Source organism: Lissotriton vulgaris, chromosome 4_1, assembly GCF_964263255.1.
Source record: "Lissotriton vulgaris chromosome 4_1, aLisVul1.2, whole genome shotgun sequence".
In the NCBI taxonomy this organism is placed as follows: Eukaryota; Metazoa; Chordata; class Amphibia; order Caudata; family Salamandridae; genus Lissotriton; species Lissotriton vulgaris.
Window position 1 is genome coordinate 240807002 of NC_141691.1, and position 1153433 is coordinate 241960434.

General features: G+C 44.3%; 1 protein-coding gene across 2 annotated transcripts; it reads right to left on the minus strand.

Annotated features, from left to right (window-relative positions):
- Positions 1 to 846: 846 nt before the first annotated feature.
- Positions 847 to 552984, minus strand: LOC147718624 (neuronal PAS domain-containing protein 2-like). 2 transcript variants are annotated; one of them, XM_086918582.1, is made up of 21 exons: positions 552923 to 552984; positions 253534 to 253612; positions 173780 to 173836; positions 159388 to 159542; positions 158125 to 158216; positions 157313 to 157402; positions 149065 to 149185; positions 143740 to 143853; positions 142646 to 142764; positions 131713 to 131795; positions 104498 to 104604; positions 81465 to 81612; positions 72667 to 72748; positions 67029 to 67152; positions 61539 to 61645; positions 58970 to 59056; positions 57421 to 57579; positions 45129 to 45341; positions 37374 to 37897; positions 12679 to 12883; positions 847 to 9161 (listed from the first exon to the last, which is right to left on the minus strand). In XM_086918582.1, the coding sequence occupies exons 2-21, from the start codon at positions 253548 to 253550 to the stop codon at positions 9006 to 9008; spliced, it is 2760 nt and encodes a 919-aa protein (XP_086774708.1). In that variant the 5' UTR covers positions 253551 to 253612; positions 552923 to 552984; the 3' UTR covers positions 847 to 9005. The 2 variants fall into 2 exon arrangements, with proteins under 2 accessions (XP_086774708.1, XP_086774707.1); XM_086918581.1 differs by lacking the exon at positions 253534 to 253612 and having other exon boundaries at positions 552923 to 552982.
- Positions 552985 to 1153433: the final 600449 nt, after the last annotated feature.

The following is a 1153433-nucleotide window of genomic DNA, read 5'->3' on the forward strand; positions in this document are numbered from 1 at the left end:
TGGTTTGCACAGAAGGCAGTCTTTTATCACCCCTGGCTGGCTCTCTCATTGACCTTCTGGTACCTGGGAGTTCTGTTTCAAAGCCAAAATTGTTTACACATGGATTGCAGCGGTGTTGATGGACTACATTTAAGAATCCAGCATTGCTTGAATGACAGTATTATGTAATCATTTTGTTGTTTGAATCATGTGATCCGTTTTTAAATCATCCACAACACTTTAATCTACTTCATAACTCTACTCTTCACTCCTGTCCACACCACTAAGCTCCACTATGCGGCAAGACCTATTGGCATTGCCAATGCTTGTTTTTCTTTTATTTGTGCCACATTCGCTATGTAAGGAAATTGCCTTTGATTATGTCTGGATCGCCGTTGTGATTATCAATGGTATTTCTAGGGATGAATTGCCATGGAAAAGATTTAGGCATCCTCATGATGTGTGAGGGTGGCACACACAGAAGAATATGTGAAATCAACACACCTAGTAAAGCTACAACGGTTTCTAGAGCCTCATTTGTAACAGTATATTCCTCTATCAATCATTTTTTGTCGCTGGAGCTCAATTACAGCATAACCGCAGCAAAACGTGCACTTAAAATAGCTCTTTTGCGCATTGAAAAAGTCCTATTGATAGAACCTAAATAAATATGATGCTCATCATTGAATCCCTATATAAAATATGTGTTTTCACATTTCTCATACCGTGTAAATCTTACAAAGTGACATTTCAGTTGTTAACTTGTTCCGTTATATAAACTGTAGAATCTTTTGTTTAGGTAAAAGCATGAAGTATAAATAATTCAGAAATTTGATTTTAATCATTGTTTTACTCACTAGTGACATTTGGAGACCAGCATAGTTCAGACAAAAGATACATATATTAAGCGGTTTAAAAATTAAACTTTACTTTTTTCCAAAATAGTATTTACAATCTGTTAAAGCTTTTCATGAGGCCACAGATTACACCGACAAAGAGCTGTGTAAAGACATGGATTCAATAATTTCTAGTTGACAGTTTGAATATGACACACATTATTTTTACAAAATACATTAGAAACACTTAGAAATTTCTCCATATTTGACATCGTATAAAATATACTAAAGCTCATATTAACTTCTAGATTTTTACAATAAATATATTACAGTATTTACAAAGGTAGTTTTCTGGCTTTTCCAGTACAGCATGGCAGTATCCACCAGCATCTTATTTACAAATATGTTAAAAAAGTGCAAGACTTTATTAAAGCTTCCTGACCTTCCAAGGAACTGGAAATCTTGTGGCATTTTACAAACAAATTTATCACAATCATTTTTTTTTAAATAACAACAGAATAACATGTACGTAACCGGAGAATACAAAAATATGCATTTTCTAACTACAGGCCAATGCACAGACGTTTAAGAAACGAATTAAAGATGTGAAAAACAATCCAAGTGTTGTTCTTTACCAAAGACCAGCCCAATACAATTCTCGATGTTTAAAAGAGTATACACGTGGACACCGAACCCCCTATACGTGTCTTCTACAAAAGAACCTTAAAGACTACCCCAAAACAAATGAGTAGAGTTTAATACAAATATCAATTCACAGCACAAAATGGGTATATAAAATAAAGGGAATAACTTGGAAAAAGGTTACTATTTGGACTTTATATCGATGTCGAAAACACAGTGTAAAAACTGCAACATCTTCCTGATTACTTAGGGAAATAGTCAACACTGTTACATAACGTTTATGGCAATAATTTAACTGAATTTACCTAATTTCTCTGCATGTATGGTGTGTTAATACCAGTGATGGGGCGGGCCTCAACAATTCGAAATATGTTATTATATTCTGTGGGTCTTCTCTTATGATTTATGCCTGGCTATTTTTTTTTATCGTATAATAGTTAGAAAGAGTGGCACAAGAGGCTAAATCCATGCAGAGCAGTACAATCACAGCAATTATGCTTTGTGATTAAAGTCCTAGTTGTTTTCATCTGTAAAGTGTTTCTAGAATGGAATGTGCAAGGCACTACACAGTGTTTTTGCATGTCGGGTGCACTGTATTGTGCTAATAAACTGAAATTCAACCTTTGCTCATCTACTAATAAATGTGTCACATTAACATGTATCAGTGAATTTTTGTTTGTATGTCATGCATATATTTATGCCAGAACAGTGAAAATAAATATGGTCTGATAGCATGCTACTTAGAGCAAGTATTTAGAACAATGGGTATTGTTTTAAATATACTAAGTAACTGGAATTAACACCCCGTACCAACAAATAAAATCAAAAAACATTTCAGGACAATGGGTTCTGAAGACAAATGTAAGCACTGGCCGAACCAAAAATATAACTATCATTCAGAATCATTCACATAATAGTGTGACCCAGTCCTTAATATTGTTTGTTAGACAGTGTTATATGCAAAGACAGAACTATATAGACATGACATCCTACTCTGAAATATTTATTAGGGCAAATATTTACTCACACCTAAGGCACATTTTAGCCATGGAGAGCAAACACGTAAAAAGTCAGCTGAACCCTGAAATTTGTTAGTGGGGTCAAATAAATGAGCCATTAATTTGCTACAGGGGCTATATACCTTTGGGCAGGTAAGAGTTGTCTTGTATCCCATGGAGCGAATGGGCAGCCATTTATACCATATTGTATGAAAAAAGAGCACTTTACAAAACACACTGAAGCTTTTATAACTTCAATGCATAATTCTCCCACTAACACCCATGCTTCATGTATCAAGGAGTTTGTCTTATGCCATCTGTCAGGCCCACCTAAAGTGATAGAGCTTTAATAGCTGAAGCTTTTAGTCACCCCACTCCTGAAGAAATGTACAGCTGATCCTGAAGTCTCAATTACAGCCCTTTTCATATCTCCCCTGATGTACTTAATCCATAAATCTGAAGTCACAAGCAAACTACAACACTCTGTAGAACCCACGCTTTCTTCTACTGTCAGTCGGGTTTTGAATGGAATGGAAATTGTGGTAACCAACATCAGAGTGCAGATGTCAATTGAGATGGAAGGGTACTGATAACCCCCATCTGTCGCTGACAACACTTAATGTGGTTATCCTAATTTTTAATCTAGCCAAGTTAATCAAGAATTACATTCTTTGATTTGGATTACTGTAGACTGTTTTAATTTTTATTACTCTGGCAGCAGGAGAAACCTCTTATTCTGGGACATACATAAATACAACCATTGCTCCCACCATTCAGTGGTGGTTAGCCTAGTTCGATTCTTATAATTTGTCGTGTGGATATAATAAATTGGGGTATTAGTTTAGCGGGATAGATGCCCACCTCAGTTAATAACTACAGCACAGAGTAAGAGCAGAAATGTTTATTCATTTATTTATTAGTGGCAAACTATTTCAACCGGAAAGGAGTCATTGACTACATTCCAATAAGGAACTTCCATTCAGTCAATGTAAGGATGGACTGCCAGTTACAAAGGATAAATGATGAGGTGAGTTCCTGGGGAGTACAGGAGCCAGAGACCCCAAACAGTCTTACTTGACACATAAGGGCACAGCCAAACTATCTACTTGTCAAGTAACTGCTGAAAACAGTCTGTAAACATAGTTACATGAGAATCAAGATCCCCTAGAAGCAACAACAGTTGATTCCAAAAGCCCAGAATTCTGTCACTTTCAGTTCAAAATCTACACTTTATATTCTTTGACCATGCTATCTTCATAGCTAGCAAGTAGTCCCCCAAATATGTCCTACCATTTGATGCCTATTTGTGCTTGCGTATTGACCCCCTTATAGAATCTGCGGAAGGAAGGACGCGTTTTACCCCACAATTTTTACAATTCTGTCCATACAGTTTCGATTTTTTGGAGAATTTCAAAATTGAGTGCATGTAACAAAATTGTACACATGAGTCTATGACTCAGTGGAGGTTTCAACTTTTTAGTCTCAACTCTTAGTATAGCATGAAGTTAGAGCTGGACATGGCAAACATAAGAAAACTGTGTGACTTTGTGGTTTGCTTAGACTTCTTAGCATATATTGCAATGCCATTGCAACAAACGAAATTTCAGTTTTCAAAATGCCATCTATAATTTCCCTCAAAACAAGTCACAGTTCGTACCAATACTTATAATACACTTTAAAGCATAAGGCCTCTTGGACAAATCTAAGGATATTATTAAACCATATTAGCACTCAATTTTTGATTTGAAAATAAATTATATTTTACGTGACAATTGCTCTAAAGTTTACATGCCTGACAGAAAAACACATTTTTTGGACACGTACTGCATCATGTTGTACTTGCATGTTTGTATATTTAACTATATTTCGTGAGGTATCATAAAGCAGTTTTTTCAACCTCAGGACGAGGTGACGTAAAAAGCCCTTATATTTGCCTTTTTCAAGGCAACATGTTATAACAATTGTATTGTTTTTTCACGCATCTGCTGCCCCACCCAGTTCTGATATACCTGTGATGAAAAGGGCGAACGTTAAGAGTTTAAATTAAATCCCATTGGGGTGGACCTGAGGGTTGTGTTTCAAAAATACATGTTGTTGGGTCGGAAACAGAGTGATTGATAAGCCCCATATTTTGAAGAAAGCATCTTCAATGAATAGCTTAAGGGCTCTTCAGCCACCTGTAAGAAGCTGTCCTGTGAGGAGCACAGAAATGAGAAGATATTGCTCGGTTGAATTGACATATATTCCAAAATGGAAAAGTAAATATTCAAGATTTAAATGTGTGTATTTTCAGAACTTATAAGCTGATGTTTGAAGACAATGATTTGGATTTCCGAAAACATATTTAACACCTTGGCTGCTAGGTGTTTTCCCCTCCTGTGCTGCAGGCCCCCACTTTCCCATTGTTCATGACGAGCTCAGCTCGTCATCAGCACAGCTCAACCGTGCATCATGACGAGCTGAGCTCGTCATCAGCATCGAAAGGGTTAAAGGTGATATTTGAGTGACAAATCATGAGATGCTGGGGAAAGTTCTAACTAATATTACCTTTGTACCAAGGGTATTGCAACTATGGTTGGTGTGTATTAACCATGTAAAGGTGTCGCAGCAAATTGATAAAGCCTTCTTCACTTTACTGCTTGCAATCCTGCCTGGTCCACTTAGGTGATCACTGCTGGTAATTTTGCGTAGGGTGACCACTATTATAATCTTATCCAAGGTGGTCACTATTAGCACTCTGTTAATAATAGTAGCTCAGTATGATTTCCATTGAGCATAAGAAGCTCCTATTACTGAAAAGGTTGGAGACCCCCGATTTATGCTTTGTAAGAGTTCCTTCTTGGTTTTTGATGTTTAGAAAGTTGCTTTACTGGGAAGATGCCATTTAAAAACAGGGGTGCTCCCCGGGATACACATGTGCAACCCTTGCATGCATGACAACAGAAGATGAGACTGGCCTATTTGGCTCACTCTGTCTCTAGACCGGATCTCCAAATTAATCTTTAACCCCTTCCATGTTCATGACGAGCTCAGCTCGTAATGCAGCACAGTGCTCGTGTGCTCATGACGAGCTGAGCTCGTCATGACCACACCCGTTTGTATTGCTGTCCAGCACAGCAGGGGAAAGTCTCTAGCAGCGATGTGGATAAACACGTACTGCATCTAATAATAGTACATTTCCGGTGGACAAAGCCCAAAAATGAATTTACCGAAGCTACCGTGGCAAAAACTAGAATGTAGAAAATACATTTTTTTTAGACTCATTCATTTTATTATACTAGATGACCACTCAGATTTAACCTCCATTGAAGGCAAAATTAGAGATTCAAATTCGAAACTTTCAGGAGAATATCCCAGGCCAGCAGTCCTATAATATGCCGCAATAGGGAGTGAACTGAATGAAAATGAACTCTAGCATGGTGTAGTGCAATGCAGAGTGGCCCATAAAACGGTGGAGTGCCTCAAATTGTCATACTGTAGCATGAGCAATCCAAAAAGCAAGGATTGCCAAATGTGAGAATGTTTGCGGATTCATAAAGCAATCCATACATTACAACTTTCATGCCTACCAGCAAAAAATGCATCTTTCTCTATTCAGGCGGCAATAATCATGTTTTACTAGTTTTGACCTAATAATACAAAGGTGGTCAGAAGGGCTGCATCCAAGTCGGAATTTCAGGATAACTGCTGACTATGCAAATGATGCACAATGTGTCTACTTTTTATCCTATGAGGGTATCCTGAAATCTGACTTGAATCCAGTCCTTACACGTTGGCCATAGCCTCATAAAAGGTTTGGATGAAACCGAAGAATGCCAATGTGTCTTTCTCTCTGATGTGCTCTTCTTTGCTGGATAAATTTGAAGCCGCCTATCTACTCCCATCACAACCAGATTGGACCAATACGAATATAACTTGATGACTTTGGTAGGGCACCGGTACAGCAATGAGTCAGCAACACATTTCACATGATAGCATGCATGTCACTATTGTATAAAAGGCCACAAACAAAAAATAATAGCCCAGGTATATGTTAACAGATATACCTATGCAAACATACACATTTGAAGGTAAGTGTAACCTCACATTGTGATCTGCTTCTTGTGCGTACTTCAATATCGCACAAATACATAGATCACATAAACATTTATTATGAATGCAATGTTTACACAGCTGCAGATTAAGAGCCTGCCCTGTACATTTTCTGTGTGCGTAATCTTAGTGGAAATTAAGCATTGTGGACAATTTCTAGTTTTGGTGTTTTGCCTCAGGACATATAATATATATTTTGTGTGTGGATATATATATATATATCTATCTATATATATATATATATAGATCTATATGTCATATATGTCTGTATTGACTGCTGCCTCTATTTCGTACTGATATGGCAGATAGAGGATGGACGAGAGAAGGGAATAAGTGGTAGAGGAGCCACGTAGGTCATATCAAAATGGACAAACAGTTGAGAGGGGCATTGCATTAATTATCCTTTTTTTACATACATCTCCAAGAATATGGAGTTGGCATTAACACAAAAAACGAGATGATGCAGGAGAAAGCTCTCTAGGTTATGGGAGGCCTCCCTCAATATGAAAGGAGTACTGAAGAAAAGGAAATCAAATTAAAACATTTGACTAAGCTAGTGACACAAAATAGGTATATAAAATCATACCACGCAGAACTAACCAGCAAAATAAAGATTTAAACCAAAAACGTTAACATTAGGGGTATGGTATGGTGATTTTATTTGTGAACAAGTTACTACCAGATTCGTTTCATCTGGTCTATGGTGTGTTCATGTGTGATCTATTAGATCAGTTTGAGTACAGCGTGTTGTGTAATATCTCTGAATGGTTGCAGATGCACCCAATTTTTCTGGTCAAATAGAGGTTGGACAATACAAGATATACTTACTCACGCTCAAGGTCGACATGTGTAAATAATGTATAAAATTACACAAATGCCTCCTCAGATTTGTGTAACTTCCAAACATTTGTAGGAGTGCATGTGGCCCTCGGCAAGAGTCTTTAGGGATAAAATATGCGGTGAGGCAACACGTATTCAGCGTTACTGCTTTTATCAAAACTCCTCATGGGAGAAATTGCTCTGTGCATTAGGCCATTAAGGACATATGTTATGGTTGTTACACAGGAATTGGAAATTGTTCAATGAGCATATGTTATAAAGTTCCGAATGATTGAAATTCTCATAACTTAAAATTTAGAAATAAATAGGCGTTTTTTGGCGAAAAGACTCCAACAAATAGGAACGCCTCTTTGTACACTCAATATAGAATAAATATGTTTTCCCTCTATAAATATATAAACATACCAGTGCAGACTAAAGCTTTATAAAAAATAAAATGCATCATTTCTTTATAGATTTTAAACTTTCAAACGTATCAATTATTTTTTGGTGATATCATATGTGCCATTAATAAATGTATAATCAATAAATATTTTATTTCTTTCACCAAAATAATAAATTTGCTTAATCTGTTCAGCCAATGTGCAACTATGTCTCGAGTAATATTAAAAAGTGGGAGTTGTAGTTCACTGCCTATATCCCAACACATATTTGGCTAGATTTATAAGATTGTAGAATGTGATTCTTCGTGTAATCGAAGGAACAAGTCTCACACACCTTACTCCATTTGATTTGACCCGGTAAAGTGTCTGTGAGAATCAGAGGCAAATCCGGTATTACTGTGCATTAAAGTAGCAGCATTTTCGCAAACAGTTGAAAAAAGTCCTAGATCTGGGTAGAGGTATAGTAGAAGATGTAGTAAAATCTATTTGCCAACCAACAACTGAACATTAGTTAAAGAATCTATAATTGATCCCAATTCGGCAGGCTATGTGATGGTCCCAAACTCTGCTCTCCAATTCACAGTGAATTTCTTGGATGCATGTTGAGTAGTTCATCAACGTTGTGAATGCCATTTGTTTGACCGGTGTAAAATATTCCTGCTCACCTGATTTATACCTTGCTGGTATTCGAATATAATGTTCCCACTACTCAAAACGTAAGCACTTTAGTTTAAAGTGTTTGCTCTATATATCTATGGCTTAGAAACACTGTAACCTGTGCCATAAACGGTGGCTGCCACCCCACCAGCAGATACTTTTTAACTTGAGGCAATTTGTGTAGCAAAGTAATGGTCACTTTCTTCCCATGGAGCTTTAGTTAACGTGGGGATCCTTAGCAGGTGCAATTTTATCCCATGTTATATTCTTCAACCTGTATCATCGTTACACTATTTCAGTCTTTTCTAGCATGAGAACCTATATATCTAGGCATCATGCTGTACTCCGCTTTGTTCTCTGGAGCTGCTGCTCTACAGTTTTAGACTCCTGAACTTGCTAAAGTGTCTCATTGGTCTAGTACAAGCGCACAGCCCCTGCTTTTTTGGTTCAGACTGTTGCTTCTTTCCAGAGATTAGGCTCACGCTCCTCATCATCATTCAGACCTAAAGGCAGGATACTCTTCACTCCATTGATCCCTTCAAATGATTACACCTCCTCTTTCTTATCCTCTTCAGCTGTTACGGTAGCTGCATTTCAGGCAGATCGGACAAGCTGCCTGTCTGACTCTGCTGCTGTGGATGCAGGAAATAGCCCAGAGTGTTCTGCTGCTGGATGTGAGAAGGCTGGAAAATGCGCTGGGACTGAGATCCCTGTATGGGCTCCGGGGCTTGCATCTGTAGAAGACAATGGAAATTGAATTGAAAAAAATCCATACTTAATCTCTGGCACAGTTTGCTCTGGGTTCCTTCTTGTTTGGTATTGATTAAAATCTGTTTCCGACCAGTCACTCTTCAAGGCAAGCAGACAACTCTTTGCAATTATCAGAAAGCCAGTCTATAAGCATACATTGCTTCAATACAAAATCAACAGTTATTAATCATGGTAAAATAATCTGTGCATGTTAAAATGACATAAATTAACCCATTAGATTTTCTATTTAGTTCCACCCAGTGCTCATGTTTATAGCTTATTGTGAAACCGTTAGGTGTGGAAGTTTCAATCAGTAGATTTCCACTAAATCTGGCATCTGCATGAGTATTGCTTCATATTTAAAAGACCTCACACTGAGAAAAATATGCCAGTAAGTCAGTGGTCATAGTGTGTACATTTTAATGGCCCAGATTGGAGGGAATATTTATTTTAATATCTATCATGCCTCTACTTATCAGTTGCTATAAAAAACACAACACTAAGCCCAGTTAAAAACAAATGTGTCAAGAAAAACATCAGCATCACTGAATATATGATATGTGATTTGATTTTAGGATGTGAGTTTTCATTGCAATAGCCAAACCTGTCTTCGAGAACTTAGTATACATCAGAAAAGTTTTTTTTTTTTTTAGAAATATTAATTTTTCGGTTTGAAGGGGAAACTCTGAAGCAATGATCAACCTTATTGTGGGGGAAATAAATATAGTATGATGAAATATCACTGCTTATTGGCATCTTAATAAAGAATTGGTCACTACACTGAACTTCACAAATTCATAATTTAAAAATACACTAATCTTTGTAGAATTTTCTTCACAATTACATGGACTAACTCTTCAAGGAAGTCTACATTTGTGTTATATGCCTCTAGAAGATTTTCACTGCCTTTAATACGTTGGATTTGTTAAAAATAAAATGACAATTCAGCGATTCATTATTATGGTCTCAATAGCCTTCATAAAGCTTCCTGAGGAGGGTTGAAATACGCGTTGGCTGTTGCTATTGTATAACTGTACGGTGACCTTGCATATTATGTAAATATATATATATATTTAGATTTATTACTGGTATGTCCATATTGTGAGGACTCCAACTCAGTGAACTCTGCAACAATAGATGTAATTAAATTCAAATGCGGATTTTCTAATGCACACCATCAATTTATCTAAGAATATGATATAGGAACAAAGCATTTTTGTGCCATTTAAGTTTTAATTTAGGTTTGTACATGTCAATTTATGCTGGAGGCAGATAACTGGTTCACCTAGAAATCACTTAGACTCTCTATAGGAGGGTATAGATAATGGATACTTTCTCCTTGCATGCTCTGCCTCAGAAGCAGTACTTCTGTGGGCATGGCCATTGATAGATACTTTAAATATGTTGAATTCAAGCACATTGTATAACCTTCTTTCATTATTGAATGAGAGAATTCAGAGAAAAATAGTAAACAATAATCAAGACACTTGTCTGCCAAAAAGCAATGAGAGGTGTGCATTTTTGTCATAATCGAACGCGCATCAGAGACCTGTTAAGATGCAATGGGAATTTCAGCTGTGGTTAGGCTTTCAACAGCCACAATAAACATTTATGTTAACAAATGACATAGCCAGAGGCAAAAGGGATATAATGGTATTGTAACTTTACATATTAACAACAAAGGAGTGACTGTGATAACAAAAATATACTTGTGAGGTGTAGTGATAATCCGCTGTGTGCCGCAAATGCGATCAATGCTCACACACGTGCATGCACACAGCGAATACTCTCCCTGTGTACGCCCTGTTAGGACCTCCTCAAGGGAAGAAGCCTGGTGGGCTTGTAGGTCACCTGGTGTAAAAGGGAGGGAAATAACCTTATTTGTTAGAAGGACCCTCACTCACCACTAGTTGGTGACATGCTTCATCATTGGGTCCCCGCTGGGGTGACCGAATGTCTCCCCAGCGTGCTACAACGCCTGGTTACAGTGGAGCAGGATGTGGTGAGTGCAACACTGCCCAAATTAGTAGGTGACTAAACGTGAATGTGTGAGTGTATTAAAAAATGCAAAAGTTGTGCCTTTACAAAAATCTTTAATAATGGCCAACTTGCATTAGATAAAAACAAAGTGGGCGGACTCCCCAGGTTCTAAGTTAAGGAACCGGAGTCCTGATTAGGATCAAACATTGGTCAACATGTTTCTGCTGTTAAATTGCATTTAGCTCAGCATTCTTCAGGACCTAAGCAAAAGTCCTCCGGTGGTGTGCGCGTGCTAAAGGCGTACCCTCCCGGCAGGCTCTAAATGTGAAAAATATAAACAAATTATACAGTGTGGAATGATCGGATAATTTCCGTCAATTACCCCCTACAAATTCAGTAGGGATATGAAAAAATCCTGTAGGGAGAGAGAAGACAGACAAAAAACATACATGAGGAGATATTGCATGCAATATCTCCCCATGTATGTTTTTTGCATGCAATATCTCCTCATGTATGTTTTTTGTCTGTCTTCTCTCTCCCTACAGGATTTTTTCATATCCCTACTGAATTTGTAGGGGGTTGTTGAAGGAAATTATCCGATCATTCCGCACTGTATAATTTGTTTATATTTTTCACATTTAGAGCCTCCCGGGAGGGTACGCCTTAGTGCGCGCACACCACCGGAGGACTTTTGCTTAGGTCCTGAAGAATGCGGAGCCAAATGCAATTTAACAGCAGAAACATGTTGACCAATGTTTGATCCTAATCAGGACCCCGGTTCCTTAACTTAGAACCTGGGGAGTCTGCCCACTTTGTTTTTATCTAATGCAAGTTGGCCATTATTAAAGATTTTTGTAAAGGCACAACTTTTGCATTTTTTAATACACTCACACATTCACGTTTAGTCACCTCCTAATTTGGGCACTGTTGCACTCACCACATCCTGCTCCGCTGTAACCAGGCGTTGTAGCACGCTGTGGAGACATTCGGTCACCCCAGCGGGGACCCAATGATGAAGCATGTCACCAACTAGTGGTGAGTGAGGGTCCTTCTAACAAATAAGGTTATTTCCCTCCCTTTTACACCGGGTGACCTACAAGCCCACCAGGCTTCTTCCCTTGAGGAGGACCTAACAGGGCGTACACAGGGAGAGTATTCGCTGTGTGCACGCACGTGTGTGAGCATTGATCGCATTTGCGGCACACAGCGGATTATCACTACACCTCACTAGTTTATTTTTGTTATCACAGTCACTCCTTTGTTGTTAATATAGATTCATTGGGGTATAGGAGTGCCTATTTTCGCCCTACCTCTCTTGTTGATATTGACCATTATAACATAAGGTGGAATGTTTCACATTTACTTGGAAGCAACCGAAGAGCAACCTTTAAATATTGGTACAGAAGGTTTATACTAGCCATTATTGGTCTTCTCCCACTACATTGCCTCCTAATAATTCCCTGTTTTATATAAGTTACACCATTTCATCTGTTGACAATTTACGCTCTCGAATAATCTTACCTGAACATATAAATGGTGCTGCTGAACTTGTTGTTGCTGCTGCTGTAGATGAACTGTGGGGAGCGCTTGGTGGGTGGAGAAGCTGGCATGTGGGATCATCACGGTGGGTGTAAATGCAGGTGGTGGATGTGGGGCTATGACTGTGCTGCAAGTGATTGGCTGCATTGTTAGGGATGGGGGTAGCATCTGTGACTCCTGAACAAACCTGTAAAGGTAATTGGAATTCAGTGTACACTAATCATCCTCAAATAAAAAAACAAAATGCTGAAAACACATTTGCACAACGTTGCTAGCTGTTCATCTATATGACCAAGCATGATACACACAGTTCAGATCTAGTTAGCAACTTCATATAATGTCGCTAATTCACATCAGTATTACTCGTTTACGTTCTCTGACATGCCTTTGTGAAACATATAAAATGGGGAATAAAATGGGAATTTTCAGGTCACATTTCATGTACAATTAGGATGAAGAGAAACAACTGTGTTCATTTTGCAGTTTTTACTATCAGGGAGTTGATTCACAATGCATGGTAGTGTACGTAAAAGAGTACCCATGTAGTACTACTTCCCATATCCATAAATGCTTTTGTGATTTGGTCCCAATTCATATATGTTTTCCTGGCTCCTTGAGGTGCTTTTTCAATCTGGGTCTACTCATTTTAGTAGGAAGCCAAACATAAATTGGTGAAATCACTTTTAGAAGAACTGCAGAACAAATCCGCATGGGAGCACGGCAGAATAAGATGGTACCAAGTTGGGCTTAGCTACCTTCCTTGTCTACAGCTCTATGAGCTGCTTCCCTACCACCATGTGTTGAACAAGAATATTGTTTTAGTTAGGTTCTTTTGGCTAATATTATTAGTAATGCTATTGTAATACTAATATTAAGTGTTACAATATAGCAGAAGAGTACAGTGACTTTATACAGATATGAGGGGCGTTCTTAGACTGCTGATATTCTGAAGAATACTTTGTTTTGAAATATATTACGGTAAAATTTAATTTGACATTACATATTTGATCACATTGAAATGAGGATGCATGATAGCATTTACTGTTGAATTTGTGCCCCACTACGTACATATTATGGGTCATAAGCTAATTAATGGGTTTTATTTACTCAAAATATGGTTTAGAAACCCTATGGGCACACCTCCAATGTATGTTACATGGACATAGTTACAGAACCACTACTATTGAGCATAAGGGATGTGCTTCAGTGTCTGCTACAAAAAGAATGTATGACCAGGAGATTCTAGAGGGTAGATGGACAATAAAAAGTAACTATCTAGTATTTCTTGACATTCTGCTTTATTGCCAGTCACTGACCTGGCACTTATAATTAGACTAAGTGATCAAAGGTTTTCCACTTGCATACACAGCATAACTAGGAGGAAAATAAGGAACCTAGGAAAGTATTGCTCTAGGATTTAATTATTTTCATCAGGACACTATATGTAGATCTTCAATATTTGGTCTAAGAGTTTCACTTTGGCACCTAAAACTATCAAAATCAGAAGACCAGTAAAGGACATGATCCTGGTGTCTATTTTGATTCTTGAACTAACAGTGGCCTAAAACTTGGTTTGGGCACTTAAATATTTAATTCTCGAGCATTATTTACAAAGTAGGCCCATGGTAAGGAACCAACACTTTCAAATTGATTAATTTATACTGCAGTATGTTTGTGGTACCACGAATTTGTTAGAACGTGAGAACACCAAACGCAATAGAAATGCTGGTACTCAGATGTCTAGGTATGCTGTTTCAGCATACAGTTCGAGAAAAAGCTAGCGTAACCAGCCGTTAGTTAATAGACTAGAAAAAATTACATCTTTTCTATTTTTCTAATTAAAAAATTAAAATTAAATTAAAATTAAAAAATTAATCTTCTTGAAAACATTTTGATTATAAACTGAATATATCCGTAGATATTTACATGTAAATCTGAAGACAATTATAGAGTAGTGTAGCTATTCCCTTTTGTTCTCAGTGTAGTGAATATGTGTAAAGTAGCTGATATTCTTATTAAACTGCACTTGTGTGGTAGCAATTTCTAAAACAAACTAAGCACTTAAAAAATATAAACAAGAGATTTGAGTTGGAATCGAAAACATTGCTGCTAAATGGTGCTACTTGTGGCCAGATGTCAACTCAATTTTTTTTCAAGAACGATAGCTGCAAGTCGTTAGGTCACGCCTTAATGTTGAAACCTTGCGGACAGGTGGCTCTCTCCACTGGAGATGTGCGGTGAAGCAAATTCCGGAGAATATTAGACATTTGACAAAAAATGTCCCTCCACATAGAGGAGCATTAAAGTGTTTTTTCTACATACACCCTTATGACTTGAGGGGAACATTAATGAACTAGATGTATAACACATTGAGAGAATCAGATCACTGACGAAGATGTCTAATGTACTTTGGACAGGGGTTGAATTGATTACAATTTATAGACTTCTCAGACTTCCAAGCTTAAAATATTTGCAGATAGATCTCTACTAATACATGACTATTCCATTTCTAAACTATTTTGCCAGCCATTTAGAATGGAAAAAGAACTTTGTCAGTTTATCTTTACTCCAGAATGGCTGACACCTACAACCTGTAAATATTTACTTTTCAAGTCTTTTCCATTTTTGAGACATTCAAAAAAGTATTTTTTCTAAATTAATATCTAATCTGCACACGGTTGTATGACATTACAATGCATGCTTTTACTACGCATGCCTTTACATCGCAAGTTCTACAACGCATGCTGTTACAACGCATAGTGTTGAGGGGTGCTGGATAGTGAATAGTTTAATTTACTATTCCAACTCCAGTCCCCGTGGATAGTAGGGAAGGTGTTGGATAGTAAATTAAATCTATTCCCTTTCCTAGAGCGCCCCCCAGCGCAATGTGTTGTAAGGACATGCGTTGTAAAACTTGCGATGTAAAGGCATGCGTCTTAAAAGTTGCGTTGAAAAGGATGTTCCCCCTTCACATTGCTTAGAAATGCCTTCTAATGGCTTGAGCGCTTTGTGAAATCCACAAGTGAGTAAATAATACATAAATAAAAATTCTAAAATTCTCTTGCAAATCATCCAAAATACTGTGTTACAACCAAAATGTTTTCTTTTTGTGTTTCCTATGGCATTGTAATACATGTGAACTTCACATGCATAATATTCAGCAGAACTGTGTCACAGAACGAACATCTGATATGTTTTTTTTCTAGACTATTTAGTACATGCTTTGAAACTTTTCCAACAGGCAATTAGTCACATTTAATGTTCGCGGCAGCGCTTTTAATGCATGGGATTCTTATATAAAATTCCACAACAAATCAATAAAAGGTCAACTAAGGTACACCACAAAGACAAGGAAAGAAATAAGGCGTTTCTATGGAAACATATGGTAATTTCTGCCGGCAAATAGGTCTTGATGCAAGCAATATAGTTCTATGGTACATGAAAACTTTGTAAAATAGGTATTAATTTAAAAATAATCTTCAAAAAGCAGACCAGGTGGGATGACGTGAGAGGACTGTTCTGTAAGTGGAACATCAAAAAGATATTTAAAAAAGACATATTAATAGGAGGAACGATTCACACAAATAGTTATGTGACTTCAAAGAAACTTCCATATTCCACCTCAGAACTGAATCGGGCTACAACAACATTGTACCTGGGAGCAGAGTTGGCTTGCTGAACAACCTTCATTAGCAGAGCTAAGATGTGCCTTCAAAGAAGAGTGTTGAGAAAAGGAATCTTAAGAGGAAGTTTGCATTGGAAGTAGTGAATTTGAAAGGCATACGCAGGAAAATGATGCACATGAGATATTTTGACAAAGTGCCAATAGTATGTTGAATCTTTATTTATTATTTGAACTTCTAAAGCGCACAGCTAACCCCAACGGAGGTGTCCCGGCGATAGCAGAGACAGGAGAAGAAGAGTGCCGATAGAGTTTTCGAGCTACTGTATTCTAGGGGAGACTAAGAAGCCAGGTCTTCAAGGCCTTACGGAGAATGAATTCCAAATTGGCCTTTCTAATGTGTTCAGGCATAGAGTTCCGCAAAGTCGCATTTTTTTTTTGTTGAAAACCTTTATTATGTAAAGAAAGGACAGTTACAGACCCACAACCACGGAGGCTGGTCAGTCGAACATAATAACATCAATATCAAGTTACACAGCTCATCAGCCGACAACCCGGGGGTACGGCAGCGATGCTTCATGATTACGTGCAGGCATGTGGTATAGCTAGGATCCGCGAAAGGTTTCACATTTTATATTTTATTTAAATAAAACCCACAAACAAAAACTCAAAAAAGAAAAATCGAGGCACGGCTATGTATAAACTGGCAGTCCCTTATGGCAGTGGGAGACGGGTGAAAAACGTGTGTCAAATGAGAATGAGGAGAAATATCGGGGAGGGCAGGGGGGAAAACTGGTAGCAACCAATACAATGCAATCAACAAGAGCTGAGTACAGGGAACGCACGATCAAGGAAGAAGAAGTGGATCTGGAAGGCCGGTAAATGGAGGGGTACAAATCTCACCACGGTATGCATTCCATTGACCCCATATCCTACCCCATTTCTTGGGTCTGCCGCGGGAAACATACACAACTGTCTCTCTGAACATTGACCAGTCCATATTTTCCTTCCAACGCAGGAGCGTCGGTGGCCTTGGGGAACCCCATAACTGGGCTATGTCACGTTTAGCAACCATATTACCCAACGTGACCCATTGAGTCTGAGCAACAGTGCAGTCGTTCGGTTCCCAGACATTCAACAGACAGCGCCTGGCCTCAGGCAACAACACTACCCCCGTCACTTCACCCATAACCACATGCACTCGCGCCAAAATGCCGCCACCTCCGGGCACTCCCAGAGGATATGCAAAAAAGTAGCCAGCATACCACATCCGCGCCTACACAATCCATCCACAGAAAAACCCATATGCATCAGTCGTGGGCCCGTGACATACACCCGATGCAGTATTTTAAGTTGCACCCGTCTAAGACGTGCCGGAATCGCAACCTCCTTAGGGGAGGATATCGCCGCCTGCCAGTCTTCATCGTCCAGTTCTAATCCGTCACCGGTCCAAATAGTCCGCAATTGCAAAAGGAGATCCGAGCGATTATTGATAAGTTTCTTGCAAATGAGAGATATAGTGCTATCGGGGACGTACCCATCAAGCACTCTATCCTCAAGAGGGGAGGCCTCCGGGATAGAAGTGTCAGCCGGAAAAAACGAGTGAATCGCATGACGGACCTGGAGGTACCGGAAATACTCCCTGTCACTCAATTTATATTCTCGCTGCAGTGTCTCGAAGGTCTTGACTGTACCCTTGGCCCAGAGGTCACCCACCCTACTGATACCAATGAGGTCCCAGCTGTCGAAACCCTTCGACTTCCACAGACCGCCTAGCGCTTCCGAGGCATACAATGGGGTAGATTTTGTCAACCTATCCGTCCAGCCCGTGGCGGCGGTCGCGCTTCCCCAAACTCGTACAGCCACTGCCGTAGGGCCCGTGAGATGCTTGCGGTCGGCTCTGGAATAGAGTGCCCGATTGTAATCTCCCCCAGGGAGTTGCCATCTATCCATCTCAAACGCGGGATTAGGGACAGGGCCGTACATGGCATGGTTCAGAGCACTCAACTGGGAGGCCCAATAGTAGCGCCGGATGTCGGGCAGTGTGATACCTCCATCGTACCAGGGCAAAGTCAATTTTGCCAGTGCGATGCGTGGTCGCCCAACCCATACCAACCGCCTCTGCAAGCCCTCGATCTCTCGGAAGTAGCTAGCTAGAAATTCGTTTGCTGGAGGACCTTATGACTTTTCAGAGAGCAATAAAAACATTCTTGTTTTAGCTGTCCCTCTTATGTTTTATCTTTTCCTGTTGTGTTATGTTTCTCCTTGTCTTTGCGCCGGGACGCTCCTTGGCTGGAGTAGCTGTGCGCACAATAAATTAATATAACATAACATAACATAACAGGTACCAAATTAAGTGCATTTTGAATGGCATATAAAAGGCGGGGTAGAGACATCATTTTGAACAGCGCCGCCCTTCCCAAAGGGGATAGTGGCAGGCCACACCACGCCACAACATCCGAACGAAGCCGGGAAAGCGGAGGCAGCAAATTCCGCTCATAGCGGGTTTTGGGGTCCAGTGAGATGTAGATCCCCAAGTATTTGAAACCATCCCTAGTAACCGGTATCGGACAATGGCGGGGAAGAAGGAGCTCATCGTCCGTGAGTGGATAGATACAGGATTTGGCCCAGTTAATAACAGACCGGAATTCCTCCCAAAGGAACGCAGTACGTCGAACAGAACGCCCAACGACTTACGAGGAGAGGTAAGGTACAGCAATATATCATCTGCGTAGAGTGATATACGGTCCTCGAAATCAGCCGACCAGCGGATGCCCTTAAGCGATGGTTCCCACCGAAGCCATGCAGCCAGGGGCTCAAGGGCAAGCGCGAAGAGGAGCAGCGACAAGGGGCATCCCTGTCTCGTTCCCCGCCCAAGGGTAAAGGGCTCCGAAGCCCTACCGTTAACCACCACCTGTGCCAGCGGCTGCTCATACAAGAGTCTAACCCATCCAATGAATTTGGGGCCGAACCCAAACTTGGCGAGAACAGCCCACAAATATGGCCACTCAACCGTGTCGAAGGCCATCGAGGCATCAAGGGAAACCAAAATGGCCGGTTCCCGAAGAGACCCCGCCCTCGTCAAGACGCCATGGAGGCGACGTAGGTTAAGCGCGGTGTTTCGGTGGGGTATAAATCCAGATTGGTCCTGATGGATCAAGTCTGCTATCACCGTAACCAACCGATTCGCCAGAAGTTTAGCAAGAATTTTGGGCTCGACGTTTAAAAGCGAGATCGGCCGATATGATGAGCACTGATCACGGGGCTTGCCGTCTTTATGAATGACGACAATGGATGCCAGTCTCTGATCCCGAGGAAGAGAGTCGAGATCTTGCGATGATAAAAACATCTTACGGAGATACGGTGCCATTTTGTCTGGGCAGAGTTTATACAATTCCACCGGTATACCGTTGGGGCCCGAGGCCTTCCCGGACCGAAGTGAACGGATAGCGAGCGCTACTTCATCGGTGGAAAAATCCGCCTCCATAAGCTCCATGTCAGAGTCCGACAGGCCAGGCAGAGTGATATCTCGAAGCAAAAGATGCGAATCCTCTTCCGGCCTATCAGAGACCGGCGCATAAACCGCCTGAAAGTGACGGGCAAATGTTCGGACTATGGCAGTCGGGTCCACGACTCGAACACCATCCACACTCTCAACAACAGGCACCACTCTGTTCAATCTATCCCTTTTATCCAGCCATGCAATCAACTTTCCCGCCTTATCACCCACATCATACAAGCGCCCCTGTTGCTCACGGTGCATCGCTTTAGCGGCATCAGTGACCAGCGTCTTATAGTCAAATTGTTTCAGGGCCATGGAATGCAGCACCTCCGGAGTGCCCCCAGTCCCAACCTGGCCCTCCAAGTCAGTGATCTCATTTTCTAGTTCCACCACCGCAGCATTTCTACGCCTCCTTTCGCTGGCAATGAGGGACAGGGCCTGACCACGAATCACCGGTTTGTAGGCCTCCCACAATGTAACCGGGGAGGAAACCGATCCTTCATTCTCTGCGAAATAGTAATCCATACATTTCACTATCTCTGACCTGATTTTAGGATTACAAAGGTGCCAGGGTTAATCGGGGCGACCCGGCCCTCGGCACCCAGTTGCACATCAATTGTGAGCCAAAGCGGAGAGTGATCAGAGATCCCCCTGGCCAAATGCCTAATCTCCCGCACCGAGACCATCTGTGCTGCTGGCATAAGAATATAATCTAATCTCGAGAGGCTCTTGTGGGCACCTGAGTAGAAGGTGTACTGGAGCTGACCTGGGTGTAGCTGCCAATCCCAACATATCCAGCAGCCTCCCTAGCCAGAGCTGTGCTGCAGGCAAAGTCCTGGGGGCGCTGCGATCAACATCACCACTAACCACTAACCACAGAGTTAAAATCGCCGCCCACCACCAACATGTCGCCAGGGAGCCCCAGGATCACCTCACCCAGATCAGCAAACGTGGTAGACTGCAGGCCAGGGGGAACATACACAGACAAGAAGGAGACAGTTTTCCCTTCCCACCGTCCCGTAATGGCCGCATAGCGGCCCCTGTCGTCCAACACTACATCATCTATCTCCAATGGGAGGGAAGTACGCACCATGACCCCCACCCCTCTCGAGCCAGAAGTGAATCCCGAGTGCGCTACCATACGGTAACCACGTCTGTTTAGTGCACGGCATGCATTGCCCACCAAGTGTGTCTCTTGAAGCAAAATCACATCTGGAGTACAACGTTTCAAATATTGCAATACAATACCCCGCTTTATTCTATCTCCAAGACCGTTAACGTTCCAACTCAGCATCCTAAGCTCCCCCCCCCCATACCGGCATTGAACACCCAGCCCCCCACGCCTGGGAAGAAGCACACAGAATCGACAACAGGAAATGTAGCAGCCTCGAACAAAACAAAAAGAAAAGGACCCCCCAACCACCCTCCGGGAACCCCGAAACCCCCCCCCCCACCCTGCACCCCTGCATTAGACCAGAAAGCCACCCCAACTTGCAGTGTGCCTGTCGCCCCATAAAACTAACCTACAAGAAGAGAGAGAAAGCCCCCAGAGGAGGAAGAGGAAACCCGAGTCCCCCCACCCCCAAGTACCCATAGTAGTAGCAAGTCTATTAAAAAGCCACTGCTAGAAGTCCAAAGTAACCAGTTCGCCGCTGCAGACTCACTACTCCTGTTCGGCCGGGCCGCCCTCGGCACCTTCGGGGCCCTCGCCGCCCATATGATGTGATGGCAAAGTGTCCAGCCAGTCACTGGCCACTTCAGGGCGATCGAAGAAAAAGGCCCACTCCTCATACTCGATCCTCAGCCGGGCAGGAAAGAGCATGGCATATTTCAGACCAATATCCTTGAGTCGTCTCTTCACCCCGGTGAAACCCATGCGCTGTTTCTGGACCGCCTGGGTGAAGTCTGGGTAAAAACTGACCGAGGCATTGTCAAATTTGGTAGGACCCGTGGTCCTCGAAGCTTGCAGGATAGCATCTCGGTCCCGGAAATTAAAAATCCTGGCGATGATGGGTCTCGGTGCGGCTCCCAGCTTCGGCTTCCCGCCGGGAACTCTATGTGCCCGCTCCACTGTGAAAAAGTTACTTAGGCCCTTAGGCGCAAGATGTTTAAGGACCAGATCTTCCACCAGAAGGTCCGTGGAGACGACTGGTGAGGTCTCCGGAACCCCCACAATGCGAACGTTGTTGCGCCTGGCCCGGCCCTGAAAATCCTCCAGCCGGCGGGCAAACTGGTCGTTGGAAGTACGGAGCGTGCGAACCTCAGCCTGAAGGTCCGAGACATCAGTAATCAAGCTCGCAGTTTTAATATCCAGAGATTTGACCCGTTCATTTGTCTTACCCAGATCAGCCCTGATAAGATTAACCTCAATCGCCACCGTATCGATCTTGGCAGCACGAGTCTCGTATTGATGGCCCATGTCGGTCCGAACACTGGTAATGGTGCCCATGATGTCCCTCAGTGTCGGTTCCTCCGATGGTGGAGTACCATCCACGGTCCCTTCAAGAGCCTTACTCGCTCCACCTGGGGACCCTTTCGGGCGAGTGTAGCGCTTTATAGTCTGGGTTTGAATGAAGCCCCCACGATGCGTGCCCTTGGTGTTCCGTTTCTCGGCATCTGCCTTGCCCGCCATAGTGGGCTTCGAACTCCCACGGAGTCGTTGCAATCTGGTCAAAATGATCATGCTCTCGATGGACCTCAAGGGCAGGAGGGCTAAGAACCAGAGCAGATTCAGGATCTGTAGCAGGGACGAGAAGATGAATGGGGCAGCCGTAGAGCGTCGCAACAACGGCCCAAATCGAAACGGAAAGTACCACAGGGGCTGTGGGCGTGCCCAACTGGCCGTTGTTGTTGACTTGCCACCTGGGTACCACGGGGACTCAAGGCCGGGGACGGTCTACGATGTAGGCCACAAACTTCAGGATGCAGCAAGTCCAGATCGCGGCGTCCGATTTCGGTTCCGAAAAAGTCCTCAGAATCAGCAGGGCATAGTCAACAAGTAGCCGTCGATAAAATCAGGATTTGTGGCAGGATAGATGCGGGAGGCAAAGAGGGTCTCAGGAGCCCTGTGCTCACGCGTCCATCTTGGATCCGCGAGAAGCTCCTCCCCCAAAGTCGCAGTTTTAACGGAGAAGGACCGTTCTCCTATTCTGGACCTTGAAAAACGAGGGATGACAAGGCGTGCAGGATAGTTTGAACTTAGAGTCCTTGATTGATGGTATTTACAAACTCTCTTCCTCAGGTATTTAGGGCCGATATCATTGACTGTCCTGTAGGCCAGAGTAAGTGCCTTGAATTCACTTCTTCTTCTAACAAGCAGCCAATGGATGCTGTGTAGATGAGGAGAAATGTGATGCCTCATCGGAACATTTCTGATAAGCCTGACTGCCTCATTTTGTACAGTCTGCAGTTTCCTGACCATATATGCTGGCAGACCCACATACAGACTGTTTGCGTAGTCAAGTTGTGACCTGATCAGCGCATGGACTATCGTTTTCCTGCAGTCCATGGGTAGAAGTGAAGGAATCGCCGTAGGGCCCTCATCTGCAAAAGTCCTGTGACGAGGAGACATGGCCTATCTGGGTCTTACATGACAGAGTGGTTTCCATTTTGAAACCCAGATTCGTTGCCAACAGCACTGCGAGGGTGAGGGAGATTGAGCTCCGCAGGGGACCAGAGGTCGGATAAAAGGGGGGGCACCTGATTAAAAACAGTACCTCTGTTTTTCTGTGTTCAGCTTTAGGCAATTAGCTGTCATCCATGCTGAAATGTCCATAAGACATTGCCTATTGTTTGAAAAAGTGGCCTTAGAATGATCTTGGAAAGAAAACACAAGCTGCGTGTCATTAGCATAGGAGATAACATTGACACCGTATCGCTTTACCAGAGGGGTGAGGGGGGCCAGATAAACATTAAAAAGGGTTGGGCTAAGAGCCAATCCCTGAGGTACTCCACAAATCATAGGGCGACAAATGGAAGTATATGGTATCACCTGAATTCTTTTGGAGCGTCCTTCAAGAAAGGAACTAAACCCGGTTAAGGTGGTCCCTGTCACTCCCAACTGTCTAAGCCTGTCCAAGAGGATCTTGTGAGACACAGTGTTGAATGCTGCCGACAAGTCTAATAGCACCAGCATTGCGTAGCTCCCCCTATCCATTGTCTCCTGGACAGTTTCTGCTAATTCAAGTAGTGCTGTCTCAGTGCTTAATCCTGCTCTGATTCCAGACTGAGTATCGTGAAGTCGTTTATTAGAGTCAAGAAACTTTGATAGTTGTTTCTGCACTTCCTTTTCAAGAAGCTTAGCTGGTGCAGGCAGGTGGGAGATTGGTCTGAAATTTTTCAATATTGCTGGGTCTGCATTCTCATTCTTGAGGATTGGTTGAACCACAGCAGTTTTCCAAATGCTTCGATAGATGCCTGTTTCCAGTGAGGTATTCCATAGTTGGTGTAGAGCAGGAGTGACCAGAGGTGCTAGCATTTTAAAAAACCTGTCCAGGCATGGGTCAAGTGGAGACCCAGATTTAATCATTTCCAAATTCTTAAAAGATGTGTCCGGGTCAAGAGGACTCAATTCTGATCATGTATTTGTTGAGGAGGGGAGAGATGGTTTGATAGTGCTGTCTCAGGAAATGCGGCATAAATGTCTTGGATCTTTTCCTGAAAAAAGACCGAAAGATCCTCACAGAGAGTGACAGAACAATTATTGTGCTTTCCATAGTTTCTGCTTTAACAAACCCTTGGACAATATTAAAAACTTCCCTGGTGATATTGTCTGATGCTTTGATTAGCTTTGTGGTCCCTAATAGTATTACGTTTTAATTTGTAAAATTCTTTTATTGCTTTCTTGTTTATACCTTTTGCCTCAGGATTGTAGGTTTGGTGCCACACCCACTCAAATTTTTTGCAGCGGATTTTTGTTGAGCGGAGTTCTTGCATGAACCAAGAGTTAGAAGGGTTTGTTTCTAACCAATTTCGCTACTTTCATGGTGGCTATTTTGTCTAGGGTTTAAGAGACCCAAATGTTAAAGATTACGGCGTCACTGTTCGGGTCTCCGGTAGATATAAAGGGGAATTTGCTCATACCGGGCCTAGTACTTCAGGAGTAACTTTCCTCCAGTCTCTTCGGACTTCTTGTTCGAGTTTCCTAACATTGTGTTTAGAGGGGTTAGTTAAATGGAAAGGAAGTAGGCTGTGGTCTGACCATATGAGGGAAATAGGGTCCTCAGTTGTTAGAGTGAGGATGTTAGAAAAGATGAGGTCCAACGTAAAGCCAGCCACGTGTGTGGGTTTAAGGACCAGTTGTTTAAGGTTCAATTCTGTCAATGTCTCTGCTAGTTGGGTGGCCATAGGACATAGACCATTGTCCACATGGATATTGAAATCGCCCAAGACTATGAAGTTGGTATATTTTAGTGACAGGTCAGCTATCCTGTCGCATAATTCCTATATCTCAGCGGGCTTAGATACAGGTGGCCTGTAGATCAACATTCCCGCAATAGTGTAGGTGGGGGAGATTGAAATATTAAAGGACAATGCTTCCAACAGGTCAGTATGTTCAACCTTTTTGTGTGAAATCTCCAATTTGTTCCTTATGATGATTGCAAGTCCACCCCCCACTTTATTACCCCCCGATTTTCTGTGACTATTTTATAGCCACTCGGGATGGCCATTATGATATCTGAGTTAGAGCTCGCTCTCAACCAGGTTTCTGTCAAGAAAATAAGATCCCAAGTATTAGATTCTAGCAAGAGCCAAATATTATCTGAATGCTTTGGCAGAGATCTGCAACTGATTAGACATGCTTTATCTTTGGTAATTGACTGATTGGTAATTCTGAAAGGCTAAACCATGCAGATAGCAAACAAAAAAAGCTGTAAACTAGCATCTAAAATGTCACAATTTTAGGAAAGTAATTAAATAGCAAACACGTGCTTTAGAACAAACAAAACAGAACTACTTATTACCATGTCACCAAAATCTAATGGGAACTGGGGAGAAAGAGGAAAAGGCCTAATCTTGCTCCATATGAAAAGCCCTAATCCATCCAATGGCACGGCCCTGGATATAATCTTTAGAGAGTCAATTCATCAACATAGAGTGATCAGTGGTATCAAAGGCATAAGAGAGTATTCTATGGTTGGGAGACTGATGCATAGAAAATGTTGAAACTTTGTTACAACATTACCTAGATTAAAATCACAACGCCGGCAAGCAGAAGTACTGTCTACATAGGCATCTTCACTGGCAGATAGTACTCAAAGTTAGCTTAACGTCTGCAGCCTAATTAACCCACCAATGCGTTTATGTGGGCTTTTCTAGTTACATGCAAGTGGATCAATTAAGAACCAGCTTAGCAAGTAAGATGAGCAACTTCTGTTTACTAAAATGTGGCTCTACACTATAACCCCCTTGCAGCCACACATCCTGCACCTCTCAGTCCTCAGAATCGTGTGGCCTTGTACCTGGTGAACCGGCTGTTCCATTTTCTGTATATTCCCTGAGAGGTTTACTGCATTGATTGAAACAAAATACAAGGCAGACTGCAATGAGCAATAGTTGGGCTGCAGAAAAGTAAGCCATCTGCATCAGTCATGGAAGTGGAGCACAACTCATGAACAAAGTGGTGATGATCCATCTCCATATTTGTGCAGCCCAATTCCTCTTCTGCAGCCAAAGTCTGTTGCTCACAACTCAGTTTTTGTTTTTCTAAAGGGAGTGGCCCTATGCCCGGACCAACTACAATGGTTCTTCTGCCTGTGGTGAGGTGTCAAGTGGAAAGTCGCCATGAAGAATCCAACTCCTGAGATGCCAATGGGGAATTCACCAGGGGTTAAAGTGCCCCCTACCTGTGCTAGGGATAGGAGGCATTGACCACTCTTTAGGGAACACACTATACATGGCTTACTCATGAGACGGTCAATAAGCTTACCAAATTATTAAATAATTTATATTCTGAAATCTTTTAGGGAAATTGACTCAATGCTTGATACTGAATGATCAGGTAGGTAACTGTGTAGCTTACTCTACTAGGGATGCCTGAAGAAAATTAACCACAACTGTTGGACAAAGGGATCAGACAAGCAGCTGGCATGTGTTTGAAAGAGATTTCTATTCTGTTTATACAGTTGAGCTCCTTTGTCCATTGGTCACTGGAAGGGCAGTTGGTTTATCATGTTCCTAATGTGTAAGGGGCGTCTGTTTGTGAGGTAGAAATCTTCTCTCTGGAAGATATTCAACCAGATTAATCGATGGTGGGTTTAGCGATTTAGTGGCTTTGCTGTACTCATCATTGCGGGTTGTTCTTGCCAACAGAGGTTATTTTATCTGCTTGATAGCTAGTGATGTTATTGTTTAGGGTTGAGTGAATAATGCACAGACGTTTGAATATTGATCAGGTCATGGCTGCTGCCCAGTAAGCTACAGATTAGCTTCCACTGCCTTTAGACAGATACCATTCTGGCAGTACCAATTTGTACCAGCTGCAGGCAGTGTAGGTCAGATTAACCAAAGCCTAACAACTGGAAAATGCAAGTCTGCTCAGGAAATGACAAGGGACAGTGTATCTATTTTCAAGTGCTTTGGTGAAGTATGGGATTTTTATTTGTGCTAGTAGTTTCAGGGCGCCAAAGCAAGGGTCAGTGAATTTTATGATCAGGGGATGTGGTGGGTTCAGGAGGGAACCTGGAGTTAAGTAGCACTTCAATTTATATTGCTAGTCCACTAATACCTAGAATATTATTCATTTGTGTGTGTGGGTATGTGTGTGTATGTGTGTATAACATATAATTTTTTGCAGTTTTGTATAGGCCTAACTGCTACTGAGCACTTTACAAGAGACCCAGATGTTACTTACTTTTAGCACAGGGATATAACGTGATTTTGCCCAAAATCTCAGGATGTTGAGCCAAAGTCAGGATTCAAACCAGTTCCAAAGTTAGAATCTGGAGCCACCTGGCCACATCCCCACCCTTATGTTGAGGTTTGTGGGTTGTTGAGAGGAATTAGGATTCTCCAGTATTAGGGGTGTCTTTCATAGATTCACATGCCTGAATCATTCCCCGTCGTCGGAGTGGGAGTCCCACGGTACATAAAATAGCAATAATATGCCATAAATATGCAGTAAATACCCATTAGAATAAACCAGGAAGTAAAGTAGCCCAGCTACAGTAGGAAAAAAACTTCCACATCTATGACTATCATAGTCGTTTTGTATAGTCCAAACTACAGCCAATCAGGCGCCAGCACCCACCAGAATGTTCTCCCCAGAGGCTCAGGCTCTCAGATTTTCTACCGCACGTCGTGTGAAGGGAATCTCCCTGAGCTCTGCTCAGTTTCTTTTGTAATATCTCTACTTTCTGGATTTACAATGTCTTCAAGGAAGTCTCTATTCAGAGCCTGTGAATCCTGTGGTAAGCTCCGGCTTTTTAAGGAGGACCCTCATAAGAAATGTATATATTGCCTCTACCCAGATCATCTAGTCAAAGACTGTAAGATCTGCAGGAAATTTCCTCAAAAGACCCTCAGAGACAGAGAGGGTCGGTTGCTTTTGTGGCTACAAAGACTAAAGGATTCAGATAAGGTGTCTGAAGTTGGCAGTATTGCCTCGGGTTCCACCTCAGTGTCTAGAAAGAGGCCTGCGTCTGAAACTCAATCCTCTTCTGGGGCTAAGGTTGCTAAGAAAAATCAACCTGCAAAGGATTCTGACAAGCCTTCCTGTTCAAAGGCTGCCCCTTCAGGCAAAGGCTTAGAGAGTTCTTCTCATAAAAAGCCCACCAAGAGTTTGCCTCAGAAGACTGTTCAGAGTTCTTCTCAGGACTCGTCTTCAAAGACGCCTTCAACTGTCTGCTCGTCGACGAAGACCTCCGCCGACGCCTCTTCCACGTCGACGATGACCTTCTCATCTCCTAAATCGTCAATGATTATGACGACGGCAGCGTCTTCTCCAACCATGGTCTATGTTACGGTAAGACCTATCTCGTCGACGACGGCCGTCGTCGATTCCTCGTCGAAGTCGAGTCTGAAAGCCTTGCCGTCATCGAGAAAATCGGCAGCGACAGCATCGTCGACGGCGCTGCCACCGACGAAGGTAATTCCGTCGACGACGATCTTCCCGTCGACGAAGACCTCCTCGTCGATGACGAAAATCCCGTCGACGAGGACCGCTCCGTCGACGACGTCCATCCAGTCGTCGACGGCAGACCCGTCGACGAAGATCATACCGTCGACGAAGAGCATACCGTCGACGAAGAGCATACCGTCGACGAAAAGCATACCGTCGTCGAGGAGCGTGCCGTCGACGGAGATAAAACCGTCGACGAAGGGCATACCGTCGACGAAGGGCGTACCGTCGACGAAGGGTATAGCGTCGACGAAGGACATACCGTCGTCGAAGGACATACCACCGACGAAGGACATGCCGTCTACGAAATCCATCCTGTCGTCGACGGTTTCAAAGGAGTCTATGATATCGACCACTGGCACAATGGAAAACGCGCCATCGACGCCGCAATTTTCATCCTGTACCGCGTTGCAAGTATGGTCTCCGTCTAAGGTTTTCTTCACACCAAAACCGATGACGCAAGTTCCTGGCCGTCTTTTGGATTCGGATAGTGAGGAAGAAACAAATCAGACGTTCGGAGTGGCTACAAGTCCTTCTGAATTGAATATCCAGTTAAAAGAGGATGATCAGGAGGATGATCCTCCAACGGTGCAGATGCCGTCCCAGGCGAATTCCTTGCCTCTCACACAAGTGCCTATGGCTTTACTGTCCAATCTTCAATACATGTTGGACGATTACTACAGAAGGTTTCCACCTTCAGAAACAGCGTGCTCAGAGCCAACTACTCCTAACACTGAGGTTCCGATACCAAGTTTGCAGCCAATAGTTCCAACATCACCTGCTTCACAGGTACAGGCGGAAGGAGTCGATCCTTTGTCTTCTGAGGAGGAGGAACAAAGGGAGGAAGGTGAAGTTCAAGATGAGTCGGAGTGGGATGGAGATCAGGAGCACACACCTTCCCCTTCGCGCCAAGCAGTTTCAATTTCTCCGCCGGTGGACGTGGTTAGCTTCCATCTCTTGATGGAACGTGCCACTAAACGTTTTCATATAGAGATGGAGCATAAGGAGCAAGACTGTTTTCTTTATGACTTTAAAGATCAACCAAGGAAACAGATTAAGTCAATTCCCATTATTGATTTCATCTGGCAGGAGGGGATTAAGGTCATGGCAACGCCGGCGTCCATTCCTCCTGTCCTACCACGTTTAGAAAAGAAGTACAGGGCACCAGACAAATCTCCAGCATGCCTTATAGGACAGCCAAAACTGGACTCTGTAATAATTCAAGCAGCACAAAAGATGGCTAGGAATCCCTCATCCCCGCTGACAGCCCCGCCTGACAGGGATGGCAAACGCTTGGATTCTATAGGAAAACGCGTATCTACAATGGCGGCGACAACAGTTCGAGCGGCAAATTCATTGGCCATCTTAGGAAGATATGACCGACAAATGTGGTCTGATATCGCACCATATCTGGATCTTCTACCTGAACCTTCAAAAGCTGAGGCGCTCAAGATACTTCATGAAGGCCAAAGAATCTCGGAGGAGATTATTGACTCAGCTGTGGATGTAGCCTCAACAGGTTTTCGGCAGCTGGCAGGAGCTGCGGTTCTTCGCAGGCAGGGTTGGTTGCAATCTACTTCTTTTAGGCAAGAAGTCCAACATAAAGTGCTGGATTTGCCATATGATGGTGAATATCTGTTTGGACCTCAGGTGGAGGAAGCCTTACAAACTATAAAGAAGGATTCTGAAACTGCGAAATCCTTAGTGTCTCTTCAATTTCGAAAGCCGCCCTTTCGAGGAGCGAGAGGACGGGGAATGTCCTCTACCAGAGGTGGATATAGCCAACAACCTTCTTACAGGCAAAACAACCAAAAATACCAGACTCAACGCTATCAGTCTTACAACCAAAGAAAGCCTTCCTATCCCCAAAACAGGGTTAGAGCAAGTTACCGTGGAAAGGATAAAAGACAATGACATTTTTCACCTGCCGCCACCGCTGCCCTATTCAAAAGAAAAAATTGGAGGGCGAATATCCAAATTTTACTCAAGTTGGCAGTCAATAACATCAGACAAATGGGTCCTGGACATAGTGTCCAGGGGTCATGCCCTAGAATTCGAAAGATTTCCTCCAAATGTTTCTCCAAAGGGACCCCCCCCAGCTCACCTGAAGGAATTATTTGCTCAAATCAGATTAATGATACAGAAGGGAGCGATCGAGAGCATGCCTCAAAGGATGAGAGGAATGGGTTTTTACTCCAGATTCTTTCTAATAAAGAAAAAGAATGGAGAGTGGCGCCCGATTCTAGATCTTCGCGCTCTGAACAAGTACTTGAGAAAATTAACACTCAGAATGCTATCGCTCCAGGAAATATTGCATCTTTTGGCAGCAGGGGATCACATGGTCACCTTAGATCTCCAAGATGCATACTTCCATATTCCAATTCTTCCTCGCCACAGAAAGTTTCTGCGCTTCAGGGTGGCTGGCAGGGATTACCAATTCAAGGTTCTTCCTTTTGGACTACGATCGGCGCCGAGAGTTTTTACCAAGGTTCTGGCTCCGGTGGCGGCGCATCTCCGACTAAAGGGAATCCAAATATTCCCATATTTAGACGACTGCCTTATAAAGGCCAGTTCTCGAGCAGTCGTTCATTCGCATCTACAACAGTGTCTACACCTGTTCAAATCCCTGGGCCTTTCCATCAACCACGAAAAATCCAAACTGGAACCGTCACAAAGACAAGCTTTCTTGGGAGCAACTTTGGACACTCAGAGACTCCGAGCCTTTGTCTCGGAGGAGAGACAACTCAGAATAAAGAACATGGCACAGTAACTGTTGTCAAAAAAGTCAGTTTCTGTTCGGATATTCAAATCCTTTCTGGGGATGGTCTCTTCTTGCATCCCATTGCTACCGAACTGTCGCCTCAGAATGAGGCCCCTCCAAGAAGAACTGACCCTGCAGTGGTTACAGGTCTCCGGAACGTTCGAAGATATGATCAGGATCACACCGATAATGCAAAACTCACTAAGATGGTGGGCGCAAAGACGACATCTTCAAAAGGGGTGTGCGTTTCTCCAGGAGCCACCAAGCCTCACCATCACAACAGATGCGTCTCTCGAGGGCTGGGGAGCGCACCTTCAAGGCCTCACTATCAGTGGCAAGTGGTCTGCCCTGCAACAGCGTTGGCACATAAACCGCTTGGAACTGAGAGCCATTTTTCTGGCGCTCAAGGCGTTTCATGCAGTCATTCAAGGTTCCAATGTGTTAATAAAAACGGACAACACAAAAAGCATGCACTACGTCAACAAGCAGGGGGGAACTTGATCTCTCCTCCTCTCCCAGGAAGCCCAGGAGTTGTGGACGTGGGCTTTGGAACACGATGTACATCTGCAAGCGGTGCACGTTCCAGGGATAGAGAATGTCTTGGCAGACACTCTCAGCAGGACGAAGGTCTCCACTCACGAGTGGGAGCTTCATCAACAGACGGTGAATCACATCTTTCGACTATGGGGTCGCCCAGACCTAGATCTGTTTGCTACGAAGACCAACAGCAAATGCAAGCTCTTTGCAAGCTGGCATCCCCAAGAAGACTCTCAGGGGAATGCGTTTTCACTGGACTGGTCCCCGAGTTATGCGTACGCATTTCCACCAATCCCACTTGTACCAAGAGTTCTGCGGAAAATGAAGAAGGAACCGTGCAGACTAATCCTGATTGCACCCAGATGGCCGCGCCAGTATTGGTTCACGGAACTCCTCCTACTATCAGAATGCAAACCAATTCAGTTGGATCCAGTCCCGAACTTACTCAGTATGCAGAACGGTTAGGTCTGTCACCCAGATCCAGCATCTCTGAAATTAGCAGCCTGGCGCTTGAATACCGTGAGTTCGCCCACTTGAACATCCCAGAGGAATGCAAAGAGGTACTAGCCAAGGCGAGGGCACCATCCACAATAAAGACTTACAGTCTGAAATGGAGACGTTTCTGCATCTGGTGTCAGGCAAACGGAATTCACCCGTTTTCAGCAACACCGGAAGAGATTCTACCGTTCTTCCTACATTTGGCAAAATTGGGTCTATCTCACGCAACTTTAAAGGTGTTCCTGGCAGCGATATCCAGATATCGGCAAGACGGGACTACTTCCTTGTACTCGGCTAGGATTGTACAACAATTCTTCAAAGGGCTCTTTAGGATGTTCCCTCCAGTACGTCGACCTCCTCCGATGTGGCACCTCAACGTGGTCTTGGCACAACTGATGCGTCATCCTTTCGAACCCATTCACAAGGCTGACCTCAAATATCTCTCGTGGAAGGTAGCATTGTTACTGGCATTGAAGAGTCAGTGACCTCCAGGCCTTTACAATTCAACAGCCTTTTCTGCAATTTACAAGCGACTCTGTAGTGCTCCGCACTAATCCAAAGTACATCCCCAAGGTACCCTTGGAGTTCCACCTCAACGAACCTATAATTCTGAAAACATACTTTCCTAATCCGCAATCACAAGCAGAAAAGGCATTGCATACCTTGGACGTCAAGAGATGTCTTAAATTCTATCTGCAGAGAACATCCGCCTTGCGTTCTTCCAATCAGCTGTTCATCACCTACGGTGCTATTCGTAAAGGGCAGGCAGTTTCTAAACAAACAATTGCAAGATGGATTTCTTCTGCCATTGCCTTTTGTCATATGCAAGCGGGGCGACCGCTGCAAACAGCCCCTGGAGCTCATTCCACAAGAGCAATATCTTCATCAACGGCTTTGTTTGCTGGAGTTCCAATTCAGCAGATTTGCAGAGCGGCTACTTGGGCTAGTCGCCATACATTTACCAAGCATTACTGTCTGGAGACAGCCAGCGAAACAGATACGTCTGTGGGTCGAGCAGTCCTGCGGAACCTTTTCAAATAAGGTGAGCCTCTGTTTCCCACCTCCTTTATTACTGTCAGGCGCTGTTTATGCTATGTTTGTTACATTTGCTTGCAGGATTGTGTTCTACTATGCGTAAACTATAAGTGTATACTCAGTTTATACTGTTTTATGTACTATATACTGACAAGCTTGACAAACATGATCATCTGCCTGACAAGGATGTACTGCTAACTACTCTGATTCAGGCATGTGAATCTATGAAAGACACCCCTAATACTGGAGAAGAACAATAGTTACTTACCTGTAATCTGTGGTTCTCCAGTATTGGTGTCTTTCATAGATTCACATGCAACCCGCCCACCTCCCCTCAGAGGCTTTTGTTAGGCTATTTTGAGTTACCTTCACTCCTTGCGAGAAAATCTGAGAGCCTGAGCCTCTGGGGAGAACATTCTGGTGGGTGCTGGCGCCTGATTGGCTGTAGTTTGGACTATACAAAACGACTATGATAGTCATAGATGTGGAAGTTTTTTTCCTACTGTAGCTGGGCTACTTTACTTCCTGGTTTATTCTAATAGGTATTTACTGCATATTTATGGCATATTATTGCTATTTTATGTACCGTGGGACTCCCACTCCGACGACGGGGAATGATTCAGGCATGTGAATCTATGAAAGACACCAATACTGGAGAACCACAGATTACAGGTAAGTAACTATTGTTCGTTGTGCTTATTCAGGGAAAGCACCCATTTCAAGATGCTGATGAAGCAATTGACTAAGACTCGATTGAGCCACTGTTTTAGAGATCTACCTGATCAGCTAGTTTGGAATTAGCTCTGCTGATTTCAGTTAAATTTGGGCATCTGTGTATCATTTTAGCCTACTTTTGTGTGCTTTGTAATATGTGCATCTTATGGCTAAAGAAAGCCAAATGGTCAAGGATGAAGATTCTGTTCATTCAGTTTCAAAAATAATTGGAGTACATTTTTACATTAGGTGGCCATTTGTGGCACATGCTATTATCCTAGCCATCTTTCTGCCACTGTTACTGCTGAGGATTGCTCGCCAGATCGTTAATTACAAATAAGGCGAACAGTTTTGGTTTGCCATGTGGCGTACCCTTAACACCTTAGCTGCTTTGGAACGTCCAGCTCCAGTGCTGAACGTTCTATTGCACAGGTGCAGCTGGAACGTCCAACGGCCGACGGCAGCACTCCTGAGGTAGTGGTGCTGTCGGCCGCTGGTATAGGCGCAGCACCCAAGAGGTTAACTAGGTTCACTCAAAGTGGGCCAGAACAGTGCGTTGTATTACACTAAAAACTGCTCTGTTTTCAACACATGCCTGAAGTCTGATAATTTGTGCCTCTGCTGAGGAGAGTGCATGAATTAAAGACAGGGCTGCAGTTGAAACCTAAGGGCTGAGCAACATCCATCAAGCTCCTGGTGGGACCTAATACTTATGTTATTGAAACCAACTAATAAACATCTTACTTGGATTAATTACCTGGCTACCATCTGCTTTATATCTTCATTTACCACAACACCTAGCTTCATAATTAACTAAAGGTGAACAAGTCTCTGTTTAAAGAGGTGATAGGCATCACCCGGCAGGTGGGTGCAGTGTGTTATTGCATCCGCATGCAAGGAACATTTGAAGGGTGGTCCCTATGACCCACTTTCCATGTTTTCAAGTGGTTCCCTGAGGGGGTACGCTGACTATGCGTTACCTCATATGTGGAACATAGTCAGTGCGCCTTCTGACTACTTCTTTGCCAGTGTGCCTGCATCTGTAATACATTATGGCCCTAAAGGGCCCCCTCATTTCAATAGGGCCATGCACCCATGCAAATAAGGGACGGTCTCTAGTGCTTAGGTCAGTGTGCCATTGTAATGCCTCTAAAAGGGGAGCATAAGAAATAGGGGCAAATGTCTGTAGCTCCTCTAGGACTCTTTCTGGCATATGGATTGATGTATAAAGATCTGTTATTCAGCACCAAAATGCCCTTGGGTGAACATGCGCTTTACAAATTCACATGTTATGTTATACTGTTCAGGAGCATATGTAGGGCAGCAAAGAGGCTCAAGGAAATACACAACTTTTATTTAGGTTATTTTAAAGGCACACATCTGACATAAGAGTCACTATAACACTGTGCACAGTGTCTTGATGGTCGCAAGTCTGCGATTCCCAAAAGCACAAGTCACAATGAACTAAATGCACATTGCATGTTAGAACATTCTTACATGTGTGGTATTCATACTTGTGATATATTTTCCAGTGTCCGCATTACATGTATAGGTAGTGTTGCCGGACGTCCCGGTTTTTAAACATCTTTCTCACCAAAAGGCTGTACTTTGCACACATGCCCCTGTTTCAAAGATGGTCCACTCATTTTCTAAGCCAGGCAAATCTTATTTTGCAGCAGTATAGAATTAGTTAGTGTCCTTATCAGAAAGCAATTCGATTAACAGAGATGATGTTATGCGCAAAAGATGCATTTAATTTCCCCTTTGTGATTTATTGTCGTGTGTTTTCTAAGTTGGTGGGTGCTGTCAATTGGTTATTCTGTGCTAAATCACTGGGAGCTACCCTTGACAAAAACCTGAACATGCAGAAACACATCAGCAGCGCAACAAAAGGAGCAACTTATCAAACGAATATCCTAAGAAAACTCAAACCCTTCCTCCCCGAAAATGACCTCCAACTTGCTGTTCAAGCTCTAGTACTCCCCAGAATTGAATATCGGAGTGCTACCTTTTGCGGGCTTCCCAGATCGATGACGGCCCCCCTCAGAGCCTTCATCAACTCAGCTGCCAGACTCATCACTGGCTCCAAAAGAAACTGCCACATCTCCCTAGACTTAAGAGCCCTCAATTGGTTACATTTTGAAGCTAGAGTTCAACTGAAAATCGCATGCATGACACACAAGGCTATTCATCACAATTCTCCAAGCTACATGGCACATAAACTGGTACTATCTTGTGGCAATAGATACTCCAGAAGCGCTAATAACTTTCTACTAAAACACAACGATTTTCTAAGAAGAAAACATACAATCAGGCCTTCTCTGGGATTGCCCCAAGGCTTTGGAATGCACTACTTCCTTAAACCAGACGGAATCCCTCCACTCTATTGTTCAAAAAAGAAATTAAAGCTGTTCTCATGTCCAAGTTCACATGAACTATGTTTACATGCTGTCATTCTTTGTATGATGTGCTCCGATCAGAACTATTTTTTGTTTCTGTCTGTTATTTGAGTCTTATTTGCTATACCTGCTTGTAAAGCTCTTTGATACCCGCAAGGGTCTTGTCCGCGCTACATAAAACCTTCAAAATAAATGTCTCAGGTACCTGCAAGATATTATTTCTGTGACTTCTATGTATCTGTTACGTCTCGTTTTTTTCTTATTAAAATCTGGTCAACCTTTCTCTAGTTCTTTGGTGCAAAATAGATGTGCCTGGTTGAACACACAGACATGCTTTCGTACACTTTTTATGAGACCTCTATAATTGAAAAGGAAGTTGGTTCGGTTTCAAAACCTGAACCTAATTGCTTTGTGTTTTAATGTTCAGTATTTCAAATGACAGTGACCTAAAAACACTGTAAATATAAAGACAAATATTTAAATATACATACCTCAGCTGCCTATCTTGACTGTAATCAGATGACTGTTGTCTGTTGTTTATGTCCGTTGGTACCTGAGCCGCAACTGTGATAGGATGAGTCTGTGAGAACATCATGGCATTGTTGTAAAGTGGCAAGGCTATACTTGTGTGAGTCTGAATAGGTAGCACTGTTTGCTGAGTCTGATTGCCTCTCATTACATGCTGGTGCTGTTGTGGTTGCTGGTGCTGTTGAAGCTGTTGGTGCTGTTGCTGCTGTTGTTGTTGGTGCTGTTGCTGCTGCTGTTGCTTTTGCTGCTGTTGCTGGTGCTGCTGTTTCTGTTGTTGGTGTCTAAGTTGTTGCTGTTGTTGATGGAGTTGTGGCTGCTTGTGCTGCTGCTGCTGTTGATGCTGATGTTGTTGCTGTTGCTGATGCAGGTGCTGCTGCTGAGGGTGCTGCTGTTGCTGCTGCTGTTGTTGCTGCTGGGGAAGCTGCTGCAGCTGTTGCGGTTGCTTCTGCGGTTGTTGGAGCTGATGTTGCTGATGCTGGTTATGATTCTAAATTTATTGTATAGAATAAAAATGCACAAATGATTATAAAATATGTCAAAAATAACTAATTGATTCAATGAGTTTTATCAAACACTACACAATGTACCAAACCACCCTAGGATCCTAGCTATTTCCATGCCATCTATGTAACCTTCACATATATCAACAAAAGATAAATATGCATGCACTAACTACCAGGAGAGGGTGAGATTGTAATATACTTTAACAATACTTATTTTTGCACTGAAGAAAATATTCATAACATTATTATTTTGCAATGAGCAGTGGTCGGGCTTCAGTTTAAGCCCTAGTATGTGTATGCTATCCATTGTCAGCCATTTCACTCTGTTATTGGAGCTGAAACCTCAGCCAACAAGAAAGTCTAGCGATGCAGAAGGGAGAGGATTATTGTGGGAAATGTCAGCTCTATAAGTTCTTCCAAACGTAAAGTGAACCTTCAAAGGCACAAATCGGTCTACAGCTGGGATGCATGCAAAGGGAAGCTGCTGCTTGTACTTTGCGATAGTGAATATTGTGACAAGGAGAGGCATGACATTTGTAAAATGTACAGGGATACAGAAGATGAAACTGATAAAAAGAGTACGGAGTGCAGGATACAGAATGACTTAAATGTGAATCTTAGCAACTTGCAACTAGATTGATGTGGTCTCTGAAATGCAGATAGAAGCCCCGATTGAAAGTTGAGTGGAGTGATATCCCCAGGTGCTATACTGCCCTGCCCAACTAACTGTAAATGTTTTGGTGTTTCTGCATCCAGATTTCACAGGCGCAGGAACACCATACCTGATAGTACCCATTTCCATACTGCAAGAGGAGTCTGTTCCTGGTCACCCGGTCCTTGTCGCTGAGCAATGCCCGATCCCCTTTTAAGGTATGAAGGGGGCGTGTAAGTATGTCCCTGATAGGTCACATCCTCCGCTTCTCTCCAGCTAGCCCCAGCGCTTCTCAAAGCAGGTGTGAAATGACAGAGTTAACTCCCATGGCAACAGGAATGCTGTGTGGAATCTGACCCAGATAAGCCAGTTCCGTCCATTATAACAACATCAATTCATAGACCGTGGATTTAGGTGCAGAAATACTGTCTGGAAATTTAAATCTAGCCACCCAGTATCTATGCACCTAAATCCACCCTACTCCTAATCCACTTCTGCACACGTTTCATTTCAGGGAACTCAAAGACACACACAGGTTTAAGCAGCAGAGGGGGGTGCTAAGGCAATCTGACTTCACTCTGCAGTCTCGGCAAAGTTGTGTGAAATTGTGGATGGAGATGTGCAGGCAGCAGGGCGAAGAACATGAGTGCTTAAAACAACCACAAGTGGGCAAGGCCGATATGATCACATGTATATGGAGGCTAGGGTGCCAGCAACAAGACTAATGGGACTGCGTGGAGGGCAGGAGGCTCAAAGGATATGGGGTGTATAACGGTACTTCGCAAAATAAAACACGAGAAGGAAAATACAAAAGGGGAGATGGTTGTTGTTGGGGAAAGAAGTTGAGGCAAATGTAGGGCAAGAACAAGAAGGGCTTAGGTAAGTTACAGTAATAGGAGGGAGAGGGGGGCTATTGTGTGTGGTAAATTCGTTACTAATCTTTATCTGAAAAAGTTATAAATAAAAGAAAAATAATCTAGCATGAGCAGGCTTAAAAGAGAATTATTTCTTGACTTCTAGCTACTATCAACCACCTAGCCTTGAATGAGGGAAGTTCAATCTATAGCACTATAGTTAATACTATGGTAGTGTTGGGGGTGGCGGGGTGTCTCTGGTCATACAAGCTGACTGCAGTCATTATTACATTCATATGATGAGCTGGTGAATGTTCAAATGAGCTGCTAAATAAAGTTCATATGTTGCATCAGCGGCTCTTTAGATTGTCCATTTTTGTGTCGTTTTGCAATCACAAAACTGTCCCAAAGAGACTAGTTAGATAAAAGCGGACTCTTCTTTGAACCAGTAACTTCTAGTTCTTTGCACAGATTGTAACTCATAGCTGGTGGGGGTATCCCTACATTATTGGGTTAGCTTTTCTCTTCATAATACATGACATATTCCAAGAAAAGCGATTCGAAAGGACTGACTCACACGGATCAACAGTGAATGTTTCATTATAATGGTGTATGAGGTTGCAATGGTGGTGGCTCTCAAGTTTCTGAATTTTTTATTTAAAGTGTGCCAGCTCTGCATGCAGCAAAACTGACTAAGTTTTAAAAAAATTGTATGAATAGAGGCCCTGCAACAGGATGTTTCTCACTACTATGCATAGTCGGGAGTGATTTCTTTACCTACGAGTAATCTTCATTACCCCGATTAGGTCCTCTATCGTCCTAGTCATTACATAGTGAGGGCGGCCCTGCCCTGGACAGTCGCATACCACGTTAGTATTTTTTTAATGTCCATTGAATGGACAAAAACTCTGCCCTGCTCTCCCTCTTCTTGAAAGTACACAAGCAAGAAGAAAAGGCAGGGTGATAAAATCACTGGTAAGTAAAGAAGTCATTACCCCCTCATGTGGTCCTCCTCGTTCAGTCATTACACAGTGAGGAAATCACGAGCCACAGACAAAAGAAAGGTTTGGACTGACACAAATGTATTCAGAAGACAAAAATAAATTACTGCATTGCAGTGGCCAAAACCATATGATTAAAATTACTTGCCATGGGATCATCAATATCCAATCGATAATGTTCAACAAAAGTATCAAACAATGGCCAGTAAGCAACCCTACAGATTTCCTGGATCTACACCACCCACCTCCGCACAGGAAGCTAAGATCGATCTAGTGGCTCTGCCCTGGCAGAAGCTGGAGGTACCAGATCAAGAAAAGCGTACGCCTGACATTTAGCTTGTTGTACCCAGCGATTCAAGATAAGTCATCACCACTTTGCCTTTCTGAACATTCCCAAAGGAGATAAATAACGATTGAGAAAGGCCAAAAAAAGAACCAAGCATCTCTAATGACTGCCTCTCAAGAAACATGCCATCAATTTTAGACTATGGAGATGACTGAATGATAGAAAAAGAAACTGCAGATGTGATGGAATAAACAGGAGTTTGATAAACTGGTTCCAAGACAACTTGCGAAGCAATGGAAACCATGGGCAATGAGGCCAAAACTGGGCAATCAGTGTCACCGATACCCTCTCCTCCTAAATCTCAAAAGAATCCTCAGGAGAAGGGGAATTGGAGGAAATGCATAAATCACGGCTGTTCACCAAGGAAAGGACAAGGCACCACCACCCAAACCCCCTGGTTGATTTCTTCATTTGTTCCTGAGCAACTAATTGGAAGCATCACATTGGAGCTGTTGGCAAACAGGTCCATCCAAGGGGACACCCATGTGAGACAAATCTGGTTAAACAGACGCTTCGTCAGAAGGAAAGAGACCGAAGAGGACATATTGCGGCTCAGACAATCTGCAAGGAAGTTGAGCTCCCCTTGGATGTAGACTGCTGTGAAAGACCAAAGATGGATTTCCACCCAAGCATTTATCTGAGATGTCAGGAAATTCAAATGAAGATATCTGGTCCCCCCCTGCCGATACAGGTAGCAGCGAGCCACCTGGTTGTCCTTGCGTACCATCAGACAATGACCCTGAAGGAGGGACTGAAAGAATTGGATTGTCTGCCACACTGCAGCCAATTCCCTCCAGCTGGAAGAATGGCAACTGTCCTCCCTTGACCATGGACCCTGAGCCTCCAATTCTCCCAGTGTCGCACCCCATCTCTGCTGGCTGACATCTGTCATGAGCAACAGAGGAGGGGAAGCAGAAAAGGAACGCTGCGAGTCAAGTTTGCAGAATTCAGCTACCATGCCATGGTCTTAACCGTCCCTGGTGAGGAAGGGACTGGATAGTTGTACTGACCTGATTCTGGGCTTTAATTGGCCAACAAATGATTTGCAAGGGGTTTTAAGGGAAAACAATACCAAGGAAACACAGCTATGGTCTCTGCTAGTAACCCTTGAAGCTAAAGCCAGAAACAGGTTGGAGCAGAAGACAGAGTCATCAGTGATTGAAAAGTGGACTGAAGTACACAACTCCTGTTCGCAGGAAGAAACGACTTGACTTGCTGCATGTTGAAAAGAGTGCCAATAAACAGTCTCTGTTGAGAAGGCATCAGATGGGACTTGCCAAAGTTGATCTTGAAACCAAGAGACTGCAAACAAGTTGTTACTGACACTGCCTCCTGAGCCTTCAGGAGAGAAGAACCACATATTAGCCAATCATCGAAATAAGTGAATAAAGAAAACCCTTTGAGCTGCAGCACAGCTACTCCAGGGGCTAATACCTTGGTGAAGGTCCCGGGTGCCGTCGACATACCAAATTGCAATACCTAATACTGAAAGGGAACTCCCTTGCACCAAGAACCTGAGAACCCGCTGACTATGGGGATAAATAGGGACTGGGAAATAGGCATCTTGCAGTTTGAGGGTTGACAAATAATTGCCTCAGTGAATGAAGGGAATGATTCCCTGCAGAGAGATTATCCTGAAAGAGTCCAACTGAACAAACTTGTCAGGAATTTTAGGTCCTGAACAGGCCCCCTTGTGGACTAAAAACAGAATGGAATATAGACTGAGACCCTTCTTGCCTGGAGGAACTTCAACCACTGCCTTCTTCAAAAGCAACTTCTCCACCCCTTCCAGGAAAGCCATTCTTTTTTTGTGTATTTCCTGATAACAGTGTAGCACGGACCATTGGTGGAGGAGAAGGATGATGAAAAGGATTCCTGTACCCTTTCAAAACAAGTAATAGAACCCATTGGTCCGAAACAAAGCGCATCCAATGCTCGGGAATCAAAATAAAACAAGACCATACTGCCATATAGAAACTTCCCACCTGGTTGCCGCTGGGAAGTGGGTTGACCAGACTGGTTCTGTGGTTGGGATTTTTTATTGCCAAATGCGGCCACCGATCTCTGGCCTGGCCCGAAAGGGACGCTTGACATTCTGTGCTTCAAATGACTGCTTCTGGAAAAAAGATATTTCTTCCCAGGATTGAGTTTGAAAGGCTGGATAATCTTCTCATGGGCCAAACATTGCAACATTTCATTCAACTCATCACCAAATAGCATTGGACCCAGGAAAGACAACTTCTGTACAACCACTTTCTGATTTGCCAACAGGGTTTGAACCACATTACACAACATCCTGCCACGTAAGCCCAAACAGGGGATGCGGAAGCCCATAAATTGTCGAATGTGGCAACTGACAGAAACATCGACATGATCTTCTTTTAGCAGAAATTGTGAAGCATAAGCAACAAAAGTGCTAGCCCTTAGACCCAAATTAGCCGCTGCATAGGAGTGCTTCATTGACCCCTTCATCTTTCATTCCACTGGGTCTGATAGCGTGGGGCATCTTCAGAAGACAAGGAAGAACCAGACGCCATGGAAGGGAGTATACAGTTAACTTAAGGGACTGATGGAAAGGAATCCTCAAATTCATTCAAAAGATAACCCTTATTCAGAAAGTGCAGAAAATTCTGCTTATCGATATCTTTCCACAGTTTGGGAACAATGTTCTTGATAACGTCATAGTGACAAATGCTCAGGCGAAGCACCACTGTATTGTGCATAAAATCCATCATCAGAGGAAGACTTCTGATCAAAACCAAGGACCTTCCTCATTTGAACCCGCATGTCTTGAAAAATCTTCCACTGTGCATATTTCCACTTCAGGGAAGTGTACACCTTCTCATTGACATCAATCCTGGCAAATTTTTCCGCTACAGCCTGGCCAATCATCTGCTGCAGTTGGGCTTTTGATAGCCACAAGGTATCTTCCCTTTACACTTATTCAATATTGTGTGCTTTTTAGCACCCTTGCCACACACCAGTAGCATGATGGTAGTCAAATGTTCAAAGAAACAGGAAGCAAGGTTGCTAATAGTAAAACTTCCTATTGATACTGAATGCCAAGCAATCAAGTCTGTCAAAGAATGAGACTTGGCTGCATTACAACCAGCAGTGCAGCCTTTCATTTCCTGTCACACGCACTAGCACATCGTGAAATGCCCCAGAGCCCCGCTAGAACTCTCAGGGACTGGACCGCTAGCTTGTGGCATTGATGCAGCTACCCGCCCCAGCCCAACACATGGACCGGGAGCATGCCGCAAGCAGAGCTCAACACTCATCAAAACGAGTTCAAGAAACATCAACATGCCACACTGCAACACCCAAGTCCAGTAAGTAGAGACTCCTTACATGAAAATGCGCTCCATAACAGCTGCTTTACTCACACAATAAGCTGACCAAAAGCCAAAATAAAGAACCAAAAGCAGTGTCTTACCTGTCGAATTGACTGGAAACGAAATAGGAGGAGGGAGAAGAGGGTGGAATTTTTGTCCGTTCAATGGACCTAAAAAGTATCCTAATGTGGTATGTGCCTGTCGAGGGTGGTGTCGCCCTCACTATGTAATGACTGGGACGAGGAGGACGATATGAGGGGGTAATAGTGGATGCTTACCTATTTTTTGTTGCGCTCCTTTTTTTTTGCTGCAACTCTTTTCTGTGCTGCCAGAATTCCCAGAGTGGGACTTCCAGTAGCAGGGAAATGAGATTATGTGACCGAGCAGCCATGATTTTTCCTCTTTGCAACTCTGGTCACTGTGGTGAAACACAATGATGGCACATAGATGGTAAGCATAAGTTAAAATATGGTGACTGGGAATTTCATTGCAGGTGTGAATTTCTCTGAATATGCATGCAATTGCACGCATAATTAAAAACATTCCTGCTGTGATGCGCATAACCCTCCTAATCTTTCATTAAAGGTTACAAAATAGATTTTGAAACATGCACTCCGTGACAGAAAGTTGCTTATTCAGGGTTTTGCATATGGGAATTCTGTACAAATAAATAACCTATGCTCTTCTGGGCTTCTTAACTTATGCACACATTCTATCAACCACCTTAACTTTACAAGTCAAACACAGTATGCAATCCTATCTTGTGATAGTTTTAATCTGAATATTTTTAAAGTCCATGCTTATCTGCCAAAAGAAGTAGATAGGACGGCCTACAAACTGCCATTTTTTTTGTTTCAAAGGTATATATTGGATGGCGTGTCAAAGTTCATACCAGAGAGTTAACCAAAGGCACATTGACAAAGGGCATTCAATTAGAAATCATGAGGTACTTTATGGGAATTAAAATGTCCCAGGGTTCCCTGCCTGACCAAAGAGCTTCAGGGGGTGGTTTCCTGCGGCTTCTCACCTGGGAAGTGGTCACCGGTGATTCCCTGAGGAACTGGTGTGGAGAAGACACTGTGGGGCTACAGTAGCGTTTTGGTGGCATTGGACCTTGAGGCTTCTTGGATAGATCTGATCCTTGTCTGGCCACTGGTGTTTGTTGTCGAGATTGCCGCCTTGGGTCCTGCTGATGCTGTGTGCTGGTAAAGCTCGCAGGCACGGGCTGCTGCAGCAGCATCTTTGTACAAAATGGAAAATCATTACACACTTATTGCATTTATCGCATAGTGATTACTATACATCAACAGGTGATAAAATGCGATGTAATAACATAATCTACGCTATATTTTCATTGAGTATGTTTTCCAGGTGTATTTTTTCCGTAGGCACTATGGTGCATTTTTATAAGAGGCTTGTATCACGCTTGCACCACGCAAAGTGGTACATGTGTAACACATGTCTCTAAGTCAAATTTATGACGTGAAGCATAGTCACTTTGCATGGTTTTGAACAGCTTCAAAATTCTTAATCAAGGCTGCGCATTGCAAATTGCTGTGTAGCCTTACTCTGCATAAGGAAGGCATTCAATGGGTGTTGCGGTGGGTGTTCTCATGCAACTCCTGTGGTTATTGATGCATTCCCAGATTATCAAGGACATAAAAACTTGGGAATTGCCCAAAATCTTATGCTTCCCCAGGTGAGGCGTACTGCATATAAGCACTTGTGGAAAGATGAAAAAGCCTCTCAGGATTGTTTTTGTGCAGGAAGGTGCCCCTTCCTGCCCAAAATGAATTCTGCATGCAATGGAGGCACACTTGCACCATGGTTCAAGGGTGCCTGAGTTGGTGCTAGGCTGCCAAAATGGCACCATCGCAAAGATAAAGGACAGGAATGAGCTCTAATGGATAAATTCGGCACATACTTGCCTTTCCCTTTGACACAGTGCAGCACAGCAAGGCGACATGCTGAGCTGCCTTGCACCCATTTCATAAAAATGTCCCTACGTGTCGATCATAGGTGGTACATAACATTATATACAGTGGAATGGATGTAGAAATCGGTGGCCGATGTGATAACTGGGAAAGTACAACGGCAGCACAATTTGTATACTTCATGAAACATATATTAATGTATTGTTTTAGTTTTTACTTTACATTTTGACAATTTGAGGCACAGTGAGAAAAATGTATATGCTCACTATCACCCACTGTTAATTGAAGAGGGAAAGGTGGGGCTAGAGCACATCTAAAATGCATGCATCTTCAATTACAAGTAGGGAGGTGATGTGGTCAAATGTGTAAATTGCTCAGCTTGGTGTTCTGAGTTTTACTATACTTCTCAGCACCTCAATGCAAATCGTGTGATTCTGGACAAATAACTTTGCAACCTTAAGACTCAAAGGATAAAATGTAAAATACTAAGGCGCCTATTGTAGATGCCCTGCAAACTGTACTGTCTCTTTTGCACAAATTGACCTCTGTTGGGTAGCAATTGGGCAGAGTTCAATATTTAGCAGGTGCACTGTTTGTATCCGATTCTGTTTTGCGCACATCAACATAGGAGTATCATGGTAACAGTGCATATCAGTTCCCCTTCTGAGCTCCTGCAAATAGCCCACATGCGGTATTTGGTTGCCTGATGTGTGCCAGGTTTAAATCAGCAGGGTAAACCCACTAGCGTGTGCAGTTTGTACTAAGGTTGAAATCCTTTCTTTGCAACAAACAGCAGTTTGCACTTGTTAGAAAGTGGTTGTGACACTCTGAACTGTCTGGATTTTTCGCTTTTGGGCACCTATTTGTTGAGCCTTTACTGTGGGAGAGCCTCATAAGTTGGGACTCACCACCCACAATAAACTCATGATGAAAGAGACTGCATGTTGATTTTACTGGTGTCCCCCTAGATTGACTAGGCCGCTGTGCAGCAGCTGGAGTATGGGGCACCGGGCTGGTTACATGCAGACACATGTACATGCGTGTGCACACATGTACGAGCTGCTCAGGGGAGATTCCTGGTGTGCGCAGACCAGGAGAAGCTACAAAGTGAATGGTGTGGCAGGACTTATGTAGAACTGGGTGGTGACCTGGAATAGGCTTTATACAGTGGGAAGAAACATGTCAGGAAAAGTCAGTGCACTTTACAGTGTTTATTCCATTATTATCTTATGGGGCTAGGGAGCACATGGGCTAGTTTTACTTCCCTACAAATTCCAGACACGCACCAAAGTCCACTGTAACCTATGTGGGAAGAATTATTCTGCAGAGTCCAAAGTCATATTTGTGCTGCTTTGGGTCATCCAGAAAAGTTATATTTCTCTGAGTAAGCTCATAACCAGGGCCTGGCTGGGGGCTGACCCGAGCAGCCTGGATTGATGACCTTCCCTCCAAGGAGAGAAGATGGGTGGAGCTACAGGCTAATCGAGCAGCAGCTGTCACTGGGTGCCAGGCACCAAGCTGCACCAGGGAGAAGTCAGCACTGGGGGGAAGAGGCTCCCAGAGACCATGTGGCAGGAGACCCTGGACGATGCCATTTTGAACAAACGAAGAGGCCTGGGCAGGAAGGAGGGAGCAGGGGCAGAGAAGTGATGTGTCACTGTGTCATAGGGCAAACAGAGACTTCCTTCCAGCCCCTCTCCAAATCTTTAAAAACAACTTGCACAGGAAGAGGAGTTCTTTCTGGGGTCTGGTCTGCTGGGAAGAGGTTGCTGGGGCCTGGCACAATTGGCAATTGGAAGGGGGAACCCCCTGACTGTCCCAGGATCCTGAATGGCGCCAAGAGAAGAGACCAGGACCAGTGCGCAGAAGTAGGGGCCTCTGCGCAGGGAGAAGAGAGGGCCAGGAGGAGAGCCAGGCGAAAGGCTGGCGCAGGGAGCTAGTGAAGACAGCTCCCTGCTGAATCCACCCTCTGTGTGAACAGGAGGGCAAGGGGAAATGCTCCCAGTGGCTGGGGTGCGCCACCAGGAGCAAGAAGAGGCCAAGATCATGAAGATTGGACCCCTGGAGGCAGAGATAGGTGCCTCTGAAGGTAGGCAACATTTGACCTCTGGCAGACCGACGACCAAGCACGTGGGGCTCCGCTGCCGGACTTGGATATGACCCCGAGGTGGATCAGGTTCCAGGGGCTGCCCCCAAGCAAAGTAAAGAAATGGAGCACATTCGCGCCCCCTGTAAAAAATGGACTTTTGCAGGCCCAGGATCTCAACTCCGGGCCTGAAGCAAATCCGGGGAGCACCGTAACGCTCCTATGAAGTTATGCCAAAGGGGGGTGCCAGGAGCCCACCCTGGTCCCCCGAAACGACGAGAGGAGGGGGAGCGCCGTCGCGCCCCCCCCCCTTGGAGAGATCGCGGGGGCCCGGGACCCCCAACTCCGGGCCCTGATGAAGGCGAGGAGGAGGAGGGGGCACGCCATCACGCAACCCCCGACGCGGGTGAAGCAGAGCAGCAGAGCGCTTTCGCGCTCCCCGTGAAAATTTGTCGGGCCCGGGATCCCAACTCCGGGTCCTGCCGCAGAAGTCAAGTCGGGGAGTGAGAAGAAGGTGTCAGTGAGAGGGGGGCCCGGGATCCCCAACTCCGGGCCGCCGTGCGGTAGAGAACGAAGGGGGGAGTGCCGCCGCATTCACCCGCAACAGCGGGAAGGCGGGGGGGTGACATCGCAATCCCCCAAAGACCTGCCAGAGCGGGAAGCCGCCTCAGCGTCTGTCCGCCAGTGCGGGCAGACTGACATGAACACTTCGGCTCCCGCTGCCACGCCAGATGGTGTGGGTGAGCGGGGAGCTAACCACGGGCATTTGAGGAGGTGAGAGGGGTACGGGTGGGACCGGGTCCCAGCCGAGCCAGCTGGAGCAGCAGGGGGCGGGCTACCCAAGCTGAAGCACTCCCCTGGGGGTCTGGGTGGGATGGGCCCCCCAACGAGCCTGGAGATGCTTGGGGTGAGACCAGGCCCGCGAAGGAAAGCAGCAGGACTGGCCGGGGGTGGACTTCCCGAGCCGTGCAGCCTCACCTGCCATGAGGGGTCCGGGTTGGACGTGCGGCTCTCCCCAAGCAGCGGCGAATCCACTGCTATGTTATGCATGGAGCCGGGAAGCAGCAACCCATAATGCATTGCAGAGCCTGAACAGGCCTGCATGGGAATGGCCGTTTTACAGCTTGTCATGGCCCCAGGTGGATGAGGTCGCCGCCCAAATGCATGCAAAGGTGCAGGGGGAGTTGCCAGAGCAACGCAGCCACCCCAGCACGAAGACGGAGGTCCCCTCCCTAATTCTCATGGGGAATGGAAAGGAATAACCCTTCAAGGGCTCAGCCTGCATTTTAACACCTCCTGGGCTGGAACTTCAGTTCTACAGATGGGGTGTATTGAGAAGGGCATCCCCTGGAAGTGAAGATGTGTAATTGCACCTGTAGTGCATTTACTAACATTATTTCTTTTAGAGGGACTGAAGGTCACGTGTAATGGGAAGTACCTGTGTAAGGTGATGTCAGAAGCAAAGTGGGGATATATTGCCAGACATTCTTGCTAGGGTATCTGGCTGTATATGCATAATCATATGATTTCATATGTGATGCCTTTAGGGGCTGTAATTGCAAAACATTCTTTTGTCCAACAAATGTGAAGAGTACTATCATTCTAAAGTGATGCTTAAACATGTGTTCTTGCTGCTGCGCTTAGGTGAAGAACCCAGACTGGTAGACCTTAGGATGTAGAGGTGTAAGCTTCATAGTCAGTAGGAAATGCTCTGTCAGGGTTGTGGGTCACCAGGGCAGCTGTACCTATTTTAAATGCTTGTTGAGGTTATGGAGTGGGTCGTCGCTGCGATGATACCAATGTGCAGGACCCTCGCTCCAGGTTAGGTTCAACTAATTGCCTTTGGGGTCAAGATGATGTGCATACATGGGAGTGGTGATACTAGAACCAACCCCCCTGTTTGAGGGTTGGAGAAGTTATGCAATGTCACAAAGCAATTCCAACAGCTTATGTATATTTGTAAATTGGTGAATAGTATTGAGTAGTGTGTGTGTTTAATAAATGTACTCTTACTTTTATAAAGCAAAGTACAGACTGGACAATCAATTATTGAGTGTTATTGCTGCGCACCTGTAATGGCGATTACTACCTCACACCACCTCCCTTGAGTAAGCCTCAGACTGCTCTGCAACGCTACCCTCTAAGAGTCAGGTGCTACAATTGGGTGTTTGGTTCCCAGTGAAGGACAAATGTAGTCATGTTATTTGTACAAGGCCTCCTAGATACGGACTCGTTTTCCAACATCCTCCAAACAGATTTACCTCCCAGACTGTGCTTGGGGCCTTACTGTTTAGTAGCAGCTGCTGTGCGGGCGGATTAGCGGGGCGATGGATATGGGACAAAAACAGAAAACTAGAAAGGAAAAAACTAAAACTTACCTGATCTTTGCTAGCTGCTGCTGCAACACAGGCTCCCAGTGCCCCTTGCGACCAATCCTGATGCTGCTCCAACCCGGAAAAGCAGTTGGGGTTGTAGACAGCTCAGGGCGTATGTGTGTTTGCCAAACACACATGCGCACCAATACCAATGCCCTCCAGTACCTCTCCTGACTGCCCCTGCAATGGCACCGCCCAAAGACTAGAACTTGAAAAATAAAACGATAATATACCCAGTTCATTATCATTTTCTTTTTCAAGTTTTGAGGCTAGCGGTGATGTGACGCGCCTCCACCTTAGCGGAGGAGCCGCCACAATAATACTGTACAGGCCCTTCTTATGAGTTGCCTAGTAATCTCCCTCGTAACCCCATTTCACGGACTAATACCAGAGCACTGCTAACTCTAGGTGCCAAGTTTCATGGGAAATTACAAAATTAGCCTGCTAGATGAGGAACTGCTAGGGGGACCTGTAATTCCGGGTCTTGTCCTCCGGGAACTACTCGTTTTGCCTCTTAGCGTCATCTGGAGACTTCTGCTGCCTGAAGCAGCATACATATCCGACTGAAACCAAAGATGGCGCTGCTCGGATAGACCTCATAATTCCGATGAAGCCGCCCCAATGGAAAGGGACCTCGATATGAGGTCCATAGTGTCCCCTCCGAGATTGCCCTAAGTATTCGGCATAGTCTCCCGCTTTCTTGTTCCTATAATACAGTCTCATCCACATTTCACAAACTGTTCAAGGCTCAAAACAAAACAATTCAAAAGCAGATCCCACAATAAAGTGGTCTTTGTGAAGCCATTCAGTGCTCCTTGCTGCAAAGTTTACAAAGTCCAAAATATCATTAATAAAACGTGACAAACAAAATAGTATTTTTTATAAAGTCAAATTAATATCTGCGACACCATTAAAGACATGATTCAGCAAATATGCAGTGTTTGTGAAAACTGTTTTCTCAAATGTGAAGCCTTTCTGGAAACATTGGTGTTACCGCTGGTGCAACTCGGAAACAACAATATTAGTCTCAAGTAACTTTAAATGGTAAACTCAGGACTCTGTAATGACCCGGGTCACGGGCTCAGAGCAGAGTTGAACGCCTGGTGGTATAAAATGTCACTGTCTACTGCGAATACACCTAACTCAGAATGTTTCCAAGTTAGTGCACAAGAGAGTTTGGAAGCAGAAAGAGGTTACCACTGCTCACTGTTCCCAAGATATGCTGTGCGCAGCTAATGCACATTCATTCAGAGGAATGCTGAGTTAAATGTACTGTGCTTTAAAGAGTGTAAACCTTTTTTTACAGATGCATTGAATATAATTAAAGGTTGGTTGAATTGTTAAGTGATGTTGTATAATACATGTACAAACATTCACCTTCCATGCTCATTGCTGCTATTACTTGTCTCAAGTATAACATTCACATAGTAACATATTGTTCTTTGTAAGTTCTGCACTTATGGCTTAGAACACTTAACCTCTGTTGGCCATGGTCCCTTTCACTGTCTTTAGCCAGATGTAGTCTATGGGGCCAATTCACAAAAGCATTTAAGAGCAGGGGATGTATGACTGCAGAAGTACTCTCGGTCACACCCTTGTGAGGAGGCTCCTACATGTTTATACCACCGGCATTTAAGCCGGTGATAGATTGCATTCCCGTGTTTTTCTCCAATCTAATATATCCACTGACACTACAAACTGAATCACTCCACTAGTGGCTAATTGGCTAAAATAAAAAATAAAAAAAGTTTGTGGGTCCAATGTTTTTCTTAGGAGCCCACCACCTGCGATGTTGAATTCTGGGGTTATTGAATACCTAAGTTGTCTAGTTTTGATTCCACCTCATGCCTCGTTCTCCCACCATTTTATACTTCCTTCCACTTGGTCTCACTCTAAAAGGTTATTTTTCCTCCCTGTTTTCGCCCTTAAAACAGTTTTTTATATTTTCTGCTTTTCTCTCTCTTACTCCTGGCCAAAGTCTGATGATTAAAAATAAGCTCCGTTCACCAAGCTGAGGGCCAGTGCCCACCACCTGCAAAACCAGCTCAAATTAAGGACTGTACGTAATAAAATTGAGGAGAACTGAAAAGGTAGCAGGAGAGGCAAACATGACCTTCATGTACTCTTCTAAATGCTCTACTGTATTTATTAAGCATTACCTTTAGCTTGGCAGCCCACTCTTCCAAATAAGGCTCATCAAATGACTAATTTAATTAGCTTTGAAGCTAATCTTTTAGTCATCCCACTCTGAGCCACCTGCTGAGCACTTTGCTACATATTGTTATCTTGGTGCCACATCAAAACACTCTGCCTCTGAATCAGGGCGCTTTACATATTTAATGTATTTTAAAACTCCTTTAGGAAAAGAGATTACCTCAGTCTGTGTGAAAATAAATTTGCATCAGAATATATCCACCATGCAGTCCAGCTGGGACGTACACTTAATACTTTTTAAGCCACTCTAGCATTTCAGTGGGTAATGGTGCCGCTGTGTGGGCGGGGGGGCATCGAGTGGAGATTACAAGGTGACGTCCAATGAAGATATGCAACTGTGTGTAGCAGAGATTGTCTTAGATTAGGGACACTTGTTTTTGTAGAAACAACAGTTAGGTATTCTTTGATGTCTCCTGCATTTAAAGAACATGAATCCCTTCAGTATTACCTGTGAATGAGCGCTACAGGGCTAGTGCAAGCAGGGCCAGCTTTAGGGCAGTGCGCCTGATGTGGCCGCACTGGTCGCTGACCTTGGGAGGGGGCGCTGCCCTCAGGAGGGGGACGCTATGTTTAACAATAACTTCCGAATTAAAAACTTCTTCCGCAGAGTTCCTAGTGCGTTCAGTTTTCAGGAAGCATTAAAAATGTCAGGATAACTTGTCAATAATGTTCCTGCTAGAGAGAGAGATCGGATTTTTGTCTAGTAGCAGGTTTGATTCGGCATAAATTACCACAAAGGGTTAATATGGTTGCTGCAAAGAACAAATACTGTGAAGATATCCCTTTATTACAGGGGCATAACACATGCCCCCGCATCCCCTGTGGTGCGTGCGGGGCCCTTAAACTGCGGGGGCCCCCTCAGACAGTACTCATACCTGAGCGCTCCGGATTAAATCCAGAGCGGGGCCCCTCCGTGTACTTTGCAAGGGGGCCCCTTAAACCTTTGTTATGCCACTGTTTTATTACAGCAGTTCATGAGATATAACCCTAATATAGAACCGTGACTGTTACAAACTGTCATCAAAGAGCTGCATGCCAAGAGCATAACATAGGTTAGGAGGTTACGTTTTTTTCCGCCCAGTCTTTCATTATCTATTCTTAATGTTGCTGAAAAGTGTTTGCTTTTGGTAGATATGCATTCTTATTAGTAAACTCAGCCTTTGCCAGTGCTTTAAACTAATGAAATGTGGGTGAGCGCAATGAAACCTTACTGACGCAATATTCTGACGGCCACCTTCCCGTGGTGCAGGGGCAACCATTGCTGTTTGCAAGAGCAATCTTGCACCCCTCTACTAATGGCTCCCAGGTCAACAGCTTAGTCTTCCTGTAGAACCAGCCCCGGCTGCGGTAGCTCTTAGAGCCTCATTATAAGTGTCCCGGATCCTTACCAGATAGTTCTGACTCCATGGACTGAAAATTACAGGGGCTACCAGGAACAGCTGGGTGCAACGTTACCACAAATAACAACTAGTTTCACCAGTATTTCCTCATTACTCAGAGTGAACTAGGAGTCCGATTCCACTGATAATGCTTCATTGTATCCCAAAGTTGTACCAATGAAACTTGTAATTCTGATGGGCCCGATAACAAGAATAACTGGCCCCGTCAGAAACAAAATGGCTCTCATATCAATGCCTTAGTGTGTTTACCATTCTCTGAGAGTGCCTTTTCTACGAATTGTGAACAGATATAAGTAAGCACTCGTACACATTGAAACTTCATGGTGAACAAGATGGCTGGATCACGGTTAGGCATTTTAGGAGGACAATTATTACCATCACTAGTCAATACTCTTCGAATTATACAGACAACTACATGTTCAGACTGAAATGATCGTAAATGCATTTGCTGTGTCTTGAGATCCAACATGGATATGGCCTCGATTTCCATATTCTCTCCCTATAGGTTTTTACTTATGTATCTGTTTCCAACAGGCAAAGACTACAAGTAACCAAAGAGGAACTGAACTACTTCTGTCTTTTTTTGCACCCATAGTTGTGACTTCCCCTACACTGTATGGTTGTTCGTAATGCATTCAGTCTCTTTGGTATAAGCAAGCCTTAATTTTCCTTTATTGGGGTCGGTCGGACTGGGAGAGAAAATAGGCCCGGGCACCAGATAGGAGCAGCCCCGGGTAGCAAACCAGATAGCTAAAATAAAATGGCCCACACTTGGAAATCAGGCCAGTTTTGAACTTTTAAAGACATGCTGGATTGTTAATTTGCGAGGTATGGGACACTCCATACATTTGCGTATCCTGCAGGCAACGTTTGTGGCAATATCGGGGAAATCAACAGTAACAAGCATTTGCAATGCAATCGGTCTCGCCTTTGGAACCTTATATGTATTTAGCTATGCAGCACATTAGCCTAGGTGTTGAAACATCTACTGTTCTTTAACATGGAGGGAAGGGAAGCACCAAACTTCGTGACACGCCAGGTGTGGGAACACTTGGAGAGAAATATTGCCTGTCAGCGGGAAATGGTATGGTGAAAAGCTCTGTTTTTAATATAAAAGCAGGACCTTCGGTGGTCATATTACTGAAAATACAAGATTTGAAAAAAATATTATTGTCTACCGGTGCTCGTGGAAGACAATTTCTATGGACTGGAATCCAGAGAATGCTAAAAGTGATTCTGGTATTTTACTGACCTCTGCTGGACGTTAAATAGAGGCAGTTACAAGAAAAATAAAAAAAAATAAAGTCACTCAGCAGAACGCAATTCTGGTATTTTACTGGCCTCTGCTGGTCGTTTTCTATCAAGACAGTCAAATAGAGGCAGTTGAACAGAATAAAAGTCCCTAAGCGGAAGCAGACAAGTCCTAGGGCTGATCCCCAGAACCCACAAGTACATACACATATAAGTATACAGTAAAGTATATACTGAAGTATATACTAAAGTATATACAAGAGGTCTCAAAAGCTCGACCTAAAAACTGTCCAACAAACAGATAAAAAGCTGGCCCACACATTGACCTGTCAGGCCAGCCATCAGGCATTACCTGATGGAGTATAGGCCAGTCCAACCCTAGCCTCTATTGCAGTCTGCTGCACATTATCCATTCTCTAACCTAGAATAGGGCTTAAAAAGTGACCTGGTTTAGGGTGGGAGTCAAAACTGAATAATGGAGCACTTAAAAATAAAGTTTAAATGAAGACACCTTCTATCAACACCTGCTACACTCTAAAAATGAAACTTGGTTTACCAACTCCTAGCATGTATTTTTTAACCAGCAGTGTTGGGGAGGGTGATTACAGGGAAGTTTTTTTCGGACATGAATCGCGTGTTCCAAACACCCATTGGCTTCTTCAACCAACACCATATCTGTAGGTGACAGCCTATGAAGATGACTGGAAGGTGCCCGCATTGTCTCTGTTATTTTAAAATTTTGATTTGTGTACAGGGACTCCTAACTCACTTCCAGCCATCTGCGCGGATGAAATAGGATGATTACTCTATCATGAAGACAAGGGATGCGACTATGCTAAAATATTGGATACAGAAATAATGTATAGTTCATACTTTCCCTAATTAGCGCTGAATGAATTCAATATAGGAGCAAGAAGAATACAATATCTATGTATATCTATCTATCTATCTATCTATCTATCTATCTATCTATCTATCTATCTATCTATCTATCTATCTATCTATCTATCTATCTATCTATCTATCTATCTACCTGTGTGTGTATGTGTGTGTATATGTGTGTATGTGTGTTGACTTTGGTGTTAGATCTGGCCCTCTGATTTTGATAATTAATTGGAGCACATAGTAGGAAGTCAGACTGAGAGGCATACCTAGATTTTTTTAATAGAGTAAACGTGATTAGGATAAATGGAAAAGGCATTTCAGCTGGCATGTGCATAGTGTTGTCTAAATGTCAGTCTCAGGAAATCTGAAGGTGTTAGTATAAGATTATGGTATGCACTATGAACGGACGTTAAGAATAAGTAGGGAGCATTTCCAAATGTTCTGAGTTACACCCACCCAAGCCAGAACTGTATCACATGCATTAAGGTTGTGGTATAGAAAATGTTGGAGTGTAAGAATGGACTTAGGTCAGAGATGGTGCGCGAGGAGCCAATAAGCCCCTATAGCTCTTAAAAAGTTTCCTTTGCTCACAGTGTTGATCTCAAATGCGGACAGTGGTCTTGGTCATTAATGGTTCTCAAGTTGTAGTTAGAGGCTTGCTCGAATGTAACTGCAGGGCAAGTTGCAAGGTATATGTACTGTTAACTTTCTAAGATGCAATACCTCTAGTAAGTCTCCACCTTTATGTTTGTGGTACTACGATGTGTGTGTGTGTGGAAGTAGAAGAAACAGGAAGGTATTTCCCATAGAATTGTATACGTTTCTATTTAGAAAATAGATCATATTTAAAATGTACATTTAGCAGCAAGGTAACCTTGAACCTGCATTATTTTTGACTATATTAAACTTTATTAACTCAAGTCTTTGAGTAAAGCAGTTTTTGTGAAAGTTATGAGAACTCCTGTGCTTTAGGCTGGTAGCACTGGATTCACCAGCGCGTGCACAAATTTACAGAAAGAACATGTTGCCATTGATGAATGCTTAGTTCATTATTTTCAGTGCCGGCGCCCTTCATACTCTTGATCTAATTGCAATTGGGCAGAGTACGCTTACTGCGTGCAGCGCATTACATAGTAAGTGCCTGTTGATTCCGCGCAGGCGCGATGCCCTCTACCTGCAGGTTGGAGTCCTGCACCATCTGCAGCTGCTCTTTGATAACATGGAGCTCCTCCTGCTGGGTTTTGATGTCTGCCTGCAGGATGCGTGTCCTTTCCTCCAGCTGCTCCTTGAGTTGGTGCATCATCCCTAGCTGTGCAGGGAAAGGGTACGCAGGCTGCATAAAAGAGAAACAAAACAATGAACCTCCGCACGCAACATCCAGTCATCTAGGGCCGCCTCGCCGCGGTATAGCTCACCGCCAAGCAGCCGAAGCAACCTTAGGCTGCACAATCTCAGCCCAATGAGAATGTGTGTCTCAGTGATATTTAAAGGAGTTTATTTATTTTTTAATTGTATGTGCAAACAATTGTACAATACAGAGATATGTAGAGCCTAAAGACAAAGTTCTTTTAATGATCTTTTGTTCCCGAGCTCTTTTGGCCACTTGTTTTGGTAGAGTTATGCAGGTGATGGAATGGGTAAGAGAAGATATTGTTAAACAAATGCCACATACACCGTTGCTCTAAAGAAGAGAATGGCTAATGGGTTGTTAAAGAGCTCTTGGTGGCCACCAGATAGCCACACAATGGCTATTGAATCCCTGCCTCTCTCCCTAACCTACTTTAATTTCATTAAGTGAAATACGGAATGGATCTATCTTTCATGGTGCAGGTGGCACCCAAAATGGGGCTAAAGATCCCCCGGCACAAGGGTGCAGTGAGCGACTGCTGCCGCCTGCAGGCAGATAGACGGGGAGGATTCATGCTCTCCGGGGGCTGTCATCAAGGGCACACTGGCTGTGCACCACCTTTATATTTTTTCAATTTAAATAAACTTTTTACTTTTTTGCTACACTTTACCACAGAGAGACTCTGCAGTAGGGGCAAAGACTACAGTATGGTAAGGTATAGGGAAACGTAAAAAATGTAATATTATAGTAAATACATTTCCTATGTATGCTTTTAAATATAGAAAAAAAGCAAAAAAAATGCTACAGCACAAGGTACTTAATTTTGAATTCAATATTTAGTTTAAATAAATTACATTAACATTATTTTTCTGAAGTTTACTTTGAAAATAAATCCCCACCCACAGCAAAAATATTGTATTATTCATTAGTAATTATTTAAAGTGATGTATAGAATAAATCAAAAGCGATTTCATTATATTTTATAGAAAAAAGTTACATTCATTTTGAAATATTCAGAAAAGGTTATTAAAATATTTGATAATTAATATGTTTTTGACATATATATGTGTTAACATTAAATTATATATATTTGTAGATATTTTAAAACATTTATTTAATTTAACATCATTAACACCTTTCTGAAACATCCTGGAAGTATATAAAATGTTTTTCCTGCAATATTGTACATGTCTGACTAGGATTGGCCTTTGTCTACCGCTCAGGCATCATATAACATAATAAATAAAATTACATGATGACCTTGTGTGACATAGCATCTCGAGCACCAATCTTATTGGCAATGGTTACTCATACCTAACATCCTAAAATGACAATCATACCTAAAATACAACAATGAAAAATCAAACAAATATACCAGAGTAGGTTGCTGAGGAGGGGCTATTGGCTGGGCCATATGATGCTGGGGTAGATGTTCAGTTGGCACTTGAGGGGGTATTATAGCCTGAAACACAAAAGTACAGGTGATGATCTGATTAAAAAAGAGAGAAAACATCCTTCTGTTGTGTAATCAATGTACACGTTCCTTAGTGAGGATGAAGAGAAACATCCTTAAGATACTTCCCTAAACGTAATCAATTCTAGTCTTCAATATACTTCAGTGTGAAGAATGTTGTGACAGTTATTGCTGTTAAAAGTTAGCAATTTTGGATAAAACTTTTAAATTAGCTATTTTAAAATTATTTTGGTGACATTTTTGTGAAATCTGCGACTCAGCTTCAGTATGCTAAAAGATCTAGAGAAGAGTACAGGATTCAAACAGTTATTACTTAATGCTTGACGGCCATTTTACTGTCTTCTCCTGAAACTTCTACTGCACTTAACAAATCACACATGAGAAAATGCACATATTTCAAGCCCATTGGCTAGGTAAACAAAGTCATTAATTAACGTAGGCTAACCTACCTTCAGCTGAAATGACATGATTACCAGCTCAGCCATACCTCTATGCTGGTCTCCCAACCTTTCATTTTCATCTCTTACTTTACTTCAGCTCTGATTGAGCTGTGCCTCAGCAGCTCATGAAGCTTTTTTCTATACCCTGCATCTTGAGAAACTAGGATGAACCATTGGTCACGTGAATATCCACAGTCTCTTTAAGATCTCTTTAAGATTCACCTCTTCTCCGTAGATTAATTGTCTATATGCTGTACAACATTTTCCCTCTAAATCTTGTCTTATTCATCCTGGATTGTGGTTTTGCATGCTGTTAAAGCTAAACAAACCATCTAAAAAATGTATTTTAAAGAAAGTGAAGTAGTACAATTCCACCTTCATGCTATGAAAATGCTGAGGTGTCACAAATCTTACATTTTAATTTAAAAGGGCGGAACGGCGGATCAGGCACTAAGATACAAACATGTAGCAAGCTTGTTTTGAGTTGGAGCTCCTGCAGCACATTGTAAGCCCTGTGAACATCTTGTCCAACGGAATCAATCCTCACGGCATTTACATCCACTTTGGATTTTAGAGGAAACAATAAAATAACTGATGTATGCATGAGCCATAAGTTAGTGTACATTTATCAATCATAAGTGCTAAATATGTGTTTTTTAAATAGTATATTTCTAAATTGACAAGCGACAAAGTGCTATTATCCGCTATCATGGCTTTTTCATATATAGAGTGAGGCATAACTATTGCTAAAACGCACTTTTTTTTCTTTTGTTTTTGATTCAGGAAAAGTTTATTTCAAGTTCATTTAAAGTCTATTGTTGATATGCATACAAATGCTGGATCAGTGATGACGTGTGAATGTTTTAAAACCTATTCTGTGTTTCCTGGGACCTTCAGTAGTGATTAATTCAGTTCTGATTGGCCTTGTGAATGACAGTGAGTGCACCAGCAGGAGACATGAAAAGCTTCTCTGCTAGTAAGCGATAGAGCAGCTTTTGGGAACAGGAAGGGTGAAATGAGTAATCACTTGTCACTGAACCACCTGTAGGTGGGGGTTCGAAGATGTATATCAGAGGATCTAAAAGATTGATGTTAAATAGAGGTTAGTGAAAAGGCAGATTTTGAATTGAGGAGCCCTCCTAAATTTCCTACAGTACAGGAGGGGGGGGGCTGTTTCCAGATCAGTGTGAAGGAGTGGACATTACTCAGTGATATACAGTGTCCAAGACTACCAATAAACCAAATTACTGCAGCAAGACGGAGCCACTGCCTTATTCGGTGAGCCCAGGCAAACCTGTTCCTAATCTTGATGTAGTTTAAGGGAAACATCCTTTACGACGCAACTTTTACCACGCAGTGCCTTTACAACGCAGGTTTTTCAACACAAGTCATTACAACGAATTGCGCTGGGGGGCGCTGTAGGATAGGTAATAGTTTAATTTACTATCCAACACCTTCCCTACTATCCACGGGGACTGGAGTTGGAATAGTAAATTAAACTATTCACTATCCAGCGCCCCCCAACGCAAGTCGTTGTAATGACTTGCGTTGAAAAACCTGCGTTGTAAAGGCATGCGTGGTAAAAGCATGCGTTGTAACAACGTACATCCGAAGTTTAAAGAGGTAATTTGCAAGTGATAAAACCTCATCAGAAGATGCCACCATTCAAGGCTGATAAGCCATCTGTATTGCTGTAATGTGCAGTATCTATTGATCAGCCGCAGGTATGGTTACCGCCCATTTCCATAAATGTTCGGAAGTCTATTCCAGGGTTGCTCAATAAGTCAAATGTGATCTATTTTGATCTGTTTACATTCAGATATGCAACCACATTTCCAGGACACCCACATGGAGCAAAGTTTGGAGTACATGAAATAACAGCAGTCAGTATAAAAGTGAAATTATTGTTTGGCGTTGTGCTGATTTGAAAAATGTTTTAAAGTACAATTAACTGAGTTCACAAATTACTCAATATTGGACAGGTTTACATGTTACAAAGAACTCATTACACACTGGTTGCTTTTTGTTACCTGAGTGCTGTTGGGTGCCAGCCTCAACATTGTCTTGTCTTGTTGACTCAATGGTACTGATTGTCTTGAAGGCGTGCTGGCTTCCGTGGGCCTCATAGATGATGTGGCTAAAAGAATCACAAAGAAATTATAAATACAGGGTTTTTGAGTCTATGTCTAACACAACCAGTGAGTTTGTAGGATATGATGCTAAGCAGTGTAGTGGTTTTGTGTAGGCCTGGGCCGAGTTCGCAGAGTTCTGCATGAGCTAAGTCGCGCTGCTCGAGCTGATTTTTAGCGCCGGGAGTTTGTCCTATGCTGTAACATCAGTGCAAATGGCACTACGTGCAGCGCAATAGGGCGCTGCTTTTTCTGCCACTCGAGTAGATGTTCTCCTCAGGCTGCAGCTTCCTCAATGAGAGTGACAGGTTTCTCAATGCGAGCGCTGCGACCTGCCATCACCGGGAGTTGGTCGAGCGTCCGATTTTCCTCGCTCGCACTCAACAACTTAGCACTGGTGAGTTACCATAGGGGAATAGCTTCCTTACGCTCAATCAATCTATCATTTGTAAAGTGCACTACTCACCTGTTAGGGTCTCAAGGCGCTGGGGTGGGAAATGCTGCTAGTGCTCAAAAAGCCAGGTCTTGAGGAGTTTTCTGAAAGTCAGCAGGTCTTCGATCTGCCGTAGGTGGATGGGGAGGGTGTTCCAGGTCTTGGCCGCGAGGTGGGAGAACCATCTGCCACAGGGGGTTGCTCTTTGGAAGCGGGGGACAGTGGCGAGGTAGAGGTGGGCGTAGCAGAGCTGGCGGGTGGGTGGTAGAAGCTGAGTCATCTGTTGAGGTACGTTGGTCCAGTGTTGTGGGGTGCCTTGTGTGCGTGGATGAGGAGCTTGCAGGTTATCCTCTTGTTGACCGGGAGCCAGTGCAGGTCTCTCAGGTGGGGTGTGAAGTGGCTGCGGCGAGGGATGTCGAGGATCAGACGTGCAGAGGCGTTCTGGATACGTTGGAGCCATCTCAGGAGTTTAGCCAAGATTCCTGCATAGAGGGCGTTTCCGTAGTCCAACCTGCTGCTGACGAGGGATGGGTGACCGTTCTTCTCGTTTCAGTGAGGATCCTCTTGTAGATCCTGCGGATCATGCAGAGGGTGTTGAAGCAGGATGAGGAGACGGCATTGACCTGTTTAGTCATGGAGAGGGTGGAGTCGAGGATGACCCCTAGGTTGCATGCGTGGTCGGTGGGTGTTGGGGCGGTTCCCAGTGCGGTCGGCCACCAGGAGTCGTACCAGGCCGAAGGGGTGGATCCGAGGATGAGGGCCTCCGTCTTGTCAGAGTTCAACTGCAGTCAGCTGTTCCTCATCCATTCAGTGACGGCCTTCATTCCTTCGTGAAGGTTGGTTTTGGCGGTGTGGGGGTCCTTGGAGAGGGAGAGGATCAGTTGGGTGTCATCGGCGTAGGAGGTGATGTTGAGGTCGTGCCGATTGGTGACGTGGGCGAGCGGTGCCATGTAGATTTTAAACAGAGCTGGGCTGAGGGATGAGCCCTGGGGTACGCTGCAGATGATCTTGGTGGCTTTGGAGCGGAAGGGGGAAGGCGGACGCTCTGTGTTCTGCCGGAGAGGAAGGAGGTAGTCCAGTCTAGGGCCTTCTCTTGGATCCTGGATTTGTGGAGGCGTGTTCGTAGTGTGTGGTGTCAGACCATGTCGAAGGCGGCTGACAGGTCTAGGAAGATGAGTGCTGCTGTTTCTCCGTTGTCCAGCAGGGACTTGATGTCATCGGCGGCGGTGATGAGGGCAGTCTCGGTGCTGTGGTTGCTGCAGAACCCAGACTGGGAAGGGTCCAGGATGTTGTTCTTCTCGAGGTAGCGGGTCTTCTCGATGACCTTTTCTGGGAACGGGAGCAGGGAGATGGGCCGGAAGTTATGGAGATCCTTACGGTCCGCCTTGGGTTTCGTGAGAAAGGCGTTCATCTCGGCGTGCTTCCAGCTCTCCGGGAAGGTGGCTGTCTCAAGGAGGTGTTGATGACTTTCCGGAGATGGGCTGCGATGGCTGTGCTGGCTTTGTTGAAGATGTGGTGTGGGCATGGGTCTGACGGAGATCCAGAGTGGATGGTGTTCAAAATCTTGATGGTGTTGTCGTCGTTGATGTTGGTACAGGAGAGCAGGTGGTTGGTGCGGATGGTGGTCGTGGGGGCAGAGGTCTCAGTGGTTGTCGGGATCGTCGTGGCATTGAAGCTGTCGTGGATGTCTGCGAACTTGCGGTGGAAGAAGGGGGCCAGCGAGTCGCACAGGTCTTGCAAGGGTGGGATGTTGTTGGTGTTGGAGCTGGGGTTGGAGACTTCCTTCACGATGTTGAAGAGCTCTTTGCTGTTGTGCGCGTTGTTGTCTAGGCGGTCTTTGGAGGAGGCCCTTTTGACGGATCTGATGAGGTGATGGTGTCTGCGGGTGGCATTCTTGTGGGCTGCGTGGCTGTCCAGTGTTCGTTCATCTTCTCCAGCTTTCGGCAGGTTTGCTTGGAGGCCCAGAGGTCTTCAGTAAACCAGCTGGCTTTCTTGTTGGTGTAACTGTTAGAGGGTTACTTGATCGTGGCGAGGGTTTTGGCGCAGTCGTTGATCCACTGTCAGAAGTTGCGGGCGGTGGTGTCATGGTCGGTGGGGTCGGCGGGTGAGCTCTAGGGGAGGGTGGTGGTTAGCTAGTACTTGGTGACTTTGCTCCAGCAGCGGCGAGGCATCTGTTGGGTGCGGTGGTGCGTGGTGGGTTTCTTGAAGGTGAAGTGGAAGCAGCGATGTTCGGTCCAGTGGAGTTCGGTGGTGTGGTTGAAGGAGATGTTGAAGGAGACGTGGGGGCTTGCGGAGAATATGAGGTCAAGCGTGTGACTGGCGCAGTGGGTGGGTGTTGTGACGAGTTGTCTGAGTCTGAGGTTGTCTAGGTTGTTGATCAGGGTGGTGGAGTTGGTGTCGTCGTTGTTGTTCTCGAGGTGGAAGTTCAGGTCCCCGAGGAGGATGTAGTCTGTTGAGGCGAGGGCGTGTGTGCTGATGAAGTCGGCGATGGAGTCGCTGAACTGTGGTCGGAGTCCGGGGGGTCTTTAGATGAGGATTCCTCTGAGGGTGGTGTTGGGGTCGTTGTGGATCTGGAAGTACGGAGATTTGGCGGTGCTGAGGGTGTCGTCGGTGTTGGTCGAGACTCTGAGAGTGTTCCCGTGGACGATGGTGATTCCTCCTCCTGCTCCGTTGGTGCGGTCCCTGCGGGTGATCTTGCAGCCTTCCAGGACGGCTATGACTATGTCGGGTGCAGAGGCGGGGTTAAGCCAGGTGAAGAATGCGATGTCTTGGGAAGTTGAGTCGAGTAGGTCCCAGAGTTCAACAGCGTGTTTGCGGGAGGAGCGGGTGTTGAGAAGGATGTATCTGAGGTGGTTGGGTTCTTTCCTGGTCGGCAGCATGGTGGGGCGGAAGCCTGTGAAGCTGCAGTTCTGGCAGGGAAAAGCTCCGTGGGTGCGCTTAGGGCGACCAGGAAGCAGGTGTGTTATCGTCAGGTGTTGAGTGCATGGAGGGGTCTGGCATCATAGCGGTGCCGGCGTTGTGGCGTTGGCGGGGTCCAAGGGTCCTGGCGCTGGGCGCGGTCCAGGCACAGACGGGCACAGACGGACTTGCCTTAGTTGCGCCAAAAGAAATACTCTACTTTCCAACACAAAATGTCCTTAGCTCATTGGTTGGTCAAAGTGTTATTTTTGCCGCTCATGAACCCAGAAGAAGAGAAACTCAAACCCTTAATTTTTCCATGGATTTTAAAGTAATTTGGTAACCCCATGTGACAATTAAAAAACAGCATCTCAAAATAAATAAGAATGCATAGCACCCTGCCACCATGCACACGCAACTCTATGTGTTCTCCATCTTTTTTTCGTCATTGCGGTTTCTTTAATGAGCTTTCATGAAATCTCCAGCCAGTCTGGCTGGTGCATCAGAATAAGGGACTTAGTTACAATCTGGCTGAAAGTTCTCTTTGAGTGCCATTGATATGTAAAAAGAGAAGCCTCTCCTTGAGGTGGGAATTTAGTTTGCTAACTTTTTTTTATTTTTTACATAAGAAATCTCTCTTGCAGGCCCATGGATTAGCACAGACATAAGGAAGTATGAATGAATACCTGCATATTAGTGAATCTTTGTATTGTGTGGAAGCACAGTATAATATGGAACAAACATTTTAGGAAGAAAATAATGAGGTTTGTGAAAGCTGCTCTCATCAGCAACTTAATCATTTAAGGATTTTATGTTGAAATCTATGCATCAAACATAAATCCACAATGACTATATTCTCAGGTAACACAGATGCATAACAGAACACAGCCATGGTCACATTCAAATGTCACCAAACCCTATGAGAGACTCATTATCTTTATCACATGTAAAATATGATGGAGTGTCTCTGCAGAGCAATCAAGTGCAGTCACACTCGCAGCGCACAGTAATAATACTGCTTCTCTAAGTGATTAGCCATAGAAGGTGGCCAGCTCTGACTGGAAGCTGCCCTAATCAAGTTCCTGGAAAGTGCGTGTACGCGTGGGCGAGGAATTTATGCATCGAGTTTTGTACAAAACGAGACAGACCCGAAGGTATCAGAGCGCTTCACAGAGTTAACAAAGCTGTTATTATTATGTGAGTTGCAAATGAGGTAAATATAGATGCATAGTGACAGTATGTAAACAAAGTGTACGAAAGTCATTAGTATATTTTGACGATATAATTTTGGGGTAGATACAGCACATATATATATATATATATATATATATATATATATATATATATATATATATATATATATATATATATATATATATATATATATATATCTCGCTATACATAGTTAGCATAGCAGCAATTGCACGTGTGGAGTAAATAAAAATGTATAGCAAACAATATATAAAGGAAATTACAACGGACTGTAGTATAGTTGGACGATTATATATTTCTGAGGTGGAAAGGTAGGGTGTTCAGATGGTGGTTGAGATGGTGGGGAGAGTGGAGACACATTTTCATTCCCACAATAGTGAGGCTCATGTGATTTAGATAATGTGGATTGCGAGCAAACAGACCAGTAAGATGGTCCAAGGGGGGAGGGTATAGATATGTGTTGAGGAGAAGAAGTTTCAGTTTTATCATGAAGTGAGGAAATGATTGATTGACTAACATTGATGTTCTTCAATATGCAAGATCAGTGAAGCGGTAGGAGACAGTGCAAAATAATAATCCATTGCAGCAAAAATGAATGGCTCTTTTACAAAAGTTTGTTTGATCCTTATTTAGTTTTGGTACCTGAACGCAAACAATTCCAAATTACGTTTACCAGAAGTGGTGCTGACTAAATTACAAAACAATCTCTATGCTTCATGATTATTTTGGTGCAAAAGCTTAGTTCATACCAGATATATAAGTGTATATGTTAAAATGCCGCCTTGACAGTGACTTATCAGTAAGATATACTGTTGCAAACTTTTTCGCCTTTAGAGTACCATACATACATGCCGAATCCGATAGTGCTGTACGTGATGATCTCCGGGAGCTATGAGAGGAGACGGACAATCGGTCCCTACTCGTGTCCTGGTTCGCTGCACAATGCCGGATGTCTATGTAACTATTGTGGCTCTGGAAAAAAACACACAGGGACATATCAATCAAAGTGCTATGAAGAACACGTAATGACAAACCTCACTTAAGGAAGAAGCTGAAGACCCATCTCTGCCAAATTCACCTTCTCGCTGACTCTTCAACAGCTATACATAACCATTATTCTTCCTGACCCCCTCCCCCCCCTCCCGGTCCCACCATGCCGGTTCAGTGTGCTTTAAAGCAGCCAGTTACAAATATGCAAAAATCTCTACAATTAATCATGCTCATAGTTAACTTTGGTGTGGGGCAAGAATATTGACTACAAAATATTGTGTGACCATAGTACCATAGTCAAAATATTGCAACTGCAAGAGATATTGTGTAACAGAATATCAAAGGTAAGTATATTGCTTTTTATATGTTTGTCAGTATTATCCATGGTAAATTATAGTATGCTTAAATGTCAAGGTATATAATATTATTGTAATGTCTTTTGTTGTTTCTATATTTTACTTACACTTTTACATATAAAATAATGTTAAATTGTAAGTTTTAAGTGATTGGATTTTTGTTTATAAAAATTATGGTTGTGTTGTGGGTTTTATTGGGGGATTGGGTGGGTAGTCATTTATTTGAATGATGTATTATTTATTTTTAAATGCATATTTTTATAATTGTATTACATAGGGGGATTAGGGGAATACTGTTTTATTTGAAACACCATCTTAATTGTCAATATTTTAAATATTTGATAATATTTTTCTATGTAGTTATATTTAGGTTGTGGAGTTTATTATAGCATTGGACGGGCAGTATTTTATTTTCATGTTGTAGTAATCAATATAATTATTTTAAAAATTGACCCTATTTATTTATATTTTATGAATTGCAGAAAAATGAACAATGGTGAAATGGGTTTGTAGTTTTCTATTATTGACGAGTTTCATCTACATAGATGAGGGTTTTAAGTAATAATTATTTTAAATTAGTATTGTCATTGTGCCAATTTGTATTGAAGACATATTTTGTGGTTCAATGTTCAAGTTCATGTATATTTTTGAAAAAAACTCATTGAATACAAAGATGGGATTTAATTTTTAAAATGTTTGTATTGAAAGTAAATACATTTAAAAAAGACATCTATAATTTATCATTACATTAATTTATTTCAGAAATTTGTATTTATATTAATTAACATGTTATTTTCATGGGATAAATAATGTTATATATATAAATATATATCCACCACCAGCCCCGTCTCTTCCTAAAGAACGGGTCCGACACATGCATTGGAACCACACCAGGGGAGTTTTATTTGCCACCATCCAGACATCACAGTTCAATAAAAACACCTGGCAGACGCGTTTCGGCGTTTGCCTTCCTCATTGCCATTGTGTTCTTAGAAACAATGGTTCTGTGTGGGGTATGTACTGCTCATTTTACTCCCATTGGAGTCAAGTTTGTCCAATCAGAGGCTCCGTTCTTCATACCTCTGCTGCAGTGATCGCTATGAATGCTGGTAAATGGAGTCCCCACACTGAGAAGTAGTCCGTACAGGTCTCAGACAGGGCTTGTAGGCGCTTCCCCAAAATGTGGACTCAAGGTGCAGTGACCGGTCCGTGCACTTAGTAATGCCCCAACAGTTGTCGGCCATATGAGTCTGCCCACTTTCTGCTGCGAGAACACATCCTGGCGGCAATCGTCTCCCGGTGGTGTCCCAGTCAGCTGGAACAACGCTGCTCTCTCCCCGGTACCGAAACAAAGTCTAGGGCGGGGGGGGGAGGTCGCCACTGTGTGCATTCAGCACGCAACACCACAAAGCAATGCCGGCATCAATGGAGCATCAGACCGAGAGGCGTGTCGGATTTGCAGCGCCGACTGCTGCATAAACATCCACCACCAGCCCCGTCTCTTCCTAAAGAACGGGTATATTTGTGTATATATATGTGTGTATATATAAATAATATATATATATATATATATATATATATATATATATATATATATATATATATATTTACTATCTAAATTTAAAATAGGGAAAGATCTAATATATATATAAATATATATATATCCACAACTCGCATCCACCATCTGCCGCTCCTCATTTTCCCGGGTGCCTCCTTAATGCACGGTGGAGTGCGTAAAATGTTTCCAAACACGCAGATCGAATCCCCGAGCTGTTCAACTCTCAGCATATTGTTCTCTTTTGATAGGAGCGTAATGTTCGGGTTTCCTTAGTTGTGAGAAAGCCTCGTCCTCATATTGTTATTTATTTAGCAACACAATATTTCCCCCTTTATCACTGGGTTTGATGACTATGTTTTCGTCATCCCGTAGATTTTTAATTGTGTTCCATTCCAGTTTATTAAAGTTTCTTTTAGCACCATTGAATTTCTTTTTCTGTAAGTCCTTCGATTCTTCAATGACTACTTCCTGGAAAGTATCTATCGCATCATGTGCGCCCTTGGGATTAAAATGTGATTTTATTTTCATGCTACTTCTGCAGCCTTTCTGGACAATTCACCCTTCTTCCAGGAATTTTGTTGGTGATTCCCTTGGGTCCTCCCATGAATTGGTATCTTCCATTAGTCCTCGTACCGTAATCAGTGCTTCCATATCGGTACCTACCAATGAGTTTGTACTTGCATCTCCATCTGTGGTCATTGGTACTATGTCCTTGGGATGGAGTTTGAATATCTTCATTAGCAAACAAAGAGGGTATTTATGAGGCACTTTCTAAGATGACAGCTGTCAAAGAAATCATGAACGGTACCGATGTACTCTGAATTAAGAGTTTGTCGTGTGACAAGCCCATTCAGGGCATAATATGTTGAACAAGGGTGAAATGTACATTCTTAAAAATGAATTATAGTGAACAGTGGTCATTGTTATTGAACAGTAAGAGTATGTGCTAATAACGTATCTCGAACTGTTGAGGTTGCGGAAAAAGAAAAACCCATTCAGGGTTGTGCAATGTGACATGAATTATTTACTCCGTGAATTATTTGCTTAAAATTGATGCAATGAACTCGAGATAAACTTTATATCGGATGGTGATTACACTGATCTGAGGCATTACAAGATGGCTGCCAAAAGTGAATGAACTATTGTGCCTCTTTTTATGTTTACTTTTTAACATGTGATGTGTTGTTGATTGCAAACTTTATTTAAATGAAAAAATTTCTCTGTCAGCCAGCACTGACGAAGGCGGCAACGCCGAAACGCGTTTGTTTGTTGACTGAGTGTGCGCGCTAAAATAAACTAAGCGCCTGTATGCAGCACGCTGCTCCGCAGCCTGACAAAGCCGCTAAATGTGACAAACTTTGTTGGATTAAATATCGGCTTTGTCAGGTCGCGGAGCAGCCCGCTGCATACAGGCGGATCCTACCGCTTTGGAATTGTGGGCGCATATTGGAAAGGACCTGTCCCTGTGTGAGGGATTTGGTATGAACAACACTATCGGCAGGTCAGATGCCGTCAAACCACTTGGGATTTTATTTGCATCTATTTCACGAAAGGCAACCAACAACCACTGGGTATTGTATAATATGTAGAGACTCCAAATACCAGAGGGCTTTGCCATGCACGCCCATGTGGACGGGAGAATACGCCCAGGAGGCGAGACTTTTGAATAAAATACAGGTGTGCTCTACAAGTTGTTTGCACTCTCTTTTGCTGTGGGCTTGTGATCAAGAATTGAATTTCGAAACGCGTTAAGCCCGTTATTTTGGATGGCAGTGACAGGCGAAAGATGTCTGTTTCCCTCATATGTGTGGAGAATGTTCCGAGGTGGCGCTCCTAAATGTGACAAACTTTGTTGGATATATATATATATATATATATATATATATATATATATATATATATATATATATATATATATATATATATATTAGATATTTCCCTATTTTAAATTAAGATAGCGAATCAGAAACCCCGTTATATTTTTTTATTTCTCCCAATGTCAGCCAAACAGAAGACATTATTATGATGCATGATATATGTATTAAATATATGCATACTTCCTATGTTAATTTGACAGATTAGAATACTAAATATTTGCCCTCTAACACAGTCATGCTTCACAATGTAAGTAGGACTGGAGTTAGAATAGTAAATATCACCCTCCTTCCCTGCACCCACAATTTATGGACTTCCCCCAGTGTTAGCAGGACTGGAGTTAGAATGGTAAATCTGATCCCCCACATTTACACACGTTCTCCAAGGTTACTAGCACTGGCGTTCGAATACCAAATATGGCGCCTCCAAAACAATTCATGTTTCAATCTAGTATTGAAGAGGAGGACCAGTATTTCATTAACTGGTCATTCTACCTCTAAAAAGTAAAATAATTTGAGTAAGATATATATGATGTTGTACCCAGCAGAAAGCAAACCTACCTGTAGACACTTCTTGTGTGTCTCTGTTATTCCATGCATCCAAGTCATGTTTTAAAAACAAGTTCTCTGTTTTGAGTTCATTTTGTATACAGACTATAAGGCCTTGTCAATACCTCATTTAATTAAGAAACATCGCTGCAGTACAGTATAGTGCATTTCATATTTATCAGGTGTCTTACAATTAGGTAATATGAAATTCAACTTATGGGGCTATAGAAAATGCAACCTATTCAAGATTCTCCCATTTGAAATGATTACTGTTTTGGGAACTGGAACCTGTGTTTCAAATAAATGAGCTTTGAGAACAAAGTGTCTGTTGCAAACATGAATTTGCAAGAATGATGAAACATGAATTTGCAAGACAATAAAGGACTAACACTCTGTGCCCTCCTTGTAAGGTGCTTCCTGCTTCAAGCAAAAGCCCCCACTCCTAGTCCATTAATTGGGGACGTTCACACCATCAGGGGCGGCCTTAGGCATGTGTAAGCTGTGCACCTGCACAGGGCCACCAAACCCCAGGGGCCACCAAGCCGATATATAACCTTAATATAATAATCCTCTGAGGATGGATACATATTTGCGTGGCGGCCCCTAGCAGGGATTTGGCGGGCTCCGGCTCTGTTCCACTTCCAAATACCCTGACCCCCTCCTCTTCACTGGCCTCCGCGCTCCGCCCTGCCCGGACCCACTCTTCAGGGGCCCCTACCTACCCTCCCTGCCCAGGGCCACCATGAGCCTAGAGCCGCCCCTGACACCATCAAGCACAACTGCCACCTTGCGCCGGAATAGAGCACTGAAGAGCAGACAGGTGACCAGTTGTGTGAGGAGCGGTGCTTAAGCCTGTGCACCTCTTCGTATGTTTGACCTAGAAACACATTTCTTTCTTAAAATATGTAAATTATACAGCACATGATGGATTACGGAGTAAGTGCGAAAAATCCATTTTGATGCGGGCAAAGTTGTGAAATCATGTTTTCCACTCAGCAATGAAATTAGTTATTTCTTTCCATGTTTATAAATCTTCTTGGCTGATGTGTTATCTTTGAAACAGACACTGATCGATGAATCAATTGCAAGTAGGTGGAGAATGCTTGAGTTATTGAGCAGGGGCTTCATCTTGAACATTATTTGGATTCAGGGGACTTACCTTCACTGAAGCTGCTGCCACTTCTGTGGTGGACTCTTCCAAGCCAAGGTCGCGTCTTCTTTCAGCCCGTACCTCTGCATAGCTGTGGTAAGAAACAAGTCTTAGTTTGCTTTGTAAATTGGAGCACTTAGCGAACATGAAAATGTGTTGGAGAACAAATGCGTGACACTCTTTCAATGTGCTTTAACAAATGTTTCCCCCAAAAATTACAAGAGTTAATTCATTCATGCTAGCAACGTGCCAAGTGGTCTACTATAATAGGTCTGGTAGACATGCCAAACCCGCAAGGCTCCTCCCCTATTCACTTACAAAAGAAGCTGAAAACACGTCTCTTCAAGCAACACCTTATCGCAGGATAACTATCTACTTCCTGTATCAACCTCGATACATCCCCAATGCAATACACTTCAAAAGCTGAGCCCTTTCCTGCATTGCTCCTAAAGCGTGAAACAAAGTGCTAATACACATAAGAGAACCCTCATGCCGCTAAGCATAAGAGCCTCCTTCTCACTTCCTGAATTCTGCAAGAAGCTGAAGACCTGCCTTTTCGAGTAGTCCCACTAGGTCTTAGGTGAGCCGAGACTCACACCGGCTTTGTGCCAGGAAACCATCCAGGATGATAGTGCGCATTACAGATCTGTATAATATAAAATAACATACCAATACACCTAAACCCGACCTCAAGCACAGTGTTTCTAGTAGTAGTTTTAAAAGAGTCCTCTGAAAGTGGCAGGCATTTACTATAGCCTTATAGCCCGCCGTAGCGGGCTATACCGGCCATTAAAGGCCCGCTGAATCATTAAAGGCCCGAGCCGAAGGCGAGGGACTTTAACGAGACAGCGTCACTTTAATAGCCGGTATAGCCCTGCTACGAAGGGCTATAAGGCTATTAGAACATTCTGCCACAAGAGGGCAGAATGTTCTAACAAATTAAACAAAGGGTTCTCGAAGCTCGAGGGGATATAAATCCCTTCGAGCTCTGAGAGGCCTTTGTGGAACATTGGACTGTTGCTCTGCGGGCCTTTACCGGCCCGTAGAAGCAGGGAGCACTCCATTGTCTGCAATGGAGCTCCCAACATTCCAATGTTCTAATTAAAGTTAAAGTCAAGGGTAAGCAGACACTTAGCACATTTGAAGTTGTTCCATTGCGGTTTTAATATGAATGCTGCCATTGCATAGCTGGCAAGTGGCTCTCTTTTCATTTGTGATGAGACACCTTCAGCCATCGTGGCTGTTCAGTCAGTAATGTGTTCATTCTGGGATTTGTAGTTTTACTTTTAATGTATATGAAGTTATATTACCTAAAAAGCCATAACTAGCTAAAAGTTTCCCAACTGGGATAGGATTACAGTATTAAAGTTTGTCTACTACTAGGTCAGAACCACAAGATTCACCTGCCTCTTCATCTAGGAGGAAAGTATATACTGTATTGTATGTAACAATACATCTTCCCCACTACATTGGTTATACATTTGCCTCAACCCTGACTCTCAACTGAACCATAATACAACCTCTCACTAAATCGGACCCACCCCTACTGCAAACCCTAAACAGTTATAGTTATTATGATAAACATCATAGTATTCGCAGTGCTAGTATTTTCGATGTAGTGCCTCCAACCAAGTGATAAGTTGATGTGCTGGACTGGAGATAGTGGGATGAACCAAGCCGTTCCCATTTCATGAGGTTGGCTTTCAGCTGACATTACTAGGAATGCCGAATACTGCTTGCTTGATTTTTGTTGCCATGATATGTGTGACCTAGGAAGTCCCAACAGAGTTTGTGCAGTTGGATGAATACGCAAGACTGGGTGAAAGTCACCCACGTGGCCGACTGACAACCATGCATATCGGCCGTCACTGAGGTCTCATCTGGACAAACACATTCAGTGCTACTGCGTTACCCTTCACTTGTATATTTCGTTGACTTCGTCTAATCATTTAAAAGGCATCACTTTTATGGAAAACTTTTCTTAAATTGTATTTATGTATATCACAACTGTAGACTTTATAGGAAATGAGGCAAAACTAAATGCTTTTCTACAATATGTCGTTTAAATTGAATACATTGACATTCAGATAATATTTACAGCCATTAAAGCATTATACTTAGCTATTGTAGTACCAAAGTGCACAAGTTAAATGTAATCAAATATATTCAACCATTGCATTGTCTCAAAGTGTGCAGATGGTAAGTGAGTTGCTATTTTAAAAAGGCTAAGAGTTTCCCTCAAATGCCTTAAAAATGGGGATTCTATTTCTAGCCATGGGAAGCTACCTTTTCCAAGTTCACTAGTCAAGGCAACTCAAACCATAATTGGGTATGAGATTTCTAGCAGTAACTGCAGCTTGCACCAGAAAGGACCTGCATCTGGTAGCAAGGAAAACCAATACGAACCCCTTGAGAAGACGAGACGTAAAAGACCCAGCCGCCTGAAAACACCCACAAGGTCCCTGCCAAGCCTTGAACACAGCCCACTGGACCTTGAACCTAGCAGGCAGCGAGTCCACATCATAGCCATCCTGCAGACACTGTAGCACTAGCATTTGATAACACTCCTATGGACCAACCCCCTTCTCAGCACACCCCTTCTGCACCGTAGCCCCACAGCGATCATCCGTGTTTATAATGGACAGTCACTTAGAAGCTTGTGCGTCGAGTCAAACGCTAAAAAAAGGACAAGGGCGTCCCCACATACACAAACACACACAAAGTGAGTATTTTACTCTAAGACCAGCATGCCGTCATTCCGGCGGGAAAGGTAAAGTTACAAGATTCTTAAAGCAAATGGGGCAAGTCTCCCCACTGAACACAGTTTGCTTCAGTTCAGAACCCTGTTGTCTTCAAATTACTGGGCCTGTTTCCGGATTATATTTTTCAGTTGCGATGTCACTGATTTTCAAGGTAAGTTTGCTTGGTCTTGGACTACCAGGAGGAGCCACCGTATTCTCAGTTATGGGTTTCGTCAATGACCCATTAAAGATTTAGATGACTTGCGCAATTTAAAGGATATGTTGCTTCCAAGTCACTCCGTTGTGGATGCAAAGTGCTCTTTGCGGCTCGGACCACACCGGCTGAGAAACGTATTGACTGACTGCCAGGAGACAGGAGCAGGGAGGCCAATCTAACACTAAAGAACGGACTTTCCATCCACAACGGAGTGACTTGGAAGCAACATATCCTTTAAATTGCGCAAGTCATCTAAATCTTTAATGGGTCATTGACGAAACCCATAACTGAAAATACGGTGGCTCCTCCTGGTAGTCCAAGACCAAGAAAACTTACCTTGAAAATCAGTGACATCGCAACTGAGAAATATAATCCGGAAACATGCCCAGTAATTTGAAGACAACAGGGTTCTGAACTGAAGCAAACTGTGTTCAGTGGGGAGACTTGCCCCATTTGCTTTAAGAATCAGTCCTGAAGAAGGTAGACATACAGAATACCGAAATGCCGCTTCGACTTGTGATTCTTTGTTTTTTAATTCGTTTTTATAAAATGTATAATCATGTTTTTTTAAAAATTTGTATATTGTATTATGATCAATTTTGTTTTGAAATGCAATAAATGTATTACAGAGGTTTACGAAACTTATGGTGTGGAAAACATCTCTTTAAATTGTCTTTAAATTGTTTTAAAGTGTTTTATTTGTGTCTTTTCATTCTTATAGAGTTCATTGCTTAATTGTGAATTAAAATAGGCCTTTCACTAAAGACTTGGTAATTGTAGATATACAGGATTACCAAGACATAGAACCCACATCCCCAGTTGTAATACGCTTTTAGAAATTGGATTTAAAAATCTTGTAACTTTACCTTTCCCGCCGGAATGACGGCATGCTGGTCTTAGAGTAAAATACTCACTTTGTGTGTGTTTGTGCATGTGGGGACGCCCTTGTCCTTTTTTTAGATCTACTATCCCCCCAGTCCCCTATTAGCCTGTGCGGGGTCCTCCTTTAATTTCATAACTATCGAGTCAAACACTGTCATTCACTATACGGATATTGTGTCACTGGGGAGTTCCATCGCCACACAGAAGAACAAGGTCGAAGGCTGAGTTTCTTGATAAGGTTAAGGATCTCTGATGTGACTTTCACTATCCTTTTTTTAGTAGCTAGAAACATGCAGAGAGAATCTATCTTTCCTACAATTACCCAAAGTCTGCAAAAAATAAACATCTTGGAATAAATATCAGCTCTGCTCATCTAGAAAAACACAGCTGGAGAGGAAAAGTCAGGTTTTGCTTTAAACTGCAGCTTTAATTATGTCCTGTGTTCTGCCAGTCTTCTTGGCTGGTGGTAGCAGGCATAACTCCACTGCAATAAGTTATTACAGTACAGCAGCTCCATAATTTCTTTATTCCAGAGCCCTTAATCATAATAATTGGGACTTAGAGATGGGTTTGTATTTTATAGAGGTATTGCAAGCGCTCAATTATTATTAACTACTAACACCAGGGGGCGCTGTACGATGACTTTTTGCATGGAAGGAAACGTTGTTTCAGGGTAAACAATATTGCAAGCAGGCTGGCCGACCGAGTATGAAATGCTGTCACTGATATGAATAACCCGCAGATCTCTGTACAGCTTCCTTTGATGCCAACTCGAATGAAAATCAAATACAGATACACTTTCTTTAAATGTTACGGACTAGTAATTTTACTCGAGTCATCCAGTAGTTTTAACAAGAGTTGAGATGGCAACCCTAGGCCGAGTTTATTCGGCTGACACCAAGGTTAACCTGCAGAATCAGAGCTTTGGTTAACTTCAGATTTTACATTTTTTCGAGGTTTTTACATCATTGAACTGTCTCGACTTTCTGCCTGGTTAAATCAGCATGGGGGATTCCGTAATTTTGCCAACCTTCCAACAAGCCAGGAGTGAGGGCATGAAGGGTGCCACAGTCATCAGACACATCACATGCCATTATTTGGATGCAAGAAAAATGCCAGAGATTGCAATTTTACTTCATGCTGTTTTCTCTGAATTTTGCTGCTTGAAATGGAGAATAATCTGTGGTATCGGAGTTTGCACACCCGATTACCAACACTGATGACCTTTGCAAATCTCGCCTGGGGTTTTCCTGACAAAATCTACCAGAAGAAAATTCTCTCTGACGTTGCACGACTTGTAATGGCGCGTTGCGCACCCAATTCTGAAGTACTGTGCCATTTGCGAAAGAGGACCACAGGGGGATAATAGTGCACTCAGTTTAGGTGCCCATACTGAGCAGGCGTCCCCGCGCCTAGAGGGGGGCGCCCTTAGATGCGCCACGGGACCAATCATTCCACTGGGAGGCCTGTTTGAGGAGCGGGACGGACGTTTCGGTTTCGGGATGTGCCAGAAATGAAACGAAACCGAACCCTAGGGGATTAGGGCCTAGATGTATCATCGTTCCTATTTGCGATTTCTTAATAGCGATTTTTAGCGAATCGCTATTTAGAAATCGCAAAATGGGATGTATGTTTCAAATCGCTATTTTTTTCCGATTTCTAAATATTCTTTATTTGCGAATTCGCAAGTTGCGAATTCGCAAATAAGGAATAATTTCCCATTCATTCCTATGAGCCAGGAGGCCCATAGGAATTATTGTGAAATACATCTCATTTTGCGATTCGCAATTTGCTAATCGCAAAATGAGAATGATTTCAAGGGTGCAGGGGTGTCTCAAGGACACCCTGCTGTACCCCTGAAATCAGCATTTGTGTGCATATGGCGCACATACATGCCCTACGGGCATGTATGTGCGTCATATGCCACCTTTAAAAATGCAACATTTGGGATTATTTTAAGATTTCGCAAATTACCACCAACTTCAAGTTGGTGGTAATTTGCAATTTCTTAACCCAAAATCGCAAAATGTAAAAGTTTCATACATAGCATTTAAGGAATCGCAAAATTGCGATTCCTTAAATGCTATAGCAAAATAAGGAATCGCAAATTTTTGCGATTTTTTATTTTGCGATTTTTTAATGCATCTCAAAACATGCAAAAAGACCGTTTACGATTCGCAAAGGCCGAAATTCAGCGAATTTCGGCCTTTGCGAATCGCAAAAGGCTTGATACATCTAGGCCTAGGTATTTAAGGCAGTGCCGCTTGGGGATCGTCCTCTTTGTCTCCTTGGACCTTAGCAACAGAAGAGCCGGAAAAACCAGCCACCCACCCGCTTTTTAGGTAATGCGGAGCGCTGACAGTTAATAACAAAGGGGCTGGATGGACCCCATGACGGTGTAGGACCAAAGTGTTTAGTGGATTGGCGGAGAAAGGTACCGGCCTGCCGGTGGTCGTCAACTCTACCACCCTAGCACGTTCCTTAAGGACTGAGATTAATCTTGGGGAGGCTGCCTGTGTTCAGGTACCTCAGTGGGCCGTTGCGCTATGCGGAGCCCTGGTTTTCAAGTAAGGCAATGGTTTGTTGTAGCACGTTGTGGCCTGCCAGCACAATGTGTGCAGCAGAGGATTCGAGGCTAGGAACAACTTAATGCTATGCTCATCTGTGACCACTAGTGCAATTTTATGGTGCCTTCGATATGTGCATGTGGGAAGGTTTTGCCACTTTCAGGTACCTCTGAGGGCCGATGCGGTATGTGGTGCCCTGGTTCAGGTAATGCAACTGTTTGCTGTAGCGCATTGTGGCCTGCGGGATTAATGTGCGCAGTAGACTGTACAAGAGAATGGTCAGCTTAATGCTATACTGAAAATGTAATAATTATTTTAATATCTTAGTGCCTTTGACATATGAAGGACGCTAAAGTGTGAAGCATGTATAACTTTTATGTACCGAAGTAGGATACATATACTTTAGTAGTGGTTATGTTGAACTATTCACTTTGATATGAATAAATCTACGCCTTGGACAACATAACCGGATTCTGTCAATTCATGGGCATGGCAAAGGGTGAGGGTAGAGATGGATGTTGGCAGTGGTTGGAAGGGGTGAGTGTCACATTGTGCACGTACTATCAATAGTCAGCCGCAAGAGGTGGTGAAGGTAGGGAGTTTGGGGAGGCAGAACCTCCTTTAGCATTGGTGGCACCCGGTGTGACAATAATTGTGGAACTTCAAGTAGTGCAACTGAGTTTTTGGTCACTTCGCAAAGTTCTGCATAGTGGAACTCCGCGAACACAGCCCAGGCCGAATTGCTTACGTGGTTGCCCTGCTAAGGAGTATTTGATATTTCTGTGTTCAGATTGGTTGACAGGCATCCTTCCACTATTGGCATTGCTTTGCTTGTATTCAGGAACTGCTTGTTTCTCACTTTCAGCACTACAGAGGAGTTCATATGTTTTCTTGCTGTCTTCCCTGAATGCTGCTTTCCCTTTCACTCTCCCCACCTCTCCTCCCTCTTTGCTCTCTGTGTTGCTTTCCTCACCCCTCTCCATCCCTTTCGGATTTTTCTTTTTATATTGCCCACTTTGGTTCCTCTGTTACTACCCTCCGCCCCCTCCTAGCCAAGCGCACCGTCTCATCTTTACTTTCCCTCCACCACCACTGCCTATTTCCCGGTGCAATGCCAGGTGCTTTTAAAATGTATTGGTATTTTCAAAGCCAATATCAGTGACTAACCACGCTAAAAGTATTGGAAATTGTTTTTTATACTTTCATGATGGCCACCTCTTTACAAGACTCAAAGTGATTATGCAGCGCAAAAGTCTTCCAGAAATGAAAAAAAATATATTGAAGTCTACACTTTTAAGATGGCCGCCATTCAGCTGCCATGTTGCGTAAAGCAACAGTATACGCACAACAGCCAACTGGAAAGTTCAAATAACACTGTTTTCTACACATTGAAGATGGCCACCAACACAGCACCTCAGTGCCACATTACGTGATGTGGCCATCTTGAAAGTATAGGATGCAATATTTTCTCTATTTTATGCCGTGACAACAAGCATTGGTAAAGCCAATAGCTTAACCTTTCAAAGCTGAGATGTGTTGGCTTTGCTAATGCTTCTTTTACTTCCTTTTCTTATGCAGGCTCTTCAGGCTGTTAGGTTTATCATCATCAGGTCACATGGTTGCAGCTCTTAACCTATCCATTATATCGTGCACATAGGGTAAGTGTTAAGCTACCTGAAATGAAAGGGTGGGGTGGAGGCCTGAACAGTCGTTTGACACGAGTCCAATCAAACCTCAGTGTGTCCGAGACTGTGCTATGGCTGCACTGAATTTAAGACACAAGTGAAAATTTTAGTTCTGAGAAGAAAAGGCAAAGAAAAAACTCTAGAAGAAAACTGCATTTTGGGTGAAATGGCATACTGAGTTTAAATTCTACATGTGCGTATTATACGTGTATGCAGATCAGTGCACTGTGCTTAAAGAGTTAGACAAATTAGATTTTATTTTTTCATTCTTGCACTGTCTAGTCCATAAATTCACTTCTGCACCAATGGGAAAAATGTTGCACATACCCACCCTTTCTGTTCCGCTTACACCGCGTCCATTTTGATTTAATTTAAGTATTCAGATAGGTGCAGTGAGTGCTTGCCACAGTAATTGGGAATTCACTTTACGTTTTTGCAGGTGATCATTACATTTACGTTGAATTTTCTTGCCTCTCCTCTGACACCACCAGAGAGGAGCCCACTTTTGCCAAACCTATTGGAATTTGCCTAGGCTTTCTGCATGATAAGCCTGTGCTAAGTCACGTGCACACCCAATTGTAATATTTACATGCATCCATTATAATTTTTTCCAGGCATAGGTCTGAGTTTCACCTAGAAGCACATATTGGCCCTTAGTCCAAGGATGAGCAGCATCTGACAATCCAGAACACACCATATCCCTTTTGATTCCTACCTCACAACCGTGTGCGTGCAAACGATAAACTCTGGCTTAGAATTCCACTGGTGGTACGTTATGTAGTAGTGAGTTTGCAACCATATCCACTGCTGCCCCTTGGTCAAAAACCGGTAGTAGCAGGACTTCCCTTTGCCAAACTGCATCACTGTAGAAGAAAGAACATATTTTTAGACATACCTTCACTAAATTTCTCTATACAATCTGATGCATTCGTCTAAGCAATGAAAAGGCCTTAATTATCTCAATAAATCACAGAGACATTAAAGTAAACAAAATCACAAAGATAAAACTTTTTTTTAACTCACTTATAATCTATTTTTCTGACATTTTGTGTACTGCTGCCATGGTGCTGCCAGGCCATTTCAATGGGTTAGTCACAGCTAATGATACAGACAGGGTCTTGGACCGCCAGGTGGCTGGTGCAGGTATATTAAACACCTTTTCAAAGAGATTGGAACCCGCTGATAATGTGGGATGCGTCATCGATAGGCCTCAGTGTAACTAGTCATGTTTGTTAATAATCCTTTCCATTCTGCACTGATGGATATTCAGGTGTTTCCTATGATCAACAATTGCAGCGGCGTACTCCTGGAACCGCACCTCCCACACAGTTCCTTGTAATTAAAGAATGGTGCAGGTCATCCAAGGTATCAGTCATTGCTTGACACTACTGCCCAACAGAAATATGCAAAGATAGACCACAGGATGGTGCACCCAACCACGCAAAAGTCCACAATTCTTTTTGTATGTTAGTTGTCTCATTTATTGACATTTTTGGTGTCTTTTCATAAAAACAGCCAGGATTACAATTGACGCGTTTCGTTCAAAACTGAACTTCATCAGGGCTGTAAATAATACATAGAAAACATATTTAAGATCCATAGTATATGTAGTAGTAGTAGTAGTAGTAACTGAGCTTATAAAGCACCTGGTTACACTAGCCAGTGTGTCTACACGCTGTACCACTGAGGAACCCATCCTGGCCTGTTCCTGCGAGGCGCCCACTCCTGGGCACCACATGGTGAAGCCATGCATCCTTAGCGATTAGGGCTGGTGTGCAGATTAAGCAAGCTATTGCCCAGAGTTGCAGAGTGTGACCCATAATTAGAGTAGGCACTGTGGCGAGAATTATCGGGTCGCGGACATTGAGCCCAAGACCCTGCCGCGACGGGGACTGAACCCTGGTCCCGGGTCAGATCTCTGCAACCAGTGAGCCGCACTTCTCCACATGTTGTGTGTATATGTTCTGGACTTTTTCCTGGTTGGTTGCTCCCTACTGTGGGCTATCTTTACGTAATTCAGGTGTATCCTGTTTGTGATATGAATAATCTAATAACGATCTATTTAAAAAAAAAAAAGAGAGAGAGAGATTGACACCTGTATGCATGGTTTGCTCATATCTACTTAGAAGAATGTGGGCAGTAAAGTGCTTGTACTGTAGCCATTACCCATCTGCAACTGGTGCTGAATACCAATGATGGTTAGACTTGATTCCCCCTCATACATGTTTTATCCATCACCAAACATTCCCCCTTGTCCCTCAAAACCACTGCTGCACGTCCACTTTCGTGTTTACTTTCTCCCTTCGTCACTTTTTCCATCTTCCTCTTTCTTACTCCATTTTGTGTTTTTTTCTGTCTTGTTGTGGATCAAAGTCTAATGAGGAAAAATAAGCGCTGACGCACCAAACCACCAGCTCAATGTAAGCACTGGTGCTTTAAATAACACTGCTCTAATTTCTTAGAGCAACTTCTCAATAGGTGGAACACCAAAGAGAGAACACACAGCTCAGCAAGTTGTAAGTGGCCCCCAGCATGGTATTTTGGTTCTTTTCCACAACTAAATATCCATGTTTTAACTTTATATCATCACGACATTGACTTACGTCTGCAGTACTTAATATGATTTTCTCATTACACCCCATTAGCAGGGGTGCTAAGCAGATACTACCTAACTGTGGAACACCTCGTTGTTTTCACCTGTGTAAGTCTGAAAAATATCCATTAAACATTCACACGGCTGATAGGCAGGGTATGGAAGTTAGTCTTTACTGGTGTGTGTGCATGTGTCTGTGCAAGAGTGAAAGTGATGTGAAATGTGAAAGTGGCGTGAGAGGGGAGTGTGAAAGAGATGGCAGAGTGTAAGCGCCCTAAGGTATGTGAAGAAGGAAGGAGCTATAGCGTGTGTGAGAAGGACAATTAAGGGGGTTTGCGCGTTAAAGAGGATTTGAGAGTGGGGAGGCTATATATAGGGCCGGACTGGCCGTAGCAGGCATCGGGCATTTCCTCGGGAGGCTGGAAGGGGGGGGGGGGTGCCGGTTTTGCAGCGGTGAGCCATCTCTCCCCCTGGGGGGTTGGTCCGACAAATTTGCCAGGGCTGCTTTGGATTCCTAGTTCAGCCCTGGCTATGTGCGCATGTGAGGGGGGAATTTTAAGAGAGGAGAGTGTGGGAAAGAATGGGTCACAGGATTGCTTAGGACAGAGAAGAGGATCTTAGAGAGAAGGGTCTGAGGAGAAGACATGTGAAAGAGAGTCGTGATAAAGGAGCGTATGAGAGAGAATGGTGAGATGACAGAATGAGAGGAGACGTGTTTGTGAATGATAATGGGCTAGAGGAAGCTGAGAAAGCGAATGCACAAGTGCAAAAGAGGAAGCAGAATACATGAAAGGAAGGAGTTCATGAGCAGAGGTGTAGAAATAGAAGATGGTGTGTGAGACAGAGGAGAAAGCTTGCCCAGTATTTAGGGAAGGGACGACTAGTTGGAAACCACGGCTGTCCATCAAGAGGAGATGCTAGGTTACTTCTAAAACTAGCAAATGTGGCATTATTACTAGACATGGTGGTACAGGAAAATGAGGGCGAAGCCCCCCACCGCCCCCAACATCCAAGGGGGCTATTATTTCTCCAATGACCTTCAGCCTCTGCAGACATAAAAGCAGTTACTGCACATGCAAGCTAGTCGTCGCTCTATGAGTTAATGCACCTGCTGCAGAGAAGATGCTCTCTTCACTCTCGCGGACTGGGGTCAGGGGAACAGCCGGTGGCGGCAGAGAGCCAAGTCAGTGAGGACAAGAGCTCAACATGTAAATTACGCAAAGCAAACCGATGGAAAATACATTTTGCTTTTAGTTTCATCTGATTAGCTTTGCCCTCGCTGGTAGCTGAAATAAAAACAACTGCTGCCGAAGACCACGTCCCACAAGCAACAGCGTAGGCTACTGACTAAGCACAACCGTGTCGCCGACAGACACCTCGTTTTTAGGTCGAGCATTCGAGACCTCTAGTATATACTTTAGTATATACTTATATGTATATGTACTTTGTGGGCCCTGGAGATCAGCCCTAGGACTTGTCTGCTTCCGCCTAGCGACTTTTTCTTTCTGGTCAAATGCCTCTATTTAACTGTCTCGATAGAAAACGAACAGCAGAGGTCAGTAAAATACCAGAATTGCTTTATGCGGAGGGACTTTCTTTTTTCAATTTTTCTGGCAACTGCCTCTATTCAACTGTCTTGACTGGAAACGACCAGCAGAGGACAGTAAAATACCAGAATCACTTTAGAATTCTCTAGATTCCAGTCCATAGAAATTGTCTTCCACGAGCACCCGTAGACAACAATATTTTATTTTAATCTTGTATTTTCAGTGATATGACCATCGAAGGCCCTGATTTTATATTAAAAACAGTGCTATGGACTGTATCATTTCCTGCTGAAAGGCAATATTTCTCTCCATGTGTTCCCATACCTGGCATGTCATGCAGTTTGGTGCTTACATTCCCTCCATGGTAAAGAACAGTAGATGTTTCAGCACCCAGGCTAATGTACTGCATAGCTAAATACATATAAGGTCACAAAGGCGAGACCGATTGCATTGCAAATGCTTGTTCAATAAACATCTGCTGTGAACATTGGGTCATGGGCAGTGAGTTCCGTAGCATCACCACCACATGCCTTCGAGATCAGACAATGGGGCCTCGACCCAAGCGTCATTGTTACGAAGAATAGAAATAAACATTTCACTTTGCAAGGAAAAAAGACTGCTAACACATTTCGTTTCTCACTTTCATCCAGTTGAGACAGTGGGGTGGCTCAGTGCAGGGAATTCTGGTATTAAAACATAGCTATGATCAGTTTGTGGCAGGGTCGGATTGGTAACACAGGCACTCGGGAAATGGCCGGTAGCAGAGTTCTAGCTGCGGGCTGCTTTTTTGGGCTGCCTGGGGGCTGTCTGAGTTGTTCGGATGCCACCAGCGGCTGAGTGGGTGCCCAAGTGGCCTTTCTGGAGGCAGATGGGCGGAGGTGGCACTCCCTTTGTCTCACTGGTCTGGCCCATTCATGTATGCTGAATGAGCGGGGGCAGGGGGCCTGAGTAGAAGTGGTCTCACTTGTATTCATGTGTGGCTCAGCAGTGTGAACTAATCTGTGCATTTTTTTTAAAATCTAAGTGAAGTTAATAAAACATGCCTCCACTCCCTTTCTTTTCATAAAACTTCGCTGAAGCAGTGTTTTGCGGAAAGGCAAAACGCAGCCGTGGGCCACTTTTTTTATGTGCTCAGTGTGGGAAGTTATTATTATTATTATTATTATGTTTCTTATATAGCGCCTGAATCGACCCCCGAAGGGGTATCTCCGCGCTTGCCTTGGGAACCCGTCCTGGCTTTTCCCTGTGAGATAGCCCCTACAGGGCATCCCCAAGGTGAAAGCCAGGCATCCCGCCGCGGGGGGGGGGGGGCGTTGTGGAGATTAAGCAAGCTTAATGCCCAGAGTTTCAGAGTGTGAACCCATGATTAGGTCAGGCACCGAAGCGAGAATTATCGAGTCCATGGACATTTGAGCTCAAGACCCTGCCGCGTCGGGAATTGAACCCTGGTCCCGGGTCTGACCTCTGCTTCAGGGTCTGCCTGCTCTAACCAGTGAGCCACACTTCTCCAAGTTGGCCTGGTATATGATGTCCACTATTCTAGTGGGTACCCTGTATCAGTCCAAACGACCCTTATGGTGAAGGTTGTAAAGTCAACCTTATAGACCAGCTATCCTAGTGGTAGCATGGACAAATCAGTCTTAGGCTAAAACTTCAGAGAGCATGTGAAGCGAGCTGTTTTACCACTTATAATCCATTGAATACCAAATGAAAGGACACCACACAAGGTATGTATCAAATACATATGTATTTATTACTAACACAACCCCTCTGCACTCCTTATGAGGTCAGAGTTTGAGATACGTTACAAGTTACTCTTTAAGCATACTATAAGTTGCACTAATACAATTCTGCACTAGGGGCCTCACGAACCATATACAAAGTAAGTGGTATAAGAACCACTTCAGGAATAGTGAATAAGCCTAGGGCCTAGAGAATCGCTGGGGCTACACTGGACAACCAAAGGTTAGGAAGTAGGAGGCCCATGGGATGCGTGCGCAGTGTCTAAACACACACGTGAGTTACCATGGAGTTAGAATGGGAACGTAAAAGTTACAAAGTAGTAGATTCTGGACACTTCCGGATTGACTTCGTTAAAACCCTTTTAAACTAGGATACTTGGATAGTTAACACCTGAGGGGAGTACTGGAGTACTCGAATTACCTCACCCAGGGAAGCCGGGTGCATAGGTGTCTTTTCGTGTCGGGTTTCGTTGCTGTTTCCTATGGAGAGCTGCAAAGAAGTGCTGCAGACGACCAGAAGAAAAGTGTCCGGGTGGATCCAAGGGTGGATCAAAGTCATGAAGAACCTGAAAGCAGAGGGGACAGAGTCTGGGTCACTAGCCAGTGACCAGGAAGGAACCAGGCGATGTCGAGATGCAATCAGGTGAAGAGGTGAAGTTTGTCTCTGCAGCCACGTGGACCAGGAGGCGTCGACGATGACCAGACACTGGATACGAGCTGTCCCACAAAGGATCTAGGTGACTGCGGTGTCGGTATCCGAATTGGACCCAACAAGCCTTGGTAACCGCAACCCACGCAGGAAGTAAACATGGGCTTCTGTTTAGACAAGCATGGTCTGGGGCGCTTCTGATTCACAGGGAAGCTGGAGCAAGACCGGAGCAACCAGGCAAGCATTGTAGATTTGAAGGTTCATCTTCGTAGGGCTCACTAGCCAACGGGCTAGCAACCAGGAAGACGCATCAAGCTGAAATGCAGGAGCGAGCCCCACACAGCACTCGTGGAGTGTGGAGGGCTGAGCTTCAAGGCAAATGCTGCTCGGGTCTGGGGCTTCTCAAACCCCAATTCACAACTTCGAGGATACCTCTGAAGCTGCACGGTTAGCAAAAAGCAAGTAGTCCAGGATGTCTGGTCCCACGTCTCTCGTGTCTGCCACGCATCTCAGCTTTGCTGTGGATATGGATCAGAGTCGGAGAAGTCTGGAAGTCCAGTACCTGAGTCGCTGAGTCTTTGGATTCCGGCAGAAGCGTTGACAAAGCAAACCGGCAAGTTACTGGTGGTGCCTGTTTGCACAGGGTGGTTACTCCTTGACCACAAGGGAGATGTCTTCAGTCTTCCAGTCGATATGGAACATTGAAGGTCCAAGAGTTCGTTTCAGAGTTTCTTTCCAGGATAATCTAATGTCTCTAGACACAGCTCCTATCTTTATACTAAACTAAGGGGCTGGATTACCTGGTAGGTCCCTCCTATGGGTGGAACCTGGAAAGGGGGTGGTTACACCCCTTTCCCTTTGTCTAGTTTCGCACCAGAGCTGGGGCTGAAGTGCCCCAGCAACTGGTTTGAACCGGGCTATGCATGGAGCACCTTGTGTGCCCCAGGCAGTGTCTGGAAAAACATCTTTCCATTGAACCCACACTGCCCCAATATACTACAGGCTGTCTGGGGAGGTGCTAGCACCTCCCTCAACAGGAAACCTATTGTCCAGGCCTCCCTTGCCGGAGTTTCGTCCAGCTGCAGGAGGTCAGACTCCTGTCTGTGGCAGCAGCATCCATTTTGTGATGCTGAGGATCTGTTTAACTTTAACCAGGTAAAGCAGTAACTACATGTCTTCTCCCTCTAGAAGGGTGGAATGCTACCCCCACCGCCGGGACTGGTGGGGGGGGGGGGGTAGTATTCCAAAGTGTTTGACACCTTCCACGACATGTTTTGATAAAGCCAAACCAAAGTTAGCATTAACCGCGAGGATTATAATGCACTTAAGAGTACATGATATGGCTGGATCACTGACATAATATCGACTACAAAAATATAGGCATTTAAAATATCGACTCCAAAATATCGACTCCAAAAATATCGAAGTCCTATCTACAAACAGGTAAGTACAAAAATATCGAATCAAAAATATCCTTTTAAAAATATGTACTTTATAAAAATATCGAATGTAATCAAATTAATGTAAAATTAAATACATAAATATTAAAAATAAATTACTAAAATATACTTAAAAATACTTAAATACCCTTAAAATTATTAAATAATTAATTTAAGTTATAAAAAAAAATTTGATTTGTTAAAACATATAAATATATTAACATATTATTATTAAAAAATATACAATATTATTACCGTAGCATAGCAAGAGTGTTAAAATTACTATTCCCACTCCAATGAGTGCAACAGTAGGGAAAGCGTTGGATAGCGTAGCGGTAAAAATTCCTATTCCCACTCCAAAGAGTGCAACAGTAGGGAAAGCGTTGGATAGCGTAAGGGTAAAAATTACTATTCCCACTCCAATGAGTGCAACAGTAGGGAAAGCGTTGGAAAGCATAGGGGTAACAATTACTATTCCCACTCCAGTGAGTGCATCAGTAGGGAAAGCGTTGGATAGCAGGAGGGTCAAAATTACTATTCCCACTCCAGTGAGTGCAACAGTAGGGAAAGCGTTGGATAGCGTAGGGGTAAAAATTACTATTCCCACTCCAGTGGGTGCAATAGTAGGGAAAGCGTTGGATAGCGTAGGTATAAAAATTACTATTCCCACTCCAGTGGGTGCAACAAAAAGTAATTACCAATTTAATATATTATAATAATTAATCAATTAATATTAATCAATTAAAATTACAAATTAAATGTAATTATTACAATTAGTTACCTATTAATACAAATTAATTACAAATTAACAATTAATTAATTAAAAATTAAAAATCAATTAACAATTAATTCAAATTAAATACAATAAAAAATTGAATTATTTAATTAACTATAAATAAATTACTTCCCACCCTATTCCCCTATAAACCCACAACAGAAAATAAATTAATAAAATTAACATAATAAGCAATTAATCAATTAAATAATAATATTTAGCAATTAAAATGTAATTAATTACCCATAAAAATAATTAACAATTAATTCTAAATAAATACCAATAAATAATTTTACATATTTAATTAATTATAAATACATTACTTCCCACCCAATTCCCCTATAAACCCACAACCCTCTAGAGAAAATAAATTAGTGAAATTAACATAATTAGCATTTAATCAATTAATTAAAATTAATTGCCAATTAAAATGTTATTAATTACCAAATATAAATTAACAATTAATTAAAAATGAATACCAATAAATAATTGTACATATTTAATTAATTATAAATAAATTACTTCCCACCCAATTCCCCTATAATCCCACAACCCGCTACAGAAAATAAATTAGTAAAATTAACATAATTAGCAATTAATCCAATAATTAAAATTAATTGCCAATTAAAATTTAATTAATTACCAAATATAAATTATTTAACAATTAATTAAAAATGAATACCAATAAATAATTTTACACATTTAATTAATTATAATTAAATTACTTCCCACCCTATTCCCCAATAAACCCACAACCCGCTACAGAATTAAATTATGCAAAAATTAAAAAAACAAAATTCATTAATTAAAATAAATTATAACATAAATACACACATTTTACACATATAATAACATAAAAAACACTAATAACCTATATTATATACTTCGATATTTTAACTATCTATATTTCTAACATTCAATATTACATTACTTACCTCAAAAACTATATTTTTGATGTCGATATTCTATCCATTCGATATTTTGTCCATTCTATATTTTAAACTCGATATTATGTCCATTCAATATTTTTTACTCTATATTTTGACTGTTTACCGGTATGGCTATATCATAGATGCGCTATAAGGACATGGTTCCGAAAGCTGCAGATGGGCTCAGCTCATACTAGAGCACCATCTCACATAAAACTAAGCACTCTGCCTTCAGGATTGTCAAGGTCTGCCATAGGAGTGAGTTATAGGTATATATGTGTCTATATATAAGGTAAGATATAGGTACACTATATCTAAGCAAGGGGTGATTACACCACCTTGACCAAGCTGAGTGATCAGCCTGTGGTGTCAGTTTGGATGGCCAGCCAGGGGTGGATAATTCAAGCTGCAGCCCCTGGTAGGCCTTGGATGCACCTATGCCCTGGGTACCTATGGTACACTATACAGGGGCTCACAAAGGTGACCCAATCCCAATTGGGTATGTACCTAAAGTACATGGAGTCCATTTTACAGTGAGAGCAGATAGCCTGGGGCCCTGAATAGCAGGATCCCAGGCCAACTAAGTCGAAAACCAGCTAAACACTAGGCAAAAAGTTGGGGTAACCATATCATCAGATATCCACCTTCCTACACCCGATATTTGATCCCAATCCAACCCTGGTTTGTAGTTTCGAGTCCTGGCAAACCTGGCTTTGCCTACCTACTATCGTGTAGAAGAGTTGAAACCCGATACTCACACAGAATTCTTTTTTTTTTTAAACGAGGTTCAATGGTTATACACGATTTCTCAAAAAGCAAAAGCGTGGCTGCATAACTATAGCCAGAGGGCGGATGGTTTGACCCCAAGATGTACATCCTATGAATTATTGCAATCTGATGGTGAGACTGATAAGTAGCCAACTTAGATTCAGGCTGTTTTTGTCTGTAACAGCATTAAAGGTCGGTCATATAAAACTCAGACTCCCACATGAGTCCTGTCTAAAAACATAAACAAAATAGTCTGCTGGCATGAACAATTGATTACTTTCTTTATTCTATGCACAAATAGGATAATAACTCTGTGTGATTAATAAGTGTACTTTTTAGATGTAAAATAGTCCTCCGTACTCTGCCATGCAAGTAGTACATTGGAGGCAAAATCATATGAGAAACAGCCAATAGAAAGAGCTGACAGGGTATTACTTCTTTGGGGAGGAGCCAAAGACCAGCTATATCAATATAGACCTACAGATTGTTTCGGTATAAAAAGCGTACATGAAATAAAGACTATACAATGTGAGAGGATTCAGAGTCCTTTTGGGTTGTGAAATAGTCCCGTGTGCTTTGCTAGCAGTCTATAGGAGTTGGGATGATACACTCACCGGCCAATAGAATGGGTAAGAGGGTAATACTCCTGCGGGGCAGAATCAAAGCCCACTATATGTATGTTTATAAGAATTGGTAACAATAAGTCATGCTGACAGCTGTGCTTTCAAGCCAAACCTAAAAACGACTAAATCGAAAAGACGAACTTAAAACTATTAAATCAGAAAGACTTAATAGCAAAAATGACTTAATAAGAAAAAAACACAAAACAATACAGTCAGATAGACATATTAAAAATAACTCAACCAAAAACCCTCACACTCAAATCAACTCTTTTGATGCTTTAAACACCATCAAAATATGAGAGCAATATGCATAATATAAGCACTTCAAGGGTCGAACTAACCTATAGGGCAATATGGCAGTGACTAGGGGGCTAGTCTGACCGCTCAGTGCATGGGCTGCTTTTTTGGCTGTATTTGAGCCTGTTTTATTGCCAGGTGGATTGTTTTTTACTGTTGATTTCTCTGATATTACCACAAATATTACCTGCACAAGCACAAATACATGCATTCTCCCATACCTTGAAAAACACCTATACAGCGTGTCTTTACAAGTTTAAAACTGCCTTGATCTGCACATTTGGGCCACTTTGTTAGCTATCTGATTTGGTAATGAGGGCTGCTTTCAGTTGGGTGCTCTGGGCTATTTTGTATGCCAACCCAACCCTGGGCACTTCAAAGTGACTCGTGTTCAAAGTTACTCATATGCAAAATTACTTGTGTACTAACTGGGGAAAGGGAGCAGGAAGAAGTATGGAAAATGGGGTGGGGTCGTTCCATATGAAGATAGCAAACCGTGATTGCAATATATTTAAGTCTGACGCCAGTCCATTCCTCCGCTTTTGAGCCTGGAAAAAGTGCTAAAATGGACCAAATAACCCCTCAACCTAAGAAGACCAAGAAGGGTCTCTCAAGCTTTTCTGAAGCTCGAGTTGGCTGGTCCTTCAGCTGATGAAGGGCTCCAGTATCAACACAACACTGTTCCTAATTCCACCACTTCCTGGTTTTCAGCGACCTGGAACGCCCTCACCGAACAATAGGTGAGCAGGCTCATCTGTGCCAAGGAGGCGCCCTTCATTAGTACCTCTGTGGCAATCCGCTCTGCCAACCCTTGGACTGCTTCCACTTGGCAATGACCCCTTGCCCACGGATGTTTTTGTGTTTTCAGAGTACAGTGGCACTGGAAAACAGGTTTTCCACACATCTGGTCTGAGATATGATTTGCAAACTCCATTCTAAGGTTCCCACTGTGTTTGAGAGCAGCGCACGCTTTCATTTCCCGCCTCTTTTCGGCTTGTTTTCCCATTTTCCATCTGCTTGCAGGCCTGGCAGTCTCTCTGCAAAAAAACACCCATGTTTCGCACCCTTAACGTTGTCACATTCAACTGACAGGTGCATGCAAAGACCTGGGAGCATAGTGTGACCACGTCATAATGCTGAACGTGCAAGGGCAGAAGGAGAGCAAAGACAGGAAGTGGTCACCACCCGTGGAGGGGCGAGGGCGGGTCAGAATGCCATCTTGAGATCTCAGTAGGTCGCACATAATCCTATGTCAGGGAAATAAAGCGTTTACTAATTTACTATTAATCTGTCACATTCTTTTTTCACCTGACAGGCTACACACGTGTGCAGAACAAGTACAGGCGAAGCTGACACAGTAAGGATTATTGCAAAATGGTATATTTTGAGTTATTTTGAGTCAGTGTAGAGTGTATGCCAGATCTTCTGTTCCCCGAATTTTGGAACATGGCGTATTTGTCTGAGGTACAAACCTGTTACTAATACTGCACAGCTTTAATGCCTGTTGGTGCCTACTCAGCCCTTCTTCCTCCCGATGTTCAAAAAGTGAGAAACATTTGTTTTAAGTAAGAGTCTTTGTCACCCTTTGAAGGAAAGCAAGACAAGAAGACCTACTAAAAGCTTGGAAACATAAATCCGATGTACTAAATAAACTATGACCTCAATATTTGAAGAGTTAATGAAATCTTTGAATTTTTTGCCATTGTTGTGATTGCCACGTGGTTTTCACAGAGTATGAGTTAAAATAATGTGCCATCGAGCTAATTAAAAAATTATGCATTTCTTTTAAATCTGTCTCTGCAGCACTTCCACTCATTTACCAAACTAATTTGAAAGGACTTCACCCTATACAAGGTTCCATACCAGGGTTCTCCAAAGTCAGTCCGGGAGGGCCGGATCCGTGCCAGATTTTTAAGATAACTACATTTATCTAAATGGGGATACGCTAAAAATCTGGACCGACTTTGGAGAACCCTGTTCTATACCAGAACATGTTATCAAGCTAAGGTGTAACCTTCATGCAAGCTTCGACCTTGCTTGTCACAGGCAGCTGCATGAAACGTTTATTCAAAAAATGTGAAATGACAAATAGCCGTTGCCCAGTTGGTCTGCGGACCATGCATCCTGCTTAATTCGCCACAAGAATTTTCAACTGATTTGAGCATTTCTCTCACCTTTGAGACCCTAGATTTCAAGCTCCTGCACAACTGATTCGAGGTTAATGAACCCACTTTGGATGCTGTAAGAGACTGGCCCCAGCCGGGGTGTTTTTTGCCCCAGGAAGTCGTTCAGCTGAACCCTTCCTGGGAGAAAGCTAACACATGAATCAGGGAGCTACATCTTCTACTTTGGCCGGTGGGGCAAGTTTTCCCACTAGGATCTTTTTCTATTGCGTTAAGTGATGTCGCTGACACATTGTATCGAGATGATCCTAAGCCACGAAGCCCACTTCAGACAATTTGCTGCTGTGAACTGGTGTTTCAGTGAGCTAAGGTTCAAGAATTCTTCAGTTTACAAAGGTGGCTTATTCCTTCAAGTAAGACCTAACTTTCAGGGCCGGACTGGGAACCAGAACCGGCCCTGGCAAAGTGCTCGGCCGGCCCCCCTCCCCCCTTCGGGAGGAGAGGGGAGGGGGGAGAGGTGCGTCCGCGCTCTGTGACAGGGCCGGTTTTCGGCCGTTTTTGTTACAGGGCCGTTTTTGCAGCATAACGGCCCTGTAACAAAAACGGCCCCCAGGGGCCCAAAACCGGCCCCCAACCATGAGGCCCACCGGGGGGGATTGCCCGGTGCCCTCAACGGCCAGTCTGGGCCTGCTAACTTTAATTCTCAAAGAAAGTTGGAGTAAGTGTGCAAATAAGGCAGGAAAGTGCCACAAATGCCCCCATAATGTAAGTAGAGTGCAGACGGCTTTCTCACTATGGTGTCTTTTTACATGGGGGAAAAAGGAGGTAAATGTGCATTGCACCATAACCTTCAACTCTAATATTTGTGTTATGCGAGCAGACATCAGAACACAACTAGAGGAACTATATACACACACCTATAAATGCATGATTTTTCTAGATTTAAATACGTACATTTTCGGATTCTGTGAATCCCAAAAATGAGTATATCTGTGCAACTCACAGATAGGAAAATGTCTATGATGTGTAGGTTTAGGATACCATTGACAAATAAGTATTCTAGGTGTCGCGTACAGACAGCTTTACTGTCTGATGGCAAACAGATCTAATGGATTCAAGATAGACCACTTTGTGCCTGGCCCTGCTATGTTTTAATGGCATTCTTGCCTATCTCAGTTCCTTGCTCTTGATTTGATGGCTTTCCTTCTCTCCCAAAGAGCATTACAGTATCGCTGTGTTTTGACTGGATGATTTGCATCTCTGTACTGCCCTCAGTAGACCCTGCATTGCTGTCTCTTAATGGTTCCCTTTCATTTCTTTCACATGCTCTCTCTATTAAAAAAATTAGCACCCAACTTCTACCTGCGCTCAAGCCCATGCTCTGTCCATTGCTCGGATGGTTTTTAAACAAATCCAAGATGCCCAACATGCATGAAGTACTATATTGATATTGGGTCGATGCACAGCAATTGTAATAAAAAATTTGGTTTTGTTCTGATAATTTCAAGGTGCTCCAAAAAGTGGCGCCGAGGGTCCTACGACGTCTTAGATATGGATATAGAAGTGAAACTAGAGGGTCTCTAGTGTCATCCCTTTTAGGCACACAAATAATTGTCTCTCCAATGTAGAAAAGACTTCCACTCATATACGTTATTGTCTTTTTTAATTCATTATGGTTTCAATCATCATTCATCGTTTCATTAGGTCTTTAGGTCATATATATTTCATATATCTTTCAGGCAATGTCATCTTAATCAATCCAATGCATTTCGGGCATTTAAAGTCATGCCCTTCATCAGGGAATCAACACTGTAAACATAATTAAATGATTGTTACAATACTGTGTGAAGTAATCATAGTCAATATCATCATGAAGCTATATCAACAGTCATAGTGAAAACATTAAGGGTAGTGACAGGGGGTAGCGCTGGGTAGTGAGGGGTAGTGTTTGGGTATGGTGATTAGTGATTAGCGTTGCATTTAACTATGCGCTTCAGTGAAGTGAAAACTCCGTAAGAAACGTGGTTTCACTCACAAGCCTTTCCTCACAGCGTTAAACCATCTGCAATAAAAATTATACGAGCACAGTCAGAAAATGTATAAATGTCCCGTTTCAGTGGGTTGTTCAAAGAAACTCATTTTCATTGTCTGGTTCCCTCAAACTGACCTGTGGGTTTGTTCGTGCGGGTTTGCAATGTTTCCAAAAGCGGCTGCACAGACGAGCTCTGGCCGCGTTCAAATGTTTGAAAAAATGCCGGTCCTGTGGTTAGTCATGTGACCACGGACGAAGTAAAAAGACTACGTGATACATTGTATCGGGTTAATGTTGCCGTTTGAAAAGCGCTAAATAGCGGGATGGTGTATGGAACCTTAAATGAAATTAATAGTGAACTAGCCATAACGGAAATACAGTCTATGGTACAGTGATGAAATTGAAATAAAAAATACGAATATGTGTGCAAAAAAATAATGATTGGGTCGGAGCCCAGGATAGAACTCTAGGTTGAGGTACAGATGGTATGGGTTGCTCTAGCGCTAGAGCTATCTCAAGGTAGCTGGTGTGCTGGGGGTTGTGTGGTGGGATAAACCAAAGTTATGAGATAAAATAAACCAAGTGTCTGGTGTTATTCAGAACCTGCACAGTATAGACAAGTTACGGACATTAGAGCAATATTCACAGGTAGCATGATAGTTCAATTCTCTCATTTAAGCCCATCGGCTTCTGGGTAGAAAGTCTCTTAATCCAATAATTTTCTCTTCTCAAGAGATGCTTTGTATTGTCTCTACCCTCAATCCTCTGTACCGTTTCCAGTACGACAAACTTTATTTGAGAAATGTTATGGTTATGTTCAACAAAATGCGTCGACAGAGCTGATTTGATGTTCTTCAGTCTTATGTTAGATTTGTGCTCTGTTAATCGTACTTTAATGCGACGTTCTGTCTTGCCCACATACATCATTCCACATGGGCATTTTATTCCGTAGATTAGGTTGCTTGTATCGCATGTCGCATTCACCCTGAGTTTGATTGGGTTACCTTGGGTTGGATGGTTAATAGTGTTTCCTCGGATAATGCTGTTGCAATTGCCACAGTTAAGGCATGGTTTGGTTCCTGAATATTCAACAGTCTCTTGTGGTTTGTTGTGTAGGATTTCACCCAAGTTCTTTGCTCTGGTATATGCAAATATTGGTACTTGTTCAAAAATCTGTTTGAAATCCGGTTCAATGGATAGTATAGGCCAATGTCTCAATATGATTTTTTTGAAACTGTTACTTGCGGTTGAGAATTTTGAAACCACTACAGTTCTGGTTTGTTCAGTTTTTGTTTTTGGTGTTAAAAGTTTGACTCTATCGATTTTGTCAATTCTGCATGAAGACCATCTTGGAATGTTTTTTCTTGAACTGTAAGAAAATACATTCCAAGATGGATGTTCAGCAGGCATCTTTCAAAGATTTTTCTTTAAGCAGAAGGAAAATTATTTCAAAATGTCCACCGTGCACATATGCATACATTCAATGGCCACCTTGTCTTATGCTTTAAAAAAATCATTAACAAAAATCATCCCATGCAGCAGTCACCTGGTTAGAAAAACTTGTTTTATTTTAAAGAGGGATCATGAAATTAGCTAATATATTAGGTGGAGGGGGTCAGTTAGCAGGGGTCAGAGAGGGATCTCTACCCTTTCCGCAAGAGGGATGCATTGTCACTTTCACATAATATTGTTTTTAGGTCTCGCCTACGCAGCACGCATGCGCTGCATAGGAAAAGACCTTTAGACATTGATCCAGTTTTGCTGCCAAAAACGTGCACGCATTGCATTGCTTTGAATGGCAACGTGTGCATGTTTGGCGATTTCCTTGCGGGAGCGAGCTTTCAAACCATCCGTTAATTACAAACAGATGGTTCCTGCTCACTCCCACAAGGGAAACAGGCGCAGGCCCCCTCCTCGCTCCCCTCCCCCTCTCCTCGTCTTTTTTTTCCCCTTTAGCACGAGCGCGCTTGTTTTTTGGTAGGCACAGGGACAGTAAGTGATTTGCCCTGGATTGCAGGAAGTTGGGCTGATGCCGAGGCTCAAACCTGGTTCCCCTGGCCCAAAGTCTCCCCACTCTCTGGTGACAAGAGACTGACTACAACTTACATTGCTTCAAAATCTTCAAAAAGGGCCGCACAATTAACGAGAGTAGCGACACGCCGCTGACAAAGCACAACCCTGGACAGTGTCATCATTATCGGAGTTTATGGTCTACAGTGCTCTGTGCAATAAATGATAAGCGGCCTTACTAAAATCAGTTAATTGAAACCAGAAGCAAGCATCAGGGTGAGTGCAGCCACAAGAGGAATGGGGAATCTGCAGAATGCCCGAAGTGTCTTTCTGCCTGGCGCGAATACGGAAGCGGTACAGTTGACCGTCCGTGACTGATTTCCTCCCAGCCCATTCTTCGTGTCTGCCGATAGCTCCAACCTCATCAAACGTCTGCGCATCTCTCGTTGGCAGATGCACAGCACAAGGAAGGTGCGGTTTCTGCCACCTGTGGGATGCGCGAGGGAGTGCAAAAGGCTGGGCAAACGCTGTGTGGGGAATTTGCCTGCAGGCCACAAACTCCCACAGCCTGCAGCATGATTAATGTAGCCGCGGGCGGTGATTGTCTGCGTGCTGTCGGTGGAGTCATACACTACGGCCTATTCACGGACAAAAAGCAGGGACTGCATGCTCTCTCGGCCCCCACCGGGATGGGGAGCAACTGAAAATCCCGACGTGCAGCCCGTAGTAAGGGTTCTTTTGGAGATAGCTGCATGGTCTTTGAGCAGCCCAACTGACTGACTGCCAGCGCCCGGGGGAGACCGCAGCTCGAGCTCTGAACTTGTAGCTCCTCCCATTTAGCAAAATCTGGAGCGCCTGCAGCACTCAGCTGCTCTTCATTGACCCTCAGTTGTCCAACCCTTTGAGGAAGAGTGCTAAGCCCCGCTCTTTGATGAGTCTGAGTGAGCTGTGTGGCCACACCCCTGCGAGACTGACAGGAACTACTCCCCTCACAGTTCGGAAACTTGGACTACTAGGAAGCTGAAATCGGTATTCGACCGGTTTTTCACATTCAATTGCAGTGCCACTGCACCTGCTGCTTTCCTGATAGTTACACACCTGGCGGCGAGAGAAAAGACCTAATTGGATTTAATATGCAGCATAATGCTTCATTTAATGTTTTTTTTGGGGGGGGGGCACCTTGTGTTCCGCTAAATGAAAGGTATTCCCAACTACGCCCCTGGAGGGCCTTATAGTTTTATGTTACATCTTTAAAGACACCCCCTTCTCGTCATTCACAATGTCCGGGAGGAATCCCCTCCCCCATTACCTGCCTGCTCCCATCTTCATAAGGGTTAGTGCCCCTCAGCTCCAGGAATGCAGTGGCCATGCCGATGGAAGATCCCACGGTACCCTGCACTGGCTGCTTCGGGTCTGAATGGACGGAAGGGGCTTTCGGATTGCATGGCACCAAAGACCACTCCAGGAAGAAGAATGCATAGCCAATAGGTCTCGCCTTCGGGACCTTATAAGTGTTTAGTTAGCCCGCACAATATCCTTATTGCAACAACATCAACTGTTGCATAGCTAAATACTTATAAGATCCCAAAGGTGAGACCTATTGGCTATGCCAATGCTTGTTTCACGTTCTCTTTGACGCTATAAGACCAAGTCAACTATTATCAGTTTTTAGAAAGCTGCGGGTACCACGGATAAGAGATCTTGTGAGGATGATTCTGCAGTGTAATACTATGTCGGTATGTTGGGTGCTGTCAAATTCCTGTCTGTTGCAGATGAAAATGTAGCAGTTATGACTCAGTTCATAAAGTAATGTTATCTGCTTTTTGCACAATACTGCTAATTGGGGTCACGTTTGCACTTTACCTGACTGTCAATTTTTTATTAAGAAAAAGGGTATGTATGGAAACTTTTTAAGCGGATTTGCACATTGGAGTCTTTTTGCACAATTTGTTTTTATAAGCTTACTGGTGTAATAATCAAAGTGGCACCTTTGGCAAATAAATGTTTTTTTTCTGGGCTATGTGAGGACTGCCTCACTGCTATAGGATTTTACTGGGGATTGAGTGGGCACAGTAGTGATTGTGAGTTCTACATGTGCTATGTTTTTAACTGGATGTTCTTTTAACTGATGGGCTGGATGTTTATGGATTAATATTTGTTTTATGGTTTTAATAACGACTTGTTCAATCATTTCTATTGTGTATTTATTATGAGATGGGTGGTTTGTATGACCTAATTGGCATGATATCAAACTAATAAAATCTAATGTATAGGAGACGTGTATTTACATGAGAAGCTAAACAGTTTGAGGTAGTATTTATTTGTGTTTGGAAGCTTTACTAAAACATAAAAATGTAAAGAAAGTGCTTTGCATTTTAAAATTTGCTGCAAAAGAGGTATCAAGAAGTTAGGGTAAGAGGAGGGAGGGGCCATCAGCTTTTACAAAGACGATGTTTAGAAAAATTAAATCATGCATCTATAGAATAAGTCATTAGCATTGTTCCAATTAGCTTTAAGAACAGCTGCAAATCCCAGTCAATCTACCAATCTAACCTTCAATTATGAGTAGTGTATTCCTGTACTAAACTGCCTATAAACATATTTTGCAAAGTTAAAGTGAGAAGCTGTTTTCTTCCAAGAAATGTACGTAGAGAGGGGAGTTGATGACTCCTAGAAGTATATACATTTGTCATATTTGAAACTAGAAATTCAGTCACATGTGTCTAGTCAATCAACCTAAGCATGAGCGGATTTTGCGGATTGGCAATCCGCGAATTTTGCGGATTTGCGGATTCGCAATCCGCAAAATCCGCGAATTCCCGCGAATTTGCGGATTTTTTTTTTTTTTGTGTTCGCCCGTGTTTCTGCCAGTTCGCGAGGGTTTTTACAATTTCGCAATTTGCGAACTTACCTGTCGGGTCGCAAGTTTTGCGAACTTGTTGTTTCTACGTGTCCAGCCTGTTTGGGACACTCTTCTTCATCACTGCCACTCTCTGTCACCACTGCCACTCTCTGACTACTCATGCCACCCTCTGGCCCACCCATGCCACCCTCTGTTTCATCACTACACCCTCTGGTTGTCCAGTGTACATTATTTTCGGCAAAGCAAAGCACACCTTCCCTGCCTCAAGTGACCTGAATTAATTTGGGGCTGATTAATGTGTCACAGAATATTTTTTTAGCTGGCACCTGCTTCCTTAGTGCGCCCTGATTAGTGATCTTTTGCACTTGCTAAGTGCTTTCATTGTTGCAAAATTAGTTACAACACCTGCCCTGCCCCAACTGACAATAATGAATTAGGGGCTGATTAATGGATTTTAACTTCCAGCCTGGCTCCTGCTTGTCTCCCTTAGCTGTAATTCAGGACCTTTGTGGCATATGTGTAACTATTCTGAGGTTCAGAGCAGGGTCACATAATAGTTTCAACTGGCAACTGAACTCTGGAGGGGCCCCTCAGGAAGCCCTACAGGAAATGGCTACTAATGATGTGCCTGAACTTTTGAACCTGGTAAGTAGTTACTTTCAGTTTTGCCAAGATCGTATTTCTGCAATTTCGCACTTATTCGCGGGGCGCGAACTCACGCTAACAGTGCGAGCAGCGCGAGCAAAATCCGCTGCTCGCGGATTTGCGGATTTTGCGGGAAATTCGCAAATCTCGCGGATTGCGGATTTCCCGAAAATCCGCAAAATCCGCGAGCGGAACGGATTTTCCGCCCACACCTAAATCAACCTGGAAGTGTAGGCGGCTAGTCTTTGAAAAAGGACACTGTTTCATACAATATGAGCAACTCTGCTTATTTCAGTGGTAGTAATTAGTGTCTCCATCAAATATCTGTTAGTCTGGGTTAAATGGATTCACAGAAATCTGGTTTGAGTTTGCAAGGAGCTTGAAAAAATGGATGAAATTAGTACAGTCGCGGCTACTGCCACTACGGAATGGCGGGACAGCAGGGCAGCAAGAGTGTTGGGCGGTGAGCGAGGGGGCTGTAGGTGGTTGATTTAAACAAAAAAAGACACTTACCTGTTCCTTCAGCCACCTCGCTCTTTGATGCTCCACTGTTCTGCTGCTCTCGACAGTCCCTGGGATAACAGACTCCCCATCCAATCCAGATGCTGCATTCATATTATAAGAGGTGCTTGGGGATTGGCTTGAGTGAGCTGGTTTTACGCTCCGCTCAGGCATATGGAGTCTGTGCCTTTCTCTAACCCAGCTGGGTTAGAGAAACCTAAGTGCGCATGTCTGTTTTGTCGGTGTAGGATGACCGGCCAAACAGATATGCGCACTTGAAAGTGCACAGCACTCCTCCTACCCCCTCCCATGGCCCGGCCATGCCCCTCCCTGAATACTTTGGTTCAGAGCCAGCAGCTGAAAACGAAAGCAATAATAAAATGTAATTTTAGTTTTTAGCTGCTGGCTCTGAGCCAGTAGGGCGACGCTCCTCCGCCATTGCGGAGGAGCCGCCACTGAATGAGTGCCCATGTAGTCAACTGTTAAAATTAGGTTTAATTTTACCTCTTTATAGCTCAAGTGATTTTCTTGGATGTAGAAAATAGAAAGAAAATGGGATTCAAAAGAGCTTGTGTGTCCTTTAGCTTAAGCTATTCCAACCATGTACCGACAGTGGATCCTGATGTAGATTTGTGAGATTGTGTGTGTTAACTGTGAGTAGTCCTCTCCTGTGATAGAAATAATCCTGATAATACCAAGATACAGCAACGCAAAAACTGCAAAGTAAACCTTCTCCCGCTGTGACCCAAAACTGTGGAACACCCAATCAGAAGAACTATGGGGCTTCTTTACAAGCCCCTTGCTCTGCCAGCACATTACTTTTTCCCATATTAAAAGTGACGCACTGCTGGTGCAAGGGTCTTGTAAATAAACCCCTAGGGCTTGCTCATGGCTAACGTCAATTTTTTAAGAACTGAAGCCCGCCTCTTTAAAGCACATTTTAGCACCATAACTCCCCTTTGGCTGATTCGTTTAGGATTGTGTTTAGTTCATAGTTAAGTCTGCCCTCTACCAATAATTTTGTAAATCAATATATAAGGAACCAGAAACACATTTTTCAAAACCTTCCTCAAAGTTTAAAAAATAACAAAGTGACCTTGCAACATGCTGATCAAAGAGGATTAAAGCACATTAAATAAACAGAAGACTTAAAGTAAAATGGGCACTTTAACTTTATCAAGGTAGTAACTGGTCAGTCACAGTACAATATGTATGGAAACACATAAATACATTCAGAGGCTCTTGATCAGCCGGCCTCGTAGTAAAAGCGCTGCTGGAAGTGCTAACTGGAATAATGCGATTGAGCGGCCGAAACGATTTTCACATAATTATAGATTTGGCACATAATCCATCATCTGACACAAAATCTGCAGATTTTAACAAAAAAATGTGTTTTCTTCCTCAAATGATTCAAATGTTACTAAAAATGCAACAACACGTTTTGCCGTGCACTGAAAGGCCAATGACAAACTGGACTGGTCACCTTTTTGTTGTTTATTGCTATATTTGGGTACTAATGTGGTGCAACCAATGCCCAGGCAATGTTACCAAGTTTAAAAATGACAAAATAATGAAGTAGTACTATTACAAAATGTGGCACATTATGCTGCATAATCGCCCTTTTCTTGCCGCATAATTTACTCAACCCTGCCGCATAAATTGGCCCTATCCTGGCGCATAATTTCAGTGGCCCTGGGTATAAGCACGAAGCCCAACACAATCCAGATTCTTCCTCATGCCGGACATAATATGCCGAGCACAAAGCCAAAGCTAGCTCCACTTTCAGCCCCACCCCTGCCTGACGTCACCTATTCACGCCACCTCTTGTCGCTTTCAAGGTTTCCAAGTTCTCCTAACCACTCAACAATTTAGCACTACTTTTTTACCGTATTCCTCAGTGTCGCTGCAAATATCACTGTTCTTATTCTTTTTCTATGGCTCTCAAGTGGCAGACCGTTTTTTCAACGCAGTTTTATTTTCTTATCATTTTCTATTTTTGATGACTTCGTGGGTGTCACCATTGATTCCAGTGGTCCCCCTAATTCATTGATGTGCATCGAGCCGGGCTCATTAGTGAATATAGACACATTTTCAATTTGTACTTTATTGCTGCGCAGGTGTATTTTCAAAACTTTACTTAAGATTGCTGGAGCAACCAAACAGATAGGTATTAAAATACTGTATTTTGTTTGAGTGACATAAAAACACTTACAGTGTTCATGGCACCTGGCGAGGAGTTCCAGATCTTCGGCATGATAATAATCGTACCCCGACGTCCCCAGAACTTCAAAGGGCAGGTAGCCGATGATGGGCGGGGCCCTGGCACAGAACAAAAGAAGGTTAGTAAACAGGAAGGCTGTTGCTGATTGTTATGACACTATGGAACACTGTGTTCAGTCTTCGCCAAGGACTTCCCTCTTTCAACATCCAAGAAAAGGTCATAAATGGCACTTATATGATTACCAAGGTATGTAGATGCTGGGTAAACAAAAGAAAGCTCCCTTTGATTTATAGCAGTTCACAATGCCAAACCATTCTTTTCAATAAAGGGTACATCCATAAAATATGTTTTTCTTGTTGCCAAACAGACTTCTCCATAAATTTCCTAGTAACCATTAAGCAGAATTCCAAGGGACAGGTTCAGCAAATGCCATTTTTTAAGAAAACCACGTTTGGTATTCGCAGTGCTTCTAGGGGCAGGAAGTGGCCGTTCCAGGTTGGGAATACCCTGAAAGTTTGTGCACACCAACACCTATGCTTGTTTGTAGATTTTCCCAAGCACTCTTCTGTCGTTTCCCTAAATAAGAATGGCCAGAAATTAAGAACTGTTAGGGGCAGGAGTAAATCCTTTTCAAGGATGGATATGGAGTGGAAAGAAAACTCTAAAAAAGGTAACGTGTAGTGGAAGAGGTATGTCTACTTGGAAAAATATATTCTTTAAGCAAAAATGAACAGTGGCTAACAAGTGTATTTGTTCCTAGAGTTCCACATGTGTGTATTTGTTCTTGAGAAATAGAAATTTCAAAAGGATTTTAGGAGGAGTACTTACACGACTGCCCCTGGCGCAGCTCCCAGTAGTACTCCTGGAACACCTGGCCAATTCCCAAAAATGTAAATTCACTCTAAACTGTGGTGCAAGCCTGCCACAATGGATGGTGAAAGGTGGTAAAATGAGGAGCTGTGTGGTGCTTAATTTTTAGTCACAAGTGATTGGAGGTAATTGTGATCATAGATCAGATTGTCATAATATCACCTGCATTTACAGGGTGGGTATTAAAAAGATTGGGTAAGTGTAAAAACGGGACTGACCTTAGGAGCCCTGTTTAATTATGATAATTCACAGCAGCCGCTGTTCAAGGTCTTAGCTAAACAAATACTAAGTCTGCATGTTGGCATTCTTCTCCCTAATATCTGCCCCATCCCTATAAACACCTTGCAGGAACATTAACATGGACTTGTTTTGAAGGGAAAAAAAACTATTTTTGGCACTTGGTACTGATCACAAATACCATGAAATAACCTCACAGGTAAATATGACAACTTCATAATACTTTCCCATGGTAGGCGATAAGAGGGATACAAGGGGTTGCAGTAATTAGCGAAGTCAAAACACAAGACACCTAATGACATGTCCAGAAGTGCACTAAAGCACTACACATATGGTGCAGATGGTGACCATATTCGGCATGCTCTTATAATGCAATAAGGTGGTATTCAGTAGTGTAGAAAGCTTAAAAAGAGTGTGTAAACCCACTGGGTTGGGGTGGAGGTAGCATGTGCAAGGTCATTGAAGTACCTATAGACATACGGTGGATACACACACCACTGAAACAGGCCTCTTTAGATCTAATCCAGTGGTGGGGTAGCAATGCGGTCAGTTTGTACCTTTGGTACCATGATTCCCTTTACAACGCATTCAATGGCCTCTGTGCAACATCTAGCTTTGGAAGATGGTGATCTGCTGACACTTTATCCATCGCCCCTGATGCGCTGCTAAGTGGGTGGCGCGCAATTGCATGCCCCGTGCATACAAAGCCAGCCCAGTCCACCTCCAACTTTTAGCACCAACATTTTATTATAAGGTCTGCAGGAGATGGCCTCTTATCATCTAAAAAATATACTTCCACTTATCTACATTTGGGTGGTGTGTGTAGAAGACACTTCAGGTCTGTTGCAAGTCTGCACAGGATGTGGGGCATCCTGTGGAAGCACTTATGACTCTGAGGAGGGACTCCATTGGACTACCCTTGGGGAGGAGAAAATCACGCCAACCCATCTTCATGCCCTGGGATACTTCTTTTAAGGCAGCTGTGTGCTGCACAAATTTAATTTAATTTATTGATTGGTTGATTGATTGATCTGTCAGACAGGGTTAAGAATTGCTGGGTGGAAATTGGCAACTAGGTGATGGGAGTAGGCCGCTCAGCTTGTTTTCCCACCTTCTGGTCAATAAGAGATTGCTTTTTGGAATCCCTCTGTGCGCTGGGTTTCCTCCCTTGTGTAGTGTAAGTAATTGAACACAACATGGTTCCAATTGGGGACTATTTAATTATGAATGAATACATTGTGAATAAGGATTTCCTTGAAACCAACTGGTTTAAATTGAATATCTCTGCCTGTAGTCGGGCTAGATGCAGAACTTGCTTTTCTAGGGTTTGAGGATCCTGAGGACAACTCCCTAAAAGGATTGTATTTTTACTGTAAGCATTGCCTGGTATTACATTATTGATATTTCCATTGCTTGGCTTGTACTACATGAAACTTCCATGAGAGAGGAGGTGGCACCCTTCATACAGCTGAGGATGCAGCAAGACAAGTAGATTTCACACAAAAATCGTCTCCTTTATGCCCTTTAAGTAGACCTTCATAGCACACAGATTTTTCAGCGACCTTAATAACATTGCTGAGTTGAGGACTTTATGATACACTTGAGGTTTTATTAGCATTAGACATCTGACATTCATTAACTCACAATGCAGCCTGGGTGTCAATGTTTCAGAAGCAACGAGTGTGTTTAGTTATCAAATGATTTGACGGATTCTCCAATAATAGTTTCAGTGGTTGAAAACATTCGTATTTTGGATTTCATTCAAGCTATTCGCGCTTGTAATTCGAGCTTTCATGCATATATTGTTTCATTTACCAGTGCAGAAAACACTTTTTAAATTCAGAAATATTCGACTTCACACGTTACTCACTCAGACGTTTCTGTGTGATTATTCCAGTGGGTGTGGAGTGGGCTACATTCCCTGAATGTGTGCAGAACTACAACCCTAAATCATTATGGGTATGTATCAGTCATATTTAGAAACCTGCTTGTACAGGAAATGGTTGGAGATTTACTCCTGTGAAGGGCAATAGACAATCTTTATGGAGGGTGTGAAATGAAAATGAAAGGGTTTTTCTAAAGAGGAAAATATTCTCTAATTGAGAAAAATAAAATATTGCCAAGTGCATTCACGGTTGTTGTGTTTCAGATGTGCGAATATAAGTGTGTATATATATACATATATATATACACACTTATATATTGTGGGTCCGGTTTCGTTTTTTCCTGGAGTAACCTCTTGGGATTAGGCGGAGTTCGTGTCATATATATATATATATATATATATATATATATATATATATATATATATATATATATATATATATATATATATATATATATATTTATTAAAAAATCACCCAAAATTCCCAGGCGTGTGAAGTTATAATTGCCACTGGTTACTCGGTTCAACCAAGAAAGGATTTGTGAATTTCTGAAATGAGTCCATCTGCACCCACGTGAAGTCCCAAAGCTCCTGTGCAGACCCATTCCTTTATTTTTAGAATGAGACTCGTCAAATGCTATCCCTTCGTGTGTGTGTGCGCATTTTGTTCGATACTTTTTTGTGTGCTTTTTATGTGTTATTAATGTACCTTTGATAACATATTTAAGACATAGTAAAAGAAGATTTACACGAAAATCGATCTTCCTCAATGTAAACATCTATTAGGTGTTTTTATTGTTACTGAAAGAGAAGTGAAATTAAAGTTTCTTTAACAGTGAAAGTGTCACGTTACATACTCTATCCCACGTTTTTTTTTTAGTTCACATGTGCAAGTCATATAAAGGACAAATCTCTGAACGTCAGAACGCGCCTGTACAAATATTGGACAATCACTAGTCACCTGAGGTATTTTATTATCGGTGACTAGTGAAGCGTTAGTACCGCTGCACTAAGGAACTGCTAATACATAGCTCCTTCAGACTCATACCATCTCTCAAAAACGGAGGAGACGAGACAAGCAGGATGCTGTGAACCCCTTGGGATAACTTTTTAAATTTGGTTTTCCCAATACTCTCTGCATTTTGAACCCTAGATTTCTAAAACAAATATATACTGGCAAATGTCTTTTGTACAGCAATCTCTGCTGCAATTCGACTCAGCAGCTTGATCCTGTTGCTTTCCATCTGTTCACTTAAAGTCGATTGATGTTGTTTCTAGTCCAGGTACCCAAGGCCATTCTTATGCCTAGTGCGTAAACAAACACTGGAAAAGATGGCGACATTTTATCAGCAACAGAATATGTAAAACCAAGAGGGACCCCCACAAATGTGATTTTTTAAAAACCTGCTCAACAGATCCGCAAATCCATAATGTCTTTGTTTAAAAAAAACACCTGGGCTGAGCCACTGCCAGGAGTGCCGCAGGCTCAAATCTTTTGGTGAGGGGCGTGGCTTCAGGGATCCCATCATCCAGGGCTGGTGTGTATATAACGCGGAGGGGGTCCATAATACAACTTTGTTTGCATCCGGATGGGAGTAGAGAAAAAAGCTGCACCCACACAGGTGAGAGCAAAGTGATGGAGCTGGCTCCAACCAGCACACAGTATAGTGCTGGCTGAGGAGCCAGCTGGGGCCTTGGGGCTCGCCCCATTGCCCCTAATAAGGGACACATTATGGGTGCCTCAGAGGGGCATCCACTAATAATGTAAGCCGCTGGCCCCTGCAGGGGAACCGGTAAGGGTTGCAGGGGGTCCTAGGGCTCCCCCCGTAACCCTCCAATGAAAACAGTGTTGTGGGTGCCCTGGAAGGGCACCCGCTTAACAAAAAACTGCTGGCTCCTTCCAGCATCCACTATGGGTGCTGGCTGGGGAGCTGGCAGGAGCTGCAAAGACCTTGGATCTCGCCTGCAGCCCCATTAATAAAAATATAGTGTGGGGCTCCCACTGCGCCTTGATGCCCGTTGAGCTAAGTTCGTGCTTTACAAATCACATTTCATTTCATTTCATTCATTTCATTCATTTAATTCATTCACTGCTCTGTCATATTTTCTTCATGATTGTGCTGCAAGACTGGGCGTAGCACAACCAAACATTTTTATTAATGTTGTGGGGCTGCAGGGAGTGTGGCAGCCTCCAAACAATGTTAATAAAGACAGTGAGTCTCCTGGGTCAATGATTCTATGAACCTTGGAGAACTTATTCTATTTTTTTAAAACACTCCAAGCTGGAAGTGTAAATGAAATACCAGTATTTGTAAAGCGCACAGCTACCTCCGAAGTGGTGTCCCGGCGCTGGGGGCCCTTGGGAAGATTAAGCAAGCTATTGCCTAGAGTCACATGGTGCTGGGCTGACCTGCCGCCAGTGCCGGGGATCGAACAGGGAGCCCCAGATTCCAGCATCTGTCGCCCACCTCTTCCACATGTATGCTTTTTAGTTTAAGTGCTGGGACCTCTTGTGGTTAATTCTATGGCTTTGTTTACAATATTTAATCACAATCACTATTAATAATAATTGAAATGTGTGAATTTATGAAATATCCATTTGATTATGGTTATTGGTTATTATTGGACATAACCAAAGGTTTAGCTTTATATGCGTTGATGTGCTGACCCTTTGATGAAGCCAATAGACTCTGCCACTATTAGTTTGGTACTTTCAAGCTTTGGTAAAGCCAGTAGGTCTAGCTTACTAAAAATGACACCTGTTATATTGTTATATGACATAGTTAGCCCTGTGCAGCGGCATAAGGGTTTGACGGCCGTGAGGGCGGGGTTGGTCACAGGGCCTGGTCAGAGTCCCAGCCCTGCTCTTATACTCATGCATCTTACTTTAAGTTAAAAACAAAACTAGAAACCTAGAAATTCAATGAAAAATCAAAGGTTTAAAGTGGCGTTATAGTTTTGAATTGTAAAACTATGTTACTTTACATTAAAAATAGACTTCAAAAACAAGAACGCTGTACAAGAGATTACATTTTGAAGCATTTCTCTTTTTAAGAATTACAAACTATTGTGCTAGCTTACAACTATTCTAAACTCATATATCTCCCTGGGGCAGATTTATATATTAAGGGTTATATTTGCATCAAAGCATCGATTCATTTTCACATTTTACCTGATATAAAGCTGCCTTCTCATTCATTCTTCCAGTAAACAATGAACTATTGTCTAGTAAACATGCCATGTTTTATATCACAACAAACCTGTGACATTTTATATTTGCCAGCATTGTCACCTTGCCTGTCCCTGGACGTGAAAAGACAATATTGGTCAGACAATGTTTTCTGAAATGCTGAGCTGCCCCCTCGCTTAGTTTCTCAATGCACACTGCCAAGCAAGCCTTATTCTCTTCAGTAGCTCTGTGTTCCTTTAGTGTCTGCATCTTTGGTTTAACACTCGTGCACATCTAGTTTATGAACAAGTGGGCGATCCCATTACATTTCACAATGTTGTTGTGAAATATTTTTCAGGAGATTGTTTTACCTGATGTGCCCTTACCACTTATAATGTATTCATTTATTTTAAGCATATTACACAGGAGGCAAACTATTTCAGTTATTAATGGAATTGAACAGCAGACTGGAAGTTACAGATTACTTCATATATTTTTCCTGAGAGAGGAGTGCTTCATTTGCCGTACATTATCCAGCTATGCTATACATATTATTGAAAGCATGACACACAGATCTTTCTGTAAGAACCTCAAACCGGCCCATGACATTGGTTGATGTCTTGGAGGAGAAAGGATTACAGATAAGCCTGGAATAAACTTGCAGTCAACTGATGCGAACTATTGTTAGAGGATGTAGGAATTTTATTTTATTTATTTTCCTTTTAGAGCGCCCGAATCACCCCATAAGGGTATCTCTGTGCTAGGACTGCCTAAATGAGCTCATGGGGAATGATCAGAACAGCGAGGTTTTCAACAGTTTTCTAAAAGCCAGGTAATCCGTGCACTTACGCATAAGGGGATTTTGTTCCAGTAGTGTGGAGCCAGATGGTAAAAGGCCTTACCACCTTGACGGGATGCAGGGGAGCAGGCGGCATGAGAGGGAGAAGGGTTAGGGGCAGGACCTAAAGTTTGGTTGCAATCAATCTGATTTGAGACAGCTGAGGCGGGCCTGGGATAAGGTAGAGGCAGACAATAGAAGGCTATAAACAACACATCTTCCAAGGTTCAGTGTTGCAGGAAGGATTATCAATGTCATCCTAACCACCACCTACATCCTACACATGTGCCTACAGCACCTTGCACAATAAGTGCTGTAAGTGTCCATCACTGCCACCGTACATGACAACACCCAGACTACTTCACTTAACAAATTGCATTGCTACATACATCTTACACTCATCCCTGCACCCACTTACTATTGCAAGTTCTCCATACCATACCACAATGTACACCTTGCATCACCAGCTAAAAATTACATCTCCTTTCATCACATGCATCATTACTTACACCATACAACATGTCCTACCTCACCTGTGAGCCATCATGATTTTCTAGTGGGCTACATGAGCATTTTCAATACCATGCCAAAGCATTTCTCATGGGCTTTCTGGTATGCCTCTTAGAAGTGTGCCCTTTGTCTCTCCATAAATGCCTTTCCTTGTAACTGGAAAGCTTTCAGAAGGATTTGACAAATGTCTGATCTAAAGAGTTGCTTAAACCTCAGTAAGGTATTATTATTGTCCCTCTTAAAAAGTTCTGACATCATGGTGCAGTGTTCCTGGCATTAAGTTAGCCCCTTATTGCAGTGCCTTTATAAATCTTTGATCCATAGTTCATATCACTTCCTGTTTAGATGCTGCTTCTGGTATCATGATATTGGGAGGTAGGTGGTGGCTCAGTTATTCGCTTAGTTAGAAATTGCAGATAAGAGCCTTCACTTCCATCTTCGACCTAAGCCTTGCCCGAGGTCATTTCAGGATGTAGCAGGCCAACTTTAGGCTCAGCACAATTAGTCATCCTTGTTGCAGTCTCTGGGCCTCCATCTCTTCTATTGCCATCTCTGGGCTATAGATGTCTCCTAGACACCAAGGATCTCTTTCATCATAGCCCTGCTTTCTGCATTGCTGGCGACCCATCACCAGTTTTTTCCACTTTCATTGTATGGCCTAAAATGATCACTTCCTTTTGTTTGTCAGTAATGTGTCTTGCTTTAATAGCATAATAAAAAGTTATGCCACAGTGAAAGTCCACCTTCATTTAACATTCTTATTCCTTAGATTGTAATGGGGCAACACAGGAGTACACTCTGAAGTGTTGCACAAACTGTGTCCTGGGAGAGTTGGCATTGGAAGTTCTGGAAAAAGACTGTAGGTACAGCTCTTGCTGCCTAAATGGCAACTGCCTTGATTTTGAAGTTGGGAATGTTTTCAGATTATGTCTGAGTCCCCGCAGTCTATCTCTCTTTATCACTCTTTATTTGGCCAACAAAACAGACCCTCTTGAGTGTGACCTCTGTACACTCATTGCCCAGGAGTGAATAAAAGATACCCACCACTAAGATACCCAGGTCTGGGATATCTGCACCCTCCACCAGGCTTTTGATGGAAACGTTAGCTCATCAGGACTTGTTCTCAAGGTCTCTGCACTTTTGCTCAGCTGCCTCTGCTCAGCAGTGAAGATCATCCAGGGTGGACTCAACTGTTGTACGCTTTATACTTTCTCAGTAAAAACCTTGTGTTTGTTAGACAACATAAACATTGGGATGGTGCGAGTCTGATTCCCAGCATCCCCTCAGAACTTGTTGGCCTATAGTTCTGCTAGTTCACAGTGCACCATTTGCAACCCTAAACCTAATGTGTGTACAACCTCAGTACATGACAACCCTGACGCCCCAATAAATCATGGTAACTCATCTAGAACCTTTTTGTTCAGACTCTCCTGTATACCCAAAGGAAGTACGCAAGAAATACACAATCTGCAGTTTGAATATATATTGAAGCAGTGAGAGTCTCGAGTAAAAAACGTGTGCTGCAATTACAAATAGAATGAAACATATTACCATAATTACCAATTTAAGAACAATGGAGAGAATGAATAATTCCACCATTGTGCTAAAACAATGAATATACGTTGCCATATATGTAGTGTAAAATAGTACAATGTAGTGTGCTTCTACCTAACGTTCCCTAACCTAGTTTGGTCTAGGGTGGGTGACCCGCCAAGAATCGCTGCTGGGGGATCTAATTCCCCATTACCTGTGGGCAAGTGTCATCAGGCTGCTTTCTTGGTGTAGAGTGGGACCTCTTTAGTCAACTGACGATAGCTATCCTGACAAACTATCAGCACGCTGTTTTTAGATTTGACATTGGAATGGAATGGAATGGAAGCTGTTCTTATATAGCGCATGGCTACCCCAAAGCATCCCAGCACTTGAACATTATGGTAACCCCCTAATAAAATTACTTTTGTAATCATAATAGTCAATTTTAATCTGCACTTATAATTTACTTTTACACTTAATATCACTGCAAAGTTATCTCTCAGCACCACAGAGCTTACATTCATGGCCTATTCCATCACTGGTGGTTTTGTGTTAGGACAGCTCACAATTGCATAAAGTGAGTTGCCTAGCATATACCAGTTTTTCAAAATCCCAGATGATGAAGATCCGCCATTTGGTGGGCTGATGGGTTTCTTTTCCTGGTTAACACATGCTTAGCTGCCATAGATTCATTTTTTGGTCGTATTTTACCTTATTGCAAGACCAGTAGTATCCATTTTGTTTTGGCGTGCTGTGGATGGGGGATAGAATACTACTTGATTTCTAATTGCATTTCCCCTTGGACCCTCTGTTAATTGTGTATTTAGTGTACAGTGGGACACCCCTTGTGGAGACGACTGGAACTAGCTGAGCTGTAATTCCGGTGTGCCGCGACCTTGAAGTGTCAGTAGAGTCTTCCTCTGAAGTTAACGAAGAAGTATATTCGTATATATAATAAACACTGCCGATGTAGGCATGCCAAGGTCTTTGTCAGAGTAAATGGTGGGCGTAAGGAGCACTCCCTTTGATTCAAGATATTTCTGTGTATCCAATGGTGCTCCGATTTATCAGGGTAGTCAATCCTGTGTTATCAATCCAAGTTATGATGGGTTGTTGAGCCCACCAAATCGGGCACTGTGCACTTTAGCGCTCCGCGCCTTAATTATACTTTACACACTTTTTGAGTTTAGTTGCTTATTTTATTCTTGTTTTTCTTACTCATGTGACCAAATACACAACATTGTCTACAAAAATCAGAGCAATAATCAACAAAAGATGGGAGTTGTTATCAGAAGAACCAGACTTTCATGGGATCTTCAGAGATTTACCTGTACATGCACACACCAGAGGACCAAACCTAAGAACAAAGTTAAAACACAAACAGTTCGCCATAAGTTCGGTACCATACAAGGGAACAACAAGATGCACTAATTGCACCAACTGTAACAATGTGATCACAGGAAATGAGTGCACTCACCCAACCACAGGAAAAGTGATACAGCTTAAACATAACAGTGACTGCAATTCCAACAACGTTGTATATGCCATTAAGTGACCTTGTGGCAAAATGTATGTAGGAATAACGGAACGTAAAGTGAAAGTGCGCATAACGGAGCATAAGAGCAGAATCCGCAATTTGAATTTAACGTCACCTTTAGTACTTCATTGGAGAGATGAAAAACACACCATATCGCAGCTAAGATTTTTTGTCATTGAAAAAGTACAGATAAAGGATGGAATTGACAATCGCCAGAGATTGATGCAACGTGAACTATTCTGGATAAAATACCTAAAACATTAACCCCCACAGGGCTGAATGACAAATATGACCTTTCGTGTTATCTGTAAGAACCTTTCTAGATAGATTAACACAACATCACATATCACGTGGTCAAGGAAAAACCTCCTACACTAACATTCTGAGCAGTTAAAAATTGACACACATCTAAAACTATTATACTGATTGGAACTTATTATGAAGATTGTTGTATCATAGGACACTCAACCCATAGATCTATGTGATTCTCACAAATGTTAACATGAATTAGGGTTTGATATTACTGCAATGTAGATAATCTCGAAATGTTTAAACTGACTGCGAATGTACCAACATGTTTAAAGGTTCTATAATATTTGCCATGTACACGATTCCCCAAAGTCGTTATGAATGGATGTAAACCTCACATGTGTTAATTAGACGAATGGTTTCACAGAACTGGAATTTACATGACCACCAAAAATGTTTTTTTTTTTTTAAGAAAGCTCACATGAACCAATGTCCTATAGAATAGCAATGAACATGACCATTAAATATCACGGGGTTACCAACTAGGGTTACACAATACATACAGCAAGTCAAATATAGTAAGGATTTTCATTAGATCTCAGATCACCCCTCATTCACCACCTATAGCGACCGATCCTATAGATTCGCTAATAGTTTACTTATAACATTTTTACCCATAGCGTTTTCAACCCACGAGATTGTTGGTTGTTAGTAAGCACAGGGATTTCTTTCAATTTTGAACGTTAACATTATATGTTCTACGTTCGGCAGACCATCCATGACATTTGAGCTACGGGACAAACGATGCTATGAATTACCGTAGGTAACATTTCAATGTGAACCTATGATGTAAGATCGATAATACATAAGCATTTACTTAGCCCTAAGGCAGTAAGCATACCATAATGCATGTTTTACTGTTTTTTACATCCTCAAGTATGGCGCCCACAGTTATGACCCGGACAGCCACGGTTCTGTGAATTAGTCCTTTCTTTATGTTTACAAACTCCGCTTCCTGGCGGAGTCCGTGGAGTTACATATGGTATCACACCGGCACACAGTGAAGAACAACGATTGACATACGGGACCCCTTACACAGTGAAAATCTTTGGCGTATCAGGTATGCCCTGACCTCTTCAAATTAAGTATAATGGACAACTTCGCTATACCGCCCGTAAACAGATGAGTAATTGAGTTTTCTCTCACTAGATTGAGTCATAATCTCAGTGAAGACAAGGTAAGGGTCTCATGACCTACGTAGTTAGAGCAACTAACTTGTAAAACAGGGCGGAATTTCATCTTGATAAATATCATTTTCTCTTTTCAGCGAGTACAAAACCAATTAGACAGGTATGTCTCAATTAATTATTTTTGAGATAAAGTCCAAAACCACCATGCAGTTATTTTATAATTAACATAGATTATTCTGAAACTGAACCCAGCGAGTGAGGCGCATATAAATAGTTTTACACATCAGGTATGACATTTCAATAGAGTTTTAGCTACACAAACCCCCATAAACTACATGGAATCAAGATTCTCACACCATTTCATATGTTTGATTTTCAGACACGCCCCTGATGAAGGCACCATCGCGGCGCCGAAATGCATTGGGCTCACGTGTAAACATTTTTGTATATGGTTTATTGTGAAATATAATTGAAGCCAAAGTATTGAATATGTATATATGAGATAATGTTTGTAAAAGTGATGAAATTGCACTATATGCTTGTATTATGAAAAAATGGTAATAATACATGAGTAAGAAAAACAAGAATAAAATAAGCAACTAAACTCAAAAAGTGTGTAAAGTATAATTAAGGCGCGGAGCGCTAAAGTGCACAGTGCCCGATTTGGTGGGCTCAACAAAGGTCTTTGTCAGGCCATAATTGTTTATGTTAGCTAAATAGCGTTGTCGCCTGCCAGGCAACAATAAGCCATTACATTTGTGAAGTGAACTCTATACATCATACTGAATGTTGAAGGAGCCATGATAATATGTGCCTATGAAGTTTAAATGCAAGCAAATACATTTCCGGAGAATCCTAGCCTGCACTGAGACGTATACACATGTATGTCAAAGAAGGAAGGCAACTTAAGAAATGTGAGCATAAAGATGGCGCCATTTCTAGCCAGGCCATGTGACACAACTGATTCAGAAGTGTATTATAGGCTCTCCATGTCTGATACCATGCCCAGCAGCCTAGTTCCAGTGGAGTCTATGTCAGTCCTTAAGACTTCTGTCTATGCACTCAGTTCATCTTTATATTCTCAACTGCCTGCGGCAAGATCATCTTTATTTTATTGTTAAGATCCATCTTGATGAAGTTTTGAGAGAGTACCCCATGCTCAGCACCATCCCAAAAGTGGAACTGGCATAAATACCTCCAATAAGAGGCTGGAGGTGGACTCCCAAGCCCCTCATGGGCTCAGGTACTTCCTTTTGGGTGTGTTTTTTGGGAGGTATAGAGAGGAAACCAGGATACAGTGCAAGGGTCAGCAACTAGTCTGTGTCCGCCAGGAGGGATCCAGCCAAGCAGAGACATCACCAATGTATGTAGTAGGTACTGTATTGTTTCATGCATAGTATTGAGGAGGTGTACAACAGCAGATTCCTGAAGAGTATTACGTTTGGTCTTCATCCTTACACCAGGGATATACAGTTGTCAGGGAAGGATAGGGGCTTGTGGTGCCACCATCCTCAATCATCAGTCAAGGCTCCTAGATGGGAGCTGATAGCGGTTACCAGTGCACCAAATTTCAATCAGTTTCTAAGCAGCTGGCTATGGAAGCATGATGCATCCCAATGTCAGCAATATTGCAAGTGAGGGGGTCTAATCTACCTTCCATGAGTTTGCTATGTGGGTCTTCATCTAGTGGCCTGTTTCAGCCCACCAAATTCCTCTACCTGAATCCGATCTCTGCTGCCAGAATCAATCTGGGACATGTCGCCAGATCCCATCTACCTCGCCATCAATAATAGTTGAAGGACAGCAATTACACCACCCCTACAGGCTCCCAAAATAACCCCTTATGCTGTCCAAGAGCAACCTGGCTTCTTCTCAGCCCTCTGTTCTATCAGGCACTTGGTGGGTGGTGGTTTAGTTGGTCGTGCCCACCATCTTGATTTTCGGCCACTATTGTCCAGGATGTATGGCAGTCATGAGTAGCTGAAAGGTGGGAGATATGATGGGTGTTAGAACTGGGAGTCTCTAGTTGGCAATGACTTGCACCTTTGTCCGAATAGAGACCCATGCTTCTAGTCAGAGTAAGGGGCTATACTCCTAAATAACCCCTGTTCAACCCTGTGGTAGCTTGGCACGAGCAGGAAGGCTTATCTAAGAGGTGGTGTGTAAAGCATTTGTGAACGCATACAGTAATACAGTGAAAACACTACAGATGGACACAACACAGGTTTTATAAAAATAAGTATTCTTTATATAGACTTAACACAAGACCCACACGACAAAAATCCACAATACAGTATTAAGAAAATGACTTTACGATGGTAGAAATAGCTTAGTTCACTTTAGATGGTAAATGCGATAAGTTTCTCACAAAGTACCTTTGGATGCGTCACACAAGATAAACAAAAGGTTCGCAGGGAGAACGATGCGTCAGTTCCTTGCTTCGGGGGAGGCGATGCGTCTGTTCCTCAGTGCTTGCGCAAAGTAGGCAATGCATCTGTTCTTTACCGGAGAGCAGGTGATGCGATGATCTCGGGGTGCGGCTCGATTGCGATGCAACAAGATGGTGCCTTGATGTAATGCGACGATCCGGTGCGATGCGAGAAGATGGCGCCCTTGATGCAATGCGATGACATGAAGGCAATGCGTGCACGCCCGACAGCCATGCGGTGACTCTGTAACTTTGGAGCAGCGACGGGCGCTGCAACACGCTTCACCGGTGATGCAATTGTGACCCTTGTGGTGGCGACACTCTTCTCCAATGATGCGACGGCAACAGCTGCGGATGCAACACACTTCTTCTCGTTGAGTCATGCTTCCAGCTCCTAACAACACGCAGGCTTCTGCAGACAGAATTCCCAGAAAGGAAATTCAGGGGGAAGCTAGTGGTGAAGTCTTCTATCCCTGAGACTTCAGCAGGAGGCAAGAACAGTTCAAGCCCTTGGAGTTTCTTCTACAAGATGATGAAAGTTGCAAATAAAAGTCTTTCTCCTTTCCTGGGTAATAAAGAAACCTCTGCAGGTCAACCCCAGAAAGTAACACACTGGCACAGGGGCAGCCCAACTCCTGCAGATTCTTTGGTCCGTCTCCTTGCCAAAAGGTCTGTCTTGATGTCCGGAAGTGATCTAAAGTTCCGGGGTCTGGGTCCCTCTTTTTGTACACACATATCCTTTGTCTCTGAAGGAAGAGAGTGTCTGTACCTAGTCCAAACCAGTTCTGGGTGCATTCTGCCAGTGCACAACTTCTTCCTTTGTCATTGTGGGCCAGGGTCATCAGACGCACCACTGGAGGTGTAGCCAGCATTGTGGAAGGCAGGCACAGCCCTATTCAGGCCCAGGTGCTACTGCTCCCACTACTTCCAATGCAGATAGGTCTATTAAGCCTAGTGCTGACTCACCCTGCCTCCTGGAGCCCCCTCAACCCCTGTCACTCACAAATCAGACATGCAATACACAACCTAGCAGAGGCAGACTGGATGGTTTAGGCAACTTTACTAAACAATGTATTTTTATCATTCTGAGTTCTGGCATACTAAATTCGCTTTTCTACAATCTTCCCTGGGTCAGGTAGGATTATAAAATGTTAAAATCAAACTGCCCATTCTGGCCTATGGGGATAGGTAGCCTTGCAATAGTGAAAAACAAAATTGGCTGTAATTCACTATCAGGACATGCCACACACATCAGGGCATTTCCTACCTTTCACATACAACGCACCTTGCCCTAGGGCCTACTTTAGGGGTGGCTAACATGTAGAAAAGGGAAGGTTAGGGACTGGTAAGTGGGTGCACTTACCAAGTCAAAATGGCAGTACTAGACTGCACACAAACTCTGCAATGGCAGGCCTGAGACACACTTTACAAGCTGCTTCTGTGGATGGCACAATCAGTGCTGCAAGCCCACTATCAGCATTTGATCTACAGACTCTGGGCACACATGGTGCACTGTACTAGGGTCTGATAAGTAAATCAAATAAGCCAATCATGGAGTCACCAATCCATTACAATAATTTACAACGGGGAGCACTCGCACTGTGGCACAGAATAGCAGTGGCACAGTGCCCAAAGCACCTAACCAATAAAAACATATCAAAAACAGAGGAGACAACAGCGAAAGATGGAAGGGAGACTCAAGCCAATGGTACCAGGTCTAACAATGGGTCTCTCTACTGCCCTGGCACTCTTCAGCCCCCTCAGGGCCCAATATAGTTGCACAGAGTAGTAAGGATTTCATGTCAGAAATTGCACCAAGACTGTGTGAATTGCAGGAGCTTCATGGAGAGTGCTCACAATGGTGCTATGGTGATGGCCACGCCACTTCCGACCATATTTTGCTTGCTACTCTTCACCCCCTAAGCTGATCGATATAATAGATTCATCAGGAGAACGAGCAGGAAGCAGAACTTTTCTGACAGCCCTCCTTCCCATATTCACAGTGCATGTTCTTTCTTCTTCCTACACTTCACTTCACCACCCAGTTACCTCCACCATGGATGACATCAGCAATACTACTTGCACCTTCACACTTCACCACCAACACTCTGTAGCATCACCCACAAAACAACATACACTGCACTTACAAAATCCAGTCTACACAACAACCCACAATCTACACCACAGACACATTTTAACCCCACTACATCAACTACTTCATACACCATACCTAACACTGCTAACATCCTGTAACGCATCATTCATCAGCATCGCAAAACAAAATGTCCAATTTGACAAATCGCTGCTGCTTAGGTGAATAGTAAATGCTACACTTTCCATCTATGTCCTTCTTCTGTCTCAGCCATGTCATTTCTCTATCCTAGATTTAACAATGAGGACAATGCGTAAGGCACCATACATCTCTTGAGTCCATTCTTACTGTGAATTGTGGCTGTGGATGGGTAAAGGTAATGAAATGTTACCTGATCCTAATATTTGTAGAGGAGTATGTTTCAGAATAAAGCATTATTAAGGAGGCTTTATAAGGTATCTTCCACTCGCAGATATTGATTACACATAGTGGAAAGGGAAATGGGGTTATTTACACCAAGGTGGGTGGGCCACCACTTGCCAAGTCAATGGAAACTTTTGGTGTCAGTGGTGAAGGGGCTACCTGATGTATTGATAGATGCTGGCATGCCTAGCAGGGATATATTTGCTGACAGTGCAGCTGCTGGTGTAGTGGATGCACTTTCAACAAAGATTAACAACGAGCTGGACATCATCTTTTTTTTCCGCTCTGCATTTTTTTCTCTTTCAGAAAAATGGCCAAGACATGCAGAGGGTTTTTACCTAACGCATGTGGGGTCCTTTTCTAGTTTTGCATGCCCTTGTCCACTGTAAGAAATTGGGGGTACTGGTTAAGGGGGCGGGGGGTGATGACCTACCTCAAGAAATATCCACAATGCCTGTCAGGGAGAATCACTAATGTCACTAAATTAATCTGAGCTCAACCCACCGCTAGGTATGGAACAAAGCAGACAGGCTTAACTTAGAGGGTAGGGGTAAGGTATTTATGCAGTACCAAAACAATAATACAGTCAAACACAATACTACAAAAATCCCAAACCAATTTAGAAAAATATATCACATTTTAATAAATGAAAAGACACCAAAACCACAAAAATTCAATACAGGAGATATGAATTTCTAAAGTTTAGGGTGCAAAATAGTGTCAAAAACTGATAAGCATCAAGAAAGTGATTCCAACAGATGTCGGAAGCATCCCCTGCAGCTCCACTCTAATGTAAATGGAATAATCCAGATCAGTTAATAGCAACAAAAGTTCATGAGAGTCTTTATGTAGGAATAGTCTTATTTATATTCATAAGTTCACGTGTCATTCCATATAATTCAATTGCATAATACATAATGTTCAATCAAAACAACATATTTTTCAGTCCAATGCATTTCGGGCTGAATCGCCCTTCATCTGGGACCAGAAGCTAGAAGCAAGGCAAAAAATAATCTATTCAAATGTCTGTAAACAACATAACATACATTGTAATATACGATTCGTGTACAATTAAAAGTGAAAATTCGTGACAAAACCGGTGTGCAAGCCCCAAGTGTACATGGTGAAAAACACAAAACAACGTCCTCACTCACATGTTGTTCTTTCTAACTGGCTTGTCGGATCGCTAGTCAAAACTGAAAAGAGCACAGTATATTAATCCACTGATGTGTTCTGCTTAATCGTATAGAGGAAGAAGCTAATCTAAATACTGTAAACTTACTTGATGGACACACGGCGTCTCTTGTAGTTTATCTCTTCCGTGAATGAATCCCCGTCTGACGCGAAGCAGCCTGGATTGGCGGCTAATCGCAACAGATATTGGAAAAATTCGCGGTAGTTTGCTTTGTATCGGGTAGCGTGATTGGTTAGAGTTCCGATCATGTGATCGGAAATCGGCCAATCACGGCTTGTTAGGAGCTACTGTGTGTGATTGATGATGCTTATCATAGATGTCAGTTTCACAAGATGTGAATAAAGTTATCACATTCAAAAAACAAAAGAATATCAAAACGAACGTACTAAAAGGTGATGATAAGAAAAAGATATATGACAAGAGATATTTTGTTAAAGCAATGAAGGTTTCACTAAAAAAAGCTGAAATTGTGTAGTGAGATTCGATAGTCAGATCGGCCTCCAGCATACCCAAACTGGAAGCAAGGCCATGGGGGGCCAAGAGGGCCTGTTCGGTTTTAATGAGCTATAGGTAACACATAAATTCAGTGCGGTCATTGAGACCATTGGGCTTGCCAGAATTCAATAGGCAAATCCAATGATTCTCTCTTTCTAATAAGAAGCGGTTGTTATCTCTGCCTTCTTGTTTTTCCACGATTTCAAGTACTATATATTGCAATTGAGAAATATTGTGGTGAGCTTCGGCAAAATGTACGGCTACTGATGATTTCAATTTCACATTTCTAGTTCTAATGTTCGACTTGTGTTCAATCAGCCTTATTTTGATTTTTCGTTCCGTCTTTCCGACATACACCTTGCCACATGGGCATTTTAACATGTAAATTAAGTTAATCTAGTCAAAGGCCTCATTAACCTTAAGTTTGATGTTATGGCCCTTCATTGGATGGGTTAAGTGATCGCCTCTGATTGTGTTATTACAATTACCACATTGTAAACAAGGACGGGTTCCACAAAATCTTTTGGTGGCATCTGTAGTGCTTTTTACCAGTTCACCAAGATTTTTATTTCTCGAAAAGGCAAAAATCGGTGGATTGTCAAATGCGTGTTTAAAATCTGGTTCTGCCTTTAGGATGTTCCAATGATTCCTAATTATTTTCTTGAAATTCATGCTTGCGGTAGAATATTTAGACACAACTGTCACTCTATCTTCTTGTTGTTTATGTCTGATTGTAAGCAGGTCTGTTCTTTGCAAGTTGTGTACCTTGTTTTCTGCCTCTTTAATCAGGATATCTGGATAGCCTCTTTCGCTGAACCTTTTTCCCATTTCAGCAATTTTCATCTTAGCTTTTTCTGGATTTGATGTGATCCTTTTGACCCGCATCATTTGTGACAGCGGCAAGTGTCGTTTCAAAGGTTCTTGATGAAAACTATGATAATGAAGGATGTTATTCCTGTCTGTGTTCTTCTGATACATTTCAGTCTCAATTTTACCATCTTGTAAGTTTACTCGTACATCTAAGAAGGTAATGGACTCAGTCGACATTTCCCAGGTGAACTGGATTCTCTCATCTTTTTTATTTAGGTCCATCAATGCTTGTTCTAGTAGTTCACTTGAATTTCTCCATAGGATGAAGATATCATCTATCTAGTGTACGAACAACTTGAGATTGTCCGTCCATCGTGGATCTGTCAATATATTTTGTGTTACATAGGATCTCATGAAAAGATTTGCGTACACTGGTGCTGCGCAATTGCCCATGCTAGTTCCGATGAGTTGCTGGTACCAGGTGTCATTGTGCTTAAAGTAGCTATGGTGCAAAGTAAAAATAATGAGCTCCATCAGAAAAGTTTGTAGTTGTGGCTCATAGTCAGTTGTAAGTATGGCTTCTTCCATAGCTTCAATGCCTGACGCATGCGGGATTGACGTGTACAGTGACCTTACATCTGCGGTGCAGAGTATAAGTTGTTCATCATTGTCAAGTATCAAGGAATCCAGTTTAGACAAAAAGTCAGTCGTATCTCGAATGTATGTTACCATCCGTTGAACTGTTGGTTGCATCAATCGGTCAATGAATTGGCCATTGGCTCGTGTAGACAGTTTTTTGTTGAAACTATGGGACGTAGAGGTGGGTCAAACAAATTCTCATGAACTTTTGGCATCATATATAATGACAGGCTTTTTGGATACAATGTGGTCAAAAATTTGCTAGTTCTGTCATTGATTACACCGTCATCCTTGGCTTTGTTAATTAGCTCCATGAGTTTTGCAAGATATCCGTTATTTGGCAGAACCAGATTTTAAACACGCATTTGACAATCCACCGACTTTTGCCTTTTCGAGAAAAATAAATCTCGGTGAACTGCTAAAAAGCACTACAGATGCCACCAAAAGATTTCGTGGAACCCGTCCTTGTTTACAATGTGGTAATTGTAATAACACAATCAGAGGCAATCACATAACCCATCCAATGAAGGGCCATAAAATCATACTAAAGGTTAATGCGACCTGTGACTCGACTAACTTAATTTACATGTTAAAATGCCCATGTGGCAAGGTGTATGTCGGAAAGACGGAACGAAAAATCAAAATAAGGCTGAATGAACACAAGTCGAACATTAGAACTGGAAATGTGAAATCATCAGTAGCCGTACATTTTGCCGAAGCTCACCACAATGTTTCTCAATTGCAATATATGGTACTTGAAATCGTGGAAAAACAAGAAGGCAGAGATAACAACCGCTTCTTATTACAAAGAGAGAATCATTGGATTTACCTATTGAATTCTGGCAAGCCCAATTGTCTCAATGACCGCACTGAATTTATGTGTTACCTATAGCTCATTAAAACCAAACAGGCCCTCTTGGCCCCCCATGGCCTTGCTTTCAGTTTGGGTATGCTGGAGGCCAATCTGACTATCGAATCTCACTACACAAGTTCATCTTTTTTTAGGGATGTATGATGTTACAACGCATGCTTTTACCACGCATGCTGTTACAACGCAGATTTTACTACGCATACCATTACAACGCATAGCGCTTTGGGGTGCTGGATAGTGAATAGTTTAATTTACTATTCCAACTCCAGTCCCCGTGGACACTAGGGAAGGTGTTGGATAGTAAATTAAATCTATTCCCTATCCTAGAGCGCCCACCAGCGCAATGCGTTGTAATGGTTTTCGTTGTAAAACCTGCGTTGTAATAGCACTGCGTGATAAAAGTTGCGTTGTAAAGGATGTTTCCCTTTTTTTGTGACACCTTCATTGCTTTAACAAAATATCTCTTGTCACATATCTTTTTCTTGTCATCACCTTTTAGTACGTTCGTTTTGATATTCTTTTGTTTTTTGAATGTGATAACTTTATTCACATCTTGTGAAACTGACATCTATGATAAGCGTCATCAATCACACACAGTAGCTCCTAACAAGCTGTGATTGGCCGATTTCCGATCACATGATCGGAACTCTAACCAATCACGCTACCCGATACAAAGCAAACTACCGCAAATTTTTCCAATATCTGTCGCGATTAGCCGCCAATCCAGGCTGCTTTGCGTCAGACGCGGATTCATTCACGGAAGAGATAAACTACAAGAGACGCCGTGCATCCATCAAGTAAGTTTAGAGTATTTAGATTAGCTTCTTCCTCCATACGATTAAGCAGAACACAGTGGATTAATATACTGTGCTCTTTTCAGTTTTGACTAGCGATCTGACAAGCCAGTTAGAAAAAACAACATGTGAGTGAGGACGTCGTTTTGTGTTTTTAACCATGTACACTTGGTGCTTGCACACCGGTTTTGTCACGAATTTTCACGTTTAATTGTACACGAATCGTATATTACAATGTATGTTATGTTGTTTACAGACATTTGAATGGATAATTTTTTGCCTTGCTTCTAGCTTCTGGTCCCAGATGAAGGGCGATTCAGCCCGAAATGCATTGGACTGAAAAATATGTTGTTTTGATTGAACATTATGTATTATGCAATTGAATTATATGGAATGACACGTGAACTTATGAATATAAATAAGACTATTCCTACATAAAGACTCTCATGAACTTTTGTTGATATTAACTGATCTGGATTATTCCATTTGCATAAGAGGGGAGCGCCAGGGGATGCTTCCGACATCTGTTGAAATCACTTTCTTGATGTTTTAATTGACGTCCACGACAAGAGACGCCACCTGGGCAGCACCCTCAAACACTGACGATATTGGTGAATCACTCGTACAGAACTCCTAATACACTAGAGCTGTGCAACTCTCCATAACTTTGGTTCATTTCTTTAGAAACTGATAAGCGCCAACTGCGGTCAAGTTATTGAGGTGAGCCCTAGGTGCACTTTGAGGCCAACCACGATGGAAGGGGGGTTAGCTACAAAAATCAGTTTTTATGTAGTCAGAAGTTTATCTTCTGGACTTAGGGCCTCACTTACGGGAAGTGGCGCATCGCTGCGTGAAAGCAGGGATGCACCACTTCTCAGTGCGCCCTCCTTCTGACACCAATGATGTGTCATATTTACAACATGACGCATCATGTCGCAAGGAAGGACAGATACATCAGTATAACTGACGTATCTGTCAGTGCAAAAAGTGGCGCATTGCTGGAGTTATCTCAGACGCCTGATGCAACTCCAGCAATGTTCCTTTCACATGGGGAAAGCCCCATGTGAAAGGGCCTGCATCACCCTTACACCTGCCATGAGGCAGGCGTAAGGTTTTGATGCATTGGCGTCCTAGAAGTGGTGCAGCGAAATCTCATAGATTTTGCTGCGCCACTTCTACGACCCTTTCTTGCGGGGGTACGCCCACCATGCATACATTATACCTGGCATAGGTATAATGTAGCGCAGTGGTTTACCTAGATGCGTCACTTCGTAAATATGGTGCAACATGGTGCACTATTTACACTACTGTTGCGTCACAAAAAGTGACGCACCGGTGGCAATAAAAGTGACGCAGGGGCTCATAAGTAAGCCCCCCAGTATCTGAAATGGAGGTCAAAAATCCTTAATTGGGTAGACAGAAGCCTGTGACTGAGAAGGGTTCACGAGGCTGGGTAGCCATTAGACAAGGCCTAGTTGAAGCCTCTGACTCTTGGTAGGAAAGTTCTGAGCAGGAGTCATTCAAATTCTATGCTCAAGTAAGGTCCCTCACAGGCCGGTGAAGATTTCTTGATTTTTCTAGCGGGCAAGGCTTCAAGCTGTAGCCCCACAAGGCTGGATAACTTGTCTGTGAGATCCCACTGAAATGGACTTGCTGTTGTAGAAAAGCTGAGCTAGGGGGAAACCTGAGTATCCAGGCTAGCGTCAACACACCTTCGTTGATCTGGCTTGACAGGTTTGTATCGATCCAATGGAAGTCTTTGGAGGCAAAAGGTTTTTTAGTCCCATGTTTCGCAGAATGTTAGGAGTAGAAACATTGGCACAGCCAAGAGGCCCTGAACCTGGGGAACAACACTTGGGGGTCAAGACTCACTTCAGCAGAAGCTACCAGCAGAGTCCTGGGCAGGTCCAGTTGGAGATAGGTAGTTGCAGGAAATGCCAATTGTAGCTTATTGTGCCTCTGTGGCTTGTACAAGAGTTCAGCCGTATGAAACTTCAAATCCACTTCTTTGGCCTAAGTACAAGAGGGGGAGAAGGGCCAGTCCTTTAGGGCTTTTTGCAGGTCTTATAGAGCGTGATGAATCTCCTTGCCCAGACCTTGCATCACCTGTGCTGAGCAATGCATCTTCGACACAGAACTACGCATTTCTCCGTCACCAGGATTAAGATACTGTGTTCAGTGGGCCTAAGTGGGTCCATCTATCCGGCCCGCAATCCATCACGGTGAGCCTGCACTTGTGACTTTGTCCCGGTTCGGTGCGACCTGATACACACAATTGGCACTTCGTGTTTTTGGTGCCATTTTCACAGAAATATTTCAAATTGCATATCCCCGATTCTACTGGTTAGATTTTTGTTGTTTTGGTCTAGATTAATTTATTAAAATACTCTATATTTTTCAAATTGGTGTGGGATTTTCCTTGTGTTGTGTCTTCACTTCATTAGTGCTTGAAGTGCTGTATACATACTTCACTCATTGCTTCTCAGTTAAGCCTGACTGCTCTGTGCCAAACTTAGAAGGGGGTCGAGCACAGGTTATTTTGGGAGTTTGCTAGTGACTTCATCCTGACAAAAGTTGTGGTTGCTGCTTGAGTAGAGTTTCACTCCTCTCAACCAGTAATTCAATTACTTACACTTATGAAAAAACAAACTTTTCTAATTTTGTCTTGTGGGGTTAGAATTCTTGGTAACGCCAATGTATCTTCTACCCATGGCTAATTTATAGTATGCTAAAGCTGTTTCAGGAAATGATTTTGAACATGGGTTGTCATTCTTATCTCAATGATGTGCCCAGCACACAAAAGGACCATCACAGTCATGGTGAACAGACCAACAGACAGTAATTCACTGGACTTGATCGTGATCACTGGATTTAGGAATTAGTCACACAGCAAGCAAAGGGATCTGTGGTGGCCGGCACGGTTCATGGGTGGGGCGGCGGGCATGGGGTCACATGAGGGTTGTGCGGTGGGAGGAGGGTCACAAATGTGGGGGAGGGTGTGCACATAATAAAATTTAAAAAATTTAAAAATTTAAAAATACCTTGCCGCTGGATCCCGCGTCTGCTCCTGGAGGAAGAGGAAGCAGGCCCCACTGCATTATGATTGGTAAGGACTAAGGCTCCCTGACCAATCACAACGCTGCAGTGCAGCATTGTGATTGGTCTGAGCATCCTGGTTGGATGTTCAGCCTGGGCATGTTCTCCAAACAGGCTGTAATGCAACCTGCATGGAGAACGGAGAAACTGTGCATGACTGGTTTGGGCGGCCCGAGAGGACCAAACCGTCATTACGCACTTAGGAGAGGGAAGATCACTCCTCCCCTGCTTTGATAGAAGAGCAGACCCGCCTACCCACCCTCCCGCAATGCAGCACAAGCTGTGAGGCAACGCTCCTCCACCATAGCGAAGGAGCCACCACCGAAAGGGATGTAATGCTTCAAGTAAAGGCAAATTGTGTGGCTAAATCTTTTGACATTTTTGCCCACATTGGTACAAGTGACATAGGAGCAGAGGAAGCCATTTAAATAGCACTACCCCAGGCTAAAATTGTTTATATAAAACATGTACAATTTCACACTCTATTAGAAATTAAGCCTAAATCCTACTATAAAAGGTGTGCCTCACTTCTGCTTTACTACATGATCAGAGCATACGGCCTCTCCGAGGACCGCTTTGCATTAGAAAGTAGCTATAAAGAAGTATAGCATGTCTGTTAAATATGTATCCTACTCCGAGCAGGGGCATTATACCGCAAAAGACAGAAGCAACGAGAGTGTAATCCGTCTAAACTCCCAGTGCGTTCTCGCAATAACAGCTGCTTTGGGAACAGTGACTGTGGTGTAAACATGAATTTCTGTGAAGCAATTCAGTTTCCTGGCAAAGAAGGACTCCCCTTATCCATCATGTTTGAAATCCATTTATGTATTTGAGGATTTCTTTTCTGCTGCTGATAAAACCCCTTCCCCAGTCTATCAATTTAGGATACTTCAAGTATTCAGGAAAACGTGCCATCTTTGTAACCGCCTGATTACTGCAATCAGCAACTGAAGGGCTACCAGAAAAAAAAACATTGTGTCATGGGTGACTCTGCCCTGATGTGCAGAATTGGTTTTGTTCGATTTAGAAACACATCTTTGTTACAATCTTCAAATTATGCAGCAGAAGTTGGAATATGTGGCAAATTCATAATCGTGCACAAAATGCATGTAGAGGAATTACATATATCCTATGACGTTGAGTTTTTTTTTTTGTACTATAAGTCGAGTTCATCAAGGACTCACTGGCAACCATTCTTCAACAACTAACAAACATAATGAGTAAATGTTATCAGTATTACCAAGCTAAGAGCCATACATGAAAATGGCCCCATTTTAAACACTTTCTTCTCGAAACCGGCTAAAAAAGTTTACACCAAATAAGAAAAAAAGCATTCTTTGTAAATACATTTTTAACTTTTTGCAAAATTTGGTATGACTACATTCAGCCATTTGCTCTATATCGGAGAACAAAATTCCTATATATGAATTAACAAGGGAAATTGCACTTTCGCCCTCCCCATCTGTTTTTGGCTTGCTCCCCGCTTGACGAATCAGCAGAACACTTTCCATAATGACACCAAAGTTGATGAATATGTTTTTGGGGAATCTTTCAAAATAATAGTCACAAGGAGTGTGGCCATCATATTTTGGGAATTTAAGGATTTAGTCAAATTGTGAGCAAGAGGTCTATATTTGTCTTTTTGTGCTTCCTCTTTTCTGAGAAACTATGTTACCTCTTCGGTGTTATATTTTGGAACTACTACATGCTTTTGAGAATAAGCTCGAAGAATTGGTTTTTCTATGTCAACTTCCACATTTTTCCTAGAGCTTCACACTGAGATTTCATCTGACTTGATCAGTCAAAATCCCCATAACTCCTGTTAATGGGCTATCAGAATTCATGAGCTACCTGTAGTGAGGGCCCAAGTGTCAACGGACCCGAGCAAAGTAGTATTGTCAATTTATGCACATGGCTCCCCCAAGCACTGAGACGTATAGCGGGCATGAGCCTGGTTCTGTACTGCTTTGCATACAGCCTCAAAACCAGTAGTGCCAAACACAAGGGTCTGGGATGTGGTGAAGATGTAGGCTGGGGTGAGAAGGTTTAGTTATTTAATCCTTGCAAGAAATATTGTTGTCATTGTGGATGCTGGTCAAGGATCTACTAATTGGCACGCTAAGGTGTTTTTGAGTGGAGACTGCCACCTCTGAGAAACTCGGGTACCACACTAAATAAAGACAGATGGATCTCTTAGAGCTTATATATATATATATATAGCATTACAAAGCATGCAACATTTAGTGAGACGGTAAGCAAAGTCGTCAACCACCATTTTGTTTCAACCCATCTCATAAGCGTCTGATGATCAGCGCTCAGGGAACACATCCATCCCGCCCGTTTACCTGTGATCCAAGAACAAGAACTTCCACTCCAGGCTGTGTCTTGAGGTGAATTCTTCACAGGGCTCCTCCACATTGCACAACTCCTGCAGAACAAGAAGAAGGCTTGACATCTGATCCACTTGGCACAGATATGCTTTTGAGATATTAGCACAAATCAACATGATCAACCCAAAGAGAAATGCCCGTTTGTTGGGTTGCAGTAAATGCACCATAGCTAAATGCAGTCTGACGCCTTGTCTGTCATCAGCATAGGGTGTGGTAACATGTCATTTTTCTCGGAAATGCTAATTAAGAACGTGCTTAAAAATCCATCAACATGATGACATATTTTAACACAAGTCTATTTAAATTATCTATTTAAATTATCTCAGGGCATGTGCTACCAGAAGCCATTTTTAGACAGCTGCCTAGGGTGCCACAAACATAGAGGTGCCAGATTGCTGCTACAAATATGGATTATGGCTGCACTGCTGATGGTGGTAAATGGCAAGACGTCACCATTTAAACATTCTTGTACTGGCCTGAGCAAATGTATCATGCAATATGTTAATCAAAAAACTTTTCTAAAACCTACTATTGGATACACTTTGACCCTCTCTACGGGTGGTCTCTTAAGTGCAAAGAAGCCTGTAACTGAAGTTACTCGCTCCATTGCCGACACAAACGGAAATCGTTGTGAGAAAGTCCAGAGAAAATGAGAAATGACCACTGGAATCAGACTTGGAATTGCCAATTCCCTGGTAGTTGGCCTTTTTTCACTGTGCTGTGCGGGAGCCTCTCCCACTGGGGGAGCAGCTTGGCTTATTTTGTTCCCCGGGGAGCAGGGATCGTAGTGCTGAGCGCCCTGGCACTCTCTTGCTGCATCGGGGTCTGGGGCTGGGGTCCCGGTCCCTACTCAACCTTGCATCTTTCTGCTTTGTCCTAGGCCTCTGGAGGATTGAGGCATCCCGATGGCTCCAGGCCCCGGAGGATGGGGTCCCAAGACCAAGGATGAGTCTGGTAGAGGGCCCCAGAGACACCACCCTTCTGAGCAAATCAAGTTAATAAACTTGCTGACGCCCGCACCCTGGCCCACATCAAGGGTAATCTTAGAAAGCAGAGAAGAGGAGCTTTTGCTGCTCCTAAACAGCTCGAAATTATTAGCCGATCTGAGTTTGTTTGATATTTAAGATCAGGTGTGTGAGCCTAAAAGGACGAAGGATGGGGTGGCTCAGATAGAATATCTCGGAATTGATTTACTTTAAGCTATAATACACAATAATGCTTCATGTGGGGACAGTCTCCCCAAATGTGCATGATGTCACCCAACATCCCACAGCACTGCAGCTTGTATTGGGCTGAAAATTGCTCATTTAGATGGGTATAAGTACCAATCAACTGTTTTTTTGTTTTAATTTTGGAAAACCCTTTATTGACAAGATTGCATAGACAGGTTACATACTTGCACTGAATCAGAGCACCATATACATGAACACAATCGGATATGACGAGGTTGACCAATAGTACAAACCGTCATAAAGCAACAACATGACAGATATACGTAGGCGCACCAGGACGGTGAACGGGGAATTGGTGAGAGGCACCCAAGCTGTGGGAGAGGGGACGGGCCAGGCTGAACAGAGTAGGGACAGGGGGGAGCCAATCACTGACCCACACTGGAGACTGCCGCAGGTGGAGCGTCGGCAGGGAGCGCGGTTGAGGCCGCTGGGCTCTGGGAGGTCCGACCCAGGAGGTAAGGCACAAGAGGGCCCCATATATCAAGTGGGCGTGACCTAGCTGGCATAAGATCCCAAAATTCGGACAGTAGAGTCTGGCAGCGCGATGCATCCTTGAGAAAATGAGCGAACTTAGGTGCAGGTTTGTGACCCCAGCACATGGAGACCCTACGCCACGCGAGGACAAGCAGCATGACAATCAAGTGGCAGGAGGCGTCTGGGAAGAATTTAACAAAGCCTAGGAGGCAGAGCGGGGTGTCGGGCTGGACCGGGGATGAAGTGATCTCAGAAATAGCAGCACAGACCTCACCCCAGTAAGCGGAGACCTTGGGGCACAGCCGGGCAAGGTGGGAGAAGTCCGCCGTGGGACCAGAGCAGCGCAGGCATCTATCACTGGGGATGAGTCCCAACTTGTGCAGCTGAACGGGAGTAAGGCAGAACCTATGCAAATATTTAAAATGAATGAGGTGCAGGCGGTAGTTTGGGGACAATCGCTTAATCTGGTTGCAACAGTAAAGCCAGTCAGCTTTGGAGATTTCTACACCAAGGTCCTCACCCCATGCCACGTGTGCACTGTCAGTGGAGATGGAGGTAGCTGCCAGCGTAAAGGTGTAAAGTTTAGCCACTAACTTCCGAGGGGAGGAAGACGAATACAGGAAATCAAGAGCAGCCATCGAGGGGGGAGGCTGGGGGAACGCAGGATGTAGCTCCCTGCAGATCGCCCTGAGTTGATAATGAAGTAAGGTGACTATAGGACCAGAATCTTCAGCGAGAGAGAAGAATGTGTTCCCCAGGTAGAGATCCGCTACTATAGTCAACCCCAGACGAGTGGCGTGTTTAACCATTCCGGAGGAATGGAGAGGAGGGAAAGCCGGATGGTGAGCGATTGGCATCGTATTCGCCGAAAGCGTAGTAGCACCGGAGAAGCGGCGTAGTCCCTCCATGGCCCAGCGTAGAGTCTCGACTGTGTCAATCTCAGTGCGTGGGAGTGTGGCTGGGGCAAACAGGGCGGTGGTAAGGGGCCACGGGGCAGCAAGATCAGCCTCTACCGCCACATGTGACTGGAAAGGAGTGGGATGAAGCCAAAAATGCAGAAAACTTGCCTGAACACACAGAGCATAGAGCTTAAAGTCTGGAGCACCAAGGCCATCGCGCGACATCGGAAGAGTGAGGGTATCATACGCGATCCTGGGTTGCCTACCAGCCCAGACCAAAGAGATAAGCAACGAGCGGACTCTGCAAAAAAAGTGGCCAGTGAGGGGAACAGGTACGTTCATGAATAAATATGAAAATTTCAGGAGCACAACCATCTTGGCAATTGGTATTCGACCGGCTAACGACAAGGGCAGCCGGCTCCAGAGGGGAGTCTTGGACTCGAACCAATCCACGGAGCGACCGAAGTTAGCCCTCCAGAGTTCGTCCACGTAAGTACCAATCAACTGTAACCCTCCCTTCCTGGTTTGCTCTGTGTGGGCCTCCCCTTGGTTGGTCCATGGATCGGTGCGTTGGCTTTTTAGGCAGGCCCTGTCCTATTTTATCAGGGCTGGTCTTCTGTGGGCCTGTTGGGGTCGGTCCTGTGGTTGGTCGTGTCAAACCTTTGTCTCCTGCTTTAGGCAGGGCCTGTTGGGTCTCTCCTTGCTTCCGCTTGAATTTCTGGTGAGGACCTTGTGGGTTTTTGGGGCATTTTGGGGTATTTTTCCCTTGTCTGCTGGGGGTAGCTCTCTGTCGTTTCTACTGCTGGCTCGGTGGCCCTGTGTGGTGTTCCAGGCCTTGGGGGCTTTCTCGGAAGCTGGTGCCCTTCCGGGCTTTTTGTGCCCTGGGAATCCTTACTCATCTTCTGGACCCCCTTGTGCTGGTTATTTTGCTGGGCCTGGTTGCTTTGGTCTCTCTGGGGGTTTCCTTTGGGCTTGGGTCTCTGTGGTTTGCCTCCAATTTGCCTTGGCAGTGGATCTTGTGTCCATGTTGGTGTGACCCTGGCTTCTTGGTGTGTCTCGTCTCCTTGGGTCTTCTTCTCTGGGTTGCCTCACCGCTGTCCTTCTGGTGGGGATGGTCTCTGGTTCTTTCTTGTCGGGTTCTCCTCCTTTGTGGTTGGTTCGAGGGTGTTCCCGGTGTGGGTTGTCTGCCCTTTGTGTGGTGGCTCCATGGTTTGGCTCCTTGTTTTGTTCTTCTTGGTCGTCTCCTGTTTATTTTGCGGTGTTCAGCCCTATTGTTTGGTTGAGGGCATTACGGGATGTGTGCGCCCCTGCTGTGCTTTTTCCTGTGGTTTTCTCATTTGCTTCACTTGGGGTGCTGTTTTTGGTGTGATGGCCTTAATGTTCTTGGGAGTTCTGAATGCCGGGTTTCTGGCTTGGGTATTCTCCAAATAGTAATGAATGGGACAAGGACTGAGGGACCGGGGGATAATGCCCTATCACTTAACAGTAACCTTCATTACTCCTGGTTCTGTTGTCCTCGTCCCATTCCTTACGCCACTCCCTCCCTCCAGGACGGGCGGCCTTCCTGTTGGTGGCTTGGTAGTTCAGCCGGAATGCTGGGTAGGTACTGCTTATGTACTCCCAGTGGGAGGAGGTGGGGTTAGGTGTCCCAGCATTCCCCTATTCTTTTTTTCTGTTGTGGAGATGGTCATCTCCAATTAGCAATGAATGGGACGAGGACACCGGGATCAGGAGTAATGAAGATTAACGATAAGTAATAGGGCATTATCATCCGCATTTGAATGGCGTGGGAGATTGAAAGTCCTGATGAGCGTTTGACGAAGTATCTGAATAGTAAAGAGGTCTGAACAGTGTGGTGGATCGTGAGGCTTATCAAGCTTGTCAATGTGAGATGTCCAAAAAAGGATCCCTAGATTAATTTATAATGTATTTCTACAAGAGATATTAAAATCAGTTGATTATGCACAGAGGGTTGGTCTACAGCCTTCTATGTGCCAAGCAAAGAATAGGTGAAGAAACGTTGTGTTCCAAAGGAGACCAGCCCGCACTGACAACGCCTCAAAGGCTCTTTCTGTTCAACAAGTAATGGAGACTTTAGTTCTGCATGTGTAGCTCTCACAGTGCTTTTGAATTAGTTTTATGGAAATGTTCTTAAGCCTGTCGACTGTGTGTTAATTATTCTGGGCTTTTCTGGTCATTTGTATGACCGAATAAAGATTGTCGAAACGAGTTTGATGCCAGTACTAGGTACAGACCGTCAGGATATTGTTTTACCAAGGGCTGCCATGACCAGAGGCCCTCTCCATGCCTCAACAAAGGCATCCGTAGAAGGAAGTCCTCTCCTCTGTCGTTCAAACTGGGGCATTGCCCACTCAGGGGGAAGACTAGCAGATCCAACCACGTGTGGCTTGCTGAGCACCATTGCACACTGAAGCTGTGTGCAGCTGCACTCTCACAAAGGACACATTTTCAGGTCAGGGTCTGTAATGGGTACTCGCCCTTCTGGAGTACACCCGGGACTGACCCCTGGAATCACTGCATCTGTTACGTATCCCAGCGTGCCCAGTCCCCTTCCCCAGTGCACAATAATTCTGTACATGGCATCATAATGATTTGGGTGGACTCTATTCTGTAATGTCAATGCGGTGATGCACAGTAATGAGGCTTTTTATATTCTTTAAAAGATAGTATACAAAGGTAATTTGATTTAGGGATTACTTAATTCGTGTGTGATAAGTAATTTTTGGTGCCAGTGAGTTTCACTCTTCTCTCCAGGATGCTACTTTGGCAAGTAAAGACAGGCTCTCATTAATTCTTTGGAAGGATATACTGCCTGCTAGCAGAAAGCAATCAGCTTCTCAGATTGTTTGTGAGATATTAACAGTTCCTTCTTGTAGCTACTTTTGTTTTTCTGCAAATATTTTTTCCAGCATTTGATTTAACAGTGGACATTGGGGCCCTCCGATTTTGTTGCTCAGTGTTCTAGTCAAAGTCGACTGAAGTTACACCTTCTCCTTAACTGGGGCTAGTTTATTGAAACCTATGTAAAAGAGAGGATCTGGTGTTTAGTAACATTAGGTAACTATAGAAGGTGACTATTGAAGGCCATATGTTGGGGAAGGAGTATGTTTTGAAACTTTAGAAGTAAAAACGGAAAAAAGAGAGGACACCTTCTTTTCTTTGTCTATTATACCGGAGAAAAATACACGTTTTCCTTACTCTACCTTCAGTGTTGCTCTCCAATGAGAGAGGTGTTTTGGCTGAGAATAGCAAGTCTGATGAGTTTTTTTTAAAGCAGTTCCAGGTGATGTATACTGTAAACTGTGCGCCTTATATGGTGACAATGTGCTCATAATATGTATATGTTGCATAGTAACGTCTGATGATAGTGCATAGCCCACACCTTTGCACCTTCGAGATAGCATTAATGGATGTTTTTCTTCCCGACAAAAGCCTCAGTCTCCGTGATGACGTAAATTGTCTGTGCCTTGTCAACACCAGAGTGCAGCTGTCTAAAGCAGCATGCTCCGGCTTGGCCTTCACCCCAGTAGCTCTGGCAATGCTCTACAGTAACATCAGTTCATGCAGCCCAACCAGGCACAATGCAGACTCATATAATACAGTTTCAAAGCCGCAGACCCGGATTGGCAAAAGAAGGTTCATCATAGACGGCTATAAGACACCTTTGCTAAATGTTTCAGGTCTCACCGCTGCTCAAAATGTCTTTCCACCACCCTGCCAACCTGGAAGGCTGGAGCCACATTACCCAACTTTACTTCATAACCTAATCCTGTAGAAATTGTTTAGAACACATCCTAGGCGTGGTGGGTAACCTACCCTAAGCAGTCAACATTAGGTTTCTAGGTGCTACTTGCCCACTCTACACCATTTGACATGCACCGTAGAGTTTATCTTTATGCAGCTATATGTGGACTCCAATAAAGTATATGTTCAGTAAAATATGCATGGCTGCCACCTCTTTTTAATTTTAATTTTCATCTTTGGGCATATGTAGATTTTTACAATTTTAATACCTATGATGCCTTTTTTTGCATTTTCATTGCTGATAGCTACAGATCCTATCACCTGTAGCAGAGTTAAATGTTTGAGCCTAATTGTGAGCAAAGGCATTTCAAGAAGGCCTTTCACCTGCCACTGTTTCTGAACAGCTGGACAGTGCTTTTTTGGGACAGTAGCTGATATCTGCTTAGACTCTATTTCATGCCTACTCCTATTTGGCTGCCCAGATCCCCACACAAGGCTCTTCCTAAAAATCAAATGCAGACAAGACAGCATTCGTAATGAGTGACAGACTCTCTGCTAAAGTAAAATTGCAATTTGGCTACAGGTATTAACCTAAAAAAAGCGCCAATTTAACTTTAAGCAAGGTAAATCCTTAGCTGCAGGCTTATTCGTGTCCTTAGTCGATGGGACAGTCTAGCTATCGATGGCCAGGCATTTCTTATGTGCAAAACAAATAAGTTATAAGACATGTTCCGCAAATATAATGCAAACAAGACTATGGAATCACTTTTAGCACTAGTCTATTGAAATCAGCAACCTTTCTCCACCCACAGCGAGAGGACAATACTCAAGCTCTCCACAGACACCAGATCACACCACACACTTCCAGGCACTAGTCAAAGATGCATCCACTGAAGGGCGGCAGCCAACATGCCTCGTGAGCTAGGGGGCAAGTGGCAAGCCACCCTACTCACTATAGCTTGAACTCCAAATACACCTACCCTGAAGGAAAACACACACCCCAACATGTCTCTAAAATTGTATCTCTGCGTACAGTGAACTTCCAGGTATGTGCACAATCCACACGACAACCCTTTTATGGAAATAGTATAAAGCATCATGTTTGAGGGGTTCACCTTCATCTTCACTCTCACATACTTTACTCCATTCACTCACAGATAATACATTATGAAATACTACATTACAATCACAAATACTAAGCTGTTGGAGCAGAAAGAAACCAATTCCATACTCTGCATTGCTTTTTTTGGTCTCCCACCCTGAGATATGTCTCAGTATCCTGCCTTATTCCCTTACCAATTCCATACTCTGCATTGATTTCTTTCCCCCCCCCGCTTCCCCCAGGTATGTCTCAGTATCCTGTATTACCTATTTATTTTGATTTATACAGGATTTGTAATGCGCATGGCTGCCTCAGCGATGAGGCGTCCCAGCGCACCCAGAAACCGGCGAGAGACAGGGAGACTTACAAGCACCAAATATTAAAAAGTAGGGAACAACCATGTTTTTAGCGATTTCCGAAATGCCAGAAGAATGGGGGTGGCTCGAATGCTAGCTGGGAGGGAATTCCAAAATTTGGCTACCAAGAAGCCAAACGAGCGACCACCAGCCCTTGCTTTCCTCACTCGAGGGACACAGACCAAACCATGGTGTGCGGAACGCAGAGCGCGCCTGAGCAAATAGGGCTTCAACAGGCCTGAGAGCCCAATGGGGGCTTGATGACTCAGGATTTTGTGGGCAATGCACAGCACCTTAAACTGAATACGGGTTTCAATTGGCAGCCAGTGCAATTTCAAAAGCACTTGTGCAACTGATTAAGATCTTGGGAGTGCCACTAGCATGCTCGCAGCCGCGTTTTGGACCCTCTGCAGGCGTTTGATACTTGCCTTATTAGCACCTAGATATAAGGCATTGCCATAGTCAAGCCTCGCAAGAATGGAGGCTTGCATGATGGTTTGGCGTACTCTAGGCGGAAAGAGACCAAGCATAGGCCTCAATCCTCTCAGGAGCCCAAAACAGACAGCAGCAACAGCTCTTGTCTGCTTCTCAAATGTTAATCCGGAATCAAACCAGACACCCAAGTTCTTTACCGACTTCTTCAGTAACGGGGCAGGTTTCAGATGTTCAGGCCACCACTGCTCAGACCAGAGCTCCTGGTTCTTCTCATATAGTAGAATCTCAGACTTGCTGGCATTTAGTTGAAGGCAATTAGCCTTCATCCAGTCTGAGATAATAGACAGATCCTCTTTGAAAGTCTCCAGGTTGGCGCAACATTTTTTTGAAAAAGCAATCACCAGCTGGGTGTCATCTGCATGCGACACCAGGGACAGCGCTCTGCCTCTGGCCACCTCTGCTAAGGGTCCCACATACAGGTTGAATAAAAGTGGGCTCAGGATAGAAACTTGAGGTACCCCCCTATACAGGGCATAATCCTGCGAATGGAAGGGCGGCACAGATACTTGGAATGATCGCCCAGTCAGGAAGGATCAAATCCAGTCCAAGGCCTCATCTCTGACTCCAATTGTCCAAAGACGTTGGGGAAGGATCCCATGGGACACCGTGTCGAAAGAGGCACTTAGGTCCAACAGGACCAAGGCCGCAGAGTCACCTTCATCCAACCGACTTCGGATAGTTTCCGTAACAGCGAGGAGAGCTGATTCACTGCTGTGGCAGGGGCGAAACCCATGTTGGGAAGGGTCAAAGATATTATGCTTGTCGATGTATCTAGACAGGATGGAATTTACATGAGCCTCCACTACCTTCCCCATAAAAGGAAGCTGGGATATGGGGCGGTAATTACCGGGATCATCCGGGTCAAGTGAGGGCTTCTTTAGTAGTGGAATGATTTTAGTAGGCTTCCACGCCCTTGGAACAGAGGCTGATTTCAATGAAAGATTGACCAGTTCGAGAGCCACGGGGGCAATAAGTGGTTGGAGCTGACGAAAATAAGTCGCCGCCATTGGATCAGCTGGCGAGCCCGACTTGATTTTTGCACTTAAAATCTCGAACTCCTGGGACGACAGCAGTGGAAAAAATGTCAGGCCCTTATTCATCCTAGTATCTGACCCTGCCAGCACACCATCCTCACTAGGTGGGTTCCCTGTAGAGAGGCCCTGATAGATCATCTCCACTTTCTTCAGAAAGTGGTGTGCTAAAACCTCACAGTGATTATTTGAAGCTACTGGGGAAATGTTAGTCGTACCTGCACTCTTCATGTTTTTAAGCAACAAGAAGATGGTCTTGGTCGGGTTGGAGCTAGTCAAGATTTTATTAGCAACAAACTCTGCCCGTGTTTTGCAGATGAGCTTGTGGTAATCCTTAACTGCCTCTCGATATACTGCTTTGGCAGACGGCTCATAGGAGCGGCGCCAGGCACGTTCCAACTGCTTGCACCCCTTCTTTGCCTGCGTTAGTAGATCTGTGAACCAAGTATTAGATGGCCCACGTCTCTTACCTCCCCGTTTTGCAACTATCCAGGCCAGCTACTAGCCAGTCATGAAAGCACTCTTGTGCCTCCCTTACCAATTCCATACTCTGCATTGCTTTATTGATGCCCCAACTCCCCGCCTTATCTCTCAGTATCCTGCGTCTATTTTCTTAACAATTCCATACTCTGCATTTCTTTTTTGGTTTCCCACCCTGAGATATGTCTCAGTATCCTGCATTATTCCCTTACCAATTCCGAACTCTGCATTGATTTCTTGGTGCCCCCCCCCCCTTTGACCACTCCCCGAGCTATGTCTAGTATCCTGCCTTTATTCCCATATCAGTTCCATACTCTGCATTGCTTTATCAGTGCCCCCTGCTCCCCCCCAGGTATGTCTCAGTATCCTGTATTATTCCCTTACTAATTCCATACTCTGCATTGCTTTTTTGGTCTCCCACCCTGAGGTATGTCTCTGTAGCCTGCATTATTCCCTTACCAATTCCATACTCTGCATTGATTTCTAGATTCCTTCCCCCTCTGAAGGCATACAACATCGTCTTGCATTCCACTCGTTCTCTTGCACCATATCAAAACCCCATAAAATGAAAAATTAAGTAGCTGAATACATAAATGATAATGACACACTCGGCAGGCTGTTTTGACATCAGTAACATAGAAAGTTGTAGGAATTCAGAGACATCTTGTAACAAAGAACAGAACTGTTTTCCCCTGAAACCATCATGAATGGAAGATTTTTCATTGTCATCGCCTCCAATGTTGGTTTCTGGCACACGCGTCCCATAACAGCATACCGAGCAGATAAGTCCTTTTTAACGCATTTTTGCTTCAGGTAAGTGATTGGTAAATGTAGATGTTGCAAGTCTGTAAGTTTCCAAGTCACCTAACCCTTAAGGGTGCTTAGCAGTAGGACCCGCAATAGAAATTAAATTGTGTGTAGGCACAAAGGAACTGACCAGGAACATCAGATCTCCTGCTGAAAGCTGTGCACCCCAAGCCAAAAACAAACCCGAGCAAGCAACTGCATATTTTTCTGAATGACATTCTGATGCATGCAGCTTGATTCTACCCACCTTTAAAAACTGTGGCGTCACAAGCCGAACAGTGGCTACAAGGCAAATTTGCTCCTCAGTGGCCGACCTGAATGCCCTTGCAATTGCAGACTCGAAGCCATTACATGAGAGTGTAGGCACTAGAAAGGAAAAACACAAGAAGTCATGATCATTGTTGTCACAAGCTTTGATTGGTTCCTGTGTTTGACAAGATAAACGTAGGATCACAGTATCGAAACTCGCCCACACAAACGTCCCATGACTTTAAGGTGTGCTAAACAAATCCCAGCATGGTTTCTTTCAATCACAGGCCCAGGGTGCCCTGCTCTGTTTACTTGGCAAGAAGCACCAGCAGACATCAATTTACAGGAACGGAGCAGAGGGCTTGAGGTGAGTGGAATATAAGAAAGCGTGCAGGAACTCAAGATGGACGCCTTTCCTGCTGGGCTCTCAAGGCCCCAACAATCTCATCACTTAGATGTTAGATTGGACAGGCTCGCGCTGCAAGTCCATCCATTTATACTGCGCTCTGCACACTCCAGGATCCCTTTCTCAATTTGTTCACCTACGCCTTCCCACCGGGGTCTCATTATTTTCTCCCATTCTTCCACAGACCGACTCCCTCTGAGGGTCGAGTCAGGCGAGGTTCTTATAAGCCTGGATGCCTGTTTTCCTATGCTGGTGCGACTCCAACGCAGTAGGGTTCCCCTCTTGTGGACTGTCTGATTGTTTTCTCTCCTTTTCTATGATGCTGGATAAGAATTATGCTGTAATAAATACATTTATCTGGTTATTTTAAACCGCTGTAATGGCCTATTAGAAGAGGAGTTGAAATTACGATACCTGGTGATTCCGTACACCACCCCCACTGCGTAACACCTGGTGATACTCGGCGCACACTACAGGGTAGTGGTAATAATGCATTTAAAATAGCCACTAATGCCAACTCCAAGCATGTGGCTATTGTGACAATCATGACAAATTTTCAAGCTCAGGATTTCGTGTGCCCGAGCATAGGATATTTTTGCACTGATGGGTACGAAAAACTTTAATTTCTGCAGTATCATGCACTTTCAGATACAGTCACAATATAGATAAAATAATGCAAAGCTTACCGTGTGTAAAGAACTTAAAATCCACTACGAACTTGACATATTCATAGGTTGGTGGGTCGTTGGGATCCAGGCTTCCTCTTGCTAAATGACAACAGAACTCTATTTGTTTTTCAGCTGAAAAAAAGGACAGACACCTTGTATCAATGTTATGTAATTGATCTGTTTTGCTACTGAGTCCTGTGGATAACGTAGTCTTCCTGCGTCGATATCTACGTAGTCTTCCTGCGTCAAAACCTACGTAGTCTTCCTGCGACAAAACCTAAGATCTTGTCACAGTCTAAGGACCTTTGACCCGATACACCACAAGTTGGGTGTGAAACAGTCTGTGTTTTGAGTCACAGACTGCTTTGGAACGCAGCTTTAATTTTGCATAGCAAGGGATGCACTTCTCTGTGACATTGCAAAACAGCCATTCTGTAGAATTAACAGAACCCCAATAATATGTATTTTAGGCAAATTCTGGGGCATATTACCAAGGGCCCTTATGGCCGCTTTAGCTGGACTTTTTCCCGCTAAAGCGGCGATAATTTGATCGCCCTATTACCAAGCTGTCGCTAACACCAGTTAGCGACAGCTAGTAGGAGATAGGGAGCATCTTGGGGCCCACTTTGCATGGCAGCGATATTTATCGCTAATGACATGCAAAGTGGGCGGCCAAGATGTTAGCGACTGTAAACAGTCGCTAACATCGCTATCTCCTATTACCTACAATGGCGTACTTTTTGAAATATTCGCGCTAAGCACGAATATCTCCAAAATCTAACGCCAGCCCAGAGCAGTTCTTAGCCATGTTATCCAATCGTAGGTGGATAACATGGCTAAGAGCATTGTCACGATAATGTGTGAATATCGCTGTATTTCCAGCGATATTCACGCATTTCGAATGATTTTTATCGTTTCTGAGATAAACCTTGATGATAACAAAGTATCTCAGCGATAAAAATCGTCGTAGCGCAGCGATAAAATTATTCCCGCTAACCCTGGTTAGCGATAAATATCGCTATTTCTAGGTAATATGCCACTCTGTTTCCAATCCCATCGATGGTATGAGAGAAAGAAAGGAGGCCTGTGAGGCTCACACCTAACTCTTCTTTTACATTTGCGGAAAGAGCCTACATTTAAAAAATATATATATTCGCTTCTGTTTCTCAAAGGGACAGGAGTGGCTATAAAAAAACGAAATGGGCATTCTGAGAATAGCCTTGGGAATAGTAAGCTGTCTGCTCCCACTACGACACGAAAAGTGAAAGGTGTCTTTCAGGGCCATCTTACCCTTTGCAAAGGGTGCCAACTTCCAACTATTTTGTAATATCGATTGTGGTCCCAATGAATTGACACATGTAACTGCGATATGGAGAAGGAGAGGAAAATCCATTTCTGCCCCACCCCCCTCCAAACCAGTAAGTCTCAAAGTGCACATTTAGAGTCAGAAAGACTTTTGCGACTCATAACATGCCCTTGGTAATCTTGCGGTTTTGTGGTCCAAAAGCCTGTGATTTTGCAGGCTGTAGGCAGGCTTTGTGACCACAACACCATCTGATACACAGGCAAGACTTCCTAATAAAGCCTTTCAGCTCTCCAAGTATAGGCATATGATTTGTATTCACCAAATTCACAAACCTACCTGGTGTACAGGGCAACGTTGTTTGACCCAACACATTATGTGTAGATTGTCTGAACTGAGTAAAATACACACAAATAAGCTTGGGGTTACTTTGATTTTATGTGTTATGGGTGTATTTTTTTTATTTTTATTCCATTTGAGATATTTCATCCTTCTTTAAAAGGGATGCTGGTATCAATTCATCAATGTTTAGTTAAAAGTTGGAAAACGACACGTTCTACATTTCTGCTTTAAATTAGTATGTTTCCCACATAGGGGGTATATACAATATATACTACATATACAATATACACTACATGTATGAGGGATTAATGTGGTGGATTCGTCGAATTGATTATGCCAACAACTTTTTTTCCATTTTTACCACAGCGAGATTATTTTTCAGTGCGGGGAAAGCCTTCCCTAATTGTCCATGAAATGTGGGAGGATTTCTCTGCATTTTCGACTCTGAAGGCCCAATCATCCCTTTATGTGCATTTAAAGGGTGGGTTGTGATGCGAAATTTGTTTGTGAATATGTGCAGATTTATAGGTTTATTATAAATTATCCTTGAGGAAAAAACATCTCCCATCTCTAGCAAAACACTTAGTACTGCTGACAGTCCACTACAACTAGTTTCTCAGCCCTAAGTCGTATCGGGTGCACTTTTTTGAGACAGTCCAGCTTAGAAGCACAACATGTTTAGAATCAGGTAGGTCTACTTTTAGAAGTCCTCGGAAGTTTGGAAAGATATTGAAAGTGTTTGTCAATACAAAGTTATGACTTTTAAAATTTGGAGCGTCCACTACTGGGACATTCACATGGAAAGATCATTTTACCACCTCTAGGCTCATTTATGACAGTGGAAAAGTAGCATATCATGTAGATTTTCACAGTTGTAACTTTTCTGGCTAAAAAAATGGACAGCTTCTAACTCTTGGTCAAGATCTAGAATGTATGTGCCGAGTTGCCACTCATTCAGCCTACAAGTCAGACCTGACACTGAATTTTGATTGTTGGATACACCCTGAGTTAGGGATGTATTAAGTGTCCCTTGTAAAGTATGGTCCAGATCCTAAAATGCAAGTTTGCATGTGTAGATCTACTCCTACATCTAAGTGTAAATCTCCACTTTGATGCTATTTAGAATTTTTGAATGGAAATTACACCAACGTTTGGATTTAAATAAAAGAGTTTCAATCCCCTGAAATGAGGAGTTGTAGACTCCTATGACTGAATTTACAAATGTAAAGTTAGTACTAGTAACTGTTCACCTGTTTGTGGAAATCTCTGTGACTGGAGCAGAGATCTATCTATAGAAAAATATATATTTTATCAAAGTTTATTTAAAATTTTTCATAGTTCTATAAACCTGAAACAAAAATATAAACTACTTTTAAGCAAATAACCTATGACTACTTAAAGAAAAGATACAAAAGACTGCTGCCTAAATCCAACGTTGTTTGAATTCATAAACGTACTTAAATACATTATTTGTTTCAATATGATTTTGTTAACCAATAATTTTAAATTAAAATCATCCACCCTCACTTACACTTTTATTTGCATTTAATTTGTATCAAACTTGCTTATAAGGTATATTTTTAAATCATTGTACTTGTTTTTAGACTTTTTAAGTAAGTCAAAATGTTGTGTTTTTTAAATAGGAATGTATATTACCAATTGAAAAGAATCTAAAATTTTGCATTAATTATATTGAGTTTAAAAAAAATAAAACAATTAAAATATGTATTTATTTTTCAGATATATTTTATATATATATATATATATATATATATATATATATATATATATATATATATATATATATATATATAATATGCATTTTTTTCTTCACACATACACAGCTTGCTGCTGCCGTTCAAGACAGTGGATGCTCACATTGTATACAAACAATTAGTAAAGTTCCGATGGGCAGTAAACAGATGCTTTACGGTGATCAAGGCTTGTTTGCCGATACACATCTGTTTACTGCTCTAACAAAGTCATGTTTGAAACCCCTTAGAGTGCTCACTTCTGTGACTAGAGCCTAATGGAAGTTTCAAATACAGGCTAAACTGTATGTTGGTTAAGTCTAAAAAGCAATAATTTTTAATGGACTAACAAAACATAACAAACGCTTTTGTGAACCACATCTCCTATTAGCCTTCGGAACCTGTCACGTTGTTAAGACGATAAACTGACAAAATAATTGCTTATAGTTTTATTCATACCAGAGGTAGCTGCATTGACAATTGTCCCCCATGATGCACAATACGTTAATCATCCTTATCACCAAAAAAGCCATCAGAATGCTTAAAATAACCAGTACTTGCACTTGCAAAAAGATACACCAGGCACCAGAATTACTTTCAACAAATATTTTTCCTGAATTAATTAGTTTTTCCCAGATCAATGCTATATTGACTTTTTTGTTATTACTTTAATAATATAAATAAAGTTGGTATGTAATTGATATACACAGATGCAGTTACAGCAAGTCCATTAACTATTAGGGGCATACCCTTATTGTCACGCTGTTGTTAACTTCCATTATAAGTGGAAATCTCACTGTGACAAATAATGTTGGTGCTTTTAGTGACCTGCCAAGTCCAACCCTAATAGTCACATTTACCATTCTGAAACCCATTGTGTATGTGTTTATCTATGTATGTGGTATTTGCAAGGTGCGAACCAAGCCAAACGGCAGTGGAGCACTGTACAAGGTCTAAGGCAAAGACTCGGTCAACAAATATTTGACCGCAAATGGAAGTGGACTGCTACTGAATTGTAATGGATTTTAAGGCCACCTTCAACTTTCCATTCCTCCAATCTTCTCTATTTTGAACTCTTGCTACCTCCTCTCCAATCGCCATAAAGTCTGGTTCCTTCCACCTTTGTCACAGACCACTTATCTGCCAGTTAGTCAGGAGAATGACTGTCATTGTGTATCAAGGGAGGTTGATGTATGGTGCTCCGCCTCCTCCTTTCTCATGGACAGTCCTGCTCCCTGTCTCATTTGACAAGGCAGTCTCTTTCACTTTACATGGTAAACGTTTTGGGGGGCAGGGTTTTTCTAGTCAGCCCTCCCTCCCAGCTCAACAGCAGTCATTCCTTGCATCACTCTTTTCTAGGAGGGATGGGAAAGTATGAAATGATCAAGCAGTGGAGATAGTGGGTAGTTTTATCCTTCAGTCTATTTGTAGTTCTACGCGGGGGAAGAATTACTTGAAGCAGTGGGATGGGTTTTTGACACCAGTGGAGACTAACTTTTCAATAGTTGTGTCTTGTAGCTTAGTGGACAAATGCAGCCATTGTAGGTGCTTGTCTTCGACCTCATGGTCACGCGTTCAAATCCTCGTGGGTCCTCTCAGCCTTTCATCCTTCTGAGGTCGATAAAGTGAGTACTATTGAGTTGGGTAACAAAAACATCTGCTATTCAGCACCAGGATACCCTTGGGTGAACGTGCACTTACAAATGCATATGTTATGTTAATGGGAAGAAGAGTCTGTAGTCTGTCCAACAACCTTTTAGTTTTTCCTTGCATCAAAACTTTTCATGTCAAGGGTTCTCGTCTGCATTTGTTACTGGTTAATTTCCAGAATTATAATCTTGGACTATGATCTATAGGAAATTCCCAGAAAGATTAACTTAATAACACGATTAACCTTCTCACCCCTAACAGCCATCCACACGCAAGGACAAGAGTTAGAGTACTTACTGTTGAGGAAGTCCGTCGTAGCGGGGTCTGTACCAAACATATGTGGGGCCAGCAGCTTGTATACTTCACCTTGCTCCCGCTCAGGCAGAAAGTTTAAAATATTTTGGTCCACCAAATCTGACTGGTACAAAAGATTGCTTGTCATGTTCAGTGACATACAAACATGTGCATTACAACATAACTAATAACAGTCTAATCTACTGAAAAATCAAAGTGCCTTTCATACAGAGCGATCACCACATAATGAGCTGACGTGTGCAAATTCTGATTAAAATATCAAGTTGATAGTTAAGAGAATTTTTCACTACAACATTTAAGCAAACATTTTGCCAGTGATCTTGGTCTCAATTGTTTTGAATCATTCAGTTCAGCTTAGGTACACAAAAGGCAAATTCACAGATCCCCATTCACAGAACCACGGCTGACCTCATTTGGGGCTGCAGATGGAACATACAGTATTCTTCTAAGTTCAGAGGTAGGAGTTAGAACCCATACGGTAAGTCTGAAGAAACACATTTCCAGTATTCGATTTGCCTAGGTTTCCATGCATAGTAGTAGGCTTTATTGTGAATACCCAAAAGGTCTAGAATTGCAGACATACACACACATTGAACATTACAACCTAGCATGTTCTCGCGCTTTCTAGCTTTTCTGTGTGAATCAGGCACAATTGTCTTTGATCAGTTTATAATTGAAAGACACATATATGTGAGTATATTGATGAAGAAGGAGCTATCCAAATTTTAAATTCCAATCAGCAAGGTGAAAGGTGGTCGAACCTAGAGACAGATTAAAAGAGAGGTGATAGATGGGCTCACTCTAATGTTGACAATTAAGCAGCACAGTGAATGATTTGATTATAACAAAATTAATATGTGGGTGAGAAGTATGCGATTTGGTCATAGACTGCTTTATGGTGGTTTGATGCACCGGTTCAAATGAACAACCCTCCCAAATATAAATAATTAAGACAAGAGTAAGGCTCAGAACAACTCTGGAGAAAACCCTCGTCATCCCAGAATAGTATTACGGTTGCAGTTTAAGATATGGTCAGTGCTGATCCTCAATCTCGGAGGCTAGATATGTTCAGATACAATTTGAGCCCCAACACAATGAAGTGTGGAGTCCTGGGTCTTTTTCCACTTGCGCAATCCCTGCGGGCTTGGGTACTTACCACAGTGACACATGCACTGTGCCGCATCCCCAACCTCAAAACATCCACCTTGTAGAGGCTCTGCAGGAAGGTCGGGGGAGGCAAAGTACTCAGCATCCATTCCTTATTACTCATGCACAGAGTGAGCATAAGGACCAGTAAGAGTAGCCATTGTGCACGTATTATTATTATTATTATCATTAAAGAATTTTGTACCGCGCACGGTTACCCAGGGGCATCCCAGCGCCTATAGAGAATCAGAGCAAGGCTACCTGAATCGAGAGACCAGAGCTGAAGTTATTCTGGAAATAGGTAGGTTTTCAGATGTTTCCGGAACCTGAGCAAATTTGGTTCTGAGCGTAGTGAAAGTGGGAGGGAGTTCCAGGCGTGCGCAGTATGGACAGAAAAACTCCTGCCACCTGATCGGGCTCTCCTAATTCTCTTTACCTGAAGGAGGTGTTTATTGTCGGAGCGAAGAGCTCTAGTGGACTTATAGAGCCGAATCATGTCCTTAAGGATAGCTGGTCCTTTCCCCTGTAAGCTCTTGTGAGCAATACAGAGGGCCTTAAAGGTCACTCTCTCTTTACAGGAAGCCAATGGAGTGCCTTTAGAGCAGGCCTGGCTGACTGCCTGGCCGGAACGTTCCGCAGCAGCCTAGCTGCTGCGTTCTGCACTTGTTGCAGAAACTTGAACGTTGACTCCGGTGCTCCGAGAAAAAGTACATTACTGTAGTCCAGGCGAGAGATGATTAGACCTTGGAATAACAGCTTCCGAGAGAGTTCAGGTAAGAGAGGGAGAACCTTGCGGGCCGATCGGAGCAGTCCATAACACACGCCAGCGGTCTTCTTGGCGTGTGTCTTAAAGGACAGATCAGGCTCCAACCAGACCCCCAGGCTCTTAATCTCCTTCTTTGGGTCAGGCGGGGTGCCCATACAGCTGGACCAGCTGCTCGGCGAGAGGGCAAAACTTGAGTGGCCCAAGATCATCAGCTCGGTTTTTGAGCCGTTCAATTTGAGCGATGACCTGGACATCCAGTCAAACACCTCTCTTAAGCATGAATGGAGAGTCTCCGGCTGTTTCTCCAGCTGCGTCAGACCCACCACTAGGTGAGTGTCATCCGCATAGCTTATGGTCTTCAGGCCAAACGGAGACACCACACCCTCCAGGGGTGCCATATACACGTTAAATAACGTGGGGCTCAGGGATGAGCCCTGAGGCACCCCACAGTGAAGTGGAAGGGGAGGAGATTTCGTGTTACCCTCCCAGACCTCGAAAGTACGCGCCTCTAGAAAAGAGGCCAACCATTCCAGGGCCACTCCTGTGACACCTGACTCTGCTAGGCGTTGTAGCAGCACTCCATGATTAACGGTATCGAAGGCCGCACTTAGGTCCAGGAGGATCACTGCCACTGATCCCCCTGTATCCAAAGTGCTTCTGGCCTCCTCTACCACTGCTAGCAGAGCCGTGTCGGTTCCATGACCCGGTCGGAATCCCGTCTGGGAGTCCCTCAACTGGCCATTCTCCTCCAGAAAGTTAGATAGTTGGCGGTTGACCAGTTTCTCGGCAACCTTACTGACCCCTGGTAGCAGGGAAATGGGCCTGAAATTGGCTAAGTTCTGAGGATCTAAGCCAGGCTTCTTCAGAAGCGCTTTAACAACTGCGCTCTTCCAGTCCGGCGGTACCGTCCCATGAGCGAAGGAGAGATTGACCAGATCGGTCAGAGGCTCTCCTATCGAAGGGGCAGCCTGCTTTAAGTAACGCATTGGGACAGGGTCTCGAGGCGAACCACTCTTCAAACTCCCGAACGTACGAATGGCTAGCAGGGAAACCACCTCGTACCAAGCACCATGGCTGGACTTGTGCAAGCAGTGCATGAACCACAATAATATCATTGAACTAAACAGGAGTGTTTGTTTGTACTTTGCACTTCTGTTTCACTATCCTGTCAATACTTGATCTAGCCATGGGCGTGGAAAAGAAACCCATGGGCGCAGAAAGGAAATTAAATATTACCTGAGCGACTTATAAAAAGAAACATAGTTACAATGCTTTCGCTTCGCCTGTGTCTATCAGGGAGAGTTACTTATTTCAATGTCAATTCCGAATCTACAGGAAATGTTTCTTGGTCCATTTATTCGCCACCAAATTTGCCACCTACCTGCAGCTGAAGTTGCATGAATAGAGGAGCATTTTATAGAATGGACTTCCGGTTTTGCATTGTAATATATCCCCTCCTCATAAAAGGAACTGAGCTTTAAATCTGACTTTCCTAGAGGTTAAATAAGGGGAATTTGTTGAAGTAGTACAAGCCCTAGGTTTTGTTGTGCTTTTCCTTTCACTGTAGTCATGACTCTCAATTTGGTATGAACCCAAGAGGAATGATATCAGCAAAGCACTATCCCCACAGGTAGAGAGGGCTCTGCAGACAATTGGGTTCTTTCTCAAATAAGCTTTATTCGATAGCAAGTATCATAAAAGCATTACAGAATCATAAAAGAAGTATAAAAATTTGATAGTACATAAAAATATTAAAAGATTAAAAACAGAGATTTAAAACATTACACTTCTTAGCCATCCTAGGGGTAAACATACTTTTCCAGAATACTAATTTGCCCTTACAAGGTAAAATACACGATTTCTATAAAAAAAAAGGACTAGGTCGCTCAAACAGTAGTTATTTGGCTACATCTTTGGACCTACTACCTTGTTGTTTGCTTTTGAGCGGATAATCCATGCAATTGGGTTCTGTTTTTAAAGGCAATTTAGAGGCCACTGACTTTGAGAGGCATGATGCCTTAAAGGGTGGCAATACAAAAGCCACCTGACAGCCTGCTCCATTTCTTTTTTTGTGCAGTCACTGAAGCATCTCTGTGCATGAACTAGATCTTGAGGTCTATCTTGTTATTTGACATGTACTTTGCGCAAATTTCGTGAAACTTTTTCCATGTCTTACCTCTACCCTGTCTTGAATTCCACACCCCATTTTCGATTAACCGTGTCTAATTTTCTTCAGATTTATCAATATTTTCTTTTTTATCACGCCTTTATGTTTTAACTTATATTTTTGGAGAACTTGTTTGTTTTTTCAATGCTATTGTCAGGGCCATAGACACAAAATCCTTAACATTGCCATTAATTTCATTGTTACTGTTTCAAACTTTGAAGTAACACAGTTGTAACCTATGCCAACTCCTCAAATGAGCAGCTTTTAGGAAAATAACTAAAAATCATTTCAAACAAAATAGAAACATTAAGTGATGTAAGGCAACACCTTCTCAAGTATTATTAACAGTTTTCGAGGAAGACCTGCTTATGGATATCAAAGTATATGGAGTGATCGATCAATGTATCTTAAGCCAGTGTACGTTGTTGAACTCTCTTAATCTGAAAGGCCTTTAGACTCTTTGGTGACATCTCTGAAAACTAACAAATTTGTGCTGGCTCTGGCTCAAGTATTAAACCAAAAAGCACTGTCCCTACGATGTGAAGGGCGTCCCGAACTGTCACTCAATAACTCAATGGTAATAAAGTTAATCACTTCTTGTTGAGCTTTTCTCAATAAACTTTTAGTTCATCAATTTTTCTGTAGTGGTATCATTTGTTATCCATTCATAACTGTAATTCCATCCATTTTATAACATGTTACGTTTCACATGTGTCCAATGCATTTTAGGCGGGAGCCCTTCATCAGGGGCTTCAGTATAACGATGCATTTTAAAGATATTTAGTTTGGTGAAGAATCAAGAAAGACAAAGCCATGCAAAGGATAGTAGTGAAGTAGACGGCAGTTCTCTGGCTGTAGTGTTCCCATTGGAGCACGGACATCACTGATTTCATATAGCCAAGTTGAAACTGAGGTGGCATGATGTGCAAAATAAGGAAGGGCTGTGATGTGGCCCGATTAATTACCAGTGGCAGAGACTAATTCAAGCATTCTATCCATCAGTATTTTGCATACTTTACTGTGTCACCCTGAGTGGTTTAGGTATGCCCAGACGTGGGTTCCATGCACACTTTGTCACTGGGGACAAGCTGTACCTGGCTGATGAGCAGGCACAACTAGTCATTGGTTGCTTGTGTTCCGGTTGAGGAAGGAGCTGGCTTGGTAGTTCAGAATTTTGGTGGACCTAACCCTCATTCTTTCAGCAAGATTCACTTCAAGTCCCTAGTTCCCAGGTGGAATTGTCTAGTGTTATCACTCAGGTACCAAATGACACAGCGATCTAGGAGGTGATAGTCTGGCCTGCCTAATGAATATGATATAGAAATACGGAATATGCTACTTTCACACTCAAGCACTGTAACTCCCGAAGAGACAATGTTTTGGTTATTGGTTTAAATTAACCTTGAAATTGTTTTCTAAGACTTCTAGAATATATATGTAGATTGCTATAAACAACAACAAAATGTGCAGCAATTGTCATAGTGGTGACCAACTAGTCTTTGATTTTTATCTCCAAATTCTAAGTTCACCATTTTAGTTTTTTGGGGGAAGAATGCAACCTGCTTGGATTGAGGTTCTAAAAATTAAAAGGAGAATGTGTTACATGCTTCGTTAATATGTTTTAAAAGTTCCTTGATCATCTCTGCTAAGCTAAACATTAACATTATATTTGCAGGACTAACTAGACTTCCAACTTTTATCTTAATGCACAACATATTTGCAAGTAGAGTGAAAATCCATCATTACATACACACTACTAAAAGGTTGGTTGTGCCTTGCTGATGAAGATGTACTGCTTCAGTCTGTAACACGATTACGCACAATACATGGGGAACAGTTTTCAGTGTTCCGTCTGTGCTCTGCCTTGGTGTGTGCAGCACATGGTGGAAGGGCCCTCTGAGCCCCTGTATGAATTTCCATCTAGGATTGGGCCCTAAAAATGGTGCAGCTTCCTTGCTTTCATCTGGTTTGGTGAGATATCATAGGTAATTTGCTGTCTTTTTTTGAGTGCCATTACCAGGGAGATTTAGAGCCTCATTATGATGTCGGGCGGAAAACCTCCTCCCGACAGTCAAAATTTCCTAGACCGCGTTGGAACCCTTCTGACCGACTCGGTTAGTTTAAATTTTGCCCGCCGATTACGATGTTTGCGTTTGGAAAATAAATCGTGTGGCCATTCCGAATCGGTTCCGACTCGCTCTCAAAGTATCTGTGACAGTTGAAACCGCATCATACACCTCTATGGACAACGTTTCTGACTGACCAATTACGATGCGATGTCCAACAGCCTTTCTGAGTCAGCTTGTCCGACACGAAAAGGCTGTCAGAAAGTGACTCTGGGGGCACCTAGCAGTGCCTCCTTCATCCTGTGGCTTCCGGTTGGGGTACCGGGGGGACCTAAGAGACCGCCCTGTTAAACCCTGCACTGTGTGGCAGGCACAATGAGGTGCCAAGGACAGGAAGCAGGCTTTTCTGCACACACAGTATTTCCCCATAGAAGCTTGTGTTACGGCTGGTTGTTGGTCGGAGCACAGGCTCCAATAGGAAGCAATAGCACTCTGCATCGTGATCTGTTGGGTGGGAACCCCCTTATGTGAGTCAGTCGGTTCCTAATCTGAGACGGTGTCGGGCAGTCGTAATGAGGCCCTTAGTAGGGGACAAGGGGTGTGTGCCTGTAATGCCATCTTCACAGAAGGAAGGGCTAGGTGCTGTGATTCCACCCAGCACTCTAGCTATGTGCCAGCAAGAGTATGTTACTCATGGTACTGCCACACTAGAGGAAGGAAATCCTTCCCTGCTTATTCCTCCGCCATCACATGACATTTGGGTACGTATATAGATTGCCTACTCACAGTGTCTTAGATAAGCATTTGAAAAATTTTTTTTTCCCCTTTTCCCATTTAGTATCGATGCTATATTTTCTGCCTTCAGTTCTGCCTTATCCTATTAAAGAACTCTTCAACAAAATATCCTAAAATAACTCTTCAACAAAATATCCTACACATGCTCGAAAATAAAATTTGTAAATGCCTGTATCTCTGTGAAATCTACCAACATTGGATGGCAGGGTCATCCCACCAGAAGAGTAGATTTTAGGCATCACACTGTAACATATCTCATTCTAGAAAAGTTATTGTCATATATTTCCAAAATGAACATGTATTTCTATAAAAAACACCAACCTAAAGACATTTTAACCATTAGTAATTCGAAACATTCTATTACACTTTTGAATTTCTTTGCTTATATCCAACTTGAATTAACAATGTAACACTAGCATTTTTTTGCCTGCTTAGAAAGGTTATCCTGAAAATGACAACATAGGAGGGAGCTATTTCTCTTCACAAATTCTAGCACATTATCCCCCACATGCATCAATGTTGGCTTTTGCGATTCCTTATTGAGATTATTCGCAATTAAGGAATCGCAAAAGCCTATGAATGTAGGAATTGCTAAAAGAATAGCGATTCCTACACATTTCTTAATTGAGACTCATAACTTGCGAGTCACAAACAAGGAATGGCTTCCAATTCATTCCTAAGGGCCTACAGGCCCAAAGAAATGAATGGGAATTCCATGCGCAATTTGCGAGTACCCATTAGATCCCCGCAAATTGTGCATGCATTTTCAAGGGTGCCAAAAGGATACCCTGTTTCACCCCTGAAATTGTAGTGTGCACCCATGTTGCGCACACACATGCCCCAAGGGCATGTGTGTGTGTAACATGGAACTTTAAAAAATGCACTTTGGTGCATGTTTCGAGGATATCTCAAATTACCATCACCTTTTAATTGACGGTAATTTGTGATTCTTAATTGCGAAATCGCAATTTTTTTAATGTTAATGCATTGCATTTAAGGAATTGCAAATTGCATTTCCTTAAATGCAATCACAATTAAAGTAATCACAATTTTGCGATACCTTAAGTAGCGATTTTTGCATTTGGGATGATGCATCCCAAATGCAAAAATACAGACCGCAATGGGGCAGACTCTGAGAATCTACCCGTTTGCGACCTGTTTTCCCTTGGATGCATGTGAGGGTATATGCTTTTTCCAAATTAAAAACGCACAAGTTTGGCTACAAAATATTTTTCTTGGTATGCAACTTCTTACGCTTTATTTTTCTAATAAAATGCTGGTATGACTTACCGGTAAATGCCCAAGAAGAGAAGAGATGCTATCCGATACATAAATAATAATTCCGTCAGTGGTAAGTGCAATAAGGAAACCGTCAAGTGCCTAATGAAGAGAAGCAAATAGTAAGTGGGTGTTCTGCTTTGAACAAAGTGCCAGATTGTAGACATGCTAAGTAAAACTTTACTTGATGCATTAAAATAAATCCTGTTTTACAATGAACAGTCAGAGCCTCTTAAAAAGTAAATGCACAGATGGGGCTAAAGGAGGTTAAACAGAGTATGGCGGATACCCCCTCCCTCCAACTTAGATAAAGACTCCCAAAATTTGTCAAACTCCAAATGACACTCTAATATTGTTTTGGCACCTATATGGTGCCATTTTACCCACATTCTCTGACTGTCCCCCAGTAGTATCACCTTCCGTGCATAAGATTTTTTATGGCTAACTCTTCTGACTCACTCCTACAGACTTAGTCTTGAAGAAAAATCTGGCTAGGTAAGCTGACTTTCCCACATTAGAATGTTAATGTCCGAATAAGAGTTCTATTTTAGATGCAGAAATCGATTATTTTACAGATGTTTAATATTTGTTAGCTTCTAGCTCCAAGTGTCTAAGAAGATCCAGGCCTATTTCTACATCCTCAATGAAAAATATAAGAGTGAAAAATAAATCCTATCCAAATTTGTGGCCAGATATAAGGAAAAATGGATAGAAAAATACATAAATGAATAACTAGATAAAAAGGTTTTCTCAACTAAGTAATGGTGCAAATGATATTTTCCTGACTATTTGGGCATACATTGTGATTCTTCAATGCTTCTTACCTCCAGCATCAGCTGAGTGAACTCCTCATTGCTAAGAAATGAAGGCTTCCAGTCCTGGCGAATTTCACAGGCTTCGGATTGTGCTGACATTTCTGGAAGATAAAACAAGCATAAATTGACTTGGTTTTAAAGAAATCGCTCTAGACCAGAGAATCAACAAGCATTCCTTGAACATTTTGTTTATTTGTCCATCTGTCTCAGCTTGAACTTTCAGGGACATAAGCATTACATTGTATTGTTATTAAAGTGGCTTAGATAGTTTAGTTTTTGTCTGGCTGCAGCACAGATGGGGGGAAGACAGCCATTGACCCACATGGAGTTTTAGGTCTGGCTTCACAGTGCAACTGTCACCTGACTTTTTAGCCTACATAAATATTATGCTTCGGTTTTTTGCTTTGACACAAATGCATATCCATTCCCATTCTATCTTCCTATCCTATACTTCACATTACCATACAACATTCCTTTAAAGCCAGACCCAATGCCCTTTGCTAATGTGTGTTTATTCAGCAATTCCTTGTTGGAATCTGCCTGTAGGTGCAAATGTCCATAGCAAGATTTTGCAACTTTTTCTAATTCAAGTGTGGCTCTGGATCCATTTTCTACTGCCACCTCTTACATATTTACTTCATTTACAGCATGGTAGGATAGGAAATGAAACTCTCATTAGGCTAAAATGAACTCCAATATAAAAATATTGTAAACTCTTTGCTGCATTATAAATCAGATTGCTCTGTGTAAGTATAAGCATATTATTACTGGTTTCTCTCTTCACAAGTTCAGGCAAATTAAATTTGTTGGTAGTTGGCGATGGTTTCCCATAGTGAGAACTCTTATGCCCTGGTAATTGGCCCTTAGTAATCTTCCTGTTCTTTATTGTAGGACACACCCGACCAGACACAGTGCCAACCCTGGAAGATGAAAAGATGATCAGCAAGCAAACACTACTTGCGGCTGCATTGGAAAATAACAGACACATTTTCAAAAGAACTGCGCCAGACCAAAGCAAACGCCTGGCCGCGGCAGGAGGGCATTCAGTGGCGGGGGGAGGATTCTTCCCTACAATGGCCTCTCATTGTTACTGACTACAAATAATGAAGACTACAAATAATGTCTAGCAGCAGAAGTGGAAAGGATCCTGGATAAAAGGGAGAATAAACAGGAATGAATCGACAGACAATTCGAACAATAGCAGCCTACAGAAGCTTTCAAAAGACGCGGCGAGGACAATGGGCACGCGCATGAGGTCAGCAGATACGCCACCTTTCTGTTTCTGTAGAAAGTCAATTGTTCGCTGCAGTATTGTGGACTTGTCCATCTTGAGGGGGTGTCCATGCCCCTGAAGCATTGTGCAAAGCTCTTTAATGAGGACATTGAATTGGTCTCTTCTTTTCTTCTCTGATTTGTTTCTTGAAGCCCTGGCAAACACAAAACATAAAGATTAACAGGGTACATCCCCCGCAGATAAAGTTACAGTAGTTCCCCTTGTCAATCCAATTTTATTACAGTGGACAACATCCAGGACGTTTAACCAGATAGACACAGTACTCTTTAGTCGGAGCTCCTTCAACACCACATATAATCATGTTAATAAAACGCATTGCTTATGAAAATCTTTTCAAAGTAAAAAATCTGTCTGGTGAGATCACTCCCACATTTGAAACAGATGTCTGACTTTTTAGAAATCCAAACAATATTCCTCGAGAACTGCAGGAAACCTAGTACAACAATACATTTTGTGGACTGTCTCAAAGGATAACATTTGCAAATGCGGAACTTCCAATAGGACGCAAGTTCTGCATGCGTTAACGTGACACAAACATCTTTTCTTCCTCCTGTTGAACTTTTTTTGCCACAGGAAGGAACTTCCTTGCTTTACACTCCAGTAGCTATAAGGTTAAATAGATCTACTCTCATTGCCACAATGGAAGCATACTTGCTCCTGGATTTGACAGAAACGTATTTGCAGGTGCTCCCACGGCGTTAAACCACTTGTGACAGAAATGTGAATGCCATTTTTAATACACAAGGAAACCTAAGGAAGCGATAGGCTAGGCACCTTAGGTAGTTACGTTTTTTCACAGGACAAGGGTCCCTAGACAATTGAATTATTAACAAAGAATAAATATAGACTAAATAGCAACTATATTCATTGTCCAGTCGGACAGTATTTAATTTTTGATAAGAAGAATTCACAGGTAATATGGTGTGATACAAGCAGGACACCAGCCGATGCCCAAGTAACACACACAGAAGAAAGACAAACAAGGAAATACAGGCAATTAAGGTAGTTTGTGTATCATAGTTGACAATCAGACAGTACAAACACCACACTATTGCTTGCAAACATTAGCATGATAAATATGCATATAGTGTGACTAGGTCGACGACGTTTCGAACCCTATATAAATTCAGAGTTAATCTTCAGGACAAACAATGCATGCCTTTTTTATAAAAAGTTCATAAATAACTTTTTTGTACAGCCCACACTGCGGGACTAGTATAGAGTCCCCGGTGGAAGTTGTAGATACCGTGGCAGTCAACCCTGAATCGGTTGAATAGCCTGGCAGCAAAGCACGTAATAAGTGCGGTTTGATAATGAAGGAGACGGGTCGTCAATGCGGTCCTCGTTCGGTGGAAAATACACATGGTGGTGTTTGTACTTTGATACACAGACTAACTTAATTGCCTGTATTTCCTTGTTTGTCTTTCTTCTGTGTGTGTTAGTTGGGCATCGGCTGGTGTCCTGCTTGTATCACACCATATTACCTGTGAATTCTTTTTATCAAAAATTAAATACTGTCCGGCTGGACAATGAATATAGTTGCTATTTAGTCTATATTTATTCTTTGTTAATAATTCAATTGTCTAGAAATGTGAATGCCTGCATAATGCCTGCATAAGGCCTGTGAATGCCTGCATAATAAGAAGTTTGTGGATGATCACCGACTTCTGCAGTGTGCACCCTTCAGTACTGACACATTGCCCCATCCCATACTGGTGAAAATGCCACACTTGTAAGTTTCCAAATGTAAAACTCCACATATCGTGATTCTGTGAATCGATCCTGGGAATTTACTGTCGGAAAGCATCTTTGTGGAAATGTTTCTGTATAGGCACCTAGGTGTTTCCTACCACTCCCCCAGTACTTGCAAATGTGTTTCTTCATCTTTTTTAACACTTAGTGGCAGATTTACTAAGTTCTCAGGCAGTTCAGAGCCTCAATCACTTAGTGATTATTTTCTCCTAATATTAACCAACATTTCTACAGTGATATTTCACAATGACATCATCTGAGACAAAATCCTTCAATGTGCAAATAGGTGTGAGGAAGGCACTACAAAATGACTGTGTGTAACCACAAGGTAATGCACTGTCTTTCTCTAATCACCTCTTAGACACATCCGTAGGAATACGAACTAATATAATTTGAATAAAAACCCCATGTGGTATACGTTGCGAACCTTAGCCAAACATAAATCCCACTGACTTATATGCATTATACATGCTTCATGCTTTGTGAATAATGTTTCTGAGTGAAACAGTCGACAGCCCATGATCAAAGGCGTGGCGAGCAGTGGAGAAGCAAGGGTGCCATGGACCCCAATGCAGATATGGCAAACTAGCCTCCCAACTCACTGGTTAGGTAATAGCAACCAGCTCTAACTGGGGTGTTCCGGTTGCACAGCTGTAAGAACCTATGGCCCGCTCCACTAAATCCTTCACTCCCACGTATACTTGAACATCTCCAACCCCTGCATCTCTTCCTTTCCTCTATATCATGTGATAGAGCGCCATGTTATTCTGAAAATTGTAGGGTTGCGTCATTATCATGGGTAGTCAGCACCCACATATTTAGAGGACTGTACTAATGTGTGATCATTAGAAATGTAGTAATTGATCAAATTATGTTAGAATGTTTAGGAGGATTCATATCATTTGGAAACTAATGTAGTGTTAACACAAAAAAGTGCCTTAAGTAATGTAGAAATTATTGCTTCATGTATAAGATGTTGCATTAGGTTTAAACGGGCACCATGTTAAAAGTTGCACATGTAGGTTTGCTTATTCATGAGTGAATTGTAATGCATTAACATGATTTTGGATCTAACGTTTATAATGTAGTTTAGAAATGTGTTTAAAATGTGTTAAGGCCTGATTGTATGAAAGCATTAATAAGAGGCCTAATGGTGGTTTCTTAGCTTGTCGTGAGACTGTAGGCCTGAAAATGTATTTTGCCTTGGGAAGGCTTCTATTCCTAGTCAAAATTTGCATTGCAGATCCGTGTGTGTACAAGGCCAATTCGTTCACAGGCTTTCTGTTGCAGGTGCAAGGACACACGTTTAGTTAGGCAGAATAATTCTTTGTTTAAGGCTCTAGGATGGTAGAGGCGAGCGATAAAGGAGGGTATTGGAATGTGCAGAAGATACTTTTGGCGGAGAAGGTGCCTGGGACCCAAGGACACACCAACAGTTTCTGGATTAAGTTGAAGTTTCGTTGGAAAATGACAAGCCTGAAGACCTGCCGAAGGGGTGTGTTTAGGGCGTGTTTAATGTTTTGGGGATTTTGTATTAGGGACAGTGCCCCGAGGGAGGAAGTCAGTCTTGCAGATTTGGTGGGAGCAGAGCAGGAGAAGGGCAGGAGAATAGAAGGAGCATCTTGGAACGAGCTCAGTAGCTTAGGCTACCCACCTAAGGAAAGTGAGTGTACTTCTCAGGATGTCTTCACTGCTGACACCTTTTTCTCTTGCCTGGGAGGGATGCTAAATAGGGATGCCACTTTAATGTTAGTGTAGAGACAGAATAACTTTCTTTTCTTTGCTTTGTATGAATGCAGTCAAAGCTTCAAGTAGGGACTGTCATCATTTGCCTGATGCTTTTAGAGATAGCTTTAGTCATTATCTTAAGTCGTTTGACAGTCATGCAAAGGATAATGTGTGTATTAGTGCCTGTTTATTTTCTCAACCTCTTGCTGAGGTGCCTGTATGTCCGGTTATTTTTGGCCTTGTAATAAACCCCTAAAATGTTATCCTGTAGTCAGTGGTTCTTGAGTTGGATTATTTTGGTCATTTCTAAAGTCATTATGAACCTGTTGTTCTTCCCTTCACACTTCTTGGCAGACCAGGGGGTCCAGTCAACCAAGGATTCTTGAGATTGGTAAGAGGAAAATCTAGATAAGAATCTGGTTGCAACAATTGGTAGCTGCAGAGGATGGTTAGTCTCTAGAGTAAGGGGAGATCTATAAGGTTAGTCCTAGATTAGATAAGAGTTTTCCGAGCCCCATAGAATTCAGGTGTTGATTGTCCAGCGGATAGTCAGCGGAAGACGGCGTTTCATGGAAACCGACGGAGAGTGACAGTGCGGTGAAAGCAGCAGTTCGTGGGAGAGTGAGTATGAATAGGGTTATGTGTTGTTAGACTGCGGTGTTTAATGTTGTGATGTCTTGTGGAGTTGGAGTGACTGTTGTGTGATTGCGAGATCAGGCTGTGAGCGCGCACAGCCCGGGAAAATCTTAGGCTCGACTAGTAGCTTAAGTGGTTGTGGTGTAGCAGACACTCAGAGTAATTGTCGACCAATGTGAAGGGAGTCGTGAGGTACCATCGACTGCCTGGACCGAGATGGGGGAGCGAATGTGTGAGTGCGTGAGTAACTGACGCTGGTCGTGGGTTACTGTATGTGGCGAATCGAAGAGGCTCCGCCCGAGGACACCCCAGCTCATTACATGGCCACAAATGTGGTTTTACATACTATACTTTGGCTTGAAAATTGGTGTAAAATGACAGAGGGAAATAAGGAGTTGATCTTTTTCCGGTATGGAACCTTTAGATTGGAAGTGTTATACCAGTTGAAAAAGATTATGGCTTCTTTGCGACTTTACCTAGACCCACACAGTTTGAGGCACTACATGCATGGATTAGGGTGGCACACAAATGAAACTGGGACAGGAGACAACAAAGAGTGAAAAGGTCGGTCAGGGCATTTCAATATGCATGGTGCGATGCCTTAGAGAAAAGATGGAGAGTACAGACAATTGAGGGGGATAAGTTGTTCCCACTGATAGTCAACGAAGGGAATGCCCAGAAGGAGGTTGAAGAGGAAGATGACAGTGATACAGATGATAGCTTGATAGAAAGGCTTCTATCTGAGAGACCACCCCATATAACCCAGAGTCAGAGGGGGAAAAATCAGCCCGCTGGAGGAAGCAAGAGAATCGCAGGCTCCGCAGAGTAAGGGAGTAGTGTGGAAACTCTTAACAGGAGGGATTGAAACTCCGAATCCAGAGAACACAGATACTAGGAGGTTACTAGATGCCCTTACGGTGCCGGTTACTATTGGTCCCATAGTGTCGACGTATGATCCAGATCAGGTGAGGAGTGGAACTACATCTCAGATAAGAGCCGAAGAGAGATCTAGCATGGGAAGGTGTGGTGAGCGGATTGGCTCATATAACGAGACAGATGGAATCGAGTTGCCAGCTACGGCAGACTCGTCGAGGGGACCAATGGATCTGGCCGAAATCCTTTGCTGAGTTAAGGTCAGACCTGAGGATGTGGGATTCAACTGTAGGGAATCAGAGCGTCAGGGCAAGGGAAGATTGGGACCATGGGAATGCAGAGAACAGGATGAGTTTTAGAGATACACCTGAAGTGAATAGGTGCCGGGAACAGGATAGCGACTGTAGGGAGTCTAGTGGCACATCCAGTCGAGGTACACTGAAAGCAGTAATAAAGGCAAAGAGGTTAGATGTGATGCGGTTAAAAGCAGAGGTGGATGAGATCGTTGAGGGAAATTTACCACTGGAGATAGTGGAACTTTAAGACCCAGATGAATTGCTGTTTGTGGCAAAGGATGTAACTCGCAAAGCAAGGTCGGCACATGAGAAACTAACTGAATTGGCAAACAGATATGAGGTGGATCTGTCTAAAAAGAAGATGTTACAAGGTAGTCACAGGTTGCAGTACAGTGACCAAGACTTGGACGAAAAGAGGGTCATTGGGCTAAAGAGTCACATTATAGAACTGGTCATAGGGCTATGAGCATGGAACAGACTTGACAAGTGGGAAGAAAGATGGTCCAAGAAAAAGAGTACCAGGAAGAGTGTGGCAGAGGTACCCTACTTCTCATAAAGGTAGGGAACTACCCTTTATGAGAAGTAGCTAGCAGAGGGTATGTGCATGTGCCTTGGAGTAGAGGTGATTTGGCAGCATTCACAAATGATTTACCTAAGCTGAGGGAGAGTCCAGTCGAGTGGTACAAGCAGGTTGAGTGGTTTGTCAAAATTTGAAAGGTGTTGTGGATCGATTTGAATACACTGTTTGACATTGTAGTCCCAAGTGATCTGTGGGCAGCATGTAAAATTGCGATTGAGTGGCCTACTTCAGAGCCCGACAGGGATGCTATCACGAGTGGCCCATCATCAATTGTTATGAAAAAATATGAGCAAGCAATTACATGGTTGAAATCTAAGGTGTCTCCACAGGATATAGACTGGGTAAATATTAATTGGATGGTTCAGGAGCCAAAGGAAATAGTGCATGAATATTCTGAGAGGCTTTTGCAAGTCTTTAAGCAATATAGTGGGTTGGATACGATGAACCCCAAGGGTATGGGACAGTTTGTTTCCAAGTTTGTTCTGGGTTTGAGACCTGAGATTTGCCTCATGATCCAACAACATTTGATCTGTTGGCAGAACAAACCGATAGACAAAATACTGCGGTATGCTAGATATTGCAGTGATGAAGTGGATTCAAAGCATAGGAAGCTTAAGGACAGACTGATGCTAGTACAGATGCAAGCGGAAGACAGGGGAGCTCAGACTCAGTCAGGTGGAGGAACGCTAGGGAGGAAACAGAATGGCCAGAACAAAGGTTGGACATTGGAGAGGCGAGTGTCCCTTGAATCTGTTAAACCAGCTGCAGCAGGAAGGAAAAGTAGTACAGGTGCCTGAAGTGACAAACAGTGTAATGAAGCCAAAATCGCTGAAAGGGGGTACGCTGGCCCCACAAGTACAAGTTCCCCAGCCACCAAGGATCCCGCAAGGGACTCGGACGTACCAGCAGATGCCTCTTTTTGATGGAAATGATGAGTACTTCTCAGACCCGTTGTTATGACGGTGCCTGAGGGGGGAGGAAGACGGCACTCTTGGAGCAGTTTTGGCGGTAGACCAGAGGGGACTATTTGTAGAAGTCGATGTCGATGCTCACCCTACCACCTTTTTGGTTGATACTGGTGCTACCCCCTCTACTGTAAGATCTACAGTAGTTCCCAACCTACCCCTCTCGGGACAATCAATCCAAGTTGTAGGCAAGAAAATGACCAATCCATTGACTGAACCGATTCCTGTGAGAATAGGAACTTTCCGCGACAGGCATCAATTTGTGGTGTGCGACTCAATTCCTGTCTGTCTATTAGGAAGGGATCGTCTGTGCAAGCTCAACTGCACAATCTATTACACCCCTCAGGGAGTGGCATTGCAAACAAATGACGACGATGCCACCTTTAAAGTTGCAAATCAGCACCTATGCATAGAGATGTACCCTGTAGTGACAGTGGAAGAGCTTCCACTTGATTTGAGAATTTCAGTCTCGCAAAAGGTGTGGAACTTCACAAGGGAAGTTATAGGATTATACAAAGGAGTTGAGCCAGTCAAAATTAAGGTTAAGCAGAATGTTGAGTTCCCAAGAACGCCCCAGTATAATCTAACACCAGAAACGGTTGCAGGGATAAAACCTGTGATCGATTCCATGATTCACCCCTTGCGCGCTAGTGGTTTTCCCGCTGTGTGCTGGATTTTTCAAAAACCCGCGTTACATGACGAGCTCAGCTTGTCATCAGCATACGAGCACCGTAGCTGATGACGAGCTGTGCTCGTCATCAGCATCGAAGGGGTAAGGCAGGGGATCCTGAAGGAGATAATGGGCAGTCCAAGTAACTCACCTATTATGGGATTGCAGAAACCGAGTGGGAAATTCAGGATTGTACAGGACCAGAGAAAGGTCAACAACATAGTTGTTCCATGTTGTCCGGTGGTACCGAATACAGCTGTGATTTTGTTTCAGATCCCATGTGAAGCAGAGTGGTACATCGTGATTGATCTTTGTCAAGCATTCTTTTGGATACCGTCACAAGAGGAAAGCCAGTATCTTTTTGCTTTCAAGCTGGAAAACCGTGTGTTAATATGGTGTCATATTCCTCAATAGTATACAGAGAGTCCATCGATCTTTAATCAGATCTTAAAAAAAGGATCTGGAGAGTCTTGTATTGCCACAGAACTCCGTCCTTGTGCAGTACAAAGACGACCTCCTTGTTACCTCAAAAACCGAGGATGCATGCAGAATTGAAACCATTGCCTTATTGAAGCATTTGGCAGAAAATGGACACAAGGTGTCACCAAATAAGTTACAGTACTGTTTGAATGAGGTGCAATACTTGGGTCCTCGAATAGAAAAAGGCAACAGGAAGGTGTCACCTGACAGAATTGAGGCAATCATGAGTATGACTTTGCCCTCCACACAGAGGGAAGTCAGGATGTTCCTAGGGATGGTTGGCTATTGTAGGCAGTGGATTCCCAACTTCTCACTGAAGGCAAAACCTTTACAGAGACTGACGCGCAAGGATGTGAGTGATCCGGTACCATGGGACAATGACTGTATGACGAGAGGACCTTTGTCGTGCTCCGGCACTGAGAATGCCTGACTACAACAAGCCTGTTTCATTATTCTGTTGTGAACGGGAGGGTTATGCATTGTAAGTCTTAACTCAGGATCATGAAGGTATCCGTAGACCAGTTGCCTATTTCTCAGCTACTTTAGATCCAGTAGCTTCGGCGTTGCCCGGATATCTCTTATCCGTTGCTGCAATGGGTGTCAGCATTGAACGATGTGAAAGCATTGTCATGGATCATGCATTGATTGTTTATGTACCACATTCTGTTGAATTGTTGATGACAAGGACCAAGACACAGCACCTGACCAATAATAGACTCACACGCTCCGGGCAAGTCAGTCTTGCTGTGGAGAATATGACTCTTAGGAGGTGTTCTGTTTTGAATCCTGCTACTTTGATGCCGTTACCAACCACCCTTGATGAAGATTGTGCAGACCATGACTGTCTTGATGTGACTGAAGTTTGCACCAAGCCGAGACCTGACATTCTTGATGAACCATTGTCTGACCCCAATGAAATTTTCTTTGTTGATGATTCATGTATACGGAACAGTGTCAGTTGAGAGCAGCGTTTGCTGTATGCACCATCACGGGAGTGGTTGAAGCTGCTTGCCTGGAAGAAGTATACTCCGCTCAGGTAGCTGAAATCATTGCTTTGACTCGTGCCTGTGTGGCAGCTGAACAAATTTGAATCACCATTTACACTGACAGCCAATACGGATTTGGTGTGGTTCATGCCTGCGGATAGGTTCCAGAGAGGTTACCAGACATCGTCAGGATTACCCATTAGGAATGGGAAGTTTGTGAGGCTACTCTTAGAAGCCTTACAGCACCCAAAAGAAATTGCTGTTGTCAAGTGCACAGCTCATGAAAAGGGGACACATTTTGTCTCGCTCGGAAACCGATACGCCAACGAAGTTGCATATTTCTGTGCCGAGCAAGGTTGCACCTTTATAGAGATACACACAGGAGAGAGCCAAGAAAGAACCAAGGTCAATATGATATTGGCCATGGCAGATACTTGGGATGAACTCGAGTGCCTGCAGGAACAGGTTTCAGAACAGGAGAAAAGTGTGTGGGTCAAGTCAGGATGTGTGAAAGGTGATGTTGACATTTGGATTTCACGTGATGGGAGAGCGGTGTTGCCAGATGACTGTTGAACCCAATGGCAAGACAGATTCATGGTGCAGTGCATTTGTGAAGAGATGCAATGGTGCAGGTGTTCCGACAAACCCGCGATTTCGTGCAGTAGCTGAGACTGAGTGTCAGAGGTGTGTTACGTGTCAACAGATGAATGCTGGGAAAAAGTCTTTGGTTACATTGAGTCACATTGGGAGGTCGGGAGGGCCTTTCAATAGGATGCAGTTAGATTTCATCGAGATGGCTAGGTGCAACAGGTTGAGGTACATCTTGGTTGTGGTATGTGTGTTCTCGAGATGGGGGAGGCTTATCCAACACGAAGGTGCAACACACTCACTGTAGCTAAGTTGCTGTTGAGGGAACTCATACCTAGGTTTGGAATTCCGACCTCTTTGGAATCGGAAATCATGAACATGACCTGCACATCACTGAATGGTGACCAGAGACTCCATTGTATCTACCGTCCAGAGGCTTCTGGGATAGTGGAGCAGGTTAATGGGACTTTTAAAGCTCAAATGGAGAAGGTGTGTTCGTCCACATCCCTGAAGTGGCCTGATGCTCTGCCTCTGGTATTGATGAGTATCTGCAGTACTCCATTTAGGAGAACAGTTCTTTCACCTCATGAAGTGTTGATGGGGAGGGCTATGAGATTACCAGCAGTGCCATCCACAGCTTTGATAAAAAATCACAGATGATCCGATCCTTGATAATTTCAAGGGACTCGCTGATGTGGTCCGTTCTGTGTCTCATCAGGTGCAGGCTGCTGTGGTTCCAGCTTCAAGTGATCTCTGTCATGACCTGAGCCCAGGAGATTGGGTGCTGGTTCTGAAGCATGTGAGAAAAAGCTGCCTGGATGTTCACTGGAGGGGCCCTTACCAAATTATACTGGTGACGAATACTGCAGTAAAGTGTGGAGGACTGCCAAACTGGGTGCATGCATCTCATACCCATCGAGTTTCAGCACCCTTGGAAGAAACAGCTCCTCTCCCAAATGAAAATCCAGCTGTGGTAACAGAGCCACAGAAGGGGACACGCCAAGCTGTGAGGGTGACTGACGAAGTTGGTTGCTCACCAGATCCGACTGAGGAGGGTCACAACAACAGTGACACTGAGACTGCATCAGAAAGGGGAAGTTGCAGTGAAGGTGATCCGGAGTTAGACTCAGCAGAGCAAAGTTGTAAGCAGAGTGAACAGAAAGCGAACAGGAGAACTAGTAGAGCAGAGGAACAGTGGCCTGAGAGACAAAGGCGGCTAAATCTGCGGCTGGTATCTGAGAGGGATCTTGCTCCAGTGCCTGAAGATTCTGAGTCAGACGAAGCCAAAGAAGAGCAAGCTAGTGGAGGTCTGAGGAGATCAAGATGGACGAGAGTTCCTTGTCAGAGATACGCAACTCCAGAGTGGTCATACGTTGTGACTGATGCCAGGAGTGCTAGTGAAGTAGTGTGGCTCACTGGTTAGAGGCGGCAGACCCGAGAGCAGAGGACAGCCCGGGACCAGGGTTCGATTCCCGGCGCGGCAGGTTTCTGGACCAGGGTCAGCGGACTCGATAATTCTCTCGCCTCGGTGCCCACTCTGATCAGCGATCACACTCAGCAACTCTGGGCATTAGCTTGCCTCATCTTCACTAACGGCCCCACCAGACCTCCGGGGATGCCTGGTCTCACCCTGGAGATACCCATTAAGGGACCATCTCTCAGGGAAGCCAGGAAGGGTTTCGCAGCGGTCGAAGCGCCTTGGGACCCTACGGGTAAGTAGTGCGCTATATAAATGCCTATACATACATACATTTACACATACAGATCCGGAAGGCTGAGGGCAGTGACAGTGGTTAGTAACAGCTCTAACGTGAAATCGGATGTGGTGTTTTTGGCGCCTGGACTTGAAATTGAAGGAGTACTGACCATCACAGTTCCAAATCCCCAGATACTGAGCAGAATTCCTAATTTGATATTGAATAGACTGATACTTGCTACATTTGGATCTGAACATCCATCACATGAAACTATTGTTCTTCATCTTGAACTTTTGCAGCATGTTCTAGAAGCGATTGGAGCAAATCTTATTTTTGACTAAAGAGACTTTGTTGTAAATAAGTTGCATTTGATTACCTAGGTCCGAGTGGAAGAAGAAGAAATTTAGGGGCTTTCCGTAGATTTTGGGGAAGGGTTAAGGAAGCCTTTGGTTGATGTAAATAAGAAACTGAAATCGAATAAGGGGACTTCCAGCTTTCCGAGGTGTGGTTCAAGTTGGTTCACAAAAGAGACTTTGAACAGTGTTGCTGAATAAAGAATATCGAAGACCTTCTGAGACCATGGAGGCTGGAAATCCAAATCGTAGATCTAGGTGTATAGTAGGTACACTCTTAGGAGGAATGATACTTTTCATAATTCTAGTAGCTGTAGTTTCATATTTAGCCCCACACGAGCAGACAGTGGAGGTATAGGGAATACCTACACCAACCACTCCTAGCAAGAAAGGTCAAAATAGGAGACGAAAGAGCTTTGCTACTAAAAGAGAGTCGTAAGTTTCATATAGATCTGTCTAGGAGTGACTATAAACTTAATGCGTATGCCAAGTTGTTGTATGAATATATTGATGCAATGGATGTGAAGGATTGTTATATGTGCATGTTGTTGCCTGTCTCAGTGGATGAGGGTATTAGGTATCCCCACCTTCCACTGACGTATGGTATTACATGTAGTTTGTTGCTTAGTATTTTTTATTGACAAACTCATTTTGAGTATTTCTTTTCTAATTTTTATGCAGTGCTTCCAGATGTGCCAGCTTACAAGCATTTGAATAAGTATGATTACTACAAAACAGAAGATAGACTTAATATATTTCATACCTTCTTCAGAGTTACACATAGCTTATGCACTTCGACATAATCTGACATAATCTGACGTGTTAGTTGTCAGATGTAGAGAAAAGGTTCATAGATCAAGTAGAAGATAGATAGAGAAAACAGACACAGTTACGAGATTCACGTGAAGGTAGAGTGGATTGCACAGATGAAGAAAAGTTGCATAAATCAAAAGGGAGTTATGGTCCAATAGCAGTGGATGAAAAGCAGAAAGGAAAGTTATGCATAAGGCGTCCTCAGACATATTATGCGAATGTTAATGTGGGGCAGACCACATGTGATCATGTTTTCACTATAGAAGATTCAGCTGAGGACTTTTTGCAGAGTTTGGTGCAAGTGATACCAACTGTGTATTATGTATGTGGAAGGAATGCCTATGTGAGATTGCCTACGAAATAGTATGGCAAGTGTTATTTGGCGATCGTTTTTCCTAAGAGTTATCATGCAGAAGATCTGGAGCTTTTGGAAGGGGACAGCATGTGAGAGTAAAAAGGGGTGAAAGTGCAGCAGAAATAATTGGGGATGTTTTTGGAGCAGTGATACCAGATTTGGGAGTGATTTTGAATGATGTGAAGATCAGAAGGCTGGCGACTGTTGTTGAGGAATTGTCAATTAATACAGCTAAGTCGCTGGTGTTGGTCGATGGAGAGATGGTTTTGCAAAATTGCCTTGCTTTAGATGTGCTTTTGGCAAAAGACGGTGGAGTCTGTAAACATTTGAAGGTTCAAGAGTGCTGCACTTATATACCAGATAACAGCAAGGATCTGGAGAAATATATAAGTAACATCACTACAATTCATCATGAGATTGAGGATCAGACTGAGGTAGGTGTTTGGGAGAAAGTTGGTAAAGGATTTGGTAAGGTGGGAGGTTGGTTTGCAAGCTTGGGAAAAAGAATCCTTGGCTATGTGTTGAAACCTCTTGTTATAGCTGTGGCTTGTGTGCTTGCAAGTGGTATAAGTCCAACAGGATGGTGAGGTCATTGAGAGAGCAAGAGAGGCGAATGGAAAGACTGAAGGACAGTCAATATCGAAATCTTAGAAACATGGAGATGTTTAGGCGAGGGAGAATGGCAATAAGTTATGTTTAAGTCAGTTCTTTCCCCAAGGATGGTGTAGTTTGGTGATGACACAGGTCGTCAAAGGGGGGACTGATAGAGCGCCAAGTTATTCTGAAAATTGCAGGGGTGCGTCATAATCATGGGTAGTCTGCACTCGCATATTTAGAGGACTGTACTAATGTGTGATCATTAGAAATGTAGTAATTGACCAAATTATGTTAGAATGTTTAGGAGTATTAATATCATTTGGAAACTCATGTAGTGTTAACATGAGAAAGTGCCTTAAGTAATGTAGAAATTATTGCTTCACGTATAAGATGTTGCATTAGGTTTAAACGTGCACCATGTTAAAAGTTGCACGTGTAGGTTTGCTTATTCACGCGTTTAGTTAGGCAGAATAATTCTTTGTTTTAGGAGCTAGGATGGTAGAGGCGAGCGATGAAGGAGGGTATTGGAATGTGCAGAAGATACTTTTGGCTGAGAAGGTGCCTGGGACCCAAGGACACACCAACGGTTTCTGGATGAAGTTGAAGTTTCGTTGGAAAATTACAAGCATGAAGACCTGCCGAAAAGGTGTGTTTAGGGATTTGGGGGAAAACAAACAGGGCCCCCATCCCTTGTGGGCCACTGCAAAGCACATGTAGTGCCCCCATGCACATCAAGGCACAGATATGCACAAAGTGATCATTTATAGTGTTACTTGTGCTGCAGCGCTTTTCCTGGGCCACAGCACAAGCCACAGTATAAATGAGCACTCTCTGACCCCCATCACGGTGATCATATCCTAATTGGGTGGTCAGACCACCGACTGCTTGTCAGGTGGTCTCCTGACCGCCACAACAGTAAATGGCGGTCGACCGCCCAATATCGTAATCAGGCCCTTAGTTTTGCACATTGACTTGGTAGGTACACACAGGGAGTAACATACCTCTTTGCCTTGTCCCTGTCATCTTCATCCATCAGCTCGTTTGCAAAACACAGAGAACTGAAATGGAAACAGAAAAGAAATATATATTTTAGTCTTAAAACACGGAAAGACAGGGCTTAGATTTAAGGCACACCAAAATTCTTTACTGAGCACTGTAATAAATCCAACATATGTTACATTCTAAGCATGATGTGCTTATACCTGTCCATACTGCAGTACATTCAGAGATCTGTTGTACATACATGAGGCCGAAGCCTGGCAGGGCTCTCCACAGGACAAGCTGTCAAGCGGTCCTGACTTTCAGGCTGCCCCTTGCTTTGTAAAGCGCCAAGAGAGGAGTCTGTGCTAAGCCCGTCCTAACCCTGTGTGCACTCTTTCTATCATTAGTGGAGGGGATGTTCACAGCTAGCATTAGCATCTAGCTGCATTTATTGTTCCTGGAACTTTAGGACTAATCATAATAAGAACAATAACAACAATACTACTGCTACTATAATTAGCTGTACTAATATATGTATGAATAAATCTCGGAATTAGAGCCCGACAAATGTCTTAGTATAATACTGCTGCTATGAAATCAACAATGACAATAATACTTCAATTAATAGTATCACAACACAAGCAGAATTAACACATACAACAATAACATACCAGGGTATTTTACTAGAGTGTGTTCCCTAATTTCCCTACACAATCTGATACTTAATTCAAATAATAATAATGATGATAACAATAATAATAATAATAATAATAATAATAATAATAATAATAATAATAATAATAATAATAACATTAACTGCCACATTGTATTAATAGAAATAAAACTGTGAACATACATTACAATGGAACCAAAACGTTATCATTATTATTGAATAAATTCTTTAGAGCGTGTCAACCAAAGACAAATATGTTCTTAAAGTATTGTCTCAAAACTGTAAAGACCCGGGTGGGGAATGGCAAATAGGTGCACAGTACTGGTTTGCACCTGGGTTCACCTGCATTGGATGCAATGGAATTGCAAAGATGTGCCCAGGGCATCTGGTAGCTAATGTGAATGGGAGTGTGTACTGTCAAGTTGCTTGAAATCTTGAAGGTGGCCCTGAAAACCTATGGATTGTGGGTGCACCTGCACTTCAGAGAGCGGGTGAAGGATGTGCCCCAGTCCTTGCAGAGACACTGACTCTGTGGCACGATCCGCACTGCGGATATCTCTGCATAAGAAGGATGCACATGTTTGGGCATCAACATCATGGCCCTCAATACTGTGTCACTTTCACTGCATGGGCACATTTGGCCTACCTTTGGATAGTACCAAAGAACTCTATCACAGGGATACTGTCACCATAACCCCTCCCGTAGAGTCCATGAAACATTCTGTACGTCCTCGGGTGTGCATTATCTGTACCCCAACTTTTAGGTGATGTAGTTACTATTTCCCCAAATGGATACAGGAAAAACATCAATCAAGCTGCAGGACCAAGAGGAGGAGCAAAGGAATCCCCCAAAAAGTCTTCAAAAAAGGGTTAAACATCAAATAATATCCTTAGTCAATTTGTATTCACCTGTACAATTTATTCGCAGTGGGACCAGGGGAATAGTCATAAGTTGGTCTGTCTATTTTACAGAGTCAAAATACCTGGCACAGCAAGAGTAAATTGGAATTGGAATAATGCCAAACATCAGCAACAGTGCCTACTCTAGTAGATGCCACGTGTTTACAATAAAAGGCGAGGCACTGTCCAATTTAATGTGCATCTTTGAAGTCATCAAGCTTGACCACACATATTTAGGTGCAATTACAATAACAAAGCTGCACCTTATGAACTTGTGCATATCTGCTTCTATGTCGTGTAGAAAATCTTTAATCCACATATATTTAGATCCAAAATCCTATTAGGCATTGTTTCAACAAATCACATATTGCAAAACTTCCTCTAGAATACGTTTTGCCTATTTGCCTTCTAGTGTGTTTGATTTCACTTTGCATCATCATTGCCCACATCCGTTTCCAACATCTAAAATTACTAATCCCACTATTTTCTAAATAGTCTCCACACCTAAGGCCCGATGTAGGTAATTCTAATTTACCACTTCTTAAATACCGAATCATACCGATTCGGTATTTAAGAAGTGGTAAATTAGAGGGGAGGAAATGGCGGTAATTCAGAATCGGTAAATACCGAATCGGTAAGATTTGGTATTTACCGATTCTGTAAATACCGAATCGGTATCCCCCATTGATTCCTATGGGCCTTGAAGCCCATAGGAATCAATGTGGAATACCGAATCAGTATTTTCCGATTCGGTAAATTCCAATTGTTGCAAGGGTGCAGGGGGTGTCACTTTGACACCCTCTGGCACCCCAATTCCGGACTTGTGTGCCATGTGGCACACAGACATGCCCTTAGGGCATGTCTGTGTGTCACATTGCACAGATGTATTCGGTATTTTACCACCCAATAGTCCCACCTACATCTCAAAGTTACCGAATCGGTAAAAATACCGATTCGGTATTTTACCGATTTGGTAAATTTACCGATTCTGTAAATTTACCGAATCGGTAAAACAAGGCTCCTACATCAGGAATGACCATTTACCGGTCGGTAACGGCCGAAATCGGCCGTTACCGGTCGGTAAATGGCCACCTACATCTGGCCCCTAGTGCCTGTTCTGTTAAAAATATAAGTGCCTGGCACAAATCTTTCATAGAAGCCCTCCGACGCCACTGCTGAATGTCAGCATTGCAGAATAATTAGGCTTTTTAGTCTTAATTCCACCTCCAGCCCTTTTATCCTCCAATATACGTACCCTGCACCTTTATGTTATCCTTGCAAGTAGTTTATCATCCGTGCTTTCTCCCGTCCACATCTTCCTCTTTCTTTCTATCAACTTCTTTCTTTCCCCTTTACTGCCTTTTTCTAACTTTTCGGGGTTAAAGTCTGATGATTAAAAACAAATTGATGATAAGGGGCATGGTTTCGGTGCCGTACAAGATGGCGGTGTCATGTTGAGCTCTGGGATGAGCGGGAAGTTTCCTCAAAGATTGACACGCATGGGATGGACACCATAGGTGGAAACCAGCAAGCTGCTCCTCCGGAGATGCTGGTGAGCCACTTGGACTGCCTCTTCCCCGCCGCCTCTTCATGTTTTTATCTGTGGCTAGCCCTGGGGATTTATCTCTGCACCATTGAAGGAGGTACCTGCCATTTTATGAGGCATTTTGTGTGTGCCCCTAATAAAAAAGAGGGTCTACAACATGGAAAATATTGAATTTGTCCCCTCGTCTTCTTGGTCTCTTTGGCTGACCCCAGGGACTTTTTTCTTGAATATGAGAAACTGTGCTTGTCTTTCTGTGAGGCCTTTTTTTACGTGTGTCTCTCATTTTAATACTCCGTTAACAGACAGTGTTATATCGTATATGGGAAAAACAAGAAAACTTAAGTTTATTGGTCCATAAGCTACATTTTTGCTCTTAGATTGAGATGGTGCTCTACAAGATGTGAATGATAATATCACTCAGAAATCAGATACTACCCCTGTAAGGATTTCAAAGACCTTTGCACTTGGTAAAACACCACTGGAATCTAATATAAGCCCTAAAACAGATCCCCCCTCTCCAGTTACATCAACTCCTATATCTATGGAAGTGATATTTGAAGAAATGTGTGGTTTAAACCCCTTTATGGAACAGATAAATGAATATTTATTTATGTATTTATTTATTTGTTTATTTCTTTAAAAGGTTTTATATAGCGCTACTGGACCCAAGAATATCAGAGCGCTTTACAAGATAGGTTAAACATCAAGAAAACAGGTTCACATAGGGCAATTTACTAACATAGGATAGGCATTTGAATCTTACGAGAGTAAGAGGAAAGAGTAATTAAGAGATCAAGTAATGGAGAAGAGGACAGATGAGTAATTAGATAGAGAGGGGAAGATAGAGAAGGAGAGAGAATATAGGAAATGGAAATAGGAGGCCTACAGGCTACACATTCACGTATTGCACATCTTGAACCAGAGAAGTCAACACTTAAAAAATATACTGAGGACCATGTGAGTCACAACCAAAGGAACTATCTCCGGATTTACAGTCTCACAGAAGGTACTGAATTCTATGATCCAATTGCATACTTTTAATCCTTTCTTCCAAATCTTCTAGCCATGCCTTCCTCTATTCATTTTAACATTCAAAGGGCACTCAGACTTGGTCCAAGATTTTCTCTTTTTTGTCACTTTCTTCTCTTTGATCTATTTTGACTCCTTACCCTACTTTCCTTTTACCTTTTTCATGTCCCCATCTGATTCTTTTTCTCTTCCTTCATCAGTCCAATTCCTATCAGTTTTACTACTTTATTCATTGCTTATTCATATATTTAAATTCTTCAGTTTTATTGTTTGTTATTGTAGACATACATATTGTTCATGCTTTCACTTTAGTTTTACATTCCTATTTACTTTATGGAATATTAAGGGTTTAAGTAACCCTATTAAGTGACAGAGGTCTTTTCGCACTTAACTAAGCTCAAAACAGATGTTGCACTACTTCAAAAGTCACATCTTTCAGAATTAGAAGCTAATAAATTGACAAAATATTGGGTTGGCTATGAGTGGGTTTCACCTGCTATGGGAAAAAAAGAATGGTGTACTAATCCTTTGTCATGAGAATCTACAAATCTCAGTCATAAGCCAAAAACATGACTCAGAAGGCAGATGGGTTATAGTTAAGTTGCTTAATATTAATATTCCGGTTACAATTTCAATGTTTATGGACCAGTTTCTGTTGCTAACATATTTTGGACAACTATTTCTAACAAATTACATCACTATGATGATGATTATGGGGGTGGCTGTAATCAGGTTATGGATCCCATATATGAAAGAGGCTCTAAAGTTAAATGTGTCCACACAAAAATGCACACACATTTCAAATCTGCTCTAGAAAGTGATTCTCTAATAGAAGTTTGGAGATTATGTCACCCGGATTTTGTGAATACACCTTTTATTCATCAACTCATGACTATCAGTCTTGTATAGATTATCTTTTTTTAGTAAACAAATATTTCAACACACTTCCCATTCTGATATAGGATCTATCTTTATCTCGGATCATGCCCCATTATACACAGATTTAGATATACCGTTCTCACCACACTCAGGTAGATGGCTTTTTTAATGATTCCTCATTATTAGACACTAAATTCGTCTCTCAATTTGAAGAATCTTCTCAAGAATTGTTTGTTTCTAATAACACAAATGACTCTTCTTTTCACGTAAAAAGAAACTTTTGTAAGCCCAATCAAGCCACTTTATTGCTAAATTAAAACACTTGAGTTTACATATTACAACTCAAAGAAGGTGGTTTCTTTACAAGAACTAATACACAGTAAATACAATTTTAATCGCTTATTTATTAATGTTGCTTCTACATATTTGTTAAAAAGCAATGCAAGATATTATGAAGGCCAAAATAAGATCGAAAAATCGCTTGCCAATTATTTAAAAGTCAAGAAAGATTGCATGAAAAATGAATCTTTGATTAACAGCAATGCTGATGTCCTTCTTGCAAATAAAGCTATTTTAAATGAATTCAATAAATGTTATACATGTGTTAGACCTGGCAACCTTGGCGTGGTTTTCTCTGACTTTTTGCCTCTACCGCCTGTGTCTTTGATGCTGTGCTGGATTTTGTTTTGCTGGCTTAGATGCTTTGGGCACTTTGTCACTGCTGATCAGTTTCAAAGTGAAAGTGCTCCCTGTGTAAATTGATATTGTGATTGGTTCCCCCGGATTGGCATATCTGTTTTACCAGTAGGTCCCTAGTAAAGTGCATTGAGTGTGCCAGGGCTGGTAAATCAAATGTTACTAGCCGGCCTCAGCACTGATTGTGCCACCTACATGAGTAGCCCTGCAAAGATGTCTCAGGCCTGCCACCGCAGTGCCTGTACACATTTTGTTAATTGCCATGTGGACTTGGTAAGTACACCCACTTGCCAGGCCATAACCTTCCCTTTTCTTACATATAGGGCACCCCTATGGTAGGCCCAAGGTACCCCCCCTTGCAGTGTTTGTGAAAGGTAGGACATGTACTGGAGTGTGTAACATATCCTGATAGTGAAATACTGCCAATTTAGTTTTTCACTATTGAAAGGCTATCTTGCCCCATAGGACAGAACGGGGAATGCTTTGCAACATTTTACAAGCATATCTTCCCATAGGAATACGATGGAAAAATGGAGTTTGGTATCCCTGAACTCAGGATTTAATAACACTTCTTTTAGTAAAGGTGGTGTTCAAATTGTGTGTTTGAAAATACCACTTTTTGAAAGTGGCTATTTTCTTGTTCAACTATCCTGTGTGCCTCTGCCTGTTTGTGGATTGACTGTCTGCCTTTGGAGTGACAGGGACTGGGGATGTGCAGTGGCTCCAGGAGTCTGGACGAGTCAGCACTAGGGTGAATAATCCTGATCTGCCTTTGGAGTGGTAGGAGGAGTAGCACCTGTACCTGAATACGGCTGTGCCTGCCTTCCACAATGATGGCTCCGCCCCTCTGTGGTGTGTCTCACACTGACAATGGATGTTGCTGTGCACTTGCAGAGTGTCCCCCAGAACTGGTTTGAACTGGGCTCAGAGCCCCTTGCTCAAAGAGAACAAAGACATTTTGGGGTATAAGTATCAGACCCACAACCCCAGACTTTAGATAATTCCTGGAATTCAAGAGGAACCTTTGCCAAGGAGAAGAGAAGGAGAGACTGAGGAGAAGTACTGCCCTTGCTGTGTGTCTGGGGTTGGCCTGCAGTTGCTGTTTCTGCCAAGGAAAGGAGAAGGACTTTGCTGTGTGTTGTGACCCCTGCTTTAAGGAGATCTCCAAGGGCCTGAAGTGTGCTGGCCTCCTGTTCCGAAGTGTCACGGACACAAGGACTTCACCCGCAGCTCCCCAAAACTCTGCTGCTCTGAGTTCCAGCCTGCCAAGAGGTGCCTGTGCAGAAATCGATGCATCTCTCTTCTTGCGGCTGTTTTCCAGATGCATCTCCACAGCGCAAGAAGAATTTCCACACATCGCCACGCCGCTGCGGAAACCGCCACAGCCCCTGTCACCACTGAAAGAATCAATGCATTGAGGGATCGCAGTTGAAGAGAACTGACGCAGCACTGCTCGACACAATCGCTGACGCATCCCGCATCGTACCTGTATGGCAAGTTCTTCCAACGCATCACCTGCAGTCATGAAGAATCGACACATCACTCCCCATACAGACCTGATTTGACACAACTCGTCTTCTGTGTGTCGCAGAACCGTCGCTTCGCCTCCCCAAGGTCTCAGGAGTGTCCCAGACTCTTTATTTCATCTATCACCATTTACTATTTACCTCAATGAACTTGAAACATTTTTCTAATGATCTAGACCTGTCTTGTTGGACCTGTTATTGCTCAAATGATGATTTCAAGCATTTGGTATTCAAATGCTCTGCTGTTTACTGATTATGGAAATCAGGATGATGCCAAATTAACAAGATTTTTAAAGTCAATATCCCTGTTTCATTTTCAAATATTTTCTTAGGTATTATCACCCCAGCCTGGTCTGTATTTGCTCAAGGTTATAAATTGGTGACTTACTATTAGCTGTTGCCTTTTGTCTAATAACATCAAATTGGAAGCATGCAAGTAAGTAAGTAAGTAAGTAAGTAATTTTATTTGCACAGTTAATTAAAACCAATGCAATGCAGTACAAAACATAAAATTTGAAACACAATATAAAATCACATATGTTTAAAACCATCATTGTATGAGCCTTTATGTTCTTTTCTTAGTAATTTTAAAATCATATCAGCCATTCAGTTATCTCTCAGTATTTGAAATTAAGTATGATTTGTGTTGCAAGACAAGTTGGAACCAAGTCAATTCAAGATTCTGGACCTGGCATTTTGTCCCCCACAGCCTTTAAAAATTTTACCAGGCCGCAGCTCAATTGAGGGTCCTGAGATGAAAAACATGTTAGTACTGCGCTCCTTCGTGTACGTATCCCAAGCCGAATAAAGTGTTGTTTTAAAAGGAATTTCCTCTCATCCAGCAATTTCTCGCAAGAGCATAGTAAGTGAATCATGTCTTCTTCTATGTGACCGCATAGCCGGCATGACAAACCTGCTTTCTTTTTTAACCAGTGCGGGAAATGCTGGATGCAGGGCAGCAGCCCAAATCTGTATTTTAAGAAGCACATTTTTGTCTTTTTTGCATAGCCCAAGCCCAAATAGTTCTAAGGAGCTTTTGCCGAGTAAGAATTCAAAATCATCCAAGCATGCGTTCTTTTTGCAAAAACTGTTTTGTCTTGTACCCACGACTGGTGTTTGATAGATTTCTTAACCAGTTTGTTGAAGGTTTTATGGTCTAAGGAGGATGCCCAGAGCTGTTCCAGCCCGGTGTTTACAAGACTTTTTGCAAGATATTTGGCTGCAGGCGAGGTCGAAGTCTGCTCTATTTCCCTCCATAGATGATCGTTCAAGGTTCCCTGTGCAGATTTCCCCACTTTGTCCCACACACAGATGTAGGCCCCCTGGCGACCCAGGAGCTGTTGTTGAATGCCAAACTCCAGCCTAATCTGTGATGGGGAGGTCTATTTAGGAAGACTAAAGATGATTCTATATGCAGCTGTGATTGTATTGTCAAGTATTGTTGCATCTCTGCCTCGTAAAACCTCGCTTCCATAAGTGATTGTTGGCAGAAGTTTTGCTCGGATAGCTTGTACCAATGGTGTTAATGATGGACCAGATAGCTTGTTATTCAAGGTTTTTAAAGCAATTGCCAGAGCTATCCCTTTGCCTTTGATGCAAGACCTTTGTGCAATAAATCGGCCGCCGTTGGCAATTTTTACGCCTAGATATTTATATATTGACGTGTCTTTAATGCGAGATTTGTTCCAGAGCCACGTGAAGGTTTTTCTTTTTCTTTTACTGATGGTCATAGATTGAGTTTTCTCAAGGTTAACTATTAGATCATTTGCCTCGGAATAGCTCTGAGTGATGTTCAGGAGTCTTTGAAGCCCTACTTTAGTATGGCTTATGAGGACAATGTCGTCCGCATATAAGAGGCATGGTATACTAAGCCCTCCTAGTTTGGGGGCGTTTGAGTTGCAGTCAATCAGATTTGGCGCCAGGTCGCCCAAGAACAGGTTGAACAATGTTGGGGCCAGGACGCAACCCTGCTTGAGGCCATTGTTTGTCGGTATGCGCCTGGACAGCAATGAGCCGTCCCCCACCTTTATTCGTATCCAGGTCTCCATGTGCAGGTTTATTAACAGGTCCAGCAGCGGTTTTGAGATCCCCCAATTCTTTAGTTTAGACCACAGAAGATTCCGATTGACGTTATCGAAAGCCGCTTTGTAATCTATGTAGCAGAAATGTAGTGGCAGTTTTTTCGAAGCATGCAAATAATGTTACTTTCCAATTTTGGTTGTATGATATGTGTTTTAACCGCAGACTAGATACTAATTATGTCTCTCCATTTCCTTAGCTATAAATATGGCTTCCAATTACATTTTTTTTTAATCCAAATCTAGTTTACTTGCTAGTAAGAATATCTTAACTCTTGCTGAGGTACAGAAACCACCTTGAATTAATATGCATATTACCTCTCTGCCTTTATCGATAGATTTTTATTATTGTATTATATAATGTTTTTTAGTTTTGTAATATGTCCACAGTTTATTATTATCCTTTGTACACGTTTGTCTGGATATTTTCATTAATTTCTCTTCCCTCCTCTCTTTTCTCCCTCTTTATATTACCCCGTACTGATATTTTTCATTTCATTTGTTTCACAGCAGATGGTGTGTGTTACTTCCAATATTATCAGAATTTTAGGTAGTTTCAAACTATTCACTGTATATTTATATTTTAATATTTTCAAATTGTTAATTCTATTTCATTATTTCTTTTGCCTTTATGCAACCGTTATTAAATGTTCTAAATTAACTTAAACTATAAAAAAACAAGTTGATGATTAATAACAATTTGCAGTCCCTAAAAAAAGAGTGCCAGCCTCCAACCATTACTATCTCTTTAAAACCAGCAAGAGCAGCAGTAATAACATCAACAATACTATTAATATGTCTGCTGTGTGTAATAGTAATAATAATAACAACAATAATAACAATAATAATAATAATAATATTTTTATTATTATTATTATTATTTTTTAACAATAATAATAACAATAATAATAATATTGCATTCTGCTATAAAAACAATTAAGGCTGTTATCCTGAACAATACTCTCAAACAATCTGTGTCTAGGACACATGGAACAGGTTCCACTTATATTCCACCCTCCCAGGTGATCGCGTATTCTACAAATACACATGAAATAACCATTGGACCTGACATCCTTGGCGTGGATTTCCTCCAACTTTTTGCCTTCTATCCTCCTGTATTTCCTGACTTTATTTTTGCTGGCTTTAGAAATCTCTGCACTTCACCACTGCTACTCACTGTTAATCAGTGCTAAAGAACTTGTTCTCTTTCCTGTAAACATTGTAAAATTGACATACATACAATTTGCTCATTTCATTTACCTGTAAGTCCCTAGTAAAGTGGTACTACATGTACCCAGGACATGTTATATAAATTCTACTGGCGGTCCTGCAGCACAAAGTGTGCCACCCTCTTAATAAAATAACCTTTTAAACATGTCTCAGGCTGCCATTGCAGCCTATGTGTACAGTTTTAAACTGCCATTTCGACCTGGAAAAATAAACCTTTCACCAGGCCTAACCCTTCCTTTTTAATACATATAAGTCACTCCTAGGTTAGGCCCTAAACAGTCCAGAGGGCAGGGTACAGGGTATTTAAAAAGTTGGACATGCACTTTTAAGTTTTTCATGTCCTGGTTGTGAACAAATATTAAATGTGTTTTTCACTATTACAAGGCCTGCCTCTCCCATATGCCAACAATGGGTTACCTTATTAGATTTCATAAATGCTAACTTTTAATTGGGAGCAAGTTGAAATGTTGAGTTGGTGTCTAACTAATTGTAATCTAAAAACCCTCTTTGATGGTAAAGTAGGATTTTAAGTCACAATTGTGAAAGTGACACTTTTAGAAAGTTGACAGTTTCCTAACCATTTGGTACCTGCAGCCTGTGTCCTGGATCACATGACTACGCGTAGCAGGCAGTTGGTGTTATGAGTATTGTGCCTAGACAGTGAGACAAAGACAAGTAGGTATTGACAGGATGAGCCATCTCTGACTTGATGGGGGAGGAGCTGTCACCTACCATACTTGCACATCACAAAGCTTCTTCCTGAGCACACTCGTATAAAGCCTGACTCACATCGCTGGACACACATTCAACCTAATCATCACAGCCCCCTTCCCCCGCTCACATGATCGGACCATTCCATCGTACCCTTCTACATCAATGCACCCCACTCTAGCAAATCAAAGCCACCCATCAACATCTGCTGCAACTGGAATGACACAACAGAAGTAGACTGGACCCACATCCCCAGATCCAAGCAGCCTATCCTCACAGGCAATGTACAGAACGTTATATCCACTTTCTACAACTTGATCTCAGACTGTGCCAACACCTTGGCATACAAGAACTCATACTAACGGATGCTGGTACACGTAGGACCTAAGAGACTTTTTTTTTTTTTTTTTTTTCAAGCACTATTGCAAAAAACTATAAAGAAAACAGAGAACCAGCCGAGACAACACCTCAAGAGATGCGTGCAACTCAGCACTCACAAGGCATAAGACCTAGATCACAGAAGCTAGGAAAGCTGCTCTTGTTCTCAGACTAGAATCCTGTTCCAACTCCAGCAAAGAAATGTTCAACATCGTCAGAGAATTCACAAATCCAACAGCAGACACCAGCACCATCACCCTCCCACAGGACTTCTGCAACGTCCTTTCCTACTTTTGCCACAACAAAATACTGAAGATCTACACCAACTTTGCACCCCAACCCACCCTAGAAGACATCATCATGCAAACTCCCACCACCACAAGGAGCACCCACCTTCTAATGATCTGGAGCCCGAACACCCCCGAACACACTGCCAGAGTTATGCAGACCATCCATTCAGGGTCCCCCATAGATCCCTGCCCTCATCATATGTGCAACCTGGGAAGAACACTGATCAGCGTGAACTTTACCACCATCAACTCTTCCATCCTTAGCAGACCCTTCCCGGATAGCTGATAATATGCCCTCCTGTAGAAACCCTTGGCTACCCCGAAAGAACTCAGCAAATATAGACCCAGCTTGCTCCTTCCTTTGCCAGCCAAAGTCCAGGAGAAAGAGGTCAACAGGTAGCTCTCCACCTATCTACAATGGCACCACCTCCTGGACTATACCCAATCAGGGTTCTGCAGCAACCAAAGCAAAGAAACCGCCCAATCTTCTGGAAGCAACAGATGACATTCGTCCATTAAGGACAGAGGGGAAACTGCCACTCTCATCCTGCTCGACCTCTCAGCAGTCTTCAACACTGTTTCCCATAGCACCCTCATCGCTATACTCCAGGACTCAGGGATTTAAAGGCCTGTCCTGAGTTGGACTGCCTTCTTCTTCCCCAATAAGACTGAACCAGTCAGACTCTCTACTTACACCTCTGAACACAAGCTTGTTTGCGGAGTCTCCCAGGGCTCCTCCCTCAGCCCAATCCTGTTCAACGAGTACATGGCATCCAATGCCTGTATCATATGAGCTTATGGTATCAACACTATCTCCTACGCCGACACTCAGCGAATCATCTCCCTCACTGACATGAACAGGCACCACCATGACCAATTTCACCGCTTGCATGTCCAATGTGCCCAATTGGATGCAAGAGAACTGTCTTAAACTCGACATGGACAAAACGGAGATCCTGAGTTTTGGGAACAAGAGCTCCCCTTGGGACTCCTACTGGTGGCCACCCAAATTAGGTCCCGAGCTCACTCCCACAGAACATGCCCAAAACCTCTGCATCATTCTTGATGACAAACTAATGATGAACAAATAGTTCAATGTTGTAAATTGTATCCTACTGCCTTATTCGCAGAATGCTTTGCAAGATTTTCAAATGGCTCCCCACACATAAAAGATGCATGGTCACCCAGGCCTTCATAACCAGTAGATTCAACTACGGCAACACACTCTACTTCGACATCTCCAACCAGCTCATGCAAAGATTTCAGACCATCCAAAACACTGCCACCAGACTCATCCTGATGTCACATCAACTCATATCAACTCTTACCTCACTGAACTCCACTGGCTAGCCATCCAGAAATTGACAATTCAAGCTGGTCATCCACACAAAGCCCACAAAAAACCAGACCAGCATACCTCTACGACCAACCTTCCAGACAGCTACACTCCACCTCTCTCTTTCTCGCACGGGTCGACACATCTCTCCCCAAATTGACGCAACTATCGACTCTGATCCAGCTCGCCCAACGCCGATGCATCTCATCAAAAGTCTTCACAAGCCCCAGCAGTTTTCTTGATGCCAGCTCTGGACATGACATCACATCTCCCCGTTGACGGCTCATCAACCCGTTGCTGTGCGATGCACCCCCTCAATGATGGCTCATCAACCCACTGGTGTGCAATGTATCTCAACGCCGGACCTTGCATCATAGCTCCCTGTCAACGGACCTTCAATGCCTGCCTGTGCAGCGCAATGCAAGGACTGCTTTTGTGCCAAGTTGTATGAACTTTAAACTCAGATTAATTTGAGGTTTGCTTGTGTTTCACCCTGATAGAGATTGTAGTTGCTTTTTGAGTAGAGTTTCAGCCCCCAAATGTAACCCAATTTCCTAACATTACATAACATGACATGACATAGAATAACATCACATGCGCCTCATCTTCAGTATATCCAGTCTCTTTAAGGAAATAATGAGGCTTGCACTAAAAAATAAAATATTGAGTGTGTAAACCATGAGGGTTTCTTTTTAAATCATATCACGAATACAGGATATTTGTGTTTTCTACTTTACATGCTGCACATTATCATTATTGTAGAGAAGCAGTAGATGTTCTATACTTTTTACATGAAGAATCAAGAGACACTACTCGTTGTCATGTGATTCTTATCTTTTGGGATACCTAGAGCAGAAATTATATTCAAAATCATGAGACATCATGTGATTCCTTCCATTGCCTTCTATTTTCACTACTCTAGCCCAGGTTTAATTTTCTAGAACATTTAGTACGATCGTTTGGTTTACATTAAGTGCTTCGTTTCAAATTGTGCAGAAAAAGGATGAGAGGTGAAATTCGTTTTTGAGCAACTGAATTGGTGTATCAAGAGCCACCGAAGCTAAAACATGCATGATGGGTATTTGTTCTGGAGCTTAACTATTTGCCCACTGGTTTGTGAAAGACGGGAGAACAAACGGGAAACATCCTTTACAACACAACTTTTACCACGCAGTGCTTTTACATCGCAACTTTTACAACTCAAACCGTTACAACGCATTGCGCTGGGGGCGCTCTAGGATAGGGAATAGATTTAATTTACTATCCAACACCTTCCCTACTATCCACGGGGACTGGAGTTGGAGTAGTAAATTAAACTATTCACTATCCAGCACCCCTCAACACTATGCGTTGTAAAGGCATGCGTTGTGAAAGTTGTGATGTAAAAGCATGCGTGGTAAAAGGATGCGTTGTGATGTCATACATCCAGAACAAACAGTCTGATTCTTAAACATAAACGTAAATATGTACCCACCGAGCTAGACCTTTGCATGATTGTGATGTGTGAGTTTATTGTATGTCCTACTGTCCCTAAAATTCTATGTTTCCTATGCATTTGTCATATTCCTCTTAGTGAGGACACTGCAATAGCCATTGGTGACAACTTTCACATACCTTAAGGCATTCAATGTAGTGCACTCTCTAGATGTCAGCATACTTTCTAGATTTTTTGTAACTTACAATGAGTTTTAAGTAGCATTATCTCAAAGCCTGTGACTGGGCTTACAGCCATGCAACTGCATATGATTAGATAGTGGACAAATTCACTACAAGCATCAGTTGGCCACATCATTCATGGACCTGTCGAACACAGTATTATTTACTGGCATTACTCCATTTCTGGTTCAAAATTCCCTTCTGACTGGCTTCCCTGCAGTTTTCATTCAGATTCCTCTGTGATTGTCAAAGACCGCTGCTAATGCTCAGCACATGACTATCTCCACTGTACACCTCATAAAAGGCACCTGTTTTATATATATATATATCATATATATGAATCTTTGTCATCTGCAGCAATAGAAGCTAGTAGGGATTTTTATTAACTTATGGCGGAACTCTCTTATCATTTTAATGTCACAAAGAGTCATTACTTTATTGCAAACTCTGATCTGGAAGGCCAGGATTTTTTTTTAGGATGGGCAAAGTGTCGTCTCCAATTACAGAATGGTTTACCCTTTAAAACTGCCCTGCTTGACCCACTTGATAGAGACCCTAACTGAATTTGAAGGGAAGAGAGATGTTGCCTGCAGCACTGAGGAACTCTTTCCTGCAGTTGTTGAGCAGTATATCCGACTCAGCTGCTAATTCTACTTGCATCTTTATTTGACCCAGAATAAGCAACCCTATCTCCTGATTACCTACTGGCCTAAAGGGGGGCATGGTCCTGCAAGTGAAACGTGTGTGTCTCTGTGGAACCTCACTCCTTATGATAGCATGTGCAGACTGGTTTGAAACAGAGGGAACTGTAGCCCGAGGTCAAGACATTCAGTAGACATTTCTTGTGGATCTAGAAGAGTTGTGAAGACCCCATGAAAATAGTGGGTTTTAGTCTGTATAGCTGTTCTGCAAGATTTAAGGGCTTTTCCCAAGGTATCACTGTTGCCAGAAGTTTAGAAAAAATTGAATTCCTTAGAAACCCTCCACTAAAGGAGAAGGCAAAATCAAACTAGCCTTTATAAAAAAAAGCACAACTTCGGTTCCTTCTACTGGATTTTTCCCTGTGGTTAGCTTTTTGGCAGGAAAATTGATGCTACACCATACAGTTCGTATTTGTAACTAACTTGGTTTGAAAGTTTTGAGTTCTTTATTTCTTTGATGTTTCTTTCTTTTCCCTGTGCATTTTCTCGAAGATTGGCCTTGCTTCTTGATCTAAGTTACCAATGGTGAAGAAGGGACTCTTCACAGAAACCAATGTGCCTTGCATGTTACATTGTTTCGACTTTGCTTCAATACAGTGACTGCTCACATCAAGACTGTGGCCTCTTTCACACACAGCCTGACATTCTCATTCCCTGCAAGCACTCACACTAAGGATGCACTATCACTCCAAAACGTAGTAGTCTTTCACTACATTCATGAATATATTCAACTTTCACAACCCCTCCCGGCCAGGTCTGCACTGATTATTTTACCTTGTGAGAATGCACACTTACAACAGACCACAAGGGGCAGAGTCCTCTAAGACTACTGCATCATATGACAGTGTCTCTGGTGAATTTCAGAAGCAGCAACCTTGACCTCTTCTTAAGGAAATCAAAATGGAGGCATTTGTCGTTCATTTGGTCTACTGGCTAAGTTACCGGTTTGGATGTTGAATACCAGACTTCCTCTTCTTGGTATTGTAAATGTAAATGTAATTTGTACTTGTAAAGCGCACTAATACCCCAACTGGGGTGTCCTGGCGCTGTAACGCATACCGCTGTGGAACCCTTCCTGGCTTTTCCCTGTAAAATGTCCAATCCTGGGCACCCCAAGGTGAAGCCAGGCATCCCAGCACTGTTGGGGCCAGTATTCGATTCTGGGTAATACATTGTACCACATTAAAAAGAGTAAATATGAGTGATGCTATGTAGTTATATTTAATTGCTAAAAACAGTGGCGTTACAAGACCTTTTGCCGCCCATGGTGGCCCCAAAGTTTGTCACCCACGGCCACATGTAAGAAGGTGGTGAGGTGCTGGCGATTCCTGTCCTTTCCGCCCCACAATAGCCAAAGGTTAGGGGGGGACTGGGGTGGCTGCTGCCCCTAAAACCTGTGCCGCCCAGGGCGTACTGCACAATAAAAGACAAATATACATTGTGCTTTCTCAAATATATGTCCTATCCCCTCTTCATTACAATCCAGGTTTCTGAACTATAGTTTCAAGCAGATTCTACATGCCCAATGTCTTTCTGTACTGCACCACATATTTGATATTCCTCGGCTGGTATAAAAATGCTCTCTCTACAATGCTTTGCTTCCTCTCTGGAGCTCAGCAGTGACACATACTTTGAAGGGTCCACTCAGCATTGGAGAGGCTTTCTTATACCTAGCCATCATTTTGAAATCACATATTATTTCTCTTTGGAAGGGAAGAACTTACAAAGCAGTTAAACCTGTTGACATTTGTTTGTTTAATTATTATGTTTTCATGCTCGTTTCTTTAGTTAACCCCTTCCACGCGGGGCTAACTCCACCGCTGTGCGGGGGGAAGGGGCCGCAAGCGGCGCCGCGCTATTCATGACGAGTCCAGCTCATCATGCTGCACAGTGGAGCTGTGCTCATGACGAGCTGGACTCCTCATGACTCCACCGACTCCAATAGAACGCCCGCACAGGCGGGGAATTAGCCACGCGTGGGTCGGCAGCGGCGGTTATGATGAGCTCAGCTCGTCATGAGCACAGCTCCACTGTGCCTCATGACGAGCTGAGGTCGTCATGAGCATGGGAGGGGTTAAATGTTGTTGTTGGGACAGGAATGCCACTGCGTGGTATACAGTTGTGTTTTCAATCCACTGTCCAGATTACCAGACTGTGTGTATCTATATTCTGGTTTTTATTTTTGGTCCTAGCCTTACAGTTACCTAGAGTGTGCACAGAGATCCAGGCCTGAACCCTGACATGAATGAGGCCCTCTACTTGCCCAGTGTCCTGGATAGAAAGATCGAGCATGTCCTCATTGTGGAACACCTTCTGTGATGTGTTTAGTGCATAGAGCAGTGGTGTCAGCGTATTATATTTTGTGAATCCATTATCAGATCTTTTTGTCTGCGTCACTAGAGAGGATGCCTACTGACCCACAAGTGTAAAGTTTCAATTCTATACTCAAGGAAAATGCCACTTCGTGCATGGTCACCCCCACTTGTTGCTGCATACTGAGCCACTGCTGTCCAGTGCCCAGTGTATATGCTCCGACCTCTAAGGTATTTTGAAATTGGCTATACTCCTAATTTGCATATTTAACTTAGCTATACATCTCTATTATATGGTAAAAAGTGTAGCTAGGCCCTGTAAGCTAAATGTCAGTAGTGTAATGCAGCTCTCATGATGCCCCCAATAGCATGGCAGTGCTAAACATGAATACAGGCCCAGTGCTGTAGCCTGTCAGTGCAGTTATAAAACTGCAAAATGAAAGTTCTAAAATAATCAGTTTTGACAGGCCTACACCCTTCTTTTAAATATTAATAAATCAACCCTGAGTAGGCCTTAATGTCCAATAAGGCAGGATGCATGGTAATTAAATGTTGGACATGTGAAAGTTTAATGTAAAAAAAGTCCTGACAGTGACAAGGCCCTAAAGACTATTGTCACTGTAGCTGAGTTAGCTATTCCATAGAAAAGCATTGGGATATAACATTTAAATTAAATAACATTATTTTCGCTTAGGAAACAGCCACAATATACATTTTTGGCCTTTTTAAGATATTTATTACATGCCCAATTCACTGGTAAAGTCGAATTTGTACAATATATTTCCCTGTCACCCAGGAGCTGAATTGCTCCTCTGATGAGGTGGGTACTCGCTCCCAGACCTGAGACAAAGGCCTTCAGTGTGGGGTGGTGTTCTGTTCCTCTGACAGGAACACCATCTGGGCTGTGCCCAGGAACGCAGGGGTTATTATGATGGCAGTGAACCCGCCATCTGCAGCCTGCCAGTGGCGGGTTCACCGCCATCATGCGGCCATTCTCCACCTGCCAGATAAGGATAGCGGGTGGTGTGCTGGTGGACGGAAAGCCCATCCGCCATGGATCCGACACAGACAATCGTTACAATTGCCTGTCGAACCGGCCAGCAGGTATTCTAGCATACCTAGAATGATAGCGGTGCCAAGCAGGCACCGCCTGCCACATTAGGATGCTGCTTCAAGCTAGCCTGTCAATGCTGGTTCAACCGCCAATTCTAAGACTGGAGGAGATGTCCTTTGGGGGCACTTTGCAGGCCCCTCTTGTGTAGGGGCATGGGAATTGTGCACAACAGGCATTTTTGCCATTGCAGCGGAAGCTGCAGCCAGCAGCACCCATAGCAATGGTAAACATGCATGATACGACCGCCATAGTGGCGGTCGCATTATAATCACATGTGCGGAGACCGCTGCAATATTGGGCGGGCGGTCCCGATTCCTGGGATGATGGCGGATGGACTTAAGTCAGTCCGCCATCAAAATCACCCCCTCAATTATCATAAAACAGGCCTTCTCTGTGAAACGTAGATTTAGCTAACAATGGGCCTGCTTCTCCTTTGCCCCTCTAGTCTGTCAGGCACCAATGCAAATGGGAGAAGAACTATCCCAAGAACTGGTTTTGAGTGACCACAGAGGTGGGTTACACATTTCCCTGGCCTCACCTCTGGGTGGGTACAGGAGTTCTGCACAGTGGAAGGACGTTTCTGCCATGTTGGATTTATAAAGAGAGGGTAGTGTGGGATTGTATGCAGTAGGGTACACAGGAACTGCTGCATAAGTGCGTATGGTTACCCTTGGGGCCAGTAGTCATCTCCACCCACAGGCTACTACCAGGGCCTCTTGGACCCTTGGGCCAGTTCCATAACTCCCTGTCAGAAACTATTACTAAGCTGGCAAGTACCTCCTCTAATTTTACTATCTTAGGCGAACTAAACATTCATTTTGATGACTCTGCATCAACGGCCGCTTTAAAACTTACCACCGATCTCGCAGCTCTCCAACCTACTCAGAAAATGTCTTATGGAACACATTCTAAAGGGCACCTTCTCAACCCGGTGTTCTCTAAAGTACAAGAGTTACGATGTTTGAAACCCATCCCCATCCCTTAGTCAGATCATTATCTGATCTCTCTCCATTGGTCCCCCAAGTTTGCTATTTCATCTGCTCGACCAACTAGGAAAAACGCTTGCAGTTGGCCTAAGCTCATATTAGAAGAATGGGTCACGGTATTGGAAAACACCAACCCTTCTACTGATGGTGAACCTACATTAGCTAATAATCAACTCAATAGCTGGATTGAGGGGTCCTTAGACCAGGTTCTGCCGAAGAAGAATATTCAGATAAAGACAGGGCCAAATAGATCAGCCTGGTTCATGCCTAATCTTCGCCAGCTGAAGCAATCGTGTAAAAGAGCTGAGAGTAGCTGGAGGAAAGATTTTTCTCCCTCCAGGAACAAGCAGGACAGGGATAATATAAAATCATACAAAGTTAAAATAAAAAAGCCCAAGCTCAATACTTTGGTGAAAAAATAGCTGGTGCAGTTAATTCTCAGTGGGAGACTTTTAGCATTGTTGAAAAAACTCCTGAAAGCCTCTGACCCCTCAGAGACAAACTTGCTGACAATTTTTATAACAAAATTCAAACTATTTGTTGTTCCTTCTCCGACCCTTCTTCTACCTCCCTGACGGAGGAATCTAATGTCGGTAACAGAGAACATTCAATAAATGTGTTCCCTCCATTGGACAAAGAAGCATTTGAAGCTATCTTTGCATTGATTAAAAGTGAATCTCCTAGAGACCCTGCCCCCGTTAATGTTTTGAAACTAGCTGGCTGACTCAGTCGGCCGTATAATAATGGACCACATCAATGCCTCGCATTCATCTGGAGTGGTTCCCGCCACCTTGAAAAAGGTGCGAGTAAAAGCATTACTAAAAAAACCGAGTTTAGACCCTGACTGCCTCAGTAATTACCGACCCATTTCGTTACTTCCCGGGGTTAGTAAAATGGCAGAAAAGCACGTCAACCAGATACATTCCGGACATTTGGAAGCAGGCTACCTTCTGCCTGCATCCCATACTGCATTTCGACCAGGCCAAGGGACTGAAACTGCCCTATTGGCAGTCGTGGAAGACTTCGGAAGGATTCTGGATGCAAGAGGTTCTCTGGCCGTGCTACTCTTGAATCTTAGCGCGGCCTTTGACACTGTGAACCACCTTATGTTAGTCCAACGCCTCCAAAACATGGGCTTTTATGGAGTCGTTCTACACTGGCTGCGATCCTTCCTGGAGGACAGATATTTTCAAGTGTTTGAAGGTGAGTCCATGTCAAGCCCCCGGCCCCTCAATTGTGGGGTGCCCCAGGGCTCGTCATTGAGCCCTACTGTTTTTAATATTTACATGACCTCTCTTGCGGATATCGTCCTCCCCTTTGGGGTACATATTGTCACTTATGCGGACAACACCCAATTGGTGGTCGCCTTGAACCATAAAGAGAGAGCTCCCACCTGTCTTGGCCCTTGCCTCGAAGAGGGGACAAGATGGATGCAGCATTCCCATTTAAAACCCAATGGAGACAAAACCGAGCTCATGCTCCTTGGTAATTCCTCCCCTTCTGAGGTAGCTCTCTCATGGCCAGCAGGCATGGGCCCGCCCCTGCCCCTAAACCGGAAATAAAGAGTCTCGGTTTCTGGCTGGACTCTCAGCTGTGCTTTACATCCCAAGCTAGAAGGGTTGTCGCATCTTGCTTTGGCATACTAAGAATGTTGCGTAAAGTACTCCCTTTGCTACCCGCTCAAGCAAGAAAGCGTGTAGTCCAAGCGCTTATTCTATCTCACCTGGATTACGGAAACGCCCTGTATTGAGGCGCCCCTTGCTCGGTCCTGGATAAGATTCAAGCAATGCAAAATTGTGCTGCCAGGACACTCATGGGCATTCTGAGCCGCCAATTTGCAAAGCCGGCTTTAAGGGCTCTCCTTTGGCTCCCAATGCATGAAAGAGTCCAATTCAATGCCCTGTGTGTTGCTCACAGGCTGATTGGAGGGAATGGACCAGCTATTATCTATTCTTCAGGTCCATGCCTACCATGCAAACAGGCAACTATGCTCAAACGACCGTCATCTGGCTCTTGTCCCCAGAATTAAGAAGGCTAGGAGCGGCAGCTGCCTTTTTTTATACAACGCCGTCAAGCTTTGGAACTCTCTCCCGCTTCAATTAAGAAAGGAACCCAATTACATGACATTCCGATGCTTAAAACCTGGCTTTTTCCTAAAAAAAACAGGGCTCTTCTCCGAATAACTTTGCTGCTGCCATGGCTGATAATGTTCGCAGTGCTGGGATGCCTCCTGGTAACCACGTGCTTTACAAATAATGTTGCATTCGTTTCATTCATACATGTGGCACCCTCTTCAGAAAACTAATGGACCTGTGGAAGACTGAAGGAGGACTGAAGCTGCTATTGAGACCTGTGAGGAGATCTGAAAGTTTTGACCGGACCTCACTTGTGTCCAGGACAAAGAAGTGGACTCCAAGGGTCAGTTGGATGATCTCTTGTTAATCTAAAAGGATACAACAAGCTGCTAGAAGCCCTTTTCTAGCTGACCAGTCCCAATTAAAACTGCCTTGGGCCCTGCTGGTGGCTTCTGCTTGGGTGATTCTTGATCCCAAGTACTGTTCCTGAGGTATGAGACCCATGGCCATATTAAAGTGTACAACTCTAACATCTTGAGAAACCTGGTACTTAAAATCTTTTGGTTTCAAAGACCTCCGGAGGAGAGCAACAAACCTACCAATCAATCCGAAGAAGGTTTGTTGCCTCTGGGCCAAAGATTCAAGTTGTTCTTGCTCTGAGATTTACACGGCAGCAAATCTGTTACAGTAGGATGTCGCAGATACCCTGCTCACCATGTTCAGCTACAGCTTTCAGCCTTGCCCCACTGAGAAAACCAAGCTCCAAAAATGCGACTAAGTCCAAAGGGAGAAATCTTCACCAGGCAAAGGCACCAAAAGTATCCGGTCAGTGATGGACCTTCCTTGAGAGTGTACTTAGAATTTCTCCTGATATGAGCTATCCTGCCAAAAGTCGACAACTACACTGCGTCCTTTGCAGATGGTTATCTGGCCTCATGAAGCTCTTCTTTGGCACAGCCTGCTTCCTTGCTATGCTGAGGATTTTTTACTCCCATTTCAGAGACTAGGTCAGAGGGTAAAACTTCTGACGGAGTTGAACCTGGTTTCAGTATCCAACCTGCCCTCCTTTGTGGTCAGTCTTAAATCGCGTTTTTTTGCTCCTGGTAAAGCACAACCAGATTACTGCAGTTGCAGTTTTATGCTTTTCTATTGTTCCCCGTATTGGATTTTCATACTTTTGGTGCCATTTCATTCATTGAATTACTCTCTTTTATCAATAGTTATTGTGTTGTGTTTTTGACTTTTTAACTGTTTTTGTACTTCTAGATGGTTTAGAAATGTTCTTAAGTTAGGCCTGTCTGTTCTTTGCCAGCTCTACCAGTGGTTAAACTCAGGTATAAATAACTGGACCTAACAAGAATAGTGACATCATTACTTGTGGTGGACTATCATCGATCCCAACTAATAATTCACTTTCTCACATAGTGCTTCCGTCCGCAGCTTAAAGCAACTCCGATCACTGCGCGGGAGGGTCCGGGGGGTCTCACCATCATCTCCGCCGGGCAGGTCGTGCCACGTGGCCTAGGCACCGAAAGTCTTAAAATTAGGATTTTTCTCAATTTAGTAGTAGTAAAGTTAGGACTCCTAACTTTAGGACTCCTAAATGCCTTCTGTGAATACCAGAAGTCTTAAAATTAGGATTTTTCTCGGTTTAGTAGTAGTAAAGTTGAGAAAAATCCTAATTTTAAGACCTTCGGTATTCACAGAAGGCATTTAGGAGTCCTAACTTTACTACTACTAACTTTCGAAAAACCCTAATTTTAAGACTTTCGGTATTCACAGAAGGCATTTAGGAGTCCTAAAGTTAGGACTCCTAACTTCTGTGAATACCGAAATGAGTAAGTGCCTTCTGTGAATACCAAAATGAGTAAGTGCCTTCTGTGAATACCAAAATGGTAGTAAGTTTAGGATTTTGTCTTAAGTTAGTTCTGTGAATCGGGCCCTGTACATCTGACCTGTTGTGCCTGGAAGCCAGACTGCCTGTTCAGAGAGTTAATGAGCCCACCAAAATTGCAGGCTCAATCAATTAATCAATCAGTCAATCAATCAGAGATTTATAAATCACTGCAAATCACCCAAGAGGTTCTCAGGGAGCTGGAATTGCTGACTTTGAACAACCAGGTATTGAGTCCTTTCCTGAACTGCCTGAGTCATGAAGCCGACCTCAGGTGTAGGTGAAGCTTGTTCCAAGCTTTGGCGGCCATGTGTGAGAAAGAGCAGTCTCAGCGGATCCGGGGAGTGTCTGTGAGGAAGAGGGAGGTGGATCGTAGATACCTAGTCGGTTGGTGGAAGATGATGCTGTTGTTGATGTATACTGGTCCTTTGTTGGTCAGGGCTTTGTATGCGTGGGCCAACATCTTGAACTGGAATCTTTTCTGTATCCGGAGCCTGTGTAGCTCTTGGAGTGGGGTGTGATATGGTTCCATCTGGGGAGTTCGAGGATGAGTCTTGCCGTTTTGAATTGTCTGTAGTCTTTTTAGGATGCGTGCAGAGATTCGTACAGAGAGTGAGTTCCCAGAGTCCAGCCTGCTGGTGACGAGGACCTTCTGGTGTTGACTGGGAGTAACCTGAAGATCTTGCAGAGCATGCGTAGGGTGTGAAAGCAGGCGGATGATAGATAGCTTACTGTCCAACATGATGCTGAGGTTGCAGGCATTGTCTTTGGGGGGGGGGATAAGCTGAGTTCAGCAGGCCACCATGTCTCATTCCATGGCGAGGTGTTGTTCCCAAAGATGAGGACTTCTATCTTGTTCGTGTTGAGCTTGAAACCATTGTCCTTCATCCAGTTGGTGATGTTTTGCATACTTCTCCCACAGCTGCCCAGCTGCCATGATAATTGTCTGTTTGTGCCACAACGTTGTTGAACACAGGTCTGGCGCACATGATTCCGGGAAGAGGAGTGCCAAAAGTCATGGCTCGCGCACCCTCTCAGAAGCAGGAGAAGGACTGCACATTTACAAAGTTAATCAGCCACCTGAGTGCCAAAAGCACCATATTTTGAACTGTGACGGACTGCATGCTCACAAAAGGGGTAATCTGCACCTGAGCCTGAATCACACTATCTAGTTTTTTCCTGAGGGAAACCACCTGGACAAGAAGGATAGAATCTGGGAAGAGATGGTAGCAGGAACAGGCACAGCCAGACCCAGCACCCAGGACACTAAATTGAATCCTGCCAGAATAGTGTGTGCAGTTTTTAGTTCTAATGTGTGGTAAAGTACTTTTGTGCTTGAAAGTGAGGCATTGGGTTGAACAAATGTGGATTATGAGTCATGGGGCTTGTGTACTCTCCCTGAGAACCCTATGACTGCTTGCCATCACTACCACTGAGAGTCAAACACTGCAGGGCTGTACTTGGCCTAGTTTGCAGAGCCAGGTTAGGAATGTGCCAGAACATCAGAGGATAACGGCCTTAATTCCCACAGTTGAGGCCCTGTGCACCCTGCTTGCCCCGAGCCCCCTACCACTCCCTGAATCGGGTCTGACAGCTCTCTTTTATGAAATGCTCACACTGATACCAAAGAAAATAAGTGGCTATGAATATATACTCCAATTTAGCTTCTGTACAATGCTTTTGCTTCTGCTGTGATTTCCTCATTGAGGCTGCTCTGTGCCTTCTTTGTATCACGTAAACAGCCATGTTATCCCTTCGGCACATACTGTAACACGCCCCCTATACAGGGTCATAAAGGAGGCAGCATTGTGTCACCTCTCCTGTTGACTCCCAGCGTGCACACACCTTGCCATGCGCATGATGTGTTTATAGTCACCAACTAGAATAGCTTCTGTTGCGAGAGCGCGGCCTTTCATTGCTAATAGTCGTTGCAGCGAGACAATTCTGACATAAAATAGTCCTTGAAGTCTACCTTTTTCACAGGCACTTCACACTGGATTTCTGTACTTTTGAAAACGGCAGGGCTTCCGTGATGGCTCCATGCTGCTTTTCTGACACAATTAGCGGAAAAAGCCAGAAGTGCTAACAAATTAAGGACTCAGCATAGATATTGTATTGTAATGTACAAAATTAAAACATCCAACCAATAAATGTGGAAAAAGTCAGCTTACTATAAAGAAAATGTTCACATCATTTTTGTATAATAGAAACACTAATGTCTAAATACAATGCCAGTTGTTACTTCAGAGCCAATTACATGGGGAGTGATTACATTGATTACAGTGCGATTATACACCGGGAGTCTTTACATTTGGGGCACTTTTACATTAGGATTGCAAGTAAGTATATATATATATATATATATATATATATATATATATATATATATATATATATATATATATATATATATATATATATATATATATATATATATATATATATATATACATACATTTATATATATACATACATTTTTTTTTAAAAGTCGGATCAAGTTTAAAACCAATCTGGGGTAGCAGAAGATATGCGGTGGGAGCCACAAGGCTCTAGAGCTCCCTCCCGTTTAACATCAGAAATCTTCCCTCCCTGAGCTTCTTCTGGAAAGCCATCAAGACATGGCTGTTTGATTAATGCTTCTGTTTGCTTCTCGGTTTGCTAGCGCCAAGACACCGTTGGTATTTGTGCGCTGTATACATTTATAATATAACATAACATATAAATGTATATATATCTATATATATATCTATATATATATGTATGTGTGTGTAGATATATAAATATATGTATGTGTGTTTATATATGTATACATTTATATGATAAATAGATGGTTACCCCTCAAAGAGGAAAATAGAAATAATTAACAACAATATAATTAATTAATATAATTAACAAAAGGAATTGAGGGGGTTTATAAGTTTATCCCCGAATTGCAACAGGCTGAAGGCTGATTTTTTTCTTTAAAAAAGGATGGTTGGGTTTATCTTGCCAGAGCAAAAAATCACGCAGACGCACATAAATCTCCCTTTTTTCTGTATATGAATGTCTGTATGTGTGTGTTGCTGTGTGTATATATATATTACCTACTGGCGGTCGCCAGTGGGTAGTTATAGGTAGGACATAGTTTCCATAGAAAAAGCATTTTTTTGACTTGGATGTATCTTTGGCACCGTTTGCCAAATCTTCATGAAATCTTCCCAAAAAAAGTGTTTCCTAGTGTCTTGTTGTACAGGGGAAGTCTTTGGGAGATCCATGAAGAGAGGACTGAGATAAGGGTGTGTGTGAAAAAAGTGCATTTCCCATGTTAATTCCCATAGGGTTTTGAAATTGACTACAGCCCGAACCACATTTGGCAGAAAGGTAGCTCTTGGTCCAGAAAACACTCTTTTTGTCATTTGGTGTAAATCCGTTCAGTAGTTTTGAGATATTAAAGGAAATTCAAATTTGTATATCTAGGGTCATAACTAATTTTCAAATACTCCTGATCTCGTGCAGAGATCTGATTGGCTGCCAACACTTCAACTAGGAGTCCCAAAAAGAACCATAAAAATAAAGAAAACTGGACATAGTAGGAATACCCTGACCCCCTAGCCTTGGTGCTGGGGTCCCCCAGGAATCCTGCTAGGGAAAAAATGTATTTAAAAAAATTATTTTGCAGTGAAATCCTAAATACTCACGAATTTGCAGCAAATATATTAAAAAAATTAAGTGTGTTTTTTCCATGTAAGACCCAGCATGGCCCAAGTCACAGGTACAGGCTTTAAAATAGGGAGGGGGCACATGCAGGCCCCCTCCGGCAGATCTTTTGAGTCCCACAGACCACCACCTCCTGCGGCATCATTAATATATTGGAGGGGGGTAGCACAGGCCCCTCCTGCGGCTCATTGGGGGATGAAGTTCCCTTGGATACTAGAGGTCCTTGGGGGCCAAGAGCCCCTCCTGTTACCACCAGTAAGTCCCACACCGTGGAATTTCTGAGAGCTTGTCAGAGGTCCCGCCCACCATGTCCACCATCATGCAAATGCGCAGCCTGGTGCACTACTAGTTGGGAATGAAGTCTCTTGGGTGTAAAGGATCCTTTTGGCCAAGAACCTCTCCTGTTACCACCAGTAAGTTCCACACAGTGGGATTGCTGAGAGCTAATCGGAGACCCTGCCCCATTCGTCCACCACTCTGCAAATCCACCTCCTGTCACACTACTCATTTGGGGATGACATCCCTGTGGATTCTGAGGGTTGTCTGTGGGGGCCCTCTTGTTACCACCAGTAAGTCCTACGCAGCTGGATTGCTGAGAGCTTGTAGGAAGCCCCACCCCCAGCGCTCTGCATTTGTGCCTTTTGGCACACTACTCGTTAGAGGATGAAGTCCCCTTGGAATCTGAGGGGGCCAAGAACCCCTCCTGTTACAACCATTAAGACCCACACAGTGACCCCTTTTCTCTATCCATTGTACAGAACCATACAGCCAATAACACACCCACTCACAGACCCATACAGTCACTCATAAACCCACTTACGCATCCACACAACTAGTCACGTACTTACTCACAGACCCATACAGCAATTCACACACCCAGTCATAAACTCATACATCCCCTCACAAACCCACTCACACACCCACAGAGCTACTCACACACCCACTCACACAACCACAGAACCACTCACATACCTAGTCATATACCCATACAGCCACTAACACACCCACTCCCTGACCTATACAGCCACTCACACACCCACTCACCAACCTATACAACCACTCACATACCCACTATGAAAGATTACAAGTTACAGTTAGGAAATAAAATTAAAGAAAACTTTTAAATTCTCTGAAAAAACATAGGTAACAGAGACATTATGGTAAGGAAATACAATTTTAAAAACAGAAATTCACACAAAAATACAAAGGTTAGAGGGACGTTGTAGTTAGGCTCACATGTCATTCGTACAAAGCCATAGATTTAAGCTGTTATAGTTACCTGATCTAAATATAACATATGCCCCACAATGCACTGCTTATGTCCTCACATATCACATATCCCTGACATGATCTGTAACATCACTGATAACACCATCCACATAATCACTCCTGCATCCACTCACATCCCCATACATCCCTATACAGCTTCTCATACCCCCATTCATACACCCACACAACCACTCAAATACCCCTTTACAAACTCATACAACTACTCACACAACCACCCACTCATCCATCGAGCCACTCACACAGCCACTCACTCACTCATAAAGCCATTCACGCAACCACTCACTATCACATACAGCTACTCATACAGCCACGCATTCACCATATAGCTATTCACACACCCACTTATTCACCTATATATGTACACCCACTTTCCCACCCATACAGCCACTCACACAGTCAGACACTCACTGATACAGCCACTTAATCAATCAATCAAACAATGTATATAGCACAGCTCATCACCAGTGAGGGTATCCAGGTGCTGGGCTACAGGTTTCAGTTAAAGCGCTAGGTCTTGCATCTTTTTCGGAAGTATTTGAGCATCCTGTTTGGAGGTGGAGGGTAGGGGAGGACGTACCAGGACTTGGTGGTATGGTGGGAGAAGAGCCATGGGCAAAGCCGCTCACTCACCAATACAGCCACGTACACACCCATACATCCATTCAAACACCTCTCACATACAAATACACAGTCATACAACCACTCACATAATATATGTTAGAAATAGTATCACACATTAGTAGTACACAAAGAATACAAATTTAACTTTTTTGGTACCTTGGTATATATGTTTAACACTAATAAACTTTTACATTACACAAACATCCACTGGATGATGTCATCAGTGATGTCATTTGAGATGTAATCAGTGATGTCACTGACCATGACATGAGTGATGTAATATGTGAGGTCTGTGCTGGCGGGGGCGCAAGTTATAGTTAGCTAACATAACTATAACTGCTGATTTTCTATGGTTTTGTACAGGCGAAATGTGAGCCTAACTATAACGTCCCAATAACCTTTGTTTTTTTTAGCGACTTTCTATATATATATATATATATGGCGCTCCTTGTCCCACTATGTAGTCGGGGCACTCGCGGGCGGGTGCAGTTTGCGGTAATGGGTACTCAAATGGCGCTCCTTGTCCCACTATGTAGACTATGATTAAACTGGTGTGAGCACTGCAACCCTTTGGTTTCCACGAGTGCAGTTCTTTGGAGATTATAAATCTGAAGCTGAGCTGAATATATATATATATATATATATATATATATATAGATATATATATATATATATATATCTGGAACACTCCAAACTTTCTCATCCAAGTAAGGCACTGACTCCGTGAAATTTGGTTGATTCCAAATAAGTTTTATTCTTCCATATAGGCTGCTTGACGCGTTTCGGCGGTAAGCACCCGCCTTGTTCATATATATATATATATCGAATCCAAAATCCTGAAGTTGAAACCACGGACAACAATACAGGTACAGACCACTCCTGTGCAAGTTTCAAATCAAGGTGCTTTATTCCTCTCTACTCTGGCTTCATGACGCGTATATATATATTATATATATATATATATATATATATATATATATATATATATATATATATATATATATATATATATATATATATATATATATAGCAAAACAAGGATTGAAACCCTGGGGAGTTGCCAAATTTATGTTGAGAGCAGCTCTCCATATAAATTTGGAAACTAAACAAACTACCCAAAGTTCCGAGGCTTGTTTTGCAAAATTTATGAAGCAGTCTAAGCTTGCATGAGTTTGGTTTTGACCTGCATAGGGCACCCCCTTGTATTGAGACAATTCCAGAGGTGGCTACCTGAACTGAGAAGAAAATGTCTTCTAATTGTACCTGTTTAAATTTAGGGAAAACTAGAATTTGTTTTGGAGAAACACTGGTCCTTTCTTATGAATAGCTCTGTGCATGATACAGAATTACTTGAAAATTATCCTCTTTGGTACAGGGAGCCTGTGCAATGTATTTAATGCTGAATATGTTTATGGTAGAGCCAATGCTAACTTTGCTGCGGAACTCTGAATCCAGGATATTTGTTTGAGCAGGTAATCAGGAGATACCAATAGCATTTAGGATTACCACAATCTAACCAGCTCAAAATAGCTGCCTATACCACCAAAGCCTGCAGATAAGTAGGAACAAGTGGTAAAATTGTCCCCAATTGTTTTAGTAGACTGAAGCAGATAGAAGACAACTTGTTCACATGATTGGTCAATGAAATGTCGCTATTGAATTGAAATCACTACCGTTTTTCTGCCGACAGAGAAGTGAGAAGCATCTTCTCAGATCTAGGCCAAATATTTTGAGGAAAGGGCCATGGTATCCTTCCGGAAGAGCAGCAGAGGATTTCAGTTTTATTGCTTTTAAACTTAAGCACATTTGTTGTAAGCCACGCAGTAATATCATTCATACAGATGTGAACATTCTTGAAAGGTGCAGGAGCTGCAAGGTTTACAGAAATTAATAAATGAGTGTAATCTGCGCAGTACATTAACATATATCTGCAGATCACTTAAGTAAATGGTCTGAAACATATATTAAATAAGGTTGGCCTCAACAAAGAGCCCTGTAGGACACCTTTCGCAATCATTCTCAAGACATGTTGATATAGGGAGAGAAGTCCTGCTTTTCAGCAAAGTAGGATGTGCACCAGTGCAATGCAGACTTCCTCCCTCCAATCTACCCAACCTAAAGATCAAAATATTGTAGGTGAGCATATTAAAAGCGGCTGCAAGATCTAACAGGACAAGGACTTGTTCACCGCCAAACGAAGGCAGATTTTTGGTAGGGTAATATGATCTCACCTTATGTTAAAAGAAACCCATAAATTTACTAAAAATACTAAGATTAAGATGATGTTATCTGTATTAGGATCTTGGCTTACTGCAAAACAAAAGCCATAGAAATTCACTGAAAAACAAATTTTAAAGTCACATTACAGTTAGATGTTGAATAAAGAAAAAAAAACATTTAAAAACAAAAAATAACGCTGAAATTTGCCAGTTATATTTTACCAAGTTAACAGTAACTTGTTCCCCCACCATGCCCTGCTTATGACCTCACATATTACATCACTCATGACATGTTAAATTCCATCATTGATGACTTCTCAAATGACACCATTGATGATATCATGGGTGACATCACTGATAACACTATAATCATCTACACCATAGAGTTACTGAGTGTACACGTGTGCCTCCATAGCATGACGTAGCATAAGCCCTGGAAACAAGTGTCACTGCGAATGTTGAAAGTTATGTGGTGTATTATTTACAACTCAATTAAACAAGAGGTGCAAATATGACTCATATTAAACAAGGTAAAGACTCAGTGCACCTGAAGTGTGTTGCAGAGCTTCGTTTGAAAGTAGGTTGAGGCTTAAAGCTACTGTCTCTTCCAAAGATTCTGTGAGAAACGCCAAAGCTTCTATTGACTATCCTGGCACATATCCTTTTAAATTGTTGCAATACAGTGATATAGATACATTCTCTGTAGCATGGATGTTTATAAGGTGTGGATGTTTATTTCCGGAACTTCGCTGGAGAGTTTGAGGCATTGTAGATTGTTGAATCATGTAGACTATCCAACAATCCAAATCTTTATGGAATTTTTTGATCATTAATTACACTAAGGAAAATGTGCAAATATGGAGGAATTTTCTCAGTCACAGGTTGAGGTGAGGTGTGTGGCAGGGAAAGGAAAGGCAAGTTGAGGAATTTGGGTGTGGAGATGTTGATATGTAAAATGTATGGGTCACCCAGACATTTTTATGTTTTAGGACATTCTTAACAAGGAAGCACAAAGTAAAACTACAACTAAAAAAGATAGCACTATGGGTGAGTCCAGAATGTCATAGGGTATGGAATATCTCCCAACTATTAAAGTGGTGTGGATAAGCTGATTGTCTGCATACAGAATAAGCATTTCAAAGTGCAGTGAAAAAAAAAGTCACATATGTTTATGCAAATATATCCGCAAAGGTAATTCTGTAGATTACCCACCCCAAATTCTATAGTATATCTGAGCAAGTAAGAAGGGACACTATGCATGGACATTCACAATTTGCATAGGTTTCCTACCCTACTTCTTATAGTTTTACTGAAGCCTTTAAAATGTATAACACTTTAGAAATTATAGGTGAAAACCAATGCTATATATAGTCTGATTTGTAGGTCTTCCCTACAGACAGCTGTCTATAAGTGAACACGTATTGTCTCTAATGCATTGGAATGGATACATATAGTGGCATTTGGGTCAGTCACTTGTTCTTGGTTGGGTGGATTTCTTGTCTAGCTAATTTCTCTGCTTTTTAGATGTTGGCTTTCTTCATTATTTTTTGTCCTGCCTCTGGAGCATTTCTTCTTTTCTGATTTGATGACTTGGATTCTTTCACTATTTTCTTTTTTTAGCACTTCAAGGGATTGCATGTGGTTGCTTGCTCTTCCTGCATGTGATGCTTATCTCCCCCAAACTCCACCATTTGTATTGCTCCCTCTTTCCCCAATGCTATTATAGCCTTATAGCCCGCCGTAGAGGGCTATACCAGCTATTGGGACTTTAATAGCGGTATAGCCCACCTACGAAGGGTTATAAGGCTATTAGAACATTCTGTCACTAGAGGGCAGAATGTTCTAACAAAAAAAACAAAGCCTTTCGGGAGCGTGAGGGGATTGGAATCCCCTCAGGTTCCCTGAAGCCTTTGTTCACAGCCAGAGCTGTGAACAAAGAAACATTGGAATGTTGGAGCTCCAGGCTTATACCAGCCATTATAAGCCCAGAGCACTCCATTGTTTTCAATGGAGCTCCCAACATTCCAATGTTCTAGTCAACACCTTCAACACCGATGTCAGTCTGGCTTTATTTAAACAATTTAAACGTCTCCACTCCCCATGGCTCCCCCCCCCTTTGATAGTCCCGTGTTACCCCACCACCCTTCCTATGTTGCTGCTCTGCCCCTCCCTTTTGTGTTTTTTTAACATTTTGTTTGGAGAGCCAGGCAGCTGTAATTTGCTGGTTGGGCACAGGTAGTGACATATTTGTTCCAGGTGCAGTAATAGACCATGGTCAAATCAAAGATTTATTAAAAGAAATGAACACGTTTGGTGGAGAACACAGAACAAGGCATCCATTCAGATCCGGTGCTTCAATAGAACAATGCAAAGCTGCAGTCCTAGGGCATCACGTAGAGGTGGCACTTAATTATTTAAAAAGGCCTGAAAATTGGGTCTTTTCGGCAGAGAGTACTTTAAATTCTCACACTGTTCCTGCGGCTGGTGCATTTCCGACACATGCCAAGACTTTTGCTCTGATTTCGAGTAGGCTGTTAAATTACAGTCCCTGCAAACACCCTTGTTTGCACAGGTAGCTGAAATATAAGTTGTGTCATAAACATCAGATCCCTGCATTTTTCCCCTGGTCAATTTCTGTAGGTCAAACATGTGAGATTTACCTATGAAAATATGTGGTATATCCCTACACATGGGGAATCAAGGGCAAAAAGCTTCAAATACTGTAGGTAATTCTTTACTTTCATTAGATGTTGGAGTGTTTATACTACTGGTAAATTTTGCATGCCTCAGTTGGACACCAGGTAAATATCAAACCCATAGAAACTTCATCCGCTCATATTCAGTGCCTATGCAGAGTGTATATATATATATATATATATATATATATATATATATATATATATATATATATATATATATATATATATATATATATATATATATATATATATATATATATATATATATATATCTGTCCCCAGCCTACACCACATACTTCAGCATGAAAAGTGACTTCTGTAAAACAGCAGGACTTAGTACAGCAGGTCTGACAGCCGAGATCAGAAGGGTGGCCCCCAACTTGTAAGATGTCTTACTCTTGGGTGTGTCAATAACAGTCTTGCTTCTCTGAAGTCAATACTATCAGTTAAGTTTAAAAATTGTATTCTCTAACTGCCAGCCACATTTCAGAGACATCTTAATATACATTGATGCCTCACTTCTTTCTTAATAAAGTAGGCTCTTCTTAATATGGAAAAAGAGGAAAGGAAGTGAAGGTGAGGTATTACAGAAGTAGTGCAAAATAGGGCACGCAGCAGATGAGTATTAAATATGAAGTAGTGAAGACAGCAGCTGCTTGTGGGTATTGAAGTACAAGATATAAACAGTACAGACAGAATCTAATGGGCGGAACTAGGTTGTGTCGAAAAGGGTTTATTTATGTACTACTTGACAAGACCAGTTCTTTATATTTTGATGAATAGTTGAATAGATATCTATGGCATATAAAAAAATCATCAGGCCAATGTCACAACTAATTTCCCTTCTTGCTCCAACACTCGATGCTCTGCTACATCTCCAATGCTGCCTTTGTTATGCTAAAAATGCTGTCACGCTATCTATATAACCTGCTGTAAATGAATGAATAGAAAATGTTTCTCAGCACAGCTTGAGTTAAGATATGGACTCTCCTGCATCCACTACAAACTCTTTAGCAAATACTGATTCAGTAATAGGGGGAAGACTTACAAGGGTGGCAGGGTGTCACATTGACACCCTGTTGCACCCCTGAATAGTGCATGGGTGCACATGTGGCACACATACATGCCCTAAGGGCATCTATGTCTGCCACATGGCACTTTTAAAAAAGCACAAAATTGCTTTTTTAAAGATTTTTGATATTTACCACCAACTTGTAGTTGGTGGTAAATAACGAATCCTTAAATGTAAAATGCACTCACTTGAGTGCTCCCTACGTTAAGGATTCGGTAATTTACCGAATCGGTATTTAAATTACCGTTCGGTAAATTACCGAATCCTTAAACCTGCCTCCTACATCTCAAACCCTAAATACTGGTCGTAACCACCGAAATTCGGTAATTTCGGCCGTTACCGACCGGTATTGGGCTACCTACATCTGGCCCCCACTGTTGTAAATGGCTTCTAGGAGCGTCTCTTCCAAGAGAGAGGAGCAGTGTTGACCCGCTAAAAAATGCCCCCAAAGCTGACAAATAAACTGGTAATAAAGTTTATGTATTACTATTTAATTTTTCAGGAACACATCCTGAACCGATTGTCAGGACGGCAGTGTCGACTTCTCCACTAAGGCGGAGGAGCATCGCCCCACTGCCGGGAGCAACAAAGGAAGGAAAAAATAAAATGATAATAACGTAATGTTATCGTTTTATTTTTTCCTCCTGCTGCGGCAGTGCATGAGGGGGGCGGGTCAGAGTTGCAGGGGAGGAGTGGTAGAGCACTCCTGTGCACAATGACTGTTTGGTCGGCCCTCTCAGGCTGCCCAAAACAGTCATGAGCACTCCCCTGTTCTCCATGCAGGCTGCATTACAGCCTGCATGGAGAACAAGCCACCAATCCAGCCCTTGGCTGAGCACAGGGTCACAGTGCTCAGACCAATCACAGCGCTGCATTACAGCTTTCCGATTGGCTTAGGGGAGGGAGACTGGCTTCCTGCTTCCTGTCCCTACCTGAAGCTAGACACAGGTGAGCAGAAGGGAAGAGGCGGGACCCGGTGGCAGCAATGCATGTTTTTTCTTTGTTTTTTTAAATGTATTGATTCCCAGACGAACAGTAAAGGCAACATACTTAGGGGTTTTCATATCTGCAGGAATTCAAGATATTATTAAAATTAATTATGAACCCCTTATCAATTCAATTAAAAAAGATCTAACAAGAGTAAATAGCCTCCATCTCTCTATTATCGGGAGGGGAAACTTTATTAACATGACTATCTTTCCCAAGATACTGTATCTATTTCGAGCAATCCCCTTATTAGTCGAAGACAATTATATTAAAATCCTTGATTCCCAGATTTCCAAATTCATCTGGCAATACGGAAAGATTAGAAGATCCCTTAAATTCCTATCTCTACCGTTCGACAGAGCCCAACTATTGTTATATTTTTGGGCAGCCTATCTACAACTCGCTCCAATGGTAAACCCAACTCGTAACGATGAAGAGGGGGGCGTTCCATCAGTATATGAATTAGCCCTGGGTCCCAAAGCTAGAGGATTACTTTTAAGCCAACTCGAGCCCAGCTACTATAAAAAAGTTACGTTTAAAATTATCATTGGGCCTTGGAAAGTGTGGTCAAGAATCACAAAACATATGCAAATCCCGAAAGTTAGCCGATACACTCCACTCTGGCATTCGTCTATTCTTCCACAGCATGTAAACGACAGGACCTCTGCTAACTGGGAGAGACAAGGAATTACCTCTCTTTATGACCTTCTAGGCAATGAGAAAAAGATTTGCTTTACTACTCTTCAAAATCAGTTTAATATACCGGGGGGAACTATTTTAAATATTATCAAATAAGATCAAGTATTAAACCTATGCTACCCACTTTAAGATGGAACATAATACATTTAATAGAAAATATCCTAAGGCCCTCAATCAGAATTGGAACACTTTATATCACTCTTCTCGAAAAATCACCAGATGACATGGAACACACCGAATTGGCATGGGCACACAGACTCGATAACCGAGAAATAGACATCAACACGATTTTGGCACTAGCTTCTCAATTACTACTCTCTTCCAGCTTGAAGGCACAACTATATAAAACAATATACAATCTTTACTATACACCGGAAAAAATGTTTACATGGGGGAAAAGAATCAACGATCACTGCCCTAGGTGTAAACAAGGCCCGCAACACTCTTTCATATGTTTTATGATTGCGATAAGTTGACACTACTGAAGAAAATGATTTGGGAATTTTTGGAGGAGGTCTTAGAGCGCAAACTGCCCGAGTCACCTACTATGTGTATGCTCGGATATGATAGCATGCTAAATTTGACCCACAACGAGGAAGCTATTTTTTTTATCGGAGCTGCAGTATATCGTATTATACTTGCCGCACTATGGAAGGAGAACGATCCTCCAAGCTTCCAAATGTGGCTAGCCCGATTCCTGGGCGTATTCAATCACGAGACAGCAATCTATGCCACCAGGGGGGTGAAGGCAAAACTAAGAGGGGAAAGGATTTGGTCCCCTATCATAGCTTGGAGTGTTTCAGCTACATCAAATTGAATATCTTAGTATTGGGATTTTATACTGTAAATATAATGAATTATGACCCGCTATCATAGCTTGGAGTTTTTCAGCTATATCAAATTGAATATCTTAGTATTGTGAAGATATACTGCAAGTATAATGAATTATGAATGTTTTAATAGTGTCTGTATATGATTTTCATCTCTTATACTATTTATTTTGTGAAAGATATATATCCATTTGTAAAGGAGTTGTCTAAATAAAAAATTTACAAAAATTTAAAAAAATGCCATCAAAGCTGACAAATAAACTGGTAATAAAGTTTATGTATTACTATTTAATTTTTCAGGAACACGTCCTGAACCGATTGTCAGGATGGCAGTGTTGACTTCTCCACTAAGGCGGAGGAGCATCGCCCCACTGCCGGGAGCAACAAAGGAAGAAAAAAATAAAATGATAATAACGTAATGTTATCGTTTTATTTTTTCCTCCTGCTGCGGCAGTGCATGAGGGGGCGGGTCAGAGTTGCAGGGGAGGAGTGGTAGAGCACTCCTGTGCACAATGACTGTTTGGTCGGCCCTCTCAGGCTGCCCAAAACAGTCATGAGCACTCCCCTGTTCTCCATGCAGGCTGCATTACAGCCTGCATGGAGAACAAGCCACCCCTCCAGCCCTTGGCTGAGCACGGGGTCACAGTGCTCAGACCAATCACAGCGCTGCATTACAGCGTTGCGATTGGCTTAGGGGAGGGAGACTGGCTTCCTGCTTCCTGTTCCTACCTGAAGTTAGACACAGGTGAGCAGAAGGGAAGAGGCGGGACCCAGTGGCGGCAAGGCATGTTTTTTCTTTGTTTTTTTAAAGCAGCCCACCCCCTCCCCGGCGCCCGCCACGCACCTGTGAGCCATGCCGGCCGCTCTTGCAGGACGGGCTAGGCAATTTATGCTGGGTGGAAGCAGGGAGCAGTGCACAAATATTTAAAGTGTGCATGTCCCTTTGACTGGTCGTCTTGTGACGGCCAGCCAGACATGCACGTTTCAAACTTCTGTAACCTAGCTGTCTTAGACAGCTGGGTTAGAGAAAGCACAGGCTTCCATCGCTCTTAAGAGCACTGAGAGAGGCCACTTCCTCCAGTCCTGAATCTGATGCTTCTCTCATGCTTGAGAGCAACACCAGGATTGCGTAGTGCAGTTTGCTTGGTCCTGGAGCTTTGAGGACAGATGAGGAGAATGTTGTGCAGCAAACCAGGGAGGTAAGTGCCATTATTTGTGCATTTTTTTTTGTAAAAATTGTTTTTATTAACAGTTTGATAAGAACCATAAAAGAAAAGCGACAATCCCGCTCAACTTTCCTCGCAGGGGGGTACGGTATTAGGCACATGGATGGCAGTGAACACGGAGAACACGTGCATCTGGACGAAGAACGCCCTCAAGCTATACAACAATTTGGGGAATGTAGTCCAGGCTATAAACAGGAAGGCAAGGCATCCGGGGGACTACACGCTGGAGCTGGCATACCTCCTAAGGCGCCGATAAGCCAGCAAGGATGTCTATATTTCGCCTCCTCCACTGCCCCGCTAAACTACGCTGCGGGTGTCGCCAAAACCCAACCCACAACACCCCTACCCACCCCGCTCCCACCCCTTACCCCAGTGGTGGTAACCTATTTGTGTGTTTTTTATTGTAGTTAAAACTGCCCCTCAACTCTATATACTTGTCACCCGTTCTTTGCAACATTTCAGGGCATGATTCACAAACTGCACTTTGTAGTACATTTTGTAGCACTACAAAATCTAACATAAAGTATACTTTTTTCTCATGCTTAAGTGTGAGGAGTTCTCCGCCCGACTGACGGGTCTCCACATATGTAAGTAAAGATTTTTGTTGTAAATGTGAGGAGGGGCAACGAGGAGTGACGGGAAAAGGGGCAGACTTGCTACTAAAGGGGATTAGATTAAGGAGGAGTAAGAAGGGTCTGGGGGGACTGGTAAGGGTTTAGAGAGGGACATCAGGCAACCTTGCAAGAGTAAGTCACATGCTCTACTCTGGGGGGTTGGGGGAGATGTAATTTACACTTTTGTGGTAAGTTTACACTCGTAGTTTGTGAAGACTGTAAACTTTCTCAAAGTGTACCTACCTCTGTGATTCAGGCTTTCAATGTTTTTAGAATTTGCAAAGGTTTCCGGACAATATCTGAGATGGTACAACATTCCCAGACTCCATGGAGGACTCTTGGAAACCTGGAAATTTACATTTACAATGATATAAAGGCATTTCTGCCTGTGGTATTGTGCGCTGTACATTTAAGCACTGAAATATGTCTTTCATGAGTGCAAACTAATTTAGCACCTGTTTCCTCCGCACCCCCACAAATTATGGGGAATGTTTATTCTAATAATCAACATGGAAATTATTTATACCTTCGCTTGACAAGCAGAATTCTTCAGACATTACAGGGGTGGGTAAGAATGGGGTAGAAAAAAGTACATTTTGTTTTGTCAACCTTATCAGGGTATTCTGTCCCTAGAACAGTCACTTCGTGCTACCTTAGGAGAAGAGTAACTTTTCGTATAAAGGTATGTGTTATGAAATCATTTTATGAATGAAAACCATGTTTTGTGAATCTGAAAAGTTGCTACGCGTTCGTTTAAATTAGTGGTACCAACTTGGTCAACTATTTTATTTTTTCGGGGAAGGATAGGGAGCATCCCTTAAATTTCAAGAAGGGTATGGAAGAGGTTTCTCCACAGGAAAACATTCTTTCCCCTTGGAGAAAAGAATTAAAAAAGGCTCAATGGTATAAATGTTCAAATGTGCAGTTGCATTTCGTAGAAAATTCACACAAGTAAAAATTGTGTAGTGAGGCTTTCATTCCGTGCCCTGGAGGTAATCCCGGTTTGGTGAGTAATTGGAGTCAGTGGTCGGCATGGGAGTTAGAAATAAGGCATCCCATTCCTGATTGTTTTGTGTGCATGTTCTGCCAGGAAAAACATGGTGAAATGTGTACAGGAAAAACAGCCAGCATGCATGAAAAACATGCAAAACCAGTACAGTAACACTTATTCTCACTGTTTTTGCTCCTTCCATAGGGGAATGAGGAGTGAAAGGGGTTTAGGTGGGAGTGGTAAGGGTTTAGAGAGGGACATCACCCACCCTTGCAAGAGTAAGGCAATTGCTTTGCTCTGGGTGGTTTGAGATGTAATTTAAACTCCGAATAGTACAATGATACCGCATAGCACCCTTTACTGCACTGCCTGGTGTCGGTTTCGTTTGCGGCAGTACTGCACCGGAGTCCCATGATTCCTATAATTCAAAAGTAGTTGTGGATCTCCATAATAATCTTTACTATCCCAGAGACTCGCAGATGTGCGTAAATACTCACAAGTCAGACATCTTTTCCAAATGTAAGAGGAAATCCACAGCAAAACAGATTGGGGCTGGTTCACAAAAACATATATAAGTACGGGAAACAGGAGTATTCTCTTTGTAATCTTAAATGCCTTTAAGAATCAGCCTGACATGTTCAACTCCCTATTAGTAAAAAAGTTACAGAGGGCGCAGTCTTAGCTATACCAATTGTACATGAGTATTCCCTGAATGTTCCCATTTTATTTCCCATTTTAGAAGTGCTGATGTCAACTAACAAAGGCATGGAGCAATACAAAAAAAGAGTACTTCCAAAGTAATACTTTACATACTCCAAAATGCAATTGTAAATAGGCTCCTTTGCATTTCTTTAGCAAGTCTTGGTGAATCAGAACACAGAAAGGACAATGGGCCATATGTATCAAACAAATTAGCATTCGCAAAGGCCGAAATTCTTAGAATTTTGGCCTTTGCGAATGCTAATTTGCTAAATGGTATGTATGAAACATTTTGGCAGCAAAATAAGGAATCGCAAAATTTGCCATTCCTTATTTTGCGATTGCACTAAAGGAATCGCAAATTGTGCGATTCCTTAAATGCAATGTGTCAAAGTAAAATTAATGCAAAAATGCCCATAAGGATTCGCAAATTACCACCAACTTCTAGTTGGTGGTAAGTTGCGAATTCTTTTTAAAAAGCAATTTATTTAAAATCCAAAGGTGCCATATGAAGCTCATACATGCCCTTAGGGCATGTATGTGCGCCATATGCCCACACATGTCATTTACAGGGGTGCAGCAGGGTGTTCTTGTGACACCCCTGCACCCTTGAAAATATTCCTAAATTGCGATTAGCAAATTGCTAATCGCAAATTTCCCCTTCATTCCTATGGGCCTCCTGGCCCATAAAAATGAATGGGAAATTTGTGATTAGCAATTTGCTAATCGCAATTTAGGAATGTTAAGGAATCGCTAAAAAAAAGCGATTTCCTACATACATACCATTTTTCGATTTCTAAATAGCGATTCCTTAAAAATCGCTATTTAGAAATCGCAAATGGTCATGATGATACATATGGCCCTTGGTCTTGTGTTTACTAGATAGGTGCAAAATCGATTTCAAGGGGGACATATACCTCTCTTTTCTTAAATTATTTTTCCAATGCATGAGATTCTCAATTTCTGTCTATTGAGCTACTCACTACTTCTATTTGATGTTATCCCATCATATATAGGCAGATTACCTTTGGTAGACCATTCTGTTTCAGAAGCATTTAATAAAATCGAGCATTGACAGCAACAAAAGATATCACCATTGTTCTGGAATATGAATGGCACCCTCCGTGAGTAGCTGCTCTGCCGGCAAAATATGAGGCTGACCCTGACTTTGGCAGACAGATGGTACTCCATTTGGATGGTGGAGGACATTGCCCCCATCATCCCGAGGGACCACCATCTACCAAATCTAGAATTATCTGCCAGCCCCAGAGACAACACTTAACATAGAAAGAAACCCCCATCTTGTTGGTTCCTGTCAATTTTGTAAAGGTTTGAGGGCTGACTCTGTCAAGCATGATAGCTTCAAACTTTTACAAAATGTATTTTTTGTCTTAAACATACTCCCAAAGCTGGAGTTTGTTATTTGAAAAAGCAAAATTAAGGACCTGGAAACGATGGGAGTTTTACCTGCCAGTGACAAAGACCAGGCAGTCGTATGCCTAACCTCCGACATCCCATACTCCTTCAGGCCATTAGAGGAATCATTCGCATACCTGGCTCCCAGTCACTGGCATAGACTACCCTTACCCTTACCCTTACTGCCCCTACATAACCATATTCCAAAAACTTTTAAAAACCTGCCTTTTTTTTTACTACTTTTGATCCCTTTACTTGTTAACGTGCCATATCGCGCAGAGACTCTCTAAGGTTGATTCGTTGGCCCTCTATAAATTCAATGGACATAACATTAAGATTATATTACAGATCTATCATGAATGCAACACGGTGTACCAATCAAATGTAGAGTCAGACAACACAATTAAACATTTCCTATATATGGTGACCAATAAACATATAATTACTACTGTCAATGAATAAATGTTTTACCGTAATCTCACTTCCTTAACCGGATTAAAAATCCTGCCAGCCAGCATATCCTGGGTCGTCTGGTGGCCGGTCTCTAACAACATTTTCGAGACCGGCCACCAGACGTGAGATCCATCATCTAAGAAATTCGGATAATTTGGTTTTACTCCCATCTGCATGCCTTTAAATAATGCTACCGCCGACCCATGATATGCTGGCTGGCAGGATTTTTAAGTCGGGAAAAGAGAAAAAAATATAACAGCGTAAATCAGATGCATAATCTCTGTTCCTGTCGCCCGTCTAAATCTTCGATTTTGAGAATAGGTCCAATTCATCAGTGATGCACACAACGGACCTTTGACAGACGGTTAAGGAAGTTAGATTACGGTAAACATTAGAAGCCGCTTTTTATAATTCCGTCATTTTCCAAAGAGAAGAGCAAAGAAACCAAGTTGTTTCGCCCTAAATATATTGAGACAGACGTAGGAGGAAGCTAATAATATTTTACAGAAAGATTTAACGACGAAAGGTCTCCAGTTATTATCAGTCACGACCGTGTCAAGATTATTTATCAGAACCACAGTGCCCTAAACAAGGCTGACTATCGATTTTTTATATATACAAGTTTTGCTACACCCCAGACGCTTCTACCATCTATGAAAGTGTCCGGACTACAGCTACTCGGTACCATCAATATACGAGTTGCTTGTAACTTGCAGATTTTAATCGTGGCTTTCCTGAAAAGGCGTTCCCCCCACGCCGAAACGCGCGTCGAAAGATTTAATTCCTGCCACATTTTATGAAAGATTTAATTTCTACCACATTTTATATATTTTTTTCACAGTATTGTGTTATTCCTGAGTGTAATGTTTTGTTAATTTGATGAAGAATACAATTGATTATGAAAACAATTTATGTATGATAGTCTGTGAATCCTTTCGTGAGGATTATTTAACTTTTTACATAAATAAAAACGACTAATTTTGATTTTTTCAATCTTTTTTATTCATTGACAGTAGTATTTATATGTTTATTGGTCACCATATATAGGAAATGTTTAATTGTGTTGTCTGACTCTACATTTGATTGGTACACCGTGTTGCATTCATGATTGCCTAGGAATGATAAAGCATTGATGATTTGTTCCCTGTCCTAGGAATCTACCTATAATTGGTTCAGGGGGTCCTTGATATTTTCACAAAGATTATATTACAGAGCCATCTGCTTTTAAAGCATTCTATCTGATGATCATGATTCTCCATGAAACAAGTCAGGAGGACCCTGTCAACACCGGTGAGGGAGACAACCACACCGGTCTATACCGTTCAATATCTGCATCCAATAATATAATGGGTAAGGATATTTGTTTGACACCCAGTGTGCAAAAAGGGATTGTTTTGCAAGATTCTTCTCCACTCACTATTAACCCTTGCACAATCAATCTTGCAGCTTGCCCATCTAGGTGACAGACATGAACAGTTCAAACCTGCAGCACAGATATTTCTGTGGATAAAGCAGACTTCCCAGTTCCTAGCAGATTTTAAATATTTTGCAATTTTTCAGAAGAATTCTGGAATTTTGGAAATTACTTCCATAATGTTATTTCTCTGAATTCCCAAGATGAGCAAAAGCAAGTAGAAACTTTAATAAAGAGACAGGGCTGCAATGCAAGTTAATATTATAAACTAGCAGTGAAGCAGGTACTGATTTAGAAACTCAATCAGGGCCGGACTGGCCATAGCGGGTACCGGGCAATCCCCCGGTGCGCCGCACGGGTGGGGGCTGAGATACATAGTTGCTGAAGCTGGACATTTGTTTCCAGAGAATGGAACTGGAAGTACTATCATTTGGAGCTAATAAGGCTTAAAGGATAGTATTCTGGAATAATACTTAAGATGAAGGATTTAGGCTTTGATATTTTTCCGTTTTATTGTAGTCATCCTTTTACAGATTATGAATTCTAACCCTGCATTAATTTTTGCACCAATGGAACACGAACTATCCTTAAATTGTATAGGCCTTGTTCCTTGTTTATATATTTTTATGTGTCATGTAGGGTATTAAGGTTTCCCCAGGGTACCTTGATGATGACAACTCCCAAATCTTACACTATCATATCCAGGAATATCAGGGTAATGGGAGCGATTTCTAAGTGCCATAGCAGCACTGTTACAACGCCGTAAGGCCCAAATAGTGTATTTGCCAGAGACACACCTAATGCCCACCGAAACCGCAAAACTGCAGCACCGCTGGAGGGGTCAAATTTATGCCACAGCATATTCTTCCTTTTCTAGAGGGACTGCAATATGGATACGGGCGGGGATTCCCTTTTCTCTTAGTGAGAGTAGGATAGATGAACAAGGGTGATACGTGTTCTTAAGGGGGACCTTAGATGGTACACAAGTGGTGTTGGGGTCCCTTTATGGGCCAAATTCAGACGAAGATGCCTTTCTGTCCCGGATCTCACTAGCCCTCTCAGACTGGTCCTGTTATTCATGGTTACTAGGGGGGGACCTGAATGCAGTGTTTGACGTATTCCTAGACCGCTCTCACCCTCCTTTGCTAAACACCACAGCGCCCTCCCAGGCTAAAGCGTTGTCGCATTGGGAGAAAGGATGGAATTTAATAGATGTTTGGAGGTCCCAGCACATAAACATGCGGGAATATTCCTTCAATTCTCACCCCCACATGTTGCATACCCGCCTGGACTATTTCCTGTGCTCACCTGAGCTCTCATCGACCATTTCGCACTGTACTTACTTAGGCAAGACAATCTCAAACCACAATCCCATCGAACTGAACCTTAAGTGGGGACGCTTTACCACGCCTATCCCGACCTGGCGTATGCAACCCATACAATTGGAAGACCAGGTGTATAGGGCCACATTAGCCACTGTCATAACTACACATTTTACAATTAATGAAGGTACAGCCATGACCCTATCCCTGGATTGGGAGGCATTTAAGGTGTCAATTCGGGGCGTCTCCTTGAGCTCCTTGGTGGGATTTAGAAGGGAAGCGATTAGAGACCTCACAGAGCTGGAGGGCAAACTGCAAGCACAGGAAGTGGAGGACCAAATGGATGGGGTGGAACGCTTACAATTAGCTAAAGTCAAATATGCAGAATTGCTTGAACGTTTAAGATTGATTGACTTTAACACATTCACTCTTCGCACGCACTCTGACGCAGACCATTCCGGCACCTTATTAGCGAGGCTCATTGCGCCTCCATCAACCCCCCTCCCATATTGGCAATTAATAATGTTCAGCAAACGCAGGGCACCACACAGGCTAAGATACATTCTACATTCCAAACCTACTATACCACTCTATATGCTGCTCCTCATCTAGACATGATAGACGCTAGTACACGCTTCCTTGCGGAGGTAGACCTCCCAGTTATTTCTGACGCCGATGTCCAAGACCTAGAAGCGCCGATTACACCAGCAGAAATTAATATGGCGATTAAGGCGTTAGCTCGTAATAAAACACCGGGCTCTGACGGGCTCCCTATTGAATTTCACTCAACCTTTGTGACAGCGCTGGTGCCTAAACTGCTGCAGCTTCACACTAACTCGCTTGCTGAGGGTACATTACCCCCCACAAATAGAGAAGCATTAGTCACTTCCTTGCTGAAGCCAGACAATGATCCTCTCGAGCTGACATCCTACAGACCCCTCTCCATCCTTAATACGGAGTATAAAATACTCAGTAAACTTCTGGCGTCTAGAATTATTCCCTTGCTCCCTTAACTCATACATGTAGATCAGTGTGGGTGTTTCCCAAACGCAGCACCTCTTTAAATATTTGTCGATTTCACTCCATACTACATGTGACCTCGGCACAGTTCACGCGTGTTGGCTGTCTATCCCTGGATACACGCCAAGCCTTTGATACACTGAGTTGGTCTTATATGTTAGCTGTCATGACCAAGTTCGGACTATCTCCGGCATACTTTAACTGGATAAAATTACTCTATGCTAAATCTACAGACCGCTCAAAAACTGGTTCGATCATATCGCCAGCGTATTTTACTTATCAAGGCACGCAACAGGGCTGCCCCCTGTCGCCTTTATTGTTTGTCCTGGAGCTCCAACCTCTAGCCCAATATCTATGGCAAGTTATGGTCCCCTATGGTATTTACAGTTCATTTTGAGTCACTCTACGCAGATGACATGTTATTGTATTTCCAGAACTTGAATAAAAGCATGGATGCAATAGCGGACGTGTTTTCATAGTTTGGGGAGCTTTCGGGATTACATCTCAATGCCTCTAAGTCAATAGCTTCTTCTTTCAATAATACGTATGCTGACCCCTTCTTAAGTTGTGGCCAGTTGCAGTTTAGAGTAGAACCCGTAACCTTTAAATATTTAAAAACCTATATATACAGAACCACCGCCGACACAATAGCCGGCAATGTAGTGCAGACCGTCAACTCTCTTCGGTCCCAGGGTTCCTTTTGGAATACTTTACTGCTCACAGTAGCGGGCTGTTTTGCGGTGTCCAAAATGGTCATGCTGCCCTGGCTCTTTTATCAATTTGTAAACCTTCCGGTTATCCTCCCTGCATGGATTTTTAAAACTCTAGACACCCTTTTAACCTCCTTGCTTTGGGGTTCGAGCAGACATAAAATGGCATTAGCCAAGATGCAGCTCCCCAGCACTGCAGGCAGGATGGGAGCACCCGATTTTAAAGCATACTGCATAGTTGGGCAATTGCAGTGGCTGGCATATTGGCTGGCAGGCCATAATTTATTTTAGTGTATTCTCAGGACGGCCTTGGACGTGTAACCTTACAGGTGTTGCTGTGCCCGGGGAAGACAAAGTGCAAAACCCTCCCTGTCTTCAACGCATAGCACTTCACTATTAGAGACAAGCTCATAAATATACGAAAATACCTTTCCCATATGCCCCGAATATCCCCCTTTGTGGTTTACCCACAACAAGTGGAATAATAAAAAGGGTACAAATTCGAGTTTGGACACAGCTAGGGATTGAGACAGTTGGAGATTTCTTTCATGATGGTAGCCTGATGCCACACAATGAATTTGTACGCACAAATGCAGTACCTGACACCCTTTTCCTCATCCATGCCACAATTACACACTTCAAACACAAATATTGGCTAATGGACCAGAGAGAACGTCCCACCTTTCATTGCTGAAGTCCATTCACAAAATGGGGCATGGCTGTCATCTTGTCCGGTGGTTGTACTGAGGGTTGCAGGAACATCTGAATATCCCTTTAGGGCCCCTGAGACGTGAATGGGAAACAGTATTATCAGGAGATTTAGAAGATAGGGAAGGGACACTAATGTTGGAGCATCCTAGAAAGGTATCTCGTAACTCCCAATTGAAAGTAATACAATTATTTATGTTGCATAGGGCTTGCCTCACCCCGAAAACACTGCACAACATGTACGTTACTGGCTCCCCGAATTGCCCGAGATGCCCCGCCCAAGACGCTGATTTTATCCATATGTTGTGGACCTGCCCGGCGTTGCATGGGTTTTGGATGGGAATTATCCAGAACTTGTCCGTGTGAACAGAAAACATGCCTTGGGATACTGTAGAAGCCTGCCCTTTAGGCCTTTTCCCACTCTCCAAGAAATTGAAGTTGCTGTGCCGCTTTGCAGGCTTAGCCATGCTAAGATGATTGCAAAAAGGTTGATTACACTGCACTGGAAATCTCGCACACCACCACGTGGGGATAAATGGAAGGAGGAAGTCCTCCTCTGCAGGAGGAATACAGGGGACTATGAAAACGTCCAATATCCTTAGAATGGGAGCAATTGGTGGAGCTTTTTAGAACGAGCACGGAGGAGGTTTCAGGAGACTCTCAAACTCCACGAACTACTTGTGGTGTGGCTATTCGAACCCCCCTCACGCATCGGCAGTACTCTAAGCAGAAGACCTCTGAGTGGATTATCATTCCGCTCCCTCTCTCCTCTCCCTGGCCCCTTGTATTGTTCTTGCATCCCCTCCCTTGTCCTCCCTAACACTATCCCTTGTAGTTATCACCTGGTACTTTCTACCAGGATACAAAGTAATAATTTCACAGCGGCAATCGTTTTCTTGTTGCGTGTTTAGTTATCAGGGGTGGGTTAGGGTAGGCGGAGGCATTGGGGTCTAGTTATTATATACCTCAAGCACAAAGTATATGTTGTAATATTATAATGTAAATATGCATGAATTTCTCCTTGGTTTAAGTAAAATGGTTATGGACAGGAGCATATCAACAACTTGTGACATGTGAATGTGAAATGTTATGTATATAAATTAAAGATAATTTCTTTACAAAAGTAACATGTATGAAGTACTGCTTAAATATGTAATGTACACAAGAAATACCCAATAAAGTTTGTTTAAAAAAAAAAAACTAAAAACGATTTAGGGTATTAAGGTACTGACGTTGGTGAGGAAATAATTGTTTACTGTCAGGAGGTAAATATCCATACTGATAAGTATTCATTATGTGGCAGCTGACAAACTTGTTACATTGAGAATCATTTACATCACAGATTTAGGTTACAAAGTACATAGTTATCTATAAAGCCATGTGTTTTATAGCACTTATAGATCAAATCATTTCTTGCACATGTTAATTAAGTCTATTCCCACCACCACAAATCCCACCCCCTGCTGGAAAAAAATCACCGAGCACCCGGAACTAATGAACTGGGTACAGACAGCAAAACCAACACCAGTGGGAAATGTGTGTACTGATTACGCAAACTATAACAACTGGATGAAATCCATTGGGGAAAAACTGACAACAGGAGGAGCCAAATCTAACAAAATACAAAGGAAAAAGTCCGCTCCCTGGTACACTAAATCCCTAAAAGCCACGTTAAGAGAAGTGAAACTCCTGGAAAGAAAATGGCGACGCCATTATAAAAAGGAAGATAGGGAAAACTATAAGAATGTTAGGAAGAATTACCATACCTCGATCAAGTTGGCGAAAACTAACTATTACACCAACTTGATAGAATCGACCAACAACAATCAAAAAGAAATATTCCAAATAGTCAATGGCTTCGGAAAACCCAAAATACTATCACAGGAAATTCCACCATCCCAAGCCCTCTGCGACAAAATAGCAGAATATTTCGAACAGAAAATTACAAACTTTACAAAAGAGTTTCCACAGATCAGTCAACCAGCATTAAACACAGATGACCCTACCATCCTAATAGACTCACCTTGTACTACCACATGGGATAATTTTACTTTGATTAATTCAACCGAGTCTGCTCAAGCTATCTCTAAATTGAACTCAGGCTCCCCTCTTGATCCCTGCCCACCCCTACTGCTCAAGGCTATAAAAGATGAGGTCAACCCAATTATAAACTCAATCCTGAACTCCTCCCTACAAACAGGAGACATCCCCGCATGCTGGAAGGTCGCGGTAGTCAAACCCCTTCAGAAAAAAACTATTCAGGACCCTACGACACTCTCAAACCTCCGACCCATATCACTTCTTCCAGCACTATGCAAACTCACAGAGACATGTGTAAACAAACAACTCACTGCGTATCTAGAGAACAACAATTTGTTACATCCCAATCAAGCAGGTTTTCGCTCTCACCATTCAACTGAATCCGCCCTAATTTTCTCAACGGAAACTATTAGGGCCGCTCTGGATCAGGGCAAAAGAGCTGTCCTGATCCTACTGGATCTGTCTGCGGCATTCGACACGGTGTCCCATGATATTCTACTTCATCGCCTGAGTAGCACAGGCATAGGGGGCACCGTGTTGAAATGGTTCACCAACTTCCTCAGACAAAGAAAACAGACTGTTCTCCTAGGTCCACATTACTCTGAGGCAAGAGAAGTTCAATCTGGGGTACCTCAGGGCTCTAGCTTAAGCCCTATATTGTTTAACCTATATATGGTCCCCCTAATGAAACTTATCTCCTCTTTTGCTATCAGCTCAATAGCCTATGCCGATGATACTCAACTAGTTGTAATCCTAGATGAGGACGCGGCAATTGCTGAACGTTCCCTCAGAGACTGTCTGAAGGCCACTTTCGAGTGGATGAACACAAACCACCTGAGATGCAACACTGCAAAGACGGAAATTCTACCCTTTGGGAAAAATAATCTGTTTTCTCCCCAAACCTGCTGGCCACCTAATGCTGAAGCCCCGCCGAGTACCATAAAGAGTGCCCGAAATTTAGGAATTAAAATTGACGAGGCACTATCCTTCAAGCAACAGACCAGTGAAGTGGCTGGCTCCTGTTTTAATATCATCAAAAGCCTTCGGAAATTCTTTGACTTCCTCCCCCTACCAGCAAGGAAAACGGTAGCAGTGGCATTGATTACATCTAGGTTGGACTATTGTAACGGACTGTATGTGGGTGCCAATAAGGCCCTCCTACATAAGCTGCAGATGGTGCAAAATACTGCAGCAAGGCTGGTGCTAAAAATACCAAGAAAATCCTCAGCATCCGCAGCACTTGACACCCTCCACTGGCTCCCTATCCAAAAGAGAATCCTATTCAAACTATTGACCATCTCTTTCAGAGCATTCCATAAAAGAGGCCCTACCTACCTGACTAACAAATTTAATCGCTACCACCCCGGACGTCAACTAAGATCTGCTACGGCCAACCTAATGACTATTCCAAAGTTTCGATTGGCCACTAGAGGGGGAAAGTCCCTGGCGGTCAAAGGCTCGATAGCCTGGAACACACTTCCACCTCAAATTCGTGAAATCTCCTGTGAGAGCAAATTCAGGAAAGCCATTAAAACCTGGATTTATAACCTAACCGCCACCACCTGCAAAACCCTGGTCTAATATCTACTTTAAGGGCTATTACATCTCCCTTCTGCCTACGATCCACACAAATTGAACCAAGCGCCAAGATGCTCCTCGGAGCGATAGAGCGCTATATAAAACCCCCCCAAACATAAACATAAACATGTCGGATACGTTTTATTTCCATTTCAGCTCTTGGTCACAGAGTTTCATCCAGTTGTACAGAGTTAGAATTACAGAGACTGTCACAAGGTATGTCAAATATCAAATTAGCAATAGTGATTAGTAATTAAAGTTACAAAACACTGATAGAAATATTTATTGTTTTATATGCTGGCACTCTGCAATACAGGTTGAGCCCAGCTGTAAGGATAGGGGAAGTGAAGATATTTAGGGAGTTCAGATAACCAGTATGTGAGGATATACAGTGTCCTCTGTTTGTCAGTTTTTCTCTCACGTCCCATTCCCCATTTCCTGGGTCCATGCGTACCCAACTTAATATCCTCTGCATGGTTCATAGTGGCATCAGGAAAGTGTGGAAATTAAACTCAACTCTGTTGGACCCAGATTTCATTGTTAGTGCAAACATGACAAGTTGGCACCTTCATGGAAAGTCTCTGGGGAAAGGAACGCTCCTAAACTCAAATCACAAATTCACCTAGCCACTCCTGTCCCATTAGAATGTATACATTTGCACACTATACGACTTAATTGTTTCTCTGAATGCAGTAAAGATACATGCACAATTAGTTGTACAAACATGCAAAGCAGGTCTCGTGGAGGAAAGTTGCATGAGAGTGCACATACCCTGGCATCGGGACACAGAAAAGCTGCTAAGAGATGTGAGAGGGGAGGGGAACGAGGTGTATGAGGGTAACGCTTTGCCTCTAGAATTAACAAAGACTATCTGAATAAAGATGTATACAATGAGGAAAAAGACTGTCCACATTTATTTTAGCTTGTTTTGAAACATTCTGTATTGTTGAAATTAAATACTGGGTGCCAAATTCTCAAAGTATTTTGTAAATGTGCACCAAAAGGTTGACTCCTTTGCATGGGTGCAGATTCACCACGTTTTTGAAGTTTGAATTCACAATGCTTTACACGTGTGCTCCTGGAGACTTGTGACAATCACTTGTTAACAGGGTTAGTCTTGGACAGCTTTGATAAATTCCAAATTATGTACATGAAAAGGAGTTCAGCCTGCATAATCACCCATAGTGCTAATAGTTTATGCCAACCACCCTTTCCATATGCCCAATTGCATTTATTTTCTGTAGGAAAAATACTCTAATTGCAAAAATCAAACCCTACCTTTATTGTGATTGTATGCTTCCCATGAATCATCAACTGTTTCTAGGATTAGAATGATTTTGGAAGGGTCAGTCAGTGCTCCAAATGGGACACTTCCACATAGTTAGTGGTAATCCCAAAAATCTGGAACGGATTCATCCAATCTGGACCTACTTTGGAGATCATTGCTGTCTTTATCCGATGATAAAGTAGGCCTCATTAATATTTCTACATAAACCTCTACCTTTGATAGTGGGTCATTCCGGAGAGCTTATTATTTTCAAAATAGCAACTTTTAACTGCAGAAACCGCTAAAACTCAAGGAACTGATTAACAAAGCAGGTACATAAATAGAATAATTGACCCTGGACAAGCTGGGTAGAGTGCTGGCAGCATTGGAATACCAGAAAGATCTTCAAAAATGTTTTCTGCTAATGCATGTATCAATGTTTATTGGTCAATATTTCCAGAGCTTAACTTCAACTTCCAACCTTGCATCGTTTTTAGAAAGCTCTTAGATGCATGTCCTAATCTCCACACTTGTTTCAATCATGAAAACAATGTCTTTGCCTATTTCTGAAGACCCAAATAGAGTGGGCTGTATAATTTAGTTGTGTCTTGCAAAAGTGGTATAAGAACCCACTGGCATTGAAGTACTTGAGTAAATGAACATTTAATACCAACGATCCTGATAGTCTGATTAAACCAGAGTCCCTTATCCTGGTGGATTGGTCTGATCATTAACATTAACTCTTCCTTCATCTAAGATTCGGCAACCTGAGAGGGCAACCTAGAAGACCTAAATAGTGGTTTAGGGATGTAATAATATCAATCTTGACTTAGAAATCTCACTCGCTCCTCCGTATAAAAATCTTTGTAGATCAGGACATCAATGGGCTCACGACACAATATATTGTCACCTTGTCTGACATTATTGACAAGACCACTTTATAGCTATTATGGAGCCAAAGCCCAACACCAACAATCTTGTAAATTTGAGATTGAGAGTAAAACAATACAAAAAATTTATCTAGAAGGCCAAATCAGTCGCTGTAAGAAATGAAATCAACAAAGCTAAAAATCACCGTATGTAGATGTTTGAGGTGGTGAAAAATATATTGCCCCACCAAAACACTTTCAGTTCAAGCACCCAAGTTGAAATGCAAGGAATTTGAAAGTTTCTTTGAAGAAAAGGTCATGAAGAGCAAACTCTCCCCCTCACCCATCCCAGAAGGTGATGCTAGACACACTCTGCTTAAAAAAGCTAATGGCACTTCGGCTTATTTAAAAAAAAAGGCTCACAGAAGGAGCTCATTAACCCATCATGAAAAGTAGACCTTCATCCCACTTTTTTGAACCCAATAAAACATCATCCTTACAGGAAATTAGTCACTCCATTGCACCATTTTGGAGTAGCTCAATTATTATGTTGCTGCCTCATGGGAATGTCAACAACTGTCCCAAATCAACCAAGTCACTCTTTACTTAACCTCATCGCTGCAGCGGCTATTCCGCCGCAGCGCTGAGGGGGCGGGGGGGCCGCGCGGCGTGCCCATGCTGGTGACGGAACCGCTCCGTCACCAGCCGTGGTTGAGCTGTGCTCATGACGGAGCGGTTCCGTCATGGCCCCGCCTGCTTAATAGAATGCGCCGCGCAGTTGCGAAATCAGCGCCGCACAGGCGCATCGGGTGGTCCATGACGGAACCGCTCCGTCATCAGCACAGCGCCACCGTGGCTGATGAGGGAGCGGTTCCGCCATCAGCACGGAAAGGGTTAAGAAAGTAAAATCAGATACTGGGATCTAAATACCGTCTGTCCTGTTTCCAATCTACTGTTACTTGCTAAAGTTTTGGAAAACTATGTTATACAACACAACCAATATATCAATGACAACAACTTCTCGATGAATATTAATCAGACTTCAGGAGAGAGTGCAGCTCAGAATCTGCCATTCTAAATATAATTGATGATGTCCTGAGGGTTCTAAATGTGGGAGACTCCTGTCTCCTCAACCTACTAGACCTCTCCAAGGCATGTCACACTGTTAATCATCACACGTTTGTAAGGACCCTAAATGACTCCAACATTCAGTCTCAATTGGTTTAGTAGCTATCTGGATAAAACACGTCAAAGAATAAAAATTCTGATTGCGCTCTCCAACACCTGTAGAGAGTAGAGAAGTCCAAGCAGACCCACAAGGCGTACTTCTTTCACCTAGCTTTCCCACCTGTAAATTGATTTCTAGCTGACTTCCTGAAGACCACTAATATCTCAATCCACCTTTACGCTGGTAATATGCAGCTCCACCTGGGAATCTCTTCTCTATCTAATATAGCAATAATAGCCTCAAGTCTAAAACAAATTCAAACATGTATGGCATAACATGACCTCACATTTCTCAAAATAGATTCCTGCTCATCGTTGCTCTCCACCCACACACAAAAATGGATGAACAATTTGGACTCTTTAACTTACAACTCAAAGATTGCTACTGTGCAAATTACATGGCTTTATATTAGACAGAAACCAAAATCTACAGACTCACATAGACTCTCATACAAAGGGAGCACACCTCTGAATCAAACACCTTACCCCAGAAAAGGATCTCAAACTTGTAACTCGGGTGCTAGTGCTTTCTAGACTTCACCACTGTAATTGCATTTTTTGTGGCATTCCCATATTCCACATAGACCCTCTTTCACTGCAGAAGTCAGGATCATCACTGGCTCACATCAATACAACCACACACTGGACTATTGATCTCACTCGATTGACTTACCCGTATCACATATAGAGCAATTAATGGAGAAACTCCTAACCATTGACATCGATTCACCAAACTTCCAGGGGTAGTGGAAGTGATAACATTTGTCATTTGACTCCAATGACATCACAGGAAGTGATATCAAATGACCCTCGACCAATATTCTATGTACACATAACTGTCTGTTTTTCATATGTAAGTTTTTATTATCTCTTTTAAATTGTTGTCTCTGTGTCATCCCTTCTTTTTACTCCTCTATCTAAATTGTATTTCTCTTTGCTCTTCCTATATCTCATGTCTTCCCTTTACTCACCTGACTTGTTCACCTATTCTGTCTATTTTTCACTTCTCTTTCACTTGTCTCCTACCTTTCACTCTCTTGCCAATCTCTTTTTCATCTGTCTTTGTATCAATATCACTTCAATATCTCCCTGGATTTAGTTTTGCTTATCCTCTCTATCTTATGACCACTTTCCCTCTGCTTCCCTTGCCTCTCAGTTGTCTATTGCCAGCTGCCTCTTTATAATTTTTGCCTCAATTGTCTCTCCTTCTCTTTCTGTCTATCTTCTCTATCTTTTTCTTTGTCTGTATCACACCTCTCACCTGATGATATTTCCAACACCTTTCACCTCTCTCTGGTGTATCTTACATCCCTATCGCTGTCTTTTTCTCTCCCTCTCACACACACACGTCTTTGTCTTCCTGCTTTTCCTTTTGTTATTTCCCTGCCTAGCCTTTTTCCTCTGCCACCCCCTCTCTCTCATTCTCCTGTATGTTGTGCTCCTTTTACATTCTCAGGGGTTGCAGGACACATCCAGATGCACCATGTAGCTGAGAGACGTGAAAAGTAAACAAGGTTCATTAGAGCCTTGTTTAACTTCTGTTTCTGACACTGCCCTTACCACCTCTGAGGCCAGCGGTCACAAGGACAGTGCCAGGGGTCACAGGAGTCAAGCCAGGGGTTGCAGCTGCAACCCCTGGTGACACCTAAATGACGTCCATGCTCTTTAACTACCTGAACTAAAAACTGATTATCTCAGGCAGACAACGTACTCTAAGAAGGTCAAATACCTTCAAGTGAGAAATTTAGGACTTGAGAAAAGAAAAGACTAGAAAACCGCCCTTCTTGCTACTTAAGAAAACGTTCCAGGATTTGGAACTCCAGTACTTCATCAGTCAGAACTCTTCCAAACTTCCACCTATTCAAGAAGGAGCTGAGAATGCTATTGTTCTTAAAATACTCACGGCATAATTATGATGTCCGACTGACTTACGTCCGCCCAACACCGACCACAGTATTACGATGCGACTGCCCATAGTGCGGTCGCAAACATCCATTTGTCAATGTAAGCTTGTGCTGCTGGCGGCAAAGTCCCACAGCACAAACTTCCATTAACAAATACATGTTGTAAACATCCCTGTGCTGTGAAGCAGGTACATCATGGTGCCTTCCACACGGGGCAGGGATGTTTAGGGGGCACCATAGGTGCCACCAGGCCCCACAGCGGAGTGCCAGGGGCAAAGCGGGCCCTGCTAAACACTTTCTGACAGCCTTTGCATGTCGGAAAACCCAACATGAAAATGCTGTCGGACACAAAAAAGGGGGTTAGACCCAATTGACAGGAAGGGCCTTTTTACATTAAATTAAGCAAAAAATACCTGGAGTCCCATTTATTTATTTTTCAAGAAACCACACTATATGCTTTTAGCGGTTTGGGTTATTTATTTTAGAAACAATTTATTTATTTTAATTCAAGGGCATAAATTGATTATGGGAGACATAATCACTGGATGCCCTTGAATTAAAATAAATAAATTGTTTCTTAAAAATCAGGATTGAATGAACATTTAGAGATTCAGTATTTGTTCATTGCTATATGTATGCACTAAGATAAATTGATGTGCGTTTTTTGATACGTATATATATGTGATGTATATGGGTCTGATTTGTCTTACATCGTTTTACATTTTTCTACATGTTGTTCATTATGAGTTTACGTTAAAGTATTAATGTTGCACATTGTCTAAGTATAATAATGTCTAAGTATTGAGTGTCAAATTGTGATGTAAAATATATGTGTTTCTCTGAAAAAAGAGAATTTCCACAGAATAATTTCATAAAATATTAATTGAAGGGTAAAATAAATAACCCAAACAGCTAAAAGCATATAGTGTGGTTTCTTGAAAAATAAATAAATGGGACTCCAGGTACGTTTTTGCTTAATTTATCATAATCTTGACAGCGGAGCCGAGCCTGGCTCTGCCATCATTCAAGGGATTATGGTGTTTTCCAACACACTGAGAGGCTCCATGAACCTGTTGGAAGCGGCGCAAACGGTCCTTCCAACTTATGCCTTCGTCCGCCCCATCATAATATCAGACATCTAAGTTTTCATCTAAGTTTTCAACAATCTAAGGCCTATATATCTTCTCCCGTTCTTGGGCAAACCTGTTGAGAAATATGTCAATCGACATCTATCTAACTATGTGGAGTTGGCAGGTGGATTGGACTATTCTCAATCGGGTTTCCAGCCCAAGCACAGTACCGAAACCACCTTGATGTCAGTCGCAGACGATCTACATATGTATCAGGCAAGGGCTTCTCCGTGATCCTGGTACTATTGGACCTGTATGCGGCGTTTGACACCGTGCCTCACAGCATCCTGACAACTCGGCTGGCCAACATTGGCTTGAATAACAAGGCTCTAGCCTGGCTTAGGAGTTTTCTATCTAACCAGACCCAACGTGTGACCTTGGGGGCCTAACGTTCAGAAGAGACTGAGATCTTAAAAGGGGTGCCACAGGGCTCTTGCTTGAGCCCCACCCTCTTTAATATCTATGCGGCACCCCTGGCCAGCATCATGAGAACATATGGCTTTATTCCGGTGTCCTACGCCGACGATACCCAGCTCCTCTTCCCTTTCAAACATCTCACCCCGAGGTCAAGAACTCCTTTTCCCAGGGTATGAAGGCTGTGGCGCATTGGATGTCCACCAACTATCTTCAATGCAATGTCGGTAAGACCGAAGTCATGTTGTTTGGAGAAGCAAAACTGCTATGGACTCCGGACTGGTGGCCACAAGATCCTGGTCCAGTCCCGGAGCCAAAGCAGGTTGTAAAAAATCTAGGAGTCAGACTAGATCAGGAACTCTCATTAAAGCAGCATAGCAACTACGTTGTGGGTTCATGCTTCCACGTAATTGGGCTCTTACGGAAAGTATTCCCTCTGATTCCCGACTCAGTCAGAAAAACTCTGGTGCAGGCTCTTGTTTTAAGTCGCATAGACTACTGCAATGGCCTGTTTCTGACCGCTAATGAGGGAGTTCAGCAAAACTCCAAGTGGTTCAAAACACTGCAGCTCGATTAGTCCTTAACGCCCCGACCCGAACCCCTTCCGAACCTCTATTGGCAAAACTTCATTGGTTACCCATAAAACAGAGAACCAAATTCAAAACTTGCCGCATTATTCATAAATGCCTCAACGGTTCAGGACCCAAATACCTAAAAAACAAATTCATCCCCTACGTTCCTACACGCTCCCTCAGGTCCAGTGACCAGGATTTGCTATGTGTCCCTCGAACTAAGAAGGCTAGACACGGTGGTAAGGCACTGTCTGTGGCTGGACCCTCTCTTTGGAACAGTCTCCCTAGAGCCCTCAGACAATGCTCAGAACACCTACAATTTAGAAAACAACTTAAAACCCATCTGTTCCAACTCTAATCATCCAATCTAGTTAAACTTCTATACATCTTACCGTTGTGGCTGCCAAAGCGCAGAGATACTCCTCAGTTGAATCAAGCGCTATACAAATCCGCAAATAAATAAATAAATAAAATAAGACACTGACGGTTGTCGGTGTCGGACCCACCGACATTCGTAATCAGCCCATAAGTTTCCCAATAATGCAACTCTGCTTACCCCTCCAGTCATTAGTCTATAATATGCTATTTATTTTATTTGTAATAAAAATGTAACATTTCAATACCTATTTGTATAGTGCTAGGAAACCATATAGATCTGGTTCACACTTAATAAAAATAATTAATAAATAAAAATATAATTCTCTTCCAATTTGCTCCGATCATAATTATGATGCCTCTAATACTAAATACAATAAATGCATGAATGAAATTCATTACAAATTTGTGCCTTTTAAAAACAAAACGACTAAATGCTATAGCCTATGGCTCTCTGAGAACTTTTTGACAAAATAAATCTCGAAGGAGATCACTAAGAGCGATAGTGAATAAATGGAGAAACTTTCACCCTTATCTCACCTAATGACCTTATTCCACCCAGAAGACTTTATAAGAGACTATTTGTAAACACTGCCAACAATAGTCCAAGACAATCTTTTGAAGCTATACAATTGGCCCCTAATCATTTCCCGCCTTTCACAGTTGATGATCGTAGCATCAAATGCAAAGAGATTTGTTAAAGTTTGTCTCTCAGATAACAATCTTCGAATGTTTTCACTGAACCTATTCTAGAAAATAATGGTAAAGTTCTGACCTATTAACTTGTAACTTCTTACATTATAGGACCATTCTAGCATAACATCTCTTATGGAAATTGTTTTTTGAGGTTGCTTTAAAACCAGCCAAGTCTATCCCCTACTGAAGAAACCCTCTTCTCACTTTAGTTATCTCAGTAACCGCTATCCTTTATCAGGACTTCTCTTTACACCTTGAAACTTATGTGTCTTCCTAATCTAATCAATAAATGCATGATAATAACCTGTAGAAGATTTTCCGTTTGTTAATATTTATTTATTAGACAGGGAATTATAAATATCGAAAAAAGACAAAAAAAGTAATTCATGAACATGGCATGTTCAATTACTTAAATATTATCAATGAAAACAAAAACATAACTTTTCCTTTAAATATTATACAATAACAAAGAATATATCATCAATATTACATGAAAGTAGAGCAGGTTTACAAATTGTTTTCCCAAACCTTAGGAAAAAGTGGCAAATTGTCTCTTTCAATCCCTATTATTTTCACTAGACATTCTAAAAAACTTGAGATTGATTGCATCCTCTATTTTCTTGAAAAAATACCGACTTTGCTATAGATATTAGGATAATATTTTAATCTCTTATTTGGAGACACCTATGATCATTTGTCAATACATTAGTAAAGTTATCTGTAGATCTCTGGGGATTGATAGTTTGAAAATCTGCTTACAAAATTAGACAATGTCTTCCCAAAATTCTGTCAGTAATTGCTAGGACCAAACTATGTGGAGTCAAGTGCCTAATTCTCCAAGGGAATATCTCAAAACACTGCACACAACATTTAGGTTTTATATTATTAGGAAAATGGGCATTCAGTATATTAGGAGTTCTAAAAAGTACAGCATTGTTAGTTGGCTCTGTGTAGTGTAGTAAAAGTCAGTGCAATCATTTTACTCCGCGGGCTACATTACAAACAGTGCCCCGAAGATACAAGTGTGTGATCCCGCTTGTGCACCCCTGGGGCACTATGTGACTACAGAAGGAGGCACCGATGAATTTCCAGCGCTATTGTAAGAGGATATTCTCTCATGTGCAAGTGGGCATTGCCCCATGCAAATGAGGGAATCACTTTTATTCTGCGTCCATTATGGACATGGGTGCAGAGATAAACCGGCCGGTAGGAGGTGCACTGAGCGAGTGCAACCAAATGTGGCACATTGTTAGCGGGTCCCTTTGAGGGCAGTTCTCTGATGGGGCAACAGAGATATTGTTGGCAAATCAGACATCTCACTGCACCCTCCTGTAAGAGAATCTTTATCCCCTCTTCAAAGTGATGGTGGCTGTTGGCTGCACTGTGAAAGATGGAGAGTCTTGTAAAGAGTAGCTTTGTCTTTCACAGACTGTGCTTCCCCCAGAGAATCAACAAAATTGCTCTGGGAGGCAGCACAATAATGATAATAAGGAGTACTGTCTTGGTCTGTGCCAGGCACACATTTTGATAGATGTAACTGGCGCTGATTTAGACAGTGCACACATTCCTAAATAGGGGGCCCTGATTTCCTTAATGATTTTTTTTGTTAGCAATTTTAGTAAACACCTCTTTTTGGTTTAACTTCCCTGTGCTGGTTTATCCAAGTGTCTACTGAATTTACACTATTACTTTCTAACAAATCAAAACAAAACAAAACAAAAACAAAAACCTCATTCACAGTCCTAGTCAAATCAAGAACATTTACATGTATTAAAGGATGATGGATACTTTTAGATTATTTAGATTAGGCTTCAAAAAAAGACCATTTAGCTTCATTATATTGATGATTTACTTCTCATTATTAGTATTGAAATAACTATTTTCTTGTTCTCCCTGAGTTTTCTACTGGCTTAATTCCCTCATATAACCATTATCATCTTCTTTAAAGAACAGATGATCATTGGTGAAGTTAACTAATTTGTATCACATTTCTTCACTTTCTGCTGATTACAATGAGCAAGTCTTTCTCCAATTCTGTTAACTTGCAGCAAGGAGTGACACAAGGATCCATTCTGGCTCCAACCCTACTTGACCTCTACCTTGACCCTCATATTTCACACCTGGCACAAAAACGACAGACCATTAAAGAGTAGATATCAATCCATCAATTGTAACTCAAGCCATTTAAAAAGAGTTTCTCATCTCTTCTGCCTATGTATTCCAACTAGGGCCTCATTAGGATGGCGGACTGACCTGCGTCCGTCTGCCACCCCGAGGTGGAGGGCCCTTCCGCAGGGGCAGCGGCGGTCCTTCCGTTCAAATAAGGATGTGACCGCCACCCAGTCGGTCACATCCCGTATCTGTAACCTTGCGGCGGGTGCTGCTTGAAGATGCGCCCGCCCGCAAGGTTAAAATTGCATGCTTTGCATATGCATGCATAAAGCGGCAGGCACCATACGGTGCCTGCCGCTTTGTGCATGCATATGCAGGGGTGTACCATAGGTACCCCCCATGTGCACCCCCACCCCACAACACCCTGGGGGCCCGCAACAGGCCCCCAGAAGCATTGGTTCACATGCTTTTCCACGGCAGAAAATCTGCAGCGGAAAAGCATGTTTCCTCAGCCTTCGTAATTTGGCTGGTGGTGTCTTGCAGACACCACCACTAAATTGCGGACAACATCCCGCGGATCAACGGCGGACGGACTTGCTGTCCGCCGCTGATCCCGCCGCCATCCTAATGTGGCTTGTGGTGTTTTGGAGGTCCGCAGCGGTGAATCCGCATCCTCCGGGCCGGCGGTGGCTTCTGCCGGCCCAGAGGATGCGGATTCACCGCCATCCTAATCGACCCCTATGTTGTGGAATCATGGACCAGCTCTTGTGATATTTGTTCTTATAATTCTTCCTTCATCATAGACAGTTCAAAATCATTTGGCTTCAATCTTGACATCACAATTAATCTTATAACAAATGGTAAGTTTCCAATTAAGATTATTATGGGGTATCCAACAGTAAATACACGAAAATTGCCTTAGTGTAATCCCTTGTTCATCAAGCTTACATTATGACAATGCTTTCTTAACTTGCACCTGTAACATAGTCAGTATAAACACTTCAACAAAGTTGCCAGAGGCACACACATAAGAATAAACCCTCCAAAGTATGCTGGTTAGAAATACCACCATATGGGTAACCTACGTTGTTGGTAGCTTACTCTTGCGTTATAGTTGCTCCCAGAGATCTAAGTATATACAGGTTAGAGAATATCAATATATTGATGTATATATAACCCAGCAAAACTCACACAGCCATAACTTAATCACCTGGGCAGAATAAGCATACACAATATGAACAGCAGGATGCCAAGACCACAAGGACATTTTGCAACTCTGTTTGTGCCGAAAAGAGATAAAGAGGGGACAATTCAGCCCTTTTGCAGGGGGCAGAGCCTGAGAACCCCGAACCAATCAGAAAAGTGAAGCAGAGTTGGTGTGGGGGACAGCAAGTGGCGAGCAAATCAGTATCTTGAGGGATTTCTTTTTGGGAAAACAAGAGGGTTGGAACATCTTATGCCTAAAAAACTAATCCTTACCTTTGCTGTACTGAGCATAAGCAAGACACCAGGATTTGTACCAACTGCACCCATTCTCCATTTCAGGCAAGTGAATGGATTAGATACTTTGACAGGAGGCGGAAAAGAATTCATGGGGGAGTGGGCATGAACAGGAAGTCAGGAATCCCACACTGCACCCAGTCTCCATTTCAGATACCGGGATACAACCCATTGCTCAATTCTGGAGAGCCTGGGTGAAGTGAATCTATAATGACTTACTTTTATAACAGAGTAGATTCATCAATAGAGAGACACCTATGTTAATCTAAAACTAAAGTGACATTTGGGACATAAAGGCTGGGTGATAACAGCTACAATGAAGGGACCTAGGGGTGCAATGCAGGCTCTTGCAGCCCCTGGACGTGGGGAGAGGAAACCCTCCAGGGGACCGTTCAACCCTTCAAAGGAGCCTCTTGCAGCCCAAGACCAATGAATATCTGCGAGGTGTGGCAAACGCCCCTCTTAACTTTCCACAGAGCCCCATCATTTTGCCTTACTTCGCTGAAGGGACCAAGAAGACAAAGATACAGAAAAAAGACACTGCACTGGATATTTGGTTATGACATTTTGAGAATAAACATTGTTCCACATTTGCTCCTTGTCTTGTCATTGACTAGCTTATTCACAGCATGTCAAAGGACTGAGGGCAGTTTTGTATGACTTGATCCACTTTGTTACCAATGGAAAAAATTCTGGTACATTACCCTGATTTACAAAGGCTCTACGTTCCTCCCTTCGAAGCAACACCATTTTACACAACTGTATATTTGCCTCATGCTGAAATTCCATAAAGGCAACCAGTCCCTTTGCAGTGTGCCTCTCTTTTCCTAGAGCCCTCAGCATCCAAAAAGGAAGGAATTTGGCTTAGTGTTTTTCAGACATTACATCCAGAATTAGGTACTCACTCACTCAAACTCTAAGAACTGCCACTTCTATTACAATCTTATAGAAGGATCTTAATCTCATTCTTTCTAAAGACATGAATCAGGTTTGATCTAATCTATTTTCTGATTCCTGCCTTATCTTCTTTACTTTTTTCTTGGTTCGGTGTCTTTCCTTCTCATTTCCTTAACCCTAGCCTTTCTCTCTTTTTCCTTCCTACATTCCTTTCTAGTCTTCTACTGTATTTTGATCTAGCCCTTGTCTCATAAAACCATTACTTAGGGGCCGATTAGGATGGCGGACCGATCGCCACCGCCATGCAGGCGGTGGCAATCTGTCCGCCATCCTTGCCCGTCCGCTGCCTATTTCCCCCAGCCATATTACAATGGCGGGGGGACCGTGGTGGACGGGAAGACCGTGCACCGCTTTTCCGCTGCGGTCGCATTGCGACCTCGGCGGAAAAGGTCTAATATGGTGGCGGTGTCTATCAGACACAGCCAGCCATATTAGGATGGTCTGAGGGAAATGTCTTTCCGTGGCGGCAATGCCGCCACGAAAAGGCATAGGGTCCTTGCTTTGGGGGCCCGTTGCAGGCCCCCAGGGTGCAGGCGGAGATGGGGAGTGCACATGGGGGGTACCTATGGCACCCCCCTGCGTTTCACAGTACAATATGGCAGGCACCGCATGGTGCCTGTCATGTTGTGCAAGTATGTGTAAAGTATGTGTGCACACATACTTTACACATTGCTTCTTCAGTTTAGCATGACTGTGCTGTGCCAAGCTAACAGAGGGTGAGCACAGGTAAACTACTTTTAGTGTGTACTACACTTACCCTGACTAGGATCGTAGTTCCTGCTTGGACAGGGTGCATACCTCTGTCAACCAGAAACCCAATTTCTAACAGTAGGGTTGGACTTGGCGTTTTCTGAAGTGTTATACCCAAATTGTTTCCCTTCACCCTTCTGTTTTCTGAGCCAGCTTTTGTTGCTGTGCTCTTTACTTTGCTATACACCTAATTGGCACATTTGGTTTACTTATAAATTTCTAGTAAAATGTTATTGCCTGTCACTGAAATGTTATTAGTGGGACTGCAGCACTTATTGTGCCACCCACTGAAGTAGCCCTTTAAACATGTCTCGGGCCTGCCATTGCAGCCAGTGTGTGTAGTTTTAAACATCCATTGTGACCTGTTAAATTAAACCTTTTGTTAGGATTAAACCTTCCTTTTTAATAGGTATATGTCACCCCTAGGGAAGGCTTTACACATCCCAGAGGGCAGGGTGCAGTGTATTTAAAATGTTGGACATGTACTTTAAGTTTTACATGTCCTAGTAGTGAAAAACTCCTGCATTTGTTTTTCACTACTGGGCTACCTCTCCCTTAGGATAATATTGAGTTCCCTTAGTACATTTAATAAGTGGTAATTTTCAAATGGGAACAGATAGGAATGTCAAGTTTGGTGGCTAAAGAATTGTAATTTAAAACTCTCTTTAATGGTAGAATTGGATTTTAACTCACAATTCGGAAAATGCCACTTTTAGAAAGCTGTCATTTTCTTCTTCCACTCATTTGGTGCATGCAGCCTGTATACTGGTTCAAATGACTATCTGTAGCTGGCAGTTGGTCTTTGTATATTGCTCTCAGACAGTGAGCCAAAGGGGGAATAAGTGTTGGCAGGATGGGCCATCCCTTTCTGATAGGGGGTGGAGCTGTCCCCTACCACATGCGCATCACAAAGCCTCTGCCTGAACACACTCACAAAGGGCTCATCTGAGGCTGACGTGACTCCAATGGCCAGGTGACTAACCTCCTGTTGTAAGCTACAATAGACAATTGACTACATTTTGGCATCCATGCACCTTCATGTTAAATATGCAACATGAAGTGACTCACCAATTCATGCATTATTTCTAGATTTTTCATCGTCTTCTGACATAATTGATCCAAATATTCTGTTGTGTAAATTAAAGAATTATCAATTAATTAAAAAAATACTGGTTGTTTGTGCATAAAACACTGGTTGTTGTTTGTGCATGCTATTTCCAAATTTGCACCCAATAGACAACTATCCTGAAAGGAAATAGTAGTCGAACATAACAAATCAACCCTCCAATTCCTCTTTAAAACGTATATTATGTCATAAATGAGCGCGTTATAGAAAGTGAACATATCCTCCCACTATGAAGAATGTCAAGCCACCTAAAACTCAATTTTGCCTTTACCCTAATTGGATTTTGTGATGAAAGTATCTAAATCCAAAGTTATAAGTTGATAAAGTATAATAAGATGGGCAGAATTATAAACCATTTCAAATTTGAACACCCCACATCTTCTCACGCTCAAGTAAAACTTGGAGGCAAAGGGTCTGATTTAGACATTTGTTTGGATGTGTAAATAAACCTTTACATATGAAAATGCCTGAACTACAGAGTATAACTGTTCACAAAAGGATCTCTTGCTCTTATAAATCATTTTACTCCTGTGCAATACCACCACAAAATGGAGTCATATTTTGTGTCAGTAAATCCTACTGAAGGGCTGTCCAATGCTCATTCCAGGGAGGAGCTTCCCTAAAAAGTCTGGGTACACCAACATACTTAAGAGTTCAGGATGGGAAGGAAATGGTAATCACATCAAAATGGATGGGGACGTCATGGAAGGCGCCTTACCTTGACAAAATGTTTTACCCCTTTGTAGAAATAATACGTAAAGGATAAGTCATTGAGCAAAAGTGGTGGTATCTGAGCAGGCATAATAGTGCAACACAGGCGAATACATGTATGGAAATGCCAAAAGAAGGGCATAAAAAGAAATAAACAATTGTTTGTGCGCAGTACTCCTGGAAACCCATGGCTTTTGTTACTTTCCATGCATATTTGAAGAAAATGTTGTGACTTGTAAAAGGTTGTATACCTGCACCCACATGAGGTTTAACGGCATGTGCAGATTCACCACATTTTGCATTGGGTCAAGTATTTCTTATAAATTAGTGATTCATTGTTTAAACAATGGGAGAATGAGTGCCAGAAGAACAGATAGAATCTTGTGGGAAGTGCTCATGCAATATCTGATTATCACCCAACTAGATCAATTGGAAGTGGACATAACATACACAAATATAGTACAAAAGCTTGACTAAACTGTGCATTGAAAACAAAGATTGAGAATACAGGAGCACTGAAGGATCTTGATAGAAAAACATTTCTCAGAGTCATAAACTCCAACCCCACCACCACATGGTCTACCATAAGGATCAGTCACAGTTTTTTTTCTTCCTTTACACCTTCTGTCTCTGTAACATGTATCATTAATTGAGTTTCACACCGTCTGGGAAACTGTCCTCCTCGAGTTGACCTCCTCAGTGCATCTGTGAGGATTGAAGCCTTCATCCCCATCACAGCCACAGCAGCATACATCCAGCTTCTCATTCATACAAAAGCTGCTCACTCTTAACATTGAACACTGATTCTTTTTTAGGTTTTCCGCAGACGTGATTACTAAAACAGTCTGTTGGTTAGCTGTCAATATTACTTCAATGCACCTTTTGACTAGGTTCTCAGTTGTACCATCTTGACTCTAGTCAAACTACATAGGTGCAATACAATGCCCGCAGCATACTGAATGCCAAGAATGGGGCCCTCTTCCAACTGCTAATATAAGTATTCAAATCAATACACTACCTAGCCACTATCTACTTGTCTGACATGTTATACAGGTACACATTGTAATCTCAGATCTCTAAATAAACATCTTCATGACAACATCTAAACCGCTTTGTCATCTCCAAGTCACAAGCCTTCGACCTGACAGCTGTGGCACTGACTCAATCGAAGAGTTAAAAACTACACTGAAAAGACATATTCTTCAGAAAGGAACACTAAGCAACTAATTATGACTTTTGGTGGATCGGTGGCACGGTGGTACAAACCACTGCACCACTGCTCTGCTGAAAGTCGGCGCCGCCCAGCTGCCACATTACGACTTTTAAGAAGTCTAGCAGGCAGCGTCGTGGTCCCATGGTCTCAAATGTCCATGCCGTGCAGGAACCCATGTGCATGCACACAGGGGGGCAAATGTTATGCTCCCGTGTGCATCCTCATGCGGTGGAGGCACAAGCCCCCTTTTATCCTCTCCACCAGGGTTTTCATGGAAGTGGAACCGCCATATAAACCTTGGCGGAGAGTAAAATCTTAATATGCTTGATGGGACCACAGCGGTCCCGCCAAGCACATTGCCCCCTCAGGACTGCCACGGCGCCTCCAGGGATTGGCAGCTCCCTTGCGGCGTCTGCGGTCCCAGGGCAGTCCAACTGCACAAGTTGTAATCGGGAAGTCACACTGTCGGAGCGGCGGGACCGCTGCCGCTGTGCCACCAAAAGTCTGGCGGTCCTCGAACCGCCAGACTGTAATCAGGCCCTAAACGGGTATTATCACCCAGCTGTGAATATGTACGTATATGTACATAGTATGTCCTGCAAATAGCTTTTTCTGTTTTTAGCTAGGGCTGTATTACTTGCCATGTTTGTCTTCACCAGACTCTAACATGGTCTAACAAGTTTTCACTGCTACCTCCACCCATTATATACACAACCCAAGACACACATTACTTATATACCATATTTGATGATATATTCGAAATCTCTGATTTAAATGTTTCCATTGCATACAAATAAATAAATAGGCAAAACAATTAATAAATATTTGCATATGCATGGGAAATGCCTTTGTTATTCTCGATGGCTGAGTTTGCCTTCGGTGAAATATACAAAAGCCTGGATGAGTTTGGATCCAAATATTCCAGCATTTTACTGCAGTGATAGTGGAATATGCTCTTAGATCAGGTTTGCTGGTGCAAGTTAACGGTCAGCATGCAATGCTAGATAGGGAAGTCATTGCATGGCTTCAGTGATTTCACACAAGACCACAATCCCATCTAAAAATTTGAAAGAAGCAATGCTATGTCGGCCTTTAGTGTAACAGGGTGCAACCTGTGGAGCAGGTGTGTGACTCAGCTGAGGTCTGGAAATAGTAAAGATCATGGGGCATATTATCAAGGGGGTTTATCTCCGCTTTTTTGGCTTTAAAAACCAAGAAAGCGGAGATAAAATTATCTCCCTATTACCTTGCTGTCGCTAACACCAGTTAGCGACAGCTAGTAGGAGATAGCGACCATTTTGGGCCCCGCTTTTCATGTCAGTGAAATTTATCACTAATGACATGCAAAGTGGGCGTGCCAAGATGTTAGCAACTGGAAACAGTCGCTAACATCGCTATCTCCTATTACCAACTTTTGGAGATATTCGCGCTAAGCGCGAATATCTCCAAAAGCTAACACCTGCCCCTGAGCAGTTCTTAGCCATGTTATCCAATGGTAGGTGGATAACATGACTTAGAGCATTAGCTCGGTAATGCATGAATATCGCGGACTTTTCAGAGATATTCATGCATTTTGGCCGATTTTTATCGCTTAAGAGATAAACCTTGATAATAGTAATGTTACTAAGCGATAAAAATCACTGCAGCTCGGCGAGAAAAATATTGCCGCTAAGCCAACATAGCGATAATTATCGCTAGTTGTTGGTAATATGCCCCCTTGAGTTTGTTTTTAATGCACTTTTTATATGGAGGAACTTCCCCAATACTTGATAATATTTTGTAGATGTAATCATTTGAGACCTCACTCATTCGTTTTGAGCTGCACAGAAAATGTCTTCGCCACTTTTCTTCTGATTTATCTGTTTAATCCAGTTTCACACATGTAATTGTTATTTTTATACTTTTACCACACATCATTACTGCCTCGATCAGTGGGGTAACAAAAATGATGGGAAACCCCTGCAGAATGTGATGAGGGGCCCTGAGTCATACATGATAATGCTGATAGGAGTAAGAATGTTTGAATGCATGTATGTATGTATATACATACATGATAATGATAATAGGAGTAAGAATAATATCATGAATATGAATAATAATTTAAATGGTGCAACTCACCACCAGGGGTGGCTCCTCCATTAGGGCGGAGGAGCGTCCCCCCACTGCTACTGCTTTCTCGCAGTGCGAGAAAGCCAAAACATAAAATGGTAATAACTTTTGGTTATTACCATTTTATGTTTGTTTGCGCATTGCCTGCGGGCAGGTGAGGGCAGGCAGCTGCCTGGGCAGGGCAGGAGTGATATGCCGACTCATGTGTGCACAAAGACTGTTTGGTCGGCCCTCTCGGGCCGCCCAAACCAGCCATGCACACTCTGCACTTCTCCATGCAAGCTGCATTGCAGCCTACATGGAGAACATGCCATCTCCTACAGCCCCAGCTGGGCGGTGTCACGACCAATCATAGTGCTCCACTGGAGTGTTGTGATTGGCTTTGGGGAGGGAAGCTGCCTTCTTCCTGTTCCTGTCAGAGGCAGGGGAGCAGGAGCATTGAAGTTGCGGGACCCGGCGCGGTGAAAAGGTATGTTTCAATTATTTTTTTAAATTACTGCCCCCCACCCGTGAGTCATGTCAGCCGCTACTGCTCACCACCTATCTCTCAGGATATATTACATATCCTCAATAGTACTGGCTTTATAACCTCAGTAGAACACATGGCTAATTATGGCTATTTAGAAGTTAAAGTCTATGACTTACCAGGATAAGTAACTGGTTATCTATGCTTCTAGTTCTACACTTCATCATTCTGTTCTGTACAATGTAAGCATGTCTGCAAGAATGGGATAGGTAAACATGCTCACACAGACCCACAACTACTTATGAAAAATATTTTCCCAATATATATATACATCGTTAACATCGTGAACATCGAGAACAAGGGAGCTTGACTCCCGAAACGCGTTGATGTGAAACTTGTCAAGTAATAAAACTGAATACGTTTTTCCTATCTTGGAGTGCCGGATGATTTCCTATCTGTTGTGCTGTGGGTAATCCTATATTCAATATATATATATATATCCGCAATTATCAGCTCCCGCAACTTCCACTCCCCACACAGCGGCGCAGGCGAAGAAGGAGGCGCAGACCCCACAGGACATCAGGCAAGTGCTTTCTTTATTCATATATATATTACCTACTGGCGGTCGGTAGGTAGTTATAGTTAGGACCTAGTTACAACATTCTATTCCCAGTAACTTTGGCGCCGGATGACGAATCTTCGCGAAACTCGTGGGGCGCTCCAGTCCGCTCCTATCCTAAAAGTTTCGGGGTGGTTCGGCAAGCGGGGGCAAAGAAAAAAAAGGGGAGTCGCAAAACATGTTTTTCCATGTTATTTTTTCTATAGGAAACTTAGACACAGCTACAGCCAGCCTGAACTGCTGAACTGAATTACACCAAATTTGGCAAAAAAGTAGAGTTTAATTCAGAAAGCAACCTTTTTTTAAATTGTGTAAATCTGTTCAGTAGTTGTTGAGAAATTCAAAAAATAAAAGTCAAAAAATCAATTTCCCATAGGAAACTTTAGCCAAGGCTACAGCCCGAACTGCTGAACAGAATTACACCAAATTTGGCAAAAAGGTAGTGCTCGATTTAGAAAGTGACTTTTTTTTTAATGGTGTAAATCCGTTCAGTAGTTTTAAAAATATTAATGGAAAAAGAAATATATATATCTCGGCGGAGCCTAACCACACATCTCATCGTGAGATCTGATTGGTTGTCAGCACTTCATCAAAGAAGTGTTGGAAGCCATCTTGGGACCAATATACATGATAGCACCTCATTAAAAAGCATTGCAGTTCATAGAAGGTTTTAATACTTTAGGTACATTATAAATCATTTGTTGATGGTGCCATACCCATTTTTGGAAATGTGGTGTGTTCTAAGGTGATTTTACCATGTGAAAAAGCCTTCTGCTGGGATACCATGGTTCATGTTTGAGAGAAAACTATTTTCTCATGCTTTTCCCACAGATGTTTGGAAGGTGATCTATAAGCTAAACTGAAAGCATATTTTCTGTATATTCACATTATCTTTCTCAGTCATGTGAGAATGAAGTCTGACTTTCTCAGTAAAACATGTACATCCAACAAGGACAGAGATTGTCAGTTGATTATTTTGTGTTCTACTGCAGCTTCCCATAGTGTTCTAAAGAACAACTAGAGTGCTAATAGTCCTACCTATGACAAACGTATTGCACACCTGAAGCCATCTTGATTGGAATAAAGTGGTAACTCTTAAAACATTTAATTTGCAAAGGAACAAAATGAGGGGGTTCATTTTGCTATAGAAATTATGATTAGTGCTGCAGTAAGAAAAATTAGGGCACATTTTGAGTGACTTCTCAAATCCTCTTCTATTTCATAAAAAATTCTGACACTGTGTTCTTATTGAATCAGTCTGCCAATACCTAAGCACTTATGGGGCAGATTTACAAGCACCTTGCGCCACCAGTATGCCTCTTTTTGTAACATAGTGATGGCGCCAGGCACTCCTTCATATTTACAGGGAGAGGAAAAGCCACCCTGCGTGGTTTTTCCTCTCCCTGTAAATACGACCCATTCATACACAGAACTTTGCGTTGAAGGGGCGTTCCATAGGTGTTGCTGTGGGGTTCCCACACAACACCCATAGAACAAGACACATCTACAGATTTATGAGAAATTGTAAATCTGGAGATGTGAATGAATGCTGCTCCATCCTAGAGTTGGTGTAGCAAGGCACAACGAGGAGAATTGTTTTTATTTTCCAAATTTTTCTTCTTTCAATGCATGCTGCATTCCACAGCATACATTGAAAGAGGAAAATGCCTTTACTGATTGTTTTTGTGCAGGAAGGTGTCCCTTCCTGCACAAAAACAATCTCCGCACGACACAGACATCCTTGCACCATGGTGCAAAGGTGCCTGTGTCACCGCATGGCTGCAGTTTGTGCAGCAGTGCAGAGGTAGGCACAGAGTTGCAACATATTCATGTACATATGTCACATCTCTGTGCTTCGGAAGTGCCACAGTGCAGTGCAGCTAAAGAGCTTGCAGTGTCACGCTGCAGTACTTCCTCATAAATCTTCACCTATAAATTCACCATACAATACTAATGCATTCTTTCAGTCAATCATGCTGTATACATACATTCAACCAAACTTTCACACATTACCTTGAAATTATAGTTCTTTCTTTAACCAGATAAGGTAGTTCTGATAAGAACTTTTTCTTCTTCTTTTTTTTAATTTTTTTAAATTTTTTATTTTTGTGGTGTTTTTCAAAAAATGAACAAAAAAAAAAGAATAAAACAGGAAACTTTTGGAATTACATATCATTCCAAAAACAAAAACAGAAAAAATTAACAATGATGGTTGCATTGCGCAGCACAAACTGCTTCCACCGACTGCTCACTGAAGCAAATAAGTTTCTTACAGTTTACGCAGTGTTACTGGAGAAAGGCGAATTCTGGCCTAATGTCCATTGCAGGTGTTCTTGAGGACGCTCCAGACGTACTTGCCACAGCAAGCGAGGGCTTCAAAGCAGCTCATCTAATTTCCTCCCGAGCAAGATTGAGAGGATGTGTGGTCCGGAGATGCTTGTACATAGAAGCAGTGCCACAAGAGTATTTTTTTTCACTGCCTCTTGACAGGACTCGGTCACAAATTTTGCATGTCAACTTTCTCAGATTTACTTTCTTCTCTCCAAGTGGAAAGGTGAAGAATTTCCACACAACAAATTCCGGCCTCTGTGGACGTGGTGCCTGCAAGAATTCTTCTTTAGAAGATACTTCCTCCTGCTGCTGCTGCTGTCCAGATGCTATTTTGTTTGATATTTCTTGAAAAACACCAAAAAAAAACAAGCAAAAAGGGTTCTTGTAGGAAAAGAGATGTCTCTTCTCTCTAAAGACGCTCCAACAAGAATGATTAAAATAAGTGGTGTCCTTCAATAGTTACAGTGGAAAATGTTATGAACCAATGAAATCTTTTTTTTCGAGGTCACATGGGATCCGAGCACTCTGCGCTCACAAAAAATGCACCCGATGCGACTTCAGGAAAATATATTTAAAAATGTTATGTTTATTATAAGTACAAATATATTATTGTTATGTATATCTTAGATAAACTCTTGCCCTTATATGTATATTAAAGACACATATATATCATTTTAGAACAAACAAAGTGTATTGCCGGAGTCGCGCACCCAGCGTGCCCCAGCACGTTTATGACGTCACACATGACCCGCCACCACGCAAGCGTCGCATACCGTAATGCGTATGTGTCATGAATGCACGGGAGCAGGGGTCGCAGACTGGTCGCATACATCACGTAATATTAAATGTATATAATGTAACTGAACAACACGCAGCCGTCGCACACTGTACGCCGATCCTTCACAACTTTTCTAAAATGGTGGCTAGAATCTGCACACCCACCGTGATGTGTACGCTTTGGGTGCGCGACTCCGAAAAAATTTGGAAAAAACATTTAAAAAAGAAAATAATATAAATATATTAAAAGAAAAAAATAAACAATATTTAAGTTTTAATTTTTTTATATTCTTTTTTGCAATTTTCAGAAAAATATATAATGTTATTTAATGAATAAAATATGTATAAATAAACAGTTAAAAAATTGTAGAAAATCAGTACAAAAAAATAGGTATAACTAATATTACACTTAAAAATTAGCATTAAAAAAATCTTTGAAATTCACTAAAAAAAACATAGGTTTCAGAGACGTTATAGTTAGAAATTAGCATTTAAAAAAGCTTTGAAATTCACTGAAAAAAACATAGGTTTCAGGGGTGTTATAGTTAGCTGGAAATTTCTCAGTTCTGCTAACTACAACTCGCCAGGCAATGCACTGCTGATGATGTTACATATTACATCATTCATGACATGGTCAGTGACATCACTCATGACATCTCAAATGACACTTGTATTTCCTGCTTCAATCAATCAATCAATCAAAGCATTTATATAGCGCACTACTCACCCAGAGGGTCTCAAGGCGCTAGGGGGGGGATCCGCTACTGCTCGAACAGCCAGGTCTTGAGTTGCTTCCTGAAGGCGAGGTGGTCCTGGGTCAGGCGGAGGTGGGTCGGGAGGGAGTTCCAAGTCTTGGCGGCGAGGTAGCAGAAGGACCGTCCCCCTGTGGTGGCTCTTCGGATGCGGGGGGCGAGGGCGTGGCTGGTCGATCGAAGCTGGCGTTTGGGAGCGTAGAAGTTGAGGTATCCTGGGCCTTGGTTGTGTAGGGCTTTGTGTGCGTGGGTGAGGAGACGGAAGGTGATTCTCTTGTTGACCGGGAGCCAGTGCAGGTCTCTCAGGTGTCTGGAGATGTGGCTGCAACGGGGGATGTCCAGGATGAGTCGTGCTGAGGCGTTCTGGATCCGCTGGAGTCTCTTCTGGAGTTTGGCGGTGGTTCCGGCGTAGAGGGAGTTACTTAAATGCACAGTCATTCCCCTCCATTTATGGAACATACTGCATCTCTCATATATATAGTTAAAGAACAAAACAGTACTCTCCATCAGACTGTGCCATAAAGTGCCACCAATGTATTAAGTGCATATTGAAAGTGCAAATACCATAAGTGTTCTAATTGTAATAATTCCTAAATGTTCATAAAACGTTCTAAAAAGGATAGGCCACTAGAAATAGAGTGCAAACAAAACTGAAAAAATCCAATCTTGACTGCACCCAGATATCCTGGGAAGCTGCTCATATAAATGCCTATTTGCAACTGGAAAAAATATTTATATACACAATTTCTTAATAGGTACAAGGGGGCCCCCTCATAAAAGATGATTTCAATTATTCCTAATCAAATATCTATAAAAAATTATGCAGGTCTTCCGTGTTGTTCAAGCCATATGGAAACTTTATGTCTAGCTCTAAAATCATTTTAAACTCCAACTGTTTTAGGGCCTTTTCACGATCCCCTCCACGACGTAATTTAGGAATAGCAGCTGCCACAAAATAACTCTATATATATATATATGGAACTGGGTTACTGGTTGACTGGGGTATGAGCCCGGATCAAGTAACAACCACAGTCCTAGTCAGGGTAAGGCACCAGCAACCCCAAATTAACCTGTGCTCACCCCCTGGTAGCTTCTCACAGAGCAGTCAGGCTTAACTTAGATACAATATGTGAAGTATTTGTGCACTACTTGAAACAGTAAAACTGTGAAAACACCACACAAAGAGATCCCACACCAGGTTAGTAAAATAGAACTTAATTTAATAAATAAAACAGGACCAAAAGGAGAAAAATCCAATCAGTAGAAACAGAGTTATTCCTTTTTAAAGATTAAACTGAAATATATTTCCAAAAAACATAAAGCACCTACTGCGCTATCTGGTCACGCTTGACTGGGTCAAAGTCCAAGTTTCAGTCCAACTACAATGGAGCGTGGGACGGATAAATTACCAGATTAGTCCAGCTGAAGTTTTACCTTCTCAAGTTTTGTGCCAAGAATCCCATCGCATTGGAGGTGGTCGCAGGGAGCAAGGAGAGCATCAAGGGCGGCGGTTGGTATGGCACATAGAGCAGGCTGGGCTTCACTGATGGGCAGGCTGGAGCTTCATGGTGGTAGTCCTCCATGGGTGATCAATGCTTGCTGTGCAATGTGATGGGTGGATGGCAACTTGCACTGATTTTCGGAGTGGGTGATGTGGTTCTGGTGCGAACTGGCCTGTTTGTGGTCTCGAAGATCCCAAAAGCTTGATTACAAGATCTCGACAGCCACACCAAGGGTCCAGGACCTGAGAGGCATCACTTGGTTGCTACTTCACTGAAGATGAGTCCAGGAGCTGCTGGGGATCCTTTTATGTCCCTGAGGCTCAGATCAGAAGGCCAGCAGACTGGACCTTGGAGTCACTCTGGGGTTCTGGATTCAAGATAAATCTGCAGGCCCAGTTCTTCTTCCCCAGGCAAAAGGGCAGCAGAAAACAGGTCAGCACAGCAGGGCAGCAGTTCCTTTTGAGCAGCAGTCCAGCAGAGTGGCAGTCCTTGTAGCAGCACAGCAAATCTTCCTGGGAGAGTATCCACCGGTCCAGGAGTGTACTGAAGTGGCGGTGTGTGCGGTCCTTCTTTTATACACAGTTGCGCCTTTGAAGTTGGGAGAAACTTCTAGAGGCATGCCTTTGAAGTGCACAGATGCCCTGCCTTCCAAACCCTGGCTACAGACTAACTACAGGGTGTTTTTGGCCATTTGTGTTGAGACAAGACACAGTCTATTCAGGTGTAAGTGAGGCTAGGTCCAGCTCCTCTGTCCCATGCTGCCAATGATGGCTCATCCAGTCACACTTAAGCGCCCATTGTGTGTGGCTTTCTAGGAACAATATGCAACGTTAACTGTCACCCACACCCACTAATGTGACCCAGAGATAGGCAGCATGCACCAAATGGTTTAGGCAAGAAAATGCCACTTTCTAGAAGCGTCATTTTTACAATTGTAATTGAAAATCCGACTTTACCATTAATTAGAATCTTAAATTAGGATTCCAGAGAAACCAAACATGAACCAGTTATCTCTTTCCATTTGGAAATTACACTTATAAAATGTAATAAGGCAACTTATTCCGTGGGAGAGATAGGCTCTGAAGTAGTGAAAAATGTATTTAAGAATTTTTCACTACAAGGACATGTAAAACATAAAAGTACATGTCCAGCTTTTTTTGCATCCACTGCACCCTGGCCTTGGGGATGCCCAGGGCCTACCTTCGAGGTGCCTAATATGTATTATAAAGAAAGGTTTGGGCCTGGTAAAAGGTTTATATTGTCAGGTCTATATGGCAGGTTAAACTACACACACTGGTTCTGAAATGCCAGGCCTGAGACATGTTTAAAGGACTACCTAAGTGGGTGGCACAACTAGTGCTGCAGGCCCAATAGTAGCATTTAATTTACAGGCCCTGGGCACATGTAGTGCCCGTTATTAGTGACTTAATAGTAAATAAACATGCCATGGGGTATAAGCCAATGTTACCATGTTTTGAGCAGAGAGCACAAGCACATTAGCACTGGTTAGAAGTGGTAAAGTGTGCAGAGTCCTAAGGCCAGCAAAATTGAAGTCAGCAAAAACAGGAGGTCTGAAGGCAAAACGTTAGGGCAACGCCATGCTAAGGGGGCCAGCTCTAACAATATATATATATATATATATTGTGAGCAAGGCGTGTTGCTGTCAAAATGTGTCAATGCTTTCGTTTGGATTTAAATTCCTGTGTCAAACTTCCACGGAGTCAGCACCTGTTATTGTGTTATTGACAGAATTGGTGTTTTATGTTTTACATACATACCTATACACACACACACACATATATATATATATAATATCTATATAAACATAGTACATATCATATAATAGTTTGTAGAAATACCAAAATACTCCTTAATATTTTAAATGGTACTTCATTATTAAATAGTAGCAAGACACATTTAGTATAATATCCACCAAAGTACAAGGGCTTAAGGCAGAATTTTTTTTAAACCTTTTAAAGAAATCACAAACACACACACAGACTTGTCTTGATCCTAGAAAAGCCTTGTTTATTGTATGAAATGCCACAATTCATTTGATATGTTTTGCAACATAAGCCTACCTCTCAGGGTTGCACATTCTCAATCACTTTAGATGATCTTAAAGACCTCCATCAAGAGAAGCTGTCAAAAGCTACAAAACTGCGAGAAAGGGAACACAATCATAAAAAAAGAAAAATGTGTGTGAGGAAAATTTGTAATAGAACTGAACAGCACAAATGTCATAAAACTTTAGCTACAGCTACACAGCCAAATAAAAAGACAAACATTAATATGTACTAACCAAACTGAAAAGAATGAGAATGATCACTGCATCAAAGTCGTTAAAAAAATTTAGTACTACAACAGATAACTGTATAAAGGTATAGTGAAATATTGTAGTGCTCATGGATATGTCAGCATCTGAATGTGGGGGCACATCTATAAAACAGGTGCATTAATTTGTCCTCCAAAAACAAACACCCTTGCTCACATGTGCACTCACGCACTCACATGCACAATGCGCGCACACATCATGTCCTACATCTTTACTCCCTGTCAGTTAATCTAGAGGTGTTTAGGGATAATGCACCAGCATAGTACAGACACACTCCTGGGACAGTACATGAATCTGCAACATGATTGGACCAGAAGGATAAAAATGAACTCTTCTTCCACTGTGGCTAGTTTAATCTGTTGCTGGAATCCACCACAACATCAGCCATGAGGAATTGATTTCCTCATTGCATGCGTAGCAGTTTATTTATTTATGGAGCAAACCAGCTGCACACAGATCAATCAAGGGCTTAGGATCCCTTTCCATACAAGAAGCATTTATCACACCCCTTTCTATATACTTTTGTGCTCTTTTAATGGTTCCTAGATCAATCAACCATTCCTCTTTGGCACAGCAAGACTTTCTCTTTCTAGATTTTTGCTTTGTTATTTGGTGCCCTGATGAAAGCTTAACAGAAGATAATGGGCCAGATGCATCATGCATTTTGCGCCTCACAAACATGCGGGCTTGTTTAGGGCGTCCTTTCCAAATAGCGAATCCTAACGGTTTGCATGAATGTTTTGTGACCATGAATGCGGTCGTAAAACATTTGAATTTTACCACCTACTTCAAATAGGTGGTAACCCATTCGCAAATCGGAAGGGGTCCCCAAGGGACCCCTTCCCCTTTGTGAATGTTAGTAAAATCATTTTTTAAGAGCAGGCAGTGGTCCGACGGACCACTGGATGCTCTTATAAAATGAAAAGAAAACCTTTTTTTTTAATACTTCTTCTATTCCTTTAACCCTTTCGATGCTGATGACGAGCTGGGCTCGTCATGGTGCACGGTGGTCGTGTGCTGATGACGAGCCCAGCTCGTCATGAGCCCCACCCTCGGGGGAAGCGCTGGCGCTCCCCCCGAGGTTTTCTGATCCTCGTTGTTTTGCTCGGGGCGGCAGCGGAAGAGCTTTCGCTGCCGCCCCCGCCCCCCCCCCCCCCGGGAATCCCTGATGACGTCAGCGCGCACAGCGCGCGCTGACATCATCAGGGATTCCCAGCGCTCGGGAAGCCATTTGCTTCCTGCGCGCCGAGGAGAAAGGTAAGTTTCTCGTGTCCGGCGGGGGTTTGGGGCCGCAAAGAGGCATCAGGGGAGAGGAAAGAGATTTTCCTTTCCCCTGAAGTCTCTTTGCAGGGCATTTCTGCCTCACGATCGCGCACAGCGTCGCGATCGTGCGGCGGAAATGCCCCCACTAGCACCAGGGATTGTAAATTTAGCGTTTCGGAAGCGACCCCTTGGGCAAGGGTCGCTTCCAGGTGGGCAGACATGTTCTCGACGATTTTCTGCCCCCCCTGGGGGCAAATCGGCCCGTTATTTCGGCCGTTTTGCCCCCAGGGGGGGCAGAAATAAACCACTGGCACCAGGGATTATTTGTTTTGGCAATGTTTGTTTTGGGAAGCGACCCCTTGGGTAAGGGTCGCTTCCTGGGGGCCATTATTTTGTCGATTATTTTCTGTCCCCCCTGGGGGCAAATCGGCCCGTTTTTTTTGCCGTTTTGCCCCCGGGGGGGTCCGAAAATGCCCACTAGCACCAGGGATCGTGAAATTAGCTTTTAGGAAGCGACCCCTTGGGCAAGGGTCGCTTCCAGGTGGGCAGCCATTTTATTTTCGATTTTCTGCTGACCCTGGGGGCAAATCGGGCCGTTATTTCGGCCGTTTTGCCCCCGGGGGGGGCAGAAATAAACCACTGGCACCAGGGATTTTTTATTAGTGCATGTTTGTTTTGGGAAGCGACCCCTTGGGTAAGGGTCGCTTCCAGGGGGCCTTGATTTTGTTGTTTATTTTCTGTCCCCCCCCCCTTGGGGCAAATAGGGCCTTTTTTTGCCGTTTTGCCCCGGGGGGGGGGGGCAGAAAATGCCCACTAGCACCAGGGATCTTGAAATTAGCTTTTAGGAAGCGACCCCTTGGGCAAGGGTCGCTTCCAGGTGGGCTGTGATAATATTTTTGTTTTTCTGCCCCCCCGGGGGGCAAATCAGCCCGTTTTTTTAGTTGCTTTGCCCCCAGGTGGGGGCAGAAATTCCCCACTGGCACCAGGGAACTGTTTTGAGGCAATGTATATGTTTTGGAGGCGACCCCTTGGGCAAGGGTCTCTTCCTGGTGGCAAGTAATTGTTTTTGAATTTCTGCCCCCCCTTGGGGCAAATCGGAGTGGTGTTTGCCTGGCGGTGTGTGTAGTGGTGCTTGGCTGGATGGTGTGCGTGGAGTGGTACTTGGCTGTATGTGCACGGAGTGCTGCTTGGCTGGCGGTGTGTGTGGAGTGGCGCATGGCTGGATGGTGTGCGTGGAGCGGTACTTGGCTGTCTGTGCACGGAGTTGTGCTTTGCTTGCGGTGTGCGTGGAGTGGCGCTTTGCTTGCGGTGTGCGTGGAGTGGTGCTTGGCTGGCGGTGTGCGTGGAGTGGCGCTTGCGGTGTGCGTGGAGTGGTGCTTGGCTGGTGGTGTGCGTGGAGTGGTACTTGGCTGTCTGTGCGTGGAGTGGTGCTTGGCTGGCGCTGTGTGTGGACTGGTGCTTGGCTGGCGGTGTGCATGGAGTGGTGCTTGGCTTGCGGTGTGGTGCTTGGCTGGCGGTGTGCGTGGAGTGGCGCTTGGCTGGATGGTGTGCGTGGAGTGGCGCTTGGCTGGATGGTGTGCGTGGAGTGGTGCTTGGCTTGCGGTGTGCGTGGAGTGGCGCTTGGCTTGCGGTGTGCGTGGAGTGGCGCTTGGCTTGCGGTGTGCGTGGAGTGGCGCTTGGCTGGCGGTGTGGCGCTTGGCTGGCGGTGTGGCGCTTGGCTGGCGGTGTGGCGCTTGGCTGGCGGTGTGGCGCTTGGCTGGCGGTGTGGTGCTTGGCTGGCGGTGTGGTGCTTGGCTGCCGGTGTGTGTGGAGTGGCGCATGGCTGGATGGTGTGCGTGGAGTAGTACTTGGCTGTCTGTGCACGGAGTGGTGCTTGGCTGGTGGTGTGTGTGGAGTGGACTTTGGCTGGATGGTGTGCGTGGAGTGGCGCTTGGCTGGATGGTGTGCGTGGAGTGGCGCTTGGCTGGATGGTGTGCGTGGAGTGGTGCTTGGCTTGCGGTGTGCGTGGAGTGGTGCTTGGCTTGCGGTGTGCGTGGAGTGGCGCTTGGCTTGCGGTGTGCATGGAGTGGCGCTTGGCTTGCGGTGTGCATGGAGTGGCGCTTGGCTTGCGGTGTGCGTGGAGTGGCGCTTGGCTGGCGGTGTGGTGCTTGGCTGGCGGTGTGGTGCTTGGCTGGCGGTGTGTGTGGAGTGGCGCATGGCTGGATGGCGTGCGTGGAGTAGTACTTGGCTGTCTGTGCACGGAGTGGTGCTTGACTGGTGGTGTGTGTGGAGTGGCGCTTGGCTGGATGGTGTGCGTGGAGTGGTGCTTGGCTTGCGGTGTGCGTGGAGTGGCGCTTGGCTTGCGGTGTGCGTGGAGTGGCGCTTGGCTTGCGGTGTGTGTGGAGTGGTGCTTGGCTTGCGGTGTGCATGGAGTGGCGCTTGGCTTGCGGTGTGCGTGGAGTGGTGCTTGGCTTGCGGTGTGCACGGAGTGGCGCTTGGCTTGCGGTGTGGTGCTTGGCTGGCGGTGTGTGTGGAGTGGCGCATGGCTGGATGGTGTGCGTGGAGTAGTACTTGGCTGTCTGTGCACGGAGTGGTGCTTGGCTTGCGGTGTGCGTGGAGTGGCGCTGTGTATTGCGGTGTGCGTGGAGTGGTGCTTGGCTTGCGGTGTGCGTGGAGTGGTGTTTGGCTGGCAGTGTGCATGGTCTGTCGCTTGGATGGTGGTGTGGGTGGACTGGCGCTCGGCTGGCGGTGTGTGAGTACCTACTTTCTGTTGGTCACTACACACACTGCTAGTTGAGTGACACTGTACTCAGTCCATCATTTTGTGTAGTTGCTGTGGCAGATATTTGGGTGTGTGAAAGTGATGGGCCCTTGAATGGCGCTGTCTGCTGGTGTGAGTGTTGTAATGTGATGGGTCTGCGGCTGGTGGTGTGAATGTTTTGTATGTGTCACACGTACGAAAGGTGTATGAATGTCCTTACTGCCCCCGTGTGATGGGGGTACTGGTAGGAGCAGAAGACCGACTGGCACCAAAGGGGTTAGGCAGTAAAATAAATTCAAAAAATTAACCAGTGTCTTGATGTTAAACCTCATCTAATCCCAATTGGTCTTTGCCCTATTTGATGGCCCCTCTGTGCAAATGTAAATTTGGGGGGCAAATTTGTGTGTGGTTTTTTCAATTGTTATATTGTTTGTGAAATGTGGTAGTAATTTTTTTATCTTCTCCATTTTTGCCTTGTTCCAGGCTTTTGCTGTTTGGATTGTTGTAGGTTGCGGGTCCGTTACTGTTGGTTTTGCAGCTTGTGTAGTTGCTTGTGCTTGGTAAGTGAATGTATTTTGTACTACTTTCCCTTGTTTTTTGTCTTTTTGAAAAAGGTTGTACTTATATCACTTTGTGTGGCTCTGTTTCTTTTTTTCTTCAGCATTAGTGTTTTATGTGCACTTTGATTTCTAATTTGTTTTTTTTCTTTTCTTTCTAGTGGGATATCATTTCTTTTTGCTGTGTCTCAGCAGAGTAGGTGCTGGTGAGTGTAGCTGTATTTGGTAAGAGTGAAATTCTTTTGGATTGTATTGATCTTTGTGTGAAAGCCTTACCTTGTTTACTTCTTACTTTGCACAGTGTAGGTTGTTGTTCACTTGTGTGTGCGGTCTTTCTTTGTAAGGATAATGGCTAGTCGCAGGATTACTGCTCAGCAGGTTCTTAGTTTGCTTTTTGAGTCTTCCTCTGACCATGGTTCAGAGACTGACTCTGATTCGGATTTGGAGGTTGGTGGAGAAGATTCAGGCAGTGAGTTTTCTCTTTGCCTGCATTCATCATCATCGGATGAAGAATCTTCTTCTAGTGCTGATGAAGTGTCTATGGTAGCGGAGGACATTGTTGCGCCGGTAGTGGAACAAGAGGCAGCTGTGCTACTTCCTAGGGCTGCAAGGTATCCTTTCTTTTTACGTCGGCATGAGGCAGGTGGGCTACAGCCTGCGCCCAAAAGGCTTCACATTGCTGTGGTGCGCCAAGCGGCATCTGGTGCTGTTAGGCCTCCTATTGTTGTAGAGCGGCAAGGTGCATCAGGGTCTGATTTGTTTTCCGGTGGTGTAGTGCAGCAAGAAGCTTCTCAGGCTGCTGGGCTTCCCGTTGGTGAAGTGCTGCAAGAGGCATCTGGGGCTGGTAGGCTTCCCATTGTTGTAGAGCAGCAAGATGCATCTGGACCTGCTTTGTTTCCCGGTGGTGTAGTGCAGCAAGAGTCTTCTCGCAGCCATCGCCCGCCAACACAACCTCAACATCATCTCTTACGCGGATGACACTCAACTGATCCTATCTCTCACCAAGGACCCCAGCACCGCTAAAACTAACCTACACGAAGGAATGAAAGAAGTCGCCGAATGGATGAAACAAAGCCGTCTGAAACTGAACTCAGACAAAACAGAAGTCCTCATCTTAGGTAAATCCCCCTCTGCATGGGACGACTCCTGGTGGCCGGAAGCCCTCGGAAATGCACCCATCCCGACAGACCACGCACGGAACCTTGGCGTCATCCTGGATTCTTCACTCTCAATGAACAGACAAGTCAGCGCCGTATCCTCTTCCTGCTTTAACATTCTTCGCATGCTCAGAAAAACATTTCGCTGGATCCCCTCCGAAACAAGGAAAACAGTCACCCATGCTCTAGTCACGAGCCGACTGGACTACGGAAACACCCTCTACGCAGGTACCACCGCCAAAATCCAGAAGAAACTACAGCGAATCCAAAACGCCTCAGCCAGGCTCATATTAGACATCCCACGCAACGAACACATCTCTGGTCACCTTAAAGACCTCCACTGGCTACCCGTCAATAAGAGGATCACTTTCCGACTGCTTACCCACGCACACAAATTACTCTACGACATCGGACCAGATTGCCTCAACTCTCGACTGTCCTTCTACACCCCCTCCCGCCAACTTCGCTCTTCCAACCAAGCCTTCGCCACTGTTCCTCGCATCAACAAGACCACCATGGGAGGCAGATCCTTCTCATACCTGGCTGCCAAAACATGGAACTCACTCCCCGCTTACCTTCGCCTCACCCAGAACCACCTAGCGTTCAGAAAGCAGCTTAAAACGTGGATTTTTGACAAATAATCCACCTCCCCTTCCTAAGCGCCTTGAAACCCTCTGGGTATGTAGTGCGCTATATAAATGTTTTGACTTGACTTGACTTGACTTCTGGGGATGCTATGTTTTCTGTTGGTGATGTGCAGCCAGAAGTATCTGTGGATGTTAGGCTTCCCGTACGTGTACAGCAACAAGTGGCTTCTGGTCTGCAGGCTGAGGTGGCTGCTCCCCCCGTTCATGGGGATGGCCTCTGGGTTCCCCCTGGCATGGTGCAGCCGGCATTGCCAGAGTTCACTGGTGTTCCTGGGTGTAGAGTGAATACAGAGAATTTTCAGCCAATAAATTTTTTTCAGTTGTTTATGGACGATGTGTTTTTGCAAAATATTGTTGACCAAACCAATTTGTATGCAGAACAGTTTTTGAGGGACAATAGTGCCAGGCTTAAGCCCCATTCTAGAGCTACTCTGTGGACTCCCACAAATGTTGAAGAGATGAAGAAGTTTTTGGGTTTAACTTTTTTGATGGGCTTGCTAAGGAAGCCATCAATGTCTTCATATTGGTCCACTAGTCCCTTGATGACAACAGCTATATATCCAGCAGTCATAAGTCGTGATCGGTTTTTGCTTCTTCTTCGGATGATGCATTTTGTTGATAATGGTTTAGCCTTGGCACGCGATCACCCTGATTGTGACCGTCTGTTTAAAATTCGGCCTGTCCTTGATCACTTTGTTGATCGTTTTTCTGAGATCTTTGCTCCTGGAAAAGAAATTGCAGTGGATGAGTCTTTGCTATTGTTCAAGGGCCGCTTGGTTTTTAGGCAGTACATTCCTAGTAAGAGGGCACGCTATGGAATCAAACTGTATATGTTGTGTGACAGTGAGACTGGATATGTCTACAATTTCAGGGTGTACACTGGTAAGGAGTCCAGCATTAACCCTCCTGGTTGTCCTTCCACTTTTGGAGTGACTGAGAAGATTGTATGGGAACTAGGTAGAGGATTATTTCACAAAGGCCACCATTTGTATGTAGATAACTTCTACACTGGTGTGCGGTTGTTCAAGGAGTTGGCCAAAGTGGGCACTGTTGCTTGTGGCACAATGCGCAGTAACCGGAAAGGTTTCCCAAAGGAACTTGTTTGCAAAAGGCTTGTGAGGGGACAGTCTACTGCATTGCGATGTGGGGAGCTTCTGGCTGTGAAGTTTTCAGACAAGAGAGATGTGTACATGCTGACTACTATCCATGACGAAAGTACTGTACCTCAGCCTGTTTGGGGTCAGGTTGCTGAAGTGCGCAAACCTGTGTGCATTCTAGATTACAATAAGTACATGGGTGGTGTTGACCGAGTAGATCAGAGGTTGGAACCTTATGATGCTATTCGAAAGGCTTACGTTTGGTACAAGAAATTGGCTATTCATCTTTTCCATTTGGCATCCTTCAATGCTTTTGTTGTGTTCCAGAAGTCTTGTCCTGAGTCGAAGATGCCTTTTGTTAAGTTTCAGGAGTCTGTAATAGCCAGCCTTGTACTAGTGGAGCAGGCAAGTGTTCCTAGATTTGGAGTGGTGGAGGAGGTGGCTAGATTGAAAGATCGCCACTTTGCTGAATTCATTCCTCCCACTACCGCAAAAGACTTTCCGACTAGAAGATGCAGAGTCTGTTGGCGTAGAGGCGTGCGGAAGGAGTCTCATATGTACTGCCCTGACTGTCCTTCTAAGCCTGGATTGTGTCTGTCAGCTTGTTTTAAATCATACCACACGAAAAAGAAGTATTGGGAGTTTTAATGAGCTGTGAAGTGAATTGCCTGGTCTGTATTCTGTAAAAAAAATTGGTTTGTTTCAAGGTTTGGCTTTAGTGCAATGTGTTTGGTTTTAGAATTTGTGTAAGTTGATTTGTAGGTATTTCCATTTGTTTAGTGTTTTTTTGAAAAGAATAATTCTAAATGTGATTGTGGTGTGTGCAGGCTGGCGCTTGGATGGCGGTGTGCGTAGACTGGCGCTTGGCTGGAGGTGTGTGTGGATTGGTGCCTCCCTGGCAGAGTGCATGGTTTGGTGTTTTGCGGGTGGTGTGTGTGGATTTTTGTTTGGCAGGCGGAGTGCATGGTTAGGTGCTTGGCTGGCAGTGTGAGTGTATGGTGCTTGGCTGGTGGAGTGCAAGGAATGGTGTTTGGTTGGCGGTGTGTGTGGAGTGGCGCTTGGCTGGATGGTGTGCGTGGAGTGGCGCTTGGCTGGATGGTGTGCGTGGAGTGGTGCTTGGCTTGCGGTGTGCGCGGAGTGGTGCTTGGCTTGCGGTGTGGTGCTTGGCTGGCGGTGTGTGTGGAGTGGCGCATGGCTGGATGGTGTGCATGGAGTGGTACTTGGCTGTCTGTGCATGGAGTACTGCTTGGCTGGCGGTGTGTGTCGAGTGGTGTTTGGCTGGCGGTGTGTGTGGAGTGGCGCTTGGCTGGATGGTGAGCGTGGAGTGGTACTTGGCTGTCTGTGCACGGAGTGGTGCTTGGCTGGCGGTGTGCGTGGAGTGGCGCTTTGCTTGCGGTGTGCTTGGAGTGGTTCTTGGCTGGCGGTGTGCGTGGAGTGGTACTTGGCTGGCGGTGTGCGTGGTGTGGTACTTGGCTGTCTGTGTGCGCTGAGTGATGTTTGGCTGGCTGTGTGCATGGTTTGGTGCTTGGATGGTGGTGTGGGTGGTCTGGCGCTCGGCTGGCGGTGTGTGAGTACTAACTTTCTGTTGGTCACTACATACACTGCTAGTTGAGTGACACTCTACGCAGTCCATCATTTTGTGTAGTTGCTGTGGCAGATATATGGGCGTGTGAAAGTGATGGGCCCTTGAATGGCGCTGTCTGCTGGTGTGAGTGTTGTAATGTGATGGGTCCGCGGCTGGCGGCGTGAATGTTTTGTATGTGTCACACGTGCGAAAGGTGTATGAATGGCCTGTAAAGAGGTTGGTGCCTTGACGTGGCTTTACAGCTCACGAGCTGTGAGTCAGTGGTTCAGTTTATCATACTTTCAATTATACGCAGTGTATTTCATTTTTGTGAAATTACTTGCAAATAAAATTGTATGTACTGAATCATCACTCATCCTCGTGCCAAATCCAACCAGTATGTGTGTGTGTTTGCGGTTTAGATGGCTGTCCAGTAATATTTGTTTTTGTTTTCCCTTTTAGAAGTAGGGTGTACCTTGTCCCTTTTTGTGAATGTTGTAATGTGTTGCTTTTCCTTCCGGATGGTGTCAATGGTCTGGTGTGTAACAGGTATGAAAGGTGCGTGAATGGCCTGTAAAACGGTTGGTGCCTTGTCGTGGCTTTACAGCTCACGAGTTGGGAGTCACTGGTTTGGTTTTTATGCATTTATTTATTGACAGAGCATTTCATTTTTTGAAATATCTTGTTAATAAAATTTTATGTACTGAACCATCACTCGCCCTCGTGCCAAATCCAACCTGTATGTGTGTGTCTTTGAGGAATAGTTAGCCGTGCTTGAATGTTTGACTTTTGAGTAACTCTGTTACGGTGTACATTATAGCTATAAATAACTTACTAAATTTAGATTTTATTGTTAAACCATGGAAGTATATGGTCATGTCTTTCTGGTGAATTTTATTGATTTTTTTCCACAATCTCCTGCAAACTTGAAATTGTCGGTCAAAATTTCCTTGAATCACACGCTCTCAAATTGAAAACTTAATTCGCCACCGTACAATTTGGACCGTTTCCTTTTGCAGCCACTATGCCTACCCACGCAAGTGAGGTACCATTTTTATCGGGAGACCTGGGGGAACGCTGGGTGGGAGGAAATTTGTGTGAGCCCAGTGACGCCACGCTTTCCCACGCAAAAAAAGTGTGTAAAAACTGATTTTTCCAGCAAAAATTGTGGTTTGCAAGGGATTCTGGGTAAAGGAACGTTGGAGGATCCACGCAAGCCATACCTCCTTGGAAGCCCCTGGGTGTCTACTTTTCAGAAATGTGTGGGTTTAGTAGGTTTCCCTACATGGCCGTCTCGCACGGGGCCAAAAACCCAGGTAACCTCTCTTTCAAAAGCTGGTGGTATTCAATGTGAATACCACCAGCTTTTGCAAGAGGGGTTACCTGGGTTTTTGGCCCCGTGCGAGGCGGCCATGTAGGGAAACCTACCAAACCCACACATTTCTGACAAGTAGACACCCGGGGGCTTCCAAGGAGGTATGGCTTGCGTGGATCCTCCAACGTTCCTTTACCCAGAATCCCTTGCAAACCTCAATTTTTGCTGGAAAGATCATTTTTTACACACTTTTTTTGCGTGGGAAAGCGTGGCGTCACTGGGCTCACACAAATTTCCTCCCACCCTGCGTTCCCCCAGGTCTCCCGATAAAAATGGTACCTCACTTGCGTGGGTAGGCATAGTGGCGGCAACAGGAAAAGGTCCAAATCGTACGGTGGAGACATTACAATAACCAATAGCAAGATTACCTTCTTTTTTTAGGGGGGGGGGACTGAGTTATTGGACCGGGGCTCGGCGGGCATCTTTGGTAACTACCAAACCCAAACATTTCTGAAAACTAGACACCCGGGGGAGTCTGGGGAGGTATGGCATGCGTGGGTCCCCCAATGTTTTCCTACCCAGAAATCCCTGCAAACCATAAATTTAGGTTAAAAAAACAGTTTTCCATACATTTTTGCGTGGGATCGCCGTGTCGGCACAAATGTCCTACCACCCTGCGTTCCCCTTGTTCTCCCGAGTAAAATGATACCTCACTTGTGTGGGTGGGCCAAAGGCCTGTGACTAAGGCAGGGGGGCTTAATTTGCAACACTGAAATACTACTTTTTTCAACATTCATTTTTGGCCTGTTCTGCTTTGGGGCACCCACACAAGTGAGGTATCCTTTTACTCGGGAGAACAGGGGGAGCGCTGGGTGGTAGGACATTTTTGCCGGCACGGTGATCCCACGCCAAAAAGTTTGGAAAAGTGATTATTTTACCTAATTTTAAGGTTTGCAAGGTGGTCTGGGTAGGAAAACGTTCGGGGACCCACGCATGCCATACCTCCCTGGACTCCCCCGGGGGTCTACTTTTCAGATCTGTTTGGGTTTGGTACTTTCCAAAGAATACCACGAGCCCCGGGCCAAAAACTCAGGTGCCCCCCCCCAAAAATGAAGGTTGTTTAGCAATTTGGTATTGTAAATTCACCACCGTACAATTTGAACCATTTCCTTTCGCAGCCACTATGCCTACCCACGCAAGTGAGGTACCATTTTTATCGGGAGACCTGGGGGAACGCTGGGTGGGTGGAAATTTGTTGATCCACGCAGATTCCGGAACTTTCCACCACAGAAATGTGAGGAAAATGCGTTTTTTTTCCCAATTTTTTAGCTTTGCAAGGGATTCTGGGTAAGAGAACCTGGGGGTAGGCAGTCGAGTCACCCCATCCTGAATTCCCCTGGGTGTCTACTTTTCAAAAATATATAGGTTTGCTAGGTTTCCCTGGGTGCCGGCAGAGCTAGGGTTCAAAAACAAAAGGTAGTCTGTTTGCCCAAAAAGGCCACAATTTCACTGAAAAATTGAGTTGTGACCACGTTGCGTTTTGCACTGTTTCCTGTCGCAGCCACTATGCCTACCCAGGCAAGTGAGGTACCATTTTTCTCGGGAGACCTGGGGGAAGGCTGGGTGGGTGGAAATTTGTTGATCCACGCAGATTCCGAAACTTTCCACCACAGAAATGTGAGGAAAATGCGTTTTTTTTTCCAATTTCTTAGCTTTGCAAGGGATTCTGGGTGAGAGAACCTGGGGGTAGGCAGTCGAGTGACCCCATCCTGAATTCCCCTGGGTGTCTACTTTTCAAAAATGTATAGGTTTGCTAGGTTTCCCATGGTGCCGGCAGAGCTAGGGTTCAAAAACAAAAGGTAGTCTCTTTGCCCAAAACGTGCACAATTTCACAGAAAAATTGAGTTGTGACCACGTTGCGTTTTGCGCTGTTTCCTGTCGCAGCCACTATGCCTACCCACGCAAGTGAGATATCATTTTTCTCGGGAGACCTGGGGGAACGCTGGGTGGGTGGAAATTTGTTGATCCACGCAGATTCCGGAACTTTCCACCACAGAAATGTGAGGAAAATGCGTTTTTTTTTCCAATTTCTTAGCTTTGCAAGGGATTCTGGGTAAGAGAACCTGGGGGTAGGCAGTCGAGTGACCCCATCCTGAATTCCCCTGGGTGTCTACTTTTCAAAAATGTATAGGTTTGCTAGGTTTCCCTAGGTGCCGGCAGAGCTAGGGTTCAAAAACAAAAGGTAGTCTCTTTGCCCAAAACGTGCACAATTTCACAGAAAAATTGAGTTGTGACCACGTTGCGTTTTGCGCTGTTTCCTGTCGCAGCCACTATGCCTACCCACGCAAGTGAGGTACCATTTTTCTCGGGAGACCTGGGGGAACGCTGGGTGGGTGGAAATTTGTTGATCCACGCAGATTCCGGAACTTTCCACCACAGAAATGTGAGGAAAATGCGTTTTTTTTTCCAATTTCTTAGCTTTGCAAGGGATTCTGGGTAAGAGAACCTGGGGGTAGGCAGTCGAGTCACCCCATCCTGAATTCCCCTGGGTGTCTACTTTTCAAAAATATATAGGTTTGCTAGGTTTCCCTGGGTGCCGGCAGAGCTAGGGTTCAAAAACAAAAGGTAGTCTGTTTGCCCAAAAAGGCCACAATTTCACTGAAAAATTGAGTTGTGACCACGTTGCGTTTTGCACTGTTTCCTGTCACAGCCACTATGCCTACCCAGGCAAGTGAGGTACCATTTTTCTCGGGAGACCTGGGGGAAGGCTGGGTGGGTGGAAATTTGTTGATCCACGCAGATTCCGGAACTTTCCACCACAAAAATGTGAGGAAAATGCGGTTTTTTTCTCCAATTTCTTAGCCTTGCAAGGGATTCTGGGTAAGAGAACCTGGGGGTAGGCAGTCGAGTCACCCCATCCTGAATTCCCCTGGGTGTCTACTTTTCAAAAATATATAGGTTTGCTAGGTTTCCCTGGGTGCCGGCAGAGCTAGGGTTCAAAAACAAAAGGTAGTCTGTTTGCCCAAAAAGGCCATAATTTCACTGAAAAATTGAGTTGTGACCACGTTGCGTTTTGCACTGTTTCCTGTCGCAGCCACTATGCCTACCCAGGCAAGTGAGGTACCATTTTTCTCGGGAGACCTGGGGGAAGGCTGGGTGGGTGGAAATTTGTTGATCCACGCAGATTCCGGAACTTTCCACCACAGAAATGTGAGGAAAATGCGTTTTTTTTTCCAATTTCTTAGCTTTGCAAGGGATTCTGGGTAAGAGAACCTGGGGGTAGGCAGTCGAGTGACCCCATCCTGAATTCCCCTGGGTGTCTACTTTTCAAAAATGTATAGGTTTGCTAGGTTTCCCTAGGTGCCGGCAGAGCTAGGGTTCAAAAACAAAAGGTAGTCTCTTTGCCCAAAACGTGCACAATTTCACAGAAAAATTGAGTTGTGACCACGTTGCGTTTTGCGCTGTTTCCTGTCGCAGCCACTATGCCTACCCACGCAAGTGAGATATCATTTTTCTCGGGAGACCTGGGGGAACGCTGGGTGGGTGGAAATTTGTTGATCCACGCAGATTCCGGAACTTTCCACCACAGAAATGTGAGGAAAATGCGTTTTTTGTTTTCCAATTTCTTAGCTTTGCAAGGGATTCTGGGTAAGAGAACCTGGGGGTAGGCAGTCGAGTGACCCCATCCTGAATTCCCCTGGGTGTCTACTTTTCAAAAATGTATAGGTTTGCTAGGTTTCCCTAGGTGCCGGCAGAGCTAGGGTTCAAAAACAAAAGGTAGTCTCTTTGCCCAAAACGTGCACAATTTCACAGAAAAATTGAGTTGTGACCACGTTGCGTTTTGCGCTGTTTCCTGTCGCAGCCACTATGCCTACCCACGCAAGTGAGGTACCATTTTTCTCGGGAGACCTGGGGGAACGCTGGGTGGGTGGAAATTTGTTGATCCACGCAGATTCCGGAACTTTCCACCACAGAAATGTGAGGAAAATGCGTTTTTTTTTCCAATTTCTTAGCTTTGCAAGGGATTCTGGGTAAGAGAACCTGGGGGTAGGCAGTCGAGTCACCCCATCCTGAATTCCCCTGGGTGTCTACTTTTCAAAAATATATAGGTTTGCTAGGTTTCCCTGGGTGCCGGCAGAGCTAGGGTTCAAAAACAAAAGGTAGTCTGTTTGCCCAAAAAGGCCACAATTTCACTGAAAAATTGAGTTGTGACCACGTTGCGTTTTGCACTGTTTCCTGTCACAGCCACTATGCCTACCCAGGCAAGTGAGGTACCATTTTTCTCGGGAGACCTGGGGGAAGGCTGGGTGGGTGGAAATTTGTTGATCCACGCAGATTCCGGAACTTTCCACCACAAAAATGTGAGGAAAATGCGTTTTTTTTTTCCAATTTCTTAGCTTTGCAAGGGATTCTGGGTAAGAGAACCGGGGGGTAGGCAGTCGAGTCACCCCATCCTGAATTCCCCTGGGTGTCTACTTTTCAAAAATATATAGGTTTGCTAGGTTTCCCTGGGTGCCGGCAGAGCTAGGGTTCAAAAACAAAAGGTAGTCTGTTTGCCCAAAAAGGCCATAATTTCACTGAAAAATTGAGTTATGACCACGTTGCGTTTTGCACTGTTTCCTGTCGCAGCCACTATGCCTACCCAGGCAAGTGAGGTACCATTTTTCTCGGGAGACCTGGGGGAAGGCTGGGTGGGTGGAAATTTGTTGATCCACGCAGATTCCGGAACTTTCCACCACAGAAATGTGAGGAAAATGCGTTTTTTTTTCCAATTTCTTAGCTTTGCAAGGGATTCTGGGTAAGAGAACCTGGGGGTAGGCAGTCGAGTGACCCCATCCTGAATTCCCCTGGGTGTCTACTTTTCAAAAATGTATAGGTTTGCTAGGTTTCCCTAGGTGCCGGCAGAGCTAGGGTTCAAAAACAAAAGGTAGTCTCTTTGCCCAAAACGTGCACAATTTCACAGAAAAATTGAGTTGTGACCACGTTGCGTTTTGCGCTGTTTCCTGTCGCAGCCACTATGCCTACCCACGCAAGTGAGATATCATTTTTCTCGGGAGACCTGGGGGAACGCTGGGTGGGTGGAAATTTGTTGATCCACGCAGATTCCGGAACTTTCCACCACAGAAATGTGAGGAAAATGCGTTTTTTTTTCCAATTTCTTAGCTTTGCAAGGGATTCTGGGTAAGAGAACCTGGGGGTAGGCAGTCGAGTGACCCCATCCTGAATTCCCCTGGGTGTCTACTTTTCAAAAATGTATAGGTTTGCTAGGTTTCCCTAGGTGCCGGCAGAGCTAGGGTTCAAAAACAAAAGGTAGTCTCTTTGCCCAAAACGTGCACAATTTCACAGAAAAATTGAGTTGTGACCACGTTGCATTTTGCGCTGTTTCCTGTCGCAGCCACTATGCCTACCCACGCAAGTGAGATATCATTTTTCTCGGGAGACCTGGGGGAACGCTGGGTGGGTGGAAATTTGTTGATCCACGCAGATTCCGGAACTTTCCACCACAGAAATGTGAGGAAAATGCGTTTTTTTTCCAATTTCTTAGCTTTGCAAGGGATTCTGGGTAAGAGAACCTGGGGGTAGGCAATCGAGTGACCCCATCCTGAATTCCCCTGGGTGTCTACTTTTCAAAAATGTATAGGTTTGCTAGGTTTCCCTAGGTGCCGGCAGAGCTAGGGTTCAAAAACAAAAGGTAGTCTCTTTGCCCAAAACGTGCACAATTTCACAGAAAAATTGAGTTGTGACCACGTTGCGTTTTGCGCTGTTTCCTGTCGCAGCCACTATGCCTACCCACGCAAGTGAGGTACCATTTTTCTCGGGAGACCTGGGGGAACGCTGGGTGGGTAGAAATTTGTTGATCCACGCAGATTCCGGAACTTTCCACCACAGAAATGTGAGGAAAATGCGTTTTTTTTTCCAATTTCTTAGCTTTGCAAGGGATTCTGGGTAAGAGAACCTGGGGGTAGGCAGTCGAGTCACCCCATCCTGAATTCCCCTGGGTGTCTACTTTTTAAAAATATATAGGTTTGCTAGGTTTCCCTGGGTGCCGGCAGAGCTAGGGTTCAAAAACAAAAGGTAGTCTGTTTGCCCAAAACGTGCACAATTTCACTGAAAAATTGAGTTGTGACCACGTTGCGTTTTGCACTGTTTCCTGTCGCAGCCACTATGCCTACCCAGGCAAGTGAGGTACCATTTTTCTCGGGAGACCTGGGGGAAGGCTGGGTGGGTGGAAATTTGTTGATCCACGCAGATTCCGGAACTTTCCACCACAAAAATGTGAGGAAAATGCGTTTATTTTTCCAATTTCTTAGCTTTGCAAGGGATTCTGGGTAAGAGAACCTGGGGGTAGGCAGTCGAGTCACCCCATCCTGAATTTCCCTGGGTGTCTACTTTTCAAAAATATATAGGTTTGCTAGGTTTCCCTGGGTGCCGGCAGAGCTAGGGTTCAAAAACTAAAGATAGTCTCTTTGCCCAAAAAGGCCACAATTTCACAGAAAAATTGAGTTGTGACCACGTTGCGTTTTGCGCTGTTTCCTGTCGCAGCCACTATGCCTACCCACGCAAGTGAGATACCATTTTTCTCGGGAGACCTGGGGGAAGGCTGGGTGGGTGGAAATTTGTTGATCCACGCAGATTCCGGAACTTTCCACCACAAAAATGTGAGGAAAATGCGTTTTTTTTTCCAATTTCTTAGCTTTGCAAGGGATTCTGGGTAACAAAACCTGGGGGTAGGCAGACGAGTCACCCCATCCTGAATTCCCCTGGGTGTCTAGTTTTCAAAAATGTATAGGTTTGCTAGGTTTCCCTATGTGCTGGCAGAGCTAGGACTCAAAAACAAAAGGTAGTCTCTTTGTCCAAATAGCACAAGATTTCACTGGGAAATTGAAGTGCAACCACGTTGCATTTTGAGCTGTTTCGTGTCGCAGCCACTATGCCTACCCACGCAAGTGAGGTACCATTTTTCTCGGGAGACCTGGGGGAACGCTGGGTGGGTGGAAGTTTGTTGATCCACGCAGATTCCAGCACTTTCCACCACAGAAATGTGAGGAAAATGTGTTTTTTTGTCATAATTTTAGCTTTGCAAGGGATTCTGGGTAACAAAACCTGGGGGTAGGCAGACGAGTCACCCCATCCTGAATTCCCCTGGGTGTCTAATTTTCAAAAATGTATAGGTTTGCTAGGTTTCCCTATGTGCTGGCAGAGCTAGGACGCAAAAACAAAAGGTAGTCTCTTTGTCCAAATAGCACAAGATTTCACTGGGAAATTGAAGTGCAACCACGTTGCCTTTTGAGCTGTTTCGTGTCGCAGCCACTATGCCTACCCACGCAAGTGAGGTACCATTTTTCTCGGGAGACCTGGGGGAACGCTGGGTGGGTGGAAATTTGTTAATCCACGCAGATTCCAGAACTTTCCACCACAGAAATGTGAGGAAAATGTGTTTTTTTTGTCATAATTTTAGCTTTGCAAGGGATTCTGGGTAACAAAACCTGGGGGTAGGCAGACGAGTCACCCCATCCTGAATTCCCCTGGGTGTCTAGTTTTCAAAAATGTATAGGTTTGCTAGGTTTCCCTATGTGCTGGCAGAGCTAGGACTCAAAAACAAAAGGTAGTCTCTTTGTCCAAATAGCACAAGATTTCACTGGGAAATTGAAGTGCAACCACGTTGCATTTTGAGCTGTTTCGTGTCGCAGCCACTATGCCTACCCACGCAAGTGAGGTACCATTTTTCTCGGGAGACCTGGGGGAACGCTGGGTGGGTGGAAGTTTGTTGATCCACGCAGATTCCAGCACTTTCCACCACAGAAATGTGAGGAAAATGTGTTTTTTTTGTCATAATTTTAGCTTTGCAAGGGATTCTGGGTAACAAAACCTGGGGGTAGGCAGACGAGTCACCCCATCCTGAATTCCCCTGGGTGTCTAGTTTTCAAAAATGTATGTGTTTGCTAGGTTTCCCTATGTGCTGGCAGAGCTAGGACTCAAAAACAAAAGGTAGTCTCTTTGTCCAAATAGCACAAGATTTCACTGGGAAATTGAGGTGCAACCGCGTTGCGTTTTGCGCTGTTTCGTGTTGCAGCCACTATGCCTACCCACGCAAGTGAGGTACCATTTTTCTCGGGAGACCTGGGGGAACGCTGGGTGGGTGGAAGTTTGTTAATCCACGCAGATTCCAGAACTTTCCACCACAGAAATGTGAGGAAAATGTGTTTTTTTTGTCATAATTTTAGCTTTGCAAGGGATTCTGGGTAACAAAACCTGGGGGTAGGCAGACGAGTCACCCCATCCTGAATTCCCCTGGGTGTCTAGTTTTCAAAAATGTATAGGTTTGCTAGGTTTCCCTATGTGCTGGCAGAGCTAGGACTCAAAAACAAAAGGTAGTCTCTTTGTCCAAATAGCACAAGATTTCACTGGGAAATTGAAGTGCAACCACGTTGCATTTTGAGCTGTTTCGTGTCGCAGCCACTATGCCTACCCACGCAAGTGAGGGACCATTTTTCTCGGGAGACCTGGGGGAACGCTGGGTGGGTGGAAGTTTGTTGATCCACGCAGATTCCAGCACTTTCCACCACAGAAATGTGAGGAAAATGTGTTTTTTTTGTCATAATTTTAGCTTTGCAAGGGATTCTGGGTAACAAAACCTGGGGGTAGGCAGACGAGTCACCCCATCCTGAATTCCCCTGGGTGTCTAGTTTTCAAAAATGTATAGGTTTGCTAGGTTTCCCTATGTGCTGGCAGAGCTAGGACTCAAAAACAAAAGGTAGTCTCTTTGTCCAAATAGCACAAGATTTCACTGGGAAATTGAGGTGCAACCGCGTTGCGTTTTGCGCTGTTTCGTGTTGCAGCCACTATGCCTACCCACGCAAGTGAGGTACCATTTTTCTCGGGAGACCTGGGGGAACGCTGGGTGGGTGGAAGTTTGTTAATCCACGCAGATTCCAGCACTTTCCACCACAGAAATGTGAGGAAAATGTGTTTTTTTTGTCATAATTTTAGCTTTGCAAGGGATTCTGGGTAACAAAGCCTGGTGGTAGGCAGTCGAGTCACCCCATCCTGAATTCCCCAGGGTGTCTACTTTCCAAAAATGTATAGGTTTGCTAGGTTTCCCTTGGTGCCGGCAGAGCTAGGGTGCAAAAACTACAGGTAGGCACTTTGCCATAAAAGGGTCAATTTGTAACTGCAAAATTGAGGTGTGACCACGTTGCATTTTGCGCCGTTTCCTATCGCAGGCACAAGGCCGACCCACACAAGTGAGGTACCGTTTTTATCGGGAGACTTCGGGTAATTCAGATTTGTAAATCAACTGTTATTACCTAATGAGCTTTCTAGCATTTCTCCCTTTCAATGACAGACATTGTGTAAAAAAAAAATGTTTTTGAAAAATGACCAATAATTCTCAAGCTAGTATGGGTATTCCCAATTTTGAAAATGTGCAATTATATACTGTTTCTGAACTCTATATTTTGTACCCAAATCAGAAATACATAGGTGTCTTTCATACAGATTTTTCCATGTATACATTTTCTAAGACAAAGTGCTCTATACCCAGTAAAAGAAAAAAAACATTGCAAGTTGCTGCTCAGTTTTTGGATCTGGGTTCGTTGGGTTCTTGGTGAAACTACAACTCCTATATATCCCCACAACCAGGAAGGTCTAACGGATGTAACAGTATATTGCTTTCCAAGAGCTGTCAAGATTAGAAAAAGTTATAGGTGAAAACGTTGAGACAAAAGGCTGTTTTTTTCAACAAATTTTCTATTATTCCAAGATTTAACTGTTACTTTCGATAAAGAATCCTTCATGGATTTAGACAAATGACCCCTTTCTGAATTTAGAATTTTGTTTACTTTCCGAAAATGTACAGCTTTCTAGGATCCATTATTGCTTTCAAACTCTTTTCTACCATTAATTGGAAGGAGGTGGAAAGCTCTAAAAATAGCAAAAATAGGCTATGTCCCAGAAAAATGCCAAAACTGTGTGAAAAATGTTGGTTCCCTGACAAAAGACTGTCATTCCCTGAAAGCTGAGAAAACGGAGATTTCAGCCCCACAAACCCTTTTTTTATACCATTTTCAGGGAAAACCCCAGAGGCTTTCATTTGCAGCCCGTTTTTCCCATTTTTCTGAAAAAAACAAAATAATCACTATATTTTGGTTAATTTCTAGGACCCCTCCAAGGGAATCCACAAACCCTGGGCGCCTTTGGAATCCACATGATGTTGGAAGAAAAGGACGCAAATTTGGCGTGGATAGCTTATGTGGTCAAAAAGTTACAGGGGCCTAAGCGCGCACTACCCCAAATAGCCAAAAAAGGGCTCAGCACAGGAGGGGAAAAGGCCCAGCAGCGAAGGGGTTAAGGAAAACGAGCTGCATTTAAAAAAAAGTGTTGCTTTATTTAAAAGCAATCGCAGACATGGTGGTCTGCTGAGCCAAGCAAGCCACCCTACCTGTGATTTTTGCGATTCCTAGGGGGTCGCAAATTGCAACCTACCTCATTAATATTCATGATCTTCTAGGAATCTCTAAAGTGTTAAACACACTTTCATGCATTCTTTGCGATTTCCTAATTGCGAATCGCAAAGGTTCGCAATTAGGAAATCGCCAAACAGGGCCTTCATACATCTGGCCCAATGTGTTTTGTTCTTGTGTGAGTGCAATTTTGAGAAAGACTGATCCTCTGAAAAGTGTGATGACCTTCTTGCTATAAGTCTTTCTGGGCTTGGTTAAAGTCCTCTGGTGACCATCTTGGTCAGGCAGACACCTGAGACTACTTACCACTATTCAGGTGAAAATCTTGTGAATCTTATCTATTTCTCACACAGCCATCAGAACACATGATCTTTGGCCATTATCTCCTGAGACAACGTGAGTATGTGCGGTGGCCATTTTGGAGAGACAATGGGAGCATAAATACCTGACTGGTCATACTGCAAATTTCCAAGACCTTTCCCGATTTTAGTCTTAGTTGCATATTAAAACCCATTCTTTATAGCTGCTGTTTATAGTCCAGCAAAACAAATCTGCTGAAATGGGCAAAAAAGGTGAGGAACCGGCTAAACATATACTAGTTTACTTGAAAATGTTATTAATACATTTATTGACACATTTGCCCAGGAAAGAAGTCGGTCCAATATGTTTTGGGAAAGGTCTACTTGTAGAGAGACAAGGGGTATGACCAACATTCTGGTGACAGTACACATTGCCAATAACGTAGGAAAAGAATATGGCAAAAGTGAACATGCTTTTAGGCCAGCTGAGCAACACAGTTGATCATGCCTGAGTGGATTAATCATAAAATCAGAAAATGAACTGGATGCCGAAGAATAGCTTGAGAAACTGTCAGGAGGGCTTCAGCATTTTGCCATGCTTTACTTCGGCCGTTATTTGAACTTTTTATACTCACAAGGGGTTACAAATAGAACATTGAACACATTGAATACATTAATATTTGCCCCTATGAGATCAGTCCTTAAGCATTTGAAAAATAAACCACGTTTTAGGACTGTATTGAATTAATTACTTAGGGTACTCTTTATGATTTGATTTTGGAAATTTGTTGTTTAACATGTCAAATGTTCAATTGTGTTTTGTATAAAATGTATATAATTGTGTGCAAAGATATGATTTTTTCATATATGTATGACAATGTGAAAATCTTGGACTACTTCAAATGTACATAAAGTTTTGAAACATAACATGTTTAAATAATTGATCAATACCCAATAATTAAATATTTAGGGTATATAATCTGCTTTGAATAAAAGAATAGCAGGATTTAATCATGACCGGGTGCCCTTTGATTACAAATATGCTTTACTTCGGAAGCAGAGAAGAATGCAAAGGCAAGGAAGTGTTTCATTTGATGAATATTGACCTTTCTCGATTAAATCTATGGTAGTACTTTAAAAATATTGCATTGGTTTATTTTAGCATGCTGTAACAGTGACCTTCTGTAGCCATGCGTTTTGCTCATACTAACTTTCCATACTTATAGTGCCCATTTGTTGTGCCTTGTCACCCAAGAAGTGAACATTTTCAAATGGGTTTGCTCATCTGACACTGTTTACAGCATGTTTCTGGACAGTCATATTATTCTCGTCCCTCTGATCGCAAACGCCATGTGAGCCAATCTAGAGTTCTCCTTTTTAAACTGTCCTTTAGACATGAGAAGTGGTCCCCTTTTTAATGAGGATGACTAATGTTGAGTACATCTGCGGTATATCGAGTGAATGGACCAGTGGGTGATGAAGTCCAATGGAAACATATATGTGCCACACAAAATGTGTGTTCCTATTGTGCATAGGCTGATGATGTGCACTTGGACATGTCAGACTGCACGTTTTCTGTCCTCACCTTGAAACAAGATATAGCTGGGGGCTTAAAAGAAATAACCATCCGTTCCCTTTAGCTGCTAGGTTTCCCTTGTCATAGTGAACCCCATCCTCCTTCTTTCCAGCCCATGGTTATCATCTCCCTGTGAAATGGCTTTCTAGACAGACCCATTCTGTATCACCAACTCCAGGCTAAGCCAGTTTCAGGACTCTTGCGAGAGTTAGAGGGATCACTGACAGAATATCGAGGACAAAAATATTGTGTAGGCAGAATATTGTGACAAAAATATCGAGGCTCAAAATATGTAGACGGTAAGTGCAGATAGGTATGTATAGATATCCTATTCTTAACTCTACATCTACGTACATTGAAGATATATATTTCATCAATGTACATTTTGGTGGAGTATAGTAAAACGTTGCTTTTAATAGAAACTTACCTTCACGATATTCTTGTCCTCGATATTCTTGACACAATATTTTGTCCACGTGATATTTTGGACTCAATATTTTGTCAAACACCAGTAAGAGTCCACAAAATTTGGACACTGTGGATTAGAATAATTCCCAAGAATTGGGGGAGCACCTGGCAATTCAAATATTGTAGCCTACGTGTTTTCCACAAATGCTTCACTAGGACGGAAGGTACCCAAACTAGAATGTACCCGCACACAAGCCAGCCATTGTCCTCAATTTAGAGTCCAGACGGGCAACGGGCCTTTAACATCAAGTATGGAATCTTCTTTGGTTGTTTGAGTCGTGAGTTTTTTTGTCTGAAATTAATTTTCATTCCATGAATTCCTGAAAGGTCTGACATATCAGTTATAAATTCAATAACAGTGCATCTTTCTGTAAGGCACATCTGGTCTATCGACTAACATTGCAACCATAACCCGGCTGAATTAACAGGATCCCTCTGAAGGGTCCCTATTGAGCACAGGACAATGTTAAGTGTATTTTTAGAACCAACCATGAAGACACTCTAAACTCTTGTGTGGTTGGTTCTCAGGTCCTGAAGTTGATGGGCAGCACTGGTTTTCAAGGTGTGTACTAATGTTTAGTGTGGAGTATTTAACATACCTGTGAAAAAAGCCTTCTCTTTTCCAAAGTAAAGACCTTGCTGAGCGTTCTATGTAATACTTGATATCCAATGCATGACTGTTTTTGAATTTGTTATGCTACATTACCAGCTTGAATAGGCCTTGAAATTTTGACACTAAAAACCTGAGAGAGGCAAGTGCCAAAAGGGAGAGCTTGGTCATTCTTTTTCAGGGCAGTAGTATTGTACCCTAGGCACCAGTGACAGTGAGAAAGTCTAACATTTACTGATTACTAACTTCTAACTACCCTGGGACACCAAGAAAAGGCTTCACACAACATCAAAGAGTATTCACGAGCACCCCCCTTTGGGAATGCACATGTACATGTAAGATCTGTGGACCTTCTGCCTATGTTGCTGTGGAAGTAGTTAATGGGCATCTTCATTGACAGGATTTAGCTGCAGTACTTAGTTAGCTTTCATTTAAGTCTCCATGCCAAAGAGAAAGAATATGTGGCTGGCAGAAAATGTGAGAGTACCTCACATGGTTAAAGTCTCAGCCATGGCTCCTGGATTTCCCACACATGGTGGCTAGTCTGGTTGGTGCAGCACTGAGATTACGCAGCTACATTATTTAGGAGATGGTTCATTAAAGTTCACTACTGAAATAATCTGTGGGTACTGATTGAGCAGGGAGTTTACCTGTGCAGTCATGGAAGGGTCAGAGTGTATTCCATTATGGTCTCAGTCTTTGAGTGAGTTAAAAGATCTGCGATGCTGCTGTTTGCCTGGGTCAGCAAAGTCAATGATTGGTTTTTAAGGTAAAACCACATTACAAGTGAAATAATACAAACAAGAAGAGAGCCAAAGGTGGGTCTCTAGACAAAAGAATTTGGCCCATCCCTATCTAAATCAAAAGCTTCCGGACATCTCGAGTCTTTCAGAGCCTCTATGGACACGGTTTCTGGACGAGCGATTATGGTGACCGATTCGGACAGCCATTCCGATTGGGTTTGCCTGAGACAAAATGGCTGCCGGAATCTGTCTTTGGGGACCGTTGAGGGCCCCCCTTCACCCAGAGGTGCCCAAATGTTGCCCGTGGGAGTACCCAAGGGTCCCCTCTTCCCAAACATGCACAATGTGGTAGGCACCATGGGGTGCCCGCCACAGGGCACAACCACCCCTTTTTTTAATGGGAACCTGTGTTCTCGTGCGGAACACAGACTACCATTGAAGTCAACGCGAGTCCGACCGAACGATGTTGGGAGGCATCATCATTGATCGTCCGGACTCACAGGACCCAATTTGTTTGCAAACTATTCCAGAACCGATTTGTTCGGGACAGTTTCCAAACAACATTTTAATCAGCCCCTTAATGATTTAATTAAGGCCTGCTGCCACACATGCTGTCTTCTTGGGGCAGACATGACTTTAGCCAACTCACTGAGCACTAGCTAGCACTAGCAAAAAGCAGAGGGCTCACAGCAGTGTCCTATGCGGATGTCACTCAGTTGGTGGTCGCTCTCTCAGATGACTCTGGTCAAGGCGCATGCAAGTTCCAGAGGGATATAGAGATCATATCTGAGTAGATGACTGCCAACTGTCTTCAGTTAAATGCTAACAAGTCCGAGGTTCTGCTGGTTGGGAAAAACACTGAGGTGGGGAGTGAGCATTGGTGGCCTGCCAAGCTGGGTGGTGCACCAGCCCCCAAACAGTTGGTAAAAAATCTGGGGGTGTGGCTGGATTCCGCCCTTAGCTTTTAGACACAAACAAAGAAAGTAGCTGGATCATGTTTTGGTATCCTACGGGGGCTTGAACCTGTGCTGGGGTTCTTTGACCCGGCAATGAGGCAAGTGAATATCCAGGCATCTATTTTGTCTAGATTAGACTATGCCAACTCACTCTATTTGGGAGTTAACAAAGCAGAAGTTGCAAAATTGCAAAGGGTTTAGAACATTGCTGCCAGAGCTTTGCTAGGTTTGCCCAGGTCATGCCCCACTTCCAGTGCTATTCGTCGGCTACATTGGCTGCCTGTAGCTAAATGCATTGAGTTTAAAACTCTCTACTTGTCTTTTAAAATCCTAAATCTGTTCTCCCCAGATATCCTAGCTAATCTGCTCACACCCTACATACCTTCCCGCCAACTTCGATTCACGGGCCAGCATTTGGCGGTTGTTCCTCGAGTGAGGAGGGTTCGTGCTGGTGGTCGCTCCTTTGGGGTATTGGCAGCCAGACTTTGGAATGCGCTCCCCATTGCTGTTCGTAGTATCAATGTGTGGAATCCGTGTCAATTAGTATCAATTTACATGGATAACTACCTGGCCTTTCATAAGGCAATCAAAACGTACCTCTTTCCTTCCTCGTAAATTGTTGTTTGTTGTCTATTGTTTTTGCTGTTTTCTGTTCAGGACTGGGACACCCTTTTGCTAGGGCAGCTGTGCCCTATACAAAACCGCATAGCATAGCGCTGTGCTAGGTGTTGGCAGCTTTTTAATCATGCCAGACTGCCTGGGTACTTACCTCTTCCTGAGGCATCATAAACTGATCACCTTGGCATAGCCTCTTGTGTCATATTTTAAGAGGTTCCCGACTGTGGGAGTTTTTTGTGTTTCATTTATATCATTTATTTGAAAACAGACACACAGAATGAACTGTACTATCTCACATTCATCCAACAAATTGGAGTACACAACGAAAAAAAGGTATATGTTCCCAAGCACCACAGCGGATATGACAACAAAGGCGTTATTAGTAACAGACATACGCATACACAATTTTGGATGTCTAGAGTGGAGCTCCCTCAAAGACTAATCAGGCACATCAGCCTTTTGCACCTGTCTGGTCTCGCCATGTCTCCTGCAGTCAGTACTTTTACCACGTCTTGGAACACTCTCTTCGACAGGCGTAAGGCCTTTCTTATTGGATGTATCGTGTGCCTTTCTGTCAAAATATTTTTACTTCTCAGCTGTCAAAAGGGGAGTGTGTCGACCATGAAATGCTGGAAGCTCCCAATCGCATCTGAGGAGTAAAGTGTAATTTATGCCTGAATATCTCCTTGAGCATCCAGGAAGTGGTGGTGGGTGCACTTAGACATCTATGCCACCATGCTGTTTCTGAAATTGGAACATTGTCGGGTCTTTGGGCCATATCTGTTCTGCCTGTGCCTTTACCCCACCTTCATGAGGGTTTTCAGGCACAATGTAGTCAGATACATTCTTGCTCCACACATGACAACAGGCGGCCATGTTTTTCTATTGCAGCCTACCTGACTTTTTTCAGGCGGTGGGTTTCAGTGGTGAATTTGAGCCCTTGCTCTGTACTTGGAAGTGACATGACCATCAGTTTGATGTCATGGTAAATTTTGAGGCAAAGGTGCACTGAACTGCGCTGTGTGTGTACGTGTTTTTTTCCCTCATCTTTACTAATGTCGATTTAAATGCCCATCGCATCCTGGTTTCTGAAATAAGGGTTTAAGTGGGCCGCATACACCATACCGTTCCAGACACAGCCCTTGTGTTTAAGGCAGCCCTGCTGTGATAAATATATTCTTTGTTACTCTGTGATCTGCAGACATTAAAGACATCTCAGTGCTGTATGGCACCCCTAAAACAGAAATGAATAAAAGGGTCTGCAGGTCTGGTCTCTCTTTTCTGGAGAGGAGGAGGACAGGACATAAAATGTTGCATTTTTCAGCGTGCTACATTAACCCATAATTTCCAGATTAATACAGGCTATGTGCGTTAGTGTTGTCAGAACAAATGCTACAATTGGAAACTTTGATTGCAGTCTGCTGTTGTGCACAGTCTCACGTGCAATAGTGAGTCACATAAGACACTAATTTATAAGTAAGCAGCCGGGTTAGGAGTGTGCTGTCCTCACGCCACTCATGATTAAATATTTTGACCGCCACCTACGGATGATGACTTACGGTACATAATTAGGAATGCTTTTTAAAAATGTCCCGTGAACACCCAGTCCACCCGGGGATATGGCCACGCCCATAGAACATCTTAGGACACCGAGTAGAACTTCAGCAGTGCGCTCATTGGCTCCGAACACAATAAACCGTGAAGGGCGGGGCCCGAGCAACCAGTGCGACCGGTTTCAATGTGAAAGCAAGGAAGGGAGATGGCGTCAGCGTAGGGTGCGGAACAACAGGCGCGGCCTGAGCTGCTACACTTACAAATAGGAATTGTGCTCTAGACTCTGCTGTTACAGTCTATTCTCGGCAAAGTTCGAGTTTGGAAATTTTTCATTATGCACTTTTGGGTCCGCTGAGCCTTTTCGAGCACCGAATTAAATAAAAACGGGGACCGTATTCGTAATATCTGAAAATAATAATAGAAGTGCTGCAAAAGAGATATCACTTTTTGCAAATTGCCTAGGGTGAAAAAACGCAGAAACTGGTATGCATAAAATATTTTTAAAAAGGTGCATAAAAGTGCAGGGGCGCATTCCATAGACATTGATAATTGTACGTCACCGACAGCAATATAGGAAGAATATACCACTTATTCAAATTATTGACCATATGATTTTTGCTAAAGAAGGATTTAGTTGTTTGCATTAACCCCTCCTCCCTTTTAGGGTTGAGCAAATGAGTGTCAGGGAAATTGTGAGTGCAACAGGCCCTAATACAACAAGAAAAGAGGTCCTTCTCACCTCTGGGTGGGTAGTATTAAACACCTACAACGTGGGTGCCCCAGGCGCCTCGCAGGCTTGGGCTCCGGTGTCACTGCACCTGCTGAACAAATGATCGCTGCCCCCCTGCCCATTGTCATTTCTAGTTATTGCAGTGCTATATGTAACACAGTTAAATAGTCTGGCCGGAAGGTTTGCACACAGAGTCGCTCAATCCATCTGCAAAGGGTTAAAAGTGTGTTTAATAATCTCAGACCGTTGACAGGGCTCGCTGAAGCCTTATGAATAAAACCTTAAGAATGATGGGCCAGGTGTATCAAAGGTTTTTAGCCATTCTGTGTCTATGGGAAAATGCATCCTTACATATGGCACTATCTTAGCAAGGACCGGCTCTGGTGGTACCCTCTTCATTCTGGCTTGACCTTACTCATGCTATCATTTAGGCAGTTGTACTGCAGGTGACTGGATTCTCTGAGCCTCCTCATTGTTTTTAAGTAGAGGGGCAATGATTTGGTTCACACCACTGCATATGACTGATATAAATAGCCTCTGCTGGGGCTCACCTACAGAGGGCCTGATTTACAAGAAAATTATGCAGTTTGGTGCCACAAGCCATTTAGTTGTGCTGAGCTGAGTCAAGGCAGACGGATGCGTAGTTTCAAGAGCAATAAGATGCATCCATAGGCTTTCCCTTGCGCTGGCTCACAATTGGCTGCCATGCACTAGCGAAGGCACCCTTACATCATTTTGCAAGGGTACCTGCATTGTGGGGATGATTGTTTTTGTGCTAGAAAGGACACCTTCCAGCACAAAAACAATAATTTATGGCATTTTCTTCTTTCTATGCATGCTGTAGAATGCAGTACGCATAGATGGAAGAAAAAATGAGGAGAAACAAAAGTATTTCTCATCGTTGCGGCACTCCTATGCTACTCATAGGGACGCATAGGATTTTTTCGCATTCCCAGGTTTACAAAAGCTTGTATATCTGGGAATGTGGCAGGTTCCATGGATGTTGCGTGGAAACACCCATAGCAACACCCATGGAACGTCCCTTTCACGCAGAATATTGCATGAAAGGGGCCCATATTTACAAGGCCATGAAAGGTCATGCAGGGTGATTTTACATGGCCTTGTAAATATAGGCATGCCCATTGTGCCGCTGGTGCCCCAAAAACAATGATGCACCGGCGGCGCAATAGGCTTGTAAATGAGGCTCAGGGTGCTTTGGCTGCCGATTCCCATATGATACTCTGGCCATCGAGTACTATGGGGCCATCCAAACTGTACTAAGAGCTATGCAAATGCATGTAACATCATATTATAATAGAAGGAATATAACTGTCCTTTCAAGATTGGAAAGCAGAACATCTTGTGTATGTAAGTATGAGCCCTTTCAGACTCGCAATTTTCAACTCCAAGTGAGGTGTCTTCCTTCTGATTCACTTTAACATTCACATACGGCCATGGTGTGACTCGATGAACTCTCCTGGCCTATGCGGATGCTGCTTATTGGGAAGACCAAGCTTTCTGAAGACGACTTGCTAAGCAGGGTTGACAACTGCGTGAGAAACGATTAATTGAGGCTCTGTATGGCACTCACCAGAGGCCAACCCAGTTGTCCACAAACCGCATGAGAAACCCTAATTTTTTAAATTTATTTATCTTTCTGTCTGTGAGATCATAGGGAGCGACTATCTTGGTAGTTTTGCTCCTAAACTGGGCACCAAGAATTCCGTTATTATATCAAGGCCTTTTCTTCCTCTTAGTTACCAGGAGATGGAAATCCAAACACTGAAGCTGAATACATGCAAAAACACACTTGGCTCGCCACCAGCCTAGGTGTTAAGGTGTAAAAATGGAAATATTCGATCTGACTGCCAGTCCAGGAGAGGCCCAGGTTTAGGATTGTCCCACCCTCACCTGCTCACAAAGAGGTCTACGGAGGAGCAGTGCCACCTGTTAAAGGGCATCCCACTTCTGCCTTTCCATTTGCTGTAGATGCTATTTCTATGAGTTTATTAACATGAAGAGTGCTCCTTTTACGGTTGTATGAGTGGAGTATATGACACGGTCTACACTGCATAACTAAGTGGAGACTGCCACGGAGTTGAGTCCTTCAATGCCACTCATCAGTAGCCTTTGTCAAATATGCAGGTCTCATATCCATACAAATCCAGACTGGACCCCTTCCACCATACGCAATTACAAATATGGTAGGAGGGAGCCAGTGGTGAATGGTAAATTTTTCTACACAGCGCTTAATCTACAAACCTGAACAGAGTATGAAGGATGCAAGAGATCGTGCCACTCTACCCTTTTAAAGAGGGGCACGTTATGCCTTATTCCATACAAAACAAGCCGTAAAATACCAATTGTGAAAAACAATTTCACTTAAACTGTTTAATCAAAATTTTCAAAATGAATGGCGTTTATCACATGGTACAACCCATTTCATAAAATATCTTTTTTCAAAATTCGATTATATGATTTTTAAAGATGTAAATACCATTTTTATTGAACATAGGTCATCACAGTTGTTTTTTTTCTACACAAATATTTTATAGGCACCCTTTCTCTTCACCGTCCCATTCATACCTATACCCTGTCACTTTTATTTTAGTAAAATGTCTTTTCAGGGGGATTTCCCCTGGACCCCTTTCCCTCTTTTCACTGCTTTTCTTTCCTCCCACGTTCTTTCTCTCTCAAAACCTTTATTATTAACTTTCCTTGTTTTTTTTTTTTTAGGGGGGACCTTAATTCATTCATTATTTAAATTGGTTTATTTTATCTCGCACCCATGCTTCTCCTTTTTCTACTGCTTTTTCGAGCAGGACCTTTATTCTATCTATATTCCTCCATTTAACCTCCTTACTACCAACCCTCCCTCTACTTTTATCTGAAATGAAATAAATGTAATTAAATTAAAATTACATTTATAAAGCGCACTACTACCCTGAGGAGTGTAGGCTCTTTTGCTGTTGAGATAGGACACAATCCAATGGATGATAAGTAGTACTGTTAACCTGATTTAGTTGTTAAAAAGCTATGTTTTAAGAGCTTTCAGGAAGACTAGCATGTGGTTTTATCTTTGAGATCGGGAGGCGCTGAGGGGCATATTACCAAGGGCCATTATCGCCACTTTAGCTGGACTTTTTCGCGCTAAAGCAGCGATAATTTTATCGCCCTATTACCAAGCTGTCGCTTGGTAGCGACAGCTTGTAGGCGATAGCGGGCATTTTTTGGGGCCCGCTTTGCATGTCAGCGATAATTATCGCTAATGACATGCAAAGTGGGCATGCCAAAATGTCAGCGACTGAAAACAGTCGTTGCAATCGCTATCGCCTATGGTCAACACAGGCGTAGTTTTGGAAATATTCGCGCTAAGCGCGAATATCTCCAAAAGCTAACGCCTGCCCTGACCAGTTCTTAGCCATGTTATCCAATGAGAGGTGGATAACGTGGATAACATGGCTAAGAGCATTGTCACAGTTATGCCTGAATATCGCTGTATTGACAGCGATATTCACGCATTTAGCCCGTTTTTTATCGCTTCTGAGATAAACCTTGATAATAGCAAGATATCTCAGCGATAAAAACAGGTGAAGGGCGGCGATAGGAATATTCCCGCTAAGCCAACATAGCGATAATTATTGCTAGCTGTTGGTAATATGCCCCTGAGTTCCAAAGCTTGGCAGTGCTGGTAAGGAAGCTCCTGCCGTCCCCCTCCATCCCTCCCCCAGTTAGATCTTTCAAATCTGGGAACCTTTAGGTTACGAGCTGATGATGATCAGCGTGACCTACTGGGAACATACCATTGAAAGCGATGTTTTAGATACTGAGGTCCGACATTATGTACCGCCTTAAAGGCAGTGCAGAGGGCCTTAACCCCTTGAGCTCGTCATCAGCATCGAAGGGGTTAAAGTCGATTTGTTTTTTATGGGTAGCCAGTGCAACTGAACCAGGCCTTGTCAGATAGATTGGAATTTGGGCGTTCCCAGAAGAAGTTGCAAAGCAGCATTTTGAAGAATCTGCAACTTTTGTAAACATCTTTTCTTAATACTAACAAATAATGCATTAGAGTTGCCTATTCTTGAGTAGATAAGGGTAGCGACTACTGTTTTTCGCACTTCTTGCGGAATAAGAGGGACAACTTTCCTTAAAGGTTTAGGCATATAGAAGCAAGTTGACATAAGGGTGTTGATGTGTCCCTCAAAGGATAATTTGCTGTTAAAGACCATTCCTAGGTTCTTGGAATTGGAGATGGGTGTGGGAAGAGTTCCAAAATCCTGAGTCCATCAGGTAGGAGACTAAAAGTCAGTGTTCCTACCAAAATTATTTCTCAGTTTTTCCTGTATTGAGTTTAAGCAAATTATGCAACATCCATTTTCCCGGTTGCAATAAGCAGTTATGGAATCTGGACTCCGTGTCACTTGGTTTACTGGCCAATGAAACCACTGTTTGTATGTCTTTGGCATAGGACACAACAGTAAACCCAAATTACTTTATGATGTCTGTCAGAGGGGTCACGTACAGGATAAAAAGTGTAGGGCTCAGCGATAATCCCTGTGGGACCCCACATGGTAGGGTGAAGGGTGGAGAATGGAAATCATCTTGGCAATAAACTGCTCTCGGTCTGAGAGAAAATATTTCATGAGCTGAAGAGCCTTGCCCTAATCCCCAAGGCGAAAATGAGATCTAGAAGGATGCCGTGGCTGACTGTGTCGAATGCTGCACGGAGATCTAATAGTATCAGGCCAGCATTCCCACCAGCGTCAAACGTTTGTCTAATTTTTTCTGAAGACAAAATGAGGGCTGATTCAGTACTATACTGGCTTTTAAAGCCACATTGAGTGTCATCAAGGAGTCTGTTGGTTGTGATAAATGCCTTGACCTCTAAATTGAGGGCCTTTTCTACGACCTTTCTCAGATAGGGGTGGCGCGAGATAGGGCGGTAGTTATTGGGATCTTTGGCTTACAGAGTTGAATTTTGTAAAAGCAGGAGACTTGATGCTCTTTTCCATTCTTTGGGAACATATCCTGTTTCAAACATCCAATTGAAGATGTCAGTGAAACGACTGGCTATTGCTTCTGGGGCCAGATGCAAGATTCTTGGAGGGCATGGATCCAGCAGGGATCTGAATTTGAACCCTTTTTATTTTAAAAGTGTTTTCTAACCCAGATTTGCTATTCTGGCCACATGTTTTTCTAAAAATAGTTTGATTGTTAATTATTATTTATATTTTTCAACAATTTTAGTTTATTTTCAATTTTTTGTAAATATATTTTCCCTTATATTAGTGCAAGCAAACACAATTGTTCATACAGAAAGGTCTGATGTTTTTTACCACATACATTCCATTCATACTGTAAGGGAAAAGAAGCCAGCTATGTATTAGAACAGAAAATTAAAATCTATGAACATATAAAAAAGTATCAATATATTCTGGATATTTTCCCTGTATCAAAGTCCAACAATAGAACAATGGGGTATATTTACTAAGATTTTGTGCTGTGTTTATGTCTAAAAAGTGAAGCAAAGTGACCCAAAATATATATTTTTTCAATATAATTTCCAGCACAAAACTTATGCCAAGGGGCCTTTTCATTGGTGGTGTATGGGAATTTCCCATTCAACCACCCGTGTTTTTTTACCCAAAACCAGACAGAGTTTTGCATCAGAAAATAACACCCTTTTGAAATAGGCACAATTGAGGAGAAATGCCTGTATTTCTCCTTCCTTTTCCGACTTTGCATGTGTACTGCAACAGCGCTCACAATAAGGAACCCCCCTGTAACAGACCGCATCGTGAACAAAACGATGGTGAGATGATACATTTTTAACTACTGGTCTCCGAACAAGAATAAAACTACGACCAGAAATGTGAGAAGAAGTCACAATGGAAAGGCAACTTGTTAAAAAAGTGCTCGACTTGGCCCTTACTTAACTCCTGGTATTGAAGATAAAATCAGCTGATATCATTTTTCAGATGTAATCGCACCTGTGGCAATCGATGTTCTTTAGAAAGTCCACTACGTGGAAGAACATGGACTTGTCCTGATTAATACAAATAGAAATTGAAGAACTCCCCGCTTTTTAATTGGTGTATTTATGTGTTGTCTTAATTGTTAGTTTTATGTTTTTGGCCCTGAAGAAGGTGATTTAATTATCAACTATCACCGAAACGTACGTAGGCCGTACACACCAAAGACTTGGACATGTATTACAAATTAGAAAACAATGTACAATTCAGTTTATGACTAAGTGGTAGGACCTCTCTCTGTTACAACTATAGAGGTCTACCTAATATATTTTGTGTTAGTCTTATGTGAGGTTTTGTTTATTTGTTTATATTTGTCTTTTTAGAATGGGTAGTGAATGTAGTGGTATGCATGATAGAATGAATGACAATCAGGATGAGATGAATTGTTAGTGGTGTTTTGCTTCAATTGCACTTCATGAAATTTACACTTCATTTTTACAACTTGTTATTTATGAATATGTTTGCGTGTCACAAAATAATCTGTATTTATGTATAAATAGTTAAACTGAAAAAACAAAACAGAAAAGAAAAATAATAAAATAATGTTTTGAAGAAATCACAGACCTTTCTGTTTTCTATAGCATCCTTCTCCACAATATTTTTGATAGATTTCTGTGATAAAGTAATATAGGTCTAATCAGAGGTATTCTCTCTGCTTAGTTTATTTTCTTCTCCCCTCTCTGGACCTAAACATATATTGGGAGAACTCTTACTTTTGTTTGTCTGCACTGTACAGCAACCTATGCAAGATTCACACAGACACCCTGGCACTATGGTGGGATGGTGTATGCATGGCAACCAGAGTTATGGGAGTGAGGAGGAGAGTGCCTATATCTGTAGAGATGGTGCTGTCCGGCCTTTTCCAACTCACTCAAGTCAACACAGCATTTTTTATAAGACCAAATGCTTCATAATTCAGCTGAGATGTGGTAACTAACAGCAATTACCTAAGGACCTGGTCGGTATAGAAGAGGCGGAGGGAATCCCATTCTCTCCCAGAAGTGGAGAGATTTGATGGAATATGTCCATCTGGTCATGCACGTTGTATGTGATTTTGTAAAAAGATTTCCTGCGATATAGCCCTGATAGTTACTGGTTACAGAATGTCACAATAGGCAATTTCCATTGGCAGAGTGCACTTACCTTCTCCTTTGTGTTAAACTGGAGCTCTATCATCTCCAGTGGGACGTGACATCTGCTATGTCAGAAATGTTCTATAGTATTGCAAGCCTAGCCCAGGGGAGAAACCCAAAGCTGCTAGTCTCGTACATCGTTTTCCATCTTGTAGACTATTATGGGTTGAGAGTTTGGCATGCCCATAATATGTCAGAAAAGCTACAATCCGGTTGGTGACATCCACAGTAAGACAGCCCTGGCTGACACAAGCTCTGAGAAGTTCTAAGGGGGTTTGGTATCAATTCTGCAAAATTTTGAAGAAGTTCCATTTTACCCGAGCTTCTCCTAGGTGCCTGTCATTGTTTGCTAACAGTTCAGCCAATCTTCCTTGGATTAATCGTATGATGTATTCTGTCGGCAGAACATATCTTTGTTAATTTCCAATCTATGCAAAAAAGGTGGATGATAAAAGTTTAACAGCATTTTTATAAAACCCAGACACTACACTCAGGAGTGCAATGCATGCCCCTGCAGTCCCTGCAGTGCAGGGGATCTCCAACCTTTCAAGGGGCCCCCACCCTTTCAAGGGGTCCCCATTCAGCCATAGGACATAGTTTACGTGTGAGATATATGACACTCCGAGCCCCTCATCACATTATGCGGGGGGAGCATCTTTTTGCATTATGCCACTGACTACACTCCTACCTTGTCCCACATCTGGATATATTAGTATTGGGGACGTAGGTATATATATCTATGCGGTGATGACTAGTCGACTTTTAAAGCAGTGGGACATTTATCACTATCTCTGTGTCATTGAAACCAAATTCCATACATGGGATCTGAAATGTCTTCATAACTCCACCCTCTATAAATTATTTCAGTCTATTTATGTCCACTTCAGACCAAATCTCCCACAGAACATTTTAGCCTGATATCTGAAATCCATCATTGTTCCACAAGTTTATTTGGTACCCATTCAAATGGGCACACCCCCATTGCCACTTTAGAGCTAACTTTAAACATGAGCATGTTTCGCTTTCACCACAGTAGAACTTTGACCCCGAAAAGGCATAAAATCAGTCGATCAACTACAATAATGTTGTTGAGGAGGTCTCTGGTTAGTAAACTTTAGATGAATGCTGTCTGCACAAGTAAGGCTTTAAATTCACATGAAAGGTAGGAGACTCCCTTAATTTCAATGGTTTGTCGGATGGCAGCACGTAGTGGTTCCAAGCCCAGCAGGAACAGAAGCATTCCTGCCTCTCTAATTCTCAGGTGCATCAGACAATAACTCAAGAACCCTCTGCAGTTTAGCTCAGCTGATGGAGCAATGGACAGCCATGTGGACCTTGTATATACATGGCTGCTCTCTCTGGGGTTCTGAGTAGGTACCCACACTCAACATGGTGAAAAGGGTGATCCTTAAGGACTGGGCAACAAGTTTTTCCATCAGGTGATTGGGAAGCCAAAGAAGATGCGAAACAGTTCCTCAGTGGTTCCCAGAAGATCTCCCTTAGACCAAATCCACTTTTGTCTGATGTTGAAATTTCAGTAGCGCCTACCTTTTTGTTTAGAATAAAGTGTAGATCCATTAATTTATTTTTTCCCTTAAATACTTTTCGAATCTTCTCAAAAATGGGCTTGTACTGGATTCTTTTTCTGTGAATTTAAGTCTCTCTGTTCCGAAATGTCCACTGAGCGTAAATAACTGATGTATGCTAATGTGCGCAATCTTTTTCATATCGGCACTCTTTAAGTTTATTTTTTGATGTCTCTTCTTTCTTTAACTCATGAGAACAGTTTATTTGGTTACAGTTCTTCTGAAATTCCACAATAAGGTCAATGCCAAAGTAGTGTTTAAATAACTTTATAGAGCATGTTGGTTTGGGAAATCAGGAGCCATTAGAAAGTCAGTCTGAGTAAATGATAACGCATTTACTGTTTAAATACTGCCTGTAGAGTTGTTTGCGATGCCCGGGTTCAGGCTGCACTGAATTTATTGAATGGAAATGGGACCTGATAAATAACGCAGGCAATTTTCCACCCCATTGACTGAGTGACTTTGTTTGCTTTAAGCACACGCGACTGGCCACTACAATACACTAAAGAAACCCCTGACCTATAGTTCTTTACAGCACTTGGCTGGCATTTCCCCTGCCAGTTTATCCATCTCCCATGAAAAATGTGTGAACAGGGTTGAAAACACATTAGTATTCTTAATCATTTCATCTATAAACTGTGAAAGCTCCTATAATTTGCTGCTACCATTTTGCTCTATAACTGGGGTGTTGTTGTACCTGGTCCTTTTTGCCGGTTTATCCTCTGACTTTTTGCCTTTGCCTCCTATTTTCTAACCCTCTTTCTGTTGGCTTTAGGACTCTGGCATTTTACCGCTGCTGATCAGTGCTAAAGTGCCTATGCTCTCTGTCTAAATTGTATTGGTGTTTGGTTATTCGTTTTTTTCCCTGAAAGGTTTATATAGTGTCAAGTCATGGATATTTATATGGCGCACAAATCACTTCCAGGAAGTCTCATGGCGACCGCGGCAGACTCTAACATCAGAAGCAGTGTTGATTTGCAAATAACCAGGTCTTTAATCCTTTGCGAAAACGACCATGGTCAGGGGAGTTACGGAGATGGAGTGGAATTTTGTTCCATGCGGCTGGGGCCAGATACGAGAATGCTCGGCCACCATTTCTTAGTGCAAACTTGACCCAAAGGTATTGGACTGACAAGGGCCTGTTTGTGTATTCACTCTAGACAGTCACACAAAGGAAGTTGAGATGCGCTCTGCATATCCTGATGGCCCATCACCAAGCTGATGGGCCTTCCTGAGCTAGAGTGGTGGAAGGAGCTGTCATCCGCACCTGAATAGGACTGCCTGGTCTTTCAAAATACTGTCTCTACCCCCCTGGAGTGTATCTGGAACCACAACCAGGCAAAAAAAGAACTTATGCACTACAAAGACAATTCTTTGAAGAATGACTACATCAGAGGCCAAAAGTATTGGACCTAAAACCTTAGACTGTCGAACACTTCTTGATCAAAGGAAACCTCTGCAAAGGAAAAGAGCTGAAGAGCTGTGAGGAGTGCTGCCCCTTTGTTGTGTGTTGCTTTACTGGGATGGCCTGCAGTTGCTGCTTCTGCTTTTGAGAGGAAAATAACTGGGCTTTGCTTTGTATCCTGCTTGTGAAGTTTCTCCAGAGGCTTGTGTGTGCTTGCCTTCTGTTGGAAGTCTCAGGGCCATCAAAGACTTCATCTGCAGCATCCCTGAACTCCAGTCCTGGGAGTTCTTACCTGCCTTGTGGTGCCAAATCCAGTTGTAGGCCCTTATAAGTTGTTCCTCCTAAAAAAGATCTACTTGAAACATTCAAAATCAATGCATCGCCCTTCCAGCGCATATTTTTCTGACACACCACCGCTATGCGGGAGAAATTTCCACATACCACCGCCATGCAGCCGTAGAAATCGATGCAGCACCTGTCAGCAGCCAAAGAAACCACAAGAGCCCGAGTTCAGCACACTGTGTCTCCAAAATCTGAGACCTACGCACTGACTCCGACGCAGGACCTGCTTTGCTGCTGAAAGAATCAACGCATTGTGGGAAGGCGGCTGAAGACATCGACGGTCGTGCCTGTTTAGTGCCACCGCTATGACCTCCAGCGTATCCGGATTTCCACGTATCGCACCTGTGTGCAAGTTTTTCAGACACATCACCCACAGACCAGAACAGTCTTGTATTTTGACGCATTGCTTCCCCCTACAGTCCAGATTTGATCGAACATTTCTCCTGCGTGCAGAACTGTCGAATCACCTTCCTGTGGATTCAGGAACCAACAAATCACTGTGTTTTCCGATGCTTCTCTCCTCTGTGGCTGTTTTGGCGCATCTGAGGTACTTTGTGTAAAAGCATTGCATCCATAGAGTTCTTTGGACAGAATTGCTTAAAAACTTTTAAAAGTCATATTTTGAGTTGTGTACTGTGGATTTTTGTTGCTTTGGTCTTGTTTGGTTTAGATAGAGATACTTTATTTTTCTAAACTGGTGTGGTGTCAATTTGTAGTGTGTTCACTGTGTTACTATGTGTGTTATTTACAATTACTTTATACATTGTCTCTTCGATAAGCCTGACTGCTCATGCCAAGCCACCAAAGGGGGGCGCAGGGGTTATCTGGGTGTGTAACTCCCTTCTCCTGACTGGAAGGAAAGCTCCCTACTTGGACAGGGTGCAAGCCACCGCCGGCTGAAGACCCCCATTTCTAACAGGTGTTTGGAAAGGTTGATCATTGGGGCTAGGACATGAGCCCAGTCCTATGGGGAATGCACCAAAAGAATAGGTTTCAGAATTTAAGAGGAAAGAACCAGCTGCTGACTTCTGTACTTACCCGTGTGGTCACTAACATCTGGACAGCTGGAATTGTACTGATTGTTTTTTATTTTTCATTTTTATCTGGAGATCGCTCTCCCTAGTACCTTATATGAGTAGGCATGAATGTAAAAGCCTGAATAACCTACCTTGAAAAGGGACACATTCCTCTTGAGTTTTAATGTGATTGGGGGAACAGCGTCAGAGATAAGTTGTGCATTTGAGGTTCCCGGGATAGAGAACCGGTGCACCGGATCTACTGCTGGCAGCATCAGCACTGCCAGTACATGGCGAGAACACCATGAGGCCTAGGATGCAGTGAGCAAGCAACGCATATCAGTTCAGGATAGAAAGCAACATATGTCTGCAGGGTAAACAAGCAGATTATCTAATTCTCAAGTGGATAAAGATACCTGGGAGCCACCTGAGCCAACAGTAAGTTACTGGTCTTTTTTGAAGGATGAGTAAAAAGATGGGAATTTTGCAGGCAAAAGCAAAAGAATAATTTGTGTTAGAGATCTAGAGGGACAGTACAAGAATACTATCAGTAGATATGCGCTTCAGTCAGGTAAATCCAATTTTGCATTCTCGACCCAGATTTCCCTGGAAGGGAAAAATAAGCTATGCAGAGAGAAAGAAAATGGATAGAGATAAGTAAAGTTGACAGTAAGGTCATAATGAAAGGTAACGGTGGGATGGCGTATCAGCTGCTTGGTCTCCGAAGCCCTACAGGCAATCCTTCAAGAGGTGCTTTTACCGCAGATCTGTGGAGACTCATGCTCGACAAGCAGATTCTGTGACCCCGATGAAATTAAATTAGCGGCAGCGAAACATGTTGGCCAGTCATAACACTTAGGCCTTAAAATGAACCGTTGTTTTTAATGATGTGCTAAGCAACATAAATTGAATAAACTCATTGGTTGCCTTAGACACGCTTTATGTTACCCAAAATAAATAAAACCACTTACTTTGCTCTCGCTGCATCGCTGACTCAGTGATGCGGCGGGCGCAAGGTAAGCGGTTATATTTCTTTTTGTTATTTTATTTTCCCTATCCCATCGTCTGTCCACTTCCCCCATCGCCCCTCCCCGCCCTGGCCCTGGCCCAACAACTCACCGGCGTTATCTGTGCCAGCCGGGCCTGTCAAAATGGTATTGCACCAGTGAATATGTGCCCCATTCATAGAAGAAGGGGCTTTCTTACTGATATTACCAAACAAAAGCAGGAGCAATAGATCTTATGCACCGGCAGAGGTAGTGAGCGTTGTAGAGAGACCACTGAGTGGCGTGAGTAAAATAGTGCCGTACAAGGGAGAATATGGCATGAAAGCCCCACAAATACTTCCATCAAAAATCTGAAATAGCAGAAAAAGTACTTGCATTTATGATTAAAGAACTATCCTTGAAGATTTGGAACAGATTTGCTACATCAGAAAAAAATGAGAAAGGTGTCCAAGAGACCGGCTCAATGCTTGATGAAAAACTAGAGCCATCAATGAGATTGAAACTTTTGGTATTATGGTTTGACATTCCTGCCACTAGATGTCCCTCATGAGAGCACACTGGAACACAGCCTATTTACACATCTACGCTTGGTATGCTTAGTTTCCCTTCAACTTCCAGTCCAGGTTTCGGTCCCAATTAATTGATACATTATGGTCCTTGTAGTTTCCTCTGTGGTCAGATCCTCCTAGACTATGTGCTGGTCATGGTTCTCTGTTCACTAGCTTGTTTCCTACAGCTTACAGGTATTCTGACCCCGTTATGTCTGCATTTCAGACCTTTCTCTCTCTTGGCTCTGATCCATATTCCGTTCCTGGATTTACTTTTTCTTGTCTTACGCCTCCTGCTATTGAAGGTCTTCCCCTTTCCAAGTCTCAGTTTAGCCTTCCTTTCATTGGTGGTTCCCTGATTCCTTGCACCTGGTTTGTTCTTTGCACCTGGCTCTCTACCTCCACCTGTGCTCTGTCCTTGACCTTCCAGCTATTTCTTCCCTGTGAGCCAGAGTGCAGTGGCTAACAATTATCGTACTTGTTGACTCTCCTCATATTCTGTCCTGTCCCCGCTGCTGTGTTTTCAGGGTTTCCTTTTTATTCAGTTTCTATCTCTTGTTATCCTGCCACTCTGTTTCTGTGATAGTCTTTGCTGCTAGTCTTGTCTGCACTCCTGATCAGTCCTGTTACATGTAAACTCCTTACCTCATGGGCTGTGTATTCCAGTCCTGAACCTGGCTATGAATCCAGCCCTGCTTTTCACTTAGACGAGTTCCTGTTTCTGTGCTCCTTCCACTGCCACTCTTTGTCTTTGTACGTTTTTAATACAATCTTGATCGTCAACCACGGCCAGAGTGCCAGTGATATTCTGACGCTCACACCTCTGGCACAGAAAACCACCCAGTTCTCTTTCTCCATAGGAGAACTCTGTGAGATTAATGTGTTCCTTGCTTTCTTGTAAAATCTTTCACCTCAAAGAGAGATCACATTTATAGGGATGTGCAAGCTATAATTATGACAGGCTGCCTGTCATTTTCCTTGAATTCCTTTGTTGTTGTACTTGCATTATCATATAGTGTCCTTTTGCAATGTAGTTTCCTTTCGTTTCCTGGTCACGACCTGCTCAAGTGTTTAGCTTCTGTCCTTCCTTCTTTTCTGGTATTTAATTGTGGATGATCAAGCAGTCTCTGGAAATCCTTAGTTTTCTGAGAACACACACCCCAAGTAATCCAGTCTTGTCTCGATCTCACCCAGCTAGTCCCCTGAAAGATATCCAGCCCCACCCAAACCATTCTTGTTCCGACTTTTTAGTGTATTAAAGAACAAGAAGTCTGTGTATGTTGGTAGACGCCCTTTGAATAAGCAGTGCAGTTCTATTCCACCAGGTAGAGAGCCCTTGTAGTGAAAGATCCACTCATGAAAAATAATGGCTATATCTGTGCTGAATATTATTCCCTCTGGTTGACTGACCTTATAATGTTATATCTTCACTCAATCTGTAATCCTGTGGCCTCATTTATGAGGCCTTGCGTCAGTTTTGCGCTGTGGATGTGTCACTTTTTGTGACGCATCTGCGGCGTAAAACATGCGCCTTGTTGCGCCATATTTAATAAGTGACGCATCTAGGTAGATGCGTCACTTTTTAAACCCCTGCGCCACATTATACCTGCGTCAGGTATAATGTATGCAGAGGGGGCGTTCCCCCGCAAAAAGCCTCGTAATAGTGACGCAGTGAAATCTATGAGAATTCACTGCGTCACTTTTAGGATGCTGTTGCGTCAAAATCTTGCGCCTGCCTCACAGCAGGCGTAAGACTGACTCAAGCCCTTTCACATGGGGCTTTCCCCATGTGAAAGGACGCATTGCTGGAGATGCGCCACTTTTGTGACACACTCCAGCAATGCGTCACTTTTGCGCTTACAGATGCGTCAGAAATACTGACGTATCTGTAAGTCCTTGCAACATGATGTGTCATACATTAAATATGACGCATCATTGGTGTCGCAAGGAGTGCGCAGTGAAAAGTGACGCATCGCTGTTTTCACGCAGCGATGCGTCACTTTTCATAAATGAGGCTCCTGATACTTACCTAATGTAAGTTATTGAAATACAGGATGAAAACACAGTTTGTAAACTTTGCTAGCAGCAGAAAGACAGAATAATTATTCCGATGATGGTGCAGTAAAAGGTACTTTTCCCAAATTGTCAACTCTAAAAATCGCGGCCAAGCGCTTAAAATCCCTAAAGACATTTCTGAGCCTTTGCGCATAGGGGTATGTCATCAGCGCTTAGAGACCCCGGTGTGATAATGCGCCACATAAATAAATAAATGAATAAAATCAGCCTGATGGTTTAACCCCACCTGCTTTTATTGCTGTTACTATTCCTTTGTTAACTATCACTGATTCCCAAGACCTGTCACCTGAATAATAATTTCATTCTGGCACAGCAAAGTCAGTTGTGTTATTTAGTCTGCTAGCTGTTTTATCCCCACCTCCTGTGATTTAAACCAGGAAAGTAAATAAACCTTTTCACAGACCGAAAGCCCTTGTTCTGCCATGCCAGATCTACAGACAAAATGAAATTCAGCCATAAAAGAGTCAAATGTAATCCCTGGACCCTGAGAAAGCCTCTGAGTGGAAGTGAGTGCACGAAGAGCTTATTACATTGAAGAGATATATCATGGGCTTAAGATGATGACTGTGTCTGTTTATACTGCCAATGTATCACAACAAGATATGTGTCATCTAAGACGGAGCCTTGTTTCCCAGACCCTGACATTCTCACCATGAATATCTTGAATATTAATACTTCTGCTGAATCTCTTAAATTGAGGCACGGTTCTCTAATACAGACAGCAAAGCTAGAGGAAGAATACCCCAGCCAACTCAAGGTTCAATTGAAACACTCTCCCTTCCCTGCCCAGGAGTTTAAGAACGTTATTGGTCAAAATATTTCCAGCTGGTCTGACATTGACTTGTTGTTATCCTGTTCCAAAGCCATAAATGCTCCTGAGACTGAACAAGCTGTCTTTCTAACACTTTCCAGTGACAGCCTTCAAGCCCTGAAACACTCAAAACTCCTGAACTGAGGGGCATATTACCAAGAATAAGCGATAATTATAGCTAAGCTTGGTTAGCGGCTATAATTTTATCGCCGTGCTTCGCCTATTTTTATCGCTTTGAAACCTTGCTATTATCAAGGTTTATCTCCTAAGCGATAAAAATCGGCGAAATGCATGAATATCGCTGAAAAGTCAGCAATATTCATGCATTACCGAGCTAATGCTCTTAGCCATGTTATCCACCTACCTTTGGATAACATGGCTAAGAACTGCTCTGGGCAGGCGTTAGCTTTTGGAGATATTTGCGCATAGCGCAAATATTTCCAAAAGTAGGTAATAGGAGATAGCGATGTTAGCGACTGTTTCCAGTCGCTAACATCTTGGCACGCCCACTTTGCATGTCATTAGCGATAATTATCGCTGACATGGAAAGTGGGCCCCAAGATGATCGCTGTCTCCTACTAGCTGTCGCTATCTGGTGTTAGCGACAGCTAGGTAATAGGGCGATAAAATGATCGCCACTTTAGCGGGAAGAATTCCTGCTAAAGCGGCGATAAGGCCCTTGGTAATATTCCCCTGAGAGACAGCAGTCTTACAGAGACTGACAGAATCGCTGTAGTATGGCTAAAACAGGATTCTATTGAAAGAGCAGTGTCAGATGCCATTCATGAATCCACTTCAGCTAACCCTTTTGCCGTGAGCTTTCCACTGTTTCATAACCAGCCCACCACCCTGATAAAGAAAGCACCCTGGTCCATTCTGACTTGAATGAACAATTTGACCCTGATCTGAAGAAGGGTCTGAGCCACAGTGTCAGCTTCACTCATTTCCCTGCCTGTGCGTCTTGCTAATCCTGATAACACAGACATTGTACCCAATTGCAAACCAGACAGTACTTTCATGGTTAGCCCAGTAACCCGTCTGCACATGACTCTAAAACATGCCAGTCCAGAATCTGTTTTGCATATTCCTGAATTAAAGAACTATGCGGCTGATTCCAGTTACATGTCTACCTTTCATATGGACTTTTTGTTCACCCTGTACTCCAAGACCTACTGATGAGTTTTGTGCTCAGTGGCATGCTACTGGACATTGTGGGTCATTAAAGGTTTTCAGGAAGAAACAGTTAAAGTAGTGTCACCGCTAATGACCGATAATGACAGTTTGTCCACAGCTTTGCTGAAATCTTCAAGTAAAAGTCCAGTAGTTTTTTTTCAAAAAGACGGTCATGGAAACCTACCCAGTGCCATCTAATGAAAGTACGAAGCACAGAGATATTGACCTCATGAAACAGCCTTACGATACACTGACAAATGCTAGAGAGACACTGAAGAATGAGGAAATGGCCACTCAAGATTGTGAGTTACCTGTGTCTTCAGAGGTGAAGTAATCGGGCACTCACATCACATAAAATAATCCTTCACCATTTTGTATTCCAGAGCTCTTGGCTAAGAAGCAGTTATTTGGTCCAATGCCTGACATTGATCCTAAGAACATTCTAGTTACCAAGAAGATTGCTTTCTGAGATGCCCATGACTTTACCAGAAGACCATCTAAGCTCAAATACACCCCCCAGTTTGACATCTGTTCATTGCAGAACTGCGTGGATACCAAGGAACTCTCAAGTGCCTTTGCCTGAACAGGGGCTGGTTTAACTGAAAATACCCCCTACAAGGCTGGTAACCATTTCAGACAATAGCCGTGGCTGCATCAAAATGCCAGCTATACATTGTAAAAAGAATCCACTTGACAATCAGATGTTTGCTCAAGATGTAGTCTGTCATCCAAGCAATAGAGGTTCTAGGAAAATGCTCCTAAAGACATCTGGGAACCTAACAATATGCATTTACTTAAAAGGAAGAAAATCCGGATCAGCCAACGCTATCCTCCAAGTTCCTGATCAGAAAAACTTTGCAGCATTCCACAGACTCCTTCAGGCTGGCGAAAAGGATTGGACTATATTTCCTATTGGGACTCTCCTTGGCATTTGGTCACCCGGGACAGCCCTTTCAGGGGAGGAATACTGTCATAATGATAGTGTCCTGAAACTAAATGTTGTTCACGAGTGCCCTTTGGAAACCAGTATGTACCTTAATATAACACAATATACACATTTACATTCAATATGCTTAGTTTGTCTTCACCTTCCAGTTCAGGTTTCTGTCCCATTTCCTTGATGCATTACAGTCCCTGTAGTTCCCTCTGTCCTTCCTAGATCATGTCCTAGTGGTGGTCCTCTGCACTTGCTTGATTCCTGGATCTCTCCTGTAACGTGTAAAACCTTTGCCTTATGTTCTGTGTATTCCAGTCCTGAACCTGGCTTTGATTCCAGTCTGATTTTCCCCATGCAGAATTACTGTTTCTAAGCCCCACCCGCTACCCTTTATCTTGTGTATTTATATGATAACCTTGATAGTCATTGCTACCAAGAGCGCCAATTGGATTCAGAGGCTTGTGCCTCTGGCACAGAAAACCAACCAGGGCTCTTTCTTAATAGGAGTTTCTAGGTGTCTCACCGAACTCTGTGAGATTAATTTTCTCCTTGCCTCTTTTAAGATCTTTTCTGCTCACAGAGAGATCATATTCCAAGGAGCATACAAACTATCGTGTATGAAAGTTAACTATAATTTCCATTGCATTCCTTTATTGTAGTGCTAGCAGGGGCGGTCTTAGTCATGTGCAAGCTGTGCACCTGCACAGGACCGCCAAACCCCAGGGGCTGCCACGCCAATATATTTCCTTAATATAATAATCCTCTGAGGATGGATACATATTTGCATAGCGGCACCTGGCAGGGATTTGGTGGCCTCCGGCTCTGTTCCACTTCCAAACACCCTGAACCCCCCTCTTCACTGGCCTCCGCGCCTGCGTTCCTCCGGGGGCCCCCTACCTACGCTCGCTGCCCAGGGCCGCCATGAGCCTACCGTAGCCCCTGGTGTTAGCATCATTATGTAGTTACCTTTTGCATACTTTCAGTTTCCTGATCACAACCTGCTCCATTCCCAAGCTTCTGTCTTTCCTTTCCAGGTTTCTGGTATTTAATTGTATGTGTTCACCTCTTCTCTGGAAATCCCTTTCCGTTCGGAGAACACACACGCCCAGTTATCCAGTCATGTCCTGATCTCACCAAGCTAGTCCCGTGACTGATTGCCAGCACAACACAAATCATTCTTGTCAACATGCTTAGTGTATTAAAAATAAAGAAGCCAATGTCTGTAGGTAGGTGCTCTTTGTTAAGCAGTACAGGCCTTACCAAGGAGTTAGAAAGAACAGGAAGGTTTGAAAGATCAGCTAATGAAAAATAATGGATATCTATGTGCTAAATATTATTCCCTGTGGTTTGGTGACTCTACTATGCAAATTTTCTTTCAATCTGTAATCCTGACCCTTACCTAATGTTAATGTCAGCTACAAAAAAGCAGCGTTTGCGACTAAAAATTTGCAAAATGGTATGTATGATGCAAATCGCCTAGCAAAATTAAGGAATCGCAACATTTGGAAATACTTGAGCACCATAATCGAAGAAATGATGAAAGGATTTTAAATATAGAAGAAGGTGCTGAAGGAGGAGATTTAAAATCTTTTGTGAGTGAACGTATTAAAACTTCGACTACAACCTACAACAGGAAATTCAAAGGGTACATTGGGATGGCTTGTGCCAAAACCGGAATTGAAATAAATTCAGAAATGATCGTTAATTTCTTAACAAAAACAGCAAAAGAGCAAATTCTAACATCTGCACTGAGGGGAAAATCAGCAACCTACACGAGTTGGACTTTCTCTTATTAGATCAGACATTTGCCAAGCCACAGAGGGGAGGAAGTGGCCGCAAGGAAGAACAATGGATGAATTCCAAAAGTTGACGCCAGGGTTCAGATGAGATTTCCCATCATACTGAGGATAGTGTTTAACAATAAAATATATAATATCCGAAGTGTAGATGAAGCAGAGGACTTAATTAAAAACATCAGTTTAGACCCACAGCATGGCACACTATAGGTAGTCTTGGAGAAGATGTGATGATAGAGTTGACACCAACTGGAGTTCGGGGAGGCAGCAAGCACTTAAAAGGCATCCAGAGAAGTCATAGTGTAGTGCTGGAAGCTTGGTATGAGGAGGATCACACATTTATTTGAGTGCATGTGCTAACAAGCAAGTTAAGAGAGAATGGTAGTTGAATTTACATAGTCAAGAGTAGTAATATAAACATTATGACGAGGAGTATCAACAGGGTCAGAAGGAAACAAAGGATGGTTATGGAGCATTTGAAGCATTGTGCAGCGCACACTATATTACTACAAGCGACTTACTTGACAAGTCAGGAATGCAAGGCTCTGTTTAATAAATTAAGACGGGTAAAACAGGTGATTTGCATAGACAAGACATATGTTACCAAAGGGGTTGCACTTATAATAAGATCTGGCATAAATTTAAAAGTGCTAGAAACTGTAGCAGACAGACTGTAAGTCCTAGCAAAGACTAAGATATGTAATAGGATTTTTATATGTGCTTCTTAGAGAGTATAATCCAAGGCTTGAACCCGTACAATTGCTGGTCAGGAAAGGTGGGGAAACAGAGATGCTATACATTCAATAGTAAAAGGTGTGGACATTTCTCTAAAATTGACTATTGGCTGTTAGATCTGACACTTAAAGACAGAGTTCAAGATATAAAGCATCTAGCAGAAAACATCTCTGATCATGCCCCAGTTTGGATGGTGCTAGCAATTGTGTCTCAGAATATGTGTTCCAGATGGACACTAGGTCAAAGACAATTAGAAGCTGAGTGACTGCCCCAGATGTTAAAATACAGTTTGAGAGACTTTTTAGAAACAATTTAACAATTGCTACCTGAATAGCATATGGGATACAAAGACGTTCTCTTTAAGAGGGGGCATTACTAAATGATGGAGAAGAACAGACAAAGTAAGCTACAAGAAACCACGATGAGCCGAGAGATCAACAAGGAAGAAATTAGGAGTGCTATGGAAGAACTGAAGAACAGGAAAGAGGCAGGTCCAGATGGCATACTGGAAGAACTATATAAAGTCATTAATATTGCTCCCATTATAAAGAAACTGTTTAATGCAATTGTACTAGAAGACATGCCTGTGCTAGCTACCTCGGAAGAGGTGGTAATAACACTAATCTATAAGCCAAATAAAAAACTCTATGTGTGGGAATATTGGCAAAAAGATTAGCACTGGTTATAGGGGAGTTGAAACAGTTGCATGATCTTGCACATCTATTGGTCCATTCAACCTAGTGGAAGTCTATACAGTTCCTATAGCTGGTGCTGCTAAGGGCTTCGAACGGGTCACCTAGACCTTCCTAATGGATTTTTAGATACATTTGGGATCCATCCTAAGATTATTAATGAAAATATGGCAATGTATAATACTCCCACTGCAAGATTGCTAGTAAACAGGAACCTAACTAGAAAATCCTGTTAAGAAGTAGGAAACGGCAGGGCTGTCCTTTGTCACCACTGTTGCAAAGATAATTAGAAAAGACTCACAGATCATTCACTTTGTATATAATGGCTATATTAGGAAAATAGACCTATTTGCTAATGACTTAGTTATATATACACACCAGAGCCAAACAAGATGTACACATAGGCTGAGAATTCAGGGTGTAACTTTGGAGATCTTTCAGGATATCAGCTGAATGAAGAGAAGACCTAAGGTCTCTGAAGAAATAGAGGCCCAATTGAAAAATGGTTAAACTTACTATTAACCACTGTGTCAATTTAATTACTACTAACCACTGTGTCAATTTAATTAGGCTGGCTCTACTCCCGAAATGAACCTTTCTTTTTAATTGTGCACCATAAGACTCTGACAGGAAAAATATATCAAAAATACAAGGTACCATCTCAAGTTTAATCTGAGATTCTAAGGGGATTATGTGCCTCGCAGGACGTTACGTTCTGCGTCTCTTTTCAAAGCTTTGACTCCCTCTATACGTCTGACTAGAATCGGAGGACGTTCCTTTCGATTTCTAGCGACTCAAGGCTGGAATGATCTTCCTGTTTTTCTCAGGAAAACTGATGATTTGCTTTCCTTTAGAAAAGGACTTAAGACCTGGATTTTCACTCAATAACTGGCTTTTTGTTTCCTTTCTTTCCGTGTCTGTTGAGCTGTGTTCGCCTATCTCTTAGGCGCTTTGCCAAAGCGCCGGGCCACTCCTAGGAGTAGCCGTGCGCTATAAAAGAGCATTTTAACATAACATAACATAACATTATGTTATCATGGAAAAACCGAGAACATTAACAAAAGGCAAATTACAACTGCCAGACCATTTATTATTTTGTAAGGCTTTTTAGTTTAAAAATTGTAGAATGCTAATATCCTTTCCAGAGCAACCTAGCAAATGGTTGACGTTAATAAAGATATTAAAGGATATATGCCAGGAAGCAGCCTTTTATCTAAATTTGGAGCACTCAAATATTTTAAGAAACTGTGTTGAAAGGTACTCCAATCAACAGCAACTGGTATAATATCACATTTAGGTGGGGTATATCAAACTGCAGCAAAAGGTCACTGATTTGAAAATGTCCCAGCGCACTTGAATGTATGGAAGATCCTATGAGTACATCTTTAACAACGGCTTGAGTTTCACACTTGGGAGGTTAAAAGGAGAGAACAAGACTACAATCATAGAACGCCTTGAAAGAACACACAGCTGGGAATATCTCAAACTATAAGCACTTGCAACTACAATCCTTGTGTGGACCCAAAACAGGAGCAAAAATAATAAGGAAGATATGGAAATGGAAATCCAAGACACCAATGTGCGGAAGAAGAAAGTAGTAAAATGGTATGAAGCGATGCGTGCAGAGGAGGAAGGCAAGATGAAAGTACCGCATGCAATCTGGGAAGGATGCTTGCCAGGCCAAGACCCGGAAAACATATGACAAGTATCTTTGGTCATTCTTTATTCAATTGTAAATGCCACTGCATTGAAGCTGAGTAAACTGCAAAAGAATCAACATGTTGTCAGTAAAAAGCATGATACCCCTGCTAGAAACGATATACACAGGTTTGTAACCTGCCCCGAATCGAAGCACCGATTGGGATGAATTTAGGGCAGTACAGGTAAGTATTTTTACACAAGCAACTAAGGTAAGCCCTACTCTAATTTTGTTTGTTTTTGACCCAAGAGAACTGAGAATGTATATATGCCGATAATAATGAATGATAAAATCTGTTTTATGTAATATTGTTCACCCCTGAGATGCATGAAATGTATGTAGCCGATTAGACCTCTGGTGACAGACTGGTTGAGAGGGGTTGCTACTACCTATAATTGGGATAGACAATGTTCCACTTAATGATGCAGGAGTAGTTGCCCTCGGGTGGTAATATGCCCACCAGGACAAAACCTGTCATTCCTGCTTTTATCACAAAGAATTAGTCCTATGCATTTGCTCTGCTTTTGATCAAGAAACAAGATTAATCGTTAAACAGCTATTTTGCGAGCTGAATCTTTGATCCTGTCAGGCAAGTACATACTGCTTCCAGGGATCTGATTGAGGACTAACGGTGAGATTTCAAGTTTATGGACAAGGTTGCAGAATTAACAGCCATACAGCAAAATGTTTGACATATAGGAAGAAAACAGGCAACCATTCCCGGGAGCACAAACAATAGGCGGCAGACCCGAGAGCAGAGGACGGCCCGGGACCAGAGTTCGATTCCCGGCGCGGCAGGTTTCTGGACCAGGGTCAGCGGACTCGATAATTCTCTCGCCTCGGTGCCCACTCTGATCAGCGACCACACTCGGCAACTCTGGGCATTAGCTTGCCTCATCTTCACTAACGGCCCCACCAGACCGCCGGGGATGCCTGGTCTCACCCTGGAGATACCCATTAAGGGACCATCTCTCAGGGAAGCCAGGAAGGGTTTCGCAGCGGTCGAAGCGCCTTGGGACCCTCCGGGTAAGTAGTGCGCTAAATAAATGCCTATACATACATACATACATACATACATACATACATACATCGCACTTAGCATTTTTCACTGAGCAATCATATGCCAATAAACTCCATTTAACGCTACTGTTTTCAGAGTTTTGGTTATTTGTTTCTTAACATTAATATTTTCCTATCATTTTTATTTCACCACTTGGATTTTCTCTGAAGAGAATCTTGCTGCTTGTGCTACTCTTATAAGGGTAAGCTCAGGATTCATTCGAGAAACCAGTCTTTATTTCAATGTGCTAATTCGTTTTAACAGTGCTGGAGTTCAGTTACAGCTCACAGAAAGACTGAGCTTCTCTTCCTGTAGTCTGTGTATCAGTTTCCTACACAAGGCATTTCCCTGTACCTCTAGCAAGAGATACGATAGGCAGCTCACTTACAGACATCCAGAGTTGTCATCAGTCTTAAAAACCACTCCCAGGCTCATGACGAGCTCAGCACGTCATGAGCCACGGTTCTCGTGTGCTCATGATGAGCTGAGCTCGTCATGACCCTTAGAACGCTCGCACGCTGGGGAAATTCCCCTGCCGTGCAAGCGTTCTAATCAAACGGGTGTGGTCATGACGAGCTCAGCTCGTCATGAGCACACGACCACCATGGCTCAAGACGAGCTGAGCTCGTCATGAGCCCCGGGGCGCTGTGCGCGCCCCCCTCCCCCAAGCACGGCAGGGGAATATGCCCCGCAGCCAAGGGGTTAATGATAGTTAAAGTTTTTCTATTTAAAAAATACCTGAAGCAAACCCAGCACATCAAACATCAGCCGTAGCCTGTGAAGGTAAGAGTGTGGGGCCGGGTGGGATGGGGGAAGGATTCCAACGGAGGATGATGAGGGAAAATTAAATAAATAATGAATTTCCCCTCATCATCGTCTGTCAAAATCCACCCCCCCCCCCCCCCTCCTCCCCAACCTGGCCCCATTGCTTTTACCTGCAACGGCCATTGCTGTCAAACATTATAGTAATCTGGGATTCCACGTGGATCATTGTTTATAGGTTATTGAATAAACTTCAGCAGCAATGAATGGTATGTTGTAAGTTTCACATTGAAGCCCCTTTATCAGCACTAAAATAATTGCATCACAGGAACCAATACAAAAGCATGCCTGAGGTGTGCAACAGAGTTTCAAATCCCCGAGCAGACCAAATTTGCTGCCAGCCCAGTCAAGAATGATATCCTTGAGAACACTGCGAATCTCTTTACTTTCACCAGGAGATTTTGGCTTCTGAAAACAGTCAAAATCGAGGAGAGAAAGTAAGGAGGACATTGAGCAATAAATGGAGAAATCACACAGGAAATTACTGCTCTTTGGTAATTCCACAATTCTTAATGGATCTTCAGGTTCCAATTTACACTGTGCCTGATTTTTCCCACCCCCAGAGTTACCGGCACCCATGGCATTGGTAACTCCAGAGGTGATGGAAGTCCTGCCTAATTACCAGGTAATTTACAATGGGGGTCTCAGTCTATTGCCCTGCTAAACATCCTGCAATGCTAGAGAAGTAAAATATCTAACACAAGACCAGTGTGGAGTCAGAGACGTTTTAACCCCTTCACTGCGGCGGCTATTCCGCCGCAGTGCTAAGGGGGCGGGGCGGCCACGCGGCGGGCGCATGCTGGTGACGGAACCGCTCCGTCACCAGCCGCGGTTGCGCTGTGCTCATGACGGAGCGGTTCCGTTGCGGCCCCGCACGCTCAATAGAACGTTCAGCGCAGGCGCGGAATCCGCGCTGCGCAGGCGTTCCGAGCAGGCCGTGACGGAACCGCTCCGTCATCAGAACAGCGCGCCCGCCGCTGATGACGGAGTGGTTCCGTCACCAGCAGGGGAGGGGTTAAAGCATGGGCAAAGTGGGCTCTGGCCCAGGACCCCAGGCTTTCAGGTGGGGCCCCTTTTAAAGCCAGCTCTGTTCTGCAGACAGTCTTGCCCTGATGCCCGTAAATAATTCTTTAACAGATTGTTTCAAATACAGTTTTCCTTTCATTTATTTTTAATATGGGTGATGTGTGAAAGCCTATTACAGACATTTTGCAGAAAAAAACGTTATGTTAATTTTTCATGCAACATCCATAAAAAAGTTTCTTTTAGATCAAAACAGGACCTCACATATTCATATGTCACAGAGATCATTTGCAGTAATATTAATGAGCTGCTGCTGTGTTACAATATTGAAAACACACATCACTATCCCTAAAAAGTAGATGTAAACACATTTAGAATTTGGACCAGTGTGCCTGTGCTCTGACAGTGACTTGGCCAAAGAGGGCATGAAAAAGCTGAAACTAGACGAAGAATTCCAAGCTGTTCTGAAAAAGGACACCATAATATGTTTGGCCTATGGCCCCAAAAATCCTTAAGATGTCCCTGTGTGGTGTAACCAGTATGTGTTGATTGTAATGTGCCATTTCAACAGTAGTTTTAAGTGGATGGCTATGCTAAGCCAGGCAATTCCACTGAATAATATCTGTATTGTTACCAGTGCAAAAAATATCTTCCAAAACTGGCTGTTGCATGAACCCGGTTCCTCTGTATAGTTTAATATAATTATGTAATGTCATTGCATGAGAAGGCTGCTGCCGATAGTCACCTTCTCAGGAGCATAGTGGACATGCGTGTCTTGTTCTGAATATGTGCTTTTGTGAAACATACAGTGCTCAAGGTTACCATATGGTTACACTGATTGTGAAAGGGTTGTCATATTACCTCTGTAAAGAAAAGCCTATGTGAATCTTCTCACACTTGGTATAGAATTAGAAGATATGGTTACTGGATGAAAATTTACACGGAGATCACGGGGAATGTTGGAATCCATAATGTTGCAATTGTTGCTATTTTGGTTATACAACTATGCGTTCAGGCAAAATTGTGGCATTGTGAGCATCAGTACAAGACCAAGGGGCACATTTACAAGCCCCTATCACCACCACATTGTCACTTTCAGTGACGTTGTGATGGCGATAGGGGCCTTGCCTTATTTACAAGGCAGCGTTAAGCCACTTAACGTGGCTTAGCGTTGCCTTGTAATTAAGGCACCCTTTCACGCTGTATTAAGAGTGAAAGGGGATGGCAATGGATGTTGTGGTGGGCATTCCACCGCAACACCCAATGATTTTGACACTGTCTCTTATTTACAAGGTTAGCATAAATAGTAGGTAGTGCCAGAATTAAGACCTGTATTAGAAGACAATGGTCCAAAGACTAATATTTTGCAACATCGCAGTTAGTTAACATTTCATAATTCAAAAAGTGGAGTAGTCTCACAACACAACACTTCTAGAGTCACAGAATTATTGGCTCGAAGGGTTATACAGAATTTATCGCCCCTCGACTCCCATTGAAGTTAGGTAAGCTTTAACAACCGCCCGGTGCAACCGGTCAGCGAGTTTGGGACCCCGTTATAATCATACTAAGCCTTGTTTTCCCTTTATAGCGGTGCCATACTAAACACGAATTCCGTGAAACATCAGGTTGCGGAAAAGAGAAACAGGATTATATTATTCCACAACACTGAAGTATACAGGTACAATCTTGACATTTTTCCTGTTAGTGTGACAACCAATCTAGAGAGTCTGAGTCTGGTTACTCGAACATGTTCATTCCTCTTATAGGGTTTGACTACATATTGGAATATTCCCAGAGTGATTCCACCTGAGGGCATATAATTATTAAGGTAATTCTCTTATCTTCCTCTACCTACAGTATGAGTTGTGTTTTTAATCTCAGGTCCTCAATAGAATGTTTTGTCTTCTAGGAGGACCTTCCATTAATTGAAAAATACATTAAGAAAATCATAGTAGAATCACCGTCAACATCAGGGTAAGCAATTGACCCCCGGTCTTCTCATTTTGACTTAGTTTCCTTACTAGCAACAGCCTGCTTAGACCATTTCTTTGTCTCATAGGGTCATCCAACGATATATGGTTGCCCGTCCTAGTCCTGATTAAGACTCGCACGGCCTAGGCTTAACTCACCGTGAGGCCCGAAGTTGAGTCGAAACGTCGACGCTCTTTTGATATTCGACCTGGACCTATATATTATTACCCTCTTGTGCACCATAATCATCAGATATATAGGTTTCGTAATGATTTAAAATTATGGATGAATTGATTTATGGCCAGGTCTCAATATAGGGATGATCATTGATCCTTTTGTACAAATAACAAACTGTGTTTTTATGTCACGATCTTTGCAATTTCCTTCTTTTTCTTATCACCAATCACTACTACATCTTTCTATTTTGCACGCTCCCCTTGGAGCAACCATTATGACCTACATGTATTGTAAAAGTTATTTATATGCGTAATAGTGGTAGAAAATGAATAAATCACCACTGGATATTGTCTTTTGGCTGTTGCGTTGTGAGACTACTCCACTTTTTGAATTATGAAATGTTGACTAACTGCGACGTTGCAAAATAGTAGTCTTTGGACCATTGTCTTCTAATACTGTTCAGTACCCAGGAACAAGGTTGTGTGGATTAGTGCATGGCATCCTAAAGATTACCAGCCCTAGAAGCGAGAAAACAGCTCCATATCTTAATAAATATTGCGTTGCTTTGTTTTACCTTTGGATGCAACACAGCACAGCAAATTTGGTTGCTGCACTACGTTTTGCCAAGACTCAGTAATTCTACCCCATAGAGTGAAATTGAAAAATGTATCTCTTATGGAAGGTGATCACTGCTAATTTTAAAAGGTACATAGATAAATCAATGTTAAGTGCAATATATTAAATAAATATTATAAATAATATAAATGACTATTTAAAACACCATGTGCTAAGATTCTTCGACCTCGTTCCACTATATGGTCATGGATCTCCTTGGTGACTTTCAATATCCTTAAAATGCATGGCAGGGGTTACTTTATTCCTTATAATACATGGGCACACATCACCCTTAGAAAAGAACAAATGAAGGAGTATTACCCGATGAGGGTAATGAAGGCTTTGTCCAAACTAAGGAAACACTGTTCCTTTGTTAGTAAACCCCTCACTCACCACCTGGTGGTGACTTGCTTCATCATCGGGGCCCACCCAAGTGGCCTAGCGTCACTTGGGTGTGCTTCAACACCTGAGTTACAGTGGAGCAGGTAGTGAAGTGTGGGATGTGAACAAAAAAAGTGTGTGAGTGTTAAAATTGTCCTGGTTAATGCTTTTATACAGATTTTAATAAAAAAGTAACTGGACAATATTAAAAATGAGGGTGAGATAGTAGTAGGGAAGTTACGGCCTACATATCTCAGTTTATGTGTTGGTCAACATGTTTCTACCATGTGGGGTGTTCCCCGGTATTCTTCAGGACCAAAACAAGGAAGTGGGTGGTGTGCGCCCCCTAAAAGACGCACCCAGTCCTAAGTCCTTGGTCATCCAGAAGGAAAATATACTTCTGGGTAAGCACTCCTAAGATTAAGGGTGCAGATAAAAACAGTTGGATGTGGCGAGCAAAGGCGGATCACCTACGTCTCCCGTTCTCTGCTCGGGTGCCTCACATCACCCTTCTCACAAAAATGCTTAAGTCCCTGACATTGCTCTTACATACAATAGATGTAGGATGTTTGTAAACATGAAAAGTAAAATTAGAACCTCTAGTGCAAAATTAAACATATTAAAAAGCAGTTAGATATTTGTTGCAAAAATATATTTGAATCAGTTTAACACAAGTCGGATTTTTAAAAAGTTGTAGCTCCGAATGTGTTGAAACATGCAGAGGCTCTATATTTGCTATATTTACCTAAAGCATAGAAAAATAAACATGTTGCCAAAAATATCTTCTTTCTGCTTATCACTGTTCATCTCTAAAAACAGAGCAGAAGAAGGTAAAACCATGTTTCATTTTTGAAACAGCAGCTTCAAGTATGCCAATTGACCATGCCTTTGCACTAAGCTGCTGGCTCTGGAAGGAGACATTGTGACATCCGAACTCATCTGCAATTAGGTATGAGTGGCTGCGTCATTTCTTTATTGCAAGTGACTAGGTGCGTCACATATTGCCTGTCATAAGGAAATTAGAGACAGGCAAACAGACATGGATTTATATCCCTGTATAAAAACCTGTATGTATTCCTAAGTATATATAGATATACTTTATAGGAAATAATTAACATACTTAGTAACAGCTATAATCTCAACAAAAAGCAGCCATTTATATTATAATAGTCATGAATGGTTATGAATGGAATGGCATAGCTAGAAAAGAAGAGATTATAGAAAATGTCAATCTCTAAGAACTATAATAGAAATGCACAGGGCGAATGGAAAGGAATATAGAGTGACAATCCAATGAAATATGTGACCCATGTATTTCTTTTAGGAGGCAGTGGGGGAGTTGATTTGAAATATGGAGCATAGCCAGCCATTTCTAGGTGAACATCTGCAGGGCCAGGGCTGGTGATCAAATATCAGACCTGGATTCTGCTTCTAACTGCTGCTCTTAACACCAGAACTTGTTTCTGGCTTCGGTGAAGTGCCCTGGCTGGGTGCCAGTGTAGTGGACCAATACCAGTGACCCAAAGCATAACAGAAGCATCGCAGTGGCACCTGTGCACATTCAGTGTGTGCTAGGCCATGCCAAACACCAGCCTGCAGCCAGCAGGAGGACTAGGCTGATTAGAGGGACCCCTGCGCCCTATTGTTGTCGTTTTTTCCTGGCTTGAATGAGGTTGCAGAAGTCAAAGACAGACATTTCTAGAGTGACATTTGCCTCTAGCCTCAGCAGTCTGTTTGGAAAAACAAAGGTACACTCTGTGTCACTTCACATGTTGTCAAAGAGATAAGAAGAGATCTTAAAGATTTCTAATTTTTCATCACATAAATCATGTGTGCTCTGTATGTAAGGTATGGAGGTCTAGGTTTGCAATTAACACCGAAAATTCCTTTCTATACAGCACAGAATTTAAACTTACTTAGAACATTGGAATATTGGGAGCTCCATTGAAAACAATGGAGTGCTCCGGGCTTATAATGGCTGGTATAAGCCGGGAGCTCCAACATTCCAATGTTTCTTTGTTCACAGCTCTGGCTAGATCTTCAGATGGCTCCCTGTCAACATGAGACGAACTGTCACTCAAGACCTAGTCACCCGCCGGCTGGGCACTCTGTGCACTCTATGCAGGAATGACCTTGCACCTCCTGAAGAGACTGCAGATGATACAGAATCCAGCAGCCAGACTCATCCTCAACCTAAGAGGACCCACATCACCAGCCACCTCAGGAAGTTTCACTGACTCCCCATCAGAAGAAATATAATATCAAGATGTTGTTCCACACCTACAAAGCCCTGCACACCCAAGAACCAGCACACTTCAACCACCACCGGAACTACCACCAACCCTTCAGATACCTGCACTCCGCCTCCCTTTCCCTCGCTCACACCCCTCACATCCGCCCAAGCAACATGGGAGGGCGCTCCTTCTCCTACCTTTTGGCTATTATTGGAAACAATCTCCCCTTCACCTCCGGACCACATCCTCTCTGCTTGAATTCAGGAAAGAACTCAAGACCTGGCTGTTCAACCGAGCCCTGCCTCTGAAGCAGGACTCTCAGCACCTGGATACCTTCACAGGTGATTAGCAGCGTTTTGCAAGTCTTATTTGATGATTTGATATTGGGGAGGATAGGATAGATTAGTTTTCACTGAATCCACCGTTTATGACTCTACCTTTACTGACTCTAATCCTGTAAGGACAGTTATCTTTTTGCGGAGTTTTCCTGCTGTGTTTGCTGGGGGCATGTGGTATTTGTACCTAGGTGTACTAAATAGATCTGATCATCATGTGCTGTTTTTTTAAATGAGAGTGGTTGGTATTTCCAAAGTGCCCTAACCATCATTTTGGTAGGGCACATGTCTGTGCATAGAGCGCTTACATAATTGTGGAGGCGGCAAATATGAGAGAAGAACATATGTCCCACTAACACTCAAAACATGAGATGCAATTTTGATCACACCTTCCTACTTTACGCTGCCATGCACACTCTTAATGTGTAAAAATGTAAAGCTTAAAATCGTGAACATTTGAACGTGAAGCGTATCAAAGCTAAATTCACTGTGTAAAGCCTTTCAAGGCTGCAAAGATCAGTAGTACCATTAGACTTCTATGAAGTGTACAACACTTTGGGAATTTGAAATGTATTGTGACTGAGCTCATTTGAGTGTATTCTACAGCCATTTCTGTTTGGGAAACACAGCCAACTACCTGCCACTTGAATGGAAATGCCACACAGCAGTAAAGTATTGGTAGCTGCCAAGAATGACCTGTGCATTAAAATAGACCTACGGTATATAGGCACATTTCTGGTTTAGAACATCACCCTTCCAATATCACTCGAGCCACACTCTGCAGAAGGTTTATGCCTGGTGCTGGCCCATGGGAGGAGATTTCCTGTAGAGATTAGAAAGGCCAAACAAGTAGGAAAGGGGCAAGTTAGAGAGCAAGAAAGTTCTACACAAATTAGCAATGGGCCCAACATCTTAGTTTTGGGTGCATGGTATTGCTGGATAGTTTTGATGACACAACCAATGCTCAAAGGAAATGAAATTAATTACACCACCCAACACCTTGCCTGGCATTTTTGTTTGGATTGGCTAGACCTCAATACTATTAGCTGATTGGTATACCCTTCTACAAAACATGCATACCTCACTCCATAGGGAGATTCTCCCGCAATCGAAAAAAAGAGAAACATCACTGGCTGTCGATGCACTTAAGGATTCCTTCCTGGTAGTCTGAGAGGTGGAGTAGTGTTCAGTTTTGTGTTAGACTTCTTTGCCACCATTGCACCACAGGGCTCGTTGCATTATCCGCATACTTGAGTGAGACTGGTTCCTGCAAAGGAAGCTTACTCGCTTCTGTGTAACTTCCCTCTTCAAGCTGAATGCTTCAAAAGGTCCTAAACAAAGGATGCAGATGCCTTCCATAAGAATTCTATTCGATCCTTTACTACTGGACTTTTTTCATGCGTGTCCAACTAGACTTTTTTCATGCTTTCCCTTGTGGAACGATCCTCTCGTAGTTGCAGAGTGCATAAAATCAGATGAAGCTATTGTCAACTGTGGAGAATTCCAATGAACTCATCTGAAATGGACATTTTGCTGCAGACCTGAAAATGAACCTGTGAGAAACATCTTATAACCAGGCCTGGCTGAAAATGTAATTTACGCCAGTATAATTTGCATAATTTCGCAAGTTTGCAGTACATTTGTTGGGACTAAACTACTTTGGTTCATCCCTTTGCATGATTATGGACAATTCGCTGTAAAAAGTTACAGGGAATGGGTGTAAACAACAGAAATCAAGCATCTGTTGTTAGCGGTGCTGTGTGTAAATGCATCTTTGAGGCAAAAATGATGCGTAGATGCATTCTGCATAAAAATGTAGAGCAAATCGATGGACTTGCTTTTTGCATAATTGCTCTCATTTTTGTACAATTTTACCCAAATTTCGCATAATTTTGAAAATGCAAATTACTCGAATTTTACACACCCTATTTGCAACTGAAAACCATGAGCTGGGATATGAGGAACCAGTCCTGAATATTTTAGGACTTTTGCCGATATGGTGGTGCTGCAGGATTGTTTACATAAAACTGGTAATTTGGAACATCTTCTTCACCTGTGGACCTGGACAACATGCCACCCAGATATGAGGTTTCCTGCTTGTAGTTTTTTGGTGTTACCTTACCTCAATGTTCAGATAGAAATCCAAGATAATGCGAGCAGCTTGGCTATCCCTCTCATTTTTTAGGTCGAGCTTAGACAGCGCTTGCGCTGTCTGGAAGATCTGTTGTAAGTACTTTGTGGGCTCCGGAGATCAGCTCAAGGACTTGTCTGCTTCCGATTTTGCTTAGGGACTTTTTGTCTGTTCAACTGCCTCTATTTAACTGTCTTGATAGAAAACGATCAGTAGAGGTCAGTAAAATACCAGAATTGGGTTCTGCTTAGGGACTTTCTTTTTTAATTTTTCTGGCAACTGCCTCTATTTAACTTTCTTGATGGAAAACGACCAGCAGAGGTCAGTAAAATACTAGAATCACTTTAGCATTCCCTCGATTCCAGGTCATAGAAACTTGTCTTCTACGAGCACCCTTAGACAATATTTTTTTAAATCTTGCATTTTCAGTGATGTGACCACCGAAGACCCTGATTATATATTAAAAACAGAGCTTTGGACAATATCATTTCCAGCTGATAGGCAGTATTTCTCTCCATGTGTTCCCATACCTAGCATGTTATACAGTTCGGTGCTTAATTTCCCCTCCCTGTTAAAGAACAGTAGATGTTTCAGCCCTCAGGCTAATTGCTGCATATCTAAATACATATAAGTTTCCAAAGACGAGACCGATTACATTGCAAGTACTTGTTGGTTTAGTCTCAATTGTCAGCTGTATTGCTCTGTGCCATCATTTTTATATGCTCTAATGTCTACAGATCCCTCAAACCACATATCTGAAGCTTCACATTACCACTATAATGTATTATGCACTTAGAGACCGGCAGGTGATTGGGCGCGTTACAAATCCAAATTAACAGTAACAATAACAATTATGGGAAGGAGACAGGTGATGTCCTTAGCAGAAATCCCTCCAAATCAGGCAGGTTGGATTTTGTAACTCACCAAAAAGTTTATAGGTTCAAAGATAAACAGCTAAACACTTTTAGTTGGACCACCACCAACTTCTGGCAACTGAGGCTCTTGTGCATTGGCCACTTATGGTGCCTAGATCCCAGTTAAGTAGTTTTGGGGAACATAACGATTTCTTTTACTTTTGATGGTGACTTATGTCACTGAGCTCGCCACAGACAAAGCCAATCCAGTAATAGTCTGGTCGAGGGGGCCTGCCTTACCTTACATCTGAAGTCTAGCACATCTATTAACAATAGTTTCACAATCTGACAAGCAGGAGTTGCTCAAAAGTAGGCGTTAAGCACAACATTGAAAGAAATTGAATTTATGGGGCTCATCCCAATGAGAACAGCTTGGATACACATTTAAATGGGGGTTCTGTGTAACAAGTAAATGAATATTCAAGTACTTCGGAAATAGGACAGAAATTAATTGAGGAGAAACTGAGTAAAAAAGATGGCCACTATAAAAAGGCAGGAATAATGTATATAATAAATGGTTTTAGCAGGCTTTTTTTACCAACATGTTGTTTGTATAATGCAAGTATGTCTTATGCACTTGCCTTAAATGATTTTATGTTTAGCACAGGATTTAATCAATCTGTTTTACAATGGATGACACAACCCCACGCGCACCTTCCCACACTCAGATACACACACGCACAAATACATAGTTTCACTAAATAATCTGCTGGCTTCTGACTCGGTACTGACCACCAAGCATGCTGGGGATTTTAGCTGGAACCTAGCCTCAGTTAATGATGGTTGGCATGACCAAAAAAATGTGCACCTATCTCTCATGCAAGTGCAGTCCTCTGCAAGCATAAGAACAGCTTCTTAATTCCAGCATCATGACAAGGGAATTCCATTACTCATCATGCACACCACCAAAACAATCCACAGAAAAGACACACCCATAAACCACACCCTTCCAACCTAAGAGAGTAATAACATGAAGTGCAGCGATTGATTTCTGTGTAAGAGCTATGTTCTGCTCTTCTTGCACGAAACCCAACTCTTACACTAAGGTGACTGTGCTGGTTTCTCAGAAAACAACAATATTGATGACTCTTTTAAATAGATGAAGACAAATCTGGTGCTCTTTGAGATGGTAAAAATATGAACAGTAGTTTTATAATGAGAATCTTCGTACACTAAAAGTTCCTCCCATGTTAAGGAATTTGTGGCATGTGGAAATGTAACAAATGAACATTGATATATGTGTAATTAATTATGTGCCTGAAACCTGTGGTTTTGCAGTGAATATCATAGGTTTTTTAAATGCTAATTGCTTACTATAACGTCCCTGAAACCTGTGTTTTTTTCCGTGAATTTCCAAGGTTTTTTAAATGCTAATTTCTAACTATAACGTCCCTGAAACCTATGTTTTTTTCAGTGAATATATATATCTAATTTAAATATGTTAACCCTTCTGCATCACTTACTTTGTGGGTGTTCCATTTCTCTTCCCACCTTTGACACATATTTATTTCCACTCTTGTGAGTAGCAACTCAACCAGGATGAAGATGTGCCTTATAATTGTTTGTGAATACCCATCAATTGGGAAATACTTTCGAATTCATCCAGGGCCTGACTGGACAACAAAAGAATGTTCAAACCACCCTCAGTGCAGGAGGGGCCAGGAGGGTGTGGTTGGGCCACCTGCGCCCTACCCTTTCTGAAAGGTACCCCCTCCTGGCTGCCGCTGCTAACCATCGGGGAATTGTCAGTGGCCTAATAGCCATTCTGTCCACTATAAAAAGGCAGGAATAATGTATATAATAAATGGTTTTAGCAGGCTTTTTTTTACCAACATGTTGTTTGTATAGTGCAAGTATGTCTTATGCACTTGCCTTAAATGATTTTATGTTTAGCACAGGATTTAATCAATCTGTTTTACAATGGATGACACAACCCCACGCGCACACCCCCACACTCACATACGCACACGCACAAATACATAGTTTCACTAAATAATCTGCTGGCTTCTGACTAGGTACTGACCACCAAGCATGCTGGGGATTTTAGCTGGAACCTAGCCTCAGTAAATGATGGTTGGCATGACCAAAAAAATGTGCACCTATCTCTCATGCAAGTGCAGTCCTCTGCAAGCATAAGAACAGCTTCTTAATTCCAGCATCATGACAAGGGAATTCCATTACTCATCATGCACACCACCAAAACAATCCACAGAAAAGACACACCCATAAACCACACCCTTCCAACCTAAGAGAGTAATAACATGAAGTGCAGCGATTGATTTCTGTGTAAGAGCTACGTTCTGCTCTTCTTGCACGAAACCCAACTCTTACACTAAGGTGACTGTGCTGGTTTCTCAGAAAACAACAATATTGATGACTCTTTTGAATAGATGAAGACAAATCTGGTGCTCTTTGAGATGGTAAAAATATGAACAGTAGTTTTATAATGAGAATCTTTGTACACTAAAAGTTCCTCCCATGTTAAGGAATTTGTGACATGTGGAAATGTAACAAATGAACATTTATATATGTGTAATTAATATGTGCCTGAAACCTGTGGTTTTTCAGTGAATATCATAGGTTTTTTAAATGCTAATTGCTTACTATAACGTCCCTGAAACCTGTGTTTTTTTCCGTGAATTTCCAAGGTTTTTTAAATGCTAATTTCTAACTATAACGTCCCTGAAACCTATGTTTTTTTCAGTGAATATATATATCTAATTTAAATATGTTAACCCTTCTGCATCACTTACTTTGTGGGTGTTCCATTTCTCTTCCCACCTTTGACACATATTTATTTCCACTCTTGTGAGTAGCAACTCAACCAGGATGAAGATGTGCCTTATAATTGTTTGTGAATACCCATCAATTGGGAAATACTTTCGAATTCATCCAGGGCCTGACTGGACAACAAAAGAATGTTCAAACCACCCTCAGTGCAGGAGGGGCCAGGAGGGTGTGGTTGGGCCACCTGCGCCCTACCCGTTCTGAAAGGTACCCCCTCCTGGCTGCCGCTGCTAACCATCGGGGAAATGTCAGTGGCCTAATAGCCATTCTGTCCAGGAAGGCATCCCCCGAACCCCCGTCCTGGAGCTCCCACTACTTTGCACTCATAAAATATTCCATTTACATGCCTTAGTGTAGGTTATTGTGTTAAGATTGACACATTTGTGTCAAATAATATGCTTTATCCGATGTAATGTGTGATATCATGCATCATCCCCCCAAACAATGTTAGAGATAACGTTCCACTGCTTCGTCACATTCGAACAGAAAGGTTTATTGACATCTGCATACCATCTTTTACATCATCTTAATTAGAAGTAATTAAAACAATTTGCATAAATTACCATTTTTTGTCTTATTCGTATTATTTTAATGATTAAAATCCAACGTAGCTTTTGCAGCAGTCATTTTATAATTGTTATTAACAACGAACAGCAATTTCAACAATGTTTTAGGTAAATGTACATAAATATGTAGCTATTATTTCACACCAGCAGTTTTAATTCAGGGTTATTCTAGTTCAATAATAAATACATAAATAATAAAGGAAAACATACATACATACATGATTAAACTAGAGAGACGAGAGGAGGCTGGGGGTTAGAGTCACTGTGCTTCATTTTCTGCCCTCGTAGCCCTTTTGAATGTATAATGCTTTTACGCCTGGCTTGACAGCAACATAAAAAACCTGCGTATGGCCAGGTCTAAACTGGGGTGGCATGGTGAGCAAAAGAATTATGGTTTTAACCCAGAACTCTTGACTGAGGGAGAATGTTTTGATTTGTTCTGCATTCCGTCCATCAATTGTGTGTCTTTTGCTTTCTCACCCTAAGTGCGCTGAGTATGCCCAGACGTGGGTCCCGTGTGCCACTGGAATTAAGCTATTCTGGCTGAAGAGGGTGAAACCCCGAAAGCAGTCCTAGGATGCTTGTTTCAGGTCCAGGGAGGACCTGGCCTGGCAGTTTGGACTGGACTGTTCCCATGAGGCACAGGGCCAAACTGATTTGCATATGGCCTGGTCTAAACTGGGGTGGCATGGTCAGCAAAAGAATGATGGATTTAACCCAGATCTCTTGACTGGGGTGAATGTTTTGATTTGTTCTGCATTCAGTCCATCAATTGTGTGTCTCATATTAAAATCCACACCATCCATTCCATGATGGCCAGTAAATCATGGATTCTCAGTAAATACATTACTCATCAATTATTTTAATTCCTTATATGTATTAGTTTCAGTAATGCAACAAAAGCAGTTATTGCATTATTTATTGAAGATCACTCATTATGCTTAATCCCTTTCAATGTATTCATTTTCTCCCTTCTGTTTTATTGTTTTTTTTCTGCTGTCTCTTTCTCCAACGTTTCCACTATAACATTCTCTCATTATGTGTCTAATTTATGATAAAATTGTGCTATAAATGAGATGTACTGCGTTTTCCCAAAGGAAAGGCATCCTCCCAGTCAATTACACCATTGCTCTTTACGGAATGTGAGCCATTTGACCAAACTATGCTCTTTTGAAAGCGCTCCCTCATTCCTTTTCGGAATACCATTACCCTAATAAATGACAGCAAGTAATATTCTGTACTTATGATTATCAGAAGAAATTGAAAGATTGATCATCTTTAATGTTGAGGAACTGCTTGATGTTCTCTGTGGGTATCTTAAAGGCATTGGCTAAAACAACACAGCCAAGATTATTTTTTGTATTTTTATGTGACTTTAATAAACACTAATCAGTTGGGACAACTTTTATATCAATTAGTGGCTAAATATTAATTCAAGGTGCTCTACGTATATAATTATTAGAAGGATATAAACAAAAAAAAAACACTTAAGTATGTCAAGAGTGGCTACCTTTACTGGATTAAGCCAACCTCTTTGACTACCACAGATTTGCTAGCCCTAACCAAAAACTGCATTCCCTAATCATGCCACAAACTATCATAATAACATCACAGTGTATCACGTAGCTCCCAACCTCACCTCTGATAATTAAAGCTGTGATTATCTGCCCATCATTTACCATTAATTGTTCAAAGAGCTTGTGTTAGCTGTATGAGGGTACAAAATGGTGCTAGAATCAAAATATAGAATGAGTCTCAGCCTGCGCTGTATTATACACAAACACCATACGCTAATTCATGCCAAAATTAATGACATGTCCTCCTTAACTCTGCACCTAATGCAGTATTTCAATATTGGACCATTTCTCAAATCTGAGCAGTATTGTAATACTTGAGTCCACATGTTGACATTCTATAAGTTCTTTGCGTGAAGAAATGGCTTTTAGCAGATTCACCCCCACTTTTTGACTATTAGGTACTGATGCAATGCCTCTGTATTGAATTGGGCCCTGCTGATAAGGCATCAGTACATGTGCTCTGACCTTTAAAAGAGTATGTTTTAGTGGCTTATACTTCTTATCGTGTGGTACCGAGGGCCTGTAAATTAAATGTTTCCTCCTGTACTGCAGCACTTATTGTGACACCATGAGTATGACAAGGTACAGCATGTCTCCCAGCCTGCCACTGCAAAATTACATGCTGACAACTCAGAAGTATAACTTCTGAATGAGACAAATTATTATATTGCTTTAAGGTTTCAAAAGAATTGCTGCATTAAACCCGACTTAATGGTCAAGTCGCATTTACTAGAACTTTGGCACAAATGGCAAATTTAGAAAGTTGGCACATTGATGCTCAAAGTTTTCCAGTGACCGTTTATGATTGCTAGCCACTATAAGGCCTTTTACCCTCTTTGGGGGAGGTGTGAACGACTCTCAAGAAGGAACACGAATGTCCTGCCATTGGAAGAAGTGTGATCTCTCCCAAGCAGGACAGCCAAATTTGATGTGAGCCCAAAAGGCAATCTTCAAACGGGTAGCAGCCTTCGAAGGGCGAATGGTGAACACACACTAAAGCAGGCTGCTCTTTTGTTCTTGTAAACAGGTTGGAGTTGGGAAAAGAGAGGGGAAGCCGCTGCCAAACCATTTTTTCTGTGGGTGTGTAGAACTGAGGTAGCCACACCATACCAAGAGAAGGGTTCTACCACATTGGTTGTAGGCAGAATGATGCTTTCTGGGTGTCGGAGTACAGTTTGGTTGCCCAAGATGGAAGTTATCACCAGTAAATGGAACCACTGATTTCATTGTAACTGGAGACCAGTTTTTTGGCTGGACTTCAACAGGACTTCAAGGGAAATCGACCCCTGTGGCAAAAGTCACCCCTCCATGTTTCTTGGACCGAGGAGTAGCCTCAGAAACATCCGGCCGCTGGATCAGCATCATGTGTATTCTTCAGCATCCTTTATCTCTTGCATCAGGACCACTCCATTAAAGTCCATGGTGGTTTGGCAAAATAGACTGTGAGGTAACTGTTGAACCAAGCCCCTTTGGCTCTGTAACTCACTTCCTGTCGGAGATGGTCAACTGAAGTGGGTTGGAGTAGTAGTTTACAGTTTTATAACATTTTTCCAAAAATGTTAAAGTTAAATGAGTATGATTTCTCTTACAATGATTTATGGTGCTTTGAGAAAAAGCAGTGATTTATTTAAAATTCATATTCCCCAAACCCTCTGGTGAATTTTTGTATCTAAGGTGTCTATTTAAAGATAAAAATACAACCTATTTTTATGAAATGGTGTTGCATTTTTTTTGTGTCTTGTTTCTTTCTTATTCTACTGTTTTGGTCCTTCTGAATGCTGTACACTTGTTCCTTTGATAAAGCCTGACTGCACAGAGCAGCAGCTGCCCATGGCTGAGCTAAGGTTTGCAAACAAATCTGATGAGACCTATTGCAGGTAGTGAGTTTATTACATAGTGAGATCTCAAAACCAGACTATATAATAAACCACTTCCCTCATACTTTGAATTAGGCTATGTATAACATAGAGAGCAGCAGTTTTTAATAAAAGAAAATACTTTAGCCATAGCATGCAAAGGTCAGTAATGTAGTTTGCATGTTCTCTCATTATGTTCCAAGCGCAAAGTTCTTTCAATGAATGATGAGAGTTAACGATTGATTGGACACCCTCAACAGCGGAATTGTTTTAAATACTTGTCATTATAATCAACTTTTGTTAATTTTCTCCATCTTCTTTTTTCATCTCCTTTCTGCTCATGTTATCAGGAATAAATAGAGCACTATGAGGTCATCTGTTACTATTTCACAAGACCCTTCCCAACCGTCAAACCGTCGTTTTCAAGCCATGCCCCTAAAATATTGGGGTTTCCTTCCCTCTCGAATAAGTCCTATGCCTCCCATTTAGATAATTAATACTAAATTGACGAATCAATGATTGCACCAAATTTAACTCAGATTTTTATCTTTTATGATCCTCCATGTGTTTGCTGCTTGTCTTCCTCTTATAATTATATTGGATGACACCTACGGCTTTAGGATGTGGAAATGTAAGTGTCAGACACATAAATCCTGTTTTGTTTTAGAGCGACTGTAAAACTATTGGATTTTGGCGCAATTACACGTTATTTTAATTTGTCCTTCGGACATTCACTTTTTATGTGAGATATTCTCCAGTCTCAATCCTCTGTGTCCATGCTGTGTAGCCCTGACACAGTCTGGAGTTAAACATCACTTTATTAAAAGTTATGAGCAGTAACTTTATTCACAAAGCACAACAAACGGAACAATATCTAATCATGAAAACACCCACAGACAATTACAGTTTACAAAAATATCTAAAGTAAATGATCTGATATGGCGAATTATGAAGTTAAAATTTTCTTTCAAATATAACTTTTGATCTTTGTACATTGCAATTATTAATTGCCAACAACAGATGTTATTTCCTCCAGCAAACACTATTATTTAAACCAGTGGTATCGACACGTTTATTTATTTTTAGGACAAAAATGCAAGAAAGTAATGATGGACAAAAAGGAATACGCATTTTGGAAAACTGACAAAATATGACGGATACGCCATGTAACAAGTACCATTGGCTGTAATGCACTTGTAATATGGCGGCCAGGCCGGCTTTAGGGAAGTGTGACCAGTGCAGCCACACTTGGCGCTTACCTCGGGTGCTCTATGTGTACGATTAACTTATATGTTTAAAAGCACCTGCTACACACTTACTTGTCTGTCTAGTCGTTTCAGGCAACAATAATAATGTGAAGATAACTATAGTGATTAATGTTTCTGCTAGAGAGAGGTCGATTATTGTCTAGTGGTAGTTTTGATTCCTCATAAGGTAGCTGCACAGGTTAATATGCCTGCTGCAAAGAACAAGTAACATGCAGATAACTGAACTGTATTTTATGTACATAGCACAGTGGGTTACTGCTTTTGTCACAGACATCCTCTTGTTACTTGCAGTTCTTAATTTTCAATCCTAGTATAGCACAGTGACCTATGAACTGTCAACAAAGAGCTGCATGCAAACTACTTGGTATAGATTAGAACAATATATTTTTCCCACAATCTTTCACTATTCCAATTTTGCTAAAAAGGGTTAGTTAGGGTGGAAATACATTCTTATTAGCAAAACTAACCCTAATCACTGTGGTACGTTTTAAATCCTGTGTTTATGCTTCTCCATATCCCACACTCTTAAAATATATGGTCTACTAGTATGGATAACTTGTAACCCTCCTTGTCCTATGTAACATTTTCTGCAGACTGATTTACACATGTATGATTCTTTTTCTCTGTATAATGTGTCCCATCACTGGCAAGAGTAGAGCTATAAAAGAAAGTAAATGAATGTGAGAGATAGGCGATGGAGCGATGACGGGCACTGTTGGAGTGTGGTAGTGAGGAAGTCTGTGAAGAAAGAAGTCATTGGAGTGCCAAAAAAAGATTCTCGCACCCGGCGCCACCAGCGCTAAAGCCGGCCCTTCAGGGCAGGTGGGGTATCTGTCACATTTGTGGTGGAGTAACCCATCCACGAACTTGTATGTATTTAACATCTATGGGGTAGTGTAATTCATAGAGGAGTATTGATAATGGCTGGGAACAACAAAGTCTTTTAATTACGAGTTTATACATAAAAGTTCTGTGCAGGAACATCTTATTTTTTTGGCACTGCTGTGTGTAATGCCAGATACAGACAAACATTGTAGATGCATTTATTGCATCTACAGAAGAGTATTTCTTTTATTTTTACCACTAGGATGTGTCATTTGCATGTGTTGCAAAAAAACTCCAGGTGGGATGTGTCATTTAAAGAACATATTACTTTTGGGAACTCACTTTCTGATTTAATGCACCTTCAAAGCAAATATATTACAATTTCCAAAGAGTTGAGGGCATGTTTTTTAAATCTCAAAGTAGTTGGTATTAAAATACATTTTCTTAAAATCATTGACAACTGTAATCCCTTGAAAGATGGACATTAATGATTGTTGTTTGTCTGCATTCTAAATTCAGTAGTCCTAAGTAAGGACATGCATATGTTGAGTACAGGTGGCTTGTTGGTAAGGGAAAAGCTAAAGAATGAGTTTTTCCTAGATTTCCAATCGTTGCACTGTCTAATTCCAGGTGGCTGAATGTCAAGGCTGCCTCGTGCTGATTCCAGCTCATGCCTTTTTCTTTCACTAACCAGCACTTCCTTTTTATTTTTTTTGTCTGCTATCCCATTTTTCATTGCTTCCTGCCCTTCCCTTTTCTTTTTTTTCTGCCTTTCTCTTGCTTTGGGTGAAAGTCTGATGATGAAAAACAAGCTCTAGTCTCCAAAAAATGAATAATTTCCCATCACCTGCGACCACTGCCATAAATTAAGCTCTGGTGTCATTGCTGCTGTGGAGGTATCCACTTTTGGATTTTTTCAGTCAGGATATTGAGCACATCAGACAGTCTGCCATCTGTCCCTGAGGATTGCTGGGCAGACTATTCAGAATTAAAGCTCATTTCAGAGAGTACATTTTGACTATGATCAATTTCACAAACCACCTCATGAGGAGCTTTCTTTTTTAATCACTTTTCTTCATTGAGATCCAAAAGCAAGTACAGGTATTTTAACACGCAGAAGATGCAAAATGACATATCATCGAGTACATTACAAAAGCTGAAGGGAATGCAGCACGGAAAAAGAAAAAAAAGGAGAAGAAAATGGGAACCAAAGGCAGAAAACTGACAGAATCTGGCAAAAAACGTGGCATTCCGTGTGCATAGGTAATAGTGTGTTCCTACAACATATAATGCCAGGAAGTCAATATAAGGCATGGAGGGTCAAAAAGAGGAATCGCGCATTTCAAACCTAGGGAGCACCCTTTAGAGCAACAAGCACAGTAAACTAGAAATTCTGGCTGGATTTAGCACCTCTAGGGGCCTCTGTATTATCAAGCATATCAGGACCTGCGGTGGGTAAGGAGAAGAGGGGAGATACCTGGGATCATCCAGGTTACCATTCCAGATACCTATCCCACTGGAATACAACTTCAAGGAAGGAAGGGGCTCCACATTTCCATGGACTGTGGAAGTCTATCATTGAACTTGTAAATGAGTTTCTCTAATAAAGCAACCTCATGCATCTGCTTCATCCAGCGTTCATGGGGTGGGACAGAGGCAGTACGCAAACGCTGTAAAATTCAAATCATCGCCTACCCCCCATTGATGTGGAACGTCACCTGTAGCTTGGTCAGTAGAGGGTGGGGATCTCAGACATGCCATGCAGGAGCACTATGCATGGTGTCTCGTGCTGGTATGTGGGTAAAATCTGTATCAGGTAGTTCCAGAACAGTTGCCGGAAGCCTCAGAGGCATGGACATTTCCAGTGGATATGCACTATGTCACAATGTTGTGTATCACATCTCCAACAGACAGAATGGGGACAGACTTTGGCCTTATGCACTTTTTCCTGGTGATCAGTGCCATCTGTGAAGGATCAAATAATAGCTATTTTTTAAGTGGGATTTCCTTAACCCATTATTGTTACCACCCAGAACAAGGTCCTGTTCATCGTCTTTGAATTGTGTATGGATCCTGAGAGCTCATGAAAGGCTTTCATATGTGTGGTTTTAGTATAGTAATGCATGAGATGCATGTAATGTTGGCCCACTAGTAACATTTTGCTGCATCTGCTTCAAGTGAACTGCATGAGACTGCCTTCAACTTTTACAACTGTTGCGATGTTAATCAAGTCCTCTTTCATTATTTTTTTAACCTATCCATTCAATCTTCGGGATCTGGATTATGTCATATATTAGAAAAATTACCCAGATTTTCCTTTCTATGGCAAAGAATATGTGTGAGGTACGCAAAGCATTTAAGAATTGTTTAGCAGACGTTTTTAAATGGATTTGGGCCAGTAATAATTAGTGCAACACCAGAAAAACTGACATTCTTCTGTTTGGGTTTACATCACCAAGTTGGGGCCCAAATTGCTGGCCAGAAGGGGCTGAAGGCCAGCAGACTTGCAATACCATGGCGCCATATGTAGGGTTTGAGATTGATTCTACCCTATTGATGCACACGCAGATCTCTGCAGGAAGCGGGCACATGTTTCGTCGTACTAAGATCGCTAAAATGGTTTTGTGATTGCTCCATTTAGGTACAGAAGATGGTGATTCATACTGTGATCACATCACATTTAGATTACGTTAATATTTGGTATCTTGGTGTGCCTGAGTATTTGCTTAAGATACTTCTGGTGGTTCAAAATGCATCAGTACTTTTAAAGGTTTCTCAACATGTGTTGATTTCCCCCCACCTGAAGGATCTCCACTGGCTACCCGTCAAGGAGAGATTTCAGTTTAAGACTTGACTATTGCACAGAGAGATTTTTACAGCACAGGCCTGCACTATCCCTCTGAGAGATTAACAGCACTATTTGCCGAGGAGATCTCTTTGTTCATCGGAGGCCTGTTTATTGCAGGTCCCCAGGAGTAGACGGAGGTAGTGGGGTGGTGTGTTGTTTAGCTATCTGGAGACCCGAGCTTGTAATCAGCTCTCTCTGCATCGCCACAAGATTAGGTCTGAGAACCTATTTAAAAAAGGGGTCAAAACCTTACTCTTTGATCTGGCTTTTTGGGTGGGCTTCTCTATGTTAGGTCAATGTGACACTTTCCTCAGTGCTGGGACACTCTTCTGATTAGCTGTTGCACTTTATAAATGGTTTGATTGATTTGTTGATTGATATTAGCTACACATCTGTTAGCCTACCATTATGGATCAATGAACTTTTGATTTTTTGATTGATTTATTGTTAACAGTTCGATTATTTAAAATCATTACAGTAAAAAAGCTAAAATTGAAACCCACCCCCCTCCCCAGACCTCCTATGAACTTTAAAAACCCCATTTCCGACAGCCAATCTTGTATTGCTAGGTCCCTTTTGCCTTCAATCCAGGAACTTAATTAAGTTGCGGCAAGAGCTTGAAGTGGCGGGCCGGCTCTTTTTTGCCCATCGATGTTATGGAAGCACCTTGCTTGCTCATTAATCAGTCTCTGAATTTCTAGAGCTTGTGGAAAATCATTTATGCACTTGCGTCTAGAGCTTGCCAATCTGGTGAATGAATTTTGCTGCTCTTGCGAGGTGGTGAGTTTTTGTTTCCGAGAAGCACCAATCTGATGCCTCCTTGCATGTTCTGATGCCAAGGTCTCAAAAATGGGACAAAACAGCCTTTGTCGTTCACTGGTCAATTTGGGGCAGGAATATAATAAATGGGGCCAGCATTCCCCTTTGGTAATTGCATACCTGGCAAGAAATGGCTCCGTCTGCTCGCGCCCATGCTGGATTAAAGTCCGCAGTTCTAAGGACCATTAGCCTCATAAAAAGGATTTTCCTGTGGGCCTGGGCCCCTTGCGCTTCCCTTAGGTATGGTTGAGCTTTCCCCATGATGTAAGATTCATCCAAAGCCTTTGTGAACGTATTATGTCAAAGTCGCAGTGTAGTTAAATCTTTTCAATACGAAATGGAGCTGACCTGCCGTCTCACGATGTTTGACCAGGCCTTATGCAGGATTTCTGTTAGGGTCAGACTATTAGGTTCGATGTTTAGGGTCTCCATTGCTTTGCCCAGCTTGGTGTGCCAGGGAGAGTCCTCTTCTCTGAAGATTGTTACCAGGTTATGTTTAAGAGAGTTATACGGTGCTTTAAGGACTCTAATGTAATACTTTATTAGATCTCCCTGGATGGCCATTTCAGGTCTGCCGAGCCCTAGTTCCAGCCATAACCTGGTGTTTCTTGCATGCCTGGGTACTTGCACCATGATCTTGTGGGCTTTGACCTGCGCGGCTGCTATGAGTTTGTCTAAGGCTCCTGGAAATGCCAAATGACCGTAGTTAATGGCCGCAATTAGTTTTGCCCAAAGACCTTCAGCATGGGGTCTGCTTTAGGGCTGGTCAAGCTTTGACTTAGGCGTCTCATTGATAGAATTACACTGTTGATTTTGGCAGTTAAGTGTTTTATATGGACTGCCGGTGTAGCCCTCTCGTGTATCCAAACGCCAAGATAATTATAGGCTGTGGTGGTCCCAATTTGGCGATCTCCCAAATTCCAAACTGCTTGTTTTTTGCGGGGGTATCTGCAGAATATCATTATCTTTATTTTACCTTGGTTAACTGTCAGATGATTTTAATTGTTGTACTTACCCAGCTCTTTTAATGCTCTTTGAAGGCCCACCCTTGTGTGATCCATCACTACGGTGTCATCTGCTTACTGGAGAATTGCCAGACTCGCCATGCCCAGTCTCGGTGGAACTAGACTTGCCTCTTTCAGAGCTCCCCCCATGTCTGCTGTATAGAGGCTAAATAGTAGCGGGGCCAGGACACAGCCTGCTTCAGTCCGTTGTTGGTTTCGACTTTTGCTGATAGAGCTGTGGGGCTTATCTTGACTTGAACCCAGGTCTCCTCATTAAGGGATATGATGGCTTTCAATAGCTTAGATTGAACCCTCCAGGCTGACAGTCATCCCAAAAGTTTTCCCCTGTCAACTCTATCAAAAGCTATGCTGTAGTCAATAAAACAGCAAAACAACGGCAGTTGCCTGTCTTTCACAGCACGTTTTGAACGGTGAACCAGGGCCATGATGTTGTCCGTTGTTGCGCTGTTTGTCCTGAAGCTGGCCTGGTAGAAAGGTAGTATTTTGTTGTTATTATCCCGGTCCTCTTGATCTCTCAATAGTAATTTGACAAAGGCTTTGGCTTCCACATCTAGCAGGGCCACTAGCCTATAGTTGGCGGGGTTGGAGTGGTCGCCTTTCTTGTGAATAGGAAAGAGGTTGATCCTTTCCATGATTATGGAATTATTGTTGCTGAGTAAGCAAAGTTGACTAAAGGGGTAAGGACTGTGGCAAAGAATGGTAGGATTGATTTAAATGCCAGGGCTGGAATGCCATTAGGGCCTGGCGCCCCATCGTTCCTCATTTTCCTGATCTTCCTTGTTATTTCTGCTTCTGTGAAGCTATTGCCCTCAAAAGTCGTTTGTCCAACTTCATCTGTGTAATTGGAGAGAGGGTCTGTGTGAGTGCCTATTTCCCAGATGTTCTTAGCAGGGGATACTACCTCTAGTGCATAATCCCTTTACATACACTTCCCACTCGTTGCTTGCAATGTTGTTCTCCTTGCTCCTAGGTTGAGTGCTCAGGCGATTGATATACCTCCATAATTTGGCATTGTTCTTTTCCTTTCCCAGGCAAATATTGTGAGCCATTATTGTTCCATTTCTTTCCTCTTCTGCTTGCCTACTTTCCTCCTGTAGGTGGCTCTCAGTGCGACTATTAAGGCCCCCTCTGCCGATGTTCCTCTTTTCTTCCTTCTTCTGAGTGCCTTCATAAAAGCACCTTAACATTGACTCAAGCTCTTTGGTATCTGTGGGTTCTTTGAAGAAGGGGCCTTGTGGAAAAGAGTTGTTTTACAACAGCATTGCCGGCAGGATAGATCTTCTTTTCATTTTTGATAACTTCAGCTGTTTCTTCAGCTTTTTTTCGCCCTCCTTGTTAGGGGTGCTTTTGATCTAGCTCCAGTTTCCCCCTCCAAGGTCACTTTCTGCTCTTTGACTTCCTTTGTGACTGATCTTGCCGGGGTTTCCTCAGTATTACTCTTTGTCAGGGGTGCCAGACTCTCTTGGCTGTTGTGCTCATTTTCTCTGGATTTTGTTTTCATATCCCTCGCTGTGTTCTCCATTGGTGACCACTTTGTGATTGCCCTTAGCCAGCGATTCAATTGTTTCTGGTGTCTTTGATGATTTGCCTCTGCTCTTGGTTAGTGCCACAACGGCCCCCACAATGCTAAGGATGCCTGGCCTCCACCTTGGGGGTGACCAGGAGTGGACGCCTCACAGGGAAAGCCAGGATGGGTTCCACAGCGGTATTCGTACAAGCGCCTTGAGACCCTTGCGGGTGAGTAGTGCGCTATACAAGTATCAATTTACATTTTTACATTTTTATATCCCCAAATATTTCCGACAACTAAACCCACTTTTCTATTATATCGGCACATGAGCTTGTCCAAGCTATCATTGCTGTGATTGATTATTGCCTCCAATTCTTCCAATTTGTGGCCCTGGTTCGCTAGGCTTTGGGCTATTGATTATAGAAGGTCAACTTGGATCTCCATTTTAGTCACTTGCCATATCAGGGCCTTGGCTTTTGACTTCTGTGCTTCTCTGATGGTTATCAAATGGGAAGAGTCCTCTTGCTCATCTCGATCCTTCTGGCCTGTTGGTGGGGACATCCCTGCTTGATCTTTAACCTGATTTTTTGCCACATCCCCTCTCCCGATGTGGTGGGGGGTAAGGTTCAAAGTCCTTTCAATTGTTTACTCTAATTTTTGTAAAAAGGAATTGGTGAGTTCTCCTATATCTGGCGAATCAATTTGTTGGCGTCCAGTAGATGAGGCCGTTGCGCTCGATCATGAGGTATCTCGCGGGCTGGTGCGCGCCGGGTCTTTGCCCTCGATAACTTCCGGCATGGCCTCCTCCTGAGGCCAATGGGTCAGGGCTTTGATCCATAAAAGATTGTGTCGCGTCAGTGGGCTTCCTTACGATCCCCTCGACTTCGACTGTTGTCAGTCACCCGGGGGCAGTGCCGCCGATCCTTTCTTTGTATAATATACTGTTATCCTCTGCCTCTCGCATTTTGGGCCCGCTAGAAGGGGGCGAATTTGGGCCTCCCTGTACCCCTATTTCCTGCGCCCATCCTGGTCCCCTTCATCAGGCAGCAGGGGGCTTTCTTCCCCAGATGGGGGGTTAGAGCAGAGCAGGGTCCAGGCTATGTGGGGAATGTGAGGGGGGAGAGGGGGTAGGGGCGATGGGTGTTCAGGCGTTCTCTGCTCTCACTCATCCAGGTGCTTTGTGCTGCGGCCCCCTCACCACTCGCTGATCCCCCACTGTGCCGGTCGCTATTCCGGCCGTTCTCGGCCACTGACCAAACTGCCTCCTTGGGTCCTTGAGGCTCGCTCTCTGCAGCAGCTGGCGGTTACTGACTGGCTGTAACTTTAAGCTCACTCGAGACTTGAGCTCTGGGACATGAATACCTTGGTGTTGCTGATTCCAGGGAGCTAGTTCCGGGCACTGAGCCCCGCCTCACTGAACCCCGCTTTGCTGCCAGCCGCTGTCCGGTGCTTGGCGCCGTCCCGACCCCACCAGTCAGTCTCAGACCTCCGCTCAGGCAATGCCTTTGGCTTCCCAGAGCTGCGCTTTGCTGGCTGGCTGCTGTCCCACCAAAGCCGTGTTATCCCCTCGGTCTGTGCCTGACCGGGCGGAGGCAGAGGAACCAGAACAGAAGAAGACCGAACAGCTGACACGGCGTGGGGTCGGAACAGCCCTCCCCCTCGCTCGCTCACAACTGCTGCCACTGATCGCTGCCGCTGGTCAGAACGAAAACGTAGATCAGGATCAGCACGAAAAATATGTCATGATACAGAACTTTTAATGTATTTATTTAATTATTTTATAAGGTACTGACGTGTGACCACCTCTTAGCATTGCAGCAGTTGAGGATGCAGATGAAGACTAATTGAAACCTCTTCCTAATTGAGGCAGCTTACTTGTTTGTTTTAGGTTGGGATTCTCCTGGTTGTTACTTTGGGTCAGTTCTCTTCAGAGATCATTCTCCAGTCAAACAGGACTTTGTCAATTCTGAAGAGGGGTAGTCGATGCAGAACATTTGTGAAAGTAATAGGATAGACAGAACAGATGTCCCCTGATATTAAGTGTATGCAGTAAACAGTTGTGGCTTTTATTTTAAAGATTTATGGATCCATGCATTATTTCACTTGATTTAGTATTATCGAAAACTAGGAACTTATTCTACGCTATCTTCAAGACATGTACACTGCCTGATGCATACGTATTCTCTGCTCCACACAGATGTGATTAATTGTCCTACGTAAAGACCCATTTACAGTTTCCTAGAAAGTTAACACAAATAGAAACGCAGATTTGTATAAGACAGCAAAAAGATATGTGAGAGAGCTATATAAATGAATCTTATTACAGTGCTACAAAATCTCTGTTGAAACTTCAAAAAGAAGATTTGGAAAAGGAAAGTAATAAGGTAGCATGTGAAGTAACATCCATTGTAGAAAGTACCATTAGACATTTTGAGCCAATCCCAAAATATGAGTGCTTTGTAGAACAAAATGGATAAGCACCATTTCCATGGCTAAAATAGTGCTATCTCATTTACAGATGGAACGAATTAAGGACACTTAAATAAGTTGAATTAAAAATAATTATCAAACATGACATGTTTTATGAAATACAAGAGAGATACGAATGGAATAAATTTTTTCCGTTTTTAATATGATTCACAGTGTAGAAGCAAAACTAAAAACAAGAGCAGTCAGGATGTCAAAGTTAGGTTGAAGAGCTCAAGGGCTTCAATCTCTTGCTGCACGTTAGGTAAATATTTTTTTACAAAGTGGGCTCCACCCCTATAACCTAACTAAAGAATATGTTACACCCCCTTTGTTTGTCTACTTGAGTTTTAATAGGCAGAGGAGAGGGTTTGGGGAGAATAGTGCTAGCAGCCAGTCAGGACCTAAACCTTGCAGGGGTTTGTGAACAATCCAGAGACATCCTAGGAAAGACATATAGCGGTAGAAAGGGGTCAATGTATGAGGTGTATGATGAATATGAAACATACTGCAATCCTTCCAACTGACTATTGAGCTAACAACAGACAAATAAACAAATAGTCCGTATGAGCAAAAACATATCCGGCACCTTCAGAAACATGCTTCATTACTCTCATTGCTCAATTACCATAGCGGTTATTAAGTGCATGAACATTGGCCATCTGTTCTGATAACTCTTTCCAGTCTGAAGGGCATATTTACAAGGAAGTGACGCATCTGTAGAAATGTGTCACTTTCCCTGCACCACCCTAGGAAACCCTTGTGCCACCATGGACGCGCCGTATTTATAATACAGTGCACCATGGTGCAAGGATTGACATATGTGTCAGAAATTCTGACGCATCTGTTGGGGCTAAAGTCATGCATTGCTGTAGTCATGTCGCAAGCTTGACGCAACTCTAGCAATGCATGTTGAGGCCTATTTCCACTACACTGCGTCACTCCTTACACCTGCTTCAAGCAGACGTAAGATATTGATGCTGTGGCGTCCTTGTAGATTTCACTGCATCAGGTATAATGTGATGCAGGGCTTTACAACGTGACGCATCTCCCTAAATGAGTCATTTTATAAATTGGACAGATGCATCTCAAAAGTGACACAACAGTGGCGCTAAAGTGTCGCAAGGGGCTTGTAAATCTGCCTATGAGTCTTTAGCGACCTGTCATCCTTAGAGGCGTCTTTCTGCCAACTTTTTGCCTTTTGCGTCTCATTTTTGCTGTTTCATTTTGTTGGCCTTAGAGCTCTGAGCATTTTACCACTGCTAACCAGTGCTAAAGTGCATGTGCTTCTCCCCTAAACATGCTGACACTGATGTATACATGATTCGCATATTAAGTTTACCTTTAAGTCCCTTGTAAAGTGGTATACCATGTACCCAGGGCGTGTAATCTAAATGCTACTATGTGGGCCTGCAGAACTGGTTGTGCCACCCACACAAGTAGCCTTTCAAACCTGTCTCAGGCCTGCCGTTGCAGGGCCTGTGTGTGTATTTGAGTGCAACTTCAACTTTTTAACCGAATGCCAAGCCTTAAACTTTTATTACACATACGTCATCCTTATGGTAGGCCCTAAGCAACCCTAAGAGCAGGGTGCTGTGTAACTAAAAGGCAGGACATGTACTTTTACATTTTACATGTCCTGGCAGTGAAAAAACAGCTAAATTCGTTTTTCACAGCTGTGAGACCTACTCTTTTCATAAGCTAGCATTGGGGATTCCTTAAAACACATTTCAAGCTGTAATTCCTGATTAGAAAGGAGTAGTTACTTCATGTTCAATATCTTTGGAATGGTGGCAATAAATCCTCTTTAATGATAAAGTCGGATTTGACATTACCATTTTAGAAATGCCACTTTTAGAAAATGTGCTCTGTGTGTATGCAACCTATCTCCGATACATGTTTGGGACAGCTACAAACACAGGAAGGGCTGGGTGTGACAGAGGACTCATCTGCATTCATCTGCCTCCTCATAGCCTTCCTGTGCAGGAAGAGGGAGAGGTAGCTTACACTTACATCTGAATAGGCTGTGTCCTTTCCTCATATAAAGGACTGATCATCCCCCACAGATAGCCTGGCCAACAGAGCTGGGTTGAAATTGATCCTTGTGCACTTTGAAGAACTCATTTGAAGTCACCCCCTATGTCAAAGGCACTTTTGGGTATTAATACCAGGGCTCTAGCCCTATCAAATGAGTGCATTACTGAACTTGGGAGGAACTCTGCTGGAGTAAAGACTTGTGTGCTGTAAGGATCGCCACTTTGCTGTGATTGACTGCTCTGAGGAACTGCTTCTCTGCTTTGCTGAGCTGCCCTGCTGCCTGCTGATCTCTGCCCTGCTGAGGACACGGACTGGACCCATCTCATTTGAACCCAGAGTGATTCCAAGGGTTTGCTGGCTTGCCTCCTGTTTTCGGAAATCTCTAGGATACAAAAGACTTCCTTCGATTCCCCCAACATGGTTGGACTCTTCCATCTTTGAGTCCTACCTTTGCCTGATGTGCCCCCTCTAGTCCCGGGCCTCAGAACTGGGGTTTCTGTGCTGCAACTCTTCAAATTAAGCTTTTGGTATGTTTGTGTCTGCAAACGGGCCTGTTCACTCGGGAACTGCATTGCTCATATTAAGGATCAGCGCAAGCGGGCGCAACTTTGTCTCTTTGCACAGCAGCATCGCCTTCTGTGACTACGAGGCCTCTGCCTGTGTGTCCGCGATGCCCGAGGGCTCTTCGCGCACCATGGACCATCATCAGCGATGTTCACTGTGCTCCCTGTGAATCTCTTCCTCTCGAACGGGACTCTTGGCTCATCTTGTGAAGGTAAAACTTAATATCTAGACTTCTACGGATTTTTGTTTTTTGTTCTTTTGTTTTTCAGATAAATATTTTCTATTTCTTAAGACCTGAGTGAACTCTTTTTATGGTGTTTTTATTGAGTTACTGTACCTTAAGTGTTGCACAAACTGACAATTACATTTCAATAGGTAGCTTCCTGTTTAAACACAAAACACTGATTTACTCCTCAGGGTTAGCCTGGCAGACAGGACTGGGTGGAAAGAGATCCTTGTGCATTTCAGAGAGTTCTTTTGATGTCACCCCTACATCAAAGGCTCTTTTGGGATACATACTGGGTCTTTGACCCCTAAAATCACACATTTCTCACATTTCTGGATCTTGAACTGAACCTCTGTCAGAAGGACTGCTGTGCTGATTAAAGGACTCAACTGGACTACTTTGTGGAAGGACTGCTTTTCTGCTTGTTGCCCTGCTGCCTGCTGCTCCCTGACTCTGCTGGAAGAACTATCCCTTCCCCCCAAGTAAAGTACAAGGGTTTGGGGGGCGGAGATAGCCACGACACGAAATGGCCACGCTCTAAGCGAGCTCCTCGAGGGGATCAATATTTCAACCACATCCTGCATGAAAAACGGGCCACTCCTACCCACAACAACGACCGAAGAACCGTCCACTCCTCGGAAGCACTCGGTGGAAAGCGGAACCCGCCAAAGTGGTTTGGGACTGAGATACGACCATAGAAGTTCATGAGGTCTGCCGAGAAAACACCACGGAAAAGTAGCGGCCTGAGGTAGAGACGCAGGCCGCGACGCACAACACGCACATCGGCTAGCGAAGGTCAGCATGCCCGAGTGCGGTGAAATCTGATACCGAGGCACTAACGCACGTTCGGGACAGCTGCGCATTCCAGGAGGCCCCCGCTCACTAGTACGAAACTCACTGGGGGAAGTGGTGCACCGGGGGCGGACTGAAATTGTACGGACTTCCATGCGACCGCACCATAGACGTGTAGGGCATTGGAGCACGTGAAGACGTGAACAGGCATATTGTCGGCGAAACGCGGCCAGGCATACACGCTGTGAAAAAACAGAGCGGAACCGACATGATAAAGGGAAGGCGCTGCAAACAAACACTTGTGGTTCCTCACCAGGGGAGGCTGTCTTGAGCTACGCATCCCAGGGGATGCGAAAGTCGGACTAGTAAGCAGAAAAAGTGCAAAGTGCCCCTCTGTGAAAGCGTGCTACAGAATACGCAAGCCTAAAAGGGGCTGCAAACCAATTAAGACATCAAGGAAAGCTACAGGGCGCTGCATAGAAACACACAAAGCGGTGTGCGAATTTGATGCAACACATTGGTGTTCAGAAGAAAACAACACGGGAGAAAACAGTGCACCATACAGACGATATCTGGAACAGTGGCAGAGGATATAGGCTGAGATAGGGTGCATGGAGAAAGCGGTGTTTCTCTTTCCCTAGCTACCTGAGAAGACAACGACTGGATCTTGGATTCTGTAGTGGGCTAAAGGGAACAGCACATACGGGAACTGAAGCAAAGAGTGGCTGTACATTGTAAGGGTGCGGAAATCGGAGCAGACCAATGAACCGCCAAGACCCACATGCTGACTGTGCCCTCTGACACATATGCTCATCGGCAGCGCGTTTTTTGCCAGTCCAGGGAAAAGAAAGCGTGGACACCACAGTACTGCCATAATGGGAAAACCAGATAAAAACCAGCCTAAAATAAATTTTGAGGCATCAAAAAAGGCCCCGGAACAGTTAGAGACAATACAGGAGACGCCCCCGCCGTCGGGGTTGCAAACAAGCGGGATCCCAGCGGTTAATAACCAGTCAATGTTTCAATCAATTCAAACTGCATTATCTAACATAGATGGTAAAATTGACACGCTGACCCACGGAGTAGAACACATGTCTGAGAGACTAGACCGTAATACTGAACAAATTGACTTGGTGGAAAGGAGAATATCGGATGTGGAAGATGTCAATAACCAAATAACCGCCAAACAAACAGGAATGGACAAACAACTGGCGGCGATGGAGGCAAAAACTGAAGATTTGGAGGCCAGATCTCGAAGGAGCAACATACGCATTATGGGATTCGTGGAAACCACCAACACTGGCCCCATGGAGAAATACGTTGAACAACTACTGATAGCGCTCCTGGGAAGGGACACATTCTCGGAGGTGTTTATCATAGAGGGGGCACACAGATCCCTGACTCATAAACCTCCAGTGGGCACCAGACCAAGGCCCATAATAGCCAAGCTATTAAACTATCGAGACAGAGATGCAGCGCTGAGAAAAGCGAATAGAACTGGGGACACTGCGTCATGAAGGAATGAATATAGCCCTATATCCGGATTTCACTCAAACGGTGCAGAAAGCGAGGAAAAAGTACAGAATGACAAAACAAAAACTGCGCGAGTTGCAGATCCCATATGCCATGTTGTATCCTGCACGACTAAAGATTACGGATGATGGCGCCACAAAAATCTTCAATGATCCCAAAGACATTATGAAATGCTTACAACTGAAAAAAACGAAAGGGGAGCGCAGGAGATTGCCACGGGATAGACTCCAAGAAAAGGATGCCATGTCAGACGTGGAGTAAACTCATCCTGACTACACACACGTCCCTTCTTTGTGTGGGAGGTGAAATGACATTCTAGGAACAGAGGCTTAAGGAGCTGTAACGGGAAGCATATTATACGAAGATACAAGTAAATAGCGAGTCACAGGTAAAAGCCGAGACACAGAGACGAGATGTTATCTGGTTGGGACAATACGAGAAGGGCCGAAGTCTAGGAATCATGATAAGTTCCCATTGGGACATAGTTTTTTTGATAAGGACACACTGCAGTGTGGAAATGGTTCACAAGATGTTATTGTTAATTGTAATGCAAATTATTCATTTAAATTGAATACTTAACGAAAGGGTTGGAGTGCGCACATATAGTGCTCATATATGGTCAAGTACTCCCCCCCCCCCGTTTCACTACAACAGGGGTTGAGTCAAGGCAGCTTTCGCCCTTCTATGTATCACACAACTGTTATTGCTTGGGGCAGGGTGGAAACATGCAAAGGGGAGGGAATATGGCTTCGTTATGGGGCAAGAGACGAAGTGGGTGGGGGTGCGTGGGTGGGGTATACATAAAATTCACCAGTCAGCTATAAACGGTTGCAGTAACGAGCACCATGTTCAAGGAGGAAAGCATCCCTGCATATTCATAGTCGTAGATAGACCGAGCAACAGTAAGCTATTGCAAATATTCTGAAACAGACAAGGACACTGTCCCTCCGAACGTGGAACGTGAGAGGGTTACATGATCCGCGCACGATTACAAAAGTGATGGCGTATCTAGACAGACATAAAGTAGATGTGGCCTGCCTACAGGAGACACACATAACCCCCGCAAGAGAAGGTAGGATTGGATACAAATGGGCACAGACACTGATATTGTCATAATATTCAAATTATGCTAGAGGGGTGATACTCATGATTAGACGCACTATCCCGTTCACACTCATAGACACAGTAACAGATGACCAGGGGAGATTTGCTATTTTACGTGGCAACTTTGGCGGCACAGATGTCACAATGGTCTCTGTGTACGGCCCTAATACAGACGACCCGAAATTCTATGAGACGATATGCTCTACACTGAGAATCGTTCGACCGACAAATATAGTATGGGGGAGCAATTTCAACACATGCTTAGATCCACCATTAGACAGATCAGCGGGCACAGACAACCATGGTAGAAGATCAGCCAGAGCCTTACTAGATGGTATGGACAAGTGGGGGCTGGTGGATGTGTGGCGGATGCGTCACCCAGGCACTAGAGAAGGCACGTGCACCTCGCTGACTCACAACACCTGGTCGAGGCTTGATTATTGGCTCACTACACATTTTCCAATTATCGTCCCATTTCTCTGCTCCCTGGCATCAGTAAACTTGCAGAGAAATGGGTAAACAAACAACTAGCATCCTTTCTGGAGACCCATAACCTGCTCCATCCAACCCAAACCGGGTTTCGGAAAGGACAGGGTACGGAGACGGCACTGCTGAGGGTGGTAGAGGATTCCAGGAGGATTCTGGACGCAGGTGGCAGCGCGGCCATTATCCTCCTGGACCTCAGTGCCGCCTTCGACACGGTGAACCACCGTGTCCTCCTGTCTCGTCTCAAAAAACTGGGCGTCAAAGGCACGGCACTCATGTGGCTGGAGTCCTTTCTTGACGATAGATCCTTTAAGGTCTTTACAGAAAATAGCTGCTCCCCATCAATGCCATTACAGTGTGGGGTGCCACAGGGCTCCTCCCTTAGCCCCACACTGTTTAATGTTTATATGGCGCCCCTGGCGGAAGTAGTAGCCCCCTTTGGGATCCAACTGGTAAGCTATGCTGACGACACCCAGCTAGTTGTCTCTCTCAATCAGGCGGAATCCTCCCCCTCCAGGCTCTGCCATTGCCTGGAGGCAGTAGCAAATTGGATGGACCTGTCCCACCTGAAATTGAATGGAGGAAAAACGGAGCTGATGCTTCTAGGAAAACGAGCTACATTTGACAACTCGATACATTGGCCCTCCTGTATGGGTCCAGGACCCACTCCAAAGACCGAGATAAAGAGTCTCGGTTTTTGGTTGGATGCAGAGTTGTCATTTAAGACCCAGGCAAGGAAAACAGTGGCCACCTGCTTCGGACTGCTGAAAACAATCCGGAAAATCCTTCCTCAGTTACCCGAGGCAGCAAAGAAAACCATTGTCCAGTCCCTTGTCCTATCCAGGTTGGATTATGGAAATGCGCTCTTTCTTGGAGCCCCCGTGTCGGTTATCCGGCAACTTCAGGTTGTCCAGAATTCCGCAGCACGGCTACTCACGGGCACTAGCCATCGTACATCAGCCAGGCCCGCACTCTGTACCTTGCATTGGCTCCCCATAAAGGAGCGAATCCATTTTAAGACCCTTTGCACGGTCCATAAAACACTCTATGGGAGTGGCCCCCCCATCCTAGAAGATATGATCAGACCGTACAACCCTACCAGGAATCTCCGCTCGAACCAACAAAATCTGCTGACAGTTCCTAGGATCAGCAGATCCCGCACAGGAGGTCGCCTGTTCTCGTACAACGCGGCTGGGCTGTGGAATGCTCTTCCTCCACCTCTTCGCCAAGAGCCTAACCTCCTTGTCTTCCGGAAAAAGTTAAAAACTTTTCTGTTTCCAAAAAACTAGATAAAATAGTTCTCCATTTTTAATCCATCTCTGTTGGGTTAGTCTTAAGCGCTGGGATGCTCCCGAGTGGCCATGCGCTATAGAAGAGCCTTTTAATAATAATAATAATAATAATAATAATAATAATAATAATAACTACACGCGAGGTCAGCACATGGGTAACAACAGTGAAACACCTACCCAAAACATTATCAGATCACTCCCCGGTGCAGATGGTACTAGAAATACCCACACATACACCAAGGCAATTTACATGGCGCCTCCGACCATCGGCACTGAAAGATCAGGTTTTCAGAAGCGAACTACACCAGGCCATCGTACATTTTTTCCAGACAAACGAGGGGACAGTGGATAGTGCGCGGATGCTATGGGAAGCCTTTAATGTTACCATAAGAGGGCACTGCATCGGAAAACACGCTGGGATACTCAAAGACATTAGACAGCAATTAGACAGGGTGGAGTCAGACATTCGAACGCTGGAAGCTGAGTACGCAGACACACCGAGGGTACCCATTCAGGCTGAAATTAGACGCAAAGTTGAAACGTATCATGAATACGCGGATACAGAAATAAAATACCTATCGAAACACTACAAGGCCAGAGCATAAGGCGAAGGAGGCAGACCGGGAAGGGTGCTATCGCACAAGATCAAATCCATACACACCAACACCCAGATAACACACATAAATACGGGGCAAGATGATATGGTTTACGACACACCAGCCATACTAGACAGTTTCCAGAAGTTTTACTCCACACTATATACCACACGGGTCACTAAAACTAGGCAGGAAATACATGAATACCTGGACGATGTAGGACTGGCATGGTTATCAGATACGCACAGAAATTTTCTGGGACACCACTTAACAGAAGATGAGTTTAAAGACGCTATTAACTCGCTCCCAAATGTCAAAGCCCCGGGACTGGATGGATTACCGGGCGAATTTTACAAGGAGTACAGGGACCTATTGTTATCACATTTAGCCCAAATGTACGAGGAATCGTATGAGGAGGGGCTCCTCCCAGAGACTTTAAGAGAAGCATTATTGATAGCACTCTCTAAGCCTGGAAAGGACCTTACAAAGTGCGAATCCTATAGCCCTCTATCCCTCATTAATATTGATGTCAAAATCTTAGCGAAAATACTAGCTACTAGAATACAATTGCTGCTGGGGTTCCTGGTGCTCCCGGACCAAGCAGGTTTCATCCCCACTAGATCCACAACGCAAAACTTACGGACAATATTCACAATGTACCAAAGTCTGAGCCCGGATCTGCCAGCTTCAACTGCACTTCTAGACGCAGCAAAAGTGTTTGATTCGGTGGAATGGGAGTTCATGTTTACTCGAAACTAAAGAAAAAGTGGGATCATGTAGCAACGTCAAGAAATAACAAAGGGCTGAGAAACTCCCATCAGCCCACCCTTATGGCGGAATATCATCATGTGGGATACAGATAGTAGATCCAAACCTCGCCCAACCCATCAGTCGATGGTGCAAATATGGATATCTGAGGTGGAACTCTAGCCACAGTGTTGTTCAAATGGTGCTGATGATGTGCAGTGCTGTGAGGATGTGTGTGAATTCTAAAATTGGCTACTTGGGCAAAATGTAAAGTTTAATAAGGATTGTCCTAGTTTCAAAACTAAAATGATGCCTAATAGTCTAAAAATATAACTATATTACGGAGCTGTGCAGGGAGGTCAACATGTTTCAGCCGAGCGGAACAAACTGTCCGGCTTTCTTCAAGACCAAGGATGAAAAGCTACTGCAAAAAGTGAAAGTAAGAAAAGTGTTACTGTGCAAATAATGTTCAATTACTCCTACCAGGAAATTGGGTCCCCAATGTAATCTGGTGGGAATAAATTAGTTGTCCTTTCCTAGAAGGGAAAAAAAGACAATGCACAAAGTAGATGGTAAGGTTGCATACATATATCCCAAAATAACTTAAAGAGACAGTACAGACAACACACACAAAAACAAAGAGGAACCTTTCTTTGTTACACAGAAGGCTGTAGTCCTTCTGTTTCTCAAATTCTATTCGATTAGATAGTTTTATTTGATATCTTACTCACCCAGCATTATGTGGGAGATAACCTCACCATCCCAAACGCGCCATTGGTATGCCTGCTGGGCACGTTTAGGATTAAACAGATTAGAAGACAGAAACTGTTAGCAGTAGCGCTATTACTGGCAAAAAGACGTATAGCAATAAAGTGGGGTAGCAAAAGACCGCCCCGATTTAAAGATTGGATCCAAGATATGGTATATTGCAAAGAAACGATGGGGACGTATGAGGAGGAACTACCGCAGGCCTCCAGACCAAAAGACTACTGGCAACCGCTAGTTGACTACCTGCTAGAACAACAAGATGAAAATGGAGAGGAATAGGGGCAGGGTGTTTTAGCGGCACTGGGAGACGCGTGCCAGCGGATAGCTGTGATTCAATGTTCCCACATGTACTAATGCCGTTGTTCTTCTGTATTTCGACCTGGGAAGGTACAATCAGTTGTTTTTGGTAAATGACGGAAATGTATATACTGCCAAACAAATAACAAAATAGCATGATGTTGTATGATCAGAGCCGGAGTCTACTGTGAATGGTGGGACTATTGCAGAATGTTTGTAAGAAATGTATTTGAATACTACGTGCTGTCTGTAATCTAAATGCTGATCTGGTGTAATAAAAACTATACAAAAAATAAAAAAATAAAAAAGTACAAGTGCTTGCTGGTTTGCCTCCTGTACTCTGATGTCTCAGGGACACAAAATACTTTCTACAATTCTGCTGGTGCTGCTGGACTCTACTTTCTGTGAGTCCTACACTTGCCGGAGGTGCCCCCTCCAAGCTCTGGGCCTCGAGAGAGGGTTCTGTAGCTGCTTTTATCAACATCTGACACATTAACAACTGTGTGAGAAATTTCACCACTTTGCCATTTGACACTGACACAGACTGAGATGTCTTAAGGTATGGACAAAGAGGGCCCTGGCCCAGGACCCCAGACTTTCAGGGGGCCACTGATAAAGCCAGCTCTGCTCTGCAGAATCTTCCCCTTATGACCTAAAATAATTCTTAAACAGATTGTTTTAAATAGCGTTTTTCTTTCATTTATTTTGATTTGGGTGTTGTGTGGGAGTCCATTACAGACATTTTCCAGAGAAATGTTATGTTTATGTTTCATGCAACATCCAATAAAAAAAAAGTTTATTTAAGATAAAAACAGGACCTTACATATGAGAAATGGGAGGGTGTCACAGAAACTATTTGCAGTAATATTAATGAGCTGCTGCTGTGTTACAATATTAAAAACACACACTACTATCCTTGAATATTAGATGTAAAAACATTCAGAATTTGGACCAGTGTGCCGTGCACTGTTTGTGACCTGGCCAAAGAGGGCTCGAGAGTGGTGAAATCGGATCATAAGCTATTCGAACAGGGACCCCCAAAATATTTTCATCCTCGAGCCCCCAAAATCCTTAAGATGTCCCTGGACACAGAGGCTGCCCAATGACAGCAGCAACTCTGTGCGCAGCTTGACAATGATGCACTTTATTCACTTGAAAGGAGCGCAACACTGAAGTGTTGCCCTCTTTGCGTGGCTTGACAATGATGCTGTAGACTCTCGGCGTCAACAAAAGCTCCATTCAAGGTATTTTTTCAGCAGGACCGGTCTGGGTCCTGTACCCGGCCTGCCGTCAATTGCTGTTGGCCTGAAATTTTGATTTGCAGTGGTCCCTCATGACCTCAAGTAACCTTTTGACCGCTAGTGACTTCTACACACTATTTTTGCATTTAGTGTTTAAAAATTCATAGCGTGACTTCTATTCATTGCATTGTTGTCATTTTGGTATACATTCTCTATTTTTCTGAACCTGTGTGGAGTTTTTTGGGGCTGTATTCATTATGTTTTTGTGTGTATGTGTTGCACAAATACTTTACACATTGCCTCTTTAAATAAGCCTGACTACTCTGTGCCAAGCTACCAGAGGATGAGCACAGTTTATCTTTTAGTGTGTGTCTAGCTTACCCAAACTAGGGTGAAGGTTCCTGCCTGACCTGGGTTCACACCTCAGACAACCAGGCATACTATTTCTAATATTGGTGATCAGCGGTTAGGATAGGACTTGTATTTGTGCACTGCCATATAGTAACTCATTGTTCACAACAAGTCTATACTGCGACAAATTTGAGCCTTTTTCAATTCTCCTTGTTCGGGCATCTTTTCATTTTTCAAAAGTCCTTCTGCCCAAGTCCCATTTTTTTCTGCAACGTTTGTGGCCCTACCTGGCAAGATGGAATTCAAGATGGCCAACCTGGAAGCATGCACAGCGGCTCACCTCAAGTGGTTCTGCAGGAGAAAAGGGTGTTCCTTGAGAGCATGGACAGAGGCCCACCCAGAAGAAGAAGTGGATGAGGAGGGATCTGTGCCTGAGGAGGGATCAGAGCACAACCCAACAGAGGGTCTTGACATGCAGTCTACAGACAGGGGGAGCAATTTCCTTCCAGGACCGTACGTCTACTCTTAGTCTTTAGCAGGCAGCAGGCTATCTTCAAAGAGCTTGTCCTCAGAGGAGATGGTGGACAAGAGGAAGGAGAGGAAATAAAGGCTAGAGCTTGGCAAAATGGAGAAGGACTAGGAGCAGACCCTTGCCCTTGCTAAGCTTGAGATGGAGTACTCTCTCGAGGAGAAGAGTTTAGCCATGGGGGAAAGGAAGATGGCCCAAGAGCCAAGCCTCAGTGAGCTGGTAATTAGAGCCCTCCAAGTGGTGTCCAGCAACAGCAATATTGGTGGCAGCATAGCTACAGTGTGTGCACATGAGTCCAGATTCCATATCCCAGAAGATATGGTGCCCAGTTACAATGTGGGGGATGACATAGGTCAATGGTTGGTAGTCTATGAAGTGACTTTGAAGTGCACAGGGTCCCAGAGGAGTACTGGTGGGTAGTCTTTGGTGGTAAATGCCCACGGCGAGGAGGGACACACTCCTTACACTAGAGGTGGGCGACCAGACCAGCTAAACTGCCATGAAGACAATTTTAGTCAGAAAGTTTGGGTTGACACCTGAGAAGTACAGGCAACATTTCAGGGCTAGTCAAAAACTCTCTACACAAACATGGGTGGATTTTCTGGATTATGCTGGAAAGCCGCTAAAGGCTGGGTGAGGGACATGAAAGTTAATGATTGTGTGAGCCTGTACAACTTGTTTTTGCAGGAGCACATTCCTGATACTTGTTTCCTTAGCTGTGCCAACACCTGGTTGATAGCAACCTCACTGATGCCAGGAACCTTGCTGAGGAGGCGGACCTCTGGCCCAGCACCAGAGTGTCCGAAAATGTATATGGGGGACTCCCAAAAGGGTGGTCAAGGTCCCATCTAGAAGAAGGAGGGGGAGATATAAAGACTTTTTGAGAACTGCAAAATGACTTCTTGATACATATGGCCCTGAGTTCTCTAATGACCCCCAAAATAACTGAAAGGGGAAAGGGTCTGGTTCACATTCTCAAAGTGGCCACCAGAAGAAAACCTACCGTCCGCAACCAAGCCCATCAAGTGCCAAGAGTGCTATGAGAATGGACACTAAAAGGGAGATACCAAGTGTCCAAAAAGAGCATCACCTCCTACTGGAGGAAGGATTTCAGGGGTGGCTATTATAGTGCTGGGAGAGGAGTTTATCCCAGTTAATGGGGGTGGTGGGGGTGTTTCCACAGATTACCTCAGTGTCCCTGGGTGACAGTGAGATGGTTCCTAAGATCCATGTGCCCTCAAATACTACATAGTACTGGCAATGGATTACCATCAATGGGCAAGGTGTTGATGCTCTGACGGATACAGGAGCCAGTATAGCTATGGTAAGGAGTCAACTGGTTTCCCCAGAGCCGGTAACTCCTAATGCATTCCACCAGGTTGTGGTGGCTGATAACATAGAGGGCCACTATCCTGTGACCTTGGTTCCATTTGAGTGGGGTGGGGGCAGCTCTTCTGAAAGTTGCAGTGAGCACACTACCTGGAAGGAAGTGGATCTCAATACTCATGTGGAGATGTTAGGGATACCTAAGTGGATCTGTGCCAAGACAAGGTCAATGGCTGCCCTGGAAGGGAGTCAAGAAGGACTGGAGCCCGGACAATGGCCCAGCCAGCTGCTAAGAAGGAGAACGGCCAAGGGCATGGTAACCAGTCCCTGACTGTACCACCAGTGAGATGGATGGGGAACCTGCGGAGGCCGCACCGGAGTCCACTCAGGAGGACATTGCTTCCCTTGGTCACCTGACTGAGCTTGCTGGATGGCATATGGAAGGAGGACCTACCAAGGAGGAGTTTTAAAGGACACAAAGTGAGTACCCATCCCTTGTGGGCATGAGACAAGAGACTGAAGCCCAAGCAGCAGCTGATGCCTCAGTTAGTCACTACATTTACTGGGAGGAAAACCTCTTGTACAGTGAGCTTAAGGCTCCTGGGCATGGGACTTCAAGGGCCCTGGTGGTCACCCAATGCTACAGGGCCTTCCTATTGGAGCTGGCTCACAGGATTCCCCTAGCAAGGAAATACCTTTGTAAGGCTTGTCCCACACTGCAATTGGCCTAGGATCAAACGTTCATCAGATGCATTCTGTAGGACTTGTGTGACCGGCCAGCAGTGCAGAGGCTTAAAGCTCCCCTTAATCGCTTGCCTGTTGTTAGCACTCCCTTTTATAGGGTGGGCATTGACATTGGAGGGCTTATGGATTCCCAGACTGCATCAGGAACAGGTTCATCCTGATTGTGGTAGCTCATGCCACTAGGTACTCAGAGGCAATCCCTCTGAGAACTACTACTGCACATGCAGTTCCAAAGGCCCTGATAGGGATATTTACTGAGTGGGTTTCCCCAAGGAAGTTGCATCTGGCAGGGCACAAAATTCATGTCTGCTTATATGCAGTCAATGTGGAATGAGTGTGCGTAAAGCACGGGTTCTCCATCCTTTACCATCCACAAACGAATAGGCTTGTTGAGAAGTTCAACACGGTCCTGAAAGTCATGATCATAGGTCTGCCCAAGGCCCTGAGGAAAAAGTGGGATATCCTCTTACCATGCCTGTTGTTTACTTACAGAGAGGTGCCATAAAGAGGAGTGTGTTTTAGCCCCTTTGAACTGCTCTATGGGCACCGCGTAAGAGGACCTCTGAGCCTGTCGAACAACGGGTGGGCGCAAGCTCCCAGAGAGGTACCCCAGGATGTAGTAAGCTACATGCTGGTCTTCAGAAGCCAAATGGAAGTTATGAAAGCAAGCTACCATTAATCTTGAAGCCAGACAGGAATTCATGAAGAAGTGGTATGACAACAATTCTACCACTGTGGAATTTCAACCTGGTGAAAAAGTTTAGGTGATAGGGCTGATAGAGCCCAGGGCCCTCAAGGACCATATGAGGGGACTGAAAGACACTGTGAGGCCACATACCTTGTGGACCTCAAGACCCCATGGAAAACTCAGGGGGTCTTGCATGTAAATCGCCTCAAACCACACCTTGAGAGGCCTGAGCACTCCATACTGTTGGTGACTGATGGAGAAGAGAAGAGTGAACCTCTTCCTGGCCTCTGGGACTTCAAGGAGATGAATGGGTCTGTCAAATGAGTATTGCCTTCCCCCACTCTTACTCCTCAACAACAAAGAGACTGCCACCAAGTGTTGGGGCAATACTCTTCTCTGTTCTCCTTTCTCGGTGGTTCTACCCACCTCAGTAACCATGATGTAGGCAGAGGGGACAACATCCCTGTTAAGAATAAATCTTACAGGTTGTCAGATAAGTTGAGGTCCAGCATTAAGGCTGAAATGTCCAACATGCTGCAGTAGAAGGTGATAAAACCCTCCAGTATCCCCTGGTCCAGTCCTGTGGTTCTGATATCAAAAGCTGCTCTAGCAGGCGCCACACCTGAACTGTGTGGATTACAGAGTGCAACATTTTGAAACCAAGACTGATCCATACCCATCCCCTAGGCTGATGAGCTGATTGATTGATTAGGGTCTTCCCAGTATCTCAGTACCTTTGATCTTACATCAGGGTACTGGTAGATCACCCTAGCAGAGGGAGCAAAGGAGAGGTCAGCCTTCTCTACTCTAAAGGGCCACTACCAGTTTCGGGTGATGCCATTTGGATTAAAGAATGCCCCTGCCACCTTCCAGAAGCTGGTGGACCATGTCCTTGCTGGTATGGAGGCCTTCTCTGCTTCTTATCTGGATGACATATCTGTCTTCAGCAGCAGCTGGAAAGATCACCTTTTTCACCTCTAGGAAGTGCTTCAGGCTCTGCAACAGGCAGGCCTGACTATCAAGGCATGTGAGTGCCAGATAGGGCAGGGGTCTGTGGTGTACTTGGCACACCTGGTGGGCAGAGGAAAGGTGCAACCCCATCAGGTCCAGATAGAAACCACCAGGGCCTGGCTGCCCCCAAAATCCAGCCTGAGGCCAGAGCATTCTTGGGCCTCATTATACTATAGGAGTTTTTTCAGGAGATAGGCACCATTGTTGCTCCTTTGACTGAGCTGACTTCCAAGAAACAGCCCAGAAATGTGATTTGGACTGAGGAATTCCAAGCTACATTTGAGTCCCGGAAACAAGCTATGTGCACAGCTCCTGTGCTCAAGGGCCCTGATTTATCACAGGAGTTTATCGTTCAGACAGATGCATCAGAGCATGGCATAGTGACAGTACTATACCAAATTAATGAGGAGGGCCTAGACCAACCTATAGCCTTCATCTCCAGGAGATTGCACCCCAGGGAACAGAGGTGGAGTGCTATTGAGAGAAATCTTTGATGTGGTCTGGGCACTGAAGAAGTTAAGGACACACCTGTTTGACACTCACTTCATGATTCAGACAGACCACAGGCCCCTCGGATGGCTCATGCAAATGAGGGGTGAGAATCTAAAACTGTTGAGGTGGTCCATTTCCCTACAGGGTATGGATTTCAGGGTTGAACACAGACCAGGAGTAGACCCCGCATATGCTGACGGTCTTTCCAGGTTTTTCTGCCTTAGTGATGAGAACTCCTAGAGGTTGGCTAGATCTCCCCACTTTCAGATGGGGAGGACTCGTGCTAGGCCTGTCATCCATTGTGTGGTCTTTCCCCCAAATTTTTGCCTTTCATTTTTGCTGATTCTTTTTGTTGGCCTTAGGACCCTGAGCACTAGGTGTATACCATGAATCCCATTTCTAACATTAACCTTACATGCAACACTGCCTACGTCATATCTACATCATTGAGACCCTCACCACTGGAACATTTTTACGTCCATAATTTCATAATTTCAGTTTCCTCTAAATCAGAAGGTAAAACTGTGAATGGGATGAACTGTATGGTGGTATCCAGCCGTGCTCCACCCAGCCTGACTGAAAAGATGTGCAGAGCCCAGTCACCGGTGACCTTTGACTTACATTGGTGCTTTGTGTTTTCTTGGTTATTTTTGACATTTATATGAGCAATACAAGGGAATGGGGACTAGGAGCATGCTTCGGTTGCGCGTCTTCACAAACTGACATCGTGGATAACTAGGTCAATCGTCTTGTAACATAGAAGGAATTAGGTTAGATTTCCATGGCAGGATCCGATGTGATCTTTGTAAGAATTTACTTAATCTATTTATAGGACTGGCTCGGCAGATTAGATAATCTGAACATTACCAAGGATGACACCACAAGAAACATGAATTTAGGAGCTCTGAACATATGCCTCTGCTGACCTGTAATTCTTCACACAAGAGTCTGGGCACAGAGTTCTGCTCGTGAATATAGAGGTAATGGATAGAATCCGCCTCCAGTGCAAAGTTTATAAACAGAAAGATTCTATCCTTTAGTTATATATATATATATATATATATATATATATATATATATATATATATATATATATATATATATATATATATCGGCTTCACACAGGGCGTTATGATTTAGTTAATTGGTTGAATTTTGTGTAAATATATTGAGATATTGCTCATTGAATATATATGTGTATTACACATTGCAACCTTTACCATTACAAGATGGCGACCGCCATTCTATGTTTGAATTATCTTTTAAGGTTAGTCCTACCTTTATGTTTATTACCCGTGCAACGCGGGAGTTTAAATACAATCTATTGTTGATTCTCAGCGTCTCATACCTGACGAAGGCCGAGTGCCGAAAGCGCTTGTGAGATTAAATCTTTTTTGCATCTATCTTTGGAGTGCTGCCTCCTAATTCCCAAGGATTGTGGGGAGGGATTGTCGGAGCTGATATATATATATATATATATATATATATACATATATATATATATATATATATATATATATATATATATTTCAAGAAAACACCTCCATTTTGCTGGGGGCCCCCGGTCCTGCAGGGCGAGCTCAATGACAGGAATGGAGATCCTGGAACCATGCGGTTTAGCCACTTGCACAAAAAAGAGCCCAACATCGAACTTAGGAAGCAACTGACTTTTATTCGTCACGTCATTGGCAGTGCGCGCTCAAAGTCCTTACGCGTTTCGGCGTCCTCACGCCTTGATCACAGGTGAGCGTTAATGTACTCCTAGTGGTCACATGCCAGCAATATAGTCCTACTGGCCCCAGAATGCACCACCACAGTCATTGTGAATATGCCATGAAATTTTTCATACTTGCAGTGTTATTCATTGGCGATGCATCCTTTGTTACATACTGCGAGTGCAGGATACTGTGCAACGACGTTATTGGTGTGGCTTCTGCGATGTTACCCGAGAGAGGAATCTGTCTCTCTCATCTCCCTTTCACTCCGTGATAGCCATATTGCCGCGGAAGTCCTTACAGCTGGCAAACAACGGAGAGCGGTCCATGCCCCCTCGATAAGTATTTCAAGAAAACACCTCCATTTTGCTGGGGGCCCCCGGTCCTGCAGGGCGAGCTCAATGACAGGAATGGAGATCCTGGAACCATGCGGTTTAGCCACTTGCACAAAAAAGAGCCCAACATCGAACTTAGGAAGCAACTGACTTTTATTCGTCACGTCATTGGCAGTGCGCGCTCAAAGTCCTTACGCGTTTCGGCGTCCTCACGCCTTGATCACAGGTGAGCGTTAATGTACTCCTAGTGGTCACATGCCAGCAATATAGTCCTACTGGCCCCAGAATGCACCACCACAGTCATTGTGAATATGCCATGAAATTTTCATCTTTGCTTAATAGCGTGATATTTTTCATACTTTCAGTGTTATTCATTGGCGATGCATCCTTTGTTACATACTGCGAGTGCAGGATACTGTGCAACGACGTTATTGGTGTGGCTTCTGCGATGTTACCCGAGAGAGGAATCTGCCTCTCTCATCTCCCTTTCACTCCGTGATAGCCATATTGCCGCGGAAGTCCTTACAGCTGGCAAACAACGGAGAGCGGTCCATGCCCCCTCGATAAGTATTTCAAGAAAACACCTCCATTTTGCTGGGGGCCCCCGGTCCTGCAGGGCGAGCTCAATGACAGGAATGGAGATCCTGGAACCATGCGGTTTAGCCACTTGCACAAAAAAGAGCCCAACATCGAACTTAGGAAGCAACTGACTTTTATTCGTCACGTCATTGGCAGTGCGCGCTCAAAGTCCTTACGCGTTTCGGCGTCCTCACGCCTTGATCACAGGTGAGCGTTAATGAACTCCTAGTGGTCACATGCCAGCAATATAGTCCTACTGGCCCCAGAATGCACCACCACAGTCATTGTGAATATGCCATGAAATTTTCATCTTTGCTTAATAGCGTGATATTTTTCATACTTGCAGTGTTATTCATTGGCGATGCATCCTTTGTTACATACTGCGAGTGCAGGATACTGTGCAACGACGTTATTGGTGTGGCTTCTGCGATGTTACCCGAGAGAGGAATCTGCCTCTCTCATCTCCCTTTCACTCCGTGATAGCCATATTGCCGCGGAAGTCCTTACAGCTGGCAAACAACGGAGAGCGGTCCATGCCCCCTCGATAAGTATTTCAAGAAAACACCTCCATTTTGCTGGGGGCCCCCGGTCCTGCAGGGCGAGCTCAATGACAGGAATGGAGATCCTGGAACCATGCGGTTTAACCACTTGCACAAAAAAGAGCCCAACATCGAACTTAGGAAGCAACTGACTTTTATTCGTCACGTCATTGGCAGTGCGCGCTCAAAGTCCTTACGCGTTTCGGCGTCCTCACGCCTTGATCACAGGTGTATATATATATATATATTACCTACTTACCTACTGGCGGTCGCCAGTAGGTAGTTATAGTTAGGATTTTTTTCAATGCAAAATCTCAAAATTCTATTGTGAATAACTTTGGCGTCGGTTGACGAATCTGCCTGAAAATGTCCTCAAATTTGCCTCGTCAAGCTCCGGTCCTTCCCTGAAAGTTTGGGGGGAATTCGTGAAGCGGGGGCCGAGATAAAAGGGGGGTCCCAAAACGTGTTTTCCCCATTTTAATTTCCATAGGGCGGTCGAACTCACTTTTAGCCTGAACGGCTGAATGGATTTCCACCAAACTTGGCAAAATTGTAGGGACTGGTAGCCCGATGTGCCTTTGCTATGTCTCAAGATATGTGCTCCAGTGGTTTTTGAGTAATTTAGGTTCAAAAAAATATATATATCTATAAGCGCGCCCCGGTACGCGCACCGGGGCGCGCACCGGGCGCGCCACGCGACTCGCGCGCGGAGAGCTGATTGGCTCTCGGGTGTCTGTAAACATTCGAAACAGTCCGGAGCGGTGCCATCTTGTGTTTCGGTAAAATCGAGACACAAGCGGTGGCAAAAACAAAGGGGGAAATGACCAAAAGGGGGCAGAGTAGACCCCCCTTGACCCCTAAGTTTGATGTGGGGGCCAAAAAAAAAATTTTTTTATTTTTTATTTTCGCGGGGTGAGCGCCCGGTACGCGCACCGGGGAGCGCACCGGGGAGCATACCATGGCGAAAAAAGAATGACAGTTTCAAAAAAATGTAGCTGTTTTAAAAAAAATATTTTTGTTGTGTTTTTTTTTTTATTAAGTACCTACATGTAGAGACTTAGGGGCAGATTTACAAGCCACTTGCGCCACTTTTGCGTCACTTTTCTCATGTTAAACGTGACGCAAAGGTGGCGCAAGGGGCTTGTAAATCTGCCCCTTAAATTGTTGTTTTCCTCTCACTCCACTCCCGCACTCACCTTCTTTCAGTCCCCCTGCTTTACTTCCCTTCCCCTCTCTTCCCTTCATTCGCTCCCTCAGTAATTCCTCTTCTCTCACTCACCTTACTCCACTTCACTCACTCCTTCTCTCATTCCCTCTGTCCTCTCACTTTCTCACTCCTCTTCCCTCATTCCTTCTGTCTCACCCTCACTCCCTCTATCCTCTCACTCTGTCACTCCCCCTTCACTCACCCTCACTCACCTTGCATTCCTCACTGTAATCAACTCACCTTTACTCACTCCTCTTCTGTCATTTGTTCCATCAGTCTCTTTCTCCCTTTCATTCAGTCATTTCATCCAAACAGTTATGCAGTACACATTCATTGAAAAAAAGAACAACACAATATGTAAGGAAAATAGCTCTTTTTGGAGAATTGGAGGTAGTTCTAAAAAGAACTGGTTCTTTTCTTCTTTTTTAGTTTTAAATTTTTTTTTTTACTTTTTCCGAACAGTTTTACATTTTTTTGGTATTTTTTAAGAACAAAACCAAAACTAGGGAATGCAAAACTGCTCAACAGGAGCAAAAAAAAGGGGGGAAAAATTAGGGCTGAGGGGCGCAGCGGTGTTCCTCCCTCTTTCTAACAATCAGCTCAATGCTCTGCTCCCCATAACAGAGCAGTTGGTCACACTGCTTACAACGAATTGTAATATCTCCAAAAACAGGCTGAATATTTGGGATCATCACTGCTGGTCTTCCTCTCACCGATGATGTTGAAGCTCCGGTGGAAGTGGAGGGGCCATCTTGCGGTGGATTGCGAGCCAGGGCCCTGGTGCTCTCCCGTGCATAATTAATCGGGTGCCTCCTCTCAACATGCCTGATTAAAGTAGCATTCCCGAAACTATACTTCCGGGTGGGATCCCCACGTGACAGGACAGTGTCACAAATTTTACAGGTGACTTTGGCTGCTTTGCATTTTTTCTCCCCCTCTGGAAAAGAGAAAAACTTCCATATGAAGTGGTCCTTCACTTTTCTCTGTGGGGGGGCCTCAGGCAGGAATCCATCCGAAAAGTCTGAGGACTGGTCCTGGGAAGGGTGCTGGGAACCAGACATGGTTGAATTAGATTTTTTTGCAGGAACAGACAAGAGGTGTTGTCTCAGCAAAAGCAAACAGGTTGTGAGGGAAATGGGTGGGGTGTTTCCCTACTTGTGAAAAAAAACTGTTATTAACCAATGAAAAGTGTTATTTTCAGGTCACATGACCCAACGCGCTTACGCTACGCGCCCCGGGGCGCGTCGCGTAAGCGCGTCAGACGCTTACGTTGCGCGATCGTATTCGCTCTTGTGCTTCCGGGTGCGCTTACGCCGTGCGTATCACGCGGTCGCGGCTACGCGATACGTCACGATTATGTTTTCGTTCACGATATTGGCGCTTACGGGATGCTCCCTGGTACGCTTTCCGGGGCGCTCACCGGGGCATGCACCTGGAGCGCTCCAAGGCAAATAAAAAAAAATATATATACAAAAAAAAAATTGGCAAAATTGTAGGGACTGGTAGCTTGATGTGCCTTTGCTATGTCTCAAGATATATGTTCAAGTGGTTTTTACGAAAATTAACTTTGAAAAAAATATATATTGGCCTACATTGGGCTATATATATGTTAGAGCCCAAATGTAGCCCAATGTAGCACAATGTAGCCCAAAGATGGCCACCAGAGACAAAAAACAAACAAATGTAGCCCAAATATCAGCCAGATGTAGCCCAAATATAGCCCAATGACAGAATGTCCCAGAGTGTTCTAAAGAACAACTAGAGCGCTAACAGTCTTACATATAAACTGAGACTTATAGTTTGGAATTAGCATTTAAAAAACCTTTGAAATTCACTGAAAAAACCATAGGTTTCACACCAGTCATAGTTAGGAATTAGCATTTAAAAAACTTATTAAATTCACTGAAAAAACCATAGGTTTCACACCAGTTATAGTTAGCTGGAAATGTTACTCGCATAAAACCATTGAAATCCCCACGTTATAGTTAGTTGGACTCACTATAACTTGCGCGTGCACTGCACTGCTGATGACGTCACATATTACATCACTCATGACATGGTTAGTGACATCACTCATGACATCACTGATGACACCATCCTTGTGACAGAGTGACAGACCTCCTTTCACTGTAATGTAACCCTTGAAACACATATTCAAAAATAGAAACTAACATTTTTAAAAAAATGGAGATAACCATATCAGTTACAACAACCAATTCAGTAATTCCACCATCTATAAACACATCTACTCATTCACAAACAGTTCAATATACTCACTCATACATATACTCACTCATCATATGTAGTGATACACCTATACATCCTGTTACACACTGACAGTCATCCAAAAGTTACTCACACACACACACTCACACATGCAAATAAACAATTGAACATCCATTTATTTGCATATAGAGCTATACACACACTACCACCTTACTTCTATTGAAATTAAAACATATTTATTCTCTTAAACAATCCCTTATAGAAACACATACTTATTTAAACAGGAACTCTTACAATCTCTTACTCTCACATATACTCACTTATATACATCAAAATTCGCATATACTAGATTAAAACATATGTAGTTACTGATAAAGACACTAGTGAGACAGTCATTCACTCACTAACATACACATATACACACTCATTCACCCATACAGTCCTGCACATATGCTGTCTTCAAAACTTATACAAACAGAGAGTCAGTCAATCATGCATCTATGTGCTAAGTAATACCCCCACCAAACCATATAGACACTCATACTGATACTAAGAAAAACATCTAATAACCCATGTACATACACATGTAGCTACTCACCAACCCATGCAGCTACTTATACACAAAGTGAAACACTAATACATATATTTAAAAATTTAAACATTACTCACTAATATTTATTTTTCAGAAAGACACACATTCACTGGATGGTGTCATCAGTGATGTCATGAGTGATGTCACTGACCATGTCATGAGTGATGTAATTAGTGACGTCATCAGCAGTGCATTGCACGCGCAAGTTATAGTGAGTCCAACTAACTATAACGTGGGAATTTCAATGGTATTATGCGAGTAAAATTTCCAGCTAACTATAACTGGTGTGAAACCTATGTTTTTTTCAGTGAATATATATATATATATATATATTGTGATTACTCACGTAATGTGCACAGATGTGGGGATGTTACTCCGGGAGTTGTCCAGGAGGAACACTATGTGTTTTTAAAATACCCCTCACACACTATGAGTCCCATAGTGTCATGCTTCATCATGGGGGTCTTCCCGTCCCTCTACGGGTACCACTCCCATTACCTTCACCATACATTGCCTATAACAAAATATAGTGCTCCCACGTAGTCGTCGGTCGCAGCACGCCCGCCCCGTAGCGGGACGGGAAGACCCCCATGATGAAGCATGACACTATGGGACTCATAGTGTGTGAGGGGTATTTTAAAAACACATAGTGTTCCTCCTGGACAACTCCCGGAGTAACATCCCCACACCTGTGCACATTACGTGAGTAATCACAATATATATATATATTCAACTAAAAGATAGAATCTTCGTGAATAGAACAGACAGAGATTACTGACTCTCGTTATGGAATGCCTGGGTGGCAGACAAGGGCACCTTGCTGCATTTCACTGTGTGGCACCTAAAAATTTCCTGCGCTGTCGTCGGAATCTGCAAATGTTATTCGCTGCACGCTCAAAGATGCAGAAAGACATTTCTTCACATGATTGTAAATGTACTTCCTGTTGTTATAGCAAACACAATAATCGTATAAGGTAAAAATATGGGCTGCGGTGGCTAACAGAGAGTAATTATACTTGGCGATCAATAAGTTAAAAAACAACATGATGCCCTTGTTTCAGAAAATGTGTTGCACACTGAAATCTGCCACTATTTGGTGCTTCAAGTACATGCTAGTATTGCAGAAAATGCCTTATGTTATGGAAGAGGGGCTTCTTTCAATGGCACAAGGACGTTTTATGTATAGACACAACCTACAGGCTCTAAGATCCTTCATCAAGACAATGCTTAATTTGTGCTGGTGGTTGCATGTGGTGGGCTCAGCAACTCATTTTCGGGTACAGGGACATATTTGTCATCACCAGACTTTGACCCAGAGCAAAGGAGAAAAAACTAGAAAGGGGGTAGAAGGAGGAAGAGAAAGAAAGGAAAGCACTGACAATGTGAGAAATCATAGATGGAATAGAACCTGCAAGAGTGAGATAAGCAGACAGTGTAGCGCGATGGAAGGAAGAGGCATGGTGAGCAATCAAGGCTCAGCTGCCTTGACACTTGGAAAGTCTGGCATTTGACAGCACAAATAGTAGACTCCTAAAAGAAAAAACCCTGGGGCCGAACTTATTACTGTTTTTTTAAAGGACATATGCCCTGGCTGTGAAATTCAGTGATAAAGGGATGAACATGTCTGTCCCTTGATCCCTGTTTAGTGTAAGGAATAGTTCAGTCAGGTGCATAGCTTGGTCAGTTTGGTCTTAAATTTCCCAACTAAAAAAGGTGTGGGCTACATTGTGGTGGGGTGAAATGACCAAGGTTCACAATGGACTGTTTCCATGAGGACAGGGCCAGTACTGATTTGCATTAGGTGGGCCTCTGTTTAGAGCGGCACAGCGGGCAAAAAAACGATGGGTTGGAATGCTGCCCCAAACAATTGCCACTAGTGACACTTTGTGTCAACATTAATCTCATCAACTTTTGGGTGTTTGATTGCCAGTTGTATGTGTGGAAACCTATGACTAATGCAGCTTTGTTGATGTTGACCATCCAGGGCGGGCCACCATGGGGGTATGGCTCCCTTACATCCATCTTCTAGGTAGCTATTCATTTTTTGTAAACATTGAGCCAACCCGCGGGCATTTGGAGACAGGGGGCATGCCACATTCTGGTACATTGTTGTTTATGCATACGACTGCCAACTCTGCCACCCAGAGTGTATAGGCACACCTAACCTATTGTGGTATGCTACAAGTATACAATCATAGCATTAATACATGCCTGACAATCCTCTAATGACTTATTTTTAAAGACTATTTTGTTTCCTAAACTGTGAGGATCCCTATAACAAGTATATTATTATAATACACATCTGGAAAGGTTGCATAGATTACTGCCTCACCTATACCGTCAGAGAATGCCCTAACCAGGTCATCAGAGGCAACCGTAGCTATAATAATAAGCTGCACCAATAATCATTTACCACTAACCATATTATGCTTTCGTCATAAGTGTATGACTATAGGAGCATGCCTTCCACCAGATGCGCATGATCTTTGAACTACCTGGAATAAGGGTAAGAAGTGTGTCTGTACCCTTATGGCTTCTGTATTGATGAAATGTACATGAAATGAAATGTGCATGCTCACATGTGCTGTGCCATTTTATAGTGGTTTGAAGTGCTTCCCTTTATAGTATTTCCATATTTCACACAAAATGAATAAGTGAGCACAAAAGGTGAGAGAGGCATTATTGTAATACCAACACTCATAGGGTTTAATCCCCAAAACACAAAAAGAAGTCAATGACAGAAAAAAACGTTTTTTCTCTAGATGGTGTTTTCAGATCCTTTTATTCATTAGTCTATACATAACAGCCAACACGTTTTACCCTTTTAGGCTTCTTCAGGGCAAATAAACAGTTGTCAGAACAAAAGAAGGATTCCACAGGGTACTAACTCAGATAAGTAGACGGTTTCCTAAGTTGACTCCTTATCACAGGATCAAATAAACGGTTCACAGAACAAAAAAAGGATTCCACAGGGTATTATCCCAGATAAGTAGACAGTTTCCTAAGTTGATTCCTGATCACGGTATCTAAGGAAGAGTAATCTGTAAAGTCCATAGGCACTGTTCACGCTAGTCCCAGCCGAGAACCAGGGTACATAATGTGTTGGGCTAAGCCACAGGCCTCTTGCCAGAGTGTCTTTTACTTTGATCTTCCTGCCATGGCCTGGCCGGATAAATCCTGCCGTACGGGAAGAGTGCCTACGGACTTTACAGAATACCCTTTCTCAGATCCCGTGATCAGGTATCAACTTAGGAAACTGTCTACTTGAATTTGAATTTAAAATATTTATATAGCGCAACATACACCATGCGGTTTCTTGGCGCTGTGGAAACACATTTAGCAGCAGGAACGAAGACTGGAGAAAAAAAAAAGGAAATCAGTTTACATTAGGGAAGGCCTGAGTGAACAGAAAAGTCTTAAGATCTTTTCGGAAGGTGGAGTAATGTGTGGCCAGACGTAAGTGATCGGGGAGGGAGTTCCAGAAGGATGGTGCTAGGAATGAGAAATTAGCTCCGCCCCATTTCTTACGTCTGTACCGGGGAACCTGAAGGAGTGATTGAGTAGATGAGCGGAGCTCACGGACAGGGGTATACTCTTTTAACAGAGAAGAGATAAAGGCAGGGGCAGTGCCCTGGCGCGCCTGAAAGACCATGCATCCTGTTTTAAAGAGGGATCGCTCCCTAACAGGTAGCCAATGTAATGCCTTTAAAAGGGGAGTGGAGTGATGGGAACGGGGGAGGCCATACACCAATCTGGCCGCCTGGTTTTGAACCAGCTGGAGCTTCCGCAAACTATACGCTGGAATACCATTGTAAAGGGCGTTGGCGTAGTCCAGCCGGGAGATGACCAGAGCGGACATGATTAACTTAAGTGCAAGAGGAGAGAAGAAACGAGAAACAGATCGAATAGTTCGAAGAACAAGAAAACAGGAAGAAACAACAGAGCTGATTTGCGAGTGAAGGTTGAGCTGATTATTGAGTTTGATGCCCAGAGTCTTAACTGAAGGAGAGGGTGAGGGAGAGGATCCTAGAGAAGAGGGCCAAAAAGAAGAGTTCCAGGGACTGGAGGAACCACCCGTAAAGACCAGTTCTGTTTTATCAGGGTTCAACTTCAGATGGTTGTGGTTCATCCAGTCCCTGATGAAAATCATAATAGACTGAAAATTAGAAATAGAGTGAGAAGAAGAGGACAGATTAAAGATGAGCTGGAGGTCATCTGCATAATTATAAACAGTGACCTCCAGTTGCTGAAGTGCAAAGATCAGAGGATAGATGTAGAGATTAAACAGAAGGGGGGAAAGAGAAGAACCTTGGGGAACACCACATGTGACTTTGAGTTGGGTGGCCGAAAAGTCCCCTAACCGGACCGCCTGGGTGCGGTCCCTCAGGAAGGACGATAGCCAGACCAGGGCTGAGCCCTCGACCCCCGCCGCTCCGATACGGGAAAGTAAGATGGAATGGTCCACCGTATCGAAAGCGGCGGAGAGATCGAGGAGCACCAGAGCCTGGCGGCTATTTTGGTCCATGCCCTCCCTGAGGTTATTAAGGACTGACAACACGACGGCCTCGGTAGAATGCCTAGGCCGAAAGCCTGCCTGGCGGGACGCTAGGCCCCCATTGGCTTCCACGTGGGCGCTGAGGACCGATGTTACATGTCCAGCACTTTGCCCAGGTAGGGCAGGAGAGAGATGGGGCGGTAATTGGCTGGAGCAGAGGGGTCCGCGCCAGGCTTCTTAAGGATGGGCACTATGGTGGCAACTTTGAGTGCTGGAATTACCACCCCCTGAGCCAGTGAGCTGTTAAGAAGGGAGATTAGCGGTTTAGGACAGACGGAGTAGATTTGTTGCAAAATGTGGGCTGGACAGATGTCCGCCGGGGAACCAGACTTTACTTTGGGAAGTATTGTAAGAAACACTTCTTCGGTAAGCGGAGGGATAGAAGAGAGACAATGATGAACAATAGGGGGAGAAGGCTCAGAGAAAGTGGGGGAAGGGAGTGGGATATTGGCTTTGATGTTGCCAATTTTTTCTAAAAAGTAAACATTCAGGGAATCACAGAGGGATTGAGTAGGAGGGGGCTTAGGGGTGGCCCTGTCAGAGTAGGCCAGGTCCTGAACGATGGAGAAAATCTCCCTAGGTTTGTTCTCCGCTGTCAGAATTTTTGCTGAGAAATGTTCAGTTTTAGCACTTAATATGGCCTTTTTGTAATCATTCAGCACAGTCAGATAGTGAGTTTTTAATAGAGGGCAATAGTCCTTTCTCCATTGTCTCTCAGCCCGCCGGAGGGTCAATTTCTTGGTCTTCAGGTCGTCACCAAACCACCGATTCGATTCCTTGGATCTTCGGGTTGATATCCGTCGTAATGGGGCTACCGTGTCGCAGCCTCCGGCAAGCCAGGCATCGATGGCAGCGGCTTGAGAGATGGAGGATAAACCCTCTAAGATAGGTGCGGAGTTCAGAAGAGAGGATGACAGAGCAGGAAGATCTACCCTATTCCAGTTCCGCGCCCAGATGTTTTTGGCAGGCGGGATCTTTGTGACCGACTTGAGGCAGAGGGAAAAGGAAATCAGGGCGTGATCTGACCAGGGGCATGGGGACACGGACATGGAAGAGATTGAGGTATTGAGAGACCAAACCTGGTCTAGTACATGACCGTGAATATGGGTAGGAATATGGAGGTGAGAGACAAAATTCAGCGATGCAAGTGAATCGGAAAATTGCTTAGAAGCAGTGCATTCGTGAGGGTCTAAGGGCCAATAATTAAAATCCCCCAGTACCAGGACTGAAGCATGATTAATTGCTAAGGTGGCTAGTAAGTCTTGAAATGCTGGCAGAAACAGATGGGAGGGCTGGGGAGGGCGATACATTAATAAACAAGTAAGCGGAGGAGAAAAGGCAAGGGAGCGCGCCACAAGGTGCTCAGTGGGATTAATAGGGGAGGAGGGGAGGAGTTGGAAATCGTGCTCCGATCGAGAGATAAGAGCCACACCACCCCCAGCCTTGCCCGCTGATCGATCAGCGCGAAGGGCCACATAAGAAGGGGGTAGAGCAGCCAATAAAGAGGGCAGGGAGGACTCGCAGAACCATGTTTCTGTTAACAATAACATGTCAGGCTGGTGAGTATTGAGCAACACAAAAAGCTCCTGGTGGTGCTTTACGGCCGACCTGGTGTTGAGTAACATGATGGACAGGGGTGGGGAGAGGGATGAAGGAACAGGATGGGGGACATAAGGCACCGGAGGACATGGGTTAGTAGGTATAAAGTGTTGAGGGGTGGGATCAAGGCCCAGAGCAGAGATGCGCTGGATAATGGGGACAGCCAGAGGCCAATGGCCCTGCAAAGCAAGTAGGTCTATAGATGAATAAGGAGGGACATGAGGACGCGCCCCTAGCCCCGTCAGGCCGCGGACGGGCGCAGACGGGCTTGACTTAGGCTCGACTTCGGCGCGCCTTAGTCGCGCCCGCTGCGCTCGTCCGCTGCGCTTCCTCATTAGGGAACGATTAAGTAGGTGCGGAGCGCGGGGGTGTGGCGCCGAGCTAGGTCGCCTGACCAGCCCAACCAAAGATGGCGCCCACACTCCACCGAGCCCAGACGAGGTAGGATTAAAAATCAGTCTCCAGTTGAGTTTGTGCAAGTTTAAAACAATTTCTCTAGTTCAGCGCCGCTGCTTCCATTCAGCAGAGCGCCTGCCAAGCCCAGTCTCGTTCCTGACTGCAGGCGCGAACCCTCTGCCACCGGGGTCGCTTGCTTCCAATGACGAATAGTGAGCACAGCCACTCCTAAGTAGGGGCGGAGCGCGGGGGTGTGGCGCCGAGCTAGGTCGCCTGACCAGCCCAACCAAAGATGGCGCCCACACTCCACCGAGCCCAGACGAGGTAGGATTAAAAATCAGTCTCCAGTTGAGTTTGTGCAAGTTTAAAACAATTTCTCTAGTTCAGCGCCGCTGCTTCCATTCAGCAGAGCGCCTGCCAAGCCCAGTCTCGTTCCTGACTGCAGGCGCGAACCCTCTGCCACCGGGGTCGCCTGCTTCCAATGACGAATAGTGAGCACAGCCACTCCTAAGTAGGGGCGGAGCGCGGGGGGGTGTGGCGCCGAGCTAGGTCGCCTGACCAGCCCAACCAAAGATGGCGCCCACACTCCACCGAGCCCAGACGAGGTAGGATTAAAAATCAGTCTCCAGTTGAGTTTGTGCAAGTTTAAAACAATTTCTCTAGTTCAGCGCCGCTGCTTCCATTCAGCAGAGCGCCTGCCAAGCCCAGTCTCGTTCCTGACTGCAGGCGCGAACCCTCTGCCACCGGGGTCGCCTACTTATCTTCACTAATACCCTGTGGAATCCTTTTTTTGTTCTGTTGACCGTTTATTTGCCCTGAAGAAGCCCGCAAGACTGAAACGCGTTGGCTGTTATCTATAGAATAATGAATACAAGGATCTGCAACACCATCTAGAGAAAATCTTTTATTTCTGTCATTGCCTTCTTTTTGCGTATTGGGGATTAAACCCAATGAGTGTTGTCATTACAAAAATGCCTCTGTCACCTTTTGTGCTCATAGATTGTATTTGAGACCATAGTGGGTGGCTGGTTTCGAGAGGTGGGCATTCTTGTTAGCATCTATACTAAGAAATATTAATACTGCTGTGATCACTTTTGGACAAACACTGGTAGTTGGTGCAGCAAGAAATACCCTGCCACCGTGCTCGTATGTCTTAGACAAAATGAATAAGTCTTAACCAGGTATTAGTCTGATACAGAGAGGTGGTTGGTACGTTCCCCCACAGGCACAAGCAATCAGTAAACTTGATTATGTTAATAGAAACTTATGGTCCTTAAAAAGAATAATCCCTTCACATATCTATTATTGTCCCTAGGTTTTTCTCCAGTAGGAATCTACTAGAAGGTGAGAGCCTTAGGCCTCATATCTATACATGGTACAAATAAGTAGACACGCAGGAATGCTAACAACCCTGACAAAGGCCTCAGACCTTTATAGGCTTTAAATATTGGTTGAAACATGTTGGCGTATAGAGGGGGCAAGTGAGCCGTTGATACTATTACAGACCCCACCAACTGTTTTTATCAGTGCCTAGGGTTCCCAATCAATAAAATAAATATCCTTGGGTATACTTTGAGACATTTCTACTATTTTTCTCCTGGATCTCTACTTTAACATCCAGTAACAATCTGTAAAAGAAATTCCAATATCTTGATGTGTCCGCCCTGGTGCTACCATCCTACCACGGTGCGGATAAGCGCTGATGATGAAACATGCCACTTTTTAGCAAGTGAGGTGATAACTCCAAAACCTTTAGATTCTCCCCAGTACCTCAATCTAATAATCCAGCCTTGTAGTCCATATGTGTATCAACTAGTGCAGCTCCCCCCGCCTACTACTGCCACTGTTTGTGAATTTGAAAATGTAGTACATTTGCAAACGTTCAATGAGTACTCGTATGAGTGCAGATTTACTGGTTTTTGGGTAAACCAGTCACTATATATATATATTTAAGATTCCACTCTAAAAACTTAACAAGTTAAAAGCCCTTTGTTAAATGAGAACGATGAGAAAATTGACACTGAAATAGCAGACCCAACTCAGGGCCTCCAGAAGCAACTTCAAAGCCAAGAATGCCTTTGGGGAGTGTCACATGCAAACACCCCCCTGAAACTATGCCCCTGCCTGTCCCTCTTGTACCTGGTGGTTCTCCCTGGAAAATCATGACTACGATCACGATCAAGACAACGACCTGGAGCCCCTGCACTTATTTTGAACGTATTTCATTGCACACACTCTTCTTCGTCTCTGCTGGGGGAAGTCTGTTTGGTATAGTTGTCAAGTTGGCGCATTTAGTCTGACCTCCATGTTTCCAGTACTCATGTTTTACAGATAGCTTTATCAAGTGACCTATGTCCCCATATACTAAGCCAGAGTCACATACAGAGGTGGGTGTGTCAGCAAGTTATGAGGCTGAGCAGAGTCAGAGTTGAGCCAGTATCTGGCTCGGCTCTCAGAATCATGCACTAGCCAAGCCAAGGAAACATTTGACATGCAGATTACGCAACAACCATAATGTAAAAATAGGATGTCTCTCCCAAATTTAAAAAGTGTATTTCTTTAGCATGCAGAAGCATTTCACATTATTACAACAGATTATAGCACTGCATAAACAAATACATACCAAGGATGATAGTTTTAAACATGAACTTAGAAACATAAATGTCTCGCCCCAAATGACAATGCCGTTAGTGAACTAACAGGCAAGTCAATAGTCATGTAAACCCTATACATGGTCTTGAATTTTAATTTAGATGGAGCAACAATATATACTATTAATTCAAACCTAAGAGGTGCTTATACAGCGCACATACTAAACTCAAGTATTTAAAAGTGTTCTTTTACGTGATAATAAAATAAAAGGAGACTCAGTGAAATAAAATGCTTGCTTAGGATCATCCAATTTGGAAAAAAAGGAACCCGGTATTGATTTCAAGTTACCTGGGGACCTATTATGTGTGCGCCACACTTTTCCTGTTTGCACCCTGGCACACCTTCAAACAGATGCGATGGGTGCAAACAGAGAAAGTGCCGCCCTATTACATAGAATGTGCTACCCCAGGGCATCTGTGAACTTGTGCTACCCTGGGGGCAGCACATTCAGTTGAAATGCGGAGCGGCTTTGAAGCAGCCGCTCCTTGTTTCACTGTGCAGGCAGGAACCCTCCTGCACTTTTAAAGGGGATTACTAATCCACTTCCAGGCAGGTGCAGTGAGTGACTGCACCCACCTGCAAGGGGATGTCTGGGGAGTCCATAGGACCCCTTTTATCCCCTTAAAAAAGGGCTGCTAACAGGGGGCTCACTGAATGTGAGCCACCTTAAAGGTTGCGCACTGTCGGAGCTTATTTGCCTCTGCGCCCACGTCTATAATACGGCAGGATCGCAGAGGCTAAGGGATTCTCTCATTTGCTTGGGGCACGCCCTCAAGCAAATGAGGGAAAACCCTCATAAGAAAGTGCTCACAGAAGGGGCTGCACAAGCGTCTGCGACCCCTTCTGTAATACATAAGTGCCTCGGGTGATGGCAAAGCTGGAGCAAACATCTGTTGCACCACCGGGGCACTTAGTGTAATACGGCCCCTAGTGTCACATTTTGAAATTCATCCATCAAGGGTATCTCTCTCTCTGATGTACATCAAAGGTCACTACTTTCTACTTTGTCTTTTATTCTTGGTACATAACGAGAAATTCCAACACAGGCATAGCAGTCCCGACTCAGGGACCCCAGATTCAACTACCAAACCAAGAATGTATTTATTTCGGGTGTGTCTCACCCAAAGTGTCACACTCCAATCACCCGCCTGCCCCCCGAAGACACGCTCCTGAGTTCAGTTGAACACTGGCTTTGCCAATGTTTGTTATTGTTTACTTCTCATACGAAGTGTTTTTTGTTTTAATATGCCAGTAGGATCTTCTCACAGAATCAAAATAAATTAATCTTTGACTGTGATTAATATTACATTGTAGGTTTGGTAATAGATCTTGGATACTTCTAGGCAGAGGGTGGGCATTGTGAGCTCAAATCATTATCCGCAAAGAAGGCTTGCAACGTTTTATTGCTGTACGCTGATGCAATGGTTAATATTGTTTGCATTTTTTTATTGCAGCCATTTTATCCGAAAAGAAAAAGGAAAAAAATATACTACCACCAAAACATTTTTACATTTAAAAAAACATTAAATGTTGCAGTCACCAGTGATATTTTTTTAAAAGAACAACCCCACAAGCTTTTAAATTGTGCCATGCATTTCATTATTATTTGTAAAGGAGACAAGAATAAGTCCCTTCCAATCCACACACTCAAATTACAGGCAACTAAATTGTATAAAGTTACTCAGATACTCTCTAAAATACATTTTAAAAAGGAGAACTAGGAAAATAAAAAGTGGCCATTTCAAGTTAAGATAAAAAATACATAAAAGAAAAAACAAACTTTGAACCAGCTTGGCAACTGAAGACAGAAAGGGACTATTTTTTGGTAGATGTGAACAACATGTACTGAATAAAGTGGGCTGATCCATTGCCCCATGCTGTATTCTGAAATGACAATTTAATGAGGACCACTGATGCAAAGCCCCTTTATGCCTGTAAATTAGTCAAACAAATGTATGGCAAGACAGCTCATTTTTACTGAAAGACCTTATAACAATGGAGACAAACGAGAAACAAAGTGAAATAGAGAGTGGTTTGAGTGGTCTTCAACTCCATGACTCCATTTTAAATGTCTGAAAACCAAATGTTTAAATCTCAAAAACATTCAGTGCATATTTATGTAGGGGTTGCGTCACCCTTGCGGCACGCAGCAGAGCGCAAGAGAGATGCAACTTTTTATTTGGATTTATCAAGCCACGCAAGGCCACCTGCCATGGCCTTGCGTGGCTTGATAAATCCAGAGTAACGCAATGCGGGCAAATCACTGCGTTGTGTTACTCGGCCTCAGGAAGGCGTTCCATGGGTGGAGCGTGGCCGTTCCCACACATCCACCCATGGATTTTGATGCAGTCCTATATTTTCCAACAATGGCAAACCTAGGAATGAGTAAAAATGCTATGCCTCCCCAGGGAAGGTGTAACTAGTACAAGTATGTTTATTTCTCCTCATTTTTTCCTCTTTTTATGTGTGCTTTATTCTGCAGCATTGCTGCTGCTTTTGTTACGTGGGCCGATATTGCAGAAGTGCTACAAAACTGGCCCCCATGGGTCAAAAACCGGCCCCTTCCCTTTCGGCCTACCGTAAAAAACGCCAGATGCCTGTTATGGTCAGTTCATCCCAAATGACATCTGCACAGAGTGGCCAGTGCATGTTGTCATTTCGGCATTATGCACAAGTTGTTTTGTAGTGATTTATTGGTATAAATTAAAGTGCTAAGTTACAGGTCTCCAAAATGTCTTGCCTCTAGTGTGATCTATGTAATCCAATCCTGACAGTTCCAGATATCCTGTACAGATTAGGAGCAAAGCAAAGAAGACAACAATCACTCGGATCCAAATTGTTAAATAAGCAATAAAAAAACGATTTGTAAACCTAATATTGGACTTCTAATAAGCACTGGTATGTAATTTGCAATAAAGAAATGAATCATTTGTATCCCAATTGTTAAATAAGCTGTAAAAGTAAAAGTAAAATTTAAAAAAATATATATATATATTCCAAGATCCATTCTACTCCAACCAAGAAGAGGTATGTACACATGGCATGTAGGAATAAGGCCAATTTATTGTATTCAGGTCCCACACGAACCCGCAACAAGAGAGAGGCGCGTTTCGCCTGCACAGCAGGCTTTATCAATCTGTTTGGCGCCATATGAGTTGATCATTATAGCCCTCCCCTCTCATACAGGCTTCAATAGATGTAGAGAACAGACTGCACATATATAAAATCGTAACTGGCTAGGACAGGAAAAAGTATATATAAAAGTGCATATTGCAACAAATATATAAATATAATTATAATTATTAGCAGCGCAGTGCACAGCCATCCTATTTAGCCAAAACTGTCAACATTATAGAGAATATTAATAAAGGAATTAATTATAAGAGTGTGTTCCCTGCCCAGAGGATGAGCATATCGAAATAACAATCTCAAATGCTTAAGGTGACAAATAAGAAAAGTGGCGCCAAAACTCCCAAAAGCTTTTTAGCCCACCCAATCTTCAATTATTAAAACATATTGTGAAATACGTGCTAATAATAAAATTATTTTGTGTATGTGGACCACATATCACTCCAACGCTAAGCAACGCAACATTCCCCTATTGTACAGATGCGTCCCACAAAACAAAGTATAGCTTACAAATGCTGTGACAGCTTCAAAGATATTAACAAAAGTGTGGGGCTCGTAATAGATCCATGGGGTTCAAAATACATGAGCATAGTGCTCTCAGGACCGTGACATCAGTCACTGGATGATCGCTGCTATGATAGTTGGACTACATGTCCCAGAATCCCCTCGTACAGTTTTGATAAATCAAAATCTGAACACCAAGTTAATGTTCAAATTCCACATATGGATGTCATTGACATAAGATCAGTCAGTAAATCAAAGAAATGTTTCTTTAAGGGGCTGCAAAGTCAAAATCAAAAACAAAAATGCGTTTGTGAGTGAAATTTCTCCAATGTCCACAAATCAATGTAGCATGTGAACGTGATATCCTGTACAGATTAGGAGCAAAGCAACAAAGACAACAATCATTCGGATCCAAATTGTTAAATAAGCAATATAAAAACGATTTGTAAACCTAATATTGTACTTCTAATAAGCACTGGTATGTAATTCGCAATAAAGAAATGAATCATTTGCGTCCCAATTGTTAAATAAGCTGTAAAAGTAAAAGTAACATTTTTAAAAAAAAAAAATATATATATATATATACATATATATATTACCTACTGGCGGTCGCCAGTAGGTATATATAGTTAGGATTTTTTCTCTATGGGATTTTTGAAAATTCTATGTCTAATAACTTTGGCGTTTGTGGACGGAATTGGCTGAAATTTTCAGGAAAATGGAACATTTTGTTTCTGAGCAGCCCCTGACAATTTGGGGGGGGTTTCATCAAGGGGGGGCCGAGAAAAAAGGGGGGTCCCAAAACGCATTTTTCCCATGTTAATTTCCATAGGGCGGTTGGCCTCACTTTTAGCTCGAACGGCTGAATGGATTTGCACGAAACTTGGCACAATTGTAGGGACTGTTAGCCCGATGTGCCTTTGCTAGGTCTCAATATATGTGCTCCAGTGGATTCTGAGTAATTTAGGTTCAAAAAAAGATATATATCTGGGCGGAGCCTAACCACACATCTGATCTGATTGGCTGTCAGCACTTCATCCAAGAAGTGTTGGCAGCCATCTTGGGACCAATATACACGATAGCACCTCATTAAAAAGCATTGTAGTTAATAGAGGGTTTTAGGACTTTAGTTACATTATAAATCATTTGTTGATGGTACCATACTCGTTTTAGGAATTGTGGTGGGTTCTAAGGTGATTTTACCATGTGAAAAAACCTTCTGCTGTGATATCATGAATATTGTTTGAAAGAAAACTAATATCTCATGATTTTCCCACAGTGGTTTGGAAGGGGATCTAAAAGCTAAACTGAAAGCCTATTTTCTGTAAATTCACATTATCTTTCTCAGTCATGTGAAAATGAAGTCTGACATTCTCAGTAAAACATGTACATCCAACAAGGACAGCGACTGTCAGTTGATTCCTTTGTGTTCTACTGCAGCCTCCTAGAGTGTTCTAAAGAACAACTAGAGCGCTAACAGTCCTACTTATTACAAAGGTATGGCACACCTGAAGCCATCTTGATTGGAATAAAGTGGTAACTCTTAAAACATTTAATTTAAAAAGAAACAACATGAGGGGGTATATTTTGCCATAGAAAGTATGATTAGTGCTGCAGAATGAAAAATTAGGGCACATTTTGAGTGACTTCTCAAATCCTTTTCTATTTCATTAAAATATTCTGACATGCAGTCTCCCAAAATGGCCACCAGAGACAAAAGAGCCCAAATGTAGCCCAAATATCACCCAGATGTAGCCCAAGTATAGCCCAATGATAGAATGTCCCAGAGTGTTCTAAAGAACAACTAGAGCGCTAACAGTCCTACTTATTACAAAGGTATAGCACACCTGGAGCCATCGTGATGGGAATAAAGTGGTAACTCTTAAAACATTTAATTTAAAAAGGAACAAAATGAGTGGGTATATTATGCAATAGAAGGTATTATTAGTGCTGCAGAAAGAAAAATTAGGGCACATTTTGAGTGACTTTTCAAATCCTCTTCTATTTCATTAAAAAATTCTGACATGCAGTCTCCCAAAATGGCCACCAGAGACAAAAGAGCCCAAATGTAGCCCAAATATCACCCAGATGTAGCCCAAGTATAGCCCAATGACAGAATGTCCCAGAGTGTTCTAAAGAACAACTAGAGCGCTAACAGTCCTACTTATTACAAAAGTATGGCACACCTGAAGCCATCTTGATTGGAATAAAGTGGTAACTCTTAAAACATTTAATTTAAAAAGGAACAAAATGAGGGGGTATATTTTGCCATATGAATTATGATTAGTGCTGCAGAAAGAAAAATTAGGGCACATTTTGAGTGACTTCTCAAACCCTCTTCAATTTCATTTAAAAATTCTGACATACAGTCTCCCAAGATGGCCACCAGAGACAAAAGAGCCTAAATGTAGCCAAAATATCACCCAGATGTACCCCAAGTATAGCCCAATGACAGAATGTCCCAGAGTGTTCTAAAGAACAACTAGAGCGCTAACAGTCTTACTTATGACAAAAGTATGGCACACCAGAAGCCATCTTGATTGGAATGAAGAGGTAAGTCTGAAAACACTCAATTTAAAAAGGAACAACATGAGGGGGTTGATTTTGCCATAGAAAGTATGATTCGTGCTTCAGAAAGAAAAATTAGGGATCATTTTGAGTGACTTCTCAAATCCTCTTCTATTTCATTAAAAAAAATTCTGACATGCAGACTGAAACATGGACTTTGAATACCAGCAGCAGACGTCCCTGGTGAGCAGTAGCTTTACTACAGTGATCTAATTTGCAACTAGAGTGCTAACATTCAGAATTTATGGCAAATGTGTGACACATCTGAATGCCTTCTTGATGGAACCAAAGTAAACAAGCATTGAAAATGCAATAGATCTCGCCCTCGTTTAAGTTAAAGCCATTTTGTTTGTAATGAGGTGGCTTTTTAGCTTTGCTTTCATTAGTGTTTTTTCAACTTTCATGTAAATAACATGCATTTGTATGCATATAAGTATATGTATGCATGCATTTATGTTTGTATTTATATAGATATACAGATGATATATGTTTATATATGTATGTATATATATATATTCACTGAAAAAACCATAGGCTATAGACCATATATAGTTAGGAATTAGCATTTACAAAACCTTGAAAATTCACTGAAAAAACCCTAGGTTATAGACCATATATAGTTAGGAATTAGCATTTACAAAACCTTGAAAATTCACTGAAAAAACCATAGGTTATAGACCATATATAGTTAGGAATTCGCATTTACAAAACCTTATTTTACTCACACAAAACCATTGAAATTCCATATATAGTTAGTTGCACTAACTATATATCGCGCACCCGCAATCCACTGCTGATGATGTCACATATCACATCATTCATGACATGGTCAGTGACATCACTGATGACATCACTGATGACATCTCAAATGACATCACTGATGACATCACTGATGACAACATCCAGTGACTGTATGTTTCTGTAAAGTTAAAATATGTCTTACATATTGAAGAATGAGTGGATGTATAAGTGTCTGGATGAAGGATTTAGTAGGTGCATGACTGACTGTATGAGTGAGTGATTAAATGTGTCTCACTGAGTGCATGGGTTAGTGACTAAACTGTCTTATTTGTGCATCATTATGTCTGTTGTTCTGTAAACTGTTGCATGTGTTGATAAGTAGCTATATGAGTAACTATATGGGTTATTGATTGGTTGCCCAAGTATTTGTATGGGAGACTGAGTGTGTGTGTGGGTGGCTGGGAGGTGTATGACTCTGTGCATAGATGTGTGAGCAGTTGATTCACTAGATGTATGGTTTCAAAAGTGCATGTGGAAACAGCTGTATGGGCGGTTGACTGTGTGCATGAGTGTATTGGTGAGTGAATGGATATCTCAGTGCTACATGTCAAAGTAAGTACATATGTAAAACACAGTACATGTGAGAGTTGACATATATAAATAACTGTGCATAGAGCCAGTGAATGTGTGAGTGGCTGTATGGATCATTGTGAACTTGTATCAGGGATTGTATAAGAGAGTAAATATGTGTTAGTATATGTTTGAATAAGTAAAGTTTGTATAACTGTATAGTTGAGGAAATGGATGTGTGATTGATTCTTTGCATGACTGACTAGGTGTGTGAGTAACTCCATGGATGAGTGACAGTCTGTGAGTGTCTGTTTACACTGATTGTATCTAAGGTTATATTAGAGTCTGAAGAGGTTCATCGTATTATCACATGAATGATATCATCAGTGATGTGATCAGTAATGTCAAATGAGATGTCATCAGTGATGTCATCAGTGATGTCATTTGAAATGTCATCAGTGATGTCATTTGAGATGTCATCAGTGATGTCATCAGTGATGTCACTGACCATGTCATGAATGATGTAATATGTGACATCATCAGCAGTGGATTGCGGGTGCGCAATATATAGTTAGTGCAACTAACTATATATGGAATTTCAATGGTTTTGTGTGAGTAAAATAAGGTTTTGTAAATGCGAATTCCTAACTATATATGGTCTATAACCTATGGTTTTTTTCAGTGAATATATATATATGTGTGTATATATATATATATGTATATATATATATATATATATTTATATTTTCAACAAAACCAGTCTGAAGAAATGTACATCCATTTATAAACAATGAAATCTCTATTCCTTTCCATTGACAATTGATTCAATTTATTCCCCTTCCCTTGTGGTACCCTCCAATACACCCTCACCCCCCACCCCCTCTTTTCCAAAACATCCCTTGCAGGATAATTAAGTTGTTTGTGATGAACATGCTTAAAAAGCATAAGCCCACTGCAGGGCAGCACTAAACAGAACTTATGAAATTTTCATTATTGACAATTATGATTACAAACAATCTTTGGAAAAAGCCCACTGGAGGGCATTAAATGTATAGATTATTTTGATTTTCATTTCACTACACAGTTGGTATGAATAGGCACGATGGGGGTTTCCACAAAACAAATGTAAAATAATGTTTGAGTTGACAAACTACATGGACCAGAATTCCTTGTGGGCGAAAGTGACATACAACTTCCTGGGTACACAGGGGCAATTTAAACAATACTTTGTGTAAGTTTCAAACTAACCGTGAACAAGGTAGATGTAACTACCGAAACGCGTTGGGATTCTTGTGCTTATTAAATTCCTTTTGGCAAGAATATTGGCTTTTGTGGCGCCTCACTTTTGGTTCAAGGATCGACTTTTGAAAATATTTGGCGGCTTGGTTCAGCCGCGGTGAGTGACGCACCGCCCAGCAGCGCCAGGACGAGGGACATCCTGTTGTCAAATATATATATATATATATATATATATATATATATATATATATATATATATATATATATATATATTTATTACCTACTGGCGGTCGCCAGTAGGTATATATAGTTAGGATTATTTCTCTATGGAACTTTTGAAAATTCTATGTCTAATAACTTTGGCGTTTGTGGACGGAATCGGCTGAAATTTTCAGGAAAATGGCACATTTTGTTTCTGAGCAGCCCCTGAAAATTTGGGGGGGTTTCGTCAAGGGGGGGCTGAGAAAAAAGGGGGGTCCCAAAACGCGTTTTTCCCATTCATTTTTCCATAGGGCGTTTGGCCTCACTTTTAGCTCGAACGGCTGAATGGATTTACACGAAACTTGGCAAAATTGTAGGGACTGTTAGCCTGATGTGCCTTTGCTGGGTCTCAATATATGTGCTCCAGTGGATTTTGAGAAATTAACGTTTAAAAAAACAGATATATCTGTGACAGCGTCCCGGGTAGCGCTCCAGATCGCGTACTTTTTGCGTAACGGAGCTTTGCGAAGCGAAGCTGATTGGCTCTCCGGTGTCTGTAACCATTCTAAACAGTCCGGTGCGGCCGCCATCTTGTCTCTCGGTAGGATCGAGAGACAAGAGGAGGAGAAAAACGAAGGGGGAATTTAATGAAAGGGGGCAAGGTAGACCCCTCTTGACCCCCTAGGAATGATGTTGGGGTTATTAAAGGGTCCCGTGGGGCAAATAAAAAAAAATTCATTTTTCGTGGTAGAAGCGCTTCCCGGTTCGCGAACCGGGTCGCAAACTGGTATCGAAACGGGAATTCGCCATTTTGTGTTTCGTTTTAATTAAATTACAAGATGGAGGAAAAACAATGTGGGAAATGGGTATAAGGGGGTACGGGAGACGTATTCTGACCCCCTTATTTTCTGAGGGTGGCTGAGGATGCTCATATATGTTGATACTTGTCTTCCAGCGGCTGCGCGTGAGCGTTTTTTTTTTGCTGCGTGACGTCTGTTAACGTTCGATTCGAAGGAAATCAGGAAGTGTTGACCGCCATTTTGACACTGCGAGTAAATATATTGTTAAAAATAATTGTTATAAATTAATCCGTATTGATAACCATTGTGTGCGCCATCTTGCTTTTTTTTTTAATGCCACACTTTTGTCGTGCACGGCAGCCATTTTAGATGCTTTGACCAGACCCACTCTCTGCACGCTGCCGATCCTCAGCATGGCTCCCCACCCTTGCAAGCATCTCCCCCACGCACTGGTCACCCCCGCTCTCTGTCTTATGCACATCTTGCTTTTTTTCCAATGCCACACTTTTGTCGTGCACGGCAGCCATTTTAGATACTTTGACCAGACCCACTCTCTGCACGCTGCCGATCCTCAGTATGGCTCCCCACACACTGGTCACCCCCGCTCTCTGTCTTATGCATGGGCCATAAACCTCCACCCATTTGCGCTGCTCTTCCCTGAGAATCACACCCTGTGCCCGTCCGACACCTCCCTTTCACCCTATTCACTACCGCACCCTCTGACACTCCTCTTCCTCGGTGTCCGATTGTCCAGGCCGGTCCCAGGCTATCACCTAGCCCTGCAGATGTAGTTTATGGCCTCAACTGTAAAGAATCACCCCTCTTCAAAGGAGTTACAGTAGATCAAGGCCCCCACCCGATGAGATCCGTCACACTACACGCGTTCCTACAATCTGATAACCATCCTGTATTGTGATTGGGGAGGGGATTCTCACTGTGAGGGTGTGTGGGACCGAGCATGAAGCGGAAGATTCCAGGGATGCCTTTTTGTACATCAAAGTCTTCACAATTATGTGTCACATTAAAAATATATAGCACTCCAACAAAGTAGTAGGATTATAACACTTTAATAACTTATAAATATATACATCGCAACAAAAACAGTAAACACCTTAAAAGATTTTTTATTAAAACAGAAGGAACAATGGTCAGTAGCGGTCTGTTGTGCGAATAGTCCCATCTACTTCCAATAATATAACTTTTATGCCCAAATTACGCAAAGATTTAGCTAATCTGCTAAAGGGGGGAGTCACCATTTCTTTACAATAATCAATAATGAAAAATCGACATCAATAGGGTTGTCCGTATTCCCGATGCAGCACTGACAAATGCTATATTAAACACTTACTATGTATAATACTTGCGTTCACAATAGTTTTACTTTTCAAAACAGAACAAAAGATTGTTTATTAGCATAGAAAATTTTGTTTGCAAATTTAAATACGACCCTTTCTTAATGGTGACACCTTATCTGTCCTATATCCCACAATTTCCATGAGCAAAGCAAAAGAAATTCTGAGGCCCTGAAGAAATAAGGCTTACTGTGGGGTTCAACTCAATCTGGTGTTTGGGCGCTTTCATGTTTTGGGGTGATATTCTGTGACAGGGTGCAGGCACCAGAAGAATTTTAGTCTAGTTCATCACATTGGAGAATGACGGTCTGGGTAAATATCTAATCTGGTGAAGAATTTAGATTTTTCACAGCCTGCTGAGCAGAAAATCTGGATTTTATTAAGGACACGGAGGCTAATATTATGCAAATCTCCTTTATTACTACAACTCAGTAGCAACAATTGAAGAACATGGAACTTCAATGAACATTCTAAAGAGGTATAAAGTTCTTTGTACACCAACACTCTTCCTTCTTTGTTCAGGAAAAAAACTGCGAAGAAAGATCCACATGACGAATAGAAATCTAAGATTCAAAATAACTGGAGGACCAACAACATCCAAGTACGAACTTCCAGAAGAGAAGAATCACTTTTACTCTGAAAGAAAAATAAAATATTATAATATGACATAAAGAGTAGGGTGGGGTACAACATAAGAGGAGGGATAATATTAGCCTCCGTGTCCTTAATAAAATCCAGATTTTCTGCTCAGCAGGCTGTGAAAAATCTAAATTTTATGGCACGACACGGAGGCCATATTATGCAAGTTTAAAGTGCATTGAGAACATTATCAATCACATTATTGATTGGTTTGAAGTAACAAGCTTTAAACATACTATCATTTGACCAATCTGCAGCTCTAAGGATATCTTATAATCCTCCACCAAGACAGTACGCTTTAGATGCAGAAGCACCTCTAATAGAATGAGCACCAAAAATTGAGACATCCACACCACTTTCATTCATGACATTTTTAACCCATCTAGCTAAAGTTGGAGAAGAGACTCCTTTATGAGGAGACCTGTAAGAGATTAGTAATTGAGATTCATTCAATCTTAAATTTCTTGTTCTTTTTTCATATTCTTTTAAACACTTAACTACACAAAGTCTATTATTTCCATTAAAATAGGGATAGAAAATAGACGAAGATAGCGTTTTAGTTCTCTTTTTTAGGAAAAAACAAACTCCTTCAGGTTGAAAGGCTCTGCTTGAGATATCTAAAGCTTTAACATCTGAAGTTCTTCTAAAAGAAACTAAGCATAAAAGAACAGTAAGTTTAAAAGAAATACGTTTAAGGGAAAGAGAAGAATTATCTCCCCATGAAGATAAAGTTCGAAGGATTCATTCAATCTTAAATTTCTTGTTCTTTTTTCATATTCTTTTAAACACTTAACTACACAAAGTCTATTATCTTCATTAAAATAGGGATAGAAAATAGACGAAGATAGCGTTTTAGTTCTCTTTTTTAGGAAAAAACAAACTCCTTCAGGTTGAAAGGCTCTGCTTGAGATATCTAAAGCTTTAACATCTGAAGTTCTTCTAAAAGAAACTAAGCATAAAAGAACAGTAAGTTTAAAAGAAATACGTTTAAGGGAAAGAGAAGAATTATCTCCCCATGAAGATAAAGTTCGAAGGACGAGGGTAACATCCCAGAGGGTAGTATATTTTGGACCAGGTGGGTTAATAACTCTCATACTTCTCATTATTTTCTTAGTTAAAAGGTTCTGTCCTACAGAAATTCCGTTAATTAAGGAATGACCAGCTGATATTGCGGATCTATAAACGTTTACGGTTCTATAAGATAGACCGGAGGTGAAGAGGTCTGAAAGGTAGTTAACAACATTAACTAAATCAGTTGAAATGGGATCGTAACATCGTTGAATGCACCAACGAACCCATTTATTCCATGCCAATCTATATGCTTTCCTTGTTCCTGGTGCCCAGGATTCAGAAATGAGTCTGAAAGCATTAGACGAAAGGCCAGGGATTCGCCATTGTCGCCGGAAATCTTCCATGCCGTCAGGGGGAGAAGTCCCTGTTCTACTAGTGGATGGCAATGACCCTCTGGATCCAGGAGGATTTCTTTGAAAGAGGGGATTAGGATGGGAAAATCTATGCTCATTTCCAGGATGATGGGAAACCAGGCTTGGGATCTCCAAAGAGGAGTTATTATTACCATGCTTTGTTTGTAACGCCGAGCATGAAGGAGAACTCGAGGGAGCATTGCAAAAGGAGGGAAAGCATAAGGTGCTAGACCTGTCCAATCTTGAAGGAAGGCATCTACACTCATGGATTGAGGATCCGGTCTCCAACTGAAAAAGTTCTTCAGATGGGTATTCATACGGTCCGCAAACAGGTCTGTTTTGAAGGGACCCCAAATGGATTGAATTGTTAAGAATATTCGTCTGTTCAGTCTCCAGTTGCTGGAGTCTCGGAAATTCCTCGAGTACCAGTCTGCTACTTCGTTGTTCAGACCGGGAATATGTTCTGCCACAATCGAAATACCTTTGTTCAAACAAAAGTTCCATAGACTCTTCGCAAGGTCTGTTAAGTCCTTGGAGTGAGGACCTCCGAGTTTCGAAACATACCGAACTGCTGAGACATTGTCCATGCGAAGGGTTACACAACATTTCATGGAGTTCTGAGTAAAAGAACGAATTGCAAAGGAACCTGCTAGTAATTCCAAGCAATTGATGTGTAACAACTTCTCCTGAGGAGTCCAACGACCCCCGGTAGTCAGATTTCCACATCTGGCTCCCCATCCCTCCAAACTCGCATCTGATTCTATTATAAGGTCTGGTTCTTCTCCAAAAATGGCTTTGCCATTCCATGCTTCTAGATTCTTTAGCCACCAGATCAGTTCTGTTTTCGATTCTTGATCTAAAAGGATTAATTGGGAATAGGATTGGTTCAGTCTCAAGTAATGTGTCTTGAGTCTCTGTAGTGCCCGATAATGAAGTGGGCCTGGGAAGATGGCTTGAATTGTTGAAGAAAGGAGGCCTAATAATTTGGCTAAAAATCTCAGGGGAAATTCCTTTAGTTTTAGGATTTTCCTGATTTCCTTCCTTACCTTCCTTACTTTGTCGCTTGGCAGGCGAAGTTCTGCTTTCACAGTGTCCACCAGGAAACCCAAAAATTGAGTTTGTTGGGAAGGAATTGTGCACGATTTTTTTAAATTTATCACAAAGCCTAAGTGTTCTAATAGATTGATTGTAAGGTTTGTATGAAGAACAACAGTTTTCCTCGACTGACCCATAATGAGTATGTCGTCGAGGTATATTATTAGTCTTATTCCTTTTTCTCTTAGCCAAGAGGCAACAGGGCGAAGAACTTTGGTGAAACACCATGGGGAAGAAGATAGACCGAAAGGGAGGCTGCAAAATTGATATAAATGGCCTTGCCATGTGAATTGGAGAAACTTTTGGTGGTGTATCCAAATTGGTATTGTTAGATAGGCGTCTTTCAGGTCTAATCTTGTCAACCAGTCTCCTTTCCTTAAGATATCTCGTAGGAGGTGAATTCCCTCCATTTTGAAATGTTGATAAACTACCCATTGGTTTAATTCTTTTAGATTTATGACTGGTCTTTGTTCCTTGTTTTTCTTTTCCACAAGGAATATATTGCTCAGGAAACCCATTTGAGTAGTCTCTATAATTGCACCTTTTTTTAGAAGTTCTTGAACCTCTTGAGACACTAGTGTTATGTCCTTCCCAGAGAAAACTATTTCTCGGGGAGGTTTTGGTTGATGAGGGGTAGCTATAAAATCTATTTTGTAACCCTTGACAGTATTGAGAACCCAAGGGTCTTTTGTTATTAGATTCCAGTTCCCAGCGAATTGGAGTAGTCTCCCCCCTACTTTTGGAGGGGTATCTATAGGGTCTGAGAAGGTTCTTACCTGCAGAAAAGGAGCGTTGTCTTCGTTCTCCTCTAAAGTTGCGTCCGCGGTTTCTTTGTCTTTGCGGGAAGAACTGGTTGAAGTTCGAATTATTGGTGTATCTTCCTCCTCCGCGGGAGATAAAGGGCCTTGTGTTTGAGTTTCCACGGCCGGGAAAACGACCCCGCATTCTCCCGGCCCGTGTAAAAACACGATCTTGAAAGACTTTTTTGATGTCTTTTTGGGATTTTTGAATTGAGCTGAACGCTCCAACATATCTGGCCATGTCTTTTATGAATTCATCTCCGAAAAGGAAGCCTTGTGTATTTTCTCCTCCATTACCTTTGGCCAATTCAATTAGTTTGGGATCTATTTTAAAGAGGATCCCTTTTTTTCTTTCTATAGATAATGCAGTATTGGCATTACCAATTAAGCAAATGGCCCTTTGAACCCATTCCCTGAGTTCCTTGGGGTCTACTTGGCGATCCTCCAGGTAAGCTGATTCCGCCATCTCAAAAATTTTAGTAATGGGACCCACCGTATCAAGGAGGCGATCTTGGCAGGATCTTAAGCCTTTGTCAATGCCTTTCCTTGGATCTCTAGAGGTCTTTGAGATAAAGGCTACAACCTTTGGGTCGAGTTCGGGGGTAGCTACAATTTTGTTTGGTAATGAGGGTCTTGGGCATTCAGAGCGCAGTCTAGCTCTGACTTCTTGTGGGATCTCTTTTTTAAGCCAGAATGAAAGGTAGTCTCCCACATGTTGGGAGGGGGTCCAATCAGGAGACAAGGGATGTTTGATTAGGAGGGGATCAAACATTGGGTTACCTAAGGGGTCCAGGAGACCCATGTTATTATCTTGGGCCTTTGATGCCCCTCGTGAGCTACCCGTTCCCCTTTCTTGCGCCTCTTCCTCGTCTGTATTAAACTCAGAAGAATAAGAGAGGTCTATTTCTGGTTCTGAGTTGTCATCACTATCAATATCAATTTCAGTACGGGGCTCTGGGCCTTCTGTTTGCCCGATTGGGGTGCCCGAGGCACCATTGGTGTCACCACCCCGAGGGTGTGAGGGGAGGGAGGATGATTTTGATCTTTTAGGGTCTTTCCCTTTAGTACCTCCAATTCTCCGCTTTTTTGAAGCCTTTAATGCTTCATCTTGGTAATTACTAGTGGAAGGGCGTGGGGATGTTAGAGATTCTAGCCTTCTATTGATTGTTTCATCAATAGATCCAATTACTTTTTCAAAAGCCTTATTTACCAGTCTTTCCAGGTGCCCTTCGATGTTTGCCAGTGGTTCAGACATTTTCTTATCTGTTTTATCTTATAGATGATTATATAAATGTTCCTTTTTTGAAAGGTCGATTTAAGAATTAATTTAGGTAATGTAGAGTATCTTGGTTGAGACGCTGTATTCGATGATGTGTGAAGAGAAAAAACGGTGTAACTGTCATATATATAACAGTTATAATTACGAGGGTTTACGTTATCCCAACGTTAGAAATGGCCGCTTAATGTTGTTTAATGTGTGTTTCCCAAAGGTCTAAAATGGCCGTCACGCACGTTATGACGTGCGTCGGCCGTCGCTTAATCCATTTCTCTAATCCTTCCCCTTCCGAGCCTCGTTGTCGGAGGGGAAGGCTGAACCCAAAACAAGTTTGGAGATCGGGAGGTCGGGAGGTCGGAAGCGTTAGGTTGGAGAAGTGCCGGTACGCTACGAGGTGTGACGACGGTAGGAGACACCGGGTAGGGCGTAACGCGGGTTTAACGCGGTCTCGCGCTGTGATATATTTGAATGGCAACACAGTAGATAATCCGGCCCGAAATCGGACCGGAGGGGGACTCACAGTAAAACAGGGGTCGCAAGTAGTACGAGCCCAATAAGGAACTACACAAAAGGGTATTAAGCAATGGAGATCGAGGTGATCGATTGTTAAAAGGTCTTAAAAAGGCAGATATGAAAGGTAAAGCAATCATGATGGTAAAATATAGGCAAAACCCATGAAATATAACATGTCAATTATAAAAACATATCAAATAATGAAAAATCAGTTTAAGAGTGATGGAGATATACTTATCTTTCTGAGCAGTAGCAACAAAGAAGGAAGAGTGTTGGTGTACAAAGAACTTTATACCTCTTTAGAATGTTCATTGAAGTTCCATGTTCTTCAATTGTTGCTACTGAGTTGTAGTAATAAAGGAGATTTGCATAATATGGCCTCCGTGTCGTGCCATAAAACCATCCCTTTTTTAAACCCCATGGTGACCAACTATAGTATATTCTCTATTTCATTTCCTTGCCATAACAAAATAAAAGTCTTGGGTTATTTATGGAAGGGAAGACTTTTTGTTTCTTCCAATTTTTTAAAAAAAACAAAGGTTTAAGGAAAGGCCGAAATCTGTATTTTGTTTTTGGATACACATGTTATTTGTGTCTGTGTATTCATTTTTATGCATGACTTTATATGGAATGGTTAAGATAACTTATGATGCAACTTAACAGGAAAAATCACAAACATTCCAAATGAGTGCTATGTCCCATGTTTTACATAAAGTAGTGTTTACCTAATATAACTTTTATGCCCAAATTACGCAATTACTCAATGTTCGATGATTAATCAAATGGCCTTTTTTCTGCTTCACTAGACATCCTTCATAGCCAATGACTGCATATTTTCCATTATTGAAAAAGCTAAAGTGACAACTTCCTCATCCTTAATTTGTCTTTCTTTGTTCCTTAAGATGTCATCTGTGTCAACCTCTTCCGAGAATGCAGATGCGTTAGGGATTTCCTTGTGTTTCTTAATAGCATTGGTGTCTGCACACTTCTTTGTCAATTCTGTGAACATGACAGCTGCTTCATAGACAGACGATATCTTTGTTAAGTCATTAGTGTTAAGTGTGTCTGAAACTACAGTGACCTTCTCTGTTTTACTTTCCTCAGACACTACAGAGTTTTGTGCGTTGTTCTTCTGAGCGACAATTATTCCAGATGTTATTCTAGTGTTGTTCTAGCGTTTCACTTGCCATTCAGCGGTTTTACGCCCGCTTTTGCTGCACTGTGTCTCGTCAGTAGCGGTCTGTTGTGCGAATAGTCCCAAGGCAGCAGAACGTGCTGAGATCTGGACGGCACCCAGGTCATGTCCAGTAAGTTGCCGCACTGGTTTTGGTATCCTACAATGCTGTTCCGAAAAACGGCGTGGGGCGCCCCGGGGGGGGGGAGGGGAAAGGCGGCGTGAATGGGCCTCCCCAGGTGGAGGCTCGTCTGCTGTAGTGGGGCGCCCCTTTACCGTTTCAGTTGCCATTCCGCCCGCTTTTGCTACACTGTGCCTCTTCCGCCATTCAGCTGTTTACCGCCCGCTCTTGCAGCTGCGTCTCGCTCACCATGTAGTTGAGTTGCTTCCACTCTTGCGGTGCAGCGATAGGCGGCTGCCACAGGGCTCTTAAAATGGCGACCGGCTCTTCGGATTTGGGCGTGGTCCACTAAAATGGCCCTGGGACACCTTGGAACTCGGATGCTTGTCTGCTAGGGCATGGGCCCCATTCCCGAAAGCGTCCCCTCAGCCTTGAAGATTCTATAAAAGTCTTGGGGTCCCCCGACTCCCGCAGGCTTCCGGTGGGGAGCGGCTGCCATGATTGCTTGCGGAATGGCCATGACGGAGCTACGAGATGGTGGTGCTCTCATGCTGACGCCAGCTTCAGTCTGAAACATCCAGAAACACTGTAGACTATCAATTCTATGACTTCCGGTGGAGCCCCAACGTGACCCGGTAGGGAAGAACTTGCCCTCCCCTTTTTTGAGTGATGGTTGTTGTTGCCTGTCCCCTCTGTTGTCATCTAACGGAACCTTTTTTGATTGCCGAGTGAGAAAAAAAAAGGTGGGTCTTTCATCGTTTGGGAAAAAAAATGTTTTAATCCAATGAAAAGTGTTATTTTTAGGTCATATGATCAAGCCTTCTATCATTAGGAAACCAAAAGTAAAATTAACCAATGAAAAGCTTTATAAACAAGTCACATGACCTGTTATGCGGCTTTGGGTTATAAAAAGCATACAAAACTCGTTGGCCCATGAGGCGGCGTCAGTAGCGGACCGATGTGCGAATAGGCCAAAGGCAGCAGAACGCGCCGAGATCCGGATGGCACCGAGGTGGTGTCCAGCAAGTTGCCGCACTGGTGTGGCCATCCTACAATGCTGCGCCGAAAGACGGCGTGTCTCCCACTCAAAATACATAAAATGGCGAAAGACGGCGTGTCTCCCACTCAAAACATATAAAATGGCGAAAGACGGCGTGTCTCCCACTCAAAACACATAAAATGGCGAAAGACGGCGTTTCTCCCACTCAAAACACATAAAATGAAGTCTAGACTAAAAGGCAATGATCATATTTTCTACTCTTGCTATAGTTGTTCATGTACAGAGGGTGCTGTAGAAAAAAATAGAAAAATTTACCCGATTCATCAATATAGTGCAATATACACAGCACCTGGGGTGTCAAGAGTGAACAGGTCCTAGCTGCTTAACCAATGACTGACAAATGCTATATTAAACACTTACTATGTATAATACTTGCGTTCACAATAGTTTTACTTTACAAAACAGAACAAAAGATTGTTTATTAGCATAGTGATTGGAGCAGTTATATACATATTCGGGCATAGCAATAATCAGAATGTCACATTCACATGTCTGCTCAGTGTTTACAGGTACTTAGTATCATTGATTTTTCATTTTCGTCCGGACCATGGTGACCAACTATAGTTTATTCTCTATTTCGTTACCTTGCCATAACAAAAAAAAAGTCTTGGGTTATTTATGGAAGGGAAGATTTTTTGTTTCTTCCAATTTTTTTTAAAAACAAAGGTTTAAGGAAAGGCAACCCTTAATGTGCATGTTTTCCACAGAAATTTGCCTTTGAAAACTAGAGCCAATAAATAAGGCCGAAATCTGCATACACAGCACCTGGGGTGTCAAGAGTGAACAGGTCCTAGCTGCTTAACCAATGACTGACAAATGCTATATTAAACACTTACTATGTATAATACTTGCGTTCACAATAGTTTTACTTTACAAAACAGAACAAAAGATTGTTTATTAGCATAGTGATTGGAGCAGTTATATACATATTCGGGCATAGCAATAATCAGAATGTCACATTCACATGTCTGCTCAGTGTTTACAGGTACTTAGTATCATTGATTTTTCATTTTCGTCCGGACCATGGTGACCAACTATAGTTTATTCTCTATTTCGTTACCTTGCCATAATAATACATTTTACAGCTTTTCATATTTGCTATTAAAAAACCATTGAAATTCACTGAAAAAACCATAGGTTATAGACCATATATAGTTAGGAATTAGCATTTACAAAACCTTAATTTACTCGCACAAAACCATAGAAATTCGAATATATAGTTAGTTGCAATAACTATATATCGCGCACCCGCAATCCACTGCTGATGATGTCACATATTACATCATTCATGACATGGTCAGTGACATCACTGATGACATCACTGATGACATCTTAAATGACATCACTGATGACATCTCAAATGACATCACGGATGACATCTCAAATGGCATCACTGATGACATCACTGATGACATCTCATTTGACATTACTGATCACATCACCGATAATATTACTCATCTGATAATACGATGAACCTCTTCAGACTCTAAAATAACCTTAGATACAATCAGTGTAAACAGACACTCACAGACTGTCACTCATCCATGGAGTTACTCACACACCTAGTCAGTCATACAATCCCTGATACAAGTTCACAATGATCCATACAGCCACTCAGACATTCACTGGCTCTTATGCACAGTTATTTATATATGCCAACTCTCACGTGTACTGTTTTTTACATATGTACTTACTTTGAAATGTAGCACTGAGATATCCATTCACTCACCAATACACTCATGCACACAGTCAACCGCCCATACAGCTGTTTCCACATGCAGTTTTGAACCCATACATCTAGTGAATCAACTGTTCACACATCTATGCACAGAGTCACACACCTCCCAGCCACCCACACACACACACTCACTCTCCCATACAAATACTTGGGCAACCAATCAATAACCCATATAGTTACTCATATAGCTACTGATCAACACATGCAGCAGTTTACAGAACAACAGATATAATGTTCTCAAATTAAGACAGTTTAGTCACTAACCCATGCACTCAGTGAGACACATTTAATCAGTCACTCATACAGTCAGTCATGCACCTACTAAATCCTTCATCCAGACACTTATACATCCACTCATTCTTTAATATGTAAGACATATTTTAACTTTACAGAAACATACAGGGTCTGGATAATGTTATCAGTGATGTCATCAGTGATGTCACTGACCATGTCATGAATGATGTAATATGTGACATCATCAGCAGTGGATTGCGGGTGCGCAATATGTAGTTATTGCAACTAACTATATATTCGAATTTCTATGGTTTTGTGCGAGTAAATTAAGGTTTTGTAAATGCTAATTCCTAACTATATATGGTCTATAACCTACGGTTTTTCAGTGAATATATATATATATATAACGTCACTTCAAATAACCACTGGTAATTAATTCCCAACAATTTAATATGTCTGAAATTAAAATAAATGTAACATATCTAGGTATTATCACCTGAAAGCCACTGGCGACAGAACACTCTTTGCTGTGTGTTATTTGCCAAAATTTGAAATTAGCGATATAAAGGTGACTCCAGGCCCTGGTTATGAGGTGTGGGCGAGAGGTGCTAAATACTGATGCATGTGGTTGGGTAAATACCTCATATTCTGCATATAATTACATGTGGTATTGATACTTTTTTCACCAAATTCTGCATGTATCGTAATTTACTGTACATTTTCACATGTACATTAGCTAGGCTTCACCGATTTACATTTGTATCTGTGCCCTTCACCTTTTCAGAGGTGTCCTTGCCACTATGAAGGCACCAAGGCCCACATGCATCAACAATGCCATTTGCGATTCCCTATTAGCGAAAAATAAGGATTCGCTAATAAGGAATAGCAAAAGGCTATGAATGAAGAAATCGCAAAAAAAAATGTGATTTCTTAATATTCCTTAATTGCGCCCAGAGGAATGAATGGGAAGACATTCTCAATTTGCGAATTGCAATTAGCGAATCGCAAATTGAGAATGCAATTTCAAGGGTGCAGGGGTGTCCAAAGGACACCCTGTTGCACCCCTGAAATTGATCTGTGCACATATGTTGCGCACACACCTGCCCGTAGGGCATGTGTGTGCGCAACCTGAAACTTTGAAAAATGCCCAAAAGTGCATTTTTCAAAGTGTTTGCAAATTACCATGAAGTTGAACTTCATGGTAATTTGCTACTCCTATTAGCGCAATCGCTAATTTTTTTACTTTGATGCATTGTGTAGTAAAGGAAGATGCACAGTCCAACAATGTAAGTTAAGATCCTTTATTGTAAGTTCCTTCCAAGTCAGGCATATAGGTCAAATGTTGTTTCTTTGTTCTTTTCTCTGCTAATGATACCTCATGCTAACGTCATCTCAGGTCGTACATTATTACTTTTGGTTCATCTCAATTGTGCACTTTCCTGCTGATGTTGCATTTAAGGTATTTTGCCGATTGTTTCTTTATTCTGTTCTTACTCCATAAGGGAAGAGGATGTGTAGTAAATGTCCTCTCCACTGTTCTTCTCTGGATAGACTGTACTATGATATCTGTGACATCATAGAATGCCTGGGTGTCCCTCTGGCTCACAGTGCCTCTCTCTAACTTACTGTGGCAGTTGGTCATCTCAGGCTGAGCTGCTAACAGCTGGCTCCTGGTGGGGTTTTACTTATGATCTTGACCTGTCTACCTGACTTGGAAGGAACTTGGAGAGGACATTTACTACACATTGCATTTAAGGAATCTCAATTTGGGATTCCTTAAATGCAATTGCAATTTAAGGAATCTCAATTTAGAGATTCCTTAGATTGCGATTTTTGCATTTGTGATGATGCATCCCAAATACAAAAATACCGGTCGCACAGGAGCAGATTCTGAGAATCTGCCCGTTTGCGACCGATTTTTGCTTTGATGCATGTGGGCCTAAGTCTCTTCCTCAGTTGGGGTTCGGTCCTGAAGGGGGCACACTAGAGTGCAGGTTGCAAAATGGTAAAGCAGATAATCAGAGCATTATTCTGAATGCCAGAGCTCTTTGGGGCATCAAAGAAATACTGTGGCACCCTGTGTTGGTTGCAGTATGTTTAATAGGGTATGTATGCATCCTATTGATAAGAAGCCTAATAAATGCTTTTGAAGTTTCCAAATAAATTAAATGTCATTGCTGCTGTGTAAATTGGATTATCAAGAAAAAAAGAGCAATGAAATGGCCAGCATTGACTGTGTCATAGCACTTTTTTCAAAGCCATGTTGCACAGCAGCCCGCAGTGCTGTGCAATATATTTTTGAAAAAGCATGGTGGGAGTAACATGTGGGGGAAAAGAGCAGCAATACCGGACAGCAGGAGGAGGGGGTGTAGGAACAACAAAATGAGGGAGGAATAAGGGAGTACCAGAAGGGGGAAAGGGGAGAACGAGGAATGAAGGCGAAAGAGCACCTCAATCATGTCAGAAGCAGAGGATGGGCCCTGATTAAATGTAATTAATCTGTGTTTGGTCCATGCTCCACAGAAAAGAATAGAAGAGACGCTTAGCCTGCACTGGGCAGTAAGGAGGCTGCAAAGAAGAGTGACACTGAAGCCAAAAAATGGTAAGCAATGGGTAGGCTCCATGCCCTTTATTGTAAACAATAGTGTTTCACAAGTTAGTACACATGAGCAGGCTTGACCTAAAAATGGCAAATTGTAAGCAAGATTGAGCCTTTTGATGAGGACCTAAAAGAAGGATACATGTTCATATATAAGTTTCTGAGCTATTCACTGCCTGCTTCCCATATTTCTTGAAGCCTTCACAAGTTTTTGGCAGATATATGGGTTATAAAGACGCAAATTAAACACCAGCCTACAACACGGAAGCTGCTTTGACTACGAATCTAATTTTCATGACAACAGCACATTATGCGTTAATTTTGAATTTACATGGTGTTGCTGTAAATTAGTTTTGCTTTCAATTTCATGAAAATTGGTTACTGTAGATCAAACAATTTCTGAACAGTTTCTCTAGTGAAGATATGCCAAACATCATAAGTGGCATGAGAAATTGTGAAAAGGGGACCGGAAAGGAACTAATGGAATGTGATAATAATACAAATGTTCCCAAAGAGAAAAAACACAACATACCGTTATGTCTTTCTAGTCCAGATTCTGAGATGTTTTTTAGATGGAATTGGTTAAATAACAAGCAAGTGACAGAAAATAGGTTATTAACTTGGGAGGTTGAAAACCACAAGTTCACTGACAAAACTGTCCAACTCCCTGGTAGCTATGGCACAAGCAGCGAGCTGTTCTCTAGGGAAATGTGTAATAGGTTCAAGCAGTACCAAACAACATTATAGGCAAAAGTCCAATGCAGTCATTTACAAAAATCAATAAATATTCCCAACAGACCTCATCTCCCTTTTTCGACCCTTCCTGTCCTTCTATTCAAGCTGGAAGAAGCAAGGCACCCCTCTCATGTGCTCTAATCCACTCCAAATTCCGCACATGTGGAAAAGATACATCACCTCATTCTCGTAACTTGGGGACAGCTTTCCATCCTGATTTGGGCAGAGCTGGATATCTGAATGGATTTTATGGATAAAAGGCTTTTGTGAATTGGGCCTCCTTATACCAGTTCATTATCTATAGGCTGTCCTCTGCTCTGGTCCTTGGTGTAGTCATTTGTCCTTGAAATGGTTCAGTCCAGCTAAGGGGTCAGCAAGTGCCCTACAGTGGTCATCCTGCCTTTAGAATGTGCTCTATTGGTTCCAGGCAGCACATCTCTTCATAACTTAAAGTGATGCTAATTACTCCAACTAAAGGGAGGGTAAGCCAACAGAGCTGGTCTAACTACTACCTGGTTTTCAGGGGAACACGCTATGTTTTTTAGTAAATTGTACAAGTTAGCTTTCTAATATAAACACCAAAAATCTACTTTCACCTCTGATCCAGGTTTGTAATACAAATGACAGGAAATGTTAAGAAATTGTCTTGTGTTTTCCTGTCTGAAATTGATAGGACAGATTTCTATTCACAATCAGGCCTCAATGGAAAATGCTATGTTACTTATACATTGACACACCAAGTTTGGTAGTTGTTCACTGTAGTGAAACAATTGTCTTTAATGTTTAGCATGGTCTACTATATAAGCTGCATTCCACTTTCAGGCCACTCAAGGAAAGTTTTATTCGGCTGCTATATAAAACAGTCAAAAAAGCACATAACATTAAACATACAACATATTATTTACACAATATAAATAGTACAATCGATGTAAAATGTATGGAAAACGAAACTTTGTACATACTGAGCTATTCCAATAACATACATTTCCTCAAGTAAAGTGCAGCTTTTATGAACTGGGCTACCCTCCATGCTATATGCTCATTCGCTAATAGTTGGCCACTCATTCATTCCCTGCACCAACTTATCATAGGTTTGCTGGAAAGTTAAATAAGCCAATAGGGTGTAACCAATTTTTACTTTATGTTTATTAGGACAGAGCACACGAACTGTGGCACAGAAAGGCCAAGTTACAGCACACAGTCAAAAGGCCAGAAAAGACCAGTCCAACTCACACACAAAATTCCCTCTGCCTTTCCACCTCAAGCAACGCTTTCTCCGCTGCTGAACACCTCAAATTCCAGATCCAGACCAGCCTCAACTACACTCTCCATGACAACCTCGCCTACAGAGCCCCCGGCCACCAGGCCCCCTTCTCCGAAACCATTACTGACCTCATAGCTCCCCACGCCATGGCCTCCATGGACTACATACTCGTCGGAGACCTGAACTTCCACCTCGACAACCCCATTGACCCCAACTCCACCACCCTCCTGGACAACCTCGCCAACATCGGACTGAAACATCTCATCACCAACCCTACCCACAAGGCAGGGCACACTCTCAACCCCATCTTCGCAGGAGGAAACAGCATCCACTTAAGCAGCACCATGCAACTACCATGGACTGACCACCACTGCATACCCTTCATCGTCGACAAACCCAAGCCACCCAAACCAGCTCCACGTCCTCCGTGAAGGAACTGGAGCAGAGTCACCGAGGTGCAACTCAATGCTACCCTCAACCGCGACATGCCTGCTGTCACAACCGACGCCAACCTCACAGCCAGGGAACTACACACATGGATCTCCAACTGCGCAGACCAGCTCACCCCTCCACGCATCAGCAACACCAGGAAAGCCACCTGGTTGACCGCCGAACTACAAGAGGCCAGACGCACTTGCAGATACCTCGAGAAGAACTGGAGAAATTACAAGACACCTGAAAACCACAGCACCTACAAGAATGCCTTGATGGAATACCATCAACGTATCAGAACCACCAAAAGAACCTTCATCCACAACAAAATCCTCGCCAACTCCAAGGAACTCTTAAGCGTTATCCAGGAATTCACCAAGGCCCCCAGCGAAACCACGGGCCTCTGCGACAAGCTCGAAACATACTTCCATATGAAAATCAAGAACTTCTATGACAACTTTAACGATCAGACACCGGACCCCGCCACCACCTCGCCCTCAGCCAACGCCAGCCAGCCCACCATCTCCTCCTGGATACCGGTCACAACCGAAAAGACTGCAGTAACCATGAAAGGCATCCACTCGGGGGACTCCACACACCCCTGTCCTCCGCAGATCTACCATAGAGCTGCCACCGCCATCACACCAGAACTACAGCACACCATCAACGCCACCTTCAAGACCGGCACCTTCCACGACAACTGGAAATGTGCAGAATCAGGCCCCTACTCAAGAAGCCCTCAGCAGATCCCACGGACCTCAAGAACTACTGACCCATCTCCCTCCTACCCTTCACAGCAAAAGTCGATAAGAAAACTGTCAACGCACAGCTAACAAGGTTCATCGAAGACACCTCCCTCCTCGAACCCTCCTAATCAGGATTCTGCAGCAACCACAGCTCCGAGACCGGCCTACTTGCCGCCACAGACGACATCCGCACCCTCCTCGACTAAGGCCACACTGCAGCCCAGATCCTGCTTGACCTGTCAGCAGCATTCAACACCGTCTCCCACCACACACTCACCGCCAGACTACAAGAAGCCGGCATACAAGGAACCGCCCTCGACTAGATCTGCTCATTCCTCACCGACAGAAGTCAAAGAATCAGACTGTCACCCTCCCTCTCTGAACCCATGGAAATAAACTGCAAAGTACCCCAGGGATCATCTCTCTCTTCAAACATCTACATGGCCCCCCAGCTCATCCTCTCCCTAACCAAGGACCCCACCTCTACCAGACTGCAACAGCTGCTTGAAACACAACTCGGATAAAACAGAAGTCCTCGTCCTAAGAACCGAAGTCAACATGGGACAACACCTGGTGGCCCACCACCCTCGGCACCCCTCCAACACCCAAGGACTACGCCCGAAACCTCAGCATCGTACTCGACTCTTCCTCTCCATGAACCAACAGGTTTACGCCGTCGCCTCCAGCTTCTTCAACGTCCTATGCATTCTCTGTAAGACCTTCAAATGGATCCCCCCGAGGCAAGTAAGACAATCACACATGCAATATTAACCAGCAGACTGGATAAAGGAAATGCCCTCTATGCCGGCATCAACAGGTCTCTACTCCGCAAGCTCCAGATGATACAAAACACTGTAGCCAGACTCGTACTTGGCATCCCTCAACACAAAGCCAACACCTATGGAACCTTCACTAGCACCCCGTCAAGAAGAGAGTCACTTTCAAGATTTCAAGATACTCACTCACTCCTACAAATGCCGAACCCCAATACCTTAACAAGAGAATCACTTTCCACACACCCAAAAGAAACCTCTGATCCACCAACCTCGCCCTTGCTGAAACCCCTCACATCCGCAAAGCCAGGACAGGTGTAACAGCTTTCTCCTACATCGTGGCCAAGACCTGGAAGAGCTCCCGATCAACATCAGACGCACCCCCTCACTGAACACATTCAGAAAGGCCCTCGAGACATGGCTGTTTAACCACTTGGCTGCTAATGACAAGGGTAACTCGTCATGCACTGCCCATTCATTTCAATGGAAATCAAAGCAAAATGATGATAATGCCTTAGCACTAAAGGGAACTACTGACCCCCCCCCAGCGCCTTGGGACCCTTGTGGGTGAGCAGTGCGCTCACAAATCCCTGATTGATTGATTGATTAAAAGGAATCAACTGACAGAGCCCAAAGGGTGTAAGATAGGTATAACACAGACAGCTATACTAAAGCTTTGGCAAGCACACACAACTCTTGGATAAGTGTTTTGAAATTTGTTGTGGCAGCAGCCTGAGCTACGAGCACGGGGAAGGTCTGATCTGGCTATAGATGTTTATACTATGTTTGCCCTGAAGTCAGGTCATGCTCTAAGACTGTTGGAAGATGCCCAGAGGAAAACTAAATGAGAAAAGGTCACATTGGCCTTAACCAATGTCTTCACAAATGACTTGTCTAAAAACATTGTATGGTATAATCCAGATGTTTTCCCTGCATTCACTGTGTGTAGAGACTCAAGATTCACCTTGCTGAAGAAACCCAGTAAAGCTAAAATGTTTGTGGGGTTGCTTATAATCCTGCAAAGAGGCAAGGTGGCAATCAGTTCAGAGTGAACTCCTCCTTTGAGATGAGGGCAACAAATGTTAGTTTTGTAGTTGGCTCTCTCCTGTAATGTCAGAGGTGAGCTAAAATGGAATGGAATTCCACCCAGTGAAATTCATAATGGCTGGCTAGTGCTGGCTCTATCACTTCTAATCATCAAATGTTTGTTTTTTAAAGAAATTAATTTGATCATCGGCAATAAAAAACACATTTAAAACAAAACACATAGACGATGAGTCACAGATGATGCTGGAGGTGTGGCTCAACACAACATGTGCAGACAAAGGTGAAGATCTGAAAAGGTATCTTAGACAGAGTTGGTAAACTGTGCAGTGCTTTCACAATAAGGGCCTCCTCATCTCATCATTGCTCAATTTCATGGTGTGCTGTTACATTCTGTCACAGATGTTTCTTATGGGCAGATGAAAGCAATTCCTTCACATAAACAAAATGTGTGCATTTTGTAATCAAGAAGAAGTGGGCAAGCCAAGGCAGGATTTATTAAATGTCTTTGTGTTCCATGCAGCATTCCAAAGACATCTGAGCATGCCAGGTCAAACCATGGTCAGTTTCCCTCAGTACAACGCTACACCTTGATAAACCGGTAGGGTGAAGGAGACTATGGCCAGGGACAGGTTACCCAAAAAATGTTTCTGGACAATTGCTCGTCCATCATGTGTGAGTAAAATATTAATTGTCTTAACAAGCGTGAAAGAAATGAAAGGATAAAAAGTTAAAGAGGTATACTTTTCCACTTATGCCCACATTCCAAGTAGGTTGAAAAGGGTGATGTGTCTTCCCTCAAATAGTAAATTCCATTCCCCAGGGATGACACATTTCATAGGTGTGCTAAATATTCCCTTCTGCAAGTGTGTCACTTGCAAATGATGCGTACCATATACAAACAGCAATTCACACACTAAAGGGCATATTACCAAGCAATAGCGATAATTATTGCTATTGCTTGGTTAGAGACAAAAAAATATCGCTGACCTGTGGCGATTTTTATCGCAGATAAACCTTCGTATTACCAAGGTTTATCGCAAATGCGATAAAAATCGGCCGCAATGCATGAATATCACTGAAAAGTCAGCGATATTCAGGCATTACCGAGCTAATGCTCTTAGCCATGTTATCCACCTCCCATTGGATAACATGGCTAAGAACTGCTCAGTGCAGGTGTTAGCTTTTGGAGATATTCGCGCTTAGCGCGAATATCTCCAAAAGTTGGTAATAGGAGATAGTGATGTTAGCGACTGTTTCCAGTTGCTAACATCTTGGCACGCCCACTTTGCATGTCATTAGTGATAAATATCACTGACATGCAAAGTGGGGCCCAAGATGGTCGCTATCTCCTACTAGCAGCCGCTAACTGGTGTTAGCGACAGCTAGTTAATAGGGAGATAATTTTATCTCCGCTTTGTTGGCTTTTAAAGCCAAAAAAGCGGAGATAAACCCCTTTGATAATATGCCCCTAAATTCTGTATTTCTTGCCTTTTTTCCAGGCCTTTTCTGCTGATAAACGTCAACAAGATAGGTCTCTCAAAGTCTGGCAGTTGGAAAGCAGCAGGTGGGCCATAATTCTGGCAAAGCGTGTGATTTGTATAACTGCACACATTTCTTTTCATGCAGGGATCGGAATTATTACCCTTCAGACTCTGAATCAGGGCTCATGGCAAGAATATGCCTGAAGATTTCATACACTTAGCAGATTCCGAAGAAAAAGAACGCGTTTGCTGCTCTTAGGATAAAATACAGTCAGCGTGTGCTTAGAAAGCAAAGAATACATTGACATGGCAACAGGACACTTCAGTATCCATCCTCAATGATTCTATGAAAAGGTAGTACGATCGAATAAGTATTAATCACGATGTTTCAACAAGTGCAAGCATATTGATTAAAGAGAAAATTGATTTTTGTCCAACAGAAGACACAGGGAACCTGATAATAATGGATCCACGGAGCATTTAGATGGGTTTCAGCCAGAACTAGTCAGGTTAGGTTTTGCCCCGTTATAAATCGAGGTTAACCAGGGACAACTGGATAGAATACTAGGTAAACAATATGTTCACAGACTGGTACTGGGCAATAAGTGACGGGAAATGAAGTTTCTACCTCAAGAGAAGGTAGAGGTAATGCGCACGTCACAAGATGGAGATTTTGATTTAAGGTAGCATACTGTGTTTGTAGAGTATGCATTCGCCTAAAATGTCCCTTGGTTTATTGTTACCCAGGTCAATGGTGCTCATTTTTTAGGTCTCGTAAGTGTGGAAGGCTGTGTTGACCTATTGGGATGAGAACATGTGACTGAGACAAAGCACAGGTCCTTGCAGTGAATGGCTGAGTCCACTGACCCATCAGACCTGGGGCATTTCCTTCCTCAATCAGAAGGAGTTTATTTTTTGGACTGCGGTGGAATGATTGACTATTCGACACATCAGATCAAGCACCCAATGGTTCTTCCTCCACTACTCTTCTGTTTAACCTGTGCTTTTATGGATTGTGTTCATGGAGCAAAATCTGAGGTTTTCATGTGGAATACGTCAGTGACTGGGGTCAATTTCTATATATTTATTTATTTATTTAAAGGATTTTTAAAGCGTACAGCTACGCAACCGGGTTTCTAGGTGAAATAATCATGTGTTTTATACATTAAAGCCACAATGGTCGTGTCAGGTATCATTGACACCACAGTGGAATATTTGCCAAATATGCAGTCTCATGTCATCATGCAAAATCAGCAGATATAAGATTAGGTCAGTCGCCTGTCCCTGGTTTTTGATTTTGTGACTAGAAAGAGGGTGTGTCTGTTGAAGTGACACATTTTGTAATGTGGATATGAATATGGACAAGCATCAGACAGCACACATCAAGATTAAGGGAGATACAACCCACGCTGGAGATAATATGTTATAGAGTACACCGAACTGTGAATGACATTTTGTAGATGGTGCATCACAGGGGCCAGACCACCTGAAGCACGGTGTTGTTTCATGCAATGCTAGGTGTGGTGGAAGGGAGATCAACCACTCCCTTAGTCCACCAACAACCTTCTACTCAGGAGTTAGGGGATGAGAGGGAGTGGAAGCTATAGAAAGTAAACAGAGCCCTGCTAACCTTCCGTTCCATCTGCTGCATCCATGACTATAGAGTCCAGGGGTGACAAAAGAAGTGTGAGGGATGTTAACATGCAGGGAAGGGCTAGCAGCTTCTTCCCTTAGCTTTCACTAAGTGACTTTCACAAATTGTGGGTTAATGAAGTTTGAATTAAACATTTTTGACTGTAAGCCCCCAGCAGGTGAAAGACAAGAGAAGTGTAGCTCTCATGTGTGACACCAGGAGAAATTACCTGTATCAGAATATGCTGCGTGCCATCTAGCACTAGTGTATGAGGCTGTGCACCATGACATCAACTTCACAGGATGATGACATTTATCTTAAAGCCTCTATCAGTTTCAACAAGCCACCCGGAACTTGAATGACAGCTCCCAGAGTCTCAGCTGGTTCTATTACATATGTAGTGCAGGACACCAAGAATGGGATGAAATCGTTTAGAAAGAGCTGTGTATTTTTAACCATCTCTAGGTACTGAACTGCTCACCAGGCCATCTTTAGCATCCTTTGGGTTTGCTCTTCTGTGGGGAAGTCAGAGATTAACTATAATTATCTGAAAGCCAGAGAACCAGCAAAGAAAGTTCATGCGGCGTTAAGACATGTGCAATGTGACCCTTTTGTACTTGGACCTCAAGCTGCTCCATGCGGTGGTTCAGCCTGGTTTATGTGGTCACTTGGGATTGTGAATAGGACAACAACCTCCCAAGCATCATTCATTACTTAGATAGCTTTCTAATCGCAGTAGTCATATGGTTTGAAATATGCACTTGGCTGATGCACTTTGTCACACAAATGGCTGACAGATCAGGGGTGTCTTTGGCCTAGGATCGGGGTTAAGGGACTTGGAGTTGAGTATATCCTTTTCTGTTAATTTGCTAAAGTGGAAGATATTCAAGAGGTTCATTTTAGGAAAATAAGATAATTATGATATTGTCACAAACCATTTGGAATGAAGGACATTTTCACACCCTACTTTCTGTACTTTCCTCATGTCAACCAATATGGGTGATATTGAGGAATTCACTGAGCAGTACAGGGTTATATATAAAATGCACTGATTACTTATGTGTCTCCCATTGACCTCCCTCATCGCAGTGCTTACTAAATGAGGTGTGTCCACCTCCTTTCACACATCATGTGATTTAGCAAAAAACTTCCCGTCCCATCAGACTCCTCCATGGGGGCCATAAAGACCCCTATTCTTCCTGTAGCCCCAGACATTGTGGATCAAGGTCATGGGAAGAGAAGGTAGGCCATAAGTAGGGGGACGAGGAAGGGTGATTGGAATAATGAAGATTGCAGGCAAGTCATTAGCGCATTGCCTGCTCAATTAGTCCTCGTCCAAGCACTAAATGAGGATAGGCCAGAGCAGTACTCTCAAGACTTGATTCATAACCAACAAAAACGACCTTACAGCAAAAGAAGAAGTCCCTTCGAAAGGGATACAGTGTCACAGAAGGTAAAGCTGAATAGATCACAATAATTGCAGAAATAGAAAAGCACTCAAAGATTATTGTATACAAAGAAGGCACCTATCTGAAATAACTTGTCAGATAGAAATAGATTGACACAATTGGACCAAAGCCACACCTTTTTCAGTCTGAAAGTCCTAAGTAGAAACGTCAGTTCTACAATCTGGAATGGGAAGTGTAACCCAAGCCACCAACCCAAGACTTGGAAAGTACAAGGTGGATCTGCATTTTGCCAGGAACCAGCAAGCCATTTTTAGGGAAGGACCAGTGAACTGGTGAATGAATTATTTTGTAGCCACGCAGTAACTCACTGTCCGGAAATCAAGAAAGGAGCTCAACTAGAAATTCATGAACCAAAAACAACTGGCCCAAATATTACATCACATAGACAACAGGACCAATCAGAAGGCAATATCTGTCAAAATATGCCCTAATCGATCACCTGTCCTAAATTACCCTGGGAGAAGACGAAGAAATTAAGATTACTTCAACTATGAGAAAGGAGACAACAAAGAGGAACGAAAGCCAGTTATCTCACAAACCTAATCTGTACAAGAAAACATAAAATAAACTAAACCAATGGCAACCAAGCCCAGGCTGAAATACTAATGTCTGCCGTAGGATATATGTATCACAACCTCTGGGACTTAACCCAACGCCAAACCTTTAGGAAGAAAACTCGAATTGGTCGAGAAGGTGTTCAGTTTAACCAATTATTGATCCCTTGTACACCAAAGAGACACAGACAATCAAGGTGTGTTACTCCGAACCCCAGAGAAGCATAAACAAAGGTCAAAATGCTCAATACCTGATTTACCAACTCCGAGTACAGCGGGGAGGATCAGAGGAAGTCATATCTCTTAAATCTACCCAACAAACCCTAGACTTAAAATTTAGCATAAAAGTACGCCAAAATGGAAAGGACCTAAATTAGATGCTCCAAACAACAAGAATTACAAAAGGAAAACATAGATGTTAAAAACGAATCCTCAATTGCCCGTTTAGTATGGAGCCTAGAATGATATCAGAACAGTACATGCCTAATTCTAGGGCTTAAAGCCATAGGTCGGACCTCAGCAAAGAGCAAACAGAAAAGCGCAAGGCGCTGATGCCTGATTTACAACTCACATGTATGACTAAGTACTGCAGGAATGAGAAGTGATGCAGACCAACCAACTCCAGTCAAAAGACCAGCAAAGAAATAACAAGTACACACAACAATGGCTCTGAAGGGAGCCCTCCCATCCTCTAGCGGGGCCATGGTGTAAGAACTCATCTTTAGCAGGAAGTACAAGAGGAAACCATAGCGACTATGGCCTAATAACCCAAACCCAGTTAGGAATTTAAAGGTAAGAAAGAGGGGCTCAATCTTGATCCCATCCTGCAGGGAGCCCTCTGATAATTCAAAATGGTCATGGTCCAAGTGCTCTTTCTCACTACAGAGCAGGGAGTACAAGAGGAATCTAAAACAACTCATAAAGAACCAGCATCCAATACCTTAAGCCACAAGCTCAGCAGGGAGTAAGGGCCATATGTATCAAGCCAAATTGCCTTCGCAAACGCCGAAATTCGCGAATGCAATTTGGACTAATGGTATGCATCAAGGGAATCTGCTTGAAAAATAAGGAATCGCAAAATTTGCGATTCCTTATCTTGCGATTGCATTTAAGGAATCGCATATTTTGCGATTCGTTAAATGCAATGTAAGAAGCCAAAAAAAATAGCAAATTGGCCTTAAGGAATCGCAAATTACCACCAACTTCTAGTTGGTGGTAAGTTGCGAAATCCTTTCAAAATGCATATTTTTTCATTTTTCAAAGTGCCATGTGACGTACATACATGCCCTTAGGGCATGTATGTGCGCCACATGTGCACCCATGCAGATTTCAGGGGTGCAACAGGGTGACCTTTGGACACCCCTGCACCCTTGAAAATATTCTCAATTTGCGATTAGCAAATTGCGAATCGCAAATTTCCCCTTCATTCCTATGGGCCTCCCGGCCCATAGAAATGAATGGGAAATTATGCCTTAATTGCGATTAGCAATTTGCTAATCGCAATTAAGGAATTTTAAGGAATCGCTAAAAAGAAGCGAATTTCTACATACATACCATTTTGCAATTTATAAGTAGCGATTCCTTAAAAATCGCTATTTAGACATCGCAAAACGGGATGTTGATACATATGGCCCTAAAAGAGGAAATTAGAGAGTCCATGGCTTCGTCCTGTCTCCTGACTTTGTTGGGCAAACTTCCGTAATCCAGAATTGTCAAGGTTCAAGTGTTTTTCCTTCTTGCACAGCAGGGAGCACAAGAGGGAGGTAAAAGAACACGGTCCAATACTTTGATTCCCACCAACACGGAGCATTAGAGGAAATTAGAGTGACCCAGTCATCATCCACATGCTCCCAAAACTGCATATAGAACTCTAATAACTCAGAGTAATCATCATCCAGTTCCCCTGTCTTTCGCTGCTCAACAGGAAGTATCAGAGGAATCTAAAGTGACCGGGTCCAATAACCCAAGCCCTAACACCAGCAGAGAGCATAAGAGGAATTTAGAGAGACCAATCATCATCCACAGTTGCCCACCTCAAAGAGAGAGAGCTCTCGCAATCTAGAGTTGCCATGAACCAGGTGTGCCCCTAACTGCACTGTATGAAACACAAGGGGAAGGTAAAGCAATCAGGGTCCAATACCTCAAGCCCTAAGCCCAGCAAGGAGAACATGAGAAATTTAGAAAGAAACTAAAGGCTTGATTCAGAGTTTGGTGGATGGATTACTCCATTACAAACATGATGGATATCCAGCCCATCAAATTAGGTGCATTATATCCTTTGGCGCTTGTAATTAGACGGACGGGATAAAAAATCTAGGGGACCATGTTAAAAATGTGTCTGCCCCCAACACCAGCAAGAAGCATAACAGAAAACTATAAGACCAATCTTCCATCCACCATCTCCCGACCCAAAAAGGTAATAACAGAGAACAATTGTGATCAATGACCTCAACCTCCCTGTCCATTGATAACAAGCCGGAGGGGACGTGCGTCTCAGCTCTGGGCTGGGGTTGGTGGGCACCATTGGACTTTAGAAAATATTGGTGTCTCTGTCCCTTCTATGGGACTCGTGAGTGGAGGAGCCTGAAGGAAAGCCAGAAAGGGAGTGGACATGCTAGGTCATGTACCATCTGGAAGGAGGTGGACAGGCCTCATTTAGTGAGTACTAGGATGAAGAAGGGTTAATGAAGTAATGAAAGCTCATTGGATGTCTGGGGCTGCTAGTGTAGCTCTTGGATTGTGGGCTTGGAGGGGGGGGGTGACAGACAACATAGCTACAGCTGGGAGTTTGATTGTGGAAGGTGGGGCGGAAAAAGGGTTATTCAATCTCTTTTTGATGTGGAAGATGGTTCTGGCTGAAGCAAAACTGCATTGAAGAGAGCTGATGATAGAAAAGGCAAATCAATAAAGCTTCTGGAAATGTTGCTTCTAAGCTTTAAAGCATATAAAGCTTCAAAGTGCTTCTATTTCTGTACATTTAGTAAACAATTTACCACACAGCGAGAAGAACTTTGTTCGGTAGCACTTTCATGTAGAGTCTGTGGCTACACCCTTGCAGCAAAAGGTTTGATTCGCAGATCTAAGGGGGACTTCCTAGGATGAAGGAAGGTTTTTTCACGGTGCCTTTAGACTTATAGTAGTTTTTGCTTTTTTCAGAGCTGATTTAGGCAACATAAAACCGCTCTAGCGGTCTCAGTTCCAGTGCAACAAATTTTGCTTCCCTCACCCCTGGCACAGTGACTGACATGCCTTCACTGCACTGAATATGTGTAAGAAATCGCTTTGCTCCGCAGTGCTCAAGTCACACACACATTTCACTTGCAAGTACACCAGTAGCAGATGAGGAAGTCAAAACTCCATGCAGACCTGAAATTAGAACAACAGTTTAATGCTCCAAGATATGATAGCTCTGAAGAAAAATACATTTTTGACTATTGCAAGGGGTGCATATTATATTTGTGAATGCTTGTTTCGGTTTTCACAGGCGCAGGATATATGGTAAACCTTGGATGATTCATTAATTTCTCTGTTTTTTGTCTAACTAGCATACAAAACTGATATATCTGAGGGTTGAACTAGCTTGCGGAATTCAGTTGTTATTTTACTTTAGTCTCTACTTTTCACAAGGGAACACCACCAAATGAATGACACTTTGAGCATGTTGTCTGTATATGTGGGCTTCAAGGGTTGTCTATCTTGAAAGACAAGTGGGAAATTTCATGAAAAAAATTGAGTATGTGTAGTCAATTGAGGTCTTGTCTTTTTCAATTCAAATTTTACCAGGGCACACTCTTGCGGGCACTTTGGTCTATCGACCCTCGGACTCAGCAGCTGTCCACCTCTCAAAATTGGGCGACATTATCGCCGATCTCTCGTTAAGACATGCTAACCTTACGGTTCTGGGCGACTTTAATGTCGTTATGAATGATGCAGATTGTGCTTTGGCATTCCAAGTGGCTGATATGTTGGGGGGACTAAATTTGACTCAGCTGGTCACGGCCCCCACACATCGTGTGGTTCATATGTTGGACCTTAGTTTTTCAAACAATCCCACAATCAAGATTGAGGTTCCCTTGCCATTAATGTGGTCAGACCATTGGCTGGTTCCGTCGAGCCTGTTAAGAAGTGGTGGGAAACAGAGCTCGAGACCAGAGTTTGTGAAGAAGAGAAACTGGAAGAGGGCTTCTCCCGAGTCCTTAGGTCCTGTCCTACATAATACCCCACCTCTGTTGACAGGTGATCCCAGCATGGACGCAACCACCTTTAATGAGTGGGTTACATCCTCCCTTGATTTCATTGCTCCCATGAAAATGGTAAAACTGGCTAGGAAAAAGCCTTGGTTCTCTTCAGTGCTCCGCTTAGAGAAAAGCACCTGTGAAAAGTTGGAGCGCATCTGGTGAAAAACGTATAATCTGGATGCGAACAGTATGTACAAAACTGCACAAAAAAATATTTCATGCACCCAAACGTCAGGCTATTAGGTATTTCCTAGACAACCAAATTAAAGAATCGGACAATTCATCCAAGGAAGTATTTGAGATTGTGCAAGTTTTCATGAAACCTCAAGCTAACATGAGCACGATTATGCCATCAGCTGACCTATGTAGAGATCTGTCGATTTTTTCCAGGAGAAGGTTAATCTATATATTCTTCCTTCTCAGTGCCAGAGATATGTTCAACCACCTCTCTTGCTCCTGGTTCTCCCTGTCACTGGCCTGAATTTCGGCCTTTTTATACGACTTTGTCCTTGCTAGACCTAGTGAGAACTAAGTCAGGCTTGCCGCTTGATCCTTGTCCAGCAAGCTTTTTTAATCTGCTGGCTCCCTTCTTTAATCCCCACCTTCAGTTATCTGGAATGCATCTCTGATGTCAGGTAGCTCCCTCTGTTTGGAAAAAGGCATTTGTCTTGCCTATTCTTAAAAAGGAAGATGCAGATCCTGGCATACTTAAGAACTTTCGCTCCTGCCCGCTCCCGCAAAAATTCTGGAGAAGGAAGTTCAGAGACAGCTCTACAAATACCTGCAGTCCAATAACCTTCTTCATGACTCCCAGTGTTGCTTTAGGACGGGCTATAGTACTGAGACCGCTCTGCTGGAGGTGGCAGGAACCATCCGAGAATCCCTAGACAATGGTAGCTGTGCCATGCTTGTGCTGTTGGACTTGTTCACAGCCTTTGATACGGTCTCTCACTCGATTCTTTTAGACCGACTGGCACAGCTGGGTATCTCTGGACCATCTTAAATTGGTTCCACTCATTTCTGGATAAGCAGTCTCAGCAGGTCTTTCTGCGCCCCCATTTCTCCTCCTGTTCCATGGTATGTGGAGTACCTCAGTGTTCGGCATTAAGTCCCACCCTGTTTAATGTCTATCTTGCTCCTTTGGCATCGGTAGTGGAACACTGTGGAGTGAGAATAATATCATACGCTGATGACACGCAGCTTGTGTTTTCCTTTAAAGACACTGCAAATTCTGCGTTTGACAGCTTCAGGCATTGCATAACCAAGAACGCTTCCTGGATGACCGACAATTGCCTGAAATTAAATGCTGACAAAGCAAAGGTGATGTTCTTTAATCAACCTTCATCCCCACCGGCTAATCTCTGGTGGCCGAAGCAGCTGAATCCCCATCCCACCCCTGTCACCTCAGTCAGAAATGTAGGCTTCAAATTTGATTCAAAATTGTCGGCCAAGGCCCAGATCGGTCAAGTTTCCAGAGCATGCTTTTGGAAACTTAAAACTTTGCAAAGATTTCTCCATCTGCTGCTGATGGACTATCGGGCCACAATAGTCCATGCCCTTATTACATCTCAGCTGGACTATGCTTGTACCTGGGTCTCCCTTCCTATCTTACCCATAGACTGCAGACATTCCAGAACGCAGCAGAAAGGTTCATGAGAAATGTGCCCCTCCAACACCACATTTCCCCTCATTTTAGCAGCCTTCACTGGCTCCCCTGAAAAGGAGAATCGAATTTAAGGCACTGTCTCTTGCCTTTAGAGCCACAAGAGATAGAGGTCCAGGATACTTAAATCAGAGACTTCAGAAATACTATCAGAACAAGACCCTGCGATCTAACTCTCAGATGCTTCTTCACACCCCTCGCTTTTCTATAGCCAGAATTGGGGGGCGAGCCTTCGCAGTAAGAACAGCCGCTCTTTGGAATGCTATGCCTAATCACCTGTGTAAAGCAGAATTGGAATCCACTATTAGCAAAGCATTGAAAACATGGCTGTTTGACTTGCCCTAGCCTGTCCCTCTTTCCCCTGTCTGAACATTTAGCAACGGGACACCGCCATTGGTGGTAGCTGAGCACTCTATAAATGTTTTGGTAGGGTACGGTATGGTACATGTGTGCCTCTAGCATTGTCTTCATGTCTGTTTGTGCAAGTGTGCCTCTGGGGCTGTTTATGTGTCTGATTGTACATGTGCATGCGTGCCTCTAGGGTTGTCTGTGTGTGTACATGTGTGCCTCTAGCATTGTCTATATGTCTGTTTGTGCATGTACGTATGTGTCTCAAACATTGTCTATATGTCTGTTTGTGCACGTGTGCCTCTGGGGTTGTCTATATGTCTGTTTGTACATGTGTGCCTCTGGGGTTGTTTATTTGTCTGTTTCTAGATGTATGCATCTATGGTTGTCTACGTGTATGTACAAATGCCCTTCTGGGGTTTTCTATGTGTCTGTTTGTACATATACATACGTTTCTCAAATATTGTCTATATGTCTGTGCATGTGTGCCTCTGGGGGTGTCTATATATCTGTTTGTACATGTGTGACTCTGGGGTTGTTTATTTGTCTGTTTCTATATGTATGCGTCTATGGTTGTCTATGTTCTGTACATGTGTGCCTCTAGGGTTGTCTATATGTCTGTTTGTACATGTGTGACTCTCTAGATGTCAATATATGTCTGTTTGTCATGTGTGCATGTGGGGTTGTCTATATGTCTGTTTGTACTTGTGTGCCACGATGGTTGTCTGTGTGTATGTACATGTGAGCCTACACGGTTTTCTATATGTCTATTTGTACATGTGTGACTCTAGTGCTGTTTTTATATCTGTTTGCACATGTGGGACTGTGGGGTTGTGGAGAAGTGTGGCTCAGGGGTTAGAGGTGGCAGACCCGGAAGCTGAGCTCGGCCCTGGACCAGGGTTCAATTCCCCGCCCCGACGGGGGTTGGGTGCAATAATTCCACGGACTCGATAATTCTCGCTCCGGTGCCTACTCGACTCACGGGTTCACACTCTGCGACTCTGGGCAATAGCTTGCTTAATCTCCACAACGGCCCCTCGCGGCGGGATGCCTGGCTTTCACCTTGTGGATACCCTGCCGGGGTATCTCACAGGGGAATACCAGGACGGGTTCCCTAAGCAAGCGCATAGATGCCTGCGATGTGGGCGATTTGCGCTATATAAATACATGTACATTTACATTTACATTTTGTCCATATATCTGTATTTACATGTATGCCTCCAAGGTTGTCTATGTCTCTGTATATGTGTGCCTCTAGGGTTGTCTATATGTCTGTTTTACCTATGTGTCTCTGGGGCTGTCTATATGTCTGTTTGTAGATGTATGTCTCTATGGTTGTCTATGTCTCTGTACATGTGTGCCTCTGGGGCTATCTATATGTCTGTTTCTAGATGTATGTCTCTATGGTTGTCTATGTCTCTGTACATATGTGCCTCTGGGGCTGTATATATGTCTGTTTGTTCATGTGTACCTCAGGGGCTGTCTATATATGAGAACGTTTCCCCGCTTATTTCCACTGTTTGCATGTGTTTCTAAACTGTTGGTAGTGTGGCCTGTATGACTGTTCTCTCTGTGTGCCTGAAGTGTTGTCTGTTTGTGTGCATTATATAAAAGAAGACAGACCTATTACATTCGGCAATGCTTAACGATTAAATATTACATTTAGTTATTTAATTGATTTGTATTGTGTGAAGCATGCTGAAGGCCACATCTCAATGCTTGCTTGAGGTGGTTGGAACTCATACACAATCACAGACAAAGGAAGTAGGTCTCATGAAAGCAGGTCAGTGGGAGAGGGCTTGAAGACTCAGGGCACTTTCCAAAGCAGGGGGTGGGAATGTTTCCGATAAGCCTTGCCTATGAGTTGAAAGTGAAGCTTCATCCATAGTGCTTCTCTATAGGCTAGCAAGGTGCTTAGAGGCAGCCAGGCAGGGTCCAACGGATTCCAAAGGTGATCCCCTTTACTCTAATTGATCCCTCAGCTGCACTCTTTTGTAGCTCGAGCGGCTGATCAGACCAGCATTACAAGAACTGTGGCTGGAACCAGGTGGGGAATGGGTAGCCAGCTTATAGATTTGGATGGGTTTCCTCTTGCTAAGGATTTGTAAGTGCACACAACACTTGGGATTGTATTCTCTGTTGTTCTAGAAGCCAAGGAATTTCTTGCAGTTCCTAGACACCCCAGGGTATTAGTGCGCTTTATATAAGTTTAATTTTCATTTCATTTCACAACAGGAGCATCAGCGGCCCGTGCAGGTAAGAGAGGTGGGGCCGGGTGGAGGGGATTTCGACAGACGACGACAAGGGAAATTTAGTTATTTATTTAAATTTCCCTCATGGTCGTCTATCAAATCCCGCACCCCAACCTGGCCCCACCGATCTTACCTGCATGGGCCACACCTGGACAGGAGTAATGGTCTCGTGTTTCCTCAGGAGTAGCCAGCGTCTCACCACCTATTTTTGTGTTCCCCAGAGTTAGTTTCCTTCTTTGCACCTCTCTGTAATTTAATCTAGTAGTTCTGGTGAGGTAAAGGGGCCAGCCATCTCTGTCATAAGCTGGATGTTCATGTTCTTTGTAACTGAAGTAATCTTTTGATTGAAGTGGGACTCATGGTCCCACCAAGTTCTTTGTGTGTAAGAAAGAAGGGGTATCCCCGACTAGAGTTCCTAATTCGGGATAGGTATAGTATTTGGAAGAAGGGTAATTAGGAACTGGTTTTAAGTAGAGGACAGAGACGGACAATTGACAGCAAGAACTATCAGAGAACAAGGTGTGTGATACAAAATTGTGACTTTTATTTTATTCAAATGTTATTCTGGTAAGAAACATCATTATTTTATTATAAGTAATTATCGTGTGCATACCTCCACTATACATGTGACTTTTCAATCTACATATATACACATATTATTGCATCCTATACACATTTTAAAGTAGTTCATTTAGACTAGAAAAGTGGAGCGGAATATTGTTTCAGCACACTGTACATAAAAACATGGCTAGGTATGACATCTACGCGCGTTTCGGCTGAGGGCCTTCATCAGGGAGCCATGTGAGTATCCAAATGGACCTATACATATAGAAAAATATAAACAATAGCAGTGCTTGTCAATGTCCTTGAAATGTCCTGAAGTATTTACATGTTAAAATACACCGAGAGATATCATATCAGGTGCACTGGGGTCGGGACAGACCTACCTCAGATGGTCAGTCAATAGGGGCACAATGAGGTGAAGCTGCTTCACTGCACGCACGTGTGGTGCAAAAATCTGGGGCCAAACACTAAGACAGTTTTCGCAACCGATTACAACTTTTCGCCCAAAAACCGGGATAATATTTCATTGGTCCATATATTTTCTGGGAAAAGTTATCACTGTGATGGCACAATACACAAAATAGAGGCTGACATTTCCTTTCACAAATGATATATTTATTTTTTCACAACGTTAACATTTTAGTGCAGATAAAGAAGCATCACACCATAGATGGTTATATCCAAAATAATAAGAGATTAGGTCAAGACAGGCCATACATCAATGGACTCGGAGCAGTGATAAAAATTACAATGAAATTCCCAGTTTAGAAGGAATATGCATCAAGCATTTTTAAAAACAAAGGGTCTATCTGCTGGCAGACAGATCCCTGAATTAGATATTCACCAATTCTTCGCTGTCATCAGACGAGTTTGTGCATTTTAGATATACGTAATAAATATGAGGCATATGAAATTGATTGGGACCCACCATAATCCCGGTTCAAATAAAACGTGGGGCGATAAAACTTTTTTAAATGTATTGTTATTATCATTAAGAATCTCCTTTGATTTTTCGTTGCATAAATTATTCCATATCCTTGTCCGTCATTGTCTACATTATTCCATATCATTGTCCACTATTGCATAAATTATTCCATATCATTGATCAGCATGATCCATCATTGCATAAATTATTCCATATCATTGTCCACCATTGTACATCATTCAAAAATTATTTCATATTACTGACAAAAAGCCCCAACCCAAAATGTTTTTACTGCATACAATGAGATAAAGGGCCTCATTTATAAGAAAATGATGCAGGGCATATCCGCAAGCCATTTAGCTTCACCGTGCTGCCTCATTTTCAAAGCAAAGAGATGCGTTGCATTAATAACAATACAATGCATCTCTGTGTTTTCACCTGCGCTGGTGCACAATTTGCTGCCATTCACCAGCGCAAGCACCCTTGCGTCATTTTGCAAGGATGCTGTGATCGTTTTTGTGCAGGAAGGGACACCTTCTTGCACAAAAACAATTATTAATGGCAAATAACAATCATTAATGGCAAAAAAACAAAAACAAAAAAAGTATTTCTCCTTATTGTGCCTCCCTAACGCCTCCCAAATGCCACCCTTGGGGTGACGTTAGAATCTGATGCATTCCCAGGTTTTTGATTCCTCATAAATCTGGGAATGGCTCAGATTCTATGGCTGTTGCATGAGAACACCCACAACACCCATGGAACGCCCCCTTCACACAGTGTTCTGCAGGACAGGGGCACATATTTACAAGGCCATGCAAAGTCGAATAAAGTGATTCTGCATGGTCTTGTAAATATGCTGCGGCACATTGCGCCACCGTAGCGTCCAAAAAAGTGACGCTCCAGGAGCTCACAAGTGCCACTAGGGCTTCGTCAATGAGGCCCAAAGAATGTAATGCGTGTTTTTTCTGTGTACGTTCGACGCGTAAAATGCACTGCAATGGATGTGCTACATAGGAGGTTGAATAATTTACCAGGCGGTCCATAGCATGAGATGACAGAAAATACTTCTCTTTCAGAACCAAATCCCGTTCTATGTATATTTTAAAGAATTGGTAACAATAGGTATTGCGGACAGCCGCACTGTCAATCTAGACCGTAAAGGCCTTTGGATAGTGCACATCCGCAGGGTGCAGTATCCCAGGACCAGTGTAGAGAAAGGAGTCAGTGCACATCTGCTGAAGCAGATGTTTCCATAGCATTAAACCCTGCACCGGAAGGGTGCTAGATTCTCATGTTTTTTTTCTATTGAGCACATCTTATTCTTTCAGACACCTTTGCATTAATGTCCCTTTTATTTTCACTTTGCCACCGTGAAACATAAAGTAGAATCAGGCAGTTTGTCTCTAAGTGGAAACAGGCCAGAGGTTTCAAAATAACTTTTGCAGTGGGTGTGTTTTCTATTCGGCCAAGTTACCAGGCATTTTGAACCAGGGATAAAAACATCCAGCTCACTTGAAAATCTGTGATATAATTTTTTGTTTACAAAAAAGCACAATATTCAGGGGAAAATATATTAAATTTGCCACTGATGTCACTGCATTGGGTAACATATAAACCGATACTTTATTCAGAGGTCCATCAATGGTAAGTGTGTGCCATTACATTTGCAGGCTGATTTATGCCATAAATCGTAGAAACAAACAGCTCCCATATGCTTTTTGTGCACCGTGGAATGAGAATAACATATTTCAAGGTGTAAAAAACAAAATTCAACACTCGATTTGCACCCTTATTGTACACTTTATTCATTTTTGGGGCCAAAATCTTCAACTTTGTGCTTCAAAATATACCTCTTGAGGGCACAAGTGCACCTGCGCGCACTCTTTTCCATTACACCCATTGCATAAATAGAGCCAGGCACCGCGTGCACTTCGTATGCACCACTGAAATGCTCGTTGCACCACAGTTTGAGCAGCCTCCTCCATACATGAGCACTACCAAGGTCACACTGCACTAACAAACTTTTTATTCATCCCTATAGTAGTAACTAAGCTCACTCCTTTTCGTTTAGTTCTTCCCAAGGCACACTAACAAAACACATAAAGCTCCACAACTGGTCCTAGGCACAACCTCGAAGTACTACAATGTCCGCCACATTACAAATACTCTTGTATGCGAAGCACTACCAAAGATCTGCACAGGGCCGGCTTTAGGGCATTGCAACCTGTGCGGCCGCAGTGGGTGCTGACCTAGTGGGGGTGAAGGGGGACTACCCATCAGGTTGGGGGGAGCTGTGTTTAGTAATAACTTATGATTTAAAAGCACTTGATGCAGAATTCCTTGTGTCTCCAGATGTTAGGCAGCAATAAAAATGTCAAGATAACGCTTGTGATTAGAGTTCCTGCTAGAGAGAGGGCTCAGAGTTTTGTCTAGTGACAGTTTTGACTCGCCATAAAGTAGCGTAGAGGGTTAATATGCCTGCTGCAAAGAACAGGGGAGAGCTGAGTGGATCACTAAATCCAGCCTTTGCCATCGCTTTAAAACAAGTGAAATGTATGTGAGAGAGGGGCTGTGGAGAGACGAGGGGCACTTTTGCCGGGTGGCAGTGAGGGAATCCGAGGAGGAAGTCATGGTGGAGGGTGGGTGCCAAAAAAGATAGTCGCAACAGGAGCCACCAGTGCAATGCTGGCCCTGGATCTGCATGCTACCCATCCTCAGAGGTCCTTCGGGACGTCATCGGGAAATGCAAATTCAACACTACAATCCCCTTCTGCTGTTCTGCCTGCTGAGTGAAGGTGCTTCCTTGTTTTATGAGCCCTCGTGGGACACGCTGTATTGATACTGGCACGTGCTGCCATTACTTAGTGCTTGCATTCATTAAGGCTCAGGCCACACTGGTGACCTAATAATGAGTCATTTCTTTGGCTATATCGGTGTATTCATAGTCTAAACTGACACATCCTCCTCTGAGAAAGACAACAGTAGCAGAAACCCCTTTGGGAAATATTCCCTCTTCCAGTTAATGACTCCTTGTGAAATCACTTATGAGCTGCGGGTCATGCCAGGCAAACAGCTTTACTCATCCAAGTTATCAGATATTTCAGAGCTCGCAGCAGAGAGCAGGTTAGAAGTAATAATTGTTACTTTTTTGTGTGCAGTTTTATATATCACGAACTCGACCCCAAGGAATCAGAGCGCTTTACATGAACACCAGTTGCATTACAGACGGAAACATTCATTTCTAGGCACAGGGAGATTAAATGTGATTTGCCCACAATCACCGGCTGTTTGAGCGTCCCTGCCGAGACTCGAACCTGGTTGCCCAGCTTCAAAGTTCGCTGGTCCAGTGGTTAAGCCACATCATCTCCCCAGTTCATAAAAAATGGATAAATCTCCTACCATAGTTTTCACCCTACATTTAGAGTGAATTTATGAAGTAACGCAGAAAAAAATAAAGCAACAAACAGGGGAAACAGAATCTCACCGAATATAGGCAAATTGCAGGTTATGTGTAAGTGATATAAAAAGTCTAGGGGGCAGATTTATGAGGCCCTTGCGCCATGTTTACGTCGCTGTTGCGTCACGCAAGGCGGCGTAAACGTGGCGCATCCCTACGAATGATTTACAACGTGACGCATCTAGGCAGATGCGTCACGTTGTAAAGCCCTGCGCCACTTGTGGGCGTTCCTGCGCAGGGTGGGCGTTCCGGGGCAGGTGCGCCTCGCAAAAGTGGCTGAGTGAAATCTATGAGATTTCACTCAGTCACTTTTAAGCCAATGCTGCGTCAAAAGCCTGCGCCTGCTTGAAGCAGGCGTAGGTCTTGACGCAGCATTGTTAAAATGGGGCACCCCCGAGCCTTGCTGGAGCTGCGTCGCGCTTGCGACGCAACTCCAGCAATGCGACACATTGCCGGCACAGATGCGTCACGCATCTGTGCCGTTTTTGCACCATGGTGCGCCGCATTATAAATGCGGCGCACCATGGCGGGCGGAGCTGTGGCGCACTGTGGCGAATGTTAACTGGCGCATCCCTGGGGATGCGCCAGTTCACATAAATCTGCCCCTAGGTATATAAACCAACGTTAGTTATACAACGTTAGTTATACACAATGCAAAATGTACAAGATGTACCTTTCATCATTTGTAAATACATGCGTTTGCTTGCTAAACTTTTTTCACTTAAGGAAAATAGTTTCCCAATGGAGATTCCATCCCTTTACACCCTCAACTGGAGGTTGACATTTACTACTGCTATGCATGGAGTAAATCTCTCAAACTATAGAGGGAGGGATTGTGATGTGATAACATTTGTGAATGTTCACCAACTGGTAAGTGTGTGGGTATTCAACAACTTTGCAAAGCATTTCCATCCTGGCAGGCCCACTTCCTGCCTCTTGGAGTAGTTTTACTTTCACATAATATTACCTCGTAGCTGTGTAATATCAGATTGAGTGAAATGGTTTACACGTCTACATGTTTTGTGAATGCAAAACGTGGGGTTTATTTGTAAATCATGGCATTTTCACACCTAAGCTGAACTTAAATGGGCAAATGACTTTGCGAACCAAGTTCAGTTCTGTGCCTCAACTTTAGGTTAAGGGACATCTTCATTAAAAAATACAAATATGGTGATGTGGGACTTACATGTGAAAGTTGTCATTCTTTTCGCATTACACCACTGTTTTTTCATATCTTCTATAATGTGGGACCCCCTAATGGAGTCTCACTCGCTGTTATTCTCTACAGAAAATGGTTTTGAGCTGCATTTTCCACTCCACACCTTTAAAAATCGGCCTGGTTATGAGGACACTCGGGGAAAGTGAAATTGACCAGGTTGTGAATGACACACGTGCTCATGTGTAAACAGAGCTGGCATCTGCGCCCAGGTAGCACTGTGAAAGATGGGGCCCAGGCTAAATTGTTATGATTCAACTGAAGATCAAAAGGGACTGGAAACTCTTGGGTAAAATGCACCATCTGTAGTGTTAAACTGTGCACTTTTTATGTTGAATTGTGTTCAAAAAGTACTTCGAAATTGGAATATTCAAGTATCGTTGATGCTGCCTTTAAAAAAAATAATTTTGGGTCCTGGATCCAAATAGGAAGTTATTTTTTACATATTTGGATTCCTGAATATACTTTATTATTAGGCATATTTCTCTGGGTCATCCTTCAATTATTATGACTTTGGCGGTCCCTGAACTGGGCCGACGCCGCTGCCCCGCTCCGGGACTACGAAAGTCATTAAAAAACACCTGCCAGAGTACAACTTTTAAAGTCTCTGGTGGGCAGTTTTTTGGCACGGAAATGGGAGCGTCAAAGTTAGTTCCTGCAGGGCATGGACTGTCAAGTGGACTGTCCAGTCCATACCCAGCATGAACTGGGGTTGCATGCATGCCCTGTAGGGCCCCATTTGTTTCCGCACTGCCACACTTTCCATGGCGGTTGCACAACCATGACAAGTGTGGCAGTGGGGAAACTCGTAAAATGCCCCGCCAGGCATGTTGCGGCCTCAAGACCTCCACAACGTTGCCAGGGATTTTGCGGAGGTTCCAATGCCGTCCGACCACCCAAGTTGTAATAGAGTGGTTGGACCGCCAAGGCCCTTAGCATTTATGTTGTGTGGGTGACTGACCTAATTAAACTATTGCATCCGTTGGCAGATCGACGACCATAGGAGTCAATAGGCCAATTTCAAGATTAACTATGTTCTGCTGCAAGAGCCATCATCCTGTAATTGCTTCCTAATCCAGCGGATGGGTGCTTCCAGGACTTGACAATAGAAGGGTGCAAATGTTTGTCTCTGAGTTCAGAAGGGGTCTTTTTGAAATGTTTCGGAAGTAACAACCACACCAGGGCACAACTAGGTAGGCCATGTCTCCATCAAGCACAGGAATCTCTGCATCCCTTTTTATGTTCATACACATGCTCAGCAAGTTGTCTAGGAGCCTGAAAAAAAGAGGATTGACTGGCAAAGCTGATGAATTCCTGTCTGAAGAGTTGGGTTGCACCCACTGCATACCTATACTCTGGACTTTGTGGAATATGTCTCGGGTTGGTCACACCATCTCCAGACTCTCTTCCAGGGCCACTGAAGTTTGGAATATTTGAGAACGTTAATGGAGGGGTCTCCTGAACTTCTGTTGGACTGGTCCTGTTGAGGTGACTCAGGCATTGGCACTGACGCTTCTTATTATTACGCACCAAAATCCTGCAAGCAGTGCAAGGCCAGGGGAGTGGGCCATAGAAATCAGTCTGCTGTGGAGCACCCTGGAGACACTGCTAAAGACAACCTGGATCAGGACATCACTGGGGCTAGATAGGAGGGCAAGGACACACCCCTCTCACTAGGCTGCTGCTAAGGAGGAAAAAGCTGTGCTGGCCAAGGCTGCCAGAAGGCTGAGGAAACTCCTTGCAAATTGTGTGTGCCAGGAGTCTTGGCTGTTAGCCCTGGCACCTAGGATGTGTCCCAAGGAGCAGAACTCTCCAAACTCCAAGTAAATCTGCCCAGGGGATACGATATGTGCCTTGAGGGCTGCAACTCATATGCAATGTGTCTAAATCCATGGGGTGTGCTAAGGCAACAGAGGACACCATGGCCTGATTGTCACTGTAATAATATTTTGAAAGATATGCCTTGTAAAAGTGAGCAGTAGGAATGGAATCTACTGCACAATCCAAAGCTCTGATTTTTCAGCCTCAAGTCTCTCTTTTGTGGCTTGGAGCAACCTGAATCTCTAAGGTGCTCACATCTGTGTGTTTCATTTGAGTTTACTGGGAGGGAGACCACAAAGTCATGGGTCACTTAGGAGGACTCAGGGAAGCAGGCTCCTTTGAGGAAGAGCATTCTCAATGTGGCCCACTACTCAGTGGCGGCTCCTCCGCAATGGTGGAAAAATAAAACAATGTAATTGTTTTATTTTTTCATTTAGTAGCTCTGAGCCAAGCCAGCTTGCAAAGGGACGGGGTTGATTAGGAGGAGGAGCGTGACATGCACTCCACTCCCTATGTGCTCATATGTTTTTTAGCCGGCTGTCTCAGGCCGACCAAAACACACCTATGCACCTAGGTTTTCTCCAGCTGCATTGAGCAGCTGGGCTGGAGAAACCCACAGACTCCTTTGCCCGAGCAAGGCATCTTTTCTACCTGCTCAGACCAATCCCCGGGCTGCACGGGGATTACAGGGAGTCCGTGACATGGTCCCCGTGCTTGGTGGGACAAGAAAGGACTGTGCCAAGTGCGACGTAGGAGACAAGAGGAAGCTTCAGGTAAATTTGTTTCATTATAACTCCCCCATGCGCTCTCCCCCTTCCATGCTCCCCGACCCTCCTCCGCTCGCCCCACCACCTCTTTATTGTGGCAGCCGCGACTGCCACTATTGCTTGCTCAGAGCCCACATCAGTCCTCAGACGCATACAAATGATGTGGCTTGTATCCTAGAAAAGAGAATGGGTTGGCAGGGCGAACGAGTACCACCTAAATGCACCCTATAATCCCCAGGGCAAAGAAAAAGCAGATTATCATATATTGAACAGGATCAGGGCACTGGCTTGACAATAGCACGTGTTGGGCACCTACCTGTAAGGTGTGACCTGCACCAATGTAGTCCTCAGTGCATGGATGTATTAGGGGTACTAAATCGCTCAGAGGGTTGAATGTGGCTGCCTAGGAAAAACAGAGTATATGCCCCAAGCAAGCCTACAGGATCTCAGATTTCAAGGTCCAGTGACAGCTCACTCTTGTGTAGTAAGATCAGAATTGTTTGCCAGGAAACCATTGAAACAAATCAAAGATGTGCTTTTGGTTTGCCTAAATTAGAACTTTTTAGGCAGACAACTCATGATAATGCTTTGATTGAAGTTAACACCGATAGGCTTGTATTCTGAATAGCATAATGTCATGGCCAAAGTATAGGCCCATTGCTAATAACAAAGTAAGACCCTCATTTACTATATTTTGATGCACTGCAGCATCGCAAGCCTCCCACTGCTCTGTTGCGCATCAAAATGAAAGAGCAGGCGTCTGCGGTATCTACAACATAAATGATAGAAATGGCAGTTTAAACTGCACTAACAGGTTCTGCAGTGGCAGGACTGAGACAAACTAAAGGGGCTACTTAAGTGGGTGACAATCAGTGTTGCAAATCCACTAGTAGCATTTAATGTACAGGCCCTGGGCACTTGTAGTGCCACTTTACCAGGGATGTATAAGTAAATTAAATTTGTCAATTGGGATAAGCCAATTCTACCATGCTTTAAGGCACGAGTACAAGCACTAAAGCACAGGTTAGCAGTGGTAAAGGGCACAGAGTCTGAAGGCCAACAAAAACGAATTAAGCAGAAAAGTGAAGGCAAAATGTTTGGGAATGACACTGCCGAAAGGGTCAGGTCCAACACATTTGAAATAAGTAAGTAGTACTACTGTAGAAATACTGTGTGTACTATAAAATGCATTTTGTGAATCAGCCCCGATGAGTCTATTCAGGAGAGAAATTTCAATCTATCACTCATCTACACTGCCAGGAGCAATTTCTGGGAGATCAACCGTTTGATGGCTAGTCTGGAAGTGCCACCTTGTTCAATCAATCAATCAATCAGTGACACTTATAAAGCGCGCTACATACCCGTAGGGTCTCAAGGCGCTGGGGGGGGAGGGGGAGGGGGGGGTGCCGCTACTGCTCGAACAGCCAGGTCTTCAGCTTCTTCCTGAAGGAGAGGTGGTCTTGGGTCAGGCGCAGGTCGGGAGGGAGGGAGTTCCAGGTCTTGGCGGCCAGGTAGGAGAAGGACCTTCCTCCTGTAGTCGCTCTTCGGATGCGGGGGACGGCGGCGAGGGCGTGGTTGGCTGATCGGAGGTGGCGTTTGGGAGCGTAGAAGTTGACTCGGCTGTTGAGGTAGCTCGGGCCTTGGTCGTGTAGGGCTTTGTGTGCGTGGGTGAGGAGGCGGAAGGTGATTCTTTTGTTGACGGGGAGCCAGTGAAGGTCTCTCAGATGTCCGGAGATGTGGCTGGTTCGTGGGATGTCGAGGATGAGTCTGGCTGAGGCGTTCTGGATCCGCTGGAGTCTCTTCTGGAGCTTGGCGGTGGTACCGGCGTAGAGGGCGTTGCCGTAGTCCAGTCGGCTGGTGACGAGGGCCTGGGTGACGGTCTTCCTGGTCTCGGTGGGGATCCACCAGAAGATCTTCCGTAGCATGCGTAGGATGTTGAAGCACGCCGAGGAGACGTTGTTGACTTGCCTGGTCATGGAGAGGGAGGAGTCCAGGAGGAAGCCCAGGTTGCGTGCATGGTCTGTCGGTTTGGGTGCAGTGCCCAGGGCGGGAGGCCACCAGGAGTCGTCCCAGGCGGAGGGTGAGGAGCCCAGGATGAGGACCTCCGTCTTGTCCGAGTTCAGTTTCAGGCGGCTGGTCGTCATCCACTCGGCTACCTCTTTCATCCCTTGGTGCAGGTTGGATCTGGCGGCGGCGGGGTCGTTGGTCAGGGAGAGGATCAGTTGGGTGTCGTCGGCGTAGGAGATTATGCTGAGGTTGTGTTTGCGTACGATGGCCGCGAGGGGGCTCATGTAGACGTTGAAGAGGGTGGGGCTTAGAGATGATCCTTGGGGGACGCCGCAGATGACTTCGGAGGCCTCTGACTTGTACGGTGGTAGGCGGACTCTCTGTGTTCTTCCGTCGAGGAAGGAGATGATCCATTCCAGCGCCTTGTCCTGGATTCCGATGTTGCTGAGGCGCCGTACTAGGGTGCGGTGGCAGACCGTGTCGAATGCCGCAGAGAGGTCTAGGAGGATGAGGGCCGCTGTTTCTCCATTGTCCATCAGGGCTCGGATGTCATCGGTGGCGGCGATGAGGGCGGTCTTGGTGCTGTGATTGGCTCGGAAGCCGGACTGTGAGGGGTCGAGCGATCCGTTCGTCTCGAGGAAGGCGGCCATCTGCTTGTTGACGGTCTTCTCGATGACTTTGGCTGGAAACGGGAGGAGCGAGATGGGGCGGTAATTCTTGAGGTCGGTGGGGTCCACTGTTGGTTTCTTGAGTAGAGCGCTGAGTTCTGCGTGTTTCCAGCTCTCAGGGAAGATGGTGGTGTTGAAGGATGTGTTGATGATGTCTCGCAGGTGGGGTGCGATGACAGCGTCGGCCTTGTTGAAGACGTGGTGAGGGCAGGGGTCGGTCGGTGATCCGGAGTGGATGGAGTTCATTGTGCGGATGGTGTCTTCGGTGCTGATCGGGGTCCAGGCGTGGAGGGTGGTGGTGGGGGGTGGTTGTTCGGTCATGGTGTGCGTTGGTTGGTTGTTGAAGCTGTTGTGTATGTCCGTGATCTTGTTGTGGAAGTATGAAGCGAGGGAGTTGCAGAGGTCTTGCGATGGGGTGATGTCGTTGTTTCCTGCGCTGGGGTTTGGAAAGCTCTTTCACGATGTTGAAGAGTTCCTTGCAGTTGTGTGCGTTGTTGTGCAACCGGTCCTTGAATGCTGTTTTCTTGGCGGCGCGGATCAGCTGGTGGTGTTTCCGGGTGGCAAGTTTGAAGGAGGTCCTGTTGTCCTTGTTCCAATCCAAACTCCCCTTCATGTTTCAACTAGAGAGGAAACTTGGAAGCCTCAATCTAAAAGAAAATATGACACCCTCTACCACAATTTGCATTATGAAGGAAATATCTAAGAAGCTTCAACTTCTTGTGAAAGACAAATTACAAGCCATGTACATCAGGATGGATATTTCGATAAACCAAAAAAAGCTGTCCTTCCCTGTGCACTGCAAGCATTTTCCATTGAACAAAACTGTGTCCTAAAACATCCAACTGGAGTCATCACAAAGGCTATGACTTTTTGACCCACTCCTCTCTACTGTGCTATGCTTACATTAAAATCAGAAAAAGAATGATCTTCGCTGTGATTAAAACAAAATGTGGCTTAAGGGCAACAATACCAATACTGGCACATCTTCTTGAGCACACATACAAGGAATCCATCTCAAGTGTGATAAGCTTTTCGAGAGACACATGGTCAATCTGAGAATTATGTACCAAAAATGTTAGTCACAAATATTGGGTGAAAATTGTGCAGCAACTTTTTACATCCTGCCTCTAATTTTGAGATGTAACCTATGTGCTAATAGGTAACTTTGCTAAATCTTCATTTAAAGTGGTAGCATAATTACCTGCCTCGTGAATATTAATTATGCAGATCACTATTTGTGACCATCTGTGATTGGTTATGAACACAGGGATGGTGATCTGCAAGGGCCAGCAGACACCACCTCTGCACTTGAGAGTGGTTTGAACATTATCTGTACCCTTGTACCTTTTCTGCATACCAAAAGGTAAATCATGGTCAATTTACCACACTTCCCCATATTCTTAACCAGATAAATTCGCGTTTTCCAAACTTTGTGGCTCACTGGTGGGTCGTCAGCCGATTTCCGCAGTAGATAAGGATGCCTTTATATTTATCTTTTCATTTTTGCTGTGTTTCAAAGACAGAAGTCTTATTTTAGGCTATGTCTTCTGTCAAATTGCTGCTTATTCTTTTAACCCCTTCGACGCTCATGACGAGCTCAGCTCGTCATGAGTTACGCCTGTCGTACGCTCATGACGAGCTGAGCTCGTCATGTAACGCGGGTTTTTTTTAACTCAGCGCACAGCGGGAAAACGGCCCGCGCGCATGAGGTTAACATAGGTAATAGTGCTTACTTTTCTTTCTCTAGCTGCAAATTTAGAGGAGTTTTTAAAGTGAACTATATGACAATCTTGCTGGAGTACATGGAGTATCAAACAAAAGGAGGTAGATGTAATTTTTTGTAAAACACAACAAAATGTAAATATCTTTAAATAGTCTGTAAACATATTTCAGAATATTTGGAACAACAGAGCACAACGCCAAAATACAGTTTCGACTGACTCAGTTGTCAGTAAAAATTTTATTTCAATGATTAAAAAGCTACAAATCAAACAGTGAGATAGAGTCTATAATGCTTCTCATTTTTGTCATATTTGAATTAAGTTAAGGTATCTGCAGTTTACAGGAAATTGAGTTTACGCAAGAGAGGGTTGACTGAGATCATTCCCCAGGTGAAGTCAAGATAGAAGAAAGAGTAATTGAAGGTCATCACTGGGTGATAGTCAATAGTTGAATCCTACCAAGTTCATGTTGTAAAGCCAGCTTTCAACTAGCTGTTTTTTGTTTGTTGTTAGTAGTGAAAAAAAGAATATGTTCCTGTTGGGGTTGATTTTCAGGTATGTGACTCGCTTATAGAGCTGAATGAGGAGCAAGCAGTGTCTGAGGTGCTGAATGTCAAAAACAGATGACTTGTCTCATAATCTGTTTAAGCATGACAGATTAAATCTTGTCTGAACATGAGTGCTGAATAGAATCAGACTGGGATTGAGAAAGGAGGAACAGATGAACAAGTTATTGCGTACCTTGAGATGCAATTATTTTGTTTTGCTATTACCAAGTGAGAGAGAGTAACACAGTATTTGATGGCTATGAAGACATTATGAGACATTGGAATAAAACACTGAGGCCAAACTTGAAAAAATGGCTATACAAACGAGTGACTCCTCAGGGCTGCGGGGGGATACTTAGGGAGGTGATGGGGTACATGACAACATCATACATTAACCAAATAATATGTGACAATTTTCCTGAAATTGGACCACAGCCAAACAAAACCACTGGAAACGTGATCACAAAACGCGATGTGAGAGTGGGTGACGTTTTATACATAGGTGACTGAGAGATCTGGTGGTAAACTGTTGGATCGAAGCCGCCTATGTCATGCGTGATACGAGATAGAGAACGCAGTGGGGAAAGAAAAAGTGAGATTGCGAATGCAATCTGTGGAACACGCAGTGTTGGGGACGCGCAAGAACAATATGAGAAACTACAGCGAAAGGAGTGTCATATTATAAAAAAACATGCATGTGTAGAAAAACAATGACGGACTGATTGAGTAGATCATACCAAAGGAAAATTGAAGTGTCGTAGGGCGAGTCTAGAAGACAAAAGTGAGTGTGCACAATATACAAACAACCATCCTCCTGTTTGGCTAGATATCATTACCATACTCGCAGAGAGAAAAAGGAAAACTGGAGGAAGGGAAAGAAAGCTCACCGCTCCGTCGGTGATATTTCCGACCCGACAGGGCCTTGGACTGTTGGATAATACAGTGGTGGTTGGAGAATTCTAGTGATAAATGACAAGCAGAGCAAGCACCGTGAGCATCTCTGTGTAATGACAAGTTTCAAAAGGTATTCAGAGCACTAATGTGGTCATAGACCATGAGGACAGTTGCCTGCTCACCTATTAAGTGTTGTATCAGTAGTGCGAAATATGGCAAGGTGAATCAATCACGTGGGACACTCCAAAACATGTTGGATGTGGGATAGTACAGATTCTGGAGGGGAGGGTAACATAAGGGGAGGAGAGTTTCAAAAACCTTCTGAAACAGATAATGCAAAGCGGTATAAATGTTACAAAATAAACTCAAATTGAGTGCCGGGGAGCAGGGTCGGGCTGGAAATCAACTTTATAAGGGATATCCGCAAATGCATTGTCCCACTAATGCTGGCTGGTAGGTCTGTACAAATATGAACAGACCAAAAGTTGCATCCTTATTGAGATTTAAAGAGGCCACCTTGTAAAAGTTTACTGTAGAGAAGCTTACGCCAGGAAGTTGTATGGAGTACTAGGTGGGAAAAATCATTAGTTACGAAAAGCAGAGGAGTCGGATGTGCAAATCCACATCTGGTCTTAATAAGTCAGTCGTTTTAAAAGACTCGGTAAAACGCCCCTTGTTCCAACCATTCTAATGTATGTATGAGAAAGACAATAGTTGAAATACACGTTGTGTAGTAAAAAGGTGGTCGGTGGCTAGTAGCGAGTGCGACATTAACAACTCAGTGAAACACAGTAGTGAAATTAAAAAACGCGACGGGCACACACTTACTTAAATAATTAGATATTTGTGTCTCCACGGAGTTTGGGCGATGAAGTTGAATCGGTAATCCTTCACAAGGAGATGCCCTTTGGAAAAAACGAGATAAATTGGAGCATCTGATGAACGTAAGGCAAAGCAGTGGCGGTATGTACATGAGCCGCCCAGCTTTGGGTAGGATTGGTCTTAGGAACTTACTTAGGTCATCAGACGGGTGCATCTGTACCACAGCTCTTCTCTCCGTGTACCGGGTATGGTCACAGGTAACACTCCCACCGGAAGTGAATAAAAGGAAATTTCAAGAGCGCGAGTATTGCCTGGATGTTGGAAAACTAGAATGCTAACCCTGTGGTTAAGGTTACGGCTTCCGACACTTGAAAAAAATAATTGTACGTCACGTCAATGTGGTATTTGAAGGTTGACAGAGACATGAGCTAAAGAGAGCCCAATAATTCTTTGCGGGTTTTGAAAAATGGCATCAATATTGATTCGGTAAAGTGTGAAAAGTTGTGACTCAAGTGATTCATCATTGTAGTGTGACACAAACAAGTGTATATTTCAGCATGCTAAGTTAGTGTCATAGTTAGTTTGCTCACTTGGCCACTGGATTCAAGATAGCCTGGATGATGAGGATTATGAATCCGAAACTGGTCCCAGGATGCTTGTTTACGGTCCAGGGAAGACATGGCTTGGCAGTTCGGGCTGGACTGTTCCCATGAGGCACAGGGTCAGACTGATTTTTTATATGGCCATGTCTGAACTGGGGTGGCTGAGTGAGCTAAAGAATGGTGATTGATTAAACCCAGATCAGTTGACTGGGGGTGAGTGTTTGATTTGCTCAAACGCTCCGTCCATCATCCCCTTTTGTATCGCATAGTTTCATAGCATGCACAGCAGCTCGCGTGACTGTTTTTAAGACAAATTTAGAGAGTATATATGACAGTATTTAAAAACGGTTCTTGGCAAATTCAAAGCTTGTTTCAGAAAAAACAAGGAATATTGGAACCTCACAGAGGCCATAATTGTAAAAATGAAAAGCACGCTGTACAGAAATTCGATTATACGGAAATAGCTTCACTAATTTGAAAAAGAACAACATCATGCTGCGATCAAGTGCAATACATTTGCATTTAGAAAAATTCATTAACTGGGATATTTCAGGTATTGACAGACAAAGTGACAATTTGAAGTTATCTTCACTCTTTGTATAGCCAGCAATGGTATGCTGTCATTCATAATTGGAGGTAAATATTTACCAATGTAGGATACATATCCAGTCTCGGTGACAATGAGTAAATTAGAAAAATTACCCTTTCTTTTCATCTTGATTAGTCATTGGATAGAAAAATTTGCATTGTTATGTTCAATCTCATACTGTAAAAAACTGAAAGGCCATGCAAAACAAACATGTTACACGGTGCAAAATAATGCATTGCAGGTGGTTATAAGTGCACGAAAACTGATGGACACGAAAAAGAGGAAGATCCCTACATGTGTCTGAGGAGATATCATAATATAATTAATATAGTCCAATCGATCAGAGGAGTGGCCACGAGTGCAAGCAATATGGAAAACAAACATTCAATATGGAAAGCAGTACAGAAAAACACGTTATATTGCAGACAATGCTATGCGTTATGGTTCTCAGAGCACATTTTAGTCGCCTAGAAAGTATTGTAACTCATGGTCATAATTGAGACCGCAGTCCGCTGAACGAAGGCGCATAATCCATATGGCCTTGTTGCGTCTCAGTTGTAATTCTCTGTTACCCCCTCTGATATTCTGTGGGGTGATTTCAATACCAAAGAATTTCACCTTTAGGTGACCATCACTTGGTGCCTGACATGTGACAGCATGCAGTGCAACCGGGTATTTGGGATCTTGTTTATGAATCGCACGTAGATGTTCTGAGATCCTGTCTTTTAGGGGTCTGATCGTGCTCCTCACGTAAAATTTTCCACATGTACACTCAATTATGTATGTGACTAATCTGGTGGTGCATTTATGTTGCTTTTGATGGTGTATTTCTCCCGATTAGTGTCATGTTTGGCCTATCTACACATCCAGCAAAATCCGCATTTGTAGAAACCAAGGCTGTGTGTGGTCAGCCAGTTGGATGTGGTGATGTCGCGTGGAATAGTAGGGCTCAACCTTTACCTGAGAGTACAGCCTTTTCTGTATGTGATTAGAGGATGGTCAGAGATATAGTCATCGAGGCTCTTGTCAGTTTTTAGTATGGCCCAGTGTTTAGACAGACTCATACGGATGTGCCGGTGTAGATTGTTGAAGTCTGTGATCATGCGTACTGTGTTTCCTCTGGACTGTGCGCAAGACCATGAAAGAAGAGTGTCAGCCCTCTTCACCTTTTTGGCCCTATCGGCGGCTGCTTGAAGTGTGGTGGTAGAGTAACCCCTTTTGGAGAACCTGTTCTGTGTTTCTGAGAGGTGTTTATCAAATTCTTCCACCTCGCTGCAATTCCTCCTTACTCGTATAAATTCTCCGTACGGTATGGCTGAATTTGGTGTGTGGGGTGCCAACTAGTGGGGTGCAGGACTGCATTGCAAGCTGTCTCTTTCCTAAAGAGTTTGCTTTGTAGGTGATTGTCTTTCACATAGAGTTCTAGGTCTAGGAATTCCACCTTCTCTGTACTTGAATTCATAGTGAAGCTCATCTGCCAGGTGTTGGTGTTTAGGTGTTGGAAAAATGCCTCAAGGTGATTCTGGGTACCTGACCATAGTAGAATGCAGTCTTCTATATACCGTCCCCACAAAATTATGGAGTCTATAAATTCTGCTCCTTTCGGACCCCAAATTAAGTCTGCCTCAAGGGTCCCCATGAAGAAATTAGCAAATGAGGGTGCAAATTTGGATCCTATTGCTACCCCCTTAATCTGCCTGTACCCGTTCTGGTACAGGCAAAACAAAGAAGTTGTTGTTAAGAATGATCTCCATCATGTAGATTAGCATGGTGGTATGTTCCCACATGGTTGCGGGCCTGTTTTTTAAAACTTAAGTGACCGCATTCAAGCCTAGTTCTGGATTGATGCTCGTGTATAGACCTACTACGCCAAGTGTGGCTAGAATGGTGCCTGGTTGCCATTGGAGGTCTGCAAGTGTGCTGAGAATATGCTTGGTGTCATGTATGTAGGATGGCAGGTTACGAACTAGGGGGCCCAGAAACAGGTCTACGTATTCTGCTATCCTCTCAGTGGGCCCACCTATGCCTGAGACAATGGGTCTGCCTGGTGGGAAAGGCATGTTCTTGTGCACCTTAGGTAATTTGTACAACCATGGGTATGTTGGCCGGGAAACTTTCAAATAGAGGTATTCGTCATTGTCTATTAGTCCTGCCTCTTTCCACAAACTCAATTTCCTGTTTTTTCAATTGTTAGGGGTCCTACAGGATTGTGTAGCAGACGTTCGTAGCATGTGTGGTCACCTAGTTGGTTGAGTATCTCCGTCTGGTAGTCTACTCTATTCATTACTACTACATTCTCTCCCTTGTCCGCTTCTCTTATGCGCAATGAATATCGTCCGAGCTACTGTTATTACGATTGTCATAGTTAGCATGTCAGACAAGTTTACATTAGTGACCACCCTATGCAAGATTACCAGCAGTGATTTCCTCAGTACCACCAGTAATGTAAAAAAAAAACTATAGTTATCAATTTGGAACGTTTCTACATGGTTAATACATAACAGCCATAGCTGTAATTTCCCTGGTACTAAGGTAATAATATGCCTTACAGGTTTCCTTGATGCTGCATGATTTAACACTCAAATATCATCTTTAAAAATATTTCACAAAGTCAATTTCTTTTCTCAAAACATCAGCTTATGAGTTCTGAAAATATGTAAATTTTGGTCTCAAATACACATTTGATATACATATATTAATTCAACCTGGCAAAAGCTTCCAAATTAATACCTTGGTATGCATACCGAAGAGCTAGTTCTTGGTAACTGGAGAGCTACCAGTAGCTCACGAGCTACTCGTTAACAAAACCTGTTTTTGAAAGGAATATAATACAAGAGCATTTTTCCGGATAATATGGTTTGTTTGAAATGCATGGATCAAAGTTTATGATTTTAACAGGTAGTTTCTGTGTTTTACAAAAGTGTGCATAGTTCTTTTATGGGCTGTCACTTAACCCATTCCTGTTTTGTCTTGGAATATATTTTTTTTAAAACTACTTATTGACTATATTATTGAGTGGGTTTTCTGAATTGTTGTGGACTTGTTTTTCTTTGTTATTTGTCCTACTCCATAATGAATTGGAAAAAGCAGCTTTCGCCCTAATTCCAAATCACTGGTAAAAGAAGCCCCACTTTAAACTCTTATCCTGAGCTGAGCTATTCACAGGTGATGATATACACAGGATGTCTGGGTCCCAAAACCTATGCCCGTAGTTTTTTTGTTAACATACCAAAATACTTGACACATATTGTGATGTATCCCCCTGGATGTGGATGGAATCCATCCAGATTACTAGATCTTTTCTCAGCATCAGATCCTGCTGGATCGAGCCTGCCAAGATCCCATCTGCCCTTGTGTCAAAACCATGTTGCTTTTCTCTGATCTTTAATTTTGCCTTAATTGGGGACAGAGACCATGTTTTTAATCCCAGACATCTCTTCCTTCAGTAAATGATATTAACCCTGCGCCCTGATGCAAACCACACTGGTTACAGTGAACATGGCTTGGTTCAGCCAGGCCTGCTGGTCTGTACCTGGGCATTCAGAGCTCTAAGAAAAGTCCTAGTGGAAAGGCTTCTACTGTGTCAGTCCTGTCGCACTTATAAAAAGACAAGCACTTTTCATCTTTGTGACCTGGCAAAGCACATAATGCACTCAGTGCATGAGGTCTTGTAGATGCAAAACTGCACCGTAAATCACTAACTTAAAGTGTAAATGCTGGAAGTCCAAGTTCTATACCTTTAAATTGTATTTTCAATGCCTTGTTTGTATCTTCTGATCATTTTTTTTTATTCTTCTCGTTCATTGGAAATAAAACCACAACAATGTTTTCTTTTTAACACCTTGGCTGCGCAGGATATTCCTTTCCTGTGCTGGGCAATAATGATCTTGGGTGTGGTCATGACAAGCTCAGCTCGTCATGAGCACACGAGCACCGTGCCTCATGACGAGCTGAGCTCGTCATGAGTACCGAAGAGGTTAATAAAACCTTGGTATTGACATTTAAGTTATTATTTTATTTCTGTAACTATTCGGTTGCTGCTCTGCACCATTGTATTTACGAACGAGTAGACCTTGGCCCGTGGTAGCAAAATGTGGACACCTTTTGAAAGCCTTTGTTTGCATCTGAGGGGTTCCCGTGATCAGGCTCACGGGGAAGACTGCACAGCCTGTGTTAAAGTCTTTATCCACTCTACCCCTGAGCCGTGTATGCGTATTTATTACATCAGCTGAAACAAATTCTTAGACTGGATAATATGAAAGGATCATCTGAGTGTTTTTTGCGGGTCAATCACACTCATGACTTCTGCCCTCCTGCTATTTTATTGTTTCGATTTATCGGTCCTGACAATGTGTCGTACCCTCCATTATCTGGGTACTGCCCTGTCCTGATTTTTCTCGACTATGATATTGTTGTTTTATTTGTGTCTGCTCTCTGAAAAATTGTAAAGCAAGTGGCGGCTTGCGCTTAACATGGGTGGTGAGCGGAGTGAAAATAAAAATCCACTTATGTACAGGCCAGCCGCTGCCTCTCGGTCCTTTTCAGTCGTCGATGCAGGAAGTAGGAAGTGCACAAGCTCCCCTAGCCAATTACGATGCTGCTGTCACCAGCATAACCGAAGCATTGTGACTGGTCATAGCGCCGTGGTTCGGCGCTCAGACACGAACTGTGCAATTCATCCGGTGGAGAACATGCAAGGTGCACATGACTGTTTGACCGGCCCAAGACGGCTGGCGAAACCATCATGCGCACTTGAAGAGTGCCCACCTCTCCTCCTCCTGGCCCCTGCTCCGGGCAGCCCCGCCCCGCCCAAACCTAAGCCAGTATTGAAAAATAAAATGATATCATTGTGTTATTATAATTTTATTTTTCCTTTTTGAACTGCTCACAGAGCAGTGGGGTAATGCTCCTCCGCCTTAGCAGAGGAGCTGCTACTGTGTAAAGCACTCCGATACCCAAAAAGGTCAAGTTTGCGCTATACAAAACTTTCAAACAATTAAATAAATAAATCTGACTCACTAAAATGGATCTTCCACAGTACGCAAATTACAGATATGTTGCAACATCAATGTGAAAGATGTTGTTAAATATTTTCAAAAGGGCTGTGAAGACATGGTCCACCCAAAATGTACTAGCTGATGACATTACATTTTTGGATGCACAGTGGTATCTTGGCCAAACATTGCCCCCAAGAACAGTGCATAGAGGGCATAATGAGTGAGTGAGATACTAGATACTATTCACTCTTAAAATGTGACTCTTGGAGCACAAAATAGACACTCCTAAGGCTAAGCATGGCGTGTTCTTGTTTATTTGTTTAGCATGAGCTTCCTTGAGGCTTGGATCACCCCAAACATTTTCTATTAATAACTTCCACCTCTTGTTTGCCAGTGAAGCCTAGACTGGAATGTGAGCATGACAGACACTGAAATACTTCGAATGTCTGACCAGTTACCAATGCTTTGTTTTGAATGCAAACTGTTTCAAAGGCATGTTGTTGCAAATGGTTGAGATGATTCAATTTGTGCAATTCTGAGCACTCGTGATCAGGTATTGTGAATGCAACAATGACTCTTAGCGCTGTCACCCTGTGCTAAATTATGCATAAGCGCATCCTTTTGATGTGATGCTTCCTGTATAATGACCATAAATCAGTAGGTGCAGCAGAAGGAGGGACTTTGTCTCTTCTTTGGTATTTCGAAACTTGACAATATCACTCAGACAATTTCTCAGCTGCTTGGACTACCTGTGCTCGAATGAGAAGTTGCTCAGGTTTTGACATGAGACGACCCATGTTTCTGCCAATTGGCCAAAACCAATCTCATGAAACTACCCTGACAGGCTTCTGCTCTCCTCCAGTAGACACACTCTAGTTGTTTCCCCAGACAGGTCCTTTGTTATGAGAGCTCTGTCTCGTATACGTAATGAAGAAATCCTGTTGGATGCTGGATTTTACCAGTGTCAGCTGTGAACTGAATTGAAGAAACGGTTGAGGCGACGACTGGATGTATATCGGCGTCACAGCTTTTGCAGACTCATGGTTTTAAAAACAACCAGCCCATATGGCTCTTGGATTGAATACAAGGAATAACCATTCCTATGGGGATTATCTTTTTAAGACTGAGATTCTATGTAAGACATCATAGCAGGAGACTATAAGAAGAACAGACGTTAGAGAGATGTGGGTTTTCCTATTTACCATCATCTACCAAATTTAGGAGATTACATAGAGAAACTTAGTGATGTCTACTGCAGACTTTTTATGTAAAACAAAGAGAGGAACAAGTTGTGTCTTGATAAAGGTGGTCTATACGTGTTTGATACCGCTGAAACGTGTCGACGCATTGAATTAACTAAATTGGGTAGAGATATTGGCTTTTCTGAGGCAAACAGTAATTGAAAACCGGATGCCAATATTTTATTGTCTTAACCGATTAGTGACAAACAATAAGTATTAATGCATTGTTGTATGTTTTTTCTCTCTCTTTTCCTTTCTATTCTTTATCTTCTCCTCCATGAAGAAGTGATGTTATTATGTTGAAAAAGATTTATTGATGACGCCCCAACCAGACAGCTGGTAATCCAGGCCACTGTCATCTCTCGCCTGGATTACGCTAGCTCTCTCCTGGTCGGGGCCAATCAGGCTGAGCTTACTCGCCTGCAACGGCTACAAAATGCTGCGGCCAGGGCGATTGTCGGCCTGCCCAGATTTTGCCCGGTGGCGAGTGTCCTTTGCTCCTTACACTGGCTCCCAGTGAGGAAGCGCATTCTCTTCAAGGTCCTGTTTGACCTTTAAGATTTTGAGAGGTATAGGCCCTGAAATCATGTTCAGCTTTCTTTCTTTTTATGTCCCCACACGCACCCTCCGCTCCCAAGGCCAGGCCTTTGCTGTAGTCCCTAGATATAGGCTCAGCCGCATGGGGGGACGCTCCTTCAGCGTAAAAGCTGCATCAACTTGGAACTCTCTTCCGGTTGAAATTCGCCTGCTGGAGGATCTCATGGCTTTCCGGAAAGCCATAAAAACCTTTCTGTTTTAGTTGCCCCTTCTAGTTTTCTGCTTGTTTTTGTTGTGTTATTAAACTTAAAATGGCCCCTTCTAGTTTTCTGCTTGTTCCTGTTGTGTTATGTTCCTCCTTGTCAATGCGCCAGGCCGCTCCTTAGCTGGAGTAGCTGTGCGCACAACAAATAACAATAACAATAACAATAACAATAACTTATTGCTGATAATTGGAGTGGGGTCCTTGTATTTAGTACTTAACTCGTTACAGCTTTGGCTTGAAATAAAATTGGTTGGCCAGCAAGCTCTACCGGGCTTTAAAGGTGAGAATTATGTTCCCTGGTTCTCTAAGGGGTTCAATGAGCACATAGATTGAATAGCAAGCACGGTTGCTGTACTCACTATTACCTTTTCACTATATTTTTGTTTAAAGGGAGAACACATACTTTTCTTTCTTCTTTCCCACACACAAAGAGAGAGAGAGGCCGATGATGATAAGTGGGTAAACTGGCAATCATCAGCAAACAACCCCCTTGGGTGTCACTACCGTGAGGTACTCTCCTTCTTCTGTCACAATTTTTGTTGATGAAGGTGGAACTTAGCCTGGTTGATGTTGTTTTTTAGAGTAGAGAGTAACACACAGTGACAAATCAGACTAGTTTAAGCTATCACACTAAGGGGAATTGACAAAATTATTGAAAACCCTTGGATTGTCATTTCTGTTAGGTGTAATAGGGGTGAGGCCCTTTTTTGTTTATAATGTTTTGAGTGGGGGGCGGCCCTACCTTGTTTCCCCCTGTGACTCCTTTTTTTTTAAACAAATCTTTATTGAGATTTTAGCCCTTTTACCCCCCCCCCCCCCTACCCCCCTGACAACATCTCTTCCCGGTACAGGGTACATTTTAAGATTTTTGAAATTTAACAATAAAAGTAAAGAGTTATGAAAAAGAAAAAAAAAATTAGAAAAATACAGGCTTCGAAGAGTAAAAAACAAAGCAAAAAGAGATACTTAATAACATTTCTAGAGCATTCGATATAACGCAACCTAGTTTGTCTATGCTCGGTTCTCTAGCCATAATTTAACTGGTTCCCAAATTTTCAATCCCTTTGTTTTTTTTCTGATACTTTTCCGACTATAAATGGAAATTTCGAGATTATATGTTGCTAAGAAGCGCATCAGCCACTGTTGAAATGTGGGTGGGCATTGGACCAGCCATGCAGAAGTTAAACAGATTCTAAAGACTGCCATAGCAATATATATGAGTCCCTGCATGGCTATAGGTCTAGTAGCTTTATCTACCCCTATCACGATTTCTGCTATGCTGTTCTCTATATCAACTTTGAATATTTCCGATAGGCAGCTGGAGACTTCTCGTTTAAAATTGTCTAGAGTACAACATGTCGCCAACATATGTATCAAATCGGCTTTAGGACTATTACATCTGGGGCAGAGAGTCCCCTTTCCCACTCCCCATTTTGAGATTTTTTCAGGTGTATAATAGAGATCGAAAAAGGTTTTGTAAAACTGAGCTTGTAGCTTGGTAGACATTAGAATAGAACTGGATAATTCAAGTGCTTTGTGGGCTAGATCCTCTGTGATATTGATATTATTTTGCCAAATATTTGCGTGTTTTTTGATATCGTCTGGTAGTACAGCGATTAATTCTTTATATATGTCCCCAATTTTTACCCTATCAGAACTAACCACGGTGTTGATTGTTGGGATTTTCTTAAAGCAACCATTCGGTCCCCCCTTTTTGAGAATAAAATCTCTTAATTGTAAGAACTTAAAAAAATCGTGCGGATTCAGCCCATGTTTATTTTTTAACGATTCAAATGAACAAAAACCTGTTGAGTCAAAAAAAGAGCCGAGTTGCGAAATTCCCAAGCTCACCCATTGCCGCATGACGGAATCCGAAAAAATTTCGGGCAGGTTGGTGTTATTATCTATCGGAGTGTAAAATGAAAACCTGCCTATCGCCAAATGTTTCCGAACCATATTCCAGACAGTGTAGATACCCTTAAGTGTTTTAAATTGTTCTTTTTTAAGATGGCATTCGTAGGGTAGCTTCCAGAGATGGTTATTGGCATTATTACCCAAAATTAATTCCTGTGGGGTTGGAGTCAAGCAAGTTGACGTTGAGTCTTTTTTGGGGATTAGCAGTAGGCGACTATATTTGATGGTTGTAGCCCACCAATATAGTTTGAAGTTAGGAAGGGCTAGGCCACCTCTGTCCCTGGAGGGTGTGATATGTTTGTAGGCTCTTCGTGTTTTTCCATAGCCCCAAACAAAGGGAGATAACATATTATCTATTTCGTTAAAAAGTGATAAGTCAAAATTGAGACAAATTGCCGGGAATAAGTACAAAAATTTGGGCAAAAAAACCATTTTAATAAGATTACATCTTCCGATTATTGTTAAGTGTAGGTTATTCAGTCTCGATAAGTTTTTTTTTGTCTGTTTGACTAAAGGGTCTAGGTTCAGAGCCACTAGTTTATTTAGGTCGGATGTAATACTAATGCCGAGATATAATGCATTATCTGTAACTCTTGCATCCTCCATGTTGATGTTATTGTTTATTATTATCTGAGTTTTAGTTTGATTTAATTTGTATCCCGAAATCTCGCCAAACTTTTTGGCTTCTTCCTCCATTATCCCTACTGTTGTGATTGGATCAGCTGTCATGAACGCGATATCATCTGCGAAGGCTAAAGTTTTAGTTTCGTCATTCGATGTCTTCATGGGTAGTATGGTCAGATTAGTTTCTAGCTTGGCAATGAAGGGGTCGATGTAAATGGCGAAGAGTAGGGGAGAGCATGGACACCCTTGTCTTGTGCCTCTTGTCACTTTGATAGTATCCGATGTGACCCCATTTATCGTAACGACCGCTTCGGGAGCGATGTACATTTTCTGTACAGCTTTGATAAAATGCTCCCCGATCCCACTCTTTGCCATGATCGACCATAGATATGGCCAGGAGACCCTATCGAATGCTTTTTCAGCATCTAGTAAAATAAGCCCCATAGGGTCTCCTGCGACCTCGGCGATGTCAAAGAGGGTTATCACCCTCTGAACGTGGTCTGTGGTTGATTTTCCAGGAACAAACCCGTGTTGTCTAGCCGATACAATTTTATGGATCAAGGGTGCCAGTCTACTTGCAAGCAATTTGGAATATATTTTGGAGTCGTTATTAATTAGGGTAATTGGACGATATGAGCCTAGTTCTGTCGGATCTTTATTTTTTTTAGGGAACACTATAATTTTTGCACGTGCCCAAGACGCCGGAGGATTTCCATTCATAAAGACCTGGATAAACAGCTGGGTTAGGATATCTTTGAGTGGGCTACTAAATCTGACATAGAATTCAACGGGGATACCGTCCAGACCTGATGCCTTGCCTGATGGAAGACTATTTATGGATAGTAAAATTTCTATCCAGTCTGGATCTTCAGCAAGAGTTTCCTCGTCTGTTTTGGATAGGCTGGTCCTTATATCCGAAATTAGATATTCATCAATTTTATCTTGTTTAATGGTTGTTTCAGAATATAGCTCAGCATAATATCTCCTAAAGGCATCTCTGATGTCATTAGTGTCATGAGTTAGGCCCAAAATTGGGTCTCTTATGGCTTTAATCGTATTTTTAGTATTTTGTTCTCTTACACTAATGGCTAATTGGTGCCCTACCTGTTCACTCCATTCATAAATGTTTTCCCTATTTGCTGTAGCTTTAAGAATTGCTTTGCGAGTGTATATTTCAGATATTAGGTTTTTAGCTATCGCTACGTCTCTATTAGCCTCATCGATATTGTTCCCCCCTTGTAGCACTCTGATTAAATCTTCTTCTTTCCTAGCCAAATTCTCCTCGAGATATTTTAAGTTTTGTTTGTTTTTTCTGTTATGTTGAATAGAAAATCTGAGGGTTTCTCCCCTTATCCCTGCCTTTAATAAGTCCCATACAACCTCTAGCGGGGCACTTCCCATGTTAAAACTTAAAAATTCTGGGATCCATTGATCCATATGTGTGCAATAATGGTCATTGGTTAGCAGAGCTCTTTCAAAGGTCCAGTTACTGCGATCAGATTTAATAATGTCTATATCGACGCTCAAAAGCAGAGGATTATGGTCTGAAAAAACCCTCAGCAGTTTATTTATAGAGCATTTGGATTGTATTATTTGGAGATAAACATATAGTCCAATCTAGCTAGTTTGCGATGGGGGTGGGAAAAAAACGTATATCCATGGTTTTGTGGCGCTTTCATCTCCCAACAATCTACCAGCCCATGAACATGAAAGAGTTCCGCCAAGGCCTTGTATGTTCTTGGTTTCCGGCCCTGGTATTTGAATGTTAGTTCCGAAAGCCAAATTGGTGGGAGATTGATATTGATATCCCCACACATAATCATTGGAACTGGCCAGTGTGCTAGTTCATTAGATAGAAACTGTAGCAATATTGGATCATCTGTGACATTGCCATAGATTGTAGAGACAGTGAATTTTTTCCCGTTTATACATTGACATTCTGTAATGGCCCATCTACCCAATGGATCTGAAGCTGATCTTAAAAAGCTCAAACCCCCACCTCGCGCTAAAATAGCTACCCCACGAGTTTTGTTTGGTTGAGTGGTGGCAACAACAACTCTATATCCTCAATCTTTAAGTAGATGTCTTTATGATCCCTCTACGTGTGTTTCTTGAAGACATATTATATCTGCCCCTATCGAATTTAAAACTATTGCTAATCTTTGTCTTTTTTTGATGTCATTAAGCCCACATATATTCATAGTTAAAATTCTCAATTTAGCCATTTATTTTGTATGTTTGGTCTACTAGAATGGGTCCTCTTTTTTTTTTATCTTTTCTTTTACTTGTTTGACAGTGTGCTCTTCTTGTCCTATACCTTATCCTGCTCATTAGTTCCACCCTTTCAGTTTGCCTGTACCGTTGTCCCTTTTCCCCTCTCCCGTCTTCCCCACAACAACTAGAACCCACCTTCCCCCTCCCCCCCTCCAGCTAATAAGGCTACCTGTGACCCATGGGCCCAGGTTGCGGGCATCTCGCAGGTCCTTCGGAAGTAGGTGGCTCTATGCCCTGACCCCTGTACCTTCTGAAGAGCTGTTAGCCCTAATCTATTATTTTTTATTCAGCGGTTATCTTTTATAGGCGTTTGCTTATTCCACAAAAAAATCTTGCCTGTCAATCCATTTTTTTCCAAGGCGAATCTAGGCTCTTCCTCTCTATCTATTTCTCACCACTTTACTGCAGACATATAGTCTCTATTTATTGTGTTTTTTTCCTTTTGAAAGATTAGATTTGTCCTTGCTGTGGTCGGAGATCTCTTCCAAATAGGATTGCGCTTGAATCTCGCTGGAGAAGCTTCTTGTTATACCATTGAATATCACTTTTAGTCTTGCTGGATTGAGTAAGAAGACCGTTGCGCCAATCTTTTCGAATGGGGAAAAAAGTTGCCTTAATCGCCATCTTCTCTCGACGGTTGCATGGGCAAAGCCGGGTCTGCTAAAGAAAGCATATCCTTTGTATTGTCTTTTTTTGGTCAGTCTTGCCAAATCGAAGATTGCTTCCCGTAGAAGAAAGTTACCAAAGTTAACAAGCATAGCTCTGGGATATTGCTCTGATCCTTGTGACTTTTTGTTGATGGTGAAAGGAAAGCAATGGACTCATTGGATCTCCTTCTCCCAATCCCATGAAGCAAGCTCGGGGAATGAGTCTTTAAACAGGGATAGCATATAGCTCCTTGGATCGTTCCCCTCTAGTCCCTCAGGGATCCCCAAATGCGTAGATTATTGCGTAGGGCTCGGTTTTCATGATCTTCTACCTTCATCATTAGATCACGAATTACCTCATCTTGTGATTGGCCTTGTTTCTGGAGAGCCAGCACATCTGTTTCGAGATTCTCAGTGCGTTGTTCGACCGAGGCCATTCTGTCCGAGATTTCCAAACATGTTTGACCTACCTTGCTGATAGCCCCTTGGAGTTTCTGGTTATCAGCTTTAACATCCAATTGAAACTTTTTTATTGAATTGATGGTCCTCCTGTGACTCCTATTGTGTGGATGTGTCAAGCAAAGGGTAGCAAAGAATGCACAATGAAGTGGTTCAGAGGCCAGTGAGCTCTTGTCTGTTGTGAGTCGATTTGTTGCCTTGGTTGCCCAAAAGCATATTTGCTTCTATCAAATCTGCATGATAAAGATCTATTAATTTTGATGAACCCATGCTCATTGGATTGTTTCAATTACAATGAATCTTTTGATAGACAGTATTAAAATCTCACTCACTTCCGTTTTTGTGCCTTCACTCATAAAGGACAGGGCTGCTGAATATAGGACTGGCATCTAAGACAGCCAGAGTAACAGGGTCAGAGAGTAGAAAGTGTCCTCTCCTGTGCAAGTGGTAGGGTAGCTGTTGTATAATAGTGACTTATGTATCTATTTTGGGAGTTTTCTGCAACAAGAGCTGCACCCCAGGTGGTGATAGAGTCCAGAATAAAGAAGGAAGCAATGACAAATGTAAAACACAGCAATGATCTAGCATAAGGTTTCGGAGGTCAAACACCATCTTTAGTGGGGTGAGACTATGGCATGATGGTCTTTGGGCTCCAAGTCAGAACCAAGCCATCCCACCTCGTGATTATCCCTTCTGCATATCATAGCATTCAGGGGCGGCTCTGACACTAAGGCGGAGGAGCGTCGCCTCACTGAGCAGGTCAAAAAGGAAAAAATAAAAAGATAATAACTTATAATAATCCTCACCGCTGCTAAATACCAGCCGCCACTGATAGCATTATTGCACATTGGGACTTGTATTTGATGGAAGACGAAAGGATTCAGGGAAAGTAATTAATCTCGGTGCCAGATAAGAAAAAAAGTTCAAAAACAAATTCCCATGGTAGATGATTCCCCTAGTGGCAGTGGTGGCTGAAGTACCAATTCTCGAAGTGCTCCCTGAGAAAACGTGATGTAATTTAGAGCCATTTTCTTTTTTAAATGTAGGGGTTGCAAGTGGGAGAGAGTCAATACTTCAGAGTGCTCAAAGGCAGCGTGAGATAGGCAGTTTCTCAGAGAGCTACCTGGGGTCCCCGAAATAGAAATCTGTAGTCACTAATGCCAACTTAAAGATGCTTCCATCCTCATTCTGTAGTGTCAGTAGTGTGGGTGATATGTTGTAATAACAGCCTTGCTGCTGTAATTAGAACCACCTTCAATGGGTTCTAGAGGATTTTAGGTAGGATACACCAGTAGGGTGTTACTGTAGTTTACTACACATAAAACTAGCAGGCAGACAAGTGTTTAATTATTCACTTCAGGGGTGTATGATTTAGTTACTCTAAGTTGCCTAAGCAAATGTTGAGCCTTTTTTGCCAGTTCATTAATGTGGGTTTCTTAGTTCAGTTTGTTTTGAGCATAGCGCCTAGGTCTTTTGTACTGTTGTTTAAGTGAGCAGTACAGTCCAGAATGCTGCATCATCCATAAAAGCACATATTTGTATGTATTTCCATACACACTTTTTTTCATTTCATAAACTTTTATTCGATTATAAAAATTTGCATAATCATAAAAAGTACAGTTTTATAAAAATCATCGGTTTTATACAGAAATACACATGTTGTAGTTTATAAAACAATGCCCTGGCGAGTTTTTATTACTTTTTTTAAAAAGGTCGCTATCATTTTGGCTTCGTGCGGGTTTACCGGTGACTGGAGATAAGCAAGAGCTGGATATGTGCTTCTAAGACCACTTGAACGAAGAAGGGGAAAGATCCATTTTTTTCTGGCTACTCTATAGTATTTGCAGAACAGTGTGACATGGACCGTTGATTGCTTGGAGGCCCCGTCACACGGACAACAAATCAGGTCCCGAGACCAATTGTACTGTTCCGGAAATGAGACCAAGCGGAAGAAAAGATCGAACCGGAGTCTTGTCAATAGAAACTTTTCATAGTTCGAAAGAAAGAACGTCAGGTAGGGCTGTATCAATTTCTCTGATTGCAATAGGCAGATTTTTCCGTTTTGTGTTTTTACAATCTCTGCCTGATTGCGGAGTTCTCTTAAGTGGCCCATGCATAGTTCTTTAAGCTGTTTCTTTGAAATGTCTTCTATTGAAGGTGGATCGAGGAAGTATTGCTCCCGATCGAGATCTTGGAAAAATTTGGAGATGTAGTTGAGCCAGTGGATTTTCCTCCAGTGAGCTAGGCTGAGGCATTCGGTGATGAGGGAACGCGTTATGTGGCTTTCTGGATTGCACCATATGCGGTGCCATAGAATGAGAGGCTGGCAGCGTATGGTGTCTATCACAAATTCCATCCCTAGCTCCCGATGTGATGCTAGAATCGGAGAGCTTTGGGGAAGGGCCAGAACATACTTGATAAAGGCGCTCTCCGTTACCTGTAGTTGGTTAATACTTCCATGGCCCCAGATGCCTGCTCCATAGCTAGCCACGCTATGGCATTTTGCATAATACAACGTTAGCAGTTCCGAGGGAGCTGGTTTGCCGAGTTTCCTGGAGAAAGCACAAAGTGCTGATGTTGCTCGACGGAAGTTGAGGTCTCTGGCTTCAATGGCTTTGCGCCATGTCATTGAATCATCCACGAGTATACCCAGATAGGGATATACTGATGTTTTTTCCAGCTTGGTATTATTTATGTATATGGATTTTGAGGTTCCGTGTTTGGGTCCTATGATCATTGTGAATGTTTTCTTTGTGTTTACTTTTAGACCCAGAGAGTCCATAAATGTCACATATTTGTTCAACTGACGCTGGAGTTGATTTGCTGTTCGGGCCAGGATGACCGAGTCGTCGGCATAAAGGAGGATGGGTATAGGGCGGCGTGCTATCTGTGGGAGGTCCTGACTCCCTGCCAACATAGCTTTTTCAATCCCGTTGGTATATAGATTGAATAAAAAGGGAGCCAGTACACACCCTTGCCTTACTCCTCGTGTGATTTTGAAGGGACGTGATAGTTCGCCGCCAATGCCATAGCGCACTCGGCCTTCTGCGTTGGTATATAGACCCCTGAGAAAGGCCAGTATGGGTGGGTCTACTCCAAGATTGGTCATGATATCCCACAGCTTTGCGTGCTGAACGCAGTCAAAAGCCGCGCTCAGGTCTACATAAACCAGATAGATTTTTCCTTCTTTTGCATGTGTGTATTTTCCGGCCAGGAGGGTCAGGTTTAGGGCCTGTTCCACCGTTCCGAGCCCCTTCTGGAAGCCATATTGCAGGTCTGTAAAGATGTTATTTTCCTGGGCCCAAGATTGTAATCGGTCCAGGAGTAGTCGGCCTGCAATTTTGCCCGTGGAGTCCAGAAGGGAGATCGGCCGGTAGCACGCGGGATCGTTACGGTCCCCTTTCTTAAATATTGGCAAGAGGGTGGATGATGACCATGATGGAAGGAGACCGATTTCAGTGACTGCAGTCATTACCCGGGTTATTATTAGTGACCAGTAGTCACTATTGTATAAAAACAGGTCCATAGGTACCCCGTCTGGGCCGGGAGCCTTGCCAGTTTTTGACGCTTTGATTGCTTTTCTGACCTCACTGACGGTGAAGCGAAGATCAATGGGGAGAAAATTTTTCTCTGCTTCATCCTCGCGTTCTATTTGGGGAATGTCAGTTGGCGGGCCAAAGATTTTTGTAAAGTGGTAGACCCAGTCGTTCTCGGTTACTGCTACGTCGAGATGATATGGATCAGTATTGTTGTCTAAAAAAGGTGATCTAATGGTCTGCCAAAAAGTGATGCTATCCTTTTTTAGTGCACTCTCGTGTAGTTGGCACCATAGGTCTTTCTTTATCTGGTGCCTTCGGTTTTCCCTAGCTTTATTATACGTTTTCCTCCGAAGTGAAATTAATTGAACGTCTCTTGGTTTCTGTCGAAGGGCTTCTTTTAAGGACGTGAGGGCCTTTCTACAATCTGAGTTAAACCATCTCTTAGTTTGGGATTTTGGTTTATTTGCCATATGTTTAAATAACTCATCTCTTATTGCCCCTTGGATATTGTGAAAAGAGGTAATAATTAGTTCGGGGGAGGCCTCTGCGGACAAACAATCCCTTAGCCAGGGGTACGTTTTTTCGAGTATCCTTTGCGAGGTAACTTCGGGGTCGACTTTTGCCCATTTGATGGCGTACCCGTTCTTCTTCTTTATTGCTATTGATTGTTGGTCAAGAGAGCTGGTTTTTATTGTGGAGGGACCCACTTCTTCTATAGTGAGCTCCACGCTCAGGGGATAATGATCACTAATCGGACTGGACCCTACTTTATAGTTTTTTAGCGATCTTTTACAGGTATTAGAGGCTAAAATAAAGTCAATAGTAGACGTACAGCCTCGCCCATGGAAGGTGGGTAGGAATTCCTGGGCCGGGTCAACTAGTTCATTTACAAAGTCTAGGTCCAGGATGAATATGATTTCATTGAACTTATTTCCGCTCTGAGTGTGTGCGAAATGAGGGATGGGGTTTCCGAATTCCGATTGTAAGCCACAAATTCCACTTTTGTGGCTTGGGCATAATGGATGATTGAAATCGCCTCCCCAGATGAATTTTATTGTCGCGTTTAGGTTCGCCCTTAGTAGTGTGAATATGTGAGCCACCATTTCGTCTAGATATGTACAGCAGTCCAGGGTGCCTGTATTATTGTAATAATTTATGAGTATAAATATATTTCTCGATGCTGTAGTCTGATGGGTAATTTGGATGATTTGAAAAATGGGTGTTTCTTTTGTTAGCTTTACCGTGACTGCTATGATGTTAGAAAAATAGATCATGAGTCCACCTTTTGGTCTTCCCATTGTGCTTGGCGTTGCTTTGGTGAAGAACGTCTTATATCCCGCTAGATGGAGGGGGGATGTACGCCAGGTCTCTTGTAGGCACAAGATTTGGTGGCTTCCTGCTATTTCCAGCCATTGAGGGCATGCTATTTTTCCAGTTAGACCTGCGACATTCCAGAAAGCTATGCCTATGCTCGTGGCCTCTTTATCTATCGAGATGGCGGGTACTGTCTTAAAATTGGTAGGGATTTCTGTGGCTAGCACTTGCTCGTTGAATGGTCTTTCGCTCGTGACCGGTTCTGCGAGAGGAGTGCGGGTCAAAAGATTGTTTGATTGGATCATTGGTATCTCTGAAGTGTCATACAATTTTGGTGAAACTGTCGGGTGCTTGTCAAAGACAAGGTGATGTGAGACGTCTACTGTGTGGTGGCTGAATTCGACCGTGGGTGGTCAATCGACCATATCGAGGCACTCAAATCGATTTTGGGTCGGGAAGCCCTGCCAACCTTCGTATGCCGAGTAAGGTCTCTCCTGCCAGTATGGAACTTGGCCATCGACGTACCTTTCTCTTGGCCCCCCCCTATCTAGGTACTCACGTGTGTAATCCCTCTGACTCCATGGTGTTTGACGCCATGGGTCCTGGTTTCGTTGGTCTTTGGGGTGATGATGCCATTCCCAGGGTGGAAAGTTGTGGTGTTGTTTCACTGGGGGGTAAAAAAGAGAAAGGTGGCGGGCGTCTATTCCCCCTTTTTTCTCGAGTTGTGGCCAGGCACAGATGTAGTCTACCGTTGCGGGATCTCTGCATGTTACGATGATGCAGTCACCGCGTATTGTTTTCTTAGTTTTTCCTATCCAGGCTACCCTACGTGCTGACGTGATCCCTCCCGATAGGTGTGATTCGAGAGGTCTGTTTATGCTGAGCCACTGCATGGCCTTATTTTTAAGTGACCATGCAGTTTCTGGAGTGTCTTCTGCTAGCTCAGGTACTCCTGTTAAAACTATTGTGTAGGGAGTAGCTTCAGGGGGCAGGTGGGCTGGACGTCTAACTACGGGGAATTTTTTCGGGGTGGTTTCCGAAGTATTCTTGGATATTTTTTGGGGAGGTGGTGGTTTCGTAGGCTGGGAATCGGGTTTCTCTGAGGGGGTTCTACTAGAATCTGGGTTTTGTGCTGGACGTGGGGTGTGTGCAGTGACCTTGCCTGTGGTTGCTGCATGCTGTGCTTTATGTTGTAGTGGTTTCTCCTGCTGGGGATGGGGCATATTTGCGGTTGGTTTGGGTGTGGTAGACGGTGGGTTTGAGTTCTTCTGTACTGTAGATGTTGCATTTGGAGGATTGACTGTTTTCTGTATGTGTTTTTGGTTTTGCTTTTTTGGTGGGTGTGAGGTGATTCGCTGGCCCTTGACGTCTATCCTGGTATTTGTATCTAGGAGGGTGGCCGATATTATTGTCAGTTGAGCTTCGAGATTTCTGATGCTCAGCTGGATAGGCTTTAGATATTGGTAAAGTAGATCTTTGGTAGTGGTGAGCACTTGTGATGTAATTCTGCAGGTCTTACATTGCTCTGATGTATTGTTATTGGAAATTGCCTTATGTGGAAGAGTGGAATCGGGAATGTGCAATATGCTGTTGGAGGATGGGGAGTTTGAATGAGTCATAGGTGAACTGTGTGTTTTTTCCCTGAGTGTTAGACGAGTCTCCGGTATTGCCCTATCCCTCTCACCATGCTGGGGCAAGTTATCGATGGTTTGGATATCTCCTTGGGTTTGACATCCCGCTAGGTCGGGGGTTGCTTCCAGGTCTTCTGATGTTATCGAGGGATCCGACTCAGAATGCGTGACTGACAGGTCAACTACTGAGGGAACGGTGTTAAGTTCTGTGGTTAGTAGAGACACTGGCAGTGAGCTGTTTTGGGAGGTCAGATTGATTGGGGATGCAGCGTTCGCTATGGCACCAAGTGATGAGCGCTTGGCATTTGCGCTCATAAGGTCCATTGAGACTCTCTTTTCCATTATAGCTATGCTTTGGTTTATCGTTTCGTTAACCCGTGATAGGAATAGGTCGATGGGGCCTGTTACTTGTGCTACCTCCTGTGCGTGTTTGGATTTAGGTTTGGAGGCACTTCTAGTTTTTGGCGGCATGCTTGCTTGTTGCTGGGTCGTCGATGAAAGAGGGATGGCCCGGTCCGGTCTCTACCGGGCACTAACGGGCAACAACGGGCCCGCCCTTGGCCCGGGCTTCGCCCCGGGCTGCGTCCCGCGCAGCGGGTGCCGCGAGAAGTTATAGCGCTTCGCTGGGGGCGGGGCACTGGAAGGGGGCGCGGCTCTCGCAGGAAGAGGACCAGCTGAGGATGGTGAATGCTGGTCCTCGCAGTCCTGGGGCCGGCGCCTCGTCCTCCTCTGCGGCCTCGCACTCCCAGTCGCGCAGCGGGGCTTCAGATGGTAAGCTGGGCTACTCCTGTAGCGGGAATCGGCAGCTGGAGCAAAGAGAGAGTCCTTTGGCAGTGTGTCTTTATCCACGAGTGGCACCCGCGCAGCGGGTGCCGCGAGAAGTTATAGCGCTTCGCTGGTGGCGGGGCACTGGAAGGGGGCGCGGCTCTCGCAGGAAGAGGACCAGCTGAGGATGGTGAATGCTGGTCCTCGCAGTCCTGGGGCCGGCGCCTCGTCCTCCTCTGCGGCCTCGCACTCCCAGTCGCGCAGCGGGGCTTCTGATGGTAAGCTGGGCTACTCCTGTAGCGGGAATCGGCAGCTGGAGCAAAGAGAGAGTCCTTTGGCAGTGAGTCTTTATCCACGAGTGGCACCCGCGCAGCGGGTGCCGCGAGAAGTTATAGCGCTTCGCTGGGGGCGGGGCACAGGAAGGGGGCGCGGCTCTCGCAGGAAGAGGACCAGCTGAGGATGGTGAATGCTGGTCCTCGCAGTCCTGGGGCCGGCGCCTCGTCCTCCTCTGCGGCCTCGCACTCCCAGTCGCGCAGCGGGGCTTCAGATGGTAAGCTGGGCTACTCCTGTAGCGGGAATCGGCAGCTGGAGCAAAGAGAGAGTCCTTTGGCAGTGAGTCTTTATCCACGAGTGGCACCCGCGCAGCGGGTGCCGCGAGAAGTTATAGCGCTTCGCTGGGGGCGGGGCACTGGAAGGGGGCGCGGCTCTCGCAGGAAGAGGACCAGCTGAGGATGGTGAATGCTGGTCCTCGCAGTCCTGGGGCCGGCGCCTCGTCCTCCTCTGCGGCCTCGCACTCCCAGTCGCGCAGCGGGGCTTCAGATGGTAAGCTGGGCTACTCCTGTAGCGGGAATCGGCAGCTGGAGCAAAGAGAGAGTCCTTTGGCAGTGTGTCTTTATCCACGAGTGGCACACACACCTGACAGGAAGTTTCCTCTCCTAAAGATACAAGCAGGTTTGCTCTGAAAATTGAAATTAATGCCTCTCGTGGATGGGAAAGAAAAAAAGAGCACCCCTGCTTCACAGGAGTGTAGGCAAAAGGTTAGCCCCAGAGTTAATCTCATCTTGCAATGTAAATGTCCACAGGACTTTCAAGGGCAGATTTCTCACTTTAGAAAACCGGTTTCATTAAATTTTGCAAATTGGAATGCTGCTCAAATCTATGCCCTAAATTTCCAGATGTACTTCTGGGATTCTTTATGAATAACATATACGTCTAAAAAGTACTTCACACATATTAGAAAACTTATTGGAACGGACGTTTGACTTTTACTTTCAGGGCTAGTGAATCAATTCAAGCTTATTTAAGACACTAGACCTCCCTTCAGGTACATCACATGCTTTAATTATTTTGTAATATTTGGATTAACTTGCAAGGCAGGTGTACTAATTTGAACTTGTGACTGTATTCCATTATGATATGAATTTGCTCAGTCTATACACTTTCCCAGAGGCAGTTAAAGGAAGAGGACATTATTTATTTGCTCGTGGAAGACCAGATGCTTGTCAGTTTTACTTTGTTCTCTATATTATTTATAAAAGTGCACCCCACAGACCAAACCATACTAAGGTGATAATCAAGGTCACTATGTAAAGGCCAAGAGGTACATGCTAATTTAGAAGAAAAGCCATCAATTTAAGCCTTTTCTGAGTGACAACAGAGAAGGGTTTTCTCGGAAGTTGGAATGTCAGATGTTTCCAAAGCTTGGTACCTGACACTGAGAATCTTTGATCCCCTAAAATGTTAGAATTAGATCAAGTCACCATTATGAAAGGGAGGCCTCCTGATCTGAATAGAATGGTGGGTCATTACCAGTGGGATAGTCTGTACATGGTAGTTAAGAGCTAGTCCACAAGGCACTTGATACCAGTCTATGCGAGTGATGTTCTTGAGATGAGTTGCAAGACCGGAGGTCTTAATGGGAGAAATTATTTACCTCCCCTTCTCGAAAGTTTTTTCATTGTGGAGGTTATATGACAATGCTGTGCCTCTGCTCTTGTTCAGAGGTCCATTGCTTTCCAATTAGGTTCCCACTCTACAAATATTCAGACATATGTATATACATATATAGGCATTACTGTCCTGACAGTTCTGGAAAGCTAGGAATTTTGAAAGGTTTTGAAGACCTTGCAAAATTTCTGAAACTGTTGTATTGATTGAAGTGCAAACGTACTTTATCCACCAATCTTTGCTCCAGAGGTGAAATATTGAGAAACCTAACCAAACTTTGCTTTTCCATGTAAACTGATATTCCCATAGATCCAGGTGCCAATTATTACCAATAAGAGTAGGAACCATGTCAGGTTTTTAAGGATATCTTGGTGAAATAGGTTTACATACAATAGATGTAATTGGGAATCAATTACAAGGTCAGTTACTATCATGTCAAAAACATTTCAAGTGACCATCAATCTTGGCGATTGCTGGACAACTAGGTATAAAAGGCATGCCATCTACATCCAAAAAGGCAATTAGAAAGTGGGGGCATAGGACAGACATATAAGACATTTAAAGGGATGCAAATTTGAAACACCTTGTGGAGTGTTTTGAACTGACACTTATGTTACGTTGTGCCCACTCCACTTGGTGACAAATTACATTCCAATTGTGAAGGTGCCATTTGCCTGGTTCAAGTGAGCCGCCGCAATCAATCAATCAGGAACATTTATAGAGCGTCGCTACTCACCCGTGAGGGTCTCAAGGCGCTGAAGGGAGGGCGGTTTGCTGCTACTGTTCGAAAAGCCAGGTCTTGAGGGGTTTCCTGAAAGTGAGATGGTCCTGGGTCAGTCGTAGGTGTGCGGGAGGGAGTTCTATGTCTTCGCTGCCAGGTAGGAGAACGATCTTCCTCCGGTGGTAGTTCCCTGAATCCGTGGGACGGTGGCGAGGGCGAGGTTGGTGGAGCGGAGCTGGCGGGTGGGGGTGTAGAACGAGAGGCGGTTGTTGAGGTATTCTGGGCCCATGTTATGGAGCGCTTTGTGTGCGTGGGTGAGCAGACTGAACGTGATCCTTTTGTTGACGGGGAGCCAGTGCAGGTTCCTCAGGTGGGCAGATATGTGGCTGTGGCGAGGGATGTCCCAAGACATCAAGATATATATATATCAAGATATATCAAAGCTCGTCAAAGCTTTTTACACATAATGCCAGATTACTGCTGCCCATGTGCATGGCATTATATAACCAAAAAGATAACACATGCTAATGTGGCCTAGGGTAGTGTTCAAGCAACTGTCATGAGGTATCATGGTGACGGTGTCTAGATTACTGCTATGATTCCACTTTTTTTATTAGTAAAAAAAATTAAAGATGCGCTGCGTATAGGCAAATTCTTCTCAGTGAAGCCGTTTCTTGGACATCATTTCTTCTGATTTTCTGTACATGGTGGGCACCTGTGTACATTCGTGCACTCTGAAATAGAAAAACATAGATCTAATTGAGGTGTGTCAGTCTACAGCCATTCATTTGTTTTTCAAAGATCCAGCGTTATTAGTTAGTGCTGGATCAATTTGTGATGCAACACACTAATGTGTTGCAATCCACTTGCTTTGGTAAAGCAGAACAATGTCCCCATCCTACCCTCCTTGTTATAGTATATTAAATGTTATTTCCTTTCTTGTTTGTTCTCTCTACGTCCAACCAATCAGACTGCAAACCACCAAAGAAGAGAACTGCGCTTTTGAGACACACCTTTATTTGACAAAAAACACAATAGGACCCCCATCTTGTTATTACTAATCAGGGCACTAATGCCCTCAATATGGTCCTTATAAGGAATGGGATTTGCCAGACCCACCTCTAAATACCGTCTAGAGAATTATTCCAATGCTGATGCACCCTGACAAGTAAGTGACGCCATGCATATGTGTATTGTCCATATATGTGTAGGTGCCTGTAAGATAAGCTAATGGGTCATTTTCCCATCTGGAGGATATTTTGATCCACCAGCAGGGAGCATCATCAGTACATCCCTAAATACTAACCAGTGATGCGCAAGGCATTAAGTGGTTGTGTTCGCTGATCACTGACAAGGCCCTCAAGGCTCACTGAGACATCGTCTGTGCCCAGAATATCAGGTCTCTTTCAGTGCAAATATTTATTGGCTGAACCCTTACATCCAAACACAGTCCTGTGGTTGAAAGGTATTTCTATACTGGGGCCTAATCCTTACATATTACCCTGAAGAGAGCTTTGCCAAACTGATCCACTCTGAGGAGTTAATGTCATAATATATATGCATATTATCCGTAGATTCATGCGTGTCATTTTCGAAGGTCCTGCACGAAAACCGTCCGTTTCCCCATCTGCAGGTTATAAACTTCCACCAGCAGCGAGCATCGTTAGGATATCCCTTTCTACTGACCACTGACACCTGGTGGTAGTAGGGATGAATTCCCCATGTCCACTGAAAACTAGGCGTCTGTGACAGACTGGTGGCTGGTAGGATTAGGCTAGGGCCGTCCTTTTAAGGGCCTCCTGTGGTGCAACAAGGATGGGAGTTGGGGAGAACCAAGAGAAGAGTTGGAGAACAGGAATGGAGATAGGGTTTGAGTGCTGTTGGGTGTCATGTATCCTGAAGGCATGGATTTTAATTCTGATCATTGGTGGACAAGCAACTGGGATAAGCTAATGGCTGGCAGGAATAAGCAAGGGCTTGGGTGTCTTTGATGTTACACTCGCATTCAAAAATGGCGCTTATTTTACAGACTTAGTGCCCTATTTATTAAGGGGTTGTGTGACTTATGCACCACACAAAGTGGTGCATGCATGACGCAACTCCAGAATGTGATTTATGAAGCCATGCAGGGCCACTTAGCTTTGCCTGAGTGGCTTGATAAATCAGGAGTCACGCAACGCAGCGCAAATTGCTGTGTTGGGTTCCTCTGCCCCAGGAAGGCTTTCAATCCGCATTGCATGGGTGTTCCAATGCAACTCCCATGGATTTTGACGCAATCTCTGATTTACCATTACTGGTAGATCTAGGAATATCTTTATTTCACCCTGCTACTTCCTCTTTCTACGTGTGCTGTATTTTGTATCACGCACCGCAAGAGGAAAATCCCTCAGGGGATTGTTTTTGAGCAGGAAGGTTCCCATGCAACACAGGCACCCTTACACTACGGTGCAAGGGAGCCTGCATTGGCGCAAGAAAGTCCATTGTGTGCCCACACTGGGAAAAGGCAGGAATGAGCTGTATTGTGATACATATGGAGCATTCCTGCTCTTTTCCTGTAACGCAGCCCAGCAAGGTGACTTGCTGCGCGCCGTTACTTCTAGATAAATATGGCCCCTAATCTCCTGTCCTTTTTTTAAAATCCTCCTGACCAGATTATTGTGCCCCTCTAGTCCTGTTCCACTCCACCTTTCAGTTTCCATTTACTCTCCTTTATCAAACCCTTTTCTCTGGTGTCTGTTGCATGCTCCTGACTAGGCACGAGGGGTACTTGGTAACTTTCCTCGTCTATAGCTCCCACTGATATGCCCTACAAATGTCAATAAAATGAAATACAAATATCTTAACTTCGCAATGCATGGATTCAATCCTGCTACTCACTGAGAAGCTTTCTATGTTTCTATCTTTGTTCCTCATAACTCCATTGTTAGGCAATGGGAAAGCCTCGTGGCCTCATTTACTTTTATTTTTTCAATAGGCATTAAAATACCAGATTTCCTGGATGAAATGGACAGGCAAGAATGTGTGATGCTTGAAACATTATTTGCTTTATATTTACCCTTTTAGAAAGACAGTGGATCAACAAGCAGACTTTATTTGCAAACGGTACAAGACAATTATGCATGAAGACCTAACTTATAAAAAAAAGTAGCAGCACAAAAAGTAAAACAAAATAACTTTACACCGATAAGTGGGCCTATGAATTGTAGAAACTTAAATTAAAATTCGTCACCTCATTTGCTCTACATTTCCAAGTTGTTTATATAGCTGGGATAGATTACTGGACGTTTTCCGAAACTGAAAACTTTTATATTTCAAAAGCAGCACCGGTTTTATTTAGGAACAAGGGGTACTTAAAAAAAGAAAAAACAGTCTGCCTTTGGCAATGCAACCACAGGAATTGGTGGTCGGCTTTCAGGCCACCATCCCTCTGTTTTTAGCCAATCGCAGGAGGTCTTACATGGTGACTTGCTTAATTATTTTTTATTGCGCAGGTTTTTCTGCCATCACATGCAACTGGGAAGTTTGCATCGGTCGCATTGCAAAATCAGGAACAGTTCACTAAAAGGTTGGTCCAAAATGTGGAATAACGGTTTGCGACATTCTCTTAGTACATCTGCCCCTGAATGCACAGATTTTACTGCATTGCCACACGCTAACGTTGGTAAAACATTTCGGAAAAATATAATTCGTCACCAGCATGCATGCCACAATTCATAAATAATATGCTATTTTAGATACTGGGGTATTATTCGAAGATATATATGGCCCATTGCTTGGTACATGCATAGTAAAGCCAGCTGATTGCACACGTGTGGATGTTTCCTCATGCCCGCCTACGATACAGTTTCAAGAAGCATAAATTAAGATAGCACTGTTTTCGAGGAATAAGCAAATGTAAAACATTTACGGTTAGATTATGCAAAGTCTAAAAGTAGAACAACAAAAAGACTGCCACATCAACACCCGTTTTAGACAGAACTCTGTTGCCACAGAAACAGAATGTAAGAAATAACAAAGAAAATGTAACTGTGCAATGAAAGTCACTGAAGAAAATGACTCCCTGTCACCCAAGTCATAAAATATAGATTTGGGAATGTAACACCATATGGGTCATTGGAGCCTTAGGGCCCGATGTAGGTTGGTCGGTAACGGCCGAAAATCGGTATTTTCGGCCGTTACCGATCGGTAAATAGGCGAATGGTATGTAGGGGGCATTATTTAACCGAATCGGTAAAATTACCGATTCGGTAAAATAAGTAATCGGTAAATTTACCGATTCGGAGTCACCCATATGTAGCTGGGACTCTTCAGATCCCAGGAGCCTTAACGAATCAGTATTTTACCATCAAATCCAATTTGATGGTAAAATACCGATTCCGGTGTGCATGCACGCCTATGCCATGTGACAGGCAGACCTGCCTTTAGGGCAGGTATGCCTGCCACATGGCACCCGGGCCTGTTTTGGGGGTGCCAGAGGGTGTCAAAGTGACACCCCCTGCACCCTTGTGTGAATCGGTATTTACCGATTCGGTAAATACCGAATCGGTAATGCCCATTCATTCCTATGGGCTTCAAAGCCCATAGGAATGAATGGGCATTACCGTTTCGGTATTTACCGAATCGGTAAATACCGAATTCATCCGATTCGGTATTCCAGCACATGTGAAATACCTACATGTCGGACCCATAGATTTACCGATTTTAAATTACCGAATCGGTAAAATTCGGTAATTTAAAATCGGTAAATCTTTCCTACCTACATCTAGCCCGTGGTCACCAGAGAATAATCAAATGTATCATATATAGCTAATCAAATGTATCATATACAGCTCCCAAAAAAAGCAAATTAAAGGCTTAATAAGTGACAAATATTTCACTAACTGGCAAGCATAAGGCTGGAGAGCAGACACTGACGTTCACTGCAGTCTCCATGTGTGCAATCGACCAATCTGCAGTACCAGAGTACAGCATTTTAGGACTTAGTGGTCACAGTGAGTGGCATTCAGCCCTGCAGGGGTAACCAGTGCAGATCGCGGAGACGGTTAGTGTGAAATGTTCGAAGCAAATGAGGTGTCGGCGGCGTCGCTCTGCATTACATGGAGCTCCCTCGAAACGCAAAGCATGAGCAAATACAGTGGTGCCTCCCTCAAAACCTCAAGCATGAACCAGTATGGGAGTGCCTCCCTCAAAACCCCAAGCATGAGCTAGTAGGTGAAAGCCTCCCTTCAAACCCCAAGCATGAGCTGGTACAAGGGTGCCTCCCTCGAAACCCCAAGCATGAGATAGTACAGGGGTGCCTTCCTCAAAACCCCAAACATGAGCTAGTACAGGGGTGCCTCCCTTGAAATCCCAAGCATGAGCTAGTACAGGTGAGCCTCCCTCAAAACATCAAGCATGAGCTAGTACAGGAGCACCTCCCTCGAAACCCCAAGCATGAGCTAGTGCAGGAGTGCCTCCCTCGAGACCCCAAGCATGAGCTAGTACAGGAGCACCTCCCTCGAAACCCCAAGCATGAGCTAGTACAGGAGCGCCTCCCTCGAAACCCCAAGCATGAGCTAGTACGTGAGAGCCTCCCTTCAAACCCCAAGCATGAGCTAGTACAGGGGTGCCTCCCTTGAAATCCCAAGCATGAGCTAGTACAGGAATGCCTCCCTCGAAACCCCAAGCATGAGCTAGTACAGGAGCACCTCCCTCGAAACCCCAAGCATGAGCTAGTACAGGAGCGCCTCCCTCGAAACCCCAAGCATGAGCTAGTACGTGAGAGCCTCCCTTCAAACCCCAAGCATGAGCTGGTACAAGTGTGCCTCCCTTAAAACCCCGGAGCATGAGATAGTACAATAGTGTCTCCCTTGAAACCCCAAGCATGAGCTAGTTCAGGAGCGCCTCCCTCGAAACCCCAAGCATGAGCTAGTACAGGGGTGCCTCCCTTGAAATCCCAAGCATGAGCTAGTACAGGAGTGTTTCCCTCGAAACCCCAAGCATGAGCTAGTACAGGAGCACCTCCCTCGAAACCCCAAGCATGAGCTAGTACAGGAGCGCCTCCCTCGAAACCCCAAGCATGAGCTAGTACGTGAGAGCCTCCCTTGAAACCCCAAGCATGAGATAGTACAGGGGTGCCTCCCTCGAAACCCCAAGCATGAGTAAGTACAGGAGCACCTCCCTCGAAACCTCAAGCATGAGCTAGTACAGGTGTCGTAATTGGCCCGTCCGTGTTAGCGATTAGCTGAACCTATACGTTGTCCTCCTTAACTTGGCTGTATACGATAAACGCCATTTTGAATACTGTGGCGGCCATCTTAGATCATGAGCGGCCTCGTGGCCGACGTGCCCTTTAGTCCTTTGTCCATTCCACTGACCACTCACATCTGCCCAGCAACAGGATATTTTTAGTACTGGTCAAGCCACACATGCGCAGTTCTCACTGACCCGTATACCTTCAGGAATGTGCCGCTAACTGACCAGCGGGTTTGAAACCCTCCAATGAGCTGGCAGTATTCCAAAACATGACCATGTATGTCTCTAAAACTGTGTCTTAACTTGTGCCGCCTATCTTTTATTGCCCCAAAATTGTATATAAACGGGGTCACACCGGTGTTCGGGGTGATACCTCTTGCAATACCGAAGGGTGCTGTTTGAGTGTACCACCACCCCATGGGGTCTTAATAAACTTGTTCTTTGCCTTTTACAGCTTCCGTGCCAACAGTTCTTTTGTGTATGTGGGTAATCTCTGGAGCGTGTAGGCCTTGGGAACCCCGAAATACTTCAATTGGCGACCACGAAGGGACTCATCGGCGACTCGGATGCCCGAAGGAGAGGTCGTGACGAAGGCTTGGAAACTCGCCATGGACGCGCACTGCCACGAGTGACCCGAGTCTTGGCTGCCAAGGTGTTTTTTCCTTTCCTTCCGATCTGACCTTCCAGGTGGCGCCGGTCTCCGACTGAGTTTTCGAGTGTCCGCTTCACTGAGAAAGTGCCGTTTGGCTGATTTGGCTTACAAGACCTTGGCAGTTGGAATCTGGACTTTTGAGAATTGGTAAGCTTTGTGTTCGGTAAGGTAGTCTTCGGACGCTTACTGAAGTCCTGAGATTTGTGTTCGGTAAGGTAGTCTTCGGACGCTTACTGAAATCCTGAGCTTTGTGATCGGTGAGGTAGTCTTCGGACGCTCGCCGAATTTTGTGAACTTTGATTTGAGTTAGCTAACATTTTGAATTTGTGATCTTTGAACTTATATGTGTAGTGCACTTCACATAGGCAGGCATGTAGAGATGTTTCTCTAACTTTGTTTTTTCCTCTGAGCGGCACAATCGTGTGAAGAACTGTAAGTGCCATTTGGTCTGGTGTCACGCTTTTGTGATACTTTTCGAACATGCCTGTTTTCAGCAAGCTCCGGGGAATGTGTTGCTTAGGAGACGATGCATCAATTAGGTTAGCGGAATCACAGCCGGCTCCCCCAGAGGGAACACCAAATAGGGACATGTATATCAAGCATGGCCTTCCACCTATTATGTACAGTAAATTATGGCATAAGTATACTAAGGCCGATCCCGAATTGCAATGGCCCCTACACGGGTCATACGATTTGAATAAAATTCAATTTGTCGAGCAATGTATGTTTCAACGTAGGTCTAGACAAAATATGTTTGATTGTGTACGAATGTGGGAGAAAGCGGCGCGTGAACGAATGAAGCGTGAGGTTGCCTTGGCGGACAAAGAGCAGCGTAAGGCTGCTCGGGATAAGGCTTTACAGCTTGAGGAGAAGGAGGCGCAGGAGAAGAAAGAGAGGGAGGAACGGGAACGTAAATTGCAAACGACTGGGCAGTTTCCTATTCGCCGACCGCTTTATCCTGTCCTTAATAATGAAATTGATGATTTTTCTTTGTTAGATCGGTTACCGCCTCCATACGTTTCACCGACGGCTCCGGCTGCGGACTCCGAGGATGATGGGCAGATTCAAGTGGGCCAGAAAGGGGTATCGTCTCTCAGGTTTACTGCGGAGAGGTCCGCTCATTTGCGCAGTTGGGCTCGTAAAGTGAATAAGCATTGTGTTACTCAGGAACAATTGGTAGCGGAGAAACAGGGGTGGTCGGATCTTGAATTAATGTATTTCTTGTCCACTTTAGCGGATGAAGTTATAAATGCATATCGTGCAGTTTCTGAAACGTTAGAACCTAAAGCTTTGTCGGTATATCATGAGAATTTAGCTAAAGGTGATTTTGATCTTACAGATGTGGATGACCTGTTCAAACATTTGATCGCGCTGCGGGATGAGACGACGTATTTGCGACAGGAACTGAAACGGAGGAAAAAGGAGTCCGAGCCGGGAAACGACGGGGCGGTTAAGGAGTGTTCTCTTCGTGGTTCAGATAAGAGCTCTGCGTTGCATGTTATGCCTATGCGTGAAGCCGCGCCTTTGTATGTTCCGCCAAAAGGGGAAGGTACGGATGATGATAAATTGTCAAAGGATGCGAAGGGATATTTTGTGTATAATTGGGTGTATACACCATGGAATAGAGCAGATGTCATGGCACTTAAAAACTCTTTGCCTGATCTTCGAAAGAACCCAGCGGCATTCTATGAGGGGGTAGAGGGGGCTATATCGTCTTGTGTGATGACTCTTGTAGATATAGATTTGTTTTTCGGGCTAATTTTACCACCTGATATGTGGAGGCAAATCCGTAAAACTAATGACGAAACGATTTTGGGGGGGACCTGGAAAGAGATAAATGCTGCAGATTTAGATAGAAAACCAGCATGTAAGCCTTGTCAGCTAATTCTAGATCTTCCGGCAGCTATTTTGCATAAATTGAAAACGCTTGTTCCTGCCAAAAAGATAGATTGGACCATGTTAACGTCGTGCAAGCAGAAACCAGATGAAACAGTCTCAGATTTCTTTACACGCTTTGAGGAGGCATTTCATGATTACAGTGGTCAATCTTTAACTGACGATACGGGTCGGCATTTGTTTGTAGATAAGTATGTGGCTAATCTCCTACCAGAGATTGCAAAGCGATTGAAGTCGAGTGAGAGTTCCTGGGCCACGGCGACCCCTGCGTCCTTATTAACTATGGCTCAGTACTATGAGCGGCAGGAAGTGGAGGCTAAAGAAAATGTAGAGAAAAAGACGAAGGAATTGAAAACGAAGGTGATGTTGGCACAGGTTCGGGGAACACAGAGTAGAGGGAATGATAGAGGTAGACGAGGCGGAGGTAATGCGTCGTATGGTCGTACGGACATTGCGGAGGATCAGTGTGCTTATTGTAAGGAATTTGGGCATTGGGCCGATGATTGTCCGGTACTTCGTGAACAGCGTAGTCAGCGTGGTCAAGGCAGTGGAAGGACAAGAGGAGGTTATACTGGAGTGAGAGGTGGCGGAGGTGATCGTAGACAGGTTGAGGAGAGGGGCCGTGGTCAGGACGAACGAAATACGTTTGATAGACGGAATCAGTATCAGATTTTGGAAGGAGAGAATGTGGAACATCAGGATTATGTGCATGCATAGGATTGCGTAGGATGGGGTAAGGAATCAGTCGAAGTGCCAGTAGATCAGCAAGGTCCATATGTAACAGCGGGTATTTTGGGTTCTACTGATCAGTTTCTAGTCGACACAGGAGCTACTCGTAGCGCTCTGTCGAAAAACTTAGTTCCGAGGGCTCCCCTGTCTGGCGAAATGATTACGTGTGTAGGGTTTGATGGCACACCCTCCCCCAGCCCATTGTCCAAGCCCCTTGCACTATGCATTGACAAGTACTTTAGTTTTGGCCAATTTTTGTTATCGCCCCATACCCCAGATAATATCTTGGGCATTGATTTACTCAAATATTTTCGAGCAACAATACGCTGCGCTCCAGAAGGAGTGCGGGTTATTCTGAATGACAACTACCCTGATCCTGATGACTGCCCTGCACGTGACAGATTTTGTGTCATTTTAGATATTCCTGCTTTGGCCTCTCTGCCGCACACGTTGTGGGCGACATCAGATACGGATGTGGGAGAGATGCGTATTCCACCAATACATATCACTGTTAAGGAGGGGGCCCCTCTACCACGAGTGCCACAGTATAAGATCTCGAAGGAAGGCGAAATTGCACTAACACATATTGTTCAGGATTTGATTTCTGCAGGGGTAGTGGAGGAGGTCCCTTATAATGTCTGTAACAGCCCTATTCTACCAATTCTTAAGAGAGATTCAGATGGCAAGATCTATCGATTTATCATTGATTTGCGTGAAATAAATAAAATTGTCATTCCCCAATACCCAGTGGTGTCTGATATCACGACTTTGCTTACTTTGGTTCCACCGACAGCCACCACCTTTAGCGTTATCGATCTAAAGAATGCGTTCTTTTCTATCCCTGTTCACCCAGATAGCAGATATCTGTTTGGTTTTACGCTCAATAATAAATCATATAGATTTTGTTGTGTTCCCCAAGGTTATACTGAGAGCCCTAGCATCTACAGCCAGGCTTTGAAACGACAACTAGATTCCTTCGAATTGCAGTCTGGCGTTGCGCTCATCCAGTACGTGGATGACCTTTTGCTTGCTGCTGACTCCTATACACAATGTGAACAGAGCACGCTTGCGTTGCTGTCCTTTTTGGCACAAAACAATCACAAGGTCTCCAAGAAAAAGCTTCAATACTGTAGACCCCAGGTGACCTACCTCGGTCATCTGTTGTCTAAGGAGGGGAGGGCATTAACATCTGATCGAATTCAAGCGATTTTAGATACACCAGTCCCCCGCACGCAGAGAGATGTGCGTGCCTTTATAGGGTTGACATCTTTTTGTAGACAATGGATCATGGGTTTCTCACATATCATAAAACCTCTGCTAGCATTATTGTCCAAAACTACACCGATGCCTCTTGAGTGGACAGATGAATGTCAGAAAGCCTTTGAACAGTTGAGACAGGCCCTTTGTTCTGCACCCGTGTTAGGAACACCAGACTACACGAAACTTTTCACATTGTACGTGCACGAGAATGATGGGTGCGCGTTGTCAGTGTTAGTGCAGTTACACGGGGATAAGCAGAGACCATGTGCATACTTCTCTGCCATTTTGGATCCTGTAGCACGAGGGCTGCCTGGGTGTTTTCGAGCAGTAGCGGCAACAGCAGTAGCCATACGACAGAGTGAGGGCATAGTGTTATCACACAAATTGCTGGTGTTGGTCCCTCACGCAGTAGATGCCCTGTTGAACCAAACAAAGACCCAATACCTCACGAGTGCACGACTTACAGGATATGAGTTGACACTTTTAGCGCCACACATAACATTGAAGAGATGCGCTACTTTGAACCCCGCGACTTTATTACCCTATCCGGCCGAGGAGGGTCAGGAAGAAAAACATCATGATTGTGTTTTCCTGACTGAGGAACAGACAAAGGGTCGTGTTGACTTACAGGATGTGCCACTTCCAGATGTGGATGGGGAACTGTGGGTTGATGGATCGTGTTTAAGGCTGCCAGATGGCACGACTTCCGCAGCATATGCGATCACGACTCTTAAGACGGTGGTAGAAACAGCTAGAATACCACAAAAATCGGCTCAGGCAGCAGAGCTGATAGCCTTAACAAGAGCCTGCGAATTGAGTGCTGGCCTATGTGTGAACATATACACAGACAGCCGGTACGCCTTTGGAGTGGCCCATGACTTTGGGCTTCTTTGGAGGGAACGCGGGTTTCTGACGTCACATGGGGAGCACATTATGCACGGAGAGTTAGTGCGTGATCTCCTAAATGCGCTGCTTGGCCCTAAAAAAGTAGCGATAGTGAAGTGCAGTGCCCATAAGAAAATTACGGATAAGGTGGGCCAAGGAAATGCCTTTGCAGACAGCATAGCAAGGCAAACGGCTATGTCCCGAACTAGCTCCCCCATGTACGTGGTACAATCGCAGGCTGAACGATGGAGTGATGCTAGAGTAGAGATACGGGATATACAAAATTCAGCTACAGAATCTGAGCTTGCGGCTTGGGCAGTAGATGGGGTGCTAGATGATGAGGGATGTTGGAGAAGTAAAGACATGGAGAAGTGGAAATTGCCTGCGGCTTACTTACAGGCGATGGTCCAGATGACACATGGACTGGCGCATGTCGGAGCTCTTGCAATCACTCAGCTTTTAACACGAGTTTGGGAACATCCCGAGATTGCGAACACTGCAAAGAGAGTAGTGCAGACCTGCCTGGTATGTTTGCAACACAATCCTGGAAAGGGGGCCTATACTCCGAAAGGAGGGTTCGTTCCACCTTCTGCACCGTTTGAAGTCCTTCAAATGGATTACATCCAACTTGAGCGCTGCAATAACCTGAAATACGTTTTAGTGGTGGTGTGTGCCTTTAGCAAATGGGTTGAGGCCTACCCCACGAAAGACAATACGGCTTTGACAACAGCTAAGGTGTTGCTTAAGGAATTCTTTCCTCGCTTTGGAGTTTGCAAATTTTTGTGGAGCGATAATGGGCCCCATTTTGTCGGAAAGATTGTGGAGTATGTACTGAAGGGGTTGGGGATTCAGCAAAAGTTCCACGCTGTATTCCACCCTCAGTCAGCAGGTTTGGTCGAGCGGTACAATGCAACGTTGAAGCTTAAGCTGGCCAAAATTGTGGCGTCTACATCATTGAAGTGGCCAGATGCGTTGCCGCTAGCACTATTGTCTCTTAGATCAGTGCCCCATTCACGAACTGGCCTTACACCTTATGAGGTGGTGTTTGGCCGCCCCATGAATATCTGGGGAGTGCCCAAGCCGCGATTAATACATGATGTGCCTTGTGTTATGATGAATGATTATTTGGCACGATTAACAAATGATTTGCTCTCCATTCATCAACAGGTTCGAGAAGCGCTCCCTGATAACTCTACTGGAGAGGGCCACGATCTTCGTCCTGGGGATCATGTGATGATCCGTTCGTTTGAAAGAGCAAGCAGTCTGGAGCCCAGGTGGAAGGGCCCCGAGCAGGTCCTTCTGGCGACCCGCACCGCAGTACGAGTGACCAACAGGAAGCGGTGGGTGCATTCGACTCACTGTCGTCGAGTCTCTCCGGATCTGGTGACTCCTGCTGTGCTTACTGATTATAAAGAGATCTTGGAGAAAGAAAAGAGCCCAGCTGTGACGTCGGCCGAAGTAGAGGGAGCCTTCCCGGACCAATCTGCTGCTGGAAGAGAGCGCTACAATCTACGACCGCGATAAAGAAGATTTTTTCCTTTTTGAACTGGTTGGTAACCGCTCCAGGTTTGTGAAACGGAAACCGGGAATTCCAAGGGGGGGGGATCAGTTCTGCCAGAGTAGCGACACCCGTCTTGGCCCGGAGAAGAAAACAACGGCTACCTCGGAGTTCAGCACCGCATTTTTTCCTTTTTTTTAGGTATACACGAACGTGTATCAGAGACTATTTGTGAGAAACTGTGAACGATTTGTGTTCTTTGAGACTTTGCACAAAACTTTCTTGAACTATGGCGTCGGTGGCATCGCGAGATAAGAAAATACTGGGTGCCTTTCTCTTTGTTTTCACGATTGTGGTGATAGCTGTTATTGCCTGGGTAGTCGAACTTGTGGTGCCTGTACGTGAACATTTGCTGCCGACTACCCCGGCACCGTCTGAACATTTTCACTTTACCTTGCCTTTTCATGAAGAACGCCACCGTCAAACGTATTTAAATAACAGCTTCATTCAGATTCTTCACCACACACATAATATGACCAATACCTCTAATTGCTGGGTGTGTGGAATGTTGCCTGGGCACCAGAAGAGAGGGGGCACCCCACTTATTCCACTCCCGTTTTCGCATAATGGGTCTTGCAATGCCTGGTACACCCTCCTCTTTACCTTGAGATGGCCAACCAAAGGGGGGGTGCTTTTCCGCCTAAATAAAGAATGTCCCCATGACAAGGATGGGTTTCCACGGGCTGAGGGTACACGTTTTGAATGGGAAGAGTATAAGCCCGACAATGTGTCTGCTCCACGAATATACAGCAATCAGAGAAATGTGAATGTATCAAGTGCTCATGTTATAAATGTCATTGCTACAAAAGCTGATTTATGTATCCGAAATAAGGGCACGATTGCAGTGGGGAAAAGTGAATGTAACGTTACTCTCACGTTCGATAGCCCGAATGGCATTTCATTTGTTGCATCCAGAAACACCTACTTCATCTGTGGAACGAAGGGGTACCATCAGCTTCCAGTGGGGTGGTTGGGCACATGTTATGTATCGTTTGTGCTACCTCCTGTATTCATTGCCCCACCGATGTATCACAACGATTATACTCTGTACCACGACTTTGTTTTGAACAGAGTTAAGCGAACTGTTGCACTAGAGGACATTGATCAAACGGACACTGCGTTGCAACAATATGTGGATTTCAATCTGGGACTATTCTCCTTTGTGGGGGCCGCACTGAACAGTCGGAAGATCAGACGCCTGACACGTGTTGTTGAGGCTGTTGCAAATGACACTGCTATTGCCCTGGGGAACATTACCGAAGAGCTGCAGATTTCTAGAATTGTCACCCTCCAAAACCGGATGGTGCTGGATGTTGTTTTGGCTGATCGTGGGGGGCCATGTAGGATCATTGGAAGCAGCTGTTGCGTTTACGTGCCTGATAATTCTCCATCTGTGTATGATGCGATTTCAAAGCTGCATAAAATAGCTGCCGAAATACACCCGGACAATGGAACTTGGACACTTTCAGGATGGTTCTGGTCCATGATTGCAACTTGGGGCTGGAAACTGTTGACCATTTTCTGTATACTTGTGGGAGCAATGTTCTTTATCTGCCTGTGTATCCAATGTGGTCCTGCATTTTGTTCAATGTGCCTATCGGCCTGTTTGCCATCGAGACGAGCTCTTGCCCATGATAAAATGATGCTACATAAGGAGGTGACACAAATTATGTTAATTGACATCGAGGACGAACATCCAGATTATGTTCATTATGAGGTAGATTCAGCTAAACGCTAAAAGGGTCGTCTGTCGTAATTGGCCCGTCCGTGTTAGCGATTAGCTGAACCTATACGTTGTCCTCCTTAACTTGGCTGTATACGATAAACGCCATTTTGAATACTGTGGCGGCCATCTTAGATCATGAGCGGCCTCGTGGCCGACGTGCCCTTTAGTCCTTTGTCCATTCCACTGACCACTCACATCTGCCCAGCAACAGGATATTTTTAGTACTGGTCAAGCCACACATGCGCAGTTCTCACTGACCCGTATACCTTCAGGAATGTGCCGCTAACTGACCAGCGGGTTTGAAACCCTCCAATGAGCTGGCAGTATTCCAAAACATGACCATGTATGTCTCTAAAACTGTGTCTTAACTTGTGCCGCCTATCTTTTATTGCCCCAAAATTGTATATAAACGGGGTCACACCGGTGTTCGGGGTGATACCTCTTGCTGTTTGAGTGTACCACCACCCCATGGGGTCTTAATAAACTTGTTCTTTGCCTTTTACAGCTTCCGTGCCAACAGTTCTTTTGTGTATGTGGGTAATCTCTGGAGCGTGTAGGCCTTGGGAACCCCGAAATACTTCACAGGAGCACCTCCCTCGAAACCCCAAGCATGAGCTAGTAGAGGAGTGCCTCCCTCGAGACCCCAAGCATGAGCTAGTACAGGAGCACCTCCCTCGAAACCTCAAGCATGAGCTAGTACAGGAGCACCTCCCTCGAAACCCCAAGCATGAGCTAGTACAGGAGTGCCTTCCTCGAGACCCCAAGCATGAGCTAGTACAGGAGTACCTCCCTCGAAACCCCAAGCATGAGCTAGTACAGGAGTGCCTCCGTCGAGACCCCAAGCATGAGTTAGTACAGGAGCACCTCCCTCGAAACCCCAAGCATGAGCTAGTACAGGAGCGCCTCCCTCGAAACCCCAAGCATGAGCTAGTACGTGAGAGCCTCCCTTCAAACCCCAAGCATGAGATAGTACAGGGGTGCCTCCCTCGAAACCCCAAGCATGAGTAAGTACAGGAGCACCTCCCTCGAACCCTCAAGCATGAGCTAGTACAGGAGCACCTCCCTCGAAACCCCAAGCATGAGCTAGTAGAGGAGTGCCTCCCTCGAGACCCCAAGCATGAGCTAGTACAGGAGCACCTCCCTCGAAACCTCAAGCATGAGCTAGTACAGGAGCACCTCCCTCGAAACCCCAAGCATGAGCTAGTACAGGAGTGCCTTCCTCGAGACCCCAAGCATGAGCTAGTACAGGAGTACCACCCTCGAAACCCCAAGCATGAGCTAGTACAGGAGTGCCTCCCTCGAGACCCCAAGCATGAGTTAGTACAGGAGCACCTCCCTCGAAACCCCAAGCATGAGCTAGTACAGGAGCGCCTCCCTCGAAACCCCAAGCATGAGCTAGTACGTGAGAGCCTCCCTTCAAACCCCAAGCATGAGGTGGTACAAGGGTGCCTCCCATAAAACCCCAGAGCATGAGATAGTACAATTGTGCCTCCCTTGAAACCCCAAGCATGAGCTAGTGTAGGAGCACCTCCCTCGAAACCCCAAGCATGAGCCAGTACGTGGGAGCCTCCCTTGAAACCCCAAGCATGAAATAGTACAGGGGTGCCTCCTTCGAAAAATCTAGCATGAGCTAGTACAGGGGTGCCTCCCTTGAAGCCCCAAGTATGAGCTAATACAGGAGAGCCTCCCTTAAAACCCCAAGCATTAGATAGTACAATTGTGCCTCCCTCGAAACCCCAAGCATGAGCTAGTACGTGGGAGCCTCCCTCGAAACCCCGAGCATGAGCTAGTACAGGGGTGCCTCCCTTGAAATCCCAAGCATGAGCTAGTACAGGAGAGCCTCCCTTAAAACCTCAAGCATGAGATAGTACAATTGTGCCTCCCTTGAAATCCCAAGCATGAGCTAGTACAGGAGCGCCTCCCTCGAAACCCCAAGCATGAGATAGTACGTGGGTGCCTCCCTCGAAACCCCAAGCATGAGCTAGTACAGGAGCGGCTCCCTCGAAACCCCAAGCATGAGCTAGTACAGGAATGCCTCCCTCGAAACCCCAAGCATGAGCTAGTAAATGAGAGCCTCCCTTGAAACCCCAAGCATGAGCTAGTACAGAGGTGCCTCCCTTGAAACCCCAAGCATGAGCTAGTACATGAGAGCCTTCCTTGAAACCCCAAACATGAGGAAGTACAGGGGTGCCTCCCTCGAAACCCTAAGTGTGAGCTAGTTCAGGAGCTCCTCCCTCGAAACTCCAAGCATGAGCTAGTACAGGAGCGCCTCCCTTGAAAACCCCAAGCATGAGCTAGTACAGGAGCACCTCCCTTGAAACTCCAAGCATGAGCTAGTACAGGAGCTCCTTCCTCAAAACTCCAAGCATGAGCTAGAACAGGAGCGCCTCCCTCGAAAACCCCAAGCATGAGCTAGTACAGGAGTACCTCCCTTGAAACTCCAAGCAACAGCTAGTACAGGAGCGCCTCCCTTGACAACCCCAAACTGAGCTAGTACAGGAGCATCTCCCTTGAAACTCCAAGCATGAGCTAGTACAGGAGCTCCTCCCTCAAAACTCCAAGCATGAGCTAGAACAGGAGCGCCTCCCTCGAAAACCCCAAGCATGAGCTAGTACAGGAGCACCTCCCTTGAAACCCCAAGCATGAGCTAGTACAGGAGCGCCTCCCTTGAAACCCCAAGCATGAGCTAGTACAAGAGCACCTCTCTCAAAACCCCAAGCATGAGTTAGTACAGGAACGCCTTCCTCAAACCCCCAAAAATTAGTAAGCACAGAAGCGCCTCCCTCGAAACCCCAAGCATGAACAAGTACAGGAGCACCTCTAATGAAACCCCAAGCATGAGTTAGTACAGGAACACCTTCATCGAAACCCCAAGCATGAGCTAGTACAGAATCACCTCCCTCAAAACCCCAAGCATGAGCTAGTATGTGAGAGCCTCCCTTGGAACCCCAAGCATGAGCTGGTACAGTGATGCCTCCCTCGAAACCCCATGCATGAGCTAGTACAGGAACACCTACCTCAAAACCCCAAGTGTGAGCTAGTTTAGGAGCGCCTCCCTCGAAACCCCAAGCATGAGCTAGTACAGGGCCTCCCTTCAACCCCAAGCATGAGCTAATATGTGAGAGCCTCCCTTGAAACCCCAAGCATGAGCTGGTACAGTGGTGTCTCCCTCGAAACCCCAAGCATGAGCTAGTACAGGAACGCCTACCTCGAAACCCCAAGTGTGAGCTAGTTCAGGATCGCCTCCCTCGAAACCCCAAGCATGAGCTAGTACAGGAACGCCTACATCGAAACCCCAAGCATGAGCAGGTACAGGAACGCCTACCTCGAAACCCCAAGTGTGAGCTAGTTCAGAAGCGCCTCCCTCGAAACCCCAAGCATGAGCTAGTACAGGAACACCTACCTCAAAACCCCAAAAATGAGCAGGTACAGGAGCACCTCTCTCGAAACCTCAAGCATGGGCTACTACAGGAGCACCTCCCTCAAAACCCCAAGCATGAGCTAGTACAGGACCACCTCCCTCAATACTCCAAGCATTAGCTAGTACAGGAATGCCTACTCAAAACCCCAAGCATGAGCTAGTACAGGAGCGCATTCCTTGAAACCCCAAGCATGAGCTAGTACAAAGCGCCACCAGCCATGGGAGGGAGGCAGAGACATCCACCGCTTGCCTGGACTCAGGATGGAGCTGGGGCTGCTAATAGTTACTTGCAACAAAGGTGACTCAGGAATAAGCGGAGGAGCCTTGGAAGTGGCAGGACCATGAATGTCTTCCTAGAAACAGCTCGTAACTGATGGTGACTGACTGCCTCAATGTGCTGCGTTGGAATCCGGAGTAATCATCCGAAAGCACAACAGTACACTGCCTTCCCCAAAACAAATGCAATCGATTCAGCTTTGCGTTTTTGGATCCTCTCTCTGCCCGCAGTGTAGGCTCATTGAAGAGTTTGTAGGATCTGATGCAAAGTAGGTGTCAGTGCTATGAGGAAGGATACTACTATTTTAACTCTATTAGGCATATTTAGGCAAAGGAATATTCATGTAAAAGGGTAATATATATATCGAGTGCAGACCAATCAATAGCACCTCTGCCCTATTTATACATTTGAAAGCAGATTTCTCTTGGGCAAGGCCTACATTTCTACTGCAATTTTAAAGCCTGTGGATTTTAGTTGTTCTAATTTACAATTTCAACGGCAGAGGCTTTTTTGCAGTTTTTTTTAGAACAAGCCTGGCCGAAGGGCATTTGAGAACGTTATAACTCAATCAGACTAGTTAAAGGTTTTTTTCCGATTAGAAAAAGAAATATTAATTGATTTGCCCATTACCACAGAATGCTGAGCCGAAGTCGGGATTCACAGCTGGCTCCCAATATTCTAAAGTCAGCAGCTTTAGCCACTACGCCACATCTTGTCTTACTTCGTAGAGAAACTGCAAATGCTAAGTAGTAGTGCAGGGATTTACGGCACCGTAGGTGTGATTTGACGGCTTTGCTACCAGCCCAGCCATCTGTCTCTCCCATTTGTAATCTGGGGCCCCTGCTGTCCCTTACTAATGGAGCCCTAGGGTGTCTCCCTTACTTTATCTTTTGTGTGCAACTGTACGCATCGGTCTTAAAACCTAATCATTACCAAACGTTATTGTGAGTGGGTGATTATTTTATTCTTTGCTATAGCAGAACAAGCCATAAATTATTCATCGGAAATAGCAGGGGCATCCATTTAACCACATTCAATTAAATCATTCTCAGATATTCATTTCCACTCACTGAAATGTAAATCACACTCACTGAAATGTAAATCAGTAAATCTGTTAAGTAATCATGACTTTTTCTGTTTTTATTTGCGCAAAACTGGAATAGTGGGCATTTAAAAAAACACCAGGTGATGGTCATAATGCAGAACAATGTCATATATTCACCCCAGTGGAGAGATCTGGGCCTAAATCCATCGTTTTTTTGCTCACCATGCCATTCCAGTTTGAACCCAGCCATATGCAAATCAGTCTTGACCCTGTGCCCCATGGGAACACTCCAGCCCGAACTGCCAAGCCAGGCCCTCCCCCGACTGGAAACAAGCATCCAAGGATCGGTTTCAGGCTTTCAGCCCTCATCAGCTTGGATAGCTTGATTCCAGTGGCATGGAGAGCACGGGACTCACATCTGAGCATACCCGTCTCACTCGGGGTGACAAATGCAAAAAACAACAGGTGATGAACAGAAGGCAGAACAATGTCATACATTCACCCCAGTACAGAGATCTGGGCCTAAATCCATCGTTTTTTTGCTCACCATGCCATTCCAGTTTGAACCCAGCCATATCCAAATCAGTCTTGACCCTGTGCCCCATGGGAACAGTCCAGCCCGAACTGCCAAGCCAGGTCCTCCCCGGACTGGAAACAAGCATCCAAGGACCGGTTTCGGGCTTTCAGCCCTCATCAGCCTGGATAGCTTGATTCCAGTGGCATGGAGAGCACGGGACTCACGTCCGAGCATACCCGTCTCACTCACCTACATTAGGGTTGCTGTGTTCCATCATGCTTCTAGTCGGGAGCTTTCATTTGACAAGTTAATGTATTCTGGCAGTTGTAGCCTTGAAAAGAATTATCCTAAACTCACCTCATAACAAAATGTTAACAGTCAGTCCCAAAACTGGAAACATGCTTCTGCATAAGTGGAGAGAGGTGGTAAACGGAGAGATTCAACGACAGCTCACTGTTGTTTCTGAACTGTTCTGCATGCAGCTCATGCACTAATTCAGAGAAATTCAGAGTTAAATAAATGCATAATGTATAGCAATGTGCTGCCCTCGAACACATTTTGTGATCTGCTGTATGTTTCCAGTTGTAGGATTTTTGCAGTGTCCAGGCAAAAAGAAAAATCAACAAAAAATGTTTAAAAAGTATCCACGTAGCTCACAGTTTTCCTTTTTTCCTTATACAGGGATATATATACATTTTTTCAATGAATCACAAAAAAGAAACGCCAAAGGCACCAAAGGCAGAAGATTCCTTCACCCATTGTAGAGAAGCGCCCAGTGCCCCCAGCCCTGGTCTTTAAGTTATGAGTGTGTACCAGTTTCGCTACTGGTAAACACTACAAAGAGAGATCCTGTTTCCAACTAAATAAGACCAAGCTGCAGTGATGTGATAACAGACACACGTATTCTACAACCAGGTAATACCAGACGCACACGGCGTACATGTATGTATGTAGCATGCAGCATGCTTTTAAGTTGTGTTCAATGCTGGATGATGAGACAATCAAGCCCCTGAAAAGTAACATGTTTGCATTGTGCCTCATAGTTTGAGCAATGAAGCCCATACTAAGAACACTCACAGAATGCTCCTTGGAACAACAACACATGTCCTCCAACGAAATAACGTCTTTAAACTCTTCTCTATTTTCTAATAATCATTTCACCAGATATAGAAAGCAGAAATTGGAAGCAAGTACTTTATGAAGTAGACATGGAACTGGTGAATGTGACCTTTTCCTTCACTCCCACCGTGCAAACTGGAGATTCTAATGTCTGGAATTCAATTTTCATTAAACAGACTGAAAAAGTCTGAGACGGAACAGCCTTTATCCACATTTGTATAGTATTGTATTGTAATTGTATTCATATTGTGCTTAATACCCCTGACGAGGCGTCAAAGTGCTTTTTCGGCGAGTAGCATGCTACTCCGGAACCCATAAAGGATTAGTGTTGAGTTAGTATAGTGAAAATATGAAAGTAATTTGACTGGTGGATATGTTAGTCAGTTATTTGAATTGAGAAGAATAGTGGAGGGATAGAAGACGGAAAAAGGTTTGCATTTATATAGCACTTGCAACCCTTTATGGGGTGTTGAAGGGCTTTTTCAGCGAGTAGCATGCTACTGTGGAACCCATAAAGGTTTAGTGGTGAATTGGTATAGTGAAAATATGAAAGTAATTTGAATGGTCAATATGTTAGTCAGTTATTTGGATTGAGAAGAATAATGGAGGGAGAGAGAAGGGAAACATGTTTGCATTTATATCGCGCTTGCTACACCTGATGGGGTGTTAAAGTGTTTTTTTGGCGAGTAGCACGCTACTCTGGAACCCATACAGAAGAAGAAGAAGAAGAAACTTTATTGTATAGTTAATTAAAACCATTACAAAAATACAGATATGATAATATACTAAAAACACACTGATGTGAGAGTAATAGAATTTAAAATTGGTAGTAAAAAACAAATGTCTTTCTGGGGTAAAACAATGTCCATGGTCAAGATTACCCATACAGTATTAGTGGTGAATTGGTATAGTGAAATATGAAAGTAATTTGAGTGTTGAATATGCTAGTCAGTTATTTGTATTAAGAAGGATAACAAAGGGGTAGAAGAGGTGAAAAAGTTTGCATTAAGCCCTGATGAGGTAGTGTGAAGTGCTTTTTCTGTGAGTAGAATGCTACTCCAGAACCCATAAAGGATTAGTGGTGATTTAGTATAGGGGAATATGAAATTAAGTTGAGTGGTGGACATGTTAGTATGTTATTTGGATTGAAAATAATAATGGAGGGATAGAAGGGAAGGATTTAGAATTGTTTTATTGTTTGTTTTTGCTTTGGAGCTCGAAGCAGTAGGAAGAGGCTTGAGATGAGTAAAAGGGAGGTGGAGGTGGATGAGTAAAAGGGAGGTGAAGGGGAAGATCCAGAGGGAGGGTTTAGAAAAACTTGTTTTGGGGAATCGGAATAGAGGTATGGGATGATGCAAGGAGGGGTGGAGTGGGGAAAAGTCTTCAAAGGGTTATTTTGGGGATCATAGTAGTGGTATGAGGTTTGGAACGAATGAGAAAGTGGAGGTAATGAATATATAGATAGAGGTAAAGGGTGAGAAATAGGGTAGTGCATTGGAAAGAGTAATAGAAAAAGGTTGGAGGTGAGTCAGAGAGTTGAGGTAGAGGATAGATTGGGAGTGGTATAGGGTGAAAAATAGGGTAGTGCATTGGATATGCTGACTCAGAAGAAAAGTAATAAACATGTAAAAGTAATAAATATATAGATCCAAAAGTAATAAAGATCCATAGGTACCTTGAAGGTATATAGATGCATAAAGGAAGGTATTATATGTAGATTAAAGATGCATTAAATAAACTCTGGCTTTCAGTGTTATACTTTGAATTAGTTGTATTTATGTATATATATATATATATAAATATATGAGTCATACAACGTCTTGAACAGCTGGCGAGCAAAGACGAGACAAACCCTTGGATGGTGCAAAATTCTTTTATTGGAGCCCAAACACCATATCAACCAAGACGCGTTTCAGCCCGCGAAGGGCCTTGATCACATGACAAACGCTGAACAGGTAAGGTGACCCTTTTAAAGTGCTAGCATGCAGAAAAAATCTGGAAAACATAGAAGAAAGACTAATGGCAATTCCTACATATTGCCAACAACCCCCGTTGTACACTGGCTCATTAGCAAACAAATGATAACTGTAAAATACAATTATTACAAGTAGTTTAAAAACGCATAATTTGATAAGACAGTATAAAGGATAAAAACATGTAAAAACTAAGGATTGAATTCATATATATATATTGTTTGTAGATCAATAGTGAAGCAATTGTAGATAAATATTTATGATAAAACGATTTACTTATTTATAGTCACTTATATACATGTTAAAAACATAGAATAATATCTATCTGTAATATGTACATTTGTTAAGCAGAACTAAAAAACATCTAATATATATATTTTTATTTTTTTGAACATAATTATTCTACATGTTTATGCAAAGCAATACACATATATAGGTACATATCTATAGTACAAATAGATGCCTATATATAGAGGGATATGCTGTATATTTCAATCTGTTTGCATATGGTGGTTGTGTGGGGAAGAGCCAATGCTTGAGTGGTTTTCTGAAGATAAGGTGGTTATCCATGGATCTAATGTTGAGGCCTAAAGAGTTGCATAGTTTGGCTGCTTGAACAGAGAATGATGTGCCACCCATTGCTTTTTTCTTGTATCTTGGGATTTTGTGCACTTTCGTGCCAGCAAAAAGAGGTACAGAGGTCCCAATTATAAATGTTTAATTATTTTTAACTTTCCCGTTCCATTTATTAAGCAGGTTAGCCCCCTTGCCTTCTTAAGAGTTTATTTTTCTTTTTGTAAAAATACTTGACTACTGTTAGACTCATCAGCCTTAGGGTGGATTTCCCCAAACTTTTTGCCTTCCTCACCATTTTTGCTCATCTTGTTTTTGCTGGCCTTAGCACTCTGCGCACTTTCCCACTGCTAACCAGTGCTAGAGTGCATATGTATGCTCCTTCATTAAAACATGGTAACATTGGCTTATCCCCAATTGGCATATTTAATTTACTAGCAAGGCCCCAGTAAAGTGGCACTACATGGGTCCAGGGCCTGTAAATTAAATGCTACTAGTGGGCTTGCAGCACTGATTATGCCACCCAATAAAGAGTCCATTTAAACACGTCTCCGGCCTTCCACTGCAGTCTGTGTGTGCATTTTAAACTGCCATTTCAACCTGGCAAAATAAACCTTCTGCCAGGCCCAAAACCTTCGTTTTTAATACTTATAAGTCACCCCTAGCATTTTCCTGCCTTAGCCATTTAGTGCCTGTAGATTCTCTCTGGTCACATGCCTGGGTTGTAACCGACAGATGGACTTTGTGTATTCCTCCTAGACAGCCACACGCAATAGGAAGCTTAAGTGTACCTGGATGGGCCATCAAAGACAGGATGGGAGGGAGGCGTTGGGCACAGCCCCACTTCCACCTGAATAGGCTGTGTTCTGCCTCCACACAAAGGTTTGCATACTCCCTGTAGTTAGTCTGGAGCCAAGACAGGATGCCTGGGGACTTCAAAGGGAAACCTCTAGTAGCTTCTCCCCTACTTCAAAGGCACAGCTGGGTATGAATACTGGACCTCAGACACCACCACTTCTGTACACATCTGGACCTGTAGCCATCTGCCAGGAAGAAGGACCTCTGAGCTGCTGAAGTGATGCCACTCTGCCAGACTGTTTCCCTGCTTGACTACTACCTTGCTGTGCTGCAATGCTGTTTGCTGCCTTCCTACCTGGGTAAGAAGGATTGGATCTGCATCTTTTGAACCCAAAACCCCAGAGTGACTCCAAGGACTAGTTGACTGACCTCCTGATTTGAACCTCAGGGACACAAGGCTTCAATTACCTTGCATCTGCAGGTGGGTGGCCTCTGCAATCTGTGAGTCTACTCTGCCAAGTGGTGCCAACCCATACCTGGACCCTTGGAAGTGGGCCCACAATCCAGTGGAACTGATGCATCTACACTGCTGCATGGTGCAACCCCGAGCAGAACTGATGCGTTGGCACTGCTGCATGGATCAGAACCACCACAAAGGCCCACGTTGCGTTGCAGCTTCGGAACTACAGCGGTACAACGCATTCTCGGCTCAGGCTGTAGCACCTTTCATTGACTGTAGCCTCAGTGATGACACCAGACTCCGCACTGCAGTCTGGCAGCTCCGCGGAACCAATGCATCGCCCTGATTGCACAATACAGCCTTGCTTCCGGACTTTGCAATGCAAGCCCTTGTGCTGTATATTAGACGTAGATGCAACATGACCTCACACTGTGGCTCTGCCACATCTTGGGACTACTGCATCCCTTCGGCTGTGTGACACTTCTTTGACGCATATCCTTGCAATGTTCTGTAAACCTGGATTTAAGGTACTCTGCTCAGCAGGTCTAACTGGGTCCCGGTAGCCTACCCACGCTCCATCGTGGACGGCCTGAACTTGTGACTTTGTGCCAGCCTGGTGCAACCTAATAACCACAGCCTTTTCGTGCTATTTTTACTAAAATCTCATACAATTGAATACCTCTGCTTCTTTTTGTGGATTTGGACTTCTTTTATTTATTAAACTTAACTCCTTTTTTTCTAACCTTGTTGTGGGATCCTTTTGTGGTGTGTTTTCACTGTGTAATTGTTTCAAGGGTTTCACAAATAATTTACACATTGTCTCTGACTTAAGCATGACTGTTCTGTGTGAAGATACCCGAGGGTTAAGCACAGCTGACTGCACCCTCAGAAGAATTGTGGTTGCTGTTTTACAAGAGTTTCGCCCCTCTCATCCAGTAACCTGATTTCGTACAAATACCTTAAACATTTTCCTAATTTTTGTAACAATATTGATTTCGTTTTTTTTCTATTTATTCATATTTCTGGGTACAGTGTACTTTATGTTTTTCTGTAGTTATTTGGCAATATGTTCACCAAATGCTACGCATACTGAGATTTAACTTGGTGCTCAGGGCAAGCTACCAAAAGTGAAATAAGGGTTCAAATATGGTTTGCCTCTGAGGGTTCTACTGGTTGTCAATGCGGAACATTGGTCACACATCACATCAACACTGTGACTACTATACCCCTTAACTTAACAGATGGATTTCCAACATATTTGGTTCAAGGCTTGTCACAGTCAACAAACTCAAGCTCTCTTCCGAGTACATTTGCAGCTAAAAAACAAAATATGTAGGCTTTGTAAGCTTAGGGGTGGGAGACTGACAAATTAAAGTAACTTTAAATAGAGACAGGAGTTATAAAAGAACGCCAGGCACAGATTACATCAGGCTCTCTGAGCGTGGTTTTATCGCTGACTCAGTGTCTCTTTCTCAGCCTCGCTGAATATTCAGTTTATACTGTGTATCCGAAATAAGGGTTCACACCACCATAAGTAAATCAATGTTCTTCCAATGCTTTGAAATCTCTCCAGTAAATAAACTAAAAGTTTTCAATCAATCAGGATTTGGAGATCAGTTAATTATCTGCGAGCGAATGCAGGTGCTAGATTCTTGCTGGGCTTAGTTGAAAAGCCAGGTCTTCAGTTCCTTTCTGAATTCCAGGAGCGAGGATGATGCACCGAGGTGGAGGTTAAGTCATTCCAGGACTTGGCAGTGAGTTATAAGAAGGAGCATTCTCCACTGTGGCATTGGCGAATGCGAGGAGTGTGCGGGAGGAAGGTGGAGGAGGAGCGCAGGTGTCTGGAGGCTTGGCAGAAGTTCAGGGGGTGGATGATGTCCAATGGTATGATAGTGCTTGGTTGTGGAGGGCCTTGAAGGCATGAGTCAGAGTCTTGAATTAGCATCTTTTCTGGATGAGGAGCCAGTAGAGGTTCCCGAAGTGAGAGGTGATGTGGGTCCATTTGGGGAGGTCGAGGATGAGTCAGGCAGGTGAGGTCTGTATTGTCTGCAGTCTGTTCAGGAGTTGGGTGGTGATTCCTGTGTAGAGCGTGTTTCTGTAGTCTAGCCAGCTGGTGACCTGGGCCTGATTGACAACTTTCTTGGTGTTGACTGGGAGCCATATGAAGAGCTTTTAAAGTATGCATAGGGTGTGGAAGCTGGTAGAGTAGATCGCCTTTATCAGGCATTGATTTGCTGGTTGTGAGCGTGGTCTGATGGTGTGGGTCTGAGTTTGGAGGGCCACCTGGTGTCGTTACATGGGGAGGTGTTGTTCCCAAAAATCAGCTCCTCCGTCTTGTCTGTGTTGAGTTTTAGGCAGTTGGTCTACATCCGGTGGCGACAGATGTGAAAGTTTGTCCTGGTGGTGGAGGGGTCTTCTGAGAGCGAGTGGTTGAGCACGGTGTTGTCTGCACAGGAAACAATGTTGATGCTGTGGGTTCTGACAATATTGGCCAGTAGCGTCATGTATGTGTTGAACCTAGTGGGGCTGAGACATGAACCTTGGGTTCCCAAGTGAAGGTGGGGTAGGCGGATTCTCTGGGTTCATCAGGTGAGGAACAATGTGAACCATTGGAGGGCGTTTCCCTGGATCCCGAGGTGATGGAGTCTCTTGATAAGGGTGTGGTGGGATACGGTGTTGAACGCTGCTGAGAGGTCGACGAGGATCAAGGCCCCTGTTTCTCTCCAGTCACGTAGGGTTCTGTTGTTATCTGTGGTGGAGATAAAGGTGGTCTCAGATCTGTGGTTGGCATGGAACTCTGATTTGGTGGTATCCAGCTAGTTGTTTCTCTCCAGGTGTTCGGGGAGTTCGCGGTTGATGGCCTTCTCGAGGACTTTGGCCCGGAAGGAGAGCATTAAGATGGGGTAGTATTATTTGAGTTTGCTGGGGTCGGCAGAGGGTTTCTTGAGGAGGAGTATGACCTCTGTGCGTTTCCATCCATCTGGGAGAATGTCTGTTAAGATGTACATCTTACCAATGGAGGTTAGTTCTCAGCTGATTTCCAATGCCTCCGGAGCATATCGAACACAGGCCCCAACAGTATATGCATTAGTCCGCTAAGCCATTGGTGATCCCACCAGATCTTCAGGGGCACCTGTACTGGCCAGAAAACATTGCTCTTGAAACAGTATATCAGTTCTGCAAATTCATATATACAAGATGCCACCACTATCAATGAGAAAGTGGAACGCACAGCCTTTGTCTAAGAAAACCAAATCCTTGTGACAATTTATGTGGAATTGCTTTATACCAATTTTCCACAATATGAAGCCTTTGAAATTTTGGAATTATATTCAGACAGAACCAGCAATCCTACTCAGTTCAAGCTCGAATTGTCCAGGCCTGCCCCGAAAACGATGTTTTGCAACTTTTAATTTGGACTTTTTATCTTCGAATCAAAAGACTGTTGATGGGTTGTTCATTTGCCCATAAACTAGCAATACTGTAGATAGCAGAATAAGAAGAGAGATGGGTTTATCAAAGCAATCTCTGTCTAGAACACAGCATGTGACAGAGACATAAAGATGACGTTTTCTACATCTGGATGGGCACACTGAGATCACTCACAATTTCCTGGATTGACTAAACCGTAAATCATTGGACATCAAGTTTGCAATGCATGAATACTCACACCAAATGAGTTCAATGAATGAAAGAAGATGAAGGAGTCTTGACAACCAGATAAGAAAGGAAAGACACGGCTCCGGTAGTCTGTGTCTGTACTTTCTCACCAAACACCAACAAATTCAAGACAATTATTAACAAGAGCTGGCACATATTGCACACACCTGATGTATTCCAAAAAGGGTGTTTTCGTAAAGGAGGAATCGGTTGGAGCCCAGCTAAATCTGACAAATCCAAATACTACTACCATTCTGCACATCCACAAGACACCACAAACATGGTATATGTTTGTGCTACGATTTAACAATCAACTGGGACACTATTATATACCAACCAAATAAAAATAAACGTCTAGACTTTTCTAACTGCAATACCACAAACCAACATACATTATCATCTGCCCCTTCCAAAAACGATAGATAGAAAACCTTAACCAAGAATTTATGACGAGAATAGGGCAGTTTAAGCCTAAAAGAAGAGCAGGGTAGAAAGTTGACCACTTGCCAACCATTTCCTAACTGAAAAAACACAAGAGAAGTGATGTAAAAAGAACTATTCTCAAGGTCATTAAACAGGACCATAGAGGAGGTGGCAGTGACAAAAGAAAACTACAAATAAGGTGGAGATGAAAATGCCCATTTGGGGGCTGAACACAAGGTCCAATTTACAGAATATATTCATTCTAAATATATTAAGTCAATAACCTTGGTTCACCATTTAATGTCCCTTACAAAATAATGTGCGGATTCTGTATCTATATCTTATAAATGCCAAGAACAGACTTTAATCCAACCTTGACTCGAGATGACAGCAGACCACACTAACGTTTTAATGGAGGTCTCCCAAAACACCAAAGTTTTTTCAAAAGAAACAGTCTTTCTTAAACTGTATTTATACTTTATCCAAATCATACCAACGAAAAGAAGTTCAAACAAAGCAATCCGTTTCATCGCCTGATTTTATAACTCCATCAACATAACAAGACTCCATGGTACCAGGATGCATTGTGTGGGCCCAAATCTCGCTCGATCCTCATTCAAAAGATGCAAACACTGGGGGGACAAGAACAGAGTCGGCTATTGGATACAATCAGATACACCCAAGCGGAAGCACTAAATTCCGGGCTTCTCACCTGTCTACCTATGAATAGAGAACAAATCATTTACCACGGGGACCAATGCTAGAGAATTTCTAACCCCACACTAGGCGCAAAAGCTGCGGCAGCCCATCCTGCTGAGACACTGAGGGCTAGATTTACTAAGATCTTGCTTCATGGTTGCACCACTTTTGTGGCACATCCATGAAGGAGAATGCTAGTATATATTTACAAATATTTGTGCCATCTTGCGTAAAGCCACACAAGGGGCGATTTGAGCTGCATTGTGTGGCTTTGGAAAAAAACTGACGCAATGCAGCAGCTTGTGCTGTATTGAATTATATCTAACCCTTTCGGTGCTCATGACGGCTCCACGCCGTCATGAGTCACGGGGGCGTGTGCTCATGACGGCGTGGTGCCGGCATGCCGCTGCCACTCCGCCCACGCAGCACTAACTCCCTGCCTGTGCGGGCAAATGAGTGAGTGGGCGAGGTCCTGACGGCTCCACGCTGTCATGAGCACACGCCACCCGTGACTCATGACTATGTGGAGCCGTCATAAGTACTGGAGCGCCACACCCACTCCCTAGCCCCTCCCGTGTTGCAGCGGAATTCGCGGAACAGGGAAGGGTTAATTCTGGGAGACAATACATGTGTGACACATGGGTGTTCCCATGATGCATCCACCAATGGATTTCACACAATCCCAGACTAATTAAGGTTTGTAAACTTGGGATTGCGTGAAATCGATAGGCCACCCAATGGCGTTACGAGGCGAAAATTATTTTTTTCTACCTGTTATTTCCACTTTCAATCCGCAGAACATATAGAAAGAGGAAAATTCCTGTAGAGGTAACCTTCCTTCACAAAAACAATACTCCTTGTAATGCAGACACCAAGGGTGCCTGCATTGGCGCTAGGCTGTTTGAAGTGCGCCAGCGCAAGGAAAGGACTGGAATGCTCCTATGATGTTAAATACTGCGCATTCCTGCCATTTTCCTTTCACGCAGCGCAGCGCAGAAAGGTGACTTGCTGCTTTGAGCTGCATGAAAGAAGGTTAAATATGCCCCTGACAATCTTAAATAGTCCAATAGGAATCTCGGAGGTATGAAAATTGAACATTACAAACAGCACAACTCCCTACATATTAGGGAGTTCCAAATTAATTGTGTAGCTTTATGCCTCATTAGGTTATAAACACATTTTTCAGACAACCTACAGAAGCCCAAAGACATTCTCTTAAATACATTTAAACTTTTGAGTTACTAAGGTGTGTTTTCTCAGCACAATGATGTTCACTCACTAAATACACCCATATGTTCTAAAAGGGGTCCTATGAATGCATTCCTTTCCCACAAATTCATTCCAGTCCATGTCACTGAGACTTTGAGGCAGAGATATCCAGGAGTAACTGCGTCAACACCATTACTGGGGTACAACACACACCAAACAAAAAAAGACAGAACTGTAACCTAGGGTGCCTGTGCTAAGATGAAAACGACCAGGACCCTCTATATGAAGACTATGGACTCTCTAAACTCTCTCACAATTAACGGACTGAAGAATATCTACATCATTTTAATTAACAACTGATTAGAGAAAGTTCCCTCAGTGTTCAAATCGTATTCAAACTCTATTGATCATTTTTAATGATCATTTGCGCCCTTTCACTCCTTTATCTCATGATCACAAGATGGAGGCCATGTCACTCTTTTTTTTAAAGAACATTAATGAGTAATTAATTTTAAAGATACAGTCTGAAAATGGAAACTTGTTAACAGATTAACTGAACTATTTTATTGTTGGTTCGGGGGAAATTATACTGGTGGGCATTAAAACTCTGAATGGATACAAACAAGCCTACTAATAGAGGTTGACTTTACTGTGATGTGCACAAAGTATCGAAATAAACAGATACACTCAATAAATCGCCACAAAGGGGTGAACTGGCTTCCTTTACAGTGCAAAAACACTTGGCAGCAGTCTGATCAGCACTTAATGGAACACCAGCACGATGAGACCTAAATAAGTGCTTTAAATGGGTAGGCTCTGCCCGGTACTGAGTATCTGCACTTCTTTAATTTGAAAGCGAGAGAACCTGCACTTCACACCACTGTTGCAATACATTTAATGGGAGAGTACCACCACTGTTCAGGAGAAAACTGGTACTCCAAATAGTGAGTACCTGCACTTCTGTATTTCCATTTAATCGGCTGACTTAAACCGTGCAGCTAATGGTGTTGTTGCCAACTTCAAGTGGCTAGTGAGAGAGGCGCAGTGGAAGCTACCCAGGGCTGTATGGTGTACTTCCTGCATAATGCATTAGGCTGCATTAATGGGGGTCTACTTCAGAATATTAAATACTTGCTATGTTTGAATTTATTAATCCCAACACTCATAACAACGAGAAGATGTGTGGCGCAGCGGCCAGAGCAGCTCAGCTCAGCATGATGCGATTCTGGACAATAACTCACTTTATCTCCCCAACAGCCCTAGTGCCTGGATACCATGAGGCGGGATAAGTCACGCTTTACAAATCTGGAATTATTATTTATAATTAGGCCTCTGGTTTAATGGTATTTATTTTTCAACATTCCGTCTGCATTTATTGTGTCTGGATTCATCCATTTTTTTTGTATAAATGAAGCTGCAATGGGTATTTTCCCACATTTATTTAACTGATAAATGTATACTCGGATTTATATGTCCAAAATGTTTTAGCAATATGCAGTTTAATAGCGTTATCTGAAAACATTTGCATTGTAGAATAGCAAAATTAACTATAAATCTGCACTTAATTAAGATTTATTGGGAAATCTGTGCACCTACTGATCTTGCACTCATAATTGACTATAGAAAAAATCATCAAAAGAAGGCCTATTTTCCATATTTTTCTGTGTTAAAAATTAAATACAGATTGAAAAATAAATCGTTTTCTGTCTGTATTCATCTGTAAACATAAGTACAAACAGAAAACTGGCAGCCCTTTTTATAAGTATCACAGCAGAAAGTATCTCTAGCGATAGGTCAGCTACTGAAATACTCATCCTCAGAGAGGAAGCAATGTTGTGCCTGTTTGTGGCTGTTGATGTCTTGTCCCATTGATTTCCCTCTCAGGCACAGGTCAAGGCAAACCAGTAAATGCTACCTCCCGGCGCTGGGGGCTTTTAGGAAGACTAAGCAAGCTATTGCCCAGAGTCACATGGTGCTGGGCTAACCTGCCGCCGGAGCCGGGGATAGGACCGTGAATCCTGTGGTCCAGAGTCAGGCACCCTGGCCGCTGCGCCACACCTCTTCCATAATAAAAGGGAAATAAGCACATTTATTTGGTAGTTTGGTGCTTATTTTTGTGTCACGCAATGTCACCAGCCTGCTACTATAGTGAACTTGGGCAATTTAGAAAAAGTATGATTCCAATGTAAGGGAAATTGGCAGTAATACTTTCAAGAGGGAAACTTACAAGGGACACAGGAAGTTAACTTTCCCATAAATATAGATCAATGCCTGCCAGAGCAAGTAGTCAAGTAGTCAGTAACAGAATACTTCTTATAATGCTTGTTTCATATGTACACGTCATGAATGTCACACTATAAAATACACAACATATTCAAGTCCACAATCTGCATCATCAAGAAAATGGAAATTGGGGTAAAATCATGTTAAAAACTCGTTTTTGTACCTTAGCTAAATATTTAGGAAAATTGCCTGGCCTAATATATCCATTCTAGCCTTAATTTGCAACTGTGCTTTAGCACCTGGAAATAGCGTAGTGCTGTCGCCTTGGGTAACAAATAATTAACCTGGGTTGGAAGTCTTGGACCTTTAACATTTACAGGTGTGACAGGTTGGTAATAAAGTACTGTGGGGCATATTATCAAGGACCGGTGTTAAAATTATTGCAGTTTTATCAGGAAATTGCCGATAAAACGGCGATAATGGGCTTGATAATACGCCCTTGTTAATTCCCATAGAAGCCCATGTTTTGGTGTGAACATGGGCTTCTATGGGAATTAACAAAGGCGTATTATCAAGCCCATTATCGCTGTTTTATCGGCAGTTTCCTGCCGATAAAACAGCAATAATTTTAACATTGGTCCTTGATAATATGCCCCTACATCCTCACTGCACCTCAATTCATCTCACAGACTAGTATAGGGGAATATTAGGAAGATTTAGGGCCTGATTGCGAGTGGGCCAGAGTTGTATGAGGACATTTCTAGTGGCCAGAATTAATGTTATCCGCCCATATCTCCGCATTAAATTCCACCTAGTACGAGTTAGACCAGTCTGAACGGTGAATAACTCTGTGGGCGTGGAATTACCGTTCCCTATTCCAGGGGGTTTCATGCACACATTAATCAGTTGCTCTAAGTAGTTGGTAAACTTGTGTGAGTGAACCACATTTACAATGTGGAGTCGAGAAGGACATGAAAAAAGAAGTAAAATCAAGAAAGGTGGAGTATTGCATGTACTCCCTTTCCAGAGAGAAAGGTTGACCAGGGACGGGGACAAGGTTGCGGGCAAATCCTATAACGTGATTTTACCAGCCTGCAAAATTAGGTCAGCTGTCTCTGCACCCAGGAAACCAAAGCATGCCCTCGTAGCTGGGGAACCGGGTACGAGTCTCGGCAGCGAAGCTCAACATCCTGTGATTCTGAGCAATTCACTTATCTCCTTGCGTCAGACAAAAATAAATGTGTCCGACAGTAATGCAACTGGTGCTCCTGTAAAGTGCTCTGATACCTTTGGGTCGAGTTCGCGCTACCTAAAACTCCCACGCCCATCTAAAATAAAAAAATTAAAACACCATGCAATTTGCGCCAGGGCAGAGCAGAATTTTCCAGAAGAATTCTCCTCAGGCCAACTGGTAATTAGGTCCATAACTGGAGTCAAAATACTACAGCGCATTCGGAGGTGAGATAAGATGCTAAAGAGTCCACGGTGGCCCTTATCTGGCAGCATTTTTATGCACCTTTCGAAGGCACCTGTGTTACACAGCACCTAAGGGTGTTGTAAGGTGGCTTTCACCCAGTTAAATCACGATCTATACAAATATTACAGAACATTCTAAAGAACTGAGGGGCATATTACCAAGCAATAGCGATAATTATCGCTATTGCTTGGTTAGAGACAAAAATTTATCGCTGGCCTGCGGCGATTTTTATCGCAGATAAACCTTGGTATTACCAAGGTTTATCGCGAATGCGACAAAAATCGGCCGCAATGCATGAATATCGCTGAAAAGTCAGCGATATTCATGCATTACCGAGCTAATGCTCTTAGCCATGTTATCCACCTCCCATTGGATAACATGGCTAAGAACTGCTCAGGGCAGGTGTTAGCTTTTGGAGATATTCGCGCTTAGCGCGAATATCTCCAAAAGATGGTAATAGGAGATAGCGATGTTAGCGACTGTTTCCAGTCGCTAACATCTTGGCACGCCCACTTTGCATGTCATTAGTGATAAATATCACTGACATGCAAAGTGGGGCCCAAGATGGTCGCTATCTCCTACTAGCTGTCGCTAACTGGTGTTAGCGACAGCTAGGTAATAGGGAGATAATTTTATCTCCGCTTTCTTGGCTTTTAAAGCCAAAAAAGCGGGGATAATCCCCCTTGATGATATGCCCCTGAATTTGTTCACATATTATAACAGCATTGTTCAGTAAGTGAGGTTGATGCAACATTGCACATTTTTTACCCTGCTGGTGCGTCACAAAAAGAGTCGCACCGGCGGCGCAAAAGTGGCGCAATGGTTCATAAATAAGCCCCACAGATCCTACTGATTTAACCCTATTGTTACAACGTAATATCTATTTGTTCTAGTATAGGAGTAAGTTTTTTTACTTCGAGTACATTGGTTCTAGCAGAAAGAAATAATGTTAGAAATACAGAAGAGTAAAAAGCTCTGTTAACGAAAAATGATAAAATACTAAATATACAAGAAAAAAAGTATCACTTCTATATGAAGTAGCATATATCAGAAATGATTAGGCTAGTGCGGTATTAGGGATGATAAAGCAGTGGTAGTGGACACGTAATTTAGTGCTATTATCGCCCAATACAATGGTAAATGCTGGTAGTGGTGGTGGTGGGTGTATTTAGTTAGTGGAATAATGCCTTGGTGGTGCCATAATTTTGTTAACTGGAAGTACTGTCTTATGATCACAGTGCAGTGATACGAGTGTGGTAGTGTGATGGTGATTGGTGAACTGTTATTGAGTTTTGTTGTGGGGTGGCTAGTTTGGTAGTATACTTCATGGGTAGATTGCGTGGTGCTGTGCTGTAGGATTGGTGCATAGTAGTATGGGTCTAGTGGGAGTTTGTTTAGTGGTGCAGTACTGATATGCCTTTGGTGGTGTTGTAGTGTGCACTGTAGTTCAGTGCTATGAGGATAGGGAGATGGTGTAAGGGGGGCCATGTAATGTTGTGGTGTGAGGTTGTTATAGTGATGGATGGCACAGTATTATATACCTGAGGAGAGTAATACAGCAGTGGTTTCCAGGAGTGTAAGGGTGCTGGCTAGCTAGTAGTGTGTATCTATGAGGTATTTTTTATAGTTGTGGAAGATGAGAGTGCAGTGATTGTGCTGCTGTCTGGTGCTGATAAGCCAGGGCAGTAGTGCAGTAGTGTTGAGGCAGATGTATGGTGATGATAGGGTCATAATGTAGTAATACAGAGTGGCAGTGTGGTGGCATTGGGTGGTAGTGTAGTGCTAGGCTTGATATATTTTGATGGGGTTGGTCATCGTCTAGTGTGTAGTGGCTGTATAGTGAATTAAATGTAACACAAAGTGTGATGATTCATTCCTGTTTTGAGATGTTAAATAGTTCCTGTGTATGTCTCTTCTATGGGAATAGAAGCACCACAGGATATATAATACACATAATAGCCAATAGAATGCAGTGAAAGAGAAATACTCCTCTGAAGATTCTTTTTCGAAAATTAGCTACAATTGCTTTGGCAAACTGATAAAGGTGTTGGTAGTCGGACCTAAAAAGGACATCTAAAGATGAGGAACTGTCAGTGTGTGTATGTGTATGTGCTTGTGAATGCATGGGTGTGAGTATCTGCAGGTATATATACTTGTTGATGGGTGACTGTCAGTATGTGCCCGTGTGTGTGCGTCCTTGTGTATGGGTAGATGTGAGTGTATGTGATTATTGGACTTGGTCCTTTCTGCAGGTTCATCTTCAAATTCTTTCCTTTCACTCGTCTATTTTGCTAAACCTGTTTTTGTTCGCTTTTAGGACTCTACCACTGCTAACAAGTGCAAAAGAGAGTGTGCTCTTTTTTCTAAACAAGGTGAAATTGGCTTATACCCAATTGGCATATTTAATTTACACCTAAACCCCTACTAGAGTGGTACTATTTGTACCCAGGGCCTGTAAATTCAATACTACTAGTGAGCCTGCTGCACTGATCATGTCCCTCACATAAGTAGACCTTTAAACATGTCAAAGGCCTTCCATTGCAGTCTGTTTGTGCAGTTTTAAACTGCCATTTTGACCTGTCAAAGTAAACCTTTTGTCAGGACCAAACATCCCTTTTTAATATATATACGCCACCCCTAGTGTAGGCCCTGAACAGCCCAGAGGGCCGGGTGCAGTGTATTTAAAGTGTTGGACATGTACTTTTGCGTTGTACATGTCCTGGTACTGAAAAACTCAAATCCATTTTTCACATCTTTATGGCCTGCCTTTTCCATGGGATAACATTAGAATTACCTAAAAATATTTAATAAGCTGTAACTTCCAAAGGAGAACAGTTAACCAGTTCAGGTTTGGTGGTTTTCGAATTGTAATGAAAATTCCTTTCTTATGGTAAAGTTTGATTTTAAATTGCAATTTTGAAAATGCCATTTAAAAAAAGTTGCTGCTGCAACAAATGATGGACAGAATGCTGACTAAATAAAACATTCACCCTCAGTCAATATATCTTGATTAAATCTACAAGTTCCTTTGTTCACTACACCTCTCCAGTTTGAACCCAGCCGTATGCAAATCAGTCTTCAACTGGCTCCTCATGGGAACAGTCCAGCCTGAACTGCTAGCAGGGTCCTCCGTGCACTGGAAAAATGTATCCTGGGAACGGTTTGGGGGTAACATCCCTCATCAGCCAGGCTAACTTGAATCCAGTGGCACAGCGAGCAAGGGACCCACCTCTGGGCATACCCATCCCATTTAGGGCAAAAATACTGTGGCAACAAATGATGGACGGAATGCTGAAAAATCAAACATTGGGTCCAAACTGCAGTGGCGTAGAGGGCAAAGGAACAATGGATTTAAGCCAGATCTCTAGACTGGGGGTGAATGTTTGATTTATTCAGCATTCCGTTCATCATTTGTTGCTGCAGCATTTTAAAGTTGCAATTTTCCCGCTCTAGTGATTTAGTGCCTGTAGCCTTAATTAGGTCACATGACTGGGTGTGCTGACAGTTCAGCTTTGTATACTTCTCCTAGACTGCCACACAATAGGGAGCTTAGGTGTTCCTTGTTGGGCCCTCACTGGCAGATTGAGACAACTGGGTACAGCCCTACCTACACTTGAATAGGTTGTGTCTTGCCTCCACACACATGGATGCATACCCCCTGCAGTTAGTCTGGAGCCTGGCCAAGGGAGGCAGGAAACCTGTGCTCTTCAAAGAAAGACCCAGGGATAAATATTGGACCTCAAACACCAATCTTTAAGTACGCTTCTGGACCTGTGGAAAGTCTACCAGAAAAAAGGACAGCTGTGCTGCTGGAAAGGATTGCCACTCTGCTGTCCTACTGCCGTCTTGGACTCCTGCCTTGCTGGACTGCTGCCTTGCTGGACTGCTGTCTTGCTGAATTTCTGCCCTGCTGCCCTCATGCCTGAGCCAGAGGGATTGGAAGTGTACCTGAACCCAGGACTCCTAGAGTGACTCTAAGGGCTAATCTACTTGCCTCCTGTTCAGAGCCACAGGTACATATGAAGCTCACAATCACCTGCACCCACATCCAGATCTAGCTAGAGAAAGTCCTGGACCCTTGGACTGGCCTTGGTGTGAATAGAGGTTTTTGTGCTCTTTGTAAACGGGCCCACTAGAGCCAAAAATGTGTCGCTCGCACTGCCCGCCAACGTGATGTTCTGCCAACCTGACTCTTCACACTACAACATCGACTGCCTTGTAGGGGGGGTTTCCATCACAAATCTCTGGCCTGACTTCCAGTGACGATAACAGGATCTTCTATTACATCGGTCACCACCTATGATGCCCGGCCTGCTATTCGTGCTACAATGACGACCATCTGCAACACTTCCCCTCTCCTCGCGTTCCCCTCCACCACAAATGGGCCTCTTTGTGCTCCATTGCAGTCGGCCTGAACTTGTGACTTTCTCCCTGTCTCGCAAAACCAATTAGCTGCCAGCTGAGATTTGGGCTTTTTTACCTCTATTTTAACGTCAATCTTCACAATTGCATATCTCAATTCTACTGATTGGAAAGTTGTTGTTTTATTACATTTTGCTCTGTTGTTCTAAATTGTTGTGAGGATTTTTCTTGTGTCAGGTTTTAACTTTATTACTGTTTATCCTGCATAAATACTTAACACATTGCTTCTAAATTCCGCATGTCTGCTCTGTGCGTAGCTACCAGAAGGGTGAGAATAGGTTAATTTGGGGTTGGCTTGTGCCTCACTCTGACAAGGATTGTTTGTGGTTGCTTGTTCAGTAGGGTTCCATCCCTCTCAACCAGTAACCCAATTTCTTAAAATGATTATGAACGTTTATTTGCTTGTGAATGGATGGTGTAAGTATGCATGCATGCCAGTTTCTGATTGTGTTGCAAGAACCCCCTCACTGAGGCACAACTTAAACAGCTGCCACTCACTGGTTCACAGATACAAATATTTCCCCCCTAGTTTGTGAATCAGCAAGCATTTTTGTGGCATTTGGTCAACTGGGGTTCTACCATGTATTTGCATTACCCCAAATGTTCACTACTGAAGCAAATTAAAACTAGTCCAATTTGCATTTTCACACTCCTCCCCCCCATCGCAGTTTGACAATAAGCGCCTTACATGCAAGCATCGTAAATCACTTACGCCTGTTGTTGATTTTATGTGCCCATTTGTGGCCAGGGAAATAGTTCCACAACTGACCCCAAAGTCTTAATCAAGCTTTTGAAGAAATCGAAAACATGGTCTGGCTCATCACAATAAGCAGAAGCCTGCACTGAGTTGTGGGTGGAGGAAACTCGTTTATTGTTTCTGTGAATACTTCTGACAATGACTGTGCCACTGACCTGCATTCCACTCCAGAGAGAATGCCGCTGTAATTTGATTCAGATGTTGATGGAATCAATGCAGTCCTGAGGTTCTTGCAGAAGTTTGGCAAGGGCTCTGCACATAGCGACAAGGGCATTGCATCTGTGACAAGGGAATTCAAACCGATGCTACTGTGTTCTACGCAGGGAATAGGCGGTCTAATTTCACTTTAGCAGCTAACCACAGTGCATTGTCTTCGAGTTATTTTGGAATAAACCCCAGTGCTCTGGAGAAAGTGGTAGAAGTGTCCACATCTGCTCTGCAGCTGGGCCAGTGTTCATGCTTTATTGACCCCATCATGAGCATTCAAGCAAATGTATAAAGAACACTTTCCTCATGCACTGGCTGTTGGGTGGATTTTCTCCAACGCTGTCTCAGTTCTGCTCAGTGCAACTCAGGCCTGCAGGAGGGACCTTCACGAGGTCTATGAGGAGAGCAGCCGGAGAAGCCACCAGGGCACCCAGGGTGATGACCCCCTAATCCTAATTTATCATTAAAAACTAGCAGACATTGGTATAGGAATCTCCTTGTTTCAGATGCTATGAAAAAGGTGTTCCCTCCAACCGGCTCTGGTGGCATCCTCCGGTTGGGGAAGTCCTTACTGAATGATAATGGACAGCTGTGCTGACCTTTGTGCATTGAGCGGTGTCTACCACCTAGCTATAGCCACGCCCATCAGCAGTAGACGCAGCCCCCTTCCATTTAGAGGGCTTATGCTCATTAATATTGTTAAATATCTATCACCTGTTTCCAAGTTGTACTTACTGCTTGATATTTACCTAATCGTATCCAACTCACTGTACCTGCCTGTACCCAGCGATGGAAGACACAGTTACTCCTGCAGTGCTTAATTTGAGCTGGAGGTTTACGGTGCTCAGCACCAGTACTTAATTACCAACACTGGCACTTATGACAGCTGCCACATGGAGGCGCTGTTTGTGTAATTTAAAAATGAAAACAAAAACAGTTGTTTACTAATTCAATATACATTACAAACAACTAATACATACCTCCCAAGCCATTCGTATAGCTTTGGGAGCCTCGAACAGTCTGAATTGTCACACTTGTAGCAGTGTGATGGTTAGGAGTTGTGTAGGTACTGCCATTGGCAGCGCTGACAGTGACAATGTGTGGTGCAAGCTGCCATGGCCAGCTGACGAGGGACCTGGCACTTATTTTTTTTTTACGAATTAAGCACTGCTCATACGTTGTCTATACTTGTGCTATAAATATCTATAAGGTGTATGGCTGAATGCGACATCGGTTTGTGACTAACAGGTCATTAGTTTTAAACCCTTCGTTGCTCATGACGGAGCGGTTCCGTCATGAGCGCCGGTTGCGCTGTGCTTATGACGGAACCGTTCCGTCATGGCCCCGCCCGCTCAATAGAACGTTCAGCACAGCGCGAAAATTCACGCCGCGCTGAAGGTGTTAATCAACTCAGCTATGGATTCTTCTAAGGTAAATAAACTGCACACCATTTTCTCGTAACACCAGTGATACATATTATTTAGATTATTTAGAGGGCAATGAAATGACAAAATAATGTAGCATGAGCTATGCTGAACCATCCCCTATGCTGACGGACAGGGCGCCACCAAACGGTGGACCCTGCCTGTCCATGCAATCTGCCACCTTACAAACTCACTTAGACGGTCATGGTTCTGAAGTGTCTGCAAGCTGACACTCAAAAAAAATAAAAGTATGAGACATAAGTAGCGGTCATATCTGGAAGAGGTGGCTGAGGTTATGGATGTCAGCTAGGTCGGCTTAATTAGGATGGGGGGACTTGGCCAATGTTTAAACAATAAGGAAACATGTCACACCAGGGAAGGATTAATCAGGAAATCCAGTTGGGTTGGTGTAATTTGGGCATGTCCTTGCTCAAGGAAGTATGTATGAATATTAAAAGCATACTAATAACAAGTAGTGATTTATGGGTGACTTAATCCACAGGCCATTGCTAACGGAATCCATATTAGGATAGCTGTACTTAAATGGCCAGTTACGTATATGTTGGGTTGTTCTTTTCCTTCAAGCATCAGCAGCCCTGGGGGAAGACTGAGGGTGCACAGCACAATTAACATGAGTGGGTAAGGCATTTGAAATGCTTGTCCCACTAACAGGTGGCGAAGTCCTGGATAAGGACTGAGGGTGCGCAGCACAATTAACATGGAGTGGGTAAGGCATTTGAAAGGCTCGTCCCACTAACAGGTGGCGAAGTCCTGGATAAGGACTGAGGGTGCGCAGCACAATTAACATGGAGTGGGTAAGGCATTTGAAAGGCTCGTCCCACTAACAGGTGGCGAAGTCCTGGATAAGGACTGAGGGTGCGCAGCACAATTAACATGGAAAGGGTAAGGCATTTGAAAGGCTTGTCCCAATAACAGGTGCGGAGCTTGGTGGCATAATACACAGGCACTGTATGGAATTGCTGGCAAATTCAATATTAGTTTAGCAGTACTTATTGTTGCCAGTCACAGACATGCTGGGTTGCTCCTTTCTTTCAAGCGTCAGCAGTCCTGGATGAGGACCTAGGGTGCGCGGCACAATTAACATGGAATGGGTAAGGCATTTTAAGGCTCATCCCCGTAACAGGTGACAAAATAAAATACACAGGCAATGTGGGGATTTGATAAACAATCAATGAACATTGGGGTAGCGGTACTTAAATTGCCAGTATGCTGGGTGGCTCTGGTCTTAAGCGTCAGCCGTCCTTGGGAGGACAGAGTGGGTGTGCAGCAAAATTAACATGGAGGGCGTAACACAAAATCAAACTTTGAGTCATCAGAAACCATCAAAAGTGTGGGCAGATGGAGGTCTGCTTGTTTGGACGGTATGTCAGACCACAGCTAGTTTGGAGAGTGGCCCTTGGAATGCTGGTGTGGAAATTCCGGTATCAGTAGAGCAGGGCAAATTGTCGGCGCATCCAGGGAAGAGAGAGCGCACAGGGGAAGGGACTTCATCATCATTGTATATAGGGTGGGGTGAGCTACAGTTGGGGGACCTCAGGGCCCATTTACAGGGAGCGCTTAATAAAGGCATGCCCATCCCGGATGTGTTAGTGATTCAGGCAGGTGGCAATAGCATTATTTCAGCGGGCAGAAGAAGGGTAAAGGAGGCACTCTTATCTACACTGGCAGGGGTAAAGAGCTCCCTGCCGGGCACCATTATAATTTTTCGGCGGAGGTGTCCCACGTCAAGTTTGGGGGGACAGTGCGCCACAAAAGGCGGTGGACAAGTCAGTGCAAAAATGGAATCGGGAGCAGGGGAAGTTGTTGGCAGGTTCGCCGATACGCCCCATTATGCATACCATGATACAGGCATCAAAAATGGAATTGTGCCTGACAGATGGGCTACATCTGTCCAATGCAGGGTTGAAATTATTCATCCACACTATTATGGGGGGCCTTAGCCCTAGATCTGTAAGATGGAGCAGCCTATGGGGGAGGGCAAGAGCACCAGTAGACTCCTCGTCCTGTGGCGGGGTCCCAGGCCAGGAAAATGGCAGGTACTCCTTTTGGCAGAGACTGGCCTGATCCTGGAACAGGGAAGGTAGTTCATGGGGCTCCGGCCTGGCAGGAGAGAGGGCCATCCTGCTGGTGGTCCTGGACTCTCTGACCTTACCCGAGATGCAAGTGCTTGGAGGAAGCAATTTTGTGAGAGCTGGTGCGCAGTAGAAGGTGCAAAGCAGCGCCCTGGTGGCCGCGTCTAGGGGGTAGACGACGGATAGTTACCTCAAATGGAAGCAATGGAGTTGTGTTGTGGCCTGCTGGTACAGCCCGCATCCCGTGGCTCTGGAGATCCTGGATTGTAAATACAATTGTAACCTGCGGTTTAAATGAATATTGCTTAACACAATGTTTATCAATGTGTGTGGTTTTGGTAATAAAAGTTGGTCGAATGTTGACAGTGCATCAACAAATAAAGATGGCTTTATGAGAATTAATAAAGACCACGCAGTGAAGACCAACCATTGGTATGGTGTTTTTTTTGGTGGGAAGGGGGCAAAGTTTTCTGGGGCAAATTGCACGTGATATGCCTACTAGGAGAGGCCCCCCTGCGGCTAGGGGCGGGGGGTCTTTAGTGGCATTTTGTGCATGAGGCAGAGGCTGGGCCAGTGTACCGCTGCTTAAGGGGAGTGGGATGGGTCGCAAGGAAATATGAGGAGGCAGGGCAGGCTGGTACTGCGCCACTTAAGTGCGCAGGCGACACTAGCCCTCCCCTCCAGGGAAGGTGATAAAAGCACCAGACATGAGGGAGATGCCCTCTTTGTCCTCTCGCCTCGGGCGCCCAGGGGGTCACAACCAGAACCAAGTTGCCCACCCACCCATTCCTATGTTTAAAGGTAGAACTGGCAGGGTCCCGGGCCAGGAAAATGGCAGGGACTCCTTTCGGCAGGGACTGGCCTGATCCTGGAACAGGGAAGGCAGTCCATTGGGCTCCGGGCTGGCGGGAGAGGGGGCCGTCCTGCTGGTGGTCCTGGACTCTCCGGCCCTACCCGAGATGCCGGTGCTTGGATGAGGCAATTTTGTGAGAGCTGGTGTTCAGTAAAAGGCTCAAAGCAGTGCCCTGGTGGCCGGGTCTAGTGGGTAGATGACTGGTAATTACCTCAAATGGAAGTAATAGAGGTGGGTTGTGGCCTGCTGGTACAATCCGCATCCCGTGGCTCTGGAGATCCTGGATTGTAAATACAATTGTAACCTGTGGTTTAAATGAATATTATTTAACACACTGTTTATCAATGTGTTTGGTTTTGGTAATAAAAGTTTGTTGAATGTTGACAGTGCATCAACAAATAATGATGGCTTTATGAGAATTAATATAGACTACGCAGTGAAGACCAACCACTGGTATGGCGTTTTTTGTAGTGGAAAGGGGACAAAGTTTTCTGGGACGAATTGCACATGATATGCCCACTATGCAACTGGTGCTATGTAAAGAGCTATATAAAACTCTGTCAAAAAAAAAGACATAACTGCCAGGGGCACAGGTTTTCTTGGAAGCCTGCTGCTGGCTCTACCCGTTGCCACAGTTGCTTGATACTCAACACCCTAGTCTGGATTCATCCTCATACCTCTTTCTTCCAGTGGCAGCCAGCACAGGTAAGAGCGGTAGGGTGGGGCAGGAATGGTGGGGAGTTGACACTGCTTTCTTCCCCATCCTCCTTTTCTTGTCTGTTCATCCCGCACTTGGAGGTCTTTTTCAACTCTGCCTTCCCCCTTTGTCACTATTTCACTGTCCTGCTCATGCTTGGTCTTCATCCCCTGTTTGCTTTTCTCTCTCTTGTCCTTGCAAGAGAGAGAAACCCAGGAAAAGATTAACAAATATATCTGTACCCCTAAATTTTATTTAGGTGCACTCATAAATTAGTCTGCAGGGGAATGATTGGATTGTACAACGCACTGAGAGTAGATTGGTGGACCTTCCTGTTTGGGCTCACGAGCCAAAAGAATGTAAATACCCACAAACTCGCAGGTTTTTGGTACTCACCAAACATCTTGACATCATTTTGACAAGGGCAGAAGTAAAACTGAGCTCCGAAAACTGAGGGGTAGAAGCTTTCCCATTTACAAACAACTCTAAACGATTGCTTTTTGACACAGCTTGTTATGTATTTTGTTGGACTTATGATGGAATTAATGTCATGTTTGGGGACCGGCACCCCTTTTTCATCCAAATAATTTGAATAGCAGCAAGAGAGAGAAAGGGAGAAAAATGGAATAACACGGTACAAAGGGAGAAATGAATGGAAAGAGCCTTTAAAATAGACAGACGAACGTGGGATAAAGAGAAGTGAAGTGAAGAAAGAGTCATAAGGTGGAGTCAAGATGAGGCGGGGTTGGCATTTGGAGACTGGCATCTGGCAGTGCCAGTGGTGGGTTCCTGAGAAAAGCTGTGGGCCCCTGCATTTTTTTTTCAAAATAACTATCATTAACCTATGGTCTTTGTAGAATGTAGCGCCCTACGCAGGAGTTCCCTGCTCATCAATCATGCAGTGGTGTAACAAAAGTTGAGGGGGCCCCCCTACAAATTACACGCTCTGGACCCAGTCTGAAGCTCTCAGGCCAGGAGCCTGCCAGTGCTTCAGGGGGCCCCTGGAGCTCGGGCCCCATCGCGGTGCGGGGGCAGCGGGGACATTTGCTACGCCACTGGCCAATGGAAATGCAAATGACAAAAGCACCCAGGTCCTGATCCACAAACTTTTGTGTGAGTTCCTCTTTTTTTTTGGTACTCACAAACTACGAGTTAATAGTAAGTCGGGCGGAGAACTCGGCACATAAATCAATAGGCCTGTCTTTTCTTTTTTTGCGTTGAGTTCCACGCCCCACCGCAGAGTGTCTGCAGTCCTAAACTTACTATTAACTCATAGTTTGTGAATACCAAAAACAACTTCAACTTCACAAAAGTGCAGGTTTGCCTTTATGAATCAGGCCATCTGACCCTAAACTTGGATTACCAAGGCCAAACATCTGGCATGTCCTTGCCCAGCACTGAACACAGGGTCAACTCCCTCGTCTTCAGAAGGACGCGCATAGGAGAGACCCTTTAACGATGCTTTTCATCTGACCCAGTAGAACCAATGAGAAATGCAGATCTGGCCAGGCTGCAAGTACTTCACAGTTAAGAATCAACACTAGTTTACCTCCACTGCTCATATCTCGTCTGTACATGCGCCCTCATGACTAACTCTGGCATCCGGAAGCCAAAATAGACTTATCGATTTATTGTAACTATAGTAACATCTCCAAAGTCAGTGAGACGCATCTACTAAACCGCTGCAACCTGAACGCACAAAAACACTCTTTATTGCCTGGGAAACAACATGTTAGGGATTCTAAAACACACTTAAAAAATGCATTAATAAATACACAGAAACAGAAATGCATTCGGCTTTAAACTACAAAACAGAAATTAATGTTGTTATCTCCAGTAACAAGGTCAACATATCAATCCAGTTGTATTCCTTTACAATCTCCCTCATTTGGACAGGTTTGTGTCTGCACTGGCAGGTATTTTAGTCAGTAGAGAAAAAGTCAAAGCCCGGAAATGCATGTGCTGAAGGGTAAACTGCAATATTGATTTTACAAAGTGGGCAGATTGGATTGTTTTATTGAACTCCTGCGCCTCCTGTAGCTCCATGGCTTACACTGACTCCTATAATGCCCATCATGGGTGCATTTTAATTACCAAATCAGCATCGACCAGCTGGGTCTGGTGGCTTAGTGGACTGATGTGTCAACGGTAGGGGCCTGTGTTTGACCTCATGGTCACATGGTGGCAGGTCCACTTAGCCTTTTAACTTTCTGAGGTCGATAAAATGAGTACCATTGAGCTAGGTAACAATCAACATCTGTTATTCAGCGCTAAGATATCCTTGGGTGAATGTGCGCTTCACAAATACATGTTATGTTATCTACAAACTCTGATAGCATAAGTATTGCTATGACACGAGAAATGCACACATTAAAAGCTTCCCTTTCACAAATATAACACAGATCTATCAGCAGTAGAACAGATTATGTAGGAAGTATTTGATTTTTGATTTATCAGTGGTGGAAAAGTACCAACACCATTCAGTGTCTAAAGTAGACATTGTTTCCAAATCGAAGTGTGATAAGTGACCTTTTTATGAGTCAGGTAATAAACGTGTTCATGAAAACTCGTGCGTGTCAATCTGTGATGATAGGCTGGGTCTCAAAGTGGGTTCTCTTATTTATTTATTTATGCATTTTTATATAGCACGGACTTTACCCGAAGGCGTCAGAGCGCTTCACATTAGGAACAGAAATGAAACATAATGAGAAACATTGCAAAAGAACAGATTACAAAAGCATACGTTACGTTACATAAGGTAATAGTGACAATTGTGAGCAAACAAAATACATGAGGTAGTAAAAATAGTGAGCAATCAAAAATACATGAGGTAGTCAAAGGTGCACAAGAGGAAAAGTGACAAGTGTGCAGTTATAAGAGAAAACAAAGTATAATTTGAGGTATAATACTGCAATAAGTGCTAGACACTCAGGCACAAGAACAAGCGTTACGTAGGCAAGGTGGCACTTGTGCAAGTATCAAAGGTAAAAACATGTGAGAGGTAGCAACCGTGTGTTACAAGGGCAAAGTGGTGTGTGCAAGTTACAAAGGGCACCGAACACAAGTACATGGAAAATACTGGAAAAAGGCAAACTGGTTAGTGCAACAGGGTGGCCTCCAGAGAAGATGCAGTTGATTGTCGAGCAAACAAATACGTCCTCGAGAAATGCAGTCTTTTGCCACCGAAGCGCTGTTAAGACGCCGCAATGGAAATACATTTAGGGCAACGTGCACGATGATGCAAGGAACAGAAAGTGACCGAAATCAGAGAGCACAGTGGCGGTAAGCACTGGATGGAGCAGTGAGGCAGGGATCAGAGGGAGTGAGTGGTGAGGGATGGAGGTGCTGAAGAATGAGGTTCATTTCCAGCTCTGGTTCTCAGGGGCGGCTCCTTCGCTGGGGCGGAGGAGCGCCGCCCCATTACTCTGTGAGCAGTTAAGGAAAAAATAAAATGATAATAACGCAGTTATTATCATTTTATTTTTCCATCCTGGCTCAGCAGAGATGGGGCTGGGCTGTCACAGGAGGAGTGGTGGGCACTCTCCTAAGTGCGCATGACTGTTTGGTCAGCCGTGTTTGACCAGCCAAACAGTCATAGGCACTTTGCATGTTCTCCACCGTCTGTGTTGCGCAGCCTCGGTGGAGAACATGTAGAGGCTCCCAGTCCCTGTCTGAGTGCCGAACCACGGCCCTCAGACCTATCACAACGCTACTGTCATGGTTACATCTGTGTTGTGATTGGCTAGGTGATCCTGGGAGCTTCCTTCTTCCTGTGTCGAGGACCAAGAGGCGGCGGCTGGCCTGAAGGTAAATGGATTTTATTTTTTTTACCCGATACGCCATCTTGGAGAAGTAAATCTGGTTTGGATGTAATCAGCCGCTTGTCCACCAGAAGTGGTAGCAAGGAGCGCATAAAGAAACACCTGTAAGAACTGAGAGATACCCTTGATCAATATTCTTTTGTACAAGCAGATAGTACAGCTGCTTGTAAACTTGGGTAATACTTTACCTCCCTACAATTTTGCCTTTATCAGATGCAATGATGCGATAACTATTGCATCCTAAAAAACCAACACTGAGATGTTTGGGCATGATAATTATCATCTATCATGAGCTTTTAAGAAATAACATGCACATTTTGTTGCTTACTGCACCAAAAGTTGCATGCTCTGGAAATAAAAATGCCGGGTATTTTCCCTGGAAAAATATTGGCAGGTTTGACCTGCCAATATTTCTCACAAAACTCATAGTTCAGATTTGTGCTGTAGCTGTAGCTTCTATCCATCAGCCTGTCTACTGGGATTTATCAAGGAACATGCTCTGGTGAAGGTGGGGCTACCTTTGTCATATTCATGAATCAATTGGGTATTCTCCAAACGTATGCATCTTGCAGTGGTTCCAAAGAGAGCTCATAGTAGTGGACAACACTTGTGACACACCTCTGTAGTCAGTGTAGCCCACTCGGCTCCCATCTATCGTGGAATCACCAAAAAGGCACAATAACCCGCTAATGTCTGATCATATAGAGGGGTACTGTGAATAGCTTACTAAGCCTACCTTGACACAATTTTGACAGATACTATACTATGGGCTATACACATCACAGAATCACAAGTCCAAATTAAATGGTAGAAGATTATAACCTAAGGTATTTAGAGAAATGACAATACATTTAGAAAATCAACTTATTTTCTATGTTGGAATAGCATTTTAGAACACGTTCAAATGTTATTGAACTGCTCATTTAGAAAATAACCTCCAAATAAAAACATAAATGCACTTTGCTAGAATATTAATAAGTAAACTGAAAATATATTGATTTATAACTAATGTAGAAGTGAAAGATGTCATTAGAAATGCTTCATATATAAATCCATGTTTTTCAAAATTTTGCACCAAGTAAGTGTACTTTATCCTGTGCAATAACTAGGCCACAAGCTTTCCTTTCAATCTTTGCTTATAGTAAGACATTCTGTGCAACTGCCTAGCATTGATGTCATCTTTAGAACAGGCTGACTCTAATATAATGTTCATTCAGTTCCTCACCTCATGTTAGATCATTTCACTAGAATTGTATAGACTTATTGAAACTGTAAAGAATAAATGGTGGCATAGACTTTATAAATGTTGCTTCTGAATAACGTAATATATGTTTTCATATTACTGATTAGTCTTTGTCTATGCAATGAGCTTATATTGATTCTTTTAGCAACCCTGTCGACAAGAATGCAGACTGTGGTAATCGGAAGAAGATACATTGTATGTCTGACGACAATACCTTGTGAACTGTTCTGATTGGACATCAAGTGAAAAAGCCTTTAGAAGTTGATACTTGTGTGAGAAAACTAAAGTAATGAGTGTTCCTAGCCAGTTAGTAGACACACCACTTCATTCCCTTACCCCGTCCGGTGGACCTTCTGCTGGATTTCCCTTTGCCAAAGAGACTTCTTTATGGAGAGTAGATTCTTTTTAGATATTCTTGAGGTGATTTGCTTTTATTAACTTGTGATTTATGCTACTGCACAGATCGCTATTCTAAATACAGTTGCTAATGTAACTGTTGGAAACTCGGCTCAGTTTTCCAGAAATACTCTTTATGAGAAGTTCATTCCTCATTGTCTGCTTTCCAATTAGACTCTTTATGAATTCTTATCTAGAATAGGTCACTTAGCTAGTTTATTGGGTTTCTTTATGGAACACGTCTTTAATGCTGATTGATTTCTAACCTCTTCTTTTAATTCTGTAAATTACTAAACTGAATAAAGATATTTAGAAACTCTAACCTAAGATAAAATAAAGGTTTTAAAACTATCCTAATCTCTCGTCATTGACTCATCACAAATTCTAAATGTCCATGATGTTTTAATGCCTTTCTTTAAGGAAGCTCTAATTCTTCTCACAGTGGAAAAGGTCCATTGACCTCTATCTACGGAGCCCCTAGGATTCTCCATGATGACATTTGGAAGTGGGTGTATGTAAAAGGTCGGAACCATCTTGGAGAGCCCTCTTTGGGCTCCAGCAGTTTCTGGTAGCAGTTTGATGGTTTTGCACCCAGATTAGAGCTTGTTAGAGCAATGCAGACGTACACAAGATTACAGCAATTGTCAATATACAATACATAGGACAATTCTACAGGTAGCTTACCATAGATCTCGGTGACAACAGAGTCATTTGGCGTTGTGGTGGAGTTCGGTGCAGCAAAGGAGGGACCTGGACGATGGGGTACAAGACGGAAGCGGAAAGCAGGAAAAAAGGTAAATTTTTACCTCATTTAATTTGATTTTGCAACACAAAATAGGAACGATTCCCGCCGCAGTTGCCGAAGCAGAAAGGCACATCATAATTGGGACGGCGGGAATGTGGACTGTAGTCCCGCCGATAGCTGCTTCTGCCTATACTGCGGTTGATGTGGTTGAGAATTCCTGGCAGAGTCTGCAGGTCTCGGGTGGTCTTTCGTCTATGGAGCAGTCAACATCTAAATAAGGCTGTCAGACCGCCAAGTTGTTTGCGGGGAAGACTGTTGAAAAAGCAACGGTGGAACCTGATCCGCCAAGATCTAAATCAGGCCCTAAGTGTTCTTAGGGTTCATGTATAGATATTGTATAGCGGTAGTAATGATTATTTGGGGTTCAAGATGATTAGTATATGTGGGTTGAAATGGGATTTTCAGGGCTGATTAGGAGCAGTAATGGGTTTTTAGAGTTCAAGGATAGGTGATGCAAAGTGGAAGTAAGGGCATTTTAAAGTTCGGGGATGGGTGGGCCTGTGGGTATTAAGGGGATTGTAGGGTTTAGTGATGGGCAATATTAAGAGGTAGTAAGGAGTTTTTAGGGCACGTGGGTGGGTTAGGCATAGGGGTAGTGTGGGGCTTTGAGGATACCTGGATGCAATGGGTAATAAGATGCTTTTAGGATTCAAGGGTAGATGATACTGTCAGGGATTAAGGCATTCCGGTTATGTGCTGACTGTCATCGCGCAATAACCAGGAAGTAATCCAAAAAAGACTACATTTCCCAGCATGCTCGGGGACGCACGTTGTACGTGCGCTGGGAGTCACACAACGAAGGGAGTAAAGGGCAAAAAGAACATCACTGCCTCGCCGATAATTCCGAAGAGGATCCCCGGTCAGTGCTCTTTGTCTTTGAAGCCATCCCAGGTAACGATAACAGTTCAGTGTTCCAAATCCCCAGTACCTTGGTTCCGAGGGGGATTTTCACATTTACCGAGCCTCGTGTGTTTATTCAGCCTCTCTGTTGGCGAGGCGGCTCGCGCTGTCTCTAGTAGGGAAGGGCTGATCTATCTTTGTGAACTCCCTCGGAGGAGCGAGTTCATCTGTCCAGTTGGCAGAGGCTGGCTAGTTGCCGTCTCGTGCGGGGCAGACATTTGAGAAATATCCTTTAAATATTGATTGAGCTTCCCCGTTGGACGAGACCTTTAGTTCCTTGGTCTCTTGCGGGGAGCCTTGTTGTTGGTTGCTATCGCAGTGATTTCTGGGCATTGGAATTTTTCCGCTTTCTTCACAGCGGAGAGCTATTTAACATTGCCATAACGTTTCACTTGCACAGAACTGTCGCATCCTTTTTTGTTTACACATTGAAAGCATAAACATTGTCATAGGGCCACTGTTAAGAAGCATTACCATTGCCTGTTGCAGACTTTGCTTAATATTGGTTGTTCTCTATATCTATTCTATTCCAGGAAAGAGGTCGAAATTAGGGTGCCATACCAGTCGGGACTAGACAAACTTCAGAAATAACACAGATATTCACGGGTAAGTAGAGAGAGAGAGAGAGCACACGCGAATGCAGAATAGTCACTAATGTTAGAGCCTGTTTCTCATGTATGTTCCTTTTTCCCTATTAGAGTTTGTGAGAACCTTGTATTCACCCTACTCTCTTCTGGCATCAAAAGAATATGTATTTTCCTTTACAGGTAGGAAGTAAAGTAGTTAGTTTATCAGATTGTGGGATACACAGGGTATAAGAAAAGATAGGTACACAAACATATACTTATATTTTGTTCCTTTGTTTTGTCTTACACAGATCTCCCTCCCTGCCGTTCCCATCCTTTCCTTCCCTCGCTTAACTATCTTAACAGTCTGTGTATATATATACATTTCAGACTTGGGTCTGTCAAGGGGTGGACCCCATTTGAGCATCAAGCACAATCCTGAAGATTCTGGAAGGAGGAGCCTGACAGAATTATCGGCCCACAAATTCTCTTTCTTCTTGATTGTGCTGAGGGATACAGATGGCATTTTTGGAGTACGTTTTGGCGGCCTTGGAGTTGGTACAAACAGAGATTGCAGCTTCCCGGCAGGAGCTAGCTGCATCACGATTAGAAACAGCACACTTGCAGAAAAGGGTAGACAGAATCCAAAGAAATTCCTTTGATGTAGGGGGAACCCCCAACCTACTTCTGTGGTAGTGGAAATGCCAGCACAAATACCGCTGGCTCCCCCTGAAAGGTTTTATGGTGATATAAAGAAAGTACAGGTATTCATGACGCAGGTTTTGCTACACTTTACCTGCAAACCAAAAATGTTCGCCTCTAACCAAGCCAGGGTAGCCTTTTGATTTCGTATTTGGGTGGCGAGGCAGCTCAGTGGGCAGTTCCAGTAGTAAAAAGAGACAACCCTCTCCTCTATGATTGAGATAATTTCCACGTGGAATTTGAGAAAACTTTTGATCGCCGAGCTGAGGTTCCGTGACAATTGTAAGTGATGTTTTCGACTTGCACGAAAATGGTCAAGTCTGGTATCTATGAACCGCAAATGACGAGTTTAGTAAGTGTGCGCAGTTTCGCTGTGCTAACTTAAACCGTTCGTTTGTTATGTGGGTTTTTCATCTGTACCCACGGGTTCCATCTTAGATACGGCATCCATTTTGTCTCTTGCCCTCAAGTAGCCAGCGAACGGACGTTGTCCGCTTCGCGACCCTGGGACTCCCAAGATATTTGCGGAAGACACATGGCCTTTGTAAGTGTCTTTATGATGAGGGGGATGCTGCTGTAAGGCAGATGGCGCCGCTCGAGGCTCATCTTGCCGCACGGACTTATTGTCTCAGCCGTGCATCCCATTAGGCACGTCCCTTTGATGCCTGTATCTCGTGTTTCCCGATACCTCCCCTTTTACACCCTTTCCGATCTCCCCACTGTTTCCCTCTTCCTCTGCACCTGTCCTTGTTCCTATTTCGATCTGTTTTACCACTGATTGGAATGCGCTAATGGTGGGAAGATGGGTTTTTACAGTTGGGAACCGCCAAATGTTTCCGCACTTATGTTCCGGACCTTATGTGTATCAAAGTGACCAAAGCGACCCCTCTGGGGGATAATTGTGGGAACCGGGTCATAAACTTTTGTGTTCAATGTAACTCTATGGGAAAATTGTGTATAAAAGGAGCGATCCACAGAACCAATTTGAAGCAGTCTCCCCAAGTTGCACGAGTTGTACTTGTCGTGATTTCTGTGTTCCCTGCAGCAAATAAACCTTGAATCTTTGACGTCGAAGGAAGTGTCCCGTGTCTCTGTGATTTGTACGCCGGAGCAGGTTACCCACGAAGGTTTCAGGTGTTGTGCCCTGGCACCGCTGGGTTCTAAATAACCCAGTCCTTCAGTTGGCGCCCAACGTGGGGCTGCATCAGTGGTACCGGTCCAAGCCCGACGATCGTGAGGAACTTCGTGTGAAATCTCCGAGGGAAGGTGCACTCCGCTTCATCGATCCTGTTGTCGAAATAAGTGGCCCGAAGACTTTTCCCGCGAAGATTCCCGCCTCCTGACGGCTGCGACGGACTGCTGCCCTGACTGTAGACCTGTTTTGGCGCCTGGCGTAGACCTTGGTAGAGCGAGACGATTGACGGGCCTTCCTGGAGACGCCATCGATCTTTGAGTTAAGTATTTGTGGGTCGCTCCCAGAGTTCTTGGTTGTTGACACTTTAGCGAGTGTTTTTGTTGTTGACGCTGTGTGAGTGTTTTTGTCGGTGACACTTTGCTAGCGTACTTTGTTGTGTTGTTTGACGACTGCAGCCGCCAAAAACCGAGGGTTTTTGTTCTTTGCTGGGACTTGGTAAATCCCGTAACCCTTGAAGTTTGTGAAACGCGGCTAGTGTGCAAGATGCCTGGTCGTAGTACTTTGTTCAGTTGTTTCAGACCTTGTGGTGTGGATTCCCGACTGGAGGACTCGTGTCCGATACCTCCGGTTGGAACTCCCACTTATGAGCTCTACAGTAAACATGGGCTAGGCCCGATTACTTTTAATGAATACTGGATTAAATACACGAAGAAGGACGGTGACCTTCGTTGGCCACCACATGGTAGCTTCGAGGCCCCGATCTTAGATAATCTAGAAGTTAAATTGTTCGAAAGAAAGTCAAGGCCGGCCATGTTTGATGCCTTTCGGTTGTGGCGTAAAGAAGCCCGACAGAAAGAAATCAGACAGACTAAACGAAATCAGCGAGATAATGTTGCTACCATAGTGAAGAAAGCAGAGCAATTTCAGCGCGACAAGGAGGTTAAGGATAAGGAAGTGTTTGATAGACTACAGCGTATGACTGTAGATAAGTGCTATCCTGCTTTGCCTACGGAGTCGGAAAAGAAGGAAGAGTCAGTTGAGGATCCTTTAATGTCTTATCTTATGAAGTCGCCACCTCCGTACGTACAGGGTACCGCAGCTCCTGTGGTTCCTGCCGTGCCTATTCTTCCTTTGCCTGTTCCTCAACCTGCACCCGTTCTTCCGACTGTTCCTGCTCCTTTGGCTGTTGCTATTCCTACTGCTCCTCCGCTTCCACATACTCCTGCTCACGCTACTACTCCTGCTTTGTTAACCCCTGCTGTTGTTTCTGTTTCTACCCCTTCACTTGTTAGTCCTGTGTCCTATACTTCTCCCTCTACTCGTAGTCGTAATTCTCCTCTTGCGGCTAGCTTCTTTCATTCGCTCGGACCTGTCCTTGGGTCCGCTGGTTCCGATGGTCCTCAGAGACGTAGTCAGCTTCCTGGTAACAGAGAACGTGCTTCGCTATATAATATGGCGATGGGTTGGATGGCAAATCCTCTTAGAAATCCACCCCGTATTGTACTCGACACTTTTTGTCAATTCAACGTACCAACCCAGAGATATGTGTTCGAGGAAATGTGTAAGGTCCTTCGCGATCAGATATCGGCCGATGCACCTGACGAGGTGCTGACCGCCCTGTCTGATCTTCAGCTCCAGTTCTCGAACGGACTGATAGTGGATACCAACGTTCGACGTGCTGTTGAGCGGTTGCTATCTCTTCGTCCCACTCCGATACCTCAAGCCTTGTTTGTTGAGGATATTGAAAGACAGCCAGATGAGTCTGGTCAATTTCCTATGCGTGAAGTTCCACCGGTGTTAATGCCAGGGGATGCTGCTCACGTTCCACCTATCCTGCCGTATTTCCAGAGAGTATGGATACATCTCCCATGGAAACGCTCGGAAGTATTACAGGTGAAGCAATCTTTGCCTGACCCTCGCAAAAATCCTGCAGGGTATTATAAGGAATTATCGCAGCTTGTCGATGCTACGATAATGAATCTTGCCGATATTGATATGCTGTTTGGCAATGTTGTACCGCAACCGGTATGGGCTAAGATTCGTCAGGAAAATCACGCAAACGAATTAGGTGGTGATTGGGCGGCCATTATAGCGGCGGATGGGTTGCAAGTTGGTGGTGCTAAGCCTGAACAGTTGATTGCTGCTCTCCCTCAAAGAATAATAACGTTAATGAAAACTCTTATGCCAGCTATGAGGGTAAACTGGGACAAACTGTCAGCTTGTAAGCAAAAGAAGGACGAGAGTGTTTCCGACTTCTTTACGAGGTTCGAGGAAGCATTCATTGACCATAGTGGGCAGGATATGGGTACCGAGGGTGGTCAGCGATTGTTTGTGGATAAATTTGTTTCGAACTTATTGCCCGATTTGAGCAATAAATTAAAGAATTCAGAAAGTGCATGGGCCGTTTCTACCTCAGCTCAGATATTGGCTACAGTGCAATATTATGAGAATAGAGAGAAAGAGGAGAACGACCGTGCTGATAAAAAGACGAAAGAGCTAAAAACTAAAGTGTTGTTGCAACAAGCATATCCTCCGCGTTCAAATCAGAATGCATCCCAACAGAATAGATCACAGTCGCAATCTAATCGATCGCAGCCGCGTAATGATTCCCCTTCCCAAAGATCATCGTTAGGGTACAATCAATGTGCTTATTGTAGACAGGAGGGACACATTAAATTTAATTGCCCTGTTCTGAATGATCGCAATAGTGGTAATTCGTCCAAAGGAGGTCGTGGTGGTTCGCATCAGGTATCACGTGGTAGGGGTCGTGGTGCTCAAAATGATCGTTCTGATAACTCCTCTAATTCCAATAATTGTTTCGATCAACGTGGATCATCGCAAGGACGATCTGCGCAGTACAATGTAGACGATTATTACGTCGATCAGGGAACTGACGACAGTAATTACTAGGACAGCCAAAGACAAGGAGAGGGAGTGGTATCAGTTCCGGTTGATCAGAGAGGGCCTTACGTCGCAGTTGCTACATCGGGCGTCGTTGAGCCTTTTCTGTTGGACACTGGTGCAGCGAAAAGTTCTATTAGGCATTCGAAACTCCCTGGCGCACCTTTGTCTGGCTTAACAAATGTTTCCGTTGGATTCTCTGGCGCCCCCGTTAGCAATCCAGTTTCGCGCCCTTTGCCCCTTACAATTGGGCCATGTGAGCTCCAAGCTCCGTTGATTTTGACTACTGGTTGTGGTGAAAATCTTTTGGGCCTGGATTTGCTTAAACGTTTGTATGCAACTTTGTATTGTTCTCCTGCGGGTGTACAGCTCACGTTAGGAGAGAGGGTTGTCTCTCCTATGTACTTGTCTCTCGGTAAGCTTCCACCGGAATTGAGTTCTCTTCCTGCGTCTTTGTGGGCAACGGGTCCAAATGACGTGGGCCTGCTTGACATCTCCCCTTATGTTGTTCAGTTGAAATCTAATGTGCGGTTGCCACGTATTCCCCAGTATCGTATCTCCCTTGATGGTGAACGAGCACTGTTGGCGATCATCTATGATTTGATCGAGAAAGACGTCATTGAGGAAACACGGGGAAACGTGTGCAACAGCCCTGTACTGCCCATTCTAAAACGTACTGATCCTTCAAAACCGCCTGTTTATCGCTTTGTTATCGATTTACGGGAGGTGAATAAAATTGTGGTTCCTCAATTCCCCGTTGTGCCTGACATCACGGCGCTACTGACTCTGATTCCAGCTTCTGCATCGTGGTTTTCGGTGATTGACTTGAAGAATGCGTTCTTCAGCATCCCGATTGCAGAGGAGAGCAGAGACCTTTTCGGTTTCTCTCTTGGTGGACGCAGCTTCCGGTTTAAACGCGCTCCTCAGGGCTACTGTGAAATCGATTTACAGTCAAGCCTTGAAGGGTCAACTGGATGCGTTTAGGTTGCCGGCCGGTGCGGCCCTGATCCAATACGTCGATGACTTATTGGTGGCTGCTGATACTCAGGACATTTGCAAAATTGCTACGGTGTCGTTGCTGCAACATCTCTGTGAGTTGAATCATAAGGTGTCCCCTTCTAAACTCCAATATTGTTGTCAAGAAGTAACCTATCTAGGTCACTTATTGTCAAAGGAGGGAAGGAGGTTGACCCCAGAGAGGATTGCAGCGATTGCGCGAATGGCTCTGCCAAAAACCCAAAGAGATGTGCGTGCCTTCCTAGGTATCACGTCGTACTGCAGGCAATGGATTCCTAATTTTTCATTGCTAGCGAAACCATTGGTGGCTCTTACGTGCAAGGATGTTTCGACTCCTTTACCATGGACAGAAGAATGTCAGAAAAGTTTTTTTGAATTGCGTGATTCATTGTGTTCGGCTCCTGTGTTAGGTACCCCTGACTACAGTAAGCCGTTTACATTATATGTTCACGAGAGAGAAGGTTGTGCTTTGAGCGTCCTAACGCAACCTTTTGGCGGTAAGCAGCGTCCATGTGCATATTTTTCCTCGACCTTGGACCCGGTAGCTAGAGCATTGCTGAGTTGTTTACGAGCAACAGCGGCAGCCGCGGTCTCTATCCGACAATCAGCAGGATTGGTCATGGATAATATGCTTACGGTGATGGTTCCGCATGCAGTCGATACTCTTTTGAATCGTACGAAAACTCAGCACTTGACGAGTGCGAGGTTGTCTGGTTACGAGTTGACGCTGTTGGCAAGCCACATTCAAATAAAACGTTGCAATGTTCTGAACCCGGCAACCTTGTTACCAATTAGCTCAGAGTCAGACGAAATAACAGAACACGATTGTTATTTGAGGACAGAGGAGGAAACGAAAGGTCGAGTGGACCTTAAAAACACCCCATTGGAAAACCCAGATGGTATACTGTATGTGGATGGGTCATGTTTTAAGTTGCCGAATGGCGATGTGACTACTGCTTATGCTGTTGTAACATTGAATACTGTTGTTGAGACTGCGAGATTGAATCAGAATTCTGCCCAAGCTGCAGAGCTGATCGCTCTCACTAGAGCGTGTGTGTTAGCAAAAGAGAAACGTGTGAATGTGTTTACCGACAGCCAATATGCATTTGGCGTCGCCCATAGTTTTGGACGTTTGTGGAGAGAGAGAGGTTTTCTAACATCCCATGGTACGAAGATCCAGCATGGCCAGCTTGTGAATGATCTTTTGGATGCACTTACGTTGCCTAAGCAAGTTGCGATTGTCAAATGTAGTGCGCATCGTAAGGTGACGGATGATGTTGGTCGTGGTAATGCGTTTGCGGATGAGATTGCTAAGGAGACTGCCCGGAACCTTAGCACTCGAATGTATGTGACGAGTTCGGTTAGGTGGCCTACAGAGTCGAGCATGTGTGAAGACACTATCGAAAGTGTGAAAGAAATTCAGAATGAGGCCACCGAGACTGAAAAGGCGAAGTGGAAAGAAAGCACGGGAAAGTTGGATGCGAATGGTTGTTGGATTGATTTGTCGGATCAGAAAAGATGGTTGTTGCCCGATGCGTATGTGCTGGCCGTTGTGACAATGGCGCATGGGTTAGCACATATTAGCGCGAAAGGTATTTGTAAGTTGTTGTCTCCTGTGTGGAAGAATGATGGTATCACGAAATGTGCTGAACGTCTGGTGAAGAATTGTATGGTGTGTATGATGTATAATCCTGGCAAGGGAACCCCAACTCCTCCTGGCAGTTTTGCTCCCCCTTCATGTCCCTTTGAGGTGATCCAATTGGACTTCATCCATATGGAGCGATGCAATAACCTGAAATACGTTTTAGTTGTGGTTTGCGCATTCTCCCGATGGATCGAGGCCTATCCTCTCAAAGATAATACTGCTTTGTCTACTGCGAAAATCCTACTGAAGGAATATTTTCCTCGGTATGGAATGCCTAGAGTCGTGTGGTCAGATAACGGAAGTGAGTTTGTGGGAAGTGTGATGAAGAGTGTGTGTAAGGGCCTTGGAATTAATCAGAAATTCCACAGCGCCAATCATCCCAGTCAGCTGGTTTGGTTGAGGGGTATAACGGTACCCTTAAACTGAAACTAGCAAAGATTCAGGCTACGACTGGTCTCTCGTGGCCTGACGCTTTACCTTTAGCATTACTGTCAACTAGGGCGACTGTACACTCCCGAGTAGGGCTTAGCCCCTACGAAATAGTGTTCGGTCGTCCTGCGAATGTGTGGGGGGTTCCTAGGCCAGGTGTGTTCTGTGATCTTGAGTATCCAATGTTGATCGATTACCTTCATGACTTGACTGCTAAACTGAGGTTAATTCACCAACAGGTTTACGACGCACTGCCGACGCAGACGGAGAGTCCAGGCCACCAGCTCCAGCCCGGAGATTGGGTGGTGACGCGCAACTTTTTGCGCAAGAACAACTTGGACCCGAGGTTTACTGGACCCTACCAGGTCCTCCTTGCCACGAGAACTGCAGTTCGTCTTGAGGGGCGGAAAAATTGGGTGCACGCCACCCATACCAAAAAGGTCCCTATTCCTTTGCCGGCAGACCCGTGGGTGAGGAGAGGCATTGCATCAACTGAAACCGAAGGATTGCTGGCGTTTGTACCTTTCAGCGACGCACAGCCTGTTGGAGAATCGTCAGTGCAGCAGAAAGACACTGTTGAACATTTGTCAGCAAAAGACTCAAGACCAGAACTTTCAGCTGATCAACAGGACGTGGTCCCTTCAACGGATCCTTTGTTCGACGAGCAGACACGTCCTGGGAAAACCCGATACTTTTTGCGATCCAGCACTATAGACTAATAAAAGATCTTGTTCTGTCCCTTGATAATTGCATTATCCCGTTTTCCACGATCAGTTTGAACATTCGTACCATTGTAATTATTTTGTACATATTCATTGAGCTTCGTTCCTTACACCTTTTTGCTTCCACAGCCGAGAGACATTGTTTTTGCATATATATATATATTGTGCATTAAAGGCCGTAGGGCCGCGCGCGTACTTCCTTCTGGATAGTAGGTCTTGACGCTAGGTTAAAGACCGTCGGTTCCTGGGAACTCCTAGGGATTGACTGCTGCTACCCAGAACGAAGTGCGTCAAGAAACGTTGCGGACGGTCGTAGGGAATGGCATTTTCGAAGCTGACGGATTTGGAAGGAGCTCAGGCTCATAGATTCAAGCTGCAGCAACTCAGTCGCACCAAATGTTTTATATTCCAAATATTCGTATTGTTTTTGACTGTTTCTGCATTATTGGCGGGTGGGGTGTATTACACGATGTTTTACTTCTTACCTTCTGCTATACCTACTCCTACACCTGACCCTAAACTTACTACTGTTGCTTCTCCCCATTCTTTTCATGTCTTACCCGAACACGAGCAGGCTAGACGTGCAGAATTCCGCAATAATTCCTTTATTCAGCTCCTTCATCAGCATCAGTTAGTGGTTAACACTACTAATTGTTGGGTGTGTGGGTTGATGCCACATACTACGGATAAGGGAATTCCATATCTGGTGTTACCGTATAGTTCCCAAGGGTCAGCTCGAGCATTTCAGACAATGTTTCGAAGCGTACTGGGTTTCCACCCCATTCGAGAACCACGTTCCCCCTACTCTGGTCCTACCTCGTACCAAAAACCTTTGTCGATAGCAATAGAGGACTTAGACAGCGATATCTATGATCCCTCGCTTATCCCCGAAGAAGAGGTACAAGCTTACAGGGTCCTGAGTAGAGGCGAGTATAGTGTGTTCACTAGTGAAAAGCAGCTTAAAAGCTCGCCTCCGATATGGGTCGTACCCCACATTGGTAATTTTTGTCTAATGGGTCGTGGCCGAAGATCGAAAGCCCGACTTGGAGAGAGTGCTTGCACTGAAAATTACATTTTGCCGATGGTCTCGTCCCCTGTGTTCCTGGCTGCCAAGGGTACATACTTTATCTGCCATGATCGTGCATACGCATGGTTGCCCGCTGACTTCATGGGCTCTTGTTTCATTGCAAATCTGTTGCCTCCGACGTTCACTGTAGATGCCGATTATCATAAGACTAGAGTTGTGCGAGGCGTAATTAGCAAAGAGGATACTGCCGGTCAAGAGGCAGGAGACTTTTTCAAGGGTTTCCTCCCGTTTTGGGGACCTATGGTTAATAGTAGGAACCTGAGACAGTTGACTCGAGTGGTAGAATCGACAGCTAATATTACTGCCAGTGCCCTTGGTAATATCACCACAGAACTTCAGGCGGATAGACTTATGACGTTGCAAAACCGTATGGTTTTAGATGTCATCTTAGCAGATCGAGGTGGGGTATGTAAGGTGATCCATTCGAGCTGCTGCATTTTCATTCCAGATAATGCTCCGACTGTCTATCAAGCCATCTCTAAGTTGCATAAGATCTCTGAATCCATACACGTGGATGTAGGGGATTGGACGCTACTTGGATGGTTTTGGGGCCTAATGTCGACTTGGGGTTGGAAAATTCTGATGATTATCGGAGTTGTCGTGGCGTTCCTGTTCACGTGTTGCCTTTGTGTGCAGTGCGGTCCTGCCTTATGTGGCCTCTGTGCTACAACGTGTATGAGACAGCCGCCTGTTACCAATGGAACTCGGTTGGACAGAGCTATGCTACAGCAACATCTAGATGGTCTGATGAATATCGAATATGATTCCGACTAGTGCTTGCCTACATGAGGGCAAAAGGAGCGTCTGAGGTTCCGTGACAATTGTAAGTGATGTTTTCGACTTGCACGAAAATGGTCAAGTCTGGTATCTATGAACCGCAAATGACGAGTTTAGTAAGTGTGCGCAGTTTCGCTGTGCTAACTTAAACCGTTCGTTTGTTATGTGGGTTTTTCATCTGTACCCACGGGTTCCATCTTAGATACGGCATCCATTTTGTCTCTTGCCCTCAAGTAGCCAGCGAACGGACGTTGTCCGCTTCGCGACCCTGGGACTCCCAAGATATTTGCGGAAGACACATGTCCTTTGTAAGTGTCTTTATGATGAGGGGGATGCTGCTGTAAGGCAGATGGCGCCGCTCGAGGCTCATCTTGCCGCACGGACTTATTGTCTCAGCCGTGCATCTCATTAGGCACGTCCCTTTGATGCCTGTATCTCGTGTTTCCCGATACCTCCCCTTTTACACCCTTTCCGATCTCCCCACTGTTTCCCTCTTCCTCTGCACCTGTCCTTGTTCCTATTTCGATCTGTTTTACCACTGATTGGAATGCGCTAATGGTGGGAAGATGGGTTTTTACAGTTGGGAACCGCCAAATGTTTCCGCACTTATGTTCCGGACCTTATGTGTATCAAAGTGACCAAAGCGACCCCTCTGGGGGATAATTGTGGGAACCGGGTCATAAACTTTTGTGTTCAATGTAACTCTATGGGAAAATTGTGTATAAAAGGAGCGATCCACAGAACCAATTTGAAGCAGTCTCCCCAAGTTGCACGAGTTGTACTTGTCGTGATTTCTGTGTTCCCTGCAGCAAATAAACCTTGAATCTTTGACGTCGAAGGAAGTGTCCCGTGTCTCTGTGATTTGTACGCCGGAGCAGGTTACCCACGAAGGTTTCAGGTGTTGTGCCCTGGCACCGCTGGGTTCTAAATAACCCAGTCCTTCAGAGCAGAAACGTTTTCTGCAGACAGAGACCTGTTAGAACTCAGACAGGGAACATCAGACTTAGTCACTTATCTCAATAGCTTCCGTAGATTAGTAGTCAGAATCTAAACAATCAGCAATTTTTTTTACCAAGGTCTCACTGATGTCCTGGCCCACATCGATACACAGCCCAGCACATGCTCCGCTCTCATTGAACTTACACTGCGTTTAGACCATCGAATCAAGGAGAGAAAAAGAGAACACAAGACAAAGGAACGCCATGCTCAGTCATACAAACGTACAATCATGGGGGACAAGTCTTCTCCTGCTTCTGAACCAATGGAGATAGGAGCAGTGAGAGCCTCGTTAACAATAAGTGAGAGAGATCATTGCCGCAAACAAGGGTTGTGTCTTTATTGTGGGAGAAAAGGCCACTTCCTCTGAGATTGCCCGGTGAAACCTAAATACAGCAGGCCTCAGAACGGTCAAGCAGCCGCTGTAACTGCCGATAAAGGAGTGGAAAACTGCAATGCTTGAAGGCAGGAGAAGGGAAACCCTCAAGCAAGAATACCATCCTTTTTATAACCCCGTTCAAGATCCAGGAGTCGGATCATTTCTTTATAGCTATGTCCTAGACATAGACCATGAACCAAGAACCATATGGGCCATGGTGGACTCAGGAGCCACAGGCTGTTTTATGGACCACAAAGAAGCCCTGCGCCTGGGAGAACAACTGTTATGCAAAAGCCAACCTGAAATGGTGTATGTGGTCAGTGACAAGGAGCTGGAATCGGGACATATTAAACACAACACCGCAGAATACAAGCTCACTTATGACTGTTATCATCATGAATGGCTGTCGTTTAATATCATCAAAGCCCCGCAGTATGGCGTTATATTGGGTCTCGCATGGTTACAAAAACATGAACCTCTCATAAATTGGTCCATAAAAACTTTGCAACTGACATCCTCTTATTGACAAGAGCATTGTACCCAAAATCTTCTAAGACCCTCTCAGGCATTAGCCTCGAGGTTTCACATCGCTACGGCTGCAGAAAAAGCAGTAAACTTACCTATGATTTATGAGGCTTATAGGGACGTCTTCAGCGACACACAGGTGGAGGTGCTCCCACCGCACAGAGAATATGATTGCAGGATTGACCTGCTTCCAGGAGCGGTGATCCCCTGTGGTCGGATATATGCCCTTACGGTGCCAGAGAATTAATTTTTACGATCCTATCTGGATAAATACCTAGCAATCTGGTTCGTATGTCCTCCAAGGTCCCTTGCAGCATCTCCTCTTTTTTTTATTCCTAAGGCGAAGGGAGATTTGAGATGTTGCATCGACTACAGGGCCCTGAAAACCATCACTATAAAGAACCAATACCCTTTACCTTTGATCCCGGTGTTGCTGGAACAAGTAAGAGCTGCGGGTATATACACCAAGCAGGATCTCAGAGGAGCATATCACCTCGTCCGGATACGACAAGGTGATGAATGGAGGACCGCTTTCAAAACGCGGTACGGGCTCTTCGAATATCTGGTGATGCCCTTTGGGCTATGCAACGCCCCAGCCGCGTTTCAATTCTTTCTAAATGAAGTACTCTGAGAGTATCTTGACTGGTTCGTGGTGATTTATATCGATGACATTTTAATATATTCCGCCACGGAAGAAAAACATGTCCTACATGTATGCCTGGTGCTAAAGGCTTTAAGTAAAAAACAGCTCTTCTGTAAAAATTATGAAATATGACTTTCATGTAACAACGGTGGTGTTCTTGGGGGTCATGCTTACCCCGTCGGATCAAGTGATAGCTGAAAGAAAAGTCAAAGTGGTAACGGATTGGCCTCGTTCATGCAATGTCAAGGACATTCAAAGTCTCCTAGGATTGGCCAACTTTTACAGAAGGTTTATCCGAGGGTTCTCCGATTTAGTGGCTCCTTTAACCAGACTCACTCGAAAAAAGGCTTTATTCATATGGACAGGAGAAACCCAGAAAGCCTTTGATCTCCTGAAAGAAGCATTTTCCACGGCTCCGGTGCTCACGCATGCCAATCCTGAGTTACCCTTCATTGTTGAAGCCGACGCCTCAGAAGTTGTGCTAGGAGCAGTCTTGTCACAAATGCAGGAAAACACTGAACATCTCCATCCTATCGCTTTCATGTCCCGAAAATTAAACACGGCTGAACAAAACTATACAATGGCCGAGAAGAAACTCTTGGCTATTAAGGACGCGTTCTCAGAATGGAGACACTGGTTGATGGGAGCAGTACACCAGGTAACGGTCTATTCCGACCATCGCAACCTTCAGTTTATGCGCACTGCTCGCCATCTCACCCCACGGCAACTCCATTGGATGCAGTCCTTTGAGGAATTCCACTTTATAGTGACTTTTCGACCTGGAATGTACAACAAGAAAGCGGACGCTCTGACACGACAAGAAACCCCGAGCATGCATTCTGTTACGCAGGAAAGAGCCATAGTAGAACCCAGTAAAGTGTTATGTGATACACAAACACGAGATTTTCTACAGAGCCTCAGACCAGGGGTGCAGACCTGTACCTGGAGAACATGGATTAGACATCAGAAAGACTGGAAGATGCGACAAGAGATACCTATGAAAGGTTCTCCGGTGCTGGTACCCACCAAGACTCTACGAAAGACCGTAGTTACATGGTGTCACGATTCACCTTGTGCGGTTCACATGGGTCATGAGAAAACTCTGGAAAAGGTGTTAAGACAATTCTGGTGGCCAACCATTTGTCCAGATATCCGCCAATGGGTGAAGGAGTGTTCTACATGTGCCCAGATGAAGTTAAAAAACACAGCATGTTTAATCCCAGATTCATGGGCCCATACCGAGTAATTAAACATATCACCCTGGTGGCAGTAAAAATACGTCTACCAACCCATTTTAGAATCCACCCCGTATTTCATGTCTCTCTTTTGAAACCTTTCCATTGTCCGGTCAGGTGCACCCCTGTGCCAATATGGGTTCAAAATGAACAGAAGTATGAGGTTTAGGGGATACGTGATGCCAAGAGAGTGAGGGGGAGGCTATTCTATTTGATATCCTGGAAGGGCTATGGGCCTGAGGAAGACTCCTGGGAACCTGCAGCAGCCGTTCACGCATCCCGTTTGGGGACAAAGTTCCACAGGTTGCATCCAGATAAACCATCTGCCAGTCATCGCCTCCCGAGACTGGGATGTACTGTCAGGGATTAAGGTATTCCGGTTATGCACTGACTGTCATCGCGCAATAACCAGGAAGTAACCCAAAAAAGACTACATTTCCCAGCATGTTCGGGATGCATGTTGTATGTGCGCTGGGAGTCCCGCAACGAAGGGAGTAAAGGGCAAACAGAACATCTCCGCCTTGGCGATAATTCCGAAGAGGATCCCCGGTCAGTGCTCTTCATCTTTGAACCCATCCCAGGTAGCGGTAAGAGTGCGGTGTTCCAAATCCCCAGTACCTTGGTTCCGAGGGGGATTTTCGCATTTACACAGCCTCATGTGTTTATTCAGCATCCCTTTTGGCGAGACAGCTCGCGCTGTCTCTTGCAGGGAAGGGCGGATCTATCTTTGTGAACTCTCTCGGAGGAACGAGTTCATTTCTCCCATTGGCAGAGGCTGGCTAGTTGCTGTCTCGTGCGGGGGAGATATTTGGAGATATCCTTTGAAAATTGATTGAGCTTCCCCGTTGCAAGAGACCTTCAGTTCCTTGGTCACTTGCAGGGAGCCTTGTTGTTGGTTGCTATCACAGTGATTTCTGGGTATTGGAGTTTTTCCGCTTTCAGCACAGCGGAGAGCTATTTAACATTGCCATAACGTTTTACTTGCACGGAACTGTTGCATCTTCTTTTCTTTATACATTGAAAGCATAAACATTATCATACGGGCACTTTTAAGAAGCATTACCATTGCCTGTTGCAGACTTTGCTTGATATTGGTTGTTCTCTATATCTATTCTATCCCAGGAGAGAGGTGGAAATTAGGGTGCCATACCAGTCTGGAGTAGACAAACTTCAGAAATAACACAGATATTCACGGGTAGGTAGAGAGAGAGCACACGCAAATGCAGAATAGTCACTAATGTTAGAGCCTGTTTCTCACGTATGTTCCTTTTTCCCTATTAAAGTTTGTGAGAACCTTGTATTCACCCTACGCTCTTCTGGCAGCAAAAGAATATGTATTTTCCTTTACAGGTAGGATGTAAAGTAATTAGTTTATCATATTGTGGGAGACACTGGATATAAGAAAAGATAGGGACACAAACATATACTTATATTGTGTTCCTTTGTTTTGTCGCACACAGATCTCCCTCCCTGCTGTTCCCATCCTTTCCTTCCCTCACTTGACTATCCCAACAGTCTGTGTGTATATATATTATATATATATATATATATATAAATATATATATATATATATGTATATATATATATATATATATATATATATATATATATATATATATATATATATATATATATATATATATATATATATATATATATATATATATATGCAAGGCTCTAAACACCAGCCGGTTGCACACGTGAGCGGGTGCACGCCAAACGGGGGTGTACCCGTTGTATTTATCACAGCTTCAAACATCCACGAACCGTCTGTTCGTAAGGAAAGCAGCACACACAGGGGGTAGTTCCACATGGATTTTATTTGGGAACTTTACAGCATACGACGCGTTTCGCCAGAGGGCCTCGTCAAGATATGCAAAGAGCGGAGGCGCTCAACTCATTTAAATCAGATGTCTTACTTCCGCAATTACATTAGAAAGCAAAAAAGGACTATGTACAAGGTGACTAATGGATCGGCCATTTTTAGATGGTATAGTAAAATACTGATGTATCACATTCATTGATTGAGCATATACAGGATGTATGTGCACACAAACAAGTTTTTCTTTTTCTTTTTCGCACGTCCCACAATAAATAGCCTGGGGACTGCATGAGTTATCACGCCCATAATGGGCACCTTTAGTCCAATAGTCCTTTTTTCACATAAACGCCCTGGATGAGCATACCATCGAACAGGTGAACAATACTACATGTTGAGGTGCAAACAAAGTAAATCAAACACTTAGCGATGTGAAAAACCATCTGAAAACATATAGATACATAATCATGGTATGCTAAAACCCGAGTAAAGATACTCCTGATGCAAAGGCTTTCAGAGTCATAGCTCCTGCTATAGTGTATAAACGCACCCGTAATAATATTGCTATAATAGCAACAATGGACAATGCCCTGGATGGGCTTTAAGTACTACACCTGTACGAGGGAATTCAAAATAACATGGGATGTAAGGACTAGTTATAAACACAAAAATTACGATCAAAATAGCCTAAAACCAGAAGTACTGAATACATGTACAGACAAGAAAAGATACCAATCAAGAATACAGTGCTTATGCCAACATGGACGTCCATCATAAATAGGAATGCATAAGAATTAACCTAAATGAACTGAAAGTTCTGCATGCATGTTGAGGCCATTCGGGTGTTTGCTCTGCAAGTCAATTATGTATCTGGACTCTAGCCTTCTGAGCTTAAGAAGGCGGTCGCCACCCCTAATGTTGGCTGCTACACTATCGAGACAGATATATGATAACAGATCCCTGTTACTATTGTGTTTCTTTTCGAAGTGCCTCGCTACGGGGTAGGTGACATCTTTTTTGGCAATGGCACGCATGTGCTCTAATATTCTCAATTTAACCGCATTGGTGGTACTACCGATATAGTTTAAGCCACAAGGGCAAGTGAGACAATAGATTACATATGCTGTAAAGCACGTCAGGAATTTAGTGATCTTTTTCGGTGTTGGAAGACCTGGAACTTTGAAAGAAAGCGTCTGCTTGCTGTGTTTACAGGCCTTGCACCGGCCACAAGGATAGAAACCATTCAGCGTAGGAAGTTTGGGTGTATTATCAGGAGCAGTATAGTGACTGGAGACCAACTGGTCTCTGAGTGATCTGGCCTTCCTGAAGGTCACAAGAGGATTACTAGGCAAGTCAACTTTAATGATGTTATCGGACATTAGAATATTCCAGTTCTTTTTAAGTATCTTTTTGACTTGCCCAGCATTACGTGAAAAGGTGGTAATGAGGCGGAATGCCCCATTGTTCAATTTGACAGTTTTCTTAGGTTCTAACAAAGCTTTTCTCTGCATCTTGTTAGCTCTGTCAAAAGCACTAGCTAGCACTTTCTCACTGTAGCCCCTTATCCTGAATCTTTGAAGACTAGCCTCCGCTGCCTTCTTAAAATCATCAGGGTTGGAATTATTGCGCCTGAGCCTCAAAAGTTCGCCGTAAGGGATACTCTCAACCAATTGGCGTGGATGACTGCTTGTGGCAAAGAGGGTGGAGTTTCCTGCCGTCTCTTTCCTGAATAATTTGGTTTGCACCATTCCTTTGTCATCTATATATACTGTGAGATCAAGGTAGTTGACTGAAGTCCTACTTATGTGACCTGAGAATTTTAGATTCATGTCATTATTATTGAGTACGTCTATGAACACACTAGCAGTTTCTATGGGGCTGTCAAGGATGATAAACACATCGTCAATATAACGATGCCATCCTATGATGCTGTTGTTCCACTGTGGATTGGTTATTTGCCAGGGAGCCTGCTCCTCCCAAATTTTTCTTCTTTGCGTAAGAAGAAAAATTTGACAGAGATGAAAACGATTATAAAATGGGAAGAGTGTTAACCTTTGCCACTACAACCTCCTTTTTGTTGGATGTTGGAAGTGGCCAGTGTCTGGGTGTTAGTGACTTCACCTGCCTGCCCCAAGTTGATCTCTTGATCGAGGCTCTCCATAGCTCGAAGATCCCCTAGATCACGGCATCTAAGGCTTTCAGTGGCACTTTCGCTCCCAGACACAGTGCTCTCAATGTGCGGTTTTAATTTGAAAAATTTGTGTAGTTTCAATTTTCTCGTGAACTTAAAAATATCAATCCGAGTCTGCGCAAATTCAAAGTTCCTTTGTGTGCAAAAGGATAAGCCCAATTGAAGGATGGAATTTTCTTCGGTGGTAAGTACTTTGTCAGTTAAATTGATGATGGTCAGATTGTCAGATTTTATGGTGTGTTCTTGGTTCAAACTTAGTTCTTTTTCTTTGGATAGTTCTTCATGCTGCGTGTTACTGGTGGCGAACCTAGTGGATTTCTTCCCGCAGCCCCCCCGCCTCGTCTTCCTCATTTATTTTTTAATCCAGTATTTTTACTGAGGTTGGTTTGGATGTTCATTTGTTCCAACATTTGGGAATCAGTTGTGATATTGCCTTCAGGGTTAAACATTGGCTCAAATGTCTCTCTTAGGTCAGATATTTGTTCAATTGTAGTGGTGATATTTTCCTCCGGAAATGAACAAATGAACATCCAAACCAACCTCAGTAAAAATACTGGATTAAAAAATAAATCTCGATACTGTCCAGTCCTATCGCCAGGCAATAAAATTGACTTGTTCTCGGATGCTATGATGGAAGAGCTAGACAATCTCATCAAAGTCAAAGATAACAAGAGACAAAACCTATCTACTAAAGAAAGAAAGGCACTTCAAAATCTGATGAACAACTCCGCCATAACGATCAAACCCGCCGACAAAGGGGGAAATATCGTTATCCTTGACACGAAGGATTACATTCAAGAAGCGGAACGCCAACTTAAGGTTTCACAACATTACAGCAAATTGAAAACTAACCCTATAGGAAAAATGACGTCCGATCTGAAGGAACAACTAATGGTCTGGCAGGCAAAGGGACTGATCAATGAAGACGAACGGAAATATATGACTACGGAACATCCAATCACCCCGTGTGTGTATTTTCTACCAAAAATCCACAAGACACTTAACCATCCACCGGGAAGACCTATCGTGTCCTCATGTGATTCATTGTATGAAAAGGTCTCAAGGTATGTGGACAACTTTCTCGCTCCGATTGCCCAAAGCATGCCGTCGTACTTAAAGGACACCGGAGACTTTCTGAGAATCCTAATGGATATACCATGGAATCCAAATTACCTTCTAGTGACAATTGACGCCGTGTCACTATATACCTCAATAAGGCATGAAATAGGTTTGAAAGCTTGCAAGTATTTTCTACACCAACGCAACATCAAGGAATTGCAACATACAACTATGCTCCTGAAAATGATAGAGCTATGCCTGACAAACAACGTATTTCTATTCAACAGCGAACTGTATAAACAAGAATGTGGCACGGCCATGGGAATTTCTTTCTCTCCCAATTACGCCAATATCACCATGGGCTATTGGGAAAAAGTGCTGGTATGGAACAATAATGAACAAGAGGAACTCGACCGAATTATACTATGGGTCAGATATATTGATGACCTTTTCCTTATTTGGAATGGGACCAACGCACAGTTTCAAGAGTTCTTCATTAAACTGAATCAAAATGAGATTGGGTTACAGTTTACATGTTCAACCAATACCAAGGAGATAGACTTTCTAGACACCAAAGTTTATGTCTCAGAAGGTAAACTAGAAACCACACTGTTCCGCAAGAAAACCGCTACCAATAGTGTCCTCCATGGAACCAGTTTCCACCCGAAATCACTGATCAGGAGTATCCCGTACGGAGAATACGTCCGACTTAAGAGAAACTGCTCGAAAGTAGGAGATGCGGAGAGAAAAATACTGGAAAGCAAAAGCAGGTTCCAATCCAGGGGATACAAAGATTATGTATTGAATGAGTGCAAAAAGAAAGTCGACAAAATCAGCAGAGCAGAAACTCTGATTGAAAAAGAAAACCCCCCACAAGACAAGGATCCTCCAAGATTCATAACCACTAACAAACAAGGAAAGTGGATTGATTGCAAAGAAAATGAAAAAATACTGGCATCTAATAACCAGCGATCCAGACATTGGGACATTAGCTGGGAAACATCCCTCCATTACATATAAAAAGAACACTTCTCTGCAAAACTTGTTAGTCAAAAGCCACTTTCAGATGCAGGAACAACCGAAATGGTGGACTGAACAAAGTGTGGGCTTCAAGCCATGCACTACATGCAAAGCCTGTAAGATAGGCAAAAAAATGAAGAATGTAATGGAACCCAATGGAAAATACATGCCAATCAAGCAATACATCACATGCACATCCAAAAATGTAGTGTATGCGATTGAATGTAAATGTGGTATGAAATACATAGGATCCACAACATGTATGCTAAAAAAAAGAATTTTGGAGCACATCCGAGCTGTTAAGAATTCCAATCTGCTATATGCAACAGCCAAACACCTGAAATCCTGTCAAAATGGGGTTTGGCGAGCGATGAGTTTCTATGGACTAAGAATGCTGACCAAACTAGAAAGAGGAGGAGACACAGTACGTCTCTTAAGACAAATGGAATCCCGTCTCATAATCCAATTCCGAACGAAACATCCCAGAGGCATGGACTTTGGAGAAGACCTCCACATACATCTGGAGTGATACTGAACCTAGCATGAACTCTGATTGACTGTAAAAGGGTACTATACCCAATGACACAGCATCATGAACTGTAAAGCAACAAGCCCTAAGTGTAATTAACTTAAGATGCTTTGAGTACTATACTCGTACAACCATAGCACACCAGTCCTTTGTTTTATTTTAATTTTAATTTAATTGTTTGCAACATATTGCTTGATGGACTACATATCCCATAATGCCACTTAATGGCTAATATGGGCCAGTATATAAACAAAAAGCAAAAAAGGACTTGCTGACCGTGAAAAAAGCTGTGAGGCTGAAACGCGTTGGTGGAGTGTTTGTGTGTGATTAAAGCTTCATAAAGTATCCAGTTGTGCCGCCCTCTTTGTTCGAAAAATTAATTTGGGGCTATGATCCAGCTCCCGGGTTGAGCACACACTGTGGAGCGCTCTCAGGCTTGGAAGGATCGATTTGGATTGATATATATATATATCCAGTCTTGCCAAACTCATCCGATACGAAGAAGGCGCTGACACCATGAATCTCAATCCAAACTCGATTTATTTACTCACTGTCTGCTTAGACGCGTTTCGGCGTTGCCGCCTTGTTCACTACATCTGCATTCAAAATGAGCTCACACATATATACTGTGGAGATATGGGCGTGTCTAACAATTAACACACAGGTTCAGACCAGGTATTACCATGGTTACATATTGGTAAATCTGGGATGTTACACAGAGTCTTTTCTCCATCCTTATTAAAGAGTATTCATTGCAGAAAAGTTTTTTACAAAACAGAATTAAAAGTTCGTAAATCACCTAAATAAGTGTTCAAAATCATAATAATAACAACCTTATCATCAAATAGCATGTTACAATTCACAGCTGTTGAAAAGGTAAATTAAAAAACATTTGCTGCCATTTCTGTGTTTAAATAATAAATTAACACTATTTGCCGCTTTTTTACCCTGAGTGCCTGCCATAATGAATATATATATCCAAAGCTGAGTTGCGCTCTGAACCCCTGCCCCTTGCAGTGGAGGGCCTGGACGGGGTAGCGACTCCCAAAAATCCAAAGACGAGGTCCCCCAAGGTAAAGAAGGAATGTCCAGGCCAACTTTGCAGTTTAGCGAGCTTGTTTATTAGCTTAGCTCAACGCGTTTCGAGGAAGGGTTCCTCTTGATCACGAGCCTCGTCTTTGGATATATATATATATATATATATGAAACAATTCTCAGCTACCTCTCGCCCGGAGCCCAAATGCAGGAGACCGCTGCGCAGGAAGAAGGAAGGAGACCTCAGGTGCAGTGAGCAATCTTTTTCTTTATTGTACCTTCGAGGAAGCGGCACACAGCATGACGTTTCGGCCTGCCCAGAGGCCTTGATCTCATATATATATATATACATTTAAGCATCAGCACAATCCCGAAGACTCTGGAAGGAGGAGACTGACAGATACATAGAGCAGCAAGATGGTCTTGGGCTCAGGAATAGATGGGTAGTAGTTTTTAGGGCTTAGAGATGGGTTGTGCATAAAAATAGTAAGGAGCTTTTGGGGTCACTGCAATGGGTGCACATAGGCATAGTAAGTAGTTTTTAAGGCTCAGGGATGGATAGTGTAAAGGCATTTTGCAGTTCAGGTGTGAGTGGTGCATAGTGATAGTAAGGAGGTTTTAGGGACTCAGGAATGGATGGTTCATATGTGTAATAGTAAGGAGTTTTTAGGGTCAAGGATGAGTAGTGCTGAGGAGTAGTAAAGAGTTTATTTAATTTAGGGAATGGTAGCGTAGGTTTAGGGATGTGTAGTATGGGGTAACAAATGAATTTGAAGACATATGTGTGTGATGTATTGTAATTAGTGATTGTGGTTTTTGTTGGTATGGTGAATGAAAATACATTGTAAGTATAGTTGTTGTTGCGTGTGAATAGTAAGTGTAATGTGTGATGTTGGTGTTTTTTGCAGTAACCTGTATTTTCTGCAAAAGAAAAGGAACCTGGGTGTTTGATGACAATTTTATTTTGTCTCCACAGACTGTCACGTTTACTAACTTCATATTCTTATATTTTAAGACCCTTTGTCAGATCTTCCTCTTGCAAAGTTTCTCCACTAAGAAACAAACAGTGTTCTTATTGTTCATGTAAATTGGCAGCGTGGGAACTATCGGTGACATGCATCAATAAAACGTTTTGCGATTCCTTATTAGCGATTTTTAAGGAATCGCAAATAAGGAATCGCAAAACGGGATGCATGATTTAAATTGCATAAAATTTGCGATTCGGTATAAATCGCAATTTTTACCGAATCGCAAATATTATGCGAATTCCAATTTGCGAATTGGAATTCCCTTTTCTATTGCAGCTTTTCTGCAACCTAAGGCTGCGGCACAAGCCGCATTGGAAAAGGGGATGTTTTGAAACATCCATGGAATAGGGGCATGAATGTTTGGAGGGGCACCTGGGCCGCATAAAAGAGGTCCACAAAGTCCCTTTCCACCCAGCCTTTCCATGATGGTTGGACTGTCATGGAAAGGCTGTCAGAAAGAGGCATCGTAATCCCTACGGTAGTGCCTGCGCAGGTACCGTCCCTATTGTAGGGAAAACGATCCTACACATGGCCTGATGGGCTCCTTGAGCCTGTTGGATGCGTGGGTTGGTCAGATCAGCAGTCAGATTGCTCTGCTGGATGTCGGTTGGTCGGACGGCCACCGACGGCTTGTCGGTAGCAATTTGACCACCATCTTGATCGGGTCCATAATTTGAGTAAAAATAAATATTATCAAATTAAATTAAAAAATGAGGTACTACTGCATACCACCTCTTGTCAGCCTTCCAATATAATCTATTCAGAAAAAGGTCATATGGAATTAACTGATTAGGTGTTTTTTTTCTCTTTTTAACCCCTTTGAGTGATTCTGTTGAGCTCGCCACAGTGTCACCCCACTCACACAGAGCTTCTTGCCTCCATATTTTACAGCCCTGGTTCTCTGTTGGACTTATTTAATGTAAAAAGTGAAGTTCAACATTCTTAAGTATCCCTTAGCATAAAAACACTATGTAAAATAATCAGGGCTCAGACCATGTCTAGATTACCAGATCAAAATGAATACTCTGAGGTGGGTTTGTTCTTTAAGAGGCAGACAACATAACCTTTACCAGTTTCTTTAATCCATGGAAGGTCCTCAGAGCATTATTATGAACTGCTTGCCATTTTCAAAGATTACAGCACTCTCAACACCAGCGATCTGCTCACCTCAAATGTCTGCTTTTCTATCAAAGTCTTTAAGCATATTTTTTGACTTATACTGGGTGCTCCCTTGTGTCTGGACAAAGCTATACCTCTCTGAAGAGCTCTAATTAGAGTGAAACACTGTGTCAGGGGTTGCTTTTATTCATTTCAGGTTGGCTTGGTTGGTATTTTACCAATTCAATGCTGTAATAGTGTGCCTGGAGTGATAAATGGCGTTTGTCATTTTTCAGCTCGGCAAGGACAGCACTGTGCTAGTCCTATGCTTAAAAACTTTGCTGTAGAAATGGCAAAAGACTTTGTCCATTTCTATCTCGGCGTGGATAGCACTGTGCTAATCCTATGCTTAAAGACTTTGATAGAAAAGCAGACATTTGAGGTGAGCAGATCTAGAGTGTCGCAGTGTTGAGAGTTCTCTATACAGGAGCTGCTTTCCACCAAAACTTGGAGAACTACCCAGAGTTTTCTGCTTCTTTTTTGCATAATGTATTCATCACTCTATGCCTGAAAGGGTATTTTTTTTACTTATACTGGGTGCTCCCTTTTGTCTGGACAAAGCTATACCTCTCTGAAGAGCTCTAATTAGAGCAAAACACTGTGTCAGGGGTTGCTTTTATTCATTTCAGGTTGGCTTGGTTGGTATTTTACCAATTCAAAGCTGTAATATTGTGCCTGGAGTGATACATGGCTTTTTTCATTTTACACCTATTGTTAGGTGTATCGACTGACTGTCCCTGGTTCAGGGTTGTTGGATAAGCCCTTGTGGTTGTTAATGATTTTTTCATTTTACAGCACTGTGCTAGTCCTATGCTTTGCTGTAGGAATAGCAAAAGACTTTGTCCATTTCTATTTCGGCATGAATAGCACTGTGCTAATTCTATGCTTAAAGACTTTGATAGAAAAGCAGACATTTGAGGTGAGCAGATCTAGTGTTTCACTGGTGTTGAGAGTGAGCTATACAGGAGCTGCTTTCCACCTAAACCTGGAGAACTACCCAGAGTTTTCTGCTTCTTTTTGCATAATTTATTTGTCACTCTATGCCTCAAATGGTATTTTTATGTGTGTATGTATGTGTGTATATATATATATATATATATATATATATATATATTCACTGAAAAAACCATAGGTTTCACACCAGTTATAGTTAGCTGGAAATTTTACTGACATAAAACCATTGAAATTCCACGTTATTGTTAGTTGGACTCACTATAACTTGCGTGTGTAATGCACTGCTGATGACGTCACAAATTACATCACTCATGACATGGTCAGTGACATCACTCATGCCATCACTGATGACACAATCTTTGTGACAGAGTTATGTGACAGTTATGGCCCCCACATCAAACCTAAGGGGCCAGGGGGGTCTATCCCTGCCCCCTTATGGTCATTTCCCACCCCTTTTTTTCCACCTCTTGTGTCTCTATCCTACCGAGACACAAGATGGCGGCCGGTCCGGACTGTTTCGAATGTTTACAGACACCCGAGAGCCAATCAGCTTTCCGTGCGCACCTCGCGTGGCGCGCCCAGAGCGCTCCCCGGTGCGCGTACCGGGGCGCTGCCATAGATATATATATTTTTTTGAACTTAAATTACTCAAAATCCACTGGAGCACATATCTTGAGACATAGCAAAGGCACATCGGGCTACCTGTCCCTACAATTTTGCCAAGTTTGGTAGATATCCATTCAGCCGTTCGGACTAAAAGTGAGTTCGACCGCCCTATGGAAATTAACATGGGGAAAACACGTTTTGGGACCCCCCTTTTATCTCGGCCCCCACTTCACGAATCCCCCCCAAACTTTCACCGGAGCTCGACGAGGCAAATTTAAGGAAATTTTCAGGCAGATTCGTCAACTAACGCCAAAGTTATTCACAATAGAATTTTGAGATTTTGCATTGAAAAAAATCCTAACTATAACTACCTACTGGCGACTGCTAGTAGGTAATATATATATAACGTAATCCAAGAACTCCCCAACCCCATGGAGAGAAACACGAACTCCAATTAGAGTGATTTAGTTGTTCTTATTTTCTGCTTCTGTGCTCCCACAACCTGCCATTACGCGTTTCAGCCAGCCAAGCTGGCCTTGATCACATGTAGTATAAATATATATATAAAAAACCGAAATAATTTATATTAATTAGTTTGTGTCATTTTTCTATTCGTTTATATCAATTAATCCATTGCTTAATACACATTTAAGTTAATGTGCTATAACTTGTATACTATTAATTCTTAAGTGTAAAACAAATATTTAACATTTTGGCATTGATATTTTATATTAAATTATTTTTAGGATGTTTTTTAAATGTAATACCTAAACTTAACCATAAAACATACTTTTAAAAAGAAATACAAAACTTTCCTGTAGGGAGATCTCTGTCATGGTAGAGGAAGCCTTCATGTGAGAACTTTCAAGTAGTAACTTCACACTCATAAATCCTGCTCTAGGAGGCTCCAGCAGGGGATGGAGACACGCAAGGCCGAACTGGCCGTGATGGGCAACGGATATTTCCCCGGTGGGCCGCAAGGGTGGGGGCCAGTTTTGGACTCCCTGGGGGCTGTTGTTGTTACCAGCTGTGGTTTTGCAGCATAGCTGCAATATCGGCCCCCTGTAACAAAACCAGGTTCAGTGTTTTCCACACGCGCACCACCATACCCCCCTCCACCCTCCACCCCCCAGCAGCTGGTCAGACTCAATTGCCAGGGCCGGTTTGCAGTCCCAGTTCCTGGAGAAATGTATGTCTGCACATCGGATAATTTTACACTCAGAAATGGAAAATTGCAAAAAATTGTAAAGTTACTATTAGGTGCAATAGATTTATACATGAGTAAATTTACATGTTTAAATTTGCCTTTGTGAATAGGGCCCATCATCATTCAAATGAAAAATATACCAGCTGGCATACACATCAAAACTTTTCAAAATCTGTTTTACCTTTCTTTCACATATACATATCATTGAAGGCATGTAAAAAATCTCACACAGAAAAAAGAAAAGCAAAGACTCAAAAAATATTAGAATATTTCTTAGCGTGCTAATCAAATCTCATCACACTTTATTTCCCCCTTTAGATGTGCCTAAAAGAACTATTTTAGATGGAGCCAGTACTTCAATTTTGAGGGTGCTGTCATTCGAATATACTACAGTTGCTCCAAATTTAGTGGTGTGAAAACGTAAATGGGGATTCTAAATGTTTAATTAAATTTTAATTGTGGTGGCGGAAGGCAATCGTTTTTAAATTTAATTTATATGTCTTATTTCGTAAAACACTTGAACCCTTCCCCCAGTCTTTGTGGCATGCAATCAGAAATTGGAAGTTATATACTACATGTGAATCATGTTGGAATAAATGCAATTCAAAGCATTGCATTATTTTTAGGATTATCACCCCAGTAGGTACATTATTAGCAATAGCATGAAGCATACTTTTGCAGCGCAGACCACTTTTCACTTCTTAGTGACAAAAGCCCATGGGGCTTTCTAGGAAAAAGCCAATTACAAGCTTGCTTTTGACAAAAATATCTATGTTTTTATAAGAAAATGTGTCAAAGACACATTGACATTTTTTTAGAAATAATAAAAAGGTGGAAACTTAAAGGTATAATGCGCCCAAAATCAATGGTGACCTCAATTTAACCGATGAACATATTCTTGGAAATGGTAATTTTGGAAACGAGAAAAAATCCCCTTCTAAGGTGTAGAAAGAGCCCCAAAGGCATGGAAACTAAACTAATATTACAAACGTCCTTGTTTTAGCGAACAACGATTAACAATATTGCGATTGGGATGATGAATAAAATATGGTGAAATAATTTTATGAATATGTGAATATAAAGAACCCACAATGAAGAACAATACATTTTCCATTACATTGACAACTGTGAAATAATAAGAATAAACACCAGAATAAAGAAATTCTCTGAAAAATAAGCATAACCTAAACACAACATACAGCCGCACACTAACAAGAAACCTAACACTAAACATACCATTAAATGTAATCAATAACATAACCCAAAGCATAACCCTAACATTAAACATAACAGTAACTCATTAACCTGACCAAACTCTTACGATCCTAACCATAAACCTAACCCTATTACTAACTCAATATTTAATCCTACCTCTATATTTTACCAACACCGAAACCCCTTCAAAAAAACACAACCATAATTCCATCCCCACCTATATCCGTACAATGTTGCTAAAGAAAAAAACAAAGGGGCATATTACCAAGAGCCTTATCGCCTCTTTAGCGGGAATTTTTCCTGCTAAAGCGGCAATAATTTTATTGCCCTATTACCTAGCTGTCGCTAACACCAGTTAGCGACAGCTAGTAGGAGATAGCGATCATCTTGGGTCCCACTTTGCATGTCAGCGATAATTATCGCTAATGACACTTTGCATGTCAGCGATAATTATCGCTAATGACATGCAAAGTGGGCGTGCCAAGATGTTAGCGACTGGAAACAGTCGCTAACATCGCTATCTCCTATTACCTACTTTTGGAAATATTCGCGCTAAGCGCAAATATCTCCAAAAGCTAACGCCTGCCCAGAGCAGGTCTTAGCCATGTTATCCAATGGTAGATGGATAACATGGCTAAGAGCATTAGCTCGGTAATGCATGAATATCGGTGGCTTTTCAGCGATATTCATGCATTTCGGCCGATTTTTATCGCTTAGGAGATAAACCTTGATAATAGCAAGGTTTCTAGGCGATAGAAATAGGCGAAGCACGGCGATAAAATTATAGCCGCTGGCCAAGCTTAGCGATAATGATCGCTTATTCTTGGTGATATGCCCCGAAGTTCTAAAGATTAATAGATTCTCCAGAATACACATCCTCCGCTTTTCTTCATTTTCACTTTGCTTTCTTTTGTTTTGTTTTATTATGATTGATATTTTGGTTTCATATTATAAATCTCTAAACTTGGTGTGCAAAATCCTGCACACATTTACAAAGCGCACTACATCTAGACCTGTCGGGGTTCAAACCTATTCATGTATGATATCAAATGTTTTGAACAAACTTTACATATTTCTTTCACTACAATGTTCAATAATAAGAAGTATTCAGTATTGAATCAATTTTGTTTCAACGTCATCAGAAAGGATTTTCTTTCTATATGTTTGTATAATTCAATGTTACTTCATATTCTTCGAACATATGTACAAATAATTCACAATTAACAAAAACAGCTTCATTAATCTGCTTCGTGTGCTGCCCAATGCATTTCGGATATAAACAAACCTTTGTCAGGGGAACAGTATAATGAAAATTAAGCTTTTGTCAGCCACCTGCCGGAACAGATATACAAGACTACAGTCAATACAACAGTATGCATTATATAAAACAACTAGCAGCCCTTCCCGACCTTGTCCGGGAGCAACAGGCTTCCCCTAACCCCCGCCCGCCCCGACATTGTCCAGCAATGCCCGCTGGCCTGTCCGCTGCTCCTCACGTCACCGCACCTCCCCACGCCATGTCCGCCGCTCCCTTACCTCAGCCGCCGCTCCTCCAGCCTGTCCGCTGCTCGCACCGCCTCTGGCCTGTCCGCTGCTCCTCACCTCACCGCTCCGCCCCCACGACATGTCCGCCGCTCCTCGTCGCGCTCCTGGACGCCATCCTCCCGGCGCTACTTCGGAGGGTCTACTTTTTTTTTTACTGTACATTTTTTAAATCACTTTTTTTTTATTTATATAGCCTATAACCATCTACACATCCTGACGATTCCAACGGTGTATCGGGTGTGTGGATTGACGCTGTGGTTCGCGAGTTTACCCGCCTCAAAGGCTGAAAGTTCTTCCTTTATTATAGTAGTATAGATCGGAAAAATGGTTTGAGAAAGCGTAGAATAAAAATCCTATTGTCTGCAAACACGTGCAAATCATCCATTCTAGTGCACCTGAACCTGATACTCGTCCAGCCAATCATGTATGAGTCGAGGTCATATAGGCATCCTAGTAACCCTTCACCAAGTGTGCTCAAAAAATAAACCATACCTCAGCTGCCAAACTCGTGTGAACAAACCGATAAGGAAAAAAGGAAACCTCAAGATGACAGAACGCTAATAAACAAATCCCTTCACCAAGTATTTTAATTGTGTGCTCACAAAATAAAGCGTACCTCAGCTGACAGACTCATATACTCAAAGCGAAAAGGCTAAACCAAAAAAAGGAAACATCGAGAAGGCCATACATTAATAAGCCAGCCCCTGTTGGTCTACCACTATTAAAGTAGTTCCCAGTACATGCGAGTGAAGCTTACTTCGAAATCCTTTATTTTTAGCGTCAACCTCTGTAAATGTCGGAGCCTTATCGGCTTGTTCACACTGGTTTGTCAGCTAAGGTATGCTTTCTTTTTTGAGCACACAATCAAAACACTTGGTAAAAGAGTTACTAGGATGCCTATATGAGCCGGGCTCATACATGATTGGCTGGACGAGTATCAGGTTCAGGTGCACCAGAATGGGTGATTTGCACATGTTTGCAGACAACAGGATTTTTATTCTAATCATGTACGCTTTCTCACACCATTTTTCTGATTGTTTTATATAATGCATACTGTTGTATTGACTGTAGTCTTTTGTATCTGTTCCAACAGGTGGCTGACAAAAGCTTCGTTTTCATTATACTGTTCCCCTAACGAAGGGTTTTTTTTATACCCAAAATGCATTGGGCAGCACAAGAAGCAGATTAATTAAGCTGTTTTTTTTAATTGTGAATTATTTGTACATATGTTTGAAGAATATGAAGTAACATTGAATTATACAAACATATAGAAAGAAAAGTCATTCTGATGACGTTGAAACAAAATTGATCGAATAATGAATATTTCTTATTATTGAACATTGTAGTTAAAGAAATATGTGAAGTTTATTCAAAACATTTGATATAATACATGAATCGGTTTGAACCCCGACGGGTCTAGGCGTAATGCGCTTTGTGAATGTGTGCAGGTTTCTGAACACCAAGCTTAGCCATTTAAACACAGGGACTAGAGCAGGCGCTCACTCAAAGCAGCATACATTGATCACATTACTAAGTGTAGGTACCATCATCTTACTCAATAAACTTTTCAGAGTGCAATGTGAATTTTTCATAAGGAGGCTTTGTAAATCTCTACCATCACTTTCTTTATAAGAACATTATGTCACCTACTGCTGCTCTTACAGATGCAATATGTAATGTTAACAATATATGTATTGCATATGGGACTTTCTAAATCCCAATTTCTGAACATGTATACTTTGCTCTGTAAATGCACATTTGACAGTTGATCTCTTTCAACCTGATTCATTGTAATGCAATTCATATCAATCGGAACAGGCCCCCTCAAGTGCAGCTTCGCGTACCCTCAGCAGTGCTTTCAGTTGGAAGTAAGATTTTTTGTTGTGGTATAGCTGAGACATACTTGGGCTAACGGCCTTACCAACCAAATACTAAGATAAGACTGCTAGTTATTGCCCCTTGTGCAATGAGGATTATTGGATGGCTCCACTGTCAGGAACCCGGAGGGCTTGGTTCACAATTGTAAACTTACCTTTTTGTGTAAGTTTATGATTGTTTGCAATTCACAATGGTATTTTACGAGTACAATCTCTGCACATAAAGATAGTGTCCTATGTTTTTATGTGTGCAGGCTCCGCAGTTATAAAGGTACTACTCGTCAAATACATTTGTGAATATCAAAAATTGTAAACATACACAAAAGTGTAAGTTTACCTTTGTGAATCAGTCCATGGGTCATTTTTTATTTTAAATACATATATTTTTCATTAACCAGGACAGCAGATATACTAAGAAAAAAGCATACCAATACTTATTACAATCTAATTAACTACTAGTTTAATTTTCATTAATATTTTCATATTTTGGATGTTCTCCAAATAACGCATAGCAGAGCAAAAGAAGTGAGAGTAAATGGAAGAGTAAAAATACACAATTGAAACAACAATCAACAATCATTTGTATATATAAACACTATATGCCTCATTTAATATCAGGTTGACAGTCCTCCAGCTCACTAGACTGCTGGCTGAATGAGGGCTGCCAGACATTTCCTGCCGAGTGTAGTTTCTGTGTCTTGAGTGTAACCGCCACTATGGCAGTTTGACTGGTGTTCCTGGATAAGAAAAAAGAGGGATGGTCTCCCTGCCCTAAATAGGGGGACGGGGGCAACCGCCACTATGGCCCAGTGGTCCTGTGGTGGGTGGGCTGCCAGGTGAGGGGAGTCCACCCATGAGGCCATCTGAGAGGCAAGACGGTTACTGAAGTAGTTTTCGTATTTTTAATGCTGTTAGCATTTTAGGAATGGCAGATTCATCAAAGGTTTTAAAAAGTGTTTCCAGAGGCGTTGTTTTTGGGGGTGATCCTTTGGAGGCAAGAGGGTCAGCTATCAGGGGAGAGAAGGCTGAAAAGAGGTAGGAATGGAAGGTGCTCCATAGCTGTACTAAATTCACTTTCAATCTTTTTTGATGTTTCCAGGAAGAAGGGGGCAAATTCCTCACATTTGGCTGCGAACAGGAACCACTTTGGGGAGGGGTGAGTTGCCTATTGGTTTGCTGTTTGACAAGTTTGAATTGTTTTCTAGAATGGTTTCTGGCATTTTCTTGTTAGTTTCTGAAGATATTTGCTTTCGAGCTTCTGATGTGCTTGTTGTACAGGCTTCTCAGTGATCTCAACCGCTAGAGGTGTTCGAGAGACGGTGACAATCTCCTTAATCCTTTAGCTAGTCTCAGATTGCGTCTTTCTGCATTTCGACTACTATTGTACCATGGTTTTGTGTCTTGTTGTCTGTAGAGGACAGTCTTTTTTTCCTGTAAAGGCGCAATGTTCTTCATTGAATTATTGTAGCGATCTGTAAGGTCTTGGACATCTGACATATCCTCTAGAGGAGGCAAGATGTTACTTCTGAGGGATGTCAGTTCATTCTGATTTATATCCTGCAGACTTCTTTTCTAATGCCTGCGTTTCTTTAGGTGAGCCATTTTATTTCTAACTGATTCCATAACTTGGAAGGTGATGGTCAGTCCAGTCAAATGTGCCTATAGACTCGAGTTGAATGGAGTTGACCTTAGCAAGGATTAGATCCAAAGTCAAACCCACGTTATGGGTAGAACTGTCACAGATTTGGGATAGGTTGAGGTCTGTTAGGAAGGTTTTTAGGCTGTATAAAGCTTGGTCATTTGAGAAGTTTTCCAATGAGGATTGAACTCTCCAAAGAAAATCTGGGTGCAGTGTTGTCCTACATTGGTTGAGATGATTTCAAAAATCGGCAAATTGACAAAATCGGCTTATTAATAAAATGAATGAGACCATCTACAGGATGCTACTGGTTTGATTCTAAAAACATAGGACAGAACATGGTGATGGTCTTGCAAGAGATAAGATGATGTTTTGAATAGCAAGCCTGTTGAAAAAAATGGTTGCAATATTTCTGTTCAAATCTGTGCCCTGGTGGGGACAACCGTCAATGTGTATTTATTTATTTATATGAAAAGTTTTATAAAGCACAAACATGACCCATACGGGTATCAGAGTGCTGTACAAAGTGGCATAAGTATTAGTACAACCACAAAATGGAACATATGAGATAACTTGACAACCAAAAGGTCAAATGGGGTAACACATATGGTCAAAGGGGGGTTCTTTTATGGAATACAAGGGGATGAATTTTGGCATAAATGATAAAGAAAGATCCTCTTATTTCTGGAGGATAATGCTAAATCAATAGTAAAAATCCACATGTGGACTTTCCTTCTCCATGCTATCTTAATGTTAGAGGAAGCTGCACTGGTGGATAAAACCACTGGTTTAGCCCTTCCTTTTGAAGGGCTAAACCAGAGGAGTTTCCATTATCACCCAATTGTAAATCCGGCCAAAGAAAACGGTGGCAGCTCAAAATGAACAAATGGAGTGCCAGTCTAACAAAAATTCTATAAAATGAAGGTGGCTTGAAGAATGAGCATGACAGTGCTATACTGTTTGTTTATGGTTGTCAGATCACGTGATGTTGCCTGTTCAAAAGTTGCAAGTCATGATTGAATGTGTTTAAAATGCGCAGTCACAATTGCTGACCAATTATGTTACATTAGTTTCATTCAGCATATCACGATGCTCATTAGCATTACTTACTCATCTTCTTGGAATGCCTGTGGCCTTTAATACAGTCAATAGAAACTCCAAAGAATGTTTTGGTAACAAATATAGGGTTACCCTTGTGATGTCAGCCACTAATAGAGTAACTTCCTGATTAGAAAGTACAAGTACTAAGAAGCATGACAAGATATGAAACCGCGACGGATGTGTAAAGTCACATAGTTTACAAGTTTTTTCACTTTAGGACACATGGGTGAAAATTGTAAATTCCGAGATGATTTATGTCACATATATGCTACTAAAAGATTTATTTTGAGAGGTACAGTTTGCAGGAAAGTGTCTGGGCCCAATTCACAGAGATCATTTTAAATCTGCACCTGCAAAAATACTCGTAAGAACCGGAGTGCATCTACGATGCCCCTATCACCACATATAGGGGAACTACATTTACCATGGAGGAACCTCTTCCCCTTAACCCACACAAAGGAAGCCTAATTACGATGGCGGTCGGACAAGTGCATGACTGAAGCCACAGGGATTGTGAAAAATCCAAGCATCACACAAAGAACAAGTGTAGCAAATGAGCCACACCCATTCAGCCCAGAGTGGCAAGGGTCTGGTGTGTAGCTGGTAGCGTCTTTTGGAGCACACTGCACATATATATTGCTAAAGCATGGTGTGGAAGCACACTATCATTTACAGACAGCACATTTTTTCCTGAAATGGTCTCAAACTTCGCACTGGCATACATGTTCGCTTACAAAACTATATAGCACACAAACAATAAAGCGCATAAATCGGATTTTAGTGACTATTTATCATTTGCTCATCACCAAGTAAAGTGCCTTGATTGGTTTTGATCCTATTCAAATTTTTGTTTCCATCACACGTCAGATTTACTAAAGAAAGTGCTTTTGTGATTTTTTCAACTGCTGATATAGTTTGAGATATCTGTACAGTTCATTTATAGGTGTTTATAGTTTGTTAGGAAAAAGTGACATTCTACAGAATTTACTTTCACACTCTACGTACTCCAGCAAGATTGTCATATAGTTCACTTTACAAAATCATTTCACTTTGCAATCAGATAAGGAAAAGTAAACACCAATCCCCATGTTAAAAGCATAAGCAACAATTTGTAAAAAAAAAAAAAGACAGAGCCTGGCATTTGTGAAAAGGTATCAACAAAACAGTAAAGGCATTTGTATTGCTCATTCACCTTCTGAACTCTAGCATGCTGCAGCACCCTCCCATCCCCAACACCCATACTTCCAGCATTTATGCTGAGTCAAAGGATGGACACCGAGAGCAGACACATGTTCTGAAAAGCTCGACACTGAGGGCCTAATTTACAAAAGTAAACATTACATTTTTGTGTAAGTTCACCACTGTTTCCTATTCACAAATGCGCTAGAAGTATTTTTACGACCAAGGAATCTTCACACATAAAAAGATAGGACAATCCTATCTTTTTCTGTGCAGAGACTCCACACTCATATACATACTTCTCGTAAATACCATTGTGAATAGCAAACAATCGTAAACTTACACAAAAGTATACCTTTATCTTTGTGGATCAGGCCCATACTGCACAACAAGATGGAGGTGGGGGCAAACCCTGTTTCAGTGATGCGAGTTGTGCCAAGAGATTACGGGTCCAGTTCCTGTTTCTTCGCTCCATAGGTATTATACCTCTGGTGGTTAAGAAAGACTCTTCCGAGATTGTCTGTCCTAAACACAGTGATGAAGCCTATTGTTTCTTATTGTCCCCATTATGCAATACCCACTGGTGGTAAATAATTCCAAAGGTCATTACTGAGTACATAAAAGTACAGAAGCATGACCTATCCTCCGACATTTCAAGCAGCTAAACAAATCTAGGCTAGGTTATAAACGGTCTACGACAGGTAAAACGACAGGTAAAACATAGAGCAGATGATATACCTGCAACTTTCAAGCCTTGGCCACCATTATCTGAGTGTTCAGTGATTACACATAAACCCCATTTCACACTGCAGAAGCTGGTTAGAAATTTCAGTGCTGATACACCAAATCGTTTTTCCAGATATGTGTCTTTGGGAAAATGAGATAGAACACAAGGGGATGTGATTCTTACGACAAACACAGATTGAATTAGTCATAGGTTTGCTGTCATTTCCTACATTTTCACATGCAGGGAAGTTAAGGACTTCCGTCAGGATTTCAACCTTCCGCTGGATTTTAAGCAGACTCAAAGAAGTTATGTGGCACCGGAGGGCTAACTAATGCAGCAGGGTTAACTTAACTATAAGGGAAAGAAAATGCAAATTCTGTGGCAAGAAAATGCTGCTTCGTTTATATGGAAAGATACATAAGGAGACGAATTAACTGATTCAAGGCAAAAAAATGTCTCTGTGGTAATTATGCCAATGTATACAGACATTTTAACACATATTGATGCAAAAGGGATAGTAATGTGGGAGAAAATGTTTAGGTTTATTAAGAAAGAAATCTACACTTATTCGACACATCCGATTCAAAAGAGGTTTCAGCAACAATTAAAGATGTGTTCTGTTTTGCATGAAAGCACAGGAGTTCTATTCTATATAAAATTATTTGTCCTAAATATAAACTAGTTAGAGACACTGGAAAATAACCCTTCATGTATACATGCATAAAAGGTGTGCCTTTTTTATTTCACGCACCCCAGATGTTTGAAAGTTGTCAGTGTATATATACACTGTAGTATCCGTGAAAGCAAATGTTTCCATTCAGAACCAGCCTAGAGAAATACCACTGTGCATTTTATATTTGTTAGGTACCCGTCCTACTAGGAAAAGCCTAAGTATTCAAGACAACAGGCCTTATAAATTCATGCAAAGTGTTTGGGATTCTTCTAAATCCTTCTAAATCCCGAGCACCCTCGTGAGATCTCTGCTGCTTTGAGAGCAGTGTCTTGAAATAACTGCGGCCTCGAAAACAGTGCGTTTTATGTAAACACGGGTATGCATGAATAGAGAAGCAAAACAACTTCAGGACAAAGAAAAATCATTCGTTTCACTGTACTGTAATTACGTTTAAATAGTTAAGGATTTTGTTTCCTACTGCGATCTAATCTATTTCACAATAGGTCTAATGGGGAAGTTGCCATCTTGTGGGCAAAACTGACAACTGTTTATAGGCAGTAACAAAGCAATCAGCAGATTAAAGGGAAATGCTGACATTTTAGTTATATCAGTCATTGTAATTGTAATTGTAATTGCATTTATATAGTGCTTACTACCCCTGACAAGGCGTCAAAGCGCTTTCCCGTCGAGTAGCACGCTACTCCGGAACCCATAACGGATTAGTGTTGAATTAGTATAGTGAAATATGAAAGTCATTAGAGTGGTGTTGCATGGTGTCAGCAGTGCTGTTAATAACATTTTGAGCTGTTTGCTCTAGAAGTAAACAAACATTTTGTAAAAATGTATAAAGTAGCATCAGATATTGGATCATGTGGAAGTGAGGCACATCCTTATGTACAGAGATAAAACAGCAGCTGTGGAATAACATAATTCAAGTGGTCCTAGGTATGGTATGGCTCAAAATGATGATGACCCTTTTCCCACTAAGGCCACATGCAAGTCTCAAACCAGGAGATAAGCAGGCACCTCAATGGTGTCTTGAAATTGGGCGAGTGCTTCCCATTGATTAGTCAATGCTGCTAAACTGCGGTGTGGGGATATATACATGCTCCACACAGCGCTCATACTGTGGTTTGCCTTGCACAATACGCGCCTTTGGTGCGATGCACATGTGTTTTGGGATTTGCAGAGTAAGGGAGCACAGTTCTGCACCCCATGGTAAATCTCTGGGCTTTCTAACATTCGTCTACAAGAAGAGGCAGATATGATACAGATAAAAGGATACCACAACCGGCCTTTAGGCCCTTGTTTGACTTGACACCCACAATCCTTCCATTAGCTTTCAGCTAGCTTTAGACAAGGGAGGTAATGGACAACTTTCTGTGGAGTCACAGGGTGTCTGTCATTGCTCTGGCATTATATCCACTCTACTCAGTGTTGGAAGATAGCTCGCTAGCGAAACCCTTCCAGCTCCACAATTCACTCTGCCAAGTGTATGCGTGACTCTACCATCAATGGTGGCCCATGAACCCCTCAGTGTAGAGTGGTGGATATGTCACTCCACAAAGTAAAAGCTTCTCTTCTAGAATTAGACTTCAGCACTACTGTCCAAGCAGTGAAAATGTCGCGTTTCAAAATAGGCAAGATATTCACCTCGCTCAGATCAACCAGACCCTCTTGAAAGGGACACTCCATGCAACGATTCACCTGGTCACAGCAAAGAAAGCTTGACAAGATCAGCTGCATCTTTATTAAACTTCACAGCTTCCTCTATGTCTGAGCACAGCCTGCAAGGTTTCTGCAGCCTCTCTAAAGTTGTAGGATGAAGAATGTCCCCATACCCATCAGCTAAGATCAAGAACTCTGATGGACTTTGTAACAATGGCAGCAGAAACATCACCAGAAATTGCAAGAGGTATAGGACATGATGACAGACCTTTCCCCTGCTATGCAGTCAAGGACTGGATTTCCATTCCCATCCACAACTGGCAACCTCCAGCTTTAATGTCTAGAAGGAAAGAAACACCTGTGTCTATCACACAATAATCAGAAGTAATAAGCCGGGACCCTCGAGAAAGGTCAGTAAAGCAGGAATATAACCAAACAGTGATAAAATTAACCCAAAAAGTGTAAAGAAACATTAGGGCCTTTCTATAATAAAGCGCCAAGATTTAGAACGGAATAAGTAGGTGGGAAAACAGAAGCTCTCCTTAATAAACAAAATTAATTTAATGTAGCGTTATAGCAACTGCATCTAGTGACAGCGCGTTAATTACCCTCTGCACAATTATGGGCTCAAGCCCCCAGTGAGTGCCCATAATGAGGGGAGGGTAATTCAAAGCCACTATTGCCTTGCGGGAAAGGGCAATAGGTCTAGTAACACCTGTATCCACATGTTGAGTTCACCTCATCACCAGTATGTTTTTTTCAAAGGTACACTGGCATTTGAGCTTATAATGGGTAGAGCAGGGTACTTAGGGTAAGAAATTCCTGCCGCCCATCCCAATACCTGTGTGTCCCCGAAATAGGCAGGAATCTCAATGACAATACCGAAGGACAAAATATCAAAGTTAATTATGGAGTTGCTATTTATAATTCCACACGTCTCTTGACGCTGCATATATCTTCAAGGCGCATAGATGTGGCGTTAATAATAGTACATCTATACTTCCTCAATATGCAATTACCTTTCGATATTTTGCCCCTTGATACTCTGTGCACGATATTAGTGTATCATTATATTCCTAGCCTCAATATTCCTTAGTACAATCCCAGTATCTTCCCGATGCGGCGTGATCATGGGCAACTTATTTCATTTCACATTATCATCCTTTAAACAAACGTAATGGTTGAATTTTTTGAGCACGCATGTGCTTGTAAGGTCAGCTGAGTTTACCTTCCAGCACCAGTGTGGAATAATCCCTCATTACCTCCTCCTCCGTCTTCCCTGACCCAGTCCTTACATGTGAGATGTATCTCCAACCTGCAGAACTTATTCCCTAGCCAATAAAAAAGGATTCACCTAAGATGGCTGCCATTTACCCAGCAATCCCATAAAGGGGAAACTGTGACATCACTTCCTGTTAAAACACCAAGCATAATACATACCCAACAGAAAGCAAAATATAATTAATCCCACCTACTGGAGGGTGGGCGGGAACCAGACAGTGTCAGGGAAGACCTGGACTCGGAGTAATGAAGATTACCGGCAATTAACGGGGCATTCTGAAGCTGACCACCTCTAGCCGTATCCCAATTTAAAAACTGCTGTCAGGCCACACAAGGGCGTGAAAATCCTATTCAGGAGATCCACGGGGGTCACTGCTGGTAATAATTGGTCAGAGGAGGCAGTAAGCCAGCGGGTGATAATGGCACGCTGCTTCGCTCTGCTCTCGCTAATTAGCGCCTAGACGGACTAGGCCGCTCAGCGATGGACTGTGACTCCAGTACATGCGTGTATACAAGGGTAAGTACGGCATTAAGAAGGAAAAGGAAAACTCATTGGCACAATCTGAATCTATTGTTAACAGAAGGCTCGCTAATAGAGATGCAGCATTCTTAGACCATGAAATCTTGAGTTACAATTGTAAAACTACACCATTGCAATTACAGTGCAAGTCATCTGTAGCAAACAGAGGGGAACCACAAGCACAGGTGGGAGTGAGACAAGCTCCAAAACAGCACACTCGCCTGCCTTGGGGATGAGGCGGATGTTTTTCTGTAGGGACGGTTTAATGTATATTTCAATTGTGTGTTATGCAGGTAGTATGTAGATGATGACAGAAGGTTCTGATGAACAGCAGCACAGCAACAAACCGTATTTCATCTAGGTCTCTGGATAGGACTTTGATCGATACTTATACGGGCTTCTGATGGAAAGTAGCATCGCCACGCCTAGCCCCCTGTGCAGGTCTCCATCCTACAGCATCTTGTAACTTGACAGAGTGTACAGTAGGAATATGTGCGGATGACTAGCGTCAGTGCAGGCTGATGACGACTAAGAGGGCAGCAGCATCCTTTATCTTGCGCCAGGCCTCTTGCTGGTGCCATGGATAGCACTGGCCCGTACCCAGGCCTCTCGCTGGTGCCATGGACAGCACTGACCCGTACCCAGGCCTCTCGCTGGTGCCATGGATAGCACTGGCCCGTACCCAGGCCTCTCGCTGGTGCCATGGACAGCACTGGACAGCTTGGAAGAAGCTCATGGATGACGGACAGAGCTACTCACACTGGGCAGTCAGAACCTGTCTCTGCAGGTCGGTTTGTAGGCATTTAATTTTTGATATTAATATTTTTAAATCTGGGAGTTTGAGGGATGTGTGTGTGTGTGTGTGTGTGTGTGTGTGTGTGTGTGTGTGTGCGTGTGTCTGTGTCCATGTCTGTGTGTCTGTATGCCTCTCTGCCTCTCTGTGTGTTGTATATTTAGGGCTGGGATGAGGAATAATGGCCTGTGCTAGGCCTTATCTCCTAAAAAGACAGCGAGGCAAATAAAAACTATTACTGTATACTGTTACCCTGCACTTGTCTGTACCACACCTGATTGTGTCCCCAAGCAGCAGTTGCAACGGCACACTATTCTATATTGTCGTTTTGTAAAGTGCGCAGGCACTACGAGTGGCTTCTTCTAGGCAATGTCAGAAAATGCGCCAAACAGCATGGCTGACAGACAGGAGAATGCTCACGCCCTATATCGTCTTATGGGGCACAGCAGAGAATCATTCTTGGAGCGCAATGTGGTGATGATGGTGAAGCCAGTAAGAAAAGAATGAAAGCAACCATTGTGGTCTTTGTGGGCCCAGGGGGAGAGCCTCGAGGAAGGGCCTGACAAATTAAGCAGGCCAGAATATTGGTTTACGGGCTGCATTTTGGGCTGTAGGTTCACTGTGCATAAAGTGCATGACACCGCATTAGCGTGGTGTCGTGCAGGTAGGTAGTTGCTGAAATGACCCATACCTTGCAAGCATCTCCTGGCAGTTCTCCATATAATTATTTGTTGTGCCATGCTAACAGACTCACGTGTCCATTGCTCAAATTACCATGTCGATATTGTATGTAATACCCTCCTTCCATTCTTTTTGTAAAGCGCTCTGATATACTTTGGGATCTTGTTCGCGCTATATAAAACTTTATAAATAAAAAAATAAAAAAATAAGAGAGGTGGGACTTGTAAAGCAAGAGAAATGTGCCTACCTTCCCTGAGTAGTTAGTTTGTGGTTGACTGTGCTGTTCCATGCGGCAGTCCTCACTTTGAACCTATAGTTCTGTAATAAAATGATGTTGTGGCTTACTTTTTAGTCACAAACAGACCAAATCTAGAAGGTTTAAATTCCTTCTTTCAGAGATCAATGGTTATCCTGTAAGTATTATAGTATAATTGTAGCCTCTGGGGATCATCAGAAATAGGCAAAGGACTGCTAGAACCTGTTGCTGGTGTTGACACAGGAAAGCTGCCAATGCTTTCCATTATCCCATAGGTTAGATCTTCTGCAATTCGGCCCAGTGTTACTGGAAGCTATTTTCAGCTCTGCAACAAGTTTTGAAAGTAAAGAACATATTTCGTTTTTGAGAGAAGCTGCTTTTTTTCGTTTGAATTCACAACCTATTATGGCAGGAAGGCATGAGTAGCTTCTACACTGCACCACACTCACACCATGCATTGTTACAATGAGCAGCATTCCAGACTGCTCTGTCTCTGTGGTGTTTCTGATTGTGATGTCCTTCATTTGTGTCCATGATCTCTGGTCAATTGTGGGCCTATTCCAAATACTTTGTCCTGAACTGTTTGGTCTCTTTAATAATAAGGCTACCCGGTCAATCGTTAGTCAACCAAACCCAAACACAAGCCATTTTAGTAGGTCAAGCGATATGAGATTATTGATGAAGTGGCGGTCTGCTCGTGTGGGCCAGGCAATAGTCTTAGATATTGTTTTCGAATCGTGAACAGGACATTACAGCACTTTACCGTCATTTTGATGGGTGCATTGTTAATAGTATGTTTTGGTATCACTTAGTGCTCTTAGATCACTCACACCGGAACACAGAATTGGCTATTTCCTTAACCATCAGTCATTCATCGACCAGATGCTTATCTTTGACCCTTTGCTGCGCTCCCCTGCCTCTTGGCTAGGCTAGAGCTATAGAAATACCATATACATACATACATACATGTACAATCCATCCAAGGTAATTACTTCCTGTGATGAGTACTTCCCTCTCATCACCATTAAACGTACTTGGATTGGCTTGCATCCAGGTGTTGGGTAGCAGTTAGGTACTGAAGGTCATTTTAAGGACACAGCACACCATTGACAGCACAGGATAATACATGTAATCCCTGTTTGCAAACACTATAAAGTGCCTGCCCTCTGAATTTAGAATGGTACTGCTTTGGGTCAGGCGGACGTCATGGCTTTCTTGGAAGTTAAAATGTTAAGGCAATTGTGATATGAACAGGGCTGCATCCTGTACTTGACGTGTAAAGTGTGATCTTTCTGTGTATGCGCGTGTTGTAGAGTGTTCGAAGTTGTGAACGAGACGTGAGTTTACCACCCTCGTTCACGTGTCAAGGAAGGTTCCATATTTGCAATAGGTTTTCTTGTTTTTTTATGCTTATATTCAGTCATGCTTGCTGTACATCCTTGTTGTACATTGAATATATTCTGTGTACTAGTAAAGGTGGGTGAACACACAACTTAAGGGGGAGAGCCGAGCTAGAGGTCTGATTAGCCTCCAATAGCCTGCGCATGAGCAGAGCCATGAAAATAGTTTTCATGTAAATCCTGCAAGAAAATTCAAGTAAACTATAATAAAATCTCTTCAATATTCGAAAAGATGTATTTCTTTAACATGTGGGAGAATTTCATTGTGGTACACTATAATCACTACATTGAGTGGAATTTATTCGAGTGATCACTTTAGACGTGAACTTAAAAACATTCGAACCCGTCTCCCTACCCTGATGACAACGGCCATTAGTGAACCAAGAGGTGGGTCATGTGCACTTTAAATGTGGCCTCGGCAGTTACTAGATGTGGAGCGACAGTATAGTGTATTAAATCAGACACAAGAGGTATAGAACACATCCTGAACTGATGTATACCGAGGGGTTCTCATACGTGATAAAATAACAAAGCAGGGACAGTGGAAACTAAATAATTGCCTATGAAATGAAATGAAATGAAAAATTCCACTTATATAGCGCATAACTACCCGGAGGCCTCGCAAATAATTGCCTAGAATCAGACAGTTTGGTCAGGTGGGCAAAGTGGGGTTTGACCCCAGGTTTTCTGGTTTCACATTTTGTAGTCCAGCCACTGGACGCATATCACTTTGCCACTCCCATTGCAGCAATGGATATTGGTTCGCCTTTAATGCCTGGTGCAAAGAGCTTGCGCGTGGTGTCAGGCAGAAGCCACAGGAGGCAGAGCGATGCTCTTGTGCCCGAGGGCACCGAGGGCCTTATAGAGAGCCAGGCATCTGGCTCGAGACGTCAGGGACTCGCCCACCTCTGAGGACTAGGCCTTGTAACAGATTCCTGATGAGAAACAGCACAGTAGCGGTGCATAACATCTTCTACCTTTGCAGCTGCCAAGGTCTCCCTTCAGCCCTTTGTAGTGTCCAGTTATTAGATCATGTGTCGGTGAGACTGGTGCTGATGTCGGCTGGGGATGAGAAACAGAACAGAGCTCCTTGTAATGTTGGTGGGTGTGTGGAAGAGGCGTGTGCTTATGCAAAGGGAGCTGTAACCGCATTTTTCTCTTGTCCTGGATCCTGTCCTTTTAAGTGTCACTCAGGATTCATCTTTCACTTCTTCACAAAGCACAATAACTGCATTCTGTGTGCAGTGGGTGGGTTTCTGCTGTCCAGACTGATGAAAAACAGACCAGCGACAACTTGTATTTAGCCAAGCGTCTCCGCTATGCACTGCCAGTGCCACTAGGTGCACTGTTAGTAGTGCTAGTAGGGAGAAGTCGTTACATTCTGTGTGTGTGAGTCTCTGCTGATGTGGAACATGGGATCATGTTTTGGTCTGTGGGATTCTGTAAGTGTGTCTTGTGATCACCTCTCACCTGTGGTGGTGGCGCATTGATATTGACAAATGCTCAGCATTTTACCAACACGTAGGAGCATTTTCTATCAACCTTCAGAGACGGTTTAAGGCTGCTAGCGAAAAATGACCAGTTTTTAATTTGAGCCGGTGTTAGCAGGTGGGGCGCACCAGCACTAATTTTTGTGGACTTGCACTTATTTTGCACTTATTTTTCCACAACAAACTTTGATCCAGACCAAGAGGGACAAAAACAGAGAAGCAGGAATAGAAAGATAGAAAAATGTAACATAAGGAGAAAGCAGGGATAAAAAAGAACCTGCAAGAGTGAAATGAAGTGACAAGGAGTGTCTGTGGTGTGGATTAAAGAGGCATGAGGTGGAATCAAGCCTTCATCACCTTTGTATTTGGCCACCTGACCTTTGATACTTCCGGCCGAGGGCCTCTGAACACAACTTTGGGCCCCCGGAATTCCTACTTTTACAAATTAAGCACTGATATGCAGCCATGCACCAATGCCACTTTTCTGCCTTTGCATTTTTTTAGATGAAGTTCTACATTTGATGCTACCATTGCACTGTATGTAGGGTGTGGAGATGACGCAGCCCCACATATACCCGTGGGAGCTCAGGTGGAGAGTTTAGACTAAAGAGGCCTTTATTTATTAGTCTAGAAGCAATAACTATGCGTTCAATTACACACTGCCTCGTGCTGTTTATTCATATTTATTGAAAATATATTATATAGCGGGACCATGGCCTGTGAGGGTATCAGAGCACTTTACAAATGATCGGAAATAAGAAAACAGGGAAGCAAACAAAAACATAGTCAAAAGAGGTACAAACATTCCTGAAGTGCTGCCAGTTGTTTTCACAGCATGTCGCCCGGCTTTGTGTTTAGGGCGTTGTGCAGTGTGGCCTTCTCCTTTCACCCGTGCCACCTGGCTGGGCGTCAGGTGAACGCAGGACACGCTGTATACCGCACACCTCAATGCAGACATGAGTAAAGTACCCACAGCTCTGTATACCAGCCGCATGGAGGTAACCCCAAGACACTGGAGTCAGGTGATGTCCATGGCCAGCCCCCCGCTTCACTTCTCGCTCTAGGGGTCTTCAAACTAAATTATGACGACCGTGCTTGCGTTTTATAAATAATAAACGAAACAAGCAAACATATAACTTGGGTTCGAGAGGCTGTTGCTACCTAAGGATGGAAATGGAAAACAGCTCAGTGGCCCCTTGTTGTAATCTCCCTTCGGGCGCCTTATGCCCTATAAGCTCCTACCAGTGTTCCGTGTACACTCGAGGAGCTGTAGGAAGAGGTCAGAGGGCAGCACTCGTGTGAGGTCACCGGACTGGTATTGTGGTTCCATTTTGGGTGGCTGGGGTGTGGCCTAGACTGGTTGTTAATGAGGAAACTGCTTCTCGCTGGTCATGCCTGCAGGTGTTGCGAGGCGGTGTCATCCGAGGTCACGCTCTACCTGTACATGTTGAATCCATAAACCGGTGAATCAGCCCGATGCTGGCACCGGTTCCAGGCCGGCAGGACGCAGCATCACCTGTGATGGAGTCCACCCCTCTCCCGTGCTCAGCGGGGACCCCGTCCCGCCTCCCGCGGCCCACCCCTCCCGCGGCCTGCTGTGTGCGGCCGAAGCCGGGTGGCCTGGCAGTGATACGGGCGGTGCAATAAACCCGTGCGTTGTTCACACACACAATGAAGACGTCGGTAATAAAAGTAATGACATTGAATCCCGTGCGTTCTGTTCCCAGGCCAGGATTGTGACCAACACATTGATGTACATGCTGCTGCCTTGCCAAACAAGTGAAAGAGCAGAACAGCGCGCAGCGACGGGTAACTAGAGTGTCGCTTCTTTCAAGGTGGAAGGCAACTCTCTTCTATGTGTGACAGGGCTCACATCTCCATTAGACAACATTGTGATTCGCAACATACATACTTATACAAATGTTGTATCTTCATTATATATAGCACTTAATAGTAGACGTCTACTGTGTAAATACAAAGTTGGCCCTATTGACATTCAGTCAACCGCGTGTATCAGCAGCGAGCGTGTAATTCCAAGAGCCACTCTGCCCTGCTTTGAACGAAGCTCTCTGCTGAGCTGCTGGGTCCTACCTAGTATCTCATACAGTTAGGGAGTCGAGCTCTACCACCTGGAAGGAAGTGCACCTCCCATCAAGGCAGACTCGTGGCCTGGAGCCCTGGGGTGCAGTACATCTGCGCCCTACTGGCATCCCAGAACCTCCTCAGCACATCTTGCAGGGGGTGCGCCCTGCCTCAGTGATCTGTGAAGGGGCAGCATGATATTAAGTTTGCCATCTTGTTCACATCAGCACTGTCTCCGTCGCATGACCTGTACCCACTGCTGTGAATAAGTGGCACAGAGGGGCTTCCACTCCTGCAGAGTCCTTAAATCCCACTTAAATGTTGTGGCCAACTCGCTTTCAAGGTGACTGTGCGGCGGTGATTAAACCCTGATGCTTTGTTTTCCAACTCCCAAACGTGAGCACACCTTTAGGGAAGGCGGTTACACCCTGCCGCATCATGCCAAGTTCCCTGGGCAGGGAATGAAGCCTGCTCGGTGCCAGGGCTGACGAGCAGCTCTGGCATTCCTCCTCAGGACAAGGCCGGGCTGGGAACAACAGCGGCTCTGGGAAGGCCAGACACCAGCTCTATAGCGCTCCAAGTGTCTGACCTAATGAGTCTGACACTCAGGGGCAGTTTTTATTTGGGGGCAGGGGGCTCGTCCCACAATCACACTCAGAAATAATAAAAATGGCCGAAATGGACCTCCCACTGAACACAGGGCGACAATGTTCCGCAGAAGCAAAACCAGTCTCCACTGCCTCAAACCTGCAGAAAATCCCTAAACTTCCTTTTGCCATTGCCTGGACCTGCCTCAAGGAGCTACCACTCCCTCCTTTTATCAGAGCCCGGGCCTGCCTCAAGGAGATACCATTCCCTCCTTTTACCATCGCCAGGCCTGCTGCAAGGAGCTACTAAGCTCTCCTTTTACCATAGCCTGGGCCTGCCTCAAGGAGATACCACTCCCTCCTTTTATCATAGACCAGGCCTGCCTCAAGGAGATACCATTCCCTCCTTTTATCAGAGCCCGGGCCTGCCTCAAGGAGATACCATTCCCTCCTTTTACCAACGCCAGGCCTGCTTCAAGGAGCTACTAAGCTCTCCTTCTACCATATATGGGTGTGCCTCAAGGAGCTACCACACCCTCCTTTTATCAAGCCCGGGCCTGCCTCAAGGAGCTACTAAAATCCTTCTTTAACCATAGATTGGGCCTACCTCAAGGAACTATCAACCTTCACTTTTACCATAGCCTGGGTCTGCCTCAAGAAGCTACTAAACCCCACTTTTACCATAGCCTGGGCCTGCCTCAAGAAGCTACCAAACCCCACTTTTACCATAGCCTGGGTCTGCCTCAAGAAGCTACTAAACCCCACTTTTACCATAGCCTGGGCCTGCCTCAAGGAGCTACCAAACCCCACTTTTACCATAACCTGGGCCTGCCTCAAGGAGCTACCAAACCCCACTTTTACCATACCCTGGGCCTGCCTCAAGGAGCTACCAACCCCTCCTTTTACCATAGCATGCGCCTGCCTCAAGGAGCTACCACTCCATCCTTTTATCAGAGCCCGGGTCTGCCTCAAGGAGATACCAACCCCTCTTTTTACCGTAGACTGCCTCAAGGAGCTACCATTCCCTCCTTTTACCATCACCACGTCTGCTTCAAGGAGCTACTAAGCTCTCCTTTTACCATATACTGTGTCTGCCTCAAGGAGCTACTAAAACCCTTCTTTAACCATAGATTGAGCCTACCCCAAGGAGCTACCAAACTCCACTTTTACCATAGCTGGGTCTGCCTCAAGGAGCTACCAAACCTCACTTTTACTATAGCCTGGGTCTGCCTCAAGAAGCTACCAAACCCCACTTTTACCATAGCCTGGGCCTGCCTCAAGGAGCTACCAAACCCCACTTTTACCATAGTCGGGGTCTGCCTCAAGCAGCTACCAAACTCCACTTATACCATAGCCTGGGCCTGCCAAACCCTCATTTTACCATTGCCTGGGCCTACCTCAAGGGCTACCAAGCCCCACTTTTTACCATAGCTTGGACCTGCCTCAAGGAGATGCCAAACCCGCAAGACTCTTGCTGCGCCGGACCTAGTATTGAAACTTCTCTATTTCTTGTTTTTCGGTTTGGCCATTCCTCGATGCAGGGCTCTGCTCAGTACATGTCTGCAAACACAGGAGCAACCAAAAAGAAGATTTTGAGGCACTCTTTGGACAATATGTCAACCGGCTTGCATTGGAGGATGAGTGATACAAGGGAAAAAGTGCAAACAAAAATGAGGAACATCAGCATTTTTAAATGCAAATGGGAATATTGTTGACCAGTTGCAGATGGTTTTAGCTGGATCCAGTAGCTACAGCAAGGCCCTCTGAATATCTAGTGACATTTCAGTTGCATTGTAACACTACTTGGTATTTGATGGCAGCCACTGGTTTTAGTTGGCATTTTATTTAACCAGTAGATTTCCCTAGTGTGTGCAGTTGACCATCCCATACATAGTACCATGGTCTAACAGTCAGGAAGGAAGATGCAGTTGAACCCTTGACACTGAACCGTGGGGTGATCATCAGGTCAGGAGTTGGAGCCCAGGCGAGCCCAGCTCAACCTTCACCCACCCGAGGTCGTTAAACTGAGCGCTATGAAATTGAGTCATTATAACACAGGTTATTTACAGCGTTAGAAACATCAGAAGTGTGGCACAAAGTGCCACATAAACTCAAAACAAGTTATCATGACCCACGAAACAATAAATAGGTCCAGTAGAAACCATTTGTAAAAGTAATTTCCACCAAGGAGTCTTCCTCCTAGGTAGAGATGGCTTACAAGCGCGTGCCTGGCAGAGGAAGTATTAATGTGCCCACTTGCTATCAACATCCTTGGAGGTGGACTGGCACCAGCTGGAATAAATGTGTAGAGCAGAAGGTAATATCATGGGGCCTTGCCCTTTGACCTCTCAAACTACACCCAAAAAGTAAACTGTGGCAATAGGTGTCTCCGCACGAAATACAACCCAGACAATGCACAGCTTTCTGCCAAATACGTTGCTTAAAATAAATCAATGCAACATCACATCATCAAAGAAAAGTGGTACCAACACTTACAGCCCTGGGACCCTCGAGCGGTCCAATCATTTAAGTCACTTGACCCTCTATATGGGTACAAAATGTAAAGTCTCAGTGCCCTCCACAACTGGAAGTCTGCACCACACCAGAAGCAGAGCTAACTGCTCCAAAGACTGGCGCTGTACCCTACCCAAACAGGCGCTGTGTGGGAAGCGGTACAGTGCCAACCTCTCTCTACTAACAGCAGCGGAACTCAGCCAAGTATACTTAATGCCACACTGTATGGCACGCTTTGAATAACACACGAAGGGTCGAAAGGTGTCATCACATTACCAACGCTCAGCTCAATCTAGTGCTTTGAAGCCATGTGAATGGCATATGTGCGCTATGTGAATATCAAACACAATACAATGCCATGCCATACCATAATAACAAATATAAAATAACATAACACAAAATAACATAAAATGACAGAACATCACAGCAGCAGGGCAGGTGTGCCTACCTGGCCTCAAGTGGATGGCGCCCCAGCTCCAACATCCATGCTAGTCTCCCGGACAGGGAGGGTCCACGAAAGGGGGGGGGGGGAGAGGGGGATATTGCGTCCCTCAAGTTTCGGTTTCTTCCCAACAAGAGAGTGTCAGATCCCAAGACGCCGCAGAACCTCGTTGCCCAAATTCAACATAGCATCATTCAGTGCTGTCACCTCAGTTTCCAAAAATGGGAGGAAAAAAAATCAAAAGCAGAATCCTGGAGGAAAAAATGCACGAATTCCCAAAAGCCCCGAAATAGTTATCAGATAGGAGTGAGGTCCAATGGGAGTTTACAGAGGGCCGGAGAGCTGTCGCCGTATAGACCAAAGTGCTGCACTTGCGGAACTGGCGCTAGGTGGATGGAGCGGCCGGGGTAATAATCTCCCAGGCTGGTTGTGTAAGCAGCTGCTGCTAGGTTCTGTCTAAGCCCTCCTCCTGCAGCCTCACTCCCTCCCTCGCTGGAAATGGGAGTGAGTGAGCGAGGGAGGGAGAGAGAGAGAAACTCGCAGAAAAGTAGGTCACCCCGCCGCTCGCTGCCTAACGACATCATTAGCAACCGGCTACATAGCTCAGAAATGAGGCTGGACTCGCCGAGGAGGCTGCCAAGGTGCCGGTCCGCTTCCTCTTCCCTGCCGAGTGCCTGCTCTCCTCTTCCCGCAGGAAGAGGGTCCCCTCTGGCCGTCCCTTCCCTGGCAGGACCCCCGTCCGGGCCTGCGCGGGCGCTGCGCCCCAGGCAGGGGGCGCACCGGCAGGTCAGCGCACCGACGGGTCGAGCATCCCTAGCGCCGGAGGACCTGGGAGTGGAGCCGGCAAAATCACGGCCGGGAACCCCCAGCGAGTGACGGCATAGCGCCCCGAAACAATACGATGGGCAATGTCATGTCTCTGGCACATGGGAAGCCCCCCAAACACCAGGGAGCGGGGCAGCAGGTCACTGCACGGGAGCCGCGCAGTCATGCTGGCGAAGATAACAGCGTCACCTCCAGCGGCTCCCATGGCAATGGGAGGGTAATTGCCCACATCATGTACATGTGGGGGGCACGAGCCGCGGCGCTTCTACTCAGGACAGAGATGGACGGCGAGCTCTACTAGTCTGCCCTCGTACTTTAAGTAAGATATCGATGGGGTCACTCTCTCGCGAGCACATGGCGCCATTTCTGTTATGCGTATCGCTGCCAAAGATCACTTTCTCCATGCCGATAAATATAATCTGTCATACCTCCCTTCCTGCCGGGATTGGGGATTTATGACGATTCATGATGACGTGAAACACACCTCTTTTCGCACCATAGAGGGCTTTGCGCCGTTTTCATGCCACAGGTGGGCACTCTGTTGGCTTTTCCTGTGGTGAAAGGCACCTGCATCTGTTTTGTGCCATAAATGGGCATGCGCATCCCCTTTCCTGTGGTTATAGCCACCTGCATCAGTTTTCATGCAAAAGCAGGGCGCATACATCACTTTTCCTGTGATGGAGGGGCGGCTACATCTGTTTGAATGCCATAGGTGGGCACTCCCATCTATTTTACAGTGGGTGTTGGGCACCTGCATCTGTTTCATGCCAAATGTGGGAACACACATCCATCCGGTGCTTTAAATGGAAACATAGAAGTGCTGGTGCTCACTATACATAGCATCGGTTTTCCTCCGAGAAGTGCCGGTACTATCCCATTGCTTGTATTGCAGCAGTGCTGAGAAGTGCAGATACTGCCACTTTCGAATTAAATAAGTGTAGGTACTCAGTACCGGACAGCGCCTACCCATTGGAAGCGCTGCATGCATTTCATTCCTTTGACTGAGGGGCACCCGCATCTCATTGCTTGCCATCGGTGGGCACTCACATCTCTTTTCCTGAGACTGAGGGGCACATGCCAATTTTTCCTTTCGACAGTTTGGCACATGAGTACCTCTTACTGCTACAAAGTAGCACGTTCATCGGTTTCCATGCCAGATACTCGTACGTTATTTCATTTCATACAGGACACACACATACATGTCTTTTCATTACAGGGCACGCATCTCTCCTCACACTGAAGGAGCGCACATGCATTACGTCTTCGCATAGGAAGGAAGGCACTCGCATCCTTTCTTTCGGTTTGGTTCACTTAATACTGCTCTTTTAATGTGATTGGCCACACGCAGCTGACGTGATATGAACATGGAGCCTCCCTTCTACGCACAACCACCGTTGCATACCATCCATGAGCAGTCACCGCTCTTTTCCTGTGTGATATGAACATGCCGCATCCCTTCTGAGAGAGCTGAGGGCACCGCGGTGCGCGCGCACATTCTTCCAATACATGCACGGTCCTCCTGGCGCGATAGGGCACGCAGATAATGCCATGATACAGACGTGGCTCGTGCCTGTGTTGTATCGACACGCACGAGCAGCTTCTGCTCTTTGCTTTAAATGGATGAGCCCTTTGGTTACTTTGGCAACACGCGGCTTATTGACGTGCACACAGTAATGATCGGCTTCTTCCCTTGCATGACACAACCCACACGCACTTTTTCTTGGCATGTATGGACAGCTGCAACTCTTTCATTGCCGTGACAGGAGTGCAGGCACCCACCCCATGATCCTTACATGACATGCTGCTTTCTGGACGTTGATGTGAACTGTCATGTGTGTGAACTGTTATAAATGACAATCCAACTGCTGCACGTGCACTATTCCACCGTGCTATCTTCCATGCATATTTCTGCATCCCTGATTACATTCTAGCCATAAGGCAACCCACGAAGCTCCATGTCTGACAAAGTATGAGCATGGATGATTTGCAAGACTCCTCCCCTACCTCGAAGCAACATGAGTGTGGAAGGTGGGTGCCACTATTGCACCAGGAGAGGTAATTATTGAGTGGAACGCATGGTGGAGGTCACATACTGTGCCAATTACCTGCAAAGGTAATTGACACTTTTGAGCAATTTACATTTTTGAGTAAGTTTACTACTGTTTGCTTATTTACAAAATTCAAATGTAAGTAACTACTAAAAAACAAAAAAAACAATAGAAGTCTAATACCACACATGGCCAGCCAATGGTACTGGAACGCCCTCTTGTAGTAAATAATGGAGTTAACCCCTTTACGGCGGCAATTCCTTTGATGAGTGGGCGGCACCGCGTCGGTCAACAGACGTGCGCAGCACTACGGACGTAGTGCGCGCGACGACCGTTGGCCGACAGAAGCAAGCAACAGGTTAAAATAAACCCCTATCACTGATCCCCACATTCATACACCTATCCATTCATTCATCCACTGACTCACTCTTGCATTCACCCACTTACCCATCCACAAAAAAATTAGATACTCAAACAGGCAGATGGATGATAAATTGAAAGAATAACATTAGAAAAGACATGCTCCTAAGTGTAGCAGGCATGTGTAGCAGGTTGGTGGCAGCTCCTGAAGTTCGCTGGGGGGACTCTGTGCTAGTGTGAGCAATCTCTTCTTGGAGCTCGCTATTACCAGCTAAGCTCGTTCAGTCACTACAGAGAGCGTAGGCATGATTTAGATGCTGGCGCCATAATTACTTTTTAAAATTGTCACTCACCACTCTGTGCACTATTTTAATCTTTTATACTGCCAAAAGCATTTTTCTGTACATTTTCGCTCCTCCTGTGGCCTCCCTCGCCCCGTTCCACCGCGGCTGAGTGTGCCGTTGTGTGGAAGGCAAGGCGCCATCTTGGGCTGTGTTTTTCCTGGAGCGAGGCCGGAGTGTGCGGTCTAGCGCTTCTGGGGAGCAGGGCATAAAGGGCACACGTGTTTTCAGGAGCGCAGCGGGCGCGACGATGGCGCGCCGAAGGTGCGCCTAAGGTAAGCCCGTCTGCGCCCGTCCGCGCTCCAACAGTGCACAGGGCCAGAAATGCTGGCTCTACGAGGGCCGGTTCTGGGGTCCCACTGATTGTCTATAGTCGACAGTCACTACTCTCATTTAATAAAAGCCCCTGTAGTAATAGCACGCAATGGGAGGCACTATATTCAATGTCCCGAATCTGCCCTGACTGCCATTTTCAATTCAGGAGGTCATGTCCTTCCTCATCCCCTCCGTCCGACATCGACCCTCATTCCAACATTCATGCAGCCCTCATCAATGCACTCTCTTTGGTCAAACATGCGGAGGAGGTTTATGAATTGATCATCGATGAGGCACTTGAACTCTTATTTATAACAGATCAATCAATCAATCAAAGCATTTATATAGCGCACTACTCACCCGGAGGGTCTCAAGGCGCTAGGGGAGGGGGGGGGTCCGCTACTGCTCGAACAGCCAGGTCTGAAGGCAAGGTGATCCTGGGTCAGGCGGAGGTGGGTCGGGAGGGAGTTCCAAGTCTTGGCGGCCAGGTAGGAGAAGGACCTTCCTCCTGTGGTGGCTCTTCGGATGCGGGGGACGGCGGCGAGGGCGTAGCCGGTCGATCGAAGCTGGCGTGTGGGAGCGTAGAAGTTGAGGCGGCTGTTGAGGCATGGTTGCACGAATCCTGTGCACCGGTGATAGAACTAGCGACCCCTCGAAGGTATAGGATAACCTGGCTCGACCGCAGTTCCAGCCGAGGTGGGGGCTTAGCAGTGATTCTTAGGGGCAAGTGGTCTCTATTAAAGGAGAGTACAGGGGAAATTTCTGAGGGAGAAGCTATGGAGTTCTCTATAGCTTTTTCCCCACTTTTTACATTGGGAGGAATACTGGTTTACCGCCCTCCTGGCCCCCCAGGTATGTTTCTTAAATCTCTTGAGGAAGTGGTGACACAGAGAGCAATGAGGTTCCCCAAATTTCTGATGCTGGGGGATTTCAACATCCATGTAGACACCCCTTCTGCATCTGGAGAGAAGGACCTGTGTGACCTCTGCAATCTTACTCTCCTATCCCAGCAGGTACTTAGCTCCACCCACTCTGGGGGCCATTGTTTAGACCTTGTCTACTCCAACTTCAGTCTGTCACTAGAAGCTCCGCGCCCTGTCACCTGGTCGGACCACTTTTTGGTCTGCTTTACCTGGGACATTGGTAGTCCTCGCATATCGGGAAAAGAGCATCTGGGCCCTCCCCCCCCCTTAAAATTAGCATCCCCGCCCTGAACACTGCATTGGCGCAATCTTGTCCCGCCATGGCTACTGATTTAGAGGGAGCAGTCGAAAAGTTTTCAACATGGCTGAGCTCTACTATTGAATCGTTCCTCCAACCACTAGGAAATCGTAGTTCTAGAAACTCCCCTTCCTCTCCCTGGTATACGGAGCATTTACAAATTTTAAAACTTGGCTGTAAGTCCAAGGAATGGGCCTGGCGACAGGACTATTGTCCCTTAGCCAAGATGGAACTCCGAGCAGCACAAAAAGAGTATTATGCCGCCATCAAGTCTGCCAAAGGTGATTTCTTTACGGTTAGAATCTCCAAGGCTAAGAATAATAGCAGAGAAATCTTTGCAATAGTACGGAGCTTTACATCCCCAGTGGCAGAAACCGCCTCGGCACACTCTTGTCCTGGCTGGTGTGAAAAGCTATCCACTGTCTTTACAGAAAAAATCGAAAACATTCAGGCCAGCCTAAAGCGACCCACCAGGGCTTGGTCTTCTCCCACTCCTGCGGTCCAGGACTGTAATAACCCTTTCAAATTCCTAAACACCTTTGATCCAGTTGAGACGAAAGATATGCTGGCCATCTTAAAATCATTAAAATCTGGATCCCCTGTGGATCCCTGTCCAGCAAGGGTCCTTAGTTGAGTGGTGGAAGTTATTGCTCTTATGGTGGTGGCCTTGGTCAACAATACACTGCAATCAGGTGTGATGCCCCACCAATGGAAACAGGCTAAGCTCCTCCCCTTGATTAAGAAACCCTCGGCTGACCCGCTTCTCCCCTCCAATTACCGTCCTATTTCCTTGCTCCCAGCTCTGGCTAAGGTGTGCGAGAAGACCGTTTTCAGACAGCTGGAGAAGTTCGTGGAGTCTGCGGGGGCATTTCATCCCGCCCAATCTGGCTTCTGAACTTCGTTTAGCACGGAGACTGCACTTGTGGAAGTTACCGAGGCCATAAGGGTATGTCTGGATGGGGGCGGCAGGGCAGCTCTAATTTTATTGGACCTCTCTGCCGCGTTCGACACAGTACCCCACATCCAGCTACTCTCCAGGCTGTCTGATATATTGGCATCTCGGGCACGGCTTTATGCTGGGTTAAGTCATTTATTACGGACCGCTTCCAGCAAGTATGGATGCCTCCTCACCACTCTTCAAACGTTTTAGTGGAAACAGGTGTCCCTTTTTAATGTTTACATGACCCCCCTTATTTATTTGGCAGAAAGTTTGGGTGCCAAAATAATGGCCTATGCTGATGACACCCAACTTCTCTTCACCTGGGAAGGAAGCGACTTTGGTACGGTCGGAGCCCAACAGTGCCTGTCCGCTGTCTTTGCCTGGCTGGCCCAGGCCAGCCTTAAGTGCAACGAGGATAATTCTGAGATTCTCTTGTACGGACAATTACCGGTGGACTTTAAGGATTCACTCTGGCCTAAAGATACACCTTGTCCTAAGGGAGATTGCGGGATAGCAAAAAACCTGGGGATCTGTGCTTTCGCGATCAAATCATGAGGTTGGAGGGAACATGCTTTGGCACCCTGGCAACCCTCAGGAAGTTTTTTCCCCTTCTTCCCCAAGTTGCTAAGGAGGCAGTAGCCAGGGCACTTATTCTCTCACGCCTGGACTATTCAATTTCCCTATACATGGGCACCCCTGACTTTCTGATACGCAAACTGCAAGTAGTTCTGAACGCGGCAGTGAGACTCTTCTTTGATATACCCAGGAGGTTAAGTGTTCGTAAACAGCTGCGTGAGCTTCACTGGCTCCCCGTGGCTCAAAGAGTGCGTTTTAAGGTTCTGGTACTGACTCACAAAGCCTTACATGGCCCCTGTCCATCCTATCTGAGGGCCAGATTCACATTCTACCAGCCAACTCGTGAGCTTCGTTCAGCTACGCTCCGACGTCTAGTGGTCCCCAGATTCAAGAGGGTGCGCCTCGGGGGTAATTCCCTGGCGGTTAGAGAGGCCACCATGTGGAATGATTTATCTGACCTACTCAGATACACTACGAACTTGAATAGTTAAAAAAAATTACTCAAAACGCATCTTTTCCAACAAGCGGCCTAGCTACCTTGTCTGTCTTACACGCATGTTGTACCCATCGTTCTTTTGCTCACCATGCCACCTCAGTTTGGAACCAGCCATATTCAAATGAGGCTTGACCCTGCTGTAGTCGGAGCAGTCCAGCCCGAACTGCCAAGCCAAGTCCTCCATGTTTGTATACTTGTTAATAATAATTTTAAATATAGTTTGTAGTTTTCAGTGATTTATACATTTTGATGTAATTGCTGATAGTAATTTCATTGTCGTAGCAGGTTTGTAAGGGTGTAGAGTGGTAAGCAAATTAAGCATAGTTAATCACCAATGAATACATAATTGATTATAAGTTATTCGTTTATTGTTTATTATTTAATTGTTTATTAATTATGTTAATTGTTAAATAATTTTATTTTTTAAGTCGTATATTATGTGCAAGCTACTGGGATACTATGGGTTTCTAGGGAGGGAAGTTAATTAAGTCAAAATGTATTAACAATTCATTATCAATGTATTATTAATGATTTAATTCAGTCATAAATATGGAAATTGTGTAATATTTATATTTGTTAAGTTGTATGTTAGGTGTGGGCTGTTAGTTTTGTAGGGGTATAGAGTGGGAAGTTAATTAAGTGATGATTAATAATTGATTAACAATGTATTCCTAATTATTTAAATGATTATTAATTATCTAACTTGTGTAATTTGTTATTTTAAAGTTATGTACTAGGTGCGGGCTGCTGGATTTGTAAGGGTATAGGGTGGGAATTTAATTATTAATTGATTCTTTAAGAAATCATTAGTAAATCATTAATTAATTGATTATTATGTATGTAATCGTGTTACATTTTATTTTTTTAAGTTATATTTTGAGTGGGGACTGTTAAGTTTGTGGGGGTATAGTATGGTAAGATAATTAAGTCATCAATAAATGACAATTATTTATATTGACAATTAATTATTACATTGTTTACTAATCATGTTACTGTTTAATATTTGTTATTATATATATATATTTTGGGTTAATTAATAGCATGCACATTAAGATTTTTATATTTACTATAAATCGATATGGTTATGTTTCATATATGTTATGTTTTTGAACTGAAGTACTCTCCCTACTGTTGCACAGGCTGGAGTGGAATAGTAGTTGTTACCCCTCCGAAGTCCAACACTTTACCTACTGTTGCACTGACTGGAGTGAGAATAGTAAATTTTGTCTTTCCAAAGTTGAACACTTTCCCTACTATTGCACAGACTAGAGTGGGAATAGTAAATTTAACCTATACGAAGTCCATCGCTTTGCCTACTGTTGCACAAACTGGAGAGGGAATAGTAAATGTAACCCTCTGCAGTCCAACGCTTTCCTTACTGTTGCACAGACTGGAGTGTGAATAGTAAACTTTACCTCGCTGGAGTCTGACGCTTTCCCTACTGTTGCACAGACTTGAGTGGGAATAGTAAATTAAACAATTCTGAAAACCGTATTCCCTCCTGTTGCATAGACTGGAATGGGAATAGTAAAATGTACCCCTTGCGGCCAAGACCTGGAACAAACTCCCCCTTTGCATCAGATGAAGCCCTACGCTGCAAGCATTCTGGAAGAGCCTCAAGACCTGGTTCTTCGGATGACCAGAGCTGCCTGAATCCCTCTCCCAGAGCCTTGAGACCCTTATGGGAGAGTAGTGCGCTCTATAAATCCCAGATTGGTTGATTGATTGAAGTCCAACACTTTCCCTAGTGTTGCACGGACTGCAGTGGTAATAGAATAGCTATTATTCCCAGACTTTAATACTTTTTTAATATTGCTTAGAAATATCTAATATTATTTATATAGTTATTTATTTGATTCATTTTTCATTATTTGTATATATATGTATATTTTTTGTATAATTAAAAAACATATTTGTGATAAATCTATTTTTTTGTTTTTGTATATTTAATTAATGTAGTCATTTATTTGACGTTTTGCATTTGATTTGTTAATATTTTTTGTTTTATATATTTATATACATATATATATATTCATAGTATTTCTCTCCATTGGAAGCCGAACCTCAGCACCTCAGCAGGGCGGCCTTGGCGTATGGGGACGGAGCACCCCATCTGTATCCATCACAACCTTCTAATTCAAACATCAAAGAAGAGCAGCGCACACCAGATTTCTGCAGTATCGGGCGTTTAATGAAAAAACACAAATTGAAGGCTGGTTTTCAATCTTTTCCCTGATGCGTTTTGGCTGATCTTTAGCCTTGTTCACAGGTGAGCCATCTTTGAATATGCGTCGTAACAGCGTATCTTTATAAGCCCAGGCATGACTACATCCTCACAACGTAGTCATTGTCTCCTGCATTTCCCTGAATGCGCTTTGAAAATCTTTGAATCCCCATTTCTGTTCACTGCTGGTAAATTGCGGGGACATGCAGCTTTTTTTCCCGAACTCATGTGATCAAGGCCTCTCGAAGGCCGAAACGTGTTATGGCGGTGGTGCAGGGCACAAAATAAACAAATTACACCAAATCCTAGGCCTGCGTCGGCTTTTCCTGAGTCACCGGAGTGTGAGTGAGGCAAGACAAGCGATATATATATATATATATATATATATATATATATATATATATATATATATATATATATATATATATATATATACACAGTGGCTGGAAGAATTACTGGTGTCTGCGCAAGCAGCGCGTTTTTCGGCCAAGGTATCGGATTGCTCCAGCCCACCTCTCTAGGACTGGTCAAGCAAGGGACGCTGCCAGCTGGCATCTCGTGACTTCACGAGGAGGTATGATTCATGAAATTCAGCCCACGACCCGGCGGACTTGTGCCTCTGAGGTTAGAACGTCTGCGGGGACCTGAGGAGGCCTGAGGAATTTATTTGCACTGGATACAGCGCACCTTGTTCTGCAGTACACTATTTCCACATGGACGTAATTTAACCAAGCTTCCCCTTGTACCATCTACCCAGGGATGATGCATTCTGGGAGCTGTAGGACTTACCGAACTGCAACAGGTAAACGATCACATGGTAGGGGAGGTGTGTCCTTCCAATCAAGGGAGGACTGCAGACTTATTCAAAAGCAGGGGCATGGGGCTGCTTCAGTGTAGCAGTGGCATCTGAGGAAGACATTCATGTCGAAATGCATTATGACTATCCTGCTTTCCAATTAACGGCTTTATCCTGTGTCCCGTGTGGCCTCTTCCCTCTGCTTCGCTGGAGGTTTTGTGGATATATATATATATATATATATATATATATATATATATATATATATATATATATATATATATATATATGTTCATCGTATTTCTGTCTGCTGGAGGATCATGGTGGTGGAGCACGCCATCTGTATCCACCACAACCTTCTAATTCCTCCGTCAAGGAAGAGCAGTACACACAAGATTTCTGCAGTATCGGGCGTTTAATGAAAGAGCACCAAATTGAAGGCTGGTTTTCAATCTTAAGTAATGTCATCAGTGATGTCATTTGAGATGTCATCAGTGATGTCATCAGTGATGCCACTGACCATGTCATGAGTGATGTAATATGTGACGTCATCACCAGTGCATTGCAGGCGTGTGAGTTATAGTTAGCTCAACAAACTATAACAGGTGAATTTCTCTGGTTTTATATGAGTCAAATGTTCAAATAAATATAACGTGCCTGAAACCTGTGCTTTTTTTAGTGAATTTCTAAGGTTTTTTAAATTCTTATTCCTAATTATAACGTCTGTAAAACCTTTGTTTTTTCAGTGAATTTCAAAGGTTTGTTAAATGTTAATTTCATATTTTAATGTTTATAAAACCTATATTTTTTCTATTAAATTGTTAAATATTTTGGAACTCTATTATACTTCATTTTTTTAATAAAAAGTATTTTGTGATGTATCTTCCCCAAAAATATGTATCTCTTTTTTTTCTTGGGAGAAAACTGCACTCCCATACCGGTAGCGTAACAAGCTCCATCACCACGTGAATCCCATCCATCCCAGCGCCAGGATGCCTTTTAGGTGACAGACGCGCTTTATAAATGCAATAAATAAATAAAATAAATATTGCTAAACTCGTAAATGATGTGTATTTTGTATCCGACGGGTTTGTGGCACCGCGTCTCGCGTAACATACACGCATGAAGTCGCCCCAGCTGCTACTTTGGTATCCAGCGGGTACGCAGTACCAAGCCACGCATTATGTCATGTACGTATGGGGTCGTGCCCGTTGCACGTTGCGTATGCGACGAGTGCACGCCGCCAGGCCCTGTGTTACGTCACAGACGTATGATGCCATGCCGGGTACGCCATCCCTTCCTTTTTTTGTCTCAAACGTATATCTAAAAAACTTTAAGCAGTATATGAGAGCAAGCGATAATCTAAAATATTTTAAACATTTCTATATTTCTAACTGTAATAAACTTATATTATGATAAATATATTTTCTCAAAATCGCGATGGGTGCGGCCTCCTAATACGCTCGATGTGCGATTGCCATGTGACCCTAAAAAAAAGCATTTGATTGCTTCATAACATTTCCTATTGTAACAGTTGGATGACCCCCACCCATTTTAGTCATTCTCTCTACAGCGTTTGATGAGACACACCGCTTCTGCTTAGAGAGCTTTTTTGAAAAGTGTTTTGCTGTATACACATATCTTATACTACACACAACATGCAACGATCATCTTGATCAATATTCATGGTCTGTGCATTAGCCTACCACGTGTGATGGCCATGCATCTCAAACGTTACATCAAAAAATACATGAGTGTTACACGATGTCCAAGGTGTGTGTGTGTGAACATTATTGTGCTGCCTTTCAGCCTGGGTATTGGTGGCTCTAAGAAGTATCAGCAGCCACGGGCAGAGTACACATCCTAGATCACATGTGACAAACAGTAAACAGTAATGTGTGGATTTGTATTGCTGTACGCTCCGTTGTCAAGCTTTACCAATATAGAAGTGTTATATGTGAGACTTTCAGATTCATGTTTGACATACATTGCTTGACTGTAATGAGCGTTATCACTGTGTATGACGTAGCCTCACTGCTGATCCTCACACCAACCGAGCACATTCACATGTGTGCGCTTCGCGATAGCAACAATTTCAATAATACTGCACACGATTGACATGCGTGTCTGTGCATAGCTTCAAGCTTGACAACGACATATGATGTTGGTCATTCAATGTTTTCGAATAGCATCTCATTAGCGATAGTTGCCGCCCTCCCGGTACATGCTACATTAATGTAAATTGCTCATTCTGCAATGTCAAAACTGCAAAAGAAACACACATAAGTACACTTCCTGGCCAGGCAGGAACTGAACAATGCCCAGATCCCCGGAACAATTATTCACACCCATACACTGGCCTGGCGTACACAAGCCCAGCCCACTTTTCATACGTGTAAATAGGATAAAGACAACGCCACATGTCCCGATTCTTCCACACTGCCTCAGTTGATATGGCCGCATCCACCTCGCATATCATAATGCTAAAAAAAAAAACAAGGGATCCATGAGGTGTACACCATCCTGGCAATCAACACTAACTCTAAATGGTTAACACTACTAACTGTTGTGTTCGAAAGGGATCCATGAGGTACACACCATCCTGCAATCAACACTGCAACTGAATTGTAACAATGCTCCCCATAGTATATGCACACACAACAATGACAGCAGGTGAGCAGTGGAGCCTGGGTGCACAGCGGCTCCAATTGAGCGCAGTGCTGCGGGAGGGGTGGGCTGCATCAGCCTGAGTGCGCAGGTGCGAACAACCAAAGTTGCCCTGCGTAATGATGTGATCTCTGACCTCATTCAGTCTCATCTCTGTCTCATTATAAAGACCTGCCGGACCGTACTGTAGGCCAGAGCCAGCGGGCAGCGCTGCCCTACAGACACGTGTTGAGCGCAGTGCTGGGTTAAGGGTGAGGTACATGAGCCTGAGTGTGCAGGTGCGAACAAGTGATGTTGCCGTGCGTAATGATCTGACCTCATTCAGTCACATGTCTGTCTCATTTTAAGGACCTGCTGGACCATACTGTAGGCCTCAGCCAGCGGGCAGCGCTGCCCTACAGACACGTGGCGTTGGCTTTTAGGGTACTGTAGTGAGCTCTTTTCTAAGTGTAAATGCACACAGGCTTTCGTCACTGCATTACACGTGCACATTATGCTTTTAGCATGCGCTCTGTTCCTTTGTGTGTGAACGTTGGTATAACATATTATTATTTAACCTTGTATATTCTTGTGCACTCCAACTCCTCTTTGAACCACGATTACCACTAACAGTTGGTAGATCTTACTTCAAAAACGAAGGATGCACTCAACTTGTGTTTTCTATTAAGCTTGAAATTAACCTTCATTTACCTCCACACGTTTCCATCATTAAAATATTTCTCCCTTTTCAGGCACTGAATTAATTGACCCAAAATGGGCGGAGCGGGTGCTCACCCCGTAATATTGCCCTGGGCATTCTGGCGCCTTCCATCGTGGTATCAAGACAACGTTCCCACCCCGAAACCTGCTCTCCCACCTTACAAAAGTACCGCGGACTCGGAGCTTGTACCAAAACGTCGATGGACACACCAATGGTGGCAGGTGAGCGTGAAGCCTTGTTGCGCAGGATCTACAATTGAGCACAGTGTGGGGGAAGGTGCTGGGACGCAGCAGCCTGGGTGCACAGGTGCAGGCAAGAGATGTTCGTGTAGCTAATAATCTAATCTCTGGCCGTACTGCGGGAGGGGTTAGGTGCATCAGCCTGGGTGCGCAGGTGCGAACAAGTGATGTGGCCGTCTGTAATGATGTGATCTCTGACCTCATTCAGTCACATATCTGTCTCATTTTAACAACCTGCTGGACCGTACTGTAGGCCTGAGCCAGCGAGCAGCGCTACCCTACAGACACGTGTAGAGCACAGTGCTGCGGGAGGGGTGGGGTGCATCAGCCTGGGTGCGCAGGTGCGAACAAGCGATGTTGCCGTGCGTAAAGATGTGATCTCTGACCTGATTCAGTCTCATCTCTGTCTCATTTTAAGGACCGGCTGGACGGACTGTAGGCCAGAGCAAGCGGGCAGCGCTACCCTACAGACACGTGGCGTTGGCTTTTAGGGCACTGCAGTGAGCTCATTACTAAGTGTACATGCACACAGGCTTCCGCCACTGCATTACACGCACACATTATGCTTCTAGCATACACTCTGTTCCTTTGTATGTAAACATTGGCATAACATATTATTATTTAACCTTCTGTATTCTCGTGCACTCCAACTCCTCTTCGAACCACGATTACCACTAACAGTTGGTAGATCGTAATTTAAAAACAAAGGATTCACTCAACTGGTGTTTTCTATTAAGCTTGAAAAAAACCTTTATTTACCTCCAGACGTTTCCACCATTAAATTATTTCTCCCTTTTCAGACACTGAAATGATTGAACCAAAATGGGCGGAGCGAGTGCTCACCCGTCATGATGCCTCGGCATTCTGAAACCTTCCATCGTGGTATCAAGACATCTGTCCCCAACTGGAGACCTGCTCTCCCACCCTACAAAGGTACCCTGGACTCGAAGCTTGCACCAACACGTCGTTGGTCACACCGATGGTGGCAGGTGAGCAGTGAAGCCTGGGTGCACAGGACATACAATTGAGCACAGTGCTGGGAAAGGTGCTGGGGTGCAGCATCCTGGATGCACAGGTGCAGGCAAGCGATGTTCCCATAGCTAATAATGTAATCTCTGGCCTCATTCTTATGTTTCTTTTTGAAGACTTGCTGGACCACACTCTTTTTCGCGGACCCCAGCGTCCTAGACAAACGTGTGACGGCAGGTAAACACTGAGGGCTGGATGCAGTAGGCCGGCGCTCTGTCTCCACCTTCCTCTGTTCTTTTGACTCTCCCTCTACTTCTCCCTTCCACCCACTCCCTCTCACTCCCATTCTTACTATCTTCCTTTCATTTGGACTACCTTTTTTTTCCTCTTCCGCATGGCACACATACTTATGTTTCATTTTTGTCTTGCAGGTTTTGTACGCTGTTTCCGGAGGAGTCCCACCCACGTTTTTCATGTTATAATGTTGTTTGTTCTAATAAACTTGAGTTTGCATTTATTTGTGTTGTTTTAATAAAGGTCATTTTTTTCCAATAAATGAGTGTATAGGTCTTCTTTTTCTGACAACACTTGTCTGTAGTTTATTGCGAAAATCGTCTGTTTTATAGGAGGTTATGATCAATAAATCAATCAATCAATCATGCCATTTATAAAGCGCACTACATACCTGTGAGGGTCTCAAGGTGCTGGGGGGCAGGGTGCTGCTAGTGATCAAAGAGCCAGGTCTTGAGGAGTCTTCTGAAGGCCGGTAGGTCTTGGGGCTGCCGCAGGTTGGTGGGTAGGGTGTTCCAGGTCTTGGCGGCGAGGTGGCAGAAGGATCTGCCTCGGGTGGTCGTTCTTTGGCTGCGGGGAAGAGTGCCGAGGGCAAGGCTGGCGGAGCGGAGCTGGCCGGTGGGGGAGTAGAAGTTGAGTCATCTGTTGAGGTATGCTGGACCGGTCTTGTGGAGAGCTTTGTGTATGTGGATGAGGAGTTTGAAGGTTATCCTCTTGTTGATGGACAACATTTGTAATTTTGCGGTACCCCTACCAAATATAAACCAACAGACTATTACATAAATGAAGCCAGCATAATTCTACAACTGCAAGGGTTCTATGCGTGTATCACTTTATAACACCAATAGTACTGCCAGTGTGATGGCAGAAACAATAAGGCACTGCCTAGAACCACCGAGGCTTTACGGACTGCCGAGGCCCACCCTGCATATTTAAGTAAAGCCCCGGAGGGTGGCGATCTCCGGACTTCAGTTGGCTTCAAAGCCCCCCGAACAATTAGTAAACAATACTCGGGAAGGTGGCGATCCCCTAGGCTGCAAAACGTCTCTGTGCCCTCCTGTGCCTAATTTACATGAGACATTAAGATACGCAGTCCTACAAAGACCCCGCAATATAATAATAGGATTGGCCACAGAAAATTACCCATCAGGGGCCTCTTTAAATGAACTGGTGAGACCCCGTTTCTCTTTTTGTTTTCATTTTTACCATCCAGATCCGCTCTATTAAAGCGATACGAAGTTTTCCTCCCCTCGCTTCAACTAGTCAAACAAGGATTTGCTATCACAGGGTGGAAGCCATGCACCCGGCCTCTAATAACAAACATAAATGTCCTGCGGATGCACACCCCGGGACATTGTATTAGCTGCGCCTGGGAGGTTGCGATCCCTAGGACCATGATGAATTGGTTAGTATAAACACATACTAACACTACTTACACACGTGTAGTACAGCGACCAGAGTGTAGTGAAGAGGCAGAGGAAGCACAAAATCTAAAAATATAAATCCTACCAGAGGTCGGATGACATAGTTCAATGAGCCGACGACCCTGGGATGAGTAGAAACAGCTACACAAAGAAAACGAGTCTTCAGCACAACGCAAACAACTTTGAAATATAAGTAGATTCATTGCAGGAAAACAAGTCAACATAAACAGCCACCAACAGGAGCAGACAGCAAGGGAACCTGCACCGTGTACAAACTCCCCAACTTTCCCCTCATGACTGCCCTACATTCTAACATTACATACTTACATTCTAGTAGAATTACTTACTAACATTCTACTATGACGCACATTGGAATACTACACAGAGCACATTACTTTACAGCAATGAGCTCATGCTTTCATCTAAAAGTCTTGAGACCGGTACGGGTGAGTATTTCGCTTCCCACTCCCTGTATTGTTTAAACACAAACTAACACTACTTCCACTCGTATACTACAGCGCCCAGAGCCCATCTCTTTATAGCAATCACCTCGGTTTGATCCCCAAGTCTTCACACCGGTAGGCATGAGTATTTCGCTTCCCGCTTCCAATATAGTATAAACGCACGATAGCGGTCAGTAGTTTGCTCCCACTCCCTGTATGGTATAAATGCCTACTAACACTACTTGCACACGTATGCTACAAAGACCAGAGCACATCACTTTACAGCAAGGAGCTCACGGTTTAGGCTCTAGGTTTCATACCTGAGTGTAGCAGCATATCATCTCTTCACCTTGTCACTCTGAGCAACACCGCACTTTCAGACCAGTAAGAGTGACTACTTCACTTCGCACTCCCCCACTGAGGTTTTGAGCGCCATATATATATATATATATATATGACGCTCAAAACCTTTCTTCGTTCACAAGAAAAGAAGCAGCACTCATAGACTCAGAGATATCAGGGTGATGATTCGATGTGGGGAAAAGGGAAAGCACAAACTCGTTTTGGCGTAAGCCTTCGTCAGTGTGTCACTCGTGACATGTAAACAGCAAGTTTATAAAGTTGTTTTACAATCATTGACAGTGACATAGTACTTCGCCCCTTTGCACCACTACGGGCAACATTTTGGAATGGTGTTCTATCCATTTACAGGGGTATAGTTTATATAATGTTCATAAATTATGACGCTACAATAAAGTTGTGGATCGGCTAGTGTCCTATGTACAAAATGTCAAAACATGATTAACAAACTTCTACCAGAAATAACAATGCAGTTCATCAAAAAGAATATATCATGACATGTATCACAGAATTTCAGAATTGTGGAAGTTGTCAGGATTATCAAGAGTTCTCAAAATTCATCAAGCTTATCCACAGATACCATCTTAATGACCAAATGTATTATACAAGATATGTTATCTAAATGATTTCCCTCTGATCGGTAAATGAATTCCCAAGTCAACTTACAAATGAGATAGTGCGTACTCATGTAGCATCATCATTCTTATTCTTTGTCCATGATGGAAATGATTAGTGAACAAAATCCCTTTCTCTTGATTCCAGACTCTGTCTGTATATACATATGCACATGTCCAAAATCCTGCAAATACTGCAGAGATGGTAACTAGTGCAAGGAGCTACCCTCTAAAATTCCAAACTAAGTAAAGATAAATGTTCCAACAGGTACCTCCATTAAGCGCAACGGAGCTGCGCTGCAGCGTGTTGTAAAAAGGGGACGTGACCTCTGAACACCTCTCTGCAACACAGCTCCTTTGCGCATACTGGAGGTACCTGGTGGGCTAGTTGGCTCACAGGGGACCTCAGGATTGACGAGGAATTAATTCCCCAATCTAAAACGCGCCACAGGGCGTGTTTGCACACTTGTCACCTCAGGCCCCACCCCTTTGCTTCACTATTGAGCACAATATTCCTCTAAAATCAGCGGGACTACGAATTCCGATGTGCTCACCTGTTATCACAAGAGACGTCAGTGCTGCATCTTTGTGCCCAGTACGGACCCTGAAAAGTAAATCTAAGCGTACTTACCAGTAACTTGTATTTCCTTCCATAGGAATCTATTGTGTGGTTTTCACCAGAAAAGTTTCTAAGTGTCTATTTTTGAAATGTAAAAATATTCCTCTAAAATCAGAAGAACTACGAATTCCGATTTACTCACCTGTTATCAGGAAAGACCTCAGTGCTGCATCTTTCAACCCACTACTGATCCTGAAAAGTAATTCTAATCATACTTACAGTTATGTTATGTTATGTTATGTTATGTTATGGTCATTTATTACGCTAACAGCTGCTCCAGCAAAGGAGCGTCCTGGCGCCCGACAAGGTACCAACACAACACAACTTAGAAAGGGTATAGAAAGGGAAGCAGATTTAAGAGAACAGAAAAGTCTTAACGGCTCTATGAAAGGAGGGATCACCAGTAACTTGAATTTCCTTCCATAGGCTAACATTGACTGGTTTCACTTGAAAATTCTTCTAAGTGTGGAGTTTTGGAACTTTAAAAAATTTCTCAAAAATCAGTCAAACTACCAATTCCGATTTACTCACCTGTTATCAGGAGAGACCTCAGTGCTGCATCTTTCAGCCCACTACTGATCATGAAAAGTAATTCTAATCGAAGTTACAGTAACTTGAATTTCCTTCCATAGGCTAACATTGAGTGGTTTCACTTGGAAATTCTTCTAAGTGTGGAGTTTTGGAACCTAAAAAAATTCTTCAAAAATCAGTTGAACTACGAATTCCAATTTACTCACCTGTTATCAGGAGATACCTCAGTGCTGCATCTTTTAGCTTGCTACTATTCCTGAAAAATAATTTTAACTGTACTTACCAGTAACTTGAATTTCCTTCCTTAGGATATCATTGCCTGCTATATAAAATATATATAAATTAAAAACATATTAAATAAAAAAAATATTAAAATTTCAATATTTTTAAAAACATTTTCTTTCAATTTATATTAAAAATATGTAATGTAATTTAAAAATAAAATATCTAATAAATACTGTAAAACAATGTAGTAAATTAGTATAAAAAATATAACAATTAATACATTTAAAAATTATCATTTACAAAACCTTTGAAATTCACTGAAAAAACCATAGGTTTCAGCCATGTTATAGTTAAAAATTAGCATTTAAAAAACCTTACAAATTCACTGGAAAAAAACATAGGTTTCACACACATTATAGTTAGGAATTAGCATTTAAAAAACCTTAAAAATTCACTGAAAAAACCATAGGTTTCCCACACGTTATAGTTAAAAATTAGCATTTAAAAAACCTTAGAAATTCACTGAAAAAACTATAGGTTTCACACATGTTATAGTTAGCTGGACATTTCACTCATACAAAATCATTGAAATGTCCCCGTTACAGTTAGTTTAGTTAACTATAACTCGCGCACCCGCAATGCACTGCTGATGACATCACATATTACATCACTCATGACATGGTCAGTGACATCACTCATGACATCACTGATGACATCTCAAATGACATCACTGATGACATCACTGATGACATCATCCTTGTGAAAGTGTGGCAGACCTCCTCTCACCCTAATATAACCTTTGATACATACATTCAAAAATAGAAAATACAATTTAAAAAAAATGGAGATACCAATACCAGTTTCAACAACCTATTCAGTAATTCCAACATCTACATACACATCCACTCATTCACCAACATTTCTATACAGTCACTCATACATGTACTCACTCATCATATGTACTCATACATCTATACATCCTGTTACACACCGACACTCATACATAGAGTTACTCACACACATACTCACACATGCAAATAAAATCAAACATTCATTTACTTGCATATACAGCTATACACACACCATTACACTTACTTCTACAGAAACATACACATACTTACTCTCTTAAACAATCACTTATAGAAACAAATATTTATTTATACAAGAACTCTTCCAATCTCTCACTCTCATATATACTCACTTATATACATCAATACTCACATATACTAGTTTAAAACATATGTACTTACTCATAAAGACACTATTGGGACAGTCATTCACTTACTAACACACCCATACACAAACTCATCCACCCATACAGTCTTGCACACATGCTGTCTTCAAAACACATACAAACACTGAGTCAGTCATTCATGCATCCATGCGCTAAGTAATATACCCCACCGAACCATACAGACACTCATACTGATACTCAAAAAAACAACTAATAAGCCATATACACACTCATGTAGCTACTCACCAACCCATGCAGCCACTTGTACACAAAGTGAGACACTGAAAACTCTCCTTTTCCCCAAATAGTACCTCTTTCCTCCCTTGGTCACTACAAGTTTTTATAGCGCGGGGATGCCTCCGGGTCACCAGGCGCTCTACAAATCGTTAAATAATAATAATAATACAGATATTTACATATTTAAACATTACTCGTTAATACATGTATTCACTAAAATACACTTAATAAGTCAGTTATAGAATCATTAAAAAAAATCAATTTAGACATTTATTTACCCATTTATTGTTCCATCGACCTTTAGATATACATATATAAAAAATGTTTATTTTTCAGAAAGAACAATGGCACACATTCACTGGAGGATGTCATCAGTGATGTCATTTGAGATGTCATCAGTGATGTCATGAGTGATGTAATATGTGACGTCATCAGCAGTGCATTGCCGGCGCGCAAGTTATAGTTAACTAAACTAACTATAACTGGGAAATTCAATGGTTTTGTATGAGTGAAATGTCCAGCTAACTTGTGTGAAACCTATAGTTTTTTCAGTGAATTTCTAAGGTTTTTTAAATGCTAATTTTTAACTATAACGTGTGTGAATCCTATGTTTTTTCAGTGAAAATATATATATATATATAAATATATATATATATATATATATATATATATATATATATATATATATATATATATATATATATATATATATATATTTATCGAGCACTCCACTGCCACTGGCCCTTCGGTTCTGGAGAATGGAGAACGGACCACAAATAAGGTGCATGAAATCAGTTTATTCACCCATCGGTATGACGGTCATTACGCGTTTCGGCTCCGTAGAGACTTGATATATATAGATAATGCTTTCTATAGTAGTAAATCTAAATAAACACAAACAAATTCAATATAATGTAAAATATATATATTTAATAATAATGTTATAATAAATAGATGTATATGAACATACACACTAATCTATTTACGTGTGCATGTTTATATCAGTATATATTTATATGCAGTATTAAAAGTTACTCACATCAATTTAATTTCCATAATATTAATGTTATATATAAACAACTTTAAGATTTACTATGTTAAACTATGCATACATATTAAAAAAACAATATTTTTGTATTTTCTTTACAATATTAGTATAAAACCATATTTGTTTGATATTTTTGGACTTACCATTCGAAGTTTAGGGAAACAATATTTGTAAATTATATTTTTAACACAATATTGCTGTTTCACGATATTGCTGTGATTGATATTATGTTAGTGATCCAAAATTACCATTATTGCTGAAACTACAGTTGGCAAAACAATAAACAACCCATCCCAAAGTGACACAATAAGAATTCTCAAAGTGCAGATCTTCTACCCTGAGGGTTTGTCACGAGATTAGCCAACACCAAAAACCTTGCCTACTATCATATCCTGTGAGATTCCCTATAATAAAATACCGGTCTACAAACGTTAACACCGTCTAATGACAATCTACGCTTAAAGGCATATTGGATTTAACATTAGCTATTCACAATCATACCTTTTCATAATAAACAGATCAGGCCTATAGTCTTCATCAATGGTATGTCTCCATAAGCAACTCATAAACATTCCCGCAAGGCAAAACGTGCAGCACAGCACTCTTTTTCAGTGGAATTTCAGAGATCCTGATCAATCAAAATCTGTTTGAAAGAGACACAACTTTTGGGGGGAGCCACATTCCCACTGTTCAAAAATGCTTCTTTAATCACTGTCAAAGTAGACCTAAAGAAAGCGTTAGTGAATCAAAGGAAGAGAGAAGTTGGGACCTCCTGATCAGATAGTTACTGTTGGTTACTGTAGTTGAATTTCAGGTTAGGGTGGGGTTACATCTTGAATCACAGGGGGAGGTGCCAAAGCCATGCAACTCCACACCTCTGGGGCACAGTCATGCCATATTGTTGAGTTGCAAGATGCCTATAGGCAGGACACGCCTGATAGGTTTACAACATTTTGAAGATCCCAGTCTGAATGCTGCAGTACTGATACTGGCCATGAGGTTTCACTGCCTGGGGTTCCTGTTATTTAATGTCAAGTGAACCGGGCTTACACCTCTGAGTTGCAGGGAGTTGGGTCAATCCCATGTGACTGTGCACCTCTTGTGTGTCCTTGCAGCTGTGTTGCTGAGTGGTGAGACTTGACAGCTTTGAAAGGCACAACAACTCAAAAATGTTGTGAGGATTAGTGAGGCCTCGCAGTGGGTACCATACAGTGAGCTCAGCGATGCTGAATGACTCCTGCGGATTCCTTCTCATAACTGTCCAGTAAATGGGGTTAAATATTCCTGTCTTCGAGGGTGGAGCAAAGCCAATGCAGTTCCATACCTTTGTTGCATCTTTGTTGCTGTGGTGCTGGGTGATAAGACACCTTCTGGCTGGACATTTCTGCAATGACTGTGAGTGTATCTGCTTGTGTGTTGCCCCAAGTTTGTAAGGGGAGATCACATTGCATTTATTCGCTTTTCCCAATGTCCAAGTTCTCCAGTCACAGTGCCCTTGATGTGTCCTGCGAAGTAGGGTGACTCCTGGGCATTGAGTTCTAATGATTGAGGTTTTTGACTCTTGCACTAAACTCACTGTTCATGTCATGTGGAGACATTTGTCATAGATCCTGGTCGAGTGTCAGCTGAAAGGTCTGTTCATTAACAGGCGTTTTTTAGGATATCTCAAATAAGTAAACAGCTAACAGCTGTGTTAAGTAACAATGAACGTCTGATATGCTGAGGGTTGATACTGCTTGCAGACTCCAAGGAGTTGTTTGAAACTCACTACTGTTTCTCTGGGCAATTGATTCATTTTCAAAAAGATGCTCTTGGACATACTGCAGTTGACTTTGAGGGATGAAGAACACGGAAACGTTTCTCTTGGATGTTGAATTATGCAGTGGAGTCTTCATACTTGTAGATGGGAAGAAGACCCATGTCTGAAGGAGTATGCTGTTGTCAATTTTATTATTTCTGATGGATGGTTGTGGACTCCACTTGTGGCAGAATGTGATGCAGGTGTCTGATAGAGCAGAGGTGTTTCCTCTCATTATTTTACGACATTTTATACAGAAATGATTTGTGACACTATTTACATGGAAAATGACAAAATGTGTGTCCGGGCCCATGGTTTAAGAAGCACACAAATGTAGTTTTGATTTAGATACTGCATCATAAAAGCATGCAGAATGTTAGAAGTAGTGTTCTGTTGCACCTAACAGTCAAAAGGTAGATGTGAAATCTGGCACTTTAATGACATGCGTTTTGTGACTGTAGAACGTATGTATGAACATATTTTCCCATAGACACAAAATGGGTAAAACTGTTTAATACATCTGGCCCTAGATGAATGTGATAATAAGCGATAATGTGGAAAATACTTATGCTTGAATTTAGGGTCAGATGCAAATAATACCCTTACCAGGAAATGAAGTTGTGATTGATAAAGCAGATCATGATTCTTTGGATGTGACTGAGTTTTGCACAAAGCCCGACTGGACATTCTGGATGTTTTATTACCTAAGTCAGATCATGTGTTGCTTGTGGATTGATCATGCTTTAGAGATGCAGGAGGAAGTTTGAGAGCTGCATACGCCATCTTTACGGTTGTGGGAGTGGTGAAAGCTTCATGGTTGCAAGGAGTGTACTCGGCTCAGGTGGCTGAGTTGATTGCACTAACCAAGGCTTGCAGCATTACTGAACAATTAAGAGTCATTTGCACTGACAGCTAATATGGTTTTCGTGTTGTCCATGACTTGGGCAGTTTTGGTCAGCATGGATTCATGACCTCTTCAGGTTTACCCATCTGAAACTGAGAGAGCTTGAAAAATCTACTGCTGTCATTACAATTGGCTACCCAAATTGCGGCAGTAAAGCGCCCAGCCCATTGACAGAGAAATGATCGATATGCGGACGATACTGTGCCCTATTGAGCCCTAAATTCTTGCATTTTCATTGGGGACCCATTAAAAAAAAACTGATGTCACAGAATGTAGGCTGATGTTTTCAGTTGTAGAAAACATGGGAGGAAATAAAGGCTTTTCAGGATGAAGTGCCAGAAACAGAAAGACAGGGATGGATCAAAGCAGGTTACACACAAGGCAGAAAGATGAGGTGTGGGTATGCACAGATGGAAGACCAGTTCTGCCTGAGGGTTTGTTGTCACCAATGGCAAGAAACTACTATGGTCCCACACATGTTGGAAGAGATGCTAAGATGCATCTTTTTTGACAGACTTGGTTTAATCCTTGATTCCGAGCCGTCACAGAGGAGTTGTGTCGGAGATGTGTAACATGTCAGCAACAGAATGTAGGAATGAAAACACTGATTACAATGAGTTATTTAGGAAGATCTGGAGGACTCTTTAATAGAATGCAGCTTGATTTCATCAAGATGCCTACTTGCAATGGACTGAAATATGTTTCAGTGATTGTGTGTCTGTTCTCTCGTTGGGTGGAAGATTATCCAACCAGGCTCAATGACAGTTTAACTGTAACTAAATTACTCCTTAGAGAGCTAATGCCACGGTTTGGAATTCCAACCTCTTTGGAATCGGAAAGAGGGACTCATTTTAATAATGAGGTGAAATGAATGCTTTGTGCAGCATTACAAATTGAGCTGAAGTTACATTGCACATACCGACCAAAGGTGTCTGGAGTGGTGAAGCAGGTTAATGGAATGCTAAAGTCCTGTCAGGCAAAGATGCCTGCGTCTATGTCTCTGAAATGGCTTGATGCTTTGCCCTTGGTGTTGATGAGTTTGAGAAGTACCCCAGACAGAAGGACTGGACTGTCCCCACATCAAATCACAATGAGGAGGGCTATGAGACAGCCTACAGTTCCAGCCAACCAGCTAGTGAATATTACTGATGATTTGGTACTTGATTACTGTAAAGGATTGGCTGATGTGGTCCATTCTTTGTATCGGAAGGGGAAACTGCCACCTCACCTCAAAAGGAGCAGTGCCATGCCCTTTGTCATGATGACTCGGTCCTGATGAAGAAACACATGCGTAAATCGTGTTTGGAGCCTCGTTGGTGTGGGCCACATCAAGTCATTCTTGTTACCACAACTGCGGTCAAATATGGTGGTCTGCCTAATTGTGTATATGCTGCCCTCGCTCGCTGAGTCCCATGTCCCCTTGAAAATGCAGTACCTATAGTGGATGTGTCGGTGGTTACAGTGAGACATCCAACTTAGGTCAGTCAAATAGTAGAGGAGGCGCCAGCTACTGGGTCTTGAAGCACTGGTTCAAATGAGGGCCCGAGAGAGACAGTCCCTGTAAGTTTCGAGGGTCATGGGGAGAGAGGATTAGACTAGGTGAAGTGTTAATCCAGCTGTTGTGAACAGTGAATGTGAAAAGCGATCGGTAAGTGGAGACCTTTGGCCCAGGAGAACTGGTAGATTGAGGCAAATTTTGACATAAGGCAAAGTACCCCCAACTGTCATCAAGTATCGAGTCAGTCTGAACAGAGAGATACGGATGATGACAGGCCAACAGTGAGACAATCGAAAAGAGCTAAAGTACCAAATCGAAGATACACTGTACTTGAATGGACTTATCTAGCAGCAGTCAATGACTTGGAGAAAGCGTATCAGACTTTTTGCTTCAAGGACTCAAATTTCGAAAAAACCACAGTGAGAAACTTTTGCAATCAAGGGACATTTTCAAAGCAGAAAAACAAAGAATGTCTATGAATAATTGAAGAGACGAATATACACCGGAATATGCCAAACCCTGAAACCTGTGAACTGTAACAGTGAGAGTAAAACAGAGAAAACCTCACGTAAGAGCTCAACAAAAAATATATTTGCTGCAAAACCTATTGTTAGAACCGGCTGTCTCTAGTTGGCAGAGGTATACACTTCTGACAAATAGGGACACACCTTTTCTAGTCAGGGCAAGGGGATCACACCCTTCGATAACCCCTGCTCACCCCCTTGGTAGCTTGGCAGAGCAGACAGGCTTATCTCAGAGGCTGTGTGTTAAGCATTTATGACCACATACAGTAATAAAGTGAATACACTACAGATGGACACGACACAGTAGTATTATAAAAATAAAGATTTTTATATAAGGCTTAGCACAAGACCAAATAACGACAAAAATGTACACAATTGTAATAAATACTCAGGGAAGGGAAAAAGGATAGTTCAAAGGTAGTTTCTTCTTTAACACAAAGCCTTTCGTATCAAAGCAAATCTTCTTCTTGGAAACACAGTTCTTAGCAACAGGGTAACCCACACGGGGGCTACACGACGTCGAGGCAAAGTTAGTCCAAAGGTTTGGCGTCGACCGCGAGGAGCGTTACGTCGAGCCCGGAGTCACACGGACCCCCAACAACACAGTACCTTTAGAAAAATGAAGCACACGATGATCAGCGGCGTCGAGCAATCCGGCGTCGCGTCTTCGGTGTCGATCAGGCCTCAGCCGGCGTCGTCGATGATGTAGTTGCACAGAGTGAGCAGCGCTCACGGCGTCGAGAGGGCACACAGTTGATGCGGTCAGCAGCGGTGCAGACACGAGGTCCTTTGGAGCTAGAGCCGTACTCCCACTCACTGGCGATGCTGCTGGCGCCGGTCGGGCCCGGCGGCCGGTCGTCGAGGAAGCGGGACACTGGGGCCGTTACCCACTATGTCGAGCTGGATTCGGCGACGTCCGTCGGCGTCGAGATTGCTGGATCTTTCAGAGGTGCTGGATTCACAGTTCCAGCAAATAGCACTTAAAGCAGGTGAAGTCCTTTAGCCCTGTGACTTTGGCAGGAGACTGGCACTCTTCCAGTCCTTGGAGATTTTCTTTATCAAGCGTGAGAATACACACACAGTTCCTCTCTCCGGGTTCCTTGGCAAAAATAAAGAAGCACTGCAGGATTCCCCCCAGCAAACAGCACACTGGCAGAAGGGGTAGGCAAGTCCTCAGATCAGCAGGCCTCTTGTCCTTGGTTACAGGGCTCCTTGTCAGAAGTGATCTGATTTCTTGGTTCAGGGGTCCTTCTCTTATACCCCTTTTCGGCTTGGATCCCTTTGTCCATGTGGGGGAATTTCCCAACATCCTGGGTCTGTTGTGGGCGGAGCCAGGCAGAAGCACCTGGCCTATTCACTGAGCAGGGCTGGGTCCTCAGACGCCCAGCAGGAGGTGGAGCCAGCATTGACACTGGCAGGAGTAGAGCTATCGGCCTCCTGGCAGGAGGTGGGGCTAAGATCGTCCATGGCAGGCACAGAGCCATCAGCCGCTTTGCAGGAGGTGGAGCCAGCATTGTATCAGGCAGGGCAGGCTATCAGCAACTACTCTCCCCCTACTCTCAACGCAAATGTCCCACTCATCCCACACTGACTCATCCAGACCTGTGGAGCCACCCAGCTCCTGTCACACACACGCAAGACCAGCAGAAACCAGATATGGTTAGACAAGAAAATAGACACTTTCTAAAAGTGCTATGTTCAAACCCAGAGTCCAAAAACCATCCACACCAACGGATGCGTAATTAAACCCCGAGTTCAGGGATACCAAACTCGACATTGCACCATGCTCCCCGAGCCAGCTAGGATCATAGCATTAATAATCCCGGCGGCCCATTCTAACTAATGGAGAGCAGGCTACCTCGCAATAGTGAAGAACGAAGATGGCTGTAATTCACTATTAGGACATGCCAACTTGGTCAGGCGTGTCCTACCTTATACTTACAATGCACCTTGCCCGTGGGCCTACCATAGGGGTGACTAACATGAAGTCAAGGGAAGGCTTGAGGGGCTGGCAAGTAGGTATACTTGCGCAGCCTGCGTGACAGCACTAGGCTGCACGTGGGTCTCGCAATGACCGACCCGTAGACATTCTTTTACGAGGCCGCTCCTGTGGGTGGCACAACACGTGCTGCAAGCCCACGAGCGGCATTTGTATTTACAAGCCCCGGCACTCCTGGTGCACTAGACTAGGGACTGATAGTAAACCAAATAAGCCAAACATGGATACAATAGATACATCATTTTAACATAGGGAGCACTTGCGCTGGGGCACTGATCAGCAGTGGCACAGCGCCCAAAGCATATACCAGCAAAATATCGTAAAACAGTGGAGGCAAACAGAAAAAATGGAGGAGAGACTCAAGCCAATGATGTCAGGTCTAACACGTGTCCCCTCCAGCTGAAATGTGGGGAGAACTACCCTTGACCTAGGGAGTCCTCATCACTAAGGCGGAAAAATCTGGACAGACCATCAGCATTGGCGTGATCTGTACCAGGGCGGTGTTCCACCGTAAAGTCCATCCCCTGTAGGGAAATGACCACCTCAACAGTTTCGGATTCTCACCCCTCATCTGCATCAACCATCTGAGGGGCCTGTGGTCTGTCTGAACCCGGAAGTGAGTCCCAAACAGGTAGGGTCTTAGCTTCTTCAGCGCCCAGACCACAGCAAATGCTTCTCTCTCTATCGCACTCCACCTCGTTTTCCTGGGAAGTAACCTCCGACTGATGGAGGCTACAGGTAAGTCTCGGCCCTCTTCATTCACCTGAGCTAGAACAGCCCCCACGCCATGCTCTGAAGCGTCCGTCTGGACAATAAATTCTTTTGAAAAGTCGGGTGCCTGGAGTATAGGTGCTGTGCACATTGCAGTTTTCAGGGTGTCGAAGGCCGTTTGACAGGCATCAGTCCAGATCACGTTTCGTGGCTGCTTCCTGGAAGTCAGCGAAGTCAAGGGGTGCACAATGTTACCGTAATCCTTGACAAACCTCCTGTAGTAACCCGTGAGTCCTAAGAAGGCTCTCACCTGAGTTTGGGTTTTGGGCGGCGCCCAAGCCAGGATGGTATCAATCTTGGGTTGCAGGTAAGCGTGGGCGGAAAATCCGTTCCGCTCGCGGATTTTGCGGATTTTCGGGAAATCCGCAATCCGCGAGATTTGCGGATTTCCCGCAAAATCCGCAAATTCGCACGCAGCGGATTTTTTTGGCGGCGCGCGGCGTTGGTGATACAATTTTTGCGGCGCGCGGCGTTTATCATCGTTTGCCGAGTTGTTTTTTTCGATAGTTTGCGAGTGCTGCGCCATTTTGGATCTTGCTGTGTGATCCCGCGGGAATTGGCGAGCGCGATTACGTCATCGCGGCTTGCCAGCGAGAGTTTGTCAACGCGAGTACGGCGAGATCACGTCTCGCGGTACTTCGCAAATTGCGAGATTTGAGATGCGGCGCGCGAAAATATAAATTTGCAATTCTGCACAAGAAATCCACCAGCAAGCAGCATAAACCTTCTAGAAATGATGATTTTTATGTGAATAACTCCTTAGTTTGACATTTGCCTGCACTTTTTTAGCGAGGAGTCCATTTTGGGGAGGGGGGCAGGGGGGTGGGAGGAAGGAAGTGCCCCATAGTCTTCAACTTCCTGTTCCTGTTCAGCAGGCTCCTCCCAGTGCTTTGTCCATCTCCTGGTCACTTTTCATTCGGATGTGGACCTGGAAGGATTACCTTTTGTGGATGCTGCTGGATCTTTGGATTTGAGGCCTTTTTGACTTTCTTTGGGTCACTGTTGGATTAGAAATTTTACAAGTAAGTTTGTTTGGGGCATTACAGTTGCTGCAACTAAAATTTTGGGATTTTCGATTTTTTTGCTGTTTTGGGGCCTTTTCCCAGGGGTACTCAGTGGTGGGTGGACTGATTCTTTCTGTGGGTTGTCTTGAATTTAAACATCATGGAGGCCATAGATGAATTGGGATTGTGCTGATTTTTCTGTGTTTTTCGATTTTTTTTTTTTGTAAAATTTTGTGTTTTTCGATTTTTGACCTGTTGTTGGGGCCTTGACCAGGGGTAGTGAGTGGTGCATGGGGCCTAGTCTTTCTGTGGGCTGTCTTGAATTTAAACATCATGGATGGAATGGGATTGTGCTGATTTTGCAGTGTTTTTCGATTTTTGGGGGTGTTCATGGGGAGGGACATGCCATGTGGCTGGTGGCCATTTTGAGTGCAGCTACAGGCACTTGCCATGTGCTGGCAGGCAAGTGGCCATTTTGAATGCAGGCTTTGTTGTTAGGCCTCCAACCATTTTGCCTACTTTTCAACCTTTATTTATGCCAGGGGTAGTGAGTCTTGCATGGGCCTAGTATTTCTGTGGGTTGTCTTGAATTTAAACATCATGGAGGCCATAGATGAATTGGGATTGTGCTGATTTTTCTGTGTTTTTCGATTTTTTTTTTTTGTAAAATTTTGTGTTTTTCGATTTTTGACCTGTTGTTGGGGCCTTGACCAGGGGTAGTGAGTGGTGCATGGGGCCTAGTCTTTCTGTGGGCTGTCTTGAATTTAAACATCATGGATGGAATGGGATTGTGCTGATTTTGCAGTGTTTTTCGATTTTTGGGGGTGTTCATGGGGAGGGACATGCCATGTGGCTGGTGGCCATTTTGAGTGCAGCTACAGGCACTTGCCATGTGCTGGCAGGCAAGTGGCCATTTTGAATGCAGGCTTTGTTGTTAGGCCTCCAACCATTTTGCCTACTTTTCAACCTTTATTTATGCCAGGGGTAGTGAGTCTTGCATGGGCCTAGTATTTCTGTGGGTTGTCTTGAATTTAAACATCATGGAGGCCATAGATGAATTGGGATTGTGCTGATTTTTCTGTGTTTTTCGATTTTTTTTTTTTGTAAAATTTTGTGTTTTTCGATTTTTGACCTGTTGTTGGGGCCTTGACCAGGGGTAGTGAGTGGTGCATGGGGCCTAGTCTTTCTGTGGGCTGTCTTGAATTTAAACATCATGGATGGAATGGGATTGTGCTGATTTTGCAGTGTTTTTCGATTTTTGGGGGTGTTCATGGGGAGGGACATGCCATGTGGCTGGTGGCCATTTTGAGTGCAGCTACAGGCACTGGCCATGTGCTGGCAGGCAAGTGGCCATTTTGAATGCAGGCTTTGTTGTTAGGCCTCCAACCATTTTGCCTACTTTTCAACCTTTATTTATGCCAGGGGTAGTGAGTCTTGCATGGGCCTAGTATTTCTGTGGGTTGTCTTGAATTTAAACATCATGGAGGCCATGGATGGAATGGGATTGTGCTGATTTTGCAGTGTTTTTCGATTTTTGGGGGTGTTCATGGGGAGGGACATGCCATGTGGCTGGTGGCCATTTTGAGTGCAGCTACAGGCACTTGCCATGTGCTGGCAGGCAAGTGGCCATTTTGAATGCAGGCTTTGTTGTTAGGCCTCCAACCATTTTGCCTACTTTTCAACCTTTATTTATGCCAGGGGTAGTGAGTCTTGCATGGGCCTAGTATTTCTGTGGGTTGTCTTGAATTTAAACATCATGGAGGCCATAGATGAATTGGGATTGTGCTGATTTTTCTGTGTTTTTCGATTTTTTTTTTTTGTAAAATTTTGTGTTTTTCGATTTTTGACCTGTTGTTGGGGCCTTGACCAGGGGTAGTGAGTGGTGCATGGGGCCTAGTCTTTCTGTGGGCTGTCTTGAATTTAAACATCATGGATGGAATGGGATTGTGCTGATTTTGCAGTGTTTTTCGATTTTTGGGGGTGTTCATGGGGAGGGACATGCCATGTGGCTGGTGGCCATTTTGAGTGCAGCTACAGGCACTGGCCATGTGCTGGCAGGCAAGTGGCCATTTTGAATGCAGGCTTTGTTGTTAGGCCTCCAACCATTTTGCCTACTTTTCAACCTTTATTTATGCCAGGGGTAGTGAGTCTTGCATGGGCCTAGTATTTCTGTGGGTTGTCTTGAATTTAAACATCATGGAGGCCATGGATGGAATGGGATTGTGCTGATTTTGCAGTGTTTTTCGATTTTTGGGGGTGTTCATGGGGAGGGACATGCCATGTGGCTGGTGGCCATTTTGAGTGCAGCTACAGGCACTTGCCATGTGCTGGCAGGCAAGTGGCCATTTTGAATGCAGGCTTTGTTGTTAGGCCTCCAACCATTTTGCCTACTTTTCAACCTTTATTTATGCCAGGGGTAGTGAGTCTTGCATGGGCCTAGTATTTCTGTGGGTTGTCTTGAATTTAAACATCATGGAGGCCATAGATGAATTGGGATTGTGCTGATTTTTCTGTGTTTTTCGATTTTTTTTTTTTGTAAAATTTTGTGTTTTTCGATTTTTGACCTGTTGTTGGGGCCTTGACCAGGGGTAGTGAGTGGTGCATGGGGCCTAGTCTTTCTGTGGGCTGTCTTGAATTTAAACATCATGGATGGAATGGGATTGTGCTGATTTTGCAGTGTTTTTCGATTTTTGGGGGTGTTCATGGGGAGGGACATGCCATGTGGCTGGTGGCCATTTTGAGTGCAGCTACAGGCACTGGCCATGTGCTTGGCAGGCAAGTGGCCATTTTGAATGCAGGCTTTGTTGTTAGGCCTCCAACCATTTTGCCTACTTTTCAACCTTTATTTATGCCCAGGGGTAGTGAGTCTTGCATGGGCCTAGTCTTTCTGTGGGTTGTCTTGAATTTAAACATTATGGAGGGCATGGATGTATTGGGATTGTGCTGATTTTGCAGTGTTTTTCGATTTTTTTGTGCTCTATAACTGAACTGATGTTCCTCTGTCTTCCATTTTTTTTAGGTGCACAAGACTCAAGAGAACCACCAGTGCCAGGAAGAAGTCCTGCAGCGGTGTGTGTGTGCAGCATAACGTCACGCGACGTCACGTCTGGCCTCAGACAACTCTACAATTCGTGCAACTGCGGCCTGCTGTCTGACCTGCTCTGAAGAAGATGGCCCCAAAGAAAGGTCTCCGTAGCTCCTCTAGCAAGAAAGTTGCTAGTAAGGAGCAGAAGAAGCAAGTTACCAAGGAGGCTGGTGTGCCACCCACCACTTTTTTTGGGAGCAAAAAAAAAAGTACGCCTGCAGCAGCAGGATCTGCTGGGGACCAACCTGAGAGCAGCACCCCTGCTCCATTGGGTTCAGTGCCTCCACCACCACGCCAACTTAAGTCAAAGCCCTTGAGTGCTTCAGAGGCAGTCAGTGTACTTCTCCAATCACCATCGACCAGTGATGTTGGCTCATCGCAAGAAAGTAGCAGCAATGTCCCTGAATCAACACAGGTTGTTGTAACTCATCTGACAAGTGTTGAACAACCACAGCCGCAACAACAACACCATGTGCAAGTACACGCCCAAGTACATGTGGAAGGAGAGGCAGCAAAAGGAGATGCGCAAGCAAAGGTGCATGGACGTTCACAAGTGCCCACAATAGTTGTTCCTCCCGAAGTAGGGGCACATTTGGAAATCGACAATGAAGCTGAGGTATCATTGGAAGCCACTCCTCCTGATGATCATTCATTGTCTTCCACATCCCTAGCAAGGAAAAGATCAAGGGGGGTGTCTACATCTTCTTCAAGCCCACCTCGTTCTGATGCAAGTGATCTGTCTTGGGAACCACGACAACTGCGGTCTGACAGTGAGGCAGAGGCACACCATGATCTGCCACCGGTACCTAAGCGTAAAAGGAAGGTCGTCCAAAAACTCAAACCTATGGAGTGTGATGAGGCTCAACAAGAAGTGACAGATACTGCTGGTGATGAAGCCTCTCACGATGACGACGAGGCAGTCATCACAAAGGTCACTGCAGCCCCACCGGGCATGCAGCAAAGAGACATTTTGACCCTATCCCGAGAAGCTGCTGAGCGTGATGATGATGTCGGCGAGGAGGCAATGGAAATGGAATCATTAGATTTGGAGTTAAGTAGTACACCAAAACCTACCGCTTCCATATTTCTTCCTCGCAAGAAGGTACCCACCTCGTCCTCGACCTCAATTCGTGGTGGTGAAAGTGCAAAACGTACTGAAGTTCGGCAATCCACATCCTCCACTTCATCTGTCATTAGCAGCAGGACCACCACCACCAGTATCGACGCCTCCTCCGGCGGCGGCCCCCGAAGACATTTCAAGTCTCCAGTTTGGGACTTCTTTAGTGTTTGCCCAAAAAAGGAAAACGTAGCCATTTGTAGCCTTTGTAAGCTTCGATATAGTCGTGGTAAGCTTGGTTCTAACTATGGTACCGGAGGCCAGAGAGGTCATCTTGAGAGAAGGCACCCTGTTGAATGGTTTCCGCACCTAGAGGCGGTCAAGAAAGCCGGAATTGCACGTAATGAAAACGTTGATTTGTCATCTGCTGATGACGAGGAGGTAGAAGAAGACGATTCAAACACTTCACTTACACCCAGTTCCCATGTCAGCAGCACACCCCATGGGAGCCACACTAAGAGTGTGGGAGAGAGTGAGACATCAATGCGGAAAAGTTCATCAGCGAGCGTAACTGGGTCGAAGAGATCATCATCATCCCGTAAATCATTGGTCCAGGGCAACATTAAAAAGATGTTGTTTACAGAAGCGCAATATGAACGCAACCACCCAATGACCCGTCTGTATAACACTAAGCTGGCTAAAATGCTAGCTCTGGACCTTCTCCCTTTTTCTTTTGTAGAAGGGGTTGGTTTTCTAGAATTAGTGACAGTGCTCTGCCCTAAATGGAAGGTTCCTAGCCGGTTCTATTTTGCCCGAGTTGCGGTTCCAGCACTACATGAAGATGTTCTGAAGTTGATTGGGGCAGCTTTGGAGAAGAGTGCTGTTCACACTATACATCTGACAACAGACATGTGGACCAGTGGCGCAGGCGCTGATTACATGTGCATCACTGCACACTGGGTCTCTTTTTCAGGGGCTAAAGCAAAGCTAAACTCAGGTGTTGACACTAACATTGTTTTTAAAGGTGCTCGGAAACATGCAACACTAGCCATGTTTGGTTTGGAGAAACGTCACACAGCAGAAAACATTTTGGATGTCTTTAACACAAAGGTCCTTAACTGTCTGTCCCCACTAAAACGCAAGGTTGGTTATGTTTCCACAGACAATGGCTCCAATATAGTTAAGGCCATGAGGGACGGTTACTATTTCAGAGTGCCGTGTTTGGCGCACTGTATAAACCTGGTTGTCCAAAAATTCTTGGGTAATAAACACAGTGCAGCGTACATTGTATTGGACAACTGCCGAAAAATTTGCAAGCATTTCAGGCATTCTTTTAAGGCCCGCAAGCAGCTGAGGAGCATGCTATATCAAAGTCAAATGCCAGTGAAAGCACTCATCCAGGAGGTGGTAACACGTTGGAACTCAACCTTCTACATGCTTGAGCGTCTGTATGAGCAGTATACGCAACTCGATCAATATTTCTTGAAAGAGGGTATAGAGGAGCTGAGGATGGGTGGGCCGCAATGGAACATAGTTGAAAGCCTAACACGCATGCTTCGTCCTTTTGAGGTCTTCACACGTGCAGTCAGCAAGGAGGACTCTAATTTGGGAAAAGCTATCCCATTGTTGTACATGCTGGAGGACCAACTGAAGGAGGTGTGTTCTGTGTTTCGAAAAGATGACAAAAAGAAAGACTCTTTGCTTCTGGCTGAGAAATTATTAGAGCTCCTACAAGGTGATGAACGTCTTCAAAAGATCCACTCAGAACAGCATTACATTTGTGCTACTATTCTGGATCCACGCTACAAAAAGGCGCTGGCAGGCAGAGCATTCTTTGCTTTTGCTGATGAAGATGTTACAAAGTACAAACGTTGGCTAGCCTTGTCAGCCAAGAAGTTTGAAACAGAACGGCTGGAAATTGAAGGAAATGGCAGTACATCAGCAGGCCATCCCCAGTCAAAACAATCCACTTCTGCACCTGTGGCTGTGGCACAAGTGACCTCTCAGCCGTTAAAGACACCGGCAACCGCATCATCTGCACGAAAGACAGCAGAAACATTGGAGGCTGAAGAGGATTGGCTAGCTCTGCGTGGGTTTGGTTCTCAAAAGGCCAGAGGCACAGCAAGAGCTACGCAAAGTGGAGGAACCTTGGAGGAGGACCTTGAGTCGATGGTGAAGGACTATCTGAATGACTCCACAGAGGTCTATGTTAATTCTGACCCATTGGCGTATTGGCATGGGAAAAAAGAATTGTGGCCACAGCTCACCAACCTGGCTTTAAACTACTTGTCTTGCCCACTCGCAAGTGTGTCTTCTGAACGGGTTTTCAGTGCGGCTGGTGGGATTGTAACTCCCAAACGGAGCCGCCTCTCGCCCAAAAATGTGGAGAGGTTAACAATGATCAAGATGAATCAGCACCTCATACCACCAGATATAAGAGTACGAGAGAGCGTGCCGGATGAAGAGGAGGTGGCCAGCACCATAGATGAGGGAATTTCTACTCTGTCAGGTGGCACTGACCTCACCCGGGCTGAATTCGCAGAGTATGATGACGAAGCCTTATTCTTATTCCTGGACCGTGATTCCGACTTCGAGCCCTGAAAATGAGACAACGAATCAATAACTTTCTTTTTCATCCTTATTCACTTTTATTCCTGTGTGTCTGTCTTTCTTTGTTGTGCACAGTTAATATAATTCAAACTTTAATCAGATTATCACAAAGACAAGCCCATCAGCAGAACTGTCTTCACTTGTTTGCTAATTTATTTGAAGGTGCCGCAGTCTGCATTCCTCAGGTTCACAAGTTCAGAAGAACATGCTCCTCTATCCTCCTCCTCCAGACTCCTATTTCCATCAAAGCAGAGGGCTGGTTTACGCCCAATGAAGAAAGACTCAGCACTTGTGGGGGTGTTGTTCTACCTCTTTGCAGGTGAGTTGACGGGTCTGGGGCCATTGCTGGGAAGCACTAAAAGTGGTTTGTGCCAAATCCGAGGCGGAAATTTTTTTGTGTTTTTGATGACTTGCTTGCCTTTGAGGTGCTCTTAGGGGGGGTTCCGTCTGTTTGTGGGTGAGTTTCATGGTCTGAGAGCATTGCTGGGACACTCTAATCTTGATTGCATTTGCTTTTCAGGAAATCCGTCGTGCCAACCCCGACTTATGGCCTAGCTACGCAGCGCGTTTGGACCGAAGGCCCAGAAATATTGCAAGTATGAGATTTTGCTTTTGGCCTGTTTGGGGGTGTTATGCTTCTTGGCGGGTGGGTTGCCGGGTCTTGGGGCATTCCTGGGAAGGTCTAATACCGGGTAGAAGTGGTTGGGACAAAATCCAGGCCGATTTTTTTTGGGCTATTTCAGACATTTTGCTCTATGTAGCGTTTTCGGGGGCCTGTTTGGGGGGCTTCCTGGTGTTTGCGGGTGAGTTTCGTGGTCTGGGAGCACTGCTGGGACACTCTAATCTTGATTGCATTTGCTTTTCAGGAAATCCGTCGTGCCAACCCCGACTTATGGCCTAGCTACGCAGCGCGTTTGGACCGAAGGCCCAGAAATATTGCAAGTATGAGATTTTGCTTTTGGCCTGTTTGGGGGTGTTATGCTTCTTGGCGGGTGGGTTGCCGGGTCTTGGGGCATTCCTGGGAAGGTCTAATACCGGGTAGAAGTGGTTGGGACAAAATCCAGGCCGATTTTTTTTGGGCTATTTCAGACATTTTGCTCTATGTAGCGTTTTCGGGGGCCTGTTTGGGGGGCTTCCTGGTGTTTGCGGGTGAGTTTCGTGGTCTGGGAGCACTGCTGGGACACTCTAATCTTGATTGCATTTGCTTTTCAGGAAATCCGTCGTGCCAACCCCGACTTATGGCCTAGCTACGCAGCGCGTTTGGACCGAAGGCCCAGAAATATTGCAAGTATGAGATTTTGCTTTTGGCCTGTTTGGGGGTGTTATGCTTCTTGGCGGGTGGGTTGCCGGGTCTTGGGGCATTCCTGGGAAGGTCTAATACCGGGTAGAAGTGGTTGGGACAAAATCCAGGCCGATTTTTTTTGGGCTATTTCAGACATTTTGCTCTATGTAGCGTTTTCGGGGGCCTGTTTGGGGGGCTTCCTGGTGTTTGCGGGTGAGTTTCGTGGTCTGGGAGCACTGCTGGGACACTCTAATCTTGATTGCATTTGCTTTTCAGGAAATCCGTCGTGCCAACCCCGACTTATGGCCTAGCTACGCAGCGCGTTTGGACCGAAGGCCCAGAAATATTGCAAGTATGAGATTTTGCTTTTGGCCTGTTTGGGGGTGTTATGCTTCTTGGCGGGTGGGTTGCCGGGTCTTGGGGCATTCCTGGGAAGGTCTAATACCGGGTAGAAGTGGTTGGGACAAAATCCAGGCCGATTTTTTTTGGGCTATTTCAGACATTTTGCTCTATGTAGCGTTTTCGGGGGCCTGTTTGGGGGGCTTCCTGGTGTTTGCGGGTGAGTTTCGTGGTCTGGGAGCACTGCTGGGACACTCTAATCTTGATTGCATTTGCTTTTCAGGAAATCCGTCGTGCCAACCCCGACTTATGGCCTAGCTACGCAGCGCGTTTGGACCGAAGGCCCAGAAATATTGCAAGTATGAGATTTTGCTTTTGGCCTGTTTGGGGGTGTTATGCTTCTTGGCGGGTGGGTTGCCGGGTCTTGGGGCATTCCTGGGAAGGTCTAATACCGGGTAGAAGTGGTTGGGACAAAATCCAGGCCGATTTTTTTTGGGCTATTTCAGACATTTTGCTCTATGTAGCGTTTTCGGGGGCCTGTTTGGGGGGCTTCCTGGTGTTTGCGGGTGAGTTTCGTGGTGTGGGAGCACTGCTGGCTATATATACTTTACTTTGCAAGAGGTTTGAAGCAAATCCATGGTGGCTGAGGGGACTTAGGGCCTAGCTGCAGAGCGCGCGCGGAGTGATTTGGGAAATTTGTGAAAAAGTGACTAAGTCCCCATTTTTGTACTTTTGCTCTTTGGCTGTTTGGGGGTCTTCTACTCGTTTTCTCCTGGGTTGACGGCTCTGGGGCCATTGCTGGGAAGCTCTATTACCGGATAAAAGTGTTTTGGACCAAATCCCAGGCGGAATTTTTTTTGTGTTTTTGATGACTTGCTTGCCTTTGAGGTGCTCTTAGGGGGGGTTCCGTCTGTTTGCGGGTGAGTTTCGTGGTCTGGGAGCACTGCTGGGACACTCTAATCTTGATTGCATTTGCTTTTCAGGAAATCCGTCGTGCCAACCCCGACTTATGGCCTAGCTACGCAGCGCGTTTGGACCGAAGGCCCAGAAATATTGCAAGTATGAGATTTTGCTTTTGGCCTGTTTGGGGGTGTTATGCTTCTTGGCGGGTGGGTTGCCGGGTCTTGGGGCATTCCTGGGAAGGTCTAATACCGGGTAGAAGTGGTTGGGACAAAATCCGCGCGGAAAAGCCTTTAGTTTTGGCACTTTTTGTAACTTAGGGTTCGTTAGGGTTAGCCCTAGCAGCAGGATTGCATGTGTATCGGGGTGTTCTAGATTTTTCAAACTGAGTTCTGGGGTCTTAGAGCACTCGTGAGAATGTGTAATTTTGGTTGCAAGTCATTTGAAGAAAATCCATGGTGGGAAAGGGGGGATTTGGCATAGTTAAAGAAAGCCTTTGCCACTATTCTTAACTTAGGGTTCGTTAGGGTTAGCAGTATTTCTATTGCATGTGTTTGAGTGGGGGGGATTTCGAGTCTTGGAGCGATGCTGGCTATGGCTACTTTTGCTTGGTTGCTTGCAAGTGGTTTGAATACAATCCACGGGGGGTAATGGGTAATTAGGGTACTTCGGCCTACTTTTACTTTCAAAGTAAGTTTTGTCTCCAGTTTTCTGCTAGGCCTCGTTTTTTGGGTGGGAGCACTGCTAGGAAGATCTATTTTTGTTCTAAAACACAGTTTACAGTACACCTAGCTTGAGGGGCAAGATCCGCTACATTAATTTGCCCATACTTACTTATCCTTCAAAAGGTGACTCAGAGTACGCACTTTCAAAAACATTGTACTGTCTGTCTACTAGGAAAAACAAATTGTGACTTTTTGCACTCCACAGCCTACATACCTTATATTTATTTATCAGTGGTGTTGTAATATTATATCACTTCCTGTTTTTCGTTGAATAATTACAGGCCGGGTTTCAGTCTCTGCAATGGGGAAAAAAGGATGGAGTCAGGCTTCACAGTAGCGAGCCACAATTCAGCATCAGGCAGGCAGTGGACAGGGTGTCTTCTGGTGACCAACATCGGTGGACGAAGCGTCGGCTGCAATGGAGGAGTGCCGCTAATAGGAGGATTTTTTTTCTGCGGGCAACTTACTTACCACTTCCAACAGGACCACTACAACCACATAGATACAGTATCCCTTGCCTTTTTCTCTGACTGTGACTGCATTTCTTTGCTCTCTCTCGGCTTCTACATTGATCCCTTAACACATCACTTAGTCCACTCCACTATCTGCACCACACATAGTCATTTGTAAGTGCTCCTACGTAATTCGCAAGTCGCAGCACGCCCCAGGCCGTAGAGGACTGGGATGGCCCCAATGATGAAGCATGTCACCAAGGGGCAACCCTGGTGAGTGAGGGGACACCTAGAAAAAAAGCAATTTCTCCTTTTTTATCTACTATACCTTCTGTCAGGTTACGCAGCCCCTAAGCGCCTACCGTACTATGAAACTACATTTCCCATGAGTAGGCGGGAGACTTGCAGACTATTTAGTGAGACTATATGAGAGTACCCTTGTATGTTAGGACATCACTTCACTGATGCCTGTCTTGTCTTCTCTTACAGGTATCCTTTCCCTGCTGACCCTACCTTTACCCATCCCACATTTTTTATTTTAGTTTGTTATTTTTCTCCCTCGCCTAATGCCTCGAACACCCTGTGTTTACACTTCTGGGTGTTGGTGACATTTGGAGGTGGAACCATATTTGCATCGACTGGATCACGGCGTGACACCTTCCAGACCAACCCCATTGAGTGTTGTTGTGAATGGATTTATAGTGACCAGCAAGGCTCTCGGGTATCTGGCTACAGAGACCTTATGTTGAATATAGTTATCAATAATTCCACACAGGCCCTGTACTGTCGCATTCTTTCTTTCCACAGTTGTCGATGATATATTCTTACTCTGCTTGACAAAGAACCATTGCTAATGTGAAAGAACTTCAACCGAATTAGTAGTTATACTTTACCATTTGTTAGGCTACAATGTGGCACTGCTCTACTGTACTTCTGTCACCTGCTATATTCTCAGTTGTACCGTTGAATTGCTCAGGAGGACAAACCAGATTTCATTTTCTTTTTTTTCATAGGCATGCAACTGCCACTGTGTCACACCACTACTACCACCGCTATGAGGAAATTTTATCCGACCAAGATTGCCAACGTTATTCGGTGTTTCCCGTGGAGCCAGCCCTGGGCCTAGCCCTACTTTCAAACACAAATTACAGGTAAGATAAGCGTTTGGTGGTTTGGGGGTATAATGGAGTATTAGTACGAGAGACGAGAGCCTGAAGGTAGTACTACTAAAGTCCTAGGACTCTTGGATTCACTTCACTTAGTCTGTGAGAGGCACTTAGTGTTGAAAACATTTGGGCATTTACACTTAAAGGAAGAAAATGGAACTAAACTTTCAGGAAAACAGTCAACGTTAAACCCCCACCCACCAGGCAAGCAGTAAAAAACAGGTATGCTCAGATAAAGTTTGAAAAAGTATATTTATATCCCTAACAAAATAATCTCCCGCAAGACCCTCCCTAACCCCAACGATTGTCCTTCAAAAGTCCCCAAAAACCCAACTCCCAATTCCCACCCCCCAAAAGTCTCTAAAAAAGGGGCAAGGGACACTATGGGTGGATGCTGTTCACTTTTTGGGCCAGGGCATCATGCTCCTCGCGGAGCAAGGCGAGCTCCTGCTGAAGGCGGGACACCATCAGGGTGGTGCGGCGCAGGCGTGCCTTCACTGCCTTGCAGGTGCAAGGCCTGTGAGAAGCAGCTGTTGGCCTTGCTGCTCGGCGGTGGCGTTTGCCTTTGGCAGCCCGGCTCAGTCTCGGTGGACCACTGTGCTGGGTCACGGTGGCAGCCGGTGAGGCCACGGAGGACGACGTTGTCGTTGTTGTCGACCGCACACTTTCCACGTCCTCCAGGGCCACCAGCCGCCGATATTCCGCAACAGTGGCCTCGATTCTCCGTTGCCGGGCCGCTCTAGCCAGCTCCTTCCTCCTTGTTCGTTTGGAAGGAGAACCTATATGAAGAAAGAAAGACATAGTCTGTAACCAATGCTCTTTAAGATTAACTCAATCATTCAGCAGAAATGTGTGCTGCAGTACAACTAGCAACTTGCAAGCGCATTACATAACTATTGAGGCCAGTATCTATCTAACCTCACACTTCTTCATCCTTGCTCTAACATTAGTGGGAGTTTAAGGAACAAATTCTATGAGCACTGTGGACTTCCATTGGAGTCGACTATGAAAGTACACCAGTCTTATTCTTCTTCTTGTCTCTTGTTTTGGAAAATTGGTACGTTATTTTCTGCAAGCCGGCATAATGCCAGCGCGGTAAACTTGCACCCGAGAAAAAGAGACGCACGCCATGAGGAGTGACCTAGACTTGCGTTGCCGTTGCGTTACTGTACCCGTCCAGTACATGCAGGTGGTGAATCTCTTACTTTTCTATTACGGGTGGCACTGAGAATACTCTGTTACAACTCAAGGGCTACTGCTTAATTAATTTAACTTTCACCCTACAGTGGAAATGAGTACTAGAAATGGAAAATTGAAGAAGATAAATAATCTGATTATCTATCACTTCACATGGGATGTTTTTGCTTATATATGGGATGACTTTAGGTGCTTTGCTTTTTATTGAGTGACAGGCAGTGATACATCCACACATGAATGACTGAGTACTACTAAACTTATTAAGAGAGGTAGGGAGTGGCCACCATAATAACCGGATCTATGCAGTGCTTGCAATACAAACTACTGCTACTATTTATGGTAGTATTTGGACAAAATTAAAAGTTCTTTTCCTTGCCTTTCCTACACTGGAACGGACGTGCGGGTGCAGTGTTAGTGTTACATGCTCTTCAAAGTTACACTTAGTTCATCCACTGACCGTCTACTCTCTCTAGATCATGGGTACTCACAAACTTTCTCTCAGGGGCTACATTTACAGTGTAGTTTGGGGCCGAGGGCCGCACTGGTGGGGGCGGAGTCAGAGGGGGCGGGGCTAAAGCAAAACGATAACTTGTGACCATGAGGTTGCACACAGGTCCCTGCAGCAGATGCCCTCATCCACTGAGCCACCAGACCCAGCATTTACATACATCTCTCTCCCTCCTGCTGTCCCTCCTGCCCTCCCTCCATCTCTCTCTCCCTCCTGCCCTCCCTCTCCCTCTGTCATCTCACTGTGTGTGTGTCTATCTGTGTCAGCCTTCAGCCCGGGTTGAGACCGCTTCCTCAACGCGCACACACAGACAACAACACCAAAGTACTTAACAGGTCTTTAAAAGACCATTAACATATTATTGAGGCTTTGTTTGTTTTAGCGCCCCTGCTTCTCCACCCTGACAATCACTGCTTGCCCGGCCCCACAGAGCAGAGGCTTAGTTCTATTTCACCTCTTTGTGGCCTTGCATCTCCACTCTGCTCTGTGGGGGCCGGGGGAGCAGTGATTGTCAGAGTGGAGATGCAGGGGCGCTAACAGGTGAAATACAAAAAAGCCTCTGCTCTGTGGGGGCCGGGGGAGCAGTGATTGTCTGCAAGGTCAGCGCACCGCCAACGAAGGCTTGCCGGGCCACCACCGGCCCGCGGGCCGTACTAGGAGTACCCCTGCTCTAGATACACATATGCTATCTAAGAGTCAGATAGTAGCATGATCCAGGTATATGGACACATACAGTTTCTGTGTCACCCACCCAGGCTGTTGTCCTTCCACCCATCATTGCTTCATCATTCACCCAGCCATGCATCTCATATTCTTGCCTTCCCAGCTAGTCTTCAATCTCAATAAGTAAGGAATATATAAGAGCTTACCTCTGGCCGCCACCACCACCGTCTCAACTCTCACAGCTGCCGCCGCCGCCTCCTCCCCTGAAGCATCGCCCGATTCGCCCTCCGCCTCGGTGTCGAGCACCACCACCTCCACACTGGCCCCGCCACCAGATGTTCCACCTACAAAGTACATTTAAGAATGTTAGAATAAAGCAGTCACTAGTATTTGGTCTAGGAATGAAGACATGTGAAAACAATGTAATTTGTGACTGTCGTTAAAGTTAAAAAAAAATGTCCCTTTTTCCAGGGAAGGTTGTCTTGCTGCACTTTTTGGCACAACTGATGAAGGCTGTTTTTTTAACACGCACCATTTTTCTCCACACAGACAGAAGATGGACTTCTAACAACAAGATCAAGTTGAAACCAGGTGAGAGCTCGGCTCGACCACAAGAAATGTCTTCAATTAATCGTCAGCACTAACCACTTTTCCATTATCAGTTAAACGTTTAGTTTTATTATGACTTCATTTTAATAAATGTGTTTACTTTTAATAAAGCTTTTAAAGTTAAATACAATCTGTGTTTTTTGGTCCAGACTAGAGTGACTGAGCGAAAGGTTTTGCAATTTTTGCAAGCATGAGTCCAGATAGAACACTTCAAAAGACATTATGGACAATCCCAGAGGACTGCACTAAGTTGATAGAGCTATTGCTGACTAGAATCATGGGAGTTTCGCCAACCGTGCAATCTTAGTTAGCTACACAGACAGACTAATAAGAATAATCTAGTAATACCACAGGGAGTCATAGTAGAGGCAGGATAAGAATTTAGATACAGTCTACAAGAAGAGCAAAGACAATTTTGAAAAAAGTCAAATGAGGAACGCTAGGAAAAATAGGTACTAGTCTAAAATGAAAACTTACTGGGGCCAGCAGAGGAGCCCTCGCCTGCCCGATCCTGGCCCTGTTGATGAACAGCATCCGCCGCCTGCTGCTCCTGTGTCCTCCTCTCGCCCCTGGGGGGAGCTGACGTACAACATGAAAGAAAGAACAGAAAACATGGATGATTGTTGCTTGTCAATGTCAACCAAATCAAACATTTCAAAAGAACAATAACAAAATATTTCTGCGAAATTATATTGATTATGGTTACTTTTCATTTATATGCGGACCTGTGACTTCGAAAGTCACGTAACTCACTAAACAAAGTACTGAAACGTTCACCTAGGACTGGCAGGCAGCAGTCCGCAGGCAAGACGCAAAGTGACAGACAAACTCCATTGTGATTTCAGTCAGATCAGTGACAACACTAACAGTTGCCTGCTACATTACCAGTCATTTAAATAGTCAAACTATCAATCCACCGCCACTATTTTTCTTATTGTCAGGGTTACAAAGGAAGGGGCAGATTTAAGCCCTTGCGGCTCTTTTGCGCCGTTCTTGCGTGACTTTTGTGACGCAGCAGCTAAACAAAAAAGGGCGCCATGGTGCGGCGTATAATATTATAACAACGTGACGCATTTGGGAGATGCATCCCGTTATAAAGCCCTGCGCCATCAGGGGGCGTTCCGGCGCAAGGGAGGGCATTCCTGCGCTGGAACACATCCTAATAGTGGCTGAGGGAAATCTACAAAATATCAATCAGTCACCTTTAGGACAATGATGCGTCACACAAACCCTGCACCTGCTTGAAGCAGACGTACGGCTTGACCCAGCATTGGGGAGATAGGGTACCCCAGAGCATTGATGGAGCTGCGCCATCGTTGCGACGCAACTCCAGCAGTAAAGCTTCGGTGACGTTTTGGGCCCATGGGGCGCCGCATTGCAAATACGGCGCACCATGTTTGGTGGTGGTAGCGGGCCGCACAATTAATGGCGCATCCCTGCTACTTTGCAGGGATGCGACGGTAATTGCAATTCTGCCCCTTAGGGGCATACTTACTTACGCGTTCTGGCGCATCTCCAGAGATGCGCCAGATCAAATGCGTCACGCAAAACTACCCTTGCGACACGGCAGATGTGCCTCATTTACAATGCGGCGCGCCCTGGCGCAAGGGTTGGCACTTGCGTGACGCATCTCGTCACGTAAGAGCGGCGCATCGCTGGAGTCACGTCGCCAACGCAATGCAACTCCAGTAATGCTCAGGGCCACCCAATACTTTACATGCTGTGTCAGTCCTTTCGCCTGCTTCGAGCAGACATAAGGAATTGAATTGACGTAGCAGCGTCGCAGAAGTGCCTGCGTTAAATCTTGTAGATTTCACGCAGGCAATTTTGCGAGGCGCACAGCCGCTGGACCGCCCACCCTGCGTACTAGGAACGCACCCATTGTGGTGCAGGCCCATGGCTTTATAACGTGACGCATCTCCCTAGATGCGTCATGCTGTAAATGACTTGCAGGGATGCGGCACGTTTACGCCGCTGTTGCGTCACGCAAGGCAACGTAAACGTGGCGCAAGGGGCTTGTAAATGTAATCTGCCCCCTAGTGTCTAGCATTACGCAGTTCTGTTAAGTACACTCATACATAATAGTTACTCAGGCCAATGAGACCACGAAATAGAAAACAAATAAGCATAGTAGCAACCCCACTGAGAAGGAGAGCAGTGCACCTGAAATGCACAGAAGATTTTGAAATATAATTTAACTACAATGTAATCGTCATCAGCGGCATTATTGGCTTGCTCCATGTAAAAAACAAATATTTGCAATACAACAACACAGAGCAGGAGAAAACATCATAGTAGTGAGTGATTAAATGCCAATGGCTACTACTACTCACCAAGGCCGGGGATCTCCAAGCCGAGCTGGTCCAGCAGGTCGCGCTCGCGGTCCAGGAGGTCCGTCCAGCGATGGGTGACCTGGCTGTAGGTGCGCTGGACCCCGTAGAGGTGGGATATGGCCCAGCACACCTTCTCCCACCGCTTCCGGCGCTCCCGCATGTTATAGCCGCCGGCCGCGATCCTGCCGCCTCCCGCGATGGTCCTGGGCAGGCGGCGCTGGACGAAGTAGACCAGCGCGCCCACTTCCTCCGGGCTGAATATCTCCCGGCGCGTCACCTGCTCCCCCCTCGATCTCACGCCTGCTGTCCTGCCACTGGGTCCAGCACTACTCCCCGCCGCCGCTGCGGCCCTCAAGTGCCTGGGCAGCTTCACGGCGCCTGGCTTGACCATGGTCTGGGCAGGTAAGGTAGGAAGAAGTAGAAAATTAAGAAAGAATAGGATAGGGAAGAAGAAAAGAAAAGAGTTTACAAAAGTAGTTTAAAAGTAAAGAAAAATAGCAGAAAAGACAAAAATATACAGCTAGGAAAAGAGAGGGATAGATAAGAAGCAAAATCGTAAAAAAAAAACTGAAAACAAGCAAAGGATGGGAAAGATATCAAGAGGATTAAACACCATGCCCAGACACAGGAAATGAATGAAAAACAAGATGGCCGGCGCCCGTTTCCGAGCGCGAAAGTCAGTTCGCGCGAGATTTTCCTCGCGATCTCGTGCGAACCTCTAGATTTCCCGCGCGATCTCGTGCGAACCTCTACTCGCAATGCGCTTACTGCGCGAGATTATACATAGCGGGCGGAAACGGAAATACGTCACGCAAACAAAATGGCCGCGCCCGTACTCGACCTTGGGGTAAATTCGCGTGTTGCGCTGCAAGCGGCTCGCGAATACTGCAAAAAAACTCGCGAAACAACAAGCCGCAAAAAAATAAAATGCTCATTCGCACGAATTGGCGGCTTCCGCGGTCGGTTTCGCACGACGCCGCGCCCCGCGAATAGCGCGAAAAAAACCGCAAAACGATTTCAGCAAAAGCAAAAGCAATGAGCAGGTGCAAAAGGTCAACCTCATGATTTGTAACGATTCTTTGTATTGCTTCCTGAGGGGGCCCTCCAGAATTCGGTTGCCTGCTTGCAACTATTGTGTGACCCTGCTCTGACCTTAACTGTATGCCACAAAGGTCCTGATTTACAGCTAAAGGAGCAGACAAGCAGGTGCCAGGCTGGAACTTTAAATTCTTTCAGTGACACATTAATTAGCCCCTAATTCATTATTGTCAGTTGGGGCAGGGCAGGTGTTGTAACTAATTTTGCAACAATGAAAGCACTTAGCAAGTGCAAAAGATCACTAATCAGGGCGCACTAAGGAAGCAGGTGCCAGCTAAAAAAATATTCTGTGACACATTAATCAGCCCCAAATTAATTCAGGTCACTTGAGGCAGGGAAGGTGTGCTTTGCTTTGCCGAAAATAATGTACACTGGACAACCAGAGGGTGTGGTGATGAAACAGAGGGTGGCATGGGTGGGCCAGAGGGTGGCATGAGTAGTCAGAGAGTGGCAGTGGTGACAGAGAGTGGCAGTGATGAAGAAGAGTGTCCCAAACAGGCTGGACACGTAGAAACAACAAGTTCGCAAAACTTGCGACCCGACAGGTAAGTTCGCAAATTGCGAAATTGTAAAAACCCTCGCGAACTGGCAGAAACACGGGCGAACACAAAAAAAAAAAAAAATCCGCAAATTCGCGGGAATTCGCGGATTTTGCGGATTGCGAATCCGCAAATCCGCAAAATTCGCGAACGCGAGATCCGCAAAATTCGCCCATGCTTAGTTGCAGGGGGGCAACCTTGCCGCTCCCTACTTGGTGCCCCAAGTACACCACAGAACCCTGCCCAATCTGGCACTTACTGGCTTTGATTGTGAGGCCTGCTCCGCGCAGGGCCAACAACACTTCCTGGAGGTGGCGCAAGTGTTCCTCCCAGCTGGCGCTGAACACTGCGATGTGGTCCAGGTAGGCGGCACTGAAATCCTCCAGTCCAGCCAAGACCTGGTTGACCAACCTCTGGAAGGTGGCAGGGGAATTCTTCATCCCAAAGGGCATTACCCGGAACTGGTATAGCCCATCTGGTGTGGAGAATGCGGACCTCTCCTTTGCCCCATCGGTTAAGGCGATCTGCCAGTACCCAGACGTTAGATCAAACGTACTAAGGTACTGGGCAGCCCCCAACCGATCGATGAGCTCATCAGCTCTGGGGATAGGGTGCACGTCGGTCTTCATGACCGAATTGAGTCCTCGGTAATCCACGCAGAACCGGAGTTCCGGTGAAGCACCAGGCGCTGCAGCCTTCGGGACCAAGACCACTGGGCTGGCCCAAGGACTGCTGGAGGACTCAATCACCCCTAACGCAAACATTTTGGAGACCTCCTCCTTAATGTACGCTCTGACCTTGTCAGTCACCCTGTAAGCCTTGTGCTTCACAGGGGGGCTGTCTCCGGTGTCAACGTCATGGACACACCAATGAGTGACACCCGGAACCAAGGAAAACAGATCCGGGAATTGTCCCAACAGTTGGCGACAATCCTGTTTCTGTTCAAGGGTCAGTGTGTCAGAGAGGACCACACCATCCTCCGACCCGTCTTGCTCTTTAGCACACAGGAGGTCAGGAAGAGGCTCACTCTCCTCCTCCATTCCAGCATCTGTAGCTAGGAGCATGCCCACTTCGGACCTTTCTAAGTGGGGCTTCAAACGGTTGACATGCAGGACCCGCAAGGGGTTCCTGGGAGATTTCAAGTCCACCAAGTAGGTGACATCGCTCTTCTTCTCCACAACCTTAAACGGTCCAGTCCACCTGTCCTTGAGCGCACAAGGTTCTACAGGGGACATGACCCACACTTCCTGACCAGGCTGAAGCTCTACCAGAGTGGCATTCCGGTCGTACCATCGCTTCATCTCCTCCTGGCTGGCCTCCAGATTTGCCTGAGCAAGTTCTCTGAAGCGGCGAGTTTGGTTCCGAAAGGCCAGCATGTAGCTGTATACATCCTGGGGAGGTTTCCTGGGAGATTGCTCCCAGCCTTCCTTGACCAAACTCAAAGGCCCTCTTACCGGGTGACCGTACAAAAGCTCAAAGGGGCTGAACCCTAGAGACTTCTGTGGCACCTCACGGTAAGCAAACAACAGGCATGGCAAGAGGACGTCCCATTTCCGCCTCATTGGTTCTTCAAGACCCATGATCATGCCTTTCAGGGTCCAGTTGAATCTCTCAACCAGCCCATTTCCTTGAGGGTGGTAAGGAGTGGTGAACTTGTAGGTTACCCCACACTCCTTCCACAGAGACTTCATATAGTTCGAAATGAAGTTGGTGCCTCGGTCTGACACCACCTCTCTGGGGAACCCCATCCGGGAGAAAACACCCATCAGTGCCCGTCCCACCATGGGGGCCGTCACTGTTCTGAGAGGGATGGCTTCCGGGTACCGTGTGGCATGGTCCACCAAGACCAGGATGAACCTGTTGCCCAGGGCTGTCTTGGGGTCCAGGGGCCCAACAATGTCAATACCCACCCGGTCAAAGGGGGTACTGACCACTGGAAAAGGTTGGAGGGGAGCCTTCTGCTTCCTTCCACTTTTCCCACTTGCCTGGCAAGTGCGACAAGTCTTGCAATGGATGTCTACATCCCTACGCATCTGAGGCCAATAAAAATGGGTGACAAGCCTGTCATAGGTCTTGTCCTGCCCCAGATGTCCAGCTAACGGAACGTCATGAGCCAAACCCAGTAGGAAGGCTCTGAAGCGCTGGGGTACCACCAGCACACGGGCTGACCCAGGCTCAGCAGCCTTAGGCTCGCTATACAGGAGTTCGTTCTCCCAGTACACAAAATGTGACCCTGACTGATCACCTGAGGATTGGGCTGAGGCCTGCTGCCTCATGCCCACAAGAGAAGGGCACTCCTTCTGTTCCGCACAGAATTCCTCCCTGGTGGGACCACCATCCTGCTGCCAGTGGGTCAGCTCGGGCAGGTCTCCCAGTTCGGCAATTTGTTCCCCTGTGGGCTCCAGGGCATCCCCCTCAGGGTCTACCTCCTCCTGGACCACGGGAACTACGGGGGACGGTTTCCTGCGCCCCCTGCCTCTTCTCTTCACAGCTGGGTCCTGGGCCATATTTTCAGGCTCCGGGACCCCATCAACACCCTTACTCGCTGTCATCGAACGAGTGGTTGCACACACCCACTCTGGCACACCCAACATCTTCAAGTGCGCCTCTCTCTCCACCTTAGCCCAAGGGGAGTCTTCTAAATCATTGCCCAGGAGACAATCGACAGGCATGGCGGGCCTCACAGCAACCTGAAGAGTACCTGAAACTCCCCCCCATTCAAAGGAAACCTGAGCTACCTCACACTCTTTCTGGGAGTTGTCAGCAGCTATCACGGGGTAGAATGCGTGGGGAACCACCTGCTCTCTGGACACCAAGTGACACTTGACAGCTGTCACACTCGCTCCGGTGTCTCTGAGGGCTTCCACTCTATGGCCATTAATGGTCACCCACTGCCTATATTTACTAGTGTTACTAGGCAGAGGGGGTGGAGGGACCATTTGCATGTCTCCTAGCGAGACCAGGGACATCTCTGCGGGACCCCTCCCACCATGGACAACCATCTCCTCCCCTCCCAGGGCTACACTCGCCAACTGACGGGGGGGTGCGCTCGGCGGTGCATTCGATTTCTTCATGGGACACTGGGGATCGTAATACCGGTGTCCCACCTGCCCACAAGTGTAGCAGGTTAGGGGGCCCCTATGAACAGGTTTACCCGTCGGGGCCCCTGGCTTCTTCTCAGGGGGAGGCTGGGAACCTTTCCCTTGGTTCCCTTGGGGATTACTTTGGGGCCCTTTCTGAGACTCCTTCTGTTTACCCTTGTCCCCCCCACTCTTCTGCTGGGGACCCTGCCCACCTTTGGCTGAGTCTCCCACTGGACCCTTGTGGACCCTGGTACTGACCCAGCGGTCCGCCTCCTCAGCAAGTTTTCTAGGGTTAGATATCTTGCTATCAATCAGGTGCTGGCGCAGCTCTGGAAAACAGTTATTAGACAAATGCTCCCAAGCAAACAAATCATAAAGAGCTTTGTAACTTTCCACTTTGCTGCCCTTTACCCAACCATCCATGGCTCTGCAAAAATAAGACACATATTCAACCCACGTCGTACAAGGCAACTTCTTACATTCTCTAAAAGCTTGTCTGTACTTCTCGGGGGTTAGGCCATACCGCAACATTAAAGCATCTTTCATATGAGCATACAACATCCTATCCGCAACAGGCATGTCTAACAGGGTATCTCTCCCCTCATTCACAAAGCGACCCCACAACCCCGCTCCCCAATTCTTCTCAGGGACCTGGTGGGCCAACAATGCTAACTCATATGCTTTAAACCACTGACCAATATCTTCGTTCCTATGATAATCTTTTATCACATCTTTGGGAAAATAAAACTTACTTTCCGCAGGCTCGGATGGGTTGCTGCCACCAGAGGGATTCAATTCTAACTTTTTAGCTTGGATGTCCAACTCCCTCAACTTGGTATCACGCTCCAAAGCTAACTTCTCCCTTTCAAAATCTAACCTTTTGGTCTCCAAATCAGCTTCTCTTCTACCTCTTGCATTTTCTAACTCCAACTGCCCATTTATCTTTAGCCTTGCCATTTCCATGTTGTAAGCTCGCTCTTTCGCCCTTTCTTCTCTTTCTTCAGGGGAAAGACCTTTGGAGGAAACACTGCTACCGGGAGAGGACACAGGCCCATTCGCTGGCGCCTCCACATCCCCTTCCTCTGTGGGTACCACCACCGCATCAAGGGATCTCTGGACTCCAACCAGGCCTCCAAAGCTTTGAAATACTCTGGCTTCCTGGAGAGGCCTTTGGTAGGAACTTTAAACTGCTTGCAAAAGTATTGCAGCTGCTTCTTCTCGTATGTCTTCATCTTCTCCTTATCAAACTCCTCCACAACAACAACAGGGGTAGTGACTCCGTTGTCACTCATGGTCAAAACTGGCAGTGCTCAAAAAATCAAGCTTCAGAAAAGCGGAGAACCAAAAATAGGATCCTTCCAAGTTAGATTGTGACTGCGTTATGGTCTGCTTTCACTATGTAGCGCACACTAATCACTGCACATGGGTCATAAATGCAAGGTCCAAATCCTCACCGCTGCATCCAATGTTAGAACCGGCTGTCTCTAGTTGGGAGAGGTATACACTTCTGACAAATAGGGACACACCTTTTCTAGTCAGGGCAAGGGGATCACACCCTTCGATAACCCCTGCTCACCCCCTTGGTAGCTTGGCAGAGCAGACAGGCTTATCTCAGAGGCTGTGTGTTAAGCATTTATGACCACATACAGTAATAAAGTGAATACACTACAGATGGACACGACACAGTAGTATTATCAAAATAAGGATTTTTATATAAGGCTTAGCACAAGACCAAATAACGACAAAAATGTACACAATCGTAATAAATACTCAGGGAAGGGAAAAAGGATAGTTCAAAGGTAGTTTCTTCTTTAACACAAAGCCTTTCGTATCAAAGCAAATCTTCTTCTTGGAAACACAGTTCTTAGCAACAGGGTAACCCACACGGGGGCTACACGACGTCGAGGCAAAGTTAGTCCAAAGGTTCGGCGTCGACCGCGAGGAGCGTTACGTCGAGCCTGGAGTCACACGGACCCCCAACAACACAGTACCTTTAGAAAAATGAAGCACACGATGATCAGCGGCGTCGAGCAATCCGGCGTCGCGTCTTCGGTGTCGATCAGGCCTCAGCCGGCGTCGTCGATGATGTAGTTGCACAGAGTGAGCAGCGCTCACGGCGTCGAGAGGGCACACAGTTGATGCGGTCAGCAGCGGTGCAGACACGAAGTCCCTTGGAGCTAGAGCCGTACTCCCACTCACTGGCGATGCTGCTGGCGTCGGTCGGGCCCGGCGGCCGGTCGTCGAGGAAGCGGGACACTGGGGCCGTTACCCACTATGTCGAGCTGGATTCGGCGACGTCCGTCGGCGTCGAGATTGCTGGATCTTTCAGAGGTGCTGGATTCACAGTTCCAGCAAATAGCACTTAAAGCAGGTGAAGTCCTTTAGACCTGTGACTTCGGCAGGAGACTGGCACTCTTCCAGTCCTTGGAGATTTTCTTTATCAAGCGTGAGAGTACACACACAGTTCCTCTCTCCTGGTTCCTTGGCAAAAATAAAGAAGCACTGCAGGATTCCCCCCAGCAAACAGCACACTGGCAGAAGGGGTAGGCAAGTCCTCAGATCAGCAGGCCTCTTGTCCTTGGTTACAGGGTTCCTTGTCAGAAGTGATCTGATTTCTTGGTTCAGGGGTCCTTCTCTTATACCCCTTTTCGGCTTTGATCCCTTTGTCCATGCGGGGGAATTTCCCAACATCCTGGGTCTGTTGTGGGCGGAGCCAGGCAGAAGCACCTGGCCTATTCACTGAGCAGGGCTGGGTCCTCAGACGCCCAGCAGGAGGTGGAGCCAGCATTGACACTGGCAGGAGCAGAGCTATCGGCCTCCTGGCAGGAGGTGGGGCTAGGATCGTCCATGGCAGGCACAGAGCCATCAGCCGCTTGGCAGGAGGTGGAGCCAGCATTGTAACAGGCAGGGCAGGCTATCAGCAACTACTCTCCCCCTACTCTCAACGCAAATGTCCCACTCATCCCACACTGACTCATCCAGACCTGTGGAGCCACCCAGCTCCTGTCACACACACGCAAGACCAGCAGAAACCAGATATGGTTAGACAAGAAAATAGACACTTTCTAAAAGTGCTATTTTCAAACCCAGAGTCCAAAAACCATCCACACCAACGGATGCGTAATTAAACCCCGAGTTCAGGGATACCAAACTCGACATTGCACCATGCTCCCCGAGCCAGCTAGGATCATAGCATTAATAATCCCGGCGGCCCATTCTAACTAATGGAGAGCAGGCTACCTCGCAATAGTGAAGAACGAAGATGGCTGTAATTCACTATTAGGACATGCCAACTTGGTCAGGCGTGTCCTACCTTATACTTACAATGCACCCTGCCCGTGGGCCTACCATAGGGGTGACTAACATGAAGTCAAGGGAAGGCTTGAGGGGCTGGCAAGCAGGTTTACTTGCGCAGCCTGCGTGACAGCACTAAGCTGCACGTGGGTCTCGCAATGACCGACCCGTAGACATTCTTTTACGAGGCCGCTCCTGTGGGTGGCACAACACGTGCTGCAAGCCCACGAGCGGCATTTGTATTTACAAGCCCCGGCACTCCTGGTGCACTAGACTAGGGACTGATAGTAAACCAAATAAGCCAAACATGGATACAATAGATACATCATTTTAATATAGGGAGCACTTGCGCTGGGGCACTGATCAGCATTGGCACAGCGCCTAAAGCATATACCAGCAAAACATCGTAAAACAGTGGAGGCAAACAGAAAAAATGGAGGAGAGACTCAAGCCAATGATGTCAGGTCTAACACCTATGTTATAAAAAGCATTGTCTTTAAATGTAACTGAAAACATGAGTTCCCTTTCTAAAGAGATGGGCGATCCAACCCTGGTGTCTTTAAAAATTAAACACATATGTGCTTGTTTCTTATCTGCTTTCACTATAATTATTGTATTGTTAATTATTATTTTAAATCTTCCTCATCATGTCGAAGTAAAGCATGAAATGAACCCCACTCCTGTTACTAAAGCCTTGGAAGAAAAAAATTATGGAATTATGGAATTGTAACTAACGACCTAACTGATAAGACTTTACATCATGATCAATCTATTAATGAGTTTTCTCTAAAGGTTTTTACTAAACTGTTATATGAATATGTGGACACTATGGATGCTAGAGATTGTTATGTGTGTATGCAACTACCTACCTCAGTACTAGAGGAGGTGACCTATCATCACCTGCCTTTCCCTTATGGCATTTCTTGTAGTGTAATAACTAGCTTGTTTTATTGCAAAGGGCAATTTCAATATTACTACTCAAATTAGGATTCGGTATTTTCAGAGATACTGATTGGGAAAAATATGAACATTGTACCAGATACACAAACTGCTGAACTAATGGGTGAATTTTTCTAAACAGCACAAAGTATTGATACAGTGTATGCACGTTGGAGAACCGCAGCCTTAAGGCCTGGTGGCGCAGGGTACGCCTGAAATTCACCTGCCTTGTCAGAAACAGAGACACAGACTCTTCGTCTGGCGTAGAAGATTGTATTTATTAGCTGCAGCTAGTACAGTGGTCCTAGAAGACGTTGGTATAACGAGGTTCAAAAGAGACTGCCACTTAACTCCGTGGCGCACAGGTTTATATACAGTACAATACAATGCAAAATGCAATCACACAAGAGCATGAGACATAGGCAAATGTTATAGACAATGCTTTAAGTCCAAAGCAACTCAAGTTCCCGGTTATGTAACCTGTGCAGGCTAATAAAATACACAAACACATAAAAACACACAAAGATACACCAAATCGACTACGCAATAATTTACAATACTTCGATCTCATTTCCTGCTTCCTATTTTCCCTACCTATGGTTGTTGTACCATCCATCTTTATCTAAAAAAAATGTCGCTCACGGCAATCTTCCTCAATCACTCAGCTACTCACTTCTGTATATCCTGAGGCACTAGCCACTTGCTAAAAGAACAAAAACCAGGTTACAGTCTGAGTCTCCTACCGTGACCCTGCGACAGAGACAGGTGGCACATATAATACTAAATATCACACAAAAAACAAGGAGGCAAAAAGATCAAAAAAATGTCTTTGGGTAATAAGAAAAAGTGTTCAAAGTGTTCAGTTCCTTTGGTCAACTCTCGGCCTCAGATTGTAGCGTGTTTTGCTCGGCACGGTCTGGTCCTTAAACAAAGTCTCTGGATTGGTAGTGTCTATTCGAAGATGCGCAGGCACAGCGGCTTGAAGAATGCCGTCATCCACTTTCTCAGACTAAGTTCCATAAATTTGAGCGTCACTGAAAGGCACAAAACAAGGAATCTCTGCAGATTCAGATTCCCTTATGCCACTGTGGATCCACTGGTCGAAGGGTAACGGCAGTGGCACTTTTTTACAGTGCACGCCATGTATCCAGTTATTTTTCCCGACCACTTTCATAGCTGTGCAGGTGACGAGCAAGACTTGATGCAAACCCAATCACCGGGCAAAATGGTGTGACCTGGGTCTGTGGAGACCTCCGGCAAAGCACTTTGTACCTGTTGGTGAATAATACTTAATTTAGCAGTCAAGTTATGCAGGTGGTCAGTTAACAGAGGATATGGTATGTCTGAATATTTCCTGGGACGAGGGACACCCCAAACATTAGCTGGGCGTCCGAATACCACTTCATATGGGCTAAGTCCCATACGAGAGTGCACAGTAGTTCTGGTTGACAAAAAAGCTAGGGGCAAGGCGTCAGGCCAAGCAAGGCCTGTACTGGCTTGAATCTTGGATAGTTTAAGCTTGAGTGTACCATTATAACACTCAACCAAACCCGCTGATTGTGGATAGTTTGCAGCATGGAACTTCGGTCTAATACCAAGACCAGAACACACTTTCTGCATAATTTGACCCACAAATTCACTTCCATTGTCACTCCAGACAATTCGCGGCAAACCAAACCTGGGAAAGAACTCTTTAAGCAACACTTTAGCAGTTGACAGAGCAGTGTTATCTTTCAAGGGGTAGGCCTCTATCCAACGGGAAAAGGCACATACCACCACCAGAACATACTTAAGGTTATTGCATCGATCCATGTGAATGTAATCGATCTGCAACACCTCAAAAGGATATGACGGGGGGCAAAATGACCTGCCGGGGTTGGGGTACCCTTTCCTGGGTTATGCATTAGACAAACAATACAATGCTTAACCACATTCTCTGTACATTTCGGGATTCCTGCATTCTGCCACACAGGAGCCAAGAGCTTACATATGCCTTTCGCACTAATGTGAGATGGACCATAAGCCATAGTCACAATCGGCAACACATAAGCGTCCGGTAATAACCATCGTAGATGTTTCGACAACTCCGTCCAACAACCCACCGAATCTAACATTCCCGTACTTTCTTTCCACGTACTCAATTCCTTCTCAGTAGCCTCTCCCTGAATCGTTTTCACACTCTCAATCGTGTCTTCACACATTCCAATTTCCCTAACCCAATTTGCAGGACCTGCCACATACATTCGGCTAGTGGTGTCTCTAGCTGTAGTTTTTGCTACCTCATCTGCAAACGCATTTCCACGACCCACATCATCTGTAACTTTCCTATGCGCGCTGCACTTTATGATCGCTATCTGTGCAGGTAAAGTAAGTGACTCAAGAAGATCAGTCACCAACTGACCATGCTGGATCTTTGTCCCGTGAGAGGTAAAGAATCCTCTCTCCCTCCATAATTTACCAAAGCTATGTGCAACGCCAAAAGCATACTGACTATCAGTGTACACATTCACTCTCTTTCCCTTCGACAACACACACACTCTAGTCAAGGCTATCAATTCAGCGGCTTGAGCTGAATTATGTCCGATACGTGCCGTCTCAACAATTGTGCATAAGGCGGTGACAGCATAGGCAGAAGTAGTCTCCCCATTTGGAGGCTTGAAACAAGAACCGTTCACCCATAGGATCCCATCCGGGTCCTTGAGCGGAGTGTCCTTCAAATCAATCCTACCCTTCGTTTCTTCTTCCGTTCGAAGAAAACAATCATGTTTTTCCTGAACGTCTTTCTCATCTGGGAGTGGCAACAGTGTAGCTGGATTTAACGTGTTACATCTTTTGATATGCACATGACTCACCAGAAGTGTCAGCTCGTAACAAGACAAACGAGCACTCTTGAGATGCTGTGTTCTTGTTCTGTTCAATAAGGTATCCACTGCATATGGAACCATAACAATGAGTGTGTTATCCAACACTAATCCAGCAGACGGTCTAATAGAAATCACCGCAGCTGCTCTACCTCCGAGACAACTGGGCAAAGCTTTAGCTACTTGGTCTAGTGTAGCGGAGAAATAGGCACATGGCCTCTGCTTATCTCCAAATTGCTGTGTCAAGACTGACAATGCGCAACCCTCTCTCTCGTGAATGTATGGTGTAAAGGACTTGCTATAATCTGGGGTACCCAACACTGGAGCAGAACACAGAGCAGTACGTAGGTCAACAAAACTTTTCTGACATTCATCCGTCCAAGGGAGCGGGTGGGGCGTATCTTTCAACGTAAGTGCCAACAATGGTTTAGCCAAAAGTGAAAAATTGGGAATCCATTGTCTACAGTAGGAAGTGATACCCAAAAAGGCACACACTTCTCTCTGCGTGGTAGGTATAGACATCTGTGAAATAGCCTGAATACGTTCTGGGGTCAATCGCCTTCCCTCCTTCGACAAGAGATGACCTAGATAGGTAACCTCTTGGCGGGCATATTACAACTTAGAGGGCGTCACCTTATGATGTAGAGCAGACAAATGATGCAACAACGCAACAGTCACACTCTTACACACATCTTCCGTATCAGCAGCCACCAGCAAATCATCCACATACTGAAGAAGCGTAGCGCCTGGAGGCAAGGAGAAAGCATCAAGTTGTGACTTAAGAGCCTTGCTATAGATGGAGGGACTTTCACAATAACCTTGAGGTGCTCTTTTAAATCGGAAACTTCGGCCACCTAGAGAGAAACCAAAAATATCCCTACTTTCTTCAGCAATAGGAATACTAATGAAAGCATTTTTAAGATCTATGACTGAAAACCAAGCTGCCGAGGCAGGAATCATCGTCAACAAAGCTGTAATGTCCGGAACAACAGGAAACTATGGCACAACAATTTTATTGACTTCTCTAAGGTCAATAACAAATCGATAAACAGGAGGCTGTGAAGGATCAGTTCTCTTAAGATTCGGGAGAACAGGGCTATTACAAACATTGCCTCTCGTTTCTTCGACCACGCCCTTCTGAATAAAATCATCAACGATAGCCAAAAGTGCTCTCTCACCATCACTAGAGATGCGGTACTGGGGAATGCGTGGCATTCTAACATTTTCTTTAACTGTGACAACATACGGTGGGATCGCAAGACGAGCCACATCATTTGGACCTGTAGCCCAAAGACTTTCAGGAAGAGAAGGCAACTCAGGTGGAAACTGGTCTCAGGACAAATACATAGAAGATTTCAATTTCTTCCCTAATGTAAGATGCACACCAGAAGGAGAACAATACAATGTTGCATGTAGTCTTTTCAACAAATCCAGACCCAGCAGGTTCTCACCACAACCAGTTGTCAGAATAAGTGAAGCATCCAAATCATAAGGACCAATCGAAACAGGCAAGGGACAAGAAACTGGATTACAGACTGGGGCGTCAGAAAATCCTACAGAAGTATTTATTAAGCCAGACAAAGGTGCCCCAGGGAGTTTACAATGAATGATAGAACTTCTCATTGCACCAGTATCCAAAAGAAATGGTTCTGAAACACCCATGGCATTGACAGTGACATACAACCCATTTTGATCTACTGGAATCGACACAACTCCCTTACTTCATCCATGGCTGTCCTATTCGGTATGAAAATCGTCAGCCCTATCTTCAACACGATAATCGTCTTTATAATACTGCGCAGACTGAACTCTCTGCTGATCAAAGAAATTCATAGTGGGTGGAGGAAAAGAACGCTGCTCCTGAGAGGACACACCTCGTCCTCTACCTCTAGATCCTGACTGGAAATTACCATGACCTCGTGGAGCAGACATCCCATTATTACGCTGTAATAAAACCGGACAACTATTCTTGAAATGTCCCTCTTCCTTACAGTACGCACATTGATTAGGACCTAACAAAGGTCGCGGTACAAAAGACTCAGGCTTCTGGAACACCATCTGAAACTGTGGAGGTTGAGAAAACTGAGGCTGTGCAGGACGTGGAGGATAAGCCTGCTGTAAAAGAACCTTCGTTTTCAAATCTTTATTTTTCTTCTCTTGTTTCTCTTTCTCCTCCTTATCTCTATTCTCATAATACTGTGCAGTAGCCAATATTTTAGCAGGGGAAGAGACAGCCCATGCACTTTCAGAACTCTTTAATATATTTGACAATTCGGGAAGCAAGTTATATACAAACTTATCCACAAACAACCGCTGACCACCCTCTATAATCAAATTCTGACCACTATGGTCAATAAACGTCTCTTCAAAACGAGTAAAGAAATCCGAGACGCTTTTGTCTTTCTTTTGCTTGCATGCGGCCAGCTTATCCCAATTTACTCGCACCGCAGGCATCATTGTCTTCATCAATTCAATTATTCTGCCTGGTAAGGCAGTAATCAGATCATCGGGTTTCGCACCACCCACTTGACCTGCATCGGCGGCTCTAAGAGCAGCCCAATCACCACCTAATTCAGCAACATGATTTTTCCTACGAATCCGCGCCCATAATGCTTGCGGAACAACATTTCCAAATAACATATCAACCTCGGCCAAATTCATAATACAAGCCTCAACTGTTTGAGACAATTCTTTATAATATCCAGCAGGATTTTTACGGGGGTCCGGAAGAGTCTGTTTAAGCGCCAATACTTCAGACCTTTTCCAGGGTTCGTGGACCCATATACGCTGGAAATGAGCAGGGACAGGAGGTGGACCAACCACCGCGTCTCTCCATACGGGAGGAACTTTTCGCATCGGATAATTCTTAATGCCCTGTTTATTAACAGGATCAGCCTCGGAAAAAGTCAGGGATAAAAACATGGCTCGAAACGCAACAAGTTTATTCACCGCTTCTTCAACTCGTGGTCCTACAATAAAACCTTTATCAAAATCAGCTTTAACTTCAGTAGCTCCGAAGGAACTGTATCTAACTCCATATCTTCCCATCCTTTAATAAGAGTTTGACACATGACATTAAAAACGTATCTCTGCGTGGGCTCTACCCATTGATGGAAGGAACTCATAATGTCCTCTGTACTATATTCTAGTCCATTCTCAATCCATTTATGAGCAAGGGTACCCAAAACTACTTTCTCGTCCGTAAGAGGAAGTTGACAACGAGATTGTCGTCTAGAGAAAGCTGGAGAGAGATTCAAAGACCCAAGAAAAGGAGAAAAGAAGTTCGAGACAGCATCTGCTATTTTCCTATGTGAGGTAGGAGAATCCCTTAAGAGAACAGGAGGCATTACAGATGTAGAAGGCAACGGAGACTGAAACGTAGCCGACTGGGAAACAAGATAAGGGGATTGTAGAGGAGGTGGGGGCTGAATTACAGGATGCAAAGGCGGAGCAGAGACAGGCAGGCATTAGTAGGCTGAGCCAGTTGCTGAACAATCGGCAATTGAGCAACCACTGGTTGAGCAATAGAAGGGGGTAACGGAGGTGCATTAGGATTTTGGGCATAGGGCGGAGGTGAATTCAATAAACAAGACATTAGGGAATCTTCTTCCAGTTCCCTACTTTTATCTGGAGGGGAAGTAGGCAGCATCGGATAGCATCTATCTATCGCCATGCGATGTTGTCTCTCCAGTATCTCATTCGCACCATCTACTTCATTATTTTTAAACTGCTGAGCAACCTGTATAATTGACATGTCTTGCGCTTTCTTATCTCTTTTCGCTTGCTTAATTTCTTTCTGTTTGGCATCCTTACGCCAAAGGCGAAAAGAGTCAAGCATTGCCGGCCGGGCTTTTCTTCTAAACAGAATCGCTTCCAAATTATCTAGTATGGCGGGGTCAAAACTACCATTTTGGGGCCATCTCAAAACTCCACTATTTTTCGTGTATCGGACCCATGTCTCGTTAAAGGTAATGGGACCAATAATATGTTTTGAATAGAGCTCATAATTAGGAGTTCCAACTGGAGGAATCGGACATGAATCCTCTAACGGGGAATCCCTAGTACAACCTAAGCAACAAATTATTTTAAACTTACTCAGTCCAGGCATCGTTACTTCTCTAGATTGCTCACAAACAACAAGGGGTGTAAATTCATGAAACAGCACAAACGTACTTACCCCTTGGCTTCGGTTATTGCAATACCCGAATAAAAACCCAAAAACAAGAGAAAACAAAGTGTGTGGGAGCAACCCACCAAATACTTAACTAAGGATCGTCCTACACCAGCGATGGTCCGTCTATCGTCTCGCTTTACCAAACATCATCAAAGGGTCCAAGGCAGGGCGACAGTCAGGGCAGCAGTCATCAGCAGGCGTCAGAAAGAAGTAGCTGTGCTGTAAAAGACCTTCGGTCCACTTTCGACATACAGGGGTCGATCACGTGGTGCGCTTCCTCCGGAATTTTCTTGCGGGGCTCCTCACGAACCTCGGGCTCAACCGCTATCTCTGAAGTCGCCCCACATTGGGCGCCAGTTGGAGAACCGCAGCCTTAAGGCCCCGCGGTGCAGGGTACGCCTGCAATCCCCGGGATTCACCTGCCTTGTCAGAAACAGAGACACAGACTCTTCGTCTGGCGTAGAAGATTTTATTTATTAGCTGCAGCTAGTACAGTGGTCTTAGAAGTCGTTGGTATAACGAGGTTCAAAAGAGACTGCCACTTATCTCCGTGGCGCACAGGTTTATATACGATACAATACAATGCAAAATGCAATCACACAAGAGCATGAGACATAGGCAAATGTTATAGACAATGCTTTAAGTCCAAAGCAACTCAAGTTCCCGGTTATGTTTGTCACTCGACCCCTTAAGCAAATTACAAACAAATCCACACAATTCCATTTACAAGTAGAGAAAACACAGTTGTATGTTCTAGAAGGACAGTCGTGAAACAAGAGAATGCATGAGACGTGTAGCGAAGAACAGCAGATAAGATAACTTAAAGGAAAGAATGGTGCGAACCAACAAATAGTCCGGACGGGGATTAATCAGCTCAGACAGGAATTAGTGTACTCGGCCAGACCCTGACACTCGTTAGTAAACATAGGCAAAGAAGCCACCTGACACGTAAATGCAGAAACGACAAATATATAGCGTTCACCACGCTGCCTGAGTGAGGGAAACACAAGATGGTGGCGGCTACAAAATGGAGGCTGAGCACGAATGAATTCACAATTTACAGAACCTCAACATCGACATAATTTACCTGCTATTTACATAATGTAGAAAAATACTTTATTAATTCAGTAGAAGATAGATGTGGGGAAATTCAGAAAAAGGCTGAAACACAATAAAAAAAATTCCACCTTGGCACACTGGGAGGGTGAAATTAAAAAAGGTGATGCTTACTCTTCTATGGCTCTGAATTCACAACATATAGGAAAGCTATGCATATTGAGTCGCAGAACTGAATTTACCAATAAATTTGTTGGTTCCAGTGAATAGGATTACACCTTCCAACTTGTGGTAGGATGGGGTTTGTATCTTGGAGGGTCGTATCCTGTATTTCAAGGAGTATTCTATATCTGTGGGAAAAATGCCTATTATTATTAAAATGCATAATATTTTACCTTTCATTAATGGGCACTCATAGTCTCTTTTTAAACGGGTGACTGTGACTGTTTCACTGAACCTGCATCCGATATAGCAGATGCAGCCATGCCTTATGCCGCTTGGAGTTAGAGCTCCTCGCTTGTCCACGAGACCCTGGCCTCCATTGGCCGCAACGCCCGCCCTCTATAGCTGACCCGAATGCCCCCAGAGAGGTGGAGATGCGGGGAAAACAGCAGGCGCAGGTAGATCCAGATTTGCCCCATCAGCAAGAACACAAGCTCGCAGCCAAGATGGCAGCTCCGTAGTTGGGCTTGGACTGTGCAGCTTGTGGAACAGGCATGCGGAGCGGGAGCAATCCAAGCAGTGCTCTTGACTGCGGAGCTCCTGGATTGAGTGGCAGTGTTATGGGGGCCCTCTACTTCCCCCTGCATTTCCTGTCGGAGGGGGCCCAGTCTCGGCTCACGGAGATGCTGCATGGAGGATGTGGGCCCCTTCCTGATTCTCAGCCGAAGCTGCTTCCTTGTGCTCTCCTGATCTAGAGTGCAGCCCTTGTGGACTTGGGCTGAAAGCAAGAACCCCAGCAATGGTGAGAAGATCATGCAGTGTAAATATGTAATATATATTTGTTCAACCCTAATCGCTTCAACTTTTCTTAAAGTGTAACCTTGAGTGAATTTGCATCTTGTGTATATATGTAACTTTCGCCACTAGTATCTGTAGAAGACTTTTATATACTTACTATCATTCTTATGTGAATTTAGAATTTATCTGTTTGTATCTTTTATGTAATTCATGTACTATTAAGTCCTTATGTAACATATCTGGTTCTATTGTATGGCGCTCTGACACCTTCGGGTAAAGTTTACCCTATATCAAAAACTCATAAATAAATATTATAAGCTACCAAAACATTGGTATTATTGATGCTATATGGGGATAGGATTTCCAAAAATGTATCACGTGGGACCAACAAATTTAAACATACCTGTTTGAGAAGAGGAATAAGTGCTGCTGAAATAATTGGGGACATTGTTGGTGCAATAATACCATCAGTTGGGGTGATTCTAAATTCTCATATATTTTGAAACCTTTCTACTGTGGATGATCGTTTATCAACTGATATAGCAGGAGCATTCCTTGTCATAGACAAAGATGAACATAAGAGTGGGATAGCTTGATTCACCATCAAAGGGGGAATTGATAGGTTTTTTCTCAAATTTATTTACAACATTTTACACTGTAAAGATTTGTGACACTATTTACATGGAAAATGACAAAATATGTGTTAGGTTTCAAGTTTCAAGAAACACACAAATGAAGTCTCATTTAGATACTGCGTCATAAAGGCATTCAGAATGCTAGAATTCGTTTTCTGTTACACCTAACACACAATATGTAGATGTTAAATCTGACACTTTAATGACATGCATTCTTGTGACTTAATAAATGTGATAATAGGTGATAACGTGGAAAATTCCTATCTGAGAATTTAATGTGTTAAGTATGAATAGCATATTATAATGTATAATGTGGGCACTGAAAATTACAAGACAAAAGTAAATGCTACACAAGGTTATGTTACGATTGCATTTCATAAAACTTATCTTTGATGTGCCTTTAAAACTTGTATGCTGTAATAACATATAATGTGTAAAAGAAACATACAAAATTTGATGTGTGATAGTGACATATTAAAATTTTCTTAGGAGTACCTAATTTAAGTACTTAATTGCAATCATATTGAAGTAATAATAATACCTTCAATTGAAAGATGAATACATTATTCCATATAATGCGAGATTCATATTTTAGCACAAATTCTTCGTGTTTGAGCTGTATTTCATGAAGGCCTCAACTTTGCTTCCTTTATTAACATGAACTTATGAACTCAATAGTCTAAAGCCTATGGGCACCTTTCGTAAATGTACCACTTGTGTTCTAACTTTCAAACATCTTCTTTGACATTTGTAGACATTTGTAGCCTACTTGCACTCACCCGCCTGACACCACCGGAACGGGCTATAGAAACGCCTAAACAGCGATCTCTTCGCTGCAACAAACAATTAAAAAGCAAACAAATCTGCCGCCATTGACGGCGAGGAATCGAGGCAACGCCTACCCCTAGGCCACGCCCACCCGCCCAACGCAGTATAAAACGCTGCCGACAGCGCCACAAATATCAGAACCTTGCTAAACTCCTGAGGCGGAAGCCGGGAGACCACCTTATTTTAAATTGTATTTCTTGTGTCACCAATTTTGTCAATTACCTGTATTTTAAATTGCACTCACCCGCCTGGCACCACCGGAACGGGCTATAGAAACGCCTAAACAGCGATCTCTTCGCTGCAACAAACAATTAAAAAGCAAACAAATCTGCCGCCATTGACGGCGAGGAATCGAGGCAACGCCTACCCCTAGGCCACGCCCACCCGCCCAACGCAGTATAAAACGCTGCCGACAGCGCCACAAATATCAGAACCTTGCTAAACTCCTGAGGCGGAAGCCGGGAGACCACCTTATTTTAAATTGTATTTCTTGTGTCACCAATTTTGTCAATTAGCTGTATTTTAAATTGCACTCACCCGCCTGGCACCATCCGGAACGGGCTATAGAAACGCCTAAACAGCGATCTCTTCGCTGCAACAAACAATTAAAAAGCAAACAAATCTGCCGCCATTGACGGCGAGGAATCGAGGCAACGCCTACCCCTAGGCCACGCCCACCAGCCCAACGCAGTATAAAAAGCTGCCGACAGCGCCACAAATATCAGAACCTTGCTAAACTCCTGAGGCGGAAGCCGGGAGACCACCTTATTTTAAATTGTATTTCTTGTGTCACCAATTTTGTCAATTACCTGTATTTTAAATTGCACTCACCCGCCTGGCACCACCGGAACGGGCTATAGAAACGCCTATACAGCGATCTCTTCGCTGCAACAAACAATTAAAAAGCAAACAAATCTGCCGCCATTGACGGCGAGGAATCGAGGCAACGCCTACCCCTAGGCCACGCCCACCCGCCCAACGCAGTATAAAACGCTGCCGACAGCGCCACAAATATCAGAACCTTGCTAAACTCCTGAGGCGGAAGCCGGGAGACCACCTTATTTTAAATTGTATTTCTTGTGTCACCAATTTTGTCAATTACCTGTATTTTAAATTGCACTCACCCGCCTGGCACCACCGGAACGGGCTATAGAAACGCCTAAACAGCGATCTCTTCGCTGCAACAAACAATTAAAAAGCAAACAAATCTGCCGCCATTGACGGCGAGGAATCGAGGCAACGCCTACCCCTAGGCCACGCCCACCCGCCCAACGCAGTATAAAACGCTGCCGACAGCGCCACAAATATCAGAACCTTGCTAAACTCCTGAGGCGGAAGCCGGGAGACCACCTTATTTTAAATTGTATTTCTTGTGTCACCAATTTTGTCAATTACCTGTATTTTAAATTGCACTCACCCGCCTGGCACCACCGGAACGGGCTATAGAAACGCCTAAACAGCGATCTCTTCGCTGCAACAAACAATTAAAAAGCAAACAAATCTGCCGCCATTGACGGCGAGGAATCGAGGCAACGCCTACCCCTAGCCCACGCCCACCCGCCCAACGCAGTATAAAATGCTGCCGACAGCGCCACAAATATCAGAACCTTGCTAAACTCCTGAGGCGGAAGCCGGGAGACCACCTTATTTTAAATTGTATTTCTTGTGTCACCAATTTTGTCAATTACCTGTATTTTAAATTGCACTCACCCGCCTGGCACCACCGGAACGGGCTATAGAAACGCCTAAACAGCGATCTCTTCGCTGCAACAAACAATTAAAAAGCAAACAAATCTGCCGCCATTGACGGCGAGGAATCGAGGCAACGCCTACCCCTAGGCCACGCCCACCCACCCAACGCAGTATAAAACACTGCCGACAGCGCCACAAATATCAGAACCTTGCTAAACTCCTGAGGCGGAAGCCGGGAGACCACCTTATTTTAAATTGTATTTCTTGTGTCACCAATTTTGTCAATTACCTGTATTTTAAATTACACTCACCCGCCTGGCACCACCGCAACGGGCTATAGAAACGCCTAAACAGCGATCTCTTCGCTGCAACAAACAATTAAAAAGCAAACAAATCTGCCGCCATTGACGGCGAGGAATCGAGGCAACGCCTACCCCTTTGCCACGCCCACCCGCCCCTTTTCCACCCTTAAAAAGATGTGCAATTACCGGACGCGCAGCGGACGGGCGCAGCGGGCGCGCCGTCAGCGCGCCGAAGGCGCGCCAAAGGCAAGCCCGTCTGGGCCCGTCCGGGCCCAGCCGGCCCTAGGCCCAGCCACTCTGCCCATTGTAGCCAGGAACGACCGGACCTACACCCGTGAGGACTTATTAGCCTTAAACACCAAAAAACATCCCTCCTGCTCGCGCATCCTGAAGGGTGATACGCAATTTTCCGGATGTAACATCTGCGACCCCGCCGAACAAAACCCGGCACCTAAGGGCTTGCACTTAGGCCTACTTAATTGCAGGTCGCTCGTGAAACACTCGCACGAAGTGAACCTCTTAATCACAAACTATGCCCTTGACATTTTGTTTCTTACAGAAACCTGGCTCACCCCTAGTAGTGGCACCAACACCGTCCTAGCACTCCCCCCCGGGTACTTCATGCGCTCATTGAATAGACCTGAGGGCAGGGGAGGTGGACTAGCCATAATCCTTAAAGACGGCTTCACCTGTAGAGCATCTGACGGCAACATCAAGGGATACGAAAGCTGCCACTATACGATACAAATTTCCCCTGTTACCTCGCTGTCAGGAACACTGGTATACCGCCCGCCAGGCAATTTAGCAGACTTTCCGAATAAAATTACGGATCAGACCTCCATTAAATGTACGTCTACCACTAACTACCTATTATTGGGAGACTTTAATGTACACTTCTTGGACCCGGCTGACAAGCAGGCCAGTGAACTACTTCAGGACTTCACCTCCATGGGCCTCGACCTTAAAAACCCACAGGCCACTCATGAAAGAGGGCAACTGCTTGATCCTATCTTCTCCAATATCCCCGACCTGAAAACCCTTGACCATATTCCCCTTCCTTGGACGGACCACTTCTTGGTCCCCCTCGTATGGGACATCATCACCCCGCCCCCTCAACCTCCCAAAATTAGTACGTTCACCAGACGATGGCAGAAACTGGAACCAGACGTATGGGCAGCCAAACTCAGGGAAAACGCCCCCGACCCCTCTCAAAACACCATAGCAGGGGACAAAGAATTCAACACCTGGATCACCCAATCGCTCGACGCCATTCTGCCTAAAACTCACTCTCTGAAACACACCAAGAGAGTGAACCCCTCACCCTGGTACACCCCGGAACTCAACCTCCTGCGTAAGGCTTGTAAAAAGAACGAACGACTCTGGAGGAAGGAAAAAACAAAGGAAAAAAAAGAAACGTTCCGTACCTCTGTAAAATCCTATAAAAAAGAGCTCCGCAATACTAAAATCTGTTTTTACGAGAACAGAATTAAAAACGCTGCCTGCCCGGCTCACGTACCTACTCCGTTCTTAAAGAACTCCTTCACGCCCCCGATCCCCCACTTAAATCTCTCGACCCCAAAGAAGCTGAAATCAAATGTAACAACTTAGCCACCTTCTTTGACGAGAAGATTCAAAAAATACTTCTTGCTATACCCCCCCCCCCCCGAACCGGCCCACACGGATCAGGATTTTACCATCACCACCATTAATCCTCCCCTGCCGTCGGCCAGCCCTCAACCCTCCCTGGACGTCTTTGGCCCTGTAACAACGGAAGAGGTAGAGGCAACCTTGGCCTCAATTAAAAGTGGTTCCCCCCTCGACCCTGCTCCCCTCCGCTTCCTGAAAAAGGTGTCGAGCACCATCATCCCTCCCCTCACGGCTTTAATCAATTCTTCCCTTTCGGAGGGCATAGTCCCCCCTAGCTGGAAAGCGGCATCAGTTAAAGGCCTTTTAAAAAAACCCTCCCTAGACCCACAGGACCTCTCCAACTATAGGCCCATCTCGCTTCTCCCAGGAAATAGCAAGATTGTGGAGAAACTGGTAAACAAGCAATTATCACTTTACCTAGAGAGCAACAACTTATTAGGGATCTCCCAGACAGGGTTTCGTCCAGGTCAGGGCACGGACATCGCCCTCCTGGCAGCAGTGGAGAAGGCCAGAAGCATTTTGGACACGGGAGGATCAGTGGCAGTGATCCTCCTGGACCTCAGTGCAGCCTTCGACACTGTAGACCATCTCACCCTAATCCACCGACTGGGAGAAACTGGACTGAAGGGCATGGCCTTGAAGTGGCTAAAATCCTTCTTATCAGGACGTTCCTTTCAGGTACGGGAAAATGACAGCCACTCACCCTTCATCCCCCTCCGATGTGAAGTACCGCAGGGCTCATCCTTGAGCCCTACGTTATTCAACGTGTACATGGCCCCACTGGAGAAGAGGGTCAGCTCGTTCGGCGTGTCAGTTATTAACGACGCCGACGACACCCAGTTGGTCGTAACCCTTTCACACCCCGACCAAGCCCCCTCTGATCTGCACAGCTGCCTCTCCGAAGTCCACCGATGGATGAATCTCTCATCGCTGAAATTGAACGGGTCCAAGACTGAGATACTCTTGATGGGCCACAAGGGGCCCTCCCTGCCACTTCACCTTTGGCCCAGCCGCCTAGGTGACCCTCCCACACCCAAGGACGAGGTCAAGAGCCTAGGTGTGTGGATCGACAAGGACATGAGCTTTAAAACTCAGGCAAAAAGGACGGCAGGGACATGCTTTGGTTTACTCAGAGCCTGCAGGAAGATCTTCCCCTTGCTCCCCGAAACCGCAAGGAGGCTCCTCATTCAGGGTCTAATTCTGGCAAGATTGGACTACTGTAATGCCATCTACCTGGGAGCTCCCGAAGCCACCCGTAACACTCTGCAGAAAGTCCAAAACGCTGCCGCCCGCCTTCTTACGGGCACCCCGGCAAGATCCTCCGCCAGGCCAGCACTTAAGTCTCTCCACTGGCTTCCAGTCAGAGAAAGGGTTGTCTTCAAGGCCCTCTGTTTGGCCCACAAAACCCTCAATAACAACGCCCCCCCCCCCTTCTCAAAGAACTCCTAATCCCTTACAAGGCGGAGAGAGATCTCCGTTCTAGTGGAGAAAATCTGATCTCGGTCCCCAGAGTCAAAAAGGCCAAGACCTGTGGCCGTCGTTTTTCGGTCCACACGGCCAATCATTGGAACCATCTACCACGGAAACTTAGGATAGAACTGAACCACCTCCAATTCAGGAAAATTTTAAAGATTCTTCTGTACCCGCAAACGTAACCCCGTCAAACGGCTGAAACCCATGAAGAAGCAGGTTAGCGCTGGGATGCTCTCTGAGTTACTACGCGCTTTATAAAACCATTAAATAAATAAATACATTAATTAATTTGACGTGCAACAGAAGTGTTATTTTCTAGAGCAAATGAGAGCATGAATCGTCTACTTTCTAAAGGCTACAATGATCGTATGATTAAACTACAGTGACTCTAAGGAAACTGAGAGTAATTCTTCCGTATCAGTATACTTTTTGCTTACTACATCATCTCATCCTATTGAGAGTGAGCAATGGGACAGTGTGGTCTGACAAATTTTGGAGTTGTCAAGGGGTGTAAACCTTGAATTGATGGAGTATAATTGCACAGATTTTGGCACATAGGGGTGGTACCTTTTCCTTTCTTGCGGCATAGAGACTCACAATTTGGACTTCCAGAAACAATGCGAACTGTGACTAAATACTGCGATCTGCTGCCGGCTGGTATGCTAGTGTAGTGAAACCATTTTGGCTGAAAGGGTTCACGTGAGAACAAATGTGGCATTGATGCTGCAGTGTTGGACAGAGGCAGATATTCTGTCTTAAATTAACTGGAACTGGTCATTTAGAACTTACTGAACACTCCTAAAGAGTTGGTATGAGATGCAACTGGTTCCCCTGTTGACCAACCTTTGTTAAGATAATAACCTCCCTCGGCTGAGGAAGATCACACCTCTTTATATTTGGATCTCGCAGAGTTTTGCTGATGCTTCATTAAAACTGATCTAGGGTTGTATGCCATTCATTAGAAACTTGATTAGAATACAACAATTAAGATGTAATCAATTTTGCTGATTCTGACTCATTATTTGTTTGTGACTAAACTCATTTTGATTTGGTGTTATTATCTGAAAACAGACGTGGACCTTTTATGTGATATGCATAATATTGTATGTTAGCAATTATCTAATTCCCAGTCCTCATTTGGTAATTTCTCATCGTCCAAGTATTCCAGTCCTTTCGAGCACTGAAAAAGATCCTTTGAAGGACCATAGAGATTTTGGATGGTAGCTAAGATTAATCTGAGAAAGGAGAAAATTAGACAAATAATAGTTGCAAATTAAAAGGGGGCCCAACATGTTAATTCTACAACATGTCCTATTCATGAGATGGGTAGGAGCAAGCCATGATGCTCCATTCTGTTTTCCTGATTCTTTTCCCTTGGTGCAGCTGTGAGATCAAGCAAGATAATTACTGGGGGATCTCTTCAGGACCTGTGCTCTTGGTATTGCTGGACCTTTTGTCGAGATGATGGCAGCAGTGGTTCCTTTCCTTTATAGTAGTGGAGGAGTGATGCCCCACTGGAGAATAAACCAGCTTGAGATCTTTATTTTCTGTTTCCTATTTAAATTAATTTTAGGTGAGGTTTTATTTGTGCCGCTTACTTTGATGTCACATTCAACAGGCAGGAGGGTGTGTGGCTGTTGTATGTGGGGCAGAGGAGCTGTGTAATTAAACTGTGCATGGCAGACTGGCCGGTCTCTGGACTCGGTCAGCCTGGCATGCGCACTTAAGTCTTTGTACAACAAATTCACTCTGTCTTGATGGCAGGGGCTGGGCCAGCTAACGCAGCCCTGTGTCTTCACTGGGGTGCTGTATTGCCTTGTCCATCCAATACTGATGCAGCTCTCATGCTATTTGATATAATAAATACCATAAGAGCTACATCAGCATTGGCTTTTTGCCGCAGCAATTCCAGGCTTGGGCACAGTCTACTGGGGTTACCTTCCTTCCGGTAATGAGCGCAGACATTTGAACTTCAGAAGTCTGTGCTGAAACTGTGTGCTGCTTGTCTGACACTACAGACAAGTAAGGTACCTGCAGCTGTAGAGCTTAGTTTTAGAGATAGATTTAAGTGAGATGGGTCTGGGGGCTGCAATTAATTATAATTATGCCAGGAGTCAAAAAACTGCATGAAACGGGCATCTTAAGAAATGCCTTTGAAATCCACATGTACATCAATAACAGGGCGTATGAAGCTGTCCTAGATTCAGGATTTATTTTTCTTCACAAGCTCACTTGCTCCACCAGTGTGCACACTTTCGAATAGTGTGTTTGTAGCACGGGCGCATCCATCTCCGTTATGTGTAATCACCTAAAACAAAGGGTAGAGCACTTGTGCGGCCTGTCTGCAGTTTGAGGCGCATTGCACACACCAGGCCCATCCCATTCGGGGTTTTATGCCCTGCAACGTTTAACATCCAAACAGACCATGTGCTGGCAAGGGGTTGGTTTTACCCAGACTTGGGCATGCCAGCATACAAGAAGTAAACAGGGCGTACTCCTGTGTGTGGAGTTTTAGTGAGAGATGGAGGACAAGTTGTGTTCAGTAGTAACATGTTCCCTTTGCTGCACAGTGTTCTCTTTAATGAATAATGGCCAGCTTCACATTGCACGAAGCTGGCAAAGATTTTTTTAAACATTATGCATAAATGTGAATCATTGTACTGTGCATATCCCTCTGCATAAAACAAAAACATAAGTAAATAATAAAGTTTGATGCAGGACCCATTTCCTGAGTGTGTGTCCTAAAAAGAGAATGAGTAAACATGCTTAGAGTTCACCTATTTTCACATTTCACCATGTTATGTTATGTTATGCGTTTTTATTAGGCGCACAGATGCTCCAGCCAAGGAGCGTCCTGGTGCCCGACAAGGCAGCTGCACAACACAACGAAACAATAAATCAAACAATAATTAAAACTAAGGAAATAAAAAAGATTTCACCGCACGGCAAAAGGAAAGCAGATCCCTAAGGGCTCGAATCGCCGGGGGAAGAGAGTTCCAGAGCACCGCCGCCTGAATTTGAAAGGAGCGCCCGCCGGCCCTACTCCGCTTGAAGCATGATGCTGTACTTTGAAAGATGATGGAAAAGACACTTTTGTTGAGAAATGGGGCGTGGCAGCAGGATAATGAAAAGTGTATGGACCTAGTAGTCAGAAACTTTAAAATGACAACTATGAGGGGAAGGGGACATGAACCGTAAGCCATTTATGGCAGTAGGTGGGATTGTGTAGTAAATAGGCATACACAGGGACATATCTTGTAGGTTGAGTCTTTAATAAGTTACAGGGGAATACCAAGAGCGGACTCTCCTCTACAACAGCCACCAGTAACTGCCATAGAACATAAGTCCACCAAGTAGAACATGAAAGCAAAGTACATTTTGCATATGAAGTATTCTAATAAAAGATTCTATAAACACTAGAGCAAAACACTATGTACAACACATCTTCTTACTTTCTATTTTTTTAAATAACTAAAGAGTAAATAACAATCATAGATAAACAAAATAAATACATTTACACATAAAATCTTGTAATTGAGTTGGTAGTCTACAAGACTCTGAATATGATCAATATGTATTTCAGGAGGAAGTAAGTTGAGAGTTTGACAAATTTACACAAAAAATCTTGTAAGTAAGTTGGTGGTCTGCGAGATCTTTGAGTACGATCATTATATATTTTTGCAGGAAGTGAGTTGAGAGTTTGAGAAGAATAACCCTCAGGTACTGGGGCATCTCCACTACCCACATCCTGAAGCTCACTAGTATGAACAACAGGAATGGGCTGCACTGGTGAATGAGCTGCAAGAAGATACCCACTAGAATTAATAGAAGGAGAAACATCACTCTTAACAGAAACTCTAGTATTCCTCCTGTAAAGAGCTACCCTTCTAAAATTCCAACACTCACTATTATTGAGAATGACACAATGATCAATAACTTTCTTAACAGTAAAAGGCCCTTTAAACTTAGAAAGACCTTTTTGCACCCTGCCAGTTTTAACTTTGACCAAGTCACCCACTAGAAAAGGAGAAGAGGACTTTGTGATAGTTGTAAAGTGACAACTTGTTTCATCCAACCTGGTACCAATCTCAAACCAGGAGTTCTCCCTCTCATAATTTGAAAATGCGAACGTTGATCATGAATTAAAGGAGTTTTGCAATAGGCCCATAACATTTCATTAACCATTTTCCTTACAATGTGACTTGTTGATGATTGGTATTTGAACAATGTGGATGACCTCTTCCCACAAGTGTTCTTTTTAAGATTTGAACTCTTGTTTTTCCTCACAGCATATCAGGGATTGTTCCCAGGTCCTGCGAGCAAGTACCGCCACAGGTTGACCGTCTTTAAGCTTTGATTCCGCTCCAAGGAGATTTATGGAAAGGGGAGACCTCTCGGTCACCCCGAACGTATGGCTGGGTGCCACGATCGCTCGGGAAACCTTTGCGGGCGGGGGGCGTATCCCCCTGCCGGTATGCCCATAGTGGCGTGGTTGGAGCACGCCCCCGCCGCCTAAGAAGGTTGTCCTAACACCCACCCGGAAGTCCGTGCACTTTTGGGCGGGATAGAGATGCTGCCCCGCCTTCCCGCTGCAAGATAAAAGGCGCGGGAATCCAGGCAGGCGTCCTCTTGTTCCTGCGCTCTGAAGGCTGCACCACTCATCGCTCGTGAGCCCTCAAGGGAACAAGCTGCAGTTTTTTGACCCACCCACCAGCCCCTGTTGCAGAAGTTTGGGAGTAAACAAAGTTCTGATTCGCAATTTGATTGTGATGGATAAATGTCTTCTTTAGGCCGTTTTCTGTCATTATAGATTGATGCCAAGAGTGTGTATGCAACTGAATACTTGTCTATAGGCCTTTTTTCCTTTGTAGAAGTGTAATGAACTGTATGCAATAAAATCGTTTCTCTGTTATAGGACCTTTTCTCCTTTGTAGCAATGTTTATAGTTTGTTGGATACTATTCTGGGACGTCCGCTCGACAAGGGCGGGAGTAGCAGGGAGGGATATATCTAGCTGTGATATAAGATTAAGCATAAGGTCATGATCGGTGAGCAGTGATTTCAAGGTCCATAGTGGGGGCGCCACCCATTATGGATGGGAGCACTCGGGGGAGGCGGCCATTGGCCCCTCCCATGGGGGGGCGGCACCCATTACGGATGGGATCGCCCGGGGGGAGACGGCCATAGGCCCCTCCCAGGGGGAGACGGCTATATGCCCCTCCCACGAATTTCCCGGGGGCCGGATATCCGCTCCGGCGGAAGAGAGTGCGGGGAAAGGGGGGGAGTCCACGCTGTCCTTCTTACGGATACCCCGCACGGGAACTCGGACAACCTTAAGATGGCGCCGAGTGAAAGGGGGTCCCCATGACAAGGGAAGTTACAGTTGGCTACGAGGGTAAAGCCCTCTGCGCATGCGCCACTCACACGTGAGGGCGGAAACTTGGTGATAGGGATCTGACACCGGTTAAGACCTTGCCGTTGGCCTCTAACGATAGGATGTACAAAATTCGTATGCAATGCATTATGTCATGATGTTAGACTCAGTTAGGAAAATCTTTGTATTAGAGATTTGTTAAGGTTAGCCTGGATACCTGTCTTCATCAAGTGTAATGAAAGTTGAATTTTGTACATGGTAAATGAAACGTTTTAATTTAAAGTTTTACATTTTGTTTCATATTTTAATAAATACGGCCGGGGGGGTCGCGAGGCCCCCCTGCCTTCCAAAAGTTCAAAGTGTGTCTGTCTCCTACCATTGGGATTGGTGGTAGAAGGGTTGGCGGGCATCCCAGACCATATACCCTGTTGCCAATCTACAAGATACTTCAATTGATTTGAAGTGAGTATGTGTTACGTCCGGACCATACAATTACTGAGCCTATGTTGATTCGAGGCTCATATTTTTTCCTGTTTTCTCATTTAGGAGCATCATGATACAGCCCCACATCTAGACTGAATACGGCGGATTTTGTCCCCCGTCTTTACCACACGTAGGTATTCATACCACCAAGATTTGTTTTATAAACACACACACCACTGTAAATATAGTGCCTCACACATCATTTATTTTCCATAGGTGCTCCCTTAGTCCTGAAGAAGACCCCACCACAAGGACCACTAATCATCCTGTACAAGAAGGGGTTGAAACGTCAACTACAATCTAAATACAAACTCTAGTGACACCTTATAAGAGAAATTCAGGGTCCTACAGAGCTATGTATTACAATGGGAACATTATGATCATGTATGGAAACGTATACAATGAATACATTTGATGTATATATGTCACCACTACCTTTCCTGGTCCCTCACCTGCACTGAAACACTTTATCCCCATCTCCCTCTATTTCAGCTTGAGCACTGTACATAAAATATTTTTTACTATTCCGAACCATTGAGCATATATAAGACTCATATTGTTAGATGCCTTGATTTGTACTGCATCTGTTCCTTTGAAAAAATACAAAGTATTCAAAAGTGGATCAAATGACCACATTTATATTTGTGTTGTGTGTTTTAGTAAATATATACATAACAGTTCTAACTGCCGCAACCACATTGTATAATACTGTACTTGTTTAACCCAGGTCAGGTAGTATATATGGGTTACCCCCTTTATATACAACACAGAGGTGTCATGTAGGCATTGAGCAGGGTAAGGCTGAGGAATCAACCATGTTTACACCACAGATGATGGTCTTGGACTCCGAGGTGAATGGTTGGAGGCTGATTCTCTGTGTTCTTCCTGTGAGGCAGAATGCTATTCATTTGAAGATGTCCTCTTGGATTCTGATCTGATGAAGCCTCTTGATCAGGGTGTGTTGGGACACAGTGTTGAAGACCGCTGAGAGGTCAAGGAGGATCAGGGCCTCCGCTTCACCCTGGTTTTGGAGGGTTCTCATATCATATCATTAGTGGCTGCGATCAGTACGGTTTCAGTGCTGTGGTCTGTGCAAAACCTGGATTGGGATACATCCAAAAGATCGTTACTCTCAAGGTATTCTGTGAGTTGGCAGTTGATGGCCTTTTCAAGGACCATGGCAGGAAAGATGGCTTGGTAGGTTGACTTCAGCGTGTTTCTACTTAACTGGAAAGGAGGCCAAGGTGTATGGGTGTTTTGAAGACAGCTGTGAGCTTGTTGCTGATGGTCTTGTTGCAGTGGTTGAACATGTGTTAGGGACAGGGTTCTGTGGGTGCTTGAGTGGACAAAGTGCATGATGTCAGTGATGCTCTGTGTGGTGTGTTGATCCCGAGCAGTGATCCGATGGTCGGATGTTGCGACTGTGAGGGAGCTAGGAAGCTGAGGGTGTTGGAGGAGGTGGGCTGGGGTCGAGGTTTTTGTATATGGTGGTGATCTTGTCATGGAAGAAGTCCGCCAGGGTGTTGGGTGGGAATGATGGTGTTTCCAGTCACTATTCCCATTCCAGTGAGTGCAACAGTAGGGAAAGCGCTGGATAGCGTAGGGGTAAAAATTACTATTCCCACTCCAAAGGGTGCAACAGTAGGGAAAGCGTTGGATAGCGTAGGGGTAAAAATTACTATTCCCACTCCAAAGGGTGCAACAGTAGGGAAAGCGTTGGATAGCGTAGGGGTAAAAATTACTATTCCCACTCCAGGGGGTGCAACAGTAGGGAAAGCGCTGGAACTCAAAACAAAAACAAAAAATCTATCAAATTTAGTATAAAATTTAACTTAGATTATAAACATATTTAATATATACATTTAAATATATTATTATTAACAAACACACACCTAAAATTAATTACTCAATTACATTTAATATTTACTAATTAATTAATGATTATTAATGTATTTTTTAATTAATTAATTAATTAATTAATTGACAGCTTTCACACCATATACACTTATAAACACCACTACACACACTTAAATTTATTTACTCTTTTACAATTAATAATTATTTAATTATAAGTTTTTTAAATAATTTATTTAATAATTATTCAAAAACAATTTAATTACTTCACAACATTTTCACTTATAAAGACCACTACACACACCTAAAATAAATTAAACAATTAACATAATTAATTAACATAATTAATTATCAATTAAATAATTGAAATTAATTAACAAATAATTAATATACAATTTATATTAAATTAACACATTAATTAATAATTTAATTTAATATATTTAAATTACTTCCCACCCTATTCCCCTATAAACCCACAACCCGCTACGGAACTAATAACACAAAATTCAACATAAAATACATTAATAACTAATAAAATGCTACAACATATAATAAATTGACAAACAATACTCATTAAAAACACTAAAATACTTATAATTATTAAAAAATCGATATTTTTGTTAACTATATTTTTGTAAACGATATTTATTACAACTATAATATTGTTATCGATATTACTTACCTGTCAGTCGATATTCTGGTCAAACTATATTTTTGTTGTCGATATTTCTTGACGATATTTCTGCGGAGATATTTATGTAACTCGATATTTTGCCGTCGATATTCCCGCTCTATACCATCTTGAAGGTGGTCCGGTCAGTCGGCTCCATGCTGGTGTGCCATTGCCTTTCCAGTTGCTTGCATTTGCGTTTCGTGATCCTCAGTTCAGGGGTTTGCCAGCATGCACTTTTGGTGGATCTCTTGAGTTTGGTGGGTTTGATGGGGACAACTCTGTCAGCACAGTCAGAAAAGCAGGTGGTCAGGTTCAAGGTTTGTAGTGGAGTCAAGGTGGGAGGTTCTTGAGGGTGTTGGTCCATTGGCTTTCACATACTTTGTTCCAGCTGAGGTTTGAAGTGTTGGATGGTCGGTTGGTGGCACTGGGAGCTGCTGTGAAGGTGAAGTGGACAATTGCCTGGTCCGTCCATGTGAGCTCGATGGCATGGCTGTACTTGAACCTGTTGCTGGCTGTGAAGATAGGGTTCAGTATGTGTGCTTCGAGCTGTATGGAGTCAATGACTAGCTGGGTGAGGCCGATGTCGGTCATGCTTTCAAACTGGTTGGCTGTGTTAGCATCATTGGGGTTTTTGAGGTGAAAGTTAAGGTCTCTGAGGAGGATGTAGTGTCAGTATTGTTGATTTGGGGAGCGATGATTTCAGGGATGGCATCGCAGAAGCTGGGGCATTGTCCTGGAGGTGTGTAGGTAATGGTGCCTCTGATGGTAGTTTTGCCATCTATTCTGAGTTGAAAGTTGAGGTGTTCCATGATTGGGGTGGTGTTGTCCATGGCGGTGGTGCAGTGGATGGATTCTTGGTCAATGATGGCAATCTCACCTCCTTGTTTTTTGATGCAGTCCTGCTGTTCTATCTTGTACCCATTGGGCGCGGCTCTGGTGATGTCTGGTACGGATGCAGCATTGAGTCAGGTCTTGGTGAGGCCGATCACATAGGGTGAGAGGGAGATTATGGTGTCCCAGATCTCAAAGGCATGTTTACGGAGTGATCGGGATCATGTGTTGAGCAGGAGGCATGGAGTTGTTCAGGTGCAGTTGCGGTTGGCGTGGGGGCAGCAGTTGCGTGCGTGGGTGCTCCGCTGTTTCAGGAGAAGAGGCAGTGGTGGCATGTGAAAGGTCCCACTGTTGACCGCTGAGAGGTGTGGCGGCAGTTGTTGTTTGTGGGGGCTAAAGTCCAAGGAGATGAGTTTGGCGCTGGTGTAGCTGTGGGTGGTGGGAGATCCAGAGTTCCTGGTGCTTGGCTCAATCCAGGCGCGGATGGGTACAGTGATATAGGAGGGTCACAATGACAATATTAGCTGAGGCTAACAGTGCGCAGGGAAGGGCGATAATAGAGGTGTGAAGGCGGGCGAGGGAACAGAGCAAAAGAAGAGGCACGGTAATAAAAGCAGGGCGAGAATGAACAGCGGGGAGAGCAGGAACAATAGTGTACAAATAGGGAGAGGCAGTAAACAGCAGAAAGCAGACAGCGCACCGTATAGGGCTAAGCGGGGGCACAAGCGTGAAAGCTTCAAGTAGCAGAGGCATCGGGAAGCTGGTGTGGGAAACTATAATTGATAGAACTTTTTTCTCCCGAGAAAAGATCCAAGAAAACGCTATCTCATGTAGATTTGTGAACACCAAGTGAATTTTAAACTGTAGAGTCAAAACCACTTTATTCGATTATTAAAAATCATAAAAGTATACTATACAAATGTTTGTTTCTTTTAAAAATAGTATCAAAACATAAAATTCTAATAAAAACAGTTAAAAAATGATTTCATGGTAAATGTCAGTTAATCACTATCGGTAGGTTTATAATGACTGGTTTTCCGCCTCCTGTTGTGCTGCCTGTCTGATCCTCCTACTCCTAATAGACGCGACAAGACAGCTTGCAACACCAAACATGGTTACAGGGGATTCCATTAATTGTAAAAACAATAATGCAGGTTTAGACTGTATGAATGCTTTCTCTTTCAGTACTGGAAAAATAAACCTTTTTCTAGCTTCATAATACAGAGGACAATAAAACATGAAATGCATGGCATCTTGGGGGGAGAAATCATCGCATTTACAGGGAGCCGCATCCTCAGGCCTACTCCATCCCTGTGGGTCACTTAATACCAAATGGATCTGGTTGAAACAAAATTTTGTCAGTAGCCATCTGTGAAAAGGGATTGTAACGATGGAAAGGTACGATTGCATGGCTAGAGACGAAATGAGCAAGTAGTGAGCCCTAACTGTGGGTTTACTTAACTCTTCTGATTCCCGCTCTAGCTCGCTGAGATTAATGTAATTTGTTTTAACCCATTTAAGATCAGCTTTACATAGACCTTCAGGATTGGAGAAAATCTCTGGGTGCCCCAGTTTCCTTGTCGTCATTTTAATATAGGACAGCCACCGGATTTCCCTCATTTTATCTAAATTCATGCAGTCCTTCAGAATCTTGTGGTTCAGAGTAAGATTCGAGTTCAACCAGGTTCTAATCCAGAACAGGATTTGGGCCATTTTTATTGTATCCAAAATATAGCCTATCCCCAACTCAAAGTGGACTGAAAGGGTCGCTGTCGATTGTGGAAGGCCGAAGAGGGCACGTAGAAATGTATTTTCTTCTCATTGTATGAAATCAGATTTAGTGTACCCCCATATTGCAGCCCCATACCTAGCAATTGATATGGTTTTTGCTTTGTATATAGCTAGGATTGCTTCGCACGGCTTTCCCCCCAGTCTTTTAGCAAAACCTAATATTGCCGCTGAGGAGCTTCTCACAGCATTTACCTTAGTTGAGATTTGCGGTGCCCAAAGTCCTTTGTTGTCAAAAACAACTCCCAAATAGGTAAACACTTTCACTCTTGAGATTGCTTCCTTGTTGCAATAAAAGGATTTAATGTTGTTTTTTCTCATACCTAGTGATATAATATGCAATTTACCATTATTGACCACCAGGTCCAGTGATTTCATAAAATCCCCGAAGGAGTCTAATAATCTTTGTAAACCAAGGGGGGTCCGAGCCAATAAAACAGCATCGTCCACGTATAGGAGTACAGGGATGGGCGTTCCTCCCATACGCAGAATATCTAGTGATGCCGTTAACAAGTTTTCTTTCAGGGTGTTTATATATAAAGTAAATAACATAGGGGCCAAGATGCATCCTTAGTGCACCCCTCTACCTGATTTAAAACTTGCAGTACATTTCCCCTCCTGCGTCATCCTTATTGACACTCTCAAGTCTCTGTGTAACTCGGCTAAAAAGTACACAAGGGGCCGGTGAAGTCCTAGGTCCTACAACATGGTCCACAGCCTCGATCTATTGACTAGATCGAAGGCCGTGGACAGGTCCATGAAACCTAGAAAAATGGAACCCTTGGCAGCCTTCGTGTATTTAGATACAATTAGATGTAAATTAAGACATTGGTCCTCAGTCCCCCTCCCTGTTCTAAAGCCATACTGGGCATTAGATAGAATGTCTTTCTCCGTAGCCCAGTCTGTTATTTTATCTAGAATAACCTTCCCTAAGATTTTAATAGAGGAATCTAGTAAAGATATTGGCCTATAACATCTGGGGTCTCCCCTTTGACCCTTCTTAAGCATGGGGATTATAATTGAACGGGACCATGATTTCGGGAACCCTGTGGCGGCCAATGTGTTATAAACATTCGTCAGTATTTTTGCCCAAAATTTGGGATTAGCCTTATACATATCAGAAGGCACACCGTCAGGGCCTGGCGCCTTACGCCCTGCCGTTCCCTCTATCGCTTTCTCGACCTCTGCTATATTAAAGCTGATAGGTATCAATGGAGGATCAGAAATTGGTACCTCAAAGGTTTCCAGCTCAGTATTGCTCCCATAGATTTTTTCAAAATGGCTTAACCAGTCCTCTGAGATGTTAACTTCTAATACAGAGTTCTGGGTACCAGTGAACAAAGGATTGTTGACAATTGCCCAAAACTTGGAACTGTCTTTCATAGTTGCTTTTTCCATTAATGCTGCCCATGCATCTTGTTTAATTTCATTTTTCTGTGCCTGAACTATTAAAGAGTACTCTTTCCTAAACTGTGCTACTAGACTTTTATTCCTTGGTGTCTTGTTAAGAGCCTTTTTAAGTAGGTTGTGAGCTTTAGTGCATTTATGGTCGAACCAACCAGAGGCAGGATTAGTTTTAACTTGCAGGCAGATGGCTTCATATGAAGCTATTACATTCCCCCCTGTAATTGAGGGGGTCTGCACATGTATTTAGTTCCGAGCCAACCTTTGTTTTAATGGTGTGAAGAAAGTCTTCGGGGGTGACCTTACTCCATTTTAATCTCCTCCCTTGATCTTTAGGTTTTACATCGGCTGCTACTTGTAACAAAGCTGTTTTATTCAGGAGGTAAAGACCGTTATCCAATTCGATCACTACCGGATTGTGATCGCTAAAGGAAGAGGGTATAGCATTATAAAAAATAACATGACTTAAAAGTCCTGGGGATAGGAATATGCAGTCTATTATAGATTCACAGTCCCTAGCTCTGTACGTAGGAACAAGGTTATTCTCATCAGAAAACCCCACCTCAAACAGGTCATTATTGGACAAAAGTGCCTCCAATGCTTCCCCCTTTGAGCTGTGTTCAAAATGTTGAGGGGTTGTGAAATCAGGGCCATCACTATCTCTGTATTGGCAGTTTAGATTACATAAATGTACATTAAAATCACCCATCAGAATATAATGAACAAAAGTGGTTTGGTTTTCCTTATAAGTTATTAAAACATTTGACAGCGAGTGCAAATGCTCGTTTGGGGACTCCCCTTGCAATGAGTTATAACAGTTAATAAGAATTAGTATAATGTTGTTTGCCAGACTTACTTCTAATATTAAATAATTAGGCGAAGTGCAGTCGACCTTTTTAACTCTTCCTGTTATGTTTACTGAAACCAGAAACATAAGTCCCCCTCTATCTCTCCCTGCTAACGAACTGAAGGCAGGTACATAGTAAGAAGTAAAATCATTAATCCAGAAGTCACAATCCTTGTCCCAAGTCTCTTGAAATGCAACAATATCGTACTGTTTCACAAAATTAAAAATAGAAAATCGAATTGTAATTGTAATATAGTGCGGACTGTAATTTCCAAACTGTTTTCTTTCCAAAGGGAAACTAATAAACCATTTTCACTGTGGAGAAACCTCCTCTTTAGATCCTGGCAGAACGTTGGAATTGTCACTCTCTCTTTTGTTAGTGTAATTTTACGAGGGCTTCCAGAATGGCAGAAGTTTTGTGAAAACAAGATTAGAAATATACAAAGGTTTTTGAATTGTGAATGTGACAACTTTTCGTTTAGTTTTTCCAAAAGGTTTACAATGCCAGATGACTCTACATAAAAAGAAAAAGCCATGCAAGCATCTAGATCGAGTGTGAGGTAAAACCTATAACTATGACGATTAGGCAAACTATAACAAACGCCTTAAAATCTTACTGAAAAACCTGTTGTGAGGCCATAGTGATGGTTTATGCAAGCAAAATTACCTCAGTCCAAAACAACCCCAAGACTCTCCTGCAGGTAGTGAGAGTTCTTTCTGATCAGACCAACATTGCACCAGTTACTCCTCTTTCTGAAATACAGTGCGAGGAAATTGCAGAATTCTTTATTAATAAAGTGGCAGATATTCAGGCCGCCTTCTTCAGCACAGATGAGGCTAATAAGCAAACAAGCTTCCCTAACGTAGACAAGGTGCTGCAAGGATTCCAGTCCTTGGATGTGCCATCATTAGGTTCATCCTTGCATCTATTAAAGCAGGATCCCCATAGGGTCTCTGACACCCAAATGTCCTTGGGAAGCTTTCCCACTCCGTTGTGGAGCAGATTACTCAACTATTAAATCAGTCATTGGTGGAGGATGTAGTTCCAAAAGTCTTGAAAACCGATTTGGTCACCCCTCCACTAAAAGATGAACTAACATGCACCCTCTTATATGGTCTAACTATAGACCTATATCTTTGCTGCCTTCTCTCACCAAGGTATTAGAGAAATATGTAAATCAACAACTTACAAGACACATAGGGGCATATTTACAATAACTGGCGCATCCCTGCAAATCAGCAGGGATACGCCAGTTATTCTGCGCCACAGCTCCGCCATCATGGATGCGTCGCATTTACAATGCGGCGCACCATGGTGTAAAAACGGCACAGATGCGTGACGCATCTGTGCCGTAAAAGTGACGCATTGCTGGAGTTGCATCGCAAGCGCGACGCAGCTCCAGCAATGCTCTGGGGGCCTTTTCTAGTTAATGCTGCGTCAATCCTTACGCCTGCTTCATGCAGGCGCAGGGTTTTGGCGCAGCATGGGCCTTAAAGTGACTGAGTGAAATCTTGTAGATTTCACTCAGCCACTTTTAGGAGGCGTTCCTGCGCCGAACGCCCCCCCCCTGCACAGGAACACCTACATGTGGCGCAGGGCATTACAACGTGACGCATCTCCCACCATGGAGCAGGATTTGCGCTGCCGCTGCGTCACAAAAGTGACGCAACTGCGGCATAAATGAGGCGCAAGGGGCTTGTAAATCTGCCCCATAGAACTCAATGACTTACTCCACCCTTCACAAACTGGGTTTTCGAGCAGGTCATAGCACCGAATCGGCTCCTTGGTGTCATAGACTTCTTGAGGCATCAATTGGATGAGGGTGGAGCTGCTGCACTAATTTTGCTTGATTTCAGTGCTTTATTTGACACTGTTAATCACACAACGCTCATGCAATGATTAGAGGGAATGAGACTACAGCCTATTTGCATTTTCCAGGCTCAAATCCTTCCTGCCTGATCGCACCTTTCACGGTTTCACTAACCAACTTATGTCAAAACCTGATCTTTTAGACTCTCTCTTTTACTCCAAAGTCCTTCACATGCTCAAACAGAAAACTAGCAGCCTTCTCCACTTAAATGTATGTCTTACTATAAGTACATTTTCACTTTAGAGGCAGAGGTCAACATTATTGTGTACTGATGCACTCCCATGTAAAACATACCTGTGCAGAATAAGTATGAGAATCAGACACAGCACAAACATGCTTTCACCTTTTAATGGTAAGATTCACAAAATAAATGCAATTCAAACAGACCTTATGCATACTGTGTAGAAAGGCATACATTTTGTGACTTTTCTTGACTGCATCCATGCCACCTAAACCTACAACAGCAGTTTGTCTACATTCCTCTTTTGTACAGTTCTGAAATGTATGAAATAAAATGAATCACTTTGAAGTATTTACCCTTCAAACATTAGGGGAATATTTACAAGCGCTTGCGCCGCCGGTGCATCACTTTTAACATGTTAAAAGTGACGTACAGGTGGTAGAAGGGGCTTGTAAATGAGCCCCTTAGTATACTTCCATGTGAACCCTGCACTTCTGCTACAACTTATCGAACCAATACGTAAAAAAGCTCTAGTGCTCTTTCTCTCATTTCCCAATTAACATTTAATCTTCTCCTGTAAGATACTAGCTTAAGAGGTGTAGTGAGTGTTAGAAATTGCTTAAAATTCCCCATTGCTGTTGAGGATGCGGAAAAAAAGAAAATTCATTTTTCTGGAAGGAAAAAGCAAAAATGTAGGTAATACATCTCTAATTTCAGATGTTTAGTTCACGTATATAGAGAAGCAGGCCATTTAAAACATAGGTACAAATTCTGTGAGCAGTGCCTCTACAATATTGGACAGGAACTTTTGTTTTTACTTCCTGGCACAGCATATTACCTAGGGGGTCCAATCAAAAAGTATTTCTTCTATTCCCATATTTGGCAGACCCCAAACACTCCCTAGGAAGAGTTATAAATATATACGATCAACTGGATGAAATCGCTAATATATATATATATATATACTGAAAGGCAAACCACCAGCTCTGCTCAAAAACTGTAAGATCCGGAGGAGCTACGATACGACCTAAGATGTCCTCGTAGACTCTCGGCTCCCCCGAGTCCGTCCGCCGGCCCAACTATCCTGGATAATATCCCCCCCCCCCCCCCCCCCCGAGCCACGAATATTGAACCGAAGGTCACGCGGAATAGGTACGGCTGACTCCGGGGTCTGGGGACCGCCGGATACCATAGCTGTGCCCGTCTCGGTTCTGGGCCTGCAGAGGAGTAAAGTCAGGGACCAGAGTGATCGCGTCACCCGTGCCCCAGTCGAACAACAGCGGCGCCCCAATCCAGAAGTTGCCGGTTGGGTCCGCTGAGGACTCCGCTTTTCGTGGTGCGGCGGCGGCGCGGAGAAGCAGCACTATTGTGGGGGCATATCGGCCCCCTCCTCCCCTCCCTCCTCGACTTGCTGGTGCACCGCAGTGTCGGGGGCCTGGGACCCTGTGGGTTGCCTCGTGCCGGCTGGGACCACTGGACTACAGCCTGAACTCGGCTGGAGGTGAGTGTGGGTGGGGGCTCCGGTGCAAGCCACCCCCTTTTATCACAAGACTTCCAAGGCTGGTGACGTTGCGGCCCCAGGGAAAGGAGTAGATAAACACCTGTTGACACATGGGCCCAAATGAGCTCTCTTCTGGGTCAATTTACTGGAAGTACAGGAGCGCAGGTGTTGTCATCTGATGATTTGTCCCTCTGCATCCCTCAAGCCTGGCTTAAGAAGGATCAGTTCCTAAGAGCTGCCCCAGTGACAAGAGGCATGGGAGCTCATCTAACTAGGAGGATGGGTTGGAGGGAAGGAGAGGGACTAGGCAGAAACAAAGAGGGAAATGTGGAGCCCATTTTGGTTGATTGACATCACCACTGCAACGAATGAATGTGCATTTGCCCAGAAGATACTTGCAGGAAATCCATATGACCTAGAGGCGTGGTGCTTGCTGACTCGGGCCCAGGAACAGATTTTCCGTGAGTTCTCCGTGGAATACTGGTGTTGCTACCCCGTAGGATTTCCAACTGTGACCGCCCTGACTTCGTCAGATACGGTCGCTCCCACGCTCCCTGGCTCCTGACGGTATCGTTACCCTCTCCTCTAACCTCTGTTTACCTGTGCATTTACTTTCGTGATTTGCTTTCTGCATTAGCACTCGTGATCTGTAACTGGCGTTTTGTTAACCTGCATCAGCGCTTGTAACTGGGAATCTGTCTCAGCGCTAGTGATTTACTGCTCAGTCCGCTCTGTGTGTGGCACGTTTCAGGCATTCTGCAGCGCAACATAATTCAGGCCATTTAATTAGCGCGACGGAAACGGAGCAGCGCTCTACCTGGTTACCTCATTCTTTATTCAGCATATTTAAAGCGCCTGTGACCTTTTCCTGTGCCCCAGCCTCACTCGACTTGTCTCTACGTCCATTTTGTTTGTGTTGTTGGTCAGAGCCCTTCCTCCTCGCAACGCTCCCGCCTCCCTGCTGCCCCTCCCACGCCCCTCCCCCCCTCAAAGTGTATGAATGTCAGATGGTTCCACGCGCAGCGTCCACGCGCTTCGGCCTCGCCGAAGGTGCGCCAAAGGTAAGCCCGTCTACGCCCGTCCGCGCCAGACCCCCTGCCCCACGCGCTGCCCAGCCCTCTCGCATTACCTACGATGCCGCCACCCTCCTAGCCCTTAACCCCGGTCGCGCCCCCAACTGTGTCCAAGCCGCTCCTGGTCGCACCCATGGACCGTTCTCCTGCTACTCCTGCAAATTCATCGGCACCGACAACATCTCCGCATCTTCCCGACCCCAACCACCTAGAATGCATCCTTCTCAACACCCGCTCGGTCCACAGGCACGCCATTGACCTTTGGAACCTACTAGACACCATCTCTCCTGACGTCGCCTTCCTAACGGAAACATGGATGAACGCTTCCTCCGCCCCTGACATCGCCATCGCTATCCCTGATGACTATAAGATCACACGCAAGGACCGCACCGACCATACAGGAGGTGGAATCGCTATCGTCCATAAGAAAACTATCCGCATCTCAACCAGCTCTGATGCCAACCTCGCCAACTCCGAACACCTTCACTTCCAGATCCACATCGACCCCAAGACCACACTCAGAGGCACCCTCCTCTACAGACCACCAGGACCCCGCGCAAAATTCAGTGAAGACATCACGGACTTCATCACCCCACACGCGCTCCTCTCCAAAGACTACATCCTTCTGGGAGACCTCAACTTCCACCTTGAGAAAATCAACGACCGCAACACCGCCACCCTCTTGGACAACCTCGCCAACCTCGGACTTAAACAACTGGTCACTTCCCCCACCCACATCGCAGGTCACACACTCGACCCCATCTTCACCTCCAGCAACCATGTCTCTTTCAACCACACTACGGATCTCCTCTGGACTGACCACAGCTGCGTCCACTTCTCCTACAACAAGCCGAAACCCATCATCCACCTCCAACCAACTCTACAAAGAAACTGGAACAAAATCACCACGGAGCAGATCTCCACTTCGCTCCTTCAAACCTCCCCAGCCCTCTCTTCTAACGCCAACGAAGCCGCCTCCAACCTCACCCTTTGGTTATCCAACACCGCCGACACCTTAGCACCACTGAAAAAACGCCACCACAAACTTGGCTTCAAGAAGGCCTCATGGTTCAACGAAGACCTCAAGAAATCCAAGAAACTATGCCGCTCCCTTGAAAAGGCCTGGAAAAAAGACCCATCCACCAGCAACAAGGACGCCTACAAAAGCGCCATCCGTACTCACCACCAACTGATCCGAAAAGCCAAGAAAACAGCATTTAAGGATCGACTCGACAACAACGCCCACAACAGCAAGGAACTTTTCAACATCGTCAAGGAATTTTCCAACCCCTCGGCCAACTCCAACGACATCACCCCCTCTCAAACCCTCTGCGACTCCCTAGCCTCTTTCTTCCACAACAAAATTGCTGACATCCACAACAGCTTTGACAACCAACCCGGAAGCCAACCCACCCGACCATCAGCTGACTATCTTCCCCCCGTTAACACCCTTAACGCCTGGAACCCAATCTCCACTGAGGACACCATCCGCCTGATGAATTCCATCCACTCTGGATCCCCCACAGACCCATGCCCTCACCACATCTTCAACAAAGCAGACTCCGTCATAGCTCCGCACCTCCGAGACGTCATCAACTGCTCCTTCACCTCCGCTACCTTCCCAGAAGTCTGGAAACACGCTGAACTCACCGCCCTTCTGAAAAAACCAACAGCAGACCCCACCGAACTCAAAAACTACCGCCCCATCTCGCTTCTTCCATTCCCGGCCAAAGTCATCGAGAAAGCTGTCAACAACCAGCTCGCCGCCTTCCTCGAAGCCAACAAATCCCTCGACTCCTCACAGTCCGGCTTCCGAGCAAAACACAGCACTGAGACCGCCCTCATCGCAGCAACAGACGACATTCGAACTCTACTGGACAATGGAGACACAGTCGCCCTCATCCTCCTCGACCTCTCTGCAGCCTTCGACACAGTCTGCCACAGCACCCTTTTACAACGCCTCAGAAACATCGGTATCCAAGGAAAGGCACTGGAATGGATCACCTCGTTCCTCTCCGGAAGAACCCAGAGAGTCCGCCTCCCACCATTCAAGTCCGAAGCCTCTGAAATCATCTGCGGCGTACCACAAGGATCCTCACTCAGCCCCACCCTCTTCAACGTATACATGAGCCCCCTCGCGGCCATCGCCCGCCAACACAACCTCAACATCATCTCTTACGCGGATGACACTCAACTGATCCTATCTCTCACCAAGGACCCCAGCACCGCCAAAACTAACCTACACGAAGGAATGAAAGAAGTCGCCGAATGGATGAAACAAAGCCGTCTGAAACTGAACTCAGACAAAACAGAAGTCCTCATCTTAGGTAAATCCCCCTCTGCATGGGACGACTCCTGGTGGCCGGAAGCCCTCGGAAATGCACCCATCCCGACAGACCACGCACGGAACCTTGGCGTCATCCTGGATTCTTCACTCTCAATGAACAGACAAGTCAGCGCCGTATCCTCTTCCTGCTTTAACATCCTTCGCATGCTCAGAAAAACATTTCGCTGGATCCCCTCCGAAACAAGGAAAACAGTCACCCACGCTCTAGTCACGAGCCGACTGGACTACGGAAACACCCTCTACGCAGGTACCACCGCTAAACTCCAGAAGAAACTACAACGAATCCAAAACGCCTCAGCCAGGCTCATATTAGACATCCCACGCAACGAACACATCTCTGGTCACCTTAAAGACCTCCACTGGCTACCCGTCAATAAGAGGATTACTTTCCGACTGCTTACCCACGCACACAAATCACTCTACGACATCGGACCAGATTGCCTCAACTCTCGACTGTCCTTCTACACCCCCTCCCGCCAACTTCGCTCTTCCAGCCAAGCATTCGCCACTGTCCCTCGCATCAACAAAACCACCATGGGAGGCAGATCCTTCTCATACCTGGCTGCCAAAACATGGAACTCACTCCCTGCTTACCTTCGCCTCACCCAGAATCACCTAGCGTTCAGAAAGCAACTTAAAACGTGGATATTTGACAAATAATCCTCCTCCCCTCCCTAAGCGCCTTGAAACCCTCTGGGTATGTAGTGCGCTATATAAATTTTATGACTTGACTTGACTTGACAGTGGCGCAGTGGATGCCCTAGATCTCCCCTGTTTGTTGGCCCTGGAAGTAGACGCTGGTGGTACGGGGAGTGTGAGACAAGTAGCAGCCGGCCCGGCTGAGAGGCTCTTGGTGTGGCAGCCCTCCCCCCCTGGATGGGGAACTGGCCCTGGGACCTTGCTTGAAGACTACTGAACCTGAACTTCGGGGGGCAGCGACATTTGCCGTGGTGTGCTTGAACGGAGGTCTGTACTGGGATTTACATACTACGCAAGATGGCGTCCAAGCAAGACAGTGAGAAGCATTCCTCCAGGGGACAGAGGGCCCCGAAACCAGTACAGACCAACAAGCTGGACCGATATACCCTTCCTAAAGGTTCGCCGACCGGAGTGGGATCTCCTGCTGTGGGCTCTGGCCTGCTCCCGGATCGGGGGAGGGACATCACGCTGCATGATGTCATGGGAGCTATAGATGGCGTTAAAACCTCCCTGGGACAGCAAATGGTGACTCTGGATGCCAAATTGGATACAGTGTCTATCGAAGTAAACCTCATATGAGCTGACCTTACTAAAGTGAACAAGAAGGTCAAGTCGCTGGATATCAAGACGTCCAGCCTGGTGGATGATGTGGCTCAGCTTCAGCAGGACGTGCGTGTGCTCAAGGCCTCACATGAACTGGCAGAACGCAAGCTGGATGACTATGAAAGTAGGGACCGGCGAAACAACGTCCGTATCCTGGGAGTACCGGAGAGGTCAGGGGGACCCGCCCCTGACTTATTTGTGGAGGACCTTATCCTTAAACAACTCCAGCCTATTGGCCTCAGTAAACTATTCACCGTTGAGCACGCACATAGAGTTCCCGGGGGGAAACCGAGGCCCGGGGCCCCACCCCGCCCTATGATCGCCAGAGTCTTAAATTTTAGGGACAGAGACATCATCTTGCAAACTGCAAGAGTTGGAGGCCCCATTCAGTTTGAGAAAGCCACCCTTTCCTTTTTCCCGGATTTTATACAGGCAGTACAGAACTTTCTGGCAGTAAAGAAGAAATTGAGAGACAGGGGTTTGAAATATGCTATGATGTTTCCCGCACGATTGAGGGTAGAGGTACGTGGAAAGGCCTGGTTCTTTGACTATCCAGATGTGGTGGCTGATTGGCTTGACACTCTCTCTCGCGATGGAGCGGAGTCACCAGGCCAGTCTCAGGAGGAGGCGGTATTGGAACGTGAATGAGGCTGCCTCTAATCCCTTCAGTTTAGTTTGAACTTTGTGATGTGCTGGGGAGTGTGGGATTTTGATCTGCTGTGTGGCCTTCTGGCAATTTGGTGTAGAGGTAGTCGGGGGCTCGGGGGTAGGTTGGATGTGACTGGGGTTCGGGGCGGGGGTGGTGAAGCGGAATCCTCTTCCAGTTTTTCTTTCTTTGAAGTCGTAGGGGGGACAGGCACTCTGCAGTTGTCAGCAGGCAGTTCTGAGCCCAATGGGCAGGGCATCAGGGAGGGGGGAATTTGGGGGGGAATGTTTGTTCTTTATGTTTATAGGTTTGTAGATCTCATCAACACTGTGTATTGGTTCAATAGACAACATGTAGGGGTAAGCAGGCAGTACCGGGTGGATGATGTGGGCTAGTGAAATAAAAGTATTGAGTTGGAATGTTAAGGGTTGGGGATATAATTAAACTGAGTGTTGTTCTTCAGTTTCTCAAAAGGCAGGCGCCAGATGTGGTTCTGCTTCAAGAAACTCAACTAATTGGTAACTCATGTAACGCATTACATAGAATGGGATATAAGTTAATCGCTCATTCAGGGTTTACTTCGGGGTCCAGAGGCGTGGGGGTGCTGGTTCGTAAGACATTCCAACTGGCAGTTACCTCCACATGGGTAGACGGGAGGGGCAGCTATAATGGAGGCACGGGCACATTGGAGGGTCACCACATAACCTTCCTCTCCTTTTATATCCCTCCTGGACTACAGGACATGACTTTTGCGGATTTGGGATCGGTCCTTCTCTCGCTCCCAGAGGGTTTTTTACTCTTGGGAGGGAACTTTAATGCAGTCGTCTCTGTGATAATGGACAGGCATCGCCCACTAGAAAAGGGGCGGGCGACGCAATGGCTTTCTGACTTTATAGAAGGAATGGGCCTGGTTGACTTCTGGAGACTGTTCCACCCTGATCAGAAGCAATTTACGTTCCATTCCAGGGTACACAACAGTTTATCGCGACAGGGCTCCTGTTTGGTCCCGGCTGCACAGGCTTCATATGTAACAAGGGTCGCTCATTTGGCTAGAGGCATTTCCGACCACTCTCCACTGTGGATTCATATAGTTATACACTGTGGCTCGGCAGGGACGGTGGCCCAGAAAAACGCTTGGTATCTACGCAATCCCAAAATTCGAAAAAGACCTTATTGCCAGGTTGGAAGAATATTTTGTTAAGAATGTGGGTTCTGTCTCCTCTTAGATGTCCCTATGGGAGGCTTTTAAAACCGTCGTCAGGGGTCATGCCCTGTCACTGATAGCGGGTTCGAAGAGGGAGAGGCAGAGAGAGGTGACGGCGTTAGAAACTGAAATTGAGGGATTGGAGAGGGACTTGGAACGGGAGGTGACGCAATGTAGGCTTCACCAGTTACGCCTGAAACAGCATGACTACAAGGCGATGGTCACGGAAAGGGCCAAAGCTCTTGGTAGGGAGCAGCAGGGTAGGCTTTACGATTTGGGAGATAAGGCAGAAAAACTTAATGCATGGTTAGATAAGAAAGAGTGGGCTTGTCGACTGGTCCCTGAGCTTCTAAAAGAGGAGGGGGAGAGACTCACAGACCCGCAAGATATCGTAGATAATTTTGCGAAACATTTCCAGACGGTGTACACTTCGGTTTCTTCTTGCCCAGAGGCTGACTCTCATCTCTTGCTTCGGGACATACAACTTCTGTGTCTCTCCCTTGAAGATATAAATTTCATGGATAGTGAGCTTACGGCTGATGAGATTGCCCTTGATATCCGTTCCTTGAAATCCGGCAAGGCATCAGGCCCCAATGGACTCCCTATAGAACTTTAAAAGCTTAAGCCGGATCGCCTTGCTCCTTACCTGAAGGATATGTTCCTGGAGTCCAGAGATAGGGGGATTCTTCCCAGAGACCAAAGGGTTGCATCGATAGTCGTCATACACAAGGAAGGCAAGATTAAAACAGACTGTCTCTCGTACAGACCTATCTCTTTGCTCAATGCCGAGCCCAAAATTCTGGCCAAATTATTGGCAAACAGACTGATCAAGGTAATTACTGATCTAGTACACCCAGAACAGTCGGGCTTTATGCCCCATAGAAATACAGCTTTAAACTTACACAGACTACACATAGATTTGGCTAGGGCTCAGACATTGCAGGAACCGGCTATAAATGCGTCACTTGACGCAACAATGGCATTTGACACGATTGAATGGTCTTATTTATGGGCAGTATTGGCTAAGTTTGGGTTTGGGCCCGGGTTTATTGGCTGGATACATCCACTGTACTCGGAGACGCTTGCTCCAGGGGTGGTAAACAACAGAGTCTCGGCTTCCTTTTTGTTGGGGCAGGGTACCCGACAGGGTTGCCAGCTATCTCCCCTTCTCTTCTCTCTGGCTATAGAGCCCCTTGCCACTTGGATACGTTGGGAGCCATCGATCAGGGGTCTGCGATGGTCCCCTGATTGGGAGGCCCGCATATCTCTATATGCGGATGACATTTTGCTTTATCTGGCCTCTCCCCGTAAATCTCTTATTGTGGTTTTTGATGTTCTGGCCTTCTTTGGGAGAAATTCAGGACTTTCAATTAACTGGAAGAAATCCGTTTTGTTCGTATTGAAGGGTGACCCCCCCAGTACCACCTAGAGACTGTCCCATACAGTGTAGCGTTGAGAAGTTGAAATATCTGGGGATTTTTGTGTCCCTGGAACCTTCAGTCAGGTACTCTCGAAATCTTCTTCTTCCTCTTCATTGGCTTAGGAGTGATGTCTCTAGGTGGAAGAAGCTTCCTCTTTCATTATTAGGCAGAGCGGCGCTTTTTAAAATGATGGCATCCCACGTTTTCTTTATGCTCTGCAAAATACCTCGGAGGTAGTACCATCTAGTTATTTCCGTGAAATTGAGGGCCTGCAGCAGAGTCTGTTGTGGGAGGGCAGACCTTGAATTGAGCTACACAAACTTACATTTTCTTGCTATGACAGAGGTTTCTCCCTCCTGGATATCAAAAGATATTATTGGGCGGCCCATCTGGCGGCAATTAACCACTGCACTTATGGAAGGGTTGATGATCCTGGCTATGCTATGGATAAATGGCTTCTTCCTGGCAATAATTATAGCAGAGCCCTATACTCTCGACCTAACAAGGTGACATTAACAGGTCCCACTAAACTCTCACTGAGGTCTAGTTTGGCATGTGGCCACGGACTCATTGGATTGGAAAAACAGATTGACAATGGCTACCCCGCTGTGGGACTCCGAACAGCTGGGCAAGCTGTGGAAGACGAAAGGCTTCGATAAGTGGGAACTTATAGGCATTTCCAGGGTTGGAGCGGTTTGGGGGAAGGGGAAGATTAAATAATTTGAAGAAATGCAGATGGAATATAAACTCGCACACTCCGAGTTTTTTCGATATGGGCAGGTTCGGCATTCCCTCATTTCATGACTGCCTGGCGAGACGGAACCTTCAGAAGCTTCCCCGTTGGAAGATAGAGTATTAGACGGACACCTTCCTGACAAAATGATTTATCTTATATATAAAAAACTGATTATTCATAGGACTGACTCCCTTGAGGCGCTGAGAGTCAAGGCGGTATAGAGCTGGATGAGGAAGACTGTCAGACTGCCGTTTCCTCTCCTAGGGAGGTTGCGTTCCCAATACGCCTTCTACTGGTTCAACACAACATTCTACATAGGGTATACCTTACAGGACCTATATTGGTACATATGGGGCTTTCAGACTCGGGCGGTGCTAGAGGCAATGTGGTCTAGTTGGCACCTTTATGCATATTATATCGGAGTGTGAGTACGTCACCGCTTACTGGTGCAGCATACATAACACCATACATAGAGTTCTCAGAGTTTCCCTGTCTCCAGAGGCAAGGAGATGCTTACTTAACATATGGGAACTGACTGACTTAAACACTTCACTGACACAATGGGTCACTCTAGGTTATATGATCGCCAAGGGGAATATCGCCCAGCTGTGGGGAGCCGAGCAGCCCCCTCCTTGGAAGGATGGGAAAATAATTTAGATTGGTGTATGTTCAGGGAGAAAACTATGTACCTTGTGAGGGGTCGCCCTCGGAAATGGTCTTTGATCTGGGGACCTTGGAACAATTACAGAGGAGAAATATGCATACCACCCATGAATGCTGTCCATGTTGATTCCCTCTCTCCATGAAGTTCTGATATGTTTTTGAGTTTTGCTTATCCTGTGACCCCAAAATGTATACTCGGCTGCGGTATTTGACCCTCTGTAATGTACATTTTCTGCAGATGATTGTTTCAATAAAAAGAAATATATATAAAAAAAAAAATAATCCGACTGTCCACAGATGGTTTCACATATTTGGGGATATTTGCCACCACAGACCCCACTCTCTCCTTCCGCCCCTAGAAATGCTAAAGACAGATGTCCAGCACTGGAGGTCGCCCCCGCTGTCACTTCTTGCTTCTTATGTGCCCTGAATAACGCATCATACCCCATCCCTGTGAAATACTCTAAAACAATAAACTCAGAATTATTAACTCTCCTATTGAACGGGGGATCGGTGCGGATTGTGCTTAATAAACTAAACCGAGGGTTGTACGATGGAGGAATTGCCCTACCTGATATGCAGAGGTATTATTGGTCAGCACAATGGACCACGATTAACCAATAGGTATATCTACCGGACGATGCACCGTCAATCTTGATGGATCGCCTGGTGATGCGGCTGGGCAAAAACATGCGTTCCCTAAATGCGACACCTACAAAATCGCGACAGCAGAACCAGATGGATGTAACCGTCAATCTCTGGCATGAGGCCCATAAAGAGCTAGGATGAGAAAACTAGCTGACACGTTCCACCCTTATTTGGGACTCAGCTGCTCTTGGCACTGTGGGGAAGCACCCAGGACTTGACAAATGGGACTTGATAGGCCTGTACAGAATTGGGGATTTATGAACTTGTGGGGCAGTACTCCCCTTTGCTGACCTCCGTAAATAATTTATCCTGCCAGCCACTGACATGCAGGTCAGACTTGTACTGCAGATGGCTATCCCAGCCGGAGAAGGGCTGCCAGACTACGCACCACTCTCGGAGAGCTTACTGGATGAACATATTCATGAAAAGCGATTTCACTCACATACCAGAAAATTATGAACAGTATGCCCGACATACCTCAATGTACCGCGTAAAAAATGGACGTTTGACTTGGGAGGTCTAGACAGCGACAAATGGGCAGAGGCCTTGGCCTCACCTAGAGATGTGGCCATTAAGTCAGGATTTTGGTTGATTCAACTTAAGATATTGAACAGGGCCTTTTTTAAAAGCACCACACTGATGAAAATAGGTAGAGCCCCAACTTGGAACTGTTGTTGAGACTACACTCAAAAAGGCACCTACTTTCACATCATATGGGAATGTCCTGTAATACAAACCTATTAGAAGGCAGTGGTTACAGTGGTTAATAGTATGAATGGAGTATGGGGCATGGGAACCCCCCAACACGTAAGTGGTGCCTTCTGAATATATGGGAGGAGTCAGATATTACTTTAATGGGAAGGATTTGGATGACGCTGGGCCTGTCCGTAGCTAAACACAGTATAGCTTGTTGCTGGGGAGCAACCGTGATGCCAACCCTGAGCGAATGGGAAAAAGATATGAACACAAACATGTTAGCAGAAAAACCTGTTTATATCAACAGAGGATGCCCAAATAAATGGGTTAAGGTCTCGGCTAGATGGAATGACTCACGCGTAACACCCCTATACTTGCTGCCAGGTCCCAGCTCGTCAGTTAATATCTGAGGGGACCTGGGAGGGCTAACACTGACATGGCTGTGATAAAGCGTACACACCACTCTAAATTGTAGGGGTGCATTATACTCATAGGTTAGTCTTTACAGCATTACTACATTGTAAGTATAATTTTGACAGGTTTCTTCCCCTCAACAACTTTTAGCAGGCAAATAAAAGACCATCATAGCTGAATTTGGAGGTAAGGCGAGGCCCAAATTTGGCTTGACCAATTGGTAGCCGAGTATGGTTTGCCTCTAAAGTGAGGGGAAATTGAGGATTCAGAGTAGAAGCGGAGAATATTCTGGCTTTGGACTTGGCGTAGATGACGGCAAAAGAACGATGATCGATGGAGTTCGGCGGATGCTGACGGTGCGGCAGAAGCAGTGGTAGAGTGAGTATGAAAGTTTGTGGTGTGTTAGATTGCGCTGATGTTTTGCTTTAATTGCGTGTTGTCTTGCGGAGTGAGAATGCAAGTTGAGTGATTGTGAGTTAATCGGTTTTACCGGTCTGGACACATACAGATCAGGAAGTTTTGGTGAGCGGAATCTAGAGAAGTTGTATATGTAATTGTCCGATCAAATTGTGGGTGTCATGAAGTGCTATTGGCGATCCACTCGTTATAGGGAGCTTTGTGTGAATGTAGAGTAACATTGCGGTGGAAAGCCTCAGGTACCTGGGGCGGACTACAGCGACTGGGTGACTAACACAGGTCGGAGGGTCACAGCGGATGTTCTTGTAAGAATGTTCTATTGATCTTTTAGCGGACGGACAATTACTTGTTTATGTAACTGTTAGTCATTGTGGCTGTAGTAGGAAGCAGTTACTAGGTTAATAACTTTGGTTATATAGTTACTTGTGTATGAGTGTGTGAGCGAGAATGTGCGAAGCAAAATTGTAAAGGAGTGTGAGCCGCTTCAAGGAGGGAGTTGTGACATCAGAACGAGTCGCATTGGGTTAGGTCGGTTGGTGTAACGCCGCGCTGGGATTGGTTGAGGTTTGTTCACAGCTTTAACGTTGAATTCTGGATTGCAATTAACTGCTTTTACTATGAGATGTTTTAAGGTGTTGCGTGATATGTGTAGAGGGGACACAGGAGTGGTAACTCGGGTGGGAGAAGAAGCTCCACCAGAGGATACTCCAGGCCATTATATGGCAACCAATGTAGGAATTCATGCTATAGTGTGGTTGCAAAATTAGCACAAAATTACAGAGAAGGAGGGAGAATTGGCTTTCCCTCGTTATGGGTCATTCCGGATGGAGGTGTTGTATCAGTTGAGAAGAGTTATGTCTTCTCTGAAGTTTCCACCTAGAACAACACAATTTGAGGCTCTAGATGCTTGGATGAGAGCAGCAATGGCAAAGAGAAGAGAAGCAACACAGGGCAGAATGAAGAAAGCAATGAAGGCATATCAGGATGCAAGGTGGGATGCACAATTGAAGAGATGGAGAGTAGATACCATAGAGGGAGAACGCCTGTATCCATTCAGGTTGTTAAAAGGAGGGTCTGAAGGACAGAGTAAGACAAAAGAAGACAGTGATACAAATGATAGCTTTCAAGAGAGATTGAAGCAAGAAAGAATGCAGCAGCCTGTGGAAGTTTCTGGAGTAGATGGACAGGCTCAGAAGAGCAGATAGTAGGAGTACGAGGGAGAGTGGCAGTAGGAATCAGAATTCCAGGAGGTTCTGGAGGGCCAAGATACGTATATACTGAAAACGACTGGAGTATATGTGCTAGGTAAGTATGGGTGAAATTTGCGAATTCGCAGTCCGCAAATTCGTGCAAAATAGCAAAAAAATCCGCGAGTTCGCGAATTTTCACGCGAACTCGTGGATTTTTGTGCCATTTGCACAAATATGTGACCACGTGTTCCAGTAACTTTGCCAGCGCGCCAAAAGGCGCAGAGGTCCCTTAAGTGAGCTGGCCATTATAGTGGGGATGGGCGGGAAGACGTTTCATACTGCTAGTGTGTGGTGGACGGGGCCAAACGGGTGGGGCTTCTATGCGAGTTCACATGCATCTTGTTTATAAAGGGTCAGAGACCGAGCAGAGCAGCAGATGTGGAGAAAGCAGCCTACTGGTCACAGGAGCTACACAGGGATGGCGCTCGGGAAACTCATGGATGCAAAAATACGTTTGGCACAGGACCCCAGAATCCTTCAGATGTCCAAGATAGCTCTGCTGCGGTGTTGGTACAAAGCCATGCTGATCCTGCTCAGTGTGTTCAGGCGCATGCAGCTGCTTCTGCTGGACAATGTCCCATCTCATACTAAACTGTCCCGTACAGGCATATGCTGGAGCTGGGCAGTAGGGTGCAGTGGCATGCGGGTGCTCCACGCCTGGTACATGCGCATACTGGTGCCAGGGGGGACACGTGTTTATTGGTGCTGTGTAGCAAGTTATGACTTTATATTTTGACTGCACCAGATGGTGGTACCACCTACACGGATCAGGAGCATCCAGGCACCAGACTTCATGGTGCAAGAGCATAATGGTGATGTGCGGTACGGATATATATGTACTGGTGGCAGGGGGACACTTAGCACAATGTGTGCTCACACCCAGAGGGCTCCCAGGCAATTGAGCACAAATGATTTTCACACTGAGAGGGCTCCGGGGCAGTTCAGCAGCACAGGGGCTCACACTCACTGGGCCGTGGGGCAGTTCAGTAGCGCGTGGGCTCACAACCCCTGGGCAGATCAGCAGCGCGGGGACTCACACCCACAGGGCTTCCGGGCAGTTTAGCAGCAATACCCTCTGGTTCAGCACTGCCACCCTGTGGTTCATCACTGCCACCATCTGATTCACCACTGCCGCCCTCTGGTTCATCACTGCCACCCTTTGGTTCACCACTGCCACCCTCTGGTTCACTACTGTCACCCTCCCGTTCATCACTGTCACCCTCTGGTTCATCACTGCCACCCTCTGGTTCATCACAGCACCCTCTGGTTCACCACTGCCACCCTCTGGTTCATCACTGTCACCCTCTGGTTCATCACTGCCACCCTCTGGTTCACCACAGCCACCCTCTGGTTGATCACTGCCATCCTCTGTTTCATCACAGCACCATATGGTTCACCACTGCCACCCTCTGGTTCATCACTGCCACCATCTGGTTCATCACAGCTCACTCTGGTTCACCACTGCCACCCTCTGATTCATCACTGCCACCCTTTGGTTCGTCACAGCCCTCTCTGGTTCACCACTGCCACCCTCTGGTTCATCACTGCCACCCTGTAGTTCATCACTGCCACCCTCTGGTTCACCACTGCCAACCTCTGGATCATCACTGTCACCCTCTGGTTCATCACTGCCACCCTCTGGTTCACCACTGTCACCCTCTGGTTCACCACTGCCACCCTCTGGTTCACCACTGCCACCCTCTGGTTGATCACTGTCACCCTCTGGTTCATCACTGCCACCCTCTGGTTCACCACTGCCACCCTCTGGTTGATCACTGCCATCCTCTGGTTCATCACAGCACCCGCTGGTTCACTACTGCCACCCTCTGGTTCACCACTGTCACCCTCTGGTTCATCACTGCCACCCTCTGGTTCACCAAAGCCCCCTCTAGTTCACCACTGCCACCCTCTGGTTCATCACTGCCACACTCTAGTTCATCACTACCACCCTCAGGTTCACCACTGTCACCCTCTGGATCATCACTGTCACCCTCTGGTTCATCACTGCCACCCTCTGGTTCAGCAATGCCACCCTCTGGTTCATCACTGCCACCCTCTGGTTCATCACAGCACTCTGGTTCACCCCTGCCACCCTTTGGTTCATCACTGCCACCCTCTGGTTCATCACGGCCACCCTCTGGTTCACCACTTCCACCCTCTGGTTCACCACTGATAACCTCGGGTTCATCACAGCACCCTCTGGTTCACCACTGCCACCCTCTGGTTCGCCCCTGCCACCATCTGGTTCATCACTGCCACCTTCTGGTTCATCCCTGCCACTCTCTGGTTCACCACAACCACCCTCTGATTCATCACTGCCACTCTCTGGTTCACCACTGCCACCCTCTGGTTCATCACTGTCACCCTCTGGTTCACCACTGCCACCCTCTGGTTCATCACTGCCACCCTCAGGTTCATCACTGCGACACTCTGGTTCACCACTGCCACCCTCTGGTTGATCACTGCCATCCTCTGCTTCATCACAGCACCCTCTGGTTCACCACTGTCACCCTCTGGTTTATCACTGCCACCCTCTGGTTCATCACAGCTAGCTCTTGTTCACCACTTCCACCCTCTGGTTCATCACTGCCACCCTCTAGTTCATCACAGCACCCTCTGGCTCACCACTGCCACCATCTGGTTCATCACTGCCACCCTCTAATTCATCACTGCCACCCTCTGGTTCACCACTGCCACCCTCTGGTTCATCTCTGCCACCATCTGGTTCATCACTTTCACCCTCTGGTTCACCACTGCCACCCTCTGGTTAATCACTGCCACCCTCTGGTTCATCACAGCACCCTCTGGTTCACCACTGCCACCCTCTGGTTCACCACTGCCACCCTCTGGTTGATCACTGCCATCATCTGGTTCATCACAGCACCATATGGTTCACCACTGCCACCCTCTGGTTCATCACTGTCACCATCTGGTTCATCACAGCTCCCTCTGGTTCACCACTGACACCCTCTGGCTCATCATTGCCACTCTTCGGTTCATCACAGCACTCTCTGGTTAACCACTGCCACCCTCTGGTTCATCACTGCCACCCTCTAGTTCATCACTGTCACCCTCTTGTTCATCACTGCCACCCTCCGGTTCACCACTGCCACCCTCTGGTTCACCACTGCCACCCTCTGGTTCATCACTGTCGCCCTCTGGTTCATCACTGCCACCCTCTGGTTCACCACTGCCACCCTCTGGTTCACCACTGCCACCCTCTGGTTCATCACTGTCGCCCTCTGGTTCATCACTGCCACCCTCTGGTTCACCACTGCCACCCTCTGGTTGATCACTGCCATCCTCACAGCACCCTCTGGTTCACCACAGCCACCCTCTGGTTCATCACTGCCACCCTCTGGTTCATCACAGCTCCCTCCGGTTCACCACTGCCACCCTCTGGTTCATCACTTCCACCCTCTGGTTCACCACATCCCCCTCTGGTTCACCACTGCCACCCTCTGGTTCATCACTGCCACACTCTAGTTCATCACTGCCACCCTCTGGGTCACCACTGACACCCTCTGGTTCATCACTGTCACCCTCTGGTTCATCACTGCCACCCTCTGGTTCACCACAGCCACCCTCAGGTTGATCCCTGCCATCCTCTGGTTCATCACAGCACCCGCTGGTTCACCACTGCCACCCTCTGGTTCACCACTGCCACCCTCTGGTTCATCACTGCCACCCTCTGGTTCACCAGAGCCCCCTCAGGTTCACCACTGCCACCCTCTGGTTCATCACTGCCACACTCTAGTTCATCACTGCCACCCTCTGGTTCACCACTGTCACCCTCTGGATCATCACTGCCACCCTCTGGTTCAGCACTGCCACCCTCTGGTTAATCACTGCCACCCTCTGGTTCATCACAGCACTCTGGTTCACCCCTGCCACCCTCTGGTTCATCACTGCCACCCTCTGGTTCAGCACTGCCACCCTCTGGTTCACCACTTCCACCCTCTGGTTCACTACTGATACCCTCGGGTTCATCACAGCACCCTCTGGTTCAACACTGCCACCCTCTGGTTCACCCCTGCCACCATCTGGTTCATCCCTGCCACCCTCTGGTTCACCACAACCACCCTCTGATTCATCACTGCCACTCTCTGGTTCACCACTGCCACCCTCTGGTTCATCACTGTCACCCTCTGGTTCACCACTGCCACCCTCTGGCTCATCACTGCCACCCTCTGGTTCATCACTGCCACCCTCTGGTTCACCACTGCCACCCTCTGGTTGATCACTACCATCCTCTGCTTCATCACAGCACCCTCTGGTTCACCACTTTCACCCTCTGGTTTATCACTGCCACCCTCTGGTTCATCACAGCTAGCTCTGGTTCACCACTTCCACCCTCTGGTTCATCACTGCCACCCTCTGGTTCATCACAGCACCCTCTGGCTCACCACTGCCACCATCTGGTTCATCACTGCCACCCTCTAGTTCATCACTGCCACCCTCTGGTTCACCACAGCCGCCCTCTGGTTGATCACTGCCATCATCTGGTTCATCACAGCACCATATGGTTCACCACTGCCACCCTCTGGTTCATCACTGTCACCATCTGGTTCGTCACAGCTCCCTCTGGTTCACCACTGCCACCCTCTGGTTCATCACTGCCACTCTTCGGTTCATCACAGCACTCTCTGGTTCACCACTGCCACCCTCTGGTTCATCACTGCCTCCCTCTAGTTCATCACTGTCACCCTCTCGTTCATCACTGCCACCCTCTGGTTCACCACTGCCACCCTCTGGTTCACCACTGCCACCCTCTGGTTCATCACTGTCGCCCTCTGGTTCATCACTGCCACCCTCTGGTTCACCACTGCCACCCTCTGGTTGATCACTGCCATCCTCTGGTTCATCACAGCACCCTCTGGTTCACCACAGCCACCCTCTGGTTCATCACTGCCACCCTCTGGTTCAACACAGCTCCCTCTGGTTCACCACTGCCACCCTCTGGTTCATCACTGCCACACTCTGGTTCACCACATCCCCCTCTGGTTCACCACTGCCACACTCTAGTTCATCACTTCCACCCTCTGGTTCACCACTGCCACCCTCTGGTTCATCACTGTCACCCTCTGGTTCATCACTGCCACCCTCTGGTTCACCACTGCCACCCTCTGGTTGATCACTGCCATCCTCTGGTTCATCACAGCACCCACTGGTTCACCACTGCCACCCTCTGGTTCACCACTGCCACCCTCTGGTTCATCACTGCCACCCTCTCGTTCACCAGAGCCCCCTCTGGTTCACCACTGCCACCCTCTGGTTCATCACTGCCACACTCTAGTTCATCACTGCCACCCTCTGGTTCACCACTGTCACCCTCTGGATCATCACTGTCACCCTCTGGTTCATCACTGCCACCCTCTGGTTCAGCACTGCCACCCTCTGGTTCATCACTGCCACCCTCTGGTTCATCACAGCACTCTGGTTCACCCCTGCCACCCTCTGGTTCATCACTGCCACCCTCTGGTTCATCACTGCCACCCTCTGGTTCACCACTTCCACCCTCTGGTTCACCACTGATACCCTCGGGTTCATCACAGCACCCTCTGGTTCAACACTGCCACCCTCTGGTTCACCCCTGCCACCATCTGGTTCATCCCTGCCACCCTCTGGTTCACCACAACCACCCTCTGATTCATCACTGCCACACTCTGGTTCACCACTGCCACCCTCTGGTTCATCACTGTCACCCTCTGGTTCACCACTGCTACCCTCTGGCTCATCACTGCCACCCTCTGGTTCATCACTGCCACCCTCTGGCTCACCACTGCCACCCTCTGGTTGATCACTGCCATCCTCTGCTTCATCACAGCACCCTCTGGTTCACCACTGTCACCCTCTGGTTTATCACTGCCACCCTCCGGTTCATCACAGCTAGCTCTGGTTCACCACTTCCACCCTCTGGTTCATCACTGCCAACATCTAGTTCATCACTGCCACCCTCTGGTTCACCACTGTCACCCTCTGGTTCATCACTGTCACCCTCTGGTTCATCACTGCCACCCTCAGATTCCCCACTGCCACCCTCTGGTTCATCTCTGCCACCCTCTGGCTCATCAATGTCACCCTCTGGTTCACCACTGCCACCCTCTGGTTAATCACTGCCACCCTCTGGTTCATCACTGCCACCCTCTGGTTCATCACAGCACCCTCTGGCTCACCACTGCCACCCTTTGGCTCATTCACTGTGACCCTCTGGTTCATCACTGCCACCCTCTGGTTCACAACAGCCACCCTCTGGTTGATCACTGCCATCATCTGGTTCATCACAGCACCATATGGGTCACCACTGCCACCCTCTGGTTCATCACTGTCACCACCTGGTTCATCACAGCTACCTCTGGTTCACCACTGCCACCCTCTGGTTCATCACTGCCACTCTTCGGTTCATCACAGCACTCTCTGGTTCACCACTGCCACCCTCTGATTCATCCCTGCCACCCTCTAGTTCATCACTGTCACCCTCTTGTTCATCACTGCCACCCTCTGGTTCACCACTGCCACCCTCTGGTTCACCACTGCCACCCTCTGGTTCATCACTGTCACCCTCTGGTTCATCACTGCCACCCTCTGGTTCACCACTGCCACCCTCTGGTTGATCACTGCCATCCTCTGGTTCATCACAGCACCCTCTGGTTCTCCACAGCCACCCTCTGGTTCATCACTGCCACCCTCTGGTTCATCACTGCCACCCTCTGGTTCACCACTGCCACCTTCTGGTTCATCACTGCCACCCTCTGGTCCACCACATCCCCCTCTGGTTCACCACTGCCACCCTCTGGTTCATCACTGCCACACTCTAGTTCATCACTGACACCCTCTGGTTCACCACTGCCACCCTCTGGATCATCACTGTCACCCTCTGGTTCATCACTGCCACCCTCTGGTTCAGCACTGCCACCCTCTGGTTCATCACTGCCACCCTCTGGTTCATCACAGCACCCTCTGGTTCACCCCTGCCACCCTCTGGTTCATCACTGCCATCCTCTGGTTTATCACTGCCACCCTCTGGTTCACTCCTTCCACCCTCTGGTTCACCACAGCCACCCTCGGGTTCATCACAGCACCCTCTGGTTCACCACTGCCACCCTCTGGTTCACCCCTGCCACCATCTGGTTCATCAGTGCCACCCTCTGGTTCATCCCTGCCACCCTCTGGTTCACCACAACGACACTCTGATTCATCACTGTCACCCTCTGGTTCACCACTGCCACCCTCTGGTTCATCACTGCCACCCTCTGGTTCACCACTGCCACCCTCTGGTTGATGTTGATCACTGCCATCATTGCTTCATCAGAGCACCCTCTGGTTCACCACTGTCACCCTCTGGTTTATCACTGCCACCCTCTGGTTCATCACAGCTAGCTCTGGTTCACCACTGCCACCCTCTGGTACATCACAGCACCCTCTGGCTCACCACTGCCACCATCTGGTTCATCACTGCCACCCTCTAGTTCATCACTGCCACCCTCTGGTTCACCACTGCCACCCTCTGGTTCATCACTGTCAATCTTTGGTTCATCACTGCCACCCTCTGGTTCACCACTGCCACCCTCTGGTTCATCACTGCCACCCTCTGGTTCATCACAGTCACCCTCTGGTTCACCACTGCCACCCTCTGGTTCATCACTGCCACCCTCTGGTTCAGCACTCCCACCCTCTGGTTCATCACTGTCACCATCTGGTTAATCACTGCCACCCTCTGGTTCATCACAGCACCCTCTGGTTCACCACTGCCACCCTCTGGTTCACCACTGACACCCTCTGGTTCACCACTGCCACCCTCTGGTTCATCACTGCCACCCTCTGGTTCACCACTGCAACCCTCTGGATCATCACTGTCACCCTCTGGTTCATCACTGCCACCCTCTGGTTCAGCACTGCCACCCTCTGGTTCATCACTGCCACCCTCTGGTTCATCACAGCACTCTGGTTCACCCCTGCCACCCTATGGTTCATCACTGCCACCCTCTGGTTCATCACTGCCACCCTCTGGTTCACCACTTCCACCCTCTGGTTCACCACTGATACCCTCGGGTTCATCACAGCACCCTCTGGTTCAACACTGCCACCCTCTGGTTCACCCCTGCCACCATCTGGTTCATCCCTGCCACCCTCTGGTTCACCACAACCACCCTCTGATTCATCACTGCCACACTCTGGTTCACCACTGCCACCCTCTGGTTCATCACTGTCACCCTCTGGTTCACCACTGCTACCCTCTGGCTCATCACTGCCACCCTCTGGTTCATCACTGCCACCCTCTGGCTCACCACTGCCACCCTCTGGTTGATCACTGCCATCCTCTGCTTCATCACAGCACCCTCTGGTTCACCACTGTCACCCTCTGGTTTATCACTGCCACCCTCCGGTTCATCACAGCTAGCTCTGGTTCACCACTTCCACCCTCTGGTTCATCACTGCCAACATCTAGATTATCACTGCCACCCTCTGGTTCACCACTGTCACCCTCTGGTTCATCACTGTCACCCTCTGGTTCATCACTGCCACCCTCAGATTCCCCACTGCCACCCTCTGGTTCATCTCTGCCACCCTCTGGCTCATCAATGTCACCCTCTGGTTCACCACTGCCACCCTCTGGTTAATCACTGCCACCCTCTGGTTCATCACTGCCACCCTCTGGTTCATCACAGCACCCTCTGGCTCACCACTGCCACCCTTTGGCTCATCACTGTGACCCTCTGGTTCATCACTGCCACCCTCTGGTTCACAACAGCCACCCTCTGGTTGATCACTGCCATCATCTGGTTCATCACAGCACCATATGGGTCACCACTGCCACCCTCTGGTTCATCACTGTCACCACCTGGTTCATCACAGCTACCTCTGGTTCACCACTGCCACCCTCTGGTTCATCACTGCCACTCTTCGGTTCATCACAGCACTCTCTGGTTCACCACTGCCACCCTCTGATTCATCCCTGCCACCCTCTAGTTCATCACTGTCACCCTCTTGTTCATCACTGCCACCCTCTGGTTCACCACTGCCACCCTCTGGTTCACCACTGCCACCCTCTGGTTCATCACTGTCACCCTCTGGTTCATCACTGCCACCCTCTGGTTCACCACTGCCACCCTCTGGTTGATCACTGCCATCCTCTGGTTCATCACAGCACCCTCTGGTTCTCCACAGCCACCCTCTGGTTCATCACTGCCACCCTCTGGTTCATCACTGCCACCCTCTGGTTCACCACTGCCACCTTCTGGTTCATCACTGCCACCCTCTGGTCCACCACATCCCCCTCTGGTTCACCACTGCCACCCTCTGGTTCATCACTGCCACACTCTAGTTCATCACTGACACCCTCTGGTTCACCACTGCCACCCTCTGGATCATCACTGTCACCCTCTGGTTCATCACTGCCACCCTCTGGTTCAGCACTGCCACCCTCTGGTTCATCACTGCCACCCTCTGGTTCATCACAGCACCCTCTGGTTCACCCCTGCCACCCTCTGGTTCATCACTGCCATCCTCTGGTTTATCACTGCCACCCTCTGGTTCACCCCTTCCACCCTCTGGTTCACCACAGCCACCCTCGGGTTCATCACAGCACCCTCTGGTTCACCACTGCCACCCTCTGGTTCACCCCTGCCACCATCTGGTTCATCAGTGCCACCCTCTGGTTCATCCCTGCCACCCTCTGGTTCACCACAACGACACTCTGATTCATCACTGTCACCCTCTGGTTCACCACTGCCACCCTCTGGTTCATCACTGCCACCCTCTGGTTCACCACTGCCACCCTCTGGTTGATGTTGATCACTGCCATCATCTGCTTCATCAGAGCACCCTCTGGTTCACCACTGTCACCCTCTGGTTTATCACTGCCACCCTCTGGTTCATCACAGCTAGCTCTGGTTCACCACTGCCACCCTCTGGTACATCACAGCACCCTCTGGCTCACCACTGCCACCATCTGGTTCATCACTGCCACCCTCTAGTTCATCACTGCCACCCTCTGGTTCACCACTGCCACCCTCTGGTTCATCACTGTCAATCTTTGGTTCATCACTGCCACCCTCTGGTTCACCACTGCCACCCTCTGGTTCATCACTGCCACCCTCTGGTTCACCACTGCCACCCTCTGGTTCATCACTGCCACCCTCTGGTTCACCACTGCAACCCTCTGGTTCACCACTGTCACCCTCTGGTTTATCACTGCCACCCTCTGGTTCATCACTGCCACCCTCTGGTTATTCACAGCACCCTCTGGTTCACGACTGCCACCCTCTGGTTCACCACTGCCACCCTCTGGTTCATCACAGCACCCTCTGGTTCACAACTGCACCTTCTGGTTCATCACAGCACCCTCTGGTTCACCACTGTAGATTATGGGGAGAAAGCACACCTGCCCAGCCTCAACCGGGGGCTGGTTAATTTGTTGCTGAATCTGAGCTTCAAGTCGGGCACCTGCTTCCTTATCTGTAAGTGCTTCCTGTTGTGGTTTAATTTTTGTGACAGCCTGGAGCATTTGTAACTATTCTCTGACCCTGCTTCGAGGGTCAGAGCAGGGTCAGAGAATAGTTGCAAGTAGGCAACAAGTCTGGCGCGCCGCTCGGGAAGCACTTACAGGGTTACAGCAGGTGCCCAAGTTGAAGTTGATTTCTTTGTAACCATTGTTGTTTCTGCAATTTCGCGAGATTCGCGGACCGCAAAATTGCAGAAAATCCGCAAATTCTCCGAACGAACGTAATTTACGCCCATGCTTAGATCTAGGTAGTTACCTGACTCTCTTACTGTACCAGTTACAATTGGACCTGTGGTTTCGCATTACAATCCAAATGAGAGGGCAGATGAAAGACAACAACAACAGACCAGAGAAAGGGAAGAGACCATGGCAGGGCGAAGTCTTACCATGAGTGGGGCGGGTATGGTTCAAAGGCCAGTGGAAACTAGCACTCCATTACCAGCCACTGCTGATCCGTCAAGAATGGATAGTGGGTCAGAACAAAGAGCTTTGGCAAATTCAAGGTCAGATCTTAGAATGTGGTTTCAACCAGTGAGAGACTCAATGATGACAAAGGAGGAATTGGAGGAAAGAAATTGAGAAATAGCTAAGGTGATATTCAAAACACCGGGTTTGTGTGATGGAAACCATTGGATAAGTCGAAGTTGTGAAAGAGGAAGTCATCCAGTTTTGAGAATGGAGGAGGGTGCAGTTCCAAGGAGAGCCCAAAGTTGTGGTAGAGAAGGAACAGAAAGTGAGAAAGGTCAGAGGTGTATCCAAGTGGCAATGACAGCCCCATTGTTAAATGTGGTCAGATTGAAAGTGGAAATAGATTAAGTGATAGAAAGTAATCTACCATTGGAAAGGATTGAAACATATGATCCCAGTGAACTGTTATTTGTAGCCAAGGATGTCACTAAGAAAGCAAGGCGAGCTCATGAAGCATTGGTACAGTTGGCAAAACAGTATGAGGTAGATTGGGAAACAACCTTTACAACGCAACTTTTACAACGCAGTACCATTACAACGAAACTTTTACAACGCAACATCCATTACAACGCATGCCATTACAACGCAACCATTATAACGTATGACACTACAACGCATGTCATTACAACGCAGTCATTACAACGCATACCATTACAACGCATAGAATTACAACACATAGTACCCTTACACTATCCAACACTTACCCTACTGTTGCACCCCCTGGAGTTAGAATAGTAATTTTTACCCCTACACTATCCAACACTTACCCTACTGTTGCACCCCCTGGAGTTAGAATAGTAATTTTTACCCCTACACTATCCAACACTTACCCTACTATTGCACCCCCTGGAGTTAGAATAGTAATTTTTACCCTTACACTATCCAACACTTACCCTACTGTTGCACCCCCGCCTGGAGTTAGAATAGTATTTTTTACCCCTACACTATCCAATACTTACCTTACATGCAATGTAATGTTATGCGTTGTAATGGTATGCGTTGTAAAGGTAGTATGCAATGTAATGGAATGCGTTGTAAAGGTAATTTTTAAAAAATTGTTGTAATGGCATGCGTTGTAATGGAATGCGTTGTAATGGATGTTGCCTTGTAAAAAATGCATTTTAAAGGTATGCATTGTAAAAGTATGCGTTGTAACGTCATACATCCAATAGATTTAGCCAAAACAAAACTGATGCAAGGGAGTTGCAGATTGAATTATACTGATCAACATTTAGAGGAAAAGTGAACCACAGGATTAAAGGCACAGATTAGAGATTTGATTATAGCATTGAGACTATGTAGAGCATTGGATAAATGGGAAGAAAGATGGGCTAAAAAGAAAGTGCCAAGAAACTGGTAGGAGATAATCCGCCTCCAGGTGGAGGGAAGGAGAATCTGGAAATTTCCCTCTACGAGAAGTATAGAACGGAGGGTATGTTCATGTGCAATGGAGCAGGGTTCATTTGGCAGCTTTTACTAACGATTTTCCTCGGCTGAGGGAAAAACCTGCCAATTGGTATAAACAAATTGATCGGTTTGTTAAGATCTCGAAGGTGTTGTGGATTGATTTGAATACCTTGTTTGATATAGTGGTTCCGGGGGATTTATGGACTGCATGTAAGGTTGCTGTTGATTGGCCTACTGCAGAACCATCTAGAGATACCTTAAAAAATGGTCCTTCAGCTGAGGTGATGAAGAAGTATGAAAAAGTGATTACATGGTTTCAGTCTAAACTGGCTCCTCAGACTGTCGATTGGCTTAAAATTGATCGTACTACTCATGATCCCAAAGAGTCTGTGCATGATTATTATGAGAGACTTTTAGTGGCCTTTAAACAGCACAGTGGGTTAGACACTGTAGAGCCAAAAGACATGGGGCAATTTCTTTCCAAATTTGTGTTACGGTTAAGAACTGATATCAGTTTATTGATACAACACCACTTGATATATTGGCAGAAAAAGACTGTAGACGAAATTATGAGATATGCAAAATATTGCAGCGAACAGGTAGAAGCAGCACAAAAGAAGACAAAGGAAAAGTTGATGTTAGTGCAGTTGAGAAACACTGAACGGCCAGATTGGGGGCAAGGAAGTGGAGGAGCAGTGGCCGATGTAGAGGAAGTGGTAGAGGAATGATTTCACAAGCAGTAACTCAACCCGGCCAGGGAAAAGGAAGAGGCGGTACAGATGGTGGTATGGGAGCCGAGTGAGTGACAGCTTTTCATTATTGTCACAAAATCGGGCATTGGAAGCCCGAGTGTAGATTAAATCTAGCGAATCAATCACAATATGAAGGAGCGGGACAATTGTCAGAAGGCGTGAATACTGTAACAAGACATAGATCCATGTATGGAAGCAGTTGTGAGTCACAAAAGCAAATGTCAGAACCTCCCAGAATACCCGTGAATAATCAAACATATAGGCTGATGCCCTATTTCGAGATAAAAGACAGATCAGATCAAATACAAGACCCCTATGAGTATCAGAGGGGGAGCGGGGAGAGTTCACCTTGTGTGCTGCCCTGGAAGTCGATCGAAGTGGACCATTTGTAGATGCAAAAGTGAATGGACATCCTGTTACTTTTTATTTAGATACTGGAGCTGCACGCTCCACAGTAAAAACAGATGCGCTCCTGGATTTAACCTTGTCAGGGAAATCGATTTAAGTGGTAGGAGTGACTAATCTGAAAATGACTCATCCATTAACAAATGAATTACCTGTGAAAATAGGACCATTCCGAGATAAACATCAATTTGTAGTGTGTTAATCTAGTCTGGTCTGTCTATTGGGACGAGACCTTTTGTGTAAACTAAATTGTACCATATCCTGCCCTTCGAGAGGTGTGGAGTTGCAAACATATGATGATGATGATGCTGATTTTAAAATGGCCAATATGAGTCTATGTGCAGAACTGTTTGTAGTTCTCACAATAGAATATTTACCATATGATCTGAGAGATTCTGTTTCACCGAAGGTGTGGGATTTTACAGGTGAGGATATTGGATTGATTAGAGGTGTTGAACCTGTGAAGATACAGGTCAAACCCAATGCTGAATTTCCACAAATTCTGCAGTATAAATTGACTCCAGAAACTATGGCTGGAATACAACCTGTGATTGGGTCATGATTGCACAGGGCATTTTGAAGGAGATGAGAGGAAGCCCCTGTAATTCACCTATAATGGGACTGCGGGAGCCTAGCAGCAAGCACAGAATAGTGCAGGATTTGTGCAGCTTTAATGAAATCGTAAACCCATATTGCCCTGTGGTACCGAATCCAGCTGTCTTACTATTTCTGATACCATGTGAAGCCGAATGGTTTACGGTCATCGATTTGTTTCAAGCATTTTTCTCCATACCATTGCACAAAGATAGCCAGTATATTTTTGCAGGTAGGATAGACGATTGTGTGTTAACATCGTGTAGGATCCCACAGGGTTATACAGAAAGCTCCTCTATTTTTAGCCAATGTCTGAAAAAAAATCTTGAAGGATTGGTAATGCCCCAAAATTCAGTCCTAGTCCAATATATTGATGACCTATTGGTCCCGCCAGAGAGCAAGGATACTTGCAGGATTGATACTGTGGCTTTACTCAATCATTTGGCAGAGAATGGACACAAAGTGTCTCCAAATAAGCTCTAATATTGTCAAACAGAAGTGCAGTATCTGGGGCAACGAATTGAAAAGGGAAAACCAAGAATGTCACCAGATCGCATAGAGACGATTCTGTAAATGGGAACTCCGAAAACACAAAAAGAAGTCTGCATGTTTTTTGGAATGGCCGGCTATTGTCGACAGTTGATCTTAAACTTTTCATTACAAGCAAAGCCTCTTTTGAGATTAACTCAAAAAGGTATTAGTGATCCGGTACCATGGGATGATGACAGCTTGAGTGCCTTCCATGAGCTGAGAGAGAGCCTATGTTGCGCTCCAGTTCTGGGAATGCCAGATTACAATAAAGCATTTCCGCTCTTCTGCTGTGAGAAAGAAGGTTGTGCATTAGCAGTCCTCGCACAGACACATGGAGGTGCCCGTAGACCAGTGGCTTACTTTTCAGCTACATTAGATGCTGTAGCCTCTGCATTGCCCGGATGTCTTAAATCTGTTGCTGCAACAGGTGTCAGCATTGAGAGATGTGAAAGTATAGTAATGGGTCACCTGTTTGTGGTATACGTGCCACATTCAGTAGAATTGCTAATGACAAGGACATAGACGCAACACCTTAAGAATAATAGGCTTACAAAATACGAACAAGTCATATTGGCTGCTGAAAATGTTACTTTAAAGCGCTGTACTACCCTAAATCCTGCTACAGTGTTCCCTCTTCCACAAGAGGAAGGAGAAGATTGTAAAGAGCATGACTGTCTGGATGTTACTGAACTACCTACCAAACCCAGACCTGACATTGTTGATGAACCGCTCCTCGAATCTGATTTGATACTTTTTGTTGAAGGTTCATGCTTAAGAGACAATGAAGGGTATTTGAGAGCAGCTTTTGCTGTATGTACCATTTTGGGGGTGGTTGAAGCAGCCTGTGTAACCAGAGTACATTCACATCAGGTGGATGAAATTGTTGCCCTGCCACATGCCTGTACCATCGCAGATAGGGTTTGAATGACCATATATACGGACAGCCAATACAGGTTTGGAGTGGTTCACGACTTCGGACAGTTATGGTCTCAGAGGGGATGCTTAACGTCATCAGGATCCCCTATACGTAATGGTGAATATGTGCGTCATTTACTGGAAGCCTTACAGAAACCTAAAGCTAATGCAGTTGTTAAATGTACAGCCCATGGGAAAGGAGAAGTTGTTGTCACCAAGAGTAATAACTATGCTGATGAAGTGGCTCATCTTTGTGCATTACATGTTTGTATTTTCAATGGAGGATATTTAGGAGAAAGTGCAAAAGAGACCGAGCTTAGCATGATGTTGGCTGTGGCCGATACATGGGATGAGGTTAAGCGACTGCAGGATGAGGTCTCAGAGGAGGAAGCACCATCATGGGTCAGAGCAGGCTGTCAAAAGAGAGATGATGCTATTTGGGTTTCAACAGATGAAAGCCTAACTGTTTATTGAGCCCAATGGCAAGGCAAATTCACAGAGCAGTTCATCTTGGAATAGATGCCATGGTGTGAGTGCTTAGGCAAACATGGTTCAACCCCCGATTCCGTGTGCATGCTGAATGAATGTGGGACAGTGAACTCTGGTGGCAATGAGTCACATTGGAAGATCAGAAGGTTCTTTTAATAGAATACAGTTGGATTTCATTGAGATGCCAAAGTGTAATAGATTGAGATATGTCTTGGTGGTGGTCTGTATCTTTTCATGTTGAGTTGAGGCATCTCCAACTCGGTGATGTGACAGTCTCACAGTGGCATAACTGCTCTTAAGGGAACTGATACTGCAGTGTGGAATTCCGACCTCGGTGGAAACAAATAGAGGAACACACTTCCATAACGAACTCATGAAATCATTATGTGCAGCCTTAAAAATTGTTCAAAGATGACATTGCAGCTACAGGCCTGAAGCTTCTGGTCTAGGGGAACAAGTAACTGGCCCAATCAAAATGAGGGTGTCAAAGGTGTGTTCATCAACTTCATTGAAATGGCCTGATGCGCTCCCCTTAGTGCTAATGAGCCTGTGTAGTACAGCTGATAGGAGAATAGGGCTATTCCCCTACGATATGTTGATGGGAAGAGCTATGCGACTACCTATGGTGCCAGCTACAGCATTGATAAATATCACAGATGATTTGGTTATGGATTATTGTAAGGTACTGGCTGATGTGGTTAATTCTGTATCCCACCAGGTCGAGGCTACAACTGCATCCACCTCCAGAGACCTGCTGCATGATCTAAGCCCTGGTAACTGGGTGCTCCTCCGAAAGCACATGAGGAAGATCTGCCTTGACGACCGTTGGCGAGGACCATATCGGGTGCTTTTAGTCACAAGTAGAGCGGTCAAGTGTGGAGGACTGCGAAATTGGATCCACGCTTCATATACTCGCAGAGTCCCAGAACCTGTGGAAGATACAACTCTCCTTGTTCCGAGAAGTGCAATTGAGAGTCCAACAGAAACTGAAGGAACAAGCTCAATAGCAAGAACTCTCGATGAAGCAGAACAATCAGTTGAGCATGAAGGAATAAATGAGACGACTCCTGAAGTGAATGCAGACTCATAAATTGACAATATTGTGGAAGTGAACTGTGAACCAGAACAGAGTGAACCGTCTGGTGCAGAAAGATCAGATCAAGAGGAAGAACGGAGGAGAGCAGGCGCTGCAACAGCAAAGTGGCCAACAAAGAAAGAAAGGCTGAACGTCAAGCTTGCATCTGAGAAAGATCTCGCTCCGATTCCTGAAAAGTCTGAATCTGATCAAAGTGAAACTGAAGAAAGACCAGATGGTCTGAGACGATCCAGAAGAGAAAGAGTACCATCTCAAGAGTACGCATTTCCTGAGTGGACATACCTGGCTGCAGATTCAGAGACAGGGAGGATCTGGGAGAGTGGGGACAGGCACAGTGAGTCACGGAGGCCACACGCTGACAATTGATCTTCATTTAATAGTCTCTGGAATTGATGCATTTGGAATCCTGACTTTGACTGTTCTTGAATCCACCAAGGCTGAGTGGGTTGCGTTTTTTGATCCTCAACCAAGTTAATTTCCCTACTTTTGGTCGACAACCAACTGCACAAGAAATGGGATACATTTGTGCTGAAATACTGAAACTTGTTCTTGCTATGCTTGGATCAAACATCATAAATTATGAAGAATGAACTGTAAAAAGAACTTTTATTAGCCTTAGAAAGAAGATAACTTAGCCCCAAGAGGAAGAAGATTTAAATGTAGGGACTTTTCCATAGAGAGAAGAATTGAGGGTTGAGGCTGACTACATCTCTACAATAGGTTTAGTGTTGTTGAACTGAACATTGAGAAAAGAATCGAATGAGAAAAGACAATAAAAGACATTATGAATAATCAGATTAAACAAGTAAAAGAACCAGAAACCTTGTTGAAAGTAAATAAGTTTTAATCAAGTCGAAAATCAAGACGGAGTCCAAGAAATCAGGACGTAGACAAAAGTGCATCATTGGTACCCTTATATTTGTGGTGCTTATTGTCATAGCTGTGGTGATTGTTATGTCGCTGGTGGGGTCTCACAATGCTGAAAAGAATGAAATGACACGAACCCCTTCTACAGCAGATATAGAAGACGGTGCATCAGCTAGGGATAGAGATATGATTAAGGAAACTAGTCAAATGCTACACGTAGATCTAGTAAAAGGAGATTTTACTCTTAATGCATGTGCTCAGTTATTATATGAGTATGTGAATACAATAGAAGCAAAAGATTGATGTGTGTTTATGCAAATCGCCGCATCAGTAGAAGGGGCATTCAATACCATTACTTACCGTTGACTTATGGCATCACATGTAGTGTGTTGCTAAGCATGTTCTACAGTAAGACCCATTTTGAGTACTATTTCTCTAATTATGATGTGGTACTCTCAGAAGTTCCGGTTCTAAAGTACATTAACTAGTATGATTATTATAAAGAAATAGAGAGAATGCCTAAGTATTGTGTGACTACTATTACATTAGATACTTCATATGCCCACAGACACAACTTTACCTGCATGCTGACTGATATTGAGATGAAATTCGTAGATCAGATAGAAGATCGAAGATCGACATAGACAGACCCTATTTAGACCAGATCCAAAGCATAAGGATGTCCCATGGACACAGGAAGAACTAGATCATAAGGCAAGGGGGAGCTCTGGTCCCATAGCTTTGGATTTTCAGCAAAAAGGAAAATTATGCATTAGACATCATCAACTTATTATGATAAAATATTTGTGGGTGAGAGTGATTGTGAACATATTTCCTTAATTGAGGAGGCAATATGGAAGACATTACTGGATAAGTTGACCATAGTACCAAACGTACCAAACGTATATTTTGTGCGAGGGAAAAGTACTTATGTGAAATTGCCCAAAAATTGGTATGGCATCTGCTATTTAACAGTGAAATCTTCCATGTAGAAGACCAATGGCCCCTAGAAGAAAAAAGTGATCACAGAGGAAAACGCAGTGCAAGTGCTGGAGAAATTGTTGGAGATATATTTGGAGCCATGATACCTAGTGTGGGTGTAATTTTGAATGATGTGAAAATTAGAAAGCTGGCAACAATAGTAGATAAACTCTCTGTGAATACGGACCAAATCGTATTACTTGTTGATGGGGAGATGGTCTCGATAAGGGCTATGGTTCTTCAAAATCGACTTTAGACGTTCTCCTAGCGAAAGCTGGAGTGGTCTGCAAATTATTAAAAGTCCAGCAATGCTGCATGTATATTCCAGACAATAGTCAAGGTCTACTTAAATATATCAGTAATATCCCAGATATCCATCAAGATTTGCATGACTTGGCTGCAGACGGCCTTTGGGAACAAATTGGCAAGGCTTTTGGGAAAATTGGAGGCTGGTTTGGAAGCCTGGGACAAGGGATATTGGGATATATCTTTAAACCCATCATAATAGGAGTCATTTGTATCATTGTGCTGTTGGGGGCCATTAAGGCTTGCAAATCGCACAAGGCAGGTCATGATGAAAACTCCTTAACCACATGGCTGCTAGGCGTTTTCCCGTCCTGCGCTAAAAAAACCAAAATCCCATAAATCATGACGAGCTGGCCTTGTCATCCGCGCACGGCAGGTAAGCGCCATGACGAGCCCAGCTCGTCATTAGCTTCGAAGGGGTTAAAGAAATGAGAGCAGCAATTAGAATGACTGCAGGATAGACATTATCTGCATCTTAAGCGGTTAGAGAAATTCAGACAAGGTCGGCAGGCTACAATTTCTGTTTAGACCGCTCTCTTCTGCAACGAAAAGTAATAAGAAAGTAAGATGTTGGTGTAATGACAGATGTCATAAGAGGGGGGAACTGTAGAGCGTACACACACTCTAAATTTTAGGGGTGCATTATACTCATAGGTTAAACACATTTATCTATACTGTAGCGTGATGTGCAGTGTTTCATATTTAGCGAATGCATTTATTCAACATCGTAAACACAGAATTATAAAGTACATCTTTAAGTAGGGTTTATATGTTTTAGAAGATACCATTATTTTTGTATGCACTTGTGCAGAAATACATAATATTTATATTAATGTAACTGTATGTTGTTAAAGTTGCCTGCACTGAAGGCCCAGAGTTTGACACTGTTTACAATTTCGAAAGCCTCAGCTATTGAAGAAATAATTAAATGTATCTTTGTGTGTGTCAGAATAGTATGCTCTCATCCCATTGCAGGTATAAAGAATTTACCATCATTATTTTAGTAAGGAGACAACTGGAATGTCTTTGAACAGTCTGAGAAGCGAAAGGGGAGGATATCTTCTGTGCCTGGCCTATCTACACTCCAAGGTCACAAGAAGCAAGGAAGATTTAATTAAATAAGTCATGGAAAAACACCACAGTCCTGGAGAAATGAAATAATTTGTCATGTGATACATTTAGGAGGGGACTGAGTTTATTCTTTTGTATTATGCGCAGGGACAGAGAACGGAGACTTCTAGATTTTCGGAGGAGAAGGAGCATCTTAAGAGCGAGCTCCATAGCTGTAAGCTATTTTGACCCATTTGACTTGAGTACTTCTAAGGAAGTCTACACGTGCTGACAACTTTGAGAAATAAGATAGGGGAACCAGCCCAAAACACCATCAATGAGAAAAGAGTAGGGAAAGACAATTTATGCTTCCTTTCCTAATGAAAAGGGATTTGGATTCCGCCTCCACCTTGTTTGTGCACTAATCTCTGAGTTTATTATATTATGTCTTCTAAACCGAATCAACTATCTGTATAGATTTGGTTCTGTGTTAATTTTCCTGTACCTATATTCCTTAATATTTAGGTGTGTTTATATTCAGCTATTTTTGGCTTTATAATAAAACCCGATAAACTAGAATTCGGAGTCTGTGGTCTTTACAGCATTACTACATTGTAAGTATAATTTTGACCTGTTTCTTGCCCTCGACAACTTTAAGCAGGCGAATAAAAGACCATCATAGCTGAATTTGGAAGATAAGGCAAGGCCCAAATTTGGCTTAACCAGCTTTGTGGTTTGAATGAATGATTCCCAGCTATACTACAATGTCGATACAGTGGTGTGTTTTCTTTTCTGTGTTTCTTTTCTTGGTTTCTACTTAACCTTGAATAAAGAGATTACGTAAAAAATTATTTAAAAAAGAAGGCATTCTCCTGTAATACGACCTCATGTTGCAAAAATGCAATTCACTTAGTTAAGAGGCCGAAGTCTCTGCCTATGTCAATTGCATCTCGGAAAGAATGCGGCCCGGAAAGAAATATTACACATCCCCTAGTTAACTCCCAGTTGTATTTTGTAGGAGGTGCAATAACCCACAGTGACCTGACGCTGGAGCCGGTCAACAGTATGGTTGATGGTGCCCTCAAAAAATAGAGTCAAGGAACTATTATGCCATTGAACACATTTTGTAACTAGCACACTGTAGCCTTCATTACAACTTGCTCAGAAAATAATTTATATTTTACCCACCCTTGCAGTTACCAATACTGAGGGTACTGGTAACTCCGGGGTGGGGAAAATGCAGACAATTACAAGTTGGATCCTGAGGGTCCTCTTACAAATGAGGAATTACCAGAGTAATCAGTAGTTCAGGATCAAATTCCCCTGGTAATTCCTAATTCCTGCCCTGGATTTAAAAATAATTAGGTCTGTAAAAACCTTGTAGATCTCCTAATTCTGGCGGTGCAGATGCCTGCAGTTACTGGCCCCATCGGAATTAAGAGGCCACTCATAATATTGGCCTCCTCTTGCAGAAAGCTGAGTAGAAAAATCTATTTCAAATGTTAATCAGTAATGTTCAAGGTAGCTTTTATTCTAATGTAAAGTAGATGAGCTAAAATCAAAATGGTCAGTAAAATCCCTACAATCATCTTAAATCTTTTTTGTTAGAACAGACTTCCTCAAACCTGCAAACAAAAAGGCAATAATTGTACGTTTGTCATTGCATACCTTGTCTTTTACTCATACTAGAAACATGAGATATAGACACGGCATGCCCTGTCAAATATATAATAGTTACCTTTTATGTTTTTGCTTTTATGTTTTTGTTGTTTGCAATCTTGAGAAAATATGATTAAGTACACCTAATAATTGTAGGATGATGCCCACATTCCTTACTTTATATGTTTCAAATATATTTATCCCAGTGTGTACATGCACTCAAATGTAGTGTGTTGTACTGCTTGAGTGCCAACCATAACCACAAGTTTGTTATCCCAATTACCCTCTATGTCTTTGACTAATTTCGATATGTGCACGGCATAGAACAGTATAGTAGTCAAAGCTTTATTTCTGTATCAGCCACGATAAACAGGAAGATATGTAGTCCCTAGTAGCACTTTCGCAACCCCGAATGTCACTTTTTTAACATTCCAGTGGCGCAATATGTCACTACATATTTACAAGGCCACGTAAAGCCACTTTACTTGGCTTTTCATGCCGGCCAGCGCAGCAAGATTCCTTATGATGCTGTCCCGTGCCAAATCCTCATAAATGAGGCCCTAAAAGTGGATGTATGACTATTTCTGAATCATCCTTGCACTAGATCGCCATCCTCCTCAATTCTGCTTTTGAATCCATATCATAAACTCCCAACTAGATGAGGACTGTGATTTTAGGAACTTCACAATTTCCCCAGAGGAAGTATAAGTCTTCTAGAACTAGCCTATGCTGTATGGAGACCAGAAATACAAAGATGAACAATGGAGCATGTCTGGCAATCTGGACACACATCATAAGACTTTGCAGTGCAGTGTGAGTTATCAGCTATCAAACCAAGTAATGCGGTAAGTAATTAAAACACCTCTTGCACTGGGCATAACTCAAGGCTCAAGATGTGCAGGGTTGGTCCTCCTTGGCAAGTATCCACCATCCCTAGCTCACTCCACTGCACAGGAAGGTCCTCCAAACAGCTCGTTGGGCTTTCAGGCTAAGCTCAACGTGCATGGTGGTGAGTCAATACATATGCAAAGTCTACACCTTTATCATTGGATTGCAAGTGTTGTTGTGTCAAGTCTGCTGTTCAGTGGGTCTTGTCATGTTCATATGCCCATGTTATCTCTATGCCATGGTGTCATATACAAAGAATAACCAAGAAGACATGATCAATGTAACTATTGTTGTGATTTGTAACAATTACCTATACACATGTATTACATGCTGTTTTATCACATGTTGGCATACAGAAGCTTGGTCATAACAGATCATCTGTAGGTTTCAAAAGACTGACCATGATACCATGCATATATTTGCCAATGAAGGGCCTCCAGAACTTTGTCTTGCTAAATCCACATCGGACCAATGCCCATGCCAACTTTTCTCATGTCAGCGATAGAAATAAGACAGCCAGAACATAGCACATAACATCATTCCTACATTGTAACATTGCACAAACAATGTACATTTTGAAATAGCGGTTATCACATGCACAGCAAAGAGCTATGCATACCCACCCATCACCTATTGTGTCAGTCTTACACTACATTCATATGTGCTTCATGAGTGAATGACCTCCCTCTCCACATCAGATCATCTTCCTCTCTTCTTGAATTTCAAAAGAAGCTGAAGGCCTGGCTTTTCAATTAAACAACGTACCCTAGATAGTGCTAGGAACACACACCTACTCTGTGCTAGAATATCCTCATGGGTGATAGTGCGCTTTACAAACACGCATATCATAACATACAACAGTGATATGGCTTTCTTAAATTGAACCATCTCTTGTTTAAATGCGGTGCTTGTTTATATAGGGCTCTGGCAAAGGTATATGTTCGAGGGTGGAGAACCATGTCACAATAATGGCAAGGCTTTTTTATTTTGCCCACCTTCCTGCAGGATGACTCTCCCTCCTTTAACCCATGCTCTGTTTTGGTTGTTTCTCCTTTCCGAAAGGCATTTTATGTTTTCCTGTTACAGTGATGAGGAATTGTGCAGCCATGTTTAGATACACCCCTCAATAATTGTCCCTCAAAACATGCAATGTGTAGATAATTTTACATGTAAAGATGGAACTGAATAAGTAAATGCACCAATGGTTTCCAGGGACCTTTCATCCTGAATCAGTCATTGAAACACATCTTGCCTATGCTGAAGTTTTTGTCTTCATGATTTTTCATCAAGGCTTTCTCTTCAGCCTGACCAATAACATAGAGGTTGTTCTGTATGCAGTCTGGAGACCTGTTTAGATGGATTACTCATTATCGACGGCTGTGAGTAAAACTTCAATTGACCATAATTTTAGCTCTGTCAGGTTTGTATATATATGAGTGAGTCTCTACTGAATTCTGTGTCAGTTGAAATCCCTCAGAGAGGAGCTATCTATTTTTTTGAGATTCTTGCTCTATGATTTGACATCTATATAAACCTTTTCTATAGTAATGCTGAAATTAGGACCTGATTCACAAAGTAAATCTACAATCTTCCAACTCCATACATGCAGATATTCAGCAACTGCAGGTGGAGATTTATGCACATTAGTAGAAGTAGGTGTTTCCACTCCCATATACAAATAAGTGAGGGCACATACAACTTAGAATATGACCGTAAACTACTAGCAATTTCACATGCCTATTTTAAGCATACAGCAATACACATAGTTCTAAGTGGTGTAGGTAGAGTTATCAGCCTAGGCTGGGTTAAACTATAAATTTAAAAGAACAGAAAAACAGCCAGAAGCTGTGGGAGTTCACACACACCTTATAAACATTAACACTGGAACTGGAAGCACTTATATACAGCCCACACCATGAACTCAGCCCTTTCCCCCTTGTGCTGCAAGACTACATGAAGCCACACACCACATACAGCCAGCATGGCCCAGATCACCCCACTCAAGAGGAAGAGGAACTTCCCTAAGGAAGAGAAAGAATTTGTAATTATCTTTTTGTTTTTTTTGTTTTTTTGTGGATCAGTTCAGGGAACTGCATGGTCTGCCTCTACACGCCCTCAATGGTGCAGACAAGTTGGCCATGTGTGGTGGAGGTTCACTCTGTGTGTAGATATCAAAAAGAAATTGTAGGATAAGAGAATTCAAGTAAAGTTTAGGATTTTCAGGATGTAAATGTCAAAGGCACTGCATGCTGGTAGAGCAGGATGTCACTTCTGTCCCTACTACTTTGTTGAGTATATGCTCTCCACTATTCACTGTGATCCTCTGCATGGTGTACCTGTACCATGTAGGAACAAAATATCTCTATGTTTCAGCTATTATTATATCAAAGATTCTGGCTCCCCACTCACAATATGCTGTGCTCAAACAGCAGAGTTTGCACAAAATGTTTACATATATAGGCAACTGTGAATATGCTAATCCTGGCACCTTCTATCTTAACTTCCAAAGGTCTCCATGGTGTCTGTATTATAGTTTATAGCTGAGGTAGCAACAACTCCTGTTGCTACAGGGCATTTTGATGGACAGATTTTGCAGGCCAGAGTGGAACACAGCACAGCTTCACTGATAGATCTCCAAAACATTTACCTAGTGTTGAACCCTGGGCACTTGTAGCACTACAAGTAACCATGGAGTTTGTTACAGTTTATGGATTGGATCAAGTTGAAAAGTTACCCCATTTTGGGTGGTCTCCCCCAGTCTTCCATTTTTTATTGGGACTCACCTGCTAATAATCCTGAACTCTTAACACTGAGACACTGTTGTACAGTGCCCAGTTTACGTCCTCTGACCCCTAAAACATGTCGAAATTGGTTTCAAACCAGATTGGTAAATATAACTTTCCTATAATGCCGTAGTATATAGTGCAGAAATACACTGATAGCATGGAAAGTTAAATGCCAGTTGTGGACTGGAGGACCTATTATACTATTGACTACAGTGGCAGTGACTGCACAAATGTGCCAAATCACTCTCTTGACAGGTAGGAAAGCCTGATTTTAAATATTTAAAAAAGTCTCTACTGAGAGTGCCTTGCTGCCCACGAGGTAGGGTGCATAATATTGAAGAGTAGAACATGTGTGATATTTGAAATGACATGTTCCTCCACTGACGAGGCCCATAAACAAAATTGTTACTGGCAAGGCTGTAGCGGGCTCATATGAAAAAATCTAAGTATTGATTATACTTTTTATTTATAACTTTTGACCTCTACCAACGACAGACTCTGCTCAAAGACTTATTTTTATGTTTAGTTAAACCCCAATCTAATGGTGCAGTTGGATTTTTATTAAATATATTGGAAATGTAAATTAAAAAACTTACTAGAGGCTAATATGCATTAACTCTCCAGTAACTGCCCTGTGGAACTTGGCCTAATTTTCCCTATTCTTTAACAAGGGGAGACTCTGCTGTCGAGGTGTAGATCTCTGCATGGTAAAGTATATGGAAATTGTTTAAACTTGAAAATAAATAGTAAAAATATTTTTATGTTAAATATTAATGGAATGTCAGGTTAAGTATATACTTACATGTAGAACAAAATAGACGAGAACAATATGGAGCACTACGAAATACATTTTGAATGAAACCTTATTCAATGGATATATATAAAATTAAACTAAAAATGATTTTCTGAGGTTTAAATTAAAAAATACATTCCCACCTGGAGATAATAATTATTTTATGATTATTACTACTTATTAAAAGTAATATATATAAAATGCATTACAACAAATGTAATTATTGTAAATAAAATGTCATATCACGGTGTTTAAAATTACATTTAGAAATGTCTTACTTAAATATTGAATATTTAGTTTTACAAATATTTTTACAATTGATTTAGTTGTGTTTATCGTTTTAACTATTTTAAATACCCAACTGTAATTTAGCATGATTTCCTTTGGGGTTTTATTTTATGTCCTTACCTCATCATTTTCTATGGGAAGATGTTGCACTACCAGTGGCTGGCAATGAGTGGTGCTGGATTTACTACAAAAGTGCAAGTTACTTCAAACGTGTAAGTTACAAATGTAAAATATTACAAACATGCAAGTTACACAAGTAGTTTACTAAATAAGTGTAAAATACATGTGTAAGTTTCTACAAAAGTGTGAACTACTACAAAAGTTGATTTTGTGAATGGCACTTTGTAGTAAGTATTTTAGTACTATTGTATTGTAGTGAACCAGGCCCCCGTTGTGCTGAAAACAGCATAAATATCTGAAATGTAATAACATTTTGATATATAAATTATAATGTTATTTTTATTAAAGTATAAATCCCTACTCGATGTAACCATCTTCTCACCCCCAGTAATACCAATGTATACATAAATATACATAACATTTAAGCAAATATATGTGGCACAACCAAGATGTATGCTAGTCTTCAATTGGCAGACACCTTTAAAAAACCACAAGCATTTCCTGTGGTGATGTTCTATTTCACAATGTGTAATATAAGCAAAAATTTCCAACTACTGCCTTCAAATCAGGGTGCTATTACTGACTACGTCCCTCAAGATTGCAGAGGTATTTAATTAGTAGAATTTAACTTTTTGTGCTCAGTTAAACATCCTCTGGAAATACAAACACCTTTCTACTTTCAGCAGATCAGAAGGCAGGAACCACTGTTTAAGCTAAACCCAATAATTCACTAAACCTCAATATTTAATACACCCCGATTTTTACCTCAGGTAGTTTGACTCTGTGATTTCAAGTGACAGCCCTCCCCAACATTAAGCCCAATAATTAGCATCTGGGCTGCTAGTGGTTTTCCCCTCCTGTGCTGGAAAGTAAGATTTATCATTGTTCATGACAAGGTCAGCTCTTCATGAGCAAAGCTCCACTGTGCCTCATGACGTGCTGAGCTCGTCATGAGCAGCAAAGGGGTTAAAAGAGTGGAGTTCATATAGGAACTAGGACCATTTAATAACTGAGTTCTAGATGAAAATTAAGTTTAAAAGTTTCAATGCAAAATTGTTAATAAAATGATATGAGTAAAATGTATAGTTTGCCATAAAGGCTCAGATACAGAACAGAGAATCATAAATCATAATAAAAATCCTTGTTTAAGCAGTTAAACCTCTCCAGATTCTAAGTGTCAAACTCATAATGAGTACTAACAGCATCCTAAGAAAGAACGAGAGAGTCTCAGAATAATCAGACACTCTGGAGAAAAATGAGAAGACATCCCCGAACATTCAAAGCTAGGGATGCTATATACATTATATGCAAAACTTCAGATTCAGCATGATATGATCAGGGGTAGGTCACACTAGCAAATCAAAAGCAAGTTCGTAATAATTAAAGCAATTTTAATGCTATCCCATTTCTTAGGGTAAAATCAAATCTTCTGCTTGCCTCATCAGCAACTGCACTCTGGAAATGCACAACACAATATAAACACTTCTCAAACAAAAGCTGATAGAATTACTGTTCTTATTCAAGAGTTCATCGGAACTTCGTACGGAAGTCTTTCAAAATGATACATTGGGTATGTGGTGGAAAGTTTCATTTACAATGCCCACTTTCTAATAAAATTCATCATTTAAGTCATAGCATTCTGTCCTCTGCAGAATCTGTGAGGAGAAAAGACTAGCAGCGGGTCCTTGATTGGGAGGGTGAATGAGCAGGAGCAAGATCTGCCGAACATCATGAACTTCATCCATTCTATTAAAATGGAGTCTCAGCATTATCTAACGTGAAAGAGGCTCTAGAAAGCCCAGAAAAGACATTGAAGGACTTTGATTCCTTTACTCAATCTACAAAATTAGATAAATTAAGCAAAGATCTAAAATTCTTTGATAAAAAAACTGTTTATCCCTACCTAGCTGAGGGATATTATAATCAAGAATCACAAGGAAGATATACAACTAGGAGCAGAGGAGGGTACAGACGATATACTACCTTCTCTAATTCATCGGTTAACAGTGGTTCAGAAAACGAGCAACCAAGCACTAGTGGGGCTGCCCAACAAGAGTACCATACTGATTTTTTAGACCAAGACCCATGTGGTGGAACAACGAGGCAGGGGTCGCCCCTGGGGGCGCACCAGGGATCGGGGTCAGACAAGTTCGAATCAGGGCAGAGGCCAACCCAATTGGAACCAAGGCAGGGACAGACCAGCCAAACAGGTTCAGTTTCGTCAGGATTCACATGGCGAGATTCGAACACGCAAACAGCACTACAGGTGGTAGAACCACACATGTTAACTGATGCAGATAGCCCCTTGATTCATATTTCAAATTACAATCTGACCATGGATGAGTATAACATTCTGAAAAAGGGACTCTCTTTTGTTCTAAACAATTTACCCAACAGCTTCAACCTGAAATTGGAGTTAAATAGATTTTTTCGAATAGTTCGATTAAGACAATATTTTAACAAAATTCCACACCAACCTTTATTCAGTAACACGGGCCTTAGACCGCCATCGACTTTCACTCCACCTGCGCATATGATGCCACATAAGGAGTTGGCTTTTGAGCAAGTGGTAATGAGTGATGTTATTAAACTATTGAAGGAACGGAAATACATCAAGTATAACATCTCAAGACAGGAAAAAAATGTGCTGGTAAGTTTGAAGACCAAGCAGAATATAGTGATTAAGCCCGCCGATAAAGGCAGAGCTATCGTCATCCAGGATAGGGATGACTATAAAGCCGAGATCCTTGCTCAATTAGCGGTAGAGGGCAATTATAAGAAAATACAATCAGATCCCACCAATGATATTGCCATCACGATTAGAGCTTTGACTGACAATGCGTATCAGGAGGGTTTAATCACTAAACATGAATATGAATATCTGAATAAAACCCATCCTAAATTACCAACGATCTATACACTCCCCAAAGTGCATGAAAGACTCGATAAACCCCCTGTAGACCAATTATCTCCTGGTGTGCTTCAATATTGGAGCCACGGTGTAAGTTTATAGACGTATTCATTAAACCAATAGCTGAGGATACGACTTGCTACCTAAGAGATACAATGTAAGTAATACAAATGGTGGATGAGAGAGTCTTTGACCAGAAACGAGATTTACTGGTCACAATGGATATTACATCCCTCTATACCAACATCCCCCAAGAGGCAGCCCTTGAGGTAATTAGGAGTGTGTTGGACGAAAGACCAAGGCCACATAGAGTTCCGACGAGTTTTATAATAGACCATTTGGGGATTGCTATGAAAAGAAATTTTTTTATCTTTGAAAGAGAGTATTACGTTCAGACTAATGGCGTAGCCATGGGGGCAAGTTTTTCCCCTAATTTGGCGATAATCTATAGGAATGCTTATAAACACGAGTTTATCCTTGGTGAAAGCAACCCCTACAGAGAATGTATTCACCTCTGGCGTCGTTATATTGATGACATGCTTTTAATATGGAGAGGCACAGAGCCACATCCTAGAACATTTAATACATGGCTTAATGAGAGGAATAGGAATATCCAATTTTCCCTAGATCAAAGTAGCTATGAAATACATTTTCTGGATCTGACAATCAGGGAGAATGAGGTAAGCTCCATACCACTCTTTATAGGAAGCCAACTGAGAAGAATACTCTTCTGAGATATTTGAGTCATCACCCACGCAACCTCAGGGATAATCTCCGATACGGGCAATTCCTGAGGTTGCGTAGGAATTGTAGTCGCAAGATCAACTATTTCTCGGAATCGGCTGTGCTAATGGAATGCCTGATGGATAGAGGTTATCCAAGAAGTTTAGTCAAAAAAGCACGAAAGAGAGCGTGGTTTTGTCACAGGGAATTGTTGTTGGAACCCAAGAATAAAGGAGACAATGAATATGAAAGAATGACTTGTGTCACTACTTTTAATACCCGGAGTACTGAAATAAAGAAGATCATTAATAGCCACTGGCATTTGGTGGCTGAGTAAACTGGAATATCGGAACCACCTATGCATGCCTTCAGGAAAGGGAGAAGTGTAAGGGACTATGTTGTACATTCCCTGCTACCAAAGAAAATTTTTGAAAATCAGACATCATTATGGAATATTCCCCCTGTGCTTGAGCATTATAAATGTGGGTCCTGTAAGGCATGTACAATGACCTTGGAGATAAAAGAATGCACATACAACAACTATACCCATACTCTACGTCATCATACCAACTGTAATACCATGGGGGTGGTCTATGCAATTCTTTGCCCTTGTGGCTTTATGTATATAGTCCAAACTACGCAGAGAGTTAAAACCCGTATCTTGCAGCACTGCAGTAGAGTTCACTGCAAGGTACAGGGGGCACCCCTAGTAGACCATTTCGTCAGATTTGACCATCAACCAGAAAGTTTAAAATGGTGGGTGATGGAGAAAGTGACACAGAACCCGAGGGGTGGTAATTTTGCAAATACTCTGAGCACCCGAGAATGCAGATGGATGCATTTTTTTGATACAGTAAATAGGGGCCTGAATGAACCTGAAGAGGTCACTAGACAAATGGCCACTATACATAATGGCTAAATTAATCAGTGAGCATTATATAGGTTCAAGGGACGCTTTTCTGGGTGTCCCTGGTTGATCTAGTGCTCCTTGGACCTTTCAGACACGCCCCTTTTTGAAATGCGTTCGCTCAACCAATCTTGCATTGTTCTAACTGTATGACCTGATTTTACTGTTTGTTTAGTTTATGGAATTCTTCTGTTCATGTGTGTTTTTATAAATATTAAATGTTTATTCATATTATTGTAATGATTTGTTGTTATGGTATCATTTATTGTCATTGTCAATCTCTTCTCTCTGTCATTTCTTGCCTTTATCGTTTGTCTTACACTCTACCCTAATAGCACTATGAGGTCGATAATCACTAGTATGGGTGATGCCATGCCAGGCCATGCCGCCTTTTCATTAATTTTGCTATTTAAATTTTTTTTTCTTTATATAACGTTGAGTTCAAGACTCATTTTGTCAGTAAATATCAATTCCCAGGCTAGGGTTAATTCAATTTATCGAGTTACCCGATGCAGCGTTTGTTGATTAGTATTTTTTCTATGATTAACGGGACAGACGCTTTCTTTAGGCACCACATGACCTTACGTTACGTGCCTTGTGGATGTGCCCGTGTATCGAGTAGGAACTGAATTGGCGTCTTTCCCGGTTCTTCGTGATTAATCTCACATGGCAACCCCAGTCTTTTGATTGGTGATTAAGGTAAATATCTAAATACTTTAATATTTGGTGTTTGTAGTTAGTCTAGCTGTTAGAGTGTAATACGGCAACTCACCATTTTCTTAATGTATATTATTGTCTGGGCTGCTTTCATTTTAGTGCTGTGATGTTGCCATTCGTATTATATTTCCGCCACCACCGCCCACCTTGAAATCCTTTTGGCTACGAATGTTTGACGCCTTGGGTGAGTCTGCCCGTTTTGGCATATTGTTTTAGCATTTAGTTTCATTACCTCTTGGGAGGGTTGTGTTGTAATCCAGTGTCTCCTCCCTTGTCTTTTTTGTTTTATGCTATAGATCCACTACAGGATAATTTCCACTTGTTTGATATTAATACCACATCGGATTAGTATCTGGCACACCACAAACGGGTGAGTGCCTTATATGTCCTTACTATGATAGACAATTATCACTGTGCCTTGGAGATGGGCACTAAGCCAGATTATTTCTTGTGTTTCTAGGTCATCCTCATTCATTGTATGGACCTGGTTTCACATTGCAACCTCGGTAATGTACCCTACCAATATAGGTGGTCTCATAGAATCCTTGCAATTTTATTAGACAGTATATTGATTATATTGTTAATCTTTTTAGGTCTACCCCTGCCCCTCTTCCCCACTGTCCAGTCCTGAAGAAGACCCACAGCAGAGGTGTCAATCTACCCTGTATTGCGCCAGGGTCGAAACGTCAACGGTTTTTTCCCCCCGCCATTTTGAGACCTGCACCTTTTTCTTATGTTCCCGTGTCCTTGTCCCCCCCCAGACTCTGCCCCTGTTTAATAGGTTTCTGAACATTGTACGGGCAGGCCTCTTGGTAGTTAAACTAGAAGAATCACATTTTAGTTGAGCTAAAATTATCTGAATTTTCCCTTTTGAATTCTCTCTTCTTCTAATCACTTGAGCACTTTCTTTGCACCTACTTACTGCATCTGGCAGTTTTCCTTATTTTTATTCAAAATTGTATTTGTGTACATATGTTTTATAAATATTGTAAATAAATTGAGATATTGTGACCGAAAATAGATGTACTCTTTGAACTAAGAAGCTTGGGTACTATGAACGATTAATATTTGTATCTGGCTGTTTATTGTTTTTCCATCTCTCCCCCCGTTTTTCTTGCAGGATTTGTTCCTTTAAATTGTAAATAACAATTCATACATTGATTTGTGTTCTTTTATATATGTCCAGGACCACCTTGTTTTCCTATACTCACATAAAAATGCAGCATAACAATATTGTTATATTGTATATTATTATCAAAAACAAAGGGGGGAGTGAAAGGATGTATTATGTTCGTCCTCCAGATCAGATTTTCAACCAAAAATAGGAGCTCAGTTATATCGAGGGGACTAACTCTCCATAGGAGAAAACAAAGTTTTCTGGTAAAACCCTCACCTGCCAGGGTTACCCTTGGTGGCATGCTAAATCATTGGGTATATCCCGTTCAGCTACGGAGTGGGGCATGCTTCCATCTATGGATCATGTGGGAGCACTTGAATGAATGTACAATGATAAAGGAAATGATATAAAGAAAACAGGAGTGGGGGAGTTTCTGCTGTGCTGGAGTGAGGTTTTAAAAATACCTGGCTAGTAGTTTTTTAATTTATTCGAACCTCTAGCCTGTATGATTAAAACAGGGGGGCAAAAAAGGGTTTATTGCACCTGCTTCCTAAGTGCATTTTCATTGGTTTTTCTGTTATGACCATACGCATCATAAAAATCACCAATTTGCTTCCAAATATGCATGTAAAAACACTTTGACACCACAATATGCTTGAACAGAAATAAGCCGAACATGGCTTCAGGAACACCTCCTTTTCAGGTCATGATAGCTACTCAAGTGCCTCCTGCTTTTAATCACCTTGCCCTGTCACTGCACGACTAGTGGGTGCAGCAGGGCATTTATTTCTCTGATGAATTCATATTCATTAACTATTAGGTTTTCCTCTAGTCATAGGTGTGAAGTCTCTTCATTCAGCTAATCAGACCCTCCAGGATTTCGCGACTTTGCGTTCTGCCACGAAATCGGCACTTTTGTAAGAATGCCGCGATTTTTACAAAAGTGCCCGCGAAATCGGCATTTTTGTAAAAATGTCACAAATTTTTGCAAAAATGCCCACAAAATCGGCATTTTTGTAAAAAAAAAGCTTGTTTGTTACCACATTACTGTTTGATCTTAATGTAAATATTGTAATAAACGCTTAAATCTTTAAAGTGATTTTGGGCAATAAAAGATGATCCTTCACACAAGACTAAAGATAATTCATATAAACAAGCAACTAGGACACTGCATTTAACATAAAACAGAGCTTTAGTTAGAAGATGCATCACAGATCATTGTTTCAGTTCCACTCCATGCAGGAGGCAAAACTGGAAATAGTCAAGGGAAAATCATGAAGTGGTCTTACACCATGGTATCCTAACAACAAATCAGTTCATAAGAAGTGAGTGAAAGAGCAAACCGGGGGCAGGCACTAAAATCTTAGAAATTCTATTAGTCTCCAATATGCTTCAAGAAGGAAATTAATACATTTGGCATTTTGCTAGTTCCTCACACTGCTTTGTTCTTATGTGATGAGAGAATAAATATACATTTAGTAGGATTCTGTTAGTTTCTGAGGCACAGTAGTAAAGATTAACCTTCACAATGGTGTTGTCCTAGTGAACAAGTCTTTTCTAGTGGGTTCTATCTGACCGCAGATTCGTCACCTTCAGAATATCCTGACACCAGACTAGAACCAGAGAATTTTCACAGTAATGCTGCTGTGTGCCTAGTGTTCCTAGTACGCTGGAGTCCCCTAGGATCCATGGAACAATAACCGGTACTACACATTTTGGTAGGGCAGCCTAGTTCCTATTTCAGAAGGTTGGAGGGTGTTTTTTACATACCAAGAGCTAAAAGAAAGAATAACAAGGATTGAAAAACTGGAATTGTATTCTTACCTCAGCGACCTTCCATGCGCATTGGCGTGAAGAACACAAACCCTTTGCTCTCCAGATCACTTCCTAAGGAGCTCTGTGCACTTTGGCTCAGTTTCCTGAAGTGCGGCCTGAAACTATTTCTTCCCAATTCGAATTTTGTTTTGAAGTGCAGTTGGCAAAGCTAGTATGTCTGGCTCTGCCAAGGATTGTTTCATTTGCAATAGTTTAGTATTCTATTTATTGTTTCAAGAAACTAACACGTTGTGCATTTTGTTGTGGTAGGATAGTGGTAAATTATAACCGAAATCATTTTAAGATGTCTGGGAGGCTACCGGTTCCCTGTGAAGTAAAGATTAAAAAAGGAATTAAAACCTAAAAGGGTAAAATATTTCTTTGACACTTTGATTCTCCAGTACATGGCATTGAAGTAGGCTACTTTTGTTGCAGATGTGCACATTGTACACAGGAAAAAATGCTGTCACTCAAAGTGAGGGGAGCCAATGGTTGAAGTGTGCTGACCCATTGGCCTGTTGTAAGCTGTAGTGGGCAGAAGCGAAATGTGATTGATATTAAAACAGACCAATGGATGAGGATGGCTGACTGAAAGTCCCTGTATGTACGTATGCATATCTATGTATTCCTTAAGAAATCTTTCATGAAAATACAAAAGGTCTTGGGTGAGAAGTGTGGCTCAATGGTTAGAGCGGCAGACCCTGATGCAGAGGTCTGGCCTGGGACCAGAGTTCAATTCCTGCCTCGGCGGGTCTTGGGCTCAATTTCCTTGGACCTGATAATTCTCGCCTCGGTGCCTATTCTAATCATGGGTCCCACTCTGCAACTCTGGGCAATAGCTTGCTTAATCAACACAACGGCCCCAAAAGTGCTGGGATGCCTGGCTTCACCTTGGGGGTGCCCAGGATTGGACATTTCACAGGGAAAAACCAGGAAGGGTTCCACAGAGGTATGTGTTACAGCGCCAGGACACCCCAGTTGGGGTATTTGTGCGCTTTACAAGTACAAATTACATTTACATTACATTACAACAGACCCAACAAGCATTGGCAAAGCCAATAGGTCGCAGCAATGCCTGAGCTATTAGCCTTGTCATTGTGAATGTCTTTTTAGCCATGTTGTCTAGCAGCACATTTACTGTTCAGCCTGGCAGAACAAATGCATGAAAAAAATCAGTTAAAGGTTTACTCAAGGCAAAAGCTAGAAATGCTCTTTTCAGGTGAGGTTAGCATAACTGTCATTCCTTTAAAATTAAATGTATTTATTTTTGATGAACACTACCAGTCACCTCTGAACTATGGGCCAAGACTTGCCACTCATTAGACAAATAAATCCTCTGCAGGAGCTTTGTTTGATGACCTCGTCAAGAAGAAATCCCAGCCCTTCATCTCAGCCATTCATCCTTCCAAGTTAGATAAAATGAGTACCAGTGAGCTGGGTAACACACTTTCCTTTACTCTCAGTAGCACTAGAGACCTCCTCTGGGGTGAATACACCTATTATGTCGTGCCACATTGTAGCAGTCAGCTTCCCTATACAGACCCTCAAGGATTTCGCGATTTCAGGCTGAAAATGAATGATTATGAGTAAATTAAAGTGCCGCAAAAATACCGCTAAATTTCCATATCTGTGTCGCTAAATTTCCATTTTTGTGCCGCTAAATTTTATAATCCATGCCGCTATATCCTGGGGGGTCGCTAATGCCTGGAAAAATATAGCCCCTAAAAATAAACTTCAAATTAAGATATTTTAAATCTAGGTCATTGGTTTGGGATCTTCATCCCTAGGTGTACAGTGTTACCAAAGAAAGTCTGTCACCATAACCCTCATGCTCCACTTTGCCCTGCCTGGAATCATGATAGAAGGAACCACACTTGGGGTTCACATATTACTGACATCAGCATAAACCTTAATTTGGATCATCCTACTGTTATGGTGAAATGGTTAAAATCGGCATGCCCTATATTGGACTCAGCACATATTCAGCCACACTCCTTTGTGCTGCAGGACCTTTTGACCTTAGCAGATAGGCAGAGGTCAGCAGACACCATCAAAACATTGCAACAGCAAGTGGTACCAAAGTGGTACCATGTCTCATCATGACACCAGTATTATTCTGCTAGCTGTTATCACCCTTTTGTGGACGGCTTCTGTTTTGTCATTGCTGCTGTTGACGCATTCTACTTCAGAGGATTTAGGCCAGTGTTGTCCCCAAGAACGTAGTCCTAAACTACACCCAAGTTGAATGTAATTTTGGATTTTTCCTTAAAATGATCTTTCCTTTAAAATGTTTCCTTTAATTTTTGATGAATTTGTGCTTCCTTAAAATTGTTTTCCCATGATTTGATTTCCTCCAATGTGCTTTCTCAGTTTTTCTTTTCCATTGTTTTACACATATCAGGGAGGGTTTGGAGAGAGTGGTGCTGGGAGGGGAGTAGGGGGAGAAAAGAAAAGTTCTGATGGGGGAGCATTGCATGATCCCCCGTTCCGGAGAACAGGTGGGCAGGAGATGGGTCACAAGGGTTGGTGCCTGTTGAAGCTGAAGCCTCATGCAATCATTTCTGTAATTTCAAGATAGTAAAATCAGGTCTGGTGGTCCCCCACCCTGGAAAACTTTCGAGCAAAAACACTGGGCAACTGTGGTTGGGCAGAGCAGAATTGCAGAATGCAATTTCACTCCACCTAGCTTGGCATCACGACGGGGGTGCAACAAAGGTGATTTGCTCTTAGTTATCTGTGAAGCCTATATATCCACAGATATCCAGAGAAATCGTACATATTCAATAGGAACTTTGTCATTAAGATAACCAATGCTTAATTTGAGCAAGTCGTTGCATATGGGGTCCACTTGTGCTCATTTGTAGGGTCTTTATTCATTTGAACTCATCAGACTTTGACCAAGAGAGAGAGAGAAACACACAAAAGAGAAGAAGGAGGAAGAGAAAAACAATGCCAAGAGGAGAATGCAGGGATGAAAAAAAACCTGCAAGAGTGAGATAAACGGGCAACAAGTGTCTGGTGTTGGATTCCAGTGGCATGAGGTGGAATCAAAACTACACAGCCTCGGTAGTCGGCACACCGACATTCAATAACAGTGGCCATGAGCTTCTGAGCAAAACGTTAGGCCCCAGCACTTATTATTTCACAAATTAAGCACTGACATAACACATTGAACAGGTCAGGTAAGTAGTGACATATATGTCTGCTATGCAGACTGAGGTTAGGCATCCTGCATATAACACCGACCTTTACTTAAAGCATCTGATTGCTGTCTTTACTTTTAAACTTCAATGACCCTCTCCCTTCCTTCCATTGTCTGCATGTCTCCACTCCATGAGCACAATCTACTCTAAGTCATAAGCATGTTCACCCTAATCTATCAATTAGATTTCTGCAAATTGCCTACACCTCACTTCGAAAATTGCAACAGCTCCTTCTTTGAAAATCCTACTCATGCAACCCAATATTTGATAATATCCTTCCTCCCATCTTTTAATCCCACTAACCACATGCATGAACTCACAAACATCTCCCCTCACTAATGATCACACCTAACTTTTATAAATGTAATGTACTACATGAAAACTGTAGTAAATGCATGGAATGGGATGCTTGAGTGCACAAGACTAATACCAATAACCAACAATGACCAATAACACTGGACTAATCAATAACTTTGGGTCCATAGCAGCTTGCTGCCTAACATTAAGCGCTTCAAAGCCTCTTCGGGCAAGTAAGCACTATATAATTGCAATTACAATAAAATACAACAGTTTAAGAGGATAATCTTTTGTTCTTCTTGCAGGAACAAAATATTCTGATGAGAAGCGTCTCTTCTGCTTCATAGACCGCTTTCCTCGTCTCTCATTTCCTTCTATTTCCCATGTGCATATCTCTCCACGTAGTGTACACAGAAAGGCCTTGAAAATTATGCCTAGCCAGTATGGACCCTTGGAGTTGTTTTCAAATAGAACTTTCCATTTACATTTGAGACTTCCACGCTGAATCAGGAGTCACCAAGGCAGAACTCAAATCTACCATTGCTCGTTTTCAGCACCGCCTGTGAGTTGTTTTCCATCTTTGTTGCGTCTCGTTAAACCTGCTCTACAGCCAAACCATCTTTCGGTGCAACCTCAAGCATTCACGACTTTTACTCTGAGTGGTTGCCTCAATTCTGATCATCCTCACTTGTAGCCTACAAAGTCATTGGGTGACCCGCGTGTATTCCATACACTTATAACTCAATGGCAAACAGACTGTCCTCTGTTGTAATTGGCTCACAAACCAAAGTATTGTACGTCGTTTACTAGGTGGAGCAAGATGGAGCGACCTGCTGCTTCCTTGGTCAACTCTGCAATCTATACCTTAAAAGAAAGAAAAGTGTAAACATCCTTTACAACGCATGGGTTACAACGCATGCCATTACCCCCCATTTACTACTGCACAAAATCTTTTACAACACAGGGCTTTACAACGCAAACCGTTACAACTCATTCCCCAAAGTAACGCTCTGGTGGAGTTAGAATAGTAAATTGCATTGTGATGTGGAATGCATAGGAAGGGATTGTGTTGTAAAGCCCTGCATGTTAGAAGAATTTGCAGAGTAAAACATGTGGGGTATGGGCACGTGCTGTAAAAGTGTGTGGGGTAAAGTGTCCTATTCCAGCTGGTCCTACCACAGTGGCATAGCTCAAAAATATGCCACCCCACCTGCAGAATGTGATCAAATCAAATCAGGGGTATTCATTTAGCGCACAAATCACCCGAAGGTCTCATGGCGCTAGCGGACAAAACTCCATGGTCACTCATGTAAGGGGAGACAGTTAATTATCAAACAGCCATGTCTTTAGATTCTTGCGAAACCAATTGTGGTCAGTGATGATGTGTAAATGTAGAGGTAGTTTGTTCCAGAGAGCTGGTGCACTGAAAGAGAAGGACCTTCCTCCATTTCTAGTAGTGCGGATTCTGAGGGGTGTGAGAAGTTGTTCATTACTGGATCACAGGGTCCTGCGAGGCTAGTACCAGGTTAGCTTATTTACCCAGTACCCTAGGATTCTTCCGTTCATACTTTTATGTGTTAGACAGAAAGTCTTAAAACGCATTCGCTTCCCCACAGGAAGCCAGTGAAGAAGTCTCAGATTAAGGGCCGACGGAGATCTTGGCGGGAGGTTGAGTACCAGCCTAGCCGCCTTGTTTTGAAGAATCTGAAGCCTAGACAGGAGGTCTTCATTTGTTGAAGACAGCAGGGCATTTCCATAGTCCATGTGATTAATGACCAAACCCTGGACTAATGGTTTCCTGGCTTCCTTTGGAATCCATTTGAAAACTTTGCTTAGATTATGCATGATTCCGAAACAGGAACCTATGATGTAACTAACATGATTTTTCATTGAAAGTTTGTTGTCAAATAGTATTCCTAAATTCCGTACTGTCTGGTTTGGGGTGGGACATGAGCCAAGATTTGGAGGCCACCAGTCGTTTGACCAATGCTTGTGAGCCTTGCCAAACAGTACAATCTCAGTTTTGCTGCAGGTGGTTTGTGCTCATCCACCTGTCAACATGGGACATACAATCTTTGAAACATGACTTTGTTTCAGTAGGATCTGGGCCTAGGGTGATCAAGATCTGAGTATCATCAGCGTATGACACAACATCAAAGCCGTAAGATCCGATCACCTTGGCCAGCGGAGTCACGTAAAGATTGAAAAGTGTTGGGCTCAGGATGGAGCCCCGCAGAACTCCCATCTTTACAGGTCTGCTACATGAGATGGTGTTGTCAATCTGGACCGTCGTAACTCAATCTGTTAAATAGCTCCTCAGCCATTTCAGCACCTCCACTCTCACACCAATCTCCCAGAGCTGGAGTTCGAGAATGCTGTAGGAGATGGTGTCAAAAGATGCTGATAGATCCAGCAGAACGAGAATAGATGACTGCCCTTTGTCCAGAGCTAGCCTTATGTTATCTGTATTTCAACCAGGGCTGTCTCTGTCCTATGAGAGGCTCTGAAGCCCGACTGTGAAGGGTCCAGAACTCCATGACTCTCGAGGTAGATAACGACTTGTTGATTGACCAGCAATTTGAGCATCTACCCAAAATGAAGAAGCAGCGAGATGGAACGATAGTTGGAGGGAAGTTTAGGGTCTGCAGTAGGTTTTTTGAGAATTGGCCTGACTCTGGCGGCTCCAAATCTTAGGGACCTCAGATTGTGAAAGTGACCTGCTAAATAGATCGGTGAGACCATCCAACAATACCGGAGCGATGATTGGAAGGAAGCTCGATGGCACGGGATCAATAGATGAACCCGATTTGATTTACAGTGGGAGAACATGTCTAGAACATGAGGAGGGCCAGATAATGCAACTGAGTCATTTCCTGAAAAGTTTATGTTTTCTTGTGGTGGGAAGGAGTTATGAATCACAATAATTATATCTTCAAAGAATTTGGAGAGGAAATCTGTCCAATCCTGTGAGATAAGGGTTTGTGACTGAACAGGGGCGGGCTAAATTCTTTTAGTATTTAATATAGCTCCTTGTTTGAATTTGCCACCTTTTTGATTCGATTTAGGAGAAAGTTTTTTTGTTTGTTTAATGTTCTCCATATTGCTGCGGTGGATACATTTATAGTCATTACAGTCTGTCAGGCCTTTACTTCTCCTCCATTTCTGCTCCGCAGTCCTTTAGGAGAGCTTAGCTATCTTAAGTTGCTCCATTAACCAGGGGGCGGCTCTAGATTTGATTTTGATCCTGGTAAGAGGGGCAATTTTATCTAATGCATCTGTTATTGCTCTCTCGAAGAAGGCTACAGCCTGATCAATGTTTGCCTCTTCACTATATTGGGTGGGGCTGAAATAAGTTGCAAAGGAGGATGCTGTGACTTTACGCCATGTCCTTTGCCATATTTGTTCATTTCTATAATCCTGTTTAATGGTGAGAGCTGGAATGGCAAATTTTAACAGGTCATGGTTGGACTAAAGTAGTGGAGATGAGGGTTCAACTATGATATCTGTGGAATTCGTAAACAGTAGGTCGAGCGTATGGCCAGTGGTATGGGTAGGACCTGTTACTGATTGAATGAGTTTCAAAGTACTTCTATTTTTAATCAAGTTGTCTGTATGCGTGTCAGATGGCATCTCAGCATGATAATTAAAATCGTATATTAGAAAGAAGAAATCTAAGGCCAATACGTGAGAGGCAATTGTCTCAAGTACCTTGTAGGGGAAATAATTTTTGGGCCCAGGGGGTCTATATACTAGGGCTCCTCTCCATGTGCCCCGTGAAAGACCCTATATTCTGAAGATACACAGTTCTAGTTGGTCAACACTTGTGGTTTTTAAAGAAGTGGTGCTCACGCCAGAAATGGTGGCTATGAGTAACCCTCCCCCTTTTTTCTTCTTTCTGTCCAGTCTGATTATGTTGTATTGGGGTGGGAAGGCAATTGCCACATCTGTAGAGGCATGCTTATGTAGCCAGGTTTCAGTAATAAAACAGATATCTGTTGATTCCATGTCAATGAGGCTCCATATTTCAACAACGTGTTTTGGAATGGAGCGCGTATTGAAGTAAATTGCTTTTAGTGATTTAGAAGTTTTGGTATTAGGAGTTTTAGTACTGTTTGAGTTACACGATGTTTGAGTCTTAATCAGTGGGGCTGGTTCATTGATACATGATAAACTTTGCCTCCTGCCAGAGTCTGTGTCACCCAGTGTAACTGAAAGTTTGAAATGGAGATTATAAAGGATTTTACGTTCGAATTCGAATATTTTAATCTTGCCATTTCGGACACTCACTGTGGAGATATCCCAGATGAATGCAGGGACATAGCTCTAAAGTCAAGGGTCCTGTCATCTAGCGGTAATCAGGTGCGGACGGGCGCAGACGGGCTTGCCAGAAGTAGTTTACTGTGGAGTATTTTCTATGGTCAGGGTCATTTTCAGCTTCATTTTAGATTTAGGACGGGCAGGATCAGGAGAAAGAAGGAGTTTATAGATCAAGGAAGCTTTGGGGAAAATAGTTAATAATTTGAGAATAGGATCCGCTGCAGGATTAAAATCAGTGGAAGGTAGAGAGTAAAAGACGCCTAAGATAATTGCCATGAGAGTAGATAATTTGTGCCAGAGCGAGCGAGGGCTTTTAAACGTGTCTTGGAATTGACGGAAAGAGCAAGGAGAAAAACCAACAAATAAATCCTGAACCCATATAATTCCCTTACTTATCCAGGATTTCCCCAAAATAGGTCTATTATTAAGGGTAACGGGACGATTGTACCAAAGGGTAGATTGAAAAAAAGTAGTCCTAGAAATAATCTCAAAACTATAATGAGGTTTTAATAATGAACAAGTATGTTGAAATAGCGGAAGAGAGGTAATATTAGCTTTTGTTGAAAAAGTAAAAACTTCCTTGAAAGAAAATGGTGCAAGTAAGGAGCGTTCAATGGAAACCCATAACGGTGTATAGGGGGAGACATCGGAAAGGAGACATTCAGAAGCTGATCGAAGACAAAAGGCTTTTACTATCGAAAATCAGGAAAATTCACTCCACTCATAGATTTCGGTTTACGGCGGAATGCCAGAGAAAGTCTAGATTTTTTATTGTTCCATAAAACCTCAGAGAGCAGGGATTAAATATTTAAAAAATAGATATTAGGAATGTGAATAGGAATCATAGAAAGAATATATAATAAAATAGGAGGAATCATTATTGTTAAAGAATCAAGCCGCCCCCACAAGAAAGAAAAAGAGGGTTCCAAGAGGATATGAGTTTAGAGATGTGATCTAGCACCTTCTTCATATTGATTCTAACTGAATCCAATATGGGATTATTAAACCAAATTTGCAAATACTTGATTTTAGAGCTATTCCAACTGAAACCAGTTGCATCGAAATGTTGTTTAAAACAACATTTTGTAATAGGAAGATCAGTCTTATCAGAATTTATCTTATAACCAGAAACAAGAGAAACATCTGAGATTACTTGCAGAAGAGGAGGGATAGAAGTTTCAGGATGAGATATAAAACGTAAGATATCCGCATATGTGGATAATTTCAAATGTTGATCAGATTGATTTAAAACCAGAAATGGATGAGTTATGATGGATATGTGATAAAAAAGGCTCAAGAGATAAAATAAAGAGAAGGGGTGAGAGAGGGCAACCTTGACGTACACCGCGATGAAGGTTAAAAGATTGAGAAACAAGACCATTAACAACAACAGAAGATTTGGAAGCTAAATACAAGAAAGATGTTAAAGAAATACATTTAGGACCAAAACCATGCCAATGGAGGGCTTTAAACAAAACAGACCAATTAACTCTGTCAAAAGCCTTCTCTGCATCAATCAAAACAGCAGCAAGAGGGTATGAGAGAGATGAGGCTTTATTTAAAACATTAAAAAAATTGAGATTTCAGATGTTAGTCTACCGTTGATTAAACCACATTGCTCTAAACCAATTAATTTTGGTAGAAGAGACTCAAGACGCAGCGCGAGTAGCTTGGCAAAAATCTTATAATCGACATTAACCAAAGAAATAGGACAGTAACTTTTACATTGTTTGGGATCACAACCATCTTTATGAATTAAACAAATTGTAGCATCTAAGAAAGTACCCTGTGCTTTACCATTAGTGTGAAAAAACTGAAAAAGTTAAAAAGTTTAGGAAAGAGAAGATGTGAAAAATGTGAAAAAAATTCCACCGTGAAACCATCGGGACAAGATGTTTTGTTTTTCTAAAGAAGATTTAAAGATTGAGAGATCTCTTGGATAGAGAAATCAGATTTGAGAGATCTAAAATCAAGGTCTGCATGAGAAGGGGGTGAAACTTGATTAAGATATGAGTCAATAGAAGAGGGAAGTGGAGAAGACTCTGGGGTATATAAAGTTTTGCAAAATTCCATGAATTCATTTAAGATGTCTTGGTCTTTGAAAAGAAGTTCCCCGTCCGAAGAGTGAATAGAATCTTTTAATATGCATTATTTCCGAGATTTAAGATAATTAGCCAGACGTCTGCAAACTTTGTTACGACCACCATAATACCGAGGGCTCAGGCGGAGAAGAATAGAAGAGACGTTATCGGTAGTTGTTTTATTAAAAATCAAGTTTGGCACGAGCAAGTTCCTGCAAGGAAGAATCAGAAGAGGATGTATAGAAGTTATGCTCTAAACATTTAATATTAGCCAGCAGGACTTTTTACTGAACAAAGTAAATGCTTCTTTTTCTTGGAAACATAATCTATTATAAAGCCACGAGCTGTAGCCTTAAAAGTATCCCAAAGTAGTGAAGGAGAGGTATCCAGAGAAGAATTTAAAATTAAAAAATCTTCTGAAAAGGAGATGAAGGAGGAGGAGAAAGCTGAATCCTGCAAAAGGGAATTATTAAACCTCCATCTAGAAGACTTGGGATGTGATCGTAGCAAATCGAAATCAACAACAAAGAGGGCATGATTAGAAATAACAATGGGATGAATTGAGGAGGAAATACGGTTTTGTGTTAGGGCAGAAGAAAGAAAGATATAGTCTAATCGTGACAGAGTACCATGAGGGAGAGAGAAAAAGGAGAATTCAGAGATGTTGGTTTTACAGAGTCTCAGTGCGTCCATAAGATGGGTCTGGGAAATGGTATTTTGAAATTGTTTGTGAGGTATGAAACAAATTTGAGATTGTCGATCAATGAAAGAATCCATGACCTGATTACAATCGCCACCCAAAATAAAAATCTCATCTTTATGCTGAATACATTTTTTTGTGATATTAGGCCAAAAGGAAGAGTCTGGTTGCGTTGGACCATAAATATTAAAAACTGTAGGAGAAATATAATTGATGAGCAGCTTGACTAATAACCATCTACCATCTGTATCAGTTTCCTTAGAAATAACAGAATATTTCAAACGTTTATTTACTAAAATGATTACCCCATTTTTCTTCGTAGACGTAGGAGAAACTAAGACTACACCCACCCATTGCCTTTTGAGTTTCGAAGCTTCTGACTCTGACAAGTGCTGCGAGGTCATGAATGCAGTCTGAGACCATAACTGTCACAAGTCGTGAACATCACCGAAACTCTACTGGCTATCAGTGAATATTTTCACTTTTATCTGGTCTGAAACACAGCATGCTTTGGTGAGGGTAATCAGCTCTGGTACCTGCACAGAGAATACACCTTGAAGCCAAGCAGCTTTCACCACTCCCATACAAGTACAGACAGCATAGGAAGCACTCAGATTTCCCTCATTGCCCCTGAGAGAAGAGCCATTCACAAACAGGGTGTAATAAGATTCAGGCAATGGCTCATCAGAAATGACGGGATGGGTCTTGGTGCGTAGGTTAGTGACATTGAGACAGTCATGCTCTACTTAAACCTCATCCACATCACAATCAGGTAAAGGTAACAGTTTAGAAGAGTTCAGGATTGAAGATCTTTTCACAGTGACATTTTCTGCCGCTAAAATTGTCTGTTCATATCTTGTGAGCCACTTGGAGAAGTGTGGCTCACTGGTTAGAGGAGGCAGACCTGGAAGCAGAGGTCAGCCCGGGACCAGGGTTCAATTCCCCGCCTCAGCGGGTCTTGGGCTCAAAAATTCCACGGAATCGACAATTCTCGCTCCGGTGCCTACTTGATTCATAGGTTCACACTCTGCGACTCTGGGCAATAGCTTGCTTAATCTCCACAATGGCCCCTCGCTGTGGGATGCCTGGCTTTCACCTTGTGGATACCCTGCCGGGGTTATCTCACAGGGGAATACCAGGACGGGTTCCCTAAGCAAGCGCTTAGATACCGGGTCGGTGATTTGCGCTATATAAATACATGTACATTTACATTTACTGTTGGTTAGGTGCTGAGTACGAGTACGAGTCAACAATATCTCAACAGAATGGGGAACATAGACAGTCAAAGGGTGATCCATCACAATGCTTTTGCATCGCTCTATGCTGACACCTGTTGTAGCAATGAATTTGAAACATCCGGGCAACAAAGATGCCACTGGATCCAGATTAGCTGAGAAATAGGCTACTGGCCTTCGGGCACTTCAATGCTTCTGTATCAATACTGAGAGAGTGTAATATTCTAATTCATTACTAAAGAGCAAAACTCTTTGTTATAATCTGGCATTCCTAATGCAGGCGCACAACAAAGGCTTTCTCTCAGCTCCAACAATGCGTTCAAGCAATCATTGTTCCAGGGCACCGGATCAGACACATCTTTGTGTTTCAACCTCTGTAGAGGCTTTGCTATTAGGGAAAAGTTGGGTATCCACTGGCGACAGTAGCGCACCATTCGCAGAAACATCCCGACTACCTTCAGCATGCAAGGGTGATTCATTTGCATGATTGCTGAGATTCTTTCTTGTGACACCTTTCTCGCACCCTTCACAATGTCTTCTGTAGAGAACTTCTGTCACAGAGTACTCTAACTTTCTTTGGGACACCTTATGTCCATTCTTAGCCAAATGGTTCAGCAGAGCAATTGTATCTGTTTTACAGGCCTCTTGAGTATTTGATGCAACCAACAGGTCATCAATATACTGATCTAGTAAAGAATTACAGGGCATGGCCAGGGGCTCCAGCTTCTTTTTCAAGATCTGGTTGAGTATGGAAGGACTCTTATACCCATGTGGCACACAGCACCATGTTAAAACACGATTCCTCAGAAGAAAGCAAAGAAGAATTGACTTTCCTCATGGAGGGGAATGGAAAAGAAGGCCTGAGCAAGTCTCACAAGGAATCTGAAATATTATCACAGATGGATTTGATAACCCGAGACACCAAGGAACCACTACGTTATTTATTTTGCTAAGATCCTCCACAATGTAGTAGTTAGCGCTCTGCTTCTGCAAGCCTATAATGGGTGAGTTACACTGGACTCCCAAGGATCTCCTTCAAAATGCCTTTCTCAATCAAGGATTCAATCACAGGGGAAATACCAGTGTCTCTGGCATCAGGTTATACTGTGGTGTTTTTGGGTATTCAGCATTTAGCTTAACCTGGATTTGAACTGGATCAACTCATCGGATGAGTCCAATGTACTTCACAGAAAAATCCCAAATTAGGTCTCTCACTGTATCTCTAAGATCTAACTGTAAGTCTTCCACTATCAACATAGGGAACAGTGAGAAACACAAGTTCTGGTTTGCTAGTTTAAAGCAATGTCCTCATCATTTGTCTGAAGTTCAATGCCCTTTGGTTTGCAATAAATGGTACAATTCAACGTGCACATTAAATCACATCCTAACAGGCACACAGGTTAAGAATCTCACACCACAAACTAATAATTATCCTCAAATGCCCCTATCTTCACAGGAACTTCTTTAGTAAGGGGATTTGACAATCATTTATTTGCGACTCCTACAACTTGGATTGTTTTTCTAGAGAGGGGTAGCTTGGAACCTCTGCTGTTCTCTCAGTAGACCAGGTAGTACCAGTGTTGCTCAGTAAGGTGACATTGTGGCCATCTACATCAGCATCAATGTATGGTCCACTGTGGCCTACCTGTAAGATTGCACCAAGCATACAGTTTCCTCCCCCCACCAGCACCTCCATAAGGAGTAATCTGAGCCGTTCTTATATGATGTGTCAAATATGGGAAACTGTTGGCACGGACCATTATGATGGGACATGTTCTAATTCCCATTCATGTCAGTGTTTTGATTAAATCGAGCACTACTTGCAGTTTGCTGTGGCATCGGAGGGTGATGAGCTTGCATCATAGGACCTTTGGAACTATCTGAATTTTGGAATCTCAACTTGGGTAGATTCTGCAGTTACATAGCATTACCCTGAACTTGATGTAACCTTCCATTCTGTTCCTGATTTGCAGGATTAAAGTGACATTCACACTTCTAATGCCCCAGCTCATTACAATAGTGACAAAGGGTTTGATTTTTTTAACATGGCAACATCAACTCCGGTCTTGGGATCTACAGGAATACCATTTACCCTTCCTTGTTCCTGAAACCCTCCATCTTGTTGCATTGGAGTCCCAGACTGATAGACTACTTGCATAGGGGTAATATTACTTACATAGGGCTGTGCCTGACCCCTTTGAGATTTTTTCATCTGTGCTACCATCAATTTTTCCTTCAGCTATTTGTGCATCATTTCAATTTTGTCACAGAAGTACTTTGCGAAAGGCAGAATTTCGTTGACAGACTTATTCTGCCAACAGATCAAATGTTGCTTTATCATCATACTAATTTCAGGTCTCAACACAGTAACAAAACTGGACACAAACTGTCCCATATCCTGTGGTTTCTAGAGTGTCCATCCCGCTATACTGTTTGAAAGCCTGCAACAACCTTTCATAGAATGCATGAATTCTCTCTTTCGGTTCTCGGGTTCTCCTGTCAATCTTTACCCAATCAATATCCTGCATTGGCACCTTTGCTTTCATTCAAGTAATCACCTGCTTGTATTATTTATTACTACAGGTAAAGGACACTGTGTTACTGGGTCTGTCTCAGGTTCTCCTTCGGGCCATTCTATAGCTATTTTACATGCTGATCATAAATCGCTAGGGACTACAATTTCAAACAACGTATTCAGGTCGATCCACTATACCTTAGACATTTTCACAAATCGATCAACCTGTTTGTATCACTCTACAGGCTTCTCTCTCAGCCTCTGAAATCATTAGTAACATCTGCAAGATCACCTCTACTCCACGGTGTTAGAACTGGGGGTCTCTAGTTGGCAGAGGTAGGTACCACTATCCAAATAGGGACCCTTGATTCTAGTCAGGGTAAGGAGGAAACCCTCTGAGATAACCCTTGATCACCCTCTAGGTAGCTTGGCACGAGTAGTCAAGGCTATTCAGGAGGCAATGTGTAAAGTATTTGTACCAACCCTCACAGTAACACAGTGAAAACACCACAAACTGACTCCACAACAGTTTATAAAAATTAAGGTATTTAATCTAAACTACACAAGACCAAAACAACAAAAATCCAACATACACAGTTCAAGAATATGGTTTCAAAAGAGTTCTAAAGGTTGTAATGTAAGTTCTTTAGGTTGCGACAAAATAATCCACAGATGCGTGAAAAGTTCACAGTTGCGTCATGTTTACTCACAGTACCTTTTAGTTGCGACAAAGTTCCAAAAGCAGAAGCTGGTGCGGTGGAAAACAAGCGATGCGTTACTCCTGAGACCCTGGGGAGGCGCTTGCGACAGCCCCGCTGCAGCAGCGGGCGTGTTGCGACGAATCCGGTCTGTATGGGGAGGAAGGCCACTTGTATGGATTCCGGTGCGGAGGTTCCGTAGGAAGTTTGTTCTCGCAAAGGCACGATACGGCGATCTTTGGAGTTGCGACGATCTCCGGGGCGATGATGCGCGGACCAGCGGTGATCTTCCCTCTCGCAGCTCCTCGACGCGATGGCTTCTGCGACGACACTCGCAGCGACGTGATGCGGTCCGCAAGCAAGCAGTGCGGCGATCTCACCCAGCGACGACAGGCTCTGCGACAACACTCGCAGCGATGTTAGGCTTTCCCGCACCGGTCTGGTGCGTCCCGCAAACGAAGGAGGCGACGGCTCTGGCAGCGGCAACAGGCGCTGCGACGATCTCAGCCTTCGTAGCGGCGGGAATTTCCTCGCACTGTCGGGGATTCGCTCCACAGCGAGCGATGCAATACTTTTCAATTGCAAAAAGTCTCTCAAGCTTAGTTTTAAGCTTCCCAGCACAGGTACAACTTCCATGGGCCCCACAACTGGATCAAGCACTCTAGGAATGACAGAACTCTCTCAGCAGAGTTCAGGGAAGCTGGGGCTGAAGTTCTTTTGTTCCTGGGACTTCAGAACAGGGAGCCAGCTCTTCTCAGGCCCTTGGAGATTCCTTCAAAACAGGGGACACAGCACAGCAGCAAAGTCCTTCCCCTCTCCTTGGCAGCAAAGCAACAGGTCAGTCCAGCAGAGCAACAGCAGGAAAGTCTTCCTTCTTCAGATTCAGCTTTCTCCTTGGCAGAGGTTCCTTCTTGATTCCAGGATGATCTAATTTTCTGTTGTCAGGGGTCCTGTACTTATACCCCTTAAAGTCTTTGTTCTCTTTGTGCATGTGGCCCTGAGCCCGGTGTGAACCAGTTCTGGGTGTTGCTTGAGTACTTTGTTTTCCTGGCTTCTCCTTTCCTTTCAGAGTGAGGGGCAGGGTCGTCAGCCGCCCAGCAGGAGGTGGAGCCAGCATTGTGGCAGGCAGGCACAGCCCTATTCAGGCCCAGGTGCTAACTCCTCCCACCACTGAGGTTGCAAATGCAGTCATTCAGCCTAGGGCTGACTCAGCCAACCTCCTCAATACACAATCAGGCCAAGGCATACAGAAAGGTCAGACAAGAGAACAACAACTTTCTAAAAGTGCTGTTCTTAAACACAGGATTTAAAAACAACCTTTCCTAAAAGATGTGTTATTAAATTCTGAGTTCAGGGATACTAGACTCTTATGTCCTATCTTGTTCCTATGGGAAGAAATGCTGGTAGCCACTGTAGCCAGCATCCCCCATGTTAACCTATGAAGCAAGATAGCCTTACAATAGTGAAAAACGAAAATGGCTGCCTTTCACTACCAGAGCATGTCACCTGCACCAGTACATGCTCTACCTTTCACATACACTGCACCCTGCCCAGGGGGGTACCTTGGGTATTACATAGGGGTGACTAATGAGCACAAAAAGGGAAGGGTTAGGCCTGATCAGTGGGGACACTGACCAGGAGGACACAGCAGTTCCTAGACTGCACACAGGCACTGCAGTGGCAGGCCCAAGACACCATTTTAGAGCTACTCATGTGGGTGGCACAATCAGTGCTGCAGGCCCACTAGTAGCATTTGTTTCACCAGCCCTGGCACACCCAGTGCACTTTACTAGGGACTTTGTGGTGATACAAATATGCCAATCATGTATATCAATCATGATAACAATTTACACAGAGAGCATATGCACTTTAGCACTGATCAGCAGTGGTAAAGTGCGCAGAGTTCTATTGCCAACAGCCACAGGTCAGGAGAAATAAGGGAGGAAGAAGCAAAAAGTTTGGGCATGACCCTGCAAGAAGGGCCAGTTCCAACACACAGTACATTCACATAACCTGCACTTGGTACTTCCTGCAAACGGAAAGCCTTGGCACCCATTTCCACTTCCCCCAACGGAGGAGGTTCTCCCGTTGTTCTTTTGGAAGCCTTTCTTTTTGCCCATTGTTCTTCCCATTTGTCTAAAGTGCTCCAAATCTGAATGTTTAGAATTGACTCTCGAATTTGAATCTTTAATCCTGATAATCCCAGATTTTATATGTCCTGATCGCTGAATGCAAGTCAATGATTTTTCTGTAAAGCCTTTGTTTGTTCTATATCAACATCATATCTCTGAGCCAATTCAGAGAATTTCTCATGAGCCTGTCTCCTAGTCCTAGTGACATCTTCACTCATGGACAATTCATTTTGGTGGTAGGTGTCTATTCAATTGAGGTCCAAACTTGCAGTTATCATTTCATCCAATTGAGTTTTCAATTTAACAGCATCTATTACATTTACCTTCACAGCTGATTTTATTGTACTCTCACTCACCTCTTCACTCACATTCGAATCCTTATTATTATGCTCTTTTAACCATACAGGGAAATCCGTATCTGCCAGTCCTGGAAAAGACCTTAAGTGTCTGAATCCATTTTACAGGGCAGAAAGATCTGCACTCGCTGCAAACGGTGAGCTCTTAATTTATTGGGTCCAACAGGACACATTTTATTCTCTAATTGTTGGCTCCTCCTTTTGGTACCTTTGCCTCTGTAGAAGCAGACACCCTCTGACTCTCATTCCCTGCAGGACTAGGATAGTGCATAGGGACTACAGGTCCAATAGTAACCGGTACTGTAAGAGCATCCAGTATTTTTGAAGCCAAGTTAGTGCGACAGTTTTCTGAAGAGACTGTGACACCCGTCCTATATTTCTCCCTGTTTTAGTTTATGTTGTGCCAGTTGATATAAACCCTACAACACCAAAACTAGAAATAACCTGTGCTGAAGCACTTCTAGAACTACCAGCCATACTTGTACTTTTCTTAATTCTGATTATATGGGGGTGAATATTCAGCTCACAGCCCTACTTTTTCTTTTCCTTTCTTCTTCTCTCATCATAATTTCCCTTGCTTGTTATGACAGGGCATATTCTCACTCCCTCAATCACGCCCACTCTTTACAGGATCTTCTTATGCAACAGGGCAGAATAAAAAGAGCAAGATAGGGAGGAAGATCCTTTAAGCACTTGGTTCCCAAAATGTGGAACACACCACCCAGGGACATGCGTGTGATAACCAATGAACTAGCATTCAGTAAACATCTCAAAACACTGCTCTTTCCCTAAAAAACTCCCGATCTCGGACATCCTGTCCTAGTCCACTGTTGTAATGTTTCTCTTAGCGCTGGGAAGCCTGAGGGCAGCTATTCACATTACAGATCCATAAATATAAACATAAACCTCTTCTGCTGGTTATCCCAACTCTCATCTGCGAATACAGTCATCGCCTTCTTCATCCTCCCATGATATTTGTCTCTTTGTTTTACATGCACTGCACATTCTCATGCTTTAAGCACTTCAAACTGTCTAGGTCTAGGTAATGGTAATGGTTTAATTGCAAACAATATCCCTCTCAAATTATCAATTATTCTGAAATTAAGAGTACAGTAGCATGGACACATTAATGCACCTTTTTTCTTTGTGATCTTATGCCAATTCTTAAGCCAAATAATAGTATGGAGCCCTACTTTCATCATTATTATGAGCTAGTTTGTCCACTGGTGGCGTTTGCTTGCCAATTCTAATAGGCATCCCTACATCTTCTCAGATCATATCTCTTATTGCTCTAAAACATCTAATTTTTCAATCTCTTTTTCAATAATTTCCATATTAATCTAAAGTAAACAATTTTCAAGTTCAGTGGCAATACAATTACCAATAACATATCCAAGAGACATTTTCAACCAATCCCAGCTCGGCGTTATACCAACCAACTTATTCCAGCAGGCCACACTCCAATGTCACTCTCACTCCTCACAGCAGTTCACCCTCCTTCACAATCGTTTCCACACTCCATTTCTCGTTCATTTCAGTTTATACTGAAACATTAATTAACAATTTTCTGCTACACTAGAAGAATGTAAAGAATCATTCATATTTTCCCTTCTGTGCAAAAATGTTGACCACACTAATTACAGCTCTATCTTGCATACAAAAGTTACCTGTCTCAATTGGGCTGCCACCAAAGTTTCACGAAAAAACCCAGCAAAACAGACAATTGCAACACGGTCTCTTCCTCACCTTTATTATAAATACCGACATCTTAGGTCACATCTGACCTGAAAGCAATTTCAACTTCAACAGCTTAATACCACATTCACACGACTTTCACAACATCTCCGCCAGGCATCACACAATCAATATTGTACCACCCGCTAAGCATATTTTTCCCACACACATCCCTACTGATACTCACTATTCTGCCATTGCTGTTTCAACACACGACACTGGAACTCCGTCTATTCCCCACGACTCGATCCTGGATTCTGGACTAGGGCCATTGGAGTTGGGGTCCATACTGTTCTAGGTTACATTCAAACTCCCTTCACTTCAAGAGCTAACCTTCCAAAAATGTTCCCAGCAGTTGGAGCTTGGGCCCATTCAAACATTTATCTCCAGACGTGCGACCTTTTCAGCAGCATGGGAGAAAACTATGACTGGTTAATATTTCAATACAGTGCAACCAATGCAGTCACACAATAATTCACTCGACAACTTAATCTGAGTTTAGTATGACTTAATTATAAATTTAATAACAAATTTATGTAAACCAATCTCAACATGACCATGTCGAAATATGGAAAGACCAAGATAAGTCCAAATCTCCTGAAGAGATTTACCCTATATAATACAAGACAGGCAACTAACTCTGTAAAGATGATGTAGTAGACGATCAGCATAAAGAATTAACTATTAAATTGAATCAGATGATTCTCCTTAGTGAGCATAAGCAAGCTATCTTTCCCTACACTACCTTAAAAGGGCAACCCTAACCTAAGATATCTGACAAGGGTGATATCAGAAAGGTGTCAGCTGTCGGAGTCTTCAGTAGAAGGCCCTCCAACAATGGGTCAAGTAGTATAAAGCTACACAAGCAGAAGTAAAGGTCAGATTTCAATGAAAACCTTAAGATGACTCCTGTCCCACTCTTCGTTCAGCATATTATATGAATTGCAGTCAGTCGACAATCCCACGTGATGTCTGTTGGTGAATTCCCATAGCTCTGGCACAACTGTATATTTTCACCCCCTTTCCCACATTGATAAGTTGCAACTTTGCTCGTCCTTGGTCATGTTACCGTACTTCTCCTTACCAACTTCTCATAACTTGCGATCTAGGGAAAAAAAACTCTTATTCTAGATAATGAGGCTATTCTCCCTTTATAAATGCAGTGAAAACACAATACAAGCAAACTAGATTCTACATTGAAGGTTAAGTATGGATTACATGTTAAACCCTAAACGTGAGTCTGACCTGAACTCGTTCCTGAGGCCCACTTTTGCTCAAGCCAGCAATGCACTGGGTTATAGAATATGTGCATATATTTCTACACACACAATAAACGCAGCTTCTTAAAACATGTATAAATTGTAAAGAATAACAAAGATGTCATTCTCAATGCACCTGCATGAAATTAATTCTTGTTACATGTATACATGTTTAAACTGTAGTTTACACATATTCTAATTTAATAACCTCACAATGAGACATTTTTATGTTAACTTATCCCATAACAATAATATGTAAATGTCACATAAACATTTATTAATCATGTTCTACACATGAGAATTTCACGTTGAATACTTTTATATATGCAATACTCCGCTCCCTTTAGTAATGTTAATTACTAAGAATATCTTCGAGTGCTAACTACGCATGAATATGATGCACTACTACAATACGCAAAAAGAACAATACCTCAGATGGAATCAAGATTACACTTCTCCAATAGTTTTCCAATAAGAAATAGCGATGTTGTCTAGTGTCCTAGATAGTGATATAACTATTGGTGTAATTTACAGACCAGCAAACAATATAATTCTGTGAAAACAAGACTTTCAATATTTAGTTTTGTGTCTCTATTTGCTGTCATATTGCAGTAATGCTATTTTAAAACGTCTTTTACCTCTTCACATATACCATTAACCAGAGATAAAAGTACATGGCAAATTGTCAGTCTCACTGGAAAATCTATTTCCATCTTTTGAAGAAAATATCTAAAACTAAAGCTACAGGCTGTAACATATCAGTGCAGGGGCTTGGGTTCTGTGCAGCAGGTGCAGTGGCACCAGGCCAGAGGTTTCAAGGGTAAACTGAACCCTAATTATTGATGTATTTTGCAATTCAAACAACAGTCAGGGGGGGGGGCAATTTCCTTCCTTCCACAAGGATCTTGTGACACACTGACTACAACACTGATCAAATTTAATTAGATGTAAACAATGATTTGTTGTCTTTTGGGGGCAGAAAAGGCAATGTTTTTGCAGCTGACTGGGCAATGCCTCATTCCAGTCCAGGCTCAACTATGACTCACTGACATATTGTCCCTCCTTTATGTCTGTATTGAATGACAAATATCCAGGGTAGGAGTAAGAGCAGGAGCTGCTAGAAAGGATGTGGCTGATGTGCAGTTGTAACAGTGCGTGAAGGAAAGGAAACTGATATGGCTGAGATACCCGCCACCCCCTCTCGACGCAATCCCCAAGGATGGGAAAACGGAAACGGTTCTGAACTTTTGGAAGGCGGGAGGGAGTGACCCTCCCGGCCGTATTTATTAAAAATATGAAACAAAATCAAAACATTAAAATAACAGTTTCATATTATGTACAATTTCATTTCCACATTATGATGTTTGGCTAACCTTAACATATTTCTAATACAAATGTTCTCCTAGCCGAACTAACATCCTACAAAACATTTAACTTGAAATTGTACATCCTAACGTTAAGGGCCAACGGCAAGGTCGTAACCGGTGTCAGATCCCTAAACCAGAATTACCCCCCCCACTTGGGAGGGGCGACCGCACAGAGGCTGTACCTCAAATGCATCTACCAATTTCCCTTGACTTGACGGGGGCCCCAATGAACTCGACGCCATTTAAAGGTCGTCCGAGGACTCGTGTGAGGTGTCTAGAACACAACTTACCACATCTGCCGTCGCAGGTGTCCTGGCCCCGGGAAATTCCCCAGGAGGGGCCCGTAGCCCCTCCTATCAAGGAAGGGGCCTTGACCGCCTTTCCTTTTCTTTCGGCGGCCCATCCTTAGAAGGGACCGCCTCCCCGTTGAGGGGCCAATGGCCACCTCCCCCGGGCGCTCCCATCCGTAATGGGTGACGCCCCCCCATAGGGATCTTCCAATTACTGCTCACCGATCATGACCTTACCGCCACAGGCCGGATAGTTGACCGGCTATCCGGACCCCCCACAACAACTCCTACCTAAAGGTCATGTTTTAAACTCTTTAGCCAAGCTATGAGGTCTCCTATGAGTAACTCATTCCCCACCCGGGACAAATGGACCCCATCTCCCAAATACATACTGTCCCCCTTGATACAACCATGCGGAATAGAATGCAGTACACTTGAACGAAACAATCTACCCAACTTATTATTTACCTTCTTCACTGAGTGATTCAGAGCAGAAACAGAAATCGCCCCCCGCCACACTTTTCGTGGAATCATATGGGACCATGCAATTGTGCACCCTGGAACTCTTCTCGCCAACCAACTTACAGTGGAAAGCATTGCCTCGAGAAGCAGTCGTCTACCAGTGGTCACCAAATCATTACCCCCAAGATGGACTATGATTATAGACGGCGGTGACCTTGTCCGCCCTAACAAACCCTCGAAAAAGGATTGAAACTGGTCAATACAGAGCCCGCCCCTTCCGTAGAAGGTCACCCTGTACCCGTATTCCCCAGCCATGTGAATCATGTCACCTGCTTTGAACACGTCCGCGGCACGCCTCACGTATGAGTGGCCCACGACCCACACCACTTTTTCCGCAGCCGGTGATGTTTGACCGCTGGTTCCCAGGTGTCGGGTCGACTGCACAGTCCGCCCCGCCTCGTAAGCTTGCGAAACTGTAAAACCAAACAAAAACAAGAAGCGTGAGTACATGATAGCAGCTTCACAACATGTGCAACCGCACATACCTTTTGTAACAATTCGAGGACCAACGCCCCAAACGTTTAACTTTTTCTACACTCAGACCCCTGGCTGTAGCCTCAGTAGCAGCCCCTATCCGAAAGGAATGGGTCCCAAACTCGCCGGGGTTCAAGCCCGCGGCCGAAATTGCCATCGCAAGCACCCGCTAGAACTGAAACCTCGTCAGTGGGGTAGCATCAGCGTGCCTCAACAAGGCCCCCCCCCATGATGGCGCCCTCTGCGCTAAATATTCCTCTACGCAAACAACAGGGCACATGGGAGATCCGGGAATCCGATGTATGACTACACAATCCCCTATCGCACCCTGATCGGCCTTGGACCTGACAAACGAGACAGTCATCGTCTCCCTCTTTACCTGAATGTGCTCTCGGCACAGTCCACCCACCGCATCCCGCTTGTTCTTCGCCACCAGTTCGCTTACCCGCATTGCCCCATGGAATGCTAACGCAAAGGCGGCCCGGAATAACACTGTTTCATACTGGGATGAACATGTCGCAGGGAGTACGGATAATAACAGGGCCAACCTATCCAGACCTATCGGGCGCCTCTCATCTACTCTGCGACCCTCAAGGCGTTGCCACCCACGTAGCGCTTTCTGAACCATGAAAGACGCTGTCGGGTCCTGGATCCCATGAGCCCTTGCCATAAAGGAAATGGCGGCCCTATGCCTCTGGGCCGTAGCTACAGATTTGCCTGCCTGATGTAAAGACAGCAAGAATTGTACAACAAGCTCTTCCTGTCCCCAAAGCTCCCCCCTAGCAGAACCCAAAAAGGACCAATAGGAACGGAACGCCCCTTCATATGCCTTCCTTGTCCTGGGTGCTAAACTCTCTCCCACGAGGTTTTGTAGTTCGGGGCACCGAGAGACCAGAGAGCTTCGGGAAAGGGTGCCGCCACCGGGTCCGCTGTGGGCAGAAAACCCCAGAAGGCCTGCATACGGAAACGAGAAAGCGCATCAGCCGCTTGGTTCAGCACCCCTGGGACATGTCGCGCCCTAAAGAGCACATTCAACTGCATACACAACAATACAATTTCTTTCAGCAGTCTCAGAATCCATTTGCAACGAGCTGCCTGACTATTGATACACTCAACCACGGTCATGTTATCAGACCAGAACACCACAGAGTGATCTCGGAACCCCTCAGGCCATGTTTTCAGGGCCACCAAAATAGGGAAGAGCTCGAGGAAAGCAATGTTACTTGTCAGCCCGCACTCATGCCACCATGTCGGCCATTTCTGAGCCGACCATTGTGTACCGAATATGGCGCCAAAACCCACACTCCCCGCCGAATCTGTCCACAGCCCCAGCTCTTCGGAGGACACCGCCGGCTTGTTCCAGACAATTCGACCATTGAAATCCGCCAGGAACGCCAACCAAATGTGCATGTCCTGACGAATCTCTGCCGAGAGCCTCGTGCGGTGGTGTCCCTCCTTAAGGCCGACCATGGCTTGTGCAATCGAGCGGGAAAAGGGGCGGGCCATTGGGATTACTCTAAGGGCAAAATTCAACTGGCCCACCGTTTGTTGCAATTGATGCAGGTTTACCTTCGTCTCTCGAATACATGTTTCAAGGGATGCCCTGAATTTCAACACCTTTTCTTTGGGTAACCGAAAACAGCCCTCCCCCGAGTCGAGCTCGATCCCCAGAAACTCGAGGGTAGTCGAGGGACCCACAGTCTTACCTGGTGCCAATGGCACGCCAAAGTGATTCATTAAGACACAAAACTCTTTTAAAGCCTGCCCACATTCTGGATCCCCGGCTGCCCCCAGGAACAGAAAGTCATCGAGATAATGCATCACATGCTGAAAACCCATCTTTCTTGTGAATACCCATTGCAAAAAACAACTGAACTTCTCAAAATAAGCACAAGATATGGAGCAACACATTGGCATATATTTATCCATGTAATAGCGGCCCTGAAACATGAAACCAAGGAGACGCTGATCGTCTGGGTGTACCGGGAGCAACCGGAACGCTGACTCGATGTCTGATTTGGCCATCAGCGCTCCGGGCCCCAGGCGATTCAACATGGCGACGGCCTCATCGAAAGATGCGTACCGCACCGAACAAACTTCCGGGTCTAACGCATCATTCACGGAAAGACCTCGTGGGGCTGACAAATTATGTATCAGCCTAAACTCACCCGGGTCCTTCTTGGGGACCACCCCTAAGGGGGAACAAACAAAGTTAGCAACCGGTGGAAAATCGAATGGACCGGCAACCCGCCCTCGAGTCACCTCTTTCCCAATCTTTACCTGTACCACCGCCGTATGCTGCAGGACCGACAGTTGGTTCTTAAAACTTGTTTTACCCTGAAAATTTTCCACTGGAATGCGAAAACCATACGAAAACCCGTTTTGAAACACCCCAGCGGAGACATGATCCGGGTATTCATTGAGCCAAGGAATCATTGCCATGGTATCAACCGGGGTAGGTAAAGGCGCCCCTCGGACTCTTTCAGACCTGTTTGCCGCTTCCCCTACCACCGTTATCACCCGTTTTGGCTCTGCACATGGTCTCGGGATGAGAGGACTGTCCACACCCCCCACATTCGTGTCTAAACTTGCATGACCCCTGAGGCCTTGTACATTTTCCCCTGTTAAAATTCCAACAAATCCCCTTTTTACCTGTGTTGCCACTCGACTTCGAGTGATGCTCGTTACCTGCACCCGTCCGAAAGGGTGTCCCAGAGCTTTGGCGGGAAGACTCACCCCCGCTACCCCCCAACAATGGTACCTTTAACATGCCTGAATTCTCCATTTTTTGCCAAGAAATGGAGTCATAACAATCCCAAGTTAGAGCTGGGTCGTGTTCCTTGGCCTTCCTAAAAACATTGTCATAGCAGAACCACTGATTGCCCTCGTACGCTACAGAATACTCCATAATACGTGTCTGATAAATAGGCAACTCTGTCAACAATTCAGGCCTTCGCTCACCCATAATGGAGGTAAAAATGCCAAACGCTCTGCCCCAAGTACCTATGTTCTCGTCGACCTTAAAGGCGGCCATTTTTGCGCGCCAAACACTTGGATGCATTAGCTCCTTTTGGGCCTTCACATGCTCGATCTCGTAATGGTCAGTAAGCAAAGAAAACATGTTAACATACTTATCGGCCCAAATCTTTTCCTTAATTTCGAGTGGAACATGCTGGGCCACTTTCTCCCTTCGCGAGGGTACAGACCCCTCCCCCGCAATCGGCAGTAGCCGCTTACCTGAACAAGGTGCTGTACTTGCCGACGAACTTGCGCCTGCTGCGATCTCAGCCACCGGAACCTGCGGGGGAACAAAAGATGGTGCCTTCGCAGCCTGTCTAGATTCCCGCAATTGCCTCATGGTGCCCTCACTATCCTTTCCCAACCACGCTGCCAGTTGTGCAGCCAACTCGGGAGGCATATCTTCTCCGTCCACGGGGGTGACTACCACGGGGATCGGATGCCCCTCCTTCGGGGCTGGGACTGCCTCCTCTATCGGTGTATCGGGAACCGGGGCCTCCCCCCCAGGTGCCCCCCTCTTGGGCCTCTTGCCTCTCCCGCTAGGGACTACTCCCGGCAATGCTGGTCCTACGACTCGCTTCGGGCCTCCCTCCCCGTTCTTTACCGCCATCTGTTTCTTCAACTCGGCTACCTCCTTTACGAGCATGCGGAGCATCTGATCGGTACCGACCCGCTTTCCGACCTTCTTGCCCGGCATTCTCTGACAAAGATATCTGTAAAAACAAGAACAAAATTACAACGCTCAAAATTGGCTCTTCGTTCCGTCTCGAGCTCACATGCAGCGGGGAGGTGCAGCTTCAGAGCACAGGAACAAGAGGATGCTTTCTTGGCTTGTTGCTCCTTTTATCCGTCTTCGGGCGGGCGTAAACCCGCCTCCGCCTTGCCCCCGGGGGCGTGGTCGGCGGCGTCATCGTTTAGGACAACCCACTCCAGGGCGGGAAAAGGCGCGCCCCGGCTACGCCGCTTCGGGCATACCAGCCGAGACACGCCTCCCGCCCAAGATGGCCTCCCGGGGGGATCGGGGTACTCCACCATACGTTCGGGGGGACCGAGTGGTCGCCCCTTTCCACAATTGGTGGGAAGGAAGCGAACCAGAGGGGAAAGTTAGTTTCCGGGATCTTCTTTCTCCGTACAAAAATGGTAATTAGCTTTGAAAATGAGGGGAAGGGAGGAGAAAGAGAATTTGTGAGTCAGGACCAAAAAAGTAGTGTGGAAGAGGGAAGTGGGGTTACATAGTTTCTCCCTCATTCACAAAGCAATCAGTTTTAAGAGGAAAGGATGACTGAAAAACACAAAAATATCGGAATCTGCTTTAAATAAGTATGTAAAGGATTTATTAGGTTTCTTTCAAATATACCTTACCAGCCTACTGAAGAGAATGTTCAGCAGATAAATAAGACCCAGGGGTCGGCCTGTTAGCTTACCAAGTTCTTGGATGCATTGTTCTCAGAACCTCTGGCAGAAGATGCCTCCGGAGAAACCATTGCCAGAATTTCTGTGCCTTCAGTGGAGCAAAAGGTACGGTGACCACGCTGAAGATACTGAACTGTGGAAGTGGATGCCATGTGTGTTGTGTCAACTCAGCAAATTTTTCTTGTTTTTAAGAAACGAAGGGGTATATTTACAAGAATTGGTACACTGCTCTTTTGCTGCTGCAGAGTGCCAAAAATATTACCACCGCGGTATGACAGATTCAAAAGCCATATTAGCATTGTATTTACAATATGGCACTCCATGGCGTTAGGAAGGAGCCGGCGTCATAAAAACTGTTGTGTGCGCTGTGTTGTGAAGAAATTTGCTGCTAATGCTGCAAAAGTGACGTTCGACCACTTAACATCTAGAAAATAGACATTAGCCATTCTGGCATCACTTTTTTGCATCTAGTGGGAAAAGAAAATACAAAAATGTCATTCTGTGAAAATAAAATGGCAACATTACCTGAAAGCAGCAATGGAGAAGGCAGCAGTGAGCACAGCCAAGGACAACAACCCCAGCAACCCCAGTACCAGCCAAGATAACCAGCCAGAGTCCCAGGGGAAGACGAAGAGGAAGTGTAAGTTTAGTAAGGAGGAGAATGAGATCTTGATCATGGAGTTGACGGAGCACCAACACCAGCTCTTCGTCAGCTCCAAAATGTCATTGGGAAGGAAAAAGGCCATAAGGTATACAATTGTCGACAAGGTGAACAGCGTTGAAGAAGTCAAGAAGACAGTGAGTGTATGTAAAAGACGATGGCATGATTGCACTCACAGGACAGAGGAGAAACTGGCAACCAATCTTAAGGCAGCATTGCAGACCGGAGGTGGTAGTCCAGTGCACCAGGAGGAGCTGGATCCCTTGGAAGAGAAGGTGTCCGCTGTCATCTTCGAGGAGTCGGCAGTAGGAGTTGCGAGACAGGACAGCTCTGGCTATGATGAACTGCAATAGGATAAGTTACAGCAAGAGGCAATCTGGTAACTCGGTCTTGTTGTGTAGTGAAGGCTGCTATGTCCCAGTGCTCTGAGGCACTGTCTGCAGGCCAAAAGGTAGGATGCTGGCTCATCCATGGTTAACCATAACATAAATAGAAGGCCCTATGCCATTTAGACAATATTTTGCCAAAGTGCAGCACGCAATCCTTCTAACTGTGCAGCCGTTCGCCAAAAGAAAAAGGCAGGAATGCGCCATATCATGAAGATACTGTGGCTTCCTGTCCTTTCTGCCAGGGCACAAAGTGCAGACGACTGCCAAAGAAGGCAACCTTGCACCATGCTGCAAGCGTACTTGCATTGATGCTAGCCACCCAATTGTGCACCAAGCATGGAGGAAATCAGAGGCATGTGTTGGATTGTTGTAACCATAGCGCATCCCTGAACATTAAATTACACAGGTTGGCGCAGACAAATAGTTTATGGCAATTCACAGCACCATATGTTTAGGAAGATGCCCCTCTGTCTCACCTGGGCTCATGCACAATAACCTGCAGATACATAGCACAGAATGAGTTTCTTAAGGAGAAACAATCTGCCTGAAGTGTGGCAGATATGTGGGCCATGGGAAGAATCTACAGATAGGACATTTCAAGAGCCCTGTCCATAGTAGCCTAGATGAAACTACATTGCACACAGCTGTCCTGGTATGCAGGGTCAGAGCACACATGTTTCATCTGCCGTGGTAGGGACCACCTGAACTCCTCTCATCTATTAAATCTCACTCGGTGTGGGGGTGAATCCAAGTGATGTACACTAGATAACCATGGGGCACATTTACAGTGAAATGGTGCAGCGCTTTAATGCAAACAAATCTGCTGCGCTGAGCTGCGTAACTTCATAAATGTATGCATGCAACGTATTTACAGGAATACATGCCACCCCTATTCTCACACCTGCACCAGTGAAAAAAAAACAGCTGTACACCAACTCAGGCACCATTGCACTATAGTGCAAGGGTGCCTACCTTGGCTGTTCTGTTAACACCGGTGCAGGAGTGAGCACAGATGCGGCACGTACTCCTGTAAATACGGTACATCCATACCAGCACATAAACAATCAATAATGGTGTTTTCCTCCATCTATGTATACTGCATAATGCAGCACACAAAGGAAGAGCACAAAACGAGGAGACAAAATAATATTTTTCCTCATAGGCCCACTCCAAAGCCTCCTTATGAAAAGTGTTAGCATTTGGCACAGGCTCAGATTTACGTTTACTTGAAAATTTGGGGCAGTGCCAAACAGCAATAGGTGTTGCATGGGAACACCTACAGAAACACAAACTGCACGCCCCTTTGATGCAGAAAACAGTGTCAAAGAGGATGATGTTTACAAGGTGGTGTCAAGCCATGAAAAGTGGCTTAGCGCCACCTCGTAAACATGTAGTAGGGCGTTGGGCAAATGGAGCGTTGGAAAAAGTGACGCTCTGTTAGAGCAATAACCTTGTCAATATGCCTGCATCTGTGTCAAAACAAATGATGTTGTGTGGCTGTGATTGGCTCCTGCTAGTGCAGTGCATAGTAGCTCCTTGCTGTGCACGTCGAACTGCCACTCTGTCTGAATGCAGAGACTATGCTTTGCAAGGAGGTGAGAAGAGACATGTGCACTGCAATGTACCTTCACAAACGCACATGCACTGCTGTGTCTGATTGGGTCACACTTGTGTAGCAGCTGGTTAGGGATGACAGACTACAGCCCATTGTGATACCACATTCTACATGTCATGTGGACCTGGGTGAAGATATAGTATGCGACAGGAGGGAAAATGGCCCCAAATTGTCTTACTGTGCCACATGTGCATGTTGAAGGATGTCATACAGGGATTTGTCAAGGGAGAAGGAAGAACTATTTAATCACCACAAAGGACACAAGTCTAGGCAGGTCAGAGGCTGAGGCTGATGGTCCCAGTTATCTTAGAAAACTGGAAAGGTACATGTGACCATTCCCAGCAGTACTACCATGTGGGGGGCTGCCTGACACATATCACTCTATAACAGTCTGCCATGTCAGTCCACTGGATATGGTCACGCATAATGTGTGTGTCGTAGGCACATGAGAGTCAATGTATGATCAGGGCCCCATCACTGTGTGGCCGTAAGTCGGATGCCAGGACAAAATTGGGAACAGCCAGAGGAGGCATGTACACATACAAGTGCATGGGTCTGATAAAAACGATGTGTGACACCCTGCAGATTACCAACTCTGGTCATGATGAAATGGATCGAACATCAGTGAACATAATCTGACTGGTATGACAGGGCCCATCCATTCAGAGAAGGCACACAATGGCAATGAGAACAATGCTGAGATCCAGTCATCTGAAATAGAGATACACTGCAATTTATAATGTATAACCTTGCATAACAGGTGTCCTAGTCATCAATGAGGAACTGAAAGTGAAATGTATTGCACCTTGATTTTCAACTGGATTACTCATGTCAACATTGAAGAGAGATCAGCAATTGCATTTTTACATCTCATTGCAGAGCATGAACCCTTCCCTCCTGGCCAGCACACTATCCCGGACTTCAGTGATGACAACCTGCAAACCATCTACCAGGACACCCTCCAAGAACTCCTAGACTCCATTGGGACACCATCTCTGGACACAGGGAGGGTCAACAGCGTTGTGGGGTCTCCACATCTCCCGCTTACCAACCAACAGGCACCACCTGCCACCCCACCCAGAGCCCTGGACTCCAAGGACCCACAAATTACTTTCCAACGTACTGCAGTAGGTGTCAAGTGGGAGTTGGTAGAGCAGGTGTGAGCGGGGATGGAGACCCTGGCGGCCACCTGTTGCAAAGTCATCCTGTGCCCTGGGCACCCCCCAACTTTTTGCTGACTGATGCTGGTGGTAACTGATTCTGACTGACCCTGGGCTCTGCCTAACCAGGCCCAGGGTCAGTGTGAACTGAAAGGAACACATTAGAATACAGTTAAAACACCCAATATACACTAGGGTACACTATGGTATGGTGGGATACCCCTGTAATTGGCATGGCCTACCCCATAGGCCCCTAGTATATAATAGGGCAGGGGATTGAAAGTACCTAGAAGTCCCCAGTACCCTGTGGCATGGCAGTTTAGAGGCTAGCAGCTTTTTTGCACTAAGCATGTGTGCTCTGTTGAAGCCTGTGGTCAATTTAAAAGCAGCACTGGGTGCCAGGACTGCTTTTAAACAGTAAATTGTGCCAAAACTCGACTTTGGTAGTAGGGGCACTAAAATGGAAAATCTATAATGGCTTGGCCTATTAGGGTCCGCCAGACCCTACCCTAGGTATCCCAGGGGTGGGGGGGTCAGTTATCTATAAGTTACACCCTTATAAAATTAGTTTGTATATGCCTAGGTAAAGTGAAATTTCACATTTCACTCCCCACATTGTGTTAAAGTGCTGCTCAAATTCGACTTTGATGCTAGGAGCACTGGCTAAGGAGGATCTGCAATATTCCTGCAGATTCAGAACCCCTAAAGACTCCCGTAGTTGCACAGGGGGTCGGGGTCCTGTAGAAAGTATGGAAATATGTTGTATCTTGAGTCTCCCTGCTGCTCAGCTAGAATGCATGTGTTGTAGAATGTTGGATGAGTGGAATGTTAGTATGCTATGAATGTCAGTTGAGTGAGGGCTGAGCAGCAGGACAGCTGCTCCTGATGGGGTTAACATTATAACTTAATATCTTAATAAAGTAACTTAAAGAACCTACTGTTCCAGCTTCCTTTGATTACAACATTTTGGCGACATTTTGGGGATCATCCTGTAAAGAATCTACGCATACTTATAAAATGTGTTTTTATAAGCCCCGGTGCTAGAAAACTGGCACAAGTCATTTTCCCCATTGCAAATCCCATAGCCCATAGGTTAACATGTTAAAAAGTTATTCAAAGACTTCCCAGAATGGTAATAGTACATCCAACAATATCATATTGTTGGATTTCTCTTAAAGTATACATACCAGAAGTTATAAGACTTTCGTGTTTGTAAGTTCAAATTCAGCCTTCCAGTGGTCTGCCCTGATTAGTCAGAGTTAAGTAGATTAGCCAGGCTTCTTTGAAGAGGTGATTAGGAACCCCTGGTGTTACCAACTCTGCTGGGAGGACAGTGTGCTGGTCTATAGGAATGCCAGGCCAGGGGGTGGAGTTGTAAACCATGCTCTTCAAAAGCAGATGGGAAGCCTGTGTTTCAGTTTCACTTTGAAACTCTTGACCCAGAGTCAGGGCTAGGCTTAAGGAAGGTATGTGCAGATGGTAGGGGGAGAGTCCATGGAAATAAGCCATCGCAGGGGGTGTGTTTAGCCAGCTCTTACCTCCTTGCTGGAAAATCAACCATTATGGATTTGAAAGATTTGATGCACTCTGGAACAAAATAATGCCACACTCTGCAGGATGTGGCCATTACTATGAGGAGTTGCCCTGCTCTCATTGGTCATAAGTGACCTGTTGCTTGACCCAGAGAAATTTGAATAAGTATCTGAGAGGGGCTGAGTCCTCCAAATCTGCTGCTTGAAACTTACTGAAGCAAGAAGTGCCTTGCTGAGAAGATTTCTAAGGCCTGACCTCTGAAGTCTGCATCAACTGAAACTGCAACCCTGTGGATTACCTTGCTGCAAAAGGACTAAAGAGTGGAGCTCACCTGGACATCCCCACAAAGAGTTCCCAGCCTGGAGTACCAGTGGATTTGTAAGGGTGTTCAAGTGGATTGCGGAATTGAAGTTTCACACTTTCAGGGACCCGCTTGGAGATTCCAGTACCTTGGATTGTGTGTTGGATACTTTGAGACCCTCAAGCAGAACCTCAGGAAGGAGTTCTAACTGGACCCTGCCTTCTGGGGAAGGCAGCACATTTGGTGAGATTCTCCAGAACAATTTCTAATGGTGTGTCCCTGTCAGAGAAAACTAAATGACTAAAAGGGGCACTGTTGGTTTCTAAGCACTAGAAAGTAACTAATGTTTAAAAATTCATATCTCTGGTTCCCTACAATGGATTCTTTTCGTTTTGGTGTCATTTAAAAGATACAAATATTACCTATTTTTGAAAATTGGTGTTGGAATTTTATTTTGTGTTGTGTCTTAATTATTTACTGAAATGGTGTTTTATAATGCTTTACATACCTGTCTTTGAAGTTAAGCCTGTCTGTTTGCAGCCACGTTACCAATGGTTGAGCATAGGAATAATTTTCTAAGACCTATGCTGGTTCCTACCATGTGTTAGTGGCCTTATTGCCAGTGGTAGACCTACATTTGCCCCAACAAATAACCCTCTTTCCAATACCACCCTAGAGTGAGTCCCTGGGTGCCTCAGTCTCAATAGGGACAACACTGAGTCCATCAGAGGCACCTACTCTCCACTTCGTGGCCTCCAACAGTCCCTGATTTACATTGCTGGTGTCATGAGACAGAGGCATGAGCTAATGTCCTGCCAAAGTGGCAACAGCGAGGTGGCCAATCAGCTGGGGATAATGAGCACCATCTTTGAGTGCATGGAGCAGAAGAGGGACTCACACTTTTCTGTCATGATTGCTTACCACCGCAACATTGCTGCTGTGTTGCAAAACCAGCAGGTCCTCCTTGCTGCTGTGCTACCTCATGTGTTATTACAGATGAATGCTACTGCAGTCAAGGGATCCCCATCTTCCATCCCTGATGTGTGTTGCCTCCCTTGGCTGCAGCACCTACCAAACCACCCTAAGTGGAGACACCACATACATCAGAGGACGAAGATGTGGGCTGCGCCTCTTTACAAACGAAAAAGTATCCCGTAGCATTCATCGGTGTCACATACCCAGTTTCTCCTTTGCCCTGTGCTTATGAACATGCCAGGTAAAAAAAAAGCTGCCACTGTTCTGATTGTCTTTTCGCTCAGTTCACCATAGACATGTGTGGATTCTCTATCCTTCCTAATGATGCTGTGGTCATCCTCCTCACTGAAGCACTCCTCTCCTCCAAATGTCCCATGACATGCTACCCCCATGGACTTTGTCTGGACATCTAAGGGGCTCAAAACCTCTTTTGGGGTTATTGCCCTATAAACTGTACCTGTGAGCTGCGCCATGATTTGCACATGGAAATTAATGCACTTAGTACTTCCTGTGTGTTGTCTAACTGTTGGTGTCTGGACCAAGTTGACTATTGTGCTTTCTGTGAGGCAAAGACACCTTCTACTCGCCAAAGGGGCATGTGTGTTTGAAGTCGGGGACAATACAGTACATCATGATGTAGACCTGTATGTAGCAAACAAAGACATTTAATGCTAACAGAACTTTTAAAAATTCTAAACCTACCTAACCTACACTAACTAATATAACCTAACCTGCACTACCGTACCCTATATACTATCAAAAACAACCTTAACGGAGTCTAGCTTACTTTACACATTTACACAACATGATAAACATGAATCCCCCACACACCCTAAGACATGTCTTCACACAAGGACAACAGAAACGACACCTAAACATCAACAAATTGCATATAGAATCTCAAACAATCATATATATTCTTTTTTGGGGGGTATTTTTTTCATAACACATATAAAACACATCAACTCCTGACCCAAAAAAAAACCAAAGTAAGGTTACTCGCTAAAATTGCTTCCACCCCCACAAAACCCCTAAAACCACTAGCCCTACACTATACTTACACTAGCTAACCTAAACTAAGTTATAAAACCATTAAGACCAATATTAAAACTATGTACAGAGGGAAGGGCATAAAGGCTCCCTGTGGCTAACATGGCTAGGGTCTTGACACTGCCTGTTTCAGTTCCTGGTGCGGTGTGATTGCCTGGTCCTTCTTGTGCTCAAGCTCCTTCATCCACAACTGAGCATCCCCTCTTGTGGGCTCAGGTGTTAGGATAGGTGGTTGTGGTGGTATGCGGCTGAAGGTGCTGATACCGGTGCCATGGAGGTACCTTGGCTTGCCCGTCCATCCTTTCCTGTGCGTCTCTTATCCAATGTTGGTGGTCCCACAGGAAAGACTTTCCATTTGTCCAAAGCCTTCTCCTCGTGTCGCTTCCTCATCACCCTGTCAGCCATTGAGAAACTTCGAAGGTGGAAGTAGTGTTTCTTCCTGAGGTTGTGTTTCCTCAAGTGCTGTGGAGGCATGTTATCTGTATAAGCAAAAAGGAAAACTGTCAGTCAAAGGGTGATTAGGAACATGCACAAACATCACAAAACAATATAACTTTTGCAACATGGAACTTTTGCAACATGGAAGGTAGCAGCCCCTAAAGCTTAAATTCATTTCGCAGCTTAGAGTGAGCATATACATCCCTATTATCTATCATCTCAGTTTTACTGGGGCCAAATTATTAAGGCATGGCAATTGGTGCCCAATGCAGTTTCAGCCCCTTGGTACATCCAGGTATAACCATGTCAATACATAGTATGCTTAGGAATGATGCTGTTTTGTACCTATGATATGGTACACATGTCATCTTTATTGGACATTAGTTTGCCCACTGCATCCTGCAATGACCTTTGTACCATAGACATTCACCACAGTAAAATGTGAAACGTCTGCAAAGTACATGTATTGTTTCACAATGTAGTGTAACTGATATGGCAAGGAACCCTATCAGGACACATTCCTAACTATACTGAACACTTGGCAGGTATTATATGTAACAATGGATGCTGAATATGTACCTCACATCACACAGAGGCATATGAAAGCTCTTCTATCTGAACTGAACCATGATGGACCATGCTACCTCTCATTACATGCTCCTAATATCATAGCATGTGTAACTGACATGCATTGCGAATTCTTCACCTTCACGCCATGTTCAAATGTGTATCCACTACCACATATTTTCACATAATCTGCACTGTGATCCTGGCTTCCCTGTCACAGCTGTATTATGTGGCCTATCCCAGATTGGCAAACTATTCCCCTTGACAGTAGCCAGAGGCTGATACACATGCAACAATTAATATCCACTTTTCTTGACCTATTAATCATTATAAAAAAGTTTATTCATGATAGGAATGCATATTAAATCTGGAAAATTACACAGCATCTGGCATCACACTCAATCCTTGCACTACCCAATTAGTATTGATGAAGGCACTCACTGATGAAGTTGGTATCCTTGAAACCATCCACTTCACCAACTGTGTATGATGGGGTCCAACTAGAAGACATAACATGTTAAACACAATGGTCAACTTATAACACATATACTATATGCAGTAGAAGCACAGTAATCGAATGGCACAGTTGACATGCCTGAATGATACACATCGGTAAGGCAGGCTGAAGTGTACATACATATGATGAACCAAAACATGCACCTCTTGGCCAATTTACGGAACCAGTTCTTCAACCTCATCACTACTATATTTCACTATGGTAGCTGACTTTGATGAGTCTCTGTACCTACTTAACTCACATACCATACTCAGCAAGGTATAGCAATCCCCATGTCCTCTTAATCTTTACACCAGGAAATGAGTACGATACATACATCACACATTGTTCGTATTTGTTCCTTAAGTTAAGTGAGTTCTGAACCTGTCAGTGTTTCGAAGTACCAGATATTGTTCAGACATATTCCAAGAATCCATAAATATTTTAATGGTAAATTTAACAATAATATGTATGGGATATGTTAAGATGTGTCTGGATCAGACTGGCATACCTTTGGATACCGCACCATGGGAGTGGGCTCCCCTATGACATACATTTGTGCCTCTCATACAAGAGGCATGTACAATGGGAGTCTCACATGTAAGAACAGATGCAGTTGCTCTGTCCTGAAAAACACCTCCATGAGGCCATGCCAAGCCAGCATGCGATATTTGCTATGCATTCTGAGGTATGGAGTCAGGCAAGCCAGTGCAAAGCACAGCCTAGCCATAGTGGACATTAAGGAGCCATACCTTTTACATAGGAAAAGCTGTTCAAGACCAGTGATTTGTGTTTTGCCACATTCACAGGTTAGCTAGTCTGTGTAAGCCATGGCAGGCCTCATTAATGTGTGCCTACCCAGGATACGTATGTTAAGGCGGATCATCTGCACATCACTATTTGTCATTCAGTTTTGTATGTGTGCTACATTCTAATGCACACATACAAAAGGGTCGTACTCTGCCATTACATTTCTTGGTGCTGAGAGCTGTCCCTTCCAGTACAATATCAATCATGTCAACAATACACACGCACATATACATCATAGGTTAAGGATGCGTGTGTATGCTAAGCACAGAAAGGGGCTAATTTGCAAGCCCCTTGTGCCACTGAGGTATCACTTTTTCACACATGCAAATTGACACACTGGCGCCACTAGCAGCTTCTAAATAAACACCATTGTTGGTGAGGTGGTCCGCTATATCTAAATGGACTGCCCTTTCATCAGTGACTTCTGCCAAAATCAGCATTTTTCATGTCTTGATGGCAGCACAGGGCAGATCCTTGTTGAGCTGCACAGCACCAGTTCTTGTGAATTGCACTCCCACAGAGTTTTGCAGACAACTTTGGGGCTTATTTACAAGGCCCTTGCACCACTAGTGCATCAATTTTGATAAGGGAAAAAGGGACATCCCGGGCAGAGCATGGGGCTTGTAAATAAGCCCCTTTTTGTGTAACGTTTTGTCAGGCTCAGTCTTCCTGTGTCTTCGGGATTGTGCTGAAGATAAATGGGTTCCACCTCCTGACGTCCCCGGTGTCTGAGATTACATATACAGAGCACCAGGATAGTCAAGCGAGGGAGGGAAAGGAAGGGGACAGCGGGGAGGGAGATCTATAACAACAATAACAAATGCACTCAATACACAAACCACCAGGATAAGTATGTATCACTTAAATTCTCTTCCTTTACCTCATGTGACAACTTGGAATATTTCCTACCTGAAAAGGAAAATTCTGTAGCTTTGTACATAAGAAGAGATAAGGAGACCTCAGGAGATATCAGACCTCTAGAAAGAGACAACAACCATTAAGTGACATTGTATTCTTGGTGTAAACATGTATCGTGAGGTGCGCCACAACCTACCAACACATTAGGTGCGATGTTCTTAGGACTGATCCCCTGTAAATCCCCAGTAAATCTCGCTTCTATTGTAAAGACAAAAAGAACAGGTTGCGGAGAAAAGAAAACAGGTAAGCACAGCAAGAAACGGTAATTATCCTTTAGCGTCTCTGTACCCTTGTGAATATCTTATTTAATCAACTCTGATTAGTTTATGAAGTCCTTCATCGATATGACACAGTTCTATGGTTTCCTCGGGTGTTTGGCGTATTCAGCTTGAACTCCCAATGCCAATAGTAATCCCCGCACAATGCACCCAAAGTCTCGTGTTACTTCACACGATAATAGTTCAGTTCTCGTGTTAATCCACACGATGATAGATCGATTGCCACCGATAACAAAGCCTCGGAACACAGTTCCAAATTGAATACAGTCAATAGGAAGATGCTCCCGATCACCGGAGACAGAAAACAGAACTGGTAGTAAAACCAGCAACACCTGAAGAGTAGCGTTTCCATGCAACTCTATACCACAGCTTGAATCGAGTACCTCAAGCACTCGGCGACCTCGGGATACCGGGGAGGAAGTACACAGCTCACACAGCACTTACCCCGACACTGAAGTCCGTAGAAATCACCAGCAACGGCAAGAATATTCGGCAATGCCGGGTCCCGCTGTTCCGTATTTATTTCCTGGTCACGTGACAGCGTAACACGTCGCTCACGTCCCGGGCATGATGGGAAATATAGTTCCATGCCCTGGAACGTAGGAACCAAGACAAGCAAGGTCAGCGTAACAATTATAAACAGTGAACTATGACACGTTTGTTCTGTAATAGCCCATCACAAATGTACCTGACAAATGCTTGTTGTGAAAGCAACTCTGGAGGATATGAGTAGTCTAGATGGGCTATGGTCTTGTGCATCAGCCCAATGCTTTCCAGGGACTCATTTGTGTCACCTAAAGGGACGGTAACACTTGTGTGGGCTGCTCAGTGTCATAGACAGCACTGATTTAGAGACTGTGCCAGTGCTATTGCCACCACATTTCCCTCATTTGCATGGGGGCTTGGGTATTTTGAGTAAAATGTCAATGAGCCATGTCTATTTTTTCCACTATTCATCAATGGGTAAATGAGACACATAGGAAAAAACACAAATCATGTGTACTTACGAACTTGTCCACCAACTTGGAAGCCAACATAGTCCATGAGGTCAGACTCCCTGCCAACCACATTTGCCCAGTGATGTTTGAGCTGATGGACATTCCAGTTGACTCAAAACAGCCTCAGTATCTGTTGGTAAACCCTCACCCAATGTTGTTTCCGCACCTTCATGGTGTATCCCAGGAGCACACATCTCTCACTGGCTACCATGTTAGACAGGTAATAGGTAAACAGCCACAGGAAGCTCCCAAACTCCTGTTTGTTCATGAGGTGAGCCCTATCCTTCTCACACATGATCCCACCCAAAAACAACAAGAACCCCCCAAAATAAATAACCCCCCAAATGCCCACAACTAGCCCTATAACGACAATACCCCAGAAAAAACACCAGACAGTTCACAGGACAATACACTACAAGAGACACCAAATGAGCACAACACGGATTTGAGGTACACAACTGGGACAGCAGACACACACTAACCATCTCCAAACACACAAAAACACTCTCCATCATAGCCAAAACACAACAAATAACACACTTAGACAGTAAAACCGTGACTTACAATGAAAATGAAAGTAACTTCACACTTCCTGGTTTGTAGCATGCAGGATCCACAGCATCACTTCCCTTTATCCATAACATCACTTCCTGAGCGGATGCATCAAGTTTTCAGCTGATGTGCTGTCTTTTTTTTAGTGCTAACAGTCAATGCATCCGTTTTACACAAGGTCTGACAATGGCACAATGCGATCATTCATACGAGTCGGTTGGCAAGCATCATTTTTGGCTGATGCAGTGGCACCAAAATCCATGCTTTAGGCTGATGCGTCAATTTGTTTTCACGCAATATTGAAAATATGTGTTTTGTTTTATGTATTGTTTTATGTTATGTAATGTTATGGTAATGTTATGTTATGTTATGTTTATGTTATGTTATGTTATGTTATGTTATTCGGATGTGCAATGCATGGAATTATGTAGTATCTTGGTATTCTCTATGCTATCCCTCTCTACCTCTATTGGAATGTTCATGTGATCTATCAGAATGTTGGTGATCTGCCTGACAGATTACAGTTGGCTGGGCTGAGCACCATGTTGGAAGCTCCTGGTGGGGTCTCTCTATACATTAAAGCATCACTTTAATACTACTTCACTTGTGGACTTCTCATCATTACATTTATGGCGACGATCTTAAGGAAGAACCTACACCTGTCAAGTCAAGAAGTACTTCAAACTAGAAGATATTAAGAAAGAAATCTACAAATTATTGAAAGGACCTCCTGCAACAAGAAAAGCTACCCCAAATGCCAGCATGACCCCACCAGTGACCTACAACCGGTCGCCCACAGCAGTCTGGCAGTCGTCCTGTGTACCAGTGAGTCTACAAATTTTAAGTTGGAGCTGTGCCCTGACGCTGGGTAAGCCTGTTTGTACTGACTTTGGGACTCACGCTGTATCCTCACATGAGGTTAACCATTTTATTGGGCAATTTAGTATTTTGTCCTATTTACAAGGAGAGTCTCATCTATGCTGTGTTGGAGCTGTCCCCTTTAATGGGTTACACCAGAATCGGCCTTTCAGAAGCTCTCCCTGGTGAGAGGTACTGGGGCTGCGAGCGACTGAAACTGAAGGAAATAGCGATTTTAGGCAGCAAATTGTCACGATTACGAGCACAGTAATCTGAGCGTTTTTAATCCAATTTTAAACTCGCTGTATTTTCAACCTTTGGGGGGCTGTCAGCTAAGGGGAATTGAGTATCAGGCACACTGACATCCTTAACACCTACTCTTCCTCTCCCTCTCAGCCCAGCCGTCTTCTTCCAGCACCCGGCGGCGGTTGGCGCCATCTTGAGCGAGGCAGGTGAGGTCAGCGCTCTAGTCGCGCCGTCCTCCCGCCCTCCTGTTGTATTTAGGCGAGCCCTGCCCAGCGCTCTGCGCCTTTCAGAAGCTCTCCCTGGTGAGAGGTACTGGGGCTGCGAGCGACTGAAACTGAAGGAAATAGCGATTTTAGGCAGCAAATTGTCACGATTACGAGCACAGTAATCTGAGCGTTTTTAATCCAATTTTAAACTCGCTGTATTTTCAACCTTTGGGGGGCTGTCAGCTAAGGGGAATTGAGTATCAGGCACACTGACATCCTTAACACCTACTCTTCCTCTCCCTCTCAGCCCAGCCGTCTTCTTCCAGCACCCGGCGGCGGTGGGCGCCATCTTGAGCGAGGCAGGTGAGGTCAGCGCTCTAGTCGCGCCGTCCTCCCACCCTCTTTCCTCTGCATAAATGTGCTATCCGGCCAGACGGCGCAGCGGGCTGGCGCAGCGGGCGCGCCGGGCGCGCGCCGAAGCCGCGCCTAAGCCAAGCCCGTCTGCGCCCGTCTGCGCCAGTCTGCGCCCGTCTGCGCCCGTCCGCGCCAGGACTGCGCCGGGCGCGGGCCATGCTGCCCAATTCAACCCTGTTTTCAGGTATGACTCTAACGCGCTGCTCGCAATGCGCTCGACAACAGCAAGACATAGCTGCAGGGATCACCGTCCCATTGCTCACCTCTGGGGACCATTCTCATGCCGCTTCTGTAGATGGTCATCCTTGGGACCCACTGGCATTATCCCACACCCCTCCCCTCCACCTTCACATAAGCCAATTACCTTTCGTTGTGGACTTATTAACGCCAGATCCTTAGCTTGTCATGGACAAGATACCCATGACCTCGTACTTTTCCATGATCTAGACGCACTGTTTATCACCGAGTCTTGGCTAAATGATTCATCTAATCCAGATCTGGCAACTGCCCTTCCCCCTGATTTCACGATTCTCAGACGAGATAGACCAGTCGGCAGGGGAGGCGGGTTAGCTATCATCATCAGAAAAGATGTTAAATACCACACATTCGAACTGACCTCACTCAAGGACTGTGAGAGTTTAGGCTTTGTGATTCACATTAACCCCTCTACCTCTTTTACGGGTGGACTTGTGCACCGCCCCCCCGGAAACGCCACGCCTTTCCTGGACTCCCTGGATGACACTCTTGGATCGCTCCTGACCCATTACCCCAGCTTTACTCTTCTCGGCGATTTCAATCTTCATTTGGAATCCCGCGTAGACCCCCACACCTTAACCTTTCAACAATCCCTTGATATCTTTGGTCTTTCTCAACTGGTCGTGCCCCCCACGCACTTGGCCGGACACACTTTAGATGGCATTTGTACAAACTCAGTCACTCTAACTGTATCCCCCCCAATCCCACAAATCTGGACTGATCATTATTTTATACCTTTTTTCATCAAGGCAAAACCTTCACCCCAACCACACATTAAGAATTCCCCTTCAACCTTTGCGATAAACTGGAAGAAAGTAGCTGAGTCCATTAAGTCACATCCTCAGCTCCCTACCCATCCTCCCACTATCGTAGGAGATGTATCGCAAGATTCCAAAAATTTCCATATCTGGATCAATAAACTGGTTCTGGATAAGTCCAACTCAACCAACCAAAAACCAATCTCCCATAAAAGGAAGCCCAATGCCCCTTGGTATACTCAGGCCCTCACCGATAGCCACCATTTGTGTAGGGTTCTTGAAAGAGAGTGGAGGAAAACATACGATCCCACCTCCAGAACCCTATACATTCGGCAGAGGAAACTATACCTGTCCCACATAAAGAAAGCCAAAAAAGAGTTTTTCACCACAGCTATAGAAGTAGCTAATCAAAAACAACAAACCATATTCAATATCGTTAAGTCCTTCACCCACCCCAAAGCCCTGGCGTTGGAAATCCCCCCATCTCAAACCCTTTGCAACCAAATTGCTGACTTCTTTGTTGAGAAAATTAATAACATCCACAAGGATTTCCCTCCCCCTGCCACCCCTCCCTTACCTCACAACACTAATTCACCCTCTTTTTGTAATTTTTCACCAGTATCCCTGCTTCAATCCCAGAAGGCCATCATGACTTGCCGTTCGGGAGCCCCCACCGACTCCTGTCCCCCGGCTATCCTCCATCTTCTCATTGAGGCCGTCAACCCCCTTATCAATTCCATCATTAATCAATCCCTCAGCTCAGGCACTGTTCCTGCTGAATGGAAGAAAGCCATTGTAAAGCCTCTAATGAAAAAACATAATAAACCCCTGACAGACCTTTCCAATATGCGCCCAATTTCCCTACTCCCAGCACTAGGCAAAATTACTGAGCAAATAGTACAGGCAGAGTTAAAAGCCTTTGTGGAAAACAACCATATTCTCCATCCACAGCAATCTGGTTTCCGCTCCGGCCATTCTACTGAAACTGCTCTGATCGAGTTATCCGACACCATTAAGTTCCTGCAGGATGAGGGGAAACACGCTGTACTCATCCTGCTCGACTTAACCGCAGCATTTGATACCATCTCTCATGCAATCCTCATCCACAGAATGCGCGAGATTGGTGTGTCGGATACCGCTCTGAAATGGATATCTTCATTTCTTTCCAACAGATCACAAACAGTCTCACTTGGCCCCTTTCTCTCTAGCGAAAGAACCATTCCATCAGGTGTGCCCCAGTAGTCCATTCTTAGCCCTCTTTTCTTCAATATTTACATGGCCCCCCTGCTTACCCTGATTGAATCTCATGGCATCCTCGTAACATCTTACGCGGACGACACCCAACTTGTCGTCACCTTAGATAAAAAACTCCCCGATGCCGCTCTTAGATTCCAGAATTGCCTTTCCCAAGTCTTTGCGTGGCTCAATAATAACCACCTTAAGTGCAATAGCGCCAAAACTGAAATTATACCCTTAGGCAAAGACACCCTTTTCTCCCCAAAAGATTGGTGGCCTCAACACTCTGAAGCACCCCCTGGTGCAGTCTCATCGGCACGCAATCTGGGTGTCCAATTCGACTCGTCCCTCAGTTTTGACGACCATGTGCGCATCACTGCAGGGTGCTGTTTTAGCTTCATTAGACAGCTAAAGAAATTCTTTGACTTTCTCCCTATCTCTGCCAGGAAATCAGTTGCCGTGGCTCTGATCCTGTCTAGGCTCGATTATTGTAATGGTCTCCTGGCAGGTATAAAGAAGTCATCCCTCAAGAAGCTACAGAGCGTCCAGCATGCGGCGGCCAGGCTCGTTCTCGGACTTCCGAGAAGGTCCTCGGCCTCTGCGGCCCTCAACACCCTCCATTGGCTGCCCCTCCACAAAAGGATCCTTTTTAAACTCCTTGTCACTGTCTTCAAAGCCACTAAGAACACAGGCCCCTCCTACCTTGTCAAGCGCTGTCCTCAGTACATTCCATCGCGCTGCCTGAGGTCATCAGGAGCCAATCTGGTCACCATACCCAGGTTTAAGCTCAAAACGAAAGGTGGAAAAACCTTTTCATTTCTGGCGGCTAAGGCATGGAACGGCCTTCCCTCTAACCTCAGGCACGCCCCCTCAGAAAGCCTTTTCAGGAAACTCCTGAAGACATGGATCTTCCTTCAACCCGACTCTTTGGTCCTCGCAGCCATATGATTCCTGTTCCCCTCAAGTAGGTCTCTTCTGATTGCTCAGCGCCAAGATGCTCCTTCCGGAGCGATAGCCGCGCTATATAAAAATTAATAAATATCAAATATCAAATATATCGTTTTTGCTCCTGGCTCATCCTTTCTTATGCCTTCACATGAGACTAGGCATTGACCTACGCTGTTTTGGGAAGAATTGTGTTTGATCCACTATAGATTTTTGTCCTGCAGTGTCTTTTCTCGAATGGAAATGGATTTATTTAAAGTTTGTCTTTGCCCAAATGAAACTCTTCGCTGCAGGACTGGCCCCATGTCTTCAATGACATTCTGACATTTTTGCCGGTTTGTCACCATGGCTTGTTGCTTTTATGTACATTTGTTTTGCCTTTGTTGAGCTATTTTTTATTTTTTTTGTATGTTCTTATATAGCGCTCGAATCACCCGGAGGCACCTCGGCGCTTGCCTTGGGAACCCGTCCTGGCTTTTCCCTGTGAGATAGCCCCTAACGGGCATCCCCAAGGTGAAAGCCAGGCATCCCGCCGCGGGGGGCCGTTGTGGAGATTAAGCAAGCTTAATGCCCAGAGTTGCAGAGTGTGAACCCATGATTAGGTCAGGCACCGAAGCGAGAATTATCGAGTCCGTGGACATTTGAGCTCAAGACCCTGCCGCGTCGGGAATTGAACCCTGGTCCTGGGTCTGACCTCTACGTCCGGGTCTGCCTGCTCTAACCAGTGAGCCACACTTCTCCACTATTGCACTGAGAATCAGGCCATTGAAGTCATCTTCAGTTTAACCGTCAGTTTTCTCATTCAAAAATGCAGCGCGTGTGTGCACGCTCTTACCTGCTGCCTTCTCGAGAGTTTCTGTGACGCCGTTGTGGAGCTTCTGTGACACGTCGTCATCTGCCTCATCTCCCGATGTGGAAAAGTGATGTGAGCCACCCTGCTATGCGTCACTCTACGTGCCGCCATGTTTGTTTGTGGAGCCTTTTCCGAGCGCTGTGTACATTGCCTGCCTCAACATAGCGTTGGGTTCATTTTCTGCCTCACTCAGCGGTCAGTGAGTCAAGTGTCATTCTGAGTTTTCCTTTCGCTCGTTTTATCTTTGCCATCCAGCAGACGGAGCACCGTGTGATAACGAAGGTACTATTTTTTGAAAAATCAAAAGTGAAACTGATAGAGCGCGCAGGTCACCCGGCTCTTATTTTACCAAATATGCACACCTGGGCCCATAACGTATTTATCACTATATTTCATTAATCAGGTAATCTACACACCGCTATCAGTAATCCTTGTTCCTTTATAATTATCCCTTGTACCTGACTTACCAATCCTTGAAAACAGGTACCTAAGATCACAATGGATCAGGAGCTAGCTGTATGGATTAAGTAGAAAACACAAATACCATATACATTTGAATTTAATTGTATTCTTGTAATAACCACAAATGCAAGAGATTTTCAAAACCTTTATCTAATCATCATTTTCTTCATATGCCATGAGAATGAAATTCACACAGATCAAAACATCTATAACTAAAATCAAGAATATAGTGTAACTATGAATCAAAGTAAGAATCATCTATAAATTGAAGAATAAAAGGAGGGGAAAATAAGGAACACACTAATTTAATTTTTCAGACTTTCACAACGTTACTAAAGGCGGGTAAGGGGAACATACTAATCAAAGTAAGCTATTCAAATATTCTGACAGATAAGAGAAAACGAAACTCAAGAAAGTCTTTATACCAACAAGTGCTTATTTTCTATAGGGAGGGTAAGAATGGAACATACTATATTTTAAACAGTTCAATATTTAACTATAGGTAGGGAGAAGAAATGGAACATGCTAGTAAAATACCTTACATGAGAGTCAAATGACAGAGAAATTGACATAGGCAAGTTTGCTTTATTTAAGAAATGGGGAAGAGAGAAAGATTTAGATGGACAAACATCCACACGGAATATATTTACCTAGAACAGGATGGAGACTAACCCTGGCCACGGGTCAGTTGGGAAAAGCGGGAAGGGACCCTCAAGGTCTTAGGATGCCAGTAGGCGAGTAGGTACAGCTCAGGGACAGTCAGGACAGGATAACCCCAGGATTTGGATCAGGACTGGGCTCACCAAAGGGTACGACTAACACCTGCAGCTTCGGATGCAACGCCTGCGCTACTCCCTCTCTGCAAGGAATCTGCCAATAACGCCGATAACGCCGATTGGGTTCTCGAATCTCCCAGCAAAGTGCTTCACCAGCACTTAAGGTTTCTCCACCCCAGACTGAGTTTGTGGAAATTACGGAGCTCTCTGTATCAATCACCTATAAAGTTCGTAGGGTCAGTGACAGGTCAGCTATTCGGACAAATCGGACAATTTCTCTAGCTAAACCTAGGCTAGTTATACTGTTTTCGGGTCAGTGTACCACCCACCAATGTTGCAAGTGTAAGGATCCCTAACTTCGGATTGGACAAGAGAGGTGGTTAGGTCATGACACCACCTATAATTTGAACTTTCCAAGACTAAATATTCAATTTTCGAACCCACCCCTTACATTCCAGTTCCCATGGCATAGAAATTCAGAATACAATAGAGCACACAGAAAACCATCACAAATGTATCAAGTGCAGGTACGAGTTGATTTCTTCTCGCTGGGCATGGGTCAGTTTCCCAGGAGCATCTTAGCTTCAGCAGCCAGCTGGCTGGGTTCCACTGCTGAATGACTCTCTTTTCCCCCATCACGTGATTGGTACCGCACAGACTTCCAAGATGGAGTGGCACCCCTCTCCCAGGCCCCCGGAGAGTGTTTCATGAAAAGTAAGCGAAAACAATTTAGAAACACAGAAAAAATGAATACACTGTATACCATGATTGGCTATACTACATCCCTTACTTTATAATAACTATAGCATTAGGAGTTAAGCAGCACGAAACAGCTGAGCTAAAGCAGCAGTGCAAGCGAAGAGCATGTGAGAAACAAAGCAGCCATTTTAGCTGTACTTCGCATGAGCGACAAGTTCCCTCCAGAACTGCGACTGCGTCACATCACATGGGTATGACCGACGCATGCGCAGACTAGAATCCCGCAAAGCAGCGACCATTTTATGTGCAAGCGTAGTTAGGATTAGTAAACACATAGGCAAGCATCACTGGGACACCCCCGTGTAGTGTAAAAGTGCAATATTAATAAGACAATCAGGTTGATTATGACGTTAACGTTATTCGAGGTTCATGAATACAAGCAAGTTGCGTAACGTGCAAATCCTTGCTCCATCAATCCCCTCTTTAGGTTTAAAGCATTTTTATTAAGACAAAAGAACACGGGGGGAGGGAGCAGGAGGGTAGGGTTACATACAATACAATAAAAGAAAAAAGGCACAACATCAGGAGCGTTGTCGTGGAGCAGTTCGTTGGTCCAGAGGAGAAGCAATGATAAGTGAAAAAATGAAATGCAACGTGTATCTCCCCTGTGCGCATGTCCAACACCCCAAATCTAAGCAGAGAAAGCAAATAGCAACCCAGCAAGTCACAACCCCACCCCTCCCGAAACCCCCCCCCAAAGAAGAAAGAAACAACTCCCCAACTCCCCCCAACTACCCCGTCCAATGGCCCCTCACTAGGACTACCCGCCCCAAAGCCGCACCCCCCCCCCCAGGAGCCCGCCCCCCACTCATCCTACTCCGCCGGAGTCACCGGTGGCGTCAGCCTTAGAAGTCTGAGGTACCTCGGGCAAGTGAGCTCCCTGAATTCGGTGGTTAGTAGCGCAAGGAAAGGCTGCCACAGCTCCTCAAATTGGTCTATCTCCCCCGCCACCGTGAGCGATAGCTTTTCCATTCCCAACACATGCCAGAGTCTATGCAACCAACCCGTAATGGAGGGGACAGTGGTGGTGCACCAGTGGATAAGGATATTCTGGACCGCGGACCCCAGCGCAATTGCGATCTGCCTGCCCCTGCGGGACTTCAGTGGGTACATTAGGTCATTAGGGAGACCCAGCAAGACATACGCCGGAAAGCGCGGTAGCTCGATTTCAAAGTGCTTTTCCACCTCATCCAAGACCTCCTTCCAATAGGCGGTCAGCACGGGGCAATCCCAAAGAATGTGTGAGAGGGTCCCCACCTGCCCGCAACCTCGCCAGCACCCCCTATCAGTGTGCCTATGCATCTCACACAATCTCTCCGGGGTGTAGTACCAGTACGTGGACACCTTGGTGAAGGTCTCCGTAAGGCCGGTATGATACGCAGAGTGTCGTGCCCGGTATGCGATCTTGTCCCATTCCTTGTGGCTGAGCGTCCTACCTAGTTCCCTGTGCCATCGTTCAATCCCCGGGTTATAATAGTGGAACGGCGGGGGTTGCAGATGCTTGTAAAGATCCGTAATCAATTTAGCATCGGAGGTTCGGGTCACCAGCCACCGCTCCTACGGTGTAATTTGACGAGCAGCGGTATCACGCACCTGTGGTTGGAGAGCCCAATGCCGAACCTGCATGTAGCATAGTCTATCCAGCTCTGTCAGGCCGAATTCCTGCCGAAGCTGCTGAAAGGGAACCACGCCTTCCGGCCCGTAGACCTGGAAGAGCGCTCTGCAGCCCGCGGTCGTCCAGTGGGAAAAAGCGCCCGGCTCCATCCCCGGGGAGAAGTCCGGATTACCCACTATGGGTGTGAACGGTGAAGGGAACGTGGTAAGGCCCCGGACCTCGCAGACTGCATCCCACACCCTCAAGGGGACCCGCGTAACGAAAGAAGCGTAAAGGTTGGGGGGGCGATGGGCGCGGCGCAAGAATGGGACCTCCTGTAAGGTGCGGCCCGCCACCGCCTGGTCTTGAAAAAGCCAATGCTTGTCGGACTCCCACCTGCTCCACTCCACAAGGTAGCGTAGCTGCGCCGCCTGAAAGTACTTTCGGTGGTCCGGAATACCAAGGCCCCCTGCTTCCGGGGCAAGCGTGGAGAGGACCCTCTTCATCCGCGGCTTGCGGCCTTGCCAGACAAAGCGGGAGATGTCGGCCTGCGTTTGTTGAATCCAGCCCACTGGAGGCTGGAGAGGCAGGGCACGAAAAAGATACAATATCTGGGGCAACACCGTCATCTTAACCGCTGCGATTCTTCCCAACCAGGACAGGAGGCTCTTACTCCAGCAGCCAAGCTCCTCCCTGATCTTTTTACTGAGAGAAGTGTAATTGGCCGTCACCATCTCCGGCAATGTGGGCGCCAGTAGGATCCCCAGGTATGGCACAAGGGACGAAGACCACTGCATAGGGAAGAGTCGCTGGAGATCCCTCCTAGTGTCCGCAGCCAAAGACACATCCAAAGCCACTGACTTGCTCATATTCATTTTGAAGCCGGCCACACATGCAAAGGCATCCAACTCTTGGATGCAGGCGGGTAAGGACCTCCTAGGGTCGTCCAAGGTCAGCAGGACATCGTCCGCATAGAGGCTGACTGTGTGGACATACCGGCCCATCTTGATCCCGATAGCATCCGGATTGTGGCGGATCCTTTGGGCAAACGGCTCCATGTAGAGAGCAAACAGGAGCGGAGAGAGGGGGCAGCCCTGCCTTGTGCCGCGTTCAATGGCAAAGCCACGGGAGCTACACCCGTTGACGCGCACAGACGCTGAAGGATATTTATAGCAGTTGAATACCATAGTGCGGAATTTATCGCCAATTCCCAGTCTCCTGAGAACCAGTTCGAGATACGGCCAATGGACCCTATCAAAGGCCTTCTCCGCATCAACTGACAGCAGCATCCGTTCCCCCGGGATCCGCGAGGCCTTCTCTTGAACATGCGCCACCCGCTTGGTATTGTCAACCGTCTGCCTGCCGGGCACAAAGCCAGCCTGGTCTGCCTCCACCAGACCGGGGAGGTGCAGGGCCAGTCTGGACGCCAAAATCCCCGTGTATAGCTTGAGGTCGACATTTAGGAGCGAAATGGGCCTATACGAGCCGCATAAGGCCCGGTCCTTCCCGGGTTTCGGGATCACCGAGACCGTCACACTCAGGAGATCCGGTGGGATGGCTCCCGGGTCAGAGAAGGAATTAAATAGTCGAGTTAAGACAGGGGCCACAACCGGGCAAAAAGTCTTATAAAACAGGGATGTGTATCCATCTGGGCCCGGGGCCTTCCCGTGCTTCAATCGAGCTATAGCGGAAATCACCTCCTCAACGTGAAGGTCCCGCTACAGATATTCCGCCTGAGTGGGATCCAGCGCCGGAAGGGCCACCGACTCCAGATAGTCCTCGGCATCACACGTCGAGGAGGGCTCCTCAGCGTACAGCGCCTCATAGAAGCTGCAGAAAGTTTCCGCCACCTCTGCGTCCCCAGAAACGACCACCCCGTCCGTACTCACAAGTTCCTTCACTACGTTACGCTGTTGCGCGACCCGGAGTCGATGTGCCAGGAGCTTGCCGCACCTGTCCCCTTCAGTGTAGTAGGCGTGTTTCAAGCGCAAGGCGGCGTATTCCGCTCTATCCAGATCCAGCGCCGACAGGAGCTTCCTTGCAGCCTTCAGCTGTCTCCACACCCTCGGAGCCCCCGTACGGCGGTGGACCTGCTCAAGCTCCCGAACCTGAACAGTTAGTTCATCTCTCTTCAGTTGCCGCTCCTTATTTTCGGCCGAGGAGATGGAGATGAACTCCCCCCGGAGAACCGCCTTCAATGCTGCCCACTGTGTTGCTAGGGAAGTGTCGGTGTTACTATTGTGTGTCTGATAATCCTGTATGACCTCCTCAATACGTTTCACTACCGTCTTTTTGTGTAAAAGAGTGTCCCTTAGGCGCCACACCCCCCGAGAGTGGGAGGCTGCCGGCCACGCAAACGTGCCAGTAACCGGCGCATGGTCAGACAGGGTCAGGACCCCAATGTCCGCCGCCGTGGCGGCGGCGCGCATCGGCCCACTAACCAGGAGATAGTCCAACCGAGCGTAAGTTCGGTGCGCATGCGAAAAGGAGCACCAAAGATCGTGTAAGTCCATGTCCGCAATCCGGGCCTTCACAGCCTGGGAAAGTTCACCTGTCTGCGGAGACCTCTGCGCCGACCTATCCAATGCGGAATCAAAGACAATGTTGAGGTCCCCCCCTAAGATGACATGGCGATCGGGAGAGGCAGTGACATCCACCAGCACCGAGTCCAAAAAGCGGTCCTGGTGGTCATTCGGGCTATAGACGGAGCCAACTGTGAACGCTATGCCCCCCAGGCGTAGGCAATATGCGAGAAGCCTTCCCTTCTGCTCAGCGTACTTATACAGTACCTCCCCCCTAAAGGAACTCGCTATGAGAATGGCCACCCCCGCGGTCTTAGTAGCTGCAGAGGAGAACAACTGGGTGGGGAACTTAGCAGAGCGCAATCTATGGCAGTCTCGGGACAACAAGTGGGTCTCCTGTAAAAGGCAAATGTCAGCCTGCGTCCCCTCAAGCAGAGACAAAATCGCCCTGCGCTTAACAGGATTATTCAGTCCCTTAACATTAAGGGTCACCACCTTCAGGGACGACATGTCTCCCAGGGATCAGGAACGCTATGCTGCGGGCAAGGAACCAGAGGGTGGGGTGCGCGGGGCGGCAGCGCGGGACAGGCCAAAGCAGGCCAAGCGTGGACACGGACAACATCGGACGGGACTTCCCCAACTCCAGAACAACACCCAACCCCACCCAAAACACACCCCTGGCAACTAGCCAAATGCCAACTCAAACACCCCATTGTCTCAGTCAAGCCCCAGAACGGGCAAGTCCGTAGAAATTAGAAAAGTGGACGTCCAGCCACTCACCTCCTCCCGCTCCCCCCCGACCCCCCCAGCCCCAAACCTGGCATTGAAGAAGCTATGAGTATCTCCCCCCGGAGTGAGTCTAGGCCGTCAAGGCCACGCCGTTGGAGTCGGCCAAGTCCCTGGCTGCCGCCCTCAAAGCGCCGGCCATGTCCGCCCTGATAGTAGGGGAATCAGGACGCCCAGCGCTCGCCGCTGATCTTCTCCTCGCCGACCTCCGCCGGCCCCGTCTCTCTGAACGCCTCCATGACGGTGTGGCTCCCTCCTCCTCTGTAGCTGTGAGCCCCAGAACATCGCAAATGTCTTGCAAGGAGCGTAGTTGATGCAGCACTCCGTTCCAGCGAAAGATCAAGCGGAAGGGATGCCCCCAGGAGTACGGCGTCTCCTGTTCGCGCAAGAAGTCGGTGGCAATCCTGAAAGACCTGCGCTTCTGCAGCGTGATGGCGGATAGGTCCTGATAGAGCGCAAGAGGCCGCTCCCGGAACGTCAGAGGCTGTTTCCTACGGGCCTCAGACATGATGCGCTCCTTCAGCGGGAAGTCGGGCAGGAAAGCTAAGATGTCCGGTGGGGGCGCCGATGACTGGCGTTGTCGACCAACCCTGTGTGCTCTATCAATGCGGATAGGGAAGTCTGTGGCTTCCCCCAGGATTTCCCGGAACAGGTCCTGCAGATAGCCCACTAAGTCAGCCCCTTCGTCCGCAGACGGCACGCCACGCACTCGGATGTTATTTCTCCGTGACCTGTTCTCAAGGTCCTCGGAGTGGGCCTGGAGCTCAACACACTGCTCCCGGAGACGGAGAACGTCTTGTTGTAAGTGGACAATCTCATCGTCCCGGCGCTGGGCCGCCGTCTCCACCGTCTCAACCCTTTCACCGAGGCCCTCCACCTCTCTGCGGACCTCACGGACCTCGCTAGCCACTTCCCGCTTCAGTGTCTGGAAGTCCTCTTTGAGGGAATTGAACAGTTCTTCCATGAAAGATCTCGTGACCGGGGGTTCACCCCCAGGCGCATCCGCCGAGGCCCGGGAAGACCCCGCCGACGGCTGTGTTCTGTCCCGTAGTTGCTGGGCCCTGCCAAGCATATCCGGCAGGGTCCGGTCCCCCTTCCTCGAACCACCTCTTCCAGTCATCTCAGGCGCTGGGCGCTCAGTCGGGTCGACAGCTGAAAACTACACTGGGGGGGGCCCGGTCAGTAAGCTCCACAAGGAGGCCACCTTGCGAAGGCGGAGGGTGCAGAAATCCGCCAACAAGGGGCTCCGGAGGAGGCCGACGACACCGTCCCCTCGGGGACAAAATGGTGGCTGGGTGGGGCCAAGCAAAGCGTCCGGGCCCGGCGACACCACCGGGGCACCCCAGAAACCAGGCAATCTGAAAAGGTTCACAGCCGATACCACGCTGTTACGTAAAAGAGTCGATAGAACAGTCCCCGGCTTCAAGCCAGTCATCTTCCGACTTCGGGACCGGGCTCTCGCCATGCAGGGTGTCACCGCCTCAGGTCCGGGCGCCAGAGCATGTGCCAAAGTCCTCCGTGTAGCCGGTCCCCAGCCTGTAGCTCTCCTTCAACCTCCGTCGAGTGCCGGGGCAATCTCCACTCGGATCGCCAACTTTCAGCACCAGGCCCAGCCGAGGCGCCCGGACAGCACTCCGATTCGCTCCGCCTCCCGGGCGCTCCGTCGTCCCTCGATCCTCAATCGATCTTTTGAGGCACTTCCACCGGAGCGATTAAAGCCAAATCAACATCAATGTGTGCACCAGGCACTCCGCCACACTCCTCTCACACGCTGAGCATCAGCGGGGGGAGAAAAGCTGAAGAAAAGGGCTCGAGCCTAGTCGGGCTGGAGGAGCTGCGGGAGGAAGCGTCCGCTCACCCCGCCATCTTGGCCACGCCATCCATCAATCCCCTCTTTGATGATATTTACTATCATCACTATTAATGGAACCAGATGCCAACTTTTCCCTTTCACAGCTCACCCATTTCAATTTCTACAAACTTTTTGTTGAGTCTTTTTTCTGCATCCTTATTAGGATGGTAATTCTGCATTCTCTTATAAATTTTATTATTCAGCTCTTCCAATTCAAGCTCACCAACATTCCGTTTCACTCCTCTCTTATTCACAGCATACTTCTTTTTGCATTTTTGACATTTACAGCAAATTATTATTATTATTAGCACAATTAAACTCATTCCTGCTATTGGCATCAGTATTTTACTCACAAGACTTTTACCTATGTTAGAAAACCAACTACCTACAGAGGAGAGACCATCAGTTAGTCTCTTCCAGGCACTGTCAACCTCCAGTGGTTTGAGCTCTTTTTCCAAATTAGTTATGTTTCTCACATATTTCTTAATTTCAACACTCTTGTCAGGAATGTAAGTGCAACAATGTTAACATTCTACAGACTCCGCCCTCTTTTGCCAATAAGGTATCAAGAGCAAGTCGATTTTGTAATACCATTGATCTGATCGCAACCATTTCAGTATTGACCAGCACCTAAAATTTCTCCTACACTTTCTCTTTTACTATGCACAAAACCATTAGTATTTTCATTGCTTCCAGCGGCGTCATTCACATGGTATATTTTTGGGAAGACAATTCTAAAATAGCAGCTCCCATACCAGTGATCCGGCAATTTGAAATAAGCCTTGTTTCCACGTATATAATAAATTCCGGGAAACACAGGTTCTGACCCATTTTTGAAACCCCAGCCTCCAATTACCTTGTAATTGTGTTCGCATTCACTGGAACCGATGAATATAATATTATAATAACTAGTCTTTTCTCTATGAAGACAAAGTTTCCCTTTTCTTTCGAAATCCAGCAACAGTGCAGGGTTAGCCTTACCATTTGAGGTGCTTTCCATGTTTTCTGCCCATTTAGGAGTTTTCTGTCTTTTATCATTTGCCTTTCTTTGGAAACTTTCCCTTCTTTTCTCTGCCATGTTTAGAAACATTTTCTCTTGTTCATGTAATGAACAGGTCAAGTTATCTCTGTGTGCTTCACCTAAATCTATAGTACCTATTGTCAGAAAATATTCTCCCATATAACGTGTCACGTCACTTTTAGTATGTATAATATTCAGGTTTGCACGTATAGGAAGTTCAGAAAAGATTACGTCAGAGTTAGAATAATAATACTGTAAAGTTCCTCTATAAAATAAGCTTGCTAAAATACTACAGGAAATTCCACAGGTTAGGGGTAAATGGCGCTAGGTTACACCTTCAGCTACAGAAGTGGGTAGCTTCATACAGACATAGCAGTCTTCTATTTTCATGGCTTCTACATAGTTTACTAAAAGGTTTGCAAATACATTTAAATGGGTTCTGTTCTTGATTCTGTGATAATGTAGTCTTCCCTCATCTGATGCATCTAAGTCCATTTTAGTCTGTCTAAGACTAAATGTTTTCTCACGTCTTTCTACACTTCGTGGTGTCTCTTCTGTCGGCAGAACTTCTGTGTCTTTTGTCACTTGTTTAGTAGGATTCAGGTTAGTATCTTTACTCATCATGAACGGAATAGTAATTGTTAGTCCTATCCATAATATTAGTACTATTGCTACACTACACAAACATACTTTACAACATGTTTTACAACAATTTCGTCTAGGTCTTCCATTCACATTAGAATCAGACATTGTGGCTCAAAATAAGTTTTCCAACCCCTCTGTGTAACTTTACACAGGTTGCTTACGCAGGGTAACTTTCAGGTAGGATCTTCTTCTTCGGAAACTTGGTCAGCAATCACTCTCATCACTTATCTCGAGATCTTCAAATTCCTCTAACATTTGGTAAGTCCATTCAGGACTCTGGTACTTTTAGTTTTCTCTTTTTATTCTGCTACTTCTTCTTTTAGGCTTGGCTCCAGCTTTCTCCTTTTCCCTGGAGGCCTTTTTTCTGTCTTCTAACTTTTCCTCTACAGTTTTCAATCTTAGTCTCAGTCTTTTTATGAATCTTGGTTCATTTTTCTTCTTTTCGAGTCTTTTAACTGGCACTGTGGTTTTGCTTTCTTCTAACGGTCGTTTATTTTCATTCAGTTGTGGCACATTTATTTCAACGCTGTCTTCTTCCCTTCCTGTCTGACTAGTTCCATATCTTATTTCAGTCTCTTCTGCCTGGTTACTAAGCTGACCTTGATCAGGTGTGAGCTGATTTTGACTTTTGTTTGTTTCAAATTCTGTTTCCTGAACACACTCGTCTGTTTCTATCTGATCCTGTTCATGCACTTCGAACCCTTGATTTTCTTCCACATGAACTTCAGCCCTAATTTCTAACTGTCCCTTTTCTGTCTCTGGAGTTCTTGGAGGTGTGTCGATAACCTGCCCTGTCCCTATCTGACCTTCCTCTTCATCAGATTTGACATGGATTTCGATTATCTGATTATCTGATTATCTCCCTCTAGTCCTGTCTCGTCCTCACTCTCCCACTCTCTATCTAAGTAGGTGTATCTTCGGGTTCTTATTGGATCGAGAGTCAGATCGTTTACTGGGACCCACTCGTCTTGACTGGTTCTCGGTTGTTCGTCATCAGCTTTTTCAGGACCAACATCTGGAGACCCTTCAGCTGCACAACCTTCAGCCTCAGTTGCTTCTTCTTCTGTCACCCTCTTGGTATGACTGGCATGGATCCACTTTGGCACACCTGCACGCTTCACCGCGGTTGTGGTGACAAGAATCACTTGTCTTGGTTTTCCCCACTTCGGTGCAAGGCAACTCGACCGGGTGTGTTTCTTTAGAACAACCCAATCATCTGGGTTCAGATTATGGACTGGAGTTGTTGGCCTGGCGACGGCATCTTCCCCAATCTGGTGAGAGATAGAACGCACTTGGTCACCCAGTTGCTTGCAGTACTTTAGTACCAAATCATCAGAAATACTTAGCAGTTTGTGTCCTGGTACCCATGCTTGCCGCATCACTCTTCCCATCAGTATCTCATGGGGACTCAGGCCTGTTTTTCGGTCTGGAATACTTCTCAGTCCCATCAGGACAAGGGGTAAAGCGTCTATCCAATTCAATCCAGTAGAGTTACACATTTTCCCCAATCTGGACTTTATAGTGCCAGTCAGCTGTTCTACTACTCCAGAAGCCTCTGGATGATATGTACAGTGCAGTTTTTGTGCAATTTTGAATGCTTCACAGAGCTGACTTAGTACATCATTTGAAAAATGCCCACCTCTGTCTGATTCAATTGTGACTGGGAAACCGAACCTAGGTATCAGTTCCCTTAGTAACAATTTGGCTACAGTAATAGCATCATTTTTCTTAGCTGGGTAAGCTTCCACCCATTTTGAGAATAGGCAGACTATGACAAGGACGTACTCCATTCCTTTACAGCGGTTTAACTGTATAAAGTCAACTTGTAGTCTGATAAAAGGGCCCTCTGCTTTTCCAATTGTACTTGCCAACACCACTGTTTTATTCCCAGGATGAAACTGCTGACAAGTTAAGCACCTCTGGCAGAGTGCCTCTGCAATGTTCCTGAACTTCGAATTGTACCATTCCTGTTTGAAAACACGGACCATTGCATCTCTCCCTATGTGTGTGTCTCCATGTATCAGTCTAGCCATAGGAGTAATCAAGCTGTCTGCCAACACTGGCATACTATCACTACAGTCAATGACACCATCTTCGTTCCTTGGCCGATAACCAGATTTTTTCCATCTTTCCTTTTCCTCTGGTTCTGCTGCCCTTTGCAACTCTTTCAGTTCCTCCCAAGTTGATACATCCTCAAACACCATAAGTTGGCAGCTGGTTCCGATTCCCCCCAATTTGATATTGACTGACATTCTATGTCTTGCACAATGTTGGGCTACTTGGTCAGCATATCTATTTCCGGCTGTCACATCGTCATTGCCAGATTTGTGAGCAGCACACTTGACCACTGCCAATTCTTTTGGTAACTGGATTGCTTCCAGTAGGCTCTGTACCACTTTCCCATTTCGGATAGGAGTACCCGAGGAAGTCATAAATTCTCTTTGCAGCCACAATTGGCCGTAGTCATGCACAACCCCGTAACCATACTGGCTATCAGTTTATATGGTTACTCTTTTGTTTTCCCCATTTTTACAGCTCTTGCCAATGCAACCAATTCGGCGACTTGTGAAGACTTTACTCCAAATAGGTAGGATGCTTCTACTGTCTTTTCTAGAGTGCAAACAGCATAGGCAGCACTTAGACCTCCATCCCTATGTCTCAAACATGAGCCATCTACAAAAAACTCAAAATCTTCTTTAGGCAGGGGCATTTCCTTGATATCTTGGCGTGGTTTTGTGCTAAATTCAGTCAGGTCAATGCAATTATGCTCGACCTCTTCTTTGACTTCTGCAACCAGTGTATCTGGTAATGGAGTTGCTGGATTCAGTATATTACATCTAGTGATGGTTACATTTGCTGTACCCACCAGGATTCTTTCATACTTAGTCAGCCGACTTGGTGTGAGAAATTGTGTTTTGGTTCGGGTCAGTAGGATTACAACTGCATGTGGGACATATACAGTTACAGGATGTCCCATGACAATGGATTCACTTTGTTCAAGACTCATGCAAGTTGCAGCTACTGCTTTCAGACATCCAGGCAATCCAGCAGCCACTGGATCCAAGGTAGCAGAAAAATATGCCACTGGACGTCTAGTCAGACCATGAATTTGAGTTAGGACTGAGAGTGCACAATTGTCTCGTGTATCACAAAACAGGGCAAAGTCTTTTGAATAGTCAGGCATTCCCAATGCGGGAGCTGTGCATAGACAGTCTCGCAATTTCACAAAAGATGTCATGCTTTCATCATCCCATTCCACTGGATCTTTTGCTCCTTTTTTGTCATTTTTATTAATGGCTTTGCTAGGACTGCAAATCCCACAATCCACTGTCTACAGTATCCTACCACTCCCAAGAACATTCTGATTTCTTTCTGAGTATTTGGTAAGTCCATGTCTCGAATTATCCTAATTCGTTCTGAAGTAACTTTCTGGATACCTTTTTCTATCTGGTGCCCCAGATATTTCACTGAATTTGTACAGAACTGTAATTTGTCTGGTGATACTTTATGTCCACCTTTACCTAAATGATTCAATAATGCAATGGTATCAGTAACACAGTCGTTCCGACTTTTAGACGCCACCAAGAGGTCGTCTATGTACTGGACCAAGACTGATTCTCCAGGTAGGACTAATGATTCAAGGCATCCTTTCAAAATCTGATTGAAAATCGAAGGACTCTCTGTGTACCCTTGAGGAACACGATTCCAGACATAGATATGACTGTCAAATTCAAATGAGAAAAGAAATTTGCTGTCTGGATGCAATGGGATCGAAAAGAATGCGTGACATAAGTCAATGAAGGTAAACCATCCAGCATTCCACGGAATTTGGTACAAAATCACTGCAGGGTTTGGCACAATAGTACAGCAAGGGACAACAATTTTGTTTACCTTGCGCAGGTCTTGCACTACCCTGTACTTCCCACTAGGCTTTTTAATTCCAATTATGGGCGAATTACAAGGACTGCTCATCACTTCTTGTATGATGTTTGCTTCTAGCAGTCTTTTTATTTCAATGGCAACCCCTGCTTTCACTTCTGCACTCATTTTATACTGCTTTGTATTTGGGTAAACTGCATTTGCTTTTACGGCTATTTGAATCGGATCTACATTTGCCATCAATCCTACATCTTTTCCAGTGAAATCCCACTCCTCTGGTTTCACTGTCTGTTGCAGCTCTTCAGGTAAGTCTTGTATTGTCAGTTTCTTAATTTCTGAATCAGGCCTTATTAACATTAATTTGTAATGTCCATCTTCATCTGGGGTCTGAATTTCAACGCCTTTTGGTGTGCAAAAGATGGTACAGTTCATTTTGCACAGCAAATCACGTCCCAGTAAGTTCACAGGACTGGAATCACAAACGACAAATCTGTGCATCTCCTTGAAATTCCCTATTGAGATTTCCATGGGCTCAGTTACTGGGGTACTAATTATCTGATTTGACACACCCACTACTTGGATTGCTTCTCCCGAGAGGGGTAGATTTTGAACGTCTGCTGTTCTCACAGTAGAACGGGTAGCACCAGTGTCCAACAGAAAGGTGACGTCATTTCCTTCAACCTTTCCTTCAATGTATGGCCCTATCTGGTCTACCGGTAAGGAGGCGCCAAGTACGCACTCCTCGTCCTCCCCTCTCAGGCCCCGTCAGTAAGGTTCATCACAGAGAAACGCATCATTCAACAGGAATTGCGAAGTTGCTGCATTTCTGTCCTCCCATACCTCGATTTCCTCATTCTGCTGTGCTCTATTCTTATAGTTTGGCCTAGGTGCGCGAGGCAACTGTGTCTGCTTTACCTGCTGCTGTGTCTTTCGTGGCCCCTCTTTCTGCACCTGTGGATTAAAAATTTTTTTTTCTTTTTGTATGTTCTTATATAGCGCTCGACTACCCGGAGGCATCTCGGCGCTTGCCTTGGGAACCCGTCCTGGCTTTTCCCTGTGAGATAGCCCCTACCGGGCATGCCCAAGGTGAAAGCCAGGCATCCCGCCGCGGGGCCGTTGTGGAGATTAAGCAAGCTTAATGCCCAGAGTTGCAGAGCGTGAACCCATGATTAGGTCAGGCACCGAAGCGAGAATTATCGAGTCCGTGGACATTTGAGCTCAAGACCCTGCAGCGTCGGGAATTGAACCCTGGTCCCGGGTCTGACCTCTGCTTCAGGGTCTGCCTGCTCTAACCAGTGAGCCACACTTCTCCACCATCATTATTGGGTACATTACCATTCTGTAGCATGGGACACTCGTCTCTCCAGTGCCCTATCTGACCGCACCCATGACTGGGGAATTTCTTCCACGCTTCCTCTCGGCTCATCTTTACTCGGGGTTTCCCTCCACCCCCAGGACCGGTATTCGGGGTATTACTATTCATTTTACCTAACTGCTTTTCTTGTTGTTCTGCCAATTTCACTTGTGCCCACATGACCTTTTCTTTTAATGCTTTCCGTTTATTTTCCATCTCATCTTCACAATACTTGGCGTATTTCAGGACCTCATCTATAGGTTTTCCTTGCCAACAGATTTCATTATCTCTGATCCACTGTGAGATCTCAGGTCCTAGCCCTAACACAAATCGATAAATAAAATGGGTCATATCCTTCATTTCAATGTTATCTATTCCACTGTAAGTTTTGAACACTTGTAACAGTCGTTCATAATATGAGTGAACAGTTTCATCACGATTTTGGGTTGTTCTATCTATGCGGGTCCAATCAGTTTCTTTGGCTGGCACTTTTCCTTTTAAATACAGTATTACTTTGTCATACTGTCTCATCACCTCCGGGGAGGGAGCTCCGGTTCTTGAGTCCCTGTCATACTCCTCACTGGGCCAATCAACGGGAATTTTACATTCTGTCCATAAATCTACAGGAACTACAATGTCAAAGAACCCATTTAAGTCCTTCAGAAGACATTTTTGAACTTTTACACATCTTTCAACCTGTCTATACCACTCTTCAGGCTTTTCTCGTAATTTCGGGAAATCATTAGTAAATGACACAATATCTTGTCGGGACCATGGAACATGTACATATTTCCCACATGGCACTTCTCTCATAGGATACAAAGTCTCTGCCTTGTTGACTTCTTTTAGAACATATTCAGAAGTCCTTTGTCTGGACTTACTGTCTTCCTTTTTCTTTGCCCATCTGGTTTTCCATTTTTCTAAATCTCCCCATTTCTGTAATAGATTCAGTAATTCTCTTATCTGCACCTTTTTCCCTGACACATTCATGTTTTCTAAATCCTTGTCAGAAAATTCTGCTCTGTAGGGCTTTTGTAATACTTTGGATCTGCTAACATCTATTCCCATATTAGCTGCAGTGTCCATTAATTTCTCATGGAACACTCTGGTGTTTCTGGTAATGCTTTTGCAGATGAATAATAACTCTTCCTCACTAAGGGTGTTCAACCTGTCCAACCCCACGTTCCCAGCCATTAGTTCTTCCAGCTCTATTCATAATTTGTAAATGTCTAATGGTTTTGGCTGAGGATTTATTTTTTCTAATACTCGGGTCCATCGATCTATCTCTTCCGGAGTCACTACCGTGGCACTCTGAGTACCTGCAGATGAGTCTATCAGGACTACTCTTGCACTAGTCTGGGTTCTGGTTCTCTGTGCACTGCCTTCTGGCTCTCTTATGGGCAAATCCATTAGGGAAATTACAGACTCGTATTCACTTGTCTGGTCATCAACTATTGAAGGCTCTTTTCTGGGCGGTACTACAGCTGGAGTTTTTGGACTAGCCTGTCTATCCCCATAGAGGGGAACAACTGGGCCAATGGTTACTGGAATGGTCAGAGCTTCAGGACTGGTATTTAGCTGGGTTATTTTCTGAATGAGTTCAATTCTCTGTTTCTCTAAGGCTTCCTTTTCTCGTTCCTGTAAAATCTTTTCCATAGAGGTTTCATGTATCACATGCGGAACTAAGGGAGGGTAAAGACTCGGGGCAGTTGGAACTGTCCTACTTGGTCCCTCATCACAGATTGTTCTATAACAAGGAATAGTTGGATCAGACATGCTTGATCCCTCATTGCTACTAGGTCTGCAGCCTAGTCCTGTCGCTTCAGTGGTACTGGCCCTTCTATCCCTAGGATGTCTAAAAAATGGGTTTTTCAAACTCAGAGACCTAGACTCCTCATCATAAGGTGGTGGATTTTTCATAAATAAATCCTCCAAGTATTCATCTTCTGAATCACCCACAACCATCTGGTGTCGGGTTTTTTCTGTGCTTTTTCCTCCTACTGTTTCGTCTACACCAAATACTGGAAATAATCCCTCAACCATCATATTCTTTGTTTCATCTTTTTCTTTTTAGTTTCTCTCTGCATTTTCAGGTACCATTTACTTTTACTTATTCCCTTATCCATTCTGGGTCTGTCTCATTCCAAGGCCTCAATTTCCCATTCTTCTAAAGCCTCATATTGCGTCAATCTTGGTCTGTGGTGTAAGTCATTCATTCGGGTCCTCAAATTAAACAGAATTCTACTATTAAAGGTACCATCTAGGGGAAATGCTAGGATTCCGTCGTCCTTGGTATACTTTACCCAATTTTCCAACCATACACAGGTATGATATCCTTTGTCAAACATCATAAATGACGCAGGAGTATTAGGTGGTGGAATGATTACACCTTCTCTAGTTTTAATGGACTCATCTTTCTTGAAATAATTTCTGACCTTGTCTGCGAAAGACATTTTTTCTCTTGCTTCCGTACATATTGTAAGGTCTGCCTCTTAGCATCTGATCTTTCCGAAAACCTAAGTGTTGCGGATCAGGTAAAAATTCAGGATACCACATATACTTCGTAACCTTAGTTTGCGTGTGAAACTACGTATTTTTGTTTACAATCCCTTTCCAATGCTAGCGCGTCTTTCAGCCTTTTCAACAACCAATCAATACTGTGATTGCAAGTTTTTTTCGACCAATGGGTGCGCGGCCATTTTCGCGAGACGCTGTCTCACGCTCCGGCACTCATCCCTCCTTTACAATACCAGCTTCGTTACACACCCGCTGTTTCGACCAATACCAGCGCGGCATAGAGTGACGTCAGCGCAGTTCTGCGACCGACTCCCTCCTTTACAAGGTAACGGAAACTTTTGAATTTTTCTTAAAGTGCAAGTGCTCAGTTTAATATACAACGTATAGCATTCGCCACTGTACTCGACTCTCTATAAAGAACGCTTTGTTTCACTGCAAGTAAACCTCTTCTGTCTACTTTTCATACACTACGGATAGACCCTTCTGCCTACCCTTCATACAAGCATTAGAGAACCTGTTACTTCTTTGACTCATCCACTCTTTCCGGGATATATACTAAGTCTAAAGTTTCACCAGCGAACTCCTTTGCTATCACTCAAGCTCCGATGAACCTACTACTCCTTCCTCGTGTGACCCTTACTAGGTTATATCACAACTGAAGTTTCATTAGCGAACTTGTTGGTATCATTTATTCAACTTTTCCTTCAGAAAACCCTCATTAGCGCTTCCAGTTCTGCCTAACCATGCACTAATTTTCCTCACAGTAAGTGACCTCTCGGTGGAGTGGATTCTACTCACCACCCGCTATTCTATCCCCCGTGGAATTTCCAGACAACGTATAACAATCACTAACAATTTGTTAATAAACACTTACTATAGCAGCATTTCATAAAATATAATTTTAAAACATTTTATAACATTTCAAAACAGTATTTATACATCCGATCGGTTTTGGGGAAAAATATTAGCAGCAATTTATTTTACAGTTTTCAGAAAGTAACTTATCTACCTATCTTAACTAGTCCTAACCATAGCTCTGCTACCAGAAAATTACTGATAGAGCGCGCAGTTCACCCGACTCTTATTTTACCAAATATGCACACCTGGGCCCATAATGTATTTATCACTATATTTCATTAATCAGGTAACCTACACACCGCTATCAGTAATCCTTGTTCCTTTATAATTTTCCCTTGTATCTGACTTACCAATCCTTGAAAACAGTTACCTAAGATCACAATGGATCAGGAGCTAGCTGTATGGATTAAGTAGAAAACACAAATACCATGTACATTTGAATTTAATTGTATTCTAGTAATAACCACAAACGCCAGAGATTTTAAAAACCTTTATCTAATCATCATTTTCTTCATATGCCATGAGAATGAAATTCACACAGATCAAAACATCTATAACTAAAATCAAGAATATAGTGCAACTATGAATCAAAGTAAGAATCATCTATAAATTGAAAAATAAAAGGAGGGGAAAATAAGGAACACGCTAATTTAGTTTATCAGACTTTCACAACGTTACTAAAGGCGGGTAAAGAAAGGGAACATACAAATCAAAGTAAGCTATTCAAATATTCTGACAGATAAGAGAAAACGAAACTCAAGAAAGTCTTTATACCAACAAGTGCTTATTTTCTATAGGGAGGGTAAGAATGGAACATACTATATTTTAAACAGTTCAATATTCAACTATAGGTAGGGAGAAGAAATGGACCATGCTATTAAAATACCTTACATGAGAGTCAAATGACAGAGAAATTGACATAGGCAAGTTTGCTTCATTTAAGAAATGGGGAAGAGAGAAAGATTTAGATGGACAAACATCCACACGGAATATATTTACCTAGAACAGGATGGAGACTAACCCTGGCCACGGGTCAGTTGGATAAAGCGGGAAGGGACCCTCAAGGACTTAGGATGCCAGTATACGAGTAGGTACAGCTCAGGGACAGTCAGGACAGGATAACCCCAGGATTTGGATCAGGACTGGGCTCACCAAAGGGTACGACCAACACCTACAGCTTCGGATGCAACGCCGGCGCTACTCCCTCTCTGCAAGGAATCTGCCAATAACCCCGATTGGGTTCTCGAATCTCCCAGCAAAGTGCTTCGCCAGCACTTAAGGTTTCTCCACCCCAGACTGAGTTTGTGGAAATTACGGACAGAGTGCTCCGCAGCTCTCTGTATCAATCACCTATAGAGTTCGTTGGGTCAGTGACAGGTCAGCTATTCGGACAAGTCGGACAATTTCTCTAGCTAAACCTAGGCTAGTTATACTGTTTTCGGGTCAGTGTACCACCCACCAATGTTGCAAGTGTAAGGATCCCTAATTTCGGATTGGACAAGAGAGGTGGTTAGGTCATGACACCACCTATAATTTGAACTTTCCCAGACTAAATATTCAATTTTCGAACCCATCCCTTACATTCCAGTTCCCATGGCATAGAAATTCAGAATACAATAGAGCATACAGAAAACCATCACAAATGTATCAAGTGCAGGTACGAGTTGATTTCTTCTCGCTGGGCATGGGTCAGTTTCCCAGGAGCATCTTAGCTTCGGCAGCCAGCTGGCTGGGTTCCACTGCTGAATGACTCTCTTTTCCCCCATCACGTGATTGGTACCGCACGGGCTTCCAAGATGGAGTGGCACCCCTCTCCCAGGCCCCCGGAGAGTGTTTCATGAAAAGTAAGTGAAAACGATTTAGAAACACAGAAGAAATTTATACACTGTCTACCATGATTGGCTATACTACATCCCTTACTTTATAATGACTATAGCATTAGGAGTTAAGCAGCACGAAACAGCTGAGCTAAAGCAGCAGTGCAAGCGAAGAGCATGTGAGAAACAAAGCGGCCATTTTAGCTGTACTGCGCATGAGCGACAAGTTCCCTCCAGAACTGCGAGTGCGTCACATCACATGGGTATTACCGACGCATGCGCAGACTAGAATCCCGCAAAGCAGCGACCATTTTATGTGCAAGCATAGTTAGGATTAGTAAACACATAGGCAAGCATCACTGGGACACCCCCGTGTAGTGTAAAAGTGCAATATTAATAAGACGAACAAGTTGATTATGAAGTTAACGTTATTTGAGGTTCATGAATACAAGCAAGTCGCGTAACGTGCAAATCCTTGCTCCATCAAAACCGCTGTCTGTTTTTATTTTATATGGGTACTTTTCTCGGGGGCAAGGATCGAGCTCCGGTGTTCCCTCCATGTTGTCTCTACTTTTACATGGTGACAAGCACACCATTAACATTAAAGTTATAGCGTTTTGTTGTAAATACTTCTTGCTTGTCAACCTAATTCCGGTGACAGGCACACCACTGTCATCCTGTTTTTTACATGTTTTAACAAAGAAATGGGGGTTTTTAGATTGTTTTTACTTCGTGATCATATGGAGTTCTTCATAGTATTATGTTTCATTTAACAGGTACAAGAAAATGTTATGCTTTTGAGTATTTTATAGTATGCTAATTTGTCTTTATTTGTGCTTTTTAGCTGTGGTTAGCATAGGGGTGGGTCTAAAGTCCCATTTTCTTTAGAAACATGTTTTTGTGGGGGTTTGGTTTTATATCCCATCACCCCTGTATGCCAGTTGGCATAACGTGATCTTCTGGGTTTTTGGTCCCATTCCACATTCTACATTTGCTGTGGGTTTTAGTCCCACCTGTTTAATTTAAATGTCTTTTGCGATGGGTTGCCAGTGCTATTTCTTTGCAGTTGGTTTTAGTCCCATCTGTATAACTTAAATGTTTGTGATGGGTCCTAGTCCCAATTACTTACTGTGGGTTCCAGCCCCACCTGTTTAATTTGCATTGGGTCTCAGTCCCATTTGCTTACTGTGGGTTTCAGTCCTACTAGTTTAATTTATTGTGGGTTCTAGTCCCATTTGTTTGCTATGGGTTTTAGTCCCATCTACTTTGTTTTGCAATGTTTTTGCGATGGGTTCAAGTCCCATTTGCTTGCAGTGGGTTTTAGTCCTACTTGCGCAATTTTTATGTATTTGCGATGGGTTACAGTCCCATTTGTTCGTAGTGGGTTTTAGTCCCATCTACTTTATTTATATGTTTTTGCTATGGGTTTCTAGTCCCATTTTACTGTAGTGGGTTTTAGTCCCACCTGGCACTATGTCAGTTGTCCACACGGACTTTGTTTATTTTTATTTTGTGCCCTGTTGGGTGTGCGTATTTTAGTCTCCTTCAGAGGAACTATGCTTGGGTTATAGTCCTATAGCATTATTGCGTTTTTATTCACTTATGCTAGTTTACCAGTCACTTTTTGGAGTCTAGTTTTTAAAAAAAGTTTTACAACCACATATTTAGCTTATGTTTTCTCTATCTATGTGCTTTTATGCTTTCTATTCTAAATATGTTCAGATTTAAATTCTTTTCAGATTTGATGTACCTTTATTGCAACTTTTTGCACTGTTATCTCTTGCATTACATTATTGTATTTTGCTTAGTGGTAATAGTGTTTTGATGAGGTTTCCCCTCTACTTTTCCTCATATTTTTGAAATGAGAGTTTCTTTTGTTCTTTCTCTTCTCTATTGCCTTCCTTTGTTTTCTTTTTTTTAAAAAAATCTGTAAGAAGAGAGGATGGTTTATATGGTGTAAGAAGGGAGTATGGTTTATACGTTTTTTTTCCATTCTTTTTTCTTTGTTCTCTTTTTATGGTGTTTCCTCTTTTCTGTTCTTTTTTCCGCTTTTGCTTTATTTACTTGCTTTCATTTTCTCTTGTTCTCCGTTGCTGTTTTTAGCTTTTTGTTTTCTGTTTAAGGAGAGAGGATAATGTAGTATTTTGGTATTCTCTATGCTATCCCTCTCTACCTCTATTGGAATGTTCATGTGATGCATCTATCAGAATGTTGGTGATCTGCCTGACAGATTACAGTTGGCTGGGCTGAGCACCATGTTGGATGCTCCTGGTGGGGTCTCTCTATACATCTTGGATTAAAGCATCACTTAAATACTACTTCACTTGTGGACTTCTCATCATTACAAATTATTTATAGGAATTTCTGTGTTGGGTGAGAATAGCGGGGTTGAATCTATAATGAAGGGTTTTTAACAGCCAGGGATTAAAGGCGCTCAGCTATGTAACAACAGATATTTCTTTTAGGAAACAGTCAGATGGTGCTACTAGGAGAGGGGATAAGCCCTCTAACCCCCCCAATGTTGTGTGGGAAGAGGCCTTCACACTTACTAACAATTTATCCAAACCTAGGCACACCAAATAATGATACGTTAACAAATTGTGCAATGTTGTTTTGTCTTTAATTCAGTGTTCATTCAGCCAAAACAGAACCAGCCGACACGTGTTTCGTAGCATATGGAAATAGTTCTACAACTTCCTCAGGGCTGGGAAAGATATAAGATACAAGGGATATGTATGATACATATTTCTAGTGTGATATACAAACTAGACCAATGAACCAGTGGAAACCCTATTCACCGAGAGACAGTGCAAGCATATTAACACAAAAAGGGATTACTTCAAAGTTAACAGATGAGAAATCGGAGTGTTTTATCAGAGATCACAGACCCTTCAAAAGTGACAAAGATAAATGGATCCTGAATAATGCAGTGTATTGAAAAAAGTCTGATGAATTATTGAAATATTACAGTACAAAAAAGTAGAAAGAACGGCTTATTGTGTACATGAGTGAAAATGGTCCAAGAATGGTAGATCTAATATATAATACTTATAGTTAGATTATTAGAAAAGATAAGGGGACAGAGGAAAACAAGAAAGACTCACCGGGCAGCTGGTGATAATTCCAACCCGGCTGGGCTATTTGCTGGAAGTGATTAAGGACTTCTTATGAGTGAAAACAAACTTCTAAGGATTAATGAAAATAAAGAATAAATATCTATCCGTGTATCTAGAATGGTGCAAAAAAGAGAGGTGCATGGTGTACTCTCTAAAGACTCGCATAATGTGAATATCTTGCGCTTATCACGCTGCCGGTTGAATCATTCACCGGCTAGCTCAAATGTGGTCCAAGGTAATGGACTCAATCTGCAGAATCTATGGTGCGAATGTCTTAAATACGCTGTGCTACCCTTACAGAGATTACAATTGTAATTGTAATTATAATTGGAACAGCAATTATAAGTGAAACCCTTGCCAGAAAAGCTAAACATATCACAGGAGAGCATTAACCTAGGAAAGTTACCACCCTCTTTGTTAAACGCTAATACCAGTGTCATATGGGGGTATGTGTCTTCTATCATGACAAACATTGACTACAACTAAAACCCAATGCAAAAAAGGCGCTAGCCGCGCAAAAGGAGAGGATACACTCCTATTGGCTTAGCCAGATCCCGAGTTGTAGGACTTGTCGAAGGAAAACACATTCTATAAACAATGCAAGGTAACAAAGAAAGTTATTAAAATGTGTTGTGGGTAGTTGGAAGAGTTGTGAAATGGTAATTTATATCATAGTCACCGGGTAAAAGTTGAACATCAAGGTAAGGGCTCCGTGAGGTAGATGAATAGGTAGAGGGCGACCGCAATCAGCATTTAATCTGAAAGAAGTCTAAGCGTCATAGTGGGCACTCGGTTTGTATGCAAACATGCAGAGGGCGACCAAAATCAGTATTCGATCTGAAAGAAGTCTAAGAATCAAAGCGTGTACTCGGTCTATATTAAAATGAAGAAAAACAGTTTGGTCAAGGTCTTACCTGTAGCGTGTGCGCCACGGACCTCCTCACGGCAAATCACAGTGTTCCGCGTACGGACACGTGATGCATGCTACTGGAAGCCGTTTTAAAGCCACGGAAGTGAAGTGAAAAAGACTAGAGCGAAAACTTGTAATTCCGTATAGAACCAGAAGTATGAGCATACAGGTCGAACTAACGAACAAGGGCTGTCGAGTGCACTTGTGAAGTGCAGCTTTATTGACAAAGTAAAATATCAATATCCATTACGAAACTTCTCAAAAGTGGAAGAAAGGGTCGGTAGAATACGTTGTGTGACTGAAATGAAATGAAATGAAATTTAGGTTTTATATAGCGCATGGCTGCCCGTGAGCGTGCCAGCGCTGGGATTGCAGATCTTCTGAGGGTGAAGTCAAAGAAAGGGGGGAAGGGTTTGCGGGAAGAGGTGTGTTTTTAGAAGCTTGCGAAATTTCAAAAGATTGGTCTCAGAACGAAGATGAAATGGCAGAGCATTCCAGGAGGTGGCCGCTGTAACCGAGAAACGGCGTCCTCCAGTTCGGGCTTTTCTGGTTTTGTGGACTGTGGCCAGATGACCTTGAGCTGAGCCTAGGGGCCTGTTGGGTCTGTATGGGAAGATCATAGCTTTTAACATTGGAGGCCCTTGATTTTGCAAAGCTTTATGGGTGGAGCAAAGGGCCATAAATTTGACCCTTTCGCGGATCGGCAACCAATGTAGTGCCTTAAGGGCAGGTTTGGCTGAGACTCTGCGAGAGGTTCCAGTAAGAATCCTAGCGGCAGCATTCTGTGTTCTTTGAAGAATGTTGATCGTGGATTCTGGGGCAGCTAGAAAGAAAGCATTGCAATAATCTAGTCTTGATAAGACTAGACCTTGAACAAGCAATTTCTGTGAGGGTCCTGGGAGTAGAGGGAGGATCTTTCTGATGGAACGCAGTAGCCCCACACATGTGCCAGCAGTTTTTTTCGCTTGCGTTTTAAGGGATAGGTCCTGTTCAAGCCAAAAACCCAGACTTTTTAATTCAGTCTTGGGTTGAGGGAGGGGGCCTAAGCATGCTGGCCACATGGCGGATGGAAGAGAAGATATTTTATTTCCCAGCAGCATGAGCTCCGTTTTTGAGCCATTGAGCTTGAGCCTTGAGGAGGACATCCAGGCATGAATTCCCTCTAAACAGTCATGAAGGTTTTTAACCTTGTCCTCTTCGAGAGAGAATGATACGATCATTTGGGTGTCGTCAGCATATGTGACGGCTTTTATCCCAAAAGGGGAGACCACATCATCCAGGGGGGCCATGTATGTGTTAAAAAGTGTAGGGCTCAATGAGGAGCCCTGGGGGACCCCACACTGGAGAGGGAGAATGTCAGATCGTGCATTCCCTTCACAGACCTGAAATGTTCTGTTTTCTAGAAACGACGAGAGCCAGCAAAGGGCTGTGCCCCTTACTCCCAAACTAAAGAGGCGCTTAATGAGAGTTTTGTGGTCCACCGTGTCGAATGCAGCGCTTAGATCCAGGAGGATCAGTAGCACTGATCCTCCCGAATCCAAGATGCATCTCGCCTCTTCAACTACCTTCAAAAGGGCTGTCTCCGTCCCTTGACCCGGACGGAAGCCTGTCTGTGTGGGACGAAGGAGATTGTTGGATTCAAGGAAGGCAGACAATTGCTTGTTGACCACCTTCTCTGCAATCTTACTTAGTCCAGGAAGGAGTGAAATTGGGCGGAGGTTGGTCAGATCTGCAGGGTCAATAACAGGTTTTTTCTGAAGAGCTTTGACAATTGCGTGTTTCCATTTGGGCGGGACCACTCCATGGTTAAACGAAGCATTAATGAGGTTAGTGGCCACATGCGAGATGGTGGGTCCGACTTGTTTGAGGATGTGGATAGGTGCTGGATCATTAGGGGAGCCACTTTTCAAGTCTGAAAGGACTTTTAAAAAGTCGTCGTCAGAAAGTTGGTTGAAACTGTCTAAAGTTGGACCACTAACGGAGGCTGAAGGGATGGTCAGGGGAATATCGTCGTTTAAAGGAGGGAGTGACTGTAGAATATTAATGATTTTGTTTTGGAAAAAACAAGCTACTTGGTTGCATCTGGCAACTGTGGGTTGTTGGTTTGAGGGGGTGTTAGGAATAGTGAGGAGCTCTTTAACTATTTTGTAAGTCTCACGAGAAGAATTAGAGGCAGCTTTGATTTTTTTATCAAAGAAGGAGGCCTGGGCTGCTTTACGTGCCGCTTTATAGGTCCTCATCACTGATTTGTATTCTTCCTTGATGGTGGGGTCCCATTTTTTTCTCCATTTCCGCTCATGGATTTTGCAGATTTTCTTGAGGTTCCTGAGTTCCTGTGAGAACCATGGTGATTTAAAGGTGGTACTTTTTTTCTTTAAGTCTATCTTAGGGGCGACTATATCCAAGGTAGAGGTGATCCAATTAGTGAAGTTATCGTTGGCTAACACAGGGTCAGGGTCTGCAGAAGGGGTAGATTGTGTCAACTTCTGTGTCCAGTCTTCAAGAGGTATTCTGGACCATAGTCGGTCCCGTTCTCTTGGGGTTTGCAAGTGGCCGGTGATTTTGCTAGTTTGCCACGTAAAAGGGATGAGAAAGTGATCAGACCAGGGGAGAGGAAGTGAAGGGCGAGCTTCAATTTTTGTGAGATTAGTAAAGAGAGGGTCTAGGAGGTGACCCTTAATGTGGGTTGCCTCTGAGTTAATCAGATGAAGGTCAAGTGTTTTTAGTTCTGAGATAAGATCCCCGGCAATTTTATTAGTACTGTCCTCAAAATGAAGATTTAAATCGCCAAGCAGGATAAAATTAGGGGTCAAGGTACAAGATGAAGTAGTGGTATCCAATAGTGAGTTGATGAAGTTACCTGTGGTCCCCGGAGGACGGTATATCAAAAGACCTGACAGGGATTTATTTGGAGTTAGTTGAAGAGACAAATGAGCACTTTCACAGTCCTCTATCCCTCCTTCTTGTAGCCTGCAAGTGAAGGAATTCCTGTAAATAATCGCTAGTCCGCCTCCTATGCCTTTTATTCTGTTCTGATGGTGTATGAGATAATCCTTAGGTAGCATACTCACAATATCAGCATCTGAATGAGGTGTTAGCCAGGTTTCCGTGAGGAATAGGGTATCTAATTGTAGGTCCTGAATGAGCGTTTTTATCTCTAACGCATGCTTAACAGCCGATCTACAGTTCAGTAAAGCCAGACTGAGGCTGTTGGTTGTCTGGTTGGTGAGTATCTCAGGAGTATCGTTATGGAAGGTGATTAAAGGGATCGGAGTTGGGAGTGAATTTGCCGTACAGAATTGTAGGAGATAGTCCCTTGTGTGTCTAATTCGATGCTCGTGCAAAACGGGCATAGTGGGTGGCCCTGTGCCCGGCCTGGCCAGGAAAGTCAAATGAATATAAATCTGGTAGCGTCTCCATGCCAGCGTGTTAAAAACCTAAGTGAGTCAACATACAATATGTAGTCCCCTTTAGAGATAACAAATTGATAGTTGAGATCGCTAAAAAAGGTTACCACAAAAATTTCGTAGTCTACTTTTATAATTACAAAAGGTCACAAAAGGACGAGACAAAAGAGAGAAAAAGAGAGAGAAAACAGTATAGTTGATAAGCAGATACATTTCGGTCTGATGGCCACGTCAATAAGAACAATCAAGTATCTAGAGTATTGGACATCATATATTCAGTGATTTTAGGCAATCAATTTAGTGGTACATACATTTGAAGATCTCTTAAGTGTGGTTCACAATCAATGATTAAGCCCCTGCGTACAAATAATATGTGCATTTACAAACAGTATATTATGACTGAGTCTCATCTCGTGTGCACAACATAACAAACTCGTTATATACATATGTGAAGAATCAAAAGGTCTACTTATGAACCAATAGTCAAGTTCCTATGAATACATGCTACAAAGAGCTGAGTGTAGGGAAAACCACCCTGCCAAGGTGGTTTGTGTTCCCCATGAAATATAAAATGCAATTGCAAAACAAGAGACAGCCAAAAACAGTATTTATAATGACTTTAAACATTGGCTGATTCGCAGAAGAGGTAATAGTTAGAAATAGATTCGTAGAAATAACCCCGAACCAACATTTATTATATCTATCACATGCTAGAACGAGCAGTATTCAGGTTCAGCATCATTATGTATCCACATAAGTGACAGGCTATGTTGGTTTATACATTCCTAAGCTTATGACGGGTGCTGGTTATAGAAAGCCTCTACCTGGATTTGGAAACAGATGCACTTGCGTTTACAATCAGTGCCTCAGTCATCACCAAGGAAATAATGCATTTCATGGTCGCAGTAGAGACCATGTTCTACAGTACGAAGGTGCATGATCCAAAGTGCTTCTGTATGTCTAAGTTCTAGTTCTCTGTTACCACCCCTAATATTGGGTTGGGTTATATCAAAGCCAAAAAATGAAACACGTTTATGAATGCCTTATGCGGGACAGACTGCTGTGTGTAAGGCTACCGGGTATTTCGCATCCTCTTGATGGATTGCTGTAAAATGTTCTGTAATTCTGTCTTTTAATGGTCTAATGGTACTGCCCACATAGCATTTACCACACACGCATTCAATGATATAAACAACAAACTTGGTGTTACAGTTTATATTATGTCTAATTTCATATTGCTTATTGTTGTCAAAATTCATGAAACATTTCGTGCCTTGATTAGCCCACCGGCATATCCCACAGCACCCACACCTATAGAAACCAATGGTGTGAGGTCTGGGCCATGTAGAGTCAATAATACATTTGGGTACAGTTGGACTCAATCTTTTCCTTAGTGTCCTGCCCCTTCTGAAGGTGATCTTCGGGTGGTTTGTAATCACACCAGTCAGTGATATGTCAGCTTGTAGAATGCTCCAATGTCTCATGACACTTCTTCTGAACATGTGGTGCAGGTCCCTAAAGTCTGTGATCATTCTCACTGTAGGGAGTTGTTTATGTATGGGAGTGTGGGTCCGTAATGTATCAGACCGATTCACGTTGGCCATTCTATTTTCCGCTTTTCTGATCATATGTGATTTGTATCCTCTCTTGCAAAATCTCTAGTTCATGTCTATAAAGCAGCTTTGAAACTCTCTATCATCACTGCAGTTTCTCCTGGCCCTCAAAAACTCACCATAGGGAATAGCTCTGATCTGGTGGGAGGGGTGGGAACTGTCTGCATGCAAGGTTGCGTTTCATGACGTTTCCTTGCGAAACAATCTACTGTGCAGTTGGTCGTCCTTAGTATACAATTCTACATCCAAAAATGTCACTTTCGAGGTGCTGGATTCCACAGTGAATTTCATGTCTAAAGAATTACTGCTCAAATGTGTGTAAAATTGTTATAGCTCGTCTTGTGTCCCAGACCATAATAGGAGACAGTCGTCTATATAGCGCCCCCAAAAAAAGATTGAGTCAATCCATTGCGCACCCTTTGTACCCCAAATCCAATCTGCCTCTAGTGAGCCCATAAATACGTTTGCAAAGGAAGGCTAAAACTTCAAACCCAATGCAACACCCCTCGTTTGTCTGTACCAGTGTTTGCCAAGCAAAAAATAGTTGTTGTTAAGGATGAGTTCCATCATTGAGACCAGCATGTCTGTTTGTTGCCATTGGGTGGCTGGTCTGTTTTGTAAAAGTCTAGTCACTGCACGTAGTCCTAGGTCAGGTTTTATGTTAGTATACAGGGATATTACAAGTAGAATAGCCAAGATTCTTCCAGGGCCATTTTAAGTCTGATAATATGCTCAGTATATGCTTTGTATCTTGGATGTAAAATGGTAAATTCCACACCATCGGTCCAAGAAAAAGATCAATATATTCTGCTAGTTTCTCAGTAGGGCCTCCCATCCCTGACTCACTGGGGGAAAGGGAGGAGCTTGTGAACTTTGGGTAGAGTGTATAGCCAAGGGTATGTGGGTCTAAAAACCTTAAGATATAAAATGTGTCCTCATTAAGTAGGCCAGCAAGTGTGTCGAAATAGGATATATGTATCCAAGCTAATCTTGCTAAAATTGTTCCTAGGGAACTGTAAAGCTAAAATACAAAGTATGCTGTCTATCATTTTTCTTTTCCCTCTTTTTTTTTAAAATAAATCTTTATTGATAAATTTTCTTTTTTCTCCCCTAGTTGGTTTTTAAATAAAAATCCATATAAGCAATAAAATCTATTGCATATACATACCCGACCAACCCCCCACCCCCCCAAGCTTGAGCATATACATATGAAAAAACAGTAATTGAGGAAAATAAAACATGATAAATGATAAATGACATTTTTGTGCCTGAGCCATAACAATAAATATAAAATGCGTTTTCTCACTACAATTGCAAACAAAGTAAGTTATATAATTGAATAATTATCAGACTGGATTCTGTATCCAACGTGCTAGTGGGTCCCATATTTGTAACCCAGTATTTTGACTTTTTCTACCTTTTTTCCGTATATAGCTTTTTCCAAATTATATGTTGCCAGGAGTCTGGCTCGCCATTGTTCAAAAGCTGGAGGATTATGGTCTAACCATGCTGTAGCCAAACACAATCTGAATACAGCCGTAGCAATAAATATAAGCCCTTGAATTTCATTTGGCCGCTTGTCTCCATCTAGACCAAGTATTAGTTCTGCCGTCGTGATTTCAATTTGTATTTTAAAGATGTTAGATAAAAAAGTGGAGATTTTCCTACGGATTGTACCCAATGTGACACATGTTGCGAATATGTGTACGCCACCTGCCTCATACTGATTACATCGAGGGCATTCTGTACTTCTGCCTGACCCCCATTTGGCAATTTTGTTGGGGGCATAGTATAACTGGAAGAAAGTTTTATAGTATTGGGCTTGAAGGTTGGCAGACATTAAGCATAGTTGGGATGGCTTAAGTGATTTCTCACAGGTATCCTCCACCACATCTAGGGCCCGATGTAGGAGCCTTAATACCGGTCGGAAACGGACGATTTCGGACATTTCCGACCGGTATTAGGCTTTTGAGTTGTAGGAGACGTTTTATTTAAGAATCGGTAATTTTACCGATTCGGTAAATTTACCGATTCAGTAAAATACTGAATCGGTATTTTTACCGAATCGGTAAATTCCACATGTAGGTGGCACTGAAAACAGTGCCACAGGCCTTTAGGAGTCAGTATTTTACCACCCAATCCAATTGGGTGGTAAAATACCGAATCCAGGTGTGCATGCACATCTGTGCATGCACACCTGTGCCATGTGACACACAGACATGCCCTTAAGGCATGTCTGTGTGTCACATGGCACACATGCCTGTAATTGGGGTGCCAGAGGGTGTCAAAGTGACCCCCCCTGCACCCTTGCAAAATTCGGTATTTACCGATTTGGTAAATACCGATTCGGTAATGCCCATTGATTCCTATGGGCTTCAATGCCCATAGAAATCAATGGGCATTACCGATTCGGTATTACAGGATTACAGGCATGTGTGCCATGTGGCACACAGACATGCCCTAAGGGCATGTCTGTGTGTCACATGGCACACATGCCTGTAATTGGGGTGCCAGAGGGTGTCAAAGTGACCCCCCCTGCACCCTTGCAAAATTCGGTATTTACCGATTTGGTAAATACCGATTCGGTAATGCCCATTGATTCCTATGGGCTTCAATGCCCATAGAAATCAATGGGCATTACCGATTCGGTATTTACCGAATCGGTAAATACCGATTCCTTCCGATTCGGTAATTAATTACCTACATCTGCCCTCCTCTTTTTTACCACTTCTTAAATACCGATTTGGTATGAATCGGTATTTAAGAAGTGGTAAAAAAGATTTACCTACATTGGGCCCCTAGTTTTTCCTTCCAGTTTGTTATAAATTTTGCGATATCATCTGGTAGGGCAGATAACAAGTTATTGTATATACAGCCAGTTTTTACCCTGTGGGTAAGAATTATTGTATCGATCAGATTAATTTTCCCAAATTTGGCAGAGCCTCCCCCTTTCTTCATTAAGAAATCTCTAATTTGTAAAAATTTAAAAAAATCTGATTGGTTTAATCGAAATTCTGATTTCAGTTCCGTAACTGTTTTGAATCCTATATTAGAATCGAGATTACCGCACCGAGTGATCCCTGCCCTTTGCCACCCTATCATGCATGCATCATTAAATGTTTCTGGGAGGTTGGTATTTCCCACTAGTGTAGTGTAGTAGGAAAATCTCCCAATACCCAAAAGCTTTCATACACTGTTCCACCTTGAATATACACCCCTTAGGGTTTTAAAACTTTTTTATAGTAGCAATTGAAGGTTAGTCGCCAGGGATGTGCTTTTGTTTCGTTACCTAATATTAAACCCTGCGGTGTCGGGATCGTCCCCTCACATTCTGCTGAATTATTTGAGGTCAGAAAAATATGGCTATACTGTATGATCGTGGCCCACCAATATATTTTTAAATTCGGCAGCGCGAGTCCGCCTCTTTCTTTTGGTAGTGTGATATATTTGAGTGCCTGCGCAGCTGTGAAAGCAATGGAAGAAGACGCAAAACAATTCGTGGAAGTTTCAGGATATAAACTTAATCAGGGAAAACCCCAAATAGTAATCAATAATAATATTACATTTCATAATGACCGGGTAGTTACCAGTGCCATGTATCTCGGAGTGAACATAACGTCAGACCTAGACAACCTGGTCAATATTAATCTGGAACCCCTTATAAACCAAACAAGCAAAAATCTGAGAAGAGTCCATAATCTCCATTTAAACTTAGTGGGAAGATGCAATGCCATCAAAATGTTATATCTCCCAAAATTTCTATATTTGTTTCGGACCATTTGCTTAGATTTCACTTCACAATTGTTCCAGGACATAGAAATCTTATTCTCACAGTTTATATGGAACTACAAAAAACCACGTAGTGCACTCAAATATAGCACTCCCTATTTTTTTTCGGGTTTTCTGTGGTAAAAGTGTTATAAGATGTTATGTTATGTCCTGACTTGATGAATTTTATTGTTTTTAATTATGTTAAACTGATGCATTGTGTTTTATTTTAGGTGTTTTATTATATAAATTGTGTTTTAATAATATTTACATGTACTAAAGAAATACATTGACCTTTTTGCACTGTATGTTATAGTGGGATCATTGTTTGAGTGTTTCGGGGATTTTGAGTGACATTACGTTTATCTATGTGCTGTATATGAATGAAGAAATCCACTAATGATAGGGTGATCTTGCTGATTGAGTGAATCAAGGGACAATTTGTGTTTCCACTCCCTTGGTTGCTGACAATGGGTCTCTCTCTGTTCAAACACAAATTTTGTACTCTGCCAGATCCATGTGTGACTCATCACTTGTCTCTGTGTCAAACTACATGAATGTTGCATGTGAACACCTACTGCTATACACAAGCAATCCCACCTTGATGCAAACAGTAGTTATGGTGTGACGTATGCAGACTATCAGCAACATGTAGGATATGAGGCTAAGGTTTGCATTGTGATTAGCATAGCAACATCAGCATGAGTGAGAATCTTGTGGCCCTGTGGGGTATGACTCTAGAGTATGAATGGCCTAAGCTTAACCAATCATCTAGCGGCAGCATCTATACCTCCCCTTCCAGTTGTTTGCAACTAATTGCAGCACTCGCTTGCAAGGGAATATGTAATCTTCGCAAGTATTGCCACAGCCTACTGCCTGCTTTTTGGAACATGGCGCAGCTTGGCAATGTGCTGCGCTGTCATAGATCTGGGTGCCCTGACCCCATGGTAGTGCTAGTTTGTGGCATCCATGGGGGAAGCTAAAGCATTGTCATTGGGTGCTAATAACAATTTAGCACATAGGGCACTTCTTGTAAGGTGTGCTCTTGTGCTAGAGAGGGATTTGGCCCTAGGCATAGTATGATCCCCGAAAAAGCATGAGCTCACACATGTGTACACTGTCAACACACAGGCTAATTACATGCAATGACAGTAAGGAGGACAACTCCACTATTCTCTATTTATCCAAACCTAGGCACACATTCCAGGTAAATCGACAGTCTGAAAATTAACTACAAAAGTTCAACGAAATCCAAACATGATATATTAACATATCGGTGCGATGTTGCTTTGTCTTAATTCAGTGTTCATTAAGACCAAACAGAACATGCCGACACGTATTTTGTTGCATATGGAAATAGTTCTGCGACTTCCTTAGGGTTGGGATAGATACAAGGGATATGTATGATACATATTTCTTGTGTGATGTACAAACAAGACAAACGAGCATGTCCACATGTATTTATGATAGTATGCTGCCAGTAGAAACCCTATTCACCGAGAGTCAGTGAAAGGAAATTAACACAAAAAGAGATTACTTCAAAGTTAACAGATGAGAAATCGGTGTCTTTTATCAGAGGTCACGGACCCTTCAAAAGTGACAAAGATAAATGGTTCCTAAATAATGCAGTGTATTAAAAAAAAGTCGGATGAAATATTGAAATATTACAGTACAAAAAAATAGAAAGAAAGTGTATTGTGCATTTAGTTACACATACAACCTGTCCAGCAGAAAATAAATTGCTATATACCTGAATGTTGATGGTAAGGTCTCTGTAATCTAAATAGAACCAGTTGAAGAGAGAAAAACAGGGGAGGGAAAGAGAAACAAACCATGAGTAAAAATGGTCCAAGAATAGTAAATCTAATATATAATACTGATAGTTAGATTATTAGTAAAGGTAAGGGGACAGAGGAAAACCAGAAAGGCTCACTGCGCTGCCAGTGATAATTCCAACCTTGCTGGGATATTTGCTGGAAGTCCAAAAGGACGAAGTAGGCGGGAAATCCATGAGCTAATAAGCGTGACGTAAGCGCATTGGCAGGTGAGGAGGTGAATGTATTAAAGCCCCTCTACCATGGACATCATATGTGAATTTTTGAGACACAGAACTAGAAATCTGGGGTTCCGGTTTGAACAGTTCAAGAATAAACGGCAGTTGGGAAAATGGCAATTATTCAAATCCGTTTAAGAAGGGGTCCAGTCATAGACCATTCTTCGAGTCTGCAAAAGAAACACAAGAATACGTGCAAATATCAACTCTTTTTTATTGAGGGTATATTAATCAAATATATGTTTATGTTTGTATGTTTGTATAGCGTTCGATTGCCGAGGCGTCTTGGCACTGTGACATGTGGGCAGGAAGGACCGTTGTGATTCAAGCCTGCGTGGCTGTAAACAGCCAAGTTTTAAGAATTCACCTGAAAAGCTGGAGGTTAGATTGACACTTCGAGGGGAACGGCAGTTTGTTCTCGAGCTTCGCCGCGCAGTGTGTACTTGCTCTGCCCCCCATCTGGTCCGCCTGATTTTTGTGGTTTTAATAAGGCCTAGGCTAGCAAATCTAAGATCGCGAGAGGGAACATATGGTGAGAAAAGATTTTGAAGATCCTCAGCACCACCCCCATAGACTGCCTTGTGCACGAGAGTTAAGGTTTTAAATTAGATACTTTGTTTAATAGGTAGACAATGGAGTGATTTATTGCCAGCCGAGGTTGACTGTCCCAGTAGGAGTCTCCCAGAGGCATTTTGCAAAGATTGCAGTTTTTGCAGCTGCATTTTGTCATTTCCCAAAAATAGAGCGTTATAATAATCCAGTTTGGATAAAAAAAGAGCAACCATCACTGTCTTTTGTAGCTCTTGTGGGATGTATGGGAAGATTTTTCTCAGAGTTTTTATGAGAAAAAAAACATGATGAGATAAGGCTGTTTACCTGGGGGACAAAGTTCAATTTATCATCAAAGATGATCCCCAGGGGGGAAGAGCTTCACGCGCAACCAAGATGGGCTCCTGAGACCCTCGCCAACCCCCCCCATATATCCTGTAGCTTATCCTGACTTTCATATATGTCCCCGTGAAGACGAACCGCTGGGGAGGCGAATACTGCAACCAGAATCCCGATCGGACCCCGAGAGCCGGAGTTATGACGATTTGAAGATTGCAGCCTGCGCCTCCGTGATGCCCGGCTGTGGAGTTGGCGTGGTGCCCGAGTTGTAGTTGAACAACATCGGCCTGAAGCGGTGGAGACGACCGGTCCGGCTTACTTTCACTTTCGTTTTCGTCTGCTGGAAAGACCAAATACTGCTGATTCCGTACTGCTGCTCGAGGGACCTTACAGATCTCCATCTTTCTACCGAGGTCAATCGTTGCCGGGCATGGCCTTCCACTTAGCCTCTTGATTGCGCTTTTATTCCCCCCGCCCAAGTTTGGAATCATTTTCACTGTCTTCACAATGGCGGGGAAGCCAGAGGGGGACAAGCAGAGATCAAAGGCTACTCGGCGGGGCAGCTATACCCAAACCAACATCATGGACCGCTATGCCCAGGCTAAGGTGTCGCCCAGTGGACCGGGTAGGTCGCTGGAGGGAACGAAAGATCCACTGACCTCAGCGACGGAGCCTACCCTGCAAGACGTCATGGCCGCCATTGATGGGATCAGATCGTCCGTCTGGAAACAAATGGAGACTCTCGCCCATAAACTTGACACTGTGGCGATTGATGTAAATTTGATCCGCACGGACCTAGCGAAAACCAACTAAAAGGTTAAATCGCTGGATATTAAGACTTCTAGCCTGACGGACGATGTCGTTGAGATACAGACGGAGGTTCGCAACCTAAGGGCCTCCAATGACCTCCTTGCATGTCGGCTGGAGGATTTTGAAGGAAGGTCTAGGTGGAATAACGTCCGTATTATAGGAGTTCCGGAGAAGGCGGAGGATTCAGCAACTGATCTTTTTGTGGAGAACCTGATCATGAATCATCTTGCACCCAAGGGACTGAGTAATTTTTTCACTGTGGAACGAGCTCACAGAGTTCCGGGTAGACAACTCAAGACGGGTACCCCGCCGCGGCCTACAATAGCACACATTTTTAATTTCCGCGACAGAGACCCTATCCTGCAGGCTTCGCGTACAGGCGTTCCCATAAAGTTTGAGAATACTACTATCAGTTTTTATCCAGACTTTACCTAAGCCGTGCAGAAACAGAGACTTGGCTTTTTTGGGGTGAAAAGGAGACTCCGAGAGATGGGCCTCAAATACGCCATGCTTTTTCCGGCCAAGTTGTGTATTGAACATGCAGAGCGGACTTATTTTTTCAACAGACCAGACGTAGTGTCCGACTGGCTTGATACTCTTCCAGCCCATCATCTGCAGGACGGGCAGAGTGGTGGCGCGGAGGGCGAATCGATGGACCAGGAATAAGCCTTATCATTGACTGGTTCCTGGGGTATTCTGGAAGCTTCCAACTGTGGCACACTAATTGTGTAATGTGATCTTGTGAGGCATTTTGGGGGGTTGCGGGGCTATTGGGGGGTCGTTTTCCTCCTCTGCTTGACTTTCGGTAAATTAGTTTAGATGTGAGGGCGACAGGCACACTGCAAGTTGGGGTGGCTTTCTAGTATTATGCAGGGGTGCTGGGTGGGGGGTGCTGTAACGGGCTGTTTGGTGGGGAGGAGGGGGGTTGTGTTGTTTTTTCAGTTTCGTTTTCTGCAAGGCAATGTATTTCAAGACTTTCTGATCGGAGCTCTGGTTTCTTCTTGGGGTTGGATTTTCTTTCTTGTGTGGGATGGGGGGTAGGGGATTGAGACTTCTGAGCTGGAATGTGAATGGGCTGGGGGATGGGATAAAGCGTGGGGTGGTACTGCAGCAGTTAAAACGCCATTCCCCAGATGTGGTCCTACTACAGGAAACTCACTTGATAGGAAATACATGCTATGCTATGAATAGGAAGGGGTATCGTTTGGCCGCTCATGCAGGGTTTTCCTCAGGTTCCTGAGGGGTGGGTATTCTTATCAAGAACTCTCTTCCGTTGGAGGTAGATGCAACAATTCTCGATGATAGAAGGAGCTATGTCATCCTTACTGGTCGTTGGTAGGGTAGGACCCTGTCCCTGGTATCCGTATATGTCCCTCCCGGCCTGCAGTCCACTACCTTCGCAGATTTGGGGTGGGTTCTCGTGGCTCTCCCCGAGGGGTCATTGATATTGGGTGGTGATTTTAATGCGGTTGTGTCTGGTATTTTTGATAGACATCCACCTAGAGACCTTAAGGGGACGCAGAACTGGCTTTGTAGTCTCATCGGTACCTTAGGCCTTGTAGACTGTTGGAGACTGTTGCATCTCACTCAGCGGCAATACACGTTCCACTCCGGTGCCCATGGTAGCCTTTCGAGGATTGATTACGTCCTGGTGCCTGCTGCAAAGGGGACTTCTGTCGCTGAGGTTAAACATATGGCCTGAGTAATTTCTGATCACTCTCCTCTTGGCTTCAAATTAAATTGTCCTCGGGAACCGAGGGGCGGGTGGCCCCGATCAACCCTTGGTATCTCCGAAATCCTAAAACTCGTAACAATTTGATAAAGTCACTTGATCTATATTTTTCAGAAAATGAGGGCTCTGTCTCGTCCGCAGTATCGCTTTAGGAGGCCTTTAAAACCGTTCGCAGGGGTCAAGCCCTGTCTTTGATTGCTGGCGTTAAGAAACTGAAAAATGTGGCGGTGGTGAATGTTGAAACTGAAATAGCGGACCTTGAGTTAGACCTGGAACAGGAGGTAACCTGTGCGAAGACGCATATGTTAAGATTGAAACAGTTGGAATATAGGGCTCTAGTTACAGATGCTGCTAAGGCCATGAGTCAAGAGCAACAGGGTCGTCTATATGACGTGGGAGATAAAGCAGCTAAATTGATAGCATGGTTGGACAAGAAGGACAGGGCTAGTCGGGTCGTGCCTGAGATTGAGAGGGTGAGTGGTGTGCGGGTCTCAGACCCGGTAGAGATTGTTGAGTGCTTCGCTGATCACTTTCGGACGGTATACTCCCCCTTGTCGGATAGGCCGAAGGAGGACTCTCATTTGTTGCTGCGTGACATTGCAGTGCCGAGTCTCTCGGATGCTGATAGAGAGCGAATGGACAGCGCACTAACCGCCGATGATGTTGCCCTTGCGATCCGCTCCTTGCGGTCTGGTAAGGCCATGGGTTCTAAAGGGCTGCCGATAGAGCTATACAAGTTGCGACCCGATAAGATAGCTCCCTATTTGAGAGATATGTTTTTGGAGTCTCGTGAGTGTGGTTCTCTCCCCCGAGACCAGCGACTTGCGACAATTGTTGTTATACATAAAGAAGGGAAACCAAGGGACAAGTGTGGGTCGTATCGTCCTATATCTCTTTTGAACGCTGAGCCTAAGATTCTCGCAAAGGTGCTGGCCAATCGCTTGATCACTGTCATTAGTGACCTGGTCCATCCGGATCAGTCCGGTTTTATTCCCCATCGTAACACTGCGTTGAATCTCAGGCGTCTGCATGGAGTTCTCGCGAGGGCTGTAACGTTGCGCGAGCCGGCCATCTTAGCGTCCTTGGATGCCACGATGGCTTTTGACACTATTGAGTGGTCTTATTTGTGGGCTGCATTAGCTAAATTTGGTTTCGGTCCTGGCTTTATTGGTTGGGTCCGGCTTTTTTACGAAGACTCGCATGCGCAGATCGTAGTCAATGGTCGAGTTTCGGTCCCGTTTAGTCTTGGGCGTGGTACCCTTCAGGGATGCCCCCTATCACCGCTCCGGTTCGCCCTAGCCCTGGAGCCCCTTGCCGCCTGGATCCGCTGGGAGCCCTCGATAAGGGGTATACCGTGGTCCACTGATTATGAAGATCGCATTTCGCTCTATGTTGACGACATATTGCTATATCTCACCTCGCCCGGGAAATCGTTGACAGTTTTCTGGATGTCCTGGCCTCCTTCGGTAGAAACTCGGGTTTAATTATTAATTGGGCAAAATCCTATTTATATGTTCTTTCTGGCGATGTCCCCCTCCTCCCACGTAACTGCCCTATACAGGTGACACAAACGGGATTTAAATATCTGGGTATTTGGGTCTCCACAGACCCCGTGGCCCGGTACGAGCTGAATCTTCTCCCACTTTTAACTCGATTGCGGCAGGATGTCGCGGGATGGCGTAGGCTTCCACTCGCCATTGGGACGCGCAACCCTTTTTAAAATGATGTCTTTGCCTCGCTTCCAATACGCCCTCCAAAACACGCTTGACATCGTCCCCGCCAGTTATTTTCGTAATATCGAGGGTCTGCAGAGGAAATTGATATGGGACGGTCGACCTTGCATTGCGTTGTCCAAACTAACGCTCCCATGGTCGATGGGGGTATCGCCCTACCAGACATCAAGCAATATTATTGGGCGTGTCAGTTGGGGGCCATTAACCACGGTATGTATGGTCCTGAACAGAATCCCGCGTTTGCTATGGACAAATGGTTGTTGCCGGGGGGCAATTACTATAGGGCACTGTACTCGAAATCAGCGGTCAGGTCATGGTCCGGGCCTACTAGGACTGCGGTTCGTATGTGGCATGATGCAACTGCTTCTATGGGTTGGAAGGACCCCCTGACATTAGCGACCCCACTTTTTGACTCAGATAGGCTTGGTACTCTGTGGAAGACAAAAGGGTTCGATAAATGGGACCTCATGGGCATTAGCAAGGTGGGAGACCTATGGGTCAAAGGACAAGTGAAGTCGTTTGATACGTTAAAGAAGGAGTTTGAATTGGGGAACTCAGAATATTTCCGCTATGTTCAGATCCGCCATGCTTTGTTGTCTGTCTTTTCGGTGGGGGAGGCGATAACCGAGTCGTCCCCACTGGAAGATAGATTGCTAGATGGCCATGTTCCGGATAGTACAATCTCCCTTGTAGATAAAAAGCTGATTAATGATAGATCGGATCTTCTGTTGCCCTTGCGTGATCTCTGGGTCCGGGACGGTCTTGAATTAGATGATGAAGACTGGCAGTCTACGATTTCCTCTCCCAAGGAGGTTGCGATCCCAGCGAGACTCCGGCTGGTCCAGCTTAAGATCCTTCATAGGGTGTACGTCACGGGCCCCCGTCTGGTTCACATGGGCTTCTCCGAGGAGGGTTTGTGTAAGCTGGGAATGTGGTCTGGTGGGGACATTTCTGCATATTATCTGGGAATGTCCTGACGTGGTGGCTTATTGGAATTGGGTGTATGATGTAATGGAAGAAGTTACGGGTGTCCCTCTCCTACCGGAGGACAGACTCTGTTTGCTAAACGTCTGGGAACCCACAGATTACAACGTGGCCCAGACCCAGTGGGCGACCCTGGGGGCCATGATTGCTAAACGTGATATTGCACAACTATGGGGTCCCAAAGACTGCCTACGGTTGAGATGTGGAAGGAAAACATGGATTGGTGCATGTTTGGGAAAAAACGGTGTATCTGGCCCAGGGTCGCCCTCGGAAATGGCAAAAAATCTGGGGGCAGTGGAATAGGTTTCAATGTGACATATGTACACCACCTGCAGTGGATGACATCGATATCCCACTCTCCCCCTGACCCCACATTCAATGTTTGCAATATCGTCTGCTTATTGTCTCTCCTCTGTGCTCCTCCTTCCCTACAATGATTGCTTATTATTTGAAGTACTGTCTACCTGACCTCATGTGAACAAAGCGCTATGTGTATTGTGTTTGCCTTGCTTGTTTTATTTAATAAAAATAAATATAACAAAAAAGATGATCCCCAGGTTTCTAACCTTCTCTACTGGACAAGGACAGTATCCGGCTGCTATAGGCCACCAAGACTGATTCCAAAGGGGCTGGCCTGACCCGAACTCCACACCTCTGTTTTGTCTGTGTTTATTTTCAGATAGTTCTGACTCATCTAGGCCATAATCTCGGTGAGGCAAGTATGGAACCTGCAGCTGTGGTCTCAAGCCGGTTGATAACAGAGATGACAAGTTGAGTATCATCGGCATACGAGACCAGAGCAAAACCATGCCTCCTGACGAGATTGGCAAGAGGGGTGACATAGAAGTTAAACAAGGTTGGGCAAAGAGCGGACCCCTGTGGAACGCCACATGGAAGGTGGAAACTTTCGGATTTCATGTTGTTCCAAAACAATCTCTGTTCTCTTGCCTCTAGGTAGGAGGACACGACGGCCTAAGAAAAGTGACCGTAATGACTGTCTTGATAAATTTGGAATAATCAGATACCCATCGGAACTCGTTGATGCATTTCTGTACATTATCCCGAGGACAAGTTGGACAAGCCATATCATGCTGTGGTACACAAACATCAGCAGTGTGGCCTTCTGTCTGAAAGGATATGTGTGGGCCATGCAAATAGCAATTACACTTAGCCTTTTCCACCAAGTGTAGCCTATGATTTGTGGATTGGGTGGCCAGCCTACCTAGCCACAACTAGTGGCCATTAGTAGCAGGTGTGATGTGAAAGTTTGGATGTTTACGGTGACTATGAATTCAAAATGCATTCACACTGGTAGTGCTCAAATGTTTATCTACATATATATGTACTCAGTTTCATGTAGACATCATTTTATAACATCATGTAAGTCAATCATGCATCTGTGAAAGCATTATAAATGACACAGTCCCTCTACCATGTTGCTGCTACTGATGGTACTGTTCGATGGGGTTTCTCATCTTCTTCATCCTCATCATCCGGCAGTTCCTGATCCTCGTTGGCATCAGCCCATGGTACATATGTCTGCACACAAATATTGTGCATTATGTAGCAAACAAGTGTAATTTTGCAAACCATTAGTGGTGAGTGCAGCAATTAGCCCCAGACATATGCAGACTCAAGAAGTGGGATTTATGTATGCCTAATGTCTCCTCTACTATGGACCGTGTCCTACTTAGGGTAGTATTGTATCTCTGTTGTGGTTCTGCTTGGGGTGTTTTTGTAGAGTAGTCATCACTCAAGGCAGCAGAGCACATTATTGGTCCGCTGGAAAGACAGGAGGGGTACAATTAGTTAAGAGTCATGACAAGGGATGGCCCCACATTTATGTCCATTCTGTTATATGTCCTTAATTACTCATACACTTTGCCAACTGTAAGACATGTGCTAGGACATTGTGTGACATACATGCAAGTAGGAATTTGAAATTGTTGACACTGTACTACACATACAGGTGTACTGCTCTCTGTGATTCACTTACTATTTGTCATACTTGGGATTACCAATACCATGAAGGTGAGGATTTTTCACTAGTAAGGAGAGTCAATTAGCCATTGAGTAGACACATTTCTGACACTCATCTATCGTGTCTGTTATTGACTACTATTGAAAGGTCTAAACTGATACATATCTGAGTTTACAACATGTAGATGGAGCTGGTGATGTTGCGTACTTCAGTCACACATATTTGGCAGTGAGAGTTGGAGTCAATGTTGTTTAATGTGTACTGCCATGTGGAGGGGAGGGAGTGGATATCAATATGGGACATGATAGTGTACACATGGCTGTAAACTCTGTCCACTATGATGATAGTACAAAGGGGTTTGTGTTATATACAGTGCAACCGGTAGACTAACCATACTACAGTGCCATACTGCTTGGCAATAGTGTAGGACATATTTTTCACATGATTCAGTGTCCATGCTTTGGTGCCTGCACTGGCAGATAATGTGCAGCATTGCTCCAAGACAGACATATTATTCCCAAGATGACTGTGTTATTGACTGTCATGAGAGATGTAATTTGTGCATTAGGCTATACTTTGCAGCACAGTCTGCAGCCTTGGAGGAGTGATAGAGTGGTTTGTGCATTGCAGAATGGTGTGATGACTAATGTAATGTAGTGCGGTAGACATGATTTTGCAAGGTTAAAAATATGACTACATTTCTCCGCTTCACAGGTCTGAGATACATCACATGTCTCATGACCACAGGATTTACCTGTAGACACATAGACATTGGGTGCATCAATGCTGCACTTTGCTCTGGCTTACCTTACTGCATATCTATAAGGCCCTGCCAGGGCATGCAGACAAACATTGCATTGCCTCATTGGTATGAGTTGGAGACCTGCTCTACTAAAGCATCATGGGCAGTGATGCTCCAGCAGTGCAGTTCACTTGTACATGTGGACACAGTGGCGTTGGAGGTCTCGCCATGTGTGACTTGTAGAATTGTGTTGCGCATATCCCATGTAGTATGGTGCAAGTATGGTGCAAGTATTTAGGGCCACTCCAGCTATGTCTCATTTAGCACACAACTAATATGTCAATGTATTCTAACATATTTGTCTGTCATGTGGTCTGTCATGTGCTTGAGAAGTACTTACCAAATATTAATATATTAATGAATTACAGTTCTGTGGAACTAATGTAGATAGGGAAATTTATCTTTGTAATTACACTTCACCAATGTTTTTTGTATGTACAGTATGAAATGTGTACTTTTATGGTTGAATCAAACCGAAATAAAGTCTCTTTTGAATTGAATTACTTACCAACCAGTAGACCATTCCCATATGTCCCATTCTGGATGCGCTAATTGATGGTGGAATGGGGAAAGATGAAAGATTCATGAGCACTGCCGGGGTTCTTTGCAAGGACATTGATGATGGGGCCCGAATTGTCCATGACTGCTTGGACGTTCTGGAATGCATGTGTTTCTTATTGCTGTACAGGTGTGATGTCGCTGCTGGAGGCACATGTTGCACATGGCTGCAGTCCATTACCCCCAGCACATGTGTACATCCTGCAATGGCATAAAAGCCCTGCTTTCTTTCCTGTTGGTTCTGTTTTTGGGGGGAAGAAGAGGTACTGGGGTGTGAGCGTTATGATGCCATCCAGGACTGAGGGGATACATTTAGAGAAGGATGCCTGGGATACTCCTGCTACTCTGGCTGTAGTGTGGTTGGAAAGTTCCTGATGCCAACATGAGTAGGATAGTCAGTAGATTGACCTGCGGAGAAAAGTTGGTGCACCACTTCAATGTTGGCTGCAGCCTTGGTGCAATCTGGTACAGGTGGTGGACAATGGACTTCCTCCTAAGCCTGTAATGAGCAATGACCTCCTACTCCTCCCTGAGGTCAATGAGGGTAAGTCTGCTCCCTTTTCCTGTGCTGCCTCTGTGGTGATGGTGGAGGCAGTGGTGGTGATGGTGGTGGTGTCTTCTTGGTGCTCCAAGCTGCAGTAGGAGTAGTTTCATGGTGGCATGGAGCTTGCCAGAGTGAATTGGGTATGCTCTGCTTTTATACCAATGGACTTGTGCCCTTTTAACGCCTGCTTTTCCGTAGCAGTAAAAATCTGCAGCTATTGGGACTCTCCGTCTCTTTAGTCAAAGTATTGGCATTTTCCAAAATCGTTGTAAATATGGCTGTGTCCGTTTTGCAAGGCTTTTACAGTGGGAACGCCTACCTTGCATATCATTAGCAATAACTGCCACAACCGGATCTGACACTAAGAAAAATAGGTGCAGAAGTTGAAAAAGTGACGGTAAAGTCCTCTAGCAACACTGTGCAAATATGGCTCAAAAAAAGCGCAGCTGCAGCGTAAAAAAAATTATGCTGCGGTGGCGATAGCTCCTTGTAAATATGCCCCTAGCTTCCAAATGAGGAGTTTGTTTTCAGAAGAAATTAAAATACAATAGCCCTTAAATGCATAGAGCTTTCTCCCTGGACTTTGGGGTCATTGTTTGGTATCCTTTCCTGGGATTGTAATGCTCCCATTGGCCATCCAAGGCAGATAAATCTAGTGATGGTTCCCCTTCTTAAATAGGAAAGGGTGACCGTCACTATGACCTGGCAGCCCAGTTGTGGATGGCCTACGAGGTTAAGGGTTTGCACTGACAAAACCCAGTAGTTCTTACACCTTTAAATGGGATGGGGAAACCAAGAGATTGGCACGGCAAGAGCACCCCCGAATTACGACAATGTCCCTGCTCAGCCAACTCTAAATTGCATTTTCACTCAATGACTCCAAATGATACATACCAGTCATGAATGTGAAAAATCGCATGGTCTGAAGTCAAAACATGGTGTCTTGCGGAAGTAAAATGCTGGCCATCAGATATTCCTGGAACAGCAGTGGATAAATTGGGGTTATTTTCCATTTTAAAAGCCACTTTAGATTGAGCCTACTGGCATCATCGGCAATAGCTTTAGGTTTCAATGTCAGTGACTTCAGTCCTGAGAGAATCTTAAGACAAATTCACATCCATTGCTATGTGGATGAAGAGACAGAAAGTAGGCAGGTGCAGCTCCAGAGATACTGCAAAAGAAAGGCATAAACATAGACCCTCAACAACAAACAATAGAGATTCTGTGCCTCAGGTTGAAAGGTCAGGGGACGCATTTTCAAAGTGAAATGGCAGGAATGCACCCTCTTGATCCAATATGGTGCATTCCTGTGCTTTCCCCCTGCGCTGGTGCAGTTTCGGCTGCCTAGCACTAATAGATACAGTTCAGTTGAACACAATCTTGAACTAATGGTGTAATGACTTTGAGCAGTTCTACAATCATGAAACAGTTGATTAAATCAACAAAGAAAGAAGGAATAGACACGGAAATATCGTATGATCAAAAGTTCATGTATTTTCTTATAATAAATCATGTAGTGATTGGTTGTGTGGTGGTTGTGTGGTGGTTGTGTTGTATGTGTGGTTGTGGTTGTATGTGTGGTTGTGCTTGTGTGTGTGGTTGTGGTTGTGTGTGGGGTTGTGTGTGTGGTTGTGTGTGTGTTTGTGGTTGTGTGTGTGTGTATGTGTGGTTGTGTGTGAGGTTGTGTGTGTGATTGTGTGTGTGTGGTTGTGTGTGTGGTTATGTGTGCGGTTGTGTGTGTGGTTGTGTGTGTGGTTGTGATTGTGTGTGTGTTGTAGTTGTGTGTGGTTGTGTGTGTGGTTGTGCACGTGGTTGTGTGTGTGTTTGTGCGTGCCGTTGTGTGTGTGGTTGTGCGAGGGCAAAGTCCAAGAAATTAATAATACAATCAAAAAATGATTGGGATGATCGCATCTGGAATGAATTGACCGCAGCAGCCAAAATGAAGGATCATGCTGGTTTTTGGCATACACTAGCCCAAGGAAATAAAACTGGTAACTACGGCCTGGACCATTATTTGGACCCGGGCATTTGGAGCAGTTATTCTTTTACCTCTATACTCTGATGTTGTAGACCCAGTAACTAATGATTACCTTATCATGGGAATGAACTCCCTGGAAATTGCCTGGCATGGTTTAAATACTACCTCTTACTTTAAAATAGATGATACAGTGGCACCAATAGAAGCAATCAAGCCAGGGAAATCCCCAGGCCCTTGAAAGATACCAGGCGGCCTTTTAAGGGACAACAAAACCGTCTGGGCACCTTTTGTAAATGTATTTAGTAATGCTCTGGTCACAGGGGCACCAATACCAAATTCTTGTAAGGGGTCCAAAAGAATTCCTATTTTTAAGAAGGGTAATCATCAAGATCCTGCTAATTATAGGCCAATAAGCCTAATTGACACTATACAAAATGTGAATACAAAACATATTCTTTCAAAGCTCAACAAATGGTTAGAGGAAAATAATATTCTTTCACAATAACAAGCTGGGTTTAGAGTAAAAACTAGCACAACCGACCAGATTTTAAGATTATGCGTAGCCTGGAAGTACACTAATGTAAAGGGAGGACCCCTGTGCATAGCTTTTAGTGATCTGAAAGCCGCTTTTTGTCTTATCCCTAGAAATTCCCTGTGGGACTGTTTAGAAACCCAGTGAGTCCCTGATGATCTTTTCAATCTTTTCAATCAATCAATCAATCACTGCATTTATAAAGCGCACTACATACCCGTGAGGGTCTCAAGGTGCTGGGAGGGCGGGGAGGGGGTGGCCGCTACTGATTGAAGAGCCAGGTCTTGACGAGTCTTCTGAAGGTCAGCAGGTCCTGGGTCTGTCGTAGGCTGGTGAGGAGAGCATTCCAGGTCTTGGCAGCGAGATAGGAGAAGGACCTGCCACCAGCGGTGGCTTTCCAGATACGAGGAACTGTGGCAAGTGTGAGGTTGGCTCAGCAGAGGTTTGAGGTGGGGGTGTAGAAGCTGAGACCGTTGTTGAGGTATGTGGGTTCAGTGTTGTATAGGGATTTGTGTGTGTGGATGAGGAGTTTGAAGGTGATCCTCTTGTTGACGGGGAGCCAGTGCAGGCCTCTCAGGTGGGGTGTGATGTGGCTGCATCGGGGGACGTCGAGGATCAGTCGTGCCGAGGCGTTCTGGATTTGTTGGAGTCGTCTCAGGAGCTTGGTTGTTGTGCCTGAGTACAGGGTGTTCCCGTAGTCGAGTCTGCTGGTGACGAGGGCCTGGGTGACGGGTTTTCTCATGTCGGGATGGATCCATTTGAAGATCCTGCGGAGCATGCGGAGGGTGTTGAAGCAGGACGCGGAGACAGCGTTGACTTGCCTGGTCATGTAGAGGGTGGAGTCGGGGATGACACCCAGGTTGTGTGCGTGGTCTGTGGGTTCGGGGCTGTGCCTAGCGATGTGGGCCACCAAGAGTCGTCCGAGAATGAGGACCTCCGTCTTGTCTGAATTCAGCTTCAGCCTGCTGTCCATCATCCAGTCAGCTACGGTCTTCATTCCTCTGTGGAGGTTGGCTTTGGCGGTGTGGGGGTCTTCGGTGAGGGATATGATCAGCTGGGTGTCGTCGGCGTAGGAGATAATGTTGAGGTTATGTTGTTGTGCGACGTGGGCGAGCGGTGCCATGTAGATATTAAACAGCGTTGGGCTCCCTGTGGGATGCCGCAGATGATCTCGGTGGATTTTGAGCGGAAGGGTGGGAGGCGGACGCTCTTTTGACACAGATTGTATGGCTTCACAAAGATAATTACGCAAAAGTTAGATGGGTACCTAAGGGTAAACTTACGGAAGCAATTCCGCAAAAAAAAAAATAGGAGTAAGGCAGGGATGCATATTGGCACCAACACTCTTTTCTTTATATGTAAACGATGTTGTGCAACATCTTCAGGGTTGTAACCATGACTCTCCGAAGCTGGGAGGAGTGTCAGTATCAGCATTACTCTTTGCCGATGACACAATCCTAATATCCCAAACACCTTAGGGTCTACAAAACATCCTAGACAGTTTTAATGACTTCTGTATGTTAAAAGGGAGGCCTTGAAATAAATAAAACTAAATATCCGCAGAAATCCTTCAAGAAAAACATCTTTGTCCAAAAACAACAAGGATATTGTGCTGCATAGCTAAATATTTATAAGGTCCCAAAGGCGAGACCTATTGGCTATGCCAATGCTTGTTAAATTTACAGCTGCAAGATGTGGTTCCACCGTCTTGAAACAGCAATTTTTTAAAAAGCTGCAGTACCGGCATAACGTAGAAGTGCGAATGTCCAAATGTTATTTAGCATGTGTGATGGTCTGATGATGTATGCCTGCATATACATTTATGGGCCTGCAGATGAAGTTCCATACTGCAATAGTGAAATGTGCAAGGGCTACATGTGAGAGGAGCATGTTCTTAGAGTGTCCTTTGCATGCAGCGATTGTAGTTTGTGCTGTGTGGCTGTACTTTCCTAAACTGTTCCTAGCTCACATTGTGATATTGCTGTTTGAACAGCTTCCAGCCCACAACGCGTAGAAATCATGCATCAATTGTACTGTGGCCAGCATGATTGTGCTTTAACTTCCTGTGTGAAATACGATTGGTGAAATGTGTGCACGCAACAGATGTTTTGCAACAGTTGTGTGCGCAGTGTATGCATTTTAGATGCAATTAACCAAATATACCAGCTATGCAATGTTATGGGCATTTTCAGCGTCTTGCAACTCTAGAATGAATTTCTTGTGCCTTGTTGTATGAATAGTGATTGCACAGTGGGTATAGTGAGAATGGCTACGGCTGCCGTGGGTGCTTTGACAGGAATGATTGCAGAGTTATATAACCCGAAGTTAAGTGTGCAGTGTGAACATTGCGGGGCATTCTGCTGAAATACTACAGCACGTTGTGCAATGGGTGAAGTGTGGAAACTGTGGGAAACACTGTATGGAGCTTGAGGTGTGCAGTACTTGCCTGATGCACTTTTGACATCATGGCAATTAGTGTGGTAACAACCTGCATGCTGTGTGAGTGTGCATCAGTACCTTACCATCATAACCTGCTTTGTGCCGCAATGAATGCAGACTGGGAACATGCAGTGTAGCGGTGTGCCGTATCCTTAGCCATCAGGAGCCCTTCTACCAGGTGTATGTAGTGAGTGCCTCTTGATATTTGGGCCATCCTACCCGTGCTGTGTCCATACCTGATGGGAAAGCAGTATTTTTTTTTTTATTGCAGAATTAGGAACAAGACCACATCATAGGTCGATGTATACACCTGCATCATTACAACCTTAAAGATGACAGAAGTATTGTACACAGCCATTTAGCCCACATCCCGGAGGCTGGGCGGCGCTTCAGGACTAACCTTCCCAGGAAGACGCTTCCGTGTACCCCCGTCACAGGTATTCAACCAGTATCACTTTTTAGTATCTGCTTTTACCCCCCTAAAACTCCCCCCCCCTTATGCATCAACAAGCGAACTCAGAATTTCCCAAAAAACACCGTCATCAGCTTATACCCCGTTCAACTTAGCTCGGACCACGCCGTTCCAGCTTCCCCTTCCCGGGTCCCCCTAGTGTTACTGCCAGAACGCCTGTCTACCGTCTCTGTTGCCCCCCGATACCTGGGTCTGACCTACGTGCTAACCATCCATGCTAATCCAGGTCGCTACGTCGAGCAACCTCCCGCAAAACACCCTCCCCCCCCACCCCCCCCACCCCCCCAACTACTGCTGCTACTGCTGCTAATGCGGGCTGTCGAAATCCGTACCTACTCAGGGGATCACCACATACCAGGAGTCGTTCGCAATCGCTAAGAGTGCGCGGAATACGCATGGACTATTACTCCTCCTCGTCATCTCCTACCATGTAGTCACGCAATGCTTGCACCACCAACTCCCAAGCTCTCGCCATGTCCAGACAGCCCTCCTTGCCAAGTCTAGTAGCCTGCCGCATTCTAATAATGCTTTCACAGCCCGCCCATTTCAACAATTCATTCATCCACCTCCTCACTGAAGGGCCTTCTCTAGACTTCCAGTGCCAGGTTATCTCTCTTTGCGCTAACATAAGTCCCAAATCAATAAACTTACTTGTAATTCTCGTTTTTTTAGTATGCGGGAACCATAGCAGGAGACATGCTGCCATATCAAAGTCCACCTCCCTATCTGTTACCGTATTCAAGAGCATCCCCACTTCCGGCCAATACGTCCCCAGTTTCGGACATCCCCACAACAGGTGATCCAAGTCAACCTCGGGCACCAAGCATTGAGGGCACACTGCGTCAAGCACTTGAAAGTACCATTTTATCCTCTCCGGAGTCAGGTACGCCCTGTGCAATATAAAGAAATGCACTTGCTGAAATCGCGCGTTCCTCGTGCCCTTCCACGTCCGCCTCAGGATCTGACTCCAGACCGTGTCTGGTATGGGCTTGCCTATACTATCCTCCCACCTCTACTTCAAGGCCAGCATCGGTGCTAGCCCCTCATTCAACATTCTCATGTGGAGACATGTCACCGCTTTAACAGTGCCCGCGGCCATCACCGCATACTGACACGCCATGGTCACTTCCGGCTCAGTGAGCCCTACCCCCCAATGTTTCTGCAGCGCCGTCACCACTGCCGCGTGCAATAGAAAGGTGCCATCTGGCAGCCCAAACTGCTCTTGAAGCACTTGATAGGGAACCAACACCCCATCAAGGTACAGGTCCCCCACCATCTGTAGACCCAACTCCTCCCATTCCAAAAGCCTGGACCAGTCACCCCCATGCGGCAGCGCAGTTAACATCCCTAGAGGTATCTCCGGTGCATACGGCCGGACTTTCCTCGCTCTCCTCATACTCCTTTGCCAGCACAATCTGAGTGTCCTTTCCTCCATCGTAAGCTCCCTCGTATCCAGTTTCTCTTGCATAACTATATAAGAGAGGATGTACCGTGGAATACCAGAACCACGGTCATTCACAGGACCCCTGAATTCTCGAGCCACATTCTGTGTTAGGATCTGCAGTTGCGCCGCCAAGTAATACAGTTCAAAATCGGGGACTGCCATTACCCCCTCAATCTTAGGCCTAATCAGAGTCTCCAACGCCACCCTCCGCCAGCCCTGGCCCCAAAGGAAACCAGTCATCAGCGTCTTCAGTTCCTTAAAGATTCGCTGCGGAATCCACACCGGTAGTGTTCGAAAATAGTAAAGCAACTGTGGAAGCACCACCATCTTCAACAGCGCCACTCGGCCCAGTACTGACAGAGGGAGTGAGGCCCAGAATGCCATGCTGCCCTTCAGTGCACGTATGCATCGCCCTACGTTCCCCTCCAGCAGGTCCGCTGCTTCGTGATAAATGCACACCCCAAGGTAGGTAAAGCCAGAAGGCTCCCACATTACTTCCCTCGCTAACAGGGGGCAGGGCGTACCTGCCCGCAGTGGAAATATACAGGTCTTAGTCCAGTTCACCTTAAGACCCGATAACCGACCGAAGCCAACCAGCATATCCACCGCTCCCTCCAGCGACCGTTCAGCATCCGCCAAGTACAGAAGCAAATCATCAGCGTATAACGATATATAATGCGACTCCGGACCTTGCGCGATCCCTCCATATAATGTACCCGTCCTCGCCTGCGCCGCCAGCGGTTCCATCGCCAATGCGAACAGCAGGGGGGACAACGAGCAGCCCTGTCTCGTCCCTCTACAAACAGGGTAGGCCGAAGATATCAGCGGGCCCAGGCGCACCCGTGCCCTAGCCGACGTGTAAAGTACCCTCGTCCAACTCCGGAAACCCTCCCCAACTCCGAACTTCAGCAGTACCTCATCTAAATATTGCCATTCAAGGCTATCAAAAGCTTTTTCGATATCAACTGCCAATACCACGAAATCAAGAGCCGAAGACCCGGCACTATCCAAAATTCGGACCAGCCTCCGTATATTCATGGAGGTATTCCTAGTCGGGATAAACCCCGCTTGGTCCCTATGCACCAGTGTTGTCATGTGCGGCAGTAGCCTGGTGGCTAGGATGCGACTCAAGATCTTATAGTCCACCGTCAGCATCGATAATGGCCTGTAAGACGTTACACTCAGTGCATCCCTGCCCGGCTTCAGCAGTGGCACTACTAGCACCTCCCTCATAGACTCAGGCAGGCAACCCCGCTGCTTGGCCTCCGAATATACCACCACTAGTTTCGGCGCTAGGGTGTCAACAAATTTGGCATAGAACTCTATCGGCAAGCCGTCCACCCCTGGGGTTTTATTCCGAGCCATCTGCTTAATAGCCACTCTCACCTCTGCCAGCGTTATGGGACCCCCCAGTTCTTTAGCATCCTCGCTGTCCAACGCTGGCATTGGGAGCAAGGCCAAGTGGTCGCCTATCTCATCTCTCTCCGCCTCCAGGTGACATTCATACAAACCCGTATAGTATGACTGAAAACATGGCAGCACAGCTGATTGGGAGTAGACTATCTCCCCTCCCTCTGGTCTTATACTCATGATCGGGCACCCCCTAGGCTCCGGATCTGCAAGCCTGGCAAGGAGTGCACCCACTTTATCGCGCTCCTCATGCACCTTAATGTTGTACAACTTATAGTCATAGCACCGCAGCCGTTCAGTCTAAGTCGCCACCACCTCCTTAGCTTCCACCAATCTCTCCTGTAAATCCGGCCGTTCAGGCCTCTGTCGCTCCAAGCCTCGCAACTCCTCCTCCGCTTTCGCCAAATCATTCAGGACAGCCGTCCGCGCATTCGAGAATCTACCCATGCACACACCTCTCACCACCACTTTCATCGCATGCCACTCCACTGATCGTGACGTGGCAAAGCCCTCATTCTCTGCAAAGTAGCTATCAATGCCCTGCTGAACCATGTGACTGAACACCTGATCTTCCAGTGTCTCAGGCCTCAGCCTCCATGATGGAACCGCCGACCTAGCCCGTTGCCACTGCACTGACACCAATAAAGGGTTATGATCCGATATGGTCCTAGCCAGGTACTCAGTATGGGTCACCATCATCGCCAATGCGCCACTACACAGCACTGCGTCCAATCTAACATGCAGATCATGTATTGTAGAAAAATAAGAGTAGTCCCTCATCTCTGGATGCTGTTCCCTCCACACATCAAGCAGCCCCCATTTCACCTGCCAGTCCTTCCTATGAGCCGCCAACCTGCGCACTGGGGAGTCTACCAACGGCGGATGTGACCTATCCAGGTCCACGTCAGTGATCGAATTAAAGTCGCCCCCTAATAAGACCGGGCCAGCTAGAAAGTGAGCCAGCGAACTCGTTAAGCCGTCGAAAAAACGGGCCTGATCGGAATTGGGGGCATACACACTACACAGGACCACCTCTCTACCGTAAAGTCGTCCCTCTACCGCCACATATCTACCCTCAGGATCAACCCGCTGCGTCGTGACTTGGAACGGAGTCCCCGCTCTCACCCATATTAGAACCCCTCTGGCAAATGCTGAATAGGTTGTGCCAAACACTTGACCCCGCCACCTCCTTTGCAAAGCTCCGCATTCTTTCTTAGTTAAATGAGTCTCTTGAAGCATTGCTATCTGCACTCCCCGCCGCACCAGGTATGCATGCACCTTATGGCGTTTCACCATTGTCTGAAGTCCGCGGACATTCCACGTAATACATTTCACATTAGGTAACGACCCCATAATAGACATTTCTGTACAGTATCACCATCAAACAGTAGTTCCCCGCATTGCAGCAGTTGCGCCCCCCTTCCCAATCCCCCAACACAACACCCCAAACCCCACTCCCCAGGACAGGACCTACTAACCCAGTTTCAGCCCCGTTCCAAACCATCAAAACCACACACACACTAATCTGTGGTCGCTACCACAGAAGGCCTTAAGGGCCACAAGAGGGTGATAAGGCTCCGAACCAGGGTAGGTGGAGCTCCCACCCCACGCCCCCAGTCCCGACTCTGCTTGCGCAGCCCCATACCTGGTAGCAGACCAAAAGTCTGGAGAGTCAGTCCCAGCAGGTACCCCCAGAGGTAATAGAGTCATCGAAACGTCACTCATTAAACAATGCATCCGAAGTCTGTGGGGTAACCACTGGCCCCCCGGTACTCCCCGTTTCTGATTCATCGCTTCCAGTCTTCTCGCCTTCTTCCTCCGAGGCCGACCCTTCCGACGTTCTTTCCTGCTGTGATCCTGTAATGTTTGCCGTTGCCGCCACAGCTCCTTTCCTGCCCTCTGCCATCTGGGCATCGCACATGGCCCGCTGGAGTTTGTTCCGTGAGTGGATGCGCTGCGATTTCCTGATCCGGATCGGTTTTGGTCTTTCCCTTCCGCCTTTATTCGGGCGGTCCGTTCCAGCACAATATAGTTCCAGCCACGACCAAGCTTCGTCCGGAGTTTGAAAGAAGTGCGTCCTGCCATCGAGGATAATCCGTAGTTTGGCAGGGAAGAGTAAGGAATACTGAATCCCCTCTTCCCTCAGCTCTTTTTTAACTGATAGAAAGGATGCCCTGTGTTTCTGCACTTCCTGCGTGTAGTCCGGAAAGATCGTGACCTTGCTATTGTCCACTTGGTAGGGACCCTGGGAACGTGCCCTCTGTATCAAAAGGTCGCGGTCCTTATAGTGCAGCAGCCTCACCACCATTGGCCGGGGTGGTCGGCCCTCCAGGGGCGGCTTAGCCGGGACCGTATGTGCTCTCTCCAGGGAGAAGAAAGGAGAAAGCCCCTCTGGTGCCACCACAGTCTTAAACCAGTCCTCCATGTACGCCACTGCGTCGTCTTTCTCGATCTTTTCCGGAAGGCCCACCACCCTCACGTTGTTCCTCCTGTTGCGACTTTCCGCATCCTCCGCCCGTCGTTCCAGGGTCGCCAAACGACCCAGAATATCGGTCAGTTTGTGTTCCGCCGTCACCACAGCAGGTTTCAGGTCCAGGAGTATTTGTTCATGGTCCTTCACCTCATCCGAGAGCTTGGCATGGTCAGCCCTCAAGAGGCCCAACCCCGTGGCAACCTGCGTAATATCATTGTGCAGCGTTTCCTTTGTCGTGGTAATCGCAGCCAGGATCGCGTCGAGACGTAAGTTCAGCCTCTGTTCCGGCGTGGCGTCATCCTGTGGGGCACGGGGACCGCCATTTTGAATCAAGGAAGATGTGTCAACTTGTCCTGGCGGTACATCCAGAGCTCCGCCCGCAGCGGCCATCTTGCGCTCGGAGGATGCTCCCCCTAGGCCACCACCTACGGCCTCGCTATCCGCAGCCCCCCTGTCAGGCACACCACCAGTCGTCCCTTCCCGGGGAAAATAACTGCTACATGGAACAGCGCTCCCCACACCTCGGCAAAGGTAGTTCTTGCGTCTTCCCCATGCCAGCCACGACCCCCGAACACACCTTCAGGCTCTGGCCGCTACCAGCAACACATAGTTTTATGCGACCATCAGGGTCCCGGGCCACCACTCCAATCCAGCCGCCCTGGTCAGCAACGTTCTCCCAGGCCAGGAGGTGGGCGCCCCTCTGGGCCACCCGCGCCGGCTGCCCGACCTGGACACTGAAGCAGGTCAGTAGTATAGCCACGGTCCACGATCCACTGGTGCCCCACCTCCACAATCGCCGTAATCCAGGAGGGCGATCCCCGCTATTACAGCTAGCTCCTGTGGTCCCTATGTGAATGCAGGGCTCCTTACTGTCCCAGGAGTGCACGGGTGCTGCTTCGCCTCCAGGGGGCCCAGGTCCTCAGCTGTTCGTGCCCCGACCCCTCCGCCACCGCGGCGTCAGTGTCTGCCACCTGCCTCCCCCAGCCGTTCCTTATGCGGTCGGGTCTGCAGGCCCGAGCAGCCCCCTCCAGACGTCCAGGGCAGCGCTATATGTGTGCGCTCACCGCCCGCTGCAGGCGCCGCAGGCCCGGGTCCGTCCGTCCTATGCCAGCCTCCAGAGCAGCGAGGGGGAGAGGGGAGGGGCGCGAGGGATTCGCACGAGCCGCTTTCTGGGGGACAATGTCTGCAATTCCTCGCTCAGACCCGGAGGTGCCCTCAAGCGCTCCTCCGCTCCCTCCGCTCCACCCGGCAGTCCAAGACACCAGCTACGAGCGCCTTCAGTTGTAGGTTCGCTCAGAACTCTTACGCCGCCATATTGCCATTGTCCAGGGTCGGTCTCCTCCGTGTCCCGTTACTCCGTCCTCGCTCGGCCCCCAAGGCCCCGCCAGCGACCAGACTCCTCGCACCGGTTAATATTCACCTCCGGCGGCGAATTAATGCTTCCAATGGTCCCGCAGGCGGTCACAACAGGATAACTTACGGGACTCGGCGCGGAGCTACACGCTCACACGGCCATCCCGGTCGGCGCCAAACCACGCCCCCACCTGATGGGAAAGCAGTATCACTGGCAGCTAGTAGGCACCTCTGATATCTGCTGGCCTTGTCTTACCATCCAGAAATCCCCACATCATATGGTGGGCATTCTTTAAATTGGCTGTCCAAGTCTGGCCCTTGCATGGTAAACCAGGAGAGTGCAAAACAGCAACTTGATGACTAACCTGAAAGCACTCCAGTCTGTGTCCAAGGAACCTGTTGGGTCAGACTGATTTACAATGATCATGTCTGAACTGGGGTGGCAGAGTGGGCTAAAGAATGGTGATGGATTAAACCCAGATCTGTTGACTGGGTGTGAGTGTTTGATTGGTTCATATGCTCCGTCCATCACCACCCCCTTTCGTACCGCTTTGTTCCCCATAAGTTGGCAGGGTATGCTCACTTGCCACTGGATTCAAGCAAGCTGGGCTGAAGACGGCTGTAATGCCAGAAACCGGTCCTCAGAAGCTTGTTTCCGGTCCAGGGAAGGCATGGCTTGGCAGTTCGGGCTGGACTTTTCCCATGAGGCAAAGGGTCAGATTGATTTGCATATGACCATGTCTGAACTGGGGTGGCAGAGTGGGCTAAAGAACGGTGATGGATTAATCCCAGATCTGTTGACTGGGTGTGAGTGTTTGATTGGTTCAGATGCCCTATCCATCACCACCCCCTTTCGTACCGCTGTACTCTGGTATAGGCTAGAAATATGTTTATGATGTGGGTAGCGGGGTGTGTGCCTCATAAGGTGGACTCACTTCCGGAGTGCATTAGACCTGGGACGAGGGACACTGCACCATAGTAATTAAAACAGAGACGGTACACTGGCACATCCAAACACACACAGACACAAACATTCGTTCCACAAAATACCAACAAACAAAAATACACATGGACATACCCATGCATAGAAAATCACACACCACATAAAAAACACCGACATAACCACGCATAATCAGACATATCCATGTAGACACACATGCACAGATACACATGCATAGACTTCATTTTAGTAGTACAATCCTGATAAATTTACCAATTAGGGAATCTTGTTTCATTTAAACACGTATTAGCTTTGCATTATTATTGAGTAATCTCTTGAAATCATGACGTTTCTCTTTCATTCAAGCTCTTTGCAGACACCTAACCATAGCTAGCGCTAGTTTGCAATGTTTCACGCACAGTTTAAATAAACAGAGATGACATTAATTTATTGGCAATCGATGATTATTTTAATAATAGGATGAAGATTATAAATGAAAAACTGCAAGGATTACATCTAGCACAATGCCCTGGGGCCTTTTGAAGGCACACACCTGTGAAATGTTCTGTGCTGTGCCAGTGAGATGCGCTAGTTGGAAATCTAGGAAGATAATCTGTCACTGGCCAAATTTACAATAAATTTGTATCCACTTATGCGATTTTCAGACGGCTCACATCAGTATCCACTTACTGCCCTTGTAACTGGTACTTTATATTTGAGGCTACGGTTGAAAGTCTTTTTAATGCTTTATGGATGCGGAGAAAATAAAACAAATCATAATGGTGTTTTTTTTAAAGAACGTTTGAAAATATTGTCCCAGTTTAGAGTCTGAAATGTGCTTGGATTCTTTACGGCTTTTGTAACTTAAAGGTTGTTTTGTATTGCATTCCATTTTGTAATGTTTGTAAAACCACAATAAACTTAATTGAATTATGTAAAGTGCCTTGTGATAACATTCGTGTGTGTACTGCTGGCCACAGTTGAGAATCCTGGCAGAATCAACTTAATCTGCCGTCGACAAATAGAGCAGCAGTAATTTGCGGGTGCAAGTAATGACTGGAGGTGGCTGGGTGTTGCGAGTGGTGACACGCGTGGTGTGCTCGTGCGTCACTCCACGTGCTACTTTGCAGCGATAAGCTTGCTCTAACGCGCATGCGCGCGCTCTTGTGCGCGTTCTAGCAAGCTGATCGCCTGCAAAGTAGCATTTTTTCAGAGCCCCAAAATGTCTCGGCCGAGACCAGCGCATGCGCTGGATCCGGCTGAGACCTACAAATGACCAATTTCAAACTAAGCTAGAACTTTATAAATTCTTTTGCTCTGTTCGACTTAAAAACTTTTTTGCGAAAAAGACATCAACAAGTGAAAATGATACCACAGAATTACACAACCGCTCTGTGTTTTTTCCAACAAATATGATGGTAGCGAAAGAAATCATTACCTTTGAGAATGTGGTGATCACCGAAATTGATAATCTTTTCATAAAAAACGATTTCTGTGAAGTGAAACCTGTCCAAAGATGAACAACAGGCACTATGTCATTTACATTCACTACCCGGTACCATCATCAAGCCTGCAGACAAAGTCTATTGCTGTGGGATGAGAATGCGCATAAGACAGAAATCAATAAACAACTGACATTAGAATTACATTACAAGAAGCTCTCTAGCAATCCCACAAGCAGGTTAGAAAAATGTATCTCAGAACTTAGCCAACAAGGTCTTGAAGGCGGATGGTTAAGTGCCAAAGAGGCAGCCTTCTTGATTAACAAGTCCCCAATGGTACCAGTGATCTATATTTTTCCCAAGATCCATAAAAGCGAAACGGTCCCTACTGGTAGACCGATTGTGTCAGGGTGTAGCTCCATACTCAAACCCCTGGCACAATACGCAGATTTTTTCATCAGGCCTTTTGCGACGGAGTCACCCACGTGTATTCGTGATACTATAGCAGTCATAAACGTGGTAGATGGATATCCGTTCGATTTAGAAAGTGAGCTTTTGGTGTCCATGGACATCAAAAGCCTCTACACTAATATCCCACAACAGGAGGTACTCCAAATTCTTGAACTGTTGATCGACCAAGACCACACTCGGTACCCACCGACTTTATCATTGAGTGTATTAAATTGTCTCTTTGTGAGAACTTTTTTCTATGCGAAAAGACATTCTGTAAACAACTCAAGGGTATGGCAATGGGGGCAGTTTATGCCCCGATATGGCAAACATTTACGTCTCCCATTTTGAGCAGAAATATGTCTATGATCCTTTAAATCCATGTACAGTCAATATTACACGCTGGCTAAGATACATCGACAGTATGTTTCTAATTTGGAAAGGTAGCAAAGAGCTACTCTTAGAATTCCATAAATGGTTGAACACTAGAAATTCAAACTTACAGTTCACCATTGAATATGATAATCCAATCATGAATTTCCCTGATATTTCGATTAGGGTTGATAGTGATGCGAGCTTGTTTACAAAGCCAACAGCTAGAAATACCTTGCTGAAATACAGTAGCCATCACCCATAAGCGCTCAGGGACGGCCTTCCATTTGGGCAATTTCTCCGCTTATTTTTTTGAAGCCAAAATATTGAAAGACAAACTACATACTCGGGGCTATCCAAACAAACTTCTGAAGAAATCACTGAAGAGGGCCTCGTACAACAATCGGGACGGTTTTCTTGAGGTCAAAGAAAAGACATCTGAACCAAACTTAGTTTGTGTAACAACCTACGGCACTGCTACAAATGATATTAAAAAAATCATTACTAAACATTGGTCATTAGTTTCTGGCCCACCTGAATTGACCCAAAAACCTCTGTTTTCATTCAAGAGAGGTTCTAATTTAAAGGACTGGCTGGTCCATGCATATGGGGCGAAGGAATCTAATTTGGTCGACAATATGAGACAACTAGTGCCTGTGACAGGACATTACAAATGTAACAATTGCACTGCATGTTCGACCACAACAAATAGTAAAACCTTTGTACTAAATGGCCAGAGTTACATGATAAGCCACTTTTCTAACTGCAATACCACAAATGTGGTATATTGCATTAAATGTCCGTGCAATTTACTGTACATAGGCAAAACGACTCAAATGATTAAAAAGCAGATCCTACAACACCAATCCAGGATATGTTGCAAAGTCGAAAATGTACCACTGGTGGAGCATTACATTCAAGCGACACACACTGAAAAAGAGATGCCCTGGTGGGTGGTCCAGGTAGTTAAACCCACGATAAGACAGTCCAATGTTGATAACATTCTGACACTAAAAGAAAATAGGTGGATGTGTCTAGCAAACATTGTAAAACAGGGTCTTAATTCTGCCACTAAGTGGCACTCATTGGCTTGAATCACCTAGATCATAATAGTGTCTGTTGATCCTGTAGCTTGCTGCTCTCGCACATTCCTTTTAGCTATGACACCAAACACTGTATTTTGCACTCGAATGAATTCAGATTGTGAGCGCTACTAAGAATGCGCGAGGAAGGTAAGAACAGACGTCGAAATTGTTTCTTTTTCTATCTTTCATATGAACTTATTAGTCAATCATTGTATCTATATGCATAGATTGATTAATTTTCAATGTAAGAGTTTAATAACAGAGGTTGGAAACGTCTTTTTACTTAAACTTATTTGTCAAAGCACTGTATTAATATACCTATGCTATCATTAGCTGTCAAATAGGTTTATGTATTTGCAATGTAAGAGTCTAGCTATTAATATTTTGTTCAGATGTATAATTTGATACGAGAACATCAGATTTGAAAGTGGCTCAAACTGTTATATATATGATGATGTAAACATCCTTTATCAAGTCAGGAATTGAATTAGTCCAATTTTTATTACTCGGTAAGCCAAGTTGCCACACCCAAGATGGCCGCCCAATTTTCCACGTATGAAAGCTCGCGCGTATGACACTTTATTCAGGGTGCGACTTCACTACTGCAGACATGAACGATAATAACATTAGCTGCAGAAACAGTAAGAATTTTTCTCAATTTTTTTTTTAAGTTCTCTGGGTCTTTTTAAAGAGAAGTCCAAATAACAAAATAATATTTCAGACTTGTAAGATTTACTTCCGAGTCAGTTAATGACAACTTCTGGGGCGAGACATTTAAAAACACTGCTAAGGCGCGCATGTCCTGTGCGACTTGAACAAAGGAATGCTGCTTGTTCTTGCGGCTGTATGACGTTAAAACGCATACTTTTACATCGCATACCATTACAACGCGATTTTTACAACGCAGGATCCTTTACAACGAATGCCTTTACAACGCATGTCATTACATAGCAGATGCTATTACAACGCATGCCATTACAACGTAAGTATAGGTAAGTATATCTTTTTTTTAAAAATTGTAAGTAATAAATATTTAATTAATTTAATTTATTTAAAGTAGTTTAAAAAAAAACGGAACCCTTAAAATACCCCTGTACCCCAAACCTATCCCTAATCCCTAAAGCTACCCCTGTACCCCAAAACCCAAACCTAGCCCTGAACCCTAAAAATACCCCTGTACCCCAAACCCAAACCTAGCCCTGAACCCTAAAAAAATACCCCTGTACCCCAAAACCCAAACCTAGCCCTGAACCCTAAAAATACCCCTGTACCCCATAACCCAAACCTAGCCCTGAACCCTAAAAAATACCCCTGTACCCCATAACCCAAACCTAGCCCTGACACCTAAAAATACCCCTGTACCCCAAAACCCAGACCTAGCCCTGAACCCTAAAAATACCCCTGTACCCCATAACCCAAACCTAGCCCTGAACCCTAAAAATACCCCTGTACCCCATAACCCAAACCTAGCCCTGAACCCTAAAAATACCCCTGTACACCATAACCCAAACCTAGCCCTGAACCCTAAAAATACCCCTGTACCCCATAACCCAAACCTAGCCCTGAACCATAAAAATACCCCTGTACCCCAAAACCCAAACCTAGCCCTGAACCCTAAAAATACCCCTGTACCCCATAACCCAAACCTAGCCCTGAACCCTAAAAATACCCCTGTACCCCAAAAGCCAAACCTAGCCCTGAACCCTAAAAATACCCATGTACCCCAAAACCCAAACCTAGCCCTGAACCCTAAAAATACCCCTGTACCCTAAAACCCAAACCTAGCCCTGGACCCTAAAAATACCCCTGTACCCCAAAACCCAAACCTAGCCCTGAACCCTAAACATACCCCTGTACCCCTGTACCCCAAACCTATCCCAAATCCCTAAAGCTACCCCTGTACCCCAAAACCCAAACCTAGCCCTGAACCCTAAAAATACCCCTGTACCCCATAACCCAAACCTAGCCCTGAACCCTAAAAATACCCCTGTACCCCAAAACCCAAACCTAGCCCTGAACCCTAAAAGTACCCCTGTACCCCATAACCCAAACCTAGCCCTGAACCCTAAAAATACCCCGGTACCCCATAACCCAAACCTAGCCCTGAACCCTAAAAATACCCCTGTACCCCATAACCCAAACCTAGCCCTGAACCCTAAAAATACCCCTGTACCCCAAACCTAGCCCTGAACCCTAAAAATACCCCTGTACCCCATAACCCAAACCTAGCCCTGAACCCTAAAAATACCCCTGTACCCCAAAACCCAAACCTAGCCCTGAACCCTAAAAATACCCCTGTACCCCATAACCCAAACCTAGCCCTGAACCCTAAAAATACCTCTGTATCCCAAAACCCAAACCTAGCCCTGAACCCTAAAAATACCCCTGTACCCCAAAACCCAAACCTAGCCCTGAACCCTAAAAATACCCCTGTACCCCATAACCCAAACCTAGCCCTGAACCCTAAAAATACCCCTGTACCCCATAACCCAAACCTAGCCCTGAACCCTTAAAATACCCCTGCACCCCAAAACCCAAATTAAATAAATGTTTTTAGAAAGATAAACTTACCTATACTTACGTTGTAATGGCATGCGTTGTAATAGCATCTGCTATGTAATGTCATGCGTTGTAAAGGCATTCGTTGTAAAGGATCCTGCGTTGTAGTAGTTGCGTTGTAAAAGTTTTCCATTGTAATAGTTGCGTTGTAACTGTTGTTTCCCTGTTCTTGCCATTTATTCAGCACTGGCAGTAAGTAGAAAATGCGGGATAACAGTATTTCTGTTTAGAAGTGCCTTTATATTCAACTGTGCCTATTCATTTTTTTTAATAAGTCCAGCTATTGTCAGGTTAACGGAGTTATTAGACATGAGTTTATCATGTTATTATGTGCATGATATACTGCACGTTGTCTAGGCATGACACTTGTAAATAAGGGTCTTGTGTAGATGTCAGCAGGGCCGGACTGGGAACCAAAACCGGCCCTGGCTAAGTGCTCAGTAGCACCCCCCACCCCAGGGGGGTTGTGGGTGCCGCCGAGTTCTTAGCCAGGGCCGGTTTTCGGCCGATTTTGTTACAGGGACGATTTTGCAGCCATGCAAAAAGAAGGTTGGACCAGCAAGAATAAACTAAAAGATGAAATGAAACCCTTCTGGGAGGTGAAGGATGAATTATCCATGGAAGATGGACTACTTATGAGAAGCGGAAGATATGTACCGCCGATGGATATCAGGGAAAAAATACTGGAAATATGCCATGAAGGACATCTGGGCATCGTGAAAAGTAAAAACAGGGTGAAAAACATGTATTGATGGCCGGGCATCAGCCGAGACGTTGAAAGAAATGTGGAGAACTGTAATTTATGCGCAGAAGCAGACAAAACTCAAGTGACTTGCAGACCTCCCCTGCAACCAATACAGAACCCATCCATGCCTTGGGAAAGAATTGACGTGAACATAATGGGACCGATGACTGATGAGAACGGACTACTATACATAATTGTTATAATTGACCACTACACGAAATGGCCTGAAGTAAAAATCACCAGAAAAGCAGACTCTCAGCACGTGGTCTAATTCTTGGAAGACACTTTTACGCGTGAGGGATTACCAAAAAAAGTAGTAAGCGACAACGGCGTGCAATTCACCCCAGACCTGTTCAAAGACTACATGAAAAAGCACCACATTGAACACAAAACAACGTCAATATACCACCCAGCAGGCAACGGAGCCGTAGAGAGGTTTAACAGAGTACTTAAAGGTATCATACAGATAGCCACCTCCAATCAACTGGACTGGAAGAAAGAAATAATGAAAACAGTGTGGGCTTACAGAATAACGCCATGTGAGTCTACTGGCCACAGCCCATTCGAACCTATGCGTGGACAGACTCCACTTACAAAGGACAATGTAGGTTGGGTTAAGGCTGCCCACAGAGTACACTGGTCTTCAGAGGTGGTGAAAGAAAAACTGGCTCAAGCACAATCTAAGAGCAAGAGTTACTATGACAAAAAACATGGGTGCAAAGAGGTGGAAATCAACGCAGGTGATGTGGTGAAGGTAAGAAGAAGCGGACACGTCGGCAAGGGTCAAGAGAGATACACCAAACCCCTTACCATTCGTGAAGTGTACTGTAATTCTGCACGCCTGAGTGGTGGGAAGGTTTGGCATTTTTCAGCACTGTCAGCCCACAAACATCCCGGGAACGATAGAATAGACAACACACCTTTAGATACTACTGCAGAGCAATTCAGTACGCTGAAGGGAAGTACGGCAAGACTATATTTTCTGACACTGAATCTGACATTGAATTTCCTGCAACTCCAGGGCGGAGAAGTGAAGATGGTATGCACGAAGACACTCAACCGGGGGACCGTTCGGCCTCTTCATCCAAACCTGCAGGTGCAAGGCGCAGGCCACTTGCCATCCCGGTCTGTGACCTGGCGCGACCTGTGGACATAAGCAGGGCTGGTAGACTGTTGGGACCGCCAGCTAAACTTAAGGACTATATATGTGGATAGCGGAGCCTTATGCTCCCTTCCTGTTCTTATTGGTTCCAGTACTCCCCTAAGGAGGGGGATGTGTTGTGTTTAGTATACATGTGTCCCGGTGTGCTCGCAAGTGTCCCTGCGAGGACACCGTTCCAGCAGTGAGGTCACCAGCTGATAACTGTCAGATGTGACAGGTACCAGCTGATCGCCGAGCTGACTGCAGCTACGCTCCACGTTGTAGGAGCATGCGTGTTGGTTTGAGAATAAAGAAGTTATGAAGTCATAAATGTCTGGTAATTCTTAACAGCTGCAAAAATGGCCATGTAACAAAAACGGCCCCCAGGGGCCCAAAACCGCCCCCCACCCGTGCGGCGCTCCGGGGGATTGCCTGGTGCCCGCTACAGCCAGTCCGGCCCTGGATGTCAGCCATCAGTATTCGAACAAGAAGTATGGGTTAGCACATCTCTCATTCAACTACGAGCATCACGCACTGCTTGGCTCCTAAGCCTGATGCTTGAGAGCAATATCTAGTCGCAGGCGTTTTATATTAATGTTAACTCAGCTCCAAATACCGGAATTAGACATGCTTTTGACAGTAGCTACATCTTAGATATGTTGCTCTTGTCTTGCATTTTGTCGTCGACGGTTTTTAACTAAAACTATGTCGAAAATACAAAATGCTTCTAGATAACACCAATCATCGGTTTTCCTTGGTCTAAATCCATGGGCCAGGTAGTGCTCTCATAAATTGTTAAGTGAGCATCTACACATAGATAAATCAAACATGCATTTTAAGGATCAGAGATATTAATGAACAGTCATGAGGTGTAAAAAGTCCACATGAAAGAGTAGCTAGCAACAACAGCAACCAGGCATACTTTTAAAGATGAACTGCACTAAAGATAATGGCCATAAGACCAACATAATATAACTCATGTTGGTTAATACATAAACGGACACAATATATTAATATATGCGTGTCTACATTTGTGGTATATGTCCTGAAATAAGCATAAGTGCATCATGTTGTTACAGATTTAAATAACTGGGCTTGCCCTTTCTTTGGATAGAGGAGCTTCACCTCAACATTTTCAAGTTCGAATTCTAAATAGAAATCATCAGGTATTGGAGAGACACAGGGCCAGATGTAGGTCGGTCGGTAACGGTCAAAAATCGGTATTTTCGGCCGTTACTGATCGGTAAATGGGTGACAAGTATGTAGGGGGCAATTTTTTACCGAATCGGTAAAATTACCGAAACGGTAATTTTACCTATTCGGTAAAAAATAAAATCGGTAAATTTACCGAATCTGAGGCACCCAGATGTAGGTGGGACTCTTCTGAGTTCCAGAGGCCTTACCCAATCGGTATTTTACCATCAAATCCAATTTGATGGTAAAATACCGATTCCGGTGTGCATGCACATGTGTGCATGCACACCTATGCCATGTGACAGGCAGACCTGCCCTTGGGGCATGTATGCCTGCCACATGGCACCCGAGCCTGTTTTGGGGGTGCCAGAGGGTGTCAAAGTGACACCCCCTGCACCCTTGTGAAAATCGGTATTTACCGATTCGGTAAATACCGAATCGCTAATGCCCATTCATTCCTATGGGCTTCAAAGCCCATAGGAATGAATGGGCATTAGCGATTCGGTATTTACTGAATCGGTAAATACCGAATTTTCCCGATTCGGTATTCCAGCACATCTGGAATACCTACATATCCACCCCTCAGATTTACCGATTATTAATTAACGAATCGGTAAAATGCGGTAATTAGTAATCGGTAAATCTATTTCACCTACATCTTGCCCCAATTGTGTTCAATAAGACTTTGCCAGCCAGATAAAGTTGAGCATATGATTTGGATTTATATTCACTCTATTTTCAGATAAATGTCGAATTGATTGTTGGAAATTGAAAGTTCCAAGGAGTTCCTCTCCTGCCCTGAATCTGACTTAAGCTAATTTTGCACTGAATTGTTCAAATACAAGTGAGAATGGTGAAAGATACAGTTTCAATATGACCTCTAGATTTGTAATCAGAGTATCATCCTTAATGAATAGACCTATCATGCAATTGATTAAATATCAGTAAGCAATACAATGTTGATTTACCCAACTACAGAATGTGTCACACTGAATATAGTTTGGGTTGTTTTACACACAGGTTATCGTTATTCTTGAAACATTGAGTAGGGGAATGTCATACTCATATTTGTATGTATTCTTTCCATAGGGGTTCTTTCTTCTAATACATTATATCATTGTCCTGAAGATGGTCTGAAGGCTTTATACCACAGAAGACGGAAACTTCGACTCTATTCTCCAATTCCTTGTTGCCAGAGATATTTTAAGTGTTGTTTATATTGATTTAGGAATAAAGTACTTATTATATTTAATTTGGAATGGATGTTTTAGACATACGAAGTATAGCTTTTTATGAAGAGTTACCTTTCTCATGTTTCTGTATGAGATTCATTTTCAATATGATTGTACCCTTTTCTACATGATTTATTATAAGAAAATACATGAACTTTTGATCATATAATATTCCCGTGTCTATTCCTTCTTTCTTTGTTGATTTAATCAACTGTTTCATGATTGCAGAACTGCTCGAAGTCATTACACCATTAGTTCAAGATTGTGTTCAACTGAACTGTATCAATTTGCTACATATGAGCTAGATATATTCATTCAAGTGAAATCCCTTGTTGGCACACATTACCTGACAATACTAATTTTGCCCAAGCCCACAAGGGTATATTGGGTTTCCCACCTCACCTTGTCCTCATAGCACCAATGGAGGCACCATTGCACTATGGTGCAAGGGTTCTTGTGTTGCCAGCAGAATTGTTTAAGTGCAGGAAGCCTGACCTTGTTCCCTAAGCATTCTCTTTGTGAAATCGGCCACCAGGGAGTGCTGGGAGAGTCTCACGTTAAGGCACCCTGCTACTTTCTGGAGGGTTCTTCTCACATCCTTTGCCCAACCTAGGCTACTTGTTTGAATCTCCTCTGTACACCATTGTGAGACCTTCTGTGCAACTCCTGGGTCCTGGCGTTTTCAAAATCTTAGCAATACCATTTGAGACTGCACACTCCAGGAAGTTATCCCTAGTTCCATTCTGTTTGCTTGAACCATTGTGCAGCTAGGTAGAGACATTAATATTTTTAAAATGTTCCCTTCTTCCTGATCCCACCCCTGCTTACCACTCAAGTATAATACCTCTGCCCCATACAATACTTGCAAAGCTGGCAAGTTATCTGGGCCAGATGCTCTTGTTAAGTTTAGGGTTTTTATTGTAATTAGAACGTTTTCTACTGAAAAGTTTGGTTTTAAATCATCTACCAGACCACTACAGTCCCCTAATACTTCCTCTTCAATTTCTCTCCCCGGGGAATACAATTCCTTCAGGTAATCCTCCCAGGCACCCTCTTCTATTACACAATTCATGGAAGCGACAGAAGACTCTGTTGCTGATTGTACTAGCTTCCAGAACAGTCGAATGTTCTTTGCTTCAAACGCCTCCAACAATTTCCCCCAGCAGGTTTCCTTATGGGCTCTTTTTGTACTATAGAGAAGTGTAGTATATTCTTTCTTTAGTTTGGCAAGATTTTCTGCCATAGATTTATCACATTTTTTACGCAAGCTGCGCTGTTCTCTCCTTAGTTGTCTTTTCTTGTTCAAACAGTCTATATTAAACCAGTTGCCTTGTTTGGCCTGTGTAATTTGTTTACTCTTGATGGCATTTTCATCTATTCTAAGTTCAACCGTGATACTTTGTACCACTTGATTTATTTTTTCAATATACCAGGGCAGGTTTGATCCATCTACAGTCCCTAGAAAAATGTTTTGTTGTAGCCTGGTTAACTTTTCTATATATTTTTCTGTTAACCGTTTTGAAATACGCCTTGGGAAATCCGTCTGTTGTATGATTACTTTCTCACTGGCAGACTGATGGAGGTATACCAGCTCCAACTCTAGAATATTATGGTCACTACCTTCTGTATGATTTACTCTAAAGCACTTTATTAAGTTAAAATTCCATGCAGGCATGAAAACATAATCTATGGGGCAATCTTGTGTCCCTTGTTTAAACGTTTTCTTTGCCGGGCAGTCTTGGGGAAGCCTACCGTTCAAGCAGAAAAGACTTTTGGTTGCTAGATAATTTCCCAAACTTACATCATGCATTGACAAATACTTTCAGGAAACTTTGCTTGGTTTATATCATAGGACTCTAAAATTTCAAAAAACATAAGATTTTTCCGCTTTGGGTTTAGTTTGTAGTTAAAATCCAGTGCCAACAGAATCAAATCAAAATCATACTTTTCACACAATAAATCTAAATCATTCTTAAAATATCCCATTTCTACACCCTATTCCTCCTGAGTGCCCCATTGCATATATACATTTAGGATCAACACATTTTCTATCTTATTGCCAGCAGCAATTAGGGTTATTCTACAACAAAGCAGCCATTTGCATGTTACAGTGAGCTGGGATACCTTTTTCACTAGATTTGTAGATAGTAATATCAGTAACCCACCTGCGGGGCGGCCGGCCCTAGATTTTACTGCCGGACAATGAACTTGACGAAACCATCCACTATTGATCTCGTTATTTTTCACCAATTCTTTTATCCATTCAAGCTTTATTTGATTTCCTAATCTATGTATATTCCAGGAGGCCATTTTTAAGCCATGTTGCTGCCCCGCTACCTATTGTACATCGCTAAGGGGCCCAAACCTATTGGATTCCTCAAGGTAGCGCTGAGAAGGCCCTGGGGAACCGGTACTAAGGCTCCAATTCTTCCAAGAATCCTCAGGAGCTGAGTTATTTATTACTATGTTAAGATTTCCCAGGCCTGGAATTACATCTCTTTCTAGTAGTCTCACTTGCCTTTTTCCAAGCCATGCATTATGCTATAGATAGGCTTTTTCTTGCTGATTATTATGTTCTACCCTTACTTCTTCAATGGGTACTATCCGAATCCCTGCTTTTTGTAGCTCACCCTCTGCTTTCTCTATGGCAATTTCTACCAGATCTGAGTAGACTTTTACCCTGGTAAGCTCTTTTCCATCAAGGGTTGATTGAAATCCCACCTGTTGGAGATCTTTTGAGCCGATTCCTTTTAAGTTGGGGCAATGGGCGAATGAATTAAGGAGAAGTGATCAATTTAGATACAATATCTTCTTCGTTTTTTCCCTCCCTTCCCATTTTCACTTGTTCAAAGTACAGCCACTGGTTTCCTTTAGCCTCCATTTCTATGGATTTTGGCCCCCTTTGTGGCTGTTGTGTATTAGATCTAGCCCCATCCTCTGATATATTGCCCAAATGATGCCGCTCTTTAAAGGCAACAGTTGTAGCAGGTTTTCTAATTGTATTTCATGGAGCATATTTTTTGCATCCAGTCAATTTTTCCTTGTAATTTTGTTCATTACTACAAGTACCTTTTTTAGCTTGGCACTTTACTTGTTTCTCTGTGCTTCCTATATTTATTCTACTCACATTCTCTCTCATAATTTAATTTCGGCACTTCTTCCACTGGCGATTCCTCCATCTCTCTCCCTTTGCCTACCACTCTACTTATTCCCTTTCTTTGCGCACCTTTTCTAGCATATCTGATATAACCTCCCCTTCTTTTAACCAACATTGGCCATTTTGAGATGTATACATTGTGGTTGGCCGATGGAGGTTCTGTGGTCCCGATCCCCTCGCCCCCGCAGTTGGGGTTGTATGCTCGGGATCTGGAACAGGTCTTAGCATTACAGGCATTTGGCCCCTTATTCCTTGTGGTTCCCCCTGAATTTTAGAAAGGTACGAATTCTGTGTTTTTAAAATATCATGATTTAACATTGTAACTTCCAGGATCTCCTGGAGTCCTTTTTGCAACAATAACATTAATTCCAACAAAAATGTGTTAGGGAATGGGGAGGGAAACATGGCGGCCGCTAGCTAGGGCGGCGCGCTCGTCTCTCGCAGTTCCCACTGACATGCCCAGAGGTAGCTGAGAGGTAGCTGAGACGGTCATTACGGCGATCAACATGGCGTGAGTGGTGATTTTCGCACCAGAAGGTGAAGCAGAAGCAGTTACTGGCCCAGGTGTGGAAAGTCAAGGCAGCCGAGCAGCGAGGTGAGGCGTTGCAGCTGCGGTGTTTCGGCGTTTGGCCGACGGCGCTGAGCTGCAGACTGCAGCGGACTCGGATCTCCGGTGAGGAGGGGGGAGGAGAGCCGAGCCGAGCAGCGGGGTGAGACGAGGTGAGCTGCGGTGTTCGGTGTTGACGGTGCTGAGCTGCGGACTGCAGCGGACTCGGATCTCCGGGGAGGAGGGGAGAGGAGAGCAGGTGCAGGCAGGCGGGCTGGCGGAGCTCCGCTAGCCCGCATTGAATTGGCGCTACATATTAGAAACACCAACACCTTAGATTACCTGTTAACGGATTTGTTTAGCAGGTGCTCACAGGTCGGCTTACGGTGAGGGTAAAAAAAAACAAAAAACGGTGCACCCAATGCCTTTGTGTCATTTTTCAACCTCCTGAGTTAAGGGTATCAAAAAGGGGAAAAGAACGCCAGCTGCGGTATACTGCTCCGAAGGAGCTGCCACATAAGGCTAGCTTGAGTAAGGGGAGATCTATAACAAAAGCTGGTAAAACCTCCCGAATTACACCTTCGTTGAAGTCGTATTTTAAGGTTCTCCCTCAGTTCTTAAATATAAATCAAGAGCCCCAAAACCCACACTCTACTTTACTTGCACCCCCATCAGCAGGTGACATTTCCTCACTCCAATTGAAAGAGAAAGAAGGAGAAGCAGTAGAGGTTGGTGTGCGAACTTGCGGCACAGGGATGGGAGACCCAGCAGAGGGTGATATTAATGCAGTTTCTTTGCCTGAACAGCAAGTAATGATCTCAGGAACAGCGAGTGAGAATAAAGGGCTGGAACAAGACAGTGGAGGAAGTGAAAACTCCGGCAGTGACAATACTATTCAAGCCATACTTCTTAGTATGAGAGAAGAGATCAGAAATGGGTTTGAAGAGTCAAAGAGATCTTTTGAAGAGTCCAGACACACTCAATCAGAGATCCGCACAATGTGTGAAAATCTAGAATCTAAAGTAGATGGTCTTACACTAAGAACCAGGGGGCTAGAGAATTGCGTTGATGAGCTAAAGGCTAAATTGGAGGCCGCAGAAGGGAAGATCCAGTCTCTACGACGAGAAGGGAACTCAGTCAAAGAGAGGGTAGAGTCTCTCGAAAATTTTTCCAGAAGGAACAACCTAAGACTTCTAAAAATACCGGAGGGAAAGGAAGGAGGAGATTTAAAAAAGTTTGTCGCAGCTCTACTAAAAGAGTCACTGAGTTTGGACGAATCTTTGACTGAGATAGAGCTAGATATTCAGAGGGTACATCGGGATCCGTTCCGCATTAAACAGGGCAGAGACAAGCCTAGGAAGATCTTAGTAAACTTCTTAACATATTCCATGAAAGAGAAGATCTTGACCGCAGCGTTGAAAGCCAAGACTGTGAAAGTATCTGATTTTTCTTTTGAAGTGAGATCGGATCTCTCTAGAACAACGCTGGATAGGCAGTGGGGATTGGGTCAACGGATGGAGAAGTTCAGAAGCCTGGGAGCCACAGTGCAATTAAGATTTCCTGCCTTTCTAAGGATAATGTACAATAATAAAATGTACAATGCTAAGTCCCCCCTGGAGGCAGACGAGCTGCTTGCTAAGATTAGCGAACACGCAACCCACCCGGACCGGGGATGACATTTTTGTGAGCTTCTGTAATCAGAGTTTAACCCTTTCGCTGCTGATGACGAGCTCAGCTCGTCATCACCCACGGGTGTTGTGTGCTGATGACGAGCTGAGCTCGTCATATCTGCAGCAGAATAGCAATTTGCAGCACAGCGCAAAAATCCCCACAGCAGCCATGTGGTTAAATAAAAATGGGAAAATGGAAAAAATAATAAAAATAATAAAAATAATATAAATAATAAATGGCGGAAAAGAATGATTTAAAAAAAAAAAAAAGCAGATTGTGGGAAAATACAAAAACAAAACAAACAAGAGGGAAAAAAAAAGAGGGGGAAAGAAATGATAAAAAGGGGAAAAAAAAAAAAAGAAAAAAATAATAACCAAAAAAATAAATAAATAAATAAATAAAAAATAAAAATAAAAGGAATAAATAAATGAATAACTAACACTTAAGTATTCAGCACATGGGTGAGGGTTCACAATCTTCCCACTAATACACCATTGGGGGATTCACTATAAAGGAGTATCAATCGGAAATTTTACTATGGACCTTCAACACAATATATTCACGTTAAAATTTCTGAACCTATAGGTTGTAATGATGTCTATTCATGATTCCCACATTACTACCCCAATCTACCCTAATCTACTGTTCTCCGTATTAGAGTATTATGAATAGTAATAATACGTCATGGAAGCGTTAATAGATAAAAGATATATGATTCCACCTACGAACCACCATTACTTACACCGTAATTATAGTGACCAGGAAAGAAAATGTAAAAGGTAGACATCTGGGTATGGAGCGGGAACATGTCAGAGATGACAATCTGGCAAACCAGCATGCCAGAGTAAGTCGGGGGGGTTTTCCAGGGGTGGGAGGGAGGGGGGAGGGAAGGCAAAGAATAAAAGTCCTCATAAAACGAAGTTTACAATAACGAACAAAATAGATCCAATTGTGCCTCAAAGATATTGTTTGGCCAAAACTAGTAGTGATATAGTTCAGGATAAAATATCTGTTAAGATAATTAAGAGAATCAAGGACAGGGATATAGTGCTAAAGAGCTTCAAAATTAATGCCAGACATTAAATTTTTATCTTGGAACGTAAATGGTCTGCGTGTTAGGACTAGAAGGAATAGAATTTTACAATACTTACGAGATTCACCCGCGCAGATAATTGCGATCCAAGAAACACATCTGAATAAACAGGAAATAACCGATATATTTAAGAAGCTCAAATGGGTTGATAAATTTATAACTACGGACCACAATGCTAGTATTCGTGGCAACGCCATTATTTTTAAAAAAAACAGCGAAAGCCCAGATTATGAACTGGAAAACAGATGCTAGCGGTAGATGGCTGATAGCCAAAGCTCAACTATATTCAAGGCCTGTTACTATCATCAGTTATTATGGGCCTAACCAGGATGAGCCTTCTTATTTAAATATTTTACAAAACCAACTGATCTCTTGCCCTGACCCTATAATATGGGTAGGAGACTTCAATCTCGTTTTAGATCCAAAATTAGATAAATCGGCAACTTCTAGGGCCATAGTACATAGTAATATGAGGGAGACATTGCTTAGATCTATGTCAAATCTTGGGTTGATAGATTTATGGAGACAAAGAGCTGGGAGCGCTATGGGCGTCTCATATTACAATTATAAATATAGACACAAATCGCGTATTGACTATGCCCTATTCAGTCTTTCAATTAAGGATCTGGTTAAAAACATAACATATCTGCCTCTACATATGTCAGATCACTCTGCCATTATCTTTTCGCTAAAATTAGAGCAGAAAGTTGCTCATCGATCCTGGTCTTTTGATAGAACAATTCTATTGGATGATGAGGAAAAAGAATATTTGATGCAGGAAACGGTTTTCTTTTTAGAGCAAAACATAGGTTCTGCCTCTCTGGTCAACGTATGGGAGGCTTGGAAGGCCTTTATTAGGGGTTGTATTACAAGTAGGGCTTCTTTCAGGAGAAAGAAATATGAAGAGAGGATTAGTCAAATAGAGCAAGAATTGTCACAATTAGAATCATCAGACCAGTTTTCATTCGATAACCAGGAGAAGAAAATAGAATTAAAGTAGGCATGGGCGGAAAATCCGTCCCGCTCGCGGATTTTGCGGATTTTCGGGAAATCCGCAATCCGCGAGATTTGCGAATCTCCCGCAAAATCCGCAAATCCGCGAGCAGATCAGCGGATTTTGCTCGCACTGCTCGCACTGTTCGCGTGAGTTCGCGTGAGTTCGCGCCCCGCGAATAAGTGCAAAATTGCAGAAATACGATCTTAGCAAAACTGAAAGTAACTACTTACCAGGTTCAAAAGTTCAGGCTCATCATTAGTAGCCATTTCCTGTAGTGCTTCCTGAGGGGCCCCTCCAGAGTTCAGTTGCCAGTTGAAACTATTATGTGACCCTGCTCTGAACCTCAGAATAGTTACACATATGCCACAAAGGTCCTGAATTACAGCTAAGGGAGACAAGCAGGAGCCAGGCTGGAAGTTAAAATCCATTAATCAGCCCCTAATTCATTATTGTCAGTTGGGGCAGGGCAGGTGTTGTAACTAATTTTGCAACAATGAAAGCACTTAGCAAGTGCAAAAGATCACTAATCAGGGCGCACTAAGGAAGCAGGTGCCAGCTAAAAAAATATTCTGTGACACATTAATCAGCCCCAAATTAATTCAGGTCACTTGAGGCAGGGAAGGTGTGCTTTGCTTTGCCGAAAATAATGTACACTGGACAACCAGAGGGTGTGGTGATGAAACAGAGGGTGGCATGGGTGGGCCAGAGGGTGGCATGAGTAGTCAGAGAGTGGCAGTGGTGACAGAGAGTGGCAGTGATGAAGAAGAGTGTCCCAAACAGGCTGGACACGTAGAAACAACAAGTTCGCGAAACTTGCGACCCAACAGGTAAGTTCGCAATTTGCGAAAGTGTACAAAACCCTCGCGAACTGGCAGAAACACGGGCGAACACAAAAAAAAAAAATCCGCAAATTCGCGGGAATTCGCGGATTTTGCGGATTGCGAATCCGCAAATCCGCAAAATTCGCGAACGCGAGATCCGCAAAATTCGCCCATGCTTAAATTAAAGGCCAAGTTGGATACAATATTGCAGAAAGGATAAATAAAAGATGGCAGGCAAGCAAAATTGCCCATTTTGAATATGGTGAATCGGCTGGCAAGGTGTTGGCTTGGAAAATCAAAGCTGATCAGTCCAGGAACCATATTAAGGAAGTGAGGGTTGCTGGGGAAGCCATTAGTAGGTCTACAGACACAGCTATTGGCGAAGCTTTTAATGAGTTCTTTCAGAATATCCACACAGAGGAGCTCAATCTCAACCTGAACGAAAGGAACAAATGGTTGAGTAATATAACTCTCCCAGAATTGGAAAATCACCAAATAGAAAAAATAGATAAAGCCATAACAGAGTTGGAAGTTTCTAACACGATTAAGCTACTAGCTCAGGGCAAAGCTGCGGACCCAGATGGCCTCCCAGGAGAATTATATAGGGTACTTAATTCTACTCTTACCCCTGTCCTTACGAATCTTTTTAACAACATAATGATTAGGGGAGAGACACCACCAAGCTCCTGGGGAGAAGCCAATATAGCTTTAATATTGAAAACAGGCAAAGACCCAGCTGAGTGTGGATCATACCGCCCAATCTCGCTTCTCAATAACGATTACAAAATCTTTACTTCAATCTTGGCCGAGAGATTGGGAAGCGAGATAGGCACAATTATCCACCCTGATCAAAAGGGATTTATTAGGGGCCGGCAACTGGCCGACTTAACCTATGACTTGGTGGGAGCTGTGGATATTGCCTCAACTTTTGGTCTACCCCTGGCTATCATGACCCTAGATGCTACTAAAGCATTTGATAGGGTAAACTGGGAATTTTGCAGGGCTATAAGTTTATTATATAATAATCCCAGAGCTTCCCTATTAATTAATGGTACACGGACCACTCCTTTTAAAATTAGTCGAGGAACAAGGCAGGGCTGTCCCTTATCCCCACTTCTTTTTAATTTGTATGTAGAACCTTTTGCTCAGTCTATTAGGGAGGATACTAACATACCACATTTTAATTTTTCGGGTTGGGAGAAAAAGATTGGTTTGTACGCTGATGATATAATCATTTACACAACTGATCCTGCGTTGGCATATCCAATTATTATAAAGAGAGCGGAGGACTTCGGTAGATTTTCAGGATATGAAATTAACGCAGGGAAAACCGAAATTATGGTCTGGAACATTCAAAATCTTCAGCTTCCGATAAAATCTTCGTTGAGGTATCTGGGAATTACAATCACTAAAGAGTTACAACATTTGGCCCAAAACAATTTAGCTCGTATTTCTCGAGAATCTCAAACCTTGATGAAAGCTTGGTCCTTTCTCCCGCTTACCATCTATGGGAGAACCAGCCTGATAAAAATGAGTATCCTTCCGAAATTTACTTTTATTTTTAACTCTATCCCGTTATCTTTTGATACTAAACAGCTTGTAAAATGTCAGCAAAACATAAATTCATTTGTCTGGGGGTATAAATCCAGCAGATTATCCTGGAAAAAACTGAGAAGGAGAAGAGAAAAAGGGGGGCTCGCATTGCCAGACCTAGAATACTACTCCTGGGCATTCCATCTGACCCACTCTAGGATGCTGCTTAAGATCCCTTGGGAAAATGCAAATGGGCTTATGTATAAGGCTATGCTAATAGGTTCGGACCTTCCTGTGAACGGATTCCTTTTCAAGTTCGGGCACCAGAAGTTCTTCAAAAAAATTAGATTAAAAACATTATCAGGCACTGTAAAAGAATGGTTTCGAATAAAATCTAAAATTGGGATTGGTTACCTATCCAAACATGCCCCGATTTGGGATTTACCGGGATTAACATCACAAGAAGCCAACACAGTCAAAAGAGTTTTGTTAGATGCGGATATCACACAGTGGGGCGATATACTGGTGGAAAGATCAATCATAAGCTGGGATATTTTCAAGCATAAGGTAACATCAACACTCTCTTGGTTAGTATATTGGCAATTAAGTAGCTGGCTTCGGGCTCAAACCAAGAAGAAAGCAATGATGGGCGAGGAGAGTTTGCTAGAAAACACCCTAGTTGAAAGACCTCCTGGGAAAAAGGAAGTAGCACTTTTTTATTGGCATATCATAGAGGATGGAGAGAGGGATCTCAACTTACCGGAAAAACTCTGGGGTGCGGAGGGGGAAGCACATATGGAGGACACATGGGAGGAATCTTTTCTCCTTCTTTATAAAATTATCAAGCCTGCATGGTTGCGGCGTAACCATTTTTATACACTTCATAGAGCATATTATTCTCCTAAACGCCTGTCAAAATTTCAACCAGGGAAGTGCTGTCCCAAATGCTCTCTTCCAGCTGCCTCAGACCTCCACATGTTTTGGGAATGCCCGAACATTGCTACTTTCTGGAACGAAGTTAGAGCAACACTTGAATCCATTCTTGGCTTATCCATCCGGTGCTCATGGCTGCTGATCATTTTTGGAACCAACGATAACATCAAGGGACTAGAAAGAGAATTTCTGTTTTATGCCATCTTATTGGCAAGAAGGGAGATCTGCAAAAATTGGATAAGCATAAACCCCCCAACACATGCAGAGTGGCTGTCTTCATTATATGTAATATCAAAGCAGGACTTATCCAGAACATGTAGCCCCCGATCGGTGAGATTTTGGGATTTTTTGGTCAATTGGAAAAGGGACAGTTAGTCAACCCGGGGTTTTTTTTTTTTTTTTTTTTTTCCCCGGGTCCGATGATTAGGCCTAAAATCTCCTTGTCCAAAGGGAGGCACAGTACAGATTTTGGACAACTGGTCAAACTGGCCTGAAGGGAGAAGGTACGTCCAAGCTCTGCGGGCGACATCGGGGCGGACTTTCTGTGTACTGGGAGTTCACTGATGGGCTTCGCGGTGTTGAGTAGAGAGCCGCCCCGATGACTATATGGTCAGGAGCACAATTGGACCGAGCCAAGGGCTAATGAGGACAAAAAAAAAAAAACATTAATTCCAACATTGAAGAGGCCGGAGTTGTGGAAGATTCTGAGTGAGGCTGCAGCGATTGATTACAGATAGTGCCCCTGGACCCTGTACTATGCTCATCATCTACTTCATGTTCCTTCACACTTTGGTCCATGGCAGAACCCTCTTCCTCCTCTTGCCATAGGTCTTCACTATTTTTTTCCTTAGGGCCATGAAGTAAGGACAGCCTTGGTGACGAGGATAGTCGAGGTGTCATTGCAGGTCCATTAGAAGCTGTTAAAGACTGTAAAGATTGGTTAATTACGTTTGCAGAATCCATTATTTGTTCGTCAAAAATAAGATAGGAACCTCCCTTCCATGATTCCTCCCCGGCTATTTCAGGGTCAGGTGTAGGGGGCTTGACTGGTGAGAAAACCCTTTTGAAGTGCTTTCCCACAAAGTCTTTCAGGGCGTTTGATGCTATACCCCCCTTTTCTCCCACTTGTGGTGGCTCCTTGGGTATTTTCTCTTCTGTATACGTTTAGATTTTGTTTTTGTCCCTGGGCACACAGGGCTTCCTCCCGATACATTTTGGACCATAGGGGGGTCTTTTAATATCTTTGTCTGTCCTAGTGCACTTTTGTTCTTCCTTGGAGCCATCAGTTACGCTCTTTAAACTTGGATTTAACAACTTCTCTGTACCACAACTGGTCCAACCCCTTAATTCCAAACACAGTCCTCAGGACAGGAGTGGTCAGTTAAGGTATTTAAAAATAAAAGCAAAAGAGATAAAAGAAAAGGGAGGAAAGGAGAAGACTCCCTTTTCCCCACTTACCTCTGTTGTGCTTTGTGCTTGTACCTGCGCCATGCCTGTGCTCTTCTCTACTTTGCACTTAGAGGAACCTTCTAAAGGACGGAATTCCTCTTTACAGCAAATTTTGCAATTCAACACATTAATTAGCAGCACTCCTGTCGCATGCACACCCTTCAGGCTTTAGGCGTCTCTCCCTGCCTCTCCGTTTATACCTGGTGCAGAGAGTCGCAGGCCAGGGGGGGACCGGGGGTCACGGTGCCGGGTGGCGGGTCACTTCTCCCGTCTTTCTCCTCTATATATTTAATGCTGGTGCCAGGTGCCGGCTATCGCGGCCGGGGGGCCGGAGGCCGGGTGGCAGATCTTTGGCCTTCTGGCTTCATTAGCTATCACTGTCAGCCAGGTTTCACGGGCCGGAGGCTGAGGGGTTGGATGGCGAATCGGGTCTCGGGACTCGCGTCTCTGCTCCCTCGGTCACATGGGGTCACGGGGTCCGCTTCATGCAGTACGCACGCACAACAGAGCAGTGAGGACTCGTAGATGCAACCACATGGATTTTGAGAGAGAGTGGTTAGGGAGACTTAAGGGGCACTGTTAAAGTGTGGTAGTGAGGGAATCCATTGCAAAGGTGGTCATTAGGGGACGCCAAAGAAACAGTGTTGCACCAGGTGCCACCATCGCTAAAGCCGGCCCTGGACCCTGAGTTTGCATGGTGAAATACGTCACACAGTGATTAGGATTACAAAGGTTTGGAAGAAAGCACAGAAAAACAGAACACGGAGAAGAGATAGATTACACAGCCAGGGAAGCTCAAGAGAAAGAAACAGTGTTGTTTAACCTATAGACTTTAGAGGGCGATAGACAGTATACAAATGTGCTCAGTATAAGCAGTTGATGTGGTAGCACCTACCTGGACCTACCAGAGTTGCTTCTGGAATGTCCAGTCTGGGCAGCAATGTAATGGAACCATAATTAGTGGCATGGGAGTCAAGACATGTGGCAAGGTGGACAAACTGTTGACCCACAGAAGCTGAAGATGAAGGAAGAAGGTGAAAGAATCAGTTAAAGATAATGACAGGTGAGAAAGACAGTGACAGGTGAATGCAATGGAATGGGATGTAGGTAACAGAGGAACCCAAGTGTCATCTGGGACCTTGGGTAAGCTAATGCGTAAAGCACAGTGGTCCCAAGACCATAGCTATCACAATCAGTGTAAAAATACATTACATTATCATTTATTCAATTATATATAAAAATACATTGAAATTATGTGATTGTGCGGTGGGTGTGTGGTCAGAAACATGTGAAGTGCAAACACTATCCATGTTATTCCTTTCTACAATCAAATTGGGTCTGTAGAACTAGTCGATGATGCTTCGATCCTTTAGGGTAGAAAAATATCTTAGTTTGGCCCGGCTGACTGACGGAGATTCTGGCACTGTTTTATCAGCACACTCTTGAAAGCAAAACATGCAGAGGTCTGTGCTGAAATGGGACAGATGGGTGCTGGTACTTGTGCGTTGTAGTTTGGGGGCGCCCAATGTACCCGCAGTGTGACTTGCTCATAAGCTACATTATATTGAGGCTCATTCAGGTGCCTCACACCAGACACCTCTGGTCCGGAGATAGTAGCAATGTTAGAGGATGTCAAAGAAAGCCTTAAATCCATAGATTGGAAAATTGACTCATTGATATACCACATGGAATGCTTTCAAGAGTGTGCTGATAAAACAATGCCAGAATATCCAGTGCTGAAATTCGAAATTCAGAACTGAAAGATGGCCAGGCCCAATTACCTGCTACTGTTGAGACTCTGATCAAGGAACTCACAGATATTTGTGCCAAGAGCGAAAAACCTAGAGCGCTGCTCAAGTAGGTATAATGTGTGAATAATAGGTATCCTGGGGATTTCCCCTACTACAAATAATAGAATTGTTTGTCGAATCTCTCCACATATCGTTGTTTGGCGAGCCTGCATTTTCTGATGTCTTCATGGTGGAACAAGCGCACATTATATTGGCTCCAAAACTGAGACTCGGTCAGCAAACCCGACCTACAATAGGGAGAATTCTAAACTACAGGGATAGGGAGCAAATACTCAAACTCAGGAGGAGCCACGCCGGCGACCGCAATGGCCGCCTAGTCCCTCGGCTCCGATCACCATCTCCTCCCGGGACCACATCCTGCATGAACTACCACAGCAAGACGGAGTGCACGGGGACATGAATGCGTCCGATCACCGAGGGTGAAGTCCCGAGGTTCGTGCCTGCTTGTGGAGGCGAGATATGGTCGGCGACGTTCGCGGCCTGCAGCAGCCCTGAGACCGGGGACTCGGCCAGACTGTGAGGCTGGTCCCCGAGTGAATAACAGCGGCCGCCGGTGGCCTGGAGGGACCGGTCAGCTCCGAAGTGGCAAGTAGCGGCGGTTCTTCTGGCAGGCTCGTATTCGCAGACTGTGAGCACGTGTGAGGACCAAGACTATCGCTGTGCCCCCGTGTAGACGGATAGTGCGACACGATTTTCACTTGTCCTCCGCTGAGAAGTGTTTTGCTACTCGTCCCGCTTCTGGCGGGAGGCTCCCGAATTTCATACGAGCCGCCATTAAGCTGAACTTACTCCAGCGGTGCCTTTTAATTGATCTCGGTGGCCCTGCCGGTGGAGCTACATCGCTCGCTGCCCTGTTGCTTGTGCCTCGGCCCCACTCCGGCCCTGCTCTTACCCGTGTAAATATGGAGAAGGGGAACATGGTACACGGGGGGCACGGAGCAGATCTGCACCTTGGCGATCTGATGGCCTCCCTAGCTACCCTCCATGACACCTTGGTGCAGGGCGCCCGATTACTGGGGGGCAAGTTGGATAAGGTGACCCTCGCAGTGGAGCGAATGAGATCGTCTGACCCGTTAATGCATAGCGAGACGCCGTCTTCGGCGTCCAGATGCTTCAAGATGGCGCCTACTACTGAAGCTGAAGGGTCGGAAACACTGTGCCTCGCGACATTCCATGATTGTACTATTGGATGCACTGGGCAGTCTGGAGGCGCTAGACTGGACCTGACTGATGGACCCTTTTCCTACGACCTGCTGCTGGAGATCCTGGTGCTGTTCCTGCCGTGTTTGGACATTGAAACGTTGTTCTCCTGTGTTACTTCATTGCATGGAGTGTGGAAGGTCTGTTTCAGTGCCAGGTCTTGCCCGTCGCACTTGCTGGAGATTGGTAATGTTGCTGGATCTGGCGATATAAGCAAGACTGGACAAGGATAAATGACTTTCCTCCGGGTCATCGCCTTTTGAGCTGGGGACTGTGAGGGTTACGCGATACATTGCCTTATCTAATGCTGCGCCGGGCTGATTTTGTCCCTTGTGATTTGTTTAATTCGATCTGATTCTTGCTGCTTTAGTTCACATTATGTGCAGATATAACGATTATGTGAGGGAGAGGCCGAGGGACTGCTATAGGTTGGCTCTCCATTTTTGTTTATGGCTTATGTTGCAAGGGGTGCTGCTTCCATAACGTTGTTACTACAGCGGGTATTGCTGCTTTGGGGGGCGGAATGTACTGTTTTATAGTCAATCCTGTTTCATGCGTGCTACTGCCTACGCTCCGCTCGCAGTAGTCCCGACTGTGCATATCCTGCTCAATGATGACCCCTTGTACTTGTATGTTTTGATTGCCGGCGGGGGGCACCGGGTGTCCAGAAACGGGTCTGCTCTCTCCTTCTCCACTTCTTATATTTTTCCCTACTGTGGGGCAGTTCCGGGGCGACAGGCACGCTGTTAGTGGGTTAGGCCGTAGCCATTACAGGGGTGCAGGGTGGCGGGTGCGGGGGGGGTTTGTTATTTTAGTTTGTTTTGTTCTATGGTCCCTATCCCTCTTTTCTGGCTTTGGGAGGGTTCTTCCTCTTTAGTGGGGTTGGCTGTCTCTGGCTCTCGCACCTTTTTTCTTTTTCCGTCATCTCAACAAGCCTCTGTTTCCTGTTCTGGGGGATGGGCTCTCTGGGGTCATACTTGGGAATGTTGCTTTCTGTAATGCTGTTTATTGTCCAGTCTTGCCGCTGCGGCTGCTTAGATTATATAGTTGCTGTAGTCATAGCCTATCACTGATTGTAAATGGGGTGCGTCCCCCTTGTTTCTTTTGTGTCCTTTATGTAAGGTGTGCAGTCCTTGTTGTTGCAGCCCCCTCTCTTCTTCTAAACTTAAAAATGAAAACCTCATATCCTGTGTTGCGCACCCCACAGTCACGTCTGGTGTACTTTGAAATATCCTGATTGTAGATTGACCTACGGTTCTCCTGTTTCTATTGACTTTCTTTGCAGCCAGCCATGATGGTTGTGGGCTTGCGCATGTATCTCCTTCTTTTTCAATAAAGGTTTTCAAAAAAATAAAAAATACTCAAACTCAACAGAGTCTCCCCTGACCTTTGCTTTGAGGCCTCGCAAATGCTTTTTTTCCTATCTTCACAAGTGCTGTGCTGTAGGCCTGCATATTTTTTGTGGAGCTTTCCATGGAGAGAGCCTTGTGAGGTATGCAATGTTTTACCTGGCAAGAATCAGTATTGAACATAATGGCAAAGTACTGTTCATCATACACTTGGTAACGCCATGGATTTTTCATAGAGAAACTGAGAACTTCCATGCAAACAGTCTTGACTTATTCACTTATATGAATCGAAGGGTGCCCCTCACAGAGAGCCGTAGAGAATGATGTAATTGTGATGACAGAAGTCTTTTGAATTTACAGCCAAAAAGCCATGACACACATACTATCACCGTATGGCTAATTAGGATGGTGTGTCACAATTATGGTCTCAACAGAGGTTTAGGATGTAGCTCTTCTCTCTTGTGGTTTGACAAAAGGAAACACTGGATTGGTGTTGCCGGGATACAACTTGATATATGTGTTAATATTGCTTCTATGAAATTAGGTAAGGTGACAATGCATCCCGAGGAACACCGAATTCGGAATATATTGATAGTAGGAAACTAACAATCTGCCTACATAGATGAATTGAAATCAAAAAGCCCTGGCCCAGTTGTGATCCTCTGCTCCTTCTGCACATGCAGCGCACAACCAATGCATACACCCATTGGTTTATGAGGTTTTTGTCTATATGGGTTATGGCCAACTGCTAAGAATTGGAGTTGGTGTTGGTGGGGGGTGTAAGGGAGTAGGATAACGTTGGTAATAGTGGTTTTTATGTTTTTGCAGCACAACAGTAGCAAGGAAAGACGAACTGTCACTGTCTTTATGATGCACATTACCATATCCTGCAACCATGGAGGGGGAAAGTAGGAAAAGTGTAATGCAACTGAGGAACATACTTAGAATGTGTGAGGGGTGAATGAACCTGTCAAACCCAGAAGAGTGCTGGCCAATTTAGATAGACACGGGATGATATTGGAATCCTTCAGGAGACATGCTGCTCTCTCAAACCAGATTTGTGTTGAAGTGGGGCCAGCACAGGTTATTTTCAGTGTACTCAACATACTCCAGAGGAGTGTTGACTTTAATAAGCAGATCATTACAGCAGGGGGAAAACTGTTTCTTGTGAATGTATATCGTCCAAATTTAGACAACCCAAGTTTCTTGATGACCTATTACTAAAACGCAGTAAGTATAGTGACTGTCCTATCGTCAAGTCAAGGCAGCTTTATTCAGAGTAATTTTTTACAGCGATAAAAGCGTTCAACAAATACACTAATCATTTAAAATAAGAATAACATAATTTCAAACCTTTACAGTGTTAAAAAGGTAATAATTCATATCTTTCTCATAATCAAACTAAAAATACACATTCTTAAAATTCCACATAAGCAGAACGGTACATTATATACATTATTATAATATCTTTTAAATTCAATTATTAAAATCTTAATATAGTAAGGCATCTAGATAAGACAGTTAATTTCTAATCTTAATTGCCCTTTGTATAAAAGAGATTACAGAATACACAGTTTTTACATTTTCGAGTTTGCATAGATAGAAAAAAGCATATTTGTACTGGTAGATTCTATTAGTCAGGAATAATGGTTTTAACATTTTTTTCCTGATCTCAGTATAGAAATAACAGAACAATAAGAAATGCAAAGTAGTCTGTGGAGTTTTTCCATCGCATGGGCAGTTAGGGAATTTGTACAACCACTTTTCCCTACTTGGGCATGCTACTATATATTGCAGGGTACCAAGTCTAAGTCTTGTTAAGTAAAATCTGTGTTGAGTCTTACTTACCAGAGACAGACATATTTGGGTGCCCAGTGTGAAGGGGATTTCGCAATAGTTGATGACACTTTGTTTGTGACTTATATTTTCCATTCTATCATGCTCCTTCTCGGTGGCACAACTCAACTTTAAATCTCATTTGCTAACGTTCTGAATAGGTTCGGGTTTTGCCTCATCAAAACCTATAAATATGCTCTATCCACGGAATTTTCCTTCCTTTGTCTAAAGACAGACAGTCTCTTATTACGTCCTAGGTCAGTTTGGTTTCTTCTTTCAGGCAAAGCCCTCTCCAGAATGTGAGCCCCATTAAATTTATAAAATCGCTTATGTATGGTACAGACAACTCTTTATGCATTATAAAATTAGCTGTTGATTTTAAACTGCCAACACTCTCTTTAAGAATGTATTTTCTTTAATTTGTAAGGACGCAAAGTTCGTCCTCCCTAAGATAGCTGCCCCATAACAGGTTCCTGTCACACATTTACTTCTGTATAGAGTAAGAATTTCACTAATGGGCATATTCCCTAACTTAGCTGAGAATCTAAAAATGCTCTCAACAATTCTTAAAATATTTTATTCACATGCTTTAATATGTGTATCCCAGGTACCTTTTCTGATAAAGAGTAAACCCAAATAACAGAAGGTTGGGACTCTACTTATCTCAGTTCCTCCCACAGTATGTGTTTTCTGCTTCAATTTGTTATTACCACATGTCATGACAAAAACTTTACTGAGGTTTAACTTGAGATTTTTATCAGACATGTATTTATCAACATTTTCTATTAAGAGTTGTAGCCCATTTGCTGTCCTCGACAGCAACACTGCGTTGTCTGCATAGAGGAGTACTGGAGTTATTCGTGTTCCGATTTTAAGGGTGTCTGCATTTTTTTTTTTGTAAGGAGCTATCCACGTTATTAAAGTATAGGAAAAAAAGGAGGGGTGCCAGCACACATCCTTGGCGTATTCCCCTTGTGACCCTAAAATCCTTAGTGCATTCGCCCAGTTTTCCAAACCGTACTCTAGAGATTAATAGGGCATAAATCTGGGATAAGTATATTATAATCTCGATGGGGGCTCCTAGCTCATTTAAGGTTTCCCACAATTTAGTGCGATTGACAAGGTCAAATGCACTTGTGAGATCTACAAAGCAAAGGTGTAATACTCCGTCCTTAGCTATAGTGTACTTTGCTAATAATAACTCAAGGTTTAGGCACTGTTGTCCACTGTACCCATACCTCCGGAACCCATACTGTGCGTCTGAGAGGATGTCGTTTTCATCCGCCCCTTGTTTTAATCTTCCCAACAGTATTCTCCCCATCAGTTTGGAGGTGCAATCCAAGAGTGATATGGGTCGGTAACAGTTCGCCTTCCACCTGTCCCCTATTTTGAATATGGGAACAATAATACTTTCCATCCAGGAGGCTGGCAATACCCCCCTAGTGCCGCATTAAAAACATTTACTAAGATGGGGGTGCAGAAGTCAATGTTACATTTAAATACATCTTTAGGTACCCAATCCGGGCTGGCCTCTTTTTTATTACCACTTTTTTGTAGGGCTGATTTAATTTCCCATATTGTAATTACTGATGTGTGTACTGGGTCTACTACAATAACGTTTTTGTTGTGTACGGTCGTCTCTAAGACAACATCAGGGTTAAAAATACCCTTGAAATGTGCGATCCAGTCTTCCGGGGGGGACTGCATATTCAATTTCTGCTATTGAGTTTTCTTTAAAATAGGGGTGATCAATTGTCCTCCAGAATAATGTTGCTTTTCTTGTATCTGCAGCCTGAGCTAAATTCTCCCAGGCATCCTCACAGATTTCATTTTTTCTTTTGTTTAGGGTGCTTTTATAATCTTTCCTCAGGATGCAAATTTTTTCTCTATCACAAGGTTTTACCGTTAGTGCTGTTTTCAGTTCCCTATTCAGCCTGGAGCATTCCCGGTTAAACCATCTAGGGTTATTTTCATGGATCGGTTTTTTCCTTTGGACTGTTAAGTCCTCACAAATTTTTCCCACAATAATATTAAAGGCACTTATAATTAATTGATCTGTTAAGGAGCTGTCCATCCACAGCTATCCATATCTTTTTGTTTATTTATTCTTAGTTGATCCATAAAAGTTGTTGGATTTACCCAGGACCATTTGATGCTGACCCTGTTAACTCCTTTTGGCTTAATGTCGGTAACTGATACCTTGCCACTGGGTTGCTGAATAAGGCAAACCCTTAGCGTGAGGATAAGTGGATGGTGGTCACTAAGCAAGCTCGGGCAAATTACACATTTTTCTATCAAGTCCACGACTTTCACTGACATAATAAAGTGATCAATACATGAAGCTGATCTTGCCCCCACATATGTATATAAAGATGTTTCTCCATCTGGGTTTTCCAAGTCCAGAACCATTAAATTATACTTATGAGTAAGATCATTATTTGCTTCCCCATAGGTATCATGCTTAAAGTGCTGTAAACTTTCCCCAAAACAATCATAAAGTCCACTTTGCACACCTGATACAATATCACAAGTTTCAGTATTAAAATCACCCGCCCATATCAGGAAATATTCCCCTCCAAGTTCATTTAGAAAATGGTCCAGGTCTTTTTCTAATGCCTTAATGATTCTTGATCTAGTACCATCGAAAATGTTATTATAAAAATTAATCAAAACTATAGACTGTTTCCCCACCGAATATAAATAAATAAATTGATAATACTGTGACTTATTATAGACTTTCTCTAAAATCAGGGGTGAAGTAAGGGCGATTAAAGTTGCTAGACCACCTTTTGGTCTCCCCATTCTAGATGGGGTTGCATTCGTGCATATAACTTGAGAGCCGCTGATAAAAAAAATGCTCAGAAGTCCAGGATTCCTGGATCATAACCACTGCACTGCACTTTAAAGTTTTTTGCCATTCTTGGTCGTCTAACTTATTTTAGATTCCTGCCACATTCCATGACACTATATTAAGGGACTCATGACTTGATATACCTACTACTTCTTCCTCCATATCTATAGGGAGAATAATTTTTGTTGAATACCCTGTATTATTTACAAATTCGATTTTTACCTCCCTATGAGTCTGTGTATAGCACTCCCCATCCTGAGTATCTTCAGTAGGGATATAATCCATATTTCTCTTAGAAAGACTGCCCACGTTCTCACTGAGTCAATCTATATCACTACAACCTCTAAGGGTTTCATATCTGTTGTAGGTTGAGACAGTTGGTACATCTTTATACACCTCAGAGGGATCTGGGTTTCTAAGTCTAGGTCTATAAAAGAAACCTAGTGGAACAGCCATTATATGGTCATTCTTGTTGTGATTTAAAGATATCGGACTGTTCAACAGGACCTCCAACAAGTCCCCTACCAATTCCCTGCTTCGAAAGTTTACTACAATACAATAACCTGGACAGTCTCTTCTAGAGTTACCCACACAATTCATTCTCCTCAACATTATTATGTTACATTGCAAAGCATTAATACCAACATTTGTTTTTACAGCAAACCAATGTGTCACTCTATTTTTGAGAGAACCATATGTTTCACAGTTTTTGTCTTCCAAACTATTTACATTTTTAAGAACAGGGTTGCCTCAGGAGGAAGGTGCAGTGTCTTTTCTGGGGTGTTAACGCATTGTCTATGCCCTCTCGTATATGTCATTTTTTCTGGATCCATTCCTACATTTGAGGGTATTAATTCTGTAGGGGGTCTTTGCTCCTTTGTAGCTCGCAGAATATTACTATCTTTTGTAAATGATTTAGGGCGGGCCACTGGGTGTACAATTGTTCCGGCTATTATTTGGGCGTCACAGGTTTCTGTTTGCTTGGACTGCGGGTTACTACTCACAATGGTGTTGCACTTGTTTTTTAAAGGGACTAACAGCTAGATGCATCAAACAAAAATCCACTCACAAAGGGGCAAATTCTCAGAATCAGCCCCTTTTGCATTTGGGATGCATCATCCCAAATGCAACAATCGCAAATTGCGAAATCGCTAAATTGCGATTATTTGCATTTAAGGAATCCCAAATTGAGATTCCTTAAATGCAATCCATGAAAGTTTTAAAAATAGCGAATTCGCTAACAGCGCACGCAAATTACCATGAAGTACAACTTCATGGTAATGTGCAAAAACATTGAAAAATGCGCTAAAGTGCATTTTTCAAAGTTTCATGTTGTGCACACACATGCCCTAAGGGCATGTGTGTGCGTAACATATGTGCACAGATCAATTTCAGGGGTGCAACAGGGTGTCCTTTGGACACCCCTGCACCCTTGAAATCGCAATCTCAATATGCAAATCACTAATTGCGATTTGCAAATTGAGATTGCCTTCCCATTCATTCCTAGGGGCCTCTAGGGCCATAGGAATGAATGGGGAGGTATTCCTTAATTGCAAATCGCAATTTGCGAGTCTCAATTAAGGAATTCTAAGAAATCGCTATTTTGTAAGTGATTTCTTGATGCATTCCATTTTTCTATTCCTTACTAGCGAATCGGTATTTTTCGCTATTAAGGAATCGCAAAATGGGTTGTTGATGCATATGGGGGTTAATCCATAACCAAGTCCTTTATAGAACTTACGTCCTTCTGAACCTGTTTTATCTCGGTCATCAAGCACCATTCAATACTATCCATCTTGGTGTACAGATTTTTGAATAAAAGGTTCAGGTTTGGTTTTCCTTGTGCTTTATCTGTTGTGTTATTTTCTCCCTTTTTAGGCCCAGATGATTTGTCCGCATTTACGGCATTTGGCTTTGATTTTGGCCTTACGTCTTTAAGGCCATTCTTCCCTTTTGATTTTGTAAGTTGTTTTGCCTTTTTTGCTGGTGGTGAGAGTAAACAATGGTTCTGTTGGGAAGAAAAATTGCTTTGTTTGTCCTTATGACAAATGATATTTGCAGTATTGCTTCGAAATTACAAATATTCAATTAAAAACTAACCGAACACACAATTTTTTGGCTTTAATCCTGTATATTTCATTATTTTATAAATCATTAGTTGTACAGACGACACTGATATAAATATACTTAGAAGGTTGTCCTAAACAAAGATCTTCCTAAGATGAAAAACAAACAATTGGCTTACACGTGATTAAGTGCATGAAAGTGAAAAACGTGACATTTGCTATAATTAGCAACTAAACATACATAATGACAATTAAAAACCAGTCCAAAGGTCACTATACATTGGTTACAACCCTATTACAATTTTTCTAATTGTGGTTGAAACTTAGTAGGGACTGATGAGCAAAGCTACGTCGACGTTTCGACCCTATGTTACGGTGCTTGTTTTTCGCAACCAGCTCGGGTCTTCATCAAGACTATAGAACGACTGGACAACCTATGGGGAAAAGGAAGGGCTTTTAGTATTTTAGGTGTGTTCTAATGTGTGAGGTGGTAAGAGTGTAACCATGTGGTTATCTCACCTGTAGGGATCAAAGACCTGCGTCTATTACTAAGACGGGGGTAGGAGGATCTGTCAGCCGACAATATTCACTTTGAGGAGTGAATATTGTCGGCTGATGGATCCTCCTACCCTCGCCTTAGTAATAGACGCAGGTCTTTGATCCTTACCGGTGAGATAACCACATGGTTACACTCTTACCACCTCACACATTAGAACACACCTAAAATATAAAAGTCCTTCCTTTTCCCCATAGGTTGTCCAGTCGTTCTATAGTCCTGATGAAGACCCAAGCTGGTTGCGAAAAACAAGCACCGTAACATAGGATCGAAACGTCGACGTAGCTTTGCTCATCAGTCCCTACTAAGTTTCAACCACAATTAGAAAAATTGTAATAGGGTTGTAACCAATGTATAGTGACCTTTGCACTGGTTTTTAATTGTCATTATGTATGTTTAGTTGCTAATTATAGCAAATGTCACGTTTTTCACTTTCATGCACTTAATCAAGTGTAAGCCAATTGTTTGTTTTTCGTTTTAGGAAGATCTTTGTTTAGGACAACCTTCTAAGTATATGTATATCAGTGTAGTCTGTACAACTAATCCATATTAATATAATAAAGAGAGAGCCCAAGCTTTTGAGGCGGGTAATCTCATGAACCACAGCACCAATCACAATACCCAATACAGCGTTGGAAAGGGCAGTTGCAGCAGAAGGACATAGGCTATGCAGACGCCCACCATATACATTTAAAAGGTAAAAGAACCGTGCCAGCAAAGTAGTCCCTTGTGGGCGTGTCTGCGTTGTGCTGTGGGCGTGTGCTGGGGGCGTGACAAACGCTGGGGGCGTGTGGTACGTTCCGCCCTTCATGCCATGTCTCATATCGTGTGCTAATCCCACCCTTCTCCCTTTAAATACCCCTGCACCCCATAATAGTAACCCACCCTTACTCCTTAAAATACCCCAACACCCTTAAACACTAACCCATCATAATACTATAAATATACCCTGTACCCCAAAACCCAAACCTATCCCTAGACCCTTAAAATACCCCTGTACCCCAAAACTAGCCCTGAACCCTATAAATACCCCTGTACCTCAAAACCCAAACCTACCCCTGAACCCTAAAAATACCCCTGTACCCCAAAACCCAAACCTAGCCCTGAACCCTAAAAATACCACTGCACCCCAAAACCCAAACCTACCCCTGATCCCTAAAATACCCATAACCCCAAAACCCAAACCTAGCCCTGAACCCTTAAAATACCCCTGTACCCCAAAATCCAAACCTACCCCTGAACCCTAAAAACACCCCTGTACCCCAAAACCCAAACCTAGCACTGAACCCTATAAATACCCCTGTACCGCAAAACCCAAACCTACCTTTGAACCCCAAAAATACCCCTGTACCCCAAAGCCCAAACCTACCCCTGAACCCTAAAAATACCCCTGTACCCCAAAACCCAAACCTACCCCTGAACCCTAAAATACCCCTGTACCCCAAAACCCAAACCTACCACTGAACCCTAAAAATCCCAGTGTAGCACAAACCTACCCCTGAACCTTAAAAATAACCCTGTGCCCCAAAACCCAAACCTACCCCTGAACCCTAAAATACCACTGTACCCCAAAACCCAAACCTAGCCCTGAACCCTGAAAATACCCCTGCACCCCAAAACCCATACCTAGCCCGGAACCCTTAAAATACCCCTGTACCCCAAAACCCAAACCTAGCCCTGAACCCTAAAAATACCCCTATACCCCAAAATCCAAACCTAGCCCTGAACCCTAAAAATACCCCTGTACCACAAAACCCATACCTATCCCTAAACCCTAAAACTACCCCTGTACCCCATAACCCAAAACTATATCTGAACCCTTAAAATACCCAAACACCCCAAAACATATACCTCAGTACCCCAAAACATATACCCCTATACCCATACTTACCTTATCCAAACATTTAAAAAACATGCTTTTACCATTCCTGCATTTACAACAAATTTTGTTGTAAATGTATGCGTGGTAAAAGCATATAAAATGTAATGCCATGCGTTACAATGGCATTGCGGAGTCATGGTACTTTCGTAATGAAAGTATGCGGAGTGATGGTATGCGGAAAGAAAATTGCGGAATAATGGGTGTTTACCCTCCCCGGTAAGTACATTGGTGGCACGGCGGCCCACATCTCCAGCAACATACTCATATTTTTTCACCACCCATTTGAAAAATGCACAGGTCTCTCTCATCGATGGCCAGCACCGACATACACTTTTAGACACACCTCCCGCCACAAGTGCTAGAATTGCGAACTTTAGAGCTGGGGAGCTACGTTCGAATCTCGGCGTCAGCTCAACCTCCTGTGATTCCAGGCAAATCGCTTTGTCTCCCCGTGCCTACCACAAATGAATGTGTTCTTATGTAATGTAAATTGTGCTCATGCCATGTTGTCGAGTTCGTGCTATATATTATTGCAAGGAAAAATAAAGTAGGGAAACTCGAGTTCACACACTACTGAACGCGCACTCTTAAGTGCATCAGCAGTGCACTGTGAATCTGAGCGTTTCACAGGCCTGTCACAGATAAGAAATGGTATAAAAAAAATTCCTACAAAACAATATACTACTGGCCGGCAGCAATCCATACCCGGACAACGTCGGGACGGGCTGCTAGTGATTTATAAAAAAATGAAATATACAGGATTAAATCCAAAAAATGGTGTGTTCGCTTAGTTTTTAATTGGATATTTGTAATTTCGAAGCAATACTGCAAATATCATTTGTCATAAGGACAAACAAAGCAATTTTTCTTCCCAACAGAAATATTGTTGCATATATACACTTGGAACCCAGGTTCTGAGGGTCACACGGCCACCCCATTATAATTAATGGTGGTGAGATTAAGTCTATATCATTGGATAGCACTGAGATCTCCAGAGTTGATGTCAGGACACATGGATTATCTAGGTTCGTAACTATGTCCGTATTCAAATCTCTATTCACTAGCAGCTCTGCTTCTATCACTATAGGCACTATGGTGGGTTTATTCCCTACAGCTTGCTTGGGGGTGGTATCTTTTTGGGTTTCTACTAACTCCTCCTTAAGGGCTGCGTCTAGTGTAGTTTTGGTTGCAGCTTGTTTCTCTTCCACAAGGACTATCTCGCTATCTATCATGCCCACTGCTGATTTTAGGTATTTTGTAATCGCGTATTTTTTATCCAATGGCTCTTCGCGAATTGCAATAGTTTCCTTTTACCCATTTTTATCTTAGTTTATGATTAGGGCGGGCGCAGATAGGTGAAAACAACACAGAAGGTCACCTTACCAGGGTCTTTAGTAGGCTTGTTTCTTTAGCAGAGCCAAGAGAGTTGGCCCTGCCCCCCGGCCTCTTATGTCCGCTGACGGGCGCAGGCTGCCCTCCTGGCATGTTGTCCTCGTCACAGGTGGGCAGGTGCCTCTGGGAATTGTAGTTTATGGACGTCGGGCCGTACCCCTCACAGCAAAAGCTGGAGTTGGGCAGCCGTTCACCTCACAGCAGCAGCGGAGGCTGCCTGTTGTTGTGTTCCAGCCTTTGCAAGCCTGTGACGTAACAGGCGTGCAGCGTAAGTCACACGTGACCAACTTTAATAAAGAGGGGCCCGCACGCACGTCGGCATTGGCGACGGCGCGCAGAGCCATTAAGACCATCCAGAGTGTCCGTGCATTATTAACGGTCTGGCCAGGTGAAGGCCTTAGTCATAAACCCAGGTGCCCCCTGAGTGTAGGCCCACTTGTATTGGCCCCTAGCTGTCACTGCCCCGACGACACAACAACTGGCGACGAGGGTGGTCGTGCCCTCGCTGTGCGCGCCTCGTGGGCATTCTGGTCTGGGGCGGCTGCAAGTTACCAAACCCCACTTGCAGTGCTCGTGCCCCGATTCCCGCGCGTGCTGTGTGGGGAGGAGTGAAGTTATCAGCTCCCGCCCGGGCCACAGGTGAACTTCTGCCCGACGTTGCGCCCCGCTCCCGTGCACGGCACCACCCACCTGACCCCGCTGGCAGCGGGTGTCGCATCGTCTGCTCGGTGCCACGCCGTCCCTGCGCCCACTCCCAAGTCCCGTGCAGCGCCGCACCCGAGCAGATCGCTGGTGCGCGAATCGCGCTGCCCGGGTGAAGCAGTGCCGCGGTGCACACAGGCCTAGCCACGCCCCTCGCTTCCGCGCGGGCCGGGCGCGGCGTGCAATTCCTCCCGCATCTCGCGGGCGTGCCTGCACGTGGGGGATCACCCGGCCGACTTCACCCTGAGGTGCAGTGGAGCTGTCGCGTCCCTGGGGGAGGCAAGAAGAGAGACGCGCAGGCCTGCGGGCGCTGTTTAGGAAGGCACAGTACAGGCCGGCCCCAGGACAAGCACACATACCTGGTGCACTCAGTCACCAGCGCCTGACAAGCACTAGTCACCGCGCCCTTCATCACCTCGTCAAAGGCTACATCCAGCACAGTACACGAATCATCAAGTGGCGCCCCGGACACAGTGATACCACACAAGAGTCATGGCCACAATACCCCCCATCGAGCTGTTTGTGTTGGAAGGCTCGCCATCCTCGCTAGCCCCCAAATCGAAAGACTGGGTGGACCGCCTACTCATTTTCTTCGAGGCCACTAAGGTTCACAAAGAACAGAAGAGGGCCATGGTACTCCACCTAGGAGGCAACTAAGGTTCACAAAGAACAGAAGAGGGCCATGGTACTCCACCTAGGAGGCAAGGACGTCCACAACATCGCCAAAACATTGGTTGAGGCCACGCCAAAGACTCATAGTTCACTCATCAATGCCTTGAACGCGTACTTTGAGCCAATGGCCAATCAGGACTATGAGAGGTTCATTTTTAGGCAAGCCAGACAACTGCCGGAGGAATCACTAGACACGTATCACGCTAGGTTGAAACGATTGGCAATGTCATGTGGGTTCGTGGACGTTACTGAAGAAATACGGGATCAAATAATTCAGGGCTGTGCCTCGGCCAAGCTCAGGGAACGAATCCTGGAGGAATCTGGGAAATCCTTAGCTGACATCCTGACCTTGGGCCGCACAAAAGAACTGTCCAAAGCCCGAGCCGCGCACATGGAGGCGGCCCTCCAAGCGCCGGTGAAAGCTGAGCCGGTCAACAAGATCCAGGCAAAATCACCAGCAAAATGGAACAAGAAGCCCCCTGGAAATGCGGCAGGCGCAGCAGGGAAGTCGTGTGGATACTGCGGAGGCCCACCACATCAGGCATTGGAGTGCCCAGCTCGAGGGAAGAGGTATTCAGGGTGTGGTTGATTTAATCACTTTGAAAAAGTATGTTGATCAAAGAAGTTCCGCAAGCCACGGAAAGTGGTGAACGCCATACCAGAAGGGGACCCCAGCCAGAGTGACACGGATGATGATGAGGAGGAGGAAAGGACGGTGCACAAAGTGCACATGATTGGCATGGCCACTTGACGAGCCAGGGAGCTTCCCCAGTGCTGCATCAGAGTAGCAGACCAAGAGGTCATGGCGGTGGTCGACACAGGAGCGACCATCAACCTCATGAGTGCAGCCTTGTACCGGACAATGACTTGTCCCCCAACACTGAGTCCCTCTCCCATCACCGTATTCGCATATGGTCAGGACACTCCGCTAAGAATCAGAGGGAAATTCAGAACGGCGATCAATCATGGTGACCGGACCGTCACCACTAACATATTTGTGTCGGAGGATGGACAAGGTATGCTACTCGGATGCCGAGCTGCAGAAGATCTTGGAGTAGTCACGTTTGCATTCGGAGTTCACCAAGAATCGGTACAACAGCTCATAGCCGACTTCTCGGATATCTTCAAGGGAATCGGAAAATTCACGGGTCGCCAAATACACCTACATATTGATCAGACTGTCCAACCAGTGGCACTGAGGCATCGCGTTCCACCTCCGACCCCTGGTAGAAGAAGAACTCAAGAAGTTAGAGGCAGCGGGCATCATAGAAAAAGTGACGGGCCCCACCCCATGGGTATCGCCCATTGTGGTCACCCGAAAACCGAAACAACCGGGAGCTGTCCGGATATGTGTAGACATGCGCCTTCCCAACGTTGCCATCAAGAGGGAGCGCCACATCACGCCCACTATCGATGACCTCATAGGAGAAATGGCGGGGCGTGCTGGTTTTCGAAGTTGGATCTCCGATCCGGACACCACCAATTGGTACTTGATGATGAGTCACGGAATATAACAACATTCTCGACACATGTGGGACTCCGGAGGTACACCCGACTTAGCTTTGGCGTGTCCAGCGCAGCAGAAGTATTCCAAAATGTGATCCAAGAACTGATTGCCGACATACCAGGTGTAATCAACGTCAGTGATGACATCATGGTACATGCCCGTACTATCCCTGAACACAACCAACGACTGGCACAGGTGTTCCAAAAGTTGAGGGAAGCTGGCCTCACCTTACACAGGGAAAAATACGAATTCCTGAGGCAGAAACTAGGATTCTTTGGGTACACATTCTCAGCTGATGGAGTCAACCCTGACCCAGAGAAGGTGAAGGATGTCAAAGAAGCTGCTCCCCCCACCTCAGTCACCGAAGTCCGCAGTTTCCTGGGAATGGTCAACTATTGTGGGCGATTCATTCGGGATCTTGCTAATCTAACACTCCCACTGAGAGAACTCACGAAAGAGTCCATGCCCTGGACATGGGGACCGGAGCAAGAAAAGGCTTTCAAGGACATTAAAGCAGCTCTCTCAGACAACACCACTCTAGCATTCTTTGACCCCCGGAAGCAGACCCTGGTGGCGGTGGACGCTGGTCCCGCCGGATTAGGGGCGGTACTCATGCAAAAACAGCGAGATGAGATGGACTGGACTCCTGTTGCATTTGCTAGCCGGTCACTCACGGACACTGAACAACGGTACTCCCAGATTGAAAAGGAAGCCATAGCCATACACTGGGGGTGCAGGCACTTCCATCTATACCTGTACGGGAAACCATTCACAGTAGTCACAGATCACAAACCACTGGTCGCCCTTTTCTCGGGGACCTCAACAAAACCTCCACCTCGCATAGAAAAGTGGATGCTACAGCTCCAAGACTACAACTGTCAGATAGAATACCAACCAGGGTCACGAAATCTGGCGGATTACCTCTCACGACACCCGAGAGCAGCCACCGCGACGGAAATGGAGGAGGCCAAGGATACGGAAGCCTACGTCAGGTGTGTCACTGCGCGGTCATACCAGCGGCCCCTGTCTATCAGCAACGTTGCAGAGGCTACTCTGAAGGATGACTGCGAGTAACGAGCGAGGAGAGCCCTTCAAAGTGGGAACTGGCGTCGGGCCAAGGAGGAATGGAAAATACTGACACCAAACGCCCAACGCATCATGGAAAGCCTATACCACGTGAGAGGAGAACTGAACGAAGACAAGTCAGGATGCCTGCTAAGGGGTCACCGGCTGGTGATACCCTCTGCCCTAACTGATCAGGTGGTGCAACTGGCCCATGTCGGTCACCAAGGAATGGTGAAAACTAAAGCAAGGCTGCAGACCAAAGTATGGTTTCCGCTCATGGATGATCTAGTGGAAGCTACTGTAAGATCCTGTGGGCCTGCCAAGTCACGGGAGATGCCCCGCGGGAAGCACAAGTCATAGTCGAGCCTCGACCTCAACAACCTTAGGAATGTGTCAGCATGGACTTCGGAAGTCTTCCCGATGGACGACACACCATGGTTGTAAAAGATGATCACTCCAAATATCCCGAGGTAGAAATAATAACTACTACCAGTGCCACCGAAGTAATACCCAAACTGGAGAAGATCATAGTGGCTCATGGTGTAATGCGAGAGCTCAGAACGGACAATGGCCCTCCCTTTCAAGGTCAGGAACTAGCCAGCTACCTGCACGCCCTAGGAACCCGGCACCGCCGCATCACCCCTCGCTGGCCACAAGCAAATGGCGAAGCCGAGCGCTTTATGCGGACCCTCAACAAGGTCATCCGAACAGCACATGACAAGAGCCAATCGCTGGAGATGGCGATATTCACATTCCTGAGAAGCTACCGACAAACACCCCACACCACCACGGGGGTAGCTCCAGCACATGTTCTCATGGGATGGGGAGTGGCGGACTCCATTCCCCATCATCCCCAGTGGACACCTGTGAGGGCCAATGAAAGCAGGATTGAAGCGAAGCGACAAAAGTCATATGCCCAGGCTAGCCGGAGGAGGAGAGCCGTCCACACTCGAATCGAACGAGGTGACTTTGTACTGTTGAAGAACAGAGTAACCAGTGGGAAATTTAGACTGACATATGAAAAGAGACCGTGGAAAGTCATCAGCGTAAAGGGCACTCGCATCATCGCCACCCGAGGTCGCGAAGTAGTGACCCGGAATGTGTTCCATTTCAAGCCATTTCATCCGGAGGCGGAGAAGATCACAAGCTCCGAGTGTCCGGCGTCTCGAGTTACTGCGAGTCCAGTGGTTAAGAATATCCAGGAACCTCGCAATGATCCTCTGAGAAACGCCTCTCCCGCCGAGGCAAGCGACGGCCCAGATGATGCGGAGAACTCCAGGTTGGCACCAGAGGGTCTGGAAGGTGATTCTGTCAGCCACAGCCCAGCTCCCCCGGCTGGGGGTGATGTCCCCAAAACCCGTGGGCCTTCCACCTATAAGCTGAGGAGCAACCCAGCACCGTCCTGCCGCCTTCGAGACTACATCATGTAAGACTGTTCCAGTGTGTTTAGATATGTGTTGAGATTGACTTATCTTATGTGCCAATCATGAACCTGAACACTGCCGCACCACCCCACAGAACAATGTAGTTTGCTCCGAGACTACACTGATGGTTTTCAATACATGTTTGTTTGTTTGTTTTATATTTTAGGAGGAATGTTGTGTTCCAGCCTTTGCACGCCTGTGACGTAACAGGCGTGCAGCGTAAGTCATACGTGACCAACTTTAATAAAGAGGGGCCCCGCACGCACGTCGGCACTTGGCGACGGCGCACAGAGCCATTAAGACCATCCAGAGTGTCCGTGCATTATTAACGGTCTGGCCAGGTGAAGGCCTTAGTCATAAACCCAGGTGCCCCCTGAGTGTAGGCCCACTAGTATTGGCCCCTAGCTGTCACTGCCCTGACGACACAACACCTGTCAATGCCCGGGTGTCAAGAGTGCCTCACGCGCTGAAGTACAGAAGCCACTATTTAATTTGTACACCCGGTTGTCTCATGCTGTGTATTCTACCTAAATCACCCATTGCTCGTTATATTGGCTTTTGTTGCTGGAGATGCGGGGATCAAAACTGTGACATAGTTCATGTGATTTGGGAATGCATCAAGATCCAATTTTTTTTGTTACGATTTGGAATCTTCTGAAAGAGGAACTAAAGGTGTTTATGCCATTGACTGCCAGTCTGGCCATATTACATGATACCTCTGGTATTCCTCCTTTAACAGATGGCTCTCCACAGCCTTAGGGATGGCCAAAATGACAATTTTTCGGCTCTGGAAGTTGCCTGGTGTCCTCTCTTTTCAGACTTGGCTGGAGGGTATGTACAAAGTGGCACTTTTTGAGAGGCTAATTTATAAGTTGAATGACAAGTGGCAGGTTTTCGAAGAGATCTGGGGCTCCTTTCTCCGAAATCGAGGATATTACTAGTGGTATAACTGGATACTAATTGCAAATTAATAAAGTAATCACCACAAAAGACAATATCAATTCTCCTGCCCCTAACAGGAGCGTTTTTTGGCACTTTATGTCACCCTTTATGATCCTGGTGTTTAGAAAATTATCCAAGCATATTTGCCTTGGCATAATGCACTGACTCTGCCTTTCATGCCCTAGTCTCTGACGACTGGCTTATGGGGTACATAGAGTTGAGAAAGCCCCAAGTAACCCGGATGCCATGACTGTTGTGGTGAGCAGGACTGGAGACAAGTTTTATTTGATCCTTTATCTCTTCCTTTAATTCATCTATTGTTTCCATTTCTTTTTACAGTTACATCTCAAGAATTTCTCATGACTCTAGAATGAGTCTATATTTCTCTGTTTTCTGATAGGTTTATTGTTTGCTGGTTATATCCTTGGGGCAACATGGTATGAATACGGATGTTGGAATAATATCTGTTGTTAATGCTCTAGATTTCATACTGAAACTATTGTCAGTCATAAAACGTTATTTTGGTCATTATGACCATAAAAATGCAAGTGCGTAAAGTACAAGAAATCCATAACAATTCATAATTCATTAGCTACAATTCATCAGTTTCATCTGCTTAAATTTACCTGCACATTGTCATAGCAGATTGAAATTTGCTTATGTAACAATTAAAAACTGTCGACAAAGGTCCTTGTCCTTGTCAAAGAAAATAAAAACGTCAAGTTGATAAAAAATTAGAGCTAAAAACCTGATTAAAAGATATAACAATTACTTCTTCACTACAGTCCTTCTTATGATCCACATTTTGCCGAGAAACTTGGCAACTGCACAGGCACTTAAAAGGCTACAATCTGATTTTAAAATACGCAACGCTTCACGATAGCAGCGAGTGCCAACTTGCCTACATACATGAGTTAATCATTTGGCTCTCGGGGAGTTATACATAGGACACACGAAAAAATATGACTAATTGACTCACCAGCAAGAGAACAACCTGGACAAAGCTGCATTGAGGAACTGGACTGTCGCCAGGAGGTAGTAAAGATATTCACTGGGAGGGAGCCAAGTCTAAATAACATATAAAGCTTCCTATCCTGTGGGATAGTAATAGCCTCCAGATATTGTTCATAAACACCTGGCAGTTTAAATTCCATAAAATCCATTGTACGGCGGCCCCAAAACGGGTATGAAATAAAAGACTGGGCCATCCAATTCCGGTATTGTATCCTGATCAGGGCCTTGCTAGGCAATAAAGCTATGCCATTTGTGTCCCATGATCCCTCTAACTCTATTGTAGTAAGCAGGGACTTCACCTTAGAAAGACACATGTGTCAGGGGGGGGGTGCTGGTGACACCGCTTGGGCCAGGCGGTAGCTACCGCGATTTGGGTGGCGGAGAATGCCCACCGCCATTTGGGCATGTCTCCATGCCAATGACTACCACACTTGTGACAGGGGGGGTGCTGGTGACACACCGCCGGGGCCTGGCGGTAGCTACCGCGATTTAGGGCACATACAATGGCAATGTCCATCAGACACACCTCAACAGCACACAGTGGCCACAAGCTGAAGGGCATGTCATCTTGCATACAATGCCAATATCCCATTAACTCCACAGGTGCCTACACGTGCCATGGTTGTGTATGTGTGACGTACAGTGGTCTGTTGTCCCTACCATGTGCCAAATGCATCAGATGGTTGTTGAGCAGGACAGTGTGGTAGTGGACTCAACAATGTGTACACATATGAATGTGTTGTGGGGCAGTGATGACCTCGGCAAGGCTTGTCTGACAGTATGATGTAGTTACTTGTGCTTTTCTGTGTGCTCATACACGCAATTGCCAGTTCACCGCCAACTGTCATCATTGTGTTGTGGATGTGTGACATGTTTGAATGATGCATTGAGGTGTGACTGGTACAGCAGATGAGTATGAGACAGTTGTGTTGATTTGTCACACAATGGATGGATACCACGCTCCCAGTCGTGCACATGTGGAATGTGGGCATGAAAATATGTGCATTCACATTGACCTATGTGGTGTTTGAGGCACTGGTGTATTGTAAATAGAGAGGTGTGCCCTCTGTGTGGCACAAACATCCACCCATGTTACCTGGTGTGCCACACGTTCCTCAAGTCAGCCATTGTTTTTCCTGTTTCAATCTGAACGGGATATGCTGTGGCAATCCCATGATGGATGTCATTGACATGCGTCCGCTTTCATCTCATTTAGGAGCAGGCCTAATCTGATACGTCACTTGACACTGCTGAAGAAAATGGAGGATGTGGAGATCATTTGCAAATTCCGTCTCGATAGAGCCACCCTGAAGACCCTTTGTGATCTGTTGGAGCCCCACCTGCAGCCTAGCTGCACATACCCAACAGCTTTCACCCCAACTTACAAAGTGATGGTAGCCCTCCATTTTTTTACCACTGGATCGTTCCAGGAGACCGTGGCGGGCGCAGCAGGGATGTCTCAACCCATGTTCAGCATGGTGCTGCAGGTTGTTCTGTCCGCCATGCTGATCTACAAGGACAGATATGTACATTTCCCCAGGGGTGCAGAATTGGCAGGTGTGACGGGAGATTTCTATCTACTTGGGCACGTGTTGCTGGGGCCATAGATTGCACACATGTCGGTCTTGTGCCACTACAGGCAACTGAGCACATTTTTCGCAATAGAAAACATTATCACTCAATCAATGTGCAGGTGGTGTGTCTGGCAGATATGACCATCTTACATGTGTGTGCCAGATTCCCTGGCTGTGCCCATGACTCATACATCCTGAGGAACAGCATTGTGCCCCAGCTGATGGCTAATCTGCTTCCTGAGCGTGATTGGACTGTGGGTAAGTATGTCTAGTCGTATGGCGTGCTGGGTGTGTGACCTGCTGCCCTCTGCCTGTGCAACATTGCAATGTGTGTTTGTCATTCCTAGGTGACTCTGCATATCCCAGCCACCCATGGCTGCTGAGCCCACTTTGTAATCCCAGGACCCCGGCTGATATCAGATACAATGAGGCCCATGGCAGGACACGTCATATGGTTGAGCGTACTTTAGGCATGCTCAAATCATGTTCCGCTGCCTTGACAAAACTGGAGGTGCACTGTCATACTCACCTGGGAAGGTGTGCAAGATCGTAGTGGCATGCTGTATGCTCCACAACCTGGCCATTCGCAAGGATATTCCCCTGCTCCTGGATGATGATGAGGACCCAAGGCCCCCACCTGCACAAGAACCTGAGTCCAGTGATGAAGACAGTGGAGAGGAGGAAGGAGGTGACATGCGTCAACAGCTCATCACCAGCTACTTCACTTGAAGGTGGGTGACAATGTACAACATGTAATTGTCTGGTGTGATTGCTGTTGTAGTGAAGGGTTATGTGCGAATGGTACAGACAGCCAGATGTAAAGTCACCTGTGTGTGGATATGTGGCAGTGACATGTAATGTGTGAACGTATACAGGACGTGTTTGTTGACACTTGTTGCCCATTGTGTTGTCTGCATGTTGGGTTATGTAGATGGTTTGTGCAGTGTAATGTCTGTGATGCCACACTCACACCAGTGAATGTTGTTCTGTTGTGTTTCCCTAGGTGCCTCAAAATTATCCATTCCTACATCTTTCTGATACATTATGGACATTTTGAAGACTGTACATCTTGCACTAAAGACAAAGCTGACACGATGAAAGTGTGTAAGGCATTTTATTTACAAAGTTGACATGTGAGGGGGCGGGCAGATTAACATGAAGGTGGTGATGGAGCAGTGAGTTGAGAATCATGGTAAATGAGATGAAAGAGTTGACACCACATCAATGTGGTTACCCAGTCTAACAGACAGGTGCCATTCACAAGGCAGTGTGGTGAAGGACAGTCCAAACAGTCAATGCAGTGGGGAAGAGGGTTGCCATCAGGGCTGGCTCCGTGACTGGCGTTTGGCTGGTGCTTTTTCCTCCAGAGACTCCCAGGCTCTTCTTTGGACGCCCCTTGGTCGCTTCGCTGGGGTGGGCCCTGCTGTGGTGCCAGCAGCATCTGAGAACTCACCCCTCTCAGTGGCCGCAGGGGAGGATGGTGAACTGTCTTCCTGCAGCACAAGAGAAGGGGGTAGAGGTGTTGTTTGGGACGCAGGCAAGTCCCTCAGTAACGCCACTTGCTGGATCGTGAGGTCCACCATTTGTCCGATGCGGGTGTCGATGGACCTCATCCGCAGGAAAAGCTCGCGTAAGAGTTCGTCAGACCGGCCACTTTGTCCCTGGACCTGTCCGCAGGCCCCGATGACTCTGGTGAAGTGGTCCAGGGATGGGGTCCCAACCTCCTGATGTCTGGGGGTGACCCTGGCCCTCCCACCTGCCCTGCTGCCACAGACCTGTTGCCTCACCACTGTGGGTCCACACACACGGTCATCCCCTGGGACAGGGAGGGTTTTGCAGGTGGCACTGGTGGTGGTGGTGGGATGGGATGCAGAGGCTGTAACAGCAGGGCTCTGCTGTGCTGTTGTTATTGCAGCAGACGTTGTGGTGGGGAGGATGGGGTCCTGGGACCTGGTGCTCCCTGGCACACAGATGGGCCGGCCTCAAGCTCATCATCCTGAAAATCCTGGGAGTCTATATCCGAGAGTTCATGTACCAGGGTTGGAGACTGGCTCTGCTGGTTATCGATGTTGTCCTCAGCAGTGAGTTCTTGGTCACTTGTGGATTAGATGGGGAATGGTCAGTGTTGTGCACTCAGCAAGAATTTTGTTAGCTGTGTGTCATACAGTGTCTGTCCACTACACAATTGACTGATCTTTACATCTTTTGCTATGTGCAATACTGTGCCTCATAAAATGAGGCGGGGTACATACATTACTCGTACATGTTGTCAGGTGTCGATGCATAGCACGCAAATCGTGCTGTGATCATGTTCACAGGGACCAGTTGCCATGTAGGGAGCAGCACAAATGAGTTTCATGGTTCTCTCATTGTTGATTCGTATGACCTGGCTGACTTCACATCTGGCCATGGAGTGGTCATTGTATTGTACTGCATGGCTTTGTCCTGTAATGTACATATTTGTATTCATAAGCCCACACATGCTTTCTGTAATTTTACATGGTCCTTGCTGATTGTGCCACATGGCAATGCACTCATCAGTGTGTGCTTTGCTTGGTTGTGCACAGACTTCCTTGTGAATGTCCATTGGTGTGTGACTCTTTGTTATATGTGACAGTTCCCTTTGCTTACCTGTGTGCACACTGTGCATGTCGATCAGGGTCTGTGTGCATATTTGTCCATGGAGAGGGTTGGTGTTGCCATATGGCACCATTTCATTGTCATTGTTATTGTTTTTGTTATTGTTAACTGCAGCTTATATAGCGCCAAATCACCGTCGGGTCTCTAGGCGCTTATGACAGAAGAAGACGGTACTAGCAGAGTAGATGAAAGGAAAAGATGCGTGAGGCCGTGGCACTAAGCGGTACTTAAGGCTTCCCTAAACATGAGTGTTTTTAGAAACTTCCTGAAATGCAACAGATTTGATTCCTTACAAAGAGACTCTGGAAGTTTATTCCAGATCTGTGGAACCACCACTGAAAAGGATCTACCTCCCTTCATTGCTAATTTATAGCGGGGACAAGACAGCAGTTGAGTGTTAGAGGACCTTAATGATCGTGTGGGGTTATAAACCCCAAGGCGTTCTTTAATGTAAGCAGGTGCTTGGCCATAGATTGCCTTATGGGTGATGCATAAACTTTTGAACACCACCCGTTGTTTTATGGGGAGCCAATGTAGCTTACACAGCAGTGGAGATGCATGAGTCCGTCTAGGTAGCCTAAAGATCAGCCTAGCTGCGTCATTCAAGACCACTTGCAGCCTATTAATCAATGTTTTGGGCAGACCCAGATACAGGGCGTTCCCATAATCTAATCTTGAATTTATTGTGGCTGAGACAATTGTACGAAGCGTGGAAGAGGAAAGAAAGAGGGACTAGTTTACGTAGCTGTCTTTTTAGATTTGTGCAGGTCCCAACAACGGAGGAAATCTGGCTGGCCATAGACAGCTCATGGTCGATCTTTATGCCTAGACTTTTTACATTAGAACAAGGTTTCGGGGTGGGGCCAAGGTCTTGAGGCCAAAACAAGTCACCCCAAGGAGAAGCATCAGTTGAAACCACCAAGACCTCAGTTTTGTTTGGGTTGATCTTCAACGAATTCGCTGTCATCCAGCTAACCGTATGTCTGAGAATTTTTTGGGCATGGGTCTGTCCAGATGCCGTGTTGTCAATGCTAAGTAACAACTGAGTGTCGTCGGCATAGTTGAAAGTTTTGCAGCCCATGCTTACGAAGGAGTAGATTAAGGGCTGCAGATAAAGGTTGAATAGGAGTGGGGACGAGGCAGATCCCTGAGGGACTCCAGACTTCAGGGTACCCAAGTCTGATATACAGTCCCCCAATTGAATCCTTTGAGTTCTCCCAGAGAGACAGGACTTTAGCCATTTATAAGCTATGTCTTGTATCCCGAAGGCGGCCAGTCTGTCCAGAAGCAGGGTGTGGCTGACAGTATCAAATGTCGCTGACAGGTCTAGTAATATCAGGGCACTCGGCTTCTTACTGTCAGCCATGCCTCTGAGCTCATCCAGCACTGAAAGCATCACCAATTCAGTACTGTGATGCGCCCGAAATCCTGCTTGACGCTCCTGGAGTAGATGGTGTGACTCTAGGAATGATGAGAGAGATATCAAAATGTGTTGTTCCAAAATCTTGGACAGAAAAGGTAGCTAGGATATTGGCCTATAATTTTTTGGGTTGATGGGATCAGCCCCGACTTTTTTATTAGGGGCCTAACTCGTGCTTCTTTAAAACTGGAAGGAAGCTGGCCAATATCTAATGATTTGTTCAGTAGGGAGACAATATGACTCTCTAAAGTAGGGGCGGTACAAAAGGGGGAGGTGATGGACGGAGCATCTGAATCAATCAAACACTCACACCCAGTCAAAAGATCTGGGTTTAATCCATGACCGTTCTTTAGCCCACTCTGCCACCCCAGTTCAGACATGGCTATTTGCAAATCAGTCTGACCCTGTGCCTCATGGGAACAGTCAAGCCCGAACTGCCAAGCCATGTCTTTTCTGGACCGGAAACAAGCTTCCGAGGACCGGTTTCTGGCATTCCAGCCGTCTTCAGCCCGGCTTGCTTGAATCCAGTGGCAAAGTGAGCAAGGGACTCACGTCTGAGCATACCCTGCCACACTCATGGCGGCCAAAAGCGGTATAAAAGGGTGTGGTGATGGACGGAGCATCTGAATCAATCAAACACTCACACCCAGTCAAAAGATCTGAGTTTAATCCATGACCGTTCTTTAGCCCACTCTGCCACCCCAGTTCAGACATGGCTAAATGCAAATCAGTCTGACCCTGTGCCTCATGGGAACAGTCCAGCCCGAACTGCCAAGCCATGTCTTCCCTGGACCGGAAACAAGCTTCCGAGGACCGGTTTCTGGCATTCCAGCCGTCTTCAGCCCAGCTTGCTTGAATCCAGTGGCAAAGTGAGCAAGAGACTCACGTCTGAGCATACCCTGCCACACTTATGGCGGCCAAAAGCGGTACAAAAGGGGGTGGTGATGGACGGAGCATCTGAATCAATCAAACACTCACACCCAGTCAAAAGATCTGGGTTTAATCCATGACCATTCTTTAGCCCACTCTGCCACCCCAGTTCAGACATGGCTATATGCAAATCAGTCTGACCCTGTGCCTCATGGGAACAGTCCAGCCTGAACTGCCAAGCCATGTCTTCCCTGGACCGGAAACAAGCTTCCGAGGACCGGTTTCTGGCATTCCAGCCATCTTCAGCCCGGCTTGCTTGAATCCAGTGGCAAAGTGAGCAAGGGACTCACGTCTGAGCATACCCTGCCACACTTATGGCAGCCAAAAGCGGTACAAAAGGGGGTGGTGATGGATGGAGCATCTGAATCAATCAAACACTCACACCCAGTCAAAAGATCTGGGTTTAATCCATGACTTTTCTTTAGCCCACTCTGCCACCCCAGTTCAGACATGGCTATATGCAAATCAGTCTGACCCTGTGCCTCATGGGAACAGTCAAGCCCGAACTGCCAAGCCATGTCTTCACTGGACCGGAAACAAGCTTCCGAGGACCGTTTTCTGGCATTCCAGCCGTCTTCAGCCCGGCTTGCTTGAATCCAGTGGCAAAGTGAGCAAGGGACGCACGTCTGAGCATACCCTGCCACACTTATGGCGGCCAAAAGCGGTACAAAAGGGGGTGGTGATGGACGGAGCATCTGAATCAATCAAACACTCACACCCAGTCAAAAGATCTGGGTTTTATCCATGACCGTTCTTTAGCCTACTCTGCCACCCCAGTTCAGACATGGCTATATGCAAATCAGTCTGACCCTGTGCCTCATGGGAACAGTCCAGCCCGAACTGCCAAGCCATGTCTTCCCTGGACCGGAAACAAGCTTCCGAGGACCGGTTTCTGGCATTACAGCCGTCTTCAGCCTGGCTTGCTTGAATCCAGTGGCAAAGTGAGCAAGGGACTCATGTCTGAGCATACCCTGCCACAAGTATTGGGGCTAAAAGCGGTACAAAAGGGGGTGGTGATGGACGGAGCATCTGAATCAATCAAACACTCACACCCAGTCAAAAGATCTGGGTTTAATCCATGACCGTTCTTTAGCCCACTCTGCCACCCCAGTTAAGACATGGCTATATGCAAATCAGTCGGACCCTGTGCCTCATGGGAACAGTCCAGCCCGAACTGCCAAGCCATGTCTTCCCTGGACCGGAAACAAGCTTCCGAGGACCGGTTTCTGGCATTCCAGCCGTCTTCAGCCCGGCTTGCTTGAATCCAGTGGCAAAGTGAGCAAGGGACTCACGTCTGAGCATACCCTGCCACACTTATGGCGGCCAAAAGCGGTACAAAAGGGGGTGGTGATGGACGGAGCATCTGAATCAATCAAACACTCACACCCAGTCAAAAGATCTGGGTTTAATCCATGACCGTTCTTTAGCCCACTCTGCCACCCCAGTTCAGACATGGCTAAATGCAAATCAGTCTGACCCTGTGCCTCATGGGAACAGTCCAGTCCGAACTGCCAAGCCATGTCTTCCCTGGACCGGAAACAAGCTTCTGAGGACCGGTTTCTGGCATTCCAGCCGTCTTCAGCCCAGCTTGCTTGAATCCAGTGGCAAAGTGAGCAAGAGACTCACGTCTGAGCATACCCTGCCACACTTATGGCGGCCAAAAGCAGTACAAAAGGGGGTGGTGATGGACGGAGCATCTGAATCAATCAAACACTCACACCCAGTCAAAAGATCTGGGTTTAATCCATGACCATTCTTTAGCCCACTCTGCCACCCCAGTTCAGACATGGCTATATGCAAATCAGTCTGACCCTGTGCCTCATGGGAACAGTCCAGCCTGAACTGCCAAGCCATGTCTTCCCTGGACCGGAAACAAGCTTCCGAGGACCGGTTTCTGGCATTCCAGCCATCTTCAGCCCGGCTTGCTTGAATCCAGTGGCAAAGTGAGCAAGGGACTCACGTCTGAGCATACCCTGCCACACTTATGGCAGCCAAAAGCGGTACAAAAGGGGGTGGTGATGGACGGAGCATCTGAATCAATCAAACACTCACACCCAGTCAAAAGATCTGGGTTTAATCCATGACCGTTCTTTAGCCCACTCTGCCACCCCAGTTCAGACATGGCTATATGCAAATCAGTCTGACCCTGTGCCTCATGGGAACAGTCAAGCCCGAACTGCCAAGCCATGTCTTCCCTGGACCGGAAACAAGCTTCCGAGGACCGGTTTCTGGCATTCCAGCCGTCTTCAGCCCGGCTTGCTTGAATCCAGTGGCAAAGTGAGCAAGGGACGCACGTCTGAGCATACCCTGCCACACTTATGGCGGCCAAAAGCGGTACAAAAGGGTGTGGTGATGGACGGAGCATCTGAATCAATCAAACACTCACACCCAGTCAAAAGATCTGGGTTTAATCCATGACCATTCTTTAGCCCACTCTGCCACCCCAGTTCAGACATGGCTATATGCAAATCAGTCTGACCCTGTGCCTCATGGGAACAGTCCAGCCTGAACTGCCAAGCCATGTCTTCCCTGGACCGGAAACAAGCTTCCGAGGACCGGTTTCTGGCATTCCAGCCATCTTCAGCCCGGCTTGCTTGAATCCAGTGGCAAAGTGAGCAAGGGACTCATGTCTGAGCATACCCTGCCACACTTATGGCAGCCAAAAGCGGTACAAAAGGGGGTGGTGATGGACGAAGCATCTGAATCAATCAAACACTCACACCCAGTCAAAAGATCTGGGTTTAATCCATGACCGTTCTTTAGCCCACTCTGCCACCCCAGTTCAGACATGGCTATATGCAAATCAGTCTGACCCTGTGCCTCATGGGAACAGTCAAGCCCGAACTGCCAAGCCATGTCTTCCCTGGACCGGAAACAAGCTTCCGAGGACCGGTTTCTGGCATTCCAGCCGTCTTCAGCCCGGCTTGCTTGAATCCAGTGGCAAAGTGAGCAAGGGACGCACGTCTGAGCATACCCTGCCACACTTATGGCAGCCAAAAGCGGTACAAAAGGGGGTGGTGATGGACGGAGCATCTGAATCAATCAAACACTCACACCCAGTCAAAAGATCTGGGTTTTATCCATGACCGTTCTTTAGCCTACTCTGCCACCCCAGTTCAGACATGGCTATATGCAAATCAGTCTGACCCTGTGCCTCATGGGAACAGTCCAGCCCGAACTGCCAAGCCATGTCTTCCCTGGACCGGAAACAAGCTTCCGAGGACCGGTTTCTGGCATTACAGCCGTCTTCAGCCCGGCTTGCTTGAATCCAGTGGCAAAGTGAGCAAGGGACTCATGTCTGAGCATACCCTGCCACAAGTATTGGGGCTAAAAGCGGTACAAAAGGGGGTGGTGATGGACGGAGCATCTGAATCAATCAAACACTCACACCCAGTCAAAAGATCTGGGTTTAATCCATGACCGTTCTTTAGCCCACTCTGCCACCCCAGTTCAGACATGGCTATATGCAAATCAGTCGGACCCTGTGCCTCATGGGAACAGTCCAGCCCAAACTGCCAAGCCATGTCTTCCCTGGACCGGAAACAAGCTTCCGAGGACCGGTTTCTGGCATTCCAGCCGTCTTCAGCCCGGCTTGCTTGAATCCAGTGGCAAAGTGAGCAAGGGACTCACGTCTGAGCATACCCTGCCACACTTATGGCGGCCAAAAGCGGTACAAAAGGGGGTGGTGATGGACGGAGCATCTGAATCAATCAAACACTCACACCCAGTCAAAAGATCTGAGTTTAATCCATGACCGTTCTTTAGCCCACTCTGCCACCCCAGTTCAGACATGGCTAAATGCAAATCAGTCTGACCCTGTGCCTCATGGGAACAGTCCAGCCCGAACTGCCAAGCCATGTCTTCCCTGGACCGGAAACAAGCTTCTGAGGACCGGTTTCTGGCATTCCAGCCGTCTTCAGCCCAGCTTGCTTGAATCCAGTGGCAAAGTGAGCAAGAGACTCACGTCTGAGCATACCCTGCCACACTTCTGGCGGCCAAAAGTGGTACAAAAGGGGGTGGTGATGGACGGAGCATCTGAATCAATCAAACACTCACACCCAGTCAAAAGATCTGGGTTTAATCCATGACCATTCTTTAGCCCACTCTGCCACCCCAGTTCAGACATGGCTATATGCAAATCAGTCTGACCCTGTGCCTCATGGGAACAGTCCAGCCTGAACTGCCAAGCCATGTCTTCCCTGGACCGGAAACAAGCTTCCGAGGACCGGTTTCTGGCATTCCAGCCATCTTCAGCCCGGCTTGCTTGAATCCAGTGGCAAAGTGAGCAAGGGACTCACGTCTGAGCATACCCTGCCACACTTATGGCAGCCAAAAGCGGTACAAAAGGGGGTGGTGATGGACGGAGCATCTGAATCAATCAAACACTCACACCCAGTCAAAAGATCTGGGTTTAATCCATGACCGTTCTTTAGCCCACTCTGCCACCCCAGTTCAGACATGGCTATATGCAAATCAGTCTGACCCTGTGCCTCATGGGAACAGTCAAGCCCGAACTGCCAAGCCATGTCTTCCCTGGACCGGAAACAAGCTTCCGAGGACCGGTTTCTGGCATTCCAGCCGTCTTCAGCCCGGCTTGCTTGAATCCAGTGGCAAAGTGAGCAAGGGACTCACATCTGAGCATACCCTGCCACACTTATGGCGGCCAAAAGCGGTACAAAAGGGGGTGGTGATGGACGGAGCATCTGAATCAATCAAACACTCACACCCAGTCAAAAGATCTGGGTTTTATCCATGACCGTTCTTTAGCCTACTCTGCCACCCCAGTTCAGACATGGCTATATGCAAATCAGTCTGACCCTGTGCCTCATGGGAACAGTCCAGCCCGAACTGCCAAGCCATGTCTTCCCTGGACCAGAAACAAGCTTCCGAGGACCGGTTTCTGGCATTACAGCCGTCTTCAGCCCGGCTTGCTTGAATCCAGTGGCAAAGTGAGCAAGGGACTCATGTCTGAGCATACCCTGCCACAAGTATTGGGGCTAAAAGCGGTACAAAAGGGGGTGGTGATGGACGGAGCATCTGAATCAATCAAACACTCACACCCAGTCAAAAGATCTGGGTTTAATCCATGACCGTTCTTTAGCCCACTCTGCCACCCCAGTTCAGACATGGCTATATGCAAATCAGTCGGACCCTGTGCCTCATGGGAACAGTCCAGCCCGAACTGCCAAGCCATGTCTTCCCTGGACCGGAAACAAGCTTCCGAGGACCGGTTTGTGGCATTCCAGCCGTCTTCAGCCCGGCTTGCTTGAATCCAGTGGCAAAGTGAGCAAGGGTCTCACGTCTGAGCATACCCTGCCACACTTATGGCGGCCAAAAGCGGTACAAAAGGGGGTGGTGATGGACGGAGCATCTGAATCAATCAAACACTCACACCCAGTCAAAAGTTCTGGGTTTAATCCATGACCGTTCTTTAGCCCTCTCTGCCCCCCCCCTTTTGTACCGTCTCTAAAGTAGGGAGCGCCAGGCAGAAAATGCCTGGGGGCATGGGTCTGCTGGTGAGCCTGACTTAGTTCGGTTCATAAGCTGTCCTAAGACTGTAGAGTCAATCAAAGGAAACTTAGAAATGGTATATTCTGGGGCGGGGGGGGGGTTGAGGGTGGAAAAATGAAGGGTGACTGCTGGAGGTGTTCTTGATGTCAGAAAGAATAGTTTTTACCTTATCAAGAAAGTAGTGTTGAAAGGTGTTACAATCTATCGGGGATTCTGATGTTTCTACTTTCTTGCTCAACTCTGTTAGGATCTTAAAGGTTTCTTTCTGGATATTCTCCGCGTTGTTAATTCGGGATTCATAGTAATCTGCTTTTGCTGACCGAATACAATTTTTATACAGTTTAAGAAATGTTTTATAATGATCCCTATCTATGGGATCATTTGTTTTCCTCCAGCGTCTCTCTAAATGGCGGAGCTTTATTTTGCCTTCCCTCAAGGAAGAATTAAATGTTGGGGCCCCTTTTACTGCTCTATTTATCTTTTAATTCCTTTCGGGTGCAATTTGATCAATGGCCTGACTAAGATTTTGCATCACATTCGCATATTCATGATCTAGATCTCCATGCGTATCATGTAACTGTATATTTTTGAGGAGGGTATCCGTCAGTGTTTTTGAGTCAATTTTCCTCCATTGACGTACTTTTTTAGTTTTTGGGGGTGGTGGTTGAGACAGATAACCATCTATTGGGGTATCGCAGTTTATCAGGTAGTGGTCTGACCATATACAGGGTAGGATACCTGTGGATGTGGAGAGAAGTGGCTCACTGGTTAGAGGCGGCAGACCTGTAAGCAGAGAACGGCCCGGGACCAGGGTTCAATTCCCGACGCGGCAGGGTCTTGGACCAGGGGTCAACGGACTCGATAATTCTCGCCTCAGTGCCTACTCTAACCAGGGAACACACTTGGTAACTCTGGGCATTAAGCTTGCCTCATCTCTACAACGGCCCCCCACAGACGCCGGGGATGCCTGGTTTCACCCTGGAGATACCCAGAAAGGGACCATCTCACAGGGAAAACTAGGACGGGTTCCCCAGCGGTCTACAGCGCCAGGACACTCGGGTAGAGTAACAGTGCGCTTTACAAGAATCCCACATTACATTACATTAGAGCTACATCCGGATCTGAGGTCCAGATAAGATTGAGGGTATGGTAACAGATGTGTGGCTGCACGTACATGCTACCTACCTGTTAGGTGAAGCAGAACAATGCAAATGCTGACACATGCTTGGGGGTGGGGTGGGGGAGTGATCCATCCTGCTAGGGTGTGGGACAGAGGGCATCGTGGAAGTAGTGGTACAGGCCTCCCTCCCCCAAACAGGCCTCCCAAGCAAGATGCCTACCTACCTGTTAGTTTGTTTGGTGTACTGCAATGGCCGCCACATGCTTGTGGGTGGGGGGAGGGCTTCATCCTTCTGGGGTGTGGGACAGTGGGCATGGTGGGAGTAGTGCTACAGACCTTCCTCCCCTAAACAGGCCTCCAAGGGAAGATGGCTACCTACCTGTTAGTTCGTTTGGTGTACTGCAATGGCTTCCAAGTGCTTGTGGGTGGGAAGAAGGGCTCCATCATGCTGGGGTGTGGGACATGGGGCATGGAGGGAGTGGTGCTACAGGCCTCCCTCCCACAAACAGGCCTCCCAAGCAAGATTTCTACCTACCTGTAAGTTTGATGAGGGTGATGCAATGGCTTCCACATGCTTGTGGGTGGGGGAGGGCTCCATCCTGCTGGGGTGTGGGGCAGGGGGCATGGTGGGAGCAGAACTTCAGGCCTCCCTCCCCAAACAGGCCTCCCAGGAAAGATGGCTACCTACCTGTAAGTTTGATGAGGGTGATGCAATGGCTGCCACATGCTTGTGGGTGGGGGAGGGCTCCATCCAGCAATAAATGGAGGTATTCTAAATGGATGCATAGAAGGAAGCATACCTGCAGCCTGCACAAGAAAAGGTAACCTCAGTTCATCAATTTTAGATTACATGATTTGCAGCGAAGATCTGTTTGGGAGTATCAAAACTAAGCACCAAATTTACACAGGGAAGTGATCATGCAATATTATAATATCATAACAGGATTAATAGTGCTACCTATATCTCCAGGGTTTATCATGCATTTGCATAGTACTGTACTTGTGAACCAGGTTCAAGGGCGATTGGCATGGAACTCTACAACATTTAACAATATAAATTCTGCAATTGTTACTGCACAAGTATGACAGACTATTCATTCCTCAGACCCAACAATAAATATCGAACTAGTTCTCAATAAAAATGTGCAATTCCTGCAGGATACCTTAAAACATCGGAGTTCCCAAGTGGGAAATCACAAAAGAAAGAACCCAGACAAAAGAGCAATTGCACTAAATATTCTAAATTGTCTGCAATTTCTACATTTCTCAGAGAATAGATACCAAGAAATTAAAATCTTAAAAAACCGTTGCCGGTGGAAAAAGAAAATATCAAAAAGCCCAACAGGATCAAAACTGGGTCGATATTCAGAAACAGTTACAAAGAAATCCCTGAAAGCCTCACCAGTTCCCCCAACTGAATGGGAAACATATCTACACAACTTATACAAATTCAATTCAAGGCAAGAAAGTTCGAACCAAGTATCAAGTAAACCAGGGGAAAATATTCAAGATAACCTCACTCCCGCAGCTTGGCAAGTTGAACATTATATAAAAAACGCAAGATCTTCTGCTGCAATGGGTCCGGATCAGATTCTGATAAAAGTACTCCAAAGCAACCCAGAAGAATGGAGTATTTTTCTAGTACCCCTCTACTCCCACTGCCATGTTACTGGTGAAATCCCAAAATCATGGAAGGGGAGCATCGTGATCCCAATCTATAAGAAGGTTTCTCGGTTGCTTCCCTGCAATTATCGACAGATTGCTTGCTGGATGTCACTGGGAAGATCTTCGTGGCAAGCCTCCTGGTTCATCTTAAAGACTGGGCTTACTCAACCGGAGGGATCCCTCTAAAGCAAGCTGGGTTGCGACAAAAACACCGAGAACATAGCGGTGTTATAAACAGTAATAGATAAATATATGGTGTCAAAATCGCATGTTGTCTACTCTGTCGATTTTACGACAGCATTCGACAGAGTAGACAGACCTACAATCTGGAACAAGCTTAGAAAACTGGGAATTCTGAACAATCTTCTTCATATAATTACATCATTATACTCGGAAACCTGGTCTCAAGTACAAATGGGGAAAGAGAAGGGACTCACTCGCCAAATAGTCACATCAAATGGTCTTAGGAAAGGCTGCCTTTTAGCTCCCCTCCTTTTCTCTCTAAACTTCAGTGATCTTCTGGATTGTTTTACACAGGTCATTAACTTTCCCCTAAAAATGTAATTGTGTAAAATTCACATTATAATATACGCCAACAGTGTGGTTATTTTAGACCATACCCCATTCGGCCTACAAAGGAATCTACAAGTATTTACCAAATACACAGAAGACATTTCTTTGAGTTCCAAATATAACTAAAATGAAAATAGTTCAGTTCAGAGAAAGAATATAATAAGTAAAATTCAATTTGACTCTTGAGGGAAAACTGCTAGAAGTGGTTAAGGAATACACCTATTTAGGGCGTATATTTACACAAACATTACACAATTCCCCTCATCTGCAGCATTTGGGCCGTAAAGCAGACACACATATTGGGGCTCTCCAACATTTATATTCCTCCTCCGGGCACAAGCACTTTTTTCCTCTTTGACAGGTTTTTAGCTCCAAGATTCCACCCATTTTATCGTACTCTTTGGAATACATTCCAATAAGACAGTGGCAACAAATGCAAACTAAAGAAGTGAAAATACTTCGTAAATTGATTAGAATTCACCAAGCAGTTCCTGCACAAGCTCTGCGGCTGGAGCTTTCTTTAGTCAGCTCATATGCCAGAGCCATTACCAACATCATAAAATGGGCTTATAACCTCATACATGCAGAACAATGCACCTTAAGATTTTTATTAAAAATTGAGACTATTGAACTCAAATCATCAAAGTCTTCTTTAAGAAAAAATTGTATTACAGCTTTTAAATTATCGAACTGTACAACGGAACTGTTGAAATCTTGGACTCTTGCACACTTGAGGCTCTTCTTAAAACAGTTAACTCCGAGGATAAGTTACGATCTTGACATTCAACATTGTTCTAAATTGCACCATTATTAACTTTACGCAGAGTCAATAGAATATAAACATTTGCAACAGTACATTAGTTTTACCTAAAGGCATGTAGTCCGGCGATGCATTATATTACTAAGACTTGGATTATCCCCTTAAAATCTTTTATTTCTCAGTGGAACGTCAATGAAAATGCCACTAGTATATGTGACCTCTGCAATGGAGGAGTGCATGACTTGAAGCATGTTCTGTTTGAATGCCCTAAGTCGACATTGATTGATGCCAGAAAGCGGTACTTAAAATTAATTCAAACTAGATGTAGTCGTACATCAGTACAGAGCTTGACTTCTGTTCTTAAATCATAGCCTAATAAATTTATGTTATAATCTTTTCACGTTTTTTATAAAAAAAAAAATGTATTGAAATAATTACTTTATTAATATTTATTACAAATGTATTTTTAAAATGTGTTGTTCTCATCAGAGTACTAAATCGAATAAACGTAAACTTGAAACTTTTAACTTGACATGGCTCAGTATCCACCCCCTCATAACCATATAGCTCTTTTTCCTGGGATAGAACGTTGGGGGTAGGTTTCACACCCAGGCTGTTCATGTTTCAGGTACCTTACCTTAACGAGCAGCCCCACGGGAATAGACTGCGGGGCCCTTTAGGGTTACTCTTAGGGTCTCCCCTCTAGAGCAGGACCACTTGGCCTGCTCCCTGATTGACCCAGTGAGGTTGTATCTATCTCCTTTATTTTATTGTGTATTTTTCTCACTGTGTAGTACCTAGCACCCGAAGTCCTGAAGAATTGCCAGTTAGGCAAGAAACATGTCGACCTATTTAGAGGGTTGAGTTAGCCCACTGTGCACCTCACGGTTCCTTTCTACCCTCTCACCATTTTAACTAAGGGAGACAGCCACGTGAATAAAGTCCCTTGTGGACTGGCTCACCTTCTTTTAAACTCACTATTCCCTCACGACTACACCTTCACCAGACCCCTTACACGCACTCAAACCATTGGCTGGAACAAAAGATCTCCAACAAAGAGCGCCTACGGCGCCCGTCGGACATTGCGGCGCCAGTCTGACGAGGAGCAGGAGACCAATGATGAAGCATGGCACCTAGGTTCCTGGTGTGTGAGGTCTTCTAGTTCCAACAAGGGAACACCCCGTTCCCTGCTTCTGCTCTAATTCCATATTTACACACACATACCCCTTTAGTTGTCCCTGGGGAACTTTGTATTCTTTTGCTTAATAGAGCATTTCTCGACATTATATTTCCCTAATCACCCACCTTTTCTAGAGGTAACTGTTGAGAGTACCCCTTGTCCTGCTGACCTGTCCGTTGACACAGAGCTCTCCATTGAGCTTGCTTATTTTACTCTTGCTCCAGATACAGTGACCAGAGGTATGGCTCCAGGATCAGACGGCATCTTGGCTGATCTAATTTTTGCAAGATAGAGAAAACTGGTCAAAATGTATTATTATGAGAGCCAATTCTGTGAGAAGGGGGGCTCCCATATCAGATTCCTGGAAAGAAGCTGAAGTATTCCCAATATAAAGGAAGGGAGACAAATTATTGCCATCTAATTACAGGCCAATCAGTTTAATTGATTGTATCCCAAAAACATTTTACGACCTTCTCCTGGCCACGGTCCAGGATTGGATTGATGACTTTAATGTTTTATCACCTTGCCAAGCAGGTTTTCACAGGAAGGTAGGTACTTTGGACCAGGTGTTTTGGTCATGTTATTGTATTGGAGAATTGTTGTCATTGGGAGAGGCAGCTCTGACCATGCAATAATGCTTGCATGATGGGAATTATGTACAGGTACACAGGGAGAGCCATTTGCCAAGGAGTTCGCCAATGGCTGCATCCTGGCTCCTACTCTATTCTCCCTGTTCTTAAACAATATAGTTGTATAGTTGACTCCCTTGCTGACCTTTCTACAGATGCTCCCATTTTGGCAGGTGTCAAAATATCTATTTTGTTGTTTGCAGATGACACCTTATTAATTTTGAAACCCCCCAGTCGACTGCAGCGTGCAGTTTTTCCATTTAGAAGACTTTTTTAACTCCTGTGGACTTGTGATAATTTCCACAAAGACCAAGCTTATGATGTTTAAAAAATACAAGTTCTTTAAAGGTAGGCTGGAATTGGGAGGAGAACCCCTAGAAAGGGTGGGCGATTTTACTTATTTGGGTGTTACACTATCATCAGCCTCAGCGGATTGCGGGTGATACAGCCAAGGATAATGCTTCTATTTGTTCTAAACCTATTGCTCCCGATTTGCAAATGTATGATGCTAAAGCCATCACCTCTGCACTGTATGGCTCTGAGTTGTGGGGCTTTGCCAACATATCCTCTCTTATAAGTTCCAAGGAAAAGTTATTGAGACCTACTGCACGTCTTTCTGCTAGCACCCCAACAATACCACTAATGTCTGATGTGTGAAGAAGGAAAGTGGCTTATTTAGCTAGACTCCATCCTTTTTTATTCTGGAGAAGATTATGGTCTAATCCATAATTGGTCCATAGAGATTTGCTTTGAAGGATATAATTAAGGCTGTTAGTTCTAAAAAGACTGTATGACATTTAAAAAAACTATTAATAAGCATTGGCCTGCGCTCTCTGTGGGTCAACACTACATCTGTCACATTCCAGCAGCATCAAAGCCCAAAAAACGACATTGGTGGTGGGTCGTACATTCTGAGGCACAAGAGGTGGTGGATTCAACCCTTTTTTTTGTTTAATAATTTTTATTGAGAATGGAAAAGAAGATATGACAGCTATAGTAATACATAAAAGCTGCAACTACGTAACAATGAAATCTATAATTAGTAGGATTACAGCAAATATGAAAAAGGAAAATGCTAATCTAGGTACATAAATTGCATGTAATTGAATTTAGTTTAGTAGGACCTTCATTATGTGCCTAGATTGTCAATACATACATGTGCTATTTTACACTAAAACTTTTTTTCTTATTAGATTCATGGCTTCCTGATGAAGGCATCCAAGACAAAACGTGTGTAAAAGGGTTTAAAAATTGTTAGCCACTTGTTCCTTTGAATATTTTGTTAAAAAATATGAATTGATTTACCTGATTTGAACATTGTTAATCACCTTTTCTTTTGGATATGTAGTTAAAAACCTGAATTGGTTCATCTGATTTTGATTTTGTACACCATTTCCACATTCAGGATATTGGTCATATATTTCTATTAATTTCACAATATGTTATATATTTGGTTGTAGTTTTCATAGTGTATCTTGTATTTATTTAATTATTTATGAATTATGATGCTATATAAAATTTTAACATTTTATATATAACAAAATAAATATATCAGTATATCTATAATTAATAATTATATTTTGGAGAAAAAATCAAGTTTCTGGTTTTATAGGGTATTACATAGTTTAGGTCCACATTTTTAATTGCTTCCTAAATGTTTATTTGCAAATATTGTTTATTCGCCCTGATTTAGGAAACTGTTTCAGGGGTACCCCTTCTCTTTACACCCCTAATCCATGATTGGTCCATCGAGATTTGCTTTGAAGGATGAAATTAAGGCTGATAGTTCTAAAAAGACTGTATGAAATTAAAAACCTATTAATAAGCATTGACCTTTGCTTCCTGTGGGACAACACTACATCTGTCACATTCCTATCAGCATCAAAGGCAAAAAACGATATTGGCTGTGGGTCGTACATTCTGAGGCACAACAGGTTGTGGATTCAACCCTTTTTTTTGTTTAATAATTTTTATTGAGAATGGAAAAGAAGATATGACTGCTATAGTAATACATAAAGGATGCATATATGTAACAATGAAATCTATAATTAGTAGGATTACAGCAAATATGAAAAAGGAAAATGCTAATATAGATACATAAATTGCATATCATTGAATTTAGTTTTTTTATATAAAGAGCATAGAAAAGGAAAGGAGAGTGGGCGAGGTTATAAAAGGGGAAGAGAGGGAAAGAGAAAAAGAAATGGAAGGACAGGACAGGAAAATGAACAGAAAGAAAAAGGACAAAGAAAGAAAAGTAATGTATGAGGAGTGAAAAAAATGATGATAAAGAAGATAATATTTAAGGTAAAGGTGTGTGAGAGGAGAGATAGGTAGTAAATGGTAACCAAAAAAAGTCAGATTTAATTTTCCGTGGAACTGTTAATAATGAAACAGGGGAAATTCTATATTCCTCACAAAGAAAATTCCACCATGTTAATATAGACAACTCAGATGTATCTGTCCAACACAAAAGTATAACTTTAAAAGCAAGTACAATAAGAAGATCAAATAACATAGGTTTAGAGGAAAGGCGAGCAAAATCAGGGCACATAGTACCAAAGAAAACATTTTGATTTAATAATGGAATATTACATTTACATTTTTTAAACAATTTAACCCAACTATTTCCCAAAACTTAAATACTAGGGACCAATAGTAAAGTGAATGAATTAAAGTACCTGAAGAAGTAAAACATGACCAGAATAATGAAGAAGAGACTGGAGCAAATTTAGAAATACATTTGTTAGTAAAGACAGCTCTATTCCATACAAAGAATGGATGCTGGGTGAAACACGCAGATTTAGACGCTTTAAATAATCTAAGCTATGTTTATTCCAAATATGAATAGGGAATGAGAAAGGAAGGTAAGCTTCCCATAGTAATTCAATAGAAGATTTGGGTCTTATAGTGTTGAGAGATAATAACTTGTTATATAAAAAAAAACAGCTTTGAATATAGAGTTGTATGGAATATTATGTAAAAGTGTCAGAAGGAAAGTTGCTGGTTGAGAGAAAAGATTGAAGGACAGAGGATAGCAAATTGGATTCTGGTAAGAAAGTGCTTGGTAGATTAAATTGTGTTTGTAAGAGAGAAAAAGGAATAACAGAGTTATGATCAGCAAGTTGATGAACAAACATAATACCTTTATTTTTCTAACGTTTAAAATATATTAATTTTCATTGACATTTGTTGTAGCAAATGGAAGAAGCAAAAAAACATTGATGATAGTCAGAACTGGTAGTAGACATAGTATGTAGGAGATGATGAGAGTATTTTAGAATAGAGTTTGTAGAAATAAAGGTACAATGAGTCATACAATCCATTGTTGTATAGAAGAATCGAGTCATTAGTTAGAGCAGAAAATTGTCGAATTAAAAAGGCTGAGTGATACAACTTATTATTATTATTTATTATTATTTGGAATCTTATATAGCGCACGGTTACCCTCGGGCATCCCAGCGCTCGTTCATGACTCAGAGGAATGGAGCTAAGAAAAGACAGCATTAAGCGGGGAATAGGTGGGTCTTAAGTAGCTTTCGAAACCGAATAATACCAGTCTCTGTCCGTAAATTAAGGGCAGCGCATTCCATAACTTGGCTGCATTCACTGAGAATCTTCTACCACCCGTCCGGGCTCTTTTTACTCTGGCCACTTGTACCAAGGATTTGTGGTCAGAGCGTAGGGCTCTAGTAGCCTTGTAGGGGAGCACCATATTATCCAAGATGGGAGGACCTTTCCCTCTCAGGATTTTATGAGCCGTACAGAGAGATTTAATTGTTATCCTCTACCGTACTGGAAGCCAATGCAGTGCTCGTAATGCTGGTTTTGCTGACTGTCTCCTTGGAATATTCATCAGCAGCCTTGCTGCTGCATTCTGCACTTGTTGAAGTTTATTGAGCTTTGCTTCCGGAACGCCCAAGAAAAGTGCATTGCTGTAGTCCAACCTCGAGACAATCAGCCCCTGGATAAGAAGTTTCCTGGAGGTCGGGGGGAGAAGGGGTAAAATCTTACGGGCTGATCGAAGCAGAGCAAAGCAGACTCCGGCAGTTTTTTTTGCATGGGTCTTGAAAGACAGGTCTTGTTCAAGCCACACACCCAGGCTTTTGATCTCCTTTTTGGGGCTTGGAGAGTCGCCAAGGCAACTCGGCCAGCTGCCTGGCGGCAAAGAAGGCCCTCATGTCCCAGCAACATCAGCTCTGTTTTGGAGCCGTTCAATTTTAATGCTGAGTTGCCCATCCAAGTGTACACCTTTGACAAACAGGAGTGCAACAGGTCTGGATGATCCCCCAATTGGGAAAGGGCCACCACCAACTGGGTATCATCAGCATAGCTGAATATTTTGATACCCAGTGGTGCCACCACATCCTCCAATGGTGCCATATAGGCATTAAACAATGTGGGGCTCAGGGAGGAGCCCTGAGGCACACCACATTGTAGGGGGATGGGGCAGATTGTGCACCACCTTCCCAGACTTGGTAGGTTCGTTGGTGCAGAAACGACGCGAGCCACTTCAAGGCCATTCCAGTCAAGCCCACCTCTGACAGTCATTGGAGCAACACCTGATGGTTTACGGTGTCAAAAGCCGCACTAAGGTCCAGGAGGATCACTGCCACCGATCCTCCTGAATCCAAAATGCTCCTGGCTTCTTCCACGACTGCCAGAAGGGCAATATCAGTGCCTTGGCCCGGCCTGAATCCCGTTTGGGAATTCCGCAACAAGCCATTGGACTCCAGGAACTGTGACAGTCGCTTGTTCACCAGTCTCTCCGCGATCTTACCAAACCCGGGCAGCAAGGCAATCGGTCTGAAATTAGCCAGGTCCGATGGATCTAGACCGGGCTTTTTCAGAAGGGCCTTTACAACCGCTTTTTTCCAACTAGGTGGAACCAACCCCTGCGCAAAAGATGCATTGATAAGATCTGTTACTGGTGACGCAATAGTAGTTGCTATCTGCTTGAGGTATCTCATCGGGACAGGATCCCTCGGTGAACCACTCTTCATGGCCACTAGAACCTTGAGGACTTCGTCAGAGGTCACTGGACCAAAGACGTCAAGCTTAATCTGAGCATCAGCTCGCTGTTCGCCTATATCTGCTTCCTGGGCTGGTTGTGGTAAGGAACTTATGATGTTTTCTACTTTCATATGAAAGTAGTTAGCCAGTTCCGTACATTTCTTTTGAGGACTCTCATGGCTCACTGGCGGTTCCGGAGTTTTCAAAAGGTCTCTAAAGACCTTGAACGACTCTCTAGAAGAGTTAGCCGAGTTGCCAATACTCTCCTCGTAGAACTTGGCTTTGGCGTCCCGGAGAGCGGCTTTATATCCTCTCATTGCCGTACGATACTCATTCCGGGTTGCCTCTCCCCAATCCTTTCTCCACATCCTCTCTAGCCTTTTGCAGCCTTTCCTGAGAGTTCTCAACATCTGGGTGTACCAGGGGGCTGATCCCACTCTTTTCTCTTTCTTCGGCATTTTCTTTTTGGGGAGGATGGCGTCCAAGGACCTGTTTAGCCAATTTTCCAAGTTTATATCAGCAATTAGTGGATCCAACACCGGGCGCGGGCAGGTAGCATCTAGGTTAACAATCCAGCGCTCTACTGGTAACCTGGACCAAGCCCTGTCAACCGAGTAGGTCCTAGGAATAGTTACATCCGTTAAATCGTACTGCCAATTGAAAGGAACCAGAAAATGGTCTGACCACGGTAAAGCCAAGGGAGTCGAGGCTTCAATCCTGTCCATATTCGAAAAGACTGGATCCAGTAGGTGTCCCTTACAATGCGTGGGCCCTGAGTTGATTAGGCTCATATCAAAGGCTTTCAAATCACCCAGCAAATCGGAAGCGAGTGTGTCAACAGGGTCGTCGAAATGGAGATTAAAATCTCCAAGTGCCACAAAATTGGCAGTCGACGATGCCAAAAGCGTAACAGTTTCCATCAATGAACTGAACTGGTGAAGTTGCCTACACACCCCGGAGGGCGATACACTAGGAGGCCTGATATGGAGGTCGTGGCTGACATCCGTAGTGAGAATTGACAACTCTCACAGTCGAGCACCCCTCCATCCTGGGCTCTACAGACCAGCGTGTCCCTATAAATGATAGCAAGGCCACCTCCTCGTCCAATAGGCCTATCTAGATGATAAATTAGATAGCCAGGGAGGAGAGCTTGCACCATATCTGGACCCGAACTAGACGTGGTCCAGGTTTCTGATAGAAATAGGATATCCAACTCAAAATCCAGTACTAGGGAGTTAATTTCGGTGGAATGACTAGGGAGGGACCTACAATTCAGCAGAGCCATTAGAAGAGGCTTATTTCCTATGGCTCTCTGGCCCTTAATGCATCGACTACACATCACAAAAGGTAAATCATTTTTAAGGATTAAGTTGCAGGGCACTTCACCAGAAGGGCGTAATGATATCAAATCATTTCTAGTATAAGTTATACCGACCTGAGGGTAAAAAGCCAGCGTATCTAGCCCTAAGCCCATCTGGGCCCGGACGGGCACAGACGGGCTGAACTCTGGCGTTACTCCGGCGGAATGACGGCGGACCCGCTGCGCGTACCCGCTGCGCGTTAGCATGGCCGCCTTTTTTTGGAGGTCTAGCGTCCTTGTGACGACTAGACCGTGTGAGGAATCGCGTCCCACTTACCCCCAAGATGGCCGCCAAAGTCGGAATCAGGAAGGCAGGGAAAAGGACAAGGACCCGCAAAGAGCGGTGGGTTTTCCAGATTACAGTGCAAGTGAGTGGGTATTAAAAGCAGGGGATAAGGTACAACTCTAAATGAAATTATATACAAAAAACGGGCGTTTTAAAATTAGTCGCGAAACACTGCTTGTAAATTGCACTGAAGCGCAGCACGCTTAAGCAAACAGCAGCGCGTCCTTCCTACTACCAATGCCTACTACCAATGCCCCTTTGAAATAAACAAGGCAGAGCACCTGGTTTGTCCGCCTTTTGTAGGAGGTCTAGCGTCCTTGTGACGACTAGACCGTGTGAGGAATCGCGTCCCACTTACCCCCAAGATGGCCACCAAAGTCGGAATCAGGAAGGCAGGGAAAAGGACAAGGACCTGCAAATAGTGGTGGGTTTTCCAGATTACAGTGCAAGTGAGTGGGTATTAAAAGCAGGGGATAAGGTACAACTCTAAATGAAAATATATACAAAAAACGGGCATTTTAAAATTAGTCGCAAAATACTGCTTGTAAATTGCACTGAAGCGCAGCACGCTTAAGCAAACAGCAGCGCGTCCTTCCTACTACCAATTCCTACTACCAATGCCCCTTCGAAATAAACAAGGCAGAGCACCTGGTTTGTCCGCCTTTTGTAGAAGGTCTAGCGTCCTTGTGACGACTAGACCGTGTGAGGAATCGCGTCCCACTTACCCCCAAGATGGCCACCAAAGTCAGAATCAGGAAGGCAGGGAAAAGGACAAGGACCCGCAAAGAGCGGTGGGTTTTCCAGATTACAGTGCAAGTGAGTGGGTATTAAAAGCAGGGGATAAGGTACAACTCTAAATGAAATTATATACAAAAAACGGGCGTTTTAAAATTAGTCGCGAAATACTGCTTGTAAATTGCACTGAAGCGCAGCACGCTTAAGCAAACAGCAGCGCGTCCTTCCTACTACCAATGCCTACTACCAATGCCCCTTCGAAATAAACAAGGCAGAGCACCTGGTTTGTCCGCCTTTTGTAGAAGGTCTAGCGTCCTTGTGACAACTAGACCGTGTGAGGAATCGCGTCCCACTTACCCCCAAGATGGCTGCCAAAGTCGGAATCAGGAAGGCAGGGAAAAGGACAAGGACCCGCAAAGAGCGGTGGGTTTTCCAGATTACAGTGCAAGTGAGTGGGTATTAAAAGCAGGGGATAAGGTACAACTCTAAATGAAATTATATACAAAAAACAGGCGTTTTAAAATTAGTCGCGAAATACTGCTTGTAAATTGCACTGAAGCGCAGCACGCTTAAGCAAACAGCAGCGCGTCCTTCCTACTACCAATGCCTACTACCAATGCCCCTTCGAAATAAACAAGGCAGAGCACCTGGTTTGTCCGCCTTTTGTAGGAGGTCTAGCGTCCTTGTGACAACTAGACCGTGTGAGGAATCCCGTCCCACTTACCCCAAGATGGCCGCCAAAGTCGGAATCAGGAAGGCAGGGAAAAGGACATGGACCCGCAAAGAGCGGTGGGTTTTCCAGATTACAGTGCAAGTGAGTGGGTATTAAAAGCAGGGGATAAGGTACAACTCTAAATGAAATTATATACAAAAAACGGGCGTTTTAAAATTAGTCGCGAAATACTGCTTGTAAATTGCACTGAGGCGCAGCACGCTTAAGCAAACAGCAGCGCGTCCTTCCTACTACCAATGCCTACTACCAATGCCCCTTCGAAATAAACAACTTATTAAAATAAGGAAAATGACTACCACCTTCATTCATCGGATGTTTAAGTTTAGATAAGGCAATACATACATGTTTATTGTACCAAAGAAATTTATTGCAAATGGAAATAATTTGAGAAAAGTAGGAAAGAGGTATTTTAAAAGGTAGCATGGATAATATATAAAGGAAATATGGGACCATCATCATCTTAATGCTGTTTAACCTGTCCCTTCCACAATAAATGAAGGGGAGACCATGATAAAAGATACTTCTAAAGTTTAAGTTTTAAAGTAGTAAAAGTGTAGTTAATTGTATTTGGAATAGCAGAGGAAAACCAAATGCCTAGGTATTTGATTTTGTAAAGGCACCAGGTACAATTAGGGGTCAATTCCGATTCGGTAAAATGCCCTCCGAATAGCCGTACGTCGCTTTTTTCCCGTACGAATCGTATGCAGAACCGTACTCGTACGTACGATGTAGTACGATGTGTACCCAAAGCAGTTCTCCGTACGAATCGTACCGAAGACCGTACAACTCACTAATCCGTACGAATCGCATTTGGAAAGCGCAGTACGCGATGTCCGTATGGATCGAAGCTACATTTTCCGACCCAGCAAATAGGAATCGTATCGACAACACTCCTTTTTACTCTTTTTCTTTGGGAGCTTAAAACATCCGTAAAAGCAGATTTCGCCTCACAATGCGTATGAAACAGATCACCCCGGGTACAGTGGAGGAGTGTGGCTCAATGGTTAGAGCAGCAGACCCTGATGCAGAGTTCTGGCCAGGGACCTGGGTACGATTCCCGCCTCGGCGGGGTTTCGGGCTCAATTTCCTCAGACCTGTTAATTCTCGCCTCAGTGCCTATTCTAATCACGGGCCCCACGCTGCAACTCTAGGCAATAGCTTGCTTAGCCTCCACACCGGCCCCAACAGCGCTAAGGATGCCTTGCTTCACCCTGGGGGTGCCCAGGAGTGGACACTTCACAGGAAAAGCCAGGAGGGGTTCCACAGTGGTATGAGTATCAGCGCCAGGAAGCCAAATAGGCGACACCGCAATGTGACCGTCTGGTGACGGTGCACTCTATAAGTACCATGACATTTACATTTACATTTACATTTGCATACACTCCCTGGATTTCAGGGGTACGGTGCGTATGTCCCCGTGTGTACACCCCATGATCGTAGCTGTACGGACCATAGGGGTACTGTTCGTACTCCCCAAGGTCGTAGGTGTACAGTGCGTACACCCCTTGATTTTAGGGGTACGGTGCGTATGTGATAGTGTTGCCCTCCGTACAAATTGCTCATAAGCGACATTTACTGTATGAATCGCGTACTCATTTCCCGTTCCGGATCGTACTTGGCGGGTCGTACGGCATTTTTACAAATCGTACGGTTCACTGTGCGGGTCGATGCCATACGGATTTACCCTTCATTTTCGTACGGTTCGCAATGATCCAGACGTATTTTCTCGCAACAGATCGTACTACGCGATTGGAACGGATTCGTACGGAAACAGCTATGAATACAAATCGTTGTATGGATTCGTTTCCCGAATACGAATCGACCCCTTAGTGTCAGCAAACATATATTGCTAGCAAGAGGGTTATAGTGGAAGAATTTCAGTTTTGGATACATTTATAATCTGAAACATTAGAGTATGATTTAATTTGGTCTAAAAAAGGATTTAAGGAGGAAATATGGTCAGACATATACATTAAAATATTTTCGGCATAAGCCTATAGTTTGGTTTCAAGGAGCTTATATTTAAAGCTGGAAATAAGTGTGTTGCAATGGATACATTTAAGAAAAGGTTCTAGACAAAGAATAAAAATTAAGGGGGAGAGAAGACATAACATCCTTGTTTAGTACCTCACTGTAAATGAAAATAAGGAGAAACATGTCCATTGCCAAAAACACTAACAGGAGGGTCAGAATATAATAATTATATAAATGAAAAAAATTTAGCACCAAAACCAAACCAGTGGAGAGTAGTGAAAATATATTGCCAATTAATATGATCATAAGCCTTTTCGGTGTCAACGGATAAAGCAGTAAGGGGGAGGATATTTTTACCAAATACGAGAATGTTAGAGATCATTCTAGCATTATCTGCAGTGAATCAACCTTTGACAAAACCAGGTTGGTCAGATTTAACAAGCAGGGGAACAATGTTTCCAAGGCGAGATGCTAGAATTACTTTCGAAATATTTTGCAATCGTAGTTATTTAATGAAATAGGGCAGTCATTTTTACAAAATGCCTGATTTTTGTCAGGTTTGAGAATAATAACCATCAATGCTTCTAGAAAAGATTTGGTGGCCTCAGAGTCTAGAATAAAACAGTTTAAAAGTCCTAAGCATTTAGGAACAAAAACAGAAGAAAAAGGAGAGAATTCAGAAGAAAAACCATCAGGGCCAGGGGTTTTAGCTTGCTTCAGGGATTTGATAGCATCTATATTCTCGTGTTAAGTTATGTCTGCTTCTATTGATTTGAATTTGTTGGTAAGAGAAAGAGGTTTAGGAATATTATTTTAAATAGCATGAATGTCATATTCGATAGGGTTGGTTTCACCTGAATATAATGATTGATAATATTCTTGTAAGGTAATAGAAATATCAACGTCAGAGGATGCAACTTTGTTATTGAGTTCATTCCGTATAGGGACAATATTTTTGCATTTAGATTTAATTTGTAAATATTTGTAAATATATATCCAACATTTTAGCTGCTTTATCTTGACCCCTGTGATATTTTGATTTAATTTTAAGGAGGGTATGACACGCATCAATTGGGGTGAGTTTCTTTAGGACAGATTTAGCTTGAATTCATTCATGTAGTACTTAAGAAGATTGAAATAAGGGTGTTTCAGGGTTTTGATTTGTTGTAAAGAGGCATGGTATTGGGCATTTATTAATTTTTCAGTTTTTGCAGAATATGCAATGGTAAGGGTTTGAAAGGAGGCCTTAAAATCATCCCAATTATTAGGAATGGATGTTTCAAGAGAGTGATTAAATTTAAATAATTCATTGATAAAGGCAGTTGCTTCTGTGATAAAATTATTATCAGATAGAAGAGAGTTATTACATTTTCAACAACCAGTTTTAAGATTAGTAGGAGATAAAACAAAAGAAGATAAAACAGGAGCAAGGTCGGATATAAAAATTGAACTAATTTCTGAGGATACAATTGAGGGAGTATGGGTTCTGCAACCAAAGTATAATCAAATCTGGTCCTGGCAGAATGCACATTAGAGAAAAACATAAATTTGTAAGTCAGGATTACAAGTTTTCCAGACATCAAATAATAGATGAGAGGCAATGGTGGATTGGAATGTCTAATGTGTCTTATTGGGATTACATTTGCCTTTAGATTCCTGATCAGTAGAAGGTTCGAACCACAGATGAAAGTCTCCTGCAACTACAATGTTAAAGAGTATCAATAGAGACCAGTTTTATTTTGATGTTGTTACAAAAATCAGGGTCATGTTTAACAGGATCATAAATATTAAATAAAGAAAGCTGTGTGTAGTATTGAAAGGATGGTATATATTGACATGTATTGTAATGTTTTAATATGCATTGTATGTTTGATAAATAAAAATAAAAAAATAAAAAACAATTACAAATATATATCTGTTTGTTATGGATTACAACCATAGGCAATGCCCATCGTCTATTGATAGCACATTGAGTTGATACAATCTGATTATGTAATGACTTATCAAAAAGGATAGCAACGCCACCTTTACAGTTAAGAGCAGGAGAATAAATATCTTGGCCTACCCATTGACATTTTAATTTAAGTGATTCAACATCATTACAATGAGTTTCTTTTAAAAAGGTAACGTGGATTAGATTTAGACAAATGAGAAAGTACTGTTTGTCTTTTGACAGGATGTCCGAGACCACAAACGTTTCACAAGATAACATTAAACATACTCGGATTTGGGAGGAGGGCAACAAAACATGGGTGACAAGCTACGGAAGCATAAGAGGAAATAAAAAGACAAAATTTATGAATTACAACACAACAAGATATATTCTATGGAGGCAAGGTAGTCATATAAGACAAGAAAGCACTGACTACAGAACAAGAAAATGAGCAGAGGAATGGGCAGAGAAGAAAAATACGGAATAGTAGGATGAAGAGACAGATCAGGAAAAGAAATCCAGATCTGAAACGAGGAGTAACAAAAATGAGCATGAGACGTGATAGCACTGAGAACAAGAGGAGCAGCAGAGAATAAAACTGTAGAGAAGTCACATCTGGTGCTGGTAAGAGCAGTGAGGCGGCACAGAGGCTGGGTGGGGTGGAGAAGTGAGTTGACAGACGACGAGGAGAGAAAATAAAATAAAAACAAGAAAACTACTTACCTTGGGATCGTGCTTTGCCGTACACTGTGTCACTGCTCTTACTTGCACCGGTCGTGACTGCAGTAGAGTATAGAAAAGACAGCCAGAACAAGTCATTTATAGGGAGGAAAGGAAAATGAAAGTTATGTATCTAAAAATAGAGAATTATTAAAAAACACTGAACCATGATAGCCATGGAGTGAGATGAGATTCATTGGAGAAACGATTTTTAACTTGGCAGAGTATTCAAACGAACGTGTAGTGCATTTGTGAGTAATTTCACACAAACAATGATGTAGGATGCCATAGCGAATGTTCAAGTGTCTCATTTGTGGAGGAGCAGCAAGAAATTCTTTTTTGCTGTCATTTGTAGCATTAAGAAGGTCCTGAGATATGAAGATGCTGTCACCAGACCAAGAGGTGACATTTTTCCTTAGCAGTCCTTAAAACAAATCGCTGACATACTATCGTCAGTCAGAATATCGAGGTACCAGAATATCGTGGTCAAAATATTGATGGACAAAATATCGACTTCCTTTCTCTGTTCAGGTAAGTACAAAAATATTGATAGCAAAATATCGTTGTTAAAAATATAGTTGTATAAAATATCGATTTTTTAAATTTCTTCGAAATAATGTAAAACGAATTAAATTATTCATTTAATTAAAGAAAACATAGTTAGAATTATGTAAAAGAAATGTTAAAATTGTTAAAAAATAAATGTAATGAAAAAAGTATTAAACATGCAGAATTATTTGTTTAAATATATATTAACGTAATAAAATTAATAAATAATGATTACATTTAATTATAAAATGTTAAAAACATATTTAAAATGATGATTACAGACATTAAAACGAGGAAGAAGTTTGAAGATGAGTGGGGGAGATGTGCTCTGATTGAGTGTTTTATAGGAGAGGAGTGGGTTACCATAGGCTCTGTCTACGGATCAACCAAGGATGACCCAGAGTTGTTTCTCTTTTTGGATACTGAGTTACCATCTTGGGCGTCACGGGTGATCTTGGCAGGAGATTTTAATATCGACGGGGCCAAGGGGCTAGATACAGATACAACAGGGCAATACAAGGGAAGAAAGAAGAGAGTCTGCAGGGCAATACAGAGTTTAGCAAGAAACAATGGAATGTATGATGTATGGGGGGCCAAGAAACCGTCAGACCCTGGATATACATTTTATTCAGCGCCTCACCGCAAATGCGTTAGGCTAGATTATTTTTTTATTTCCCGGGTATTATTAAACAATGCAACAATTGAGAGATTACCGCGTATATTGTCAAACCATAACCCTCTAAAATTAACAATAGAAGGAGAAGGGTTTAAGAAGGTGGTGGGATCATGGACGTTCGAAAGGGGTTTGTTGAAAGACGATGATTATATTACATACATGCATGCATGGATTAAACAATTCTGGGATATTAATAGAGGGAGCACCAACATCGGGAACGCTTGGGACGCATTCAAGGCCTGTGTTAGAGGGGAGACGCTTAGCTATTCCATTGCTAAACAGAGGAGGGAAAAAACAGAAAGACATCGTTTGAACAATGCCCTGATTTTGGCAGAAACACGCCTTGAGCTAGCTACCATAGAACAGCGGGGACTCACTGAACGACTATTAGAAGTAGCAGCAGCTAGGGCAGCAGCTCTGGAAGAGGTGGCTATCAAGGCCGCCAGATTGTACGATACGCAGAGAGAGAGGAGTTACGAATTCAGCGAAAGAATAGGACGTACGCTAGCTGCACGAACAAGACAAAGAGTAGCTAAAAGCGAAATCAAGGAAATTAAAGATGGAACAGGCCAGATAATCACTGATGATAAGGGAATCGCTGAGGTATTCAGGGTGTATTATAGCATGTTATATAAGGAGGAATTAGTCCGGGATAGGGGGGGGAAATAGAGCTTTATCTAGAGAACATCCCGGGTAAAGTACTCAGCGAAGAGGACAGAGATTATCTGGATAACGACATAAGCGACGAGGAGATAAATGATGCTATATTGGGTTTACCAAATGGGAAAGCAGCTGGACCCGACCAGATTCCAGGAGAATTTTATAAAATATTCTTATCTTCAATATTCAAAGAATTAGCAAGAACTTTTAAAGGAGTACAGCAAGGGCAGGCAACCCCAGGCAGTTGGGCGGGAGCAGACATTGTAATTTTACTAAAAAAAGGGAAGGACCCGACAGAACCTGGATCATATCAACCCATTACATTAATCAACGCGGATACTAAAATATTCTCAAAAATACAGGCAGCCAGATTCGCCAGGGTAATCACTCAATTGGTGAGTGTCAATCAACATGGGTTTATACCTCACAGAGATACCACAACACATGTAAGGAAAATTATAACATTGTTCGATATTCAGGAAGGGGAAGGGAACCCAATGGCCACCTTGTTACTTGACGCTGAGAAAGCATTTGACAGGGTGGCATGGGAGTACTTATGGGCTGTTTTGAGAAGAGGGGGGGTGGGCGAAACGTTTATTAAAGTAATTCAAGCACTTTACACAAACCCAACAGCATGTGTCAGGATAAATGCAGGTCGCACGAAACCCTTCAACATTACCAGGGGCACAAGACAGGGGTGTCCCTGTTCACCATTGTTGTTCGCAATGTATATAGACCCATTAATATATAAATTAGAACAAAACGCACGAATCGAACCACTAATTACTAAGAGGGGAGATATAAAGGTTCTTGCATATGCAGACGTCATAGCGGTTATAACACCCAACCCAATGTACGCGATAAGGGAAATAGAATCAGAGGCAGAGCAGTTTGGGCGAATAGCGGGATATGCATTGAACAAAAATAAGACACAAATTATTGATATTGATATTGATATTGAAATGTATTTGTAGAGCGCTCGTTCGCCCGGGGGCTTCATGGCGCTATAGACAGGGACACAACGCATCAAACAGAGGAAGCATAGAGGAGCTCAACAGAACGCTTGGGAAAAGAGCCATGTTTTGAGGGCGTGTCTGAAGCTAAGAATGTTTCCACACGTTTTAAGGTGAAGAGGAAGGGAGTTCCCGAAGGTGGCCGCAAGATGGTCAAAGCAGCAACCTCCAAGACGCTTCCTTTTGTAAGTAGGGACAGTCAGAAGATGTTTATGCATAGAGCGAAGATTCCTGGAGGGGTCATATTTTTTGAACAAGTCTCTGATGAATAGGGGGGCCAGATTGGTGTAAGGACTTAAATAAAATACATCCGGTCTTAAAAGCCACCCGTTGCTCAACAGGCAACCAGTGTAGTTGTTTTAGGCCCGCTCTAACAGACTGCCTCTTAGGTAGATTAAGAATAAGTCTGGCTGCCTGATTCTGAATCAACTGGAGGCGATTTAACTCGCCGGCCTGGAGCCCAAGGTAAAGACTATTGGAAAAATCCAGTCTAGACAGAACCAGGGAGATGACAATCTGTGTGAGCGCCTCCAGAGAGAAGAAACGAGCGATTTTCTTAATTTTCTTCAGCTGAAATAAACTGGAGGACACCACTGCGCTGACCTGCCTTTTCAGAGAAAGATCTTCGCTAAGAAAAATTCCAAGGCTCTTAACTGAGAGCGATTTAGATGGTGGGGCTCCCATGCTGGCTGGCCAAAAGCCAGGGTTCCAGCTGAGTACTGGAGTTCTGGACTTTTTGGTTCAGTCCAGAGGTGTCAGGGTACAACACCCGAAGACCCCGGAGTTCCACCTGCCTTGGTGCACAAATGAACAGAAACACGGGCTTCTCGATGGTGGCGTCAAAGACCAAAGGTTTATTACTGCAGGGACACAGAAGTCACAGAATCTACACACGGGCAGAGACTAGGAGCCTGTTCGATTTGTACAAAGAGGGCTGCTCCTTATATACGGTTTTTTATGCTAGGGGCAAATTCTTTACATGTAATACATTCCCAAAACCCTTGTGTCTAAAACAATAAATATTTGGTGTTACACAGGAACTGTCGATAATATCTGATACCAAACATCACGAAGAGGGGTTCCCACCAGTCCATCACAATCCCTTGTCAATATTGTATTCAAGAGCCGGACCGCCTCATCGTAAAGTTCGTTACCTCCCCCTAATAAAGGCCCAGAAGGAAAGGAGTAGAGCCAGGTGCAGGAGATAGAAAAGCGGGATAAGAGATGTTTGTGGGTTGTAAATGGGCAAGGCTACCGGCTTCGGCCGCCTAATCATGATCAGGTACAATGGGCACGAAGACCAGTTTGGCAGGACTGGCCTCGGGCAGAGGAGGCAGCCTTTGTCGAGTCATGCAGCTACAGCGTGATCTGGTTTAAGGTGCACGTGTCACGTAAGAGGTGAATCTCCGGCTAAGGCTACGTGTCCTTAATCAAAGTGGAGTGCATGAAGTGATCAGAGGCTATTGCATATGTGAGGGCAAGGAAACACAAAATGGCGGCCATGATCTAAGATGGATGCCGTGGGTATATCAGAAATATGTCAATGGAAGGAGTGCTCTTGCTCGTAGCGTAGCGAAAACACTAGGATATACTAAATGGATCATTTGCGGTTCACTGATACCAATATTATGTATTTCCGACAAACTTGAAAACACGGGTTCAAGCCGTCACGGAACCGTCACGGAACCTCAGACCCTCCTTTTGCCCTTACATAGGCAATTACTCAGTCTATGTCAGAATCTAGTTCTATGCTCATCAGGTCAGTGACATGTTGTTGTATCATCATCCTTTCTCGTGTCTTTTCTCCAAACGCAGGTGGTTTTCTGAGACAAGTTGCAGCACAAAGACTACACAGAGCAGGACCACACTGGATAATCAGACAACATGAGAATAGGAATACTAGGATGACACCAATGACCATTAGAACCTTCCATCCCCACGCTGAGATCAGAGTCCAAAACCACTCCATGAAGGACCAGTTTCCCTTGTCTACATGTATGGAGTCTGAAATCTTGTGCAACTTAGAGATCGCCTCATAGACTGTTGGAGCATTATTAGGAATAAAGACACAGCAGCTCGATTGGATCATTCTGCATACCCCACCTCGATCTGCAAGTATAACATCTAGAACCATACGGTTCTGTAATGTCATGAGCCTATCCGCCTGAAGCTCAGCTGTCAGATTGCTAAGGGCACCAGCAGTTTCGGTAATAGTAGATTCAACTACCCGTGTTAGCTGACGTATGTTTCTACTATTGGCCATAGGTCCCCAGAACGGAAGGAAGCCTTTGAAGAAGTCTCCGGCTTCCTGACCAGCGGTATCTTCCTTGCTGAAGACACCTCTCGCTACTCTTGTTCTGTGGTAATCAGGTGAAGCAGTGTATGTCGGAGGCAATAATCGAGCAATATAACATGATCCTGAGAAGTCGGCAGGCAACCATGTATAAGCTCTGTCTCGACAGATGAAGTAGGTACCCCTAGCAGTAAGAAAGGCAGGGGAAGAGTTAGCCGGAAACACATAAGTCTCTACGCACTCACTCCTCCCTAGCTGAGCTCTCGGATTTCTCCCATTACCTTGCAAACAGACCTGACCTCGGTGAGGTACGACCCAGATTGGAGTTGAGCTTTTACGCTTGCTTTCTCCTAAACTAAGGCGATACTCTGAAGTATTCCAACTTAAATATACTCGCAATTCGTCTCTAGGGTAAGATGGAGTATTATTGACGTCTTTGATCATGTCAATAATTCCCTGGACTAAAGCTTTGTTGGCAGAGTTATATTTAGTGGAGCGTGGTGGACGTGGAGGATAAGTTTCAAGGGCATAAGCAAAGATGGTTTGGAAGGCCTGAAATGATCCATTATAGCTGTAAGGCAAAACCAAATAGGGAATACCTTTATCCATAGTGTGAGGTATCAAGCCACACACCCAGCAGTCTGTAGTGTTAACTACCAGTTGGTGTTGGTGCAAGAGCTGTACAAAAGTGTTGTTGGTGAATTCTGAGCGTCTGGCTTGCTCATGTTCCGGAAACGAGTGAAAAGAGTGTATAGAAGAAACAGTAGAAATAGCAGGATCAAGGGGAGGTACTGTAGAAACTGGCACAAAAATCAAACTTATGCTAAAGACGATTCCACCCACCAATGTTGCTAAAACAATCAAAAATGTAACGGCACATTGCATCAAGAAACATTTGCTGTGAAGAATTCTATTAAGTCTGTTTCTGCGAACGTAAATCACATTCTTTCGTTGCAGCGCAGGAAGCTCCATCTTCTACAATCCGCTCGCGACCACTGATGATGTGTACGTAGATGAAAATGCCTCTATCAGCCCTGGGAGTTCCCAGAACCAACAGAAAGATCGACCTTGTGTCAGACCCCTGCAAATTCAAACTAGGCACACAGCCACGACCCTACGGCTACCCAGACGGCAAGGCAATTTTAAAAACAATAAACAATAGCAAACTTCCTGGCTGAAGGCAAAAGGTTCAATATATCAAAATCACAATATGCAGTTGCCTGCTTTATTTGTCCTTTTTATGGCTTCTAAGGTTGTATTTCTGCTTCGCTGGTACTGTCTGATCGGAAAATAGTGTATCACTAGCAGCTGTTGCAGAGTTTAAGTTCGCAGATAGCAAAGTTTCTTCTGATGCTGGAGACAAATGTTCAATGTTCAAAGGAGTCTTTTCAGGAGGAGAGTCAAGTTTCAAAGTGTCAGTAATCAAATCGGCATCGCTGAAAGGGATAAATTTCGGAGTGATTTCAGATTCGGAGGCACCAATTCCCTTCTTCACCCAGTCGTCGTAAGGCAGCGGCAACGGAGCACGCTTTACGTGAGAAGCGTGAATCCAGTGTTTTCGGCCAGCGACACGTACGGCTGTCCTCGTTGCCAGCAGGACCTGGAAGGGGCCGATGTAGCGAGGCTGAAGATTCTTTGTCCTCGCGAAGTTTCTGACCACCACGTGGTCGCCGGGTTTCAGCTGATGCCCTGGACTCTCCGGAGGTTTTGGCAAAGCATCAAAGACCTGTTGATGAATAAGACTTAATTTAGCAGTCAAGTCGTAAAGGTAGTCTATCAACATAGGATATTCAATGGAGCAAAATTGTTTAGGCCTTGGCACACCCCAGATATTTGCCGGGCGGCCAAACACAATCTCATATGGAGAAAGCCCTATTCTAGAATGCACTGTTGCTCTCGTTGATAACAAAGCCAAGGGAAGTGCGTCTGGCCAAGCCAAACCTGCGGATGCTTGTATTTTGGCTATTTTAAGCTTGAGGGTGCCATTGTAACCCTCCACTAGACCAGCTGACTGGGGATGGTTCGCACTATGAAATTTTTGTTTCAATCCTAGACCAGCACACACACTCTGCATAACTTTCCCTATAAACTCACTTCCGTTATCTGACCATACAATCCGTGGCATTCCATACCTAGGAAAAAATTCTTTGAGAAGAATTTTGGCAGTTGATAAAGCAGTGTTGTCCTTTAGTGGGTATGCTTCTATCCACCTGGAAAAAGCACAAACTACCACCAGGACGTATTTTAAATTGTTGCAGCGTTCCATGTGAATGAAGTCTAACTGAATCACTTCAAAGGGGCAGGAAGGAGGAGCAAAATGACCAGCTGGAGTTGGAGTTCCCTTGCCAGGATTATGCATCAAGCACACCATACAATTTTTCACCACTCTCTCTGCACATTTACTGATTCCCTCATTCTTCCAGACCGGAGCTAACATCTTACATATCCCTTTAGAACTTATGTGCGCCACTCCATGCGCCATCGTCACTACTGCAAGCACATACGCATCAGGCAACATCCAACGCTGCTGTTCTGTCAAATCGATCCAACATCCATTCGAGTCCAATTTGCCCGTACTTTCTCTCCATACGCGTTTCTCTTCCTCAGTCGCTTCTTTCTGAATCTCTTTCACACTTTCCATAGTGTCCTCACACATCCCAGACTCAGCAATCCATCTTGCAGACGTAGCAACGTACATTCTACTCATCGTGTCTCTAGCTGTCTGTTTAGCAGTTTCATCAGCAAAGGCATTCCCACGACCAACATCATCCGTGATTGCTTTATGAGCACTGCACTTCACAATCGCAACTTCAGTCGGCAAGGTTAGAGATTCCAACAAGTCGTTAACTAGCTGACCATGTTGGATCTTAGTCCCATGGGACGTAATGAAACCTCTTTCTCTCCACAACCGGCCAAAACTATGGGCCACGCCAAATGCGTACTGACTATCTGTAAACACATTCACTCTCTTTCCCTTAGCTAAAACACACGCTCTCGTAAGAGCTATTAACTCTGCAGCTTGGGCAGAATTCTGACTCACTCTTGCAGTCTCCACAATCGTCTTCAAAGTCGTTACCGCGTAGGCAGCAGTCACATCACCATTCTCCAATTTAAAACATGACCCGTCCACATACAGCGTACCATCCGGGTCGGACAGGGGAGTATCTTTCAAATCGATACGACCTTTTGTCTCTTCCTCCGTTTTGAAATAACAGTCATGTGGCTCAGAATCACTCGACTCTTGATCAGTCGGCAACAATGTTGCTGGATTCAATACATTGCATCTTTTGATCTGAATATGATTTGCTAATAACGTCAGCTCGTAACCAGATAATCTCGCGCTAGTAAGGTGTTGTGTCTTCGTTCGGTTCATGAGTGTATCCACTGCATGAGGAACCATGACCACTAGCATATTGTTCATCACCAAACCAGCAGATTGTCGAATGGAAGCTGCAGCTGCCGCTGTAGCCCTCAAACAACTAGGTAACGCTCTGGCTACCGGATCTAATGTTGATGAAAAATACGCACAAGGGCGTTGTTTATCACCAAACTTCTGTGTCAGAACACTCAACGCGCAACCTTCTCTTTCGTGAACGTAGAGCGTGAATGGCTTACTGTAATCAGGTGTGCCCAATACAGGAGCTGAACACAATGCTTTTCGTAATTCAGTAAAACTCTCTTGACATTCATCAGACCATGGCACCGGACTCGAAACATTTTTCCCAGTCAAAGCTACCAATGGTTTTGCTAAAAGAGAAAAATTTGGGATCCACTGCCTACAGTAAGAGGTAATACCTAGGAAGGCACGTACCTCTCTCTGTGTGCGTGGAACACTCATCTGCGTAATGGCTTTTATTCTTTCTGGGGTCAACTTCCTTCCCTCCTTTGACAAGAGATGACCTAGGTAGGTCACTTCTTGGCAGCAGTATTGCATTTTGGAAGGTGACACCTTATGATTCAAATTAGACAAATGATGCAATAGGGAAATTGTAGCTGCTTTGCAAGTTTCCTTGTCATCGGCAGCCACTAAAAGATCGTCTACGTACTGTACTAGGGCAGAGCCTGGAGGAAGGACAAAAGAATCTAACTGACTTTTTAAAGCTTGACTGTAAATGGATGGACTTTCACAATAGCCTTGTGGAGCGCGTTTAAATCTGAAACTGCGACCTCCTAAACAGAAGCCGAAAATATCCCTACTTTCTTCAGCTATCGGAATGCTGAAAAATGCATTCTTGAGATCTATAACTGAGAACCACGTAGCTGTAGCAGGAATCAATGTTAGCAAGGCAGTAATGTCTGGCACTACAGGAAACTGTGGAATTACAATCTTATTAACTTCTCTAAGGTCTATGACAAACCTATAAACTGGAGGCTTTGTAGGATCAGTTCGCTTCAGAATCGGTAAGACAGGACTGTTACAGACATTTCCTCGCGTTTCTTCAACCACATCTTTCTTAATCAAATCTTGCACAATCAATAAGAGTGCACGTTCACCTTCACTCGATATTTTATATTGAGGAATTCTTGGAAATTTTACATTCGCTTTCAAAGTTACTACATATGGTGGAATTTCTAGTAGACCTACATCATTGGGACCAGTCGCCCAAAGAGAATCAGGGAGTGAACGTAGCTCCGGCGGGAGTGCGTCCATTGACAAGTACATCGGAGAGGTGAGTCTTTTACCCAAAGTAAGCTGTACTCCTTCCGGAGAACAGTACAATGTCGCATATAGTCGTTTTAACAAATCTAAACCAAGCAGATTTTCATTACAACCTGTCGTCAAAATCAGGGGTGCTTTCAAGTGACACGGTCCAACAGAAATAGACAAAGGACCAGATATCGGGTTGTACACAGGGGCGCCTGAAAAACCTACGGAAACATTTGTTGAGCCAGACAAAGGTGCGCCAGGGAGTTTCGCATGCATGATAGAACTTTTTGCGGCACCAGTATCCAACAGAAACGGTTCGACTACACCTGATGTTGCTACTGCGACATAAGGCCCACTCTGATCCACTGGAACTGATACTACTCCCTCTCTCTGTCCATGGCTGTCCTAGTACCCATTTTGTTGAAATTCCTCTTCAACTTCACAATAATCCTCAACAAGATATTGCTGAGACCTATTTTGTTGAGCTGACTGTACATTTCGTTGATCAAAGTGATTGGAGGGACGATCATTCGTTTGTGGAGGCATAGCACCTCGTCCTCGTCCTCTAGAATTCTGCGCATAACCACCACGACCTCTCTGAGCTGCTGCTGCATTATTTTGCGCTAAGATCTGACAATCATTTTTATAGTGACCCTCTTTCTTGCAGTACGCGCACTGATTCCATTGATATTGAGGTCTTGATGTACTATAATCTGTCCTTTGGTATGAGTTTTGCTGCGTATTAGTCTGATTCGTACGAGGCGGATACGCCTGCTGTAAAAGAACTTTAGTCTTTAAATCTTTCGTTTTCTTCTCTGATTTCTCCTTTTCCTCTTTATCTCTATTTTCGTAGTACTGTGCTGTCGCAAGTATTTGCGCTGTCGTAGATACAGCCCACGCACTTTCTGAGTCTTTTAATTTATTGCATAATTCAGGTAACAAATTATGCACAAATTTATCGACAAACAATCTCTGTCCCCCTTCAGTGCTCATGTCCTGACCACTATGATCCACAAAAGTCTCTTCGAACCTCGTGAAGAAGTCCGAGACACTTTCGTCTTTCTTCTGCTTGCATGCGGATAATTTATCCCAATTAACACGCAATGCTGGCATCAGAGTCTTCATTAAATCTATTATTCTACCTGGCAGATTAGCGATTAGGGGTTCGGGTTTCGCACCACCTGTTTGTTGAGCATCTGCTGCAGTGATAGCTGCCCAATCACCACCTAAAGCAGCCTGATGATCCTCTCTACGAATTTTAGCCCACACTGGTTGCGGAACTACATTACCAAACAGCATATCAATGTCGGCTAAGTTCATTATACAAGCCTCAACTGTCTGTGTCAATTCCTTGTAATATCCGGCTGGATTCTTACGTGGATCTGGCAAGGCCTGTTTCACTGCTAACACTTCTGCTCGCTTCCATGGAATATGTATCCATACTCTTTGGAACTGTGCTGGAGCAGCTGCAATGCCCGCAACCGCATCAGCTTGCACGGCTTCGCGCCAAATTGGAGGAACCTCCCTCATAGGATATTGGCGACTTAGCTTCACTTTACCTTTTTCTAAATCTCTCGGTGAACGAAGAGATGGATCATTCCTAAAACTCAAAATGAGTTCCATCGCTTCCTGTATTTTATCACCCACTATCATTCCTGCCGCAAACTCCTTTTGAACTTTAATTAAATCTTCCAAATCTGATTCGACATCGTCTTCTTCTATTTCCTCACGTAACAACGAGCACATCTCATCAAAGACGTACCGTTGCGTTGGCTCTCCCCATTGCATAAATGTCTCTAACACATCTCTCGTACTATATCTTCTAACTTTCGTAATCCATCTGAGAGCCGTGGAGTCTAAAACTCCCCGTTCTTCAGTACTTGGTAGCTGACTCCGTCTCTGAACAGAGTCAGGAGTAGGAGTCTTAATCAAAGTTTTATATATAGGAGACAGCATATTAGTAACCGAATCAGTGATTCTTCGACGAACAGAAAGTGGAGTTAGTACACTCGCAGACATAGAGAATGCAGTGGAGGTAGGAATAGATGAGGAAGCAGTAGGAGTATCGAGGAAAATAGTTTCTGGAGCAGTAGGTACAGGGGTAGGTATAGGGGTTGGCAGTGTAGGAAGAGGAGGAGCTGTAGGAACATTTACATTCACCACTGGAAGTACAGGAACTTGATTCTGAGGGATAGGACACCAGGTTGTCCAGCAACCGGCAATTGAACATTCGGGACGAGTGGAGTCGTAGCACCTTGTGCATACGGTGGAGGTGACCGTAACAGATAAGATAGCAGAGGATCGTTTTCGGAGTCCTCCAGTATCTTAGCCATTTTCGATGGCAAGGCAGGATAGCACTTGTCAATCGCTAAGTTATGCTCTCTAATGGCTACATCTATGACCTTCTCACACTCGTTAGCCTGCAACTGTTTAGTCGCTTGTTCTAGAGTTAACTCTTCTTGTTCTTTCTGCTCTTTCTTCAACCTTCTCATTTCTCTCTGTTTGGATTCTTTCCGCCAATAACGGAAGGAATCAAACATTGCCGGCCGGGCTTTCTTTTTAAACAATTTCTCTTCTAAATTGTCGAGAATCTCTTGTTCAAAACTACCATGCAGTGGCCAACTAAGGACACCATCCTTCTTACAATAGCGGACCCATATCTCATTATAAGTTATAGGACCCACGCCATATTTGCAATATAAATCATATAGGGGAGTCCCAATCGGAGGAACCAGACAAGAGTCCTCTAATTGTGAGTCACTGTTGCAACTAAAACAAGACAACATTTTCCGACTTACCATTTTCAGTCCGGAACACAAAACAAACAAAACACGGAACAAATATGTGCACTCGAACCAAGAACTTAGGCCTACCAAAACGAACTGATGTATCGATACCCAAAACTAAACCAAATAGATTATCGTAACTAGAACAACCAGTGATAATCTTACGAAACCAAACCAAACCAAGAACCGATCAAGGATTTTTAACAATCCTCACAAAAGTAACCAGCTAGCTATCACTAAATACTTAACTGAGTCACTGAAGACGTCACCAAGGAGAAACCCGTCACGTTTCGCCGTACTAAGGACTGCACCACTTCGGGTCCAAGACAGGGCGACGGTCAAGGCAACGGCCCACTGCAGCCGTCCTGAACGGGAACCCTCGTGGAAGAGAACTTCAGGGCCACTTTTGCGATATGCCGGGATCGATGAAGTGGGGCGCCTCCCTCAGGAATCTTCACACGAAGCTTCTCGAACTCTTCAGGCTTTTGGACCGGTACCGAATGACGTGGCCCCACGTTGGGCGCCAATTGGAGTTCTGGACTTTTTGGTTCAGTCCAGAGGTGTCAGGGTACAACACCCGAAGACCCCGGAGTTCCACCTGCCTTGGTGCACAAATGAACAGAAACACGGGCTTCTCGATGGTGGCGTCAAAGACCAAAGGTTTATTACTGCAGGGACACAGAAGTCACAGAATCTACACACGGGCAGAGACTAGGAGCCTGTTCGATTTGTACAAAGAGGGCTGCTCCTTATATACGGTTTTTTATGCTAGGGGCAAATTCTTTACATGTAATACATTCCCAAAACCCTTGTGTCTAAAACAATAAATATTTGGTGTTACACAGGAACTGTCGATAATATCTGATACCAAACATCACGAAGAGGGGTTCCCACCAGTCCATCACAATCCCTTGTCAATATTGTATTCAAGAGCCGGACCGCCTCATCGTAAAGTTCGTTACCTCCCCCTAATAAAGGCCCAGAAGGAAAGGAGTAGAGCCAGGTGCAGGAGATAGAAAAGCGGGATAAGAGATGTTTGTGGGTTGTAAATGGGCAAGGCTACCGGCTTCGGCCGCCTAATCATGATCAGGTACAATGGGCACGAAGACCAGTTTGGCAGGACTGGCCTCGGGCAGAGGAGGCAGCCTTTGTCGAGTCATGCAGCTACAGCGTGATCTGGTTTAAGGTGCACGTGTCACGTAAGAGGTGAATCTCCGGCTAAGGCTACGTGTCCTTAATCAAAGTGGAGTGCATGAAGTGATCAGAGGCTATTGCATATGTGAGGGCAAGGAAACACAAAATGGCGGCCATGATCTAAGATGGATGCCGTGGGTATATCAGAAATATGTCAATGGAAGGAGTGCTCTTGCTCGTAGCGTAGCGAAAACACTAGGATATACTAAATGGATCATTTGCGGTTCACTGATACCAATATTATGTATTTCCGACAAACTTGAAAACACGGGTTCAAGCCGTCACGGAACCGTCACGGAACCTCAGTACACTCTGCCCAGGCAAGACCAGCTCAGTCTTGCCTGGGTTGAGCTTCAGGTGATTGCAGCTCATCCAGCTCAGGATGTGAGACATGGTGTTTTGAAACACTACCACTGAGTCCTCGGTGTTTAAAGGAAAGATGAGCTGCAAGTCATCTGCGTAGTTGAAGATGGTGACTCTGGTGTTCCTAAGGGAGTACAGCAGGGGGCGTAGATATAAATTAAAAAGTAGCGGTGACAAGGAAGAACCCTGAGGGACTCCGCAGGTGGTAGGAATAGTGGGGGCCGTAAAGGAGCCCAATCTCACGGATTGGGTGCGGCCAGTAATAAATGAGCGAATCCAGCTCAACGCAGGACCCCTGAGACCAGCCTGTTCGACACGGTTGACCAAGATGGTATAGTCAACCGTGTCGAATGCCGCTGATAGATCTAATAACACCAGAGCCTGGTGGATCCCCTCATCGGCATTCCGCCTCAGAGTGTTCTGAACTGAGACGATGACTGCTTCAGTAGAATGAAGAGGGCGGAAGCACACACGGATTGTACAGACACACGGGTGGTTAACGAAGGGAAATATCTGGGTATTACTATTACAGCAGATTTAGGAAAATTGGTGGAAATTAATATCATTCCTATTATTACAAAAACGAAAAAAGACCTGGATAGGATACACAATCTGCACATGACACTTGTCGGAAGGGTCAAATATGTGAAAATGAACCTGCTGCCCAAAGTGCTATACTTGTTTAGAACAATTCCGCTGTTCTTTAATCTGATTTGGTTTAAGAAATTAGAAAATATGGTAAATCGCTTCGTATGGGCGCAAGGGAAGACGAGAAGGGCATTGAAATACATGTCATTACCATATGACAAGGGAGGATGGACTCTACCAGACCTCAGGATGTATTATTGGGCAGCGGCTTTGCAGCAAATGACCTGTTTACTGGGAGGGATGGAAGGAGAGGACGAATTACATATAGGGTCTCTAGAAGTGTATGGCTTAATTTTGGGAGATGAAACCAATAATGCTTTCCTAAGATACACGGAGCCAAGTTATTTCAAGCGAACTAGGTTTAAGACATTGGAAGCCGCCGATAAAATCTGGAAGGCATTTAAGAAAAGTTTTGGTTTGGGGAGACTCCATGGACATACAAGACTAACAGGGGACTCAACATTACCTTTGGATATTTTCTCTGATGTAATCTTTAAAGAATGGGTCAGACAAGGTATTAGAAACATGGGAGACTTAATGGGGGAATCAGGGGTACGTCAATTTACGGAGCTTCAACAGGACTTCGGGGTTAGTAATAGGACTTTTTTTAAGTACCTACAGGTAAGAAGTTTTCTAGGCAATAAACATGGTGGTCAGGCAGGGTTTAAGGAGAACCCAATATTACAGATGATGGAAGCAGAGCGGCCATGTACAATTAAACGGCTGTACGCAGCATTGACGGAACATAGAGGGGACGATTTAGGGAAGTACGAGACTAAATGGATGGAGGCATTAGGAATTTCAGAGGGGATATTTACAAAATCAGTAACCTTGGGGCATGAGATCTTATGTCTGGCATCACTACAAGCACAACATTACAAAACTCTGTACAGACTTTACTATACCCCAGCTAGGATTGCTCAGTGGGGAGGAACACAGGGGGTAAGGTGCCCGAGATGTGACAGCTCGGAGGAGGACATCATTCATATGTTCGCAGGGTGCCCAATCCTCTTACCACTCATAAATAGTATTGAAATGTTCTGTGATAAATCATTGGCCCTCAAAGTGAAATTGACACCTGATGTAATAATACTAGGCCTCGAGGATTCTAATACACAACAGCATACTGCAGGTGGTTTCATATTTGTGGCAATGGCCGTACTACGTCTTTGCATAGCAGCTGTATGGAAAGATAAATTGGCTCCCCCTTTCCAGCAGTGGTTGGCTAGGCTATTGCATATGCATAACCTTGAGAGGGCTATCTACGCTAGAAAGGGGAAAAAAGGGAGAGTATTTGGGTTACAGCTGTGGAAGCCGATTGCCGACTGGAAAGACAGGATGTTAAATGTATAAGGGGGCAATGCAAGGTAGCAGGTCCTGAAGAAGTGCATATTGGACCCCTCTTTTTCTTTTCTTTTTTCCTTTTTCTTTTTCTTTCTTTTTTTTTTCTCTTTCCTTGCTGAGTGGTCGAGGTTTTGGGTTCAAGGACTGTCATACATAATGTTAAGCCTTCTCTTCTTTCCCTTCTACTTTAAATACCTAATGTTTTAGTTGGTAGTCCTAAACAGGATTTCTTTTTCGATTCTGTTATTTTATACCATATTTTGTAAGAAATGATATTAATGCAATATGTACCATCTGTAAACGAGAAATGATACATTTTTGTCTGGCGCGGGGTGGGGGGGTAAAACTGTTGTAAAATGTCAATAAAAATATTAAAAAAAAAAAAAAAATGATGATTACATGCATATCCAAACGAAAAAATTAATTTTATATATAAAAAATGTAATAATTACAATTACTGTTCCTACTGCAGGGAGTGCAACAGTAGGGAAAGTGTTGGATAGCAGGTGGGTAAACATTACTATTCCCACTCCATTGACTGCAACAGTAAGGAAAGTGTTAGATAGTGGGAGTGTAAAAATGACTATTCTCACTCCAGTGAGTTGAACAGTAGGGAAAGTGTTGGATAGCGGGTGGGTAAAAATGACTATTCCCACTCCACTGAGTACAATAGTAGGGAAAGTGTAGGATAGCGGCTGGTAAAAATTACTGTTCCCACTTCAGAGAGTGCAACAGTAGGGAAAGTGTTGGATAGCGGGTGGGAATAATTTACTATCCCCACTCCACCAAGTATAACAGTAAGGCAAGTGTTAGGTAGCGTAGGGCATTAATTTAGTATTCCCACTCCTGCAATATAATTAAAATTAATTAACAATTTTTTTTACCTCCCACTATATTCCCCTATAAACATCACCACCAATATTGTAAAATATTAATCAATTAACATAATTGATTATCAATTACTTTATTAACTAATAACAATTAACACTAATTAATGACCATCAAATATACATTAATTCACACAATTAACACTATAAATTAACTTAAAATAAATCTTATATCAAAATATAAAAATATTGCAATAAAAATTCTATTACCTCCCACTCTACTACCCTAACAACCCTCAAACCCACTCCCTCCTAAATTACTTATTAATAATTATTATAAAATTAATAATTAATAACTTTTTTAAAACACCATTAACATAATCACCAATAAATTATTAATTATTAAATATTATGAATCAATGTATAATTATTTAATTAATACACACAATTAACAATATACATTATTTAAAAAAGGTATTAATTAATTATATAAGAAATTCATTTGAATTAAATTTCTTCACACCCTATTCCCTATAAATCCCAAACCCGCTACAGAATAAAATTACGCAAAAATTAATATATCATTATTTAATTCAAATTTTAAAAAAATTCATATATTATAACACAATTAGCCCCAACCTAGTCTCCTATAAACCCACAACCCCCAATATGGAACTAAAATACATTACTTTAAAAAAATTCAAACATACATCACAAAAATAAAAATACACTTTTCACACATATACTAAAACTTAAAACACTAAAAAAATTATGTTTTTAACAACAATATTATGACTGACAATGTTACTAGCCTCAATATTATAAAAAACAATATTTCATACCTGCATATCGATATTCTGCACCACTATATTTTTAAAGTCGAGATTGTGTCCTCTCGATATTTAAAACTCAATATTTTGCCATCTCAATATTTTAAATTCGATATTTTTACTGTTTACCGCTTAAAATACGCATCAGATCAGTAAATTCCCAAAATAACATAATTATGCCTTGAGGTCTAGGACACTGGAGTTGAGGACAACCAAGAAGGTCTGCTCGTTGAAAATTTCTTCAAGAAAAGAAGACGATCAGGACTTTCTAACTTTTCTGGCAAACCGTATAAACGGAGTTTATTGCTCATACTTCTCTTTTCTAGGTCTTCGGTATGTAATTTGAGTTTTTGAATTTCCTGCTCCAACAGTGGAATCCGAGTGGCGACATCCTGGAGATCACTTATACGTTCTTCCATGGCAAACTGCTTACATTCCATAGCTATCCATCGATCCTCAAGTTGCAGAAGTTTTTCCCGGATGGCACTCATTAAAGGTTTTATACCTCTCGCCTCATTCCATATAGGGGCCGATTCCGATCTGGGTCGGAAAGCTCTCCGACCGAGCCGGATCCGGAGTGTTTTCCAACCAAGCCGGAGTCCTGCAGTCCGACCGAGAGAGTATGATGCAGCCGTATGCTGCCGGATTCGGTTCGGTCGGACTCCAATAGAAGTCAATGTGAGCTGGTTGTAGAACGTGTACATGGGCGCCCCCTACAGTGGGTAGGCATCGGTGCCATCTGCACCGCGCATGCATGTGTTGGGGAGACCCTTGGGTTGCCCCCAGTGTCTGAGTCGTAAGGCTGCGGGTGACAGGGGGTTCGACGGGGATCCCCAAAGGCAACTTCCCAGACGTTTTGTGAGCCAGACACTTCGGCTCTTACAGGCTGTCCGACGCGTGCATCGTACTGGCTCGGTCGTAAATCGCATCCATTGAACGGCACGGTTAGCTTACGGCCGAGACGTACGGAGCGGTTTGGAACCGGAAACGACTCGGTCGGTGATTTTCATGTAGCTCGCATCGTACTTGCTCGCTCGTACAGCTGTACGAGTTGGCCATAAAACACGCTCATCGTTTGTCCGGCCTGATCGCGTTCGGTGCCCTTCCGACCCGGATTGGAATCTGCCACATAGTGTTAAAACAGGATTATGAGGAGAGAGAATAGGTGATGAATGGTCATTTTCCGCTCTTTTGGGTCTTGTGTCAGGTGAGGAGGGTTATGAAGTAGCCAGAAGGCCGTTGGCCATTTTAGCGTAATGCAGGGGACAATGTGATATCTTTTGGAGTGTTCTGAGTTTGCCCATGCACTGCACTGCTAGAATGGCAAAGCATATAGAAGAGCAAGTTGGAATATTTGTGGCCAGATGTATGATGTTTTTTTTTCAATGCGCAAACGGGTCTTAGACCCGTTTGCTCATGCAAAAATCCTATTGGCCATGTACAACCCCTATTGCAAAAAAGTGTTTGCAACTCACTACTAAGAAGGGGCGTTCCTTTCCCAATAGCAACCCCAAATGCCATGTGTGACTGTTTAGCGACCGCAATTGTGGTTTCAAAACAGTCACAGTTTACTACCCTTCACAGAAGGGTAGTAAATCACTCGCATACAGGAAGGGGTCCCCAGGGGACCCCTTACCCTTTGTGACTGGCTCTAAAAATATTTTTTAAGGGCACACGGTGTTCCAAGGACCACTACGTGCCCATAAAAAAGGAAACAAAAGCATTTAATTTTTCTTTTTTTAAATGCATCCCATTTTCCTTTATGGAACATGGACTGAATTAAAAAAAACTGCTTTATTGAAAAGCAGTCCCAGACATGGAGGTCTGCCTTGGGAACAGCCATTACAAAGCGGTTTTTACCACGCGATGCTATTACATCGCATGCGTTACAACACATGCGATGTTACAACATGTGATAAAAACCACGCATACCATTACATCGCATGCGCTTTTACAAAGCATGCGATGTAATTGCTATCCACATCATTGTGCACCTCTGACGAAGCAGGAAGCAGGAACCGGGAGCAGAGACGGCGACGCTGGAACCATGAGGAAAGAGGTAAGGCTGATTGTGCTTGGGGTGGGGGTAGTGGTTTAGGGTAGAGTAGCAATGTTGTAGTGTTTTAAGGTAGTGTAGGGGTGGGAGTAGTGTGGTTAGTGTTGTAGTGTAGTAGTGTTTTAGGGTTTAGGGTAGTGTAGGGGTGGGAGTAGTGTGGGTTGTGTTGTGGTGTAGTAGTGTATTAGGGTAGTGTAGGGGTGGGAGTAGTGTTGTAGTGTTGTAGTGTTTTAGGGTTTAGGGTAGTGTAGGAGTAGTGTGGGTAGTGTTGTAGTGTAGTAGTGTTTTATGGTTTATGGTAGTGTATGGGGTGGGAGTAGTGTGGGTAGTGTTGTGGTGTTGTGCTGGGATGAGCCCCGCCCACCAGCCTACTTAATCTCTCGCCTCCCTGCTCGCTTAGATTCAGTGACTACTACTCCTCTGAGGCGGAAGCCGGAAGACGAGACAGCCATTATTTTAATTTGTAAAAATTGTTGTTTGCACTTTTAAACTTGTGAATTGTGCTTTGGAAATACGTCACTCACCCTGACCGCCGCTCTCTCCGCTCGCTCCTCGCGCAGACGATTAAGGATCTGACGCGTTGGAGGCAGGGCTTGCCGCCATTGGGGGTTGAATCATTCAGCACATCTGTGCTGGGATGAACCCCGCCCTCTCTCAACCCTATATATGTCATACCACTTCCCGCCCGCGCAGCGGACGAGAGCAGCGGGCGCGCCGAAGGCGCGCCAAAGGGAAGCCCGTCTGCGCCCATCCGTGCCGGGACCGTGCCCAGGGCCACCCCTCCTGGCCCGCCCGTCCCTCAGACCCCCATAGCCCCTGCCCTGATCAAATATTCCTCCGCTCAACTTCAACAACTTAATCCTTCGTCCAACCTACTGCATTCTATACCTCAGTTTTTACATACTGACCATTCGGTGGGCCCTTTCAAATGCCCTGCTTGCATTAATCATACTTCCTCTGCTACCACCCCAAAACAGGTTCTAGCAGCACTCGTTAATGTACGCTCCCTCCCAAAACACCGAGACTTGGGGTGACAACTCCTCTGGCACTGACTTCAAAGCAGCCCTCCCTGAAAACTACTGCGTCCACAGATTGGATAGAACTACAAAAAAGGGTGGCGGTATAGCTATCATATATAGAAACCGCTACAAACTCAAAACCACAGCTCTTAACTACAGAGATTGCGAAGCTTTTTCCTTCTCCATTAACCTCTCCGGCAACCAATCATTTACAGGTACTTTGCTCTACCGCCCTCCTGGCCCTAGATCTAATTTTCTTGTTAGTCTTAACAACTTAGTCGAAATAACAGCTGGAGCTCCTCAATACACCATATTAGGAGACTTCAATTTTTGATTTCGAATCCCTGACCGACAACGATACCATTGCCCTCATCAGTGATCTTTCAGCTGTAGGACTTCATCAAATTGTCACCCAGCCTACTCATAAAGCAGGACACACCCTTGATGGGATATTCACTAATAACCCTGACATTCTGATCTCCCCTCCAACTCCCCTTATTTGGACAGATCACACTGCAGTCTGCTTTTCTATTAAAACTAAGTCCCCTCCATCTCAATTCGGACCATCTTCTCCTATTTCAACACGAGACTGGAAAAACATTGATGTCTCTCACCTTGCCTCCATGCTGACCGCTGGCATCAATGCGATTGAACCGGATCCTTCACTAGCTTCTAGCAACTATCTTAACACCCTGGACACGGCATGTTCCAAACTGGCACCTCCCTAAACCTCTCATTGCAATAGAAAATCACCCTTCGCCCCATGGTTCTCTGAATCCCTACGTCTACAAACACTGCAGAAATCTGGAAAGACACTGGCGCAGGCACTACAACCCTATTGACAAAATTACGTATAGAAGCGCCCTGTCTCAATACAAAGACCTCATTGCCTCAGAAAAAACGATTTACTATACTTCCCAAATCAATCAGGCACAGAACTCCGCAAGGAAGTTGTTTCAGGTGGTTAATCATCTCTCAGACCCCCCCACTCCCCCTTCCGACACGTCCCAACCCCTCTGCAACTCCCTTGCAGATTTCTTCATGGTCAAAGTAACTTCTATTTTCTCAGCCTTTCTTCCCGAACCTTCTTCAACCATCACAGTTAACCAATCTCCAGCCACCACCTCTCCCTCTTTCTGTAAATTCAATTCAGTCTCTGAGGAACAAGTCTCTCGTCTAATCTCCAGCACCAAATCAGGATCACCCCTGGATCCATGTCCTCCTTCCATCCTCAACCTCATCCCTGACGCCATCTCCCCTGCTTTGACCAATATCTGCAATACCATGTTCACTACTGGCTCATATCCCTCAGTTTGGAAAAAGGCCATCATCAAGCCACTTTTGAAAAAACCCACTCTTGATCCCCTTTCCCCATCCAGCTACAGACCCATTGCCTGTCTTCCTTTCCCTACAAAAATATTTGAAAAATTAATGAATATACAGCTTTCCAAATTCATTGATGAAAATAACTTGCTAGACGACACTCAATTTGGATTTAGGCAGGGACGCGGAACCGAGACAGCCTTAATAAAAGCAGCTGACGAAATAAGAATGACGTTAGGCAAAGGCGGCGCGGCAGTACTAATACTGCTTGATCTATCCGTGGCCTTCGACATGGTCGATCATGCCACTCTGATCGACCGTGTCTCATCAATCGGCATCCATAACAAAGCCAAAGAACTTCTCGCTTCCTTTCTGACCAACCGCTCACAAGCTGTAAAACTAGGCCCTTTCTTCTCCCACACACTCTCCCTTCCTTGTGGAGTACCACAGGGCTCCTCGCTAAGTCCGACCCTGTTTAATATCTATTTTTCGGACTTAGCGAGGGTGATCATGTCCTACGGCATTAGTCTTACAACCTATGCTGATGACACCCAGCTGGTTCTATCTGTACATCATGATGGACTCGCAGTTGCAGCAAACTTTCAAGAGGGAATGCTTGCCATCAGCTCCTGGAGGTCGTCAAACTGTCTAAAACTAAACTCTGAAAAAACAGAGGTAATGACATTTGGGAAACTGGAACCTGCCTGGTCCCCCCTCTGGTGGCCCAAGGAGATGGGACCTCCAGCAGAACCCGTCACTAAGGTTCGCAACCTCGGAGATATGTTCGAGGACAGACTGCTCTTCCATCACCACGTCAACTCAGTAGTCTTCACCTCCTTCTTCACTCTAAAGAAGATCAAGAAGCTTCTCCCCTACCTTCCCTCTTCAGCTGGTAAAACTCTGATCAGCACCCTCGTTTTTGTCAGAACGGACTTCTGTAATGCTCTCCTTCTCAATGCACAGGAAAAAGTTCTCAATAGGCTTCAACTAGTGCAAAACGTCTCAGCCAGAGTCTTACTGGGCATGCCCAAGTTCACCTCCATCACTCCTTACATTCGACAGCTTCATTGGCTTCCTGTCAGGAGCCGTACAAAATTTAAGGCACTGTGCATTGCCTACAAAGCCATCAACAACTCTGGCCCGCAGTTTCTCAAAGAGACCCTTCGTCCTCTTGAAAACCCTCCGCTCATCTTCAGCTCACCTGCTCAATGTCCAACGCACACGGAAAGCTAACTGGGGTGACAGATGCTTTGTGATCTCCACAGCCAGACTATGGAACTCACTTCCTCTTACCATCAAAACTGCCCCCACTCTCCTTAGCTTTAGGAAGAAATTAAAAACCTGGCTGTTCCCACATTAAGATCTGTTATAGTTTTCATCTGATCAGTTAAACACAGAGACACCCCTGGGTATTTGTGCGCTATAAATATCGCCAAAACATAAACATAAACATAGTGTTTTAAGGTTAGGGTAGTGTAGGGGTGGGAGTAGTGTGGGTAGTGTTGTAGTGTAGTAGTGTTTTAGGGTTTAGGGTAGTGTAGGGGTGGGAGTAGTGTGGGTAGTGTAGTAGTGTTTGGGGTTTGTGGTAGTATAGGGGTTGGAGTAGTGTGGATAGTGTTGTAGTGTAGTAGTGGTTTAGGGTAGTGTAGGGGTGGGAGTAGTGTTGTAGTGTAGTAGTGTTTTAGGGTTTAGGGTAGTATAGAGGTGGGAGTAGTGCGGGTAGTGTTGTACTGTAGTAGTATTTTAGGTTTTAGGGTAGTGTAGGGGTGGGAGTAGTGTGGGTAGTGTTGTAGTGTTTTAGGGTAGTGTAGGGGTGGAAGTAGTGTGGGTAGTGTTGTAGTGTTGTAGTTTTTTAGGGTTTAGGGTAGTGTAGGGGTGAGAGTAGTGTGGGTAGTGTTTAAGCATGAGCGGATTTTGCGGATTGGCAATCCGCGAATTTGCGGATTTGCAAACTCGCAATCCGCAAAATCCGCGAATTCCCGCGAATTTGCGGATTTTTTTTTTTTTGTGTGTTCGCCCGTGTTTCTGCCAGTTCGCGAGGGTTTTTACAATTTCGCAATTTGCGAACTTACCTGTCGGGTCGCAAGTTTTGCGAACTTGTTGTTTCTACGTGTCCAACCTGTTTGGGACACTCTTCTTCATCACTGCCACTCTCTGTCACCACTGCCACTCTCTGACTACTCATGCCACCCTCTGGCCCACCCATGCCACCCTCTGTTTCATCACCACACCCTCTGGTTGTCCAGTGTACATTATTTTTGGCAAAGCAAAGCACACCTTCCCTGCCTCAAGTGACCTGAATTAATTTGGGGCTGATTAATGTGTCACAGAATATTTTTTTAGCTGGCACCTGCTTCCTTAGTGCACCCTGATTAGTGATCTTTTGCACTTGCTAAGTGCTTTCATTGTTGCAAAATTAGTTACAACACCTGCCCTGCCCCAACTGACAATAATGAATTAGGGGCTGATTAATGGATTTTAACTTCCAGCCTGGCTCCTGCTTGTCTCCCTTAGCTGTAATTCAGGACCTTTGTGGCATATGTGTAACTATTCTGAGGTTCAGAGCAGGGTCACATAATAGTTTCAACTGGCAACTGAACTCTGGAGGGGCCCCTCAGGAAGCACTACAGGAAATGGCTACTAATGATGTGCCTGAACTTTTGAACCTGGTAAGTAGTTACTTTCAGTTTTGCTAAAATCGTATTTCTGCAATTTCGCACTTATTCGCGGGGCGCGAACTCACGCGAACAGTGCGAGCAGTGCGAGCAAAATCCGCTGCTCGCGGATTTGCGGATTTTTCAGGAAATTCGCAAATCTCGCGGATTGCGGATTTCCCGAAAATCCGCAAAATCCGCGAGCGGAACGGATTTTCCGCCCATGCCTAGTAGTGTTGTAGTGTAGTAGTGTTTTAGGGTTAGGTGTAGTGTAGGGGGTGGGAGTAGTGTGGGTAGTGTTGTAGTGTAGTAGTGTTTTAGGGTTGGGGTAGTGTAGAGGTGGGAGTAGTGTGGGTAGTGTTGTAGTGTAGTAGTGTTTAGGGTAGTGTAGTAGTGGGAGTAGTGTGGGTAGTGGTTTAGGGTAGGGTAGTGTTGTAGTGTTTTAGGGTTTAGGGTAGTGTAGGGGTGGGAGTAGTGTGGGTAGTGTTGTAGTGTAGTAGTGCTTTAGGGTTTAGTGTAGAGTAGGGGTGGGAGTAGTGTAGGTAGTGTTGTAGTGTAGTAGTGTTTTAGGGGTTTAGGTTACTGTAGGGGTGGGAGTAGTGTGGGTAGTGTTGAAGTGTTTTAGGGTTTAGGGTAGTGTAGAGGTGGGAGTAGTGTGGGTAGTGTTGTAGTGTTCTAGTGTTTTAGGGTTTAGGATAGTGTAGGGTTGGGAGTAGTGTGGGTAGTGTAGTAGTGTTTTAGGGTTTAGGGTAGTGTCAATCAATCAATCAGGAGTTTGTTAAAGCGCGACTACTCACCCGTAAGGGTCTCAAGGCGCTAGGGGTGGGGGGGTGCAGGTTCCATTCCATCAAGGAGGGGGTCTGTCGAAGAGCCAGGTTTTGAGGTTTCTAGCGAAGATGGGGAGCGATGTTGTCTGTCTGAGGTGGACCGGAAGGGCGTTCCATGCTTTGGCCGTGAGGAAGGAGAAGGAGCGGCCTCCCGATCTGGTCTTTCTGGTGCGGGGGACCACGGCGTAGGAAAGCTGGGCTGATCGTAGGGTCCTTTGGGGTGCGTGGAATTTGAGTCGGCTGTTCAGGTATGCTGGTCCGGTGCCGTGGAGGGCCTTGTGTGCGTGGGTGAGCATCTTAAAGGTGATTCTCGCCTCGACGGGGAGCCAGTGGAGTGTGCGCAGGTGCTGGGAGATGTGGCAGTGTTTTGGCAGGTTGAGGACCAGTCTTGCGGCGGCGTTCTGGATGTTCTGTAGCTTGCAGATGAGGTTTTTGTTTATTCCGGCGTAGAGTGCGTTGCCGTAGTCGAGTCTGCTGGTGACCAGGGCGTGAGTGACTGTCTTTCGGTGTTCGAGGGGGATCCATTTGAAGGTCTTACGAAGGAGGCGGAGGGTGTGGAAGCAGGAAGATGAGACAGAGTTGATCTGGTGGTCCATTTTGAGCTCGGAGTCCAGGATGATTCCCAGGTTGCGTGCGTGGTCTGTGGGGGTTGGCGGGTTTCCGAGGGCGGTGGGCCACCAGGTGTCGCTCCAGGCGTCGGGGTTTGGGCCCATGATGAGTACTTCTGTTTTGTTGGTGTTTAGTTGAAGGCAGCTGTTTTTCATCCATTTGGCGACGGCTTCCATGCCTTCTCGAAAGTTGCGTCTGGCGGTGTTGGGCTCGTTGGATAGGGAGAGGATGAGCTGGGTGTCGTCTGCATATGACACGATGTTGAGTCCGTAGGTTCTGACGATGGGGGCAAGTGGAGCCATGTAGACGTTGAAGAGCGTCGGGCTGAGGGAGGAGCCCTGGGGGACTCCGCAGGTGATCGGTGTGGGGTCCGAGAGGAAAGGGGGGAGTCTGACCCGCTGCGTCCTGCCGGAGAGGAAGGAGCAGATCCAGTCGAGGGCCTTGTCCTGGATTCCTGCATCGTAGAGTCTGCGTATTAGGGTGCGGTGGGAGACTGTGTCGAACGCCGCTGATAGGTCGAGGAGGATGAGGGCTACTGTTTCTCCTTTGTCCAGTAAGGTGCGGATGTCGTCTGTTGCGGCGAGGAGGGCGGTTTCCGTACTGTGGTTTTTTCTGAAGCCGGATTGGGAGTAGTCGAGGATGTTGTGTTCTTCAATGAATGTGGCGAGTTGGCTGTTGATGGCTTTCTCGATGACTTTCGCTGGGAACGGGAGCAGGGAGATGGGTCTGTAGTTTTTGAGGTCGGTGGGGTCCGCTGAGGGTTTCTTTAGGAGGGGGTTGACCTCGGCGTGTTTCAAGTCGTCGGGGAACGAGGCGGTCGCCAGGGAGCGGTTGATGGTTTGGCGGAGCATGGGTGCGATGGTGTTGGCGGCTCTGTTGAAGATGTGGTGGGGGCAGGGGTCCGTGGGGGCCCCTGAGTGGATTGACTTCATTATCTTCAGTGTGTCTTCGGTGGTGAGGGCTGTCCAGTCATCAATCGCTGGTTTCCGGGTGTCGGGGGTGGTTGGTGAGGGTTCAGTGTGTTGGTTGTCTTCGTCGAAGTTGTCGTAGATGCTCTTGATTTTGTGGTGGAAAAAGATGCTGAGTTTGTCGCAGAGGTCTTGTGAGGGAGGGATGTCGGTAGACTCGCTGGTGGGTTGGGCGAACTCCTTGATGATGCTGAAGAGTTCCTTGCTGTTGTGTGCGTGGGTGGAGATTCTGTCTTCAATTGCTTTTTTCCTCGTTTCTCTGATGAGTTGATGGTGGGCGTTGGTGGCGGCTCTGAAGTTGTTGTGGGCTTCTGTGGATTTGGTGTTTCTCCAGGCCTTTTCAAGGCGGCGGCATGTGCGCCTGGACTCTCGAAGTTCGGTGGTAAACCATCTGGCTTTCTTGGCACGGGTATTGTTTTTCTTGAGGGGGGCTATGGTGTTGGTGCTGTCCGAGATCCATCTATGCAGGGTTCGGGCTGCGGTGTTGGGGTCGTCGTTTTCCGCGATGGTTGGGGTGCAGTTGTTGAGTGAGGAGGTGAGCTGGTCATCAGTGATTTTGGTCCAGTTTCTTTGTGGAAGCAGGTGCTGGTGTCTGTGGAGGGTGGGTGTTCTGAAGGTGAAGTGGACGCAACGATGGTCGGTCCATGGGAGTTTGGTGGTGTGGCTGAAGGTGATGGAGTTTCCTATAGTGAAGAGGGGGTCGAGGGTGTGTCCTGCTGAGTGCGTGGGCTCGGTCACGATCTGGCGGAGTCCAATGTTGTGGAGGTTGTCCAGGAGGGATGTGGTGTTGGGGTCCAGTTGATTGTCGAGGTAGAAGTTGAGGTCTCCCAGCAGGGTGTAGTTCGTGGATGCGATGGCCCGCGGGGAGATAATGTCCGTGATGGAGTTGGCGAAGGGTCCGCGGGGTCCAGGGGGTCGCTAGATGAGGGTTCCTCGGAGGGCGGCGGTGGGGCTGGCCAGTAGCTTGAAGTGAAGGTGTTCCATCAGTTCTGTGGACTCGTCAGGGAGTGTGCTCAGGCGGAGGCTGGATTTGTGGACGATGGCGATTCCTCCTCCTGGGTGGATGGGGCGGTCCTTCCTGGAGATCTTGTATCCTTGGGGGATGGCGATGGCGATGGCGATGTCCGGTCCCGAGGTGGTGTTGGTCCAGGTTTCGGTGAAGAATGCTACGTCTGGGGTGGTGCTGTCGATGAGGTCCCAGATTTCTGTTGCGTGTTTGTGGAGGGATCGGACGTTGAGGAGGATGCATTGCAGGGTCTTCGGTTCGGCTGTGTTCTTGTGGGCGGGTTGTGCTGGATCCGTGTTCTTGGCGGTGCTGCAGGTGTGCCGGCAGCGGTGACAGCTGAAGGGTCCATGGGTGTCGGCTGGTGATGCTAGCTTGCAGTTGTTGTTGCAGCCTGGGTTGAGTGCGTGGAGTGCTGCTGGGTCGTAGCGTTGGCGGGGCGGAGGTCCAGGGTTCCTGGTGCTGGTTGCGGACGGGTCGCAGACGGGCGCAGACGTGCTTGCCTTTGACGCGCCTTCCGTGCACCAGCGGCGCGCCCGCAGCCCGCAGCCGCTGCGCGGCCGCGCAGTGGCCGCCATTGAGTAGGGGTCGGGGAGGGCTGGACAGCTGGGAGGCGGGGAGGGGAGCTGGATTGGGCCGGTCGTGCTGGGGGGGGAGGGGCCGCGGGGGCAGCAGCGGCGGGGAAAGGTAAAGGGAGGAAAGAAGGGATAAAGAAAAAAGGGAAAATAAGCAGAAATAAGGGGTGTAGGGGTAGGGGTAGTGTTGTAGTGTAGTAGTGTTTTAGGGTTTAGGGTAGTGTAGGGGTGGGAGTAGTGTGGGTAGTGTTGTAGTGTTTTAGGGTTAGGGGTAGTGTAGGGCTGGGAGTAGTGTGCTATGTAGGTGTAGGGGTAGGGATGTCACTTACCTTTCAAACGTTAACCACGAATATAGCTTTACCACGCATGCCTTTGCTTTGTAATGGCATGCATGGTAAAGACATACTTGTGGTAAAAGTATGCGATGTAATGGCATTTCGTTGTCATTGACATCACGTAGTAATACGCGCGTTGTAATGACATGCGTGGTATTAGTATGCGATGTAATGACATACATCCGGTCTGCTGAGCCCAGCAGGCCACCATACTTGGGAGGGCCAGCCATTCCCGATGGGGTCGCAAATCATGCCTGAATATGTATGAGGCATGAAATTTGCGACCCCAATGGGAATCGCAACTATTGTATACCAATTTGCGAGTCGCAAATTCCTTGGTCATACATCTGGCCCAAAAACTCCAAGACGTAAGTATATGGTGATAGATCAAAGTTCAGTTCAGAAGCGATAACCACAATAATAAAATTAGGTAATACAATCCAGTTTTCAAGATGAAAAAAAACTAATGCAAAAGATGTGGCAACCACAGAAAGTAAAGAGAGAAGTGCAGCAAGGAAGAAGATCACTCCATATTTCTGTGTAGAATAAATAAAATAGTATTTATAAGCATAGAGGTACAAGTGGAATGTGTATAATATTTATAAAATGTTTGAAGAGAGAGCCACAAGGAACAAGCAGCATGCAGACAAAATGGCATCCGCTACGGGAAAAATCAGTCAGAGCAGTGCAAAGGCAATAGAAAAACAGTAGCCCTTATGAAATGAGAGAAAAAGGGCATATTTAGCATGGAACGGATCTACTACTGGCAGCAGAAGCAGGTTAATGTAAAAACCAAGGTTCTTGAAAACAGCTGGCAGCAAATGAAGTGAGTGGTGTGCTGTAAAAATGGCGGCGCTCGAGTCTGTCATTAAATCATCACAGCGACCCCGGAGCAAAATACTGTTGAATAGAGGTGCAAAACAGCTTACAATTTTGTGGGGGCAAAGTGGTACCACCAACGTAGCGCCAGCATGATAATACGCCCCTCGAATGGCAAGATAAGCAGAAATTAGCTCTGTGCTTGAACAGAGCTCAGTCGTTGGGAGCCATTTTGTTTGGTGCTGAGCACGCGTTCATGGGGATTCAACCCTGACTTTAAAGCGAGAAGTGTTTTGGAGCCCTACTGGGATAGGAAACTCTCTTTCCAGTTTAGGGTTGGTACTCTCCCGTGAAATCATTTACACAGAATTGGACCTCAAATGATAATATATTGTAACTGACCTGCACGCTATTCATAGAAAATATCTACCATTTCCTCTTCATCTACCCCAGTTATGCTATCCCATGCCAAAAATGGGTTAAACCAATATGTAGATTACTGGAAACTTACAGTAGCTCCTCTGTGCTTAGGATCCTTATATAAGTTTCAAAACTCTTGCTAGAACGCTTTAAGGAATGCCAAAGTTATATTAGCCCTTTTCAGCACTATGAATAGAATTAATAAGTATTTAGATCTGACCTTGAACTATTTAGCACTTTATCTGGTCCTCTTGATTATACTTATTTTTGTTTTAGATTATCTTTCAATTGTCCCAAATTTGATATTTTCTACACTTACAGAATTGTACCCTTGTATGCTGCGATGCTTTGGTTCTCATACTTTGATGTAGTTATTTTTTAATTATTTATTGATGATCAAGTTATTTTATGTGCTTGTATGGCTAATCGTTGAATAAAGCTTATCAAAATGCTAAAATGCTATAATGACAGAACATGCCATGCAACATTTAGGGTTGGGTGATGGTGAACAGCTGTTGCTATGTGGTTGTGCCTGAGATCCACCAACAGGAATTTCAACTGACAACTGAATCATAGTACATTTCTCTTTCACATAATTCTTTTCATTTGATAATTCTTCTTGGAGTCCGCCACTCCATACCCTATGGTAGTCATGATATTGGTGAGTGCTGCAACATCACAGAGTAGCCTATTGCAGTGTTCGACAATTCACAATTTGAAATATGACCCCTTTCTAACCTTGCTATGGCTGGAGTAATTCTTCTTTAAGGACATGATGGGTAATGGATCAGCCCATATGGTGTAGAAGAGGGGTTTCCTCCATGTGAAAAATATTTTTCACCGTAGAGGAAAAAAGTTGCATTTGCATATGGGGCTTATTAGAAATGGGGGTCTCTAGTTGGCAGAGGTATGCACTTTTGTCCAAATAGGAACCCTTGTTTCAAGTCATGGTAAGGGGGATACAGACTTTAGATCAACCCTGCTCTCCCCCTTTGTAGCTTGGCAAGTGCAGACAGGCTTACCCCAAAGGCAACATGTAGAGTATTTGTACTTAAAAACACAAAGTAATACAGTGATAACACCACAAATGGACACCACATCAGTTTCGAAAAATAAAGTATCTTTATCTAAACTCAACAAGACCCAAAACGACAAAATTCAACATACATGAAGCAAAATAGTAATTTCACGAATAAAGCTTGTAGAAAACAAATAGCACCACCTGGGGCTATTTTGACGTTGTGACAGCAATAAATCCAAAGCACGGCACTGACTGCGAGGTGCGTGGCATCGGGCATGGAATTACACGGACCCCCAAACAAACAGTACCTTTGGATAACGAAGTCCATGACGATTCACGGTGTCCTGGAGGTGAGGCGTTGATGCCGAGGTCAAGGCCGGCTCCCTGGCTGCAAGGGGATGGTGGACACCATGTCCACGAGGAGGCACAAAGGCCCTTGGAGATTCTTCTTCAAGTAGGTTCACAGCAAAGTTCCAGGCTTTATCCTTTCCTTAGCAGAAGCAGCAACTGCAGGCCAACCCCGCACAGCACACAGCAAAAGGGCAATACTCCTCCTCATAGCTCCTAGCTCTTCTCTTTGGCAAAGGTTCCTCTTGAGTCCAGAAGTGATCCAAAGTTCTGGGGTTTAAGGTCCACTACTTATACCTCATTTTGTCTATGTTCTTCATTGTGCAAGGGTCTCTGAGCCCAGTCCAAACAGCACACCTCAACCCCTCGCCTCCCTTAGTGATTGTCTACAGTGAATGCACATACCCAGCCCCTGTCACTCCAAAACCAGACAGTCAATCCACAGACAGGCAGAGGCATACAGAATAGTTAAACAAGAAAATGCCTACTTTCTAAAAGTATGCCAGATAGGGGTTACCTCCTAGTGTGGCCAGATCGGACGTGATAAAATTTCAAAAAAGAAAGGGAATCGGGGGTGTGCCGGAATTTCAACGAGAAGAAAACAGTCGACGTTTCGACCCCTATCAGCAGGCTAATTAAAGTCCTTTCACAGGGTCTTCATCAGGACGTCACACAGGGAGGGGGGGAGGGGGCAATTCTGTATGAGAAAATATAATGGTAATATAATGGTAATCTTGTCTTTAATTTATCCCTTTGTCTATATATTAGATAGGATGATTAATTTTCGTCCCTACCATGTACTAAAGTTTAATTGCTTTATATTTTCTCATACAGAATTGCCCCCTCCCCCCTCCCTGTGTGACGTCCTGATGAAGACCCCGTGAAAGGACTTTAATTAGCCTGCTGATAGGGGTCGAAACGTCGACTGTTTTCTTCTCGTTGAAATTCCGGCACCCCCCCGATTCATCTAGTATTCAGATGTGACCGTAGAATGTTATCTATTAAAATTGCCTCAAATTTCGCCTTGTACTTGGGCATTTGTACTATAAATGTTTTTATAATGTCACCAATTTTGTAATACATTTGTTACCTTTTGATACTGTGTTACTTTTCCTTGTCCTAACACTTCTTTGAGCACTACTCTCCCTCCCTTCCTCTCTCCTTCTCTCCCCCCCTGGGGCTTGCAATTTACAATTTTATGTCATATATTGCCACTGGCAATCACGTAGTGTTTGGGAATAAATCACAAATACCAATCGAAAAATTGCTTTATTTCAGTTTTTGCTTTACTGTTTGCCTTAAATTTATTCCAGTGTATGTATTTTACAATACACCCTCCTTGCGGGGACCCCCTTTACATATGTACCACATAGCGCCCAGGTCCCCGTGACTGCATGGGTTCAACCCCCCTTTTTGTAACACCTCTCCACCTGTCAGACACAAAACTTGCACCCTTCTGCCCGGAGCAGGTGGTGCACACTCTAACTCACACACTCACACATAGTCATACTAGTAGATACTGTTGTCTTTTCTCTGCCACTGTGGTATGCTTGTATCTTTTAGAAACCACTTGGATATGGCTCTGCAAAAGTTTCTGAGGTGTTTGCTGATCCAGCTCATTTAGCAACTTTCACGTTGCAGCTCTTCGAAAACTGTCAAGTCCTGCAGCCCTATAAAGTTCATATTGGATGCACTACATTTTAGTATCACCACCATTTTACCAGCAAGATTTCAGTTACCTGCAATCCTCCTGTAACAAACAAAGCTCTGATTCAGGAACTGATTCTAAGTTGAGAACAGCAGTCCTTTCACCTGTTTGACTTTTTTGTCCCTAGATTTGTTGGCTTTGACACATATGCAAGGGGCAGTATATGCTACAGTTCTCTGCCCTCCACTGCCCTCTGCACAGCAATAAATGATTTTTAACACAGCATGGCAGCTCTGGACTTAATTAATGGGAGTGCATGACACACAACAGCAGTACAAAGCAGGCACAATGTGGTTAACGTGGTAACGGCAAACACCGCGCTGCAAAAGTATTAATTTCGCAGCACATGCATGGGGTTGTACTGCGTTCTGTACACAGTCACACATAACGGTAAAAGACAAGTTCTGTATATGAGTTGGTATCTCACCACAAGTACGAACTCCCACTCAGTAAACAGAAAAGGAAGAGCCACTATAAGGTCAGTAGGGATACTTTAGACACAGGCATCTATGTATACACCAAGGCAGGCACCATTGCTCAAAGTAAGCATCAGACAGAGAAATTTATAGTAAGCTGAACAGAGTCACATTTCACTTCAAAGTAGAAGCTCTGCACCTTAAAAGCAAACACCCTACTCTAAGGACAAACAAGGCCCTGCTTTGGGAACTGATTCTATGTTTAGAGCAGCAATAATTTGAGCCTCATCTACTTTTGTCGCTAGCTTTGCTGGCTTTGAGGCACATGCAAGGGACAGTATGTGTCCCTTGCATGCCCCTCCCGTTCCCGCCCAGCCTCGTCCCTGAGGCGGGCGAGAACGGGAGGGTCTACAAGAGCTGCTCCCGTCTGCGCCGAGGGCTGGAGGCGGACGGAGTGGAGGCGCCGCCGCTCAGGAAGGTGCCGGAATGGAGCCCTGAGGCGGGAAGGATCAGCGGGGTCTACGGCCATCAGGAGCTGCCCTTTTCGAGGCGGGAAGGATCAGCGGGGTCTACGGACATCGGGAGCTTGCCCTTTCCGAGCCGGGAGCTGGAGGTGACGGCGCCGCTCAGGGGGGATGCATGATTGAGCGCTGAGGCGGTCGTGAGAACACAGGGGAATTGCAAGTAAGGGGAACAGGCAATCGGGAACCACGCAAAAACGCCCATCGAGACGGTTAGAGGCTGCACCCCTGCTGCTCTGCCATGCACGATCATTATCCAGCAACCTGCGATGCACACTGCAGATGTTTACACTCTGGCTAGACATGTGATAGATAACCTTACTATCAACATCGACGTGCTTGTTGAGTAGCACCCACAAATAAGGTATTTATTCTCCCCATTCGCTTGCACACATTTTTGAAAAACTTCCTTTGTTCAAAATGGCTGGAGCCATAAAACTGTAGTCATAAATCCCATCCTGTACCTTCTTTTGGTCACGAGGCTCCGCAATTTAACTCCCCCACACAAGACCGCCACAGCAGAGATAAGACTCCCTCCAGCAAGCTAGGGACTGGACTTGCTTGAATAGAAACTGAAACTGCACTTCCCTGCTCTCAAAGCAAAACAACAAAAAGAGGATTAACTATCTATCTTCACTATTTGGTGGCCATTTTAGATTGGTCTCTCTCCCTCTTGGGCGGCCATCTTGGACTAGTCATTCTCTCTATCCGACCATTCCCTAAGACCTGGCCTTGTTAGATAGCACACTTTACATAGCTTTGTATTTAAACCCTCATGTGACTAAGAGTCTACCTTTTATTGCAGTACTATACCTCTACTTGTATTTTGTACATTTTGTGTAACCTGCACAAACCTCACTCTTCTTACTAGTAATGTACAGATCGCTACCTCAATTATTTCTGGCTGCTCGCTAATGTCATTTCTGCTTCATGCAGCTTTTGGTTGCACCGGTACCTTGTATCAGTATATCATTCTTTGATTTGTTTATTGTACATTTTGTAAGCTGCACCTATTTCACTTTTATGCCTGGAATGCAACGACTGATACCTCACATATACCATCATGCAGCTTCTTGGTTGCACCGGTATCCTGTTCTCAGTACATCATTAGTACCATTCTTGTAGTTGTCTATTGTACATTTTTGTAAGCTGCACCTATCTCACTTTTATCCTGGAATATCTCACTTTTATCCTGGAATGCACCGATTGATACCTCATATATTTACGTATATTTTTGTACATTGTGTAAACTGTATCGTGTGCTACCTCATATTTTTTGTATCCTGCCCTTATATACTATCAGTACTATACCTACACTTACACCTTGTACTTTGTAATTCACCGTATATACCGTATGCTACTATTGTGTATCAAGTGCACTTGCACCTATTGACACTATGGTTTTAGGGCATGTGAGTCCCCATCCGAAATGGCCAGCTGGACTAGGAGTCTGCAAGACTTGTAGGGCGCCAGGCCAGTAGATATTTGTTGGTGTTGGAAATCGCATTGCATATAGTATGTTCTCCGCACCCTGCCCTGAGCACCTCTACTGATAATCTTAAGATGTTGAGGCTGGTTTGCACACCTAGGCTTTGCTAGTCCCAAACGGCACATTAGCTCTGATATCCTCACCTTAACGTCCGGACTATGTACCCCCTTTATGCCCTTCTATTTCTCTTCTCCACCGCTTTCCCAGTAACACCTTCCTCTTATCCCCCCCACACTCCTTTGCCACTTTTCACCATCATGGCCACCCCCCGAGTTAAGGCTGGAACTAATTGCTACAAAATCATTTATCCTCCTAGCCTGTCTAAAGCCGCAACTAAACGATGGAAACATAACACTATTGAACGTTTCCCAGATTCCCTTTTTGTGGATCAATTTTACAATAGTCGTTTTGGGAGGCTAAAAAATTATTTCATTTTCTTCACTCATGACATCCCCTCCTGGTCCAACAGTTTTTACTATTCCCTCAACGTCACCTCCTCCTCCTCTATCCCCCATGGAAAAAACTAAAAATTTCCCCCTCTGCTTGCTTCAAAGGTAACCTCACTATCTCACTCTATAACAACGGTACTGTCCTGATCCAAGGCACAGACAACTGCCTCTCGCTCTTTAACTGCCTCTTCCCCTCCTTACTCCCCTCCTCTGCAACCGGATTCCCCCATCCTTCCAGCTCCACCCATTACTCCCTTTCTCCTCCGCAGACCCCACCTCACTCCAATTGGCGGCTCCCTCGAGGAGCACAGGTCGGCCCCCTTCCCCCCCCTCCCTTGTGACCTCCCCTCCTATTCCTCCCCCCTCACAGTATATCCCTTCACACATCACTTCAACCTTACCACAAGCCAATACGCTCCTCGTCCCATCTGCACCATCCCGTTTCTCCAATCTCTTCTCCTCCCCCATCTTCCTTCCCATCACCCCCCTTTTTAGCCCACCTCTCCTCCGTCCCTCTCCCCAAGTGTACTTTCCTTATGCTCCCCTCACCCCTTCCATCCCTCCCCCCTACCCCCTTCTCCCCTCGTTATTCACCCCGTCCTCTCCTCAATCCCACCGCATCTCTCTCCTCCCTCCTACTCCGCCAGGAATGCTGCACTACTCCCCTTCCCCGCCCGGTAACCCCTTCCACTTCCCTCCCTCGGGCCCAGCAGAACCACTTCCTCTCTTCAACTCCCCTTTCTCCCAACACCCCTCACTCTGCCTGATGCCCGTTCCCTCGCAGCCACCTCTCCTAGCTGACAGGTCCTCCACAACCACCTCACCTCTTTTCCTCCCAAACCTCCTACATTCTCATGACGCCACACAGGCCTCCCCTCTCATTCTACCCAACCGCCGTGTTCCGCACACCTCTCCCCCTAAATTTGCCCTTAATTCCTCTCCCTCTTGCAACACCAACATAGACAACTCTCCCTTAACCTCCGTTTCACTAACTCCCGCTCTCACCCACCACCCTTCCCCACTTATGAACCCCACACCCAAAATTACCTCCTTTCCTGCCACCTCTCCCTGCCTGCCACCACCCACTCCACCCCCCCTTGTTTCAATAGAGCCACCCAACTTTCCCCAACCCAACCTTCCGTGCTCTGCCCCATTCTCACTGGAAAACACACTAGGCTCTCTTATCACCTCCATCTCCCAGCTTACAGCTGCCATTTCACTTTTATGCTCTAAGATTGTCACCCCTTCTTGCACCGCTACTCCTTCCCAACTTCCCACAAGATGCACCTCGCCCCCTCACCCCAGTACAGCCAAGCTTAACCTATCGTCGGGAAACTCTGTTAACTCACTCAAGCCCTTGAGCGCCACCCCTCCTCAACCGGCATACCCTAGCAACCCCACTATCTACGCCATTCCGATCATCACCTCTGTCAGAACAAAGCATCCACCTAAACCCCCCCGAGCACCCCCTCATAAGTACAATATCCCGATCACCCTTCAGAGCCCTAGTGCCCCCGTCACCAAAACAGTCTTGACAGAGCTGCGCTGCATGCTTCACAACTGCAGATCTGCAGTAAAACACAAACTTGAAATCTCCGATACCATCACCCTTCATAATAATGACATGCTCTTCCTCACAGAGACCTGCTTCAAAGATACATCTCACTCTATATTTGATCTCCTATTACCCACAGGCTACTCTTTACTTAGGAATGACAGAACTGACAACACGGGGGGAGGTGTTGCAGTCATCTTTAGAAACACCCTCCAACTCAAGGCCTCTCCTAACAGCTCCTCCAAAACCTTTGAATGCCTTTCTCTTGAGCTTCAATTGCAACACCGTTCACCCCTCAGATTCCATGTCATTTACCGCCCGCCTCGTAGTGGCCCTTCGTTTATGGATGAACTCACCGACTTCATCAGCGACCAATACTCGCGAAGTGACAATCAGACCTTCGTGGGTGACTTCAATCTCCACTGGGGAGTACCGCAAGACTCCTCTGCGAACTCACTGGCCACTTTCCTCTCTACTAACGATCTTATCCAACACTGCACTGAATCAACCCATTCTAAGGGCGCAATCCTGGACCTTGTTATTTCTAAAGCAGGCATGCTTTCTACCACTACCCCAATTCATGTAGATTGGTCTGACCACCTCCTCATCCCATTCTCTCTTCAACTTTCACACTCTATAACTCTTGGCCAACCCAAGAGGGCCATCTCATGGTTCCGGGATGCTAAAAATATTGATGTCGGTCCCCTCTGTGAATCAGCTTTGTTATCTCTTCCAAGGCTCGACCCGAACCTAGATGTTGACGAACTCACCTCTCAAAGCCTCACAGTTCTTGCAGCTGAAATTAATAAAGTCGCTCCACTCAAAAGCAAAAGGTTAAGGCCCACTCCCTCAGCACCTTGGTTCAACAAATCCCTTTATGAGGAAGGGAAGCAGCTAAGATCCCTGGAGAAACAATGGAGGCAAGTGCCCTCCTCCGACAATTTGGCCAAGCTTCGCTCAGCAAGATCCAAGTACCACAAGCACATCTTCCTTGGGAAAGCGACACACTTCAAAACCCTCCTTGACTCCGCCAAAAATAGACCCAAAAAACTATTCGATCTCATCAAAATGCCTAACTGCTCTCCCCCAACCTCCAAGGTGGATGATTCTACAAAGAGAGCAGCGGATTTTGCTATTTTCTTTGATGAAAAAGTGAAATCACTTGTGGATCAGGTCGCTCATCGTACCCCTCCAGAGGAGCGCAAATCCTTAGCCATTTGGCAGAGCTTTGACCCTATATCTGAAGATGCCCTTCTCAAGTGCATACGAGAAACGAAGCCATCCAACCATTCTCTTGACCCTATCCCCAGTGCCATTGCCATTGACTTCTATACCCATTCCCTCTCCTATTGGACCACTCTGATCAACCTCTCCCTCTGGCAAGGCTCCCTTCCTGCCTCCTTCAAAACTGGGCAGGTCACCCCTCTTCTGAAAAAACCCACTGCTGATGCGAATGACCTCAACAACTTCCGCCCCATCACTAACCTTCCCTTTCTGGCGAAGATCACAGAAAGATGTGTAGCAAAACAACTCTCCTGTCATATCAAGGACAATGACCTTCTAGACCACTGTCAGTCCGGCTTCATCCAAAACTGCAGCACTGAAACAGCCCTACTGCAAGTGGTTGATGACGCCTTGAGGATACTCGATTCAGAGGGGTCCTGTCTGCTAATTCTCCTTGACCTTTCCGCAGCCTTTGACACTGTCAATCACAACACCCTCCTCAATATTCTTCAACAGAGAATGGGCATGGAGGGCACTGTGCTTAAATGGTTTGCATCCTTCCTTTCTGGCAGATCCCAAATGATCAAAATAGCGAACAGTCTTTCACCTCCTGTGGCGGTAGGTCAAGGTGTTCCCCAAGGCTCGATACTTGCTCCCACACTGTTCAATCTCTATTTAGAACCACTGGGAAATCTCCTAAGTAAATCCGGGATTCACTATCATCTTTATGCTGACGACACTCAACTCTACCTCAAGATTGCCTCTACTCACGATCTCTCCATCCTAAGGTCCACTCTCGACTCCATTCAAAACTGGATGTCAACTCATCAACTGATTCTGAATCCCTCCAAAACTGAATTCCTCCTCTTCTCCTCCTCACTCTCTCCTCCCCCGGTTCAATCATGGATGGATCAGATGAATCTACTAAACAATAAACCCATCATTGTCGACAGCGCCAAATCCCTTGGTGTCATACTAGACAAAAAACTTAATCTAATTCCCCACATCAATTCCATTGCGAAATCAGCTCGATACCAACTGCGCCTTCTTTGGGGAATCCGTCGCTTCTTCGCGGAGCGGGACCTTATAACCCTGGTGCAAGCACTGGTCCTCTCCAGACTCGACTACTGCAATTCTCTTCTTACTGGCCTCCCCAAATCCCATTTGTCCCCACTTAAGTCTGTTTTCCACTCAGCAACTCGTTTCATTTATGGGGCCAAAAGAAGCGATCACATAACACCGATGTTATCTACCCTCCGCTGGCTTCCCTTTGAGGCTAGAGCTATCTACAAGAACGCTTGTATCACCCACAAAGCCCTGCACTCCTCTTCTACTCTCTACCTGGCGAATAAACTGAAACTCTCTGGAGGTTCTAGACCTTCACGCAATGCGGAGAATCTACTGCTTGAACCTCCCACTTTCAAGATGGAAAGAACGATGGCCCAATCCTTTTCAGGCAACGCAGTGAGAATCTGGAATTCATTCCCGCCTCAGCTCCGGACCACCGCCTCCTCCCAGGCCTTTAAAAGGGACCTCAAAGCTCTCCTCCTCCAGAGACACCTCCAAAAGTTACTCTCTTTTATCTGAAGGAAGATCTCCCACTACTGATAATTTCTACTTCTCATGTCCATGGAAGTGCCTTCCCAGTGTGTTCTTGCGGTTAGAGTGTTTGCCTTTTATTGCAGTATTATCCATGTACTTGTGTTTGGTACCCTCTTGCAACTTGCACTCACCACTTTGCCCCTGTAACACACGGTTTGCTTCCTCTCACATGTTTTTTACCTTTGATACTTGCACAAGTGCCACTTTTGCCTACGTAATCGTTTGTTCTTGTGCTTGAGTGTCTAACATATATTGCAGTATTATACCGCAAATTATACTCTATTTTCTCTTGTAGCCTGCACACTTGTCACTTTTTCCTCCTGTGCACTTTTTACTACCTCATGTATTTTTGGCAGCCCACATTTTTACTACCTCATGTATTTTGTTTGCTCACAAGTGTCACAATTACCTTGTCTACCTCATGTATTTTTGGTTTCTCACAATTTTTACTACCTCATGTATTCTTGTTTGCTCACAATTATCACTTTACCGTATGTAACGTAACGTATGCCTCTGCAATCTGTTGCTCGTGTAATGTTCTCAGTTTGTATCTTTTCTGTTCCTATTGTGAAGCGCTCTGACACCTTCGGGTAAAGTCCGCGCTATATAAAATTGCATAAATAAAATAAATAAATAAAATATGTGCTACGGTTCTCTGCCCTTCGCCGCCCATTGCACAGCTTTGTAACACTGTGCTGCAGCTCAGAACTAAATGAATGGGAGCGCATGATACACAATGGCAGTGAATACTTGTATTTTCATGCAGGCTGCACCCGCCACTGAGTTTCAAATAAATTAAAGAAATCTCAAACCATCAAGCAGAGAGGTGAGCCCGCAGAAAAATATTGTTGCAATTTGAAATTTCTTTGCTTTAGACACCCTCTCTTTCTCGCCCGCCCCTTGTCTCTCAATATTTATTCCATCTGTTTCTCCCTCGGTGCGCCTGTCCATTGGGACTGCAGCCTGGCACAGCCAACTAACCTAACCAATCCTAGAGCTGAGCCTCGGGCAATAAGCACTCCATCAGGCCAAATTGGGGTAAAAGACTGCTTTATTGGACAGGTAAGTAGTTTCAGATATTACAACAATGCAAAGAAAGACCTCACTAATACAGAGTCTTATTTTATCACCCCCCACATTTAAACAATTCCCCACAACAAACTCCCTCAACATTGTTCTAACTACGCCTCCTCCCCAACCCCTGTTTTTCGTCACCTGCCTTTCTCCTGCCTCATTCCTCGCTCCTCTGTTTCACTCTGTTCGAAGCTAGTCTGAATAACCCCAACCCTTCCTGCCTGTCTGGTTTCTCCTCAAATTCTGCCACCTGTCCAAGCGACGCTACGTACCTATACTTAACAATTCCCTTGTAAATAAAGCACCAATAAAATGCAAATATTTAGGGTAGGTGGGAGGAGAGACAAAATTCCCTCAATGCCTACCTCAAACCTCTAACTTCTGACTATCTGGCGAGCCTAACGTTTGCATTCTAAAATGGACGTGCATCTCGCGTCACCAATCAGGACCCGCCTACCTGTCCTGGAACATGCCACTAGCCCAAAGTTCTTCAGGGGTGGACATTCTATGCATGCCACCCCCAAGGAGACCTCATCGGACAATAAGCACTCCATCAGGCCACGTTGGGTTAAAAGGCTGCTTTATTGGACAGGTAAGCAGTTTCAGGTATTACAACAATGCAAACAAAGGCCTCACTAATACAGATTCGTATTCTATCACCCCCTGACCTTAAACAATTTCCCACTACAAACTTCCCCAACATTGTGCCAACTAAACCGCCACCCCAACCCCTATCTTTTGGCCCCTGCCTTCATCCTGCCTCATTCCTCGCTCCCCTGTTTCCCTCTGTCCAAAGCTAGTCTCAATGCCCCAATACTTCCTGCCTGTCTGGATCTCCTCAAATTCTGCCACCAGGAAAAACACTTGATAGGTGTTTTTCCTGTCCCCCCCTTTAATTCTTATTTGAAATGAGTGGGAAATTCTGTTAAAGTTAAACCAACAACTGAACTATGAGATTTTTCAAGCAAACACTGTCACCAAACAGTTATAACATTTCTTTTCACTTAGTTAACCGTAAAATTTGAAAACTTCTCCAATCATATAAAAGAGGAAGGAGTAGTGGTTGAGCGGGGTGGGCGGGGGGGATGGGAGAGGAGAAAAAATTCGAAGCTGTCGCCTAATAGCTTATCTTTAACACCATCGATGCTAGTGTTATTTTCCTCCTGTGCTGGCACTCATTTATTCCCATTGTTCATGACGAGCTCAGCTCGTCATGAGTGTATGGAGGTGTACACCATGACGAGCTGAGCTCGTCATGAGCGTCGAAGGAGTTAAAACCAAGCCTTTGAATCCAGAATTTTTGAAATTATCTCTTTTATGTTCAGAATGTATATCTCGTAAATGAAAGATGCACCCCATCATGACGAAAACATTGAAAATCCTCTTTAGTAAAATTACCATGAGCCAGCCAATATATTCCTTTGACAAAAATGATGTAATCCCCTGTTGACCTTTCTTCAAGCTCTCTCTACAGCTGTGAATCTCTCTACCCCTCTCCAAACCCTTTAGGGATTGCCGTTATGATCACTTTTGTTTGGGCCCATGATTTAACTATCAACTCAAGGTCAGATTTTATTTCTATTAGCAATTCCAGGCCTGATAGTTGCACCAGATTATTCTTGCCTAAATGAATCATTTGATAATGACGCACTTAAAAGAGGTATTAACTGACCCCATTTCATTCCTCTTTTTCCCAACCAATCAATAGAAATTTCGTCTGAATGAAAACCAAAATTCTTTCCAAAATTTCTCTTTTCGGCTTGCTTCACAGCCCACTTAACAAATGAGTGTACGACTATCCAAACGGCCCTAGGGCATTATGCAAGGCCCACTGTGTAACCCAGAAAGAAACAAAACATTTTAAGGTTTGAAATTATATCATTGTCCTTCTAAATTTCTAATGTATCTCAGGCAGCAGTCTGAAGACCAACGCCCCAATTTCTTTACCTCTTTGAGAGAAAAAAACAACCTGGCAGCTTCAGAAGCCGCACCTATTCTAAAAGAGTGGGTCCCAAACTTGAACTGATTTTTTCCCAATTTTTGTAGAGCTTTCCTCATTACAGACAACATCTGCGAAGCCTTGAGGGGAGACCTGCCAATTTTCCTGCTATAGTTGTTGCAGAAATATTCCTGTCTATGTTGATCATGAAGAAAGGAATTATGTCCTCCCTTCGTTTCTCAAGGCCTCTGAGATTGTGATCTCTGAATGACGCACCTGAATCAAGGAATTCTAACCATGCTCTTCTGTAAGCTAATGTGGTTCTTTTTGCCTGGGACTTTTTGATTAACAGCTGAGCTTTTACTTTGCTAATTCTCATACCTCCTGGGGAACCTGAGTCTTCCGCAGATCTGCGCCAGGCACCAAACCACAGAATCTCTGCCACTGGAAACGAGATAATGCGTCTGCGATGTTATTATCAATTCCAGGTCAATGCTTAACTTTGAAAACTATGTTATGCATTAAGCTTTCTGACTGTTTACCAAGTCAACCACTGTTCTGTTATACACGTGAAATAAAACTGTTTTGTTTACAAGACACTTCCCCCCCAAACTGCCAATGCAACTAATAAGGGGAAACATTTAAAAATGCTGTGCTTCTTTTTTGTGATAACCATCTTCATGGCCACTTCTCTGCACACCATTTTCCCTCCTACAAAAGATCAAAGCTGTTTGCACCAGAGGCATCCGAAAATATCTGAATTTGCCACACAAAATCTTCATCTAGTGACCCTCTCGTGACACCATTAAATGCTCATAGAAACATCGACCAAACTTCAAAATGGGCCCTCATGCTAGCTGATATTCTGATCCTATGATGTAGTAGCCTGATACCTGACATGGCAAAGCCTAGCCTTCCCGAAAAAACTTCTACCTGCTCTAACCACTCAAGAAGCAAAATTCAAATGCCCCAATTGACATTGAACGTCATTCATTGTTAGTTTCTGAGACCCTCTGGCGTGTTCTAACATAGTTGTCATTTCATCCACTTTCTTCTGTAGAAGTCTAGCTTCCATTTTGATTGTATCTATTTCAATTTCAAGAAACGTTAAGCAGCATGCAGGGTCCTCCGTTTTCTCGGCTGCCAAAGGTACTCCCCGATCATTAGCCAACAACTCAAAACTACGTAAGGCTTTTGCCAATTGATGAGAGCCCGCTGCACCAATAAACAAGAAGTCTTCCAAGTAATGTGTGACTTCCATATAACCAGTCCTGAATGAAAAACACCATTGTAAAAAGGCGCTAAACACCTCAAATAAATTGCATGAAATTGGACAACCCATAGGTAACACCTCATCCACAAAAAACCTGATCCTCAAAATGGATACCCAGTAAATTGAAATCTAATGGGTGCACTGTTATGAACATGAGGGCTGATTTAATATTCCATTTTGCTAGTTCAGCATTAGGACTCGTCTTTCTTATCATACCCAAAACTGTGTCTATTGATGTAAATTTGACCACTGTATCTTCTTTAGCTATGAAATCATTAACAGAGAAACCTTGTGGTCATGACAAATGTTGTCTCATTCTAAATTCACCATCTGCTTTCTTAGGTATTATTCCCAGTGGAGATATCATGAAATCCTGGAATGGTCATGACATAAAGTGGCCCGCCATTCTCCCATCCTTTAGCTCGGTTAACAATTCTTCTCTCACCACTTTTGGGTATTTGCTTTCTGATTTCAAATTCTTTGCACATCTACGGCATCTAGGCCCTTCATAACCATCCTGAAACCTCCTTTGCATGCCCATTCAAGCCTGGTTGCTTCATACCTGTGAGGATACAACTTTAACCAGAAACATAACATTCTTACATTAGTTGGTGTAAAATCCCTGGTGTCCACTCTGAAATATATTGCCTCTCCCCCTGCCCTGGCCAAATCCACCCCAGCTGGATTGTTTTCCAAAACATTGCAATAGGGCATGTTTGCCACAACACCTTGAGCATTCATGTTTATACCTGCAGGGGTTTTTCTGGCAATAACCCCTGTTAATGTTCAAGCAGGCACCTGACACACCTGAATGTGATTTATTCAAGTCCTCCCCTGGTGAGTATACCAAGAAAAGGCTGGTGAGACACTGCAAAGCCACTCGTAGTATGCATAGAAGGGGGGGCCCTCTGAGGGTACACCCAGTGAACCCATCGCTCGTTAACAACTTCTCCCCAGGGTTTCTCAGGTATAAGAACTAGTCTGGCTCAGAATTCTTCATCCTAATGAAGCCAAGCCCCATCAAATTCAGAAAAAGCTTTTCTGATTGTGTCTAAATATTTAACTATTGCCACAGATCTGTATGGAAACTGTTAACAATATACACTAGCGAAGATGAGACAAGCTGAAGTCCAAGAATCAATTTTTGTGGGCACCCTTGGCCATTTTGCTAATTCCCATGACTTCTTCCTTGATCCTTCTTTTGACTGAATTTCCCTGTGTAGTAATTTGAAAACGTCTACAAATTCTCCTTTCCATTTTTTTTTCCTTAGTATTTTTGCTTAAGTGAGAACCTAAAGGCATTGATAATCCCATATTTGTTAAACGTTTCAAACCCACTGCACTTGTTTTTTCTTCTTTATTTTTATTGTCATTTTCTGGACTCTCTTTTAAATTATCCATGTCAGAATTTGGCCCATGTTCTTTTTCAGTCTGCCTTGCTTTGTCTTTTGTAAACTGTTAATTTTTCTCTTCATCAATTAACAATTTTTCAGTTCCAATATTTTTGTTTGCTACCTTAAGCTCAGGCATTATCTTTTTATTGACACATACCCTTTTATTTAACTCCCTTTTTTTAACCTTACCTGTTCTTAAGGAATTGTCCTTTTCCGTCGCTTTTCTTTTCTTCGTCTCCCTGTCTTGGCTCCTATTACCCTCACAGAAACTATGTAACAAAATCTCAGATTTCTTTGAGGAAAAATTTGCTTTGATCTATGCGTCCTTCCCTGCAGTACCCTGCGTTCCTGGGATGACAAATGCTCATAAATTGGAGCAGACGCCTAGGCCAGTTTTCTCAGAATTTGTGGAGATCTCTATTGGAACCCTCGCTGACAGAGCTTCAGGAATGTAAATCTTGGTGTCCTGGTGACCCTTGGCTAGCCAAACAATACAGCACCCTAGCAGAGTGTCTTAATCCCCATTTAAATGCCATCTGGAACACTTCAATCAGACAGGGTGACTATCCTGCAGCCTGGAATCATGCCTTTCTTTTACCTATACTGAAGAAAGCTAATATAAATTAAGCTAATGCTGACCCTGAAGTCACGAGCAACTACAGGCCAATCTCTTTGCTCGCCACCCCGGCAAAAGTTTTAGAGAAATTAGTACACCAGGAATTGGCAGTCTAATAGCCTCTTACATGAGTCTCAGTTCGGTTTCCACCCTGGATTTAGGACAGAATCCGTTTTGATTGAAATGGGTGACTCCATACCCTGGGCAGTGGATGGAAGCTCTAAGGCCATGTTGGTGCTGTTAGATTTATCTGCAAAATTTAACACAGTGTTTCACCCCATCCTATTAGATCGACTGAAGGACATAGGCATCCAGGTAACAGTACTGAACTGGTTGTCATCCTTTCTATACGCCTGTAACCAACAGGTCCTGACTCACACCTTCACCTCACTGGCTAAACTTCTTAAATGGGGAGTACCTCAGGGCTGTGCCCAGAACCCACTCCTCTTTAATGTCTATTTAACACCTTTTACGGAGCTTATCACCAAAATGGGGATTAAGGTAACATCATATGCTGATGACACTCAATTACTGTTCACTTTTAGCAGAGTGTCAGATTCCACCTTTGACCCGCTAAAAGAATGCCTCAAAAACATTACAGAGAAATTCTTAAAACTTAGCGCGGACAAAACAGAGGTCCTGTTTTTTAATCAACCCACCCCTCCCCGTCCAATGTATGGTGGCCATCAGAATTGGGCAACGCACCCACTCCTAAGGACTCGGTCAGAAATCTGGGTGTGAGATGGGACAAGTAGTTGTCCCTCTCGACCCATTTTCAATCAGTTTCAGTTGTTTGCTTTGGCAAAATTAAAGCTATCAGGAAATGTATAAACTTCCTGCCTGATGCAACCCGCAAAACCGTGGTCCATGCCTTAATCACCGCCCACCTCACCTCTCCTAACCTCAGGCAACTGCACTGGCTGCCAATAGCCAAATGGATTGAATTCAAGGCCCTGACATTTGACTTTCGAGCAGACAAAGGGAGAGGGCCTATCTATCTGAGGAGGAGACTCCACCCTTATCAACAAGCCAGACCTTTAAGGTCCAACAACAAACGCTTTCTCTCCATACCACATTTTGTGAAAGCAAGAATGAGAGGCATAACATTTGAGGTGGGTACTACCAAATGCTGGAAGTTTTTAGGTTTCGACCTGGCCGTAGCACCTGCAAAGCAGGTGCTCCGCCCAGGGCGAAATCTTCTGATCCTACACTATGGGGCTTAGTTCCGCCTCTGTCTACCATTGGCTAGCTCCGTAAATGGAGGCTAGCCATTGGAAGAGATTGGCTGTCAATCACGCTTTCCCCGGGAAAACGCCATTCGGGGGCGTTTCCGTGTCTTTTTTTAAGTCTCCCTCTTCCCATTGGCTGGAATTTTACCTTCCAGCCAATGGGAAGGGGAGAGGGTGAAAAACACGTCCCCGAATCTGCCGGCCGGGACACCCTGTTACGTTATTCCCCAGGCCGCGCTGTGATTGGCTGCCGGCCCGGGACCTTACTTGTTTATTTTTTTTGCTCTGTTCACATATTTGATGTTGTAGAACAGTACAAAGCGTCAGAACAGTATTAAATCTCGGGAAGAATAAACAATTTGGCATCAACCCTATCAATAAACCCTGTACATCCAACTCTAATCGTCGTGAAGCTGCTGCTGCTCGCTGGGCGTAGTAATCAACAACTGACTTCTGCAATTTGTAATAACACAATAAAGCGATTAATGCAAGCACACTCTTATACACTCTAAACACTTATCCTGACAGCCACCCCCCAAATCACTGGTATTAGTAATTTAATAACAGCATGTATATCCCCCATGCGCCACCTCCCCCTCCACCCCCACCCCGCCCTCCACCCCCACCCCGCCCATCCCCACCTGGGAATTCTCGAACTCAGCCCTATGTGTACATCAACCCAGAGCCTCAGGTGTATCTATGGGCAGCGGTTCCACCCACGGGGGGTGTGTGTGTGGGGGGGGGGAGGGTTCCCTAGACAGCTCTTCCCCATTGGTGCCTCTGACGAGTTCTGATATCTGCAGCGGGTCCCTCAATGGTACGTGCATCAGATTTGGCATCAAGCCCAGAAATAAATATGTCTCAAATCATAGCCCTTGGGTTCCCGTTCCTCCTACCCTCCCGGGGCGAGGCGCTCGACCCTTTTGTGGAACAAGAAACAGGCGCCCACCTCTCCATGCACAAATGAATATAGCAGGTAGGAGAACTCAGAAAAGGTGTGCGCCTGCGGCAGAGAAGTGTCACAGACTTAACTCAGCTGTTCATCCTCAACAGGACGATAAAAGTACGGCATCTGAGCTGGATAGTTGTTACACCCGTTGGTTTCTTCTTAGCTACGCATAGCTTTCATGATGTCGCACTTTGAGGCCATACCACACACTACCCACTTGAAATCACTTACACGGTCTGTCACCTTTTGAATGAAGTAGGATTAATACTTTTGCAGGCCCTTATGCAAAGGCAGGTGCATCTCTCGAAATAGAATGCGCTTCTTTGTTTCCATTGAGTGCCTTGAGGGGGCGCTAGAATGCAAACTGTTACCATCAGTAGACTAATTGCAAGGAAGGCCACTGACTGATAGCGCCGAAAAGACTGAAAACGTGCCTGCAGCGCTTTAGTTCAATCCAGTATAAAGAGCAACAAAGGAAAGACAGAAAGCACTGATCATGCAGATCTATCGTTTCTTATTTGCTTGTGTCATTTGGACCCTCAAGTTACCAAGAGTCAGACGCTGGTCAAACATGGTCACCTCACCACACAGAGCGGTTCGCGTGAAGGTGAACTTTAAACCGCCCTCCACTTTGCGCCTAGTGAGTTTTTTTTAAAGTTTTTTTTTTATATATAGCGCGAACTAGACCCGAGACATCGGGTATCAGAGCGCTTTACATGAGCACCAGTTGCGTTACAGATGGACACATTCACAATTTTTGTTAGGCACGGGAAGATTAAGTGATTTGCCCAGAATTTCAGGATATTGAGTCATTGCCGAGACTCGAACCCAGTCCCCAGCTTCGAGGTCGACAGCTCTAACCGTAAGGGTCAGCACATCGATTTATTTCGAAGCACTAGATTAGGGAGGTGAAATCGATAAGGCGGCTCAAAGAATGCTGCGCAGACCTCCTGCTTTTAAGCAAAGGGTCGTCTTTTTTGGAGTGCTTTCCCAAATTATACCGCCATCACTGAGTGGTCGCTTATATAATAGGAACTGGAAAATTCCAAAACTAGAAAGCAGGCTTAATATTGTAGTTATAAATAATATAATCCCTCCACAGTAATATCAAATATATGACGCTAAAACTATCCACCGAAATCATCCCGATATTTCATATTTTAAAAAAGTTGTGTGAATTATAGTTTTTACATAGGAACATGTCTCTAGACTCAGTGATACTCGAAGGTCGGCCAGGGGCCGCATCCGTCTCTTCGCACCTTTACATCCACTATCTGGTCAACAGCAGCACTGAGTTCGACGGCTCAGCACTAACTTTAACAAGCATTTGCAAAGGCAAAAGGTTTCGTCTATGCGAGACCTTTTGGATATGTCAATTTTTCGTATGTTGCACAACAGCGTCCGCATTGTTGTGACATGGCTGAAAGTAACAAAAATAATAGCGCTATGACACGCAATACTCACCGCGTCATGGCCCTATTATTTTCTATCCTTTAAAGCCCTGTTGCACAGCAGCCAGAGCTGCTGTGCATCAAGTGTAAAAAACAATTACAAAGCCGACAGATCTCGCACAGGCGAAACCTATTGGCTTTGTCAATGCTTGTTTATAATTCTCCCCTATCCCCATCTATTATTCTTTGAAAACTTTTCCACTTCATCATCAATTTCCCCCTCTTCCAAAGGTTTCAGTTTGTCATCATCTTCGTCTTTTTCTACCACCCCTCTGAATAGGCCCCCTTTTTTTTCTTTTTTACTACCACCCAGACATTCCCCATCCCAAGCACCCACATCATAAACCCTCCAATTAATTGCCTTGCAGAGCGCTTCGAGTCCATTGCCGTGGGAAAATTCTTAAAGAAATCCTCCCTCTCTTCTTCAACATTGTTGCAGGACGTTTGAGACCTGTCCAGCCCTTCTTTACTGCCCTTTATTTCACTTCACAGTTTCTTTCTCTCTAGGGTCTGTAAGTCGCCACAACTTGCTGACTCTGGAACTTCTTTTCCCTTCAAAACTGCCAATCTAGCTTCATTATCAATTTCATTAGGGACCCATACCCATTTTCCTGCTACTTTGGACTCATTACCAACCTTATCAAGCAACGCACAATTGGTTTTGGGTTTGTCAATTGAAAAATCTCTATCCACCTCCATGGCCACTGACTCTAATGTTGTTACTGATGAAAAATTCTGAGCCTTATTGCTGATAAATGATTTTAAAACTTTATTTTGAGGGGCTACTGGCTGTAAAATTCTGTGACCAGACTGACTAGAAAATATGGGTGACAGGTTCCTCTCAACAGCCGTTGGCAAATTTTTATTTCCAATTGTTTGGTATTTTTTACCAAAGATATTTATTTATTTATTTACTTGAGTTTTATACAGCTCTGGCTAGACCCGGAGGTATCGGAGCGTTTTACATGAGGAAAGTTACATCAGTTACAAAAAAACATTGTTACAAAAAAATACATGTTACAAGTTACATCCATTGATTAGTGATGCGTAGAACGGTGAGGGGGTAAAGTAAAAGGGTAACAGTGAAGGGATACGGTGGGGAGACTAAGGAAAGTCTGCCCAATGTCCGGCCGGGTAGGTGACTGCCGCAGCCCATCTTCTCTTTAGCTAACAAGGTAGCTCCACCGGGCAATGGTAAAAAAGCTAGGTCTCCACAGCCGGTGGAACGTTTCATTACCTACAAATAGGCATTAACGCTGAGATACTAGATCAGGGCCAAAGGATCAAAGGGTCAACTGGAAGAAAACAACAGCGAAGAAATCAACAAGAACACATTTCCGGAGTCCGGCTGGGTAGGTGACGGCCATAGCGGTGTGCCAGAGCCAATCTCCCCTATAGCTGTTGGTGCAGCTCCACCGGGAATCAGCCATGTGGTTCGGGCTCCACCGGATGAGTAAAGATCAGGGTTTTGAGTCCAGAGACGGGCAAGTGGAGATGGTAGGATAGGTAAGGGTTGGCAGCTTTGATAGAGCGCGCAGGTCACCCGATCCTTATTTACCAAATATATACGCTATTGGCCCCATCAATAATTTTTCATGAATCAGGTAACCTTCACAGCGCTATCAGTAATTCGGGGTTCTTACTTTCTATATATTTCATGTGTACCTGACTCACCAATCCTCGAGAACAGGTACCTATGACCACAATGGATCAGGAGCTAAAATTAAGGCTCAGGCAGATAACACTAATACCATATACATTAATATTTTGTGTATAACCTTATAATAACTACAAACACAGAAAGTTTTAAAAGCTTTATCTAAATCATAAAAGGTTGTCATATGCCATGAAAATGAAATTTACACAGATCTATAACCAAGATCAGAAACACAATGTAACTATGAATCAGCGTGAGAATCATTTAATATTCAGAAGGATACTATGAGAAGGGAACATGCTAATTAGATCTAACAGATCCGTATTTCAGCACTAAAGGACAGGTAAGAAACAAGGGATCATGCTACTAAATGCTAATTGGAATATACCGAGAGATTTTGGGAAACAAATGCTTCAGAATAAATGCAATTTCTATAGGAAGGGTAACAGTGGAACATACTAAATATGCAAACAATTCAGCATTTAAGTAAGGGTAGGGGAAAGATAAGGAACATGCTAGAAAGAATACCTTCGTCAGAGTTTTAAAGGTCAGAGATAAATCACAGGCAAGATTGCTTTATTAGTAAAATAGGAGAGAAAGATTTAGATGGACGAACACCCACATATAATTTATATTTACCTAGGACAGAATGAGGACTAACCCTGGCCATGGGTCAGTTGGGAAAGGCGGGAAAGGACCCTCAAGGACTTAGGATGCCAGTAGGCGAGCAGGTACAGCTCATGGACAGTCAGGACAGGATCACCCCAGGATTGGATCAGGATTGGGCTCACGGAAGGGTACGACCAACACCTGCAGCTTCGGATGCAACGCCTGCGCAACACCCTCTCTGCAAGGAATCTGCCAATAACCCCAAATGGGTTCTCGAATTTCCCAGCAAAGTGCTTTGCCAGCACTTAAAAGTTCCTCCACCCAGACTAAGTTTGTGGGAATTACGGACAGAGTGCTCCGCAGCTCTCTGTATCAATCACCTATAGAGTTCGTAGGGTCAGAGACAGGTCGGCTATTCGGACAAGTCGGACAATTTCTCTAGCTAAACCTAGGCCAGTTATACTGTTTTCGGGTCAGTAGACCAACCACAAATGTTGCAAGTGTAAGGATCCCCAACTTCGGAATGGACAAGAGAGGTGGTTAGGCCATTGTCACCTCCTATAATTTGGTGTTCTCACAATTAATATTCAATTTCTTGAACCCACCCCTTACATTCCAGTTCCCATGGCATAGGAATATGAAGACAATAGCCTACAGAGTACAACAATTACAATGTTTCAAAAACAGGTACGACTTTGAGTCTTCTCGCTGGGCACAGGTCAGCTTCCCAGGAGCATCTCAGCTTCGGCAGCCAGCTGGCTGAGTTCCACTGCTGCAAGACTCACATGTCCCCCATCACGTGATTGGTGACACATGGGCTTCCAAGATGGAGTAGCACCTCTCCTCCTAGGCCCCCGGAGAATGTTACATGAAAAGCAAGTGAAAACAATTTAGAAACACAGAAAAAATGAATACACTGTATACCATGATTGGCTTCACTGCACCCCTTACTTTATAATATCTATAGCATTAGGAGTTAAGCAGAAATAAACAGCTGAGCCAAAGCAGCTGTGGCAAGCAAAGAGCATGTTAGAACAAAGCGGCCATATTTAGCAGTACTGCGCATGAGCGACAAGTTCCCTCCAGAACTACGAGTGCGTCACATCACATGGGTATGACCGACGCATGCGCAAACTGAAATCCCGCATAGCAGCGACCATATTAGTTGCAAGTGTAGTTAGATTAATAAACACATAGGCAAGCGTCTCTGGGACACCCACGTGTAATGTAAAAGTGCCAAATTAATAAGCGAAACAAGTTGGTTATTATATTAATGTTATGCGAGGGTTTTGAATTCAAGCAAGTTGCGTAACGTGCAAATCCTTGCTCCATCAGCTTGGCTTCCATCTTATAGTCAGGCAAGTTTAGTCTGATTTGTCACTGTGATTCAGCAGCTAGGCATGGCTCAAGTTCTATGGCTTCCTAAACTCAGTTATGGCACTTACCCTGGGAGAATATCTGGGCCCCATCAGCTCAAACCTCTAACTCCTGACTAACTGGCGAACCTAACGTTTGCATTCCAAAACGGACTCATGGCTTGCGTCATCAATCAGGACCCACCTATCTGTCCTGGAATGTGCCACTAGCCCGAAGCTGCCGGGGGTGGACATTCTACGCATGCCACCCCATGAGCCCTCATCCTCTCATGCTTTGTCAGCATGAAGAAGCACTCAGATTGGGTGGAGCAGAGTAACCTAGCGCTCCTTTAGGGACTGGGGGCCTGGGTCTGCCATATGTTCGGCTTTTTAAAGCAGCGCAGATTAGTGCAGTCAGGAGTGCTCATTTCAGGCTGGCTGCCACAAGAGACCCGGCAAAATAGACATGCACACATTATGCTTTTAGGCAAGTCTAGTCGTCCCGATCCTGCTGTCAGTCAGCAGGAACAGCCACACCCACTCCCTCCCACTCAAGCTGAAACAGCGGCACAGTCTTTCATAGTAATGTCATCATGACCAGCATTTTATTCATTAACATTTGCTGCCTGCTGCACTTGCAGCAGGTGGGGCCACACTCCTCCGCCCTAAAGAAGGAACAGCCCTTGTCAAATATGCCAATAAGGAAGAACCAATTGTAATAGCAATTTACACAGGGAGCACTTGCACTTTGACACTGATCAGCAGTGGCAAAGTGCTAAAAGCATCTCAGCCAGCAAAAACGAAATACAGCAAAGCATCAAAAATACAGGAGGTAGAGACAAAATGTCTGGGGAAACCAAGCAAAAGATGCCAAGTCTAACACGGCTCCAATACTGCCATGGTAAAATCTCTATCATGTAGATTTCAGAACAGGGGGAATAGATGCCTAGGAAATGTGTGACACATTTAAAAAAAATGCACTGGGAAACTCCAACCTGGCACAGCTATCCAAGCATACTTCTGGAGATTCTTGTGAATAGAAAAGATAATATGTAAATACGTTCAGTCAAAGACGTTGTTATGCACTCACACTTTTAGATGTGTTTTTGTGAATAGGGCCAAATATTCTAAAGCCATTAGTTTGCACTAGTTGTTAACTTAGTGTGTGGTGATGCCAGTCCATACCATTTTCTGATTAGAATCTTCAACTACTTATGGTGGTTTACATGCAAACTCCACACATGCAGCTAGTGCATGTACAAGTAGCATCGCCACTTGCAAAGATTTTATGATAATTTGTGGGAGAAAGTGTCTGTACTGTAGAAGAAGCCATGTAAATGATACATATTCTATCTTACTCTTGCTGGTACAGAATTGGCATGCAGCCATGTCCTGGGTGGTATATCATAAGTTTACCTATTTATGCAACGAAGCATGGATATTTGTGTGAATCCGATATGATCATACCGTAATTGCCATGCGTACACTCACTCACAAGCGTACCATTCGATTTCTATGTTTTTTTAAAAGTGCATACGGACTTGGGGTGACTGTAATTTAATAATCAGAAAAGAACTTTGGGGATTTTCCCCATCGCTAAAATATCCCGAAATGTAATGCTTCATTGTGGAACATGACCCGAATACCCGTCGCTACCTAGCTCTAAAAGACTTCTCTACCTGTTCCCTAAATTACTCAGATTTATTTAAATAATCGACCCGAGGATAATAAACCTTCAACTCGCCGCATGAAACATTAATACTAATGTTACGCCCTTGCTCTGGCCTTAAAACAAGATTTATCAAAAATAGCCTTTACAACTAGAGTATAACATATTAGTCCACATTTAGATACGATCTGCAATGTAATAGCAGAAGCATCAGTTTGAATAAAACTATGCAAGGTCTTGCCAGGTTGCCAGATGACCGAAGGACGTCTCTTGTGCATGGGCAGAGTAGGCATAAACGTAGCTTGACCCCCTTTAAGAATTCATTGAACTGATGAACTGATCAGTTTGGGGTATCTACTGGAGTTTTGCTGAACAGTCAAATGCATAGGACTGTATGTTGACAGCTCATTCCTCGATAAGGCTTTTATATCGTATGAGGCGTTATTCCTCCTTGTTTGCAATATTTAATCTTTGCCATGTTATTGTTATTTTTGCCTCTCTTGCATGTTATTCCATTGTAGTATTTCCAACATCTCTCTTCCTCCTCCGACCACTCTGAACACTCTACAAAAACTTCAGATAAATAGGAAAGTAGCATTCCTGTGGCAGTCTGCAAAACTGATTTCAATCCAGCTGCCGCTGGCTTCCAGGTACCCAGTTCGCACAGGAAGTGACAACCCTGGTCTCCTGCCAAAACTGTGCATAAAAGAAGAAGCCAGGCAAGACAATTTAATGTCCCATCATCTATTCCCACAGGTCGTGGCATCACTGCATTTTTCTCCATCCATCTGCACAGGACATCACTTTATGCATTCTCCCTACTTCAACTCTTCACGGTGTATCAAGCAAAGGGAGGGAGACAAGAACATCACCAGTTTCGGCCTCAGATGGCCAGAAGGAACTTGGGCTACATTCACTGTTACACTGAAACCTACAAAGTAGGATATTGTCATGTGCCTTACACAGAACCCTACACTACCAATGCCCACAATCACACCCAGTTTTAGATGACCCAAAGACTTCCACAACATTCATAAAACACATGGACCCAACCTCACACTAACTACCACACACCCCTAAACTACAGCACACACATTCGAACTAATGGAAATTAACTCTTGTTCTTCAGTGCTCCATGCACCAGACATTGCAGGCCTCTTCACTTATCACAAGCTTGATACACTCTTTGGGGCCCATCGGGGAAGGGGGGGGAGGCAAAACACCGACCAGAGACTAAAAATTAGGTGGGATAAAGGCCGCTTTATTGGAAGCAGGTGCATCCTACACAATGAAAAACCCTTGGCCTGCGCCGCACAAAACTAAGCCTCACTAAATTTGTCTCTCCACCTGGTACACACTTTATTGTGCTTGACCGACCCCCCGATAATCCAAACAGATCTCCTACACTTCCCACATATATTAGGAAAACCCGTCACTCAAGGGACGTGCTAACGGCTCTCGACCCCCCCTTGGACTCCTGCACTTTTGGGCACCCGTGCCCACCAATGCCTTGCTCCAGAGCCTCAAGCAAGTGTACCACATACAGATCCACTCCATGCGGACATGTGTACCCCCTCCCCCCTGAAAATACACTGCCCCATACCCAATCTCCGGGTGCTCCATCCTGTCAAAACCGTCCTACTCCTCAAAATTTACCTTTCCCACTAAACTTCATCCCGGCCACTGTGGCCGCTAGCCTCTCAACCCCCTTACCCCAACGCCCTTGACTTAAAATCCGACAGTTGGCAAGACCCCCGCCCACCCTCGGCGACTCCCTAACCAGGCCCTCACCTTGTATTTTTTTTTTCTTATTTAAAACCACGCTATCCTATGCACGTTAACAGGCCGTGTCCGGCACACTCCCCCCCTATACCCCTTCAGACCAAGCCGGGAATAACTCGTGCCAGCGCCTACCCCTTCTCCCTGCCCATGACCACGAAACAACCTGCCACCCACATCCACTCCTGATTTTGGTGCTCTCACGTTGCCCCAACCCACCCCCCCCACACTGCCAACCGCTACGTCCCCCAGTCCCCCACCGATGACAAATCGTCACCCCGACAACACCCCCCTTGCTCCCAAGTCAACCTGAACCTCTCCCCCCTGCTGACGCTACCACACCCCTGCCTCTCTGCCCCCTACTGCCGCAAGTCCCCCCTGTCCAGTCATAGCTCCGGCAGGCGTGCTTCCATGGCCATGGAGTCGAGCTCTGTACCGACGACCGACAGCACCAAACTGGGACCGTGCTTCCTCTCTGGCGCCCTGGGCACCCCCAGGTAAACCTTAAGGCCCGTAAAAACCATCCAGCTCCGCTGGCAGTCCGTCGAAACCCGGCCGTCCCACCAGAAAGAAGTCACCAGATAGTGCGCCACGGCCAGAGCCTGTCTGCCAGGAAACCCACTGCAAAAAGCACTGAATGTCGCACACAGCGCACCCGAAATCGAACATCCCATGTGCAGCGCCGTTGCCCCCCACGCCAACCATGCAGCCCCCACGCCTCCGGCGGGCGTGGTTCCATGGCCTAGAGTCAAGCTCAACACCAAGCGAGGACAGCACCGTCTGGGACCGTACGTCTTCTCTGGTGCCAGAGGCACCCCCGGGCAAGCAACGAGGCCCGTAACTGACCAGCTGCCGCTGGCAGTCCGTCGAACCCGGCCGTCCCACCAGAAATAAGTCATCCAGATCAGGAGTCACCGTGTCAGAGCCTGTCCGCCATGAAAAGCCCCACCGCAACCAAAAACTGCTCGCCCCCACGATGCACCTGAAAGCGGGTTGCCCAGCAAGAAAGGCTAGATTTTAAGAATGCCAAGTACGTCTGAAAGGCAAGTAACGCTGGGGCAAAGACAGTCACCTGTCCGGCCAGTGACAAATGGAAGCTTTAATGTTAGTAATTAATATAGTGCGCTCCATTGAGTCTGTAATTTCACAATTCAAATATATGGTATGAAAGATTCTGAAGCAAACTCTAGAATTCTAAAAGCCTGGAAACAGGAATTCAGTCTGACACCATGAATCCAAGCCTCATTTTGACAGGGCTAAAGGCCTGACACAGAGCCTTTGTCAGTGTTTAGCTTGCCAGGTGCCTAAGAATGCAGAAGCGCTGTGTGATTGTTGGATCCACCTACGATATCTATTGCATCCTCTACTGCACACTACACAAAGGGCATTCTATTGAAGAGTTCTTGCAGTCTATAGATCGACCGTGACTTCGCACCAGATTCCACTAGAATTGCCAAAAGGAACAGAGAGGACCTAAAATAATCATTATGAAATTAATATACATGTATTGTTTAAGTAATTATCATACGAAGTCAACCCCTGAAGCTATGGCCAGCAGCCAGCCCATTCCCTGTGCTCCTCAAAGCAGCCTTCTTGCGCTGAGGTTTGCCCCCAACACAACATGCCCCCAGGCTTAGGACTCCTCCATTGCTAAATACTTCCAACTCTCAGACCAGAGTTTTAAATTCGCTCAAGCAGCATCACCTGTACTTATGTTAAAGAAATCTACCTGTTATCCATACTTGCGTGGAAATTGCATCTTAAGATTGACAAGGGGGTTGGGGTCAAAACCATGTGGTTTAGCAAACAGAGCACAAGAGTCCCACGCAACCAGGAATGATAAACTCACTTTCTTATGATTTACACACAGTTCCACACCATGCCACTCAATTCCAGGCCACATAATTCTAATCCATGCCCTATTATTCCACATCACAAAACAGAATATTCCACACCACGCCACAGAATTCCACTCCCTACCTCCTAATTACACGCCACCAATGGCATTGCACATCCTACAATTCGTCTCCACACTATCCACTACACACTCTAAACTACTCTCTACTAATCTACACTACTCACTAACTACTATTGCCTACAACTCAATCCCACTCTACTCAATTCAAATATACCTCCAATACTAAACTAGTCACTCTCTACTAGCTGTCCATCACTGCTAATACTCTCTACTACTCTCTAAAGGCCACCGATAGCCCCTGGGCCGTGCTTTGTCCCCGAATTCGCCCCGTCAAAGCGGTGCCCCACCAACAGAGTACCGAAAAGCTGCGAGCTGCCCAGAATGCTATAATACCTCGTCACCCGAGATCGGAACTGTCCGGCACCCGCTCGCAGCACAGGTCCCCTGGAACACACCATGAGCTACCCGTACAATACGCTGGCCTCCGCACCCGCACAAGTGCCACGTCTGCCCACAGAAATCCCGCCCCGCATTCGAGTGTCCGTCCCGCAGTGCCATATCCCACCTCTCCTCACGGCATGCCCGCTCCCGCAACCTGCACCCCAGACCCCTTTGTGCCCGCATGCCCCGCTTGCCACCTCTCGCCAATGGTTCGCCCACGGATGTCACCGTCGCCTCATGTACAGAACGGCACACACACTTTGTTCCTTCGTACCACCCCCCCCCAACATGCCACTTGTCCCCTGTAACTCACCGCTTGCCACCTCCTGCCCGTGGCCTGCCCACGATCACCTTGTGCCTCATACGCTGAAACAGCGCCTTACAAGTCGACCCTTCATTCTGCCCCCCGCCTCATGCCACTTTACCAGAAACGCACTGCTCGCCACCTCCTGCACGTCGTTTGCCCACGATTGTCACTGTCTCCCCCCCTGTCTCAAAATGCTGCCCTACCATTTTCTCCTCCGTACTGCCCCCGTATCATGCCACTCATCTCACGTAACGCACCGCTCACCGTCTCCTGCATGTCGTCTGCCCACAAGAGTCACTTTAGCCCCCCAGTTGCCCCACAATACATTCCTATGTTCTGTCCCCCCCGCATCCTCCCACCCCTCCCCTGCACGCACCGCCTGCCGTCTCCTGCCCGCTGCTTGTCCAAAAGTGTCACTTTCACCTCAGGAATTGAAATGCTGCCATACAATTCGCCTTTACCCTGCCCCCCCTATCATGCCACTCATCCATGTTGTTCGCCCACAATTTTCACCCCGCCTCATGAACAGAAAATGGTGCCTCCTAATCCGCCCCTTTGTACTACCCCCGTATCACCCCCTCCGCATGTTGGTATCCCACGATTTTCACTCCGCCTCATGAACAGAAACGGTGCCTCACAATCCGCACCTCTGTACAACCCCCGTATCACCACCTCATGCATGTTGTTCGCCCACGATTTCCACTCCGCCTCATGAACAGAAAACGGTGCCTCACAATCCGCACCTCTTTATTACCCCCCCGTATCACCATCTCTTGCATTGCTATACACCCCCTGTACCAGAACGTACCTTATGCCAACATTCCCCTGTACTACCCCCCGTATCAAGTCCATTCTCATCAAGAAAGCTCAAACACCCTTGGTCAAAGTTTGCGCCATCACAATGCAATAAATAAGTCCATAATAAAATGCAATAAATAAGTCCGTAATACTCCACGTCCCCAAGCCCCGGCGGCCGTACCGACCCTTCGGGTGGGGGTAGCGGGGGCGCACCGCCCCCTTCTCGTCGCGCTTCCAAGACTGGTCCCTCGTGGGAGCGCGACCGCCCGCACCAGGCAGAGCCGGCCCATCCTCTCGGCCACGTGGAGCCGCATGCTGCTCTCCCAAGCGCCTCCTTCTGCGTCCCAGCCCAGCATCAGAGATGGGGTCCAGCATGCCGGGAAAACAAACCTCCCTCCCTCGCCGCAAACCCCCCCACCCAGCCCCTGCCCCCCGCAGGACACTGCCTCCCCCACAATCGAACGCCCCCCGGCTGACCAGTTGCCCCCCCACGCCCCACTTCCTCCCCAAACCGAACCCCCATTGCACACTCGCCGCAAAACGGCTCCCCCCGCCCTACCCTCTCCCCCAGGCTCTCGACCTCTGCACTCCCTTGGTGCCACCCCCGCCCACCCCTGCGAGGCCCCACCCAGCTCACCTCCCCGCTAGGGCCCCCCCCTTCTGCTCCATCTCCTCCAGAACTAGGGAAGTCCCCCACCCCTGCCCTCCCCATGCCGAGCCCCCCCACACCATCCGCATCTTCCAACCCCGCCCCCCCGTCTGTGAGCCCCCCCACCGCGGGGCCTCCCCGGCCCCTTCCCGCCCCGTAATGTCAAGGAAGTTCAGCCACCTCCACCACCACGCGTTCGCACCCTACCCCCCTGTCCCGCATCCTGGCAGCGGTCCGACCGCGCTGCCCTCCAACCAGGCCCAGCGATGCCCCCATCACCTACCTATGTCACGCACTCGGCGACGCTACCGTCAACCCAGCCACCCGGCGTTGCCAGAGGCCCACCGCAGCGGGCCTACCACCACGTCAGGCTGCACCAGTCCACACGGCCCACCTCGTCCAAGCCCTGCAGTGCCTCGATGCGCGCCGCTCCTTGCTCCACCGATCACTGCTACTCCCGCCCCAATACAGACTCCCCCCCGCCGACAACCACCGCACCCGGGCCCAAAATAATTTTGTCCGCCACCCCCGCCCGGCAGCTGTGACACCAAAACCAAATGGTGGCCTGCAAACACGAAATGGCCGGTTTTAAGGGGCACCAGCCCAAAAGCAGCCCAAAAATACCACGCCCCCAGCCCAAGGCTACCAACCCGCCAAAAACCAACCCACGGACGGTGCCGGCACTACCCCCCCTTCCCCAGCCCCAAAACCCCCGGTGGGGCAGGCCTCCCGCTGGTCGGCCGCCCCCCAAAGCCCTATTATCCCAGAAACATGGATCACCCCACAACCTTGCACATATCCTAGTTGTCCTTCTTTCCACAGGGTACAACATCCATTATGTAGACCATGCACATCCAAAGGAAAGAGGCTTCGCAGTCATCCATACGTCCACCTGGTCCTGCACCATAGGCAAGCATGTATCGCTCAACACTATGGAGCTGCAGACAGGTCATTTTCCACTCTTTGCAAATCAGACTGCCTCCTTCCATCTCGTCTACCGGCCTACTGGGCATTGATGAATTCTCAGATCTCCTTGCGACCTCGTTAATCCAACATATCCACACCACACTCTTGGTTGACTTCAACCTCCCACACAACCCAAGCTCTGAAAACACAGGATACATCATCCTTATTGATGCATTCAAAGTGATACAACTCTTCACACAATCAACATACTCCAAAGGCCACATTCTAAATGGTGTCTTCTCAACATCATCAACAATTTAATACAAAACCCCTGGACTGGACTGAACACCTCACCATTCTTATCTCCTGCCTCAGCATCCTACCAACAAACCAAGGTCAACCAAAAAGAGTAGACCAAAACTTCAGCTCATTCATAGAGAGCCTAATGTCAGAACTTATTTCTTACCCTATGAACTCCACATTCAGCTTCAACACCTTAATGGAAAACCATGTGAACTTACCTGCCCAAATTAAAACTCGCAAGTGCAAGACAAAGCCTTTAGCACCTTGGTACTCTAGAAACCTTGTTGACAATACATCCCGAGACTGGAAAGAAAATCATAAAAAAACAGAACTCCAGGTGGATCTCATGATACTTAAGTCCATCCTCACAAAAAGCAGACAGCGCATTACGTCAGCCAGAGCCCATTACTTTACCAGCTTCATCAATGAAGCCACCAAAGAAGAACACTTTTCAAGACAATCAGGCACTGAATCAACATTGGATCCACATATTCCTCACTTCATGGACATTTGCCATGCCATCAAACTTTTCTTCAGTGAAAAAATGTAGAGGAACCAACAGCACATCTACAACACCAAGCCTGTTTTATCTCAAACCCACCCTTTCCTGTAGAACCCCATAATGGTCATCCTTCAGAGCCCTATCTCTTGCAGATGTCAGTGACATACTCAACAGCCCCAAAGCCACTTATTAGGAAGGTGATGTCTTACACTCATCCTACATCAAACCTCTCTCTAGTGCCACTCTCTCATTCTTCACACTAGTGTCTGTGCCTCCCCCACTCAAGGCATCTTCCTGGAAGCTCTCACAGCAGTCCAGATCCTACCATTCATAAAGGAACCTGCACTAGACCTGGATGACCTCACTAACTAGCGGTCCAACACTCACTTACCATTTATCGGCCAGATCATTGAAAAAGAAGTCAATGGTCATTAATGGGTATTATTGAGACCCATCTCCTGAACTACTACCAGATTTGGTTCAGACAATGCTGCAGCACGGGGACCACTACCTTACACATTGTAAACAATGCCCACTTTTGCTGGATCTCTCAGATACTTTTGGCACAGTCGACCATCCCACTCCAATGAAACTGGAGTCTCAAATGGGCTTCATCAGCAATCTTTCTCATGGGTTCACCTCCTACCATACCAACATCAGTTAGTTTTCATGGGAGCCTCCAGGTCCCAAAAGGTTCCTATCATGTGCGGAGTCCCACAGAGTTCCTTACTGTCTTTTGTTATCTTCAACCTTGTTAGACTTGAGAGCCTTTTGGCGGTCTTCCCCCAAATGTTTTGCCCGTATTGTCTCAATGTTGGTCTTAGGACTCTGGGCACCTTACCACTGCTAACCAGGGCAAAAGTGTATGTGCTTAACATGATAATATAGGTTTATTTACAATTGAAATATTTAATTTACTTATAAGTCCCTAGTAAAGTGCATTATATGTTTAAAACACATATTTCTGCCATTTTGTCTCCCCCCTCAGTGATGACACCCGTGCGGCCCACACCTACCGCACCCCCCTTTCTACGCCACTGGGAAGAAGGTGAGTATGCGCTGCATAGCATAAGAATTGTACTGGAGGCATTCCCTTCCAATACATAGTGTTATATATAGACAAACTCTAAATCGTTCCCATTCATTGGATATGTACGATACTTTGTTGTTGTGAAAAATAAACACATTTCCCCTTGTTTGCACCTGCTTCAAGTAGACGTTGGGTTTTGATGCGAAGCTCGATCTAGCTTTCTCATTGAAATTGGCTTTGGGTCAAAATCTATGGGTGTTTTCATTGATATACCGAGTAATACAGTACAAAACAACACAACATTTTTGTTGTGCTGTTAAAAGTTCACCTTTCCAGCACAAAACACCTTTTGCACTAGAAAATAAATGACATGCACTCCTCTGTGTCGATTTGTGTTACACTAGTGCTGGCACAAAGGCTAGTATATCTGTGCCGTTCTTTGCATAAGTATGTTTTGGGGGCCAATTGGCACACCGTAATCATCTTTGTTCACAGGGACATTTTAAGGATTTTGGGGGCCCTGGCCCAAACTATCAAGTTCACGCTCCACGGGATCCGCCTGCAGCAACAATGCTCCACCTCTGGACCCTCCGAACACCCTGAAGTATAAACACAGGGTGTTCAGACGATACGGCGAGGGAAAAACCCCAAAAGGGGAAAAAACCCAGAAAGAATAAAGAGGAGGAGGAAAGGGGCAGCAGGGATAAAGAAACTGTAAGACAAAAATACAAAGGTTAATACAATACTTAACCCTACTCTCAGTAATTCTCACTAGTCTAATAACCCCTAAATTCACCTGTAGCAAACGTGCCCAAAAACACCCTAGTGCTGTCTCTCCCGTCTTCCTTCCTTCCTGCACAACACAAAAGAACGTATTACCAACAAGCAGTAACACTTCAAAAATAAAAGCCTTCTTTGTTGATAGCAACATACCCCATAGTACAAAAAAGGCTTTGAAGAATAGATCCAAAGAAATTGTTAATTGCGCCAGGACTTAAATAGCAGGCCTGCGCATTAACGCTGTAATGAGTACCTCCTATGGTATAAGCCAGTGCATTAGTATCCTTCAGGTCCTTAAACACGAATAAAGTAACCCAAACACGGCATGACGTAGTTCCTTCACTACTGTCATCCGCTTTGGTATTTAAATCCACTAATCCAATATAGTACCCTCAGCTTCGTGACGGCAGTGCGGAGGTCCGACTCCCCCCCTGCACTCCGCCACTTGCACCTCCAAAACAACGGGTACCGGCGCACTCCAGAAGACCCTCTCCTGGCACTTGTCAATAGACACAGTAATTCCCTTTGCTTAACTTCCTCACAGCCGCGAGGCAAAGAATAAACAGGCAGAGTCACTCCACTTGAGCAGTAAGCACTAAACCGATCTGCAGGAAGAACACGCTAGCCAGCGCGTATCCACAGTCAACCGGAACGTAGGCTTCTCCCCCTCGCAGCCGCGAGGGACAGAACAAACAAAACAGCGTTGCTCCAATAGCGCAGAGAGCGCCTAAATCTTTACAGCAGAAATGAACACGCCAAACGCGCGTTAACAAAAGTTACCGGAACGTTGGCCCGAGTTCAACAATCAAAAGGATTCCCCAGTAACCTGGAACCACCGGGAGCAGAAGAGCAGCCGCTACCTCCGCCACACAGAATCACGAGCACTGAACGTAAGGCTCCGCCCAGAGATATCCTGTTCCGCCGGGCATGCTGGGAACAGTAGTTCAGAGCCACAGCTTGCTGGGAAATGTAGTTAGGCAGGCGCGCTGGACTTACATCCTGACACAAACGTATTTTAGTGCCCCCTTTTCAGAACAGCTTGTATATATGATCTAATTTCAGCTGTTTGATGACTTCCTTGGCCAGCTCACTGACAGTGCACAGACATACTCGTCTGAATTCTAAATGTGTTTACATCTGGTATTCAAGGATAATGGCATGCGATTTCAATATTGTTACACAACAACAGCCTACTTCCATTCCTGCACATAATCTCTGTGACACCCTCCCATTTCTCATATGTTGGATCCTGTTTTGAACTAGAAGAAACTTTGTTATGGATGTTGCTTTAAACAAAAACACATTTCTCTGCAAAATGTCTGTAATAGACTCTCACATATCATCCATATTAACAATAAATTAAAGGTAAATATATTTAAAACAATCTGTTTACTAAATAAGTATTCGAGGTCTTCAGGGCAAGCCTCTGCAGAACAGAGCTGAATCTATCAGGGGCACCCTGAAGGCTGGGGCCCTGGGCCAGACCCCAATTTGCCCATGCCTTTAAACGACTCTGTTCTGCTTTGCGGCTTTCTATCCAAGTTGTAAATCTCGGATTAATATTTGCTGCACTGTGGGGACCCATACGCTTATTAAAATCTGTGCCTACTTGACTAATTTCAAAATTAACTAACAAATAATGTGTCTTTTCTTTGTTCAGCTGCTGTGTCAGTAACAATATGCACTTCATCAAAATCGCCTCCACAGTAGTGTGATGATGTAAACTCCTTTGTCTGTTTGATGAGGGAAACATGATATGGTAAGTGTATTCAGGAGTAACACCACTGAAGGCGGCGTTCTATTATATCAATACAGCCGCTGTGAACACCTCCCTCTTTAACCTGGCATTTAATTAGTCTGCCACACTATGCGTTTGCAATTGTATACGCTGCATTTCTGATGGAGCACAAATTACCTTGACCCCTTTGTGGATGAGACTGTTTTCCTGCAGCATCTAGAGACGAGCTCATACCCAACATAATTTGCTTTTCAGAGCTGCATATTAACAAGACAATGTGTTAGTCATGTATCATGGTGAGTCACACACTTACCATGAGTCATATCTCTTTCTTAGCCGCATCAATTATGAAACATTTTTTTCAGGAACTGATATTAGCAAAGTACTGATATATATTATATACTTCAATTCCAATAAAATCGAATACAGTGCACAATTGTTGATATATATTTAGAATGTAAAAGCTTAATAGAGATTCGTGTAACATTCCTGAAAGTTATGCTGGAGCATTCAAAGCATACAGTCTACCAAATGAACGAAAATATTATTAAATAATGCAACAATGTTCATATAGGAAAGCAATAAAATGTAAAATAGCTACAAAGCTCTTCTACTGGCGCAGCCATCAGCATTAAGTGTCCTGGGCAGGGCCATATCTTCAGGGGGTGTTATGGGTGTTACACCCCCCTAAAACATTTATTTTATAGTAAATAATTAGATTAAAGGGCTTTTGGTTGGGTATGATGTAGAGTCAGTTGGAATTCACCTGGGATTTTAACATACGCACACTGACAGAAGCACAAGCGCACGCGTGCACACACACACACACACACAAAAACCACCCCCCAAACACACTCTCTCTCTCTCTCTCGCTCTCATCTCTGTTGTGAAGGCCTTAAAAAATGTGGATTACTTAGAAACATTTAATGTTTTAAGTGGCTCTAATAAAATGCCCTCCTCTCTCTTTCCTCTGCCTCTTAAGTAAGTATGGGCGAACTTTGCGAATTCGCGTTCCGCGAATTCGAGCAAAATTGAATTTGCAATTCGCAAAATCCGCGAATTCATGTGAATTTGCAGATTTTTGGTTTTTTGCATGTTCACTGGGCTTTTTGCATGTTCGCGGGTCGCTTGCACGACGAAGTTACCCATGTGGTCATGTATGGGCGCGGCCATCTTGTTTGCGTGACGTGTTTCCGTTTCCGGGCGCTAGTTGCATGCTCGCGTCGTATGCGGTGCGCGATTACGTGTTCGCTGGTGTTTTCGCGTGCTCGCAAGGGAAATATCACGCAAACTTACCCACGCGGACCTCAATGGGCGCGGCCATCTTGTTTGTCATTCATTGCTATGGTTCTGTGCCTGCTTTCTAATCCTTCTTTCATCTGTGCAATCCGTTGTTTCTTTGGACTTTTTTGTTATCTTTTCTACTCTATATCTATACCTCTTTTTTTCTAGATCTATATTTTGTGTTTTTTTCAACTTTTCGTTACTTTTAAAGCTACTTTTTTTAAACTTTTTTTTCTTTACTTTTTCCCTATTCTTTCCTTTTTTTCTTTCTGCTGTACAGGACCATGGCAAAGGGAGCCGGGAAGGAGAAGGAGAAGGGGAAGGGTCCCGCACCCCGTACCCGGCTCCCTTGCGGGCGGTTACGAGGGGAGGAAGTGATGGCCAGGGAGATATTCAGCCCTGTGGAGGTGGCCGCAGAGATCTTTTATGTGCAACGCCACCTCCCCAAGACTGTGGCAGCAGGGGGCAGGCTCGCGTCAGGGTATGGCCTCCAGGAGTGTCACCAGCTGTGTGAAAAGGTGTGCCGGGCCATGCGGTGGGAGTCAGGGGTCCGGTGCACCTACCAGCAAGCGACGCACCGGTGGTCGGACCGCCTTGACCGCGAGCAGGACCTGCTCCACCTGATCGGTGTGGAGATCCCTGGCCTTGGTGAGTAGCTATTTAATAACTACTTTGTTTTCTTCTGCTCTGTGTTATATTGCTAATATATGTTTTTCCCGAAGAGCAAGAATGCTGCCATTTCCATTACATTGCAGGTAAATTAACGTTTAAATAGCTTCTGTGATTGCAGGTGCTTGCCTGCTCAGTGGCGTTGCTACTATGCTTACTTGTTTGCAACTTTGTGCTCATTTGGCCTGAATATGTATGAGTGTAGTACTTTACAGAACTGCGTAATGCTAGAGAGACTAGAGACTCAAGTCTAGTCCTTCCTTTGTACTTCTGCTGCCACTAAGAAGAAGAGATAGTGATGGATTGATAGGTTCAGGTTGAGTATATTATGACTTGTTATTAGTAGTAGTAGTAGGAAATTTTTTAGTGCTCTGCAATCATGATGACGGACTGTGTCTGTCACGTCGCGTGCTGCTGAGTGCTGGCAGTTGTAGTAGAACCTTTTTGTTGTTGGTTTAGTTAGTGATTTACATAACTCTCCGAGTAGACGGTCTGCGAATCTAGCAATACTGTACTAGTATCCTCCTAGTTGACCAGATCAGATAGGTCAATACATGTAGTGCAATTGTTGCTAATTTGTTTCCCCAAGATAATTTAGGAATGTGGTCAAAGAAATAAAATATTTCCAAAAAACAATCATCCATGTTTGTGTTAATTTCATGATCATCAGCACCTCCCAGGGGCAAGACAACAGCACCACCCCAGACTCCGGCGGAACAGAGTGGGCAGGAGGAATGGTCCACTGCAGGCTCTTCTGCTGGCTCCAGTAAGTAGTTCTGTTTTTAAGTGAATTATACTTCCCTAACTCTATTTTTTACAAAATAGTCTTGGATCTTCTTGTAGACTGTTTCTACATTCTTATCGAGCCTCTCTACCATCACTCTCTGTGCTACTACTAATTACTATTATTTATGAGTCGGTTTGTGTAGGTAGCTAAGCTTGCCTACTCGGCAGACAGTGTTAAACGAAACTCTGATCCAGCATTAGCTCTAGAGGCACTCAGTGCAGTCCTCTGGGTTGCCCTTGCTGTCTAATCCAGTCTTCTTAATGTTAGTGCTTTGACAATTTCCAACAAAACAATGTCAATGTCCACCGAGAATAAGCTAGTAGTTGTCTTTTTAATTTGATAGTAGCCGCTAGTGTTTCAGGGATTATTCTGCACATACAGAAGTATGGACAAGAGAAATAGGACATTGTTGATAATAGGTGCAGTTCGACTTTCCACATACCTCAGTCAGAAGTAACTGTGCGGGACTCGGGAGCCCTCACCTTGTTGGAACTTCAAGTCCTCCTGGTGGTGATGGGGAGTAGTTGGTTCTGTCTGTAATTATAAAAATGTTGCACGTTAAAGAGCAAGTATTCATCAGTTGTGCCAAAAGAGTTGCATGTTATGGCTAAGCATATAAGTTAACACCCTCCTCACAACCGTGACTTCTTTTCAGTCCCAATAATTAAAAATTGTTTAACATTTTCTCTTCCATTAAGAGACGAAGTAGGGGGTAGTGTATGGCATCTAAAAATATGACATGTTTTTTGTAGGCGTCAGAACATCTGATGCAGCACTTGCCACCACCAGTGCCGGGGCCAGCAGTGCGGAGGGGTCCACTCAAGCTACGGCGCCACCAGGAGGAGCTGAGGGGGATGGCTCAGCAGCAGCGGACCGTGGTAAGTTATTATTATATTCCTTACTTATTGACATTTTAGAGTAGGCTCGCAAAGGAGTGTATGATGTTCTGTACAGTAGAAAGTACACTACTACAAGTACACTGTACTGTTAAGAACAGTTACTGATTTAGAACTACATTTTTTTTTAGCCAATCACGGAGAAGTCAGTGACCCTTGACTTAGCAATAGCATTAGCGGCGGTAGTTCTCGAGTAAGCAATGGCCCCCTCTATTTGACTTCAAATCATCTGGGAAATTTTTATCGTGAAGCCAAGTCATATCAGATGAACTTGAGGGATGTGATGAATGAAAAGGGAAAGAACTTAGGGTCAATGGAAGGACGAGCGAGTCATAACATTTATGACTAAAGAATGATACGTGTTTTTGTTCCGAATGCAGGCAGAGGTGGCTGATAGGAAGGAATCAGATGCATGGCTGCTTGAAGCAAGGATGGTTGGAGGAGTAAGAAAAAAATGACTGCCTGTGTAGGTCAATCAGAAAATTCATGTGTGGTGTGCATTGCAATATATCATTTCGGTGAAACTCAAATGCAAATCAAGACGGTGGTTTACCAAATAAAATGAAAAGGGTATTATTTGGTTGTTGGGAAAAAGTAAAGTTGTTACAGTTGAGACATTAAGAAGAATGATAGACGTTTACTTTGGAAGCCTGGATGGTATCTTCTTCCTCATACAAGTGTATGTAGAGCAGACGCTCAGTGCATGAAGAGTGTTACTTTGTTCGAACAGCATGTCCATGCCAGAGTAGCAAAGCAGAGGAAATCCAAATACTACAAGTTGTGATTGTTCTGAAACTCTCCCTTGCCTAAAGTAACAGTACAGTATTTTACTTTGCAAGCACAGCATATATTGTGTGTGTATTGTATAGTTGACAATTATCTCAAGTCAAGTCCCTTCCTCCGGCAATTATGGTTACCACACTCACTCCCTATGTTCATAATTTTCTTTCTGCTGTGTTAATTATGGGTGGACTATCGCTGTTGTTCACTCACTCTATCAGAATAATGCAACTAAAGTCATGCATCACATAAGCAAAGAGATCATGTGATCGGCTGGAGACATGATCAGAAATGAATAATCTTCATTTTCCTTTTGTAGTACTGATGGCCCAGTGGGGGGGAGTGCGAAATATAAATTACATTGAGCAGTAGCCCTTGATGTAACCGAGTATGGTCAGTGCCACCCCTATACAAAAGTAAGAGCTTCCCTTTCTCCACCTGCATATACTGCTTAAAGTAATGCATGCAAGTATGCGTCATCATGGCTTGTGACTTTTTCTTGGGTGCAAGCTGACTGAGCTGGCATTATGCCGACTACCACAAGTTCACGTACAAGTAATTTCTTTAGCAAAAGTAGAGAAAAAAAGTTGAATACTGGTGTACTCTCTGACTCTCTGACTATGTATGGAGTCCATAGTTCTGCCTGGTAGTAGAATTCCTGAAACTCCCACTGGTACAGGCCTACAAAGACAGCGGAAAGATACGTGCCAAAAAGTTATACTGTGCTTGCAAATTGCTAGTGTTACTGTGAGACAACTTTCTGTTGAATTATTTTGTGTTATTGTTAAAGAGTATTGGTTACATTATTTTTCATTCTTTCTCCATATAGATGCTCCCAAAAAGCTCACCAGAGGGGAAATGGCTGTCCGGGACAGGGCCCGGAAGATGTAGGCCATTCCTGTTGAATATTGCTGGCTGTGGTCTCGGGAAAACGAGGAGGGAACCTCAACAACCTCCTCCAGCACTGCCCCCGTGTCCACCAGCCAGCAGCCTCTATCCCAGCACCGTGCTGGGACAGCCCCCGCCGCCGCTCAGCTGCAAAAAAACCATCAGCAGCCGGCCCCCTCAGAGCCTGTAAGGCACGCGCGCGCCACCTAACGTTACGAGTGGACTTCCTGGAGCGCGAGGTGGACGACCTCGAAAAAAAGCTCCGGGACCTCCGCAAGGACCGCCTGCCCAAACAACGCCGGAAGTGACTGTGTCCCTTGCCGCTTTTTTAAAGACTGTTGGGGGGGTGGGAATCGGGAGTTGCGGATTATTTATTTTTGGACAACTTGCAATGGACAATTGTTTGAGTTAGGGAGGGGTGGGACTAGTTTATTTTTGTTAGGGGAAATACATCATTATTTATTTTACATACTTCCACATAGTGTACGCTTTGATCTTATTTTGTGGGTTGGTGGGCGGGAGTTACGGCACGTTTGGTTTTCCACAAACTTACCAGCATGAATTATCTAAAACGTCCAGAAATGTTTAAAAGTGCCACTAACAGAGTTAGTGAATTCAATTGGCCTACTAGTACTTTACTTGTACTACTATCAGTCTCTCCTCGGCATCCTAGCCCATCTTTCTACCTCCCCAAAGTGCTTATCTTACCTGTGATTCGTGTTTGAGAATAGAGATAGGCACAGGGCTGGCTGCATAGCAAATGGTGATTACACCATCCCGGACCGAATTTCCGTTGTTGTGGTGTTAGTAGGAGTGGTACCACACTAGCAGTAGCAGCATATGAAAAACAAAGTAAAAAAGTGAGACATTGAGTGGCCTGAGAGGAGTATTAGAAGGAAGTGTAGCCTAAGCAATGCTGAAGATAAGTATGGGGAAAAAAGAATTGCATGGATGATTATGGCTACAACAAGAACAGTGACACAGCAGCGTAACACAACAAGTCTTCTTGACATGTAGGAGGATGATGTTGATGATGGATCCAATCGATGGTGGGCATGAAATTCAGAATTTATTTTAAAATACTCATTGTTGTTTTTTTAACCAGAATGACTATATCCTAGGATTCATCTAGCTGCCTTAAAATTGATTTGAGGTGGTTGCTTGCACCTTATCCTCCCAAGCAAGTGTGTGGAATTATTGTTGTAATTTACTCACACCTCAATGAAAACCACACAGCCCGGGGGAAGAGGGTTAGGGTTTGAAACTTGGATGGGAAGGGGGTTTGTGAGGAAAGTTTTGTGGAGAGAGGAAAAAAAATAACACAGCATGGACAAACAACAAATGAAGATAAACAAATCTTTGGATACGAAGCTATCCATAAATCTTTTAAGGGACATAAAGGAAGTGCATGCACTACTGCATGCATGAAGTTGTTTGCTAAAGAGATAGGTTTCTGAAAAGTAAGTAGTACTTTCTACAATCATACAATGTACTAACTATGAAAAAACAATGTGACAGTACAGGACTGCAGTAATTACGCATTTTCACTTGGCTATCTGCCCTCAGAGAGAAGAACCACTTAGTACATTAAATTAGTTTAAAAAAATAGCAAAGAAAATACAATGGCTGGAGGGATGAATTGAAGCAGAGAGCAAACAAATGCACAGAGTCACACTCATAGAAGTTCACAGCAATAACATTACTTTAAAGATAAGTAGAAATAAAGATGGATACTGTAACTGTATGTTGTTGTAGTTGTCCTGTTGAAGTAGGAAAGTTGCATACATCCAGCCATTCCTCTTTTTCGCGGTACTCCTCCATTCCATCTGACGCTACGCCGATCAATGTTGGGACCAGAAGACACCTTGTCCACTGCCTGCCTGGCGGATACTGAATTGCGGGTCGCTAAGCCTGAGGTCATCCTTTTTGCTAATGCACAAGATAAAAGCCGTCCTGTAATTGTTGATGGAAAAACAGGAAGTGATATTGAAACACCACGGAGAAAAAAATATACGGTACGCTGTGTAGTGCAAAAATCACACTTGCAGTTTCAGAGTCGACAGTATTACAAAACATACAAGCATCATTTCGAATTTGGGTACTCTGAGTCTCCTTTTCAAGGATAAATAAGTGTGGGCGAAATTTGCAGATCTTTTCCCTCAAGCTATGTGTAAAGTGTAAACAGCGATTTTAGAACCCTAACCCTAACCCTAACCCTAACTCTAACCCTGGCCCCTAACCCCCCTTTATCATCATGGATTTTGTCCAAACCACTTGTGCCCGGTATAAGACCTTCCCAGGAATGCCCCCAGACCCGCAAACCCACCCGCAAAAAAGTAGAACCCCCCAAAACAGGCAAAAAGCAAAAATGCTAAATCTCACACTTAGAATATTTTTGGCCTTCCTTCGATTCAGTCAAAACGCGCTCTGCAGCTAGGCCATAACTCCCCTTTTCCACCATGTATTTCCTTAAAAACAAATGCAATCAAAATTAGACTGTGCCAGCAGTGCTCCCAGACCCCAAAACTCACCCCCAAAAACGTAGAACCCCCCAAAGAGCCCCCCGAAAACAAGGAAGTGAGCAAAAACTGAAAAACGTTTTCACCATGGACTTTGTCCAAAACACTTGATTCCGATATTAGACCTTCCCAGCTATGCCCCCAGACCCCTGCAGCCACCCGCAAAAAAGCAGAACACCCCCAAACAGGCAAAAAGCAAAAATGCAAAAACAGGGACTTAGAAAAATTTAGGCCTAGTTCCCAGATCACTCTGTGCGTGCTCTGCAGCTAGGCCCTAACTCCCCTTTTCCACCATGGATTTTATCCAAACCACTTGCAACCAAAATTAGGCATGCCCAGCATTGCTCCGAGACGACCCAAATCCCCCCCAAACACCAGGAACTCCCCCAAACAGCCCCCCGAAAACACAAAAGTGAGCAAAAAGTCTGAAAACGGAAAAACTTTTTCGCCATGGATTTTGTCCAAACCACTTGATTCCGATATTAGACCTTCCCAGCTATGCACCCAGACCCTGCAGCCACCAGCAACAAAGCAGAACACCCCCAAACAGGCAAAAAGCAAAAATGCAAAAACAGGGACTTAGAAAAATGTAGGCCTAGTTCCCAGATCACTCCGTGCGTGCTCTGCAGCTAGGCCCTAACTCCCCTTTTCCACCATGGATTTTATCCAAACCACTTGCAACCAAAATTAGGCATGCCCAGCATTGCTCCGAGATGACCCAAATCCCCCCCAAACACCAGGAACTCCCCCAAACAGCCCCCCGAAAAACAAAAATAAGTGAAAAGTCTGAAAACGCAAAAACGTTTTCGCCATGGATTTTGTCCAAACCACTTGATTCCGATATTAGACCTTCCCAGCTATGCACCCAGGCCCCTGCAGCCACCAGCAAAAAAGCAGAACACCCCCAAACAGGCAAAAAGCAAAAATGCAAAAACAGGGACTTAGAAAAATGTGGGCCTAGTTCCCAGATCACTCCGTGCGCGCTCTGCAGCTAGGCCCTAACTCCCCTTTTCCACCATGGATTTTCTCCAAACCACTTGCAACCAAAATTAGGCATGCCCAGCATTGCTCCAAGACCCCCAGACCCTCCCCTACAAATCTAGAACACCCCCAAACAGCCCCCCTAAACATGCAATACTGCTAGGCCTCAGTTTAAATTGTGCCAAAACGCTGTCTGCAACTAGACCCAAACCCCCCTTTTCCACCATGGATTTTCTTCAAACCACTCGCAATCAAAATTAGACTATCCCAGCAATGCTCCCAGCCCCCCCGACCCACCCCCACAGATCTAAAACACCCCCAAACAGCCTCCAAAAACATGCAATACTGCTAGGCCTCAGTTTAAATTGTGCCAATACGCTGTCTGCAACTAGGCCCAAACCCCCCTTTTCCACCATGGATTTTCTTCAAACCACTTGCAATCAAAATTAGACTATCCCAGCAGTGCTCCCAGCACCTCCCCGACCCACCCCCACAGATCTAGAGCTTCCCCAAACAGCACCCAAAAACATGCAATACGGGTATATTCAAAACATGGCAAATTGTGCTGTTCACAAAACATTGCTGTTTTCAGCACTTCCACTACTTCGATCCTCTTGAAACTTACCTGGACAGTCACTTGTTCCAGCAATTCACAAGAATCTCAGCAAGGCAGAACAAAATCGAACCACTGCGCTCTTTGAAAAAGAAGAAGAAGAAGGTCTACGACTAGTTTTCACTTCGTTTTCACCCAAACACACGCGCCCGCAAAACACCCAAAAAGGCCAAAATTCTGCCAATTCTGGACCAAAGAACACAAAATCCACCTAAAACCTTGCCAATATCGTTATGATGGAGCCTGCATCGGGCCCGAGCCCTAGACTCAGCGTGAACCATACCAACTTAAACCCAAAAACCGTATTAAATCGCACTGAACCCTAAACCCTAGATATGCTTTGTCTGTCTGTTTCAAAGAGCTTAGGTATGCTGCATCAGGAGGATGCTTCACTCAGTGGTGCCTGCCTTGACCGTCTGCATGGCCTGCCGCAAGCATGGGCAAAAAATCCGTTCCGCTCAATAGTTGCGAAAAACAGCAAATTTTGCAAACATGTTGGCCCAAGCTTGAGGCAGTGCCATGCAGACGATCAAGGCAGGTACCACTGAGTGAAGCAACCTGATGTAGCATACCTAGGCTCTTTGTCAGACAGACAAAGTATATCTAATTGTATGCAGCAAGCCACATAGCCCCAATTTTACATGAACTGCTGTCTGGAGTGGACTCTGCCTGGCATAACAACATCAGTACACTGCCTCGCCCTCGTCCACTACATACAACGAATAGACAGACATGTAGTTCTGCTTTAGTAGTTGTTGTAGACTGGTTTACCTGTTTGCCACTCACGAATTGGCCATAGTTCTTCCGTAAACCGACGCTGATGATCCATCATTCCCAGTGAGTGACTGTAAAGAAAAAAGATGTATTATTTAATCAATCATCATGGTATATTAGCAAGTGAGTCCGCTCCAAGGACATTTCGCATATTGTGAAATGCAACATAGTAGCCCCTGAATTCGAAGTACAATTTGAATTAAAGAAGGTAAAAAACAGAATAGTTGACATGAGTTACAATTACTGTGTAAAAGATTAAATAATAACTAAACAAGACATATGATTCATCATTTCATGCACAAAAAACAAACAGCAATTGGTTTCATCAGAGCCAGACAGCCATTGCTGTCCACTGCATACCATCTTCTCAATTATTCATTACCTGTTCTACTTTTTATCCGCATCTTCTTCGGAAAGTGAGGGCCCACAGGGCAGCCTCTCCTGTCAATATCAGAAGTAACTCTATCAGCAATCAGCAAGCATGTAGTCAGTCAGTAATTTCAGTACCACTTGAGGGGACTCGTCGTAATCCATCCATCTGCCTTGAGGGAAATGGATAGGGGGAGTCTGGGGGAGGAGTATAGAGGAGCATGATTGAGTTGTGAACTTGTGAACCTCAGGAATGCAGACTGCGGCACCTTCAAACCAATAAGGAATATAAGATAAAGACAGTGCTGCTGATGGACTTGTTGTGATTAGGTTATTAGAGTTTTGTTGTGGTAAAAGTTTCAAAACAAAGAAAGACACAGAGAAATAAAAGTGAATAAGGACGAAAAAAAGGAAGTCATTTTCAGGCCTCGTGTCAGGGAAGTAGAGCTCGTCCTCATACTCCATGAATTGAGACCAGAGTAGGTCAGCCAACAGAGAAGAACTTCCGTCACCTAAGTCGGTGTCCTCTTCTTCCTGCGTGCATTCACGTACTTTGTAATCTGGTGGTATGAAGTGCTGATTCATCTTGATCAGTGTTAACCTCTCCACATTTTTGGCCGAGAGGCAGGTCCTTTTTGAAGTAACAATGGCACCAGCAGCGCTGAAAACACGTTCAGAAGACACGCTTGCGAGTGGGCAAGACAAATAATTTACAGCCAGGTTTGGTGATCAGTGGCCATATAGGCATTTTCCTGTACCAATACAGCAATGGGTTCTGACTAACAAAGACCTCTGTTGGGTCATCCAGATAGGCCTGCACCATTGACTCAAGGTTCTGTACGGTTGCTCCACTTTGCGTACCATCTGTGGCCTTTGCAGCACTGGAACAAGCAAACCCTTGATGTGTTAGCCAATCCGCTTCCGACAATACTATGGCTGGGCCTGGTACAGGTGAGGATGATGATACGGGTGCTGCTGGTGTCGTTAACGGATGCGAGGGAAAGTGACTCCCTTCGCCCACAGATTCAGAAGTGGAACTTGACGCTGGATGGCCTGCTGATTCAGTTGGACTTCTGCCGGCTCCTTGAATTTTCTGCCGATCTTTTTTGAACCGAGTGGCTGACACAGCTAGCCAATGTTTGTACTTTGAAACATCTGCTTCATCCAAAGGAATGAATGCTTTGCTGGCCACTGCCTTTTTGTACTGTGGATCCAGAATAGTGGCACAAATGTAATGTTGTTCTGTATGTATGTTTTTAAGCCTTTCATTGCCAACTAGGCGGCTTAATAACCTCTCCGCCAACTGATATGCGTCTTGCTTTTCAGCAGCATCTCTGAACGTTGAAGACACCGCCTTCAGTTGGTGCTCTAGCATGACCAACAATGGGATAGCTTTTCCCAAAGAACAATCCTCTCTGCTGACTTCACGCGTGAAGACCTCAAAGGGACGAAGCATGTCTGTCAGGCTTTTAACTAGCTTCCATTCCTCCAACTCTAGCCTCATGTCATTCATAGTAGAACCCCGTCGAAAGACATACTCATTGATCACCATGCACTGCTCAGGCAGACGCTCAAGCATGTAAAAGGATGAGTTTCAACGTGTTGCCACCTCCTGGATGAATCCTTTGACTGGCAGTCTACGTTCATGTTGAATGCCCCTCAGCTGCTTCCGGGACTTAAAAGAATGGCTGAAATGTGTTCAGATTCTTCGGCAGGTGGTCAGTAACTTCCTGACTGTGTTTTCATTTTTCAAGAAATCTTGCACCACGATGTTAATACTGTGCGCCAAACACGGCACTCTGAAATAATCACCTGGCTGCATGGCCTTAACTATATTACTCCCATTATCCGTGGAAACATAACCAACTATGCGATTTCTTGGATGCAGCCATTCAGAGACCTTACTGTTAAACTCCTCCAAAATGTTTTTTGCAGTATGAGATTTCTCCACGGCAAACATGGCTAATGTTGCATGTTTACGAGCAGCTTGAAAAAGTGTGTCCGGGTCAACACCTGCACTTGACTTGTCTCTAACCCCTGCAAAAGAGACCCAGTGTGCTGGGATGCACATGTAATCAAGGGCTTGGTAACTGGTCCACGTGTCTGTTGTCAAGTGGATAGTGTGAACAGCACTCTTCTGCAAAGCTGCCCCAATCACCTCCAGCACATCTTGATGTAGTGCTGGAACCTCAATTCTGGCAAAAAAGAACTGGCTAGGAACCTTCCATTTAGGGCAGACTGTTGCCACTAATTCTAGAAACCCCACCCCTTCCACGAAAGAAAACGGGAGAAGGTCAAGCGCTAGCATTTTAGCCAACTTTGCGTTATACAGACGTGGTACACAGACAAAATATTGAGTTTTAAATTTCGATATACAATTATATCGAAGTTTAAATATCGAAGGGACATAATATAGAAGGTAAGTAATATCGACACTCTTAATATCGATATTAGTAATATCGAAGTTTTAAATATCGATGTCAGTAATATCGAAGTAAATAATGTCGATGTTACTAATATCGATTTTTAAATACATTTTGTGTATGTTATATTGTATTTATTATGTTTTATAATTTATTTTTAATGTCATTTAATTAAATGTTGTCTTTTAGTACTGTAGCGGGTTGTGGGTTTATAGGGGAATAGGTTGGGAAGTAATTTAATTATGTTAAATTAATTATTAATTAGTAAGAATTATTAATTAATTGAGAATAATTTTTAAATAATTTTAATTAATTGAATAATTGATAAATATGTTCTGTAGCAGGTTATGGTTTTATAGGGGAATAGGGTGGGAAGTAATTTAATTATGTTAAATTAATTATTAATTAGTAGGAATTATTAATTAATTAATTGAGAATTATTTTTAGTTAATTTTAATTAATTGATTAATTGATAAATATGTTCTGTAGCGGGTTATGAGTTTATAGGGGAATAGGGTGGAATGTAATTTAATAATGTAGAAATAATTATTAATTAGTAGGAATCATACATTAATTTAAAATAATTGGTAATTATATTTAATTATTTTGGTAATTATTTTTAATTAATTGATTAATTGATAAATATGTTCTGTAGCGGGTTATGGGATTATAGGGGAATAGGGTGGGAAGTAATTTCATTATGTAGAATTAATTATTAATTAGTAAGAAGCATACATTAATTTTTATTAATTGGTAAATAATTTTAATTAATTGGTAATTAATTTGAAATTATTCATTAATTGATAAATGTGTTCTGTTGCGGGTTGTGTGTTTATAGGGGAATATGGTGGGAACTAATTTTAATGTAATTAAGTAATAATGAATTAAAAATCATTGTTAAGTTAATTTTATAATTGTTAATTATTTATTAATTGGTAATTAAATATTATAAAATGGTATTTTTGCATGAATATTTTAGGTTACATATATTTAGCTAATCATGTTTTTTATAATTATGTATATGTATTGTAAATGGTTCATATTTATTTTATAGATCATATTTGTATTATTAAAACCCCTACGCTATCCAACACTTTCCCTACTGTTGCACTCTCTGGAGTTGGAATAGTAATGGTTACCTCTACGCGATCCAACACTTTCCCTACTGTTGCACTCTCTGGAGTTGGAATAGTAATTGTTACCCCTACGCTATCCAACACTTTCCCTACTGTTGCACTCTCTGGAGTTGGAATAGTAATTGTTACCCCTACGCTATCCAACACTTTCCCTACTGTTGCACTCTCTGGAGTTGGAATAGTAATTGTTACCCCTACGCTATCAAACACTTTCCCTACTGTTGCACTCTCTGGAGTGGGAATAGTATTTGTTACCCCTACGCTATCCAACACTTTCCCTACTGTTGCAATCTCTGGAGTTGGAATAGTAATTGTTACCCCTACGCTATCCAACACTTTGCCTACTGTTGCGCTCTCTGGAGTTGGAATAGTAATTTTTAATCCTACGCTATCCAACACTTTCCCTACTGTTGCACTCTCTGGAGTTGGAATAGTATTTGTTACCCCTACGCTATCCAACACTCTCCCCTACTGTTGCACTCTCTGGAGTGTGAATAGTAATTTTTACCCCTACGCTATCCAACACTTTCCCTACTGTTGCACTCTCTGGAGTTGAAATAGTAATTTTTAACCCCTACGCTATCCAACACTTTCCCTACTGTTGCACTCTCTGGAGTTGGAATTGTAATTGTTACCCCTATGCTATCCAACACTTTCCCTACTGTTGCACTCTCTGGAGTTGGAATAGTAATTGTTACCCCTACGTTATCCAACACTTTCCCTACTGTTGCACTCTCCGGAGTTGGAATAGTCATTTTTAACCCTACGCTACCCAACACTTTCCCTACTGTTGCACTCTCTGGAGTGGGAATAGTAATTGTTACCGCTACGCTATCCAACACTTTCCCTACTGTCTCACTCTCTGGAGTGGGAATAGTAATTTTTACTCATACGCTATCTAAAATGTGATTATTTTATGTATATAAATGTATTAGTAATTTATTATATTTTTATTTGTTTATAAGTTATGAAAATAATTAATTTAGAGTTATTATTAATGAAAAATATATTATGTATTATATATTTATTAATATTAATTTGTTTTATATTATGTATTAATTTTAAATATTATAGTACATTTTTAAATATGTTTATTACATTTATAAGTATTATTTTGTTAATATTAGATTTTTATTTTATAAAAAAAAAACGATATATTACAAAAACGATATTTTTGTCATTCTATATTTTTTTCCGATATATTTGTACTTACCTTGTTAAGGATAGGATTCCGATATTTTTGACTTCGATAATTTGTTCCAGTATTTTTGTATATCGATATTTTGTCAGACATTCACAGACGTACCGTTGGGTGGTTGCGTTCAAATGGCGCCTCCGACCAAAGCATGCTTCTAATGGTGGGCTGGACCGTTTTACGTGATGATGATGATGATGATGCAGACTTCAAACCAGTTAGGCTTATTAATGTACTTTTTTGCATTGGTGTCTGTCCCAGACTCTTAGTGTGCCTCACACATGTTGCAGGGGTAGAGAGTGTTGGCGCTACCACTGCAATGCTGCTGCCAGGGGTACTGGGTGTACCGGAAAAAATGTCGCTCGATTCTTGACTTCCCCATGCACAATCAGCCCCTCGTCAGCATCAGATGCAATGTGAATGGATACATTTGGATCAGTTATACTTTGTAGGACTTCCTCGATATTACTTAGTTGCAAATGCCACTAGATAGGGTGGTGTTTTTTGAGATGACCTCTCTGGCCTCCGGTACCATAGTTGGTACCAAGCTTACCCCGACTGACGGATATTTTACAAATCGAATAAGCGACCATGTTTTCTGCCTTTGCGCTAACAGTAAAGATGTCCCAAACTGGGGACTGGTGATGTCTGCTGGTGGTGGAGGTGCTACTTTGACTTTTAATGCCAGATGAAGTGGAGGATAGGCGTGGCTGAATTATTTTTTGTTGCTCGCTTACAGCACCACTACTTGAGGTCGAGCTGGATGGAGGTCCCTGCCGCCCCTTCTGACTAAAAAAGATGGAAGCTGTAGGTTGTGTTGGTGTTGTAGTTAACTGCATTCAGGATATGATCAAGATGTCTGTCTGCTGCTTGCCCGCTGGGGCTGGAGTGATGACTGTGATGACTGGGTCATCGCCAGACTGTTCATCAGCAGCAGAAAACACCACTTCTTGTTCGTCGTCATCACACATAAGTCGAAGCCTTGAGGGAACCTTTCTTTTAGGCTTAGCTACCTTTGTCGGCTCATGGCGTGCCTCACTCTCAGACTCCATTTGTGGGTTCCAATCAGGATCAAGTTCATCAGAATGAAGGGGGCTTGAAGAAGAACTTGTAGTAGTAGTAGCCCTCCTTGACCTTTTTCTTGCTGGGGATCTGGAAGACCATGGATCATCCTCAGGAGGAGTGGCTTCCTCGGATGATAACGCTTGAATATCAATTTCCTGATGTGCCCCTACTTCTGGAGGAACAAGTGTTGTAGGCAGTTGTGCGGCTCCATGAACCTCTAGTTGCACCTCTCCATGCACCTCTCCATGCGCCTCTCCTTGCGCCTCTCCATGCTACTCTCCATGCTCCTCTCCTTGTGCCTCTCCTTGCGCCTCTCCTTGCGCCTCTCCATGCACCTCTCCATGCGCCTCTCCTTGCGCCTCTCCTTGCGCCTCTCCTTGCCCATGTAATTGCGCTTGTACTAGTTGCACCTGTGGTTGTTGTTGCGGCTGTGGTTGTTGAACACTCGTCAGCTGAGTTACACCCGGCGTTGATTGGATGGTACTTTCTTGTGATGAGCCAACATCACTGGTCGATGGTGATTGAACAACCAAAGTGGCTGCCGCAGCAGCACTCATGGTCTTGGACCTAACTTGGCATGGTGGCACTGAGCCCAATGAAGCGGAGGTGCTGCTTCCAGCTAGGTCCCCGGCGGACACCGCTGCTGCTGCAGGCGTGGTTTTTTTCTCCCAAAAAAGGTGTCGGTGGGCACACCAGTCTCCTTGGTAGGTGGTGCCACTTGCTTCTTATGCTCCTTCTTACTGGCAGTGACACTGGCAACTTTTTTCGCTAAGGCACTACGGCCACCTTTCCTTGGGGCCATCTTCTTCAGATGTCAGAACAGCAGGCTGCAGCTGCACGGGTTGCAGAGTTGTCTTGTCTGAGGCCACACGTGACGTCACATGAGGTTGTGCTGCACACATCACTGCAGGACTTCTTCCTGGCAATGGTGGTTCTCTTGTGCACCTAAAAGCAATGGAGGCCGGAGGAACATCAGTTAAAGAACCCAAAAAGTAAATTAACACACAAAAATCACCACAATCCAATGCCATCCATGCCCTCAATGATGTTTACATTCAAGACACCCCACAGAAAGACTAGGTCCATGCACCACTGAGTACCCATGGGCATAATGGTTGAAAGCAAGGCAAACTGGGTGCAGGCCTGAGCATACTGCCTGGCTTCAAAATGGCCCTTTGACCCCTACCACATGGCCAGGCCCTGCCTGTACCACGCCTCAAAATGGCCCCCACCCACATGGCCAGGCCCCAACACCACCCCAAAAAGTCGAAAAACACACAAAAATCACCACAATCCAATGCCATTCATGCCCTCAATGATGTTTACATTCAAGACACCCCACAGAAAGACTAGGTCCATGCACCATTGAGTACCCCTGGGCATAATGGTTGAAAGCAAGGCAAACCGGGTGCAGGCCTGAGCACACTGCTTGGCTTCAAAATGGCCCCTTGACCCCCACCACATGGCCAGGCAATGCCTGTACCAGGCCTCAAAATGCCCCCCACCCACATGACCAGGCCCCAACACCACCCCAAAAAGTTGAAAAATACACAAAAATCACCACAATCCAATGCCATCCATGCCCTCAATAATGTTTACATTCAAGACACCCCACCGAAAGACTAGGACCATGCACCACTGAGTACCCATGGGCATAATGGTTGAAAGCAAGGCAAACTGGGTGCAGGCCTGAGCACACTGCCTGGCTTCAAAATGGCCCCTTGACCCCCCCACATAGCTAGGCCCTGCCTGTACCAGGCCTCAAAATGGCCTCCACCCTCATGGCCAGGCCCCAACACCACCCCAAAAAGTCAAAAAACACACAAAAATCACCACAATCCAATGCCATCCATGCCCTCAATGATGTTTACATTCAAGACACCCCACAGAAAGACTAGGTCCATGCACCACTGAGTACCCCTGGGCATAATGGTTGAAAGCAAGGCAAACTGGGTGGAGGCCTGAGCACACTGCCTGGCTTCAAAATGGCCCCTTGACCCCCACCACATGGCCAGGCCTCAAAATGGCCCCCACCCACATGGCCAGGCCCCAACACCACCCCAAAAAGTAGAAAAACACACAAAAATCACCACAATCCAATGCCATCTATGCCCTCAATGATGTTTACATTCAAGACACCCCACAGAAAGACTGGGTACATGCACCACTGAGTACCCCTGGGAATAATGGTTGAAAGCAAGGCAAACTGGGTGCAGGCCTGAGCACACTGCCTGGCTTCAAAATGGTCCCTTGACCTCCACCACATGGCCAGGCCTAGCCTGTACCAGGCCTCAAAACTGCCCCCACCCATATGGCCAGGCCCCAATACCACCCCAAAAAGTCGCAAAACACTCAAAAATCACCACAATCCAATGCCATCCATGCCCTCAATGATGGTTACATTCAAGACACCCCACAGTAAGACTAGGTCCATACACCACTGAGTACCCCTGGGTATAATGTTTGAAAGTAAGGCAAACTGGGTGCAGGCCTGAACACTCTGCCTGGCTTCAAAATTGCCCCTTGACCCCCACCACATGACCAGGCCCTGCCTGTACCAGGCCTCAAAATGGCCCCCACCCACATGGCCAGGCCCCAACACCACCCCAAAAAGTCGAAAAACACACAAAAATCACCACAATCCAATGCCATTCATGCCCTCAATAATGTTTACATTCAAGACACCCCACCGAAAGACTAGGTCCGTGCACCACTCACTACACCTGGGCATAATGGTTGAAAGCAAGGCAAACTGGGTGAACGGGGCCCACAGGGCAGCATACTCAGACCCTCTGCCTTCTATATTCAAGGTAAACCGTTCCATCGCCAAGACATGCCATAGACGCATCAACCAATCACGCACATCTGGGATGTCCGGGGAGCCCCAGCTCGCTAGCAGGACCTGGCGGCAGTCAGCAATCCCAGTGCTATTTGTCGCCCTAGTGGAGTGCGAAGAGGGTAGCAAGCCGGGTGTGGGAGGCCTAGCAATGTATGCTCGGGTAGTCTGGGTAGTGTTATCTGGAACGCTGCATCAAGTTCATCATGAACCATTTTCCAATATGGTTCCAGTTTAAGGCAGTGCCATACCAAGTGCAGAAGAGTGCCCGGCATACCGCACCCTCTCCAGCAAAGACTGGATTTTGCCTTATCCCAAGATGCAACGCGAGACGGTGTATACTACCAGTAAGTCGTAAGCTTGTAGGCCGACTCCGTACCCGCTGTGTTGACTGTCGTGTGATGTGCGCAGTAAAATACCTGCTCCCACTCCTTCTGCGAAAGCGGTCGCCCCAATTCCACCTCCCAACGCACTTGTGCCTTTGTGCGGGCCCGCTGCGTATCACGCAGGATCATGGCATATAGTTCAGAGATGAGACTCCAGTCATTCTTTTTACGCAGGAGCCATTGCTTGAAGGCCGTGAGGGAGCGCGACATCAAAGCCACATTGGCTGGGCTTGACACCCAGTGAGTTACTTTCGCATAGGCGAAGCCATCTGACACATCCGTTAGGGAATGTTCAGTCCGAAGCTCCGTGAAGGGGACAAGCCCCTCTAGATCAAAAAGCATACCCACCCTTTTACAATCCTTCCCTCGCCAGCGATGATAGACCGGGGAAGCAAGGCCAGGAGGGAAGGCGGGGTTGTCCACCATCGGTGTCATGGGTGAGGGGAAGGTAGTCCACCCTTTACGGATTGCTAGTTGATCCCATGCTTTAAGTGTTGGTGACATCACTGGCGAAGAGTATAGTCCCCGCGCCCTATCCTTGCGAGGCAACCAGAGCTCCCGCCAAATGTTGCAACCCGCCACTGTCTGGTCCATGAATAACCAATGTTTACTCGATTCCGGTCTATTCCTGTTCCGATGCCGACCGGCCAAACACCGCAGGAGTGAAGAACGTCCCAATCCTCTACCCACACCGTGACCCCCAACACCCGCAATAAAAACGGATGGTGGAGAACACGACAACGGGAGAAGGTGGGTAACAAAACAAGGGTACCCAAGGTCTTGGGGAACACAACACATCTCCTCTGGCTTCTTGGCGGCTGACAGCTTGACACAGACGAGACCGCTAAAATAAAAAAGGGGACAAGATTAAACACACCCCTACTACTATTAACAGTGCCAAGTACATACACAAACCACCAACCTCCCTGCTTACCCCAGATAACAAACGGGAGTGACTTAATACAAAACAGGAATTCTTCCACTGCAATTGTATTGGTTGTTTCTTGCGTAACCCCAGGCCAACCACGCCCCTTCGGGCAACACCGAGAATGTCAAAAGGGGTGGAATTCACAATTCTTAAGACAGAAAGGAACAGGGGAAAAAAGGTATCAAAGGAATACGAAAGACACCCAAAAAACCCCTGGAAGCAAAAAAAAGAACACGAAGGTAGTGCAAAAACGGCCGTTATTCAGCTCCTTCGTGAAACCACCCAAACACAACTAACAACAAGATGGTTTGGATACAAAAAGGGATAATAACGGGACGTCAATACTCAAAGGCAACGCAGCCGCGAATCCCAGAACGTCTCCGAAGATCAAAAACAGGTCCCCAAAAAGGGTTCAGTAAAGCCCAAGGGAATAGGAAAACAGGGAAAACAGGGAAAAAGGGAATCAAAACCCAGCACTGGAAAAGACCGCTGGAACAGAGCTCGAAGGAAGGGGAACAAAGTAGAACCACAGGAACAGGAATCACACGGCAAGGGACCAATAAGAAACCAAGCACCTGTTTCCTGTTGGCAGCCCCCTTTTTAAGCGAGCCCTAGGGAGCGTCCATAAATTCGCATATGCACTCGGCACTTATGAACGGGGAACTAGACAGAAGGCACCTAGCCTCCTTGAACCCCAACATTACCCCCTCCCGAAAGCCTTCCTACAGGCCTAGGCTTCCCAGGGTGCAGGCGATGAAACAGGCGGACTAACCAGGCATCATGAACCCTACTTGCCGGAACCCAAGAACGGTCCTCTGGGGGGTAACCCTTCCAGTAAATGAGATAATACAGCCGTCCCTTCATCCGCTTGGAATTCAAAACAGTTTTAACCTCGTACTCCACGTTATCATCTATTAAAACGGGAGGAGGAGGTGGCAAATCTTGAGAAGTGGTGACGAATGGCTTCAACAAAGAGGTGTGAAATACAGGATGAATACCATACTCAGCCGGTAAATCCAACCTAATTGCAACTGGATTTACAACCTTCTGGACAGGAAAGGGACCTACAAACCGAGGCTGTAATTTTCTTGGTCCCGGCAACTTCAGATTCTTCGTTGCTAGCCAAACCCTATCCCCAACTGCATACAGAGGAGCTGGTCGTCTATGCCTATCTTTTTGTACTTTCATGGCTTTCTTGGACTCAGATAATTGCTGTTGGGCTTTCTTCCAGATCTCAATCAAACCCTTACTCAAGGAATCCACTGCTGGTACCCTCTCAGATGGCTGAATAGTAAATAAAACGGTGACATGCCCAAAGCTGAGTGCATGCTGTTATTATATGCAAACTCAGCCACAGGAAGAGCTTGTACCCAACTGCCCATCAGCGATGTTAGCAAACAGCGGAAATACTGCTCCATGGTTTGATTGGTACGTTCTGTTTGCCCGTCGCTTTGTGGATGGTAAGCTGAAGACAAACGTACTCCCATCCTTAAAGACCGACACAGGGCAGTCCAAAAATGTGAAACAAACTGTGCCCCTCTATCTGAAACGATGGCAGTAGGAACCCCATGCAGTCGAATCACTTGGGCCATAAACACATCAGCCAATTCTCTAGATGTGGGTAACCCAGGCAAGGGAACGAAATGAGCCATTTTAGTGAATAAATCCACCACAACTAAAATGGCCGTAAACCCTGAATCAAGCGGCAAATCGGTCACAAAGTCCATACTGACCGTAAGCCAGGGGGAGGGAGGCACTGATAATGGGTGCAACAACCCAGATGGAGACATGTGCGAGGACTTACTAACAGCACACACCGGGCATGAAGCCACAAATACCTGTACATCATGGGCTAAGGACTTCAACCAAAACCAACGCATACACAGCTCTTTGGTTTTATTGACCCCCGGATGCCCAACCAAGGACGATGAATGACAATACGTAAGAACCAGTGTACGCAACTCGGGGGGCACAAACAATTTCTCTGCCTGATACAATAATCCATCCTTTAACGTAATTTCAGGTTCCAACAACCACGGAGCCGGATCCAACTGCTTCATTTCTTCCTGCACTTTAACCATGAATTCGTCTATGGAAGCACAACCAACTATCTTATCACCGGGAATCATAAAACAGGACTCCTCTGTCTTGCTTTCCTGTGACGGATCCGCATAAATCCGAGATAATGCATCAGATTTCCTCTGTTGAGCAGCCGGCCTATACATGATGGTAAAATCGTATTCAATGAAGAATAGCACCCATCTCATCTGTCTGGGAGTCAAAGCCCTAGCGGACCGGAAAAACTCCAAGTTCTTGTGATCCGTATAGATAGTAATGGGTTGACGAGCCCCCCACAGGTAATGGCGCCATTCCTCAAAAGACAGCTTTATGGCCAATAGTTCCCTCTCAGCTACTGTATAATTCTGCTCAGCAGGTAGTAGTTTCTTTGAGAAATACGCAATTGGATGCATCAACCCAGATTCATTATCACGCTGAGACAACATGCCCCCAACGGCTATCTGGGACGCATCCGCCTCTACATAAAACGGAAGAGCAGGATCAGGATGCATCAACACAGGAGCAGATGTAAAAAGCCCGATTAATCTTTCCAGAGCCAACTGTGCTGCAGGCGTCCACTCAAACACACCTCCCTTCTTCAACAATAAAGTCATAGGTGAAACAATGTCAGAGAAATGACTGATAAATCGCCTGTAGAAGTTGGCGAAACCAAGTAGCACCTGTATATCTTTAACACATGTGTGTATGGGCCAGTTAACAATAGCTTCGATCTTCCGGGGATCCATCTTTATACCATCCGCAGAAATCAAGAATCCCAAAAACTCAACATGTGTCGCACCAAAAGTGCATTTATCCAGATTGACAAATAAACGGTGTTCCAACAACTTAGACAAAACCTGCGAAACATGAGCATCATGTTCCTCAAAGGACGGGGAAAAAACTAAAATATCATCAATGTAAACAATCACACTGATTTCCAAAAACTCACACAAAACCTCATTTATAAAAAACTGAAAAGCGGCAGGGGCGTTACACAAACCAAAAGGCATAACACAATATTCAAACAAACCAAACTTAGGAGGTTATTAGGATTGCGGATTTTCCGCATCCTCTGGGCCGCCGGAAGCCACCGCCGGCCCGTAGGATGCGGAAAATCCGCAGCGGACCCACCAAAGACCCATCACCACATTAGGATGGCTGGTGGGTCCTGGTTTCCGTCCGCAGCTTTTCCGCCGCGGCTTGCTTACAACCGCGGTGGAAAAGCTGTAATATGGTGACGGTGTCTGTCAGACACCGTCCGCCATATTAGGATGGCCTGTTTCAGATGCTTTTCCGCTGCGGGTTTTCCGCTGTGGAAAAGCATGTGTAACTTCACTGCGGGGGCCTGTTGCAGGCCCCCTAGGTGAAGAGGGGGTGGGGGTGCACATGGGGGGTACCTATGGTACCCCCCTGCATTTGTATGCGGAAAGCGGCAGGCACCGCGCGGTGCCTGCCTCTTTCTGCATACAAATGCAACACCTGCATTTTTAACATTGCCACGGGTGCAGCTTGAAACCGCACCCGCCGCAATGTTAAAAATAGAGGATGTGACCGCCAGGGTGGTGGTCACATACTAATTGCACAGGAGGGTACTCTGCATGCCATGCGGAGGTTCCCTCCTGCTCTGGGGTCGCGAACGGACACAAGTCCGTCCGCGATCCTAATGAGGCCCTTAGTACGGAACGCCGTTTTCCATTCATCGCCCTCGCGGACGCGAACGAGATGGTAAGCACCTCTTAAATCAAGCTTTGTGAACACCTTGGCATGTTGCAGCTGATCTAACAACACCGGTATGAGAGGTAATGGGTACTTGTTCTTTATTGTGACCTAATTCAACCCCCTGTAGTCCACGCAAGCGCGAAGATCACCCTCTTTCTTCGGTATAAAAAATATGGAAGAAGACACAGGCGAAGAAGAAGGTCGAATAAACCCATTCTTTAACATCTCATCCAAATACTGCCGTAGATGTTTCTCCTCGGCTCCAACAACGCATAAACCCTACTACAGGGCAAAATGGCCCCCGGAACCAAATCAATACGGCAATCAAAAGCCCGGTGTGGTGGCAAGACACACGCCTGATCCTTATCAAACACCTCCTTATAGGCCACAAACGAAGGAGACACGCTGTTCTGACCGCAACCACTCGCGGAACATGACAACGGAGACACCCTTTCAGTCGCTTCACAATAACAGTGAAGAAGACAATACTCCGAATCAAGCGTGACCAACCTCCGCGCCCAATCGATTCTGGGATTATGGGCCTGTAACCAGGGCACCCCGAGTACCACACCAAATGCTGGTGCGGCAATCAGATCGAAACAGGCCGTCTCAGAATGCCCATTTTCGAATGTCATCAATAATGGTTCGGTTTGTCGTACAATCGACCCAGAAGTTAGCTCCGTGCCGTCAATAGCCCTCACAGGTTCAGGTTGTTTCTTCATCACACAGGGAACCAACAACTTCTCGGCCAACCCAATGTCCATAAAGTTCCCTGTGGCCCCACAATCCAACAATACCAACAAGGAAGCTCTACCACCAGATGAATAAGCGAAACAAGCCGATACCGTGAAATGATGCGGGACTCTTTGAACTGCCCCCTGTACGTCATATGGATTACAAATCCCTCTTTCATGGACAATAGGACTCTCACAATCCCTTCCCACAAAGGCCACAGCCTTATTCTCTGGGATCCGGGACGGTTTCACTGGACACTCTCGAGCAAAGTGTCCACCCCTTCCACAATACAAACACAACTGCAGCAAGCGCCTTCGCCCCTTTTCCTCCTTGGATAAGGGACCCCGCACCCCACCCAAAGGCATAGGTTCAGGTTCTGTTTTTACTCCCCAGTTCTCAGATGTTTCTCTCTTGGTTACAGTTGTCCTTGGGGGTTGAAACCTGATCTTATCCCCTTTTCTTTCAATCATTCGATGGTTAAGTTTAACAACCAAATCTACGAACTCCACACAATCATCAGGGGTCTCTACAACCTGAGAGACTATATCTTTTAAGTCGTCGCACAAGGCCTGATAAAAAAAAGAGTTTTTTTTGCCATAGGCCATTGTGTCTCTGCTACTAAGCGATTGAAAGTAGCCACATAACCCAATAGATCCTGCTTACCCTGCCGTAGCTTTAACAATTCAACATCGCTTGCCTGCATGAAAGCATGCTTAGCAAACAGACTATGCATCTGGTTCTTAAAAGCCGGGAAACTACGCAACACAGCGTCATCGTTTTCCACTAAGGGGACCACCCAACTAGCGGCAGTACCCGAGAGATATGAGATCACAAACGCTACCTTAGTGGTGTCATCAGGAAAAGCGGTTGGTCGACACATGAAGTGCAAATGGCACTGGTTCATAAATATGGCATATCTGCTACTATCCCCGGAAAACCTCTCTGGAGCTGGTAGAGGCACCGGCACGGGAGTGTTCAATGTAACGAACAAAGGAGAAGGAGACCCACTCTGCCCCCCCGCTCCTCTCATATTTAAATGTGGCTGGTTGAATCAATGGGGGCCTAGCCTTAACTGAGAGATCCCTGCCTCTCCTCCTAGTGCTTTCCTTCACCTCACTCGGTGTCCCCCGTAACTCCTGATTCTCCTGACACAGGGATTGAACTTCACCCTGCATGTGCGCTAAAGCCTGCATGATTTCCTGCATCGAAGAAGCCCCCCCTGCTGCCTCCTCAACCATTCTTCACTCGGGCGGTGTATTAATTCGTGGGCTTGGTTTTCTGTTCCGATGCCGACCGGCCCAACACCGCAGGATTGAAGTACGTCCCAATCCTCTACCCACACCGTGACCCCCAACACCCGCAATAAAAACGGATGGTGGAGAATACGACACCTGGAGAAGGTGGGTAACAAAACAAGGGTACCCAAGGTCTTGGGGAACACAACTCGTCTCCTCTGGCTTCTTGGCAGCTGACAGCTTGACACAGACGAGACCGCTAAAATGAAAAAGGGGACAAGATTAAACACAGCCCTACTGCTATTAACAGTGCCAAGTACATACACGAACCACCGACCTCCCTGCTTACCCCAGATAACAAACAGGAGTGACTTGATACGAAACAGGAATTCTTCCACTGCAATTGTATTGGTTGTTTCTTGCGTAACCCCAGACCAACCACGCCCCCTCGGGCAACACCTAGAATGTCAAAGGGGGTGGAATTCACAATTCTTAAGACAGCAAGGAACAGGGGAAAAAAGGTATCAAGGGAATACGAAAGACACCTAAAAAACCCCTGGAAGCAAAAAAAAGAACACGAAGGTAGCGCAAAAACGGCCGTTATTCAGCTCCTTCCTGAAACCACCCAAACACAACGAACAACAAGATGGTTTGGATACAAAAAGGGATAATAACGGGACGTCAATACTCAAAGGAAACGCAGCCGCGAATCCTAGAACGTCTCCGAAGATCAAAAACAGGTCCCCAAAAAGGATTCAGTAAAGCCCAAGGGAATAGGAAAACAGGGGAAACAGGGAAAAAGGGAATCAAAACCCAGCACTGGAAAAGACCGCTGGAACAGAGCTCGAAGGAAGGGGAACAAGGTAGAACCACAGGAACAGGAATCACACGGCAAGGGACCAATAAAGAAATCAAGCACCTGTTTCCTGTTGGCAGCCCCCTTTTAAAGCGAGCCCTAGGGAGCGTCCATAAATTCACATATGTACTCTGCACTTATGAACGGGGAACTAGACAGAAGGCACCAAGCCCCCTTGAACCCCAACAATTCCATTCGACCACGAAGCGTAGACAGGCAGCCTGAAAGTAGGCCTTAAGATGAGGGAAACCCAAACCGCCTGCAGCTTTAGGGAGTGTGGTCGTCGAGAAGGGCGCACGGGGCCGTTTATTGTCCCAGAAGAATCTGTTCACCAAGCCCTGGAGTTTTTTCAGAATCCCCCTTGGCGGGGTAAGAGGCAGCATTTGAAAGACGTACAGTATCCTGGGCAAAAGAGTCATTTTGATAGCCGCTAACCTGCCGAACCACTGAGGAAATATAAATTTTATGGTCAAGTTGTGTTCCCTAGCGCGTACCCCACCGACTCCATGTACCAGCTTAAAGTGCATGTAACTTCCCTCCTGTGCCAGCTATGAAGACGCAAATACATTTGCGTCCAACGTTAACTTGTCCTCTTTCAGATCCACCCTGAATGGATTAAATAGTCCGTTCCTAAGTATGCTATGCCACCGTCTTTTTGTAGTGCACTTTACATGTTTTTCCTGCTCTGGCAGAGTAGGCCCTGAATTTCTGCCATCGAGCCTCTTTTCTGGCTCCTGACTCTGACAGCCTCTGCCCAGGCTGCCTCTGTACCCGTGAACTCTGACTTACTTCCAGCGCGGCCCCTCGCGCTCAGCTCAGCCTGCTGCCTGCCAAGACTGACTATAACCTTCGAGTTATCTGTTCCACTCCTCGAAAATACATTCCTGCCTACCAGTTTCAGTAAACATCCTCTTCAGCTGCAGAGCCAAAGGGCCGACCTGTCTCAGTGCAAGTAATTCATAGCTTCTGTTACCATGCTTCATGGAAGGCCCCGTGCCCCCACGCTTCTCACGCAGACACTTAGGCGCTTATACACGCATCCACAGTCAGTATAGAATAGCTTCTGCCCTAGAGACCTTTCCGTCCAGATAATATGGTTCCCAAACATCAGATATCAGATATGATAGAAGTACAAGTTGATCTGACATGCCAGACTTCTGTCTCTTTCCGTTAGTGTAAATGTCAAGTCCCTGTACCCTCCAGTTTCACGTCAATCACACGTCATGCAGCTGCGCGCGCATCCAAGCTTCTGATTTCTGCTGACATTGCAACATTTCTGTTAGTGCCACCCCTTTGTGACACCTACCTGTGACGTTTCTAGCACACACCTCCAGTTCACGCCTAGTTCACGCCTCTTGATTACGTACTAGTACCACGTGTATACTGTTATCTTGTCTTCTCTCAGCTGTTACGCCTACTGCATTGCTTCTTATGATATGATTTAAGTATATAAGCTATGTACTGTCAATAAAATGTAGCGCGCTCTATCCCTTCTGACACCCCTGTGGTGGTCAGAATCAGATATCCTGGTCATGACCATTCCTTTTTGAGGAATAAAACCCCTTAGAAACTCTAACACCACGGACTCTGTTGTCTTTCTTCCGATTTGAGCTATTATTGATTAAGTACTTACCTGCATAGAAATTAAGAGAGTAAATTAATTATTTACGTCATTTTGGCGCCCGAACAGGGACCCCTCCCCCACCTCACGCGCCGGTTGGTGCGTTGCAAGCTCTGTCCCCTGCCATCAGTTAGATGGAACCTACGCGTACTGGCAGGATTTCCTGCATCTCCCTCTGACCCACGGAGGTGACGAAGACTGCGATCAGTGCCCAGACGAGGCGGTGAGGAGTGCGGAGGATCCCGACCAGAGCCTAGCCGAAAGAAGCAAGGTCCGAGGTGTCAAGAGGCCCACCAGTTTTCCGAAGTTTTCCGAAGTTTCCCGAAGTCGAGCCGAGTCGAGTCCAGTCCAGTCGAGTTTTCTGAGGCCTTCTGTTTCCGTGCTTCCCGGTGAGTACCATTGCTGGGACGTATCTAGACGGGTTTGGGTACACAAGTCCGGTCTGCACTGTTTCTAGGCAGTGTATCTGTACTGTTTAGCAGTATATCTAGTATTCTGAATTTCTGAATTCCTGCACTGTTACACCAGTGTATCTGTACTGTTGAGCAGTACATCCAGTATAGGGGGTAGTCATCTATGTCTCAAATGTTTTCTTATGTGATTAATGTCGTGGTATGAATGTGACCGTTTTAAATGTGCATTATTGTGTTTCTCGTATAAACTAGCTGTAACCAGTATTCAAGGAGTAAGGATTGAGTATTCAGTAACAAGTAAACAAGATGCCGTTTTTCAACAAGCTAAAGCAGATAGGAACTAGGAAAGGGATATTGGAGGAAGAAATTCCTATCCCCCCTAGGGACACTCCAGGTAACTTTATGTATTATAAACATGGCATAGATGCCATATTGTATCTAGAGTTATGGGCCGACTATACCAAGCATCTAGACGAAAGACACAGATGGCCCACTACCGGAACATGGGATGCCGAGTGCATTATGAAGGTAGAAGAAGCATTATGGAAAAAGAAAGCTAGACAATCTCAGAAAGACACCATAGAATTTTGGCGTAAGGAATCACATAAGCGTGCTGAGAAAGCACTCCGTAGAGAAGACAGACTTAAAGAATCAGAAAAAGCCCAAGAAAACGAATTAGTTACTGAAGGGATCAGAGTAAAAACAGAACAAATAGACCGTGCTCGAAACAATCTCGTAAACGGTATGTATCTTGCGGCTGAGGGTTCACCTGAGGCCCTATCAGAAATACCGAAAAATTTACCACCACCATTAGTTCCAACTAAAGTAATGCATAAGACTACTAAAGACATATTCCTAAATTCTTATCTAGAGGATGTAGCACCAGCTTACACCAATTTGCCTGTTCGTGCCCTGCCTCCTGACAGGGACGGGGGTGGCACTCCACCCCCAGATCATGTTCCGCCGGTACCGCGACAGACCTCCCCCGCTCCGCCAGCTCCGCCACTTCCCGCACCCAAAATTGACCTACCGAAACCACGTCTACCTGATCCTACTAAAAGACAAGTTCAAGTTCAGATACAGACTCCACAGGGAGATAATGCCCAAGCATCCGCTTCAGGAGGTGCGACCGCGGGTCTTCGGACCCCGCCATTAACACCCAGATTCAATCTCAGGGACATGCAGAGTCCTCTCACGTTCAGGTCACCCCGCCTTGACGCATTAAAAGAAAACATTTAAGTTTGCAGATATGATCCAGTACCCGGAAAAAACGATCTTATGATATTGGCATCACTACGGTTAAGATCTGCTACTGATATCTTGCTATGCTATGCAGGAATGAAAGACCGTCTAGATAGAATATATGAGTTTGTTCAGACAGGGAAAGACCCTGACAGTATCAAGGATGCCATGGAGAAACAGAAAGTTGACGTTCAAGCACAGATACTACGATTTTTCATAAATTGCCTTATAAGAGAACGAGACAGGCCTGGGACAGATCAGAGTGAATTAGATGCACTAAACAAGTGGGGTCAAAATATAGCCGATGGAAAACATGACAAGGGGACTTGCATAGCCAGTATGTACAAGAAAATTAGAAAAGCAGTGATAACAGTACACCAGAAAGAAAAAGCTTCCTCCGAGGAGGAAGAAGAACTTGAAGAACCAGAACGAGCTACAGATACGATAGCATATGTAGGTAAGGGAACTTACCTCAGGAAAGGTATCCGTCCGGAAAGCAAGAGAGTTTTTCTCTCTGCTTTAACAAACCCGAATTCTGCGGAACATCAGTTCCAGGAAACCGATAAAAGACTTAGAGACCGAGTGGGGTACCACATACTCAATTCGATGGATGAACAAGAACTAGCCCGGTCAGCCATATTATGGGCTGAAAATCCGGATATGTACAATGATGACACAGTTGCACAGACATTTCTGAACCTCTCCCCAGACGAGCAGAAATTAGCAGGTGTATACATGATGCAGCACCTCCTTACAAAATACAGAAACAAACATTCCGATCCAGGTCCCTTACATGAAACATTAGAAGCATTACTCATGGACAGATGGAGAGGTCTCAGTACCAAATTAATACAAATAATTCTAGAACAACGACATAAATATAACACTTTCATAAGCTCTGAATATGTTCCCGCCCCGCCCCCAGAAAGGAAAATGTATCACATGCAATGCGGTAGTGGCATTGAAAGTCAGAACCCCTTACGAGAAGTACACCCAGTTATGGGTGCGGATCATGTCTTGAAACGTGTATATGTACACACGCCACTGACTAAGTTAGAACTGTTAGAAATGAAGAAACTAGTTCCGTGCCATGATAAAGACCCTGCAGGTTTTCACAGAGAGCTTAAAGACATGTTACTAATGGGGGATTACACGTATGATGATATTATGAAAATGTTAAAGGTACTGTTGCCCACGGGCATTTACGAGAAATTAAAGGAAAAAGAATGGGAGGTGGGGGACACAAAGATTGTATGGGCAGAAATAGAAGACGAAGAAAGCAAACGGGTCCCAGGGGTAGGCCTTGGGGACAAGACTAAAGCATTACCCGGATTAATAGTACAGGTTCTGCCAAGATTATTGACAACTAGAAAGGAAGATTGGGACGCCATCTCGTCCTGTAAACAGAAACATGACGAAGATACTAGTGACTTCTATTCAAGATTCGAGAAATGTTTCATTATAAATAGTGGCCTACAACCAAGCAGCGAATCATATCCACACCTTTTTGTATCAAAACTAGTCGAGAACTCCCTACCATTAGTTAAAAACAGAGTGTACAAAGTTGAAAGTACTTGGCAGGCAAATACGCCATCCCAGATGTTACAAATGTTACAATACCATCAGAACAGAATTAGAGAAGAACAAGATCAGGAACAGAAACGTATGAAAGACACCAAGATGAAAATGTTAGTAGCTCAGACGGTCCCAGCCGACGGTCAGAGAAAAGGTGGGACCCAGACAAGTCACACTACAGCTCCCGTTAAAGGGACATGTAATTACTGCAAGCAGCCAGGTCATTACGTACATGAATGTCCAGTCCTGAAACATAACATAGCAACAGGTAAAACTAAAGAAAGACCGCATCCGCCTAGACAAGACCAGGTCCAGCAACAGACCTCACAAAATGTACAGCCAATGCAGAATACACAGCCTATGCATGCCCCATCTCATACAGCACAGACAGTAGCAGGACCACAGCCCATTGCCGCGACTCAGCAAGTTTCGCAACAGATGTACCAGTATGCCCAGTCTGCATATCCAGATTACCCCCGATATACATGAAATAGCCTAGAGAGGGAATTTGGCTTGCCTCTTATAGAAATTCCTGTAGATCAAGAAGGTCCTTATGTACACAGTCAAGTATTGGGAAAAGACAGAAAGTTTTTAATTGACACAGGGGCAAGCCGCACCACAATCAGTCATAATGAAGTCCCAGGGGCACCCCTCTCAGGCTCACAGAATGTTTCCCTTGGTTTTTCAGGACAGCCTATTGTGAATGAAGTATCGGAACCAGTACCCTTGGCTGTGGGTCCATTATCACGAGTTACAGATTTGTTACTTACGAACTCATGCCCAGAAAATCTGTTAGGAATTAAAACTCTGAAGGCTCTAGGAGCTATAATATGCTGTTCCCCGGAGGGAGTTAGACTCTTTTTACGGGATTTCAAGGGTCATTATGTTTTACGAGAATTTGATGTCAGATTGAAAAATGTACCAGATCACCTATGGGCAAAAGGCCCAGCTGACGTAGGTTGTATGCATATCACTCCATACCGTGTTACACTCAAGACAGGAGTTGTTCTACCCAGAATCAGACAATACAAGTTACCGCCCGATGCTGTAGTGGCTTTACTGAAAATCATTGAAGAGCTTATTGCCCAGGGAGTGGTCGTAGAGACCGACTCCAATATCTGTAATTCACCCATCATTCCAATTCTTAAACGTACTGACCCCAATGCACCGCCAGTATATCGGCTGGTGATTGATCTTCGAGAACTGAACAAATGTATTGTACCACAGTACCCTGTGGTCCCCGATATCTCTTCCCTATTGACTGCTATTGATTCAGAAGCAACGTTCTTTACTGTAATTGATCTCAAGAACGCTTTCTTCAGTGTACCTATTGATCCGGAGAGCCAATATCTCTTCGGATTCAGTTTAAATGGACGAAGTTTCAAATTTTCCCGCGCACCTCAAGGATTCACAGAAAGCCCCAGCATCTATAGTCAAGCACTGAAAAGACAACTAGATTGTATTCAAATGCCAGTTAACACCGCTTTACTGCAATACGTCGATGATCTACTGATCACCGCACGAAGTGAGCCCGAATGTGAACAAGCATCATTGACAGTTTTACATTTCCTGGCCGACAAGGGACACAAGGTGTCTCCTTCAAAGCTACAATTCTGTGTTCAGCAAGTTGTGTACTTGGGTCACTTGCTGTCCAAAGTGGGGAGACAGCTCACTCCCGATCGCATTCAGTTAATTGTAAATATGCCACGACCCCAGACACAAAAGGAAGTGCGGGCCTTCTTAGGCCTCACCTCGTACTGCAGACAATGGATTCCTCAATATGCATTTCTAGCTAAACCACTCATCCAGTTAACGACGCAGGAGGCAGCAACTTCGACTGCCCTCCCTTGGACTCAGGAACATACACAAGCCTTTGAGGAATTAAAGAAAGCATTATGCCGAGCACCAGTCTTAGCGACACCATGTTACAGCAAACCGTTTACACTTTTTGTTACAGAACGTGATGGTACAGCATTGTCTGTCCTCACTCAAGACCAAGCAGGTTCACGTAAGCCTTGCGCTTATTTTTCAAGTACATTGGACTCAGTAGCCCAGGCACTCCCTGCATGCTTAAAGTCAGTAGCAGCAACAGCATTAGCAATAAGACAGAGCGACTCAATTGTTTTAGGCCATCAGTTAACAGTACAAGTACCACACTCTGTAGAGGTTCTTTTAAATAGAACCCAGACTCAGCACTTGACTATAGCACGACTGACAGGTTATGAATTAACACTATTCCAGCCACACATAGAAATCAGACGCTGCAGCATCCTGAACCCAGCAACACTGTTACCTACCATTATGACAGATCCAGCCCCGCATGATTGCATAGAGATCATTAATGCAGTAACAAAGCCCCGACGAGACTTAACAGATGTTCCATTGACAAATCCTGACCTGACACTTTATGTGGATGGTTCATGTATGAGAACAAGTACAGGAGAGTTAGTGGCCGCGTATGCAGTGACCACTGAAACTGAAGTTAAAGAAACACATCGTATTGATACACTGTCCGCTCAAGCGGCAGAGCTTATTGCTCTGACCCGAGCCTGTATACTAGCCAAGAACAGAAATGTCAACATATACACTGATTCCCGTTATGCGTTCGGAGTTGTACACGACTTCGGCATGTTATGGCAAGAACGAGGTTTCCTGACCTCTCACGGTGCCAAGATCCAACATGGTCCCCTCATTCAAGCACTACTAGAAGCAATACATCTGCCTTCAGGAATATCCGTCATGAAGTGTAAAGCACATACCAAAGTCACAGACTCTGTTTCCCAGGGTAACGACCTGGCAGACCAGACAGCAAAACATACAGCATTGACTCACACTCAGACAACTGATACGACAAAGACAACAGGACCGACACATTGTATGACAGTCAGAGATCCCACACTAGATGTTATTGATATTCAGACACATGCTACCCCAGAAGAAATAAAGAAATGGATTGAACTAGGAGGGATCCAGACAGATCAAGGTTGGATGACGAAGGGAAAATCTGCATGGTTTCTCCCTGACTCTATGGTTCAAGTCATGATAAATACAGCACATAGCCCAGCACACCTAGGAGAGAAAGCGATGTTAGACAGCTTACAAAATCTTTGGAACAATAAACACTTACGAGCAGCAGCGAAACAGAAAGTGCGTACTTGCATGATCTGTTGTCAGTTCAATCCAGGTAAAAGCGTCCCTGTAGAGCAAGGTGGATTTCATCCTCCCGATCACCCTTTTGAAGTCCTCCAGATGGATTATATCCAGATGGACCGTTGTCGAGGATTTAAATATGTTCTCGTAGTTGTCTGTGCTCTGTCCCGCTGGACCGAAGCATACCCAGTCCCAGACTATACTGCTCCGACCACTGCCAAGCAGTTGGTTCGTGAATTCTTCCCACGGTACGGCTTGCCTCGTGTCGTGTATTCAGATAACGGTCAGCCATTCTCATCTGCATTAATGAAAGAAGTTTCTTTATTACTGGGATACCAGTGGAAATTCCATTGTGTCCGACATCCTGAAGCCGCAGGCCTGGTAGAAAGGCATAACCAGACACTAAAGATACACCTCGCAAAAATATGTCAGGAGAAAGGGGTCGACTGGATAGTCGCCCTGCCAGTGGCACTATTCTACATGAGAATGGTTGCCCATTCGAGATCAGGGCTATCTCCGTACGAGGTGGTCTTTGGTAGACCACCGAATATGTGGGGGACGCCCATTCCGAAAAAGATTACTGATGTTGATTGTAACATGTTGACAGATTACCTTGCCTCCTTGATGTCTGCACTCCAATCATGTCGTTCACAGGTTGCCGCAGCCTTCCCTGACAACACTGATGTAAAGCCACATGATGTCCGTCCTGGGGACCTCGTATTAGTATGCAACTTTGATAGGAAGAGTCCGTTGGAGCCCCGCTGGAAATCGCCGAAGACCGTCCTTCTCACCACGAGGACCGCCGTGAAAATCGAAGGGAGGAAGGGGTGGGTCCACACGAGTCATGTGAAAAAATTTTTTGGACTGAAACCTGATCGAGACTCGTCCACCCCCACCAAAGACTGTGTTGAGCCAAAAGACTTTACAGAATCTGAACGAGAAAAACTCCTCAAGAAGAGTACCGTATGAAACTCCGATCTAGCAAGTCAGACAGTTTAATTGTTTAAGTCCTCCCCTAGGTGAATCGGTTAAATAGTTTCTGACATGTATCCCCTAGATCGAGATAGAGAGAGAGAATATAAGAAACGTACATATTGTAAATCACTTCGTAGTCACTGTATAGTGACACTACTAATCATGTTTATTCTGAGTATTTTAACTATTGTTGCTAGCATCTTACTACCTATCTACTACCCTATTTTCAAGCGTGAACAATCTGCCTACAATGTATCTGCTGAACATACTTTTAGTGAGTTACCTCCACATGAACTCTCCTACAGACTTGCGCTGCACAACAACACTTTTATTAGTATGCTACACCATTCCCATCAAACTAACAATGCTACAAACTGCTGGATATGTGGCCGACTCCCTCCCTATCAGAATTACAAGGGAGCTCTGCCCCTCTTTCCGTACCCATTCACTCACAATGGCTCTTGCGGTGCATGGTTCAAAATAATTAATTCCTTAGATCCTGACATTGCTGTTTTCGATGGGGGCTGGGTTTGGGGAAACCTGAACTTAGTCCTGCTCAACGTCTGTTACCCTGACAAAGAGGGACTCCCCACTAGAATAGGAACTGATCTAGAAAATGAAGTGTATGGATTAGGTAACTACACAATTAGCCTTATGATTCTTACTGTTGAATCCGAAGCCGCACCTGTTATACCTACTATGTCAGTATTGCCAGTTACTGGTGAATTATGTATCAGGAAGAAAGGTTCAGTACTCTTAGGTCATAGTAAATGCACTACTGTGGTCGAATTCAGCGATCATGGAAAATCGTCCTTTAAAGCTACTAGTCATTCTTATTTTGTTTGTGGTCATACCGCATACATACGTCTACCTCCAGATTGGGATGGTACCTGTTACATTGCATTCCTTCTGCCACCTGTTTTCTTAGCTCCCCCTGATTACCATAGAAATACCAATCTAGTAAAGAATAGACCCAGAAGAGATATCCCACTTGTCGACTACACAGAAACGGCATGGGAACAGTACACCGATTTTAATAAAGGATTCTTTTTCTTTTTAGGACCTGTTCAGAATAGTAAATTAATACGCAGATTAACTAGAACACTTGAAGCAGTAGTAAATGAAACTGCCTCCGCCCTAGGTAACTTAACAGAAGAGCAGTCCGCCATGCGGGTTGTTGTCCTTCAGAATCGTCTTGTTATTGACGTCATCTTGGCAGATAGAGGTGGAGCCTGTAAGGTCATCGGGTCAAGTTGCTGTGTTTTCATACCACAAAACGCACCATCTGTATATCAAGCTATTACACGTCTCCATAAAATTGCAAATCAGATACATCAGAATCCAGGCACCTGGACTTGGTCCGGTTGGTTCTGGACAACGTTAACCGCTTGGGGATGGAAGATCCTATCCTTCCTAGGCATTGGCCTAGTCCTAGTATTCAGTTGCTGCCTGTGCCTGCAGTGTGGGCCAGCGATTTGTGGACTGTGTGCCACATCTTGTATTGAACATTCCAGTTTTCTCTCAAAACGTAAACGAAAGAAAGAAGAACAAATGATGTTACAAGAACAAACTGATCGATTCATGAGGATCGAGATTTCATGAAGGGTCCGTAGGGAACAAGGAGGGAATGAGGAAATATAAATTTTATGGTCAAGTTGTGTTCCCTAGCGCGTACCCCACCGACTCCATGTACCAGCTTAAAGTGCATGTAACTTCCCTCCTGTGCCAGCTATGAAGACGCAAATACATTTGCGTCCAACGTTAACTTGTCCTCTTTCAGATCCACCCTGAATGGATTAAATAGTCCGTTCCTAAGTATGCTATGCCACCGTCTTTTTGTAGTGCACTTTACATGTTTTTCCTGCTCTGGCAGAGTAGGCCCTGAATTTCTGCCATCGAGCCTCTTTTCTGGCTCCTGACTCTGACAGCCTCTGCCCAGGCTGCCTCTGTACCCGTGAACTCTGACTTACTTCCAGCGCGGCCCCTCGCGCTCAGCTCAGCCTGCTGCCTGCCAAGACTGACTATAACCTTCGAGTTATCTGTTCCACTCCTCGAAAATACATTCCTGCCTACCAGTTTCAGTAAACATCCTCTTCAGCTGCAGAGCCAAAGGGCCGACCTGTCTCAGTGCAAGTAATTCATAGCTTCTGTTACCATGCTTCATGGAAGGCCCCGTGCCCCCACGCTTCTCACGCAGACACTTAGGCGCTTATACACGCATCCACAGTCAGTATAGAATAGCTTCTGCCCTAGAGACCTTTCCGTCCAGATAATATGGTTCCCAAACATCAGATATCAGATATGATAGAAGTACAAGTTGATCTGACATGCCAGACTTCTGTCTCTTTCCGTTAGTGTAAATGTCAAGTCCCTGCACCCTCCAGTTTCACGTCAATCACACGTCATGCAGCTGCGCGCGCATCCAAGCTTCCGATTTCTGCTGACATTGCAACATTTCTGTTAGTGCCACCCCTTTGTGACACCTACCTGTGACGTTTCTAGCACACACCTCCAGTTCACGCCTAGTTCACGCCTCTTGATTACGTACTAGTACCACGTGTATACTGTTATCTTGTCTTCTCTCAGCTGTTACGCCTACTGCATTGCTTCTTATGATATGATTTAAGTATATAAGCTATGTACTGTCAATAAAATGTAGCGCGCTCTATCCCTTCTGACACCCCTGTGGTGGTCAGAATCAGATATCCTGGTCATGACCATTCCTTTTTGAGGAATAAAACCCCTTAGAAACTCTAACACCACGGACTCTGTTGTCTTTCTTCCGATTTGAGCTATTATTGATTAAGTACTTACCTGCATAGAAATTAAGAGAGTAAATTAATTATTTACGTCACCACGACAGGTTGAGACGCGACCATGCGGTAATAGATCATTTTTTCCACCAGGTTAGCATAATTCAGGGAAAGGTTCCGGGGGATGGTCGACGCAAGGCGGATGCCCAGGTACGTGATATCTGATTGCACCCAACGGAAGTCAAAATCCCGTTGCAGGTCAGCGACCTCCTCCGGCGGGATCGAAATGTTAAGAATTTCAGATTTCGTATAGTTGACCTTAAAACCGGCCGTGGTCTGAAAAGCCCGAATCTCTGACGAGAGGCAGCGCAGAGAGGCAGCAGGGTTCCGTAGCGCTAGAATAACATCATCAGGGTACAGGCTTATTTTGTGTTCGTCGGCTCGAATCGAATGCCCGCAATGTAAGGATGGGATCTGACACGCTGAGCAAAGGGCTCCATGTAAAACACGAACAGGAGCGGCGAGAGGGGGCACCCCTGCCGCGTCACTCTGGTGATAGAGAATAGAGCCGATCTACAGCCATTGACCCTAACAACTGCCCTTGGAGATGCATACAGGGCCTGGATCCAGCGCAGGAAATTGCCCTTTAGTCTGTAAGCCCGCAGTACTCGAAAAAGGAATCCCCACTCGACCCTGTCAAAGGTCTTCTCCCCGTCGATGGATAGAAAGAGGGCCTTGGTCTTTGCGCGGCGGACTCCATCCAGCAAGTGCAACAACCTCTTGGAGTTGTCGCTGCACTGACGGGTGGGAACGAAGCCTGACTGGTCCGGTTCCATCACTCCATCCATAAGGGGGCTAAGTCGCGACGCGAGAATGCCCGCGAAGAGCTTAGCATTAATGTTAATGAGGGAGATTGGCCGGTAGGAACTACAATCCGCGGGATCCTTGCTGGGCTTAAGTATGACCGCTATGGCAGCATCCGACATAGAGGATGTGACCGACCCCGTCTCAAGGAATGAATTGAAAAGGCAGGTCAGGAACGGGGCCAATTTCCGGCAAAAAGTTATAAAACAGCGCCGAAAAACCATCAGGCCCAGGGGATTTAGCTAACTTTAGTCTGGAAATGGCGGAGATGACCTCCTCCACTCGGATCTTCAAGTCTAGTTCTTCGACCGCACTCTCCAACAAGGGGGTAACGCTAGCCGCCGCGATGTACCGGTCACACGCAGCGGGTGAGGAACCTTTCCCTGTGTACAAGGATTGGTAGAATTGGCGGAAGGTAGCTGCGATCTCAGTGTCCGTGGTGCGTGACACCGATTGGCAGTCTCGGATGGCGGCAATGGCCCGCGACTGGGCTTTGGCCCGCAGGCGGTGCGCGAGCATTTTACCCCCTTTGTCTCCACTCATGTAGAACTTATGGCGCAGGCGCAACAACGCATATTCTGCCCTGTTGAGATCCAGGTGCTTCAGCATGCGCCTCTTAGTTTCTAGCTCTCTCCAAACCCTGCGGGCCCCGGTGCGTTTGTGTATAGTCTCCAAACCCCGGACCTCCTTCTCCAACTCCTCCCTCTTATCTCTTCGAAGCTTGGAGTATGTAGCAGCCAAAGAAATAAAATCACCCCTAACCACCAGCTTCAACGCCTCCCAAACCGATGCAATCGCCGTTTCTCCGACGGGATTCTCAGCGAAGTAATTTGTGATAGTGTCCCTGACCTTATCTACAACAGTGTCCGCACGGAGCATGGTGTCACGTAACCACCAGCCAGCAGATGGGGTGCGTGCGCCGCCGAGAGTGAAAATGACCGACAGGGGCGCATGGTCTGAGAGGGATCGGGGAGCAATATCAGCATTTCTCATCTGCCCTCCAGGGGGCCCACCGACCCGGCAGCAGGACTCGGGCTGCAGGTGCCTCAGGGGCCTCCTCCGCAACTCCCGGGCACCAGGCCCGCACAGGCCCCGAAGCCCCGGGCTCCAGTGGGTGGCTTAGCCGGGTCTCAGCTCACCTCTCTTGGCGTCTGCTCTCCGTGCCTCTCCGCGGCGAACTCCAGGCATCCCCATCGGCCCGTCACTCAGTGTCCTCACCAGTTATGCGAGGCACGACGGGGGCTCTGTCTCCGCCTCCTCTTCTCCAGCAGCTTCTCTTTCGCTCCGCCTCCCGCGCTCCGATCACTCTCGCCACCAGAGCACGGCCCGGTGCCCGAATCCCAGCGCGCCTCACGCCTTCTTTTCCGTCCCACCAAGTTACGGCTCCGGGGGGCGAAACAGGAAGGACCCACAGCTGGCTCGCCGCTGCAGCAGGGCGTCAGGGAGGCAGTAATCCCCGCTGGCGAAGGGTCCTAAGAGGGTGCTGGGCAAAGCTTTAGGGCTCGTGGCGCCGGAGGGACTCGTATACACGTCCTACTCCGCCGCCATCTTGGCCACGCCCCTCCCTATAGTGTATTTTAAGAAGACATCTCAGCGTGACTGATGAGAACTATAAAGCTCAGACCTCTGCAATCTTATTGACCAAGCTACACACCTGATGCTGGGGTCATCCCTGCCTAGAGGGAATGGATAGTAGAAACTGAGTTTCTGGTTGGCACAAGTATGCACCCTGTTCAAGGGGTAACCACAATCAAGGTCAGGCTAAGTCACAAACGCACCCTAAATTAACCTGTGCTCACCCTCTGGTAGCTTGGCACAGATCATTCCGGCTTAAATTGAGAGGCAATGTGTAAAGTATTTGTGCAACAATTAAAACAGCAAAAGAGTGAAAATACCACTCAAAAAGATGCCACACCTGGTTAATAAAATAAGAGCTTAATTTAATAAACAAGACAGAACCAAAACGACCAAACCCAGTAAATAGAACTGGAGCTATGAATTTTTAAAGAATACATCGAAATACAGTGCTTAAAAGCATAAAATGCCAACAGGGGCTATCTAGTTGAGCTTGACTGGAAAAATTCCCACAATTCAGGCTGACCGCGATGGAACGATGGGTATAGGGACAGTAGTGGCTTGTGAGTTAGAGATGGCAGGACTTTTTGGGCTCCTGACAGGCTCCATAGACCAGTTACGTAAGTATTTGGGTGTGGGGATAGAGTTCATGATTTAGAATATAGAATTAGCAGTTACACCAGTGGTGGCTGTTGACAATTGAAAGTGGTGAGGCGTAAACATTGGGCATGACTTTTATATAGCGAGCGACGTGAACAGGTTTAATTGACAAACCTGGGATTCAGGGTGGGTCCCACTCCCGAGAAACAAATGAAATAAAGATTGCCAAATTGTACATTTCAAAGCAAATTAATGTAGAGATAAAGCAACGCTTATAAAGCAGTGGGAAAGTATAGTCTTGAAATATTAAACACAATAAAAACTTCCCCATATCTTACTGCATTAATATGTTGAGCAGTTAATGCCATATGTAAATTGTACAGCATGACAACTTTTAAACTTTAAAATGTATGCTTGCTTACTGTCTTGTACTGCATGCAGCATTAACTTTGGAAAAGAATGCTCTAACCACCAGGCTTCGAGAAGCACCCACAGCTGCTGGCTACAACCAGTCATTTAGAAATATGTGCAGACAGGTGTTTAGGTGGAATTCCAATCGTTGGGGCTCTCTATAATGAAACATGTCAAATAAATGTCTGTGATTCCATAGTGTGGCATCCGACCAGTAAATTTGGTTTACTAGTTTCTCTCTGAGATGTAATTGTTTCCAGATAAATGACATAACAACTGATCTACATCTAAAACATTTCACTATGATTGGATGTATCAATTGGGTGCTAGCTGTTTAAAATAAATGAGTAACAACAATGATTTGTTATAAATAATTGCCATTGGAAATGTTTACATTCTGAAATAGTAAGTATTCTAATTAAATAGCATTGAGGCCTGCAGACGGAGTTTGGGCTTTCAGTTATGTGTGCTTTATGTTCTATATGTATCCACTTTTTCTATGCATATCTCGTCCATCTGCATATCTTCAACCACCTCTCTTTCCTCTTCAGCACCCTCTTTTCACCCTTCCCTGAACCTACTTCCTTGCATCTTTGTCACTTCACTACCCCCAAGCATACACTGCACTCCCCCAAATGTGAGCTCTTTATTTTCTCTTACTTTTGCCTTGCAAACATTGTAACATCTGTGTATCCTTTTACACACACATCCACAGAATTTCAGTTGCAATTGGAATACATAAACATTGTTCTATGTGCTTCGCAGAAAGGCCAACCGACTGACACAATCAAAGCCCCTCTAAAACACTGGCATAGCTCAAGTCTCAAAGTATGCATAGAAAGAAATACAGATACACAACATTATAAAATAGCTAACTCTTGGGGAATGCAAGATTAAGTAAAGTATGAGAAATAAGAGAGGAACTAAATCACTGAAATATATTGCCTCAACGTTTTTAACACTCATTGTTTGCAAGCCAATCCCTGTTTTTGGCATCAGCGTTAACTTGCAGTTTAATATCATGCATCAGAGAACTGTCCACTGTAAGGCCATATTTCTCTCCTAGATTGACTGGATATTTGGATCAACTTAACAAGGGAACAAGAATGAATCCTGCTCGTTATTTGGATCCATTTCGTAGTGGCACAAATGTTGATTTTTATCCACACTATGTGTGGGAGGGTATACTCAGACGTGAGTCCCTAGCTCATTGCACCATCAGGATTCAAGCAAGCCGGGCCGACGAGGCTGAAATGCCAGAAACCGGTCCCCGGTAGCTTGTCTCCTTCCCAGTATAAGAATTGGCTTGGTAGTTTGGTTTGCCCTGTTCCCATCATGCACTGGGACAGGAACAGACTAATTTGCATATAGCCAGGTTCTGAAGCTGGGATGGTGCAGTGAGCTAAAAAACGGTGATGGATCAAGCCCTGATCTCTTGACTGGGTAGGAGTATTCTGCATCATTCAGAAACTCTGTCCATCACCTTTTCCAAAATTGATTTTTATCCACACTATGTGTGGGAGGGTATACTCAGACGTGAGTCCCTAGCTCATTGCACCATCAGGATTCAAGCAAGCCGGGCCGACGAGGCTAAAATGCCAGAAACCGGTCCCCGGTAGCTTGTCTCCTTCCCAGTATAAGAATTGGCTTGGTAGTTTGGTTTGCCCTGTTCCCATCATGCACTGGGACAGGAACAGACTAATTTGCATATAGCCAGGTTCTGAAGCTGGGATGGTGCAGTGAGCTAAAAAACGGTGATGGATCAAGCCCTGATCTCTTGACTGGGTAGGAGTATTCTGCATCATTCAGAAACTCTGTCCATCACCTTTTCCAAAATTGATTTTTATCCACACTATGTGTGGGAGGGTATACTCAGACGTGAGTCCCTAGCTCATTGCACCATCAGGATTCAAGCAAGCCGGGCCGACGAGGCTGAAATGCCAGAAACCGGTCCCCGGTAGCTTGTCTCCTTCCCAGTATAAGAATTGGCTTGGTAGTTTGGTTTGCCCTGTTCCCATCATGCACTGGGACAGGAACAGACTAATTTGCATATAGCCAGGTTCTGAAGCTGGGATGGTGCAGTGAGCTAAAAAACGGTGATGGATCAAGCCCTGATCTCTTGACTGGGTAGGAGTATTCTGCATCATTCAGAAACTCTGTCCATCACCTTTTCCAAAATTGATTTTTATCCACACTATGTGTGGGAGGGTATACTCAGACGTGAGTCCCTAGCTCATTGCACCATCAGGATTCAAGCAAGCCGGGCCGACGAGGCTGAAATGCCAGAAACCGGTCCCCGGTAGCTTGTCTCCTTCCCAGTATAAGAATTGGCTTGGTAGTTTGGTTTGCCCTGTTCCCATCATGCACTGGGACAGGAACAGACTAATTTGCATATAGCCAGGTTCTGAAGCTGGGATGGTGCAGTGAGCTAAAAAACGGTGATGGATCAAGCCCTGATCTCTTGACTGGGTAGGAGTATTCTGCATCATTCAGAAACTCTGTCCATCACCTTTTCCAAAATTGCAGCTCTACTTCTAACCGGCCTGGGGTGTCACAGTGGGGGAGGTTAGCGTGATGAGGGGTCTCAGCACAATATGTATAACACAATTGTAGCTTGCAAACAAACACTATTACTGAGAACAAGGCACCAGATCAGACATGCTTGCATCAACTCTCACATATGGCAAAAGTGTGGGATCTATGCCTTTGAATGAAGGACGTCTGAAGTCACGCAGGGATGAAGTCTCCGATGCCCGAAACCGTGAAGCTATTTTCGTCACTGGCCTACAGAATGCATGCAACCATAGCCCCAATGGCAATGAAGGGTTTTAAAAAGGAAAGCCCGGTGTCCTGCCTCACAGTTCCAAAAGTTAATTTACTGCCTGGCTTCCATCTCCTGCTTCAGAGCGAGGCGGGGCAGGCAGCCTGAAACACACAACCCATCCCAGACTTAAATACGTTCATTTTCTTAGAGATACAATTTAATCCCTAAATAAATTAATCTATTTAATATGTGTAGTAATTTCAAAAGGGCGCAACCCCCAATAGAGAAACTGCACCTGAGTTACACACTGAGGAATAAAGACTTTCAATACCAAGCTCCATGTGTGATGTACTCATTTACATGTACAGAGGCTGGGGAAGATGGTACAATTAGCGACGAGATTGGGGATATGTAACCCAAAGAATTGGCGGTGCTGTCCCAGAGAGTTTGTCATGGTCCAGCGAACTGCTCGTGTGTGCCACACGTGCCTCAGTCGAAGTGAAGCTCTACGGTTGGCCTATGTGGAGTCAAAGCACCACTCCAGCCAGTGCGAAGCTTTCAAAGATAATGAAGGGCTCTCAGAGAAGTTTTCCTTATCGCTGTCTAGAAACCTGCTGGTAAGGCCGTAAAGAAAATACTGAGCCACAACGCAACACTGAGCTATAGGTCACGCATAACAATGATCTTAAAGGTGGAAATAACAGTTACAGAAAAACCCTAAAAGCAGCGACACCAGGTATGGTAAGTACAACAAGCGTCACCAGCCAGGTTCAAGAGCAGATAAATGAAGAGAAACCAGGTACAATGCAAAGAGGTGAGAGTGGTGAAGACCCTATGCAAGAAACAAAGCTGCTACTCACCGCCAGAGAAGAAGACATCACCACACAACCAGAGAGCGGGCGTGATGACCCAAATGTTATCACATGGCGAGTGCTCAATGAAGGTGCTAATCCAAGTGGGCAGCCGAAGCTGCTGGAGCAGGCTCTGCTCTCGCCAGTAAGTTCCACAACAGATTATATCACTGTTACCTTCCTGAAACCATCACTTCCATTTGATACTGGCAGAAAGCAAAATATTGGCGCCAGGTGGACGGCCTGGATAGAAACTTTTGATGATTTTATCTATGAACTGGAAGAAGTAGATAAAAAAGCTGATCAAATATCTTAAGAATCTTGTAGGTAAAGGATTAAAGGAAGTAATAAAGAAATACCACATGCTGATGAAGTGACATACTGCCAAATCAAAGAAGAGCCAAGTATCAAGTTCAATCCAATGCCAAATGTCGACTAAGAAAGATACATTTTTAGTCAAGAAAGAAAGAAAACTGGTGAAACAATGGGCACATTTGTTGAAAGACTTGTTACACTCATGAAACATTTTAGATTTAATTAATTTAATGATGAAGAAGTCATATGTCTCAGAGTTTTAGATGGTTGTTTGTCCGATTCATTTACACAATGAATGCTAAGAGAAATACTCACACTGGAACAAATACTCATGGCTGTGAGACCTGAGGATCTTGCAGATCGACAAGCTGCTGGTGCCCAAAATGAGTCAGTCCTGTAATTAAAAAGTAAACAAAAACACAAGGCTGAAAGACACAAAGTGATGTCTCCAAAGAGAAAAAAACTATGCTTCAGAAAACAGATTTTCATTTCTACATGAAGGTAAATGTCCCTGCCATTGGACAAGTATGCCAAGGCTGTAGGAAAGAGAACCATTTTGTAACTGTTTGCAAGGCAAAGGCAAAACAAAGTGAATCATGCGGAGAAAACAAAATGGCTGCCTAAAACTTTCAGAAGCGATGTTCTACTCATGCTCACAAGACCAAGCAGTAACATAAGCTGAGACAAATCAACGCCAAACCAAGTCTATAGTCATCTAAATCTTCGTCTAAATGTTTGTCAACATCATTGTCAAGCAACATGAAGAAGATGGAAGCGTGATGTCTACGTTTACCTCTGACAAGCGTTTGCATGTCGGATTGGCTGCATGCAAGGAAGAATGCGAGTCAAAGAAAAGTTGACAAACATTGTTCTAAAATCACACAAAAAGTGAATGGTTGTTCCATACATTTTATCATATACAGTTTTGTGACTATAAACATCATACCTGAGGAGTAGTACAATGAATTTTCTCCAATGCCCCGTCTCACACCGTTGAATACTAAAGTATATACATGGGCTGTATCTATGCCATTAAATAGTCAAGGTTAATTCATAGTGACCATGACGAATAGCCAAAAATACAAGTGCCCATTCACTTACTTCAAGGTACTACGTCAAGTTCCTGCTTACTCAGTTTTAGTACTGCTGCTTAAATTGGACTGATATCTGTAAACTACAACATTAATGCTGATCACAAAATAGTGAGTCAGTTTCCATCATTATTTCATCGATTATAAAAACTTAAAATATTGAAAGTGCAACTGCATTTTTATGAAGACATTTGTCCTGTTGCTCAAAGACATCTTCAAATTGCATTTAATTTACAGGAAGCTATGACAAAGAACTTGAGACCTTATTAAAGCACAATATCATTGAGCGATCTACTGGTCCGACACAATGGGCTTCACCGATCGTAGTAGTGCCCAAAAAGTACAGTGAAGGAGCTGTACACATCTATGTTGACATGCGTCCAGCTAATAAGGCAACTGAAAGAGAACTACATACTGGTCTACACATTGCCAATATGATCACACAGTTTAACAGTGCCAAAGTCTTCTCTCGTCTTGATCTGAACAAAGGGTATTATCAATTGGAACTTGAAGTCATTACTCAAGAAGGTATTATCTTACGAAGTTCGACAATGGTCATACTCGAGAGTCTGAGACAACAAGTCATTGAAGTGGCACATAAAGGACATCGCAAATTGTCTCCATTAAGCAAGCTCTCCGAGACCGAGTCTGGTTTCCTTATCTTGATGATAGAGTTGAAAGGGAATTAAAGGCCTGTCATTTGTGCAACTGCTTATCTCCCAAAGCCCAGCATACATTGAAGATGTCTGTTCTTCCAAAGTATGTGTGTGGTGAGAGAATCCCTATTGATGTCTTTGGACCCCTTGATAATGGACATCATCTCTAATGGTCATCATTGATCAGTATTCTTGTTTTCTCTTGGATGAAGACCTCTCATCAATCCCTCCCAAAGTCATTGAGAGGCTAAATGGTATTTTTGCAACATGGAGTGTTCCTTCAATTCTGAAGTCCAACAATGCAGCCCCCTTTAACATTCATGAACTTAAAAACGCTCTTAACCATCTGAATGTCAAGTATCACAAAAGCACACCTCATTGGCCACAAGCAAATGGCATGGTTGAGCATTTTATGAGTACCCTCAAGAAGACCGTTGAGCGTGCTGCATTTAAAAGGCTTGAACTCAAATCAGCTCTTCATTCTGCTCTCCGTGCATAATGATTGACTGCTCATTCAAATCAAGGTGAAAGCCCTGCAACTCTGATTTTTGGGAGAGCCATGACGACCAAGTTGCCACAAAGGACCAATAAGAGATCAACTAATGATAGTGAACTTCATCAAACAGATGTGTGTCACAAGAACTAGATCAAAATCTATGCAGACAAACGTTGAGGTGCTAAGAACACTGTATTTAGAGAAGGAGATTGAGCCCTTGTACAACAAAAGAGAAACCCTATTTAAAGTTGTGACTAGTAAAGGACACACTGTAACTACTCACCGCCCTGGAAGTCTATTACACAAGATTCTTTGCATTTCAAGCATCTGCCTCATCATTATTCGTCTCCAGATGTCAGCAATGAAACAGTTTCAATTGAGACCTCCGAGAGCCGAACAACTGCACCTGTCTCTGTATCACCAGCGCCAGTCATGGACACTTCTCCTATCTCTTCACAGCCTCATAGGACAAGATCTGGGAGAATGATTCAAGCTCCACAATAAAACCACTTACCTTGCGACTCGGCGATGCAGCAGTGCAAGGTAAGGAGTTACATTGTTTTATTTCTTTACTGTGATTATTCCCATCATATGTTGAACTCCCCTACCCCCCACCCTGCCCCGCCCTCACCCCACTTCACCGCCCAACAGCATTACCTGTGCGAGCCGCCACTGGTACCACAAAGAAAGACTGCTGTAGAAAACAGAACAGATACTAGCCTTTCTAGGTTGTTAGATTGTATCTGCCATGCTATATTACTGTGCAGCCGTTAATCCCAAACTGTATAATTAAACCTCCTGACGATTTTTAAAGGCAGAATCATGTCATCGTAGAAGATGACGCAATCCTTTTCTGCCCACACCGATCTCTCTCATTCGTGGAAAGAAAGCAAGGGGCAATCACAGTGACAGCAGACTTCCAATGACTGCTGTGGCCTAATGTGGACACTAGCACACAGTGCTCGGCTGGTGATCTGCGCTGTCTGAAGGTTGTGTAAAGAAGGGGGCATCTGGTGAACACTGGGGTGTTCCAACACTGCTCACCATAACACAGCCGAGCTCTGTAGACCCATCAACGAGACACAGCTTCTGCTGTCAACCAGTATGCAAGCAATGCACAGCCTGTATTGTGTAATACATGAGGTGTTCTAAAAAAATCAAAAAAGGAAGGTACCGAAAATATAAAAATTATTACAAAATGCGGTTAACCTATTTAACAGTAAAAGTGGTAGGAAACAGTTCCTGCTCACTTCTATTTGCTAATCTCAGCAATTTTCCATTTAACACAGTGATCTCATGAATATATAAGAACAGAAACCGAATCTACACAAAACACATGAAAATAAAAAGCAAGCAGTACCATGTAGCGGTAATTAAAACTGTCACTAAGAAGTGTGGCTCAATGATTAGAGCGGCAGACCCTGATGCAGAGGTCTTACCCGGGACCAGGGTTCAATTCCCCGCCTCGGTGGGTCTTGGGCTCAAAATTCCACGGACCTGATAATTCTAGTCTCGTTGCCTATTCCAATCATGGAGTCCCACTCTGAAACTCTGGGCAATAGCTTGCTTATTCTCCACAACGCTAAGGATGCCTGGCCTCCACCTTGGGGGTGCCCAGAAGTGGACGCCTCACAGGGAAAGCCAGGATGAGTTTCACAGCGGTATTTGTACAAGCGCCTTGAGACCCTTACGGGTGAGTAGTGCGCTATACAAGTATCAATTTACATTTACCTGGCAGAAGATTTCTTCTGCTGTGTATTAATTAGTCTGTTTTAGCAGCTATGTCAAATGCACTGGCACCCTTGAAAAGAGTCAACATCGTGCTGTACATGAACTAAAATACATAAATGCAATGCCCTAAATTAAGTCCAGACATGAGACGCTTGGATCACAGTGACATATCATTCACCATATGCAATTACCAGTTACATGAGTGGTTAGCAGCTACAGGGCAAACTCCTTCACCACACTCATGCTTTCCAGAGAGGCTCCACATGAAAGCCATTTTACTTTCACATTAACAGACACAAATCAATTCTAAACCAAATGTCCTGTCTTCTAAGCCCACAATACCAAACATATACAACCGACTGATTAATGTGTTCTAAGATTCTGTATGAACGCGAGCCCAGATTTAGAAAGAGCTACAGCCCCATAATGGCGATACAAAAAGCTATATAAATGATAACACAACCCACATGCTAGCAACAGCATTCACAGGGATCCCATTCAACATTCCAACTTCCAGACACTAGTCTCATAATGGATTCAAAGATGCATGAGTGTTAGAAGTAACATGAGCTAGTTACTTCGTTCACCTTTAAATAAAATCCCAGCTGACTTAGAACATCTACAATGCTTTAGGCGTTGCAAGGGGAATGGAAAGCACGATAGAAATAACAGTGCAATACAATTTAGGGTTTCCATCAGCATGTTCACTAAGTTTCAAATTATTGTTGGGGATGACCCAAAATATACATCACAGACTGTTGTAGTTAGAAAAGGAAATCAATTACACATTTACATGAGTTAAATCTTGAAAAAAACAGACACCGCTGGAAAGTCACTAAAACTCAACACTTTGGATAAGAACTGAGTGTTCAGTGTGTACTGTGCCACTACCTACTCTCACTTCAGCTACGAGTTGTCAGGTTCTACGAGTGGTCACTGGTGCCCATCGCTGACACTTGCTATGAGGAATAATGAAGCATGCTCACTCTGAAAACTCTCCCTTAGAGGTCAGACTGGAGACAAACGCCTACGGAAGGCAGAAATGCAGACAGACATAGCCAGACTCGCCAAAACTCTGTCCTAAGTGGGAAAGCACCCCTCGGAGCCATCCTTTTTTTGAAAACATTTAAAAAGGGACTGCTTTCCAAAAGCCCAACATAGAGGTGCAATATTAAGCATTTTATTCTGACCCTCTGAGTGCGCTCCCACAATATGAAATATGACGCTTATTACTTTGCTCCTACGTTCGGGACTGCGAGTTGCTGCACTCTTCCCATCACCTCTCGCGGAACCCGCTGCGCGGGTCCCGCTTCGTGTGGGGCCCCTTTAACTACATCATCTGCAACGTTTGGCTGCTGCACTCTTCCTGTTTGCCTGTTCTGTCTTCTTGGGGCATTTGCTTGAGCAGGGCTGCGAGCGAGGGGGGGCGCAGGACTACAAGTCCCAGGAGCGCCCGCCCGCCTCCATTGACACCACCTGGGACGCTATCCCTGCAGGCTCCTCCCCTCTCACTCTGATTGTACAAACACAACAGCCTAGTCCCGCTGCGCGGGAGCGACCGGGAGAAGCCCGGGACAAGGGCGGGACAGTCCGCGACTGGCAGAGACTGGACTGGGCCAGGAACACTGTACATAAATTTCCGTGAGCGTTTACAATTCTTTGTGATAACCACGATGCATGCTAGCGTTTACTGAAAAACACAAGGGGTTGTCTGAAAGATTTTGACAGAAGTGGCTGCTGAGTAACAGGTTGTTATATATTTTGGATCACTGTGATTGTTTAGTGTTGTTGTCATTGGTATGTCTAAGCAAAAGCAAGGTACAGCTCCTGCAAACACTATGGATAACTATTTATTCCAAGTGGTTGCTGAGATAAACAATGATAGAAGATCTTCCCTGGGGTTGAGCCTAACACCTAGCAACATCTCAACCGAACAACACCGCGATAATTTACAAGAACTAGAAAATACCATTGATGCAGTTGCGTCTTCTCAAATTAGTATTGAGAGCCCCACTGATAATGCATCCCTACCTGCTACATTGAGCAAAGTAGATGAGGTTGTTCACGATGCCGCAGACCTGGACCTAGAAATAGTGGAGGATAGCCCCTCTAATTCCGTGCCCGTCCCTGCGCCTAGGGTGACCAGAGGGCCCACAAAGGGTCAACCTAGACGTGGCGGGCTATGCTCCAGCAAGAACAGACCAGCAACTCCACCTAGGAAAAATAGTAAAGAGGATGTAGGGGTAGAGGATGAGGGTAGTATGTTATGGGATGAGGCCAATATTAAAAAAACTTATGGGGATGTTTGAGCAAAAAATGAGGGGCATAATCAAGCCATTGCTATCTAAGATTGATCATCTTACTGATAAAGTTAATAAGCTTGAGGGCCTCCTGTTAAATACAAATGAAAATATGGGGGATTTACTAAACAAGGTGGTGGACAAAATTGAGCAAACAAAACATAGGGAAGGAACTGGAGAAAGTAAGGATCCTTTGGTCATGACTCAGCCACTTATCCCCACCCCAAGCTTAACAGCTAATACCCACCACACAGCTGACCCATTGATAAATAACAGGGCCAGGGAAGATTCTCTTCTACTGGAAACAGGCCCAATGGAATTAATTGTGGAAGCATCCCCACTGATCCTGGTCCTAGCTAATGTACCAACCTTGAAGTTTGGCCAGACAGAGTCTCCCCAATCACTCTTAAGCAAAGCCCTATACTGGCTGACTAATAACATGCACATCTCCCATTGGGACAAACAAAAACTCTCAGAGGAATTAGTAACTGCCAGAAGAGTGAAATGGATAGGCAATAGCCCCAAAAGATTTGAGGGCGACTGTGTGATACTTAACTTCAAAGGACCGGAAGTATTGCCTGAGATTTTACCGAATCTTTTGCCCCCCCCAACGTAGAACAGCAGAAATTATCCCCCTCACACTTGACTTCTTCTACAGTAGAAGAGGTTTCATTGCTAAACCCAGTGTTTTGAGGACCAAATGGACTACAGTGGCTAAAAGAAAGGGTGGGGGAGGGGGCGGGGGTGGGGGTGCCCAAAGCTGTGACTGGGGTATAAGCTTAGAAAACAGATTCACAGCATTATCAAACTTAAACGAGTGCGATTGACTCGCATATCAATGTAATGATAGGATAGGACATTCCCATCTTGTAGAAATAGATAGTGGTAGCATTATTAAGAAGGACTCATTAGCCCTGCCCAAGGTAGACAATCGCATGTTAGCTCCCAATAACAATAAAAGAGAGGGGATGCCAGTTATCTTGGAAGGTCATAGTAGTTCAGCTCGGTGTAATGACAGTGATCCTTCTCTCGAACTCCGCCTAGATGATGCCCTTGATAGCCCTCCAAAAACTTCAGTAATAAAAACTACACAGCAGAATACAAACATAAGTAATCTCTTAAATCCTGGTCAACCAGGGCTAACTACAGATAAACCATCGTTGACCTTTATCTCTTGAAACCTCACTGGGATAGCGAACAAAGTAACATCTCCGGAATGGTGTGCTTTTATCGATATGCACAATATTATATTGTTCCAAGAAACATGGTCACTAGGCCCTGTATATCAAATGGGGTACCTCAACTTCTTTATCCCCGCAGTGACAAATGGTAAAGGCCGTCCCTCAGGAGGTATGCTGATTTGGATTCGCCAATCGCTGAACTGTACAATCACGCAAAGATCCCTTCCTACCGGGGATATACTATCAGTTAATATTAGATGGAACAATGGTGAAGATTTAGCCCTTTTTAACATATATGCCAGGGGGGTCAGAGGGGGTAAGACCTCAGACGTAATAACGGTCCTCGAACATGAGCTAGAAGCATTGCCCCTAGAACAATTTATTATCGTAGGGGGGGATATTAATACTACTTTTGAACCTCTGGGACAAGAGGATAAATTCCCAGCCGAGGAAGAAGACAGTAAGTGGGGAATCCCCCAGCTTGAGATAGCTGCAGTTAAAAGGTGGAGTACGGTTGCCATACAGGTGAAGAGCCTCTGTTTAGCTAGAGGTCTTAGAGCCGCAAATGGTCGCACAACTTCTGACTGTGTTGGAAACAACACGTTTGACAATGGTTGGGCTTCCAGCAGAATTGATTATTTTTTGGTAGATACCAGGGTCTGGAGTAAACTGGTTGATATGTCTGTAGTAAAAAGATTGGAAAGCAATCATAACCCACTGTGTATGGACTTCAAGCCCTATTGAGAGGAAAGGGGGGACAGCCCAGAGGAGGAGAGGGTGACCCTGGATCTAGTATGTTCAAACAATCAGCTGCATTTTAAATGGAGGAAGCTAGTAGAGGAGGAGGGGAAACTAGATGAATGCTGATGCAGTAAGGGAAGCCAGGGACATTTACAGACGCACACAAAAGCAGGCGAAGAGGATGTGGGATGAGGAACTTTGGGGCGAGCTTAAAACTGCATGCGCGGCCAAAGATTCGAAGTTATTCTGGTCCAAGGTAAAATGGGATAGGGGAGGGCTGGCTGCCCCCCCTCAAAACCATGTTGCCGTCAATGATTGGATAGAATTCTTCAAACCGCAATACGCTCGCAATCAATCGCAAGCCTGTGTTACTCTGCCACCAACTGTTTATTATAAGAACAATGTATTTAATGAAAAGGATGTAAGTCTTGCCCTCGACTGTGTCTCGGGGGGAAGAGCGCCAGGTATGGATGGTATACCAGCAGATGTTTATTTAAGTGACCGGAACACATGGTGTATATACTTTGCTTGGCTTGCCAATGCAGTGGCAATGGGTGGTGAAGTTCCTTTGTCCTGGAAAGGAGCGGAAATCATCCCTGTGTTTAAAAAAGGTGACAAATCCCTCCCCTGCAACTACAGACCCATCAGTCTCATAGATTCGGCCCAGAAGCTGATGGGTCGTATGGTGCAGAACAAGCTCCAAGTATGGATAGAGGAAAACAACATCCTGTCACCATATCAAGCAGGGTTCCGTCCCTTGACAAGTTCCATCGATCAGGTCTTTTACTTCATTGCCCTGTACTGGAGGAATGTTACCTTAAACAACGGCCCCCTGTATGCTGTCTTTGTGGACCTAAAGTCAGCTTTTGACTTGGTCCCCAGCGACAAGCTCTGGAAAGTCCTAGCTGACGTAGGGATAAGCCAAGAACTTTTTACCCTCATTGTACGATTGCATGATAATAACTATGTCAAAATCAGATGGGGGTCACAGGGAGAAGTAACCGAGCCATTCCCGGTAGAGCGCGGGGTGAGGCAAGGTTGCGTTCTAGCGCCAACATTGTTCTCAATATACATAAATGATATCGTAGAATTTCTGAAGAGGTCCCCTTCTGATGCTCCTATAATAGCTGGCTCGCGTGTTCCCGTCCTAATGTTTGCGGACGACACGCTCATATTATCACGTACACCAAGCGGTCTCCAAAAGGCGGTCAACGCATTTGGCGAGTTTTGTGACTCACGAGGTTTAGAACTGAATACCAGCAAGACAAAGTTTATGTGCATGAACGGCTGGTCGATGTTTAAAGGTGTAATCACCTTTAAAGGCACTCTCCTTGAGCAGGTAGAAGCTTTTACCTACCTTGGAATAACACTTCAGGGGAACTTGAAATGGAACACACACATAGATACTGCAGTATTAAAGTTTAGTCAAGTTGCAGGAGCATTATTATTAAAACACATAGCTTCTCTAACTAAACCAGTAAACTGTGTTCTTGAGATCTATCAAATGAAAGTTATTAGTGCTAGCTTATACGGCTCAGAGCTATGGGGATTCGGTAACCTAGTAAATCTGACTACAGAAGAAAACAAGTTTCTTTGGGGACTGGTGGGGGTGCCGCAAAGTACGCCTACCGTTCCTTTAAAACTAGACCTCGGCAGGAAAAACATAGTGGACCTAGCAAGGTTGCGCCCATTGTTATATTGGAGACGGTTAATGGTGACCCCGGAGCTAGCTCATTATGCTTCAGCATTGGCAGACATTGTTTCACTTGACCGCTTCCATAAAATTGCCTGGTTGAAAGAATTACGAGGGGTACTGTCACAGCTAAAACTAGATCATCTTTGGGGTAATACTGATGTGTCTTGCTTCCCTTCAAAGACCAAGTTAAAACAAATGTACTGGCAGATGGTGTATTTTAGAACTTTTGCAAATGGGTCTAACTCTTCTCTGTCGAGACGCTTCCTTGACTTAAAAATGTCTCCTTTGTGTGAAGCATATTGGGATTTGATTGAGAAACCGCAGGACAGGAAACTGTATTTTCAATTTAGAGTTTGATCTCTCCCACTAAATGTGTTTAAAAAAAAATGGTCTACATCTTGGGATGAACATTGTTACCACTGTAAAGATCGAGCTGAGCATGTCTCCCATGTATTGTTTTATTGCCCCTTATATGCAAACCCACGGCATAAATGGATAAGACCCGTTTGCCTCAATATGGGGACGCGTAACCAAGCTACAGCACTTAGAATTTTAGAGACTGATTGTTCTCCATTGTTCGTGATTGCTGTTGCAAAGTTCTTGTCCTGGGCCTGGGTGATTCGAACGCGTACTTTATTAGGAAAGATGCCGTGATGTATTTTGACTATCATATTCTTTTAAAGTTTTCACTTGTGAGTAAGGCCAAGGTTGTTCTTAACAATGTTTTAACAGCTTATTGTATTCGACTGATATGTGTTTAATACTTGTCTTAAACTTTGAGTATTGTAGATATAGTATTTATTGTATAGTGTTAGGGTAGAAATGCTTTTATGACTGATGTCGAATAAAGCTTGAAAATTGAATTGAAATATGCCATAAGGGCAATTTCAGGCATAACTGCTATTAAGCATGGGTTAGTTAGGTTAGTCTTACAAGTTATGCATTCAAATGTTTCATATTGGTACTTAAGTTCTGTTTCACAAAGTCCTCCAGCAAGGCAGGATACTGAAGTCAGGGGAGAGTCCCTCAAAATTGGGTACATCAATATGGAGTTCCCTAAAATGCATCGATGTTGATGCCAAAGACTCCTTGATTTTATAGCTGCTGAAGTCGCTTCTATGCTGGGAGGAATTTATCATCTTGCACTTGTCTCATATCTTATTTTCGGGCTTGGGCATGTCTCTGGTTTGCAGATTTATGCAGATAGGCAAGGCAGGAGGCTATTGCTAGTCAGACTTGTCAGGTTTAGATACTTCTCTGTGGCGGTCCTGTGAGTGCCTCAAACAATGAGTAAAAAACACTCCACGTGGAAAAAGCTAGCAATCTCTAGCTAGCACCATCCCTAGGAAGATTTGTCCAGGCCCTCCAGAAGTCACAAAGATGACTGAGTTCCAATATTTATTTATGTTGAGAAAGTAACTCATGGTATAGCCCAGAGCTTGCAGGTGCTCTTGGCAACCTCCAAGTGCCCTGGTCTTTGTACAGCCAGGGCTTCGTAAACCTGGGCAGCAGGTTCTTTCACACAGAATAAAGCCCTTTTCAGACCTTTCGTATCCATGAGACAGTGAGCTGGGGGCTTGCCAGATGACTCCTAAAGAGCGGTGCATGTCCCTCTGTGCAAGTGTTGCTCAGGAACGATTGAAAGCTCTTTCCCGAGCAAGTCTAGTTGAGTTCTTCCGTCTTCAGACGTTCTTTCAGGTCCAGGAATGTTCTGGGAACTTGTTGATAAGGTGCCATTTGTATTCAGTACACCACCCAGTGAATGAAGATCTAGATCTATTCTAGGCTACATTCCCACCAAAATCCACCACTTTTTCGCATTTTCTGTGTCACCTAAGTGGAAATCATTCCAGAGGCCATCATGCAAAATGGCAGAAGTCAGACTTCACTGTCAGGATCTCTGATTACCCTCCCAAATGTAACCATATGCAAATGTGGAACCACTCTTCTTCCTTGTATGGGAAAAGCTTCCCTTCTGCTATGGGCAGAGATGAATGTCCAAAGGATCTGTCTGGATGAAATGCTTCTGTCACTTGAGTCCCCTCTAACGATCTTAATAAGCAAAGGAATGCTGTTCTTCAGGTTCTTTGTGATGTTTCTGTTCCTGTCCCTTCCTAAGAGCTCATCCCCGATTCCTAAAAAGGTATCCAGGAATGCCCGCTTTCGAAATATACAATTCAATATCCTTCACAGGGCATACCTACACCCCATCGGCTCCATAGGTTTTACCCTGACACGAATTTCACTTGCCCTCGATGTCAAGTGCCAGACGCGAACTTTAAGCAAATGTTTTGGGATTGCCCTAACCTTCATGAATATTGGTAGCAGGTCCACCAGACACTCAGAGCAACAACCAGCATCACAATCATTTCCATCTGGGAGGCGTGTGCCCTCGGAGTATTCCGTAGACGGAAGACTCAAAAAGTGCAGTATCGCTTTATGTCCCTCGCCATCCTCTTAGCGAAAAGGGGAATAGCTATGCACTGGCAGGCCTAGACAGGCCCCCCGATTGCAGTTTGGATAGGGGCTTTAAAAAGACGGGGGAAGGCGGAGGAGGAGGTGTTGCGGGACGAGGAGGTAAAAGGTACCCGCAAACATCCCATCTCTCTCGAGTGGGCACAACTACTACACACCTTTACACACGAAACCACCCCTGAGACCGAACCAGCAAACTCCCAACTCCGGGCCTCGCATACACCCCCTATAGGGCCCAACGTAGAAACTTTGGGGTCGGAGCAACGTAATTAGGTTCCCATCAACATAGGAGGCCTACCTGCACGTCCCTCGGTCATTATAAAAATACTCGATCAGAACTGGTTCACACCGCGACCCCCCCCCTGCATGAAGGAACATATGTTACTGAACAATCACACTGTAAGGAGACAATACCACCACCCACACCATAGATCATTCCCAACTGAAATTCGAAGACTCTCTGCCACCTCTACCCAATTCTCAACCCAACAGTTACAGGTTTGAAGTTCTGCACTAGAAGTTATAGTTCTACTGTTAGTTTGTTGGGAACGTACTCAATAAAGAACGGACACATTACGTACTGAGAGAGCAGGCACTCACAAGCAGTCGGGTAGCATAGGTCCATCGACAACAAACACACCCGCAACCACTACTGTAATGGTCACAGATGCGTAACAGCGGGTCTCCACATGACACTCCCCACTGCTGGGCGATTGTAATAGGTGAATGTTGATGGAACAAACAACTGTTAACCTGCTCCAGATCCACACCTTAATACAATTGCAATAATGTTTATAGCGAAAGTGTCAAGATGTATGAAATTGCTTATTAAAAACCTCAATAAACAAATTTTAAACAAAAAAAAAGAGCTCATCCCAGATAAGTGATCAATACTTGCACTACATCATTACCTGGCTTTTGAAGTGGTGCAGTTATCTTAATTAGGAACAATGCTTCACACCTATTTAGAACTGTAATTACAACCATTGGAGTAAAGACAGGCCAACAAAATTATTTTAATTATGGTTGGCTTTTAGGCAGTAACATAGGTGTCAAGCGCGAAAGGCAAGTATAGCTTCACCCACCTCTCAGTGACAGATCCAGCGGAGGTAATTCTAATATTCTCAATTCCCCCTAATGCCACACACAGACAGAGTCAGTACATACACTACTCTGCATAGAAGACCCTGGGGGAAAAGGGAAGTGGATAAAATAAGAACATAGGCAGCAGCTGCTACCTCTTTGGTCCTCTCAGTGACACAACGCATGAAACTCGAGCAGATGCCTACAAGCGAAGGAAGACAGAGAGTCATATATACATCACCCATTCACAGGCGTACTATATGTATAACGAACAGTACGTCATACTCACATGTACTCCCAACCCATGCCTCTGAAAGAGAGATAGTAGTCACTGATAATGCAGGCACTGCGTTAGCCCTTAATAGCAAGACCACGCATGGAATTAAAAAAGCAGTCTTTTGAATAAAGAATAAATGCCAGAAGACCCCTTTGTGTCAACACAGTTATCTCCACTGCTAATGCTGATGTGGATGTCTGTGCCTCCAGTTCCTTTCACTGGATACACACAAGAAATAAACGAACGTGCCTCAAGAGGCCCCAGTCTCTGGTGATTGGGAAAAGGTCACCACAGATACGAGGGCTCACACGCCAGCTCAGCCTCAAGGGGCGTGAATTCCCAAAGCAGCGTGACACGCCGTAACACCACCACCGTCTCTCCAACGTCTCTCTGGTACCACTGTATACGTGATGGGAGGAGTCGCGTTCATTTCAGATCACAAAATGAACTAGGGAATCTGTTCTCATTGTCCGCTCGTGTCTGCAGCGAGAGGAAACCGGAATGCATAACCCGGGCCCTTGGCCCCACTCCCACAACTTGCATTCCTCATGTTATTTATTGTGGTGGTTATTTGTTGGCCGCAGTTTTACTTGGAATACATGTATCTCTTTTGGGTCCTCAGCATCCCACGACATGAGCACACCACCCAACACCTGCAAGACCTCCACTGGCTCCCTGCTACCTTCAAGCTACTCACCAAAGCCTACAAATCTCTACACAACACCGGACCCAAATACCTCAACGAAAGAATCTCCTTCCACCGACCCAAACGAATCCTCCGCTCAGCCGACATTGCCCTAGCAGAAACCCCACATATCCGCAGAACTAGAGAGGGTGGAACGTCGTGGCTAAGGCCTGGACCGAGCCCCTGGTCAACATCAGACTCTCCCCTACTGTGCACACCTTCAGAAGGAGCCTCAAGACCTGGCTTTGCGGCTGACTTGGAGCTGAACCCCCCCTCCCCCCCAGCGGCCTGAGACCCTCACGGGGGAGTAGCGCGCTTCACAATTCCCTGATTGATTTATTGATACTGTGTAGAGTTTATACAGCAAGCACTCTCCATTGTTGACTAATAGGGTGCACTTAGGGAAGACCTAGCTAATGTATGAAAGTAGGTGTTATCCATGACAGAGTACTTCTCTCTGACATGTTTTACTGCAGTGGTTAAATTCTGCAGCAAACAAGGAGGCAATGGTATCCTCGAGTGCCATATATTTTTGTCACATATGTCATTGGTGTAAATATACTCTGCAGCCCACATATCACACTTAAGTTTCATGCCACTGGAGCATTGCCTTACTAGAAAGTTAAATACCCAATTAGGTGGGACCATATATGAATTATTTTTTTAGGAGACTAAATTGCAGTGCCTTAGCACACAGAATGCCAGTGTCAGAAAATCAATCAGAAAACATGGGTGAAGAAGTCAAATCGATGTTTTTCCTTACACTTTGCATATTAGTAGAGCTCAACTCTTGTTTCAACGTACCAGCACTACGTCAAAGTTCATGCCTCCTTGCTAACCTTGAAACACTGGATTTCATCATCAGCTACTACTGGATCCAGCCATTTGGCATGCCACATTCTTTACATTATTTTCAACTCATAGGGACCTATCTTCTTTACAGAAAACAATCCTATTATCTGGAATGATCACCAAACTAAACTATCAACTTTAACCTCCAGTCAACAACATCACACATGCTTTCTAAGTCTAATAGATCCTAAAAGAAACTCCATCAAAGCTAACCCACAGTTACCCAACTTCTGGACCCTAGAAAGTCTACATAGCAATTCCACCCATGATTAGCAAAGGATCTAGACACAATGGATCCAATCACACCAACATGTCATTCACCCCATCACAAGAAAAGTAGGATAGCTAAACACAGATGTAAAACTATATATAACAAACACACAGCCCTAGAATATAATGAAGGAATGATAAAATGTAGCTCAGAAGCCAGTACAGACTCTACAGGACAACAATCAAGAAAGTTAAGTTTTCCTCTCCTTATCTTCACATCTCAGGCTATCTGCTCTATTAAAGAGTTTTTTAAAACACTTTATTACTCCCATAATCCAGCTTGATACTTAAACACAATAGATACAAACTCAGGAGCTCTGCCACATAATGTAATCAAAAATAAGATAGGGCCAGATATACAAAGCTACCGAATAGCAAATTGCAATTGGCGATATTTAGTAAATTGCATATTGGGAAACTCTATTTGGTGTGAACATTAATGTTTGTGTAACCTTTAGTGATTCTGTAAGATTCCCAATCTCTATTTTTAGAGTTGCATTTTACCATTTTGGTAAATTGCAAATTGAGTCTCAAATAGCGAAAGCTGCTGTCTGGCACACAATAATGACTTCACAAAACAGAAGTGCTGATATTCGGGAACAACACTTCCCCGTGGAGTGACTCCTGGTGGCCCAAAACCTTGGAATTATCCTGGACAGCAAGCATACCACGGAAAGCCAGATCAATGCAGTCTCCTCCTCATTCTTTCTCATTCTTCCCACTCTTTGCATGCTGAATTTGATCTCAAAGTAGCTCCTCATCAGCATCCCAATTTGTATTGAAATGTAATATGTTTGATGAACTTTTATGATTTTAATTAATCGATTAAAGTGATTTTGACTTTGACTTTGAACATAAGATGTACCTCTTTTTTCCCATTCACCCTTGCAAACAACCCTAATGTCTTCCAAAGACACAGAGAAGGAGAATGATCCTGGAGGGAGAAAAAGTGAATTACAATTTTTAGAAAAATAATTTGAAAAAAACAGAGTTTGTAGTGCTTCACAATGACTTGTTTGGCAAATCACTCTCTGTGCCAGATTCTCAAAAAAACAACATGTGGATTGCCATACATGAGAGCATTAATTCTGTGGGAATTACACAGGGATCAGTGGATGAGATCAGAAACAGATGGTATAATCTCAGATCCAGAACCAAGGAACATGAGGGACTCTGCCGTATTGACGCACATGTAATAGAAGGAGGCCCCCCAACTCAGCCACCACTATCCCTCTTCAAAAGTTGATTGAATTTACGGTGGAGACAGAAAGTGTGCCTGGACTAACCAACATAGATGCATACAACTGCAGATCCTTTAAAATCCAAAGGTAAGTGCAATACATACCCTTTTTTCACTCAGACATATTGTTGGAAATGTATAAGTGTACTTTGTAATGTTGTTAGGCCTAAAAGCTCCTTATTTAAGCAACATTTTTCAATATGTTATTACAGATATTCAGTTTACCTTAGTACTTCATTATGGGAGATGCAGTTGTATATAGCAAACAAATTTAGTAGATAACATTTTTTTTATTTACAAAAGAAACAGCAATCTACATAACATCTATATATCACAAAACAAATTCTAACTTAAATTTCTAACAGATACTTCTGCACAAACAGATCAGGAATCAGAAGGCAAGGGGTAAGAAGATTCAGAAATGTTATTTGAATAAGAGGATGTCTCTAATATTATCAATAACCCACCACCCAACGGGCTTTGTTCAGCTCACATCATAGCAATCACATCCAGTCTTTGAAGGAAGCTGCTGATCCAGGCACAGAACATTGTTTTGACTAATCAGCATTGAGATACAGACAATTGCGCACGAGAACTTTAGTGCAAAATCGTAGTGTTGTCAGACAACATAATGCAAGATGTGTTTCCACACAAAATATCAGAGATAACGCCCAGTTGTTTTGAAGTTTAGAGACCTCTGTGTTGAAAATCCAGCACTTATAACACAAACAAATTAGACTTATAAATATCACATTGGTAAGACTAGAGCATAGCATCTCCACTGCCTTACAACATTTATGTACATCTTTGGTGGAAAGCCAATTCTCCTTTGTAGAAAAAGTGGACTATATGACTGAGACAATGAATAACTTATATGGCCAGTACAGCAGAAAAATGTAACACAAAGTCGTAGACAACATTATTATTTTGCACATATTGATGTTTTGAGTTACTCTATCAATAGACTCGCACAAGCTACTTCTACTAGAGCAGTGAGGTACAAGTTGGGCCTTAAGAAAGTCAGGAGATAGCAAGTGTTACCAGTGTATCAGTGACAGAGCCTGTGAGTTGGACAACAACGCACACAACTGCAAGGAACTCTTCAACATCGTGAAAGAGCTTCCCAACCCCAGCGCAGGAAACAACGACATCACCCCATCGCAAGACCTCTGCAACTCCCTCGCTTCATACTTCCACAACAAGATCGCAGACATACACAACAGCTTCAACAACCAACCAACGCACACCATGACCGAACAATCACCCCCCACCACCACCCTCCACGCCTGGACCCCGATCAGCACCGAAGACACCATCCGCACGATGAACTCCATCCACTCCGGATCACCGACCGACCCCTGCCCTCACCACGTCTTCAACAAGGCCGACGCTGTCATCGCACCCCACCTGCGAGACATCATCAACACATCCTTCGACACCGCCACCTTCCCTGAGAGCTGGAAACACGCCGAACTCAGCGCTCTACTCAAGAAACCAACAGCGGACCCCACCGAACTCAAGAACTACCGCCCCATCTCGCTCCTCCCGTTTCCAGCCAAAGTCATCGAGAAGACCGTCAACAAGCAGATGGCCGCCTTCCTCGAGACGAACGGATCCCTCAACCCCTCACAGTCCGGCTTCCGAGCCAATCACAGCACCGAGACCGCCCTCATCGCCGCCACCGATGACATCCGAGCCCTGATGGACAATGGAAAAACAGCTGCCCTCATCCTCCTAGACCTCTCCGCGGCATTCGACACGGTCTGCCACCGCACCCTAGTACAGCGCCTCAGCAACATCGGAATCCAGGACAAGGCGCTGGAATGGATCATCTCCTTCCTCGACGGAAGAACACAGAGAGTCCGCCTACCACCGTACAAGTCAGAGGCCTCCGAAGTCCTCTGCGGCGTCCCTCAAGGATCATCTCTGAGCCCCACCCTCTTCAACGTCTACATGAGCCCCCTCGCGGCCATCGTACGCAAACACAGCCTCAGCATAATCTCCTACGCCGACGACACCCAGCTGATCCTCTCCCTGACCAACGACCCCGCCTCCGCCAGAGCCAACCTGCACGAAGGGATGAAAGAGGTAGCCGAGTGGATGACGACCAGCCGCCTGAAACTGAACTCTGACAAGACGGAGGTCCTCATCCTGGGCTCTTCCCCCTCCGCCTGGGACGACTCCTGGTGGCCTCCCGCCCTGGGCACCGCACCCAAACCGACAGACCATGCACGCAACCTGGGCTTCATCCTGGACTCCTCCCTCTCCATGACCAGGCAAGTCAACAACGTCTCCTCGGCGTGCTTCAACATCCTACGCATGCTACGGAAGATCTTCCGGTGGATCCCCACCGAGACCAGGAAGACCGTCACCCAGGCCCTCGTCACCAGCCGACTGGACTACGGCAACGCCCTCTACGCCGGTACCACCGCCAAGCTCCAGAAGAGACTCTAGCGGATCCAGAACGCCTCAGCCAGACTCATCCTCGACATCCCACGAACCAGCCACATCACCGGACATCTGAGAGACCTTCACTGGCTCCCCGTCAACAAAAGAATCACCTTCCGCCTCCTCACCCACGCACACAAAGCCCTACACGACCAAGGCCCGAGCTACCTCAACAGCCGGATCAACTTCTACGCTCCCAAACGCCACCTCCGATCAGCCAACCACGCCCTCGCCTACAGAGCGACTACAGGAGGAAGGTCCTTCTCCTACCTGGCCGCCAAGACCTGGAACTCCCTCCCGACCGACCTGCGCCTGACCCAAGACCACCTCTCCTTCAGGAGGAAGCTGAAGACCTGGCTGTTCGAGCAGTAGCAGCACCCCCCCCCCCCCCAGCGCCTTGAGACCCTACGGGTATGTAGCGCGCTCTATAAGTGTCACTGATTGATTGATTGATTGAGTCTGCATGGCAGTAGATGTAGAGGTGGTGGTGTTGGTAATGAAGGGTCCACTACAACAAAAAAACACAAAGTACTGGTCTTGGTAAACCCAAACACTGAGGGGCCCATTAGGATATCGGGTGAATCGCCACCGCCATGCGGGCGGTGGTGATCCGCCCGACATCCTTGCCCGCACGCCACCCATTTCCTCCGCCATATTACTATGGCGGGGGGAACCGCGGCGGACGGAAAGACCGTCCGCCGCTTTTCGGGGCGGAAAAGGTTTAATATGGTGGGGTTGTGTTACAAAGATGAATGGTAGAGACTCCAGACGTAGTCATGAGGTAAGTTTCATGTAGAAGTTTATTCAAGCTAGATGGAAGATGGTATATTCAAGTATAATTCAAGGCCCCACCAGGAGCAGGTTCTTAGCTGCTCAGCCCTCAGTCTCCAACTGTCTATTCTCTCACAACCAGGCACACCAACATTCTGCTCTCACATCAACATTCTAACATTTCATTACACATCCATACAGGCTGAGCAGCAAGACAAGGAGATCAAGGTACAACAGGGTGTCTATCAGACACCACCAGCCATATTAGTATGGGCTAAAACAGATGCCTTTCTGTGGCGGCAATGCCGCCACGGAAAGGCAGGCGGTCTTCACTTCGGGGGCCCCCTGCGGGACCCCATGGTGAAGGCGAGGTGGGGGGTGCACATGGTGGGTACCTATGGTACCCCCCTGCATTTGCATACGCAATGCGGCAGGCACCGCACGGTGCCTGCCGCTTTGTGTATGCAAATGCATACATGCATTTTTAGCATTTTGGCGGGCGGTGCTGAGAGCACCGCCCGCCACAATGTTGAAAATGCAGGATGCGCCCGCCACTGTGGCGGGCGTATCCTAATACTCCCCACGGGACCCACGCCCTTATGGCAGGCGGTCCCATTATCCGATAGGATGGCGGGCGGACTAAGTCCGCCCGTCATCTTAATGACCCCCTAAGCCTTACCTGGTATGCATTTAATTTGTGATTATTTTAGGGTCAAATTAAAAAAGCCATGGTATTCTTTTCCGTTCAATAAAAAAATGATTGTGATGTTGGAAAACTCTGTTCAAATAAACAAATGCATAGCTAAAAAGAAAGTTTATTTTTCAAGTTTGTGAAAACAAGCAATTGCATTGTTGTCAATCAAATTTAACAGTTACAACTTAAAATAATGATTTGCTCTGTTAGCATGTCTTGCTCTCCCATCTGCTGCCCTTGAGGCTTCCTGTGTTGGTTGTGCTGCTGTATGTTGTTCTTCATCTTCTGACTGAGTCTATCACAATTTCAGGAAATCCTTTGTGAATTGCAGTCTCTGTGCAGTACACTCCTATGTATACTGCAAAATCTACTTTCGAGTAAGCCAAATGTCCTCTCTATGACAGATCTGGTTTGTTTGTGTACTGCATTGTACCAATGTTCACTTTGGTTGGCTTGATATAGATAAGATGTCCATATCCAGGATCTCAGGACATATGTGCTTTCTCCTAAAATAAATAAAATGACAATTTTACTAATATTATACCAGTATTATCAAATGGGTCATATATTTTAAAAACATTGTAAATGTAGCCAGTGAATAGCCATCTCTAAACTCTCCCATAACAAGGTGTGAGTATATGCCACTATGCCTGGACATAAAAAATGTATGTGTGATTCCTGGGTATTTTGCCACAGTAGCTGTTATAAAATTTGAGGCATCACAAATGACTGCATATGAAGAGAATGAGTATTTTTTTCTATTTCTAAATATATACTCATCCTTATTCTCTGATGAAAGACATATTATAACATGTGTTCCATCTATACAGCCTAGTACATGTAGAAATTGGACTATACAGTAACATCACTGTTTGGCTAACGTTAACTCCATCTGCTGTGCTAGGAAAAAAATTTGAAAATTAATTTTTTGTAACATAGTATCCAGGAAAGCACAAAAACCTGCACTCTGTGAAACCCCACATTCAGCAGCAATGATAACTTGGTAACTCTCAGAGGCTAAGAGGTGCAGTGAGCATAATACCTGCACATGGATGGCTGAGGCTTAATAGCAGCAATTACATCTAAAATACCTGCATTACTTAGCCAGCATTTGGCATTTATTTGTCCACTGTCTGTTAGAAAATGGTCACACTCTGTCTAAACATCAGCTTGTTTCTACCACTCCTTCTCTGCAAGCCATCCAAAATCTGTATTCTCCTTGCAATCAGGCATGAAGCCACCCTTGCGGAAAAAGCTAATGCGTCCTGGGGATGTTTATATATGTTGCACCTGGTTACCAACTGTTGGATCTCACATGTTTGGAATGGTTTTCTCCAATTTTTTGCCTTTAATTCTCCTGTTTTTGCTGAATTTGTTTTTGTTGGCTCTAGGACTCTGTGCACCATTCTACTGCTAACCAGTGTCAAAGTGCTTGTGCTCTCACCTTTTAACATGGTGAAATTGGCTTACACCGAATTGGCAGATTTGATTTACTTGTAAATCCCTAGTGGTACTACGTGTACATAAAACTGTAAATTAAATCGTACTAGTGGGCCTGCAGCACTCATTGTTCCACCCACTTAAATACCCCTTCAAACCCATTTCAGGCCTGCTATTGCACCATGACTGTGCAGTTGTAAACTGTCATTTAAGCCTGAAAAATAAAAATTTTACCAAAGCTAAACTTTCCTTTTTAATACCTGTAAATCGACCTTAGGATAGTTCTTGAAGAGACCATTGGGCAGGGCGAAGCTTACTTAAAAATCTGGAGATGTACTTTTACAAGTCCTTACAGTGAAAAACTCTTAAATTCATGTTTCACTACTGCAAGGCCTGCTCTCCCATAGGATATCATTGAGTTACATTATCACATTTAATAAGGGTTAACTTTCAGTTGGGAGCAGATAGGAAATTCAAGTTTGGTCTCTGAAGAATTGTAATTTAAAACTCTCTTTTGCATTTTAAGTCGTGATTCTGTAAATGGCAGTTTTAAAAAATTGGCATTTTTGTGTCCTAACCATTTGGTGCCTACAGCCTGTATCCTGGTTCACATGACTTGGTGTAGTTAGCAGTTGTTCTTTGTGTATTACTCCCAGACAGTGAGACAAAGTGGGAAAGGGTGTTGTCAGGATGGGACATATCTGCCAGGATGAGGGGGGGAGCTGCCACTTATCATACTTGCACATCAGAAAGACTCTGCCTCAGCACACTCACAAAGGGGTCCACACTAATCTTTTGTGCTCCCAGACAATCAGGGGCCAAGACAGGGAGGCAGGAAATTCAACGCACCTCCAAGGAGAAAGAATCTAGAAGTAGGCATCAGGTGTAAATATTGGACCCTCAGACCCAACTCTTCAGATCACTTCTGGACCTGTGAACTCGGTCAGTAAGAAGAACTGCCTAGCTATTAAATATGTCTTGCGGACCTGCTTTCTGACCACAGAGTGCTCTGCTACCCAAGGCTTTCTGTTGCTGCATCAGAACTCTTCTGCTGCTGTAAGAGGCAAGCTATTTCAATTTGCCTGTGTACACCCAGGAATCCAAGAGATCTTCAAGGGTCAGTTGTCTGGTGCCCTGTTTAAGCTACAATGACATAACAGACTTATTCTATGTTGTTGCATCTCCAGGCCTCTCAACACAGCGCTCAGCATCCAGCCTTCAACTCTTGCTCAGCATGACACAGCTCTTCCTCAATGCCACTTCATCTCATTGCAAGTCCTCCCAAGCGGAGGCGGCTTCTTCAGTGGTGGCACAGCCCAATAACAATGGATGGTTAGAGTGACACATCTCGCCCCTTGTGCTGATGCATCCCAGCATAAGCCTCTGCAAGCCCAAATATCTTCCTCAACAACGATGCAGGGCCTCACATTGCAGCTCTTCATCTAAGGCTCCTCAACACTGTCCAGCACAGCTCGACACAAGGACTGGGTATCTCAATGCCTAGGCCACAAGGTACTTTTCAGTGGACTGAATTCAGTCCTGTTTCGGGTCCATGTTCCATCATGTTTGGCCTTAACTTGTGACCTGGACCCATTCTACTGCGACCAGATATTCATGTTTGGTGCTTTTTGCTACTTAGCAATTGATTTTCATAAAACCCAAACCGTGAATACTAGATCGGAAAAGATTTCATTAGGAAAATTTGAATCATTCTTCATTCTTGTGTATCTATTATTTTTACCCAAGCCATATCTCTTGCTAAACGCCTTTCATATATTATATGCTGCCATCAGTGTCTTAAAACGAGTCCTGTTATAGTATGCTGAATCAAAACATCTAAGGAGTACATTATTAACATCTTCTCCCAGCAGGAGGCCATATATTGCCAGGGTTCCTAATTCATCTTTCCCCTCCATCTCTGCACCACCAATTAGCCCCACCATATATTGCAGGGCAGCTGCCCAATAATAGAGTTTCAAATCAGGTAGTGCCCACCCTCCTCGTTGTCTTGGGAGTGCCATGAAACGTAGTGCTCTTCGAGTCTTTCCTTTAGACCATATAAACCTAATAATTATGACTTCTAACTTTTTAAACCAGGAGTTGTCAAACATCAATGGGATTGCCCTAAATATATATAAAAACTTTGGTAACACTAGCATCTTGATAATGTTTGTTCTACCAACTATTGAGAGATGTAGGTTGTGCAACCTGTCTAGGTCCCTTCGAACCTTAGCTATGATAGGGGCTATATTCAATTCCACTACCTTGTCCAGTTCTGAGGTAATTGTAATACCAAGATAAACGCCTGATTGTACAGCCCTATGGTCATGACATACTGCATTATTATTCTTAATTATTTGCGTTTTATTAGTATTCAGGGAGTAGCCTGAAACCCTTCCAACATTTTTTGCCTCTATTTCCACATTTCGGATAGCCTCCGTGGGTGATGATGTAAGAACTGCCACATCATCGGCATAAGCAAGTATCTTGCATTCCCCCCTATGCGTAATCAATGGAGCTATGTCTTCATTTCTTTCCATCCTCCGAATCAAGGGTTCCAAGTACATAGCAAACAACAGAGGGGAGCACGGACACCCCTGTCTTGTCCCCCTCTTAATTTGAATCTTCCTAGTTAACCTCGAATTTACCCTTACAGCAGCTACCGGATTCCTATAGAGTGTTTTTATTGCATTAACAAATCCCTCCCCAAATCCCACTCTTTTTAAAACACACCATAGATAGTCCCAGGAAACCCGATCAAAAGCTTTCTCGGCATCTAAAAACAGCGCCGCCATCGGGCCCCCTGAGATCCATGGTGTCCAATAAAGTAATAAGGTTCCGAGTATGGTGAGTCGTTCCCCGCCCTGGTATGAATCCATGTTGATTAATGGAAACTAATGGTGTTATCACATTTGCAAACCTTGCTGCTAGTGCCTTAGAATAAACCTTTGTATCAGCGTTCATGAGTGTAATAGGTCTATAAGAGCCAGGTTCCTTTGATGATTTCCCTTTCTTTAAAATAACCAAAATTTCTGCACCTGACCAAGAGCTTGGTACAGATACCCCTGTCTGTGCTTGTTGCAAGGTTTTCACCATATCCTTTCCTAGTGCTTTCTAGAATACTTTAAAGAACTCTATAGGTATTTGATCAGGTCCTGCTGCCTTTCCCGAGGGTAAACTCATGAGGGCAGCTTCAATCTCCTCAGAATCTAATAGTAAATCTAATCTCTGTCGTTCTTCCTCTTCTAACATCACTTTTTCAATGCTCCCTAAATAAAGTGCAATTTCCTCAGGATCTTTTCCATGCTGTTCTTCATATAATTTCATATAAAACTGTCTAAAAACTTCTCTAATCTCCTGCGTATCTGTTACCTCAATCCCTGAACTGTCTTTAATTGCCCTTATCTCTCCTAACGCTGTTTTTTGCCTTCCTCGTACTGCTAATGTTCGCCCCACCCTTTCACTAGCTTTATAGCACTTCTCTCTAGTAATATAACGTTTCCACTGACTTTCTTACATCCAAAAAGCTAATTTTTGCGGTTGGTAACAGTTTGCGATTAGTTACCGAATTGCAAAAGCTCTGTACATCTGGCCCATGAGCTCCTAAAAGTAAGTAGAAACAAGCCATTAGTTCCAAAACTCGCAAATGGTGCTTCCTTAACTACACAACCTGCAACCAGATGAAATTACTGAAGTAATATACATATAAATATAGCAGGATCACCAGCAGACCTTTTCCCTCCATACACATATAAGGGCATTCTATAAGAAACTTCTGCTGCCTTATCATGAAAGATCAATCTGTATTTTTTAAATAAATTAAATTAATATATTTTAATTAATTAATTATTTAATATACATACATTTGATAAATGAGTGTTCTGTAAGAGTTTATTTTATTAGCACAAGGTTGAAATAAAGTATCTAAACTTAACCTACATTTATATTTTACATTACAATATTTTAAATATTTTTTTAAACAATATTGAACCTTCATCGTTTTCTCAATTTTCCCAGGGTGAGATCTTCACCAGGATGATAGAGATCTAAACCTACGTGTCTCAAGCTAGTAGCAGTGCATTTAAACTTGTATACCCTGTTTTAGGAAGTGCCACCCCTAATTGTGACAAATGTTCAGAACGAACAATCAAAAGCAAAGGCACAGATATAAAATGGTGCACACTTTATGGGAGAATAAGCCACTAGTTGACCATCAATGCTAGTGAGTAGCTATGCCCCATGCATATCTGTCCCTATTGTAGTGGTGTGCATCATTGTCTTTGTTCCAATGTATTCCAGCGCGTGCCTCTTGTTCCTGGTTCCTGTGCCTTTACTATCCTCACTGCCCCATTGTCCATCTTTTCATGCCATTGCCTTTTTATTGATGTCATACTTGAAATATGATGGTTTCCAAATCATTGCTCTGTTCCATTTGATTTACAGTATGGGTGTCGGTGATGTGTTAATTAAGGTAAAGGTATTAGTTACTTAAGGTATTAGTTTAGGTCCTATTGCAGGTTCCAGTGTAGATGCAAGTGAGCGCAGGTGTTTGCGCAGGTACAAGGGGCTGTGGAGATGTCTAAACAAATGCTAAGTAAGGTGGTAGTTTCTGCACATCCCAGGGTAGTGCTACTGTAGGCATAGGGTGGATCTCAAAGGGATGTGATCAATAAAGCAAGTGGGAGCGCTAATAAACCCTATCAGGATGGCAATCTTACAGGGAGTATCAGTTCTTACAGAGACGGTAGCTTTAGTAGTCCCATGAAGGTGAGGCAGCCATCCTCATCTTACAGGACGAATAAATACTCCTACAGGGAGTTTATGCACTTCCATTGGGCCCTTTCTCCAAAGGAGTATTGGATTCTATGGAAATCAGTGGTTTCATTGCAACTGTTCCTGGAGGAGGAAATCAGCACCCTGAAAAGAGCACAGGGACATCAGTATTTGGGGTGTTCAGAACACACGAAGAGACATCAACAAACAACTAAGCAGATTTTTTTGACAGTGCTAGTCCTTGATTGCCTAAATTGATCCATAGGGGCAAACAAGTCTGCAATCCTCATAACCATAATTTGTAAAAGAAAACTCAGGACAAGACAAAAGAGGAGGTGCATCATCACTTTCACATGTTCTCCTCAGTGCTGGAGTATCCGTATTCTCAAGAGGGTAGCAGTTGTTGTACAACAGGTGTGAGAATAGATGTACTCTCACAGGTGCACCAGTATTTTGTGGAGGGTCTATTTGTGGCCTCCCAAATAATATGAATAGTTTTTTTTATCAGAATTCTAAAAGTCTCAGGGCCATATGTATCAAAATCCTTTTTTGTGATTCTCAAATAGCGATTTTTTGCGCATCGCTATTTGAGATTGGCAAAATGCTATGTATGTAGGATTTGCAATACATTTTGCGAATCCTACATATTCCTTAATTGCGAATCTCAAATTGCGATTCGCAATTAAGGAATACCTCCCCATTCATTCCTATGGGCCTAGAGGCCTCTTGTTCCTGGTTCGTGTGCCTAGAGGCCCATAGGAATGAATGGGAAGACATTCTCAATTTGCGATTAGCAATTAGAGAATCGCAAATTGAGATTGACATTTTAAGGGTGCAAGGGTGTCAAAAGGACACCCTGTTGCACCCCTTAAATAAGCATGGGTGCACATGTGGCCATACACATGCCCTAAGGGCATGTATGTGCTTCACATTGCACTTTGAAAAATGCAAAAAAGTGCATTGTTCAAAGAAATGGCAAATTACCACCAACTTGAAGTTGGTGGTAATTTGCGATTCCTTATGGCCAATTTGCACTTTTTTGGTGCTTCTTACATTCATTTAAGGAGTGGTAAAATTTGTGATTCCGTAAATGCAATCGCAAAATAAGGAATCGCAAATTTTGCGATTCCTTATTTGCACTCAGATTTGCCTTCATACTTACCACTTAGCAAAATTCTGATCGCAAACGAATTTCGGCGTTCGCAATCGCAATTTTGCTTGATACATACGGCCCTCAGTTCATAATGTTTTCCTTATTTATTTGAATTATTATGGGAGTCCAAAAAATAGGAAAACGCATCTCTTTGTCCACGTCTGTTTTTTGCTTTCCTTCTAATCAGGATATACTTCGATCCCCTCATGTTTTGCCTTCACCAAGAATTAATTCCTTCAAGAGAACACTGGTGAAAATTTGTGAGAATTCAATAAAAATGTAAGCACTATTAGGGGTTGTACGATCGCACTGGGAAAGATGGCTGTAGCTTGCTAATTTTTGGCAAAGCCCGATTTAACGACGATTCAATGTCACGTTTTTTTGGAGGACTGTACCTGTCCAGTGGTCCTTCGAAAGCTCAACGAGGAAGGAGATTTCCTCATATGTCATTTCTGGGCCATTTCTTCCTGACTTTGTGGTGATGTGCCTGCTCCAGCCTTTTACCAGTCAGGCAAGTGTTCTGCTGCAGAATATTTCTCTCAAGAGGGGGGGATTTCGACACAGGAAAGGGCGCAGCTTTGGCCTATCCTACTCCCACAGTTGGTTTTAGCTGCTGCACAACCTCCTTTTATAGAAATTGCCACTTCTATCATCATTCCAAGCTGTTTTTGTCATTGTTGTCTATTCATTTATTGTAATGGAAAGGAAAAATGTGTATACTGCTTCTAACAAACGCAAACAAAATGTTTCTCCTCCACCTAGTAAAAAATTGTGGAGTCTGAGGAACCTTCTTTATCTATTTTATTAGAGGGGTTACAAGCTGTTCGTTCCAATACTGAATATATTGCCTCAGAAATTACAAATATTCACAAAGATATGGAAAGTGTTTCTATGCAAGTTTCTGGCAATTCAGTTAAGATTCTGGATGAATGATCTCTTGCTTGACTTAGAACAGAGGATGTTGAAGGGAATAATTGCAGGCAATATTTAGAAAAATTGCTTCGGGTCTTTTACGTATTACTTTTCTAGAGAAATTTGAAAGTGATAAGGTACATAGAATTCCTTTGTATCATTATCCCAGTCATATCAAACCTCATCAAATGATTTTCAGGGCTTTGCGTCATCATCATTTGGTGAAGATTCAGAAAGCAACAAGAGAGATTTTGTCTTTGATGGTTAAAGGTCATAAAATTAGTATTCTTCAAAATGTTGCTAAAGAAACTGTCATAATTCAAAAAGAATGTTCCAACCTCAGATCTCGACTAAGAAGCTGTGGTTTCAAATATGACCTTTTTAATCCCTCTAACATGAGAATATGGAAAGATAACATCTCCAAGTCTTTTCATTGCCCTGACGATCTTCATCTTTTCCTGGATCAGCAGTTACCACTCTCAATGAAAATAAACATGTCTGACACTTGAGTTATCTGTTATAAGTTCTTCCTCATAACTCGCCTATCTTTTATACGTTCTTCTTTAACCACTTCGATGCTGATGATGAGCTCAGCTCGTCATCAGTCTTACCTGCCGTGTGCTGATGACGAGCTGAGCTCGTCATGTAACGAGGTAAATTTAAAAATGCCGCACACAGCGGGAAAAGCCGCCGCAGCGATGCGGATAAGGGCTTCATTAGGAGGACTGGCTGATCTTGCCTCTCTGTATTTGCAATTCTGAGCTATTATTTATGTGTTTTTGTTGTCGTGCTTTTGTATGTCTATGTTGTCTTTTTTGTGCTTGTCTGCGTACTTCCTTTTTTGCCTTTAACACCTTGTTGGAGCTACTTTTCTATTCTTTTACTCTATCTGTTCCTTTCTTATTTATTTTATTTATTTTATGCAATTTATTGAGCGCACGATTACCCAAGGGTGTCTTGGCGCTTTGATAGACAGAAATCGAAGGTTGGGCCCGGGAGTCAGGGAGATTAATAATTAAACAACCACGTCTTCAGTTGCTTCCTGAATGATAGTAATGTAGGAGCATTTTTTAGATGTCTTGGCATGGAGTTCCATAACTTAGCTGTAGCTACTGCAAACGATCTATCTCCCCAAGTAGCTTTCCTAGTTTTGATTACTTCCAGGAGATTAGCATCAGCAGATCTAAGATTGCGTGAAGGTCGGTAGGGATGGAGAGCGTCTTTAAGAAAGGCAGGTGATTTTTCATGAATGCTCTTGAAGGCAATGCAGAGGGCTTTGAATTTAATACGTTGTCTAATTGGCAACCAGTGGAGATTACGGATGGTATTGGAAATTGGCTTAAATTTTGGTGTACCTGTGACAAGTCGAGCGGCTGCATTTTGAACTAGTTGAAGTTTGTTGACTACTTGTTCTTGGGCATTAAGCATGAGAGCATTGCAGTAGTCCACTCGGGACATTAATAAGGTAGAGATCAAGGTATTTATGGTGTTTAATGGAAGATAGGGCTGAATTTTTTTTATCATTTTAAGTATGAAAAATGAAGCCGAAACTATAGAGTTGGCATGCTGATTAAATGAGAGTTTGTTATCAAAGATAACGCCAAGATTTCTAACCTTAGTAACCGGATTGGGCGGGGGGCCAAGATCTTGTGGCCACCATATAGAAGACCATGCAGGAGTGAGTTTCCCAAACACCATCACCTCGGTTTTGTCCGAGTTGAGTTTCAGACAATTCGAGTGCATCTAATTACATATGGCACTCATTCCTTTTTGGAAGTTATTGGCAACCTCCATACCATTGTTATTAATGGCCAGGACAAGTTGTGTGTCGTCTGCATACGATGTAACTGCTAGACGATGAGCTTTGATGATCCTCGCTAAGTCTGTCACATAAATGTTAAAAAGCATTGGGCTTAGCGAGGATCCCTGGGGGACTCCACAAGGTAGTGTAAAGGAGTCAGAAGAGAATGAGCCCATAGAGACTGATTGCTCTCGGTCTGTCAGGAAGGATGCCAGGAGCGAGAGAGCATCAGATGATATTCCAGCTTTTCCGACACGGTCGATCAAAATAGCGTGATCGACCGTGTCGAAAGCCGCGGACAGATCTTCTGTTTTACTGATTGTTCTACTCTAAAAAAATAGATAACAGTGCTGGTATAAAAATTGTTTCTTGTAATGTTAAAGTTTTGCAACACCCTGTGCAATGTACTAATGTTCTTAATTATTTAGCTGGCCGTAAAACTGAAATTTGTTTGCTTCAGGAGACACATATAGATGGGGTTGCTATTCTTTTGGCCAAATAATTAAACCTTCAAATTGTACACAAGTGTTCCGATTCCGAAGTTTGTTACATCATTGTTAAAATTAAAATTTACAATAATATTTTGCTCCTGTTTATTGTGTACAGTTCAACAGCAGATGACCCTAATTTTTGGACCCTTTTTACTTCTGAAATCCTGAAATTAGTTAATGTTCCGCTTATTATTGATGGCGATTTTAATCTCATATGTGATCCTTTATTGGATAGAACATCTCAAACCAAATATCTAAATGGGTAGATAGTTAGCCTCTACATCATCCAACAGAGAAACAATTTACTTTTTTTACTAATCCTCATAATGCCTATTCTCATGTAGATTATATATTAATATCCGGTCAATACATTCCTTCACTTTCTGTCCCTGCTAATCATAATATTGATATTTCTGATCATGCGCTGATTTCTTGTATTTTACTACATAACTCCTCCCAACCATCACAAGGTCAATGGTGCATGAATACTAATTTTGTCCTAAAGGAGGAAAATAAGCCCAAGCCTTAGTCTGCTAAACATGATTATTTTTCATTTAACACTGAAGGTTCTACTTCTCTTGTTAATAGATGGGATGCATTTAAAGCATACATTAGAGGAGTGACAATTTCTAATTTGGCTCATAACAAAAAATCCTTTAATTCAAGAGTCAGAGAATTAGATAAACAGATAGCAATGTATGAACACCTCTTCATCACTTCTAGTGACATAAAATATAAATTAATTTTACAAAATCTCCGTTATGAATTGAACTCTACCTTATGCAATAGATACGTCATTCAAATTTCGAATAGCAAAGTTAAATTTTGTTTCAATATCAATCGATCTGAAAAACATTTGGAAAATTATTTGCGTATTAAGAAAGATAACATTCAAATTAATGCAATTCATCATTGTAATGGTAAAATAGTTTTCTCTCATAAAGAAATAGTTCAAGAATGTATACATTATTTTTCAACCTTATATAATAAGCCTCTGGTTTGTGATATGCTACATATTGATACTTTTCTTGATATGTGTGGTTTGCCCAAGATTAATGAGTTAGTTTGAGATAAGTTAGATATGCCAATTACATTAGAAGAAGTGCATTCAGCAATTAAGGGCCAGATGCATCAAGCATCTGCTATGTGATGTCTGTACGTTTTCTTTGCCCCTCGGCTGAACTCGCAAGATGGGCCCGGCGTGGGTGTGCTGGGGGCTGGTTGTCCTCAGTATCGGATTCCTCAATGGGGATACCTCTCCTTGTTGCTATATTGTGCAACATAGCACATGCCGCCACTATCCTGCAGCATGTTTCCGGTTGGTACAGCATTGCTCCTCCAGTTTTATGCAGGATGCGGAAGCGACTCTTGAGCAATCCAAATGTCTGTTCGATTACATTACGTGTCCTGATGTGGGCTGCCTTGTACCTCTGTTGTTGTGGGCTGGCTGGGTTCAAGTATGGAGTCATGATGTAATGCCTCACCGCATATGCACTGTCAATGCAGGGTTACAAGCAATGTGTTAGTGTCAGGTATGCATAGCCATTACATTCTTCAGTGATGTGTTGTCTTAAATTTACCTAGCAGGTGTCCGTCCCCAAAATCGCCCCAGAGCAGACGTGTGTGTATGCCACTATGGCGGAAGATGTAGGAATCGTGGGTGCTCCCAGGGTATTGTGCTACGAGGTCCGTAATGATGTTTTTTGCATTGCACACTGCTTGGACATTTATTGAGTGATATGCTTTTTGGTTGCGGAATATATACTCATTTACGGCAGGAGGACATATGGCTACGTGGGTGCAATCGATGCATCCGATCACGTGTGGGAACTGGGCAACTTGGTAGAAGTCCTGTTTTGTTTGGGTCAATTCCTGCAGGGTTGTGGGGAAGGTGATGTGGTTGTTGATCAAAGACATCATGGCGGCCAGGAAGGATTTAAAGAACCGCGAAAGGGAGCTCTGTGATACCCCTCCAGCTTCTGCCACTACATCCTGGAAGCTACCTGGCGCAAGCAGGTGCAGGCAACATAGCACCTGGACATGAGTTGGGATGGCCTGGGTCCTAAGTGTTTGGCGCTGCAATAGTGGGTCCAATTCATCTATTAAGTAGTGAATCATTGCTGCATTCAGCCTGTACTTGTCATATATTTGCTCAGGAGTCTGTCCCAACAAAGTGATGCGCAGGCGGAAGATTCTCTCCTGGATTCTCCTTCTGGGCTGGCCTGCTGCAAGTATCCTCCTCCTACTCGCAAAAATGAAGAGTGCTGCCATTGTGGAAGGCCACTATGGCCTCATGGGTCTGTTTAAATAAGCTTCAGATGGATAGCAGGTGAGTAAAGTTTTTTTTTTTTTAACCACCTGATTGTGATTCCCTTTAAACTGCTATCGCAAAATTGCGATTTTTGATGTAATCGCTATTTGCGATTTGTCATGAATTGTGTTTGCGATTATTTAGCAATTTCGCAATATCGATATTGCGAAATTGCTAAATATTTCGCAGTATCCTTGGATTCTCGCAATTTCCAATTCGCTAGGGGGGGTTCCACCTAGATTCTGCGATTTATTTTGCGAATTCGCATTTTCTATTTTACAAATTCGTTATTTGTTTTTTTTTCACATCATGCATTGCTTTTCTTTTATTTGCGATCGCAATTGCTAATTCGCACCTATTGCGATCGCAATTTTGGTTGATGCATCTGGCTGTAAATCTCTTAAGTTGCTTAGATCCCCTGGTCCGGATGGGATTCCTGCTGAATTTTATAAAGAATTTCTTTTCACCTTTCACCTCATTTACTTAAATTGTTTACTCATTTTGGTAATACAGGTTTGACCTCTGGGACCTTCACAGAGGCCTCAATAATAGTCCTCCTGAACCCTGACAAGGATCCTACGAATGTCTCAAACTATGGGCCAATTTCCTTAATTAATCAGGACTGTAAACTTTATGTAAAGATATTAGCAATCAGATTGTCCTCTGTGCTTGATACTATTGTTCATATTGATCAATCTGGTTTCATGAAGAATAGACATTCGGTACATAGTGTAACGTTACTTTTTCATGCTATTGAAAATGGTCCCCCATTAATGATGCATTCTAGTGTTTTAGCATTCGATGCAGAAAAGGCATTTGATAAAGTTCATTGGCAATACCTTAATCGTACAATATTTGCTTTTAATCTTTGTAATTTGTTTAAATAATATGATTTCTGCCCTTTACTCTGGTCCCTCTGCCAAGCTTTTTATTAATGGTCATATTTATAATACATTTTTCCTTTTTACAGGTACCCGACAAGGTTGTCCCCTATTTCCTTTGCTTTTTATCCTTTACATTTACATTTATTTCACTTGTAAAGCGCGTAATTCACCCGAAGGTCTCAGAGCGCTAGGAGCAGACAAGATCCTTGGATTCAGCAGATTCAGAGGAGTTTGAGGGATGGGATACTAAGGGTTAAAGAGGCAGGTTTTGAGCAGTTTCCGAAATCTGACGTGATCTGGCTCTTCTCTCAAAGGTGTGGGGAGGGAGTTCCATGCTTCTGGGGCGGTTTTGCTGAAGGCTCGGTCCCCGTTCCTAACCGTTCGGACTCTAGGAACGGATAAGAGGGCTTTAGTAGAGGAGCGTAGTGTCCTAAGTGGGATATGGGCCTTAAGTTTCCTTTCTAGGTAAACTGGTCCATGTCCATTTACTGCCTTATGAACCAGACAGCAGAGTTTGAATTTTATGCGTTTTTTAACGGGGAGCCAGTGCAACGTTCTGAGACAAGCTGCTGACGGGGTTCGCGGAGGAAGGTCTAGTACTAGCCTTGCAGCCGTGTTTTGAAGAACCTGAAGTCGGTTTAGTAGTGACTGATTGATGGCTGAGAACAGTGCGTTTCCATAGTCCATCCTGTTTATAACCAGCCCTTGAACTAGGGGCATGCGTGCTGAGAGCGGGATCCATTTAAAGATCTTCCTCAGACTACGTATCTGGCCATAGCTACTTCCAACTATTTTTTTTATGTGTTCAGACATAGTGAGCTTGTTATCTAGGATTACACCCAGGTTCCTGACGTATGGTTTGGGGGCAGGGCACATGCCCAGGGCGTCAGGCCACCAGTCCGGTGACCAGATTTGGTCAGCTTTGCCAAAGAGCATGACTTCGGTCTTCCCTGCGTTCATCATTAGGTAGTTTCTAGTCATCCACTCTTGTATATTAATCATACAGTTTTTGAACCTAAATTTAGCATCTTCATAGTTTTGGCTGATGGTGACGAGAATTTGGGTATCGTCAGCATAGGATATTGTCCCAAAACCGCATTCTCTAATGATCTTGGCCAGAGGGGAAACATAAATATTGAAAAGGGTCGGGCTTAAAATAGATCCCTGTGGGACTCCTTTATCATTTTTATAGGAGATAGAGGTGTGGTCACCGATTTGGACCCTTCATCGTCTATTTTCAAGATAGCTTGATATCCATTTAAGAGCGTTTCCTTCGACACCAATCTCGACAAGGCGCTCCAACAGTATGCGATGCGAGATGGTGCCGAAGGCCGCAGATAAATCCAGTAATATCAGGATGGCTGATTTTTTTGAGTCTAGAGATAGCCGGATATTATCCACTACCTCCAGCAGGGCTGTTTCGGTGCTGTGGAATGCCCTGAAACCGGATTGGGATGGATCAAGGAGTTTTTTTGATTCCAGGTGGGCAACAAGTTGTTTATTTATTAGAGTCTCCATGACTTTCCCAAAGAATGGCAGAAGGGAGATAGGCCTATAGTTTGTAAATTGATCAGGATCAGCGTTTGGTTTCTTCAGAATGGGCCTGATTATAGCTTTTTTCCAATGGTCAGGGACAGCACAATGTTGTATTGACTGATTAAAAATATTTGTCAAGGTAGGGATCAAAACTGGGGAGATTTTATGTAAGACTTGTGGCGAAGCAGGGTCGCCCGGTGCTCCAGATTTCATTTTCAGCAGTGCGTGATTTACGTCCTGCTCAGTCAAGGGCGAGAACAGTTTCAACGTGTTATCATGGCTGTTATGAGAGGTTTGCCTTTCAATGGGAGGAGTGCTGGCCTCAACCTCAGTTGTTTGCTTAGGAAATCGTTCATGAACTTCGGTTATTTTATCATGAAAGTAGGAGGCCACAGAATCGACCCATGTTTTGGAGTCAGGAAGCGCCTGTTGAGCACCTGGGGGTGTGGTAAACTCCTTCACAATATTAAATAGTTCTCGTTGCGAATTTGCTGCTAGGGCAATCCTGTTTCCCAGATAGACTTTTTTTGCCTCAGCAATGTCCTGCATATACTGTCTATGAGCCGCTTTGTATAAGTGTCTATCTTGAGCGCTTTTTGTCTGTCTCCATTTTCGCTCTGCCAGCCTAGTAGCGCATTTTCTTTGTTTGAGTTCCGGTGTAAACCATAGAGAATTATTTCTTGGCGGTTTAGAAGTGCGCATAGGCGCTATCTCATCAAGTGCAGTGGTAATGGCTGATTCAAATTCCACAGCGGTTTGGCTAAGATTGGTACATTGGGCAGTAGAGGGCGGGGAAAAGGATTCGCTAAAGACAGGTATGGTGATTTTATTCCATGGCCTGGTTTTTTTCATTTTTGTTGGGCGGGTCATCGGAATCTGAGATCCGCTTATAGCGAAATTTATGATGTAATGATCTGTCCAAAAGACTAAGTCGCTTTGAGTAATCGTAACTTTAGGGGAATTTGTACAAATGAGATCAAGAGTGTGTCCAGCTATGTGAGTTGGACCTGTGGGGAGTTGACAGAGTTGTAGGGCTTCTAAATTGGTGGTTAGGTCTATAGTGCAAGGATCAGTGGTAAGTTCAAGGTGGTAATTTACGTCTCCCAGAAGGATGAAATTCTTTGTAGTTAGAGCATAAAGTGCTATGGCTTCTACTAATTTCTCAGAGAAGTTAGTTTTAGAGCCGGGAGGTCTGTAAATGAGAGCCACCTTCCATGCTTCTTTGTTGTTCACTGTTATCGTGGCTATAAGCAGCTCTCCCCAGCATTTGAGATGAGAGTCGTTTATATGAATTTTTATGGCTGAATCATAGATTATTGCTGTTCCTCCTCCTTTTTTGTTTCCAGGGCGGTCAAGTCTATGTATTTTATAGGCCGGGGGTAGGGCTATGGCAATGTCTGGTGTGGACGATTCCTGGAGCCAAGTTTCAGTGACAAACAATATGTCAGGTTTCACAGAGTCTAAGAGTGCCCAAATTTGTAATGCGTGTTTGGCCATTGACCTGGCGTTGCAGTAGAGGCATACTAGTTTAGGTGGGGGTTTTAAAGTGCAGATGGTTTTGCCAGGATTAGGGGCAGAGTTAGGTAGGGAGTTAAAAGAGCGGGGGTCTAGGACCAAAGGTTTGGCTGGGTTGAGATTGCGAAGTTCCGTAGCAGTATACCTGATAATGCCCATTTCTTCAGTACAGCGTGCGCAGGGGGTCGTGAAGTTTTGGGCAGGGTCCCTGGCGTCTGGAGTCGGCCGGGAGATATTGAACCTTTGCTAATTGCCATTAAGAATTCAGATTGCAATTGAAGGTATCCTCATAGATAATCGGTCTGATTCATCAAGCCGAAATGGGCTCGCAAAGGGCCAGATTCTGAGAATCTGGCCCTTTGCGAGCTCTATTTTTGCATTTGGGATTCATCATCCCAAATGCAAAAATCGGTAATAGCAATTTCGCTATTTCGCGATGATTTACATTTAAGGAATCTCAATTTGAGATTCCTTAAATGCAATTCATCATCCATTTTAAAATTGCGAATTCGCAATTTCGGCCCGCTATTTACCGCGAGGTCAAACCTCGTGGTAAATAGCGAAAACTTAGAAAAATGCTTTTAAAAGCATTTTTCTAAGTTGCATGTTGCACACACACATGTCCTTTGGACATGTGTGTGCGCAACACCTGTTCGTATTTACTTTTAAGGGGTGCTACAGGGTGTCCTTTGGACACCCCTGGCACCCTTTAAATCGCTATCTTATTTGCGAATAGCAAATTGCTAATCGCAAATAAGGAATACTCCCCATTCATTCCTATGGGCCTTTTGGCCCATAGGAATGAATGGGGAGTTATTCCTTATTTGCGATTAGCAATTTGCTATTCGCAAATAAGGAATATGTAGGAATCGCTTTTGTTTTTGCGATTCCTACATGAATGCCGTTTTGCGAGTCTGGAATAGCGATTCTTTATGATTCGCTATTTCAAACTCGCAAAACGGCACTATGATGAATCAGGCTAATAGTTCCTAATGAAACGTCAGCATATGCAGATGATGTACTTTTGTATATTGGAAATCCTGAATTTTCTATTCCACCTCTCCTAACTCTCATTAATAAGTACTCTCAAATTTCAGGATATTCTCTAAATACAAACAAAACAGAATGTATTCCATTGAATGTTTGTTACGTCCCGGATATGCTTCCTAACAAAGAAAGTATGGCAAAAGTATAAACTTAAATACCTTGGTATTCTGTTTTCTCACACCATTGAACATTCGATTGCATTGAATTGTGATTATATTGTTAACTGTATCAAGTAAAAATCTCATAAATGGTCTGCCACACTTTTATATTAGTGGGGGAAGATTGATTTCATTAAAATGGTTATTGCCCCAAATTTGTTATCTTCTTTCTATGGTACGCATTCAACTTCCTCTTTATTTTTATAAAATGTTTATTTTGAATAATAAACCTTCTCGTGTAAGTTAAAATAAATTAAAATTGACTAAGACCAATGGGGGCTTTGGGTTACCAGATTTCCTTACTTATCATAAAGCGTTTATTTTAAATCAAAGTTCCTTTTGGTTTCAATTTCCACAGCCTTCTAATTTGCCTTCATAGCTGTTTGTGGAGCAAAGTTGGATTTCACCATTTTCTCTAGCTGCTCTTATTAGTATGGGTAATTTATCTGCCCTGTTACAAAGATCAGCGCCATTAAAATCTACAAAATTGATATTGCATGATTTGGATACGATTTTCCAATCTTCGATTTCACATACCTTAAGTTTATCTTTATGGTATAATTCTTTCATAAAGCTAGCTAAACACCCTACATTTTGGCAATCTTGGTTTAAGGCTGGTATTTTTTATTTAAAAGATATTTATCATAATAATACTTTTTGACTTTTGAAGATTTAGGACAAACGTTTTCTTTGTTACCAGCAAATATTTCTAAATATGAGATCTTATGTAATTCTATACTTGATTCACTTCCAATGGATTTTCCTCTAAAGGTTACCTTTGATTTGGACATTTTTATATGAATAGTTGTTTCACCATCACATGCAGTGTCTTTACTTTCCAAAAACATCATTAATTCAAAAGGAGACAATATTAACTTTTTTTAAATTATTTTGGAACATTAAATTTATCAATTTCTCAGGAAACTTGGAAGAAAATTTGGATGAATAGTGTCTCTTGATAGTTACCTGTCTCTCTTTATCAAATTAATTCCTTTGTGCTATTTAATTGACTATGGTCTCCTTTACGATTATTTATGCAGACGGTTAGATTTTTTTCCCTTTCTTTTTGTCCTCATCTCACCAAAGACTTTCACAGATTTAAAAAGCCAATTGTTCCGTTCGCATCTGGGGGCACCTTTGGCTCACTGTTTCCGTCTAGGCCCCATGGCCTTCCTCATGTAATTGAGGACTGGTGTAATCATAGGACTTTGGTGACCAGAGCCTTTTAGCTCCTAAATTATTGATTGATCAGGTGCCTTTGTCGTGCCCATCTTAACAGGGGCCACCAGATGTTAGGTGGACCATATTCTCCTGTGTCTTGCTATAGCCTAGACATGTTAATGACGGCTTTTAGCCAGTCTTCCGTGCCCGGGGGGGGGGGGCGGTGGCTTTCCACTTAATACAGATCTCTCTCCTTGCCAAGAGTATTAAGTATAGTAGAAGAGCTTTTTGAATCTGTGTTAGCACTCCGTTTGTAGAATCGTTCTTACCAAAAAAAAACAAGAATAAGTCTACTACTATAGCTTTTTCAAAGATAGATGTTAAGATTTCCCCCACACCTTTCCAAAAAGTCTCAGGGTATCCTTCCCTGGGAAATATTCCAAGCTAAGGTTGGCCCCCTCTTTTCAAGATTTAAATTCTTTCAACTAAAATCTTGGTATGAGTCAGAAGTGGGGGACATCTCAGGTAACTGGGAATTAGAGCAGTTGTTGCAAGACCCCCGACCCAGGAAAAAGGAGATAGCTCTCTGGTATTCACGAATTCAAGAAGCCAAAGAAGCTAAGATCACCTCCCCTACATCAATTTGGAATCTAACGTCACTCGCCCCGAATATCGAGGAATTATTTGAGTCATCACTGAAGATATTATATAAATATAAACAGACCAGAACTCTGCCACGCCACGGACCTTTCGCCACGGACCTTTGACGGTGAATCCTTCCTGCTAAGCCGCTGCTGCTCGCCGGACCCGCTGCGCGGGTCCCGCTTCGCGGTCTTAGCAGTGTGGAGAATCTTGCCTGGGGCTTGTTGTGTACCGGCAGGGCTGCGAGGGTAGAGCGGGTGGACTCGAACTCCCAGGAGTCCCCGCGCGCCCGTGTCAGCTGGGCTCCTCTCCCTGCCGGCCGCTCCCCCATCACAGCTGTTAAAACCATTCTTCAGCCCCCACACCAGCGGGAAACAGACCAGAACTCTGCCACGCCACGGACCTTTCGCCACGGACCTTTGACGGTGAATCCTTCCTGCTAAGCCGCTGCTGCTCGCCGGACCCGCTGCGCGGGTCCCGCTTCGCGGTCTTAGCAGTGTGGGGAATTTTGCCTGGGGCTTGTTGTGTACCGGCAGGGCTGCGAGGGTAGAGCGGGTGGACTCGAACTCCCAGGAGTCCCCGCGCGCCCGTGTCAGCTGGGCTCCTCTCCCTGCCGGCCGCGCCCCCATCACAGCTGTTAAAACCATTCTTCAGCCCCCACACCAGCGGGAAACAGACCAGAACTCTGCCACGCCACGGACCTTTCGCCACGGACCTTTGACGGTGAATCCTTCCTGCTAAGCCGCTGCTGCTCGCCGGACCCGCTGCGCGGGTCCCGCTTCGCGGTCTTAGCAGTGTGGGGAATCTTGCCTGGGGCTTGTTGTGTACCGGCAGGGCTGCGAGGGTAGAGCGGGTGGACTCGAACTCCCAGGAGTCCCCGCGCGCCCGTGTCAGCTGGGCTCCTCTCCCTGCCGGCCACGCCCCCTAGGTCACCCCCAGAAAAATTCAAAAGGAGCTGTCCTCCCCGCTGCGCGGGAGCGCGCGGGAGGGCGCCGGGAGAAGCCCGGGACAAGGGCGGGACCGTCTGTGGCCGTCAGGGGCCGGAAGAGGCCGGGCTGGGCCTGACCGCTTTCATTTGCAGATCGGAGGACACTGTGTATCATATAATGGATATGGCAACCGAAGCAGAAACCCCGGGGAAAAAATCTAGATTACGTAATGGATCCCTGGAGAATTACTTTCCCAAGAGGAGCGAGGGAGATAAGGATTTCACCTTAGCGGAGCGCAGGGCAGAGCGGCGTCGCTCTGTTGAGAATATGAAACATAGACCCCTCACTGACAGTCTACTTGAATTGAACCGGGAAGGTGACTCGAATGGCCTAAGTGAGGATAATATAAGTCAAGATGGTATCCCCCTATTGTTCCGTGACTTTGTAGCCACTCCTTGTTTGCCCGAGGATAATATTATAATTGTTTCACCCACCCCTAGTGTTAGTCGTGTGACCGACAAATCCAAATCTAGGAAGCAGAAAGTTAACAGTTGTCCTGTCGCCCAGATCCATCGCCCGCCCCCTAGTAAAAAAAGAAGGAAACAAAGGGTGGCCACAGGTAAAGCAAAAACATCACATGTTGATTTTGGTAAAGGGATCAAGACTCAGACCTCATCTGAGACTCCTACAGTAGTTGAGCAGGAACACACCCCACAGGTAGTTGCTACACCGGGTCCTTGTCCAGCTTTAGCAATCAGACAAGACGAGGTCCCTGATAATATCACTAGAGTTACCCCTCCTATCACATCACCTCCACTTCCGGCCTCAGTATCAGGGAACCTGGAATTTTTGTTAAGATCTCTCCTTCTACCAATTAATGAGTCTATCAAAAAGGTGGAAATTAGATTAACTATATTGGAAGCCGCCATAACTAGTATGGCTACCCATGCCAAAAATAAAGGAAGTGTGGCGGTACAGCCGATACCCCCTCCGACCACACCGCAAAGTAAATCTAGAATTCCTCCCACTTCTGCTCTGGCTAAGCAAACTTGTCAGCCCTCGGGGGGAGTTGTGCCCCCAACTCATAATATACCGCCATCTAAACAACCTAAAACATCAGCTACTGAGTTGGGAGCAGGCCCCTCAAAACCACCCCTAAAGGCCCCAACGAGTAACAATCAAATTGCACAAGGGGACGATGGTAAAAGCAGAATGACTCATAAAAAGATCCCACAAGTAGAGATTCCCCCAGAAGCCGTGCCCTACGTGGTGATCCTAACGGGAGTCCCGCAGCTATCAGAGAACAAGAAGGAGGGATTCCCTGACCTTAAAAACAAAATTATCCATTGGTTAAGGTTGCATAGGCCGATAGCACCTAACATAGATGGGGACATAGTTCATGTTAGACGGATCAATTGGCTGGGGAGTAGAACTAAAGATATTGAGGGAGACCTAGTGGTGGTCAATTTTAGAGACCCTCGGGCAGTTGATTACATCTTAAACTGGCCACCTGGGAATGGCGAAACCTGTGTTATTCCACGGGCCTTAACATATTTTTACCCCAGGTCAAAAGTTACTAACTCTAAACACACAAACAGACCACAAGGTTATAGGCCGCCCCTTATTCCGCCCTACATTAATAATCAATTTCAGTATGGCCACCAGCTGACTAGGGTGCCAGACCTACACTCTGCCTGGTCCATGGTCCCCCATAGACACATGCTGAACCAGGGTCCTAGTATGAACCACTTGATGCCCTTTACCCCGTTGGATACCTACAATCGATTTTCCCAGTTGTCAGGACTGGAAGAATGCGATTGAAGGTGGGGGCAAGGGGGAGGGGGAAATGATAATGAACCTCTAGGGGCTGAGGATTCTCGTTCTCCCTGGGGTAGCATTGGTAAAGAAGAAGTTAGTCTAGTTGTTGACCATATGGTGACCACCATTGTAATAACAGAGGATTCCAGGCCAACTGGGCCCGTGATGAGCACGGCTGGCTGCTCTGCAACCCTCACCACACTAACCCAGGAGGGGGGGCGCCCTTCGACCAGGGTGGTTAACGAGAGGTTGCCTAAGGTGGGTTATACTTCTAAGCCAGGAGGAAGGAGGGAAATAAACCTCCTTTCCTGGAATATTGCTGGGCTAAAGAGGAAGTTAGACATCCCGGAGTGGCACACACAAATTGAGCAGTTCGATGTCTGCCTGTTTCAGGAGACATGGAGTTTTGTTCCGCTACATAAATCGGGGTATACCACCCACTGTGTGCCCGCAGTAAGCAAGGGAAAGGGCAGACCTTCGGGCGGCCTGATAGTCTGGATAAAAATAGATTTGGATTGGGTGGTTACAAGACACAGTGTGGAGTGTAATGATATACTCCACCTCTCGGCAAAAGGAGGGGAGGATGTTGTCAGGCTCGACCTTTTTAATGTTTATGCGAGAGGGACACAGGGTGACTCTCCCTCTTTGACCCTAACATCCTTGGACTTGACCTTAGCTAAATGCCCCTGCTCAGCTAAAATTCTGGTGGGGGTGATTTTAATTGTACATTTGAACCCCTTCTCGGAGACGACCCCTTAGGAATCGAAGAGGAGGATTCAAAATGGTCTATTCCATCCCTTTCCCTGCCCCCTGTTAGGAAATGGTCGCCAAGAGCTATACAAATTAATGCACTGACAAGGGACCATAAATTAAGAGCCCTGAATGGCAGGACAATATCCGACCAGTCAGGGGCATGGACCTTCAATAGACTTTCGGGCCCGTCCAGAATCGACTACATCCTAATGGATGTTGGATTCTGGCCGGACCTGATTGATATGGAGGTCGTCCCAAGCCAGGATAGTGACCACAATCCCCTGTGTTGTAAGTTTCACTGGGGTGTGCTGAATGACAGGCGAGGGGTGGTCACCTTAAAAACAACTAAAGAAGTTATCCCATTTAATAACAATCGTAGGCTGAAATGGGATAAGGCTAAGCTCAATGAGGGCGATATAGGAAGTATTAAAGCATTGGTTGAGGGCTTGTCTTCTACCTTAGATATATGGGTTGGTGAAAACTGGACCGTCAACCCCCAATACCCCACCCTTGACTCTGCCTATAAAATGACAATAGACCAAGTTGGCCAATTTTTTATCTCTAAGAGGAAAGGTAATAGGGCTCCTGCTATACCCTCTACTCTTAGTAAAGTATGGTATAACGACCAGTGTAAAGGCTATAGGAAAAAATTGACAAAAGCTTTGCTTTTAGGGGACCCTCCATTGGTTAGAGCGGCCAGGCGGGACTACCAGAAAGCATTATCATTGGCCAAACGGGAGTGGGAGGAACAGCATTGGCTGGATCTTTCCAATGCAGTGAGTGGCAGGAACCCAAACCTCTTTTGGGAATTGGTCAACAGATCAAGGCAGAGAAGATCGCAACCATTGGCTGATCACATAACTTGCCAGCAATGGTTTACACATTTTTCATCTCTTTATGGAGACTCGGAAGAACTAACTAGTCCAGGGGTGAATAGTCAGGGTGAAGGGGATCCCGCGGATAAAAGCGATCTTTTGTTCTCAACGGGTGAAGTAGTTTTGGCGATTAGACACCTAACCCCCAAAAAAGCCGCTGGGCAGGATGGGATCCCTGGGGATCTATTGTTGGCGGATCCGGAGGCCTGGGCTAAACTAATCGCGATTATAATGAACCTGATCATGAGGGGACATCAGGTTCCAGACTCCTGGAAAGGGGCCGAGGTAGTCACGGTGTATAAGAAGGGGGCTAGAGATGACCCTGCAAACTACAGACCCATTAGTCTGATAGATATAATTCAGAAAGTGGTCGGCAGGGTCATCATTTCAAGAGTAGGCGACTGGATAGAGGAGGCTAGTATCCTCTCCCATTTACAAGCGGGGTTCAGAAGGAGGGTAGGTACGATGGACCAGGTCTTTCGTCTGTTCGCCATATATTGGAAGGCGGTTGCTATTATGAAGGGTAGTTTGTATATGGCGTTCATTGATCTTAAAACCGCATTCGACCTGGTCCCCCGCACAAAACTTTGGGGAATTCTAAGAGAGATGGGTATTCCCAGTGGTCTTCTGAGCCTAATTGTTAAGCTACACGAGGGGAACTATGCAAGGGTGAGATGGGGATCCCAGGGTCAACTTACAGATAGGATCCCTGTGCGGAGAGGAGTGCGTCAGGGATGCGTCATGGCTCCGACCCTCTTCTCCCTATTCGTAAATGGAGTGGTGGACCATCTAATGGGGGAGGAGTCGGATGCCCCATCCCTGGCGGGGGAGAGAATCCCCACACTTCTCTTCGCCGACGACACCCTATTAATTTCTAAATCCCCGGTGGGCTTGCAAAAACTCCTGGATCGGTTTAGCTCCTTCTGCACCAACAGAGGCTTAACTATCAACACATCGAAAACCAAATTGATGGCCTTTGCTCCCTCGAAAAGATTTAAAAATAATTTTGTGCTTAACAACGCCCCCCTTGAACTGGTTGAGTCTTTTGACTACCTTGGTGTCCGAATTAACAGCCACATGACCTGGAAGGATCATTTGTCTAAAATGTTACTAAACCATCAAAGAGTATCCGGGGTGACGCTGAAGGAGATACGTGAGTCAACCAGCAAACCGGTCTCCCCAGCTATGACCATCTATGAGGGTCAGATCCTACCTGCAGCACTTTATGGCTCGGAGTTGTGGGGGTTTGAAGGGATTTCTGACTTGATGACAGCGGAAAACAACTTCTTCAGGAAAGTGGTAGCCCTTCCCACTTCCACCCCAATGATCCCATTAAGATTAGATCTGGGCAGGAAATCAGTAAAGGATTTGGTGAGGCTCCGCCCGTTGTTATTTTGGTCCCGATTACGAAGAACTGAAGAGCTGGCAAAGTATGCAGAAGGACTAGATGAACTACTTTTACTGGACACCTGCAAAAAAATTGCATGGTTAAATAACCTGAAGGAATTGGTTTTCACTTTGGGTCTCAGAGAGGCATGGGAGTTGCAGTCACCACCACCGAAAGATGTCATAAAAAAACTATACTGGGACTGGGTACAGAACAACGTTATGATGTCTAGGAAATTGGGCTCTCTCACTGACCAATTTTTGTCTATTAAGTGTATGCGCAAAATGGAACCCTTTTTAGATCTAATAACTAAACCATTGGATCGAGCGCTGTACCTAAAATTGCGATATGGGACGCTCCCGGTGTACGAGTTTACGGGTAAATGGAAGAATACAGATGCTAGCTCGCATGGTTGCCCGGGTTGTGCGGCCCCTAAGGAATCGGTGGCTCACCTGTTCTTCGCTTGCCCATCTTACAAAGGGGCACGGAAATTCTGGTTGAAACCCGTCTGTAGGGAACTAGGACTGAGGTGCCATAGCCAGGCATTACGTGTCCTTTCTACAGACTCTTCATCTGCCAGTATGATCTGTGGGGTGGCCAAATTCCTAGGAAGTGCGTGGATGACACGTTGCCGTTTGTTGAAACTTCAAACCGGAAAGTCCACTAGCTAAGGACGATTTTACTGCCAGTAAACTGTGAATGATGTGTCATTGCTCCTACTGTATTATATAATCTTTTATCAGAAGTGAAATGTTTTATATATTGTGTTCTTTTATGGTGAAAATTGCCGAATAAAGATATTCATAAAAAAAAAAATATAAATATGTAAAACCTGCCTCCCTGAAGAAAAATCATTTTTTGTGATAAATAGGCTATATTATACCCCAGCCAAAATCGCTAAATTTGCTCCTAATCCACCTCCAAGCTGCCCTAGATGTACCCATATCAACCCCAATGACTTGCATATTTTTTTCCAAAACGGTTAGATTCTGTTGGAATTGTGATATGAATATAGGCTCTTTGCATCATCTGCTTTATTAATGCAGTAGTGTTAAAAGAAATTGGGATGAGGTTTCAAGCACATTCCAAAAATATTTCTGACCACAAATAAATTGCCATTTGGCATAATGATATGTAAATCATCCTCACTTTCATTGAAGATGCATATTATTCATAGTAAACTGTTTGATTTTTTAATTTCTGCAGCTTTGAAATCAATGACTATTAATGGAAAAATATTTAATTGTTATCTTCTTCTGTAGCCCACTGTTTCCCTTGTTAGTCTTTCTTTCCCTATCTAGTTCCTTTCCTGCCAGCTGTGGCCACAGATGTACCAAAGGCAAACCCATCTGCTTCCTTACTGCTTGAAACTTTGAAAAGCAATAGTGTATGTTGCAAACTTCCAACAGTTTCCATTAAGTGTTACCTTCATAAAGTTCAATCAATAACAGTTCATAACACTGAACACTTCTGTTTTTAAGTTTAAAATTACTACACATCTTATTTGTTACAGAAACATGGTTCCATGAAGCTTCAAACCCAGGCATGTATTTGGCCATTCTTCATGTCTCTAAAATAATTCATCGAGATCACACTAATAAAAAAAGGTGCATACCTTCCCATTATTTTCATGAGAACTTTCTCTGGATTAACTTGGGACAGCATCTCCTTCTAGGATTTTGCATGCGCTGCCTAGATAACCGCGGTTGGCCCATACCCTAGGATCTTATCCCAGATATTAAGAAAGAAGTCCAGGCAGTCAGTGTAAGGGCCGTAAACACCAGTTAGCGTTAGTTTGAAATCGTATAGGATGCCATTCAACATCACACAGTGTTTCTCTTGATTGCAGTGGGCATTAAGGGGCTGCTTATGATAGCGGAAGGACCGCCACGGCATGGCCGGCAGTGGCTTCCGCTGGCCCTGCGGTAACGGTCCTTCCGCCATCGAACGGATATTTCCCACCAACAGATTAGGATGGGGGTGGGAACATGAATGCGTCCGCAGCGGACACAAAGACCATCCATCACCAGCAATCATCCCGATTGCCTGGCGGATGGTCCAGGGAGCCCAAAATGGTGGCGGTGCCTAGCAGGCACGTCCACCAGATTAGGATGCCATCTTTCACAGGCCTTTCCATGGCGGCAATGCCACCATGGAAAGACAGGAGGTGTTTTGCCACAGGCCCATTGTGCATCCCCGGGGAGGTGGGTGGTGTGCGGCTGCACTTGATGGGTACCTATGGTACCCTCCTACATCGCCATGCTCAAGGTGGCAGACACCGTGCGGTGCCTGCTACTTTGTGCATCGCAATGCAAAACATAGTATTTTACCATTGTGTATGGTGCTGCAGCCAGTAGCACCGTCTGCAATGTTAACCTACCAGGAGGTGTTTTGCCACGGGGCCCATTGTGCGTGCCCGGTGAGGTGTGTGGCTGCACTTGATGGGTACCTATGGTACCCCCCTACATCGCCATGCTGAAGGTGGCAGACACCGCGCTGTGCCTGCTACTTTGTGCATCGCAATTCAAAACTTGGTATTTTAACATTGTGTACGGTGCTGCAGCCAGCAGCACCGTCTGCAATGTTAACCTATCAGGATGCGCCCGCCAGTGTGGCGGGGACATCCTAATATGGCGCGGGCGACCCACACACATATGGCGGACGGTCCCAGCTCCGCAGGGATGTCAGACGGACGTAAGTCTGCTGCCATCCTAATAGGCCTCAATGTGTTTGCATTGCAGCCCGTTCCAAATAACAGCCGCCATCCCTGCGCATAGGATAAATATGTGATCTAATGCAATTCTTCAATTCATCAAGCCCCCAAGCACGCTGTGATGTGCTCAGTGAGGTGCTGCTCTTGAAGCAGGCAGAACTCTACCTTAGGACTCTTATGGTGGGCATATACCAGCCTGACCTCTTGGGGGTTATTCATGTTCCTCCTATTCCAAGGGAGGAAATTAATGACTGGATTTGTAAACTGGATTATGTGTCATGTTTGGGTGGCAGGGCACAGAGAGCTGGCCCTTAGAAGTCCCCATGCATATCTTCAACAGAGTGGGCAAGGTAAAGTAGTGCAATGTCAGACAGTCTCCTCAGAGCAGCAGCAAACAAGTAAAATAGGACACCCCAACCCACCCACTCCATCTGCCCAATTCAGATGAAGAAACCCACAACATTTGAAACAGACCCTCAAAATATTAAAGTCCTACAAACAATCTTGGGAAGCATCCCTGGGAGATCTATCTGTTAAGCTGTGAGCACCAAACTGGTACAGACCCCCGGGGTCATCCTGTCTCATTAGCCAGGGGCATTTCCAAATATTACAGGTAGCCCCATAACTGGCTGACAGCAAGACATGTCATTCTCAAATCACTGCTACTGTAGTGCCTTTCGGAGCCTGGCCCTCTGCTGCTACACCCCACTGGGATATTAGGCCATTTCAGACAGAACTTGAGAGCCAGCCTAGGATCAGTGAAGAGCGGAGGCTTTCCATTCACAGTAATACACAATTTGGCAGAGTATAGTAAAGCATATAAGAATCCAGCCTTCATAAGCAGACGTTTGGCAGGCCGAAATTCTCTCCGTGCTGCCTGAACAGCGAGGGTGAGGTCAGGATATATCGATAGTTTGTTCCCCCCATGAGTTATGCCTCGCTTTCTTGCCAACTTACGGATAGTGTACCTGTATCTGAAATAACCGTGGTGCCCAGACCTTCCCTGAACCCAAATTGGAAATCTGACAGTTTTTTGTTGTCATCTGCCCATTGTTGTAGGCGATTAAGAATGATACGTCCCGCCACTTTGCCCAAAGAATCTAACAAAGAAATGGGACGGTAGCAGGACGGACTCTGGTGATCTCCTTTCTTGAATATTGGGACCAGGATTGAATCTGACCACGATTCAATGAGCCCCACAGCACAGGAGGTTTCTAGAACTCTGGTCAGTATTGGGGTCCACAGATCCATATTATATTTAAAAAGGTCCACTGGGACGCCGTCAGGGCCTGGCGCCTTTCCCCCTTTGCTGGCCATTAAGGCATGTTCAACTTCCATCTGGATAATGCTAAGGGCTATGGGGAAAATTGAGGAGTTATAATGGGAACTTATCCTATCTTTTTCTATTAACACACGATCTTCCTTGATATTTAATCCAAATATCTGCGAGAAATGTTCTATCCTTTGTGTTTCATCTACCTCAATTTCAATTTTTGGGTTATCCCTGGCCTCCGAAAGGAATGGAGATTTGATGGCCTTCCAAAATGCAGTACTGTCCTTAATCATACAGCTCTTATGTAGTTCTTCCCAGATTTCTTTTTTTAATTCAACTTTCCTTAATTTTATAGCCTGGTTATATGCTTTTCTAAGCTGGGCAGTTTCTTGTTTGTCCCTTACTACTATATGTAGGGCTAATTTTAGGTCAGTGTATGCTTTTGTACAGGTCTTATTAAACCATCCTTTACTTTTACCCTTCCTATGTTTTTGTTGGATGAACAGGGCTTCTTTTACTGCTTTTGTTATTGCTGCAAAGCTACTTAAAACCTCTTGATATGGGGTTGTAATGTCCAGGCATTTCTCTATGGATTTAAGAGAGTTCTTTACTACCACTGTTGTAGTCTCAAGTGGGTCAACTTTGTCCCATTTGAGAGAATACCCATTCATCCTGTCAATGATCAAGTTTTTTTGCCCATACATTCTCTCTAAATTACTTCTGTCAAATTTATGTGTGCAAAGTATTGAGACACTATTTGGAAATTATCGCTGATAGCATTATCATGAGTTTTAAAATTCAGTAAACGGGACGCAACACTACTTGAAATAAAGATGAAATCTATGATTGTCGAAATACAAAAATATCGGAGCAATTATATCGATGTCAACAATATCGACATCCTATCTACAACAAGGTAAGTACAAAAATATCGAGAAAAAAAATATCGATGTCAAAAATATAGTTTAAAAAAAATATTGTTTTTTATAATAAACAAAATATGTAAAATTAATTAAAAAATACTTAAAAATATAATAAACATAGTAAAACATTTTATATTATTTAAAATTAATAAGTAATATACATAATTTAATAAAAAGTTAATTAAACATATACATATAATATATAATACACTTAGGGGTCGATTCCGATTCGGTAAAATCCCCCACGAATAGCCGTACGGAGCTTTTTTTCCGTACGAATCGTATGCAGAACGGTACCCGTACGTACGATGTAGTACGATGTGTACCGAAAGCAGTTCTCCATACGAATCGTACTGAAGACCATACAACTCACTAATCCGTACAAATTGCATTCGGAACGCGCAGTACGCGATGTCCGTACGGATCGAAGCTTCATCTTCCGACCCAGCAAGTATGAATCGTATCGACAACACTCCTTACGACTCTTTTTCTATGGGAGCTTAAAACGTCCATATAAGCAGTTTTGCATCGAAATGTGTACGAAACAGACCCCCCGGGTACGGTGCGTACACTGCATGACTGTAGGGGTTCGGTGCATCGGGGTACGGTGCGTATACCCCTGGATTTCAGGTGTACGGTGCGTATGTCCCCATGCGTACACCCCATGATCGTAGGTGTACGCACCATAGGGGTACGGTTCTTACACCCCAAGGTCGTAGGTGTACGGTGCGTACACCCCATGCGTATACCCCTTGATTTTAGGGGTACAGTGTGTATGTGATAGTGTTGCCCTCCACACGAATTGCTCATATGCGATGTTTACAGTACGAATCGCATACTGATTCCCTGGTCCGAATCATACTTGGCGGGTCGTATGGCATTTTTACGAATCATACGTTTCACTGTGCGGATCGATGTCATACGGATTTACCTTTCATTTTCATACGGTTCGCACTGATCCGGACGTATTCTCTCACAACGGATCGTACTACGCGATTCGGACGATTCGTACGGAAACGGCTACGAATACGAATCGTCGTACGGATTTGTTTTCCGAATACGAATCGACCCCCTATTGTCATGCACAGTTTTGAAAATTTACAGTGATGCACAGAAGTCAATGATTGAACATCAACACAGCATCTCCCAAGTAAGTCAAATAAGACATCAGGTTACTAGAGACATATCCTTCCTTTATTCTTTTATTTAACATGATTTTTGAATCCAGACTTCGGTTTCGACATATAGCAGTCGTGTGTTCTCTCTCCTTTCTAAATACCAAGATTCTTCTTGTAAAGGCACTTCTTTTTTACACTAAATTTTTAAAACGGTGAATGACAATAGGTTTGTGCTGAGCCAGCCTGTTGTCTGTGTTTTTGGTTTTCCAATTAGTGGGGACATAGGATGGTCAGGTTTGGGCTCTTTGCACCACATTTCTGCTCTACCTACCATACACTAGACTGACTGGTGAAGGTCTTGAGTGCCTTGGCCTTCTGTTTTGTGTTCTGTAGTGGCAGAAGTGGTCCAGATGCACGTGCAATACAAGAGAGGACACAACCTAGCTTTACCCACCAGCCCTTTTACTCTCATGCCCATATAAAGGGGATACAATGGAGTGCGAGAAGGAAGAAAAGATAGAGTTCTCCGGAATTTGTTTTCTATTCCAGCTCATACCTCAACATTGGAAAAGCCCCACAGTGCAGTCCCATAAAGAGCTGACCCCATGCGGTAGCCTCATAAATTCAGAGAGCAGGTGCAATAGGTTTAGTAATCGAGACGCAATGCTCTTTAAGAATTGCGCCCCATGTCTGCTTAAGCTTTATTAACATGGGGCTTCCAGGATACCAGTAGAAAACGTCACACCCAGATAGGAAAAAGAATCCACCTTTTCAAGGGGCACTCCTCCTAAGATGAAACCCATCATATGCAATTTATATGGATCGAACAATATTAATTTGGTTTAGTCATATTGATCTCCAAACGACGTGCCTGGCAAAACTTGTCAAAGCAAGTCAAAAGTGTCTGTAGCCTGCTCGGGGTTTTGGAGATCAATAGTGTCATCAGTGAAAAGGGGTTTTAACGTTGGCATGTAGGGGGGCATCTGTATCAACCTGCAACAGGAGATGCACTTTTTTGCTAATATATAACATAAACAGCATTGGCACGAGTACACAACCCTGGCAGACGCCTTTAGAGACCGGAACCCTCTTGGTTAACTGGCTGTGCATTCCCCACCTAATTCGCGCAAAGTTGCCCTCATGTAAATGTATCACGAATGACAAGATATCAGAGGGCATGTCCCTGTCGATAAGAGCATGCCAAAGATTAGAGCGTAAACTAAGTCAAAAGCAGATTTTAAATCGACAAATTCAACTTAAGTTTGCCCTTGCCCATTACCACCGTCCTCCAGTATACCAACAGCAATCAAAAACCCTGATGGATAGTAGAACTTTTCTTACAAAAGCCAGTTTATAAGGGGCAGAGGAATATCACTTACAAGCATCCAAATCCTTGATTTTGGATAGAACACAACATCAAAAAGCTAAATAAAGTGTATTAAATGATTTTGATCTTAATAAAAATGTTGCTTCGAGTACACTTCAAAATTACAGATGTGTTTAATTTTTTCTTTCCTAACTTTCCTAACTACTACGAACGTGATCCTGCTGGAAAGGTACGAGCCGTAAGTGTGTTCTCCGGCCGACTCGTACAGCGAGTACAGTGCAAGAAACGGAAAGTCGCCGACCAAATCGTTTCCGGGTCCGAACTGTTCCATACGCCTTGTCCGTAAGCAAATTGTGCCGTGCAATGTAGGCGATTGTCGACCGAGCCAGTACAATGCACTGTTGGACAGCCGGATCGAGATGAAGTTTCCGACTCACAAAATGTCTGGGAAGCTGCCTTTGGGGGTCTGCCTCAGACAGCCCGTCACCCGCAGCCTTATGGCTCTGACACAGGGGGAGACCCAAGGGTCTCCCCAACACAGGTATGTACGGTGCGGATGTCACCGACGTGTACCTACTGTAGGGGGGGCCTTGTGCAAGACGTCCCATTCAGTCAATGGGAGCCCATGTACGCGTCGTACGACCGGCTCCCATTGATTTCTATGGGAGTGCAACCGAACTGAGTCCGGCAGCATGCAGCCGCATCGTACTCGCTCGGACTGCAGGAGTCTGGCTCGGTCGGAAACACTCCGGATCGGGCTCAGTTGGAGAGATTTCCGAGCCAGATCGGAATCAGCCCCTAAATGTGTACAGTTCATTTACAGCTATTTACATTTTGTTGCATGTTTCAAAAAATGACATCTTACTCCCTTTCATCTGACACTTTCTATAGGCCAGCAAGATTGCCACATAATTCATTTTACTTTTCTTTCTCTGACTGCAAAGTGAGAGGAGTTTGTATGCACCAGAACACCAGAAGACTAGGTACCTAATTATGAGTGGGTCATTAATTTCCGACCCCTGAGGAAACCCCCCGTTTACGAATGGGTTCGGAATTGCGAGTTGAGTGTTATTTAAAGCATCTGATGATTATCAGGTGCGTTAAATACCTCAAACTTCATTAAATTTCCTAAGGCCAAGCCTGCCATAATTTAATAGGGGAAAACAATAGGGAAAGTACTGTAACATGCAGATTTTGCAGCATTAAACACCAAAATGTGCATGTTATTCACCACAAGCTTGTAATATCTTGCACACGATAAATAACGTACCCCATGGTATCGTTATTTATCAGGTGCGATAAATAACACCTACACTTATAAAGAGGCCCATAGCCTGACATTTGACCAGCAAATGTGAAAAGAGAAATACAGAATTTAGAGGCATATTTATTTATTACTTGGACTTTCACGAAACACAAAAAACTGGCTTGTGAACCACTGACAGTTTGTGCAACACTGGCATTTGATTTGATTTATATATTTATAAAGCGCGCTATTGCCGAGGTGAAATATTGACTTAGGAGAGGAAGAGCCAAGCTTTTAATGCTTTTCCAAAACACAAAAGTGAGGGGCTGTTTTTTATTGTAATAAGGAGACGGTTCCAAATGTTGGCTGTCCGCACCAGAAAGCGTCCCCCTCCCCATCTCACCTGTTTGAACTTAGGGACTTGTAAAAGTTTTGCGTGAGCAGATCGCAGGCTTCTTGTCAGTACAGACTATTTCAGGTTTGTTCTCAGAAAATGTGGTCCTGAGCCATGAAGGGCCTTATAGGCCAGACATAAAGTTTTCAACCTGATCCTTTTTTCCACCGGTAACCAGTGGAGGGCCCTTAGTCTATGCGAGAATGGCTCAGCTCTGGGAATATCCAGCACCAAATTTGCTGCAGCATTCTGTAAATGCTGGAGTTCTGTTAGGTGTTGGACTTTTATCATGAAAGCATTGCCGTAATCCAATCTTGACATGGCCAGTGCACTGACTAATGTTTTACGTGAGTCAAGGGGAATGAAAGGGTGTATTCTTCTGATAATTTTTAAGATGTACCAGATAGTTGAAGACAGGTTATTTATCTGGTAGTTAAAAGTCAATTTGTCATCAAATATGACTCCCAGATTATTAACTTTGCCCACTGGGGTTGGACAATCGCCCAGGCTGGCAGGCCACCATTTAGGAGACCATAAATCTGCATCTGATCCCAGTAACATCATTTCGGTTTCATCACCGTTCAGTGTCAAGCAGTTCAGCTGCATCCATTGATTAACCTGCATCATGCAGTCATTAAAGCGGTCGGCTATTTCATCCACCCACTAGACACCAACACCACTATTTGGGTGTCGTCGGCATACGAAATCGGCAAAAATCCACACTGCCTGATGATCGATGCCAAGGGAGCAACATAAATAATGAAAAGTGTGGGGCTCAAAGAGGATCCCTGAGGCACTCCACAAGGCGACCTTAAGGAATTGGATGCAAAATCTCCCAATTTAACTGAAAATGCTCTGTCCTTTAAAAAAGATGCCATTAAGTGCTGGTTCTTGGATCCCCAGTTCTACTAGAGGGGCGTGAATTATCTCGTCATTCACAGTGTTGAAGGCCGCTGATAGATCCAATAGGATCAGGGCGGCCTTCCCTGCTGCATCTAGTATACCCCTGAGTCCCTCTGCTGCCATGACCAGAGCTGTCTCTGTTCCATGCTCCTCCTTGAACCCATCCTGTGATTGGTACAAAAGGTTTCTAGAGGCTATGAACTCTGACAGTTGTTTATTAAGCAGTTTTTCCATTTCCTTTACTGGGAAAGGAATTCTCGAGATTGGACGGTAACTGCTCGGTTCTTTTGGGTCCATATTTGATTTTTTATAAAGTGGGAGGACTGATGCTTTTTTCCAAGCATCTGGAAAGAGGCCTGACTGGGTTATCCCTGTGAATACAAGGTTCAATTGTTCACTTAATATTTCTGGAAACATGTGCATTTCCTTGGGTGGACATGGGTCTGTTGGGTCCCCGGACCTAATGGTCTTTACTACCTGGCTGATCTGTTCTACTGAAGGGGACGTGAAACAAAAAACAGTTTTGGGGTTTGAGGAATCCATGTCCTGTTTAGGGTGCTTATTTGAGGCAGTGATGTTATTATAAGTCTTAAAAAAGATTTGTACACTGAAGTGACTTTCTCTACAAGGAACTGTCCAAGTGTGTTACAAGCTCTGGGCTACTTTCCATCTGTTTTACATTTGGGAGATTTGCTAGTTTTTTCGCTGTTGCGAAGTGCTCCCTACTAGAGTTCTTGGCCGCACTTATTTTTCTTGCAAAGTAATTGCTTTTTTCCCCTATAACCAGTTTTTTGTAGTCTGCCAAAGTTCGTGCATATTTAATTTTCATACTTTGGTCATAGTTGGTTCTCCATTTTCTTTCTGCCCTTCTGCACACTTGTTTTTGTGCCCCAAGTTTTTCTGTGAACCACGGTTCTGATGGCTTTTTTTCTCCTGGGTATGAAACTTTTAGTTGGGGCTACAATGTTGACTGCTGCTGATTTAATCCAGGAGGATGACCTATCAATGGCTAAATTGCTCTCTGGCGCTGGTTCGGGTTTGGTTCTAAGTAATACTTCCTGTAACGTAGGGGCATCAATATTGGCCCAAACCTGATAGGTGACAGGCCTGTGATTGTTTATGCAAACTGGCTGCCCCATATCCACAGTAACAGCAAACAAAATGGCGTTGTGGTCTGACCAAGGAACTGGCAATATTTCAGCAATTTTAATGATAGGGTTAGAGGAGAAAATTCCGACGTGTGCCCGGCCACATGTGTGTCCTTTTTAACAAAATCTGATCCAAGGAAAGCCCGTTTTTTTGTTCCACATCATGGTACTAACAGTGTCGGACAGGGACAGAAAATAGACCTGGGCAACAAAATAAAAGTGACCCTCAGTAGTGAATTAGAAAGCTAAAGAAGTGACATTTTGCAAATGGAGGCAGTTTTGAACTTCTAAAGACAGTTTGTATAAAAAAGTGTTTTTCAAACTATGAGCATGCTGCAAACAGTATAAATTCCTAAGGTAACTCAAAATTGATACAACACTAACTTATAACATTTCTATCATATGGATGGACAAGGACAACATTGTGTATATTGGAAAGTACAAAAATAGTTCTTTATTGAAAATTGAACAATAAATATATATACAGATATGAATCTGAAACAATCCACAAACACACCACATCCATGTCATCATTCATACTGAACGGTCATAATGTATACATCACTGGCAAAGTGAGCACCTGAAACAGATGTCATTAGATCCATTATGTACATATTCAAAAAATATATATTGCCATTATGATAATTATTGATTTACACACTTTTTGCGAATAAGCCATGGATTCAGGCTTTTAATTACTAACTTCAGATAGTATCCTATCCGCGTTTCGGCATAAAAATGCCTCCTTCAGGAAAAGCCACAGCAGATCAAGGCAATATCATGTACTACGGAGAATGTCCGCTTGAATTCTCATACTTGTTTGGGGGAAAATTCCCGGTCTTCATTGGAATGAATAGCGCCCACTTAGAAAATGTTAAATTTATGGATTTAAAATCACTGTATCGATTATTTTGAAAAGTTCCGTATTTTCTATCCGCTGATGACACTCTGAGACTTGGGCTTCTTCAATATGGTCTATCTCTAGTTCAATATGCCCCCGCTATATGCGTAGTGTTGAGTGGATGCAACACGCGAGGTAACCATCTTACTGGGTGGAGCTTTCTGCAAGCAATGTTTGCTTCAATATCAGAAAATCAACATTGAAAAACCGGCCCAGTAGAGCACAAACACGGCCCATAAATAGCCAACAATGACCTGTCAGACCAGCCCGTCGCGCACTGTCGGCTTCTCTGTAGGCCAGTCCTACCCAATTGTCCAGAAATTTGAAGATCAGTAGTACTTTCATGCACTTTGGTATAAAATATTGTTTAAATATGATTACAGTTCCTAAAAATGTAAACAGAGTTTGCAAAGATAACAGCCATATATTAGAAAATGTGGGCATATTTCAGGTATTCCTTATAGTTTTATGAAAGCTGCAAAACAGATTTGCGTCCACAGCACCGCTTTCAAGGGTTTTAACCCAATGGATATGGGGCTGAACATGTCACAATGAGTGTTCAAACAAGATAAAGGCATCAAAGACTTTGCAGCACTGTCACACACATGGCAGGTGTTGCACAGTCAGGTGGACAACATTCCCAGGCTCCCAGGCAGTGCCTGAGCTGCCAAACAGGCCGCTCATACCAATCACGTGAGGCTGCTGATGCAGCGTTGTGAATGACTGGAGAGTCTAGGAGCCTGGGAGCCTGGGGTGCTGCCAGCTCTGAGTGAGTACGGAGACGAGGCATGCGGAGACCTGCAAAGGTACGTTCATTTTATTTATTTTTTCATCACCCCTGTTCCTAGGTAGTCGCCACTGGCTTGTTTTCGCATCACCAATGATTGCTAATAAAGCAAAACATCTAGGTTCTGATAAATATTGGATATTAAAGCCGTTTTTGGCACAAATTCCTTTTTGTGCCCAAAACAGGATTTGTATCTAACCCCATTTTGCAGATGTTTGCCCCCGCAATTTGTGAATGGAAAGTATGGCACAAAACACAGGGTGCAAGTTGTGCAGTTACACTGTTTACACATGTAGGAATGGATTATTATTCATTCTTATGTAATTGGGTGCAAACTGTGAAACCCGCTAATTTGCAAAGTCCACGTTATCAAAAATGTGCAGGTATGTATGTTGCAACTGCAAAATTAGGCTTGCTAGAAGTTGTGTTTCTGGTTGGCAGGGGTATGCACCCTGTTCGAGCAGGAACCCCAATCCATGTCAGGGCAAGTCAGATACACACCCTAAATTAAATTGTGCTCACCCTCTGGTAGCTTGGCAAAGAGCAGTCAGGCTTAACTAAAGAGGCAAACAGTAAAACAGTGAAAACACCACACAAAAAGATACCACACATGGGGGCTTATTTACAAGGGCATCACTTCACCAGAGTGTCACTTTTTCCAAATGCTCCACTGGCGCTGTGCCCTGCTCCATATTTACAAGGGGCACTAAGCCACTTTGCATGGCTAACGCCACCTTGTAAATATGGCCCTCCTCGATGCAGTTTTCTGTAGCAAATGGGCATGCAATGGATGTTGTTGTGGGCATTCCCAAGCAATACCAATCGCTTTTTGACAACGCCTCAGATTTACAAGGTCTGTACATCTAAGGCAGTGCCAAAAACTAGCTTTCAAAAGGAGGTGTTAATGTGGCGCAACGAGGAGAAATACTTTTGTTTGTCCTAGTTTTTTGCTCTTTTTATGTGTGCTGCATTCTGCTAATCTCAATAAAAAGGGGAGCGGGGAACAAGGAGCTGGATATAGGTCCAAAGACTTGTGTTCTCGAAAAATCGTATTGTCACTGAGGGGAGTCACAGTTTCTAAGAAAGAGTAAGGAAAAGAGATAGGGGAGTGCTGTTCTTCAAAGACAATAGTAGGGGACAGTGTGTCCTTTACTTGATGCCCTCACACACTCTGAAGGATGTCATGCTTTATTATGGGGCGGTCTTCCTTTTAGGCTGGCGCTGCAATGCCCTATGGGTCCTCCAAAGGGTCACTTTGTCTGAGATCCTTTGAGTGATCTAGCAATATAGGTGTGTGCGGCTCTGAATATAAAGTGGTGTAAAGTACAAAAGTGAAAAGATGGCTAGAGGGGAGAAAAAGTCCCTCTGTTATCATTAAAAATACAAAAGGTTGTGTGCTGCTCGAGGGTTATAATGTCCCTTAGTAGCTAGACAAGTGTGGAGTCTGTTTTGAACAGAGGTAGGGTGACATGTTTTCCGCAGGAGGAGATCCTTCGTGCTTCTTCAGGACCAGAAAGGGAGTGAATTGAGTGCTAGGGTGGTATTGTGGCCCAGTGAAATTTAGTAGTGCCACTTATTGGAATTATTGAATGATCCTATGTATTCAATGTGATCGCAATGTCCCATAAGTTGCAATAGTTGCGTCGGTGTGTGCAGGTGCTTGAACCTACCCGACCTCTAGCTGCCTTGGGTCCTACTGAGACCACAACACTGTGTGAAACATGTCGACCCTACCCATATCCAAAATGGGCTCCACACTTGTCTGTTTTTATTTTATTTATTTATATATTTTTATACATATTACAACAAATCAAAGCAAAAGAAAGCTCCATGTCTGTACATTGTGCAGGGTGACAAGTTACAAAATAGCGAGTCCATGTCTATTACAATAGATAACGAATATTCAGCAAGCAATCATGAAAACAATAGCTTGACAGTGCTGTGCTGCCTGGTAAGTATGAGAGAAAAAAGGAGATTTCCCGGAGTGATGACATGAAGGGCGGGAACCCCAGGGGGAAAGGCGTAGGGACGGTCGAGGCCATGCCAGACAGGGGTACCGGGGACCAGCACCGGCAGCCACCGCGGACCGAGGGCCGATGGGGAGCGCAGGAGAGGCAGCCCAGGTAGGGATTAGCTGTCAACGCGGTGAAGGACTAGGTAGGAGAGGGCTGCCAGGCAGTTATCAGAAGCAGCCACCGCGGGCCCAGGGCCGGCAGGGAGCACAGGGGAGGCAGCATCGCTAGAGGGGGCACGGGAGAGAAGATAGGCAACCAGGGGGCCGGCATCAGGTCCCAAAATTCAGACAGGAGCGTTTGACAATGGGAGGCATCCTCCAGCCAGGCGGCGACCTCAGGAGCGGGAAGACGGCCCCAGCACATAGCTATTCTTCACCTAGCCAGCACCAGGAGCATGGCGATCAGCCGGCGGGAGGCATCGGGACAGGATTTCACAAAACCAAGAAGACAAACGGAAGGATCCGGAAGTACATCCGCGTCTGTAATGGCAGAAATAATGGAACAGACCTCTATCCAGAACCCCTGCACCTTAGGACAGAGCCAGGACCAGTGTGCAAAGTCCACGGCCGGTGCTGAGCAGCGCCTGCAAGAGTCCTCTGGGCATTGCCCCAGGCGGTGAGGATGTACCGGCGTGCGATAAAACCTATGTAAAAATTTAAAGTGGATCAAGCAAAGCCAATAATTCAGGGACAGTGTGGTAGTCTGGTTACAGCAGTAAAGCCAATTGGTGTCCGAAATCTCCACTCCGAGGTCCGCGCTCCAAGCGTCGCGCGCACGAGACGAGGAAACGGTAGAGGCCAGCAGAGTAAGGCCGTACAATCTGGTAACGAGTTTATGTGGGGAAGCCGAAGTGTATACGTAATCTAATGCCGGGAAAGTGGGCGGGGGTGCGGGAAGGTTGGGTGCAGTGTCAGACAGGTGGCGCGCAGCTGATAAAAAAAGGAGTGTGTCCATCAGGGACGGGGACTCCAGAAGGTAATAGAAGGAGTCATCCGGGTATAGGTCCGCAACGGTCTTAAGGCCTCGAGACGCCGCATGGCGAGACAGAGCAGAGGACTGCAGGGGCGGAAAATCCGGGTGATCAACAATGGGTGCGGCATTGGCGGACAGAAGAGGGAGACCAGCGAGACGGCTCAGCTGCGACCAAGCCCAGCGCAGTGTCTCCACAGTATTCACTTCTACCCGGGGTCGAACAGCGGGTGCGAATAGGCCCGTGGACAGGGGCCAGGGGGAGGCCACATCTGATTCCCCTGTGACATGGGGTTGGTAAGGGGTGGGATGCAACCAGAAATGGAGGAAGCTGGCTTGAGCGCAAAGGGCATACTTTCTGAAATCTGGGGCAGCCAGACCACCCATCGACATAGGAAGTGTTAGAGTTTCATACGCAATGCGGGGTTGCCGCCAGGCCCACACCAGCGACACCGCCAACGAGCGGAGTCGACGGAGGAAATAAGCTGTCAGGGGGATAGGTATATTGGAAAATAATTAGAGAAATTTGTGGAGAACTACCATCTTGGCTATAGCAACCCGGCCCGCCAGGGATAACGGTAGCCGGCTCCATAGAGGGATCCTGGACTCAAAGCAATCCTTTGCGCGGCCAAAGTTAGAGCGCCAGAGCTCGTCCGGGTCCCTGCTCAACCAAATCCCTAGATAACGCGTGGGGACGTAAGACCACTCAAAGGGATAATCAGATGCGAACGGACGAGTGGCGTCAATTAGGGGAAAAACACAGATTTATTCCAGTTGATCTGGACTCCAGAGAGTCCGCCGAACCGAATGACCTCTCGCACCAGGGGGCTAAGGTTGTCCTGGATGTGGCGAACATAAAGAGCGACGTCGTCCTTGTACATGTATACCAGGAGAGAGCGAGATGAAAAACCAATGCCCCTGTGGGTGTGGTGCTGCCGCAGCCGAGCAGCTAGAGGTTCCATAGCAATCGCGAAAAGCATGGGCGACAAATGACACCCTTGCCTAGTTCTACGGGATATGGCAATGGGATCCGACACCAATCCGTTTATACAGAGCCGGGCCGTGGGATTAGTATATAGAAGACAAATATTCTGCAAACAATGGGCACTAAAGCCCATGCGCGATAAAACATAGAATAAGAAAGGCCACTCCAGGGTATTAAACGGCTTTGTGGCGTCGAGAAATGCCGCCACGGCTGGGAGCTCAGGGTTAATTTGGCGTAAAACTGAGAAAATGGTTCGGAGATTGTGGGAGGTGGCCCTGCCGGGGATAAAGCCAGATTGATCCGGAAGGGCAATGGTGGCCATTAATAGTAAGAGATGAGAGGCGATTAATTTGTCGAAGATCTTGTTGTCTATATTAATAAGGGAAAGGGGGCGATAAGAATCACACCGATCCGCTGGCTTATCGGGCTTGAGAAGGAGGGTCAGTGAAGCCTCGCGAAGGGATGGTGGGAACGTGCCCGTCTCGAAGGATTCATTGTGCATGGCGGCTAAATGCGGAACAAGAGGAGCGGCAAACGTTTTATAAAAGGAAGCTGGCAGGCCGTCAAGGCCTGGTGCCTTATCACTCAGGAGCCTGTTTATTGCCGCCAGTATCTCCTCCTTCGAAAAAGGCTCATCAAGAAATTTCAGATGATAATCCGCTAGCCATACCAGGGCAATAGGCTCAAAGTATTGGTCAAACTCCACCGAGGTGGGGGGAGGGCCGGCTGAGTAAAGATCAGAATAGAATGCAGCGAACCGGGTGCAAATCTTCCCAGTGGACGTGGTGCAATCCGGACCCCCATCGCAGAGGGCGGTGATATAGGAAGCAGCCCGAGGAGGGCGCAGTAGGTTGGCAAGGATGCGCCCGGGCGGTCCCCCCTTCCCAAATTGACGGGCCAGACCCTCTCTTCCCAAAAAGGAGAGTTCGCGGCCAGCTTCGTCAGAAAATTCGGTGTGTTTCTGGCGTAGGAGCGCCAGCACATCACACATCTGGACCAGGATTCAATAGCAGAGCAGCATCGAGGTCACGTATCTCTCCCTCCAGCGTAGCCAGCGTAGACCGAATAGACCAGAGAACGCCCGATTGCCAGAGGACGAAAGCTGAGTCCACTCATCCCACGTTGAGCTCGAAAAAATTTGATGGAGGACTGAATTTCGTCACAGAATACGGTGTCCCTGACGGCACTGGGAGAAAAGCGCCAGAACAAGGCCCGGCGTTGAGAGAAGGGGGGGTTTGATGATAAGTTGAACTGGCACATGATCAGATAGGGTTCGGGCCATGTGAGTGGCATCGACCGTCCAAGACAAAACATCAGGTGAAGTTATCCAAGGGTCAATTCTCGACCAGCAGCCGTGCGCACCCGTCACACAAGTCCCCTCACAGGCCTCCGGGCGGAGATGACGCCAAAAGTCGAAGAGCGAATTATCAGTCAGGATAGAAGACAGAGCACTAGTAGCCCACGGGTGGAACCGGTGGGCCCCCGAGCGGTCCAGCTACATTAAAATCCCCACTTCAGATCACAGCAGCAGGGCCACAGGAGGAGATCAGATGCCACACGTGATGAAATACATTGGGGTCATCAGAGTTCGGGCCATAGACCGCAGCGATTGTAACCGGCTGGGCATATAGGAGGCAGTGCAAAAGCACGTATATACCCTCCGGATCAATTAGGGAATTGGAAGTCTGCCAGGGGAGACCTCGGCGCAGCAGAATTGAGACCTCCCTGGCGCAGGAGGAATATGTAGAGGAATGGGCCTCCCCCCAGTAACGTGCATGCAGCCTGGATACCGAGCTGAGAAGCAGGTGAGTTTCCTGCAATAAGCAAATATCCATGCAGTGGCGCTGCAAGTGGGCATGGGTCAGGCGGGCCTTGCGGTAGTCATTAAGGCCACGGACATTCCAAGTCCAGCATGTAATATTAGCCATTTAGGTAAGAGTCAGAGGCAGTGAAGCGCGGGGGAATCCACCAGGAAAATCTATGAAGGTCTAATGCATTGAGCAGAGGAGGCAATGTGTTGTTGTTGATCGCAAGGATGTAGGCGATGTGTTGGTTCCAAGCTGTGCATAGTCTGAGAGGTGTCGGGAAAGCAGGTGATGCGCTGTGCTAATGGCGATGCAATGTACTCTATCCTCGCAGCAATTGCAGTGTGTCATTGTTTAGGGAGAAGGTACTGTGCCAAGTGGTGCAACGACACACAGACAAGCCTTTTGAATCACTTTGGTTCTGGGTTGCAGAGATGCAGGTTCAGTTTTTCTTACTCCCAGGCAAGAGGGCAGCAGGCAGCAGGTCAGCACAGTAGAGCAATAGTCCAGCAGAGTAGCAGTCCAGCAAAGTGGCAGTCCCTTCAGCAGCACAGCAGTCCTTCCTTGCAGAGTATCCATAGGTCCAGAAGAGTACTGAAGGGTGGTGTTGAGGTCCAGTACGTATACCAAGTTGTGCCTTTGAAGTGGGGGAGACTTCAAATAGAGGTCTTTGAAGTGCACAGAGTCCCTGCCCTTTAAAGTCTTGGATCTAGAGACAGTACAGTGAAGTATGTAGCCCTATGTGTGGGGACAAGACACAGTCTGTTCTGATGTAAGTGTCAGCTCATCCCTCCAATTCTGCCAAGCATGGCCCATCAGGATGTGGATGGCCACTTAGTTACACCTAAGCTCCGTTTGTGAGTAGCTGTTTAGAGGGAATGCTTAAGCCCAGCTGTCACCCCCGCCAGACATGCATTCAGAGACAGACATAAGTCACTAAGGGCTCGATGTAGGTGGCTAAATAACAGTCAGTAAAGCCGAAATTCGGTAAATTTCAGTGTTACCAACCGGTATTTAGCCCTGTACGATGTAGATTTTACTGAATGCCATCGGTAATAACGAATCTGTAAATTACAGGGAAACGGTTACCAATTCCTTATTTACCGATCGGTCAATACTGAAACCTCAAAATACCGATTATGTAAATAAGAAATCGGTAAAAATTCGGTAATGCGATGTACCAAAATTCGATAATAGCGAATTTGTCCAAATTCGGTATTTAAGAATCAGTAATTACCACTGACCCAGAGCAGGTGGTAATCAGGTGCAGTGCATAAAAACAGCCCCAAAATGCAACAGTGTGAACACAATGGTGGCCCTCTACGTCATAGCAAGGCGGCTACGTTTGCGAGCAGCAGGACAGAGGGTTTGGAGACGGGAAGAGCGTGTGTACAGACTGCCTGTCACACTGTTCCATTACAGGTACAAGCTACACCCACACACCATCCTTGACCTGATACGGGACCTGCAACCATGCCTGGAACATCAGACACCAAGGGTGCACACAATACCCACCCATGTACAGGTAAGCTGTTGCCTGCACCTCCTGGCATCAGGAAGTTACCAGAGTGTGGTAGCCGCAGCAGGTGGTGTGTCACAGAGCTGCCTGTTCCGTTTCTTCAACTCCTTTGTGTACGCCATGATGCAGAGAATGCATCACTACATACGCTTCCCCAGCACACAGGCGGAGCTGCAGAAGACCAAGCTGGATTTCTACCAAAAGGCACGGTTCCCACATGTAATAGGCTGCATCGATGGGACCCACATACCAATCTGCCCACCTGCAGCTACAGAATACATATACCGCAACCGCAAATCCACTCACTCCATCGACGTGCAGGTGATAAGTGATACAAACTTCACCATTACTGACATTGTGGCCAAATTCCCAGGGAGTACCCACAACTCCTACATATTGAGGAACAGTGGGATCTATACACGTCTGGCTGCTGGTGAATTCGGAGAAGGATACTTACTAGGTAAATCAATGTGACATACCCTGATGTATACCTTGGATTAACGTATTGGTGACCCAGATTAATGGCACTTTTTTTCTCATTTAGGGGGCAGCGCATATGCTGTCCGGTCATTCATACTAACTCCATATCTCAACCCATCCACCCCAAGGGAGAGGAGATACAATGTGGCACATACAAGCATGCGCAACGTTGTGGAGCATACCTTTGGACTACTAAAAAGCAGGTTCCGTTGCCTCCACAAAAGTGGAGGTGCACGTCAGTACTGCTCCATCATCTGCTGCAAAATAATAGCAACTTGTGCAATGCTGCATAACCTTGCCACAAAGAAAGGAACAGCAGTGGAACTAACAGACTCTGAGAACGAAGGTGAGGACAATCCACAGACAGAGCACGGCGCAGCTGGTGTGGCAGCAGCACCGGATGGGAGACACAGACAGGCTGAGATAACACGCAACTATTTCAGAGTGAGTAAGGAGACATAGCCAGTTAATGTATTTGAGTGATGGTGTTTAATGAACAGTACACACCACTAAGATCAGAACCAGTGTCCATACACCCATGGGTTACATCACCCATTTCTATGCAAAAATATAATGGCTGGCTCTATTTCTTGCGCCCACGTGCTGCACTGCCACGTTCCTTTGCCCCACATGCTGCACTGCCAGTTTGTCCAGGGCCAGCGCTGTGGCGTTTGCTGCGCCTCCTGGTCTTGGTGGGAGAGGGCGTAATGCTACTATGGCTAGTAGCCTTCTCACTTTCCCCCCATATGCTGTAGTGGCCACCTTTTCTGTTTGCAGCAGTTCAAGTGCTGAGATCACTATGACCATCCCCCTAGCCACATCCCGACTACAGTGTGCCATCTCCTCCTGCATGGCTATTGAGCGTCTGCACATGAGAGAGGTAGCAGTGGACAGGCGGTTCACCACCTTGGTGTAAGCACCCAATCTCTGCCTCTCCCTGTGCCTAGGCAGGCTGTCCTCCTCCAAATTGCTGCAGAGCTGCCTCACAGCCGATGCCACGTCACTCATGGCCTCAGCCATATTGGTGTTATTGGCACTGATGTCCTTTTCTATGCTATGCATGTGAGCATTCATGTGTGCCATCTCCCGCTGCACTGACCTAATCACTCTCCCTTGCAGGTGCTGGACCTTCAGAAAGTTGCCTTCAAGCCCAGCGAACACACTACCATCTTCGCCCTGGATGTGAGGACTGGCTGCCCTTGCCCTGCGGCCTCTGGAGGATGTGTGGGGGCTCTCTGATGGGGACTGGGATCTTGCCCTGTTGCCATCCTCAGCCACTGTTGACTGTTGTCCCCCTGTGCTGTCCTCCTCAGACACCTCCATACGCTGGAGGGTGGCCACGGCATGCCTCCTGCCTGACGGTGGTGGTGGCGTTGATTGTGGCAGTGGTGATGGTGATGGTGGTGATGGTGGCGATGGTGGCATTGTCTGGAGCTGCGGTGATGGTAGTGGTGGTGGGGTTGTGTGCCCTGCAGGTGACTAGTCCTCCTCCTCTTGTCTCCCCTCTGGCCTGGGTGCCTTCCCTCTACACCCCTCTGCTGCACTACAAGATGTCTCACCTGTAAAGACAGAGGGGCAGATTTATGAAGGGCTTGCGCCACGTTTACGGCGCCGTTGCGTGACGCAACGGCAGGGAAACGTGGCGCATCCCTGCGCCCTATTTACAACATGACGCATCTAGGAGATGCGTCACGTTGTACAGCACTGCGCCATGAGGAGGCGTTCCTGCGCAGGGGGGGCGTTCCTGCGCAGGAACGCCTCCTGAAAGTGGCTGAGTGAAATCTATGAGATTTCACTCAGTCACTTTCAGGGCAATGCTGCGTCAAAACCCTGCGCCTGCTTGAAGCAGGCGTAAGGCTTGAAGCAGCATTGAAAGAATAGGCCCCCCCAGAGCATTGCTGGAGCTGCGTCGCGCTTGCCACGCAACTCCAGCAATGCGCCACATTTCCGGCACAGATGCGTCACGGATTGGGGGCAGGGATTGGGGGCAGGCGAAGGGGTGCACAGCTTGCTGTGCATGCATCTTACCTTGTTTTGTGGCAGCTCTGGCAGACCTGTCTACGTCGCCAACGCCACTCACACTCTCCGGCTGGAGGGTGGACTCAACCATGAGCTCCAGGGCTGTTGGTGCAGGTGCTCTGCTCCTCCCTCCGCCAGTTTTGCGGGCCTGCTACTGCCTCTCCGCCATCCTCGCCTTCGCAGTCTTCCTCATGTAGTACCATCTTTTTTTAATATCTTCAATGGAGCACTGGGTGACTCCGACGGCATTTATCTTGCTCTGTATAGCAAGCCAGATGTGTCTTTTCTGCGATTCGGGCACATGCGGGGACTGCTTGCCAAACATCTTCTCATGGTCCTTGGTGACTTCTTCGATGAGGAGCTCCAGCTTCCTCTTACTAAACTTATGTTTTCTTTTCCTTTCTGCTCCTTCCTTCTCTCTCTCCTGGTTTGCCATTTTACTAGGTTTTGTTTGGAAAAGAGGCTGTGCTGCTCCTGGCTCCTCTGCTCAGCTACCTGCCTCACAGCCAGCTCCAGGTTCAGTGCAGCTGCCTGGGTGTGGCCACTTCCTATTTGGGAGGTAATTGGGATGCACAGGATTGGCTGATTCCACATTTTCTGATTTTTTTTAAATTACCGGATCGGTATTTCCCGATTCGGTATTGGGATTTGGTGTTTACGAATCGGTATTGGGGTTTCGGTATTTTTTTTTTATCGATCCACTCCGAATCGGTATTTTTTACCGATTCATTACGTACATTGGAGATACCGATTACTTAATACCAAATCAGTAAAATTCGGTATTAAGGATTCAGTATTTCACGATTTCCTACATCTAGCCCTAAATGGTTAAAGTAATAAAATGGCAACTTTCTGAAGGTGGTGATTTCAGAATTGCAATTTAAAATCTAACTTCACTATAAGTTAAGATTTTAAATTGTGATTCCCGAGTCACCAAATTTGGGGGTCCTATCTCTTCCTAATTGGAAATTACATTAATAGGATGTAATAAGGTGATCCCAATGTTGACCTGTGCAAGAGATAGGCCTTGCAGTAGTGAAAAATGAATTTAAGAGTTTTTCATTACTAGATCATGTAAAAGTTAAAAGCACATGGAAAACACACTGCACCCTGCACTTGGGCTGTCGAGTGCCTACACTACAGGTAACATATATGTATTAAAAGTGTGGGCCTGGCAAGTGGGTTAACTAGCCATGTCGACATGGTAGTTTAAAACTACCCAAACAGGCTCTGCAATGGCAGGTCTGAGTCATGTTTAAAGATCTACTGAAGTGGGTGGCACAATGAATGCTGCAGACACTAGTTGCATTTAATTTTCCGACTTTTCAGTAAATTAGATATGCCAGTTGTGGATAAGTCACTGTTACAATTTGAAATACAGAGAGCACATGCACTTTAGCACTAGCTTGCAGTGGTAAAATGTTTAGAGTTCTAAAGCTCAGAAAAAATGAAGTCAACTAAAACAGGAGGTCTGTTGGCAAAAAGTCAAGGGAAACCATGCCAAGGATGCAATGTCTAACACGGGGTTCTCCCCAGCTGACAGTGGGGGAGAGCTACCCAACCCCTTGGGAGTTCTCTTCACTAGGCCAAACAACCTGGCGATATCATCAGTATTGCTGTGGTCTGTTCGAGGATGGTATTGCACGGTAACATTAGTTCCCTGTAGGGAGATGGACCACCTAAACAGTGTGGGATTCTCACCCCTCATCTGCATTAGCCATCTGTGAGGTCTGTGGTCTATCTGAAACCAGAGTTGAGTACCTTACATGTATGATCTCAGCTTCTTCAATGCCCAGACCATGACACACACCAGAACATGTCCTACATTTCACATACACTGCATCCTGCCCATTGGGGTAACTTGAGCCTACCTTTGGGGTGCCTTAAATGGACGGAAAGTGAAGGTTTGGGTTTAGCAAGTGGGTGAACTTGCCAGGGCAATATGGCATTTACAAACTGCACATGCAGACACTACAGTAGTAGTTCTGAGACACATTTACAGGGCTACCCCTGTGGGTGGCACAGCCAGTGCTGCAAGCCCACTAGTAGCATTTGATTTACAGTTCCTGGCACACACCGTGCACTTTACTAGAGACTTACCAGTAAATCAAATATGCCAATCGTGGATAACCAATCATTGTCACAATTTATACCAAGAGCATATGCACTTTAGCACTGATCAGCAGTGGTAAAGTGGCCAGAATCCTATAGCCAGCAAAAATAGGGTCTGAAAAATAGGAGGTAAAAGGGCAAAAAGTTTGGGGATTACCCTGCGGACAGGGCCAATTCCAACATTTGGCCAGCGAAAAGTCAATTTTTGCTGGTGCAGATGTAGAATCTCCAGTCAGAGACATGATTTTAGGAAAAAAAAAGAAATAAAAATGCCAATCCGTGAAAAAGAGTTCAAATTGGTCTTTGGTATGGATTGGTAATGGACACCAAATTACTGTATGGCACTGCACAAACACAAGTCCTTTCCTCACCACTGATCACCAATGTTAGAAATTGGGTTTCTGGTCCTAGTCAGGGTGAGTCAGATACACTCCCAGTGCTCACCCTCTCTTGCAGCTTGGCACATAGCAATCAAGCTTAACTTAAGAGGCAATGTTCAAAGCATTTGTGCAACACTTGAAACAGTGAAAATATCACACAAATAGATACCACACCTGGTTTGGACAATAGAGCTTAATTTATTGAACAAAACAAGATCAAAACAACAAACATCCAAAACTAGAACAAGAATAATTACTTTTTAAAGAATATCTTGAATTATAAGGCTTAAAAGCATAAAGCGCCTACTGGGGATATCTGGTACCACTAGACTGGGGCAAATCCAAAAGTTCAAGCCGACAGCAATGGAGTGCGGGTCGGATACATGGGCCAACCTTCTCCTGTTGCAAAGCAAATCGAAGATCTGATGCGTGGAACTCGGGAGGTGATGCTTTAATTAATGACCCATAGGATTTAGGTGATGTGTCTTTTCCGTGTCTCGCAAAGTCGGAGATGCATCGAGAAAGCAGGTGATGCACTGCACCGACGCAATGCACTCTATCGTTGCAGCAGCTGCGATGCATCATGGCCGGTTCTGAGCAGCACAACATAGTTGATGCGTACACTTTCATGGAGATAGCCCTATATACCTACTTCCAAGAGCTCGGAACTATATTGGCACCACTTGAAAGGGCAAGACTCTCGGATAACAGAGTCCAGGTGCTGTAGGTGGATTGTTGGAAGTCTTTGATGTCCCTGAGACTTCAAAACAGGAGGCAAACAGGCACGCCCTTTGAGGCACTTTCATTCTGGGTTGGAAAGATGCAGGTCCAATCCCTCTCACTCACAGGAAAGAGGGCAACAGGCAGCAGATAGCAGTGTAGCAGTCCAGTAGTGTGGCAGTCCTTTCAGCAGCACAGCGGTCCTTCTCTCTAGCAGAGTATCCACAGGCCCAGAAGTGTACTGAAGTGGTGGTGTCTGAAGTCCAGTACTTATACTCAATTATGCCTTTGAAGTGGGAGAGATTTTAAAGAGAAAACTTTGAAGTGCAGAGAGTCCCTGCTCTTCCTGCCTTGGCACCAGACTCACTACAGGGGGATATGCAATCCTTCGCGTGGGGACAGAACACAGCATGTTTAGGTGTGTCAGCTCCACCCTCCCAACCTGCCCAGGATGGTCCATCAGAATATGGATGGCCCATCAGTCACACCTAAGCTCCCTTTGTGAATGGCTGTCCAGAGAGAATGCACAAAGATGTGTATTCAAAGACTGGCAGAAGGCATAAAATGGGTAAATTAAGAAAATGTAAACTTTCTAAAAGCATCTTTTTCAGAATTACAATTTAAAATCTAACTTCTCCATTAGTTAGGATTTTTTCAATTGTGATTCTCGAGTCACATACTTGGGGGTCCTATCTCTTCCTAATTGTAAATTATACTTATAAAATGTAATAAGGTAATCCCAAGGTTAACCTGTGATGAAGAGAGGCCTTGCAGTAGTGAAAAATGAATTTGAGAGTTTTTCACTACTAGAACATGTAACACATAAAGGTACATGCCTATATTTGAAACACACTGCACTCAGCTCTTGGGCTGTTGAGGGCCTACCTTAAGGGTGACTTATATGTATTAAAAAGGAAGGTTTGTGCTGGCAAAAGTGCTAACTTGCCAGGTCAACATGCCAGTTTAACACTGCCCACAAAGGCTCTGAAATACTAGACCTCAGACATGTTTAAAGGGCTACTGGAGTGTGTGGCACAATCAGTGCTGCAGGCCAACTAGAAGCATATAATTTACAGGCTTTGGGTGTTTGCGGTACACTTTACTAGGGACGTATAATTAAATTAAATTTGACAGTTGTGGATAAGCCACTGTTACCATTTTTAAAGCATAGAGCACATGCACTTTAGCATTGTTAGCACTAGTTAGCAGTGGTAAAATGCCCAGAGTCCTAAAGCTCTGGAAAAATGAAATCAGCGTAAACAGGAGGTCTGAAGACAAAAGGTCAAAGGAACCACACCAAGAATGACAGGTTTAACAGGGCCCCATTGTGCTCAGGCCAGTTTCTTGCCTTTTTAGGCTTTCCCTGGATAACCTGCCACTGGATGATAGCTATGTTTGCAATTGAGTCCTAGCCCCCAAGAGGCAATCCACAGTCTCTAAACCCTTGGCCTGAGTTAGTGGACCTATATTTTCCCCAATGGAACCGCCAAGGAACAAGAGATGCAAAGAACAAAACCTTTTACAAAGTTTCCAGAAAAGCTCCAGAAAGATCACTATTCAATGTGGATGATAGGGTATGGTATTTTGATAGGTAACACACCACACAGCATGTTTTATGGACCTACTACAATGAAGGATAAGGCCCACTGGGGCAGAATTGTGAATCACAGAATGCATTATAAATGACAATGCAACAAAGTGGTTAGATTTATTTAAAGTGATGACCTCGAACCGCAACTGAAAAGATTAAGCAAAGCAATATTAGCCCACTAGGGCGGAATTATACTATAATGAACAATATTCAATGTGGACGACGGGGTATGGTATGCCTATTTGAACATGTAACATACCACATTGCATGTTTTATTTATGTATCACAATGAAGACTAAGGCCAATGGGACTGAATTGTGAATTACAGACTGCATTAATGGTAATGCAACAAATTGGTTAAATATTTATTTAAAGTGGTGTACCCCAGACCGCAAATGAAAAGATTTAGCAAAGGAACATTCATGTTATAAGATGGCCGCTGTGATAAATGTGACTCAAAGGCATTTTGAAAGACGTACTTTTATTGTTGGTATCAGCACAGGGGGTATTTACGTATGTTGTCAGTAAACGTAACCTGACCCGTGACAAGGGAGCTCTGAAATGTGTTGGGTTGGATTGCTGCCTTTGAAATAAATAGAGACACTCTGCAGGAAATTGAGCTGTAGCCAGTCTTTCTTTTTATGAGCCTATCGAAAAAGTTGATTGGAGATGTGCATAGTGTAAGGGGTTCGTTACCCCACCTCGGGCCTGCGGTCACAAGAGGCGTAGAAATCAGTGCATAAGGAGGTGGACTATATATATATGAAATAGATAACCAAGTTACTTAACTGCAACACCGATTTTGTCATCTACTGCTTGGTATGTCCGTGCAACCATCTGTATATGGGCAGCACGGTACAACTAGCAAAAAAGAGAGTCTTAAAACACATGCAGGCAATAACTAAAGAGGCAAAACCAAAGCGGATGATGGATGGAGTGTTGAACATTGGAAGCCCTCGCCCCCATTCAACTGATCTGGGTTTAATCAATCATCATTCTTTAGCTCACTCCGCCACTCCAGTTCAGACATGTCCATATGCAAATCAGTCTGACCCTGTGCCTCATGGGAACAGTCCAGCCCGAACTGCCAAGCCATGTCTTCCCTGGACCGGAAACAAGCATCCTGCGACCGGTTTCTGGCTAATCAGCCGTCATCAGCCAGGGTAGCTTGAATCCAGTGGCAAAGTGAGCAAGGGATCCACGTCTGGGCATACCCAGCCAACTTAGGGCAAACAAAGCAAAACCAAAGGGGATGATGGACGGAGTTTTAAACATTGCAAGCACTCGCCCCAGTCAACTGATCTGGATTTAATCCATCATCATTCTTTAGCTCACTCCACCAGCCCAGTTCACACATGGCCATATGCAAATCAGTCTGACCCTTTGCCTCATGGGAACAGTGCAGCCCGAACTGCCAAGCCATGTCTTCCCTGGATCGGAAACAAGCATCCTGGGACCGGTTTCTGGCTAATCAGCCGTCATCAGCCAGGCTAGCTTGAATCCGGTGGCAAAGTGAGCAAGGGACCCACGTCTGGGCATACCCTGCCAACTTAGGGCGAATGAAGCAAAACCAAAGGGGATGATGGACGGAGTGTTGAACATTGCAAGCACTCACCCCAGTCAACTGATCTGGGTTTAATCCATCATTAAACCGATCGTTTCCCAGCATTTATCGAAACGAATACCCAAATGGACTTCGTGTATCGGAATCCAAAAACACCACCCGTAGGAAATACCATGGGACCTACCTCCAAAGCGCATAGTGTCTGCTATTAACTGGGTTCAATTAAATCATGTAGGTCCCATGGTATTTCCTACGGGTGGTGTTTTCGGATTCCGATACACAAAGTCCGTTTTGGTATTCGTTTTGACCTAGTTAAAGTTGAGGTCGTGTTAACAATAATTCTCATCTAGTAGCAATCGTTTTCCATGCGGGGTGGCAATGTAAAACACATGCTGGGCCAAGTTACTCATGTAGAGGCCAGGACGGGCGATATAATCCCGAAGGGTGGTGCCAATATTAATTTATATTAATACGTGGGCAGGGGATCTTATTTGCCTTGCAATAGAACGGCGTAATAATTACGGTGACACGTCAGAGTAGCCGATGTTGAGCAATAAGTAGAGGCTCGGGCGTGTATACTGTATATAGACATGACTCTGTAACCTTTCTACAACAAGTGGACCAATTACGTAGAGCAAGGTTATGCGGGTTTTGAAACTAAAAACAATAGCGCTGAGTTTCTCGTTGTTGGGATAATAAAATAACTCGCTCTCTAAATAGATGCGATAAAGTTACTGCAAATTGAAATATTAAAGCACATTTGAGCTATATATGAGCATGCTCTAGGTAGAGAATTTTGGAGTGTAGTATGTTTGATTATAAATGTCTAGAAAGTGATGCGTCATTTATCTCCCTAAATAGGAACGAGTGTCCCGTTATACTAAAGAAGCGGTGATTACTTTGGACCGATTGGGATACCGGAAAGGCTCCCAGGTTTTAACAATTTTCAACCCCATGCGACATAGAACAGACATCCAATTTAATTGGTGAGTGCTTTCTGTCTATGTTAAAGTAAATTCTAGTGAATTAGATGCAATTTGTAGGTAATTATTAGATGTATATTTGTGCTTTATGTTGGACATGAGAACCAACACTAGCTGTTAGAACTGAAGGGGCTAGAATTAATAAAGAATCATTCTTTACGACGAGTGGGGATTTTGTAAGCCCACTTGATGTGAGTATATAATAAATGGATTACTACGGCAACATTTTTCTTAGCACAAGGTGGAATGTGGAGTTAAAACCTTTATACTTATACTCTTAATAGATTAAAGAATTGTGAGTTAAGCTTCGAGGAAGGAGGAATTATCACACAAATCCCCATACAGAAAGATTGAAGGATAGTACGTGCCATCGATAGAGGGTAAGCATTATGGCCAATTGTTTACTATTTGTAAAGGGAGATAGTGTAGAAACAGGCCTTCATATAATGTGATATAGTAACAAATGACTATGTAGAAATCATTCTGGACAGGACGGTGTGGGCTAAAGATAAGAATAGATATCCAGTCTCTAAAATGTGTGACTCTTGAATAGGAGGTAATCCAGATCCCCATAATGTTTTTATAAAGAAAACTTTAAAAAAAACTTTTTTGAATATTGTCTAATTCGTTACAGGCACTGAATTTTCAAAAAATGTTTTGACATCAGTATAAACTTAATAGATGATGAATATATCGCTTACAGGGAAGGTCAGAAATGCAGAAATGTACTATTGACCTTAGGTATATTCAAGAAAAAAGGTGTATATATTCAACCTAGGGAGTGGAAATAAAAATTGCTAATCTAGCACATGTATAATAAATGTTAATTGTATGTGTTTATTTTTATATATATATTGTCTGGCGCAGTCAAGAATATTCGGTTTTAATATATTTGTCCTGAGGAAAGTGTTTTCAAATTACCGGATACACCGAAATGCGTCGACACAAGGATTTGACATAAGGATATTAACACATGATGTATTGGAGTTATGTATTAGGTTGAGAACAAATTGTGTATAGATCAAGGTTTTTTCTATTTTTTTTATTCTTTCTATTTTTGTAAAAAGAGATCCTTTAATAGAAAAAATCTCCTGGTATTGTAATCTACTTCAAAAAACCTTGAAGTGATGTGTAATCATGAGGTTTTAATTGTCATTATTTTACATAAATGTATATGTTTTTAACACTGTTGCCACTAAATGCACAATAAATGAATGCTATAAATCTTCTTGTTGCTAGATTTTCCAAACAAACTCCCTACAGTTAATGTTTAGTATAAATTTGAGGATGTTTGTCACGTATAGATAGAAAAACATCAAAAGGAAAATATTTTTAGGTGTTACTTGTTTAGTCCCGGTCCTTTCGGGTTTACCAGGGAAACTCTCTTGTTGTTTATGATTTGTAAAGCTATTAACGCATTCTAACCCATGTTCTAATTGAAATAATGCATCCTGCAATATGCAGGGGGTTTTCAACCCCTCGCACCTCTGTGACTTCAAAGTCTTCCACAGCTTTTGCTGTCTGTGCCTGGGTGTCAGAGGTTTGCACAGACACAGCAGGACCAGTGAAAGTGGGCAAAGCCCAGCCCCTTATTCCTTAGCTCTTCCAAGCTGTCACTGGAGCCTTAATCTGAGGACCCAGTGACACTGTGACCAAGGAGAGGAGGGAGGACGGGTAGGCAGGCTACCCCGTCCCTGTCTAATCCACATAATCTGCAGCTGCAAACAAAAGACAGAGGCAGAGATTGTTGGTTAGGACATTGTGATGCTGAGGGTAGTAGGCCTCTACAGCTTTTAAGGCTGTTGCTTCTCCATTGTATTCAATGGAGCGCTCAACATTTCAATGTTCTATGTGGGAATCAATGAGGGATATTATTTAAGCTAAGATCCCCTATTGCATACACCACTAGAATGCCATGATGGTGTTAGGCTTCTAAGCAATAACTCAACCTCCCTTCAAGCATGAGCCAATGAACACTTCTTCAGCATTAAAACCGTCCTTTACTGGTACCACATTTAGCCCCTGGAAATCACTTCTACCCAATCAAATCGGTTTACCTTCAAGAATCTACTGAAAACCTTACAGTATTGGACACGCATTGACTTTTTTCTCTAATCACTCTGGGTGTCTCCCACCCTCAACTCTCCTCTTATCTAAATTGTTATTGTTTCTCCTCCCTAAAATTCTCTCTCTTTTATTGCTTTTCTCTTGTTATCTATAAAGCATACTTTGCACAACCTTTGGTATAGATGCACTAGAAAAATAGAAATACCAAAATAAATTGGACCATAATGCACAGTGACAAGTTTCAAAGCCTCAATATGCAGAAACATAAATATTATAGTTGTGTAAATGTTCAAATTGCAGAAAGTTTAATACATTGTATTAGTAGCTTCCTGGGATACACTTTAGCTTCGTATATAAAGCTCAGTGAACACTGATCAAAGTATTTCATAGTTCAAAGATAATATTTTCTGAAATATATCAGTTCTCAATTGAGTGCAAAAGATTGGGAAATGCTGAAAGTGGACATGTCATTAGAAGAAATACATCTGCCAGTAAGTATTCGAAGGATGGAAAAGCCCAGAGCGGGTTACCTTCTGAAATGTGTCAAAGGGTATCTAATAAATTGGTAAACCTATATTGCGTGTGTTTTTTGGTGGCTATATTGATGTATGCGTGCTGTTAGGCTTATGTATGGCCACAATAACACATAAAGAGGGTAAAGCACCCAGGAAATGCACTTCATATTCTCCAATATCCCTACTAAATATCAAGGTAAAAATTTGGTGAAGGTACTAGTAAAACTATTATGTGGGAGAGTAAGTGGCTACTACATCCAGATCAATTAGTATTTATGACACATAGGTCCTAAAGATTCAATCTGCATTGATTACACTGCTGTCCGGAAATGCTAAAAAGTCAGAGAAACAAAATGTTTGTTATTACTTGATAACAAAAAAGCTTTTGATTGGGAAGAATTGCCTGTATGATGGAAGCTTTAAGACAGATGGGACAAGGTTACAAGTTCCTATCGTAAGTGAGAACCTGAAAAGTATTGGCTGGAAGAGAGAATTACTGTGTGGATCTTCTTATGGACTAGTCCTGTACTTCGTGAAGTGGGGAGCTTATCTGGTTTTAGGAAGTGGACCATTATCGCTATTGGGAAGTTAGGAGATGTCTTGGAAGGAGGAAAGATGAAATCATTTGAAACCCTGGAAGTTGAATTTTCTCACCAGGATTCCGAACACTATCAATATACACAAATGGTACATACCTTGCAAGGTTATAAAAAATTAGTTGATAGATTTTGAGGATAGCTCCCTGCTAGAAAAGAGTATTATCAGAACCACTACTGACTAAAAAGCCTACAATATACACAATATTCATGTCTAGCAAGCCAGGGAGGCCTGGGACAGATGGGAAAAGAATGCCCAAGTATTTGAAGAATGAGATTAAGAAGAAACATGTAGGCATTCGAATTGAATTGAATTGAAATAAATTTATTGAGCGCGGTTGCTGCCCGGGGGCGTCCAAGCGCTGAGATGAGACGGAGAGACGAGACGGAGCACCGGGTTTAGAGCTCGGAGGCTTTGGCGAATAGTAGTGTCTTCAGCTTTTTCCGGAATGAGAGCAGGTCTGGGTTGGAACGCAGTGAGAAGGGGAGGGTATTCCAAAGCTTAGCGGTGTTCAACGAGAACAGCCTACCCCCAGACCTGGCTCTCTTCACTCTAGGAACCACTGCCAGGAAAGCCTCAGTGGAGCGGAGGTTCCTGTTTGGGTGGTAGGGGATGACAAGGTTGTTGTTGATTGCGGGTCCCGTCTTCCAAAAGGACCGGTGCGCAATACACAGCGACTTGAATGCCACTCTGTGCTTCACTGGTAACCAGTGAAGACTTTTCAATGCAGGTCTAGCTGACTGAGTTCGTGGAATCTGCAGCAGAGTGCGTGCGGCGCAGTTTTGCACCACCTGCAGCTTCCGAAGAGTCATCTCAGGAGCCCCTACATATAGGGCATTGTTTGAGTCCAGGCGGGACTGGATGAGACCTTGTACTGCCACTTTCTTGGCTTCTAGAGGCAGAAGTGGGAGGACTTTCCTCAAAGTTCTGAGTATGCCAAAGCAGGTGGCGGACAGCTTGGTGGCCTGGGTGGAAAAGGAAAGCTTCTTGTCCAGCCACACTCCTAGGCTCTTGACGCTTTCCTTGGGAGTTGGGGGAACGCCCAGAACTTGGGGCCACAAGGAAATGAAAGGTATTGGCGAGGCTGGGCCTAGAAGCATGAGCTCTGTTTTTTCTCCGTTCAGTTTGAGGGAGGAGTTGGTCATCCACTCCTTGACGTCCTCTGGGCAATTCAGCAAACCTCCCTGGGGTTGACTGATGTTCTCTTGGGCCAATGAAACCACTAACTGAGTATCGTCGGCGTACGACACGATTTTGATACCGTACGGTTCGACGATCCCAGCCAGTGGTTTCATGTAAACATTAAATAATACAGGGCTCAGGGAAGAGCCCTATGGTACTCCGCAACTAAGAGGTTTGCTGGGTGATACTGTGTCACCGTCGAAGATCTGAAAAGATCTCTCAGACAGGAAAGAGTCGAACCACCTTAAAGCGTCGCCTGAGACTCCGATGTCCCGGAGACGGTTCAGCAGGGTGGCATAGCTGACCGTGTCGAAGGCGGCGCTTAGATCAAGGAGGATCACTGCCACTGATCCTCCCTGATCCAGAACCCTTCGGGATTCTTCGGCGACCGCTAATAAGGCGGTTTCGGTGCCGTGCTTCGGTCTAAAACCTGTCTGGGACGTATCCAATAAGGAGTGGTTTTCAATGAACTGGACCAGCTGGACATTTATGTATTTCTCCAGCACCTTGCTAGCCCAAGGGAGGAGTGAAATGGGGCGATAGTTGGAGTGGTCATCGGGGTCCAGGCTGGGTTTCTTCAACAGCGCCCGCACCATGGCTTGCTTCCATGCTGTGGGGACTGAACATGCGGCTATGGACGCGTTTAGAAGTTCCAGGATTACAGGCAGGGTGGCTTCGTGTGCTTGTATCAGAACTTCTGGTGGGGCTGGATCACGTGGAGAGCCCGATTTAACTTGGCGTGCCATTTTGCCAAGAGTGTAGAGGTCCAGAGGGAGGAAGTGCTCCAGGGTTGGCTGGTCTGGGGAGGGCGGGATTCTCGAAGAGAGTAGATCGGCTGTCTCCGGAGATGTGGCTCCTGTTGGAAAGGTGGAGTAGATTTTCAGAACTTTATTGTGGAAGAATTCCGCAAGCTCGTTACATTGGTCTTGAGTTTTGCTCGGAGGGGGGGCAGTAGTGACACTGGTACAATGTTTTATTATCTGAAAAATTTCCCTGGGCTTCGATTTGGCCTCCAGGATTTTGTCAGAGTAGTAGGTAGCCTTCGCCGTCCTAACCCCTTCTCTGTAAGCTTTTATCGCCTCTTTGTAGGATACCTTTTTTTCCGGGAGAAAGTCTAATCGCCAGGCTCTCTCTCGTTGCCTACAACAGCATTTTAGCTCTCTTAGAGAGTCAGAAAACCAAGGCGCTGATTTCTGCATTCTCTTAGAGGAGGATCTGCAGAGAGGGAGGATCGTATCTAATGAGTTTGTGATCCAGCTAACATAGTTTCCGTTTGCTACACCGGGGTCTGGGCAGGGGGGCGGGCGAGTAGAGTCCAGGCTGTGCATCCAGGATTCCAGATGGAGTTTTGACCAGTTCCTCCTAGTTGTGACCCGGGGGGGTAGCTGGGGGACCTTGTAGGTGACCCAGGTGAACGGAATCAGAAAGTGATCTGACCATGGGAGGGGGATAGGATGGTCAACAGTCAGATCGCTACAGTTGCTGAAAATAGGATCGAGCAAATTGCCCTTCTCATGGGTTGGGGCAGTAACCAGCTGGGACAGTTGAAGAGCTCCAAGGTCGTCTATTAGCTCCTTGGCAATGTTGTCTGAGGGGGAGTTAAAATGGAGATTAAGGTCCCCTAAGACTGTGTGATTAGCAGAGGATAAAGTTCTTTTCGCTATAATCTCCAGGAGCGACCTGTGGAACAATTTTGCTGGCTCAGGGGGGCGATAGATCAAGGTGCCCGAGAATGAACTATTAGCGCTGAACTCTATGCAGAATTCTACACTCTCGCACTCGGGGATGCTTTCTGCTGTGGTGCGGCAACGGTACTGGCTCTTGAGTATTCTCATTCCTGGGCGGAATGAATCCGTGCAGAGTTCAGACTGGTCCAATTGAAAAAAAAACACTATTTGACATGCAAACAATTGGAATGTTTTGGTAAGACCAACAGTGTAAGCATCTGACAAAGATGTGGGCGTGAAGGAACATTCATACAACAATATGGGTGAAGGAACATTCATACAACAATATGAGAACGCTCTTAGGTTCAGATATTTTGGAATACAGTGAGGGAATACTTATCTGAGAGGATTTAAAATCTAGTCGCTCTCATAGCACAACAGTTTTGCTGGGGCTCTGAGGCGACAAAATTACACCAAAACATTTGGAAAACTTTATACAGCTGGGATGGTAGTAGCAAGAAGGGTCTAACATTAGAGAATGGTGTGCACAGGTAGCAGCACAGGTACCAGCAGAATTTGATTTTTGGTGTGAGTGATCACATGCTGATGCATGAGGAATGCAGAGGATACCCAAAGAAAGAGACAATAGCAAGAAAGCCAGAGTAAATAGAGGAACCAATAATAAAGCGTATGTGTCACCTCAGCAAGAGGTTCACCAGAAATGTTATAAGCTGAGCGAGGTTATTACAGGATGCAGGTAGATGAGAACCAGCCTCTGCACAGGCAGCAATATTATTAATGTAGCTGATTGCAAGTTGTTTTTTTGTAATATGGCTGAAATTATGGCGCACACAAACTAATTGAGGTCACATTAAATGTTGTTTTTCAATGTTTTAGAAATTAATAAAAACTGTTTTTAAAAAATTGATTTTTTCAGTTGTTTCTTTTCATCAATATACTAACATGAGTTTATTTGCGGAGTACTTGACAGTTCACATTTTTTTAAACTGTTTCCATCTAATTTCTTCACACTTGATATGCTCATACTCGGCTAGATTCACAAATTGCAGCTTGTAGTATGTAATGTAGTACTACAGTAGTACTACACACTGTAATTCACAAACCTACAAGTCTAAATCTCCACCTCTTCTCACATATGTAAAGTTACAAGTTCATAATAAATGTGTGAATGACTGGGGTAATTGCTAGAAAAGGGGGCACACATACTATTAAATGGGAGGAGTTCAGGGAGAGTATGACAGGGTTTAGGGTTAGTCAGGGATGTGTTTAGGGAGGGATGTGCACCCACCCACAAAGATTAAGCCCGTTCATATTAACAAACTGCACTTCTAAAGTTACTACAGCTAAAAATATCCAGAAACAGCAGTAAATGTACTCCAGCTCGCGACTGGGGTAAGCTCAGCAACTCACATGACCAAACACTGATATTACACCATCCTTCCATTGAAAATAATGGAGGTCGAACCAGGGCCGTACAGGCTACCTGCCGTTATGGCATGCTACCGAGCTGGGGGCTGATGTCACTGCGGTGGGGGCTAATTTTGTTGATGGAGACCTGCGTGTGCTTTGAAATAAACAAAGCAAAACGAATTTTGTTCAGCACATGCAGGTCCCCTTCAACGAAATCAGCCCCCAGCTCGGCAGCCTGCCAAAAACGCCCGGTAGCCAGTCCGGCCCTGGGTCGAACCTTAAAATAAACTATAAAGGAAATAATATTACATTATATTACTTAAACTAGTTAAAAATATATATACATTTAAGTTATTGAAATGTTCTAAATTATTTAACATTTAAATATTTTAATATCTCGTTTATAACTGTTGTTAAACTGTTTTTAAACTTAAAATGGAATGTAACATTACATTTTGTTAAAATATACTGAAATTAGTTTTAATTAGTTCTCTACATCACTTTTAATCATTATTAATACATTATACGATTATTTTCTGCCACAAAGCTCTTACTAACAATTGTTGTAGACAAGGCTTTGTGTCAAAATTCATAGGTGGTAGCAACGGAACACCCATTTACCATCAGTGGGAAATCTCCTAGAAGTAAAGTAGCACAAAGCAGCTTTCCCGTGCAAGTGGAGAAGTGTGGCTCAACGGTTAGAGGCGCAGACCCGGAGGCAGAGGTCGGCCCGGACGATGGGTTCAATTCCCGACGCGGCCGGGTGCAGGACCAATGTCAGCGGGCCCCGATAAATCTCGCCTCGGTGCCACTCTAACCATGGGGTCCCACGCTGCAACTCTGGGCAATAGCTTGCTTAGTCTCCACTTCGGCCCCATCACCACTGGGGATTCCTGGCTGCACCTTGGGGATGCCCAGTAAAGGGACCATCTCACAGGGAAAGCCAGGACGGGTTCCCCAGTGGTACAGCGCTGGGACGCTTCGAGGTAACCACGCGCTCTATAAATCCAATATTTATTCATTCATTCATTCAAAAACAGTCTTGCCCTGGACAGTAAATAGTTTATCAGATCTTTGCATCATTGCGTGATTTTGTGGTGGCACAGTGTTGATAACCCTGCACTATTGCCTCTTGCCTTCGTTGGTTTCAAAGCAGAGGGGCATGGAAATAGTTATGTTTACAGTTGAAACTGAGTGCATCTCAGCACGTCTGCAGCATCAGCTTCCAGATCACAAAATAAAGGAATCATTTTAAGATGGTCTAAGGAGTAGAGTCTAACTTTAGTTTCATAAGGAGAATTACGTGAGCATAGGCATTTGATAAATCCCCAGGCCTTTAGGGAGGGCCTCATTGATGTTCGTTGTTAGTGGATTCTTTGTCACAACTCTTAGGGGCGATGGCTAGGCAAATATTTTATCTCCAACAGTAATTTAAAAGTTCCTATTTGTTTTTATAGTTTTCTTTATGCTGTACTGTGTTTGTGTCATAACCTCTAGCGGCGTGACCCTTTGGTTCCCTTTCCATACATAGGCAGATTTGTTTTCATTTGAAGTGATGTACATGAATTATGGCTGTCATTGACATCTTCTACCATCTTCATTTCACAAGTTTAAATCACTCACGTAACCTCAGGTCTCTGTCCTTTTCAGGTTGGCAGTTTGAGAGCCATTACATTGAATAACAACAGCATGTGTAATACCAATACTCTAGAAATGACATAAGTGCAGCAAGAAACACTATATGAAACAAATTATTACAACAGCTGTTGGAGATTTATTAGTCTCTCTTAAAGGCTTGCGTAGCTGAAACTTTTTAGGTTGCCAAGGCTTGAATCATTATACCGAAATTTATCAGGAAAATGTGTTTATGCACAGAGTGTTTGTGTTCCTCCAAATCATTTGAAAGGCTTCCATCCACTTCTGCTCAAAAGAACCCAGAAACAAGCAAGGAATAACAACTATCTGGCTCTTTTAGATACAAAAATAAGCCCCAAATCAAATGTTTTACCATCTATTTTGTTAAATTCAAATTCAATGAAAAAAGTTTCAATAAACACTGGTATATATATATACATAATGCTGGTATTAAAAGTTAAACTGTGATACAATTTGAGAGATTAGTTGGTCCTCACCAGGCCTAAAATAAATTTCGTATGACTAACACAAACCACAATCTAGAATTTCCCACCCTCAACCGGAACTACCAGTCTGGCGGATGAGGTATTTGTAAAGTCACCAGCACAACAAAAGAGAATGACAGCCTATGAGTTTGTCACATGCACACCAGTTGCAACACTGATAATGCAACTCATTTGATAAAGTGTCCCTTTGGATTGCGTTACATGGGAATGAAAACAATAAAAATAAAAATAAAAATAAATATTGTGAGAGATGTCATTCAGTCCTAATGAAAAACTACCAAAATGACAACTCATTTTCTCACAAGTGGCCACAATGAAAATTATTTGACATGAGCTGTTTTGGAAAAAAAACTTTCTTATTTCCAACTATCAATCAGACATCGTTTCTCAAGGAACAAAGACGGATTTATTGACTCAAAACCCATTTATATGGGCTGAATGATGGGATCCCATGGTCTACAATATAAGATCTTTACCTTTTTGAACAACACTATCAAGAATTTAGCAGGCATATACATAGGATTACACATGTTATAAGATATGCCTCCACACCTGTACAATTATCACAGTGTGCGGTTTATTGCTTCTTTGGTAATTTCTGTTATCAACTTTATGAGGGATCTCAATGATTGACACTATGTAGATCTCTAATGAGCAATTCATGGAATCACATCTCCAGGGGTTCATTATGTTTAATTATACTAATCTGGATAATTCTAATGTATATTATGAAATTAGATGGACCACCCTTTACCCCCGCTGTTGTGGCGTTTTGTTTTTGGAGAAGAATGAATAGTTACATCATGTTAGTTAGTCTGTAAAGCAAATACATATACCCAAAAGAGTGTCCTGGCGCTAATGCTGACCTAAACAGATCAACAAGAGCTAAAAGTGGGTTTAAGCAAAAAGAAAGGTTTTGAGATTTTTTCTGAAAGCAAGTTGGTAGTAATAAGGTACTCAGAGAACATTTTTAGATACTGAGAAGAGTCAGCATAAAGAAGATATTTGTGCAATTGACCTTGCAAATACCCGGGGCCTAACTTATTATCAGCACAGTAAACTACGTAGAGAGGTTTAAAAGAAATCCTCTTAACTGGGACCCGTAGAAGACTCATGTTAGAAATGCGGGGCTTTAGTTGGCACTGGCTAGCCTCCTATCCAAGTAGGAACCCTTCTTTCTGGTAAGGGAAAGGGAGTTACACACCCAATATAACTCCTGCTCACCCCTTTGTTTGCTGGGCACAAGCAGTCAGGCTTATCTCAGAAGCAAAGTGTAAAGCAGTTGTACATACACACACAGTAATACAGTGAAAATACTGCCGAATGACACCACATCAGTTTAGATAAATAACCAATGTTTATTGGATAAAACAAGACCAAAAAACAAAAATCCAACATACACAAATCAAAATATTACTTTCAAAAGTTTCAAAATATTTCAGTCCAGTGGAAATTATGGATGCGTCACTTTTATCACAAATTATCTGGGATGCGTCAAAATAAAAAGCAAAAACAGGCGCAGAGAAGGTGAGGTGAGGTTCCGGAAAAGCAAAGCGATGCATTGGTTCCTTACTCCCAGGGGAGGTGATGCATTATTTCCTTAATGCCAGGGGAGGTAATGTGTGGGTTCCTTACTGTAATGCAGGGGAAGTGATGCGTCAGTTCCTTGCTGTGAGGGGAATTGATGCACTGATTCCTTACTGTGAGGGAAGGTGATGCTTCGATCTCTGGACACTCAGCCTCGATTCCCAACCGTTGATGAAGAACTTGGCGCAAACATCCAATGCGTCAAGAATTGTGACACACTGATGCAATGCAGCAGCAGCGAAACAGCCTCTGCATCGATTTCCCAACCACAAAGCAGGTGATGCGTCAATTTCTTCAGCCGCACAGCAGGGCCTGTGTGAGAGTCAGAGCGGGCGCCATGGACACCAGTGGCACGGGGCTTGGGAGTCTGTGATCTTTCAGCTTCATTGCAGGCCTTGCGTTGATTCTTCAGCCGGTCTGTGGTGATGCATTGGTTATTCTACCTCACGGTGGTGCTGTGTCAGGAAAAGCAGGCGCTGGAGGTCTATGAGTTGATTTTTTGGGTTCTTTACAGCAAAAGCCACCTCCAAGGGCCCAGAACTGGAATTGGCACCACTTGGCAGGTCAGAACTCCCAGCAGAGGGGTTCAGTAGCTGGAGAGGAAGTATTTGATGTCCCTGAGACTTCCTAAATGGAGGCAAGAACACACAAACCCTTGGAGAACCTTTTCACTATGAACAAACATCTTCCAATTCGAAGGCGTTTCCGTCCCTGCCAAATCACAATTTGGAAATGGAGTTTTTTCGGGTATTCCTTCCAAAGTACAAGTCGGTTTGTGACTGCAGTTCCAGTTGGAAACCATTTATTAGTTACTGACTCCCAAGTTGTGATGGTAACTGATATGCAAAGGTGAAGGACCCCTTCCATTTCAGAATCAGGTTACCAACATCGGGGAGTGGGCAGTAGTGCAGGGTGCCACTGCCAAAACTCACCAAGTCTTTTTTTGAAGAAACTTATTTACTTTAAGGAAATCTGGCCCTTTTTGCAGGGTCATCCCAGAACTTTTTGCCTTCCTCCTGTATTTTTTCTGAACTATTATTGATGCTTTTAGGACTCTGGTGACTTTATTACCGCAGTTTAGTGCTAAAGTACATGTGCTCTATACGGTAAACTTGGTAAGATTGGCTTACACCTATTTGGCATATTTAATTTACCTGTCAGTCCCTTGTAAAGTGGCATCTCATATACCCAGGGCCAGTAAATTAAATGCTACTGGTGGGCTTGCAACGCTGCTTGCGCCATCCACCAAAGTAGTCTTTCAGACCTGTCACAGGCCTCTGCCATTGCAGGGCCTGCACGCACAGGTTCCTGCCGGTGTGATCAGGCACATAAAGTGGTTGCCACATCTGTGACTCCCCTTTTGCTATATATCAGTCACCCCTAAGGTACGTCCTAGCTAGCCCTATGGGCAGGGTGCGGTGTAGGTAAAAGGTAGGATATGTCCCTTAACTGTGTGGCATGTCCTGATAGTGACAAACAGCCAATTTGGTTTCTCACTGCTGTGACGCTGCCCTCTCATAGGAATGCATTGGGGATACCCTGATTTGTGCTTCAGTGGTAATTTCTGACATGAGAGGAGTAGCGTGATCAAGTTTGGTATGTTTGAAATAGTATAGTGGTGATAAATGCTGCGTACTGGTGTTCGCAGATTTATTATTACTATTTTAGAAATGCCACTTTTAAAAGTAGGCATTTCTGTGTGCTATGTGTCTTTGTGCCTGCCTGATGTGTATTACTGTCTGACCCTGGAGTGACAGGGGCTGGGGAGGTGCAGTGGCTCCAGAGAGTCTGAGTGAGTCAGCGCCAGGATGAATATGCCTGATCTGCATTTGGAGTAGGGGGAGGAGTAGCACATGAACCTGAATAGGACTGTGCCTGCCTTGCACAATGATGGCTCCGCCCCCCTTTGGTGTGTCTGGAGACAGAGCCTACACTGACAATAAGGAGTGATGTGCACTTGTCAAGTGCCCCCAGAACTGGTTTGTACTGGGTCCAGGGCCATGTACTAGGACAGAACAAAGACTTTGTGGCATATAAATATTGGGGCTGTGATCCCATGTTTTTGGTGCTAGCTTGGAGCTTTTTGAACTACCACACTGCGTGAACTGCAGCATGCCAGGAGGAACCGCTGTTTGGGACTAAGCCACTGCTGATTGGGGGACTGAAGGCACTATCCCCCCTGCTAAGAGGCCCTGTGTGCTGGCCTGCCTGTTGTGCCCGGTTTCCTGGCCCTGGGTGGGAGAGAGGTAGCGCGAGGTGAGCGCTCTGCTGTCTAACTTCTCTGGGTCTCTCTGCTGGTGACAGGCGAAGCACTCTATTCTTATGGCATGGAGCGAATGAGGAGCGCCGAGTTTCTTGAGGAAAAGGAAGCAGCCGTTGTGTGTGACGGCGCCCCTCCTGGTAGGAGTGGTGGGCACTCTGCATTATTGGATGCTTACTATTGTGGCAGAGAGGAGCTGAAATCAATGGAGATTTTGCTCCGTAGTCACCAGGAAGTCAGGCAGTGAACTCCTGACAGTGGGCAGCGCTCCCATAAGGAGGAAGAGAGCCTGCTTGTTTACTAAGGAGGTGCAGGCAGGACTGCCCCCTCTCAAGAAGGTCTGGGAGGGGTAGGAGGGAAGAGCGGTGGGAAGGAAGCCCACTACCCTCTCTCTATACTGGTGGTTGCCGTGGCGAGGAAGCCAACTGAGACTCTGCTCCGTAGTCAGAAGAGGAAACAGGAAGTCAGGCTAAAGACCCCTGGTTGTGGGCAGGCCGACGGCCACTTCGGTCTGTGCCCTGTTGACTGTTATTCCCATTTCCTGGCCGAGTGGCTGCACCTCATGGTTACGGGAAGCCTTGGTTTTAGGAGCCAGGGTAGGAGGCCCCTGATCGGCTTTATTGTGCATTCTGGGCATTTTCAGCCTCTGCGCCGCATGGTCGGGGGCAGCTGCATGGTCATCTGCTTGTGGGAGGCGGAGCCCGTGAGTGTGTATGCCCAACCCCTGTACTTGGTGTACAGAGCTCAGGGGGCAGGAGCAGCATCTACCTGCCCTTGCCAGACCTTTGTCTGGTCCTGAAACTACAACACATCCGCCATGACACATGATCGCTCCAGCCCAGGCAGAGCATGCATGGAATAGATGAAAGTACACACATTACTCCACAATCTTTATACTAATTGAGTATCATTGCAGATGTTTGCCTCTTTTGTGACTTCCATCTTTCCAGCTATTTTTGCATGTTGAGCTGATATAGGGTGTCCTATGGTTGCCTTTCTGAACCATAATGCAACCTGATCCTCGCATTGTGATGCGCTGTGTGTTACTGCTGCGCGCTGTGTGTTACTGCTACTGTCTTCCTGAAACGAGCACACCTTGGATCCGCGGGTGCGCTGTCTTTGTGGCTAGATGCAAATTCAGGACCATCTTATACGTCTGCCCTCTGTTCTACCTGGTTCTTAGTGCTAGCCACAGAACCTAAGATTGCCTGGACAGTAATATTCGGTTATCCCAATTACCCTCCAAAGATACAAAATGACTCGCCAGTGTTTTAGGTACTGTTGTAATACGTATTTAATCAAAGGAACCACGTGCACGTGTTTTCAGTGTGTCTCGAATCACTGGACTTCTATTAGCCTCAACTCTCTTGATTAAAGACCTTCAGTCACATACAGCTCCTCGTGGCAAGTAAAGCACGTGCAGGCACTTTGTTGGCTCTCTGTTGTAAATATAGCACAAACTGTGCAGGTGAAGTGTGTCGGGTCAGAGATGAAAATAGCCCTGTACTTGCTATTTGTATATTGTGCCATGCGTAAACAAGTCTCGCGCTCGATAGCTGGGGTTCTCTTATTTTAAGGCAGTGTCAGTGTCTATTCCAGGGAAACAAAAGAGAGTGGTTCACGCGCCTGGCGGTGGAAGGACCCTTAACGTTTGCACGTGCTTTTGTTTCTTGGTTTTACTATTTTAAAGGGGCGAAAAGTACAAATAGGGAAGTGTAGACTATTCCTAACTCCATATCTACGTACCGTGAAGACATATGTACTGTATAGGTACATACATTTGGAGTTCGGTATAGACAATCTAGACTTAGCTGTCGATGTTTTCTTTTACATCCATTTTGTTGATATGATATTCAGGGGGCACACCAATTTTTGTCGATACAATGCATAGATTGCAGGCATGGCAATAGCAAACCCGTGTGTTTAGTGCTAGTGTAATTTTCATTTGCTTGATATTGATGTGGCCCTTTTTAAAGTTCACTTTTAAAGTTCACGAACCCAAACACACAGTTAAAGTGTAAGCCTCCCCTGGAGTGTTACCCAATTGTTGGATATGTTGGTTCCATGGTCTAAAGCACCTGGCATGGGTAAATATAATTTACTCCATGGTCAGAGGTTTGAGAGCTCAACCTTTCATCCTTCTGACTTCACTAACATTTTTACATTGTAACATTGGTAACATTCAAGTTTATGTCTGATATTTACTAAAATATTGCTCTTCTGATTTTTACCCCAGCGTTGGTGCTTTTCGCATCCACGCAGGTGCACAAACATGTTCCTTGGCACCATGCACACACTTTTGGAATTCTACTGACTTTGAGGATGCGGTCAGTGAGTGAACATGATGAAAATAAGGCATTCTTAAACTATTCATCGTGACAAGCTTAAGAAGGTGTGCATTGATTGCTAGCGGTGCACGATGGGTGCTGAATATTGCTTGACAGGTATGGGGGGCCAAGCTTTTGAATGCTTTGGGAATTGATTCCCCCTATTGTGATCCATTTTGAGACATAGAAAAAATCCCATTTACAGGCTGTTGTATTTCATTGACATAAGATTTACATATGTAAATTACCCTACCTGTTGCATTGGGTCAAAAAAAGGAAACTTTATGAATATTAAGGTCTGAAGAAGGTGGTTGAAATAGTTTGAATTCCACCAACACATGTGTTGACCAAGATTGTTTGAAAAGCCCAGTTCAAGATGAAACAATGTAAGACTAATGAAGAGTGGCCATTTTGGTAAAAATCTTTGTTCTGGGAATTATGGGACATGTGTGTATGGAGTGTTGCATGAGTGTGGTAATGAATGAGAGGTGCTGGCTGGTGAGTGGGGTGGTTAATCAGTATTATTGCTTTGTTTTGATGTTGTATTGTTGATGGGATTAATATATTAACTTTTGGGGATTGTTTTAAATATTATATATACAAAAAACATAAACAAAAATGAAGTATATGATTGCATGAAAATAAGTAAATTATAAGAAACAAACTAAAGACTAGAGTGAATATTTCTGTGGCAGACTACATTGGATTAATTCCATTTAGGAATGAAAATAGGTTAAGGGGAAATTGTCATTATTGCTTGCTGTCTTGTTTCCCCCCCTTTTTCCCGAACCTTAAATAGCATTCTTGGGGGCACCCTTCTGTGATAGAGGACCATGCGCACACTTTCCACCACACTGCCAAGGGTTGTGTATGATGTCTAGCAAAGACTTTGTACTGGAAGGGTTGCTTTTCAGTACAATATACCCTGCCAAAGCAATCATTAAATCCTTTCATACACTGGACGTGTTTTGTACAGTGCAACACACATGCAATGCATTGAAAAATTAGGAAAAATATAAAGATTTCTTTTACTTAGTGATTGCCTCATCGACTCATTTTTTGCAGCAAAGCCCTTACAATTTTAGTCAACAGCGCTTTGTGTCGAAATCCATGGGTGGTAGCGTGGGTACACTGATATGCCACCCATGGAATATCCTTTTGAAGAAAATTAGGGAAAAGCATCACAAAGACTCATTTGTATACTTCAAGAGCTACATTGCAGTGAAAAAAGTTTTCCCCTGAAAGAAAACAGTTTATCAACACTTTGCACTGCTTTGCATCACTTTCCGTGATTTTGTGGTGGGACAAGTGTCAAAAAATCTGCCCTATTTTCTCTTGCTTTTGTCAGGTTCAAAGCCGGGAGGTATGGAAATAATCATATGTGCAGTTAAACTGCTTGCATCTTAGCACTTCTGCTACATCAGCTTTTTGAAAAAAAAATCATGAAATAATTAAGATAGGTGTAAGAACCTGGGTTGTTGGTTGCCTGAGGCGTGAGCTCTGGTCAAGCAGCAACCACAATCCTTGTCAGGGTGAGAAACAAGCCAAACACCAAATTAACCTGTGCTCAACCTCAGACAGCTTGGCACAGAGCAGCCAGGCTTAATTCAGAGACAATTTGTGTCTTTGTGCAACACTTCAAACAATAATAACGTGAAAAATGCTACACCAAAAAAGGATAGCAAACCAAGATAGAAAAATAGAGTTATCTTTATTAAATAAAACAAGACCAAATTGACAAAATCCAATCAGCTGCAACAGAGATATACAGGTTTTAAGGTTTCAGTGAAAATAGTGCCAAAAAGCATATAGTGCCAACTGTGGATATCTGGTTGCTCTGGACCAGGACAAAGTCAGAAGTTCAGACCAAATGTGATGAAGCACACAATGGCTACAGGGACCCAGTTAAGCCTGCTGAACAGACTGCCTTAAATCCTGGTTTACAAGCCTTGCAGGGGTCAATGTCGAAGATGTGCCGCGCTGCTGAAGCGATGCGTCTGAGATGCACTGAGGCTGCATCGTCGCCGAGGATCCTGTCAATGGGGCTTACAAAGTGAAATCCGCAAAACACTAAAGGGTCTTGACTCGTTACTCAGCAAAATCAACAACCTTTTTTAGGACGCGGCCAACCGAAACCCCGCGGCAGGACCCGATTCACCCAACCATGGGAAATGAGAACACGCCAGAAGTTCTACAAGAACTAACCAAATCCCCTATCTTCAACCTTTCGACTAGAACTCTTACTCCAGCCGAAACATCTATCTTAACCAAAGGCCTCAATTTTGTTCCTTCCCGCCCTACGGACTATGTAAAAATGAAATTGGAGACACTAGAATTCTGCAGAAAAATACGCCTGAAAACCTTCTTTCAGGAATCTGAAGAAATTCAAACAACAGAGACGACAGGACTAAGAAAGAAATCATCGTTCTGCCCAAAAGGACCAAACATCCCCAAGGAAGTGATTACATTCGAACGAACCGTACTCTCAGGCATTTCGGCCTTAGAAAAGAAGAAAACTTTCGTGAAATACAACCTCACAAAAGCAGAGAAGGAAGCCTTAACGACTATCAAAAATGACTATAACATCGTGGTCAAACAGGCCGATAAAGGCGGAGCAATTGTCGTGTGGGACGTAAACAAATATAAGAATGAAGTTTTCCGTCAACTCAATGACCAAAATTGTTACAGGCGTATCGGTAAAGACCCCACCCTAGAAATAAAAAACCAAATGTTTGACATAATCCAGAAAGGATTCGATCAAGGTTTTGTCGGGCCAAAAGAACTTGCTTTTTTACAGAACAAAAGCCCCAGAACTCCGGTGTTTTATGTTCTCCCCAAGATGCATAAAGACGAGATCAACCCCCCGGGACGGCCTATCATATCCGGCTGTGACTCACTTTTCGAACCGGTGGCGAAGTACATCGACTTCTTCCTAAAACCCTTTATTGAGACCATCCCAGCCCATTTGAAAGATACCACGGCGTTCCTAAACCGAATTGCGTCGATTGAATTCAATAGCGAAAACCAACTGCTTGTGACACTAGATGTAGTGTCCTTATACACTCAGATCCCGCAAGACCAGGCACTTGAAACCTTAACTATTTACCTGGAAAATCGTGAACGACCTATGAGAGTCCCAACTAACTTCATCCTCGACCTAGCTCGCCTGACACTACAAAAGAACTTTTTCACCTTTGATTCGGAATTCTTTTTTCAAATAAAAGGTGTAGCAATGGGCTGTCCCTTTGCTCCGGAGCTAGCGATAATGTTTATGGGGCTATTCGAAGAAAAGTTCATCTACAACAACAACCCATATGGCCATCAAATTTCCAACTATATGCGCTATATAGACGATCTATTTTTAATCTGGACAGGTAACCAAGAAGATCTGGACAAGTTTGTAGAATGGCTCAACTCAAGAACACCAGACATTCAATTTTCAGCCACATCATCTAAAGAATCCATAACATTTCTGGACGTGGAAATACAACCACAAGCACAGGGACTCAGCACAACATTATTCCGCAAAACTACAGATAGAAACAAAGCGCTACATTTCACCAGCAACCACCCGAGAAACCTCAAAGAGAACTTGCCCTATGGACAATTCCTTAGAATTCGAAGAAATTGTTCCACCAAGGAGGAGTATTTCAAACACGCAGGCCATTTAAAAGAACGACTGACACTCAGAGGATACCCCAAAAAACTCCTGAAGAATTCCCTCAAGAGAGCATGGTGGACCCCCAGAGAGACCTTACTCGAAAAGAAAGAGAAACATAATCTCACAAGAATGGTTTGTGTCACTACCTTTTGCCTAGCGGCCAACCAATACAAAAAATTAATTCTATCCAACTGGCATCTACTCAAAAATCTACATGAAGATCTGTCAGCCCCCCCGTTGTTTGCTTTCAAAAAAGACAAAAGTATTGCTAACCATATTGTAAGAGCTGCCCTCCCTCCGGCTAAATCTCCGACTATACAAAGCCTGTTCGGACTACCCCCCACCAAAGGTCACCACAAATGTGGCACGTGCATATGCTGCGATGAAACCATTGAAGACTCGGTCTTCACATTTGAAAACATTCACTGGAAGCACGAAGCTTTCACAAATTGCAAAACCAAAAATGTGGTCTACGCTATCATCTGTCCATGCCCTTTGGTTTATATAGGCAAGACAACACAAGAAGTGAGGAGTAGGATCACTCAGCATAAATCACGGATAAGGAGAGGTGTAGAAAACGCCCCATTGGTTAATCATTGGACAAACATGAAGCATAAACAATCGGACTTAAAATGGACAGTATTGTCGAAAATTGAAAAAGATCCCAGGGGCGGAGATTTGGATGCCAGATTAGCCCAACGTGAGGCACTACTAATAATGAAGTTCAACACTGCCCTGCGAGGATTGAATGAGATGTCAGAGATATACAAAACCAACACCTGAACTACCCGCAGATTCACCATGAAAGGAACTACAAGTCCCAGAAGCCTTAGAGAGCCTTATCAACCAGGAAGTACCAGTCTAAACAGCTCTGCAGCTCTGATTCATTCTGCAGCAAGACTCCGAGGACGAAGGACCCACGGTCTCACCCGGTATGTAGTTCCCATGATGACTACCCTCCCTTGATCACACATCTGGGTGTCTCAAACCTAACCCAAGGTCTCCACCTTTCCCGCTTCTTCCACAGGGAAGCAGAGGCGCAAATCAAGCCCGCTCCACGGATCACCATAAGCATGGACTAAACGTCAAAACATCTGCTGACGTCAGTGCAGGTAAATACCCAACCCCGCGCCCCGTAGTTAGGAATGACACTGTAGGGTTGAAACTGAGCGCGCTTTTTATCTTTTTTTATTTCACAGCCCCTGTATGCACACCACGGTGAAATCTTTGAAAAATTGACTTCTCTAGTCTGGAATTATATGACTCTGGTTCAACTGTCTGAGGTAGGCTTTGTTTTGACGCAGGGCGCGTGTCTCTCTGTTCTGAAATAGATCGCTATACTAAGTACCCCACTTTCTGATTGTTTCCACAGAACCAGTACAGGTCCTGAGGAGAGCCCTATTATTCATACGGGTTCGAAACGCGTCGACCACCTTTTCTACGTATCTGGTCTACATTCTTTCCGCTTTAAATCAGCCCATGTATCAACATCTGTAAGGAGAATACCCCTTCTCAGAAACTCTGTTTAAAAGACTCTAGGATTAATTCTCTAAAAACACCAAGGGATTGATCCGACTGATTTATGACCGATACGTGGTTTCATGTATTTTGTATTTTCGTATTTTTGTACCTAACTGTTGCTCGTATTGTTTTACTGTTATCTGTGTATGCAAGTGTTTTGTACGATTGGAAGGCCACGAATGTTGAGAGTGTGTAAATAACCTTTTCACCTGTTATTACTGTTCACTGTACATATGTATATAAAAGACTGTCGTTCTATCCATGCACTAAAAAACATTGTGTCACGTACAAACAAAAATATATTTTTTGAAAAGAGGAATAAATTTCCAGTTGATTAATGATTCAGCAGGTGGTTTTTGCTTTATTCTGAACACCAGTTAGATTCATCCTTGTTCCCTAATAACTTCCCTCAGCAGAGGCGCTTGTGTTGCTTTTTAGTACAAAGTGAAATCCGGCGTCAAGTATGTGTTGTTCAGTTGGGGTGATGCGTCGGTTCCGAGTAGCTTTGAAGCTGCGATGCAGAGTCCAGCATCATCGTCGATGGTGCCATCAGCGTGAGATGCGAGTGTCTATGCAGAGGATCCATTACATATGGCAGATCTGAAGAGGTTGTGGACGGCTGAGGTGATGCAGGTCTTTGAGATGGGTTTGATCCCCGCAACAGTGGCAATGCATCAGTTCTGCTCTGGGATGTGCCGTACAGCAGAGGCAATGCATCAGTTCAGCTGGATCCACAGAGGATGGCAGAGCACCTTAGGTCCACTTCTAAGGGTCTAGAACTGGGGTGGCAGCACTTGCCAGGGTAGATTCACAGATGGAAGAGTCTAGGTGCTGGGGCTGATGTTGCTGGAGCCTTCTGTCCCTCAGGGTCAAGTCAAGGGGTCAGCCAACTTGCCTTGGTAGTCACTCTGGGGTCCTGGGTTCAACAGATGCAAATCCAGTCTTTATCATCCAGGCAGAGGGCACCAGGCAGCAGGTCAGCACAGCAGGGAAGCAGTTACTTTAGGGCAGCAATCCAGCAAAGTGGCAGTCCTTTCAGTAGCACAGCAATCCTTCTTCCTGGCAGAGAATTCACGGGCCGTGAAGTTTACTGAAGAGGTGGTAACTGATGTCCAATATTTATACCTGGTGACCTTCCTCTGAGAGGTGGGAAAAAGCGTCTAGGAATTGCCTTTGAAGTCCCCAGGCATCCTGCCTTCCCTCTCCTGGCTCCAGACTAACTACGGGGACTAAGCAGAACTTTGTGCCGAAGCAGGACACAGCCTATTCAAGTATAAGTTTGGCTGTACCCAGCTCTGTCCTCCCATCCTAACAGTGATGGCCCATCCAGATACACCAAAGTTCTCTATTGTGTATGTCTGTCTAGGTGGAATACACAGAGCCCAACTGCCGGCAACACCCAGCCATGTGACCCAGAGAGAGGCTACAGGCACTAAATGGCTAAGACAGGAAAATGCAAACTTCTTGAAAGAGAAATTACTAAGGGGATGGGCTAGTATTTGTCAGCAAGGTTAGGCCACTATATATTCCTAACATTTTTTTGCCTTAACTGACATTAATTAACAACACATTCCATTACGCTTAGAGGGCACAAAACTTAATTAACGTGACCACATTTTTATTCTCTTACATTTGTATCAAATTTGTAACAATTACATTCAAATTCAACATGTCAGAGACTTTGGAATCCAAGACTAATTGTGAAACTCAGGAATCTTTTCGGATTAAAACATCACATGTGTATTAGCAATTTTAATGAAGTCCCAGTTCATAATTCTAATATTGAAGGAGTACATTTTCATTACTTTTTCTATAACCCTACACAAAAAACTAGGGGTTGGAGAAACTGCCTTTGTATGGGCTTCAATGCGGTGACCCAGGTTCCCTTTATCCCATAGTTTTTTTACTGTCTCCCTACTATTCAAAGTGTTGACGCGTTTTGAATCCGATCGTATGGACCCTCCCCAGGACAAGGAACTGGGTGACACTGTATTTAAAGAAAGGGACATAGTGAGCGGTATGAATGTGCTGGGCAAGTAGTTTCTTGAAAAACTCACCTCATATTTGACTTACTTCTTTTTACATTTTTTAGGACACACTTCTTTCTTCAGTTGCCTTTAGGTAGTGAATTTAGCTCACTGAAAGGTCATCAAAAAAGGGAAGTAAAACAGACACATTGATTATACAATTTCTTACAGTTGTTAAGTGTGACACTCACATGATTTAAGCTTGTCAGAACAGAGCTCCTGCCTTTTTCTGTTCATGTATGGAATTCATGTTTCCATAAATAAATTGTCTTTAATTATCCAGAAGACATACATTCATTTAAATGACCATTTATTTAAATGCTTTTCTTGATAAAACATGGACGCTCGTTTATTTCTTGCTGCAGTCACACATTTATTACATACATTTTCTCCAACCCGGAAACTGTCTAAAATCCAATATTATAATATATCTGAAAGAAAGCAAGGTTTCATTTTAATTCAAGAGAATCACATACTTTTTTTTCTTTCTTTTTTTTAATAACTTTATTTGTATTTCAAAAGAGGCATACATTGTTAGGGAACATTCCAGCTTCACACATTGGCGACATCATGCTAACGTCATCAGTTTTGTCACATACAACAATCTAGATAATATACTGAGTTACACATATCATAATTAGGTTTGGTTAAAGTATGTAATTGATGGGTTAGATTGCACTGTTGTTCCAGGTAGAATGCATCCGGGGGCATATCGGGCGTCGTGACCCTGTCAGTGTGTAATGTCATAGGTTAGTCTAACTACAAGTGCGTGTGAGATCTGATGCATCCAGCTCGACACCATTGCACGAAAATCTTTCTTTAATGCGTCCCAGATATTGTGGGGCTGATTTGCTGGGAGCATAAGGTCCCAGAAGGTAGTCAGCTGTGCTTGGTAGCGTAAAACGTCAGCGAGCAATGCCTTCACTGTTGGCGCTCGTCTACGACCCCAGTGTATCGCTACTCTGTGCTTGGCCAGCAGTTATAGCTTCACAACTAATCAGCGGTGTGTGTCTGAGGTCTCCTTAACAAATCCCAGTAGATACAGTTTGAAGTCTGCTATTAGATGGTCTTCCATTATGGCACTGATCGTTTCCCATATAGATAGCCAATAGTCCGCCCCCCTCTGGCGAGTCAAGTACAGGTGCACAAATTGGCCTCCATTGTGGAACATCGAAGGTATCTTGCTTCACTGGATAGGCCTGTCCTTTGTAGGTATACTGGGGTGTGATGGATTCTATGTAGGTAATTAAAGTGTATCAATCATAGTCTAAAGTTTCAGGAGAGACGCTCTGTTTGGCCACAGCAGTAATGCCATTGCTCAGCCGATATATCCACGCCAATGTCCAGTTTCTAGGCCCTCGAGGTGTGTAGTGAGGAGGCTGCCACGTCAGGGAGTAGAGCTGGGTAATGTGTTTACACAGCAATGTGGTTCTGTGGACATATTCTAAAGTTGTGGTGACTGGAGGAGGGCCAGGGAATGCGCTGTTTGTGTTCCTGCAAGTCACCCTAATTTGATAATATAATAGTTTGTCTAGTGTTGTAACCTTAGTGAAAGAGGGAAGGAATTGCCCGTCTGGGTATAAGTCAGCAAATATTTTGAAACTCAATGTCCCAGCATGTCATGCAGCACCTCTGTCATGTAGTGGGGGGGAAGAAGGAGTTTGCTGCCAATGTGGCTTGCGGTGCATATAGTTTGGCGGTGCCAGTTCATCTCTGGATGCCCTCCCATGCCCAGGGCACACACCCCACTGTGTTGAATTCACCCTTGAGTGCTTTGTACAGCTTAAACAGTGCAGTTTTTAGCAGCAATGGGGATGCCTGGTCGCCCTCTACCACCAGAGGCCGTTGAAACGGTGTAGGGTGCAACCAGAAGTGTAGGAAGCTTGCTTGGGCGCAGAGGGCGTAGAGCTTTAAGTCTGGGGTGCCTAGCCCTCCGCACACCAGTGGGAACTAACGTAACAGTTTTGTGAGCTACTCTCCGCTGTCATCCCGCCCAGGTTAGTGCGACCATGTCAGAGTGCAGCATTTAAAAAAACTGTGACGTAAGGGGAAGCGGAATGTTGACGAAGAGGTAGGACCACCATTTTAGCTATTGCTATACGCCCAGCCAGAGAGAGCTGTAGTTTATTCCATATCTGGATACGAACCTCAAGCCAATCAACTGCATGTCCATAATTTTCTCTCCACAGCTCTTCTGGGTCCCTGCCCAGCCATATGCCCAAATATTTAGCTTCTCAACTGCCCATTTTAGTCGGTATTCCGTTTGGTATGGGCATGTAGCTTCAGTGAGTGGAAAGAGTATTGATTTGCTCCAGTTAACCTGAATGCCTGCGTGGCGTCCGAAGCGGAGCACTTTCCTTGTCATAGGTTATAGGTTCTTGAGTGGTTCGCAAATACATAGGGTAATATCATTGGCATACATAGACTCCACTAGTGCCAGGGCAGTGAAGCCACTGCCCACTCCGCTTGATGCTGGAGTGGCCTAGCTGCCAACAGCTCCATTGCCACCGCATACAGGAGCGGGGAGAGGGGACATCTCTGTCTAATGCCTCGCATGATTCCAAGGGGTTTTGAGATTTGGCTGTTTAGTTTAATGTGCGCAGAGGAGTGGGTGTATAATAAACTGCTTTTTTTTATGAAGCTTGAGCTAAAGCCCAAACATCCAAGCAAGAAGGAACTGGAAGGTCCCCTTGAGGGGATCAAATGCTTTTGAGGCTTTAAGGAGAGCCTCTACCGCTGATAGGGATGGATAAATACGATGCATGATGGAGAATATTGTACAAAAGCTATGTGGATAGCCCTCCCCTGTATGAATCCGGATGGGTCAGGTCACACAGTAAAAGGCTTTTTGCGCAGTAGGCGGTTCACTAGTAGCTTCGCATATATTTAATTTGCTACATTTATCAATGAAAGGGGGCAATATGAATCACAGAGTTCAGGGGCCTTGTCTGGTTTGAGTATGGTTATGATAATTGCTTCGCAAAGGGTTGGGGGAAGCTGGCCCACTGATAGCGACTCATGATACATCTCGATAAAGTGTGGGATGGGTACAGTGGTGTATTCTTTATAACAGGCAGGTATTAGCCCAGCTGAGCCGGGAGCTTCATCCCCAGGGAGACAAGCAATAACTTGTGCAATTTCCTCTGATGTGAATGGAGCGTCAAGATATTCCCTGTGTCCAGTGTCTAGCCATAGCAGTTCGACGGAGTCGAAATATTGTTGCAGTGCCACCTGGTCATCCACAACTCTGGCTGGGCAAAGGAGGAGAACATAACTGCTGCCAACTCTGCATGGGGATGTGACCATTTGACCATTACTGTCCATCAGTTCAGATACGTATGTGGAGGCATGTAGTTTCCTCAGCAGTATGGCTGGTGTCTTGCCAGGGTGGTCCCCTTCCCCGTATCATTATGCCTGTGCTTCACATTCCAGGAAGTGTACCTCTTTCTCTGCTTCAGCTTACTAGTCGGAAAGTTTGGCTCTTTTATCAGCCAGTGTGCCCGGCTTGGGATTGTGGTTATTTGCCTGTTCCAGCTGTTTAATTTCAGCTTCCAATATCCCCAGGGTCCCCCTGATTGCCCTCAGCACACCTGAGTGCTTGGCAATGCAGGAGGTGCAAATCACCACCTTCAATGCCTCCCACAGTGAGGAGGGTGAGAGAACCAAACCGACATTCAAGGCAAAATACCCTATAATGGCTCTATGGATCTCTTCTCTCAATGCCGTGTCCCACAGCGCATGTGGGGGAAGTCCCCACAAAAACATCTGTGGTAAAGTCTTTGGGATCCCGAAAAACCGATCGCACTGGGGAGTGGTCAGAAAGAGTATGTGATAGGTGTTCAACTTATGTGGACCAAGTGGACACATCTCTGGATACCAACCAGAAAACAATGCAGGACCAAGAACCATGTGAGGAGGAGAAGTAAGTGTTGTCTTGCCTGGCAGGGTGAGTGTGGTACCAGATATCTAATAGTGCATTGTCAGTAATGAGCATGTTTAGAGCCTCTTTGGCTTGCGGGTCCTGCAATTTGGTGCTGGAGCGATCTATTGTTGAGGAAGAAGTCAGGGTCATCTGAGTTGGGTCTGTAGATGTCTACCATGATCAATGGTTGTGAGTATAGTGTGTCAGAGAGGGAATTAGTGGCATGGCAGCCCCTTCTTAAGTAGAATAGTGACACCCCTAGCATTGCTAGAGTAGACCAATGAATAAGATTCACAACACAAGCAGGATCAAAGGCGATCTGTGTTACTAGTAGATAAGTGTGTTTCGTGCAGGAAACACATCTACATGGTGTCACAATAGGTATGTGTGCATGAGGTGGGATTTGCGATCAGTGAGAGCCTGTATATTCTATATTAAAAATGTTATGTTTGCCATGTTTTCAGTTAGTGAACGCGCACATGGTTTCGTATCCTAATGCTTGTCGCATGTGGTTTTTGGAAGGTTGTTCCTTTTTTCGAGCGTTAATGTAGCTCCCTGGCATATGTGTTAGTACAGAACTTGAACTGCTTAAACAATGCAAGAACTCTCAACATGCACAACATTCCTCCCTCCCACCCCTCCAGTCAAACCCCCCCAGCTGTTCCTGGTCAGGAGGAGTTGTAATCCCCTAACTTTACCCTGCCCTCCCACTCCCCCCCAAACAGGTTGATACATTATACCCTCCCAGCCTGAAAATCCCCCAAACATTAAACATAACAGATGCACAGGGGAATTATCCTGTGGGGTCATGGATGCTCCAGGCATACATCCCTGACCAGAAGTCAGGGTGGCTGAGCAATCCTTTCAGACAGGAAGCTTCTAGGTGCAGCGCACCATGTTTGTGACCTTCCACCCCCCCCCCCCCAGGGGCATGCTAAGTGCAGTAGACAGTTTTACAGCTTAACAAACAATCCCATATAGAATATGAGTCTTCAGAGTCACTGCAGGCATCGTAGACATATTTGATCTTAGTGATTGTCACTGGTGAGGCTGTCTATTGATGATCTTGGTGTTATTTACTTCTGATGAGCTGCTCCATGTAAGACAGCGTGGTCTTTGGATCTGTGAAATACTGCCGTTTGCCGTCACTAGCAATGCGTATCTTTGGCTGGTCGAGGAGGGCATAAGGAATTTTCAGCTTCATGAGAATGTATTTTGGCAGGAGGATATCCTGCCTTGTGGCCTGCAAAGCTAGGGTAAAGCCCGGGTAGAAGGAGGGGAAATTTTCTTGATGTCTGATTTCTCCTAGATATGTGGTCACGATCAGATGGGCAATTATGTGGCATACAGGCGCGCCAGGCGGTGGTCTTTTCCTCAGCAAGTTATGTTATGTTAAGTATGTTTATATAGCGCATGGCTACCCCAGCAACAGGGCGTCCCAGTGCTTGCAGACAGGCCAGACGACAGAACGCAGCTGAGGATGTAAAGTAACAGTGTGGCCGGCACCAGGAGTGCTGGGTATCCTTAAATGGAGGAGAACAGCCAGGTTTAAATTTATTTCTGGAAGAGCTGATGGTCCTTTGTGGCAGGTACTTCTGGGGGGATTGAGTTCCAGCGCATCGGAGCCATGGACTTGAATGATCGTCCCCCTGCTCTACTACTGCGAACCCTAATGGTGTGGGCGAGATGGAGGTCTGCGGAGCGAAGATCACGAGTGGGGATGTAGAAGGTACAGAGTCCCTGCAGTATTTGAGGGCCATGGCTATGTAGAATTTTATGAGTTAGACAGAGGGTTTTAAATTGGATTCTTTGTTTTATGGGCAACCAGTGTAGACGTCGTAAAATGTGTGAGGTATGACAGTGTTTCGGCAAGGCAAAGAGAGTGCGGGCAGCTGTGTTTTGAGCCCTTTGAAGTCTTTTAGTACCCACCAGGTTTGTGCCAAGCATAAGGTCATTACAGTAGTCCAGATGGGATAGGACCAGGGACTGGACTACTACCTGGCGGGTAGGTGGCTCGAAGAAGCCCAGAATGGGCTTAAGGGAGCGAAGGCGGCCGTAGCAAGTGCCCGCCACTTTTTTGCGTGGGATTCAAAGGAGAGTGAGTTGTCCATGAGGACCCCCATATTTTTGACTTCCTTCTTCGGGATAGGGGATGAGCCCAACAGAGGGGGCCACCAATGGTCATCCCAATTCTGTGGGTCGCGGCCAATCAGAAGCACCTCTGTTTTAGAAAAGTTGAGTTGGGGACAGTTCTCTGTCATCCAACTTGAGATGGCTAGGACATCTTCTTGAAATTTGGCTCGATCCACCTCGGTAATATTAGAGAAGATAAAGATAAGCTGCGTGTCGTCTGCGTACAAGATTAATTTAATCTTCCATTCCCTGGCCAACAGGGCTAGGGGGCGGACGTACACATTAAACAGCGTGGGGCTGAGAGCAGACCCCTGAGGGACACCGCAGCTAAGAGGGAACCTACTGGATGAGTACGATGGGGTATGGACCTGGAAGGAGCGGTCAGATAGGAATGACACAAACCAATCCAGAGCTCCGCCATAGACCCCGATCTCCCCGAGTCGTTTGAGCAGGATCTTATGGGAGACCGTGTCGAAGGCCGGTCTCAAATCCAGTAGGATCAACACTGAGGTGTTGCCCAAAACTTGTGAGGCCCTCAGTTGTTCCGTGACTGCCAAGAGGGCAGACTCCATGCTGTGTTAGCCCGGAAGCCATTTTGAGATTCATCCAGGATCCCATTGGTTTCCTGGTATCTGGTCAGGGTGGAGTTCGCATGCGCTTCCGTCACCTTGGCCAGATACGGCAGAAGGGAGATGGGTCTGAAATTTTCTGGCAGAGAGGGATACAGGGTGGGTTTTTTCAACAGGGGGACGATCTTGGCGTGTTTCCAAGCGCTGGGGACTGTAGCTGACTGGAGCGATCTATTGATCAGCTCCCGTCCCTCAAGCAGGATGGAGTCCTGGGATAGCTTGAACGTTTCAGGTTTTACCGGGTCATCTGGTGACCCAGACTTCACTTTTAAGGCCAGAAGTTCCAGATATGTCTGGGAGAGGAGTGGAAGAGTTTGAAGAGAGTAGGGGAGGTCAGGTGAGCCTGTAACTTGGCTTCTGTTGTTTAACAAATTATAGATCCCTTCTACTTTGTTGATAAAAAAGCAGGCCAGATCTTCGCATTGCGAGTCAGAGACTATAGTGCTGTTCGTTCCCTCAGGTGCTTTGGTCATATCTTTTATCAGGGAGAAAATGGTTTTAGAGGGATTGGTTGCTAGAGTTAATCAAATTGGTGTAGTAGGTGGCTTTTGTTTTTTTATGAGTCTGTGGTAAGCTTTGATGGCAGATCTATAGCTGATCTTAGCAAGAGGGTCATAAGAACGTCTCCAGGCACGCTCGAAAGTCTTGCAGTGCTTTTTTTCTATTGCTAGTGTCTCGGAGTACCATAAATGCGACTGTTCGCGTTTAGGCCGGGACATTTTCTTAGGGATAAAGTGATCTAATGACTTATTGATCCACCCCCTGTAGGCTTTATCTGCGTCCTCCAGATTGCTAGGCCAGTCGGGGCGAGAGGTTTTAAGTCTGGACTCGAAATGGGGGCCGTCTAATTTATGCCATGGACGCCTCCAAAGGGGGGGGAGGGCTTCTGCCGAGAACTGACAGATATACTAATGGAGATGTGAATAAGAAACTGGTCTGTCCAGCTAAGGGGAGAGGGGGCATGAGCTATGATTCCTTCGATGTTAGAGAATACAGGGTCTAGCAAATGGCCTGCCGAGTGAAAAGACCCTTTAACTAACTGAGTTAGCTGGCAGGCCTCCAGATCGCCCACAAAGTTCAATATGGCCCCAGCGCCGGAAACAACAACATCACTCCCTCACAAGACCTCTGCGACTCACTCGCCTCGTTCTTCCACAGCAAGATCGCAGACATACACAACAGCTTCGGCACACAGACCATGCACCCAACCACAGAACCAACACCCCCCACCACCACCCTCCGCGCCTGGACCCCGGTCAGCACCGAAGACACCATCCACACGATGAACACCATCCACTCCGGATCACCATCCGACCCATGCCCCCACCACGTCTTCAACAAGGCCGACTCCGTCATCGCACCCCAACTCCGAGACATCATCAACTGCTCCTTCAACACCGCCATCTTCCCGGAGAGCTGAAAGCATGCCGAACTGAGCGCCCTCCTGAAAAAACCATCAGAAGACCCCACCGACCTCAAGAACTACCGCCCCATCTCGCTCCTCCCGTTTCCTGCCAAAGTCATTGAGAAGACCGTCAACAGACAGCTTGCCGCCTTCCTCGAGACGAACGGATCCCTCGACCGCTCGCAGTCCGGCTTCCGAGCCAACCACAGCACCGAGACCGCCCTCATCGCAGCCACTGACGACATCTGAGCCCTGCTCGATAACGGGGAAACAGCGGCCCTCATCCTCCTGGATCTCTCCGCAGCGTTCGACAGTGTCTGTCACAGCACCCTAATACAACGCCTCAGCAACATCGGAATCAAAGAGAAGGCACTGGAGTGGATCATCTCGTTCCTCACATGAAGAACCCAGAGAGTCCGCCTCCCCCCGTTCAGATCCAAGGCCACCGAAGTCATCTGCGGCGTTCCACAAGGATCATCACTCAGCCCCACCCTCTTCAACGTCTACATGAGCCCCCTCGCAGCCATCGCACGCCAACACAACCTCAACATCATCTCCTACGCCGATGACACCCTGCTGATCCTCTCCCTCAACAACGAACCAGCCACTGCCAGAACCAACCTACACGAAGGGATGAAAGACGTAGCCGAGTGAATGATGAACAGCCGCCTGAAACTGAACTCAGACATGACAGAAGTTCTCATCCTTGGATCATCACCCTCTGCCTGGGATGACTCCTGGTGCCCCCCTGCCCTGGGCAGCGCACCCAAACCAACAGACCATGCACGCAACCTGGGCTTCATCCTGGACTCCTCCCTCTCGATGACCAGACAAGTCAACGCTGTCTCATCATCATGTTTCAACATCCTACGCATGCTCCTTAAGATCTTCCGTTGGATCCCCACCGAAACATGGAAGACGGTCACTCAGGCACTCGTCACCAGCCGACTGGACTACGGGAACACCCTCTACACCGGAACCACAGCCAAACTACAGAAAAGACTCCAACGCATCCAGAACGCCTCTGCACGACTCATCCTGGACATCCCCCGACACAGCCACATCTCCGAACACCTGAGAGACCTGCACTGGCTCCCCATCAGCAAGAGAATCACGTTCCGACTCCTCACCCACGCAAATGATGCAGGTGTCTCTGGTATAGCACTCGAATGGTTTCGGTCTTTTTTGGCAGATCGCTCCTTTAGGGTCGCCACTCTACCCTTTGAGTCTAAACCTTACCCTCTAGAACTGGGAGTACCCCAGGGATCGGCATTGAGTTCCACACTATTTAACCTGTCTGTGCAGCCGCTGGCTGTGGTCCCCAAGCTCTGGGGTATGACTGTATTCTCCTAAGCTGACGACACGCAGCTGGCGGTTGCCCTCAGTGGGAATTCCGACATTGATGCCACCAGGTTCCAAAATGGTCTTCTGGCAGTGGCTGGCTGGTTGACAGCCAACAGTCTTCAGCTCAATGCTAAGAAAACGGAGGTCCTGATCGTGGGCAAGCAGAACGACCTCTGGGGCGATAATTGGTGGCCCTCGGAGTTGGGGGCTACTCCTATCCCTGTCTCTGAGGTTAAAAACCTAGGTGTCTGGTTAGATCCGGTCCTTAGTTTCTGTGGTCACACAAAAAAGGTGGCAGCTGTCTGCTTCGGGATCTTGCGTGGATTGAGGCCTGTTTTAAAATTCTTTGACACCCCTACTAGACAGCTGATCATTCAGGCAACCATCTTATCCCGACTTGATTATGCCAGCTCACTCTTGCTAGGGGCTAATCAGGTGGAAATTGCCTGGCTACAGCGTGCACAGAACGCTGCGGCTAGGGTCTTGGTAGGCCTACCGAGATTCTGCTCTGCAAAAGGAACTATTCGTACACTTCATTGGTTACAGGTGGCGCAAAGGATTGACTTTAAGACCCTATGTCTCTCCTTTAAGATTCTCAAACTGTCTTCCCCTCAGATTCTAGAGAATGTCCTTACTCCCTATGTTCCTTCTTGATCTCTGAGGTCTTCTGGCCAAAATCTTGTTGTTGTCCCACGGTTTAAGCTCTGCAGAGCTGGTGGGCGTTCCTTTCGTGTTTTAGCTGCTAAGCTCTGGAATTCACTACCATTCCATAGTGCCAAGAAACCTCTGGTGTTAGTGCGCTTAAAAAGTTTCATTTAACATAACATATTCGTGCTCTTGATGAATTGCTTGATTTTAGGAGGGCTATTAAAACTTTCCTGTTCCCTCCTGCACCTTATCACTTTATCCTTTCAGGTCTCTCTGATGTTTCTTTAGTGTTGTGTTTCTTCTGCCTGTCCTAAGCGCCGGGATGCCCCTTTGCTGGGGCAGCTGTGCGCTATAGAAGTCTTCGGTAACATAACATAACATAACATAACATAACATAACATAACATAACATAACATAACATAACATAACATAACATAACATAACATAACATAACATAACATAACATAACATAACACACAAGGCCCTCCACGACCTGGGCCCCAGGTCCCTCAACAACCGCCTGCCCTTCTACACTCCCACCCACCAGCTACGATCGACCAGCCACGCCCTCACCACTGTCCCACGCATTCGAAGAGCCACCATGGGAGGAAGATCCTTCTCCTACCTGGCAGCCAAGACTTGGAACTCCCTCCCCATCCACCTCCATCTTACCCAAGACCACCTCTCCTTCAGGAAGCAACTCAAGACCTGGCTGTTCGAGCAGTAGTGGACCCCTCTTCCCTAAGCGCCTTGAGACCCTCCGGGTGAGTAGCGCGCTTTACAAATTTTTTGATTGATTGATTGATTGGCCGGAAAGTCAAGGCACTCCAGGTGAAGATTTAAGTCACCCAATATGCTGAAGTTGGCTGACTGTAGGGCCAGGGCTTAGATGGTCAAAGCCAGAGATTCTTGAAAGGTGCTCGCTGGCCCAGGGGGGCGGTATAACAGGAGCCCCGAGAGGGTGAAAGTGTCTGAAATCCAGTTCTTAAACAAGGCACATTCACAGTCAGCCACAGTTGTGGGGGAAAGGGTGCAGGAGTAGATAGATTTAAAAATCACAGCCAATCCACCTCCCCTACACTTCGGACTATTCTTAGTATGTATTGAATAGCCTGTCAGGAGGGCCAAGGCTGGGATGGCCGATGAATTGCTAACTAAGCAAGTTTCAGTTAGAAATAGTAAGTCGGGGGACCGGTCCAAAAGGAGCCCAAGAACATCTTCATGATGTTTAACTAGGGACCTGCAATTCAGACTTTGTACGTTAAGGTTCACAGGTTTTCCGGGCACTGATGCTGTCACTAGTGGAGTCTGAGGGACGTCCGTAGCCCTGAACCCGCAATGGTTACACCACAAACATTGGGTATCAGGGTGCCGGAGATGAGCCGCACAGGACGCCTGACTATGGAGAGCAAACAGCTCCTCTCGAGCGTAAGGGGCCATCCGCGGTGTCTGCCGACCAGGGGTCCTGGCGTCTGGTGTCGGACAGGCGCGGATGGGCGCAGACGGGCTGCTCCAAAATTAAAACCTCCGAAAATTCTCTGCCAAATAATTCATGGAGAAGAGATTCCCGGTAGTGCAAAAACAACAGTTGATGGACAGAATGCAGAACAATGTCATACATTCACCCCAGTACAGAGATCTGGGCCTAAATCCATCGTTTTTTTGCACTCCACACTACCCCAGTTCAGACATGGCCATATGCAAATCAGCCTTGACCCTGTGCCTCATGGGAACAGTCCAGCCCGAACTGCCAAGCCATGTCTTTCCTGGACCGGAATCAAGCATCCTAGGACCGGTTTCTGGCTACCAGCCATCTACAGCCAGGATAGCTTGACTCCAGTGGTGTGGAGAGCATGGGACTCACGTCTGAGCATACCCATCCCACTCGGGGTGACAATTGCAAAAACAACAGTTGATGGACAGAATGCAGAACAATGTCATACATTCCCCCCTGTACAGAGATCTGGGCCTAAATTCATCGTTTTTTTGTACTCCACACCACCCCAGTTCAGACATGGCCATATGCAAATCAGCCTTGACCCTGTGCCTCATGGGAACAGTCCTCCCCGAACTGCCAAGCCATGTCTTTCCTGGACCAAAATCAAGCATCCTAGGACCGGTTTCTGGCTATCAGCCGTCTTCAGCCAGGATAGCTTGACTCCAGTGGTGTGGAGAGCATGGGACTCACGTCTGAGCATACCCATCCCACTCGGGGTGACAATTGCAAAAACAACAGTTGATGGACAGAATGCAGAACAATGTCATACATTCACTCCAGTACATCGATCTGGGCCTAAATCCATCGTTTTTTTGCACTCCACACCACCCCAGCTCAGACATGGCCATATGCAAATCAGCCTTGACCCTGTGCCTCATGGGAACAGTCCAGCCCGAACTGCCAAGCCATGTCTTTCCTGGACCGGAATCAAGCATCAAGAGATTCCAGGTAGTGCTCCATATTGGAGATCACACTGGATTCAGGCATCGCTATGATGCAGAGGTTATTTCTTCCAGAGCAGGAGTTCAGGTCTTTGTTTTTATCCCGGATGAGCTCAACCACCTTGTCCATTTTTAACAAGCATTGTTGGACCTCAGTAATCCTCTGCGTCAGAAATTCTGGAATCCAGTTGTGTAATCTGTGGTTCCTTAGAGTTTACCCGCTGTTTTACCTGATCTAGACGGGTTTTGAGGTGGTCTAACTTAGAGTCTGTTGTTTTCAAGCTGGATTTGACCTCTAATAGCAGGGAGCAACTGTCCTCATCCTGAATTATTGCATTCTCTGTCTGCATGACCCCTGGGTCGCCAGTCGCCTTGTATGGTTCAGTACCCCTATGCAGAGGGGGGAAACCCTTGAGGCGCTCCGTCTCACCTCAGCCCAGCTAGATTTACAACTAGGCCTTAAATATTGCCTCAGTAGGTGCCTTTGTGTCTCATGGGCCTGCTGGCCCAGCATCTCGTGCAGGATCCGATGGCTGATGGGGTGGGGGCCTTGATAAGTGACAATGAGAACCCTCAGCAGCTGCTGCCTCTTCCCCTGCCCGCCTGTCCAGACTCCTTACTTCTCAGTCCTGTGTGTCAGCATCTGCCACGCTGCCGCTACAGGTTACGACCTTCTGGCACAGAACAGGGTGCCTTTTGTAGGTTCAGGACTAGGTGGCCGGTCAGCTTTTCACGTTATGGTGCTCACCATGGGTCCCCGGTCGCCAGGAACAGAGCATTTGCCACAGCGGCCTGGACTCATCAGCCTGCCCCCACTCCAGGGCTATCATCAGCCGCACCTCCTCCAGGCATGTTTCCGGGCTGCCGCCGATGTAGGAATTGTAACTGTGCTGGGTCAACACACTGGTGCAGAAGAGCGGGCCACAGACCCCATGTGTAGTCCGCCACCCAGTCACTGTATTGCGGGCCATGCCGCACCCAGTCTCAGCGGGGTCTCTCCCTGCCTGGCTGAGCAGGCTCGTCACTTCCACCAGAGTTGGCTAGGCCCTCGCTATCATCCCTGGTCCTGTGATTCACAGCCAGCTCATACTTGGTTCTAGGTTCGCCCCTTGATGTAGGCAATACAGTCACACTCCGTGGTTCATCTGAAGGTTATCTTTTCTCCAGAATAATGGCATATAGGTCACTTGGCCGGCAGTGCCCACCCAAGGTGTAGCCATCTTGCAACCGGCCAGACCACACACCCAAGTTTCTCATTGTTTGCTGCTTTAAGCTTAATGTCAAATTCGAACGGGCGACATTTTCAGACGGACAGATTTCTTTAGAACTTCTCAGTTGAATTTGAGGTTAGAGCCATCTCTCTCTCCATAAACCAAAGCTCTACAAAATTATCTAGTGAAAATTATCGAAAACAAAAATATGGACATACATTACACAAAATAGAAATGACACTAACATCGATAAAAAAATATTGTCTAAAAAATCTCAACTACAAAATTTAGAACACAAAAATATTGATGAAATAAAAATAAAATGAAACATCAAAAATATTGATGCAAACAATATCGACAACACAAAGATCGATAAAATACATATAAACTATAAGGAAAATAACATTGAAACAAAAAATAGTATTTTCAAAAAAATAATAAAATAACATATACCAAATATTTTAAAGAAGCAATAAAAATAATGACAAATTAATCACAATAATTACAATAAATAAATTACAAATACAATTACAAATAAATAAACAATACAATATTAACAACACAAATAACAAAAATAAACAAACTTAAATGTATATAATATATAAAAAACATTTATGCACATATAAATTTAAATAACAACAATAAACAAAATTAAAACAAACAATAAATAAACATAATAAATATGAAACAAATTAAAATGTAACAGCTAAACAATTCTAATAAACTATCTCTGTCAGGTCTGTCGTGGTTGCTCCTCAGGATTGGATCGATGCTATAGGGGGGCCCACCTCTAGATCATCCCAAGTCTGACTGTCAACGTCACAGACTGTTAAGGAGATCAAGCGGGGGAAAAATATGGGTCCGGAGTGGAACAGCTGGGCAACTGGAACCGCAACCTGTAATTACAGAAGCAAGGGATAAGTGCACCTATAACCCTTAGCTGGAAAACAGGCTAATCAATATACCACATGCTATCTCACCTGCATATCCTACAGGTCTGCATAAACAAAGGAATGATCTAAAGGGCGGCTTCTAAATCCCCTGGTTCTGCTACTAGAAGATATAATAAAGAAAACATTAGAAAACCCCCATGTTCCCTCCCTTCCTTTGGGTTGGACCTTATGAATGATGAAACTGGAAGAACACCTACCCAGATTTTAGGATGAAGATAACCCAACACTGCCCAGAACAAAAAGGAAGGATGAGTACTCTCCTTGACAGAAGATCACAACCAAAGGTTCCTCCTCCGAGGAAATGTATGAAACGAATGTTCCCGGGGAATAGCAGGAAGAGTCAACCCCAAGTTATTGCATACATTCCCTAAACAGTTTGTTGATCAAATGAGCAAAAGGTACTAAATCATAAGCCCAGCGTAAAGCAAAAACAAAGCGTCTTTACAGATCCATCTCTGTAAGCGCTAATGGGTAAGTACTGTGCAATGACTGGTTTTGCGGCACCTAAACCCAGGTGTCCTGCACGAACCGGAGCAAGACGCTCCCTGAAGGTATTAGTATAACTAATACACGAACACCAGGTTCCAACAAAGTAATACACACACTCAAGCACCCCACTCCGTAATGGAAAACCTGAGACTTTGTTGACAGTTCACGATATGGGCGTTTCCTAAGCCCCACCAGGGTAATCCAGAAAGCAGGTGCAAAGAATCCTGGGGACCGTTCAGATGCAGGCGCTTCCTAAGCCCCACCAGGGTAATCCAGGAACCACAAGCAAATAGCGCTGAAGCACAGCGCTCGTAGCGGGCGCTTCCTAAGCCCCACCTCGGTAAACCACGATCCGGACCAAGCGGACCAACGCTTACCGCCGCCGATATCCAAAGAACCTTCAGCTCGAAAACAGGATACACGCTAAGACACTCTCCTCGCAAGCAGCAATAATCGGCAGCGCGTCCACCGTAAGACGCCATATTAATCCCTCTAGTCGCACAGCGTCATAGCAGCGCGCCGCGCAAAGGATCATGGGATATGTAGTTTCCCAACCCGTTCCATAGCAAAGAGCAGGCAGTGATTTACCAGCGGTCGGGGAATTGTGACAGTACACCCCCTCTCACGACATTCACTGACTGCCACCAGGTTTACCAGGATGCGACATATGGAACCTCCGCACCAGTCTAGGAGCATGAATAGCACCAACAGGTTCCCAAGAGTCCTCCTCCGGACCATACCCCTTCCAGGATACCAAGTACTGGAGTTTCCCTCTCACCCTACGAGCGTCCAGAATGCGCCGCACCTCGTACTCTATGTCCTGCTCAACCCTCACAGGTGCAGGGGCCGTAGGACCAGGACCCCGAGCCGGCTTGAGCAGCGAGACATGGAACACCGGGTGTATCCGAAAATGTGAGGGGAGTTTCAATTTCACCGCCACAGGGTTGATATGGCGTATCACCTGGTAAGGACCAATGAACCTAGGGTTGAAAACACTGTACCTTTTGAAACGGATGTTCCGAGTGGACAACCACACCCAATCCCCTTTCTTGTACTCAGGACAATGCCTACGGTGTTTATCAGCCTGGGTTTTGTACCGTAGTTTCGCCTTTTCAAGGTTCCTTCTAGCCTGCAACACTGTTTTCCGCAACTGCACTAATCTGGACTGTAACTGTGGGATTGGAGCTTCAGCGACCGGCACACTCAAGGGGGCGAATCTGGGATGAAACCCATACGTACAGAAAAACGGGGTATACAAAGTAGAGGAATGAACTGCATCATTATATGCCACCTCAGCAGACCACAACCATTCCACCCATGCCTCTGTATTGGTATCAACAAAACACCTCAGATATTGCTTGAGGGTCTGGTTTAACCTTTCGGTCTGCCCATCCGTTTGTGGATGAAAGCTGGTGGACAAGGAAGAGGCAATGCCTAATCGATCACACCAGACCCTCCAAAAGTTTGCGGTGAATTGTGCTCCCCTATCTGAAACGATAACCTTGAGAAGGCCATGCAACCGGATTACATGAACGAGCAGGGAATGGGCTAATTGGCTAGCTGTGGGAACCCCTTTACAGGCAATGAAGTGGCCCATCTTGGTTAAGTAGTCCACCACGACTACTATAGCTGTCATTCCGTGATCTTTAGGAGTCCCACCACAAAATCTACTGAAAAGCTCTCCCAAGGACTCACAGGAGTGGGCATAGATTGTAACAGCCCTTGTGCTGGTCGATGATCGCTTTTAGCCTGCGAACAGACGTCACATCGCTGAACCCAAGCGAACACATCAGGCCGGATGGTTGGCCACCAATAGGTGCGTAGCAGTTTTTCCAAAGTTTTCTTCCCTCCAGTGTGTCCTGCACATGGTAGATTGTGACACCACTTAAAGACCTGTTGTCTCAATGCGAGTGTGGGGAGAAGCAATTGAGACCCCTTTCTCGGCAACCCTTGACGAATTCTCCATTCCGGGTGTAGGCGAAACCACGTTCTCCAAGCAAAGGTCTGGATACCCCTCTTGACTTTGTGGAGAAATTCTTCCATGTGTATCACTCCTACCACTTGTTGAGGTTCGATGATGCTGGTCTCTGGGGATGCCATCAATGCTGGGTGACTTTCTTGACGCGTGAGAGCATCAGCTTTCCTGTTGTCACAACCCGGACGAAAGGTAACCACAAAACGGAATTCAGAAAAGAAGAGCATCCATCTTAATTGTCTGGGGGTGAGATGGCGAGCTGCGCGCATAAACTGCAGATTACGGTGGTCGGTATATACCGTGATTTGATGTGAGGCGCCCATCAGCCAATGCCTCCATTCCGTGAAGGCGTCTTTAATTGCTAGCAGTTCCTTCTCAGCAATGGTATAGTTGCGTTCTGCAGGATTTAACTTGCGAGACATGAAAGCGATGGGATGGAGATGACCGGTACTCTCACTCCTTTGCGAGAGAACTGCTCCCACCGCTAGTTCTGATGCATCAGCCTCTACCACGAAGGGGAGATTAGGGTCAGCATGGACCAATATCGGTGCCGACGTGAACGCGGTTTTCAACCGATCAAATGCGAGTTGCTCGTCGATCCCCCACACAAAAGGGGTGTTCTTCCGGGTTAGTTTTGTGAGTGGTGCTACCAGATCTGAAAAGTGCGAGATGAACCTCCGATAGAAGTTGGCAAATCCCAGGAGTTTTTGGATATCTTTAACAGTGGTAGGTCTTGGCCACTCCACAATGGCCCGTACCTTCCGTTCGGCCATTATCTGCCCTGATGGCGTGAGCATGACTCCTAGGAATTCCACAGTAGTGACATGAAACTCACATTTCGTTAGCTTGCAGTACAGTTGGTTTTTCTGTAAGGCCTCAAGCACTTGACTCACATGTCTTTTATGTTCTGGTTCATCATTCGAGTATATTAAAATGTCATCGATGTAGACTACTACAAATATATCTAAGTAGTCTCTCAACACCTCATTGAGGAAAAATTGGAAGGAGGCAGGGGCGTTGCATAGCCCAAAGGGCATCACCAGGTACTCAAAGAGCCCATACCTCATTTTAAACGCTGTCTTCCATTCATCGCCGGATCTTATGCGCACTAAATGGTAGGCTCCCCTCAGGTCCAATTTCGTATAAATCTTGGCTGATCTCACTTGCTCCAATAACACCGGTATCAATGGGAGTGGATATTGATTCTTTGTTGTTATGGCATTTAACGCCCTGTAGTCAATACAGCAGCGTAATTCCTCATTGGCCTTTGGAATGAAGAAAAGCGGGGAAGCTGCTGGAGACCTTGATGGTCGGATGAATCCCAAAGCAAGAAGGTTATCCAAATATTCCCGAAGATATTTTGTTTCGGGTTGTGACAACGCATAGATTCGGCCACACGGAATAACTGACCCTGGTGTTAAATCAATGCGGCAGTCATATTCTCTATGCGGGGGTAGTACTTCCGCTTTCACCTTACTGAAAACCTCCTCATACTCCTGGTAACATCGAGGTAGCTCCACCTCTTTTTCAGCGGCTGTAGAGACCGTGTGTGTAATCGCCAGTACCCTTGAGGGCCTGGGATTCTCCTTGATGCAGTGGTCTTGGCAATACGAGGAGGAGAATTCCAAAGTCTGTTCTTTCCATGTTATAGTGGGTTCATGTTTCTTCAGCCAAGGGAGTCCCAATATTATTCCATAGGTAGGGGCCTGGATGAGGTTAAACGAAAGCTGCTCCATGTGATAACCCCCATACCACATCTCGTACTCCGGGGTATGTTGGGTGATAGGACCGGATTCTAACACATGACCGTCTACTGCAAACACATCTTCAAAGACAGTTTTATCCACCGGAGTTACTCCCAACTTCCGAGCTTCTGTCAAATCCATAAAGCAACCTGTCGCTCCGGAGTCTACCATGGCACGGACATGCTTAGGGTTTTGATCAATCCATAATTCTATGTCCACAAAGAACAGCTGGTTTCCCACTCGGTCCTCTTCTGTTATTGAAGGGATGAAATGTGCACTTGAGTCCCTCCCTTCCTTAGGACTCAAGCTTCGGAGTTTTCCGACCCCTTGTCAACTGTTGATACTACTCCTTGTCCTGCACGATAGCGTCCTCCTTTCGGTTTCACAGGACATTCTCGTAAAAAATGACCTTTTTTCCCACAGTAAAGACACAGCCCAAATCTGCGGCGATGTTCTCTTTCACTTGCTGTGAGGGATGCTCTCACCACTCCAATGTCCATGGGTTCTGATTTTCCCTCGGCTTTATCCCCACTAGTTGGTTTCTACCCGAACACCAGAGGTCTGTCTTTTCTTCCAGTCTCTCCTTTTCTCTCTCTCAATCTGTGATCCAAGCGTAAGGCCAAATCAATAAAGGCCGCACATGTGGTAGGCTGGGGTTCAACTTGTGCTATGACATCTTTTAGATTGTCTGTGAGCCCTTGGTAGAACAGAACCATCTGTTTGGCTTCAGGCCAATCAGTTTCAGCAATTAATCTCCTAAAATGGTTCAGATAGGTCACTAAATCGGAATTGCCTTGCTTAAGAACAAGCAACTCCTTATCAGCGGAGAAGGTTTCAGCTCTCCGATCAAAAGTTTTTTCAAATTCGGCACGAAACAAGTCCCAATCATACAGGATCCCATCGTTATTCCTGACAATAGGGACCGCCCACTGAGCTGCTTCTCCCCCTAAATAGGAAATAAGAAAGGAAACCCTTGATTGATTGGTAAGGAAACATTTGGGCTTACAGGTGAAATGCATCATCACCTGGGTCATGAACACCTGCACCTTCTTTCTATCTCCCATAAACCGTTCCGGGGTGCTAAGGGAACAGGGGAGGGCATTTCTACCACCACTGAGGTAGGCTGAGGGGCAGGGTTCCCTGCATCAAACGGGTTCCGCTGCATAGCATCCATCCGTGCTTGCAACGCAGCCGTTTCCTGGCGGGAGGCGGCTAATTCTGCCTGGACTAAGCCTAATGCGGTTAGTACCTCCTCTAAAGTGGCCATCCCTTGGATCAACCTAACCGGGAGGAGCAAATTCTTAGGCCGATTATTCTGTCAGGTCTGTTGTGGTTGCTCCTCAGGATTGGATCGATGCTATAGGGGGGCCCACCTCTAGATCATCCCAAGTCTGACTGTCAACGTCACAGACTGTTAAGGAGATCAAGCGGGGGAAAAATATGGGTCCGGAGTGGAACAGCTGGGCAACTGGAACCGCAACCTGTAATTACAGAAGCAAGGGATAAGTGCACCTATAACCCTTAGCTGGAAAACAGGCTAATCAATATACCACATGCTATCTCACCTGCATATCCTACAGGTCTGCATAAACAAAGGAACGAACTAAAGGGCGGCTTCTAAATCCCCTGGTTCTGCTACTAGAAGATATAATAAAGAAAACATTAGAAAACCCCCATGTTCCCTCCCTTCCTTTGGGCTGGACCTTATGGATGATGAAACTGGAAGAACACCTACCCAGATTTTAGGATGAAGATAACCCAACACTTCCCAGAACGAAAAGGAAGGATGAGTACTCTCCTTGACAGAAGATCACAACCAAAGGTTCCTCCTCCGAGGAAATGTATGAAACGAATGTTCCCGGGGAATTGCAGGAAGAGTCAACCCCAAGTTATTGCATACATTCTCTAAACAGTTTGTTGATCAAATGAGCAAAAGGTACTAAATCATAAGCCCAGCGTAAAGCAAAAACAAAGCGTCTTTACAGATCCTTCTCTGTAAGCGCTAATGGGTAAGTACTGTGCAATGACTGGTTTTGCGGCACCTAAACCCAGGTGTCCTGCACGAACCGGAGCAAGACGCTCCCTGAAGGTATTAGTATAACTAATACACGAACACCAGGTTCCAACAAAGTAATACACACACTCAAGCACCCCACTCCGTAATGGAAAACCTGAGACTTTGTTGACAGTTCACGATATGGGCGTTTCCTAAGCCCCACCAGGGTAATCCAGAAAGCAGGTGCAAAGAATCCTGGGGACCGTTCAGATGCAGGCGCTTCCTAAGCCCCACCAGGGTAATCCAGGAACCACAAGCAAATAGCGCTGAAGCACAGCGCTCGTAGCGGGCGCTTCCTAAGCCCCACCTCGGTAAACCACGATCCGGACCAAGCGGACCAACGCTTACCGCCGCCGATATCCAAAGAACCTTCAGCTCGAAAACAGGATACACGCTAAGACACTCTCCTCGCAAGCAGGAATAATCGGCAGCGTGTCCACCGTAAGACGCCATATTAATCCCTCTAGTCGCACAGCGTCATAGCAGTGCGCCGCGCAAAGGATCATGGGATATGTAGTTTCCCAACCCGTTCCATAGCAAAGAGCAGGCAGTGATTTACCAGCGGTCGGGGAATTGTGACAATCTCAACCAATACATTTAAAATACACACTCTTTAGAAAACTCTAACTAATTTAACAAACACTATAAAAACAATCAAATAATTAACATAAAATTACCCGTATAACGGACAACCACGGAGGACCAGCAAACCTTTGAGAGAGAGAAGACCGAACGAAAAACAACTACATCAAAAACTATTCCAAACATCCCACAATAAAAGTAAGCACAAAACCTTGTAACTAAATAAATGAAATAAACTTTTAAAAATATTATAATATGTTTTCTTTTACCTATAACAGATTCGACTTTACCAACATTGTACCTAGAGCATTCTACACAAATATTTATGTACACAACAACAATAAAATATAAAAGTATATAACTTAACCAATAAATAAAGTAAATTATTTAAAAGTAATACATTTAATAAAATAGCAAAACATAGCTAACAAATGCTTTTTTTTAACAGATTCTACAAAATTTAACAAACCCACAACATCTACCAAGGACACTCCATCAACCCAAAAAAAGTAAGTATATTCATTTAATTACAAGTAAAAAAAAACACTAAATAATATAAATAATCAAAAAAGTAAAATTACATCGTATTCTCTTAAATTTCACAGATTATACTTCACAATAAATCCACCCATAAATCCACCCAAAAACCCCCAAACAAACATTACATTAAAAAATACATGCAAAACCTTCATTAGAGAAAAATATAATACAAATTAAGTATATAAATTAACCAACAAATAAACCTTACTATAAAAAAAGATATTTTTAATAAAAACAAATCATTACTAACAAACAATATTCTCTTGCCAGCTTCTACAAACTCCAACAAAAAACAACATCAACAAAAGAAACATCACCAACTACATTCAGTAAGTATCTTTTTCTTGAATTAAATATAGAGACTAGGGGCATCATTACGTACCCCCCACCACTGTAATGGCATACGGGCCGACCATCAGAGGTGCGGCGGTCCCGCTGTGCCCATTAGGATGCGACCACCACCCTGGCGGTCGCATCCCATATATTGAACATTGTGGCGGGCGGTGCTGCAAGCAGCACTGGCCACAATGTCCAAAATGCATGTTGTGCATTGGCATGCACAACATGACAGACACCGCACGGTGCCTGCCACCTTGTTTATGCCAATGTTGGGGGGTAAGTGCAACCACCCAAACTCTCTGGGGGGCTGGAACAGGCCCCCAATGTGAACACTGCATGCCTTTCCATGGCGGAGTCTCCACAATGGAAAGGCTTTGCAAATGCCACATCCTAAAAAGAGGTGCCTGCAACCCATACTGAGGACCTTTTCTGCCCGGCGGAAAAGCGGCGGACGGTCTGTCCGTCTGCCGCGGTGCCCCCACCATACTAATAGAGAGCAAGGGACATTTGGCAGGCAAATAGCCACCTCCAGGCCGGCCCGGCGATGGATCCCCCCCAATCATAATGGGTCCCTAAAAAAGCTAAATAAACAAATATACTAAAATTATAACCTTTTAATTTATAGTTCACAGATTACACTTCAATGAAACTCCAACTAAAAAGTCAAAGCAAGAATTAACTTTGAAAACAAAGACAAAAGCAACATTAAAGAATAATATAAAAATAAGTAAGTATACAAATTAACCAACAAATACAACAAACTAAAGAAAATTAAATAAATTATAAAACAAATATAACTAACTAATAGTTTTCTTTTTCCAGCCTCTACAAACGTCAACCTACAACAAAATCATCGGAAAAAACATCAACGAAAAACAGTTGTTTTTTTCTCAACTAAATAAAAATTAAAAAATAAATAAATAAAATACAATAAAATGTAGCACTTTATTAAGAATACATTTTACTTTTAGAACAACAGAAAAAAAACAGTGGATAAACATCACCAATCGAAAAAAATCCATCAAGAAAATCAAATAAAAATACATGTACGTTTTTTTTCTATATAAGAATTTTAAAAAAATGTTTACTGTTCAATATCATATAATTAATAAATATATATACATGTATTCACAGATAGAACAAAAAATGATAGAAAGAGCAAAATTAATTACTTCACAATAGGGAAAACTTCTTCTATGCGACATGGGCTACAATTATACACAAGAGAAAATAAGTGAAAACAAAACACATTGGAAATGCAGTAAATATTACTCTAACTCTTGATATGGGAGAGCAACTACAATAGAAACCAATGTAGTAAATGTCAAAGAACACAACCATCCCCCCAATGTAACTGAAATTGAGGTTAGAGATGCTCTCACGACAATCAGAGAAGCAAGCACAAGCTTCCAACAGGCAAGTACCCAAATACTTAAAAACATGTTAACTGGGGTACCTGAACATGTCACAGGACAACTACCATCTATCCCCACTCTGAACTACACGAACTACTCAAACACCTCCCACTCCCAAACCTTTTGAGAAATACAAATTTTACCAGAATATACAATCACCCACAAAGATGAAATATTCCTTCTACATAACAACAACAGTCGTGAAAAAAGAATGATCATCTTTGCAACATACAACAACTTACAACAACGTAAAAACTGTGAGATTTGAATGATGGATGGCACATTCAAAGTTTGCCCCAAGCCTTTTTATCAACTATATACTATCCACAGTGAACGTGAAGATACTAATATCCCCTTCTTATATGCACTACTCCCTAATAAACAAAACACCACATACATAGAACTCCTAAGAATATTAAAACAGTACACCAACAACTATTTTCCTCAAAAAATCATCATTGATTTTGAACAAGCAATGATTCAATCAATTTTAAAAATATACCCACACACTGCAATACAGGGTTGCTATTTCCACTTTCACCAGACTTTCTGGAGACACCTACAAAAATGTACTTTAAGTATAGATTATGCCACCAATAGCAACTTTGCCTACCAAATAAAAAAAATAATAGCCCTTGCCTATGTACCAGACACTGAAGTAGCAAACCATTATAACCTTCTTCTTGAAAGTCCTTTCTATCAAGCAAATGAAAATAAACTAACTCCCCTCCCCTGAAAACACTTGGGTGGGAAGGCTACATAGGTCAGGGCACCGTAGACAATCAAATTTCCAAATACCCTGGTGGAACATCTGTAGTAATACTCTAGCTCACACAGCTAAAACAAACAACGTGGGAGAAGGATGGCTCAATGCCTTCCTAGCCACAATAGGAAGAGGACAACCAACCCTACATAAACTTATAGAAGCTATTAACAAAGAACAAAGCTATCGAGAGCTAAGGCTAGAGCAATCCCTAACTAAAATAGACCCTAAACTAAGTAAATAAACTAAAACAATGTATGACAAGCTACAACACAACACTAGACTATTTGCAAATACCAAAGGTCAAGAATACCTAGACATGATAGCTAAATCTATACTGTAAAGAAAAAAATAATGCTAAACACCATAAGCATTTCAGCAATTCCAAACATTTAAAAAACATAATTCTACTCTTTTTTTAAATTCATAATTTTAACTGTGTCTTGAACAAAATGAAAAATAACACAAATATATTATTATTATTATATTCAAGTTTGCAGAGCGCTCAGCTACCCATAGGTTTCCCGGCACTAAAACCAAAAGAATGAGAGGGGAGAGTCTGAAGAAAAGCTGTTACCTATTGAATAACCAAGTTTTTACCTGTCTGCGAAACCTAAGGTAACTGGGTTCAGTTCGTAACTGAAAGGGAAGAGAATTCCAGAGTGAAGGGGCCAGCCAGGCGAAAGAGCGGCCACCCATTCTTGCTTTTCTGATTCTGGGAACTGAGAATAAGTGTTGGTTAGATGATCGCAGAGTGCGGGGGGACAGTAGTGCTGTACCAAGGATTTAAGATAGGGTGGAGCCAGGCCAGAATTTATTCAGTGCATGATGCAGAGGGCCTTAAATTTTGTGCGACTTTCAATGCGAAGCCAGTGCAGAGTGCGTAGGGAATTGGAGGTAGGGGAAGTATTTGGTAATTTGCAGAGCAGTCGCGCTGCCATATTCTGGACTGTCTGCAATTTGCGAGTTACCTCTTTACAGGCTCCCAGGAGAAGGATGTTCCCGTAGTCCAGTCTAGAGGTAATTATATATGTAATCTCTCGTAGGGATCATGATGTCGCTCACTGGCCTAGATTACTGGCCCCACCCTCTCCCTTCTTCTTCCTTTCGTCCGCCCTCGAGATTTAGTTCTCTACTACTATCTAAACGCTGTTACTCACCCTCTGTCTGTCTTCCTCCTCTTTGCTTCTCTTGCTTCCTTCTCTTCTGGGCCTCGCGCCCTTGTTACAGTATTAACGGTTTTTAAAGGGCCCTATGAAGCAGCACATCAACTCAGTGCTGCCTTTTAATGTTGACCACGCTGCCGGCCCGTCACAGGTTATAGGCGCATGCTGTGTTTAACTTCTTACACTGAAGCTCCTCTTTAATCATAAATTGCGTGGCTGGCTTTAAATAGGGTTGTGGGCATAACGCTGTGTGTAACAGGCCTGGTGCTCTGTTTCTATCTCATAAAATAAAAAAGATTTGAAGTAAAAATATATATGTAACAAAAAACATTTCCCACCCATAATAATAAAAACTAACTTACAGTTATGCAGCAGTAGACAGTCCTGGAAAACCAATAAATCCATAGAAAAGAAATCAGAAAAAAAAATCCATAGGGAAAGAGAACCCCCCAAAAAAACGCAAAAATTAAACTGTTGAAAAAAGGCTCCAATGACAAAATCCTCTCAATAACGAAACCCTCAAAAACCTAACAAATACCTTTAAAAAACAAAAACATTCCAACAAAACCAAAAAATAAAAGAAAATGTAAAATAACTTATTTTAAATAAACAACATACATTTTCCTTTTTTTACTAAAAAAAAGTATGTGTCAACATGACCATCCGTTCATGATCTGGAAAACCTGTAAAGAAAATAAAAGAACACCCACCCACAATAACACGTACACACCCACAAACAATAACATTAAAAATAAACACAAGATAACAAAATTAAACAACACATAACTAACACTACAAAACCCTCTACTCCTATCCAACACGACATCAAACACATGAAACACTAAACTACCAAAATAACACCTAACTACACCAAAAACAAACATATAACATTATTACAAACCTATTTACACTACTCCTACCTCGTCCCTACCCTAAAAGTGAATAAAATTTAACTTACCTTAAGCAATGAGATGCAGCTCCCAACCACAAGGTTCCATCTTCCAAAATGACCTAAAATGAAACAGATAGATAGAAAAGTAAGGAAAGTAGAAAAAATGGCCATGTAATAAAAATGTATATTTTTATTTCTTGTAAAATAAATGACAACTGTTTGTAAAATATATATTTAACATTATACAATAAAAAACAACAAATATAATATTCAATATATATTAAAATGTATGTACATTTACAAAAAATATTAAAATATGGAACTAAAAAATATATGTGGAAATATATATTTGTTATACAATTTGTACATTTTTTAAAGTATTAAATGCTATTTTAATAAAAACGTTATTCAAAAGACTAAGGGGCTGATTCCAATCTGGGTCGGAAATCTCTCTGACCGAGCCATATCCGGAGTGTTTTCCGACCGAGCCGGAGTCCTGCAGTCCGACCGAGCAAGTACGATGCGGCTGTATGCTGCCGGACTCGGTTTGGTTGGACTCCCATAGAAGTCAAGCGAACTTGGTTGTGCGACACGTACATCGACTCCCATTGACTGAATGGGTATGTCTCACACAAAGGCGCCCCTACAGTGGGTACGCTTCGTTGCCATCCGCACCGTACATGCCTGTGTTGGGGATACCCTTGGGTCTCCCTCTGTGTCCGAGTCGTAAGGCTGCGGGTGAAAGGAGGTCCGACGCGGACCCTCAAAGGCAACGTCCCGGACATTCGGCTCGCACCGGCTATCCGACTTGTGCATCATACTGGCTTGGTCGTAATTTGCTTCCATTGCACGGCACAGTCAGCTTACGGATGAGTCATACGGAGCGGTTTGGACCTGGAAACGACTCGGTCGGTGAATTTTGCATTGCTCGCATCGTACTTGCTCGAGCGTACAGGTTTACGAGTCGTCCGGGAAAAACACGTGCAGCTCAAACTTTTTCCATCCGGATCGAGTTCGGTGCCCCAGATCAGAATCGGCCCCTAGGTAATAAAATCTACAAAAAATGTGTAAAATACATTTTATGTAATTGTATTAAAAAATACAATTATATCAAATGAATTACAAAATTGTTTAAAAAAGGAATACAAATGTTTACTTTTTTTCATAAAAAATAAGAAACATATTTACTTTACTATTACATGCCTTCCGAGTGAGGACGTCAAACATGTACGTTCCAGGTACTGATGTTGGGCCCTTATTTGTGAGCCCCTTCATGGCACATCCGCGGTTCTGCTAATAACAGCACTGGTCACTTCATACGGAATCTTGAGGGTGATAGTATGTCAAACGATTGACCAATATTTGTCTACTATTTCAACACCCCATCATTGAATCATCAACTACTTGCTCATATAAATTAAGCCCTGATGAAGTTCAGCCTTGTCTGAATGAAACGTGTTGGCTGGAGCCTGTTGTATGACATTGTCTGAATAAAGGAATTTAAATACTAAGGGGCCTATTAGTATATCGGGCAGATCGCCACCGCTGGGACAGCCGTAGCCACCCCTGGCCCGACGGTGGGGATCCACCTGCCTGATGCTCCTGTTTCACTCCCCGCCATAATAGTATGGCGAGGGGCACCGCGGCGGATGGAAAGACCGTCTGCCGCTTTTTCACCGGTCCGATTGCCGGCCAGGCAGAAATGGCATAGGTAATGGTGACCGCCAACCATATTAGGATGCATGCCTTTTCATGGTGGAGACTCCGCCATGGAAAGGCATGAGGGAAATCACTGTGAGGGCCCATTGTAGGCCCCCGGGGTTGGGGTGTGGGTGGCTGCACTGGGGGGTACCCATGGTACCCCCCTTCATTGCCATGCACAAGGTGGCAGGCACCATTCGGTCCCAGTAATGTTGTGCATGGCAATTGTCATAGGGCTGTGCATGCTATCGGTTGTCTGTCTAGTCTATCTAGCTCTCACCTGGGAGTGCAGAACCGCGGGTCACCACCGGATTACTTCCAGGTCACACTGCGTAAAACCCCACTATGCACGTCGTCTGGTGCTTCTGATTAAGATGCTGCATGCTTGGAGCCAGAGCCTGTGGGTCCGATTTCCTTCTGGCGCTCTGGCATGAACCCTTCCTTGCCTTATCCCCAACTGAGGCATCTTTTCTGTTTAGCAGCTGAACACATACAAATGCGTTGCGGAGCCTCACCCCGCCTCCAGACCCTGTCAGTGCAGAAACACTGCTATCGACAGGAGAGAGCCACGGCGGGAGTACACTCTCTCTCTTCTTCTTCTTGCGTCATGGTGAGCGCAAGAGCGCGTCACCACCCTTGTCATTCCCAGCTTCCGGTGAGCACAGGAGCGCGTCACCACCCTTGCCATTGTCACTTTCCTGGTGACCACAGGAGTGCGTCACCACCCTTGCCATTGTCACTTTCCCGGTGAACACAGGAGTGCGTCACCACTTGTCCGCTTTTCTCCACCGCACAGTGAGCACAGGTGTACGTCACCATACTGCTCCACATCACGGTGAGCGCTGAAGCGCGTCACTGCCCTTCCTTTTCTCCTTCACATGTCGAGCGCAGGAGGGCATTGTTGTTTGTCCTTGTCCCCATCACAGTGAGTTCAGGAGTGCATTGTCATCATTGCCCTGTAGCTGCAGCGGAGGAGCGCTTCATAGCGTGACTACTGCTTCTGGGAATCCTCTACCCTCTTGACACTGTGGTGTTCAGTGCAGGCATGCTCTCTGTCCATTCCAAGACCTTGGTTTGCAGGTGCACCTACCGGAGAATTGATGTAAAGGCACTTAATCTCAGGTGACTATTTTGACTCTCCCTACCATCCCCTGGTTAAGTGTGTGTGTGTAAATGCTGGTTAAAGCAATAGTAACTGCTTGTAGGTTGTTTTCCCAGGTTGATGGTCAAGAAAGGCATCAGTCGTCCCCTCAGCACACCATAAGGCACACAACTCCTTGAGGATCCCTTCCCCCGGTCTTCACCAAGCCCCAGTCTGGTACTATTTAAGGTAGGACAGGGAAGCAGGTGGGAGACAGTGGAGGTTATTCATGTCATCCCTGCGAGACTACCCTACAGGCAGAAGGTATTTATTTATTTATTTATTTTTGGCAATTTTTAAAGCGCTGCAATTACCCGTAGGTGTCTCGGCGCTAGCAGCTAAAGGCTAACTAACCAGATAATAAACATTGAAACAGTGACTAAAGTGATCTACAGGAATGTCATTGAGAAAACAGCCAAGTCTTTAGCTGCTTTCTGAAGACAATCAAAGATGGACTAATCTTTATGTTAAGGGGAAGGGAGTTCCACAATTTCGCCGCTGCTATGGTGAAACATCTGTCTCCCCAGGTCACTTTTCTTGTTCTGGGAATCTGAAGCATGTGAGCCGTGTTGGAGCGCAACGTTCTGGGGGTTGCCAAAGGTTTAAAGGAACTTCTCAGGAATCTAGGTCCCGTGTTATTTATTGCCTTATAGACAATACAGAGGGTCTTGAACTTCGTGCGACTTCTGACTGGAAGCCAGTGCAGTTGGTCGAGATGTCCAGAGACAGAGCTGTATTTGGGAATGCCCAGTAGAATTCTGGCGGAGGCATTTTGTATTAGTTGCAGTTTGGAGATAACCTTTTTTTGAGCATTGAGGAAGAGGGAGTTGCAGTAATCGATGCGAGAAAACACCAGTGTGGATATGAGTGTTTTTCCCATAGCTATGGGAAGGTACGGTAGAAGTTTCTTTATTTTCCTTAAGATGTTAAAGGAAGATGACACTACCGAATTCGCATGATGATGGAAAAGGAGCTTGTTGTCGAATATCACTCCCAGATTTCTAACTTTACTGACAGGTTGTGGTGGGGTTCCTAATTCCTCAGGCCACCATGAAGGGGACCACACTGGTTGAATATTTCCAAACAGCATAACTTCTGTCTTAGCTGAGTTGAGTTTTAAGCAGTTGGAAGCCATCCAACTGCTAATGGCCCTCATACCATTCTTGAAATTTGCTGCGACCGTGGGTCCATCTTTGTGAATAGACAACACCAGCTGAGTATCATCAGCGTATGTTGTCAAATTGATGTTATGCTCCTTTATTACCCTCGCTAAGTCCGAAACATAGATATTAAAAAGGGTCGGACTTAGCGAGGAACCCTGAGGGACTCCACAGGGAAGGCTGAAAGTGGGTGAAGTAAAAGTGCCCAACTTGACCGCTTGGCTACGATCCGCCAAGAATGATGCAATGAGGTCCCTAGCTTTATGTTTAATGCCGATGGCCTCGACACGGCCGACCAAAGTTACATGATCGACCGTGTCGAAAGCCGCCGACAAGTCCAGCAGTATTAGGACAGCCTGTCCACCCTTATCCATTGTAGCCCTGATTTCATCTGCCGCCTTGATCAGGGCGGTCTCTGTTCCATGACCTTGCCGGAAACCAAACTGGGTTTCGTCTAGCAAGTCATTAGTATGAATGTAGTCAGAAAGTTGTTTGTTCATGACCGATTCAAAGATCTTGGCAGGAAACGGCAGAGATGCAATGGGACGATAACTGGAGGGTAGTGTGGGATCCAGGGAAGGTTTTTTAAGAAGCGGCCTGATAATGGTGTTTTTCCAAATGGTAGGATAGGATCCAGTGACAAACATACTGTTGCAGATATGTGCAAGTGGCATAGAAATAATGTCTGGGATGTTATTGAGTATGGATGGATGACAGGGATCCAAAGGGGAACCAGATTTGATTGACTGAATTAATTTGTGAATATCTTGTGGATTCGTGCTGGTAAATTCAGTAAATTCAGTAGATTCAGTAGAAGCTGTCAGAGTCTCCTGTAACTCAGAGTCAGAGGTGTCGGAGGTTATCACTTTAGGGCTGAAATCCTTGAATATGGATGTGACCTTTTCAGAGAAAAAGTCAGCCAGTATGTTACAGAGATTTTGAGACGTTTCCGTCGGGGGGTTAGAAGGTTCAGCAAGATGGTTGACAACTTCAAACAGTTTCTTCATACTACATCGGGCTTGGTTTATTTGGGCAGTGTAATAGATGTTTTTCTCAGATACTATGCTCTGCTTATAGCTAAGAAGTGCAGCTTTGTAGGCAGTCTTGTCTGCTGAGTTGTAATTTTTACGCCAATGTCGTTCCTTGTTACGACAATATTGTCGTTGGAGTCTAAGGTTTTCGGTAAACCATGGGGCCGAAGGGGTCTTCCTGTTGCATTTGTGTGTTTTAAGGGGGGCCAAGGTGAGAAAAGCTTCTTCCAAAATAGAGGTGTAGGTGGCTGCTGCAATATTTGGGTTGTGTACAGTGTCTATACTTGCAAAGGCGTCAGTAAGAATCTGTGCAAGTTGATTAAAGTCAAGGTTTTTCCAATCTTTGGAGGTAAAATCAGGATTTACAGACGTGGTGTAGGGGGCTGTAGTTTTTGTTCGTATGTCAAATAAAATAGGAAAGTGGTCAGACCAAGTTAAAGGAAATATGACGTTTTTGATGATATGGGGGTCATTAGTAAATATACCGTCAAGCGTATGGCCAGCTTCATGGGTTGGCTCTGTGATCAGTTGTTCAAGACCTACAGCAAGCAGATCATTAGTAAGCTGATCAGTATCTTTATCTAGCAGAGAATCGAGATGAAAATTAAAATCTCCAAGGAGAGTGAAGTGTTTGTGATCTGCAGATAGCTCGCTCAGTTGATTAAGTTGAGAGAGAAAGATAGAACGAGAGCCTGGTGGTTGGTATAGAAGAGTACCTGTGAATGTTTGGTTGGTGGTGAGGGTAATCGTAAAAGCCAACGCCTCGCAACTTGAATGTTTAAGGTCGATGGTTTTCACACGAAGGCAATTGCGGTATATTATTGCAATCCCCCCGCCTTTATGGGCAGAAGTACGATCCTGCCTATGGACACAATAGTCCTCTGGCATCGCAGCCTTAAAGTCTGGCCCTGATGCATTGTCTCCCCAAGTCTCAGTCAGAAAAAGGAGATCAAAAGCATAGTTGTTGAGCAACTCCAGTATGTCAATTTTATGACAGGGGAGCGAGCGGGCATTAACAAGTGCAGCGTGTATAAGTTTCTGGGAATTAGGGGAAAGGTGGGTTTGGGTAACCGTGCTCTTATTAGTGCACAAAGTGCATAGGAAAGGCCCTCCAATAGGGTCAGCTAGTAAGCATGTCGGAGGTACATGTACAGTCTGAAATGTGTTATTAAAATGACGAAGTTCATTAGCAGTGTAAACTAACCTTGCTGAGGGTGACGATGTAAGGGGGGTGGCCCTGGGCTCGGTCCAGGCTCGGACGGGCGCAGACGGGCTTGGCTTAGGCGCGGCTTCGGCGCGCGCCCGGCGCGCCCGCTGCGCCAGCCCGCTGCGCCGTCTGGAGACAACGCACATTATATAGCTAGTTGAGGAGGGCGTGAGTCCTGCACGACTAGAGCGCTGACCCCGCTATCCCCAAGATGGCACCCACCGCTGCCAGACGCGTAAAGAAATCGCCACAGACAGAGGTAGGGAAGAATTGAAAGAGCGTGTCAAGGGTGTCAGAGTGCCTACAATAATTCCCAATTACATTCTCGAAATTAAAAGCCCCCAAAAAGAATTGACGAACTGAATACAATTTTATCGCAGCCTGGTGCAGAAACGCTAAGGAACACAGTAAAAACACAGTAAAAACAGTCTCGGTTGTGTATCTCTGGTATAGCGCGATTAGCTCGCAGCCCCAGCCGCTTCACAGGGGAGAGCTTCTTAGGCAACGCGGCCACCGGGAGGCTGGCTTAAATTTACTGGGAGGGCGGGAGTCCTGCGCGACTAGAGCGCTGACCCCGCTATCCCCAAGATGGCGCCCACCGCTGCCAGACGCGTAAAGAAATCGCCACAGACAGAGGTAGGGAAGAATTGAAAGAGCGTGTCAAGGGTGTCAGAGTGCCTACAATAATTCCCAATTACATTCTCGAAATTAAAAGCCCCCAAAAAGAATTGACGAACTGAATACAATTTTATCGCAGCCTGGTGCAGAAACGCTAAGGAACACAGTAAAAACACAGTAAAAACAGTCTCGGTTGTGTATCTCTGGTATAGCGCGATTAGCTCGCAGCCCTAGTCGCTTCACAGGGGAGAGCTTCTTAGGCTTGTGGGGTCCTTACAGCAATGTACAGCATGGGCTTTAACATTGCGCCGGGTGCTGCTTACAGCACTGCCCACCACAATGTTAAATTTAAGGATGCGTCCACCAGTGTGGCTGGCGCATCCTAATTTGCCTGAAGGGACCACCGCAACTTCGGTGGGCGGTCCTGTGCTCCGTTGCAGTGGCGGGCAGACAAAGGCCTCTAGGAACTTTGTCTGTTTACATGGTGCACTTTTTCATTCTCATTCTTTACTATTACATGACTATATTTAAAAAAACAATTACCAATTTTCAAAAGTGTTTAAAAAAATATGTCTGTAAAAAATGTGTTAATTTTCCAAATTACATTACACATATATGTACAAAATATATTGTTCTTTATAATACATTTTGTACAACATCAAAATACCTGAATTATGTTTTTATTATTGTGACAAAATGTATAACACAACCAAAGGATAACAAATAAAATGTAAACCAAAAACCGACATGTGTTAACGAATACAAATATTTACAATAATAACTAATATATATCTCCTTTCTTATTTAAATATACATACAAAATGTAAAATTAATTAATGAACAATACAAATTTACTATTCCTAACTCCAAAACTAACTAAACTCAGTAAAAATGAATAATAAACAATGATAAATTACTATTTCAACTCCAAAACTAACTAAACTTAGGGAAAGTGCAGATAATAAAACATAATAAATTACTATTCCAACTCCAAAATCAACTGAACTCAGGGAAAGTGCTGGATAATAAAACATAATAAATTACTATTCCATCTCCAAAACCAACTAAACTCAGGGAAAGTGCTGGATAATAAAACAAATTAAATTACTATTTCAACTCCAAAACAACGAAACTTGGGGAAAGTGCTGGATAATAAACCATAATAAATAACTATTTCAACTCCAAATCAAACTAAACTCAGAGAAAGTGCTAGATAATAAACCATAATAAATAACTATTCTAACTCCAAATTTATAATTAAAAAAACCCTTTTTTCAACATTATTTTTATAATAAAATTATAAGTTAATAAACAAATCATGTTTTAATTTAAAAAAAAAATAAAGTATAAAATATATTTTGAAAAATTCCCAAAAATAAATATAACCTCAAAATTATGTAATTTTTGTAGCAATTTTAAAACTTTAATTTTTGTTCAATATTTCAAAAATTACTTATAAAACAAATGTATTTTCAAACAACATTCAAAAATTACTCCCTACCCTTATCCCGTATAAGGGCACCATCACACTAAATTATCTAAAAAAACTCCTAAAGTTTTTTAAAGATTTACAAACAATATTTTTAAATTATTCCCCACCCGTATCCCCTATAAACCCAACATACCACTCCTATTATATTTTTTTCATTTTTCATTTTTTATTTTTCTAACTATTTGCTTAAATTACTCCCCCTTCTTCCCTATGAATCCAACATCCTACTGTTAAATTTTAACAAAAATATATGTATATGTATATTTTTATTTTACTCCCCACCTTTATTCCCTATAAACCCAGCTCCTAAAGATTTCCCAAAATTTTAAAAATTCACATTTTAATCCAACATTTTTAAATTACTTCCCACCCTTATCCCCTATAAACCCAACATCCTGCTACTAAATATTTTAAAATAATTTACAAATACTTAAAATGTAAACCTTTTTTTTCAATTACTCCTCATCCTGATCCCCTATAAACCCAATATCCCGCTCCTAAAACTTTAAAACATTTTTAGAAATATTACAATTTTAATTCTACATTTTTAAATTACTCCTTTCCCCTATAAACCCAACATCTCGCTCCTAAAACGTAACAAAAAAATAAAATATGTTAACATCATTTTTTTTCTAAAATATATAACTAATACTAAATTAATAAGAAAGAATACCATAATTAAACACAAAAATCGATATAGTTTACAACTATATGACATTGAAATTTACAAAATCAATATTTCTGCATTACAATAAAATCAATGTTTTTAACAACAACAAAAAGTACCTCGATATTTTGCACCATCGATATTCTTGACCCAATATTAATGCAATTCGATATTTCTATGTTGATATTCTGTCTCTGCACTGTATGATTTGATTACTAGTTATTGTTTATACACGTGTGTTCATTGTTGTGGTGGTTTTTCAAAGAAGTTACCTCAGTTTCACATTTAGTTTTGGTTCCAATGTCTATGACATGTTGAATTTGAATGTAATTGTTTAACATTTGATAAAGGTGTAAGACAATAGAACTGTGGCCACGCTAATTAAGTTTCTTGGCAACTACAGTCAACTGTATTTGTTATTAATGAATGCCAGTTAAGGCAAATCTTCTTTGAGGAAAATTTTAAACATGGAATTTTTCAAAATTGCAATTTAAAATCTGGCAAGTTAGGATTTTTCATGACAATTCCACAGACACCACATATGAACGGAGGTCCTGCTCCCATTCGGAAACTATAACTCATTAAATGTAATAAGGTACCTCTAATGTTGTCCTATGGGAGATTAGGCCTATCAGTAGTGAAAAATGAATGGAAGAGTTACCAGGACATGAAAAAACTAAAATGTAAAAGTCAATTTTTTAAGTACATTGCATCCTGCCCTACTGCCCTTACATGTATTAAAAAGGAAGGTTTGTGCCTGGCAACAGATTTACTCTGCCAGGTCTCTTTGGCAGTTTAAAACTACACACACATACTGCAATGGCAGGCCCGAGACATGTTTAAAGGGGCTACTTAAGTGGGTGGTACAATCAGTACTGCAGTCCCTCCAGTAGCATTTAATTTACAGGCCCTGGGCACAGGCAGTGCCACTTTACTAGGGACTTGCAAGTAACGTAAATGTGAAAATTGGGTATTAGCCAATGGGACCATGTTTTAAGGAGAGAGCACAAGCACTTTCGCAATGGTAAGCAGTGGTAAAGTGTGCAGAGACCTAAAGCCAACAAAAATGATTTCAGCAAAAATAGGGGGGAGTTAAGACAAACGGGTTGGGGATGACCCTGCAGAAAGGGCCACGTCCAAGTCCCACACGTATACATAGGATTTTATATGTGATAGGATACACCATTATGTACAGTTAAGAGTAGTTTGGTTTATCACTACATTGGTAATTTTTGTTACCACCTTTACTTCATTAGAAACCTCAATGATTGACACTATATGGATCTTGAATGCTCAATTCATGGAATCTCAGCACCAGAGGTTCATTATATTTTGTATCCTGTCCTTTTTTTTGGAGTAGTACGAATTGTTCTGTTATGTAAATTGATTTGTAAAACGCAAACTTATACCCCAAAAAAGTGTTCTGATGCTAGGACCCAGTTAAACAGATCAACAAAAGCTATAAGTTGGTTTAATGAAAAAGAAAGGTTTTGTGGTGTTTCTGGAGAGCAAAATGGCAGTTAAGAGCTTTTGGAGGACAGTGAGATCATTCCATAATTTAGCAGATAACCTGGTAAAAGCACAGCACCTACAGTGAGATTTTTGGAAAATTGATGCTCAGAGGTTACTTTTAAATGCTGCGCAGAGCGAGCATGAAGAAACTATTTGTAGAATTAACCTTGCAAATACCCAGATGCTAGCAGCATGGTGATCTAAGGTGAGAGATTTAAAGGAAATCCTCTCAACTGACAGTGGAAGAAGAATCAGTGACACCACCCAATTCTGGAGTGACGTATCTTGCCGATCAGCTGCTTAAAGCCCCAGGGAAAGAGGCAATCACTGTAGTAGTCAAGCACTCAGTTTACATCTGTCAATGGGTAAGTAGGGAACAATTTGTTCAAAACCTTAAGCTGAAAAATCAAGATTAAATAGTTTTGTTGATTTGTCAGGTATTTTACAACCTTTAATTGGAAAGGAGAAGTACCTAGATTTGAATGCCACTATTAGTCATCGAGACCGAATTCAAATGTCCTAAAACTAAGGTATCCATCTTATTGGCGCATTACTTTCCATCCAGTTGAACAGCAGTGAAGCATTCTTTGAAAAATAAAATGTAATGATCCTTAGGATTATTCAAGCACATGACAGGCTGAGGGGGTCATTAGTATGGTGGGCGGACAATACCCCCGGGAATCGGGACCGCCCACACTGCTTGCGGCGGTCCCGCCCCCACAATTAGTATGCGCACGTGGCGGGCGTATCGCACAATTGTAACATTGCGTTGGGCGGTGCTTTCAGCACCGCATGCCGCAATGCCACAAATGCAAGTTATGCATTTTAATGCACAATGTGACAGACACCGCGTGGTGCCTGCCACGTTGTACATTGAAATGCAGGGGGGTACCAAAGGTACCACCAATGTGCAACCCCATCCCCCGGAATCCTTAGATGAAGACTGCATCCCTTTCCGTGGCAGCAACGCCACCACGGAAAGGCATTCCACCAGCATCATGCCACTATGGATGGCAGTGCCTGCAGGGCACCGCCACCATATTCCTGGGCTCTTCCGCCTGGTAGGCAATCGGACGGATTGCCTACCGGCGGAGAACTGGCGGACAGTCTCCCCATCCGCTGGGGTCCCCACCACCATGGTAATGTGGCGGGGGAATTTGTATGCGGGCGGTGGTTTTTAGTGGGCGGATCACCACCGGCATGCGGGCGGTGGTGATCCGCCCCCTATCTTAATGACCCCCTGAGTGTCATCTGTGTGCATCATGCATACTTCATTACAGATGAAAATACAAAGATCCCTGACAAAGGAACCCTTCACAGGGCCAGTAAGGCATTGCAGCACCGGCCCTACGAGGAGCATGCACTATGTTGAAGCATGACATCCTTCTGGATGTGTGAGGGCATAAGAATTATTTATCAGGATCCCCTTGGATTCGTCAGCAATCCCTCCTTTTTATTTCTCTCCACTAAAGGAACAGTACCACCTTACATTAGTGTTCAAGAGTTACCACGTATGTGGTAAAAGGGTTGGACTAAATGAAAAGTCCTGTTGAACTCCATGGGTCCCTGGGGATGTTATGAGAAGACTTTTCACTATTTCTGAATAATGCAATCTTTTTATGCACAACAAAGATATTTTCAACTCCACACGTCACTATAACTTTTGGTGGTCTATTATAGTGTTTAATGAAGTCCATGCCACTCTCTGGTGAACAGGTTCTTAGTTATACCAAGATGACAGTTGGATAACCCTTCTAGCAGGTGCCCATGAGGTGTGCTTTAGGCTTTTGTTGATGTAACTCAGGGAGTAGAGGTACTGTCTGATCATGCACATGTATATCAAATGCCTGGCAGTGCCACTAGCATGCACCGAAGGAGCATCTTGTAGACTTGTATTGACAGAAATTAGCATGCATTGCAACACATCAGCTCATGCCCACGAACTTCAGACACCTCCAGTCTTTTCACTTATTATAAACTAGCACCCCTGAATTCAGATAACATCAGCCAAGAAATGAACAGACCCTGATGTGGTGATTGCCCCTGGTGCTATTGACTCTAGCTGAGTCTTACGTGATTCTTTGGTTTCCTCAGTCTGAAATCTGAAATCTATTATTTTTGGGAACTCAAACAAATAATTACCTTAACCACAGTCACACTCTTTACAAATATATGCTAATTAAGATAGGGCAAGTTGATGAACAGACACAAGAATATTGTGATTTTTTCATTGTCTGTGCCACCTTGCATGGTTTGCTGTGCTTTTCACTACAGTACAGCTAAAGTGTTGTTTTAAAAGGAATTCTTAGATGTGTAAATAACACTTTGCCAAGGATGTCTGGGTAATCCAGACCTAGTAATTATGAACGATACTTAGTGCTCTCGGGTTATCTATAATAGTGATTAGCAGGATGCATTATTTGGATGAGAGATGGATCCAACATGCTTCAAGATCCTATTGTGGGGGCTAAGGTCATTTAGACTGCATGGGGCCAGATGTATTAAGGTATTTTGTAGTCGCCAATTCTGTGATTTGCAAATAACAGGGTTTGCAACTTCAAAATCCTTTTTTCTAATGAACTAACAAATTGCAATTTGAAAGGGGTGTGTATTGGGCATTCCTTCAAAAAATGCAAGTAGGTTAGGATTGCAATTCCAGTTGCAAACCATTGATTAGTTGTTAGCTCCCAAGTTTGTGTGGTAACTCATTTGCCGTGGTGGAAGACTCCTACCCTATAAGAATCAGAGTAGCAACTTCAGGAGCTGGGGAGCACGGGCAGTGAACAAGGGCATCACTCCCATACCTCAACAAATCTGGGGTCTTATGGTGAAATGGCGCTGGGCAGAGCCATAAGTCTTCTTGCGGAACTGCCCTATGCCAATGTGAAAGGGCAGAAATGTACCGTATTTCTGAAATACAATGCATTCCTGTCCTTTCCCCCTGATCTGGTGCACAATTTGCTGTCTAGCGTCAATGCAGGCACCCTTGCACCATAGTACAAGGGTGTCTGCAATTCATGTAGGATTGTTTTTTATGCAGGAAGGGGAAACTTCCTGCGCAAAAACAATCCAGAGAGGCGTTTTCCTCTTTACATATGATCTGCAGAGTGCAGTAAGCATAGAAAGAGGATAAGATGAGCAGAAAAAATAAGACTCCCCATTACGTCTGCTCTGGGGAGGCGTAAGGTTTTTGCGCTCATCAGGTATACATGATTAAATAAATCTGGTGCAGCGCCAAATTCTATGGGTGTAGCGTGGGAATACCCACTACAACGCCCATGGAATGCCTGCAGGGTATGGCAACACAGAGTCTTGCACTGCCTTTGCCCTACTCCATATCGATGAGGCCATGCAAAGTCACGCAAAGTGGCTTTGCGTGGCCTCATTGATATGGTTGAGCGGTCTGCACTACCAGAGCATCAGAAAAAGTGACGCTCCGGCGGCGCAAACTTCTCTTAAATAAGTCCCTTGAGTTTTTAAACTTAACTCTGTTTTCTTGAAAAAAATTGTGGGCTGCATTAAGCAATCTATTTTAAACAACTGTCACAGGGTGTCCCTTGGAGGACACCATCCCTCTGAATGTACTCAGTCAAAATTAGAGTGCATTCACAAATGTTTGTTGTGCAATTTGTGACCGCTTTTTGTGCTTCATGCTTAGTAAAGATGGCTGAGTATTCTCTAGTGTCTATTGAAAGTGTCAGCAGACCACGTCCAACTGTGATCACCTGGTGCTACCTCAGAAGGCAGCGATATTACTGTAAAACTGAGATACACATCTATCGTTCTATGAGCAGTTAGCATTGTGCACTTTTGTATCAATAATGTGCCCAGTCTGAAAGTGAGAAACATAAGAGATGATTTACTTTTCTTGTAGATCCACGATGAATGATCTGATCAACATTCATCATGTATCTGGAAGCAGGGCAAACAGGCTTCAAAATCCCACTGGTGGGGTCGGGGGGCAGGATTGCGCTCTCAGTGACTGCCCACGACCTCATTGGACTCAATATTCCATGGTGACAAGTGGAAGTACCAGACAATCGTATCCCGGTACGATCACCTTGTGTTTTTCACATTGGAAAGGATGCTGCTGAAATGCCAAGTGTCTCAGTGTTCCAACAACACCCGACATATGGCATCATTCCTGATTAGCACAGAGAACAGAGCTCTTTTCTGCCCCATCCTCGCCCACAGGTGAGACAGGACATTCTTTTTCGGGGACCGATCCTTGACACTGACAACCTTACATCTATGATGTGAGAGATGCAGGGAGTCTCAAACCCCTCGGTCAGAGTATAAGTCTCTTCCACTCTGGTCTAGGGCGGGGCAACATGGATGGAGACGTGGAGCTGCAATCGGCAGAAGCTCTCCTGGTGCTGGTTGCTTTGATGTGACCTTCATGTCAAGAGCACCCAATGGGTAGCGCAGTTGAAGTTGAGGCTAAGTCAATAGCGTCCAAAACTGCCAATCCCAAAGACCAAAAGCCGTAAGCCTAGAAAATGCGTGGTGAATATAGATGTCAAACAGCTAACATTTCCGGCTTCCTCAATCAATATAGCAAGTTCTGGCGTAGGACTAAGCAGCCAGAAGTAAAAGTGGATATTCGAGAGGACAGTTTACAAGAACAGTTTTACCCAAAAAGAGCTTAATGGAGGGAGGCCACCAACTCTTACTCTGAAAGAACTTAGGAAATGTCAGAAATACATACATTATATACAACAGACTTCCCAGAAGCTCCACCTAGCTCCTTTCATATTCCCAAAAAGTGAATAGTCTCCTCATAGCAGTACTTTGCCACCTAACTGGATCCTGCAAGCAACCTTGTAAGGTCCTTGTTCCAGAAAAACACTGTTGCTTTACACACAGGATATGTTAGCCGCTCGCCTACAGCTGCACATGTTCCCTGTACCATACAGAAAAAAACAACTCCTGGACCAACTGCTTTCCATACAGACTAGGCTCCTCTGCTTTAAAAGGCAAGTCAGAGGAGAAGACACCTTTTTCATACCAGCAATCACAGCAACACTGCCCCTTGCCGCCACCACATCTAATCATCACTCTCCATCAAATGACCGAACGGAGTCAATACAGTATGTTACCTCACCTGTTATCGTTTTCAAACGTTTTAATTTTAGGATGACATTCAGCTCACAACATGGTGATGAAGCTGTAAAGGCCAGCATCCTCCTGCTTGTGACTCCTCCTTCACACAGGAGACTTTTGACTTGTTGTCCTGTCTGGTAGTGTGGTGTTAGATATAAAGAGTGAAGGAAGGAGCAAACCAAAATGTGAGATTGTTGTTGCTGGAGTGGGAGTAACGTTGGTAGCTGACTCAAGGTCACCATACACGATTTTGAATTTGGACATGTGCAATGAGAAATTCGTGAATGAGATTGGAGGAGAGCTTGCAAAGAGTCATATTAATCCTAAGAGTTTCACTGGTGAGCGCATTCCGATGATAGGATGTAGAGATGTAACGTTTGAATTTAAAGGAAGGAAGGCAGAAGGAATGATGTATGTGGCTGAGTTTGGACCTAGTGTTGGAGAGATCAAGGGAAACTTGATATAATTTTAAATCCTAATGGCAAGGAGCAAGTAGTAGTGTTAAATGATGATGATGATGAGTTAGGTAAAAAAATAAAAGAAGATTTTAAGGATTTTTCCTCTGGAAAAATAGGTATGCTAAAACGATTTAAACATAAAATTAAGCTTAAGGATAATGCCGTACCAGTCAATTATAAAGTGAGGAATGTTCCTTTTGCTGTGAGGGATGAATTGGAGAAGGAATTGTTTAGGTTGGAAACTGCAGGAGTGATTGAACGGATTGAATCGTCGGAATGGATGTCTCCGATTGTTGTAGCGCGGAAGTCGAATGGAAAAATTAGGTTGTGTATGGATTTGAGGGGTGTGAACAAAGAGATTCAGGTAGATAGGTATCCTCTACCTAGAATTAATCTCTCCCTTTTTATCTTAGGTCTCTCACTGACTACTCCGCTTTCCGCAAAGCTTTGAAGACCTTTTTATTCCCTCAGGCTCTTCCCTAGTCCATCGTTTATTCTCCAGCCCTGCCTCAGTGACTGTCCCCGCTCAGTGGGCTGTCTTCTACTTTAGCGCCAAGAAACCGTTCAGGTGTATGTTGCGCTCAATAAATACTTTAAACTTAAACTTAATTAATGAACTGTTGGCCAAAACGAAGGGGATGAAATGGTTCTCCACCGTGGATTTATCGTCTGCGTACCATCAGGTACAATTACATAAGGAGAGCAGAAAAATGACATCATTTATAACTCCTTTTGGATGTTTTCAGTGTATTAGGATGCCGTTCGGGCTGGCCTCTGCAGCGGCAGTCTTTCAGAGATTAATGAGTAAAATCTTGAAAGAAGTACATCGTGTTTTGTACTTCCAAGATGACATTTTAATAATGGGAGAAAACAGGAGAGTACATGACCAGAGGTTAGAAGAAGTGTTTAATGTTCTCAAAGAAAAGGGTCTGACAGCTGAGTATGCAAAATGCAAATTTGCAAAAAGAAAAGTAGCATATTTGGGTCACAACATTGAAATGGATGGTATCTCTCCTAAGAAAGAATTGATTGAAGCGGTTAGAGATGTGCTAGAACCAAAAAACAAGGAGGAATTGCGTTCATTTTTAGGACTCGCAGAGTACTATTCGAAATTTGTACGTCATTTTGCAGAAAAATCGTATGACTTAAGACAGCTGCTTAAACAAAAGAGCAAGTTTGATTGGGATGGCAAATGTAAAGAGGGATTTGCAATTTTAAAAAGAGATGTTTGTAATGCGACACCTATTAAGGGTTTTGATCCAGATTTAAGAAGTATGTTGACTGTGGATGCTAGTGGGAAAGGTTTGGGCGCGGTTTTGACACAGAATGAAAGAAGGAACAAGGAAGTTGTGATTGGTTTTGCATCCAGAAGTTTAACACCTACTGAAGAGTTGTATTCAGTGATTGAGAGACTCTTGGATGTGTGTGGGGAATGGAATACTTTAGAGCATTTTTGTGGGGAAATGAATTTGATGTGAGGACAGATCATTAGCCTTTGGTGAATTTGTTAACAACAGGTGGAATGGTCAAAGCATCAGCAAGAATGGCTAGACTTTCAATGAGATTGCAAGATTAAAATTATAGAATAAGGTATGTACCTGGTGTACAGAATAGGATTGCGGATTGTTTGAGTAGGATCCCATTAGCGATAAAAGAGGTTCCAAAGAGTAGTTGGGATGACTATCAAATTGCTTTGGTTGAGGATGAAAGTTTAAAATCTATAGGAAAAGAAGAATGGATTTCTGAATATGGAAAAGATGAGTTCATGAAGATGATTAAAGAAAATGTTTTAAAAGGATGGGGAGAGAGGAAACCAGAAGTTGCAGAAGAGAGAAGTTATTGGGAAGTAAGAAGTGAGTTAAGTGTGGAATCAGGGTTTGTAAACAGAGGAGGGAACATTATACCACCTAAAGGTTTGAGGAAAAGAGTGATAGATTTGTGTCATGAAGGACATTTTGGTATTGTGAGAACCAAGAAAAGAGTTAAATGACCTTATTGGCGGCCAGGAGTAGACATTGAGGTAGAAAGGGTTGTAAGGGAGTGCAGGGAGTGTGCAGACTCAGATAAGAATTTAAGAACAATGAAACCACAATTATCACCTGTGCAATGTCCAGAAATGGTTTAGGACTTAATTGCAATAGATTTTGTAGGTCCTGTGCAAACAAAGGGGCCCATTAGGATGTCGGGTGGATGGCCACCGCCATGCGGGCGGTGGCGATCCGCCCGACATCCAGGTCCGACCACCATCCATTTCCCCCCCCCTGCCGTATTAGCATGGCGGGGGGACTGCGGTGGACGGAAAGACCGTCTGCCGCTTTTCCACCATGGTCACATTGCAACCGGGGCGGAAAAGGTTTAATATGGTGGCAGTGTCTATCAGACACGACCAGCCATATTACAATGGGCTTAAACAGATGCCTTTCCGTGGTGGCAATGCTGCCACAGAAAGGCATGCCATCTTCACTTCGGCGGCCCCCTGCGGGCCCCCATGGTGAATGGGAGTTGTGGGGTGCACATGGCTGGTACCTGTGGTACCCTCCCTGCATTTGCATACACAATGCGGCAGGCACCGTGCAGTGCCTGCCGCTTTGTGTATGCAAATGCATACATGCATTTTTAGCATTGTGGAGGGCGGTGCTGGGAGCACCGCTCGCCACAATGTTAAAAATGCATGATGCGCCACCTGTGGCGGGTGCATCCTAATATGCAGTGCGGGACCACCGCTCAGCTCGCGGACGGTTTGCCAAAGAGAATAATAAGTGACAATGGCACACATTTTACAGCGTTAAAAGTGGAAGAGTTTTTGAAGAGGAATGGTATTGTACATGCTAAGACATCGGTATATCATCCTTCGGGAAATGGTGCAGTAGAGCGATTTAATTGTGTCATAAAGGGTACTATTCAAATTGCTTGTCAAAACAAAAAGAATTGGGAAGTAGAGATAAGAAAAATGTTGTGGGGTTACCGTTTGACACCATCTCTCACAGGTAAAAGTCTGTGCTAATGAGGGGAAGGGAACCTTTTACGAAGGATAGCATAGGATGGATGAATAGCACGAAACACATTGAGTGGTCACCAGAGAAGGTGAAAGAAAACATTATCAAGGCACAAATGGTGTATAAAAAGAATTTTGACACAAAGAATGTGACAAAGATGGAAGAACTCAAGGTGGGTGATTGGGTTAAAACTAAGAAATGGGGTAAAGTGGCTAAGGGAGAAAGTGTACTTTCCAAACCACTTAAAGTGGTAGAATGTTTAAAGAATTCAGCACGATTGAGTGATGATCGCGTATGCATATGAGTTGTTTAGCGAAATGTAAAAACATTCAAAAGGCGCAGGAGGAGGATATTGAGGGAAACTACAACCAAGTTTGATGATTGGTTGTGGGAGGATGAAATTGAGGGTGAAGTGGATGTAGAAGAAAGTGAAGGAGAAGGAGTATTAGGTGAGCAAGATTTGGTTGAGAGATCTGCAGAAGTAGGAGAACAAACAGGAGTGGATTCTAGAAAATTGGGGAGAATGGGCAGAGTCATTCATACTTTTCACTGATTCAAAGATTATATGCGGTCATACATTTTTAGTATTGTAATTGTATATTTGTTGTACATAGTTGTTTTGTGTTGTTATATTTTCTCATATGGGGGGAAGATGTGTGGTGTTGATACATTCCATTTTGGAATGTATCTTGCATCACCAAGTAGAATATAGAATGAATGTGGGTAGGTAATTCTATGTAGGACAGTTGTAGAAGTATTTTTTGAAGATGAGATGGAGTCTCAAACTGTGGAGTATACTTTACAGATAGAAAAGGTACTGGTGGATCACTGGAGTTCGTTACTTCATTCAGCACACAGAGGTCCTGTGCCAGACACCATCAATGCAATTACAGAATTTACAAGTAGAGCACCTCCATGACTTTCTTCCGCAGACATGTTGGAAGAATAAAGACAGAGGGCCCGATTCACAGAATGAACTTAAGACTAAATCCTAAACTTACTACTATTTTGGTATTCACAGAATGCACTTACTACTTTTGACATTCACAGAATGAACTTACTACTTTTGGAATTCACAGAAGTTAGGATTTTGTCTTAAGTTTGACTTAAGACAGACTTAAGACATACTTAAGACAGACTTAAGACAAAATCCTAACTTCTGTGAATACGAAAAGTAGTAAGTTCATTCTGTGAATGCCAAAAGTAGTAAGTGCATTCTGTGAACACCAAAATAGTAGTAAGTTTTGAGTCTTAAGTTCATTCTGTGAATCGGGCCCAGAGTACCACACTAGGAGCAGCATCTACCTGCCCAGCCAGACCTTTGTTTTGGTTCTGAAACTACAACATATCCGCCATGACACATGATCGCTCCATCCCGGCCAGAGCAATGCATGCAATAGATGAAGTACACACATTACTGCACAATGATTATACTCCATTGCGCTTCAATGCAATTGTTTTCCTCTTTTGTGACTTCACTCTTTCCAGATATTTTTGATACTCAGGCTGATATAGGGTGTCCTACAGTTGTCTTTCTGAGCCGTTAGGCCGCCTGATGCTCAGATTGTGATGCGTTGTGTGTCACTGTTGTGCACACCTTGGATCAGCGGGTACGCTGTCTCTGTAGCTAGATGCATATTCAATACATCTGGCCTCTGTTCCCCGTGGTTCTTAGTGCTAGCAACATGCGTCACGACTGCCCAGACAGTAATATTGTTTTCCCCATTACCCTCCAACGATACAAAATGACTCGCCAGTCTTAGGTACTGTTGTAAAACGTAATACCTATTCAATCGAAGGAATCTGGTGCCCGTGTATTTATTGTCTCTCGTATCACTGGACTTCTATTAGCCTTAACTCTCTTGATTAAAGAACCTCAGTCACATACAGCTCCTCGTGGCACGTAAAGCACGTGCAGGCACTTTGTTGGCTCTCTGTTGTAAATATAGCACAAACTGTGCAAGTGAAGTGTGTCGGGTCAGAGACGAAAATAGCCCTGTAGCTGCTATTTGTGTCTCGTGTGGAGTAAACAAGTCTCGCGCTCGATAGCTGGGTTCTCCCGTTTTAAGGCAGTGTTAGTGTCTATTCTAGGGGAACAGGAGAGAGTGGTGCACGTGTCTAGAGGTGGAAGGATACATAAGTTTGGTGTAGTGCACACACTGGAGCATAGCAAAACATTTAATATAGGTTCTTTCTTAGTTTCTATCACTCGCTACCCTCACTTGTTGGCTCAGGATGAATGGGCATTTATTTCTGGGTTTCACCACTTTAAAGGGCTGAAATAGTTTCTTCATTGACACAGAAACGTTCCATTCATCTGGCTCTCTTATTCAGCTCTTCAAAACATCTGAGAGACTGGGAACACATCTTTACAAATGACAAACAGTCCTGCACTTTTTTCATGCACACTATGTATGTCAAACAACCACATTAAAAGAACCAAAGAGACCCATTTGAAGCAATACTTCTCTTGAAACGAAAGTGTTGATGCTAAATACATCTAGTAGCGTGTTGTTCATCAAGCATTTCAGTGATCACAAGTGTTTGTAATTTAAACTATATAATACAGTTTTTGTGGATACAGTGCACAGATAGCAGATGTGGCAGTAGCATACCCATGTTGTTAGTATTCATTTATTTTTCATTTGCATGACATTTATGCGCTCCTACAAACTTCCAAATATCAGAATCAGGTGGTACCACGAAGGCGCAGAGGCCCATGCTCAGAGACTGTTCACCTATGTGCAACAACACTGTCACCTATCAGAGGGGGGGCCAACACACAGAGGGTCATATGTACGACAAAGTGGCGGGGCCTGGCGTTAGCGTCCTGGAATTAATGACACGCTCTGCCACTTCGGAAACTCAAGGCTGCACCATATTTACAAGAATGTGATGCAGCCTTGAGCTTCCTCCTGCGATGGCGCTATGTTTCACAACTTAGCGCCAAAGCAGGCACCCTTGCACCAGAGTGCAAGGGTGTCTGTGTGCAGGGGAGGATTGGTTATGTATAGGAAGGTGTCCGTTCCTGCACATAACCAATCCTAAAATGCAATTTTGTAATTTTCGTGTGTGCTGCTTCATTCAGCACACATGAAAGGTACACAATGGCATTTTAAAAAGGTTTATTTATGTACAGGAAGGGATACCTTCCTGTATATAAACAAATCATGGCATTTTGCTTTTTCCATGTGTGCTGCACAAGGCAGCACACATGGAAAAAGCAAATACAAGGAGAAATAATGCATTTCTCCTTGTTTGGCCACCTTAAGATCAGGTTTTTTTTTCTGGTTCTAAATTTGGCGCTGCCCCCTATGTACGCCATCCTTGTACATAGGGGCAGAATCAAATACAATGGGTGTTTGGGTGGAACGCCCACCACTAAACCCACTGCACAACACTTTTTACGCTAAACATAGCATGAAAGAGGGCCTTATGTACATGGCAGCGTTAACCCACTCAAGTGGCTTAAGGCTGCCTTGTACATAAGGCAAGGCCCCTATCGTCACGAGAACCTCACAAAAAGGGATGTTCCAGGGGCGATAGGGGCTTGTAAATATGCCCCAAAGTACCTCGTGTTCATCTAATTAGGTTCGGTTATAGAGCTTTTTCCTATCTAGCGCCTCAAAACTGGAATAGTTTACCTTTTCATCTCCACAGCTGCTCAGTTTACAGCAATTTTAGGAAAATGCTTAAACATTTCTGTTTTAAATTGAGTTTCTCTTCACTTGCCTGAGACTGTCTCAGCACCGAGATACCCCTCTCGGGGTGATAGGTGCATTAAATTGAATACAAAATTAACATAACATAACAGAGTGGGGCCCTAATGTGCTGAAAAAACAACTCGTCAGATATTTTAAGATGTGTTCTTTACAAGGAGGTCATCATGTCTGTAGCAAGAGCGTCGGGTCCCATTATCAATCAATCAATCAATCAATCAGAATATGTATAGTACAGCACTGTCACCACTAGGGGTATCTGGGTTCTGTAGGTGCCACGTCTCCGCCAGAAAGCCAGTACTTGAGTTTCTTTCTGAAGTTTGCCAAGGAGGATTCTGTTTGGTTGTGGCAGGTCATTGTATGAGAAGGAGCGGCCACCGCTGCAGCTGCGATGGATGGGGGGGGGGGGGGGGGGGGGAGGTGCATGGGCAAGTGAGGAGGAGTGCAGGTGTCTTGGTTGTAGATGGAAGTTTAAATTTGAATGCCATGTGATCATCATCTACCCGGATATATCAGCTGTCATTCTAAAGAAGCAGACAGAGTTTAGGTCGGTGACTACTTTTCTGTGGGACAAGGAGAACCCAATACCCCTAGGGATAAACCCTTCAGATTTGTTTTCTACTGGGAATGGCCTGGCACCAGAAGAGACCCTTCATGGAGGTTCAAGAAATACTGAGCTGGCTGGGTAGCATGGAGGGATCTCAATCCCCATCTTCAACAACATCACTCATTCAGTACAGAGACTCCAGAGCACAAAGATGGAAAACAGTTCAACACAAGAAGAACAGAGCTAAGCCCACATGACATCAGAGAGAAGAGCAATACTGTTGCAGCTCCAATAAGCATCTTCCTCGCCACCATCCCAGGAAGAATGAAGGTATTGATAGATTTGAAACTGGGTAATTGAATCCACTTAGGTGCAAGGTGACAATAGTGGAAGGAACCTTGTGAGGTGAGGACAACGGCATGGGTAGTGGAGGGGACCGTTTAGTTTGTTCAGAAGTAGGTGGTTGGTGGTAAATTCCTTTCTTGTACTAGAGAAATGGCTGACTATTACACATTTAATCCCTGGTGGGTGCGGTGAGACTGTTACGAGTTTTTATTCTTTTATTGCAAAAAAGTTGAGCACAGATGCCTTTTATAGGCTGAAAGGAAAACATGAGGGTACACCTGTCACCAATGTTAGCGTTGGAAATACTAGTTTCAGTTTTTTTAGCACCCTAGCAAATGCTTGTGGCTGCTTGCATAAACCAACCCAGTATAACTCAGCATCCCTTTAACTGTAACACAGGCGAACTACTCAGAATAGTGAGCCTAAATGTAAGTGGCCTTAATGCACCACTAGGAAGATTCACAGTACTCTTATTCTTGAGAGAGTACAAAAGTGATATCTGCCTTATGACAGCCAATTTGCTTTAAGAAGGGCTAGCCCACCATAACAGAAAAGAAGGTTGGCCATCCTCCCAACTAATTATTTTTGAGAATAGGTAAAAAAAACTGGATTGTTCCCATGAGGCATAGGGTCAAGACAGATTTGCATATCGCTGGGTCTGATCTGAGGTGGTGAAGTGAGCTAAAGAATGATGATAGGTTCAACCCAGATCTGTGACTTGGGGTGAGTGTCTGATAAGTGTCAACGCTCCGTCCATCATCTCCATGTGTTTGCTTTGTTCGCCCTAAGTTGGCAGGGTATGAACAGACGTGGGTCCCTTGCTCGCTTTCCACTGGATTCAAGCTAGCCTGGCTGATGAAGGGTGTTACCCAGAAACAGGTCCCAGGATGCTTGTTTCTGGTTGAGGGAAGACCTGGCTTGGGAGTTCGGGCTGGACTGTTCCCATGAGGCACAGGGTCAAGACTGATTTGCATATAGCTGGGTCTGAACTGAAGTGGCGAAGTGAGCTGAAGAATGATGATGGATTCAACCCAGATCTGCGAGTGGGAGTAAGTGTATGAAAAGTTTCATGCTCCGTCCATCATCTATTTGTGTTTGCTTTGTTCACCCTAAGTTGGCAAAGTATGCCCAGTCTTGGGTCCCTTGCTCCTTTTGCAACTGGATTCAAGCTAGCCTGGCTAATGAAGGGTGTTACCCAGAAACCGGTCCCAGGATGCTTGTATGAAAAGTTTCAATGCTCCGTCCATCATCTATTTGTGTTTGTTTTGTTCACCCTAAGTTGGCAAGGTATGCCCAGTCGTGGGTCCCTTGCTCCCTTTGCAACTGGATTCAAGCTAGCCTGGCTAATGAGAAACCGGTCCCAAGATGCTTGTCTGAAAAGTTTCAACTCTCCGTCCATCATCTCATTATGTTTGCTTGCATAAACCAACCTAGTATAACTCAACATCCCTTTAACTGTAACTATGGGGCTCTACTTTAAATAGTGAGCCTAAATGTAAGTGGCCTTAATGCACCAGCAGAAAGACTCACAGTGCTCTCATTCTTGAGAGATTACAAAAGTGATATCTGCCTTATGCAACAGACCATTCGCTTTAAGAAGGACTAGCCCACCATAACAAAAAAGATATGGCCATCCTTCCAACTAATTATTCTTGAGAATAGGTTAAAAAAATTTCACTGATCTCAATGGGAGGGCTCTCACGCTCAGAATTGCACTAGGGGAATACACGTTTACAGTGGCTTCCATATGCACTCTCAATGGGGGGCAAGAAATGTTCCTGTGGACAGTGCTGCCACAGGCCATACAATTGCAGTATAAACATCTAATAATAGGGGTTGATCTCAACCTGGTCATAGATAGCAAAGTGGAGAGTTCCGTACTGAGAACATGCCAGGTGGAAGAACTCTCACAGAGCTGCAAGACATGTCTTCAAGATATTGGTTTGACCGACCTTTGAAGATCTGTGTATCCAGAGAGGAGGGATTTCTCTTTTTCTGAGCTGTGCACAAGTCGTACACAGTCAGGACCACTTTTGGGTTTCCCACATACTGGAGAGGACCACAGAGGTGAAAATTGGGGTTAGGGCAATTTCTGGTCACACAATGGTACATTTGGTTATCTGGGTCCCCGGGAAAAGACTGGTAGGTGATGACTTAGGGAGAGCTTTTTATGCAAAGATAACAATAAATCCCAAATCTCAGATTAAATAGTGACATTCCTTAGGAAAAATAATACTGAGAGGGCAAAATACCCATACTCTGGGACACTTTGAAGGCCTTCGTTCGAGGTCTGTTGATACCTCTATCAACCAAGTTCAATAGATAAAGAAAAGCAGGAGGAGATTGAGGGGGACAAGTCAGAGAATTGGAGAAGGTTCACAAGTAGATCGGGACACAACACATTTGATGCAACTAAAAGGGGCTCATGCCCAGTTAAAAGCTACAGACACAGACAGAGCCAAGTATACACTACTCAGACTGAAACAGTCCTGTTATAAAGGGAGGAACAGGGCAAGGAATCTACTTGCATGTAAGCTGAGGGCCAAAATAATAAAGAAAAGTGCCTTGACTATAAAAACTAAGGTGCTAGGCTCAACCAAAAGGAATATAGGAATCAGATAGTCAATCAGAAACTTCTACAAGGATCTATACACCGAGGGGAATGAGAGGACAGGAGTGACTGAGGAGTATCTCCGTAACGCACCACTTACATGGCTTATCAAGGCCCAAGCTGCTTAGATGAAGTGATTATCAGCATCTCCAAACTACAACCACATAAGGCACCTGGCCCTGATGGGTACACAGGAATATTTTACTACTGTTAATCCCAGTCCTCACATATTTATATAACTCATTTGGGGATACTAGCCGTATAGCTGAGTCTAAGGGAAAAGCATTGATAGTAGTCATACCAAATATTAGAAAAGTCTTAACTCTGTTCCTCCTTCCTGCCAATATTCCTATTAAACACGGATGGAACCATTTTCACAATATTTTTGGCTGGTACACTCGACCTCCACATGCAAAGCGTCATTGAACTGCACAAGATGGAGTTCATCCCAGGAAGGAACTCCTCCAACAACACCAAACATATCCTCCATGGACAGTGTTAGAAGGATAAAGAAAGTAGCTCTACTCCTATCGACCAATGTGGAGAAAGCATTCAACAGAGTGCGTTAACCAGGTTCTTGCAAAGGTTGTGGAAGCATTTGGATTAGGTCTCATGCTCCGTGCATGGATACTCAGTGGCTATAGGGAAACATTAGCCATGGTACCTGTCAATGGCGAAGTTTTGACTTGTTTCAGATTGGGAGGGGTACCAGACTGGGAAGGTCCATGTCACTGTTCCTATTTGTTTTATAACTGGAGTAGAGTCAGCGTTCTAGAAGAATTTAAGGGGCTTCAAATGGGTAGAGATGAACAATAGATCTGTTTGTAGTCAGATGATGTGCTGCTTAACTAGTCAGATCTGACTACCTCACTGCCACCTCACTTGGAAGAGCTAGAGGGATTTGGTCTATCCCTGTGGTTCAAAATTATCTTGCACTTGTAGAAATCCCAGATCTGGATACAATTAAGAGTCCCATTGGAATGGGTAGAAGAGCATATCCATTACCTAGGGTAAAATATTTACTGCATTGAAAAAAGTAGCAGTTGTGTAAACTATAGTGAATTAACAGGTTTTCTAAAGTCATATCTTCAAACATGGCATGTGGAAAATCACTCCTGGCTAAGGAAAACTGTTGCTATTAAATTGACAGCCTTGCCTTCATTTCTATATGTTGCACAGACACTGCTCGTTCAACTGCCAAGTGGTAATCAGGGTGAACCAGCGAGGGTGGAGAGTTGGTATGCCTCATTTATGTAATTACTATCATGCAGCACAGCTGCAATAGATTCCCGCCACCACCTTCAGAACCCCCTAGTCCATGATTGCATGGAGCAAGGGGATCTGAGAAGTATTGTTGTTTTACAAACGAACTAATAGCTAGGGATCACAGAGAGACATATAGACATTAGTCTGCCTACCTAAAAAGCACAGATTGTGGGCTTTTAGACTCCTCTTCCCGTTACCAGACCCCTCTTAGCTTCATGAGACTCAGTGGCGACCAGGGGTGATAAGGAAGGACCATTCCACTTAACCATCTGGACTTATACAGGTAACCCAGATTTCACCCCAGCTATGAACTGGAAGCAATACACATTATGGCAGAAGTCAGGCTGAAGGAGAGATGGGGAATTCAATTATATTAATGACCTTAAAACATTTGACCAAATTAAGACACAATTTGGGATGACTGAGTCTGAAAGTATGTGCTATCTCCTGACACGTCACTGAGTCTCTCACAAAGAGATTAGGGAATTGGCAAGCAGGCCATTAACTCCATATGAGAAATGGTGACTCTCCAAGACTTATGTTAAAGGCATACTAGTGCGGGGATCCGTAGGTTTCTTAAAGGTGGGGTTTCACTCCAGCAAAACAGCAGGCTACAGAGATGGGAGACGGAATTAGGGAGAACCCTGAAGGACAAGGAATGAGGAGATTTTTTCTAGAACGAGAGTGAGTGTGTCTAGCTTAGCTAGTGAAGAGACACTAATAAAAATAGTCCGATATTGGTACTACACCGGAAGTAGAATGCACACCTGTGACAGAGCCAAGAGCAAGGAATCCTGGAGAAGGTGTTGGGGTGCTGGCTTTTTCACATGGCATTGACCCTACTCAAAAGATACTGGTAGGAAAGTCTTGGACAATATAGATAATAACAATGTTCATTAGACGTTCTACTTGTTATCCTTAGAGAAGCTGAAAGGCTTTCATATGCAAGAGATCTCCGATGGGTCGCTTGTTGGCTTTGTTGTTGTTTGCCGTCAAACAGGTGCTCTTGGGTCTTTGTGGTAGGGAAGATATACCCAGACGTACGGCCTGCTTTCTCTAGATTTGGGACTGGATTGGAATGGAGAAGATATCAATGGCTATTGAGGGAAAGGGTGAGCAGTTCAAAACAATGTGGAGAACATACCTGTCCCTATTAATGATAGATTTCAAGGACATTACCTGCCTCTGTTTCTTAGTTTGCTAGGGATTACAGGGTCAACTTCATCACTTGGTTATGGGGACTGTGGGGTGTAGTATAATCTCAACACAATTCAAACTGTGCAAATGTCGTGTATTGAAGATACATCGTTACAAGGATGCAGCAGCCAGAGCACAGGAAAACGCCCCCTCGTATGCTGTCTGCAAGGCTCCATTACCTCATACTATACCTGGAACCTCACTAGTTCTAGGCTCTATCCTCGAGTCTTGGATTCTACTCTAAAGTGAAATTACTATTACTACACATCCCCTTCCCTGGCAACACAATATAAAAGCATACCATTACTACATGGGGCCTACGAATGAGGAACATAGTATAACCTTTGAAACTGTCTTCAAGAGGCATATGCTTTTTAGAATCAGACTAGGCAAAATGGTGGCTGTGGAAGGGGGAGGAATTTTGACAGTGGGTAGGATTGTTTCCCAGGTTCTTGGAGTTTCCCCGGTTGGCTGCTGTTAGACCTGTCAGCCTTAGGGTGGTCCTTCCCTATTTTTTTCGCCTCGGCCTAATTTTTCCCACCTACTTTTTGTTGGCCTTAGGTCTCTGGGCACCTTCCCATTGCTTATCAATGCTAAGGTGCAGGTGCTCTCTTCCCCTAATATGGCTGCCACTGACCCCTGCTACTGCAGCGTGGTCTTTTTAGGCGCACTCTAGTAGCCAGGAGCTGGCTGGAACCCTTAAACAATGTAGCAATACCAGCCTGCCTGTCTGCCCATAGCTAGAATGAGAGAAGCTCCTGGAACCTTCTAGAACAGGGGAGGTGACACCAACTGCCACTGCCAACTGCCAACTGTCGCTATATAAGGAAAGGTAGGGAAAATTTCCAGTCAGAGTAGTTGAGGCATCACTGACCTGGGGAAACCTACGCAGGAGTTTTAGGTGGTAGGGCCTAGACCGGGACCTATACCACTGAGGGTGACAGGGTTTAGGCGCTGCCCACCAAGCTGAGTGAGGGACCATGAACTAGCCCACTGATCTGGCCCGGCGGGAGGGTACTCAGGGACCACCTGAAGTGATCTACTGACCAGACTCCAACTCAAACTCCCCCCCCTCCTCAAGAAACCAAGAGTCTACTCCAAAGGGCGCAGGAACAACCAAGCGCCAAGAAGACTACTTTCCTGGGCCTCAACCTGTGCTCCAGAGCTGTCCTGCCTGAATGGTGACCTGTCCTGATAAGCGCTCCCTTTTCTTGCACCAGTATCCTGGACTGACTCACTACTGGTGCTGCTGATCTACCTACCTAGCGCTCTCCTACTGTATCCTTGAGCAGCGCCGTATTTGCCAACCTGCCGACCTGCCTGCCTGCCTGAGGGGTTACCTCTGCCCCGTTAGAAGTGCTAACCGCATTATCCCTGAGGGGTTATACATCTCTTCAGCGCTGGGCCTGGAAGCGCTGTGCTCCTGAGAACTGCTGATGCCCCAGAGGCGCTGTATTACTACCGCTACTGCCTGAGCTGGCCATTCTCGAAGCACTGCCCCCCTTCCTCACTCACCCCAAATCACCGAGCCCCTCTCAGCGGCGCTGACCAGGAGCGCGCCTGGGGCTGGAATCCCTGCCGTCAGCCCGGATCCCAGGACGGCCTCCCCTCGATGTCAGGAGGGGGCCACCGCAGTGGCTTAGCGGACCGCGTTAGGCTCTGAAGCCAAGGATTCCCCATCACATGACGTGGACGCCTGCCGCGTCTCCGGCTGCGCCCCCGTCATTGAGGCCTGCTAGTGGAAGGAGGCGGGCCCGCCCGAGTGCCGCACTGCCATTGGCGACCCCGGCGTGCCTTACCCTCCATTGCCGCAGATTGATTGGGCCCAGGGCCGGGGATAGAGCCCCCACTTACCAGTGCCTGCCCTCGATCCGGAGCTGAGGGAGGCCCGGGGACAGCCGCCAACAACGCGGGGCCTCTGCTGCTGCATTGGAGGCCCCTGGTATTTCCACCCTCGTCGGACGCTGCAGAGGGCTCCGAGAAGAGTCAGAGCTCCCCTCCGCACCAGAAACCTCCGCAAGGGGCAAAGGAAGGCTGAAGATACTCAGGTAACCCGAGGGGGAGGAGGGCGTCCGCAGGAGTGAACACGGGGCCTCCCGGGAGAACAAAGGAGCCCCAAGACCGCCCCTACCCTCGGGGAAAACTGGTGACAGGGCCCTGTTGGCCCCTATTAGGCCCATAAGAGTACGCTGAACTAGGCCATAGTCCTATAAGACCTTTGGGGGCCCGAATTCTAATAAGGTTAAACCCCCGCTGGGGAGTAGTAGATCACTGGCTACTGCTTGGCCCTGATTGAGGGAATGGTTATTCCTGTCTGGTTACTATTGGCATTGTTTATTACAACCTTAATGAAATGCTCATATTACTAGAGGTACTGTTTATTGCTGCTTTAATGAAATATTTTACCTATGCTGAGAGTAATGTTTAGTCTTACTGGATGACAAGTTGATTCTCACCTGAAGAAATGGTTATTGATGCTTGATGCAATGTTATCTGAATGTATTTATAAAGAATTCCTTACAGGTGCTGACTAGGAGCAAGGCTGTTGCCAGACCTACAGTTATCTAATATTTAATATTTATTCATTTTAGTATTTATTGCCAAGTGATGAAACGCATGTACTTTCAAGGGAAACTAATAAGTTATTACTACTGTGAATTTTTGATTGCCCTGATTCTAATAGTATATAAAAGCTTAGTATTTGAATCAAACTTAACTGGTGTGGTCTAAGTCCTTGCGTGCACTTATTGTCTCAGTGGATGCGTGTGCTGTGTAGTCACTTAACATCTGAGCTTTCGGGTGCCTACCTGCTCGTGCCAGGCTACCCCCGGGGAACTGGTGACCCCAGTTCCTACAGCCACCAAAGTGGGGGCCGGTTTCGGACCACTGAAAACCGTTTTTGTTACCTGGGGCCGGTGCCATATCGGCCCCCTGTAAAGAGAGCAGCTGCGCACCCCTCCTGCCCGGTGGCCAGTCCGATTCAATTGCCAGGGCGTCACCAGTTCTTGCTAACTCATACTGGAAAGCTCTTGGAAGGAGGTGTGTGTTAGAGCCTATTCATGTTTTAATCCAAAATGTGTCTCAAGGCACAAGATCACCCCACCAGCCTCTGGTTGTAGGTGTGTGTGTACATGTTTAAAACTAATTAACAGAATTGATCCATGAAACATTTTATCCTCAGTGGGTAAAATGTTCTAGTAGCATCATAGCACTTGTGCTATGACAGTTGTTAAAAGACCTTTCCCTTGTTAATGGCCTGCGTTATAGGCACTCGCCAGAATGGGAAGAGGAACTTTAACAACCGTTATAGCTCTTGGCAGTAGACTATAATAATATTTTAGTACATTCTGCGCTGCCTATATATTTGAGGGCTTTCAGTGTATGTAACTCCAGAATGCTTAACATTTTCAATCTCATCAACCTTGTAATGCCACCACTTCACACTGTGCACCTCTTTCTTTTTCCATTGCCACATGAGATCTGACAGAAAAGGTAAATTCACTAGACATCTTGAGATTTTTTCACGTTCATCTCATAAGAGTGAACTTTTCTCAGAAAGACATTCTGGCAGGTGAGGTTTATATTCAATGTACTCAATACTATGACTGATGTCCAATCATTTGCTTAACGTATCTCAGTTATTTCACATGATAATATCCCTTTCATATTATCAATCAGCTTATCTTTTTGCTCAAAAATGAATCCCTGCCTGGATGTAGTCTAACCTTGGCGAAAGCATCTATCAGACGTTATTGTGAAATCAGGTTTTAGTAAATATTTATAAAAGTATTAGCAGATGTTGGAAGCACTAGACAATACAGTAAAGAAGCGTCTTAAAGATGCTGCAGCTTATATTCCTGCCAGGCTGTCTCTGAAGCCAGGCAGAATGATGTCCCTGTAGAAGGATTATGAGACTTGGGCCCTATGATCTCGATGGAGCTCTGTGCAGAATTGAGCTGTTTTCTGTTACTGTTCTGCTGGTATCAAAGTAATGCTCTCTCTTTCTGCGGGCTGTGAACATCTAGGGCCAGACTGGTACCTTCATCAGGGGCCAATCTGAAAAAAATAAAATTTCAAAATGTAAGTGTTCGTGTATTGTTGTCCATTGGGAGCTAATGTTTCTCTGATTTCCAAGATTAGACCACTGAAAAAACAAATTAAACAATCTTAGTAAACATTTCCTGCGCTATTGTGTTAACTGCAACACTTCACTTGCTCATATGCATACCTCATTTTCTTGTCTTCTCTCTTATCTTAAAAGACACCGAAAAGATTTGTGTCATTATATCAGACACCCGCTCTGAATTATCACCACCAAATTACAACCCGCCACTTTCTGTACCTCTATCTGCGACCGTTCCTCATTAGAAAGATAACCCCTGCCCGAATCAGACGTTGCCGAACTCCGCCTAACGCCGGCATCAGTACACGTGTTATAAAACCCAACACGGTGTTACGAAATAGACAAAGGACTATAAACAAAGAAACTACTGCCGTTGCTCTCCCCTACAATTGACGCCATCTTAGCATGGTAGATGATCGAAAAAACGTATTCGCGATCCCGTATCTTTGCGCTGTTACCATCATAGAATACCTCAAAGTCATATAAGTAAATCTATGTTCCCCTTAATTAAACCTCATTAAATCATCACAAATCTTTTCGGTGTCTTTTCAGATAAGAGAGAAGACAAGAAAACGAGGTATGCATATGAGCAAGTGAAGTGTTGCAGTTAGCACAATAGCGCAGGAAATGTTTACTAAGATCGTTTAATTTGTTTTTTCAGTGGTCTAATCTTGGAAATCAGAGAAAGGTACGTTTCAAGATGGTGTTTCTGGCAGAGAGTAGTCATAACGCATAGTTATTACTCGTTTAAACAAGTAATTGTTACAAATGTGTTTCTTTCATTTTGTTGACAGATAAATAGTGGTCACTGTGATCACTGATATTCATGAGGTTACATCATTTCAGAAAGGTTGTTTCAATCAGGTACGGATCTAACTTAAAACACAAGTACATTAGCTCCCATGGACAACAATACACGAACACTTACATTTTGAAATTTTATTTTTTTCCGATTGACCCCTGATAAAGGTACCAGTCAGGTGCCGAAATGCATTGGGCTCAACATAAACTTTGTGATCATGTTATAATGTAAAATGCTGAAATGAAGTATCAGAGAAAATAATGTTTTCTTTTGAAATGTAATTGCTGTAAATGAATATTGTTTGAATATTGAATATATCAGGAGAAAAGGTCAAAATCAAATGTGAAACTAAAATAAACTGTAGCAACAGTAAAACGTGTTTTAGATTGAATAAGCAAACAAAAGTATACATAAGGTGCGGAGCACCAAGTGAACAGTGCGTGATTAGATGGGCAAGTATACCCATCATAACTGACCATTTAACACAAAGGAGTGACTATCCTTATTAATCACAGCACCAGTGGATTAATACAATATAATTTGAATACAACGGAGTGCTCCTCGCAAACCCAATAACCTCAACTACTGTGGCCTGAGACCTCATGTGTGTATGTATGTATGTATGTGGTATATGTGTTGCTCAAAACTAGCCAAAAGACAGTGGAACTCTGTTCAGGGTCAGAGGCCAGCATGCAGTGTTGAGAGCGAAATTGCTCGGTTCTGGAAGCAGAAGTGTACTGTTACTGCATTTCGACGCAGCACTCTTTAAAGAGGTATGCCTTTTACTCTTTCCTAAATTGGAGCTGCTTTGGGATGCTCCTGATGGCTACTGAGAAGTTGTTGCTGATATCCTGGAAGCATAGATTGAAAAGGCTTTTTATTTTATTTTTTTCTTATTTGTACTTCTTAGTGCCCAGTCTGGTGATGCCCTGGCTGCCAAAGTGTTGAGAGGCAAAAGAGATGGTATGCTTGTCTGCAAGATAAGCGATGGAGGAGGTGCTGTTTGTGTTGTCTAAGTAAATGAAGCTGCTAGTTTTAAAGGATGGTGCGGGACAGCAAGGGGAGTCAATGGAGTTCCATCATGCTGGCTGTAAAGTGATCTTATTTCTTCAGACCTTGGATGAAAGGTACTTCAACATGTGGAATGCCCTTAAACAGCAGTGTGAAGCCTGGATGGCCATGAAGCACGGCTTTACCACCATGCAGAAGTGATAGTACATAGGTCTGAACAGCCTTTCTGAAGTTGCTTTCTCTAAGAAATGGTTTTACTTCCTTTAGACAAGAGAGGTGGTAACAGGCAGCCCTTGTTGTTCGGCAGCGCTTTTCTTGAGGGTGAGGTTGATGCCTAGTGTGAATCCAAATGTCTTGGCAGTCAGTGAAAGTTGGCGTAGAAGCCATAAAGGTTCGTTGATCAGTTCCTCAATCAATGAGCAACATACAGGGTGCTCCTAGGAGAAATATAGGGGGAAATATATAATAGTGCTAAATCTATTTGGATTTATTTTACAATAAATATTAACACATTTGTTTCAGTGAGTTAATCACAATATTGTATTTTACTTCATTTTAGATGAATTAAATAACTTCAAAGGAAGATTATCTGGTGATCTTTGACATTATCTTAGTAGTCAAATTGTTCCATGAAATCCTTTTTCAATGTAGTTCTAAATATTCTGGCTAGACTTTCAATGTGAATGAGATGTTTTTGTATTTAAGTTCCATTTGCCATATTGAATATCCAAGTGTCAGAAAGAGGTTATGTGGTGGATTTTCAGTTTTTAAACCCTATTTTGCTGCCACAATGCCCTCTACTATCCATAGATATTGCCCTTTTGTACAGTCATGAGCAGTGTTTGCTACCTTTAAAAAGAGTATTTTTAACCAACGTATTTACATTGTTGTTTAAATTAGTGTTGCTGTTGATTGCTTTTGAACCAACTTGCACAGATAGGGCATTCAACAAACATGTGGATGTAATCTATGTGTTACCATTGCCATGCCCTGCATCTACCCCCTCTGTTAGAAATCCAAGTGAGATGATGTGGCCTAATGGTCAGAGCTGCAGACTTTGGTGAACTAAGTTCAAGTCCTGGACTCGAATCAACAGTCTGTGATTTTGGGCAAACCAAATAATCTCCTTTTGCCTAAAGTAAGTGCTCATGTTCAGTGTTTTAATGCCCTTTGGCCATGTTCGTGCAATACAAAATTGCAACAATTATAGAATGCATTTTACTACTTTTGCATTATCTTTTGTGTGACAGTACTTGCTTTTTGCAAATTTCCTCATTCTTATGGAACATCTTATGAATATTTAGTCCAGCTGCTTTTCTGCATTTTAGTGCTCAATTCAAGTTCCTAATCACCTTTACTTTTTTGATAAATGCACAGGAAAGGTAACTTTTAAAAAGTTAGACTTTGCTGCTTGGATCTCCAGTAAACTAACTTTCCCATCAATGCTTTTTCCTTAATGAGGTGTGAAAACTGCCCCCAGAACAAGAACAATGTCTTGGGTGTTTTAGAAAGAAGACCTGAATATGAGGTATGTGACTCATCTCAGTTTAGGAAGGGCAACTGGGAATGGTGCAGGAACTTCATTTACTTGAAAAGAACCCAGTGAGACCTACCCCATTCATAATTGAGTGTAAAGTGAGACCTGGGTAAGAGAAGAGCTTTGATCCCAGCTTACAGTGTAGCTTATCTTGCACCCTCCCAATGGTGGGGGGAGCTGGTGCCAAATGTTACGTCCTCATCTCTGTTTATCTTAAACCTTTTCCATTCCTGGAGAATAATTAAGCCACTAAAACCACTGTCTGTTTTCAGAGTTGATATCACAACTTTTATACAGCTGTGCATATAATTGTATTTATCAGTGACAAGTGTGTGCAGTTCCTTAAGGTCAAGTGAAAGAGGTATACTAGTGTTCCAGTCCAGCAAATAAGCTCCAATAGGAGCAAGTGCCCTCAAACACCCAGAATCCTCTTATACATTTTGGGGAGGATGTAAAAGTAGGGGGTTCTTGGGCTCTTGTTCACCAGGAAGTCGAAATCATCTTTTGACAGCCACCCTTGACTTTCAGCAGAGGCAACCATCCTAGTGAAGTGCATCAAAAGACTTTGGGTGGGGTCTTCAACTATTGGTCTATAATCTGGCTAATCTGATAGCAGGCCGAGAATTTCTCCCTTGTAGTCACTTGAGGACATGATCACAATAGTGCCTCCCTTGCCTGCCTGCTTTATTGTAATATTTGTGTTGCTGTCCGAAGGTTGAATGGCTCTTGATTCTGAGTTGCAAAGGTTGTGAAAAATCCTGGGTCTGCTGGTCCTAATTACATCCTTAATAACAGCTTGTTCAAGCGTTAGAAGTTCGTTAGGAACCATGCTCGAGTTAAGAGTGAAAGTGGAGGGGTTTTGTGGACCTGAGTCTGTTGTTTTCTTGCTCTGGTTTGTCTGAGAAGCAAGCTTTTAATCGTATTTTACCTATAAAGTTGTATAATTCACAATTGGTTTTGAATTTGTCCAATATTGGCGTGGGTACAAAACCCAGCCCTTTTCTCAGAGCCTTATTTTCTGTTTCTGTAAGAGTTTTGGGAGAGAGATTGACAATGATTTTTACTTCCCTATGTGACTCTTGAGTTGCATTGGTTGAGGTGGAGGTGGTTCCTGCCACTGAACCCATTTTTGTTTTTGTTGTAATACATCAGGTCACAAAGTAAATTTATACTTTGACCTGGGTAAGATATTTTATCTGAAATGTTTGGCCTTTTGTGTTCCAGGTTGTTACCCAGGTCAAGGTACAATTTTATTTTGTGACTTGATGTATGACTTACTTTAGCACAATGCACTGATTACTGAATCCAGTCATTATGTAGTGTACGTTCTTTATGTTAGGTCCTTAAGAATTGCCACTTGATCCAACTGGACAGACCCAGGAGAGAAACATGTTGACCTTATTTTAGAATTTACTCGCTTGCACAGCTTATTAGGACTAATGTACCCTATATGAGCACCATATTTTTTATTTGGGTTAGTGAGCTCAATCAGTAAAGAATCTCATACCAAACCTATTTTAACTCACTTTTGACACCACTCTACACACACCACAAAGCCCCCACACCCCCACTTCATCATAAAGCTATAAAAAGATCTCTGGTAAAGAGCCCCCCAGTGTGTGAGTGTTGGGCATTGCAGAGCCAGCCTGATGAGGAGCTAGCCCAGTGATGAAGCATGACACCCTTCTGGGTGTGTGAGGGCACTTGTTCTTATTGAAGCACACTCCCTGAACTTGAACACTAGTATAACTCTTTCACTTGATCTTGAGAAACTGCACATCTCCATTTACCAACAGATTACTGATACATGGAGCAAGTGTGCTGGACCTGCATACGCTCCGGGTTTTTCTCTTAGTTGAGTATAATTTTATTTAACCTTGATCTTTCCTTCTGGTGAGCTTATTCAATGGATAATTGTAACATTCTGGTTCTTTTTAATCATACCCTTCTGAGTAACTCTGCATGGTTCTTAAAATGCAAATTCTGTGTATTGCTATCAAATGTATTGATCTCATATTTTATTATTTCAGCTTTTTTATTAAGAGTTTAATGTATTCCTTATTTTACATGCATGTTATGCAATGTATATTTCTTTTTTGACAGTTTCAAGCTTCTTATGTAAATGTAAAATGTAATGTTAAAATTACTTTTAAAGCGCAGCTAACACCTAGCGGTTTCTTGGCGCTCGAGCAAACAGGGGGGAAACCGTTCACAACACATAGGCATTAGCAGAAGGCATTACAGAACAAATAAGTTTTAAGAAGAGATCTAAAACGTGCATAGGGAGAAACAAGTCTAATGTTCAGAGGAAGTGAATTCCAAAAGGAAGAGGCAAGAAAAGAGAATCTTGAACCTCCATGTTTCTTACGTTTAAAAACAGGGACCTTGAGTAGAGCAAGGTGGGAAGAGCGAAGATTGCAGGCAGGAACATAAGCGTGCAGCAGTGAAGAAATGAAAGAAGGGCTCAAGCCGGCAAGGGACTTAAAAATGATACAGCCTAGCTTAAATTTGCACCGCTCAGACACGGGGAGCCAGTGAAGGGACTTTAACAAGGGGCTGACGTGACCGTGCCTGGGCTGATGGTAAATGAGGCGTGCAGCTTGGTTCTCAATAAGCTGCCGCCTCTTCATCAGATAGGACGGAATGCCTACATAAAGTGAATTGGCATAGTCAATTCTTGAAATGACTAACGCCAGCAGAACTAAGGTACGTGCTTCAGTGGTCAAAAGAAGGGCTATCTTCCGGATCTTCCGGAGCTGAAAAAAACTAGCAGAGACTACAGCATTAATCTGGGACTTCATCGTGAGATCATTGCTGATGATGACACCCAGACTTTTTGCTGAGTTGACTGGATTAGGGGGAGAGCCCAGGCTCGCCGGCCAGAAGGTAGATTTCCATGGGTTGGCGGCACCCCCGACAAGAACCAATTCAGTCTTGTCGGGGTTGAGCTTCAGATGGTTAGCCCCCATCCAGTCGCTGATGTGGGAGAGGGTGGACTGGAAGGTGTGAATAGACTCCGCCGAACCATCAATGTTAAAAATCAGCTGAATCTCATCCGCGTAATTAAACGCGGTGACATGACTGCCTCGTAAAGACTGGATAAGAGGGGTCAAATATAAATTAAAAAGAAGGGGGGATAAAGAGGAGCCCTGCGGGACGCCACAAGTTAGACCTACCCTGTCAGCGGTAAACTGGGAGAGCCGAACCGCCTGATGCCGGTTGGACAAGAAGGAGCGAACCCAGCCCAGAGCCGTGCCCCGGATGCCAGCCTCCTCGACACGGTCGACCAAAATGTTATGGCCGACCGTGTCAAAGGTGGCCGATAGATCCAGGAGCACCAGAACCTGGCTGATGTTAGAGTCCGCTCCTCTCCGCAGTTCTTCCATAACTGAGAGTATAACTGACTCTGTGGAATGGGCGGGTTTAAAACCGGCCTGTTGGGAGTCAAGATATTGAGAGTGCTCAATGAAGGAGCTCAAGGTGTTGGTAACATGAGACTCCAGCACTTTACTGAGGTAGGGAAGGAGGGAGATGGGGCAAAAATTGCTCATAATTGTCGGGTCTGCCGTGGGTTTTTTAAAAATGGGCACGACCTCGGCCACCTTAAAAGAACTGGGAACCGAGCCGGAAGACAGGGACAAATTCAGGAGTCTCAAGGGAGGAAGCGGGCAGGCTGTAAAAGCCTCGCGCAGAATCAGAGGAGGACAGCAGTCAGTCCGGGACCCAGAGGTGACCTTACTTAACAATGTGGAAAACTCATCCTCTGAAATAGGGGGGATCTGGGTAAGTTGCTGCAAATTAGAAGGGGGTAAAGAGAGAACGGACCCAACGGGAAGAGGGGGGCCGGCGAGAGAGATGCTCTTTTTAATGTTGGCAATCTTATCCACAAAAAACTGATTCAGGGAATCGCAGAGCGCTTGGGAGGGGGGAGGTTTGATGGTGATCCTGTCCGGGTGTGATAACTCCTCCACTATGGAGAAGATATCTTTCGTTTTAGTCGCGGAGTTGACAATTTTTTGTGAACAATAGGAGGTCTTAGCAGATAGAATCGCAATTTTATATTCTTTAAGCAGGGACCTATACCGCGACTTCGTGTCAGTGGCATAACCTCGCCGCCATTGACGCTCAGCCTGCCTAAGCTCAAATTTTAGAGCTTTAAGGTCTTCAGTAAACCACTTTTGTGCGTCATGTGGACGTTTAAGCTTAATGTGTTTGAGCGGGGCAACAACATTACTGGCTGTTACAAGCCAGTTCGTAAGAGCTGAGGCTTGGGTGTCGATAGAGGCAGTAAAATTGGTTGCAGGGGGGGAGAAATTTTAAGTAGATCAGCAAATTCACGAAGATCCGCCCTGTTCCAGTTCCGGGCTTGAAAATTACTCTGCAGAATTCTACTGGGACAGGGAATAACTGTAAGGGAAAAAGAAATTATAAAGTGGTCTGACCATAAGCAGGGGGAAATAAGGGGAACCGAGATCTCCACATTAGATGTCCAGACCTGGTCCAAGACATGGCCTTTAATGTGGGTCGGGGTATTTATGTGTTGGCAGCAGTTCATACCAGTTCTTAATGTCATGCTTCTTAGTTCTAGATTTTTCTGCTATGAATTTCCCTCTGTAAAGTTTGTTACACTTTGCAATTGGGGTACAGAGGATGTCACACTGTTTGTATTTCCTCCAATAAACTCATGAATATCTGGTCATATTCATACAGACTTTATTTTGTGACATACTGGGATTTAATTTCCACCTACAACAATGCTCATTATTGATCACAATGCTAATTATTGATATTTAAGAAAGATTGTAGGCCACCTGTTACTCACATATGACTTTACCTTGAAAAAATTAAAAGACAATAGGCATTTGGCAATACAAGAACAAGTTGGTTTAATTAAACACAGTGGCCGTGAGAGCATTGACAGAGTAGCATGTGAAGAGAGTCTCCATATACATAGGTTTTGGCCAGCATTTTGTACAGTTCTTGAAGTACAATAAATTGATTACACATTCTTGTATAGCATGTGGGTCCGGGCCTAGCTATAAATTAAGAGGGCAACCATCTGATAATGGGGACACAGGTGGCTCTCAACCTTGGGGAGAGCTAGTGTGGGCTGGTGTGTATGTGTCTAGATGTCCGACTTGAGGAGCGTATGATCCCTACGTGTGGTGGGCGTGCTGTGTCCTGATTGTCTGAGTGCTCCTAACTACATGTGGCATCTAACATTGGGGTATTTCGTGAACGTGAGATTTTTGCTAATCGTGTTTTATTGAGGCCAATTTCCTCGGACCTGTTTGTGGTGTAGCTGTCTATCTGTGGGTTCCCCTCGTGGCTTGTTTGCTTCGGGCTGAATTTAACCCCATATGTGACCTATCAATCGAAAGGCCTGGGTTCGGGTGGCCAGGCCTGTCTGACCACGTATCTCTGACTTGGTGTTGATGGGGAGGTCATCTTGGGTGAATTTGACAGCAATGATATGAGTTTGTTGCTGCAGGTGCATAAAACAAGTTGGCCATTGATATCATATTTACTGACATTCTCATTATTGTACGTACAGTTGTCACAGCGTATATCTACATTGCTTTTACTATTTTTGACATTGCTATTCATGCATAGTTAATATCGTACATCAACATTGCATTTACTTGTATTGCCGCTGTTGGGTCGGCACATTTCATGGTATACATTGACATTGTATTCACCAGTATTAACACACCTCTTCTCATTTTAGTACTATGAGAAATTCCTAAATCTTTTTTTCTTTTAATTTAATCGGTAATACTATTTACACTCTGGGACGCTTTTTTGAGTGGGTTTGGCATATTTTTCCAATTATTTGTGAAAGAGAGAAATCAGAAAAAAGAACACAACAAGAAGAGTATGACTTGCAATGCGTATTCTATGAGAAATATCAACTGTGACTTTAGAAATAACTAGGACAAGGGATGTTGTGTGAAATGTAGCAAATATAATATATAATTGTGAGAAATTGGGTTATTGGTTTGGGGGGTTGGGAACCGTATTTTAGCAACAACAACAATCCTTGTCAGTGTGAACCACAAAGTCACAAAATTAACTTATGGTAAACCTCTAGTAGCTTTGCACAAAGCAGTCAGGGTTAAATTAGAGGCAATGTGTAAAGTATTTATGCAGCTCACAAATAGTAACAAAGTAAAAACTACGGGTGGGCATAGCTGGCGGAGTTGCACTACGCAGAATTCCGCAGTTGCAGAAAAACTCGATTGAATTCCACGGAGTTCCACAAGCGGGCAGAGTTTCTCCACTCGCCCAGCCCTAGTCTCAATGATCCAACAGCAGGTTGGCCTGACCCCACCATGAAGCGGACCAGGAGCAGGGTCAGGACTCTGGAGCCTCTCCTAGTCTCCACTCTCATCAGGGACACTATCTGTGGGAGCCTTCAGCAACTCGGGCATGCAGCTTTCTTAGCTGGAAGCATTGTGTGGTTTAAGCCTTGTTTTCAGTCTGCAAGAGAAAGTACAGCTCCTTCTTGCTCCTTGACACGGACGATCAAACTGAAAATGAGGCTTGGATTGCACAATGCATTCCAGACACACTGTTTGCAGGAACAGCTATTCTCTGCCCATGCAGGCGCCGGAGGTAACAGATGAAAGCGTGGACTGTTTTCTGCTGTCTTCCGCTGTCCTTCAGGACAGAGACAAGTATACAGTGTGCTTCTTAATCATGGGGCAAGGACTTCAGCAGGCACACTCGAGACATGGTTTCCCTCAGCACCAACCCATCTGTAGTGTTGCTGGCAGTGGGGTGTACCACTGCGGCACACGCCCCCTCCCACTGTTGTTCACAGTTTGTCCCCTCCAGCGTAGAGGGGCTTTGGTTTAGCCCAGCGTGAGCGTCGGGGACGTAAAAGTGTTAATAAAAAGCCCGGGGCTCTGGGCGTGGTTAAGTTACGTGCTAGCCACCATCAGCACATGTGTGTCCTCTAGCCTGCTCATTTATAGGCCCACGCCAGGACACTACACTGGCGACGACGGTGGTCAAGTGTCCACCCTACTGCGTGCCCTGTCGCACCGCCACAGCCCGTGTACATCCCGGCTGCCCAACGCCGTGCAAGCCTGCACGTGGCGCACTGCAAGGCACCCCTGAGCCGCCAACGGCCCGCTGTGGCCCGCCTCGAAGGTGCCGAAAGCCTGCCTGACCGCCTGCTGCTGCTCGCGCCGCTCACCGGTGCTCCTGGAAGAATTCAGCCTGCCTCCTAGGCCGTCCAACGACCTCCTCTGCTGCGTGGACTTGAGTGCTGCCAACAGGTACCCCAGGGAGCCCTCCCGCTGCTCCCCGCTGCCTCCGGCCCCAGGCTGCATCTCTCTCCCTGGCCCCGGTCCCGTGCGGCTCCACGGCTGTCCCGCGCATGCGCTGTGAGCGCCCGGCACCACGCTTCTGGCGTGCAACGCGGCCTCCCTGCTATTCCTCACGCCTTTCGCGTGTAAACGGACCCTGCCAAACCTCACGCTTCTCGCGGAGCGAGGCCTACGACCCCTCCACAGTGCCTGGATCCATCTCTGGTGACTGCAGAAGCCTGCACAACCGTCTAGAGCCCCACCTGTCACCCCCTCTGCCTTGCTTCAGCCATCATGGCCAACGTGCCGCCTCTGGAGCCCTTCGCTGTCACAGGGACACCCCCATCCCAAGCTGCCCGGTGGAGGAAGTGGGTGGAGCGTCTCGAAAACTACTTCATCGCGGCGGGCATTGCCGTGGCGCGACGTCGCGCAATGCTTTTACACCTGGGGGGAAGCAATCCACGACATCTCCAAGGACATCACGGAGGGAGACCCGCCCCACACGTACAACACCCTACGGGACGCCATCACAAGATATTTTGAACCATTCGCCAGTGTGGACTACGAACGCTTTCTACTCCGCCAAGCCTGCCAACTCCCAGAGGAGTCCGTAAATGTATTCTACGCTCGGCTCAAAAAGTTAGCCAGCACGTGCACCCTCCCGGATGCGGAAGACGAAATCCGCGCCCAGTTCATACAGGGGTGCGCCTCCCTGAAGTTGCGGGAGAGGGTGCTAGAAACGGACGCCATGTCTATGCGCGACATCCTAGCCCTAGGGCGGTCCAAAGCCCGTGCTGCCCACATGGAGCCAAAACCAGCTGTCACGTTCAAAACGGAACCCTTATGCACATCAAGTCGCAGACTCCAGATAACCGGACGAGGCCACCCCGCAAAGGGCGGCCGAAGCCGGCCCAAACCGCCCACGACCAAGCATGCATGTGGTGCAGAGGCGCCACTCCCCACAAAGGTGCTTGCCCCACCCAAGGGAAGATC

Bases quoted from the DNA above. Each gene is read 5' to 3' on its own strand.
- LOC147718624 (XM_086918581.1), bottom strand. From the start codon at position 552,957: ATGTTGGAGCTGGGGCGCCATCCACTTGAGGCCAG. The intron at 159,543-173,779 runs GTATGTTACTCC...TGTGTTTGCCAG, and splicing joins GACAGGGACAAGGCAAAGAG to GGCTTCAAGAAACAAATCAG. The intron at 142,765-143,739 runs GTAAGCTTTGCA...TTTCCTTTCTAG, and splicing joins TTTTAAGTTCTTTACACACG to TGCCTACACTCTCATGTAAT.